This window comes from Malania oleifera, chromosome 12 (genome assembly GCF_029873635.1).
Source record: "Malania oleifera isolate guangnan ecotype guangnan chromosome 12, ASM2987363v1, whole genome shotgun sequence".
In the NCBI taxonomy this organism is placed as follows: domain Eukaryota; kingdom Viridiplantae; phylum Streptophyta; class Magnoliopsida; order Santalales; family Ximeniaceae; genus Malania; species Malania oleifera.
The window spans coordinates 30,510,315-31,663,747 of NC_080428.1; the positions used below are offsets into that span (position 1 = coordinate 30,510,315).

The following is a 1,153,433-nucleotide window of genomic DNA, read 5'->3' on the forward strand; positions in this document are numbered from 1 at the left end:
GGATATTTGGAGAAACCAAAGGAAAGAAGTCTTCTACTTGGGAAGATCCATACTCAAATGATAAGGTAGTAGAAAACTATGGCCTTGTTGCATTAGTTGATGAAGAGGTACACTCTACTCACTTTACTTCTCGTTCAAATTCTCAAGATGTTTCATGCAATGACTGTGATACATCTTGTGATAGTTCTGGCAGTGAATATTATGATAAATCTGATAATAATGACATGCCATCATATGAGGAATTATAAAAGGGATTTGCTAAGGCTCTTAAGATGCTAACAAAGATGTCCAAAAAGAAAATAATGTTGGAAAGTGAAAATAAAGATTTAGCAAAACAGTTAGAAGATTTTCAAGAGTCTCATACTTCTTGGGAAAAAGAAAATACTGAAAAGGATTTAGAAATTAAGAGATTAGTAACCAAGAATGACACAACACTAAAAGATTTAGAATCAAAAATTGGTGTTGAAAAAGACAAGGACATGAAAATCATAACACTAGAAAACAAGAATGATATGATGGCAAAAGAGCTGAAAGAGTAAAGATCCAAGATTTCGAGTGTTAATGCAAAAGATCTTAAAATCTCTGAACTTTAATGCAAAGCAAACAAAGTGACTGATGAATTGGTAAAGTTACAAGTTGTTTGCAAAGGCTTAAAGAATCTAGAATTCCAAGACCTAGAAAGAAAGATAGAGGATCAAGCTAAGATCATCCATACATTTACTAAGGGAAAAGAAAATTTTGACAAGCTCTTAGGTTCTCAAAAGATGACCTTAGACAAAGAATGTTTAGGTTACAATGGAATTGAAAATAGAAGAAGAAAGAACCTATACATGGGGTATTTTGTTAAAGCGTCAAAATTCTATGCTAGTACCTCCACCGGTCTGTATGCTCACATCACCTACGTATTATGTAAAAATAAAAGACACATTAAATTTGATTGTCCATTTAAAAGAAAAGGTGTGAAGCACAAACAGGTTTGGAGAGTCAAAGAAAAATGAGTACCAAACACACCCCAAAAACTCCTTTTTAGATTTTAGGATTGAGAATTTAATGAAATCAGCCACATAAATAAAAAGGGGGTCATGATGACTAATAGGCTTGGGAATAGTATATGCTTAAATTGTAAATCTTAGTATGTGTATCTGCTACACTAGTATTACACTAAGAATCCTACAAGAAAGTTAAGTCAATATGATTCTTTAAGCAAGACATCCAATCTAAGTATCTAATGCCTTTATATAGTAATGATTGGGTAAAATGTTAAAATATTGAATAACATGCAAATCTTGAGGTATTCAAACCAAAGGTTGAAGGCTTAACTAGTTAAAATATCAAGAACCTAATATCTTTGTAATGAGTAACATAAATCATAACATTGAAGAATAAATCCACTTCCAAATGGATAAAAGCATTGTTGTTTAAAAAATAATTCTTATTGCTTAATGCATGCTTAAATATTAAAATCCTAAGTTAAGCAGATCATGTCCATTGCATAAGACTGTGCTTTAAGAATAAATCATATATTAAAAATCATCTAATCCTAAACTCATGCTTGGAGCTTCAAATGATTAAATTAGTCATCATTCTAGCCAGATAAATCATAAACTCTACATCTTTCAAGTGCTTATTAAAAAAATATCCTGTTATAATCAAATCAGGGCATTCTCTAAGGGAATCAAATTGTTACCTAGACATTTTTAATGAATATTCCCGTTGTGCTTAAAACGTAAAAATCCCTAAGTTTGATATGTGATTAAGCAACATCCTCCATAAGAAATCTTTACCATACCCTGATCATATCTGGTAAAGACTCATCCATTACCCTTGCTTAAAATTGAAGACATACTTATAAGGTATCGTCCAATAATCGGATAGTTAGAAACACCTAAAGAGCAGTATTCAAAAATTAATATTCTCCAAATTGCTCTTTGGCCTGTGTAGTTGGATATATTCACTCTCATGAAAATATTTTGAATATTGTCCAGACACAATGAATATTCTTTCGAACTTAATGATAATTAAACTGTTAAGAGTATTTGCAAAATCTCACTTCACAAGCTCTCAAACTTCAAGTAAAATCTATTAGAAGAGTTTGAATGTGTCAAATGGCTAAGCTATATGCTATAGGTTTCAATCTATATGATAATGCAAATGACTAGGAAACCTGTGCATTGAGATCCATAAGAAAAGAAGTAGTATAGGCTTATGACTCTGAAGTAAAATGGTTTATAACTTTTTGGTTTTCTAAGCTAAAGTTGGTAAAGTCAAGTATAAATCATTCAAAATCTGAGAACACACAACTAAACTAGTGAAGAATGATTACATGGAAAAGACATAAAAGTATGATAAGTGCAAAACTGAAGGGGAGCAAATTAATTTGAAAATTCTATGGCTCTAAAACATAAGCATAAGCACATTTAGTATCATAATTTATGTTTACATCTGGTATCAAATCATGAAAGGTATGTGTAAATTCTTATGCGCATATTTGATACAACATGTTAACCAAATGATTTTGTTTTATACTGAACTAAATTGGTTGCATGCTTGAAAATATTTAGGGGAGCTGAGCTCCATTCCTAGAGAAGAGCATAAAAAACACATGTGCATCATAGTATCACTATAGTTGGTCAAAATGTTTTTACAATGACTGCTTATTTGGCTTTGCACTAGTAGTGACATAAATCTTCGATAAGTATAAGCATTTCATTTCATCTACACAAGTATTAAAATTCATAGGGGGAAGCATCTCGAAATGATCTCCTATCTTATTATGCTTACCAATATGTCTTGTGCTTAGATGTGCAGTGAAATTTCTATAGCATGCACTTAATTATGATGATTGTATTGAATATGCAAAATGAAAAATATATTGTTTTGTCGAAAATTGCTTGAGTTAACCTCATAATCTTGTTTTGAAATGCATTGATATAATTAGGATCTGTATGGTTAGTCTTTCTGGTTATAATTCTTTTGGGAATGTACTTAAAGCAAATATCTATAACACAACGTGGTTTGAAGATCCAAAAGGAGAGAGATATATACCATAGTAAATTTCTGATGAGAACTAAAGTGGGAGAGATTTTTTAAAAAACTGCATAATCTATAATGTGTATGAGCTTAAATATGTAAAACAGGGGAGAACTTTTATGAGGTAAGATAAGTGTGGTTGCCTAGAATTATGTTAGATGATATAATTCAAGGGGAGCAACGTCACTTACGATGTAATCACTTGGTATCATAATCAAAATTTCAGTACTGCATTAATCCACAATTGGTATCAATAATTCGTCATAACATTTAATCAACATTTCGTATCCTCATGTAATCTTTGGAATTAATAAGCTAGCAAGGGGGATAGTTGATGTCAAAAAGCATGAGAAAGAATTTTTTTTACCTAATGGTTGAACATTTTAAAACCTTAAGATTTCTAAGGGGAGAAGAAAATAAGGGTACGACAACTCATGTTTTATTATTTTACACCTTTTTGTTGCTTTCAAAAGGGGGAGAAAATTGGGAGAAAAAATAATAGAAATAAGGATAAAAAGCATAAATAAAAGATTTTGAGAAAAAGGAGAAAAAATTAAAACTTTGTGTTGGGGAGAAATATTGGGAGCAAAAACTGTTGGCAAAACTAATTGTGCAAAAGACGGAGAAGTATAATAACAAAAATTATTGAAACACCATTAGCATATTGTCATTCATTGAATATTTGATGCATTAATTGAGGGGGAGCCTTATTTGGTGTAACCCATTATATATATTTTTGCTAGTGCCTTTCTCATCATCAAAATGGGGGAGATTGTTGACTCTATGAGTCCAATCCGGTTTTGATAATGACAAATCATTTGATATTTGATCTGTGTATTGAATTTGTGAACATGACTTATATTAAGAATGCACGAAAGAATAACGAGTCATGGAAGCCTTAAAGTAAAGCACACATATCTTGGCAAGATCCATGGAACTCAAAGAGTACAAGAATCAAGATGCAAGCGGCAAAGTTCAAGCATATATTGGGAATGGGTACTTAGACCTCATGTACTTACATTTTCATATGATTTAATTTGAGGCTCAACGTATACCTTAGAATGAATTTAGGACTCACGCATTTCATGAACATCATTAAAGGACATTCATGGACTTAGAATTAATGTCAAAAACCATGGAAAATGTTTTAATAAAATAGCCAAGAAAGAAAGCAAAACAAATTTTTGAATTGGAAAGTAAATATGCAAAAATTGGGGACTTTGGTTGACTGAACTTTAAGTTCGGTTGATTGAAGAATTTCCTCAGATGTTTGAAGAATAAGTTCAGTCGTCCGAAGATTTTTGGATCAAAAATAGAAACTGGCAGAAGCACCTTAGATGACTGAACCTTGACGTTGGTCGTCTGAACTCGACACTTCGATCGTCTGACCCTTGACCTCGGTCATTTGACCCTGTGTCTAGGCTATTTTTTTGAAGGATAAAAGTGACTTCGGCCGTCGGGGTCCTTGACCTCAGTTATCTGAACTTGCTGGAAAGATTAAAAATTTAATTTTTATTGTGCACACATGCGACATGTCTTTTGATCCAATAGTTGAGATCAATTCTAAGGGTAAGACACTATATATACTGAATATGTAAACCCTAGTACACAAGAAAAACGAAAGAGAAGAGAAGAGAACTTTGATTTGAAAGAGAGTTGAAAAGTTGAGCATATTGATACACGATTGCCTGTACTCTAGCCTACATACATCAAGCTTGGGCAAATCAACTCAGAATATCTAAGGGAACTCATTTACTCATCCTGTTTTCATTCTAATATTGAGGTTTGGTAAATCAATCTTCTCGTTGAGAGTTATTTTCATAGAGTTTCATCATTTAAACTGATTTGCTGGTTAATATTCATTCTTCAAAGAGTTTGGTATTACAGAATCTATTTTTGATTAAGTGTAAAGAGTTTGATCTTGAGAGTGCTTATATTTATATATTAAAATCATTTATAATAAGATTATCACTTGAGAAAAGCTGTTGCCATTGATTAAATCTTTTTGAGTCAAGTGAGTTTATTTTATTCAAAGACTTGATACTTTTCATATTGCAAAACAACTTGTTTGAATATCCATAGTGTTTATACTGATATATTATCAAAGGATATTTTCTGAAACTTTATATTCAGTGTTTGATCTTTGGAATACATATCGTATATATACATATATATATATATATTTGCATATTACAAAGATTGGGTTGTGAGTGACTATTTGAAAGAAAGTTTTATGTTTTTAGATTGATAAAATATTCAAGATAAAGGTTTTGATAAATTCACACTAGATGTTTGTGCATTTTGGAAAAGTGAACTAAGAACCCTAATATTCTCCAAAGCGTTTTAAATATATCATTACATGGAAGTTTTTGTTGAAAAGGGTTTTGTGTGTTGAAGCATATCATACATAAATGATTGTATCATTTCATACTTTTTGAGCTTCAAGTTATATCATATGTTAATGTATTAGGAATTTGAAGTGTACTCACTAGCTTTGTTAGAAGCAACATTTAGTGTTTTGCAGATTAAATTGTATTCAAGGTTCAGTTTGTGAATCAGGGTTGAGGAGGGAGTTGTATCTCTTGTAAGCAGTGGATTAGGAGGGGCTTGTACCTCTTTTAAGCACGCGGATTGTAAGGAAAGCTCCGTCCCAATTTAAGGAGCAGGGATTATAGTGGAATCCTTGAGTGGGTTGCTCAAGGCGAGGATGTAGGCAGGGTTGGCTGAACCTCATAAAATCATGGTTGCATTCTCTCTTCCCTTATCCTTTTTATTTTCCGCATCGCATTTCAATTTCCTACTTGCTTGAGTATGTTGAATAACTTTACACGCATTTAATTGGGTAAAAGGGAATTCATTGATTTAGTAATTCAAATCAACATCAAATTCTAGCCATTAATTAGTTAAACATAGAAGTAGGGATTGATTGGTAAATAAGTTTCAAAGAATTTTTTAAAATACCCAATTCACCCCCCTCTTGGGATTACACCTTAATGAACAGAGTTAAAAAAAAATACCGTGATCATGCAAGTGTGTAGACACCCTATTTTTGCCCTAGCCAAATAGAACACTGGGTCCCCTCTTATTTTATTATTATTATTTTTATTATTATTATTATTATTATTATTTTATTATTATTATTTTCCTATATTATTAGTACTCTACTATTATTTTTCTAGTATTTTTATTATCATTATTATTATTATTATTATTATTACTAGTACTTTTATTATCTTTATTTTATTTTTACTTTACTATAATTATTTTCCATTTATTTTATTGTTATTATTTTTGATATATTATTATTATTATTATTTTATTTTATTTTTCTATATCATTATAAGTAATTTATTATTATCACTACTATTTATTTATTATTATCATTATTATTATTATTATTTTATCTTTATTATTTTTATTTTTACTATAATTATTTATTATTATTTACTATATGGTAGTATTATTATTATTATTACCTTATTGATATTTATATTATTATGATTATTATTATTAATATTATTTCCTTTTTCATTATTACCATAAGAATAAAAGAATAAAAAAAAAGAAAAAAGAAAATCAAAAAAGGGAAGTTTGGTTTTAGGGTTTTTCAATTTTTTTTTTATATAAGGGCAAGAGGGGGCGCTGCACAAGTGGGGGGGGGGGGCGCTGCACAAAAGAAAAATAGCCGGAGAAGCCAAGAGCGGAGACACAGGGCACAGAAGGCCAAAACCAAAAAAAAAAAATCTCTCAATTCTCTCCATCTCCTTCATCTCCCATCACCCTCTCTGCACAACCCCGGCAACCCTCCTGCTCACGCTCACCCAGCTGTCAGCCTCGGCCAACCCCATCTTCTCCATTCACAGCCTACCACCTCACGACCCAGCCCTCTCATCATTATCTCCATCTCCGGCAACCCGGCGGCAGCAGCAGCACAGCAGCCCTGCAACTCTCCCAGCAGCGAATCCCCTGCACCCTCTCAAAGCTCAGCCACACCTAGCAACCCAACCCCGGCACAGCATCTCCACGGCATCCAAGACTCACGGCCAGCCTCCAGGATCTCCAGTGCCAGCCCTCTGCACCCACCGCTGCACCATTCCAGCCAGCACACCAGACTCGAGCTACTGTAGCGGCCAACCACTCCAGACCCTCTACTACACAGCCGAGCCCTTCTCCACCACAACAGCAGCACCATCGTCTGCAACCGGCCACCCTCACCAGTTCCAGCAGTCCCCCGGCGGTAAGCTCTTTCCTGCCAACACACACACATACATACACAGCACACACACGCACGTGTATTTTTATGTTATTTTATTTTCCTTTTATTTATTTATTCAGCTATCTGTTTTCTTATTTATTTTTATGTTTCTTTTCTTATTTTGATCTGTTTTAATATTTAAAGTTTAAGACTCCATAGGTGCTTATATTAATATCCTATTTGCCATAGTATGTAGTTAATATTCACAGCTAGACCTTTTATTGTGTATGTGTTAAAATTTTAAATATTGTGTTTTAGGTTTCATTTTATTGCGGCAATATTTGTTTAAATTTTTTGTAGTAATAATATTAATTGGTTTGCTCTTATTTTTGTAGGTTTCCTTTTTTGGGGTTTGGTTTCAATTTTTAAATTTTGAATTGTGTATACGTTAAATAAGTAGTATTCTGGTTAATTGACTAAGTTTTCCTTTTCTTGTTGTTATATGTTTATTTAGTAAATAATATATTCATATTTAGGGTTTTTCCCTTATTGTTATATTATTTGTTTTATAATTCAAATATAAATTGTGTCTATTATGTATTATCAAAGTAAGGTTTTTATTGTCATCATATCATGTGTAGATATTATTTAGGTTTTTATGCATGTCTAGGTTTCTTTACACTATTTAGGGTTTTGGTTATTCTTGCACTTATTTTATATGTAATATTTGTATATCTAGGGTTGTGTATTAATTTTGGTAACCATATTGAATAGGTGTATATTATTTTTAGAAATAAATCTTCTCCTTAATTTCATTACTTCCTTGGCTTCTCATTGGTTTCCATATTTGATTTGCTTCCTTAGGTAGTGATTTACCTATATGTGTAGTGTGCATATCTTTAATTGCTTGTTAATATTAAGGTAATTATTATGTTATACATCATATCCTTATTATTATTATCACTATTAGAAGTAAATTATAATTACCTTTATTGTACATATGTATTTATATCGTTATATTGTTATGTGATTCATATGAGTATACTGCTATATTAAGTATGTTGTTATATTTAGTATTCTTAGGTTATACGTTTATATTAAGAATATTAGTATATTTCAGTATGATGTTATTTTTAGTATTTTATTCTACATTATACATTATTATTATTATTATTATTTGGTACTATTTGATTTAGTATTTTTAGTATCTTAATATGTATAGCGTATGGTATTTTATTGCTTATTATATGTTAGCTTAATTTGTCAATTTATTATCCTATTGTCATGTATTGAAATCTCCCAGAGAATTTTGGAAAATATTTTAAATTATTTATGAAAAATCTATAAATTTTGAAAATAAATCTGGGAGCTATTTTTGTAAATTATTTTCGATTTTATCCTTATGATTTAATTGCAAGGGGTATTAGCCTTTGGGCATCACGTACCCTAAGCTCTGAGGGAATATATGTATATATTTATTTATTTTCCTATGTATTTATAAATTCATAAAAAGGAGTAATGTAAAGATTTATTAGATTAACTTAGGGATAATTTTAAATTAATTAGGTACCGTTCTTAAGAACGGGCGCGTAGGGGGTGCTCATACCTTCCCCTCGCGTAACCGAACTCCTGACCCCAACTCTTGTATTGTAGACCGATTCTACCCCTAACGGGGTAGTAATCATGTGTTCTAACCGCACTAAAGGTTAGTGGCGACTCCGACATTCCATGTTTTTCCATGAAAATCTGAAGTTGATTTTAATTTCGCCGCCCGGGGCACACGCGCTCCCGGGACCCCGCGACAAAGTGTACGACCATCAGTCTATTTTTCTAAATTAAATACTCGTAACCTTACAAACGTTGCTCATTATGGTGGGCAACTCACCTTGGGTCTGATGCCTAGCTGATGGATCAACCTCAGGTGAGGGTACCGAGGGCTCAGACATTGCTGCAGGACTGACGTCCTCCATCGGTCTCCAGGATTGTTGACCTTATTGGTCACGCCCGGTTTTGATTATGACAAATACTCATTGTATCTAATGAGCATTTGAGGTTTTGTGCAGGAATCAAGAATGATAAGATCAAGATGTGCACAAAGCAAGAGAAGCTTGAAGACCAAATCATATTCATTGTAATATATTTATATTGGTCTATAATAGTAATTAGGGGCATTTGGTTTGTAATAAGCTCACACACATCACATGTATGATTTACTACGTAAGCTCAAACCAAACCATGAATGAGACAGGACCTTAGAAAGACCTTAGGGTGCACCTTCGGTCGATCGAAGGTCGACCGACACCGAACTTTTTCGGTGTCTTCAAATTGGACCCCAAGTGACCTTAGGATACACACATATTCACACATGTTTATTAGGCACTTGAATAAAACTTGTTTGGGTCAATACGGGACCGAAATGCACACTTGGTGCACTTTCGATCGATTGGCCAACTCAGTTCACTTTGGCCTGGTCAACCGAACCGGCCCTGGGTCAACAGTTTGACCAACGCTCGATCGACCGAACTTCACAGTTCATTTCTTGCCGGTCGACCAAACCGCCTCAGAGTCAACATTTTGACCTCCCGATCGACCGACCACTTTTGTACTCCAACTACTTGGTCGACCGAAGGGTCCTTGGGAGAATTCCCAGGGGTCTGGTCGACTGAACCATGCAATTCAAAAAGGCCCGGTCGACCGAACCTCAGAAAATTAAAAAATCGCCTTGGCTTAGTCGACCAACCACTCAGTTCAAAATACCCCTAGTCGACCGAGCCCTTTGAGTCCTGGTCGACCGAACCATTTCTGGTCGATCGGACCTCTCGGATTGCCCTGATTTTTTACCACAGTTAATATTTTTTAAACAGGGTTAAAATGCCTTAAACGTCGTTAAACTTTTCTAATAATACCCAATAGGTCCCCAATGGTCATATTTTCTCCCTTGCCTATATATATGAGTTCATTTGAGAAAATTAGCGGGAGATTAGCCACTTTGATTAGGGAAAATTCTTTGAAAAACCAAAACCCTATAATACTCATTTCCAAGCTCCACACACTCAATCTTACCTTCCCGTATTGCCTACATCATTTGTAAGTTGATTTTTGAGTGTTTATATTGATTGGTTTGCTCTCCTATCTTTAAATTGTTTGACTTATTTTGAGAGCTAAACCTTAAGTATTCTTAGGGGAGTTTGTTAATAAGTCTCTCCTAAGAAGACTTATATAAAACTTTTGAGTATTGCATATTCATTGCAATATCTTAAGTTGGTATTTGTATTTTGGTTGCAAAAACATTTTCAAATATCTACTGTATTTTTATCTTGAAAATAATTGATGAGATATTTGCTTGTGTGATAAAATCTTTGTTGGAATATTTGTTAAGTCATATATCCTTTGCTGAATACAAAGATTGAATATCCTTTTGCAAACCAAACTTATACATTGCTAGAGCTTCATATACATATATATATATATATATATATATTGAGAAAACTTGTTGATTGAAATATATGAAGTTTGGATAATATCTTTGTTTGAGCACTTAGATTGAATATCCTGTGATATAAAGATCATTTAGGTTTGCACTCTTATGCACTAATTACAACGATAGTAAATCTATTTGAGAGTTGACATCTTAGACCACATTAAGCTTACATATTGAATAATACCGTGGTGTTTGTAATTGCACGTATTTGGGTACACATCCGCTTTACTTGAAAGGTTATTCATTGTACCATTTGATTGTATTTCAAATACTGTTGTATTTCCAAGCACGGGCCTGAAGAGGGAGACTAGCCCTGGAATAGTCCCGGATTGGCTTAGACCCGGTTAGGAAAGCTAGGTGCGTTGTCCTGTTAAGGCGTGTAGGTTGAGGTCAGCCCCGCTAATTGACCTGGTTAAGGTTGAGGTCAACCCTGTGTTAATTTGACCTGGATGTAAATGGTGCCGCTCCACCCTTAAGTGAGCTATTAGTGGAATCCTCAAGCTTGCGAGCTTGAGGCGGGGATGTAGGCACAGTTGGCCGAACCTCGATAACATATCGTGTGTTTGCTTATATTTCTGCACTTTATATTTACCGCACGTATATGTTATGGGTGAATGATGCGTATAACTTAATTTTCACAATATATTTATCTACGCGTTTGGAAATTGCATAGACTGATCCTAAGTTGTGTACATACTGTTGTTGCATAGATCAACCTAGGTGAAAAAGTTTTAAAATTCCAATTGACCCCCCTCTTGGAAATACACCAATTTTAACAATTGGTATCAGAGCCTCGTTGCACTTGACTTAAACGTTTTTGTAAAAAGATCGCAATGGCTCACATTGGTGTATCCCCATTCGTTGAGGGACAGTCACTTTCCAGTCCTCCAGTATTTTGTGGTGTCGACTACACCATGTGGAGAGTTAGAATGACCATATTCTTGAAATCTGTAGACTGGAGGGTCTGGCTTGTGACTGCCAAGGGAAGATGTGCACAAATAAATGAAAATGATTTTAATATGATTAGTTCTAATGCCATGAACATGTTACATCTAGCGTTAGATTCTAATATCTTTGTTGAGTTTGTGGCATACCAAACTGCACAGGAAATTTGGGATGGACGGGAAAAGAAATATGGAAAATCCCAGGAATCAGAGATGGTAACTCCTTCAGATGCTCCAAGCTTAAATGATTAAGAGAAGGTAATTCATGAGCTAGACATCAACGATGAGGTATATGATTCTCACTCTAGCCCATTTGATGGTATTTGTGGTGAACGCTGTACTGGGTCATATACTAAGTCATCTGCTAATAATGCTGAAAATGGTTCATGCGATGTTTACTATGAAAAATCTTGTGATGAATCATATGTGTGTTTTTGTGGCATATCAAATGCTGGACCATCTATAGAATATCATAATAGTTTTGATAATGATGTTTGTGATGATTCATATATTGAATGTTGCAGTATATTATGGAAAGAATCATCCCTTGTACTTCATGATAGCCCTACTGAGCATGCATGCAATGATTCGTATGAAAACTGTTGTGATAATTCTCTTGGTGAATCATGTGCTGATTTGAATATTAACAGCATGCTATCATATGAAGAACTAGAAAAGACTTTATTGAAAATGCACAAGTTTCTAGTTAGAATCTCTAAGTATGAAATAAGTCTAAAGAATGAGAACAAAAGAATCGCAAAACAATTAAAGGGGCTGAAAAATTTTCATGCTATTCTGGAAAAGAAAAAGGTTAAGAAGATATTGAATATTGCATGCTTGGATGAAGAAACAGATGATTATTCAAAAATTGCTCTTGAGATTAAAAATGATACGAATAATCATAATAAACCCTTCGGATCTAAAGAGAGAACTCATTTTAAAAGGGGTTCGGGTTGCTTACATAGAACCAATAGTCTAGTCTCACTAAAGAAATAGGGAATGAATAAGCACAATCCTTCACGTGTATTCTATACCTGCTTATTGTGTAAATCTATGTGGCATACGTGGTTTAATTACTTACTAAGAAGTGCTAGAGGACTAGAAAAGGAAATGAAATGGATAATCAGCGAAGCAAACCCTGTAGGACTTGGGAAAAACAAAGTCAAACTAAAAATGCAGTCTTGCTATCCTTTCTTTGTTCCTAGGTTTAGGACTTGTGACGATTGTAGGATCAGGAAGTGATTGTTGATTAAAACGAAACTCTTAGTATGCACACTTACTAAGCTATCCTGTTATACTAAGAACCTTATCCACTTCCAAATGGACATGGCATTTATGCCCAGTATTTAGGTCTAATTGCTTAACCTCTGCCGTCATGAAAACCATAAAGTTAAGCAGCAATTGTCCATTGCACAAAGTTGAATTTTAGGGTTTCGTCTTATATCTCATCCATAGGGAGTTATCACCAAACTACAATCATACTCGGTGATTTTTTTTTCTCATCTTTTGGTTCATATTCTTGCTCCTTTATGCCATCATCTCTATAGGATACTCTCCGATCACCATAGAGCACAAGTTAAGAAAAGCCGCATACTCCGTAGTGCCCGGTACCTAAAATAGGTCGATAAGTCGATTCTCGGTACGCACCTCATTTGAGTGATATCTCTTCACCAAGAATCCCTAAGAATCATGGTTATACTGTTACACATCAAATCTGGACCTTAGGAAGAACTTTGGATTGAAAAAATCAGGAAAAACTAGGAAAATCCACTATGCTTAGTCGACCGAACATTGCAGTTATAAAGTGTCTCAGTCGAACAAGATAGGTTGACTTTGACCCCTTGGTCGACCGAACCCTAGTGAGCACATTCTCCCCGGTCGACCGAATCTATCGATTTCTCGCTGGTCGACCAAAACTTAGAACACTGCACCCTATCGGTCGACCGACCCTCACTGTTCATTTTCGTCTCGGTCGACCGAACTGTGTTGGTACCTAGGGAATTTCAAGCGTCGGTCGACCATATCTACTCTTGGTCAACCAAGCTGCAATATATATGTATGATTTCTTCATTTTCAGCTTATTTGCGCGAAAAATCTTGAGAGAATTCCCTTCCTTCACTGCACTTCCTACTATCCTAGCCTTACATCGTCATTCCCATGGCTCACATTGAAGCCCATGATCTTGCCCACGCAGAGGACGAGTATTTTCTCTCAGATAGGTGCAAGATGCGGTACATACGGGAGTTCCGTCCCAAGGAGGCTATACTTGGTAAGATACTCCACTTAGTATTTATGGGCCAGTATTTTCAGAATATTTTAGACATGTTTGAGTATCAGGGGTGGAGATCCTTTATCTCCTACCAGCCTGGGGCACATTACCCGATGTTCATTAGGATGTTCTATGCCAACCTTGACAATGATGAGAACGGGTATTTCTCTCGTGTTCTGAGGACAGATGTGCGCTTTGACGCACAATATATATCTGACGTCCTAGACATTGGCTGTGGCGATTTTGAGTGCCCCGAGGTGGGTAACTCCTGGATCCTTGATCAGGGATTTATCGTAGCCACATTCGCCAACCTGACCATGTCTGACCCTGGCACTGCAAGCCAGATCCATCCTCCCCAGTACAGACAGTTCAGCTTAGAGGCTAGCGTCGTGCACCATCTAATCACATACAATGTCCTGCCCAAGGCGGGATCTAGAGTGCACGTCTCCTTCTTAGATTGTTTTATTATGTGGTGCCTTTTTGCCTGAAAGAAATTAGACCTGCCGAGTTTGATTATCCGGTGGATGATGACCAAGACGATTGGCCACCAAGTGATCATGCCATATGGAGGAATCCTGAACAAGTTGTTTAGGAGTATTGGAGTCACGAGGACGAATGTGGTTTCACTGAAGAGGAGACGACCGACGGACACCTTCTCTGGAGTGACCCTTAGACTGATGGGGTACGAGCTCGTAGGGAACATTTGGGCACCCTTTAGAGCAGCTGCAGCACATGTTGAGGCCCCATAGGTGCCACCACAGCCTCCACAGCCATCGAATGTGGATCTCATGGCTGCTATCTCCGACTTGTCTGACATGTTCATATAGTTTCGAGGATCAGTCCAGTTAGATTTGCAGGACTTGGCATCGTCATCCGCTACACTTCGACAGGAGTTCCAGTAGCACTCCATCTCCACTGATAGCCGCCTTACAGATTTGGAGCGGACCATGACAGCTGGCTTCAGTGAGCTGAGTGATCACATTCAGGAGATGCAGGATGAGAGAGATCGAATGACGATGGATTTCGATTTTGATGCCGTTAATGGTGGTGATGGAGGAGAGGATGGAAGAGATGATGGAGGGGAGATCTAGACTCTGGAGTTGTCCATAGATCAGATAGCATGGCCTTGATTCTTTTTGTTTTATTTTATATCATCTGATCTGTATTAAATAAAAACAGCTCTTTCACTTTATTTTGTACTCTCATGATGTTATTGACATACTACCCCGGTTATTTATGATATATATATATACATCTGCAGTTTCTTGACTTGCACGTTCTTGTGGTTAATTGTGTATGGTATTAAAATGCATGAGTAGTATAGAATGCCAACTGCATGGTGAATGTAGTTGTTGAGAATTGCCTGCTGGTAGATGATAGGTTCTCGTGTGCCCTACTTCTATAATACTGTCTATTTGAGAACGTTTTTGTGCAGGTAAAATTTGGGAAATGTCCTGTTTACAGCCGGCATGCTGCCGAATTTTCTGTAGGCATTTGCCCAAATAATCAAAACAATTACTTGTGTGTGCCAAATGTATATATTCATGTGAAGTAATTGTTTCATAATTTGCATACATTTAGGGGGAGCATCTAAAAATAAATGTCTATCTTGTCTTGCTCACAAAATATGTTTCGATTGGGTCTACTTTTAATCAAGTGTGGCTTGTGCTTAAATGGAATGCTTTAATCATAAAATTGAAACATGTTCTTGTTGTCATTGTTACTTGATTTGCCATATGATCATGCATGTGAATCTTAAATTTCTGGATCATTATGGTTATGATTTTTCTGATCATGATTTAGCATGTGCATAATTGACAACCCAGAAAAATATTGCTTGATTATCTTAAAATTGAAGTTCTCCTTTTCATCAAGCAACTTCTCAGTACCTTTTGCACATATTAAAGGGAATATATACATCTATTTATGAAAGCAAGAACTGAACTCATATTGGATATGTCGCATGTCTTGCTAATGTGCTTACATGCCTTCATGACTTTGCCTTCCATGTATTAATATTTTATGTCATGAAATCTCTTAAGGGTGTTGCGTTATATAACTGGTTCATTGATAATATGTGAAAGTGCATGTGAACTTGTTGGACTATATTTATGCCCAAACCTTCTTTTTGGTATCGTATGCCATGTGTCTTTAATGCAAATCCTCCACGGGTCTTGTGATATGTTTCAATGTCAAATGGTTTGTGTATATTTCTGGTCTAATCATGTTTGCTATGTCATCTAAATCTCGGAATCACCAGTTATATTGATTGTGTGCACACTTTATACCTTTATTGCACAACTTGTCTAAATTCATGTTCATAATTCATATTTTATTTGCTGTAATTGGATTATACTAAACTTTTTGAGTAGTTGTGGATAAATTGTTAGGGAATTTAAACTCAAACAGGTCCTACTTATATAGGATATCTTTTGGAAAGTCCGAATTACAAACGGCACTCTGCCGAAATTTTTCTAAATCTTTCCAAAAATTTCTCATGTATAACTGTACTAATTACCCATGGAATGACCTTTTTTGTTGTTGCCAAAAGGGGGAGATGGAAAGGCAAAAATAATGGGTTAATGGTTTTATTTAAATACATTAGATGCATATTGTGAGGGGGAGCCTTCTTACGCTTAACCCTATATTTTTGCCTGTCGTATTTGTCATCATAAAAAAGGGAGAGATTGTTGACCTTATTGGTCACGCCCGGTTTTGATTATGACAAATACTCATTGTATCTAATGAGCATTTGAGGTTTTGTGCAGGAATCAAGAATGATAAGATCAAGATGTGCACAAAGCAAGAGAAGCTTGAAGACCAAATCATATTCATTGTAATATATTTATATTGGTCTGTAATAGTAATTAGGGGCATTTGGTTTGTAATAAGCTCACACACATCACATGTATGATTTACTACGTAAGCTCAAACCAAACCATGAATGAGATAGAACCTTAGAAAGACCTTAGGGTGCACCTTCAGTCGATCGAAGGTCGACCGACACCGGACTTTTTCAGTGTCTTCAAATTGGACCCCAGGTGACCTTAGGACACACACATATTCACACATGTTTATTAGGCACTTGAATAAAACTTGTTTGGGTCAATACGGGACCGAAATGCACACTTGGTGCACTTTCGGTCGACCGGCCAACTCAGTTCACTTTGGCCTGGTCAACCGAACCGGTCCTGGGTCAACAGTTTGACCAACGCCCAGTCGACCAAACTTCACAGTTCATTTCTTGCCGGTCGACCAAACTGCCTCAAAGTCAACATTTTGACCTCCCGGTCAACCGACCACTTTTGTACTCCAACTACCTGGTCGACCGAAGGGTCCTCGGGAGAATTCCCAGCGGTCTGGTTAACCGAACCATGCAGTTCAAAAAGGCCCGATCGATCGAACCTTGGAAAATTGAAAAATCGCCTTGCCTCGGTCGACCGACCACTCAGTTCAAAATACCCCTGGTCGACCGAGCCCTTTGAGTCCTAGTCGACCGATCCATTTCTGGTCGACCGGACCTCTCAGGTTGCCCTGATTTTTTACCGCAGTTAATATTTTTTAAACAGGGTTAAAATGCCTTAAACGTCATTAAACTTTTCTAATAATACCCAATAGGTCCCCAACAGTCATATTTTCTCCCTTGCTTATATATATGAGTTCATTTGAGAAAATTAGCGGGAGATTAGCCACTTTGATTAGGGAAAATTCTTTGAGAAACCAAAACCCTATAATACTCATTTCCAAGCTCCACACACTCAATCTTATCTTCCCGTATTGCCTACATCATTTGTAAGTTGATTTTTGAGTGTTTATATTGATTGGTTTGCTCTCCTATCTTTAAATTGTTTGACTTATTTTCAGAGCTAGACCTTAAGTATTCTTAGGGGACTTTGTTAATAAGTCTCTCCTAAGAAGACTTATATAAAACTTTTGAGTATTGCATTTTCATTACAATATCTTAAGAAGTTGGTATTTGTATTTTGGTTGCAAAAACATTTTCAAATATCTACTGTATTTTTATCTTGAAAATAATTGATGAGATATTTTCTTGTGTGATAAAATCTTTGTTGCAATATTCGTTAACTCATATATCCCTTGCTGAATACAAAGATTGAATATCCTTTTGCAAACCAAACTTATACGTTGCTAGAGCTTCATATACATATATATATATATATTGAGAAAACTTGTTGATTGAAATATATGAAGTTTGGATAATGTCTTTGTTTGAGCATTTATATTAAATATCATGTGATACAAAGATCATTTAGGTTTGCTCTCTCACGCACTGATTACAATGATAGTAAATCTATTTGAGAGTTGGCATCTTAGACCACATTGAGCTTACATATTGAATAATACAGTGGTGTTTGTAATTGCGCTTATTTGGGTACACATCCGCTTTACTTGAAAGCTTATTCATTATACCATTTGATTGTATTTCAAATACTGTTGTATTTCTAAGCACGGGCCTGAAGAGGGAGACTAGCCCTGGAATAGTCCCGGATTGGCTTAGACCCGGTTAGGAAAGCTAGGTGTGTTGTCCTGTTAAGGCGTGTAGGTTGAGGTCAGCCCCGCTAATTCACCTGGTTAAGGTTGAGGTCAGCCCTGTGTTAATTTGACCTGGATGTAAACGGTGCCGCTCCACCTTTAAGTGAGCTATTAGTGGAATCCTCAAGCTTGCGAGCTTGAGGCGGGGACGTAGGCACAGTTGGCCGAACCTCGATAACATATCGTGTGTTTGCTTATATTTCTGCACTTTATATTTACCGCACGTATATGTTATGGGTGAATGATGCGTATAACTTAATTTTCACAGTATATTTATCTACGCGTTTGGAAATTGCATAGATTGATCCTAGGTTGTGTACATACCGTTGTTGCATAGATCAACCTAGGTGAAAAAGTTTTAAAATTCCAATTCACCCCCCGTCTTGGGAATACACCAATTTTAACAAGGATGACCCATCATTGTTGTGGTATGATGTTGTGGAGAGCCTAGACTAAACTAAGCAATGACAATCTCCTAGTGCCATGTCTACAAAAAGGTACACAAGTAAATATAAGAAGATTGGATAGTAAAAGGATGCATAGTAAATATTTTTTCTGTTATTTACACATGTCCGATACATGGTGACAACATAACATGCTTACCCCCATTACATCCTCAATATCAGTATCATCCTCACTTTCTAGTATGTCTTCCTCCTCACTAAAGTACTTAACCATAGTTTCATCTTCCCTATCAGTTTCATCATTGTCGATGAAGTCAACGTGTATAGAAGGTTCAATTCTAATGTCAGCAGTACCTATGTGTTCTGCCATGGCACCAACCCTATTAAATGGTATAGGATCAGCTCCTTCCTCAGCAACATTGAAGAAAGATTGCATTGTTGCACTGACAGATGGTTCATCTTCTTGGAAAGCATCCTCGCCGACACTCTTCTCCCCATCCGCGACTTTTGTAATATCATACAAACTTTGGGGAGGAAGTTTTTAGGCCATATGCCATTCACCCTTCAATTTTGAGTCCTTAAGGTAGAACACTTGTTCTGCCTATGTTGCTAGCACAACAGGGTCATTTTGATACCTTGTTTTGCTAAATTGACACTAGTAAAGTAGGCATCCGTGTTTATCCCACTCTTTTTATAGCTAATGTCCCACTAGGCACACTTGAAGATGTGGACGAGTCAGTTGGATCCATATTGAAGATCTATAATGTCATTGAAGACACCAAAGTAGTCATCTTCCTTATCTTCTTTTATGCCTAGCACCGCAACCCCACGATTTTGGGTTCTTCTATGCATTTTGAGGGACTTTATACGGAATCCTAAGTCATTGGCAATGCAACCGTTGTAGCGGTTAACTCGTTGACCTAGGCCACATGCCAACACATACAAATCTTTACTTGCTATTGACAATACATGACTTTCATCTATTAATTAAAAAGGTGCTAGATGAGTAAACCGTTAATATTGAAAATGTACATTGCTTCTAACTCACATAAAATTTGTTATTTACACGGCTCACAAACCAATTGACAAATTTGTTACTATACGCAACAATTGTACATGTTAATGTCAACTAAGTAGATATATATATATATATATATATATATATCTACAATGCAAAGTAAGGAGTTCAGAACCACGTGCTCAATATATGGAATAATTTCATCACGATTATTGAGGACATAAAAACGTATCTTTTGTAGGTCATCCATATCAATGAAATCATAAACTCGTGCACCAAACATCCGATCATTTCCTCGAAATATAGAGCTCCTGGGTTCTTTATCTTTAGTATTAGCATGAACGTCAGTATTTTGCTCCTCACAAGTGATTATGCGTCAAAACAACGTAATTGGGCATCTTAACCCGAGCATTTGGACTTATATTTTTAATTAAATGTCCAATTACGTCCCATATTTTAATAAAGTGTAGTATTTATCATTTTTGAGTTTTATTGCATAATTTATGAACTTTTGGTAATTTTTTATCACAAAAAAAATCCCGGGAACCAAAACCAGCACCTATTTGTAATTTATGCATAACTTCACCATCGAAGCTCTGATCAAGAAGATTAAAATTTATGGAGAAAGAGGAAAGGATTATATACAATTTTCTTTTTTTTAGTTTTGAGGGAAACAGACTCCAATAAGGCCAAACTTGGCTGTGAACGTAGACAACAAAAATGAAGAAAGAAAAAGAGAAAAAAATAATAAAAAATAAATCTTGATGTGACTCGGCCATACATGACCGAGTCGGGTTGTGGATCCAGCATGGGTCATAGGGTTTCATTACCTCCCCCATTATATTTATTTATTTTTCCCTTCTCTTCCCTATTGGGCGCTGTCCCTAGCCAGACTCTCTGCTTTTTTTTCCTTTCCCTTCTTCCCTTGCTCCTTTTCTTTTTCTCCCCTTCTTCTCCTTTCCTTTCTTTTTCTCCTGTTATTTTTTTCTCTTCCCTGAGCCCATCTTTTCTTTCCCATTTTCCTTCTCCCTCTTAACCTATCTCCCTCTACAACTCCCTTCTCGGCCAGCTTCCATTCGAGCAGTAGGCCTCTTGGCTATTCCACTGCAGCAACTCCTCAGCCATCTAAGTAGAATAACAGCTGCTACCACCCACACCAGTAGAGCAACCCGAGCCAACACCAGAGGAGCTCCACCAATAGAAACTCCAGGTTCTCGGCCAGCACTCCAGCAAAACCACCCAAGTAGAGCACAACCGCTGCAACCACCAGGCCATCCATGCCTAGAAGCTCCTCTGCTCTCTCTCTCTCTCTCTCTCTCTCTCTCTCTCTCTCTCTCTCTCTCTCTCTCTCTCTCTCTCTCCTCTCCTCTCTCTCTCTCTCTCTCTCTCTCTCCTTTTCCTTTTCATTGTTGCAATTGAATATGTTCTGTTTTTATATTTATTACAGTTTATTGGAAATTTTAGAATTTGAATAATTGTTTAAGGGATTTTATTTTTGAAGTTTATTTTTTTTTATTTTATCCTTCTCTTAGTTCAAGTTACTATTATATTTAAATTAGTGGCTCTTTATTTATAGTCCTTTTAATTTAAATTGTGTTTTATTTTAAATAAAGAAAAAAAATATAAAAAAAAGGAATAAAGTGTTTTTGTTTTGATGTTTTTCCCAAGATTTATTTTTTATTTTTTGTCAAAGCTCAATTTAATTAGTGTCGGTTTTATTAAGTTTCGTATTTTTCGTGTTTTGTTATTGTTCAAGTATTAGGTTTATGTTTGTGTTTGTGTTCTAATTTAAGGTTGTGATTTGATTAAAAGTTTTTTTTTTTTTTATGCGCTTGAACCCGATTGAGTTTCCTTTGCGTGTTTTATTTCCATGTTTTAATTTACCATCTTTAGTTAACGCGTGTTTCGGTGTTTCCTTGAATAGACTAGGGTTTCCATTTTCGCTCTTTAATTCAAGTGCATGATAGGACTAGGGTTTTAAATTGCGTGTTGTTTAATTTGTCAAAAGAATCTCAACAATCTCGAAACCCTAAATCTGAACTGAGTTCAGTACCTTTTTATTTTCGATTGGAAGAACGTGAAATTTGAAATTAAAAGACATTCCCTAAGGAGACGATCTAGCCCTTGGGCTGAATATTACACGAGATAAGTCCTGTACTTGGGATAACTTCCGAGCTGCTTATTTTTCAAGTGAGTCAAGTTTTTGGCACCGTTGCCGGGGAATGTCAGTCTTAGTCTCAAATTAGCATTTTTTTCCCGTCATTTTTATTACTTTTAAGAAAAAAAAAAAAGCAGAAAAAAAAAACAAACAAAAATTGAGTTTTGAAAAAATGGCTGCACTTGCACCGCGCACGATGATGGACTTTTTGCAGTTTGAATTTGCCACTGCACCCTCTTCCATCGATTTGCCTAATGAAGAGCTTGATTTCATGATGTAGCGTGGGAGGACGTCATTGCTACCTAAGTTCTACGGGACAGAATCTGAGTGCCCCTATCAGCACTTAGTAGAGTTTGAATTTACTAGCAATATGTTTTTCCCTTATGCTAAAACTGATGAATCTATTAGATTGAACTTATTTATTGCTACTTTGCAGGATAGGGCACATATGTGGTTTCAGTCCTTAAGTCCTCACTCGATTACTAATTGGTCTGATATGGAGCGTGAATTTCTATATGCATTTTGTTCCTCACTGAATACTCAATTTTTGCAGGAAAAGATTCTTAATTTTGTGCAACAAGATGACAAGACATTTTGGGCTTACTGGGAGCGATTTAAGGATCTGCTAAGTACTTGTCCACATCACGAGTTTGACTTATGGAGGTTAGCTGATTATTTTTATACTGCTCTTACCCCTGATTGCAAGTATTTTGTCCATACCATGTGCAATGGAGAATTCTTTAGCAAGGATCTAGATCAGGTATTATCGTTCTTCGATTACCTCGTTGATAATGTCCCACAGTGGAACACACGATACACTCAAGCACCCATGACTGCACACCCTATCAGCACAATTAGTGATAGAGAAGCATATGAGCCAACATATTATCCATATTATCCTCCACCTCAATATCAGCCATAATAGATCCCTTAGAGCTGTACGCCGTCAGAACTTTTTGAGGATAGCATGACACAAATGGCGAATATGCTCCAACAACTCATGCAAACTCTGATCAATCAGTACACTCAGTGTACGTAGGACTTAAATGAATAGCGGGATACCATCAATGCGATGAGCATGCAGTTGGACATCTTAGAAGGAGAGGAATTGCCCTCGGAACCTTAGCCTAGTCCTTAAGAGTACCAACATCCACACCAACAAATACATGACGTTTCTTTTGAGATAGCAGAGACCGCCACTACTTCGAGAAGTGAGAAAGAAGTTCCCCAACTTAAAATGCTAATCGCCAGTCAACTAGTACTCCTAGCACTAGAAGTTACGGCTGAAACAGATGAATTCAAAGAAAAATCAGAGGAAATGGGCATAAAAGTGGAGCAGTTAATTAATGAGGAGGCTGATACCAACAAGGAGTACCAACTTGTGGTACCTTATACTCAGAACTTGGAAACCGTGGAATTGTCACTCCTACCTGAATCAGAGGTTAATGAACCTAATGTGGAAACAGACCCGTGCAGTGATAAGATGATATGTACACCCGATAAAAAGGGTGACCAGTCTGGTGAGAATCTAATTTTCAAGGAACTAGGTAAAACCTTTAATGTTAATGCTTCTGAAGAACTATAGGTAATTGCTTCAATAACTTCCCATCACACGTTTGTTCGTAAAGAAGCAAATTTCTTGGACACGATGTTGAATAAAGACCCTTTCTTGTCAACATAAGAGGGTCGATTTGCACACATATTGTTTGGTATTTTAACGAGTATTAATTTATTTGAGGCTGATTTTCATGCAGGTATGAAGGCTAATCCACTGTGGCGGCTCAAATTTGGAAAACCGCTGGTGCAATTTATAGACTTGCGGCCACCAGACGAAATTCCCCCGGAGCCTCTGCCAAACAATTGTGATGTTTTTCTTTCCCTTCTTTTCCTTTTATTTTACTATATTTTATTTTTAGTTAGTTTTTCAGGTCTATTTTCTTGTAGTTTAGTCTTTCTTTTCCATTACCCCGTCACTCAGGTACACTTTACTTTTCCCATGCACAGTCCTTTCTATTTCCCTTATACTTTCACATTGAGGACAATGTTCCACTTTAGTTTTTTTTGGGGGGGGGGGGTGAGCATTCACATGTAACACTATGCACGTACACGTACCGGGTTTTATATTATAAAAAAAATTAAAAAAATTAAAAAAAAAAACAAAAAGAAAGAGAGAAAGAAAGATAGAGAACTAAGGAAATACATTGCATTATACCATGCTTAGCACTGCGTATACATTTCACATACTCGCGTATAACTAAAGAATGACACACTTGAGTCAATCATGCGTAGTTTCTCTTTATATGATCTTATGACTCCATGAAGAATCGATTGGTAGTACATTTGTGTTAATCTGACTATATAATTTCTTGTATTTACACGGCATCTCACGGGACTAAATTGACACATTCACGTGATTCATTGCACTTAGGATTTCCTGTGAGCATTAAGAGAACACCCGTGGCAACTAGACACCTTGTGAGATATCCTTGAGCTATTTATCATCCTTTTGAGCATTATTATCAAATCAGAGTTCACAGAATTCAATTCTCTTTTTTTTGGATGATTCCTTGTACACTAGTCTTTGTTTTTTATTTTCTAGCCTAGAGGTGACACCTAGTGTAGAGATAAAAACCTAGGTCTTGTAGCCTACTTAAGATGTGATATGAACAAGCTTGTGTGAAATTCAGTTATGTTATTGTATGTGAAACGGTATGCTTGTGTAGCATGTGCATTGATTTTATGAGCATTGGAGTTTGTAGTTGTGGGCACTACCCTAAAATTCATTCATTTCATTTGCTAGAGACTAGCAAAATGTTAGTTAGGGGGGTGTGATTACGCGTCAAAACTACATAATTGGGCAACTTAATCCGGGCATTTAGGCTTATATTTTTAACAAAATGTCCAATTACATCCTATATTTTAATAAAGTTCTGTACATATCATTTTTGAGGTTTATTGTTTATGATTTTTTGGTAATTTTTTATCGCATAAAAATTCTTGAGAACCAAAACCAGCACCTATTCGTAATTCATCATAACTTTTCCATCTGAGCTCCGATTGAGACGATTCAAATCTATAGAGAAAGAGGAAAGGATTATCTACAATTTCTGGGTTTTGAGTTTTCGGCAAAACGGGCTTCAAGAAGGTCAAACTTGGCTGTGAACGCAAAGAACAAAAATGAAGAAAAAAAAAAAGAGAAAAAATATTAAAAAGTAAATCTTGATGTGACTCGGCCATGCATGGCTGGGTCAGGTCGTGGATCCAGTGCGGGTCATAGGGTTTCATTACCTCCCCCCCTATATTTATTTATTTTTCCCTTCTCTTCCCTGTTGGGCGCTGCCCCAAGTCAGACTCTGTCCTCTCTTTTCCTTTCCCTTCTTCCCTTGCTCCTTCTCTTCTTCTTCTCCCCTTCTTCTCCTTTCTTTTGTTTTTCTCCTATTATTGTTTTCTCTTCCCTGAGACCATCTTTTCTTTTCCCTTTTCCTTCTCCCTCCCCCCTATCTCCCTCTACAACTCCCTTCTTGGCCAGCTTCCATCCGAGCCCAACAGCAGCAGGCTTCTCGGCCATTCCACTACAGCAACTCATCAGCCATCTGAGCAAAATAGCAGCTGTTACCACCCACACCAGTAGAGCAACCCGAGCCAACACCACAGGAGCTCCACCAGTAGAAACTCTAGGTCCTCGGCTAGCACTCCAGCAGAACCACCTTAGCAGAGCACAACCGCTGCAAACACTAGGCCAGCCATGCCCAGAAGCTCCTCTGCTCTCTCTCTCTCCCTCTCTCCTTTTCCTTTTCATTGTTGCAATTGAATATGTTTTGTTTTTATATTTATTACAGTTTATTGGAAATTTTAGAATTTGAATAATTGTTTAAGGGATTTTATTTTTTTTATTTTATCCTTCTCTTAGTTCAAGTTACTATTAGATTTAAATTAGTAGCTCTTTATTTATAGTCCTTTTAATTTAAATTGTGTTTTATTTCAAATAAATAAAAAATAATAAAATATAAAAAAAAGGAAGAAAGTGTTTTTGTTTCAAAGTTTTTCCCAAGATTTATTTATTTTTTTTTTGTCGAAGCTCAGTTTAATTAGGGTCTGTTTTATCAAGGTTCGTATTTTTCATGTTTCGTTCTTGTTCAAGTATTAGGTTTATGTTTGTGTTTGTGTTCTAACTTAAGGTTGTGATTTGATTAAAAGTTTGTTTGTTTTTTTTTTTTGTGTGTTTGAATCTGATTGAGTTTCCTTTGCGTGTTTTAATTCCATGTTTTAAGTTACCATATTTAGTTAACGCGTGTTTCGATGTTTCATTGAGTAGACTGGGGTTTCCATTTTTGCTCTTTAATTCAAGTGCATGATAGGACTAGGGTTTTAAATTGCGTGTCGTTTAATTTGTCAAAAGAATCTCAACAATCTTGAAACCGTGACTCTGAACTGAGTTCAGTACCTCTTTATTTTCGATTGAAAGAACGTAAAATTTGAAATTAAAACGCATTCCCTGAGGAGACGATCTAGCCCTTGGGCTAAATATTACATGACATAACTCCTATACTTAGGATAGCTTCTGAACTGCTCATTTTTCGAGTGAGTCAACAAGTGAACCTTATGTCAATATCATATAGATACATTGAGCAAAATGCAAGGCATTCACTGTCATTGTATGCCTCAATGATTGAACCTTTCGATCGTGCCTTATTGCGCATATACCCCTTTAAAGTGGACAAGAACTTGTGCATTTTACATAGCATTATACCTAGGAAGAAAGTGAGAAAATCACATGAACATTGTAGAAGGAGTTTATAATTTATCTCTCAATGGGATACATCCAATGATATTGCACCAATCCTCTAATTATGAACTCCCTTGGTAAATGGATGGCTATGAGGACCATCACATCGAAGAATGCTGGTGGAAATATTTTCTCTAGCTTGCATAGTATGATCACGATGTTCTCCTTTAACCGTTCAAGTATGCTTATGTAGTAACACAGAAAATTTTGCTTAAATTTCTATGATACCATCTGTAATAAACTGAATATTTCATATTGTAATAATCACTAATAAAAACAGCAGAAGACCTCAAATGCTATTACTAGAGTACTAAATTATCCCAATATCACATTAAAGATCTAAATTTATCAAATAATGGTTATCGCAATAAAGCTTTGAACTCATCACAACACAAATAAAATATTAACAATTCTAAACAAGACCTTCTATCCCACCCACGCTTCCACTATGCTACTCGGATTACTTGCTCCTCATAACATCTGAAAAGTATTAGATAATGATGGGGCGAGACACTTCTTAATAAGATGAAATAGATTATTATCAGTGTGTGGCAAATGAGGTTTTACATGAGCAAAATATAACCTTTAATTTAACTTTAACTGAAAAGGCATCTGTATATATCATAACTCACACCTCTAACATTTAAAATACACATTATCTACTCAAACACACTTTTAGCTGAATGATTAATTCTACTTTCGTAAATCTACATATATACATAGAAGAATTTCCTTTAATTGGACTATCATATATTATCATGTATAATGCCCCATGATTGGGTTATGCGGCCCGAAGGCTGGAGTTAGCCATAACTAGTCTACCAGGCTATGTCAAAACTGTTATGTCTATAGTACTATTGCCCACCCAACCTAGTCTAAACCCAATAGGTAACCTACTCATGTAATACATCACTTCAAGGGGCAATCGATTGTCATCCGCCTATACTTTCCTATTAGTATTGCTGCACTACATGTAATACTAGCTACGGTACCGTGCTCTGAATCATGACTAGTCTATCAGGGTTTTGATACCATATAATACAATTTATATAATAAAACTATAACATGATCTCATTTTCATAAGTCTGTATAAAACCTGACATGTTCATGATTCTGTATAAAATTTGTCATATCATATATCTGTATAAAACAGTCATTTCATAACTTGGCATAAAGGTGTCAGAACTTGACATAAAGCTGGCTGAACTATCATTTCATACTAAACTCGGCATAACGCTGGCTGAATTTTCATTTCGTACTGACTTCGGCATAAAGCCAGCTGAACTGTCATTTCATAATTATATAAAAACTATCATGTTTAATCATACAATAATAACTGTTCTCATGCCACTCGATTTGACAGATAAATCATACTATAATTAACTACTTGGGGAAAATATATATTTTGCTGAATACTAGGGTAAGATTAATTTCACCTATTTAATTTAATTCCATTTTATTCCAAGAAAACCCGATACACTCAAATCCCTACAGATTAATTTATTTCCAAGATATTCCAAAAATCGAATATAATCAAATCCCTACAGTTTAATTTAATTCCAAAATATTCCCAAAAACCTGATATAATCAAATCCCTGTAGTTTAATTTAGCTCAAGAATATTTTTAAAATAAAATCTGAACATAGATATAATTAATTTCACATACTCAAGTTAAATCGGACATATTTTAATTAACATAAATCTAATTAAGTTCACATACTCAAATTTAATCGGGAATTTTTAAAAGTGAATTGACATAATCGATTCCCCTTACCTTAGCCCTGGAGTGGTGCTTACAACGTCCCAACCACGAATCCACTCCGGTTAAAATGTTCAGGAGTGGAGCTGGGACCAGAAAATGGTGTTCGCTTTTCAATTTGGCGGAGATAGAAAGAGAAATTGAAGAGAGAGAGAGAGAGAGAGAGAGAGAGAGAGAGAGAGAGAGAGAGAGAGAGACGGAGAGTGCAAGGAGAGAGTGGCGAGAGAGTTGGGAGGTTGAAGCTTCAGGATTCCTATACATATATATATATATATATATATATCTTTATTCCAATAAGTTTTTTATTATCATTATAATACTATTCATTTTATTTATTTATTTATTTATTTTAATATAATATTAATTTTTTTAACACTTGCATGCGTATTATTTTTCGAGTCGTTACATTCTTCCCTTCTTATAGAAACTTCGTCCTCAAAATTTGTTGAATATAATCCCAAATAAAATCCATCGTTAACTCAACAAGTTTTGAGTTAATCTTATAAACAACTTTATTAAAAACTAATAACTAAAACAAACCGATGGATTGGACATCCTGGTCTAAAACCCCTTGCTTCAGCACCAACACTCAACAACTTTAATTCTCATTTCTAGTTTCCAAAGATCTAACACCATCATAACCTTTTTCTCTCTCAACAGATAATATATTCTGGATCCTTCTTTAAAAATGGTACCTACAAAATTCAATAACCAAATTACAATACGGTTAGGAACTCTAGTAACCACCCCCTTATCATCCTCTAGCTCCAAAATAAAATTCCTCATGAATAAAGAGGTATTTAAGGCTGTTATCATCTTAATATAGTTCAAATTTGTTTCCATATAAGTATAAACGGTATAATTTTTTAATGCAAACATAATAGTAGCTAATTCCAAGTCATGGGTCAGATAATTGCACTTGTGAGACTTTAAGTGTTATAATACCCAACTCAATACAACATCAACCTTGGAAGAATCAATAGATTACCATTCTTTGATTATGACATGACCCAAAAATTTCGCACTAGTTGTCCAAAACTCACAATTCCTATTTAACATATAATTGATGCTCCCATAATGTTTGTAAAGTTGGTCACCAATGTTGTTCATGCTCGTATTGAGTCTTTAAATATATCAAAAAATCATCCATAAAAACTATAATAAATTGATCCTAGTATGATTGAATAATTTGATTCATCATATCCATAAAAATGAAAGGTGCATTGGTAACCCCAAATGGTAACACAAAAAACTTATGGTGATCATACTGTGTACTAAATTCCGTCTTTGGGATGTTTAATTCCCAAATCTCAATTGGTGGTAATTTGATTGTAAGCCAATCTTCAAAAAATTTGGGATTTTTTCAATTGATCAAATAGTCCAAAAATTATTTGAAGTCGATACCAATTATTAATGTAACCCGATTCAACTTCCAATAATCAATGCATAGCCTCAAGGACCCACTATGTTTCTTAGAAAATAACACAAGTGCAAGACATAGTAATACACTAGATTGAATAAATTCCTTGTCAAGGAGATCTTCTAGTTGCACCCTAGGTTGTCTTAGTTCATCTAATGTCATTCTATATGAAGCAGCTGACATAGGCTCCGTTTGTAACACCAAATCAATATTAAATTCAATCTCATTTTGAAGGCAGCTCTGATAAATCATTTGGAAAAATATCTAGAATTTCATCACGTATGGGTAAAGAATTTTGGGTTTCATTAACTTGTGTATTTTTTTTCATTACTGTTACAAACCCCAGACTTGTGCACAAATTCCATCCTTTCACAAGCACTCAAGATATCAAACATGAGAGCTTGTTAGTTAAAAGGAAACTGTCACTCTATTTGGATATCTGAGTACTACTTTCTTTTGGAAACAATTAACTAAGTATATGATAAATAGATAACCACCCCATTTATAGGATTACATCATAATCCACAATATCCATGTTAGTAAGTCAACTGGGAAGTCATTCCCACCAATATTTAAAATGCATGTTTGCATATTTTTTCCACATCTTTAGTCTTCCCCACAGATGAAGCAAGTCACAAGGCAATACTCTTAATGTTCAAATTATAAACACAACATATTAGCAAAAGATGCAATAATGTAGGAGTCGATAGGATCAAAATCAAATAAAACTCTTGCCCAAGTGTTGTGTAAAAGGATCATACCTTCAATTGCTTAGTGTTGCCTATTTCTTGGCAAAACCATGATAATTCAACAAATTTGCTTTTATATTATTAGCAACCAAACAAATTTCCTTGACTTAACTACATAAATTCCTATAATTTGGCTTCTTGGAGTGCTTTTCGAAATTATTTCCCATTGAAAACTATTTTAAAGTTAGTCCTAACTCATGTTCTCAACCCTTAACATCTCTTACCTGTTGCATAGATTCTCACCAACGGTTAGCCTCACCTTTAAACAGAGAACTTGCAATGATGACTTTATACTCATCAAGCACCATACCTGTTGGGATATCTCAGATTAGGATGTGTAATCATTTTCCTGTTAGAGAAAATGTATAAAAGGCACTTCAAAACTCTCATCATAGCTTTGTAATTTGTTTGAGCAAAAATTACATGGGTTTCTAAGCATTCCTTGGAATTCTAATCACCTAATTCATTTTCAATGCCAATTTAATGCACAAGCTTACACTTTTCAATCAACTTTTTTTTTTTTTTGTTTTTTTATTTTTATTTTTGAAATCCTACAATCATATAAAGGACAAGCATAAACACAAGCATGAACATGTCTAACAGCTTCAAAATACAAAATGGCCTTGTTTTAGATGCCACGTAATGGAACACAATGTCTAAAGAGTTTTGGGAAGCACTGCTTCAACACCGTCCATGGAAGAAGGCTACAACAATACACTAGCTCAAAATTCAAAGACTTGGAAAAAGGTACTCTCCAGACATTTTTACAATGTAACTGATCACACCTACGAACACGTTTCCTAGTTCTTCTTAACCGTTAAACCTTGTCATGTCTGTCCTACTACGCTGACATGCAATCTTCATATACATTCATTGGAGATAAATTTTCAATCATATTTAAACAATTAATTGGAAGAACAATATCCCTTTTAGAATATCCACAAAGGTTTGAATGTAACTTTCAACTTGTTCACTTCTCTCATCATGCCTTGGCTAAAGGGCCAAGTCCATTATCGGATGCTTGTGCTACTAAACATTCCACTAAAAGACACTAGAAATATCAGATATCTTGAACATCCAAACACCATAATGCCTATGTTCGTAGCTATTATGGATATTGATTAGGCTTTTTCAGAATCTATACATCTTAGTGCTACCAAGATGTATTGTATCTAGAACAAAGTGCTTCCAGCAAGACTACCTCTTTCAAATCATGTGGAATACAAAACCTACCCAAATAACAAAGTACCCCATGAAAAGATTTTGTCCACCCTTCAAAGTGTGTACCCACTTCAATACCTCTCAATTATTATTATTATTATTATTATTATTATTATTATTATTATTATTATTATTTAAAAAACTAAGGGTCCTACTCTTGTCCTTTGGTAATTCACATCAATAAAGTTGGTTGTGCCTTTAAGTTATATATACAAACTTTATCTCCTTTTTGGGTCATCTAATGGCTAAAAGAATATATTGTCTCCAACATTTTCCACCTTCAAATTTTTAAATTTTCTATTGTATATTGAGATTTCTTTCTTAAAGCATCTACCACATTATTCACCTTGGATGATAATGGAGTTCAAAATCCTATTCTTCCAAATACTCCACCCACCACCTTTGCCTTAAATTCAATTCCTTCCAAAATTAGGAGTACACTCCAATGTGCAAAGGTGTGCACATTCCAAAGATACCCAAAATTCTATTTCATAATATTCCAGTATTGCAAATGGTAGCTCATTCCTTGTAGTGACTATTTACACAAGACAAGATCATAGTGTAGCATTTCGAAAAAAAAACGTCAATGGTTTGCCGTGACTTTTCTGGAACTACCGGTTGGTTTAGAAAAATTCATAGAAAACCCTCGATGAATTTCTACTTTCGGTTGTGAGTCAAAACTCCATAATTCAAATTTTCTTGTTGTAATTTACTTCACTATGCATCCTATATTTGATCACTCTTACAACACCCAGTCTACCAATTCCTATCCTCACCTTACATCATGCATATTCTCTAGTAATAATCATCCTTAGAGTCTACATAACCTATTCTCTAGGCTCAAATACCAACTGCAGTAACTCGAAAAATTTCGCTTAAATTTCTCTCATACCACCAATAACCTGAATATTTCATATTATAATAATCACTGATAAAGATAGCGGAAGTCCTCAAATTGTAATTACCAGAGTACAAAACTATCCCAACATCACATTAAAGATCTAAACTTATCAAATAATGGATATCACAATAAAGCCCTGAACTCATCACAATACAAATAAAATATTAACAATTCTAAACAAGACCTTCTATCCCACCCATGCTTCCACTACGCTACTCGGATTACTTGCTCCTCATGGCATCTGAAAAATATTAGATAATGATGGGGTGAGACACTTCTTAGTAAGATGGAATAGATTATTATCAATGTATGGTAGATGAGTTTTTACATAAGCAAAACATAGCCTTTAATTTAACTTTAATTGAAAAGGCATCTATATATATTATAACTCACACCTCTAACATTTTAAATACACATTATTTTTTTACTCAAACATACTTTTAGCAAAATAGTTAATTCTGTTTTTGTAAAACTACATATATACATAGAAGAATTTCCCTTGATTGGACTATCATATATTAGTATGTATAATCCCCAATGATTGGGTTGTGCGGCCCGAAGGCTAGACTTAGCCATGGCTGGCCTACTAGGCTAAGTCAAAATTGTTATGTTTGTAGTACGATTGCCAACCCAACCTGGTCTGGACCCAGTGCGTAACCTGCTCTTGCAATACATCACTTCAGGGGCTAATCGACTGCCATTCACCTACACTTTCCTGATAGTGTGGCTGCATTGCATGTAATACTAGTTACGGTACTGTGCTCTGAATCATAAATAGTCCGTCAGGGTTTTGATACCATATAATACAATTTATATAATAAATCTGCATCATAGTCTCATTTTTATAAGCCTACATAAAATCTGACATGTTCATGATTCTGTATAAAATTTGTCATATCCTATCTCTATATAAAACTATCATTTCATAACTTGGCATAAAGTTGTCTGAACTTGGCATAAAACTGGTTGATCTGTCATTTCATACTAACTTTGGTGTAAAGCTAGCTGAACTGTCATTTCAGAATTATATAAAAACCATCATGTTTAATCATACAATAATAATTGTTCCCATGCCACACGATTTGACTGATAAATCATACTATAATAAACTACCCGGGAAAATATATATTTTTCTGAAAACTATGGTAGGATTAATTTCACCTATTTAATTTAATTCCATTATATTCTAAGAAAATCTAACATACTCAAATCCCTGTAGATTAATTTATTTCCAAAATATTCCCAAAATCGAATATAATCAAATTCCTACAGTTTAGTTTAATTCCAAAATATTCCCAAAAATCTGATATAATCAAATCCCTACAGTTTAATTTAACTTAGGCATATTTTTAAAATAAAATCTGAACATAGACATAATTAATTTCAAATACTCAACTTAAATCGGGCTTATTTTAATTAACATAAATCTAATTAAATTCACATACTCAAATTTAATTGGGAATATTTTAAAAGTGAACTGACATAATCTATTCCCCTTACCTTAGCCCTAAAGTGGTACCTACAACGTCCCAACAACGAAATGTTCAGGAGAGCTAGTTAAAATGTTCAGGAGCGGAGCTATGACCCCAAAATGGTGTTTTTTTTATCAATTCAGCGGAGAGACGGAGAGAAATTGAAGAGAAAGAGAGAGATGGAGAGTGTAGGGAGAGAGAGTGGTGAGAGAACAAGGCAGTTGATTCTTAAAATTTCCTGAAGGTTTAGAGTGAAGCTTCAGGAAATTTTTATTCCGATAATTTTTTTTATTATCATTATAATACTATTCATTTTATTTGTTTATTTAATTAATTAATTTAATATAATATTAATTTTTTTAACACTTCCATGCATATTATTTTTAGGGTTGTTACAGTTTATGCTTAATTTCTTGGAGCACAACTGTTTGAAGAAGATCCCTAACTCAATCAGCACTGAGTGAATATCTTCAATCAAGTGTCCACGAAAGAAAATTGGTAGAACCGTCGCAGAAGGACGTGACAGTCATGACTTTTCATTCCTAACATCTTCCCTTCTTTCGTGCTTATGCATCAAGCTATGTTTGATGCATATCCATCAGGGAACTTCACTGATTTTAACAATTCAAAGAAATTATTCTTCTCATCCTTTGAAAATGTGTAACAGGCTGATGGCATGAGAAGTTTGTCCCCATCATGAATCAGATGCAACTTAGGCCGTATTCCCATATGTTCCATATCTTGGCGAGCATTTGCGTTGTCCTTTTTCTTCCTATTTATATCCAGCAATGTACAAATGACGATCTCACAAATGTTCTTCTCAATGTGCATAACATCCAAGTTATGCGTAGTGGAAGGTTTTTCCAATATGGCAACTTGAAGAAGATGCTTCTCTTTGTCCAATTGAACTCCCACTGAGCACGTTTCCTTTTTCTACTGCTCAACGGTTTTCTAAATTTCACTTCTCTTATCAACCTGAGCTAGTTTAATATCTATTCCCTACTTAGTCGGTTTGGTTGCAACCTTCGTTAAGGTTTTCCATTAAAGCTTCTGACACCACAAGTCTTCCAAGGATGTTCAGGTCGTAGAAAACATTGATGACGCATAAAGCATAACTTGCATGCATGCTTCAAGGGTAAGGACCTAAAATTCTTATTACATACTGGGCATACTAAGTAACATTTTGTACTCTTGCCCGATAGGTTGCCATAAGCAGGGAAATCATTAATTGTCCACAACAGTGCAACCTGCATCCAAAATGCTAACCCAATTTTCACAGCGAATGTCTCCAATCCTTTTTCCCATAGTTCTTTCAACTTATCAATTAACGGCCTTAGGTAAACATCAATATCATTGCCAGGTGCACTTGGTTCGGGAATAAGCAGAGACATATAAATGAAGGGTTCTTTCACACATCGCCATGGCAGCATAGTGTATGACATCATCATAGCTAGCCACATGCTATACAGGTTGTTCATGTTACTAAAAGGATTGAACCCATTTGAAGTAAGGCCAAGTCCGATGTTGTGAGGATCACTAGCAAACCACGGATGCATTTTATCAAACTCGGCACAAGCTTCCGAGTCCGTTGGATGGCTAAGGGTGTTTTCCTCTTGAATACGTTTCTATTTATGCCATCTCATATCTGCAGCAGTCTTTCTATACATGTATAATCATTGTAGTCATAGTATTAATGGACAATATTGAAAAACTTTTTGAGGGATCTTTTTACCCTTCTTTTGATTAGTTTTATACCTCCATTCACCACATTTTTGGGCACTTGCTCACATTTTCAAGTTTACCATAAAAGAGTGCACAATCATACCTACACGCATGTATTGAAGTGTAACTGAGACCCAATCATGCATGCAATTATCAATTTCTGCATCAAGCAAGCATATGCTCAGTTGTAAAAGTCTAGTTCACTCTTTTAATATGGATTTGGATTAAATTAAATGACTTAAAAATTGGTTTATTTAAATTATTGCAAATCTAAAATAATTTCAAACTTCCAGAACATGGTAAGAGTGGAAGTTCAATATGGGGGTTCAAGCCTTTGACTTTAGGTATAGAATTGTGCAAGTATGATAAAATTTCGCAAGTCAAAATTTAAGGGTTCAATTACATGTAATTTAGGTATTGAATTAGATGCTTACATTTTCCAATAGAATGTAGCACTTCTAACACTGATGTTCTAATTAAAAATATTAATTGTTGTGAGTTGCAATTGAAAGTCTTAGATTCCAATCTTATGAGTCGTTTTTGGATAAGGGATGGGTTATCAGATGGCTCTTTTAAGAAAAAAATAAATAAATAAATAAATTCTCCTATACATAACCTATTGACTCTGAGTCTTATCCTATTTTGATAATGACAAATCACTTGGTATTTAATTTGTGCATTGAGATTGTTAACAAGAACTATATTAAGCATGCACGAAAGGATAACAAGTCATGGAAGCCATGAAGAGTAAAGCATACACAACTTGGAAAATCCATAGAACTCAAAGAGTTGAAGAATGAAGATGCAAGCAACAAGTTGAAGAGCATCATAGGAATGAGTACTTAGAACCAATGTATTTACATTTTCACATTAGTTAGTTTGAGGCTCAACATATACCCTAGAATGACCTTAGGACTCATGCTTCTCATAAAACATCATTAGGGGACATTCATGGACTTAAAAATATTTTAAAAATCCTAGAAAATATTTTTATAAAAGAGCCAAGAAAGAAAGCAAAGCAGTTTTTCAAAGTATAAAGAAAAAAATTCAGGTTTTGGGAACTTTAGTAGACTGAAGTCAACGGTCAGTTGCCTGAAGTTGCCACTTCAGAAGATCAAAGTTAACCTCAGTCATTTGAAGAATTTCTTTTGAAGACCGAAGATTAAGTTCAGTCACCTGAAGAATTTATGGTAAAACACAGAACCTGGCAGAAGCACCTCAGAAGACTGAACTCAGACTTCAGTTGTCTAAACCCGACACTTTAGTCGATTGAACCCCAAACTTCAGTCGTCTAACCTTGTGTCCAGGTTATTTTTTCGAAGATCTAAGGAACTTGAGTCATCTAAACTTGTAGAAAAGTTTAAAAATTTATTTTTTAATGAAAGAACACACGAGTTATTTCTTTGATCCAACGGTTAGGATTGATTCTAAGTGTAAAACACCTATATATTGAACATCTAAATCCTAGTGCTAAGGCTAAGATCAACAAGAACAAGAACAAGAACAATGATAAGAATCGATGCCACGAAGAAGAAAATCAAAGCTTGGCAATACGATTGAGCATATTAGCACGGCTTGGGAGATCACACTATTGAGGTTGGGATTAGGATTTCAAAGCTAAGGTTACTTTCATCTTAAAAAGGTTTTCTTGTGATTATTGAACAAGCTTTTTGATATTGAGTTTGGGTAAATACACTACTTGTTAAGAGTTAGTCTCATAGAGTTATTCATATATATATATATATATATATATATATATATATATATACTGATCTACTTGTTGATATTCATTTTTCAAAGAGCTTGGCATTACAAAATCCATTTTTGAATATTTGAAAAGAGGTTGATCTTGAGTGTGCATATATATTAAATCATTTTGATAAGGTTGCCACTTGGGAAAAGCTTTTATTATTGATTAGATATTTTTGATTCAAGTGAGTTTTTTCATTCAAAGACTTGATATTTTTAATATTCCAAAATATACTTGATTGAAAAGTCTAAAGGTTAATTATATACACTTGACAAAAATATTGTTGTGACAAAGTGTGTTTCAAATCTTTGCAATCTTCAAAGCTATTTGTGTATTCAAAGATTTATCCTAAGTTCTCCAAAGCGTTGATTTATATAAATATTTTTCGAAGATTTGATTAAAGGGATAGTTAGTGAATCATATTTTTGCATATAACAATTATATCGTTACATTCATTCTGAGCTTCAAGTTTCATCATATGATTATGTATTAGGAATTTCAATTGTACTCACTAGATTTGTTGGAAGCAATTTTGAGTGTTTTACATATTTGATGGTAATCACGATTCGGGCTGTGAACCAGGTTTGAGGAGAGAGTTGTATCTCTTGTAAGCAGCAGATTAGGAGGAAACTGTACCTCTTGTAAGCAGTAGATGTAAGGGAAGCTCCGTCCCAATTTAAGGAGCAAGGATTATAGTGGAATCCTTGAGTGGGTTGCTCAAGGCAAGGATGTAGGCCAGGTTGGCTGAACCTCGTAAAATCGCGATTGTATTCTCTCTTCCCTTATCTCTTTACTTTCCGCACTACATTTCATTACTCATATTGCATGCGTATGTTGAATAACTCTACACACACTTAATTGGGTGAAAAGAACTCACTGATAAAATAATTTTAATTTAGTCTTAAATCCCTGTAATTGATTTTTTAAATATACAAATAGGGATTAAGTGGTAAATAGCTTCAATTAATTTTAAAATACCCAATTCACCCCTCTTGGGATTACACTTAAATCAACATTTGGTATTAGATATGGTTTACATAGACTTAATAGTTCATTTGTAAAAAGATCACATGACACATATCGGTGTAACTCCATTTGGTGAGGGACACTCATCGACTAGACCACTTATTTTCTTTGGTGTAAATTACGCCTATTAGAAATGTAGGATGAGCATATACCTATTAAACGTAGATTGAAAGGTATGGAAAATAGTTACTAAGGGAAACCATGTTCCCATGAAAGTAATTGATAAGGTAAATGTATCTAAAACTGAAGATGAATATACTGAAGAGGACTGGAAATCAGTAAAAATAAATGCTATTGTAATGAACTTACTTTTTTGTGCATTAGATGTAAATGAATTTAATAGGGTAATGACATGTAACTTTGCTAAAGAAATTTGAGAAAAATTAGAAGTTACAAGGAAGTAAAAGATAGTAGGATAGATATGCTCACCAGTGAATATAAAGCATTTAAGATGACAGCTGATGAATCTGTTCAATCCATGTACACTAGATTCACACACATCACTAATTCTTTAAAATGCTCTTGTAAAAACTTACCCTACTTATGAGTTGATCAGGAAAATACTCAGGGGATTACTCCAGTCTGGGAAGCGAAAGCTATGACAATAGCAAAAGGGACAAATCTCAAGGAGATGTCTGTTAACAAACTCATTGGATCACTCATCACCTATGAGCTTGCAATAAATGAGAGGAAGAATGAGGAAAGCAAAGCAAAGAAAGCCACAATGCTTAAGGCATTGGGTAACTATTCTAGTGAAGAATGTGATTCAGAATCAGATGACGACATGGCCTTGCTAACAAAGGTGTTCGGAAAGTTCTTGAAGAAGAATAAGAAGTTCAATAGAAAATTCCAAAACTCAAAATTCGAAAGAGGAGAGTCAAGCATGAAGAAAAAGATGGAAGATCCACTAATATGCTACAACTGCAAAGAGGTTGGACACATCAAGCCTGAGTGTCCCAAACTAGTGAAAGCCTCAAAGAAAAAGAAGAAGGCACTGAAAGTCGGTTGGGATACGCATGGCACAAGTTGTTCAGAATCTGAATCCAGTGATGACGAGATTTCCAATCTGTGTCTAATGGCACATGATGACCTTGAGGTGCAATCATCATTCTCATCATCTTCTTATTATTCTAGTGACTCTGAAAATGAGAATGACATGCTTTCATACGATGAACTAAAACAAGAATACTTGTACTCTATTAAAATGCTTGAGAAGAAAACTAAGAAAATTTATGATTTGAAAAATAAAGTCAAAGAACTTTTAAATTTAGTTGAACGCCAAAATGAATCTCATGCATCTCTCATGAAAGACAAAAATTTGAAAATTGAGGAGTTAGAAAAGGATTTGAAAGATAAATATGAAATTATTTGTAAATTTACTAAAGGACAAAATAATTTTGAAAAAACTCCTAGGAGCTCAAAGAAATTCCCTAGAAAATGAAGGTGTTGGTTTTAATGGAAAGGAAAATCTGAAATAGAGACATCTTTACATGGGATACTTCATAAGAGAGTCAAAATCACATGTTCCAACTAAAGACTATTGTAGAAACATTACATGCTTTAAATGTAAAAGGTTGCATCACATAAAATTTGGTTGTCCTTTCAAAAATAAATATGTCAAAATTAAGAAAGTATGGAAGGTCAAAGGAGAATCTAGTACTAACCCCCATGGACCTAAGAAAATCTAGGTACCAAAGCTAGTTGTCTGATTGTGTCTTGCAGATATGCTTAAGATCATCTTCCTCAAAAGATAGATGGTATATGGATAGCGGATGTTCACGTCCCATGACCGAGGATAAAGCGAAGTTCACATCCATCTCACCCAATGATGAAGGATTTGTCACTTTTAGAGATAATGCTAAGGGAAGGATCACAGGTGTAGGTAAAGTTGGTAATGATTAATCATTAATTATAGATGATGTTTTACTGGTTGATGGTTTAGAGCACAACTTATTGAGTATAAGCCAACTGTGTGATAAAGGTTACAAAGTGTCTTTTGAACATGATAAGTGCATAGTTGAACATAAAACTGATAATAAGATATTGTTCACTACTGAGCATCATGAAAACGTATATACCACAATTTTTGATAGCTTAACCTCACAGAGTGTGACATGCTTCTCTACTATGAATGAAATTTGCTGGATTTGGCATAGGAGACTAGGACACACAAACATGGACTTAATATCTAAACTAGTTAAGGGAGACTTAGTTAAGGGACTGCCTAAGACAAAATTCGTCAAAGATAAAATTTGTGAGGCTTGTCAACTAGGAAAACAAGCAAGAATGAGCTTTAGGAAGATGAAAGAAATCTCCACTACTAGGCCACTTCAAATGCTACACTAAGATTTATTTGGTCCAAACCCAATTCAGAGTTTAGGAGGAAAATCATACGCATTTGTCATAGTTGATGATTTTTCAAGATATACATGGGTACTATTCCTAAGTCACAAAGATGAAGCATGCAAAAAATTCATAAACCTGTGCAAGAAAATCCAAAATGGAAAGGGATATACTATCACTAAAATTCAAAGTGATAGGGGTAGAGAATTTAAAAATCAAGGCATGGAAGACTACTGCAATTCATTAGGAATAGCTCATAACTTTTCAGCCCCTAGAACACCACAACATAATGGTGTAGTTGAAATGAAGAATAGGTCTATACAAGAAATGACCAGAACTATGATTAACGAACATAAATTACCTAAGTATTTCTGGGATGAGGTCGTGAATACCGCCTGCTATGTTCTAAATAGAGTTCTTATTAGACCATCTCTTAATAAGACTTCGTACGAATTATGGAATGACCATAGACCAAATATATCATATTTTCACGTCTTTGGCTGTAAATGTTTTGTGCTTAGAGACAACGAACATTTAGGAAAGTTTGATGTAAAATCAGATGAAGGTATCTTCCTAGGGTATGCCTTAGATAGTAAAGCCTATAGAGTTTATAACAAACGAAGATTAACAGTTATTGAATCTATTCATGTAGTGTTCGATGAGTCAAATCCCTTCTCCAAAAGAACTGATGAAGATGAAGTTGAGATAAACAAGGAATTTGAGAAACTATCCATTGAGAATGATTCTGAAAAGAAAAATGAAATTAAGGAACCATCCATTGAAACTAATCAAATTGAAAATGAGGTTAATGAACCACCTAGAGAATGGAAATACATAAAGAATCATCCCATTAATCAAATAATAGGTGAACCATTTTGTGGAGTAGCCACCCGATCCTCACCTAGGAATATGATGAGTCATTTTGCCTTTCTATCTTAAGAAGAACCTAGAAATGTGAGTGAAGCAATTGAAGATGAATCATGGGTGTTGTCCATGCAAGAAGAGTTAAACTAGTTTGAGAGAAACAAAGTATGGACATTAGTTCCTAGACCTGAGGATAAAACAATCATTGGAACAAAATGGATATAGAAGAACAAGAAAGATGAACATGGGATAGTTGTTAGAAATAGAGCTAGACTAGTAGCTCAGGGATATAACAAAGAAGAAGGTATAGATTTTGAAGAAACCTTTGCACCCATAGCGAGAATGGAAGCCATTCGAATGCTTTTAACCTATGCTGCTTATGAGGATTTCAAGCTATATCAAATGGATGTCAAAAGTGCATTTTTAAATGGGTACATAAGTGAAGAAGTATATGTAGAACAACCCCCAGGTTTTGAAAACCATAAGAATCCATATCACGTGTATAGACTAACAAAAGACCTGTACGGTTTATAGCAAGCTCCTAAAGCTTGGTACGAAAGGCTAAGCAATTTTCTACTAGAAAATGGCTTTATAAGAGGAAATATAGATACAACTCTATTCATAAAGTCTAAGAAAGATGACATGCTCATAGTTCAAGTATATGTAGATGACATCATATTTGGAGCCACAGATAAATACTTGTGCAATGAGTTTGCTAGCACTATGCAAAATGGATTTGAGATGAGCATAATGGGTGAACTAAATTTCTTCCTAGGACTTCAGATCAAACAAGCAAAACATGGAATATTTTTAAATCAATCTTAGTATATTAGAGATCTACTCAAAAAGTTTAATATGGAAGATGGAAAAATACTAGGTACACCTATGAGCGGTTCATTGAAATTAGACAAAGATGAACAAGGTATACTAGTAGATGTCAAGCTTTATTTTGGAATGATTGGTAGCTTACTATATCTGACTGCCAGTAGACCTGATATAATGTTTAGCGTATGTTTGTGCGTAAGATTTCAGGTTGCACCAAAAGAGTCACATTTGCTAGCTGTTAAATGAATACTTAGATACCTGATAGGAACCGTTGAAATTGGGTTATGGCATCCTAAGTATACATCTTTTGAGATTATCAGCTATTCAAATGCTAATTTTATAGGTAGCAAAGTGGATAGGAAGAGCATGAGTGGTACATGTCAATTCTTAGGACATTCATTAGTCTCCTGGTTTTCCAAGAAGCAAAATTTTGTTGCTCTTTCCACAGTTGAGGCTAAATACATAGTGGCAGGTAGTTGTTGTACTCAAACGCTATACATGAAGCAACAACTGACGGATTTTGGATTAAGCTATGATACAATTCCTATAAGATGCGACAATAGAAGTGCAATAAACATCTCAAAGAATCCCATATTACATTCACAAACTAAGCATATAGAAATACGACACCACTTTCTTCGTGATCATGTACAAAAAGGAGATGTGACACTTGAGTTTGTATACACGGATGAACAATGGGCAGACATATTCATGAAACCACTTATAGAGGATAGGTTTATCAAAATTAGGCATGAATTAGGTCTGATGCATAGTCGAGAGGTTTCCTAGAATTACATTAGATAACATAATTAAAGGGGAGCAACGTCACTTAACATTCACAATTTGTTAAAAAAAAATAAAAAATTCTCATTGTCAACTCATTTATTCTCATTCGCTATTGCATTTTTAAGATGTAAACATTTGGTATCACATTAACTAACATTTGGTATCCTCACATTAATCAATTTGAAATTTGACACACTGTGTATGTTCACAATGCAATTTATATTCCACGACATAGATTTGTGCACTAGCAAGGGGGATGGTTGATGTCAAAAGGGAGAGAAGTAATTTTTTTTTTTGGTCAAATCTAATAGTTGAACAAGTTTAAAACTTTAAGAACTCAAATGGGAGAAGAACATAAGGTTATGTCCACTCATGCATTATTATTATACACCTTTTTGTTGTTGTCAAAAGAGGGAGAAAAATCAGGAGTGTAAGCAAAAATTGTTAAAATCAGGAGCAAAAGAAAAAATTGTAGGTAAACCTTATTGTGCAAAGGGGTAGAAGAATGATAGAAAAAATGTTGGAAACACTAGTTGTATAACGAGGGAGAAAAATCAGACTATAGGAGAAGAATCAGGTAAAACAACTTGTGTACTCACATGAGCATATTTCATTTGGAATCAGGCTAAACAACGTATGCATGAACATGAGCATATTTCATTTGGCATGAGCATATTTCATTTACTGAATATTTGATGCATTATTTGAGGGGGAGCCTTGTTAGGCGTAACCCATTATATATTTTTGCTCGTGTATTTGTCATCATCAAAAAGGGGGAGATTGTTGACTCTCTGAGTCCAATCCTATTTTGATAATGACAAATCACTTGGTATTTGATCTGTGCATTGAGATTGTAAACAAGAACTATATTAAGCATGCACAGAAGGATAACAAGTCATGGAAGTCATGAAGAGTAAAGCATACACAACTTGGCAAATCCATGGAACTCAAAGAGTTGAAGAATGAAGATGCAAGCAACAAGTTCAAGAGCGTCATGGGAATGTGTTGACTCTACGAGTCCAATCCGGTTTTGATAATGACAAATCACTTGGTATTTAATCTGTGCATTGAGTTTGTGAACAAGAACCATATTAAGCATGCATGAAAGGATAACGAGTCATGGAAGCCTTAAAGTAAAGCATACATATCTTGGCAAGATCCTTGAAACTCAAAGAGTATGAGAATCAAGATGCAAGTGGTAAAGTTCAAGAAAATCTTGGGAATGGGTACTTAGAACTCATGTATTTACATTTTCGTATGAGTTAATTTGAGGCTCAACTTATACCTTAGAATGACTTTAGGACTCATGCATTTCATGAACATCATTGGGGGACATTCATGGACTTAGAATTAATGTCAAAACCCTGGAAATGTTTTTATAAAAGAGCCAAGAAAAAAAAACACATTTTTGAACTAGAAAGTAAATATGAAAAAATTGGGAACTTTAGATGACTGAACTTTAAGTTCGGTTGACTAAAGAATTTCCTCAGACGTCTAAAGAATAAGCTCAGTCGTCTAAAGATTTTTTGGTGAAAAACAGAAATTAGAAGAAGCACCTTAAATGACTGAACCTTGACCTCGGTCATCTGAACTCGACACTTTGGACGTCTGACCCTTGACCTCAATCATCTGACCCTATGGCCAGACTATTTTTTTTTTTACAGATAAAATGACTTCAGTCGTCTGATCTTGCGGGAAATATTAAAAATGTAATTTTTATTGATCAAAGACGTGAGCTATCTTATGATCCAACAGTTGAGATCAATTCTAAGGGTAAGACACATTTATACTTCATATCTAAACCCTAATACGAGATAAAAACAAAAGAAAATCAACGTAAAGCGTAGAACACATCCTGTTGAAAAGAGAACTGTGAAACTTGAGCTGATTGATATACGATTGCCTGCTCTTCACTCTACATTCATCTACTTTGAGCAAATCTACTCAGAATATCTAAGTGGAACTTAGTTACTCATCTGGTTTTTTCATTCTAGTATTGAGGTTTGATAAATCATATTTTGTGTTAAGAGTTAGTCGGATAGAGTTTTACTTATATAAGTTGATCTACTTGTTGATATCCATTTTTCATAGAGTATATCATTGCAAAATTTACTTTTGAATTCTTGTTAAGAAGTTGATCTTGTGTGTGCATATAGAAAATCATTTATTAAGAATATTACCACTTGAGAAGAGCTTTAGGTATTGATTAAACACTTTTGATTCAAGTGAGTTTTCATTCAAAGAGTTGATATTTTTCAATAAAACAAACCTACTTATTTGAAGATCATTTATGTTTGTAACTATATATATATATATTGAAGGATATTTTCAGAAAATCGTATAGTAAGAGTGTTGATCTTTGGTATTATCATCTTAGAGATACATATACATATACATCAAGTCAAATATTACCTAGATCACATTGAGATTGAATTATTATTGAGATTAAAATATTTCGTGAAATAATTTTTACAAAGTGGGTGTAACATCTTAGAAATCTACAAAGTTATTTTTATATTCAAAGATCTAACCAAAGTTCTCCAAAGCATTGAGTTATACAAATATTTTTGGGAGATTTGATAAAAAGGAATTTGTGTATTGAAGCATATCATACATAAACGATTGTATCGTTTTCCTAGATTTTGAGCTTCAAGTTATATCATATGTTAATGTATTAGGAATTTGAATTGTACCCACAAGCTTTTGTTTGGAAGCATTTTTGAGTGTTTTTACAGATTCTACTACATACACGGTTCGGTGTGTAAACCGGTGTTTGAGGAGAGAGTTGTAGCTCTTGTAAGTAGCGGAGTAGGAGGGAGTTGTACCTCTTGTAAGCAGCGGATTATTCATGAAGCTCCGTCCCAATTCAAGGAGCAAGGATTTTAGTGAAATCCTTGAGTGGTTGCTCAAGGCGAGGATGTAGGCTGAGTTGGTTGAACCTCGTAAAAACTACGTTTGTCTTCTCTCTTCCCTTTACTCTTTACTTTCAGCACTACATTTAAATTATTCATATTGCATGTGTAGGTTAAATAACGTTGCACACAATTAATTGGGTGATAAGAACTCATTGGTAAATTGAATTTGTTTTGTTATAAATCCCCAAGATTGGTTTGCTAAATATACAAGTAGGGATTAAGTGGTAAATAGATTCAAAGAATCTTAAAATACCCAATTCACCCCCCCCTCCTGGGATTACACCTAATTCAAAAATTGGTATCAGAGCGGGTGTACATAGACTTAATAGTTCTTATGTAAAAAGATCACATGGCAGACATCGGAGTAACTCCATTCGGTGAGGGACAGTCATCCACTAGACAACCCATTTTCTGTGGTGTAAATTACACTTATTGGAAATGTAGGATGAGTATATATCTATTAAACATAGATTGGAAGGTATGGAAAATAGTGACTAAGGGTAATCATATTCCCATGAAAGTAATTGATAAGATTAATGTACCTAAAACTGAAGATGAGTATACATAGGAAGACTGGAAATCAGTACAAATCAATGCTACTGCCATGAACTTGTTTTTTTTTTTTTTTTTTGCACTAGACGTAAATTTAATAGGATAATGGCATGTAACTTAGCTAAAGAAATTTGGTAAAAATTAGAAGTTACATATGAAGGCACTAAGTATGTCAAGGATAGTAGGATTGACACGCTCACCAGTGAATATGAAGCATTTAAGATGACTGTAGATGAATCTATTCAATCCATGCACACTAGATTCACAAACATCACTGACTCTTTAAATGCTCTTGGAAAAACTTACCCTAATTATGAGTTGATCAGGAAAATACTCAAAGAATTACCCCCAATGTGGGAAGCGAAAGTTTCGGCAATAGCTGAAGGAAGAAATCTCAAGGAGATGTCAGTGGATGAACTCATTGGATTGCTCATCACCTATGAGCTGACAATAAATGAGAGGAAAAATGAGCAAAGCAAAATAAAGAAGGTCACTGCACCTAAGGCATCATCAAGCTACTCAAGTGAAGGAAGTGATTCCGAAACGGATGATGACATGGTCTTGCTAACAAAGAATACAAGCTAGTCTTTGAAACTAAGTAGTGATAAAATCTTAATCTCAGTTTAGGGTTTCAAAAATTCAAACCAATAGCAATTTAGAATATCTCAAAATAGTTTTCTCAATATCAAAGCATAAAGAAATATTAAAATCAGAGCTTGTAAAAATATTTTTGCACTATAAAAAATACAGGCCTAAGTGAGTCTTGCAATAACAATGCAAAGACTCACTTAGCTATAAGATTTTTCCCAGACAAAGATTTATCAAATAAAATTGGGTGAAAAATCCTTTTCTTAATCCTCAAATAAAGATCACAATCATAATAACAAGAGAGGGTTTCTAGTAATCTAGAATGATAAATAAAATACTCACAATGATGGATTTCTCAAAGGAAGTAGTATAGTATGAGTGTATAAGGTTTGTATAGCAAAATAGGGCTTAGGATTTTTCAAAGAATTTTTGCCTAATATTTTTTCTAATCCTCACTAGTCTAAGCAAATGAGCACCTATATATAGAGAATGGCAAAATTATGACCGTTGGGGACACCAAGGTAATTCCTAAAATTGTTTTAAAAGTGTTTAGAAAAATTAACCCCGTTTAACCTATTTTAACTCGGTAAAAAAGTAAAACAACCTGAGAGTTTTGGATGCTCGATCCAAGGTTCAGGTGCCCGAACAAACACAGTGCAAAAGGTGAGTTCGGTTGCCTGAGCATGGGTTCGGTTTGCTGAACCAAGCCAATTTCCATTGTGTATGAGATTCGGGTGCCCGGTTTGAAGTTCGGTTAACCAAACTCATGTGTTCGGTTTCCCAAGACTATTTTGAACGTATAAGTTTGGGCTACCAAGTTGTTGGGAAAGGTCAGATCAGCGGTTTGGTCACCCTAGGACGCTATGGTCAAAATAGTCCAGTCGCTCAAAATCAAGTCAACCTTTTGATCGGTCAAGGGTTCGGTCGCCCGAATCCTCACAACTTTTGTCTATAAGTCCAATTTTTCTCCAATTAAATCCCCTAATATTATAAGTTATTTTGGGGACATTCTTATCAGTATGTGCAAGAACCTATGGTCTTTTCTAAGGTTTTAGGCATTTTAACTTAGCCTAAAAAACCTGGCGTTGGTCGACCAAAGTCTTATCTAAGGTCATTTGATTTCCAAGGATGTGTAGGGACCTAAGGTCTTTCTAAGGTATTTTAAGCTTATTAGAACTTACATGCATGATATGCATGGATTATTACAGACCTTTTTCCTATGTTACTTTTACAAACCTTAATTAATATAGATTACAATAAAAAAGAATTCTTCTAGGTCTTTAGACTTGGAGTCTTCATATGCCATCAAGTGATATGCCCATATGGACTTCACAAAAAATTGATAGACATTAAATACTTGAATATTTGTCATAATCAAAATAGGGTATGGCTTATAAGGTCAACAATCTCCCCTTTTTTATGATGACACATACTTACCTACTTCTCCCCATTTTTCAACCGCAAAAAGGGTCTAGATAAACACTTAAGTATATATAGGCAAGTAAGAGGAAAATGTCATTCATATACAAGATATGGTTTGGGAAAGTTTTAAGAAAATTCGGCAGCATGCCGTTTGAAACTGGAGCATTTCCCAAAAACATGCTTGTATAGAAATGACCTGAATGAGTTCAAATTTACATTTTATCCACAACTACCAATTCAAACAGTCTAGTATTCTCAAAACATAAGTATGACTATCAACATGCAAAAGATATGATAGCTGTGCATTTCATACCATAGACAAATTCATAACATATAAAGCAATGCCAGGTTTAGCAATTAAGCTCACAAACTATATAACTAGTTATTAAAATGATTTAAATAACATGAAAACAAGGTCACACCAGAATTATCCACAAACCATTTCAGTTTAAATATTTCATAAGACCCATGAAAGATTTTAGTTCAAAGCACACGACATATGACAGAAAATAGAAGGTTTGAGTATGGAAACAGTCCAACAAGTTCACATGCATTTTTATGTGAAGTTGCCGAACCAGTAATGCAATTTAAACATATATATGTATATAAGAATAATAAGGCAAGAGATAAAAATTTAAAGTTTTAAGAATATTTCTTGCCAAAAAGTATATGCAAATAAATATAGATGTACATATAGAAATATATACCCCCCTTATGATGTTTTCAATAAGTGCTGGGGGTGCTTGCTGAAAAGAAAACTTTAAAGATCATGCAATTAATAATTTTCTGGTTTAGCATTTTAAGCATATTCATAATATAACCATAATCATAACCATAATGATCCAAAAGATTTAATAATCACATGCAAGATCATATGGCAAACACTAATAACTTGTGGCAAAGCAATATATATATCAACTTAAGATTTTCACAAAGATCATTTCATTTAAGCACATGCCACAGTGAATTCAAAATGGATATCTAAGAAATTTTGTTTTTTTAGCATAGCAAGATAGAATGTTCATTTTAGATGCTCCCCTATCATTTGGAATCCTAGATTAGACGCAATAAACTGCTTATACTAGATAAAGAATTATTTAATTATGCCTAGTAGAATAAGCCATCAAACCAAATCTTTTAAACCAACCATACTAGAGATTTATCACTAATATTATGATTAGTATGGTCATCCCCATAGGCAATAAATGCATCAAAAATGGATATTAAGGCACGCTATATAGTTCATGACCCAAGAACATTCCATATCAAACAATAAAACTTTAAGCGTAGGATATAATGTTTACGGATTTTAGAAGAGCCTCAATATTCCAGTGGACAAATGTGATGCATATGGGTCATCTATATGCTTTATATAGGGAGGATGGAGATGAGGTCCTCTAAATTTTCGATGATTATGCCAAGATGAAGTTTAATTATTCAATTAGGTTTCACTCATCCTTTCAAAAATATTTTAACATTAATTTTATCATGATCATTTTTAGCACAAGGTTTTATTTTTGAAAGATTCCTATCGAAATTTCGACAGCATGCCATTTGTAAATCAGACATTTTCTCATAAAACCTGTACCTGATAGGTTCAAATAAGTAATTTATACTTCAGTTCAAGGCACACAAGAACCTATATTCACTACCAACATGCAATTCACATCCACTGCATCCGCCATGCAGGAGGCATTCAACACAAGAATGCAATCCAGTATAATCAACTCAATATATTCAATATAGCTCAATATCAATTCGTGCTGGGAAAATACATAAACTATCCATTAAGGAAATTTTAACCATTTATTAAATAATGGATAACACTACAATGCTATACAAATATAGGCATAAATACATAAACGACATAAAAATATGAGAGCATTTTACTTTATATAACCATGAAAGAATATATGCTCCCCTTGAGTTATGCGCTCAACTCATTTTATGCCTTTTCTTTCATCCTCAAGTTCAATAACCATGAGTTGTAATATTTTCAATGATTTCAGTCTAGCTTTGAGTTCTTAGGCTTATCAAACCAAAAAGTCACAATGAATATTTCTTTGAGAGTTCTAAACCTATATTTGCCTCTTTTTTTTTCTTATAATTTACAATACTTGAGAAGCCTTAGTTCAAATGGCTTTTCTTTCTTATCGTTCATGCATTGGTTTCTCAGTTATAGCATTTTCATATACGTTGAAACCTATAGCAATCATATTAGCCATTTAAAATTATTATTGAGTTTAGAAGAGTATTTATTATGAGTTGTTGACCTTATAGGTCACACTCGGTTTTGATAATGACAAATACTTAGGTATCTAATCGTTTTCAAGTGTTTGTGCGGGCTTAGATGAACATCTCAAAGAATAACACTAGAAGCAAGACATGAAGACCTTGGAGATTTTAATTTGTATTGCCAATCCAATTTATGTAATATGGGTCTGTAATAATAACTAGGGAAATGGTCTGTATTAATTACTTGCATATCATGCATATAGGATATATGGTAAGCTCAGTAAGACCATAGTATGACTCTAGGTCCCAACACTCTCACATATATCATACAAAATACATGAGTGTTAAAAATATACTTAGATTGAATATTATTAGGGACATTAAGAGAGCTCGGGTGACCAAACCCCAGAAGTTCAAAACTCCTCGGGCGCCCAAACTGTTGAGAAGTCAACAATTGACTTAGGCTCTCAGGCGACTAACCCAAATTATGCATACTATCCATGGGCCGACCGAACCACCTAAAAGGGACATTCCACCAACCTAGGCTACCGAGCTATTTAGTTCAAACTGAGCCATGGGCAACCAAACAAAAGAGTTTGGGCTACCAAACCTATGACTGGGCACTTGAAGTTACAAAGAAATCTTTTGGATTTTGATTTAGGCCACTGAACTTGAACTCGGGTTGCCGAATGGATTTAAATAGCTTTTATAATTGTGTCTGTTCGGGCAACCGAATCACAGTTCAGCCACCCGAACGACGCTGGGTTAAAATTATTTTAACTGCGGTAAAATTGGGTTCAGTTGGGTTAATTGTGTGTTAACTATTTCAAGCTTTTTTAATAATTACCAATAAGTCTTAACCTTTTCCTATAAATATAGGCTCATTTGCAAAGACTAGCAACAATTAGCAATTTTCATTAGGCAAAATACTCTCTTTTGAAAACACTTTGTTTGTCCAAATACTCTCAAATTTCCACTTCTTTGATACATTCTGAGATTGAGAAAGCATATTTAGAGTGCTTGTGATTGCTAGAGTGTACTACAAACTCCCATTTGTGTTTTGGATTGTGATATTGTTTTTGGGGAGTTTTAGTTTAGGTTTATCCCACAGATTTTCATACTATAAATCTTGTGTTGGGATAAACTAGTAAGCTTAGGATATTTGCATTATTATTGCAAGTGTCCAATAGCTTTGCTTTTTTTGTGCAAAGATATGTTCAATAAACAAAATATTTTCAAACTAGTATTGTGCTTATTTTATTGAAGAAAATCTTCTTAAACTAGTTTAAATATCTTATTGATATCTTTGGAATATTGATTTTCTATTGAACTGTACTTTGCTTAGATTCTAATATACTGCTTGTATTGAACACTCTTGAGCATTTCATTGATTATACCATATTGAGTGTTGATAACACAACTATTTGCATCACTGATCTTACACTATATCCATATCATTGATGTGTATGTGACTATGCTTATTGGGTACATATCTGCTTTATATGAAAGTATAATCACTGTACCAGTTGATTGAGAAATTACTGTTGTATTCTAGGTGCGGCCTGAGGGGGCGGTGATCCAGCACGGTAAGGATTGTGTGTAAAGTTTGAGGTCAGCCCTATGATAATTGACATGGTTATCTAGGTGCCGCTCCACATGTTTAAGTGAGCATTATAGTGGTAATCCTTATGCTTGTTAGCTAAGGCGGGGACATAGGCAATTTTCTGAATATTGATAATACTTCTACGTGTCACTTCTCTTTACTACTTTTTGGTGCATGCTTGATTGATTAAATTACGTTATTTAATTTCTACTACTTATTACAATTGATTTATTTTACTTGCACTAGATTGACTTTAGGGTTGTGAATATACTACTGTTAGGATACTGACCTAGGGCATTAATTTTAAAAATACCAATTCAACCCTCCCTCTTAGGATCATGGTAAAGCTAACAATTAGTATTAGAACTACATAGTATAGACTACTAGTTAATTTGCAAAAGATCTTATATGACTCATTGCTCCGTGACCCCTTTCCTTGAGGGACCGTCTTCCGCATGACCTTCGATTTTCAGTGGTGTTAATTACATCTTCTAGAAGCAAAGAATGTGCATCTACCTTCAAAATACTGATTGGAAGGTGTGGAGGATCGTCTCTAAGGGAAATTATGTTCCCATGAAAACAGAGGGTACAACTAGAGTTCCTAAAACTGCAGAAGAATATAATGATGATGATATGAAAGCTGTTAGTTTGAATGCCACTGCTATGAATATTTTGTATTGTGGTCTTGATGTGAATGAGTTTAATAGAGTAATGGCATGTTCTACTGCAAATGAAATCTATGATAAGTTAGAAGTCCCACATGAGGGTACTAGGGATGTGAAAGATAGTAGGATAGACATGTTGAATGGTGAATATAAGGCCTTTAGGATGAATATAGGTGAGTCCATTCAGAGCATGTACACTAGATTTACACACATCATAAACTCACTGCATGCATTAGGTAAGACCTATCCCATGTATGAGATGATTAAGAAGATCCTTAGAGGCTTGCCTTCTATTTGGGAAGTTAAGGCTACGACCATTGCTGAGGGTAGAGACCTTAAGGACATGACTCTAGATGAATTGATAGGTTCCATGATTAATTATGAATTAGCCATAAATGAGAGACTCAATGAAAATAATAGGGTGAAAAAGGTGATTGCATTGAAAACCTCTACTAATACATCTAGTGAATGCAGCAAACCAGACTTTGAGGATGATATGGCCATGCTACCTAGAAAATTTAGCAGATTCTTCAGGAAGAATAGGCAGCCATAGAAAAGATATAAAGAGTATGCATCTGAGAAGGGAGAGTTTAGAAAAAAAAAAAGGAAAAATCAAATGCTCCCACGTGTTACAATTGCAACAAAGTCGGGAACATCAAGCCGGACTGCTCACTACTGAAAAAGGAGGCTATGTAAAAGAAGAAAGCCATGATGGTAGGCACTTCATGGGATAAATTATGCAGTAGTGACTTAGAATCTGACCGCAGCGACTCAAAGGTTGCTAACCTATGCTTGATGGTACATGGTGATGAGGCATCGTCCTCTTCCGTTTTATCTTCATGTTATTCATATGATGATTGTGATTTTGATTGCATGCCTATGTTTAGAGAATTACAATTTGAATATATTCATGTATCTAAACTGTTGAATAAAATGACCAAATAAAATGATGATTTGAAAAAGAAATGTGAAAATTGGTCAAAATTGTTTGGAATTGCAAAAACCTCTCATGCCTTTATTTTGAAAGAAAAATATGTTACTATTGCTAAACTTGAGAGGAAATTGGACGATAGCTCCAAAGTTATTTTTAAATTCACCAAGGGTAAATGCAATTTTGAAAAACTACTTGGTACCCAAAGAAATTCTCTAAGTCAAGAGGGTTTAGGTTTTAATGGAATTGAAAATGTTAGACGTCCTAATATTTACTTGGGACATTTTACATGTGAATCAAAATATCAAGTCCCTCCTAAAGATCTTAAGTGTAGAATGAAATGTTTTAAATGCAAACAAATTGGGCATATTCAATTTGATTGTCTATTTAGGAATAAGCATGCAAAAATTATAAAAGTATGGGTAGTTAAGGGTGATCCAACTACAAAACCCTTGTGGACCCAAAAAAAATTTGGGGACCAACATCAGTTACTTAGCCTATTTTGCAGGTATGTTTGAGATTGTCCTCCTCCAAGGATAGGTGGTACCTAGATAGCGGGTGCTTACGACACATGACCGGTGACAAGGAAAAATTTGCGTCTATCATTCTTGAAAATGGAGGATATGTGATGTTCGGTGACAACGCAAAGGGATGCATCATTGGCGTAGGTAAGGTTGGTAAGGATCTTTCCATTGTTATTAATAATGTTTTATTAATTGATGGGCTGAAGTATAATTTATTGAGCATAAGTCAATTGTGTGATAAAGGATATAAAGTATAATTTGAAAATGATAAATGCATAGTTGATAGTAAATCAGATCATTAAGTGCTTTGTACTGCAGATCGCAAAGAAATGGTTTATACTACCACTTTTGATAAATTAGTTTCACAACAAGTTACTTGTTTTTCTACAATAAATGAAACTAGTTGGTTATGACATAGGCGCTTAGGACACGCTAGCATGGACTTATTGTCAAAACTAGTAAGAAAAGACTTAGTAAAAAGCTTACCTAAAACATCATTTGTAAAAGATAAAATTTGTGATGCATGTCAAATGGGTAAGCAAACAAAATCGAGTTTTAAGAAAAGGAAATTTATATCTGCCACTAGACCACTTAAAATGCTTCAATTGGATTTGTTTGGTCCTAATTATGTGCAAAGTCTTGGTGGTAAATCATATGCATTTGTAATTGTTGATGACTTTTCTAGGTTCACATGGGTGTTGTTTCTCTCACATAAAAATGAATCATGTGAACAGTTCACCAAACTTTGTATGAGAATTCATAATGAAAAGGGTTGTAAGATAACCCATAAAAGAAGTGATAGAGGCACTGAATTTAAGAATGAAGGCATAGAAAATTATTGTGACCTAGAGGGCATATCACACAACTTTTCTGCACCTATGAACCCTCATCAAAATGGTGTGGTAGAAAGAAAGAATAGGTTATTACAAGAAATGGCTAAAACTATGCTGAATGAACATAATTTACCTAAATATTTTTGGGTCGAGACCATAAATACTGCTTGTTATGTCATGAATAGGGTGTTAATTAGATTGTCACTTAATAAAACCCCTTATGAATTGTGGAACAACCATAAACCTAATATTTCCTATTTTCATGTTTTTGGTTGTAAATACTTTGTGCTTAGGGACAATGAACATCTAAGGAAATTTGACTCTATATCTGATGAAGGCATTTTCCTAGGCTATGCTCTTAATAGTAAAGCATATAGGGTTTTCAATAAAAGAACATTGACTCACATTTAATCTATCCATGTTGTGTTTGATGAATCTAATCCATTTTCTAAAAAAGAGGACGAAGATGATATTGTGTTGGCCTAGTTAGGCTTACAAACTCTTGGTTTTGATGATAACAAAGTAAACTTATTTAATGAATTTTCAAGTGATATGATTTCACGCAAAGATGATTTGCTCAAATTTCACAGGAAATCTTACAAGGATCAAGGAATAAGTAAAGTCACATATGAATACCAGAAATCCATAATGAAAGCTCATAGAAGTCTGAGAGATTGAAGAGCAGCATTGAGAGGACTCAAAGCAAAGATGTGTCAAATGTGTTTATAGAACAAGCGTTGTAAGTACTTCAAAGTTAATTCAAATATGAAATTTTCATTTTGAAGCTCATTATGCAAAGACACACTCAAAAATTTGAAGTCTTAAAATCTTGGAAAATGTTTTTCAAAGTTAAACAAGTTTATACTCCAAGAATAACTAAGAAAAAAATGAGAGAGATAAAAATATCTTTAAAACAAGATAAGTCTACTGATAGATGACTATCTGTTTCATGACAAACGACTGGAATATTTTTGAAAGGGTTTAAACATGTTATAGAAACCTGACAGATGACTATCAAATAGCTGACAGCCGACTGCCAGTGACAAGTGAGTCATCTGTGTGTGTTCTTCCAAACGACTGCCACCCTTCTGAGTTTGTTTTAAAACTAAGTTGTTCTGGTGACAGACGATTGCCAAGCTGAGGACAGGCGACTGCCACCCTACTAAGCTATTTTAAAACCGAATTATTCTAATGAAAGATGACTACCAACATAAGGACAGCCGACTGGCACCTTTTTTTTTGAAAAAATATAAATGATATACATGGACAGACGACTGCCAGTGACTTCACAGTTGTCTAGCTTGCGACAATTTTCAAAATTCTCAACGGGCATATTTTTGAAATTTAAATTATTTAAAGCCCAAATTAATTTACAACTTGGACCCTACTTCAAGTAAACTTGGGGAACAAGCAAGAAGTCTTTCTTCATCTATAAATACCTTCAAGGTTCATAAATTTAGACACCAAGAAATCAATTTAGCCATCATACTCTCTCAAAGCTTACTGAATTTCTAAAAGTTCTCCATTGCTCTCATCACTCACGAAAATCTATGAAGTATTGCTAAGTTTCTCACTGAGTTTGTGCATCGATTGTTGATTCTTTCATTCATTGAAAGATACTTACGGTGATAAATTTCTAGAGCTTCATTTTGAAAATCATATTCTGAATTTACTAAAGTACATAGTTTTTCAATTTGTACTAATAATCTCTTTGAGGAGCAAGTTCTTGTACGCCTTGTTTTATGTCTTTGTAATAGATTGATTGACGGTTCGAGTGCTGAATCGTTGGACCAAACAAGGGGATATTTTTTGGAGAAGGCGGGCTCTAGCCTTACCTAAGAAGTGTTGTAATTTTTACTCTTCCTCCTGGCAAAGGAACGGTGATAGTAAATCCTTTGGTGGTTTCGCCAAGGGCGAGGACATAGGTTGTGTTGAAGTTGAATCTCGTAAAAACCCTGTGTTCTTCTTTCTCTTCCCTACTCTTTATTTTTTAGCAAAAGATATAATCTATGTGGTTGCTTTAAAATTAATTTCTGAATGTTCGGTTGTTAATTTAACCAAAAGGTAATTTGTTTTGGATTAATCAGCATTGATTGCGGAAACCAAAAGGGACTACGTTGGTTGATCATCCTTGACTTATTAATCTAAAAGTTTATTTAAAAGCTGAACATTAGGAAGAAGAATAATTGTGATACAAGGCTTATAACAAGTTCAGCAAATTTTTATATTGATACTGGGCTATTGTTACAAGGATTGAGTGATTGATTATATTGTTTTGATTGTGATAAATATTGTGATTGTGTTTAAGTTTTGGCTGTTGTTATAACTCAAAAGAACTAAGACAAAGGAGAATAAAATTTTTAAATCCCAATTCACCCCCCTCTTGGAAAGCTATTCCAATCTCAATTGGTATTAGAGCCTAGTTATAGTAATTCGTAACAATAAACTATAAAAATATCAAATGGCAAATATAGGAGTAGTACCCTTCGGTGTGGGCCAATCCTCAACCTGTCCACCAATCTTTTGTGGACATAATTATATGTTTTGGAAGAAGAGAATGCAAATTTATCTCCAACACCTGGATTGGAAAGCATGGGAAGTAATTGTGGATGGAGACCTTATTCCTACTAAGATAGTAGATGGAAAATAGATTCTAAAAGAGAAAAGGGATATGACCAATTCAGATTATAAAATGCTTCAAATCAATTCAAGTGCTATAAATTCTCTCTACTGTGCTTTAGATGCTAACAAATTTAATAGGGTCATGGCCTGCAAGACGGCTAAAGAAATATGGGACAAATTAGAAGTGACATATGAAGGAACAATAGATGTTAGGGAGAATAGGATAGATGTGTTAACAAACGAATATGAAGCATTCAAAATGAATTCAGATAAAACAATATCAAGTATGTATACCAGATTTATCCACATAATCAATTCTTTAAGTGCCTTAGGAAAAACTTATACTACCAACGAAATGATTAGAAAAATTCTAAGAGGCCTTCCCTCCATATGGGAACCAAAGGCTACAGCTATCACAGAAGGTAGAAACCTTAAGAACACCTCTCTAGATGAACTCATTGGTTCACTACTTACTTATGAAATGGCTTTAAAGGAAAGGAATCCTAAATCGAAACATAAAAGATCCATTGCATTAAAAGCCTCTAGTAACAGCTCAAGTGAAGAGGAAAGTGAATCAAGCGACTTAGATCGGGATGAATTAGCATTCATCACTAAAAGATTGGGCAAGTTATATAGGAAAAATAAAAGGTTTCCTAGAAAAATTAACAAAAAGAAATCTGAAAAAGGAGAGACAAATAGAAAATAAAATAAAGGTAAGAATGAATCCCCTATATGCTATCATTACAAGAAACCAGGGCATATCAAGCCGAACTATCTGTTGCTCAAGAAAGAAAAGAAGAAAAATAAGGAAGCTATGAAGGCCACGTGGGATGATTCAAGCTCTAGCGAGATGGAAAATGAATCAAGTGGACAAGAGATGACAAACATATGCTTCATGGCGAATAACGAAAAGGTAAATTCCTACTACTCTTCAAAAGAATCTTACAATGAGTCTTGTGAAGAGTCTTGTGATAGTATGCCTTCCTATAAGGAATTGCAAGCTGAGTTGTTCTTCTTACATAAAAGATTCATAAAAATTTCTAAGAGAACTATAACTCTAAAAGATCAAAATAAAGAAGTAATGAAGCAACTTGAATCCTTCAAAACTATTGAAAAAGAAAAGGACTCTTGTATTAAAAAATTAGAAGAGGAAGTAAATGAAATAACTCAAAAGTTAGGCAAAACTCATGTAGATGATTTGAATAAAAAGAATTTAGAGATAAATAAGCATAAGAAATCAGTAGAGGACAAGGAGAAAATTATATAAAACTTCACCAAAGGAAAAGAAAATTTTGAAAAAATGATAGGACAGTAAAGACTACATGGAAATAAAGAAGGAATATGTTATAATAGCAAAACAAATAAAAAGAGTAAAAAATTATACATGGGATAATTAGTCAAAGAAGCCAAGCATTATGCTAGTACTTCTTCAAACAACAAACATGAACACACCACTTGCTACATGTGCAAGACTAAAAGTCATGTAATGTTCAATTGCCCACTAAAAAGAAAGTATGTTAAAGTTCAAGGAGAATGGAAAGTCAATAATGGAACTAAAAACAATACAAAGAAAGTTAAAAGTATTTGGGTTCCAAAGACTAACACAATGAATCCCTCATTGTAGGTATGCTTTAGGACTACACTATTAACGGATAAATGGTACTTGGACAACGGATGTTCAAGGCACATGACTGGTGATAGGACCAAGTTCACAACATTGAAACAAAAGGATGGGGGATACGTCACCTTCGGCGACAATGCCAAAGGTAAAATTATTGGCATTGGAAGAATAGGTAAAGAACCTTCCCTTACTATTGATAATGTGCTGTTAGTAGAAGGATTAAAACACAATATTTTAAGTATTAGCCAATCAAGTGACAAAGGGTTTGAAATAACTTTTAAGAAAGAAAAATGTGCTATCCAAAATCCTAAGAACAATGAAACCTTGTTTATAGCCCATAGGATAAATAATGTTTATTGTATAAACCTTGAGAATTTAGTAAATCAAAACGTAACTTGTTTGGCAGCAATGAATGAAATAAGTTGGCTATGGCATAGGAAATTAGGACATTCTAGCATGGACCTTTTATCCAAATTTTCTAAGAAAAATCTTGTAAAATGATTACCAATTACTAAATTCATAAAAGACAAGATGTGTGATGCATGCCAAAAGGGAAAGTAAGTCAAAACAATCTTGAAAAAGAAAAAATACATATCTACTAAAAGACCCCTAGAACTTCTGCACCTAGACTTATTTGGTCCAACTAGAACCTTAAACCTAGGAGGTAAATAGTATAATTTTGTAATAGCAGATGACTACTCAAGATATACTTGGGTGTTATTTTTAGCAAACAAAGATGAAGCCTATGACATGCTAATCACGTTATGTAAGAAATTACAAAATGAAAAGGGCTATAATGTAACAAATTTTAGAAGCGATCAAGGCAGGGAGTTTAAAAACAAAGATGTTGATAAATTCTGCAATGAACATGTAATAAACCATAATTTTTTAGCACCTAGGACTCCACAAAAAAATGGAGTTGTAGAAAGAAAAAAATAGAACTTTCCAAGAAATGGCAAGAACCATGTCAAACAAAAATAATCTACCTAAATACTTTTGGACAGAAGCTGTGAATGCAACTTCTTACATTATAAATAGAGTATCCATAAGATCAAGTATAGACAAAACACTGTATGAATTATGGAAAGGTAGAAAACTTAATATATCCTACTTTCATATATTTGGGTGTAAATGTTTTATTCTTAATACTAAAGATGATTTAGGAAAGTTTGATGCAAAATCTGATGAGGGTATCTTCTTAGGTTACTCTACAAATAGTATAGCTTATAGGGTTTACAAAAGGACTCTTACTATTAGAACCAATACACATAACGTTTGATAAATCAAATAATTATGACAATAAATTTAAGATTGATGAAAAAGAAGATATCGCACAAAAAGAAGAAGATCTTGAAATAAAAGAAAAAAACAATAAAAATGCTTCAAATGAAAACATCATAGAAAATCTAGAACTACCTAGAGAATGGAGATATGCTAAAATTCACCCAAAAGATCAAATTCTTGGTGAACCATCGAAAGGAATAACCACTAGAACCTCATTAAAAAAATATTTGTAACCATTATGCCTTCTTATCCCAAGATGAACTAAAGAATATAGAAGAAGCCTTAAAAGATGATTCATGGGTCATAGCTATGCAGGAGGAACTAAATCTATTTGAAAGGAGTCAAGTATTGGAACTTATACCTAAACCCAAAGATAAGTCAATCATAGGAACTAAATGGGTGTTTAGAAATAAAAAAGATGAAACTGGGGTAGTTGTAAGAAATAAAGCTAGGCTAGTAGCAGAAGGCTATAATCAAGAAGAAGGTATCAATTACGAAGAGACCTTTTCTCCCATAGCAAGAATGGAAGTTATAAGAATGCTTATTGCATATGCAGCCAATAAAGATTTCGAACTATACCAAATGGATGTAAAAAGTTCATTCCTAGATGGTTATATAAATGAAGAAGTTTACGTTAAACAACCTCTAGGTTTTGAAGACTCTAAAAACGCAAATCATGTATTCAAGCTAACTAAAGCCTTATATGGATTGAAACAAGCTCCTAAAGCTTGGTACGATTAACTAAGCAAATTCTTACTCCAAAATAATTTTTCAATAGGAAAGATAGATAGCACTTTATTTATAAAAACCAAAAATAATGATATGCTTATAGTACAAATTTATGTTGATGATATTATATTTGGAGCAACTCATGAAGACTTGTGTAGTGAATTTGCTACGACTACACAAAGAGAGTAATGAGAATGATGATGAAGACTTTTAGGAAAAATCAGGAGAAGAAGCGACTGAAGAAGAAGAAGAAGGCTCACAACAATCCAAAGGCAAAGGAATTGCTGAAGATAGTGACACAACTTCTGATACATAGACTTTTGATGTTTTTTTTTTCTTTTTTTTTTTTTTTTTTTTGCTATTTTGTATGCTAGACATGCGTAGTTTCTGATTGTATGCCTTTTTGTTGATATCAAAAGGGGGAGTATGTGTGTGAGCAAAGTCTATGAGTTTATGTATTTATTTGTTTATGTTTGAATTTCCAGTTCTGAAATTTGAACCTATGTGTGTATTTGTATTTCCAATTAGATGTACTACGAACTCTATGAAAAGTTTTATGAATATATATGCTATAATGATAAATCTGAAACTTTTAATCCTGGAACTTTTAAACCTTCTGAACTTATGTCTTGATGGGATTATTTTAAATCTATGCTTATTGATAGGGGGAGCATTAATTTTAATTTTATATCTTCGCACATTCTATATCATCATCAAAAAGGGGGAGATTTTTGGCCTACTTAGGCTTACAAACTCTTCGTTTCGATGATAATAAAGTAAAGTTATTTAATGAATTTTCAAGTGATATAATTTCAGGAAAAGATGATTTGCTCAAATTTCACATGAAAGCTTACAAGGATCAAGGAACAAGGAAAGTCACATATGAATACTGAAGATCCATAATGAAAGCTTATAGAAGTTTGAGCAAATTGAAGAGCAACATTGAAAGGACTTAAAGCAAAGATGTGTCAAAGTTAATTCAAATATGAAATTTTCATTTTGAAGCTCATTAGGCAAAGACGCACTCAGAAATCTGAAGTCTTAAAATCTTGGAACATGTTTTTCAAAGTTAAACAAGTTTACACTCCATGAATAACTAAGCAAAAAATGAGACAGATAAAATGTCTTTAAAAGAAGATAATTCTGCTAATAGACGACTGTCTGTTACATGACAGACGACTGGCATATTTTTGAAAGGGTTTAAACATGTTACAGAAGCCTGACAGATGACTGTCAAATAGCTAACAGCCAACTACCAGTGACAAGTGAGTCATCTGTTTGTGTTTTGCTAGACGACTGCCACCCTTTTGAGCTTGTTTTAAAACTAAGTTGTTCTGGTGATAGACGACTGCTAAGTAGAGGACAAGCGACAGCCACCCTACTGAGTTGTTTTAAAACTGAATTATTCTAGTGACAGACGACTGCCAACATAATGAATAGCCGACTGCCACCTTTCTGTTTGAAAAAATATGAACGTTATACATGGAGAAATGACTGCCAGTGACTTCACAGTTGTCTGGCTCGCAACAATTTTCAAAATTCTCAACAGGCATATTTTTGAAATTTAAATTATTTGAAACCCAAATTAATTTACAACTTGAACCCTAGTCCAAGTAAACTTGGGGAACAATTTAGAAGTCTTTCTTCATCTAGAAATACCTTCAAGGTTCATAAATTTAGACACCAAGAAATCAATTCAGCCATCATACTCTCTCAAAGCTTACTTTATTTCTGAATGTTCTCCATTGCTCTCATCACTTACGAAAATCCCTGAAGTATTGCTGAGTTTCTCGCTGAGTTTGTGCATCGATTGTTGATTCTTTCATTCATTGAAAGTTACTTACGGTGATAAATTTCTAGAGCTTCATTCTAAAATTTATATTTTGAATTTACTAAAGTACATAGTTTTTCAATTTGTACTAATAAGCTCTTTGAGTAGCAAGTTCTTGTACGCTTTGTTTTATATTTTTGTAATAAGTTGATTGATGGTTCGAGTGCTGAATCGTTGGACCAAACAAGGGGATATTTTTTGGTGAAGGCGGGCTCTAGCCTTACCCAAGGACTGTTGTAATTAATATTGTTCCACCTGGAAAAGGAACGGTGATAGTGAATCATTTAGTGGTTTTTCAAAGGGCGAGGACGTAGGCTGTGAAGCCGAACCTTGTAAAAACCCTATGTTCTTCTTTCTTTTACCTACTCTTTATTTTTCAAAAAAAGATATAATCTGTGTGGTTGCTTTAAAATTCAATTCTGAATGTTCGGTTGTTAAATAGACTGGAAGGTAATTTGTTTTGGATTGATCAGCATTGATTGCGAAGACCGAAAGAGACTATGTTGGTTGATCATCCTTGACTTATTAATCTAAAAGTTTATTTAAAAGTTCAACATTAGGAAGAAGAATAATTGTGATACAGAACTTATAACATGTTCACAAAATTTTCATATTGATACAGGGCTATTGTTGCAAGGATTGAGTGATTGATTATATTGTTTTGATTGTGATAAATTTTGTGATTATGTTTAAGTTTTGGTTGTTGTTATAACTCAAAAGAACTAAGACAAAGGGGAATAAAATTTTTAAATCCCAATTGACCCCCCTCTTGGGAAGCTATTCCGATCTCATATTGACATTAGAAAATACTTAGACAAGTTATCTATTGAAAACAATGCAAGTGAAAATTCAGAAGTGAATGATAAATCCTCTAAAGATAATGAAAATGAAAATGAAATTCAGGAGTTGCCTAGAGATTGGAAATTCATTAGAAACCATCCTGTAGATCAAATCATAGGTGAACCATTCCGTGGTGTAGCCACAAGATCCTCCTTGAAGAACCTAGTGAGCCATTCTGCTTTCTTGTCCTGAAACGAACCTAAAAATATCAAAGAAACCATAGAGGATGAGTCTTGGATGATGTCCATGCAAGAAGAACTTAACCAATTTGAAAGAAGCAGAGTGTGGACCCTAGTTCCTAGGCCTAATGATCATAAAAGTATTGGAAATAAATGGATATATAGAAATAAGAAAGATAAGAACGAAGTAGTAACTAGGAATAAGGCTAGACTAGTTGCCCAAGGTTATAATCAAGAAGAGGGGATAGACTTTGATGAAACATATGTTCCTATTGCTAGGTTAGAAGCCATTCGAATGCTACTTGCTTATGCCGCTTTTTAAAATTTTAAATTATTTTAAAAGTGCTTTTCTAAATGGCTATATTAATGAAGAAGTATATGTAGAACAACCACTTGGTTTTGAAAATCATAAATATCCAGATCATATTTATTGGTTGTCTAAGGCCTTGTATGGATTGAAACAAGCTCTTAGAGCTTGGTATGAGAGGCTTAGTGGTTTTCTGCTATAAAATGGGTTTACTTGTGACAAGATTGACACTACACTCTTCATTAAATCCAAAAATGATGATTTGCTCCTAGTTCAAATTTATGTTGACGATATCATATTTGGAGTAACCGATGATGAATTGTGTAATGACTTTGCCAAATGCATGCAAAGTGAATTTGAAATGAGCATGATGGGTGAACTTAGTTTCTTTTTAGGGCTACAAATCAAATAAGTTGAAAATGGAACTTTCATATGCCAATCTAAATATGTCAGGGACTTGCAAAAGAAATTTAATATAGAAGATTGTAAAATTCTTGGTACCCCTATGAGTTCTTCCATTAAACTTAACAAAGATGAGCAAGGGATCCCTTTTGACATGAAATTGTATCGTGGCATGATTGGGAGTCTTCTATATCTTACTACTAGTAGGCCAGATATTATGTTTAGTGTGTGCATGTGTGCTAGGTTTCAAGTTGCTCCTAATGAATCTCATCTAATAGCAGTTAAATGAATCCTTAGGTATCTAGGCTATAGAGTTAGGCTTATGGTACCCTAAGCATACTACCTTTGAGATTGTGAGTTATACTGATGATGACTTCGTCGGTAGTAAAATTGATAGAAAGAGTACCAGCGGCACTTGTCACTATTTAGGACAATCTCTCATTTCTTGGTTCTCCAAGAAGCAAAACTCAGTTGCCTTATCCACAGCCGAAGTAGAATATATTGCAGTTAGAAGTTGTTGTGCTTAAACTCTTTATATGAAACAATAACTTATGGATTTTGGATTGCACTATGATACAGTACAGATTAAATGTGATAATACTAGCACAATTAACATCTCTAAAAATCCTATTTCACATTCACGAACTAAACACATTATAATTAGACATCACTTCCTTTGTGATCATGTACAGAAAGGGGATGTGGCTCTTAAGTTTGTATGCACTAATGAGTAGTGGGTGGACATTTTCACTAAACTACTTCCTGAGACATGAATTAGGTCTCATGCATAGTAGAGATGCCTCCTAGATATTTCATAGCTTGCATAAATTCAGGGCGAGCTTTCAAATAATTTTAAAAGTCTAATAACTAATATAACTATTGATATCTTTCATTGGCTTAGACTTTGTGAGATTGCTTATGTTTTTCAATGCTTAATTCTCATATTTACTGTGTGATGATGATTGCACTTATGTTTTATATCTTGATCATACTAGAACTATTTGAGTTGCCTAGTTGTGGATAAAATGTTAGGTCTTAAAAACTCAAAATAGGTCATTTTTATACAGGAATTTTTGGGAAATATCTTATTTTCAAACAACATGTTGCCGATTTTTAAAAAAAATTCCTAAACTTCTTTTGTATACAAATGTTTCTAACCTATTTGCCTATATCTATAAGATTCATGGTCCTTTTTGCTGTTGCCAAAAGGGGGAGACGGATAAGAGAGGGCAAAAAATGAGTTAACTTGAAAATTGGATTGAATTGAACTTACTTGAAAAATTATTTAAATTTTACATGATGCATACAGTTAGGGGGAGCCTTCTAAGGTTATACCCATTTTTTGAATGATCTATTTGTAATCATCAAAAAGTGGGAGAATGTTGACCTTATAGGTCACACTCGATTTTGATAATAACAAATACTTAGGTATTTAATGGTTTTCAAGTGTTTGTGCAGGCTTAGATGAACATCTCAAGGAATAACACTTGAAGCAAGACATGAAGACCTAAAAGATTTTAATTTGTATTGCAAATCATATTTATGTAATATGGGTCTGTAATAGTAACTAGGGAAATGGTTTGTATTAATAACTTGCGTATCATGCATATAGGATATATGGTAATCTCAGTAAGACCATAGTATGACTCTAGGTCCCAACACTCTCACATATATCATACAAAATACAAGGGTGTTAAAAATGTACTTAAATTGAATATTATTAGGGACATTGAGAGAGCTCGGGCGACCGAACCCCAAGAGTTCAAAACTCCTCGGGTGCCTGAACTGTTGAGAAGTCAATAGTTGACTTAGGCTCTCGGGAGACCGACCAAAATTATGCATACTATTATCCATGGGTGACCGAACCACCTAAAAGGGGCATTCCACCAACTCTGGCTACCAAGCTATTTAGTTCAAATGGAGCCTCGGGTGACCGAACACACGAGTTTGGGCTACCAAACCTATGACCGGGCACCCGAAGTTACAAAGCAATCTTTTTGACTTTGATTCGGGCCACCATACTTGAACTCGGGTTGCCGAACAGATTTAAACAGCTTTTATAACTGTGTCTATTTGGGCAACTGAATCACAGTTCAACCACCCGAACTGCGCCGGGTTAAAATTATTTTAATTGCGGTAAAATTGGGTTAATTGTGTTTTAACTATTTGAAACTTTTTTAATAATACCGAACAAGTCCCAAACGGTTATAATTTTACCCTTACCTATAAATATAGGCTCATTTGCAAAGATTAGCAACAATTAGTATTTTTCATTAGCCAAAATTCTCTCTTTTGAAAACACTCACTTTGTCCAAATACTCTCAAATTTCCACTTCTTTGATACATTTAGAGATTAAGAGAGCATAATTAGAGTGCTTGTGATTGCTAGAGTGTGCTACAAACTCCCATTTGTGTGTTTGATCATGATATTGTTTATGGGGAGTTTTAGCTTAGGTTTGTCCCACATATTTTGATATTATAAATCTTGTGTTGGGATAAACTAGCAAGCTTAGGATATTTGCATTGCTATTGCAAGTGTCCAATAGCTTTGATTTTTGTTGTGCAAAGATATTTTCAACAAGAAAAATATTTTAAAACTAGTATTGTGCTTATTTCATTGAAGAAAAGTTTCTTGAACTAGTTTGAATATCTTATTGATATCTTTGGAATATTGATTTGCTACTGAACTGTGCTTTTCTTAGATTCCAAGATACTGCTTGTATTAAACACTCTTGAGCATTTCACTGAATAAACCATATTGAGTGTTGATAGCACAACTATTTGCATCACTGATCTTACACTATATCCATATCATTGATGTTTATGTGATTGTGCTTATTGGGTACATATCTACTTTTCATGAAAGCATAATCACTATACCAGTTGATTGAGAAATCACTGTTGCATTCCAGGCGTGACCTGTGGGGGCGGTAATTTAGCTCAGTATGGATTGTGTGTAAAGGTTGAGGTCAACCCTCTGCTAAATGACCTAGTTGTTTAGGTGTAGCTCCACCTGTTTAAGTAAGCACTATAGTGGTAATCCTTGTACTTGTTGGCCAAGGCGGGGACGTAGGTAATTTGCCGAACCTCGATAACGCTTATGTGTGTCGCTTCTCTCTATTGCTTTCTGATGCATGCTTGATTGATTAAATTTCGTTATTTAATTTCTGCTACATATTACAATTGATTTATTTTACTTGCACTAAATTGACTTTAGGGTTGTGACTATATTGCTGTGAGGGTACTGACGTAGGAAAATACCAATTCATCCCCCTCTTGGGATCATCATAAAGCTAACATAAGTGAATATGATTCAAAATATTTTCATGGAAGTGGATACGTCTAAACAAAATAGTCAAATAGCACTCAATATATAGTAGTCATTTATGATTAATATAGAGTGATGACTAAACTTTGATCCAGTCTTTGACTAAAGAGATTAGGGTTAAAAATATATAAAATATGATGGATCCCTAAGGCTCATTTCTATGCAATGGACAACAGTGCTTGACTTAGTGTTTTATCTTTTAAGCATGAGTTAAGCATTTAGAATTGTTTACTAAACAAGAATGCCTTGTCCATTTGGAGGAGGACTTTTAGTATAACAAAATAGGTGAGTGCATATACTAAGATTTTCATTTTTAGCAACAACCACTTCCTAAACCTACAGTCATCACAACCCCCTAAAGCTAAGCCAAGGATCTAAGGAAACATGAAATATTAAGTAATATTAATTTAAATCTATTTTTCCTTAGGACCTATAGGGTTTGCTTTCATGATCATTTATATCATTTCTTTGTCTATGCCTTGGGCACTTCTAAATAGACAATTAAAACTGACGTGCCCTTTCATTTTACTAAATAAGCAGATTTTGTATATGTGTGTAGGGTTTTTCTTATTTGTTATATTTTTTCAAAAAGAGCTAGATGAATGACTATTGGATTTATGAATCAAGCCTGAATCCTTTTTGAAAAGAATTTTCTTTTTGATTCCAAAGCATATAATTTTCAATATTTTCTCAATTTTTTTCTTTTCAAGAATAGCATAAAAAATGTCTAACCCCTTTAATTGTTTTGCTATTCTTTTGTTCTCATTCTTCAAAAATATTTTATGCTTAGATGCTCTAACTAGAAACTTATGTTTTTTCAATAAAGTCTTTTCTAGTTTTTCATATGACAACATGCTTTTATTATTCAATTCAGCACATGATTCATCATAAGATATATCATATTAATATTTTTCACCAGAATCATTGCATGCATCACTAATAGTATCCTCAAAAAATGATTCAATATAAGACACATTACAACACTCAACACAAGAATCATCAATAGAGGCAGAGATAGAATCATATACCTCTTGTTCTGTTAATGCACTAACCCCATCATTAACCACTTCCTGAGTGGTGGTTTCATTCCCCCGGGATTCTCCATATTTTATTTCAAGTTCATCCCAGATTTCTTGTACACTTCTACATGCCATGATCTCAAGAAAGATGTTAGAATCTAAAGCACAATATAAAAATTCCTTGGCATATGAATTTGCATGCATCAAAGTAATATCATTTTTTTTTACAAGCATACAAATTCCTTTGACAATCACCTATCAAACCCTCCAACTCATAGATTTTATAAATACACTCATTCTAATTTTTTAGGTGGTGTAATCGACACCACAAAACAATGGAGGACTAGTAGGTGACTGTCCCCCTCCGAATGGGAATACACCAATGTGAGTCATCTCGATCTTTTAGCAAAAACATTTAAGTCAATGCCATGAGACTCTGATACCAGTTGTTGGCCTTGGTGTATTCCCAAGAGAGGGATGAATTGGGTATTTAAAAAATTTGTTCCTAGGTTTAGCTAATCCAAGTGAACAGTAGTAATATTCAACCTAGGGTCTGTCTATATACTCAAAAAACCAAATAAGCAGATAAATAAAAAGTACAAAAATTAAGTTATGTGCAACATTCATAAAATAACATACACATGTAGAAAATAAATTACGAAAAAGTAAAGCGCACACATAATATGTTATCGAGGTTCGGCCAACTGTGCCTCCATCCCCACCTCTAGCTCGAAAGCGCAAGGATTCCACTAATGTTCACTTAACGGGTAGAGCGACACCGTTTACAACCAAGTCAATTTGTGGGGCTGACCTCAACCTACACCTTACCAGGATGGTGCACCTAACTTTCCTAACTGGGTCTAAGCCAATCCATGACTATTCCACGGGTCTAGTCTTCTTCTTCAGGCACACACCTAGAATACAACAATAAATATAATTTGGCATGCAAATAAATGCTTCTTAACTAAGCAGACTATGTACTGATTTAGCACAGTATAATCATGTAAAAATTATAAGCTCAATGGTGTTTATGTGCAATCAACACTAAGTATAGTGATTTTCTCAAGTCAAGCACGGGAATGTTTCTACAAGCTAGTCTTTGAAACTAAGTAGTGATAAAATCTCAATCTTAGCTTAGGGTTTCAAAAATTCAAACCAATAGCAATTTAGAATATCTCAAAATAGTTTTCTCAATATTAAAGCATAAAGAAATATTCAAATCAGAGCTTGCAAAAATATTTTTGCACAATCAAAAATTCAAGCCCAATGAGTCTTGCAATAATAATGCAAAGACTCACTTAACTATAAGATTTTTTCCCACATAAAGTGTTAGCTTTGGTGCAACCTTGAGAGGGGGGTGAATTGGGTATTTAAAAAATATCGCCTATGACAATCGATTTAATAACAGTACTACACAACCTAGGGTCAGTCTATGCAATCAATAAATAAGCATACACATATAGTAATAGTAAAGAGCGGAAAGGTAAACAGTACACGCGATATGTTATTGAGGTTTGAAAAAATTGCCTACATCTCTGCCTTGGCTACACCAGCACAAGGATTCCACTATGGCTCACTTAAATGGGTGGAGCAACACCTAATACAACACGCCTTACCAGGGTGGCACACCTAACTTTCCAACCGAGTGTAAGCCAGTCTAGGACTATTCCATGGGGCTAGTCTCCCTCTTTAGGCCCACGCCGGGAATACAACAAATGATATGAAATTTTTGTACATGAAAATACGCTTCTTCAGAAGCAGATATAAACACCAGTATAGCTCAAGCAATAATACAAGCATGTACGATATGTAAATGTGCTTGGTGCTCTAATGTGTGCTAAACACTTAGTCAAGTATAGATAACAAATCAATGATCAAGAGTGTAAACCTAAGCAAGATTTAAAACACAACATTTGAATATCACAATAATAGATTAAGGTTTCAAATATGCTAGCAAGTTGATTCAAACAAACTCAACAAGATGTTCTCAATATACTAAGAACAAGGAGTTTAAATGCAAGCTTTGAAAATGATTTTTGCATACAAAAATATAGGCTTAGGTGTCTTGCAATGACAATGCAAGAACCACAACTTTCTAAGTCTTCCCACACAAGATTTATCAAATAAAATCAATGGAAGAACTTAAAGCTATACTCTCAAATAAAATCAACCAAACAATATAGCAAATGAGAGTACTAGCTAGGAAGATTAAGCACATCACTTTAGAAATACTCACAACACTTGAAAGATCATGGAAAATGGAGTGTATGAGTGTTTGGGAGTAGTATAGGCTAAAAGAGGATTTTTGATTTTGAGAGAATTTTGGCCCTAATAAATTTGCTAATCCTTGCTAATCTAAGCAAATGAACATGTATATATAGGCAAGGGGAAATTTTTGACTGTTGGGGACTTAATGGGGATAACTAGAAATGTTTAAAACAACTTTAGAAAAATTAACCTAGTTTACCCCTTTTAATTTTAGTAAAAATTAATTTAACCTGAGAGATTCGGGTGCTCGGTCTAAAGTTCGGGTGCCCAAATAGACTCAGTCAAAAAATCAAATTTTAATGGTTCGGATGCCCGAAATCAGGGTCGGTTAGCTGAACTAAATTCAAAAACATTCTATCCAAGGTTCGGGTGCCCGAAACTAAGTTCGGTTAACTGAACGGTCCACTTCGGTCACTCAAGGCCTTTTTGAACGCGAATGTTCGGGCGCTCGGGTTAGTGAAAAACACTTTGACATGTGTTCGGGTGACTGAGGAAGATATGTTCAAATTGATTCGGTCTATCGAACAAATAGTAAACAAGTTGACCTGTCCAGGATTTGGTCGCCCGAGCTCTCTTAAGATTTTCAATTAAAGTCCAATTTTGCCTTATTTAATTCCCTAGATATAATAACTGATGTTGGGGACTATGTGTACTAAGTGCAGGACCTAAGGTCCAACTAGGGTCTGTTTGAGCATACCTACCTATCATGCATGATGCAAATTATTACAAGCCATAGGAGTGTACAGTCCATAATAACATTACATCTCAGAATGAAGAAAGTGAAAAAGAATTACAAAAACAACAAAAATTTCTTCATTCATTGGCACGAACACCACACGTCATCATGATATATCTTTCAGTTCGAGTACGTGTGCAAGTTGAACTTGCATGCAAGCGTTAGTATAACCATCAATACCAATAGTATTTTTTTCATGATCAAAACTGGGTATGACCTATCAGGTCAACACAAAGATTTATCAAATAAAATTGGGGGAAAAATCTTTTGCTTAGCCCTCAAATAAAAATCACAATCACAATAACAAGAGAGGGTTCCTAGCAATCTAGAATGATAAATAAAACACTCATAATGATGAATTTGTCAAAGAAAGTAATTTAGTATGAGTGTATGAGGTTTGCATAGCAAAATAGGGCTTAGGTTTTTTTAGATAACTTTTTCCTAATCTTTTTTCTAATCCTCACTAATCTAAGCAAATAAGTCCCTATATATAGAGAATGGCAAAATTATGATCGTTGGGGACACTGGGGTAATTCTTAAAATTGTTTTAAAAGTGTTTAGAAAAATTAACCCTGTTTAACCTATTTTACCTTGGTAAAAAAATAAAACAACCCGAGAGTTTTGGGTGCCTGATCCAAGGTTCGGGTGCCTGAACAGACACGGTACAAAAAGGTGTTTTTGAAGTTCGATAGCCTGAGCATGGGTTTGGTTTGCTAAACCAAGGTGATTTCCATACTGTCCGAGATTCGAGTGCCTGGTCAGAAATTCAGTTAACTGAACTCATGTGTTCAGTCGCCTGAGGCTATTTTGAATGTATAAGTTTGGGCTGACGAGTTATTAGGAAAGGTCAGATCAGCGGTCAAGGGTTTGGTCGCCCGAAGTGTTTTGAACACTAAGGGTTCGGTCACCCGAATCCTCACAACTTTTGCCTATAAGTGTAGTTTTTCTCCAATTAAATCCTCTAATATTATAAGTGATTTTGGGGACATTCTTATGTGTATGTGCAAGAACCTAGGGTCTTTTCTAAGGTTTTAGGCATTTTAACTTAGCCTAAAAAATTCGGTGTCGGTTGACCGAAGTCTTGTCTAAGGTCATTTGATTTCCAAAGGTTGTGTAGGGACCTAAGGTCTTTTGAGCTTATTAGAACCTACATGCATGATACGTAGGGATTATTACAGGCCTTTTTCCTATGTTACTATTACATACTTGAATTAATATAGATTACAATAAAAAAGAATTCTTCTGAGTCTTTAGACTCGGAGTCTTCATATGCCATAAAGTGATATGCTCATATGGACCTGAACACAAACTTGATAGACATTAAATACCTGAGTATTTGTCATAATCAAAACAGGGTATGACCTATAAGGTCAACAAAGATCAAAACTTGATGCAAAGCCTAAATGTTGCATCTTTTTTGGATATAAAAAGGGTGTGAAGGGGTTCATGCTACTAGATCCAATTGAAAACGAGGTGGTGATTAGTATGGATGTAGTTTTCAAGGAGAAAGCTATGGTGAAGCATACTCAAGAATTTGAAGAAGAGAAATAGGAGCCAGAAAACTATAACAAAGATGAATATGTTGTGTAGGTGGAGTTAGAAACTCTAGTCAATGATAATGATCTTGGTCCCTCGGTTGTAAGGGCGTCTAACTCAAGAAACCAGCAAGTCGAAAATATTCCTATATGGAGATCCAGATGCACTATCAGACCACCACCAAGGTATGGGTTTGAAGAGTTAGTATCTTATTCTTTCATTACCAGTTGCAATGATCCAACTACTTTTCCAGCGGCAAAGCATGACTAGGAGAAAACTAGGTGGATAAGTGCTATAATTGAGGAAATGGAATCACCGCATAAGAATCAAACCTGGGAGTTGGTGGAGCTTCCAAATGGGAAGAGGGAAATAGGTTGCAAATGGGTATATAGGAAGAAGGAAGCGATTTCAGAAAAGGAAGGAGAGAAATTCAAGGCACGGTTAGTGGCAAAGGGATACTCACAAAAAAAAAAAAAAAAAAAAGGAATAGATTATAATGAAATATTTTCACCTGTGGTCTGACAAATTTCCATTAGTGTAGTCTTGGGGTTAGTAGCTCATTATGATATGCATTTAGAACAATTGGATGTGAAGACAACATTTCTCTATGGTGACTTGGAGGAACATATTTATATGGTACATCCATAGGGATTCAGTCAACGAGGGCAAGAACACTTAGTTTGCAAGTTGAAGAAGTCTCTTCATGGGCTGAAAATGTCTCTAAGGTAATGGTACAAAAGATTTGATTCCTATATGATTAGTATAGGCTACAGAAGATGTGAGTATGACTGCTACGCGTATGTGAAGAAGCTTGATGATAGCTCTCTTATTTTCTTATTGTTGTATATCGATGACATGTTAATAGCTGCAAAGGATTTAACTGAGGTAAATAAGTTAAAGGTGTTAGATTTAGTAGGTAAGGTTTCTCATTTAGGTAAGTTCTGATGATAACAATCCATTAGTGTGCCTCGGGTTACCTAATTATTGAATTCAAGTTTAGTATAGGTTAAATAGGTTAAAGAAAGCAAAATGAGCAAACAAATCATTGAAGAAGCAATAAGTAAAAGACTTGGCCAAAGCATACTCATTGAACACCCAAAGTGATCAATATTCTACAAAAACTTTAGAGGAATCGTGTACCAGAGTGCGTACTTTTAGTAAGTCGGCATCTACATTGGGAGGGAGACCTTGGAAAGTACAGTTTGAGAGCCTTCCTACTCTATCTAGTGTACCAGCATGCCCTTCTATTAAGGTTCCCTCGGTACTTGAATTAAAGCCTCTGCCATCCTCTTTCAAGTATGTTTTCTTGGGCCCCCAAGAAACCTTGCCTGTAATCAGATCATCCAGATTAGATCACTAAGAGGAGTTAAGGCTTATTCATGTTCTACAAAAACATATGAGAGCAATAGGATGGTCAGTAGCTAACCTTAGGGGAATTGACCCATCCGATTGTATGCACCAGATTCATCTCGAGCCAAATGCTAAACCCATCCAGGAGATGCAATAGAAACTTATTCCCAATAGGAAGGAAGTAGTTTTGAAAGAAATGATTAAGCTCTCAGATACAGTGATCATATTCTATATTTGATAGTGAAATCATGAGCCCCACGCAAGTGGTTCCGAAGAAATCTAGGATCACTATTGTTAAGAATGACCAAGGTGAAGGCATCCCCACTCATGTCACCAACGATTGAAGGGTATGCCTTGACTATAGGAAACTCAATAATCTTACTCGAAAATACCACTCCCCGTTACCATTTATTGATCAAATCCTAGAGAGATTAGCAGGATAGAATTTCTAATGCTTCTTAGATGGGTACTCAGGATACAATCAAGTCGCAGTCCACCCAGATAATCAAGAAAAGACAACATTTACCTGCCCATTCGGGACTTTTACATTCAGGAGGATGCCTTTTGGGCTATGCAATGCCCCAACAACATTTCAAAGGTATATGTTGGCAATATTTTCTAATATGGTGGAAAAATTTCTTGAAGTACTCATGGATGACTTCTTCGTGTTTGGACCATATTTTGATGCATGTCTGGAAAATCTATCAAAGGTCCTCGCGAGATGTGTGGAAGCTAATATGGTGCTAAGCTAGGAAAATAGTCATTTTATGGTCCAAGAGGGCATAGTATTGAGCCATATTATCTGTGCTAGAGGGATTGAAGTATATAGGGAAAAAGTAGAACTGATCTCTAAACTACCACCCCTACTTTTTTTAAACAAGTGAGGTCGTTCTTGGGACATGCTAGTTTTTATCGGCGATTCATCAAGGACTTCAGCAAAATCTCATGTCCATTGACCAATTTGTTGCTAAAGGATGCACCATTCGAATTTGATGAATCCTGTCTTAATGTGTTTGAAACTCTAAGGACACTGCTTTCCTCTACCCCTATAATGCAGCCACATGATTGGGCTTTTCCTTTCAAAATCATGTGTGATGCATCAGATTACGATGTTGGGGTCGTGCTGGGGAAACGGATAAGCAAGCTGCCTCATGTAATTTATTATGCTAGTAAGACTTTGCAAGGAGCACAATTGAATTACACCACTACTGAGAAAAAGCTCCTAGCTGTTGTCTTTTTTTAGACAGCATTTGTTCTTATCTATTGGGATCCAAGGTCATTGTATATTCTGATCACGCTACCATGAGGTACCTCTTCAATAAGAAAGAGACCAGACCCAGGCTGATAAGGTGGATTTTGCTCTTACAATAATTTGATTATGAAAAACGAGATAGGAAGGGCACTGAAAATCATGTCGCAGATCATTTATCCCACATCTTGGCCGAGGGTTCCACTGACTCATCCCCTGTACAAGAATGCTTTCCTGATGAACTACTCTTTGTCATTTCTTCCCAACCCTCATGGTTCGCTACCATTGCCAATTCTTGCTTACGAATGCATAGTTCTTTGAGGAATGTTTTGTAATTAGGTATTCTTCTAATAACATCTAAGAGGAAAAGGTCATTTTTTGCTTTTCTAAAGGTGTGCATCATGGGATCTTCAGTTTCTTCTTTCATAGATTTCGAGCTAGTCCTCAAGGCAAAGCCTGACAATATTCCTTTATTGGAGGTTGTGGAAGCTTCAAAATAAGACTTTAACCTTACCTTCATTTTTACTTCTATTATCTTCTCATCATTGCCTATGCCTGAATTTTCCTTTACCGCTCCTTTATGTTGCAAGGTAACTACCACCTATGCCTACTCATGACATGGTGATAGTTTGGTGTCTAATTTTCTAAGATGCGCTAGAGGTTGGTTAGACTTCTTATTATCATTTCGAAGGTTCACAGAAAGAACTAGTTGGCCTAAAGAGGCTTCTAGCTTCGCACTAGATTTGGAGTGAGAATCGAATAATTGTTGGTCCTCCTAGTTGTCAATTTCAATGCCCTTAAGTGCTCTTACTACCATTTCTTGAAAAGTTTGGTTATATCTTGGTGGAGGCAAGGATGGTTATTGCACGATTGGAGAGTTGGGAGCTAAATTAGAATGACTTAGGAAGTTTTGGTATGCTTATGGAGGCCAGATACTAAGGGCTTATGGAAGTCTTTGGGATTGAAAACCCAAAGCCTGTGGCCTCCACGAGAAGTTAGAATTTTATTTCCACACAAGATTGTATGTTTTTTAATACGGGTCATTAGAGGGCTTATCATACCATTTGTGGGTGGCCTTTTCTTCCTCTTGCCCAAACTTAGGTAGGGAATGCACGTGTGGGCAATTATAACATGTATGGGACGGGTCGGAGCATATTGCACTTATCTTTGCACATGACGTTGTTTATGGTCCTAGGGACAAGCATTGATCTAGCTTTTTGGATATGGTATGCAAAGTAGGAGTTAAGTCCTGACTTGTGGCTAACTCATAAACTCCCTTAGGTTTAGAAGTTGATGGATTAGGTAGTCTACAAATGGCAGCTAAGGGTTGCTTAGAGTTTTAGCCAGATTTTCAAAAAGAATCCAGGCCTCGTTCTTGTGCTTAGTGAGGAAAGTACCTCCGCACGACGCATCAACCATGGACCTATCTCTCTAAGCCAACCCTTTATAGAAAGTTTGCAGTAATTTCCACTTGGGGTCCTAATGATGTGGGCATTTACGGAGCAGGTCCCTAAAGTGCTCCCAAGTCTCGGAAAAGGGTTCCCCATCCATCTGTGAGAAACTTGTGATGGCTCTCTGAAGCTGGTTAGTCTTCCCAATTGGAAAGTACTTTTTAAGAAATTCATGTTTCATGGTGGCTCAGTTGGTCACCGAATTTTAGTTCTAAGAACGTCAGCCAATATCTGGCTTTATCCTTAAGAGAGAATGTAAAAAGCCTTAGACTGAGAGCATCATCATCAAAATTAGGGATGCAGATGGTGAAACAAATTTCCAAGAACTCGTCTAGATGCTAATAAGGATTTTTCATCAAGTTCCCATTAAAGTTGGGTAGCTTCACGATGATTGAAGCATTTATCTTAAATTGTGCCACTTGAACATCTAGGAATTGGATGCAAGACGACAATGTGTATGCATTAGGTACAAAGTAGTTCCTAATAGGTTGAAGGTGTTGTTCTCCCACCATAGGTAGGTTTGGAGCATGGGGTTCTGGGATTTGTTCAGCGGGAACCAAGGGGTTATCTTCAGCCATTGCTTTTAGTTCAGACATCTCAGCCTTTTCGGATTAGAGATAGGTTTCCTAAAGGACCTACAGGGATTCTCAATCTCGAGATATATGAAAATTATCTCGGGTTCCAAAAAATGCAGACCAAATATACACACGTGTAAGCACACAGATTGAGACTTCAAAAATAGAAAACAAAATAAAGAAAATAGAAATTAACAAAGAAATTGAAAACAAAAGGAGAGCAAATCAAAAGAAGAAGGCAATAATACTCTAAAGAGGAAGTAGGCTTATAATCGTAGGCAAGTCCCCAGCAACGGTGCCAATATTTGGTAGGCTCACCAAGGCTTGGGTCCTTAACTACCAAAAATATTGTTTATAAAACCTAACTATCTCAAGTTCAATAGAAAGTGGGTAAGCCGGGTATTGATCCGTGGTGACTTAAAGCGTAGTTATCAAACCACTTCCAGATTAGTTTTTAGTAGCCTTGTTATGAAAAAGAAGTAAAAGGTGGTATTTTTCAATGGGTGAAATCCAACCAACTACAAAACAACAATTAAATGAAATCAAGTAAATCTATATTAACTCTACTCATACAAAGTAGTGTCTTGACATGAGTATAGTTTAGGATGTTGTTTTGCTTACTCCAAGTTCAATGAGTTTACGATACTAAACTAACCGGAACCTAGCTAAACAATCCAAGGAGTTGCTCGAAGGTATAGAGTAGCAAGGGTGCACCAGCCATCCGAAGCATGGTCAGGAATCGGAGTATACTCTAGCACAACGATCACGAGAACCTTTGTGGGAGACTATAGCCTAATACGTGTACCTGACTAAAGCAATAGATGTGCTAATCTTGTCACTAAGCATTATCACAATCTAAACCATAAATGAAAGCAGTAAAGGAAAGCTGTAAATGAAAGCATGTAAAAAGATCATCCCACATATTTCACTAACGCTTGGAAGTACAAAAGAAGATCCTAATGTACACAGCTGTTGTATTAATGCAGAAGGTTGTCATAGGCTGTCGGACACTCCGTACATGAACTGAAACTACTCTACTCCTATTCTAACTTGTCTCTCAATGACTTCCTAGGTATGTTACTAACGTAAGAGAGGCCAAAGAGGAACCCAGTGCTTGTCTTCCTAGCGAATACTTATAGGCTCTAGGGTTTATAAGGGTTGTTTTACAAGTTAGGAAAGTTTGTAGCAAATGTTATGCAGTAGATCGATCGTCGTTGTCGACTAAGTCGCTCCTCTTGCATTCTTTTGTGCGCCCTAGTCGCATCTTGCAGGAAATCAAGGATTCGAATCTTCAATGTCTTCGACTTCGTCACACCTCAGGGTCTTGATGGTCGAGACTTGCAGTATCTCAATCCTCAAGAAATCTCAGTATCTCGACATAGTTGCCCCAGAAGGTCTTTTGGTCAAACACTTTGTTGAGACTCTCGGTATTTTTGAATTTCAGTTCTATCTCAGTATCTCGACGTGGTCGCTCCAAGGTGCTATTGATTGCGCACTTGGTCAAATCTTGTAGCATTCTGATCTCAGTATGAACCTTAGAGTTTTTAGTGGAAGACTAAGTTGTCCCTGTGGTTTGCTGGTCGTGCAACATGGTTGAGCGTCATGTTCTTGTTTATTTATGATCTGAAGCTTCTGGAGCTCAACTGAATATCTAAATTTGAGCTTTGAATCCTCCAAGTCCTCCTTGGCTTCTTGTAATGCCTAACTCCATGGTTTTAACCTATTTTTCCTAAAAAGACAAAAAAATCTTGCATAACTCTGACCAATGATAACTCTGGGTAAATACATAACAAAATGAGGATAAACAAAGGTAAATGAGGGTCTAAAATCATGTATTTTAGGGGCTCATCATTTTTTACTACTAGTGATGCATGATGTATGCTTTGGGTTATCACTGATGCATGCTTGATTGTTTGATGCATGCTTAGTTGTATTGGATGGATAATTTGAATTTTAATATTGCTGGTTGAGTACTACCATAGATACTATAAAGCAATATTGTTATATCATACAAGTCATGATTAAGTACCACTAATTAATATCACTGGTCATGACTTTTGAGTAATTCCACTACCATATCATTTTTATAAGTCACATATGATTTTTGTGTAATACTTCTTATTTGGACTCACTGTTCATTTTTTGAACACTATGCTTGTGTTGGATATAGTGATTGTTATTTGGAAATACTACCTAAACCATGGAAACTTTGTTAAATTGAACTTTTTGAAATTATGCATGTTTATAAATCTCAAGGCTAAATATCTTTTAACCATGCATAAATTTCATATAGTAAAAGGGAGGAATGTTTTCAAAAAATTTCAAAACAAGTATGCATATTTTGAGGGGGAGCATTTTTAAGAAAAATCTTACGAAAGAATACCAATGGTTTACCAGCATCAAAAGGGGGAGAATGTTAGCTTTATTAGCTAAGGTTTCCCATTTTAGTAAGTTTTGATGATAACAATGCACTAGTGTTCCTTAATTTAGCTAATTTATGAATTCAAGTTCAATACAGGTTAAACAAGTCAAAGAAAGCAAAATGAGCCAATAAATCATTGAATAAGTAATAAGTATAAGACTTGGCCAAAGTATACTCATTGAACATGTTTGCCTAATAAGGCTTAATCTCATTTTGATGATAACAAATCAAGGTTACTTAACATGTCTATGCAAGTTTGAGTTTCAAGACTTAAGTGATCTTATGATTTCAAGTGGACATTCGTGAAGAATCTGAATGGAAAATTACACTTAAAGCAATGAGACATGATAAACATGAAGGTTCAAGTCATGTGAGACATGAAACTCTTTGAAGAAGTACATAAAGCTCATAAGACATATTGGAAGTTTCACAACATGAAAACTTAGGCACTAAGATAGGAAAATCATTGAATGTAGATACTTGATTTTATTCACGGAAAATATTTTTTCAAAGTCCAAAATGAGTTTTCTAATATATGAATTAAGTTTGGAACCAAAAATCATTGAAAAATAAGTTTGCTGAAAGGACAACTGACTGATGATAAATCATTAGGTGACTGTGGTGCTTCTATGTTTGAAAATATTCAAACAAAATAGGCACAAGCGACTAACCTATTAGGCACAGTCGACTGACATCATTCTGACTTTCACAATACACTAACTTTAAAGAAGCACAAGCAACTGACCCTTCTAGGACAGGCGACTGATGCGAGTGTTTAAATGTTAAACAACACCGATCTTATTTCCAAATCTTTTGTGAATGGTTTCCAACTTAAGAGAAAATTCAAGGGAATGTTTTTGAAACCCTAGTGCTCTATCTAAACATATTACTGTCGCACATTAGGGAATGAACACGAATTGAAAGTAACGACACGCACAATCCTCTTATATTCTATTTGCTGAAAGGTTACTATTGTGTTCTTGATTCTTTCACTTGCAAAAAGACTAATTTAATCTTCAAAACTCACATCTTTCAATCAGTTCTGGTGATATACTTTGAGCTTCAAATTTCATATTGTTTTTTAAGTATTATCTTTTAATCTAACGTGTACTAATTGCTCGTTTAAGGAGCTTTTTCTTGTACAAGCAAGTATTTGTTGTTTCTTGTATTTTTGACGATTCAGGGGATTGAACTGTTGCCTAGTGGGAGGGGATTCTTGTTAGAGAGGCAAACTCCACCTTTGAGGGAGAGAGGGTGTAGCTTCACCTGGTAACGAAGTTAGTAAAAGAAAACCTTGCAATTTGTTGCTAGAGCCAAGGACGTAGGCTACGGCCAAACCTTGTAAAAACAAAGGTGTTTAACTTTCTTTTCCCTACTCTTTTTATTTCATGCAAGTTATAAACTGCGTGCATTATTTTATTTTTATAAGAACTTGCTGAATATTATCTCGTGCTCAATATTAAATCTTTCTAAATTTTTTAGGTTGAGCTAAATATTTGAAAATCTGTTGAAAAGAGGAATCTTGTTAAACATAGTGAACTTGCCAAACATATGTTGTTTGAGATCAAATATATATCAGTTGTATGGGTGAAGCATTGATTTGACCATTTAGAAAAGTTTGCAACTTTGAGTTTGAAAATATATAGTCTAAGGATTAACTTGTTTATGAACGTATTTTTTGAATAAAGTATATGTAGCTAAACAAGCATTTTACAAAATCTATTTTGAAATAAAATACATGTGTTGAAAGTTAGATCTTAATATTGATTTTTATTAAGGCATAAATCAATCACTGAATTTATTATTGAGTACATTATTGTGATTTTTCTTGAATTAGGCTGAAAGTTATAATACGAACAAGTGCTTTCTGAATTTTTAAATAACCCAATTCACCCCCTCTTAGGAATACAACCTAATTTCAATTAGTATATGAGCATAAGTTGTAGTATATCCTAACAAATAGCTATATAAAGATCCCTATGTCAAAGTTAAGAGTATCCCCATTTGGCGAAGGCCAATCTTCATCTAGACCTCCCATCTTCTGCGGTGAAAACTACCCCTTCTGGAAGCAAAGAATGAGAATACTTTTTCTAACCATGGATTACAAAGTATGGAAAGTAGTCAAACATGGTGACTTGATTCCCATAAAATCTTTAGACAACAAAGAAGTCCCTAAAGAAGAGAAAGAATGGAATGATATATACATGAAACAAATTCAAATTAGCTATAGAGCAATGAATGCATTATATTGTGCCCTAGATGCAAATGAATTCAATAGAGTTATGAGTTGTAAATTAGCTTAAAAAATTTGGGACAAGTTAGAGGTTACCTATGTAGGAACCGTAGATGTTAGGGAAAGTAGGATTGACATGCTCACCAGCGAATATGAGCCTTTAAGATGAACCTAGAAGAATCCATCACCGACATGTACACTAGGTTCACCTATATAACTAATTCCCTTAATGCACTAGGAAAGAGCTATTCTACCTATGAGATGATTAGGAAAGTTCTTAGAAGAATTCCTCCTATTTAGGAACCTAAGGCCACTGCCATACCTAAAGGCAGAAATCTGAAAACCACTTCCTTAGATGAATTAGTAGGTTCGCTTCTCACGTATGAGATGGCGATGAATGGAAGAGCTGCTGAGGGTAATAAACAAAAGAAAATAATAGCCCTAAAAGCTCAAAGGAAAATTCCAGTGAGGAAGATGATGATGAGGGAGACGACGATGATCTAGACTTGTTCACTAGATGCTTAGGCAAATTCTTTGATAAGAACAAAAGATTCACTAGAAAATTCAGAGGATCAAAAATAGATAAGGGTGAGACTCATAAGAAAGAAACACAAAATGAACTCCTTATCTGTTATAATTGTAAGAAATTAGTACATATAAACATGATTGTCCATAGCTCAAGAGAGATGCAAAGAAGAAGAAAAAGAGAGCAATGAAGGCAACTTGGGATGACTCAATTTGAAGTTACTCGGAGAGTGAATTAAGTGATCATGAGAGGGCTAACCTATGATTCACTGCAAAATAAATTGAGGTAAATTCAAATTCAACCTCATCTTACGAAACTAGTGATGAATCTTGTAATGAATCATCTAAAAGTTTATCTTTTTGTAGAGAAATCCAATCTGAATTGTTTTCATTACATAATAGATTCATAAAAGTGTCCAAGAGGAATTTAGCTCTAAGACAAAAAAATGAAACACTTGTGAATCTACTAGAATCCTCTAGATTAATTGAAAAAGAAAAGGACTCAACTATTAATGAACTCATGGATAAAATAAATAAGATGTCCCAAGAACAAGTTAAGGTACAAGTAAATGGTAAAAGTGCAAAAGACATAGAAATTTGTAGTCTTAAAAGTAAAGTCGAAGATCAAGATAAAATCATATATAACTTTACTAGAGGAAAAGAGAACTTTGAAAAACTTGTTGGAGTTCAATGAATGTCATTGGACAATGAAGGAATAGGCTTTAATGGAATTAAGAACACTAAGAGAAGAAACCTCTACATGGGGTACTTTGTAAAAGCCTCCAAAAGTTATGCTAATACATCTTCAACTAATACATATGAACACACTATGTGTTTCCTATGTAAAGAGAAAGGGCACATAAAATTTGAATGTCCATATAAAAGAAAGAGTGTCAAAATTAAGAAAGCATGGAGAGCAAAAATTGAAAATAAATTAAAATCAAAAAGACCTAAGAAGATATGGATACCAAAAGTAACACATTGAATCCCTTCTTGTAGGTATGCTTTAGGTCCACACCAACAAAAGATAAATGGTACTTGGATAGTGGGTGCTCAAGGCATATGATCGGAGATAAGTTGAAGTTCATCTTATTAACATTAAATGATGGTGGTGGATATGTAACCTTTGGAGACAATGCTAAAGGCAAAATTATCGGCATCGGTAAAGTCGGTAAGAAACCTTCCTTGGAGATTGATGATGTGTTGTTAGTTGAAGGGTTAAAATATAATTTGCTTAGCATTAGTCAACTAAGTGACAAAGGCTTTCAAGTAACCTTTAAATAAGACAAATGCATAGTTGAAAATAGTAAAAAACATAAAATCTTATTTATTTCAAATCAAGTTGATAATGTTTGTTTCATAAATTTTAGGAACCTGATATATCAAGAAGTTCAATGATTCACAGCTGCAAATGAGAATAGTTGGCTGTGGCATGGGAGATTAGGACATGCAACTATGGATTTGTTGTAAAAATTGGCAATGAAAAACTTAGTAAGAGGCTTGCCTAGTACTAAGTTTGTTAAGGACAAAGTGTGTGATGCATGTGTAACTTGGGAAGCAAACCAAGATAAGCTTTAAGAAGAAAAAGCATATCTCTACCTGTAGACCACTAGAGCTTATTCATCTAGATCTTTTTGGTCCCACCAGAACTCAAGGCCTAGGAGGAAAGCAGTATGCATTCATCATAGTTAATGACCACTCTTAGTTTACCTGGGTGCTTTTCTTATCCTCCAAAGATGAAGCTTATGAGATGTTGATCAATATATGCAAGAAGCTTCGAAATGAAAAGGGATATGGTATTCAAAATATTAGGAGTGATCGAGGGATAGAATTTAAAAATTGAGATGTTGAGGATTATTGTACTGAACATGGAACATCACACAACTTCTTAGCTCCCCGTACACCATAACAAAATGGAGTTGTTGAGAAGAAAAATAGGTCACTTCAGGAGATGGCCAAGATCACGCTAAACAAACTTAACTTGCCTAAATATTTTTGGGTTGAAGTGGTGAACACCAGAAGTTATGTAATGAATAGAGTCTCACTTAGAACCAACTTAGAAAAGACTCCATATGAACTCTAGAAAGGAAGAAAACCAAATATATCTTACTTCCATTTGTTTGGATGCAAGTGCTTTATTTTGAATGACAAAGATGACCTAGGAAAGTTTGATGCTAAATTAGATGAAGGTATCTTCCTAGGATATGTTGAAAATAGCAAAGCCTTTAGAGTCTACAATAAAAGATCTATTTCCATTGTAGAATCCATTCATGTTACAGTCGATGAGGTTAATCCATTTTCTTCTAAACCCACTGAAGTTGATGAAGTTGATGAAGTTGAATTTAGAAAGAGTTTAGAAGATCTAGCAATTCAAGAAGTAAATTATGAGAGTTATGAAATAAGTACGCTTTTAAATTACAGCTCTCAAAGTCAAGATGAATTGCCTAAGGAGTAGAAGTTTGTAAGGAATTACCACAAATATCAAATTATTGGTGAACCTTCATGAGGAGTATCCACCAAATCATCATTAAAGAACCTTTGAAATCATTGTACATTTCTATCTCAAGAGGAACCAAAGAACATAAGTGAGGCAATTAATGATGAATCATGGATAGCTTCCATGTAGGAAGAGTTGAATCAATTTGAAAAGAATAAGGTTTGAGGAGCTAGTCCGTAGTGAGAGTTATGGTGTATTCCCAAGAGGGTGGGGGGGGGGGGGTTTGAAGCTTGGTAGAGTAAGTATATTCCTCTCAAAAATATCTTTCAAGTAAAAATGAGAGAGTGGAATGATCTGCTCAAAGCTACCTTGTAAAACTCAAAATATTTTCTCCAAAGGATTTTTCAAAATGAAGAGTAGGAGAAGAAAATTTCTTCAAGATTGACCTTTAAAAACAAATAGCAAGAAGGTTCTCAAGAAAAAATATATGAAAGAGAATGCATGCTCAAGCCTTGCTTGTATAACCCAAAAGAATTTCCCCAAAAATATTTTCAAAAAGAAAGAGTAGGAGAAATTAGATTTTGATCTTCAAAGAGAGTATAAAGATGAATAAGAATGAAAGAATTTTCAACAAGGCTTTCCAAGTGTCTCTCTTGTCTTCTCCAACGGTATAGACTTGGTATTTATAGGTAAACTAGAGATATAGCTGTTTTATGGTCGTTGGGGTATTAAAATATGAATAAATTTGAAAACTAGCCGTTTTTCGACCGTTGGGGCGCTTTCTACGCGGACACCCTTCAGTTTTGTAGGCATAACTTTTTATATACAACTCCAAATTTGACTTTCTTGATACCAATAGAAATCTAAGAGAACACCCAAAAACTTTCATATTGAACACATTTTAATATAAGGAGTTTTGAATTGATAACATCGCTTATCAACGAGACAGAAGAAACATGAAAGGAATTTTTCTACCGCAAACATCCTTTAGTATTTTGCACATAACCTTTACTATATAACTCGAAATTGAATGTACTTGATATCAACAGAAATCCAAGGAAAAATCCCACATCTTTTATGTTGGACACATTTTAATATAAGGAGTTATTGATAGAGAAATGAGCTCATCAATGCGACAGAAGAAAAATGAAGGGGTTTTTTGGGGAAAAAAAAAAAAAAACTTGTTTTGGAAAAAAATGTTTTCATGAAAAGTTTATGCCCCTAAAGTCAATCTAAGGTCTTGGTCATTTTTTGAGAGCTTCAATTCAAATCATATGATTATGCATGCACAAATTGAAACCTAATTACTATTACAACTTAAAGAATAAATAAAATTTTCATACTTCTACTCCTTAATACTCCATGGAATATGCCATAATTTGTGCTCGATTATGTACTCCTTGGCTTCCATTTTGCATCCCTCATTTGCATTTTATGCATCATAAATCTATTGAAAGACTAAACATATAAATGGGATGTTGTGATTTGTCATAATCAAAATAGGGATCAGACTCAAAAAGTAAACACATAGACTTGAAAATCAATTTATAATTGGCACTAAATGGGTATTCAAGAATAAAAACGATGAGAAAGAAATTGTAGTCTGTAACAAAGCTAGACTGGTAGCTCAAGGTTACAATCAGGAAGAAGGAATACATCATGATGAGATTTTTGCTCCAGTAGCTAGAATGGAAGCAATAAGAATGTTGCTAGCCTATGCATGCCACAAAAAGTTCAAACTTTATAAAATAGATGTAAAGAGTGCATTTCTAAATGGATTCATAAATGAAGAAGTTTATGTTGCACAACCCCAGGGTTTGAAGACTTTCATTTCCCAGATCATGTATTTAAACTAACCAAAGCCTTACATGGATTGAAATAAGCTCCTAGAGCTTAGTACGAATGACTAAGTGGCTTCCTATTAGAAAATGGTTTTTCTAGAGGGAAAATGGAGAGTATCTTATTCATTGAGTCTGAAGATAATGATATGATTATCATAAAAATTTATGTATATGACATTACCTTTGGTGCTACGAATAAGGATTTATGCAAAGAATTCGCCAAATGCATGCAAGAGAAGTTTGAGATGAGTACGATGGGTGAGTTAACATACTTCCTTGGCCTTCAGATCAAGCAAGCTAAGAATGACATGTTCATAAACCAATCCAAATATATTAGAGACCTGCGTAAGAAATTTGACATAGAAGGTGGAAAGACATTAGGAACCCCAATGGGCAATTCTATGAGTCTTGATAGAGATGAGAAAGGAAAGTCGATAGATGTGAAATACTACCGAGGCATGATAGGAAGTATGCTCTATTTGATGGCTAGTAGAGCTTACATTATATTCAGTGTCTGCATGTGTGCTCGCTTTTAGGCAGATCCTAAAGAATCTCACCAAATAGCCATAAAGAGGATATTGAGATATTGTGTATGTACTATTGACTTAGGTCTTTGGTATTTTAAAGACATGGCATTTGAAATGATCAGCTATTCGAATGCAGATATATCGGGCCTAAAATAGACAGAAAAAAGTACAAGTGGTACTTGTCACCTTTTAGGACATTCTCTAGTGTCTTGGTTCTCCAAGAAATAGATTTATGTGGCATTATCTACTGGTGAGGCTGAATACGTTGCAACAGGTAGTTGTTGTGCACAAAATCTATACATGAAACAACAACTTCAAGATTTCAATTTGGAATATTTGATGGCACCAATTAAATATGATAACACGAGTGCCATAAATATCTCAAAGAACCCAATCTCTTACTCCAGGACTAAGCATACTGATATTTGTCATCATTTCCTTAGAGAACATGTGTAAAAAGGAGACATAATTGTTGATTTCATAAATACAGATGAACAATGGGCTGACATTCTCACAAAACTTCTTTCAGAGGATAGATTTGTCTCAATACGATGAGAATTAGGTCTATTACATTGTAGAGAAGTGAATTAAGAAGGAGACACTAAAGTGGATAAGTGGGTGAGCTAAAAGAATATATATATATATATATATATATATATGTGTCACTTACTTGAAGGGTAGGCGACTGACTTAGTGAAGTGTAGTCGAATGACTCGTTACTAACTTGTGAAATTCAAAGGAACACACATGTCAGGTGACTGACTCATGGCGGTATATATACTTATTGTGCGTAAAAACCCTAACTTTTCACATTCCATTCAACTAACCACATACCTCCACTCTCCCAAACTCTTTGTTGTTAGTGTTGAAGTAAGACTTCACAAAGATTAAACCCATTTAACTTCAAGATTTCCTTAAATCTTTCATTTCCACCTCATTCTCAAGGATTTCTCCAGTTAGTTCTTCATAAAAATGCCAAGAACCAAGCATGTGGCTTACAAAGGTTCTTCTTTTGGAAAAGAGGACGCAAATGACATCAAAAAATGGTTGGTGGCTCCTCAAGTAAAGCAAATCTATTTGAAACATCTTCGATCCATCGAACCCATTTTAGGTAAGGTTCTAGATCTCGAGTTCTTTTGAGATGAATTTCCTGATATTTTACCAATGTTTAATGATTTAGGATGGAAGGATTCATAACCTATCAAGTTAGAGGCATGTATAGGTCTTTTATGCAAATCTGGTGAAAGGAGAAAATGTAATTTCTACTCAAGTCATGGGTATTGTTATAGCTTTAACTCCACAGATTTTAACTACTATATTTGGAATTCAAAATGGGGAATTTGAATGTCATCTAATTGGTACATCTTGGATAATGGAGCAAGGTTTTAGAGCTAAGGAATTTATGCCATTGAAAATGAAAGAAGCTCCTATTTATTTTGGTAATCCTCCATTGTATCATCAGCTAAATCTTCTAGCACGAATCCTACATAAACTCATGACATACAATATTTTGCCTAGAGTAGGATCACATGATCACATTTCCTACCTCGACTGTTTTGTGATGTGGTGTCTGCTCAAGGAGAAGAAACTTGATCTTTCTATTCATTTTTTAAAATGGATGATCGTGAGAGAAGAGGCTAGATGAGTTTTTCTTCCATATAATAGAGCATTGATTAAAATCTTTGATAATTTAGGTGTTACCACTTCATCTACCCTATTCATAGCTCGTTCTTGCTATGATATGTTTTCATCTACTATGATTAAGAAAATGAGGTATGAAAATCATGATCAAGGGTGGTTTGTAAAAGGTATACGTACACGTAGACAAGTTTTGAAACCTCAAAAGGCTCCTGAATAGCAGAACGATGCACCACCAGTTGAGGATGCTCCATCCTGGTTTATAGCTTATCAACAACAATAAAATGCTATCTATGGTGAAGTGCGAGTGAATTTTAGTTCACTCCAGTCATGTTATAATTCCCTAGATTAGTGTATTGGATGCATTGAACTGTATATGGGAAGTTCTTATTCATCACATGGCAAAGCTCCAGTAGAAACAAATTCTAGAGATGAAGATGAAGATGTTGAAGAAGGCACCAACTCTGATGGAGGAAATGAAGATTAGTTTATTTCTCTTATGAATAAACAACTTGGGTTGTAATATTTGAGTTGTTCTCAGCTTTTTTAAACATTATTTTGTTTGGACATGAAATATTTTGGTGCTTGTTTGTGTTTAGCTTGAATTTTTTTTGCACAATGCATAAGTATCTTTTTGGTTATTGCACATTGGATTTCATTTACCCTTTTTGTTGATGTCAAAAGGGGGAGAAATATGTGCAAAATGAGATTAAATGAGAAATATCTTGACATGTTTGAGAAATATGTGCAAAATGAGATATATTAATATGATTTTTTGAGAAATACTAAAATGTTTATGAATATATGATTAATATGTATCATTGGAACATATATTTAGGGGGAGTTACTATATATGAGTAATTGAAAAGCATGATATATATTGAAAATTTTAAATACATGATTGACATGAGTTATTGAAAAGCATGATATACATTAAAAAGTCTAAATGCTTGAAGTTACTCTGATGTAAATGTTGAAAGTATGATATTCTGAACATGTGATATATTATGATATGTATGAATGACTTGTTAAGAGTATGCTTATTGTGAGGGAGAGCCTTTTAAGACTTTCTCATTTTTGCACCTTATTTGTCATCATAAAAAATGGGGACATTTTTGGCCTAACAAGCCTTAATCTCGTTTTGATGATAACAAATCAAGGTTACTTAACATGTCAATGCAAGTTTGAGTTTCAGGACTTAAGCACTCTTATGATTTCAAGTAGACACACTTGAAGAATCTGAATGAAAAATTAAACTTAAGGCAATGAGACATGATAAACATGAACGTTCAAGTCATGTGAGACATAAAGCTCATTAAAGTAGTGCATAAAGCTCATAAGATATATTGGAAGCTTCACAACATGAAGACTTAGACACTAAGATTGGAAAATCATACGAAAGTCTCATGTAAGTACTTCAAAACTCAATATTGATTGATTGAAGCTCCTAAGAAATGTCATTGGACTTAGATACCTAATTTTATTCATAGAAAATAATTTCTCAAACTCCAAAATGAGTTTTCAAATATATGAATTAAATTTGGAACCAAAAATCATTGAAAAAAAAGTTTGCAGAAAGAACAGGCGATTGACGATAAATCATTAGGCGATTGTGATGCTTCTTTGTTTGAAAATATTCAAACTGAATAGGCATAGCCAACTGACCTATCAAGCACAATCAACTGACCTCCTTTTGACTTTTAGAATATGCTGACTTTAAAGAAGCACAGGCGACTGATCCTTCGGGGACAGATGACTGATGCGAGCGTTTAAATGTTAAACAACACTGATCTTATTTCCAAATCGTGTGTGAATGGTTTCCAAATTAAGAGAAACTTCAAGGGAAAGTTTTTGAAACTCTAGTGCTCCATTTAAACATATTATTCTTACACATTAGAGTATGAAGATGAATTAAAAAGCAACGACATGAACAACTCTCTTGTAGTCTCTTTGCTAAAAGGCTACTACTATGTTCTTGATTCATTCACTTGGAAAAGACTAATTTTCTCTTCAAAACTCACATCCTTCAATCAATTCTAATGATATACTTTGAGCTTCAAATTTTATATTGTTTTTGAAGTATTATTTTTAAATCTAACATGTACTAATCTGCTCGTTTAAGGAGCTTTTTCTTGTACAAGCAAGTATTTGTTGTTTCTTGTATTTTTGACAGTTCAGGGGATTGAATCGTTGCCTAGTAGGAGGGGATTCTCGTTAAATAGGCAAACTCCACCTTTGAGAGAGAGAGGGTGTAACTTTACCGAGTAACAAAATTGGTAAAGGAAATCCTCGTAGCGTGCTACTGGAGGCATGGGCGTAGGCTGCGACCGAACCTTGTAAAAACAATGGTGTTCAACTTTCTCTTCCTTACTCTTTTTGTTTTCTGCAAGTTATAAATTATGTGCATGATTTTAGTTTTATAAGAAGTTTCTGAATGTTGTCTCATGCTCAATATTAAATTTTGTTGAATATTTGAGGTTGAGTTAAATATTTGAAAATCAGTTGAAAAGAGGAATCTTGTTAAACATAATGAACTTGCTAAACATATTTTGTTTGAAATCAAATATATATCAGTTGTATGAGCAAAGCATTGATTTGACCATTCATAAAAGTTTACAACATTGAGTTTGAAAATTTATAGTCTACGGATTAACTTGTTTGTGAACATATTTTTTGAATAAAGTATATGTGCTGAAGCTAAACAAACATTTTACAAAATCTGTTTTGAAAGAAAATACATGTGCTGAAAGTTAGATCTTAATATTGATTTTTATTAAGGCATAAATCAATCAACTAATTTATTCTTGAGTACATTATTGTGAATCTTCTTGAATTAAGTTGAAAGTTATAATACGAACAAGTGCTCAATGAATGTGTTATCTCTTATTGTAAATTGAAATTGTATATCCATATTCATATCTAAAGGCTTGTAATTAACATAGTTATGATTGTTGTATATCTACATATATATTGGAAGGTTGAATAGTTAAGGGTTAAAGTAATTAAAATTCCACGAATAATTTTTAAATAACCCAATTCACTCACTTCTTGGGAATACATCCTAATTTCATGAGGCGTGATTTTGGGATTTATATGATGAATATGAATCCTTTTTGAAAGAATTTTTCTTTTTAATTCATAAGGATTTATCATCTCTCATTTCTCCCTTATGGTAGATTATTTTCAAAAAAAATTTTCATCTTTTTCCTTTTTAGAATGGCATAATAATCTTTTAGTTCCTCTAATTGTTTAGCCATCCTTTTGTTTCGATTTTTCAAAAAGATTTTCTGCTTAGACGTTTTAACTAGAAGCTTATGCATTTTAAATAAAGTATATTATAATTCTTTGTTAGAGGGTATGATTTATCATTAAACTCATTGCATGATTCAATAGAGGATTTATCATGAAAATTATTACATTAATCGATGCATGAATTATTAGCATATGTTGGAATTGGTGTATTCCCAAAAGGGGGGGTAAATTGGGTATTTTAAAATTTCTCTCCTACATTCAATTTAACCAGTAGTAGTAATACACAACCTAGGGTCTCTCTAAGTATTTCCCAATCATTCACAATAGTAAAATAGATAAGCCATTGAGGGGATATGTAAGCAATTAAAGCAATCTCAGTATATCAAACATTCAAAGCAATAAATGTTAACATACAGGTGTAGAAAGTAAATTGCAGAAAATAAAACTGACACTAGATATGTTATCAGGGTTCAACCAATATTGCCTATGTCCCCGGCTCAAGCTAACAAGTAAGAGGATTCTACTATGGCTCGCTTGACAGGTGGAGCGGCACCTAGTACAACATCTTAAAAGGATGGTGCACCTAGTTCTCCAAACTGGGTCTGAACTAGTCCAGGACTATTCATAAGGCTAGTCTCCCTCTTCTGATCATACATTGGGAATACAACCAATATTGAAATTAAATATTTTGTACAACTAGATTGCTTCTAATACAAACAGATATGTACCACTACGCACAATCATCTAATGCATTCACATATAATGTGAAGTAAGCTCGAGTGAGATTTTCACAAAAAAATTATTTTCTCAATGTTTAAGTCAGATGTTATGATAAATACCTCAAATATTTAAACTTTAAATAGCTATTTCTCCAAAAATATTTTTTCAAATAAAATACAGGAGAACTTAGGGTTTATGCTTTTCAAATGATCTTGCATAAACAAAAATATGAGAGTTTGAAATCTATGTGCAAAAAGGTTTCCAAATCATAAAGTGTTTCTCCAAAGATTATTTACCAAGGAAATAAGTGGAGAAACTTATAAGCCCACTTTCAAAAAGGTTTTCAACAAATAAACACAAGTGAGAGTATAATGCTTTACAAAACTGAATGCCCAAAAATAAATGTTCCTATTCAACAACCTTCAAATGCAGAGAACTTGCAAGTGAAAGAAGTAAAGGAATTAATCAAACTCTCTCTTCAAAACGATTTTCAAATAAAAGAGTGTAAGAGAGGATGTACAATAAAGCTTTTGAAGACAACAAGTTTTGGGAGAATTTTCCTCACTAATCTAGTTGTTAAAAATGAATAATGGAGGGGGTATATATAGACTCCTTAGAAAATCTGACTATTAGGGACATATTAGGGATTTTTAGAATTCATAACCTCTTTTAATTCTTTCAATGATTTCTTGACTTCTTGTTAATAAAATTTAATGTTCTTTTATTCAATCCACAACCACACAGTACAAATAATCAAAACAAAGTTCAATCAAACAACCAATTGATTTTCCAAGTACAAGTTAACTACAACACTATTAAGATTGTTGAATGCTTGCAATATTCAGCACTTCTAAGCAAATATTTAGAATGTAAGCTTAACCACGGCTTTGGAATATAAACACACTCCAATCAATATCAAACTTTAAACCATTCAACCACAATATATTTAATCAATATATTAGATACAACTTTCAACTTTTGTTGTCCCTGTGGATATGAATTTGATTCAAGCCCTGTGGTTAATACAATCTCTTTGATAATGAATTAGATTTCTTGAAAATTATTTTCAACAAAAACATTCACACTCTTCCCAAAATTCAGAATTTAAATAAACTCTTAGTTAATTTATCTTTGGATGTTAACCAATTAACGTACTCCCTTATGGTTTCTACAAAGTATGGATCAACCAACATACTCCCTTTCAGTTTTGGCAACCCAAATAAAAATTATACTTTAATTTTACTTAATTTAGAAATTTTCATAGTATATATAATTAAGAAATTAAATCATCCATGCAGTTTATAAGTGCTGAAAATAAAGAGCAAAGGAAAGAGAGAGTGAGACCACGACTTTTACGAGGTTCAGCTTATACCCAACCTATGTCCTCTCCTTTGGAAAACCACCAAAGGATTCACTTAAACCAATTCCTTTATCGAGCGGAACAACACCGTTTACACACTCCTTTAGTAGGCTAGAGCCCACCTCTCCAAGTGATATCCCCTCACTTGGTCACTTCTTCACTAGACTAGAGTCCACCTCTTTAAGCGAATCTCCTCATTTAGCCAATGATCCAAACACCTTGGAATGTCAAAGAAACACAAGATACAATTTGCTTGCAAGTATACTCTCACAAAGAGCACGTTAGTACAATTTCAGCCCTATGTACATCAAGAAATTAAATACCAATATGAAATAGAATTGAAGCTCAAGTGTAGAATTCGCCAAGGGTTCTTTAGTGATTGAGAGAACTCACTATGAGAATCGTAGGTTGATGTTTCAAAAATAATTCAGATGGTTTCCCTCAGCAAGAGTATGAGGAATAGAGAACTTTGAGAGATATTGAGAGATTTAATGCAGGTATGTTGTTGATTACGCGCTTCAATTGCATAATTAGGTGCTTCAATTCATTTATTACGAATTATATTTTTTATTTAAATGCGTAATTACTCCCAATATTCTAACATTGTGTTATATTTATAAAATTTGGATTTTATTAAGTAATTTATGAAATTTTGGTATTTTTTATTGCAGGGCAACTATTGGAAGCTAAAAACCGATGGTACTTTGTAATCTATATGTAACTCTCTCATATGACCTCTGATTCAAGTGATTCAGGATGCCATAGAAAGATAGGTAACTCTCTACAATTTTCATGTTTGCATTTTGTGAAATACTGGCTGCATCAAGGTCGAAATCAGATGTGAAGTTACCATATGCTGTTTTATGGACTATTTCGACAATTCTTATGTAATATGGGTGTAACTTTCTCATCCAAGCCCTGATTGTGATGATTCAAAATTGTAGGGAAAGATGAGAAATATTTATACAACTTTCATGTTTTGAGCCTTGAGAGTTACGGGTTGTAGGAGGGTCGAAATTGGGCTTGAAGGTGGACGACAAACAGTGCGCCTTTGAAAAAAGAAAAGAATAGAAAAAAATTAAAAAAATTAAAAAAAGTGTGATGTGACTCGACCATGCAACCGGGACATCTTAGAGCAGCATGCTGGGTGAGGAACAAAAGAAAGGAAAGAAAGAAAATAAAGGAAAGAAAAGGAAAGAAAGGAAAGAAGTGGGTTTTAAAAGAAGTAAGGAGATATTTTTTTAGGTTTTCTTATTAGGGAGCAGAGCAGAAGGTTGGAAGAGGGGGGGCAAAAGGTGGTGCACTAGGAATATATTTTTTGAAGGAACAGAGTGGTTTATGGAGGAGGCTGCAAGAGGTTAAAAAAAAAAAAAGGGATTGGAAATTCTAATAAAAGGTTGCACGCAGAGGAGGCTGGGGAGGAGATTTCTCATTGGAGGGATTTCTTTAGAGGAGCTTCTCATGTGAGATTAAAGGAGAAATTTTTTTTTGAGGTTTTCTTCTAACAACTGCGCGATTGACATTCAACAACATAGCAGCAAGGAAGGTGGCTGGTGGCGTATAGAAAATTAATATCTTTTCGGAATCGGAAGGTGGCGAACAATGGCGGTGTTCAAGGTGTTCACGATGCGCGATGGCGGTACTATGTGTGTTGATTTTCCCGTACTCTCCAAATAGATGAAAATATGGTGAAATCTGTTATATTGAATTTAATTTTCAGAATGAACTAAATTTTTGTATTCTAGGAAAACAATGTAGCTAGTTTCGAACTATGTTTGTTCTTTGATGCTAATTTGTAGTAGTTTTCATTAATGTTTGTTTGAGTTATTCTGCGCTTAATGCTTTTTAATTAATTGACCATTAATTAAATGATATTAGTCTTGTGATTTGCTACCGAAAGGGGGGGATTATAGGATAGATCTTGGATAATTCAGCGTAGGTCAATATAGAGATCAAGAGACTTGTATGAACCTATGTAACATTAAAAATCAAGGGTCTTATTGCGTTATTGCGTTATTAATTTGCATAATTGTATGTTAAATAATAAACAAGAATACGTTCTAATTGACTATCGAAAGAGGCTCTTAGAAAAATTGGAGATGTGCTAACAAACAGAGAATATGAATTTGAATTGGTTAGATGAGTAAAGTATAGTGAGAAACTAGGTGAAATCAGTTTCCTAGAAGTTTTCACTATCAGTAATTTGATATGCGGCATCAAATTTTAAATTCTCTTGAATAGTTTATTTAAAGTAGCTTTGTTTAAATTTCATAGTCTAAAATTATTAATTTTTCTAAATAAAATCTAGGTTGTTATAAATTCGGTACTTGGTAAAATTAAGACATCAATCCTTGAGGATGATACTCTACACATCATTATATTATAAAATTACAATACTATGCACTTGCAGTTTGCACCGATATTTAAAACTAAGATACAATATTATTATTTAATATTCATGGTAAGTTTTTTTTATTGTATTTGTTATATAGGTTAATTGTTTTATTATCATTGTTGTGAAATTTTTATAGTTGGAGTTTGTTTTGATATTTATAGTTTAACCTTTTGTATTCATTGAATTATTAATATATTATTGTAGGATCCTTAATGTTATAACATGCAATTTTATGTCTAGTATTCATGTTGCGGGTTTTATTATTGTTACAACTATTTTGATGTTCAATTGTCATATTTAGGATCGTTTTTTTTATTATTGCATGTTTAATATTTATGTATTTGTAATGGTTGTTATTATAGTACTTATTTACTTAAGGGCGTTATTGTTTGATATTTATATGTTTAGGGATGTTACATGTAATGTTCACATTAGGGTTGTATCCAATATTAGAGTTTAGGGTTCTTGTCATAGTTAATGTTCACATGTAGGGCCATTATAATTCATATTTAGTGTCTATATTAAGAATATGAATATATTTTAATATTATGTCATTTTGTATTTCTTTCTATGTTACATATTATCATTACGATTATATTTATTATTTAGCGTATATTTGTTAGTATTCTAATATTTATGGTATTACTTCTTTTTTTATAGTATCTTTAGTATCTTAATATATATGGTATATGGTATTTTCTTACTTATTTTGGTATTTGTAATATTGTAATAGATATGCATTCTTATAATTATTGTGTGTATTATGGTAGTTTAATATCTTAGTTTATTATCCTACTATCACGTATTGAAACCTCCCATACTAATATTTTCCTACTAAAAATTTTATACAAGTTCCAAAATTTGGGAGTGTATTTTATTAAATATTTTCAATTTTTATCCCTATGATTTAAAAAGGGGGTATGAGCTTTCAAGTTTCACGTACCTTTTGTTTTGAGGGAATATATATTATGTATATTTTTGCGATTAATTTCTTTGCTCATATATTTTGTAAAATCATAAAAGGAGTGACTTTAAAGACTTTTTAAATTACCTTGGGATAATTTCATAATTAATTAGGTACCGTTCGTAAGAACGGGCACGTAGGGAGTGCTTGTACCTTCCCCTCGCGTAACCGAACTCCCGATCCCGGCTTTGGTAACGTAGACCGAATCTACCCTTAAATGGGTAGTAGTTAAGTGTTTTAACCACACTAAAAGGTTAGTGGCGATTCCGATATTCCTGTTTTTTCATATAAAATAATTTTTTTTTATTTCGCCACCCTGGGGCACCCGCGCTCCGGGACGTCGCGACAGCTTGGCGACTCTACTGAGGACGTTGGAGAGTCAATCCAGTAATTAATTAGAAATTATCTCGAGTTCAAATTTAATAAATCTTTTTGTTGCTCCTCATTTTGTGAATATTAATTGTAAATATTTTCTTTCCAATTTTTTAGAGATAAGATTATCAATTGTAAATATTTTCTTTCCAAATTTTTTTAGATAAGCATATTGACTGCAAATATTTTATTTCCAAATTTTTTTATTGCAAATATTTTCTTTCCAAAATTTAAGATAAGAATATTAATTGTAAATATTTTCTTTCCAAATTTTTAATATTAATTGTAAATATTTTCTTTCCAAATTTTTAACATTAATTGTAAATATTTTAATTCCAAATTTATTAGATAAGAATATTAATTGTAAATATTTTCTTTCCAAATTTTTTAAGATAAGAATACTAATTGTAGTTATTTTATTTCCAACTTTTTAGATTAAGTGTGTTAATTGTAAATATTTGGTTTCCATATTTTGAATAAGCATATGATTGATTGTAAACACTTTATTTCCTTTATTGTTTGAATAAACATGTGATTAATTGTGAATACGTATGTAATAAAGGTGGGGGTAGTGGGATTAGGCTAAACTAGGATTCATACACTCCCACGTGCTCAGTACCCGAGCTTTACCTATTAGGGTTAGATAGGGGTGTAATAGTGTTTGTCCTTTTGTAGCTTAAGCATGATAGGACCCGTGAACCACCCCGCTCAGTGTGAGTTTTGTTCGGACCCCTATGGGGGAGGATGGAATTTCAAACTGGAACCTGTATTTATAAGGGTTAGAGCCTACCCACACATACTTGTCTATAATTTCTCCTAACTAGGATAAAGCCATGAAGAACCCCGTATATACAAACCTACCCTGGGTCGGAGTATGAGCCACCTCCTTCTCCACGTATAGTCTTTTGTATATATGTTTTTAGATACTTTATAATATGTCTTGCATTTTGCATCCATTTGAGACATGGATACTACTTAACCATTATTCTGGAAAGGCCCAATAATGAGACTATGGTCCATTCTTCCAAAAAAATAAAGCACTTGGTCCAAGCATTTTAAAATATGGGTCGGCCCAACCCTTTTCAAATAACTCAGGCCCAATTTTTTTTAAAAAAACAAACCTAGGCACGACTTTTTTCTAAGCTAAAACTCGGCCCAGCCTGATTTTCAAAAAAGGGCCAAAAGCAGGTTTTAAAAGTGGGCCTCAACCCTATTACCTAAAAATCCAAGCCAACATTTTTTAAGCAATCCAAGCCCAACTCCTTTTAAACTAGGGTCTGATCCCATCATAAAATAGTTTGAAGTCTATATTTAAAATACTCGAGGTCCAAGTGCACATTAAAGTCCAAAACCTGCATTGAATAAATCCAATGGACCCAAACTCAGATCATAATCTGACCCTTCATAGAATCTAAGGCACATGGACCATCATCAAGGAAAGCAATGGTTGAAGGAAGAATTGAATTGAAATTGTGGTCCATCAATGGTCGTCTTAATATTGAAATATTTCATTGGTGGATTTTTTTAAGAATTCTGGAAAAGTGGTTATCTAGGTAGCATTGCATTCATGTATTCATGCATAATTTCACGCATAGTCATGTACAATAGGATGCATGCATGTTCATATCCTTATTTGCATGTATTTTTGCACTAGTTACACCCATACATAAACATCTATTGCTTCCCATGGTCATGCATTAAATACTCACGCATTCATGCATTACATAATCATGCATCCCATACTCAATTCCATAACCATGCATGCGTAGTCATCTCCAATGGGTCAATAATCACATTCTAATTATCTGAAAAATCATGGTCCAAGGTGGTAGAATTAAGATCCAGGATTCTAGTATTGAGCAGCGTAAGACGATCTCTCTACAAAGAAAGATTAGGACCATGGGGACCCGTTGTGTGATCACAGTAGGAATGTAATAAATGCCATCAGATTGGAAGATTGATTGATATTCAACTTCAGAAGTGAGCTCATATGATACATAAATGATGTGCTTGATCACCTAAGGGTGATAAAAAGAGGAATTCATCCATGCTTTTCATTTAAATCATTTTGAAATTGAATGAAATAAGAATGTCTTTTAGTCTCATCTCATCCTATCCTCCTTAGATCATCACCTTGTACCAAAATTTGCCTATTTTTGCTTGCATTTTGTGTAAGTGACATAAGAAATAATATTATCAGTACAAAGGACTTGGAGCTATTAGTTGGTGTTGACCTTATAGGTCACACCTGGTTTTGATTATGACAAATACTCATTGTATCTAATGGCTGTTTGAAGTTATGTGCTTGAACTTAAATTGGCAAATCATAATGCACAAAGAGAAAGTGAAGCTGAAGACCTAATTTCTATATGTATTGTATTTCATATTTATTCAAAGGTCTGTAATAGTAATTAGGGTCTCTGGCTTGTAATAATCACACACCCCACATGCATGTTTTAATACGTAAGCTCATAATGCTCATAATACAAATTGACCTTAGAAAGACCTTGGTCGACCAACACTGGACTTTTTCAGAGTCTTTTAATTGGACGTAAATAACCCTAGGGCACACATATTGCACCTATGAATGTTAGGCACCTCAATAGGGTTTGTGTGATTTAAAAAAGGACCGAAATGCACACACTTGGTGCACTTTCGATCGACCGACCTTGACAGTTCATTTTGCCCTGGTCAATCGAAACAGGCTTGAGTCAACAGTTGACCAAGGTCGTGGTCTACTGAACCAGTGTAGTTCAAATCTCCCGATTGACTGAAACCCCCTGAGGTCAAAAAATTGACCATCTGGTCGACTGAGCCAAATTTGTATTGCAACTACCTGGTCGACCAAGGGTCCTCGGGAAAAATCCCAATTGTCTAGTCGACCGAACCATTCAAATCAAAATGGTATGCTCGACCGAATCTCGGAGGAATGAAAAATCGCCCTTTGGACAGACACTTTTGGTCGACTGAGTCTTCAGTTCAAAAGTGTCTTGGTCGACCGAAGCATATGAACTTTGGTCGACTGAAATGGTTCTGGTCAACCGGACCTCTCGGGTTGCCCTGATTTTTACTGCGGTTAAACATTTTTTAAACATGGTTAAAATATTTGAAATGTCATTAAACTTTCCTAATAATTCCTAATAGGTCCCCAATAGTCATAATTCATGGGGTGTCTATATATACCCCATCATTTGGGAAAATTAGTAACTTGATTAGCATACAAAATCCAAATATTTTCTCTCAAGCAAAATATATCCTACTGCTCATACTCTCTCTAAAACCACTCAAACTTAACTTCTTTCCTTTTCTATATCATCTGTAAGTGTATTGAGTGTTGGTATTTATAGGTTTGCTCTCTCATTTGTTGAGTGTTTGAATCGATTTTTTACGAGAGCATAACCTAAGTATTCTTTGGAGGCTTTGCTAATAAGCCTACCCTAAGAAGACTTTTGTTGAACTTCTGAATGTTGCATTCTCATTGCAATAACTTAAGAAGTTTGTATTTGTTTTTGGCTTGCAAAAATATTTTCAAACTTGCTCAAATATCTTGTGCAATCTGTATTAATATATTTGTGAAAAGATATTTGTGTTTGTTACATTAATCTTTGTGGAAATATTTATTTAAGTATATATCATTTGCTGAATACAAAGATTGCATAACTTTTGCAAACCAAGCATATACACTATATTTGTGATTGAGACATCTCATTGATTGACATACTTGAAACTCGCTTGATATTTTGTGTGAACACGTTTGATTGAATATTTTGAGGTACACAGATTGTTATTGACACTCTCACGTACTCACTACACTGATAGAAAATATATTTGAGAGTTGAACTATTTAGACCACACTGAGCTTACATATTAAATCATTTGTGGTGTATGTGATTTAACGCATTTGGGTACATATCTGCTTTACGTGAAAGCACTTTTATATTGTACCATTTGATTATAAATATGAGTGACTCTAGGCATGGCCTGAGGGGTCTATAATCCAGCCCGATAAGGATTGGTGTAAAGGTTGAGGTCAACCCTGTGTTAACTGACTTGGTTTGTATAGGTGCCGCTCCACCCGTTTAAGTGAGCAAGTTATAGTGGTAATCCTTATGCTTGTTAGCGAAGGCGCGGACATAGGCAATTGCCCGAACCTCGATAACATATCTGTGTGTCACCCTCTCTTTACTTCTTTTTGGTGCTTGTGCGATTGATTAAATTGCTTTTTTTAATTTCTGGTATACATTTACTTTACTTGCACTAGATTGACCATGGGGTTGTGAAGATACTGGTGTTAGGAGATTGACCTAGGGATTAAATTTTAAAAATACCAATTCACCCCCCTTTTGGGTTCATGGTAAAGCTAATAATTGGTATCAGAGCCATGTAGCATAGACTAGTTGTTATTTTTCAAAAAGATCACTTATGGCTCATAGCTCCGTGACCCCTTTCCCTGAGGGACCATCTTCCACACGACCTCCTATTTTCAGTGGTGTTAATTACACCTTCTTGAAACAGAGGATGCACATCTACCTTCAGAATACTGATTGGATGGTGTAGAGGGTTGTCTCTAAGGGAAACTATGTCGCTATGAAAACTGAGGGTACAACTAGGGTTCCTAAGAATGAGGATGAATATGATGATGATGATATGAAAGCTATTAGTCTTAATGCCACTACCATGAATATTTTATACTGTATTCTTGACATAAATGAATTTAATAGGATTATGGCATGCTCTATTGCAAAATAAATATGGGATAATTTAGAGGTCACATATAAGGGTACTAGAGATGTGAAAGACAGCAGGATAGATATGTTGACCAGTGAGTATGAGGCCTTTAGGATGAATGTAGGTGAGTCCATTTAGAGCATGTACACTAGATTCACACACATCATAAACTCACTACATGCATTAGGAAAGACCTATCCCACATATGAGATGATCAGGAAGATCCTTAGAGGCTTACCTCTTGTTTGGGAAGCCAAGGCTATGACCTTTGCTAAGGGTAGAGACCTTAAGGCCATGAGCTTAGATGAATTGATAGGTTCCTTGATTACTTTTGAATTGTCCATAAATGAAAGACTTAATGAGCATAATAGGGCTAAGAACGTGACTGCACTAAAAGCATCTAATAACACATCTAGTGAGTGCAGTGAGTCTGACACTGATGATTAAATGGTCATGCTAACCAGAAAGTTTAGCAGATTTTTCAGGAAGAACAGGAAGCCATTTAAAAAATATAGAGACTTTACTAATGAAAAGGGAAAGTCCAATAAAATAAAAGAAAAATCAAATGCTCCTACGTGCTATAACTGCAACAAGGTGGGGCACATCAAACCTGACTGCCCACTACTGAAGAATGAGGCTAAGAAAAAGAACAAAGCCATGAAGGCTAGGACTTCATAGGACCAATTCAGCAACGGTGACTTGGATTCAGATCATAGTGACATGGAGGTTGCTAATCTTGTGCTTGGTGGCACACGAGGATGAGGTATTGTCTTCTAGTTCATCAACTTCTTATTATTCATCTGATGATTGTGATTCTGACAGTATGCCTACATTTAGAGAATTACAGTTTGAATATATTCCTGTTTCAAAATAGTTAGGCAAAATGACTAAAGAGAATAATAATTTGAAAAAGAAATGTGAAAATTGGTCAAAATTATTTAATATACCAAAAACCTCTCATGCCTCTATTTTAAAAGACAAGGATGCCGCTATTGTTGAGCTTGAGAGGAAATTGGAAGATAGCTCCAAAATCATTTTTAAATTCACTAAGGACAAAGAAAATTTTGAAAAATTACTTGGTGCCCAAAGAAACTCCTTAAGTAAAGAGTGTCTTGGTTTTAATGGTATCGAAAATGTTAGATGACCTAATCTTTACTTAGGACACTTTACACGTGAATCAAAATCTTATATTCCTCCTAAAGAACCAAAGTGTGGATTAAGATGTTTTAAATGTAAACAAATTAGTCACATTCAATTTGATTGTCCACTTAAGAATAAGCATGCTAGAATTAGGAAGGTATGGGTAGTTAAGGGAGATCCTGCATAACCCCCATGGACCCAAAAAAATTTGAGGACCAGCATTAGTCACTTAGCTTATTTTTCAGGTATGCCTAAGATCATCCTCCTCCAAGGATAGGTGGTACTTGGATAGTGGGTGCTCATGACACATGATCGGAGACAAAGGCAAATTCACATCAATTGTTCCCAAGGATGAAGGCTATGCAACATTTGGGGACAATGCCAAAGGATATATCATCGGGGTAGGTAAGGTTGGTAAGGATTCCTCTTTTATCATTGATAATGTTTTTCTAGTTGATGGACTGAAACATAATCTACTTAGCATAAGTCAGTTGTGTGACATAGGATATAAAGTGTCTTTTGAAAATGACAAATGCATAGCAGAAAATAAAATAGATGACAAAGTGCTTTTTACTACTGATAGACATGAAAATGTTTATACTGCCTCTCTTGATAATCTAGCTTCACAACAAGTAACATGTTTTTCTGCTATAAATGAAGCTAACTGGTTATGGCATAGGTATCTAGGGCATGCTAGCATGGATTTACTGTCTAAACTTGTTAGAAAAGAATTAGTTAAAGGCTTGCCTAAGATGTCTTTTGTAAAGGGTAAAATATGTGATGTATGTCAAATGGGTAAGGAAACAAAATCTAGTTTTAAGAAAAAAAAATTTATATCTACTAGTAGACCTTTGGAGATGCTTCACCTTGATCTATTTGGACCTAATTCTGTGCAAAGTCTTGATAGTAAATCTTATGCTTTTGTAATTTTAGATGACTTTTCTAGATTCACATGGGTGTTGTTTCTTGCACATAAAAATGAATCATATGAACATTCACCAAACTTTGTAGGAGAATTCAGAATGAAAAATGATATAAAATCACTCACATTAGAAGTGATAGAGGCACGAAATTTAAAAACAAAAGCATAGAAAAATATTGTGACTTAGAGGGCATATCACATAACTTCTCTGCACCTAGGACACCTCAAAAAAATGGTGTAGTAGAAAAAAAGAATAGGTCACTACAAGAAATGGGTAGAACTATGTTGAATGAGCATAACTTACCTAAATATTTTTGGGTCGAGTCCATTAATACTGCATGATATGTTATGAATAGGGTGTTGATTAGACCATCAATTAATAAAACCCTTATGAATTATGGAACAACCGTAAGCCTAATATTTCCTATTTTCATGTGTTTGGTTGTAAATGCTTTGTACTTAGAGATAATGAACATCTAGGAAAGTTTGACTCCAAATCTGATGAAGGTATTTTTCTAGGATATGCATTAAATAGCAAAGCATATAGGGTTTTCAATAAAAGAACTTTAAGTGTCATTGAATCTATTCATGTTGTGTTTGATGAGTCTAACCCATTTTCTAATAAAGATGATGAAGATGATATTGATATTAGAAAATGCTTAGAGAAAATGTCTATTGAAAAAAATGAAAGTGAAAATCAAGAAGCAAATGAAAAATCACTTGAAGATAATGAAAATGAAAATCAGGAGTTGCCTAGAGACTGGAAATTCATTAGAAGTCATCCTATAGAACAAATCATAGGCAAACCATCCCGTGGAGTAGCCACAAGATCCTCCTTGAGAAATATAGTGAATCATTCTACTTTCTTATTGCAAGAAGAACCTAAAAATATTAAAGAAGCCATAGAAGATGAGTCTTGGGTGATGTTTATGCAAGAAGAGCTTAATCAATTTGAAAGAAGCAAAGTGTGGACCTTAGTTCGTAGGCTTGATGAGCACACCATCATTGCTAGATTAGAAGCCATTCGAATGTTACTTGCCTTTGCCGCTTTTAAAAATTTTAAATTGTTTCAAATGGATGTTAAAAGCGCTTTTCTAAATGGCTACATTAATGAAGAGGTATACGTAGAATAACCACCCGGTTTTGAAAATGATAAATATCCCGATCATGTTTACCGGTTCTCTAAAGCCTTGTATGGATTGAAACAAGCTCCTAGAGTTTGGTATAAGAGGTTTAGTGGTTTTCTACTAGAAAATTGGTTTACCCGTGGTAAAATTAACACTACACATTTCATCAAGTCCAAAAATGATGATATACTCCTTGTTCAAATCTATGTGGACGATATCATTTTTGTGCATGCAAAGTGAATTTGAAATGAGCATGATGGGTGAACTTAGTTTCTTCTTAGGACTACAAATTAAGAAAACTAATCATGGAACTTTCATATGCCAATCTAAATATATTAGGGACTTTCTAAAGAAATTCAATATGAAAGATTGCAAAATTCTTGGTACACCTATGAACCCTTCCATCAAATTTGATAAAGATGAGCAAGGAATCCCTGTTGACGTAAAATTGTATCGTGGCATGATTAGGAGTGTCACGACCTGCTCATTTTCCACATATATATATTTTTTTAATAAAATCATTACCACACACATCTCATTTCCAAATACTGTAGGTCACAATCCACCTGGACCCGTGGGTACCAAGGATACATCAGAATATACAGCAAAAGCCTACGCAGCAGAAAGTGTAAAATCATATACATCTCATCATAATGTGCAATACAATATACCAGAGTACTATAAACACTAACTCTCAATATATTTACATCCCAAAAATGGAAACTAGGGACAATTCCCACAAAACCCTAACTGTCCCCCCCAAAACTTACCCTTCGCAGAGGGCAGATAAACAATACTAATTCTGTGGGGCTTTTCTCGCTCTCCTATCCGGGGCTCCTGAAAAGTTAATGAAATTTAGGGGTGAGACACCTCTCAGTAATGGAAATAAACTAATACTAGCGTGTGGCAACATGAGTAATTCGTGTTCAACATATATTATATATAACACCATTAGTACTGTTTCATCAAATCTGAGAAAACATATATATATATATATATATATAAATCAACATGCCAGAACATACTACATTTTCATAACATATCTCATCTCATATCATAATAATAATATCATAAAACAATCCCTGGTACGTTAGCTGGCTTGTCATGTATTACCCTCACATGACTGGGTTGTGTGGCCTGAAGGCAGGACCTGACAATGGTTGGCCGACCACTGCCAAGTCGATAGTCTAGTCTGTAGGTCCGATGGATCTACCCAGACTGGTCCGTACACCAGGGGCAATAACAGCACACTCCTCAAACATAACCCATCGACCATCCAATCTCACACCACTCCGTACAGCGGCGTTAACACATATATCATGATCACGAGGACCATGGACACATAGCAACGGTACCGTGCAAGTGCTAGCCTAAACCAAGCCAACCAGTTCTGATAACATATACTTATACTGAAATTGTGTTACAGAGATATATCATATATTTCATTTTCACATTAATCATATCATTTTACATATATAAGTGTATCATGAAAATCATCGGCCCGTATGTCGATATTACACATTATATCGTAACTCGGCCCGTACACCAGCTACACATAGCACAGCCCGTACGCTGGCAAATCACATCACATAGCTCAACCCGTATGCCGGCAAATCACATCACATAGCACGGCCCATACGCCGGCAAATCACATCACATAGCACGGCCCGTACGCCGACAACTCACATCACATGGCACGGCCCGTACGTCGGCAAATCACACAAAATATCATCATAAAAATCTCGGCCCATAAGTCGGTTTTCCATCATAAAAACCATATCACCACATTCCGAGAACAACAGTATGTCACAATCATTACTACTCATGCCACACTAAACCAGTTTTCCACGTATACAACATATCATTATTTTCAACAGGGTTTTCTCAAGTATAAAACATACACATAAACATTGTATTTTCCTGAAAACGAGTGTCATAAATATATACATATATATTACAAAAAAAACTAGTTTAGTTTATCCCCTTACCTGATTCCTGGGAAGCCCCCCCTAATAAAACTGCCTCGCACCCGCAGGGTTCCTAACTCAACACCTTGAAAATGAAAAATCCCAGAATTAAAGTTCAGTATTTCGAAGCATACAATATTTTCCTCAACAGCCAAAAAACCAAATATTGGGTAGAAAGCTGTCACCCAAAAGCATTCAAGTTTAACACCTGAGGGGTTCCCTGACCAATACTCCGAAGCTGAAAACCCCCAGTATTAAATTTAAATATTTTCATGCGCACAACATTTCTTATAACTAGCACAAGACCAAATATGGCTTGAAAAGCCTTACCTCAACTCTGGGATGATTTCAAATTTTGTTTCCCTGACAATCTGCCCTGGTAGACTTGTAGAGAACTCTACCAGGATCGTCGTGGTAACTTCTAATCATCGATCTGACGACTAGTGGGGTCGAAAACGTAGAGAGAAGGGAGAAAGAAACGTAGAGAGAGAGAGAGAGACAGTGAGAGAGAGAGGAGAGAGAGAGAGACTTCATAAAAAAATGATATTTCTCCCGAATTTTTCATTCTTATAAAACAGGATTTCATTGATGAGCCCGACCTTCGTCGATGAATCCTTCACAAATTTCGTTGACAAGGCCCTGAATTCGTCGACGAAATTCAGGCTGCCTCAGAACCTCTCTCGGTATTTTCTTGTCAACGAAGCCCTGTGTTCGTCGATGAATTCTCTTAAGCCTTCGTCGACGAACACAAGGGATTTGTCAACGAAGTCTACGACCTCCTTCTATTTTTCGGTTTTCATTTCCCCTTCCTTATTATTTAAATTATCATTTTATTCGAGTCATTACAGGGAGTCTCCTATATCTCACTGCTAGTAGGCCTGATATTATGTTTAGTGTATGTATGTGTGCTAGATTTTAGGCTACTCCTGAGGAATCTCATCTAAAAGTTGTCAAACGAATCCTTGGGTATCTAGTTGGGACTATTGAATTAGGATTGTGGTACCCTAAGCATACCACCTTTGAGACTTTTAGTTACACTGATGCTGACTTTACCGGTAGTAAGGTTGATAGAAAAAGCACAAGCGGCACTTGTCATTACTCAGGACAAAACTTAGTTGCCTTATCCACAGCCAAAGCTGAATACATTGCACCTGGAAGTTGTTGTGCCCAAACTCTTTATATGAAACAACAACTTGTGGATTTTGGATTGCACTATGAAACAATACCGATTAAATGTGATAATACTAGTGCAATCAACATCTCTAAAAATCCTATCGCACATTCACGAACTAAACACAGTGAGATTAGACTCCATTTTCTTCGTGATCATGTACAAAAAGTAGATGTTACACTTGAGTTTGTATGCACCAATGAACAATGGGCTAACATATTCACTAGACCACTACCCGAGGATAGGTTCATACAAATTAGACGTGAGTTAGGCTTAATGCATAGTAGAGAAGCTTCCTAAAACTTAAATGTTTCATAACTTGCATAAATTTAGGGGGAGCTCTCTCATGGGAACTTTTTAAGTCTTAGCAACTGATACTAATGATTAAGTTATCGTCTTGCTTTAGACTTTGTGCACAGTTCATATTTTTATCGTATGATTATATTGATTATCATTTATGATGCACAACTTGTCCACTTCATGATCGTATTAAAATTTTAATTGTTTGATTGGACCATACTGAACTGTTTGAGTAGTTGTGGATAAACTGTTAGGACATATTTAAACTTAAATAGGTTACACTTATACAAGTTTTATTTTGGAATGTCCAATTTACAAAGGGTACTCTGCTGAAATTTTTAAAAATTCTTTCAAAAATTCTTTTTTGTATAATTATAATACTTACCCATTGCCTAGGTTATTAACTCATAATGGCCCTTTTTACTATTGCCAAAAGGGGGAGATGGAAAGGGGCAAAAATATTCAGTAAATTAAATGTGTAAAAATAAGTTGGATGTATATTGAGAGGGGGAACCTTCTTAGGCTTAACCCTATTTTTTGTTAATCGTATTTGTCATCATCAAAAAGCGGGAGAATGTTAACCTTATAGGTCATGCTCAGTTTTGATTATGACAAATACTCATTGTATCTAATGGGTGTTTGAAGTTATGTGCACGAACTTAAATTGGAAAATCATAATGCACAAAGAGAAAGTGAAGTTGAAGACCTAATTTCTATTTGTATTGTATTTCATATTTATTCAAAGGTTTGTAATAGTAATTAGGGTCCCTGGCTTGTAATAATCACACACCCCACATGCATGTTTTAATACGTAAGCTCATAATGCTCATAATACAAATTGACCTTAGAAAGAACTTGGTCGACCGACATTGGACTTTTTCTGTGTCTTTTAATTGGACATAAATGACCATAGGGCACACATATTGCACCTATGAATGTTAGGCACCTGAATAGGGATTGTGTGATTTAAAACAGGACCGAAATGCACACTTGGTGCACTTTCGATCGACCGACCTTGGCAGTTCATTCTGCCCTAGTCGAACGAAATAGGCCTGGGTCAACAGTTGACCAAGGTCTTGGTCGACCGAACCAGTGTAGTTCAAATCTCCCGGTTGACCGAAACACCCTGAGCTCAATAAATTGACCATCTGGTCGACTAAGCCAAATTTGTATTGCAACTACTTGGTCGACCAAGGGTCCTCAGGAAAAATCCCAACTGTTTGGTCGACCGAACCATTCAAATCAAAATGGCCTGCTCGATCGAACCTCGGAGGAATGAAAAATCACCCTTTGGACAGACACTTTCGGTCAACCGAGTCTTCAGTTCAAAAGTTTCTTGGTCAACCGAACCATATGAACTTTGGTCGACCGAAATGGTTCTGGTCGACCGGACCTCTTGGGTTGCCCTGATTTTTACTACGGTTAAACATTTTTTAAACATGGTTAAAATATTTGAAATGTCATTAAACTTTCCTAATAATTCCTCATAGGTCCCCAGCAGTTATAATTCATGGGGTGTCTATATATACCCCATCATTTGGGAAAATTAGTAACTTGATTAGCATACAAAATCCAAATATTTTCTCTCAAGAAAAATACATCCTACTGCTCATACTCTCTCTAAAACAACTCAAACTTACCTTCTTTACTTCTCTATATCATTTGTAAGTGTATTGAGTGTTGGTATTTAGAGGTTTGCTCTCTCATTTGTTGAGTGTTTGAATCGATTTTTTACGAGAGCATAACGTAAGTATTCTTAGGAGGCTTTGCTAATAAGCCTACCCTAAGAAGACTTGTATTGAACTTCTGAGTGTTGCATTCTCGTTGCAATAACTTATGAAATTTGTATTTGTTTTTGGTTTGCAAAAATATTTTCAAACTTACTCAAATATCTTGTGGAATCTGTATTGATATATTTGTGAAAAGATATTTGTATTCGTTACATTTATCTTTGTGACAATATTTATTCAAGTATATATCATTTGCTTAATACAAAGATTGCATAGCTTTTGCAAACCAAGCATATACACTATATTTGTGATTAAGACATCTCATTGATTGACATACTTGAAACTCGCTTGATATTTTGTGTGAACACGTTTGATTAAATATTTTCAGATACACAGATTGTTATTGACACTCTCACGTACTCCCTACACTGATAGAAAATATATTTGAGAGTTGAACTATTTAGACCACACTGAGCTTACATATTAAATCATTTGTGGTGTATGTGATTTAACGCATTTGGGTACAAATCTTCTTTATGTGAAAGCACTTTTATATTGTACCATTTGATTATAAATATGAGTGACTCAAGGCATGGCCTGAGGGGTCTATAATCCAGCCCGATAAGGATTGGTGTAAAGGTTGAAGTCAACCCTGTGCTAATTGACCTGGTTTGTATAGGTGCCGCTCCACCCGTTTAAGTGAGCAAGTTATAGCGGTAATCTTTGTGCTTGTTAGCCAAGGTGGGGACGTAGGCAATTGGCCGAACCTCGATAACATATCTGCATGTCACCCTCTTTTTATTGCTTTTTGGTGCTTGTGTGATTGATTAAATTGTTTTATTTAATTTCTGGTATACATTTACTTTACATGCACTAGATTGACCATAGGGTTGTCAATATACTGGTGTTAGGAGATTGACCTAGCGATTAAATTTTAAAAATACCAATTCCCCCCCCCCCCCCTCTTGGGATCAGGGTAAAGCAAACAATTGGTTTCAAGGGTCTATTCAATGGGGCAAAAAAAAAAAAAAAATGGATGAAGGAAAAGCCTCCAAGATGAAGTTTAGTAAAGAACGCCACTTCAAGATGTTGTCAAGGAGCTTTGTGGGATGTGGATTTCAAAATGAAGAAGAGTCATAGGGGAAATATACAAAAATGACTTATCAAGCTTTGTCCTACATTTGTTTGATGAAATCGATGAAAAGGTCTCTTGTCTTTGTTATCTACGTTATGATTGGCGTCTTAAAGGTGTGATGATTATATTCTGATCAAATGAGGGGTGACCATCTTTGGTCGACCAGTTTCCTTAAAAAGAACCAAATATTGATTTACCATTTGCTAACCCCTTTTGAGCCTAAATGTCAAACCATCCTTTTCTTATAAGTCAGTATACCATAAATTTAACCTGGGTTTGGGTCTCCTAGTGTTTGACAAGTCATTTGAGGCAATGGTCACTACCAAAATGATGTCAGGTCATTTTTATGCTACCCAAAAGAAGGTTAAAGAAGAAATCCCTTGCAAGCCCTTTTGAGCCTAAAAAATTCAATTCTTGATTAACCCGTCAAAAGACCACACCCCACACCAGGGGAGTTTTAAAAAGATCAGTCCCAAATGAAGCTCAAATGAAAATGAAATTAAGATTCCTTCATAAAGGGAAAAGCAAAAGTTGTGGTAAAAGAAGAAGAAGATGATGAAAAACTGAAAGGAAAAAAAAAAAAAAAAAGGAAAGAGAAAGAAGAAGAAAAGGAAGAAGAAAGAAAAATAAGAGACATACTACATATGTGATCTTTTACCAAATTACCCTTGATGAAATCGATGATTTTGAGCCTTATTTAACTCTTTTCTTCTTTAACCCATGCCCCTAGCCTACTTTATGGTCCAAATGAAAGTCCTGACCAGATTGGTATATGTTGTTGTCTCAAATGATTTGTCAGACTCAATGTTGAGTCTAAACTACGTAATGACTTGATCCTAAAAAGGTACGTAGGCAGCTTGTTCAAATGAAAAGTTCGGTCAATATCTTGCAAAGTGTCTTAACTCAAACTGGGCAGAAAATGTTACTATGGGAGGGGAGTTTTTAGCCTTAGTTTCCTTATTCTTGTTGAAACCTGAATCCTTAGCCTACATTTCGTCCCACGTCTTAAAGTCCACCCTGAGATTGAAATATTGATCAGACTACTTAATGAGACACTAGTTATAATTCAAGATAGGGAGTTTGAAATAAGCTTGAAATAAGTAAGAAAGAATCTCTAAGTGGTGATACAGTGGGCGCGTTATGGTTATGAGGCTTAAAAAAAAAAAAGGTTTGCCCATTGATATGATTCTCTAAGCCAGCAAAGTTACATTAGTGTCAAAGTATTGGTAAAATTTGTCTCCTATTTTACAAGCACAAAAAATCAAGAAAAGACAAGCAAGTTTGTGCATTCCATCCATATTCCTATTGAAATTGAGTTATCTGATTGCATGTTAATTTATTTAAATTTCAAAAAGATTTTAAAACATTAAGGATGCAATTTAAAGAACATTCTTGTGGAGCAAATGTAAAAACATCCTTAAGGATGTATCTACTCGGGTTGGTGTCATGCCGAGTTTCAGAGGAACACATTCAGGGACATCTATGTCAGATGGGAATTCAAAAATATGGTCAAGATCAGAATTGGGTTTGTTACAGGCTCATTGTAAAATTGGCATGTCATTATGTATTATATAAAAAAAAAAAAAAAAACACAAAAAAAAAAATCTCCTTGCCCTTCAAAGCTCTAAAGGAAAATGGATAGTCAAAGGGTTTCAGAATCACCAGTAGTTTCTATAAAGTAGATCCATGTGGAGAAAGAGCAGTCTAACTAGGGCAAATGTCATGTCATGTTTCAGAGATCTATTTATTCAAGAAGAATTGAGTTTCAGTGGGACCTATTCAAGCGTTTTCTTATAAGATTGAAATATGAAAATACTGTCAAGATCAACGGTAGATAAATTCAACTAGGGCAGGTTTCGAGTTGATTTTCAGGGGAACTAATTCAAAAGACAACATAGCCAAGATCAGAGATTGAGTTGTTGATTATAAATGCATTGGAAAAACGAAGTTCATGCATCATCATACATTTCATGCATTGCACAAAAAAATAAAAATAAAGAATAAAAAAATAAAAAATGCATACATGTCATATCATGCAACATGCATACATATAGCACACATCCCTGCATTCTAGCATCATAATTTAGCAACATGCATACAAATAGCAACATATCACTGCATTCTAGCATCACAAGTTAGCAACATGCATACAAATAGCAGCATACCACTGCATTCTAGCATCAAAAGTTAGCAATATGCATACAAATAGCAGCATATCACTGCATTCTAGCATCACAAGTTAGCGACATGCATACATGTAGTAGCATATCACTGCATTCTAGCATCACAAGTAAGCAACATGCATACAAATAACAGTATATCACTTCATTCTGGCATCATGAGCTAGCAACATGCATACATATAGCAATAGAGCAACCTTCACACTTGTCTTGTTGAATAAACTTTTGCATTATCATTTGACATCCTTGACTGAGCAATTCTTGTTGTGCTAATATTTGAAAATAGGGTAGCTGACCCCAGACACACATTGATTTACTTGAAAACTAGGGCAGCTGACCCCATAAACACGTTGATTTATTTTGAAACTAGGGCAGCAGACCCCAGGGATAAGTGGAGCCATTCATCAAAATTCAGAACCTTACACCCAAGTGGGTTTCCCCAACTAAACAACAATTTTCCAAACTTTGGCTTCACACCTTGTTACTACTTGAAGTGGCTCAGATCATTGTATCTGCTATGACTCGAATTCTTACATTTACAGCAAGCCATCATTGTGTCATGTGGCTCGGATCATCGTATCTTCTACGACTTGGATTCTTACATTTGCAGCAAGTCATTGTGTCCTATGGATCGGATCATCGTATTTGCTATGAATAAGATTCTTACATTCGAAGCAAGCCATCATTATGTTTTGTGGCTCGGATCATCGTATCCGCTATGGCTCGGATTCTTACATTCATAGCAAACCATCATTGTGTCGTGTGGCTAGGATCATCATATTCGCTACGACTCAGATTATTACATTCAAAGCAAGTCATCACTATGTCTTATGGCTCGGATCATCATATCCACTAAGACTCAGATTCTTACATTCGAAGCAAGTCATCCTTTTTTCCCATGGCTCGGATCATCGTGTCCGCTATGGTTTGGATTCATACATTCGCAGCAAGCCATCATTTTGTCATGTGGCTCGGACCATTGTGTCCGCCATAGCTTGGATTCTTACATTTGCAACAAGCTATCATTGTGTCCTATGGCTCAAATCATCGTATCCGCTACGACTCAGATTCTTACATTCGAAGCAAGCCATCATTGTGTCTTGTGGCTCGGATCATCATATCCGCTATGGCTCAAATTCTTACATTCACAGCAAGCCATCATTGTGTCGTGTGGCTTGGATCATCGTATCCGCTACGGCTCAAATTCTTATATTTGAAGCAAGCCATCATTTTGTTTTATGACTCATATCATAATATCCGCTATGGCTCGGATTCTTACATTCGAAGCAAGCCATCATTGTCTCCTATGACTCGGATCATCGTATCCGCTACGGCTCAGATCCTTACATTTGAAGCAAGCCATCATTGTGTCTTATGGCTCGGATCATCGTATCGACTACGAGTCGGATTCTTACATTCGAAGAAAGCCATCATTGTGTTCCATGGCTCGGATCATCATATCCGCTACGGCTCCGATTCTTACATTCGAAGCAAGCCATCATTGTGTCTTATAGCTCGGATCATCGTATCCGCTATAACTTGGATTCTTACATTTGAAGAAAGCCATCATTGTGTTTATGGCTCGGATCATCGTATCTGCTACAACTCAGATTCTTACATTCGAAGCAAGCCATCATTGTATCTTATGGCTCGGATCATCGTATCTTCTACGACTCAGATTCTTACATTCGAAGCAAGACATCATTGCGTCCTATGGCTTGGATCATTGTATCAGTTACGGCTCGGATTCTTACATTCGAAGCAAGTCATTATTGTGTCTTATGGCTCGGATCATCGTATCCGCTATGACTTGGATTCTTACATTCGAAACAAGTTATCCCCGTGTACCTCGACCTAGATTCTTACATCCAGTGCAAGTCATCCTTGTGTACCTCATCCTGGATTCTTACATTTAGTGCCACTCAAGCCTACATACTACCGTCTGGATTCTTACATCCAGTGTAAGTCATCTTTGTGCACCTCGGCCTAGATTCTTACATTCAGTGCTAGTCAAGCCTACATACTACCACCTACATTCTTACATCCAGTGCATGTCATCCCTGCGTACCTCGACCTGGATTCTTACATTTAGTGCAAGTCAACCCTGCGTACTTCTGCCTAGATTCTTACATTCAGTGCAAGTCATCCTTGTGTACCTTGGTCTGGATTCTTGCATTTACTGCAAATCAAGCCTACATACTACCATCTGGATTCTTACATCCAGTGCAAGTCATCCCTATGTACCTCAACTTGGATTCTTATACTCAGTGCAATATCTCACTATGTACTTCTGTCTGGATTCTTACATTCAGTGCAAATCATTCCTAATTGGTAGAAACGAACAACACTTGATTAACCTAAAAGCCATAAGAAGTTGTATAGCCTCACTAAAATAGGTGTCTTTTATCTTTGCAAGTTTGTTGTTATAAAAAACGTAGGAGAGTTCCTACCGTTACATTAAAGCAACAAAGCATACAAAGAGGGGCAGCTGTAGACATCCTATTTTTTCCCGAGCCAAATATAACCAAGGGGTTACTATATAATATTAATATTAATATTATTATTATTATTATTATTATTATTATTTTATTATTATTATTGTTATTAGTATTTTTAGTATCATTATTATTATTATTTTTAGTATTTTTATTATCATTATTATCATTACATTAGTATTATTTTATTATTATTATTATTATTATGGGGAAAAGGCATTAGGGCTAGGGAAAAGCCTTTAGAAAGGCATAACAGGGCGCACAAAAGAGGGAACCGGGGGCAAGAAAAAAGAAAAAATCCTACCTTTCTCTATCTCTCTGGCTCTCCCTTTCTCCCTCAGCGGCCTTCAGGCCTCTCGGTTCTCTTCCACTTTCTTCCCCTATCTCTCTGCTCTTCCCATTCTCTCTGTTTCCCCCTCAGTTTCTCTCTCAACTCTCTCCTGCACTCCCTCTGCTCCAGGCACCTTTTAGAAGCCCAGCAGACCCGAGGCCACTCACCAGTCCAGCCCCCATCCTCGACCAGTCCTCTGTAACATCCTCTGCTCTAGTTGGAGTCCACAGCCAGAAATCGTCCGATTATCTCTGCCGCTGCAACATCGGCCAGTCACAACCATCGCTCAGCAGCAAAAGCCACAGCCACCGCAACCCCATGGCCAGACCACTGCAGACAAGCTCCTCTGCTGCCAGCGATAGTGATCCCTGCTCCTCCACGCACAGGCAGCAGCAGCAGCAGTCCAAGCAGCAACCACCACTGCTAGCCTTCTCCTAGCCTCCATCCGTCACGCCCACCCACGGTGAGTCTTCTGGTGAACTCCTGCATGCGAACACGCGCACGTAAAGTTTTTTTTTTTTTTTTTTTTTTTATTCCTTTCTTTCTGTTTTATATTTTGATTATTTTCTTGTTTTGATCTAATGTTGGGTCTTCATTGTATATGCAAGTAAGATATTTAGGTTGTATTTATTATATATATATATATATGTGTGTGTGTGTGTGTGTGTGTGTTTGTGTGTATAAATTAAATGATTACTATTCATCTTGCAGGTTTTTTCTTTATATTTATATTAGTATTCATCTTGCAGGTTTTTTCTTTATATTAAATGATTACTATTCATCTTGCAGGTTTTTTCTTTATATTTATATTAATATTTTATATTCATGGTAAGTTTTTTTATTGTATTTGTTATATAGGTTAATTGTTTTATTATCATTGTTGTGAATTTTTTATAGTTGGAGTTTGTTTTGTTATTTATATTTTAACCTTTTGTATTTGTTTAATTATTAATATTATTATTGTAGGATCCTTAATGTTATAACATGCAGTTATGTCTATTATTCATGTTGCTGGATTGTTACAGTTATTTTGATGTTCAATTGTCATATTTAGGGTCGTTTTTGTTATTATTGTATGTTTAATATTTATGTATTTAGAATGGTTGTTATTATAGTACTTATTTACTTAAGGGCATTATTGCTTGATATTTATATGTTTAGGTATGTTATACGTAATGTTCACATTAGGGTTATATCTAATATTAGAGTTTAGGGTTCTTGTCATAGTTAATGTTCACATGTAGGGTCATTATTATTCATATTTAGTGTCTATATTAAGAATATGGTTATATTTTAATATTATGTCATTTTTTATTTCATTCTATGTTACATATTATTATTATGATTATATATATTATTTAGTGTATATTTGTTAGTATTCTAATATTTATGGTATTACTTTTTTTTATAGTGTCTTATTATATATGTAATATGGTATTTTATTACTTATTTTTGTATTTGTAATATTGTAGTTGATATGTATTCTTATAATTATTGTGTGTATTATGGTAGCTTAATATCTTATTTTTTATCCTATTATCACGTGTTGAAACCTCTCATACTAGTATTTATTTTCCTACTAAAAATTCTATACGAGTTCCAAAATTTGGGAGTGTATTTTATTTAATATTTTCAATTTTTATCCCTATGATTTAAAAAGGGGGTACAAGCTTTCGAACTTCATGTACCTTTTGTTCTGAGAGAATATATATTATGTATATTTTTGTGATTAATTTCTTTACTCGTATATTTTGTAAAATCATAAAAGGAGTGACTTTAAAGACTTTTTAAATTACCTTGGGATAATTTCATAATTAATTAGGTACCATTCATAAGAACGGGTGCATAGGGGGTGCTTGCATCTTCCCCTCGCGTAACCAAACTCCTGATTCCGGCTTTGGTAACATAGACCGAATCTACCCTAAACAGGGTAGTTGTTCAGTGTTCGAACCACACTAAAAGGCTAGTGGCGATTCCGATATTCCTATTTTTTCATGAAAATATAAAATAATTTTTTTTATTTCGCCACCCCAGGGCACCCGCGTTCCGGGACGTCGTGACATTAGTGATGGTTTTAAATTTGTCACTAATAATATATTATTAGTGACAGTTTTGAAACCTTCAGTAATACTTTACTATTAGTGACGGTTTTGAAACCTTCATTAATACTTTATTATTAGTGATGGTTTTGAAATTTGTTACTAATACTCTACTATTAGTGACGATTTAGAATTTATAGTGATGGTTTTAGGATTTTAGTGATGGTTATAATTCGTTACTAATACTCTATTATTAATGATGTTTTTAGGATTCGTCACTAATAAGTAGTAGTAACTGTAGTTATAGCGACTAATTCAAAGCCATCACTACTAATCACAAAATCGTCACTAATACTATTAGTGACGGTTTTGATCCTTCACTAATAACCTTATTTTTTGTAGTGAGGGGGAGCTCTTGAAATTAAATCTTGTTATGCTCACCCATCTTGCAACTTAGGTTCTTGTTTTAACAAGCTTACTGTGGCATGTGTATTTAAATATAATTATTATCTTTGCTCACGGTAAATCTTAAGTAAAAATATATGGCTTAACCATATGATCTTGGATTAAATTTTCAGATATTTAGGATCTATATGGTTGCTTTTTTGGGTTAAAACATGAAATGTTCTTAAATGTTTACCAAAAAAATCTTAGTTTGCTTGACTTTTATGTTTAACTTATTGTATATAGCAAGCATTGATCCCTAGTACTTATTAATGATATTAAAAAAGGAAACTTTCTTTTGAAAACAACTTAAAGTACAACTAAATTTTATTTCATTTTCTCTTGTTGAAAGTTGTAAAATTAAAAGAATTCATGACCTGTGCTCTTATAATTTTCTAAAAATCCATGTTTTTCATGAAGTGCAAATATTTAAGGGCTCTATTATTTTAAATGATCCTCTTGAAAAAGGGGAGATGTTTTAGCTCTTTTGCTGATGACAAAAGGGGGAGAAGGTTTTAAAGCAAAATCATTCTTGTACAATTGGTATTCTCCTTCTTTTGCTATTCATAATTTGAAAAATGATAAACATGATACTTATTATACAAATGTGATCTATTTTGTGTATTAAGTGAATTTGATTGTGTTTTAACTGAATATTTTTTTAAGTCAGCTTCAATATAATTGCACATCGAACCAAACTAAACTTAAATTCTCAACTTGAAAATTTCGATAGTCTTCATTTCAAACAAGCTAATCTTATTGACTATTATTTTGAAGTTATGCATATTGTAAGGGGAAGCCTTGTCAGGTTGACCTTGTTTTGCTCACGTATTTGTCATTATCAAAAAAGGGGAGATTGCTGACTTTTTGAGTCCTATCCCATTTTGATAATGATAAATCACAACATCTCATTTGTGTGCTTAGTGTATGAACAACTTTATTTTTCAGAGCACGGATGATTGATGCAAAATGGAAGCCTTGAATCTACCTAAACGAACACAACATGTGGCGTATTCCATGGATTTCAGAAGAGCAAAACTTGAAAACTTGTAATTTTTGAGTTGTAATATTTATAAGTTTAATTTGTGCGTGCATATCTTTTTATTTGCATTGATGCTCTCTCAACCATGACCTTAGACTGACCTTAAGCACTCTATATTTCATGGAAAATCAATTTACAAATGTGCAAAAAAAATTTTAAGTGAAAAACTCTAAAACAAGTTTTTCAAAATCCCTTTTATGTTCCGTTGCATTGATGAGTAATGTTCTCAATGAAAAAGTTCTCATCTTAAAATATGTTCAACATGAAAATTGGTGTATTTGCTCTTGCCATTCCTTTGATACCAAGAACGTTCCATTTGGAATTTTCAAAAAAAAAGGAATGTCCAAAATATTGAAAGATATCCGCGCTAGAAAAATTCCCTTCATGTCACTTTTGTCTCACTGACGAGCCATTTTCTCAATCAATCACTTCTTATCTTAAAAAGTTTTCAACATGAAAGTTGTGAAATTTTCTCTTAGCTTCTTGTTTGCATCAAGAACATCAAATTTGGAGTTGTATAGAAAACGTTATATCCAAAAAACTTGAAGGGTGTCTGCACAAAAAACCCGAATCCGATTGATCGGATCATTGGTCAATTGACCAAATCTCGCAGATTTGAAGCCCTAGTTGACTAGATCTTAGCCCCAGTCGATGGGACCTATTGGAAAGGCGCCCTAACAGCTGAAAAACAACTAGTTTTCAAAATAAAAACATATTTTAAGGTCTCAGTGGCTATATAATGGTCACAAGGGGTTTTTGGCGTATAAATACAAGCTAAAACACTTGAAAAATGTTAAAGAAATGTATTGAAATCTTATTTACATATTCTTTGATCCTAGGTCATTTTTGAAACCCATTTTGAACATCAAATTCTTATTTTCTACCACTCTTTCTTTTTGAAAACTCTATTGGGGGAAAATCTGGTGGATTATTCAAGGAAGCTTGGAGCATATATCCACTTATATATTTTTGCTTCAAAGGCTTCTTATTCTTGAGATAATCTTGAAGGTTTCAGCACATATTTTCTTTCATATATATTGCTTGAAAGCCTTCTTGCTATTTGATTTTTCAAAGGTCAATCTTAAGAAAATATTTCTCCCACTTTTCATTTTGAAAATCCTTTTGAAAATCAATCTAATCTATTGATTTTGAAAAATTAGCATCTCAAGATGTAAAATGAATTTTGGCCCTAAATGAAACTAGTTGGTTGTGACATAGGAGGCTAGGTGATGCTAGCATGGATCTCTTATCCAAATTAGTGAAGGAGGATTTAGCTAAAGGATTACCAAAAACTATATTCTTTAAAAACAAAGTTTGTGATGCTTTTCAACTTGGTAAGCCAGCCAAGACAAGTTTTAAAAGGAAGCAATTTATCTCTACTAGTAGGCCATTGCAATTACTTCATCTAGATTTGTTTGGTCCAACAAAAACTCAAATTCTAGGAGGAAAATTATGTCTTTGTCATTGTTGGTGGTTACACTAGATTTACTTGCGTTTTGTTTTTAGCCTCTGTGGATGAAGTATGTGAAATGTTTTCCAAATTATGTAGAAAGATACCAAACAAAAAAAGGCTCTACTATTTTACACATCTGGAGTGATAGGTGTGGAGAGTTTAAAAATAAGGATGTTGAAAACTTTTGTTATAAAAATGGTATTTCACATAACTTTTCGGCACCTCGAACACCTAAAAAAAATGGGGTTGTTGAGACGAAGAGCCAATATTTACAAGAAATGGCTAGGACTATGCTTAATGAGCATAATCTACCTAAATATTTTTGGGTCGAAGCAGTAAATACCGCATGTTGTGTTATGAATAGAGTTTTTCTTAGGCCCAACTTAGATAAAACCCCATATGAGCTTTGGAAAGGAAAGAAACCTAACATTTCATATTTCCATGTTTTTGGATGCAAGTGTTTTGTTTTGAATGATAAAGGTGATTTAGGAAAATTTGATGTTAAATCAGATGAGGGTATTTTTCTTGGCTATGCTATAAATAGTAAAGCTTTTATAGTATATAATAAAAGAACTATGTCTGTTGTTGAATCAATGCATGTAGTTTTTGATAAAGTTAACCCATTTTCTTCCAAGAATATTGTTGATGATGATTTAGATATAAGAAAGGGCTTGGAAGACTTATCAATCCATGATCAAGAGGAGAACAGTGAGATAAAAAAAAACCTCAATGATGATGCTAAAGATAAAGATGAAGTCCACAAGTTACCAAAGGAATGGAAGTTTGTGAAGGACCACCCTAAGGATTTGATCCTTGGTGAACCTTCACATGGGGTAACAACTTGCACTTCTTTTAAAAACATGTGTAATCATTTTGCATTTTTATCACAAAAGGAACCTAATAATGTTTTTGATGCAATGAAAGATAAATCATGGGTTTTAGAAATGCAAGAAGAGTTAAACCAATTTTAAAGAAATAGAGTTTGGACCTTAGTTCCTATGCCTAATGATCACACTATTATAGGAGCTAAATGGGTTTATAGGAACAAGAAAGATGAGAATGGTATTGTTATCCACAACAAAGCTAGATTGGTTGCACAAGATTTCAATTGAGAAGAGGGTATCGATTTTGATGAAGCCTATGCATTGGTAGTTGGGATGGAATCATTTCGCATGTGGCTTGTTTATGCATCCCATAAGGATTTCAAACTTCATCAAATGGATGTTAAAAGTGCATTTCTAAAAGGCTTCATAAGTTAGGAATTTTAGGTAGAACAACCTCCCAGATTTGAAATTTATCATTTTCCCAATCATGTCTTTAAACAATCAAAGACTTTATATGGATTAAAGCAAGCTCCTAGAGCATGGTATGAAAAACTAAGTAGTTTTCTATTAAATAATGGATTTTGAAGAGGCAAAATTGACACTACACTTTTTATTAAAACCAAGTGTGATGATATGCTTATTGTTCAAATTTACATTGATGATATTATATTCGGTGGTACTAACGATAATTTGTGCAAGGACTTTGCCAAATGCATGCAAGAATAATTCAAAATGTGTATAATGGGCGAGCTCACTTTCTTTCTTGGACTTCAAATCAAGCAAGAAAAGAATGGGACGTTTGTGAACCAATTAAAGTACGTGAAAGACTTGCTCAAGAGATTAAACAAGGAAGATGGCAAGGCATTTGGGACACCGATGAGCCCTTCTATGAAGCTTGACAAGGATGAGTAAGGGAAACCGATAAACAATAAGCTCTACCGAGGTATGATTGGTTGTCTACTTTATTTAACCACAAGTAGGCCTAATAAAATGTTTAGTATTTGTGTGTGTGTGTGTTAGATTTCAAGTATCACCTAAAACGTTACATCTTATTGTCATTAAGATAATTCTAAGATATCTAATTGGCACTATAGACAGGATTATGGTATCCAAAATATGCATCCTTTGAAATAATTAGTTACTATGATGCGGATTTTTTCAGGTGCAAAATAGATCGCAAGAGTACGAGTGGACCTTGTCATTTCTTAGGACGATCTCTTGTCTCTTGGTTCTCCATGAAAAAAAATTTCGTAGCCCTTTCTACTACTGAGGGTAAATACGTTGCCACCGATAGTGTTGTGCCCAAGTATTTTATATGAAACAACAATTTGAAGATTTTAAATTAACTTATGATAGTGTGCCAATTAAATGTGATAACACTAATGCAGTTAATATCTCTAAGAATCCCATATCATATTCACAAACAAAACATATAGAAATAAGGCACCATTTTATTCGTGATCATGTGCAAACGGGTGATATCATTCTTGAATTTGTCTGCACTAATGAACAATGGGCCAATATATTCACTAAACCACTTCATGAAGATCAATTTATTTTAATAAGGCATTAATCAGTCTTATGACATGTTAGGGAAGTTGTTTGAAGCTAATTTGTTCATTAAAACGAGTGTTCAAGAGTAAATTTAAGATATAGGAAAATTCAACAACTTGAGCGACTGAAATTACTAGCCCAGTTAACCAAACCAACACTGAATTTGTTACCTACGCACTTCAAACAACTTGGGCGACCGAAATGCCTAGCTCGGTTGACCGAATCAATATTGACTTTGTTAAATGCGAGTTTCAGGCAACTCGGGCAACAAAACCACATTTATGTCAACCAATCGCGGGGCTTTAAAATCCTGACCCCTATGCTGAAACATAATATTTTGGTTTTCTTCTCACCCGAAGCCTCTCCTCACCTCCACCATACCACCAAAATCCTTCTCCTTCATCTTTAACTCCCCTTCCTCATCCACTCCACTCATTCCCTTGATCTCCATCTCTCTCAATCATACCCAGGACCAATAATGCTAGGGGAAATCCGTGAGTCGAGATGCCTCGGAAGGAATCGACCACTGGCTTACCACTTCTCGGGCTAAGAAGCTTTATAATAAATGTCTTAGTACCCTAGACCTAGTTATTGGTAAGGTTCTTAACCTACCTTTCATGGATCAATACTTTCCCAATAGTTGTTGTATCTTTTCACTTATTTGATGGGGTAGATTTCTTTATTATCAACCCCAAGGTGTTTTTCCCCATCTTGTGCATCTCTTTTATGCTAATCTTGTTCAAGATGGTGATCACTACACCACTAAAGTTCTTGAAAAAAAACTTTTAGTTTCACCGACCACACTATAGCTGAAAAATTTGATACTGAACGTGGTGACTTTGAATGTCCTAGAGTAGGAAGCACATGGATTATGGCCTAAGATTTCACTCCTTAATATTTTCAACCACTTGTATTGGAAGAGGCTGGTGGTTATTTTGGTCATCCTCCACTTTATAAGCAACTCACCTTTGAGGCCAAAATTATCCATTTCCTCCTCACCTTTAATGTTCTCCCTCGTGGTGGGCCTAAAGATCACTTGTCGTACCATGATTGTTTTGTCACGTGGTGTCTTTATACCGATAAGTGTCTTAACCTTCCCTTGCTTATCATTAAGTGGATGCTTGCAAAAGAAGGTACTAAGCGGGTTATTCTTCTTAATGGTGGGGCTCTAAATCTCATTTTTTATTCTCTTGGTTTTACTTTCCCCTCTTTCCTTTTTGTTCCACATAAATCTATTGACGTATTTACCTCCACCACCTTGAAACAAATGGGTTATCGCTTAAATGGCCCTACTGGTTGGGTTCCTAAGCTTCACCCACCTTAGCGTATAAATGTTGGTGAATGTGAGGAGGAATAACAAGCATATGCTCATGTGGATGATCCCCACCATGTGGAGCCTAATGTTCAATAGGGTACCACAAATGTTCCTCCCGAGCTCATTGCCTACATGACGAAGCTTATCAAAGGGACTTTCAAAGAGCTTTGCCAGGAAATGCGCTCCAACTTCAAGACTCTTAACAGGAAGGTTAACAAGCTTCAATCTCAGTTGGATGCTACTTCTTCTTCTAAAGGGAAAGTTCCTTTGAAAGTAAGCCTAGGAGAAGAGGAGAATGACAATAATGTGGTTGAGGATAGCTCATTTGATGAGGATGACAATGCATCCAATGCCGATAATGATTTAGACTCCTTTTGATGATGCCAAAAGGGGGAGGACTTGTAGCAAAAGGGGGACTCCTACTCAAAGAAGTAGCTAGTTGCCCCATGGTGGCTTCTAGCTTGGGAATTGACTGGAAGTGAAAGTGAAGTAACTGCCGATTGACTTGGCGATGAATTTTAATTCCCTTGAGGGCTTTCAACACTATCTCCTGAAAAGAATCATATTTCGGTTGAGGAGGAGATGGTTGCTGAAAAGATGAAGATCTACAGGTAGAGCTGGGAGGATTTTGGGAATTTTGGTATGGGTGAAGAGGTGGAGCAAGGGGTGATATCTGAGGTTTTTTAGATTGGAAATCTGAAACTTGTAGCCTCCAAAGGAAGTTAGGACGTTGTTTCCACCCAAAATTGTACGTATTCAAATATGGGTCATTAAGTGGCCTATCGTACCAGTTGTGGGTATCCTTAACTTCCTCCTACACAAGATGATGCTGGGGAGGCGCATGAGGGCAATTGTAGCATGTGTGTGAAAGATTAAAACAAATGGAACAAACATCTACACATGCCATAGGGTGTGGTTGCTGTCCTAAGGATGGGAACTTGTCTAACTTTTTCACGATAGTGTGCAATGTAGGCGCTAGGTCAAAGCCCAAAGGTAACCTATAGATTACCTTAGGTTTGGAAGAGGATGGTTTGAATGGTTTATGAGTAGCAACAACATGCTGCTAAGAATTATTAGCTAGGTTCTCAAAAGAGCCCAAGACTCATTCTCGTGCTTCGTGAGGAAAGTCCCCGCACAAGATGCATCTACCATGGACCAGTCTCACTCAACTAATCCTTCGTAGAAGGTCCAAACCAATTGCCACCTAAGGACTTGGTGATGTGGGCATTTGCGCAATTAGTCCCTAAAATGCTCCCATGTCTCAAAAAATAGTTCCTCATCCAATTGTGAGAAACTATTGATTCCTCTCCTAGGCTAGTTTGTTTTCCCAATTGGGAAGTATCTTTTCAAGAATACATGTTGCATGGTGGCCCAAAAGGTCATCGAGTTCGGCTCTAAGTACGTCAATCAATATTTGGGCTTATCCTTCAGAGAGAACGGAAAAAGCCTTAAGTGGAGGGCATCATCACAAAATATATGGATGCAGATGGTGGAACAAATTTCGAGGAATTCATCTAGATGCTTATACGGATTTTCATTAAAATTCCCATAGAAATTTGGAAGCATCGAGATGATGAAAGTCTTGATCACAAATTGAGCCACCTCAACATCCAAAAATTTGACACAAGATGTTGAGGTGTACGTGTTGGGCATGAAGTAGTCTCTAAGGGACCGAAGTGGTTGCTTTGCCCCCACAGGTAGGTGGGTAGCTTATGGTTTTGGGATTTGAAGAATTGGAACCAGATTACGTTCAACCATAACTTTGGGTTTAGATGACTCAACAAACTAGGGATTAGAGGTGGATTTCCTAGTGGACCTAAGGGATCTCTCAATCTCAGGGTCTATAGGCACTAACTCGGGATCCAAAGAATGCAAACCCGGCATACACACTTATAGCATACAATGGAGACTTTAGTGTGGCTAAAAATAAAAATAAAAATAAAAGAAAAACAAAGCTATAATACTCTAAACTGGAAATTAGCTTTTAACCATGACCTAGTCCCCAATAACGGCACTAAAATTTGGTAGGCTCGTCAAGGCTTGGGTCCTCAACTACCAAAAATAAAATTTATAAACCTAACTACTCCCAAGTATAGTAAGACAATGAGTAAGTCAGGTATCGAACCACAGGGACTCATGTGTAGTTATCAACCACTTCCAATCTAGTTTACTACAAATTTTTGTAAAAAGGAAAAAAGATGAGATTTTGGGTGGTTTTTATAACAACCTACGGAAAGCATGAAAATTCTAAATTATCACTACTCCTACATAGTAGATCTAAGATCATGAATCATGCCTAGACTATCGTTTGGAGAAAGTTATGTTCGCTCAACTATCGGTCTTAGGCTAATAGTTAAGTGAACCATTCAAGGGCATAAAGTAGTGAGGGTGCACCAATCGTCTGGAGCACGACCAGGAACTAGGGTATACTCTATCTCAAAGATCATGAATTCACCCCATACATGAACCGTAGCCTAATCCGTATAGATGACTAAATCCCTAACTAGGCTTTCCTATCCTTTAGGGCATCATCACTTTCAAAGATGTAAACTTGCATGGTATTTAAATGAAATCATGCGAAGGAAAGTATATAAATGAAAGCAGTAAAGAAGAGCATGTAAATATGGCTTCAATTGCAAACTCCAAAGTTTGTCAGTAACAACCAAGATTACAATAGAAAACCCTAATATACTTGGTAAGACAAGGAATGAGAAGGTTGTCATAGGCCTTCATAACCAAGCATGAACCATAACAATAATTTAAATTTTAAAGCAACAAATCTACTCTACTTGGTTCTCAATGCTTTCTAAGTCTATCACTAACCCAAAAAAGGTAAAAGAGAAACCCTAAGCACATAGACGAAACATAGTTTTATACCTAATAGGGTTTACAAGGTTTGAATTTCAAAATAGGAAAGTTCTATATAAAATCTGGTGCAGAAGATCATCGTTGTCGACCAGCTCACACCTTGTCTTCCCCTAGCTACACCCTAGTTGAGGCTTGCGGGAAAACAAGGATTTTCATCTTCATCTTCTTCGACTTGGTCATGCTAATGGGCCTTATTGGTCAGGCTGCTGATTGAGACTTGAAGGATCTCAACTTCATATCAGCTTCAAGAACTTGACTTGGTCACCCTTCAAGGTCTTCCTAATCGATCACTTGGTCGATACTCTCAGTATCTCTGGCTCAGTTAGCCTCAATATCTCGAACTAATTGCCCCTAAGGTTCACTTGGTCAATCACTAGTCGCCCTTGTGTGTTGCTGGCCACACCATATAGTCGAGCAAAGTCTTTTCTCATTTGATGTGTTGAGGCTCCATGGGTTTGGTTGAGCATTTGATTTGAGCTTTAAGTATCCCAAATACTCCCCTGGCTTCTCGTTTTACTTAACTCCTCGATTTTAACTTATTTTTCCTGAAACATGAACAATCTTGCATAACTCGGGACTATGATAACAAAAGGCATTTACAATATAAATAAATACAAAAAAAAAAAGATAAATGGGGGCCTAAAATAGTCCATTTTAGGGACTCATCACCTTCCTACCACTCCTAGTAATGATCACAGCCTAGGCTTGCTCATGATATGTCAAATGAGTAGTAGTCGGCTCACATTCTACAGCATATTGGCTTTTAGGGTTCACTAGAGGCTGACTCGACAACTTACCCTCATCTTTCCTACTCAGTGGTGCAACTAGTTGGACCATGGTTGCTTCTAGCTTGGCAATAGACTAGGAGTGGGAGTGGAGTAATTGCCGATCAACTTGGCGATCATTCTCAATGCCATTAAGGGCTTTCAACATCGTCTCATGAAAAGATCTATCATATTGGAGCTGAGAAGAAGATGATGGTTGAAACGCTGATTGTCAAGGGGCTGATATTAATAATTAGTTATAATACTATCCTTCTATAGCTTGATGCCACTCTGATTGATATGCCTTATCTAACACTTTGACCATTTCAACTAACATATTGTATACCCATGCAATCAAAATATGAAAACTGTATGAATAAATGCTCACGATGAAGGGCTAGCATGATCGTATAAATGATGTCCAAATCTCTATGTGTCTGAGTATGTTTGTTTTTCTTTGTACACTAGGTAAAAAGCTCTAATCCTTATAGTAATATGTGATGTATGTGTGTGAAAATTTATGAAATTGAGTAAAATATGCCTAATTTGATCTTAATTGTTTATTTTGTGATGATTTTGGTTTCAATTTTGTACATGAGGTTTGAATTTGTATTTGGTTTTGAACTTATAGTTCAATTGAGTCCAAATAGTGGCAATTAGGCTTTATAGGTCTCAATTTTTAGGGTTAAGGTCTAATTGAGTTCAACTTAAGAAATTGAGGTTCAATTAAGCCTAAATTTGGAGATTTTGAGGTTTTTATTTGAAGATTGTGTGAATCAATTGTGTTTTTTGTACTTTATGTGAGTTTTCATGGTTGAATTTTGATGAATTTGTATGCCTTTTGTAAGTGAAAGTGCCATAAAGATGGGAGATGAAGATGAAGTTTGAAGGTTATATTTTAGTTGATTGGATTGGTTATTGTTTATGTTTTGTGACGTGTTGTGCAAATCAATGCACATTGGAAACAAACAATCTCACAATGTAGCACTTAAAAGTGCAATATACAAAAAACACAATCATGCAGATTGTAATGAAAGCAACAAAACAATGACATGAAGAATTACGTGGTTGGGCAATGCCTACATCAATGGGAGTAAATGACAGTGAATTTTTACTATCTTGTGTCCAAAGATACTAAGTTACATCATACAACATGTAACCCTCTTGAAGGTTTTCCCTCAAAACCCAACCTATCCAAGTTCCCAATTCAAAATTTGAAAAATAAGGCTAAGTAATTGAGTTTGGATATATCATCGACTGTTTGAAGCTGAGACAAAATAGTTGATGTAACAGCACAAAAAATAGTCGACTATTTCTTTGCACCTGGCAAAACAATTGGCGATTTTAGGGAAACCATCGACGGTTTCCTCTTGCATCTTAGCTTCAATTTTTTCTACCATGTTTTGTCTTTGTACATGTATTCCACTCAAAATAGGAGCCACATATTACAACAATCTTTACCTTGGTGAATATATGCCCCTTAGTAGTAAACTGAAAACATAAACCCACTATTCCACCTATGAAAATATGTTGAGACCGCCTCCCATCTAGCAACTAGAGGCATTAAGTAAGTCCAAGCAATGCTTGAACTTATCTATGGTAACTGACTTTGTTAATATATATGTTGCATTCTCAAAAGTGTGAACTTTCTCAAGCACAAGTTCACCTGAAACCAATTCTCAAATCCTGTGGAACCTTATATCTATACGTTTGGTTCTTGCATGATACACTTGGTGTAACAACACAATTCAAATCCACCTTGTTGTATACCTAGCTCCTTGACTAAACCTATAAGTCATAATGCTTCCTTGGCAGCTTCAACAACGACCATATACTCTAAACCAGTTGTTGATAATGCAACCAGAGATTGTACCATGGACCTCCAACAAATAAGCCCTCCCACAAGGGTGAACATACACCTTGTTGTAGACGTTATCTCATCCAAATCCCTTACATAATCTGCATCAACATATCCTACAACTGACAAATCACTCTGTTACCTGCCGAACATGATGCCATAGTGATAAGTAACCTATAAGTATTTGAATATCCACTTGACAGCATCCTAATGTTGTCTAGCTAGATTTGAAAGAAACTTACTTACCACACTGACATCTTGTGCTGAGTCCAGTCTTGTACATACCATAGCATCCATTAAATACCCCACTGCACTAGCATATATAGGAGGCCTTTCACATGTCACCGATGTCATCATCTCTCCTTGGGCATAATGCGGTAAACAATTTAAAATGATTTGCTAACAGTGTACTTACTAGTTTTGTATTAGTTGTTGGCTTTTTGAGTTTGATCCCTAGTTTAGATAATCACAAACTGCAAGCTATTTATGTGTGTATTTAGTGATTGAACTGGTTATGATTCAACACACATAAGGGGACTAAGAATGGAAGCCAGTAGGAACTTAAAGCTTACATCAACTGGCACATTCCGTGGAGAAGGGAAGAGCAAAATAAGAAGAAGATGTTTATCTTTATTATAAATGCATTTAGTATTTAATTTTTGGTATGTAATAATGCATGGCATGCATGATATGGATGATAAGCTCATACATCCATAGATTGACCGTAGGGATCCGATCAATGGCCATAGACAAACCCTAAGGACCAAAACTACTCTTTTATTAAATAACTAATTGGATAGAGTTAAAGATTAGGGCTAATACGAAGTTTACAAAAACTTCGATTGACCTTCGGTCGATCGACGTCGAATTTTTGGGCTTAATTAAAAGTCTCAGTCAACCAAACCCTTAAACTAAAATGTCATAAGCTTGGTTTAAAAAACATAAGGGCTAAACAACACATAAATTCTCATTTTTAAGTGGCCCCGATTGACCAAACCATTCTAGTAATAACTAGCTTGGTCGACCGAACACCTTGATGGTTGAAAAATCAAAAGTTGACTAATCCTTGGTCAACCAAATCCCTGGCAGTGTATAAGCCTTCGTCGACAGAATCGATTAGAAGTCAACAAGTTGGCTTCTCACAGTCAACCGTTCTAAAATGAACGTATCATCCTTGGTCGATCGAACCAAAACGTGTCTAACCCCCCAACTATTCGGCCGACCATTTGTGTAGTTCAAATTGGCCACGGTCGACCGAACCATATGAGCAGTTAGCTATGGTCGACCGAACCTACGAAGTGTTCAAAATCGCCTTGAGACGGTTAACCATATCTTCAATTCAAAATTGCCACAGTTGACCAAACTTATTAAAGTTTTCAACCGAGCCTTGAATATGATCTGCCGAACCTCTCGGCTTGGCGAAATTTTTACCGTGGTTAAACAGGGTTATTTTTCATTAAACATAATTAAACATTTTCAAAAATACCTCTTGTATCCCCAATGGTCATATTTTCACCCAAGTCAATATATACCCCCTCATAACTCAAAATTAGCAAGATGATTAGTTAGAAAATCCTCTAAAATTTTTATATCATATTTTCATCTTCCTAAGTTAATTTTTCATCCTCTATTTACTATTACTTTGAAAAATCTTTCAAGAGAACTTTGTTTTAAATTTGCCTTGGAAATTTGTTTTACAAATAAAAATCCTTTTTATTCTCATAACTTGTTCAAGTTTCATATCTCATTTTTGGGAGTATCAAAGTTTTCTTCACACACACACACACACTCATATATATATATATATATATATATATATATATATTCATTGATATATATCTTTGGAGAAAACTTGTTTATTGCTTGTGAATCTTGAACACATATTGCAAGACTTCAAAGGCTCATATATTCTTGATTGCAAAATTATTTTTGAGCAAGAATCCTAGTTCCCCTCAGCTTTATTTGAAAAAAACTAGTTTTGAGAAAATTGTTGGCATATTGAAAAAAGTACCGTGAGCATATTTTTATTTTAATATCTTTGCTTGGAAGGTCTCTTACTCTTATTTAGTAAGAAATTTTTTTTTTCAAACTTGTTTTTTATTAAGAAATATTTTTGAGTAAAAAATACGCATTCTCACATTGAGCTTTAATTCATATCCTACATGAGTGTACTCAACATATTGTTGTACATGATCTGCTTGTATTAGAAGCATTACAACTATACAAAAATTATTTGATTATTTGTTGTATTCCCGACTGGTGGTCCAGAGAGGGAGAGTAACCCTGTGAATAGTCCTAAATTGCTCAGGTATGAGAGCACCGTACTGGTTTAGACCCGGTTAAGAGAACTAGGTGCACCATCCTAGTAAGGTGATGTAAAGGTTGGGGTCAGCACTGTTAATCTGACCTGGGGTATTCCCTTGCCTAGTAAGGAGAGGGAGTTAGTAAATGGTGTCGCTCCACCCGCAAGCGAGCAAACTTAGTGGAATCCTCTTGCTTGTGAGCTTGAGCCAGGGACGTAGGCAGTATTGGCCGAACCCCGATAACATATCTGGTGCAGCTTTTATTTTTTTGCAATTTATTTTTCGCACCTGCATATTATTATTTATTGCTCTGATCGTTTTACATATATTCACTGAATGTTTTATAATACAAAGATTGGTTTATTAGGTTAAACATTTTCTCAGTAGTTTATCTGTGTTATTGGGAATGCTTAGACAACCCTAGTTTGAGTTATACTGTTGCCGATTAGTTGACCTATAGGAAGAAAATTTTAAAATACCCAATGCCCCTACTCTTTCTTGGGAATACACCATTTCCAATAATTGGTATCGGAGCCTCATTGCATAAACTTAAACATTTTTGTGAAAGATCGCAATGGCTCATATTGGTGCATCCCCATTCAACGAGGGACAGTCACCTACTCTCCATTGTTTTGTGGTGTCAATTACACCCACTAGAAAATTATAATTAGCATATTTATAAAATCAGTAGATTGGCGGGTGATTGTAAATTGAATTTGTATGCCCTTAGATGAAAAAGATATTAAGTTAGTGCATTCTAATTCATATGCCATGGAATTATTATATTGTGCTTTAGATTCTCATATTTTTAATGAAATTATGGCATGTAAAAACGCAAGGGATATCTGGGAGAAGCTTGAAAAGAAATATGGAGAGTCCTAAGAGAAGGAGACCACCACTTCGATAGTGTCAAGGTCAAATGATCTGGAAGTGGTAAATCATGGGGTTAGTGCATTAACATAACAGGAGGTATATGATTCTCACTCTAGCTCAATTGATGATTCATGTGTTGAATGTTGTGTTGCTGCATGTGCTAAATCGTCTATTGAATATTGTGATAATTTTGTCATTGATCCACTTGATGATTCTCATGCAGAATACGAGATTATATTATGCGTTGAATCATCTGTTAAAAATTATGAATATACTGTTGATGCTGCATGCAATGATTCAATTAATACTGATTATAACAATTCTAGTGATGAATCATGTCCTGAATTGAATAATGAAAGTAGGCCTTTGTATGAAAAGCTAGAAAATAATTTATTGAAAATGAATAAGCTTCTAGCTAGGGTGTCTAAGCAGAAAAAAAGATCTTGAGGAAGGAAAATAAAAGGATAACAAAACAATTAGATGAATTAAAAGATTATCATGCTATTCTTGAAAAGAAAAAGATTAAGAAAATATTCAAATTTATCTGTCTAGAAGAAGAAATAGATGATGATAAATCCTTAGTATTTAAAAAGAAATTCTTTTTTAAAAAAATTCAGGTTGTTCGCATAAAACCCATTTTCTGGCCTCAAGCAAAAATAGAACAAATAAGCATTGCCCTTCATGAAAATCCAAAATTTGCTTATGTAAAAAAATGAAATGGTACATTTAGTTTACTTGTCCATCTAGAAGTGCTAGAGGAATAAAGGGATGGGTGTGGGTAATCATGAAGGCAAACTTCTCAGGACCTAAGGAAAAATGGATTCCACTATAAATTACATAAGTATTTTAAATCCTTTCTTAGTTCCTAGGTTGAAGGGTTGTGATGAGTATAGGATTGGGAAGTGGTGTGTGCCTAAAATTTCAAAATCTTAGCATATGTATTCACTATACACTATTGCCTTACTACATCATAAGATTAGCAAACCAATACAAAAATTGAATAAACTCCACTTTGAAATGGACATGGCATTCTTGCTTGGAAAATAATTCTAAATGCTTAACTCATGCTTAATGATAAACATCTTAAGTTGAGCATACTGTTGTCCATTGCACAGAGATGAGCTTTAGGGATCCATCCTATTCTATATATCTTTAATCCTAATATCATTAATCAAAATCCAGTCATCACTCTAGGTATAAGCACCAATGATAATAAATTCCATATCTACTAGTGCTAATTAACAAGACATTCCTCATAATCAAAATTAGAAGCAACCACTAAGGGATTCTGGTTTCATAGATTAATCAAAATGTTCCTTTTGAACTTAAAATATAAAAATTCTCTAATTTTTGTTCGCCATCTCCTCCATAGGAACTCCTTGCCAAACCACAATAACATCCGATAAAGTTTCATCCATCCATCGGCTTGTATCCTGACATAAATTATGATCATTGCACTAAACTCAAATCATCCATTTTTGCCTAATGATCATATTTTTTAATAGATGGATTATATTTTGGCATGATCAGCTATTTGAACTATTAAATTGCATGCTTATATTGAATGCCTCCTACATGGTGAAGGCACTGATGTGTATTGCATGCTAGTAGTGGATATAGGTTCTTGAATGCTTTAACTGGTATCTAAGTTAGGATTCCAATCGAAAGGGGGAGCATCTAAAAAGAAATTTCTATCTCATTATGCTCACCAACATGTTAGGATTAGATTTGTTTTTAAATTTCATGTGCCTTGTGCTTAAATGTGATAATTTTCATTAAAAATTTGTATTGAAAATTTTTTTTCTTAACCACAGTTCCTTGGTTTGCCATATGATCCCTGTTTTGAAATTTTCTAATATCTTCGGATCTATATGGTTGGAATTTTTTTGGTTATATTATGAATATGCTTAAAATGCTAAACCAGAAAAATATTGCTTGCATGATCTTAAAATTTATTTTTCAGCAAGCACCCCCAATATTTCTTGACAATATCATAAGGGAGATATATATACACCATTTACATATATATATATATATATATATATATATATGTGTATATATATATATATTATTATTTGGAAACAAATAATTTTGCATGTGACATATTTTATTTTCTTGCTTACGTGCCTATATGCTATGTTGGAATTGGTGTATTCCCAAGAGGGGGGGAGGGTGAATTGGGTATTTAAAAAATTTATCCCTAGGTTTATCCAAATCAACAGTATTACGCAACCTAAGGCCTTTTTATGTAATCCCAAATGCACGGATAAATATAAAGTGCGAAAATTAAGTCATGCATAGCATTCACAGACTATTGAAAGTAACATACGTGTGTAGTAAATAAATTGCAGAAATCTAAATTGCACACACGATATGTTATCGGGGTTCGGCTAATACTGCATACGTCCCCACCTTGGCTCACAAACACAAGGATTCCACTAAGGCTCACTTAAAGGGTGAAGCAACACCGTTTACAATACCTTACCAGGATGGTGCACCTAACTTTCCTAACCAGATCAAAGCCAATCCGGTACTATTTATATGGCTAGTCTTCCTCTTTCGATCATACGTTAGGAAATACAACAAATATTCAAATGAAATATTTTGTACAACCAGATTGCTTCTAATATAAGCATATATGTACCACTATGCACAATCAATCAATGCACTCAAATATGAAATGAATATAAGCCCAAGTGAGTGTGTGTGATTTTCTCTCAAAGACATTTTTATGTAAAAATGTTAGAGAAAATAACAATGATGATCTTTGACCTAAATACAAGATATTCAATAGATGTTTTTCAAAGATCTAAAACCCTCAAATGATATCTCCAAAATATATATATATATATATATATATATATAAGAAATAAAATGCAAGAGATCTAGCGTTCAAGCCCAAAAATGATTTTGTAATAAAGCCTAAATGAGCTTATGAATTCTTGCAATAAATGTGCAAGAATCACAAGTAAGAATGTTTTACTCCCAAAAATGTTTATCAGCTAAGAAATGTGGGAGAGACAATAAAACCACTCTCAAAAATATTTTTCTAAATTAAAATCAAAGAGAGAGTGAATGGCTTGAAAGATAAATGCCCAAAATATGAATACGCTCTTTTAATAAATAATTTTTCAAAAGAATAGTAAAAAGAGAGTAAAAATTGAATGAAGATCAAAAATAATTTTGGGATAATTTTCTCTCTAATCTTATGTTTCGAAACGAGTAATGGAGGGGGTATATATAGAATTTGGACGATTTTTTACCGTTAGGGACATATTATAAAATTTTGTGAAAGTTAAAAAAGGTTAATAAGAAATTGGCAAAAAACTTTTCTCTAGCTTGCATAGTATGATCACGATGTCATCCTTTAATCGTTCAAGTATGTTTTCGCTCAATGTTTTGGAGCACAACTGCCGAAAAAAGATTCCTAGCTCAATTAGCACCGAGCGAACATCTTCAGTCAAGTGTCCACGAAGGAAAATGGGTAGAACTTGTTGCAGAAGGACGTGATAGTCATGACTTTTTCCTAGCATCTTCCCTTCCTTCATATTTATGCATCGAGTTATGTTCGATGCATATCCATTGGGGAACTTCATTGATTTCAACCATTCGAAGAATTTATTCTTCTCATCCTTCGAAAATGTGTAACAAGCTGATGGCATAAGAATTTTGTCCCCATCACGAAACAGGTGCAGTTCAGCCCGTATTCCCATATATTCCATATCTCAACGAGCATTTGTGGTGTCTTTTGTCTTCCCATTTATATCAAGCAATGTACCAATGACATTCTCACAAATGTTCTATTCAATGTGCATGACATCCAAGTTGTGGTGTAGTCGAAGATTTTTCCAGTATGGCAACTCGAAGAAGATGCTTCTCTTTGTCCAATTCAACTCCCACTCAGCACGTTTTCTTTTTCTACTAGTCTGTGGTTTCCAAAATTTCACATCTCTGATCAACCTTAGCTGGTTTAATATCTTTTCCCCACTTAGTCGCTTTTGTGGTGACCTTCGTTCAGGTTTTCCATTGAAGCTTTTGACTCCATGAGTCCTCCAAGGATGTCCAGTTCATAGAAAACGGTGATGACACATAAATCATAACTTGCGGCCATGCTTCAAGGATAAGGACCTAGCATCCTTATTACATACTGGGCATGCTAAGTAACCTTTTGTGCTCCAACCTGATAGGTTGTTGTATGCGGGGAAATAATTAATTGTCTACAAGACTGCAGCATGCATCCGAAATGTTGTCTCGGTTTCCACATCGAATGTCCACTCTTTTTTCCCATAATTCTTTTAACTCATCAATTAACAGACTCGGATAAACATCAATATCATTACCAGGTGCTCTCGGTTTGGGAATGAACAGATACATATAAATGAAAGGTTCTTTCATACATCACCATGGCGGCATATTGTATGGCATCATCATAACTGGCCACATGATATATAGGTTGTTCATGTTACAGAAAGGATTGAACCCATCTGAAGCAAGGCCAAGTCAGATGTTGCGAGGATCACTAGCAAACCACGGATGCATTTTATCAAACTTGGCCCAAGCTTCGGGGTCCGCTGGATGGCTAAGGGTGTTTCCATCTTGAAGACGTTTCTCTTGATGCTATCTCATATCTGTAGCAATCTTTTTGCACGTATACAGTCATTGTAGTCGCGGGATTAATGGACAATATTGCAAAAGTTTTTTAGGGATCTTTTTCCTTTCTTCTGATTAGTTATATACCTCGGTTCACCACATTTTGGGCACTCGTTCGCATTTTCATGTTCACCATAAAAGAGTGCACAATCATACCTGCACGCATGCATTAGAGTGTAACCAAGACCCAATTCACGCATGTATGTATTCGCTTCATAAAAATACTTGGGAAGTGTTTCACCATCAGGCAATGCTGCCTTAATAAGGCTTAAATGCATGTTGAATGCGCTCTTAGATAACCTATGGATTGTATTTGCATGAAGCAACTTTATCAGAAACTCTAATTTTGAGAACTTTTTACAGTTTGCATATAGGGGCACCCATGCATCCCTCATAAGATTAGCAAATGATTTACTAAGTCGATTCAACGTACTAGCATCGCAAGGTATGATACCTGCTAAAGTAGGTTCATCACCAGTACGCGACACAGGTTTGCAAGTCACCTAACATTTCAATTACCCCTTCCGAACAGGTATCACCACCTACTATATTTGCCCCCTCATCTTCATCGTTATCATCATCACTCTAAACTACGTAATCTTCACAGTGGAACACCCATGTTGTGTACCTTTTCTCCATTCCAAAGTCTAATAAATGTGAATGGACCAAATCAATGTGTTTGAATGTTACATTCTAGCATTTCTTGCAAGGACGCCTTATTCTATTGGTTTTTTCTGCACGAGGATGCGCAAACTCTATGAAATCATGTACCGCTTTCATGTATTCTGGCAACAACCTACCCCAAGCGTTCATCCAACTCTTATCCATGTTCATTAATTACCCTATAACATGTTCAAGTAAATGGTGTTCATTACATTCTCATAATGTTTATCATGTATGCATTGTGAATCCTATAATCAACCATCATACTCTAAAGGGTACGGATCCTATCCCATTCAGTAATGTTGCATTTACATTGTGATCAATCACTCAAATTCCTTCGTCGTAGTCATTATAAATTTTGGCAGCATCTCCCCTGGCTCTCCAAGTACACGAGATGGGGGAAGTGAAAATTTTGCTAGTTTTCCATCACAACAAATTGTCATGACACCCCACTATGCACCCAGAGAACTCAAGTAAAGACGCGCTCAAAGTATATAATGACAATTGACAAAGCGTGAATGATGACAACAATGTAAATACAACTTCTTGAACTGTCCACATTGGACAATCCAAAAATGGTTGAAAGAGAAACATTACGAATCGTAAGTGAAACAAATAATTAACATTTTCAAATGATTATCAATCAACATAGTATGACTAATAATCAATTGAAATATAACAATTGATTTGTCTCACATGTACGATTAGGTATGAATGTATAGTAACCTTTCTTGAACGGGTCTAAGCTTCAATGAATACATGAAATGGCAGTAATTAATTTAGCATTTTACTTTCATATGACATTTACTTCTTGACCTTTCATTGTACACTTAAGATTGTTGTTTTTACCTCAATGTCTGTGCATTTATGAAATTGAAAAAAAGATAAATCAAGTCCTAACAGTAGAAGCAATACAGTTCCAGTATCTCCCAAAATATAGGTAGCAATCAGTACTTTTAGAGGCAATACAATGCAGATAGACACATCGAAGCATGGGTACAACCATTCAAAAGCATGGTATAACAGAATGCAATAAAAAAGAAATTACAGAAAAAGAAATAAAATAACAGCACAAGGGTACATGAGCACAGTACGTAAGAAAAAGAGAAAGCACATGAAAATATCCCAATCATCTAGTCTATCCTAATCATAGAGTGAATGAGAATAGGAACTACACGAGCAACAAGATGAGGCTACTGCTCTAGCAGCATCTCGTTCCTATGCCATTTCCTCAAGAAGACGACACATTTTAGGGGTAAAAGGGGAGGGTGGTGGTTCCCTGTATAGGCGTGGCCCGAGGGCCTCTGGCAGCAAGTGGCCAGCAATGTCGTCCATAGGTTGATAATCGTAATCATACGACATGTCCAGCCTAATCGTACGAAACAGCACCGGATGAGTGGGCATATCCTCTGTAAGCCTTGGGGTAACAATTGAGGACTGCTCTCTAATGGGTGGTGCAGCAGAATGTGCCGGGGGCAACTGTACATCCTCAAGAGTCACCTTTGGTGCTCTCATCTCATCAGAAATCCTTTCGTGCTCACTCAGTATAGCCGACCCTTGGAAGAAGACTCTCTCCTTTACGAGTCCTGAACCCTTTGTCGCTTTGAGGCTGCCCGAGGTTCCCTTCGCGAACGCATTAGCCATAAAAGAGGAAATCCTATGATTTAAGTTCAAAACCAAACATTTTTCAAAGGGGCATACTTAACAAAAAAATTACAAGAAAATATTCACATAACATTCTAGACAGGTGGAGTGGAGCTAGCAAATCTCTGCCTTCAAAACTTATGGATGGTTCATTGTTCTTTTGGCTAGGACTGACTTTTACGGTTATTTTTGGGTTTGCAAACTAGTTAATTCTTAGAAATAAGACGGAATACAGTGAAAAATTTAGAAATAAAGTTAATAGTTACTTGTTAATTCTTTATCATTCCAACTAGATGAGGTATTCCCGTGGTAAAATTTGGAAATAATTAAACAATTTTTGTCCTTTTTTTTTCTTGAATTTATAGGTTAGATTGACATTTGTTTCATTGTAAGAACATATTTTTCTAATATGAACTATTTAATCTTTTAATTATAACCGTCTATTCAATCATAGAATATTGTCTCTATTCAAAGAGACAACCGAAAGAGCAAGAAATCACAAGTCCCATCACCCCCACACCCTCTAATTTATCATCATCCACTTTACCTACAATCTTTATTCTTTTTTCTTTCTTTGTTGTCCCTTTTGCTCACAACCCATAATACCACCAAATACACCACTCCAAAACAAAAGACTGAAGGAAAGTTCCAAATACCTTAGGATATACATACCCTTACCAACACCCCACATTACTAAACCACCCTCCACATTTCCCATTATCCCAAAATCAGCCATCACTAAAAAATGCCATGGTATAGCCTTAGCAATGAACATGTTTCTCCCAAAAGTTCAAAGGAAATTTAAGGCAAGAAAAAGGGGCCAAAATTCCCATATAACAATTAATTAAAACTCATCAAGTTGACCAACAACCCTGCCAGGGAGCCTTATTAACATAAAGCCATGTTTTCTAGTTGCATTTATTTAATGCATCTCCCTCCTATTTTAGTTTTTTAGACTTTATAATATTTTTTTCAATAATAATTCTCAAACGGGTGCAATTTTTTTGAAGAATCCAAGAAGTGAAAAATGCAAATTCTTACCTAAATCTAAGTAAGATCCCTGCCAGAGAGTTTAAGCAATGACAAATTGAATATATTCTCTTTTTTCCGTCTTTTTATTCTCCAGGGCATGAATAATAGAATAGAATAGAATGCAAATCGCCTGAGATGAGATGATGATCTGGTGGTGGTGGTGGTGATGAAGGCGAAGATGGTAGTCAACAGGGTAAAAGTAAAAATCAAGAAAAATGGGCAGATCATAATTGGAGGAAAGAACATAAAATAATTTTAACCCAAAAAAATGAAACAAACCAAATAACAAAATTGAACTGAAATTGGAGTAAGCATTTTTTGGATTTGTTTCAATTCGTAGTTTTCAACTTTTCCAATTAATGGTTCGATTTTAGTTTAGCTCATTCAATAATCACGATTAACTGAAACAAATTGATATATTCTAAATGTATAAAACTAAATATATATATATATATATATATATATATATTATATAATATGTTAATATTTTAAATAAAATAAATTATTTATCAATAACAATTTTGAACTTGGCTTGGTTATTGTTAGTGTTTAAAAAATTAAAACTTGAATTATGGATTTTTTCTTATTTCATGTGTCGACATTTTTAACCTTATATAAGATGTTAATTTGAAGTTTATAAATCTATGAATTCATGCTTGAGTTTTAAAGTTTGAATTTAAAATTTATATAACTTATAGTGCTTTAAAATTTTAATGGGATCCAAAGATTCAGTCTAGCAGCAGCAAAATAAATCAACTAAACAATGGCAAATATCCTTTCAACTACAAATATACATCAAATTAAAATGAAAAAATAAAATAAAAAACCATATTCTTCAAATTCGAGTTTAAAGAAACATATATACTTGCTTGAGGGCTAGAAGGCTTCTAGTGGTTGATCTCTGCGGCGAAGGACCTGGCTCAGCAGTGGTGACGAAGAGAGGGCGAGACTAAGAGAGAAAGACCAGAGAGATTTAGAGATATATGTCTATTAAAATGAGAGAGAGAGAGAGAGAGAGACCGGAGAATACCAGCTTGAAGGGAGCAGCGGTGGCGGTTGAGAGAGAGACTCGATGGCAATGGAGGGTAGCGGCGGCGGCGGCGGTAGCGGCTGTGAGGGCAGCTGGAGGAGGAAGGAAAGGAGGCAAAAGAAAGGAGGAGGGAAAGGAGGGGGCAGCTGCAAGGGCAGCTTTGAGGGTCGCCCGGAGGAGGAAGGAAAGGAGGGGAAAGAAGGGAGGAGGGAAAAGAGGGGAAAGAAAGAAGAGGGAAAGGAGGGGGATCGAAAGAGCGCAAAGAGGCAGAGCATGAAACGAAAGAAAAAGGAGGGAAGAGAATGAAGATTAAGGTGAAATTTACTAAAAGACTAGTAGTGATGAATCCATAACCGTCACTACTAGTAGGGCAATAGTGAAGAATTTATTAATTCGTCACTAATGCTCTGCCTTTGTTTTTTAAATACGCGAAGTATTAGTGACGGTCCTCAAATTCGTCACTAATACAAGGGAAATAGTGACGAATTTCGAAATTCGTTACTAATACTCTGAAATAAAAAAATTAAAATTATTTTAGAATACGGGAAGTATTAGTGATCGGCTTAAAATCCGTCACTAATACCAGGGCAATAGTGATGAATATATTAATTCGTGACTAATGCTCTAAAACAAAAATATTGAGATCATTTTCAAAATATGGGAAGTATTAGTGATAGTTACCAAATCCGTCACTAATACTGGTGCAATAGTAATGAAACAAAAAATTCGTCACTAATACTCTAAAACAAAAAAATATTCTTTATTTTTCAATACGTGAAGTATTAGTTACAGTTCTCAGTTCCGTCACTAATAATAGGCAAATAGTGACAAATAAACAAATTCGTCACTAATACTCTGAAACAAAAAAATATTATTTATTTTTCAATACGTGAAGTATTAGTGACGGGCCCTAGATCCGTGACTAATAATAGGCAAATAGTGACGTATAAAAAAATTTGTCACTAATACTCTAAAAAAGGAATTCTAATTTATTTTTTAATATGACAATTATTAGTGATGGTCTCAAATGCGTAACTAATATTGGGACAATAGTGACGAATATACAAATTCATCACTAATACTAAAAAAAAAAAAAATTTATTTATTTTTAAATTAATAGTAGTGACGATTATTTATTCGTCACTAATAAGAATCATTTAGTAACAGATATTAGTTGTCACTAATACTATACAAATCGTCGCAAATATTTTTTCGGGGTAATTTATGCGCAAAAAATTATTTCCCGCGATTTTTTTCTATTTTTATTGACGAACTTATTAGTGACAGATTAATGTTTGTCCCTAAAAGTCCGTATTAGTGACGATTCTCAAATTCATCACTAATACCCCCCCTTTAGTGATGAAATTGAATCCATCACTAACAAGTTCGTCACTAAAAGTCAGTTTTTTTGTAGTGCTAATTATCCCAAATGAAGGGGTATTTATATACTTCCTCTGAATTTTAATCATTAGGGACATGATTGGAATAATTATAAAATATTTAATAATTTTTAATTATTTTAACCCTGTTTAACTGAGTTAACCACGGTAAAAAAATAAGTCCAGCCTGAGAGCACCGGTCGACCAAGACTAGTTCCGTCGACCCAAGTTCTAGGGGTTCAGTCGACCGGGCTAAAAATGAACTAGGGTATTAGTCAACCGAACTCATATGTCCAAGGGTGATTTTCCAATTTTTGCAAGGTTCAATTGACCAGGCTGATTTGAACTAAGCCTGTCGGTCAACTAGACCGTTGAGTTCCCATACGTGGGAATTTGGTCGACCAGGTTGGTGGTATAAAAAAATTTCTCGGTCGACCAAGAAGTCAATTAAGTTGACTTTAGGGAGGTTCGGTTGACCGGGGTCAAATGAATTGACATAGTTCAATCGATCAGGCCGTGGTCGACTAGTTGACCCGAACTAGGTTCGGTTGACCGAGGGAAAAATGAACGTGAGGTGCCGGTCAACTGAAAGTGCACATTTTGTACATTTCGGTCCTATTTCATCCAACAATCACCTTATTCAAAAGTTTAACACATGCAAGTGAGTGAGCGAGTGTCCTAGGGTCTTATCTAAGTCTTGTTTTAGTTATGTTTCAGTTTAAGCTTACGTATTAGATCATGCACATAATGTGTGTGTGATTATTACGCACCAAAGACCCTAATTACTATTACAGACCCTTTATATAAATACGATACATTACAATACATAAAAATTGGGTCTTCAATAGAAATTTGGTCTTTAATCTTCGGTCCTCTCTACATGCATTATGATCTGTCAATTTTAAGTTCCTGCACATAACCTCAAACACCCAGTAGATATAATAAGTATTTTTCATTATCAAAACCGGGCGTGACCTATAAGGTCAACACAATAAAACATCATTAATTACCAATGAGGGTTCCTTACCGACTTTCTCGATGCCGATAATTCTACCTTTAGTATTTTCTCCAAAGGTGAGATGTCCACCATCCTTTAGTGTCAATGAGGTGAAATTAGACTTGTCTCCAGTCATATGCCTTGATCATCCACTATCCAAGTACTATTTGTCTTTTGATAGGGTGGACCTAAAACATACCTGCAAATGGGAATCAAGATGTTACTTTTGATATCCAAACTTTCTTAGGTCTTTTTGAGTTTTTTTTATTTTCATTTTTACCTCTCTATACCTTGTTGCTTTTAACATTCTTTCTCTTGAATAGACATTCGAACTTTATTTATCCCTTCTCCTTACATAAGAAACACGTAGTGTGTTCATATGCATTGGTTGAAGATGTGCTGCATAATTTTTAAAGCTTTTACAAAGTACCCTATGTAGAGGTTCTTTTTCTTCTTGTTTTCAACTCCATCGAATCCTATGCCTTCCTTATCCAAAGACATTCTTTGTGATCCAACTAGTTTATAAAAATTCTCATTTCCTATAGAAAAATTGTAAATGATCTTAGTTTGATCCTCAATTTCACTTTCAAGACAAAGTATTTCAGAATCTTTTATTCTATTACATTTTGCTTGCAACTTTACAAGTTCTTTAGCCATCTAGTTTATTTTACTCTCAAGTTCATCAATAGCTAGGTGTTTTTCTTTTACAGCTGAATTTGATGACTCTAATTGGTTCATTAACATTTCATTTTGTTCTTTTAGTGTGATGTTTCTCTTGGACACTTTTTTAAGCCTCTTATGCAATAAGAATAATTTAGCTTGAATTTCACTATACGAAGGCATGCTCTCATATGAGTCATTACAAGATTCATCACTAGATTCTACAGGTGATTTTGAGTAAGAATTTACCTCATCGTCTCTCGCCATAAAGCACAAGTTAACTATTTCTTGATCACTTGATTCACTCTCTGAGCTACTTGAGCTGGAGTCATCCCAAGTCGTTGCTTTCATTGCTTTCTTTTTCTTCTTCTTGACATCTTTCTTGAGTTGTGGACAATCAGGCTTTATATGTCTTACCTTATTACAGTTATAGCAAGTCGGGGGTTCATCTTTTGTTTCTTTCTTACTTTTGATGACTCTAAGGATTTTCCTAAACATCTCATATGTAGCGTAGTTCTTACTTAATGCATTAAGAGAATTAATTATGTGGGTGAACCTAGCATTCATACTAGTGATGGACTCCTCAGGGTTCATCCTAAAAGCCTTATACTCGCTGATAAGTATGTCAATCCTACTATCCCTAACATCTATGATTCCTTCATAGGTTACTTCAAGCTGATCCCAAATTTCTTTAGCAGATTTACATCTCATGATTCTATTGAATTCTTTGGCATCTAATGCACAATACATTGCATTCATTGCACTGGAGTTAATTTGTAGCAGCTTCATGTTAGCTTTGGTGTATTCCCAAGATGGGGGGTGAATTGGGTATTTAAAACTTTTTCCTAGGTTTGACCTAAATAGCAGCAGTACATTCAACCTAGGGTCTGTTTATGCGATTATAAACCCAATCATTCACAATAGTAAAATACAAACATTCATGTGCTGGAATTTAAAATGCTAAAATTAAAAGCATGTGCAAGAAATGTTGTCGGGGTTCGGCCAACTGTGCCTATGTCCCCGCCTCTAGCTCCCAAGCCCGGGGATTCCACTAAGGGCTCACTTCATGGGTGGAGTGGAACCAATTACAACCAAGTCAATTCAAGGGGTTGACCTCAACCAACACGCCTTACCAAGATGGCGCACCTAGCTTTCCTAACTGGGTCTAAGCGAGTCTAGGACTATTTACCAGGGCTAGTTTCCCTCTTCAGGCCCTTGCCTAGAATATAACAAATGTGTATAAAATTTTGTGTACATGGAAATGCTTCTTACACTAAGCTGATATGTACCAATAAGCTCAATTTAATCAATGCACCTCAATGATGTATGAACTATAAGCTCGGTGCTCTACGTGTGCAATCAACACTTAGAATATGACTTTATCTAATCAAGTACATGAGTGTATTTTAGAACAATTTTTGAAACTATGTATCACTATGTCTCAATCACAATATTAGGGCTTCAAAGATTACTACCAAGGTTATTCTAAATATCTCTAAACAATACTTTCTCAATATTCATGCACGAGGTGATATTTAAAAAATAATCCAGTAAAAAGATTTTTGCACAAACAAAATATAAGCCCAAATGAGTCTTGCAATAACAATGCAAAGACCAACTTAGCTATAGGATTTTTCCCACTTAAATCGATGGAAAAAATCCTTGCTTAACGTTCAATGAGAAAATCAAATATCTCAAACAAGATTTTCAAAAGCTAAAGCATAAGAGATATTTTTGAAAAACGAGCGTTGTCAAAAATATTTTTCTTCACAACACAAGACAAGCTTTTACGTCTTGCAATGAGAATGTAAAGACTCACAAGCTTAAGAAGGTTTGCCGCAAATGAATTTATGAACTAAATCACTAGGAATACCTCTAGGCTTACTCTCACTAAAATAAAAAATCAATGCACATATGTGAGAGTATAAGCACGTAGGAACTATATGGAACAATTCAAAATACTCTTTCTCAAAAGGGTTTTGCAATAGAATGATTCATGAAAGAGTATATGCCTTTGAGTATGAAGAATATGGAAGTAGGGAAGATTTTGGGGCAATAAAATTTTCAGAGAATTTGTTGCTAATCTAAAACCCTAATCACCCCTTAATTTTGCAAATGAAAGGCTATATATAGTAATGGGAAGAATTTTAGCTGTTGGGGACATATAGGGTATTATTATTATTATTATTTTAAAAATTTCTAACACAATTAACCCTATTTAAAAAATTTAACCGTGGTAAAAATAATATTGCAACCCAAGAGCACCGATCGACCGAACGTGAGGTTCGGTTGACCCAGTAAGGAAGTTCCATTCATCGGGTAAAATTTTAACTGGAAGTTTGGTCGACCAGACTAGGGTTCCCAACTTCAAATACTGAATTGTTGCTAATTCAAACTCCGAAGTAAAGCTTTCAAAGTCTGAATCTTTCATTACTTGGAAGATATTTGGTGATTTAAATTCAGTAATTGAGCTTCAATCTTTTTATATTTGATTTACTTTGAAGTATACTTGCACTGAATGTTGTACTAACCTACTCTTCTGTGAGAGTATTTTCTTGTATACAAACTCTTCTCTATCTTGGTTCTTGTTTATAGACGATTCAAGATTGTAGAATCGTTGGACCAAATGAGCGAATATCATTTGGAGAGGCAGGCTCTAGCCTAACGGAAGGAGTGATTGTAATCGGTATTGTTCCACCCGTCAATGGAACTGAACTAGTGAATCCTTTTGTGGTTTGCCAAAGGCGAGGACGTAGGCTGGGTATAAGCCGGACCTTATAAAACCTTGTGTCTCTCTTTTCTTCCTTACTCTTTTTTTTTTAGCAATACTTACAACCTGCATGTATGCTTTAAATTGTTAATTCTGACTGTTTGGTTGTTAAATAGACCAGAGGATAATTTGTTTTGGCTTGATCAGCATTGATTGCCGAAACCGAAAGGGACTATGTTGGTTGATCATCCTAAACTTATTAATCTGAAAGTTTGTTTAAAAACTAAACACTAAGAAGAATTGTGAGATTGGAATAAACATAGGGCTTACATAAATTCAGCGTGCTTTACAATTTATTACAAGGCTTTTGATACAAAGATCAAGATTTTGATTATCTTGTTGATTGGTTGTGGTTGAATTCATTTTGTATTTACTTGTTGTGATTGTTGAAAAACAATGTATTAAAATTGAATTATTTTTAAAAAACCAATTCACCCCCCCTCTTGAGAAGCTATCCTAATTTCAATTAACCAAATTCATATAATAATTAATATTTAAGACTATAAGGCATATTTTTATTAATTATAGGAAGGCCTACAGTCAGTCAAGGTCTTCTTTAAGACACGGAAAAAATTCAGCGTCGCTCGACTGAAAGTTGATCCCTAAGGTTTTTCTATAGTCTTGAGCTTATAGTCCCTACCATGCATGCCATGCATTCATTATTACAAACCTTTGAATTATATAAGACCCAACATGAATAAAAGAAAATATAATAATACAACTGAAAATAAAGATCAGTCTTCATGCGCTGCTCGTTTGCAATTCCATGGAAAACGCAGTGGTATGCTTGCTTAAGTGCTTCTCAGCTTCCATTTCTCATATGTCATCCATGCTTAGGAAAATAAACCTATTCAAATACTCAAAACACACGGATAAGATACTATGGTTTGTCATAATCAAAATAGGAGACAGACCCAAAAAGTCAACAATTTCTCCCTTTTTGATGATGACAAACACATGAGCAAAATGTGGGTTCGCCTGACAAGGCTCCCCTTAACAATATGAACAAATAATGATATTCAATACAGTTCACATACAAGCATGAAGACTTTAGAATATTTTCAAGTTGTGCAATTAAATGCAACAATTATTTTCTATTCTTGAGTAACAAAAGTGTAGGGAGAAGGACTAATTTTGCTCGTGTAAAACATCTCCCCATTTTGTCATCAGCAAAAGGGCATATAAAAAAAATAAGCGTTCTTGAAAAATATGGCGACTAAGCTCACAAATGGACTAACTGGCCATTAAAAAATTTAAATGACATGAAAACCATAGCCAAACCAGAATTACTCCCAAACCACTTCAGTTCAAATATTCCATAAGACCCATGAAAGATTTTAGTTCAAAGCGGCATATAAAAGCAAATAGATGGTTTGAACATAAAAGCAGTCTAACTAGTTTGCATGCATTATGTGACATTACCCAACTAGTTATGCAATTTTAAAAAATATATACATGACTAATAATAAGGCAAGACATAAAGGATTTTTCATTCCAAAGATTTTCTTGCCAAATAATACAAATATGTAAATATATATATATATATATATATATATATATAACTATATATCCCCCTTTTGATGTTTGCTTAAAGTACTGGGGGTGCTTGCTGAAAAAAAGAAAACTTTAATTTTGAAACAAGCAAACAACAATCTTCTAGTTTGTTAATTAAGCACACAAACTAAAATATAACCAGAAAACTACAACCATGATAATCCTAAAGATTTAACAATCACATGCAAGATCATATGGCAAATCAATTGACTGTGATTACAACAACATATTTCAAGTTTATGATTTTCTATAAGAATAACACATTTAAGCACATGCCACACTATATTTAAAACATATCTAAGCTAAAAAGTGGTGAGCATAACAGGGTAGATATTTAAATTTAGATGCTCCCCCTATCAATTTGAACCATAACTTAGATGAAATAAATTACTTATACTTTGCAAGGGATTGATTTCATTGAATATGCTAAAGTACAAATGAGAACACAAGCCATTCTTCAATGACTCTACTGGATATTTATTAACAATATTTATCTCTAATCATTATAGTCATCCCCATAGACAACAAGTGCATCGGAAATAGATATTAAGGCATTCTATGCAATTCATGACCCAAGAAAATTTCATATCAAATCATAGAACCTTAAGTGCAGGATACAGTGTTCAAGGATATTAGAAGAGCCTCAATATTAAAAAAAAAAAAAAAACCAAGTGATGCATTTGAGCATTTTATGTTCTTTTTATAGGGATAGAGCTGAGCTCCCTTCATCATTGGATGATTATGTGAGGATGAAGTTTAATATTCAATTAGTTTTCACTCATCATTTCAAATCATATTTTAACATTAATTTATCATAATCATTTTTAACATAAGGTTTTGGTTTGGGAAAAATCCTGTCGATATTTCAACAGTATGCCATTTATAAATCAAACATTTCCCAAATTTTCATGCACCAAAACCTGATAGATTCAAACAATCAATTCAAAATAATACCATTTGAGCATGCGAGAACCTACATCTACTACCAGCATGCAATACATATCAACTGCATCCGCCATGCAGGAGGCTTTCTAAACTATGCATGCAATCAAGTAGCACAATTTACAATTCACATAACATATAAATCAACCATAAAAGAGATTCAATCATTTAATGTATTATGGATATCAATTTGCAATGCTGTTCAAAAAGTTATATGAACACAAAAAGATACGATATCAAATGAGCATTTCAATTTATAACCATGAAAGATAAATGCTCCCCCTGAGTTATGCACTCAACTTATTTTATGCCTTTCTTTCATCTTCAAGTTCAATAACCAAGAGTTATAATATTTTTAATGATTTTAGCTTGGCATTGAATTCTTAGGCTTATCTAACCAAAAAGTCACAATGAGTATTCTTTCAATATACAAAGCCTATATTTGCCTCTTTTCCTATGATTTATAATACATGAGAGGCATGAGTTAGAATGACTTTTAAAATTAACTGATCATGCATTGGTTTCTTTCAAATTTCATTTCTAGATTAGAAACCTAGTGCAAATAATTTTAGTCATTCAACTCATCTCTAAGTACATGAAGCTCTAATGGGTTTGATTTTAACTTGAGAGCTTATGGAGCTAAAATGAGTAAACACTCTTAACAATTAAATTATCATTTAGTTCAAAATAGTATTTAGAATTAGTTGACATTTTCTAAAAATATTTTCGTGCTTAGTAATGATGTCCAGGTATGTGCAAAGAGCGTCTAGGAGAGTATGAATTTTTGAATACATCTCTTTGGACAGTGGTATGTATCCGTTAGATATGATCACAATTTAAAGCAAGGATACGAACCAAGGAATGGAAAAAATCACTACTTGATATGATCGTGGTATCGTAAAGATTTCCCATGGATGCGATAAATCAAAATTAGAGGATTTTTATATTTTAAGTTCAAAGGGAATATTTTGATTTAAGCAAAAAAAATTAGAATCCTTTAGTGGTGTCTCTAATCTTGATCATAGCAAGATGTCTTATGAAAAGCACACTTAATATATATTAATCATTTATGATCAATAGTGCTTTAAGCCTAGAGTGATGATTGCTTTTGATTGAGGCCTTTATGTTCATGGAATGTCATTGGGGAAGGATGATATGATGAATTCCCTAAGACCAAACTTGTGCAATGGACAAAAATATGCTTAAATTAGGATATCTATATTTAGGCATGGATTAAGAATTAAGAATTTTATACCAAGCAAGGATGCTTTAGTCCATTTGGAAGTGGATTTTGTTAATTTTTTTTTTTTTTAAATGGCTTGCTAATCTTATGATTCTTAGTATGGCAAAAGTCTATAGTGAATACATATACTAAGAATTTTCATTTTAAGCACCAACTACTTCCTAAACCTATAGTCATCACTACCCCCTAAACCTAAACCTAGAATCTAAGGACGCATTAAATAATTAAGTAGTATTAATTTAAATTTTTCCTTAGGTCCTACGGGGTTTGTTTTCATGATCACCCATATCGTCTCTTTACTTAAGCCTCTAGCACTTCTAGATGGATAAGTGTATATGATGTGCCCTTTTCTTTCACTGTATACGCATACCTTACGTGCATATGAAAAATTTTGCTTATTTACACTAGATGAGGCATGCTAACGAATATGAGTTTTAAAAGATGAACCATTTTTGAAAGAAATAATTCTTTTTACTCCAAAAGGTTTTACATGATTATTCTTTTCATGTTTAACTTTGGATTTAAGATTATAATAATTATCTATGTCTTCTTCTAAGCAGATAATTTTCAATACTTACTTAATCTTTCTCTTTGCTAATGTGGCATGATAGTCTTTTAGATTTTCTAATAGCATTGCCAACTTTTAACTTTTGTTTTTCAGAAATATTTTCTACATAAACATCCAAACTGTAATCTTATGAGCATTAAGGATTTTCCTTTTCGGTTTCTTATAAGATGTCATGCTTCCAAAATTGGATGCACATGATTGAACATAAGATTTAATACAATCATTTTCACATAAATCATTGCATGCATCATCAACATATTTATCACAAAATACACTAGATGATTCATTCCATAATATATTGCAACATTAAATATAAAAACCATCACATGCATCATTAACATAATTATCATGATATTCAACAGATGATTCAGAAATTGACATATCACAGGATTTGGCGTAAGAATCATCAATTAAGTTTGAGTTAGAATCGTATACCTTTTCTTCTGTTAATGTCATTTCCTTATCACTTACCACCCCCTGATTGTTGACCTTATAGGTCATATCCCTGTTTTGATTATGATTAATACTCAGGTATTTAATGTCTGTCGAGTTGATGTGCAGGTTTATCTTGGCAGTATCATATGACGACATGAAGAGAAAGTGAAGTTCAAGACCAAATCTCCTTTTGTAATGCATTTCATATCTATTTGGTCTGTAATAGTAATTAGGACATTTGGTTTGTAATAAGCTCACACACATCACATGTATGATCTATTTTGTAAGCTCAAACTAGATGTGAACTAAAAGTGACCTTAGAAAGACTTTAGGGTATTCCCTTCGGTCAACCGACACCGTACTTTTTCGGTGTCTTGAAATTGAACCCCAAGTGACCCTAGGACACACATTTACATATATATTTGTTAGGCACTTGAATAGGGTATGTATGCTTCAAAACGGGACCGAAATGCACACTTGGTGCACTTTCGGTCGACCAGCCAAGTCAGTTCATTTTGACCAGATCGACCGAAACCTCCCTAGGTCAACTAATTGACCAAGGTTCTAGTCGATCGAACCAGAATAGTTCAAAAAGCCCCAATCGATCGAAACCCTCTCTGGTCAACATTTGGACCACCTGGTTGACCAAACCAAGTAGTTCCAAAAGCCCTGGTCGACCAAAACCCCATCGGGTCAAAAGTTTAACCATCTGGTCGACTGAGACAGAAATGAACTCCAACTACATGGTCAATCGAGGGTCCTCAGGAGAAATCCCAACGATCTGGTCGACTGAACTAGCCAGTTCAAAATGGCTTGATCGACTGAACCTCAGAAAATTGAGAAATGGCCCTCTCATAGTCGACCGAGCCCTTAGTTCAAAAATCCCCTGGTCGACCGAACCATATGAGAGTTGGTCAACCGAACTTGTTCTGGTCGACCAGACCTCTCAGGTTGCTCTGATTTTTACCGCAGTTAAATATTTTTTAAACAGGGTTAAAATGCTTTAAACATCATTAAACTTCCCTAATAATACCCAATAGGTCCCCAATGGTCATATTTTCTCCCATGCCTATATATATATGACATCATTTGTTAAAAAGAAGCATGATTAACTACTTTGATTAGGGGAGAGTCATCTGAAAATCTAAAATCCTATACTACTCATTTTTTAGCCTCATTCACTCAAGCTTACCCTCTATTAGTGTCTAAATCATTTGTAAGTGGATTGAGTGTCTGTTTGCAAAGGTTTGCTCTCCTTATTCTATTTGATAGATACGATTTTATTTGAGAGAAAAACCTAAGGATTCTTAGGGGACTTTATTGATAAGTCTATCCTAAGAAGACTTTGATAGATCTTCTAATCTTGCACCTTCATTGCAAGATCTTGAGAAGATTGTATTTGTTTTTGGTTGAAAAATATTTTCAAAATACCTTCAAATATCTAGTCTGCTTTATCTTGATAAATATTTTAAAGAGATATTTGATTGTGTGAGAAAAATCTTTGTTGCAATATTCATTGATTCATATCTCTAGTTGAATACAAAGATTACACATCTTTTGCAAACTAAGCATATACTTCATTTGATACTTGTATGCTTGAAACATCCTGCTGATTGAAATACTTGAGACTTGACATCTTTATGTGAACTTATAGGCTGAATATCTTGTGATACAAATATTACTTTTTGACACTCTCACGTATGTATTACACTGATAGAAAATACTTTTGAGAGTTAAACCATCTAGACCACTTTGAGCTTACATATTGAATCATATTGTGGTATATGTTATTGTGCATATTTGGGTACACATCTTCTTTACACGAAAGCACAATCACTGTACCATTTGATTATATACACATTTGTTGTATTTCCAAGCACGGGCTTGAAGAGCAAGACTAGCCCTGGAATAGTCCCGGATTGGCTTAGACCCGGTTAGGAAAGCTAGGTGCGTCATCTTGTTAAGGCGTGTAGGTTAAGGTCAGCCCTGTGTTAATTTGACCTGGTTGTAATCGGTGTTGCTCCACCCTTAAGTGAGATATTAGTGGAATCCTCAGGCTTGCGAGCTAGAGGCGGGGACACAGGCACAGTTGGCCGAAACCTGATAACATATTGTGTGTTGTGTATATTGTCGCACTTTATATTTATCGCACATGTATGTTATTATGTAAATGATGCGTTTGATTTAAATTTTTGCATATTATATTCATCGGCGTATTTGGAACTAAATAGAAAGACCCTAGGTTGTTATATTCAGCTGACATCTAGTTTAACCTAGGAAAGAAATTTAAATTTCCATTTCACCCCCCCCCTCTTGGGAATACACTAATTCTAACATTGATCATTTGAACTTGACACCACTGGAGTGATGGTCTCCTTTTCCTGGGATTCTCCATATTTCTTTTCGAGTTCATCCGAGATTTCCTTTGCACTATGACATGCCACAAACTCAACAAAAATATTAGAATCTAATGCAAGATATAACACGTCCATTGCATATGAATTCGCAAGCATTAACCTAATACCATTTTCATCCAAGGGAATACGAATTCCATTCACAATCACCCACCAAGCCATCCAATCCATTGATTTTATAAATACACTCATTTTAACTTTCTAGGTGGTGTAATCGACACCACAAAATACAGGAGGCCTAGAAGGTGTCTGCCCCTCTCCGAATGGGGATACACCAAATTGAGCCATTGCGATCTTTTTGCAAAAACGTTTAAGTCTAGTGCAATGAGGCTCTGATACCAATCGTTAGCTTTGGTGTATTCCCAACAGGAGGGGTGAATTGGGTATTTAAAACGTTTTCCTAGGTTTGACCTAAATAGTAACAGTACATTCAACCTAGGGTCTGTCTATGCAATTATAAACCCAATCATTCACAATAGTAAAATATAAACATTCATGTGTTGGAATTTAAACTGCAAAAATTAAAAGCACGCACAAGAAATGTTATCGGGTTTCGGCCAACTGTGCCTATGTCCCCACCTCTAACTCGCAATCCCGAGGATTCCACTAATGGCTTACTTCATGGGTGGAGCGGCACCAATTACAACCAGGCCAATTCAAGGGGCTGACCTCAACCAACACACTTTACTAGGATGGCGCACCTAGCTTTCCTAATCGGGTCTAAGCCAGTTCGGGACTATTTATCCGGGCTAGTCTCCCTCTTCAGGCCCGTGCCTGGAATACAACAAATGTGTATAAAATTTTGCGTACAAGGAAATGCTTCTTACACTAAGCTAATGTATACCAATAAGCTCAATTTAATTAATGCACCTCAATGATGTATGAACTATAAGCTCGGTGCTCTACATGTGCAATCACACTCAAAATAATGACTTTATCTAATCAAGCACAAGAGTGTATTATAGAACAATCTTCGAAACTATGTATCACTTTATCTCAATCACAAGCTTAGGGTTTCAAAGAATACTACCAAGGTTATTCTAAATATCTCTAAACAATACTTTCTCAATATTCAAGCACAAGGAGATATTTTAGAAACAATCTAGTAAAAAGATTTTTGCACACACAAAATACAAGCCCAAATGAGTCTCGCAATAACAATGCAAAGACATACTTAGCTATAGGATTTTTCCTACACAAGATTTATCAAATTAAATCATTGGAAAAAAATCCTTACTTAACCTTCAGTATGAAAACCAAATATCCCAAACAAGATTTTCAGAAGCTCAAGCAAAAGAGATATTTTTGAAAAATGAGCTTTCTCAAAAATATTTTTCTTCGCAACACAAGACAAGCTTTTGAGTCTTGCAATGAGAATGCAAAGACTCATAAGCTTAAGAAAGTTTCCCATAAATGAATTTATGAATTAAATCACTAGAATACGTCTAGGCTTACTCTCACTAAAGTCAAAAATCAATGCACTTATATAAGAGTATAAGCATGTACGAACTATATGGAACAACTCAAAATACTCTTTTTCAAAAGGGTTTTGCAATAGAATGATCAATGGAATAGTATATGGCTTTGAGTATGAAGAATATAGAAATACGAGGAATTTGGGCAATAAAATTTTAAGAGAATTTTTTGCTAATCTAAAACCCTAATCATTGCTTAATTTTGCAAATGAAAGGCTATATATAAAAATGAGAAGACTTATAGCCGTTAGGGATATATAGGGTATTATTATTATTGTTTAAAACATTTTAACACAATTAACCCTATTTAAAAAATTTAACCATGGTAAAAATAATATGGCAACCTGAGACCACCGGTCGACCAGAGGTGAGGTTCGGTTAACCCAGTGAGGAAGTTCGGTCGACTGGGTAAAATTTGAACTAAAAGTTCGGTCAACCAGACTAGGGTTCCCTAAGGTGATTTTCATTTCTGCACAGTTTGGTCGACTGGAACACTTTGAACTAAGAAGTTTGGTTGACCAGACAATTGTGGCATCTCCCAAGGACCTTCAGTCATCCAAGTCGTTGAAGTACTTTCTTGGTCAGTCAACCGAAAGGTCAAAGTGTTGACCCTAGGGAGGTTCGGCCGACCAGTAATTTTGAACTAGTTTGGCTCGGTCAATCAAGCCATGGTCAAACTGTTGACCGAGGCCGGTTCGGTCGGTGGTGAGAAATTTTGCTTTCATGTTTGGTGGATCGAAGATGTATTTTTCATACATTTCGGTTCTAAGTCCCTTAATATATTAATGTTAGCCTAACAAGGCTTACAATTCTTATTTTGATGAAAACAAATCATGATGTGTTTAACATGATTTAAGTGAAAGTTTTTCAGGAAAAAAACAAAGCTTAAAGGTAGTGACAAAGCTCAAAATGATGATAAAGTTTATGGATCAAAAAAGATCTTGAAGAGCATGAGGATTAAAGATCAAAAACTCAAAGATGATAGAAGAACAAGGACTTACTTGAAGATCAAAGGAATAAAGTTTTAAGGATGTTTGTATGTAAGTACTTCAAGTTAATTTCAAGTATAAACTAAATTGAAGCCCTTATAAAATCAAAAGAAACTTAGAAATATATTTTTAGGAAAACCCAAAGTATGTTTTTCAAACCAAAGAAAAGAAGGGTTTTAAAAAGAATTTTTTTTTTTTAAAACAGAAGGACCAGGCGACAGCCTTTATGTGGCAGGCAACTACCCAAATTAAATGAAGATTTTCTAAAGAGGCAGTCGGGTGCTAGGTGAGTGCCTGGGTTCTGGTAGGCGACTGCTACTATTCTGTGTTGTAAGTTTCTTTTATGACAAGCGACTGCCAGGTCGTGGCAAACGACTGCCACTTGAACATTGGCTTAAAAACTTCAAATGGGAAGATTTTTTAAATGGATATTTTGGACACTACTATTTTGAAAAACTTGGGGATTACTTCAAGGAAAGTTTAGGGGTAAGGAATTTCTTTTAAAACATCTATAAATAGCCCCAAACTTCAAAGATTTTATACACCAAGAAATTTCCAGCAATCAAAGTTCTCTAAAAGGCTCTCAAACTCTCTTGTGTTCATCCAACTTCAAACACTGAATTGCTACTGATTCAAACTCCGAAGTAAAGATTTCAAAATCTGAATCTTTCAATACTTGGAAGATATTTGGTGATTTAAATTCAGTAATTGAGCTTCTATCTTTTTATATTTGATTTACTTTGAAGTATACTTGTGCTGAATGTTGTACTAACCTACTCTGCTGTGAGAGTATTTTCTTGTACACAAACTCTTCTATATCTTGGTTCTTGTTTGTAGACGATTCAAGATTGCAAAATCATTCGACCAAATATGGGAATATTGTTTGGAGAGGCAGGCTCTAGCCTAATGGAAGGAGTGATTGTAATCAATATTGTTCCACCCATCAACGGAACTGAACTAGTGAATCCTTTGGTGGTTTGCCAAAGGTGAGGACGTAGGCTGGGTATAAGCCGAACCTCGTAAAACCTTGTGTCTCTTTTTTCTTCCTTACTCTTTATTTTTCAAAAATACTTACAACCTACGTGTATGCTTTAATTTGTTAATTTTGAGTGTATGGTTGTTAAATAGACCAGAGGATAATTTATTTTGGCTTGATCAGCATTGATTGCAGAAATCGAAAGGGACTATATTGGTTGATCATCCTAAACTTATTAATCTGAAAGATTGTTTAAAAACTAAACACTAAGAAGAATTGTGAGATTGGAATAAACACAGGGCTTACATAAATTTAGTGTGCTTTACAATTTATTACAAGGCTTTTGATACAAAGATAAAGATTTTGATTATCTTGTTGATTGGTTGTGGTTGAATTCATTTTGTATTTACTTGTTGTGATTGTTGACAAATAAAGTATTAAAATTGAATTATTTTTAGAAATCCAATTCACCCCGCCCCTCTTGAGAAGCTATCCTAATTTCAATTGGTATCAGAGCCTAGTTATAGCGAATTCCTAACGAGAAACTATAAAAAGATCTAAATGGCTAACATAGGAGTAGCTCCTTTTAGAGAGGGTCAATCCTCAACTCATCCACCAATCTTTTGTGGACACAACTACACCTTTTGGAAAAAGAGAATGCAAATCTACCTCCAACACATGGATTGGAAAGCATGGGAAGTAGTTATGGATAGAGACCTTATTCCCACCAAGATAGTAGATGGAAAACATATTCCAAAGAGAAAAAGGATATGATCGATTCTGATTATAAAATTCTTCAAATAAACTCAAGTTCTATAAATGCTTTGTATTGTGCTTTAGACACTAATGAATTTATTAGGGTCATGGCTTGTAAAATGGCTAAAGAAATATGGGACAAATTAGAAGTTACATATGAAGGAACTATTCATGTTAGGGACAATAGGATAGACATGTTAACAGGCGAATATGAAGCATTTAAGATGAATTCAGATGAATCCATATCAAGTATGTACACAAGATTCACCCACATAATTAATTCCTTAAGTGCCTTAGGAAAAATTAATACCACCTATGAAATGATTAGGAAAATTTTGGGAGGCCTTCCCTCCATATGGGTACCTAAGGCTACAGCAATTACCAAAGGAAGAAACCTTAAGACCACCTCCTTAGATGAACTCATAGGTTCATTCCTTACCTATGAAATGGCTCTAAAAGAAAGAAATCCTGAACCAAAGCATAAGAAATCTATTGCACTAAAAGCATCAAGCCACAGCTCAAGTGAAGAAGAAAGTGAAACAAGTGATTTAGATCAAGATGAATTAGCATTCATCACTAAAAGACTAGGAAAGTTTTATAGAAGGAATAAAAGATTTCCTAAGAAGTTCAACAAAAGGAAAACTGAAAAAGGAGAATCAAGTAGAAAAGAAAATAAAAGTAAAAGTGAACCTCCTATATGCTATCATTGTAAGAAACTGGGACATATCAAAATGGGCTGCCCATTGCTCAAGAAAGACAAGAAGGAAAGGAAGGAAGCTATGAAGGCTACTAGGATGACTCAAGCTCCAGCGAAATGGAAAACGAATCAAGTGGACAATGATGAAGAGGTAAATTCCTACTACTCTTCAACAGAATCTTGCAATGAATCTTGTGACGAATCATGTGATAGTATGCCCTCATACAAAGAATTACAAGCTGAATTATTTTCCTTACATAAAATATTCATTAAAATTTCCAAAATATATATAACCTTGAAGGATCAAAATAAAGAACTATTGAAGCAACTTGAATTATTCAAGACCATTGAAAAAGAAAAAGATTCTTGTATTAAGAAGTTAGAGGAGGAAGTAAGTAAAGTAACTCAAGAGTTAGGCAAAACTCATAAAGAAAACTTGAATAGAAAGGATCTAGAAATAAATGAACTAAAGAAATTAGTAGAAGATATAGAAAAAATTATATATAATTTTACAAAAGGTAAAGATAATTTTGAAAAAATGATTGGACAGCAAAGGTTACATGGGAATAAAGAAGGAATAGGTTACAATGGTAAAACAAACAAAAATAATAAGAAATTGTACATGGGATACTTCGTCAAGGAAGCCAAGCACTATGCTAGAACTTCCTCAAACCCCAAACATGAACACACTACTTGCTATATGTGCAAGACTAAAGGTCACGTAATGTTTGATTGCCTATTAAAAGGGAAGTATGTTAAAGTACAAGGAGAATGGAAAGTTAATAATGGAACTAACAATAAAACAAAGAAAGTTAAAAGGATTTGGGTTCTAAAGACTAACACAATGAATCCTCCATTGTAGGTATGTTTTAGGACAACATCATCAACGGACAAGTGGTACTTGGATAGTGGGTGTTCAAGACACATGACTGGCGATAAGACCAAGTTTTCCTCTCTAAAACAAAAAGATGGAGGATATGTCACCTTTGGTGATAATGCCAAAGGTAAGATCATTGGCATCGGAAGAATAGGTAAAGAACCTTCTATTACTATTCATAATGTATTATTAGTAGAAGGTTTAAAACACAATCTTTTAAGCATTAGCCAATTAAGTGACAAAGAATTTGAAATAACCTTTAAGAAAGAAAAATGTGTTATCCAGAATCCCAAAGAAAATAAAGTCTTGTTTATAGCTTTTAAGATAAATAATGTTTATTGTATAAATCTTGAGAATCTAATGAATCAAAACGTAACTTGTTTGACAGCCATGAATGAAATAAGTTGGCTATGGCATAGGAAGTTAGGACATGTTAGCATGGACTTATTATCCAAATTATCAAAGAAAAATCTTGTAAAAGGATTGCCAAATACCAAATTCATAAAAGACAAGATGTGTGACACATGCCAAAAGGAAAAGCAAGTTAAAACAAGCTTTAAAAAGAAAAAGTATATATCTACTAAAAGACCCCTAGAACTATTACACCTAGACTTATTCGGTACAACTAGAACCTTAAGCTTAGAAGGAAAACAATATGCTTTTGTAATAGTGGATGATTATTCAAGATTCACTTGGGTATTATTCCTAAAAAATAAAGATAAAGCTTGTGACATGCTAATCACCTTATGTAAGAAATTACAAAATGAAAAGGGCTATAATGTAACAAGTTTTAGAAGTGATCAAGGTAGGGAGTTTAGAAAGAAAGAGGTTGATAAGTTCTGTAATGACTATGGAATAAACCATAATTTCTTAGCACCTAGAACTCCACAACAAAATGGAGTTGTAGAAAGAAAAAATAGAACCCTACAAGAAATGACAAGAACAATGATAAACGAAAATAACCTACCTAAATACTTTTGGGCTGAAGCTGTAAATACAGCATGTTATATTATAAATAGGGTATCTATAAGATCAAGTATAGACAAAACACCGTACGAACTATGGAAAGGAAGAAAACCTAATATCTCTTACTTTCATGTATTTGGATGCAAATATTTTATCCTTAACACTAAAGATGATTTAGGCAAGTTTGATGCAAAATCTGATGAAGGTATCTTTTTAGGCTACTCTACAAATAGCAAAGCCTATAGGGTTTATAATAGAAGAACTCTTACTATCATTGAATCAACACACATAACATTTGATGAATCAAACAATTATGAAAATAAAATTAAGAGTGATGAAAAAGAAGATAGTCCACAAAAAGAAGAAGATCTTGAAATAAAAGAAGAAAAAAATAATGAGACTTCAAATGAAAACATTATAGAAAATCTAGAACTACCTAAAGAATGGAGATATACTAAATGTCATCCAAAAGAACAAATACTTGGAGAAACTTCAAAAGGAATACCACTTGAGCCTTATTGAAAAATATTTGCAACCATTATGCCTTTTTATCTCAAGATGAACCCAATAATATTGAAGAAGCCTTAAAAGATGATTCTTGGATTATAGCTATGCAAGAGGAACTAAATCAATTTTAAAGAAGCCAAGTGTGGGAACTTATACCTAAACCTAAAGAAAAATCAATCATAGGAACAAAATGGGTGTTTAGAAATAAAAAGGATGAACATGGGATAGTTATATGAAATAAAGCTAGGCTAGTAGCACAAGGTTATAATCAAGAAGAAGCTATCGATTACGATGAAACCTTTGCCCCGTAGCAAGAATAGAAGCAATTAGGATGCTCTTAGCTTATGCAGCCTATAAGGACTTCAAATTATACCAAATGGATGTAAAAAGTGCTTTCTTAAATGGATATATAAATGAAGAAGTATATGTAAAACAACCTCCAGGTTTTGAAATTTCAAAAAATCCAGATCATGTATTTAAGTTAACTAAAGCTTTATATGGGTTGAAACAAGCACCTAGATCTTGGTATGAAAGGCTAAGCAAGCTCCTAATTCAAAATAATTTTTCAAGAGGAAAGATAGATAGTACTTTATTTATAAAAACCAAAAACAAAGACATGCTTATAGTACAAATTTATGTTGATGATATTATTTCTGGAGCAACTCATGAGGATTTGTGTAATGAATTTGCTAAGTCTATGCAAAAAGAGTTTAAGATGAGCACGATGGGAGAGTTAAATTACTTTCTAGGGTTACAAATCAAACAAGAAAAAAATGGAACTTTCATAAATCAAACTAAATATATTAAAGACATGTTAAAGAAGTTTGATGTGGAAGAATGTAAACCTATAGGAACTCCCATGAGCACTTCAACTAGTCTAGACAAGGATGAAAAAGGGAAACAAGTAGATACTAAGCATTACCTAGGTATGATAGGAAGCTTACTTTACTTAACAGCAAGTAGACCGGATATTATGCCTAGTTTATGTATGTGTGCTAGGTTTCAATCGGCTCCTAAGGAATCACACAAATCAGTGGTTAAAAGAATCTTTAGATATCTACTAGGCACACTTGAACTAGGTTTATGGTATCCAAAGGGAACTGAATTTGAAATGATAAGCTATTCCGATGCAGACTTTGCTAGATGCAAGATAGATAGAAAAAGCACAAGTCGAACCTGTCATTTTCTAGGACACTCTTTAGTCTCCTGCTCTTCAAAGAAATAAAACTCTGTAGCATTATCCACAGTAGAAAAAGAATACATAGCAACAGGGAGTTGTTGTGCCCAAACATTGTATATGAAACAACAACTAAAAGATTTCAAAATTCAATATCAAACTATTCCAATAAAATGGGACAACACAAGTGCCATAAATATTTTAAAAAATCCAGTATCTCACTCAAGAACAAAACATTTTAACATAAGACATTACTTCTTGAGAAATAATGTGCAAGAAGACATAATGCTAGAATTTTTAAATACAAATGACCAATTAGCAGATATATTCACAAAACCACTCTCCAAATAGCGATTCATATTCATTAGAAGAGATTTGGGGATGATGCATATTCAAGAAGCAAACTAAAAATTTTTATGCTTGGCAGGCGACTACCAGGCTACTGATTTTCAAGTTTCTTTATTGACAAGTGCCTGCCTTATCCTATCGGTGACTGCCCCGTGGCGGGTAGGGTTTGAAACCCTGTTTTTTGTCTTTTTAACTTCCTTCAGGCGCCTGCTCCTTATTCTTCTCACTCCAAAAATCTTCTTTCCTACTCTTTTCCACATAGACTCCTCCTCCAATACAACCTAAAACCAAGCATCAAACCTGCCCCCCACATCAAATCGTGAATATAACCTAGGGTTTATCAGTTTTCCTCTTCAATACAACCATGCCACTAATAAAATCGACTGGTAACAATGGTTCTTCCACTTCGACAAGGATCAACAATGATTAAGTAGAGAAATGGTTAGTAACTCCACATGCTAAGCAACTTTATAGGAATCAAATCGCTTCAGCCGAACCCATTCTAGGTAAAGTTCTTGATGTTACATTCTTCAATTTAGATTTTCCTGAAATCATGGAACTTTTTAAGGAAATTGGGTTGGATCGGTTTATTACATATCAAGCAAAAGGATACTATCCAAACGTGGTTCGGATTTTCTATGCAAATGTGGAGCAATTTGAAAATGGGATCAAAACAAATCTTATAGGGAAAAATATTCATTATACTCCCATATCTTTGGGAAAATTTTTTTGAGTCAAGCCAGGAGATTTTGAGGTCCACATTGTTGACAAACAATGGACAATGTCCCAAGGATTTACTCTAGAGGAATTTTTACCCCTAGTCATATCTGATACACCTATCTTCTTTGGGTATCCACCTCTTTACAAACAGCTCAATCTACAAGTTGTAATCCTGCACAAACTTATTACATATAATATCCTACCACGTTCCGGTTCTCATGATCATATTTCATTCTTAGATTGTTTTGTTATGTGGTGTATTCTTAAAGAAAAAAAGTTGGATCTTCCAAGTTTACTTATCAAATGGATTATTATGAAAGTTGATGCCCCTCATGTCATTCTACCATATGTTGGGATGTTAAATATGGTATTTGCTCATTTCAATGTTTTTACACCATCATTTAACTTCACTAGAAAAACCCATTACGATATCTTTTCTAATAATATTCTTAAGCGTATGGGATATAGAAACTCTCCTCAAGGGTGGTTTCACAAGGGACATCATCACATCTCATCTGCACCACCTCCTCAGCCTTCCATGCCAGCCCCTTCAGTACAGCTTGACCCAGAAACTCCTTCTTTGTTTGTTCCATTTTTTAATCACTATATGACCTTCAGTGATGGAATGCAATCTGGACTTGGTACACTTAGGGAGAAGATTTCTACTGTGGAAACTCATTGTTCCAACCTTGGTCAGCGTGTTGACAAGATTAAGAAACATCTGGCTAGCTCTCTTCTAAAGGCAAATCTCAGATGGATATCAGCTCTGCTCCATCAAGTGATGATGAATCTGCTAAAAAATCTGGTGAACAAGAAGAAGAAGAAGATGAAAGTGGGTATATGGAAGCCTCCGATTGATGTGTTTCATCTATGCGCTATTTACCATTTTTATGTATTAGTGCTTCACCGGATAGCATGTTCTTTATGTTTGTAAGATCTACAAGGTATTGCAACACTTCACCATTTTGTTTTCTGTTTTTTTTTTTGAATTACTCTCTTCTCCTTTTTGATTGATGTCCAAAGGGGGAGATGTTTGAGAGAAGGAAGTGCAAAAATGAAAAATGCTAATATGCTATGGTTTGTAAAACTATGAATATGCACGGATTATCTTGTATGGATGGATATATATATATGGGTATGATTATTGTAACATGAATTGATATATATGGGTATGATCATTTTGCAAGTAACATGAATTCATTACTTATATGACTATGAATATATCAGGCTTGCTAAAAAGGGGAACCATGAGTGTTATCTCTAATTATTTTTGCTCTCCATTTGTCATCATCAAAAAGAGGGAGATTGTTGGCCTAATAAGGCTTACAATTCTTATTTTAATGATAACAAATCATGATGTGTTTAATATGGTTTAAGTGAAAGTTTTTCAGGAAAAAGGCAAAGCTTAAAGGTAGTGATAAAGCTCAAAATGATGATAAAGTTTATGGATCAAAAAAGATCTTGAAGAGCATGAGGATTAAAGATAACTTGATGAAAGCTCAAAGAAAAGATCAGAAACTCAAAGATGATAGAAGAACAAGGACTTACTTGAAGATCAAAGGAATAAAGTTTTAAGGAAGTTTGTACGTAAGTACTTTAAGTTAATTTCAAGTACAAAATGAATTGAAGCTCTCATAAAATAAAAAGAAACTTAGAAATATATTTTTAGAAAAACCCTAAAGTATGTTTTATAAACCAAAGAAAAGAAGGGTTTTAAAAAGAAAAGTTTTTTTAAAACAGAAGGACCAGGTGGCTGCCTTCATGTGGCAGGCGACTGCCCAAATTAAATAAAGATTTTTTAAAGAGGCAGTAGGGTACCACACGACTGCCTAAACATAACCATACGCCTGGGTGGTCATGCTAGGCGACTGCCTGGGTTCTGGCAAGCAACTGCAGGTGTTCAGTGTTGTAAGTTTTTTCTATGACAGGCGACTTCCACTCGAATGTTGTCTTAAAAACTTCCAACAGAAAGATTTTTTAAATGGATTTTTTGAAAACACTTCTATTTTGAAAAACTTGGGGATTACTTCAAGGAAACTTTTGGGGTAAGGAATTACTTTTAAAACATCTATAAATAGCCTCAAACTTCAAAGATTTTATACACCAAGAAATTTCCAGCAATCAAAGTTCTCTAAAAAGCTCTCAAACTCTTTTGTGTTCATCCAACTTCAAATACTAAATTGCTGCTAATTCAAACTCCGAAGTAAGGCTTTCAAAGTCTGAATCTTTCATTACTTGGAAGATATTTGGTGATTTAAATTCAATAATTGAGCTTCAATCTTTTCATATTTGATTTACTTTGAAGTATACTTGTGCTGAATGTTGTACTAACCAACTCTGCTGTGAGAGTATTTTCTTGCACACAAAATCTTCTCTATTTTGGTTCTTGTTTATAAAGGATTCAAGATTGCAGAATCGTTGGACCAAATGATGGAATATCATTTGGAGAGGCAGGCTCTAGCTTAACGGAAGGAGTGATTGTAATCAGTATTGTTCCACCCGTCAACGGAACTGAACTAGTGAATCCTTTGGTGGTTTGCCAAAAGTGAGGACGTAGGCTGGGTATACGCCGAACTTTGTAAAACCTTGTGTCTCTCTTTTCTTCATTACTCTTTATTTTTCAGCAATAGTTAGAACCTGCATGTATGCTTTAAATTGTTAATTTTGAGTGTATGATTGTTAAATAGACCGAAGGATAATTTGTTTTGGCTTGATCAGCATTGATTGCGGAAACTGAAAGGGACTATGTTGGTTGATCATCCTAAACTTATTAATCTGAAAGTTTGTTTAAAAACTAAACACTAAGAAGAATTGTAAGATTGAAATAAACACAGGGCTTACATAAATTCAACGTGCTTTACAATTTATTACAGGGCTTTTGATACAAAAATCAAGATTTTGATTATCGTGTTGATTGATTGTGGTTGAATTCATTTTGTATTTACTTGTTGTGATTGTTGAAAAACAATGTATTAAAATTGAATTATTTTTAAAAATCCAATTCACCCCCAGTCTTGAGAAGCTATCCTAATTTCAATTAACCCTGTTCATATAATAATTAATGTTTAAGACTATAGGGCATATTTTTATTAATTATACGAAGGCCTAAGATCTGTCTAGGTCTTCTTTAGGACACGGAAAAAATTTAGCATCGATCGATTGAAAGGTGATCCCTAAGGTCTTTCTATAGTCTTGAGCTTATAGTCCCTACCATGCATGTCATGCATTCATTATTACAGACCTTTGAATTATTACAGATCCAACATAAATAAAATAAAATATAATAATACAACTGAAAATAAAGATCGGTCTTCATGCGTTACTCCTTTGCAATTCCATGGAAAACGTTGAGGTATGCTTGTTTAAGTGCTTCTCGGCTTCCATTTCTCATTTGTCATTTGTGCTTAGAAAAATAAACCTATTCAAATACTCAAAGCAAGTAGATGAGATATTGTGGTTTGTCATAAACAAAACAGGAGACGGACCCAAAAGTCAACACTTCATATCAGTGTCATTCAAGTAAATTTCTTCTTTAGAGATTTCTTTATTATCTACATTCTTGGTGGGAATAAAGTCAGCATGTGTAACTACTTTCCAGACCTTCGAATCCATAGTTTGCAAGAATATCCTCATTCGTTGTTTCCAAAAGGTGTAGTTTACACTACAAGAAAATAGGAGGTCTAGATGAAGATTGGCCTTCACCAAAAGGGGATACACCTATCTATGCCATAAAGATCTTTGTGTAGCTACTTCTTAAGATTTACTACAACCTACACTCTGATACCAATTCAAATTAAAGTCGTATTCCCAAGAGGGGGGTGAATTGGGTAATTAAAAATTTCTTTAATTTACTTTAACCCTTTTTAATTTAAATCACCACAACCACACAATAACAAATCAGCAACCGTACTTTACCAATCAACAATCCTAGTTATATATATATATATATATATATATCAAAGATGAAATTACCAATCAAACTTATCCTTCAATTAATTCAGTTAATCAAATATTAGAATTTGATTTTTAGCAATAGTCAATGATATTCTCAAGACACAATTTCAGTAATCCAACTTGAATTTTCATACCACTTATTCTTCAATGGAATGATCGATCATAAACACTTTACCTCACCTATATCACTCTAGAATTCAGATATTAGATATTAATAGATTTTTTAATCAAACAGCATAAACCAACATTCAAGATAATAACTTGATTCAATCACAATCAATTCCCAATATTTAGAAAGTTCCCAATGGATATAAAATAATATGCACAGGTTATAACTTGAAATTTTTAAAAGAGATAGGGAAGACGAAGTTTGAACATAAGATTTTTAACAAGGTTCATCTAGTAGCCTACGTCCTTGCCTCAAGGAACTCGCTATGAGGATTTTCCTTTCCCGCTTCATTAACCAAGTGAAGCACCCTCTTTGTGTTCAAGGTGGAGATCCCTTTCCAATGAGAACAACCCTCTCGCTAGGCAACAATTCAATAACCTGAACCGTCAATAACAAAAATAGCAAAACAAGATTGTTTGCATAATAAAAAAACTCTTCAGAAGAGCATAATTTGTACACATTAGAGATGAAGCTCAAGAAGATATAACCAATATTCTGATTGTAGAGTGTGGATTTAAAAAATCAAATCAAAATTTCGCAAGGTTTCAGCAAGAATTCACAGTAGCCTTTTTAGAAAGAATTTCAGTAGTATAACACAAATTTTGAATTGTATGTGAGTATTGGGTTAACCTAATTTTCAAAAAGGTTACCTTTATATACAGTAGAAAGGTTTTTTACTGTTCTCTCCAAGTTTTCTCTGAGTTTGGAAACCTAATCATTCAAATTTAGAAACAAAATCTTCGGTGTTAAAAGTTTAAAACATCGATCAGTCGACTAAGCCATAGGGTCTGTCTCCTGAGCTCTCTTAAAATAGTCCATAAGAACAGTTAGTAGTAGGTTACCCACCTGACCCCGATGGTTTAATCACCAGATCTTATTCTATCCTTTCATTAACAAAGTCAGTCGCATATCAGTCACCTGATGCAATATCATTAGTCGCCTGACCACTTAGCCAGTTATTGCTTTTCATAGTTTAGTTCCAAAACTTAAATTTATAACTTGGAAAACTTATTTTAGACCTTACAAAAATATTTTACACATTTTAAAGCAAGTCTCTAAGTCTAGAATGAATCCTAAGAGCTTCAATCTTCAATATTGCGTATATAAGTACTTGTTGGCCTAACAAGGCTTAAATCTTATTTTGGGATAACAAATCAAGGATACTACATGTTTGTTTAAGTATAATTTAGGGTTCAAATGCTCTCATGTGATCAAGATCGAGTATAGGAGGAACTTGAATAAAGCTTGAGCTAAAAGCCACAAGGAATGATGAAGTTGAAACATAATGAAGACATTTCAAGGCAGATATAAAGAGCAAGACAAATCATGAAGACTTCATTCTTAAGATAGAGTTGTCGTATATAAGTCTTATGTAAGTACTTCACAAATTCAACATTTGAAAGTTGAGGTGTAGTCCCCAAGAGGGGGGGGGGGTGAATTGGTTTATTAATATTTCTTTTAATAACTTTTTATGAATTCTTAACCTCTTGTTAATTTTAACAATCACACAGCAACGTCTTACTTATTTAATCAATCCAAAAACTAAAACACAAGACAAGTAATGAAAAACTTAATTCACCAAACAACCAATCAAGAACTTAAAATGAATAATCAAAGATACCAAACCAATATAAGGTATGCAGTTCTTTAGCACTTTTAGCTTTTAATTGTAACCCTCTATGGAATGAAATTGTTTACACTCCCTTAACAAAGATTTCTGCAAATGATTAAACAATGTACCCCCTTTCTAGGTTTCCTCAAATGTTTAATCAAAACGTACTTTCTTTTATTAAGAGTCTTCTTGTTAATCACTTTTTAACTTCAACTACCTTTCCATTCACACACAACACAGTATAGAGATACCGAAAATAAAGAGTAAGGAAAGAAAAGACACCAGGATTTTTATGAGGTTCGGTTTATCCTAGCCTATGTCCTCGCCTTTGGCCAATACAACCAAAGGATTCCACTATTACACTCCTTTTCGGGCAGAGCAAATCATTACAAGTGATTCCCAACACTTAGCCACTCCTTCACTAGGCTAGAGCAACGCCTCTCCAAGTGATACCCCACACTAAGTCAACGATCCAACAACCTAGAATCGTCAAAGAACTACAAGAAACAATAAATAATTTCTGCGTACAAGAATACTCTCACAAAGAGCAGATTAGTACAATTTCAAACACTAGATACTTCAATATTCAAATATCAAATTGAAATACAATTGAAACTCAAGTAAGAATTTCACCAAGTTCCTTCTCCGGATGAGAAATTAGCAATGAGAACTTAGAGAACGGTGATTAGAAATATAGAGATTCAATGATTAAGTTGATCAAGGATTTGAGCAAGAGAAAGCTTTGATTGCAAGATGGCTTTTAGCAGATCTTTCAATTCTTGGTAAGTTTTGATTTGCAAAACCATGTATTTATAGGCTTCTAAAAGTGATTTCTTGTTGCTCAAGATTACGTTGAGTGTCTTCCAAGTTTTTAGAAAAATTGGGGCACAAGAAACCAATATTTGAATTTAAAAACATTTCAAAAATTTAGTCATTAATAGTGTTCAAATGACTAAACTATCGGATTCAGTCTTCTGATATTCCCTAATACACTGAAAAACTTGAACTAGACAAAAGGTCAGACGGCTGAATTGTAGGTTTAGACATCTGAAGTTCCAGATCAGACGACTGAACTAAGGGTTCAGTATTTTGAGGGTGTATTGCCTCTTTAGGATTTCTCCAGAAAACTCTTCTATAGACTGAACTTATTCTTCAGTCTTCTAAAGTATTTCTTTAGTCTTCTGAGGGTGCTCCTCAGTCATTTGGGTAGTCACTTTTCAAATTTTTCATTTTATTTTCAAAAAAACATTTTTGCTCTCTTGCTTTGTTAACTTATAAAACATTTTTGGAGGTTTTAAATAAGGTCTCTAAGTCAATCAATTACCCCTAAAGAGCTTCAAAAATATTTCATAAGATATTTAAATAAGAAGTACTTACAACAATGTCTGTAAAGCCAAATACTCTACTCTTCAAGCCTTTCATTGTATTTTGCTTTAAGTTCCTTTTTACTTGAGCTTTGAGTCAACTTTAAGTGTCCACATATTTTTCTTAAGTTGGTGTTGCTTTGATCTTTCTTTTGGATCACTCTACATATACATGTGGCTTTATGAATCCTTGAGCGTTCCATTGCTTTTTCTTTTAAACTCTGTCTTTGATGAAACATCATCATTCTAAAAAACATATATTAAATCATCTTTTGTTTGATATCATCGAACCAAGATTGAAAACCCATGTTAGGCCAACAATCTTCACTTTTTTATGATGACAAACAAGGAGCAAAAATGAGGGTTATTTAGAAAAGACTCCCCTTTACTATAAGAATTTTCCTTTAAAACGTTTTGAGAAATAATGATATCAAGTATAAATAGTTCAAAATAGATCATAATTAACAAATAAACAAGTATATCAAATGAGTACGCACTTTCCAATTTAATATCTGCTTTTACAATTACGTGCATCAAACAAGTATATCAAATGAGTACACACTTTCCAAATTTATATGTGCTTTTACAATAACGTGCTTTTACACTCCATCTTAGTCTTTGCTTACATTTGCTTACAATTCATTTACAATTCATCTTTGTTCATTACTTCATCCATGATAACAATTTCTCTCTCCCTTTGTCATTATTCAAAAAGAAACAAAGGGTAATCTCAAAAAGTCATCATTGCAGCAAAGAGTCATTACATAAATAAATAATAGTCAAGCAACGCATAACCTAAGTATTTGAATACATCCAAGGATTTCTAAAATTAAGTTTCTTAATACATCAAAAATACGAAATACAATATCACAAATCTAACTATCAGCTCCATCATCTTCTTCTTCATCTTCTTCGTCTTTCTCTTTTTCCTCAGAACCTTCATCTTCTTCATTTCTTTCCTCTTCTTCATCATCATCTTCACTTCCCTCCTCAGAATTGTCATTATCACTGTGAGGGGCTGAACTCGTATCCATGGGATCCCCACCTCAAAAGGAACTAGCTTGATCCTCCTCAATACGAATGAGGCACTAATCCAGTGAGGACACCTTCTCTTGAATGCTCTGGAGTCCAACCTCACTTTGAAGCAAAAGGAAGAGAAGTCATTTTGAAAAGCCATAAACTAGGAAGGGGTGTCTATAGGAAGACCCTGGTCATGTGCTGGAGGAGGAGGAGGAGTTTCCACTAGTGTGCGTTGTGGTCTTCCTCCTTTGAGGTACCAACCTTGATCTCCTTTATCATATCCCATTTGCTTCAAGGTGGTGGTACTGAAAAGATCATAACAAGTACATTTGATGAATAGTTCGGAAGGAGTAGAAAGAATTAGTTGAGCAAAAATTAAGTTTAAGGCACCACCAGAGGGAAGAGAGACATAGACAATTCTGGTTTGGCCCACATCCATTTCATGATTAGACTAGCAAAATCTAGTTTCTTGCTTTTGAGAAGACACCAAAGGACAAAACACTCAATGTAGGATAAATGATCAAAAGAACAAGTTTTTGGTATGATGTTGTAGGAAATGATTTTATGGAGGATTTGGGCTTTGAAATTAAGTTGCTTATACAGTGGAGGATGCCCAAAATATACCGGTTCATTTTCTATAACTAAGGGTAAAAAGGCTTTGGGGGTGAAGTCTTGTTCTAAAATCCCTGACTAGGAGAAAGTAGGACATTTAAATTCTCTGGGTGTTATTTTTAAAATAGGACCCAAAATTTGAGGGTTTAAAAAATTTTTCTTTCCTTGAACCTTGGTAGATAAAACCCCATCACTATAAACCATGTTTGCGTAAAAACTTTTGATCAGGTTTAGAAACATTCCTTTGGCTTGATGGATTATGAAATCGAACCAACCGATTTCCCTAAATAATGGAAGGATTTCAGAAAATTCTTCATCAAAGAAGGAAGTGTCTAAGATTTTACCGAGAATGGGATTAGTGGAATGAAGAGATGCATGGTAGCATAACTTTAGCTTGAGGTGCAATGAGCCACCTCTCTATATTTTTCTCATCTCTCCCTGAAGAAGTTCCACAGTTCACAGTCATTTTGGTGCCTGGCATGTTTGGAGATCAAGAATGATTCAAAATGTAGTTCCTCAAAACCCTAGAATTCGTAAGGATGATTTAAACTTGAGTTAGGAGCCTTGGATTCGAGAGTTTTTGGTGGAGAATGGAAGGAGACGGAGAGAGAAGGCTTCGAAGGAGTGATGGAATAGAGATCAAAAGGCTGAAGTTAGGGTTTTAAAGTTTTTAAATATATATACCTCGCGACTACATAATGTTGAATTCCAACTTCAATCATCTGAAAATTTTTAAAATAAAAAACTGAACAGCCAGTAGCACCTCAGAAGACAGAAGTCCAGGTTCATTCTTCTGAACCTTCAGTGCTACAGTGTTCGGTTGTCTAAGCTTTCAGGCTCAATCATCTGGGGTCTGAACATTTTTCATAATTCCTTCTTTTCTTATTTAGATTTCTTCTTAAACCACTTACCTACTATGTAATAGTCTGAGTTCTAATCTAATAGTTATAAACCTTTCTTCATTAAGAGGTTTTGTAAAGATGTCCACCCATTGATCATTTGTGTTAATGAATTCAAGTGATATGTATTCTTTTTTAACATGATTTATTAAAAAGTGATGTCTTATATCAATATGTTTTGTTCTTGAATGTGATATTGGATTTTTAGATATATTTATCGCACTTGTATTATCACATTTGATTGGAATAGTTGAATATTCTAAACTGTAGTCTTTTAGTTGTTGCTTCATGTATAGAGTTTGTGCACAACAACTCCTAGCTGCTACATATTCAGCTTCAGTTATCAATAAAGTTACGGAGTTTTTCTTCCTAGAAAACCAAGAGACTAGGGATTGTCTTAGAAAGTGACAAGTGTCACTAGTACTTTTTTTATCTATCTTACACCCTACATAGTCGGCATCCGAATAGCTAATCATTTCGAATTTGGTGTCCATAGGATACCAAAGACCTAAGTCCATGGTGCCTATCAAGCATGTTAAAATTCTTTTATCAACTATTTGGTGTGATTCTTTGGTTTCTAATTGTAAACGTGCACACTTACACATACTAAACATTATGTCGGGTCTACTAGCAGTTAGATATAAAAAACTTCCAATCATTCCTCTATAATACTTCATATCTACCAGTTTTCCTTTCTCATTTTTGTCAAGGCTAATGGAAGTGCTCATTAGGGTTCCTATGGGTTTACTACTTTCCATATCAAATTTTATAATCATGTCTTTTATGCATTTTGATTGACTTATTAAAGCCCTATTCTTTGCTTGTTTAATTTGTAGTCCAAGGAAATAGTTTAATTCCCTCATCATGCACATTTCAAGTTCTTCTTACAAACATTTTGCAAATTCTTTACATAGATTTTCATTAGTAGCACCAAATATTATATTATCTACATAGATTTGAATTAAAAGCATAGCATCTTTCTTAGTTTTGATGAACTAGGTACTATCAACTTTTCCTCTTGAAAATCCCTTCTCTATTAAAAATCCACTAAGTCTTTCATACCAAGCCCTAGGTGCTTGTTTTAATCTATAAAAAGCCTTAGTCTAAATACATAATCAAATTTTTTTTATGTCTTCGAATTTGAGGGGTTGTTCTACATATACTTCTTCATTAATATAACCATTTAAGAAGGTACTTTTTACATCCATTTGGTATAATTTAAAACTGTTATGGGATGCATAAGCTAAAAGCATTCTTATAACTTCCATTCTAGCTACGGGGACAAACATCTCATCACAATATATCCCTTCTTCTTAGTTATATCTTTTAGCTACAAGTCTAACTTTATTTCAAACTACTATACCATTTTCATCCATTTTGTTTCTAAATACCCATTTAGTTTCGATGATTGAATGATTCTCTAGTTTGGGGACTAATTGCCATAATTTACTTCTTTCAAATTGATTTAACTCCTCTTGCATAGGAATTATCCAAGAGTCATCATTTAGAGCTTCTTCAACATTTTTAGGTTCATCTTGAGATAAGAAGGCATAGTGATTACATAGATTCTTTAATGATGATATAGTGGTTACTACTCTAGAAGGTTCTCCTATAATTTGATTTCGATGGTGATTTCTTACATACTTTCATTCTCTTGGTAATTCAAGAATTTCTATAAGGTTATCTTTTGAAGCTTCTTCATTGTTTTTTTCTTTTTCTTCTTTCATTTCTAGATCATCCTCTTTTTGTGAAATATCATTCTTTTCTTCATTCTTGATTTATTTTGTGAAAGGATTTTATTCATCAAAGTTTACAAGAATTGATTCAATGATGGTTAGTGTTCTTTAGTTATAGATCCTATAAGCCTTACTATTTGTAGCATATCCTAGGAAAATTTCTTCATCCGACTTAACATGAAATTTCCCTAAGTCATATTTGTTATTAAGAACAAAACACTTACATCCAAAAACATGAAAGTAAGCTATGTTAGGACTTCTTCCTTTCCATAATTCATAAGGTGTTTTTTGTGGGTTTGATCTAATGGAAACCCGATTTATTACATAACAAGCTGTATTTACAGCTTCAACCCAAAAGTATTTAGGTAGATTATTTTCATTTAGCATAGTTCTAGCAATTTCTTGAAGGGTTCTATTTTTCCTTTCAACAACTCCATTTTGTTGTGAAGTTTTGCGTGCTGATAAATTATGGTTTATTCCATGATCATTACAAAATTTTTCAACATCTTTATTTTTAAACTCTCTTCCTTGATCACTTCTTATGTTTGAGACAATGTATCCTCTCTCATTTTGGAGTTTATTGCATAGATTTATTAACACATCACAAGCTTCATTTTGTTTGCTAAAAATAATTCCCATGTGTGTCGAGATTAGTCATCAACTATCACGAAGGCATATTATTTTCCTCCTAAGCTTTGAGTTCTAGTAGGACCAAATAAATCTAAATGTATGAGTTTTAGGGGTCTAATAGTTGATATGTGTTTCTTCTTTTTAAAGCTTGTCTTGATTTGTTTTCCAAGTTGGCAAGCATCACAAATTTAATCTTTAATAAACATTGTATTAGGTAAACCTTTTACTAAATTCTTCTTAGATAGTTTAGATAGAAGGTTCATGCTTGCATGTCCTAATCGTCTATGCCAAAGCCAACTATTTTCACTTATGGCAACCAAGCAAGTTTCATCTTGAGAAATTAGACAATTCTTTACCTATCTTATTAATTCCGACAATTTTGCCTTTTTTGTTGTCACCGAAGGTTACATATCCTCCATCTATTTTAGTGAGGGTGATGAACTTTGATCTATCACCAGTCATATGTTTTGAACATCCGCTGTCCAAGTACCATCTTTCTTTTGATGAAGTAGACCTAAAGCAAACTTACAAGAAAGGATTTATGGTGTTACTTTTGGAATCCAAACTTTCTTAATTCTTTTTAAATCTTGTCTAGTTTTAGTGTTTATATTCCCTTCATTCTTTACTTTGACATATTTCTTTTTTAGTGGACTGTTAAACATTATATGTCCCTTATTTTTACGCAAGTAGCAAGTAGTATTTTCATGTATGTTTGTGGAGGATGTACTTGCATAGTGTTTAGCTTGTTTTACAAAGTATCCCATGAATAAATTTTTCTTTCTTTTATTTGTAATTCCACTTTAACCTATTCTCTCTTTATTGTTAGACATTCAATGATGTTCTACCGTGTTCTCAAAGTTTTCTTTACCTCTAGTAAAGCTATAAATAATATGTTCTTTATCTTCAATTTGACTTTTAAGGTCATTTATTTCTAGCTCTTTCTTGCTTTGATTATTTTCTTGTACTTTATTCAATTCTTGAGATATAGTGTTTATTTTCTCCATTAGTTTGTCAATATAAGATTCTTTTTCTTTTTCAGCAGATTTTGAGGATTCTAACTAATTTTTAAGATTATCATTTTGTTCTTTTAAAACTATGTTCCTCTTTGACACTTTAATAAATTTATTATGAAGAGTAAATAATTCAGCCTGGAGTTCTTTGTAGTATGGCATACTCTCACATGAATCATTAGACGATTCATCACTAGACTCTCCTGAGGATGAGTAGTAAAAGTTTACCTCTTCATTGTGTGTCATGAAGCACATGTTTGTCATCTCTTGTCCGCTAGATTCGTTCTCCGATTCATTTTAGCTAGTGTCATCCCATGTTGCTTTCATTGCTGGCTTCTTCTTCTTCTTCTTTTCTTTCTAAAGCTGAGGGCAGTTCGGCTTGATATGTCTGACCTTTTTAATATGGTAACAAGTAGATGACTCATTCTTATTTTTGTTGTCCCTTTTACTAGTTTCACCTTTTTCAGTTTTTGAACCTCTGAATTATCTTGTGAATTTCTTATTCCTTTTGAAGAATTTTCCAAGTCTTTTAGTTATCAATGCTAATTCTTCATCATCTAATTCACTGATTTCATTCTCTTCCTCATTTGAACTTTCTTTAGAAGCTTTAAGAGCTATGGATTTTTTATTTTTGTTTTCAGTGTTCCTTTCTTTCATAGCCATTTCATAGGTGAGAAATGATCCTATGAATTCATCTTGTGATGTATTTTTGAGATTTCTTCATTCCATAATTGTTGTAGCTCTAGGTTCCCATATTAGAGGAAGTCCTCTAAGGATTTTTTAGATCATTTCATAATTTGAATAATTTTTCCCTAAGCCATTGAGGGATTTTATTATATGTGTAAATCTTGTGTACATATTTGTTATGGTTTCGTCTGGTTTCATCTTGAAAGCCTTATACTCGCTTGTGAGCATGTTTATTCTATTATCTTTAATATCAATGGTACCTTCATAAGTTACTTCTAGTTTGTCCATATTTCTTTTGTCGGTTTACATGCCATGACCCTATTAAACTTATTAACATCTAAAACACAATATAGTGCATTCATGGAACTAGAGTTTACTTGCATCATCTTGTAATCAATGGTTTAGTAATCTTGTAATCTTGTCCTTTTCTTCTTCAACAACTTCTTTGCCATCAACGGTTTAGTAGGAATGTAGTCACCATGTGTGACAACCTTCCATGCTTTCCAATCCATGGTTTGGATATAAATTTTCATACGTTGTTTTCAAAAAAGTATAGTTGAGTCCACAAAAGATTGACAGTCTAGTAAATGATTGACCCTATCTAAAGGGAGCTACTCCTAGGTGTTCCATATAGATCTTTATGTAGCATCTAGTTAGGATTTGCAACAACCTTGCTCTGATACCAATTGAAAGTTCAGGTGTAGTCCCAAGAGGGGGAGGGGGGGGGTGCGAATTGGGTTATTAAAATTTCTCTTAGTACTTTTTATGAATTCTTAATCTCTTGTTGATTTTAACAATCACACAACAAAGTCATACTTATTTAATCAATCCACAAACCAAAACACAAGACAAGTAATGAAAAACTTAATTCACCAAACAACCAATCAACCACTTAAAATGAACAATCAAAGATACCAAACCAATATAAGGTATGTAGCTCTTTAGCACTTTCAACTTTTAATTGTAGCCCTATATTGAATGAAATTGTTTGCACTCTCTTAAAAGATATTTCAACAAACAATTAAACAATGTACTCCCTTTTTAGGTTTCCGAAAACATTTCATCAAAACGTACTTTCTTTTGTTAAGAGTTTTCATGTTAATCTCAATTCTTAACTTCAACTACCTACACTTTGCATTCACACACAACAAAGTATAGAGATACTAAAAATAAAGAGTAGGAAAAGAAAGACACCAAGATTTTTATGATGCTTGGCTTATCCCTAGCCTACGTCCTCACCATTGGCCAACCACCAAAGGATTCCACTATTACACTCCTTTACTGGCAGAGCAAACCATTACAAGTGATTCCTCACACTTAGCCACTCCTTCAATAGGTTAGAGCAATGCCTCTCCAAGTGATACCCCACACTCAATCAACAATCCAATAACTTGGAATCGTACAAGAACTACAAGAAACAAGAAATAATTTCTGCGTACAAGAATACTCTCACAAAGAGCAGATTAGTACAATTCCAAACACTAGATACTTCAATATTCAAATATCAAATTGAAATACAATTGAAGCTCAAGTAAGAAATTCACCATGTTCCTTCTCCAGATGAGAAATCGGAAATGGGAACTCAAAGAATGGTGATAAGAAATAAAGAGATTTAGCAATTCAGTTAAGGAAGGATTTGAGCAAGAGAGAGCTTTTATTGCAAGATGGCTTTTAGTAGACTTTTCAATTCTTAGCAAGTTTTGATTTGCATAACCATGTATTTATAGGCTTCTAAAAGTGATTTCGTGTTTCCCAAGATTACTTGGAGTGTCTTCTAAGTTTTTAGAAAATATGGGGCACAAGAAACCAATATTTGAATTTAAAAATATTCAAAAAATTTAGTCGTTAACAGTGTTTAGATGACTAAACTATCGGGTTCAGTCTTCGGATGTTTCTTAATACCTTGAAAAATTTGAACTGGATAGAGGGTCAGATAACTGAACTGTAGGTTCAGACTTTTGAAGTCCCAGCTCAGACGACTGAACTAAGGGTTCAATCTTCTGAGGGTGTACTACCACTTCAAAATTTCTCCAGAAAATTCTTTAGTAGACTGAACTTATTCTTCAGTCTTCTGAGGGTGCTCCTCAGTCGTCTGGGTAGTCACTTTTCAAATTTTTCATTTTATTTTCAAAGAACATTTTTGCTCTCTTGCTTTGTTAACTTATAAAACATTTTTTGAGGTTTTAGAAAAGGTCTCTAAGTCAATGAATAACCCCTAAAGAGCTTCAAAAATATTTCATAATATATTTAGACAAGAAGTACTTACAAAAATGTCCTTAAAGCCTAATACTCTACTTTGCAAGCCTTTCATTGTATTTTGTTTTAAGTTCCTTTTGACTTGAGCTTTGAGTCAGCTTTAAGTGTCCACATATTTTGCTCAAGTTAATGTTGCTTTGAGCTTTCTTTTGGATCACTCTACATATACATGTGGATTTATGAATCCTTAAGCTTTCCATTGCTTTTTCTTTTAAACTTTGTTTTTCATGAAACATCATCATTCTAACAAACACATATTAAATCATCTTTTGTTTGTTATCATCAAAACAAGATTGAGAAGTTATCTTGCCAATTATATAAAATATAAACACATATACAAATCAAAATTTCAAAGTTATCTTACCAAAATACTTTCTGAAATACTACTTTGATATTGCTGGTACAATCCTTGAATTTTTGATCTATTTTGCCGAGTTTTTCAAATCTAAATTAGAATCCTAGTGATATTCTTCTGAGCTTCATTTTCTATATTATTTATTGATTGAAGTATACTGGATTTTAATTGTACAAATATGTTCTAACTGAGAGTACTTTTTGTACGAACAAAGTTGTTTCTTGGTTTTTATTTTGTTTGATGATTTAGGATTGTTGGATCATGACCTAGTGAGAGGGGATTCTTGTTAGAGAGGCGAACTCCACCTTTGAGGGAGAGAGGTTGTAACTTCACCTAGTAACGAAGTTAGGAAAAGGAAAATTCTTACAGCATGTTTCTTGAGGCAAGGACATAGGCCACTGGCCGAACCTTTTAAAAAAATCTGGTCTTCAACTCTTCTTCCCTTAATCTCTTTACTTTGTTGCAAAAATATAATCTGCGTGTATGATTATTTGGTTGTTAAGAATTTGCTGCATATTGGAAGTTTTGCTAAAATACTATTTTTTTTTTCATATTTGAAATCAAGAATCTATATTGGATGTTTAGTTGGATAAATTCTGAATATTGAAATTTGAGAACACAGCTAAGATAAACATTGTATATTTAATTATCTCACTCAAGTTAAAATACAGAGTATCTAAGATCAAACTTCTGAAAGTCTATCTAGATATTTTTCATTAAAATATACAGCTGATCTTATAAATTGTTTATCTATTGAAGAGTTGATATTAGAAGTTGGGTTGTGATATTTTTGGTATTGTGATTGTAATCAAGTTAAATTGAAAGGGATTGTGTGATTGTATTCATACTAAATTGAAATGGGTTATACTTAACTAAATCGTTTGTCAACAAATTTTTGAAAACCCAATTTACCCCCTACCCACCTTGGGAAGTACACCTTTAATCTTAATTGGTATCAGAGCCAAGTTGTAGTAAATCTTAAACTAGAAGCTGCACAAAGATCCCTATGGCACACGTAGGTGTATCCCTTTTTTGGCGAAGGCCAATCTTCATCTAGACCACCCATCTTCTGTGGTGTTAACTACACCTTCTGGAAACTACAAAGAATATTTTTGCAAACCATGGACTGGAAAGTCTGAAAATTAGTGACACATGGTGACCTCATCCCCACTAAAAATGTAGAGAACAAAGAAATACATAAGGAAGAAAAGAGATGACTGACAATGATTTGAAGACGATGCAAATAAACTCTAGTGCAATTAATGCACTATATTGTGCCTTAGATGTCAATGAATTCAATAGGATCATGGGATGTAAATTAGCTAAAGACATTTGGGATAAAATTGAAGTTACTTATGAAGGAACGATTGACGTAAGATATAGTAGAATTGACATGCTCACTAGCGAGTATAAGGCGTTTAGGATGAACCCTCAAGAGACCATTACTAGCATGTATACTAGGTTCCCTCACATAATAAATTCCCTTAGTGCATAAGGGAAAAACTACTCTACTTATGAGATGATTCAAAACATTCTTAAAGGACTTCCACCAATTTGGGAACCTAAGGCCACTGCCATAATGAAAGGAAGAAATTTGAAAAATACCTCCTTAAATGAATTTATATGATTGCTCATTACATATGAGATGGCGATAAATGAAAGAAATACTGAAGGTATCAAAGAAAAGATGTCAATAGCTCTAAAAGTTGCAAATAAAAGCTCTAGTGAATATGAAGACAATGAATTAAATGATGATGATAATCTTATTCACTAGAAGACTTGGAAAATTATTCAAAAAGAACTAGAAATTTACTCAAAAATTCAGAGGCTCAAAATATGATAAAGGAGAAACTAGCAAGAAAGAAACAAAGAATGAACCTCTTACATGCTATAATTACAAGAAAGTTGGACATGTAAAACCTAATTGTCCAAGACTAAAGAAAGATGCCAAGAATAAGAAAAAGAGGGTGATGAAAGCAACTACGTGGGATGACTCAAGCTTGAGTGAATCATAAAAGGAATCAAGTGATCAAGACGGGGCAAACCTATGCTTCATGCCAAAAGATGACAAGGTAAATTCCTACTCTAGCTCATCTAAAGATTCTAGTAATGAATCGTGTAGTGACTTATATGAAAGCATGCCTTCAAATAGGGAAATTCAGGTTGAACTATTTTCCTGCATAATGGGTTCATAAAAGTAACCAAAAGAAACATAGCATTGAAAGAACAAAATGAAAAACTAATGAACCAACTAGAGACATCAACATCAGCTGAAAAAGAAAAGGACTCAGATGAACTCATGAGTAAAATCAACATGATATCTCAAGAACTAGTAAAGTTTCAAGTAAATGGAAAAAATATAAAAGACTCAGAAATACGTGATCTTAAGAGTAAAGGTGAGCATCAAGCCAAAATTATGTACAATTTCACTAGAGGAAAGGAAAATTTTTATAAACTGGTTGAATCGCAAAGAATGCCCTTGGATAAAAAAGGAATTAGTTTCAATGGAGTTGAAAACAAATAGAAAAAGAACGTCAAGATGGGGTACTTCGTAAAAGCCTCAAAACACTTTGCAAGCACATCTTCCACAAATGCATATCAACACACTATGTGTTTCTTGTGCCAAAAAAAAAGGGGCACATAAAGTTTGAATGTCCTTACAAGAGGAAAAATGTTAAAGTCAAGAAAGAGTGGAGATTCAAAATTGAAACTAAAACTGAATCAAAAAGACCTAAGAATGTTTGGGTACCAAAAGTAACACCACAAAACCCTCTTGCAGGTATGTTTTAGGTCTAGTCCTTCAAAAGAAAGATGGTACTTGGATAGTGGATGTTCAAGACATATGACTAGAGACAAATCATAGTTTATCTCATTGAAACTAAAAGATGGTGGACATGGCACATTCGGAAACAATGCTAAAGACAAAATAATTGGCATCAGAAAAGTCAGTAAACAACAATAATTGATGATGTTTTATTGGTAGATGGGTTGAAACATAATATGCTCAGCATTAGTTAATTTAGTGGGAAAGGTTTTGATGTAACCTTCAAACAAGATAAATGCATAGTTGAACATAAAGAAAAGCATGACACTTGGTTCATCACAAATAGGGTTGACAACGTATATTGCGTTAATTTTGAAAACCAGATATCTCAGGAAATCACATGCTTCACAGCTGTGTATGAAGCCAGCTAGCTATGGTATAGGAGATTAGGACACACTAGTATGGATCTATTGTCCAATTAGCTAAAAGGAATTTAGTCAAAAGACTACCCAGCACTAAGTTTGAAAAAGACAAAGTATGTGATGCTTTCCAACTTAGGAAGCAAATTAACACAAGGTTTAAAAAGAAGAAACACATCTCCACTTGTAAGCCTTTAGAACTTATCCACTTAGACTTATTTGGTCCCACCTGAACACAGAGTCTTGGAGGAAAGCAATACGCATTCGTCATTGTTGATGACTACTCTAGGTTTACTTGGGTACTTTTCTTATCCTCCAGAGATGAGGTGTGTAAGATTTTAGTCAACTTATGTAAGAAGCTTCAAACTGAAAAAGGATACGGAATTCTAAATATCAGAAGTTATCGAGGAAAAGAATTCAAAAATAAAGACATTGACAAATTTTGTGATGAATATGGAATAACTCACAAATTTCTGCCACCTCACACTCCTTAACAAAATGGAGTTTTTGAAAGAAAAAATAGATCACTTTAGGAGATGGCTAGAACCATGTCAAATGAGCATTGCTTACCTAAGTATTTTTGGGCTAAAGCTGTAAATACCACATGTTATGTGATGAATAAAGTCTCCATTAGAACTAGCCTAAAGAAAACCCCCTATGAACTTTGGAAAGGAAGAAGATCGAACATATCTTACTTCACGTATTTGGGTGTAAATGCTTCGTATTGAATGATAAAGAGGACTTAGCAAAATTTGACACAAAATCAGACGAAGGAATTTTCTTAGGATATGTATTGAATAGTAAAGCCTTTAAAGTGTAAAACAAAAGGACCCTTTCTATCATAGAATCAGTTCATGTAGCTTTTGATGATGCAAATCCATTCTCTAAACCATCTGATATTGAAGAAGCATAAATTAAACAAGTACTAGAAGAATTAAAACTTCAAGAAGTAAAAGATGAAAGTAACGAATCAAGCTCCTCTTTAGATGATTTCCCACTAGATCAATCTGAATTACCTAATGAATGGTAATTCATAAGGAATCACCTAAAGGATCAAATCATTGTGGGGCCTTCATGAGGAGTATCCATTTGGTCTTCATTGAAGAATGTATGCAATCATTGTGCATTCCTATCTTAGGAGGAACCTAAGAATATAACTGAAGCAATAAATGATGACTCATAGATAGTAGTCATCCAAGAAGAGTTAAATCAATTTGAAAGAAATAGAGTTTGGAAGCTAGTTCCTAAACCCACTGATCACTCAGTAATCGGTACCAGATGGGTGATTAGGAATAAGAAGGATGAGAATGGCATAGTAGTGTGCAAAAAAGCTAGACTGGTAGCCTAAGGTTATAATCAAGAAGAAGGAATAGATTACAATGAGACCTTTGTTCCTGTAGTAAGAATGGAAGCAATTAGAATGCTACTAGCCTGTGCATCTTACAAAGACTTTAAACTTTATCAAATGGATGTGAAAAGTGCATTCATAAATGGATTTATAAAGGAAGAGGTATATGTAGCACAACCTCCAGAATTTGAGGATTTTCATTGCCCTAATCATGTGTTCAGACTAACAAAAGTCTTATACAGACTAAAACAAGTTCCTAGAGCTTTATATGAACTAAACACTATTTATTTAGTCCAAAGACAAAGATATGCTCATCATCCAGATATATGTGAATGATATCATCTTCAGTTCTACAAATGAAGATTTATGCAAATATTTTGCAAAATGCATGCAAGATGAGTATGATGGGCGAGCTGACATACTTCCTTGGTTTTCAGATCAAGCAAGTCAAAACTAGGACTTTAATAAATCAATCAAAATATATAAGAGACTTGCTTAAGAAGTTTAATATAGAATGTGGAAAACCATTTGGGAATCCAATGAGCATTTCTATAAGCCTTGACAAAGATAAGCAAGGAAAATAAGTAGATATGAAATACTATGGAGGCATGATAGGTAGTCTGCTTTATTTGACAGCTAATAGACCAGACATTATGTTCAATGTCTGTATGTGCGCCTATTTTCAAGTAGCCCCTAAAGAATCTCACCAAATAGCCGTTAAGAGAATATGAAGATATTTGATAGGTACTATTGACTTAGGTCTATGGTGTTCTAAAGATACAAGCTTCGAGATGGTCAACTATTCAAATGTTGAATATGCAGGATGTAAAATTGATCGAATAAGTACTAATGGTACTTGACACTTTCTAGGAAGATCTTTTGTGTATTGGTTCTCCAAGAAACAATTTTTTGTCGCACTTTTTACTGCAAAAGCATAGTACGTGGTAGCAGGTAGCTGTTGTGCACAAACTCCTTACATGAAACAACAATTAAAGGATTTGAATTTGGAATATTCTACAGTACCCATACAATGTGATAATACCAACGCCATAAATATTTCCAAAAATACTATCTCTCACTCTAGAACCAAGCATATTGATATTAGACATCACTTTTTGAGAGATCAAGTGCAAAAAGAGGATATCTTACTCGAGTTTGTGAATATAGATGATCAATGGGCTAACATATTTACAAAACCTCTTTCAAATGATAGATTTATCTCTATAAGATGTGAAGTAGGTTTATTGCATAGTAGAGAAGTAGTTTGAAAAGGAAAATTGGATGAGTGTTTAAGTTAGTATGTAAGTCCATAGTACTGAAGGTCAGGCGACTAACTCTCTGAGGCACACTCGAGTGACTTGCAACTATTTAGATAAATTTTGAAGAAATGCACTCTTCAGGCAACTGACTAATCGAGCACAGTCGACAAACTGATGAAGGTTTAAATAAGAACAGTGCATAAAAACCCTATCTTTCTCACTCTCAATCTATTGATTTTGTTCCTCTACTCTCCAAAACTCTCTCTTCTTCATCTACCACTGCTACCACACAAAAGTTCTTCTGATTAAACTTTGAAATATTCCCTCCTATTTCATTCCTAACTAATTTTCAATGTTTTCACCGTTCATTTTATTTTTATCGAAATCAACATGCCAAGAATGAAAAAAAGATATGGTGAATCGTGATTCTTCTTCTGGGAAAGATGACAAAAATTACATAGAGCAATGGCTTATGACTCCCCACACCAAGCAACTATATCGAGAGCATCTTTGATCTACTAAACTTATTTTCGGTAAGGTCTTAGATACTACATTCTTTTAAGATGATTTTTATGCCATTTTACCTATGTTCAAAGCTTTAGGATGGTAAAGGTTTTTCACTTATCAGGAAAAAGGAGTGTATCCAAATTTTGTTAAGCTTATTTATGCCAATATAATCAAAGGGAACATTGTGACCTCTACCCAAGTTATGGACAAACTATTTTCCATTACTCTACAATCCTTAGCAACCATTCTAAATATCAAACAAGGAGAGTTTGAGTGCCCACCTCTTGGTCAATCATGGATTATGGCTGAAGATTTCTCCCCTAAGGAGTTTCTCCCTTTGGTTATGACTGAGCCACCTATTTTGTTTAGTCATCCTCCTTTCCTCAATCAACTAAACTTGCAGGCTCAAATCCTACAAAAGCTTATCACTTAAAATATCTTACCTAAATATGATCACATGACAACGTTTCCTATATGGATAGCTTTGTAATGTGGTGCTTGCCTAAAGAAAAAAAATTCTTGACTTGCCAAGCTTAATTATGAAATGGATGATTTCTATAGAAGAAGCTCGTAAAGTATTTCTTCCATATGGTGGAGTTCTGAACCTTGTCGTTGCACATCTCAACATAGCCACTTCATCCACATTGTTCATTAAGTGAACCCATTATGACATTTTTTTCTTTTACCACACTTAAACAAATGGGATATGAATGGCACGATCAAGGTTGGTTTCCCAAATATGGTTTGCAATAATGACAGGCTCCCAAACCACAACAACCTGTTTAGCAACAAGCTCTGTAACCTGCACCTTTGGAAGATGACACACCTTCCTTATTCATTGCTTATCAACAGCAAATCATTGCTCTTCATGATGACGTTGGTACAAGTTTATGCTTACTTCAAGCACATTACTCTTTTTTTTTATCAAAGGCTTGGATAGATTAAACAATATATACCTAGTTCATCTTCTTCAAGCGTTAAGGCTCCCATGGAGACTAGCTCTGGTCATACTGAAGGTGAAAATGAAGATGAAGATGAAGATGATACTAATAGTGCAGATGATATTTAGTTATTTTCTTAGCTTAAACAAACTTTGGTTGTAATATTTGAATCTGACACTATTTTTTTTGCTTTTATGATTTTTCACATGCTATTTTGGGATTTATCATTTAACTTCTTATGCATGATGAATGCTAACTATCAATTTTGTGCTTATGATGGCTCACTACATTACACTTTGTATGCTTTTCTTGATATACTTCACTTTTTGATTGATGTCAAAAGGGGGAGAAATTTGGGCAACAAAAATGAGTTTAAGTAAACTGAGTTTAAGTTTGTTCCGCACTGAGCATGAAAACTGAACATGAAGGTTATGCAAATGAAAAATGAATCTGATAATGATATAATGATATTAGCTTTATTCTATACATGGCTTAAACTTTACTTTATGAATGAAATTCAAAATTTTATTGCACATGACATATGTTCCATTTAGAGGAAGTTAGAGTTACATTTATGAAGATGTCATGATAAATGAGAATGAATTATAATTTACTTTACAAATCTTGTACAGATTATGCTTATTGTAAGGGTAAACCTTATTAAGGCTTACTCATTTTTGCTCCTTTTTTGTCATCATCAAAGAGGAGGAGATTGTTCGCCTAACAAGGCTTAATTCTTATTTTGATGATAACAAATCAAGGATACTTAACATGTTTGTTTAAGTATAATTCAGGGCTCAAATGCTTTCAGGTGATCAAGATCGAGTATTGGAATAACTTGAATAAAGCTTGACCTAAAAGCCACAAGGAATGATGAAGTTGAAACATATTGAAGATGACATTTCAAGCTTGACATAAAGAGCAAGCCAAAGCATGAAGGCATAGTTCTTAAGATAGAGTTATCGTATATAAGTCTCGTGTAAGTGCTTCACAAATTCAATATTGATGCATGAAGCTCTTAGGACATATTATTGACTTAGAGACATGCCTTTTAAATCATGGATTTTTTTTTTATAAAGTATCACTTACCTTTTCCAAGATCAAAGTTAAAGTTTTGAAATCAATTTTTGAAAAACATATGAGTTGCAATCGGAACGGGTGATTGATGAATTATCAATAGGTGATAGACATATTGTTTTGATTAATTATGAGCAAACAGAGCCGAGATGAATGACTGACCTGCAAAGCCTAAGCGATTGAATCTTCATTGTGTTTTCAAAATATGTATAACTTAGAAAGCATGGGCGACTGACCTCGGGGCATACTCAACTTTGGTACATGTTTTAACTTTTAAACAGTGTTCGGAAAGTTTCCAAAATTGATTTATTCGACTCCAAACTTAGAGCAAACTTGGGGAAAACGGTAAGATACTTTATTACACTATAAATTCTCGATATTTTTGCAAATTATATACAATATCAACACACATACAAATCTAAATTTTAGAGTTATCTGGTTGAAATACTTTTTGAAATACTACTATGATATTGTTGATACAATCCATGAATTTCTTATATATTTTGCCGAGATTTTCAAATCTAAATCAAAACCCTGGCAATATTCTTCTGAGCTTCATCTTTTATATTGTTCTTTGATTGAAGTATACTGAATTTCAATTGTACATATCTGCTCTAACTGAGAGTACTTGTACGAACAGAGTTGTTTCTTAGTTCTATTTTGTTTGATAATTCATGATCATGGGATCGTTGCTTAGCGAGAGGGGGTTCTTGTTAGGGAGGCAAACTCCACCTTTGATTGAGAGAGGTTGTAACTTCTCCTGGTAACAACGTTGGGAAAAGGAAAATCCTCACAACGTGTTACTTGGGGCAAGGACATAGACCGCTAGCCGAACCTTGTAAAAAAATGGTCCTTAGCTCTTCTTCCCTTAATCTCTTTACTTAATTGCGAACATATAATTTGCGCGTGTAATTATTTTTTGGCTGAGAATTTGCTACCTATTGAATGTTTTGCTAAAATATTGATTTTGTTTATATTTGAAGTCAAGAAACTATATTGGATGTTCTGCTGGATAAATTCAGAATATTGAAATTTGAGAACATACCTGGGATAAACATTGTGTATTTAATTATCTCATTGAAGATAAAATATAGAGTATTTAAGATCAGACTTCTAAAAGTGTATCTAGATATTTTTCACTGAAATATACAACTAATCTTACATGTTGTTTATCTATAGAAGAATTGATATTAGAAGTTTGGTTCTGATATTATTGGTATTGTGATTCTAATCAAGTTAAATTGAAAAGGGATTGTGTAATTGTAGTCATACTTAATTGAAAAGGCTTATACTTAACTAGAGTGTTTGTAAAGAAATTTTTGAAAACTCAATTCACCACCCTCTTGTGAAGTACACCTTTAATCTTAGTACTTACATGAGACTTGATAAGATAAAATTATCTAAGTTTTTAAGTATCCTTATGAGCTTTGATCAATTCTTCAATGTTCTTCATGTTCCTTATGACTTGTAACTTTAAGTCTAAGCTTCGACATGTCTCTTCAAGTAAAATCACTTGATTTTATAAAACACTTGATTCCTGAAACTTAACTCAAGAGACATTAAGTAACCTTGATTTATTATCATCAAAATGAGATTAAGCCTTGTTAGGCCAACATCTGCAATCTTAATCCAATACAACTTATACTTAAGATACAATTTGTTCATTATAGACTTAGGCATATACAGGCTTTCAAGTTTTTTTCTAAATAGATGCAGGAGATCCCTCATCCATGACGCGATATAGCACGTTATATGGCAGACAAAGTCCGATAGTCGTTGCACCCTTCACTTCCAATTCCTTCTAACGTATTTCATCCATGCCTTCCGATTGACCTCCGTAGCCTTCACTATACCTTGCTACACTAGTAGATCCTTAACCCTTCTTTGCCATAGTCCAAAGTTTCTCATTCCATCGAACTTAACAACATCAAACTTTGTAGAAGAAATTCTAGAAGCCATTACAACAATGCTCTGATACCAATTTGTTGTGGAAATTAATGCGCATCGGAAACAAACAATCTCACAATGCAACACTTAATAGTGAAATATACAAAAAACACAATCACGCATATTATAATGAAACCAATAAAACAATGACACAAAGAATTACATGGTTTGGCAATGCCTACATCCACGGGAGCAAACGATAGTGACTTTTTACAATCTTGTGTCCAAAGACACTAAGTTACATCATACAACATGTATATATAACCCTCCTAGAGGTTTTCCCCCCTAAAACCAAACTATCATGTGTCCAAAGACCTATCGACGGTTAGAAACCAAAACCAAAGAGTCGATGTAACAACACCAAAAAGAGTCAGTTGTTTCTCTACATCTGGAAAAATCGTCAATGGTTTTTGACGATTTTAGGGAAACTGTCGATGGTTTCCTCCATCATGTCAGCTTCAGTGTTTTCTACCATGTTTTCTTTTTGTACATGCATTCCACTCAAAATATGAACCGCATATTACATCATGATGCATATTGGTGAGTGAATGTGAAGCTTGTATATAGGAAGGTGGAGGTGTAGTACATGCACAATGTGGTGACTGGTAGGTTGTTATCTAGCCAAGGCTTGGTTCCTTAACTACCAAAAATAATATTTATAAACCTAACTATTCCCAGGTTAAGTAGAACTGTGAATAAGTCGGGTATCAATCCACATGGACTAAATTGTAGTTATTCACCACTTCTAATCGAGTATACTATAGCTTTGTGCAAAAGAAGGTAAAAAAGAAAATTTTTTTCACAGGTTTTTCTAACAATCTACTGAATGCATGTAAATTCTATATTAGCACTACTCCTACAAAGAGAATCTAAGATCATGAGTTACACCAAGACTGTCGTTTGGCGCAAATCATTTGTTTGATCAACTATCCATCTTAGGCTAATGACTACGTGGACCATTCAAGGGCATAGAGTAGCAAAGGTGCACCAACCAGCCAGAGTACGGTTGGGAACTAGGGTACACTCTATCTCAACAATCATAAATCCACCCCGAATATGAACCGTAGCCTAATTCATATAGATGGCTAAATCCCTAACTAGGCTATCCTATCCCTTAGGGTATCATCATTCATAAAGATATAAACTTTCAAGGAAATTAAATGAAAGCATGTAAAGAAAGTAGTAAATGAAATCATTAAATAAAGGCATGTAAACAAAAGCAGTAAATATGGTTTCAATTGCAAATTCAAAATTCTATCACTACCAATCAAAAGTAAAATCGAGAACTAGAACAGGAATTTAAATTAATAGTTGTAAATATAATCTACTTTGGTTTTTAATGATGTTTTATGTCTATCACAAACCCAAAAAAGGCCAAAGCAGAACCCTAAGAACATATTCGAAGCTACTATCTATACCCAAAAGAGTTTGCAAGGTTTGAATTTCAAAATAAGAAAGTTTCGAAGCTACTATCTATACCCAAAAGGGTTTGCAAGGTTTGAATTTCAAAATAAGAAAGTTTGTAGGAAATCTCGCATAGAAGATCATCGCTGTCGACCAAGTCACACCCATTCTTTCCCTTGGTCAAGGCTTGTGGGAAATCAGGAATTTGAACTTCAGCATCTTCGACTTAGTCACGCCAATGGGTCTTGCTAGTCGAGTTACTAGTCGAGACTTGTAGTATCTCAATCCTCAATTCAGTTCAGGAACTCGACTTCGTCGCCCATCAAGGTCTCTTAGTCAAACACTTGGTTGAGACTCTCAATATCTCTAGTTCAATAATCTTTAGTATCTCGACTTTTTTGCCTTTGAGGGTCACTTGGTCGAACACTTAGTCGAACCTTGCAGCAATTTTTTTTTTTCAGTTTGAACCTTGAAGTCTGCAGCTTGAGACCTGGTCGCCCCTATGTGTTGCTAGTTGCACCACATGGTCAAATAGATTCTTCTTTAATTTTGGTACATTGAGGCTCCAAGCACTTGGTTGAGCTACTGATTTAAGATTTTTGTACACCAATTACTCCCTTGGCTTCTCGTAATGCTTCACTCCTCGGTTTTAACCTATTTTTCAGAAAATATGAACAAACCTTGCATAACTCCAATATTCATCCTTAAGTTGAAAATGCATGCTTGAAAAGATTTAGTGGAGGTGAGTTGCATCCCTAGGTAAAAGCATAAGGTAAATAGTTTAAGGACTCATTTGCACCATACTTATTTAGCTTTTTGAATATTAAGGCTCTTCTAAAAAACTTGAAGATCATATCCAGCTTTTAAATCTTTATGAATAGATATGGAGCGTTCTAAGGTTCATAAGCTTTATAGAATGCCTTAATATATATTTTTAGATGCATGTGTGTACTATAGGGAAGACTATACTGGTCAAATGATAAAATGTCTGGATAGATATCCAGTATAGTTGGTTTACGAAATTTAAAACGATTGCTTATACTGCTTGGCATATGTAAAGAAATTAATCCTTGATTAAGTATAAGTAGCTCATTGCATCTAAGTTAGGATTAAGATCAAAAGGGGGAGCATCTAAAAATAAATTTTTATCTTATTATGCTCACCAACATTTGTAGCTTAGATCTGTTTTGAATTCACTATGGCTTGTGTACTTAATTATGATGATTTCATTGAATATTTTAAATGAAAATGTATTTCTTAGTGAGATATTCTATGGATTAGCCATATGATCCTTGGTTTAAATTCTGTAATATTCTCTTTGGATCCATATGGTTGCTAATTCTGGTAATATTTTATTTCCGTGCATAAATGCTTAATCAGAAAAATGTTTGTTTGCTTGAGTGTTTTATTAAAGTTTCTTTTTTAGCAAACATCGTCCCCAGTACTTTTTTTTAAAACATGAAAGGGGGAAATATTTTCAAAGAAATGTTTTATAGCAAGAAGTGTTCTTAAACTAGGATATGTCTTATCTCTTGCATGTATGATAAAATGCCTTCATGACTTGTGCTATGTTCTACAAATTCACACTTTGAGTCATGAACTTTAAAAATATTGCAGATTTTATTATTTATATAATTTTCCTTAAGAGGGCATTACATGACTGGTTGATTTATCATATATGAAAAGACATGCTAACTAGTTAGACTGAATTTACGCTCAAACCTATATTTGCTTATGTCGTTTGTTTTAAACTCAAATCTTTTACAAGTCTTATGTGGTGTTTGAACTACTATGGTTTGTGGATATTTCTGGTCTAAGCATGTTTAACATGTCATTTTAATATTTTAATCACTAGTTATACTGTTTTGTGTGCAAAATGCCAAATGTTTTAATCAGTTATAAGACTATTTGTTATGGCCAGTATTTAAAAAAAAATAAAAATAAAAAAAGGGGAGCTCTTTGTTTAGCTAATTTTTTTTTAATTTTAATTTTACTTTTAACTTAGATTAACCCTTTTGCTGATGCCAAAGGGGGGAGAGGTTTGTTGAGTAAAATGTTCAAAATACTTTTACTCCTTGATTTTTTAATAAGCATCTGAGCTTTAACGACAAATCTAAATGCATGACATTTTTAAATGTCTTCTTTCTTTGGATATGCTTAAGCTACACTGCTTATCTTTGAAGTTATGCATATAGTAAGGGAGAGCCTTTTTAGGTTGCACCTATTTGCTTTGTCATCACAAAAAAGGGGGAGATTGTTGACTTTTTGAGTCTGATCCCTATTTTGATGCTGATAAAGCACAAGTATCTTATGTGTGTATTTAAGAATGTGAACAATTTTATAATTCAGCACACACATAAGGGAACAAAAAATGACAGCACGAAGGACTTAATGCTTATACAGTATGGCATATTCCATGAAGAATCTGAAGAGCAAAATAAAAAGAAGACAAATGTCTTTACTTGTAATGCATTTTGTTTATAATTTTATATAATAATGCATATCTTGCATGATGTTGATGAAGGCTTAAACATAGACTATAGACTAACCATACAGAATCTCAATTTTTCATGGAAAAGCCTCTACTCATAATTCCAATCTCATACACATAGGGTTGAAAGGTTTTCAAGTAAAAAACATAGCTAAACTTAAACTTTTATTAATCTCGGTCGACGGACCCTTTTCCATTTTAAACACCCCAACCACCAAACCATGTTTTGGTATGTTTTATAAAGCCTTGGTCAACCAGCCATATTTAAAGCTTCAAAGCCCTAGCCGCCCAACCTTTATATTCAATCTGTTCCTAAAGTCCCAGTCGACTAACCCTAATAGAACTAGGGAAGCCTAGTCATCTGGCCTTCGTATTTGGCCCAATTTATGAAGGCCAGCCGACTAGCCATCTTAGAACGAAATAGCCCCAGCCGATTAGCCACTTGGATCGGCAAATCTGCTTGTAAGCCTGACCGACTGAACTATCGAAGGGTTGAAGAATCACCTAAGGTTAGCCGACCAGGACCTTCCCCAATCGACCGAACCTCTCGGGCTGCTTTATTTTTTCAGCACTTAAACGTGTTTAATTTTTTAATTAAATAATTTTAAAATACCCTTCGTGTCCCTAATGATCATTTTTCATGAGATGTCTATAAATAGCCTCTCATAACTCATTTTTTTAAGTAATGATTATCTTGCAAATCCTCTCAAATTTTTAGGGCTTTATTTCTCTAATTCTTTCATTATTTTACAAAATTATTTTTGAAAGAGAGCATTTAATTTGGGGCATTTATTTTTTATCAGCAATAGCATTTACTCTTTTTCAATCTTACATTTTTGAATATCATTTTTTGAGAGTAAATCAAGGGTTTCTCCCATATATTTCTCTTAATAATATTTTTAGGGAAACTCTCTTCTAGCTTGTGAATCTTTCTACACATTCATTGCAAGATTTAAAAGCTCACTTGTGCTTATTTGAAAAAATATTTTTGAGCTATAGACCCTAGCTTCCCTTGAAGTATATTTTTTTTAATATCTTTATTTGGGAAAATCTCGTGAGGGTTTAAGATCTTTGATAACACCGATTGCATATTTCATTTTTGAAATCAATGACCATACACATCTCTTTGGGAAAAAATTATTTGAAAGCAAAACCTCAAGTTCTCCTACATCTTTATTGAAAAATATTTTTGGAGAAATATTTATTTGGGTTAAATCTTTGAAGTACTCATCATATACATTTTATTCAAAGATTGCAAAAAAATTATTTTGAGAAAAAAACCCTTACTCTCTTGAGGATATTTCATATCATATAAGAGTGCATATCTAAGCTTCATTGTGTACATCCATACTTTCTGAGAAGCATATTATTGTACAAAAATTCTTATTGAATTTGTAACGGTTCGGATCAGCTCAGTGATTAAGCTGGGGAGACTCCACCCCGTAAGGAGAACTAGTTCAACTCAGCCCCATAATTGAGCTGGGAAGATTCCACCCTATAATGAGAAACCATTTGGGCTAAGTATGGTGAATTGAGTTGGAGAGACTCTGCCCCATAAGGAGAATAGGTTGGGCTTAGCCCTATAATTGAGCTGGGGAGACTTCGCTCCATAAGGAGATTTGTACACACATTGCTCTGCCTTGTTAAGTGAGCAAAAAGTGGAATCCTTGGTGACCCAAGGTGGGACATAGGCTGGTTTAGCCAAACCTTGACAAAAATACTCTATCTTTCTCTTCCCTTATCTCTTTAAATCTTTGGGCTTGAATTCTACATTTGATTTATTGTGCATGATTTAAATATTTGCATAACCTTTATATCCGTGGAATTGGTATTTACTTAGAAAGACCCTAGGTTGTGCTATACTAATTGTGGTTTTTAAAATTGAACACACATAACCTAGATTATTTTTTTTTAAATACCCAATTCACTCCACCTCTTGGGAATACACCAAAAACAACATAGTAGGAAATCTCTATGCACTGCAGGGTAACACAGTTGTAGGTGGAATTATAGCTGATAGTTCTGAGTTAGGAAAATTATTTTGTGAAATGTAACCACGTAAAAACTAGTGGGAATTCTTAACTACATTGGTGTGGATGTTTGGGGACTGATGAGGGCAGCATCACTGGTTGTACATAGGTATTTTATGAGGTTATCACAAAAGGTCAGTGGGTATCTCATGCAGCACAAGTTGGACCTATTTGCAAGGTATAACTTGTGGCTAATATGGAGTACCAGACTGCGAGAAAGTTCCTTAGGTCAAATATTATTATTGAGCACGTTGGTGTTCAAGGAGTTTTGTGAGTAAGGAATGGTGTATGCAGGGCTTGCAAAGGACTTCTTGGTGAAGTCAGCGAGTATGGCCTGTTTCTCAGTTAATCGGTCGCCAAAGGAATCACTAGATGGGAGAGTTGTAAGGGAGGCTTGGACTAGTTATGTAATAGACTTTGGAGGTCCATCCATGCACATTGATGGTGAGGTGGGATATAGGCTTGGTATGATGTATAGATGGTGCATCTTTCTAGTATATAAGATAGATGGGTTCAAGCTGAGTGATCCAATGACAAATAGGGTGGCAATTGGTGGTGGCATGGTTTTAGGTGTTAAAGCCATAGGGTAGCATACTCGGGTATATGAAGAAAAACGGGTGCCATAAAGTTGCAATAATAGCAATAAGCATGTTGTGCAGGTGGAATTAGAGACTCGAGGCATGAGTGCAGGGAATTCTAACTCAGGAAACTTGTGGTATCACAAGATAAAGTGGAGCAGAATAGAGATTGTGATGCAGATGGAGATTAAGGCTTAGGGCAGAGATGACGTTGGTCATGATGCAGGGAGTTCAAGCTCGGGAGACTAACGGGATCACAATGGGCTCAAAGGCACTATCAGGCCACCACCCAGGTGTGAAATGATGTCTTATGCAACCATTACTACTATTGAGGATTCTACTACCTTTCATGAGGCAGTGCATGGCCAAGAGAATGGTAGGTGGAAAAGTGCCATGGTGGAGGAAATTGAGGTATTGTGTAAGAATCAGGCAAGGGGGTTGGTGGTGCTCGCAGAGGGGGAGAAGGAGATAGGTTGCAAGTGTGCATGTATTCTATTGTTTTATGTGAATGACATGCCGATTGCTAGAAAGGTTCTGACTGCGAATGATAGGAATCAACATGCCTTATCCATGTCCTTTGCAGATATGCTGGCATGTGGATGACTTCTCGATGTATACTCCATTGCCAATATAGTGACACGTGGATGACCTCCCGATGTCCACTACTGTTCATAACTCTTTTGTAGGTACACATGGAATTTCTTGAAGACCATCCACTTTTAATGAAAGACTTTTGTTGAAGAATTTATTATTTTGGATTTTTATTTTCTTGGATATTTTATTTCAAGATTATTATGTGCTTAAATATCAAGTGAAGTATTGAAGCAAGATCAACTTCAAGACCCATGTAGGCCCTATGTGGCTTGTTGGCCCCACATGGCTCCATGGGTCCCACACGGATTTGGCCTTCCTTTAGCACATGTCTCATTTTTAATTTATAATAATGCAAGACAACTAAGCTTTCATATGAGTTTAGTAAGTTTAGAGCATATTTAATATGTTAGTTAGAGTTAGTATTTATTATGTTTGTCTCCCATTCTTATGTGGGAAGTGTGAGCTAGTTAATGACTTGTCCCCCTATGCTAGCTATATATCTTTCATTGTAAGAACTCTTATGAAGCCATGTTTAAATATTGAATGAATTTCCATTGTTGAAGCTTGTTTAACTTTGTCCAATCTATTGATTATTTAGAGTGAGGCTACGACGTTCTCTCCGGAGATCAAGTGGTAATAGACCACTCTATCCGGTGACACCATCACCATCTCTTCCTACTCACCCACATGGCCACCCCCATCTAAACACCCACATAGCCACCACCATTATAAACCCATGCAGCCATTTTCCCTACACTCCATTTTTGTGTTCATCTTGTCGATTCAAAGCTTGTTCGAAGGATTTACGACACGGTCTAACTCACATTGAACAACATCAAGTCAACCAACAAATCTTATGGTAAACTCGGTACTTGTTTGAACCCTTACTTAATATTGTGTAAGCCTTTGCTTGAAGCTTGAAATTCCATATTTGAATAGCACATTTGAACCCTTATATTTCAATATTGATACTTGGTAACTAAAATCAATTGTGAGAATATTAGTTTGTTAAATTAGAACTTGCAATCTTGGCTTTAAAATTAACATCTTTACACATAAAGCTTGATTCCTTGATTAGTAACTCTTGGGACTTATTTTCTGGACAAACACATACACCTTCACAAAAATCCGACAACATGCACAATTTATGGTGTTTATGTTAATTAGTTGAATTCTTAATCCAATGTGTTTTGAGTGTATGTGTTTGTGTGAGGGTTGAACCATTGGACTAGGCCAACCATAGCCATCCTACATCATCTTGGTGTCAAAGCCTAGGCCGAATTACGCAAACCCTCAAAGTCCCAATTTCCATTAGACCTTGTAGGAATTTAGTTTCTATTTGAAACCATCAACGGTTTCAAACAAACAGTCGACGGTTTGGCCAAGACAACTTGTGTAGATTTTAAGTTTTGGATATTTGGAACTTAGTTTGGCTAGGATTACGGGAAAGACCTCCAAGGAGGAGAATTGTGTTTGATGGCGACTCGAACTAGGAATCGTTGTCGTGGTTGTAGGAAAGATATGGACTATGACATGCTCTTAGATGACTTATAAGATCAAGTCCGTGTCTTGATCCAGGACTTGAACAATGCGTTTGCAAGAATTAAGAGGCTTGAAGCTAGTTTAGATCCTAACCTAAAACCAAAAAATCTGGGATAGCCCCTTAAGGTTGACAATGAGCTTGCTTCCCATCACTCTAAGGAGCAAAACCACCCTCCAAGAGAAAGAACACCACCTCAAGAATGACCTCTCATTCCTCCCCCACAAAGACCAAAAGCTCCTAGAAGGTTCCAACGTCATGACCCTTACGTTCCAAACTGGAATGATGAGGACTATGATGAAGAAGATTTTCAACCAAGGAGATCATATTGTAGGGAAAATCATGATCCACAAATGGATGTGATGAAAAGAGTTAAAATTGAAGCCCCTATATATGATGGTCAAATGGATCCAAATTTTTTTCAGGATTCGTTGGTTGAAATGGATTCATATTTTAACATGTATAGTATGAATGATCCACATCGAGTGAGATTTGCAAAGATAAGGTTGAACGGGCAAGCAAAGCTTCATTGGGTGAATGTCGAAAGACAAAAAGCTCACCTTGGTCATAGACCTATAGAGCATTGGGATTTGATGAAAGAAAGGTTGAAAGAAAAGTATATCCCAATCTCTTGTAGGGAATGTCTCATTGATCAACTCCATAACCTTAAGCAAGGAAGTTTGAGTGTGACCAAATACATGAGCAAATTTGATGAACTTTCCATTAGGTGTGGTGTGGAAGAAAGTAATAGCCAACAAATTGCCTGTTTTAGAATTTGGCTTGAAACCCAAACTGAGAAAAGATTTGTTTCCCCATCATATTGATTCACTTGAGCATGCATTTAATTTGGCACATGACTATGAGCAAATGAGTAAAGGACAAATGGGAAGAAAATTTAGGAACACTTCCAATGATAATTACCCAAGAAAGGCCACATCATTTGAGAAGATTAGACCCACCAGCATGGGTTAAGTGACTTCTAGAGGTAGCAATCCCATCATCCAACAACCATTGGACAAAAGAAACACACCCATGAATGGCCCTCAAAACAAAATTCTGGGAGTGATGTGTGTTATAAATATCACAAAAGAGGCAACTTTGCTAAGCAATGCCCAACTAGAAAATTGGCAATTGAGAGAGATGGTGAAGAGGAAGATTCAAGAGAAGAACATTCCTATATCCCCAAGGAAGCAGCCAGTGAGGATTAATTGTCAATGGAGGAAAATGAAGATGCTTATCTTAATATTATGAGATGCATAATGGTGACTCCTTGAGAACAAGAGGATTGGCGTCGCACTTCTATTATCCATACTTACATTAAGTGTGGGAATAAAAGTTGCAAAATGATCATTGATGGAGGAAGTTGCATGAATGTAATTTCAAAATCAGCTTCAGAAAAATTGAATTTGAAAGTTGAACCTCATCCTCATCCCTACGAAGTTCTTTGGGTAAATGTAGTAACAATGCCCATAAGCCATAGATGTTTAGGTTCCTTCAAAATTACGGACTATGAAGATGAAATTTTGTGTGATGGTCTTCCTATGGATGTTGCCCATATTCTTTTTGGGATACCTTCGCTTTATAACCTTGATGTTTCACACAACGGTCGTGCCAACACCTATACATTTTGGTGTACTGGGAAAAAGATTGTCTTAAGTCCTATTGAGCCTAAGAAAAATAAATAAACATGATCAAGAGAATAAAAAGAAGGACTTGAAAGGAAAAGAAAAGGTATGAAATTCATTGCACATTTTAAATAAAAAGTAATTTGAACAAGAAAGCAAAGAAACATAAGTTGTCTATGTTGTTGTGACCAAAGAAAATGACTCCTTTACTCCTAAACATGAGACACCACTTGAGGTGTCACCCATACTTTCTAAGTTTAAAGATGTTATTTCTGAGCCTCCAAATGAATTGCCTCCCATAAGATACATTCAACATGCCATGAACCTTGTTCTAGGATCCTGTTTACCCAATTTGCCTCATTATAGGATGAACCCCAAAGAACATGATGAATTAAAAAGGTAAGTTGATGAGCTGAGAAGAAAGGGTTTTATTCAAAAGGGCAAGAGCCCATGTGCATGTATTTCCCTTCTTACTCCTAAGAAAGATGGAACATAGAGAATGTGTATTGATAGTAGAGTTATTAATACGATCACAGTCAAGTATAGGTTTCTCATACCCAGGCTTGATGGCATGCTAGATCAAATGGTTGGTTCTAAGATATTTTTAAAGATTGATAATGAGAGTGGATACCACCAAATAAGAAAAAGGCCTGGATATGAATGGAAAACTGCTATCAAAACCAAAGGTGGTTTGTATAAGTGGTTGGGGATGCCATTTGACCTTACTAACGCACCTAGCACACTCATGAGTGTTATGACTCAAATATTGAGACCTTTCATTGGGTATTTCCTTGTTGTCTGTTTTGATGATATCCTTATTTATAGCCAAACAAGGAAGGAGCATCTAGTTCACTTGAGAAGAGTGTTTGAAGTGCTAAAAGAGTAGAAACTGTATGCAAGCCTGAAAAAGTGTACTTTCATGACCTCTCAGGTAATCTTTTTAGGATTTGTTGTAACTGAAAGTGAAGTTTCTGTTGACCTTAAAAAGTTCAAAGCCATTAAAAATTGGCCTACTCCTAGGAACATTCATGAAGCCAGAACCTTCCATAGGTTAGCCACATTTTACTAAAAGTTCCTTGAGAACTTTAGTACCATCACGGCACCCAGTGCAAATTGTCTTAAGAAATGAGAATTCATATGGCGTAAAGCTACAACCAAAGCTTTCTTAAACATAAAAGACATTATGACAAAAGCACCTATGCTACACCTTCCTGACTTTTAGAAATTGTTTTGAAGTAGCTTGTGATGCTTTTGGTGTAGGCAAAGGAGGAGTGCTTAGTCAAGAGGGCCATCATGTTGCCTTCTTTAGTGAAAATTTGGATGATGGAAAACAACATTATTCCACCTATGACACATAATTCTATGATGTGGTTTAATCTTTAAGGCGCTGGAGACATTTCTTGCTCCCACAAGAGTTTGTACTCTTTTCTGACGACCAGGCCCTTCGATACTTGAGCACCCAAAAGAAATTGAATCATAGGCATGTAAAGTGGGTTGAATATATTCAAAAATAAACTTTTGAGCTCAAAGACCGAGCTGGTGTGGAAAACAAAGTTGTTGATGCCTAGAGCCGAGTTATGGCAACCTTATAGACCATAGAGGTGAGAGTCAAAGGCTTTGAGAGTATTAAGAAAGAATATTCTCGATGTCCTAATTTCTATGACATCTTTTCTAACCTATTGGAGGGACTTCCTAGAATGCATCCTGATTTTGTGATACATGGTGGATTCCTATTTAAAGAGACTAGGTTGTGCATACCCTCTACATCTCTACGTGACCAGTTCATATGGGAATTGCATGTAGGTGGTGCTTCTGGTCACTTTGGTAGAGATAATGTAGAGACCCAAAGAAACTATAATAATTAAATAATAAGGGAAATGAGAGAGAAAGGTAAATTGTAATTTGGAATTAAAAATAGGGTCTCATCAACAAACACAACACGTTCGTCGACCAACACGCTCGATGGGATCGTCGACGGGGACACGTGTCTCATCGATGAGAAGTTACAGAGAGGCTATTTTCAGTTCTGAATTTTTTCGATGAGGAATAAGCACTCTGTGACGAACTCTCTTCGTGGCCTCATCGACGAAGTGACGTAACTCATCGGCGAGTGTAGGTGTATAGCTAGCCCTAAACTCGGATTTAGCATAGATTTCAGCTAAAATAGGTTTTCTCTCTCTCCTGTTTGTCCCCTCTCCCTTCTCTTTAAGATTTTGGACCAGTCTCTTGCCGGTTCAACAACACTCCTGGGAAGTTTCTCTTCAAGTCTGCTGGATTGGATCATTGGTGGGGCTAACTTGGAATCCATCTCAAATTCAGGATAAGGCTTTTTATTTAGTACTTGGCTTTCCTATAGTTGAAGAAAATGTAGTACTCCAAAAAATACTAAAGTTTTGTTCGAGGCAATGTTGTTTTCAGGGTGTTGAACGGGGAACCCTACGAGTGTAGAACTACTCATTTTAAGGGCTTCCCATAAGTCAGGTAAAGGGATAAGCTAAGTCAGGACTTCATGAAAATGTATTTATTATTTTACAATATTTAATTTCAAAAAAATACGTATATTGTAGAATTTTGTTGGAAATAATGTTGTTGATTAGAAATATGGATTTCATGTATAGTATCAGAAATAAAATTATCATCTCTTTTTTGTGGCATGAGTAATATTTATCATAGAAATTATGATGATGAAATATTACGTTTACAAAATAAGTACGTTATTACTACTTTCAGGAAAATGTTAAAATGATACAGGAATTTTTCAAACTAAGGAATTTATATGATATGTCGGTGTAAGGGCCGAGGATTTTATACGATATGGCGGTGTAAGGGCTGAAGTTTCATATGAAATACCAGCGTAAGGGCCAAAGGTTTTTATGATATGCAATAGTAGCGTAAGGGCTGTGATTTAAAAAATACAAAATGTCGGTGTCAGGGCCATAAGTTTTATATGATATGTTATGCAAAGTTTTATGAAGATATTAACATGACAGATATTATTATGAAATAGTCATGTATCATTATTTGGAAATATACTATATGTTTTCAGAACCTGGTTGGCTTGGTTTAGGTTTTCACGAAACAAGGTACTATAACTATATGATCACAATCATGTTTTTGTTAGTGCTACCACTTACTGTAAGGGGCAGTGGGAGATCAGCAGTGAATGTGGTTTATCGTAGCACAAGCGTCCCTCTGGTGTCCGGACCAGGAGGGTTAGAACCATCATACTTACAAACTTATGTTGATTTAGCGTGGTAAGCCAACCATTGCTAGGTCCTGCCTTTGGACCTCACAACCCAATCATATAGGGGTAAGACGTGACACCAACCAGCTATCCATCTAGAGAGTGTTCCATGTACAGTTATATGAGATGATTTATATGCATAGAAATTTAGTATGTTATACCATGTTAAGATAAAATATGTTTTTCCATATATGATACAGATAGTTTTATCAACTATGATTTTTATATTGTTATATGTATAACACGAAAATACTCATGTTGCCACACACTGGTATTAGTTTATTTCCCTAATTGAGAGGTGTTGCACCCTAGGTATATAAACATTTTAGGAGCCCAAGATAGAAGGGCGGATAGAGCTTCATAGTGTCAGCATTCAGCTATTCTACCCTATTTGAAGGGTAAGTTTTTTTTTCTTGGGTTAGACGGATTTTTGGGTGGCGACCCTAGGTGTCTTTTTTGATATTTTAGGTTGTTTGTATTCATATGATGGTTGTAGTAAACTCTGGTATTGTGTTGACTGGTAATTTGATATGTATATGATTTTACGTTTCCCGCTGCTTATGTATCCGTGTTGTGTTTTCGGTATATCCCTGATATCCATGGGTCCAAGTTGATTATTATTTTTTAGGATTATTATATTGGATATTATTACGAAAAAAAAAATTCGTAAAATAAGTAGGTCGTTATAGTTTTGGTATTAGAGCATAGGTGGCTAGATTCTGTAGACTTTAGAGTGCAGCGAAAATGATACCAGAGTATAGGAAAAGGATTTAAGGTTTCGTTCTACAGTATAGAGGCAAGACATCCGTGGTGGTTTCTCTGATTTTCTTGGGGTGATAATTTCAAGAAAACCATAGTAAACTATTGCTGGGTTGTGTTCCTAGATTATAGGACTGGATTTATAAATAAGATGAGGATGTCAAGAAAGGGGACTATGTTAGGCGTGTAAATTATAAGGATAGGGTCTTTAAATCATATTTATTGTTTTTTAGGATGGACCTAGGAGGACATAGTGCCCATGCGAGTGGTAGTGATGGAGCAGGGCCCTCGAGTGGCAGCGAGGCTGATTCTAATGCGGTATTACGCAGTGTGGAAAGCAGGTTATGGCTGAGTTTGCTCGGAGCTCCATAAAGCAGAGACACTCTTCTGCAGGCCATGGGTGCAAAATAGAGAAATTTACCAAGATGAATCCTCTAGCATTTTTAGGAGGAGTTGATCCTACAGCCACCGAGAATTGGATGTAGGAGTGAAAAACAAGGTGCAGTCCCAAGAGCAGGGTGAATTGGGTTTTAAAAATTTTATTTTAAATCTATTTAGAAATTCTTAACTTGTTGTTGATTCTTTAAAATTTCAACAAAAACTTATTTCTTTATTTAATCCATTCTTTATTTAATCCACATAAACATTCAATCATTCAAGTAATAAATCAACCAAACAATTTGAAAGCAAACAACCAAACCAAGATTAAAGTATACAACACTTTAGTAATGTAAGAACTTAAGATGGTTGTTCGTTTACATAAGCCTTATGGATAAGAATTCGATTCAAGCCTTGTGGTTAATGCAATTCCTTTGATAATGAATAAGCTTTCTCAAAATGATTTTCAACAAAACATTCACACTCTTCCCAAAATTCAAATTCAAATAAACTCTTAGTTAATTTATCTTTGGGTGTTAACCAATTAACGTACTCCTTTATGGTTTCCATAACATATGGTTTAACCAACGTACTCCCTTTCGGTTTTCGCAACCCAAATAAAAATTAGACTTTAGGTTTACTTAATTTCCATATTTACGTAGTATATATAATTAATAAATTAAATCATCCACACAATTTATGTGTGTTGAAAATAAAGAGCAAGGGAAAAAGAGAGTGAGACCATGACTTTTACGAGGTTTGGCTTATACCCAGCCTACGTCCTTGCCTTTGGCAAACTACCAAAGGATTCACTAAAACTAGTTCCTTTATCGGGCAGAACAACGCCATTTACACAACACTCCTTCAATTAGACTAGAGCCCGTCTCTCCAAACGATATACCCTCATTCGGCCACTCCTTCAATTAGGTTAGAGCCTACCTTTCTAAGCGATATCCCCATGGTTAGACAACGATCCAAACAATCCTTGAATCTTCAAATCCACATGAACACTGCAAGAATACAAAAGAGTAGCTGCGTACAAGAACACTCTCTAAACATAGTAGATTAATACAAATTCCGCACTAGGTATTTCAAAAATTTAAATACCAATAAGAAATATAATTGAAGCTCAAGTGTAGAATTCACCAAGGGTTCTTTAGTGAATGAGAAAACTCAGTATGAGAACCGTAGGTTCGTGTTTTAGCTGCAATTCAGATGATTTCCCCCTAGCAAGAGTATAAGCAATAAAGAACTATGAGAGAGATTGAAAGATTTAATGCAAGTATGATGTGTAGTTTCTTGTGTGTTAATTTATTGGAATTAAGATAGTATTTATTAGCTTTTTAGGATTAGTTTCCTTGTTCCCCAAGTGACTTGGAGTGTCCTCCAAGTTTTTATAACGTTCATATTTTAAAAACTAAGTTTTAGAAATTTAAGTTAAGTTCAAAAAATTGAAATTTCGTGGAGTCAGTCGGCTGGACAGGCAACTGAGTAGTATATTTCCACAGGGTCACTCGGCTGGATAGGCAGTTGATACCCTTCTGTCTGCCAGAAATTAATCCCGAATAATTGTCAGTTAGCTAGCTCGACACAGTTCAAAATGGGTCAGTCTTCTGGGCAGTGTCAGTCGGCTGAGTGATTTCAGTTCATTGTGTTAGTTGGCTAGGCAGTTATCCTAGCTGTTGATTTTCTTTCAATCGGCTAAATAAAACCAATGTTTTTTTGGTGAGTCGGCTGACTAGTCCTCTTTTCAATTTTTCATTTTTAGCTTTCAATTTTAATTTTGCTCTCTTTCTTTGGTCTTTCATAAAATATTTTTCGGGGTTTTAAAATAGGTCTCTAAGTCCATGTATTTCCCCTAAAAAGCTTCAACAATATTTCAAAAAGATATTTAAAATTTGAAGTACGTACATAAAGACTTTAGGTTGAAAGACCTATAGTCTTTCTTTGGTCTTTCATAAAATTTAAAGATGATATGTTAAAGCTTGAAGTCAAGATGGAACCAAATAGCAACGCAAAAGAGCCAAAGAAAAGCAAAGTGCTCAAAGCAAAACGAACATGAAGACTTGAGTGGTTCAAAATGTCAAATGTCCACTTATTTATTAGCATCAAAACAAGACTTTAAGCCTTGTAAAGCTAGCAATCTCCCCCTTTTTTATGATAACAAACACGGAGCATAAATATGAGTAAGCCTTTAAAAAAAAAACTCCCCCTCTCAATAAGCATCATCTCAACATATTTAACAATATTTGTAACTGCAAGATCAATATCAATACCAATTTCAATATCATACAATATCATGCTCATTACATCATTTAAGTTTAAGATTTTTCAATGTCAAATACTTCTCCCTCTTTTGAAATATAAGTCATGTTTCAAAATTTCAAAATATTTCAATACTAAACTCAATTTTCAATTTTTGCTCAAAACTTCTCCCCCTTGTGACATCAATAAAAAATAGTAGGATATAAACAAAATAAATCATATTTTTAAGCATATGAATATCAATCATGCATATCAAGTATATGATACCAATTTAGACTTTCATTAATTCTAATTCCAATTGAACTTTTGAATTTTTAATACCAAACTCAAATTGAAAATATATGATACGAATAAAAAAAATAATTCATGATACCAAAAAAGATTAGGGAGAAACAAAATATAAGTTATGAGTCATAATACTCCCTCTGAATTTAATATATTCATATTTGATACCAATTATACTTTCTAAATTTATTGTTCATGTTTCAAACATTTGATGTATATGCTCATGGATATCAAATACCAATATCATATCAATTTCATAACTTACTCATGGATATAATTATACTTGTCATGCTCAAATACAAATTTATATACTCATGGATACTAATACACTTTATAGATACCAATGTTAATGTCACATTATGCATAGCTCATGAATACTCTATTATTTAGATTCAAATTTATCCATTTTATCCATGTGATCCATCATAAGTATACGTGGCCAAGAATTTATCACTTCATATCAAAATTCATGTTTCTAAATCATGCTTCATAACTTTATGCTCAAATTTTCAAAATATAGTGAGCCATAAATTATCAACATTTTCATTGTCTTTAAAAATTTCAAGATACAAAATTTAAAATGTACACATGTATCATATTGCATTCATATAAGCATAAAGTAAATCATATCATGTGCTTTGTAGTATATTTTGCTCGGAATTTTCTTATGTTGCTCAAGTATTTTATTTCAAACTTGTTTAACAATTTTTCCTTCAGTCAGTTGGCTAAGCTTCAGTTTAGTCGACTAACCTAAGTTCTTTTTAAAGGTTTTGTTTAGTCAGTCGGCTAATCGTATTGTCGGTCAGCTAACAATTCTTCTGCCAAACTTTCTTCTTTATCAATAAGCTCTATTTTCTTCAGATTTTCTTTTCTTTTGATTTCATTTAAACATCCAAATTGCATGTATCTCAATACTTTCTATTTTATGCCTTGTATGATTCATTCATTGATTTGAGGCCAACAATTTTCAAGAGTTTCTATAAATAAGCTTGAATAATTTTATCCTTATTCTCTATTTCAATTTATTCAATATATTTGTATGATGTTCCATTAATTTAATATCAATTGAAGTTGAAGAGTTTAGTATTTCATTTTTGGTGCCCATATTTTCTTGGTTTCAAATGGTTTAACAAGAGATGTTTCTTTAATTCTCCAAACTTGTTTTGTTTTCACACCTTTCTTCATTAATGGACATTCAAACTTTATATGTCCTTTTTTTCTTACATTGATAGAATATGGTGTTAGTGTAGGCATTAGAAGATGTGCTAGCATAATCTTTGGATGCTTTTGAAAAATAACCCATGTAAAGATTATTTTTCATTTTATTTTCAACCCCATTAAATCTAATGCCTTCTTTGTTTAAGGTCATCCTTTGTGAGCCTTTTATTTTGTCAAAATTTTCCTTTCCTTTGTGAAGTTGTAAATGATCTTTTCTTTATCTTCAATTTGATTTTGGAGATCATTTATCTCAATATCTTTCTTATCATCAACCTTCTTTTGTGATTTCTCTAGCTCTTGAGATAATTTTCTGATTTTATTCAGAAATATATACGTCTTTCTCATATTCCATGGAGGATAGGGATCAAAGATCTTCTATCATCTTTTCATTCTTGCTTTTAAATTTCTTGATTTTCAAGTCTTTTTCTTTTTCAGCAAGATTTTTAGGTTCTAATTCTTTTATTGTAGCTTCATACTTATTTTCTATTTTCTTGAGTTTTGAATATTATCATTTTCAGCAATCTTAATTGATTCTAGCTCTTTCATCATTCCATCATTCTTGTTCTTTAATGAAGTATATCGTTTAGTTACATTAATTAAAATCTTATGCACCTTGAATAAGTCATTTTGAAGTTTTTCATAAGATGGCATGCACTCATTCATTAGATGAATCACTATCATATTCATTATCCGATTTGGATGAGGAAAATTGTTCTTTATCATCATCCCATGCCATGAAGCAAGTATAAGCAACCTCTTGGTCACTTGATTAACATTCCGAACTACTTGTACTCATATTGTCCCAAGTAGTGGCTTTCATGGCCTTTTTCTTTTTCTTTTTAGAATCTTTCTTAAGTAATGGACATTCTGGTTTTATATGTCCAACTTTGTTGCAATTATAACATGTGAGAATTTTATTCTTTGATTTCTTTATACTGGTTTCTTCTTTATCTGATTCAGAGTTTTGATTTCTTTTTTTGATTTTGTTTTTCCTTCTAAGGATTTTTGCAAGTTTCTTAAAGATATAGGCTAATTCATCTTCATCCATTTCATCTTTATCCTCATCACTACTAAAGCTTTCTTTTGAGGTTTTGAAGGCTATTGATTCTTGGGCTCTGGATTTTCCACTCCTTTCATTCATTGTTATTTCGTACATGAGGAGAGAACCTATAAGTTCATCTTAATAAGTATTTTTCAAATTTCTTCCTTCCGTTATGGCAGTGGCTTTTGGTTCCCATATAGGGGCAGCCCTCTAAGAATTTTTCCTATCATCTTATAGGTAGTGTAGGTTTTTCCTAAGGCATTTAGAGAATTTATTATGCAAGTAAACCTAGTATACATGCTAGTTATGGATTCATCTAGGTTCATCTTAAAAGCTTCATATTCTCTTGTAAGCATATCAATCCTATTATCCCTTAAATCAATAGTGCCTTTGTAGGTTACCTCAAGTTTGTCCCATATTTCCTTGGCTGATTTGCAAGCCATTACTTTATTAATTCATTCATATCAAGGGCACAATACAATGCATTCATAGCACTAGAGTTTATTTGTAACATTTTATGATCTTTTTTAGTCATGTCCTTCTTTTCCTTAGGGATTTTTTTTTTCAATCTACTAATTTGGTAGGAATTAGATCACCATTTGTGACAACCTCCCAAGTTTTCTAATTCATGGTTTGAAGGTAAATTCTCATACACTATTTCCAAAATGTGTAGTTCAAACCACAAAAAATGGGTGGTCGGGTTGAGGATTGACCCTCTCCGAAGGGAGCTACTCCTATGTGTGTCATATAGATATTTATACAACTACTTGTTAGGTTTGTTATAACCTCACTTTGATACCAATTGAAAATAAGGTGTAGTCCCAAGAGGGGGGTTGAATTGGATTTTAAAAATTTTCTTTTAAATCTTTTTAGAAATTCTTAACTTGTTGTTGATTCTTCAAACTTTCAACAAAAACTTATTTCCTTGTTTAATCAATAACCACATAAACATTTAATCATTCAAGTAATCAATCAACCAAACAATTTGAAACCAAATAACCAAATCAAGATTCAAGTATACAACACTTTAGTAATGTAAGAACTTAAGATGGTTGTTCGTTTATATAAACCCTATGGATATGAATTCGATTCAAGCCCTATAATTAATGCAATCCCTTTGATAATGAATTAGCTTTCTCAAAATGATTTTCAACAAAACATTAACACTCTTCCCAAAATTCAGAATTCAAATAAACTCTTAGTTAATTTATCTTTGAGTGTTAACTAATTAATATACTCCCTTATGGTTTCCACAAAGTATGGTTTAACCAACTTACTCCCATTCGGTTTCCACAACCCAAATCAAAGTTAGACTTTAAGTTTACTTAATTTCCAAATTTACGTGGTATATATTATTAAGAAATTAAATCATCCACGTAATTTATATGTGCTGAAAATAAAGAGCAAAGGAAAAAGAGAGTAAGACCACAACTTTTACGACGTTTGGTTAGCCAACAATCCAAACAATCCTTGAATCCTCAAATCGACAAGAACACTACAAGAATACAAAAGAGTAACTGCATAAAAGAACACTCTCTAAACAGAGTAGAATAGTACAAATTCAGCACTAGGTATTTCAACAATTTAAATACCAATAAGAAATAGAATTGAAGCTCAAGTGTAGAATTCACCAAGGGTTCTTTAGTGATTGAGAAAACTCAGTATGAGAACCATAGGTTGGTGCTTCAGCAGCAATTTAGACGATTTCCCCCAACAAGAAAATTTGAATTTTGGCTTAAGAAGGTTGTGTTTTAGGGACTTTTCATCTTAAGGGATGAAATTTCTGTGGTTCCTAGTAAAATTGATGTGGTAGTGAATTGGGCTAGACCGAGGAACGTCCAGGAGATCAGAAGTTTCTTGGGGTTCACTGGGTATTACTGTCATTTTGTTGAGGGATTCCTAGTGTTATCAGGGCCTCTTACGTGACTGACAAGGAAGAATGTTAGGTTTGAATGGGACGACAGCTGTGAGCAGAGCTTCCACGAGTTGAAGCAAAGGCTTGTCACGGCACCAATGTTGATCATACCATCAGGGGGTGAGGGTTATGTTATCTACAGTGATGCATCTAAGAAGGGCCTTGGTTGTGCATTGATGCAGCATGGTAGGGTGGTAGCGTATGCTTCCAGGCAGTTGAAAGAGTTTAAAAAGAACTACCCTACCCATGATCTTATTTGGCTGCAGTAGTACATGCATTGAAGATTTGGAGGCATTACCTGTATGGCGAACGATGTGAAATCTTCTTCGACCATAAGAGTTTAAAGTACATTTTCACTCAAGATGAACTGAACATAAGGCTGAGAAAGTGGTTGGAGCTTATTAAAGATTTTGATTGTACTATTTGTTACCACCCAAGAAAAGCAAAGGTGGTAGCTGATGTGCTAACTAGGAAGTCTCTAGGACTAGCATTGGAAACTATGGAGATTCCGCATCCGATCATGATAGATCTTGGGAGACTCAACATAGAGTTGGTTAGAAGTGATCCTCTGGCATGTATTGCTAGGTTAGTGGTGTAGCCTACTATACAGGGAATAATTAAAGCTTCTTAGAAGGAGGATCCATAATTTACAGAGGTAATGGTCAGAGTATAGAGTGGTGAGGGAGAGGAATTTTGTATTACATATGACATAGCTTTACGGTTTCATTCTAGATTATATGTTCCTGTTGATGCTCACAGAAGAGGCTCACAAATCTTTATGCACAGTTTATCACGGCAACACAAAAATGAATAGGGATCTACGAGGGTCTTATTAGTGGAATGGTATGAAGAAGGAGATTTTCAATTACATAGCATAGTGTTTGACGTTCCAGCCTGTAAAAGCTGAGCACTAGAGGTCGACAGGCCAGTTGCAGCCACTTTTTCTCCTAGAGTGGAAATGGGATCACATATCTATGGATTTTGTTCTAGAGCTACCGTCGTCATTACATGGCCATAATGCAATCTTTGTGATTGTAGATCGTTTGACTAAAAGCACCAATTTCCTTCCCATCAAGATCGACTACTCCATTAACAGACTGGCAGAGATTTATATTCAGCATATAGTCCATTCTCACATTGTGCCTTTGTCTATAGTGTTAGATCGGGACCGGTATTTCAGGTCTCAATTTTGGAGGAGCTTGTAGGAAGCTCTAGGGTCTCAGTTATATTTTAGCACGACATTCCATCCTCACTTAGACGGGCAAACTGAGAGGATGATTTAGATATTAGAAGATATGTTTCGAGCATGCGCGCTGAACTTTGGGGGTACTTAGACCCAGTTTATGCCGCTGGTGGAGTTTGTGTACAATGACAGTTATCAGGCCAGCATTGGCATGGCACCGTTTGAGGCGCTCTATGGTAGAAGATGTCGTTCTCCTTTATATTGGGACAAGATGGGAGAGCAGGGAGCTGTGGGCCTAGAGCTAGTGCAGTAGACATATGATAAAGTCTGGTTTATCAGAGACAAAATCAATGCAACTCAAAGCCAACATAAGAGTTATGCCGATACCCATCGTAGGAAATTGGAGTTTGATATCGGCGCTCATGTGTTTTTTTAAAATAGTTCCGTTAAAAGAGATTATGAGATTTGGGAAGAAAGGTAAACTTAGCCCTAGGTTCATTGGCCCATTTGAGATTTTTGAGAAAGTGGGGCTAGTTGCCTACAGGTTAGCTTTACCACCTATGTTATCTAGGATACATGATGTACTCCATGTCTCCATGTTGAGGAAATACGTCCCAGACCCTTATCACGTAATCAGCTATGGTGAATTAGAGCTCAGTGATTCACTAGTTTATGAGGAGGTACCAATACAGATTCTGGACAGGAAAGAACAAGAATTACGTAATAAGAAAATTCCTCTAGTGAAAGTCTTGTAGAGAAATCAAGCAATAGAAGAAGCTTCTTAGGAGCTCAAGGAACAGATAAGGTAGAAATATCCACATTTATTCAGTGGGGTTCAGTTATAATCAGGAAAGTGTAAGTGGTGATGAGATATTTCTTTTGCAAGTTAGTTAGTATATGTAATAGTTTAGTTAGTAAGTAGTATTTTAGTTTTGGGAGAATTTTATTTTATATTTATGTAATCTCCCAAAACTATAAATGTAACCATGGTATTCGACCGCTATAAGTGAGAGTAAGTAATAAAATAAGTAGACTGTCTATCTTTAAGGTATGGTGAATCATATGATAGAAAATTTCGAGGACGAAATTTTACAAGGGGGGAAGAATGTAGAGACCCGAAGAAATTATGATAATTAAATAATAAGGGAAAGGAGAGAGAAAGATAAATTGTAATTTGGAATTCAAAACAAGGTCTCGTCAACGAACACAACATGTTCGTCGACGAACACGCTTGATGGGATCGTCAATGGGGACACATATCTCATTGATGAGAAGTTGCCGAGAGGCTATTTTCACTTCTGAATTTCTTCGACAAGGAATAAGCACTTGGTGACAAATTCTCTTCGTGGCCTCGTCGACGAAGTGACATGACTCGTTGACGAGTGCAGGTGTATAACTGGCCCTAAACTTGGATTCAGCATAGATATTTCAGCCAAAACAAGTTTTCTCTCTCCTGTTCGTCCCCTCTCCCTTATCTCTAAGATTTTGGGCCAGTCCTTTGCCAGTTCGACGATCCGAGGCCGCCACGATACTCTTGGGAAGTTTCTCTTCAAGTCTTATAGAGTGGATCTTTGGTGGGGCTAACTTGGACTCCATCCCAAATTGAGGGTAAGGCTTTTTACTCCGTATTTGGTTTCCTACAGTTGTAGAAAATGTAGTACTCCAAGAAATACTAAAGTTTTTTTCAGGGCAATGTTGTTTTCAGGGTGTTGAACGGGGAACCCTGCTGGTGTAGGACTAGTCATTTTAGGGGCTTTCTAGAAGTCAGGTAAGGGGATAAACTAGGTCAAGATTTCATGAAAATGTATTTATTATTTTATAGCATTTAATTTTAGACAAATATGTATATTGTAGAATTATGTTGGAAATAATGTTGTTGATCAAAAATATGGATTTCATTTATAATATCATAATAAGATTATTATCTCTTTTGTGTGACATGATTAATATTTATCATAGAAATTATGATGATGAAATATTATGTTTACAAATTAAGTATGTTATTACTGCTTTCAGGAAAATGTTAAAATAATACAGGGATTTTTCAAACTAAGGAATTTATATGATATGTTGGCGTAAAGGCCGAGAATTTTATACGATATGCCGGCGTAAGGGCCAAAGTTTTATATCAAATACCAGCATAAGGGCCGAAGGTTTTTATGATATGCAATACCAGCGTAAGGGCCATGATTTACAAAATAAAAAATGTCGGCGTAAGGGCCGTAAATTTTATATGATATGTTATGCAAAGTTTTATAAAGATATTAACATGATAGATATTATTATGAAATAGTCCTGTATCATTATTTGGAAATATACTATATGTTATCATAACCTAGTTGGCTTGGTTTAGGTTTTCACGAAGTACGATACCGTACCTAAATGAGCACGATCATGTTTATATTAGTGCTACCACTTACCGTAAAAGGCAATGGGAGATTCGTAGTTGATGTGGTTTATTGTAGCATAGGTGTTCCTCTAGTGTCCAGACCAAGAGGGGCAGACCCATCATACTTACAGACTTATATTAATCTAGCGTGGTCGGCCAGCCATTGCTAGGTCCTGCCTTTAGGCCGCACAACCCAGTCATGTGGGTGTAAGACATGACACCAGCCAGCTATCCATCTAGGGAGTTTTCCATGTACAGTTATATGAGATGATTTATATGTATAGAAATTTAGTATGTTATACCATTTTATGATAAAATATGTTTTTCCAGATATGATATAGATAGTTTTATCAAGTATGATTTTTGTACAGTTATATGTATAACACGAAAATACTCATGTTGCCACACACTGGTATTAGTTTATTTTCCTTACTGAGAGGTGTCTCACCCCAACTATATATAAACATTTAAGGAGCCCTAGACAGAAGAGTGGATAGAGCTCAGCTGTGTTAGGATTCAACTGTTCTACCCTGTTTGAAGGGTAAGTCTTTTTGCAAGGGTCAGACAAAATTTTGGGTGGTGACCCTCAGTCTCTTTTTAGATATTTTGGGTTGTATGTATTTATGTGATGGTTTTAGTAAACTCTGGTATTATGTTGACTGGTAATTTGATATGTGCATGATTTTACATTTCCCGCTGCTTAGGTATCCGTGTTGTATTTCAGGTATATCCCTGATACCCATGGGTCTAGATTGATTATGATTTACCAGAATTATTATATTGGATATTATTATGGAAAAAAATTGATAAAATATGTAGGTCATTATAGATAAGACCATTGCCTTGGTAAAGGATAGATTCTTTTGGCCTAGGTTGAAAAGGGGTATTACTAGAAATGTGTTTCATTATGGTACACGTCAAATTACAAAGGGTAGGAAGCAAAACACTGGATTGTATACTCCTTTACCTATGCCTCATACCCTTTGGCATGACATTAGTATAGACTTTGTTTTAGGGCTCCCTAGGACTTTTAAAAGGAATGATTTTGTGTTTGTTGTGGATAGATTCTTTAAAATTTCACACTTCAATTTTATGCAACAAAACACATGATGCCTATAATATAGCCACTGTCTTTTTCAGACAAGTTATAAGTCTACATGGTCTTCCAAAAACCCTTGTCTCTGATATGGATGTGAAATTTGTAAGTTATTTTTGGGCAAACTCGTGGGCCATGTTAGGCACCAAACTCCAGTTTTCTAGTGCTTACCACCCCTAAACTAATGGCCAAATTGAGGTAGTTAATAGGAACTTAGGTAACCTATTGAGATGTCTAGTGGGTGAAAACATAGGTTCGTGGGATTTTTGTCTTCCGATGGCTGAATCTGCATTCAATAGTTCAGTGAATACAACCACACAATTGAGTCCTCCTCAGGTTGTCACTGGTAACCAACCTAGGAAGCTTATAGATCTCATCCTATTACCCCCACAAACTAGAGTGAGTGAGTAAGCTGATGCATTTGTAAAACACACACATGATCTACACTCTGAATTAAGAATGAAAATTAACTTGAACGATGAGCATTATAGATCTAGTGCTGATATACATCGCAGGTTGCAAGAATTTTCAGAGGGTGATATAGTTATGGTTCATATTCATCCCGAGTGGATTCCTATAGGAAAGGTAAGAAAGTTGCATGCTAAAATGATGACACCTTTCAAAGTTTTAAATAAAATCAGTTTTAATGCTTACATGCTTGATATTCCCATTGATTTTGGTATAGGCAATGTGTTTAATATTGAAGATCTAACCCTCTTTCTTGAAGCATCATCTTTTATGGAGCCTTCAAATTCTAGCCATACAGGTGATCCTACTCCGTTTCCCACTTCTCTTGAACATGAAACCCCAAAGTTACCTTTGCCTCCACCTTAACGTATACCAAAGAAACTTGATGAGATTGAAGAGATCTTGGATGACAAGAGAACATTCACATAAGCAGGATCATACCATAAGTTCTTGGTCAGGTGGAGAGGCAAGCCGTTTTCTAAAAGGATTTGGATACTTACAGAGGACCTCCTTCATCTAAACCCAGAATTGTATTCAAAACACATAGCTTCTCATTCTTTGGAGAAGAATTCTTTTGGGCTCGGGAGAGATGATGGGGATCAACATGCCTCACCTATTTCCTTTCCATATATGGTGACACATGGACGATGTCGCGATGTCAACTCCTTTGTTGATATGGTGACACGTAGACTACCTCCTAATGTCCACTACTGTTCATAACTCTTTTGTAGGTACACGTGGGACTTCTTAAAGACCCATCTACTTTTGATGGAAGACTTTTGTTGAAGACTTTATTATTTTAGATTTGTATTTTCTTGGATATTTTATTTCAAGGCTTTTAGGTATTTGAAGACCAAGTCAAGTATTGAAGCAATATCCACTTCAAGACCCATGTGGGCCCCACATGACTTATGAGCCCCACACAGCTCTATGGACCCCACATAGTTTTGGCCTTCCTTTGGCACATCTCTCATATTTAATTTGTAATAATACAAGACAACTAAGCTTGCATGTGAGTTTAGTAAGTTGTAAGAGCATTTAACATGTTAGTAGTTCTATAAATATTTATTATGTTTGTCTCCTATGTTTGCGTGGGAGATGTAAGCAAGCTAATGACTTATCCCCCTTATTATAGCTATATATCTTTCATTGTAAGAACTCTCATGAAGCCATGTTTAAATATTGAATGAATTTCCATTTTTGAAGCTTGTTTAACTTTGTCCAATCTATCAATTATGTAGTGTAAGGGTATGTTGTTCTCTCCGAAAATCAAGTGGTGAGGGACCACTCTATCCAGTGACACCATCACCTCCCTCTCACCCACACCGCTACCCCAATCCAAACACCCACACGACCATTGAAAGTATCATGTAATCCCAAAAGGGGGGCAAATTGGGTATTTAAAAATTTATTACGCAGAAGCTTGACTTATGTTAAACCTTGATAACAACTTCAATCACAATCTCAATCCCCACACAGTCAACTATTCAGTGACATACTATACGAATAAGCAATCCTAGACATATATGGAATTTAGAAACACAATCTGAATTTTACCTTCAGCAAGTTTAACAATCAACCTTAAATTCCAACAATGAACAAGTATATTCTTAAAACAAGATTTAATAATTTTAATCGAGTATCCTTCTTATACCTGAACAATCAAACAACTAAAGTAATTTTACCTTTGCCAACCAAACCAAATTTAGTGTTTTAGCAATTAACTGATTTCTAATCAAAAACTTAAACAATACAAATCATTCACATTCCGATTTAATTAGTCAAAGTGATCCAAATCCAAACTTAACAGCCAATAGATTTCCCTGCAAATTTAAAACATACACAGTAGTTAATAAGTGTAGAAATTAAAGAGAGTTAGGGAAAGAAGATTGAACACTGATTTTTTGGAAGGTTTGGCTTCCCGCCTGCATCCTTGCCCCAAGCAACTTGTTGTAAGAATTTTCCTTACCCACTTTGTTCAATGGGTGGGGCAGCCTCTCTCCATTGGAAGGTGGAGACCCATTTCTAACAAGAACACCATCTCGCTAGGCAACAACTCTATCCCTGAGTTGTCTGATTACAAAATAGCAAATCAATAATTCATACAAGTTGATTACTCTCACAGAAAAGCAAATTTTGTATAAAGACACATTATGCACTCTTAATAACAATTCGCAATGAAGTTCAATAAGAAACCAAGGGTTTTCTGATTTATAGTAATGAGAACTCTAGAAAAACAAATCAGAAAAACATATTATTCTAAATAATTTTGCAATGCAGCTTTTCAAGAAGAATTCAAAGTATAATCAATGAGTACACGTCTATATTAGTTTTTATTTTTGCCTAAATGCGAATATAATAACTCTTATATAATTTTAGAAGAAATCTTACCATTTTACCCAAGTTTGGAAACCATGTCTTGTAATTTAGGAAAGAAATCAGCGCAGTTTATAAGTTTAAAACACATACTTTAGTCGTCTGAACCATACGTTCAGTCGCTTGAACTATTTAAAATAAGCACTTTAGAACTGGCAGTAGCAGCTCAGTCACCTGAACTCATGAGTTCAGTCACTATGTTAATGTTAATTATCATCAATTAATGCTTTCTGAATATGTTTGATTTTAACTTTACTTTCTTTATTATTGGCTAACCATTTTGAACCAACAAATCCAAATTTATCCCCTGGGAATGCCTTCCTTGTCACAATTTGAGGAGGATGGTATCATTAGCAAATCTAAATTTATGTTTTAAAATGCGTTGGGGAGTGGGAGGGCAAGTCAAGAAAATAGGCTGGCAATTAAAGATGGGGTTTAAATTTGCATTATCTTTTTTATTTTTTGGGGTCAATATTTCTTTATCATTTTCTAAAGATCCAATTAGATGCAAGATTTGGAGTTAATGAAAAGTACAATAAATTCATGGAGTCATTCATTCACACCACGGTTTCATTTTTCCAATCCATGACCACCTATGCTCTCTCAAATCTAAATTGTTTTTACACTTCTAGTAGCACTTCAATAGGCTGAGATGATTTTCTTAAGCACTTGAACACTATGTAACTCAGTGTTTTTCCATATTATGATTCCAAAACTGGTTTGTTTTACTTTGAAAAGAATTTTGGACTTGTAAAAATATTTTTCAAAATTTTAAATAGATCTCTTAGTCCAATGTTTATTCCTAAAAGCTTCAATCACAAATTTGAAATTTAAAAGTACTTACATGGGACTCTAAGAATATTTAAAAACAAGTAAAATCTAAGTCTTCATGTAGTATCGCTTTAACTCTATCCAATCTTGATCAATACTTCAATAAGCTTGTATTCTTCATGACTTGTGAACTTGAGTTGAGCTTTAGTCAATATTTTCCAAGTTTAATCATTGTGCTTGTGAGAAATATAATACCTGAAATTTAACCTAAAAGCACAATTAGCATCCTTAGTTTGTTATCATCAAAATGAGATTGAGCCTTGTTAGGCCAACAATCTCCTCCTTTTTGATGATGACAAATAAGAAGCAAAATGAGGTAGCTCGTATAAGACTCCTCCTCACAATAAACATGAAACACAAAAGATAATCAATAGACAATTACTTTTTCAAGCTTAAATAACCAACTCAACTTGTCAGTATTACATCATATTCCAAAATTTAAACTTAGCTTTATTTCAGAATTTCAATAAAGCTTAGCTTAGCTTATGCATGTATTTTTAACTCTCTACGTATGTCTATGTATTCAACATAAGCAATATCCAGCATTTAAGAGATATCATATTTCCTTGAGCAACATTCAGCATAAGCAACATTTATAACTTCAACAAATTGAAATTAGGAATAGCTTCCTAAGAGGGGGGGGGGGGGTGAATTGGCCTTTAAAAATTTCTTTTAATTCCTTTTTAGAATTCTTAAACTTATTTTATTTCTTTTAACCAATTCGTGACTTATTTTTTTAATTTGTTAAGCATTTAAGAACTTAGTTTCTTTATTTAATCCTTAACCATACAAATATCCAATCATTCAACCAAACCAATCAACTATAATTAGAAAGCAAACAAACAAGCCAATACACTGCACTTATGTAATATAAAACTCAAAATGGTTGTTTGTTGATATTAGCCAAATTTGAACCAAGTCCTTTAGTGAATGAGATTTTATGCTTGTTGATGTAAAGCCCTGTATTGATGAATCCAATCACTCTTTCCAAATATTTAGAATTCAAATTAACTCTAGGTAAATTAATATTTGGGATGTTAACCAAGTAACGTACTCCCGTATGGTTTTCGCAAGATATGGTGTAACCAACATACTCCCTTTCGGTTTCCGCAACCCAAATCAAAATTAAACCTTAAGTTTGTTTTATTTCCAAATATACGTAGTTTATATGATTTTAAAATTTAACCCATCCACGCAATTTAAATATGCACTAAAAATAAAGAATAGGGAAAGAGAGAGTGAGACGGGGATTTTTACGAGGTTTGGCTTATACCCAGCCTACGTCCTCACCTTTGGAAAACCACCAAAGGATTCACTAAACATGTTCCATTGATGGGTGGAACAAAACCTTTACAAGCAATACCCCATGCTCAAACACTCCTTCACTTAGGCTAGAGCCTGCCTCTCCAAACGACGTCCCCTTGTTCGGTCACTCATTTAGGCTAGAGCCTGCCTCTCTAAGCAATATCCCCTTGCTTAGCAAATGATACAAACAATCCTTGGAATGTCAAAGAACTACAAGAAACACAAGATAAGATCTGCGTACAAGTATCTCTCAAAGAGCAAGTTAGTACAATTTCAGTACTATATGCTTGAATGTAAAATATCAATATGAAATACAATGAAGCTTAAGTGCAGAATTTACCAATATCCTTATTAGATGAGGATTAGCAGTAGGAATTCAGAGGAGGAAGGATTAGCACTTTAGAATATCTCAGCAAAAGAGATTTGCAATGAGTGAGCAAGAGAACTTTGGAAGAACAAAAGTGCTTTCAGCTTCTCAAAACAGATTTTTCAATTCTTGGATGTATTTTGATTTGAAAAACCATGTATTTATAGGCTTTCAAACCTGTTTCCATGTTGCTAAAGTTTCCTTAGAGAGTTTCCCAAGTTGTTAGAAAATTTGGAGCTCAAAACGGCTATATTTTAAAATATTATAATTTAAAAATTTTCCTCTTGAACAGTGTTCAGATGTCTGAAGAGAGGGTTCAGACATCTGAAGTTTTATAAGTCTGTAATTTTCAAAGTCAGTATAGGCTCAGGAACTTAAACTCATAGGGTCAGTCGCCTAAGGTTGTTTAGTCTGCTGTTTAGGCGCCTGAAGTTCTACCGTGAACAGTGTTCAGTTGCATGACAGCTTTGACCCCATTTCAGTGTTTTGGCCATAATGTTTTATATATAACTCCCAATTAGGTTTTCTTGGTGTCAAAAGAAATGTAAGAGAATATAAGAAAACTTTCATGTTGAACAGATTTTAAAATAAGGAGTTTTTAATAGAGAAAAATTCACCTCAATGCGGATGTATAAAAACTGACAGCATTTGGAAAAACTCTCTTTGGTGCATGCTTTTTATTCCAAAAATGATTCTAACCCTCTTAAAATAATTTTTGACCTTATAAAAATATTTTTCAAGTATTTTAAAAGGTATCTAGGTCCAAGAAGTTAACCTAAGAGCTTCAAAACATTTCAAACGATATTTTAAACATTAAAGCACTTACATGAGACTTCTAAGACATTAACATTCTAGGTTCTTGAGTCTTCATGCTTTGTCCTTGGATTGAGTCCATCTTTTCTTCAAGCTTCCATATTCTTTGAGCTTTCTTTATTTGGCTCTTTTGATTTTAATATTCCTTGGCTTTCAACAACTCATTCATGTCCTCATAATCTTCAAGATTTAATATATCATCTTTAAATCCATGTTTTGACTCATTTAAGCTTCATTTGATCCTTGTGAGTACTTTGACCTTACTTTATCATATATGAGCCCTGAAATATCATTACACACACAAATACATTAAATTTCACTTGTTTGTTAGCATCAAAATAAGATAACAAGATTTTAAGCCTTGTAAGGGCAACAAATCACATGTATCTCTCCCCTTGAATATCATATTTCCATAAGCAATATTTTGCTTAATCTTATCACCCTTTTGACATAAAAAAAAAAGAATGTGTTGACCTTATAGGTTATACCCTGTTTTGATTATGACAAATACTCAGGTATTTAATGTCTTCTGAGTTGTTGTGTAGGTTTTCATCGACAATATCATATGATGGCACTCAGAGAGTTGAAGAAATATTAAGATCCTTTTTGCTTTCATGTTGTATTTTTTCATTCAGTTGGGTCTATAATAGTAATTAGGATATCGGTCTGTTATAATCTCGGCATGTCATGCATGTAGGTTTTGTAAGCTCAAAATGACCGTAGAATGACCATAGGGGCTGAATGACTTTAAGGCGTCAACCAACACCAGATTTTTGGGACTATCTCAAAACAGCCTTAGTAAGACCCTAGTATGACTTTAGGTCCTAATACTCACGCACATATATCATACTAGTTTAAGGAGTGTTAAAAATGCGCTTAATTGAATACTTCTAAGCATTTTGAGAGAGCTCGGGCGACCGAACCCCTAGAGTTCCAAACTCCTCGGGTGCCTAAACTATTGAGAAGTCAACAGTTGACTTGGGCCATCGGGCGACCAAACTATTTTGTGCGTACCTGCCACGTGCACTCGAACACTTTGAAAGGGACATTCCACCAACTTGGGCGACAGAACTATTTAGTTCAAATTGAGCCTTGGCCTACCAAACACATGAGTTCAAGCAATCGAACCTATAACCAGGCACCCAAAATTTACGAAGCAATGTTTTTTACTATAATTTGGGCCACCAAACTCTAACTTCAGCCACCAAACCTGTTTAAAACACTTTTATGAATGTGTCTGTTCGAGCGAACGAACCAAGGTTCAGCCACTCACACCTCGCCGGGTTAAAATTAATTTAACTGAGGTAAAATTGAGTTAATGAGAGTTAAATGTGCTTAAGCATTTTTGAAATTTTCTAATAATACCCAACAAGTCCTAAATGGTAATGTTTTTGCCTTGGTCTATAAATATGGATTCATTTGTGAGGATTAGTTAAGGATTAGATAAAATCATTATCCAAAAATCCTCTTTATTTCTAAATCCCACTTTGCTCAAATACCTTCAAATACTCATTCCTTTAATAAATCTTGGTATTGTAAGAGCTTAGTAAGTGTGCTTGTAATTGCTAGATAGTGCTAAATACTCCCACTTGCACGTGTGATTGAGATATTGTTTTTGAGGAGTTTAGCTTAGGTTTATCCCATAGATTTTCATATTATAAATCTTGTGTTGGGATAACCTAGTAAGCTTAGGATATTTGCATCTTTGTTGCAAGTGTCCAGTAGCTTGGTTTTTGTTGGGCAAATATTTTTCAAACAAGCAAAATATTTTCAAACTAGTAATGTGCCTATTTCATTGAAAAAAATCTTCTTGAACTAGTTTGATTATATGATTGATATCTTTCGAATATGCTATGGGTTTGTGGTTTGCTTAAATTCCAAGGTATTGCTTGTTTAGAACACTCTTAAAAATTACCGTGATCATATCTTCTTGAGTGTTATTTGCACATATATGCACATCACTGAGCTTACATTTACCTACATTGTTGATGTGTATGTGATTGCGCGTATTGGTTCCATATCTACTTTACATGAAAGCATAATCACTGTACCATTTGAGTAAAAATACCGTTGTATTTTCAGGCGTAGCCTGAGGGGGTTTGATCTAGCCCGGAAGGATTAGGTTGGGGTCAGCCCTATGAATTTGACTTAGGGCCTACTCCACCCTGCAATGAGAGTTTGTAAAATTTGAGGTCAGTCCTGTGCTAATTGAGCTAGTTGTATTAGGTGTCGCTCCACCCGTTAAGTGAGCCATTAGTGGAATCCTTGGGCTTGCAAGCTAGAGGTGGGGACGTAGGCATAGTTGGCCAAACCTCGATAACATTTCTTGTGCGTGCTTTTAATTTCTGCATTTTATATTCCAGCAAATGAATGTTTATATTTTACTATTGTGAATGATTGGGTTTATAATTGCATAGGTAGACCCTAGGTAGTGGAATACTACTATTGGTTTAGCTAAACCCAGGGGATTAATTTTTAAATACCTTATTCACCCCCCCCCCCTCTTGGGAATGCACCAAAGCTAACAATTGGTATCAGAGCCTTATTGCACTAGACTTAAACGTTTTTTCAAAAAGATCGCAATGGATCAATTTGGTGTATCCCCATTCAGTGAGGGATAGTCACCCACCAGTACTCCATTGTTTTGTGGTGTTAACTACACCCACTGAAAAATTCGAATGAGCATGTTTATAAAATCTACGAACTAGAGGGCCTGGCAAGTGATTGTGAATGGATTTTATATGCGAGGTAAAGAAAATGATATTAATTTTATGCATGAAAATTCAAATGCCATGGATCTACTGTACTGTGCTTGAGATACTAATATTCTTCATGAGATTATGGCTTGTGGTAGTGCACAGGAAATTTGGGATGAACTGGGAAAGAGATATGGTGAGAGCTATGTAAAAAAAAAATGTCAAACGATGATCTAGTAGTGGCTGATCATGAGCAGGTTGCATTAGTAGATGATGAGCTATATGAATCATCTATTGAATATCATAATAATTCCGTTAATGATGCATGTGATGATTCATATATTGAATGATGCAATATTTTATGGAATGAATCATCTGTTGCATTTTGTGATAAATTTGTTGATGATGCATACAATAATATATGTGAAAATGATTGTACTAAATCTTTTGTTGAATCACGTGCATCAAATTTTGGAAACATGGCATCTTATGAGAAACCGAAAAGGAAAATCCTTAATGCTCATAAGATTACATTTAGGATGTCTAAGCACAAAATCTTTCTGAAAAAAAAAAGTAAAAAGTTGGTAGCACAAGTAGAAAATCTAAAAGACTATCACGCCATCTTAGAAAAGAAAAAGATTAAGAAGATCTTAAAAATTATCTGCTTAGAAGAAGAAATGGATGATTATTCAAGAGCTACACTCAAAGTTATAAATGAGAAGAATAATCATAATAAATCCTTAGAGATTAAAAAGAAAAATCTTTTCAAAAAGGATTTAGGACTATCACATAATTTCCACTATAATGCCTCAACAAGAAACCATAAGAATTGTAAGCGTATCCTTTCACGCATTTACAAAATCTACTCACTTATACCAGAAAAGGGCACAAACGAGTTACTTTCTCGTCCATAAGTGCTAGAGGGTTAGAAAAGGAAATTATGCGGGTAATCATGAAAGCAAACCTCGTAGGCCCTAAAGAAAATAGATTTAAATTAATATTACTTAATTATTATATGTTTCCTTAGATCCTAGGCTTAGGTTTAGGGAGTTGTGATGATGATAGGCTTGGGAAGTGGTGCGTACTTAAAATTCTTTGAAAATTCAGCCAATACGAAAAATCATGAAAAAAAAAATTCCAATCTAATCACTTAATGAAGAAATATCATGATGATTGGATAAAATATAGAAACATTGGTTGTAGCATAATTTAACCAAATCTACTTCCAAATGGACAAAGCATTATTTTCCTTGTAAATAATTCAAATTGCTTGACTCATGCTTAAATATGAATATCTAAAGTTAAGCATACTTTGTCCATTGCACAAGTTTGAGTTTTAGGAAATAAATTAAACATCTTGTCCAAAACTCATCTTAAAAGCCTAAAATGCCTAATAAAATAGTCAGTCATCATTGTAGGCTTAAATCACTATTGATCATAAATGACTAATATATATTGAGTGCTTCTCACAGCTATAACCAAATTTAGAGGTATCCACTAGTGGATTGGTCCCTTTGAGCTCAAATTGTAAATCCTTTAATTTTGGTTTCATCCCTCCATAGGAAATCTTTTCCAAACCGCGATCATATCAGGTATAGATTCACCAATTCCTTGGTTCGTATCCTTGCTCCTCCATGTGACCATATCTGAAAGATACTTTCCAACCACCAAAGAGCAATGTTCAAAAATTCATATACTTCTAGTTGCTCTTTGTTTAAGCGGTTGGACATTTCCACTTCCATGAAAATATCTTAAATCATGTCCATTTATATTGAATACTCTTCGAACTTAATAGAAATTATAATCTTTAAGAGTATTTAATCTACTTCACACGCATAGGTCTCAAAACGTTAAGTCATATCCTTTAGATCTTCATATCCTTTGAAATGAGTTGAATGAGTAAGTTGATTGCAGAAGGTCATAATTTAGATGAATGCATAAACTTCAAGGAGACCTATGCACATGCATTTGAAATTCATAGCCATTCGAACTCGTGCCTCTCACACGTATTGAAATTCAATAAAGGCAATATTGGCTTAGCTCACTTAATATATAGATCTATTGTGACTTTTTGGTCCCCTAAGCCTATTCATTCAATGTCAAGCACATTTCATAAAAAATCTTAAAACAATTGGCTAAAGAAATACAAAATGAAAAAGACATAAAATGAGTTAAGTGCATAATTCAGGGGGAGCTTTTATTCTTCATATACATAAATTAACATGCTCTCTTGATATCATACCTTTTGTATTCATATACCTTTATGAAATCAACATTGTAGTCTACTATCCCTTACTTAATGAATTGTTAAAATTTTTTTGATGGATAGTTTATGTATTTTTCTAGCACGAACTTCTACTAAGCTATATTGAATATCTTGAGTTGATCATACTACCTGATTGATGCTTGTTATTAAAAGCCTCCTGCATGGCGGATGCAGTTGATGAGAATTGCATGCTGGTAGTAGATTATAGATTCTCACATGCTCAAATTGAATTATTTTGAATTGACTACTTGAATCTATCAGGTTTTGGTACGTGAAAATTTTGGAAATGTTCGATTTACAGACGACATGCTGTTGAAATTTCAATAGAATTTTTCCCAAACCAAAACCTTGTGTTAAATATGATTATAATAAAATTAACGTTAAAATATTTTTGAAATGATGAGTGAAAACTACATGAATATTAAACTTCATCCTAGCATAATCATCACATACTTAAAGGACCTCAGCTCCATTCCTATAGAAAGCGCATAAATGACTTGTATGCATCACTTCACCTTTTGAAATATTGAGGCTCTTCTAAAAATCCCTGAACATTATATCTTGCACTTGAAGTGCTATGATTTGATATGAAATGTTCTTAGGTCATGAACTACATAGCATGCCTTAATATATATTCTTTGATGCATCTATGATCTATAAGGACAACTATACTGATAAGGATAAATATAGTTGATTAATAAACAGTATGGTTAGTATAAGAGATATAAAATGAATGGCTTATACTACTGAACAAAATGAAATTAATATTTGGTTAGTATAAGAAGTTAAAGTATCTAAGCAATAATTCAAATTGATAGGGGGGACATCTAAAATTAAAATGGCTATCATATTATGCTCACAAACCTTTTAGCTTAGACATGTTGTTGAATCAAATGTGACATATGATTGAATGAAATGATTATATTGAAAATCTTAAGTTGAAGTATGTAGTTTTGCCACAGTCATTCGTCTTTGCCATATGATCTTGCTTTTATCTTTGAATATATCTTTAAGTTTCATATGGTTGTATTTTTCTGATCATGAGATGTTCTATGCTTAAATATTCACCAGAAACATTCTGCTTGCATGTGTTTTTAAATTAAAGTTTCTTTTTCAGCAAGCAACCGCAAGTACCTTTTTGTAAACATCATAAGGGGGATATATATTATATACATATATACATATATAGTTTTAGAGTCTTATAATTCGTTCACTAAACTACACATAAAAATGCATGCGAACTAGTTAGACTATTTTTATGCTCAAACCTTCTATTTGGTATCATATGTCGTGTGCTTTTAATTCAAATCTTTCACGGGTCTTATGATATGTTTCAATTGCCATGGCTTGTGCATATTTATGGTTTAATTTAGTTGTCATGTCATTTAAATCTTTAAATAACTAGTTATATTGTTTGGGTGCGTAATTGCTATATCTCATACTTTATCATTCATTGTGAATTGCATGGTTATATTATTATCTCTTTGGATGTTGAAAGTAATATATTTTAGTCATATTGGAACTGTTTGAGTAGTTATGGATAAACTGTTAGGATTTAAAAACTCAAATAGGTCATTGCTTATATATGATCTGTGTTGGAAAGTCCCATTTTCAAATGGCACTCTACCGAAATTTTTCCAAAACTTTCCAAACTTATTGTGTATAACAATGCTTATTACCCATTGTTGTTGCCTTGAACTGTCATTCTTATGAACCTTTTTGTTATTGCCAAAAGGGGGAGGTGTAGGGGCAAAAATTGGGTTAACCTATTGAATTGGGCCGAATTGAACTTAAATGAAAAATTATTTGCATTGATGTACATTATGCATATTGTTAGGGGGAGCCTTCTAAGGCTATACCCATTTTTTGCACGATGCATTTGCCATCATCAAAAAGGGGGAGAATGTTGACCTTATAGGTCATACCTTGTTTTGATTATGACAAATACTCAGGTATTTAATGTCTTCCAACTTGTTGTGCAGGTTTTCATTAACAATATCATATGATGGCACTTGGAGAGTCGAAGAAATATGAAGATCCTTTTTGCTTTCATGTTGTATTTTTTTCATTCCGTTAGGTCTGTAATAGTAATTAGGATATTAGTCCATAATAATCTCAGCATGTCATGCATGTAGGTTTTGTAAGCTTAAAATGAATGTAGAATGACCATAGGGGCTGAATGACTTTAGGGCGTCGACCGACACTGGATTTTTGGGACTATCTCAAAACAGCCTCAGTAAAACCCTAGTATGACTTTAAGTCCCAACACTCATGCACATATATCATACTAATTTTAGGAGTGTTAAAAATGCGCTTAGTTGAATATTTCTTAGAATTTTAAGAGAGCTCCGACGAACGCACCCCTAAAGTTCAAAATTCCTCGGGTGCTCGAATTGTTGAGAAGTCAAAAGTTAACTTGGGCCATCGGATGACCGAACTATTTTGTGCGTACCTGCCATGGGTGCCCGAATCCTTTCAAAGGGATAGTCCACCAACTTGGGTGACTGAACTGTTTACTTCAAATTGAGCCTCGGGTGACTGAACTTATAACCGGGCACCCGAGTTTACGAAGAAATGTTTCTGACTTTAATTCAGGTCACCGAACTCTAACTCGGGCGAGCAAACCTATTTAAAACACTTTTTTGAATGTGTCTGTTTGAGCGAACGAACCAAGGTTTAGCCACCCGAACCTCACAGGTTTAAAATTAATTTAACTAAGGTAAAATTGAGTTAATAAGAGTTAAATGTGCTTAAGCATTTTTGAACTTTTCTAATAATACCCAATAGGTCCTAAACAGTTATATTTTTGCCTTGATCTATAAATATGGGTTCATTTGTGAGGATTAGTTATGGATTAGCAAAAATCATTATCCAAAAATCCTCTCTATTTCAAAATCCCACTTTACTCAAATACCTTAAAATACTTATTCCTTTGATAAATCTTGGTATAGTAAGAGCTTAGTAAGTGTGCTTGTAATTGATAGATAGTGGTAAATACTCCCACTTGCTTGTGTGATTGAGATATTGTTTTTGGGAATTTTAGCTTAGGTTTATCCCACAGATTTTCATATAACAAATCTTGTATTGGGATAACCTAGTAAGCTTAGGATATTTGCATCTTTGTTGCAAGTGTCCAATAGCTTGGTTTTTATTGTGCAAATATTTTTCAAACAAGCAAAATATTTTCATACTAGTAGTGTGCCTATTTCATTGAAGAAAATCTTCTTTAACAAGTTTGAATATCTGATTGATATCATTGGAATGTTGATTTGCCATTGATTTGTGCTTTACTTAAATTCCAAGGTATTGTTTATTTCGAACACTCTTCAACATTATTGTGATCATATCTTGTTGAGTATTATTTGCACACATATACACATCACTGAGCTTACATTTACCTACATTGTTGATGTGTATGTGATTGGGCGTATTGGGTACATATCTACTTTGCATGAAAGCATAATAACTGTATTATTTGAGTGAAAATACTATTGTATTTCCAGGCGTGGCCTGAGGGGGTTTGATCTAACCCGGAAGGATCAGGTTGGGGTCAGCCCTGTGAATTTGACCTAGAGCCTTCTCCACCCTGCAAGGAGAGTTTGTAAAAGTTGAGGTTAGCCCTATGCTAATTGAGCTGGTTGTATTAGGTGCCGCTCCACTTGTTAAGTGAGCCATTAGTGGAATCCTTGGGCTTGCGAGCTAGAGGCGGGGACATAGGAACAGTTGGCCGAACCCCGATAATATTTCTTGTGCGTGCTTTTAATTTTCGCATTTTAAATTCTAGCACATGAATGTTTATATTTTACTATTGTGAATGATTGGGTTTATAATTGCATAGGTAGACCCTAGGTAGTGGAATACTACTATTGGTTTTGCTAAACCTAAGGGATTAATTTTTAAATACCCAATTCAACCCCCCTCTTGGGAATACACCAAAGCTAACAATTGGTATCAGAGCCTCGTTACACTAGACTTAAATGTTTTTGTAAAAAGATTACAATGGCTCAATTTGGTGTATCCCCATTCCGTGAGGGATAGTCACCCACAAGTCCTCCATTGTTTTGTGGTGTTAACTACACCCACTGAAAAATTCGAATGATCATGTTTATAAAATCTATGAACTGGAGGGTCTGGCAGGTGATTGTGAATGGATTTTATATGCGAGGTAAAGAAAATGATATTAATTTTATGCATGAAAATTCATATGCCATGAATCTACTATACTGTACCTTAGATACTAATATTCTTCATGAGATTATAGCTTGTGGTAGTGCACAGGAAATCTGGGATGAACTGGAAAAGAGATATGGAGAGAGCCAGGTAAATGAAATTGCCACTCCAAATGATGATCGGATAGTGGCTGATCATGAGTAGGTTGCATTAGTAGATGATGAGGTATATGAATCATTTGTTGAATATCATAATAATTCCATTAATGATGCATGTGATGATTCATATATTGAATGTTGCAATATTTTTTGGAATGAATCATCTGTTGCATTTTGTGATAAATTTGTTGATGATGCATGCAATAATATATGTGAAATGATTGTATTAAATCTTTTGTTGAATCATGTGCATCAAATTTTGGAAACATGACAACTTATGAGAAACTAAAAAGGAAAATCCTTAATGCTCATAAGATTACAGTTAGGATGTCTAAGCAGAAAATCTATCTGAAAAACAAAAGTAAAACGTTGGCAGCACATGTAGAAAATCTAAAAGACTATCACGCCATCTTAGAAAAGAGAAAGATTAAGAAGATCTTAAAAATTATCTGCTTGGAAAAAAAAATGGATGATTATTCTAGAGTTACAATCAAAGTTATAAATGAGAACGATAATCATAATAAATCCTTAGAGATTAAAAATAAAATAAATTCAAAAAGGATTTAGGACTATCACATAATTCCCACTATCATGCCTCAACAAGAAATCATAAGAATCGTAAGCATATCCTTTCATGCATTTACAAAACCTGCTTACATTATAAAAGAAAAGGGCACAACCAATTTATTTTCTCGTCCAAAAGTGCTAGAGGGTTAGAAAAGGAAATGATGTGGGTAATCATGAAAGCAAACCCCGTAGGCCCTAAGGAAAATGGATTCAAATTAATATTACTTAATTAATAAATGTTTCCTTAGATCCTAGGCTTAAGTTTATGGGGTTATGATGATGATAGGCTCAGGAAGTGGTGCCTACTTAAAATTCATTGAAAATCCAGCCAATAGGAAGAATCATGAAAAAAAAATCCAATCTAATCACTTAATGAAGAAATAACATGATGATTGGATAAAATATAAAAACATTGGTTGTAGCATAATTGAACGAAATCTATATACAAATGGACAAAGCATTATTTGCCTGGTAAATAATTCAAATTGCTTGACTCATGGTTAAATATGAATATCTAAAGTTAAGCATACTCTGTCCATTGCACAAGTTTGAGTTTTAGGAAATAAATTAAACATCTTGTCCTAAACTTATCTTAAAAGCCTAAAATGCCTAATAAAATAATCAATCATCACTCTGGGCTTAAAGCACTATTGATCATAACTGACTAATATATATTGAGTGCTTCTCATAGCTATAACCAAATTAGAGGTATCCACTAGGGGATTGGTCCCTTTAAGGTCAAATTGTAAATCCTTTAATTTTGGTTTAATCCTTCTATAGGAAGTCTTTGCCAAACCACGATCATATCAGGCATAGATTCACCCATTCCTTGGTTTGTATCCTTGCCCCTCTATGTGGTCATATCTGAAGGATACTTTCCAATCACCACAGACCAGTGTTCAAAAAATCATATACTTCTCGTTTCTCTTTGCCTAAGCGGTTGGACATATCCACTTCCATGAAAATATCTTAAATCATGTCCACTTATATTGAATACTCTTCGAACTTAACATAAATTATAATCTTTAAAAGTATTTAATCTTCTTCACACGCATAGCTCTCAAAACGTTAAGTCAAATCCTTTAGAGCTTCATATTCTTTGAAATGAGTTGAATGGGTAAGTTGATTGCAAAAGGTCTTAATTTAGATGAATGCATAAACTTCAAGGAGACCTATGCACATGCATTTGAAATTCATAGCCATTCGAACTCATGCCTCTCACACGTATTGAAATTCAAATCAATAGAGGAAATATTGGCTTAACTCACTTAAAATATATATATATATATATATATATATTATGACTTTTGGGTCCCCTAAGCCTATTCATTCAAAGCGAAACACATATCATCAAAAATCTTAAAACACTTGGCTAAAGAACTACAAAATGAAAAAGACATAAAATGAGTTAAGTGCATAATTCAGGGGGAGATTTTATTCTTCATATATATATAAATTAACATGCTCTCTTGATATCATACCTTTTATGTTCACATGCCTTTATGAAATTAGCATTATAGTCTATTATCCTTGACTTAATGAATTGTTAAAACTTCTTTGATAGATAGTTTATGTATTTTTCTAGCACAAACTTCTATTGAGCTATGTTGAATATATTGAGTTGATTATACTAACTGATTGCATGCTTATTATTAAAAGCCTCCTGCATGGCAGATGCAGTTGATGAGAATTGCATGCTGGTAGTGGATTATAGGTTCTCGCATGCTCAAATTGGATTATTTTGAATTGAGTGCTTGAATCTATTAGGTTTTGGTACATGAAAATTTTGGAAATGTTCGATTTACAGACGGCATGCTGCCGAAATTTCAACAGAATTTTTCCCAAATCAAAACCTTGTGTTAAATATAATTATTACAAAATTAACGTTAAAATATTTTTGAAAGGATGAGTGAAAACTAAATGAATATTAAACTTCATCCTAGCATAATCATTACATACTTAAAGGAGCTTAACTCCATTCCTATAGAAAGCGCATAAATGACTTATATGCATCAGTTCACTTTTTGAAATATTGAGGCTCTTCTAAAAATCCCTGAACATTATATCCTGCCCTTGAAGTTCTATGATTTGATATGGAATGTTCTTGGGTAATGAACTACATAGCATGCCTTAATATATATTCTTTGATGCATCTATGATCTATAAGGACAACTATACTGATTGAATGAAACGGTTACATTGAAAATCTTAAGTTGAAGTATGTAGTTCTACCACAGTCATTCGTCTTTGCCATATGATCCTGCTTTTATCTTTGAATATATCTTTAAGTTTCATATGGTTTTATTTTTCTGGTCATGAGATGTTCTATGCTTAAATATTCACCAGAAAAATTCTGCTTGCATGTATTTTTAAATTAAAGTTTCTTTTCAGCAAGTGACCCCAAGTACCTTTTTGCAAACATCATAAGGTGGATATACATTTTAAATATATATATATATATATATACACATAGATAGTTTTCAAGTCGCATAACTGGTCTAGTAAACGACACATAAAAATGCATGCGAACTAGTTGGACCGTTTTTATGCTTAAACCTTCTATTTGGTAACATCTGCCGTGTGCTTTTAATTTAAATCTTTCACGGATCCTATGATATGTTTCAATTGCCATGGCTTGTGCATATTTATGGTTTAATTTAGTTGTCATGTCATTTAAATATTTAAATAACTAGTTATACTGTTTGGGTGCGTAATTGTTATATCTCATACTTTATCATTCATTGTGCATTGTATGGTTATATTATTATCTCTTTGGATGTTTAAAGTAATATATTTTGATCATACTGGAACTGTTTGAGTACTTGTGGATAAACAGCTAGAATTTAAAAGCTGAAACAGGTCATTGTTTATACAGGATCTGTGTTAGAAAGTCTCATTTTCAAACGGTACTCTGCCGAAAGTTTTCTAAAACTTTCCAAACTTATTGTGTGTAACAATGCTTACTACCCATTTTTGTTACCTTGAACTGTAATTCTGATGAACCTTTTTGTTGTTGCCAAAAGGGGGAGATGTAGGGGCATCGGGTTAACCTATTGAATTGGGCTGAATTGAACTTTAATGAAAATTTATTTGCATTGATATACATTATGCATGCTGTTAGGGAGAGCCTTCTAAGGCTATACCCTTTTTTTGCACGATGTATTTGTCATCATCAAAAGGGGGGAGAATGTTGACCTTATAGGTCATACCCTGTTTTGATTATGACAAATACTTAGGTATTTAATGTCTTCCGAGTTGTTGTGCAGGTTTTCATTGACAATATCATATGATGGCACTCGAAGAGTTGAAGAAATATGAAGATCCTTTTTGCTTTCATGTTGTATTTTTTTTTATCCTGTTGGGTCTATAATAGTAATTAGGACATCGGTCTGTAATAATCTCAGCATGTCATGCATGTAGGTTTTGTTAGCCCAAAATGAACGTAAAATGACCATAGGGACTGAATGACTTTAGGGCGTCAACCGACACTAGATTTTTTTTTGGGACTATCTCAAAACGGCCTCAGTAAGACATAGTATGACTTTAGGTCCCAACACTCATGCACATATGTCATAATAATTTAAGGAGTGTTAAAAATGCACTTAATTGAATATTTCTAAGCATTTTGAGAGAGCTCAGGCGACCGAACCCTTGGAGTTCAAAACTCCTTGGGTGCTCGAATTGTTGTTAAGTCAACAGTTGACTTAGGTCGTCGGGCGATCGAACTATTTTGTGCGTACTTGCCACAGGCACCCGAACCCTTTGAGAGGGAGATTCCAGCAACTCGGGTGACTTAACTATTTAGTTCAAATTGAGCCCCGGGCGACCGAACCTATAACTGGGCACACGAATTTACGAAGAAATGTTTCCGACTTTAATTCAGGATATCGAACTCTAACTCGGGCGGCCAAACCTATTTAAAAAGCATTTTTGAATGTGTTTGTTCGAGCGACCAAACCAAGGTTTGGCCACCCGAACCTCGCGGGGTTAAAATTAGTTTAACTGAGGAAAAATTGAGTTAATGAGGGTTAATTGTGCTTAAGCATTTTTGAAGTTTTCTAATAATACCCAATAGGTCCTAAACAATTATAGTTTTGCCTTGGTCTATAAATATGGGTTCATTTGTGAGGATTAGTTAAGGATTAGCAAAAATCATTATCCAAAAATCCTCTTTATTTCAAAATCCCACTTTGCTCAAATACCTTCAAATACTCATTCCTTTGATAAATCTTGGTATTGTAAGAGCTTAGTAAGTGTGTCTGTAATTGCTACATAGTGCTAAATACTCCCACTTGCGTGTGTGATTGATGTATTGTTTTTTAGGAGTTTAGCTTAGGTTTATCCCACATATTTTCATATTATAAATCTTGTGTTGGGATAATCTAGTAAGGTTAGGATATTTGCAGCTTTACTGCAAGTGTCCAATAACTTGGTTTTTGTTGTGCAAACATTTTTCAATCAAGCAAAATATTTTCAAACTAGTAGTGTGCCTATTTCATTAAATAAAATCCTCTTGAACTAGTTTGAATATTTGATTGATATCTTTGGAATATTGATTTGCTATTGATTTGTGGTTTGCTTAAATTCCAAGGTATTACTTGTTTAGAACACTCTTGAATATTATTGTGATCGTATCTTGTTGAGTGTTCTTTTCACATATATACACATCACTGAGCTTACATTTACCTACATTGTTGATGTGTATGTGATTGGGCGTATTAGGTACATAACTGCTTTACATGAAAGCATAATCACTATACCGTTTGAGTGAAAATACTATTCTTTTTCCAGGTATGGGCTGAGGGGGTTTGATTTAGCCAAGAAGGATCAGGTTGGGGTCAGCCCTCTGAATTTAACCTAGGGTCATCTCTGTCCCGCAAGGAGAGTTTGTAAAAGTTGAGGTTTGCCCTGTGCTAACTGACCTGGTTGTATTAGGTGTTGCTCCACCCGTTAAGTGAGCCATTGGTTGAATCCTCGAGCTTGTGAGCTTGAGGTGGGGATGTAGGCATAGTAAGCCAAACCCCGTTAACATTTCTTGTGCGCGCTTTTAATTTTCGCATTTTAAATTCTAGCACATGAATTTTTATATGTTACTATTGTGAATGATTGGGTTTATAATTGCATAGGTAGACCCTAGGTAATGGAATACTACTATTGGTTTAGTTAAACCAAGGGGATTAATTTTTAAATACCCAATTCACCCCCCCCCCTCTTGGGAATATAGCAAAGCTAATAGAATGAAATAGAAATTAGAGGATGCAATTCTCCATAGGACCGTTAAACAACATTAAGTTAACAAACATTAGGTCCAATAGCCACCATGCAATTCTCAAACAATATATCCTGCAGTATGTCCATCAACTAGCATGCAAACTATAATTCATAAGATCCTTTTTCAGTTTGCATTTCACAATGTTCAGAATATGTTAATCAGAAGAAAATATCATTAGTATCTAGCATTCATGTCAAGAAAATAACTTATATTTTAAGGAGCAAATAAAAGATAAGTGTCACAATATAACAACCATATTCATCACAAATTATTTTCATCAAGAAAATTCAAACAAACATCTCATCTACATCAACATCATCACCACAAGAAGAAGTCTCCTCCTCATCATCATCATCATCACTGTCCTCATTGCCCGAACTCATCTCCGTGGCAGCTTTTCCTTTCGAAAAAAAGCATTGCTCATATGACTCTCAATGTGTCAAGTCTCCGATCAAATAGGATAAAAATGGATTGGAGTGCATTATATTTAGTATACACATCACCACAAAAGGAGCTTAACTAGAAGTCCATAGGTCGATGATAATCCATGAACCATTAAAAAGCATTAGTGTCTGAACTAGCTGGAGCACGTGGTGCATCCTAATGTGGATCTTAACCACGAGGCTGATCTTCCTATAATCTTACATTGTCTTGCTAAGCTTTATTTGGCATAGGTACCTAGTCATGTCCTCAGTACAACTCATATCCCATGAGTTTCATAGTAGTGGATTAAAAGTGATTATAGGATGTGAATTTTATGAATAAGGTGGATGAGTTTACAACACCAAGATGATAAAAAATAAGGTTAAAGATTCCTCCATATGGAAGAATAACTTGCCTCGTTTCCTCTCTTGAAATCATCCATCTTAGTATCAAGGAGGGAAGATCAAGGCATTTGCCACCACATTACAAAACAATCTAAGTATGACAGATGGTCACGAGACCCAACCCTAAGTAGAATATTGTAAGTGATAAGAAAATGAATTATTTTTGCCTCAAGGGTCAATCGCCTATATAAAAGTAGGTGGAAAAAATATATAGGTTGCTTAGTCATGATAAGAGGTAAGAACTCTTGTCGGGTAAAGTCATGATCCATTATCCATGATTGTCTCAAATTAGGACAATCAAGATCACTAGCCTAAATTATAAGTCTAGTTGCAATGGTTTATGGGGTGAGTGCAAATGCTTGGTCCATGACTGTGATGGTATATATGTTTTCAGCCCTTTCCAAGTCTGCATAAAATAATCAAACCAAGTTTGGGTAAATGCCTCTTGGTTGAAAAGAAATAAATCTATTCCATCCTAAGACAGTGAACATGCGAAGAATATTTTCTACTACCTCATAGAAAAGGAATATCCACAATTCGACCAAAAATTGGTTTGGTAGATCTAATATGCTTGTTGTACATTCTCTTGGCCATAGGAGAGACAAGCCACCATTGAATAGATTTGGAATCATCCTTTCCTAAGGGTTGGCTTTGATTTGCCCTAACTTTTGTCCTAAGGATGATTTGGAAGAAATGGTTCCGATAAATCTGCAAAACTGAGAGAATAAAGCAAGATTTGAAGCTTGGATGGAGGTTTAGGAGCTAAAACTGAGTGGGAGAGCTCCAAAGAGTGAAAGATGAAGCCACAGAGGAGAAAAGAACAAGGTTCAGATGCCTAAGGGTGCGAAAAATCTAGGGTTTTCGCGAATAATCAGTATATATATCTGTGCAGTTCAGGCGCTTGACCTGAACATTCAATTGCCTAAACTGCCTTGGTTTTTAAAAAAACATGAGTTAGTAGTTGTTCAGTCAACCAAGGACGATGGTTCAGCGACCTGAAGTATCTGATCTTTTAAAGCACGCAATGCAGTAGTTGTTTAGTCGACTGAGAGTGATAGGTTAGTCATTTGATGTTTTGAAGGTTTTAACTAACTTGAAAGTTTGACACAAACACTTAACTCAATGAATTACTTCCTCTCAAATCACTTCCCTAGTATGCAATAATCCTAATTCTCCCCGTATTGAGATGAAACGGTCCTTTTGAAGGGGATTTGTGAAAATATCTGCCCATTGTTCATCGGTGCTAACAAATTCGAGAGTGATATCCTCCTTTTGTATGTGATCTCTAAGTAAATGATATCTTGTGTCAATATGCATAGTCCTTGAAATAGAAATTGGATTTTTGGATATGTTTATGGCGCTGGTATTATGACACTTAATGGGCACAGTCGCATATTCAAAATTAAAATCTTTGAGTTGTTATTTCATGTACAATTCTTTTGCACAACAATTACCTGGTGCTACATACTTAGCCTCCGCAGTAGATAATGTCATGAAATTCTATTTCTTGGAAAGCCAAAATACCAGAGATTGTCCTAAGAAGTAGCAAGTACCACTTGTACTCTTACAGTTTATTTTGCACCCAGCATAATCCTCATCCGAGTACCTGATCATTTCAAATGATGTATCTTTAGGATACCATAAGCCTACATCTATAGTACCTATGAAATACCTTAAAATTCTTTTTTATAGCTATTTGATGTGATTTTTTAGGTGCTACTTGAAATATAGCACACATGTAGACGCTGAACATAATGTTAGATCTACAAGGTGTCAAGTAGAGCAAACTACGAATAATACCTTGGTAGTACTAAATATCTACCGGTTTTCTTTGCTCATCGTTATCTAAACTAATAGAAGTGCTAATTTGGGTTCCCAATGGCTTGCCAACTTCAATATAAATATTTTTGAGCAAGTCCTTTATGTATTTAGACTGATTAATGAATGCTCCATTTCTAGTTTGTTTAATCTGAAAACCAAGAAAATATGTCAATTCACTCATCATGCTCATTTCAAACTCATCCTACATGCATGTGGAAAATTATTTGTTGATTTAGGTGTAATCCCAAGAGGGGGGTGAACTGGTTATTTTAAAAAACATTTGAAACTTATTCACCACTTAGTCCCTATGTATAAATTTAACCAATTACTTATCAAGTTCGTGTGAGATTATTCAACAAATATACATGCAAGCTGGATATTGAAATGCAATACGGAAAATTAAGAGATAGGGGAAGAGAGAATGCAAATGTAGTTTTTACAAGACTCATCCAACCCGACCTACGTCCTTGCCTTGAGCAACCCACTCAAGGACTCCACTATAATCACTGCTCCTTAAATTGGGACGGAGCTTCCCTTGTAATCCGCTGCTTACAAGAGGTACAACTTCCTCCAAATCCGTTGCTTACAAGAGATACAACTCTCTCCTCAAACCCAATTCACAACCCGAACCGTGAACACAATGAAATTTGTAAGACACTCAAATTTGATTCCAACAAATGCTAGTGAGTACAATTCAAATTCCTAATGCATATTCATATGATGAAACTTGAAGCTCAGAATGTATGAAACGATACAATTGTTTATGAAAGAATATGTTTCAATACACAAATCCATTTTTATTAAATCTCCCAAAAATATTTATATGAATCAATGCTTTGAAGAACATAGATTAAATCTTTGAATACAAAAACAACTTTGAAGATTGCAAAGATTTCAAACTCACCTTATCACAACAATATTTCTCTCAAATTTCCAACCACTATATGATCTTTGTAATATGCAACTTAGTATAAATACAATATGTATACCAAAGATCAAACTCCTAATGTAATATATTTCAAAAAATATCCCTCAATAATATATCGTTATGAACACTAAGGATATTCAAATAAATAGATTTGTTATATTAAATATATTACACAAATCCATTTTTATTAAATCTCCCAAAAATATTTATATGAATCAATGCTTTGAAGAACATAGATTAAATCTTTGAATACAAAAACAACTTTGAAGATTGCAAAGATTTCAAACTCACCTTATCACAACAATATTTCTCTCAAATTTCCAACCACTATATGATCTTTGTAATATGCAACTTAGTATAAATACAATATGTATACCAAAGATCAAACTCCTAATGTAATATATTTCAAAAAATATCCCTCAATAATATATCGTTATGAACACTAAGGATATTCAAATAAATAGATTTGTTATATTAAATATATTAAGTCTTTGAATGAAAACTCACTTGAACCTAAAGTATTTAATCAATAACTACAGCTCTTCTCAAGTGGTAATCTTCTCAAAAATGATTTACTATATGCACACACAAGATCAACCGCTTATCAAATTTCAAAAATAAATTTTGCAAAGACTCGTTCTTTCAAAAAATGAATTTCAACAAGTAGAACAATTTATATATGAAGAACTCTATGCAATTAACTATCAACAATAAGTATGATTTACCAAACCTCAATATTAAATAAGCTTGAATAACAATCACAAAAAAAAAAAAAAACCTTTTTAGGAACAAGGTAGGTTTAGCTCAGATGTGTAGCGTAAGATTTAATATCCCAATCACAACCTCAGTAGTGTGATCTCCCAAGCTATGCTAGTATGCTCAATCGTAATGCCAAGCTTTGATTTTCTTCTTTTTGTGGTTGAGTTTTATCATTGTTCTTGTTCTTGTTGATCTTAGCTTTGGCACTAGGGTTTAGATGATGTATAAATGGGTGTCTTACCCTTAGAATCAATCTTGACCGTTGGATTAAAAAATATCTCGCGAGTTTTTTCACTTAAAAATAAATTTTTAAGCTTTCCTGCAAGTTCAGATGACTGAGGATAAACACCCAGACAACTGAAGTTCCTTAAAGCTTCAAAAAATCAACCTAGACACAGGGTCAAACGACTGAGGTTAAAGGCCCAGAGGATTAAAGTGTCGAGTTCAAACGACTGAAGTCTGATTTCGGTCTTCTGAGGTGCTTCTGCCAAGTTATGTGTTTCACCACAAGTTCTTCAGATGACTGAACTTAATCTTTGGTCTTCTGAAGTGCACTCCTCAAACAACTGAATGCTGAGTTCAGTCTTCTGGAGTGCAATTTTCAGACGAGTGAACGTGGAGTTCGGTCTTCTAAACTTACAAATTCCTGGATTTTTTCTTCTTAATTTTAAAACCTGCTTTGCTCCCTTTCTTGACTCTTTTATAAAATATTTTCCAAGATTTTGAAAATATATATAATTCCATGAATTTCCCCAATTGATGTTCATGAAATGAAGGAGTCCTAAAGTCATTCTAGGTTATATGTTGAGCCTCAAATTAAATCATATGAATATGTAAGTATAGTAGTTCTAAGTACTCATTCCTATGACACTTTTGAACTTGATGCTTGCATCTTCATCCTTGTACTCTTTGAGTTCCATGGATCTTGCCAAGATATGTATGCTTTACTCTTCATGGCTTCCATGACTTGTTATCCTTCCGTGCATACTATATATAGTTCCCGTTCACAATCTCAATGCACATATCAAATACCAAGTGATTTGTCATTGTCAAAACTGGATTTGACTCATAGAGTCAACAGTCTCCCCCTTTTTGATGATGACAAATACACGAGCAAAAATATAAAATAAAATGGGTTATGCCCAATAAGGCTCCCTCTCAATTAATGCATCAAATATTTAGTGTGAAATATGCTCATGCCAAATACAATATGCTCATGTTCATACACATGTTGTTTAGCTTGATTCCAAATAAAATATGCTCATGTTCATACACACGTTGTTTAGCCTGATTATTCCCTTATAGTTTGATTTTTCTCCCCTTTACACAAATAGATTTGCCAACAAATTTTACTCCTAATTTTTCAAACAATTTGTGCTATTATCCTTCTCCCCCTTTTGCACAACTAGTTTTACCAACAATTTTTGCTCCTAATATTTCTCCCCCTTTTGACATCAACAAAAAGGTAGTTAGCAATCATACATGAGTGGACATAACCTTATGTTCTTTACCTATTTGAAATCTTAAAGTTTTAAACTTGTTCAACCATCAAATTTGACCAAAAAAAATGTGCTTCTCCCTTTTTTGACATCAACCATCCCCTTGATAATGTATAAATATGTGTTGTGGAATGTAAATTGCATTCTTAACACGCACAGTGTGCCAAATTTCAAAGTCTTTGTGAAGATACCAATGTTGATTAATGTGATACCAAAATGTTTACATCTTAAAAATGTGATACCGAATGAGACAAAATGAGTGAAATATGAAACTTTTGAACAATTTGTGAGTATTAAGCGACGTTGCTCCCTTTGAATTATGTCATTTACTATAATTCTAGGCAACCTCTCGACTATGCATGAAGCCTAATTCTCTCCTAATTTGGATAAACCTATCCTCCGCAAGTGGTTTCATAAATATATCTGCCCATTATTCATCCGTGTATACAAACTCAAGTGTCACATCTCTTTTTTGTACATGATCACGTAGAAAGTGATGTCTTATCTTTATATGTTTAGTTCGTGAGTGTAATATAGGATTCTTTGAGATGTTTATTGCACTTGTATTATCACATCTCATAGGGGTTGTTTCATAACTTTATCCAAAGTCATGTATAGCTTTTGAGTACAACAACTACCTGCCACTATGTATTCAACCTCAGCTATGGAAAGAGCTACTTAATTTTGCTTCCTAGAAAACCAAGAGACTAAAGAATGTCCTAAGAAATGACATGTACCACTCGTGCTCTTCCTATCCACTTTGCTACCCATAAAATTAGCATCTGAATAGCTGATAATCTCAAAAGATATATACTTAGGATACCATAATCCAATTTCCACGATTCCTATTAGGTATCTAAGTATTCGCTTAACAGCTAGCAAGTGTGACTCTTTTGGTGCAGACTGAAATCTTGCGCACAAGCATACGCTAAATATTATGTCAGGTATGCTTGCAGTCAGATAAAGTAGGCTACCTATCATTCCATGATAAAGCTTGACATTTATCGATATACCTTGGTCACCTTTATCTAATTTCAATGAAGCGCTCATAGGTATACCTAGTACCTTTCCATCTTCCATATTAAACTTTTTGAGTAGATCTCTAATATGCTTCAATTGATTTATAATAATCCATGCTTTTCTTATTTGATCTTAAGTCCTAGGAAGAAGTTTAGTTCATCCATCATGCTCATCTCAAATTCATTTTGCATAGTATTAGCAAATTCATTACACAATTCTTTATTCGTAGCTCCAAATATGATATCATCTACATAAAATTGGACTAGGAGAATGTCATCTTTCTTAGTCTTTATGAACAAAGTTGTTTCTATCTTTCCTCTGAGAAATCCATTTTCTAATAGAAAATCGTTTAGCCTTTCATACCAAGCTCTAGGAGTTTGCTTTAAACCATACAGGACTTTTGTCAATCTATAGACGTGATCTGAATTCTTATGGTTTTCAAAGCCTGGGGGTCATTCCACATACACTTATTCACTTATGTAGCCATTTAGAAATGCACTCTTGACATTCATTTAATATAATTTGAAATCCTTAAAAATTGCTTATGCTAATAGCATTTGAATGGCTTCCATTCTGGCTATAGATGCAAAGGTTTCTTCAAAATCTATTCCTTCTTCCTGGTTATATCCCTGAGCTACTAGTCTAACCTTATTTCTAACAACTATCCCATGTTCGTCCTTTTTATTCTTATATATCCATTTTGTTCCAATGATAAACTTGTCCTCAGGTCTAGGAACTAATGTCCATACTTTGTTTCTCTCAAACTGGTTTAGCTTTTCTTGCAGGGAAAACGCCCATGATTCTCTGTAGCTTCACTCACATTCTTAGGTTCTTCTTAAGATAGAAATGCAAAATGACTAATCATATTTCTAAGAGAGGATCGAGTAGCTACTCCATATAATGGTTCACCTATTATTTGATCAATGAGATGATTCTTAATGTACTTCCATTCTCCAAGTGGTTCATTAACCTCATTTTCAATTTGATTAGTTTCAGTGGATGGTTCCTTAATTTCTTTATTCTTTTCTGAATCATTCTCAATAGATAGTTGCTCAAGTTTCTTGTTTATTACAATTTCATCTTCATCAGTTCTTTTGGAGAAGGGATTCGACTCATCAAACACAATATGAATACATTTTATAACCGTCAATGTTCATTTGTTATATACTCTATAGGCTTTACTATCTAAGTTATATCCTAGGAGGATACATTCATCAAATTTCACATCAAACTTTCCTAGATACTCATTGTCTATAAGCATAAAACATTTACAGCTTAAGACATGAAAATATGATATGTTTGGTCTATGGCCATTCCATAACTCGTAAGGGGTCTTATTAAGAGATGGTTTAATCAATACTCTGTTTAGAACGTAGCAGGTGGTATTCACTATCTCGGCCCAGAAATACTTAGGTAATTTATGTTTGTAAAGCATAGTTTTGGTCATTTCTTGTATAGACCTATTCTACCTCTCAACTACACTATTCTATTGTGGTTTTCTAGGGGCCGAAAAATTATGGGTAATTCCTAATGAATTACAGTAGTCTTCCATGCCTTGAATTTTAAATTCTCTAACCCTATCACTTCGAATTTTTGTGATAGTATATCCCTTTTCATTTTGGATTTTCTTGCACAATTTTATAAATTGTTCACATGCTTCGTCTTTGTGACTTAAGAATAATACCCATATATATCTTGAAAAATCATCAACTATGACAAGTGCATATGATTTTCCTCCTAACTCTGAATTGGGTTTAGTCCAAATAAGTATAAGTGTAGCATTTGGAGTGGCCTAGTAGTGGAGATTTCTTTCTTCTTCTTAAAGCTTGATATTGTTTGTTTTCCTAATTGGCATGCATCACAAATTTTATCTTTCACGAATTTAGTCTTAGGCCGTCCCTTAAGTAATCATTTCCTAACAAGTTTTGAGATTAAATCCATGTTTACATGTCCTAGTATCCTATGCCAAATCAAACTAATTTCATTGATAGTAGAGAAGCATGTCACACTCTGTGAGGTTAAGTTATCAAAGCTTGTGGTATATACGTTTTTATAACGTTCAGTAGTGAACAATATCTTATTATCACTTTTGTGTTCAACGATGCACTTGTCATATTCAAAAGACACTTTGTAACCTTTACTACACAGTTGGCTTATACTCAATAAGTTCTGCTCTAAACCATCTACTAGTAAAACAACATCAATAATAAGTGACGAATCATTACCAACTTTACTTACACCTGTGATCCTTCCCTTAGCATTATCTCCAAAGGTGACAAATCCTTCATCCTTGGGTGTGATAGATGTGAATTTTGCTTTATCCTCAGTCATGTGGCATGAGCATCCGCTATCCATATACCATCTATCTTTTGAGGATGCTGATCTTAAGTATATCTGAAAGACACAATCAAATAACCAGCTTTGGTACCCAGATTTTCTTGGGTCCAGGAGGGTTAGTGCTAGATTTTCTTTTTGCCTTCCATACTTTCTTAATTTTAATATCTTTATTTTTGAAAGGATAGTCAAATTTTATGTGACCTCACCTTTTACATTTAAAACATGTAATATGTCTATGATAATCCTTAGTTGGAACATATGATTTCATATGAAAATGATGATTGTACCTCAAGGTCATCATGTGCCATTAGACAAAGATTGGAAATCTCACCATCGCTGGATTCAGTTTCTAGACAACAAGTGTTGTGTGTATCCCAACCGACTTTCAGCACCTTCTTCTTTTTCTTTAAGGTTTTCACTAGTTTGGGACACTTAGGCTTGATGTGTCCAATCTCTCTACAGTTGTAGCACGTTGGAGCATCTTCCTTCTTTTTCTTCATGCTTGGCTCTCCTCCTTTTGATTTTGAGTTTTGGAATTTTCTGTTGAACTTCTTATTCTTTTTCAAGAACATCCCAAGCTTTTTTGTTAGTAAGGCCATGTTGTCATCTGATTTTGAATCACTTTCCTCACTGGAGTTGGTTGACGATGCCTTGAGTTTTGTGGCTTTCTTTGCTTTGATTTTCTCATTCTTTCTCTCATTTATTGGCAGCTCATAGGTGATGAGCGATCCAATGAGTTCGTCCACCGACATCTCCTTGAGATTTCTCCCTTCTGCTATTATCGTAGCTTTCGCTTCCCATACTGAAGGTAATCCCCTGAGTATTTTCCTGGTCAACTCATAAGTAGGATAAGTTTTTCCAAGTGCATTTAAAGAATTTATGATGTGTGTGAATCTAGTGTACATAGATTGTATAGATTCATTAGCTGTCATTTTAAATGCTTCACATTCACTAGTGAGCATGTCTATCCTACTATCCTTGACTTCCTTAGTGCCTTCATATGTAACCTCTATTTTTTCCCAAATTTCTTTAGCTGAGTTACATGTCATTACCCTATTAAATTCATTTACATCTAATGCACAGGAAAGCAAGTTCATGGCAGTAGCATTGATTTGCACTGATTTCCAATCTTCCTTTGTACACTCATCTTCAATTTTAGGTACATTAATCTTATCAATTAATTTCATGGGAATATGATTTCCCTTAGTGACAATATTTTATACCTTCAAATCTACGCTTAATAGGTATATGCTCATCCTATATTTTCAATAGGGGTAATTACACCACAGAAAATTGGCGGTCTAGTGGATGAGTGTCCCTCACCGAATGGAATTACACCAATATGTGCCATGTGATCTTTTTACAAATAAACTATTAAGTCTATGTAAACTCCCTCAGATACCAAATGTTGATTTAGGTATAATCCCAAGAGGGGGGGTGAATTAGGTATTTTAAAAATTCTTCAAAACTTATTTACCACTTAGTCCCTATGTCTAAATTTAACCAATTACTTATCAAGTTCGTGTGAGATTATTCAACAAATATACATGCAAGTTGGATATTGAAAGGTAATGTGGAAAATAAAGAGATAAGGGAAGAGAGAATGCAAACACAATTTTTACGAGGTTCAGCCAACCCGGCCTACGTCCTCACCTTGAGCAACCCACTCAAGGATTCCACTATAATCCCTGCTCCTTAAATTGGGATATAGCTTCCTTTACAATCCGCTACTTATAAGAGGTACAACTTCCTCCAAATCCACTACTTACAAGAGATACAGCTCTCTCCTTAAACTCGGTTCACAACCCAAACTGTGAATACAATGAAATTTGTAAAACACTCAAATTGGCTTCCAACAAAAGCTAGTGAGTACAATTCAAATTACTAATACATAATCATATGATGAAACTTGAAGTTCGGAATTTATGAAATGATACAATCAATTGTGAATGAATATGCTTCAACACAAAAATCCCTTTTTATCAAATCTCCCAAAAATATTTATATGAATCAATGTTTTGAAGAACTTAGGTTAAATCTTTGAATACAAAAACAACTTTGAAGATTGCAAAGATTTCATACTTTCTTTATCTCAACAATATTTCTCTCAAATTTCCAACCACAATATGATCTTTGTAATATGCAACTTAGTTTAAATACAATATGTATGCCAAAGATCAAACACCAAATGTAATATATTTTAGAAAATATCCCTCAATAATATATCGTTATGAACACTAAGGATATTCAAATAAGTAGATTTGTTATATTAAAAATATCAAGTCTTTGAATGAAAACTAAAGTATTTAATCAATAACTAAAGCTCTTCTCAAGTGGTAATCCTCTCAAAAGTGATTTACTATATACTCACACAAGATTAACCTCTTATCAAATATTAAAAAATAGATTTTGCAATGACTAGCTCTTTAAAAAAATGAATACCAGCAAGTAGGTAAGTTTATATATGAAGAACTCTGTGCAACTAACTCTTAACAAGAAGTATGATTTACCAAAGCTCAATATCAAATAAGCTTGTATAACAATCACAAAAAAAAAAAAAAAAAAAAAAAAACCTTTTTACGATCAAAGTAGGTTTAACTCAGATGTGTAGCGTAAGATTTAATATCCCAATCACAACCTCAGTAGTGTGATCTCCAAAGCTATGCTAGTATGCTCAATCGTATTTCCAAGCTTTGATTTTCTTCTTCTTGTGGTTGACTTTTATCGTTGTTCTTGTTCTTGTCGATCTTATCTTTAGCACTAGGGTTTATATGATGTATAAATAGGTGTCTTATCCTTAGAATCAATCTTAACCATTGGATTAAAAAATATCTCGCGAGTTCTTTCATTAAAAAATAAGTTTTTAAGTTTTCCCGCAAGTTTACACGACTGAGGATGAACACCCAGATGACTGAAGTTTCTTAAAGCTTCAAAAAATCAACTTGGACACAGGGTCAGATGATTGAGGTTAAAGGCCCATACGACTGAAGTGTTGGGTTCAGACGACTGAAGTTTGGGTTCATTCTTCTGAGGTGCTTCTACTAGGTTCTATGTTTCACCATAATTTCTTTAGACGAATGAACTTAATCTTCAGTCTTTTGAAGAAATTCTTTAGACGACTAAGGTTAACTTTGGTATTCTAAAGTGCACTCCACAGACAACTGAACGCTTAGTTTGGTCTTCTAAAGTGCAATCTTCAGACGACTGAACGTGGAATTCAGTCTTCTGAACTTACAAATTCCTGGATATTTTCTTCTTAATTTGAAAATTTGCTTTACTCCCTTTCTTGGCTCTTTTATAAAACATTTTTTGGGATTTTAAAAATATATCTAATTCCATGAATGTCCCCAATTGATGTTCATGAAATGCATAAGTCCTAGAATCATTCTAGGGTATATGTTGAGCCTCAAATTAAATAATATGAAAATGTAAGTACATGAGTTCTAAGTACCCATTCCCATGATGCTCTTGAACTTATTGCTTGCATCTTCATCCTTTTACTCTTTAAGTTCCATGGATCTTGCCAAGATATGTATGTTTTACTTTTCATGGCTTCCACGACTTGTTATCCTTCCGTGCATACTATATATAGTTCATGTTTACAATCTCAATGCACAGATTAAATACCAAGTGATTTTTCATTATCAAAACCAAATTGGACTCACAGAGTCAACATTGTTTACATAAATCCTCATTTGTAGCATCGAATATGATACAATCAACATAGATTTGGATGAGAAGCATATCATTGGTCTTAGTTTTGATAAATAAGGTACTATCCTTTTTACCTCTGATAATGTTGCTTTCTAATAGAAAGCTACTTAACCTTTCATACCAAGCTCTAGGAGCTTGTTTAAATCCGTATTGGGCTTTTGTTAGTCTAAAGACGTAGTTTATAAAATGTAAGTCTTCAAAACTAGGGGGTTCTGCTACATACACTTGTTCATTTATATACCCATTCAGGAATGCATTTTTCACATCCATTTGATAGAGTTTGAAGTTTTTTTGAGATGGGTAGGCCAGTAGCATATGGACTGCTTCCATCCTAGCCACGGAAGCAAAGGTTTCATCATAGTCAATACCTTCTTTGTGCTACTAATATAGCCTTGTTACAAACTACAATGTCGTTTTTATCCTTTCTATTCTTATAGACCCACTTAGTGCCAATTACTGAATGATCAATGGTTTAGGAGCTGACTTCCAAACTTTATTTCTCTCAAACTAATTTAGTTCGTCTTGCATGGCTACCACCCATGAATCATCATTGATTGCTTCATCTGTATTCTTAGCTTCTTCTTGAGATAGGAACGCACAATGATTACACAAGTTCTTTAGTAAGGATCTAGCGGACACCCCTCATGATGGTTCACCTATTATTTGGTCCTTAGGGTGGTTATTCTTTATGAATTTCCATTCCTTAGGCAATTCAAATTATTCTAGAGAGTCATCATTAGATGGTGCTTTAGTTTCATTGCTCTCATCTCTTGATTTCATGAATCACTAGATCTTCTAAGCTTTTTCTTATGTCTAGATCATCAGCATTAGTAGAATAGAAGATATAGGATTAGCTTCATCAAATGGTACGTATATGGATTCTACAACAAATAGTGTTCTTTTATTTTAGATTCTAAAATCTTACTTTTTATAACATATCCTAGGAAGCCTTCATCTGATTTAGCATCAAATTTTACTAGGTCCTCTTTATCATTTAGGACAAAACACCTACATCCAAATACATGGAAGTATGAATTTTTTTGTATTTTCCCTTTCCAAAGTTCATAGGGGGGTTTATCTATACTAGCCCTAATTGACACTATATTCATCACGTAATTGGCGGTGTTCACCGCTTCAGCCAAAAAGTATTTAGGCAGGTTATGCTCATTTAGCATAGGCCTAGAGATTTCCTATAGTGATCCATTCTTCCTTTCAACAACTTCATTTTGTTGAGGTGTTCGTGGTGCTTAAAAATTGTGAGAAAATCCATTTGCATCATAGAAGTTTTCAACATCTTTATTCTTGAACTCTCCAACTATATCACTTTTTATGTGTAAAACACCATACCCTTTTTCATTTTGAAGTTTCTTACACTAGTTGGTTAGAATCTTACAGACTTCATCCTTGGACGATAGAAATAACACCCAGGTAAACCTAGACTAGTCATCAACTATGATGAAGGCGTAATGCTTTCCTCCTAGGCTTTGTGTTTTAGTTGGGCCAAACAAGTCTAGGTGAATTAGTTCCAATGGCCTTCCTGTGGAGATTTGTTGCTTCTTCTTAAAGCTTGTCTTGGTTTGCTTCCTAAGTTGGCAAGTGTCATCGACTCTGTCTTTTGTGAACTTTGTGTTGGGTAAACCCTTAACTAAGTTCTTTATAGGTAACTTGGACATCAGGTCCATGCTAGTGTGTCCTAGTCTCCTATGCCATTGCCAACTTGCTTCATTTAATGCTATGAAGCATTTGATATCTTGAGATACTAGGTTTTCAAGGTTTATGTAGTATACATTCTTAGCCCGATTTGCAATAAACAATATTTCATGTTTTTTGGTATTCTCAACTATGCATTTGTCCTTTCTAAATGTTATATCAAAACCTTTATCACTTAGTTGACTAATACTTAGTAGATTATGCTTTAACCCTTCAACCAACAATACATTTTCAATTATCAAAGAGGGTTCCTTACCGACTTTGCCGATGCCAATAATTCTACCTTGAGCATTGCCTCCAAACATGACATGTCTACCTTGCTTTAATTTCAATGATGTGAACTTGGACTTATCTCTCGTCATATGCCTTAAGCAGCCACTATCCAAGTACGACTTGTCTTTTGATGGGGTGGACCTAAAACATATCTACAAAAAGGATTTAAGATATTACTTTTGGTAACCAAACCTTCTTAGGCCCTTTAGGTTTGTTTTAGAGGTATTTTTAACTCTCCACACCTTTTTAATTTTAACATGTTTCCTTTTAAATGGGCATTCAAATTTTATGTGTCCCTTCGTTTTATATAGGAAACATGTGGTATGTGCATATGCATTAGTTAAGGAAGTGCTAGCATAGTTTTTAGAAGCTTTTACAAAATAACCCATGTAGAGGTTATTTTGTTTTTCTTATTTTCAATTCCATTAAATCATATGTCTTCCTTGTCTAATGACATTCTTTGATATCCAACCAGCTTATCAAAGTTTTATTTTCCTCTTGTAAAATTGTAAATGATTTTAGATTAATCTTCTATTTTTCTTTCTAGACTGGTTATTTATGAATCTTACGCATCTTTACAATTTGCTTCTAGCCTTACTAGTTCTTTGGCCATCTTGTTAATTTTATTTTCTAGTTTGACAATATACAAATCCTTCTCTTTTTTAGCTGATTGAGTTAAATCTAGTTTGTTCATTAGTATTTAATTTTCACATTTTAATGTGGTATTTCTTTTGGACACCTTAGTGAACCTTTTACGCAGTGAAAACAACTCTGTTTGTATTTCAGTATAAGATGGCATTGCTTTCACACGAATCATTACAAAATTCATCATTAGATTCTATAAGTGAGTTTGAATAAGAATTTACCTCATCATTTATTGTAATGAAGCAGAGATATGTAACTTCTTGATCACTCAAGTCACTATTCGAGCTACTTTAGCTAGAGTTGTCCCAAGTAGTGGCTTTCATTGCTTTCTTCTTTTTCTTCTTAGCTTCTTTCTTGAGCTATGGAAAATCAGGTTTTATGTGGCCTACCTTTTTATAGTTATAACATGTGGTGGTTCAGCCTTTGTTTCTTTCTTACTAGATTTTCCTTTGTCCATTTTTGAACCTCTAAATTTTCTAGCAAATCTCTTATTATTTTTAATGAATTTACCTACTCATCTAGTGAATAGTGCTAGGTCATCATCATCCATCTCCTCATCTTCTTCATCGTTCGTACTTTCTTTGGAAGCTTTGAGTGCTATGGATTTCTTATGTTTGCCAACTTCAGTTGATCTTTCATTTATAACCATCTCGTATGTGAGAAGTGACCCAATGAGTTCATCAAGGGTAATGTTCTTTAAGTTCCTGCCTCTAGTTATAGCAGCGACCTTAGGTTCCTAAACATATGGAAGTCCTCTAAGGATTTTCCTAATCATTTCATAAGTCGAATAATTTTTCCCAAATGCATTCAAGGAGTTAACTACGTGGGTGAACCTAGTATATATACTAGATATAGACTCCTCTGGGTTCATCCTAAAGGCCTTATACTCACTGGTGAGCATGTCAATTCTACTATCCCTAAAATCTACTGTTCCCTCTTAGCTTACTTCTCGTTTGTCCCAAATTTCCTTTGTAATATTACATCCCATTATTCTATTAAACTCATTTGAGTCTAATGCAAAGTATAAGGCATTCATAACACTAGAGTTTATTTGTAATTATTTCATATCAGTCTGACTCATTTTGTTTTCTTCTTTAGGAACTTCTTTGTTCTCTACAGTCTTAGAAGGAACATAGTCTCCTTAGGTTATTACTCTCCAGACTCTCCAATACATGGTTTGCAAAACGATTCTTGGTATGCTCACAAAGGCTTAGGTCCTTAACTACCAAAGATAAAATTATAACTTAACTAACCCCAAGTTCAGAATAATGAGTAAGTCGGGTTTCGATCCTTAGGGACTCTAGTGCAGCAGTTAAGCAATTTAATCTAGTTTACTACGCTTGAACAATATGAAAAGAGTGAATTTTGGTTTTTCTATTAAACTACAAAAGCAATTAAATTGAATTAAAGTAATTATGTAAAAGCAATTCCCTGGTTATGAATCCACCCTAGGTCTTTAATGAGCAATGACTAGGTTTGATCAACTATCCATAATAGGGTTTTAAAGATAAGTAATTCACTCCAGTAGCATAGGGGAGCGAGGCTCGCACCAATCTTCTGGAGCAGGAGGAGGAGAATGTGGTATACCCTATCTAGCGAGCATGGATTCCTTTTCAACAAAATCCGCTCGAGTGGCATAGAGTAGTCGGGTTTGCACCAATCGTCTGGAGTACAATCAGGAGAATGGAGTATACCCTATCTAGCGAACATGGATTCCTTTTTAACAACCATACCCTATTATGCACTACTGACTAAATCCTAGCTATGTTGTTCTAGCCTAGGGTTTCATCACAACCAGAGAATAAAACTAATTAGTTACTTATGGTGCATGAAATTAAAGACAAGGTATTGAAACAAAAAACCGAAAGCATGACTTTTATTGAAATTTTGAATTGAAATACAAAGCAAGAACGAAATTGAAATAAACTTGCAACTTGAAATTAAAACAAAGCAATGTAAGTGATGATTGAATTGAAATCTAAACTAAATGGCACCCAACGACACTCAAGGTTTGTCATAGGACCAAAGAGGAACCAAGGGGGAACCCTTATCATCTATTTGAAGTTTTATTTTATATAAATTAGGTATTAAAAACATAGAAATCAAAGTCAAGAAACTTTATCCAAAAATCTCGCACAGCAGATTTCTGAACATGACAACAGTCGATTTGGTCGCACCTCAAGTTCTCTTGGTCGCGCCCTGGTTGAGACATTCTCTAAAGTCTTCAATTCGTTCTTTGTTCAGTTGATGGCATCATCGCCCAAGTTGCACTTCCAAGGTCTTCTGGTTGCACCATGGTCGAAACATTTAGGAAAGTCTTCAGCTAATCAGCATCTTAAAGTCTTCTAGCTAGACCTGGTTGCCCCTTGTGGCTGCATGGTCTCACCACATGGTTGAACACAGTCATGCTACTTTAGCTGAATCAAGGCCTTAGAGACCTGGTCGAACATTTGATTGAGCCTTGTGCTTCCACCTTATTGCATTGACTCCTTGCACTGCCTAACTCTTCAGTTTAAGCTCCAATTTCATGAAACATGAAACATACCACATGTAACTTCGAACAATGATAAGAATGGATATTTACAACATAAATAAGAACATAACATAGGTAAATGGGGACCTAAAATAGCATATATTAGGAACGCATCACAGCCCCCAACTTACACTTTGCTAGTTATTGAGCAAAGAAAAACTATGAAAAACCTACAAAAGAAAAATTAATTCCTAACTACATCCTCTTTCGTAGGAAAAACGATTACATTTACTTTATGCAACAAGACTTTGAACCCCTAGGAGACCCTAGTGGATGAGTTATAGTCTCGTGTGGGTTTCCTAGGCGATACCCACAAACATGTATGTTGATTAAGGTGTAATCCCAAGAGGGGGGGGGGGTGAATTGGATATTAAAAAATGAATTACTTCATTTTCTTTTACACACTTCTTATAAGTTTAGCAAGTACTTCTAGTTGCTCAAGTATGTGTGACTATGGCAATCCTATTTATGCATACAACATACTCAATTTAAATATGTTAGCTTTACCGTGATCCCAAGAGCGGGGGAGGGGTGAATTGGTATTTTTAAAATTTATCTCCTAGGTATTCCTCCTAACAGCAGTATGTTCACAAGGCTATGGTCAATTTAGTGCAAATAATGTAACTATACTAGAAATTAAATAAAGCAGTTTAAACAATCACACAAGCACCAGAAAGCAATAAAGAAAGGATGACACGCAGATATGTTATCGAGGTTCGGCCAACTGCCTACGTCCCCGCCTTGGTTAACCAGCACAATGATTATCACAATAACTTGCTCACTTAAATGGGTGGAGCGGCACCTATACAAACCAGGTCAAATTACCACAGGGCTGACCTCAACCTTCACACCAATCCTTACCGGGCTGGATTACCACCCCCTCAGGCCACGCTTGGAATCTCTCAGATATACAATCAAACGGTACAATATATGGGTGCTTTCACGTAAATTAGATTTGTACCATAAATGCACACAAACACAAACACCACAGATGATTTAAAATGTAAGCTCTGTGTGGTCTAAATATTTCAACTCTCAACTATGTTTTCTATCAGTGTAGTAAGTACGTGAGAGTGTCTAACAAGCAATCTGTGTATCTCAAGGTATTTCAATCAAAAGTGTTCACACAGAGTATCAGATAATCCTCAAGAATATCAATCAATAGAATATCTCAATCATGGAAGTATGTATATGCTTGGATTGCAAAATATACAGGATCTTTGTTTTCAGCAAGAATATTTGAGTGAATAAATATTGCAACAAAGATGTTTCACCTCAAACACAAATATCTCCTCAAATGGTTTTCAAAATAAAGAGCAATAGATATTTGAAAATGATTTTGAAAATATTTCGCAACCAAAAGCAAAAATGGGCTTCTTAAGATATTGCAACAAATATGCAATCTCAGAAGACCTAGTAAAGTTTTCTTAGGATGAACTTATTGGCTAATTACCCTAAGAATCCTTTTGGTTCAGCTCTCAATAAAATTATATCAATCTCACAACCAAGAGAGAGTGAACCTTCCTATCTAAGCACTCAAGAATACATACAAATGATTTTACGAGTATTGAATGTAAGCTAGAGTGCATTTGGAAGAGTGTAAGCAAATGAGAATCAAAAAGAAAGTATTTTTTCTTGAGAGAGATTTTCTTAATCTTTTTGCTAATCGATGCTTAATCCACCAAATGAAAGAGTATATATAGACATGCTAAAAATTTGACCGTTGGGGACCTATTAGGGATTATTGGAAATGTTTAATGACATTTAAATCAATTTAACCCTGTTTAAAATTATTAACTGCGGCAAAAAAATAGGAGCAACCCGAGAGGTCCGGTCGACTAGAAATGGTTCGGTCGACTAAGACTCAAATGGCTCGATCGACCAGGGGACTTTTGAACTGAAAGGCTCGATCGACCGGAGAGCAAGATTTCCCAAACTTCCGAGGTTCGGTCGACCGGGCCTTTTTGAACTGCATGGTTCGGTCAACCAGACCACTGAGAATTCTCTCGAGACCCTCCGGTCGACCAGGTAGTTGGAGTACAAAAGTGGTCGGTCGACCAGGAGGTCAAAAGGTTGACTCCTAGGTGGTTCGATCAACCGGGGCCTTTTGAACTACCTAGTTCGGTCGACCGGGAGGTCAAAGTGTTGACTCCCAGGTGGTTCGGTCGACCTGGGTGAAATGAACTATAAGTCTCGGACGACCGGGACCTTGGTCAACGGTTGACCCAGGTATGGTTCAGTCGACTAGGCTAAAAATGAACTGATTTGGCCAGTCGACCGAAAGTGCACCAAGTGTGCATTTTGGTCCCGTCTTGACACAATCAACCCATATTTAAGTGCCTACCAATCATATGTGTATATGTGTGTGTCCTAGGGTCACTTGGGTAAAAAAAATAGACACCAAAAAAGTTCGGTGTCGGTCGACCAAGTGAATACCCTAAGGTCTTTCTAAGGTCAGTTTTGGTTTGTATCTAGTTTGAGCTTACAAATTAAACCATGCATGTGTTGTGTGTGCTTATTACAAACCAAATAACCTAATTTACTATTACAGACAAATTCCACTAAAAGTTATTACAATTAAAAGCATGATTTTATCTTCAATCTTTGAGCTTTCACGTGCCATTGATGATATGCTAATATAAACCTGCACATGAACTAGATATTTATTAAATACAAGAGTATTTGTCATTATCAAAACCAGGGCGTGACCTATAAGGTCAACAAAATATAACGTGAAAAATAAAGAGTAAAAGGAAGAGAGAAGACAAACGCAATTTTACGAGGTTCAGCTGACTTGGCCTACGTCCTCGTCTTGAGCAACCACTCCAGGATTCACTAAAAACCCTGCTCCTTAAAGTGGGACGGAGCTTCCCTTACAAACTGCTGCTTACAAGAGGTACAGCTCCCTCCTTATCCGTTGCTCACAAGAGGTACAACTTCCTTCTCACACCCGGTTCACAACCCGAACCGTGTTTACAATGAAATCTGAAAATAACACTCAAAACAATGCTTCTAACAAAAGCTTATGAGTACAATTCAATTTCCTAGTACATTAACATATGATATAACTTGAAGCTCAAGAATGTATGAAAAACGATACAATCGTTTGATGTATGATATGTGTCAACACACAAATTTGTATTTAATCAAAACTCCCAAGTGAAAATATATTTGGAATGCTTTGGAGTCCACTAGGGTTTTTGATTCACTTTGTAAAGATGCTCAAGTATATTTGAAGTGAGCTATTTAACAAAAATTTGACTTGAATACAACTCAATCAAAAATCACAAAGTTTTCCCTCAAGTTCCAATATTTTAATCAAGGTAGGTTTTTCAATAAGAAACCCAATGAACAATATATATGAATATGTGTTTATATACTTCTTGAATTTCAAATCAATCAACCAAGCTAATAAGTTTTTCTCAAAACATGATCTTCCCGAAAATCAGTTTTTATATGTGAATACACACTCAAGAACAAAACTTCTTTCTAATGATTAACACATAAAGAGATGAGAGCTTCTTGAAAATTAATAACTTGACAGATTAAACCTTAATACTGGATCAAAGTTTAGTTGGATGAATGAATGCCCTTTTGATTTCAGTAGAGATTTTCCCAAACAAAGATGGAAGAAGATTGAAGTGCAGAAAATCAGCTCTAGGGTTCAAGTCTTGCAATGAGATGTATATCTTTCTTGTTGTATCTCTTAGCTTGTGCTGTAGGGTTTAGATATTCATAATATATATATTATATTACCCTTAGAATTAATCTCAACTGTTGGATTAATAAGATACTTCGCATGTCTTTTTAATAAAGAGCTGATTTTTAGGCTTTCCCGCGAGTTCAGACAACCGAACTCGACTTCAGGCTCTTGAAGTATCAACTTCAGGCGCTTGAGGTTCCAAGGTCAGGCGATTGAAGAGCCTCGGCTAGGTTATGTCTTCTCCATTTAATTCTTCAGGCGACTGAACTTAATCTTCAGGCAACCGAAGAAATTCTTCAGGCTACTGAGGTTTGAGTTCAGGCGACCGAACTCCCCATTCTCTCAAATTTTCATTTCTAACTACAAAATCTGTTTTGCTTCTTTTCTTGGGTCTTTCATAAAATATATTTTTCATGATTTTGAAAACATTTCAATGTCCATGAGAGTTTCCTAATGATGTACATGAAATGCATGAATCCTAAAACCATTCTAAGTTATAATGAGCCTCAAATTAAATCATATGAAAATGTTAATACATGAGTTCTAAATATCCTTTCCCAAGATATTCTTGAACTTTGTGCTTGCATCTTGATTCTCGTACTCTTTGAGTTCCATGGATCTTTGTGAAGATTTGTTAACTTTCTGTGCATGCTTAGTGTAAGTACTGGTCACAAACTCAATGCACAGATCAAATATCAAGTGATTTGTCATTATCAAAATAAGATTGGACTCGTAAAGTCAACAACATATCCTGGTGAATGACAATAAAACTCAAACAAGTAACACAACAATACCATTTCACATACAGATGTATGTCATTATTACAAAGATGCTCCTTCTACCTATAATTCTATTATAAATTCAACTCTGAAGCAAATCACTCATATATGCCTCGACGAGGTATAGTCATTCAAATATCATAACCTTCAAAGAATCAATTAGCAATTCATATTCAAAGTTAATATCATCGTATAATATATTAGTATAAACAAGCATCATCACAAGGCATGTGTAAAGTGAGTTACACATTTCACTCGGATAATTCTAGTACACTTGCAGAACGGTTGTCTTGACTCGGCCTCATCGGTATACTCTCAAAAACACTCATGAAAATGAGTACTAGAGGGAAAACATGCATGATCAAACATCTCACATACAATGAAGAACCGATAGAGCAAATGGAGTGACCTAGTCTCGGGAGAATGGGATCCACCTTAATATCAAGGTGTCAGGTCCTTCACCCTAGTACCTTCTCACCTACTCACCATATCCTACCAAGACCACTCTAGATCAACAATTCACAAACTATGCGTGAATCCATCCATATGCATCGGAGCACCTGAAGAAGCTTGATACTTATAGGAATGTGGTGTGTTGTGTCCCTATCTTTTCTATTCTCTTTCTATTTTTTATTTTGTATTTGGAGTAGGTATCTATGTTTTTCATCATTTTCTTATTTTTCTTTCTTTTCTTCTAATTGTGTTCTTTGTTTTTCTCTTTCATGGCTAGCAAGGACAATCAATACAACTTATATTGTCTTCGTGCTACCGATAGAGAAGTAAGCTTAGAAAGAAAGTTCATGAATTATGCTCATCTCTAGGGGTGGCTTAATATTCACGTCTTGAGTAGGCTACAAGATCTAGGTTTATATCTCCCCACTAGACATCACCTCTAGGCTAGCAAATGCAAATATTGAAACCAGCATAAAAAGAATATCTTGAGAAGAATGCTTAAGTTTTGTGAACTTAGAGTTCATGTAAATAACTCTCACAAAAAATGAAAGACTCAACAAAATCCTCACAAGGTGTCATAGTTGCCACAGTTATTCTTTTAGTGCTCACATAGAAGCCTAAGTGAAACAAATCATGTCTAAGTGTTGACTAAGCCTTGTAATATACTATGTAAATACCAAAAGTTATATAACAACATAACAAATGAACTCCACATTAACTCTCATCAAGTTTCCAAAAGGAAAAACTGACTACACCTCATGCAACTATGCATAAACAACTCATTTCATCATTAGTGATCATAATAAAGCCATTCAATAGATACAACATGAACTTGTAACAAAAATGATATATAAAACTATGTAAAAGGCATCGATTGTGTTAACATGGATTACTGCATATAGTGTTCACTGAAATTTTTGAAAGATGTCATATTTATGCCCTAAATGCAATGTGTAGTGCCTTCCTAACCCTACAACCCCTAACTTAAGACTTCATTGTCCCCACTAAAGTAAAGAAATAAAACACTTGGAAGGCAAGATAGGGAAGCACTTCACGGTAAAAAGAGGAAAACCAAGTGTACCAGGCACAAATGACAAGAAGCAAGTCACCATTAAATCTATTAACCGTCAGGCAGTATATACATATACAAAACACAATGAAAAGCAATAATATAGCCAAAATGATATGATAGGTTACTAAAAACAAACAGGAGATACAAATCACATCTTAAAGAAAAAAAAAAACATAAATACAATGAAAGATAAAATAGGGAAGTTGTGCTACAATCAAAGGTCATCATCACTAGAAAAGCAAGACCACAATCAGAGTCTCCAATCCCCAAATCCCTAGAATCATCAAAAGGCATGTGAGTGTTGGCAATGTCATCCTCATACCCATTATTGACATCAGAAAGCATGCTAGTAGTGGCCACATCGTCCTTATACTCACTAGCACCGAAAACACTCGATGATTCACTAGCGGTAGAAGCAAGTGGTGGTAGGGTGAGTATGCAGTACGGACTAGGCATGGAGATAGACGCTGACCCCATGTCGCACACCAACTACTCAACCATACGTTGAAGCGAAGGGGCAAGAGGATTTATCGATGGTTATATAGCTAAAGGGACAACAAAATGCTTGGTGACATCGATAGGTAGAATGAGCGTGGTTGTCAGAGGTACGGTCGAAGGAAGGTCTAGAATGATGCTCTCCACCACTAGACGCACTGTGGCTACAATCGAGGATGATAAAATAGAAATTGGCTTAATGGGTGGTTCAATATTGTGCATCGGAGGACTCATTGGGGACTCTACCTCTCCCGCAGAAGTGGCGACTAGTGTGGTAGCATCCTTAGTTGGAATTGCCCTCTCACTTGTGCTAGATGTCTCTATATCTATCATAATCACCAAGATCACTGATGGGGTATCCCAAGGAACAAGGGATGGAGAGGAAGGTTTTGGAACTAGCGACGGATGGGCTGGAGAGAGTAAAGTCCCATGGATAGTTGCACCTATAGATGAAGGGGCTGAAGATGCTGAAGGCTCGAGGGTAAGAGCTACTAGGGCCTAAGTTGGCACAGAGGGAGACGGTGGGCTTGCAAATCTAAGAAGAACAACTGAATCTAATGTTTATGAGAATCATATTAGAAGGATGTCAAATAAAACTCTGAACCCCTACCTTAGATTAGCCCGTGTCTCAAAAAGCTCATGCTACACTGCCATCGTGAAGCTCTGGAAATCCTAGCATAGGCGGCCCAAGTTGTCCTCTACTTAACGCATAGTAGTGGGGGAAGCTGGAGTAGGAAGTGCCATCTCTGGTAAGGCATTAGCTGAGGTGGAGGGCACATTGGCTGCCCTCTTCTTATTCTTCAGAGCCATGTTTACTTGGGGAACTAGAGAATGGAGTCACTCCTCGGGCCTGGCTTAGAACTGGAGTACCATAAACTTTATCCTTGGCTCACCCTCGAACAGTTCCCACCTACCTTCAAGCGCGTTGTGGCCACCATACTCAGACTTAGACTCCAATCCTTCTCATTGGTGACATGACCAATCGGAATACCTGCATCAAGGTCACCCAAATTGATCTTCTTCCTTATAAGGGATGGACATAATTAATTGGGCGTATAGAATGAAGGGCCTCTTGGGCTCCCTAGCTGGCTGGCCTCTCGTAGGCTTTGGAGGGGACTTCTTCAATCTGAGGTGTCATACGTTATTCATGTAGAATGTGATTAGATCCTCCAATATTAGTTGTGGTATCTCAATATCCATATCTCGATGGACGCCATAAAGCACCTACATGTGGATGCCTTATCACTCTGAATGGTTCCCAAATGCGCAGATGTTGCACTACAAATTCAAATCGAGGAATAACAGGTAATCTTGCAGGTGATTTCAAGTTGTGCACGTCCCCTTTTGATAATCCCCACCATTATAATACGATCCATGGAACATAGGGCGGATAATGTGATGGACGTCAGTGAAATTGATAGTTGGCTATGGTATATCGTCTATCTCTTTATCTGAACTAACCCTATTGATCAAGTCAACTATCATCTCAAATGCGATCCCCTAAACCACAGTGCTCCCGATGCTGGTGGAAGGATCATGCTGCATGTTGGCGTAGAACTCCCGCACCAACTGTGGATGATATGAAGTTGTCGATGTGGTCATATAATGATCAAAGTTCCTTTTTTCTAGGACCTCAATGTAGAACTTCTTCCTCTGATGGACTCAGGTCTCATCAAGCTAGAATATATACATCAACTTGAAATCATAATCATCTAGGATCATTCGCTGGACTCTCTCCCCTTTTCCCATCTACACATGCTCTCTCTGCACCACCCGACACCTTTTCTTGGGTTGAACTAAAGGATGCCGATCATAATCGAAACTAGATTCATCCCTGGGCTTATCCTCAACTTGCTCCCTCTAGGAAATGGCACGAGAAGACTGGGGCCACTTAGAAGTAGCCTAGGGATTAGTGCAGCAACTCATGGTTGCCAAGCCCCGAAAGATGATGAGATAGGGACGATGAGGGAAGAAAATGAAGGAACAAGAGCCCTAGGTGCGCAAGTGGGGCAATATATAGCCAGTAATGGGAAGGTAAAAGGCCGGAGAAGGTGAAAAGACAAGAACGTGAAGTGGGGAGAAGACGAAGAGACGAAGCCTCACTAGAATGGCACTTGATGCGCATGTAAAAACTCACATCCAAAGAAGGAGGAAACAAGATGAGGCTTATCCTCGGAGGTGTGGGACACACCGAAAAGGATCGCCTAAGGTGGGGAAGGCTTGGGTGACTAGGTATGGAAGTAGGTGCGACGTGGGGGTGCAAAGAGAAGAAAAAAGGAAATGTCAGGGCTTTGTAGGGAGAAGGGAATTTTAAATGACTTTTACAGACTCAACTAGGTCGAACGATCTTAAAGTTTGTCATGCCCTTCATCGACTCCAAACTTAAGATGAAAATGAGCTATCAACCAGGTCGCACCAAAGTGGAGTGCTGGTCGCACCTTGGTTAAACCCTTCTGGAATTTTAATGGTCACAGGTACACACAGACTCGAACAGATCGCACCTAAAGGAGGTGATGGTCAAACCCATCTAGAAATTTTTTGGAAGTTTTGAAGTTTCAAGGGCCAAAATGGAGACCTAGTCACACCTGGTGGGTTCACTGGTCAAGCCATGGTCGACCCATTCTATAAATAAGAGGCTGTATTGATAGTGTAATTGTTATTTACACATGAGATAGTGGCAGCACCGAGGTCCTTAAGTTTTGGGGGAATGTGACCTAAAAGAATGGAGCTTACATGCTCGGTTAGCCTAACTCTTTTGTTCATGTGCACACATTTAGACACATTTAGGTGTGTCAACTCACCTAAAACCTAGGGAGTTCAGGTTTTTATTGACCCAACTGAGTCAAGTTGTTGGGGCCTATTTACTAAATGGGTTTTGTTTAGGGGAATGGGCCTACCCTAGATTTAAAACGTGGCCACGGGCTTGGTTTTAAAAGGTGTTAAGGTCCAAGGTTTCAAAAATGAATTGGACTTGGTTTAGTTTAAAAATATCTTGGGCCTGGGGGTTTTAAAAATGAGTTAGGCTAGGTTTTAAAAATTTCTTGGGCCAGAGGGTTCTAAAAATGAGTTGGGCTTTGGTTGCTTAAAAGTACCTTGGGCATGGGGTTTTAAAAATAAGTTCAGAGCTAAGTCCTTTATAAAGGAAGGTTGGGCCTAGTTTTTTGAAACGAGCTCAGGCCCCAAGATTTTGAAAAGAAAGGTTGGGCCTAGGTTTTGAAATGGGTTCGGGGTTGACCTCAACCTACACCTTACCAGAATGGTGCACCTAACTTTCCTAACCTAGTCTAAGCCAATCTAGGACTATTTATCAGGACTAGTCTCCTTCTTCAGGCCTGTGCCTGGAATACAAAAAATTTAATATAAATTGCGTACAAGTGCTTCTTACTCTAAGAAAATTTGCACCAATATGTTTAACCAAATAATACACTCGCTTATGATATGAATTAAAGCTTAATGTGAGAATGTATATTTTTCACTAAAAAATTATTTCTCAATAAAGATCGAGTGTGAAAAATGATTTTCTTACTGACAAGAGTAAGAGACCTTCCAAGCAAAGATACTAAAATAAAAATATGCTCAAGGTACTCTTTTCAATATGTTAGGAGTTTTCCCAAAAACTAGTTTTTCAAATAAAGCTTAGGGGAACTAGGATTCTTGCTCAAAAATAATTTTGTAATGAAGAATATATGAGCCATTGAAGTCTAGCAATATGTGTACGAGATTCACAAGCAATAAATAAGTTTTTCTCCAAAGATATTTATCAATGAAAATACATGGGGAAAACTTAGGATTTACTCTCGAGATAATGATTTTGAAAATAATGGAATATGAGAGTATAAGTAATATGATTTGTAAAAATAAAATGCCCATGATAAAGAATACTCTCTTAAAAATGATTTTTTTGAATATATAACAAATAGAGGATGAAAAGCAAGCTTAGGAAGATAAAAAAAATGATACAAAAATTTGAGAGGATTTTCTAATTAACCATCTTACTAATTTTGAGTTATGGGGGGTTATATATAGACTTCTTAGAAAATTTGACCATTAGGGACTTATTAGGGATTTTTAGAAAAGTTTAAATGAGGCTAGTAAAAATAAAAACGTTTTTAACCTCAGTAAAATTCGCCAACCCAAGAGCATCGGTTGACTATACTCAAGGTTCGGTTGACCAAGTGACATAGTTCAGTCGACCTCTAAAAAATTGAACTGAGAGTTAGGACGACCATACTGAAGGTTTCAAAGGTGATTTTCCAATTCCGCATGGTTCGGTCGACCGGGTCAATTTGAACTACAATGATCAGTCAACTAGGCAGTTGGAATCTCCCATGTGGGGGTTCGGTCGACAAGGGCGTTGCCCACATAAACTTGGTTGGTCGACCGAGTAGTCAATATGTTGACCCTGGGAGGTTCGGTCGACCAGGGCTTGCCTATATACTCCTGGTCGGACGACCAAGAGGTCAACTTGTTGGCCCAGTTGGAGTTTGATCGATTGAAGATCTCAGTGAAACTAAGTTCGGTCGACCGAATGTGCCAATTTCGGCATTTTTGGTCCTTTTCTTTTTAATATGTTTTACCTATTCATATGATGATCAACTTAATTTTAATAGGGCATTCTTTTATGCATTTCCTGGGGACTAAAGGTCAGTATAGGTCTTTCTGAGGACATCAAAAAAGTCCATCGTCAGTTGTTGATTCCTAAGGTCATGTGGCTCCCTATGGTTAATCTATAGTCATGTTGAGCTTTATTCATATCATGCATGCAAATGCAAATATTACAAACCAAATAGTAAAATAAAATGCAATACAAGTGAAATTTAAATGTCTTCTGTTGATTAAGGTTTAATCCCAAAAGGAGGGGTGAATTGGATATTAAAAAAAATAAGCTACTTAATTTTCTTTCACACACTTCTTATAAGTTTACCAACTACTTCTAGTTGCTCAATTACGTGTGAGTGTGGCAATCCTATCTATGCATGCAATATACTTGATTTTAAATATAATGCAGAAAATAAAGAGTGAAAGGAAGAGAGAAGACAAACGCGATTTTACAAGGTTCAGCCAACCCGGCCTACGTCCTCGCCTTGAGCAACCACTCAAGGATTCACTAAAAACTCTGCTCCTTAAAGTGGGACGGAGCTTCCCGTACAATCCGCTGCTTACAAGAGATACAACTTCCTCCTACTTCGCTGCTTACAAGAGATATAACTCTCTCCTTACACACCGGTTCACACACCGAACCGTGTATATAATAGAATCTGTAAAATAACACTCAAAACAATGCTTCTAACAAATTGTGAGTACAATTCAAATTCCTAACACATTAACATATGATATAACTTGAAGCTCATGAATGTATGAAAACGATACAATCGTTTTATGAATGATTATGCATCAACACACGAATCCCGATTTATTCAAAAATCCCAAGTTAAAATATATTTGAAATGCCTTGGAGTTAACTAGGGTTCTTGGTTCACTTTTGTAAAGATGCAAAAGTATTTTTGAAGTGAACTCGTTAACAAAATCTTTGTCTTGAAAACCAACGATATTTAATCAAGCTATAATATATCAAAATATAAATCCTTTGAAGAACACCCACTTGAATCAAAAATCAATCAACCAAGTTAAATAAGTTTTCTCAAGTAATGATCTTCTCAAAAATATATTTAATATGAATTGATACACTCAAGATCAGAACTTTTCAATACTTAGTCAAGAACAAGCAATGAGATGAGAATTTCTTAAGAATATAAACTTGAAAGATCAAACCTCAATACTAGATTGAAGTACAGTAGAATAAACAAGTTCCCTTTGAGAGTCTGAATTGATTTGCTCAAGCTTGAAGATTAGAGATTGAGAAGTAAGCAATCGTATAGCACTAAGAGTAAATTTTCAACGTTCTTGCAACAAGGTGTGTTCTTTTCTTTCTTTGTGTCTCAACGTCTTTTCTAGGGTTTAGACATTTAATTGATATAGTGTATGACCCTTAGGATTGATCTCAGTCATTGGATCAATCAGATAGCTCACGTGTTTTTAATAAAAATATAATTTTTTTAGGCTTTCCCGCAAGTTCAGGCAACCAAACTGGGGTTCAGGCTCCTGAAGTGACAACTTCAGGGACCTGAGGTTCTAAGGTCAGGCGACCGAAGTACCTCTGCTAGGTTCTGTCTTTCCCATTTAATTCTTCAAGCGATTGCACTTAATCTTCAAGCTACCGAACTTATTCTTCAGGCTACTGAAGTAAAGTTCAAGCAACCGAACTCCCTTTTTTCTCAAATTTTCTTTTCTAAGTTAAAAATCTGCTTTGATTCTCTTCTTGGCTCTTTTATAAAACATATTTTTCAATGATTTGAAAACATTTCTAAGTTCATACAGTTTCCCTAATGATATACATGAAATGCATGAAACCTAAAATCACTCTAAGTTATATTTGAGCTTCAAAATAAATCATATGATAATGTAAATACATAAACTCTAAATACCCATTCCCAAGAGATTCTTGAACTTTGCCGCTTGTATCTAGATTCTTGTACTCTTTGAGTTCCATGGTACTTGCCAAGACGTGTAAGCTTTACTTGAAGGCTTCCATGACTCATTATCTTTCCATGCATGCTTAATATAGTTCTTGTTCACAAACTCGATGCACATATCAAATCAAAACAGGATTGGACTCGTAGAGTCAACAACTTCAATCTTCTTTACTCTTGTGACTTCCTTAGAATAGGCTAGCTAATGTACATGTCCTTCGAGTTTCTTTTGGCTTCCATTTTCAGTCTCCTTATGTGTGCGCTAACATATCAAGCCTACTCGAACACTGGATACACACATAAGAAACTTGCGGTTTGTCATTATCAAAACCAGGGATCAGACTTAAAAATTCAACAGTTAATTTTTTTTTTTCATACTTAGGATTCAAATGAATGCTCTAGATGGGTGCCTCAAAATTTCATTGACCTTATGCACCTCACCAACTAGGGCAGCCCGATAAAAATTAGGGTCGCTACAGCTGCCCATCTTTATAGGCATTTTTGCTTTAAAATAGCAGTGAAATTCTTTCCTCTTTTATTTTTAGCAACATAACTATAAAGATAAAAGTCACATATTTTTACCAGGTTGGAGTGATGCCTCGAACTTTTTAGGTGTGGATAGCCTCCTTTTTCCTTGATATAAGTGAATTTTCTATGCTATTAGTAGTTCATGAATTTTTAGGGGCTGTTAGAAGTGGACCTCTGAATGGTTGATTTAACAGGAACCTCGGAGGGTTGATTTTATAGAAAACCTCGAAGGGTTGATTTTCATAGGAAACCCCAAAAGGGTTGATTTAACAGGAAACCCCGAAGGGTTGATTTGGCAGGAAACCCCAAAGGGTTGATTTAGCATGAAACCCCAAATGGTTGATTTCGTAGGAAACCCCAAAGGTTAATTTTTTAGGAAACCCAAAAGGATTGATTTCACAGGAAACCCTGAAGGATTGATTTTATAGGAAACCCCGAAGGGTTGATTTCATAGGAAGCCCCAAAGGGTTGATTTTGTATGAAACCCCGAAGGGATGATTTCTCAGGAAACCCCGAAGGGTTGATTTCATAGGAAACCCCAAAGGATTGATTTCGCAGGAAAGCCCAACGGGTTGATTTCACAAGAAACCACAAAGGGTTGATTTTCCAGGAAACCCCAAAGAGTTGATTTCATAGGAAACCTCAAATGGTTGCTTTTATAGGAAACCTCAAAGGGTTGATTTTGCAAGAAACTCCGAAAGGTGATTTTGTAAGAAACCTCAAAGGTTTGATTTCACTAGAAACCCTGAAGGGTTGATTTCACATGAAACCACAAAAGGTTGATTTTATCAAAGTTGCTTGTATGACTAGATTAATTAAGGACAAGGGGAAAAGATCTAATACCCTAGTTTCAAAGTAGGTAACATGGTGTTTGGAATCTTAAGGCTAGTGCCCTAGTTTCAAAGTTGACCACACAATTTGGGAACTGAAGGCAAGAGCCCCAGTTTCAAGGTAGGCAATCTAAACTTTTGGAACTGAAGTTCGGTGCCCGAATACAAAGGCTTGACTAGAAAAGGATGTGCAAAGACTATGCAATAAGATTGGTATAAATGAATGATGTGATGTTATGTATGCATGTTGTTGCTTAGGATGCTAACATATGTATGCATGTTGTTTGATGTGTATGCATGCTGCTCTTCTTGACATATCCATGCTCCATTCTCTTTTCATCTTCCAAATACTCAATTGAAGGAACCTTTATGGAAAACTAACTTGGTACCATGGGCCAGAATGCTTTGCAGCTTGTCCTTGCATGATGTCTCTTCGGCTAACGATTTTCCATTTTGATTTCTCTTGATGCTTCTGACAAGTGAGAGAGATATATATATATATTTTTTTTTTGAATGACCATGCATTTATGACACAAACTTGCTAAATCATGGGACCATATGAAAAAAATTGATGTTTGACTAGGTTCATATACTGTCTCAAAGAAAAAGATTATACCAGTATTCTAAGGTCGTATGATTTAGATGTTAGCTTGACAAACTAAACCTTTAAATAAAGAATCCTAACTCTTCTAATAGCAGCCCAAGTTTTCACAAAAGAACATCTTGTTTTCAATATGATACTATTGTAAATCTGGTGTTGTTCTCCTTAAACCAAATGTTATCCTCCTTTTACTCCTCAGAGTTTAGTAAAGGTTTTGCCCATGTTCTAATCTCAAGATGGTCTTTGAGACTCAAGATGAAATGTAGGCCAGGGATAAGGTTCTTGGAAGAAAAGGAAACTTTGGCTAAAAAATAATGCTTTTCTGCCCTAGTTTTGCCATTTACAACAATCTATTGATCGAACTTGTTTATCAAACAAATTGCCTATGTACCTTTTCAGGATCAGGTCATAACGTAATTCAAACTCACTATTGAGTTTGACATTTCATTTAAGACAATAATATGTACCAATCTAGTCAAAACTTTTATTTGGACTGTAATGTAAGTTGGGGGTATAAGTTAAAGAAGAAAATTGTTCAATAAGGCTCAAAATTGTTAACTTCACCAAGTTCGATATTGGTCAAAGATCACAGAAGAGTTATGCTCATTACTTTTCATCATACTTTTATTTTCTTCTTTTTATTTTTACTAATGAATCTCCTTTTTTATGAAGGAATCTTAACTCTTTTTCATTTGGGCCCTATTTTTTGAAACTTCCCCAGTGTGGGGTGTGATCTTTTGACAGGGCTTTCTCAAAATTTTGATTTTTTCAGGCTCAAAATGGCTTAGCAAGGGATTTTATTTTTTGACTTTCTTTTGGGTAGTATAAAGATTGTCTGCCATCCTTTTGGAAAATAATTTTTGTATCATATGAATGGTCAAACATTTAAAATCCTGAACCCTGATTAAAATTTTGGACAGTGACTTTGGGAAAAAGTTATTTTAAAATTCAAGCTCGAAGGGGTTAACGAATGGTAAGTCAACGTTTGGTTCTTTTGGGAATACTAGTTGACCAAAGATGGTCATCTATTATTTGATCAGAGCATGAGTACAAAGACAAACACAACTTAGGGGAGTAAACACAATCATTTTATTGATTTTCTTTAATAAGTACATCATTTCTATGCAAAGTATTTCTTTACATCATCTAAATTTGTAGGGTGTAGAATCAGTGTCTACTAAAATCAAAACTCCTCTTGAAAATGCTTTCTTCACCACATAATGTCCTTCATAGTTTGGGGTCTATTTACCATGAGGGTCCTTATGAATTGGTAGTATCTTTTTCAAGACCAAATCACCCTCTTGTAGCTGTTGAGGATGCACCTTCTTACTGAAAGATTCATCAATCTCATCTGATACAACTTTCTATGATCTATGGTTAACATCTTTTTCCCTTCAATAAGATTCAGCTGGTCATACCTAGATTTTATCCATTCTTCATCTATCAATTTTACTTCTTTTAAAACTCGTAACAAGGGGACTTTGACCTCTACCAGGATTACAGCCTCCATTCCGTATACCAAAGAGTAAAGTGCAGCCCCCATGGAGGTACGGATAGTGGTCTTGTAGGCTAACAAAGCGAAGGGCAACTTGTCGTGCCAATCCATATAGGTTTCTATTATCTTTTCAAAAATGATTTTGATGTTCTTACTAGCTACTTCCACAGCTCCATTTGTCACGACCCGCTCATTTTTCCACATTTTTTTATATATTACAACCAATACCACACATCTCATATCCCAATTCAGCAGGTCACAATCCACCTAGACCCATGGGTACTAGGGATACATCAGAACATACAACAGAAGCCTAAGCCATAGAAAACATACAATCATGTGCATTTAAATATCATATATCACAATATACCAGAGTTACTGTACCCACTGTATTTCCATATATACATCTCAAAAATAAAATCTAGGGACATACCCCACCAAATCTAACTGTCCCTACCAAAAACTTACCCTTCGAAAATGGTAGATAATCAGCACTAGGTCAGCAGGGCTTTTCTCGCTCTCCTATTAAGGGCTCCTCAAAAGTTTATGAAATTTAGGGGTGAGACACCTCTCAGTAAAGGAAAAAAACTAATACCAGTGTGTGACAACATGAGTATTATGTGTTCTACATATACCATACATAACTTAATCAGTACTGTTTTATCAAATCTGGCAAAACAAAAATATATCAACACATGGCAGAACATACTGCATTTCATAAATATATCTCATCTCATAATATAATAATAACATAAAACAATCCTGGTATGTTAGCTAGTTGCTGTCATGTATTACCCCCACATGACTGGGTTGTGTGGCCCAAAGGAGGGACCTGACAATTGTTGGCCGACCACTGCCAAGTCAATCATATAGTTTCTAAGTCTAATGGGTCAGCCAGACCTGGTCCGTACACCAGGGGCGATCAGCACACTTCTTATAAACCATATCGACCATCCAATCTCACACCACTCCATACAGCGGCGTTAACACAAATATCATGAGCACGAAGACCATGGACAAATAGCAACGATACCGTGCAAGTGCTAGCCTAGACCAAGCCAACCAGGTTCTGATATCATATAACATATACTAAAACTATGATACCTAGATATCTCATATCATTTATTTTAACATCAATCATATCATTTTGCATATATACGTGTATAAAAAAAAAATCATCGCCCCGTACGCCGGTATTACACATTTTATCATAGCTCGATCGATACACCGGAAAATCACATAGCACAACCCGTACGCTGGCAAATCACAAAGCTCTGCCCGTACGCCCGAAAATCACATAGCTTGGTCCAAATGCCGAAAAATCACATAGCTCGGCCCGTGCACCGAAAAATCACATAGCTCGGCCCGTGTGTCGGCAAATCACATAGCACAGCCTGTACACTAGTAAATCTCATCCCCAAAGCACAACCCATATGCCGACAAATCATATATATATATATATATATAAATATCTCAGCCCATACACCGGTTTTCCATCATAAAACCCATATCATAATCACATTCCTAGAAAACAGTATCTCATACATTTTATACTCATGCCACACTAATGGATTTTCACATATACATCATACGATCATTTTCACAGTATTTTCCAATTATAAATCATATAAATACATATAATTATTTTTCTTGAAACTAGATGTTATATATATATATATATATACACATGCATTTTCTCGAAAACAAAACTAGCTTAGTTTATCCCCTTACCTATTTCTTGAAAAGCCCCTATGAAAATCTTCCTCGCACCCGTAGGGTTCTCAACTTAACACCCTGGAAATGAAAACTCCCAGAATTAAAGTTCATTATTTTTAAGTGTATAACACTTTCTACAATTGTTACAACTGCAAATTTGGCTTAAAAAGCCTTACCTCAACTTAGGGATGATACCCAACTTGATTTCACCAACGATCCGCTCTAGAAGATTTAAAGAGAGCTTCCCCAGGAGTGTCGTGGTGACTTTGGATTGTCGATCCGGCGAAGATCTGGCCCGAAATCGATAAAAGAGAGAGGGAGAACCGAAGAGGAGAGAGGGAGAGAGAGAGTTAACTTCTTAAAGAAGCTTAAAATTCGGATTTTCATATTTATAGAATCGGGGATTTTGTCGATGAGCCCGTCCTTCGTCGACAAACTCTTTATTAATTTCGTTGACAAAATTCAGTCCTTTTTCAACGAAATTCAGTTGGCTCAAACCTCCCTCTCGGTATCTCTTCATCGACGAGTCCCCTGAATTTGTCGATGAATCCCCTGTATTCGTCAACGAAGCCCTGCTGATGCCCTTTCCGTTAGTCCTTCCAAAGTTCAATGTCATCGATGAAGTCAACTGCTTCCTTCTGTTTTTGGCTTCCATTTCCCCTTTCTTTTATTATTTAAATACCATTTTTATTCGGATCGTTACATCGTCCCCTTATAAAAATTTCTTCCTCGAAATTTACTGTTCCCGTAACTCGTTATCCCTTAACAGGAAAAGTGGTCTATTCATTTTATTACCTACCCTCACTTATGGTGGAGGAATACCGTGGTTACATTCCAAGTCTTGGGAGATTACATATAAAAAAAAAAAAATTCTCCCAAAAACTATAATACTATGCTAATTAAACCATTATATGTACCTATAAAAGAAATACAACCTATCTACTTACATTTTACCCACTCAGACCTCTTGAAATAAATGCAGATACCTCTGCCTCATCTGCTCCTCGGATTCCCAAGAAGCCTCTTCTACCGCATGATTCCTCCACAAAACTTTTACCTGAGAAATCTTCTTGTTACGTAACTCCTGTACTTTCCTATCCAGAATTTGTACTGGTACTTCCTCATACACCAATGAATCACTAAGCTCTAACTCGTCGTATCTGATGATATGGGAAGGATTTGAGACGTATTTCCTCAACATAGCAATATGGAATACGTCGTGGATCCTGGATAACACAGGTGGCAAATCTAGCCTGTAGGCTACCGGTCCCACTTTATCTAGAATCTCAAATGGACCGATAAACCTAGGACTAAGTTTACCTTTCTTCCCAAATCGCATAACCCCTTTCATCGGAGCTATCTTCAAAAATACGTGATCACCCACGTCAAACTCTAAATTCATGCGGCGATGGTCGATATAACTCTTCTGTCGGCTCTGAGCTGCACTGATCCTGTCTCTAATAAGCTGAACCTTATCACGTGCTTTCTATACCAATTCTGGCCCCATAACTCACTGCTCACCCACTTCATCCCAAAACAAAGGAGATCAACATATCCTACCGTATAGAGCTTCAAATGGTGCCATGCCAATACTGGACTGGTAACTATTATTATATGCAAATTCTACCAATGGTATGAACTGAGTCCAACTACCCCCAAAATCTAATATGCACGCACGGAGCATGTCTTATAATATATATATCATCCTCTCAGTCTGCCCATCTGACTGCAGATGGAATGTCGTGCTAAACGATAACTGAGACCCCATAGCCTCCTGTAAACTTCTCCAAAATCGTGATGTGAATCGTGGGTCTCGATCTGACACAATAGATACAGGCACCCCATGAGAACGAACTATCTCCTAGACATAAATCTCTGCTTAACGGCTAAGGGAGTAGCTAATCTTGATAGGAATAAAGTGGATGGTCTTCGTCAACCAGTCAACGATCACCCAGATGGCATTCTGGCCATGTAATGCCATCGACAATCCTGACACGAAGTCCATAGATATATGATCCCACTTCCACTCTGGGACAAATAACATCTGTAACTGCCTTGTCAGCCTCTGGTGGTCAGCCTTTACCTGCTGGCACGTCAAACACTAGGCTACATACTCGGTGATCTCTCTCTTCATGTCACTCCACCAAAATGACTATCGCAGATCCCGGTACATCTTCATACTATCGGGATGAACTGTATAAAAAGATCTGTGAGCCTCCTCTAGAATGGTCTTTCTGATCTCAGTATCAGTAGAAACACATAATCTGGAACGGAACCACAAAGCTCCATCATCTACAATACTGAATTCCTCCCCTCGACCACTCTGTACCCTGTCTATCACCTCTTCCAATTCCGGATCTTCCTTTTGAGCGGCTTTAATTCTTTCTTGCAGAATAGGCTGTACTACTAGGTTAGCAATACACACTGGAAGATCACTCTCTACCAACTCTATGTCGAGTCTCTCCAAATCCATCATAATCGGATGTTGGATCTCCAAAGCTTCCAACACTAGTTCCTTGGATTTCTTGCTCAACGATCGGCTACCATGTTTGCTTTCCCTAGGTGATAACTGATGGTATAATCAAAATCCTTAATCAGCTCCAACCACCTTCTCTGCCTTATATTCAGTTCCTTCTGCGTGAAGAAATACTTTAAACTCTTGTGGTTAGAGAAAATCTCACACTGCTCGCCATATAGGTAGTGCCTCTAAATTTTTAATGCGTGTACCACTGTAACTAATTCAAGATCGTGGGTAGGGTAGTTCTTTTCATATTCTTTCAACTTCTTGGATGCATATGCCACTACCCTGCCATGCTGCATCATTACACAGCAAAGTCCCTTCAAGGACGCATCACTGTAAATAGTATACCCCTCACCTCCAGATGGGATAATCAACACTAGCGCTGTGATTAACCTCTACTCCAGCTCTTGAAAACTCCCCTCACAACTGTCGTCCCACTCAAACCTGACATTCTTCCTCATCAGTCATGTCAAAGGTCCAGACAAAGTTGAGAATCCCTCAACGAAACGACGATAATAGCCAGCTAGCCCCAAGAAACTCCTGATCTCCTAGACATTTCTCGGTCTAGCCCAATTCACTACCTCCTCAATCTTGCTAGGATCCACAAAAACACCATCTCCAGATATAACATGCCCCAAGAACACGACCTTCTCCAGCCAAAATTCACATTTACTAAACTTGGCGTACAACTTATTTTCCCGAAGTGTCTGCAAAACCTGCCTTAGGTGCGTCTCATGCTCCTCATACCTCCTCGAATAGATCAGTACATCATCAATAAAAACAACAACAAACTGGTCTAGGGATTGGTGAAAGACTCTGTTCATCAAGTCCATAAACACCACAGGAGCATTCGTCAAACCAAACGGCATAACAAGAAACTCATAATACACGTACCTAGTCCTGAAGGCCGTCTTTGAGACATCTTCTGCTTTCACCTTTACCTAATGGTAGCTGGATCTAAGGTCAATCTTTGAATACACCCGTGTAACCTGGAGCTAGTCAAACAAATCATCAATACGGGGTAGTGGATATTTGGTCTTGATTGTCACTTTATTGATCTCCCTATAGTCTATACACATCCACATAGTCTCATCCTTATTTTTCACAAATAGAATGGAGCTCCCCACAGAGATACACTAGGTCGTATGAAGCCCTTATCAAGCAAATCTTGCAACTGATTCTTCAATTCTGCCAATTCTACTGGCACCATCCGATAAGGTACTTTAGAAATTGGCGACATACTAGAAGTAGATCAATAGGGAAATCTACCTCACGATCGGGTGGCAAGCCTGGTAACACGTCTGGGAAAACATCTGTAAACTCCTTTACTACAGGTGTGCTAGCAAGTTTCGATTCATTTTCTAACATCTCTTTCACAACAGCCACAAACCCCTCACACCCACTCAGCAATAGTCTCCTGGCCTGAATAGCTGAAACTAGCTGAGGCGGGGATTGCACTCGTGACCCTATGAACTTGAATTATGTTTTCCCCGAAGGTCTGAATATCACTTCTCGTGCTCAGAAATCTATGCTATAAAAATTGGCTTCTAGCCAATCCATGCCAAATATAATATCAAACTAATGCATGTCTAGCACTATTAGATCAGTAGATAAAGTCTTTCTTTGAATATCAACTGGGCAACCTCGAAGTAGTCTACTACACCTCACTGCTGACCCAGTTGGTGTAGATACCAACAATTCAACATCTAATGACTGTGTTTCAGCCCTACATAATTTAACACACCCAAAAGACACGAACGAGTGCGTAGCTCCTGAATTGAACAATGCAATAACTTTAAAAGAAAGCATAATGACCATACCTGTCACCACGTCACATGACATCTCAGCCTCACTCGGCGTCAAAGTAAACACCTTGGCTGGAGCCGTATTCCTTTGCTGGCCCCCACGTGGCGCCTGATAACCTCCCCGATATGGTCTACGAGCTGGAACTGCATCCGGTGGGGTAAGGCAATCTCGCATCATATGCCCCGATCTACCACAGCGATAGCACACCGGGACTGCATCTAGTGGGGTAGGACAGTCTCGCACCACATGCCTCGATCTACCACAGCGATAGCACACTACACCACCAGCTCGACACTCTCCCCAGTGCCTCCTAAGTCTGGCAGACTGGAGGACCCTACCCTGTCTGCATCTCACGTCCTCCTGTCTCCTGTCTCCGCCCTCTGCCATGATTACCTCTCCTCCACTGGCCTGGTCTATGATCCTATTGGTAGCCAATAGATGTAGATCTCTTCCTCTATCCCTGCTCCTCTACATCAAGGCACTCACCAATCTCTGTCAAAGCTGCTTTGTCAACCAACTCAACAAAGTCCTGGATCCGCAGCACCACTACCTACTTAAATATACTCCGCCTCAAGCCTCTCTCAAACTGTATCACCTTCTTCACGTCATCAGGAAAAATATACGGGGCAAAATGAGAGAGCTCGATGAATCGTGCTGCATTCTATTGGACGGACAATTTTCCCTGCTTCAGACTCAGGAACTCTTCTACCTTAGTCTCCCTAACAGTAGTTGGAAAATATCTGTCGAAGAACAGCTCTAACCACTGTATTTCTGTATATATATCTCAAAAATAAAATCTAGGGACATACCCCACCAAATCTAATTGTCCCAACCAAAAACTTACCCTTCGAAAAGGGGAGATAATCAGCACTAGGTCAGCGGGGCTTTTCCCGCTCTCCTATCAGGGGCTCTAGAAAATTTTATAAAATTTAGGGGTGAGACACCTCTCACTAAGGGAAATAAAATAATACTAGTTTGTGGCAACATGTATGTGTTCTACATATACCATACATAACATAATCAGTACTGTTTCATCAAATCTGGAAAAACATAAATATATCAGCACATGGTAGAGCATACTGCATTTTATAAATATATCTCATCTCATAATATAATAATAACATAAAACAATCCTGGTAGGTTAGCTGGCTGTTATCATGTATTACCCCCACATGACTGGGTTGTGTGGCCCGAAGGCGGGACCTGACAATGGTTCGCTGACCACTGCCAAGTCAATCATATAGTCTGTAAGTCCGATGGGTCTGCCAGACCTGGTCCGTACACCAAGGGCGATCAGCACACTTCTTATAAACCACACCGACCATCCAATCTCACACCACTTCGTACAGCAGCATTAACACAAATATCATGATTACGAAGACCATGGACACATAGCAATGGTACTGTGCAAGTGTAAGGCTAGACCAAGCAAACCAGGTTTTGATATCATATAACATATACTAAAACTATGATACATAGATATCTCATATCATTTATTTTAACATCAATCATATCATTTTGCATATATACGTGTATCATAAAAAAATCATCAGCCCGTATGCCGATATTACGTATTTTATCATAGCTCACCCCGTATGCCGACAAATCACATAACACAGCCCGTACGCTAGAAAATCACATAGCTCGGCCCATATGCTGGAAAATCACACAGCTCAGCCCGTGCGCAGGCAAATCACATAGCTCTGCCCGTGTGCCGACAAATCACATAGCACAACCCGTATGTTGGCAAATCTCATCCACATAGCATGGCTCATACACCAACAAATCATATATATATATATATATATATATATATATATCTCGGCCCGTACGCCAGTTTTCCATCATAAAACCCATATCATAATCACATTCCCAGAAAATAGTATCTCATACATTTTATACTCATGCAACACTAACGGATTTTCACATATTCATCATACGATCATTTTCACAGTATTTTCCAAATATAAATCAGATAAATACATATAATTATTTTTCCTAAAACCAGATGTTATATATATATATATATATATATATATATATACTCATGCATTTTCTCAAAACAAAACTTGCTTAGTTTATCTCCTTACCCGTTTCTTGAAAAGCCCCTAAGAAAATCTTCCCTGCACCCGCACGGTTCTCAACTTAACACCCTGGAAATGAAAACTCCCAGAATTGAAGTTTAGTATTTCTAAGCGTATAACACTTTCTACAATTGTCACAACTGCAAATTTGGCTTAAAAAGCCTTACCTCAACTTAGGGATGATTCCCAACTTGATTTCACCAATGATCCGCTCTAGAAGATTTGGAGAGAACTTCCCCAAGAGCGTCGTGGTGACTTCGGATTGTTGATCCGACGAAGATATGGCCTAAAATCAACAAAAGAGAGAGGGAGAACCAAAGAGGAGAGAGGGAGAGAGAGAGTTAGCTTCTTAGAGAAGCTTAAAATTTGGATTTTCATATTTATAGAACAGGGGATTTCGTCGACGAGCCTGCCCTTTGTCGACGAACTCTTTATTAATTTCATCGATGAAATTCAGTCGGCTCAAACCTCCCTCTCGGTATCTCTTCGTTGACGAGTCCCCTGAATTCGTCGATGAATTCTCTTAAGCCTTTGTCGACGAATCCCATGTATTCGTCGATGAAGCCCTGCTGATCCCCTTTCCGTTAGTCCTTCCAAAGTTCAATGTCGTTGACGAAGTCGACTGCTTCCTTCTGATTCTGGCTTCCATTTCCCCTTTCTTTTATTATTTAAATACCGTTTTTATTTGGGTCATTACACCATTCATCTGACGTCTCTAAGGGGTCAAGTTGTGATGTCTAATATTGAACTAAGTGTAGAGTTTTGTCATTACCTCATTGTTCAGGTTTCTGGCATTATTGGAGATTATTTTTTCTATAACCTCATACCCATAGATTATATCTTTTCGTATGGAACGACATATCACATTCTGGGTAACACTTGAATAAGATGTTGCTTCCACCCTCCTAATGAAGTAATCAATAGCCAAAAAAATGAAGTCCTGCCCATTACTGGCCTTTCGAATTATTAGTCTAATCACATCCATGCCCCAAGTTGAGAAAGGCCAAGGCATGAATAGAACTTGGAGTTGGGCAGGCACGACCTACATGCAATCTCCGTAAATCTGACACTTACGACATTTCCTAACTACTCTATGCAATCTTTTTCCATGGTTATCTAATAGTAGCCACTCTTTAGGATTTTTCAAGCTAACAAATGACCACCAGTGTGAGTACCACAAACCCCTTCATGAACTTCTTACATGATCTATCATGCCTGTTGTGACTTTACACATCGTGGGAGTGTTATGTCATGGTTCCTCTTTATTGACTTTTTGAGTCTGGTCCCTGTTTTGACTGTGACAGACCACAACATCTCATTGTGTGCTTACTGTTTGCACAGGTTCATCCTTTTAATAACACAAATGATAATGCAATATGGAAGCCTTGAAAAATAACTAAAAGAACATATTCCATGGCGTATTCCAGGGGAGCAGAGCTTAAAGACTTTTGATTTTTAAGTTGTAATAGTATATAGGGATTATTTGTGCATGCATGCTCACATGGTTTTAATTCAAGCTCTATCAAGACCATAGATTGGTCATAGGAACCCAAAGTTCATAAAAACCTTTTATACTCAAAGTTAGACATCTGAAAAAGGTTTAAAGTTATTTTGAAAACAAGACTAGGACCAAAAACTCAATTTTATTAAGGCCCGGTTGACCGACCTTCCATAGTAAACTTGGCCCATTCAACCGATGTGTGTAAAATGGCCAAATTTATAAAATCCTTGCAAAGTAGCCTTCACACGAAAGATTTACCTAGAAAACTGGAGAGCACAAATGTAAATTGAATAGGTCCAGTAGATCGGCTTCTTTATAACGAATGAAGCCTAGTCAATCGTCCTTTAAGCCTGGCAGATCGGATCATCTTGGCTGGCTATTTTGGAAAATCGCCTAAGGGCCAGTCAATTGGAAGTCTCATGTATTTTAAATTTTGGGCATAAAATGGTAAGAAAAATTTAAATTAAAATATTATTTTAATGCCCAATAGTCATATAACGGCCATATTTCCAAAATGCCTATAAATACTTGGCCAAACACCTTTGACATGGTTAAGGAATTATATTGAAAGTGCGAGTCATGGTACGATCCCAATAAGGGGGTGATTTTGATATTTTAAAATTTCTTCCTAGTTTAAATCAGATAACAACAATATTACTCAACCTAGGGTCAATCTATGCAAGTATGAATTCAGTAGAGATATGGATAGATGAATTATTTGCACAAGTATAGAACTTCCAATATTCCCAACTAATCACAATTTAATATTCAAACTTACATGCAATAAAATCAGTAGGTAATCTAAGCAAGAAAGAACTATAAAGTAAAAAGTGTTATCGAGGTTCAACTGAACAATGCCTACATCCCCACCTCAAGCTCACAAGTAAGAGGATTCCACTAATGCTCACTTGACATGTGGAGCGACACCGATTGCACGCTATCCTTACGGGGCAAGGAATACCCCAATCACGTTCGTAGCGTTAAGCCCAACCTTTAAATACACCTTAGAGGACGATGCTCCTAGTTCTCCTAACTGGGTCTGAACCAATCTGGTGCTCTCCCAATAGGGTCTGAGCCAATCCGGTGCACATTATAGGCTAGTGCAATCCTCTTCCGACCACATGTCGGGAATACAAAAATAATAAAAATTTTGCATACAAAGAGAGTGCTTCTATAACAAGCTAATGATGTATACTAATAAGTACAAATACACTCACAAATGATAGGAATTTAAGCTCAATGAGATTTTGGTAAACTATATGACAACTCTCAAAAATGTGTATATATTTATGTATGTGTGTGAGAGCTCATCCACTAGACCACCAATTTTCTGTGGTGTAAATTACACTTACTGGAAATGTAGGATGAGTATATACATATTAAATATTGATTGTAAAGTATGAAAAATAGTTTTTAAGGGAAACCATGTTCCCATTAAAGTAGTTAATAAGGTAAATGTTCCTAATCATGAAGATGTATATACAGAGGAAGACTGGAAATCTGTGCAAATAAATGCTGCTGCAATGAACTTGCTATTCTGTGCACTAGATGTAAATGAGTTTAATAGGGTAATGGCATGTAACAGTACTTAAGAGATTTGGGAAAAATTAGAAGTTACATATGAAGATACTAAGGAAGTAAAAGATAGTGATAGACATGCTCACTAGTAAGTATAAAGCATTTAAAATGACTGCTGATGAATCTATTCAATCCATGTACACTAGATTCACACACATCACAAATTCTTTAAATTCTCTTGGTAAATCTTACCCTACTTATGAGTTGATCAGGAAAATACTTAGGGGACTACCACTAGTTTGTGAAGCTAAAGCTACTGCAATAGCAGAAGGGAGAAATCTCAAGGAGATGTCTGTTGATGAACTAATTAGATCACTCATCACCTATGAGCTTGCAACAAATGAGAGGAAGAATGAGCAAATAAAAGCGAAGGAAGCTAAAACACTTAAGGCATCATCTCACTGCTCTAGTGAGGGAAGTGATTCAGGATCGGATGAAAACATGGCACTCATCACTAAGAAATTTGGAGAGTTCATGAGAAAGAACAAGAAATACACCAGAAAATTCAAGGGCTCAAAAGCAGAGAAAGGAGAGTCAAACAGAAGGAAGCAAAAAGATTATCCCCCCATGTGTTATAACTATAGAGAATTTGGACACATCAAGCCAGATTTTCCCTAGCTAAAGAAAGTGTCTAAGAAAAAGAAGAAGAAGGCACTAAAAGTGGGCTAGGACACACACAGTACCAGTAGTTCAGAATCTGAATCCAGTAATGACGAGATTGCAAATCTATGTCTGATGGCTCACGATGACCACAAGGTGCAATTCTTTTGTTCTGCTTCATCTTACTATTCAATTGATTCAAAAAATGAAAATAACATGCTTTTCTATGATGAATTGCATCAAGAATATTTGTACACCCTTAAAATGCTAGAGAAAATGAATAAGAAAAATTCTGGTTTGAAATTTAAATTGAAAGAATTTTCAAAGTTAGTTGAACGTAAAAATGAATCTCATGCATCTCTCATGAAAGACAGGGATTTGAAAATTGAAGAATTAGAAAAGATTTTAAAAGATAAAACTAAGATTATTTGTAAATTTACTGAAGGTCAAAATAATTTTGAAAAGCTCCTAGGAGCTCAAAGAATTTCCCTAGAGAAGGAAGGTCTTGGTTTTAATGGAAAGGAGAATATAAAACAAAAACATCTCTACATAGGATATTTTGTAAGAGAGTCAAAATCATATGTTCCAACTAAAGACTATCATAGAAATTTTGCATGTTTTAAATGTAAGAGGTTGGGTCACATAAAATTTGATTGTCCTTTCAAAAATAAAGATGTCAAATTTAAGAAACTCTCGAAAGTCAAAGGAGAATCTAGTACTAACCCCCATGGACCCAAGAAAATCTAGGTACCAAATGTAGTTATCTGATTATGTCCTGCACATGTGCTTGAGATCGTCCTCATCGAACGACAAGTGGTATATGGACAGTAGATACTCTCGACACATGACAGGAAATAAAGCTAAATTCGCATCTATCATATCAAAAGATGAAGGATTCGTTACATTTGGGGATAACTCTAAAGGTAAAATAACTGGAGTTGCTAAAGTTGGTAAGGAACCTTCACTTGTCATTGATAATGTGTTGTTAGTTGATGGATTAAAACATAACTTATTGAGTATAAGTCAACTGTGTGATAAAGGTTATAAAGTCTCATTTGAACATGAAAAATGCACTGTAGAGAACAAATCTAAAAACAAAATATTGTTTACTACTGATTGTCATGAAAATGTATACACCACTAGCCTTGATAACCTTGCTTCTTAACATGTTACTTGTTTTTCTACTATAAATAAGATTAGTTGGATTTGGCATAGGAGACTAGGACACACAAACATGGACTTAATATCTAAACTTGTTAAGGAAGAATTAGTTAAGGGATTACCTAAGACTAAATTCGTGAAAGATAAAATCAGTGATGCATGCAAACTAGGAAAACAAACAAGAAAGAGCTTTAAGAAGAAGAAAGTAATCTATACTACTAGGCCACTTCAAATGCTACACTTAGATTTATTTGGCCCAAACCCAACTTAGAGTTTAAGAGGAAAATTATACGCATTCGTCATAGTTGATGATTATTCACGATACACATGGGTACTATTTTTAGGTCACAAAGATGAAGCGTGTGAACAATTCATAATTCTGTGTAAGAAAATTCAAAATGAAAAGGGTTATACTATCACTAAAATCCAAAGTGATAGCGGTAAAGAATTTAAAAATCAAAGCATGGAAGATTACTACAATTCATTAGGAATGACTCATAATTTTTAGACTCCTATAATCCCACAATAGAATGGTGTAGTTGAAAGGAAGAATAGGTCTATACATGAAATGGCCAGAACTATGCTTAATGAACATAAATTACCTAAGTACTTCTGGGCTGAGGCAGTAAATACTGCCTGCTATGTTCAAAATAGAGTTATGATTAGACCTTCTCTTAATAAGACTCCGTACAAATTATGGAATGGCCATGGACCAAACATATCATATTTTCATGTCTTTGGCCATAAATGTTTTGTGCTTAGAGACAATGAACATTTAGGAAAGTTTGATATCAGATGAAGGTATCTTCCTAGGGTATGCCTTAGATAGTAAAGCATACAGAGTATACAATAAACGAACATTAACCGTTATAGAATCCATTCATGTAGTGTTCAATGAGTCAAATCTCTTCTCTAAGAGACTAGTGAATATGAAATTGAGATAAATAAGGAATTTGAAAAACTATCCATTAAAGATGTTTCAGGAAAGATAAATGAAATTAAGGAAGCATCCGTTGAAACTAATCAAATTGAAAATGAGGTTAATGAACTACCTAGAGAATGGAAGTAAATAAAGAATCATCCCATTAATCAAATAATAGGTGAACCATTACGTGGAGTAGCCACTCGATCCTCACTTAGGAATATGATTAGTCATTTTGTCTTTCTATCTCAAGAAGAACCTAAGAATGTAAGTGAAGCAATTGAGGATGAATCATGGGTGATGTCCATGCATGAAGAGTTAAACCAGTTTGGGAGAAACAAAGTATGGACATTAGTTCCTAGACCTGAGGATAAGACAATTATTGGAACAAAATGGATATATATAAGAACAAGAAAGATGAACATGGGATAGTTGTCATAAATAAGGTAAGACTAGTAGCTTAGGGATATAACCAGGAATAACGAATAGATTTTGAAGAAACCTTTGCACCTGTAGCTAGAATGGAAGCCATTCAAATGCTTTTAGCCTATGCTACTTTTAAGGATTTCAAACTATATCAAATGGATGTCAAAAGCGCATTTTTAAATGGCTACATAAGTGAAGAGGTATATATAGAACAACCCCCAGGATTTGAAAACCATAAGAATCCAAATCACGTTTATAGACTAACAAAAGCCTTGTACGACTTAAAGCAAGCTCCTAGAGCTTGGTATTAGAGACTCAACATCTTTCTATTGGACAATGGATTTATTAGAGGGAGGATAGACACAACACTTTTCATAAAGTCTAAGAAAGATGACTTGCTCCTAGTTCAAGTATATGTAGATGATATCATATTTGGAGCTACAAATAAATACATGTGTAGTGAGTTTGCTAGTACTATGCAAAATGAATTTGAGATGAGTATGATGGGTGAACTAAATTTCTTCCTAGAACTTCAGATCAAACAAGCGAAACATGGAATCTTTATAAATCAATCAAAGTACATTATAGATCTACTAGAAAAGTTTAATATGGAAGATGGAAAAATACTAGGAATACTATGAGCTATTCTTTTAAATTAGACAAAGATAAACAAGGTATACCAATAGATGTCAAGCTTTATCGTGGAATGATCGGTAGCTTACTTTATTTGACTTCCAGTAGACCTGACATAATGTTTAGCGTATGTTTGGGCGCAAGATTTCAGGCTACACCAAAAGAGTCACATTTGTTAGCTGTCAAACGAATACTTAGATGCCTGATAGGAACCATGGAACTTGGGTTATGGTATCCTAAGTATACATCTTTTGAGATTATCAACTATTTAGATACTGATTTTGCTGGTAGCAAAGTGGATAGGAAGAGCACGAGTGGTACATGTCATTTCTTAGGACATTCGTTAGTCTTTTGGTTTTCCAAGAAGCATAATTCAACAGCTCTTTCCACAGTTGAGGTAGAATACGTAGCGGCGAAGCTGTTGTGCTCAAATACTATACATAAAGCAACAATTGATAGATTTTGGATTAAGCTATGGCACAATTCCTATAATATGGACAATACGAGTGCAATAAACATCTCAAAGAATCCCATATTACATTCATGAACTAAACATATAGAAATAAGACATCACTTTCTTCGTGATCATGTGCAAAAAGGAGATTTGACACTTAAGTTTGTATGCACGGATGAACAATGGGCAGATATATTCATGAAACCACTTGTGGAGGATAGGTTTATCCAAATTAGGGGAGAATTAGGTATGATGCATAGTCGAGAGGTTGCCTAGAATTATATTACACACCACAATTGGTTAAAAATTTCATATTTGGCTTATTTGTTCCCATTTGGTATCACATTTGTTCCCATTTGGTATCACATGTTAATCCTCACATAATCATTGAACTTTAGTAACTGTGTTTTCTTACTCATGTTTATGAAATTTGACACAAATGTGTATGTTCACATTGCAATTTACATTCAACAACACAGATTTCTGCATTAGCAAGGGGGAGGAGTAAATTGAATTAACACAGAGAGACACATTTCCATTTTTTTTTTAAAATCTAATGGTTGAATGAGTTTAACACTTTAAGATATAAAAAGGGAGAAGAATATAAGGTTATGTCCACTTTTGTAGTATTATCACCTTTTTGTTGATATCAAAAGGGGAAGAAGAATCAGGTTATAGAAAAAATGGGCAAAAATGGTTGGCAAAACGAATTGTGTATGAGCATGAGCATGAGCATATTTGACGTGCTGAATATTTGACACATTATTTGAGCCTTGTTAGGCATAACTCATTTTATATTTTTGCTCGTGTATCTGTCATCATCAAAAAGGGGGAGATTGTTGACTCTATGAGTCCAATCTGGTTTTGATAATGACAAATCACTTAGTATTTAATCTGTGCATTGAGATTGTGAACAGGAACAATATTGAGCATGCACAGAAGGCTAGCAAGTTATGGAAGCCATGAAGATTAAAGAATATACATCTTGATAAAATCCATGGAACTAAAAGAGTTGAAGGATGAAGATGCAAGCGATTCAAGATCATCATGGGAATGGGTATTTAGAAAAGAATGTATTCACATATTTCATATGATTTAATTTGAGGCTCAAAATATACCCTAGACTGACCTTAGGACTTATTCATTTCATGAACATCTTTAGAGGATATTTATGGACTTATATATTGTTTTTGAAACCCTAGAAAATATTTTATAAAAGAGCAAAGAAAGAGAGAAAAACAGATTTTTGAAACTAAAAAGAAAAATCCAGAAAATGCATTGTTAAGAAGACCGAACTCCCTCTTCAGTAGTCTGAAGTGTCAACTTCAAAAGACCAAAGTTAAGCTCAATCATCTGAAGAATTTTTTTAGATGACCAAAGATTAAGTTCAGTCGCTTGAAAAATTATTAGAGAAACACTGAAACAGGAAAAAGCACACCAGAAGACTGAACCCTGACTTCAGTCGTCTGAACCCACAACTTCAGAAGACTAAACCCCAACTTCGGTTGTCTGACCTTGTGTCCAAGTTCTATTTTTTCGAAGCTCCAAGGAACTTCATTCGTCTGAACTCTAACTCTCAATTGTCTGAACTTATGGGAAGATTAAAATTTTGATTTTTAATGTGAGAACACGCGAGTTATTTCCACAATCAAGTTGATCCAACGGTTAGAAATCATCCTAAGGGCAAGGGGACCTTTATAATCAATACCTAAACCCTAGTGCCCCTAAGAGAAACAACCTTTGCCATACGATTGATCATATTGTAAGATTAGCACAACTTTGGGAAACACACTACTAAAACTTTTTATTGTGATTTCAAAGTTTATACATCAAATCTGAGCTAAGGCTATCTTGATCTTCAAATGTCATTCTAGCGATTGTTGTGCATTCAACTTGGTATTGAGGTTTGGTAAATTAGTTTTTTTTAATACTTATTCTCAAGGAGTTTTTCATCTCTACATCTAATATTGAATATTATTAGAGAGAATGATGTTGAGTGTTCATATACATATATAGATTGTTTTTGACAAGATCACTACTTGAGAAAAGTTTTGTCATTGGTTCAATATTTTTTGATTCAAGTGTGTATTCATTTAAAGATTTGATATTTACAATAGTATAAAACCACTTGATTAAATATCCATAGAGTTCATAACTATATATATTATCGTGGAAACTTTTTTGAAAAATATTATATTATGTTTTTGATCTTTGGAACTCATATCATATATATGTATATATATATATTTGCATAATACAAAGATCATATTGTGATTGGATACTTGGAAGAAAACTTATTGATTTAGATCTTCATAATATTTAAGACAATTTTTTTGTATGATCACATTTGCTATTCGTGTATCTAGTAAGTTCAACTAGAAACCTAATTTCTCCAAAGCTTTTACTTATATCATTACTTGGGAGATTTGATAAAAGGGATATTGTGTGAAGCATATCATTCATATAACAATTATATCGTTACATACATACTGAGCTTCAAGTTTCATCATATGGATATGTGTTAGGAATTCAATTGTATTAACTAGCTTTGTTAGAAGCAAATATTGAGTTGTTTTGTAGATTTGAAATTCTATATTTTCATCACGGTTCGGGTTGTGAACCGGGTGAGGAGGAAGTTGTGCCTTTTGTAAGTAGTGGATGTAAAGGAAGCTCTATCTTGGTTAAAGGATCAGGGATTTAGTGGAATCCTTGAGTGGGTTGCTTAAGGCGAGCACGTAGGCTGTTGGTTGAACCTTGTAAAAATTGTGTTTGTCTTCTCTCTTCTTTTACTCCTTTATCTTTCGTAACACATTTCATTATCTATCTTGCATGTGTGCATATTGAATAACCCCACACGCACTTGTTAGTTAATTGGGTAAAATAGAATTCATTGAGATAATCATTCGAATCAGTTTCAAACCCCTGCAATTAATTTGTTAAATATAGAAATAAGGACTAGGTGGTAATTAATAGTAAATATTTTTGAAAATACCCAACTCAACCCCCCCCCCCGGCGCTTGGGATTACACCTAAACTAACAAAGTCTGATTTTTTTTACCGTGTTTAGTTATTGTTTATTTGTTAATGTTCTAATTTTGGTTTGAGTTCTTAAATGCGTTAGAAATTTGGTTGTTGTTGAATTTCTGTTTGAATGAGTTTATTTTTAATTTTGTGCTTAAATTAAATAGAAAAATTGTCGTCTTTAGTTTTTTATTCTGAAGTTTAAATGCATGTTTCAATTCTTACCTGGTTATTAACTTAGGATCTTCGTTTCTCATTATAATTTAATTTAGTGCGTTTTAGGATTTAGAATTTAAATTGCATTCTCTTTTAATTCGTTAAAAAGAATCTCAAACCACCAGAAAACATGAATCTAAATTGTGTTAAGTGACTTTTGTTTCTTATTTTCGATTCGAACTACGTAAAATTTGGAATTAAACTGCATTCCCTGAGGAGACGATATGACCTTTGGGCTAAGTATTACACGACTGGACTTCTATACTTGGGATAGCTTTTGAGCTACTCATTTTTAGAGTGAGTCATGTTTTTTGGCACCATTGTCGGGGAGTGCCAACTTTAATTTCAAAATTTGTGTTTTTCTAATTATTTTTTTTAATTAAAAGAAAAACTAAAAAAAATCAAAATTTTAAAAAAATTTTATCATTCTTGTTTGCTTCTATGCTGGCAAATTTCTGCTATTTGAATTAATGTTTGATGCCTTAGGTCCGAGATATTTTGAATAGACTGTCCAAAAATTCACTTAGCACTAGTAGTGATACTTAGGGCACAGAATCTAATTATTCTCCTATTACTTTTACGAGTGATTCTGAAATTGATTTGAGCAATTTGTTTGAACAATTATTTGAGGAAGTCATGGTTGCACCTACACCACATAAACTTCAGAATTTTCTACAGCCCACATGCATATCTACACCTTCATGCATTGTGTTACCACACGACGCACCAAACTTCACAATTAAGCATGGTATGTTATTTGTGATACCCCAGTTTCACGGGATGGATTTTGAAAGTCTATACGAGCATTTGACAGATTTTGAGTTGGTCTCCACCACTTTCATTAATAAGGCTAGAACTGATGAGTATATCAAACTTCGCTTGTTTCATTTTTCTTTGAAAGATAAGGCAAAAATCTAGTTTAATTCTCTAAGACCTAACTCTATTACTAGCTGGGCTAAAATGTAGCGTGAGTTCTTACATAAGTCTTTCCTTTTCAGAGAACTCAGTACCTACAGGAGCAAATATGTCATTTCATACAGAAAGGTGACGAGACGTTCCAAGCCTGCTGGTAGAGATTCAAGGACCTGATGAATATATGTCCACATCATGAATTTGAATCATGGAGGTTAGTGAATTATTTTTATGCTACTCTAACCCCTGAATGTAAACAATTTTTCCAGACAATGTGCAACGGGAAGTTCTTCAACAAGGAACTGGATGAGGCTCTATCAGTCTTTGATTATTTAGTTGTGAGTGCCTAACAATGGAACACACGACATGAATGGGCACCAATGGTAGCACAACCTCTCAGAGCGATCAGTGGTGGCGGTAGATAGGAGGTCAAAGAGGAAACTAGTCTACAGGCTCTTGTTACTACGTTGTCTAAGAAACTAGAGGTTATGGAATCAGAAAAAGTGAAAGCTGTGAAATTAGTGGAGGAATGCTCTATCTTTGAGACCTCAAACCATAGAATTCAGGATTGTCCATTGCTACCAATATAATAGGAGAGTAGACTTGATCGGGTGCAATCAATGAATTGGGTCAACAAATCTCAAAATCAGCCATTCTCGAACACTTATAATCCTAAATGGAGAAATCACCCGAACCTCTCATGGAGGAATGATTAGTCTGGTCCATCTTCCTTATGGTATTAGCAAGTTCCTTAATCTTACGCACCACCTCCGCAACCGCTATATCATCTAGCTGCAGACCCTCCATAGAAGTTGTAGTATCAGCCGCAAAAGATCTTTCAGAGCTACGCACCTTCGGGATTTCAACCAAATTTAGCTTCTATTCCATCAAATAAATCTTTTGAGGATAGCATGAAACATATGGCGAATATGGTTCAACAATTCATGAAGTTTCATGTCACGACCAATAGTCAGAATACTCGAGCCATTAGTGAACTTCGAGACACCATGAATAACATAAGTACACACTTGAATACCTTAGAAAAAGGGAAATTTTTTGCACAGTTTCAACCTAATCCCTAGGTATATTGATAGCAATAGCAACCGGTGCACAATGCTTCATGGGATGCATTTGAGTCAGCTAAGGTCGTCATTACTTTGAGGAGTGGAAAAGAAGTTTCTCGTCCCAAAACATGTGTTGATCAACAAATAGTTGCTCCAACACCTGAAGTGGCAACTGAGATAGATAAGGGAAAATAAAAATCAAATGAAATGAGCTCAAATTCAAAAAGTCAGATAATAAGAAGGATAAGACTGCTAAGGACTATCGACCTGTGGTACCCTACCCTCAGAGATTGACATCTAGTCAGAAAAATAAGTATCACACTAAGATTCAAGAAATATTCAAACAGGTAAAGATCAGCATTCCACTTCTAAACACCATACAGCAAGTCCTTGTATATGCAAAATTCCTGAAAGATCTATGCACGGTAAAAAAGAAACTGGATGTGAAGAAGAAGGCTTTCTTGACTGAGCAAGTTAGTGTGTTGATATTGAGTCAGACTCCTCAGAAACTTAGAGACACTGGTTCTCATACTTTTTCTATCATGATTAGTGAATCTCGTATCGATAGAGCTTTACTTGATTTGGGGAGTAGTGTGAACTTGCTCCCATATTTGATATATGAGCAACTAGGTTTAGGTGAGCTGAAGAAAACTACTATGATGTTACAGTTAGCAGACAAATCCGTAAAAGCTCCACGAGGCGTTATTGAGGATGTATTCGTTCAAGTTGATAAACTTTACTGCCCAGTGGGCTTCGTTGTTTTAGACATGCAACAACCTGTCTCCACCATATATCAGGCCCCTGTTATTCTTGGGTGACCATTCCTTGCTACTTCTAATGCCTTGATTAATTGTAAAAGCGGAGTACTTAAGCTCACATTCAGAAATATAACATTGGGGATGAACGTATTCAATGCTCACAAGATGTCAAGTGGGTACGATGATGAAGAAACACATGCAATTGATGTAATAGATGATTTGGATATTTTAGAACTATTATCAGTACTTGATGTTGATAACGTGGTTGAAAATAACTCATCTAAACAACTTGAGGTATTTGATGAAAAGTTGCCAAAATTAGAGGGGCAGATCCCAGAGATGGATGGTTCCCCTTACTTGTTGGATGCGAGTTTCACGACTAGTTGGCGCAAGCCAACGTTTGAGGTTGACCTGCCTGAAATTATAAAGTCATCAGAAGAAGAAATCCCAACACTTAAGCTAAAACCATTGCTTGAAGAGCTGAAATATGTTTTCCTGGATCCAGCAGAAGGCACATTTCCTGTGGTAATTTCTTCTCACCTTACTCTTAAACAAGAAACTGAGTTATTGCAGGTATTAAGGAAGCGTCGAGGAGTGATAGGATGGATCATTGCATACATCAAGGATATCGACCTTTTGATTTGTACTCACAACATCTTCTTGGAAGGAGACACTAAACCATTCCATGATGTGCAATGGAGATCAAACCCAACCATGACGGAGGTGATAAAGAAAGAAGTGCTGAAGATGTTAGACATCTTCTATCCTACTACCGACATGTCATGCGGCCCTTGGTTTGATGACGTTATGAACTACCTTGCCACCGATCAAATTCCAGAACATGGGGTGATGTGGGATAAGCATCAGTTCTTTAAAGAGATCCAGATCACACCTAAGAAGATAAGTTGTCCTAATCGAAATGCCTAGTTTGAGAAACTCGTTGATGCACTCTGGGTCTACCAAACTGCATTCAAGAAGAATTTGGGGATGTCGCCCTACAGGTTGATTTACAGTAAGACATATTGTGCACCTGTTAAAATTCAGCATTATGCATTATGAGTTATAAAACAGATTAACTTTTCACTTGATAATGTCACAGGTTTGATAAAGTTTCCTGTGTGTGAATTTCAAGAATCCAAGAAGAAAGTTTATGACAAGGATCGCTTAGCGAAGAAGTGTATGATGCTGCTTCATAACATCAAGGATAAGCAATTTTTTCCCAATCAGCAAGATCTTCTCTACAACGCTAAATACCATCCTTTTCCCAGGAAACTGAGGTCCCGATTGGGTGGCTCATACATCATTAAACACACTCATTCCCATGGCACGATAGAACTTGTGGATCCAACGAATGATAACAGCCTCATGGTTAATGAACAGCAACTCAGGCCTCTTTTGACTTCCTTCAATCCAAATAAAGAGGTCTTGATTCTGTAAGACCCTAGGAGAATTTTCTGACGTCTCTCTCATTACTTTTCTTTTTATTTTATTTTTAATTTGTTTTCTTTATTTGCATGTCTATCATTTTTTTCTATTACATTAGTTGGTAGTGATTTTCTGTATTTTTTTTTAGTTTGTTCATCTGTGCACGGTTTTTCTATTTCCCCTATGCTTTCATATTGAGGACAATGTTCCACATTAGTCGGGGGGGGGGGGGGGGGAGGGAGAATTTGCATGTGACACTGTGCATGTCCACTTGCTGAGTTTTCTTCTTAATAAAAAAATAAAAAAAAAATAAAGAAAGAAAGAAAAAGTATTGAGGATAGATGATTATGTCATGATTAACACTGACTTATACCCTTCACATATTTGCATATAACCTAAGAATTACACACTCAAGTAATTTATGGATAGTTTCTCTTTATATATGACTTTGTAACTCCATGAAGGTTGATTGGTAGTTAATTCGTGTTAATTTGGTTATATAAACTCTTTTATTAACATGATATCGCATGAAACTAAATAGACACATTCAAGTGATTTATTGCACTTACGGTTCGTTGTGAGCAGTGAGAGAACATCTGTGGCAACTATGACACCTTGTGAGGTATCCTTGAGCTAATTATAATCTTTTTTAGGGTTAGCATCAAATCAGAGTTCATGAAACTCAGTTCTCTTTTCTTCTAGATGATTCACTGTACACTATTCTATGGTTTTTGTCTTGCTAGCCTAGAGGTGGCATCTAGTAGGGAGATGGAAACCTAGGTCTTGTAGCCTACTCAAAATGTGAAGGTTGAGTCACCCCTAGAGATAGACTTAGTTCATGGACTACTTTTCGAGCTTAATTCCCATTGGTGGTATGAAGACAATAAAAGAAGTGTAATGATTGTCCTAATTGACAATGAAAAGACAAAAATTGAATAATGAGAAAAAGAAAGAATAAGAAAAATAGAAATGCACGTGAAATGAAAGGTTAATACCTACTCTACATAAATATCACACAAGTCAAGGACACGACACATTTTCTCCACATATGAAGACTCTTCAACCGCTTAATGCCTCAGATATATTCACACCTAGTTTGTGAATAAGTTAATCTAGGGTGGCCTTGATTGGATATGGCGAGTAGGTGAGAAGATGCAAGGGTGATGGACCTGACACCTCACAAATTGGTTTGATACTTCTCACACTAGTCCACTCCATACATTTAGCATTTGTTCCTTGCAATATATGGGATGTTTGATCGTGACACTCCTCCTCACATATGAAGAGTGAACCCATTATTTTTTAGTGTTTTTGAGGGTATACCAGTTAGGCTGAGTCAAAACGACTATTCTGTAAGTGTCCACTAGTATCCTAGATATAACGAGTCATACACATTACACATACCTCAAGATTTTGCTTGTTATACTCAAATTTATATGGCTGCATTAACTATGAATTGTACTGCTGGTTAACTTCATGTGAGTATACTATTCTTAACAGCTATATAACGATGAAAAATGCATGAATGACTAACTTTGGAGTTGCGTGTATTGTATATGATAAGCTTGTGTGAAATTTGGTTATATTCCTGTATGTGAAATGGTATGGTTGTGTCGCATATGCATTTATTTCATGTTCGTTAGAATTAGTATTTATGGGTACAATTCATTCACTTAATTTGCTAGAGACTACCACAATGTTAGTTTGGGGTATGATTGCGCGCTTAAATTGCGTAGTTAGGTGTTTTAATTCATGCATTGAGGTGTATATTTTTAATTAAATACCTAATTACTCTCAATAATTTAACATTGTGTCCTATTTATAATATTTGAGTTTTATTGAGTAATTTATGAACTTTTGGTATTTTTTTTATTGCAGGCAATTATATGAAGCTAAAATCGGCACCACTTTATAATATATGAGTAACATTCACGTTCGAGCTCTGATTGAGACGATTCAAAATGTTACAAAAAGCTGAGGAAATTATCTATAACTTTTGTGTTTCATGTTTTGAGGGATACAGACTCCAAAAGGGTCAAAACTGGGCTTGCTCTTTGGGAAACATAAAAAGAAGAGAAGAAGAAACCAGAAAAGAAGAAAAAAGAAGGAATATATATATATATATATATATATATATATATATTGGTTTGATTTGACCCGACCATGTAGCCAGGTCCTTCTCTGTGCGCTAGGTAGGGCTGGAGTCCCACTCTCCCTCCTTATATTTCTTTTTTTTTTCTTCTTCTCTTGAGCCAACTCACCCCCTCTTCCTTCTCCCAACCTCTCTCCATAGCCCCCTCTCTTATAGTCTCAACTCTACACTTTCCCTCTTCTCTTCTCCTTACTCTCTCGATCTCTTTTCTCTCATATCTTCTCTCTCTTTATCCTCTTCTCCTCTCTTTCTCTTCTTTCCTCTTGTTTCCCTGCTCCCCCGCTGCAAACTCCCTCTACCCGTGAACCCTCTGCTGTTGCCCTACATGAACACCCTCAAACTCAAAGCCCTTGTTCCTTGCTGCTCTATTGCTGCATTGCTATTGCTGGAGGTGACAACTGGAGACACCCATTGCTGATGCCTTCAAGTTGTTGCTGTCCTACTGCTATTCCTCTTCTCAACTCCCCTATGGCCAGCTCCATCTCTCTCTCTCTCTCTCTCTCTCTCTCTCTTTTTCTTTATTTTTTCTTTCTTCTAGTTCTTTTTTGTTCTTACCTTTAAACAATTGAATACTTGTTATATTTTTTTTCTAGAAGAATTTTAATTAAAGTTTCAACATTTTAATCTTGTTTGGGTCTTTTTAATAAACTCAATTTCTTTTCCTTTTCTTCATATTTAGTTAGTGTTTGGTTGAGTATTATTTTTAAGTTCAATTTAATCTCCTAAATACAAAAAGAAAAAAAAAATATCATTGTTAGGATTTAGATTAGTTGTCTTCTTAAAAATATAAATTTTCTTGAGTTCGATTTAGCTTAAGTTCAGTTTTATTAAAGTCCGATTTTTTTACCATGTTTAGTTATTGTTTATTTGTTAAAGTTCTAATTTTGGTTTGAGTTCTAAAATGCGTTAGAAATTTGGTTATTTCTGAATTTGTATTTGAATGAATTTCTTTTTTTTTTAATTGTGTGCTTAAATTAAATAGGAAAGTTATCATCTTTAGTTTTTTATTTCAAAGTTTAAATGCATGTTTCAATTCTTGCCTGGTTATTAACATAGGATCTTCGTTTCTCGTTATAATTTAATTTAGTGCGTGCTAGGATTTAGAATTTAAATTGCATGCTCTTTTAATTCATTAAAAAGAATCTCAAACCACCAGAAAACCTGAATCTAAACTGTGTTCAGTGACTTTTGTTCCTTATTTTCGATTGGAAGTACGTAACATTTGGAATTAAACCGCATTCCATGAGGAAAAGATCTGGCCCTTGGGCTAAGTATTAGACAACTGAACTCCTATACTTGGGATAGCTTCGGAGTTGCTCATTTTTTAGAGTAAGTCATTCACATTTCTGAACTAGAGGATAAAGAAAAGTTTCAAGTTGTTTGCAAGGGGCTAAAAGACTTGAAAATTCTAGGCTTAGAATGAAAGATAGAGGACCAAGCTAAAATCATCCATAAATTCACAAGGGGCCAAAAATTTTTTGTAAAACTATTAGACTCACAGAATATGACCTCAGATGAGAAAGGTATAGGATATAATGGAATTAAGAACAAGAAAAGAAAGAACCTCTATATGGGGTATTTTGTAAAAGAATCAAATTTCTATGCTAGTTCATCCTCCGGTCCATATACTCACACCATATGCTTTTTTTGTAAAAAAGAGGGTCATATCAAGTTTGATTGCCCTTTCAAGAGAAAAGGTGTGAAACCAAAATAGGTGAGGAGAGTCAAAGAAATGCCAAGTTTCGACCCACCAAGACTCAAAGAAAAATGGATACCAATGCAAGTCCCATTGTTCCCACCTTAGAGCATAGGTTTATGAACCCTAATGAACCCTTCACATACTTCAAAATAAATGAATTTATTGAAGGGATTTTTATTTAAATTTTCTTTGTTAATCTGGTGAATAGTGCCCAAAGATTAAAAGCCAGTTGTTCGTTATTGAAAACTTAAAATACCTTGGCTAAATATGTTAAATAAGAAAATGTTGAAAATAGGCAAAATATCAAAATTGGCAGTCCCCAGTCGACTGGTCCATATAGGCTAGTCAATCACCCTTATCTTTTGGGCCAGAATTCAAACGCCAAGCCGACTAGCCCAAAATACACTTTGACTTGCCAACCAATTAGACCCCTCCAGTTTACCACCAGTAGACCAGCCCTTAGAATTTAAAAATTTAGTAAATGCCAGTCGACCGGTCCCCTTCCATAGTCCACCAACTAGAGAGAAAACGGCCTTGTTTTAATGCTCATCAGTCAACCAAGACATGCCCCAGTCGATCGAACCCTTTTCCTGTAAATATATATTCCACACGGCCGAGCCTCATTTTTCCACTTCCTCTAAAAGAAAAAAAAATTTCTTTTCATATTTCGTGCTTCCCAGCTTAAATCCTCCATCTGAAACCCATACTTCACAATGCCGAGGACCAATAAATGCATAGATGCTTAAGAAGCCGGTGCAACTCCTAGAAATTGGTTTGTTTCCCCAAACGAGAAGGCTAAATGCAAGAGGGATTTCCAACCAAAAGAGGCAATCTTAGGTAAGGTTTTGGACATTACATTTATAAAGTTAAATTTAGGAATGTCTTAGATATGTTCAGGTACCAAGGGTGGTACCCTTTCATTGCCTTCCAGCTGAGAGGTATCTACCCTACCCTTATTATATTATTTTACTCCAATCTAGGATGTGATGACTAGGGGTATTACTCTATGGTCCTAGATACGCCCATTAGGTTCAATGTTGACTACCTAGTCGAGACCTTTGAGATTCATAGGGGTGAGTTCGAATGTCCTGACCTTGGGATCACTTGGATTAACGAACAGAACTTCACTATTGAGACCTTAGTCAACTTGGTCATGGTTCACCTTGTAGTCAACCATAATCGTACTCCTGACTATAGGGCCTTCACCTTACAAGACAAAATTGTGCACCACTTAATATCTTATAATATTTTTACCAAAAAGTGGGTCCAGGGTGTAAGAGTCCTTCCTAGACTATTTTTTTTATATGGTGTCTCTCCATTATGAAGAAGCTAGACTAATGTACTTTGATCATAAAGTGGATGTTTATGAAAACCACAGGGAATAGGATAATCATTGCTTATGGGGGCATACTTGGGGGTCACAAGGTCAAATTACTCACTGTTTAAGAAAGGAATGAACACGACTCACTCGAAAAATGAGTAGCTCAGAAGCTATCCCAAGTATAAGAGTACTGTCGTGTAATATTTAACCTAAGGGTCAGATCGTCTCCTTAGTTAATGTAGTTTAATCTCAAATTTTGTGTAGTTCCAATCGAAAATAAAAAGTCACTGAACACAATTCAGATTCGGGTTTTTAGGATGCTTGAGATTTCTTTTGATAAATTAAACGAACATGCAATTTAATTCTAAATCCTAACACGCACTGAATTTAAGAGTGAGAAATGGAAATCCTACGTTAACAACCAAACAAGAATTGAAACACGCATTGAATTTTGGAAAGAGATTAAAAACGATAACTTTAACACGTAATTAAAACATGCAACTCTAACAACCCCAATCGAACACAAAAACAACTAAATTTTAACGCAACCAAGAACGGAAATTTATCTTTTAAGCAATTAAAGATAATGTGAAACATGATAAAAGTTTGAACTTTAATTAAACTACACTTAATTTTAAGAGAACCCAACAAAAATTAAATTTCTCAAAGAAGATAACTAAATTAAATAGTAAAGAAGATAATTTTTTTTATTTTTGGTATTTTTCTGTTTCTTTTCTACTTTCAAGAAACCAAACTCAACTTTAATTAATAATAAAAAAAAATAGCTCAAGCAAAAATTAAATCTAAGGTTAATATTAATTAAGAGAGAAAGAAAGTAATAAACTCTAATAATATTACCCAAACAGAAATTCAAAAGTGTAAAACTTTAACTGTAACTCAATTGGAAAATAATAATATTCATTCAAATATTTAAAAGCAAGTGTTATATTTGGTGCAACCCCAAGAGCGCCGGGGGGGGGGGTGAATTAGCTATTTAAAATTTATTGCCTATGTTAACAGGTTTTATCAGTAGTGCAATACAACCTAGGGTGAGTCTACACAATCCACAAATAACATACACGTGTAGTAAAGGTCAAGAGCATAAATGTAAAGAACAAGCACGATATGTTATCGAGGTTCGGCCAACTGTGCCTACATCCCCACCTTGGCCACACCAGCATAAGGATTACCACTATAATGCTCACTTAAATGGGTGGAGTGGCACCTAATACAACCAAGTCAATTCAAGGGTTGACCTCAACTAACACGCCTTAACAGAATGATGCACCTAGCTTTCCTAACCGAGTCTAAGCCAATCCGGGACTATTCCACAGGGCTAGTCTCCCTCTTCAGGCCTGTGCATGGAATACAACCAATGTGTATAAAATGTTTGTACACGAAAATTCACTTATAGATAAGCAGATGTGTGCACCAATATAGCTCAATCAAGAATGCAAGCACGAATGATATGTAAATATGCTCAGTGCTCTAATGTGTGCTTAAACACTCAATCATATATAAGATTTCTGTTCAGATTAGATTGTATACCCAAGCAAAATTTGAAACACACTGTGTGAATAATACAATATCAAGTTAGGGTTTCAAAATATGCTAAGCAAGTTCAAACAAACAAACTCAATAATATATTCTAATATTCAAAGCACATAGGAGTTGTTTAAGGCACTAGCTTTTGAGAAATATTTTTCCACACAAAATCTAGGTTTAGGTATCTTACAACAACAATGCAAGAACCATAACCCTCAAAGTCCTTCCACTCTAGGTTTATCAAACGAAATCGGTGGAAGAACTTTAATGCTAAACTTTCTCAAAAAATCGATCAAGCAACAATGTAAATGAGAGTTCTAGAAAATATGATTAAGCACACTAGCCTTACAAGATACTTACAATGCTTTTGAAAAATCAAGATTGAAGAGTTTTATGAGTGTTTGGAAATAGTATTTGGCTAATATAGGGTTTTGAAAGTTGAGAGAATTTTTCCCTAATCAAGTTTGCTAATCCTTGCTAATTATGACAAGTAAATGAGTATATATAGGCAAGGAGGAATTTTTGATCGTTGGGAGCATAATGGGAATAATTAAATTTTTTTAAAAGACCATTAAGAATATTAACCCTTTTTACCCTGTTTTAAAATTTGGTAAAAATTATTTTAATCCGTAAGGTTCGGGTGCCTGACCAAAGGTTCGAGTTCTTGAACAGACACAGTCAAAAATTCATCTTTAGAGGTTTTGGGTGCCCGAAGGGTGAGTCGGTCAACTAAAACAAAGTCAGTAGCAAATGTTCAAAATTTCGGGTGCCCGACTCATAGTTTGGTTAACTTAACTAGGCAGTTCGGTCGTCTGAGCCAATTATTGAACATAAACTATCGGTCGCCTGAGTAGTTGAAAAGTACCCTGACAGGCTTTTGGGTGCCCGAGGAAGGTACGTTCAAAGTTGGTTTTGGTGCCCGAAGACCAGGTCAACATGTTGACTGGTTCAATCGCCCGAACTCTCTCACCTTTTTCCATTAAGTTCATTTAAGCCTTATTTTGATTCCCTCGATTATGATAAGCGATGTAAGGGACTTTGTGTCCTTATTGTAGGTACCTAGGGTCCAACTATGGTCGTTTTGAGCATACCTACCTACCATGCATGATGCAAATTATTACAAGTCATACACAAGCACAATTTATAGTAAATTACATCACAGAATGAAGAAATAAACACATGAATACAAATTACAACACATAGATCTTCATTTTTTGGTACAAACACCGCACGCCATCATGATATGTCTTTTAGTCCTTAAGCGCGCACAAGGTAACCTGCATGCAATTCTCAGTACAACCATTAGTACCAAGAGTATTTGTTATAATCAAAACTAGGTGTGACCTATAAGGTCAAAAACAAGAATAAAAAAACCTAAAGGAAAGGAAAGGAAAGAAAAAAAGAAAGAAGGGGAAAGAGAGAGAGAGAGAGCATCTAGTTGTTGGATGAGTTTGGGCAGTAGCAGGGATGGCCGGTGGAGCAGCAGCAGTAGCTGTAGGCTTGGGTAGAGAGCAGAGTAGCAAGGGCTTCCTCAAGTTGCTTCAGCAGCAGGCCCACGCAATGGTACACGAATGGAACAGCAGGGGAGCAGCTTCAGGTTGCCCTCTCTAGCACAGCAGTGGCAGCGGCTAGGAGCAACAACACGGGGGAGCGGGCAGAGCAGAGGGGAATGCTCAGGTTGGTGAGGTTGGCAGCAGAATGAGCAGTAGCTGGAGAGAAAGAGAAAAGGTGAATAAAGGGGGAAAAGAAGAGACTAGAAGGAGAAGAGAAAGGGAGAATGGTAGCAAGTTGAAGGAAGCTTGAGTCTTCGACTGGAATAGCAACAGAATGAGGAGAGCAGGCTGATCTGGTAGTGCACGGCAGCAGCAAAGGAAGGGAAGAAGGAGAGGGAGAGAAGAGAGGGAAAGAAAGGAGAAGAAAGGAAGAGAAAGGAGAGGATAGGAGAGAGTTAAAGAGCTTAAGAAAAAGGAATGGAGCAAGGGCCGAGAGAGGAGATAGGGAAAGAGAATGAGAAAGAGGGAAGGGAAAGGAGGAGAAGTTGGGCCAACCTGTCGGGAAGAGAGGAAAAGAAATTATAAAAGGGGAAGGGGAAGGCTGCCCTACGCCCAGCGCCAACAAAGACGAACTCGGCCGCATAGCCGAGTCAAATCAAGTAAGTGATTAAATTTTTATTCTTTTTCTTTTTTTTTTCTTCTTTTCCTCTTTTTTGTTTCCCGGCGATCAAGCCCACTTTTGATCATCTTAGAGCCCGTATCACTCAAAACATAAAACATGAAATTTGTAGATAATCTTCTCATCTTTCTCCAGAGTTTCAAATCGTCTCAATCGGAGCTCGGACCAAAAAAATTATTCGCGAATTACAAAGCAGTGCCGGTTTTAGCTCCGGATAATTACTCTGCGATAAAAAAATACCAAAAATTCATAAATTACTCAATAAAATAAAAATAATATAAATAAGACATTGCACTACAATATTGAGAGTAATTAGGTATTTAATTAAAAATATAAGCTTCAATGCATGAATTAAACCACCTAATTATGCAGTTTAAGCGTGTAATCATAACAAATACCTATTCTCCTCAACCACCATAAAACTGATGGGGTACTGGCTTGCTGGGAATATGTAGTTGCCTCTGGTCCCTAGGAAAGCAGGATACTTGCTAAGAGCTCCACAGGATTAGCCTTCACAGTCGATGAATGCTAAGATCATGGCAGTGATTACGAGTCTTATGGCATCCTTTAGTGAATTCATGGAGTCCACAACTAAATTTATATAGATCATAGATGCATGCCTCAGATCCATGCAAAGAGAATTAAGGGAACTGGTAGCTTCTTTTGATGCTTAGTACAAGGTGCTTCAAAATGAATTCAGAGAGTACACAGTCTCTGCAGAGAACAAGTTCACTGATGTTGAGAATAAATACATAGAGTTGGAAAGTGTTATGCTTGCAAAATTCAACGAGCTCAATGACCACATCAATGAACTAAATAAAAGTGATGATGATAAGGACAAATATGATCATATGGACATCAATGGCAGTGAAGTAGGATCACTTCGTGGAGCGCATGATGGAGAAGCCTAGGTTACATGTCTTAAGACAAGCAGCATTAGAGGGCGAGCAGGACTTTGAAAATTTTCAGCCGATATATTTTTTTTTGTTTTTGTTTGTAATAATATACATCATACACATTATTTTATTTTGACTGCACTGCACTACACTACACTGCACACACACCTACTATCCATTTCTACTTATTGCTCATATCTAATGGATGGCTTAATTTCTGGAATACATGCCTGGATTGATATAGTTTTGTAAACTGCATGCTGGTAGTGGACATAAGGATTGCATACTTGATTAGAACCTGTTAAACTGATAGTTCACACCCAATTTTGATCATGACAAATACTTTTGGTACTAATGGTTGTGCTAAGGCTTGTATGCTGGTTCACCTTGCGCGTACTCGAACTAAAAGACATATCATGATGGCGTGTGGTGTTCGTGCTGATGAATGAAGAAGCTTTGTGTTGTATTTATAATTCTTTTTCACATTCTTCATTTTGGGATGTAATATTATTATGGGTTGTACACTCCTATGGCTCGTAATAATTTGCTTCATGCATGATAGGTAGGTATGCTCAAACAGACCCTAGTTGGACCTTACGTACCTACACTTAGTGCATATAGTCCCCAATATCACTTAATATATCTAGGGAATTAAATAAGGCAAAATTGGACCTTAAATTGAAAAACCTAAGAGAGCTCGGGTGACCGAACCTGTGGCGTTTAATATGCCTAGGGCGACTGAACCTAAGATAAAGTCAAATTGTTGACTTCTTGTTCGGCATACCGAACCAATTTGAACGTATCCTCCTTGGTCACCCGAACCCATGTTAGAACACTTTTCACCAACCCGGGCGCCCTAACCTTCGCGTTCAAAAAGGCCTCGGGCGACCAAACTTGTTAGTTTGGTTAACTGAACTTAGTTTCAGGCACCCAAACCACGGATAGAAAGTCTCTGTCTTTTCCTCAGCCAACCGACCCTGACTTCGGGCACTCAAACCTTTAAAATTTGATTTTTTGGGTTATTTTTTCTAAACTTGTTTTAAACTTTCCTAATTATCCACATTGAGTCCCCAACAGTCAAAAATTACCCCTTGCCTATATATATATATATGTTCATTTTCAATAACTAGCAAGGATTAGCAAAAATAATTAAGGAAAAATTCTTTAAAATTCAAAAATCCCTTTTTAGCCTATACTACTTCCAAACACTTAATTCTTCTTGATCCTTTAAGTGTTGTGAGTATTTCTAAAGTGCTTATGCTTAATCTCACTAGCTAGTACTCTCATTTGGTATATTATTTGATTTTTTTTTATTTGAAAGTATATGTAATGGCTTGCTTATCTTATCATCTAATAAACGTACTAAATAAAATAGTCAACCTGAGACCTGTGGGTAGCGAGGACACCTGTCATACACAACGGAACCTAGGCAGTAGTAAATGTAAATCATCATTCTAATAACCACAAAATATAAAGTACTATAGCTAACTACAATACACAGTGATATTGTATTCATATAAAATCTCAAAATATCAAAAATACATCTAGGATCCCAGAACAAAAATCTCCTGATCCTAGTATAAGACTTACCCTCCTAACGAGGTAGCACAACAGACTCAGCGGCCACAACCCTCCAGTTCTTCTGGGGTTTCCTGAAAATCATTTAATGTTTAGGGGTGACACACTTATCAGTAAGGGAAAATAAACTAAAATCATTTGTGTGGCAATATGAATATTTAATGATAATATAGATATACAGTACATTCTTCATACCAGAAAACATTAATCATTTAATGACTACATAAATGTATACCTTCATATTTTTAATAAATCATACTAATCATAACTGTCTAGTATAGCTAATAATACTGAAAACATACCCAACATGAATAGTTAGCTAATGTCATGTATTACCCCCCATGACGGGTTGTGTAGCCTGAAGGCAGAACCCGACAATGGCTGGCCGACCACTGCCGAGACAAAAATGTCTGTAAGTACGATGGACCCGCCACACCCATGTCTGGACTGCCAGGTGGACGTCTACAACTCTACACTGAAAGCCACATCAACTATCCATCTCCCACCCCCTCATAGGGTGGTTAGCACCAATCTGAACATAGATATCTGATCTATATATAGCTACGATACCGTGCTCCTAAAACTGAACTAAACTAACATTCGGGTTCTGATAACATATAATACATGATAATATAGCGTTTAACATAAATGGATTGATTTCATATATAAAGTCTTGTGAACATTTCATAAATATGGCCTTGCGTCGAAATCATATGTAAAACACGGCCTTGTGCCGAATATCTCATACATATCATTCTAAATAAATAAATCAATTATCATGTATTTTCAAAATCATAATGCACTGTATTATTTCATAATTCATGAAAACATGCTTTACTCATAAAATTTGTCATAACATAATACTTATCATGTAAAATAATATTCATGTCACACATTGCTGAGTAAAATCATACATTTCATTCTAAAATCATATCTCCTATATAACAACAGTATTTTCCTAAATGTGCATTTTCTCAATAATATTCAAATATAATACATGCTTCCCTGAAAATTAATTTGTTGATATATAATAATAATTCGCATGGAAAATAACTGATTTAGTTTATTCCCTTACCTAACAGTGGAAAGATATCGCCCAAAAATTCCACTCGTCTCGCACCCGCAGGGTTCCCTGCTCAACACCCTGAATTCAACAACTCCTAAAACTAAACTTTAGTATTTTCACGTGAATATCATTTCCTATAACCATGAAAATACCAAATTCTAAATAAAATGCCTTACCTTAAACCAGGTATGAGCTTCAATTCAAACCCACCAATGATCCGCTCCGGAAGATATGTAGAGAACTTCTCCATGAGCGTCGTGGTGGCTTCAGATCGTCCAACCAGCATAAAGCTGGCCTGAGATCGTAGAGAGAAGGTGGGAGAAACATTAAGGAGAGAGAGAGAGAATTCTGCACGTTAAATTTCAGTCTGAAAATGAAGTTTGAGCAATTTATACAATGGGTTTCGTCGACGAGGTCATGAAGAAATTCGTTGACGAACTCCCCCTTCGTCGACGAAATTCAGAGTTGCCCAAAAACATCTTTTTGGTATTTTCTCGTTGACTAAACACCCCTTCGTCGACGGGCTTATAACGCGACGTTGTCGATGAACGCTTCCCCTTCTCTTATTATTTAAATGCCATTGTTTTTCGGGTCATTACAGTATAGCCTTAAGTTCTTCCACCAATTTTATTTGATAAATCTTGTGTGGGAAGACTTAGAAGGTTGTGGTTCTTGCATTGTCATTGCAAGACACCTAAGCCTATATTTTTTTATGCAAAAATAATTTTCAAAGCTTGCATTCAAACACTCCTTGTGCTTAGTATATTAAGAACATCTTGCTAAGTTTGTTTGAATCAACTTGCTAGCATTTTTAAAACCTTGATCTGATATTGAGATGTTCAAATATTGTGTTTCAAATTTTGCTTAGGTTTACACTTTTGATCAATTATTGATTATCTATACTTGATTGAGTGTTTAGCACACATTAGAGCACTGAGCATATTTACATATCATACGTGCTTATATTATTGCTTGAGCTATACTGGTGTACATATCTGTCTGTAAAGAAACATCCATGTACAAAAATTTCATATCATTTGTTGTATTCCAGGTGTGAGCCTGAAGAGGAAGACTAGCCCTGTGGAATAGTCCTGGATTGGCTTAGACTCGATTAGGAAAGCTAGGTGCGCCACCTTGGTAAGGCATGTTGTGTTAGGTTCCGCTCCACTCGTTTAAGTGAGTCGTAATGGAATCCTTATGCTAGTGTAGCCAAGTTGGACACATAGGCAATTTGGCCGAACCTCGATAACATATTGCATGTATTGTTTACTTTTCCGCACTTTACTTTTACTGCACGCGTATGTTTATTTATTGATCGCATAGACTGACCCTTGGTTGTGTAATACTGCTGTTAAACCGATTGACATAGGTGATAATTTTTAAATACCCAATTCACCCCCACCCCTCTCGAGGTTGCACTAAAGCTAACAAAATCCCACCTGCATTGCTGATGCAGTGACTTGTGAATTGGATGTTGTAGAATGAACTAGGCTATCTAGTGCATGTGTTTTTATGATTTGCAGGTTTGAGAAATGTTATATTTACAAACAGTATGCTGCGAAATTTTTGTTAGAAATCTCATACATGATTACAGTAGATAATCTGTATGCTAAAATGATTATGGCATGCTACATATTTTTTAAAGGATGAGTGAATAAATGAATAGTTGAATTTCATCCTTAAGCTCTGTATAAATTTCCTACATGACCATAAACAAGGGAGTTAAGCTCCATTTAATTTTTCTTGTGGACTAATATGGATCATATATTTACTGATTTTATTTTTTTTAGTCCTAAGGTTACTTTGAGCACCCTAAGCATCATATCCTATTTTTATTGAATATTATTGATATGGATTGTTCTTAGAGCATGTGAGCACCTTGCAAGACTTAACTACAAAATTCTCTAGTGAATGAAAATATTTAAATGGTTGAACACAAATGATTTAACATATAGCCAACAAAAATTAGGTCAAGAATTCAAAACCGATGATTCATATTGGTTGACACATTTCACCACTTAAAAGCATCTAAGCACGCATTCAAATCGAAAGGGGGAGCTTTCAAAATTAAAGTTATATTTCCTGTGCTCACCCGCACGTTTGGCTTAGATTTCTAATTAGAAATTTCATGTGGCTTGTGTGATTTAAACATGTTGATTTTATTGTAAATCTTAAGTGAAAATATATTGCTTAGCCATCCTCAATTTAGATTAGTCATATGATATAGGATTAAATTATCTGAATTGTTTTAAGATATATATGGTTGGCTTGTTTTTTTGGATAAAGTACAAATTGGAATTTCCTTAAATGTATACCAGGAAAACATAGCTTGCCTAAACTTTTATGTTAAATCTTTTTTCCTTTTTTTTTTTTTTCAGCAAGCTTTGGGGTCAACACCTTGCACTTAATCATAATATTGAAAGGGGAGAAATTTTTTTTTTTTCATGACATATGCTACTTGTAACTTTCAAAAAATCAATTTTTGTCATGAAATTCAAACTTAAGGGCTCTGATTATTTAAAAATTAACTTCTTATCGAAAGAATAAAAAAAATTTAGCCCTTTTGCTCATGGCAAAAGGGGGAGAAGACGTTTGAAAAAAATTATAACTGCATTCTCATTCTTCTGTCTGTGTTTTAAAACTAGAAAGTGATTAACATGATACCGTGTGCAAAATTACAATCATTTTTGTATCATGTAATTTGGTGCTTTATTGAATATTTTTTTGTGCTTCAATACATACTGCACATATGAACCCAACTAAACTTAAATGCTAAACTTAAATCTTTCTGAAGTATTCATATTTGCATATGCTTGAACTTTATTGAATAAATTTTGTAAATTATGTATATTATTAGGGGGAAGCCTTTTCAGGCTGAACCAAATTTTGCACCAGTGTTTGTCATCATAAAAAATGGGGAGATTGTTGACTTTTTGAGTCTAATCCCTATTTTGATTATGACAAACCACAACATCTCATTATGTACTTAGTGTTTGCACAAATTCATCCTTTTAATAGCACAAATGATGATGCAATATGGAAGCCTTGAAAAGCAACTAAAAGATCATGTTCCATGGCATATTCTAGGGGAGTAGAGCTTGAAGACTTTTGATTTTTAAGTTGTAATAGTAATTAGGGATTATTGGATTATTTGTGCATGCATGCTCATATGGTTTTAATTGAAGCTCTATCAGAACCATAGGTTGACCATAGGAACCCAAAGTTCATAAAAACCTTTTATACTCAATGTTAAACATCTACAAAAGGTTTAAAGTAATGTTGAAAACAAGACTAGGGCCCAAAGTCAATTTTATTAAGACCCGGTCGACCGAACTTCCATAGTATACTTCGACTAGTCCACCGGCGTGTGTAAATTGGCCGAATTTATAAAGGTCTAGTAGACAAGCCTTCACATAAAGAATTTAGCTCGACAGATTGAAGGGCACAAATGTAAATTGAATAGGTCCAGTAGATCGGCCTCTTAAGAAAAAATGAAGCCCAGTCGACCGGCGTTCAAGCCTGGCCAATCGGATCATCTTGGCTAGCATGCCGAATAGTGGTATTTTAATGCCCAATGGTCACCTAACATTCATATTTCCAAAGTGCCTATAAATACTTGGCTAAACACCTTCGAAATGGTCAGAGAATTATATTGAAAGAATATGTGATTATTCTTTAATTCTTTCTCATTCTTTTTACACCATTTCAAAGATCAAATTCTTTTTCTCCTACTTTTTCATTTGAAAAATATTTTTTAATAAAATCTTAAGGGCTATACAAGTAAGCTTTGAGCATTTGTTTAAGATATACATCTTGCTTGGGAAGCTTCTTGTTCTTGAGATTTCAAAGTTCAAATTTCTCCCATTTGCTTTCTTTTGAAAAAAATTTTGGATAAATTTGTAAAGGTGTTCCTGAAAAAGGCTTGGGCTTGTATTAAATTTCATATATCTAGCTTGAGAGCCTTTCATTCTATTTGGTGTTAATATCAAAGATTAAACTCTCCTTTACGCTTCATCATTGAAAATTATTTGTGGAGAAAATCTTTGAGTAAATCAAGAGTTCTTTGAGCAATATATTCATTTATATATTTTTTCTTGAAAAGCCTCTTGTATTTTGATTTTAATAAAGGTCAATCTTGAAGGAAAAATATTTTTCAAACTCTCATTCATTACTTCAAAAATATTTTGAGAAGAAAATTAAATACTCTATCGAGCTTCAATTTAGATATCATTTGAGAGTACATATAGAGCTTTAAATTGTACATATTTGCTTCGTTTGAGAAGCATCTTGTTGTACACAAAATTTGTTTTCATATGTTTGTATCCCTACGGTTCAGGTAGTGAACCATGTTCCAGGTGTGGGGTATCAACTGTAATGGATGGCACCATCCTATAAGGTGTGTGATGGTTATGCTCCGCCTGGTTAAGGGAGCTAGGATGGAACCATCTTGTAAGGTGTGTAATAGTTTGGCTTTGCCCGGTTAAGGGAGCTAGGGGGACTCCGCTCTGTAAGGAGTTGTAAATGGCTTTTGCTCCACCCGATTAAGTGAGCAATGTACTGGAATCCTCAAGTAGGTTGGCTTGAGGCGAGGACGTAGGCAAGGTTTGCCGAACCTTGTAAAAATATTGTGTCTGTGCTTTCTCTTCCCTACTTAATTTAATTTCTGCACATATATGTTTGATTATTTATTGTCTTGATTGTATTACATACATGCTTTAAATATTTGTGGCATTATTGATTGCTTAGAAAGACTCTAGATTGTGTAATACTAGTTATGCTTAAATTTAGGAATTAAGAGACCTAGATTTTTAAATACCCAATTCACTCTCCCCCCTCTTTGGAAGAAACCATAACTATCACTCTTATATAGTATTTCTCCGTCCAAGAAGAATCTCATAGATAGTCTCCTAATTGTCTTTCGATCATTATTAGAGACTCCTACAGGATACTCCTTCCATTGAATATAATTCTTGATGTCATAGAACCATGGTTTTTCGTCGGCTTCTTCTTTTAGTGTGCAATATGCTAGCTCTTCTTGTGTCCTTATCTGAATAGGTTCGATCTCCACTCTTGGTTCTACCTTGAATAGAGCTTCCAATGTAGCCACTACATCAGGGCTTGAATTATTTTCCTACAACCAATGTAGAAACTTGATACGGACGAAATCCTTTATCATTCTTGAATGTACTGCTGGTACGATATTAGCTTAACATCTTGGCATTCCCACTCCCCTATTAACTAACAAATTACCAAAGTTGAATCCCATTTTATGGTTAATTCTTTAATACCTCGGTCTAAGGTGGCTTGCAAACCCAGCACATAAGATTTGTATTCTGCCACATTATTGGTACATGGGAATGTGAGTTTGGCCGTAATTAGGTAATATTTATCTTCTGGGGATATCAGAACAGTCCCTATTCCATGTCCCCATATATTAGAACCCCCCCCCCAATTAAAGAGCATTACCCATCCTATCTGATCTTCTTTTTCTTGATTTATCGAATCATTATCTTCTAGAAATTCAAACTCCATGGGTTGGTAATCCTCCATGGCTCTGTCCGCCAGGTATTCTACTATGGCACTTCCTTTAATGAATTTCCTAGTCACATACATAATTTTTCATTTCATTAGAAACATTTTCCAACAAGCATCCTAACCGGTTACAACTGGTTTTTTGAAGACATATTTGATTAGGTCCATTTTTGGAAATTAACCAATTGTTGTAATAAAACATGTATTGTCTTAACCCGATAACCACTCACACCAAAGCACAACAAGTTTTCTCAAAGTCTGAGTACTTAGCCTCATACTCGGGGAATTTCTTACTTCAGTAATAGATGGCATGTTCTCTCCTTCTAAACTCGTTGTGTTGCCCCAATACACATCCCATAGAATTTTCTAACACCGCCAAGTATAGAAGGAGTGGTCTTCCAGGTACTAGGGGAACCAATACTAGGGGATTTAAAAGGTATTATTTTATTCTTTCAAAGGAAATCTAACACTCCTCATTCCATTTCTTGAGATGATTTTTCCGCAGCAGCTTGAATATAGGTTCGCATGTAGCGGTTAATTGAGAGATGAATCAAGCAATGTAGTTTAACTTACCTAACAAACTCTGAATTTCCTTTTCGGTCTTAGCACTGTGAATTTATCTTACGGCCTTTATTTTATTTGGGTCGACCTTAATCCCCTTTTTACTCACCACAAATCCTAACAGCTTTCCTAAGGTGGCACTAAAGGTGCATTTCTCTGGATTCAACTTTAATTGACATTTTTGTAGCCTTTTGAACAGTTTTCCTAGATTTGTCATATGGTAACCTCCATCTCAAGATTTTATAATCATGTCATCTACATACACCTCTATTTCCTTTGCATTAGATCATGTAATAAAGTTACCATAGCTCTTTGATAAGTGGCCCCTGCATTCTTCAGACCGAATGGCATAACCTTTTAGCATAAGGTTCCCTATAAGGTGGTGAATATGGTTTCTTCTTTATCTTCCCGGGCCATCTTGATTTAGTTATATTCTGAAAATCCATCAATGAAAGAAAATGGAGCATGAGCAGCATGTGGAAGTGAAAAATTTTCTTTAGGCCTGGCTTTTTTTAAATCCCTGTAGTCGATGCATACTTGGACTTTTCCATTCTTTTTTTACGATAGGAACCATATTTGCCATCCATTCGAGATATTTAGCCACTTCTAAAAATTTTGCCTCAAATTTTTTTTGAACTTCTTATTTTATTTTTATCAACATATTCAGCCGCATTCTTCTCAATTTCTATTTTATGGGTTTACTTTTGGGATAAGTGGGTATTTTGTGTGTTGCCAAGTCAGTGTCCAAAACCAGCATATCCTGGTATGACCATGCAAAAACATTTCGGTATTCCTTTAAAAGATCAATCATTTTGTTTTTTTCCTCCCCCTTTAACAATTCCCCAATTTTCAACTGTTTCAGCTCTTCTTCTGTGAAAATGTGACATTCATTCATTTTATTTAGGTGAAAAGAAACTTCCTAGAAAAAAATGCCCATGGATTACAAAAAGAAAAACAAGAAAGCAAAAGCAAAAGAGAAAATTTGTAAAGCAATACATGAAATTTATTGTTTTCAAATAATCGAACTCTTGCCAATTCTGAATTTCTGCTCTTGCAACTAATGGATAGACCCAGTCATTGAAACTGCTCAACAAGTCTTCTAGGTCTAAAATCGATATGCAGATCTTTCTCATCCTCTAATTGGCTTCTCTCTTAGCCTCAAGATCCGCTAGTCTACCCTTCCAAAAAGTATTGTTTATCGGTGGAATCTCTATTTCCTTCTTACTGCCCATTCTCCTAGTGAACCTTTCGACCCTCCACACCCTTTTCTTGGCCTTCTTCTTTTGATCGGCAAAGGAGGGCATATAGCCTAGACTGTAGTGGTCTTTTTTCCCCCCAATAGTAACGATGTTCAGATTCCTTAAAGATGCTTCCCTAATCCTTTCCTGGGACAATACCCCGACCTAATCATTTTTTAAGCAACCATCCGTGCGGTAGAAGAGATCCAAGGTCGGGGAATTGGCGAATATTCAATCATAGATGTTGCGTTTATTATTTTAAATGCCCTGAAATAATCATCTAGAATCTCCTCTACATCCTCTACATATGGCATCGATGACGGCTAGGTAACGATCAGGTTGGTCTCTCCACACACACAGATCATTTTTTCCTTGGCTACAAATTTCACCCCCCTCTGATGCAATAAAGATGGAACTACTTCTATATTGTGGATCTAGGGCCTCCCTAGGAGGTAGCTATATGATGGAGTTATGGCCATGACTTGGAAGGTAATATCAAAAATCACAAGGCCAATCTGCATAGGGATTTTGATCGAACCCACTGACTCTATGTGCCTTCCATCAAAGGTTTTTATAATTAGGTTATTCTACTGCATGTATGAAATGTCGATGGATAATTTTTGGAGTGTGATCATAGGAATTACGTTAAGTTACGACCTACTGTCGATTAATACTCGAGCTATCATGTCATCCTCACACTTAGTGGAGATATGGAGCACCTTATTATGGCTCCGATCCTCCGATGGGATTTCTTCATTAGTGAAGATGATGTAATTGGTCATCGTAAGGCTCCCAATTATGTGATTAAAATTATCTATATTGATGTCCTATGGGATATACGCTTGATTGAGGACTTTTAGAAGGGCCTCCCGATGGGTTTCTGAGCTCAAAAGTAGAAATAACATTGATATGTGAGCTAGCAGCTTACTAAGATGATCCACGATAATGTACTCTCTATGTTTGATCAACTTCAAGAATTCTTCTGCTTCTTTATACGGAATCAGCTTTTTGATTATTTTATTGGGTCCCCTGATTTTTTTCAATTGGCCTTCTTGTGTTGGGGATGAATGACCGATTTGTATATTGTTGGTGTTTCGGTCTATTCTCCTCGATAGCGTGGATCTCATCAACTCTTCTGAAAGTGCCCACTTCTATTCATCTGAAGTCTATTAATCCTTGTACAAACTGCTGGAATTTCTTACACTTTTGTATGGACCACCCTTCTTTATTTTGACATTCGCAAATTGTGCCCCTTGGGCAAGTAGCACTTTCCATCCTAAGGTGTGGAGCTCTTCATACACCCAGTCTAATGAGAATTGTTCTAGCTTCTGACTTTGGACTATCCTTGATTCTTCTTCTAAAACATTGACGACACCTCCCCCATGATAAGGCAAGGGATTGCCCTTCATGCCAGGTTGCTTGTCATCAAATGCCAATCATCATGCCCCCCTAAGTGCTTGCACTTTGTGTTTAAAAGACCAACAGTGGTCAATGGTGTGAGTGGGGGAGTTGGCATGATAAGTGCATCACATATCAGGATCACGCCATTTTGGAAAGGGGGTATTGATAAGAACCCTCGAGATGGTCAAGATCTGCCTCTAAATTAGCCGAGGGAACAATTATGAGTACAACATCGAAATGGGATCAATCTTCTTGAAGTTTCTCTAGAATCCTTTATGTGGCTTCTGAGTATTTGGTTGTCTAGGTATGGGCATAGGCTCAATCGAAATAATTTGGGGCCTTGCGCTTGAATGTTCTGCTTGGCTAGCTGCTGATTCATATTCAAAATTCCTTTTAGGCCACTGATTTCAACCTCCTTGGTAAGAACTTCCTTGGATCATAAGGGCTTCATTATCTTCCTTTTTATTGGCCCATTTCTTGTTAGGCCAGAGTCTGAACTTGTGATTTTTGTCTTGCTGAACTTGATGGTGGTCTCTATCCTCTCTCCTATGGACACTACATCCATGAAGCTTTCAGGGGTGCTCCCGAGGAGATGCCAAAAGCAAGGGTATGAGTGTATACAAACAAAAAGATCGCTTCTCTATCATCCACCGGCGGACGCACCTGAATCGTAGCCTCCCTCCATATGTAGACATACTCTTTGAATGTCTCAAAGGCCTTCTTGATGCCATCTCCATAACATGATAGTACTGTGCCATGAATGCATGGGCCAAGTCTTTCCAGGTACGTATTCAGGCCTTGTCTAACTGGATGTACCATCTTACTTCCGCACTAGTAAAGTTGTCATAGAAACAGTGTACCAAGAGTTCGTCGTCATTAGACTAGGCTACCATTTTCTGGCTGTATAAGTGGAGATGGGCCAATGGGCATCTGGTTCCATCAAATTTCTTGAAGTCGGGAACTTTCAAATTAGAGGGTAGTGTCACCTGTGGGACTAAGCAAAGATCAACGGCATCCATGCATCCGAATTCACCAACTCCCTCCATTGCCCGAAGGTGTTCTTCTATCACATCACATCGTATGTAACGACCTGCTTATTTTACCAATTTTTTTTCCATAATAATATCCAATATAATAATTCTAACAAATCATGATCAACCTGATAAAACATAACCCACCTGAACTAATGGGTACCAAGGGTATACCTGAAATATAATATTGATACCTAAGCAACAGGAAATATAAAATCATATACATATCAAACTATCCATCCATCACAATACTAGAGTTTACTACAATCGTCATATGAATACACACATCCCAAAAGTCCGTCTGACCCTAGCAAAATGACTTACCCTTCAAATAGGGTAGAACAATCGAACTCTAGTGCTGCAGAGCTTTATCCGATCTCCTATTTGGGGTTCCTAAAATGTTTATATAACTGGGGTGAGACATCTCTCAGTGAGGGAAATAAACTAATACCAGTGTGTGGCAACATGATTATTTTCGTGTTATACATATATTAGTACAAAAATCATACTTGACAGAACTATCTGTATCATATCCGGAAAAACAATTTCTATACATGTAAATCATCTCATATAACTATACATGGAAAACGCCCTAGATGGATAGCTGGCTAATGTCACGTCTTACCTCCACATGACTGGGTTGTGCGACCCGAAGGTAGGACCTAGCAATGGTCGGCCAACCACGCTAGATCAACATAAGTGTATAAGTATGATGGGTTTGCCCCTCCTGGTCCAAATACCAAAGGGATGCCTGCGCTACAATAAACCAAATCAACTGTCGATCTCCCACTGCCCTTTACGGCAAGCAGTGGCGCTAACAAAAGCATGATCGTGATCATATAGTTACGGTACCGTGCTTCGTGAAAGCCTAAACCAAGCCAACTAGGTTCTAATAACATATAATATATTTCCAAATAGTGATACATGGCTATTTCATAATAATATCTATCATGTTAATATCTTTGTAAAATTTTGTATAACATATCATATAAAATTTCACGGCCCTTATGCTGGCATCTTGTAAATCATGGCCCTTACACCGATATAGCATATCAAAAAACCTCCAGCCCTTATGCCTATATTTCATATAAAATCTCAGGCCTTACGCCGGCATATCATATAAAATCCCCAGCCCTTACGCCAACATATCATATAAATTCCTTAGTTTGAAAAATCCTTGTATCATTTTAATATTTCCCTAAAAACAATAATAGCATACTTATTTTGTAAACATAATATTTCATCATCACAATTTCCATGGTAAATAATACTCATGCCACACAAAAGGGGTAATACTCAAATCATAAAACTTGTTCTAAAATCATATTTCTGATATTATACGTGAAAACCACATTTCTGATCAACAACATAATTTCAAACATAATTCTACAATGTATATATATATATTTAACTAAAATTAAATGCTATAAAATAGTAAATACATTTTCATAAGAAACCTGAATTAATTTATCCCCTTACCTAACTTCTGGAATGCCTCTAAAATGACTAGTCCTACAGTTGCAGGGTTCCCCGTTCAACACCCTGAAAACAACATTACCCCGAATAAAACTTTAGTATTTCTTCGAGTACTACATTTTCTAAAATTGTAGGAAGGCCAAATATTAAATAAAAAACCTTGCCCTAAATTTGGGACAGAGTCCAAGTTAGCCCCACCTACAATCCACTCCAACAGACTTGAAGAGAAACTTCCCAGGAGTGTTCGTGGCGGCCTCAGATCGTCAAATCAGAAAAAGACCAGCCCAAAATCTTAGAAAGAAGGGAGAGAGGATGAACAATAGAGAGAGAAAACCTGTGTTGGTTGAAAAATCTACGCTGAATTCGAGTTTAGAGCTAGTTACACACCTGCACTCGTCGACGAGCCACGTCACTTCATCGATCAGGCCATGAAGGGAGTTCGTCGATGAATACTTATTCCTCTTTGAAAAAACTCAGAACTAAAAATAGCTTCTCGGTAACTTCTTGTCGATGAGAAACGTGTTCCCTTCGATGATCCCATCAAGCATGTTTGTCGATGAAAGTGCTATGTTCGTCAATGAGACCTTGTTTGAATTCTAAATTAAAATTTACCTTTCTCTTTCATTTCCCTTATTATTTAATTATTATAATTTCTTTAGGTACCTATATTCTCCCCTCCTTATAAAAATTTTGTCCTCGAATTTACTATCCATATGATTCACCATCCCTTGAAAACAAACAGTCTACTTATTTTATAACTTACCCTCACTTATGGCGGAGGAATACCATGGTTACATTCAGAGGGAGATTTTATGTATATAAAATAAAATTCTCCCAAAACTAAAATACTACTTACTAACTAAACTATTATATATACTGACTAACCTACAAAAGAAATATCTCATAACCACTTACACCTTACTGATTATAACTGAACCACACTGAATAAATATGGGTATTTCTACCTTATTTGTTCCTCAAGTTCCCAAGAAGTTTCTTCTATTGCGTGATTCCTCCAGAGGACTTTCACTATAGGAATCTTCTTATTGCATAATTCTTATTCTTTCCTGTCCAGAATTTGTACTAGTACCTCTAGTACATCCTTGTAAACTAGTGAATCATTAAGCTTTAATTCACCATAACTAATTATGTGAGAAGGGTCTAGGATGTGTTTCCTCAACATGGAGATATGGAATACGTCGTGTATCCCGGACAACACCGGTGGTAAAGCTAACCTTTAGGCTACTGACCCCACTTTCTCTAGAATCTCGAATCGGCCAATGAACCTAGGGCTAAGTTTACCTTTCTTCCCACATAACATAACCTTTTTTAATGGAGCTATTTTCAGAAAAACATGAGCACCGATATCAAACTCCAATTTCCTGTGGTGGGCATTGGCGTAACTCTTCTGTCAGTTTTGAGCTGCACTGATTCTGTCTCTAATGAGTCGAACTTTATCACATGCCTGCTGCACTAGCTCTGGCCCTACAACTCACTGCTCACCCATCTCATCCTAATATAAAAGAGAATGACATTTTCTACCATAGAGCGCCTCAAACGGTGTCATGCCAATGCTAGCCTGATAATTGTTATTGTACACAAACTCCACCAGCGGTATAAATTGGGTCCAACTACCCCAAAAGTCTAGCACGCATGCTCGAAGCATATCTTCTAATATCTGAATCATCCTCTCAGCCTGCCCATTTGAATGAGGATGGAATGTCGTGCTAAATGATAACTGAGGCCATAGAGCTTCCTGCATGCTCCTCCAAAATCGTGATATGAAATGCAAGGTCCCGATTTGACACTATAGACATAGGAACACTATGAGAATGGACTATATCCTAAATATAAATCTCTACCAGTCTATTAATGCAGTAGTTGATCTTGATGGGAAGGAAATGAACGGTCTAAGTCAAACGATCTACAATCACCCAGATTGCATTCTTATCATGTAATGTTGACAGAAGTCCTGAAACAAAATCCATAGATATGTGATCCTATTTCCACTCTAGAATAAAAAGTGGCTGCAACTGGCCTACTGGCCTTTGGTGCTCAGCTTTTACCTGCTGGCATGTCAAACACTATGCTACATTCTCGGCAATCTCCTTCTTCATACCACTCCACCAGTAAGACTCTCACAAATCCCTATACATTTTCGTGCTGCCGGGATGAACTGTGTATAAGGATCTGTGAGCCTACTCTAAGATGGTCTTTTTGATATTAGCATCAGTAGGAACACATAATCTAGAACAAAACCGTAAAGCTCCATCATCTATAATACAAAAATCCTCTCCCTGACCACTTTATACTTTGACCATGACCTTTGCTAATTCTGGATCCTCATTCTGAGCAGCTTTAATCCTTTCCTGCAGAGTAGGTTGTACCACTAAACTGGAAATACATGCCTGAGGATCACTCTTAAGCAACTCTATGTCGAGTCTCTCTAGATCCATCATGATCGAATACTGAATCTCCATAGCTGCCAATGCTGGTCCAACAGACTTCCTGCTCAGCACATCAGTTACCACATTTTCTTTTCCTGAGTGGTAACTAATAGTATAATCAAAATCTTTAATAAGCTCCAACCACCTTTTCTGTCTTATGTATAGTTCCTTCCTAGTGAAAAAGTACTTTAAACTCTTATGGTCGGGGAAGATTTCGCATCGTTCTCCATAGAGGTAATGCCACCAAATCTTCAATGCATGTACTACTGCAGCCAATTTAAAATCATGGGTAGGGTAGTTATTTTCATACTCTTTCAACTACATGGAAGCATACGCTACCACCCTACCATGCTACATCATTACACAGCCAAGTCCCTTCAAGGACGCATCACTGTAAATAACATAACCCTCACCCCCTAATGGGATGATCAACACTGGTGTCATGACAAGCCTTTGCTTCAATTCCTAGAAGCTCTACTCACAGCTATCATCCCATTCAAACCTGATGTTCTTCCTAGTTAGTCGCATCAAAGGCCTTAATAATGATGGGAATCCCTTAACAAAATGACAGTAATACCCAACCAGCCCCAAGATACTCCTGATCTCCTGGACGTTCCTTGGTCTAGCCTAATTCACTATCGCATCAATTTTACTAGGATCCACAAAAATTCCATCCCGCAAGATGACATGCCCCAAAAACACAACCTTCTCGAGCTAGAATTCACATTTGTTGAACTTGGCAAACAACTTCTTTTCTCTGAGCATTTGTAAAACCTACCTCAAATGCATCTCATGCTCCTTATAGCTCCTTGAATAGACCAGTACATTATTAATAAAAACAACAACAAAATGGTCTAAATATTGGTGGAAAATTCTTTTCATTAAATCCATGAATATTATAGGAGCATTCGTCAAACCAAACGGCATAACAAGAAATTCATAATGCCCATATCTGGTCCTAAAGGTTGTCTTCGAGACATCTTTTGCTTTTCCTTTCACCTGATGGTAGCCTGATCTGAGGTCAATCTTGGAATACACCTGTGTACCCAGGAACTGGTCAAATAAATCATCTATACGTGGTAGAGGATACTTGTTATTGGTTGTCACCCTATTAATTTCCCTATAATCTATACACATCCTCATGGACCCTTCTTTCTTCTTCACAAATAACACTGGAGCTCCCTACGAAGATACATTGGGCCGTATAAACCCTTATCAAGCAAATCTTGCAACTAATTCTTTAATTCTGCCAACACTGCTAGCGCCATTCGATAAGGTGCTCTAGAGATCGATGTTGTACCTGGAAGCAGATCAATAGGAAAATCATCCTCACGATTAGGTGGCAAGCCTGGTAACTCATCTAGAAACACATCTGTAAACACTTTTACTACTAGCGTACTAGTGAGCTTCAATTCTTTCCTTAGCATTTCCTTCACAAAGGCCACGAATCCCCTATAACCACTCAGGAGCAGTCTCCTCGCTTGAACAGCTGAAACTAAATGAGGTGGGATTGCACTCGGGACCCTATAAAATTAAATTCTGATCTTCCCGAAGGTCTAAATATTTCTTCTTTCAAACGATAGTCTATACTAGTGTAATTGGTTGCCAACCAGTCCATACCAAAAATTACATTGAACTCGTGTATATCCAGTACTATCAAATCAGCTGATAAGACTTTCCCCCAAATATCAACTGGACAGCCTCAGAGCACTCTGCTACACCTTACTACAAACCCTGTCGGTGTAGTGACTAACAATTCGGTGTCTAACAACTGTGTTTTTGGCCCACATAATCTAATACACTCTATAGACATGAACAAATGTGTGGCTCCTGAATCAAACAATACAATAACTTTAAATGAAAACATGTTAATAATACTTATCACCACATCACCGGCTATCTCAGCATCCCCAAGCGTCAAAGCATAGAACCTCGTTCGAGCTACATTCCTCTGCTGACCTCCACGGGGTGCCTGATAGCCTCGGCGGTACAGTATGGGAGTAGGAGCGGTATCTGGTGGTGTAGGGCAATCTTGTACTAGATGTCCCCATCTACCATAGCGATAGTAGACAGCTCTCCCCACTCAACACTCTCCCAAGTATCTCTTCCCATGAGTCTAACAAACAGGGAAATTTCGCACCGCCTGAACCCCATGACCTTTAATCTCCTTCGTTTGTCCTCTTCCATAGTTTCCTTTCCTCCACTAACCCTTCCTAAATCCCTAATGGAAGCCTAAAGGCACAAATCTCTTCTTCCATCCTTACTCTTCTACATCCATGCGCTCACTAGCCTTGGCTAAGGCTGCTCTATCAACTAACTCAGTAAAGTTCTGTATCTTCAAAACTACCACATGCTTGTATATGCCTCGCCTCAAACCTCTTTCAAACTGTCTTGCCTTATTTACTTCATCATGAATAATATATGAAGCAAAGTGGGAAAGCTCGATAAATCGCGTTGTATACTGCTGGACCGACTGCTATCCCTACTTCAGATTCAGGAACTTTTCCACTTTTACTTCCCTGATAGTGGCTGGGAAATATCTGTCAAATAATAATTCTTTAAATCAGTCTCATGTCATAACTATGTGCATTGTCCTCTACTGCTCCAAAAGTTTCACCACAATCCACCACCCCTTAGCCTCCCCTGTCAGTTTATAGGTGGCAAAGAGAACCTTTGCTCTTTCGTACATTGTAATACCACCAAAACTTTCTTGATCTCCTACATCCAATTCTCGATGGCTGCAGGATCAACTCCTCCTGAAAATACTGGAGGATTCATCTTGGTAAATTTCTCTATCGTGCACCTATGGCCTGCAGACGGGCCTTCCTGCTCTCTGGAGCTCCTAGCAATCTTAGCCATAACCTGTTGACCCACACTACGTAATATCGCATCAAAATCAACCCCGCCTACACTCGAGGGCCCTGCTCCATCACTACCACTCACATGGGCACTACCGGCTCCAGGGTCCATCCTAAAAAATAATAAACGTGATTTAGAGACCCTATCCTTATAATTTACGTGCCTAACATAGTCCCTTATCTTGACATCCTCATTTTATTTCTAGATCTAGTCCTACATTCTAGGAACACAACCTGGCAATAGTTTACTATGGATTTCTTGAAATCGTCACCCGGGGAAAAACACAGAAACCACCACGGATGTCCTACCTCTAGACTGTAGAACAAAACCTTAAATCCTTTCCCTTTACTCTGGTATCATTTCCGCTACACTCTAAAGTCTACAGAACCTAGCAACCTAGGCTCTGATACCAAACTATAATGACCTGCTTATTTTACCAATTTTTTTTCATAATAATATCCAATATAATAATTCTAACAAATCATGATAAACCTGATAAAACATAACCCAATTGGACCCATGGGTACTAGGGGTATACCTGAAATATAATACTAATACTTAAGCAATGGGAAACATAAAATCATATATATATATATATATATATATATATATATCAAATTATCCATCCAACACAATAGTAGAGTTTACTGCAACAGTCATATGAATACGCACATCCAAAAAGTTTGTCTGACCCTAGAAAAATGAGTGACCCTTCAGATATAGCAAAATGAGGGACCCTTCAGATAGGGTAGAACAATCGAACTCTAGTGCTGTCGAGCTTTATCCGCTCTTCTATATGCGGCTCTTGAAATGTTTATATAACTGGGGTGAGACAGTTCTCAGTAAGGGAAATAAACAAATACCAGTGTGTGGCAACATGAGTATTTTCGTGTTATACATATAATAGTACAAAAATCATACTCGACAAAACTATCTGTATCATATCTGGAAAAACATATTTTACCATTACATGGTATAACATACTGAATTCTATACATGTAAATCATCTCATATAACTATATATGGAAAACACCTTGGATGGATAGTAGGTTGGTGTCATATCTTAACCCCATATGACTGGGTTGTGCGGCCCAAAGGCGGGACCTAGCAATGGCTGGCCAACCACGCTAGATTAACATAAGTCTGTAAGTATGATGGGTCTGCCCCTCCTGATCCGGACACCATAGGGATGCCTACGCTACAATAAACCACAACGACTGCCGATCTCCCACTGCCCCTTATGACAAGCGGTAGTACTAACATAAACATGATCGTGATCATATAGCTACGGTACTGTGCTTCGTGAAAGCCTAAACCAAGCCAACAAGGTTTTGATAATATATCATATTTTTACAAATAGTGATACATGACTATTTCATAATAATATCTGTCATGTTAATATCTTCATAAAACTTTGCATAACATATCATATAAAATTTCTTAGTCTATACACTAGCATTTTGTATCTTGTAAATCACGGGCCTTATGCCGGTATAACATATCAAAAAAATTTTGGCCCTTGTTCCAGTATTTCATATAAAACCTCAGCCCCTACGCCGGCATATCATATGAAATCCTCAGCCCTTACGCCGACATATCATATAAATTCCTTACTTTGAAAAATCCCTATATCATTTTAATATTTCCCTGAAAACAGTAATAACATACTTAATTTATAAACATAATATTTCATCATCATAATTTTCATGCTAAATAATACTCATGCCATACAAAAGGGGTAATACTCAGATCATAAAACTTGTTCTAAAATCATATTTCTAATATTATACGTGAAAACCACATTTCTGATCAACAACATAATTTCCAATATAATTCTACAATATACATATTTAACTGAAATTAAATGCTGTAAAATGGTAAATACATTTTCATAAGAAACCTAACTTAGTTTATCCCCTTACCTGACTTATGGAAAACCCCTAAAATGACTAGTCCTACACCTGCAGGGTTCCCCGTTCAACACCCTGAAAACAACATTACCCCAAATAAAACTTCAATATTTCTTCGAGTACTACATTTTCTACGACTATAGGGAAGCCAAATACTAAATAGAAAGCCTTAGCCTGAATTTGGGATAGAGTCCAAGTTAGCCCACCTACGATCCACTCCAACAAACTTAAAGAGAAACTTCCCAAGAGTGTCGTGGCAACCTCGGATCGTCGAACAGGCAAAAGACTGGCCCAAAATCTTAGAGAGAAGGGAGAGGGGATGAACAGGAAAGAGAGAAAACCTATTTTGGTTGAAAAATCTGTGCTGACTCTGAGTTTAGGGCTAGTTATACACCTGCACTCATTGAGGAGCCACATCACTTCGTCAACGAGGCCATGAAGGGAGTTCGTCGATGAATGCTTATTCCTCATCAAAGAAATTCATAACTAAAAATAGTTTCTCGGTAACTTCTCATCGAGGAGACATGTGTCCTCGTTGATGATCCCATCAAGCATGTTCGTCGACGAACATGCTATGTTTGTCGATGAGACCCTGTTTGAATTCCAAATTACAATTTACCTTTCTCTCTCCATTCCCTTATTATTTAATTATAATAATTTCTTCGGGTCCCTACATCATCATTCTATTTTTGACTTGCTTATCCCTAAATCTGAAAATTACACCAAAAGTGTCCCTATAGCGGGGAAGCCCTGAGCTGGCATTGTTGGGATAAACAAGGCCATGCTTGGCCCTAATCTGTCTACTACGGAAGGAGGCGGGACCGAAGTCTACCCATAGACCAAAGTGAATCCTAGGGCATGGATAGGGTTGGAATCCGTTTCTAAGTGTGGTACTTGTGCAACTTTTCCTTTATTCATTAGTAGATCTATCACTTTGCCTATCTGAGCCTACATGTCCTTAACATTGTTGTTGATTTCTTGTTGGTCTTGTTCTCGGCCCATGACACGATTCTCCAACTGCTCACTCATTGCTTTGGCCTTTCGTTTGGTATTGTACAGATGGGTGGAGGTCTCAATGTTGATTTCTTGTCGCCTAAGCTTCTTCTTCACTACTCCAAAGAAAATTCTTCTTTTTGGAACACAAATGCATGATTATGTAATGTATGAGTGTTTTATGCATGAATGTAGTATGCTAATGCAGAAATACATAAAAAGGTATAAACATGTATCTAACCTAAGTTACTTCTGCCAAGATTCATAAATTAGATCATCATCATTTTATCGGAAATAATATTGCTCTTATTAAATAACACTCTTTATACAATATCTTAATGAAAAATGCCTGATCAATCTAATCCTTGAAGTACATTGTGAATAATACGAGTCGCCTTTGGATCAAGATGCCTCGTGTATGCTCTTGGTCCCACATGCTATGCGTCTTTTACCATTGTTAACTCGGATGGGGGCTCTTTGCATTTGACTCACTATTTTGGATGTCTGAGATTCGAATGCTCGAAACTTGCATTCTCAATATTGGGTCTTCTATATATGTGGTACAATCTTCTAATATTTGTCTTGTAATTGTTTGCATTCATCCCTCCACTCCCGCCATTGCTTCTCTAATTCCTCTATGCATTGTGTTTTTCTTTTATTTTCAATTTCTGCATCTTTTAGTAATTCAAATTTCAACTTGAGCTCGATTTGAAGTGCTCACCTTTTCCTTCTAAGAGCTATTATTTCATCCACCACTTGTAAGCACTTATCCTTCTTCTATTTGACCATCCTATGGCATGCGATAATTAACCCTTGTTCCCTCTACCTTAGTTGTCGAATGTTCATTTCAAACTTCATGGCTCTTTCTTCCGTGGAACGTAATTCATCTCGTAGGTTCATTTTTTCCTGTGCCCATTTAAACTATGTTGATGATTCTGCCCAACATGTGGAAACTTTTGGAATTCCTCTAACTTGAGGACTAATCCTGGTGGCCGCCCACTTGTCATAGCTTTCCTTAGTCCCCATGATCTGACTGCCTGAGTATGGCAGATATACGTGTCTCCGTGATATTGTAAATTTGCTGACCTACTTTTGAGTCCCATAAGTGAACTCAGAATCCACCAAACCATGAGTCATGGGTATAAAATGGGATGCTCCTATTTGCCTTTTGAACATAAGGGGTGCATAAGCTATTCCTCCCCATGGGCTTAATAACGGGTCCAATGGAAATTCTCCAAATCTGTATATCATACTAGAGTAGCTCATCCATGGTGTTTGCCATATGACTCCCCTATTGGCCAAGTTACGTAGTCTCCCACTGGATTGCTTCAAATTCGACTAAGGGGATTCAAAGTGCTGAGAAGATAGGACAAAAGGCCCCTTGGTCACTTGGAAAATTACTTACAGTCCAAACATAAAGCAATGGTACCGAACATCTTAATCTTTCTCGCCTCTTGGTCCTACAAACATTAAGAAATCGAAAGGTTTTTTCCAGAATATCGGGTACTGGGTTAACTCCGGTTTGCACCTGGGCCACAAAAGAGACTATGGCTTGGTCAATCACCCCAATTCCTCAGGGAAAATAACTAGGCCATAGATAGCAAGGGCCAATACATGCAAGTGAGCCTCTTCCCTTTCCTCCCTATCCATTAACATCTTCAAGCGTTCCTATGTGATTTTTTTGTTATTTTCCTCATCTTCTAAAGTTGTTTTATGCACTTTGACCCCTCGTATAATTTATTCACAAAGGATACACTAGGATCATGAACGTATACCTTGTAGTGTGTTTGCATTTTTACCAAATGTAGTAGCGAGGTATATTCCTCAATGGTTGGAGCCATGTCTACCCCCTCCATGGTGAAGCAACAGTATAGGGGGTTCTGTAATTCCACCACTACTTCAATTATGCAAAGCGTCACTGATATATGCAGCATGAAACTGATATGCTTATATAACTGGGAGAACTTTAAACTGCGCTCGGGCGACCATCCCTTCCAAATGACTTTTAGCTTATCTAAGGAATTTGATCTAGTGTCCATACTAACTCGGGCTTGTAGTACAACCATAGATTCCTTATTTAGACTATTTCCCTAATGACTTTGTTGGCTTTCAAAGTATGACTATACCGCAGGTTCCCTTTCCTAGTGGACTACGGTATCCTCCATAAATGAATCAGGTCTTTTCCAAAATCTTGGTAAAGTAATGTGTATGCCTATGTGAATGCAAAATGTTAGGCACAATATCACACATACTAGAGAAGCACATACAATGATTAAATCATATAGAGAATGATGAGGCTCCTCTTTCGACCCAAGGTGGATTTATATTTACAGGGTTATTTTGAGGCTCTATCCTAGGGAAGGAAATACTTATAAACAAGTATGTGTGGTTAAGCTCTAATCCCTATTGACAACAGGTTCCTAGCATGTCCCCTTTCCTCACCCAAAGGGTTTGGATAATGTTCAAACAGAGTGAAGTGGTTCGTGGGTCCCCACAGACCCTACCTCATGGGGACAATGGGTATTGCACTCCTATCTAGTCCTAAAGGGTGAAGCTCGGGTGGAAGGCTCGTGTAAGTGTGTGCAAGCTCATATATTTAGCCTATTCCCACATATCAGGCAATATTCAAAAATTAATCCTATTGACTCTATGAGTCCAATCCTATTTTGATAATGACAAATCACTTGATATTTGATCTGTGCATTGAGATTGTGAATAGGGACAATATTTAGCATGCACAAAAAGTTAGAAAGTCATGGAAGCCATGAGGATTAAAGGATATACAACTTGGCACAATCCATGGAAATGAAAGAGTAAAAGAATGAAGATGCAAATGGCAAGTTCTAGATCGTCATGGGAATGGGTATTTAGAACTGAATGTATTTACATATTTCATATGATTTAATTCGAAGCTAAAAATATACCCTAGACTGACCTTAGGACTCATGCATCTCATGAAAATCTTTTAGGGGTTATTCATTGACTTAGAGACTCTATTTAAAACACCAAAAAAAATGGTTTATGAAGAAGCAAAGCAAGAAAGGAAATTTTTTTTTTTAAATAAAATAAAAAAATTGAAGTTGAACTACCCAAACGACTGAGGATTACCCTCAGACGTCTGAAGAATTTCCTCAGAAGACTGAAGAATTAGTTCAATCATTTGAATAATTAATTGCTGAAACTCAGAACAGGAAAAACATCTTCAGACGCCTGAACCTTCTGTTCAGTCATTTGAAGTAGGGACTTCAGAAGTCTGAACCTTAAGTTTAGTCATCTGACCCTGTGTCCAGTATAATTTTTCAAAACTTTAAGGAACATCAGACGTTTGAACCCTAATCTTCAGTCGTCTGAACCTGCGGGAAGTTTAAAAATTGGATCTTTAGCGAGAGAACACGCGGGTTATACACTTGATCAAGTTGATACAATGGTCAGGACTTATCCTAAGACCAAGATTACTTATATAATCAACCTTTAAACCCTAGTGCCCCAACCTTTTGGATAATATTAAGAAACTTGAACATATTGCAATATGTTTGCCTGCACTTCAACTATATTCATCAAGTTTAGGCAAATCATCTCAGCTTTTCGAAGGGATTTCATTTACACATCTTGAAAGCAAGCTTTTGTGATTGAGGTTTGGTAAACAAGGGATTGGTTTGTGATCTCAAAATATAGATATCTTGAAGATTTTTCATATCTCATATTTATACATCTATTACTCTTATTGAAAAAGGAAAAATCTTGTGTTGTCACATAAAAATTTATTTGTGAAAGGACATTCTAAACATTGAATATTTGAAGATCTTCAAGTTCTTATTTTGATTCAAATACTCAATATTTTGTTATTGCGAAATCTACATGATTGAAAAGTCTAAAGGTTCTCAATATATATTTGTAAGAAATTTTGTTGTGACAAGTAGTGTTTAAATCTTTGCAATATTCAAAGTCTTTTATTTATTCAAACATTCAACTTCACAAATTATTTGATAGCAAGAACTAAGATCTTCATAATATTTAAGACCAATTTTATAATAAGATCACATTCGGTATTCTTGAATCTATTAAGTTGAATAAAAACCTTAAGTTCTCCAAAGCATTTACTTATATAATTATTTTTGGAGATTCGATCAAAGGGAAATTCTATAAAGCATATCATTCATATAATGCTTACATCGTTATATACATACTGAGCTTCAAGTTTTATCATATGGATATGTGTTAGGTTTTCCCTTGTACTCACTAACTTTGTTAGAAGCAATATTGAGTTGTTTTGCAGATTTGAAATTCTATATTGTAATCACGATTCGGGTTGTGAACCGAGTGAGGAGGAAGTTGTGCCTCTTGTAAGTAGTGGATGTAAGGGAAGCTCCGTCCTGGCTAAGGAAGCAAGGATTTAGTGGAATCCTTGAGTGAGTTGCTCAAGGCGAGGACGTAGGCCAAGTTAGCTGAACCTCATAAAAATTGTGTTTGCCTTCTCTCTTCCTTTACTCCTTTTAATTTCCGCAACGCATTTCACCTATCTTGCATGTGTGTATGTTGAATAACCTCACATGCACTTAATAATTAATTGGGTAAAATAGAATTTATTGAGATAATAATTTGAATTAATTTCAAACCCCTGTAATTAATTTGTTAAATATAGAAATAAGGATTAAGTGGTAAAATAATCTTAAATATTTTTAAAATACCCAATTCATCCCCCCCCCCCCCCTCTTGGGATTACACCTGAATTAACAAATCACATGCTCACAATCATTTATCAAACTTATATATATAATCAAATATTTACCATCATTCACAAAATTGACATACAAGCAACCATATATACTATCATATATTCACGTCATATAAAGAGATATGTTATTCATAATTAATCCCTTATTCTCATGCTTGCTCAAACAAATACTTAATCAAATATATTTGAGCCTATATGTAACTATTCACCATAGAATATATGTACAAGTAAAATATCCAAAACATATACAATTAAACATTCACAATTCTATAAACCCTATATACAACCAGGTTTTCATAAGATTACATAAAATATTCACAAAATAAACAAGAGTAATTAAAGGACTTATTAAATTTGAATTTGGGATAATTCCTAATTATTTACTAGCTCGACTCTCTAATATCCCCAGCAAAGTCACCAAGCTGTAGCGACATCCCGGGAGCGAGGGTTCCTAGGGGAGGTGGATAAAAATAATGAGTTGATTTTTGGGAAAAGTTGGAAGTTTGGAATCGCTACTAACCTATTTTTATTTGATGCAGTAAGAACACCTGATTAGTACTCAATTAAGAATAGTATTGGTCTTCATATACCAAGATCAGGATCGGGAGTTTGGTTATGTAATGAAAATGTACTAGCAACCCCTACACACCCATTCTACAAATGGTACCTAATTAATTAAAAATTATCCCAAATTGAATTTTTATAGCCTTTATGTTACTCCTTTTTAAATAAATAAACTAACAAATACATAAATATAAATAAATAAATATATATATATATATATATATATATATGCAACTAAGTAAGCAAACATATATGTACACTTTTATAGAGTATATTTAAAACGAGGTGTGAGTTAGGGATTGCCTAATAAGACCCCAGAAATAGGGATCTTGTTAGAACCCCCCCCCCCCTTTCTCGTTAATAGGTGAGACTTGAAAAATCCATTGCCATTTTTAAATCATAAGGACACACTCCCTTTAAAAATTGAGAAAATAATTTAAGAAAATAGCTCCAAGATTTATTTTAAAATTTTGTAGGAATTTATATAAGTATTTCTAATATTTTTGCAAAATTTTTGAGATATTTTTAGAGTTTCTCTAAGTCAAAATAAATCAAAATATTTTTCCTAATTTAAAAAATATTTTTCCAAAATTTGTCTAATTTTTTATAATTTATTTTGTGATTTTTCTACAATTTTTACCCATTTTTGAAATTAAGTAAATGAAATAATAACAAAATAATTACAAAAATAGAGGAACCAATTTAAACTAGTTTGAACTGGGTCAACCAGTTCGGGGAAAATGGGCTTGGTCAACGTACCGGGCCACATGTCAATCCCAAGCAAAGACACATAGCCTAGCATATATATATATATATATATATATATATATATATATATATATATCAACATTGAATGTGGCAGGGGGGGTGACATCACTTGGCCACGTGTTGACAACCAGAAGGATGGGGGTCAATGGACACGAATCAGTGATGTGGCACAATCCGGACCATCCTGAGAAAGTATAGATCAAACGACCAGGGATTGACCAGATCTAGTCAAAAGGCATGACTGAGGTTTTGCCAAGTGTCACCCATCGATGGTGACACGTGGCTTTAAGGAGAAAACATATAAAAGTGATTTTTCCATTTTTCACACATTTTCCCATTCTCTCTTCTCTCTCCCCTCTCTATTCTCTCATCATCTTTCTCTCTTTATGCTTGCGAATGCCCTCTATAAACCCTAGCCATTCTTTTATCTCATTCCATAGATCCCTCTGTAAACCCTAAACTTTATGTTCTCTTATTCCCTCTTTTAAACCTACGAGCACCCAAGCCTCTCTTCTCTTTCCTTCTATTTCTCTCTCCTTCCCCATATCCCCCTATAAACCCTAACCTCTTTGTTCTCTCATTCTCTCTCTAAACGTACGAGCATCCTAGCCTCTCTCCTCTTTCACTCACTTTCTCTCTATAAACCTACAAACATCCTAAAAAACCCTAACTCTCCTCACTCTCTTTCACTTACTGCAAGCACCCTAGTCCCTTTTCTCTGTCTCTTCATGAAGGTCCTTGAGGCTTTCTGATTTCTATATTTGTGGCTTGATTTAAGATTCAGGAGGGACTCGATCATAAGACCAGTGATGGTGATTGCCTCGCCTTGGGGTTTGAGTATGAAACTCACCGAAGATAAGTACCCCCCCCCCACTTTTCTTTTCTCTTTTTCTTTGGGTATTTATGATTGTGTGTGTGCTTTGAGTGTTGTGGTGTTTGTGTTTCAAGTGTTGGATTTATGGTTTAAGTGTGTGTGTGTGTGTGTGTGTGTGCGTGCGCGCGCATGACTTTGGTTTGAAAATGAAGATTTGTGTTGGCTTGTGTTTTGAGTGCTGGATTGTGTGTTCAGATCTCTATGTGTGTGCGACGGGGTTTGAGGCAAGTCAACTCGCCTAAAACCCGGTGAGTTTAGTTTTGGGTTAACCTAGCCAAGTTAAACCATTGGGGTCTATTTACTAAATAGGCTTTGGATAGGGGAATGGGCCTACCCTAGTTTTAAAACATGGTCGCGAGCCTAGTTTGAAAAGGTGTTTGTGCCCAAGGTTTTAAAAATGAGTTGGGCTTGGTTTGTTTTAAAAATTTCTTGGGCCTAGGGGATTTAAAAATGAGTTGGGCTTGGTTTTAAAAATGTCTTAGGCCAAGGGATTTTGAAAATGAGTTGGGTTGTTGTTTAAAAATGTCTTCAGCCTGGGGGTTTTAGTAATGATTTGGGGCCCATGACTTTGAAAAGGAAGGTTGGGCTTAGTTTTTTGAAATGGGTTCAAGCTGGGGATTTTGAAAAGGAAGGTTGGGTCTGGGTTATGAAATGGGTTCAAGCTTGGGGTTTTGAAAAGGAAGGTTGGGTATGGGTTTTGAAATGGGTTCAGGCCTAGGGTTTTGAAAAGGAAGGTTGGGCTTGGGTTTTGAAATGGGTTCAGGCCCGAGTCTAAGGGTGTTCTCAGCATGGGCTTGTGGGATTTTGAGGGCTTGTTGGATTATGTGGTTTAGGTTCAGGGCCAAGTCCAGGTATCGATTTGGGTTCGGGGGTGCTAGTCCAAGTTCAGGGGCAGGTTCATTTCTTAGGGTATGAGTTTCTATTCAAGGGTACGAGTTTCTATTCAGGGGGGGAGTCCAGGTTTGGGTTCAAGTTATTAGGTCTACGATAACCCATAGCTCAGGTCTAGGTTTAGGTTCAGGTTCAATGTTGACCTTATAGGTCACGCCCGATTTTGATAATAATAAATACTCTTGTATTTGATGAATATCTAGTTCTTGTGCAGGTCTACATTAGTAGATACATTAACGGCATGAAGAGAAAGTGAAGTTGAAGACGAAATCTTTTTTTGTAATGCATTTCATATCTATTTGGTGTGTAATAGTAATTAGGATATTTAGTTTGCAATAAGCACACACAACACATGCATGGTTTATTTTGTAAGCTCAAACCAAAAAGTGACCATAGAATGACCTTAGGGCTTTCCCGTCGGTTGACCTTTGGTCAACCGACATCGGACTTTTTTGGTATCTTGAAATTAGACCCCAAGTGACCCTAGGATACACACATTTTCACATATACTTGTTAGGCACTTGAATAGGGCTTGTATGCCTCAAGACGGGACCGAAATGCACACTTGGTGTACTTTCAGTCGACCGGCTAACACAGTTCATTTTTGCCTGGTTGACCAAATTGGACTTGAGTCAACAGTTGACCAAGGTCCTGGTCGACCGAACCATTGCAGTTCAAAAAGCCCTGGTCGACCGAAACCCCCTGGGGTCAAAAGTTTAACCATCTGGTCGACCGAGACAGAAATGAACTCCAACTATTTGGTTGACCGAGGGTCCTCAAGAAAATTCCCAACTGTCTGGTCGAACGAACCAACCAGTTCAAAATGGCCTCGTCGACCGAACCTCAAAAAATTGAGAAATCACCCTCTCCTAGTCGACCGAGCCCTCAGTTCAAAGTCCCTTGGTCGACCGAATCATATGAGACTTGGTTGACCGAACCTATTTTGGTCGACCGGACCTCTCGGGTTGCCCTGATTTTTACCGCAATTAAATATCTTTTAAATAGGGTTAAAATGGTTTAAGTGTCATTAAACTTTTCCAATAATTCCTAATAGGTCCCCAACGATAAAAAACTTTGGTATGTTTATATATACCGTTTCATTTGGGAGAATTAAGTATCGATTAGCAAATATATTCAAAAATATTCTCTCAAGCTAAATGCATCCTACTTCTCATACTCTTGCAAAATCCACTCATACTTACTCTCTTCCATTGCCAAAAGCCTTTGTAAGTTGATTGAGTGACTGTATTGATAAGTTTGCTCTCATTCTTTGATTGTTTGAATCGATTTTCTCAAAAGCATTACTTAAGTATTCTTCGGGGGCTTTTCTCATAAGCCTATCCTAAGAAGACTTTGCCAAGCTTCTGAGTATTGCATTTTAAGTTGCAATATTTTAGGAAGCTTTGTATTTTTTTTTGGTTTACAAAAACATTTTCAAACTCACTCAAATATCTTGCGAAATCTTTATTGAACTATTTGTGAAAAGATATTTGTGTTTGATACATTAGTCTTTTTGGCAATATTTATTCAAGTATATATCATTTACTGAATACAAAGATTATCTATTTTGCAATCCAAGCATATATATATATTCATGTGATAGAGATATTCTACTAAGTGATATTCTTGAGGCTTGGTTGGTATTCTATGTTAACACATTTGATTGAAACATTTTGAAATACACAGACTATTATTGATACTCTCACGTACTCACTACACTGATAGAAAATATTGTTGAGAGTTGAACTAGTTAGACCATACTGAGCTTACATTTTAAATCATCTGTGGTGTTTGTGATTGTGCGCATTTGTGGTACAAATTTGCTTTATGTGAAAGCACCCTTATACTATACCTTTTGATTGTATATCTGAGAGATTCCAAGCGTGGCCTGAGGGGGCGGTAATCTAGCCCGGTAAGGATTGGTGTAAACGTTGAGGTCAGCCCTGTGTTAATTTGACCTGGTTTGTATAGGTGCCGCTCCACCTGTTTAAGTGAGCAAGTTATTGTGATAATCGTTGTGCTGGTTAGCCAAGGCGGGGGCATAGGTTGTTGGCCGAACCTCGATAACATATCCGTGTGTCACCCTTCTCTTTATTGCTTTCTAGAGCTTGTGAAATTGATTAAACTGCTTTATTTAATTTCTGATATTACTTGCACTAGATTGACCTTAGGATTGTGAACACTGCTGTTAGGAGGAATACCTAGGGGATAGATTTTAAAAATACCAATTCACCCCCCCCCCTCTTGGGATCACGGTAAAGCTAACCTTCAAGTTCCTGCTTTCAAAATATGCACCTACAGTTCATTAAGTAGATTAGAATAAGGAAGGGTAGCCAACCTTACCTACAATCTTCAACTCCTCCAGTCTTCTTTTCCTCCTTTTTGATTCTGTTCTGGGATATCCTTTAGGTCAATCTATAGTAGTCTTCTAGGCAGGGAGTTCTACTTCTGAGTGTTGGACGGATGCACTGATGTGTGTGTTCTTCTGAGTGTTGGTAGTTAGGCACCGGTGGGTGTGCCTTCTGAAGATAGGACTCCAACCTTCTAAAGTCTATAAGATGCTGCTACTTTGAAATTTCTTCAAAATCTCCTCGTACCGCTTCTCTAAATTCTCACTCTGAACTCTTTGGGTATTTCTCTCTTCTTCAGTGCATTCAACTTTATGCGAGACTCCTCTATTTATTGGGTTAGCTCTAAATCAATTTAGGCAAGGTCTAATCTTCCCTTTGTTCCTTATTTCTTTCTAAGCACTAATCCTATCACTAGCTTTCCTTGCTACAGCAATGTAACCCCACCTTCTTGTGATATGGTCGATTCTTCATTTAATGGAGAGTCTGGCCGAGAATTTGAGGGGATACAATCCAATTTTTGATTGATTTGTGCAATATTTTTCAAGGGTTGTTTCCAAATTGATTCAAAGTCTAGGTATCTCTGTGCATGCCTTTTGATTTTTTATTTCCTTATTTAACAACATTGATTCATTCATATTTGTTTCTGAATTGGTGAACAAGTATCTTGGAGATGCATTGGAATATTCCCCAACACATGGCGGCTTGGTCCCTCTACAGATTTCTTTTTGTATAATTTTTTGTATTCTTCCCTATATTTCTCTTTGTGTTTCGCAATGTATTTTCCATGTATCTCTCAGCCCTGTGTCGCATTTTATTAGGCACATGCCCTTGTAAAAAAAATGTTGACTCACTTTTGACAGCCAAATGGATTTTTTATGTTCAAGACTTTAACGCTGGACTTAACATAAAATGAGAATCAATGGTAATCAAAATAAATAAATAAAAAAACACAAGGATTGATTTTAAAACAAAAGAGTTCACATAAGACATTTTTTAATTAACTAGGGTATAATTGAAAAGACTCCACATGAACCCCTTAACACCAACTAAATTCCAACAATGTGGTATGGACTACTTAGTTAAGGAATTAATAACAAGGACTCCACTATATGGACTCATCTCCAAAAATGAAAAGAAAATTAAGTACTCACATATAACAATAGGACCTATGGATTTAATCTGAAAACAATAAGACGCTTTAAAGAATCTATAGACCTAATAAGATGATTGTTGACTCAAACTATGGTATGGAAATATGGACTTAATCCAGACAAGACACCTACTCACTTGGACCATGGATTGAACTCAAATGACAGGGGTTCCCACCATAGGTTTATTAGGGGTCCATATTGTTTTCAGACTTAGGATTCGAATGAATACTCCAAATGGGTGCCTTAAAATTTCATTGACCTTATGCACCTCACCAACTGAGGCAACTTGGTAAAAATTAGGGTGTCTACACATATCTTCCCCACCCTCACCTCACCCTCATGGCCTACCATCTAGCACCTATATGGCCACCACCAAAATACGTCCATACGGCCATTCCTCCCTCATTCCCTTTTTTGCATTCATCCCAATATTTCAGCACTTGTTCAAAGGCCCTACAGTGTGATCTAACTACGTGTGGAACAACGTCAAAGTCATCCACAAAAATCTATTGGTAATCTATGTACTTGTGTTTGAATCTTCGCTATATTTTGTAAACCCTTGCTAGTAGATTAAAATCACAGCTTCGAATAACACTTTTGAATCCATAGATTGTAACATTGGGACTTGCTAGCTTAAATCTACGGCATGAATATTAGTTTTCTAACATAAAACTTATATTCTTGAATCTTTGAAATAGCATTTTTTCCACACTTAACTTGATTCCTTTGTGAAAAAACCAACTGGGACCTATTTTTGGACAGCATCATACACCTTTTCAAAAATTCAACATGTGAAATGAAGCATAATTTATGGTGTTTATGTTCCTTAATTGAATTCTTAATTCAAAGTGTTTTGAGTGTATGTGCTTGTTTGAGGGTTGAACCATATGACATAGGTCGATTAATCCCGTCCTACATCAAGATGTAGTTTAGTTTTACTATAACTCTTATATAGGCATTAGATTGTTATATAAACAATATTGTAACCCAAAAGTGTGAGCTTTGACATTGATCATAGTAAAAATCTAAGTGTTGCTCCCGTGGATGTAGGCTATTGCCGAATCACGTAAATCTTGTGTGTTCTAGTTGTGTTTTTGCTTCTTCTTATCATTGTTTGCTTGCTTCTTTAGTATATTTAATCATCAAGTGATTGCACTAGTGGTTGTTGATTGTTTCGTGATTGGTTTGTGTGCTTCCACTACACATGTTCAAGTTGAGGGAACATCAACAAAAAGCATAAGAGAAAGGAGGATGGACCTACAAAGGTCTCATACCATAAGACATGGAAGGTCCTAGATGGCAAAAGGGTTTTAATTTACACTAAGAAAAACATTGTTTTTAATTAGTCCCTCCTAAAAGAATCCACTTTTAAATTTGGCTTAAAAGATGCCCTTTTGATTTAGACTTGTGATTTTTGGAGATTTGAAAACAAAGACAAGAAATACAAACCTTGATTTTGCTACATGATTACTCTAAAAAATAGGGTGTCTATATTCTCAATTATCAAATCCATATATAATGACCACCTATTTTAAAGAATAGATGCTGATGCAAAAATTGGTCTGATCGGATTCCAATCATTTTACTAATGGTCATTCAGCATTCCAAACACTACACCTACAACCATGGAAAAGAATAGAAGAGGACAACAAAAGCTTGAGAGTTTCTGGTCACCTCCGAAATCCTTGTTCAAATACCTAAGTTAGTATTGAAAAATATCACATTCGGTATTCTTGCATCTAGTAAGTTGAATAAAAACCCTAAGTTCTCCAAAGCATTTACTCATATAATTATTTTGCGAGATTTGATCAAAGGGAAATTCTTTGAAGCATATCATTCATATAATGCTTACATCGTTATATACATACTGAGCTTCAAGTTTTATCTTATGGATATGTGTTAGGTTTTCCATTGTACTCACTAACTTTGTTAGAAGCAATATTGAGTTGTTTTGTCGATTTGAAATTCTATATGGTAATCATGATTCGGGTTGTAAACCGGGTGAGGAGGAAGTTGTGCCTCTTGTAAGTAGTGGATGTAAGAGAAGCTTCATCCCGACTAAAGGAGCAGGGATTTAGTGGAATCCTTGAGTGGGTTGCTCAAGGCGAGGACGTAGGCCGAGTTGATTGAACCTCGTAAAAATTGTGTTTGACTTCTCTATTCCTTTACTCCTTTTAATTTTCGTAACTCATTTCATTACCTATCTTGCATGTGTGTATGTTGAATAACCTCACACGCACTTAATGATTAATTGGGTAAAATATAATTTATTAAGATAATAATTTGAATTAATTTCAAACCCCTGTAATTAATTTGTTAAATATAGAAATAAGGATTAAGTGGTAAAATAATCTTAAATATTTTTAAAATACCCAATTCATCCCCCCCCCCCTCTTGGGATTACACCTGAATTAACAAATCACATGCTCACAATCATTTATCAAACATATATATATATATATATATATATATATATAATCAAATATTTACCATCATTCACAAAATTGACATACAAGCAACCATATGTTATTCAAGTCATATAAAGAGAGATATGTTATTCATAATTAATCCCTTATTCTCATGCTTGCTCAAACAAATACTTAATCAAATATATTTGAGCCTATATGTAACTATTCACCATAGAATATATGTACAAGTAAAATATCCAAAACATATACAATTAAACATTCACAATTCTATAAACCCTATATGTAACCAGGTATTCACAAGCTTACATAAAATACTCACAAAACAAACAAGAGTAATTAAAGGACTTATTAAATTTGAATTTGGGATAATTCCTAATTATTTATTAGCTCAACTCTCTAATATCCCCAACAAAGTCGCCAAGTTTTCGTGACGTCTCAGGAGCGAGGGTGCCTTGGGGAGGCGGATAAAAATAATGAGTTTATTTTTGGGAAAAGTTGGAAGTTTGGAATCACCACTAACCTATTTTTACTTGATGTGGTTAGAGCACCTTATTACTACTCAATTAAGAATAGTATTGGTCTTCGTATACCAAGATCAGGATCAGGAGTTCAGTTATGCGATGAAAATGTACTAGCAACTCCTACACACCCATTATACGAATGGTACCTAATTAATTAAAAATTATCCCAAATTGAATTTTAATAGCGTTTATGTTACTCCTTTTTAAATAAATAAATTAACAAATATATATAAGCAAACATATATATACACTTTTATAAAGTATATTTAAAACGAGGTGTGAGTTAGGGATTGCCTAATAAGACCCCCAGAAATAGGGATCTTGTTAGAAACCCCCTCCCCCCCGAGCTAATAGGTGAGACTTGAAATGTCCATTGCCCTTTTTAAAATCATAGGGATGCACTCCCTTTAAAAATTGAGAAAATATTTTAAGAAAATAGCTCCTAGATTTATTTTATAATTTTATATGAATTTTTCTAAGTATTTCTAATATTTTTCCAAAATTTTCAAGAGGTATTTGGAGTTTCACTAAGTCAAAATATTTTTCCTAATTTAAAAAATATTTTTCCAAAATTTGTCTGATTTTTTATGATTTATTTTGTGATTTTTCTACAATTTTTACCCATTTTTGAAATTAAGTAAGTGAAATAATAAAAAAATAATTACAAAAATAAAGGAACCGATTTAAACTAGTTTGAACTGGGTCAGCCAATTCGAGGGAAATGGGCTTGGTCAACGTACCGAGCCACGTGTCAATCCCAAGCAAAGACACGTAGCCTGGCATAAATATATATATATATATATCAACATTGAATATGGCAGGGGTGGTGACATCACTTGGCAACCAGAAGGATGGGAGTCGATGGACACGAATCAATGATGTGGCACAATCCGAACCATCCTGAGAAAACACAAATCAAATGACCAGGGATTGACCACATGTAGCTAAAAGGCGCGACTGAGCTTTTGCCAAGTGTCACCCATCGATGGTGACACATGGCCTTTGGGGAAAAACGTATAAGAGATTATTTTTCCATTTTTCACACATTTTCCCATTCTCTCTTCTCTCTCCCCCCTTTATTCTCTCATCATCTTTCTCTCTTTATGCTTGCGAATACCCTCTATAAACCCTAGCCATTATTTTATCTCATTCCCTAGATCCCTCTATAAACCCTAACCTTTATGTTTTCTCATTCCCTCTCCTAAACCTACGAGCACCCAAGCCTCTCTTCTTTTTCCCTCTATTTTTTTCTCCTTCCCCATATCCCCCTATAAACCCTAACCTCTTTGTTCTCTAATTCTCTCTCTAAACCTACGAGTATCCTAGCCTCTCTTCTCTTTCACTCACTTTCTCTCTGTAAACCTACAAACATCTTAAAAAACCCTAACTCTCCTCACTCTCTTTCACTTACTGCGAGCACCCTAGCACCTTTTCTCTGTCTCTTCGCGAAGGTCCTTGAAGCTTTCTGATTTCTATGTTTGTGGCTTGATTTAAGATTCAGGAGGGATCCGATCGTAAGACTAGTGATGGTGATTGCCTCGCCTTGGGGTTTGAGTATGAAAATCATTAAAGATAAGTCCCCCCCCCCCCACTTTTCTTTTCTCTTTTTATTTGGGTATTTGTGATTGTGTGTGTGCTTTGAGTGTTGTGGTGTTTGTGTTTCAAGTGTTGGATTTATGGTTTAATTGTGTGTGTGTGTGTGTGTGTGATTTTGGTTTGAAAAATGAATATTTGTGTTGGCTTGTGTTTTGAGTGCTAGATTGTGTGTTCAAATATCTATGTGTGTGTGAAGGGGTTTGAGGCAAGTCAACTAACCTGAAACCCGGTGAGTTCAGTTTTGGGTTAACCTAGCCGAGTCAAACCATTGGGGTCTATTTACTAAATGGGCTTTGGATAGGGGAATGGGCCTACCCTAGTTTTAAAGTCGCGAGCCTAGTTTGAAAAGGTGTTTGGTCCCAAGGTTTTAAAAATGAATTGGGCTTGGTTTGTTTTAAAAATGTCTTAGGCCTAGGGGATTTAAAAATGAGTTGGGCTTGGTTTTAAAAATGTCTTAGGCCAAGGGGTTTTGAAAATGAGTTAGGTTGTTGTTTAAAAATGTCTTTGGCCTGGGGGTTTTAATAATAATTTGGGGCCTAGGACTTTGAAAAGGAAGGTTGGGCTTAGTTTTTTGAAATGGGTTCAAGCTGGGGATCTGCAAAGGAAGGTTGGGTCTGGGTTATGAAATGGGTTCAGGCTTGGGGTTTTGAAAAGGAAGGTTGGGTATGGGTTTTGAAATGGGTTCAAGCCCAGGATTTTGAAAAGGAAGGTTGGGCTTGGGTTTTGGATTGGGTTCAGGCCCAAGTCTAAAGGTGTTCTCAACATGGGCTTGTTGGATTCGGTGGTTTAGGTTCAGGGCCAAGTCTAGGTTTTGATTTGGGTTTGGGGGTGCTAGTCCAAGTTCAGAGGCAGGTTCATGTTAAGGGGTATGAGTTTCTATTCAAGGGTACAAGTTTCTATTTAGGGGGGAGTTCAAGTTCGAGTTCAAGTTATTAGGTCTATAATGACCCATAGCTTAGGTCTAGGTTTAGGTTCAGGTTCAGGTTCAAGTTCCTACTTTCAAAATATGCACCCACAGTTCATTATAGCATATTAGAATAAGGAAGGGAAGCCAACCTTACCTATAATCTTCAACTCTTGTGGTCTTCTTTTCCCCCTTTTTGAGTCTGTTCTGGGATATCCTTTAGGTCAATCTAGAGTAGCCTTCTAGGCAGGGAGTTCTACTTCTAAGTATTGGGCAGATGCACTGATGTGTGTGTTCTTCTGAGTGTTGGTAGTTAGGCACTAGTGGGCGTGCCTTCTGAGGAAAGGACTTCAACCTTCTAGGGTCCATAGGATGTTGCTACTTTGAATTTTCTTCAAAATCTCCTTGTAGCACTTCTTTAAATTCTCACTCTGAACTCTTTGGGTATTTCTCTCTTCTTCAGTGTGTTCAACTCTGTGCAAGACTCCTCTATTTATTAGGTTAGCCCTAGGTTAATTTAGGCAAGGTCTGATCTTCCCTTTCTTCCTTCTTTCCTTCTAAGCACTAATCCTATCACTGGCTTTCCTTGCTACAGCAATGTAATCCCCCCTTTTTGTGATATGGTCGATTCTTCATTTAATGGAGAGTCTGGCCAAGACTTTGAGGGGATACAATCCAATTTTTGATTGATTTGTGCAATATTTTTCAAGGGTTGTCTCCAAATTGATCCAAAGTCAAGGTATCTCTATGCATGCCTTTTGATTTTTTATTTCCTCATTTAACTACTTTGATTCATTCAAATTTGTTTATGAATTGGTGAATAGGTATCCTAGAGATGCATTGGAATATTCACTAGCACATGGCGGCTTGGTCCCTCTACAGATTTCTTTTTGTATATTTTTTTGTATTTTTCCCTATATTTCTCTTTGTATTTCACAATGTAATTTCCCTGTATCTCTCAGCCTTGTGTCGTATCCGATTGGGCACATGCCCTTGTAAAAAAAATGTTGACTCCCTTTTGACAGCCACATGGATTTTTTAAGTTCATGACTTTAACACTAGACTTAACATAAAATGAGAATCAATGGTAATCAAAATAAATAAATAAATAAACAAGGATTCATTTTTAAACAAAAGAGTTCACAGAAAACATTTTTTAATTAACTAGGATTTAATTAAAAGAACTCCACATGAACCTTTAACACCAACTAAATTCAAACAATGTGGTATGGACTACTTAGTTAAGGAATTAATAACAAGGACTCCACTATATGGACTTGTCTCCAAAATTGAAAAGAAAATTAAGTACTCACCTATAACAATAGGAGCTAGGATTTAATCTGAAAACCATAAGACATTTTAAAGAATCTATAGAGATGATTATTGACTCAAACTATGGTATGGAAATATGGACTTAATCCAAACAAGACACTTGCCCACTTGGACCATGGATTTAACTCAAATGACAGGGATTCTCACCATAGGTTTATTAGGGGTCCATATTGTTTTTCAGACTTAGGATTTGAATGAATGCTCCAAATGGGTGCCTTAAAATTTCATTAACCTTATGCACCTCACCAACTAGGGAAACCTAGTAAAAATTAGGGTGTCTACATATATCTTCCCCACCCTCACCCTCATGGCCTTCCATCTAGCACCCATACGGCCACCACCAAAATACATCCATACGACCATTCTTCCCTCATTCCATTGCTGTGTTCATCCTGATATTTCAACGCTTGTTCAAAGGACCTACGATGTGATCTAACTACGTGTGGAACAACATCAAAGTCATCCACACAAATCTATTGGTAATCTATGTACTTGTGTTTGAATCTTCACTATATTTTGTAAACCTTTGCTAGTAGATTAAAATCACAGCTTCGAATAACACTTTTGAATCCATATATTACAACATCGGTACTTGCTAGCTTAAATATACTGCATGAATATTAGTTTGCTAACATAGAACTTATATTATTGAATCTTTGAAATAGCATTTTTTCCGCACTTAACTTGATCCCTCTGTGAAAAAACCAACTGGGACCTATTTTTGGACAGCATCATACACCTTTTCAAAAATTCAACATGTGAAATGAAACATGATTTATGGTGTTTATGTTCCTTAATTGAATTCTTAATTCAAAGTGTTTTGAGTATATGTGCTTGTGTGAGGGTTGAACCGTATGACATATGTCGATTAATCCCGTCCTACATCAAGATGTAGTTTAGTTTTACTATAACTCTTCTATAGGCGTTAGATTGTTATATAAACAATATTGTAACCCAAAAGTGTGAGCTTTGACATTGATCATGGTAAAAATCTAAGTGCTGCTCCCGTGGACATAGGCTATTGTCGAACCACGTAAATCTTGTGTGTTCTAGTTGTGTTTTTTGCTTCTTCTTATCATTGTTTGTTTGCTTCTTCAGTATATTTCATCATCGAGTGATTGCACTAGTGGGTGTTGATTGTTTCGTGATTGATTGTGTGCTTCCGCTACACGTGTTCAAGTTGAGTGAGCATCAACAAAAAGCATAAGAGAAAGGAGGATGGACCTACAAAGGTCTCATACCATAAGACATGGAAGGTCCTAAATGGCAAAAGGGTTTTAATTTACACTAAGAAAAACATTGTTTTTAATTAGTCCCCCCTAAAAGAATCCATTTTTAAATTTGGCTTAAAAGCTGCCCTTTTGATTTAGACTTGTGATTTTTAGAGATTTGAAAACTAAAACAGGAAACACAAACCTTGATTTTGCTACATGATTACTCGAAAAAAATAGGGTGTCTATATTCTCAATTATCAAATTCATATATAATGACCACTTATTTTAAAGAATAGATGCTGATGCAAAAATTGGCCTGATCGGATTCCAATCATTTTACTAGTGGTCATTCAGCATTCCAAACACTACACCTACAACGATGGAAGAGAAGAGAAGAGAAGAAGAGCTTGAGCGTTTATAGTTGCTTCGCTTCCGAAATCTTTTTTCAATACATAAGTTAGTGCCTCAAATATTATATAATTGATGTCACGTATATAAATGAAAGAATATTCTCTTCCTTTTTATAGTAAAACTCATATTTTTACAATTATAAAACAAAAAGTTACACACTCACACACGTATATGTATGATTTTTTTTTTTGTAAAAACATTATCTTTTAAATATATACACACATTAATTGTATGCCATATAATCCAAGCTTGAAACCCTTTTATTTTTTTGGCAAAAAGACTTGAGTTAAAGGATGTGTCTGGTTGGTGACAATGACTAGGCAGACCAAATATTGTTATAATAATAATTATTGGGACACACAGACTATGTGCAAGTATGCTGTACACGGATCCTTGTGGTCCGTGGACCTTGCACCATCGGGGCGTATGCGTATAATGGGGGATTCCCTCTCACTCGGCATCAAGTGCTTTGTGTGGAAAATATGAACTGAATGTCTGAAACTATACATCATTAACGACACTTGGCACCCACCCCTCCCACCTCTCTACGTTCCCCCCCTCGCTCTTCTCAATAAAGAAGACCGGTTTTTCTGTTGGACAATGACACTTGAGACTCACGTGTAGTGAAGCAATTATATAATTTTTTTTTTTTTTTTCTGAAAATAGATACTTTAAAACGAAAATTAAAATTAATTTGTGAACTAAATCGTACCTTAGAATCACTTGATAACATAATTATTTATTATTATTATTTTTTATATAACAGTGCCTCAGATATTCCAAACACTCGATTAAAATCATCAGAGTAGCAAATTCATTATCTATTATTTTAACTTAAATACGGATTTCTAACTTTTGTAAGGAAATAAAATATAAAAAAGTCCTAATTGCAATTATTAACATTCTTAAAATATTAATCTATTATAAACATGCCCCATCCACTTAAGTAGGTCATCTCAAGAACGTTTTAAATATTTATTATTATAAAAATGTTAAAAACGAGTATTCCCTAATTTTCAAAAATTTCATTTTCAACACCACATTCATTCATACACTTATTGGCGAAAACCATCACTAGCTCTTGAAAATAACGCTCCTCGTGCTAGATTTCATTACACGATTGAAATGTCCTTGCGTTGATGAATTGGGTTTGAAAATAACGCTCCTCGTGCTAGATTTCATTGCACGATTGAAATGTCCTTGCGTTGATGAATTGGATTTATGAGACGGTAAATATCTTTTTGTAATTTTTTAATACCCAAGTTGAGAAACACAAATCAATCTAACCTATAATGAATCAAACTCGTAGTTGAGCATGAGCATCTGCCCAAGCAAATTTTCAAAAATGAATTTTAATGTGAGGTTGGTGTTGGAGTGTCAAGCTTCATCGAAGGAAATCCAGGTTGTCTGTTTAGTTGGAGAGATCCAATGGCTGTTGTTTCTCCCATTGTTAGCTGGGGGCATGGATGTAATTTCATGTGTAATGAATTGTAAATGAAATGAAAACAGCAGGGGCGGGGGGATTTGGGATTGCACTTTAGTTTTTTTATAGGAGAGCATAAGGTGGTCTTCCTTTTTTTTTTTTTCTCTAGCCGCGAGAGACATTGGCAGAACCGAGAGAGGGTCTTCTTCTTCACCTGAGCTTAGGAATCTTCCCAGCCAAGTGAGCACCTGCAGAACCGAGAGCCTTCACAGCCGTGCGAGAGAGTGAAGGGCGCACGGGAGAATGAGTCGGCAGGAGGAGGTGCGGCGTTGGGTATCTCTAACCTCCAGCGGAGGTTCACGCACTAGTAAGGGAAGGCAAAAACACAGATCTAGTTTCTTGGGAGGGTTTTCTTTTAGGGGAATCAGGGAGGAATATAGGGAGAAACCTAGGGTTCTTTGCAGGTGTGAAGGGGGGGTTTCTTGGATTATTCTTGGGCTCATTTCCAGATGAGATCAATAAGATAAGAAAGGGTAAATCTGTGTGTACTTGTATTTATTTCCACCGATTTAATATAGTGTCTTTGGAGGTGAGTTTCTGCCGTGGATGTAGGCCAATTTTTGGGTCGAACCACGTAAATGTGTTCTTATGATTGTGTGATTGACATGTTTATATTTTGCTGGATTTATTGAGGCTTTGTTGAATATTGGATTGGTGAACATATATTTTTCTTTATCAGGCTTAGCACACACACACGCGTCAAAATAAACAAGTTTAAGTTTAGGTGTGTTTGTGGTTGATGCTTGGACAAAAATCAGATTGTTATTGTGGCTTGTTTGGAATTAATTAAAATCTGAAAATAGAATTAGCAATCAGCTAAATTACACACAACAATTGGGAAACACAATTTTGAGTTATGAATTTGGTTAAATTCTAATATATAATTGTCTAACATAGTATTTAAATTCACATGAATTCAAATTATATTCTTTACCTAACATTGTTAATAAGATGTTTATCAATGAAAACTGATTTTCTTTAACAAAGATCATGAAATATCAATAATAATCCTTCTTGATGAAAAATAGATCTTCATGAGTCACTATACCTAATCGTTGATTGTAACATTTGGACGATATTGATGTATTTATAAAAGAAAACGAGTATTTAAGAGAGTTTTTTTTTTTAATGAGTGTATAATGTATTTATCTCTTTTAACACACACTATTCATTGGACATGTGTCATGCGTCTTCATTTAGTTTCTTTATAAAATTAATTAAAATTTTATTTTATTTTTAATAATCAAATTGAATTTTTCTTCTATATTCCTACTATGTACACCCTTTATTCCATTTTAAGTTAGTATAAGCTATAGACAAAATAATTTTTTTTATATCAATCAAAAACTCACTCAGGGCTATCTAGGTGAGTCGTAATTTAATTAATTATAAATACTTGCATTAGTATTGATTAGTTGTGTATAAATTGCAAACTAGGCACAATGTATTTTATATTAAATAATTTTATTATTAATCGATAATTGTGGTATAATTTAATACTTTTAAGTTGGAGGTTTTGGATTTCAATCTTAAGAATGGTAGATACATGTGTTGGTATATATGTGTGCAATGCCCACCTCTCACGAATTGATTGACACACTTACCTAACGTATGGCTTAGATGAGGTTGAAGTGGTAGATCGCAATGGTACTATGAAGACAGAATACGTTCCACTCCGAGACATGGGGGTCCGAGGGCAGCACCACCGGTGGGGCTATAGGGGGTGAGAAGTAAGGTGTACTCCCAAGAGGGGGGTGAATTGGGTTTTTTTTAATTTCTTCATAAATCATTTTATTAAGTCTTTCTCAACTCTTTTATATTCTGCAATCACATAAGTATTGTTGACCTTATAGGTCACGCTCGATTTTGATAATGACAAATACCTGTTGTTTTTTGTGGGTGCTTGAGGTTATGTGGAGGAATTCTAATTGGCAGGTCATAATGATAGCACAAAGAAGAACTGAAACTGAAGACCCTACATATGTTGTATTTCATTTTATTATTATCTAAAGGGTCTGTAATAGTAAATAGGGCTTGGCTTGTAATAAGCCCATCACCTGCATGATTTAATAGGTAACCTTAAAACTAAAAAATGAACTAGAAATGTCCCTAGGACACTCACTCATGCATATATATGTTTGTTCATTTGACTAGGGTGTTTGCACAAGTTAAAAAGAATTGAAATGTATGAAAATTACATGTTCGGTTGACCGTACCCCCATGTACAAAATGCCCCCAATCGATCGAACTAGGACCGGGTCAACAGATTGACCACAACTCGGTCGACCGAACTCACCTAGTTCATTTAAATCTGATCGACCGAACTCCCTTTGAGTCAACATAATTGACCATCTAGTCAACCGAGCATGAAATGCATATCAATGCCCTAGCCGACCGAGTTCCCACGTGTGGGAACTCAATGATCAGGTCGACCGAACGAGATAGTTCAAAATGTCCTCGATCGACTGAACTGTGCAAAAAGGGAAAAGTTTCCCTGAACCTCCATGTCCAGTCGACCGAACTTGTAGTTCATTTAATGCCTGAACTTCAAGTAACTCGGTCAACCGAACTTGGCTTGGTCAACCGGTGCTCTCGGGTTGCCCCATATTTTTTACCGCAGTCAATATTTTTAAACGGGGTTAATTTAATTAAATAATATTAAAAAATTATAATAATTTCATTTTTTTCCTTAACGATTATAATCAAGGGGAAGTATATATGTACCCCTTCAATTGGAATGATTAGTAATAAGATTAGCAAACCAGATTGGTGAATTCTCTCTTAATTCCAAAATTCATATTGCTCACTTCTAAGCTCCTTACACTCATTCTTACCTTGCCTTATTACCAAAAATCCTTTGTAAGTTTGATTTGAGTGTTGATTGTCCCATAAGGGTTGCTCTCTCAAGATTTTTTTTGTTTGAAATTATTTTATTTGAGAGCTAATCCTCAAGTGTTCTTAGGGGACTTTACTAATAAGTCTTTTCTAAGAAGATTTTTTTTTTTAACTTCTGAGTATTGCACAATCATTGCAATATCTTAAGAATTTTTGTATTTGATTTTGGTTGCAAAAATCTTTTCAAATCATTTTCAAATATCTAGAGCATTTCATCGTGAGAAATCTTTGAAAAAATATTTGTTTATGTGGTGAAAATCTTTGTGATTGCACGTATTGGTACACATCTATTTTACATGAAAGCATAATCACTGTACCAATTTCATCATTGTGAAATTACTGAGTGTTTCTAGGCGTGGTCTGAGGGGGCAGTAATCTAGACCGATAAGGATTGGTTGTAAAGGTTGAGGTCAGCCTTATGCTAATTAACCTAGTTTGTTTAAGTGTCACTCCACCCGTTTAAAGCGAGCAAGTATAGTGGTAATCTTTGTGCTTGTTAGCCGAGGCAAGGACGTAGGCATTTTGTCGAACCTCGATAACATTTCTGTGTGTCACTTTCCTTTTCAGCTTTCTGGTGCATGCATAGTTAATCAAATTGCATTATTTAAATTCTGGTACATATTCTAATTGATTTACTTTACTTGCACTACATTGACCATAGGGTTGTGAATATACTGCTGTTAGGATACTCTCCTAGGACATAAATTTTAGAAGTACCAATTCACCCCCCTCTTGGGATTACGGTAAAGCTAACAAGTATAATTTATTTGCAATGACCAACATTCAATCCAAGATTTAGTATTTATTGTTGTATGATGATAAAAGTTAGAACTTCAATATTTAGAATTCAGTTTTTCAATATATCAATCTAATCAATAAGGTAAGCTTGATTTTACAATATGAAGCAAAATAAAAATTTTGAGAAGCTTCGAAAAGCTCAAATCTTGATATCAAACAAATTACTTGAATTTAAGTATGTTAATGAACTTTTGATATTTATCAACGCACTTCATTTAATCAAGATTTCCACAATCAACATGCTTTATTTAATCAAGGTTTTCGCAATTTCCAATGATTTTTTATTTTCCTGCAATGAAGTAAACATCCACGCAATTTATATATGCAAAAAATTAAAGATATTTAGGGATGAGGAAGACACCAAGATTTTACATGGTTCAACTATACCCACCTACGTCCTCGCCTTAGGCAAACCACTTAAGGATTTCACTATACCACTCCCTTAACCAGGCAAAGCAAACCATTTACACACTCCTTCAAGTAGGATGGAACCCTCCTCTCCAAGTGATACCCCATGCTTGGTAGTCCAACAATTCAAAAATCCTGAACTGTCAAGTACAACAAAAGAAACAAGAACAATTCTTGTGCATAAAAAGACTCTCTGCAAGAGTAGATTAGTACAAGTGAATTTGTAAGAACCCGAACCGTGATATATGGGTTTAAATAAATAAGAGAGGAGCATATTGGAAATTAGCAGATTTCATCGACGAAGACAGGATTCGTCGACGAAGCCCATGTGAGTCCCGTCGACGAAGTTTAGAAGCTCATTGAAGAGGAGAAGCTGAGAGATTTTGGGAAATCAGTGATATCAGGATTTGTCGACGAATCCATCGTCTCATCGACGAGTACACCATCTCGTCGATGAAGACGCCCAAGTCAAAGGGCTATAAATATCAATTCTCTTTACTTCTCAGCTAAGAAAACTCAATTCTCTCTCTCTCTCTCTATCTCTCTAGAACTCTCCCTACACATCCTCTCTCTAGATTTCTTCATTGTTAACTGTGAGAATCATTAATCTGAAGTTACCACGAGGATCGTGGAAGGATTCTTTACAAAACCTACAGATCGAAATCTCATTTTGGAGATTTTCGGGTTTCAACTTAAAATCAAGGTAAGGCTCGATTTTCTTTTCTGATCTGGTAGTTTGGTAGAGGATGGAGTTGTGAGTATCTTCTCTACTGTGATTTGAAGGTTTTGGAACTCGGTTCACTGTTTAGGAGCCTTAGAGTTTGGGAATTTCTATTTGGGGAAAAGGTAAGGGGAATTGTGTTTAGATCGGTTATTTGTGAAATTGAACTAGGTAGAACTATGGTTCATGGTCTTGCGTGTGTTTTGACTACTCATTTGGAGGGATCTAAAAGGGAAAACTATGAGTTTTTCATGATTACAGTTTTGGGAAAAAGGGGGCGACGAGCTGCATCCCTAGTTTTGTTAAAAACCAAATGTATATGTTGATTTATACTGTGTTATAGTGATGGTCATGCCTTGACTTGTTTAAACTATATGTGTTTGGAAACCATGATTTTAGATTACCAAATGGGTGTGGTTTGTTTGGTTATATGACCATGCATGTGTGAGTGATTAGTTGAAATGCTAGTAGGAACGTAGTTCTGAATTGTTCTAGGTACTGAGAGTGTCCGGCTCTATATCCGAGGGTGTATGAAATCGCTAGCCATAGATTGGCAGAGTTTCTGGATCTATATTCGAGGGTGTGAGCCGATTCCGGCAAATTAGGCCAAAGGGTGTGGATCCATTAGTTTAGCGTCGGTACGATGCCATAGGAGTTGGGGACTAGCCATGTGCCAGTGGCGCCATGTTTCGTGGGTTGGCTACGAGCCAACACCGTATGTCACAGGCCAGCTTCGAGCCGATGTGTGTGACAACACCGGGATTTTTGATCATGTGTGTGTGCGCGTGCATGCACTCTTGTGAAATTAATACTGGAACTGCATTTAACTACGTGTATGTTGCATCATGATAACACTCAAAAGCCACACACCGATATAACATATATTCTTCCTTACTGAGAGGTGTCTCACCCTTACTGTACGTACATATTTTTACAAGTCCTTCGAGTAACCGGAACTAGCGTCCATGGGTTGGGAGCGTAGTGGTCGGTGTACTGCAGGTAGCACTTAGGTAATTGCTAGGACTTGTATTTTGTGGGTTGCCGTTTTGAGATATGTTGGGCACCTGCTTCTACGTTATTTGATGGAACCTTGATTCTATCCTTGTATAGACTCTAGTATGGTACTGTATATATATAGTGTGACCTTTTTCTGCTGCATATATTCTGTTATGTTTGGATGTGTATAGGGTGTCTAGGAACCCCACAGGGTCGGACCCTCATCTATTGTCCTATATTTTTGGATGTTTTGTATGATATAGGGACTGGTTGGTTAACATTTTCACCCCTGGGTACCATTTTCGGGTTCGGGGCGTGACAACTTGGTATCAAAGCTAACCAAGTTGTTAGGTATTGTAGACTTGGTTAGGTTTAGCTATGAGTACATACCAGAGTATAGGATATTGGGTGTGGGTAAAGTTGGTCGAATGTTGTTCAGTTGCTAGACTGGGATTTATCGATGGTATTTCGTGTTTTTCCTAGAGTGATGATTTCAATAAAAGAAGGGCAGACCATTGATAACTTTCGTGTTGGTATGATAGGACAGACTTGGACCTAGCAGGGAATAGTTAACACGATTATTTATAGATCACAGTGTTAACTATACGTGTAGTAGGGATACTGATAGAATTCTATTGTGCTGCATAATGGAGCCCAAGGATAATGACCTGGGAAGTGGCTCCGAGGATACTGCGAGTGATGAGTCTCCTTCTATGCCTCGAGGTTTGACGAGGCAGGTGTTACGGGAGATCGAGCAGAGTGTAAGGAGACACGATCACTCTCTTACCGCTGCAGGGTGCACCATTGAGAGATTCAATTGCATGCATCCTCCGACATTCTCTGGAGGACTTGACCCAATGACAGCAGAGGGCTGGGTAGAGAAGATCGAGAGGAACTTGGAGTCCTGCACTGCACGGATAGGCAGTGAGTCCTTTATGCTACCTTCCATCTATCTGGTGATGTGAGTCGATGGTGGACTGCAGTTAGTCTACTAGAGAAGCAGAGGGGCAGTCCTGAGGAGATGTCATGGGGCCGTTTTAAGGAGGTATTCTTCAACAGATACTTCCCGGCTTCTAAATGTGATGCAAAGGCGGATGATTTTTCTGCTTTGACTCATGGGAGTATGACGGTATAGGAGTATGGGGCTCGGTACATAGAGTTGTGTTTGATCTCAAGTGAGTATGAGAAGACTCGGTGGTTTAAGAAGGGTTTGAGGAAGGATATCCGTAGACTAGTGGGTATGCTTCAGATCTACGAGTTCTTGGTGTTGGTGGATAAAGCCACGGTGATTGAGACCGGTATCCGAGAGGATGAAGTGGATTAGGAATCGAGGAATAGGATAGTACCTTCTAGTTCTCAATCAAGATCTCATTAGGGATTGTGGAAGAAGAGGAACAAGGGCTTGGGTTACCGCCGAAATACCAAGTGCCAAGGTTCTCAGATAAGCCAGACTAGTGGTCATTGTACTAGATGCCATAGATGGCACGAGGGTGAGTGCTTATCATTTGAGGGTAACTACTACAATTGTGGCAAGTCAGGCCACATGTTTCATGATTGTCATGCACCGAAGCGAGATGTGTCTACATCTAGTATGAACCGAAGGAGCAATCAGATCCTCGGGGAACCGTTCAGACGAATACAACTTCGACCAGAGTATACTTTCATACTCTAGCGGATGTTGAGTATGCAAGGAATGTGGTGACAGGTACCTTATTATTACTTTCAAATAAGGTTTTTGTTTTGTTCGATTTGGGTGCAACCTATTCTTTTATATCTGTGAATTTTGTTGGACGGTGTGGGGTTGAGGCCCAAGACATGAATGAGTTTTTATTTGTTACTATGCCAACGGGGGAGTGTATTTTTCTATAGGAAGATGTTGGTATACTGCCCAGTGGTAATTTAAGGGAAGCTGCTACCAGTGAATCTTGTGGTATGCGACATGTTGGGGTTTGATGTTATACTGTGAATGCATTGGTTATTCTCTAGTTATGTTGTGATTGATTGTCGTAGGAAGGTTGTAGTTTTCAGACCTCTTGGGGCACCGAAGTACGAATTCATAGGATCATGTGTGCGTCCAGCACCGCAGATTCTATCAGCATTGCAAGCGTGGAGGCTACTCTTGGACGGATGTCAGGGGTACCTAATTTATGTGGATGAACCAGCGTGGTATGAGTTGATACTCGAGGATATTCGGGTAGTTAGCAAGTTCCCAGATGTGTTCCTAGATGATTTACTTGGTTTACCTCCGGATCGCAAGGTGGAGTTTGCGATAGAGTTGCTGCTTGGCAAGGCACCGATCTCTAAAACTCCATACTAGATGGTTTCAGTAGAACTTCAAGAGTTGAAGGAGCAGTTGCAGTAATTACTGGATAAGGGATTTGTTCAACCCAATGTTTCGCTCTAGGGAGCTCTAGTACTATTTGTGAAGAAGAAGGACGGATCGATGCGGATGTGCATTAATACTGTTTGTGAAGAAGAAGGACGGATTGATGCAGATGTCATTGATTACCATGGGATTAACAAGGTGACTGTGATTAACAAGGTGACTGTGAAGAATCACTATCCTTTACCTTGTATAGATGATCTCTTTGATCAGTTGCAGGGGATGTGGGTCTTTTCAAAGATCGACTTGCGGTTTGGATATCATCAGGTGAGGGTTAGAGCTTAGGATGTGGCGAAGATTGCTTTTCGAACTAGATACGGCCAATACAAGTTCTTGGTCATGCCATTTGGGTTGACGAATGCTCCGGTGGTGTTCATAAATTTGATGAATAGGGTTTTCCATGAGTACCTAGATCAATTCATGGTGGTATTTATTGACGATATCCTAGTATACTCCAGGAGTTTGAAAGAGCATGAGGACCATCTGAGGTTAGTATTACAGATTCTGCGGTAGAAAAAGTTGTATGCTAAACTAAAAAAATGTGAATTTTGGTTAAGTCATATTGCATTCTTAGGCCATGTTGTTACTGGTGATGGTATATCAGTTGATCCTAGTAAGATCGAAGAATGTGTAGGAGGTTCGAAGTTTTCTAAGACTGGCGGGTTACTATCGTCGGTTCATGGAAGGGTTCTCTAAACTGTCTGGACCTCTGACTCGATTGACCAGGAAAGGGGTGTAGTTTGAGTGGACCAATGATTGGGAGTAGTGCTTTCAGGAGTTGAAGCACAGGCCGGTTACTACTCCAGTTTTGACCATTCCTTCGGGGGATGGTGGATTTGTGATTTATAGCGACGCGTCTCTGGAGGGTTTGGGATGTGTGCTTATGCAGCAGGATAAGGTGGTAGTGTATGCTTCTCGGCAATTGAAAGAGTATGAGAAGAATTACCCTACACATGATTTAGAATTGGCTGCGGTTGTATATGCACTAAAGATCTAGAGACACTACTTATATGGTGTGCAATGTAAGATCTTCACTGGCCATAAGAGCCTTGGATACTTTTTCATGCAGAAGGAGTTGAATATGAGGCAGAGACGGTGGCTAGAATTGATTAAAGACTACGATTGCACCATTAGTTATCACCCAGGAAAAGCTAATGTGGTGGCTGATGCGTTGAGTCGGAAGTCAGGACTTGCAGCTATATCTGTGGTTGTAACTCAGTGTCATATCAGACGGGATTTGGAGAGCTTGAGTATAAAGATGGTATTTTGAGATCATTAGGCTTTCTTTACTAGTTTGGTGGTCCATCCGACTTTGTTTGAGAGTATAAAGGCCGCGTAGGCTAGTGATGCAAAGTTGGCAAAAGTTATGGAAAAGGTACAACAGCGATTGGCTACAGAGTTTAACATCACTAAGGGAGGTGTGTTGAGGTTTGGGACCAGGTTATGTGTTCTGAACAACGATGAGATCGGAAAGACAATTTTGGAGGAAGCCATCATTCTTTGTATACGATACATCCTGGTAGTACAAAGATGTATAGTGACTTGCACGAGACCTTCTGGTGGTCTAGTATGAAGAGGCAGATTGCTCAGTTCGTGGAACAGTGTCTGACGTGTCAGCAGGTGAAAGCTGAACATTAGAGGCCGGAAGGGTCATTGCAGCCTTTGCCTATTCCGGTATGGAAGTGGGAGCACATTTCTATGGACTTTGTTACTCGATTTCCGCCAGCACTTCATGGGCAGAATGCTATTTGGGTAATCATGGACAGATTGACGAAATCTACTCATTTCATACCAAGAAGGTTGGCTATCCTTTGAGTAATCTAGATGATATGTACGTGCATGAGGTTGTGAGAATGCATGGAGTACCGGTGTCCATTGTATCAGATCGAGACCCGAGGTTTACTTCTCGATTCTAGATGAGCTTATAGGAGGCATTGGGGATGAAGCTTACTTTCAGTACAGTGTTCCACCCCTAGACTGATGGACAGTCGGAGAGGACAATACAAATCTTGGAAGATATGTCGCAAGCTTGTGTGTTAGATTTCAGGGGTAGCTGGATATAGTTTATGCCACTAGTAGAGTTCACTTATAATAATAGCTTCTAGACTAGTATCGGGATGGCACCGTTCGAGGCTTTGTATGGTCGGAGGTGTAGATCTCTTTTGTGTTGGGATCAGGTTAGTGAACGTCAGGTGTTAGGACTTGAACTTGTGCAACAGGCATCTGAGAAGGTGGGTTGGATCTGGAAGAGGATTAGATCGACTCAAAGTCGGCAAAAGAGTTATGTAGATATTCACTGCCATGAGTTAGAGTTCGAGGTGGGCGTTAAGGTATTTCTGCGTATCGCTCTGATGAAAGAGATGATGAGATTTGGGAGAAAAGGCAAGCTAAGCCCAAGGTATATCGGACCATTCAAGGCTCTTGAGCGAGTGGGTCCGGTAGCCTACAGGATTGCACTACCCCCGGCACTCTTGAGGGTCCACGATGTGTTTTATGTATCCATGTTGAGAAGGTACGTGTTGGATCCTTCATATGTTATCAGTTATGATGAGTTGGAAATTAGGGATACTTTAGCGTATAAGGAGATACCTATTCAGGTTCTGGACCATAAAGTTCAAAAGCTTCGTACCTAAGAAATACTGTTAGTGAAGGTATTATGGTGAAACCACGAGGTTGAGGAAGCTTCTTGGGAACTAGAAACGGAAATACGCCAGAAGTATCCATAGTTGTTTTGATTACACGTACGTCATCCTACTTTGGGTTAGGATGGGTGGTTAGTTATTAGGAGTGCGTATATTATGAACTCCTAAGACGGTTGTATATATAACCACGGTATTCCTCTGCCATAAGTGAGGGTGTGTATGTATGTGTATGAAGGGGCAATGCTGTAGTAGTCGCCAATTTTCTCTAGAGTTGCATGTATGTGTTCAGTTGTATATATGAGTTTGTGAATGAGAGATGGCAAATTTCAAGGGAGAAATTTTTGTAAGGAGGGGAGATTGTAAGAACCCAAATCGTGATATATGGATTTAAATAAATAAAAGAGGAGCAAATTGGGAATTTAGCAAATTTCATCAACGAAGCCAGGATTCGTTGTTGAAGCCCATGTAAGTCTCGTCGACGAAGTTTAGAAGCTCATCGACGAGGAGAAGCTGAGAGATTTCGGGAAATCGGTGATATCAAGATTCGTTAACGAATCCATCGTCTCATTGACGAGCTGTCAATATGACCTTGTCGACGAGTACACCATCTCGTCAACGAAGACGCCCGAGTCAAAGGGCTATAAATATCAATTCTCTTTACTTCTCAGCTAAGAAAACTCAATTCTCTCTCTATATCTCTCTAGAAATCTCCCTACACTTCCTCTCTCTAGATTTCTTCATCATTCGTTGCAAGAATCGTTAATCTGAAGTTATCATGAGGATTGTGGAAGGATTCTCTACAAAACCTACGGATCGGAATCTCATTTTGGAGATTTTTGGGTTTTTGCTTAAAATTGAGGTAAGGCTCGGTTTACTTTTCTAATCCTGTAGTTTGGTAGAGTGTGGAGTTGTGAGTATCTTCTGTACTGTGATTTGTAGGTTTTGGAACATGATTCATTGTTTAGGAGCAATAGAGTTTGGGAATTTGTATTCGGGGAAAAGGTAAGGGGAATTGTATTTATATCGGTTATTGTGAAATCGGACTTGGTAGAACTGTAATTCATGGTCCTGTGTGTGTTTTGACTACTCATTTAGGGGGATCTAATAGGAAAAACTATGGGTTTTTCATGATTACAGTTTTGGGAAAAAGGGGATGACGAGTTGCATCCCTGGTTTTGTTAAAAACCAAATGTATATGTTCATTTATGCTGTGTTATAGGGATGGTCGTGCCTTGACTTGTTTAAACTGTATGTGTTTGGAAAACCAAGATTTTAGATTACCAAATGGGTGTTGTTTTTTTGGTTATATGAGCATGCATGTGTGAGTGATTGGTTGAAATGCTAGTAGGAACACTGTTCCAAATTGTTCCAAGTACTGAGAGTGTTTGGCTCTATATCCGAGGGCGTATGAAATCGCTGGCCATAGATTGGTAGAGTTTCTGGCTTTATATTCGAGGGCATGAGCCTATTCCGGCATATCAGGCCAAAGGGTGTGGATCCACCAGTTTAGTGTCAGTACGATGCCATAGGAGTCGAAAACTAGCCATGTGTCAGTGGCGCCGTGTTTTGCAGGTTGGCTACAGGCCAACATCATATGTCGCAAGCCAGCTTCGGGCCTATGGGTGTGAGACACTGGGATTGTTGATCATGTGTGTGTGTTCGTGTATGCACTATTGTGAAATTAGTACGGGAACTACATTTAACTGCGTGTATGTTGCATCATGATAACACTCAAATGCCACACACCGATATAACTTGTATTCTTCTTTACTAAGAGGTGTCTCACCCCTACTGTACGTACATATTTTTACAGGTCCTTCGAGTAACCCAAACTAGCTTCCTTGGGTTGGGAGCGTAGTGGTTGGTGTACTGCGGGTAGCGCTTGGGTAAGTACTAGGACTTTTATTTTTTCGGTTGCCGTTTTGAGATATGTTGGGCACCCGTTTGTACGTTATTTGATGGAACCTTGATTCTGTCCTTGTATAGACTCTGGTATGGTACTGTATATATATAGTGTGACCTTTTTTCCCTGCGTATATTCGGTTATGTTTGGATGTGTATAGAGTGCCTGGGAACCCCACAGGGTCTGACCCTCATCTATTGTCCTGTATCTTTGGATGTTTTGTATGATACAGGGACTGATTGGTTTACATTTTCACCCCTGGATCCCATTTCTAGGTTCAAGGTGTGACAGAATTTTACAATATACTTCAATCAAAATCAATATAGAAAGAATTGAAGCTAAAAAATTTATCACTTGAGTTCTTTCTTAGATTGACAAACTCCGTAGAAACGCAAAGAACCGTAGGCTTTGATCAGCAAAATTTCAGTAGAAAACTTCAACAAAAGTGTTTTAGCAAGATGGCCTTTGAAGAGTAGAAAGTATTATGCATGAATGTTGATTGTATGTATTGATGTCTTTAATCCTTTGATATAGCATGTATTTATAGATGGAGAAAGTTTAATTTTCGTATTCCCCAAGTTACTTGGAGTATTTCCCAAGTTTACATAAAGTTTGGGATTCAAGAAATCTATTTTGGAAACTTTTATTCGCTATTTAAATTTAAATTTTACGAAAGTCATTTGACTAGACTATCGAGCTCAGTCACCTAATCTTTTAAAAACCAGTGAAATTTCAAAGTTAGAATGGGGTGAGTCGCCTGAACTGATAAGGTCAGTCGACTAGGCCTATTCTCTTTCCCAATTTATTTCAGCACAAAAAGGTCAGATGCCTAACCAGAACAAGTCAATCGCCTGATCGTGCAACATTTCACAATTTTTTAATTTTCAAGACTTTGATTCTTCAATTTTTGAAAAACTTCAATGTAACTTAATTAAAGAACATTTTACAGGGTTTTCAAAAATTGGACTCTAAGTCAATAAAAGATTCCTAAGAGGTTCATTCATTCATATTGAAATGTTTGACGTACTTATATGAGACTTCTTAAATACTATGACTCTTCTAATCACTAAGTCTTCATGTATAGTTTCCATTCTTTATACTGAGCTTGACTTTTAGCTTTGTCTTTAGCTTCATGAAATCTTGTCACATTAAGTTAGAGCTTTTCATAGACTTTGTCAAGAACTTTGATGTTGGTCGCTTGAGTCACTTGATTTTGATTCTTGAGTTACCTAAAACATCATCACTTAACCAAACATGTTAAGTTTCCGTCATTTGTGATCATAAAAATAAGATTCATAAGCCTTGTTAGTCCAAATATCTCCCCCTTTTTTATGATGACAAATAAGGAGTAAAAGTGAGTGAACCTTAATAAGACTCCCCCTTACAATAAGCATACTCTTAATAATATTTGAAAAAATGAAATATCAAATGTTATCAAAATTAATTTAAGTTCATATTTCAAGATCAATATATCAACCATGTATAAGTGTTCATGAATGTCAGCAATGTACATATCTCAGTTTGAATCTCAATTGAATTTGAAAACATTCAATATCATTATTATGTAGTCATATCTCAGTTTTTGCTTTTCATTTTTTATATCAATTTTTCTCTCAAAGCTTTCTCCCCATTTTGACATCAATCAAAAAGAGAAGAGGATCAAAGAAAAGTAAAATGAAGATAAAAATAGAGAATTATATTCATACACAATACAAAAACATCGGAAGATACAAAAGCATATAACTGAGTTACAAAGCACAAAGAGCAACAAAAAAATATCAATAATCTGCAGAGTCATCATCATTAGCTGCAACACCTTCATCTTCTCCAATACTTTCATCATCACCTTCTTTCTCATCAGTTGCTTCTTCTTCTTCTTCTTCTTCTTCTTCTTCTTCATCAGAACCATCATCACTAGCATTGGCAGAACTAATGTCCATAGGATCTATGTCACTTGAAGAACTAGCTAGATGCTTTTCAATACGACCAACCCTCTGATCAAGTGAGGAATAGTTGGTCTAAAGAGATGCAAAATTCTCTTAAAGAGATTGAAGTCGGGATCTCATGTCACTACTGAAGTTAGTAAATTGGTGATGAAAGGGAAGGAACCAGGAAGAAGTAGCATCATCTTGAGGAGCAGGGTGTTGAACTGGTGGTTGCGGGTCAAGAGTGTGTCTTTGCCTTCTACCTCCTTTGGGAAACCAACATTGCTCGTGTTTTTCATACCCTATTTGCTTGAGTGCAGTAGAAGAGAAAAGATCATAATGGGTACGTTTAACAAACAAGTCATTTGGAGATGAAACATGAAGATGAGTGACTCACTCTAAAAGTGAGCAGCTTGGAAGCTATCCTAAGTATAGGAGTTATGTCGTTTAATATTTAGCCCAAGGGCCAAATTGTCTTCTCGGGGAATGCAGTTTAACTCCAAATTTTACGCAAGTCCAATCAGAAAATAAGAAACAAAAGGGCACTGAACATAGTTCAGATTCAGGTTTTCTGGGGATAATTGAGATTTCTTTTGATAAATTAAACGAACATGCAATTTAAATTTTAATTCCTAACACACATTGAATTTAACAACGAGAAATGGAAATCCTACGTTAACAACCGAAGAAGAATTGAAACACGCATTGAACTTCGAAATAAAAACTAAAGATGATAACTTTCCTATGTAATTAAAACACGCAATTCTAAAAACTCAACCAATCACAATTTTAAATAAAAACTGATTTTAATGTGATCAAGGAACTTAAACAAAAATTCAAAACTTTAAGAACTAAACAGTAAATGGAAACACAGTAAAAATTTGGACTTTAATTAAATGAACTTAATTTTAATAGAACCCAGCAAAATTTAATTTTTAAAGAAAGACAACAAATTTAAATCATAAAAAAAAAAAATTTCTTTTTGTATTTTATTCTTTTTTTTTTTAAGAAACCAAATCAAACTTTAATCAATCAAAGAGAAAAGAAAAAAATAACTCAAGCAAAAATTAACTTTTAACAATAATATTAAATAAGAAGAGAAAACAACTAAGTTATATTTAATAAAATAACCCAAAAAAATTCAAAGGTTAAACTTTAATTGAAATTCTATGAAAAAAAAAATAACAATACTCAATCAAGTGTTTAAAAGAAAGAATAAAAGGAAGGAGAGAGAGAGAGAGAGAGAGAGAGCAAAGCTGGTTGGCCGTATGGAATTGAAACAGCAGCAACAAAGGGAGCTTCGGCTTTGGTTTGAAGCAAGAATAGAGCAACACCAAAGGAGAGGTCTTCAGGTTGCTGGTTGCAGCAGCCTCACGTAGCAGAGTATGGCTTGGATAGCAGCTGCAATAGAGAGCTCGGCTAGGAGGCTTCACGGTAGCACAACAAAAGGAGGGCAAGGCTGGCAGCAGGGGTCTTCTTGGGTGAGGGAATGACTTGCTACGGTGCTACAATAGGGCTTCGGAAGCAGCAGAGGCGACACGCAGCAGTGGGGAGCCGGGAAGAAGATGGAGCACAACAGCAATTGGGAGCTAGAGCTTGAGTATTCGGCTGGAATAGCAGGCATAGGAAAGGAGAAGGAAGAGAATTAGAGAGATAAAGGAGAGAAAGGAGAGTTGAGAGCGAGAGAGGGAGAGTTTAGATAGGGCCGAGAATGCGAGATAAGAGAAAAGGAGTGAAGTAAGGGAGAGAGAGGAAGGGAAATGGAGAGGAAGAGGAAGAAGAGCAGAAAGGGGGTCGCACTGGAGCTGAAAGGAGCAAAAATAAATATAAAGGGAGAGGGGGAAGCCAACCCTAGTGCACGGCCTAAAGGACTCCAGACTCAGCTGCATGGCCCAGTCAAATCAAGGTTTGTTATGTTTTTTCTTTTTTCTTTTTCTTGTTTTTTTTTTTTGTTTCCCAGCGAACAAGGGCGATTTTGACCATCTTAGAGCCTGTATCTCTTGAAATTAGAAGCATGAAAGTCATATATACTTTTCTTGGCTTTCGACATAATTTTCAATTGTCTAGATCGGAGCTCAAACGAGAAAGTTATGTACATATTAAGACGCAGTGTCGATTTTAGCTTCCAATAATTGCCCTACGATAAAAAATACAATAAATTCATAAATTGCTCAATAAAACCCAAATATTATAAATATGACACAGTGTTAAAATATTGAGAGTAATTAGGTATTTAATTAAAAATATAAGCCTCAATGGATGAATTAAAACACTTAATTACGCAGTTTAAACTCATAATCACACCCCCCCCAACTAATGTTTTGCTAGACTCTAGCAAATAACGTGAATAAATTCCAGGGCGGTGGTACCTACAAATACTAACTCCAACAAACATGAAACGAATGCATATGTGACACAACAATACCGTTTCACATACAAGAATATAATTGAATTTGACACAAGCTCATCATATACAATGCACACAACTCCAAAGTAAGTCATTCATGCAAGTTTCATTGCTATATAGCAATTAAGAATAGTATACTCATATGAAGCTAACCAGTAGTACAATTCAGAGTTAATGTGGTTATATAAATTCAAGTATAAACAAGGCGAAGTCTTGAGGCATGTGTAATGTATATGACTCGTTACACCCAAGATACCAATGGACACCTACAGAATGGTCGTTTTGACTCAAACTAACTAGTATACCCTCAAAACACTAAAAAAAAAAAAAGAAGGTTCACTCATCATATGTGAGGAGGAGTGTTGCGATCAAACATCCCATATATTACGAGGAACAAACGCTAAATGTATGGAGTGGACTAGTCCGAAAAGGATCAAGCCTATTTGTGAGGTGTCGAGTCCTTCACCCTAACATCGTCTCACTTACTCGCCATATCCAGCCAAGGCCACCCTAGATCATCTTATATTCACAAGTTAGGCGTGAATACATCTAAGGCATTAAGCAGTTGAAAAGTCTTCATATGTGGAAAACATGTGTCGTGTCCATGACTTTTTATGCATTTTTATGGAGCAAGTATTAATCTTTTATGTCATGTGCATTTCTAATTTTCTTATTCTTTCTTCTGCTCATTCTTCAATTTCTGTATTTTCATTGTTAATTAGGACAATCATTACATTTCTTTTGTTGTCTTCATACAACCAATGGGAATTAAGCTTGAAAAATAGTCCATGAAATAAGTCTATCTCTAGGGGTGGCTCAGCCTTCACATCTTGAGTAGGCTACAAGATCTAACTTTCTATCTCTCCACTGGATGTCACCTATAGGCTAGCAAGTCAAAAACATAGACTAGTATACAAAGAATATCCAAAAAAAAAAAAAAAAAAGTTTAGTTTTATAAGCACTAAGCTGATGTCAAAAACTCAAAAGAACGATAAATGACTCAACAATACCTCACAAGGTGTCATAGTCATCATGGATGCTTTCTCAGTGCTCATAAGGAACTCTAAGTGCTACAAGTCACGTGAATGTGTATTTTCAGCCTCATGAGATACCATGTAAATATAAGAGTTTATATAATTAAATTAGCACGAGTGTACTACCAATCAATTCTTCATGGAGTTACAAAATCATATGAAGAGAAACTACACATAAATTACTCAAGTGTGTAATTCTTAGGTTATATGCAAGTATATGAAGGGTATAAGTCAGTGTAATTCCTCAATACTCTTTCTTTCTTTCTTTCTTTTAATTAATTAATTAATATAATTTTTTTATTTTTATATTAATTATTACAAAACCTAGCAAGTAGACGTGTATAGTGTCACATGCAAATTCTCAACACCCCCCCCCCCCCAAAAATAAAGTGGAACATTGTCCTCAATATGAAAGCATAGGGGAAATAGAAAAAACTATGCACGGGTGAACAAACTAATAGAATAAAAAAGATAGAAAATCACCACCAACTAATGCAACAGAAAAAGAAAAGAAATATTTAAATAAGAACAAATAAAATAAAAAGAAAAAATGAAAAATAAAAATAGTAAAATAGAAAGGTCAGAGGACTCCCTTAGGGTCTTGCAGAAGCAATATCTTTTTATGTGGATTGAATGGAGTCATGAAGGGCTTTAGACACTATCCATTGACTGTGAAGCTGCTGCCACTCTTTGGATCTACAATCTCTACCATGCCATGAGAATGAATTTTTTCAATGACGTACGGGCCACCCCATCATAACTTCAGTTTCCTAGGAAACACATGCACTCTAGAGTTATAGAGAAGCACTTGCTGAAAAGGGAAAACTTTTTTGTCTTTGATTTTCTTGTCATGCAGCAACTTCATCTGCTCCTTGGCTAAGAGAGCATTGTTTAAAGCTTCCCTCCTAGACTCTTCAAGCTCACATACCTACAATTTCCTTAAACCTTTGACATCATCAAGTCAAAAGATAATCTATTTTATAGCCCATAAAACACAATGCTGAATTTCAATAGGTAAATGACATGTCTTACCATAAACTAACCTATAGGGAGACATCTCTAAGTTTGTCTTGAAAGTAGTTCGGTAGGCCCAGAGTGCATCAACAAGTTTTTTTGACCAATCTTTTTGATTAGGACACACAGTTTTCTCAAGTATGATTTTAATCTCTCTATTGGCCAACTCAGCTTGACCATTAGTCTGAGGGTGGTATGCAGTAGAGATCCTATGGGTCACTCCATACTTTTTCATGAGTTTTTCAAAAGGTTTGTTACAAAAATGCAACCCTCCGTCACTAATGATCACCTTGGGCATGCTAAAATGTGCAAATAACTCCTAAAGAAAACGGATGACAACCTTGTTGTAATTTGTTCTACAAGGTACAGCTTCCACCCATTTTGAAACATTGTCCACAACAACTAAAATGTAAGAATGCCCAAAAGAGTTCGGGAATGGTCCTATAAAGTTAATTCCCCAATAGTAAAAAATTTCAAGGGTCAAAATGGGAGACATAGGCATTACATTCTTTGCGGTGATTTTTCCTAATTTCTGACAAGTTTCACATATTTTACAAAAATTCTCAACATCTTTGAACATAGTGGACCAGTAGAGTCCACTTTGAAAAAAATTTTAAACGGTTTTCTTTGCAGAGAAGTGGCCTCCACATGCTCCAATATGACAAAAATGCATCACAAAAGTGAATTCATCGTCAGAAACACATCTACAAACAAACTGATCATAGCAGTATTTAAACATATATGGATTGTCAAAATAATAGTCATACTTCCGCAAGGAACTTACGCTTATCCTGAGTTAACCAATGTTCTGGCATTTGGTCGGTGACAAGGTAGTTCACAATATCGGCAAACCACAGAGCTTGTGACACTACAAAAAGAAGATCATCAGGAAAATCATCATATAAGGGAAAGGGAGACAGACACATCAGGTAGCTGCAAACGAGAGAGATGGTTAGCTACAACATTTTCCATGCCCTTTTTATCTCAAATAGTGATATCAAATTCCTGAAGAAGTAGAATCCATCTGATCAACCAGAGTTAAGCATCTTTCTTAGCTAAGAAATATTTCAAAACAGAGTGATCAGTAAAAATAATGACAGACGATCCAATGACATAAAAATGAAATTTTCCCAAGGCAAATAAAACAACAAACAATTCCTTCTCAGTGGTGGTATAATTTTTCTGAGCATCATTCAATATTCGACTTGCATAATAAATGATAGACGACTTGTTATCAATTCTTTAACCTAGAACGGCACTAAGGGCATAGTCACTAGCATCAATCATGATTTCAAATGGCAATGTTGACCTAACTGGGCTTTTCAATCCTATTTTGATGATAACAAAATGAAGGATGCTTTAACATATGATGTTAAGTGATGTGTTTTAGGCAAAAGAACTCTCAAGGTTGATAGGTTGAAGCTCAAAGTTAATCTAGTGAAAGCTCCTCAGAATATTGAAGACAATGAACCACAATGAAGAAGTTTAAGGGCGAGCAAACCCAAAGTCAAAAGTGAACCTCAAAAGGCTGAAGGAGGCTAAAGGATTTAAGAAGACCATAATTAGAAGAACTGTTGTAAGTACTTGAAAACCAAATGTCATTTAGATATGTGAAGCTCTTATAAAAATAAAAGAAACTAAGGAACACTTTGTTTTAAAGAGCTTAAAACATGTTTTTGAAATCAAAGTAACAAAGGTCAAAGGAAGGAAAGTTTTCAAAATAAAAAGAGAGTTTCTAATAAGTCATGCACCTGACAGATGACTTTCTATCTACGGACAGACGATTGGCAAGTTAAAGGGTTTAATTAAAGTGTTCTGAGTTTAAAATTTGAACTATGAAAGATGACCACCCATGTTCTAGCAGACGACTGCCAGTATTCTGGGTTTAAATTTTAACTATGACAGACGATTGCCATGTCATGGTAGACAACTGCCACACGGAGCAGATTTCATATCTCAACAGGAACCTTCTTTTAAAATTTTGAATTTCAAAATTTAGTCAACAATTTTAATGTTTTTTCAAAGTTTACCTAATTTGATGTGGATGTTGATCTTTCAAAATTTTGAAATTAAAATTTTAATCAACAATTTAATGTTTTTTCAAAGTTTACCTAATTTGATGTGGATGTTGATTTTTAAAATTTTGAATTTCAAAATTTAGTCAACAATTTAATGTTTTTTCAAAGTTTACGGATGTGGATGTTGATCTTTCAAAATTTAGTCAACAATTTAATGTTTTTTCAAAGTTTACTTAATTTGATGTGGATGTTAATCTTTTAAAATTTTAAATTCCAAAATTTAATCAACAATTTAATATTTTTTCGAAGTTTACCTAATTTGATGTGGATGTTGATCTTTTAAATTGCCTATAAATATCTCTTTGGGTAATGAAAAAACATGATAGAGAAAACACAAGAAAAGAGAGAAATCTGTCAAAATTTGAAATTCATCTTATGCTGAAATTCTCCTAAAGTTCTTCTTTGCTCACATCTTTTGCTGGAGAGGAATTCTACAATTTTGGTAGATTGAAAATATCAAAGTTTGGTTTCGGGTTGCAATTCCATTTCTCTTTGAAACGAATCATTGGTGACTACAAAGAACTTTAGAGATTCATATATTCTATTTTTCTTTGATTTTGTGAAGTACAATTTACATCTCAATTTGTACAACCTGCTTTAAATTTTGAGAGTATTTTTTGTACGCAGAATTTATATTATATTCTTGTAGATTGTGACGATTCCAGGTTTGCTGGATCATTGGCTAGGCAAGGGATTATGGCTTAGAAAGGTGCTGCTCTAACCTTCTGAAGGAGTGTGTAAAGGTATTGTTCCGCCCGGTAAAGGAACAGGTTTAGTGAATCCTTTGGTGCTTTTTCCAAAAGGCTGTGTTGAAGCCGAACCTCGTAAAATCCTGTGTCTTACTCTCTCTTTCCCTTACTCTTTATTTTCAGCATATTTATATTGTGTGGATGGTTTAAATTTGAAAACATATACACTACGTATATTTGGAAATCAAAAAAACTTAAAGTTTAATTTTGATTTGGGTTGCGGAAACCGAAAGGGAGTACGTTGGTTAAACCATACTTCGCGGAAACCATATGGGAGTACATTATTTGGTTAAAACACCCAAAGAAAATTAACTAACTTGAATTCTGAATTTTGGGAAGAGTGTGGATGTGAGATTGTAAATCATATAAAAGAAGCAAATTTATTTTAACAAACATATCATTCAACTACAGGGCTTGATTCTTATTTATAAGGCATACATAAACAAACAACCATCCTAATTTCTTACTTCTGTATATCTTAATTTTGGTTTGGTTGTTTACTTTCAAATTGAGTTTGATTAGTTTGGGTAGTGTCGTTGATTGAAAGGTTGATTGGCGATTTAGTTGTTTAAGTGCTTGTGTTATTGATTGTATAAAAGAAAACAAGTTATTGTGTGTTTGAAAAATTAAAAAATAAAGTAAAATAATTGGTTAAACAATAAAAGAAGTTAAGTATTCTTAAAATGAATTAAAAAAAAGTTTTTAAATTCCCAATTCACCCCCCCCCCTTAGGAAGCTATCCTAATTTCAATTGGTATCAGAGCCCAGTTATAGAAAAACCTAACAAGTAGCTATATAAAGATCTAAATGGCACAAATAGGAGTGGCTCCCTTTGGTGAGGGTCAATCCTCAACTAGGCCACCTATTTTTTGTGAAATAAATTACACCTTCTAGAAGCAACGAATGAGAGTCTATCTTCAAAAAATGGACTGGAAGGCATGGAACGTTGTAACAAATGGAAATCTAATCCCCACTAAACTAGTTGATGGAAAAGAAGTACCTAAAGAAGATAAAGGACTGAACGAGTCAGATTATAAAATGTTGCAAATTAACTCAAGTGCAATAAACGCATTAAATTGTGCACTTGATGCAAATGAGTTCAACAGAGTAATGGCATGTAAAACAGCCAAAGAGATTTGGGATAAATTGGAAGTAACTTATGAAGGCACGGTGGATGTTAGGGAAAGTAGAATCGATACGTTAACTAGTGAATATGAAACTTTTAGGATGAACTCCGATGAAAGTATAACAAGCATGTACACTAGGTTCACCCATATCATAAACTCATTAAGTGCCTTAGGAAAAACTTATTCCACCCATGAGATGATCTGTAAAATTCTAAGAGCACTTCCACCTATTTGGGAACCAAAAGCCATAGCCATTACGGAAGGAAGAAATCTTAAAACAACTTCCTTAAATGAACTCATAGGATCTCTTCTAACCTATGAAATGATGTTGAAAGAAAGAAGCACTGAAAACAAAAAATAAGAAGTCTATAGCCCTAAAAGCTTTCAAAGAATATTCAAGTGAAGAAGATAATGAATCTAGTGAATTAGAAGATGAGGACTTAGCACTCATAACTAAAAGACTTGGAAAATTCTTAAGGAGAAACAAAAAAATTCACTAGATAATTTATTGGATCAAAAGCTGAAAAAGGAGAAAGTAATAAAAAAGAATACAAAAACAAAAATGATCCTCCCACTTGCTATCATTGTAAAAAGGTCGGGAATATCAAACCGGAATGCCCACAACTCAAGAAGGACAAGAAGAAAAAGAAGCCTGCAATGAAGGCAACTTGGGATGACACTAGTTCGAGTGAATCTGAAAGTGAACCAAGTGATTGAGAAATAGCAAACATGTACTTCATGGAGCATAACGAAGAGGTAAACTCTTATTGTTCCCTCTCTTGAAGATTCGTGTAATGAACCTTGTAGTAATTTGTGTGAAATATGTCCTCTTACAAAGAACTTCAAAATGAATTACTCTTTCTACATAACAAGTTTATTAAAGTCTCAGACAGGAACATTAGCTTGAAACAACAAAACAAGGCACTTAAAAATCAATTTGAATCTGCAAAACTTGTTGAAAAAGAAAAGGACTTAAAAATTGAAGAACTTGAGAAGAGAATAGATAATTTATCTCAAAAACTAGCTAAGTCTCAAGAGAATGAAGATAGCAAGAAAATGCGAGAAATGAATGATCTCAAAAACCAAATTCTAGAGAAAGAAAAGGTCATCTACAACTTTACCAAAGGTAAGGATAAATTTTAAAAGATGGTAGGGCAACAAAGAAGGAATTGGATATAATGGAGCCTCATGCAAAAGAAAGAAAAACTTGTATATGGGATATTTTGTAAATCAATCTAAATATTATGCAAGTACTTCATCAACGAATTTTCATAAGCACACCACTTGCCACATGTGCAAAAAGAAAGGACACATAATGTTTAATTGTCCACTTAATAAAAAGTATACTAAAGTAAAAGATGAGTGGAAGATAACTGCTAAAAATAGACAAAATTTAAAGAAAATTAAGAAGGTTTGGGTTCCAAAAGTAACAACTTGAATCCTTTCTTGTAGGTTTGCTTTAGGACAACTCCGTCTAAGGATAAATAGTACTTGGACAGTGGATGTTCGAGGCATATGACGGGAGATAAATCTAAATTCACCTCTCTCACTCCAAAGGATGGAGGATTTGTAACCTTTGGTGACAATGCAAAAGGCAAGATCATCGATAGGTAAAATAGGTAAAGACTCTTCATTTTCTATAGATGATATCTTGTTAGTAGATGGTCTAAAGCATAATTTACTAAGTATTAGTCAACTTAGCGACAAAGGATGTGAAATAATGTTTAAGAGAGACAAATGCATAATACGAGATTTTAAGAATCAAAAAACATTATTCAGTGCACTTAGAATGAACAATGTTTATTGCATAAATTTTGATAGTTTAATCTCTCAAGACGTAACTTTCCTAGCAGCCATGAGTGAAAATAGTTGGCTTTGGCATATGAGGTTAGGACATGCTAGCATGGATCTTATATCCAAGCTCTCTAAAAGGAATTTAGTTAAAGGCTTGCCTAAAACAAAATTTGTCAAAGATAAAGTGTGTGATGCTTGTCAATTAGGAAAACAAACCAAGAAAATTTTCAAAAAGAATAAACAAATATCAACTAGTAGACCCCTAGAACTCATACACTTAGACTTGTTTGGTCCTACTAGAACCCAAAGTTTAGGAGGAAAACAATACGCATTTGTAATTGTTGATGATTACTCAAGATACACATTGGTGTTATTCCTAGCTAATAAAGAAGAAGTTTGCAACTCATTAATCACTTTATGTAAGAAGCTTCAAAATGAGAAAGGGTATTATGTCTCAAATATTAGAAGTGACCAAGGAAGAGAATTTAAGAATCAAAATGTTGAAATTTTTTGTAATGAATATGGCATAAATCACAACTTTTCGGCACCTAGAACCCCACAACAAAATGGAGTTGTGGAAAGGGAAAATAGAACCCTCTAAGAAATGGCAAGGACCATGCTTAATGAAAATGACCTACCCAAATATTTTAGGGCCGAAGCTGTAAATACAGCTAGCTATATAATTAATAGGGTCTCCATTAGATCAAACCTAAAAAAAACACCCTATGAATTGTGGAAAGGAAGAAGACCTAACATAAAGTACTTTCATGCTTGAAGATGTAAGTGTTTCGTTCTAAATAACAAAGACAATTTAGGAAAATTTGATGCTAAATCGGGTGAAGGTATTTTCCTAGGATACTCCACAAATAGTAAAGCCTATAGAGTCTACACCCAAAGAATTCTAACCATAGTTGAATCAATTCACGTAGAGTTTGATGAATCTAGCCCTCTTTAAAGAGAGGTTAAAAATGAAGAAAAAGATGATGTATTCAAAAAGGAGGATAAGATAGAAATCAAGGAGGAAAATGAAATAACCGAAGAAAAGTCAAAAGATGAACTCATAGAAAATATGAAATTTCCAAAAGAATGGAAATATAAGAAAGATCACTCTTAAGAACAAATTATAGGTGAACCATCTAGAGGTGTGACTAATAGATCTTCACTAAAGAACCTTTGCAATCATTATGCATTCCTATCCCAAAATGAACCTAAAGATATTGAAGAAGCCCTTAAGGATGAATCTTGGATAGTTGCAATGCAAGAAGAATTAAACCAATTTGAAAGAAGTCAAGTATGGAATTAGTACCCAAACCGAAAAATCATTCGATCATAGGAACTAAATGGGCATTTAGAAATAAAAAGGATGAAAATGGTATAATCACTAGAAACAAAGCTAGACTTACAGCAAAGGGGTACAATCAAGAAGAAGGAATAGATTATGATGTAACTTTGCCCTCGTAGCTAGAATGGAAGCTATTAGAATGTTGTTAGCTTATGCTTCCTACAAAGAATTTAAGTTATATCAAATGGATGTCAAAAGTGCATTCTTAAATGGGTACATTAATGAAGAGGTATATGTTGAACAACCCCATGGTTTTGAGGATATTGAAATTCATAACCATGTATTTAGACTAACTAAGGCTTTGTATGGACTAAAATAGGACCCTAGGGCTTGGTATGAAAGACTTAGTGGATTTCTAGTCAAGAAAGGATTTTTAATAGGAAAAATTGATAGCAACTTGTTCATTAAAAATAAGAAAAATAATTTACTTTTAGTTCAAATCTACGTAGATGATATAATATTTGATGCTACAAATGAACATTTATGTAAAGAATTTGCAAAATGCATGCAAGAAGAATTTGAAATGAGCATGATGGGGGAATTAAACTATTTTCTTGGACAACAAATTAAACAATCAAAAACTGAAACTTTTATAAGTCAAACAAAATACATAAAAGATATGATACAAAAATTTGGTATGGAAAATAGTAAACCCACAGGCACACCTATGAGTACCTCCATCAGCCTTGACAAAGATGAAAAGGGAAAATGCATAGACACAAAGCACTATAGAGGCATGATTAGAAGTCTAATATATCTAACCTCCAGTACACCCGATATAATGTTTAGTGTGTGTATGTGCGCAAGTTTACAATCAATACCTAAGGAATCACACCAAATTGCTGTTAAAAGAATCCTAAGATACTTAATAGGCATAATGGACTTAGGACCATGGTATCCTAAAGACACCAGTTTTGAAATGATCAGTTATTTAGATGCAGACTATGCCGGTTGTAAGATAGATAGAAAAAGCACAAGTGGCACATGCCACTTTTTAGGAAGATCTTTAGTTTCTTAGTCTTCTAAGAAACAAAATTTTGTGGCTTTGTCAACTGCTGAGGCCGAATATGTAGTAGCTGGTAGTTGTTGTGCACAAACTCTTTACATAAAACAACAATTAAGAGATTTCAATTTAAACTACACAACTGTACCAATTAAGTGTGATAACACAAGTGCGATTAACATATCTAAAAATCCTATTTCACACTCAAGAACAAAGCATATTGACATATGACACCACTTCCTAAGAGATTATGTTAAAAAAGAAGACATAAATTTGGAATTCATCAATACAAATGACCAATGGGCTGATATCTTTACTAAACCAGTCTTAGAAGATAGATTTATAACCATAAGAAGAGAACTTCGTCTGCTACATAGAAGAGAATTAAACTAAAAGGAACTAGACTTAAAGGAATATCTACAATCTCTAGGGTCACCTAGGGTTTGTCTCTTTTAAGTGATCAAAATTTGTTTTGGCATGTACTTTGATGTGTTGTATAATTCAACACTGAGTTTGAATTGCTTTCCTTGTCTCCTAGGCTCATGATATGTGATATGCAGCATTTGTGGATGTTTGAAAAAATTAGTATCTTTAAATTGGTATTTTTGAAAATCTAAGCATCAAAATTACTAAGTTGAGCACCATATGCGTGATTGAAAAATCAAAAATGTCACAACACATATGAAATAAGAATGCCCAATTTGAAATATGATGTTGAATCTTGGCATGATTGAGGAGTGTGTGGTCATATGTACATTTTAATGTTTACCCTTTTTTATTTATGTCAAAAGGGGGAGTAGTATTTGAGCAAAATCATGGCATGATTGTGAGCTTGATGGGCATGATAAAGATTAAACTGATTGAAAGCATGATATTGATAGCATGATATTGAAACTTGAACATATTGAGTATGATTAGAATGAAAAATTTAAGCAATGAGAAAATTGAGTGGACTTGAATCTACAAATCGTTAAAGAAATGCTTATCATAAGGGGAAGTAGAATAAAGCAAGTTGTAAGGGGGAGATTTTTTACTTTTATTCATATTTTTTGCTCCTCATTTGTCATCATCAAAAAGAGGAAGATTGTTGACCTAATTGGGCTTTTCAATCCTGTTTTGATGATAACAAAATGAAGGATGCTTTAACATATGATGTAGTGATGTGTTTTAGGTAAAATAACTCTCAAGGTTGATAGGCTAAAGCTCAAAGTTAATCTAGTGAAAGCTCCTCAAAATATTGAAGGCAATGAACAACAAATGAAGAAGTTTAAGGGCAAGCAAACCCAAAGTCAAAAGTGAATCTCAAAAGGCTAAAGGAGGCTGAAGGATTTAAGAAGACCATAATTAGAAGAACTGTTGTAAGTACGTGAAAACCAAATGTCATTTAGATATGTGAAGCTCTTATTAAAATAAAAGAAACTAAGAAACACTTTGTTTTAAAGAGCTTAAAACATGTTTTTGAAATCAAAGTAACAAAGGTCTTAAAGGAAGGAAAGTTTTCAAAATAAAAAGAGAGTTTCTAATAAGTCATGCACCTGATAGACGACTGTCTGTCTATGGACAAACAACTGCCAAGTTAAAGGGTTTAATCAAAGTGTTCTGAGTTTAAAATTTTAACTATGACAAACGACTGCTTATGTTCTAGCAGACGACTACCAGTATTCTGGGTTTAAATTTTAACTATGATTGACGACTGCCATGTCGTGACAAACGACTGCCACACGAAGCAGATTTCAGATCTCAAAAGGAAGCTTCTTTTAAAATTTTGAATTTCAAAATTTAGTCAACAATTTTAATGTTTTTTCAAAGTTTACATAATTTGAAGTGAATGTTGATCTTTCAAAATTTTGAATTTCAAAATTTAATCAACAATTTAATGTGTTTTTCAAAGTTTACCTAATTTGATGTGGATGTTGATCTTTTAAAATTTTGAATATCAAAATTTAGTCAACAATTTAATGTTTTTTTTTAAGTTAACCCAATCTGATGTCGATGTTGATCTTTCAAATTTTAGTCAACAATTTAATGTTTTTTCAAAGTTTATCTAATTTGATGTGGATGTTGATCTTTTAAAATTTTGAATTCCAAAATTTAGTCAACAATTTAATGTTTTTTCAAAGTTTACCTAATTTGATGTGGACGTTGATCTTTTAAATTTCCTATAAATATCTCTTTGGGTAATGAAAAAACATGATAGAGAAAACACAAGAAAAGAGAGAAATTAGACAAAATTTGAAATTCATCTTGTGCTGAAATTCTCCTGAAGTTCTTCTTTGCTCACATCTTTTGTTGGAGAGGAATTCTACAATTTTGGTAGATTGAAAATATCAAAGCTTGGTTCCGGGTTGCAATTCCATTTCTCTTTTAAACGAACCATTAGTGACTTTAAAACACTTTAGAGCTTCATATATTCTATTTTGCTTTGATTTTTTGAAGTACAATTTACATCTCAATTTGTACAACCTGCTCTAAATTTTGAGAGTATTTTTTGTACGTAGAATTTATATTATATTCTTGTAGATTGTGACGATTCCAGGTTTGCTGGATCGTTGGCTAGGCGAGGGATTATCGCTTAGAGAGGTGCTGCTCTAGCCTTCTAAAGGAGTGTGTAAAGGTATTGTTTCACCTGGTAAAGGAACAGGTTTAGTGAATCCTTTGGTGGTTTTGCCAAAGGCCAGGACGTAGGCTATGTTGAAGCCGAACCTTGTAAAATCTCGTGTCTCACTCTCTCTTTCCCTTACTCTTTATTTTCAGCATATTTATATTGCGTGGATGGGTTAAATTTGAAATCATATACACTACATATATTTGGAAATCAAGCAAACTTAAAATCTAATTTTGATTTGGGTTGCAGAAATCAAAAGGGAGTACGTTTGTTGAACCATACTTTACGGAAACCATACGGGAGTACATTACTTAGTTAAAACACTCAAAGAAAATTAACTAAGAGTTTACTTGAATTCTAAATTTTGGGAAGAGTATGGATGTGTGGTTGTAAATCATATAAAGGAAGCAAATTTATTTTAACAAGCATATCATTCAACTGCAGGGCTTGATTCATACTTATAAGGCATACATAAACAAACAACCATCCTAATTTCTTACTACTGTATATCTTAATTTTGGTTTGGTTGTCTGCTTTCAAATTGTGTTTGATTAGTTTCGATAGTGTGGTTGATTGGGGATTTAGTTGTTTAAATGTTTGTGTTGTTGATTGAATAAAAGAAACCAGGTTTGTGTGTTTGGCAAATTGAACAAACAAGTAAAATAATTGGTTAAACAATAAAAGAAGTTAAGTATTCTTAAAAGGAATTAAAAAGAAAATTTTTAAATTCCCAATTCACCCCCCCTCTTAGGAAGCTATCCTAATTTCAGGCAAGTCCCACCGAGGAAGTTGCATGATACGCGCAATAGTCAAATGTTTCTTTAGCATTTCAAAAGTCTGTTGACATTCATCAGTTCACAAGAATTCAGTCTCATTCTGCAATAAAGTACATAATGGTTTAGCAATAGTACTGAAGCCCTGAATGAAATGCCTATAGAAGCTGACATGACCAAGGAAAGAACGGATATCCCTAACTATGTTAGGGACAGGTAACTGGGAAATCAGCTCTACCTTGGCCCTGTTAACCTCTATACCACGCTCAGAAACCAAATGACCAAGTACTAAACCACTACTTACCATAAATTGACATTTTTCCCATTTCAAAAGCAAATTCTTTTCCTCACATTTTTCAAAATAGAAGTCAAATTTTTCAAAAAAAATATCAAAGGACCCAAACACAGAAAAGTCATCCAAAAAATTTCACACATATTATCTAACATATCAGAGAAAATACTCATCATGCAATGATGGAATGTAATAGGAGCATTGTATAGACCGAATGGCATTCTACGAAAGGGGAAAGTATTAAAGGGACAAGTGAAGGTAGTCTTCTCTTGATCTTCAAGTGCTACAACAATTTGATAATAACCAGAAAATTCATCCAAGAAATAGTAAAAAGAATTACCAACTACTTTTTCAAGTATCTGATCTAAGAAAGGTAATAGGAAATGATCTTTTCAGCTAATTGAATTCAATTTACGATAATCAATGCACATTCTCCAACCCATTACTTTCCTAGATGGGATCAACTCTCCATTAGCATTTTCAATGACAGTCAAACTAGATTTTTTTGGAACTACTTGTGTAGAGCTTACCCATTTGCTGTCAGAGATCGGATAGATGATATCAGCAACTAATAATTTCAGCACTTTATTCTTTACCACCTCCTTCACGGTTGGACTCAGCCTTCGTTGTGCACCATGAGCTGGTTTAGCATCTCCTTCCAGGTTGATGTTGTGAGTACAAATTGAAGGGTCGATACCCTTGATGTTTGCAATGGTCCATCCTATTGCTCCTCGATGTTTCCTTAGTACCCGCATTAACTCAGTTTCTTGTTTAAGAGTAAGGTGAGAAGAAATTACCACGGGGAATGTGTCTTCTTCTAGACCCAAGAAAACATATTTCAGCTCTTCAGGCAATGGTTTTAGCTCAAGTGTTGGAATTTCTTCTTTTGATGACTTCATGATTTCAATCAGGTCAATAGCCTCAAACGTTGTCTTACGCCAACTACTCGTGTAACTTGCATCCAACAAGTGAGGGGAACCATCTATCTCTGGTAACTGTCTCTCTGATCTTGGTAATTTTTCATCAAATACCTTAAGTTGTTTAGAAGAGTCATTTTCAAACGTGCCATCAACATCAAGTACTGACAGTAGCTCTAAAATATCCAAATCACCTATTACATCAACTGCATGTGTTTCTACATCATCGCACTCACTCGACATTTTGTGAGCATTGAACACGTTCATTTCCAATGTCATGTTTCCAAACATGAGCTTAAGTACTCCACTTCGACAATTAATCAAAGCATTAGAAGTAGCAAAGAATGGTCGACCAAGAATAACAGGGACTTGATATATGGTGGAGACAGGCTTCTGCATGTCCAAAACAACGAAATCCACGGGGTAGTAAAATTTGTCAACTTGAACCAATATGTTGACCTTATTCATCATATCCTATTTTGATTATGACAAATACTTTGGAGTTTAATGGTTGATGAGTTTGTGTGCAGAACCAATCAGAAGTATCATATGGTGCACACACATAGGCTTAAAGAAGACGGAGAGACTCAAAATGTTTATTCATTGTAATTTATATTTATCATTTTGGGTCTGTACTAGTAACATAGGAACATGGTATGTAATAATTAATGCCTTACCGGCATGGTAGGATGGATAACCCAAAATTTTGGGGTTAATTCTCAAATGCCTTAGACTGACCTTCGGTCGATCAAACTTTCATAGTGTAAATCTGTCGATCGACCGAACCGGTCAAGCGGTCAACATTTTGACCATACCTCGGTCGACCGTATTGTACCAAGTTCATATGACTTGGTCGACCGAACTCCCACCGAGTCAACGTTTGACTCCTCGGTCGACCGACCAAATTTAAATGGGCAACGCCCTGGTCTATCAAACCCACACGTAGGAGAATCTAATGCCCTGGTTGACCGAACTTCATAATTCAAAATCACCTGGTCGACCGAACCACGTGGAAATGGAAAATTGCACTTGGGACGCTAAGTTCGGTTGACCGAACTTCTAGTTCAAATTTTACTTGGTCGACCGAATCGCGCAGAAATGGAAAATTGCCCTTGGGACACTAAGTCTAGATGATCGAACTTCCAGTTCAAATTTTACCCAGTCGACTGAACTCAGTCACTTGGTCAACCAAACCTTAAGTCCGGTTGACCGGTGCTCTCGAGTTAGAAAATTTAACCGCAGTTAAATTTTTTAAAGTGGGTTAATTGTGCTAAAATGTTTTTAAACTTTCCTAATAATATCCTATGTGTCCTGAATGGTTATATTTTTGGGGAACTCTATATATACCCCTTCATTTGCAAAAATTTGTATGAGATTAACAATAATAATTAGAAAATATCCTCTAATTTTCAAAAAGCCAAAAATCTCATATTCAAGTCGTATACTACTCTTACTCTTTCATATTGCAAATACTTCTTTGTAAGAGTATTCTTGTGTTTTATCTCATCAAGCTTAAACTCTCTCTTGCTTGTTCTGATTAAGATTTATTTTTCATAGAGAGTAAGCTTCTAGTTTTTCTAAGGGGCTTCCTAAATAAGTCTTCCATTGAAAAACTTCTTAGAGCTTCTGAGTTTTGCATTTTCATTGCAACACTAAATAGTTCATATTGTATTTTGGTTGTGAAATAATATTTTACAAATCGATTTTAAATATCTTTTGTGGTTTATTTTGAGAAAAATATTTGTTGAAGGTATTTAAAGTGTGCTTGAAGATAAATACTATTTTACAAATCGATTTTAAATATCTCTTGTGATTTATCTTGAAAAAAATATTTTTAGATATTTGTTAGCGTGCTGAAAATCTTTGTTGCACCTTTTGATTGAGATTATCATTTTATTACAAAGATCAAATAAATATTTTACAAACTATATTTTAATATCTCTTGTGGTTTATATTGAGAAAAATTATTTGTTGAGATATTTGAAGTGTGCTTGTGATCTTTGTTTGTGCATTGTGATTGAAATCATTATTTGACACAAAGATCATATCATTTACACTCTCACGCACTGATTGCAATATTTGCATAAATATTTGAGAGTAGACACTTATACTACACTGAGCTTATCAAATCCTATCTTTTGGTAGTGCATTGAGTATACTGTGTGTATTGTAGTACATATTCGCTTAATTGGGAAGCATATTTTTTGTACACAAATTTTATTGAGAAATCTGTTATATTCCAGGCATGGCCTGAGGGGGCGGTAATCTAGCCCAGAAGGATTGTGTGGGTTGAGGTCAGCCCTGTGTTAATTGACCTAGTTATAAAGGTTGAGGTCAGCCCTGTGCTAATGAACCTGGTTGTTTAGGTGTCACTCCACCCGTTAAGTGAGCCTATAGTGGTAATCCTTGTGCTTGTTAGCCAAAGTGGGGACGTAGGCAATTTGTCGAACCTCGATAACATTTATGGGTGTCATCTCCTTTACTGCTTTGTTGTGCATGCTTGGTTAAACTTTTATTGCAATTTAAATTACGTTGTATATTTACATTGATTTGTTTTACATATACTAGATTGACCTTAGGCGTGTTTAATATTGTTGTTATTGGATTGACCTAGGGGATAAAATTTTTAAATACCAATTCACCCCCCCCCTTGGGATTGCACAAAAGTTAACACAATACATCCTCCACAACGCCTAGTGGAGCTTTTACGGATCTGTTTGCCAACTATAGCATCATAGTAGTTTTCTTCAGCTCACCTAAACCTAGCTGCTCATATATCGAATATGGGTTCAAGTTCACACTGCTCCCCAAATCAAGTAAAGCTCTCCCGATACGAGATTCGCCAACCATGAAAGAAATAGTAGGAGAACCAAGGTCTCTGAGTTTCTAAGGAGTCCGACTCAATATCAATGCACTAACTTGCTCAGCTAAGAAAGCCTTTTTCTTCACGTTCAGTTTCCTTTTTTACTGTGAGCAGATCTTTCAGGAATTTTGCATATGCAGGGACTTGCTGTATGGCATCCAAAAGTAGAATGTTGATCTTTACCTATTTGAAGATTTCTTAGATCTCAGCATGATACTTATTCTTCTAACCAGATGTCAATCTCTGAGGGTAAGGTACCACAGGTTGATACTCCTTAACAGTCTCATCCTCCTTATTATCTGACTTCTTTGAACTTGAGCTTGCTTTATCTGATTTTTATTTTCCCTTATCTATCTTAGCTATCACTTCAGGTGTTGGAGTAATGGTTTGTCGATCAGTAGGCATTTTAGGACGGGAAACTTCCTTTCCACTTCTCAAGGTAATGACTGCCTTAGCTAACCCAAAAGCATACCTTGAAACATTGTGCACCGGTTGCTGTTGCTATTGATATACCTGGGGATTAGGATGAGGTTGTGCAGGAAATTTTCTTTTTTCTAAGGCATTCAACTGTGTTCTTATCTTATTCATGGTATCTCTCAATTCACTAAAGGCTTGATTATTCTGATTGTTGGTTGTGACATAAATCTACATGAATTGTTGAAACATGTTCGCTATCTGTGTCATGCTATTATTAAAAGATTTATTTGAGATTGGAATAGCTTCCCAAGAGGGGGGTGAATTGGGATTTAAAAATTTTATTCCCCTTTGGCTTAGTTCTTTTGATTTATAACAATAACCAAAACTTAAACACAATCACAAATTTTATCACAATCAAAACAATATAATCAATCACTTAATCCTTGTAATAATATGTAAATTTGCTGAACTTGTTATAAGCCCTGTATTACAATGATTCTTCTTCCTAATGTTCAGCTTTTAAATAAACTTTCAGATTAATAAGTCAAGGATGATCAACCAACGTAGTCCCTTGTGATTTCCGCAATCAATGCTAATCAATCCAAAACAAATTACCTTCTGGTCTATTTAAGAACCAAACATTCAGAATTGAATTTTAAAGCAATCACACAGATTATAACCTTTGTTGAAAAATAAAGAGTAGGGAAAATAAAGACAAAACATAGGGTTTTTAAGAGGTTCAGCTTCAACACAGCCTACGTCCTCTCCCTTGGAAAAACCACCAAGGGATTCACTATCACTGCTCCTTTTCCAAGCAAAACAATACCAATTACAACACTCCTTGGGTAAGGCTAGAGCCCACCTTCTCAAAACAATATCCTCTTGTTTGGTCCAAAGATTCAGCACTCGAACTGTCAATCAACCTGTTACAAAGATATAAAACAAGGCGTACAAGAACTTGCTCCTCAAAGAGATGATTAGTACAAATTGAAACACTATGTACTTTAGTAAATTCAAAATATGAATTTTAGAATGAAGCTTTAGAAATTTATCACCGTGAGTATCTTTCAATGAATGAAAGAATCAACAATCAATGCTCAAACTCAGTATGAAACTCAGCAAAACTTTAGAGATTTTCGTGAGTGATGAGAGCAATAGAGAGCTTTTAGAATTTCAGCAAGCTTTGAGAGAATATGAGAGCTGAATTGATTTCTTCATATGTAAAACAATGATCCTTGAGGGCATATATAGAGGTAGAAAAACTTCTTGCTTGTTCCTCAAGTTTACTTGGAGTACAGTCCAAGATTTAAAATTCTTTAAGCTTCAAATAATTTAAAATTCAAAAATATGCCCATTGAGAAATTTGAAAATTGTCACGAGCCAGACAACTGTGAAGTCCTAGCAGTCGTTTGTCCATGTATAATGTTCATATTTTTCTAGACAGAAAAGTGGCAGTCGACTGTCTTTATGTTGGTAGTCATCTGTCACTAAAATAATTCAGTTTTAAAAAAAACTCAAAAGGGTGGCAGTCATCTGTCCTCAGCTTGGCAGTCGTTTGTCACCAGAATAACTTAGCTTTAAAAACAAACTCAGAAGGGTGGCAGTCCTCTAGCAGAACACACACAGATGACTCAACTATTACTGGCAATCATCTGTCAATTGCTTGACATTCGCATGTTAGCCTTCTAACTTGTGTTTAAAATGCTTTGAAAACATGCCAGTCGTCTGTCTATTTATAGACAGTCGTCTGTCAGCTAGCTGTAAGTTATTTTTTGGTTTCTCTCTCTTTTATTTAATTAACCTTGGAATTTTAATTTGATTTAACTTTTGAAAAACATGTTCTAAGACTTAAACTAAAGTCTCTAAGTCTATCTTTGCTTAATGAGCTTCAATATGAAAATTCATGTTTGAACACTTAGAAGTACTTACAAAGCTTGTTCTATAAACACATTTGACACATATTTGCCTTGAATCCTCTCGATACTACTCTTTAATCTTTCAAAATTCTATGAGCTTTCATTATGGATCTTTGGTATTCATATGTAACTTTCCTTGATCCTTGATCCTCGTAAGCTTTCATGTCAGGATATGTGAAATTTGAGCAAATTCATATTTGCCTGAAATAATATCACTTTAAAATTCATTAAATAACTTTACTTTGTTATCATCAAAACCAGAGAGTTTGTAAACCTAACTAGGCTAACATTATTTGATAGGATAGGAGCTAAACTTGGTTGAAATCCCGAAGGTAGGTAGCTCTGAGAAATCTGTTGCGGCTGATACTACTGTTGAGGAGCTGCAACTGGATGATATAGTGGTTGCGGAGGTGGTGCATGAGATTGAGAAACTTGTTGATACTGTGAGGAAGATGGACCAGCCTAATCATTCCTCCATGAAAGGTTCGGGTGATTCCTTCATCCAGGATTATAAGTGTTCGAGAATGGCTGATTTTGGGATTTGTTAACCCAATTTTCTAATTGTACCCAATTAGTTCTACTCTCCTGCCAAACTAGTAGTAAATGACAATCCTAAATTCTGTGGTCTGAGGTCTCACAGATAGAGCAATCCTTAACTTTCACTTTTTCTGATTACATAACCTCTAGTTTCTTAGACAACACAGCAACAAGAGCCTGTAGATTACTTTCCTCTTTGACCTTGTATCTGCCTCCACCACTGATGGCTTTGAGAGGTTGTGCTGCCATTGGTGCCCGTTCATGATGCGTGTTCCATTGTTGGGCACACTCAACTACATAATCAAAGAATGATAGAGTCTCATCCAATTCCTTAATGAAGAACTCCCCGTTGCATATAGTCTAAACAAACTGTTTGCATACCCAAAGTAGTATAAAAATAATTCACTAACCTTCAAGAATCAAATCCGTGGTGTGGACATATATTCATTAGGTCCTTGAATCTCTCCCAGCAATTTTGGAACGTCTCGTCACTTCTCTACATGAACTGACTGATCTGCTCCTGCAGGTATTGAGTTCTCTAAAAAGGAAAGAACTTATGTAAGAACTCACGCTACATTTCAGCCTAACTAGTAATAGAGTTAGGTCGTAAAGAATTAAACCATATTTTTGTGTTATCTTTCAAAGAAAATGGAAAAAAATGAAGCTTGATGTACTCATCAGTTCCAACCCTATTAATCAAAGTGGTGTAGACCATCTCAAAATTTGTCAAATGCTAGTATGAACTCTTAGAATCCATCACGTGAAATTGAGATATCCCAAATAACATGCCATGCTTAATTGTGAAGTTTAGTGCATCTTGTGGTAACACAATGCTAGAAGGTGTATATGTGCATGTAGGCTGTAGAAAATTTTGAAATGTACATGGTGCAGGTGCAACCATAACTTCCTCAAAGAATTGTTCAAACATATTGCTCAATCTAATTCCGAATCACTCGTAAAAGTAACAGGAGAACAATAAGATTTTGTGCTCTGTGTATCACTACTGGTGCTAAGTGAAATTTTCGACAGTATATTTGAATAATCTCAAACCAAGGGCATCAAACATCATTGCGAACAACAAAAATTCACCAACACAATAGAAAACAAGCATGATCAATTTTATTTTCAAAATTTTCAATTTTTTTATTTTTTTTATCTTTTATTTAATAAAAAATAAAAAATAATTGGAAAAACACAAAAATTAAAATTAAAACTTGCATTCCCCAGCAACGAAGCCAAAAACTTGACTCACTCTAAAAATGAGCAGTTCAGAAGCTATCCCAAGTATAGGAGTTCTGTCGTGTAATATTTTGCCCAAGGGTCAGATCGTCTCCTTAGGGAATGTAGTTTAACTCCAAATTTTACGTAAGTTCAATGAGAAAATAAGAAACAAAAGGATACTGAACACAATTCAGATTCGGATTTTTCAGGATGTTTGAGATTTCTTTTGATAAATTAAACGAACATGCAATTTAAATTCTAATTCCTAACACACTAAATTTAACAACGAGAAACGAAAATCCTACTTTAAAACCAAACAAGAATTGAAACACGCGTTGAATTTTGAAATAAAAACTAAAGACGACAACTTTCCAACGTAATTAAAGCACGCAATTCTAAAAACTCAACCAATCACAAATTTAAATAAAAATTGATTTTAATGCGATCAAGAACTTAAATAAAAATTCAAAAATTTAAGAACTAAACTGTAAACGGGAACACGCTAAAAATTCAGACTTTAATTAAACGAACTTAATTTAAATAGAACCTAGCAAAATATAATTTCTAAAGAAAGACAACAAATTTAAATACTCAAAAAAATATTTTTTTTTTTGTATTTTATTCTTTTTTTTTTTTTAAGAAACCAAATCAAACTTTAATCAATCAAGGAGAAAAGAAAAAAAATAACTCAAGCAAAAATTAACTTTTAACAATAATATTAAATAAGAAGAGAAAATAACTAAGTTATCTTTAATATAAAAAACCCAACAAAAATCAAAGGTTAAAATTTAATTGAAATTCTATAAAATAAAATAAAAAACAATACTCAATCAAATGTTTAAAAGAAAGAATAAAAGGAAGGAGAGAGAGAGAGAGAGAGTAAAGCGTGCAAGCCGTATGGAATTAAAACAATAGCAGTAAAGGGAGCTTCAGCTTCGATATGGAGCAGGAACAGAGCAGTAGCATAGGAGAGGTCTTCGGGTTGCTAGTTGCAGCAGCCTCATGTAGCAGAGGATGGCTTGGATGACAGCTGCAACAGAGAGCTCGGCTGGGAGGCTTCAAGGCAACACAATAGAAGGAGGGCAAGGCTGGCAATAGGGGTCTCCTCAAGTGAGCGAATGAGTTTCTGTGGTGCTACAATAGGGCTTCAACAGTAGTAGAGGTGGCACGTAGTAGTGGGAAGCCAAGAAGAATATGGAGCGCAGCAGCAACTAGAGCAGGAGCTTGAGTCTTCGGCTGGAATAGCAGGCATAGGAAGGGAGAAAGAAGAGAGTAAGAGAGATAAAGGAGAGAAAGGAGTGTTGAGAGTGAGAGAGGGAGAGTTTAGAAAGGGCCGAGAGTGGGAGACAAGAGAAAAGGAGAGAAGTAAGGGTGAAAGAGGAAGGGAAAGGGAGAGGAAGAAGAGTAGAGAGGGGGCCGCGCTGGAGCTAAAAGGAGAAAAAAGAAATATAAGGGGAGAGGGGGAGGCTAGCCCTAGAGCATGGCCTAAAGGATTCCAGAACTAGCTACATGGCCGAATCAAATCAAGGATTGTTATTTTTTTTTTCTTTTTCTTTTTCTTGTTTTTTTTTTTTTTTTTTCTGTTTCCCATAAAATGAGGGCAATTTTGACCATCTTTGAGCTTGCATCTCTCAAATCTTGAAACATGAAAGTCATAGATAATTTTCTTAGCTTTCTATAGAATTTTGATTCATCTCGATCAGAGCTCAAACGCTAAAATTACGTACATATTACGATGCAGCGTCGGTTTTAGCTTCCAATAATTGTCCTGCGATAAAAAATACCAAAAATTCATAAGTTGCTCAATAAAGCCCAGATATTATAAATAAGACACAGTTTTAAAATATTTAGAGTAATTAGGTATTTAATTAAAAATGTAAGCCTCAATGCATGAATTAAAGCGCGTAATCAATGAACAAAGAGAAGGTTCAGAATTCCTCCATAAGGAAGAGTTACTCGGCGAGCATCAATATGAGAAATCATCCATTTAAGGACTAAGCTCGATAAGTCTAAATTCTTTCCTTTTAGCAAACACCACATAAAAAAATAGTCCAGGTATATTGTATAGTCACAAGAACCAACCTGAGGGAGAATGTTGTAGGTGATCATCTTTTGGAGGATCTGGGCTTTGAGATTCAATTTTTTGTACAATGGAGGATGTCTGAAGTAAATAAGTGCTTCAACTATAATTAGTGGTAAAAATTATTTGGGAGTAAATCCTTGCTCCATGATTCATGTTCGTCCAAAAGGAGGACATTCAAATTCGCCTAGGCGTATATTGAAGATAGTAGCTAGGGCTTGTGGTGTAAGTGCAATGGATTTACCCAAGACTTCGGTAGTGATTACTGACTCCCCTTTAACCAAATTGGCATAGAAAATTTTTACAAGTTTAGGAAAATGGCCTTTGGCTTGGTAGGTAATGAAGTTTTTCCAACCAAGGTTCTTAAACATGGGTAGGATGTCGGGAAAATCTTCTTTGAAAAATGAAGCATCAAGAACTTAACCGAGAATTGGATCCGTCAAATAGAGATGGTCTTTATATAACCGCTTAGCATTTGGAGTGATGAGTCATTGCTCAATTGAAGAATCATCATCAGCTTGCGTTGAAGTCTTACATCCAACCGTCTTTGTTCTGGGCATCGTGAGTTCAAACTAAACGGTAAAACCATAGATTTTTTGTGAGGGAATGATGTAGAATGATGAGTTTTGAAGATTAATCGGCGGTTTTTGAAGTGTAGGTGCACTGAAGATCAAAGGAGAATAAAGAGAAGGGAGGAGCTTGGGTCAGTTGACTGGGGGCATGAAATTTTAGGTTTTGCATACTATTCATATTTAAAATATCATCAGTCAGTTGACTGAACTTTAGGTCAATCATTTGACCTTTGGATGCATTAAAAATTTTTGCAAACAGTAGCATGTTAGTCGACTGAGGATTAAGGTTCAGTCGCCTGACCTCACCTATCTTTCAAAATTTCTCTTAGCACTCATCATGTATCCTTCTAAGCAACTTACCTATTGTGTAATAAGCCAAGTTCTCTTCTTAGAGATATAAATATATCTTCTTGAAGAGGTTTGGTAAAAATATCCGCTCATTGGTCACTTGTATTAAAAATTCAAGTATGATATCTTATTTTTGCACATGATCTATTAAAAAGTGATGTCTTATGTTTATATGCTTAGTTCTTGAGTGTAATATAGGATTTTTAGAGGTGTTTATTGCACTTGTATTGTCACGCTTTATAGGAATTTCTAAATATTCTAAATTAAAATCTTTTAATTGTTGTTTCATATCGAGTGTTTGTGCACAACAACTACATGTTGCCATATACTCAGCTTCAATAGTATACAAGGCTACGTAATTTTGTTTCTTGGAGAACCAAGACACAAGTGACCTTCCTAGAAAGTGACAAGTCCCACTTGTGCTTTTTCTATCAATCTTACATCCAGCATAATCAGCATCCGAATAGCTGATCATCTCAAAGTTGGTGTCCTTAAGATACCATAGACTTAAGTCAATAGTACCTATCAAGTATCTTAAAAACAATTTATGGCTATTTGGTGAGATTCCTTAGGGGCTAACTAAAATCAGGCACACATGCATACATTAAACATTATATCTAGTCTACTAGCTATAAAATATAGTAGACTTCCTATCATGCCATGGTAATACTTCATATCTACTAGTTTTCCCTTTTCATCTTTGTGAAGACTTATGGATGCACTCATTGGAGTTCCAATAGGCTTGCTACTTTCCATGTCAAACTTCTTAAGCATGTCTCTTATACACATAGATTGAGTTATGAAAGTTCTATTCTTGGCTTGCTTAATTTGAAGTCCTAAGAAGTAATTTAATTCTCCCATTATACTCATTTCAAGTTCTTCTTCCATACATTTGGTAAAAGTCTTTACATAGTTCTTCATTTGTAGCACCAAAAATAATATCATCCACATAGATTTGAATGATAAGCATATTGTTGACCCTATGGGTCACACCCTTATTTTGATCATGACAAATACTCTGGTATTTAATGATTGCCAAGTTTGTGTGCAGGTTCTTATTGGCAAGTTAATATGATGGCATGTGGAAAATTGAAGAGAAGTGAAGACCTAGCATATTTATTGTTGTATTTTTTATCATTGGGTCTATAATAATTTTAGTTTAAATGGGTCTGTAATAATCTCTACATGTTATGCATGTAGGAAGTAAGCTCGGCAAATGATCATACGCAGACCATAGAAAGACCTTAGTGATCACCCTTCGATCGACCGATGCTAGATTTTTGGACCTTGTTTAAAAGCTAAAAAATGACCTTACAAAGACCCTATGTCCCAGCACTTGAACTAAGGAAAGTCCCCATTATCACATATATTATTTAGGGAATTTTATGTTTTGAAATTATACTTTAAATGCAAAATCATATGACTTCGGGCAACAAAACTTGGCAGTGTATTTTGCCTCGTTCGACTTAATGTTGGATTAGTCAAAAAGTTAACCTGAGTTTGGCAAACCAAAAAAAATGAGCGTATCTTCCTCGGTCAACCGTGCGTCCATTCTGACTTTTCCTAACAACTCGGCCGCCCGAACACTTACGTTCAAAATATCCTTGGGCAATCGAATTGACAAGTTCGGGCTACCAAACTTAGGGATAGGTGACCAAATTGTAGACCTTTTGGAAATCACCTTGTTTAGCCTCCCAAACATTCATTCAGGCTACTAAATAATGAAAACGTGTGTTTTTTGTTGTCTCTATTCGGGCGATCGAACCACAAGTTCAGTCGACTGAAACTCTCGGATTGGTGAAGTTTTACTTGAGAAAATTAAGGGAAATTGTGGGATTAATTTTCTAAGCCTGATTAAAACAATTTTAAAAAGAAAAGCATGTCCCCTAACGTTTATTTTTTCCCTTCTTCTATATATATCCATTCATTTGGGAAAATTAAGCATGGATTAGCAATTAGGACTAAGCTAAAATTCTCTTTATTTTTCAAAACCCTATTTTGTTCATACTACTCCCATACACTCTCCCAATCCAATTTTCTTAATTAAACCAAGCTTACTGAGAGTGCCTTGAGTGCTAGGGATCCATGCTATATTTCTTAATACTTTTATTGTTGTTTGTTGATTTTTGAGAGTTAAGCAAAAAATTGTCCCACAGATTTCATTTGATAAATCTAGTGTTAGGAAAAACTCATTAGCTTAAGGATCTTTGCATTGCCATCGCAAGATTCCTTTCGCTATACTTTTGGTGTGCAAATATTTTACAAGCTATATTATTTTTCAAACAACTCTTGAGCTTATTTCATTAAAGAAAATATTTTTTGAGTTGATTTGAATATTGTTGAACCATCTTTGAAACCCTGATTTATTGTTGAGATTTGAATATATGTTTTAGAGAAATAGCTTGTTTATACACTCTTGAGAAAACTTGTGATTATATCTTGTTGAGTGTTGCTTGCACAAAAATCACATCACAAAGCTTATTGTTCCTATATCATTGATGTGCGTTGATTGATTGTTAGTGGTACATGTCTGCTTAGTAAGAAGCATTTATTTGTACACAAAAATTGTATAGTTTGTTGTATTCCAAGCGTGGACCTGAAGAGGGAGACTACCCCTATTGAATAGTCCCGGATTGGCTTAGACCTGATTAGCAAAGTTAGGTGCACCATCCTGGTAAGGTGTAGGTTGAGGTCAACCCCATGAATTGACCTAGTTATAACCGGCGCTGCTCCACCCATTAAGTGAGCATTAGTGGAATCCTCGGGCTTGCGAGCTAGAAGCGGGAACGCAGGCAGTATTTTCCGAACCATGATAGCATATTGTGTGTGCATTGTTTACATTTTCGTAATTTACATTCCTGCACATGTATGTTATTCTGTCAATGTTGCGCATGATTTAATTTCCACACATTTTATTTATCTGCGCATTTGGAATTGCGTAGAAAGACCCTAGGTTGTGAAATACTGCTAACATCTGGTTTAAACCTAGGACAAAATTTTAAATACCCAATTGACTCCCTCTTGGGAATACACCAAGGCTAACACTTGGTATCAGAGGCTCGTGGCATTTACTTAAACGTTTTTGCTAAAAGATCGAGATAGCTCTCATTGGTGTGTTCCTATTCGAAAAGGGACAGTCACCTTTCAGTCCTCCTTTGTTTTGTGGTGTAAATTACACCCATTGGAAAATTCGAATGAGCATATTTGTAAAATCTATGGATTATAGGGCCTGACAGATGATTGATAAGGGAATTTGTATACCCGTTAATGAAAATGATACTAATATGCATGCAAATTCATATGGCATGGATTTACTGTATTGTGCTTTAGATACTAATATTCTTCATGAGATTATGGAATGTAGTAGTGCACAGGAGATCTGGGTTGAGATGGATAAAAGATATGGAGAGACCTAGGAAAATGAGGTAATTCATAAGCTAGTAATCAGCGATGAGGTATATAATTCTCACGCTAGCTCAATTGATGATTCTTATACTGAATGTTGTGTTGTGTCTCATGTTAAATCATATGTTGATAATATTGTTAATGATGTAAGCGATCATTCTTGTGAAAAATATTACAGCATATTGTATGATGACTTATCTGATAATCTTTGTGATAGTTGTGTTGAACAAGCATGCAATGATTCATATAATTACTATGATATATCTTATGAAGAATCATGTGATGAACTAAATGTTAAAAGCATGCCCTCATATGGAGAACTAGAAAATACTTCATTTCAATTTCATAACTTTCTAGTTAGACTATCTAAGTAGGAAATTGTAGTGAAAAATGAAAATAAAAGATTGGCAAAACAATTAAAAGATTTGAAAAATTATCATGCCATCTTAGAAAAGAAAAAAGAATGTGAAGGTATTGAAAATCATCTATTTAGAAAGAAAGACTGAAGAAAATTCTGAAATGATTTTCAAATCCAAAGATGAGAAGTATAGTTCAAACAAACCCTTTGGAGTTAAAAAGAAAAACATTTTCAAAAAGGATTCATCCTTCAAATCCCATAAGCATCCTTATGCCTCATCAAGCAAAAAGAGTTTAAATAAGCATAATTCTTCATGTACATACAAAATATGCTTACTTCATGAAAGAAAAGGGCTCGTGTGGTTTAAATGTCTACTTAGAAGTGTCAAAGGCTTAGAAAAAGAAATGAAATGGATAATCAACAAGGCAAACCTCGTAGGATCTAAGAAAAAATGGATTTAAATTATAATTATCAAATTAGTTATTTTTCTCTTTAGACCCTAGGATTAGATTTAGGGGTTAATAATGACAATAGGCTTGGGAGGTGGTTTAGGTTTAAAATGTAGAAGCTTGGTATACACATCCTCTTCCAAATGGACAAGGCATTCTTTATAGGTAAATAATTCTGAATGCTTAACTCACGCCTAAATATGATCATCTAAAGTTAAGCATACTCTGTCCATTGCACAAGTTTGAGTTTTAGGAAATGAATCCTTCTAGTTAAACATCTGGTCCTAAACTCATCTTGAAAGCCTAAAATGCCTAATAAAATGTTTAGCCATCACTCTAGGCTTGAAGCACTATTGATCATAAATGACTAATATATATTGAGTGTGCATCATAAGACATCCCTCCTACTCACCAGTTGTATCCTTGCTTTATAATTATAATTATATCTAAAGGATACATACCACTACCCAAAGAGCTGTATTGAAAAATTCATACTCTCCTAGACGCTCTTTGCTCATACTTAGACATGATTACTAAGCATGAAATTATTTTTGGAAAATGTCCACTCATAATGAATACTCTTCGAACTTAATAGAAATTTTAATCCTTAAGAGTATTTAATCTTGTACCTCTTACGCATATTGAGATTCATAAGAAAAGAGGATTTTTGGTCTGATAAGCCTTAAGCAATCATAGCCAAGCTCGAATCATTAAAAATATTAAAAGTCTTGTCTAATACATTTTGAGATGAAAAATGCATAAAATGAATAAGTGCATAACTCATGGGGAGCATTTCTTTTCAAAATTTCACGAATCTTTTGAATGCTCTCATTATTATATTTCCATATGCCTTTATGAAAAATAACACAGCACTAAACTCATAACTATCAACTGTTGTTTATTGTTCATATTATATCTTGATGGATAGTGATTTGTGATTATTTAGTATTGTGAACTATTATTGAATATACTATTTGATAATACTAGATTGCAAGGAATGCCATTTGTAAGGCTATTGCAGAAACTTATTTACTTGCATGCTTGTATGGAACGCCAATTGCATGGCTGATGCAGTATGTTGTGTGTTGCATGCTAGTAGTAGAAATATGTTCTCGCATGCTCAAACTGAATTATTTTGAATTTATTGCTTGAATCTATTAGGTCTTGGTGCATAAAAATTTAGGAAATGTTCAATTTACAGTCGACATGTTGCCAAAATTTTGGTGGAATTTTCCTAAACCAAATCCATGTACAAAAATGATTATGATGATAAAAATGTTAAAATGTTTTTAAAAGGATGAGTGAAAACTTAAATAGAATTATCAAAATTTCATCCTAGCATGATCATCGAATAGTTAAAGGACTTCAGCTCCATCCCTAAAAAAGACCATAAACTCTATTGCATGCCTTAATATAAGAAACTTATATGCATATTGAGGCTCTTCTGAAATCCCTGAACATTATATCCTGTGCTTGAAGCTTTATGATTTGATATGGAATGTTCTTAGGTCATGAACTCTATTGCATGCCTTAATGTATATTTTCTAATGCATCTATGGTCTATAGGGATAAATATACTAATAAGGATAAATGTAGTTGATTAATAATTAGTACGGTTGGTTTAAAGGATTCAAAATCACAGCTTATACTACTAGGCATAATGAAATAATTCTCTATCTAGTTTAGGCAGCTTTTTGCATCTAAGCTAGAATTCAAATTGATAGGAGGAGCATATTAAATTAAAATGTCTATTATGTTATGCTCACCAACAACTTTTAGCTTAGATCTGTTTTGAATCGAGTGTGGCATGTGCTTAACTAAAATGATATTATTGAAAATCTTTGTTTCTATTGCAACAATTGTTTGTACTTGCCATATGATCTTGCATGTGAATGTTAAATTTTTAGGATCATTATGGTTGTGGTTTTCTGGTTAGTATGTGCTTAATTGACAAACCAGAAAATTTGTACTTGCTTGTTTTAAATTAAAGCTTCTTTTTCAGCAAGCAACCCTCAGCACCACTTTGCAAACATTATAAAAGGGATATATTATTATTATTATTATTATTATTATTATTATTATTATTATTATTATTATTATTATTACATACACATATATTTATTTACATTTACTTTTGGCAAAATCAAATTTCAAGACTAAACTATTTATCACTTGCCTTATTATTATTATATACTATATGTTTTTAAATTGCATAACTGGTTCGGTAACTTCACATGAAAATACATGCGAACTAGTTAGACTGCTTTTATGCTCAAACCTTCTATTTGGTATCATATGTCATGTGCTTTTAATTCAAATCTTTCACAGGCCTTATGATATATTTCAATTGCAATGGTTTGAATATATTTATGGTCTAATCATGTTTGTTATGTCATTTGAACCTTTTAATGACCAGTTATACAGTTTGTGTGCTTCATTGCTATATTTCATGATTTGTGAATTTTTTTGTAGTTTGCAATGCATGACTATAATATCTTTTGCATGTTGATAGTTATACTCCTGTTTATTTTATTTTTTTATCATACTGGACTATTTGAGTTGATTGTTGTGGATAATTGAAAATTTGAACTCAATCAGTTCATTTCTATATAGATATTTTTGGGAAATGCCCTATTTTCAAACGGCATGCTGCCAAATTTTCTTAAAATTTTCCCAAACCATATCTTGTATATAAATGATATTTTCCTTTTATTTGCCTACATATACTTAAATCTTTATCTAGGCCCCTTTTGTTGTTGCCAACAGAGAAGAAGTAGGCAAGTATTTGTCATCATCAAAATAGGGGAGATTGTTGACCCTATGGGTCACACCTTTGTTTTGATCGTGACAAATACCCTGGTATTTAATGATTGCCAAGTTTGTGTGCAGGTTCTTATTAGAAAGTTCATATGATGGCATGTGGCAACCTGAAGAGAAGCAAAGACCCAGCATACTTATTGTTGTATTTTTTATTATTGGGTCTATAATAATTTCAGTTTAAATGGGTTTGTAATAATCTCTCCATGTCATGCATGTAGGAAGTAAGCTCAGGAAATGATCATACAGAGACTCTAGAAAGACCTTAGGGATCACCCTTCGGTCGACCGACATTGGATTTTTAGGCTTGCTTTAAAAGCTCAAAAACCTTAGAAAGACCCTAAGTCCCAACACTCACACTAAGGAAAGTCCCCATTATCACATATATTATCTAGGGAATTTTATGTTTTGAAATTGGACTTTAAATGCAAAATCATATGACTTTGGGTGACCAAACTTGGCAGTGTATTTTGCCTCCGTCAATCGAATGTTGGATTAGTAGAAAAGTTGACCTGAGTTCGGCAAACCAAACAAAAAATGAATGTATCTTATTCAATCAACTGAGCGTCCATTCTGACTTTTCCTAACAACTCGAGCGCTTGAACACTTACGTTCAAAATATCTTTGGGCAATTGAATTGACAAGTTTGGGCTACCAAACTTAAAGATAGGTGACCGAATTGTGGACCTTTTGGAAATCACCTTGTTTAGCCACCCAAACATTCATTCGGGCTACTAAATAATGAAAATGTGTGTTTTTTGTTGTCTCTATTCGGGCAACCAAACCATAAGTTCGGTTGACCGAAACTCTCGAGTTGGTGAATGTTTACCTGAGAAAATTAAGGGAAATTGTGGGATTGATTTTCTAAGCCTGATTAGAACAATTTCAAAAAGACAAGCGCATCCCCAACGTTTATTTTTTCCCTTCCTCTATGTATATCAATTTATTTGGGAAAATTAAGCATGGATTAGCAATTAGGATTAAGCTAAAATTCTCTCTATTTTTCAAAACCCTATTTTGCTCGTACTACTCCCATATACTCTCCCAATCCAATTTTCTTGATTAAACCAAGCTTAGTGAGAGTGCCTTGAGTGCTAGAGATCCATGCTATATTGCTTAATACTCTCATTGTTGTTTGTTGATTTTTCAAAGTTAAGCAAAGAGTTATCCCACAGATTTCATTTGATAAATCTAGTGTTGGGAAAAACTCAATAGCTTAAGGATCTTTGCATTGCCATTGCAAGATTCCTTTGGCTATACTTTTGGTGTGCATATATTTTACAAGTTATATTATTTTTGAAACAACTCTTGAGCTTATTTCATTGAAGAAAATATTTTTTGAGTTGATTTGAATATTGTTGCACCATCTTTGAAACCCTGATTTATTGTTGAGATTTGAGTATCTTGTTTCAAAGAAATAGTTTGTTTATACACTCTCGAGCATACTTGTGATTATATCTTGTTGAGTGTTGCTTGCACAAAAATCACATCACAGAGCCTATTGTTCCTATATCATTGATGTGCATTGATTGATTATTAGTGGTACATGTCTGCTTAGTTAAGAAGCATTTATTTGTATGCAAAAATTATATTGTTTGTTGTATTCCATGCATGGGCCTAAAGAGGGAGACTAGCCCTTTTGAATAGTCCTAGATTGGCTTCGACCCGGTTAGGAAAGCTAGGTGCACCGTCCTGGTAAGGTGTAGGTTGAGGTCAGCCCCGTGAATCGACCTAGTTGTAACCGGTGCTGCTCCACCCGTTAAGTGAGCATTAGTGAAATCCTCAATATTTATTGTTTCAGTAAATGGATTTTCCTCATCAAAAATTACATGTATTGATTCTATAATTGTGAGAGTTCTTTTATTGTAGATTCTAAATGCTTTGCTTTTTAATGCATATCCTAAGAATATTCCTTCATATGATTTTGCATTGAATTTTCGAGAGTCAACTTTATCATTTAAATCAAAAAACTTGCACCCAATTACATGAAAATAAGATATGTTAGGCCTTCTTCCTTTCCATAGTTCATAAGGGATTTTATTTAAACTTGATCTTATAGAAACTCTATTCATTACATAGCATGCGATATTTACCGCTTCAGCCCAAAAATATTTAGGTAGCGTATGTTCATTAAACATGGTCCTAGCCATTTCTTGAAGAAATCTATTCTTTCTTTCAATAACTCCATTTTGTTGAGGAGTTCGAGGTGCTGAAAATTGTGATTTATTCCATATTCATTACTAAAATTTTCAATTTCTTTATTGTTAAATTCTCTTCCTTGATCACTCCTTATATTTAAAACACCATATCCTTTTTCATTTTGAAGTCTTTGCACATGCTAATTAGCATCTTGCAAGCTTCATCTTTGGAGGCTAAGAAGAGTACCTAGGTAAACCTGGAGTAGTCATCAACTATGACAAAAGCATACTACTTTCCTCCTAGACTCTAAGCTCTAGTTGGGCCAATTAAAATCTAGGTGAATAAGCTCTAAGAGCCTACTAGTGGAAATATATTTCTTTCTTTTAAAACTAGTCTTAGTTTGCTTTCTAAGTTGGCATGCATCATAGATTTTGTCTTTTACAAACTTAGTACTAGGTAGACCTTTGACAAAGTTTTTCTTAGCTAGTTTAGAAAATAAATCCATGCTTGCATGTCCAAGTCTCCAATGTCATAGCCAACTTGCTTCATTCATAACTATCAAGCAAGTGACTTCATGAGAGATCAAGTTTTCAAAGTTTATGCAGTACACATTATCAACTCTTTTTTGCAATGAACAAGATTTCATTCTTAATTTTGTTTTCAACTATGCATTTGTCTTGTTTAAAGATTATTTCAAATCCTTTATCACTTAGTTGACTAATGCTGAGTAGATTATGTTTTAATCCATCTACTAGTAATACTTCATCAATAGTCAAGTATGTATCTTTACCTACTTTTTCGATTCTGATTATCTTACCTTTGGCATTGTCTTCGAAGGTGATATATCCACCATCCTTAAGCATTAATGTGGTGAACTTGGACTTGTCTCTAATCATGTGTCTTGAACACCCACTATCCAAGTACCATTTGTCTTTTGATGGAGTGGTCCTAAAGCATACCTACAAGAGGGTTTCAAGGTGTTACTCTTTGGTATCCAAACCTTCTTAGACTTTTTAATTTCAGGTTTTGTTTTAGCTTTTACTCTCCATATTTTATTGACTTTATTTTTTCTTTTAAATGCACATTCAAACTTTATATCTCCCTTTTTCTTCCACAAAAGCAAGTAGTGCGTTCATAAGCATTAGTGGAGGATGTGCTTGCATAGTATTTTACTTTATTTACAAAGTACCCCATGTAAGGATTCTTTTTCCTTTTTGTTTTCAACTCCATTGAATCCAATTCCTTCTTTGTACAGTGACATTCTTTGAGTACCTATCAGCTTTTCAAAGTTCTCCTTTCCTTTTGTAAAATTGTACATAATTTTGTCTTTATCCTCAATTTTACTTTTAAGGTCGCTTATTTCTAAATCCTTCTTGCTCTTACCATCTACTTGTAACTTTCCTAGGTCTTGACACATTTCATTTATTTTATTCATGAGATCATTAATGTGAGAGTCCTATTGACCTTATAGGTCACGCTTGGTTTTGATTATTACAAATACTCATTATATCTAATGGGTGTTTGAGATTGTGTGCAGAAACTTACATTGTCAGATCAAGATGCACATACAAATAGTAAAGAGTCAAGACCCCATTCATTCTATGTTGTAATATATAGTTCATTTGTGTAATTGGAGGGTTTTACTTGTAATAATCATCACACATATCACACGCATGGTCTAAGAGCAAACTAAAATTAAAAAATAACTAAAACTGGACCAAGAAAAGACCTTAGGACACTCACCATTGCACTTGTATGTGTTAGGCACTTGAATAGGGTGAATGTGAAGTGAATCAGGACCGAAATGCACATTTTGAACACCTTCAGTCGACCAACATAGGGAGTTCATTTTGGCCCCGGTTGACCGAACCGGTCTAGGTCAACAAGTTGACCACAGTCCAATTGACTGAACTCGCAAAGCTTATTTGACCTTGGTTGACTAAACCACCCTGGAGTCAATAGTTTGACTTCCTAGTTGACCGAGACTTTTTTGTACTCCACCAACCTGGTCGACTGAGTTCCCATGTGTGGGAATCTAAGGCTCTGGTAGTTCATTCTAGCCCTGATCGATTGAACCTCGCTAATTTGGAAAAATCTCCTCGGACATACTTGTACGGTCGATCGACCTTGAAGTTCATTTTTTGCCCGATCGGTCGAGACATAAGAACTTCAATCGACTGAACCCATCCTGGTTGACTAGTGCTCTTGGGTTGGACCTATTTTTTTACCGCGGTTAACTCAGTGAAACAGACTTAAATTAATTAAGTAATGATTAAATCTTTTCTAATAATCCCGGCTATGTCCTTAACGATTATAATTCTAGGGGTGTCTATATATACCCCTTCATTTGGGAAAATTAGCAAGAAGATCAACCAACTTCATTAAGAAATTCTCTCTTAAGAAAAAATTTCTACTAATCTTTAGACTCCTCTCACTCATACTTACCTTCTCATATTGCTTAAACTCTCTTTAAGTTGATTGAGTGATTATTCTTAAAGGTTTGCTCTCCTTGTTTGATTGATTGAAACGATATTCTTGAGAGTCAAACCTAAGTGTTCTTAGGGGGGCTTGCTAATAAGCCTATCCTAAGAAGACTTGCTTTAAGATTCTAAGTATTACATTTGTGTTGCAATATCTTAGGAAACTTGTATTTGTTTTTGGGTTGCAAAAACATTTTCAAAAAATTCTCAAATATCTTGGGTGACTATTTCAACATATTTTTGAAAGGATATTTTTTTATGTGATACTAACCTTTGTTGCAATATTTATTTACATATCATTTGCTGCATATAAAGATTATACGTATTTTGCAAACCAAGCATATACATTATCTAATATTCACGTGACTTGGATATCCTACTGATTGATATTCTTGAGGCTTGCTTGACATCTTTGTGTGAACACGATTAATTGAATATCTTGAGATACAAAGATTGTTTGTTGACACTTTCATGCACTCATTACACTTATAGCAAATATTTTTGAGAGTTGAAATATTAGACCACATTGAGCTTGCATATTAAATCATTTGTGGTGTTTGTGACTGAGCGCATTTGGGTACATATCTGCTTTACATGAAAGAAAAATAATTGTACCAATATTCTTTGATTGTAAAATCTAAGTGTTTCCAGGCATGGCCTGAGGGGGCAGTAATCTAGCCCGGTAAGGATTGGTTGTAAAGGTTGAGGTCAGCCCTATGCTAATTGACCTGGTTTGTTTAGGTACCGCTCCACCCATTTAAGTGAGCAAGTATAGTGGTAATCCTTGTGCTTTTTAGCCAAGGCGGCAACGTAGGTAATTGACCGAACCTCGATAACATTTATGTGTGTCACCTTTACTTTACTGCTTTCTAGTGTATGAGTGTTTGATTAAACTGCTTCATTTACTTTCTGGTATACATTTATATTACCTACACTAGATTGATCATAGGGTTGTGAATACTAGTCTTAGAATATTTACCTAGGGATTAAATTTTAAAAATACCAATTCACTCCCCTCTTGGGATCACAGTAAAGCTAACAATTGGTATCAGAGCCAGGTAGCATAGACTAGCTGTTATTTTGCAAAAAGATCACTTATGGTTCATAGCTCCGTAACCCCTTTCCCTGAGGGACCATCTTCCACACGACCTCCTGTCTTTAGTGGTGTTAATTACACCTTTTGGAAATAGAGGATGTGCATCTACCTTCAGAATACTAATTGGAAGGTGTGGAGGATTGTCTCTAAGGGAAACTATGTCCCTATGAAAACTAAGGGTGCAGCTAGGGTTCCTAAGACTGAGGATGAGTATGATGATGATGATGATATGAAAGTTGTTAGCCTAAATGCCACTTCTATGAATATTTTGTACTATAGTCTTGATGTAAATGAATTTAATAGAATTATGGCATGTTCTACTACAAAATAAATATGGGATAAGTTAGAGGTCACATATGAAGGTACTAAAGATGTGAAGGACAGTAGGATAGATATGTTGGCAAGTGAGTATGAGACATTTAGGATGACTGTAGGGGAGTCCATTCAGAGCATGTACACTAGATTCACACACATCATAAACTCACTTCATACATTAGGAAAGACCTATCCCACATATGAGATGATTAGGAAGATCCTTAAAGGCTTACCTCCTATTTGGGAAGTCAAGGCTATGGCCATTACTGAGGGTAGAGATCTTAAGGCCATGACCCTAAATGAATTGATAGGTTCTCTGATTACTTATGAATTAGCCGTAAATGAGAGACTTAATGAGAGTAATAGGGCTAAGAAAGTGACTGCATTGAAAGCTTCCCCTAACACATCTAGTGAGTGCAGTGAATCTGACACTGATGACGAAATAGCCATGCTAACCAGAAAATTTAGCAGATTCTTCATAAAGAACAGGAAACCATATAAAAAATATAAAGAGTCTACTATTGAGAAGGGAGAGTCCAGCAAAAGAAAAGAAAAATCAAATGCAACAAGGTCAGGCACATAAAACCAGATTGCCCACTACTAAAAAAGGAGGCTAAGAAAAAGAAGAAAACCATGAAGGCCGAGACATCATGGGACAAACTTAGCAGTAGCGACTCAAAATCAGACCACAGCGACTCAGAGGTCACTAATTTGTGCTTGATGGCACACGAGAATGAGGTATCTTCTTCTTCTAACTCATTGTCTTCATATTGTTCATTTGATGATTGTGATTCTGATGGCATGCCTACATTTAGAGAGTTGCAATTTGAATATATTCATGTATCTAAACTATTAGGCAAAATGACCAAAGAAAATAATGATTTGAAAAATAAATGTGATAATTGGTCAAAATTGTTTAATATTGTAAAAATCTCTCATGCTTCCATTTTAAAAGAAAAGGATGCTACTATTGTTGAGCTTGAGAGGAAATTGGATGATAGCTCCAAAATCATTTTTAAATTCACCGAGGGCAAAAGCAATTTTGAAAAACTACTTGGTGCCCAAAGAAACTCCTTATGTAAAGAGGGTTTTGATTTTAATGGTATTGAAAATACTAGACGGCCTGATCTTTACATAGGACATTTTACACGTGAGTCAAAGTCTCATGTCCCTCCTAAAGATCCTAAGTGTAGATTAAGGTATTTTAAATGTAAACAAATTGGTCATATTCAATTTGATTGTCCACTTAGGAATAAGCATGCTAGAATTAGGAAAGTATGCATAGTTAAGGGAGATCCATTTACTAACCCCCATGGACCCAATAAAATTTGGGGACCAATATTAGTTACTTAGTTTATTTGGCAGGTTTGCCTAAGATCATCCTCCTCCAAGAACCGGTGGTACCTAGACAACGGGTGCTCACGGCACATGACCAGAGATAAGGGAAAATTCACTTCAATTGTTCCCATGGATGGAGGCTATGTGGCATTTGGCGACAATGCAAAAGGACACATCATCGGGGTAGGTAAGGTTGGTAAGGATTCCTCTCTTACTATTGATAATGTTTTATTGGTTGATGGGTTGAAACATAGTGTACTTAGCATAAGTCAATTATGTGACATAGGATATAAAGTATCTTTTGAAAATGACAAATGCACAGTAGAAAACAAATCAGATCACAAAGTGCTTTTTACTGCCGATCGTCATAAAAATGTTTATACTACTTCTCTTGATATCTTGGCTTCACAACAAGTGACATGTTTTTCTGCTGTAAATGAAACTAGTTGGTTATGGCATAGGTGCTTAGGACATGCTAGCATGGATTTATTATCTAAACTTGTTAGAAAAGAATTAGTTAAAGGCTTGCCTAAGATGTCTTTTGTAAAGGATAAAATTTGTGTTGCATGTCAAGTGAGTAAGCAAACAAAGTCTAGTTTTAAGAAAAAAGAAATTCATATCTACTACTAGGCCACTTGAGATGCTTCACTTAGATTTGTTTAGACCTAATTCTGTGCAAAGTCTTGGTTGTAAATTATATGTAATTGTGGATGGCTTTTCTAGATTCACATGAGAGTTTTTTCTTGCACATAAAATTGAATCATGTGAACAATTCACCAAACTTTGTAGGAGAATTCAGAATGAAAAAGGATATAAGATAATTCATATAAGAAGTGATAGAGGCACGGAATTCAAAAATGAGAGCATAGAAAAATTTTGTGACTTAGATGGCATATCACATAACTTTTCTACACCTAGGACATCTCAACAAAACGGTGTGGTAGAAAGAAAGAATAGGTCACTGCAAGAAATGGGTAGAACTATGCTAAACGAACATAACTTACCTAAGTAATTTTGGGTCGAGGCCATTAATACTGCATGTTATGTTATGAATAGGATGTTGATTAGACAGTCAATAAATAAAACCCCTTATGAATTGTGGAACAACCATAAACCTAATATATCCTATTTTCATGTGTTTGGTTGTAAATGTTTTGTGCTTAGGGATAATGAACACTTAAGAAAATTTGACTCTAAATCTGATGAAGGTATTTTCCTAGGTTATGCACTTAATAGTACAGCACATAGGGTTTTTAATAAAGAACACTAACTATCATTGAATCTATTCATATTGTGTTTGATGAATCTGATTCATTTTCTAATAAAGATGATAAAGATGATATTGACATTAGAAAATGCTTAGAAAAACTATTTATTGAGAACAATGCAAGTGAAAACCAAGAAGCAAATGAAAAATCACCTGAAGATAATGAAAATGAAAATCAAGGGTTTCCTAGAGATTGGAAGTTCATTAGAAATCATCCTATAGATCAAATCATAGGTGAACCATCCCGTGGTGTAGCCAACTGATCCTCCTTAAGAAATCTAGTGAATCATTCTGCTTTCTTAACCCAAAAAGAACCTAAAAATATTAAAGAAGCAATAGAGGACGAAACTTGGGTAATGTCCATGCAAGAAGAACTTAATCAATTTGAAAGAAGCAAGGTGTGGACTCTAGTTCTTAGGCCTAATGATCAAACAACTATTGGAACTAAATGGCTGTATAGAAATAAGAAATATGAGAATAGGGTAGTAAGTAGGAATAAGGTTAAACCAGTTGCCCAAGGGTATAACCAGCAGGAAGGGATTGACTTTGATGAAACATATGCTCCTATTGCTCGGTTAGAAGCCATTTGTATGCTACTTGTCTTTGCCACTTTTAAAAATTTTAAATTGTTTCAAATTGATGTTAAAAGTGCTTTTCTAAATGGCTATATTAATGAAAAAATACATGTAGAGCAACCACCCGATTTTGAAAATCATAAATATCCAGATCATGTTTACCGGTTGTCTAAGGCTTTGTATGGATTGAAACAAGTTCCTAGAGTTTGCTATGAGAGGCTTAGTGGTTTTTTACTAGAACATGAGTTTACCCATGGCAAAATTGACACTACACTTAACATCAAATCCAAAAATGATGATATGCTCCTTGTTCAAATTTATGTGGACGATATCATTTTTGGAGCAACTAATGATGAGTTGTGTAATGAGTTTGCCAAGTGCGTACAAAGTGAATTTGAAATAAGCATGATGGGTGAACTTAGTTTCTTCTTAGGGCAACAAACTAAGCAAACTAATCATGGAACTTTCATATGCCAATCTAAATATATTAGGGACTTGCTAAAGAATTTTAATATGGAAGATTGTAAAATTCTTGGCACACTTATGAACTCTTCCATTAAGCTTGATAAAGATGAGCAAGGAATCCCTGCTGACGTAAAATTATATCGTAGCATGATTAGGAGTCTCCTATATCTCACTGCTGGTAGGCTTGATATTATGTTTAGTGTGTGTATGTGTGCTAGATTTCAGGCTGCCCCTAAGGAATCTCATCTAAAAGCAGTTAAACGAATCCTTAGGTATCAAGTTGGGACTATAAAGTTAGGCTTGTGGTAGCCCAAGCATACTACTTTTGAGATTGTTAGTTATAGTGATGCTGACTTTGCCGATAGTAAGATTAATAGAAAAAGTACTAGTGGTACTTGTCATTATTTAGGACAATCTCTTGTTTCCTGGCTCTCCAAAAAACAAAACTCGGTTGCCTTATCAACAACAGAAGCTGAATATATTGCGGCTGGAAGTTGTTGTGCACAAACTCTTTATATGAAACGACAACTTGTGGATTTTGGATTGCACTATGATACAATACCGATTAAATGTGATAATACTAGTGCAATTAACATCTCTAAAAATCCTATCTCAAATTCAAGAACTAAACACATTGAGATTAGACATCACTTCCTTCGTGATCATGTGCAAAAAGGAGATGTGGCCCTTGAGTTTGTATGCACTAATGAACAGTGGGCAGATATGTTCACTAAACCACTTCCCGAGGATAGGTTCATACAAATTAGACGTGAATTAGGCTTAATGCATAGTAGAGAAGCTTCTTAGATGTTTCATAATTTGCGTAAATTTAGGGTGCGCTCTTAAGTGAAATTTAACAAGTCTTAGTAACCAATATCATTGTTGATTTGTCTTCTTGCCTTAGACTTTGTGAATGTTGATTATTGCTTATGTGCACATGTCTTATATCTATGGCATGATCATATTGGATGTAATGAATATTGCTTATTATGTGTGATGTACAACTACTTTTTCCACTTCATGATGATATTGAAATTTATATTGAATTGTTGGACCATATTGGACTGTTTGAGTAGTTGTGGATAAACTGCTAGACTATATAAACTCAAACAGGTTATAATTTATACAGGATTTATTTTGGAAAGTCTGACTTACAAACGACACTCTACCGAAATTTTTTAAAATCTTTCCAAAATTTCAAATGTATAAATGTAACACTTACCCATTGCCTAGAGTTTTAACTCTTATAGCCCTTTTTTCTATTGCCAAAAGGGGGAGATGGAGAGGCAAAAATAATTGGGTAAAGTAATTTGGTTAAAATAAATTGGATGCATATTGATAGGAGGAGCCTTCTTAGGCTAAAACCCATATTTTTGCTGGTTGTATTTGTCATCATCAAAAAGGGGAAGAATGTTGACCATATAGGTCATGCCCGGTTTTGATTATGATATATACTCATTATATCTAATGAGTGTGTGAGATTGTGTGTAGGAACTTACATTGTCTTATCAAGATGCACATAGAAAAAGTGAAGAGTCAAGACCTAATTTATTCTATGTTGTAATATACAGTTCATTTGTGTAATTGGTCCGTAATAGTAATTAGGGTTTCACTTGTAATAATCATCACACACATCACATGCATGATCTAATAGGTAAGCTCAGACTAAAATCAAAAAATAACTAAAACTGGACCTAGAAAAGGCCTTAGGACAGTCACCATTGCACTTGTATGTGTTAGGCACTTGAATAGGGTGAATGTGAAGTGAATCAGCATTGAAATGCACATTTTGTGCACCTTCGGTCGACTAACATAGGTAGTTCATTCTAGCCCTGGTCAACCGAACCGGTCTGGGTCAACAAGTTGAACACAATCCGGTCGACTGAGCTCCTAAAGCTTATTTGACCCTGGGCGACCGAACCACCTTGGAGTCAACAGTTTGACTTCTTGGTCGATCGAGACATTTTTGTACTCCACCAACTTGGTCGACTGAGTTCCCACGTATGGGAATCCAACGCTCTAGTCGACTGACCAACTTAGTTCATTTTAGCCCTGGTCGATCGAACCTTGCTAATTTGGAAAAATTGCCTCGAACATACTTGTCCGGTCAACTGACCCTGAAGTTCATTTTTGGCCTGGTCGACCAAGCCATAAGAACTTCAGTCGACCGAATCCATCCTGGTCGGCCAGTGCTCTTGGGTTGGACCTATTTTTTTACCGCGGTTAACTCAATAAAACAAGCTTAAATTAGTTAAATAATGATTAAATATTTTCTAATAATCCCGGCTATGTCCCTGACGGTTATAATTCTAGGGGTGTCTATATAGACCCCTTCATTTGGGAAAATTAGCAAGAAGATTAGCCAACTTCATTAAGAAATTCTCTCTTAAGCAAAAATTTCTAATCCTCATTTTTACACTCCTCTCACTTATACTTACCTTCTCATATTGCTTAAACTCTATGTAAGTTGATTGAGTGATTGTTCTTAAAGGTTTACTCTCTTTGTTTGATTGATCGGAACAATTTTCTTGAGAGTCAAATCTAAGTGTTCTTAGGGGACTTTGCTAATAAGTCTATCCTAAGAAGACTTGCTTTAAGCTTCTGAGTATTGCATCTGTGTTGCAAAATCTTAGGAAGCTTGTATTTGTTTTTGGGTTGCAAAAATATTTTCAAAAACATTCTCAAATTTCTTGGGTGACTTATTTCAACATATTTTTGAAAGGATATTTGTTTATGTGATACTAATCTTTGTTGCAATATTTATTTACATATCATTTGCTGAATACAAAGATTATACATCTTTTGCAAACCAAGCATATACATTATCTAATATTCACGTGACTGAGATATCCTACTAATTGATATTCTTGAGGCTTGCTTGACCTCTTTGAAATTAGAATAGCTTCCCAAGAAGGGGGAGAAATGGGTTTTAAAAAAAAAAATTTATTTCCTTTTTAATGTTTTTGTGTTATGACAACAAGCACACCTCCAACACAATCATAAAATTAAATCAAGTCAACCACAACCAAAAACAAAGTAATCAATATCTTAATTTTTGTATCAATAGCCCTATAACAAAGTGTAAAACACGTTGAATTTATATAAGCCCTGTGCTATTTCACAATCACACTTCTTCCTAGTGTTTAGTTTTTAAATAAGCTTCCAGTTTAATAAGTTTAGGATGATCAACCAACGTAGTCCATTTCGATTTCCGTAATCAATGCTGATAAAGCCAAAACGAGTTATCTTCTGGTCTATTTAACAACCATACACTCATAATTTATCAATTTTAAAGCATCCACACAGGTTGTAAATTTTTCTGAAAAACAAAGAGTAAGAAAGAAGAGAAAGACACAAGGTTTTACGAGGTTCAGCTTATACCTAGCCTACGTCCTCGCCTTTGGCAAACCACCAGAGGACTCACTAGTTCAATCCCGTTAACGGGTAGAACAATACCGATTACAACCACTCCTTCCTTTAGGATAGAGCCCGCCTCTCCAAATGATATTCCCTCGTTTGGTCCAACGATACTAAAGCCTTGAATCATCTATAAACAAGAAACAAGATACAGAAAGATTTGTGAACAAGAGACACTCTCATAGCAGAGTTGATTAGTATAAGATTCAGCACAAATATACTTCAAAGTAAATTTATAAAAAAATTGAAGCTCAAATTGAATTTAGATCACCAAATATATCTTCCAAGTATTGAAAGATTCATACTTTGAAGGCTCTACTTTTGAATTTGTATCAGCAGAAATTGAGTAGTTGAAGTAGGATGAACATGAGAGAGTTTGAGAGCTTTTAGAGAACTTTTGATTCTGGAAAATTTCTTGGTGCAAAAATCTTTGAAGTTTGGGGGTATTTATAGATGTTTAAAAGTAATTCCTTGCCCCCCAAGTTTACTTGGAGAAATTCTCAAGTTTTTCAAAAGAGTAGTGCCCAAGAAATCCATTTAAAAAATCTTCCCATTGAGAATTTTAAAAAATCTATTCGAGTGGTAGTCGCCTGTCATAGAAGAAACTGAATGATCTAGAATACTGGCAGTCGCCTGCCAGAACCCAGGTAGTCACCTGGCTTGACCACCCAGGCGACTTCCTTGCTTTTCTATGATCACATATCATTAAAACTCTATTCTTTTAACCTTCAAGTAAGTCCTTGTTCTTCAATGATCATATGTCATCTTTGAACTTTTGATCTTATTTCTTTCTTGAACCTTTTGTATATGACATTGATCATGAGCTTTATCATCCATTTGAGCTTGGAGTTTCTTTAAGCTCTGCCTTCTTCCTGAAATAGTTTCATTTGAAACAAACCATAACAAACTTATCATGATTTGTTATCATCAAAATAAGAATTGTAAGCCTTGTTAGGCCAACAATCTTTGTGTGAACACGATTAATTGAATATCTTGAGATACAAAGATTGTTTGTTGACACTCTCATGCACTCATTACACTGATAGCAAATATTTTTTAGAGTTGAAATATTAGACCACACTGAGCTTACACATTAAATCATTTATCGTGTTTGTGACTGAGCGCATTTGGGTACATATTTGCTTTACACGAAAGCACAATCAATGTACCCATATTCTTTGATTATAAAATCTGAGTGTTTCCAGCTGTGACCTGAGGGGGCGATAATCCAGTCTGGTAAGGATTGGTTGTAAAGGTTGAGGTCAACCCTGTGCTAATTGACCTGGTTTGTTTAGGTACCGCTCCACGCGTTTAAATGAGCAAGTATAGTAGTAATCCTTGTACTTGTTAGCCAAGGTGGGGACGTAGGCAATTGGCCAAACTTCGATAACATTTCTTTGTGTCACCTCTACTTTACTACTTTCTAGTGCATGTATGTTTGATTAAACTGCTTCATTTACTTTCTGATATACATTTACATTACCTGCACTAGATTGATCATAGGGTTTTGAATATACTGGTCTTAGAATATTTACCTAGGGATTAAATTTTGAAAATACCAATTCACCCCCCCTCTTGGGATCACAGTAAAGCTAACAAGTCCTTTTCTTTTTCAGCTGATTTCGAAGTTTCTAGTTGATTTTTAAGTATTTTATTTTGTTCTCTTCAAGCTATATTTCTTTTAGATACTCGTATGAACCTATTATGAAAATAAAATAACTCAGCATACATTTCTCTATATGAGGGCATACTATCACACGAATCAATACATGACTCATCACTAGTTTCTTTAGATGAGCTAGTATATGAGTTTACCTCATCGTCTTTTGTCATGAAGTAGATGTTTGCTACTTCTTGATCACTTGATTCATCCTCTGATTCACTTGAGCTTGAGTTATCCCATGTAGCTTTCATAGCCTTCTTCTTCTTCTTAGTGTCATTATTAAGTTGTGGACAATCAGGTTCAATATGTGTCAACCTTCTTACAATTATAACAAGTAGAGGGTTCATTCCTTGCTTCCCTTTTACTTGTCTACCCTTTGTCATATTTTGAACCTTTAAACTTTCGAGAAACTTCTTTTTTTTTTTTTTTGAAAAACTTTTCGAGTCTTCTAGTGATGAAGGCTATATCATCATCGTTTCTTCTTCTTCACTAGAGCTATTCTCAGAATTTCTCTCATTTATCACCATCTCATAAGTGAGGAGTGATCCTATCAATTCATCTAGAGAAGTATTTTTCAAGTTTCTTCCTTATGTTATTGCTATTGCCTTAGGTTCCCAAACTTATGGAAGTCCTCTAAGGATTTTTTGGATCATTTCATAAGTTGTGTAATTCTTTCCTAAGGTATTGAGAGAGTTTATTATATGGGTGAACCTAGTGTACATACTAGTAATGATCTCATCATGATTCATCCTAAAAGTTTCATACTCGCAAGTGAGCATATCAATTCTATTATCTCTTACATCAATAGTACCTTCATAGGTTACTTCAAGTTTCTCCCAAATTTATTTAGCTTATTTAGATGTCATTATCGTATTGAATTCATTTACATCAAGAGCATAATATAATGCATTCATAGGACTTGAATTTACTTGTAATATCTTATGGTCATTGTCGGTCACCTCTCTTTCTTCTTTAGGTATTTTTTTAGCATCCACGATTTTAGTGAGGATAAGGTCACCATGTATGACAACTTTCCATGCTTTCCAATCCATAGTTTGTAAATAAATTCTCATTCTTCGTTTCCAAAAAGTGTAGTTTACACCGCAGAAAATAGGTGGTCTAGATGAAGATTGACCCTCAGTAAAAAGAGATACTCCTAGGTGTGTCATAGGGATCTTTATGTAGCTTCTAGTTTAAAATTTACTACAACCTAATGCTCTGATACCAATTGAGAAGTAAGGTGTACTCCCAAGAGGAGGGGGGTGAATTGGGTTTTTAAAAATTTCTTTAAAAATCCTTTTATTAAGTCTGTCCCAACTCTTTTATATTCAGTAATCATACAAGTATAATTGATTTTCGATGACCAACACTCAATCCAAGATTTAGTATTTATTATTGAAAGATGATAAAGGTTCGAACTTCAATATTTAGAATTCAACTTTTCAATATATCAATCCAATCAATAAGGTAATTTTGATTTCACCATATAAAACAAAATAAAAATTTCAGCAAGCATAAAAAAACTAAGATTTTGATATCAAACAAATTACTTTAATTTAAGTTTGTTAATGAACTTTTGATATTTATCAACATACTTCCTTTAATCAAGATTTCCGCAATCAACATACTTCTTTAATCAAGGTTTCTGCAATTTCCATTAATTATTTAATTTATAGCAATTAAGTAAACATCTATGCAATTTGTATATGTAGAAAATTAAAGAGATTTAGGGATGAGGAAGACACCAAGATTTTACGAGGTTCGGTTATACTTGCCTACATCCTTGCCTTAGGAAAACCACCTAAGGATTTTACTATACCACTCCCTTAACCGGGCAAAGCAAACTGTTTACACACTTCTTCAAGTTGGATGGAGCCCTCCTCTCCAAGTGATACCCCACGCTTGGTAGTTCAATGATTCAACAATCCTGAATCATAAAAAACAAGAGAAATAAGAACAATTCTTGTGTACAAAGAGACTCTCTGCAATAGTAGATTAGTACAAGTGAATTTCACAATATACATCAATCAAAATCAATATAAAAAGAATTGAAGCTCAGAAATTTATCACCAGGGTTCTTTCTTAGATTGATAAACTCAGTAGAAATGCAAAGAATAGTAGGCTTTGTTCAGCAGAATTGCAATAGAAAACTTCAACAAAAGTGTTTTAGCAAGATGGCCTTTGAAGAGTAGAAACTATTATGCTTGAATTTTAATTGTATGTATTGGTGTCTTTAATCCTTTGATATAACGTGTATTTATAGATGGAAAAAATTTAATTTTTCGTATTCCCCAAGTTACTTAGAGTGTTTCCCAAGGTTACATAATGTTTGGGGTTCAAGCAATCTATTTTGGAAACTTTAATTCGCTATTTAAATTTGAATTTTACGAAGGTTAGTCGACTGGACTATCAAGGTCAGTTGCCTGATCTTTTAAAAATAAGTGAAATTTCAAAGTTAGAATGGGGTGAGTCACCTGGACTCCTAGGGTCAGTTTACTGGTCCTATTCTCTTTTCTAATTTATTTCAGCACAAAAAGGTTAGTCGCCTGATCGTGCAACATTTCACAAATTTTTGATTTTCAAGACTTCTTCAATTTTTGAAAAACTTCAATGTAACTTAATTAAAGAACATTTTTCGGGGTTTTCAAAAGTTAGTCTCTAAGTCAATAAGATTCTTAAGAGCTTCATTTATTCATACTGAAATGTTGAAGTACTTATATGAGACTTCTTAAATATTGTGACTCTTCTAATCACTAAGTCTTTGTGTATAGCTTCCATTCTTCATATTGAGCTTGACTTTTAGCTTTGTTTTTAGCTTCATGAAATGTTGTCACATCGGACTAACGGATGGGATTCTCTGACTTAGCCTAGTGGTATGAGTGCCATGACTAAGTCCAGTACTCAGACCGCACAACCCGATCATGAGGGTTTATACATGATGATGTTGTTTGTCCCAAAAATGGGTTTCTTCTACACATATATGTGAATTTATGTTAATGATATTATTCACTAAGCTGATTATATTGTGAAGAAAATGTATATTTCCAACTGTATAGGTGTGTGTCATATTATACAAATGTTATATTTGTCAGCTAAAGTAAATTAAAGAATGTGTCTGATTTCACTGAAACTCATGTTAGCCACCCATTGATAATAATTTATTCCACCTTACTGAGAAACATCTCACCCTAGTAAGTATATCAACTTTTTAGGGCCTACAAGAAACCGAGTTTAGGAGCTCTAGGGTGGGACCTAGACGAGCTAGTTGAGAGTGAGTGTTGGTAGGACCCTATTTTATTATATTTTGTTGCTTTTGGTAATTATGGGTTATAATATATTTTGGAAGATATTGATACAAAGATTGAGGGCTAGTAATTTGGTGTGTATGATATTAGAAGAGCATTTTGCTTCTATTGTTCCTTTGTTTAATAAAATTATAGGATGATATTATCCTAGACCTCACTGGGTCTGTGGATGTTGCATTATAGTATCAGAGGTATTATATGATGATATTATTTTATATTTATTATGGAATATTTTTTGGGTCATTACATAAAATGACAACTTTTGCACTTAGAGGATCTTTCTACTATATGTTGTTAGTCAACGATTATAGTAGAAAGATGTGGATGTACTTTCTTCATGATAAGGCTGAGGCTCTTGTAAAATTAAATGTGTGGCATAAACTTGTTGAAAATAAGATAGGTTTGCAGTTAAATAAAATTCGAACAGATTGAGGAGGCGAGTTCACCTCAGGGTGAGTTCAACAGTTATTGTAGTGCATTTGGCATTAGGTGCCAATTGACGGGATCAAAAACTCCACAATAGAATGGCGTTGTCGAGCAAAGAAATCGCACTATGATGGAGATGGCAAGAGCAATGACAAAGGCACAAGATCTTCCAAAATTGTTTTGGGCAGAAGTTGTTAATCTAGTTGTGTATATCCTCAACTGATGGTTCACTAAAGCTTTAGAGAACAGAACACCTCACGAGGCTTACTCTAGTAAAAAACCCTCATTTTCTCATCTTAGAACATTTGGTTGCAAAACATTTTATTGCAGATGTTTTGTGCATCTTCTTGCGATATAGTATAGAGTTAAAGGCATATCGCCTGTCTGATGTAGAGGCAAAGAAGATCGTCACAAGCCGAGATATGGTATTTGATGAAGGACCACACTCAGTAGGAGACAGAGATCGGCCCACTTTATCATCAACTGATAAAGTAACCCACCAAGTGCCTTACTCAGAGTATAAAATTGAGGTGAATGATGAAGAAATTCAAAACCAGCCTATTATACTAGTAGCACCTGTTCAGAAGCCACGCCCCAGGTTGGTACAATAGCTCTTTGACGAAGGCAATTTAGAACACTTGGTAAATATGGCCTTGATGGCTGATATAATCAGTACAGTTAAGTAACCAAGTAGCCTAAATGAAGCTCTGGATGATCCAAAGTGGAGAATGGCTATGGAGGTTGAATACTCATAGGAAGGTAATCGACATGAAGTGGATATGGAAGGTAAAATAGAAAGTTGATGGTACTTTAGAGAAGTACAAAGCTAGCCTTGTTGGACATGGATTTTCTCAGGTGGAAGGTTTTGATGCTGCTAAAACCTTTGCACCAACAATCCACATGGAAACAATTTGTCAAGTTTTGGCTACTACCGCACACAAAAGTTGGGTGTTATTTCAAATGGACGTGAAATCCGCATTCCTCAATGGTCATCTTAAAGAAGAAGTTTATGCATCACAACCACCTGGATTTGAAATGACAAATTTAGACAACAAAGTGTGTAGGTTGAAGAAAGCCTTGTATTCGCTAAAACAAGCCCCTAGAGCTTGGTACCATAGGATTGATTCATTCTTCACCAATTATGGATTTTGTAGAAGTACCTCTTATGCAAATTTATATGTGCTGAAGGAGAATGGGATGTATGTAATAACTTTACTATATGTAGATGATCTTGTGCTTGTAGGTGACCACGAGGAGAAGATCAACAACATCCGAGAAGGTCTATGCTCAGAATTTGAGATGACAGACTTGGGGCTACTCCACTTCTTTTTAGGCATTGAAGTGTGGCAACAACCAAGTGAAATCTTTATTTCTCAGCAACGATATGCTCAAGAGTTATTGAAGACATTTGGGATGGCAAAATGAACTCCAGTGGTTACTCTAATGGAAGTAAACATTAAGTTCTCAATTGAAAATCCCTCTCCACGAGTTGATACAAATAGGTATAGAAGCCTAATTAGGAGTTTTGTGTATTTGTGCAACACAAGGCCCAATATTAGTTTTGTAGTTGGTATTCTGAGTAGATTTGCAAATAAGCTACAAGAAATTCACTGGAAGGCTGGAATGATGCTCCTCAAGTATATAAAAGGGACTCTTCATTTTGGCATCTCTTATACATTAGGGAACTCGCTAATTGGATATTGTGACTCCAATTGGGCAAGAGATATTGATTCCAAAAAATCAGTTTCTGGATATTGTTTTCCTTTGGGAATGGAATTATCTCGTGAACAAGCAAAAAGCAGCCAATAGTATCACTATTATCCATAGAAGCTAAGTATAAGTCAGCTTGTCTTACCTCATGTGAAACTGTCTAGATAAGAAGACTTCTTACTAATACTGGGATAATGATAAATGCCGCAACTCTGATTCACTTTGAGAATCAAAGTAACATAGCCATGAGTAAGAACCCGATGTTCCATGCAAGAAAAAAGCACATTGGGATTCAGTATCACTACATATAAGAACTCATTGAGGATAAGGTTGTTGAGATAAAGTATTATCCAACAGAAGATAATCATGCAGATATCTTCACAAAAATATTGGGTAGTTTTGACTTCCAGAAGCATCAGGATGCTCCTGGTATTGGTCCAAGAGCATAGGTAGACATTAAGGGGGTGTTGGTATATATTTGTGCCATGCCCACCTCCTATGAATTGATTGGCACACTTATCTGACGTATGGCTCAGATGAGGTCAAAGTGGTAGACTAGAATGGTACTATAAAGATAGAAGACGTTCCCCTACGAGACACAGGGGTCCATGGGCAACGCCTCCTAGTGAGACGGTATGGCCTATATAGTACGAATGGTGGGCATGGTAGCTGAGTGACGGCTACCAGTGTGAACAGCAATCGTAGTTGGTGAATGACAGCCACCAATGTCAATGACAACTATGGTAGGTGAGCCACCACCATCAACTATGGTAGGGGAGCCGCCCATATGTTTCTTCCACGGACCAGAGACTATAAATAAGACCCCCCCCCTCCACCGGAGCAAAACACATATCTCGATTGCAAGTTGTGTCCTCTTCTATTTTTCTATTTTTTGTCCTTTCGCCATTAAAGCTCATCTAGTGAGTGCGTGGTTGAACAGATTGTTGTAATCTAATTGCTATAATAAAACTTTGTGTCATCTCTTTAATCATTTCTTTAAAGCAGATATTGGTGTTGTTATTTTACAATATGATCATATATAACAAATTCTAACTTGCTGGTAAAATATAAAAAAAAAATATTATTCAAAATTCTGAGTTGGTTGAAAGATAATTTGTTTTATAAAAAATTGATTTATAATTTTGCAATTAAAAATTTAATTATGTGATTGTAAAATAAATGCAATATTTTTTTATTTAATTATGCAATTTATTTGTAAAGTTGTTATAACATTAATTATATATTTTTTATTATTTTAAATTATTTATTAATTATAATTACTTTTAAATACAAGAATAACAATTACTCTTACAACACTATTATAAATGAGTTGTTAATTATGAAAAAATAAAGAAACATCAATTAAACATTATAAAGAGTAATAATTGTTCTTACATAATTTCCTTATTTTATATAAGATTGAGTTTAGTTTATAGGCACTTGGTCTACTATATAGCTTACCAAATAATATAAATTGTTGAATCTTGAAATTCAAACATTGAGAGCTAATTGTGTTGTAGTGACAACAAGTTTAGTTTTCAGACAACATATCACCATACTTAACAGCTTATAAATTCATAACAACAACAAACAATAACAAAATCAAGCCTTAAGTCCCATTAGGTAGGGTTGGTTATGTAAATCATCTTTCACTAATTTATGCGATCATGGACCATTTCTTTCGACAAATTTAAGACTATTGGATCCTTACTCACTATTTTATTCCAAATTATTTTAGCTCTAACTCTACACCTTCTAGTGCTCCCCTTAATAACTAACTCACTCTTCCTCATTGGCGCACTATATGGCCTACGTTGCAAGTGTTCAAACCATCTAAGTCGTCCCTTCCTTATCTTAACTTTTATAGAAGTTACGCCTAACTTACCACGAATATGTTTATTCCTTAATTTATCTTTCAATGTCATACCAGTCATCTATCTAAGCATTCTCATCTTGGAAACTTTTACTTTTTAGATATTATGTTTCTTCTTCGCCCGATATTCTAATCTATATAATATAGCTAGCCTTTAGCCATCCTATAAAACTTTCCTTTTAAGTTTAAGGGTATTCTATGATCACAAAACATACTTGAAGTACTTCTCCATTTTACCCAAACTGCTTTAACTCTATGCATTACATTATCTTTAATTTCTCCCTCAACTTGCATATAGATCTAAGGTATTAAAATCTACAAGTATTATTTATTTCTTCATCATTTAAGTTTAACTTTGTCTCCAATATTCCTCCTACCATTACTAAAATTGCATTGCATATATTTTTTCTTATTTCTGTAAGAATTCATACGTCCATGCAAGGTTCAACGAGAGAGAGAGAGAGAGAGAGAGAGAGAGAGAGAGAGAGAGAGAGAGAGAGAGAGAGAGTAATAACCCAAAAAAAATATTAAAAAATTAATTAATTAAAAAAATTAAAATTAAGAGTAATTATTGACTAGTTAATTAATTAAACATTATTAAATCAATTAATTAAATAAACAAATAAAAAGAATAAAAAAATTAAATTAAATTAAAATTATTTATCATAAATCAATTAATTGATTAAGTATTGTTAAATTTGATTAATTGAATAAATAATATGATATATATATATATATATATTATATTTATCATATGATAAGTAAGTAAGTAAAAAAAAAAAGAAAAAGAAAGAAGAAACTTAAGAAAGCTGAGAAGCTTTCTTCCTGCGCTAGCTCTCTCAGATTCTCTCTTAGTCTCCTTCTCTTTCCCCATCACTCCTCTATCCTCCTCCTCTCTTTCCTCAATTTCGTCAGTCTAACGAGCGCCGATTAGAAAATGGAAGGCACCATTGGATTCCTAACTCCGTCACTGACATTTCTACTAAAGCGGATTTGTCGTGGGAGTGGCATAGGCATAATTCCTGGGGTAAGGCAACTTTTTCCTAATTTCTCAATTTTTTGTTAAATCTACTGTTAAATCGACGATTAGGCACCACCACGTGGTCCTAGATGTGATCGTTATCATTTTGACATGAGTAAATTTTCAATTTGGGTTTTTTAGGCCCATTCCAAAGTGAGAGTGAGATTTGAGAAATTTGGCAAATTGGTTATATTTGAGGGTATAACTGTTTATTTGGTATTTAAGGGCTTAGGAAATATTAATATAGCATTTTATTTAGGATTAATTTAATGAAATTAGCATTTTTGATTTAGGGCTCGGGTGAGCGCCGAAGGTATTTTTCGAGGTCCCTGTTGGCGTAGTTCAAGAAACCAGGTAAGGGAAAAAATATATATTAAACCAAAATTTTTATGAATTTAATGGAAAATAAATTGTGTTATATATATGTGTATATGTTTCGGTATGGGTTTAAAATGTCAACCATTTATATTATGTTTTTCTGAGTTTAGGGTTGTTTATTAGATATGTATATGCCAAACTGAACTAATGAAAGTGGAAAATATTTTCAGGATAATTATGTAAGAAATGAAAGGTATTTTCAGTATATAAACATTAAATGTTGGTTGGCTTATTTTACAGGCAGTGTATGAATTATATATATATATATATATATATATAATATTATATTTGTCATATGATAAGTAAGTAAGTAAGAAAAAAAAGAAGAAACTTAAAAAAGCTGAGAAGCTATCTTCCTGCGCCAGCACTCTCAGATTCTCTCTCTGTCTCCTTCTCTCTCCTTGTCACTCCTCCGTCCTCCTCCTCTCTTTCCTCGATTTCTTTAGTCTAACGAGCGCCGATTAGAAAACGGAAGGCATCTTGGGATTCCTAACTCCGTCACCGATATTTCTACTAAAGCATATTTGTCGTGGGAGTGGCATAGGCACCATTCCTGGAGTAAGACAACTTTTTCCTAATTTCTCAATTCTTCATTAAATCTACTGTTAAATCGACGATCAGGAACCACCACGGGGTTCTAGTCGTGATCGTTGTCATTTTGACATGAGTAAATTTCCAATTGGGGTTTTCTAGGCCTCACTCCAAAGCGAGAGTGGGATTTGAGAAATTTGGAAAATTTGTTATATTTGAGGGTATAACTATTTATTTGGTATTTAAGGGCCTAGGAAATATTAAAATAGTATTTTATTTAGGATTAATTTAATGAAATTAGGATTTTTGATTCAGAGCTCGGGTGAGCACCGCAAGTATTTTTTGGGGTCCCTATTGGCGTAGTTCAAGAAATCAGGTAAAGGGAAAAATATATATTAAACCATAATTTTTATGAATTTAATGGAAAATGAATTGTGTTATATGTGTGTGTGTGTGTGTGTGTGTATGTTTTGGTATGGGTTTAAAATGTCAACCATTTAAATCATGTTTCTCCGAGTTTAGGGCTGTTTATTATATGTGTATATGCCAAAATGAACTGATGAAAGTAGAAAATATTTTCAGGATAATTATGTAAGAAATGAAAGGTATTTTCAATATATAAACATTAAATGTTGATTGGCTTATTTTACAGGTAGTGTATGAATTTTATTGTTAAATTGTATGGCATGAGTAAATGTAAGTTATGTACAAATATATATTAAATGTATGAGATACAGGTTAAGTAAGTAATACATTGAGAATGAATATGATATGAACTATGTTGTTTGTGTGTGTTAATGCAACCATGTAAACAGCTAAAATATGTTGGGTAAAACAACTAAAAGATGTTGGGTAAATGTATGACAGCTGAAAGATGTTGGGTAAAACAGCTGAAAGATGTTGGGTAAATGTATGACAACTGAAAAATGCTGGGTAAAATAGCTGAAAGATGCTGGGTATGAAATGAAATGAAATGAAAATGGAAATGAATGAAATGGAAATGAAATGTGAAATGTGAACAATCTAAAATGGGAAAGAGTTATGTAAAGTGAAATGAAATGAAAAGTAAAAGATGAAAACAGGAACAATTGAAAGATACAGAATAATGGCAAACAAAATAATGTATTATGGTATTAGTAGCATTTATGCTAGTAGAATATGTTACGTTTGGGCGAAGCAAACTCTTCGCCTGAGGGCTTGTTGAGAAAGGCAAGTGCCTTGGTTGTATCAGGTGTAGCAGTAGGCTACATAACGTGCTAGGGCAAAGGGAAACTATTTGTATGGGTAGGTAGATTTCCCTATTCTTGAGAGCCTTCGCCAGTAAACTTTTGTATGAACTATGTGAGTACGAGATTAATTTCTTACTTAAGGTCTTACTAAGTAAGGTGAGCGCGCTGGTATGCTTCAATTGTGACCTTCGGGTTGCTACTTGTATGGGCGGGTAATCACCCCTATCCTCGGGTAATCTCGTGGGTTAAATCTTTTGCATGTGTTTGGTTAGGATCAGAGAATGATTTCAGAAATTGTGTTAATGATTTTCAAATATTAAATATTATGTTGTTATATAAACTAATGTTAGCCACACACTATTTTAATATATTGTTTCTTCCCTTGCTGAGATGTGTATCACTCGAATATGAATTCATCTTTTTCAAGACCTCTTCGAAATTGAGCTTAGAGAGCTCGAGGTTTTGTAGAATTTTTGGGAAATAGAAAAAGAAAATGGTATATTTTTATATTAATTTTTAGATGTATAAATTTATGTTTTTGTTTTATGTTTTAAGTTTTCTGAGATAGGAATGGTTGTGAATACTGGATGTTTTTTGGGGATATTTATATATGTTGAATACAAGTGGATGATTAATTTATTATGGTTGGTAGATAGGGATAGTAAATTCTGGTATTATATTTGTGGAGATTATATTTATGTTTTCCGCTACGTGCATGATATTAGTATGTGGATTATCAAGTAAATGAATGGATTAGTAGCACTCCGGACCCACGTAGAGGGTCGAGGCGTTACAGATGGTATCAGAGCAGTGTCCAGCCAAAAGTGTGATTAATTTCACATCGCCTAGATATGGAAATATTAGAATATTAGGTTATTGATGATTTATACCAAAGTATAGGATTGAGTTGCGATAAGGATAGGGATGGATAGATTAAGGTACCGTTAGGAATTCTGAGTTGTGTTTCGTAAGCTTGGGGGCAGAAATCCTTTGATGTTCTTCTGTGTTTTTTTGAAGAAGTAGTTAACTTCAGAAAATCATGGTAAATCCATTGATGGTGATGTTTCTGAGCAGAGAAGTTAGAATTTGGAATTTGAACTCAATGGTTAAGTTGGTTGATTTAGGGAGAAAAATCTTTGAAGGAGAATAATTTAGGTGATTTGATTAAATGATTTGTGGTCAAGTTGGGTGTCTGATATTTAAATTGGAATACATGGAAATGTGTGGTATGAGGTTGACTAGTTGATTTCAGAGGTTATGGTATCGGAGGAAACTAGCAAGTACCTTTAGGTAAAAGTGGATCAGGACGAGTGTACTTGTTGATCCCGACTGAGGAAGATATTACCAAGGGGGCAAGTATGAGTTTATAAGTAAGGTAATAATGATTTAATTTGGCTATGGATGATTGATTAATAAAAAATATTCGAGAATGAAATTTTTTAAATGAAGGAAAAATATAATAACCCGAAAATAAATTATTAAAAAAATTTAGTTAATTTAAAAAATTAAAATTAAGAATAATTATTGATTAGTTAATTAATTAAACATTATTAAATCAATTAATTAAATAAACAAATAAAAGGAATAAAAAATTAAATTAAATTAAAATTATTTATCATAAATCAATTAATTAATTCAGTATTGTTAGATTTGATTAATTGAATAAATAATATGATATATATATATATATATATATATTATATTTATCATATGATTAGTAAGCAAGCAAAAAAAAAAAAAAAAAGGAAACTTAAGAAAGCCGAGAAGCTTTCTTCCTGCACCAGCTCTCTCAGATTCTCTCTTAGTCTCCTTCTCTCTCTCCGTCACTCCTTCGTCCTCCTCCACTCTTTCCTCGATTTCGTTGGTCTAACAAGGCCGATTGGAAAATGGAAGGTACCGTTGGATTCCTAACTTCGTCACCGACTTTTCTACTGGAGCGTATTTTTCATTGGAGTGGCATAGGCACCATTCCTGGGGTAAGGTAACTTTTCCTAATTTCTCAATTTTTCGTTAAATCTAGTGTTAAATCAATGATCAAGCACCACCATGGGGTTCTAGTCATGATCATCGTCATTTTGACATGAGTAAATTTTCAATTGGGGTTTTTTAGGCCCCACTCCAAAGCGAGAGTGGGATTTAAGAAATTTGGCAAATTGGTTATATTTGAGGGTATAACTGTTTATTTGGTATTTAAGGGCTTAGGAAATATCAAAATAGCATTTTGTTTAGGATTAATTTAATGGAATTAGAATTTTTTATTCAGGGCTCAGATGAGCGCCGTAGGTATTTTTCGGAGTCCCTGTTGGCGTAGTTCAAGAAACCAAGTAAGGGAAAAAATATATATTAAACCAGAATTTTTATAAATTTAATGGAAAATGAATTTTGTTATATATGTGTGTGTGTATGTTTCCCTATGGGTTTAAAATGCCAACCATTTAAATTATGTTTTTCCGAGTTTAGGGTTGCTTATTAGATATGTATATGCCAAAATGAACTGATGAAAGTGGAAAAATATTTTCAAGATAATTATGTAAGAAATGAAAGGTATTTTTAGTATATAAACATTAAATATTGGTTGGCTTATTTTACAGGTAGTGTATGAATTTTATTATTAAATTGTGGGGCATGAGTAAATGTAAATTTTGTGCAAATATATGTTAAATGTATGAGATATAGGTTAAGTAATACATTGATAATGAAATATGATATGAACTATGTTGTTTGTGTGTGTTAATGCAACTATGTAAACAGTTGGAATATGATGGCTAAAATAGCTGAAAGATGCTGGATAAATGTATGACAACTGAAAAATGTTAGCTAAAACAGCTAAAAGATGTTAAGTAAAATAGCTGAAAGATGCTGAGTAAATATATGACAGCTGAAAAATACTGGGTAAAATAGCTGAAAGATGCTGGGTGAAACAGCTGAAAGATAATGGGTATAAAATGAAACGAAATGAAAATGGAAATGAATGAAATGGAAATGAAATGTGAAATGTGAACAATGTAAAATGGGAAAGAGCCACGTAAAGTGAAATGAAACGAAAAGTAAAAAATGAAAACAGGAATAGTTGAGAGATGCAGAATAATGGCAAACAAAATAATGTATTATGGTATTAGCAGTATTTATGCTGGTAGAACATGTTACGTTTGGGCGAGGCAAACTCTTCGCCCGAGGGCTTGCTAAGAAAGGCAAGTGCCATGGTTGTATTACAGTAGGCTGCATAATGTGTAGGGCAAAGGGAAACTATTTGTATGGGCAGGTAGATTTTCCTATTTTTAGGAGCCATCACCAGTAAAATATTGTATGAACTGTGTGAGTACAAGATTAATTTCTTACTTGAGGGCTTATTAGGTAAGGTGAGTGCCCTGGTATGCTTCAATTGTGACCTCCGGGTTGCCTAAGTACTATAGCAGAGGGGTGCTACTTGTATGGGCAGGTAATCACCCCTATCCTCAGGTAATCTTGTGGGTTAAATCTTTTGCATGTGTTTTGTTAGGATCAAAGAATGATTTCAGAGATTGTGTTAATGATTTTCAAATGTTAAATATTATGTTATTATATAAGCTCATGTTAGTCACACACTATTTTAATATATTTTTTCTTCCCTTACTGAGATGTGTCTCACCCAAATATGAATTCATCTTTTTTAGGACCTCTTTGAAATCGAGCTTAGAGAGCTTGAGGTTTTGTAGCATTTTTGAAAAATAGAAAGAGAAAATGCTATATTTTTATGTTAATTTTTAGATGCATAAATTTATGTTTTTGTTTTATGTTTTAAGTTTTCTAAGATAGGAATGGTTGTGAATACTAGATTTTTTTGGGGATATTTATATATGTTGAATACAAGTGGATGATTAATTTATTATGGTTGGTAGATAGGGATAGTAAACTCTGGTATTATATTTGTGGAGATTATATTTATGTTTTCCGCTGCGTACATGATATTAGTATGTAGATTATTAGGTAAATGAATGGATTAGTAGCACTCCAACCCCACGTAGAGGGTCAGGGCATTATAGAGAGAGAGAGAGAGAGAGAGAGTAAGCGGTTGTGTAGGTCAGCCGTCTTCAATACACAAGAACCTAATAGAAAGAGATTTAATACAAAAATAAACCTAAACCTAAATATGTGCATAGACTAAATTGCCCTTATTCAAATATACATATGATCTCACATCCCCCCTCAAAATCATGATGGCGCACCAAGAAGCATCGAGAGTTTGCTGAGTAGGAATTGGAAATCACCAATAGTGTGGGACTTTATGAAGAATTCAGTCAGCTGCATAGTATAGGAAATGAATGGGAGATAGATGATACCAAGGCGAAGATGATGATGTGTAAGATGACAATCAATTTCAATATGCTTAGTGTGTTCATGAAAGACAAAGTTATGAGCAATCAAAACAGAACTAGTGTTATCACAATACATAGGAGTGGGTTCAGCAAGTGAGACACCCATGTCAGCAAGTAACCAACGCAACCAAACTATTTCAGTAGTAGTTGAAGCCATGGCATGATACTCTGCCTCAGTAGAAGAATAAGAAACTACATATTGCTTCTTGCTTTTCAGGGAAATGAGAGAGTCACCAAGAAAAATACAAAAACCAGTTATGGACTTGTGGTCTATAGGATCTTCAGCCCAATCAACATCAAAATAAGCATGAAGTTTCAAAGTAGATTTAGAAGGAAGTAATATACTCTGATACAATGTCCCTCTGATATAGCACAAGATATGGAGAACGATAGCCCAAAGAATCATAGTGGGAGAGGAGATAAACTAACTCACAATATGAACTGCATATGTAATATTAGGTCGAGTGATGGAGTGATAAACCAAACTGTCAACAATAGTACGGTATAAAGTTGGATCCGCCAATTGAACCCCATCAGAAGAGGTATAATGAACATTGACTTAAAGAGAAGTTGCCACTGTTCGAATATCAGTAAGACGAGTTTTTTGAATGACATCAGCTGCATATTTAGACTAAGAAAGGAGATAACCTTTAGGAGAACAAGCTACCTCAATGCCAAGGAAGTATCTCAGGTGTCCCAAATCTTTCATTTCAAAGTGGTGGTGTAGTTCTTATTTCAAATTTGCAACCCATCTGTATCATCTCTAGTTAAAATCATATCATCTACATAAAGAAGGAGAATAATACACCCAGCAAATGTATAACGAGTAAACAAGGCAGAATCATGATCACTTGAGCGGAAGCCAAATGAAAAAATTACTTCAGAGAACTTCTCAAACCAAGCCCCGAGAGCTTGTTTAAGATCATATAAAGCTTTTCTCAGACGACAGACCTCCCCTGGGCGATAAGAAACACCAAGGGGTGGAGACATATAAACTTCCTCTGTAAGATCCCCATGTAAGAAGGCATTCTTCTCATCTAATTATGAGAGGTTCCACTAGTTAATAGAAGCTACCGCAGTCAAAGTACGTACAGATGTCATCTTAGCAACTGGTGCAAATGTCTCTTTATAATCAAAACCAACTTGTTGAGTAAACCCTTTTGCAACCAAACGAGCCTTATATCTTTCAACAGAACCATTAGACTTAGTTTTGATCTTGTAGACCCAGCGACATCCCACGACCATTTTACTAGGAGGAAGAGGTACCAACTCCCACGTGTTGGTCTTATACATAGCAGCAAGTTCTTCATTCATAGCATGTTACCAAAGAGGGTCAAAAGTTGCCTCCTTATTGGAAGTAGGCTTACAATGGGAATGAAAAGAAACTAAAAAGGTAGCAAAATTAGAAGAATAACAAGAATTAGATGCAAGAACATATGAATCAAGATGAGAAGGGGGCTTATGCAATCGCGTTGCATAACGAGAAGGTGCAGGGTCCATAGGATCAGAAGGTGAAAAGGAGTATGCCAAGGAGGATGAGGGATTTGTACCTGCAAAGGAAAGTGAATGTTAGAATTGGTGTATTCCCAAGAGGGAGGGTGAATTGGAATTTTAAACTTTTCTCCTAGGTTGAACTAGAAGTTAGCAGAATATTAAAACCTAGGGTCTTTCTATGCAGTTCCAAATACGCCGATAAATATAATATACGAAAATTTAAATCAAGCGCATCATTCACATAATAACATACACGTACGGTAAATATAAAGTGCAAAAATATAAACAGACACACGATATGTTATCAGGGGTTCGGCCAACTGTGCCTATGTCCTTGCCTCTAACTCGCAAGCCCAAGGATTCCACTAATAGCTCACTTAAGGGTGGAGCAGCACCGATTACAACCAGGTCAATTACCACAGGGCCGACCTCAACCTTAACCAGGTCAATTAGCGGGTATGACCTCAACCTACCTGCCTTACCAAGATGGCGCACCTAACTTTCCTAATCGGGTCTAAGCTAGTTCGGGACTATTTCAAAGGGCTACTCTTCCTCTTCAGGCCCGTGCCTGGAAATACAATAGTATTTGTTATTAAATAATATCGGTACAATGATTGTGCTTTCGTGTAAATCAGATATGTACCCGGATGCACTTAGTCACATACACCACAAGATGATTTAATATGTAAGCTTAGTGTGGTCCAATATTTCAACTCTCAAAATATTTGCTATCAGTGTAACGAGTGCGTTAGAGTATAAATGAAGCAATCTTTGTGTCACAAGATATTCAACCAAGGTGTTCACACAAAGATATCAAGCAAGTCTCAAGTATATTAATCAGTATGATATCTCAGTCACGTAGATCAGATAATGTATATGCTTGGTTTGCAAAAGATGTGAAATCTTTGTATTCAGCAAATAATATGTGAGTGAATAACCTTTGCACAAAGATTAATATGACAAACACAAATATCTTCTCACAAGTATATCAAATATGAAGCACACAAGATATTTAAGTAAGTTTTGATAACGTTTTGCAATCCAAAAACAAAGACAAACTTTCTAAGAAATTGCAATACAAATGCAATACTCAGAAGCTTAAGCAAGTCTTCTTAGGATAGCCTTTATGAACAAAGCCCCCTAAGAACACTTAGGTTTAGTTCTGAAGAAAATCATTTCAATCAAATAAACAAGGAGGGCAAACCTTTGAGAATAATCACTCAATCAACTTACAAAAGCCTTTTGGTAATAAAAGAGGGTAAGTATGAGTGGTTTTACTATGAAAATGAGTATTATAGGTTTTTGAATTTTCAAAAAATGTTTCCTAATCAAATCTAGTAATCTTCTACTAATAATCCCAAATGAGGGGGTATTTATAGATACCCCATGAAATATAACCGTTGGGGACATAGCTAGGATTATTAGAAAAGATTAATGGCATTTTAATTAATTTAACCCTATTTTAAAATTATTAACCATGGTAAAAAATCATGGCAACCCGCGAGGCCCGGTTGACTAGAACACTTTTGGTCGATCGAAGTTCATATGGCTCGGTCGATCGGGACATTTTTGAACTTGGGACTCGGTCTACTATACGTACATGTCCAAGGCGATTTTTCCATTTTACCGAGGTTCAGTCGACCAGAACATTTTGAACTGGGCGATTCGGTCGACCAGATTGTTGGGATTTCTCCCGAGGACCCTCGGTCGACTAGACAGTTGCAAAGCATTTTGGGCTTGGTCGACCAGGTGGTCAAATTGTTGACCTCGGGAGGTTTCGGTCGATCGGGGAATTTGAACTACAATGGTTCGGTCGACCAGGACATGGTCAACCATTGACCTAGACCTGGGTTTGGTTGACCGGGGTACAAATGAACTATATGGTTCGGTCAACCGGGCTGGGGTCAAATTGTTGACCCAAGCCGATTTTGATCGATCGGGGTAGAATGAACTGCCAAAGTTGGTCGATCGAAAGTGCATAAAGTGTGCATTTCGGTCCTATTTTGATTCGCAAACACCCTATTCAATGTGCCTAACATATATGAGCATGAGTGAGTGTCATAGGGTCATTTTTGGGTCCTTTTGAAGACATAAAAAAAATCCGGTGTCGGTCGACCAAAGGGTAAACCCTAAGGTCTTTCTAAGGTCATTTGCATTATGAGCTTACGTATTTAACCATGCATGTGGGGTGTGTGATTATTACATACAAGAGCCCTAATTACTATTACAGACCAATTTTACAAATGAAATATATTACAATGTAGAGTAATTAGGTCTTCAATCTCCACTTGCTCTTTGTGCATTAAGATTCGATAGCTTAAGTTCCTGCACAAAACCTCAAACAACCATTAGATATATAATGAGTATTTGTCATAATCAAAACCGGGCGTGACCTATAAGGTCAACAGTGAAGAACAAAGAGAAGAAATAGGAGCAACTAGGGAAGACTCTAAATCAATATCACAAGCAAACAGATCAATATTAACAAGTTTAGACTCATTTAAGATGCTAGAGCTAGTTGGAATGGAGAATAAAGGAATGTGTTCAAGAAGGGTAACATAACAAAAAACATAAATTTTTTGTGTTAATGAATCATAACAATGATATCCTTTTTGTCCATCACCATAACCAAGAAACACACACATAAAGGATCGTGCGGACAACTTAGAGCACCCAGTATGAGGACGAAGGACAAAGCATGTGCAACCAAATACTCTTAAATGAAAATACTCTGAGACCTTGCCATACAATTTCTCATAAGGAGAGACTCCCAAATTAAGAGAAGTATGAATTCTATTGATCAAATATGTGGTATTAAGAACTGTTTCTCCCTAGAAAACTTTGGGAACATCACCAGAAAGAAGAAGGGAGTGAGCTGTCTCAATGATGTGTCGATGTTTTCTTTCAGCAACATCATTTTGCTCAGGAGTGTCTGTGCATGATGATTGATGTATGGTGCCATCAAAGGTAAGCAGGGTAGAAAACTCAATAGGAGTAAATTCCCCTCCCAAATTGCACCTAAAACACTTAATGATAGTTGAATTTTGTGTTTGAACTAAAGCACCAAAAAATTTATAGATGCTAATGAAATCAGAACATTTCTTCATAAGATATATCCACGTAAAATGAGTATAATCATCAATGAAAGAAACATAATATCGGTACCCTCCCTTTGAGGCAATAGGAGCTGGTCCCCAAGCATCAGAATGGATTAGATCAAATTATGAAAGAGACACTAATGTACTTTTATTAAATGGAAAAGTAGAGAATTTGGCAAGCTTACAACCACTATAATTAGAAATATCATGAGAAGATAAATTGCTTAAGACACCTATGGAAGCCAAAAATATCAGTTGATAACTAGAAACATGTCTAAGGTGTGAATGTCATAAATAAAAGTTAGAAGAATTGGAACTCTAAAGAAACGAGGACAAGTCAACACTAGAACAAGCAAATTCCTTGAGCCGAAGCTCTTCTAACACATACAATCCCCCCTTCCTATGGCCTGTCCCAATCAACCTATTGGAATGTGGATCCTGCACAAAACATGAGGTTGGAGTAAAAGAAACACCGTATGTAGAATCAGAAAGTTGGATAATAGAAATCAAATTCAATGAAAGTTGAGGAATACAATAACCATCATAAAGACATAAATAGGATGAAATGATAGAACCAGTACCGACCAATGGCATTGGTGTACCATTGGCAGCGAAAATAGATGAAGGTGTCAAGGTAGAAGATATTGATTTAAATAGAGATATGTTATTTGACATATAATTAGTAGCATCCGAATCAAATACCCAAGCAGACAGAGATATACCTAAAGTGGATGACAAACCTATGGAGGAAGAAATAGATAATGTTGACTCTACGAGTCCAATCCTGTTTTGATAATGACAAATCACTTGGTATTTGATCTGTGCATTGATTTTGTGGACAGGAACCATATTAAGCATGCACGGAAAGATAACGAGTCATGGAAGCCATAAAGTAAAGTTGACACATCTTGGCAAGATCCATGGAACTCAAAGAGTATGAGAATCAAGATGCAAACGGCAAAGTTCAAGAACATCTTGGGAATGAGTATTTAGAACTCATGTACTTACATTTTCATATGATTTAATTTGAGACTCAACATAACTTAGAATGATTTTAGGATTCATGCATTTCATGTATATCATTAGGGGACTTTCATGGACTTAGAAATATTCTTAAAACCTTGGAAAGTACCTTTATAAAAGAGCCAAGAAAGAAAGTAAAATAGATTTTTAAATTAGAAAAGGAAAATTAAGAAAAATGGGACTTTAGTAACCTAAAGAATTTCTTCAGGAGCCTGAAGATTAAGTTCGGTAGCCTAAAGAATTAATGGGAAAACACAACAAGTTGGTCGAGGCACCTCGGTTGCCTGACCCTGGAACCTCAGGCGCTTGAACCACTTCAGGAGCTTGATCCTATATTTAGACGCCTGACCTTGCATCCCAAGTTAAATTTCCAAAGGGTTAAGGAACTTCGGTCACCTGGGCTTTCACCCTCAGGCGCCCAAACCTGTGGGAAACTTAAAATTGTGATTTTTATTAATCAAACTTGCGAGCTATTTCTTTGATCCAACGGTTGAGATTAATCCTCAGGGTAAGACAATATATATACTGAATATCTAAACCCTAGAACAAAGCTAAGATACTCAAGAAAGAGAATAGCACATCTTGTTGAAAGAACATTGAAAACTTGCTCCTATTGCTATACGATTGCCTACACTTCAATCTCTAACCACCAAACTTGGGCAAATCAACTCAGAATCTCAAAAGGAACTTGTTTACTCATCTAAATTCTCATTCTAGTATTGAGGTTTGATCATTCAAGTTATTATCCTCAAGAACTTCTCATTTCATTACTTGTTCTTGATTATCTTTAGAAAAGTTTGTTCTTGTGTGTGTTCATACATATAAAAAAATTGTTTTTTGAAAAGATCATTACTTGAGAAAGTTGTTTAGCTATTAATTGATTGTTTTTTATTCAAGAGTATATATATAGTCTTCATAGAGCATATTATTGAAAAATCTATTTTTGATTAGGTATTAAAAGGTTGATCTTGAAATTGCTTATACATATACATATTTATTTTAAACAAGATCGTTACTTGATTAAGGTTGTGTTATTGATTTAATGGTTTGATTCAAGTGTGGATTCAGTTATAGGATTCATATTTTATATATGTTAAAACACTTGAGAATATATCCTTGGTATTCAAAATATCTATTTTATTAAGGGATATCTTGTTTGGAAAATCTTATACTCAGGATTTTGTTCTTTTAATTACATATCATATACATTTACATATTACAAAGATCAAGTTATGATTAAATATTTGATAGAAAACTTTTTGATATAGATTGATAAAATATTCAAGATAAGGCTTTTATCAAGTTTACATTAGATATATGTGTGCATCTTTACAAAGTGAACTAGAACCCTAATATACTCCAAAGCATTTTAAATATATTATTACATGGGAGTTTTGATTAAAGAGGGTTTGTGTGTTGAAGCATATCATACATAAAACGATTATATCGTTTTCATACATTCATGAGCTTCAAGTTTAATCATATGTTAACGTGTTAGGAATTTGATTTGTACTTACACGCTTTTATTAGAAGCATTTTTTAGTGTTATTTTTCAGATTCTATTGTATACACGGTTCAGTGTGTGAACCGGTGTGTGAGGAGAGAGTTGTATCTCTTGTAAGCAGCGGAGTAGGAGGGAGTTATGCCTCTTGTAAGCAGTGGATTGTAAGGGAAGCTCCATCCCAATTTAATGAGTAGGGATTTAGTGAAATCCTTGAGTGGTTGCTCAAGGCGAGGACGTAGGCCAAATCGATTGAACCTCGTAAAAACCGTGTTTGTCTTTTCCCTTTCCTTTACTCTTTATTTTCAGCACTGCATTTAAATTATGTATATTGCATGTATAGGTTGGATAGCCTTACACTTAAGTAATTGAGTAACAAGAATTCATTGGTAAATATATAAAAAGGGTTTAAGCAGTAAATAAGTGTCAAAGAATTTTTTAAATACCCAATTCACCCCCCCCCCTCTTAGAATTACACCTAATTCAACAGACAAGACATCAGGCTCTGAAGTAGAAAGAAGCTTATGTAACTATTTTGCAATAAGAGATAGTGTGGGCACGGTGGGAGATGACTCTTCTGATGACGTAGTGACTAACAATGTGAGAATGTCTAGTCTTCCAAGTCTTTTGTTGTCCCTTAATAATAATGGGCATTGAGCTTTCCAATGACCCTTTTTCTTGCAATAACTACACTCATCAATGGCAATAACCATCTTTAAATGAAAAATAGCACTACATTTATTTATTTCAAACTACAATTAATTTCAAGCAAATAGAACCCAAATCCTCTATGCAGCAAGTCTTAGTTGCTGCAAATTCAAATTCGGATACGGCAAGTCTTAGTTGTTTTAAATTCAATAAATCTTCATTCCACATTTAACACCCACTCCAAATCAGAGCTTCGTTCGTACAATAGGGTTCCAAAGTAGCCTTGGGTGGCCCCAAAACACGGCTTTGCAAGCTACAAAGAAAGAGAGCTTCATGATCTCTCAGGCCATCCAGGTTCAATGAACAAAGATTGAGACACCAGAGATGAGACGAGAGGAGACTAGATGAGATGAGAGGGAGAAGAATTGCAGAGAAGCAGTATTCGGAGAAGCACAATTATGACGTCAATGTGGGAGGAAATACCATGATTACGGCTTTAGTGCAGGGAGTATGAGTTTCGACCGAACAACAACGATGAGGTTCGAATGCCGAACGATGTTTGCAGGGAACGATGACATCTGTAGAGGAGGAAGAACATTGAACGAAGACTGAACGCTAAGCTAAGAAGAGATCACTGGAGTAGACAATTGGAATTGAGAACTGATGAGAGGGAGATGCCCGAAAAAAAAAATAGAGAGTTGCGAGATGAATTGAGAGATCTACGAGGGACTTGAGACAAGCCAGAGAAGACTGCTGCCAAAAAATAGAGAAAGACAAGAGATTCGCAGCGCCAAAAATTGCAAGACTGCTGTAGGAGAACACGGAAGAACTGAGAGAGAGAGATGACGAGGACGAGCACAGACGATGAATGTCGGCACTAAAAGACGAATGAACTAGCAGCGAATAGCCACAACGAAGATCGGCGGGTCTAATACCATGTAAGAATTCATACATCCATGCAAGGTTCAACGAGAGAGAGAGAGAGAGAGAGAGAGAGAGAGAGAGAGAGAGAGAGAGAGAGAGAGACAGTGTGCAAGCGACTGCATAGGCCAGCCGTCTTCAATACATAGGAACCTAATGCAAAGAGATTAAATACAAAAATAAACCTAAACCTAAATATGTGCGTAGACTAAATTGTTCCTAGTCAAATATACATATTATCTAACAATTTCTACTTATCCTAAAGTTTCTAGATTCCAAAGCTTCTATCCATAATTTTAACTTAGCCCTACTCTACCCCTAGTTTCATCAATCAATACAATATCATCTGTAAACAACATATACTATGGAACTTCATTTTGAATTCTCTTAGTCAGTTGATCCATCAGTACTAAAGCAAAAAGAGATGAACTCAAAGCAAATCCTTGATGTATAGTATTTATGGTGATTAGAAATTCTCTAGTTTCTCCATTTATAGTTCCTACATTAGTCATTACTCTATCATACATATCGTTAATAACATCAGTATACCTACTACATACACTTTATTAATTTTTTTTTCTAAAACCCACCCTAGAACTTCCATCGGTACCCTATCATATGCTTTCTCTAAGTCGATAAATACCATACGCAAGTCTCTCTTCTTTTTCCTAAATTTTTCCATTAATCTCCTTAAAAGATTCTACCTTCTATGGTAGATGTTCTAGGCATAAAACCAAATTGATTTTTTAAGACCTTCATTTCTAGCCTTAATTTTTGTTTAACTACTTTTTCCAACAGTTTCATCGTATGACTCATAAGTTTAATTACATGATGGTTATTACAATTTTGAATATCTCCTTAGTTTTTGTATATAGATATTAAAGTGTTTTTCCTCCATTCGTCTGATATTTTTTTTTTGTTTTTATAATTTTGTATCAAATGAATTAGTTAACCATATAATTCCGTAATCATCTAAGTAATTTCAAACATCGGTTAGGATGTTATTCAATCCTATAGCTTTTCCATTTTTCATCTTTGTTTTGTGCAAACATTACTTCGTTAACTCTAATTTTGTGAATAAATCTCATATTTTTATTATTTTCCTCATTTGTTAATTCTAAATTTAAGCATTCTATTTGGTTTTCATTAAATAACTCACTAATTAAAATAACTTTGTCATCTATCTTTTACATGTTCTTCCTTAATCAAGACAATATCATCCTCACTTTTTATACATTTTATATTTCTTAAGTTCAGGTAGATAATTTCTTGTCAAGATTATTATTCCATGATCCAATATCATAGCTCTTTGATCTATTTGATTGGTATTACTTATAAGTAATACTAAATCTATAATCCATCCATGAGCGGATCCCATTTGTTTCTTTTTGTGATGATAAATGACCTACTTAACTCAGCGGCTAGAGTATTGCTTTCATACGGCAGAAGTCATCAGTTCAAATCCAATAGTAGGTAGAACTTATTAGATACCAGTGACTCTGGTATCTAATAAATTTTTCTACTCATCCTCTTTGATTTTGTCTCCTTTCTATTTCATTACTCTTCCTTTCTCCAGTGTTAACAAGTTAATTTAAATATATCTCTTTTCCCTTCTTTTGTATCTAATCTACCATACAAACTATTAAATGATCTGTCCACGTACTACAATTACAATTTTTATTTGTAATTTTTTTTTTTATAATTACACTTTGTACTCATTATGCTCCATATAGACAATTTTCCTTACATATCTTGTTGTATGATTCAAATATAGTGCAAAAATATAATAAATAAAAATGCATTCTCGAAAAAAAAAATTTAAAACAAGGACAATCCTATAATAGGGATAGGTGTATAGATGACAACTATATTATTATACATGTCAATTTATGATGCCATCAAAAGTGCCATACATAGGCCTAATTTAATTCACACTGAACCAATCAGACCTGTCTTTCCCCACTGGCATGTGTGTTTTGCACCAACCTTGCAGGGTAGATATAGCACGGTCGTGGAATTAGATTTGACAATCAAGAAGGGAAAGCGATGTCAGCTGATACTTACTTAATTTGACTTTGCGGGTTGTGTTCCTCGTTTTTTTTTTTTTCTTTTCAAAGCAAAAATGATGGTGCAAGAGGGGGTCACGAATCCTAGGTTCAATGACTGTACATTGACTGACTATTAGAACTATCACATCACAAGCATTCAAAATAGAGTGTACTGTGTGGGAATGAGAGTGTTGGGTGGAATTAGGTCCAACATACCTTAACCATCAGCGTCACATGTTATTTTCTCCTGTTTCTAAAATCGAAAGGTTCATAGAATGGAATCAAAACATGTTATAAAAAGGTGGGAGTGTATCTTTGAGGGATCACTGTAAATGATTTATTTTATTTTTTAAAAACAACTTGGGTCTTCCTTGTAATATTAAAATGTGTATTTTATTTGACCCTTGTAGTAAAAAAATGTATTTATATTTTATATTTAGTGTTGAAGTTTCTGTGAATGGTCCGAAGGCTTCATCATTTTGGAACTCTACGGGAATCCTCCTTGTACCTTTGGAAGGAATCCCTTTTTTTTTTTTTTTTTTTTTACGGTGGAAATTTATAAAATTAATTATTTTTAATCAAAAAATTATTGTTAGAAAAATGCTGAATGTGAAACATGAAAGACACGAGGAAAAAAAGATAAAAAAAAAAAAAAATGTAAAATTCATACCTTTCCTTGGATATTTTAATTAATATACGTAGTTTTAGAAAAAAAGAGTGTGCTTGTCCCACACTATAGTTTTTGCAAGGGAGTCTGAGTGAATATTTTAATTTCTTATCTTTGAAATTTTGAGCAGATTGAGAAAGCATACCTGCACGTGAACAAGAGGGATGAGAAAGAAGGGAGGAGGTGATTTTTCTTTTAAGAATTTATTATTCTGATTTGACATTCTTTATTATGGGTTCTCATTTTATTTAGACACATCTTTATGTTCAATTTATATTTTGTTGCACTGATTAAAAATTTTAACTCTTTAAAATTTTCTCCTATCTTTGGAATGAACATGGTAAAATATAATATATAAGTGTATTGAAATTTGTTCAACTCCAATCAAAACCAAATTCAAGATTTGAAATTCATACTCTCAATCATAACATTAACATATTTATTAGTTATTAGTTTATTTTGTATGCTCACAGGTAGTCTATGAATAAAGGTTCCTAACTCAAAATATTCGGTGGTAGTTTAACTCTATGCTTCTCCAATTTTTTTTCCTTAAATTTATTGCCTATTTCTATTATTCCCTTTCTTCTAAGCAAAGATAAAGAGTATGAGTGCCAACTAATTCTATGTTTGGGAGGAACAATGAATTAAAATTTGCGTGAACTTGGACCCGAATATAATGCAAAAATATATTGAATTTTGTCTTAATCCATCTAAATCTAAATTCAAGACTCAAAATCTATACTTCCAAACGTAATTTTAACGTAAACTTCTCCAAATTAAGTAAGTTGTTGAGAAAGATAATTAAAGTGGACATCGTATCCTAGCGGCAAGCCATTATTAACATGTTGCAATGATTTTAATATGAGAGGCACAAATCTCCTTAAAGAAAACATGATCGGGGCCTCCATTCTTACACTTCACGGGATTAAACCTTCTATACAAGGCTCTACTGAACAACTCAAGAAAGGATAATATGATCATATGATACTGGCTTAGTCTAGTAGGTACGTAATATACAACAATATAATGAGATGATTGTAGATACTTTATTTTGTCGGGGCATCAGATAGTAAGGTTGGCCCTTTTTAAAATTTATTTGTGTCCCAATGTCTCAAAAGGGGTCTTCCATGGCGAGTGGAGAGAAATAGTATTGATGGTTTGACGGCGTTGCCATTAACCTGTTATTTAACTAAGTATGGTTAGTTCACCTAATTACTACTTCTTGATTAGTCTTTAGACTAACCATAAGACCAAGGAACAAGTAGTCTCAATTTGCTTTTACCATAACTAGGTTTGGGAGATGACGAGAAGGTATTAGCACCCCCTCTGCATTCCTTTTACGAATGGTACCCAATTAAATATGGATTATCTTAAATTGACTCAAATGATCCTTAATTAACTCCTAAACAATCAAATCAACATTGAAATTTTAAAAGAAAATGCAATACTAAATGCGATTTTGGAATGACTAATAAAACCTCTAAATAAGGGGGTCTTACTAGATGAACCTCCCTTAGAACTAATATAGGTGAGGTCTGAAACACCTCTTTACCATTTATTTTATCATTAGGTCACATATATGCACATGCACACAAAACATGATACATACAAATATTAAACATGTAAAATGACCATGCAAAAACATCAAATTTAAGCAAAAATGATCTCAAAAACAACCCCAAATTAAAAAAAAAAAAAAAAATTTCTAGAATTTTATGGAAATTTTCAAGACTTTTCCACAAATTTATGGGATTTCTAGGAAAATTTTTTCAAAATATATTTATTTTTGGTATTTTTTTTCTCATTTTTTGGTCCTTTAGGTCAAAAAAATACTCAAGCAATTTTTTCCTATTTTTCCTACTTTTTTTCTTATTTTCCTGGATTTTTCTCAATTTTTTGGATTTTTAATGATTTAAAAATGAATTTAAACTTATTTTTAACTTAAAAGAAAAAGGGAGCAGTTTTGGCAGAACTAAACTGGGTGAAACCGATTTAACCGATTTGACTAGGTCAAATTGAGCTAACTTAGTTCAAAAGAGAGGAGTGTGTGAAACATCAAGGACCTACCACCAGTCACCCAATTAGGGGTGGCATGTGGCAGCCAAGGGGTGGCTTGATAAATTTTATTTAATTATTTATGTATTTTTTAAGTTGGCACGTGGCAGGGTGACGTCATCCTACCATGTGGCACCACGTCTCTAGAAAAATGAAAAAGTATGGATCGCGTCTGTAGAAAACACAGTGCTAATGGCTAGGATTAGGCCACATGGTTGGATGATGTCACCTAGTAGACGAGCTCTAGATTGTGCCACATGTCACCCGTCAGTGTACTATGACCATTTCTTTCAAATGTAAAGATATTTTCTTTTTTTCTTTTCTCTTGGTTTCTTGATCCTTTCTTTTTTTCTCTCACTCTACTCTCTCTCTCTCTCTCTCTCTCTCTCTCTCTCTCTCCTCGGCTCTCTCTCATCTCCCTTATCCCAGTTCTCTAACCCTCTCAAACTCTCTCACTCGTATCCTTGTGATGTGTTCTTAAAATGCACTATTTTTGGCCCCCATTTACCTTTGTTTTGTCTTCATTTATCATGTAATTAACCGTTTTTATCATAGATCAGAGTTACATAGGGTTTTGTTCATGTTTCAAGAAAAAAAAAGTTAAAACCAAGGAGTTAAAGAATACGAGAAGCCAATGAGTAATTGACTCACTCTAAAATGAACACCACAAAGGTTATCCCAAGTATAGGAGTTCTGTCCTGTAATAATTAGCCCAAAATGCCATATGGTCTCCTCGGGGAAAGTAGATTCATTTCAAACTTGTGTTAAGAAATGAACTTCGAAATAAAGAAACAAAGGGAAGAGAAGAGAGGAAGATAGATAGATAGATAGATAGATAGATAGAGAGAGAGAGAGAGAGAGAGAGAGAGAGAGAGAAAGAGAGTCTAATGAGAATCCTTCAACATTAAAATAACTTAACACACTAATAACTTAAACAAAAATTAATTCCAACAATAGCTTAAACAAAATAAACTAAACTCAACAATGGCTTAAATGAAAATAACTCAATCCAATAATAAACTCAAACAAAATATTGAAAATAACAATAAAGGACTGTGTGCTGTGAATATCACTACTAGTACTAGCTGAAATTTTGTATAATTTATTTGAAATGTCTTTGACCCACGACATCAAACATCAATCCAAATAGCAAACACTCACCAATACCATAGAAAAAAAACAAAAATGCAACAGAGATAAAACAACTTAAATGAGCATGATAAATTTTTTTTTTTTGGTTATGAGAAAAATCAAAACAAAGGGAAACCACTAGTTTGAAACTAAATCTGACAATTGCCCAACGACGGTGCGAAAAACTTGAGTCAATCTAAAATGAGCAGCGCAAAGGTTATCCTAAGTATAGGAATTCTGTCGTGTAATAATTAGCCTAAAAGACCATATTGTCTCCTTAGAGAAAATAGATTCATTTAAAACTGGCATTAGAAAAAAAGGAGAAAGTAAAAAGCATTTACTGAACATAGTTCAGATTCATATTATTGGGTTGGATTCTAAAATTAAGGGAACAAAGTTAACTACCAACAAACTATTGCAACAATAAAATACAAGACGAAAAATTAAAAAAACAAATTTAACTAACAATTACTCATTCAAGACACTAAAATAATTGAACAATTAACAATAAAGAAGCAAACTAATCTAATGATAAGACAATAATGTTAGCTTTATTGTGATCCCAAGAGGGGGGGTGAATTGGCATTTTTAAATTTCTATGCCCTAGGTGTTTCTCCTAACAACAGTATGTTCACAACCCTATAGTCAATCTAGTGCAAGTAATATAAGAAGTTAATTAAAGCAGTTTAATCAATTTCACATGCACCGGAAAGCAGTAATGAATAGGGTAACACACAGATATGTTATCGAGGTTCAGCCAACTGCCTATGTCCCCACCTTGGCTAACCAGCATAAGGATTATCACAATAACTTGCTCACTTAAATGGGTGGAGCGGCACCTATACAACCAGGTCAAATTAACACAGGGCTGACCTCAACCTTTACACCAATCCTTATAGGGCTGGATTACCGCTCCCTCAGGCCACGCTTGGAATCTCTCAAATATACAATCAAAAGGTACAATATTGGGGTGCTTTCACGTAAAGCAAATTTGTACCAAAAATGCACACAATCACAAACACCACAGATGATCTAAAATGTAAGCTCAGTGTGGTCTAGATAGTTCAACTCTCAAATATATTTTCTATCGGTGTAGTACGCATGTGAGAGTGTCAATAATAATCTGTGTATTTCAAAATATTCAATCAAACGTGTTTACACAGAATATCATACAAGCCTCAAGAATGTCAATCAGTAGAATATCTCAATCACATAAATATGTATATGCTTGAACTTGCAAAATATATATGATCTTTGTTTTCATAAAAAAATATATGAGTGAATAAATATTGCAACAAAGATGTTTCACCTCAAAAACAAATATCTCCTCAAATGGTTTTCAAAATAAAGAGCAATAGATATTTGAAAATGATTTTGAAAATATTTCGCAACCAAAAGCAAATGCGAGCTTCTCAAGTTATTGCAACAAATATGCAATCTTAGAAGATCTAGTAAAGTCTTCTTAGGATGAACTTATCAGCAAAGTCCCCTAAGAATCCTTTTAGGTTTGGCTCTCAACAAAATGAAACAATCTCACAACAAAGAGAGAGCAAACCTTTCAATCTAAATACTCAAGAACACTTACATATGATTTAACAACTTTTGAAGGTAAGCTAGAGTGTATTTGGAAGAGTATGAGCAATGAGAAATATTTTTCTTGAGAGAGGATTTGATTTTCTATTTTTGCTAATCAATGCTTAATTCTCCCAAATGAAAGAGTATATATAGACACACCAAAATATTTGACCGTTGGGGACCTATTAGGGATTGTTAGAAAAGTTTAATGATGTTTAAAGTATTTTAACCTTGTTTAAATAATGTTTAACTGCGGTAAAAATCAGGGCAACCCGAGAGGTCCGGTCGACAAGAAATGTTTCGATCGACCAGGACTCAAATGGTTTGGTCGACCAAGAGGTTTTTGAACTGAGGGCTCGGTCGACCGGGAGAGGGCGATTTCTCAATTTTCCGAGGTTCGGTCGATCAGGCCACTTTGAACTGGCTGGTTCGGTCGACCAAACCGTTGGGATTTATCCCGAGGACCCTCGGTCGACTAGGTACTTGTAGTACAAAAAGGGTCGGTCGACCAGATGGTCAAACTTTTGACTCAAGGAGGTTTCGGTCGACTAGGGCTTTTTGAACTACCTAGTTCGGTCGACCAGATGGTCAAACTTTTGACCCAGGGAGGTTTCAGTCGACCAGGCCAAAATGAACTGACTGTGCTGGTTGACCGAAAGTGTACCATGTGTGCATTTCGGTCCAATCTTGAAGCATACAAACCCTAATGAAGTGTCTAACAAACATATGTGCAAATTTGTGTGTCCTAGGGTCACTTGAGGTCCAATTTGAAGACACCGAAAAAGTTCGGTATCGGTCGACCGAAGGGAAAACCCTAAGGTCACTTTAAGGTCATTTTGCATTATGATTGGTTTGAGCTCACAAAATAAACCATACATGTGATGTGTGTGCTTATTACAAACCGAATATCCTAATTACTATTACAGACAAATTTCACTACAAAAATATTACAATCAAAAGTATGAATTTGTCTTCAAGCTTTGAGCTTTCACGTGCCATTTATGATCTGCTAATATGGACCTGCACATGAACTAGATATTCATTAAATACAGGAGTATTTGTCATTATCAAAACCAGACGCGACCTATAAGGTCAACAAATAAAATAAAAGACAATGACACTAATTAATTCCATAATAAACTATCAAAACAATGACTAAATGTATGCTAAAACTAAAAGAACTAATTAGCCCAACCTTGAATCATTCAAAACATTAAACAACAAGACAAGAAATAATTAAGCTAAACTATTCAACCAATAAAGTAAAATACAACTTAATCCAACAATAAAATATTCAAAACATTGTATTAAAATGAACTTTGAAATAAAGAAAGGAAAGAGGAGAGAGGAGAGAGGAAAAGAGAGAGTGTTAGTTTTGGTACAATCCCAAGAGGGGGGGGTGAATTGGTATTTAAAAAATTTATCCCCTAGGTCAATCTACTACTATAGGCTCACTTAACGGGTGGAGCGGCACCTAAACAACCAGGTCAATTAGCACAGGGCTGACCTCAACCTTTACAACCAAGTCAATTAACACAGGGCTAACCTCAACCTACACAATCCTTACCGAACTAGATTACCGCCCCCTCAGGCCACGCCTGGAAATACAACAGATTTCTCAATAAAGAAACTGGTACAATGATTGTGCTTTCATGTAAAGCAGATATATACCCAATACACACAATATAATCAATACACTACCAAAGGATAGGATTTGATAAGCTCAGTGTAGTTTAAGTGTCTACTCTCAAATAATTATGCAAATATTGCAATCATTGCATGAGAGTGTAAATGATATGATCTTTGTGTCAAAATAATGTTTTAATCACAATGCACAAACAAAGATCACAAGCACCCTTCAAATACTCAGCAAATAATATTTCTCAATATAAACCACAAGAGATATTCAAAAATGGTTTCTAAAATATTTATTTGATCTTTGTAATTAAATGATAATCTCAATCAATAGGTATAACAACAAAGATCTTTAAGCACTCAAGCAAATATCTCAAAATATATATTTGTCAAATATAAGCGCAAGAGATATTTTAAAGATGATTTGTAAAATATTTTTCACAACCAAAACCCAATATGAACTATTGAGTGTTGCAATGAAAAATGCAGAACTTAGAAGCTCTAAGAAGTTTTCCTACAAAAGGCTTATTTACGAAGCCCCCGAGGAGAACTTGAAGCTTACACTTTATTAAAAATAAATCTTAATCAGAACAACCAAGAGTGAGTTTAAGCTTGGTGAGAAGCATAAGAATACTTTTACAAACAAGTATTTTCAATATGAACGAGTAAGAGGAGTAGTATATGACTTGAATATGCAAAAAATGGGCTTTTTGAGATTTAGAGGATATTTTCTAATTATTTTGTTAATCTCTTCCTAATTTTTGCAAATGAAGGCCTATATATAGAGATAGGAAAAATTATAACCATTAGGACATGTAGGGTATTATTAATATTGTTTTAAACCAATTTACTCCTAATTAACCTCATTTAAAAAAGTTAACTGCGGTAAAAAATATAGGGCAACCCGAGAGCACCTATCGACCAGGACAAGTTTGGTCGGCCAAAGTTCATGAGGTTCGGTCGACCGGGCAAGAAATGAACTGCTCGTTCAGTCGACTGGACATGTATGTATGAAGGTGATTTTTTAGTTTTGCAAGGTTCGGTCAATCAGGAAGATTTGAACTGGATAGTTCAGTCAACCATGGCGTTGGGACATCGCCCGAGGACCCTCGGTCAACCAGGTGGTCAAAAAGTTAACTCCCTAGGGGGTTCGGTCAACCGGGTATAAATGAACTATATAAGTTTGGTCGACTGGTCTATAGCTAATATGTTGACCCAATCAGGGTTTGGTTGACCGACAGGTAATGAACTGAGAAGTTCAGTTGGCCAGGCCATGGTCAAACTATTAACCTGACACCGATTCGGTTAACCGAAGAATATTGTACTTGAGCAATACGGTCGATCGAACATGCAACTTAAGTGCATTTCGGTTCTTTTTAAGCATGCAAACACTCTATTCAAATGACCATTCATATATATGTATGTGTGAGTGTCCTAGGGTCATTTCTAGGTCTTTTTGAAGACATCGAAAAATTTGGTGTCGGTCGACCGAAGGGTGTTCCCTAATGTCCATCTGTGGTCTTGAGCTAATCCATCCTACCATGCAAGTAAGGCATTCATTATCATTACTGACCATTTTCCCTAATTACTATTACAGACCCAAATTGAATAATAATAAATTACAATACAAAATGATCTTTAGGATCTTTGTCTTCTTTAGGCCAATGTGCATGCACTATATGATGCTTCCGATTGGTCCTGCATACAAACTCATTAACTATTAAATATCAGAGTATTTGTCATAATCAAAACGGGATATGACCAATAAGGTCAACAAAGAGAGAGAGAGAGAGAGAGAGAGAGAGAGAGAGAGAGAGAGAGTCTAATAAGAATCCTTCAACATTAAAATAAAATCAACACCCTAATAACTTAAACAAAAATTAATTCCAACAATAGCTTAAACAAAATAAACTAAACTCAACAAGAGCTTAAATAAAAATAACTCAATCCAATAATAAACTCAAACAAAATATTGAAAATAAAAATAAAGTAAAGCAAAAAATTGAACAAAGGAAAGGGGAGGAGAGAGATGACAAGAATTGTGTATTCCCAAGAGGGGGGTGAATTGGGTATTTAAAACTTCCTAGGTCAATTTACCTTTATTTTAAGATCTACAAGCAGTAAAACACAACCTGAGGTCTCTCTAAGCAATTATTAATTCAAACTATACTATATGGAAATATTTAAATCATGCACATCATTCACAATTAGTCAAATATAAACATACATGTGCAGGAAAGATAAATAGTCAAGAGAAAGAGAGAGACACAGTATTTTCATTGAGGTTCAGCCAATCCTGCCTACATCCCCACCTAAAGCAAACCTGCTTGAGGATTCCACTACTTTGCTCACTTAACCGAGCAGAACGACACCATTTACAATATCTCCTTACAGGGTGGAGTCCCCTTAGCTCACTTACCCCGTCTGTTCCTTCTCTTCCACAGCTATAGCTCCCCCTTTTACCTTCTTGTAGCTCAGCCTTCTCTTCATTTTTATAACCCTATTCTCTTTTTTTAGAACGTTACGACATAGGTTTCTTTCTTTATTGCTACACACACTGCTCTCCTTTTCCAAACCTTACAACCAACCCTTTCTTTCTAATGCATGGGCTATTAATTTCCAGGCCAACACTTGAATGCATGGTCCATGCAACTCACGTGCATGGTCCCTCTTGGTTCTCTCTCCTGCACCTCAGTGCCCACTCAAAATCCAACCTGTATGTCTCTTTATCGTGCTTTAATTTTGCATGGCCTATGGAATTAGGGCCTTCATGCACACACTCACGACTTCTTGCATGTGTTGTTTAATTTGGCCCAACCCACTTTAATTCCTCCTTCTTTAAAAGCTAATTCACGGTTGTCCCTGGCATACATGTTGCTTCATTTTTTTAATTGTGCACCCTGCCCAAAAATACTTAATTAGTTTATTGCATCATATGACAAAATTAAATCCATAAAATAATTACAATGCCAAAAATTATAGTGCAAAGGATAAAAGTAATGATTTTAGAATGTATCTAGTGTTGACCTTATAGGTCACGCCCTGGTTTTGGTAATGACAAATACTCTTGTATTTAATAAATATCTAGTTCATGTGCAGGTTCATATTAGCATATCATCAATGGCATGTGAAAGCTCAAAACTTGAAGACAAACTCAAGCTCTTAATTGTAATATTTTTGTAGTGAGTTTTGTCTGTAATAGTAATTAGGGTATTTGGTTTGTAATAAGCAGACACATCACATGCATGATTTATTTTGTAAGCTCAAACCAGATATAAATAAAAAATGACCTTAGAAAGACCTTAGGGTATTCCCTTCGGTCGACTGACACCGGACTTTTTTGGTGTCTTCAAATTAGACCCTAAGTGCCCCTAGGACACTCACACTTTCACATATATTTGTTAGGCACTTAAATAGGGCTTGATTGTGTCAAGACGAGACTGAAATGCACACTTGGTACACTTTCGGTCGACCAGCCAAATTAGTTCATTTTTGGCCTGGTCGACCGAGCCATACCTGGGTCAAGCGTTGACCAAGGTCCCGGTCGACCGAGAGCCTGTAGTTCATTTGACCCCGATCGACCGAACCATCTGGGAGTCAACATTTTGACCTCCCGGTCGACCGACCACTTTTGTACTCCAACTACCCGGTCGACCGGAGGGTTCTCGGGAGAATTTCCAGTGGTTTGGTCGATCGAACCATACAGTTCAAAAAGGCTTGGTCGACCGAACCTTGGAAGTCTGGGAAATCTCCCTCTCTGATCGACCGAGAGTTTCAGTTCAAAAGTCCCCTGGTCGACCGAACCATTTGAGTCCTGGTCGACCGAAACACTTTTGGTCGACCAGACCTCTCAGGTTGCTCCTATTTTTTTTACAGTGGTTAAATGTTTTAAACAGGGTTAAATTGATTTAAATGTCATTAATCTTTTCTAACAATCCCTAATAGGTCTCTAACGGTCAAAATTTTTAGTATGTCTATATATACTCTTTCATTTGGTGGATTAAGCACCGATTAGCAAAAAGATTAAGAAAATCTCTCTCAAGAAAAAATACTTTATTTTTACTTCTCACTGCTCATACTCTTTTGAAATCTACTCAAGCTTACCTTCAATACTTTATTTTTGCTTCTCACTGCTCATACTCTTTTGAAATCTACTCAAGCTTACCTTCTTCATCTATCTATGTCATTTGTAAGTGTATTGAGTATTACTGCTTAAAGGTTTGCTCTCTCATTTGTTGCATATTTGAATTGATTTTTCTTCGAGAGCATAACCTAAGTTTTCTTAGGAGGCTTTGCCAATAAGCCTACCTTAAGAAGACTTGTGGTGAACTCCCGAGTATTGCATTCTCATTGCAATAACTTAGGAAGTTCGTATTTGTTTGGGGCTTGCAAAAATACTTTCAGACATACTCAAATATCTTGTAGTATTCATATTAATATATTTATGAAAAGGTATTTGTGTGTGTGTGTTATATTAATCTTTGTAGCAATATCCATACAAGTCTATATCATTTGCTGAAATACAAAGATTTCATATATCTTGCAAACCAAACATATACATTGCTAGAGCTTCATATACATATATGTATTGAGAAAACTTGTTGATTGAAATATATGAAGTTTGGATAATATCTTTGTTTGAGCACTTAGATTGAATATCCTGTGATACAAAGATCATCTAGGTTTGTTTTCTCACGCACTCATTACAACGATAGCAAATTTATTTGAGAGTTGAAACTATTTAGAGCTTACATTTTAAATCATCTGTGGTGTTTGTGTCTATACGTATTTGTGGTACAAATCTGCTTTACGTGAAAGCACCCATATATTATACCGTTTGATTGTATACCTGAGAGATTCCAAGCGTGGCCTGAGGGGGGGGTAATCCAGCCTGGTAAGGATTGGTGTAAAGGTTAAAGTCAGCCCTGTGGTAATTTGACCTGGTTTGTCTAGGTGCCGCTCCACCCGTTTAAGTGAGCAAGTTATTGTGATAATCCTTGTGCTAGTTAGCCAAGGCGGGGACGTAGGCAGTTGGCCAAACCTCGATAACATATCTGCGTGTCATCCTTTCTTTATTGCTTTCTAGTGCTTATCTGATTGTTTAAACTGCTTTATTTAATTTCTGGTGTGTTTACATTATTTGCACTAGATTGACCATAGGCTTGTGAACATACTGCTGTTAGGAGGAATACCTAGGAGATAAATTTTAAAAATACTAATTCACCCCCCCCCCCCTCTTGTGATCACGGTAAAGCTAACATCTAGAAACAATATGACTTAAGTACATGCAAGCTAAAGATGGAGAAAATTACATGTGCAATCGATTAAATCTAAAGTTATATAAATTCAAAAATTAAATGCACAACTTAGATTAATGTCTCTTAACCATTTGTCCATCTAAAACCAATATTTATAAGATTAAAGAATTAATAAAATATTAGTTTTAGATGTACTAAACATGCAATATTCTAGCTCAATCAGTAATTGGAGTGAGAAGTTAGGTGTACTTCAAGAGGGGGGGGGGGGGTGAATTGGGTTTTAAAATATTCTTTGTAAACTCTTTAGGTAAGTATAACCCTTTTTAGTTTTGATTTTAGTTACACAATCCCTTTTCAATTTACCAGCCAACAATCCAATGTAAATATTATATTATGAATTCAACTTACTTTAACAAATAATAATTCAAATAAGATTTTCTTTTTAGATAATATCAAAGATAAAATTTCATAAAATTGATCTCGGCTGTCTGTTCAAAAAATCATTATTCAGGATTTTTTAAATCCCACAATCAATTAGTTTCTTGACTTTTATATTAATCAAAATTAGTATTTTTAGAGAGCTGCAATATTCAATAGTTCAATATTCAAGTGTGATATGATCAACCAATCAATACAGTTCCTTTTATCAAAGTTTCAGCAATTCCCAATAGCCAATCAGTTCTCAGCAATTAATTTAAACATACACTAAATTTATATACTTGTTGTAAATCAAAGAGATAAAGAGGGAAGAACTGTAGACTAGATTTTTTTCAAGGTTCACCCAGCAGCCTACGTCCTTACCCCAAGCAACACGTTGTGAGGATTTTGCTTTCCAACTTTCTTTCAGGCAAAGTTACAACCTTTCTCCATATCAGGTGGAGACCCCTCTCTAACATGAATACCCCTTCTTACTAGGCAACAATCCAATCAAACCCCGAATCATCAAGAAAACAAGAAACAAGAACACTTTGGTTTGTACAAAAGAAACTTTCAGTTAGAGCAAATTTGTACAAGTGAAAATCAATATACTTCATCAGTTAATCAATAAATAAGTGAAGCTTAAGTAAATATCACCAAGGTTTTGATCTGATTTGAAAATTTCAGTAGAAATGATAAGAAATTGTAAGTTATATCAGCACAAACATAGCAAGAACTTCAGAAAATATTTTCAGCAATAGAGCTTTTAATTTGCAAGATGTGTATGCTTGATTGTTGTGATTATTGTTATTGATTTGTGAAAATAACATGTACTTATAGAGTCATAAAACATGTATACGTGTTCCCTAAGTTTCTTGCAGTGTTTCCCAAGTTTTCTCTTAGTCTGGAGTCCAAGAAATCAATTTTGGAAACTTTCCCTCATTTTTTAAAAATTTAAAATACGAAGGTTAGTCGACTGTGACCTGAGGGTTAGTCGCCTAAGCCTTTACAGCTCAGCGAAATTTTGAAACATAGTGCTAAGTCAGTCACCTGAGCCAAAGTGGCCAATCACCTATCTTAGTTTTGTTTGCTTAACTTTGTCAGTATAGAAAGGTCAGTTGCCTGATTAAACAACATTAGTCGCCTGAGCTTACAAATTTTATGAATTTTCAAAAACTTTGATTTCAACACTTAAGCCTTTAATATCGGAAACCTTAAACGATACTTTAAAAAAATATTTGCCAAGGTTTTCAAAAACAGGTCTCTAAGTCAAATATAGATCCTCAGAGCTTCAAACAATTATATTGAAATCGTGAAGTACTTACACGATACTTTCTCAACTTCTCCTCATTGACGAATCTCTAAATTTCGTCAAAGAGAAGAACACGACTTCGTCAACGAAATTTGACTTCGTCGATGAATCTGCTCTTTTACCAAAATATCCCTCTCTTTATATATATATAAGCTCATTATCATGGTTCGAGTTCTTACAATCTCCCCTCCTTACAAAAATTTCGTCCTCGAAATTTGCCATCTCTCATCCTTTATTCATACATACAATCAAATACATAGACACAACTCAAGAGCGAACTGGCCATCACCACAGTGCAGTCCCATCATACACATACACATACATACCCTCACTTATGGCAGAGGAATACCGTGGTTACATATACAACTTCTTATAAACTATAGCTTTCTAAGCACTAAGTCTTCATGCATTTTGCTTCCATTCTTTGTGTCTATCTTGACTTCTTTATTCAATAGACTTTAGCTTCAACAGATCTTCTATCTTTAAGTCCAAGCTTTTAATGAATTCATCAATCACTTGAAATCTTGATCCTTTATCAAAACATTTGAGCCCTAAAACTTCACTTAACCAAATATGTTAAGTACCTTTGATTTGTTATCATAATAACAAGATTGTAAGCCTGGTTAGGTCAACATGGAGTGCACAAAACTCAAATCAGAAGCTCAACCAAACCCCTAGAGCCTCAATTCATCAAAGGAAAGAAGACCCTATTCAACCATGTGGGAAACTAGCTAACATAGGGGCAACCAGGTTGCAATCTAAAGACTCTAGGGTTCAAATTGAGAAAGAAATGTCTGCAAGGTTTGACCAAGTGCTCGATCAAGTGATCCTAAGGGGTGACAAGGTCAAGATACTGAAGCTGACTGAGCTAGATATAGTGATAGTCTCGACCAACAGCTTGACCAGAGAGACCAACAACGGTGACCAAGTCGAGATCCTGAACTTTCCTGAAGGCTGAGATCCTGCAAGTCTTGACCATCATCTCAACCAGCAAGACTCAAGAGAGTAACTAGGTCATGTAGACCTAAATTTGAATTCCTGATTTCCCATGAGCCTTGACCAAGCACAACTAGGGAAGAACAGAGGTGCGACTTGGGTTACAGACGTGAACTGCTTCGCGAGATTTTTGTAGAACTTTCCTATTTTTGAATTTTAAACCTTGTAAACCCTATTAGGCATAAAATATAGCTTCGTATATCTTCTTGAGGGTCTTCTTTGGCCACTCTTAGGTTAGAGACAGGCCTAGGAAACCACTGAGATCCATATAGATTAGGATTTACTGCCTTTGATTTCAATTCTTGTAATGGTTTGTGCATAGATTCGCTGAAGGCCTTTGACAACCTTCGTGTTCTTTGTGTTGTTGCTTAGAATATATGGTTATTGATTGTATTCTTGTTCATTAGTGATAAACCATTGAGTTGAAATTGAAGCCAATTTTACATGCTTTCTTTACTGCTTTCATTTAAATACATGTAATTTCAATAGTTGCACTTTACTTTCCATGTAAATTTACATCTTTGATTGTAATGAAACCCTAGGGTAAAGGATAACCTTCCTAGGGATTCATTCACTTATATAAACTAGGCTACAGTTCATGTATAGGGTGATCTCGTGATCGTTGTGATAGAGTATACACCCTGGTTCTCGATAGTGCTCCAAACGATTGGTGCACCTTTGCTACTCTATGCCATTAAATGGTTCACTTAGCCGTTATCCTAGGACGAATAGCTGATTAGACATAGTTAGCATGCACGGTAGTCTAGGCTTGATTTCATGACCCAAGATCTACTTTATAGGAGTGGTGTTAAAGTAAAATTTACATGCTTTCAGTATTTGTTTGAAAAACATTTGAAAAATCTCACCTTTTTCCTTTTTGCACAAAGTGTAGTAAATTAGGCTAGAAGTGGTTAGCTACACACCAATCCCTGAGAATCAACACCCGACTTACTCACTTTCTATTGAACTTGGGTTAGTTAGGTTTATAAATTTTATCTTTGGTAGTTAGGACACAAGCCTTAGCAAGTCTACTAAATTTTGGCGTTGTTACTAAGGATTGTGTTATGGTTGTAATCCAATTTCTAGTTTAGAGTACTATAATTTGTTTTTATTTTGTTTTAATTTTTGTTTGATACTTTGAAGTCAGGATTGTGTGCTGCATGTGTATATGATGGGGTTGCGCTCTTTGGATCCTGAGTTAGTGCCTATAGACCTTGAGATTGAGAGATCTTGTAGGTCCATTAGGAAATCTACCTCAAGTCTCGAGTTAGCTGAGTGATCCGAACATAAAGTCATGGCTGAACATAATCCGGTTCCCGTCTTTCAAAATTTAGAACCCCAAGCTCCTCGCCAACTTGTGGTGGAGGAGCAACCTTTTTGGCCCCTTAGAGACTACTTTACACCCAACACATACACTTCATCGTCTTGTATCTGATTTTCGGATGTCGAGGCGGTGCAATTTGAGATTAAGACTTTCATCATTTCGATGCTTCCCAATTTTTATGAGAATTTGAATGAAAATCCTTACAAGCATCTAGATGAATTCCTTGAAATTTGTTCCACCATCTGCATACCTTATTTTTGTGATGATGCCCTCTAATTGAGGCTTTTCTCATTCTCTTTGAAGGACAAGGCCAAATATTGGTTGAGTTCCTTAGAGCCAAACTCGATAACCGATTGGGCCACCATGTAGCATAAGTATTTAAAAAATTACTTCCAAATTGGGAAGACTAACGAGCTGAGGAAGGCCATCACTAGTTTTTCACAATTGGATGAGAAACTATTTTCTGAAACATGGGAGCGCTTTAAGTACCTCTTGCGCAAATGCCCACATCACCAAGTCCCTAAGTGGCAGTTGGTTCAGACCTTATATGAAGGATAAGCTGAGCAAAACTAGTCCATGGTAGATGCATCATATGGAGGTACTTTCTTCAAGAAACACAAGAATGAGGCCTGGGATCTCTTCAAGAACCTCGCTGAAAATTCTCAATTGCATGCTGTTGCTACTCGTACACCATCCTAACCTTCCTCTTCCAATCCTAAGTGAAAGTCAAGGTGTTCTTCCAATTCTTATAAGTGTTTTTCTGAGTTTTCAACCTTTTCAAAACTTAAGCAAATACATAAGAATGACTTAATGTTAAATCAATCACAATCCAAACACAAACCAAATGCTAATCACAAACCAAACAATAAACAATTACCTAATCACACAATACTTAACCAAATTGTGAAAGCATGCAACAGTTTCTTATTTCAGTGTTTGTTAATTCTCAGTTTGTAGCCCTGTATGAATGATTTTTAAGTGCCTCTTTTAATTAAGATTTCCACAAGAGGTTAATCAATCTACTCCATTTAAGGTTTCTGTAATATATTAACCAACTTACTTTCTTAGATTAAAAGGTATTCTTAATCTCATATATTCAACAAACATGCACTTTGAACCATAATTTGTATATGCTGAAATTCAAATAAAAAAGGGCAAAGAGTGAAACCGAGATTTTTTACAAGGTTCGGCTTATCCCCAGTCTATGTCCTCACCTTAGGAAAGACGACCTAAGGATTCCACTAACTCATTCCTTTCCGGGAGGAACAAACTGATTACAACCCTCCTTTAGGGTGGAGCCCCCTCTACAAGTGATACCCCACGCTCAGTTGCAATGATCCAATCACCTGAACCATCAAAGAAACACGAAGCAAGAAATGATTTCTTTTGTACAAAGGATTCTCTTAGACAGAGATGGTTAGTACAATTAAAATCACCATATACTTCAACAAAAAATGTCAAAAGAAATATAGTTGAAGCTCAAGAACAATTTCACTAGAATACTTCTCTAGATGGAAATCAGTAATTTAGATTGTAGTGCTCAGAGAAGAATAATCAGCACTTCAAATTATCTTAGCAATTCAGATTGAAAGAGTGAGCAAGAGAGAGCTTTGAGAAAATGAGATAGATTTAAGCTTAAGAGCAGTTTTTCAATTGCTTGATATGTGTTTGATTCATAAAAATGCATATTTATAGGCTCAAAAAGGTTAATTTGTGTTTTCCAAGTTTACTTGGAGTATTCCCCAAATTTTTACAAAATTTGGGGCACAAGAAACTTAATTTTGAATTTTAAAACTTTTAAAAAATATAGCCGTTAACAATGTTCAGGCGCCTGAAGTCTCGGGCTTAGTCACCTGAAGTTCTTTGAAACTGAAACTTTTAAATTGAAAGTAGGGTCAAGTGCCTAAGATGACAAGGGTCAGACGTCCGAGGGTATACTGCCTCTTTAGAAATTCATCAGGAAATTCTTCAGTCACCTAAACTTATTCTTCAGTCAACTAAGGAAAATCTTCTTGCACCCAAGCTTACACTTCAGTCGCCTGAACAGATAAATTTTCTATTTTTCAAGTTATTTTTCAAGAACACTTAGCTCTCTTGCTTTGTTACTTTATAAAAACATTTTCTAGGGTTTTAAAACAAGGTCACTAAGTCCAAGACAAACCCTAATGAGCTTCAAAATATTTATACATGATATTCACTATGAAGTACTTACATAGATTCATCTTAAAGCCTTAAACACTCTAAGCTTTGAAGTCTTCATAGTAGTTTTTGCTTTGAGTCCTTTGGGACTTTGAGCTTGAGTCAACTTTAGGTTTCCAAATCATTTTGGTCTACTTGAGCTTCCTTGGGATCACTTTGAAGATAAGTGTGGGTTTATGGTCCTTGGTGATATTGAACTTGCATTTCCTTTGGTATTTTGAACTTTTCCGTTTAAGCATTCCTAAAACATCATCACTTAATAACACATGCTAAATCAACCTTCATTTGTTATCATAAAAACAAGATTCAAAAGCCATGTTAGGCCAATAATCTCTTTCATTTTGATGATGACAAATAAGGTGCAAAGATGAGAGAACCTTTGAAAAGGCTCCCCATTACAATAAGTATGCTTTTAAAACAAATATGAAAAATGATGATTTCAAGTATGAGTACGTTCAAAAATAAGGCACAATTGAGTATATTTCATTATAGCTCATATCATTTACATATTTGCATTATAGTCGTGTTCTTCTTATGTTCCTATTTGTATTTGTGCTTTTGCTCCCCCTTGCTATATGCCAAGATTTATATATTTTACATATTTGTTGTATGCTCATTTTTCATAATTGCATTGTATTCACATATTTGCTCAAAAATTTTCCCTCTTTTGCATCATTCAAAAAGAATTGAGGGGTAAAGACAAAAAAAGTTGTAGCACATTAAGAGCATAGTCATTTTACACAAAAACATAAGGAGTGTAATTACAAGAAAAATTTCAAACAAAAACAAATAAGGCAATATAAAACATAGCTAATGCAAAGAGAATGCTTAATACATCACAAAATGACAAACTATATCAATTTTCAGCATCATTATCTTCCTTTTCAACTTCTTCTTCATCTCCTTCCTCTTCTCCACCTTCCTCTTCATAACCTTCTTCACTATTTTCCTGTTAGCTTTACCGTGATCCCAAGAGGGGGGTGAATTGGTATTTTTAAAATTTAAGCCCTAGGTTAATCTCCTAACACCAGTATATTCACAACCCTATGGACAATCTAGTGCAAGCAATGTAAACGTATACCAGAAAGTAAATAAATCAATTTAATCAATCACACATGCACTAGAAAGTAGTAAAGTAAGAGTGACACGCAAGAATTTTATCGAGGTTCGGCCAATTGCCTACGTCCCCGCCTTGGCCAACAAGCACAAGGATTACCACTATAACTTGCTCACTTAAACGGGTGGAGCGACACCTATACAAACCAGGTCAATTAAAGGGGCTAACCTCAATCGTTACATACAATCCTTACCGAGCTGAATTACCACCCCCTTAGGCCACGCCTGGAAACACTCAGATTTTACAATCAGATGGTACAGAAGTTGTGCTTTCACATAAAGCAGATTTATACCCAAATATGCACAATCACATACGCATCAATAGCATGGATATCATGTAAGCTCAGTGATGCAAGATTTGTTCTATCAATACTCAACACAGTATAGTCAATATGAAGCTCATGAGTATTCAACACAATGTGATCAGTATGATGCTCAAGAATAATCAATACAAGCAATGACTTGGAATCTAAATAAGATATTTTAATAGCACATCAATATTCCAAGTATATTAAGCAGATAATCAAACTAGTTTCAGAATGGTTTTCTTCAATGAAATAAGCACAATGCTAGTTTGAAAAGATTACTTGCTTGTTTGAAAAATTTTTGCACACCAAAAGCAAAGCTCTTGGACACTTGCAATGGAATGCAAATATCTTAAGCTTTCTTGGTTTAATCCCACATGAGATTTATGAAGGAGAAATCTGTGGGATAAACCTAAGCTAAGCTCTCAAAAAAATTAATCTCAAACACACACACAAGTAGGAGTATTAGCATAGAACAATAATCACATAAGCACAGGAGTAACTCTCACACTCAGATTTTATCAAATGGATGCAAGATATAAGAGTATTTGGACAAAGAGTAATTTTTTAGTAAAGAGGATTTTTGCTTAATCACTTTTTGCAAATCTGCCTCTAATCATGCAAATGAAGGCATATTTATAGCCAGGTGAAAAATTATAACCGTTTAGGACAAAATGGGTATTATTAAAAAAGTCCAAAATAATTAAAATCTAATTAGCCTCATTTAACCCAGTTTTATCGCGGTTAATTTAATTTTAACTGGCTAGGGTTTAGGCAGCTGAACCTAGGTTCGATCGCCCGACAAGACACATACGAAAAAGTTTTCAAATAAGTTCAGTCGCCCAGATAGAGGTTCGACAGCCTGAATCAAAGTTAGTAGCATAGCTACGTAACTTGGGGTGCCCGATTGAATTCTCGGTGACTCGAACACAGGTGTTCGATCACCCGGGGGTCTTTTTGAACTAAAATCATTGGTCGCCTGAGTTGGTGAACAGTCCCTTTCAGGGGGTTGGGTGCCTGGGGAAGATGTGTACATTTATAGTTCGGTCACTCGAGAGCTGGTCAACATTTTGACTTTCAAAGTTCGGGCGCCCGAGGATTTTTGTATTCCAAAGGTTTGGTCGCCCGAGCCCTCTTAACTTGCTTAGTTTTGTTCAATTTTTGAGCACAATTGTAACACACTCATATATTTTATGCTGTGTGTGTGAGTGTTGGAGCCTAGGGTATTGCTATGGTCTAGTTGAGCTTACGCTATATCCTGTATGTATGATGTGCTGGTGATAAGCATACAACCACAACCTAAGTTACTATTACAGACCCATATAAATTTTTACAGACCGATTATGAATTGCAATTTCAAATTACAGATCTTCGCGGTCTTCTTGTTTCCTCAAGGGTCCTTCCTTAGGATATTTATTTAAGCCTGCACAAGCACTTGAAAATCATCAAATATCAGTATTTGTCATTATCAAAATCGGGTACGACCTATAAGGTCAACACTTCCTCTGATTCTTCATCATCAGTCCAAGGAGCAGAACTAGTGTCCATAGGATCAACCCCGCGAGATGAGCTAGCCTGATACTTCTCAATACGAGTGAGGTGCTAATCAAGTGAGGAACAGGTAATGTGAAGTTAAGATACATCCTCACGAAGGGATTGAAGTCCTGATCTCATGTCTCTGCTGAAGGTGGAGAATTCATGGTGAAAGGTAATGAACCAAGAAGGCGTATCAGTAGGAGGACCTTGGTTTTGAGTTGGAGGAGGAGGAAGAGGTACAGCTGCCGGTGCTTTTTGAGGTCTCCCTCCTTTCAAGAACCGATCCTGATTGTGCTTTGCATAGCCCATTTTTTTTAGGGTTGTGGACATGAAGAGGTCATAGTGGGTACGTTTTATGAACAACTCAGAAGGTGTGGTAATGTCAAGCTAAGAAAAAATAAGGTTCAATACACCTGCATAAGGAAGAGTGACACGAGTGGATTCCAACTTGGCCCACATCCATTTTAAAATGAGGCTAGAGAGATCAAGCTTCTTTCCTTTTAGTAAACACCATAAAATGAAGTAGTCGACGTAGGAAAGATGATCATAACCAGCATTAGGTAGGATGTTTTTGGAGATGATTTTATGAAGTACTTGGGATACATGCCTTTGGCTTGATAAATAACAAAATTTTTCCATCCTATATTCCTAAACATAGGCAATATTTTAGGAAATTTGGAATTAAAGAAGGTGGTGTCAATCACCTTACCAAAGATTGGGTCCATAAAATGGAGAGTTGAATGATATTGGAGCTTAAATTGGGGATTGACTAACCATTGCTCGATGTTGTTATCATCCTTTCCAGAATAAGATCTCGGTTTGCTATGGTCTTAGTGTGAGACATAGTTGTGTTTTTGGAGAATGGAACCCTAGAATTCAAGGGATAAAGTGTAGTGGAAGGAGTTTGGGGCTGTGATTCAATGGATTTTGAGTGAGGGAGCAAGGAAGACCCAAGGTTGGAGCTTTGGGTGAGTGATGGAGCAGGAGTCAGTAGCCCGAAGTTAGGGTTTTCATGTGTTAAATATATAGATCCCGCAACTTCAAGCACCTGAAGATTTAGTTTTGTCACCTCAAGATTTACAGAATTGGAATCTCAATAGGCAGTAGCACCTCAATCGCTTGAGGTCTGCTGGCTCAAGCGTCTGAGCCTTTAATATACAGTGCTCAGTCGTTTGAACTTCCAAGATCAGTCACCTAAAGTCCCTAATTTCTTAATTTTCTCATTTTGCTCAATATGAAACCTACCTAAATCACTTCCCTGCTATATAACAACCCAAGTTCTCTTTTAATGGATATAAATCTTTCTTTGGGAATAGGTTTTGTGAAGATATCCGCCCATTGATCATTACTATTTATAAATTCAAGTATGATGTCTTCTTTTTGAACATTATCTCTTAGAAAGTCGTGTCTTATATCAATATGTTTAGTTCTTGAGTGTGATATAGGATTTTTAGAGATGTTTATTGCACTTGTGTTATCACACTTAATTGGTATGATGGAATATTCTAAATTGTAGTCATTTAATTGTTGTTTCACATACAAGGTTTGTGCACAACAACTCCCAATTGCTACATACTCAGCTTCAGCTGTGGATAAGGCTATTGAGTTTTGTTTCTTAGAAAACCAAGACACTAGAGATCGTCCTAGAAAATGATAAGTCCCACTTGTACCTTTTCTATCTATCTTACACCCTGCATAATCAGCATCTGAATAGCTAATCATTTCGAATTTGGTGTCCTTAGGATACCAAAGTCCTAAATCGATTGTGCCTATCAAACACCTTACGATTCTTTTTACATAAATTTGATGTGATTCTTTAGGTGCTAATTGAAACTGTGCACACATGCATACACTAAACATTATATCATGCCTACTAGCTGTTAAGTATAGAAAACTTCCTATCATACCTCTATAATATTTCATATCTATCGATTTCACTTTTTCATCTTTATCGAGGCTTATGGAAGTGCTCATGGGGGTACCTATGGGTTTACTACTTTCCATATCGAATTTCTTAAGCATATCTTTTATGTATTTGGATTGACTTATAAAAGTTCCATTCTTTTCTTGTTTGATTTGTAATCCTAGGAAGTAGTACAACTCTCCCATCATGCTTATTTCAAATTCTTCTTGCATACATTTAGCAAATTCTTTACATAGATTATCATTAGTTGCACCAAAAACAATATCATCTACATAAATTTGGATTAAGAGCATGTCATATTCCTTAGATTTGATAAATAATGTACTATCAACCTTACCTCTAGAAAATCCTTTATCTAGAAGGAATTCACTAAGTCTTTCATACCAAGCCTTAGGAGCTTGTTTCAAACCATATAAGGCCTTAGTTAGCTTGTAAACATATTCAGGTTTTTGTATATCTTCAAAGCCCAGTGGTTATTCTACATATACTTATTTATTAATATAAAGATTTAAAATGCACTCTTTATATCCATTTGATACAATTTAAATTCCTTATGAGATGCATAAGCTAAGGGCATCCTAATTGATTCCATTCTAGCTACGAGAGCAAAGGTTTCATAATAATCTATTCCTTCTTCTTGCTTATATCCTTTAGCTAGAAGTCTAGCTTTATTTCTTACCACTATTCCATTTTCATCCTTTTTTATCTACAAATACCCATTTAGTTCCTATGATTGAATGGTTTTCTGGTTTGTGAACTAATTTTCATACTTTGCTTCTTTCAAATTGATTTAATTCTTCTTGCATGACAATTATCCGTGAGTCATCACTTAGAACTTCTTCTACATTCTTGGGTTCATCTTGAGATAAGAAAGCATAGTGATTGCATAGATTTTTCAAAGAGGATCTTGTAGTTATACCTCTTGATGGTTCTCTAATTATTTGATCTTTTGGATGATTTCTTATATATTTCCATTCTTTTGATGGTTCAGTATTTTCTACAGCATCATTATTTGATTTATGTTCATTTTCTTCTTCTTTTACTTCTACTATGTCTAAGTCTTCTTGTTTTTGAGTGGTTTGTACTTCTTCAATTTTCATTGATTTATTGAATGGGCTTTCTTCATCAAAGGTTACATGAATTGATTCTAAGATTGTAAGAGTTCTTTTATTGTATATTCTATAGGCTTTGCTTCTTAATGTATATCCTAGGAATATCACTTTATCAACTTTTACATCAAATTTGCCTAAATGATCTTTATCATTTAATACATAGCATTTACAACCAAAAACATGGAAGTAAGAGATGTTAGGCCTTCTACCTTTCCAAAGTTCATAGGGAGTTTTATTCAAATTTGTTCTTATAGAAACTCTATTTATTGCATAGCATGTAGTGTTTACTGCTTCAACCCAAAAGTATTTTGGTAGATTATGTTCATTTAACATTGTTCTTTCCATTTCTTGAAGTTTTCTATTCTTTCTTTCAACAACTCCATTTTGTTGCGGAGTTCTAGGTGTTGAAAGGTTATGATTAATTCCATGTTCATTGCAAAATTTATCAGCATCTTTGTTATTGAATTCTCTTCCTTGATCACTTCTTATGTTTGAAACATTATATCCTTTTTCATTTTGAAGTTTCTTGCATATATTTATCAGCATATTACAACTTCATCCTTGGAGGCTAAAAACAATACCCAAGTAAACCTAGAATAGTCATAAACTACTACAAAGTCATATTGCTTACCTCCTATGATTTGGGTTCTAGTAGGACCAAACAAATCTAAATGGATAAGTTCTAAGGGTCTACTATTAAATATATGTTTCTTCTTTTTAAAACTTGTTTTGATTTGCTTTCCAAGTTGGCAAGCATCACAAATTTTATCTTTCATGAATTTTGTATTTGGTAAACCTTTAACTAAGTATCTTTCTAGATAGGTTTGATAATAGCTTCATGCTTGCATGTCCTAGTCTTCTATGCCAAAGCCAACTAGCTTCATTCATGGTAGCTAAGCATGTTACTTCTTGAGAGATAAGGTTTTCAAGGTTTATACAATATACATGATTTATTCTATAGGCTGTGAATAGAATGTCATGATTTCATGGATTTTGATCTATACACTTATCTTGTTTAAAAATTATGTCAAGACCTTTGTCACTAAGTTAACTAATGTTTAAAAGGTTATGTTTTAATTCATCAACTAACAAAACATCATCAATAATAAGTGAGGGTTCTTTACCAATTTTACCTATTCCGACGATTTTACCTTTGGCATTGTCACCGAAGGTCACATGGCCTTCATCTTTTTGAACTAGGGACGTGAACTTTGTTCTATCTCCCGTCATATGTCTTGAACACCTGCTCTCCAAGTACCATTTTTCCTTTGATGGAGTAGTCCTAAAGCATACCTACAAGGAAGGATTCATGGTGTTACTTTTGGAACCAAAACCTTCTTAATTCTTTTTAAGTCAACCTAGTTTTAGTGTTTACTTTCCATTCATTCTAGATTTTGACATTTTTTTTTTTTAAGTGGACAATTGAACTTTATGTTTCCCTTATTTCTACACAAGCAGCAAGTACTGTTTTCATGTATATTTGTAGAAGATGTGCTTGCATAGTATTTAGCTTCTTTTACAAAATATCCCATAAATATTTTTTTCTTCTTTTTGTTTTCTATTCCATTGTAGCATATTCCTTCTTTATTACTTATCATCCTTTGTTGACCAACCATCTTTTCAAAATTTTCTTTTCCATTAGTAAAATTGTAAATGATTTATCTTTATCTTCAAATTTTCTTCTAATATCACTTATTTCTAGATCTTTCTTGCTTTCATCATTTACTTGTAGTTTTACTAATTCTTGAGACATATTGTTAATTTTCTTCATTTGATCATCAATATGAGAATCTTTTTATTTTTCAGCTGATTTAGAACTTTCTAGTTGATTCTTAAGATTTTCATTTTGTTCTTTTAAGGCTATGTTTCTTTTAGACACTTTGATGAACCTGTTGTGTAAGTTGAATAATTTAGCTTGTATTTCCTTATATGAAGGCATACTATCACATGAATTATTACTAGACACTCCCCTAGATTCTTCCGATGAATTATAATAAGAGTTTACCTTAGCATTGTGTGCCATAAAGCACATGTGGGCAACTTCTTGTTCACTTGAGTCATCCCCCGATTCGTTTGAGCATGTGTCATCCCACGTAGCTTTCATAGTCTTCTTTTCTTCTTCTTGTTCTTCTTTAGCTGTGGACATTCGAGTTTAATGTGTCCAACCTTCTTACAATTATAACATGTTGGTGGATCGATCTTAGTTTGCTTTGTGTTTGTTTCTTCTTTGTTTGTTTTTGATTTTTTAAACTTTCGAGGAATTTTTCTATTCTTCCTGAAAAATTTTCCATGTCTTTTAGTGATAAAGGCTAATTTTTCATCATCTAATTCATTGTCTTCATCCTCATCACTAGAACTTTCTTTACTAGCCTTAAGGGCTATTAATTTCTAGTTTTTGTTATTGTTCTTTGAATTTCTTTCATTTATTGTCATCTCATATATGAGAAGAGAACCTATTAATTCATTTAGGGAGGTGTTTTTCAAGTTTCTTCCTTCCGTAATGGCAGTGGCCTTAGGTTCCCAAATTGGTGGTAATCCTCTAAGGATTTTTGGATCATTTCATAAGTTGAGTAATTTTTCCTTAAGGCATTGAGGGAGTTTATTATGTGAGTGAACTGGTGTACATACTAGTGATGGTTTCATCCAGGTTCATCTTAAAAGCCCCATACTCGCTTGTGAGCATGTCAATTCTACTATCTCTAACATCAATAGTTCCTTCATAGGTTGCTTTCAACTTGTCTCAAATTTCTTTGGCTGAATTACATGCCATGACCCTATTAAACTCATTAACGTCTAAATCACAATATAGTGCATTCATGGCACTAGATTTAACTTGGATCATTTTATAATCATTGTTGGTTAAGTATTTTTCTTCTTTAGGGACTTCTTTTACCATCTACGAGTTTAGTGGAAATGTAGTCACCATGTGTGACAACCTTCCTTGCTTTCCAATTCATGGTTTGAACACATATCCTCATTCTTTGTTTCCAAAATGTATAATTTAGACCACAAAAGATAGGCAGCCTAGTAGATAATTGGCCTTCAGAAAAAGGGGAAACATCTAGGTGTGCCATTTAGATCTTTATATAGCTTATAATTAGGATTTTCTATAACTAGGCTCTAATGAAAGTCAAGGTGTTCTCCCAAGAAGGGGGGGGGGGGAGGGGGAGGTGAATTAGGTTTATAAAATTATTTTAAATGTTTTTATGAATTTTCAACCTTTTGAAAACTTATGCAAACACACAAGAATGACTTAATGTTAAATCAATCACAATCCAAACACAAACCAAATACTAATCACAAACCAAACAATAAACAATTACCTAATCACACAATACTGAACCAAATTGTGAAAGTTTATAGCACTTTCTTATTTCAGTGTTTGTCAATTTTTAGTTTGTAGCCCTATATGAATGTATGAATGATTTTTAAGCACCCTTTTTAATTAAGATTTCCACAAGTGGTTAATTAGCGTACTCCCTTTAAGGTTCCTGCAAAATATTAACCAAACTTGCACTTTGAACCACAATTTGTATATGCTGAAATTTAAATAGAAAAGGGTAGAGAGTGAGACCAAGGTTTTTTATGAGGTTTGACTTATCCCCTTCTACATCCTCGCCCTAGGCAAGATCACCTAAGGATTCCACTAACTTGTTCTTTTCTGTACGAAACAAATTGATTACAACCCTCCTTTAGGTGGAGCCCCCTCTCCAACCAATACCCCATGCTCGGTTGCAGAGATCTAATCACCTGAACCATCAAAGAAACACAAAACAAGAAAAGATTTCCTTTGTACAAAGAATGCTCTCAAATAGAGTTGGCTAGTACAATTAAATCACTATATACTTCAACAACAAATATCGAAAGAAATAGAGTTGAAGCTCAAGAATAATTTCACTAGAATACTTCTCTAGATGGAAATTAGTAATTCATATTGTAGTGCTCAGAGAAAAATTATCAGTACTTCAGAATATCTCAGGAATTCAGATTGAAAAAGTGAGCAAGACAGAGATTTGAGAAAATAAGATAGCTTTCAGCTTGAAAGAAGTTTTTCAATTGCTTGGTATGTGCTTGATTTATGAAAACATGTATTTATAGGCTTAAAAAGTCTAATTCATGTTGCGCAAGTTTAATTGGAGTATTTCCCATGTTTTTAAAAAATTTGGGACACAAGAAACTTAATTTTAAATTTTAAAACTTTTAAAAAATATAGTCGTTAACAGTGTTCAGGCATCTGAAGTCTTGGGGTAAGTCGCCTGAAGTTCTTTAAAATTGAAATTTTTAAATTGAAAACTAGGTCAAGCACTTGAGATGACAAGGGTCATTCGCGTGAGGGTACACTGCCTCTTTAGAAATTAATCAGGAAATTTTTCAATCACCTAAGGAAAATCTTCAGGCGCCTGAGCTTACACTTCAGTTGCCTAAACAATCAAATTTCCTATTTTTCAGGTTATTTTTCAAGAACACTTGGCTCTCTTTATTTTGTTACTTTATAAAAACATTTTCTAGGGGTTTAAAACAAGGTCTCTAAGTCCAAGACAAACCCTAATGAGCTTCAAAACATTTCCACATGATATTCACTGTGAAGTACTTACGTAGATTCATCCTAAAGCCTTAAACACTCTAAGCTTTGAAGTCTTCATAAGAGTTGTTTCTTTGAGTCCTCTGAAACTTTGAGATTGATTCAACTTTAGGTTTCCAAATCATTTTGGTCCATTTGAGCTTCCTTTGGATCACTTTGAAGATAAGTGTGGCTTTATGGTCCTTGGTGATCTTGAATTTACATTTCCTTTGGTATTTTGAACTTTGCCATTTAAGCATTCTTGAAACATCATTACTTAACAACACATGTTAAATAAACCTTAATTTTTAATCATTAAAAAGAGATTCAAAAGGCATGTTTGGCCAACACTAAGGGAGTCTATGAGTTAGCCGCAGGTCATGAACTTGCGCCCATATAACACACCATAGTTACAAAGTTAGATCAGTTCTTGTCCTTAGGACTGTATCCTCAGCCTGTGATGTGTGTAGAAGTGTGTGCCATTTGTTTTGATCCTTCAAACACATGTTATAATTTCCCTTATGTGCCTCCCCGTCTAAGTTTGTGTAAAAGGAGGTTAAGGCCACCCATAATTGGTCACTAATAGTAGGGTATTAGTGACGAATTATAAATTCGTCATTAATAGTACAGTATTAGTGAATGATTTAAATTCATCACTAATAGTAGGATATTAGTGACGAATTTGAGTTAAGCCGATGTAGAATTTATAGTGACAGTATTAGTGTTTTAGTGACGGTTATAATCCGTCACTAATACTCTATTATTAGTGACAAATTTAAAATTTGTCACTAATGGTTAGTAGTAATGGTAGATATAGCAACTAATTTAAAACCGTCACTAATGCTTACAAATTCATCACTAATACTATTAGTGACGAATTTTTATGTATTAGTGAAGGATTTGATCCTTCACTAATTCACTAATTTTTTGTAGTGAGAGTCTTGACCAACAGCTTGACCAGGGAGACCATGAAGGGTGACCAAGTCGAGCTTCTAAACTTTCTTGAAGATCAAGATCTTGCAAGTCTCGACCATCATCTTGACCAGCAAGAGTCAAAAGTGTGACTAAGTTGACAAGACCTGAATTTGAATTCTTTATTTCCAGCGAGCCACGACCAGGGTGCGACCAGGGGAGAATAGGGGTGCGACTTGGTCAATAGACACGAACTTGTTGGCCTAACAAGGCTTATGAATCTTATCTGATGATGACAAATAAAGGAAACTTAAGATGTTTTGGTTAAGTGATGATGTTTCAGGAAATCAAACATATGAGTTCAAGATCAAAGTGCTTAGAAGCCTTATTGAAAGAAAATCCTTATACTTAGGGAAAATCAAATGAAAACTTAAAGAATATTGAAGCTTGGATTCAAAGATAGATAAATTTGATGAAGCTCAAAGTATATTGAAATTTGAAGTCAAAATGGACTCAAGGAAAAACAAGCATTAAGACTTAGAATATGTTAGCTTTGGTTTATTCCTAGGAGGGGGCTTGAATTGGGTATTTAAAATTTCTCTCCTAGCTTCAACTAATCTAGCAATAGTATTACTCAACATAGGGTCTGTCTAAGCACATACCAATACCCCAACAGAATGATACTGAGCAGATATATAAAATAGATGTAGTAGACTCAGTATTTTCAAATCATTCACAGTATTTCAAGCATGCACAACATTCATATAACTATTCAAATATAAACATACATGTGTATAAATTAAATTGCAGAAATATAAAGTATAGGGAAAGAAAGAGCTTATGCAGGATATGTTATTGGGGTTCAGCCAACTGTGCCTATGTCCTCACCTCTAGCTCGCAAGCCCGAGGATTCAACTAATGCTCACTTAATAGGTGGAGCAGCACCAGTTACAACTACGTTAATTAGCGGAGCTAACCTCAACCTACACCTTACCAAAATGGTGCACCTAACTTTCCTAACCGGGTCTAAGCCAATCCGGGACTATTTACCAGGGCTAGTCTCCTTGTTCAAGCCCATGCCTGGAATACAACAAATTTAATATAAATTGCGTACAAGTAAAGTGCTTCTTACTCTAAGCAATTTTGCACCAATATGCTCAACCAAATAATGCACTGACATATAATATGAATTAAAGCTCAATGTGAGTATGGTGATTTTCTCAAACTAATCTTTGAATAAAGATATTTATGATAAGGGCACTTCAAAGATTAACCCTAATAATTTTTTTCTCCAAAAACTATATTTCAATAAAAAGGTGTAGGAGAACTTAGGGCTTTTCCCTTCAAATGATCTTTGCCAAAAACAATGACATATGATCTCTGATCTAAAATAAAGTATGCAATAAATATGTTCAAAATCTTGAACCATTAAAAATCTTCCCAACAATGATATTCAAATATTCTAACTTAAGGAGAGGTAGGGTTATAGCTAAAAATAATTTTTGCAATGAAGCATAGTGAGCTTTTGGAAATTTTTGCAATATATGCGCAGAGATCCCAAGCTCATTATGCGTTTTCTCCAAAGATATTTATCAATGAAATATATGGAGAGAAGCTTTGAATTTACTCTCAAGATAATGATTTTAAAAGAATGAGATATGAGAGTATAAGCAATATGATTTGTAAAAGATAAAATGCCCAAGATAAAGAATACTGTCTTGAAAAATATTTTTTGAATAAATAACAAAGAGAGGATGAAAAATAAGTGTAGGAAGATGAAAAATAAAATAAAAATTTGAGAGGATTTTCGAACTAATCATCTTGCTAACTTTGAGTTATGAGGGGGTATATATAGACTTCTTAGGAAATTTGACTACTAGGGACATCTTAGGGATTTTTGGAAAAGTTTAAATGAGGTTAATAAAATTTTAACCGTATTTTAACCTCAGTAATTCTCGCTAACCCAAGAGCACTGGTCGACCGAACTTAAGGTTCAGTTGATCAAGTGACAGAGTTTGATCGACCGTGCAAAAAACGAACTGGGAGTTCGGTCGACCGGACAAAGGGTCTCAAGGGTGATTTTTCCAATTCCACGCGTTTTGGTCGACCAAGTGATTTTGAGCTAAGTAGTTTGGTCGACTGGATGGTTGGATTTTCCTATGTGGGGGTTTGGTCGACTAGGGCGTTGCCCATATTTCTAGTTCGTCGACCGAGGGGTCAAACCGTTGATCCGTTGGGAGTTTGGTCGACCAAGCTAAATATACTTGGATAGGTTCGGTCGACTATACTGTGGTCAAATAGTTGACCACTGGCCAGTTCGGTTGACCAAGCTGAATAGGCTTGGTTGGGTTGGTCGACCAAACTTGCTTATTTTGTCCAATATATTTCAAGGATTGTGCAAGTGATAATGGGGACATGTAATGTGTATGGGCATGGACCTAAAGGCCTTCTAAGGTCTTTGAGGACACTGAAAAAATCTGGCGTTTGTCTAACAAAGGTCGACCGATGGGTGCCTTAATGAAATTCAGTTCCCTATGGTCAGTCTACGGTCATTTTGAGCTTTATTCATATCATGCATGCAGATGCAAATATTATAGACCAAATAGAAAATCTAAATGCAATACAAGTGAAATTTAAATGTCTTCAATCTTCTTTGCTCTCGTGACTTCCTTGGAATACGCCAGCTGATGTACATGTCCTTCGAGTTTCTTCTGGCTTCCATTTTCAGTCTCCTTATATGTGCGCTAACATATCAAGCCTACTAAAACACTGGATACACATAAGAAACTTGCGGTTTGTTATTATCAAAACCAGGGATCGAACTCAAAAAGTCAACAAAATATTTTAAGTTTAAGAAAGTCTGATGTAAGTACTTCAAAATGAAATTTCAATATGGATGCATTGAAGCTCTTAGGATTAAATCATTGACTTAGAAACCAAAATTTGAAAACCCAGGAAATTATTTTTCAAAGTCTCAAAGTAATATGGAATGAATAAAAGTTAACAAAAGTTTTTGGAAACAAAAGTAAACAAGCATATGAGTTTTGATTGTTCAGGCGACTGACCTTTTTATGTTGAATAAATTTACGAAACAGAATAGGTTTAGTTCAGGCGACTAACCCCATTCTAACTTTTGAAATTGTGCTGAATTTTAAAAGTTCAGGCGACTGACCCTAAAGTTTAGTCGACTGACCCTTTGGGAAATTCAAATTTAAAAAGTAATGGGAAGTTTCCAAAATTAAGTTTTTCAAATCTAAATGTTATGTAAACTTGGGAGACACTCCAAGTCACTTGGGGAACAAAAAAATAACTTTTTAAACTCTCTCTCTATATATATATCCCCTAAACCTAATGATTTTTACAGCACCAAGACATAAAATCAACATTCAAGCTTATTCTTGCCTACTCTTCAAAAGCTCTACTGCTCAATCTCTTACTAAAGATTTCTACTGAGAAATTGCTGATTAAAACCGAAGGTTCTCTGAGTTTTATTGACTTTCTTGAATCAAAGAAAGAATCTGCTGTTGACCTTATAGGTCACGCCCTGTTTTGATAATGACAAATACTTATGTATTTAATGAATACCTAGTTCATGTGCAGGTCTGTATTAGTAAATTCATTGATGGCGCATAAAAGCTGAAAGTGGAAGATCCAATACATATTGTATTTCATATTTTAATTTATATACAAGGGGTTTGTAATAGTAATTAGGATATTTGGTTTGTAATAAGCACACACAACACATGCATGGTTTATTATGTAAGCTCAAACCAAAAAGTGACCGTAGAATAACCTTAGGGCTTTCCCTTTGGTCGACTAACACCGGATTCTTTTGGTGTCTCTATTTTGAATATAGATGGCCTTAGGACACTCACCCTTGCACTTGCATGTATTAGGAACTTGAATAGGGTGAATGGTTGTTGAAACAGGACCGAAATGCACACATTGTGCACTTTTGGTTGACCGGCTAACTCAGTTCATTTTTGCCTGGTCAACCGAGCCAGACCTGGGTCAATTGCTGACCAAGGTCTTAGTTGACCGAACCTATGCAGTTCAAAACCTCCCGGCCGACCGAAACCCTCTCTGGTCAACAATTTGATCATCTGGTCGACCGAGCAAAAATTGTACACCAACTACTTGGTCAATTGAGGGTCCTTAGGAAAAATCCCAGTGGTTTGGTTGACCGAACTAGCCAGTTCAAATTGGTCTGGTCGATCCAACCTCGGTAAAATAGGAAAATCGGCTTTGGAAAGGCACTTTCGGTCGACTAACCATTTAGTTCAAAATCCTCCTAGTCAACCGAACCATATGAGTTTCGGTTGACCGAACTTGTTATGGTCGATCGGACCTCTTGGGTTGCTCCTCATTTTTTACCGCAGTTAATATTTTAAATAGGGTTAAAATGTTTAAAATGTCATTAAACTTTTCTAACAATTCCTAATAGGTCCCCAATGGTCATAATTCAAGGGGTGTCTATATATACCCCTTCATTTGGGAAAATTAGAGAGTTGATTAGCAAATATATTCAAAAATTCTCTCTCAAGCAAAAATACTCTTCCTTATTCCTACTGCTCATATTCTCTCTACAAACACTCTAACTTACCTTCTTAAGTTCAAAATCCTTTGTAAGTGCTTTGAGTGTATGTACAAAAAGGTTTGCTCTCATTGTTTGAAGTGATTGAATCGATTTTTCTTATGAGAGCATAACCTAAGTATTCTTAGGAGGCTTTTCTAATAAGCCTATCCTAAGAAGACTTTGTTGAACTTTCGAGTGTTGCATTTTCATTGTAATATCTTAGGAAGTAAGTATTTGTTTTCGGCTTGCAAAAACATTTTTCAAACTTACTCAAATATCTTGTGATATTCGTATTGACATATTTGTGAAAAGATATTTGTGTGTGTTATATTAATCTTTGTGGCAATATCTAATCCAGTACATATCATTTGCTGAATACAAAGATTATCTATTTTGCAATCCAAGCATATACATATTAGCGTGATTGAGATATTCTGCTGATTGATATTCTTGAGACTTGCTTAATATTCTGTGTGAACACGCTTAATTGAATATTTTGAAATACACAGATCGTTGTTGACACTCTCACGTATGCATTACACTAATAGAAAATATCTTTGAGAGTTGAACTATTTAGACCACACTGAGTTTACATTTTAAATCATCTGTGGTGTTTATGATTGTGTGTATTTGGGGTACAAATCTGCTTTACGTGAAAGCACCCTTATATTGTACCTTTTGATTGTATATCTGAGAGATTCCAAATGTGGCCTGAGGGGGCGGTAATTTAGCTCGGTAAGGATTAGTGTAAAGGTTGAGGTCAGCCTTATGCTAATTGACCTAGTTTGTATAGGTGCCACTCCACCCGTTTAAGTGAGCAAGTTATTGTGATAATCCTTGTGCTGGTTTGCCAAGGCAGGGACGTAGGCAGTTGGCTGAACCTCGATAACATATCTACGTGTCACACTCTCTTTATTGCTTTCAAGTGCTTGTGTGAGTAATTAAACTGCTTCATTTAATTCCTAATATATTTATATTACTTGCACTAGATTGACCATAGGCTTGTGAACATACTGCTGTTAGGAGGAATACCTAGGAGATAAATTTTAAAATACCAATTCAGCCCCCTTCTTGAGATCATGGTAAAGCTAACATCTGCTGTGATACAATTCTTGAGGTTCAATTCTATCTTTATTGATATTTAATTGAAGTATATTAGTTGTGCCTTATCTTGTACCAATCAACTCTTTTGAGAGTGTTTTTGTACACCAAATTTTTTTCTTGCTTTCTTGACGGTTCAGGGTTGTCGAATCATTGGTTTACCAAGTGCGGGGTATTGCTTGGAGAGGAGGGCTCTATCCTACTTGAAGGAGTGTGTAAACGGTATGCTCCGCCCTTACAAGAGTGGTATAGCAAAATCCTTGGGTGTATTGCCTAAGGCGAGGACATAGGCGGGTATACCCAAATCTTGTAAAAATCTCAGTCTCACTTTCTTCCCTATTCCTTTTAAATTTCAGCACATATATACTGTGTGGAAGTTTATTTAAATTATTGGAAACAATTTTGTGATTGGGAATTGTGGAAACCTTAAAAGGGGAGTACGTTGATTGAATCTTGTGGAAACCTTCTAAGGGAGTACGTTCATTAAACAGGTCACTCATTAGCTACAACTTAACATCAAAATACCGAATCGTGGAAACGTGTTGGAGTTGTTAAAGCAATTCACACTTGTGAAGCATTATCTTAATTTATTTAATTATCCTATTGAGTTTTGGTTTAAATTGTGTCTTTGCTGAATTTGTGATTGAAAATCAAACTATACATGTGTGTTTGCTGAATTCAAATATTAGTTGAGAAAGAATTTATAAAAAGTGTTTAAAATAAATTTTGAACTCCCAATTCACCCCCCCCCCACTTTTTGGAGTACACCTTACTTTTCAATTGGTATCAGAGCGGGATTATAAAAAATCTTAAATTAAAAGCTATATAAAGATATCTATGGCACATCTAGGCATGTCTCCTTTTGACGAGGGTCAATCCTCAACTAGACCTTCTATCTTTTATCTTGTTAACATACTATACCTTTCAGAAACAAAGAATGAAAATCTATTTACAAACTATGAATTGGAAAGCATAGAAAGTTGTCACACATGGTGACCTTATCCCAACTAAAATCATGGATGGTAAGGAAATACCTAAAGAAGAAAAGGCGATGACCAATAATGATCATAAAGTGTTGCAAGTAAATTCAAGTGCTATAAATGCATTGTATTGTGCCCTAGATATAAACGAATTCAATAAGGTCATGGCATGCAAATCAGTCAAGAAAATATTGGATAAATTAGAAGTAACCTATGAAGGAACGATTGATGTGAGAGATAATATAATTGATATGCTCACTAGCAAATATAATGCTTTTAGGATGAACCCTGATGAAACTATCATAAATATGTACACTAGGTTAACCCATATAATAACTCCCTCAATGCCTTAGGGAAAAACTACACTATATATGAGATGATATGAAAAATTCTTAGAAGACTTCCACAAATTTGGGAAACTAAAGCCACAATAATTATGGAAGGAAGAAATCTCAAAAATACCTCCTGAGACGAATTAATTGGATTGCTTCTCACCTATGAGATGACTATGAATGAAAGGAACTCTGAAAATAACAAAAAAAAAAAAGAAAAGAAATCAATAGCCCTTAAAGGTGCAAAAGAAAGTTCTAGTGAAGAAGAAGATAGTAATGAATTAGATGATGATGAATTAGTATTGCTCACTAGGAGACTCGGAAAATTTTTCAAGAAAAATAAGAAATTTGCTAGAAAGTTTAGAGGTTCAAAATCTAAAAAAGGAGAAACAAGTAAAAAGGAAACTAAGAATGAACCTCCAACATATTACAATTGTAAAATGGCTGGACATATTAAACCTTGTCCACAGCTCAAGAAAGACAAAAAGAAGAAGAAGAAGACCATGAAAGCTACTACATGGGATGACACAAGCTTTAATGAATCGGAGAACGAACCAAGTGAACAGGAAGTAGCGAACATTTGCTTCATGGCAAAAAATGCTGAGGTAAATTACTATTCTAGATCATTTGAAGAAATGAGTGATGAATCATGTAGTGACTCATGTGAAAGTATGCCACCATATAAAGAAATCTAGGCTGAAATGTTGGCATTGCATAATAGGTTTATAAAAGTAACAAAAAGAAACATAGCAATAAAAGAACAAAATGAAGCACTCAAAAATCAATTAGAAACTTCAAAATCAGTTGAAAAAGAAAATGAATCACTTATTGATGAACTCATGAAGAAAATAAGCAAGATGTCTCAAGATTTGGTAAAACTTCAAGTAAATGGTGAAAGTAAGAAAGAGTTAGAAATAAAAGACCTTAAAAGTAAAATTAAGTATAAGGATAAAATCATCTACAATTTTACAAAAGGAAAAGAGAAATTTGAAAAGTTTATTGGAACCCAATGAATGTCATTAGAAAAAGAAGGAATTGGATATAATGAAATTGAAAACAAAAATAAAAAGAATCTATATATGAGATACTTTGTAAAGGAATCAAAGTATTATGCAAGTCAAAGAACATATTGAGCCCTTATTGTTGGTTTGCTTTAGGACAATTCCATAAAAAGACAAATGGTACTTGGACAGTGAGTGTTCAAGGCACATGGGTGGGGATGAATCCAAATTCACCACACTAATACAAAAAGATGGTGGATACGTCACGTTCAACGATAATGCTAAAGGTAAAATCACTGGAATTGGAAAATTTGGTAAAAAAACCTTCTTTGACCATTGATGATGTTTTGTTAGTAGATGGATTGAAACATAATCTCTTAAGTATAAACCAATTAAGTGATAAAAGATTTGACATAATTTTCAAACAAGACAAATGCATTTTTGAAAATAGAGAAAAATGTAATGTTCTATTCACTGTTAAAAGAATTGATAACGTGTATTTAATAAATTTTGAAGATCTAAAATCTCAAGATACCACATGCTTAGTAGCCATGAATGAAGCAAGTTGACTGTGTCATAGAAGACTAGGACACGCTACTATTGACTTACTATCAAAATTAGTTAAAAAGAACTTAGTTAGAGGACTATCAAGATAAAATATGTGATGCGTGTCAACTAGCAAAGCAAACTAAGTCAAGCTTTAAAAAGAAGAAACATATTTCCACTAGTAGGCCCTTAGAGATTATCCACTTAGATTTATTTGGCCCTACTAGAACACAAAGTCTAGGAGGAAAGGAATATTCTTTTATCATTGTTGATGACTACTTTAGGTTTACTTGGGTACTAGATGAAGCTAGCAATATGTTGATAAACTTGTGTAAAACACTTCAAAATGAAAAAGGATATGTTGTTTTAAATATTAAGAGTTATCAAGGAAGAGAATTCAATAATAAAGATGTTGATAAATTTTGCAATGAACATGGAATAAAACACAATTTTTTAGCTCCTAGAACTCCACAACAAAATTGAGTTGTTGAAAGAAAGAATAGATCCTTTCAAGAAATGGCTAGGACCATGTTAAATGAACACAAATTACCTAAGTACTTTTGGGCTGAAGCGGTTAATACCGCATGTTATGTAATGAATAGAGTTTCCATAAGATCAACCTTAAATAAAACCCCTTATGAACTATGGAAAGGAAGAAGACCTAACATAGCTTACTTTCATGTATTTGGATGTAAGTGCTTTGTACTAAATGATAAAGATAACTTATGTAAATTTGATGCAAAATTAGATGAAGCAATCTTTTTAGGGTATGTGTTGAATAGCAAAGCATTTAGAATCAATAATAAAAAAACACTCACAATTATAGAGTCAATAAATCCATTTACACAAGCAATTGATATTGAAGAAGATAAAACTGATGCTGCACAAAAACTAGAAGACTTAGAAATCATAGAAGTGAAAGAAGAGAAAAATGAAGTAACTCCAAATAATTAGAAATCATAGAAGTGAAAGAAGAGAAAAATGAAGTAACTCCAAATAATGATTCTACTGAAAATTCTAAGTTACCTAAAGAATAGAAATTTGTAAGAAATCATTCAAAAGATCAAATCATTGGAGAACCATCACAAGGAGTATCAACTAGATCCTCATTTAAAAACCTATGTAATCATAAAACATTTCTATCCCAAGAAGAACCTAAGAACATTGAAGAAGCATTAAGTGATAATTCATGGATAATAGCAATGCAAGAAGAATTAAATTAGTTTGAAAGAAATAGAGTAAAGAGATTAGTTCCTAGACCCGATGATCATTCAATTTTGGAGCTAGATGTGTATTTAGAAATAAAAAGGATGAAAATGGTATTGTAATAAGAAATAAGGCAAGACTCGTAGCTCAAGGATATAATTAAGAAGAAGGAATAGACTACGATGAGACTTTTGCTCTCGTAGCAAGAATGGAAGCCATAAGAATGTTATTAGCCTGTGCATCTCACAAAGAATTTAAACTTTATCAAATGGATGTGAAGAGTGCATTTTTAAATGGTTTTACAAATGAAGAAACCTATGTGGCTCAACCTCCAGTTTTTGAGGATTTAAATAACCCTAATTATGTATTTAGATTGACAAAAGCATTATATGGGTTAAAACAATCTCCTAGAGCTTGGTATGAGAGGTTAAGTGGATTCCTACTAGAAAATGGTTTTTTCAAGAGGAAAGGCGGACAACACCTTATTTATAAAATCTAAGAATAAAGATATGCTTCTTATACAAATTTTTGTTGATGATATCATATTTGGTGCTATAAACGATGATTTAGGTAAATAGTTTGCAAAATGTATGCAAAACGAATTTGAAATGAGTATGATGGGAGAGTTAAATTACTTTTTAGGATTACAAATCAAGCAAGCTAAAAATGGTACATTTATAAATCAATCAAAATATATAAGGGACATGCTTATGAAATTTGACATGGAAGGTAGCAAGCCCATAGGAACACCGGTGAGTACTTCCATAAGTCTTGATAAGGATGAAGAAAAAAAACCAGTTGATATGAAATACTACCAAGGTATGATAGGTAGTTTGCTATACTTGATAGCTAGTAAGCCAGATATAATGTTTAGTGTATGCATGTGCGCCCGGTTTCAATAAGCTCCTAAGGAATCTCATCAGACTGCGGTGAAACGAATCTTAAGATATTTGATAGGCACTATTGACTTAGTATTATGGTGTCCTAAGGACACTAGATTTGAGATGATTAGTTATTCAGATACAGATTATACGGGACGTAAAATTGATAGAAAAAGCACAAGTGGAACTTGTCATTTTCTAGGACGAACTCTTGTGTCTTGGTTCTCCAAGAAACAAAATTTTTGTTGACTTTTTGAGTCCTATCCCTACTTTGATTATGAAAAACAACATCGCACTTGTGTATTTAGTGAATATACAAGTTTATAATTCTTGAAGCACAAGCAAAGGATGCAAAATGGAAGTTGTAAATCCACTTCAAGCTCGCACCAATCGGTGCATTCCATGGGAATCATAAGAGCAAGCTTGAAGACTTTATTTATTTTTGGGTTGTAATAATTAATTAGGTTTAATTGTATATGCATCTCATGATTTAATTTTAAGCTTATACTTGATCTTAGGCACTCTATATTTCATGGAAAATCATTTTACAAATGTGCAAAAATTATTTCAAGTGTAAAAATATTTTTTTTCGAAATGAAAAACTCCAAAGCAAGGTTTTCAAAGACCTTTTCTATTTCTTTCGGCTCATTGATGAGTGATTTGCTTGATCAATCCATTCTTATCTTAAAACATGTTCAACATGAATGTTGTGGGATTTTCTCTTATCTTTCTGTTGCCACCAAGAATATTCAATTTGAATTCGTATAGAAAACGTTATGGCCAAAACATTGAAAGGTGTTGGTAGTAGAAAATTTCCCTTCATGTTTCTTCCGTCTCATTAATGGACATTTTTCTCAATCCATAACTGTTGACTTTTTAAGTCCAATCCCTGTTTTGATGCTGACAAAGCACAAGTATCTCATGTGTGCATTTAGTGCTTTTGAATAGGTTCATGATTCAGCACACATATGAGGAAAAAGACATGGAAGCGTGGAGGAACATAAAGATCATATTATCTGGCGTATTACATGAAGACTGTAGAGCAAAAGATGAAGACGTTCATTTTAATTTGTATATGCATTTAATTTTTATATCTTGGTTTGTAATAATGCATGCATATGCATGATATGTCTTGTATGCTTATAAATGCGGTAGATTGACCATAGGGTCCGAATGACCTTAGGGCACCCTTTAGTCGACTTCGGTCAACCAACGCCAGGTTTTTGGGTGTACTAGAAAAAAAAACTTAGGTTCCTCCACATTGTGCATAAACTCCCCAATATCACTTAAAATATCAGGGGAATTAATTGAAGTAGAAATGAACTTAATAGGAAAATTTACAAGAGGTCGGGCAACTGAACCTGTGGTGTTGAAAGCACCTTGGGCGCCCGAACAGCTGGAATGTTAGCAGGATGACCTGGTTTTGGGTGACTGAACTAGAAATGATCCTATCGCCTTCGGGAGACCGGACCCTTAAAAGGACACTTTTCACCAACTCGAGCTGCCGAACACTTTAGTTCAAAATAGGCTCTGGGTGACCAGACACTTGTGTTCGATTAACTGAACGTAGCTTTGGGCACTAGCACCGCGGATAGAAAGTTTATGACTTTTGTTTAGCCAACCGAGCTTGAACTCGGGCACCCAAACCATTAAAAATGGCTTTTTGAGCTGAGTCTATTCGAGCGATCGAACTAAAGTTCAGCCACCCAAAACTTCTCGGGTTGGAAATTTTTTAAGGGCTAAAACGTCATTAATTTTTAATTAATCTTTTCCAAAATGCCAAGCGTGTCTCCAATGGTCATAATTTTAAAAAAATCTATAAATACCCCCTTATTACTTCAGATTAGTAACTTTTATTAACTTTAAAAACCTCTTAAATTTTTTTTAAGTCGAAGTTCCCCCAAACTGATTTCATTGCAAAAAATCTTTTCCTTGGGGTAAATTTTTACACTCTCCAACTCTCTTTATTATTTTTTGAAAATCATTTTGAAGAGAATATTTTACTTTAGGCATTTATTTCACACTCATTCACATTTACTCTCATTTTCAACCTTATTTATTAAAATCATTTTTGAGAGCAACTTTAATATTTCTTCCTGTTAATTTTTCTTGATTAACATTTTTTTTTGGAAAAAATATTTTATTGCACAAATATCTTCTTGAACTTGAACTCCAATTTCTCCAAACATTTTTATTAGCAAAAATCTTTGTTGGAGAACATAATAATCATTTTAATATTTTCATTTGTGCATTAATTATTTAAACACCCTTACTCTACTAAGCACATCTTTCATATCATATTAAAGTGCATGTATTTTGAGTTAAAATGTGTTTATTTCTGCTTGTATGTTTTAGAATCATTTTCATGTACAAAAAGGATTTTATTGTAATGGTTGGGTTCATCCTGTAAATTGAACTGGGGAGTCTCAGCCCCATAAGTGAGACCGGTGGGTTTAGCCCTGAATTGAATTGGGGAGTCTCAGCCCTATAAGTGAGACTAGTTTAGCGCAACCTAGTAATTGATCCGGGATCTTCCTTGCGCTATAGGGAGAGAATGTAAATGGTTTCTGCTCCACCCGTAAGTGAGTAGGTTTAGTGGGATCCCTGGGGGGTTTGCCCAAGGCGGGGATGTAGGCTGATTTGGCCAAACCTCGATAACAAATCTTGTGTCTCTCTCTCTTCCTATCTTATTTAAAAATAACACTTTAAATTCAGTATGTGTATGCCTATTTATTTACTGTTATATTTAGTTGCATGCACATATTTACTTTGAATGAGATATGCATATATGCATGAAACGATTAGCTTGACCCTTTTTCATACATGCGTTTAATATTAAATGGGATATGATACATGGTGACACGGCGAAACGGTTAAATTTGCCAAATGGTTTTTAAAACTTCACCCCCTCATGGGATCACACCAAAGTCAACAATTATTTCTTATCCTAAAAGGTGTTCAACATAAAAGTTGTGGGTTTCTCTTTTAGCTTTCTGTTGATGCTAAGAACATTCAATTTTGAGTCGTACAGAAAAAGTTATAGGTAAAACACGGAAGGGTGTCAGCATAGAAAGCTTCCGAACGGTTGAAAAACAGTTAGTTTTTAAATTAAATAACATTTTAATACCCCAACGGTCATAAAACCGCTAGTTTTGGTTTTTGCCTATAAATACAAGCCAAAGACACTTGAAAAATTGAGTAGAAACATCTTGAGAGCATAGCTACACATTCTTTGTTTCTCCCTCATTTTTCATATCCGCTTTGTGCATTAAATTTCATATTTCTCCTACTCTTTCACTTTGAAAATTATTTTTAGGAGAAACTATTGTGGGTTATTGAAGGAAGCTTGGAGCACATGTCCACTCGTATATACTTCAAAGGCTTCTTTTTCTTGAGGTCATTTTGAAAAGGTTTGAGCATATATTCAAGTTTATATATATTGCTTGAAGGCTTCTACTTTTTATTCTTGTTATTTTTCAAAGATCAAATTTCTCCTACTTTTCTTGAAAATCTTTTTGGAGAAAAATATTTTGAAGGTTTTATTTAGAAAGGCTTGAGATTATATTCAAGTTTATATATATAGCTTGATGGCCTTTTTATTATCATGTTCTTCAAAGATCAAATTTCTCCTATACCTTTTATTTGATAATATTTTGGAGAAATTTATTTTGAAATTGTCTTGAAGGCTTAAGCATATATTTAAGCTTATACATATATTGCTAGAAAACCTTATTGAATTTGCTTTTATAAAGGTTAATCATTTTAAATGAAAACCCTAACTTTTTCTATTCGTTTATTTGGAAATGTTTTTATTGGAGAAAATATATGGGTTAGTTTAAGAATGCTTTGAACATATATGTTCATTGATATAAATATATTGTGCTTGAGAAGCTTCTTGACAATGACTTAAGCTAATATTCACTTTCATATATTTTGCTCAGAAGCCTTATTTAAATTAAATTTAAAAAGGTCATTTTCATAAAGAAAATCATTTTCCATACTCTCGTTGGTTTACTTGAAAAATATTTTGAGAGGAATACCATACGCTATTAAGATTCATTTTTAAATCATTTAAAAGTGCATATTAGAGCTTTCATTGTGTACATCTCTGCTTATCTGAGAAGCATTCTCTTTTTATGCAAATTTTTATTATTTTTGTATTCCCGGCGTGTGCTTGGAAGAGGATTGCACTGTCTTGTAGCGTGCACCTTGTCGCGACATCCCGGAGCGCATGTGCCCCGGGCGGTGAAATTAAAAATGTATTTTAATATTTTCGAGGAAAATAAGGAATATTGGAGTCACCACTAACCTTTGGCGTGATTAGAACACATGATTACTACCCCATTAGGGGTAGAATGGGCCTACGTTACCAGAGCTGGGGTCGGGAGTTCGGTTACGTGAGGGGAAGGTACGAGCACCCCCTACGCGCCCGTTCTTATGAACGGTACCTAATTAATTCGAAATTATCCCTAAGTTAATCTAATAAGTCTTTCAAATTACCCCTCTATTAGTGGATTTACAAATATACATGTAGTATAAATAAATAAATAAATAAATAATACTATATATTCCCTCAAAACTAAAGATACGTGAAGCCCGAAGGCTAATACCCTAGCATTAAAATCATAGAGATAAAAAAATCAAGAAAATATTTAAGAAAATACACTCCCAAATTTTGAAATTGTATAAAAAAATTTATAGGAAAATACTAGTATGGGAGGTTTTAATATATAGTAATAAAATAATAAGTGAAGATATTACACTATCCCTAATGCATATAATATTAATAATAATGCATATCTACTAAAATATTATGAATACTAAGATAAGTAATAAAATACCACATACCATATACATTAAGATCATAAATACATATTATTACTTAAAATGTTATATTACTAAATATGTATAGTGTTACTCAAAATACTTAAATTACTAAATATGTAATTACCTAAAGTCCTAAGTTACTAAATATATATCATTACTTAAAATATTTCATTATTACTAAATATGAAATTACCTAAAACCCTAAGTTACTAAATATGTATCATTACTGAAAATATTACATTCCTACTATATATATATTTACCTAAAACCCTAAATTACTAAATATGTATCATTACTTAAAATATTGCATTACTACTAAATATATGTTTACCTAAAACCCTAAGTTACTAAATATGTATCATTACTTAAAATATTGCATTACTACTAAATATATGTTTACCTAAAACCCTAAGTTACTAAATATGTATTATTACTTAAAATATTGCATTACTACTAAATATAGGTTTACCTAAAACCCTAAATTACTAAATATGTATCATTACTTAAAATATTAAACTACCATTTTCGATAAATATAGGTATCAATTAAAAATCCTACACTAATAACATATGAACATTCACAATAAAAAGATATACACCTAGATATAAATTATGTGACAATAATAATCCCATTAATATTTTACAGGTGAAAATGAAGGTGACAACTCCTAATCCATGCAAAAGATGTTAACCAAAAAAACACTAACTTGAGTCATGAATAATCGAACCAATAATGAGAATAATCATAAACCAATCACATACTGAATTAAATATAACCACCCTATAAACATTAAATATGACTACTATATACATAACAATAATTAAAATTTTACATAAGGAGGATTCTATAAATATATATAACAATATCAGACATTAATACATACTAAAAATAAAAAGAGAACTCTCATAATATACTCTAATATGATAACCACAAAATATTCCTCATCATAAAACCCTATGTAAAAATATGAACGTAAATACTAATAAAAATACCCCAAACAGTATTACATGTCTAAAAACAAAAGAACAATTTAAACTTCAAGTATTGAGACAGATTTATACAATAAAATCCCTGCAATAAGAACAAAACAAAGTACTCACATTAGCATGAACATTAACTGTATTACCAAAAGAAAATAAAAAAGTAAAAAAATCAATAATAAGAATTACCTATTTGATATATACACAGTGAGCTGGAGAAAAAAAAAAAAAAAAACTCAAACTTTACATGTTAGAACAGAGCATGGAAAATACAACTGATAAATGCATGTGTGCAAGTGTGTGTTCACGTGTGGATTGTTCTTACGGAGGGACTTACAGAGAGGGGGGGGGGGGGGGGGGTAACGCCGGAGTTGGGTGCCAGTGTAGCAGCGGTGGAGCCAGGGATAGTTTCGGCTAGGAGAAACAGGGGATAGAGGCCGCCGCTGTGTCTGGGTCGGAGCAGAGAGGGGTTCTGCAGCAGGTGGCTGCCGGTGGTAGTTGTGGAACCGTGATGGCCTAGGTTGCTGGACTGCCGTGGAGTAGTGGGTATGGCTGCAAGGGCTGGAGGCTGCTGTTGGCGGTGGCCTGCTGGTGTGGGAGCTTCTCGGCTAGCTGTTGGTCGTTGGGTTGCTGCAGAGGGTGACTTAGGAGTAGCCGCAGCAGCAGCAAGGTGGTCGGGGCTGAGGGTGGTTGCAGAGATGTGTGGAAGATTATGGGAGATATGGTGGTGCATGGAGAAGCTGTGAGGAGCAGCCGGGGAGCCGAAAGACAGAGGGAGAGAATGAAAGTAGGGGGGCTGAGCAGTAGCAAAATTGGTTTTTTATTTTTCTGTGCGCCCTGGCTGTGTGTTTGTGTGCGTGAGTTTCCTGTGTTTATATAGGCAAAAATAAGGGATGGAAGGGCTAGGGTTTCCGCCCCGATCCTCTCATCCTTTTCTTTTTATGTATTCTTTTTTTTTTTAGTTATTATACTAAATAATAATAGTAATAACAATAAGGGTAATAATAATAATAATAATAGTAAAATAATAATATTAAAAATAATAATAGTGATATTAAAAATAACAATAGTAATAATGGTAATAATAAAATAATAACAATAATATTTAGAAATAATAATAATAATAATAATAATAATAATAATAATAATAATAATAATAAGGGTGGTAATAATAATGGTAATAAGAATAATAATGAAAATAATAATAGCAAAATAGTAATAATAATAAGTATATTTAAAAATAAATAACAATAAAAATAAATAATAATAACAACAACAACAACAACAACAACAATAATAATAATAATAATAATAAAGTAAGAAAATAAAAATAATTATAATAATAGTAAAAATAATAATAAAGATAATAGAAATAATAATAATAATAACAACTTTTGTTATATTGGGCCTGGGAAAAAATGGGGTGTTTACACACCTGATTGGTTCAAAACCGGTTAGGAGAAATTGGAGCACCGTCTTGTAAGGTGTAGTTGTAGGTTGTGACTCAGCTTGGAAATTTGAGCTAGGGTTAACCTTGCCCCGTAAGGAGAGGTTGTAACGATGTTGCTCCACCCGATGAGTGAACAAAAGTAGTGGAATCCTCTAAGCTAGTTTGGCTTAAGGCAGAGCGTAGGCAGGATTGACCGAACTTCGATAACAAATCTTCTCTCTCTCTCTTTCTCTGTCTCTGTCTCTGTCTCTGTCTCTCTCTCTCTCTCTCTCTCTCTCTCACACACACACACACACACTTAAATTCCGCACTTTAATTTCTGCATGTGTATGAATGTTTATTTATTGTCATTATTATTTTTCATGCATCCTTTAATTTTTAAATGAAATTTAATGTGATGAATTGATGAAGTTTAAATTAGTCAAATATTTTTAAATCCCAATTTGCCCCCTCCTGGGATCACACCATAACTCTCAATTGGTATCAGAGTCCGATTGCAGTAAAAATAACCGTTTTTGCATAAAGATTGTAAGGGCTCATATTTGGTGTATCCCTGTTTTGGGGTCAAAACTTTGCAAGTCCTCCACTACTTTTATTGTATAGATTTTATCATTTGAATATTGAAAATGATTTTTGTAAAATCAAATGATTGAAGGTTTTGGAAAGAGTTTGTCAAAGAATTTTTATCTCAATATAAATGAGTTTAAAAATCCATAGTTTCCCAAGATTGAATGTGAAATGAATGAGCATGACATTGGTTTTAACGCATATCATTTGAGTGTCATGCAATATTTATTGTGCCTTATGCTACTAATGTTTTTAAAGAGGTTTACATCTTGTACTAGTAGTGCTAAGTTATTTTGGGAGCATTAAGAAGCATGGAAAAACCGAGAGAGAGGAGAACATCACTTCAAGGATTCCGGACTTAAACGACTAAGAAGGAGTTAAATCAAAATAGGTACATCTTCCTCCTTCAACTTTATTAAATATTCTATGTCATGATTCATGTGAAATTTTTGCATTAAATTTTTTATGAATCATGTGATATTAGTATACCATCTTATGAGATGCTACATAAGAATATTTTACATACTCATAAGATTTTAGGAAATAATATAAAAGGGGTTATAATACTTTAAATGCTTAAGTAGTGTTTTATGCTTAAAATTTTAAATTTTAATATACACTATTGTTTTATTAAGAACCATAGAAGAACATGCCAATATAAGAATGTTAGTGAAATATCCAATCTAATAACTTAATATATATATATATATATATATATATATATATCATGATGATTGATTAGTATTTGATTATATTGGCCATATGCTTAAATAAATTATCATTTCTTGAATTGAATCTTAGAAGCATGCTTAAGTGAAACTCTCCTTAGAGGACATATGTGTTCTTATTTCTTAAAGATATATATATATATGCTTAAAGTCTTAATTGTTATCCACCACATTGAATTGAGTTTAGGGAATCAATCAATGCTATGTATCATATATCCTTACACTCTTCATTGAGCTTAAATGATCAATCATATTCAAATGCATTTAAAACTCATCCCCTAGTAGAAAATACTAGTTATGCCAAATATTGCAAATTGAACACATAATTCTTTGGCTAATGAGTTGAATGAAAAAAGGGAGCAGCATGATTAAAAAATTTATCCAATAAATACTGTATTATATTGTGCCTACTTTCGATATATCTTATTGCCCTACTTAATTATATTGGATGAATTGCGTGAGCTGAATGCTACTATCCATTTTTTACTTAATGATTATATTATCTAATCGATGGATAATTTATAACAAAAATTGTTATTTAAGCCATATTGGTATGCATGCTTGTTATGAATGCCAACTGCATGGCTGATGCAGTATTGTGAATTACATGCTAGTAGTTAACTAGGATCTTGCATGTTGAATTGAATGATCATATAATCACATGCCATCTAGTTAACTAAAATCATGACTTCATAAGACTTATTTTTGAATTCTAAATAGTCTCACAAGTCTTATGCAATTTCAAATTTGTGACCATGTTGAACATAATATTTTATCTTAAGTGGTCATGTACAATGTTATATGTATTTTTCCATTACTGAATGTTCACTGTTGATGCATGCTTAATGATCATGGCTTGAAATCCTACTGGTTGGAAAAAATGAATATATTTAATGCATGCAAATTAATTGAATTGATTAGTACATGTTAAATCCAAAATGCTATATAAATAGAAAACATGCACACATGTTATAATCTTAGGTAGGAAATTCTAGTTCATGGACACCATTTGATCCAAATCTTTGGGTTATATGCTTTCACTCAAAACCTAAATGGTAAAACATCATCCTTGTATTTAAAAGACACATATTTTGATGATGGTTCATAAACTAGATCAAATGCATGACATAGGGGGAGTTTTCATTTGTAACACACTCATTGTGTATTTTGAGTCTTGTCATCTTTATATTGAACTTCTATTGCATAATTTTTGAGTGTGGCCTTGACTGGATATCAAGCACTAATTGAAATGCAAAATGTCATGCCTATATGCTAAAAGTTTAATATTTGTTGCTTGCTGAAAACCTTTGAAAGGATGAATATATGATGAGTGCGTGTAAATGAACATCATCCTTGAACTAATTGCATTCATGTATGCATGCAAATATACATGGGAGCTTAAGCCCCATCCTTATGAAAAAGGATTTAAAATCACCTGGCCTATGGATTCATATACACTGTTCTTCCATTGTTTTTATCTTTGAGTCCTGATGGTATTCTGGAATGACTTGTGTGCTAAATGCCTATAATCTCTCACATGCTAAGTTTTATTATAAAGTATGAAAATATGATCAATGTTTTTAAATGAAATTCATCCTTAACTATAAATGCGCTTATGTATGCTTAAAAGTATATAGGGGAGCTGTGCCCAATCATTAGAAATTAAAATAGAGCTTTATTATAGCATATGTATCATTGTTTTTGTTTTTGAGTCCTAATATTTTATGGTTTCATGAACATCATTCTATGATATGGATCGTTCTTGAATATATGAACATCATTGTAGGACTAAATTTCAATTTTCTGATGCATGTAAATTCTATAGAATAACTTTACTGGTTGGATGAAATGTCAAATCTTTATCTAGTAATTTTTTTAAAAAAATTGTTGCTTATACTGTCATAATGAATTTATCATCGTTGGTATCAGTATAAGTAGATAAAAGCATCTAAGCAAGGATTCAAATCGAAAAGGGGGAGCATGTCAAAATAACTTTCTATCTTGCTATGCTCACCAACATTTTTGACTTAGATCCATTTTGAAATTCTTTATGGCCTGTGTACTTAGAGCATGATGATTTATTGAAAAACATAAGTGACAACTTTGTTGCTTGCAACAATCCTTTAAAATTTGCCATATGATCTTATTCTAAAATTTCAAAAAAAAAAAATTTAGATCTATATGGTTAGGTTTTTTGGTTATATTATGGATTGTTTGACTTTTTGGTCAGCTGCCTATTTTGATTATGAGAAATCACAATATCTCATCTGTGTGCTTTGAGTGTATGAACAGGTTTACTTGTCTAAGCACAGATGATAGTTGAGAGATGGAAGCTGAGACACACTTAAACGCACACATTTTTTGGCGTATTCCATGGATTTGCAAAGGAGTAGCGCATGAAGACTGATGTCTATTTCTAGTTGTATCTTTATATATTATTTTATATTAGGGTCTGTAATAAGTTATATCGGTCTGTAATAATCTCTGCATGTCATGCATGTAGGTTTTGTAAGCTTAACATGGCCATAGTTTGACCATAGGGACCAAATGACCTTAGGGCACCCTTTGGTCTACCAAAGCTCGACTGGCGCCAAATTTTTGGGACTATCTCAAAACGGCCTTAGAAAAGACCCTAGTATGACTCTAGGTCTTAACACTCATGCACATATATCATACAAAATTGAGGAGTGTTAAAAATGAATAAAATTGAATAATATAGGGAAATTTGAGAGAGCTCGGGCAACCAAACCCTAGGAGTTCAAAACTCCTTGGGCGCCCAAACTATTGAAAAGTCAACAATTGACTTAGCTCTCAGGCGACTGAACCATTTTTGTGCATATCTTCCACGGGCGCCCAAACCCTCTGAAAGGGACCCCTCACCAACTTGGTCTACTGAGTAATTTAGTTCAAAATAGGCCCCGGGCGACCGAACATGTGAGTTCAAGCTACCAAACCTAGGACCGGGGCACTTGAACCTACAAACAAATGTTTCTGACTTTTGTTGAGGCTACCAAACCTACACTCAGTCCGTCGAACTGTTTTAAAGACTTTTTAAAAATGTGTCTATTTGGGCGACTGAACCTTTGTTCAGTTACCCGAACCTTGTCGGATTAAAATTATTTTAACCAAGGTAAAATTGAGTTAATGTGGGTTAATTGTGCTTAAGCATTTTTGAACTTTTCTAATAATACCCTGAAGGTCCCAAATGGTTATATTTTTTACCTTGCCTATAAATATAGGCTCAGTTGTGAGGATTAGAAATTTAATTAGCAAAAAATCATTAGCCAAGAATCCTCTCTACTCCAAAATCCTACTTTGTTCAAATACCCTCAAATACTCATTCTTTTGATAAATCATGGTATTGTAAGAGCTTAGTGAGTGTGATTGTAATTGCTAGATAGTACTAAAACTCCCATTTTCTTAATTGATTATTAGTATTATTTTTGGGGAGTTTGGCTAAGGTTTATCCCACTCATTTCATATTATAAATCTTTTTTGGGATAGACTAGTAAGCTTAGGGGTCTTTGCATATTTGTTGCAAGACTCACAGAGCTTTGATTTTTGTTGTGCAAAAATATTTTCAACAAGTCAAAATTTTTTTCAAACTAGTAGTGCGCTTATCTCATTGAAGAAAATTTCTTGAGCTAGTTTGAATGTTTGATTGATATCTTTAGAATCTTGATTAGCTATTAAAATTTGCTTTACCTAGTTTTGAGGATATTGCTTGTATTGAAAACTCTTGAACATTCTTGCAATCATATCTTTTTGAGTGTGGCTTGCACAAAAATACACATCACTGAGCTTACATTTACCTATACTATTGTTGTGCATGTGATTGACCTGTATTGGTACATATCTGTTTATCGAAAAAACATTATATTGTACACAATTTATATTCTAGGCGTGGCTTAAGGTGGTGATAATCTAGCCTTAAGGATTGTTAGGGCCTTCTCCGTCCGGCAAGGAGAATTTGTAAATGTTGAGGTCAGCCTTGTGCTAATTGACCTAGTTGTAATCGGTGCCACTCCACCCGTTAAGTGAGCTTTAGTGGTATTCTCAGGCTTGCGAGCTAGAGGCGGGGACGTAGGCATAGTTGGTCGAACCCTAATAACATATCATGTGTGCTCTAGTTATATTTCTGCACGTGTATGTTATATTATGAATGCTTCCCATGATTTAATTTACGCACGTTATATTTATCTGCACATATTGGAACTGCATAGACAGACCCTGGGTTTGTGTAATACTAGTTGTCTAATTAGTTGAACCGAGGAAGAAATTTTAAAATTCCAATTCACCCCCTCTTGGGAATACACCAAAGCTAACACTATTCTTAAACGTATTCTAGAAAAATCTTTGCTTGCTTGAGTCCTTATATTAAAGTTTCTTTTTCAGCAAGCATTGTCCCCATAACTTATTAGTAATATCTAAGGGGGAATTTGTTTTTAAATTTTTATGGATTGAATGATCTTATAATTTCTAAATTTTATGTCTTACTTGTGAGCTTAAATGCATTCATGACATGTTTTACTAAAATTTGTTTGTGTCATGAAATTTTACATTTTAAGGGCTTTACTGTTTTAAATGGTCTTCTTTTCAAAGGAGATATTTTTTTTTTTGGCCCTTTTTTTGATTTGTGAGCAAAATGAAAATTCATTTATTCTCCTCTTTTGTTTTACAAAAATGCAAATTGATAAATGTGCTTAATTGAATATTTTTTTTTTTATGTAAGCTTCAAACATATATTGCACATTGAACCATTGAGCTTAAATGTATAACTTGGAAATTTCTAAAGTCTTCATATGTGAAAGTGAACTTTATTGAATATCTTTTAAATTATGCACAGTGTCAAGGGGAGCCTTGTCAGGCAAACCTAATTTTGCTCTTGTGTTTGTCATCATAAAAAATGGGGAGATTGTTGACTTTTTGAGTCCAAACCCTATTTTGATTATGACAAACAAAAGTATCTCACTTGTGTACTTAGTGAATATACAGGTTTATAATTCTAGAAGTACAAGTGAAGGACGCAAAATAGAAGCCGTAAATGCACTTCAAGCTCCCACCAATCGGTGTATTCCATGGGAATCATGAGAGCAAGCTTGAAGATTTATTTAATTTTGGGTTGTAATAATTAATTAGGTTTAATTGTACATGCATCTCATGATTTATCTTGAAGCTCATACTTGAGTTTCGATTGACTTTAGGCACTCTATATTTCATGGAAAATCATTTTACAAATGTGCAAAAATTATTTCAAGTGCAAAATTTTTTTTTTTTGAAATGAAAAACTCCAAACCAAGCTTTTCAATGACCCCTTCATGTTTCTTCCGGCTTATTAATGAGCGATTTTCTCCATCAATCCGTTCTCATCTTAAAACATGTCAAACATGAAAGTTGTGGGTTTTTATCGTAGCTTTATGTTGCCACCAAGAATGTTAAATTTGATGCTGTATAGAAAATGTTATGGTCAAAACCATAAAAAGTGTCCATAGCATAAAAATTCCCTTCATGCTTCTTTTGTCTCATTAAGAGGCATTTTTCTTAATCCATAACTTCTTATCATAAAATGTGTTCAGCATAATAGTTGTGGTTTCTTCTCTTAGCTTTATGTTGATACTAAGATTGTTCAATATGGAGTTATATAGAAAAAGTTATGGGCAAAAAATGGAAGGGTGTTTGTGCAGAAAGCTCCCCAATGACCGAAAATTGCTAGTTTTAAAATTAAATCATATTTTAATACCCCAACGGCCATAAAACAACTAGTTTTTGTTTTTTCGTATAAATACAAGCCAAAGACACTTGAAAATTGACAAGAAATATCTTGAGAGCATATCTATGCATTCTTTATTTCTTCCTCATTTTTCATATCTCCTTTGTGCATTAAGTTTCATATTTCTCCTACTCTTTCACTTTGAAAATTATTTTTATGAGAAACTATTGCGGGTTATTGAAGGAAGCTTGGAGCATATATCCACTCCTATATTTCTACTTCAAAGGCTTCTTTTTCTTGAGGTAATTTTGAAAACGTTTGAGCATATATTCAAGTTTATATATATTGCTTGAAGGCCTTTACTTTTTATTCTTATTGTTTTTCAAAGATCAAATTTCTCCTACTCTTCTTGAAAATCTTTTTGGAGAAAAATATTTTGGAGGTTTTATTTAGAAAGGCTTGAGCTTATATTCAAGTTTATATATATAGCTTGATAGCTTTTTTATTATCATGTTCTTCAAAGATCAAATTCCTCCCATGCCTTTTATTTGATAATATTTTGGAGAAATTTATTTTGAAATTGTCTTGAAGGCTTAATCATATATTTAAGCTTATACATTGCTAGAAAACCTTACTGAATTTGTTTTTATAAAAGTCAATCATTTTAAATGAAAACACTAACTTCTCCTATTCATTTTACTGGAAATGTTTTTATTGGAGAAAATCTATAGTTTAGTTCGAGAATGCTTTAAGCACATATATTCATTGATATATATATTGTGCTTGGGAAGCTTCTTAACAATGATTTGAGCTAATATTCACTTTCATATATTTTGTTTGGAGGCCTTATTTAAATTAAATTTTACAAGGTCATTTTCATAAAGAAAATCATTTTACATACTCTTATTGGTTTACTTGAAAAATATTTTGAGAGGAATACCACTCTACTGAGCTTCATTTTTAAATCATTTGAGAGTGCATATTACAGCTTTCATTGTGCACATATCTACTTATCTGAGAAGCATTCTATTTGAACGCAAATTTTTATTATTGTTGTATTCCCGGTGTGTGGTTGCAAGAGGATTGCATTAGCCTGTAACGTGCATCGGATTGGTTCAAACCTGGTTAGGAGAACTAGTGGCACTGTCCTGAAATGTGTAGTTGTAGGTTGTGACTCAGCCCCAAAATTTGAGCTGGGGTTTACCTTACCCCCTAAAGGTTAGGCCTTTCAATAGAGACAAAGATGGCCAAGGAATCACTTCACTGTGCCATACAAACATGCCAGCCCCATTTGTACTTCTAGGTCACCTAAGTGGCCAAGATGCATGCACAGGAAAACCAATGCTACCCAAAATCATGTACATTTTGAATGAGCAATTTGAGGGATAGACTATACATGATTTGAACCAGGATTTACGTAGGTATCAAAACAGATTCCAAAATTTGGGTGTCATCCCCCAAAATCATTTTACTTTTGCAAAGCACGACCAGAGACCAAAGGTGCTGACTAGTGGGGCACGCAAATACACACTCGGTCAAGGCTAGGGTAGGTAAAGCTCTGACATCTTGCAATATTTAATTTAAACCAAATTAAACAACTGGAAATGATGTTGGATCAAGCTCCCATAAGCCTCTCAAGTTGCCACCTTTCTCTTTAATTGGTCAGTTGAAATGCATGCATGAATTTGATGTGAAAATCTAAGTAGCTCAACCTCGAGGATCTCCATTACCACTAGTGATTCATCTCTTATTTGAGCCTTGAAAATTGAGTTAAAACCAGAGACATGCTCTACTACAGGGACTTTCCTCCAAAGATCTTTTTCTTCAACGACTTCATAGATATTCACCATTCTTATTAGTGGATTGCACTCTGACTTCATAGGAGAAGTGGATAGATAAAAACAGTTGCTGATATTGTATAGTAAGCAACTTGACATGACAAATGAGAATCCAGGTGAGTTGAAGATAAAATACAACAAGAAGAGCTTATCGATCCTAGGTTTAATGGAACAAGAGCCCTTAGACATCATAATATATTATATAGCTTTTACCCAAATGAAGTCCCACTTTCATCATCTACGAAAGATTTTTCTAGTTTCTTTGAGATAGATTTTTTAGTATTGCGCAAAGGCTTCACGGAAGCATTACTCATTTTTAGCTTCTTGAATGAATCAAGTTCTGAAGATATTTTCTCACTTTTTCTAATAGAAGCAACCTCTTTTAAATCTCAAGGAAATATCTCTATGTCTGGAAATGGACTGGGATTGTTCTTAACATATATAGTGGATGAAAAAAATTGAAGAACTATCATTGATAGTGAGTACTGGTAGAAAAGATTCTCTAAATTCCTTTTCAAGTTCATACCTCTTGGAATGATCATGTATAGACTAGGGTAGGTATGGTGAAGTTCTGCAATGATTGGACTGATTTTTTAAATGCAATGGAGTTTGAGAGATCTTTTGAAGCTATCTGTCACATACAGTAAAGAGGAATGGGAATGCTAATATTGTTCAGTACGCAAAACTTGACACCACGCATGAGAATCTAGATGAGTTGAAGATAAAATACAACAAGAAGAGTATGTCCTAGGTTTAATGGGACCAGAGCCCTTACACTTCATATTATATAACTTTTCCCCCAAGGAAGTCCCACTTTCATTATCTATGGAAGACTTTTCTAGTTTCTTTGAGACAGACTTTGTAGTATTAATGTGCAAAGGTTTCATGAAAGCATTACTCAGTTTAAGCTTCTTGAATGAATTAGGTCTTGAAGATCTTTTCTCACTTTTCCTATTAGAAGCAACCTCTTTTAAATATGAAGGAAAGATCTATATGTCTAGCTATGGACTGGGATTGTTCTTAACATAGTAGACGAAGAAAATGGAAGAGCTGTCATTGATAGTGAACCGGGCATATATATGAGGTACGAAAAGCCGTCTAAGTAAAGGAGTTTGAGGTCGGTATTGGCCGCAACTAAGTCAGAATGATATTCTGCAGTAGCTATGTTGGTGCATGGGTGGGTTGCTCGTGAAGATGATCACAATTTAGATGGACCAGTATGAGACTATCTTCGTAGCAATGGATAGATAGGAACTGTTGCTGATATTGTCCAGGAAGAAAGACCATCACTAATCCTGCAACTTAATTAAGTAGCTTATCTATTAATTTTGTTAATAAAATTAGTAAAATAGAAATTAGTGACTAAATGGTTCATTTCCATGCTATGTTTTTTGGGATGACATAAGTTCTATGATTTAAAATAGGATCTCGATGCTGTTTGGATTTGTCAATCAAAAGGGTATTTTCCTTTGTCCTTGGTCCTTCCTAAATCGCTGCTGTTTTTTGTATGATATTTGTCGCCAAAGAACAGCAAGCAGCCAGAGAATGAATTTTTTGAGCTTGAAGATGTCAGCAAGCCATTAATGGCAACATTATGTGGAGAAAGCATAGAAGATTATTGTGAGTTTTGTTCTTTTGTTATTAATTAGCAACTGTAGTTCTTGAATTCGCAGTCGATCTCAAAACACTCTAGAGTAGCTTTAATTTATATTTAAGTTTTTATTTAATTATTAATTCGGTTAATCGAATTAAAATTTATATTAACCGAATCGATAATGAATGAACCCAAAATTGGTAAAATCATAACCGAATTGAACGAACCTATTTCTTGACCAAACCGAATTTACCAAAATTGGTTGCTTAATTCGATGAATTCGGGTTTTCCCGAATTATGCTCAACCCTAATTGGTACAACATTTTTTTAAGTTCAATTTAAAATTGAAGACTATTAGTGACGATTTTTAAATCGTCACTAATAGTCTAGTTAATATCCCAATTTTCCCCAATTCCTTGCTTTCTCTATCCAAGCCTCCCTCAATCCTTTCCCTCCTTTCTTTCCATCGCTCCTTTCCCTACCTTCGTTGCTCGCCGAAGCTCCTCCCACCACCATTGCCCCTACTGCCGCTTGGGAGAGCTGCTCCTTATCCCGCTGCAGCCGCTCTCCAAATCTGCTCCTCGTTCTGCTAGCTCTGAACCTTAGTTCTTTTCATTTTTCTTCTTCTTCGTCTCCTTCTCCTTCTACAAACCTTCGGTTGTCCATGTGTGCACGTGTGCATACGTGACGGTGCGTGGGTCTGAGTGTGTGTGTGTCCATGTTTAACATGCTTTTCCTGATTTAATTCTACTGCCCACTACATTAATCTAATTCCCAATCCCCCCTAAATTTTTACATATAATTTGTATGTTGTTTGAATGTGTTGATAATTTTGTTAGAAATTCAAGATTGAAGGATATAATTAAATTAGTTATTTTGATAATGCATGTAATGTATTTGATAAAATGTTCATGAGAATTTGATATGAACTTTCTTCATGCACACATATGCAACATACATTTTTTTTTAATTAAAAAATTAGCTTTTGCCAAAGGAAAGCAACAAGCTTTGTTTTTTTGACTCAAATAAAAAAAAAGTGAACTTTTGAACATCAAGGTTTCCACTTCCTCTTTTCGGTATTACCATTGATTGAATTTTTATTTGTAGTCAATAACATTTTTTTTTATTTAATTTGGGATTTTTAATTAATTTATATGATTGGCTTGGAAGATTTTAAATAATTATCATATTTTAGTCACTTTGCATCTTTTCTCTATCTTTTGAATTTCAAGATTAGTCATATAATTTTGGTTTACACATTCTTTCTTCCTCATTTTTACCTACTTTTCTTTTTTCATAATGATGGTTGATTGAATTAATTCCATGTTTCATTTTTAAATTATTGCATTAATTTATTAGTTAAACTTGACATTCTAGTAACGTGCAAAATCTTTGGGCATTACATGACTTGATCATATTTCATCAACTCATACAACATGATGAAGAACATTGCAAAATATTACACGATATGAAAAATATAAATGAATTCACAAAAAAATAAAAATCTTATAAAACAATGAAATCCTAAAGAAGATTTAAACCACAAAGTTCACCAATAACTAGTTAAATATAAACTAATAATAAGAAATTTCATCAATGTCTAGAAGCTTTTAGTGAATAGTACATGAACCAATTAAATAACAGGAAAGGTAAAACTTCAAGGTATAAACTTTTTGTGCCTTGAAAATCAATAAATATTTAGTAATTTTTTTTGTTATCTAGGAGAAAAATTGTTCGTAATGATATTAAAGTGAAATACTTCCCTTTTTTTTTAGTAATGTTAATTAAATTTCACAAGGTTACTGAATATATATATATATATATATATATATATATATGTAAAAGTTAAAACCCATACTATTAAGAAAAAAAAAATTCAAGTTTAGCTATTTAATTATATTTTAAAATATGAATAACTTGAGCAACTTACGAAGGATTCAAGTTAGTTAACTTACTTGGGTATATGGCCATGAACCTATCCTTATCAGGCCTTATACAGGACAATTTAATTATTTTAAATAAAAACCAGCCATCTGATAGCCCATCCCTTACCCAAAAATGACTCATAAGATTAGAATCTAAGACTTTCAATTACAACTCACAACAGTTAAGATTTTTAATTAGAACTTCGGTGTTAGAAGTGATGGATTCCATTGGAAAATGCAAGCATCTAATTCTATACCTAAATTATATATAATTGAACCCTCAAATTTTGACTTGCGAAATTTTATCTTACGTTCACAATTCTACACCTAAAATCCAAGGCTTGAACCACCATATTGAACATCCACTCTTACCATAGAAGTTTGAATTTTTTTTTTTAGATTTGCAAGAATTTAAATAAATAAATTTTTAAATCATTTAATTTAATCAAAATCCATATTAAAAGAGTGAACAAGACTTCTACAATTGATTATTTGCATGCTTGATGTAGAAATTGGGAAATGCATGTTGGATAGATGACTAGGATATTGCTTGCTGGTTAAGTTGAAAGCATCTGCATACTTGATGCAAAAGTTGTGAAATGCATGCTAGATAGATGACTACGATATTGCTTGCTAGTTGAGTTGAAAGCGTCTGCATGCTTCATGCAGAAATTATGAAATGCATGTTGCTTAGTTGACTAGGATGTTGCATGCTAGTTATTTGAACAAATTGAGAACTGCATTTCATGTGTTCATTTGAAACTTAGACCCATTTAAAAATGGTTACTATACATTCATGCATCATCGTACATGTGAGACAAATCAATTATTGAAATTCAGTTTATTATTTGTCATACTATGTAGACTAATAATCAATTAACCATGTTAATTATTTGTTTCATTTACGATTAGTGATGTTTGTATTTTCACTATTCTTGAATTGTCTAATGTGGACATTTTAGGAAGTTGTATTCACATAGTTGTCATTGTTCACGCTTTGTTCATTGTCATTATATATTTCGAGTGGATCTCTACTTGTGTTCTCTGGGTGCATAATGGGGTGTCGTGACAATTTTTTAGTGATGGAATACTAGTAACATGTTCACTGACCCCATCTCGTGTACATGGAGAACCATAGGGAGATGCTGCTGAAACATAGAATGACTATGATGAAGGAATTTGAGCGATTGACTGCAATGTAAATGCAACATTCCTGAATGGGATAGGATCCGTACCCTTTAGACGTAAGGTGGTTGATTTTAAGATTCATGATGCATAAGTTATAAACATTTTTCATAGTCATTCTAAAATAGTTAGAAATGGGATTCAAGGTGCCCAAAACATGAAATATGAATGTTTTTTGTAATAATATGACTACTGCAAAAATACTCGTAAGTAAAATGACTTGTGAGATGTAAATCTGCATGGAATGAGCCAATGGTTCTCATGTTTGTACCATTTAACCTACAAAACAAGTCAAAATTGGGGTTCATGGTGCCCAAAACATGGAATACACATGTTACACATGTTTTCATCACAAACCAACCATCATTACCATGCTTGTAAGTAAAATGACCCGTCGGAACTAGTCCTGCATCAAACAAGCCAACGGTTCCCAATTTTGAACCACATAACCTGCAAAACAAGTAAAAAAATAGGGTTTTAAGGTGCCCAAAACATGGAATATGCTTGTTCTTCTCGAAAACAACCTACCGCCACCATACTCATGAGTAAAATAAGCAATAGGAACTAGTCATGCATCAAACAAGCCATTGGTTCCCATGTTTGAACCATAAGACCTAAAAACAAGTAAAAAATGGTGTTCTAGGTGCCCAATACATGAAGTCTGCATATTTTTGTCACAAACTAGGTACTGCAACCATGCTCGTAAGTAAAATAACTTGTGGGAACTAACTTGCATCAAATGAGCCAATAGTCCCCAAGTTTGAACCATATTACTGAAAAGAATAAGTTAAAAATGGGGTTCAAGGTGCCCAATACGTGCAATATTCATGTTTTTGTCACAAACCAACTACCACTACCATGCTCGTATGTAAAATGACTTTTGGGAACTAGTCCTTCATTAAATGAGCCAACGATTCCCAAGTTTGAAGCATATAACCTTCAAAACAAGTAAAAATGGAGTTCAAGGTGCCAAAAATGTGGAATGTGCTTGTTCCTATCACAAACCAACTACCGCTACCATGCCTATATATAAAATGACCCATGGAAAATACTCTTGCATCAAACAAGTCAACGGTTCTCAATTTTGAACCATAGGACCTTCAAAACAAGTCAAAAATGGGGTTTCAGATGCCTAAAATGTGAAATATGCATGTTTTGTTTTTCACAAACAACCTAGCGCCACCATACTCTTAAGTAAAATAACCAATGGGAAATAGCCTGTGTCAAATGAACTAACAGTACCCATGTTTGAACCATATGACCTATAAAAAACAACTCAAAAATGGGGTTCAAGGTGCCCGAAAAATGGACTACGCATGTTTTTGTTCCAAATCAACTACCGCCATTGTGCTCATAAGTAAAATGACTCGTGTGAATTAAATTTGCATCAATTTGCCAACGATTCCCAAGTTTGTATCGTATGACCTAAAAAACAAGTCAAAATGAGGTTTAAGGTGCCCAAAATGTGGAATATACATGTTTTTGTCATAAGCCAATTATCACCACCTTTCTCATAAGTAAAATGATCCATGGGAACTAGTCTTACGTCAAACAAGCCAACGGTTCCAAAGTTTGAACCATATTGATCGTTATGGTACAATCCCAAGAGGGGGGGAGGGGGGTGGTGAATTGGAAGTTTAAAAAATTCTAGGTCGCTTTTCCTTTAATTTTAAAAACAGCCAGTAGTACTTCGCAAGCTTATGGAATTTATGAAAAAACTCAAATCCCACAAATATTCGATTACGCAAACATTTAACGCACATACAATAATGATAACTTATTAAATAAAAACATGCATGTGCTAAAATTAAAGAGATAAGGGAGAGAGTGACATGGATTTTTAATGAGGTTTGGCAAATCCCACCTACGTCCTCGCCTTGGGCAAACCCCTCAAGGATGCAAAGGTACACAAGCTAAGAAGAGTCTTCCAAAAAAGTATTTATGAATCAAATAATAAGGGAAGAACTCAAGCTTACTTTCAAAAAATTAATTTCTAATATGAATGAACAATAAGTGTGTAAGCTTAAAACAGTTGTATAATTCTCTTATGAATGAGGATCACAACCTCTCTTCAAGTTGCAATTACAATGCAAATGAAGGAGAAGTGTTTAAATGCTCTCTTAAAAAAAATATGGATTTGTAAACACAAGTATGAGAAAGAGAGTCAAAATATATGCTTGTACATGAGAGTAGCAGTAAAATAGCTTAAGAAATTTTTGATAAAGCTTTTGGCTAATCAAGATGCTAATTATGCTTACAAATGGAGTATATATAGACTTTCCCAATAAAATAGCCATTAGGGACACGTTGGGAATTAATTAGTTTGTTTAATTAAAAATAACCGCGTTTTTATGCTGGTATATTAACATTCCTGAGAGGTTTGGTTGACCTAGTAAAATTTTTATTTTTCTCATAGGCTTCAGTCTGCCAAGCAAGATGAAGGTCAGCCCCCCAGAGGCGATTTTTTAACCTTCGTAGGTTCATTCAACTGTGCTTATGGCCAGTCGGCTATTCTTGGTGGCCGGTTGGCTGAGGGGAATTTGTTCTGAAAAGTTGGTCAGCTATCCTTTGGAACTAGGCCAAAAAGCAAAGACCAGTCGGCTGGGGCATGTTACATGCTCAGTGGCTGGTCAGCTGAGGTCCATTGACCAAGGCATTTTGACCTTTCAATGGTCGCTCGACTCGGCCAGGATAAACTTTAAAATTCAGCCCTGTTTTGACTCTGGATTTTATCTACCCTAAGTGTATGATTTTGAATTTATGTTTAGAGGGTTATGCAAGTTTAGGTACCCTAAGGTCAATCTATGCTCCTGATATTATTCATCCCATCATGCATGCAATGCATTATTACAGACCATATTATTACCGACCAAAAGCTCAAATGCAAATATATATATAAACAAAAAAAAAATTGTCTTCAATCTTCGCTCTTCATAATGCCATCAAAAGGTAGGACTTTGAGATCCCCATGGCTTCTAGCATATCCCAACATTTCATGCCTTCTAATAATATATCTATACAAGCACTAAATGCACAAGTGAGATGCATTGGATTTATCATAATCAAACTGGGATAGGACTCATATAATCAACATACATGAATTTTAGATTGTAATTCTTTCATAGATGTCTTATTCTTGTTTTCTAATTCCTTTATTTCTACTTCCTTTCCGATCTTTTCCTTCTCTAGGGTAGTATAAGATTTTTTTAAATCAACTATTTGTTTTGCTAAAATTTTATTTTCATTTTTCGAAAGTGTTTTCTTTTAAGACAACTTTATTACAATCTTATGAGCCTTAAAAAAACCCTTTTGTAATTCCTCATAAGCTTGCAGACTATCACTATCAGATTCATCATATGATTCATTACTAGAATTATGACAATATATCACAAGATTTATCACAATCATCACGTGAATCATTATGAGAATCATTATGAGAAGTAGAAGGAGAGGAGTGTACCTCTTCGTCGATTAATGCAATGAGACACTTATCTCCTTTGTGAAGATTTGAGCTCGATTTATTAGTAGCGGTGGCCTTTTCTTCCTTGGTCTCTCCATATCTCTTTTTAAGTGTTTCCCAGATTTTCTTAGCATTTTGACATGCCATGATTTCACTAGAAATGTTAGCATCTAAAGCACAATAAAATACATTCATGGCACCAGAATTGATTTGCAATTAATTTAAATCATGCTCATTCAACTCATTTTCTAATTTGGGAATTTCTATATTATCAACAAATTTCATTGGCGAAAAATTCCCTTTAGCAATTACTTTCCAAATCCTCCAATCAATTGATTTTACAAAAACATTCATTTTCAATTTCCAAATGGGAAAATTTTCACCATAAAAAATTGGAGTCTTTGTAAAGCATTGACCCTCACAAAACGGGGATACACCAAAATGTACCATTGCCATCTTTAAGAAAAATGGTTAAATCTTTTGCAGCAAGGCACTAATACCAATTGATAGTATTGGTGCAATCCCAAGAAGGGGGGGGGGGTGTGAATTGGAAGTTTAAAACATTCTAGGTATCTTTTCCTTTAATTTCAAAACAACTAGCATTATTTTGCAAGCCTAGGGTGTTTCTAAACAAACTCAAATCCCACAAATATTAAATTACGCAAATATTTAAAGCACATACAATAATCACAACATATTAAATAAAAACATACATGTGCTAGAATTAAAGAGATAAAGGAGAGAGACACACGAGATTTTTAATGAAGTTTGACAAATTTCGTCTACATCCTCGCCTTGGGCAAACCCCACAAGGAATCAACTAAACCACTCCTTCAAATAGGATGGAGCCCTCCTTTACACACTCCTTCAAATAGGGTGGAGCCCCCATCTCTAAGCGATACCCCACGCTTAGTCCACTACACCTAAGCACAGTTGCTTCTCCAGGCGATACCCTATGCCTGGCATGGTTCACTACCCGAACGGCAGGGATACAAAGATTTGAAAATAAATTTTTGTAAAATAACGTGCTTCTTTAATAAGAAAATATGTACAAATGAAATCTATATGCACTCTCACAATATTTAAAATCCGAAGCTCGGTGGTGTAGAGACCTAGAAAATATAATAATAAGAATAAATAAGAAAAGGATCGAAAATGGGTTGGTGAGGAGAAAACCGGCGATGGATTTTCGGGGTATTAATAAAACCATCGACGGTCATATAATTTTACTGCGGCAAAGTTAAAGGGTAAATGGTGAAAACTGGACTGGTTAAAAAGAAAATTGGCCACGTTTTTCTGGGAGTCTAAGAAAATCGCTGACGGTTTTTGCTGGAGATAGAATAGTTTATATGGGTTGCATGTCATTTTCTTGTTACAAAATTTAAAACTCTCCTTTCTCTCTCTTGCAGCTGCGAACCTCCTTCCCTCTCTCTCTCTCTCTCTCTCTCTCTCTCTCTCTCTCTCACACACACACACACACACACACATAGTCTCTCTCTCTCTCACACACACACACAGTCTCTCTATCTCTCTCTCTCTCTCTCTTTATTTTCTCACTCTAGATTTGCCCAATCGACAATCAGACTCTGTATCTAAAGCCTAGCGGCGATTCTCTTCAGTTTGATCGAAGCAAAACTGTGTTCTGAGGATTCCAAGCACCTTCCCAAATTGAGGTGAGGAAGTTGTTTTTTATGTTGATTGGTATTTTAATTAGTTTAATGGGTCTATAGGTCTAGGAATGTGAATATGAGCATAATTCTGGGGTGATTTGATAAATTGGGATTTGTGGAATAAAAGGTTTTGGTGTGAACGCCGTAGGCGCGGGTTTAGGGTTTTTGAGGGCGTTTTCTTAGGAAATGAGGTAAGAGTAATAAATAATTAAAATACTTGATGCTTCCTTGGTTTAATGGAGTTTGTGGGTATGAGGAAAATGTGATTGTCATATTATTCTGGGATTACATGATTTCATGGTTTTGAGTTCTTAATGTCACGGGCGTGAATATAGTATTTTTAGTAGGCTTCTTAATAATTAGGTAAAGGGAATAAATTATGCCATTTAATTTTTGGAAATTTTATTATTTAAAATATAACATGTGTTTATGGGTTTGAATTTTATAGTTGTGGTATATTTGTGAAAATTCAAATATTTGGGTTACAGGATAGTTTTACAAATGATATGTATTGTGTTCATATAGCAGGAAAATATAGTTTTACCTATACAAATTATAGTATAATAGTTTCATTAAAATTATGTGGCATGGGAAATATCAAATATAGTACAGAGATTTAATGTAGAATTTTTTTATAGCCCTTATAGTACCATGATTATATACAACTTTTACAGAACCATGATTATACATAACTTTTACAGAATCATGATATCCAATTATTATAGAGTAATGATTTACAGTTATTACAGAATCATGGTATTACAGTTTATTATAGAATCATGGTAAAATAGTAATATGCAGAAATAGTATTATATTATATTAGATCTCTGATGGACCAGTACAGATTATAGAGCATGGTATCGTTGCTAACACGGTATAGAGTGCAACCACACATCTCAGATAGAGTGTTGAATGGAACAGTCTATTTTGCCTAGAGGAGAGACGCAGGCTCCCTGGTAGGTCCAGGATGAGGATGTCAATTGTACTATAGAGGTTTATAGTTTGACTTAGCCTGGTAGGCCATCTAGAGTTAAGTCCCACCCACGAGCCGCACAACCCGAGCATGCGGGGTTAATTCATGCATATAGTTATGCGTCCAGGAAGCTTTCACAATTATATAAATATATGTATATAGTTTCTATAGAGAACATGATCTATCTATTACAGTTAAAAGTGTGTTCAACAAAAAACTTATTTTAAAAGGCATAGGTGTGAGTTATGATATGTTTTACACATAAATGTTTTCATAGTTGCAGTTGAATTAATAACTATGTTATTTAAGTAAAATTCATTTGTCACACACTGGATGTAATTTATTTTGTCCTACTAAGACGTGTCTCACCCTAGAATTCCAAACATTTCAAGTGATCCAGATAGGCGTGCAAAGCGTGCTTAGAGGTAGAGGGGACTTTTGTATTGCCCTAGTTGCAGGGTAAGTTTTTAGGAGTTGTATTTTTGGGTATGGCCCTAGGGCATTGTGTTTCTTTTTGGGAGATGTTTATGTATATTTTGGGAAATACTGAAACTCTGGTATTGTAAATAAGGTTGAAGTGTTCTTATGTTTTTCCACTATATAGGTGATTTGTTTTGCAAATAGGTATCCTCGATACCACTTGAAGTCCGAGACGTGATAGGGTAAAGGTTTTGAGGTTAAAGTGTTCTTATTACATGATATATAGATATATAAATATATATAAAAAAATGCTTGTAAATTTTGAGGTTGTTACAGTGTTGACCCTATGGGTCATACTCGGTTTTGATAATGACAAATACTCTTAGTATTTGATTACTTTCAAGTTTGTGTGCATGATCACACTAAACTGGATCATATTGATAACATGCAGTAACTTGAAGAAATACGAAGACTTGGCATATTCATTAGTTGTCTTAATATATTTTTGGTATGTAATAATTTCATTTCAAAGGTCTGTAATAATCTGCATATCAAGCATGTAGGATCTATAAGCTCAAGACCTTAGAAAGACCTTAGGGATCAGTCGACCGACGCCAGGTTTTTTGGCGTACTTAAAAAGGCCTTAGAAAAGACCCTAAGTCCCAGCACTTGCATGTAAGAAAGTCCCCAATATCACTTATAATATCTAGGGAATTAATTGAAATGAGAATGAACTAAATTTGCATAAAATGAGAGAGGTCGGGCGACCGAACCCCAAGAGTTCAAACTCCTCGGGCGCCCAAACTAGTAGAAAGTCAGGAGTTTGACCAGGCTTCAGGCGACCGAACTTAAAATGACCCCATCACCCTTGAGCAATTGAACCCTTTGAAAGGGACTTCTCAACTACTCGGGCTGCCGAACATTCACGTTCATTATGGCCTCGGGCGACCAAACTTACCAATTCAGGCTAGCAACCCTTGAATTGGGCACCTGAATCATGCACCATATGGTACTGACTTTAGTTCAGCCACCTGGTCCCAAACTCGAGCACTCCAACCATTTTTTATAAATTTCTCTGATGAGTCTATTCGGGCGATCGAACTAAAGTTTAGCCACTCGAGTCCTCTCGAGTTGATTAATATAGTTACCGAGGTTAAAGGGTTAAATAGAGTTAATTTTTCTAAACTTGTTTTACACTTTTCTATTTATCCCCATTGAGTCCCCAACGGTAAAAAATTTCACTTTGCCTATATATACATGTTCATTTGCTTAGATTAGCAAGGAATAGAAAAAATAATTAAAGTCAAATTCTCTTAAAATAAAAAATCCTATTTTAGCCTATACTACTCCCAAACACTCCAGAACTTCATTTTCCTTGATCTTTCAAGTGTTGTGAGTACATTTATAGTGCTTTTTCTTAATCCTCATTAGCTCATTCTCTCATTTGTAGTGCTTATTATTTTTATTATTGATAGTAAAGCTTAAAGTTCTTCCACCAATTTTATTTGATAAATCTTGTGTGGGAAGACTTTGAAGGTTGTGGTTCTTGCATTATCATTGCAAGACACCAAAGCCTTTATTTTGTGTGCAAAATCATTTTCAAAGCTTGCATTCAAATACTCATTGTTCTTAGTATATTGAGAACATCTTATTGAGTTTGTTTGAATCATCTTGCTAAGCATATTTGAAACCTTGATCTGATTTTGTGATATTCATATATTATTTTTCAAATCTTGCTTTGATAGACACTCTTGATCTAGATTGATTATCTCTACTCATTTGAGTGTTTAGCACACATTAGAGCACCGAACTTATAGTTCATACATCATTGAGGTGCATTGATTATATTGTGCATAGTGGTACATATCAGCTTGCATAAGAAGCATTTCCCTGTACGAAAATTTCATATTAATTGTATTTTAGGCGAGGGCCTGAAGAGGGAGACTAGCCCTGTGAAATAGTCCTGGATTGGCTTAAACCCAGTTAGGAAAGGTAGGTGCACCATTCTGGTAAGGTGTAGGTTGAGGTAAGCCCTACTAATTGACCTGGTAGTAACCGTTGCTGCTCCACCCGTTAAGTGAGTAATAGTGGAATCCTCGAGCTTGTGAGCTAGAGGTGGGGACGTAGGCACAATTGGCCGAACCCCGATAACATATTGTGTGTGTTCTCTATATTTCTGAAAATTTATTTTTTGCACTTTTACTTTTAGCACATGTATGTTGTATGCTTCATTAATTATATGTAGTACATGTGTTGATTAGGTTTATAATTGCATAGACAAACCCTAGGTTACGTAATACTGTTGATTTGGATAAACCTAGGTGGGACAAAATTTTAAATATCCAATTCACCCCCCCCCTCTTGGGAATACATCAAAGCTAACATACAGGTAGAGTAAAGGATTTCTCTCAAAAATATTTTTCAAGTAAGCAATAAGAGATTGGAAAACGATTTTTTCTCAAATATGACCTTTTGTAAAATCGAAGGGCCTTTTAAGAAAATATATATGATTGGATATATGCTCAAGGCTTTTCTCAAAGAGCTATTCAAGCAAGAATATGTATCAATGCATGTACGCTCAAAGCTCTTGAACAACCCAAATATATTTTCTCCAGAAAATGTTTTCAATTAAAAAGAGTGGGAGAAACTAGGGTTTTCTTTCAAATATGATTGGCCTTAAAAATAAATTGCAAGAATACTTCCGAGCAATATATATGTAGTGAATATAAGCTCAAGCCTTACTTGATAAACTCACAAAGTTTTCTTCAAAAAATATTTTTAAAATGAAGGAGTAAGACAAATAGAGATTTGATCTTTAAAAACAAGAAAGCTTTCAAGCAAAATATATAAATGTGAATATGTGCTCAAGCTTTCAAAATTACCTCAATATATAAAAGACTTAGGAGCAAAAATATATAAGTGGATATATACTCCAAGCTTCCTTGAATAAACCTAAAGATTTTCTCCCACAAGAGTTTTCAAAATGAAGGAGAAGGAGATAAAGAGAATTTGATCTTCAAAAATGGATTTCAAAAATTCTTGGGAATGAACACGAATCAAAGATATTTAAGTGTGTTGCCAATATGATCTCTATTGACCTTAGAAGGCTTAAAATCTTGTTTTGATGATAACAAATAAGATGAACTTAACATATTTGTTAAAGTGATGATGTTTCAAAATTGCTTATAGCGCAATGTTCAAAAGCTTCAATAGTTATAAAGGATCAAGATCATTAAAGCCATATTCATACTTAAAGAGATCCAAAGGAAGCTCAAAGCAACACAAACATAATCAAAGGACGAGGAATCTAAAGCTGACTCAAGCTAAAGTCCAAGGAAACTAAAAGTGACCATATCATGGAAGACTTCAAGCTTAGATTGTAGGGCTTTAGGATATGCAATGTAAGTACTTCATATTAAAATACCATGAGAAAATATTTTGAAGCTCATTAAGGGTATTATGGACTTAGAGACCTTATTTTTAAAACTCCAAAAAATATTTTATAAAGTAATTAAAGTTAGAGAGCAAGTTGTGTTTGAAAACAACTTTGAAAATCATATTTTTGTCCGTCAAGACGATTGAAGGTTCACTTAAGACACCTGAAGAATTTCCTCGGACGGCTGAAGATTTTATTCAGATGGCTAAAGAATTTCCTAAACAGATTCTGAAGAGGTAGAATACCCTCAGACGTCTGAACTAGATCCTTAGACGACTTAAATGTCACCTTAGATGTCTGAACAGGATCTTTAGATGACTGACCCTGTATCAGTTCAAATTCTTTAGAGTTTTTGAACTATTTAGACGATTGAACCAAAAGGCCCAAATGACTAAACATGATTAATGGCTAGAAATTTTAAAATTTTTAAAATTCTAATTTAATTTCTTGCATCCCAAATTTTATGAAAACTTGGGAAATACTCAAAGTAATCTTGGGAAATTATCCTATAAATACATATATTTAGAAGATCAAACTAACCAAGAAATTGAAAACTCTCACAAAAGTTGAAAGCTCTCAAAATTCTATCATGCTTTCACTTTTGCTGATCTGATTTGCTGAGAATCCCTAAAGTACTGACCATCCTTCTCTTGTGTTCTGATTTCTTAATTCTCATCTTGAGGAGATATTGTTGAAATCATTGTTGAGCTTCAATCTAAATTCTTTTGATATTTTACATTGAAGTATATAGTGCTGAAATTGTACTAACTTGCTCTTTTTGAAAGTGTTTCTTATACACAGAAATCTTTATTGATTCTCTTATAGATTGATGATTCCAAGGTTTGTTTGGATCATTGTACCGAGCGTGGGGTATCGCTTGGAGAGGTGTAGCTCTAACCTATTGAAAGAGTGACCGAGTGTGGGGTATCACTTGAAGAGGCGGTGCTCTAGCCTATTGAAGGAGTGTGAAATAATTTTGTTCCGCCCGAAAAGGAACTGGTTTAGTGAATCCTTTGGTAGTTTTCCAAAAGGTGAGGACGTAGGCTAGGGATAAGCCGAACCTTATAAAAAACGTTGTTTCACTCTCTTTCCTTACTCTTTTTAATTTTTAGCAAACATATAAACTATATGGATGTTTTAATTTTCATGATCATATAAACTACGAAGTTCAGAAATTAAATAAACTAAAATTTAGTTTGTTTTTGGGCTTGCGGAAACCAAGAGGGAGTACGTTGGTTGATCAATAAATTTTCAAAAACCATAAGGGAGTACATTGATTGGTCAACACCCGAAAACCTATTAACTAAAGATTTATTTGAAATCTGAATTTTGGAAAGAGTGTGAATGTTATATTGATTATAATATTGAGAAAGCTAATACATTCACTACAAGGCTTAAATCAAAATTCTTATATACACAATGCTGCATACAACCAAGCTGAGAATTGCCAAAAGAATTGCATAGCATATCTTGTTTTAATATTGAGTGGTTGTTTGATTGGTTACTTATTTTTGGTTGATTTGATTGGTTGATTAAGTTTTGTGGCTGTGGATTGAATAATAGTTAAGTATTTTTTGTGCGATTGCTAAATCAACAAGAAGTTAATGAATTCATAAAAAGAATTTAAAAGAAATTTTAATAACTCAATTCACCCCCGCTCTTGGGACTACACCTTTGTTTTCAATTGGTATCAAAGCGAGGTTATAGAAAATCTTAATTACTAGCTATACAAAGATCTAGATGGCACACTTAGGCGTTGCTTCCTTTGGAGAGGGTCAATCCTCAATTAGGCTCCTATCTTTCGTGGTTTAAACTACACATTTTGGAAAGAACGCATGAGGATCTACGTTCAAACCATGAATTGGAAAGCATGGAGGGTTGTCACACATGGTTACCTTATCCCTGCTAAACTTGTAGATGGTAAATAAGTACCCAAAGAAGAAAAAGAATGGACTGGCCAAGACCATAAAGTGTTACAAATAAATTCTAGTGCTGTGAATGCTTTATAATGTGCTCTAGACATAAATGAATTTAATAGGGTCATCACTTGCAAATCAGCCAAAGAAATATGGGATAAATTAGAAGTAACCTATGAAGGTACTATTGATGTCAAGGACTATCGAATCGATATGCTCACTAGCGAGTATGAAGCTTTTAGGATGAACTTGGATGAAACCATCACTAGTATGTACACTAGGTTCACCCACATAATAAACTTCCTCAATGCATTAGGAAAAACTTACACCACTTATGAAATGATTAGAAAAATTCTTAGAGGGCTACAACCTATATGGAAACCAAAAGCCACAGCCATAACCAAAGGACGAAATTTGAAAAACGCCTCCTTACATGAATTTATAGGTTATCTTCTCAAATATGAAATGACAATGAATGAAAGGAGTGGAAAATCAAAAGCCCAAGAATATGTTACTTTTAAAACATAAAAAGAAAACTCTAGTCATAGTGAAGAAGAGATGGATGAAAATAAATTAGCCTATATATCCAAGAAGCTAGCAAAAATTCTTAGAAGGAAGAATGAATTTACAAGAAAAATTAGGAACTCAAAATCCAAATCAGATGAAGAAGAATCCAATACAAAGAATCAAGAAATAAAATCCATACATGTTATAATTGCAAGAAAGATGGACATATAAAATCGGAATGTCCACTACTTAAGAAGGATTCCAAAAGGAAAAAGAAAAAGGAAATGAAAGCCACTACTTGGGACAATCTAAGTACAAGTAGTTCTGATAATGAATCAAGTGACCAAGAGGTTGCTTGCTATATGGCTTCGGACGATGAGGAAAGCTCGTCATCCAAATCCTTAAATAGTTCTTGTGATGATTCAGTAGAAGAATCCAATGATGAGTGCATACCATCTTATGAAGAACTTCAAAATGATTTATTCAATGTGCATATGATGTTAGTTAATGTGACCAAACGATACACATCATTGAAAAATAACAATTAAGGAGTTATGAAAGAGTTAGAATCCCTTAAACTTGCTACAAGTGAAAAAGATTCAAAAATCAAGAAAATGGAAAATAAGTATAAAGTTGTGATAAAAGAGTTAGAAGCTAAAAATCTTGTTGAAAAGGAAAAGGATTTGAAAATCAAGAAATTAGAAAGCATTAATGAAAAATTGATGAAAGAATTAGAAGATCCCAATACTCTATGGAAAATGAGAAAGACTTATATTTTTTTGAATTAGAATATAAAATTACTAAGATATCTCAAAACCAAGAAAAGAGTAAAAATGTAGAAAATTTTGAAATAAATGATCTTAAAAAGAAAAATAAGGATCAATCTAAAATCATTTACAATTTTACTAGAGGAAAAGAAAATTTTTACAAAATGATTGGCTCACAAAGAATGTCTTCAAACAAAAAAGGCATAGGATTCAATGGAATTGAGAATACAAAGAAAAAGAATCTCTACATGGGATACTTCACAAAAGCCTCCAAAGACTATGCTAGCACCTCCACTAATGCCTATACTCACACCACATGCTACCTATGTAAAAATAAGGGACATATAAAGTTTGAATGTCCATTAAAAAGAAAGAGCGTAAAAACTAAACAAGTTTTGAAAAGAAAAGAAACTTCCCTTGTTAAACCATCTGGACTCAAGAAAGTATGGGTACCAAGATGAAAGACTAGTTCAATAAACCAATAACACCAAAGATATTTGGATTAGTTAATTATGAAAACTACTTAATCCAAATCAAAGATATTAAGCTAGTTGAAATGGAAAATCTCAAAGAAGAGTTTAAGAGCTAATTGAATTAAAAAAAATCAAAATGACTTTGTTGGCCAAAATCATAGGATGATTTGTACAAGGCTTAACTTAAGAAAATATTAAGATTTGGTAATTCATGTGAAATCAAAAGGAAATCGGAAGCAAAATTAAGCTGAATAAGAAAATACTTACGAAACATGAGAAACAATTTGAACATAATTTGTAGCACAATAATATGCTCCATGCTTATATATGCTAATATGCTACATGCTAAATGCTGGTATTATGATATGTGATATGCATATGTAGTGAGATACTAATGACATGATAATATGAACTAAATGTTGAGTTAAGTTATACTGACATATATGATATCATTGATGATTTATGGCTCACTATACATTGAAAATTTGAGCATAAAATTATTAAGCATGAAGCATGAATCTTGGCATGATATGATATTAGTATCTGTGAAATGCATTGGTATCCATGAACATGAATATGATACTTGAGCATAATAGTATATTTGTACCCATGGGCATATGATGACATTGAGATGATATATGAGTATGAGATTGATATATTAGTTTACATGCTGGTGATGGATCACATTATACATCTCTTGCATAATTGACTAATGTTTAAACTTAAGCATGTTATGACATAGATAATGTAACGAACTGAAGAATAATAGTATTTTAATAATAAGGAGGGAGAGAAATGGAAACAGAAACAAAAGGAGGCAGTAGATTTCGTCGATGAATGCTTCGATGACATCACACTTTGGAGATAATAATAATTTCAAGAAATTGCCAAGCTTCGTCGACGAATACAAGGATTTGTTGACGAAGGTCTTCATGATCTCATCGACGAGGTCCCGTTTCGTCGATGAGAAAATACCAAGCGAAGGATTGAGCTACTCTGAATTTCATCGACGAAGGGTAAGTTTCTTCGACGAATTTACTGAAGGACTCGTCGACAAATATGGCCCTATAAGTAGTGAAAAATCAGATTTTTATCACATTTTCAGTGCTCTCTCTCTCTCTCTCTCTATCTCTCTCTCTCTCTCTCTCTCCTTTCTCTCTCCTATGGTCCCTCTCCCTTCCCTCTTAGATTTTCGCCCCCGCCATTCGCCGGATCGACGATCTAAAGCCACCATGACCCTCTTGGCAAAGTTATCTGCAAGTCTGCTGGAGCGGATCGTTGGTGAAACGAAGTTGGATTTCATCCCAAATTCAGGGTAAGGCCTTTTAGTCCATTTTTGGTCTTATGACAGTTATAGGAAATGATATAGGAGAAGAAATACTGATATTTTGTTCTGGAAAATGTTGTTTTCAGGGTGTTGTGTAGGAGGCTCTGCGGGTGTTAGGCCAGTATACTATAGGGGCTTTCTAGTAGTCAGATAAGGGAAATATGATATGCTAGGAAATTTTAAAATATTATACAGTTCATTAAATTATGAATATTATGTATTAAAGTATGGTGTGGGTTGAGAATATGAATATAGTACAAAGATATGTTTTACGAATTTTAGTACCATGATTTTACAAATTTCAGTACCATGATTATACAAATTCTAGTACCATGATTATACGAATCTTAGTACCATGATTATACGAATTTTAGTACTATGATTATGCAGTTTTCAATGTTATGATTATACAGTTCTCAGTATCATGATGTATGGATTACAGTTACAGTTTATGTAGTATCATGGTTATTATATGGTTATTTCAGAATCATGGTGAATCAAATAGTTGTATATCGAAATATATTATATAGTATTAGACCCTATTGGACCATACAGCAGAGCACGGTACCATTGCTATAGATATTTATGTTATGAGTGCAACAACCTAGTTAGATAATACGTGGTAGTAGGTCGATCACCTAGGCCCTTGATGTGGACAGGCTCCCTATCAGATATGGGTTGAGGTGGGCAGATCAGACCGATGGAGTATAGTGATTTATCCTAATCAGCCAGCCAATGTAGATCCTGCCTACGGGCTGCACAACCCTGTAATGAGGGGTTAAATCATGACACACAGTTATCCACAGGGAACTGGTAACATCCCACCATCTCTTGGAACCTACACTAACTTGAAGTGGTTATTGTAGTAACTGAAAAAATAATTAATTATTAATTAATTAATTAATTAGACATTATTAAATTAAAGTAATATGATAGTTATATAAATATATGTAAGGATAAATGATATATATATATATATAAGTATATAATATAATAGTATTTTAATGGTTAAAGTATACATAATAATATAATATAAAGCTTCCTGAAGAAGCTTTCTGCAATCCAAATTGAATTGGATTTCAGACTCTCCACTACTCTCTCTCCGTATCTCTCTCCAACTCTCTTTCGTCTCCTCCACTCTCTCTCTCTCATTTTCTCGATTAATGAATTCCGTTGATTGGGAAACATAAAATACCACTAGATTTGACATTTTAACTGAAATAGATTTTTCATAGGAGCGTTTTAGGCACCACTCCTTGGGTAAGGTAAACCCACACTCTCTCTTTAATTTTACCTCAATCTTCAGCTAAATCGACGATTAGGCAAGACCACGGAGTCCTAATCTCGATTGTCATCATTTATAGATTTTTAATTTGGGTTTCCTAGGCACCACTCCAAAGTTAGGGTAAGGTTATAGAAATTAAGTAAATTTGTAATTTTTTGGAATTTATATTTTGAATAGTAACCTACAATACTGTTATGTTAAGAAACATGGAAAGGGTGGTGTATTTTATTACTTGTATTGTACTTACGTATCCAGTTATACATGATAATATAGAAACAGATTTTCATAATATTGTAGCTCATTTGCCACACACTAGCAATAGGATATTTCGTCTTATTGAGCGTTGGCTCATCCCAGTGTTGAATCATTTTTTAGGTGATCCAGATAGGCGAGCAGACTAGGCTCGCAGATAGAGAGGCTCCAATACTGCCCTGTTAGCAGATAGTGAGTATGTTTGTGGAGGATTTTTGTATATCCCAACAAAGTTAGGGATATTTTGGGAATAGTGATATGTGTATATTTTGGAAAACATGTTAGCACTATGGTATTGTGTTGTATATAATTATATATGGATATGTTTAATTGATTTTCTACTTCTCGCTTCTTAGGCTAATGATTGGGTTTACCCCTAGTATGGTATCAGAGCATGTTGAATATTGTAGTATATATAAAAAAAAAAATAATACGCAGTTGAATAGCAGGTTGTTACAGATAATATTGATATGATTATTCTTAATATTGGTATCCATGAGCACTTGCATGAAATAAATTAATATTTGAAGAATGGAATGATAATTTTTAAAAATCCAATTGGCATCTTAAAAAATACATAGTTTTCAATTGGTAATCTTGACATACAATTCACAATTGGTATATGAATTTATTGAAGATAAGATACATTTAATTCAAGGGGAGTTAGATTTGATAAATAATCATGATCTATGTTTATTAGAAATCATTGGAAATTATAATCCTTTGTATCTTCTCATCCTACTTTGGAACTTGTTGTCCATCATTTCATGCATAAAGAATGCAAATTTTTTATTATGATTGCTCTTTACCTTCGTAGTTATACACTTTTGTAAATATCTTATTCGTTTTGATTGATGTTAGAAGGGGGAGAAATTTTGGGCAAAAATTGAGCATGATTTACCTAAGCATGATATCTTCAATGATTTATATGAGCATGATATTGAAATTGAAATTAATATTGATCTTGTTATTACCAATATTGTTAAGATGATACTTATTGTAAAGGGGAGTATTTTTAAGGCTTACTCAATTTTTTTCTCCTTATTTGTCATCATAAAAAATGGGGATATTGTTGGCCTTACAAGGCTTAAAATCTTGTTTTGATGATAACAAATAAGATGAATTTAACATATTTGTTAAAGTGATGATCTTTCAGAATTGCTTACAGCGTAAAGTTTAAAAGCTAGTTATAAAGGATCAAGACCATTAAAGCTACATTTGTACTTAAAAAGATCGAAAGAAAGCTCAAAGCAACACCAAAATGATCAAAGGATGAGGAATCTAAAGTTGACTCAAGCTAAAGTCCAAGGAAACTAAAAGTTACCATATCATGGAAGACTTCAAGCTTATAGTGTGGGGCTTTGGGATATGCAATATAAGTACTTCATATTAAAATACCATGAGAAAATATTTTGAAGCTCATTAGGGGTATTATGGATTTAGAGACCATAATTTTAAAAGCCCGGAAAATGTTTTATAAAGTAATTAAAGTAAGAGAGCAAGTTGTGTTTGAAAACAAATATAAAAATCATATTTTTTTTTTGTCAAGACATCGGAATGTTCACTTCAGACATCTGAAGAATTTCCTTAGACGGCTGAAGATTTTATTTAGATGGATGAAGAATTTCCTGAATATATTCTGAAGAGGTAGTATACCCTCAGACTTCTGAACTAGATCCTCAGATGACTGAAGTGTCACCTCAGACGTCTAAACAGGATCTTCAGACGGCTGACCCTATATCAGTACAAATTCTTCAGAGTTTTTGAACTGTTCAGATGACTGAACTTGAAGGCCCAAATGACAGAACACTGTTAACGACATGAAATTTTAAAAGTTTTGAAATTCTAATTTAATTTCTTGCATCCCAAATTTTATGAAAACTTGGGAAATACTCCAAGTAATCTTGGGAAACACGAAAATACCTTTATTAGCCTATAAATACATGTTTTTAGAAGATCAAACTAACCAAGAAATTGAAAACTCTCACAAAAGCTGAAAGCCCTCTAAATTCTCTTTTGCTCTCACTCTTCTTGATCTGATTTGCTGAGAATCCCTGAAGTACTGATCATCCTTCTCTAGTGTTCTGAGTTCTTAATTCTCATCTTGAGGAGATATTGGTGAAATCACTCTTGAGCTTTAATCTAAATTCTTTTGATATTTTACATTGAAGTATACTGCTGAAATTGTACTAACTTGCTCTTTTTGAGAGTGTTTCTTGTACACAAAAATCTTTATTGATTTGTCTTGTAGATTTACAATTTCAAGGTTTGTTTGGATCATTGTATGGACTTTGGGGTATCGCTTGGAGAGGTGTAGCTCTAGCTTATTGAATGAGTGACCGAGTGTGGGGTATCACTTGGAGAGGCGGTGCTCTAGCCTATTGAAGGAGTGTGTAACGATTTTGTTCCTCTTAGAAAGGAACTAGTTTAGTAAATCCTTTGGTGGTTTGCCAAAAGCTGAGGATGTAGGCTAGGGGTATAAGCCAAACCTCGTAAAAAGTGTGGTCTCACTCTCTTTCCTTACTTTCTTAAATTTTTAGCAAACAAATAAACTACGTGGATGTTTTAATTTTCATGACCATATAAACTATGAAGTTTGGAAATTAAATAAACTGAAGTTTAATTTGTTATTAGCCTTGTGGAAACTGAAAGGGAGTACACTGGTTGATCAATAAATTTGCGGAAACCATAAGGGAATACGTTGATTGGTCAACACCCGAACTTATTAGCTGAAGGTTTATTTAAAATCTGAATTTTGGAAAGAGTGTAAATGTTATATTGATTATTATATTGAGAAAGCTAATACAGTCATTATAGGGCTTGAATCACATTTCATATATACACAAGGCTGCATACAACCAGGCTGAGAATTGCCAAAAGAATTGCATAGCATATCTTGAATGAATATTGAGTGGTTGTTTGATTGGTTACTTATTTGTGGTTGATTGATTTGATTGGTTCATTAAGTTTTGTGGTTATGGATTGAATAAGAATTAAGCATTCATTGTGTGATTGCTAAATCAACAAGAAGTTAAAGAATTCATAAAAGGAATTTAAAAGAAATTTTAATAGACTAGTTCACCCCCCTCTTGGGACTACACCTTTGTTTTCAATCTTTATAACATTTTTCAAGTATTTTGGCATGTATATATAGGCCAAAAACCTTTGTGACCGTAATATAGCCATTGGGGGAAGAAAATTTATATTTTATTTAAAAACTAGCCATTTTATGATCGTTCGCATTCAGTTCTCGATACGACTAGTCGACTAGTGCATTCAGTTCTCGATATGACTAGTCGACTAGTTGCCTCCACTGGTCGACTGGTCACCTGGGCAGAAAAAAAAATATTTGGCTAATGGATTGTCTAGTCGACGAGTGCCCTACACTAGTTGACGAGTGTTTTATTTTTGCATGCCAATGAGTTTTAAAAGAGCTAACCCCCATGCTAGGACAAGTGTTTATGATTTATATAAAGTCTAATGAAGATTAAAACATGTCCTAATGACTTTTGGCTAGAGTTTTGATTTTAAAACCATTTCAAAACCTTTTGTGTTATTTTAGAAATTTTGAGTAAAAAGGTCTTTCATTTAAATTTGGTCCTAAAGTCAATCTAAGGTCAGGTGTTGAGTTTCGATTTAAATCATGAGATATGCATGCAAAATTGAAACCTAATTACTATTACAACTCAAAAATAGCAAAGTCTTCACACTTTGCTCGTCTGAATTCCCATGGAATATGCCGAGGTGTGTGCATTTAAGTGCTTCTCTGCTTTAATTTCTCATATGTTATTTGTGCTTAGAAAAATGGACTTGTTCATGCACTTAGCACACAGATGAGATGCTATGGTTTGTCATTATCAAAACAGGAATCGAACATAAAAAGTCAAAAATCTTCCCTTTTTTGATGATGACAAACATAGGAGAAAAATTGAGGTTTGCCAGACAAGGCTACCCCTAACAATACGCATAATTTAAAAATATTCAATATAGTTCACATTCAAACATGAAGACTTCATAATTTTCAAGTTGAGCAATTAAGTACAGTTTGGTTTAAATGTGCAGTTTATGTTTGAAGCTTACTTTGAAAAAATATTCAATTAAAAGCAATGTCTCATGATACAAATAGATAATTCCAGTTTTTCAAACAATATCATGTCTAATCATTTTTGGATTTTGAGACACAAAAGCAGGAGAATGCAGTTATGAATGAATTTTAATTTTGCTCATCAACCTTCTCCCTTATTTTTCATCAGCAAAAGGGCAAAAAATATCTCCTTAAATAAGAAGATCATTTAAAAAATGGGCCTTTGTTGGCCTAACATGGCTTTCAAATCTTGTTTTGGTGATAACAAATGAAGGATGATTTAACATGTGTTGTTAAAGTGATGATGTTTCAGGAATACTTAAAGACAAAGTTCAAAAGAAAGAATAGCAAAGAAAGTTCAAGATCACTACGGACTCAAAAGCCACATTCATATTTAAAGTGATCCAACGGAAGTTCAAGTGACACCAAAATGAGTAAAGTATGTGGAAATCTAAAGCTGACTCAAAGCTCAAGTCAAAGGGGATTCAAAGAAAAAATACCATGGAAAACTTCAAGCTTAGAGTGTTTTAAGGCTTTAAGACAAATGGTGTAAGTACTTCATATTGAAATATCACATGGAAATATGTTGAAGCTCTTTAGGGGTCAATGTGGACTTAGAGACTTTATTTTACAAAACCCCGTATAAAGTTTTATAAATCAAAGCAAGAGAGCAAAGAATTTTTGAAAACTAAAACTGAAAAACCATAATTTTAACTGCCTAAGTGACTGAAGTTTAAAGACTGAAGAATTTCCTCAGAATATTGAAGATTACGTTCAATCTACTGAAGAATTTCCTGAAGAAATCCTGAAGACGTAGTATAGCCTCAAAAGATTGAACCATGATTGCCCAGTCGACTGACCCTGTTTCCAGTTAGTTTTTCAAAGTTTTAAAGAACTTCAAAAGACTGAACCTGATACTTTAGTCTACTGAACACTGTTAGTGGCTAAAATTTTTAAATGTTTTTAAATTCAAACTTATGTTTCTTTTGTCCCAAATTTCATAAAAAACTTGGGAAATACTCCAAGTAATCTTGGGCAACACTAAAATACCTTTATAAGCCTATAAATACATGTTTTAGCAAATAAAACTATACTAAGAAATTGAAAATCTGTTCAAAAGCTTAAAGCTCTCTTACTCTCTCAAAGATCTCTCTTGCCCTCTCTTGCAACTCTGAATTGCTGAAGAATTCTGAAGTGCTGAAACATTATTCTCTGAGTTCTAAACTATTGAATTGTTGATTCTCATCTAGACAAGGAATTTGGTGAAATCACTATTGAGCTTCAATATATTTCTTTTGATATTTGATATTGAAGTATATGGTGCTTTCAATTGTACTAATCTACTCTTTTGAGAGTGTCATTGTACATAGGAATTGCTTCTTGTCTCTTATAGTTGTTCACTATTCAAGGATTGTTTGGATCGTTGGACCAAGCGGTATCGCTTGGAGAGGGGGCTCTACCCTTAAGGAGGAATTTGTAAAGGTTTGCTCCGCCCAGAAAGGAGTGCTATAGTGGAACCCTTAGGCTGTATTGGCCTAAGGCGAGGACATAGGCTGGGGATAAGCCGAACCTCGTAAAAATCTTGATCTCACTCCTACCCTTCTCTTAACTATCATCATATATATATACATTGTGTTGTGTGTATGCAAAGTGCAAGTTGCTGAAAATTAAAACCCGAGATTAAGAAAACTCTTATCTTAAGAAAGTACGTTTAATTAAACTTTTTCGGAAACCCAAAGGGGAGTATGTTGTTTAATTATTTTTGGAAATCTTAGTTGAGAGAGTGCAAACAATTTCATTCACTACAGGGTTTGAAACAAACATATATTCACAGGGCTTCAAACAAACTCTATCTTGAGTTCTTGCAAAAGCTAAAAATTTCCAAAGAGCTACATATCATATCTTGACTTGGCATTTTGTGGTTGATTGATTGATTATTGATTTGTGGATTGATTAAATAACTTAGTTTTTGCTGTGTACTTGATAAATTAACAAGAGGTGAAATTCTTGAAAATAATTAAAAGAAAATTTTAATAACCCAATTCACCCCCCTCTTGGGGCTACAACTTGATTTTCACCCTTAAAATTTTTTTTAAATGTTCATGACAGATATTAAATTTCATATACTAAGTAGTGCATGTCATGAAAGCTTTAAGCACACAAGCAAGAGAAAAGATATAACTTATATAAGTTTAGTTCTTGCCAAAAATGTTTATTTTGAAAAAAAAATTCCCCCTTGATATTATCACTATGTACCGAGGATCATGCTTCATGAAAAATAAACTTTAACATAATGGTTAAAGCAAGCTTTATGTTTCTAGTAGGCATTTAAGAACATTCGGAAGTATAACCAAAAAAATCAACCATATAAATCTAAAGATATCAACAAATTTTAAACAGAGATCATATGGGAAAGCAAAAGACATTCTGGCTAAGCAATATGTTTTCACTCAAATTTTTTAATAAAATCATCATACTTAAACACACAAGCCACGAAATGCTCAATATAGATCTAAACCAAAAATGTGGGTGAGTATTAAAAAAAAAGTAATTTTAAGTTCAAAAGCTCCCCCTTTCGTTTTAAATATGTGCTTAGATGCAATAAACTACTTATACTGATACTGATTGTGAAAAATTCATTACAACAATACAAGCAGCAGTTTAGGTCTTTTAAAATATTTACTGGATATTAATTAAGGCTATTTTTATCCAGCCTATAAAATCATTCTTCTAGAACACCCACGCATGAGAAATCAACATTTTAAGTCATGCATGATCTTCATATATCCAAGAACAATCCATATTATAGCATAATTCCATAACCAATAGGATATGATGTTCATGGTTCTCAGAAAACCATCAGGACTTAAAAACAAAAATAGTAAAAAAAATAGTGCATATGAGTCCATAGGGTAGGATTTTAATCCTTTTTCCATAAGGATGGTGATTATGCTCCCTTCTGCATTTGCATGCAGACATAAAAGCATTTACAGACAATGATGAAATTCATTTTTTAACCAATGCATTCAACATACATTCATCCTTCAAATATGTTTCAGCATGCATCAAATCTAAAACATTCAGCACATAGTAATTGCATATTGCATTTAAACTAGCATACGATAGTCAATCAAGGCTATTCTCAATTATCATGCAACAACTATGCTGTAGGGGTTCAAATGAAGATAACACAACTCAAATGAGTGTGTGTGAAATGAAGCTTCCCTTAAGTCATGCATTTTCCTTAGTATATGGATCATCATCAATGCATGTGATTTTGAATTTTAAAAACAAGATGGTTAACCATTTAGGTCTAGATTGAAATTCAAAATCAGAAGATTAGACCAAATGGTGTCCATGAACTAGATTTTTCCTAAAATAAAAAAAAATGTACATATGATGTAGAGCATTCTAGGAAAATTCAAAGAATTTTAAATGATTGTACATAATATTTCTAAAGAGATTCGTTTATGTTTTGGAAAGCTGATTTAGTGCTGTTTGTTTTCAAGCTTTTATCGTTTAGGATTCAACATGCAGTAACCTATTCCACTATTTAGCATGTAGTTTCCAACACAACGATATTCATTTTACCAGTGTCCAACCAGCATGCAATAGTTTTATAATAATCATTTAAAATAGAATGCAAAACACAATAGGCAATGTTCGTTAGTAGCGATAATAAACTTAAGCACAAGCATACATGAATTTGAGCATAATGCCTATTCTGATTGTGCATAAGGCCTATTAATATATTTAGATTCCAAATGAGGCTCATGTATAGTTCAGTTAAGATTTTTCAGTTTACACATAGGATGAAAATCATTTGTGCCTTCAGTGTTCAAAATTTAGCATAATAGCATAGTAGCACATGAATTTATCAAGCATCATCCTATTGTCAGCTAAGTAGCATGCAATTCATAGTGGTCTGTATCAGCCATACAGATGGCGTTCAATATAATCTACATGCAACAATCCTAAATCAACTATCAGCATGTAGTTCACAAGGATCTGTATCAGCTAGGCATATGGCGTTCCATACAAGCATGTAGTCTAGTATAGCTCAAGAAATTTATACGATAAATTATCCATCCATTAAGTGATATAGACATCAACCAATTTATGGATCGTACGATGCAGTACTCACAAAGGCATATAAGCATAAAGATATACCTAATATAAGCACAATGTCTTATAGTGATTATCAAATGAATTTCAAAATTGCTGCTCCTCCCCCTCAATAATGCAGCCTATTCATTATCATCATATATCAATTTTCAATAATTTTATTTATCTTTGAATGTATAGGCTTAAGGGACCAAAAAATGACATTAAATATTCATTTAGTGAATTAAGCCTTTTTTTTTTTGGCAGCATGTGAGGGGTACTAGTTCGAATGTTTTTCCATTTTGACTACTTGGGCATAGGTTTCTTTGACATTTGAACCTTATTTTAGATTGAAGCCTAGTGCAACTACTTTAGTGTTTCAACACGATCAAAATCTCTAATTGATTTAATTTAAGGTTGAGAGCTTATGAGGGAAGTATGCATAAATACTCTTTTAAATAACGATTCATTAATGGATTCATAAGAGTATTCAGACTAAAATTTTCTTTCTGTTTGACTCAACTGTGTGTTATGAATATTCAAACCACATTACATGGTACCAAAACTTTGAAGTTCACGGTTGAGTGAGGGTTCTGGGATTTGCATAAGAATTTATTTTAGAGAACCCATTGTTTGATCAAAGCTTTCCGGTAAAGATGTTAAAAAAAAAAAAGTTGAATTCTAGCAATTCAAGAATGAATTTTTCTTTGAATAACCACTTTGGACATGATTAGGCATTAAGCTCTAAGATGATTTTTAGGGTTACATGATATAAAGTATATGATTAGTTCCCTAAACCTCAATTCTATGAGATGGACAAAACTATGCTATATTTAAGATATTCATATTGAGGCATACATATAGCATTAAGAATTATTTAACGAATAAGGAAGGCTTTGTCCATTTGGAAGTGGATTTGATTGAGCATACTAAAGCCAATATATTCATATTTTAATCAATCATAATGATATATATATATATATATATATATATATATATTAAGTGAATGGATGTGATATTATCACTTGAATTCTCATACTGGCTTGCTTTTCTATAGGTTCTTAGTATAGTGAGAGCTTGTACTAAGATAACCACTTCCCAAGCATTTTTCATCACACCCCCCCATTTTTTTTCATTCTTGATACTAAGATCTAAGGTGGAGTCAATGGGGTTTGTTTCGGTACCCATTTCTCTTAGAGTCTTGGCGGGTTGGAGCCTGGCATTTCTTTGACTCTCCACACTTGTTTAGGTTTCACACCATTCCTTTTGAATGGGCAATCAAATTTGATGTGCCCCTTCTTCTTACACAAAAAGCATGTGGTGTGAGTATATAGAGCGGAGGAGGTACTAGCATAGAAATTTAAGGCTTTTACAAAGTACCCCGCGTATAGGTTATTTCTCTTCTTATTTTCAATTCCATTATAACTTATACTTTCCTTATCTAAGGTCATCTTCTGTGAGCTTTTACAAAGTACCCCGCGTATAGGTTATTTCTCTTCTTATTTTCAATTCCATTATAACTTATACTTTCCTTATCTAAGGTCATCTTCTGTGAGCCTAAAAGCTTATAAAAATTTTCTGTACCCCTAATAAATGTGTAGATGATTTTAGCTTCGTCCGCAACTTTATTTTTTAGGCTTAGAATTTTTTAATATTTTAGGCTTTTGCAAACAACTTGTTCTTTTACAAACTCTTTGGTCATCCTATTCGCTTTACAATCAAGTTCAGAAATAAGAATATCCTTTTCATTTTCATTAGATATTTGGGATCTTAAGACTTCTATCTCTTTTTCTAGCTTTTCATTCTTGCTTTCTAAATTTTTTATTTTTAAATCTTTTTCCTTATTAACAATGATATAATTGGTGTAATCCCAAGAGGGAGGGGGTGAATTGGAAAATTTAAAATTTTTGATCAATATCCACTGTCAGTATAACTCAATCTAGCGTCTTTTCCAAACAGTTCCAATTCAATTGATACAAGAATGTTTCGATAAGCTAAGTAGATAAAATAGTTCCAGTAATACTCAAGAAATCAAAAATCAGTATCTAATCATTAGTTCAATGATTCAAGCAAGTAAGTAAGGGAGGGTAAAGAGAGCAAGGTAAGAGGGACACAAAATATTTTATCGAGGTTCAGCAACAGTGCCTATGTCCCCGCCTCTCGCTAACCAGCTAGAGGATTCCACTAATGCTCATGTAAAGGGTGGAGTGACACTGATTAAAAAACCCTCTCCTTACAGGGTGAGAGAAACCCTAACTCACATTCACAGGGCTAAGCCCAACCTTAATAACTGATTCTTACATACTAGATCAACACCTCCTCAGACCACGCCTGGAATACAACAAGAAGTATAATTTTTTGTACAATAGAAGTGCTTCAATACTAAGCAGATATGCACCACAACACAATCAATGCACTTCAGTATGATGGGAGTTTAATCTCAATGAAGTTTATATGACAACTCTCAAAAGTATATAACATAACAATTTATATATGAGAGTGTTGTGAAAATGATATTTGAATCAAGATATAGAATATTTACTAAGTGTACTTTCAAAGATCTTAAGAACCCAAATAATATCTCAAAAGTATTTTCAAATAATAAGTATAAGAAATATTTCAGATTTAGCTTGCCAAAAGTATTTTTGCAATAACACAATATAAGCTTTTGACCCTTGCAATGAGGATGCAAAGGTACACAAGCTAAGAACAGTCTTCCAAAGAGGTATTTATGAATCAAATAATAAGGGAAGAACTCAAGCTTACTTTATAAACATTAATTTCTAATATGAATGGATAATAAGAGTGTAAGCTTAAAACTGTTGTATAATGCTCTCAAGAATGAGGAACACAACCTCTCTTCAAGTTACAATTACAATGCAAATGATGGAGAAGTGTTTGAATGTTCTCTTAAAAAAAATATGGATTTGTAAACACGAGTCTGAAAAAAAGAGTCAAAATATATGCTTGTATATCAGAGTAGGAGTAAAATAGTTTTAGAAATTTTTAGAGAGTTTTTGGCTAATCAAGATGCTAATTATGCTTAGAAATGGAGTATACATAGACTTTCCCAAGAAAATAGCCGTTAGGGACACATTGAAAATTATTTAGTTTGTTTAACTAAAAAATTACCACATTTTTATGCTGGCAAATTAATATTCCTGAGAGGTTCAGTCGACCGTCTTGTGTAAAATTTTGATTTTTCTTGTGGGCTTCGATCTGCCAAGCAAGATGAAGGTCGACCTCCAAAAGGTGATTTTTGAACCTTCATAGGTTCGGTCAACTGGGCTCATGGCCAGTAGGTTATTCTTGGTGGTCGGTTGGCCGAGGGGAATTTGTTCTAAAATCCAGTTAGTTATCCTTTGGAACTAGGCCAAAAGGTAAAGGCTAGTCGGTTGGGGCATGTTACGTGTTTAGTGGCCAGTTGACCGAGGTCGGTTGACCAAGGCATTTTGACCTTTCAATGGTCAGTCGACCAGGGCAAGATAAACTTTAAAATTGAGCCCTGTTTGACTCTGGATTTTATCAACCCTAAGTGTATACCCTAAGCTCAGTCTTTGGTCCTGAGCTTATTCATCCCACCATGCATGCAATGCATTATTACAAGTCATATTATTATAGACTAAAAGCTCAACCGCAAATATATAAAAAAAAATGTCTTCAATCTTTGCTCTTCGTAACACCATCAAAAGGTATGACTTTGAGATGCTCATGGCTTCGAGAGTAACCCAACTTTTCATGCCTTCTAATAATATATCTGTTCAAGAACTAAATGCACAAATGAGATACATTGGATTTGTAATAAGCAAAACGGGATAAGACTCATAGAGTCAATATTCTCCCCCTTTTGATGATGACAATTACAATAAGAAAAAATGGGTCAAGCCACAAAGGCTCCCCTTGAGAATATGCATAAATTTAAAACTTCTAGAATTGTTTATACATATTCATAATAGACGACATCTTAGACAATATTGCATTCAAGTTTGACATTGAAGCTTAGACACCAAGCATGTACATGGGAGAATAAAAATCATGCAAGTTAAATTACTTCAAAAAAAAAAATGTACCAAGTTTTGCATACTTCTCCCCCTTTTGGCATCAACAAAAGGACTAAGGTAAGAAGATATAAGCATAAAATTAACCTTAGTCAGAGAATAAAAAAAAAATCATATGGTAAGTCATAGTTATTTTTAGTATGTGATTTTATTTTAGGAAAAATTTAACAAAATTTTGACAGCATGCCATTTGTAAATAGAGCATTTCCCAAAAACAATGTTGAGTAAGAACCTTATTGTTTGCAGTAAGCAATTTACAATATTGCGCATTATTCAAATCAAGCATGTAGTTCATATCACTGCACCAGCCATGCATGAGCCATTACATAGAAGCATGCAAAGAATTCAAATCATTATAGTCCAAGGCAGTTCATGCTATTACTGATATACCTCCAATATCCATAAAATAGTCTGAACATGCATTTCTGTATTGATAGCAATTGCATTCCTTCAAACCGCAAAATAGTATATAAGTGCACGACAATATTGTGAGAGTGCTTGTTTTTCAGTGTAGTAGTATGTGAAGTTGCTCGCCCTCGGTTTATGCACTTCATCATGTCTCTAGGTAATTTCTCTATTGTGCATTAGGTCTAATTCATGCCTAATTTGTATAAATTTGTCCTCGTGAAGAGGTTTGGTGAAAATGTCAACCCATTGTTTATTAGTGCACACAAATTCCAATGCCACATCCCCTTTTTGCACATGGTCATGAATAAAGTGATATCTAATCTCAATGTGCTTAGTTCGTGAATGAGAGATGGGGTTCTTTGAGATATGAATTGCACTAGTAATATCGCATTTTATGGGTATTGTGTTATAGTGCAATCCATTGTGCATAAGTTGTTGCTTCACGTATAGCGTTTGAGCATAGCAACTCCTAGCCGCTATGTATTTTGCCTCAACTGTGGATAGTGCAACTGAGTTCTGTTTCTTGGAAAATCAAGAAAATAGAGACTTTCCTAAATAATGAAAAGTGTTGCTAGTGCTCTTTCTGTCTACTTTACTACCAGCAAAGTTAGCATCTAAATAACTGACAATCTTAAAAGAGATGTACTTAGGATACCACAATCCAAGCTTAATAGTTCCAATAAAATATCTAAGCATTTTTTCGACTGCTAATAAATGTGATTCTTTAGGTGCTGCCTGAAACCTCGCACACATGCATACACTAAACATAATATCTGCCTTGCTATCAGTTAGGTACAATAGGCTACCAATCATGCCACGATAGAGCTTAACTTCCACCGGTATACCTTGCTTATCTTTCTCTAGTTTTGTAGAAGAGCTCATAGGTGTTCCTAAAATTTAACCATCTTCCATGTTAAATTTCTTAAGCAAGTCTCTAATATATTTTGATTGGCATATGAATGTTCCATGTTTGACCTATTTTATTTGAAGACCTAGGAAGAAATTAAGTTCACCCATCATGCTCATTTCAAATTCATTTTGCATACATTTTGTAAACTCATTACACAATTCATTATTTGTACCTCTAAAAATGATGTCATCTACATAAATCCGTACTAGGAGCATGTTATCATTTTTAGCCTTTATAAAAAGTGTTGTGTCTATCTTTCCTCTAGCAAATTCATTTTCTAATAGAAAACGACTAAGCCTCTCATACCAAGCTCTAGGAGCTTGCTTCAATCCATATAGGGCTTTGGTAAAATGACAGACATGATTGGGAGACTTATGGTTTTTGAATCCTAAAGGTTGCTTCACATACACCTCCTCATTGATGTAACCATTTAAAAATGCGCTTTTGACATCCATTTGATATAATTTGAAGTTCTTAAAAGTACCATATGCTAATAACATACGAATGGCTTCCATCCTAGCCATAGGAGCATATGTTTTCTCAAAGTCTATACCTTCCTCCTAGTTATATCCTTGGGCTACTAGTCTAACCATGTTTCTAATTACTATTCCATTTTCATCCCTTTTGTTCCTGTAGACCCATTTGGTTCCAATAACAGTGTGATCATTGGGTCTAGGAACCAAGGTCCAAACTTTGTTCCTCTCAAATTGATTAAGCTCTTCCTACATGGACAATACCCATGATTCATCCTTTATGGCTTCATTTATATGTTTAGGTTCCTCCTGAGATAAGAATGCAAAATGGCTAACGATATTTCTTAGGGATGAATGGGTGGCAACACCTCGTGAGGGTTCATCTAAGATTTGATCTATGGGATGATTTCTTTCAAATTTCCACTCTCTAGGTAGCTCATGTACCTCATTCTCTTCTATATTATCTTGAGTAGTTGTTTTGTTAATTTCTATACTCTTTTCAGTGTTATTTTCAGTGGATATTTTCTGTAATCCCTTAGTTATTTCAATATCATCGTCGTTGGTCTTCCTAGAAAAGGGATCGGAGTCATCAAACACTACATGAATGGACTTTATCACAGTCAATGTTCTCTTATTATATACCGTGTAGGCTTTACTATCTAATGCATAACCTATAAATATACCCTCATCAGATTTCGAATCAAATTTTCCTAGGTTCTCATTATCCCTTAGAACAAAACATTTATAGCCAAAAACATGAAAGTAGGAAATATTAGGTCTATGACCATTCCACAATTCGTAGGGTGTTTTGTTAAAAGAAGGTCTAATTAAAACTCTATTCATAACATAGCATGCAGTTCTAACAGCTTCAACCCATAAGTGTTTTGGTATTTTATGTTGATTAAGCATTGTTCTACCCATTTCTTGTAGAGACTTGTTCTTTTTTTTCAACTACACCGTTCTATTGTGGAGTCCTAGGTGCAAAGAAATTATCAGATATACCATGAAGATCACAAAATTCCTCCATATCTTTATTCTTAAATTGTCTTCCTTTGTCACTTCTGATATGTGAGATTTTATATCCTTTATCATTCTATTTTTCTCTACAAAATCTAGCAAGATTTTCACATGCTTCATCTTTATGTGCTAGGAATAATACCCATGTGAATCTAGAATAGTCATCAACAATTACAAAAGCATATGATTTTCCTCCTAGACTCTAAATTTGATTAGGACCAAATAAATCTAGATGTAGCATTTGAAGAGGCCTAGTAGTGGAGATGACTTTCTTTTTCTGAAAGCTAGATTTAGTTTGCTTACCTAATTGACATGCATCACAAAGTTTATCTTTCACAAACTGTGTCTTTGGTAAGCCTCTAACTAATTCCTTTTTGAATAGATTTGAAAGTAAATCCATACTAACATGCCCTAGTCTTCTATGCCAAAGCCAACTAGCCTCATTCATAGCAGAAAAACATGTCACATGTTGGGAGGCTAAATTATCAAAACTAGTTGTATACACATTTTCAAATCATTCAGCAGTAAAGATCACTTTATTTTCATATGTGTTTTCAAGAATGCATTTATCATGCTCAAAAGATACCCTATATCGCCTATAAAATAATTTACTTATGCTCAGCAGATTGTTTTTCAAACCATCAACAAGCAACACATTATCTATCACAAGGGAAGGTTCCTTACCTATCTTACCTACGTCGTTGATTTTGCCATCCGTGTTGTCCTTAAAGGTTACGAATCCTCCATCTTTGGGTGTAATGGAAGTGAACTTGGCCTTATTGCCCATCATGTGTTGTGAGCAATAGCTATCCATGTACCATTTTTCTTTGGAGGAGGACAACCTCAAGCACACCTGTAATAAAATATCAAGTAGCTGATTTTGGTACCCAAATTTTCTTTAGTCCATAGGCGTTAGTGTCTGAACTGTCTTTAATTCTCCAAACCATTTTAATTTTAACATTCCTGCTCTTAAAGGGGCAATCAAATTTTATATGACCTCTTCTTTTACATTTGAAGCAAGTGATATGCCTATAGGAGTCTTTAGATGGGATAAATGATTTTGATTCTTTTACAAAGTATACCATGTACAGATTTTTTTGCCTTCTATTTTCTATCCCATTAAATCCAAGGCCTTCTTTGTTGATAGAGTTTCTTTTGGCCCCAAGGAGTTTTTCAAAATTATTTTAGCCCTCCATGAATTTATAAAGGATTTTGGAGCAATCTTCCAATTTTCTTTCAAGACAATCAATTTTCAAATCCTTTTCTTTTTGTGAAGCAGAGTGAGAATGTTTTCCTATTTCAAAAAGTTTTGACAAATTTTTGAATTTATTTTCCAAATCATTATTTTTATTAGTAATTTTTTCAAGTGATTTACAAACATGAATATACTCAAGTTGCAGTTCTCTAAATGAAGGCATTCTTTCATCATTAGAATCATCACTAGAATAATAAGATGATAAAGGGTAAGATGATGATATCTCATGGTCACTGTGTGCCATTAAACACAAGTTTGCAACCTCAGTGTCGCTGGATTCAGTTTCTAAGCTGCTAGTAAACTATTTATCCCAAGATGCGTCAGCTTTCATTGCCCTTTTCTTCTTTATGAAATCCATTTTTAGCAGTGTGCATTTGGGTCTGATATGACTGAATTTGTTACAGCTATAGAAAATAAGAGGATCTACTTTTTACTTTTTCTTGCTCAACTCTCCCTTCTCATATTTTGAGCTCCAAAATTTTCTGGACGTTCTCCCGTTCTTTCTAAAGAATCTACTGAACTTCTTGGTCAGTAGTGCCATGTCCTCATATAGTTTCTCATCTTTATCCTCTTTAGAGCAGCTAGTAGAAGCTTTAAGAGCTATCACTTTCTTTTCTTTATTGTGCTCATTTATCCTCTCATTTATTGCCATTTCATACGTGATGAGTGACCCTATAAGTTCATCCAGTGACATAGCTTACAAATTTCTTCTTTCGACTATTGCAGTAGTGTTGGCTTCCCAGATTGGTGGAAGACCCCTAAGTATTTTCCTAATCATTTCATAAGTAGGGTAAGTCTTGCCAAGTGCATGTAATGAATTAGTGATGTGTGTGAAACAAGTGTACATGCTTTGTTTGGATTCACTAGAGTTCATCCTAAATGCCTCATATTCACTAGTTAACATGTCTATTCTACTATCCTTTACATCTCTAGTGCCCTCATATGTAACTTCTAATTTATCCCATATTTATTTAACTAAGGTGCATGCCATGACCCTGCTAAATTCATTAACATCAAAAGCATAGTATAAAAGAATCATGGTAGTAGCATTTACTTGAGTTGCTTTCATGTCATCATTTGTATTTTTGTCTTCAGTCTTAGGTACATTTACTCTTTCTACAGTTTTCATAGGGACATAATCTCCTTTGAAGACAACCCTTTACACCCTCAAACATTCATTTTGAATAAAAATACACATTCATTGTTTCCAGTAGGTGTAATTAACACCACAAAAAAAGGAGGTCATGTGGAAGAGTGTCCCTCTGCAAATGGGGTTACCCCAACATGAGCCATTGCGATCTTTTGCAAAAATGTTTTAGTCTAGTGAACCGAGGGATGTTCCGTTAAGCTAAGTAAATAAAATAGTTCCAATAACACTCAAGCAATCACAAATCAGTATCTAATTATTAGTGCAATAATTAAAGCAGGTAAGATAAGCAAGTAAGGGAAGGTCAAGAGAACAAGTTAAGAGTGACACGAGATACGTTATCGAGGTTTGGCAATAGTGCCTATGTCCCCGCCTCTAGTTAACTAGCCTGAGGATTCCACTAATGCTCACTGAATGGGTGGAGCAACATCGGTTACAACACCCTCTCCTTACTGGTCGAGGGAAACCCCAGCTCACATTCACAGGGTTGAGCACTACCTTTACAACTAATCCTTACAGGTTAGATCAACACCTTCTTAGGTCATGGCTAGAATACAACAACAAGTATAATTTTTTGTACAATAGAAATGCTTCAATACTAAGTAGATATGTACCATAATACAATCAATGCACTTCAGTATAATAAGAGTTTAAGCTCAATGAAGTTTATATGACAATTCTCAAAAGTGTATAAATATATCAATTTATATGTGAGAGTGTTGTGAAAATGATATTTGAATCAAGATATAGAATATTTACTAAGTGTACTTTCAAAGATCTTAAGAACCCAAATAATATCTCAAAATTATTTTCAAATATTATGTATAAGAAATATTTGGGATTTAGCTTGCCAAAAGTATTTTTACAATAACTCAATATAAGCTCTTGACCTTTGCAATGAGGATGCAAAGGTACACAAGCTAAGAAGAGTCTTCCAAAAAGGTATTTATGAATCAAATAATAAGGGAAGAACTCAAGCTTACTTTCTAAAAATTAATTTCTAATATGAATGAACAATAAGAGTGTAAGCTTAAAACAGTTGTATAATGCTCTCAAAAATGAGGAACACAACCTCTCTTCAAGTTACAATTACAATGCAAATGAAGGAGAAGTGTTTGAATGCTCTCTTAAAAAAATACGGATTTGTAAACACAAGTATGAAAAAGAGAGTCAAAATATATGCTTGTATATGATAGTAGGAGTAAAATAGCTTAAGAAATTTTTAGAGAGTTTTTGGATAATCAAGAAGCTAATTATGCTTAGAAATGGAGTATATATAGACTATCCCAAGAAAATAGCCATTAGGGACACAACAGGAATTAATTAGTTTGTTTAATTTAAAAATAACCGCATTTTTACGTTGGTACATTAACATTCTTGAGAGCTTTGGTCGACCTAGGACTTTGTTGGTTGGCTGTCCTGTGTAAAATTCTAATTTTCTCTCATGGGCTTCATTTATCCAAGGAAGACGAAGGTCGGCCGCTCAGAGGCGGTTTTGAACCTTTGTAGGTTCATGGCCGGTCGGCCGAGGGGAATTTGTTTTTAAAAGCTGGTTGACTATGCTTTTGAATGGGGCCAAAAAGCAAAGACTGGTTGGCTGGGGCTTGTTACATATTAAGTGGCCAGTTGGCTGAGGTTCGTCGGCCAAGGCATTTTGACCTTTCAATGGTTGGTCAACCAAGGCAGGATAAACTTGAAAATTCAACCCTATTTTGACTCTGGATTTTATCAACCCTAAGTGTATGATTTTGAATTTATGTCTAGAGGGTTATGCAAGTATAAGTACCCTACGGTTAGTCTATGGTTCTGAGCTTATTCATCCCATCAAGCATGCAAAGCATTATTATAAACCATATTATTACAGACCAAAAGATTAAATGCAAATATATATAAAAAAAATTATGTCTTCAATCTTCGCTCTTCGTAATGCCATCAAAAGGTATGACTTTGAGATCATCATGGCTTCTAGTGTATCCAAGCATTTCGTGCCTTCTAATAATATATATGTACAAGAACTAAATGCACAAGTGAGATACATTGGATTTGTCATAATCAAAATGGGATAGGACTCATAGAGTCACTAAACAAAAATTCTACATTGTAATTCTTTCAAAGATGTCTTATTCTTGTTTTCTAACTCCATAATTTCTACTTCCTTTCCATTCTTTTCTTTCTCTAGGGTAGTATAAGATTTTCTTAAATCAACTATTCGTTTTGCTAAAATTTTATTTTCATTTTTCAAAAATGTTTTCTTTTTAGACAACTTTATTATAATCTTATAAGCCTTAAAAAAACCCTTTTTGTAATTCCTCATAATATGGCATGCTATCACTATCAGATTCATGATAAGATTCATTACTATAATTATCACAATATATATCACAAGATTTATCACATAATCATCGCGTGAATCATTATGAGAAGTAGAAGGAGAGGAGTGTACCTCTTCGCCAATTAATGCAATGAAACACTGATCTCCTTTGTGAACATTTAAGCTCGATTCATTAGTAGTGGTGGGCCTTTCTTCCTTGGTGTCTCCGTATCCCTTTTCAAGTGTTTCCTAGATTTTCTTATCATTTTGACATGCCATGATTTCACTAGAAATGTTAACATCTAAAGCACAATAAAATACATTCATCGCACTATAATTGATTTGCAATTAATTTAAATCATGCTCATTCAACTCATTTTCTAATTTGGGAATTTCTATATTATCAACCATTTTTGTTTGCAAAAATTTCCCTTCAGCAATTACTTTCCAAATCCTCCAATCAATTGATTTTATAAAAACACTCATTTTCAATTTCCAAATGGGAAAATTTTCACCCTAAAAAATTGGAGGCTTTGTAAAGCATTGACCCTCACAAAACACGGACACACCAAAATGAGCCATTGCCATCTTTAAGAAAAACGGTTAAGTCTTTTTCAACGAGGCACTAATACCAATTGATAGTAATGGTGCAATCCCAAGAGGGAAGGGGGTGAATTAGAAGTTAAAAAGATTCTAGGTCACTTTTCCTTTAATTTGAACACAACTAGCAGTATTTTGCAAGCCTATGGTATTTCTAAACAAACTCAAATCCCACAAATATTAAATTACACAAATATTTAAAGCACATACAATAACCACAAGATATTAAATAAAAGCATACATATGCTTGAATTAAAGAGATAAAGGAGAGAGCGACATGAGATTTTTAACGAGGTTTGGAAAATCCCACCTACGTACTCGCCTTAGGCAAACCCCACAAGGATTCCATTAAACCACTCCTTCAAATAGGATGGAGCCCTCCTTTACACGCTCCTTCAAATAGGGTGGAGCCCCCTCTCTAAGTGATAACCCACGCTTGGTCCGCTACTTCTAGGTGCAGCTGCCTCTCCAGGAAATACCCCACACCTAGCACGATTCACTACTAGAACTATAGAGATACAAATATTTGAAAAAAAATTTTCATACAATAACGTGTGTTGACTTTTTGAGTATGATCCCCAGTTTTGATTATGACAAACTGCATATTACTAATGTGTGTGCCTATTACTTGAACAGGTCATTAATTCAGTACACACACATGAGAAAGGATTGTTAGAAGCCTGAAAGACTTAAAGATCATACTACTGGGATACTCCATGGAGAATCCGAAGAGCAGAAGAAAGAAGAAGAAGATTCTTATTGTAAATTCATTTATGTTTTAATTTGGTTTGTAATAATCTATATTGGTTTGTAATAATCTCTGCATGTTTGCATAGAGGTAAACAAGACCATAGTTTGACCATAAGAGGCTAAAGGACCTTAAGGCACCCTTCGGTCGATCGAAGGTCAACCGATGCTGGATTTTTTGGACTATCTCAAAACGGCCTCAGAAAAAACCTTAGGTCCCTACACATATGCACTAATAAGTCCCCATAATATCTTGCCATTCAGGGGATAAAATTGAAATGGATTGAACATAATAGGCCTTAAATAAGAGAGGTCGGGTGATCGAACCCCAAGAGTTCAAAACACCTCGGCACCCGAACTGTTGGAAAGTCAGCAATTTGACCAGACTTTGGTGACGGAACCTAAAATGACCCTATCGCCTTCAGGCGACCAAACCCTTAGAAAGTTACTTTTTACCAACTCAGGCTGCCAAACATTTTAGTTCAAAACAGGCCCCAGGCGACCGAATTCCTCCGTTCCGTTAACCAAACGTATTTTCGAGCACCCAAACAGCGCACATAATGTTCCTGACTTTTGTTCCACCGATCAATTTTATTCTTGGGCACCCAAACCTTTTCAATGGTTTTTCGGGGTTGTGTCTATTCGGGCAATCGAACTAAAGTTTAGCCACCCGAATCCTCTCGGGTTACTTAATTATTTACCGAGGTTAAAAAGGTTAAACTAGGTTAAAACCTCTAATGTGTTTTAAAAATTTCCTAATAATACCCTACATGTCCTAACGGTCATGATTAGGCCTTGGTCTATATATATGGGTTCATTTGTGATAATTAGTATCAAATTAGCAAAAATCATTACCAAAAATCCTCTCTACTTTCAAAATCCTATTTTGGCCAAATACTCTCATTTCTTCATTCCCTTGATACATTTTAGTATTGTGAGACTCTATTAATTGTGCTATTGATTGTTAAATATTACTAATACTCCCATTGCCTTGATTGTTTATTGATATTGATTTTGGGGGAGTTTAGTTAAGTTTATCCCACAAATTTGAAAATTATAAATCTTCTATTAGGATAAACTAACAAGCTTAAGGATCTTTGCATTGTCATTGCAAGATTCCTATAGCTTTGATTTTGTTGTGCAAATATTTTTCCAAGCTATAGTATTTTCAAACTACTGTTGTGCTTATTTCATTGAAGGAAAATATATTGAGTTAGTTTGAATATTTGATTAGCATCTTTGAAACTCTGATTTGTTATTGAGATTTGATATAACTTGTTTCAAAGATATAGCTTCATTAGAACACTCTTTAGCATACTTGGTATCACATCTTGTTGAGTGTCCCTTGCACAAAGATACATCACTGAGCTTACAATTTCCTATATTGTTGGTGTGTGGTTGATTGAGTATACTGTGCGTATTGTTGTCACACATTCTTAGTTGAGAAGCACATTTCCGTGTATGTAAATTTCATATTTGTTGTATTCCAGGAGTGGGCCTAAAGAGGGACATTAGCCTTGTTGAATAGCTCTGGATTGGCTTAAACCCGATTAGGAAAGTTGGGTGCACCATCCTGGTAAGGTGTGTATTGGTTGAGGTTAGCCCCGTTAATTGACTTGATTGTAACCAGTGCCACTCCACTCGTTAAGTGAGCATTAGTGGAATCCTCGGGCTTGTGAGCTAGAGGCGGGGATGTAGGCAATATTGGTCAAACCTCAATAACATATCGTGTGTGTACTTTTTATTTTCGCAATTTATATTCAACACTTTCATTTAAAGCATATGTATGTATTTTGTTTAATTCATTATATGTTGTACATGTGTTAATTGGGTTTATGATTAAATAGAAAGACCCTAGGTTTGTGTAATACTGCTACTGGATTGGTTGACCTAGTGATAAATTTTTTAAATACCCAATTCACCCACCTCTTGGGAATACACCAAAGCTAACAATGTGCTTCTTCAATAAGCAAAGATGTACAAATGAAATCTATACGCACTCTCACAAGATTTAAAACTTGAAGCATGGTGGAGTAAAGGTTTTCTCTCAAAAATATTTTTCAAGTAAGCATTGAGAGATTGGAAAACGATTTTTCGCAAATATAACCTTTGTAAAATCAATAGGCCTTTTAAGCAAATCTATATGATTGGATATATGCTTAAGGCTTTTCTCATGGAGCTATTCAAGCAAGAATATATATCAAGGCATATATGCTCAAAGCTTTTGAATAACAAAAATAGATTTTCTCTGGAAAATGTTTTCAATTAAAAAGAGTGGGAGAAGCTAGGGTTTTCTTTTAAATATGATTGACCTTAAAAATAAAATGCAAGAAGACTTCTGAGCAATATATATGTAGTGAATATAAGCTCAAACCTTACTTGCTAAACTCACAAAATTTTCTCCAAAAAATATTTTCAAAAAGAAAGAGTACGAGAAATAAAGATTTGATCTTCAAAAGCTAGAAAGCTTTCAAGCAAAATATATAAATATGAATATGTGCTCAAGCTTTCAAAATTACCTAAAGAATAAAAAGACTTTGGAGCAAAAATATATAAGTGGATATATACTCCAAGCTTCTTTGAAAAAACCTAAAGATTTTCTCACGCAAGACTTTTCAAAATGAAAGGGAAGGAGAAAAATTGAATTTTATCTTCAAAAATGGATTTGAAAAATGCTTGGGAATGAACAAGAATCAAAGATATTTAAGTGTGCTTCCAATATGATCTCTCTAACATTTTTCAAGTGTTTTAGCATGTATAAATAGGCCAAAAATGTTTGTGACGGTTATATAGCCATTAGAGGAAGCAAAATGATATTTTATTTAAAAACTAGCCGTCTTATGACCGTTTGTGTTAGTTCCTGATATGACTAGTCGACTAGTGACCTAAACTAGTCAACTAGTCACCAGGGCAAAAAAATATATTTGGCTATTGGATTGCCTAGTTGACGAGTGCTCTACACTAGTCGACGAGTGCTCTATTTTTCCATGCCAATAAGCCTTAAAAGAGCTAATCTCCATGCTAGGACAAGTGTTTATGATTTATATAAAGTCTAATGAAGATTAAAGCATGTCCTAATGACTTTTGGCCAATTTTTTGATTTTAAAACAATTTCAAACCCTTTTTTGTAATTTTAGACATTTTAAGTAAAAAGGTTTTTTATGTAAATTTTGTCTTGAGGACAATCTAAGGTCAGGTGTTGAGCTTCAATTTAAATCATAAGACATGCATGCTCGCGTTTAAGTGTTTCTAGGCTTCCATTTCTCATCTATTGTTTGTGCTTCGAAAAATGGATCGGTTCATACAATTAGCACACAACTGAGATGTTGTGGATTGTCATTATCAAAACAGGGATTAGGCTCAAAAATTGAACACATGTGACCTACAAAACAAGTCAAAAATGGGGTTCCATGCGTAAAACGTTAAATATGCATGTTTTTGTCAAAAACCAACTTCCGCCACTATATTCATAAGTAAATTGACCTGTGAGAACTAAACTTGCATCAAACGAGCTAAAGGTTTCCAAGATTGAGTCATATGAGTTACAAAGGAAGTAAAAATTGGGATTCAAGGTGCCTAAAACATGAGATGTACTTAACTTGTCACAAACCAACTACCGCCACTGCAATTGTAGGTAAAATGACCCATGAGAACTAAACCTATGTTGAGTGAGCTGACGGTTCCAAAGTTTGAACTGTATGACCTACAAAACAAGTAAAAAAATAGGGTTCAAGGAGACTAAAATGTGGAATACGCTTGTTCTTGTCACAAACAACCTATGGCCACCATGCTCATAAGTATATTCACCCGTATGAACTAGTCCTCCATCAAATGAGCCAATGGTTCTCATGTTTGAACTAGATGACCTACAAAACAAGTCAAAATTAGGGTTCCAACTGCCCAAAACATGAAATATGCATGTGTTTGTTACAAACCAACTACCACCACTATACTTATAAGTAAAATGACCTGCGCACGCTGAACCTGCTTCAAACAAGCTAATGGTTCTCAAGTTTGAACCATATGGCCTACAAACCAAGTAAAACATGGGGTTTAAGTCGCCCAAAATATGTACTAAGATTATTCTTGTCATAAACCAATTAGCGCCACTGTATTCGTAAGTAAAATGACAAGTGGGAACTAAACCTACACCAAACGGTTTGAATATTCCCATGTTTGAACCATATAACCTGCAAAACAAGTCAAAATCGGGGTTCAAGGTGCCTAAAACATGGAATATAAATGTTTTTGTCGCAACCCAGCTACCACCACCATGATTGTAAGTAAAATGACCTGTGGGAACTAGTCCTGCATCAAATCAGCCAACGATTCCCAAGTTTAAATTGTTGGACCTAAAAACAAGTCAAAAAAGGGTTTCGAGGTGCCCAAAACATGAAACATGCATATTTTTCACACAAAATGACTGCCGCCACCATACTCATAAGAAAAAAAAAAAAAAAAAAACCCATGGGAACTAAACCTACCTCAAATGATGCAACGATTCCCAAATTTGAACCATATGACCTACAAAACAAATCAAAAATGGGGTTCAAGGTGCCCAAAACGTAAAATACACTTGTTTTTTGCAAAAAATCAACTATTGCCACCATAATTTTAACTAAAATTACCTGCAGGAACTAAACCCACATCAAATGAGCAGTCAGTTCCCAAGTTTGAACTGTATAACCTATAAAACAAGTCCAAAATGGGCATACGAGGTCCAAACTGAGTTTGGTCAGGCCCGACATGTCCGTCACATTGAACTCGATGTACCAGATCAGATAGTGCCCAAAATATCCTCCCTGAGATCTTTTTCCCCACTTAGAAGCAAAGTTAGAATATAAACAAACTTAGTAAACTTAGTTCATTTTAAGCACTCAGGTGTCCAATTTGGGCATACGAGATCCAAACTGAGTGTGGTTAGTTCTGACACGTGCGTGATATCGAGGTCAATGTGCCAGATCTGGCAGTTCCAAAAAATTCCATGCGAATTGAAATTTATGCTCTTAGAGAAGATCTTAGTATGCTTAGTTGAATTTAACTATCCATTCTGGCATACGAAGTCCAAACTGAGTTTGGTCAGTCTTGACACGCTCGTTGATTATGCACTTAAATTGTGTAATTGGGTGGTTTAATTGATACATTGAGGCTTACATTTTTAAATAAATACTTAATTACTCTAAATATTTTAACATAATGTCCTATTTATAATATTTGGGTTTTATTGAGTAATATATGAATTTTTGGTATTTTTTTATTGCAAGGAAATTGTTGGAAGCTAAAATCAGAACCGCTTCGTAATTTATGCATAACTTTCTCATCCGAGTTCCATTCGAGACGATTCAAAATGCTATGAAAAGATGATAAAATTCTAAGATGGTCAAAAGTAGCTTCGTTCAAAGGGAAACAGAAAAAGCAGAAAAGGAGAAACAAGAAAAAGAAAAAATAAATAAAAATACCAAACCTTGATTTGACCCGACTGCATGTCCTTCCTCCATGTGCATGCGTAGGGTTAGCCCTCCCTCTCCCTTTGTATATTTTATTTTCTCCTTACCTGAACTCGAGCGCCCCACCCTCTTCCTTCCTTCTATCCTCTCTTCTCCTTTCCCCTTCCTCTTGACTCTCTCCTCCTTCTTCTTTTCATCTCCTTTTCCCTTACTCCCAACCCTTTCCTCCTAGCCCCTGAACTCTACTCTGTTCACTCTTCCTCTTGGTCTCCCTCTTCTCCCTGCTGCTATCCTACCATACCCAAAGCTGCCCTGTGGTTCCACGACTGCTACTGCTGCCACAACGACCTTGTTGTGTTTCTGCTGCTACTGGCTGACACCTGAAGCCCTTGCTTCTTCTCCTCCAACCTAAGGAGCTCACGGTTGTGCTGCTGCTATCATAACCAAGAGCCACCCACGGCCTGCTGCTGCAACACAGGAACTCCTCCACTACTGCTGCTGCGTGCTACAGCTGCTCCTACAACTTCCTCACAACTACAACTCATTAGCCCAAAGACAGCTGTTCCTACTGCTCTCTTGCTACCAGCTGAAAGCTTCCCTAGCGACCCAAGATCCCCACAGCCAGCTTACTCTTCTTCTTCCTCAATCTTTCTCTCTTTCTTTCTTCTTGTTTCATTTAGTTTTGTTTTAGCTTTTAATTAATTGAATAATTGTTATTTTTCTTTTGAAAAATTTTAATTGAAGTTTTAATTTTAAAATTTTATTTGGGTGTTATCATTAACAAATATTTCTTTCCTTCATATCCTAATTATCATTCGCATTAGATTTAATTTTTTGCTTGAGTTAATTTTTACTTGATGAAAGTTCGGTTTGGTTCTTAAAAAAATAAAATAAAATATAAAAAGAAAAAAAATATTTTTAGGATTTAAATTTGTCATTTTTGTTTTAGACTTAAATTGTGTTGGGTTCTCTTTAGTTTAAGTTTAGTCTAATTAAAGTCTGAATTTTGTTATCGGGTTTAGTTTATTGTTTATTTGATAAATTCTAAATTTTGATTCAAGTTCTTAATTGCAAAAAATTGTTTTTTTTTTTCTTGATTGAGTTTGTGTTCATTTAGTTTTTAATTGCGTGTTTAAGTTTGTGCTTAAAGTTATCATTTTTTATCTCTTTACGAAGTTCAATGCGTGTTTCAATTCCTGCTTAGCTATTAAACGTAGGAGTTTTGTTTCCCATGGTTAAATTAGTTTGTGTTAGGTTTTAGACTTTAAATTGAACGTTACTTTAATTTATCAAAAGAAATCTCAAACATCCTGAAAAACCCGAATTTGAACTGTGTTCAGTGCCCTTTTGTTTTTCTTATTTTTTGATTGGAATTACGTGAAATTTAAGATTAAACTACATTCCCTGAGGAGATGATATGGCTATTGGGCTAAATATTACACGACAAAACTCTCATACTTGCGATAGCTTCCGAGTTGCTCATTTTTTGAGTGAGTCAAGTTTTTGGCATCGTTGCTAGGGAGTGCCAGTTTTAATTTCAAATTTTGTGTATTTTTGATTATTTTTTATTTTCTTTAAATAAAAAAATTGAAAATTTTGAGAAAAAAATTGATTATGCTTGTTTGCTACTGTGTTGGTGAGCTGACTACTCTAGCCTATTGAAGTAGTGTTAAGCGTGGGGTATTGCTTGTAATAGTGTTGTTCCGCCCGAAAAGGAACTGATTTGGTGGAATCCTTTGGTGGTTTTCCAAAGGCGAGGACGTAGGCTGGGGATAAGCCGACTTCGTAAAAAACTCGGTGTCACTCTCTTTCCCTTACTCTCTTTATTTTCAGTAATCATATAAACTATGTGAGTGTTTTTAACTTCGTAATCATAAAAACTACGTGGCATGGAAATTAAATAAACCAAAGTTTAATTTTGATTTGGGATTGCAGAAATCGAAAGAGAGTACATTGATTGGTTAACACCCAAAGACAAATTAACTAAGAGTTTATTTAAATTCTGAGTTGTTGGGAATTTGAGTTGTGGTTACATTGAAGAAACAAGTTTCATTGCTATAGGGCTTAAATCAAATTTATATACATAGGGCTATTAAAAAAGGTTAGAATTGTTCTAAAGCTTTCTTGATTGAATGGTTGATTGATTGAATGTTTGATTGATTGGTTACTTTGTTGGTGTATGGTTGTGGATTAGAATTGTATAAAGACTTAAGTATTTGTTGTGTATTGGATAAAACAAGAAGTTAAGAATTCATTAAAATAAGTAGAAGAGGTTAAGGATTCTTAAAAAGAATTAAAAGAAAATTTTAAATCCAATTCACCCCCCTTATTGGGACTACACCTTAGTTTTCAATCCATGATTCCAGTCATACACTGAATGCATGCATTAGCCATAGCTAAGAATGGTCATCCTAAGAGAACAGGGACCAGGTCTTTGGTTGGGTCAAGAGGTTCCATATCCAAGACAACAAAGTCAATAGGGTAATAAAACTCTTCCACCTTCACTAAGACATCCTTGACAACACCTTGAGGCCTTTTTACATATCTATCAGCGAAGCTCAATGTTACCATGGTGGGCTTAAGCTCTCCTAAACCGAATTGCTTATAGACCAAGTATGTAAGTAAGTTCATACTCACTCCCAAATCTAAAAGAACCCTATCAATAGTGTAATCACTAATTACACATGGGATTGTGGCAGCACTGGGATCTTTAATTTTTGGAGGAATGTGAGTCAAAAGAATTGAGCTCTCATGCTCAACCAGCTGAACTTGTTAGTTCATGTGCACCCTAGAATTGTGCTTTTGTGTGAATAAGTCCTTGCAAAACTTGGCATATGTAGGCACTTTCTTGATAGCATCTAAGAGAGGAATATTGACCTTTAATTGCCTAAATGTGTCCATGATGAACTCAGTACTGGTTTCCTTATTAGACTTTGAGAGTGCATGAAAGGCTGCAGGGTATGATGCTGTAGGAACATAATGGGGAAGTGCTCCATTAGTGGAGGGGGTAGGTGTCTCGATATCAGTTATCGGATTAGAGGAGGGAGGAGTACATGGTTCAGTATCGAGCTCTTCCCTCATCTTCTCCCTACCCTTTTCTTGGCCTTACTTCTCCCCAACCCTATTATTTACCTCCCTACTGCTCCTAAGAATGGTCACAACCTAGGCTTGCTCATGATACTTCGAAGGACTAGTAGTCGGCTCACATTCTACCCCATACTCGCCCTTAGGGTCCATTAGAGGATGACTTGGTAACTTACCCTCATATTTCCTATTCAAAGATGTAGCTAGATGGCCCATGTGGCTTCCATCTTGGCAATAAATTGGAAGTGGGAGTGAAGTAGTTGCCAATTAATTTTACAATCAGCCTTAATGCCCTTAAGGGCTTTTAGCACCATATCCTAAAAAGATATATCATATTGAGGCAAAGGAGGAGATTGTTGCTAGTAAGTCGAAGATCGAGGGGCAGACACGAGAGGATTTTGAGGATTTGGAAATGGGCAAGGAGGTGGAGTAGTGAGTGATTGTTCAGGTCTTTGGGATGAAAAGCTTGAAGCTTGTGGCCTCCAAAAGAAGTTATGATGTTTAGCCCACTCATGATTGTATTAATTAGAGAATAGGTCATTGTACGGCATTTCGCACTAATTGTGGGGGGCTTTAACTTCTTCCTACACAAACTCAGGTGTGGGAGATGCAAGGGGGGCAATTATGGAAAGTGTGAGAGGGGTCAAGACACATGGCACACACCTTGGCACACATCACCGATGGAGTTGATTGTCCTAAGGATAAGATCAGATCTAGTTTCTTCACAATGGTGTGTAGGGTAGGTGCCAGGTCATTGTTAATGGCTAATTCGTAGACTCCCTTAAGATGGGAAAATGAAGGTTGGGGTGGTCTACGAGCAACAACAGTATCCTGCTGAGAATTTTTGGCAAAGGTCTTAAAGAGAGTCCAAGCCTCATTCTTGTGTTTCATGAGGAAAGTACCTCCACAAGATGCATCAACCATGGACCTATCTCACTCAACTAACCCTTCATAAAAGGTTTGGACTAACTGCCACTTAGGAACATGATGGTGACGACATTTACGCAAAAAGGTCCCTAAAATGTTCCCATGTCTCAAAAAATTGTTCCTCATCTATCTATGAGAAACTGGTGATTACCATTATTAGCTGGTTAGTCTTCCCAATAGGAAAATACGTTTTCATGAACTCGTGTTGCATAGTGGCCTAGTTAGTCATCAAGTTTAGTTCTAAGAAAGTAAGCCAATATTTGGCTTTGTCCTTCAAAGAGAATAGAAATAACCTTAAATGGAGGGCATCATCACCAAAGTGAGGTATATGGATGGTGGAACAAATTTCAAGAAAGTCATCTACATGCTTATATGGATTTTTAGTTAAATTCCCAAAAAAGTTGGGAAGCATTGAGATGGTAGATGCCTTGATTTGGAATTATGCCGCCTTGACTTCCATAAATCGGATACAAGACGGCCATGTGTATGCAATGGGTGTAAAGTAGTCTCTATATGGCAAAAGAGGTTGCTCTTCCGCCGTAGTTCGGCGGGGAGTTTGGGGTTCTGGGTCATGAAAGGTGGGAATAGATTGACGTTTAGCCATGACTTTGGATTCAGAAGACTCAGCTAACTCTGAGCTAGAGGTAGATTTCCTAATTGACCTACGATATCTCTCAATATGAGGGTCTATAGGCACTAGCTTAAGATTCAAAGAGCGTGAACTTAGCATATACACATTCAGCACACAATCAAGACTTTAAATATCAAACAAAAATTAAAACCAAAAGAAAATAATGAAAAAAAAAACACGTAGTACTCTTAACTAGAATTTGGCTTACTACCGTAACTGAGTCCCCGACAACGACACCAAGATTGGGTAGGCTTGACAAGGTTTGGGTCCTTAACTACAAAAAGTTATAACCAAACTAAGCCCAAGTTTAGTAAAATAGGGAATGAGCCGAATGTCAAACTTTAGGGACTTAGTGCTGTTGTTTACCAAATTTAAGCCTAGTCTACTATGCTTTGCATAAAAGGGAAAAAAGGAGATTTTTGGGTTGTTTTCTAAACTACTCCTAGAAAGCAAGTTTCAAATCATGAATCCAGCTTTAGATGTCATTTGCCTTAACTATGTCCGATCAACTATCCGTATTAGGATAGAAAGTTAAGTGAGCCATTTGAGTGGTATAGGGTAGCGAAGGTACACCAATCATCAAGAGCACGATCGGGAACCAGGGGATACCCTATCCAGTGAGCACAAGAACACTCTATAGGAACCGTAACCTATTACATATAAGTGATTGAATCCCTAGCTATGCTATCCTATCCCTTAGGATTTCATCACAATAAAATAATTAAATGTGCATGTAAATTAAAGACATGACATTTAAATTGTAGAATTGAAATAAAATAAGATTAAATAGACAAGTATTGAATACGACATTAGTTGAAGCTCAAAGGCATGTATTTAGCAATCGGGTTACAATCAAAAACCAACTAATCTATGCGGTAGCACTTAGAACTCGAAGGTTGTCACAGGCCTTCGATGAATCCGAATACAGACCAGACATGGAATTGAAAAGAAAGCTATAAATCCTAATCTAAATGGCACCCAAATAAACTCTAGGTCAGTCACTAACCAAAAAAGGGCCAAAGGGGAACCCTAATCACATATTTGAAGTTTAGCTTTATACCCAAAAGGGTTTACAAGCGTTTGAATTCAAATCAGGAAAGTTTTGGAAGATATCTCGCGAAACATGATGTAAAGACTTGGAAAATTTAAAATTTAAATTATTTAAGGAAATGAGTAAAAGGAAGAAAAGAAAGGAGAAAAGAAGGAAAGAGGAATTTTAAAGGGGGGGGAACCTATAGGGCTTCATCGACGAGTGCCCTGACCTCGTCGACGAACTACCTTCTTGGACCCATCGATAAGGACTCGTGTCTCGTCGACGAAAAGATACAGAGAGCAGGAAATTCAGACCATTAGAGGTTCATTGATGAATTCATTATCTTCATCGATGAACACCCTCCTACAGTTCATCGACGAGTATACATGTCTCGTTAACGAAGCCACATGGACATCTGCCTATATATAGCCAAAAATCACATTTTCAGCGAGAAAATCAATTCCACTTTCACTTTCTCTCTTTACTTTCGGTGTTCCTCCCTTCTCTCTTCAGATTTGGCTCTGTTATACCCCGTTTCAATGATTGAAAGTTGCCACGATGATCCTGGGGAAATTCTTAACAACTTAGCTTAAGCGGATTGTTGGTTTAAAGTTCTTGGGAACCATTCCAAAATCAGGGTAAGTGGGTTATTTTAAGGTTTTCATGATTATTTGGTATTTTTGGACCCAGGGAATGTATTAGATGTTAATATACTAAAGTTTGAGTTGATTGAACTGAGGTTGATGTGATTTCAGTGTTTGGAGTTCTGAACACTGCAGACATGGGTTGAGGATCCCTACGGGTGTTTCCTCAAGAACTTAGGTAAAGTTGATAAATAGTTAATGGTTTAGAATTTCATGGATAAAATAAGATATGTGATCTTAGGGAAAATGTGAGTATAGTTATTATTTTGAGTTCAGGTTGATTGAACTAGGAAATATACGTCATTCTAGGATTATGAGTTTGATATGCTATGGGCATGAGGATAGAGTTTGAGTCAGGCCTCTCAGTTAGTTAGGTAAGGAAAATATATTATACCAGTTAAATTAGAAATTTTTACCAATAAAATATAGTATATGATTATGGGTTTCCAAACTAAGATTTTGAATAATTCAGAGTAAGAAATTATACAGTTTAACAAATTATATTTAATGAGTTTTAATTATTGCGTGGCATGAGAATATTGACATAGTACAAAATTCTACACAAATTTTACAAAACCATGATTATATAGTTTTTACAAAATCATGAAATGCAGATTATACAGTTTTATTGACTGAGTTATGGCTATATAGTGTTTTAAAAAATTAAAGTTTACACGGTTATTCAGAACTATGATATACAGTTTTCACAGTACCATGATATTCAGATTATAGAACCATGATATTCAAATTTCAGAACCTTAACATATAGATATTATAGTTTATACAGATTAGTTTATTACAACGTTATAGTTAACACAGTTTATTTCAAAATCATGGTAAAATAGTAATATATATATATATATATATATATATATATCAGCATTATATATTATCAAACCCTGATGGACCAGATCAGATTATAGAGCACTGTACCGTATCTATTACATTTCAAAGTGCACTCACACATCTCAGATAGAGTGTGGAAGTGATTTTGGGAGATGTATTTTTTAGTAGTTCCTAGGGGATCTGGTCGGTGATTTTGGAGATATGTGTATGTATGTTTTGGAATTACTGAAACTTTGACATTGAAATTATGGTGATGCAATTTATGTTTTCTACTAAGTAGGTGTTTTGTTTCCATGAACAGTAATTCTCCGTGTCCACTTTGGGACCGAGACATTATAGTAGATTTTATAAGGGGTACTAGAGTAATATAATTTTACAGTCTATATGTATATATAAAATGGTATGAATTTTTGGGTCGTTACAATTTTGGTATTAGAGTTTAGATTGCCAGGTTCTGTAGACTATAGTGTACAACAGAGAACAATACCAGAGTATAGGAATAGATCTAGGAGAAATATATATATATATATATGGTATGAATTTTTTGGTCATTACAATTTTGGTATCAGAGCCTAGGTTGCTAGGTTTAGTAGACTATAGTGTACAACGGAGAACAATACCAGAGTATAGGTATAGATCTGGGAGAGCATGGAAATTGGGATAAATTATGTTGAATCAGGTGTAATCCCAAGAGGGGAGGGGGGGTGAATTGGGTATTTAAAAATTCTTTGGCACTTATTTATCTCTTAAACCCTTCTTATATATTTACCAATCAATTCTTGTTACTCAATTATGTAGGTGCAAGGCTATCCAACCTAAACATGCAATATACACAATTTAAATGCAGTGCTGAAAAATAAAGAGTAAAGGAAAGAGAGAGGATAAACACGGTTTTACGAGGTTCAGCCAACTTGGCCTACGTCCTCGCCTTGAGCAACCACTCAAGGATTCACTAAATCCCTGCTCCTTAAAGTGGGACGGAGCTTCCCTTACAATCCGCTGCTTACAAAAGGTACAGCTTCCTCCTACTCCGCTGCTTACAAGAGATACAACTCTCTCCTCACACACCGGCTCACACATCGAACCGTGTATACAATAGAATATGAAAAATAACACTCAAAACAATGCTTCTAGCAAAATCTTGTGAGTACAATTCAATTTCCTAATACATCAACATATGATATAACTTGAAGCTCATGAATGTATGAAAACGATACAATCGTTTTATGTATGATATGGTTCAATACACGAATCCCTAATTGACCAAAACTCCCAAGTAAAGATATATTCAAAATGTTTTGGAGTAAACTAGGGTTCTTGATTCACTTTGCAAAAATGTACAAGTATGTTTGATATGAACTTGTTCACAAAAACTTTGTCTTGAATATTAACTCAATCAAAGGCACAAAGTTTTATTTCAAGTATTCAATCACAAACTGAGTATATTGTTTTTCAATAATAAGCTCAATGAATGATATATATGTATATTTATAAACTCTTGAATCAAAAATCAATCAACCAAGTTAAATAAGCTTTCTCAAGTAATGATCTTTTCAAAAATCAATTTTTATACGAATATGCACACTCAAGATCAAAACTTTTCTAATGATGTTCAAGAATACGTAATGAGATGAGAAGTTCTAGAAAACAATAACTTGAATGATCAAACCTCAATACTAGATTGAAGTACAGCTGAATGAATGAATGCCCTTTGATTTTCGGAATAGCTTTGCCCAAAGACAACGAAAGTAGAATGAACTGCAGACAATCAGCTCAAGTTTCTCTACAATCTTGCAATACGATGTGTTCTTCTCTTGTTGTGTGTCTTAGACATGTTCTAGGGTTTAGATAATCAGTATATATAGTGTCTAACCCTTAGGATTGATCTCAGCCATTGGATCAAAGAAATAACTCGCGAGTTTATTTAATAAAAATCACAATTTTAATTTTCCCACAAGTTCAAGTGCCTAAGGTCGAAAGCCCAGGCGACCGAAGTCCCTTAAACCTTTGAAAAATCAAGTTGAAATACAGGGTCAGGAGCCTAAAGAGGGAAGTTCAAGCTCCTGAAGCGGGTTTAGGCAACCGAGGTGCCTCGGCCACTTTTTGTGTTTTCCCATTAATTCTTCAAGCTACCGAACTTAATCTTCAAGCTCCTGAAGAAATTCTTCAGGCTACTAAGGTGGAGTTTAGGCTACCAAAGTCCCTTTGTTTTATTTCCTTTTTCTAATTTAAAAAAAAAATGCTTTGCTCTTTTTCTTGGGCCTTTTATAAAACATATATTCCATGATTTCAAAAACATTTCTAAGTCCATGAAGGTTCCCTGATGATGTACATGAAATGCATGAATCCTAAAATCATTCTAAGTTACAATGAGCCTCAAATTAAATCATACGAAAATGTAAGTAAATGAGTTCTAAATACCCATTCCCAAGATGATCTTGAACTTTTCTGCTTGCATCTTGATTCTCATACTCTTTGAGTTCCATGGATCTTGCCAAGATTTGTAAGCTTTACTTGAAGGCTTCATGACTCGTTATCCTTTCGTGCATGCTTAATGTAAGTCCTATTCACAAACTCAATGCACAGATCAAATACCAAATGATTTGTCATTATCAAAACCGGATTGGACTCATAGAGTCAATAGATTAGAATTATAATGAGTTAATGTTGTGAAGTTAAGGTGAGAATTTAGGGTTTTCTCTCACGGTTTGGAGACAAGAACTTTGGGGTGGTTTCTATCATTTTCATGGGGTGACGATTCCCAGAAAACCATAGTAAACTATCGTCGATTTCTATTTCCGGATGGTAGCATTGAACCTTAAATTAGAAATAAGTGGTATGAGGCTATCTTAGTTAGACTAATGTAAAAAGAGTGTTTTGAGGTATAAATTCTCATATTATTTTGGTATTATTGCATGATGGATCCAGGAAATAACAGTGCTCATGCTAGCGGTGACGATGGTGCTGAGCCTTCTAGTATAGGCAGAGGGGATTTTGATGCCATTTTATGCAGCGTAGCTCAGCAGATGATGGCTGAGATTACACAGTGCTCCAAGGAGTGGAGAGGCCCATCTGCAAATCAGGGCTGTATGATAGAGAAGTTCACTAAAATGAATCCTTCGGCATTCTCAGGGGGAGCCAACCCTGCAGTTGCTGAAAATTGGGTGCAAAAGATGGAGAAAATACAGACAGTGCTGCATTGTATGAATGATCATAAGGTCCTGTATGCCACCTATAAATTGACTGGTGAGGCTGAGAAATGGTGGAAAACCATGAAATTACTAGAGAAATAGAGACCCCTAGCAACAATCATAACTTGGAGACGATTTAAAGAAATTTTCTTTGATCGTTATTTTCCTGCCACCATCAGAGAGGCTCAGCAGTATGCAACAAAGTTCATCAAGCTGCCATGTTTTGCTTTTTACATTGTACCAGATGAGGCTAAGAAGGTAAGAATATTTGAGAGGGGCTTGAAGTAGGAAATCTTTAAATAGGCGGCAATTCTAAAAGTGCAAGACTTCTCTGAACTAGTAGAGAGGGCCACAATAGCGGACGAAAGCAATCAAAGGGATGTGGAAACATCATGCTAGAGAAAAGAAAAGGCCCACGCCTCCAGGATTTCAGGAAGGTTCCAACCGGGGTCCATTGAGGCGAGATCAATATAGCAGAGGCCAGAGGTAGATGACGGGACACCATGGTTTTCATGATGTGCAAACTTATCCCATCTACCCTAGGTGTGGCCGGAGACATATGGGTGAATTCCGGATGGGAGATAATGTTTGCTACCATAATGGGAAACCTGGTCATATGGCACAAGCATGTCAAGTATTTGTTGACTTATGCACCAGCTCCTAGACCATTTCGGGGACATAACTAGGTCCCCATAGGTGGCGATCAGGAGAGAAACACAACTCCAGCAAGGGTTTATACATTGACGCCAGGAGACATCGAGGCTGCAAGTAATGTTGTGACATGTTTTTTTATTGTTTTATCATATAAAGTTGTTGTTCTATTTAAGTCATGTGCCACCTATTCTTTCGTATCACTAGGGTATGTCAAATTATCTGGGGTTGAGACGCAGTTGTTAGATGTTGAGTTTTCAGTAGCCATGCTAACTGGATTAGTAGTGAGGTGTAAAAGGGTGCTTAAAAACTATCTAGTGAGCATTCAAGAGAAAATATTACCAGCCGATCTCGTGATATTAGATATGTAGGGCTTTGATATAATATTGGGTATGGACTGGCTAGCAGGTAACTACGGTAGCATTGATTGCCATAAAAAAGAGGTGATCTTCATACCACCAGGAGAACAGGAATTCAAATTTGTGGGATCACGTGTACGCGCCTTGCCACAGTTAGTGTTAGCTATTCAGGCAAAAAGACAGCTTCAGGACGGTTGCTAGGGGTATGTAGCTTATGTAAAGCAGATGGTAGAGGGAGAATTAAAGCTTGCTAATATTCTAGTAGTCAGAGAATTTCTAAATATATTTCCAGAAGAGTTACCTAGTTTACCACCAGATCAGGAGATTGAGTTTACTGTGGATATACTTCCAGGGTTGGCACCAAAATCTAAGGCACCCTACAGGATGGCTCCAGCCGAACTAAAAGAATTGAAAGATTAGTTGCAGGAATTGTTGAATAAAGGGTTTATCAAGCCTATCTTGTTGCCTTGGGGAGCGCCAGTTCTATTTGTGAAGAAGAAAAACGGGACTATAAGCATGTGCATCGATTATAAGGAGATAAAAAAAGTGATGATCAAGAATAAGTACCCTTTTCCTAGAATCAAAGACTTATTTGATCAGCTCTAGGGGACCCTGGTCTACTCCAAGATTTATCTTTGGTCAGGATACCATCAGGTGAAAATTAAAGTTGAGCATGTTCCAAAGGCAGCATTTAGAACTAGATATAGTCACTACAAGTTTTTAGTTATGCCATTTGGTCTGACAAATGCACACATAGCGTTTATGGATTTGATGAATAGGGTATTCCATTAGTTCTTGGACCAATTTGTTGTGGTCTTTATAGATGATATATTGGTTTATTCAAAAAGTTTTGAGGAGCATGAGGATCATCTAAGGTTGCTATTGCAGGTGTTGAGAGAAAAGAAGATGTTCGCCAAGTTCAAAAAATGTGAATTCTGGCTGAGACAGGTTCCTATTGGCCTAATAAGGCTTACAATTCTTATTTTGATGATAACAAATCAATGATGTGTTTAATATGGTTCAAGTAAAAGTTTTTTAGGAAAAAGGCAAAAAGGAAGTGATAAAGCTCAAGAGCATAAGGAAGCCTATGGATTAAAAAGAAAATTTGAAGAATCTTATAGATTACAAAGAGATCTTAAAGAGCATGAGGATTAAAGATATATTGGTGAAAGAACAAAGGATCATTTTTTGTAGATGTTCTAAATGTAAGTACTTCAAGTTAATTTCAAATATAAAAATTGGATTGAAGCTCTCAAGATATTCAAAAATACATTTTCATACTCAAAAGAATATTTTAAGAAAAAGAAAAACTTTTTAAAGAAGGGCTAGGCGACTACCTTGATATGGTAGGCAACTGCCAAATTAAGAAAGGGGTTTTTCAAAAAGTCAGTAGCGAGACAGGTGACTGTCTAAACATGTCAGGCGTCTGCGTGAACAAGCCAGGTGACTACCTTGGTTCTAGCAGGCGACTGCAAGTATTCTGAATTGAGAGTTTGTTCTATGACAGACGACTGCCACTCAAATATAGCTTAAAAATTCTTAACGGGAAGATTTTTTAAACAAAGTTTTTGAACATAATTATTTTAAAAAGCTTGGAAACTGTTGGCCTTACAAGGCTTAAAATCTTCTTATCTTGTTTTGATGCTAACAAACAAGTGGAATTTAACATATTTATGTGAGTAATGTTGTTTCAGGGCTCATATATGAGAAAGCAAGGTTAAAGTGCCCACAAGGATCAAATATGATGAAAGTAAGGTCAAAGTGCTCAAAAGGATCAAATGAAGCTTAGAAGAGTCCAAGCATGGATTTGAAGATGATATATTAAAACTTGAAGAATATGAAGACATGAATGAGTTGTTGAAAGCCAAGGTTTAATATTAAAGTTCAAAGAGCCAAAGAAAAAGCAAAGTGAGAAAGCTCAAAGAATATGAAAGCTTGAAGCTTGAAGAAACAAAACATGAAGACTCAAGAACCTAGAATGAGAAGAGTTTTAGAATTTTTCATGTAAGTATTTTAAATGTTTAAAATATCGTTTGCAATGTTTTGAAGCTCTTAGGTTAACTTCTTGGACCTAAATACCTTTTAAAATATCTTTAAAATAATTTTATAAATTCAAAAATTATTTTAAAAGGGTTAGAATCATTTTTGGAATAAAAAGCACCAAAAAGGGTTTCTCTGTTTGCTGCCGATTTTGATACAGCCATATTCAGGTGTATTTTTCACTATCAAAACTTCATTATTTTAAAAAGTGATGAACATGAAAGTTTTAGGATTTTCTCTTAGATTTCTTTTCACACTAAGGAAACCTAATTTGGAGTTATACATAAAAAGCTATGGCTAAAACACTGAAATGGGGTCACTACTGTCAGTCAGCTGAACACTGTTCACGGAGGGACTTCAGATAACTGAACAGATGACTGAAGATTAAGTTCATTCGATTGAAGATTTTTTGGAAAGAATATACAGCAGGCAGTAGCAGTTCAGATGACTGAACTTGTAACTTCAGTCAACTGAACACTGTTCAACGGGCAAAAATTTTTTTTTCATGTTTTAAAATATAGCCGTTTGAGCTCTAAACTTTCTAAAATTTTGGGAAACTCTCTAAGAAAACTTTTGCAACATGGAAACAAGTTTGAAAGCCTATAAACACATGGTTTTACAAATCAAAACTCATCCAAGAATTGAAAAATCTGCTTGTAAAGCTGAAAGCACTCTTGTTCTTCCAAAAACTCTCTTGCTCACTCGTTGCAAATCTATTTTCATGAGAAATTCTGAAGTGCTAATTATTCCTCCTTTGAATTCCTACTTCTAATCCTCTTTTAACAAGGATATTCGTGAATTCTACACTTGAGCTTCATTGTATTTCATATTGGTATTTTACATTCAAAGTATATAGTGCTGAAATTGTACTAACTTGCTCTTTGAGAGAGTATAATTGTATGCAAATCTTATCTTGTGTTTCTTATAGTTCTTTGACATTCCAAGGGTCATTTGGATCATTGGCTAAGCAAGGGGACATTGCTTAGAGAGGCGGACTCTATCCTATGTAAAGAGTGACCGAACGGGGGAATATCGTTTGGAGAAGGCGGGCTTTAGCCTTAACCAAGGAGTGTTGTAATCGGCATTGTTTCACCTGTCAATGAAATTGAACTAGTGAATCCTTTGGTGGTTTGCCAAAGGCGAGGACGTAGGTTGGGTATAAGCTGAACCTCGTAAAAATCTCCCTCTCATTCTCTCTTTCCCTTACTCTTTATTTTCAGTATATTTAAATTGCGTGGATGGTTTAAATTTGAAAATCATATAAACTACATACATTTGGAAATCAAACAAACTTAAGGTTTAATTTTGATTTGGGTTGCGGAAACCGAAAGAGAGTACGTTAGTTACACCATATCTTTCGGAAACCTTAGGGGAGTACGATACTTGGTTAACATCCCAAAGATAAATTTACCAAGAGTTTATTTGAGTTCTAAATATTTGGAAAGAGTGATTTGATTCATCTATACAGGGCTTTACATCAGCAAACATAAATTTTCATTCATTACAGGGCTTGGTTCAAATTTGGCAAATATAAACAAACAACCATCTTGAGTTGTTATATTACCAAAGTGCTAAATACTTTATATCTTGGTTTGGTTGTTTGTTGTTTGACTTGTACTTGGAAAGTAAATTGATTGTTTGGTTTGAAGATTGTGTTTAATTGATTGGTTGTTTAATTAAGTTGTTGTGTGATTGGTGAAATTAAACAAACAACTTAAAGAATTGGTTAAGTGTTTAAAGAAGTTAAGGATTCATAAAAGAAGTTAAAAGAAAGTTTTTAAAGCCAATTCACCCCCCACCCCTCTTGGGAAGCTATTCCTAATTTCAATTGGTATTAGAGTGGGGTTATAGCAAATCTTAAATAGTAGCTATAATAAAATCTGGCTAACTTAGGCATAGCTCCATTTGGAGAGGGACAATCTTCAATTAGGCCACCTATCTTTTGTGGTTTGAATTATACCTTCTGGAAAAAGGGAATGCAAATATATCTTCAAACTATGAATTGGAAAGCATGGGAAGTTGTCATGGAAGGTGACCAAATTCCCACTAAGATGGTTGATGAAAAACAAGTTCCCAAAGAGAAAAATGATATGACCGACCTAGACTATAAGATACTACAAGTTAATGCTAGTGCTATGAATGCTTTATATTATGCCTTGGATGCTAATGAATTTAATCGAGTAATGGCTTGCAAATCAGCTAAGGAAATATGGGATAAGCTAGAAGTTACTTATGAAGGAACAACGGATGTTAGGGATAATAGGGTTGATATGCTTACAAGCGAGTATGAAACCTTTAAGATGAACCCGGATGAATCAATTACAAATATGTTTACTAGGTTCACTCACATAATCAATTCCCTAAATGCATTAGGAAAAACCTACACTACTTATGAAATGATAAGGAAAATTCTAAGAGGGCTACCAATCATATGGGAATCAAAAGGCACTGCCATAACCGAAGGAAGAAATTTGAAAACAACTTCCTTAGATGAGCTTATAGGTTATGTCCTTACATATGAAATGGCAATAAATGAAAAGAGTGGAAAAACTAAAGCCCAAGAAAAAATAGCCTTTAAAACCTCACAAGAAAACTCTAGTAGTGAAGAGATGGATGAAGATAAAGCAGCCTTTATATCTAAAAAGCTAGCAAGGATACTAAGAAGGAGAAACAAATTCAAGAGAAGAATTCAAAAATCTGAATCGGATGATGAAGAAGAAGAAGTTAGTAAGAAATCAAAGAATAAAACTCCTACGTGTTACAATTGCAACAAAGCTGGACATATCAAACCGGAATGTCCACTACTAAAGAAAGAATCTAAGAAGAAAAAGAAGAAAGCCATGAAAGCCACTACTTGGGATAGTACAAGTAGTTCGAAGAATGAAATAAGTGACCAAGAGGTTTCTTACACATGCTTTATGGCATGGGATAACGAAGAAAGCTCCCTAACTAAATCTTCAAATAATTCTTGTAATGATGAATCAAGTGATGAGGGTATGTCATCTTATGATGAACTTCAAAATGATTTATTCAAAGTACATAAGATGCTTATCAAAGCAAATAATCAAAATAATTTATTGAAGAATAAGAATGAAAGTTTAATGAAAGAGTTAGAATTTTTAAAGAATGCAGAAAGAGAAAAAGAGTCTAGAATCAAGAAAATGGAAAGTAAGAATGAAACTTTGACAAAGGAGTTAGAAGCTAAAAATCTTGCTGAAAAGGAGAAAGACTTGAAAATCAAAGAATTAGAAACCAAGAATGAAAAGATGATAGAAGACCTTCGATCCTTATCCTCTACCGTATATGAGAAAGATATGTATATTTCTGGATTAGAGGATAGAATAAGAAAATTATCTCTAGAGTTAGAAAAATTACAAAAGAAGGTTGATAACAAGAAAGAGATAGAAAATCTTAAGAGTCAAATTGAAGATAAGGATAAAATTATTTACAGCTTCACAAAAGGAAAGGAAAACCTTGATAAGATGATTGGCTTACAAAGAATGTCTCTAAATAAAGAAGGCATTGGTTTCAATGGAATTGAAAATAAAAAAAAAAAAGATTTCTTACATGTGATATTTCTTGAAAGAATCCAACAACTATACTTACACATCTTCTAATGCCTACATAAACACCATGTGCAATCAATGCAAGAAAAAGGGGCATATAAAGTTTGAATGTCAATTTAAGAGGAAAGGTGTTAAAACAAAACAAGTATGGAAGATAAAAGAAACCTTCATTCAAAAATCCTCCGGACCCAAGAAAATATGGGTACCAAAAATGAAATAATGGCTTCACACATATATAAAATAGAAAATGGCATTGTTGACCAAAATCATAGGATGATTTTTTTACAAGGCTTAACTTAAGAAGATATAAAGAAAATATCAAATCTGAGCTTATTATATAAGCGCCTTGATGCTATATGTTACATGCTTACTTGCTTATGTGATGTATTGATATGTTATATGCTACATGAGTATGACTTGACTTGACTTGACTTATATTGATCATTTATGGCTCATTATATTGCAAACTTGAGCATGATCATGAAGTTAAATCTTGATATAAGAATAATAGAGTTTGAGCATGAGATTATTGAGCATGAGCATGAATCTTGATATAAGATTAATTTTTGACTATGCATGCTAACAATGAATCAAGTGGATAAATTTGATTTATATTGATTTCTATGTTGGTATCCATGAGCTATGAATGATATTTTTTATATCCATGAACTATGCATGATATGATATTAAGCTTTGGTATCTATAAAGTATTTTTGGTATCATATGTTAAAATTTTCAATAGATATCAAATCTTAAAGCTCACTTGGTATCACAAAGTCAAATAATTTATGAGCATGATTATGTCTATAAGCATGATGTGACATTGATGATCTTAGCATGATATTGATATTTGATGAGTATATTCATGAGAACATACAGGATATAAATCAATATATGAAGCATGAATAATAAACTTAAAAGCATAATTGGTATCAAATCTGAATGTATTGAGTTCAGGGGGAGTGTCATAAATCGATTAACATCATGAATTAAATTTTAAATTTTAAATTGATATCATAAAAATCATCAAATTATTATCAGCTGGTATCTTGAATAAATGCTGTGAGTTACACACTATCCATGCAATATTGAAAAACAATAACTTGAGTGTGTACATATGTTTGGAATACATGGTCATTGATATGCTCAAAAATGATTTGTATTTGAATTTAAATCTTTTCTTTTCTTTTTGATTGATGTCAAGAGGGGGAGAAGTTGTGAAGCAAAAATTGAGCATAATTGAGCATGAGCATAATATTGATTGAAAAAGCTTGTAAAACCAAAAGAAACTGATGAACATAATTGATGAAATTAATATTGATCTTTCTAAGTATTTTTAAGATGAAGCTTATTGAAAGGGGGACCCTTTTTAAGGCTTACTCACATTTTTGCACCTTGTTTATCATCATCAAAAAGGGGGAGATTGTTGGCCTTACAAGGCTTAAAATCTTCTTATCTTGTTTTGATGCTAACAAACAAGTGGAATTTAACATATTTGTGTGAGTAATGTTGTTTCAGGGCTCATATATGAGAAAGCAAGGTTAAAGTGCCCACAATGATCAAATATGATGAAAGCAAGGTCAAAGTGCTCAAGAGGATCAAATGAAGCTTAAAAGAGTCCAAGCATGGATTTGAAGATGATATATTAAACCTTGAAGAATATGAAGACATGAATGAGTTGTTGAAAGCCAAGGTTTAATATTAAAGTTCAAAGAGCCAAAGAAAAAGCAAAGTGAGAAAGTTCAAAGAATATGAAAGCTTGAAGTTTGAAGAAACAAAACATGAAGCCTCAAGAACCTAGAATGAGAAGAGTTTTAGAATTTTTCATGTAAGTACTTTAAATGTTTAAAATATTGTTTGCAATATTTTGAAGCTCTTAGGTTAACTTCTTGGGCCTAAATACCTTTTAAAATATCTGTAAAATAATTTTATAAAGTCAAAAATTATTTTAAAAGGGTTAGAATCATTTTTGGAATAAAAAGCACCGAAAAGGTTTCTCTGTTTGCTGCCGATTTTGATACAGCCATATTCAGGTGTATTTTTCACTATCAAAACTTCATTATTTTAAAAAGTGATGAACATGAAAGTTTTAGGATTTTCTCTTATATTTCTTTTCACACTAAGGAAACCTAATTTGGAGTTATACATAAAAAGTTATGGCTAAAACACTGAAATGGGGTCACTACTGTCAGTCAGCTGAACACTGTTCACGGAGGGACTTCAGATGACTGAACAGATGACTTCAGATGACTGAAGATTAAGATCAGTCGATTGAATATTTTTTGGAAAGAATATACAGCAGGCAGTAGCAGTTCAGATGACTGAACTTGTAACTTCAGTCAACTGAACACTGTTCAACGGGCAAAAATTTTTTTTTCATGTTTTAAAATATAGCCGTTTGAGCTCTAAACTTTCTAAAATTTTGGGAAACTCTCTAAGAAAACTTTTGCAACATGGAAACAAGTTTGAAAGCCTATAAATACATGGTTTTTCAAATCAAAACTCATCCAAGAATTGAAAAATCTGCTTGTAAAGCTGAAAGCATTCTTGTTCTTCTAAAAGCTCTCTTGCTCACTCGTTGCAAATCTATTTTGATGAGAAATTCTGAAGTGCTAATTATTCCTCCTTTGAATTCCTACTTCTAATCCTCTTTTAACAAGGATATTGGTGAATTCTATACTTGAGCTTCATTGTATTTCATATTGGTATTTTACATTCAAAGTATATAGTGCTGAAATTGTACTAACTTGCTCTTTGAGAGAGTATACTTGTATGCAAATCTTATCTTGTGTTTCTTATAGTTCTTTGACATTCCAAGGGTCGTTTGGATCATTGGCTAAGCAAGGGGACATTGTTTAGAGAGGCGGACTCTATCCTATGTAAGGAGTGACCAAACGAGTGAATATCGTTTGGAGAAGGCGGGCTCTAGCCTTAACCAAGGAGTGTTGTAATCGGCGTTGTTTCACCTGTCAATGAAACTGTACTAGTGAATCCTTTGGTGGTTTGCCAAAGGCGAGGACGTAGGCTGGGTATAAGCCGAACCTCGCAAAAATCTCCATCCCATTCTCTCTTTCCCTTACTCTTTATTTTCAGTATATTTAAATTGTGTGGATGGTTTAAATTTGAAAATCATATAAACTACATGTATTTGGAAATCAAACAAACTTAAGGTTTAATTTTGATTTGGGTTGCGGAAACCAAAAGGGAGTACATTGGTTAAACCATATCTTGCGGAAACCTTACGGGAGTACGTTACTTGGTTAACATCCCAAAGATAAATTTACCAAGAGTTTATTTGAGTTCTAAATATTTGAAAAGAGTGATTTGATTCATCTATACAGGGCTTTACATCAACAAACATAAATTTTCATTCATTACAGGGCTTGGTTCAAATTTGGAAAATATAAACAAACAACCATCTTGAGTTGTTATATTACCAAAGTGTTGAATACTTTATATCTTGGTTTGGTTGTTTGTTGTTTGACTTGTACTTGGAAAGTAAATTGATTGTTTGGTTTGAAGATTGTGTTTAATTGATTGGTTGTTTAACTAAGTTGTTGTGTGATTGGTGAAATTAAACAAATAACTTAAAGAATTGGTTAAGTGTTTAAAGAAGTTAAGGATTCTTAAAAGAAGTTAAAAGAAAGTTTTAAAAGCCAATTCACACCCCCCCCCCTCTTGGGAAGCTATTCCTAATTTCAGAAACTATTTTAAGGAAATTTTGGGGGTATGGAATTGCTTCAAAACATCTATAAATAGCCCAAATCCTCAAAGGTTTGATACACCAAGAAATTTTCAAGCAATCAAAAGTTCTCAAAGGCTCTCAAACTCTCTTGTGTTCAACTACAGAGTTGCTACTAATTCAAACTTCGAAGCAAAGCTTTCAAAGTCAGAATCTTTCATATTTTGAAAGATATTTGGTGATTCATACTAAGTATTGAGCTTCAAATTCTTTTATATTTGAATTGTTTTAAAGTATTATTGTGCTAATTGTTGTACTAACCTACTCTGCTGTGAGAGTGTTTTCTTGTACACAAAATCTCTTCATCTTGATTCTTATTCATAGATGATTCAGGGCTGTAGAATCGTTGGACCAAACGAGGGAATATCGTTTGGAGAGGTAGGCTCTAGCCTAAAGGAAGGAGTGTTTTGTAATCGATATTGTTCCAACCATTAACGAAACTAAACTAGTGAATCCTTTAGTGGCTTGCCAAAGGCGAGGACGTAGGCTGGGTATAAGCCGAACCTCGTAAAATCTTGTGTTTCTTGTCTTCCTTACTCTTTACTTTTTCAGCAAAGACTTATAATTTGTGTGTATGCTTTTAATTGATTAATTCTAAGTGTTTAGTTGTTAAATAGACCGGAGGATAATTTGTTTTTGGTTTGATCAACATTGATTGCGGAAACTGAAAGGGACTACGTTGGTTGATCAACCTAAACTTATTAATCTAAAAGTTTGTTTAAAAACTAAACATAAGGAAAACTTGTGAGTTTGGAATAAACATAGGGCTTATACAAATTCAGCAATTCATTACAAGGCTATTGAGATAAAGATTGAGTTTTTGATTATCTTAATTGGTTGTGGTTGAATTTTTTTTATATTTAATTGTTGTGATTGATTGATAATTAAGAATTAAAATTAAAATAATTTAAAAAAAAAACAATTCACCCCCCCCCCTCTTGGGAAGCTATTCTAATTTCAGTCCCTTTCCTCGAGCATGTGATCCTAGGGGATGGCATATCAATAGATCCAAGTAAGATAGAAGCGGTGGTGAATTCAGTGGGACTGGGGAACATTCAGGAGATCAGAAGCTTCCTAGGTTTGGCAAGGTACTACCAGTGTTTTGTGGATGGGTTTTCTAGATTATCGGGTCCACTATGAGGAAAAATATAAAGTTTGAATGGACCGACGGGTGTGAGAAGAGCTTCCAAGAGTTGAAGTAGTGGCTTGTCATTACCTACGTGTTATTAATTATATCAGGAGAGGATGGATTTGTTATATACAATGACGCGTCTTAGAAGGGACTCAGGTGTATGTTAACGCAACACGGGAAGGTTATTGCATACACTTCTTGGGAACTTAAGGAATATAAAAAGAACTACCCGGTACATGATTTTTAGTTAGTTGTAGTGGTGTATGCCCTAAAGATCTGGAGGCATTATCTATATGGTTGGAAGTGTGAGATCTTCACTAACCATAAAAGTTTGAAGTATTTCTTCACTTAGAAAGACCTGAATATGAGGCAAAGGAGATGGCTAGAGCTTATTAAAGACTATGATTGCACTATCAACTACCACCCAGGGAAAGCAAACGTCATGGCTGAGGCTCTCAACTGAAAATCAGTTGAGCAAAATTGTCAGCGGTGATGATCCAGCATTCGAACTAGATGGATTTGAAGAGACTCAGTGTGGAGCTGGTAGAGGGTGATCACCAGACATTCATTGCCAACTTAATACTACAGTCTACGCTGCAAGAAAATATTAAAGCTTCTAAAAGGAATGATGCAGAATTAGTAAAGATGATGGATAAAGTGCAAAAAGGAGATTTGACACTTGAGTTTGTATGCACGAATGAATAATGGGCAGACATATTCACGAAACCACTTGTTGAGGATAGGTTTATCCAAATTAGACGTGAATTAGGCTTGATGCATAGTCGACAGGTTGCTTAGAATTTTATTAGATAACATAATTCAGGGGGAGCAACGTCACTTAATATTCACAATTTGTCAATAGTTTCATATTTAGCTTATTTGTTCCCATTCGATATCACATTAATTAACATTTGGTATCCTTACATAATCTTTGAAATTTAGCACACTGTGTATGTTCACAATGCAATTTACATTCCACGACATAGATTTATGCATTAGCAAGGGGGTGAAGGAATTTTTTTTGGTCTAATTTCATGGATGAACAAGTTTAAAACTTTAAGAGTTAAAAGGGAGAAAAAAATATAAGATTATGTCCACTCATGTATTATTATACACCTTTTTTGTTGATGTCAAAAGGGGAGAAATATCAGGAGCAAAAATTATTGGCCAAACTAATTGTGCAAAAGGGGGAGAAGAATAATAGCAAACAATGTTTGAAAATCAGGAGCAAAATTTGTTGGCAAATCTACTTGTGTAAAGGCGAGAAAAATCAGGCTATAGGGGAAGAATCAAACTAAACAACTTGTGTATGAACATGAGGATATTTCATTTGCAATAAGGTAAATGTATGTGTATGAACATGAGCATATTTCATTTAGCATGAGCATAATTTCATTTATCGAATATTTGATGCATTATTTGAGTGGGAGCCCTGTTAGGCATAGCCCATTATATATTTTGCTCATATATTTGTCATCATCAAGAAGGGAGAGATTGTTGACTCAACGAGTGTGATCCTGTTTTGATAATGACAAATCACGTGGTATTTGATCTGTGCATATTATGAACAGGAACAATATATAGCATGCAAGGAAGGATGACAAGTCATGGAAGCCATGAAAATTAAAGCATACACATCTTGGAAAAATCCATGGAACTCAAAGAGTACAATAATGAAGATGCAAGCAACAAGTTTAAGAGCGTCATGGGAATGGGTACTTAGAACTCATGTATTTACATTTTCATATGATTTAATTTGAGGCTCAAATCATAAACTAGAATTACCTTAGGACTCATGCATTTCGTGAACCTCATTAGGGGACATTCATGAACATAGAAATATTTTTAAAACCCTAGAAAATATTTTTATAAAAAATCCAAGAAAGAGAGTAAAGCAATTTTTCAAACTACAAAGAAAAAAATTCAGGAAATAGGAACTTCAGTAGATGGAATCCTTGAGTGGGTTGCTCAAGGTGAGGACATAGGCCGAGTTGGCTGAACCTTGTAAAATTGTATTTGCATTCTCTGTTCCGTTATCTTTTTACTTTCTGCATCGCATTTCAATATCTAGCTTGTATGTGTATGTTGAATAATTCCACACACTCTTAGTTGGGTAAAAAGGATTCATTGATTAAATAAATCTAAATCAGCCTCAAACTCTTACGTCTAATTATTTAAATATAAAAATAGGGATTAATTGGTAAATAAGTTTGAAAGAGTTTAAAATACCCAATTCACCCCCCCTTTTGGGATTATACCTAAATTAATAGTAGCATGAAGGGCTTCGATTCTGTGGGGCTGGCAGCAAGGTAGCAATGAAGGAGAGCACTCGAGTCTTTTGCTGAGAAGAACAGAGGGAAGAAGCAGCAACTATGGCACAGTATAAAGGGGGGTCTTCTTCACTTCACAGTAGCAGCATAGGAGTGGCCGGAGAAGTGAGGAAGCAGTAGTATAGGGAGGAGAATACGATCGAGAGGAGAGGGAGAAGAAGAAGAAGAAGAAGATGGAAGAGAAGAAGAGAAGAAAAGGGAGAATAGGCTCAGGTTCGCTAGAAGTAGCCAAGAGAGAGAGATGAAAAGAGGAGTGGAAGGAAAAGAAAGGAAGGAAAGGAGAAGGGAGGGAAGGAGGAAGAAGCGAAGAGAATGGCCTGGGGGCGCAGCCAATGAAGGGAAAAGAGAAGATTAAATAGAAAGGGGGAGTGGGGAGAGAACCCTATGCCCAGCCAAGGTGGATCCAGACCTGGCTGCTTGGCCGAGTCACATAAATAAATATATATATATATATTATTTTCTTCTTTTTGTTTTTGCTTCTTGTTTCCTTCGTTTTACTTTCCCGCGAATATATATATATATATATATATATATATATTCTTTTCTTCTTTTTGTTTTTGCTTCTTGTTTCCTTCGTTTTACTTTCGTACGAACAAAGCCAAAATCGACCATCCTAGAGGCTGTATCTCTTGAAACTTGAAACATCAAAGTCATAGATAATCTTCACATCTTTCTTTGGAGTTTCAAATCATTTCGATCAGAGATCGGATGGAAAAGTTATGCATGAATTACAAACTGATGCCGGTTTTAGCTCCCATTAATTTTTCTGCGATAAAAAAATGCCAAAAATTCATAAATTGCTCAATAAAACCTAGAGATTATAAATAAGACATAACGTTAAAATATTGAGAGTAATTAGATATTTAATTAAAAATATAAGTCCCAATGCATGAACTAAAACACCTAATTACGCAATTTAAGCTCGTAATCACTCGATCGACCATTCTTCTTTGAATGTATCTTCCTCGGTCGACCAAACCAACACGTATCTAAACCCCAATTACTTGGTTGACCGAACTCACTGTTCATTTTGGCCATGGTCGACCAAACCTAGAGGTGCGGTCAACTGACCTTGTCTTGGTCGACCAAACCCACGAAGGGGTTCAAAATCGCCCTGATAAGGTCGACCAAACTTGCAGTTCAAATTATCCACAGTCGACCAAACTCAATGATATGGTCAACCGAACCTTTAATATGGTCAACCAAAGCTCCTGGGTTGGAAATTTTTTTAGGGCTAAAACGTCATTAATTTTTTAATTAAATTTTTCCAAAATACCGAGCGTGTTCCCAACGGTCATAATTTTCGAAAAATCTATAAATACACCCTCATAAGTCCAGATTAGTAACTTTGATTAACACCCAAATCATCTCAAATTATTTTGTTAATCAAAGTTCCCCCAAACCATTTTTAATGCAAAAATCTTTTCTTTGGGGTGAAATGTTTTAATCTCTCAAACTCTCTTCCATTCTTTCTTTGAAAATCATTTTAAGAGAGTATTTCATTTGGACATTTATTTTTGCATCTATGCTTTCATAGAAAAATTTTTATATTGCAAAAGTCATTTGAAAAACCAAAACGCTAGGTTCTCCTACTTCTCATTGAAAATATTTTTTTTGAGAAATATTTTATTAGGATACAAATCTTTGAAACACTTTATCATATATATCTTTCTTCAAAGATTAGAATATTTATTTTTAAAAACACCTTTACTCTACTGAGCATATATTTCATATTATATTAGAGTGTATGTATTTGAGCTTAATGTGTATATCTCTACTTATATTTTCAAAAACATGTTATATGTACAAAAATGATTTTTATTGTACTGGTTGGGTTCAGCCCGTAAATTGAACTGGGGAGTCTCAGCCCCACAAGTGAGACAAGTTGGGCTCAACCTTATAATTGAGCTAAAGTTTTCCTTACCCTTTAAGGAGAAGATGTAAATGGCTTCTGCTTTGCCCATTTAAGTGAGCAAGGATAGTGTAATCCTTAGGAGGCATGCCCAAGGTGGGGGCGTAGCTTGGTTTGGCCAAACCTCGATAACAAATATCATGTGTGTGTGTGTGTGTGTGTGTGTGTGTGTGTGTCTATCTCTCTCTCTCTCTCTATCTATTTATCTCATTTAATTATTGCACTTTAATTTTCATATTTGTATGTTTGCTTGTTCACTGCTAAAATTATTTGCATGTACACATTTAATTTAAAGGAGATATGCTACACATGTGTATGTTTGCACTAATAGCTTAATCATTTTACATACACATTTTTAATATTGAATGAGATATGAATGGTGGTGAATCAAAATGTTTTAATTAGTCAAAAAAGTTTGAAATATCCAATTCACCCCCCTCTTGAGATCACACCAATTCCAACAATTGGTATTAGAGCCTCGTTGTAAAAAGCTTAACCGCTTATGTTAAAGATCGCAACAGCTAATTTTTCGGTGTATCCCTATTTTTAGGGTCAACCCTTTGCAAATCCTCCACTATTTTCATTGCATGTTATTAACTCTATTCGTTGTGAATAAGATATCATGATTTTCTCTATTTTTATCTATGCATTCATCTTGTTTAAAGATTACATCAAAGCCTTTATTACTTAATTGACTAGTGCTAAGTAAATTGTGCTTTAATCCATCTACTAGTAAAGCATCATCAAATGTTAAGTATTGTTCTTTACCTACTTTACCGATACTGATTATTTTTCCTTTGGCATTGTCTCCAAATGTGACATATCCACCATCCTTAAGTATTACATTGGTGAACTTGGACTTGTCTCTAGTCACGTGTCTTGAACACCCACTATCCAAGTGTCATTTGTCTTTTGATGGAGTGGTTCTAAAGCATACCAGCAAGAAGATTTCAAGATGTTATTTTTTGGTATCCAAACCTTCTTAGGAATTTTTGTTTCAGTTTTTATTCTCAATACTTCCTTAAATTTAACATTTCTTTTCTTTTAAATAGATAATCAAGCTTTATGTGTCCCTTTTTCTTGCACAAGAAGCAAGTAGTGTGTTCATAAGCATTAGTGGAGGATGTGCTAGCATAGTATTTTGATTCCTTTGCAAAGTACGCCATGTAAATATTCTTTTACCTTTTGTTTTCAACTCCATTGTATCCAATTCCTTCTTTATCTAGTGACATTCTTTGAGTACCAATCAGTTTTTCAAAGTTTTCCTTTCCTTTTCGTAAAATTGTAGATGATTTTGTCTTTATCCTCAATTTTACTTTTAAGGTTGCTTATTTTTAAATCCTTCCTGCTTTCACCATTTACTTGCAACTTTACTAGATCTTGAGACATCTCATTTATTTTATTTATAAGATCATTATTGTGAGAGTCCTATTCTTTTTCAACTGATTTCGAAGTCTCTAGTTGATTTTTAAGTTTTTCATTTTATTGTTTTAAGGCTAGATTTATTTTAGATACTATTACGAACCTTTTATGTAGAGAAAATAATTCAGCTTGCATTTCTCTATACGAAGGAATACTATTACACGAATCACTGCATGACTAATCACTATATTTTTTAGATGAGCTAGTATAGAAGTTTACGTCATCATCTTTATCCATGAAACATATGTTCGCCATGTCTTGATCACTTGATTCCTCCTCTGATTCACTTGAACTTGAGTCATCCCATGTATCTTTCATAGCCTTCTTTTTCTTCTTCTTAACGTCCTTTTTAAGCTGTGGGCAATCAGGTTTAATTTTTCCAACCTTCTTACAATTATAACAAGTAAGGGGTTCATTCTTTGTTTCCTTTTCTTTTTCTTGTCTCCCTTTTGTCAAATTTTGAACCTTTAAACTTTCGAGTGAACTTCTTATTCTTTTTGAAAAACTTTCCAAGTCTTCTAGTGATGAAGGCTACATTATCATCATCTAATTCATTTTCTTCTTCTTCACTAGAGCTATCTTTAGTAGCCTTGAGAGCTATTGATTTTTTGTTTTTATTATTCTCATATTTTTTTTTTCATTTATCGCCAAGGCTAGTCTCCCTCTTCAAGCTCGTGCCTAGAATACAACAAATGTATAGAAATTTATGTACACGAAAATGCTACTTATATAAGCAGATATGTACCACTACACACAATATCACAAATCAATGCACACTACCAAACGATAAGATATGATAAGGTCAATGTAGTCTTAGTATCTACTCTAAAAAATTAATGCTAATAATCCAATCAGTATGTAAGAGTGTAAGTGATATGATCTTTATGTCAAAATAATATTCTTAATCACAATACACTAGCAAAGATCACAAGTATATTTCAAATATCCCAACAAAAGGTTTTCTCAATATAAACCACAAGAGATATTTAAACAATGGTTTGTAAAATATTTATTTGACCTTTGTAATAAAATGATAATCTCAATCAAAAGGTATAGCAACAAAGATCTTTTAGCACTCAAACAAATATTTCAAAATAAATTTTTCAACAAAAAGCACAAGAGATATTATTGAAAATGATGTATAAAATATTTTTAGCAATCAAAATCCAATATGAACTCCTTAAGAATTGCAGTGACAATGCAAAAATCAAAGACTCAATGAAGTATTCCTAAGGAAGACTTATTAACAAAGTCTCCTAAAGAAACTTGAAGCTTTGCTCTCTAATAAAGTAACCTCAATCAATCAATAACAAGAAAGAGCTTAGGCCTTTGAGATGAACACTCAAGCACACTTACAATGAGATTTAAGCAATAAAATCGAGTAGGAAAGAGTCTATGCGGCTTAAAAATGGAATAAGCTTCAATACACAACTCATCATTAGTTGCTCAAAAAATGATATCGTCCACATAAACTTGAACAAGAAGCATATCATCATTTTTGGATTTGATGAAGAGTGCAGTGTCAATCTTGCCACGGATAAACCCATTTTTTAATCGAAACCATTAAGCCTCTCATACCAAGCTCTAGGAGCTTGTTTCAATCCATACAAGGCCTTAGACAACCGGTAAACATGATTTGATATTTATGATTTTCAAAATCGGGTGGTTGTTCTACATATACTTCTTCATTAAAATAACCATTTAGAAAAGCACTTTTAACATCCATTTGAAACAATTTAAAATTTTTAAAGGCGACATAAGCAAGAAGCATACAAATGGCTTCTAACCTAGCAATAGGAGCATATGTTTCATCAAAGTCAATCCCCTCCTCCTGATTATAACCTTGGACAACTAGTCTAGCCTTATTCCTAGTTACTACCTCATTCTTATCTTTCTTATTTCTATATACCCATTTAGTTCCAATAATGATATGATCACTAGGCCTAGGAACTAGGGTCCATACTCTGCTTCTTTCAAGTTGATTAAGTTCTTCTTGTATGGACATCACCCACGACTCATCCTCTATGGCTTCTTTAATATTTTTAGGTTCTTCTTGGGGCAAGAAAGCAGAATGACTCACTAGGTTTTTCAAGGAGGATCTTGTGGCTACACCACGGGATGGTTCACCTATGATTTGATCTATAGGATGGTTTCTAATAAATTTCTAATCTCTAGGCAACTTCTGAATTTCATTTTCATTATCTTCAGATGATTTATCATTTACTTCTTGAATTTTTAGTTGCATTGTTTTTAATAGATAATTTATCTAAGCATTTTCGAATATCAATATCATCTTCATCATCTTTCATAGAAAATAGATTAGATTCATCAAACACAACATGAATCAATGACAGTCAATGTTCTTTTATTAAAAACCCTATATGTTTTACTATTAAGTGCATAACCTAGGAAAATACCTTCATTAGATTTAGAGTCAAATTTCCCTATGTGTTCATTATCCCTAAGCACAAAGCATTTACAACCAAACACATGAAAATAGGAAATATTAGGTTTATAGTTGTTCCACAATTCATAAAGAGTTTTATTAATTGACGGTCTAATCAACACCCTATTCATGACATAACAAGCAATATTTATAACCTCGGCTCATAAATATTTAGGTAAGTTATTTTCATTCAGCATAGTTCTACCCATTTCTTATAGTGACCTATTCTTTCTTTCTACCACACAGTTTTGTTGAGGTGTCCTAGATGTAGAGAAGTTATGTGATATGCCCTCTAAGTCACAATAATTTTCTATGCCCTCATTTTTAAATTTCGTGTCTCTATGACTTCTTATATGAGTTATCTTATATCCCTTTTCATTTTGAATTCTCCTACCAAGCTTGGTAAACTACTCACATGATTTATTTTTATATGCAAGAAATAACACCCATGTGAACCTAGAAAAGTCATCTACAATTACAAATGCATATGATTTACCACCAAGACTTTGCTCAGAATTAGGACCAAAAAAATCTAAATGAAGCATTTCAAGTGGTCTAGTGATAGATATGAATTTCTTTTTCTTAAAACTAGATTTTGTTTGCTTACCCATTTGACATGCATCACAGATTTTATCTTTTATAAAAGACATTTTAAGCAAGTTTTTTACTAATTCTTTTCTAACAATTTTAGACAACAAGTCCATGCTAGCGTGTCCTAAGCGCCTATGCCACAACCAACTAACTTCATTTACAGCAAAAAAACAAGTTACTTTTTGTGACACTAAAATATCAAGAGAAGTAGTATAAACATTTTCATGGCCATTGGCAGTAAAAAGCACTTTGTTGTATGATTTATTTTCTACTATGCATTTATCATTTTCAAAAGACACCTTATATCCTTTATCACACAATTAACTTATGCTTAGTAAATTATATTTCAATCCATCAACTAATAAAACACTATCAATAGTAAGAGAAGAATCCTTACCAACCTTACCTACCTCGATGATGCGTCCTTTTTTATTGTCGCCGAATGTCACATATCCTCCATCCTTGGGGATGATTGATGCGAATTTACCCTTGTCACCAGTCATGTGTCACGAGCACCCACTATCCAGGTACTACCAGTCCTTAGGGGTAGACGATCTTAGGCATACTTGCAAGATAAACTAAGTAACTGATGTTGTTCCCTAAATTTTGTTGGGTCCACTGGGGTTAGTAGCGGAATTGCCTTTAACTACCCATACTTTCCTAATTCTCGCAGGCTTACTCCTAGGTGGACAATCAAATTGAATATGACCGATTTGTTTACATTTAAAATATTTTATTCTACACTTAGGATCTTTAGGGAGGACATGAGATTTTGATTAACGTGTGAAATGTCCTAAGTAAAGATTAGGTTGTCTAATATTTTCAACACCATTAAAACCAAGACCCTCTTTACTTAACAAATTCCTTTGGGCACCAAGTAGTTTTTCAAAATTGCGTTTGGCCCTTGATGAATTTAAAAATAATTTTGGAGTTATCCTCCAATTTCCTCTCAAATTCAGCAATAGTCACATCTTTTTCTTTTAAAATAGAAGCATGAGAGGTTTTTGCAAATACTAAACAATTTTGACCAATTTTCACATTTCTTTTTCAAATCATCATTTTCTTTGGTTATTTTACTCAACAATTTAGATACATGAATATATTCAAATTGTAATTTTCTAAATGTAGACATGCAATCAGAATCACAATCATCAGATATTGAACTAGAAGACGATACCTCATCATCGTGTGCTATCAAGCATGGATTAGTGACCTCTGAGTCGTTGTGGTCTAATTCTGAGTCACTGCTGCTTAATTTATGCCATGATGTCCCAGCCTTCATGGTTTTCTTCTTTTTCTTAACCTCCTTTTTTAGTAGTGGGCAGTCCGACTTGATGTGCCCAACTTTGTTGCAATTATAACACATGAGAGCATTTGATTTTTCTTTTCTTTTGCTAGAAACTTCCTTCTCTGATGTAGACTCCCTATATTTTTTGTATGACTTTCTATTCTTCTAGAAGAATTTGCTTCCCATTTATATCCAGCAATGTACAAATGACATTCTCAAAAACGTTTTATTCAATGTGCATAACATCCAAGTTGTGGCGTAGTGGAAGTTCTTTCTAGTATGGCAACTCAAAGAAGATGCTTCTCTTTGTCTAATTCAACTCCCACTGAGCATGTTTTCTTTTTCTACTAGTTGGCAGTTTCCCAACTTTCACATCTCCGATCAACTTGAGTTGGTTTAATATTTTTTCCCCACTTAGTCGCTTTGGCTGCAACTTTCATTCAGATTTTCCATCAAAGCTTTTGACGCCACAAGTTCTCCAAGGATGTCCAGGTCATAGAAAATGATGTTGACACATAAAACATAACTTGCGTCCATGCTTCAAGGATAAGGACCTAGCATCCTTATTACAGACTGGGCATGCTAAGTAACCTTTTGTGCTCCAACCGGATAGGTTGTCGTAAGAGGGGAAATCATTAATTGTTCACAATACTACAACATGCACCCCCTTTCAATTTGAATCCTATCTTGGATGATGTTAATTACTTATACTGATACTAATTGTGAAAATTCATTGAGAGTTTAAATAGTATAAGCAACAAATTTAAAAAATTTTACTGGATAAATATTAAGCCATTTTATCAACTAGTAAAATCCCTATAGAATAAACATACATTAAAAAAATTGAAATTAAGTCCTATGACGACGTTCATACATCCCAAGAAGAATCCATATCAAATTATAGATCCATAAAAGTGGGATATGATGTTCATGGTTTTTGTAAAAGCTTAGGACTCAAAAACAAAAGCAATGATGCATATGAATCCACAAGAATGCTAAAATAAAACTCTTTTTTATTTTCTAATGATGGGACTCAGGTCTCCTGTATATTTGCATGCACACATGAATGTGTTTTCAGACAAGGATGATGTTAAATTTTTATGCATTCATCATATATTCATCATTCGAATAGGTTCCAACATGCATCAAATATAAATCATTCAGCACAAATACACAGCATAATGCATTTCAATTCAGCATACGATAGCCATTTAAGGCTTTACTTCAAATAATTATGCAATAGTTGTGTAGTTGGGGTTTATTATGAAGATGACACAACTCAAAAAAGAGTGTGAAATGAAAAACTACCCCAATTGTTATGCATATTCCCTAGTTTATGAACTTTAATCATGACATGTGATATTGAATTTAAAATAATATAATTAACCATTTGGGTCCTACAAGAAGTTCATAACCCAAGGACTTGGACTAAATGGTGTCCATGAACTACAATTTCCTAGGATTAAAAACATGTATATGATTCAGTGCATTCTAGGAAAACTCAAAGAAATACCAGGATTGTACATGTTTTCAATTATCCATCATTTAAAAGTCAACATGCAACAACCTAAATCCACTACCAGAATGCAATTCTCAAGTCCATATCAGCCATGCGGATGACATTCAGATCAAGCATGCAATCCAATAGCTCAATAACAATTTACGCTATAAACAAAATGATAAACTACCCATCAAATAATATAAACATGAAGCAAGAATGGATAGTAGGAAATTAATCATTGATAAGTATAACATTTCATTCCATCTACGCAAGTATTCAAATTCATAGGGGGAGCGTCTGGAAATTATTTCTTATCCTATTATGCTCACCAATATTTTTTTCTTAGATGTGCATTGAACTTTCTATGGCATGTACTTAATTATGATGATCTTGTTGAATATTCTAAATGAAAAATATATATTGCTTTGCCACAAGTTCCTTGATTTAACCATATGATCCTATTTTAAAATGCATTGATATAATTAGGATCTGTATGGTTAGTCTTTGTGGTTATATTTCTTTTCAAAATGTACTAGAGAAATTTTTTTTGAGATCAAAAGGGAGAAATATTTTTTTAAAAAAATTTGCATAGTCCATCATGTGTATGAGCTTAAATGAAAAAAAAAAAAAAAAAAAGGAAAGTTCTTTTTTTTTTTTTTTTTTGAGCTAATATAAAAATTGTTTCCAAAAGGAGGAGTCATCTTTTTTAATGCTAAGAATTTTTGTTCTTACACTTAACTTAAACTTAACCCTTTTGCTGATGCCAAAAGGGGGAGAGGATTAATGAGCAAAATGACATAATCCTTGTGTTTAGGGAGAAAGGATTATTAAGGGGAGAGGATTAATGTGCATATGCTTTATTGCTAAATCTAGATGTATATTTAGCTCGACTTTATTGCTATATCTAGATACATATTAAGCTGAACTTAAAATTTTCAACTTGAAATATCTCATTGTCTTCTCTTTGGATATATTTGAATTGCAATATCTATTTTGAAATTTATGCATTTTGCTCTTGTGTTTGTCATCATCAAAAAAGGGGAGATTGTTGACTTTTTTAGTCCGATCTCGTTTTGATAATGATAAAACACAATTATCTCATATGTGCATTGAACCTTTTAACAGGAACATTATTTATCACACATGGATTATACGAATGCTATGGAAGCTATGAGGAATTTGAAGCGCATATGACCTTGCACATTCCATGAAATTAAAAGGACAAAAGGATGAAGACACCTCAAATTTTTAGTTGTAATGTGTTTTTAGTCTCACTTGTATTTACATATTTTATAAGATATAGTTGGAAGCTCAAATATACCCTAGACTGACCTTAGGACCCATGCATTTTAGGGAAAATATATTTACATTAGTTCTAGGTTGGATGGACTTTTTAGAGCAAAATAATACTGGCAAATAGAGGCCTCATTGATGAACCCCATGGCCTCGTCGACGAATGCATTAAGGCCACTTGACCCAGTCTCGATCTTTTGGAAATCACCCAAGGCTAGTCGATTGACCATTTCCCCAATCGACCGATGGCTTCATTGTTGACTTTTAAGACTAATCTTTGGTTTTGATGCTGAAAAAATACAAGGATCTTATGTGTCTATCTAGTTTGTGAGTAGGTTTACAATACAACACACATATGAGAGTGGATTTATAGAAGCCTAACGAACTTAAAGATCATACTCCTATCGTATTCAATGGGAAAATAAAGAGCAAAAGAAGAAGACTTGTTTGTGCTTCATTGGTAAATGCATTTATTATATTTGGGTATGTAATAATTTATGTCGGTCTGTAATAATTAATGCATGGCATGCATGGTAGAAATATAAGCTCAACATGACCGTAGATTGACCATAGGGAAACAAATTACCATAGACAGACTTCGGTTGACCGAAGGTCGAAAAAACACCATGTTTTTAGGCTTAATTAAAAATCTTAGACTGTAGACTGACCCTAGGTCCTTGCACAAGCACTTAAAAAAGTTCCACTGTCAACTATGAAATCAATGGTAACTCATGATTTAAAATAGGACTTAGAACATGAAATGAAAGGACTTCGGGCGACCAAATGTATGCATTGAAATTGCCTCGGTCAACCAAATGTTTGATAAGTCAAAATGTTGACCTAACTTCGGGTGATCTTGGTCGGATGAACTTATAATGAGGACCTTTCCAATTGTCCGGGCACCCGAAGTTCACATTGATTTTGACCTCGGGCGACCGAAAGTTGAAGTTCAGCAAACCAAACTTAGAATTAGGCAACCGAAACTCGAAAAGGTTGGAAAATCGCCTAGACCAACCAATCGAAATTGTCACTAGGCACCTGAACATCAAAAATCCACTTTTTCTCATGTGTCTATTTAGACGACCGAACCCAAGGTTCAGTCGATTGAAACTCTCGAGTTGAAATAATTTTAACTACGGTAACACAGGGTTATTTGTGTTAAACTGGTTTGAAACTTTTTTAATTATTCCCACCATATCCCAAAGGTAAAATATTTGTGTGAGGCTATGTATATGAGCTTATTTGCAAAAATTAAGAAAGGATTATAGATTTTGATGCCGAACCCCGATAACATATTGTGCATGTACTTTATATTTTCGTAATTTATTATCTACACTTTTATTTTCAGCACATGTATGTTGTATGCTTGATTCATTATATGTTGTACATGTGTTGATTGGGTTTATAATTGCATAGACAGACCCTAGGTTGCGTAAAACTATTGGATTAGCTAAACCTAGGACAAAATTTTAAATACCCAATTTAGCTCCCCCTCTTGGGAATACACAAAACCTAATAAATGGTATCAGAGCCTTGTTGCACTAGGCTTAACAGCTTTTGTAAAAGATTGCAATGGCTCTCATTGGTGTATCCCCATTTGGAAAGGGACGATCACCTTCCAGTCCTCCATTTTTTTGTGGTGTAAATTACACCCACTGGAAAATTAGAATAAGCATAATTATAAAATCAATGGACTGGAGGGTTTGGCAAGTGATTGTTAGAAGAACTTGTATGCAAACGAATGAAAATGATACTACTTTTGTGCATGCAAATTCAATTGCCATGGACATGTTATATTGCGCTTCAGATTCTAACATCTTTATTGAGATTATGTCATGTACAAGTGCCAAAGAAATGGAAAGAAAATATGGAGAGACCAAGGAGAAAGAGATCACTCCTCCAGATGCTCCAAGTTCAAATGATCAAGAGGAGGTAAATCATGAGCATGTAGCATTTGCAGTTAGTGAGGTATATGATTCTCACTATCTCTTTTGATGACTCCTATTGCAAATGCTTCTATATAACATGTACTAAATCTAATGATAAATCTATAGATGATGCGTGCGATGATTCTTGTAACAAATATTGTGACATATCTAATGATGAATTATCTGATAAGTCATGTGATGTTTTGGTTGACAATTCATGCAGTGATTCATATGATAATTATAGTTGACTTTATAAGTCCAATCCTATTTTGATAATGAAAAATCACTTCGTATTTGATCTGTGCATTGAAAGTATGAACAACAACATTATTTAGCATGCATGGAAGTTAAGGATGTCATGGAAGCCATGAGGATTAAAAATTATACAACTAGACACAATCCATAGAACTAAAAGAGTAAAAGAATGGAGATGCAAGCGTCAAGTTCAAGATAGTCATGAGAATGGGTATTTAGATTTCATTGTATTTGCATATTTTATATGATATAGCTCGAAGCTCAAAATCATACCTTAGACTAACCTTAGGACACATGCATATCATGAATAATTTATTTAAAAGAGTCTAAGTTAAACTAAATTTAGGAGGCCTCATCGACGAACCCAATGGCCTCGTCGACGAATGCATGAAGGCCACTCAGCGATGAACAACTTGTTCTCATCGACAAGAAAATACTAAGAGCACAAAAATTTCAGACATGTCTCTCGTCAATGAACTCATGATCACGTTGAAAAATGAGTGTTGAACACTTGTTGACGAAGGTGTCCTCTCATCGAAAATGTTGGGTGTAGAACTACGTTCAACGGGGATATGCATGAAATTTCATCCATTTAAATTGATCCAATGGCTGAGATTAAACCTAGGGTTGAGAACTCTTATAAAATTAACCTAAAAACCCTAGTGCCTCACTTTTGAACATATCTGGGGAGCCATGAACATTTTTTATTGATCTTGAGAGCATTAAACAAAAATACACCTCTTGCCTGCACTCCAAAGCATTCAAATCTAGTCTAGGCATTCGTTACGTTGATCTTAAAGGCATTCACACACATGTTTAGCCATTAACGTTGGTATTGAGGTTTGAGAATCTTTGAATATACAAATCTAATTTTTGTTTTCCTTCATTCATTATTTCAATATATTTATTGGGAGAATAAATCAATATTTCGATATTGTATATTAATTGATCGAATAAATATTTGAGAAACTTATTTTTGAAATAACTAAACCTTTGAGATATTTTAGAGCTATTTTTTTATTCAAAGATTTTTTAATTGGGTATTTGATTGGAAATTCTCAGAGCTTCTTGAAACAAATTTTTAAGGAATATTTTTAAAGTATTGTTTAAATCTTTGCAAAATATTCAAAGTCATGTTTATTCAAAGAAATGCACCACTTCCCGAGCCTATAGTCATCACAACCCTTAAACCTAGGAACTAAGGAAGAATTAAGTAATTATGCTATTTCTATTGAAACGATCCTTCCTCATCTTCTATTGGGTTTGCTACCATGACTACCCATATCATCTCTTTACTTAAGCCTCTGGTACTTCTAAATAGACAGTTAAACCACATGTGCCCTTTTCTTTCATGAAATAAGCATATTTTGTATATTCGTGAAGAATTATGCTTATTTAAATTCTTTTTTCCTGATCAGGCAAGACTATAGGATTTATGAATTAAGCCTGAACCCTTACTGAATAGAATTTTCCTTTTAATTCCTAAGGGTTTATCAAAGTAGTCTTTTGCATTTGTGGATTCGAAAATCATTCCAAAACAATTTTAAGTTATTCTTTGTAGATAGATGATTTTCAAAACCTTCACGACCTTTTTATTTTCAATGATAGAATGATAATCTTTTAGTTCTTCTAATTGTATTCCTACCTTTTTGTTTTGATTTTTCAGAAAAGTTTTATGATAGGACATTCTAACTAGAGACTTATGAATTTTAAATGAATCATTTTCTAGTTGTCTATTCAATGACATGCTTTCATCATAAAACTTATTGCATGATTCAATACAAGATTTATCTCTATAACTATTATAGGAATCAATGCATACAATATCATCATTAGAAACAATCAATCACTCATCATAAGATATATCACATAACTTTTCATAAGAATCATCGCATGCATTATTAATAGAACTATCATTATTTTCAATAGATGATTCAGCATGTGATATATTACAAAATTCAGCATAAGAATCACCACATGCACGAATCAGTAAATGGGGTAGGGTAAGATTCATTTACCTCATAATCTACTAATGCAACTGGCTCAAGATTAGCCACTACCTGATCATTTAGTCTTGGAGCGTTTGGAGTGGCAATCTCCTTTTCCTAGGTCTCTCCATGCTTCTTTTCAAGCTCAACCCAGATCTCCTGTGCACTACTACATGCCATAATATCATGAAGAATATCAGTATCTAAAGCACAGTACAATAAATCTATGGCATGTGAATTTGTATGCATTAAATTTATATCATTTTCTACTAGCATACAAATTCCCTTATCAATCACTTGGTAGGCCCTCCAATTCAAAGATTTTACAAATATGCTCATTTGAATTTTCCAACGGGTGTAATTTACACCACAAAATAATGGAGGACTGGAAGGTGAACCTATTTACTTTGGGCATCCTCATATGTACAAACAACTAATTTGAAAGCTTAGATACTTCATAAGATCATCACCAATAACATCCTACCACACACTGGTTCGTATGATCATATTTAATACATCGATTGTTTTGTATTATGGTGCTTGCTGAAAGGGAAGAAGGTTGATTTAGCAAGCCTAATTCTGAAATGGATGTGGGCTAAGTTGGAAGCAAATCGAGTCACCCTTCCATATGGTGGTGCTCTCAATATTATCTTGGCCAATCTTAGCATTACCACTCCTTCAGAACTATTCATCAAAAGAACTTGGTACGACCTTTTTACTTCTACAACTCTCAAACAAATGGGCTATGAAAAACATAATGAGGGTTGGTTCTTGAAAGGAGGGAGACCATGAAGGCCAGAAGTTGTACCTCCTCATCCTCTTCCTCCTCGGGATCAGCACCAAGGTCCTGCAGCTGAAACCTTTGCATGGTTTGTACCTTTTTACACTGAGTTCACATCATTCAGTCGTAATATGCGTGCAGGTCTTCAGTCCCTGTAGGATAATTGCTCTTCACTAGACCAGCGTCTTACGCATATTTAGCAGGCTAGGGCTAGTTCATCTCATGGTTATCTTATGGACACTAGCTCTATTCCTCGTAGTGACAATTCCTCAGATGCAGCATTTGAAGAAGGTAGTGGGGAAGGAGATGAAGAAGAAGAAGAAGAGGCTGATGATGCTAATGATGCAACATCTTTATAGCTCTGCATAATCTGAATTTTTGACTGAATAATTGAATAAATTGAATAACTGAGTGTTATGGGTCTGAAGTCATGGCATTCTGAATATTACTTTAAATCATATTTTCTGAAAACTGATATCAATATTTTCTTGCTAATAAGCTATTTGCAAAAATGCATAAATACTATACTAAACTGTAATAAACTCATGCCACACAATAGAGTAATTAAATCCCATGCTTGAAAATTTACATCTCCTGATATAATAATAATAAAATTATGGAAAATTGAATAATAATACTGATACATATAAAATGCTCTAATAATTTTTTCTAAAATTCCTAGCATAGCATATTTCCCTTACTTGACTATTGAAAAGCTCCTACAGTGTCTAGTCCTACACCCGCAAAGTTCCCCGTTCAACACCCTGAAAACAATATCTCCCTAAACAAAATTTTTGTATTTCTTCAAGTACTACATTTCCTACAACTACAAAAAAGCTAAATACTAAATAAAAAACTTTACCTTGAATTTGGGATGGAGTTCAAGTCAAACCCACCAACAATCCACTCCAGCAGACTTGAAGAAAACTTTCCCATGAGTGTCGTGGTGGCTTCAGATCATCAAACCAGCAAGAATCTGGCCTGAAATCTTAAAGAGAAAGGGGAGGGGATGAACAAAAGAGAGAGAGAGAGAGAGAGAGAGAGAGAGAGAGAGAGAGGGTTTTCTACACGTAACTTTGTAGAAAATTCGAGTTTAGGCTATTTATACACTGGCCTTCATTGATGAGATACGTCACTTTGTCGACGAGGCCATGAAGGAAGTTCATCAACAAATGCTTATTCCTAGTCGAAAAAATTAAGAGCTGAAAATAGTCTCTCGGTATCTCCTCGTCGACAAGACACGTGTCCGCATCGATGATCCCAATAAGCCACTTCGTGTTTGTCAATGAGGACCTGCTGTGACCCCCCATTACAATTTCCTTTTTTTCCCTCCTTTTATTATTTAATTAATATAGTTCCTTCGGGTCTCTACATTCTCTCCTCCTTATAAAAATTTTGTCCTCGAAATTTACTATCCGTACCATACATCACTCTTTGAAGAAAATTTCTCTACTTATTTTGTTACTTACTCTCACTTATGGCGAAGGAATACCGTGGTTACATTCAAGGTCTTGGGAGATTACAAATATACTTAAAAAGAAAATTCTCCCAAAACCAAAACATTACCTATCCTATAATCTAAAATACAACATATAAATATCACTCTACACTAAACAAACTTTATCTTTATCTAACCATACTGACTAATACTTTAATTAATTAAATAAGTGTGGGTATTTTTGTTTAATTTCTTCTTTAAGTTCCCATGAAGCTTCTTCTATTGCATGGTTTCTCCACAAAACTTTCACCAGCTGAATTTCTTTGGTGCGCAATTCCTGTGTCTTATGATCTAAGATCTGTACTGGTGTTTCCTCATAGGCTAATGAATCTTTAAGCTCTATTTCTGTGTAATTGATTATGTGGGATGGGTTTGGGACATTTCTTTAGCATGGCTACATGGAACACGTCATGTATTCTAGACAAAGTTGATAGTAAAGCTAGCCTGTAGGCAACTTACCCCACTTTCTCTTGTATCTCAAAAGGGCCAATATACCTAGGCTCAGCTTGCCCTTCTTCCCAAACCTCATAACCTCTCTTATAGAAGCTATATTCAAGAATACATGATCTCCAACATCAAATTCTAACTCCCAGTGGCAAGTGTCTGCATAGCTTTTCTGCCGACTCTAAGCGGTACTCATTCTTTCTTTAATTAGTCGAACTTTATCATATGCCTGTTGTACTATTTCTAGACCCAAAACTCGCATCTTACCTACTTCATCCCAAAAAAAAGGACAATGACACCTCCTACCATATAGTGACTCGTAAGGTGCCATGCCGACGCTAGCCATTTAGCTGTTATTGTAAGCAAACTCTACCAACAACATAAACTAGGTCCAGCTACCCCCAAAATCTAGCACGGATGCCCAAAGCATATCTTCTAATGTTTGAATTGTCCTTTCAGTTTGACCATTCATCTGAGGGTGAAAATTAGTGCTTAATGCTAATTGTGTGCCCATAGCCTCCTGAATGCTTTTCCAAAATCGTGAAGTAAACCGCGGATCTCGGTCTAAGACTATAGATACTGGTACACCATGGACGCGAACTATTTCCTAAACGTATATTTCTGCCAATCTGTCCATGGAATAGCCAACTTTAATAGGGATGAAATGAGCTGTTTTCGTTAGACGATCAATGATCACCCAAATAGCCTTCAACCCCTGTCGCACTAGTGGTAACCCAGTAAAAAAATCCATAGAGACGTGATCCCATTTCCACTCTGGAATAAAGAGTGGCTGCAACTGTCCTGTGGGTCTCTAGTGCTCAGCCTTAATTTGCTGGCATGTCAAACAATGCTTTACAAATTCAGCAATATCCCTCTTCATTCCGCTCCACCAAAAGGATTCCCATTGATCCTGATACATTTTAGTACCACCTGGATGTACGATGTATAGGGATCTATGAGCCTTCTCCAATATAGTTCTCCTGATTTCAACATCTGCAGGAACACGTAGTCTAGTACAGAACCATAGGGCTCCGTTATCTGATAAGTTGAAATCCTTCTCCTACTGTCCGTCTTACACTTTCTTTATCAACTCTACTGGATTGTTCTCTGGTTATGAACACAAAAATCATGCTATGTACATATATGTTCAAACATTGTATACTAGCGAGCTAATTTCTTACGAAATTATTATTTTGTATAGTTTGCAGCTCTCAGAACACTACCACGATGCCAGACACTTCAGTCGGGACGAATGCGCACAACTTTTTAATTTTCTTGTATTTCTTGTTAACTGAATAGAATTAATTTGTATATTTTAATTTGAATTTGTGCTTGTATGTATTTTAATTTTGAACAATTTGTATTTAAAAATTTAATAATTTATGAATGTTTTAGTAATTCTTGTTCAATTTTATGTATTTTAAAATGAAATTAAAAGTTTTTACCTGAAATTTTTTTCAAAAAAATTGTTTTTCAATGCATTAGTGACAATTTGCAAAACCATTACTAATAATGGGAAGATGAAGTATTAGTGACGGTTTAGAAATCATCACTAAATGACCAAAACCGTCACTATATAATTAACTTTATGGGGGGCAAATATTAGTGATGGTTTTATAATCGTTACTAATAGTCAAAAAACTTAGTTCTTTGTTCAATCCATAACCATGCAATTAGACAAAACTTAATCAACCAATCAATTTTCCAAGCACGTATGAACTGTAGTTGTTAGCCTTCATGCAATCCCAAGAGGGGTGGGTGAATTGGTATTTAAAAAATAATTGCCGAAGTTAAACCAGATTAACAATATTACGTAACCTAGGGTCTGTCTATGCAAATGTAAACCCAATCATTCACCATTCACAATATAACATACACATGCAGTAAATAAATTGCATAAATGTAAAGAACATGCAGGATATGTTATCGGGGTTCGGCCAACTGTGCCTACGTCCCTGCCTTGGCCACACCAGCACAAGGATTACCATTATAATGCTTACTTAAACGGGTGGAGCGGAACCTATGCAACCAGGTCAATTCAAGGGGCTGACCTCAACTGACACGCCTCAACAGGATGGCGCACCTAGCTTTCCTAACCAGGTCTATGCCAATCTGGGACTATTCCAAGGCTAGTCTCCCTCTTCAGGCCCATGCCTAGAAATACAACAGATGTGTATAAAATTTGTACATAGAAATATGCTTTTAGAGAAGCAGATGTGTGCACCAATACAACTTAATCCATAATGCAAGCACGAATGATATATAGATATGCTCAGTGCTCTAATGTGTGCTAAACACTCAGTCACGTATAAGCTTTCAGTTCAAATCTAGAGTGTATACCCAAGCAATATTTGAAGTACTAGCTCTTGAAAAAGATTTTTGCACACAAAATCTAGGTTTAGGTATCTTGCAACAACAATGCAAGAACCACAACCCTCAGATTTTTTCCACACTAAATTTATCAAATGAAATTGGTGGAAAAACCTTTATGCTGAACTCTCATAGAAAATCAATCAAACAATAATGTAACTGAGAGTTTTAGCTACAAAGATCAAGTACAATAGCCTTAGAAAATGCTCACAATGCTTGTAGAAATCAAGAATGAAGAGTATGTGAGTGTTTGGAAGTATTATTTGGCTAATAAAGGATTTTGGGTGTTGAGAGAATTTGTGTCTAATCGAGTTTGCTAATCCCTTGCTAATAATGATAAATGAATGGGTATATATACGCAAGGAGGTATTTTTGACCGTTAGGGACCTATTACGAATTATTAGGAAAGGTTAATGACCTTTTAATTAGTTTAACCCTATTTTAAAAAATTAACCACGGTAAAAAAATCAAGGCAACTCGAGAGGTCCGGCCGACTAGAACAATTTCGGTCGACCAGAGTTCATATGATTCGGTCGACCAGGACAGAAAAGAACTGAATGGTCGGTCGACCGAAAGTGGGCAATTTTTCATTTTGTCGAGGCTTGATCGACCAGGACATTTTGAACTAAATGGTTCGGTTGACTAGACCATTGGGATTTTTCTCGAGGACCCTCGGTCGACCAGGTAGTTGGAGTTCAAAATATGCTCAGTCGACCAGATGGTCAAATTGTTGACCTAGGTGGTTTTGTTTGACCGAGGCTTTTTGAACTACTCTGGTTTGGTCGACCAGGGCCTTGCTCAACTGTTGACCCAGGCCTGTTTCGGTCGACCCAGGCAGAATGAACTGCCTTGCTGGTTGACCGAAAGTGCACAATGTGTGTATTTCGGTCCTATTTCATGCAACACACACCCTATTCAAAATTCTAACACATGCATGTTTAATAGTGAGTGTCCTAAGGTCATTTCTGGGTCCTTTTGAAGACACCAAAAAAATTCAGTGTCGGTCGACCGAAGGGTGTTCCCTAAGATCTTTCTGTGGTCTGTGTAGGTACCTAAAGTCCAACTAAGGTCGATTTAAGCATACCTACCTATCATGCATAATGCAAATTATTACAAGCCATATGGGTGTACAGTCCACAGTAAAATTGCATCCCAAAATGAAGAAATTGAATAATAAATACAGATGCAGCATAAGATTCTTCATTCATTTGCACGAACACCGCACGCCATCATGATAAGTCTTTTAGTCCTAAAGTGCACACAAGGTGAACCTGCATACAGTTCTCAGTACAACCATTAGTACCAAGAGTATTTGTCATAATCAAAACTGGGCTTAATACCCTATTTTGATGCTAACAAACAAGTAGCACTTAACATGCTTTGGTAGAGTGCTGTATTTCTCAGGAATCAATGTTGAAAGTACTCATGTAGCATGGATCAAAGTCTAATAGTATGGATCAAAGTCTGAACACCATAAGAGCATGATGATTAAAGAAGATCAACATGAGAGCTTAAAGTCTAAGTCAATGACAAAATATCAAAAGGATTTAAAGAGATGAAAGCTCAGAGAATTCTAAAAGATCAGAGACTAGCAACAACAAAAGTTCAGAGCAAAAAGGAATTTTTAAGTATTTCGGACAAATCTTTGTAAGTACTTTAAGTTTATTCAAGTATGAAGTTTTCATTTTGAAGCTCATTAGGCAAAGAGACTTAGAGACCTTAAGATAAAAACTTGGAAATGAAGTTTTCATTTTGAAGCTCATTAGGCAAAGAGACTTAGAGACCTTAAGATAAAAACTTGGAACAAGTTTTTAAAGTTAAAACAAATCTATATTCCAACCAACAATGAGAGAGAAATCAAAAATTGACTAGAAAAGAAAAATAGTAAGTGGACATACGACTGTCTGTAAATCGACAGACGACTGGCCAAATTAACAAGGCTTAAAACTCAAACACAAAATCCTGACAGACAACTATCAAGGCTCTGATAGACGACTGTCGGTGAAAAGTGAGAAGACTATGAAGGTTTCACCAGATGACTGTCCACCTTCTATGTTATTGAAAGGCTTAAATTTACACATGGACAGACGATTGTCACCTCATATTCTAATGACAGACAACTGCCACTCAAGGGACAGACAACTGCCACCTTTTTGCCTATGTTTTTATAGTTATATTAAATGGACAGACGACTACCAGGACTTCACAGTCGTCTGCCTTGCGGCATTTTTCTATTTTCCAACAGAGATAATTTTTGAAATTCAAATATTTGGAAACTTAAATAAGTTTAATATAAGGAAACAAGTCTGAGTATTCTTAGGGAATAAGAAAGAAGGTTTTCTATATCTATAAATACCCCTAAGACACATTGATTTCAACACCAATATCATTAAGAAATCATATTCTACTATTATACTCTCTCTCTCTCATTCTGAATTTCTAAAAGTGCTTCAAATTGTTCTCATCCTTGCTCGAAATTAAGAGAAGTTTTTGTTGAATCTCTCACTGTGTTTGATCATTGAATTGCTGATTCTTTCATTAAAAGATACCTATGTACGGTGATAAGTTTCTAAGAGCTTTATTCTGAATTTACTGAAGTGCATGAGTGTTTCAAATTTGTACTAATCAGCTCTTTGAGGATCAAGTTCTTATATGTCTTGTTTTCTATCTTTGTAACAGGATTTGTTGACAGTTTGAGTATTTGAATTGTTGGACCAAACAAGGGGAGATTTTTTGGAGAAGGCGGGCTCTAGCCTTACCCAAGGAGTGCTTATAACTTGTTTTGTTTCAGCTAATAAAGGAACAATAATAGTGAATCCTTTGGAGATTTTGCCAAGGGTGAGGATGTAGGCTGTGTTTAAGCTTAACCTCGTAAAAATCTCTGTGTTTTTCTTTCTCTACTCTACTCTTTATTTTTTTAAGGATATAATTTGCATGGTTGCTTTAAATTTCAATTATGAATGTTTGGTTGTTAAATAGACCGGAAGGTAATTCGTTTTGGATAAATCAGCATTGATTGCAGAAACTGAAAGGGACTACGTTGGTTGATTATAATTGACCTATTAATCTAAAAGTTTATTTAAAAACTGAACATTGGGAAGAAGAATAATTGTGATACAGGGCTTATACTGAGTGCAACAAATTTTCACATACATTGTTACATAAATTGAGTGTTTGATCTTGTTGTGTTGATTGTGATTATTTCTAAGATTTACAACTTAAAAGAACTAATTCTCAAGGGACTATTTTTAAAAAAAAAATCCAATTCACCCCACTCTTGGGAAGCTATTCCTAATTTCATGCAGCACTATAAAGATTGATTCAATGGTAGATTTTGAATATGAATGCTTTGCAAGATTCAACACTCAAGGTAAAGATTGAGAATGTATGCTTGTTGATAAAAGGCCTTGTATTAATGAATTTGATTCAAGCAATGTAGATAATGAAATTTCTTTTTCACTATGATGCACAATTTAAAATCCAACACTCTTTCCAAAAGTTTAGACTTTACATAAACCTTCAGTTAATAAGTCTTTGGTGTTGAATCAATCAACGTACTACCTTACGGTTTCTGCAATTTGTATTGATCAACTAACGTACTTCCTTTCGGTTTTCTCAATTTCCCAAAACAAATTAAGCTTTAGTTTATTTTATATCTAATCCACATAGTATATATGATTAGAAATTAAAACACAACCACACACTTAATATACATAGGAAAAGTAAAGAGAATAGGGAATGAGAGTGACACCACATTTTTTACAAGGTTCAGCTTATCCCCATCCTACGTCTTCGGCTTTGGCCAATACCACCAAAGGATTCCACTACGCCACTCCTTTACCGGTGGGGTAAAGCTTACACATGAAAACAAAGGTGTAGTCCCAAGAAGGGGGGCGAATTAGGTTTTAAAATTTTCCTTTTACTTCCTTAAATGAATTTTTAACCTCTTTTAATTTTTTAAAGACTTCAATCCACAACCACACAATTCAAGTAAACAATCAAACAAATTGTATTTAATCAATCAAGATGCAGCACTTTTGATAGATTCAGCTTTGTATGTAGCCCTGAGTATATGATTTATATTCAAGCCCTGTAGTGAATGTGAATTTGAACTAAGCCTTGTATATATGAAATCGTTCTTTCAATGCAAACCACAACTCAATTCCCAGACCACTCAGAATTTAAATAAACTCTTTAGTTAATTTGTCTTTGGGTGTTAACCAACAAACATACTTCCTTTTAAGGTTTCCACAAAGTTTTGATCAACCAACGTACTCCCTTTCAGTTTCCACAATCCCAAATCAAAATTAAACTTTTAGTTTATTTAACTTCCAAATTACGTAGTTTATATAATTAAGAAAATAAATCATCCACAGTTTATATGTGATGAATGTAAAGAGAGTAAGGGAAAGAGAGAGTGAGACCGAGTTTTTAAGAGGTTCGGCTTATCCCTAGCCTATGTCCTCGCCTTTGGCAAACCACCAAAGGATTCACTAAACCAGTTCCTTTGCCAAGCAGAACAACACCGTTACACACTCCTTTAGTAGGCGAGAGCCCGTCTCTCCAAGTGATATTCCCTCACTCGGTCACTCCTTCAATAGGCTAGAGCTACTCCTCTATAAGTGATACCCCATGCTTAGCCAACGATCCAAACAATCCTTGGAGTCATCAATTTACAAGAAAATCAAAAAGAATTTTTGTGTACAAGAAACACTCTCTGAAAAGAGCGGGTTAGTACAAGTTCAACATTATATACTTCAATATAAAAATATCAATATGAAATAGAATGAAGCTCAAGTCTAGAATTCACCAAATTTTTTCTTAGATGAAGATTGGCAGTAGAAACTCAGAGTAGTAAGGATCAACACTTTAGAATATCTTAGAAAAAATGTTTTACAATGAGTGAACAAGAGAACTTTGTAAGAACAAGATTGCTTTCAGCTTCTTAATCAAAATTTTCAATTCTTGGTATGTTTTGATTTGCAAAACCATGTATTTATAGGCTTTCAAAAATGTTTTCATGTTGTCCAAGATTACTTGGAGTATTTCCCAAGTTTTTAGAAATTTTGGGGCACAAGCAACTAAAATTTAAACTTTAAAACATTTAAAATTTTTGACCATTAACAGTGTTTAGTCTTCTGAAGTATCAGGTTCAGACGACTGAAGTTCCTTAATGCTTTGAAAATATTTAACTGGACATAGGGTCAGACGTCTGATCTTGGGGTTCAGACTTTTGAAGTCCTGGGTTCAAACGACTGAAGTTAGGATTCAATCTTCTGATATGCTTCTACCTGTTTCTAAGTTTTACAAATAAATCTTTAGACGAATGAACTTAATCTTGGGTCTTCTGAAGTAATTCTTCAGACGAATGAGCTTAAACTTCAGTCTTCTAAACAGTTCCTTTCCTGGTATTTTTACTTTTAGTTTCCAAAATCTTTTTTGCTCTCTTTATTTGCTTTTTTATAAAAAAATTTATAGAGTTTTAAAATAGGTATCTAAGTCCATGTAGTACCCTTAAAATAGATTCAAAATATTTCAAAAGATATTTAAATATTAAAGTACTTACATAAAGACTTCTAAGACTTTTCACATTCTAGGTACTTGAGTCTTTATGCTTTGTCCTTATTTGAGCTCTCTTGCTTTGCTTTTCTTTGGCTCTTTTGCTTTGCTTTTCTTTGGCTCTCTTTTGCTTTGCTTTTCTTTGTCTCCCAACAAATCATCCATGCTCTCATTTTCTTTAAACTTTAATATATCATCTTTAAAACCATGCTTTTGATTCTTTAAGCTTCATTTGATCCTTGTGAGCACTTTTACCTTACTTTCACATATGTGAGCCTTGAAAAAACATCACTTAACTAGATATGTTAAATTCCCACTTGTTTGTTAGCATCAAAACAGGATTTTAAGCCTTGTAAGAACAACAATCTCCCCCTTTTTGATGATCACAAACAAGAAGGAAAAATTTGAGTAAACCTTAAAAAGGCTCCCCCTTTCAATAAGCATCATCATATTTTCACAAATCATGCTTATATATCAAATCACATTATTCAATATCAATCAATATCAAGTACTTCTCTTCCTTTTGATATATCATTTCAATAAGCTTTCAATTTTTAATATCATGCTTAATTTTTGCACAAAACTTCTCCCCCTTTTTACATCAATCAAAAAGAGTAAGATATCAAGTAAAACATTAAATACAAAGGCTATGAGCAACCATAAAAAGTATAGAACTTTAAAATTCATCATGCATATGAATTCATGATACCAATTGTTTATTCCATGACACCAATTAATCTTTTAAAATGTGATACCAATTAATAATTAAAAAAATCATAGTATAGACAATAAGTCATAATACTCCCACTAAATTTAATACATTCAAATTTGATACCAATTAATCTTTTAAGTTTATTATCCATGCTTCAAATATTGATTCGTATCCTGTATGTTTTCATGGATACTATTATCAAATACCAATATCATGTTAATCATCATTAGTGTCATACCATGTTTATGTATATAATTATGCTTGCCAATTGAGGTTTTTAATTGTTGATATCGATTACAATATTCGTGGATACCAAAATTTGTTTATAGATACCAAAGCTAATATCGCATCATGCATAGCTCATGGATTCTAAGAATACTAATATTATATCTTTCATAGCTCATGGATACCAGCATAAAAAGCAGCACAAAACAAACAAATTTATCCATTTGATTCATCATTAGCATACATGGTTTAACTTCATATCAAAATTCATGCTTATGTACTCATGCTCAAAATTCATACTTCTTATGATTTAGCTTCAAAATCATGCTCAAATTTACAATATAGTGAGCCATACATTATCAATAGGAGTCAAGTCATGATTATACACGTGGAGTATATAGCGAATTAGCACAACATGTATTTCATTTTCATTTGCTTTATAATATTGCTCAAGTTGTCTTCAAGTATCTCTAATTCTTAAATGTTTCTTATTTTGTTCAAAAAATTTTCCTTAATCAAAATATTCATGTAATAAGCTTTGATTTTTGCTTTCTTTTGATTCCTTATGAATTTCAAAACTTTTTATTTTTATTTATTTTAAGCTTGTATGAATCATCCTACAATTTTGGCCAACAATGTTATTTGTGTTTTTATTTGTTCCAATAAATTCTTTGAGATTTTTAAGGCCATTTATCCAGTTATCCATACCTTTTTAGGTCGAGTAGGTTTCATAAGTGATGTTTCTTTTATTCTCCAAATTTGTTTAATTCTTACATCCTTTCTTTTTAATGGACATTCAAACTTTATATGAACCTTTTTCATGCATAGGTAGCATATGGTGTTAGTATAGGCATTAAAAGATGTGCTAGCATAATCTTTGGATGCTTTTGAAAAGTAACCCATGTAAAGATTCTTTTTCTTTTTATTTTTAACTCCATTAAATCCAATACCTTCTTTGTTTAAGGTCATCCTTTGTGCACCTATCATTTTGTCAAAGTTTTCCTTTCCTTTTGTGAAGTTGTAAATGATATTTTATTTATCTTCAATTTGATTTTTGAGATCATTTATCCCAATATCTTTCTTGTCATCAACCTTCTTTTGTGATTTTTCTAATTTTAAAGATAATTTTCTGATTTTATCCTCTAATTCAGAAATATATATATCTTTCTTATATTCCATGGAGGATAGGGATCAAAGATCTTCTATCAACTTTTCATTCTTGTTTTCTAATTTCTTGATTTTCAAGTATTTTTCTTTTTCAGCAGGATTTTTAGCTTCTAATTCTTTTATTGCAGCTTCATACTTATTTTATATTTTCTTGAGCTTTGAATCTTTATCATTTTCAGCATTCTTAATTGATTCTTGCTCTTTCATCATTCCATCATTCTTGTTTTTCAATGATGTGTTTTATTTAGTTACTTTGATTAGCATCTTAAGTACTTTGAATAATTTTTTTGTAATCCATCATAAGATGGCATACATTCGTCATTGGATTCATTTGATGAAACACTACAAGAATTATTTAAGGATTTAGATGAGGAGCTTTCCTCTTCGTCCCAAGCCATAAAGCAAGTATAAGAAACCTCTTGATCACTTGATTCACATTTTGAACTACTTGTAGTATCCCAAGTAGTGGCTTTCATGGCCTTTTTCTTTTTCTTTTTAGAATCTTTCTTAAGTAGTGGACATTCTAGTTTTATATGTCCAACTTTGTTGCAATTATAACATGTGGGTATTTTATTCTTTGATTTCTTTGTATTAGTTTCTTCTTCTTCTAATTTGGAGTTTTGATTTCTTCTTTTGAGTTTGTTTCTCTTTCTTAGTATCCTTCCTAGCTTTTTAAATATGAAGGCTACTTCATCTTAATCCATCTCTTCTTCACTACTAGAGTTCTTTTTTGAGGCTTTGAAGACTATAGATTCTTGGGCTTTGATTTTTCCACTCCTTTCATTTATTGACATTTCATATGTGAGTAGAGAACCTATCTAACGAGGTGTTTTTCAAATTTCTTCCTTCCATTATGGCAGTGGCTTTTGGTTCCCATATAGGTGGCAGCCCTCTAAGAATTTTCCTTATCATCTCATAAGTAGTGTAGGTTTTTCCTAAGGCATTTAGGGAATTTATTATGTGAGTGAACCTAGTGAACATATTAGTTATGGATTCATCCGGGTTCATCCTAAAAGCTTCATATTCACTTGTAAGCATATCAATCCTATTATCCCTAACATCTATAGTGCCTTCGTAAGTTACTTCTAGCTTGTCCCATATTTCCTTGGCCGATTTGCAAGCCATGACTCTATTGAATTCATTAGCATCTAGAGCACAATATAAAGCATTCATAGCACTAGAATTAACTTGCAGCATCTTATGATCTAAGTATGTCATATCATTTTTCTCCTTAGGAACTTGTTTTCCATCTACTAGTTTAGTAGGAATTAAATCACCATCCATGACAACCTCCCAAGCTTTCCAATTCATAGTTTGAAGATATATTCTCATCATTTGTTTCCAAAATGTACAATTTAAATCACAAAATATAGGTGGCCTAGTTGAGGATTGACCCTCTCCAAAGGGAGCTACTCCAATGTGTGCCATTAGATCTTTCTATAACTACTTGTTAGGATTTTTTATAATGCCGCTCTGATACCAATTGAAAACTAAGGTGTAGTCCCAAGAGGGGGGATGAATTGGGTTTTAAACTTTCTTTTAAAACTTTTTATGAATTCTTTAACTTAATTAAATTCTTTCAATAAATTCTTGATTTCTTTTTGATTTAGCAATCACACAATAAAAGCTTAATTCTCTTTATCTAATCCACAACCACAAAACAAATAAACATTCAATCAACCACTTAAACTAATTAACCACAATGCAAGTAACCAATCAATTAGCTACACAATATTCAATCAATATGTTTAGTTTGTTTGCAGCCCTATGGTGAATGAAATTGTAAACCCTATAGAGAATGTAATTTGTTTCTCTATTTGATATTTAACACAACATCCACACTCATCCCAAAATTTAGTATTTAAACAAACTCTTAGTTAATTTATCTTTGGGTGTTAACCAATCAACGTACTCCTTTTGAGATTTCCGTAAAGTATTAATCAACTAATGTACTCTCTTTCGGTTTCCGCAATCCAAAATAAAAATTAAACTTTATATTTACTTAATTTCCAAATTTACGTAGTATATATGATTTAGGGATTTAAAACATCCATGTAGTTAATATATGTGCTGAAAATAAAGATCAAGGGAAAGAGAGAGTGAGACCGTGGCTTTTATGAGGTTTGGCTTATCCCCAGCCTACGTCCTCACCTTTGGCAGACCACCAAAGGATTAACTAAAACTAGTTCCTTTGTCAGGCAGAACAAAACCGTTTACACACTCCTTCAATAGGCTAGAGCCCACCTCTCCAAGTGATATCCACTCACTCGGTCACTCCTTTAATTAGGATAAAGCCCACCTCTCTAGACGATATCCCCTCACTTAGCCAACGATCTAAATACCTTGAACTCATCACAATCTACAAGAGATACAAAAAATAGATGTGTACCAAGAGTGCTCTCACAAAGAGTTGATTAGTACAAGTTAAATCGATATACTTCAATCAAATTCACAATATGGAAATATGAAGCTCAAGAAGATATCACTATAAGCCTTCTTTCTAGGTTGAAACAATTAATAGGAGGCTTGGAATTTTCTTGATAAATTCATAGAAAATCTCAGTAGTGAAATTGGGAAATTGATTGCACGAGAGAGATTTGAGAAAATTGCGAGATTTGAGAACAAGAAAGTTTGTTTGCTGTATTTTTTTGGTGTATTAAATCCTTAACCTTGGAGGGTTATTTATAGATAAGTCATCAAGTCTATTTCGTGTTCCCCAAGTGTCTTGAAGTGTCCCTCAAGTTTTCTTAAAGTTTAGAGCCCATGAAATATGAATTTGAATTTCAAAACATTTAAAAAAAATGATCATTAACAGTGTTTAGACGTCTGACTAAAGTGGTTTTGCCGCTTTAGAAAACTTTCAGCAAAATCTTAAGAAGTCTAAACTTAATCTTCAGTCTTTTCAAGAAATGCTTCAGACGTCTGAAGTTAAACTTCAATCGTCTGAAGTGGTTCTATTTGCTGTTCAGTCTTCTAAAGTTCTACCGTGAATAGTGTTCAGTTTGTCGACAACTTTGACCCCGCTTTTGTATTTTGGTCATAAACTGTTCTATACAACTCAAAATTAGGTTTTAGTGGTGTCAAAAGAAAGGTAAGATAAAATCGTACAACTTTTATGTTAAACACTTTTTAAAATAAGAAGTTTGGGATAAAGAAAAATGCACCTCAATGCAGATGTAGAAAAAATAACAGCATTTGCAAAAGTTTCTTTTTGGTGTTTTTCATTCAAAAATAATTTTAACCTTTTTGAAATATCTTTTCACTTTATAAAAATATTTTTCAAGTATTTTAAAAGGTATCTAGGTTCAAGAAATTAACCTAAGAGCTTCTTGTATTCATATTGAAATTAAAGACTTCTTAGATTTTTGACATTCTTAAACACTTAAGTCTTCATGCTTTGTCTTGGTTCTTTCTTCAAAATTTAATATCAAGTTCATCCTCTCATAGTCATCAAGCTTTAATATATCATCCATGCGTTTAAGTATTTTTTAAGCTTCATATGATCATGTTCCTTTGCAATATAAGCTTCGATTGATCCTAGTGAGTACTTGACCTTGCTTTCATATATGTGAGATCTGAAATATCATCATTCAACCAAATATGTTAAGTTCCACTTGTTTGTTATCATCAAAACAAGATTTTAAGTCTTTTAAGGCCAACAAAATGATTTATCAAGACCCTTTTTTCTGTTGCCAAAACTAGGAGAAGTAGGCAAGTATTTGTCATCATAAAAAAGGGGGAGATTGTTGAGCTTATAGGTCATTCCTGGTATTGATAATGACAAATAATCTTTGTATTTGATGACTTTCAAGTTTGTGTGAAGGATCAAACTAACCAGATCACATTGATAGCGTGCAACAACTTGAAGAATTATGAAGACTCGATCGACCGGACCAAAACATACAGAACACCTTTGGTCGATCGAACCTCAACAAGGTTGATTGTTGATCACTTGGTCGACCAAACCTAACCAAGCTTACTCAGCTGGGTCAACCGAACTAGTCAATGGTCAACGATTTGACCACAATACAGTTGACTGAACCTAACCAAGTCTATATAGCTTGGTCAACCGAATCTCCCTAGGTCAACAAGTTGACTACTCAGTCAACCGACCAACATTATATGGGCAATGCCCTGGTTGACCGAACCCCCACGTGGAAAATGCCAGTCGCCCAGTCAACCAAACCTCCTAGTTCAAAATGAAATGGTTGACCAAACCGTATGGATTTGGAAAATTGCTTCTGAAACCCTCAAGATGGCCGACCATACTTTCAGTTGAATTTTTCCCTAGTCGACTAAACTTGACACTACGGTCAACTGAACCTCAAGTTTGGTCGACCAAGCCTCTTAGGTTGTTGAATTTTTACCGAGAGTTAAATTGGGTTAACTTTAAGTAAACTTACTTAATCTTTTTCAAAAATACCCAACGTGTCCCCAACGGCTATATTTTTTCCAAATTCTATATATATCCCTTCATTTGCAAAAATTAAGCATGTATTAGGATTTAAGATTAAGAAAAATTATCTAAAAATATTTTTGTCCAAAATCCTTATACTTTCATATCTCTTCAATACTATTTCCAAAAACCTACCTCTGGTACTCCTATAGCCTCTTACTTTGAAAGAAGGTAGTGTTTTCATATCATTCGTATAAGCTAAACTCTCCCTTGTTCATATTTGATTATGTGTTGATTTTTTTGAGAGTTAGCTAAGGTTTATCCCATAATATTACATTCATAAATATTTGATTGGGAAAAACCCTTGTTTGGCTTTTGATCTTGCACCTTCATTGCAAGTTTTCATAAGCTTGATTTGTGCTTTGATGAAAATATTTTTAGTAAGCTTAAAACCCTATTATCTACTATGTCTTGCATTTGATAAATATTTTTGTGATATTTATTTAGGGTTATCGAGACTGTTTGATTGTGCACACTAGAAGCATATTAGTTCGATATCAGAAGTCTCACTCTTACATACTCACTTGATTAACAAAATCTCACTTGAACTTAATATCCTATCATATGGGAGTGCATTATTTTGTTGAGCATATTGGTACAAATTTGCTTAGTGTAAGAAGCACTGTACTTATACACAATATTATTGAATATTTATTATATTCCAGATGTGGGCCTGAAGAAGGAGACTAGCCCTATTGAATAGTCTTAGATTGGCTTAGACCCGGTTAGGAAAGCTAGGTGCACCATCCTAGTAAGGTGCGGCTGTAGGTTGAGGTTAGCCCCGTTAATTGACCTGGTTGTAATCGATGCTGCTCCACCCATTAAGTGAGTATTAGTGAAATCCTCAAGCTTGTGAGCTAGAGGCAGGGACGTAGGCACAATTGGCTAAACCCCAATAACATATCGTGTGTGCACTTTACTTTTCCATAATTTATTTTCTACACGTGTATGTTATTTTATGAATGTTGCACATAATTTAATTTCTGCATATTATCTGTGCATTTGGGTTTATGTGTATATAGAAAGACCCTAGGTTGTGAAATACTGTTGTTGGATTAGCTAAACCAAGGACAAAATTTTAAATACCCAATTCACCCCCCTCTTGGAAATACACCAATTCCAACATCTATACTTTTGGAAAACATAATCCTATGGACTTTCATACATATCATCATCTTTATTTTTGATTCCTAAGGTTGTCTTGAGCACGTTGAGCATTTGTATGATGCAAAAATCTTGTGAATTGCATGCTTTTGTGACTTGCGGATTTGAAAAATGTTCTATTTATAGACGGCATGCTGTCGAAAATTTGTTAAATTTCTCCCAAAATAATCAAAGTCATATACCATATTTGTGAGAATGATTATAGTGTGTTGAATGTTAAAACATTTTTGAAAGGATGAGTGAAGTTCAAATGAATTTTAAACTTCATCTCTAAATTTACTTTTACATATGCTAAGCGAAAATTCTATAAATAATGGACTCATTTGCATTATTTGATTATTATAATTGTTTTTGAGTCCTAAAGAAGTCATGTAAACCATTATCAACATCACATTTTATTTTTTTATAGAACTATAGTTTGATATAGATTGTTTATGGGATGCATAAACACATTACATTATTTAATGCTAATTATATGAAGATCTTGTGCACTCATAAAATTCATTAATTACGGGTTGGATTATTGTGAACTGTTTAGTGAAAAAACCCAGGTTTCAAACATATCTCTATGTAAAACATCCGATTTACAGGGGAAATGCTGCCAAAATTTCTCAAAACTAATTAAACTTAGCTATTTTAAATAGTATCATTTTTGTTTTAACTTTGTCCGAATGTCCGATTATTTTTCTATCAAATCATTGATACTTATACTACATATATGGTCAAAAATCGTATACTAATTTTATTTTTTTTATAATTCTTAATTTTTAGGGTTTGCGGTTATCACACCATCAATACGATGCCTTGCACTACAAAAAGATGGAACTCTTTATTTTTTTTGTATGTTTTTTTTTTTTTTTTTTGTTATCCGAACATATGGGATTCACGTATAAAACATTCAAAATTTGTATAATGTATTTGTAGTTGATTTTGAATTAAAATTTTAAATAATTTATAAATCTTTTTAATAATTATGGTTTAATGTTATCTATGCGAAAATGTAATTACAGATTTTCACAAGAATTAATGATTTAAAAAAATATTAATTTTAAATTATTAGTGACAGTTTCTATAGATATTAGTGAGGGATCAAAACCGTCAGTAATAAAAAAAAAAATCATGCCTATAGATTGTTTAATTTCATAATGAAAAATAAATGGGTGGTTTGCAAGCACGATCAAATCCATATGATCTAGCTCGAGAGTTTGTGTTATTGGTGCATTTCATTAGTTTCGACTCATTTGTTGAGTTGTGCTTTTGAGTATATTGTGAATACCTTAATTTGTTTGCAACCCTAGTAAACAAGCATAATTTCATTAGTAATAAACTACTTTCATAAACCCATTTCAACACACGATCACATTATAGAACCCAAACAAAAGTTCTAATATTATATAGTTTAATTCTTTTCAAACAGTCTAAAATTATTTACATGAATGACTCGTTAGTCACTAGTTTGTGTACTTTTTATCTATGTTTACATATTATCTCAATTCTTTTTCTATGTCTTCTTTCTAGTCCATACACCATCGATTATTACAAAGTGTCAAGAAATATAGTGAAAGTTTCAATATGTAAATAATTTAGATGAGATCTCGAAATAGGAACTTCAACTTAAACTGATCTAGGTAAAAAAATACCCTCCCAAAACCGAGTGGGGTCAGTTCTGACATGTCCATGACATTGAGCTAGATGTGGCAAAGCTAATGGTACCCAAAAACTCCTCCTTGGTTGAAAATTATGTCCTTAAAAGCAAACTTAGTTGATTTAAGCACTCATGTGTCCAAGTCAGGCATACATGGTCTAAACCTAGTGGGGTTAGTTCCAACACATCTATGATATTGATCTGGATGTGCCAAAGCTAATGGTGCAAAGTTTGGCACTGGAGGGACTTAAAAGGGTAGTGCTCTTTCAGCAAAGGGAGTAGACATATTGGGATTGCTCACTGAATTAGAGGAGGAGGGAATGCAAGATTCAACATTAGGCTCTACCCCCATCTTCTCCTTACCCTTACCCTTGTTCAACTTCTCCTGAACCCTATTGTTTATCAGCTTACCACTTCGAAGGGTTGTCACCGTCTGGGCTTGCTCATGATACGATGAAGGACTACTAGTGGGGGGGCTCACATTCTACCCCGTAATAACCCTTAGGGTTCACTGGAGGCTACTTTGGAAGCTTACCCTTATTTCTATGACTCAAATAAGGCTTCCAGCTTAGTAATATACTGGGAGTGGGAGTGGAGTAATTGTCGGTCCACTTGGTTATCAGCCTCAATGTCCTTAAGGGCTTTCAGCACCATCTCCTCATAAGATTTATCGTATTAGGGCTGAGGAGGCAATGGTTGCTGATAAGTTGAAGATCTAGGGGCACAAACAGGAGGATTTTGAGATTTTTGGAATGGGCGAGGAGGTGGAGCAGTGGGTAATTAGTGAGGTCGTTGGGCTTGAAAACCTGGAGCTAGTGGCCTCCAGGAGAAGTTAGGATGCTTACTCCATCTAGGATTGTACTTATTAAAATGGGGATGATTGGACAACAAGTCGTACCAATTGTGGGTGGCCTTAACTTCCTCCTATATCAACTCAGGCAAGGAGGCATAGGGTCAATTATAACATATGTGAGAAGGATCACAAAAAATGGCACACACCTCTACACATGCCATAAGCTAAGGTTGCTATCCTAAGGATGATAAATGGTCTAACGTTTTCATAATGGCCTGTAGTCTGGGTGCAAGGTCATGGCCAGTGGCTAACTCATACACTCCCTTAGGATAGGAAGAAGATGGTTGGGACAGTCTATGAGCAGCTAAAGAATCCCGCTAAGAAATCTTGGTAAGGTTCTCAAAGAGAGCCCATGCCTCATTCTCGTGTTTCATGAGGAAAGTACGTCCGCAAGATGCATCTACCATGGATCTATCATGCTCATCTAATCCTTCATAAAAGGTTTGAACTAATTGCCATCTAGGGACTTGGTGATGTGGGCATTTGCGCAAGAGGTTCCTAAAGCGCTCCCATGTCTCGAAAAATTATTCCTTATCCAATTATAGAAAACTAGTGATTGCCTTCCTCGGCTAGTTAGTCTTCCTAATGGGAAAGTACTTTTTCAAGAACTCATGCTGCGTGGTAGCCCATTTGGTCATCAAGTTTGGCTTTAAGGAATTCAACTAATATTTAGCATTGTCCTTCAAAAAGAATGGGAAAAACCTCAAACGGAGGGCATCACCACCAAAATGAGGTATACATATGGTGGAACAAATTTCAAGAAATTCATCTAGATGCTTGTATGGAATTTCAGTCGAATTCCCAAAGAAATTGGGAAGCATCGAGATGATGGAAGTCTTAATTTCAAATTGTGCCGCCTCGACCTTCGAGAACCTAATGCAAGATGGCGAGGTGTATGCATTGGGTGCGAAGTAGTCTCTAAGAGGCTGAAAAGGTTCCTCTTCCACCACAGGTTGGCAGGGAGCTTGGGGTTTCGAGTATTGAAAGGCAGGAACCAGATTACATTCAGTCGTGACTTTAGGTTCAGATGACTCAGCTAACTTGGGACTAGAGGTGGATTTCCTAATTGACCTACAGGATCTCTTAATCTCATGGTTTACAGGCACTAACTCAGAATCCAAAGAGCACAAAACTAGCATATACATATGTAGCACATAATCAAGGCTTCAGAGTATCAAAAACAAATCAAGACAAAAGAAAACAAAGCAAAACAAAGCAATAGTACTCTAAACTAAAAATTGGCTTACAACCATAAATGAGTTCCCAGCAACGGCGCCAAAATTTAGTAGGCTTTCCAAGGCTCGGGTACTTAACTACCAAAGATAATATTTATAAACCTAACTATCCCAAGTTCCCACTCCTGCTCCTAGACCATACTGGGGAGGCTGTCACGTGCCCTATGGAGGCCAGCAGAGGAATGTAGGTCTAACGAGGGTCTATGCTTTGACGCTTGGAGATGCTGAGATAGTCGGCGATGTGGTGACAGGTATGATTAACATGCTTTCATTTAATGTTATTCTATTGTTTGATTCAAGAGTCACACACTCGTTCGTATCTATGGGGTGTATTAGATTATGTGGGACAAAAACACAGTTGTTAGACACTGAACTGTTAGTAACTACATCGATAGGGTCAGTAGTGAGGTGTAGTAGAGTGTTCCAAAGATGTCCAGTTGATATTCAAGGAAAAGTCTTGCCAGCTGATTTGATAGTATTTGACATGCATGGGTTCGATGTAATTTTGGGTATGGACTAGTTGGTAGCTAATTACGCAAGTATAGACTGCCATTTGAAAGAAGTAATATTCAGACCTCTAGGAAGACCAGAATTTAGGTTCATAGGGTCGCGTGTCTGATCCCTGCCTTAGTTACTATCAGCCATACAGGCGAGAAGATTACTCCTGGATAGTTATTAGGGGTTTATGGCCTTTGTAAAGGAGGTTTCAGAGATGAATTGAAGTTGGGCGATACACTAGTGGTTAAGGAGTTTCCAAAAAAATTTCTAGAAGATCTACCTGGGTTACCTTCTGATCGTGAGGTAGATTTCGCTATTGACCTACTTCCCGGGACGGCACCAATCTCTAAAGCTCCTTACAGAATGGCTCCAGTAGAGTTGGGAGATATAAAGGATCAGTTGCAAGACTTGCTAGATAAGGGTTTTGTTCAGCCTAGTGTATCATCGTGGGGAGCTCCAGTGTTATTTGTAAAGAAAAATGATAGGTCTATGAGGATATGTATAGATTACAGCGAAATTAATAAGGTGACAATCAAGACAAGTATCCTTTACCCTTTATAGATGATTTATTTGATCAGCTTCAAGGTACACGGGTCTATTCCAAGATTGACCTTAGATCACGCTACCACTAGGTGAAAGTAAAAGTAGTAGATGTTTCGAAGACAGCCTTCAGGACCAGATATAGGCATTATGAATTCATCGTTATGCCTTTTGGTCTAACAAATGCTCCTATTGTATTCATGGACTTGATGAACAGAGTCTTTCACCACTATTCAGACCAGTTCATTGTAGTTTTCATTAATGATATACTAGTCTACTCAAGGATTTTTTAGGAGCATGAGGCGCATTTACGGTTAGTACTTCAGATGCTCAGGGAAAAGAGATTGTATGCCAAGTTCAGTAAATGTGATTTTTGGTTGGAGAAAGTGGCATTCCTAGGGCATGTTATTTCATAGGATGGTATTTTAGTGGATACCAGCAAGATTGAGATAGTGTTGAATTGGGAAAGGCCGAAGAATGTTTAGGAAATTAGGAGTTTCTTGGGACTAGTGGGTTATTACCGTCGATTTGTAAAGGGGTTTTCAACTTTATCAGGACTTCTCACGTGGCTGACCAGAAAGAATGCTAGATTTGAATGGGATGAAGAATACGAGCAAAGTTTTCAGGAACTGAAACAGAGGCTTTTCACTGGACCAGTTCTAATCATTCCATCACAGGTTTATGGTTATGTCATTTACAATGACACATCTTTGAAAGGGCTTGGCTGTGTATTGATGCAACATGGTAGGGTTGTAGCTTATGCATCCTGACAATTGAAAGAGTATGAAAAGAACTACCCTACCCACGATTTGGAATTGGCTACAGTGGTACATGCGTTAAAGATTGGGAGGCACTACTTATACGATGAGAGATGCGAGATATTCTCCGATCTCAAAAGTTTGAAGTACTTTTTCACTCAAAAGGAGCTGAACATGAGACAGAGAAGGTGGTTGGAACTTATTAAATATTTTGACTGCACTATCAGTTACCACCTAGGAAAGGTAAATGTGGTAGCTGATGCTCTGAGCAGGAAATCAGTAGGACCAGCACTAGCAACTATGAAGGTTCAGCATCCGATTCAAATGGATCTGGAGAAACTCGGTGCAGAGTTGGTAGAGAGTGGTCCTCAGGCATTTATTGCCAGCCTAGTAGTGTAGCCTACTCTACAAGAAATGATTAAGACAGCTCAGAGAGATGATGCAAAATTAGCAGAGCTGATAGCTAAGGTACAGAACGGACAAAGAGATGAATTCAGTATTTCTAATGACGAGGCCTTGAGGTTCCATTCTAGGTTGTGCGTACCTGCAGATATGGACATCAGGATGACGATCTTAGAGGAGGCTCACAGGTTCTTATACACGATTCATCCAGGTAGTACTAAAATATATAAGAATCTACGAGAATCTTACTAGTGGAGTGGCATGAAGAGGGAAGTTGCTGACTTCGTACAATAGTGTCTGACGTGTCAGCAGTTAAAGGTAGAGCACCAGAGGTCAGCAGGCCAGTTGCAACCGCTTTACATCCTAGAGTGGAAGTGGGATCATGTATCTATGGACTTTGTGTCGAGTTTTCCATCGGCACCGCATGGTCAGAATGCTATTTGGGTGGTCATTGATAGATTGACGAAGACCGCTCACTTCATTCCTATTAAAGTCAACTACTCCATGGACAAAGTGACGAAATTATATATTTATGAAATAGTATGATCACATGGTGTGCAAGTGTCTATAGTATAAGACCGAGACCCATATTTCACATCACGATTTTAGAAGAGCTTTCAGGAGGCTTTGGGGTCTCAATTATCTTTCAACATGACGTTTCATCCTCAAACGGACGGCCTGACTGAGAGGGTGATTCAGATATTAGAAGATATTCTGCGAGCTTGTGTGCTAGATTTTGGGGGTAGTTGGACCCAGTATATGCCATTGGTAGAGTTTACATACAATAACAACCATCATACCAGCATCGGCATGGCACCTTATGAAGCGCTCTATGGTAGAGGTGTCATTCTCCTCTATACTGGGATGAGTTAGGTGAGCAGTGAATTGTGGGGCCAGAGCTAGTGTAGGCATATGATAAAGTTTGACTCATCAGAGACAGAATCAGTGCAGCTCAAGGCCAGCAGAAGAGTTACACTGATACTCACTGTAGGAAACTAGAATTTGATATGGGAGATCACATATTTCTGAAGGTAGCACCATTAAAGGGAGTTATGAGATTTGGAAGGAAGGGTAAGCTTAGCCCTAAGTTCATTAGCCCTTTTGAGATACTAGAAAGAAGGGGGTCAGTTTCCTACCAACTAGCCTTACCGCCCATTTTTTTCAGAGTACACGACGTATTCCATGTTTCCATATTAAGGAAATATATCCCAGATCCCACCCATGTCATCAGTTATGCCGAGTTAGAACTCAGTGATACTTTAGCGTATGAGGAGGTACCAGTGCAGATTCTAGACAGGAAAGAACAAGAATTGCATAATAAGAAGATTCCTTTGGTAAAAGTCCTATGGAGAAATCATGCAATAGAGGAGGCTTCATGGGAACTCAAGGAGTAGATATGACAGAAGTACCCGTACCTCTTCACCGAAGATCAGTAGTAATCAAGAACTTGATGCTTTTAGCTTTTGGTAGCAACCCTGTGTTTATATGCAAGCCCTGTTTTGATTTTGATTTGTAATGCATTTTCTTAACCAAGATTTTCGCAAATTAACCAACGTATTCCCTTATGGGTTTCCGCAAAAGGTTAATTAAAAATGTACTTTCTAAAAATAAAAGTCTTCTCTGAAGTTTTACTTAAGCCTTGCAATCAGCAATATGCATTTAACAAATAAAAATATCATACAAAAAGTAAAGGGTAAAGTAGAGAGAAGAACACCAAGTTTTATGAGGTTCGGTTTATCCCTAGCCTACGTCCTCGCCTTTGGCAAACTACCAAAGGATTCCACTATATTAGTTCCTTTGCTAGGCGGAACAACACCGTTACAACCACTCCTTAATTAGGCTAGAGCCCGCCTCTCCAAATGATATTCCCTTGTTCGGCCTAATGATCCAAACACTTGAATCGTCAATGAATCTAAAAAAAAAAGATTTGAAGCAAGGTGTACAAAAGATGCTCTCAAAAGAGCTGATTAGTACAAATTCAGAGCTATATACTTCAAAGAAAATCAAATAAAATATTCAGATTGAAGCTCCAAGAGTATATCACCGTATGATATTTTCAACGGATGAAAGAATTTAGAATTGTAGCATAATACTAGAGATTGAGATTTAGCAAAGCCTCAGTAGTTTTCGTGGAACTATAAAGCTCAAGGCCTTAGAGACTTTATGGATCATCCTTCGATCGACCGATGCTAGAGTTTTTTGGTAAGAAAAATGGCCTTAGAAATGACCCTAGGTCCTTACACAACACTTGGGATTGTCCCCATAATCACATATATTATCTAGGGAATTAATTGAAGCGAAATTGGGCTAAACTGCAAAAATTGAGAGTGGTCGAGCGACCGAATCCCAGGTGAACAAATCACCTTAGGCGCTCGAACTGTTGGGAAGTCAACAATTTGACTTGGGTTTGGGTTGCCGAACCAAGAAAGACCCTATCACCCTTGGGCAACCAAACCCCTAGATGTGACCTTTTCTCCAACTCAGGTTGCCGAGTAGTTCAGCTCAAAATAGGCCCCAGATGACCGAACCTCTGTGTTCGGGCTACCGACCCACTGACCGGGCACCTGAATCTATGAGCGTATGCTACTAACTTTTGTTCGGGCTACCGAACCTACACACATGCGACTGAACTATTTAAAATGAGTTTTTCAAGATGAGTCTATTCAGGTGACCGAACCTCGGTTCAGCCACCCGAATCTCTCGGGTAAAATTAATTTTTACTAAAAATTAAATGGGGTAAACTGGGTTATTTTTCTTAATGGCTCTTAAAATAAATTTAATTATCCCCATTGAGTCCCCAACGGTCATAATTTACCCTTTCTCTATATATAGGGGTTCATTTTTCAAGATTAAGTGTGAATTAGCAAATAGGATTAAGCCAAAAACTCTCAAATTTTCCAAACCCTTTTTGCTCATACTACCTCCATACACTCTACAACTTTGATTTTATTGATTAACCAAGTGTAGTGAGAGTGCTTAGAGTGTTTATACATCATTCCATATTGCTTATAACTCTCATTTGTATTGTTTATTGATTGATTTTGATATTGAAAGTTAAGCATAAGTTTTTCCACATATTTTATTTGATAAATCTAGTGTTGGGAAAAACTTATTAGCTTAAGGATCTTTGTATTGTCATTGCAAGATTCCTATAGCTATATTTTTATGTGCAAAGGATTTTACAAGTTAAAATTTTTCAAACAACTCTTGAGCCTATTTTATTAAGGAAAATATTTTTGAGTTGGTTTGATTATTGTTTGCAGCATCTTTGAAACCCTAATCTAGTATTGAGATTTGATATATCTAGATTCAAAGAAATAGCTTGTTAGAACACTCTTAAGCATACTTATAATTGTACCTTGCTGAGTGTTGATTACACACGTAGAGCACCAAGTTTATAGTTCATACATGCTGATGTGCATTGATTATTACATGTGATGAATTGGTACATAATCTGCTTGTTTAGAAATGTTGTTATTGTACGTAAAAATTTTATATCATTTGTATTCTAGGCATGGGCCTGAAGAGGGAGACTAGTCTTGTTGAATAGTCCCATACTGGCTTATACCCGGTTAGGAAAGCTAGGTGCGCGATACTGGTATGGTGTGTTGGTTGAGGTCAGTGCCATAAATTGACCTGGTTGTAATTGGTGCCGCTCCACCCATTATGTGAGCTTTAGTAAAACCCTCGAGCTTGCGAGTTAGAGGCGGGGACGTAGGCACAGTTGTCGAACCCCGATAACATTTCTTGTGCGAACTTTTAATTTCCGCATTTTGAATTCCAGCACATGAATGTTTGTATTTTACTATTGTCAATTATTAGGTTTATAATTGCATAGACAGACCCTAGGTTGAGTAATTCTATTACTAGATTAGTTGAACCTAGGAGGAAATTTTTAAATACCCAATTGACCCCCCTCTTGGGAATACAACAAAGTTAAAAGGGATAAATATAGTTGATTAATAATTAGTTTGGTAGGTTTAGAAGTTTCCAAATGATACCTTATACTGCTAGGCATAATAAAATAATTCTCCATCTAGTATAAGCAGCATATTGTATCTAAGCATGAATTCAAATCGATAGGGGCAGCATCCAAAGTTAAATCTCATTCTGCTATGTTCTCAAATATGTTTTTCTTAGATTTTTTTTTTTTAAAAAAAAAATCATGTGTGCTATATGATTGAATGAAATTTTTTATTGAAAATCATAATCTAAAACATGTTGATTTGCCACATTCATTTGATTTGTCATATGATCTTGCATGTGATTGTTAAATTTTTTAGGATCATTATGGTTGTGGTTTTCCGGTTATATTGTAGTATGTGCTTCATTGACAAACCAGAAAATTTATGCTTGCATGTTTTGAATTAAAGTTTCTTTTTCAGCAAGCATATGGCCCCAGTATTTATTGAAAATTTTAAGGGGATATATTTTTATACATACATACATATATACATACATATACATATATATATATATTTATATATATACATTTATGAAAGCAAAAGTTGAACTTATGTGGAATATATTTTATATCTTGCTTGTGTGCTTAAATGCCTTCATGATTTGTGCTTTCTTTGTGTTAAAATTTTAAGTCAAGAAGTTATATTTTTTTTGTTTGTTTAAAAAATGTACTAAGGGTGTTGCATTGCATAACTGGTTCATTGATAATATATGAAATGCATGTATACTAGTTAGATCGTTTTTATGCCTTCTATTTGGTATCATATGTCGTGTGCTTTCAACTCAAATATTTCACGAGTCTTATGATATGATTTAAATTGTCATGATTTGAAGATAATTTTGGTCTAATTATGTTTGTTATGTCTTTTGAACTTTTTAAATGACCAGTTATACAATTTGTGTGCTTAATTGCTATATTTCATACTTTATGAGGTTATCTTTGTCATTCATTTCGTATTGTATGACTATTAATATCTCTTAGATGATTGAGTGTTATAGCTCTGCTTATTATATTGACCATACTAGTCTGCTTGAGTTGAGTCAATTATTATAAATCATTTCTATACAAACATGTTTTTTGGAAATGTTCTATTTTCAAACGGCGTGCTGCTGAATTTTTTAAAAACTTTCCCAAATCATATCTTGTATATGAATGATAATTATCTTTTATTCACCTATATACTTAAATGTTTATCTAGGCCCTTTTTCCTGTTGCCAAAAGGGAGAGAAGTAGGCAAGTATTTGTTATCATCAAAATAGGGGAGATTGTTGACCCTATTGGTCATACTCGGTTTTGATAATGACAAATACTCTTTTTATTTGATGCCTTTCAAGTTTGTGTGCAGGATCATACCAACTAGATCATATTGATGGTATGCAACACACAGTGGTTTGAAGCAAAAGAAGACCCAGCATGCATGTAGGATGTACAAGATTAGCGAGACCGAATGACCTTTGGGATTCGATCGACTGAAGTTGAATTTTTTCAGTAGGGTAAAAAGACCGTAGAAAAGACCCTAGGTCCCAACACTTAGTGCACATAGTCCCTAACATCACTTATCATATCAGGTGAATTAACTAAGGCAAAGTTAGACTTAAAATAAAAAGCACTGTGAGAGGTCGGGTGACCAAACCCTTGGTGTTCAAAACACCTCGGGCACCTAAATCGCTGAGAAGTATGTGGTTTGATCTAGCTTCGGGTGATCGAACTAAAAGTGAACCTACCGTCCATGGGTGATTGAACCCTTTAAAGAGAACTTTTCACCAGCTTGGGCCACTGAATATTTGAGATCAAAATAGGCCCCGGGCTACCGAACTTGTCAGTTCAGTTAACCGAACTTAACTTCGAGCACCCGAACCGCGGACAAAATGTTTCTGACTTTTGCTCAACCAACCAAACCTAGACTCGGGTGACCAAACTATTTAAAATTCCTTTCTAAGCTAAGTCTATTCGGGTGATCGAACCATTGTTCAGGCACCCGAATTTCTCAGGTTAAAATTAAATTTTATTGAAATTAAAATGGGTAAACTAGGTTTATTTTTCTAAACCAGTTTTAAACTTTTCTAATTGTCCCCATTGAGTCTCCAACAGTCAAAAGCATATAGATTGAAGCAAGCATTTTAAAATAATATGTACCATGCAGATACAATTTAGATTGAGCATGCAAGAACTTATAATATCTACTAGCATGCAATTCACATCATTGCATCAGTCATGTAGGAGACATTCAATACAAACATGCATATTAGTAGAGGAGGCAAAAATATTTGTCCATTAAATGAAATTATCATTTAAACGAAGAATGGACACTAAACATTCAGCTCGAATAACCAAATGTGCAAACATAAATTATCCATCAAATATAATTAATTTTTGAGCGAATGATGGATTGTGAGCATTTAGAGCAATGATTATGATTAATTATCCATCAAGAAAATTTAAACATTCCACAATTTACGGATAGTGATTAGCAATTGGTGTTCCAGTTCAAAATATCATACAATTCATTTTAATTCAATTAATAAACTATCCACCAAACAATTCAGCATTTATCAATCAATGGATAATAGCATTCAGCACAACTACAGATTATTTCAAAAATATAATCCATCCATTTAATATATTTCAAACTTTAAACAAAGAATGGATGGTAGCATTGAGTGCAGATATCTCAAAGGCATAAAATAGAACCATAATGAAATGGTGTTTTGAAAATTAGCACATTGCCATGAAATATTTATTAAAACAATTTTCTGCTCCCTCTCATTTATGCAGTCAAAGCATCATTATATTTTCAAATTTCACCTATAATGCTTTTAAATCTAAGCCAAGACAATTTTCAATAATCAATATTTGTTATTTCAATCTTAGACTTATTTAACAATATGTCTTAAGAATTAGTAAAACTACAAGTGAATGATGAAAGCAAGAAAGATCTAGAGATAAGTGATCTCAAAAGCAAAATTGAAGATAAAGATAAAATCATCTATAATTTTACTAGAGGAAAATAAAATTTTGAAAAGATGGTTGGTTAACAAAGGATGATAAGTAATAAAGAAGGAATAGGCTACAATGGAATACAAAACAAAAAGAAGAGAAATTTATTTATGAGATATTTTGTAAAAGATGCTAAATACTATGCAAGCACATCTTCTATAAACATACATGAAAATACCACTTGGTACTTGTATGGAAATAAGGGACACATAGAGTACAATTGTCCACTTAAAAAGAAATATGTTGAAAGCAAGAATGAATGGAAAGTAAACACAAAAATGAGGCATGACTTAAAATGATTTAAGAAGGTTTGGTTCGAAAAGTAACACCATGAATCCTTCCTTGTAGGTATGCATTAGGACTACTCCATCAAAAGAAAAATAGTACTTGTGACCTTTGGTGACAATGCCAAAGGTAAAATCGTCGGTATAGGTAAAGTTGGTAAAAAACTCTCACCTACTATTGATGATGTTTTGTTAGTTGATGGACTAAAGCATAATCTTCTAAGTATAAGTCAACTAAGTGACAAAGGTCATGACATAATCTTTAAGAAACCTAAGTGTATAGTTCAAGATCCTAGAAATCATGAAATTCTATTCTTAGCCTATAGAGTAAACAATGTATATTATATAAACCTTGAAAACGTAGTCTCTCAAGATGTAGCATGTTTGGCTGCCATAAATGAAGTTAGTTGGTTTTGGCATAGAAGGCTAGGACATGCAAGCATGGACTTATTATCAGACCTATCTAAAAAGAACTTAGTTAAAGGATTACCAAACACAAAGTTAATTAAAGATAAAATTTGTGATGAACGACACCTAAACAACCAGGTCAAATAGCACAAGACTGACCTCAACCTTTACAACCAGGTCAAATTAATATAGGGTTGATCTCAACCTACAACAACCAATCCTTACCAAGCTGAATACAATAGATTTCTCAATAAAATTTTTGTACAACAAATATGCTTCTCAACTAAGCAGATTATGTACCAATGTAATCAATACACTACCGAATAATATGATAAGATAAGCTTAGTGTAGTCTTAGTATCTACTCTCAAAGTTTTATGCAAATAATGCAATCAGTATGTGAGAGTGTAAGTGATAGGATCTTTGTGTCAAAATAATATTCTCAATCACAGTGCAGCAACAAAGATCACAAGTATGCTTCAAATATCTCAACAAATATTTTTCTTAAAATAAACCACAAGAGATATTCAAAAATGGTTTGTAAAAAATTATTTGATCTTTGTGTCAAGATGATAATATCAATCAAAAGATATAACAACAAAGATCTTCAGCACGCTAACAAATATCTCAAAATATTTTTCTCAAGATAAATCACAAAAGACATTTGAAACCAGTTTTAAAAATAGTATTTATCTTCAAGCACACTTCAAATACCTTCAACAAATATTTTTCTCAAAATAAACCACAAAAGATATTTGAAATCGATTTTTAAAATATTATTTCACAACCAAAATGCAATACGAACTCTTGAGTGTTGCAATGAATATGCAAAACTCAAAAGCTCAAGGAAGTTTTCCTACAGAAGACTTATTTACGAAGCCCTCTAGGAGAAGTTGAAGCTTACTCTCTATGAAAAAAAAAATCTCAATCAGAACAAGTAAGAGAGAGTTTAATCTTGGTGAGATAAACATAAGAAAACTCTTACAAAGAAATATTTGCAATATGAATGAGTCAGAAGAGTAGTATATAACTTGAATATGAGATTTTGTCTTTTTGAAAATTTGAGGATATTTTCTAATTATTATTTCTAATCTCATGCTAATTTTTGCAAATGAAGGGGTATATACAGAATTCCCAAAAATTATAACCGTTCAGGACACATAGGGTATTATTAGGATTGTTTTATATAAGCATATATGTTTATGCATGCATGTGGGTCCTAAGGTCATTCTAGGTCTCTTTGAACTTACCTATCATATCATGTATGTAATGCATTAATTATTACAGACCATTGAGCTTTAATTATTATAGATCCAAATAACAACTTAATTAAATTACAATGAATAAACATTCTCGGTCTTTGTCTTCTTTAAGCCCATGTGCATGTACCATATGATACTTCTGATTGGTTCTGCACACAAACTCATCAATCATTAAATCAGAGTATTTGTCATAATCAAAACGGGATATGACCTATAAGGTCAACAATCTCCCCCTTTTTTATGATAACAAATACTTGCCTACTTCTCCTCCTTTTGGCAACAGTAAAAAGGGCCTAAATATGCATTTAAGTATATAGGCAAATAATCATCTGAATACAGGAAATGTTTGGGAAAAGGTTTTTAGAAAATTTGGCAACATGCCGTTTGAAAAATAGAATATTTCCTAAAAATCTTTGTGAACAAGTGAACTGATTGAGTAATATATTTTCAAGATATCCACAACTACTTACTCAAATAGTTCAATATTCTCAAAACATAAATATAACTATCAATCATGCAAGAGATATGATAGTTATGCATTTTACAGCACAAAAAAATTTATAAAGTGTAAAGCCATGACAGGTTTAGAAATTAAGCATACAAACTATATAAATGGCTATTAAAATATTTAAATGACATGAAAAACGTAGTTAAACTAGAAATATTCTCAAAGCATTGCTATTTAAGCATTTAATGAGACCCGCAGAAAATTTGAATTTAAAAACATGTGGTATATAAAGAATAGGTTTGAGCATAAACACAGTCTAACTAGTTCGCATGCAATTTTATGTGTAGTTACTGAACTGGTTATGCAACTTTAAAATCATATATGTATATAATAATAATAATAATAAGGTAAGAGAGAAAAAATTTAGTTTTGAAATTAGTTCTTGCCATAAAGTATTACGATAAATATATAAATATATACCCCCTTTATGATGTTTGCTTAAAGTACTAGAGGTTGCTTGCCAAAAAAATTTTAAAGATCATGCAAGCAAGCAACATTTTTCTAGTTTGTTAATTAAGCACACAAACTGAAATATAACTAGAAAACTATGATCATGATGATCCTAAAGATTTAACAATCACATGCAAGATCATATGAAAAATACAAACAACTTTTGGCAAAGCAATATATATATCAAATTAAGATTTTCACAAAGATCATTTCATTTAAGCACATGCCACATTAAATTACAACAAAGATCTAAGCCTCAAAAGTTTGTGAGCATAATATGATAGGCATTTTAATTTTAGATGCTTCTCCTATCAATTTGAATTCTAGCTTAGATGCAATAAGCTGCTTATTCTATCCAAAGATTAATTTCATTTTTCTCAGTAGTACGAGTCATTCATTTGAAATCCTTTAAACCAACCATACTAATGATTTATTAACAATATTCTGATTAGTACGGTTATCCCTATAGGCAAAAAATGCATTAGAAATGGATATTAAGGCATGCATTGTAATTCATGAACCAAGAACATTTCATATCATATCATAAAGCATTAAGCATAGAATATAATGTTCAGGGATTTCATAAGAGCCTCGATATTCAATAAATGAAAGTGATACATATTGGTTCTCTAAGATTTCTCTATAGGGATGGAACTGAGCTCCCCTAATCATTTTATGATTATGTGAGGATGAAATTTGATTTTAATTTAATTTTCACTCATCCTTTCAAAAAGATTTTAATGCTTATTTTATTATAATCATCTTTGTACAAAGTTTTAAATTAGGAAAATTCATGTCGAAATTTCGACAACATACCGTTTGTAAATCAAACATTTTTTCATAAAACTTGTACCTAATAGTGTGTTGTTTTCAACAGATAAATCATATAAAGCAAACCACAACCTAATATCCACAACTAGCATGCAAAATATATCACTGCATCTGCCATGTCGGAGCCTTTCAACACAAGCATGCATGCTTTCCAATAGTTCAATCAACAATTCATAAAAGAAATGAACTATCCAACATATGACATGACCAGTAACAAACAATGGATAGTTATGAGATTAGTGCATAGCTGTTCTCACAAGAGCATACAAACATATAAACATAAATAAAAATTGAGAGCATTTTAATGTATATAATCATGAAAGAATATATGCTCCCCCTAAGTTATGCGCTCAACTCATTTTATGCCTTTTCTTTCATCTTCAAGTTCAATAACCAAGAGTTATTATATTTTCAATGATTCTAGTTTGGCTTTGAGTTCTTAGGCTTAACGGACCAAAATGTCACAATGAATATTTCTTTGAGAGTTCTAAGCCTATATTTTCCTATTTTCTTATGATTTACAATATGTGAGAGGCCTAAGTTCAAATGACTTGTCTTTCTTATCATTCATGCATAGGTTTCTCAGTTATTGCATTTTCATATATGTTGAAACCAATAGCAATCATATTAGCCATTTAACTTAATTCCCTAAGCTGAAGCTCTAATGGATTTGATTTAATGTTTGAGAGCTTATAAAAGGAATTTTGAAATAATACTCTTGAAAGATTAAAATTTATGTTATGTTCGAAGAGTATTCATTATGAGTGGACATGATATGCTTAACTTAAGATTTGTATATTCAAGTATGAATTAAGCATTGAAAATAATATGCCAGGCACAATTGCCTTGTCCATTTGGAAGTGGATTCTCATTCAAGTATGCTATAGCCAATGATTTCATATTTTATCCAATTATTATGATATATATATATATATATATATGTGTGTGTGTGTGTGTGTGTGTGTGTGTGTGTGTGTGTGTTAAGTTTAAATTGGATATTTTATCTGAGATTGCATAATGGCTAGATTTTCTAATGTTCTTAGCATATAGTGAAAGTGTATAATGAATGCATATACTAAGATTTAACATTTTAAGCATAGACCACTAAGTAGGCCAATAGACATCACTCACCCAAAATGTAGAACCTAAGGAAAGCATTCATGTAATTCCAATTTGAATCTGTTCATCGTTAAGTGGTGAGGAGTTTCCCTTTCTGACAACTCATACCATTTTTCTACCTTTGATTCTTGATGGATTAGGATAATATGGTTCTTTGACACTCCAGAACCGTTTGGGTTTCACACCTTTTCTTTTAAACATGCAATCAAATTTTATGTGCCCCTTCTTTTTACACAAGACACATGTGGTGTGAGTGTATGGACTGGAGGAGGTACTAGCATAATGTTTCGATTCTTTTACAAAGTACCCCGTGTATAGGTTCTTCCTTTTCCTATTTTCAATTCCATTAAAACCTATACTTTATCTAAGGTCATCTTTTGTGAACTTAAGAGTTTGTCAAATTTCTATTTACCTCTAGTGAATGTATGGATGATCTTAGACTAGTCTTCTATTTTCTTTTCTAGATCTTGAATTTTTGAGTTTTTCAAGTCTTTACAAACACTTCGTAATTTTATGAATTCATTGGACATTGTGTTTGCTTTACACTCAAGTCCTAAAATGAGAAGATCCTTTTTATTATCACTTGAAATTTGAGACCTTGCAACATTCAAATCCTTTTCTAATTTTTCATTCTTGTTTACTAATTGTTTGATTTTTAAATCATTTTCCCTTTCAACAAGAACTTTTGATTCAAATTCTTTCAAAGATGCCTCATACTTATTTTTCGAAGCAGTACATATTTTGTTAGCTTTAACAAGTGACTTATGAATTCTAATATATTCAATTTGCAATTCTTCATAAGTAGGCATGCTCTCACTATCAGAACTATCACATAATAGAGTATCAGATGCATTATTCAAATCATCACATGAATCATTGCCAGGATTATCTAATAACATAGAAGGAGATGGGTTTACCTCATCGTCGATTAGAGTTATGAAGCACGGTTTACCTCCCTCAAGATCCGTAGAGCTTGAATCACAAGGAGTGATCTCCTTTTCCTACATAGTTGTTCCATATCTCCTTTCAAGTTCCTCCCATATCTCCTCAGCATTGTTACATGTCGTAACCTCACAAAGAATATTAGAATCTAAAGCATGCAGCAAGGTGTTCAAGGCATCAAAATTTATTTGCACTAAGTTGCTATCATTATCATTCAGCTCAAATTTAGATTTAGGAACATCAACACCATCTATGATTTTTACTGGAACACTATCTCCTTGTGTAATAACCTCCCAGAACCTCCAATTTAAAGCTTTAACAAATTAATACAGTCATCCTAAATTTCCATACAGTGAAATTTCACTGCTAAATACTAAAGGGTTCGTGACTAACCTTCCCTCACATGAAGGGGATGCACCAACACGAGCCATCATGATCTTTTTACTAATTAATTATTAATTCTAAGTAACGAGGCTCTGATACCAATTGTTAGTTTTAGTGCAATCCCAAAAAGAGGGTGAATTGGTATTTAAAAAGTTTTATCCCATAGGTCAATCCACTAACAACAGTATTACACAAGCCTAAGGTCAATATAGTGCATATAAAATAAATCAATGTAAATATACAGTGAAATTTAAACCACAATAGAAATTTAACCAAGCATGCACAATAGAGCAGTAAAAGAGACGACACCTGAAATGTTATCGAGGATTGGCAAACTGCCTACGTCCCCGCCTTGGCTAACAAGCACAAGGATTACCACTATAAGCTCACTTAACGAGTGGAGCGGCACCTAAACAACCAGGTCAATTAGCACAAGGGTGACCTTAACCTTTACAACCAGATCAAATTAACACAGGACTGACCTCAACCTACAACAACCAATCCTTATCGGGCTGCATTTCCGCCCCCTCAGGCCACCCCTAGAATACAATAGATTTCTCATTAAAATTATTGTACAATAAATATGCTTCCCAACTAAGCAGATTATGTACCAATGTAATCAATACACTGCAGAATGATATGTTAAGATAAGCTCAGTATAGTCTTAGTATCTACTCTCAAAGTTTTATACAAATAATGCAATTGGTATGTGAGAGTGTAAGTGATAGGATCTTTGTGTCAAAATAATATCCTCAATCATAGTGCAGCAACAAAGATCACAAGTATGCTTCAAATATCTCAAAAAATGTTTTTCTCAAAATAAACCACAAGAGATATTAAAAAATGGTTTGTAAAAAATTATTCGATCTTTGTGTCAAGATGATAATATGAACCAAAAGATATAGCAACAAAGATCTTTAGCACGCTAACAAATATCTCAAAATAATTTTTCTCAAGATAAATCACAAAAGATATTTGAAATCAGTTTGTGTTGACCTTATTGGTCACGCCCGGTTTTGATTATGACAAATACTCATTGTATCTAATGAGTTGTTGAGTTTTGTGCAGGAATCAAGAATGATAAGATCAAGATGTGCACAAAGCAAGAAAGGCTTGAAGACAATTTCATAACTCTTAATTGTAATAATTTTTAGTAAAATTGTCTGTAATAGTAATTATGGTTCTTCGGTTTGTAATAAGCACACACATCACAAACATGATTTAATTTGCAAGCTCAAACCAAACCGTAGAAAGACCTTAGGGTGAACCTTCGGTCGACCGAAACCGACACCGGACTTTTTCGGTGATCTTAAATTGGACCCCAAAGTGACCTTAGGACACACACATATTCACATATATTTGTTAGGCACTTGAGTAGGAATTGTTTGGGTAGATACGGGACCGAAATGCACACTTGGTGCACTTTCGGTCGACCGGCCAATTCAGTTCAAATTGGCCCGGTCGACCGAAACCGGTCCGGGTCAACTATTTGACCCAGACCCGGTCGACCAAGCCCTTATAGGTCATTTGACCTCGATCGACCGAACCACCTGGGAGTCAACAGTTTGACCTCCCGGTCGACCGACCAGATTTGTACTCAAACTACCTGGTCGACCGAGGGGTCTTGGGAGGATTCCCAACGGTCTGGTCGACCGAGCCCTGTAGTTCAAAAAGGCCCCGGTCGACCGAACCTCGGAGGTTTTGAAAATCGCCCTTGCCCGGTCGACCGACCACTCAGTTCAAAATCCCCCTGGTCGACCGAGCCACTTGAGTCCTGGTCGACCGAACCACTTTTGGTCTACCGGACCTCTCGGGTTGTTCCCATTTTTACCGCGGTTAATATTTTTCTAAACAGCGTTAAAATGCCTTAAACATCATTAAACTTTTCTAAAAATACCCTATAGGTCCCCAACGGTCATATTTTCTCCCTTGCCTATATATACAAGTTCATTTGAGAAAATTAGTGTGAGATTAGCCACCTTGATTAGGGAAGAATTCTCTGAAAAATAAAAACCCTATACTACTCATTTTATTACTCAAACCACTCATACTTGCCTTCTAGCATTGCCTACATATTTTGTAAGTTGATTGAGTGTTTTGTTTAATAGGTTTGTTCTCCTTATGCTATTTGTTTGATGTGACTTTCTTGAGAGCCAAACCTTAGGATTCTTAGGAGGCTTTTGCTAATAAGCATTTCCTAAGAAAACCTTGTTAGATCTTCTAAGCTTGCATCTTCATTGCAAGATCTTAAGAAGAGGGTATTTTCATTTTGGTTGCAAAAACATTTTCAAATATCTACTGTGTTTTTATCTTGAAAATATTTGATGAGATATTTGTTAGTGTGATAAAATCTTTGTTGCAATATTCTTTCACTCATATATTATTTGCTGAATACAAAGATTACACGTCTTTTGCAAACCAAGCATATACATCGTTTAATACATACATGCTTGAGATATCTTAATGATTGAAATACATAAGACTTGACATCTTTGTGTGAAACTATTTGTTGAATATCTTGTGATACAAAGATTGTTTGTTTGACACTCTCACGTACGCTTTACACCGATAGAAAATACCTTTGAGAGTTGAATCATCTAGACCACATGGAGCTTACATATTATTTCATATTTGTAGTGTATATTATTGCGCGAATTTGGATACATATCTGCTTTACTTGAAAGCACAATCACTGTACCATTTCAGTATAATACACATTGGTTGTATTTCCAGGCACGGGCCTGAAGAGGGAGACTAGCCCTGGAATAGTCTCGGATTGGCTTAGACCCGGTTAGGAAAGCTAGGTGCGTCGTCCTGTTAAGGCGTGTAGGTTGAGATCAGCCCCGCTAATTGACCTGGTTAAGGTTGAGGTCAGTCCTGTGTTAATTTGACCTGGTTGTAAACGGTGTCGCTCCACCCTTAAGTGAGCTATTAGTGGAATCCTCTAGCTTGCGAGCTTGATGCGGGGACGTAGGCACTGTTGGCCGAACCTCGATAACATATCGTGTGTTTATTTACATTTATGCACTTTACATTTATCACACGCGTATGTTATTATGTGAATGATGCGCTTAACTTAAATTTCCACATATCTTTTATATCTGTGCATTTGGAATTATATAGACCAACCTTCGGTTGTTTTATACAAGCATTTTATTTAACCTAGGTGTTAAAATTGAAAATTCCAATTCACCCCCCCTCTTGGGAATACACCAATTCTAACAGTTTGTAAAATAGTATTTATCTTTAAGCACACTTCAAATACCTTTAAAAATATTTTTCTCCAAATAAACCACAAAATATATTTGAAGTCGATTTGTAAAATATTATTTCACAACCAAAACGCAATACAAACTCTAGAGTCTTGCAATGAATATTCAAAACTCAAAATCTCAAGGAAGTTTTCCTACGGAAGTCTTATTTACGAAATCCCCTAGGAGAAGTTGAAGCTTACTCTCAATGAAAAATAAATCTCAATTAGAACAAGCAAGAGAGAGTTTAAGCTTGGTGAGATAAACACAAGAAAACTCTTACAAAAAAGTATTTGCAATATGAATGAGTAGGAAGAGTAGTATATGACTTGAATATGAGATTTTGGCTTTTTGAAAATCAGAGAATATTTTCTAATTATTATTGCTAATCTCATGCTGATTTTTGCAAATGAAGGGGTATATATAGAATTCTCCAAAATTATAACCGTTCAGGACACATAGGGTATTATTATGATTATTTTAAAACATTTTAGCATAATTAACCCTATTTAAAAATTTAACCATGATAAAAATAATTGTCCAACCTGAGAGCACCGATCGACCAGACTTAAGGTTCGGTTGATCGAGTGACAAAGTTCGATTGACCGGACTAAGGGTCTCAAGGGCGATTTTTCCAATTCCATGTGGGTTGCTCAACGAGGTGATTTTGAACTAGGTACTTCGATTGATCAGGCAATTGGATTCTCCCATGTGGGGGTTCGGTTGACTAGGGAGTTGCCCGTATAAATCTGGTCTGTTGACCAAGGAGTCAAATGTCGACCTGATGGGAGTTCGGTTGACCAAGTGTTGTGAACTTGGCAAGGTATGGTCAACTGAGTTATGGTCAAACTGTTGACCTCTAACTGGTTCAGTCGACCGAGTGCTTTATACATTCCAGTTCGGTTGACCGAACATGCATTTTTAATGCATTTCGGTTCCAATTTCCTTATACATTCACCCTATCCATATAAGCATATATGTTTATGAATGCATGTGGGTCTTAAGGTCATTCTAGGTCTCTTTGAGCTTACTTATCATATCATGCATGTAATGCATTAATTATAACAGGCCATTAAGCTTGAATTATTACAGACTCGAATAACAACTTAATTCAATTACAATGAATAAACATTCTGAGTTTTCGTCTTCTTTAAGTCCATTGGTCTTGCACACAAACTTATCAACCATTAAATACCAGAGTATTTATCATAATTAAAATGGGATATGACATATAAGGTCAACAGTCCCCTTTTACACAGTTGCCCGAGACACCTCTTCACCCAATGCACGACCCTTTTCTTCAGTTCCAATACAAGACCTTCAACTCACGGGTCTGTCTCATTAACATGGCCTAGCGCCTAGCCCCTTTGCCTTCGCATGGTCTTGTCACCAAGGCCCATGCACACGACTCCCTTAGAGAAAGGCTCACATGAATTTCCCAGGGCTAGCTTCTCAATTTATTCTAGCCGCCTCCAAGTGCATAGCCTTTCCATTTCATGAAAGGCTTGATTTCTCTCACGCACAACCCACGTACATTTTAATTTCGACTTCAATTTCCAAAAATTATCCTACAATAATAAAACATGAATATCTGTAAATTTACGACAAAATAGGATAATTATCTTAAAATTATTAGATGAGTTCAATGATTAAAATATTGGACATAATTAAGTATTTAATTAAAATGGTAACACTTAATTAATGCATTTAAATACTTAATTACGAAACTTTGACGTGTAATCAACTACTAGTTCCTTGGTATACGTTTAGTCGAGTGACCAATCAAATGAGTAGTAATTAGGTGTTCTAACTGCACCCAGGTAAATAATAGGTTTGTGGTGATGCCATCAAATTTTCAATATTATTATTCCCTCGCCGTTTCGAGACCCTTCTCTAGGACGTTACGACAAAAGTAAAAAAATACCCCATGTAATTAATCAACATAAGGAATAGATGAGAGCAGTAGAGATCTTCCTCACATGGGTGGAGGGGTAAAGGCAAATCTATGGACCAAAGGTGCTATCTACCCTCCCTAACCTCTAATTTTTATTAATATTCTTACATTTTCATTAATTTTTATTAGTATTATAATATTATTCTTTTATTGCTTGTTGGTTTATTAGATAATTATTAAGATTAGATACTAAAATAAATATCTCAAATTCTTATTTCAATTTAATATCTTATGTACCCAGTGATGCTATATAGCATTTTCATTGGCATTGAGGAAAATACCTTAACTTTATTTTATACTAATGAGGGCTATATTAAACGCTTTGATTATTATTTGGAGAAATAAAGGAAATTATAATCATTTTAGGACATTTTTATTCATTAAAAAAGTATTTTGATCTAATATATTGATTTTCATCAAGAAAACTAATAGAATTACATCATTTCATAGTTTTGAAAACTACATGAGAGTTTAGTGCTTACAACAAAATCACAAGATGACTTAATAATTTTTTATCAAATTATAGGGGTATTTATGTAATTTTTGTACATGCAGGTGTATGATAATTAACTATAGGAGAATCATTTAGCTGTCATTCTATCCAACATGTAATGGAATAAGAATAAACATCCCAACCTATAGTGAAATCCATGAACAAAAATTTAATTAGAAAACAATCATTTAGTAGTCTTTCCCTTCAACATGGAATAGGATAGAAATAACTCAGGGTTTCTCCTCTATTACATGTTAACCAATGACAATAAAAGGATAAGGAATAATGTTATGTCCAAATAAATTTGGTTCATAAAATATGTATTCTCTTAAAGAAAATGTTGATAATATAAAGATTTGAACACTTACAAAAGAGAAGGTGTTGTTGTAAAACAAATGACAATACAATCTCTATCTCTCTCTTTGTATCCATTTTTTTTTTTTTTTTGCTATTAATTTGTGACGTAGATTGGACAATAAATTATTATTTTTTGAATTTTACTATGAAAATATTTATTCTTATTCTATTTCATGCCATGGATTAATAATTTTTTTATTGTCTTAATTTTCACTTTATGATGATAATAATGCTTTGTTTTTCTTTTGGAAAGATATTGAATTCCTACATTCTAATTTTATTTTAAGAATAGACATTTTCTTAATTAATAAACAAATTAAAACATGCCTTTTGAAACATGAAAATAATTAAAAAGGTAAAGAAAAATTTAAAAATCACTTTTTCTTGTTTGGTTATCAAGGAGAGTGCAAAAGAAAGTAAAACATAAACGTAATCTTTCATGTACAAAAATGAATTTTAAATATCATCAAAATATAATCGTCTTGACTTTAAAAATTAGTTTTTACAGCAAATAATTGCTTTCAATAGTATTTGACGTAAAAGAAACATGGATCAAAAAATGAATATTTTTTTTCTTTTTTTCTTCCCAAATTAAATTCTTGATCTAAATGCAATAATATATTTTGTTCTTATTTCCTTTCCTTTTGCTTTCTCGAAGTAAAAACTTTTATCCTAATATTTTAATGGTGGAAATAGGATATGTTGGTGAGATAGTTTTGAGAATACAATAGTTTTTTTTTTTTTTTTATTACATAGGAACTCCAGCCACTAACAAGCCCTTCGGACCCCCTGGTGCGGCACCAAACCTACCGATCAGCGTCCTCCCTCTAGGTCTCGCTGATCAGGTAAAGTCCGGAATGCGGACACGGCTTCCGTGAATCAATAGTTTTTTACTGTACCCTTATCCGATGCACTTCCAAAATTAGCCATTCAATCCGCTCCAACATGACAAATGTCTTCATTTCAAAATAAAAAATTTTCCATATTAAAGTGACGTGTTTATGCCCGAAATTTGCATCCGGACAGAGAAGAAGTGGAGGAAAATTTTGATTTTGCAAATGCCATTTCTAATGACATGCCAATTTTGTCTGATAAAAACACAATCAATCTCTTTAATTATAATTCAAAAGGTGATACAAATATTAAAAGTAAAATGGAACTAATCAATGGCATGCACCGACAAGCCAATGGGTTTGTTTTTCCACGGGAGCAAGTAGTGACCAAATTGGCACCCAAAGATTATAGCGTGAAGGATTACCATTTGGATTGGCTCTTAAAAATATTACAAGCACTTATCCAAGTCCTTTTCATTAGTCATGTGAGTACAATAAGAAAGGGACCTAAATCTAAGATGTTCGTTTAATGTTTCCCCGAGTCAATGACGACTGATGTTGGCACTGCCAGAATACCATTTGTTGAGTGAAGAATTTTATGTTCTAACATCCGTGACTTGCACGGAAGGCACGTGATTTTAAATGTAGAACTGGCTTCGAAAGGTTAAAGTGTCGTTGGAAACATGTACACGTGTTGTGAATGAATCACGGATGAATAGAGAATACTTATCTTATGGTTGGAGAGATCTTAAATTTATATTTAAATAAAATATAATATAAAATTATATTAAAATTTGTCTAAATTCACTCAAATCCAAATTCGAACTCCAAAATCCATGCTCCCAAGTACGCCCTTACCCTATCTTCGGGAGAGACTTTACATTTGAATTTGTATGGATTTGAAAAAATGTAATGTAAAATTGTACTGGATTTAGTTCGAATCCACCCAAATCTAAATTTAAAATTCGAAATTCATACTCTCATAAGATGTTAGGATTGAGTTTAATAGGGGATCTTAGTACCTTAAAAGCTTGAATAGTGTTTTGTGCTTGAATTCTTAAATTTTAGTATACACTATTATTATTCTAATATTATTAGTGAATCAAGCCAATATGAGAATCGAAGTTGATTATATCCAATCTATTTGCTTAGTATATACATATAATTATGATTGGTTAATATATAAGAATATTGGCCAGTGCATGCTTATATCTAATTATCAACTCTTAAATTAAATCTCATGAGCATGTTTAAAATAGAATCCCCTTCAAATGGACGAAGAAGCTTTATCTGTGGAAAATAACTCTTGATGCTATAGTTGCTTTAATATAAAAATCTTAAATATAGCATAATTTGACCATCACATAGTAATGAGTTTTAGGGAATCTATCTTATGGTATGCAATGTAAAATCCTAAACTCATCATTGAGTTTAAATGATAGATCCTTTTAAAATGATAAATTTAATCTAAGAAACTCTAAGCTCATCCCCATATAAGAAAATATTGGTTATGCCAAATACTATTGATTGAATATAAAATTCTTTGGCTACATAACTGAGGGGGAGCAGAAGTTTTAAAATCTCATCCAATAAGCTCTTTATTGCAATATGCTTAATTTTGGAAATGTTTTATTGTGATATTTTCATTGGATGACTTGTTGGTACTAAACGCAAATATCCATTTGTGCTAAATAATTATATTCTCCAATGAATGGATAATTTTCTTTGAATTGAATGCCACTTTCCATTGCTTGTAAAAGTGAATTTATTATTTAAAAGATAGTTTATTTTTATGATCTGTTGTTTGAACTACTGAATGCATGCCGATATTGAAAGCCTCCTGCATGGCAGATGCAGTGATGTGAATTGCATGCTGGTAGTGGATATAGGTTCTCACATGCTCAAACTGAATGATTTCTGCATGATACAGATTATTTTCGAATTGTTTATATGAATCTATTGGGTTTCAAGTACATGTAAAAATGAGAAAATATTCAATTTACAGAGGCATGTTGCCGAAATTTTGATAGAACTTTTCCCAAAAATGAAGCCATGTACTAGAATGAATGATGATAAAATGCATGCTAGGTGAACTTAATGATTATTTTTTAATGCATGCAAAATAATTAGATAGTTAACTAGTACATGTTGAATCTTAAATAGTATGTGCTGAACTGAATAACATGCATAGTCTTCATGTTTATTTCCTAGGTTGCTAGATCATTAAATAGATTAGTATATGTTAAGTCCTATTGGTTTGCGCCGAACTGAAAACGTGTACACATTTTATGGACCTAGGAGGAACTAGGTCATGGACACCATTTGGTCAAATTCTTTTGGGTTATGTACTTTCACTCAGGACCTAAATGGTAAAACACCATCCCTTTAATTAAACGTCCTATATCTTGATGATGGTCCATGTAACTAGGAAATTGCATGACTTAGGGGGAGTTTTCATATCGCACACACTCATTGTAGATTTTGAGTTGTGCCATTCTAGCTTTCAGCCCCTATTGCGTTATCCTAAGTATAGCCTTGATGGGCTATCGTATTTCAAATTGAAAGGCGCAATACGTTATGCTATGTGCTAAATGTCTAGTATCTGTTGCATGTTGAATTCATTTGATAAGATGAATATACAAAGAATGTTTTTAAATCACCATCATCCTTGAGCTTAATTTAACTATGTGTGCACACAAATATACCGGGGGAGCTTAAGCCCCACTCATAATAAAAATAAATAAGTACTTAATGTCACCTAAGTTTGTTTTTAAATGATCAAATTGTTTTCTACTTAACTTGGCCCTTTTAAGTGATGCCAAAAGGGGGAGAATTTTTATGAGCAAAATGTTTATGACCGAAAGGGGGAAATTTATTGAGGGTAACATAGGGGCAAATTTCCGAGCCCACGCTTGAATGCTAAAATTAAATGCATGATCATTTGCAATGTTTTCATCCATGAATATGCTTGAGCTGTAATTTTTTATTTGTTTAGTATGCATATTGTTAGGGTGAACCTTTTCCAACTTAACACATTTTACTCTTATGTGTTTGTCATCATAAAAAATGGGGAGATTGTTGGCTTTTTGAGTTCGATCTCTGTTTTGATATTGCAAACACAAGTGTCTCATGTGTGTGCCTAATGTTTTGAACATGTTTATAATTCAAAATGCACACACAGAAGAGGAAGATAGATGCTAGAAAGGACACATCATACTGACGTATTCCATGATGAGAAGAGCAAAAAGAAGAATACACGTTTTTAATTGTATATGCATTTATTTTTTATTATTTGGTTGTAATAATGCATACATCTGCATGATATGACTTGAATGCTCAAATGATCGTAGACTGACCTTAGGGCACCTAGAGTTTAACCAAAAACCCTTTTCATAAAAACTAAAATCAATCAAAGCTTTTGAAACAACTTTAGGTAACCTCGGTTGGCCAACGTCGAGTTTTTAGGCTTAATTCAAAAGCCTTCGTTGACTGAACCCTTTAGTACAAATCAACTTGGTCGATCAAACCAGCCTCGAGTCAAAGGTTTATTATCTCAGTTTACCAAACCCTTGGTAGTGTAAATGCCACGGTCGACCAAACCGTTTGGAAGTCAACATTTTGACTTCGCTCAGTCGACCGTTCTATTTTGAACGTATCTTCCTCAGTCGACCGAACCAACACGTGTCTGACACGCCTCTACCGAACTCACAGTTCATTTTGCCCACGGTCGAACGAACCTAGAAGTACGGCCAACTGACCTTGTCTTGTTCGACCGAACCCACGAAGGGGTTCAGAATCGCCCTGATATGGTCGACCAAACTTGCAATTCAAATTATCCACGATTGACTGTTGATTTTTTGAGTTTGATCTCTATTTTGCATTTGGTCGACTGAACTCTAAGTTCAATCTCCTTAACCCATTCGATCAACTAAACCTAAAGTTCGGTTGTGCAAACCATCACTATCTAGAACTTTAACAATGGTAGTAGCCATTCGGTTAACTAAACCTATGATTTGGTCGCCCAAACTCTCTGATGCGGAGCAGTTTGTTCAAACTCCTGCATTCGGTCGATTGAGCATTAGCCTCATGCGCCCGAACATCGTGATATTCAATATTCTTTATATTTTATATTGCAAAACTAATGTTTATCCTTTTGAAATATCATTTGGATTTTGTAAAAATATTTTCCAAAAATTGAAAATGTATCTAAGTCCAAGTAATAATTCTAAGAGCTTCATAACAAACATCAATTGAAAAGTACTTACATGAGACCTATTTTACAATACACATGAGAAGCTAACTAGGCCTTCATATACTTAAACTTGATCTTCATCCAAGATTTTCTTCAATAGCCATCTTTGATTTAGTTGTGTTCTTCATGGCTTTACATTATTCATCTTTCATTGTGCTTTTCTATTGAAACACATGTAAACAACTTGATAGCACAATTAGATGCCTTAGTTTGTCATTATCAAAAAAAGAATAAGCCTTGTTAGGCCAACAATCTCCCCCATTTTGATGATATGACAAATAATGAGCAAAATGAGGTAGCCTTGATACAACTCCTCCTCACAATAATCATAAACATAAAAATAAGCAATATAAAAACATTTGTTTAAGCTCAAATGTGATTAAATTCTCATTTTTTTCTAAAAAATAAATTCTACCCCTTTTTGCTTCGAATTAAAAAGGTATAATAATATTTGCACTTAGCTAAAAAAATTTCTCCCTTTTTACATTGAAATCAAATTTATTATTTCGAAATTGCATTTTTCTTAGTATTCTCCCCTTTTCGACATCAGTAAAAAGATCTCAACAAAAATTCAGCATTATAGTACAACCATGCAAATGGACAGTAAGAGCAAACATATGTTTACCAACAACTAGCAATAATATTTGCACTTAGCTAAAAAAATTTCTCCCTTTTTACATTGAAATCAAATTTATTATTTCGAAATTGCATTTTTCTTAGTATTCTCCCCTTTTCGACATCAGTAAAAAGATCGCAACAAAAATTCAGCATTATAGTACAACCATGCAAATGGACAGTAAGAGCAAACATATGTTTGCCAACAACTAGCATGAAGTTCACAAAGATATAAACACCAACAATATGTGATAATCATACATTAATCAGCCAAAATATGTCAACATTTAACATTACATCACAACCAACATTCAGCAGCCAACATGCATACACAGTCAGTATTTCAACATAGAGCTCATAATGGTTGCAAATAAAGAATATATATACACAAAATAATAGCAACAACCGTACATAATAAATCTGTTTTTAACTGCACAAGAAACAAAAAAAGTATAATCAAATTACAATTAGGTATAAGAAGTTTCAAAAATCTCTCTCTCTCGAATAACTAGCAAATCTCTCATCTAGTCCTCGTTGATAGGATCTCCAACAGATGAACTCTCATCCTCATCATCATCATCATCATCGTCGTCATCGTCCTCTACTTCACTTCAGCTTGTTTCCATGGGTGCTTTCCCTTTAGAAGAGGAAGCACTACTCTGTTGGTTTTCAATCCTTTTGAGTCTCTGGTGGAAGGTCTCGAAGTTAGTGTGGAAGTCCTTTTGAATTACCTTGAATCGAAAGCCCATATGCTGACGAAGATCATGGAGAGTTCCTAGAATGGAGGCATTATCAGAAGGAGCAATGGATGTACCAGCTTGAGTAGATGGCTCGTCATGGTGTGGATTATCCTTATAGACATATTTATGTTCCTCCTCCATGCGCACGTTCACATTATCACGTGAAAGATGGTGGCTTTTAAGGATCCAACCAAGTACACCAGCCAACTTATAGCCCATTTGTTTGACCATGGTATATGAGAATATATCAGATTTTTTTCTTTTAACCAATAAACTGGAAAGATAAGCAAGGCCAAGATGTTTAAAAATGAGGTTTAGAGCTCCTCCATAAGGAAGAATGACTCTACGGGTTTCCTCTTTGGCAATTATCCACTTGATGATGAGAGAGGGAAGATCCAAATGTCTTCCAGTATATAAGCACCACATCACAAAGCAATCCAGGTAAGACACATGATCCCTAGATCCAGTTATAGGAAGGATGTAATATGTGATAAGTAGGTGGACTATTTTGGCATCAAGAGTCAAATTTTTATTCGAAGGATAATGACAAAATTGTTTGTTGGCTCAGTTTAAACAAGGGGCAAAAATGCTTTGGGGGGGGGGGGGAAGTCATGTTCCATTATCCAACTGGGTCATACTTTAGGACACTCAAAGTCACCACAGCGAAGGTGGAACCTTACAGCAATGTTGCTGGGCATACTAAGTTTGGATATACCCCTTGGGGTTGATAATTTACAAACCTATCCCAACCTAAATCAGCTAATCTGCGAAGAATATTTGGGAAGTGTTCTTGCATAAAGGGAATGTCAATAATTTTACATAGAATGGGTTCCAAAGATCAAAGATCCTCACTGTATATTTTCTTAGCTCCTTTAGTCAAAAGCTATCTATGAATGAACTCCATTTCATCTTGACCTAAGAAGGGAATCTTTCTTGCAACATTCTTGTTTCTAGGCATGATTTTCAAGTTGGAAAGCTAAGAAATTGTGAATTTTAGAGGTAAATATGAGATTTTGAAGCGAAATCAAATCATAGAGAGGTAGAATAGGATGAGACACACCTTCGGGTAAGGTAGGAATAGGGTTCGGGGAACTGAAGAGGCTAAAGTTAGGGTTTTTATGCAAGATTAATTTTTATTTATGTGTAGTTTGGTTGATTGAACAGGTAATTCGGTTGCCCGAACATCGTGGATTTTAAAAACACCTAACATAGTAGGCATTCAGTCGATTAGATGAGTTGTGCGATCGACTGAAGCATTTAGTTGACTGTCTTTAGTACATTCACTTCCTTGAACCACCTAATACTCTCAGTGACCCAGTTTAATATGGGTTCAGTAGACTGACCTTCACCCTTCGATTGCCTAAACTATCTGAATAACTTCAAACACTCAAGATATGAGTATTCGGTCGATTGGATACTTCGTTCGGTCGCCCGAATGTCCTGAGATTTTCCAAATTACTAAAAATTATCATGAAATACCTAAGTTAATAAACTAATTCTATTTAAACTATTTCCCTACCATGCAATAAGCCTAATTCAAGTCTTATTAAGATGAAACAATCTTCTTGAAGGGGTTTCATGAATATATCGGCCCATTGTTCATTCGTGTTCACAAATTCAAGATTGATATCCCCCTTTTGCACATTATCTTGAAGAAAGTGATGACTTATATGTATGAGCTTTGTTCTTGACTGTGATATTCGATTTTTAGAGATGTTTATGGTTCTAGTATTATCACACTTGATTGACACAGAATCCCAATATAACCAAAGAGTGCCCTAGGGTCACAACCCAAAAATCCATCAGACCCTAGCAAAATGGCTTACTTTTCTGACAGGGTAGAATAGTCGACCTCTAATGTTGCAAAACTCTATTTGCTCTTCTATCTGGGGCTCCTAAAATTTTTATATAGTTGGGGTGAGACACTTCTTAGTAAGGGAAATAAATTAATATTAGTGTGTGGAAATATGAGTGTTTTCGTGTTATACATATAACAATACAGTAAACATGTTTGACAAAACCATCAGTATCATATCTAGATAAAACATAATTTATAATAACATGGAATAACATACTGAATTTCTATACATGAAATCATCATATATAATTGTACATGAAATAACATCCTGGATGGATAGTTGGCTGGTGTCATGTCTTACCCCCACATGACTAGGTTGTGCGGCCCGAAGGCAGGACCTAGCAATGACTGGTCGTCCATACTAAATCAACATAATTCTGTAAGTACAATGGGTCTTCCCCTCTTAGTTTGAATACCAGAGGAATGCCTACACTACCATAAAACCACATCGACTGCCGATTTCACTTAGTCCCTTACGACATGTGGTAGCACTAACATGTACATGATCGTGATCATATAGCTACGGTACCGTGCTTCCTGAAAGCCTAAACCAAATCATCCGAGTTTTGATAACATATAGTAAATCTTGAATAACGATACATAGCCGTTTCACAATAACATTTGTCAAAATCATATTTTCACGTATTTTTGCATATTATAATGCATAAACATCGATCCTTATGCTTGCATTGTATTTTGTGAAACAGGGCCCTTACGCCGACATAATAAAACATGAAAACCATGGCCCTTATGCCGGTATAGCATATCATATTAAACCCTGGCCTTTATGTCGCCATATCATATAAAACCACGACACTCTGTACTGTTTGAATACCATACTTTAAACATAGTTATTTTCTTGAAAAACCGTAACAACATGCTGATTCTGAAAAACATTGTATTCTAATATTACATAAAATCATATAATCTCATACTCATGCCACACACAAAATAATATTATTCTATTCATAAAATCTGCACAAAATCATATTCCCTACTAAACTGTATCAAAATCATTTTCCTGTTAATAACTATATTTCCAAACTTAGTTCTATAACATACATAATTTCCTTTAAAATAAAAGTTGAATATTACTAAATAATTTCATGGAAATACTGACTTAGTTTATCCCCTTACCTGACTTATGGAAAAGCCCAAAAATTACTCCAAAATTACACCCGCATGATCCCTAGCTCAACACCCTGAGATTGCATTTCCCCAAACAAAACTTCAGTATAAACCCATCTAATACTTTTCCTCAACCCAAAAATACCAAATACCTTATTAAAATATCAACTTACCCAAATTTTGGGATGGTGCCTAAGTTAACCTAACCAACGAATCACTCCAGCAGATTTGTAAAGAATCTTCCCAAGAGTAATGTGGCAGCTTTGGATCGTTGATCCGGTGAAATACGGAGCCAAAATCAAAGGGAGAAGGAGAGGGAGTCGTAGGAGAGAGAGAGAGAGAGAGAGGGTTTCTATAATTTTTTTCCCGCAGAAAATGGGTTCTTAAGCTTATATAGAAATCTTGTCCACGTGGCCTCATCGATGAGTTACATTTCCTCGTCGACGAGTCAATGTAGGGAGCTCATCGACAAACACCTTATCCTTGTTGACAAGTTTCAGAGTCTTAAATAGTCCTCTCGGTAACTTCTCATCAAGGAGATGCATGTCACCATCAATGAGCCCAAAAATGCTACTCGTCGACGAGCACTACTTCACTCGTCGACGAGACCCTGCTGAAATCCTTTAAGAAAATTCCCTTTTCTCTCCTTTTTTTATTGTCTAATTACTATAATTCTTCTGGCCTCTACATTCTCTTTTTCTTTTGCACCTCCTTTGTTGCACTCTTCTCTGGCCTAACCGCCAAAGCCTCCTCCACTTCTCCAGAGCCTTTGGCGACTGACCTAGCTCCAGTGCTTCCATCCTTGCACGAAGTTCCATACCAGTGCACCTAGGGTTTCGCCTTTCCTCAACGATGCCTCCCCATCCTTATTCTTGGCCTACCTTACGGCAAGCCCAATCGCTGCAATATTCACAATAAGAATCATCTTAACAAACTTAACAATATCAAGATCAATTTCAAAAACTCTTTTACAATCATGCTCATCACTTCATTCAAGCACAACGTTACATCATTCAATATCACTCATCACATCATTCAAGATCAAGTTTATTATTCAATATCAAATACTTCTCCCCCTTTATATATATATATATATATATATATATATATATATATATATTATTCAGGCTCAAATTGTTTTTGCAATACCATGCTCAATTTTAGCTCAAAACTTCTCCCCCTTTTGACATCAATCAAAAAGAGTAAAAAAAATGATTAACATATTGACTTCTCGATCGACTGTTCTGAAATGAATGAACATCACACGGTCAACCAAACTGATACGTGCCTGACACCCAACAACTTGGTCAATCGAACCACTAGTTCAAAACTGACTTGGTCCACCGAACCTTAGAAAATGGTCAACCGAACTTGCCTTAGTCAATCAAACGTCGAAGGGTTCGAAATTTCCATGATATGGTCGACCAAATCTCCAGTTGAAAATGGCCACGGTCGACCGAACTCAATAATATGGTTGACCGAACCTCAAATATGGTTGACCAAAACCTCTCGGGATGGTAAAATTTTTACTGCAATAAATCAGGGTTAATTTTCATTAAACTCAATTAAAAAATTTTCAAAATACCCTTGATGTCCCCAATGGTTATACTTTTGCCCAACTCTATATATACCTCCTCATTTGTCATAATTGGGAGAGGATTAGGGTTTTAGATTAGCCAATTTTCAATGAAAAATTTATTAGGCTAAATCCTTTATACTCCCATATTTTTCTACCTTATTGCAAAAATCTCTCTATCATACTCATTCAACTACTTATTCTTGAGAGAGTTCATTTCATCTCATTCATCTAACAAGCTTAATCTCCCTTACATTTGCATTTTTCTATGTATTGATTTTTGAGAGTAAGCTTATGGTTTTTCCCGTGGTATTTTACATATAGATATTGTATTGAGAAAAACACTTCATTGGCTTAAGAACTTGCATTCTCATTGCAAGTTTCATAAACTTGCTTTGGGCTTTGACAAAAATATTTTTAGCAAGATTAAACTCTAATATTCATAGTGTTTGATATTTGAAAATTACTGCTATGATAATTGCTTAAGGTTATAGAGATTCTTTGAATACTTATATTGAAAACATATTATTTTGAAATCAAAGATCTCACTATCACATACACATATTAATATATATATATTGTTGAGAGTTAACACATTGGTTAAAAAAATCTCACTTGAGCTTAATATCTTATCATTTGTGAGTGCATTAATTTCATTATGCATACTGTACATATAAGCTTGTATTAGAAGGATTTATTTGTACGTAAAATTTTCATATCTATTGTATTCCCGCCGTATGATCGAAAGAGGGAGACTAGCTCTATGAATAGTCCTGAACTAGTTCAGACCCGGTTAGGAGAACTAGGTGCACCATTTTATAAGTTGTTGTATTAGGTGCCCTCCACCCATTAAGCGAGCCATAGTGGTATCCTCTTGCTTCTGAGCTTGAGGCGGGGATGTAGGCAGTATTGGCCGAACCTCGATAACATTTCTTGTGTCTGCTTTTAATTTCCACAATTTATATTTCAGCACTTGGATGTTTGTGTTTCACTATTGTGAATGATTGGGTATATGATTATATTAAAAGACCCTAGGTTGTGCAATACTGTTTGTGGAATCTTGATTGATGTAGGCATAAAATTTTAAATACCCAATTCACCCCCTCTTAGGAATACACCAATTCCAACAATTGGTATCAGAGCCTCGTTACACTAGACTTGAACATTTTTACAAATGATCGCAATAGCTCACATTGGTATATCCCCATTCGATGAGGGACAGTTACCTTATAAGCCTCCTTTATTTTGTGGTGTAAATTACACCCATTAAAAACTTAGAATGAGCATTTTAATACAATCAATGGATTGGATAGCCTGGCGGGTGATTGCTAATGGAATTTGTATGCCTGAAAAATGAAAATGATATTAACTTAATGCATGCAAATTCACATGCCATGAACTTACTATATTGCGCCTTCGATTCTAACATTTTTCTTGAGGTTGTGGCATGTACAAATGCGAGAAAAATCTAGGATGACTTTGAAAGGGAATATAGAGAGCTCAAAGAGAAGAAGATCACTCATCCAAATGCTCCAAGTTCAAATGATCAGGAGGAGGTAAATCATGAGCTAGTAATATCAATAGATACTGAGGTATATGATAATATCAATAGATACTGAGGTATACGATTCTTACTCTACCTCATTTAGTGATTCGTGCAATAATCCATGTTATACATGTTGTAAAGGTTCTTCTGCCAAATCCTGTGATATATTGTATGGTGAATCATCTATTGTTAGTGATGATAGCAATGTATGCTTTGATTCATATGAGTGTTATTGTGATAAATCTTATGATGAATCATGCATTGAATTTAATGACAACAGCCCATCCCTTTGTGAGAAACTAGAAAGAACTCTATTGAAAACACATAAGCTTCTAGTTAGGATGAATAAAATGGAAGCAGTCTTGACGAATGAGAATAAGAAAGCAACAAATCAATTAAATAAATTAAAAGAATATCATGTCACTCTACAGAAAGGAAGATTAAGAAAATATTAAATATCATTTGCTTAGAAGAACAAATGGAAAATGATAAACCCTTAGGAGTCAAAAGGAATATATTTTACAAGAGGAGTCTATCTCTAAAGTCCCACAGTCATAAAAACTATAATACCTCATCTGAAGAAAATAGAACAAATAAGCAAACACCTTCGTATGCATGTAAAGCCTGCTTATTTAGTGAAATGAAAAGATACATATGTTTTCCAGTCTCCTCATAAACCCTCCTTCCTACTTACTAAAAGGCTCTCAATATTGCACTATGGCTAGGGCAAATGCTCAAGTTGATGTTCAGGAAGTTGGGGTCACGCAAGACAACTAGTTCATTTCAGAGCGAGCAAGGACAATATACGTAAGGGAGTTCTGACCCAAATAAGTTATCTTAGGTAAAGTGCTTGATCTCACTTTCATGGAAAATCATTTTAGAAATGTACTGGACATGTTTAGACATCAGGGCTAGGACACGTTCTTGTCTTACTAGCCTAGAGAGCGCTATCCTACTTTTGTTAGACTATTTTATGCCAATTTGGGCAATGATTAGAATGGGTGCTACTTTAGGGTCTTAGATACTGATGTCAGATTTGATGATGAGTACCTGTCTGATACCCTTAATATTGGGTGAGGGGATTTCGAATGTCCAGATGTAGTATCCTCCTGGATAAATGAACATGAGTTTTCTATTGAAAAGATTGCAAACCTTGTCATGACTGTCCTTGATGTAAATCCCAATCACCCTCTAGACTATAGGTCCTTCAGTTTAGAGGCCCAAGTACTTCATCATTTGATAACGTATAATATTCTTCCTAAGGCTGGATCCAGGGTACATGTTTCCTATTTAGATTGCTTTGTCATGTGGTGTCTCTTCACTAGAAGGAAACTAGACCTGCCAAGCTTTATTATGAAATGGATGCTTGCTAAGACTACTAGGCGTAGGATTATCATGCTATATGGGGGAATACTGAACTTTTTGTTTAAGAGGATTGAAGTTACCCGATCAAACTATGCTCTGCTTAAAAGAAGGAAGAATGCAAATATGTTCTCCTCGATCACCTTGAGACTCATAGGATATGAGCTGGTTAGTAATATGTGGATGCCTATAGATCGTAGGAGACAGGCAATTCAGCAGGAGAATGATGATTGTACCTCAAGGTCATCATGTGCCATTAGACGCAAATTGACAATCTCGTCATCACTGGATTCAGATTCAGAACAACTTGTGTTGTGTGTATCCCAACTGACTTTTTGCGCCTTCTTCTTTTTCTTGGAGGCTTTCACCAATTTGAGACACTCAAGCTTGATGTGTCCAACCTCTCTACATTTGTAGCATGTTGGTAGATCTTCCTTCTTTTTCTTCATCCTTGACTCTCCTCTTTCTGATTTTGAGTTTTAGAATTTTCTATTGAACTTCTTATTCTTCTTCAAGAACTTTTCGATTTTCTTAGTTAGCAAGGCCATGTCGTCATCTAATTCTAAATCACTTCCCTTAATGGAGTAGTGAGATGATGCCTTAAGCACTGTGGCTTTCTTTGCTTTGCTTTGCTCATTCTTCCTCTCATTTATTGCAAGCTCATAGGTGATGAGCGATCCAACGAGTTCGTCAATAGACATCTTCTTGAGATTTCTCCCTTTAGCTATTGCCATAGCTTTTGCTTCCCACACTAGAGGTAGTCCCCTGAGTATTTTCCTGATAAACTGGTAAGAGTTTCCAAGTGCATTTAAAGAATTTGTGATGTGTGTGAATCTAGTGTACATGGATTGAATAGATTCATCAGCAGTCATTCAAAATGCTTCATATTCACTGGTGAGCAAGTCTATCCTTCTGTCTTTTACTTCCTTAGTGCTTTCATATGTAACTTCTAATTTTTCCCAAATTTCATTAACAGAGTTACATACCATTACCCTATTAAATTCATTTACATCTAATGCACAAAAAAGCAAGTTCATCACAGTAGCATTTGTTTGCACTGATTTCCAATCCTCTTTATTATATTCATCTTCAATTTTCGGTACATTTACCTTATCAATTATTTTCATGGGGACATGATTTCTATTAGTAACTATTTTCCATACCTTCCAATCTACATTCAACAGGTATATGCTCATCCTACGTTTCTAATAGGTGTAATTTACACCATAGAAAATTGGAGGTCTAGTGGATGAGTGTCCCTCACCAAATGGAGTTACACCGATGTGTGCCATGTGATCTTTTTACAAATGAACTATTAAGTCTATGTAAACTCGCTCTGATACCAAATGTTGATTTAGGTGTAATCCCAATAGGGGGTGAATTGGGTATTTTAAAACTCTTTCAAACTTATTTACCAATTAATCCCTATTTTTATATTTAACTAATTAGATGCAAGAGTTTGAGGCTGATTTAGATTTATTTAATCAATGAATCTTTTTTACCCAATTAAGAATGTGTGGAGTTATTCAACATACACATGCAAGCTAGATATTGAAATGCGATGCAAAAAATAAAAAGATAAGGGAACAGAGAATGCAAACGTAATTTTACAAGGTTCAGCCAACTTGGCCTACGTCCTCGCCTTGAATAACCCACTCAAGGATTCCACTATAATCTTTGCTCCTTAAACTAGGACAGAGCTTCCCTTACATCCACCGCTTGCAAGAAGTACAACTTCCTCCTAATTTACTGCTTATAAGAGGTACAACTTCCTCTTAATCTACTGCTTACAAGAGATACAACTCTCTCCTCAAACTCGGTTCACAACCCGAGTCATGATTATAATATAATCAAACCTCAATACCAAGTTGAAGTCAAGATGTGTAAATGAATTCCCTTTGATTTTCTGAGTTGATTTGCCCAAGCATAATGAGTATGAGCTAGAGTGTAGGCAATCGTATAGCTATATGTTTAAGTTTCTCAATTCTCTTTCAAAAAGATGTTCTCTTCTCTTCTCCTTTCAAAAGTCTCTTAAAAACATATGGTGCTAGGGTTTAGAAGTTGAATATATAGGTGTACCCTTAGAATCAATCTTAGCCATTGGATCAAAAAATATCTTACGAGTTCTCTTATTAAAAATTAGATTTTAAAGTTTTCCCACAAGTTCAGATGAATGAGGTTAAAGGCCTAGACGACTAAAGTTCCTTAGAGCTTCAAAAAATTAACTTGGACACAGGGTTAGATGACTGAAGTTTGGGATTCATACAAATGAAGTGTCGGGTTCAAACGATTGAAGTCTGAGTTCAATCTTTTGAGGTGCTTCTGCCAAGTTCTATGTTTCACCATAAATTCTTCAGGTGACTGAATTTAATATTCAGTATTCTGAAGAAATTCTTCAGACGACTAAGGTTAACTTCGGTCTTATAAATTTGCAACTTCAGGCGACTGACCGTTGACTTCCATCTACTGAAGTTCCTATTTCCTAAATTTTTTTCTTTATAGTTTGAAAAACTGCTTTGTTCTATTTCCTGAGACTTTTATAAAAATATTTTTTGGGGTTTTAAAAATATTTTTAAGTCCATGAATGTCCCCTAATGATGTTCATGAAATGCATGAGTCCTGAGGTCATTCTAGTTTGTGATTTGAGCCTCAAATTAAATCATATGAAAATGTAAATACATGAGTTCTAAGTACACATTCCCATGACACTCTTAAACTTGTTGCTTGCATCGTCATTCTTGTACTCTTTGAGTTCCATGGATTTTTCCAAGATGTGTATGCTTTAATCTTCATCGCTTGCATGACTTGTCATCCTTCCGTGCATGCTATATATTGTTCCTGTTCACAATCTCAATGCACAGATCAAATACCAAGTGATTTGTCATTATCAAAATAGGATCGGACTCATAGAGTCGACACTGCAACTACTGTCCCAGCGTCCTACTCTGCCATGCTCTTCATGCTCCAAAGAACCAGCCACCCGAGAAGCTTCCTCTAGCTTAGCCAGCCACCAGTCACCTCGAGAAGCCCACTGCACCACTGCTGCCTTTCCTCTACTCTGCTGGCTTGCATCTCTCAACTCTTTCTCCCATATTTTTCCTTTTCTTTTCATTATTATCTTCTTCTTTAGTCTTTTGTATTATTATTGCTTTTAAGAATTGAATAAATGTTATTGTTTTTCTTTTTTTGGTAGGATTTTAATTAAAGTCTTAATTTTTGGAATATTGTTTGGGTGTTATTATTATTAAAGTTTATTTATTTTTATTTCTTTTTCTTAATTAATAATTAACATTAGATTTAACTCTTACTTAAGTTAGTTTTAATTAATTAAGTTTGGTTTAATCTTCAAAAATAGAAAAAGAAAAAAAAATATTTTTGTTTTTAGAAATTAAATTAGTTGTTTTCTTTAAAATTTAAATTTTGTTGAAGTTCGATTTAGTTTAGGGTTGGTCTTATTAGAGTTCTTATTTTTATCGTGTTTAGTTATTGTTTAAGTCATTAAAACTTTAATTTTTGTTTGAGTTCTTGTTTTCCTTTAAATTTTGATTTTGATTCAAGTTCTTAATTTTGTTAAAAGTTCGATTTTTATCGTTCATATTTGAGTTTTCATTATTGCGTGTTTTAATTACGTGTTAAAGTTATCATATTTAGTTTTTATTCTGGAGTTTAAATGCATGTTTCAATTCCTATCTGGTAAGACGTAGGATTTCCGTTTCTCGTTATTAAATTCAATGCATGTTAGGATTATGATTTAATTTGCATGTTCATTTAATTTGTTAGAAGAAATCTCAAACAATCCTAAAAATTCCGAATTTGAACTAAGTTCAGTAACTTTTCATTTTTTATTGGAAATACGTAAAATTTGAGATTAAACCACATTCTCTGAGGAGACGATCTGGGCTTTGGGCTGAATATTACACGACAGAACTTCTATACTTGGGATAGCTTCCGAACTGCTTATTTTTTGAGTGAGTCACTGAGCGAAGCAAAAATGTTGACTTCTAAACGGTTTGGTCAACCGTGGCATTAACTTTGCCAAGGGTTCAGTCGACCGAGACAATCAAACTTTGACTCAGGGCTCGTTCAGTCGACCAAGCTTATTTGCACTAAAGGGTTCGATCAAACGTAGGCTTTTGAATTAAGCCTAGAACCTCGATGTTAGTCGACCAAAGGTCAACCAAAGTTACCTAAAGTTGTTCCAAAACCTTTGTTTGATTTTAGTTTTTCTGAAAAGGATTTTTGGTTAAACTCTAAGTGCCCTAAGGTCAGTTTACGGTCATCTGAGCATTCAAGTCATATCATGCAGATGCATGCATTATTATAGACCAAATAATAAAAAAATAAATGCATGTACAATTAAAATCATGTTTTCTTTTTTTTTTTGCTCTTCTCTTCATGGAATAAGTGTGACGTGTATTTTCTGGCTTCCATCTTCGTCTTCTGTGTGTGCATTTTGAATTGTAAACTTATTCAAAACACTAGGCACACACATGAGAACTTGTATTTTTTAACATCAAAATAGAGATCAGACTAAAAAAGACAACATCTTTGCTGAATCGACTGATCTGCTCATACACAAATTGAGTTCTCTAGAAAGAAAAAAAATTATCTGAGAATTTACATTCCATAGCAGTCCAACTAGAGACGGAATTAGGCCTCAAAGAATTAAACCACATCTTAAATTTATCCTTTAAAGAGAAAGGAAATAAATGATGTTTAGTAAACTCATCAGTGCCAGATTTAGTAATGAGAGTAGTGCAAGCCAACTCAAAGTCCATTAGGTGTTGGTAAAGATTCTCAGAATCCTTCCTAGGAACTGAGGTATCACTGACATCATCTCATGTTTAATCCTGAAATTAGGTTGTTAGCTTTACTGTAATCCCAAGAGGGGGGGGGGGTGAATTGGTATTTTAAAAATTAATCCCCTAGGTCAATCAACTAGCAGCAGTATTACACAAACCTAAGGTCAATCTAGTGCAGATAAAATAAATCAATGTATATTCAGCGGAAATTGAACTGCACAAGTAATCTAATTAAGCATGCACAATAAAGTAGTAAGGAGAGATGACACCAAATATGTTATCGAGGTTCGGCGAACTGCCTACGTCCCCGCCTTGGCTCACAAGCACAAGGATTACACTAAGGCTCACTTAACGAGTGGAGCAGCACCTAAATACAACCAAGTCAATTAGCACATGGCTGACCTCAACCTTTACAATCAATCCTTTCAGGCTAGATTGCTGCCTCCTCAGGCCACGCCTCGAATACAACAGAATCATAATACAATTTTCGTACAAATATACTTCTCAATCAAGCATATTTGTACCAGTAATAATCAAAGCACACCAGTAATGTAAGAACAATAAGTTCAATGGTGTATATGTGCAATCAGCACTCAAGGTAATAACTATCTCAATTTAAGCACAAGAGTGTATCTACAAACTAATCTTTGAAACTATGTAAATATAAAAATCTTAATCACAACTTAGGGTTTCAAAAGATTTGTACCAAGAATAATAAGAATATCTCCAAAATATTTTCTTAATATCAAAGCACAAAGAGATATCCAAAAATAGGCTTGTAAAAATATTTTTGCACACATTAAAATACAAGCTCAATGAGTCTTGCAATAATAATGCAAAGACTCACTTAGTTATAAGGTTTTCCCACACATAGATTTATTAAATAAAATCGGTGGAAAAAACTAGCTAAACCCTCAATCCGATAATCAAATATGCAATAAACTAATGAGGGGTTTTAGCAAACTAAAACAGTTAATAAACACTCACAAGGTTTGATTTTTCAAAAGAATGGTAGTATATGAGTGTATAGGGTTTGTATGAAGGGATAAGGCATAGGAAATTTTAAAGGATTTTTTGCTTAATCAATGAACTAATTAAGTGCTAATCCAAGCAAATGAACCCCTATATATAGAGAATGTTAAAATTATAACCGTTGGGGATACACATGAAATTATTAAATTTGTTTTAAGAACGTTTAATAAAATTAACCTTGTTTAACATAAAATAACCACGGTAAAAATTAGGACAACTCGAGAGTTTTGGGCTCCAGACCCTTGGTTCGGTCACCCAAACAGACACAACAGGAAAAGGAACTTTCAAAGTTTGGGTGCTTGAACAAGGATTCAGTTTGCTGAATCGAGGTGATTTTTCAAAAGTTTGTGATTCAGTCACTCGGTATCAAGTTCGGTTTACCAAACTTGCACTTTCGGTAGCACGAGGCAGTTTTGAATGTGATCGTTTGGGCTGCCGATTTGGTTGTAAAGGTAAGGGTATACGTTCAATTGACCGAGGACAGTGAAGTCCTTTTTGGTTTGGTCGCCTGAAGTCAAGTCAACTATTTGACCATTCAACGGTTTGGTCGACTGAGGTGTTTCAAACAACAAGGTTCAGTCGCCCGAAACCCTATTCTTTTAGCCCTTTAAGCTTTATTTTAATTCAATTGATTCCCCTGATAATATATGTGATTTTGGGGACTATCTTACGTGTAAGTGTAAGGACCTAGGATCATTCTAAGGTCTTTGAGCTTATTAGATCCTACATGCATGATATGTATTTAATTATTACTGACCTTTCCCATATTACTATTACAGACCCGAATTGAACATTAAATAAATTACAATGAATGAAACTTTTGGGTCTTTGTTCTTTAAGTCTTCATATGCCATCAAATGATCTTGCTAATATGAATTTGCACACAAACTTGATGGACATTAAATACCTGAGTATTTGTCATAATCAAAATCAGGTATGACCTATTTGGTCAACATAGGTGCACCATTAGGTAAGCATGGTGGTGTAGTGGTTCGTGTGGGCTGCAAAAATTCCATAAGAGTTCATGGTGCAGGTGCAGTCATATTTTCTTCAAAACTCTTTTTTTTTTTTTTTTATTTCACAAGAAAAATTAGAATAATGGGAAAGATATATACTAGTTTGACATTCCCAAACAATGACGCCAAAAAATTTACTCACTCTAAAAATGAGCAACGTAAAGGCTATTCCAAGTATATGAGTTCTGTCGTATAATAGTTAGCCCCAAAAGGCTAGATTGTCTCCTCAGAGAATGCAAATTAATTCCAAACTTGTTTAAAATAAATAAATAAATAAATAAATAAGAAAACATAGTTTACTGAACACAGTTCATATTCGATTTTTCGGGTTTTTGAGAATTTGTGGCAAATTTAAAACAAATTGAAACCTAAAACAAGAACATGACATGCATATACAAGAAAATAACCACCATGCAACTAAACAAATAAACCAACTAAGCCAACCCAATATAATTAATTCAACCATCCAAATAAACAATAGTGAAATCAAACAAGCAAATTAACCAACTCTTTAAACATTTAAATAACAAACTAAGACAAAAGACTTCATTAATCTCTTTAAGGCACTCAACAACTAAACGAACATAAACATGGGTCTAAACAAAAATAGACTACACCTAAACAAAGTCTTTAAACAAAAATAAACTCAACATAAATAAAGTCTTAAGTAAAAATAAACTAATTTAAACAAATTTGTGTCCTAAGGTTAGTCTAGGGTATATTTTGAGCTTCTAGCTATATCATATAAAATATGCAAATACAATCAATTCTAAATACATATTCCCATGACGATATTTAACTTGACGCTTGCATTTTCATTCTTCTACTCTTTTAGTACTATGGATTGTGCCAGGTAGTATATGCTTTAACCCTTGTGATTCCATGACTTCCTCACCTTCCATGCATGCTAAATAATGTTGTTGCTAAAAAGATCAATGCACAGATCAAATACCAAGTGATTTGTCATTATCAAAACAGGATTGGACTCATAGAGTCAACAATTCAGCTTTTGTGTATGTAGCTAAAAAAAGCTCTATTATTAATACACAAGATACACTTGATTTTTCAATATGAAACACAATAGAAATTTCCAACCACTCTTCCATAAATCAAATCTCAAACCAATCACTTTCAAGATTAAGATCGTTGCTGACTTTTCTTTTAATGAATTTTGAGTCTTGGGTGTTAATCAATCAACATACTCTTTTATGATTTCCGCAATAAGATTTGATCAACCAACATACTCCTTTTCAGTTTCCGCAATCCCAATATCAAGTTAATTTTCAACTTTGTTTATTTCCAAACCACATAGTGTATATGAGCTGAAAAATAAACAATCAACCACGTTAATATGAACAAAAAATTAAAATTCAACCACGTAGTTAATATAAACTGAAAATTAAAGAGCATAGGGAAGAGAGAGTGACGCCAATATTTTACAAGGTTTGGCTATCCCCGCCTACTTCGTCGCCTTAAGCAACATACTTAAGGATTCCACTATACTACTTGTTTACGGGCGGAGCAAACGTTTTACAACACTCCTTCAATAGGATGGAGCCCTCCTCTCTAAGTGATACCCCACGCTCAGTTATACAAGAATTCTTCTTCTTGCAAATCCAATGATCCAACAATCTTAAATCATCACAAAAACAAAAAACGAATGTTTATTTAGGACCCTTTTGCTGTTGCCAAAAGGGGGAGAAGTAGACAAGTATTTGTCATCATCAAAAAAAGGGAGATTGTTGACCCAATGGGTCATACCCCGTTTTGATAATGACAAATATTATTTATATTTGATGGCTTTCAAGTTTGCGTGCAGGATTATACTAATCGACCATATTATATTGATAGCATGCGACAACTTGAAGAAAATTGAAGACCCCAGCATATTTGTTTATTGTAATTTATATTTATCATTTTGGGTCTGTAATAGTAACATAGGAAAATGGTCTGTAACAATTAATGCCTTACCTACATGGTAGGATAGATACGCTCAAAACCATAGATGAACCTTAGGGATCACCCTTCAGTCGACCTTTGGTCAACTGACGCCAGATTTTTTTGGTAGACCTCAAAAAAGTTTAAACTGACCTTAGGTCTCCCATGCATGCATAAATGAGTGCCCTATCAAATTTAAGTTAAGTATCATACGAATACGGAAAACATTTTAAAAATAAAAGGATCAAAAATGCCCAATTTGGCATGTTCGATGAACCGAACCTTAATGCACAGGGTAGTTTGGTCGACCGAACTCCCACTAGGTCAACAAATTGGTCTCTTGGTCAACCAACCAGAAGTATATAGGCAAGACCTAGTCGACCGAACCTTCCTAGGTCAATAAGTTGACCACTCGGTTGACTTACCAAAAATATATGGGCAACGCCCTGGTCGACCGAACCCCTACGTTGGAAATGCCAACCATCGTCGACGGAACCTCATAATTTAAATTGACCTGGTCAACCATATTACTAACTTTGGTCAACCGTGATATATTTGAAATGAGTTTTCGGTTGACCGTAGTAAGCCGATTTTGAAACCTCCAAGGTTCAGTGGACGAAAGCAAGTTCGGTTGACCAAATTATGAGATTTGATCAACTAGGTCAGATTTTAACTAGAGGTTCGGTCGACTAGGTTGTTGGGAATCACCCACGTGCCAATTCGGTCAACTGTACAAATTAAGTTCATTTTAAAATGGTCGACTGAATAGTCAATAAGTTGACTCTGGGAGGTTCGGTTGACCGAAGCTTCTATGCAAGTTCTGGTTTGGTCGACCGACCACGCTTAGGTTGTGCACTTAAGTCCTGATTTTAAATATTAAATTCCCTTAATAGCATATATGAAAATGGGGACTTACTCTAAGTGTTTGTGCAGGGTCCTAGGGTCTTTCTAAGGTCTTTACCTTAACCCACAAATCTGGTGTAGGGTGATCTTTAAGATCATTCAACGGTCTTGAGCTTATAGGTTCCTACATGCATGATATGCATCAATTATTACAGATCATTTGAATTTAAATAATATCATAGACCCAAATTTAAAATACAAAGAAATTAAATACTTTGGGTCTTCTTTTTCTTCAAGTCAATATGTGCCGCCATATGATTTCGCCAATTTGATCCTGCACATAAACTCGGAAAACATTAAATACCTTGTATTTTTCATTATCAAAAATGAGATAGGACTCAAAAAGTAACAATCTCACCCTTTTTGATGATGACAAATACAAATGCAAAAATGGGTAAAGCCAAATAAAGCTCCCCCTAAGAATATATGCATACCAATTTTTTCTAGTGTATTTCTCCCACTTTTGGCATCAACAAAAAGGGTATGTAAAAAAAATATAATTGTTTTTGAAGAATATGGAAACTAAGCACACAAACAGTATAACTGGTCATTTAAAGATTTAAATGACATGAAAACATAGTCAAACCAGAAATACCATCAAATCATTGCAATTTAAGCATTTCATAAGACCCGCAAAAAATTGGAATTTGATGACATGCAGTATATATAAAAAAATAAGTTTGAGCATAAACATGATCTAACTAATTCGCATGCATTTTCATGTGAAGTTATCGAACTAGGTATGCAATTTAAAAATATATATGCATATAATAATAAATATATATCCCCCTCTAATGTTTGCAAAAAGGCACTGAGGGTTGCTTGCTGAAGAAGAAACTTTAAAGATCAAGCAAGTACAAATTTTTTGGTTTCTTAATTAAGCACATACTAAAATATAACCAGAAAACCACAACCATAATGATCCTAAAGATTTAACAATCACATGTAAGATCATATGGCAAACGCAAATAATATGTGGCCAAACAATATATATCAACTTAAGATTTTCACAAAGATCATTTTATTTAAGCACATGCTACATTGAATTCAAAATAGACCTGAGCTAAAAATATTTGTGAGCAAAACAAATTAGGAATTCATGTTTAGATGCTCCCCCTTTCATTTTGAGTGATAGCTTAGATGCTTCTAAGTGCTTATACATATCAAAAGTTACTTTCATTTAACAGGCCAATAGCTATAAGCATTCATTTTCAAGTATTTTAAAATAAGTATACTGGATTAAGATTTATTCATTTTATCATGCTACTAGTATAATCATCCTTATAGGTCATAGATGCATCAGATAATATATATTAAGGCATCGCAATAACACTCATAACCCAGAGAACAAACCATATCTGTAACGCCCCAACCTGGGTTTGCTAAGGAGCACTGCATCTCTCCTCCTCCACCTGGACTAGACAACAGAGGGGCCTTATCGGACTAATGACTGGCCCCACAAACCAACACGTGTCCTTTTCAATGTGTTTTTGTCCTTACTCACACACTTCTTGAGAAAACTTCACAGGTAGTCACCCATCCCAAGATTGCTCCAAGTCAAGCACGCTTAACTATGGAGTTCTTATGAGAAAGCTCCAGAAAAGAAAAGTGCATCTTGTTGATATGGATAGTAACATCTAATCCATTAAGTCTTTCATCCATGGGGTATCACATTCTCCCCCACTTATAGAATGTAATGTCCTCGTTGCAAACCCACATTTCCAAACCCAGGCGATGTAAATCTCATCACACTTCCGGCTGGGTGATGGCTCTGATACCATTTGTAACGCCCCAACCTGGGTCTGCCAGGGAGCATTGCGTCTCTCCTCTTCCACTTGGACCAGAAAAAAGGGGGGCAGGCCTTATCAAGCTAATGAATGGCCCCATAAACCAACACGTGTCCTTTTCAGTATGTTTTGTCCTCACTCACACACTTCCTGAGAAAACTTCCCAGGTGGTCACCCATCCCAAGATTGCTTCAAGCCAAGCAAGGTGCACCTTGTTGATATGGGTAGTAACATCTAATCTTTTAAGTCTTTCATCCACGGGGTATCACAATATCAAATCATAAACCTTTAAGCGTAGGATATAATGTTCAAGGATTTCTAAAGAGCCTCAATATTCAATAAGCATAGTGATGCATGTGAGACTTTTATGCCATTTCTATAGGGATGGAGCTGAGCTCCCCTAAATGTTCTCGATGATTATGCATGGATGAAATTTAATATTTTTAGTTTGCACTCATCATTTCAAAAATATTTTATCATTTATTTTATCGTAATCATCCATGCACAAGGTTTTACTTTTGGAAAAGTCTATCAAAATTCTGGCAGCATGCCATCTGTAAATTGAACATTTTCCCATAAAATCTGTACTTGATAATTAGTTGTTTTCATCAAAATAGATCATACAAAGCACACAACAACCTAAATTCTACTACTAGCATGCAGTTCACATCCACTACATTCGCTATGTTGGAGGCTTTCAATACAAACATGCAATCCAATAGTAATCAATGGTTCATATAAAAATAAGCTATCTATAAAATATATTTAACTAATCAGTATATCATGGACAACAATTTTTAGCGCTATTCATAAAGGCATACAAACATGTAGTATGATTATGAGAGCATTTTAGTCAGTATAACAATCAAAGAAAGATTCTCCCCTTGAGTTATGCACTTAATCATTTTATGCCTTTTCTTATTATGAAATTTCTTTAGCCAAGTGTTTTAAGTTGTCAATGATTATAGCTTGGCTTTAAATGCTTCCAGCTTAAAGGACCAAAGAGTTACAATAGATATTTCTTTAAGTGAACTAAGCCTACATTACCTCTTTTCATTATGAATCCTAACAAGTGAGAGGCACAAGTTCAAATGGCTTTGAATTTTAAGGTTCATGCATAGGTTTCTATGAATTTTGTTCTGTTATCTAGATTGAAACCTATATCAATCATTTTAGCCATTTAACTTAATTCAAAAGGATGAAGCTCTAAATGATTTTATATAAAGTTTGAGAGCAAGTAAAGGAAATTTTGAATAATACTCTTAAATAATAACATTTTCATTGAGTTTAGAAGGGTATTTAGGAGATTTCAAACATTTTTTCAAAATATTTTCATGCTAGTTAATATATCCACACCTTTTTGGCAAAGAGCATCTACGAGCATATGATTATATTTGACTATAGCTCTTTGGAGAATGGCAAGTACCCTTTGGGCATGATCATGATTTATGTTAGGATACGAGCCGATGGATGGATGGAACTTTACCAGATGTGATTGTGGTTTGGCAAGGAGTTCCTATGGAGGATATGGTAAACCAAGATTAGAGGACTTTTATATTTAGGATCAAAGGGAACATTTTGATTAATCTGTGAAACTAATATCCCTTTAGTGGTTGCCTCTAATTTTGATTATGAGGAATGTCTTGTTAATTAGCACTAGTAGACATGAAATTTATTATCATTGGTGCTTATACCTAGAGTGATAACCGGATTTTGATTAATGAAATTAGGGTTAAAGATATATAGAGTAAGATGGATCCCTAAAGCTCATCTTTGTACAATGGACAATAGTTGCTTAACTTAACATGTTTAGTCTTTAAGCATGAGTTAAGTATTCAACAAAACATGCATTGTCCTTTTGGAAGTGGATTTTACTTTGACATACTTTGACCAATATTTTCATATTTTACCAAACCATTATGATGTATATGCATTAGGTTCAAACTGGATAAATTTCTTGAATATTCATATTGGTATGATTTCTCTAAAATTCTTAGTATGCAAATAGTGTATAGTGAAGGCATATACAAGTTTTGATATTTTAAGCACATACCACTCCCTAGGCCATTAGTCATCACATTCCATACACCTAGGAACTGAGGAAGGATCTAAATTAATTACATAATTCCTATTGGAGTTAATTTTTCCTTAGGTCTTGAGAGATTCACCTTCAGAATTACCCACATCATTTTCTAATCTAAACTACTGACACTTCTAGATGGACAAATGAACTGAATGTGCCACATCATTTTACAAGATAGACAAGTTTTGTGTATGCATGAAAGATTATGCTTACAAATCTTATTTTTGCTCGATAAGGTGTAAAAAAGGCTAATGGATTTATAAGATGCCCCCTTTTTGAGAGTATTATTTCTTGAAAGTTAAGAAGTTGTCCCAAGAGAGAGGAAGGGGTTGAATTGGATTATTAAAAATTCTTTTAACTCCTTTCATGAATTCTTTGACCTTTTACTAATTCAGCTAATACCCAGCAAGACTTAGTTAATTATTCAAACCACAAACCAATCAACCAAAATACATTCAATCAATATGTACTATGCAACTCTATGGCAATTCTCAGCTTTTACAAGAATTCAAAGTATTTGTTTGTTTGCAGCCCTGTGTATATGAAATTGATTCAATCCTTGTATTAATGAATTTTCTTTCTTAATATGATGCTCAATATGTAATCCAACACTCTTTCCAAGAATTTATACCTTAAATAAACTTTCAATTAATAAGTCTTGGGTGTTGGACCAATCAACATACTCCCTTATGGTTTCTGCAATTTATTGACCAACCAGCGTACTCCCTTTTGGTTTCCGCAATCCCAAAAACAAATTCAACTTCAGTTTATTTAATTTCCAAACTACGTAGTATTTATGATCATGAAATTTAAAACATCCATGCAGCTTATAAGTATGCTAGATTTAAAGAGTAAGGGAAAGAGAGAGAGATAAGAGTTTTTACGAGGTTCGGCTTATCTCCAGCCTACGTCCTCACCTTTGGTAAATACCACCAAAGGATTCCACTATGTCGTTCCTTTCTGGGCAAAACAAACCTTTTACAAGTGATATCCCACGCTTAAACACTCCTTAAGTAGGCCAGAGCAAGACCTCTCCAAGTGATACCCCACGCTCGGTCACTCCTTCAATAGGCTAAAGCAGTGCCTCTCCTAGCGATACCCCACACTTGGTCAGCAATCCAACAATTTGGAATTGTCAAGAAATAAGAAACAAAAGCTACGTACAAGAACACTATCACATAGAGCATATTAGTACAAATTTAATCACTATGTACTTCAATATTAAATATCAATATAAAATACACTGAAGCTCAAGAAAATTTACCACGAAGTTCCTTCTAAATAAGAATTAGCAATTCAAAACTTAGAAGTAGGATGGGTCAGTAACTCATAAATTCAGCACTTTGGTTGAGCAAAGATTTGAGCAAGAGAGAGCAGGAAGAGCTTTCAGCTAACAACCAGATTTTTCAATTTTTTGTTCTTGGTGTATATTTGATTTGCAAAATCATGTATTTATAGGCTTAGAAAAGTAGTTTCGTGATGCCCAAGTTTAGTTGGAGTATCTTCCAAGTGTTTATAAAATTTGGGGCACAAGCAACCTTTATTTGAAAATTAAAACATATAAATTTTCTAGTCATTAACAGTGTTAAAATGACTGAACTATCAGGTTCAATCTTCTGATGCTCCTTAAAGCACTGAAAAATATAGTGTAGGCACAGGGTTAGATGAGTGAACTTCACGTTCAATCTTTTGAAGTCCCAACTCAAATGACTGAATTGAAGGTTCAGTCTTGTGAGGGTGCTTTGCTTGTTTAGTATTTCAACAAACAAATCTTTAGTTGACTCAACTAATTCTTCAGTCTTCTTTACAAATTCTTCAGACGTTTGAAGTAAAACTTTAGTCATCTGAGGTTGCATCTTCAGACTTCTGAGGGTACACCTTAGTCATCTAGGAAGTCTAACTTCAAAATTTTCATTCTTGTTCTCTTGCTTTGATTTCTTATAAAATAGTTTTTAGGTTTGTAAATAAGGTCTCTAAGTCCATAATTAACCTTAAAAGAGCTTAAAAAATATTTCAATAGATATTTAAATACGAAGTACTTACATAAAGACTTTTTAGGACGTTTTGACATTCTAATCACTTAAGCCTTCATGCTTGTCTTTCTTTGAGCTCTCTTGTCTTCAAGCTTTAATATACATTAAGCTTTTTATCAAGTCCTCTTTAATATTCATTCTCTTATGATCTTCAAGCTTTGAATCATCTTTGAATCCATGCTTTGACTCTTTAAGTTTCATTTGATCATCTTTCTTTGAAACATAAGCTTTGAATGATCCTTATGGGCATATGGACTTGTGTTCACATACTTGAATCCTGAAATATCATCACTTAACCAAATATATTAAGTTCATCTTATTTTTTATCATTAAAACAATATTTTAAGCCTCGTAAGGCCAATAATGTCCCCCTTTTTTATGAAGAAAAATAAGGGGCAAAAAATTGAGTAAAGAGTAAGATATCAAGAAAAAATATAAATATTAAGGCATTAAGCAATCATAAGCAAAAAATTTGCTTTCATCATACATAAAAGGATAGATAACAAGATCCAAATTAGTGTGAGAAAATACAACAGAATTTACATAATAATTTAAACGATTTCCATTAAGATAACATTATTTAATAAGTTCAACTCCCTTTAATGAAATGTATCTCATATTCAATAAATTCATATTTTCATTTGTAATACCAATTGAAAACTATGTATTCATAAAGATACCAATTGTGTTTTTAAATTTATCAAGCCATACTCCAAAAAAAAAAAAAAAATTATTTTCACGTTAAGTGCTCATGATACCAATATCAAGAATAGTACCAATATTATTTCAATATAATCTATGTCATAACATGCTTATGGAAACAAATATGCTTTCATGCTCAAGTTTCAACTAGCATACTCATAGATTCCAATGTACTTCATAGATACCAATACTAATATTTTGTTATGCCAAAATTCATGCTTTATAACCATGCTCAATAATTTCATGCTCAAATTTGCAATGTATAGTGAGCTTTGAGATCATTCATATGCATCAAGTCAATATCATGTCTTTAGCAATATAAAAATCAAACATGTTAGCATTATAGCATAGCATATCAGCATATAGTTCATATTAGTATCTCATCACATATGCATATTAGAATATCAACATTTAGCATGTATCATATCAGCATATCTAAGCATGGAGCATATTATTGCATTGTGCATTGTGCATTGTGCTACAATTGTTCATATTTTTCATTCAGCTTAACAACCTCTCATTTTAATCAAATATCGCTTCTTAATCAAAGTTCTCATGCAATAAGCTCAACTTTGCTTCATATTTTTTTTTTTTCATTTCATAAGAATATTGCTTTCCAAACTGTAGAAAGTTAAGCCACGTACAAATCATCCTTTGATTTTGGCCAACAATGCCATTTTTGTATTTATCGTTACCAATAAGCTCTTAAACTCATTTTAAGATTTCCCACTTCTTTCGTCTATTGCCATCTCATATGTGAGGAGAGAACCTATGAGTTCCAACAAGGAGGTGTTTTTAAAATTTCTTCCTTCAGTTATTGCAATGGCCTTAGGTTCCCAGATCGGTGGAAGTCCTCTAAGGGTTTTTTGAATCATTTCAAAGTGGTGTAGGTTTTTCCTAATGCGTTGAGGGAGTTTATTATGTGGGTGAACCTAGTGTATATACTTGTTATTGTTTCATCATGGTTCATCCTAAAGGCTTCATATTCACTAGTGAGCATATCGATCCTATTATCTCTTACATCAATAGTGCCTTCATAACTTACTTCTAATTTATCCCATATTTCTTTGGTTGATTTACATGCCATGACCCTTTTGAATTCATTTATATAACAGACACAATATAATGCATTCATAGCACTTGAATTTACTTGTAACATCTTATGGTCATTGCCGGTCCATTCTTTTTCTTCTTTAGGTACTTATTTACCATCTACAAGTTTGGTAGGGGTAAGATCACCATGTGTGACAACCCTCCATGCTTTCCAATCCATGGTGTGAAAGTAGATCCTCATTCTTTGTTTCCAAAATGTATAGTTTATACCATAAAAGATGGGAGGCCTAGATGAGGATTGACCCTCTCCAAAGGGAGCTACTTCTATGTGTGCCATCTAGATCTTTATATAACTACTTGTTAGGATTTGTTATGACCCCGCTTTGATACCAATTGAAAGTTAAGGAGCCGTCCCAAGAGGGGGGCTAAATTGGATTATTAAATTTTTTTTTTAATTCCTTTCATAAATTTTTTAACCTCTTATTAATTTGGCTAATACCAGCAAGACTTAGTTAATTATTCAAACCACAAACCAATCAACCAAAATACATTCAATTAAGATATACTATGCCACTCTATGACAATTCTCAGCTTTTATAAGAATTAAACGTGATTGTTTGTTTGCAGCCCTGTGTATATCAATTTGATTCAATCCTTGTATTAATGAATTTGCTTTCTCAATATGATGCTCAATATGTAATCCAACACTCTTTCCAAGAATTTAGACCTTAAATAAACTTTCAATTAATAAGTCTTGGGTGTTAAATAAATCAACGTGCTCCCTTATGGTTTCCGCAAATTATTGATCAACCAACGTACTCCCTTTCAATTTTCCTTATCCTAAAAACAAAGTAAACTTCTGTTTATTTAATTTCCAAACTACGTAGTATTTATGATCTTGAAATTTAAAACATCCACATAGTTTATAAGTATGTTGGAATATAAAGAGTAAGGGAAAGAGAGGGAGTGACAAGAGTTTTTATGAGGTTCGACTTATCCCCAGCCTACATCCTCGCTTTTGGAAAATATCACCAAAGGATTCCACTACGCCGTTCCTTTCTTAGTGGAACAAACCTTTTACAAGCGATACCCCTTGTTCAAACACTCCTTAAGTAGGTTAGAGCAAGACCTCTCCAAGTGATACCCCCACGCTCAGTCACTCCTTCAATAGGTTAGAGCAGTGCCTCTCCAAGTGATACCCCACACTTGGTCAATGATCCAACAACATGGAATCGTCAATAAACAAGAAACAAAATCTATGTATAAGAACACTCTCACATAGAGGAAATTAGTACAAATTTAATCACTATGTACTTCAATATTAAATATCAATATGAAATACAATGAAGCTCAAGAGAATTTATCACCGAGTTTCTTCTAGATAAGAAATTGCAAATCAGGACTCAGAAGTAGAATGGATCAGCAACTTAGAAATTCAACACTTTAATTGAGCAAAGATTTGAGCAAGAGAGAACAGCAAGAGCTTTTAGCTAACAAACATATTTTTCAATTCTTTTGTTCTTGGTGTATATTTTATTTGTAAAACCATGTATTTATAGGCTTAGAAAAGTAGTTTCATGATGCCCAAGTTTACTTGGAGTATCTTCCAAGATTTTAGGAAATTTGGGGCACAAGCAACCTTTATTTGAAAATTAAAACATTTAAATTTTCTAGTCATTAACAGTGTTCAGATGAATGAACTATCAGGTTCAGTCTTTTGATATCCCTTAAACCATTGAAAAAGATAGTCTGGACATAGGGTCAGAAGACTGAACTTCAGGTTTAGTCTTCTGAAGTCCCAGCTCAAACGACTGAACTAAAGGTTTAGTCTTCTAAGGGTGCTCTGCTTGTTTTGTGTTTCAACAAATAAATCTTCAGTTGATTGAACTAATTCTTCAATATTCTGATGAAATTATTCAGGCATCTGAAGTAAAACTTCTATCATCTGAGGTTGCGTCTTCAGAATTCTGAGAGTACACCTCAGTCGTCTGGGCAGACCAACTTCAGAATTTTCATTTTAGGTTTTCAAAATCATTTTTGCTCTCTTGCTTTGATTTCTTATAAAACATTTTTCAGGTTTTGAGAAAAGGTCTCTAAGTCCATAATTAACTCTAGAAGAGCTTCAAATATATTTCAAGAGATACTTAAATATGAAGTACTTGCATAAAGATTTCTTAAGACATTTTGACATTCTAATCACTTAAGTCTTCATGCTTGTCTTTCTTTGATCTCTCTTGTCTTCAAGCTTTAATATACTTTATGCTTTTTATCAAGTCCTCTTTCATATCCATTCTCTCATGATCTTCAAGCTTTGAATCATCTTTCAATCCATACTTTGACTCTTTAAGCTTCATTTGATCATCTTTCTTTAAAACATAAGATTTGAATGATCCTTGTGGGCATTCAAGCTTGTGTTCACATACTTGAATCCCAAAATATCATCACTTAACCAAGTATGTTAAGTTCATCTTATTTGTTATTAGAAAAACAAGATCTTAAGCCTTGTAAGGCCAACAATCTCCCTCTTTTTGATGATGAAAAATAAGGAGCAAAAAATTGAGTAAGCCTTAAAAATGCTCCCCCTTACAAGAAGCATCATCTTAACAATATTTGTAATATTAAGATCATCTTCAATAATAATTTTATAATCATGCTAATATATCAATAATTATATCATTCAAGATCAAGATACCAATATATCGTCTTCAATATGCAATATCATGCTCAATTTTTGCCCAAAATTTCTCCCCCTTTTGACATCAATCAAAAAGAGTAAGATATCAAGAAACATATAAATATTAACGCATTGAGCAACAGTGAATAAAAAATTTCCTTTCATCATGCATAAAAATATAGATAACAAGACTTAAAGTAGCATTAGAAAATACAACAGAATTTACATAATAATTTTCAATGATTTCCATTATGATAACATTATTTAATAAGCTTAACTCCCTTTGAATGAAATGTATCTCATATTCAATGAATTCATATTTTCATTTGTAATACCAATTGAAAACTATGTATTGATAAAGATACCAATTGTGTTTTAAAGTTTATCAAGCAATACTCGAAAAAAAAATTTATTTTCATGTTAAGTGCCCATGGAAACCAATATCGAGAATAGTACCAATATTATTTCAATATAATCTATGTCATAACATGCTTGTGGAAACAAATATGCTCTCATGCTCAAGTATCAACTATTATACTCAAAGATACCAATATATTTCATAGATACTAATACTAATATCTTATCATGCCAAGATTCATGCTTTATAACCATGCTCAATTATTTCATGCTCAAATTTGCAATGTATAGTGGGCATTAAGATCATTCATATACGTCAAGTCAATATCATGTCTTTAGCAATATAACAATCATACATGTTAGCATTATAGCATAGCATATAAGCATATAGTTCATATTAGTATCTCATCACATATGTCTGTAGAGACCTAAAGAATTATAGTAATTAAATAATAAAAGAAATGAGAGAAAAATTAATTTTTATAAGAAGATGTAGTAGGGCCTCGTTGACGAGTGTAGAAGTGCTCGTTGACGAGCAAACTCTTAGGCTCGTCGATGGGGACATGCATCTCGTCGATGAGAACTTACCCATAGGCCTATTCTAGAGCCTGAAACTTGTCGATGAGGAGAAGATGCTTTTCGATGAGATCCCTTCATCGAGTCTTCAACGAGGAGACGTGTCTTGTCGACAAGTCCACATGGACTAGCTTTCTATATAAGCTTAAAATCTCTTTTTTTTTGTTTCTGTGAAAAATTGATAGAAACTCTCTCTCTCTCTCTCTCTCTCTCTCTCTCTCTCTCTCTCTCTCTCTCTCTCTCTCTCTCTCTCTCACCTATCTCTCTCTCTTCCTTCTCTCTTCAATTCTAGCTCCATTCTTCGCCAGTTCGATGATCGAAGCAGCCATGTCACTCCTAGGAAGATTTTTGCACATCTGCTGGAGTGATTTGTTGGTTAGGATAAATTGGGAACCATCCGAAAATTTGGGTAAGTTAATTTCATTTTTATTAGGTTCTTGGTGTTTCTGGACTGAGGATAATATGTTAGGGATATTTATACTTGAGTTTTGTGAAATAAATTATGGTAATCTATTTTCAGGACTAGGGTGTTTTTAGGACCCTGCAGACATAAAGTGGGGACCCCAGTGAAAATTTCTAGGAGCCCAAGTAAATTATAGTTCAAAATATTACAAGTATGTATGTTCATAGAAATATAGTTGATTTATTGGAAATATGTATATATGTATTATTTCAGGATTTTAGAAATAGTACGCCATGAGCATGAGGTTAAGTTGGAGGTGAGCCTCCTAGCCAGTAGGTAAGGAAAATTTGTTATGCTAGATAAATTAGAATTTTATCGGTAAATATAGTATAAGTTTATAGTGTGTTTTTTAGAGAAAATATTATATAGTTTTACAAATTATATCTGATGAATTATCAACTATTGTGTGGCATAAGTAATATGAGTACAATACTGAACTTATACAACTTTTATAGAATTATGATATACAGTCATTTAAAGAGCATATTATACAGTATTTATTTCAGAGTTAGAGTTGTCCAATATTTTTTAGAATTTTGTATTTACATAGTTTAGCACGGTTTAATAGGTAGCATAACATACAGTTTTATAGTGAGCATGTTATATACAGATCTCATGCCCATAACAATCAGTTGTACAGTTTTACAAATCAGTTATTACAGTTTATACGGAATAATTATTACAGTGTTATGGCTATTACAGTAGAAATAAAATCATAGTAAATAGTAAAATACATATATATATATACCAGGGTATTATATATATATAGTATCAAATCCTGATGGACCATTACAGATCAGATAGTAGTAGCGCACGGTACCGTAGCTATACAGTGGAGAGAGTGCAACCTCACATCTCAGTTAGAGTGTGGCATTTTATGGTCGATTATGCCATTGGAGAGATTGCAAACTCCTTGGTAATCTGATCCAGATGGAGGGAAGTGATTGCGGTGCTCCCTAGACAGACCCAAGTTGAGGGGGCAATTGTACCATAGTGGAGCTATGGTTGACTAATCCTAGAGGGCTGACTAGGATTAAGTCCAGCCTTTGGGCCGCACAACCCTATAATAAGGGGATTTTAATCATAATATCCAGTTATCCATCTAGGGAAATTTTCACAACTATTATATAAATACAGGAAACAATAGAATTACTTATAGTTATTAAAAGTATATTCAAATAGAAAGTTCAGAAATAGATACATGTTAAGAAACATAGGTGTGAGTTACATGGTATATTACTATTACATGTTAATTTAGATTCAATTAATTATAGTATATGTATATAGCTTAAATAAACTGATATGCCACACATTGGTAATAGCATATTTTGTCTTATTAAGCGTTGTCTCATCCCAGTAATTTAATATTTTTCAGGTGATCCAGCTAGACGGGCAAACCAAGCTCGTATATAGAGGAGATATCAGTTATGCCCTATTTATAGGGTAAGTAGTTTTTGGGTGAGATGTATTTTTGTATAGATCCTAGGGGATCTGGACTTTTAAACTAGAGTGATGTACATAAGTGGTGAAAATTCTGGTATTGTATTTATGGTTGCACACTTTATGTTTTCTGATGCCTAGGTATTATGTTTTCTGGTATCAGAGAATAGGATATATGTACCAGTCTGTATTATGTTTATTATTACTATTATTATTTAAAAAATGGCATGAAAAATCAAGTCGTTACATTTTGGTATTAGAGCCTAGGTTGCTAGGTTCTGTAGACTCTAGAGTACAGCGGAAAATAATACTAGAATTTAGGAATGAAAATTTCAGAATAATAGAATAGACCAGTGAGTTAATGTTGAGGAATTAGGATGAAATTTAGGGTTATGTTTTGTAGTCTAGAAGCAAGAACTTCAAGGTGCTTTCTATGTTTTTCCTGGGGTGACGATTCCAGGAAAATCATAGTAAACTATCATTGGTTTCTATTTCTATACAGTAGAACTAGACCTTAAATTAGAAATAAGAGGTATAGAGATATTTATTTAGAGTAGCATTATGTGGTTTGAATTCTCAGGATAATCTGGTGTTATTTCAAGATGGATCCACGAGGCACTAGCGCCCACGCTAGTGGAGATGATAGAATAGGACCTTCTGGTGCGAGAGGCGAAGATTCAGATGCAGTATTGCATAGTATGGCTCAACAGTTCATGGCTAAGATAGCACGGAGCTCCAGGGAGCAAGTAGGTCCATCTGCAGCACAGGGCCGCACGATAGAGAAGTTTGCATAGATGAGCCCTCCAGCATTTTCAGAAGAAGCTGATCCTATAGTTGCTAAGAACTAGAAGCAGTAGATAGAGAAGATACTGACAGTGCTTCACTGCATCGATAAGCAAAGAGTCCTCTATGCCATGTATAAGTTGGCAGGAGAGGCCAATAAATGGTGGATGACCACGAAGTTACTAGAGGAGCAGAGATCCATTCCAATGCCAATGACTTGGGCTCGATTCAGGGACATATTCTTTGGCAGATACTATCTTGCCTCAGTTAGAGAGGTTAGAGTACAAGAGTTTCTAAACTTGTCCTAGGGATTGATGACAGTCCAGCAATACGCGGTGAAATTCATTGAGTTGTCGCGTTTCTATTCTTATATTGTCCCAAATGAAGCTAAGAAGGCTAGGATGTTCGAGAGGAATTTGAAGCGGGACATTTATAGACAGGTGGCAGTACTGAAGATATAGGATTTTTTAGAGTTGGCTAACAGGGCCATAATAGCAGAGGAGGGTTTGCTGAGGGAGATTGAGACATAGAGCCAAAAGAAGAGGCCCGTTCCTTTGAGTTTTTCGGTGGGTTCCAGCCAAGGCCCATGGAGAAGAGGTAGATCTAGTGGGGGTCAAAGGCAAACGATGGAGCACAATGGATTTCAGCAGTTTTATCCCACTGCCTTAGATGTCGATGGAGACATCTAGGTGAGTTCCGGCTAGTGGAGAATGTCTAATGCTGTTGTGGGAGATCCGGCCATACGACTTGATCATTTTAGGGACAACCGATTTATGCACCAGCTTCCAGACCGAATCGGGGTGGTCATCAGGCACCTCGTGGAGGCTAGGAAAGGAATACGGCGCCAGCGAGGGTCTATGCATTGACACCGAGAGATGCCACAACTGCTAGAGACGTTGTCATAGGTACACTTACTATATTATCATATAAAGTTATTATTTTGTTTGACACAGGTGCCACCCATTCCTTTATATCGTCGGGGTATGTTAAAGTGGCTGGGGTAGAGGCATAGTTATAAGATGTTGAGTTGTTTGTTGCCACACCGACTTGATCTACTATGAGGTGTAGGAAAATACTTAGAAACTTTCCAGTGTGCATTCAGGGGAAAGTACTACCATCTGATCTTGTGATATTAGATATACAGGGATTTGATGTAATATTGGCTATGGATTGGCTAGCAGCTAATCACCCCAGCATAGACTGTCATCAAAAAGAAGTAATTTTTACACCCCCAGGTGAGCAAGAATATAGATTTGTGGGTAAACATGTGTGAACCTCGCCTCAGCTAGTGTTAGCTATTCAGGCGAAGAGATTTCTTCTGGGTGGTTGCCAGGGATACGTTGCCTACATAAAGGAGCTACCAAAGGAAGAACTGAAACAAACTAACATTCTAGTGGTTAGAGAATTCCCAAATGTTTTTATAGAGGAGTTACCTGGCTTACCACCAAATCAGGAGATAGAATTCGCAATTGATTTGCTTCCAGGGACAGCACCTATATCTAAAGCGCCTTACTGAATGGCTTTAGAAAAATTAAAAGAGTTAAACGATCTGTTGTAGGAGCTATTAGATAGAGGTTTTATTAGACTCATTGGGTCGCCTTAGGGAGCACCTATTTTATTTATGAAGAAGAAAGATGGGACCATGAGGATGCGTATTGACTACCGAGAAATAAATAAAGTCACGATAAAGAATAAGTATCCTCTTCCCATAATCGATGATCTGTTTGATCAACTCCAGGGGACTCAGGTCTATTTGAAGATTGATCTCTATCCCGTTATCACCAGATGAAATTTTAAGTAGAGGAAGTTTCGAAGACGGCTTTCAGGACCAAGTATAGGCATTACAAGTTTCTCGTCATGTCGTTTGGTATGATGAATACACCGGCAGCATTTATGAACCTGATGAATCGGGTGCTTCATTAGTATCTAGACTAGTTTTTTGTGGTTTTTATAGATGATATACTAGTCTATCTGAAGAGCTTTGAGGAGCATGAGCATCATCTGAGACTGGTATTACAGATATTAAGGGAAAGAGAATTGTACGCAAAATTTAAGAAATGTGAATTATGGCTGAAGCAAGTCACATTTCTAGGGCATATGATCTCTAGGGATGGTATATCAGTTGACCCATGAAAAATAGAAGCAGTAGTTGATTAGCCGTGGCCAGGGAATGTTCAGGAGATCAGGAGTTTTTTAGGTTTGGCAAGGTATTGCTGGCGTTTTGTGGATGGTTTTTCCAGACTATCAGGTCCCTTGACATGGCTCACAAGAAAGAATGTAAGGTTTGAATGGTTTGATGAATGTGAGCATAGCTTCTAGGAGTTGAAGCAACACTTGGTTACTACCCTAGTATTAGCTATTCCATTGGGAGAGGATGGATTCATTATATACAGTGATGCATCCTAGAAGGGACTTGGGTGCGTGTTGATGCAGCACGGTAGAGTCATCTCCTATGCCTCTAGACATTTTAAAAATATGAGAACAACTATCCTGTGCATGATTTAGAATTAGCTGTAGTGGTTTATGCTTTAAAAATCTGGAGGCATTATCTATATGGTGGTAAATGCGAAATCTTCACGAACCACAAATGTTTGAAGTATTTATTTACCTAAAAAGAGCTTATGAGGCAAAGAAGGTTGTTGGAACTCATTAAAGATTATGATTGCACTATTAGTTACAACCTAGGGAAAGTGAATGTGGTAGCTAATGCTCTGAGCAGGAACTAAGTGGGACCAGTACTGGAAGCTATAGAGGTTCAGCATCTGATCCTGATGGATCTGGAGAGACTTGGTGTGGAGTTGGTAGAGAGTAATCCTCTAGCATTTATCACCAACCTCGTTTTGTAGCCTACACTATATGAAATGATTAAAGCCGCTCAAAGGGATGGCGCAAAAGTAGCAGAGGTAATAGCCATAGTATAGGATGGTCAGAGAGAGGAGTTCAATATTTCTGATGATGGAGCTCTGAGGTTTCGTACCATATTGTGTGTGCCTACAGATGATGATATTAGGAGAACGATTCTAGAGGAGGCTCACAGATCTCTATACACAGTTCATCCTGGTTGTACAAAAATGTATAGGGATCTGCGAGAGTATTTCTAGTGGAATGGCATAAAGAGGGAGATTCCTGATTTTGTGCAGCAGTGCTCAACGTGCCAGTAGGTTAAGGCTAAGCACCAGAGATCAGCAGGGCAGTTAAAGCCACTTTTCATACTTGAGTGGAACTGGGATCACATATCGATGGACTTAGTCACTGGGCTTTTGTTGGCACTGCATGGTTAGAATGCCATTTGGGTCGTTATTGATCGGCTGACAAAGACAGCTCACTTTCTACCTATTAAAGTTAGTTACCCTATGAACATATTGGTAGAGATCTACATTCAAGAGATTGTTCAACCCTATGGAGTGCCAGTATCTATAGTCTCGGACCGCGATCCATGCTATACATCATAGTTTTGGAAGAGCTTACAAGAGGCTTTGGGGTCTCGATTAGCATTCAGCACCGCTTTTCATCCTTAGAAAGATGGAAAAACAGAAAGAATGATTTAGGTACTTGAGAATATGCTGTGAGCATGCGTACTGGATTTTAGGGGTAGTTGAACTCAGGTTTTGTCGCTGGTAGAGTTTGCATACAATAACAATTATCAGACCAGCATCAGCATGGCACCTTATGAGGAGCTTTATGGAAGGAGGTGTTGTTCTCCACTATACTGGGATAAGTTGGGTTAGAGTGAGTTGTAAGGCCAGAAATAGTACAACAAGCTTACGATAAAGTCCAACTTATTAGAGAAAGAATTAGTGCAGCTCAGAGTCGGCAGAAAAGCTACGTAGATAATCATCGTCGAGTATTGGAATTGATGTAGGTGATCACGTATTTTTGAAAATAACACCACTGAAGGGAGTCATGAGATTTGGGAGGAAAGGTAAGTTGAGCCCTAAGTTTATTGGCCCATTTGAGATACTTGAAAAGGTTGGGTCAGTTGCCTATCGGCTAGCTTTACCACCAATTCTTTTAGAATACATGATGTATTTCATGTTTCTATGTTAAGGAAATATGTCTCAGATCCTTCCTATGTTATCAATTATATAGAATTAGAATTCAGTGATGCTCTAGCTTGTGAGGAAACTTTAGTACAGATCATAGACAGGAAGGAACAAGAATTGTGCAGTAAAAAAATTCAGTTAGTAAAAGTTCTGCGGAGAAATCATGCCATGGAAGAAGCTTCATGGGAACTTGAGGAAGAAATTAGAGGGAAATACCCACACCTATTTAGTGGGGTACAGTAGTGACTTGTATAGTTCAAATAATGACAGTTTTACTTTGTTTAGTACAGAGTGACGAATATGTAATTGTAATTTAGAATATAGGATAGGTAGAGTTTTGGTTTTGAGAGAATTTTCTTTTATGAGTATATTTGTAATCTCCTAGAGCTGCTTATGTAACCACGGTATTCCTTCGCCATAAGTGAGGGTTAGTAATAAAATAAGTAGTTATTTTTCTTTTAGGATGGTGTACAATATAGATAGTAAATTTCGAGGACGAAATTTTTATGAGGGGATAATTTAAGGACCCGAAGAATTATAGTAATTAAATAATAAAAGAAATGAGAGAAAAAAGAATTTTTATAATAAGGTGCAGCAGGACCTCGTCAATAAGTGTAGAAGTGCTCGTCGACGGGGACATGCGTCTCGTCGACGAAAACTTACCGAGAGGCCTATTCTAGGGTCTGAAACTCATTAATGAGGAGACAGTGTTCATCGATGAGATCCCTTCATTGACTCATAGACAAGGCGACATGTCTCGTCAACAAGTCCACATGGACCAACTTTCTATATAATCTTAAAACCTCTTTTTTTTTTTTTTTTTTTTGCAAAAAATTGACAAAAACTCTCTCTCTCTCTCTCACCTACGACTCTATCCTTTTTCTCTCTTCGATTTCGTCCCTCTTCTTTGCCAGTTCGATGATCGGAAGCCGCCACATCACTTTTAGGAAGATTCTCTACACATCTGTTAGAGTGATTTGTTGGTTAGGCTAACTTAGAAACCATCCCAAAATTTGGGTAAGTTAGTTAATTTTTGTTTTATTAGGTTTTTGGTGTTTTTGGACTGAGGAGAATATGTTAGGGAAGATAATACTAGAGTTTTGTGAATTAAATTAGGGTATAATATTTTCAAGACTAGGGTGTTTTGGGGACACTGCAGACATGAGTTGGGGACCCCAGTGAAAATTTTTAGGAGCCCGGGTAAATTATAATTCAGAAAATTATGAGTATGTATGTTTAGAGAAATCTAGTTGATTTATTGGACATATGTATATATGTATTATTTTAGGATTTTGGAAATTGTACGCTGTAAGCGTGAGGTTAAGTTGGAGGCGAGCCTCCCAACCAGTAGGTAAGGGAAATATGCTATGCTAAATAAATTAGATTTTTATCAGTAAATAAAGTATAAGTTTATGGGTGTTTTTCAGAGCAAATATTATATAGTTTTACAAATTATTTCTGATGAGTTATCAACTATTGTGTGGCATAAGTAATATGAGTACAATACTGAATTTATACAACTTTTATAGAATTATGATATACAGTCATTTACAGAGCAAATTATACAATATTTATTTCAGAGTTACGATTATCTAATATTTTTCATAATTATGTATTTACACAGTTTAACATGGTTTAATAGGAAGCATAATATACAATTTTACAGTGAGCATGTTATATATAGATCTCAGGGCCTTAATAGTCAATTATACAGTTTTATAGATCAGTTATTACAGTTTATGTTCAAAACGGACAGTATAGTTTGTACAGAATAATTATTACAGTGTTATGGCTATTACAGCAGAAACTGAATCATAGTAAATAGTAAAATACATGTATATACCAGAGTATTATATGTATATATAGTATCAGACCCTAATGGACCATTAAAAATCAGATAGCAGTGCATGGTACCATAGCTATACAGTGGAGAGAGTGCAACCAAACATCTCAGTTAGAGTGTGGCTTTTTATGGTCGATTGTGTCGTTGGAGAGATTATAGAATCCTTGTTAATGTAATCTTGGTGGAGGGGAGTGATTGCATTGCTCCCTGGACAAACCCAGGTTAAGGGGCCAATCATACCTTAGTGTAGCTATAATTGACTAATCATGGAGGGCCGACCAGGATTAAGTCCCGCCTTCAAGCCGCATAACCCTATCATGAGGGGATTTGAATCATGACATCTAGTTATCCATCCAGGTAAGTTTTCACAGCTATTATATATATACAGGAAACAACAAAATACTTATAGCTATTAAAAGTATATTCAATGGAAAGTTCACTAACAGATATATTTTAAGAAACACATGTGTGAGTTATATGGTATATTACTATTACATGTTAATTTAGATTCAGTTAATTACAGTATATGTACATAGCTTAAATAAACTCATATGCCACACACTAGTAATAGCATATTTCGTATTATTGAGCATTGTCTCATCCCAGTAATTTAATATTTTTTTCAGGTGATCCAGCTAGACGGGCAAACCAGGCTCGTAGATAGAGGAGATATCAGTTATGCCCTATTTATAGGGTAAGTAGTTTTTGGGTGAGATGTATTTTTGAATAGATCCTAGGGGATCTGGATTTTTAAACTAAAGTGATGTGCATAAGTGGTGAAAATTCTGGTATTGTATTTCTGGTTGCACACTTTATGTTTTCTGTTGCCTAGGTATTATGTTTTTGGGTATCAGAGAACAGGATGTATTTACCAGTCTGAATTATGTTTATAATTATTATGATTAAAAAAAAATGGGATGAAAAATCGGGTTGTTACATGCATATTAGAATATCCGCATTTAACATGTAGCATATCAGCGTATCTAAGCATGGAAAATATTATTGCATTGTGCATTGTGCTACAATTGTTCATATTTTTCAATCAGCTTAGCTACCTCTCATTTTGTTCAAATATCTTTTGTTAATCAAAGTTCTCATACAATAAGCTCAACTTTGCTTTAGATTTTCTTTCTTTTGATTTCACAAGAATATTGCTTTCCAAACCTTAGAAAGTTAAGCCTTGTACAAATCATCCTACTATTTTGGCCAACAATTATGTTGACTTTATGAGTCCAATCCAGTTTTGATAATGACAAATCACTTGGTATTTGATCTGTGCATTGAGATTATGAATAGGAACAATATTTAGCATGCACAGAAGGATAACAAGTCATGGAAGCCATGAAGAGTAAAGCATACACAACTTGGCACAATCATGGAACTAAAAGAGTTGAAGAATGAAGATGCAAGTAACAAGTTCAAGATCTTCATGGGAATGGGTATTTAGAATTTAATGTATTTACATTTCATATGATTTAATTTGAGGCTCAACATATATCCTAGACTGACCTTAGGACTCATGCATCTCATGAACATCATTAGGGGATATTTATGGACTTAAAGATATTTTTAAAACATTGGAAAATGTTTTCTAAAAGAGCCAAGAAAGAAAGCAAAACAAATTTTTGAAATTAAAAAGAAAAATTCAGGAAATGGTGACTTTAGAAGACTGAACTCAGCGTTCAGTCGTCTGAAATTGCAACTTCAGAAGACCGAAGTTAAGCTCAGTCATCTGAAAAATTTTTTCAGAAGAATGAAGATTAAGTTCAGTCGTCTGAAGAATTAATGATGAAACACAAAACTTGGCAGAAGCACTCCAGAAGACTGAACTCAGACTTTAATTGTCTAAACTCGACACTTCAGAAGACTGAACCCCAACCTCAATCATCTGACCCAGTGTCTAGGTTAACTTTTCGAAGCTTTAAAGAACTTCAGTCGTCTGAGCCTTTAACCTCAGTCGTTTGAACTTGCGGGAAAGTTTAAAAATCTAATTTTTAATGAGAGAACACGCGAGATATTTTTTGATCGAAAGGTTGAGATTTATTCTAAGCGCAAGATACCTATATATTGAACATCTAAACCCTAGTGCGTGAGCTAAGATCAACGAGAAGAGAAGAGAACATCTTTCTGACATGGAATTAAGAGACTTGAACATATTGTTATACGATTGCCTGCACTCTAACTTATACTCATCAAGCTTGGGCAAATCAACTAAGAAAAACAAAGGGAATTCATTTACACATCTTGATTTCATTTTGGTATTGAGGTTTAGTAAATCTATATGCTCATTAATAGTTATTCTCATAGAGTTTTTTCATTTAAATTATTTTGCTAATTGATATCTATTTTTTCAAAGAGCTTGCTATTGCGAAATCCATTTTTGAATATTTGTTAAGAGGTTGATCTTGAGTGTGCATATATTAAATCATTTTGACAAGATTACCACTTGAGAAAAGCTTTTGTCATTGATTAGATATTTTTGAGTCAAGTGAGTTTTCATTCAAAGACTTGATATTTTTAATATTACAAACTACTTGTTTGAATATCCTTAGTGTTCATAACGATATATTATTGAGGGATATTTTCTGAAAAGGATTACATTAGGTTTTTTATCTTTGGAATACATATCGTATATATATTTGCACATTACAAATATTGCATTGTGGTTGAATATTTGAAAGTAATCTTCTTCATCTTGATCGTTATAATAGTCAAGATAAATCTTTTGATAAGATCACGGTTGATATTTGTGCATTAAAGAAGTTGAAATCGAATAATAATTTCTCCAAAGTTTTTACTTATATCATCATTTTGGGAGATTTGATAAAAAGGAAAATTGTGTGTTAAAGCATTTCATTTATAAAACGATTGTACCGTTTCATACATACTAAGCTTCAAGTTTGATCAAATGATTATGTGTTAGTAATTTCAATTGTACTCACTAGATTTGTTAGAAGCAATGTTGAGTGTTTTGCAGATTTGATATTGTATTGTAATCATGGTTCGGGTTGTGAACCGGGTTTGAAGAGAGAGTTGTATCTCCTGTTAGCAGCAGATTAGGAGAAGTTGTACCTCTTGTAAACAACGCATGTAAGGGAAGTTTCATCCCAATTTAAGAAGCAGGTATTATAGTGGAATCCTTCAGTGGGTTGCTCAAGGCGAGGACGTAGGGTAGGTTGGCTAAACCTCATAAAATCGTGTTTGCCTTTTTTCTTCCCTTATCATTTTATTTTTCGAACTGCATTTCATTACTTATATTGCACGTGTATGTTGAATAACTCCACAAGCACTTAATTGGGTAAAAAGAATTCATTGATAAAATAAATTTAAATTAGCCTCAAACTCTTGCATCTAATTTGTTAAACATAGAGATTAGGTTTAAGTGGTAATTAATCTAAAAGATTTTAAAAATACTCAATTCACCCCCCCTCCTCTTGGGATTACACCTAAATCAACAAATGTTGTTGGCCTTACAAGGCTTAATATCCTACTTTGATGCTAACAAACAAGTGGATCTTAACATGCTATGTTAAGTGATGTATTTTCGGGATTAAATGAAGAATGTAAGGTTAAAGAGTACATGAGAGCTTGTACCTCAGATAAGGATGATTATATCAAGCTTGAAGCATGAATTTAAAGATTAAATCTTGAAGATCATGAGAGCATTGATATTGAAGAAAAAGCTTCAAGAATGAAAGCCAAAGTGATCAACATGGAAAGCTCAAAAAAAGATGAAACAAGTATAAAGGTCTCAAGGAATTCAAGAATTGAAAAAGTCTAAGAAATTTCATGTAAGTACTTCAAAGAATTTCAATAGGGATGTATGAAACTCTTAGATAAATTTATTGGACCTAGATACCTTTGAAGATACTTGGAAAATATTTTTATAAGGTCAAAAATTGTTTCAAAAAGGATAGAATCAGTTTTGGAATGAAAAGCACCAAAAAGAGGATTTCTCAAATGCTGTCAATTTGTATACATTTGCATTGATGCACATGTTTCTCCATCAAGAAGCTTTATTTTAAAATTTCTTCAACATGAAAGTTGTATTATTTTATCTTAGCTTTCATTTGACACCAATATCATCAAATTTTGAGTTATATAGAAAAAGTTATGACCAAAAAACTAAAGGGTATTCCAAGTTGACAGCATGACAGACGGCTGTCAAGAACTTGATAGATGACTATGAGACGTCTATTTGTGTTTGGACAGATGACTGACACCCTACTGCCCCTTTGTTTTAACTGGACAGATGACTGCCCAAAATGGACAGTCTACTGCCACGTGGCTGTTTTGAATTTTCTCATAATAGTCAAATTTTTAAATGGGGTTGTTTAGGGCTCAAACATTATGAAAACTTGGGGAATATTTCAAGCCACTTGAGGATCAAGTTATACAATTTTTAAAGTCTATAAATAAGCCTCAAAAATCATTAAATTAACACAACCAAGAATTCAAATTCTGAAAAAATTCAAAGTCTCTCTCAAATTGCTCTCAAATTCTCAAGGCTCTCTCTTGCTCTTAAGCTCACATATTGTGCACGAATTCAACTGAGTTGTTGCTAATCTTCTTCCACTAGAATTGTGCTACAAATTCTAAATCTTTCAATCATTGAAAGAATTAATCGATGATATACTTCATTGAGCTTCAAGCTATATTCCATATTGTGATTTACTTTGAAGTATATTAGTCGTGCTGTAATTGTTGTACTAACCAGCTTTTTGAGGAGCAAGTTCTTTTTACACATCTATTTGATTTGTATTTTGTAAATTGATGATTCCAAGAGTTTTTTGGATCATTGTCTAAGCAAGGGGATATTGCTTAGAGAAGCAGGCTCTAGCCTAGTTAAGGAGTGATCGGACGAGGAGATATCGTTTGGAGAAGGCGGGCTCTAGCCTTAACCAAGGAGTGTTGTAAAGGTTTGTTCCGCCCATTAAAAGAACATGTTTAGTAACCCTTTGGTGGTTTGCCAAAGGCGAGGATGTAGGGCAGGTATAAACCGAACCTCGTAAAAATCCCCGTCTCACTCTCTCTTTCCCTTACTCTTTATTTTTAGTACATATTTAAATTGCATGGATAGTTTAAATTGAAAATTATATATACTACGTATATTTGAGAGTCAAGTAAACTTAAATTTTAATTTTGATTTGGGTTGCAGAATCCAAAAGGGAGTACGTTGGTTAAACCATATTTTACGGAAACCATACGGGATTACTTTACTTGGTTGAACATCCCAAAGAGAAATTAACTAAGAGTTTATCTAAATTCTAAATATTTGGAAAGAGTGATTGGATTTTATATTGCACATCATATTGAAGAAGCAAATTCATTTATACAAGGCTTGGTTCAAATTTGGCTAATATAAACAAACAACCATCTTGAGTTTTTATATTACATAAGTGTTGTGTATTGGCTTGGTCGTTTTCTTTCTAATTAAAGTTGATTGGTTTGGTTGAATGATTGAATGTTTGTATGGTTAAGGATTCAATAAAGAAACTAAGTTCTTGAGTACTTAACAAATTAAACAAACAAGTCACGAATTGGTTAAGAGAAATAAAATAGTTTAAGAATTCTAAAAAGGAATTAAAATAAATTTTTTAAAAGCCAATTCACCCCCCCCCTTCTTGGGAAGCTATTCCTAATTTCAAATGCAATTTTTATATTTATAGCTATCAATAAGCTCTTAAACTCATGTTTAATATTTTCCACTTCTTTTTTCTATTGCCGTCTCATATATATATGAGGAGAGAACCTATGAGTTCATCTAAGGAGGTGTTTTTCAAATTTCTTCCTTCAGTTGTTGTAGTGGCCTTAGATTCCCAAATCGGTGGAAGTCCTCTAAGAATTTTTTGATTCATTTTATAAGTGGTGTAGGTTTTTCCTAATGCGTTGAGGATGTTTATTATATGGGTGAACCTAGTGTACATACTAGTTATTGTTTCATCCTCGTTCATCCTAAAGGCTTCATATTCACTAGTGAGCATATCGATCCTATTATCTCTTATATCAATAGTGCCTTCATAAGTTACTTCTAATTTATCCCATATTTCTTTGGCTGATTTACATGCCATGATCCTATTGAATTCATTTATATCAAGGGTACAATATAATGTATTCATAACACTTGAATTTACTTGTAACATCTTATGGTCATTGTCGGTCCATTCTTTTTATTCTTTAGGTACTTCTTTACCATCTACAAGTTTGGTAGGAGTAATATCACCATCTGTGACAAACCTTCATACTTTCCAATCCATGGTTTGAAGGTAGATCCTCATTCTTTGTTTCCAAAATGTATAGTTTATACCACAAAAGATGGGAGGCATAGTTGAGGTTTGACCCTCTCCAAAGGGAGAATCTCCTATGTTTGCCATCTATATCATTATATAACTACTTGCTAGGATTTGTTATAACCCCGTTCTGATACCAGTTGAAAGTTAAGGAGCTGTCCCAAGAGGAGGGGTAAATTGGATTATTAAAATTTCTTTTAATTCCTTTCGTGAATTCTTTGACCTCTTATTAATTCGGCTAATACCCAACAAGATTTAGTTAGTTATTCAAACCACAAACCAATCGACCAAAATACATTCAATCAAGATATACTATGCAACTCTATGGCAATTCTCAGCTTTTACAAGAATTCAAAGTATTTGTTTGTTTACAGCCTTGTGTATATGAATTTGATTCAATCCTTGTATTGATGAATTTGCTTTCTCAATATGATGCTCAATATGTAATCCAACACTCATTCCAAGAATTTAGACCTTAAATAAACTTTCAGTTAATAAGTCTTGGGTGTTGAACCAATCAACGTACTCTCTTATAGTTTCTACAAATTATTGATCAACCAACGTACTCCCTTCCGGGATCTACAATCCCAAAAACAAATTAAACGTCATTTTATTTAATTTCCAAACTACGTAGTATTTATGATCATGAAATTTAAAACATCCACGCAGTTTATAAGTATGTTGGAATTTAAAGAGTAAGGGAAAGAGAAAGAGACAAGAGTTTTTACAACGTTTAGCTTATCCTCAGCCTACATCCTCATCTTTGACCAATACCACCAAAGGATTCCACTATGTCATTCCTTCCGGGTGGAACAAATCTTTTATAAGCGATACCCCATGTCTAAACACTCCTTAAGTAGGCTAGAGCAAGACCTCTCCAAGCGATACCCCACGCTCGATCACTCCTTCAATAGGCTAGTGCAGTGCCTCTCCAAGTGATACCCCACACTTGGTCAACGATCCAATAACCTGGAATCATCAAGAAATAAGAAACAAAACTACGTATAAGAACACTCTTACATATAGCAGATTAGTACAAATTTAATCACTATGTACTACAATATTAAATATCAATATGAAGCACAATTAAGCTCAAAAGAATTTATCACTGAGTTCCTTCTAGAAGAGAATTAGCTACTTAGAACTCGTAAGTAGGATGGTTTAGCAACTCAGAAATTCAGCACTTTAGTTAGGGAAAGATTTGAGAAAGAGAGAGCAGTAGAAGCTTTCCGCTAACAAACAAAATTTTCAATTCTTTTGTTCTTAGTGTATATTTGATTTGCAAAATCATGTATTTATAGGCTTAGAAAAGTAGTATCGTGATGCCCAAGTTTACTTGGAGTACCTTTCAAGTTTTCAGAAATTTTGGGGCACAAGCAACCTTTATTTGAAAATTAAAACATTTAAATTTTCTAACCATTAACAGTGTTCAGACGACTGAACTATCGGGTTCCGCCTTCTAATGTTCCTTAAAGTACTAAAAAATATAGTCTACACACAGGGTCTGACGATTGAACTATCAGGTTTTGTCTTCTAATGTTCCTTAAAGTACTAAAAAATATAGTCTAGACACAGGGTCTGACGACTGAACTTCAAGTTCAATCTTATGAAGTCCTAGCTTAGACGACTGAGCTGAAGGTTCAGTCTTCTAAGGGTGCTCTGCCTATTTTGTGTTTCAACATATAAATCTTCAGTTTACTGAACTAATTCTTTAGACATCGGAAGTAATACTTCAGTCGTCTTATGTTGCATCTTCAGACTTCTGAGGGTACACCTTAGTCGTTTGGGTAGACCAACTTCAGAATTTTCATTTTAGGTTTTCAAAATCATTTTTACTCTCTTGCTTTGATTTCTTATAAAACATTTTCCGGGTTTTGAAAAAAGGTCTCTAAGTCCATAATTAACCCTAGAAGAGCTTCAAAAATATTTTAAGAGATATTTAAATACGAAGTACTTACATAAAGACTTCTTAGGACATTTTGACATTCTAATCACTTAAGTATTCATGCTTGTCTGTCTTTGAGCTCTCTTTCCTTTGAGCATTAACGTACTATAAGATTTTTATCAAGTCCTCTTTAATATTCATTCTCTTATGATCTTCAAGCTTTGAATCATCTTTGAATCCATGCATTGACTCCTTAAGTTTCTGATTACGCACCGAAACTGCGTAATTGGACGTTTAACCCGAGCTTTACGGTTTATATTTTTAATTAAATGTCCAAAATTGTCCAATATTTTAATAAAGTGCCAAAATTATCATTCCTGAACTTGATTGTACTATTTATGAAGTTTTGGTAATTTTTTGTCGCAGGAAAATTCCCGGGAACCAAAACCAATACCTATTTGTATTTCATGCATAACTTTTCCGTCTGAGCTCTGATCGACACAATTCAAATTTCTAAAGAAAGAGGAAAGGATCATCTACAATGTTCATGTTTTGAGTTTTGTGAGATATGGGCTCCAGATGAGTCAGATTTTCGATGAACAGATAATGAAAAAAAATGAAAAAAAATACAATAATTCGGGTCCTCTAAATGGGTCAAATCTCCTATCCGGGTCTTGGGTCCTAGGGCACCGCCCCCCTACCCTTTAAATTCTATTTTTCTCTTGCGCATAGACTCTCTTCTCTTCCATATACTCTTCTTCCTCTTATTCTTCTTCTTCTTCTTCTTCTCTTCTCCTATTCCTTTTTTCCTTAGCCATTCTATTCCCTTTCTCTTGCTCATTCTTCCGTCCTCTTCCTCTGTTTTTATTTTTCTTTTCTCTTCCTGTTATTCCTCTCAACTCTCTATTTTTATCCCTGTCCTCTTCTTCTCTCTTCTCTCTCAATCAACTATCTCGCTGTTCTCTCCCAAACTCAGCAATCTCCTCGGGCATTGGCAACTCTGCAATTCTACAACAGTAGCCACCCTTCAAGCACCCAAGGCCCTCCTCTGCTTCTCAGCAACAGCTCCAATTGAGCGCCACTTTTCTATAGGCCAACACCAGCTGGAACTCCTCTGCTCCACAGCCAACTCCAGCTTGCAGCAGAATCTGCAGCAGAACTTCTCGGCGAGTCTCCAGTCCGGCCAGCCACCACAGCAGGCCTCTCGGCCAGTCTCCAGCACAGCCAGCCCCGACCTCCAGCCTCTCCAGCTTCTGCAACTCAGCCCTCCTCTTCTCTTCCAGCAGATGAGTACCCAAGCCTTCCAGCAGCTTCTCGGCCGGCCAGTGTAGCAGCTACACCACAACACAGCAGCCGAAAGTAGCTCCATCACAACCAGTAGCAGCAGCAACCTGAGAACCAGCTGCTATGGCTTTTTCTCTTTCTCCTTTTATTACAATTGAATGTGTTTTGTTTTTAAATTATTTAGTTAGTTAAATAGAGTTTTTGAAAATTTGTTTGAGTGATTATTAAGTACTTTTACTTTATTTTGTTTTATTGATGTTTAGTTCTTGTTTATTTGAGATTTCTCAATTAATATTGTCATTAGATTGGTAGAGTTTAGTTTAGCTTCTTTCAATTATTTATTTATCATTCTTTTAAATTAAATTCTGTTTTACTTCTAGCCAAATAATAATTAAAAAAAAAAAAAGAGTTTTTGTTTGAAGTTGTTTTTCCAAAATTTAGTCTTTTTATTGAATCTTGGGTTAGTTAGGGTCGGGTTGATTAAAGTTTGAGTTTTTATTGTGTTTCGTTGTCATTTAAGCGTCGAACTTTTGTTTATGTCTGTGTTTAGATTGCAACTCTTGATTCAATATCTTAAATTTGTTGAAGGTTCAATTTTAGTGTGTGCGTTTGAATCTGATTGAGTTTCCTTGCCTGTGTGTTTTTAATTCTGAGTTCCAATTTTCCATCTTTAATCAACGCATGTTCTGATGTTTCCTTGAGTAGATTAGCATTAGTGTTCTTCAATTCACTGCATTTTAGTTTAGGACTTTAAATTACATGTCATTTAATTCAAAGTGGAACTCAACAATCTTGAAAACCCGAATCTGAACTGAGTTCAGTACCTTTTTAATTTTGATTGGAATAACGTAAAATCTGAGATTAAAACGCATTCCCTGAGGAGACGATCTAGCTCTTGGGCTTAATATTACACGACAGAACTCCTATACTTGGGATAGCTTCCTAGCTGCTCATTTTTCGAGTGAGTCAGTTTCATTTGATCATCTTTCTTTGAAACATAAGTTTTGAATGATCCTTGTGAGCATTTGACCTTGTGTTCACATATACTTGAATCCTAAAATATCATCACTTAAGAAAATATGCTATGTTCATCTTATTTGTTATCATCAAAACAAGATTTTAAACCTTATAAGGCCAACATTTCTTTTGACTCTTAAGGGTTTATCAGAGTAATCCTTTTCACTTTTGGATTTGAGAATCATTCCAAAATATTTTTTAGTTTTTCTTTGTAAGCAAATGATTTTCAAAACCTTCATTGTCGTTTTCTTTTCTAAGGTGGCATGATATTGTCTAAAATTTTCTAATTGTGTTGCCCACCTTTTATTTTCATTTTTCAAGATTGCTTTCATTTTAGACATTCTAAATAGAAGCTTATGTGTTTTCAATAAAACATTTTCTAGGTTCTTATTAAAGGAGGTGCTATAGTCATTAAATTCAATGCATGATTCATCATAATATTTATCACTACAACATTCATATGAATCAATGTATACAGTATTATCATCAGAAACAATAGATGATTCATCATACAATATATCACAATATTTTTCATAAGAATCATTGCATACATCATTAACAATATTATCAATCGATGATTCAGCATATGACACAACACATCATTCAGCATAAAGAATCATCAATAGAGCTAGAGTGAGAATCATATACCTCATTGTCAATTAGCATTACTAGTCCATGATTTACCTCCTCCTAATTAATTGAGCTTGGATTATTCGGAGGAGTGATCTCTTTCTTCTGGGTGTCTCCATATTTTCCTTCAAGCTCATCCCAAATTTCTTTTGCACTCTTACATGCCATAATCTCAATAAAGATGTTAGAATCTAAAATGCAATATAGCATATCTATGGCAATTGAATTTGCATGCACAAAAGTAGTATCATTTTCATTCGTTTGCATACAAGTTCCTCTAACAATCACCTGCCAAGCCTTCCAATCCATATATTTTATAAATATGCTCATTCTAATTTTCTAGTGGGTATAATTTACACAACAAAACATTGGAGGACTGGAAGGTGATCATCCCTCGCCAAATGGGGATACACCAATGAGAGTCATTGCAATCTTTTGAAAAAACATTTAAGTCTAGTGCAATGAGGCTGTGATACCAATTATTGGAATTAGTGTATTTCCAAGAGGGGGTTAATTGGAATTTTAAAAACTTCTTCCTAGATTTAACCAGATACCAGTAATACACATGCTAAGGTCTTTCCAATCATATACCATTTGCGCAGATAATGATATGAAGAAATTAAATCATGCACATCATTCACAATATATTAATTATAACATGCACGTGCAAGAATATAAAGTGCTGGAAATTAAAGTAGACACACAATATGTTATCGGGGTTTGGCCAATACTATCAACGTCTCCGCCTCAGCTCGCAAACCGAAGGATTCCACTAATGCTCACTTAATAGGTGGAGCGACACTGATTACAACACCAAGTCAAATTACCAAGGCTGACCTCAACCTTTACAACCTGATCCTTATGAGCTAGATCAACACCTCCTCAGGCCACACCTAGAATGTGACATATCAATATAAATTTTTGTGTACAAATAAAGATGCTTCTAACACAAGCAGATTTGTACCGATACACACAAGCAATGACCAATGCACTTCAATATGATAAGATTTATAAGCGCAGTGAAGACAATATTGCAACTCTCAGGAAAATGTTAGTGTGGCAATCAAAGTGTGAGAGTGTTCTATGATAATATTTTTGAAACAATATGTATAAGTATATCAATCACAAATAGGGCTTCAAATATTTCAACAGAATAATAAGTTATCTTAAAAAAAATCAAGCATAAGAGATATTTAGAACATAAGCTTGTCCAAAAATATTTCCTTCAAAGAAAACACAAGACAAGCTCAAGAGTCTTGCAAGAAAAAAATGCAAAGACTCACAAGCTAATAAAAGTATCCCCACGAAATGGTTTTATAAATTAAATCTATGGGGAAAAACTTTTGGGCTTAAATCTCCTTAAAAAAATCAACAAACAACTATACACAAGAGAGTATAAGCATGTAATGGAAATGTAGGTAATCTCAAGATACTCTCACTTAATATGATTTTGCATGGGAATGAGTAAAAGGTGAGGTATATGGGCTTGTATAGGAATGTGTAGCTTAAAAATATTTTAGAGAATATTTTCTTAATCAAAGTGCTAATTCATCCCTAATCTTTGCAAATAAAGGTATATATATATATAGACTATATAAAAAAAAAAAAATGACCGTTGGGACATAGAGGGAATTATTAAATTTATTTAATAAGCTTTTAATTCAATTTACCCTTAATTAACCTCAATTACCGCAGTTAAAATTTATGGCAACCTGAGAGTTTCGGTCGGCTTGATTTGAGGTTTGGTCAACCGTATTGCTAAGTTCGGTCGATAGTGGCATTTTTGAACTAAGATTTCAATTGACCATAATAAGGCAATTTTGAACCCTCTGAGGTTCGATTGACCATCGCAAGTTTGGTTGACCAAATTATGAGGTTCGGTCGACTAGGTCAAATTTTAACTAGAGGTTCGGTAGACCAGGTTGTTAGGAATCACCCACGTGCCAATTCGGTCGACCATACAGTTTAAGTTCATTTAAAATGGTTAACCGAATAGTCAACAAGTTGAATCTAGGAGGTTCGATCGACCAAAGCTTCTATGCAAGTTCTAGTTCAGTCGACCAAGCACACTTAGGTTGTACATTTAAGTCCTGTTTTTTAATATTAATTTCCCTTGATAGCATATATGAAAATGGGGACTTACTCTAAGTGTCTGCACAAGGTCCTAGGGTCTTTCTAATGTATTTTTTACCTAGACCGAAAAATCTGATGTAGGGTGATCCCTAAGGTCATCTAACGGTCTTGAGCTTATAGGTTCTAACATGCATGATATGCATCAATTATTATAGACCGTTGGAATTTAAATATTATTAGATCCGAATTAAAAATACAAAGAAATTAAACACTTTGGGTTTTCATTTTCTTCAAGTCAATACGTTCCACCATATGATTTCGTCAATTTGATCCTGCACACAAACTCGACAAACATTAAATACCTTGTATTTGTCATTATCAAAAAACAAGACAGGACTCAAAAAGTCAACAAAGCTAACTTACATAATTCATATATTTTGAAATTTCTTGTTTGTTTCTTGATTGTTTGATGAAATTAGTAAAATAGAGCTAGATGATTGCAACAATGGAAGGAGTTTTGGAAGAATCTTATCAGTTGAAGCAATTTACTGATATTGATATTAAGGATTTTATGGCAAAATGAAGGAGGATATTCATCTAGTAAAGAGTCAAAGATGAAGCAATCTTTTCACTTCATTCAAGATTCATAAATTAAAGCTTTAGTATTTCAAACCATCTAATCTAAATGGAAATATTGTGGCCATCCTCATAAGGAAATATTAGGTTGGAGAAGGGATAAATGTGGAGATGCTCTAATGGGACGGGTTCTTGGTAAAACATCATCGTTCACTAGTTTAAAGAATATTCTTGATAAAATTTAGAATAAATTTGGTGAGATGGAAATCTTTTATATTGCTTCAAGTGGATACATTTTCAAATTTGCATAGAATAAAGGAAAGGCTTAGGTTTGCTGAACGGCTCATGGTTTGTTGGCAACACACCACTTTTTCTCACTCAAATGAACTTCAAATGGAAGGATTAAAGATCAACTTTGATAAAATCCCTATCTTGGTAAAATTTCACAATATTCCATCAATTTACAAGAACTCTAAGTGTTTAAGCTTTATAGCAAGTGCATTAGGTAAGCCATTATTTATTGAATCTTTCAGAAAACAAATGAGCTGACTTTAGAAATAAGTTACCAACCCATGTGGATTTGAAAGCCTGAAAGGTGTCTTAATTGTTCTTATTTTGGACATTTGACAAAAATTTGCAAGGCTAATTCAGAACTAATCAAGAAGAATGCTAATAAATTGGGTAAAGTTGATGAGGAAGAGAATGTTTTCTGTCACTAAGATTGTGTAAGAACACAATTGAATTGAGTAGGAGAAGAATGCTTATAAGCTAATACAAGAAAAGAATAAGCAGAATGTTCGAAAATCAAAAAGTGCAACTCATATCAATAAACTAAATGAAAAATGTGAGATAAAGGAACACTCTAAATGAATCAAGGTTGGTAGCATGTTGTAAACTAATCAACTAATAGTGGTTGAAAATAATAAAGAGAAGGGATCTTTTGAAGTAGGGGAAGTTCTCAGTCAATTCCAAAATTAACTCTTGATAATCCTACACTAAATAATAAGAAATATTCTTTGTTGAATCTATGAGTCTGATCCCATTTTGATTATGAAAAAACCAATGTTTCTCACTTGTGCACTGAGCTTCTTGAATAGGTCTATCCTTAGCATGCATTGTTGGTAGGAACTCAAGCAAACTATACGAACTATGAAGATCAAGCTTCATTTATGGTGTCTATAGAATCAAAAGGATGAAGACCTATTCTCTATTGTATTTGCATTCCTTTTTAATTGGTCAGTAATAATTTATGTGGTTTGTAATAATGCATCTGCATGCATGATAGGATTTAATGCTCAACAAGATCATAGGGTCCGAATGACCTTAGGGCACCCTTTGGTTGACCAACGCCAGGTTTGTAAGCATACTTGAAAAGACCTTAGGTCCCAACACATATGCACTAATAAGTCCCCAACATCACTCTTCATATCAGGGGAATTAAATTTGGCAAAAATGGACTTAAACTAAAAATGTTGAGAGGGTTCGGGTGACTTAACCAAAGTCGTGTAAAATGGCTCAGGTGACCGAACAAGTCAATATGTTGACTTTGTGTTCGGGCACCAAAACCTATGTCAGGTTCCTTTTCAACTACCCGGGCGCCTGCATGATCACTTTCAAAATGGGCTCAGGCAACCAAATTGGTTGGTTTGATTAACAGAAGTTAGCTTCGGGCACCCGAACCTCGGACAGACTGCTACTGACTTTGGTTCAGCCAATCGACTCTGATTTTAGACACCCTAACCTTTAAAAAGTGAATTTTTGAGTGTCTATTTGGGCACCCGAACCTTAGACTGAGCACTCGAATCTTACGAGGTAAATTAATTTTTACTAAAAATTAAAAGGGGTAAAGTGGGTTAATTTTTTTAAGCCCGTTTTAAACTTTTCTAATAATGCCCATTGAGTCCCCAATGGTCATAATTTTTCCATTGCCTATATATATCTTCTTATTTGCAAAATTAAGGATTGATTAGCAAGATTATTAAGAAAAAACTCTCTCGAATTTTTAAATCTCATTTAGCCCATACTACTTCCATACACTCTCTATTTTACTATTCCCTTGAAAGATCAAGTTCCCAAGAGTGTTATTAAGTGTTTTACATTGCTAAAACTCTCTTTGCTTGTTGATTGATTATTTTCATTGAGAGTTCTTAGTTAGGGTTTTTCCACCAATTTAAACAATAAATCTTTGAGCAGGAATACCTTTATAGCTAGTGAGTCTTTGCATCTTGATTGCAAGACTCATCAAGCTTGTGGATTTTGATTTACAAAAATATTATTTTACACAAGCTTGCATATTATCTTTGATATTGTTTTTGCCAACTTTAATCCAAAATATCTATTGTGCTATACATTTAGAATATCCTTGAGATATTTGATATGGATTGTGTTAAACTTCCTTTGATTATTTGGGTGTTGAATATCTTATCTTGAATCAAAGGTTGAACTCTCACATATACATACACTCACACATCTTAGAGAGTTTACATATTGGATCTCACCTAAGCATTAAATCTATATCATCTGTGAGTGCATATTTGTTTGCGATGTATATTAGGTACATATCTGCTCTACATGAAAGTATAATCATTGTACCAGTCTTATTGAGAAAAATACTGTTGCATTCTAGGCGTGACCTGAAGGGCGGTAATCCAACTCGGTAAGGATTGTTTGTAAAGGTTGAGGTCAACCTTATGCTAATTGACCTGGTTGTTTAGGTGCTGCTCCACCTGTTAAGTGAGCTTTATAGTGTAATTCTTGTGTGGGTGTGACAAGGCGGGGACGTAGGCAGTTTGCCGAATCTCGATAACATTTTTGGGTGTCATCTCTATTTGTTGCTTTGTTGTGCATGCTTAGCTAAATTATTTGTGCAGTTTAATTTACGCTGTATGTTTATATTCATTTACTTATCTGCACTAGATTGACCCTAGGCTTGTGTAATACTACTGTTAGTGTATTGACCTAGGGGATAAAATTTTTAAATACCAATTCACCCCTCCCCTCCTAGGAGTGCCCAAAAACTAACATTCTTTCTCTATTCGTAAAGATATTGTAGAGGAGCTTGATCTTGCTTTAAAGACTTGTAGAAGTAACATTAAAGTTACACTAAAAGGGAAGTGGAAAATCTAAAAGTAAAATGGAAAGATAGGCATTCAAAAGTCCAGATGAAAAATAATTTGCTAGACTTAATCTAGAGAGCTAATGCTTGGAATATCAGAGGCCTAAGTCTCATAAATTAGAATAAATTAATATATATCGTAATAAATTGTGTTCATGGTATTGACCTTCTTGAAAATAAGGTTAAACATCATTATTTGGAATATCTATAGAATGCACCAATCACATCAAATGTATGCATAAATATTAAAAATTACTTTTAAAAATTAAGAAAAATAAAAGCATGCAAGACAAGAAAATATTATATTGATTTTATAATAATTTTTTAATTATTCATACTAATATCATCATCATTACTTATTGCATTATTATGTTTTATTATTATATTTTAGTTTCTTTTTTCAAATTGACGTTGCTATTTTTATCTTGTGAATGTTCCATTTTTAATAATAATAATAATAATAATAATAATAATAATAATAATAATAATAATAATATCATCAAAAATAAAAATTGAGACTAAAATAGTAAAATTAAAAACTTTTAATGAGAAATCTTGTTCCTCTCTTCACGACAGTTAGCAAATGTAAGGAGTGTTAGCCTTAGTAACTATACAATCATAGTTAATGTGTTTTGATGATATTAATCTATTTGTTGTTCCTAGTGTATTCTTATCTTTGCAGATCATGTTAAGTACAGGTACAAGTAACAAATACATGATGGTACTAGATCAAAGGCAAAGATCGAACCGAGTAGATATTCGAGTAGGAAAGATAAAGATGGGCACTTACTCGGAAGAACTCAAGCACATCCAACGAAACTAATGTAGAATCGTATGTAATGGGAGTGTTTGAGGTAGTGTTTATTATAACTCTTGTAGTTATGTTTCACGCATGGTTACTAAGCAAGAGTTGAGCAAAATGCATATGCATATTAGTACATACGAGTATATAAGATATCACTTAAATGAAAAATAAGTTTTCATAGTTTGAAAATTAAGAGTTTCAAAAACAAAACAATGAGTTTTATGGAAAATGCCCTATACTTAACTTTGATTAAAATAGGACATATGAGTATATAGGATATCACCAAATCATAAGTTCAGTACTAATGAGTTTTCAAAATAAAAACAAGAGTTTTATAAAAATATCCTTTACTCAAATATATTTTTATGTGGGACAAATTTTAAATCATATTAGTGTTACAATCTTTTAAAAACTTAGTCCTCGTTGGGTTTAAAACCTCAGTTATGCACCTATCAAATTTCTTGAACATTCTCAAGGTTTGGAGCATAAATTTTGCTAGAAAAGTCCAAAAAGGGGCGATCTTGGTATCTTTTGAAAGTTAAGGAAAAACCCCACAACTTTCATTTTAAGACTTTTAGGAAAAAATAGTCGAAGGTTTCAAAAAATTGTTGACGGTTTGAAACAGAAATAGAACACCAATGGGCAAAAAACGGCTAGTTTTCAAAATAGTTTTTTATATTAAACCCCCAATAGCTATAAAACGGCTAGTTTGCCCCTTTGCCTATATATACAAGCCAAAGACTTGTCTAATTAACATAGTTATATATCATTTTGCAAGCACATTTTGAGAATCTAGGTATACTCCCAAGAGGGGGGTGAATTGGGATTTAAAAATTTTTATTGGAATTGGTGTGATCCCAAGAGGGGGGTGAATTGGGTTTTAAAAACTTTTCAACTAAATTAAACGTTTATGCCGATTCACCATAGTTCATATCCCATTTAATATTAAAAACGTGTATGTACAACGATTAAGTTATCAGTGTGTGCATACATACACGTGTGCTGCATATCTCATTTAAATTAGTTCTGTGTACATTCAAGATGGTTATAACAAAAGATGAACAAGCATACACATACTGAAATTTAAGTATAGAAATTTAAAAAAGATAGATAGAGAATGACACATAGATTTGTTAATGAGATTCGGCAAATATTGCCTACATCCCCACCTTGGGCATACCCCTCAAAGATTCCATTAACCCTGCTCACTTAAACTGGCGGAGCAGAAGCCTTTTACATCTTCTCCTTATGGGGTGAGGAAAACCTCAGCTCAATTACTAGGCTGAGTCGAACTAGTCTCACTTAGGGGTTAAGACTTCCCAGTTCAATTTCCAGGTTGAACCAAACCAGTCTCGCTTGTGGGGCTGAGACTCCCCAGTTCAATTTCAGGCTGAACCCAACTGTTTTAATAAAAAAAGTTTTGTATATATAATAATGCTTATAAAATACAAGAAAAAATGTACACAATAAAGCTCAAAATACATACACTTTAATATGATATGATTTATGCTCAGAAGAGCAAGGTGTTTAAATATATTTAAACCCTAATAAAAATTTTTCTCAAAAAAAAAAAAAATTCAATAATAATTTAGGAGAACCTAGGGTTTTGCTCTTTCAATATTTTTTGCACAAATAATATATATGAATATATATATAAATGAGAAATATATTATCCAACAAAGATTTTTGCAAATAAAAGTGTTTGGGGAATCTAGAATTTTAAGTCCAAGAAAATGTTTGGGCAATAAATAATTTCTCCTGAAAAATATTTATCATGAAAATAATAAGGAGAAATCCAAGCTATATTCTCAAAAATGATTTTCAAAAATAACTAGTATGTGAGAGTATAGCATGTGAATACAATAAATAATTGCCCAAAATAAATACTCTCCTACATAATGATTTTGAAATGAATGGATGGAAAGAGAGTTTGAGAGTTTAAAACAAGATAAGTGCTCCCTTTCAAAAATTATTTTTCAAACATAGAGAGTGAAAGAAAGTGTGAGAGATTAAAAACATTTTACCCCAAAGAAATATTTTTGCAATGACAAATTAGTTTGGGGGAACTTTGATAAAAATTAGCCCAAAAACTAAAGAAAAAAATTTGGCTAATCAAAGTTACTAATATAAGTTGAGGAGGGGTTATTTATAGAATTTTTAGAAAATTTGACCGTTAGGGACATATTAGTCATTTTTAAAAAAGTTTAACTGAGGTTAATAAATTTTAACTGCGCTTTAACCTCGGTAATTCTCGCCAACCCGAGAGTACAGGTTGACTGAACTTAAGGTTCGGTTGACCAAGTGTCTAGGTTCGGTTGACCGGGAGAAATTTGAACTGAAAGGATGGTCGACCAGACTTGTATGATCCAAGGGCGCTTTTCCAAAACCGTGCAGTTCAGTTATCCAGGTCAATTTGAACTACGAGGTTTGGTCGACCAGGTGGTTAGCATTTCCCATGTGGGGGTTCAGTCGACTAAGGCGTTGCCCATATAATTTAGTCGGTCTACCAGGAGGTCCACTTGTTGACCTGACGAGGTTCGGTCGACCAGGTCTACCTATATATATCTGGTCAGTCGATCGAGCGGTCAACATGTTGACCCGGTGGGGGTTCGGTCGATCGAACATGCTAATTTCGATATTTTCTCTTTAAAGTGTTGCCCCTAATTATATGATGTTTAATTTCGAAACTATGGGGGACATTTTTATGCAATATTTAGGGTCCTAAGGTCAGTCCAAGACCTTTGAGAAATAACCCTAAAAATTCGGTGTCGGTCGATTGAATGGTGCCCTATGGTCATTTGGTCCCTATGGTCATTCTACGGTCATCTGAACATTTAAAACATATCATGTAAGATGTATGCATTATTATAGATTAGATATAAAAATAAATGCGTATACAAGTAAAAACAAATGTCTTCTTTATCTTCTTTATTGTTAAATCTTCATAGAAAATGCTAGGAGAGTGTGAGCTTTATGTTCTTGCTGACATCCATTTTTCGATATCTTATGTTTGTGCTAAAATGAAAATCTGTTCAAACACTAAAAGCTCACATAAGATATTGGTGTTTTGTCAACATCAAAATAGGGATCAGACTAAGAAAGTCAACAATTTATTTGCTTGCTTTGTATTAAAAGTTCCTTAGTTGAGTTTTAACTTCAGCAAAATTCACTTTAAGTAATTAATCAACCTTCAACCATCACTTAAATAATGTAATATTGATTAATTAACCAAGTTTAGTCAATATTCAATCTAAATTCAATTCGTTGATGTTAAAGCCTAGCTAATAAATTCTGAGTATCAATTTAGAATTACTAGAAACAAATCTCAAAATCTTTTGAATTAAAACTCAGATTTAATGAAATATAGCTTCAGAGATTTGATTTTGTAAAGCTTGCAACTTAAAATATCTTTCAACTGTTGACATTCAAAGTCAAAATTTTAATTGAATATGTCAAATCTACCAACAACCAATATTATAGTATGTGTTGACACCCCAATTTTAATCATGTCATTTTATGACAAGATTCGGCGAAATAAGAAATCAACTTTATATTCGGGAAATGGGAGAACCCTTTTTGAAAAATCTGATTGAGTCTCGAGTTTTCAAAATTCAATCTTTTTATTTTAAAATTGGGTCATGTTATTTTCAAAAATTGATTCTCATTTTATTTTAAATTTGAGTGTCAGTTATTTTTAATTGAGTCATTTTCAAAATTAATTTTTTAAATTGAATCCCAGATATTTATAAACTGAGTTCCAGTTATTTTTAAATTAGAATCTCATTTTATTTATTTTTATTGAGTTTATTTTTATTTTGAATCCGGATCCTTTTGATTATTGGAATTAAGTCATTTTTTTGGGTTTTTCTTTGGGCATTTAAATGGTTTACATGGGGCATGCAAAATTGTTCCATGGAACATAAGCTGCCGCACACACCCACATTTAAATAGGTTTAGGGTTTAGGAGATTGGGTGGCTTATAAAAAGCCACACTCAGTTCGTGAAAAAGGGGAGTCTTCACGGCGGCTGGGAGCACAGAGGGCGCATACATTCTTGTCTCTGTCCATCTCTCTAAACCTGCATTCCCCCCCTCTCTCTCTCCCTCTCTCTCTCTCTCGTTTCTTTTCTCTTCAACCCACGCAGCTGCTCCCCCTCGATTCCTTCGACCTCTCCGTCTCCTTTTTCGCACCATCACAGTTCCCACATCACCGCCAAACCAGTGCCTTCACGACCTGCACACACTCACCATTAACTTCGGAGACCACCATCCTTGCTCCGGCAAGCCTCCCCGCTGCACCATATGCCTGACAATAGCCGAACCTCACTCCCTGAGGCACACAGCAGCAGACCCAAGCAGCTTCCTATACTACCGCGCGAATCACACCAAAACGGTGCAACCCAGCACCGACCACCACGACCTCACTCGCGGTCACCCATAGCCGTGAGCCAGCCATATCCACATCCCAGGCGGCCCAGCAAACCACCAGACGAGCCGCCGTCTCACTCCATCTCTGGCGCCACCGCGGCATCACAGCAAACGCTGGCAACGAACCAGACAGCCACTGCCATACCAGTCTCTACACACGGCAATCACCGAGGAGACGTCAGCCACCATTTCCGGCCATTTTCATCCTTACCCAGCTCGCGGTAATCCCGGCCAACTAACCGCAATTGAGCTCTCCTCTGGCCTGCACGACGCCTGCACGTCACACGACTGACAGCCCAACTTGGCATCGCCGTCGCCGTTGCCCTGCGGCCACGCACAGCACTACGGTCATCTGCTCCTCACAGCTCCGACCATTCCCATCGTAGCAATCCACATCCAGCGATCCAGCTCCGGCAGCACCCACAGTAAGCTTGCATGCAAAGAGAACACACACACACCACACACACACATAGAACACACACACGCAGGAAACGCACACACATAGAAAACGCACACACCGTGCACACACACCAGCCCTTTCCAATTCCTTTTCTAAAGGTGAAATTTTTTTGTAACATTTGTTTTTTTTGGGGTCATTATCATGGTGTTTATGTGTTCTTATTACTATTATTACATATATTTGGATAATATTATTGCTTATTGTTATCTTTATCATGTATATATTTAGGTAATATTGTGATATATTATTTCATATTGTTGTTACGGTTTATTATGTTATAAAGTTGTTATGCATATGTGTATTTAGATGTATTATGGTTTATTATATTGTTTCTATTATCATGTATATATTTTATTATTGATCATTTTTTATGTATATATTTTAATCATCACTATGTTATATCATTATATTGAGTATATTGTTATATTGTTATATTGAGTATATTTGTTACATTGAATGTTCTTAAATTGTATATTGTCATATTGTTATATTGTTATATTGAGTATATTGTTATATTGTTATATTGAATATTCTTAAATTGTATATTGTTATATTGTTACATTGTTACGTTAAGTGTATTGTTATATTATTATATTGAGTATATTGTTATATTGAGTGTTTTCAGATAATACGTTTATATTGAGTATCCTTAGTATTTCATTCTTATTTTTAGTACTTTGTGTTATTTTTAGTATTTCGATATTCTTAGTAATTTAGTTTAGATTATATGTTTATAGTGAGTATATGGTGTCATTTTTAGTATTTTATGCTGTGTTATATATTTATTATTATTATTATTATGATATTATAATATTTTTAGTATCTTAATATATTTACCATTACTTGTTATTTTAGTATTTATGGTGTTACTATCATGATTATATTTAATTGAAATTAGGATAGCTTCCAAAGAGGGGGGGGTGAATTGGATTTTTTAAAATTATATTCTTTTTAATACTTTGTTTTATATCAACAATCACAACAAATAAACACAAAATCAATTCAATCACAACCAATCAACAAGATAATTAAAATCTTGATCTTTGTATCAGTAACCCTATAATAAATTGTAAAGCATGCCGAATTTATGTAAGCCCTGTGTTATTCCAAACTCACACTTCTTATTTGTGTTTAACTTTTAAACAAACTTTCAGATTAATAAGTTTAGGATGATCAACCAACATAATCCCTTTCGGTTTCCGTAATCAATGCTGATCAAGCCAAAACGAATTATCCTCTGGTCTATTTAACAACCATACACTCAGAATTTAATAATTTAAAGCATACATGTAGGTTGTAAATATTGCTGAAAAATAAAGAGTAAGGAAGAAGAGAGAGACACAAGGTTTTACGAGGTTCAGCTTATATCGAGCCTACGTCCTCGCCTTTGCCAAACCACCAAAGGATTCACTAGTTCAGTCATGTTGACGGGTGGAACAATACCGATTACAACCACTCATTCCTTTAGGCTAGTGCTTGCCTCTCCAAACGATATTCCCTCGTTCGGTCCAACGATTCTACAACCTTGAATCGTCTATAACCAAGAACCAAGATAGAGAAAAGTTTGTGTACAAGATACACTCTCACAGCAGAGTAAGTTAGTACAACATTCAGCACAAGAATATTTCAAAGTAAATCAAATATAAAAGGATTGAAGCTCAATACTGAATTTAGACTACCAAATATCTTCCAAGAATTTAAAGATTCAGACTTTGAAAGCTTTACTTCGGAGTTTGTATCAGCAGTAACTCAGTAGTTGAAGTTAGATGAACACAAGAGAGTTTGAAAGCTTTTTAAAGAACTTTGATTGCTAGAAATTTCTTGGTGTAAAATTCTTTGAAGTTTTAGGCTATCTATAGATGTTTAAAAATAATTCCTTGCCCCCAAACTTTCCTTAAAGTAATCCCCAAGTTTGTCAAAATAGTAGTGCCCAAAAAATCCATTTAAAAAACCTTATGGTTGGAAGTTTTTAAACAAACGTTCGAGTGGTAGTTGCCTACCATAGTGGAATTTTAAAACACAGAACACTGGCAGTCGCTTGACATGACCACCCAGGCGCCTAGCTATGCTCAAGCAGTTGCCTGGCACCCTACTGCCTCTTTGAAAATTATTCATTTAATTTGGGCAATCGCCTGTCATGTGGAGGCAGTCGCCTAACCCTTCTATTTTTAAAAAAAAAAAACTTTTATTCTTTAAACCCTTCTTTTCTTTGATTTGAAAAACATACTTTAGGGTTTTACTAAAACTTTATTTTTAAGTTTCTTTTAAATTTTATGAGAGCTTCAATTCAATTTATATTTCAAGTTCACTTGAAGTACTTACATACAAAACATCCTTAAAAACATATTCTTTTGATCTTCAAGTAAGTCTTTGTTCTTCTATCATCTTTGAGCTTCTAATCATCCTTCTTTCTTGATCTTTTTTAATAGTATTTTCTCCATAAACTTTATCATCCTTTTGAGCTTTGAACTCTCTCTAAGCTTTGTCACTATCTTTAAGCTTTGCCTTCTTCCTGATAAACTTTCACTTGAAATAAACCATATTAAATATATCATGATTTGTTATCATCAAAATAAGAACTGTAAGTTTTGTTAGGCAAAAAATCTCTCCCTTTTTGATGATGACAAATCAAGAGCAACAAAAATAGGAAATAATGCTCATGGCTCCCCCTTTCAACAAGCATGATATAGTAAAAATATTTATACAAACCATGTCACTTGCAAAATGAATTCATACCCATATATATTCATATTTTTACAAGCAATGAATTCATACAAGGTATTTCATACATATTCATATTCTTACAAGCCCATAACATATTTCATTTTTGCACTTCCTTCTCTCAAACACTCTCCCCCTTTGGACATCAATCAAAAAGGAAAAGAGAACGATCCAAAAACAACATAATGAAGTGTTGTAGAACATAGTACTTGTAGATCTTACAAACACAAAAGAAATACTATCCGGTGAAGTACTCAGAAATACTAATACATAGACAAAAGTGTTAAATAGAACATAGATGAAATACATCAATCAGAAGCTTCCATCAACCCAATTTCATCTTCTTCTTCTTCTTCTTGTTCACCAAATTGCTCAGCAGATTCATCATCACTAGATGGAGCAGAGCTGATATCCATCCGAGATTTGCCTTTGGAAGAGCTAGCCAGATGTTTCTTAATCAGGTCAACATGCTAAACAATGCTTGAACAATGAGTTTCCATAGTAGAAACCTTCTCCCTAAGTGTACCAAGTCCAGATTGCATTCCATCACTGAAGGTCATATAATGATTATAAAATGGAACGAACCAAGAAGGAGTTTTTGGGTCAAGCTATATTGAAGGGGCTAGCATGGAAGGTTGAGGAGTTGGTGCAGATAAGATGTGACGATGTCCCTTGTGAAACCACCCTTGAGGAGAGTGCTTATATCCAATATGCTTAAGAATAGTATCAAAAATGATATCGTAATGGGTTTTGCTAGTGAATTTAAATGATGATGTGAGAACATTGAAATGAGCAAATACCATATTTAACAACCCAGTATATGGTAAAATGACACGAGTGGCATCAACTTTCATAATGATCCATTTGAGAAGTAAACTTGGAACATCCAGCTTTTTTTCCTTTAAGAATACACTATATAACAAAACAATCTAAAAAGAAAATATGATCATGAGAACCGGAACGTGGCAGGATATTATATGTAATCAGTTTGTGCAGGGTTAGAGCTTGGAGATTGAGCTGTTTATAAAGCGGTGAATGCCCAAAGGAGATAGGTGTATTAGTTATGACTAGGGGTAAAAATTCCTCTAGAGTAAATCCTTGGGACATTATCCATTGTTTCTTAACAATGTGAACCTCAAAATCTCCTGGCTTCACTCAAAGAATTTTTTCCAAAGATATGGGAGTAAGACGAATATTTTGTCCTAGAAGATTTGTTTTGATCCCATTTTCAAACCTTTCCATGTTAGCATAGAATTCCGAACCACATTTGGATAGTATCCTTTTGCTTTATATGTAATAAACCGTTCCCACCCAATTTCCTTAAAAAGGTCCATGATTTCAGGAAAATCAAAATTGAAGAATGTAACATCAAGTATTTTACCTAGAATGGGTTCGGCTAAAGTGATTTGATTCCTATATAGTTGCTTAGCATAAGGAGTTACTAACCACTTCTCTACTTCATCATTGTTGATCCTTGTGGAGGAGGAGGAACCCTTGTTATCAATCAACTTGATCCGTGGCATGTTTGTTTTGAAGAGGAAGGCTCATAAACCCTAGGTTTTATTCGCGATTTGATGTGGAGGGTAGGTTTGATTCACGGTTTCAGGCTGATTTGGAAAAGGAATTTGTGTGGAAAAGAGTAGGAATGAGGATTTTTGGAGAGAGAGGAGAAGCGGTAGGCGCCTGATGGAATTTAAAAAGACATAAAACAAGGTTTAAACCCTACCCGCCATGAGGCAGTCACCTGCTAGGATAAGGCAAGCGCTTGTCAAACAAAAAAAAATTGAAAGTCAGTAGCTTGGCAGTCGCCTGACACCTAGGTGGCAGTTGCCTAACAAGCAGAGAAATTGTTTAGTTTGCTTCTCGTATATGCATCATTCTTAATTCTCTTCTAATGAATATGAATCACTCTTAAGAGAGTGGTTTTATAAATATATCTGCTAATTGGTCATTTGTATTTACAAATTCTAGCATTATGTCTTCGTTTTGCACATGATCTCTCAAGAAGTGATGTCTTATGTCAATATGTTTTGTTCTTGAGTGAGATTACGGATTTTTTGAAATATTTATGACACTTGTATTGTCATATTTTATTGGAATAGTTTGATATTGAATTTTGAACTCTTTTAGTTGTTGTTTCATATACAATATTTGGGCACAACAACTCCCCGCTGCTATGTATTCTACTTCTATCGTGGATAATGCCATAGAGGTTTTTTTCTTTGAAGACCAAGAGACTAAAGAGTGTCATAGAAAATGACAAGTTCCACTAGTACCTTTTCTATCTATCTTGCATCCAGCAAAGACTGCATCGGAACAGCTTACCATTTCAAATTCAGTTCCCTTTGGATACCATAAGCCTAGTTCAAGTGTGCCTAGTAGATATCTAAGTATTCTTTTTAACTGCTATTTGGTGTGATTCCTTAGGAGCCGATTAGAACCTAGCACACATACATATGCTAAACATAATATCTGGTCTACTTCTTGTTAAGTAAAGTAAGCTTCCTATCTTGCCTCGATAATGCTTGGTATCTACTTGTTTCCCTTTTCCGTCCTTGTCAAGACTAGTGGCAGTGCTTATGGGAGTTCCTATAGGTTTACTTTCTTCCATAACAAACTTCTTTAACATGTTTTTAATATATTTAGTTTGATTTATAAAAGTTCCATTTTTTTTCTTATTTGATTTGTAACCCTAGGAAGTAGTTTAACTCTCCCATCATGCTCATCTCAAACTCTTTTTGCATAGACTTAGAAAATTCATTACACAAATCCTTATGAGTTGCTCCAAAAATAATATTATTAACATAAATTTGTACTATAAGCATGTCTTTGTTTTTGGTTTTTATAAATAAAGTGCTATCTATCTTTCCTCTTGAAAATTTGTTTTGAATTAGGAACTTGCTTAGCCTAGCATACCAAGCTCTAGGAGCTTGTTTTAATCCATATAAAGATTTTGTTAACTTAAATACATGATCTGGATTTTTTGAATTTTCAAAACCTAGAGGTTGTTTTACATATACTTCTTCATTTATATATCCATTTAAGAAAGCACTTTTTACATCCATTTGGTATAATTTGAAGTCCTTATAGGCAACATAAGCTAAGAGCATCTTAATTGCTTCCATTCTAGCTACGAGAGCAAAGGTTTCATCGTAATCAATACATTCTTCTTGATTATAACCTTGTGCTACTAGCCTAACTTTATTTCTTATAACTATCCCATTTTCATCCTTTTTATTTCTAAACACCCATTTAGTTCCTATAATTGATTTGTCTTTGGGTTTAGGTATAAGTTCCCACACTTGACTTCTTTCAAATTGATTTAGTTCCTCTTGCATAGCCATAATCCAAGAATCATCTTTTAAGACTTCTTCAATATTCTTGGGTTCATCTTGAGATAAAAAGGCATAATGGTTGCAAATATTTTTCAATGAGGCTCGAGTGGTTATTCCTTTTGAGGTTTCTCCAAGAATTTGTTCTTTTGGATGACTTTTAGCATATCTCCATTCTTTAGGTAGTTCTAGATTTTTCACAATGTTTTCATTTGAAGTTTCATTATTATTTTCTTCTTTTATTTCAAAATATTCTTCTTTTTGTGGAACATCTTCTTTTTCATTAATCTTAATTTTATTTTCATAATTGTTTGATTCATCAAATGTTATGTGTATTGATTCAATGATAGTAAGAGTTCTCCTATTATAATCCCTATAGGCTTCGCTATTTGTAGAGTAACCTAAAAAGATACCTTCATCAGATTTTGCATCAAACTTTCCTAAATCATCTTTAGTGTTAAGGATAAAACATCTGTATCCAAATACATAAAAGTAGGAGATATTAGGTTTTCTATCTTTCCATAGTTCATACGGTGTTTTGTCTAAACTTGATCTTATAGACACCTTATTTACAATATAACATGCTGTATTTACAGCTTTAGCCCAAAGTATTTAGGTAGGTTATTTTTGTCTATCATTGTTCTTGCCATTTCTTGTAGGGTTCTATTTTTTCTTTCTACAACTCCATTTTGTTGTGGAGTTCTAGGTGCTGAGAAATTATGATTTATTCCATATTCATTACAAACTTTATCAACCTCTTTGTTTCTAAACTCCCTACCTTGATCACTCCTAAAACTTGTTACATTATAGCCCTTTTAATTTTGTAATTTCTTACATAAGTTGATTAGCATGTCACAAGCTTCATCTTTATTTTCTAGGAATAATACCCAAGTGAATCTTGAATAATCATCCACTATTACAAAAGCATATTGTTTTCCTCCCAGACTTAAGGTTCTAGTTGGACCGAATAAGTCTAGCTGTAATAGTTCTAGGGGTCTTTTAGTAGATATATACTTTTTCTTTTTAAATCTTGTTTTAACTTGCTTTCCCTTTTGGCATGCATCACCCATCTTGTCTTTTATGAATTTGGTATTTGGTAATCCTTTTACAAGATTTTTCTTTGATAATTTGGATAATAGGTCCATGCTAGCATGTCCTAATTTCCTATGTCATAACCAACTTATTTCGATATGATGTTGAGGGTTCTTAGAAGAGCCTCAATAGTCAAAAATCAAAGCATGATGCATATGAGTTCTTTATGCTCTTTCTATAGGGATGGAGTTGGGCTCCTCTCGTTATTCAATGATTATGCTAGGATAAAATTTAATATTCAATTATTTTCACTCCTCCTTTCAAAAATATTTTAACATTAATTTTGTCATCTCTGTACAAGGTTTTACTTTTGGAAAAATTCCTGTCGAAATTTTGGCAGCATGTCGTCTGTAAATTGGATGTTTTCCCATAAAACATGTACCTAATAGATTTAAGAAAACAATATATAGTTCAATTTAAGAATGTAAGAACCTATAATCCACTACCAGCATGCAATTCACATCAACTACATCTGCCATACAGGAGGCATTCTAGACTAAGCATGCATTCTAGTAGTATAATCAACAATTCATAAAATATAATGTATCCATTAAGATAACATTAGTGGATAGTTTGCTGCAGTTATGACCTCATTAGGCATATAGACACAAAATATAATTATGAGAGCATTTAATTTATATTGTCGCTAAAGTGAAATGCCCCCCCTGAGTTATGCACTTATTCATTTTATGCCATTTTTCAATTTGTTTAACTCTTTAACCAAGTGCCCTAAGTTTTCAATGTTTTATGTTTGGCTTAGAGGACCAAAAAGTCACAATGAATATTGAATAAGGTGATAAGCCTATGTCTGCGTCTTTTCCTATGAATTTAATACATGTGGGAGGCACAAGTTTGAATGGTTTCCAATTTAAAAATACACATGTTGTTAGCTTCACCGTGTTCCCAAGAGGGGGGGGGGTGAATTGGTATTTTTAAATTTTAAACTATAGGTCAATCACCTAATACCAGTATATTCACAATCCTATGGTCAATCTAGTGCAAGTAATGTAAATATATACTAGAAAGTAGATAAAGCAATTTAATCAAACATACATGCACCAAAAAGTAGTAAAGTAAGGGTAACACACAGAAATGTTATCGAGGTTCAGCCAATTGCCTATGTCCCCCGCCTTGGCTAACAAGCACAAGGATTACCACTATAACTTGCTCACTTAAACGGGTGGAGCGGCACCTATACAAACCAGGTCAAATTAGCACAGGGCTGACCTCAACCTTTACAACAAGGTCAATTATCACAGGGCCGACCTCAACTTACACAATCTTTATCGAGCTGGATTACCGCCCCCTCAAGCCATGCCTGGAACGCTCAAAATTACAATCAAATGGTTTAATTAGAATGCTTTCATGTAAAGTGGATATGTACCCAAATAAGCTCAATCAAATACACCACAATATGATTTAATATGTAAGCTCAATGTGATCTTATGTTTTTATCTCTCAAATATGTTTACTATCTATGTAATGTGTACGTGAGAGTGTCAATCAAGCAATCTTTGTATCTCAGGATGTTCTTAATCAAGAAGCTTAAACAAAGATATCAGTGAAGCAATATATATTTCAAGCAATACGTATCTTCAATATGTATATGTATATGAAGCTCTAGTAATATAAAGATTTGATTTTCAAAAATGTTTTTAGTCTTTGTAACAAGAAAAAATATAACTCGAAGAATGTTGCCAACAAAGATTTTTATCACCCAAACAAATACCTCTTTAAAGATTTATCAAGATAATAGCACACTAGATATTTGAAGGTATTTTGAAAATATTTTGCAATCAAAAACAACTACATGCTTCTCAAGATGTTGCAACAAATATGCAATCTCAGAAGATCAAATAAGTCTTCTTAGGATGAACTTATTAACAAAGTTCCCTAAGAATCCTTAGGTTTGGCCCTCAACAAAATCGTGTCAAACAATCAAAGCTAGGAGAGCAAACCTTCTTCAAGCAACACACTCAATCCACTTACAGAGAATTCATGAAATTGTTGTAGGTAAGTATGAGTGGAAGAATATTCAAGGTTGCAAGATAGAGAGCTTAGGAGAAATTCAGATTTTTTTTTTTTTTCAAATTCATGTGTTAATTTCTTTAAAAATAGGTATTTATAGAGATACCATAAATGGTACTCATTGGGGACACGATCGAAATTCTAAGAAAATTTTAAGACCGTTTTTAGTAATTAATACAGTTAATTATGGAAACTTTTCAAAATAGCTCGAGAGCACTGGTCGACCAATTACATTTACGGTCGACCCAAGTTCATGTGGTTCGGTCGACCAGGAAAAAATTTAACTTCAGAGTCAGTCGACCAGAGGAGCGTCCGACGCGATTTTCCCAAAATACTAAGATTCGGTCTACTAAGGTAAAAATGAACTAAGGTCTTAGTCAACCGGAGAAAGGCAATTTTTCAATTCTCCGAGGTTGAGTCGACCAGGACTAGAATGAACTAGATTGGTTGGTTGACTAGACCGTTGGATTCCACACGTGGAAATTTGGTCGACCAAGTTGGTGTAGTATAAAAATCTCTCGGTCGACCAAGAGGTCAAAATGTTGACTCCTTGGTGGTTCGGTCGATCAGGGTCAAATGAGCTGCAGTGGCTCGGTCGACTGGATAGTGGTCAACTTGTTGATTCGGACTGGTTTTGGTAGACCAGGAGAAAATGACCTATGTAGGTCGGTCGACCGAAAGTACAAAACTTGTACATTTCTGTCATTTTTCAAGCATGGAATCACCCAAATCAAATGATCAATCATATGTTTGCATGAGTGAGTGTCCTAGGGTCATTTCAAACCTTTTTGAAGACATCGAAAAAATATGGTCTTTCTATGGTCATTACGATTTTTAGGAGAATTCAGTTTGAGCTTACAAATCATATCATACATGTGATGTGTGTGATTGTAACAAGTAAAAATCCTAATTACTATTACAAATCAATTACATGACTGAATTATATATAATACAACACAAAGTAATTTGGTCTTCAATAGACATTTGATCTTCAAGCTTCACTCTCTCCATGTGCATTATGATATACCAATTTAAGTTCTTGCACAAGGTCTCAAACACTCATTAGTCGCAATGAGTATTTGTCACAATCAAAACCGAGCGTGACCTATAAGGTCAACATTCTCCCCCTTTTTGATGATGATAGATACGATCAACAAAAATATGGGTTTATGCCTAAAAAGGCTCCCCCTATCAATGCGCATCCACTTTATTTTTAACCAAGTTATTTTACCCATTATTTTTGCCCCTTTTTCATCTTCCCCTTTTGTCAACAGCAAAAAGGGTCATATGAGTTAACTCTAGGCAAAGGGTAAGTGTTACATTTATACATGAACAATTTTGGAAAGATTTTAAAAGAATTCGACAGAGTGCCGTCTATAAATTGGACTTTCCAAAATAAATCCTATATAAGTGTAACCTGTTTGAGTTTAAATATGTCCTAGCAGTTTATCCACAATTACTCAAACAATTCAGTATGGTCCAACAACCAAACATAAACTTCAGTATCATCATATCGTGAACAAAGGAATTGACCATCACAAGGCATACGCAGTATCCATCATATCCAATATTGTCATACTGTAGATAGAAGACATGTGCACTCAAGAAAAAATCATTATGCATAAAGTCTCAAGCAAGAAGACAAATCAACAATAATATTAGTTGCTAGGACTTGTAAATTTCATGTGAGAGCTCCCCCTAAGTATATGTAGGTTATGAGATATCTAAAAGGCTTCTCTACTATGCATCAAACCTAATTCACGTCTAATTTGTATGAACCTATCCTCGAGTAGTGGTTTAGTAAATATATCTGCCCATTGTTCATTAGTGCATACAAATTCAAGAGCCACATATTCTTTTTGCACATGATCACGAAGAAAATGGTGCCTAATCTCAATGTGTTTAGTTCGTGAATGTGAAATGGGATTCTTTGAAATGTTGATTGCACTAGTATTATCACATTTTATCGGTATTGTATCATAATGCAATCCAAAGTCCACAAGCTGTTGTTTCATATGAAGAGTTTGAGCACAACAACTTCCAGCCGCAATGTATTATCCTTCGGCTGTGGATAAGGCAACTAAGTTCTGTTTCTTTGAGAACCAAGAAACAAGAGATTGACCTAAATAGTGACAAGTGCTGCTGGTGCTTTTTCTATCAATCTTACTACCAGCAAAGTCAGCATCAGAATAACTAACAATCTCAAAAGTAGTATGCTTAGGATACCACAAGCCAAACTCTATAGTCCCAACAAGATACCTAGGATTCGTTTAACAACTTTTAGATGAGATTCCTTAGGTGCAGCCTAAAACCTAGCACACAAACACACACTAAACATAATATCAGGCCTACTAGCAGTAAGATACAGGAGACTCCAATCATGGCACGATACAATTTTTCGTCAATAAGAATTCCTTGCTCATCTTTATCAAGCTTATTGGAAGAATTCATCGGTGTACCAAGGGTTTTACCACCTTCCATATTAAATTTCTTTAGCAAGTCCCTAATATATTTAGATTGGCTTATGAAAGTTCCACATTTAGCTTGCTTAATTTGTAACCCTAAAAAGAAACTAAGTTCCCCATCATGCTCATTTCAAATTCATTTTGCATGCATTTGGCAAACTTATTACACAACTCATCATTAGTGGCTCCAAAAATGATATCATCCACATAAACTTGAACAAGAAGCATATCATCATTTTTGGATTTGATGAAGAGTGTAGTGTCAATCTTACCATGTGTAAACCCATTTTCTAATAGAAAACCACTAAGTCTCTCATACCAAGCTCTATGAGCTTGTTTTAATCCATACAAGGCTTTAGACAACCGGTAAACATGATTTGGATATTTATGATTTTCAAAACTGGGTGGTTGTTCTACGTACACCTCTTCATTAATATAGCCATTTAGAAAAGCTCTTTTAACATCCATTTGAAATAATTTAAAATTTTTAAAAGCAGCAAAAGCAAGTAGCGTACGAATAGCTTCTAACCTAGCAACAGGAGCATATGTTTCATCAAAATCAATTCCTTCCTGCTGGTTATACCCTTGGGAAACTATTCTAGCCTTATTTCTAGTTACTATCCCATTCTCATCTTTCTTATTTATATATACCCATTTGGTTGCAATGATGGTATGATCACTAGGCCTTGGAACAAGAGTCCACATTTTGCTTCTTTCAAATTGATTTAGTTCTTCTTGCATGGACATTACCTAAGACTCATCTTCTATGGCTTCTTCAATGTTTTTAGGTTCATCCTGGGATAAGAAAGTAGAATGACTCACTAGATTTTTCAAGGAGGATCTTGTGGCTACACCACAGGATGGTTCACCTATGATTTGATCTAAAGGATGGATTCTCATATATTTCCAATCTCTAGGAAGCACCTGTTTTTCACTTTCTTCAGATGATTTTTCATTTTCTTTAGGGTTTTCACTTGCATTGTTTTCAATAGAAAATTTATCTAAGCATATTCTAATATCAATATCATCTTCATCATCTTTATTATAAAATGGAATAGATTCATCAAATACGACATGAATGGATTCAATGACAGTTAATGTTCTTTTATTGAAAACTCTATATGCTTTACTGTTTAGTGCATAACCTAGGAAAATACCTTCACCAAATTTAGAGTCAAATTTTCCTAAGTGTTCATTATCTCTAAGCACGAAACATTTACACCCAAACACATGAAAATATGAAATATTATGTCTATGGTTGTTCCATAGTTCATAGGGAGTTTTATTGATAGATGGTCTAATTAGCACCCTATTTATAACATAACATGCAGTATTTATGGCTCCAGCTCAAAAATATTTAGGTAAGTTATGTTCATTTAGCATTGTTCTACCCATTTTTTGTAGTGACATATTCTTTATTTCTACCACACCGTTTTATTGAGGTGTCCTAGGTGCGGAAAAGTTATGTGAAATGCCTTCTAAGTCATAATATTTTTCTATACTCTCATTTTTGAACTCTGTGCCTCTATCACATCTAATATGAGTTATCTTATATGCTTTTTCATTCTGAATTCTTCTACAAAGTTTGGTGAACTGTTCATAAAATTCATTTTTATGTGTGAGGAACAGTACCCATGTAAATCTAGAAAAGTCATCCACAATCACAAAGGCGTATGATTTACCACCAAGGCTCTGTACAAGATTAGGACCAAACAAATCTAAATGAAGCATTTCAAGTGATCTACTAGAAGATATGAGTTTCTTTTTCTTGAAGCTAGACTTTGTTTGCTGACCCATTTGACATGCATCACAAATTTTATCTTTTACAAAAGACATTTTAGGCAAGCCTGTAACCAGTTCTTTTCTATCAAGTTTAGATAGAAAATCCATGCTAGCATGTCCTAAGCATCTATGCCATAACCAACTGGCTTCATTCGCAGCTGAGAAGCAAGTGACTTGTTGTGATGCTATATTATCAAGAGAAGTAGTATAAACATTTTCATGGCGATTTGCAATAAAAAGGACTTTGTGATCTGATTTGTTTTCCACTATGCATTTATCATTTTCAAAATATACTTTATATCCTATGTCACACAACTGACTTATGCTAAGTAGATTATGTTTCAGCCCATCAACCAATAAGACATTATCAATAGTAAGAGAGGAATCCTTACCAACCTTACCTACACTGATGATGCGTCCTTTTGCATTGTCCCCAAATGTCACATAGCCTCCATCCTTGGGAATGATTGAAGTAAATTTTCCTTTGTCACCAGTTATGTGTCGTGAGCACCTGCTATCCAAGTACCGCTGGTCCTTGGAGGAGGACGATCTTAGGCACATCTGCAAGATTACCTAAATAACTGATGTTGGTCCCCATATTTTGTTGGATCCATAGGGGTTAGTGGCCGGATCTCCCTTAACTATCCATAATTTCATAATCTTAGTGTGCTTATTCCTAAGTGGACAATCAAATTGAATGTGACAATTTGTTTTCATTTAAAACATTTTATTCTACACTTAGGATCTTTAGAAGGAACATAATACTTTGACTCACGTGCAAAATGTCCTAGGTAAAGATCAGATCGTCTCACATTTTCAACACCATTAAAACCAAGACCTTCTTTACTTAAGGAGTTTCTTTGGGCACCAAGTAGTGTTTCAAAATTGTGTTTTCCCTCTGTGAATTTGAAAATGATTTTGGAGTTATCCTATAGTTTTCTCTCAAGTTCAATAATAGTAGCATCTTTTTCTTTTAAAATAACCGCATGAGAGGTTTTTTCAATGTTAAGCATTTTTGACAAGTTTTCGCATTTCTTTTTTAAACCATCATTCTCTTTGGACATTTTACTCAATAGTTTATATATGCGAATATAATCGAATTGTAATTCTCTAAATGTAAGCATGCAATCGGAATCACAATCATCAGATGAATAATATGCAGATGATAAACTAGAAGACGATGCCTCATTATCGTGTGCCATCAAGCACAGATTGGCAACCTCTGAGTCACTATTGTCTGATTCTGATTCGCTGCTGCTAAGTTCATCCCATAATGTACCAGCCTTCATGGCTTTCTTCCTTTTCTTAGCTTCCTTTTTCAGTAGTGGGCATTCTGGTTTGATGTGCCCAACCTTATTGCAGCTATAACATAGGAGCATTTGATTTTTCTTTTCTTTTGCTAGACTCTCCCTTCTCAGTCGCAAACTCTCTGTACTTTTTGTAGGGCTTTCTATTTTTCATGAAAAATCTACTAAACTTTCAAGCTAGCATTGCCATGTCATCATCAGAGTCAGGTTCGCTGCAATCACTAGATGAGTTAGTGGAGATTTTCAATGTAGTCACTTTCTTAGCCTTATTATGCTCATTAAGTCTCTCATTGATGGCCAATTCATATGTGATAAGAGAACCTATCAATTCATCTAAAGACATAGCTTTAAGGTCTCTACCCTTAGCAATGGCCGTAGCATTGGCTTCCCAAACAGGAGGCAAGCTTCTAAGGATCTTCCTAACCATTTCATATGTGGGATAGGTCTTACCTAATGCATGCAGTGAGTTAATGATGTGTGTGAATCTGATGTACATGCTCTGAATGGATTCACCTACATTCATCCTAAAAACCTCATACTCACTGGTCAACATATCTATTCTGCTGTCTTTCACATCTCTAGTACCCTCATATGTGACCTTTAACTTATCCCATATTTCTTTTATAGTAGAGCATGCCATAATTATGTTAAATTCATTAACATCAAGGCTACAGTACAAAATATTCATGGTAGTGGCATTTAAACTGACAGCTTTCATGTCGTCATCATTGTATTCTTCCTCAATCTTAGGAACCCTATTTGTAACCTCATTTTTCATAGGAACATAATTCCCCATAGAAACAATCCTCCACACCTTCCAATCAGAATTCTGAATGTAGATGCGCATCCACTATTTCTCGAAAGTGTAATTGACACCACTGAAAATGGGAGGTCGTGTGGAAGATGGTCCCTCAGGGAAAGGGCTCACGGTGCTATAAGCCATATGTGATCTTTTTCAAATTAACAGCTAGTTTATGCTAGGTGGCTCGAATACCAATTGTTAACTTTACCGTGACCCCAAGAGGGGGGGTGAAATGGTATTTTTAAATTTTAAGCTATAGGTCAATCACCTAATACCAGTGTATTCACAACCCTATGGTCAATCTAGTGTAAGTAATGTAAACATATACTAAAAAGTACATAAAGTAATTTAATCAAACATACATGCACCAAAAAGTAGTAAAGTAAGGGTGACACACAAAAATGTTATCGAGGTTCGGCCAACTGCCTACGTCCCTGCCTTGGCTAAGAAGCACAAGGGTTACCACTATAACTTACTCACTTAAACGGGTGGAGCGACACCTATACAAATCAGGTCAAATTAGCACAGGGCGAACCTCAACCTTTACAACTAGGTCAATTATCATAACGTTGACCTCAACTTACACAATCCTTACCGGGCTGGATTATCGCCCCCTCAGGCCACGCCTCGAACACTCAAAATTTCAATCAAATGGTTCAGTCAGAATACTTTCATGTAAAGCGGATATGTACCCAAATAAGCTCAATCAAATACACCACAATATGATTTAATATCTAAGCTCAATGTGATCTTATGTTTTTATCTCTCAAATATGTTTACTGTCTATGTAATGTGTACGTGAGAGTGTCAATCAAGCAATCTTTGTATCTCAGGATGTTCTTAATCAAGAAGCTCAAACAAAGATATCAGTGAAGCAATATATATTTCAAGCAATACGTATCTTCAATATGTATATGTATATGAAGCTCTTGTAATATAAAGATTTGATTTTCAAAATGTTTTTAATCTTTGTAACAAGCAAAAATATAACTGAAAGAATGTTGCCAACAAAGATTTTTATCACCCAAACAAATACCTCTTTAAAGATTTATCAAGATAATAGCACACTAGATATTTGAAGGTATTTTGAAAATATTTTGCAATCAAAAACAACTACACGCTTCTCAAGATGTTGCAACAAATATGCAATCTCAAAAGATCAAATAAGTCTTCTTAGGATGAACTTATTAACAAAGTTCCTTAATAATCCTTAGGTTTGGCTCTCAACAAAATCGTGTCAAACAATCAAAGAAAGGAGAGCAAACCTTCTTCAAGCAACACACTCAATCCACTTACAGAGAATTCATGAAATTGTTGTAGGTAAGTATGAGTGGAAGAATATTCAAGGTTGCAAGATAGAGATCTTTGGAGAAATTCAGATTTTTTTTTTTTTTTTCAAATTCATGTGTTAATTTCTCTAAAAATAGGTATTTATAGAGATGCCATAAATGGTACTTGTTGGGGACATGATCGAAATCCTTAGAAAAGTTTAAGACCATTTTTAGTAATTAATACAGTTAATTATGGAAAATTTTCAAAATAGCCTGAGAGCACCGGTCAACTAGGAACATTTAGGGTCGACCCAAGTTTATGTGGTTCGGTCGATCAGGCAAAAATTTAACTTCAAAGTCAGTCGACCAGAAGAGCGTTTCCAAGGCGATTTTTCCAAAATATCGAGATTTGGTCGACTAGGGTAAAAATGAACTAAGGTCTTGGTCAACCGGAGAGAGGCGTTTTTTCAATTCTCCAAGTTTCGGTCGACCAGGACTAGAATGAACTAGACTGGTTGGTCGACCAGACCATTGGATTCCATATATGGGGATTTGGTCGACCACGTTGGTGTAGTATAAAAATCTCTCGATCAACCAAGAGGTCAAAATGTTGACTCTTAGGTGGTTCGGTTGACCGGGGTCACATAAGCTGCAATGGCTCAGTTGACTGGATAGTGGTCGACTTGTTGACTCAGACCGGTTTCGGTCGACCAGGGAAAAATGACATGTGTAGGTCGGTCGACCAAAAGTACAAAACTTGTACATTTCTGTCATTTTTCAAGCATGCAATCACCCAAATCAAATGATCAATCATATGTATGCATGAGTGAGTGTCCTAGGGTCATTTCAAACCTTTTTGAAGACACCAAAAAAATTCGGTGTCGGTCGACCAAGGGTGTTTCCTAAGGTCTTTCTATGGTCAGGAGAGTTCGGTTTGAACTTACAAATCAAATCATGTATGTGATGTGTGTGATTGTTACAAGTAAAAATCCTAATTACTATTACAAATCGATTACATGACTGAATTATATATATTACAACACAAAGTATTTGGTCTTCAATAGACATTTGATCTTCAAGCTTCACTCTCTCCATGTGCATTATGATCTGTCAATTTAAGTTCTTGCACAAGGTCTCAAACACTCATTAGTCACAATGAGTATTTGTCACAATCAAAACCGGGTGTGACCTATAAGGTCAACACATGCATAGCTTTACTTGAATTTTATACATTCATCTAGATTGAGACCTAGTGCAATCAACTTAGCCATTTAACTCATCTCTCAGGATATGAAGCACTAAAGGATATGACTTGATTTTGATTTAGTATTTTCATATTCAAAACAAAAATGAGTTTAGGATATAGTGATATATGATATAAGATGGATCCCTAACACTTAGTCTTACGCAATGGACAATGTATGCCTAACTTGAGATGATTATATTGAAGCATGAGTTAAGCAGATATGTATACTAAGCTTCTATATTTTGAATCAAAGCCACCTCCCGAGCCTAATGTCCTTACTAACCCCTAAACCTAGGAACTAAGGATGGATTAAATGACTATATAATATTAATTTAGATCCATTTTTTAAAGATCCTATGGGGTTTGCTTTCATGAGTATCCATTTCATTTCTGTTTCTAAGCCTCCGACACTTGTGGATGAGCAAGTAGATAGAATGTGCCATTTCATTTTATAATGCAAGCGAGTTTTGAATAACCTAGAAAGATTGTGCTTGCATACTCTATTCTTACTAGATGAGGCATGAAAAAATTTATGATGATTGGATTTACAAATTGAACCCTTTTTAAAAACATTTCTCTTCTTGACTTTGAAGGGTTTGTTATGACTATTCTTTTCATTTTTAGCTTTGATTATAACTCTGAACTAATCATATATATTTTTCTCCAAGTAGAAAATTCTCAATATCTTTTCAATCTTTTTCTTTTCAAGTATGGCATGATACTCTCTTAGATCTTTTAATTGTTTTGCCAACCTTCTACTTTCATTTTTGAAGACATTTTTCTGCTTAATTAGATATTCTAACTAGAAGTTTAAGTATTTTAAATAAAGTACATTCTAGTTCTTTGCTCAAGTGCATGCTTTCATCATAAGTTTCAACATATGATTTATCACAAGACTTATCTCTATAACTACCTGATTAATTCATGCATGCTTTGTCAATAGATTTATCACAAGGAATACCAGATGATTCATCATACAATATACTGCAGTATTTTTCACCAGAATCATTGCATACATCATTAACAGTATTATCAATAGATGATTCAGCATATTATACATCACAAAATTCAATACAAAAATCATCAACAGAGGTAGAGATAGAATCATATACCTCAACGTCTGATAAAGCAATTTCCCTATCATTTACTACTCCCTGATCATTTGAACATGACACCTCTAGAGTGGTGGTCTCCTTTTCCTAGGTCTCTCCATATCTCTTTTCCAGCTCAACCCAGATCTCCCTCGCATTTGTACATGCCATAATCTCAAACAAAACATTAGAGTCTAAAGCACAATATAGCATGTGCATGGCATGTGAATTTGTATACATTAAATTAACATCATTTTCTTCTAGCATACAAATTCCTTTATCAATTACCTGTCAGGCCCTCCAATTCCTAGATTTTATAAGAACGGTCATTCTAAATTTCCAAACCATAAAATCTACACCATAAAACCATGGATGATCTGAAAGGGCTTGTCCCACACTGAATGGTGATACACCAACGTGAGCCATCTCGATCTTTAGCAAAAACATTTAAGTCCATGCCACGAGGCTCTTATACCAATTGTTGGCTCCAGTGTATTCCCAAGAGAGGGGGTGAATTGGGTATTTAAAATTTCTTCCTAGGTATGATAGCAGCAGTAATACTCAACCTAGGGTCTGTCTATATACTCATAAACCCAAATGCGTAGATAAATAAAATGTATGGAAAAAAATCATGCGTAGCATTCAAAAAATAACATCCATGTGCAGGAATGTAAGTTGCGGAAATATAACAGTGCACACCCGATATGTTATCGGGGTTCGGCCAATATTACCTTCGTCACCGCCTTGGCTCACCAGTATAAGGATTCCACTAATGCTCACTTAACGGGTGGAGCGGCATCATTTATAACCAGGTCAATTAACGGGGTTGACCTCAACCTACAACATACCTTACCAGGATGGTGCACCTACCTTTCCTAACTGGGCCTAAGCCAATTCGTTACTATTCAACAGGGCTAGTCTCCCTCTTACAAATAAATGCTTCTTAACTAAGCAAACTATGTACTGATTCAGCGCAAGCACTAATCAATGCACAATAATCTTGTAAGAACTATAAGCTCAATGGCGTGCAAACAACACTCAGTATAATGTCACTACAAAAAATTAGGGTATTAGTGAAGGATCAAATCCGTCACTAATACTAATATATTCGTCACTAATACTAATAGTGACGAATTTATAAGTATTAGTGATGGTTTTAAATTAGTTTCTATATCTACCATTAATACTAACTATTAATGAATAATTTAAAATTCGTCACTAATAATGGAGTATTAGTGACGAATTATAACTGTCACTAAAACTCTAATATGGTCACTATAAATTCTGCATCAGCTCACCTCAAATTCGTCACTAATAGTAGGGTATTAGTGACGAATTATAAATTCGTCACTAACAGTACAATATTAGTGATGAATTACAAATTCGTCACTAATATTACAATATTAGTGAAGGATTCAAATTTGTCACTAATATCCTACTATTAGTGATGAATTTGAATCCTTCAGTAATACTACATTAGTGACGAATTTGTAATCCGTCACTAATACCCTACTATTAGTGACGAATTTATAATTCGTCATTAATACCCTACTATTAGTGACAAATTTGAATACTTCACGAATAATTAAGAAATTAAAATTATTTTTAATACTAATTTTTTTGAATCATCAATTCTGGTAAAAGTTTGTAATTACATTTTTGTGTACATAACCTGAAACCATGATTACTATAAAATTCATAAATTATTCAAAATTTCAAATTCAAATAAAAATTCAATTAAAAAAAAGATAACATCCGTTCAGATAAGAAAAAAATTTCAAAATATTCAAAATTCAAATACAAATAGATTATACAAATTCAAATTAAAATATAGAAATTCCATTTGTTCAAATAACAATAAAAATTACAAATAAATGTTTTTATTTGTTTTAAATAATAGAGGTATTAGTGACGGTTCCTAAATCCGTTACTAATAAGGGGCTAATAGTGACGAATTTTCAAATTCGTCACTAATACTCTGAAATAAAATTTTTTATTTTTTTTAAAATAAAGGAGGTATTAGTGACGGTTCACATATCCGTTACTAGTAAGGGTCTAATAGTGATAGATCCTAAAAATCGTCACTAATACTTTCACATAAATTTTTTTTATTTTTTATTTCTAAATAAGCGAGGTATTAGTGACGGTTCCCAAATCCGTCACTAATAAGGGTCTAATAGTGACAAATCTTCAAATTTGTCACTAAAACTCTAAAATAGATTTTTTTTTTATTTTTTTAAATAATAATAGTGATGGTTATTTAATCGTCACTAATAAGTGTCTTTTAGTGACGGATTTAATTTGTCACTAATACCGTAGAAGTCGTCGTTAATATTTTCCCGGATAATTTTTCTGCGAATATGTTTTCTCGTGATTTTGTCCTAATTTTAGTGATGAAAATATTAGTGATGGTTTCAAATCCATCCCTAATAGTGTCGTATTAGTGACGGTTGATAAAATTGTCACTAATATCCACTTTTAGTGACGGAATTGAATCCATCACTAATAGTTTCGTCACTAAAAACTAATTTTTTTTGTAGTGTGTATAATGTAGAGACTCGAAGAATTTTAACAATTAAATAATAAAAAAGGATGATAAAAACGAATTTTCTTAAGGGATTTTAGCAAGGTCTCATCAATGAGTGAAGAAGTGCACTTCGATGAGCAAGATTCTTGTTCTCGTCCAAGAGGACATGCGTCCCGTCGATGAGGAGTTACCGAGAGAACTGTTTCCAAATTCTGAAACTCGTCGGAAAGGAGAAGGTGTTTGTCAATGAGCTCCCTTCATTGACTCGTCGATGAGGAGTCATGACTCATCAATGAGGAGTTGTGGCTCGTCGACGAGGCCACGTGGACAGCAATTCTACAAAAGGCCAAGACTTCACTTTTCCTATGAGAAATTTCAAAAACCCTTTCTCTCTCTCTCTCCCCCCCCCCCCGAATCTCTCTCATTCTCTCTTCATTTTCGGCTCTTTCCTTCGCCAGTTCGATGATTCGAAGCCGCCATGTTAGTCTTGGGAAGATTCTCTACAAATCTGCTGGAGTGATTTGTTAGTTAGTTCAACTTGGGCACCATCCCAAAATTTGGGTAAGTTAGTTTAATATTTATTAGGGCATTTGCTTTTTTTTTTGGGGGGGGGGGGGCGCTGAGGAAAGGTATTAGATGTGTTTATATTGAAGTTTTGTTGGGGGAAATGTACATTTTAGGGTGTTGAGGAGGGAACACCATGGGTGTAATTTTGGAGTAATGTGTGGGTTTTTCAATAAGCCAGGTAAGGGATAAACTAAGTCAGTATTTTACATGAATTTAATTATCATATTACAACATTTATTTTCAAAAATTATGTATGTATTAGCATAATGTTTGGGAATATTGCAATTGAACAGGAAAATGGATTTCATGTTATTTATCAAGAAATATGATTACAGATCAAGTTTTAAGTTTAAAAGTATTATTCATATTTGTGTGGCATGAGTATAATTTCCATGAAATTATGTTATATTAGAATATTGTGATTTTCTTAGAATAAGTATGTTTTCTCAGTTTTTTAGGAAAACAATGAAAACAGTACATGAACTATGATTTATGATTATTATGTTAAACAGTACAAGAATTTCATGTTCAGTATGTTATAATACGCCGGCGTAGATGCCGTGATTTTCATGTTATGATATGTTGGCGCAGATGTCGTGATTCATGTTAGCTCAAATGTCATTATTATATATGATATGCAAGAATTTATAAAATATTAACATGCTAGATATTTTGATGATTATGAAATAGTTATGCACAAGTTTATGAATGTACTATATGTTATTAGAACCCGGATGGTTTAGTTTAGTTTCACGAGCATGGTACCGTAGCTATAAGTTCAAATTCAAGTTCAAGTACAAGTACAACTTCATGATAGTGCTACCACAGATCTAATGTAGAGTGTGGGAGATGGAAGTCGATGTGGCTTCATGGTAGAGCAGGCGCTCCCCTGGCAGTTTGGACCAAGTGGAGTAGGCTCATCATACTTATAGACTTATGTTCGACTTAAGGTGATCGGCCAGCCATTGCTAGGTCCCACCTTTGAACCTCATAACTCAGTCATGTGGGGGTAATACATGATATCAGCTAGCTATCCGTACTGGTATTATTCACGTATTGTACAGTTATATAAGATGATTTTCGTGTATAGTAATTTAGTACGTTATATCATGTTATGAGGTATCATGTTTTATTGAGATACGATATGAACAATTTTTACCAGATATGATTATGTACTGATATTATGTATAAACACAAAAGTATTCATGTTTCCACACACTGGTGTTAGCTTATTTATCGTACTGAGAGGTGTCTTACCTTAGCTTACAAAAAATTTTAGGGAATCGAGCTAGGCAAGCAGACCGAGCTCCGCGTCAATAGAGGCAGTTTATACTACCCCAGTGGGAGGGTGAGTTACTGAGCTAGGGTCAGATGATTTTTGGATTATGATCCTAGATTTATCCTTTTGGTCTTTTGGGATGTATATATATATTTGACAAATTGGTAGTACTCTGGTATTATAACTATTGTATGGTATGTATGTAATTTATGTTCCTATTGCTTAGGTATCAGGGATGTATGACAGATATATCCCTGGTACCCACGGGTCCAGGTTGATTATGTTTAATGCTTAGCAGGATATCAGAATTATTATGTTAAGAATGATATTTAAGTATGTGGGAAAAAAAAAATATTATGGTAAAATAGGCTGGTTGTCACAATTTGGTATCAGAGTCTAGGTTGTTAGGTTCCATAAACTTTAAAATGCAGCGGAAACAATTCTAGAGTATAGGAAAAAGGAATTTGAGGTTTTGTATTGTAGTTTAGATACAAGACTTCTATGATGGTTCATGTGTCTTTCCTGCGGTGACGATTTCAGGATATGATGTAATATACTAGTTAGATGAAATGTGTTGGATATGTTATGGTTATAGGATTATAAAGTTTAGTTAATTGTTTTACCAAGATGGACCCTGGAGGTGGTAGCGTGCATGTAAGTGATAATGACGGTGCTGGACCCTTGAGTGCAACTCTTGGGGACTTAAATGCATTATTACGCTATGTGGCTCATCAGATCATGGCTAAGATCGAATGAAGCTCTAGAGAGCAGGGAGGCCCGTTTGTAGGCCATGAGTGCATGATAGAGAAATTTACCAAGATAAATCCTCTAACTTTCTCAAGAGGAACTGATCCTACAGTCGATGAGAACTAGATGCAGGAGATTTAAAAGGTGTTGGTAGTGTTATAGTGTACAAAGGAGCAAAGGGTTCTATTTGCCACATAAAAGCTGACTAAAGAGGCTGAGAGATGGTGGACGACAGTGAAACTCCTAGAGCAGCAGGGGTCAGTGCCTATAGAGATGACATAAGATCGATTTAAAGAAATATTCCTCAACAGATTTTTTCCCGCCACTATCAGAGATGCTAAAGTTGATGAGTTTTTGAATTTGAAGCAGGGACAATAGATAGTTTCGTAGTACGTGGCAAGGTTCATAGAGTCGATTCGCTTCGCTCCTTATATTAATCTTGATGAAGTAAAGAAAGCAAGACAATTTGAGAGAGGTATGAGGCGAGAAGTCCTTAAGCTGGTAGCAGTTTTGAAAGTGCAGGATTTAGTTGAATTGGTAGACAAAGCAGCTATGGCTGAGGCTAGTGAGTGGATGGACGTAGAGGAGCAGGGACAGAAGAAGAGATCCATGCCTTCAGGCTTCTAGTAGGGATCTAGGCAGGTTCAATGGAGGAGAAGAAACTATGGTAGAGGATAGAGGTAGGAAGTTGTGGGTCGTGAGGTCCAGGTAGTGCAAACCTACCTTGTCTATCAGACATATGGCAAGAGTCACTAGGAGAGTGTCGAGTGGGAAGGGGCATTTGTTATTGATGCGGTCAACCAGGACATTTAAGACGAGATTGTCCTACACCATCTGGTATTGCTCTTGCTCCCAGGCCTTACAGGGGCAGTTACCAGGCGCCCCGTAGAGGCTCGCAGAGGTATTTAGCCCCAGCGAGGGTTTATGCTCTGACACCAGGAGATGCTGAGGCTATCGCAGATATAGTAATAGGTACCTTTACTATTTTACCATATAAAGTTATTGTTTTATTTTATTCAGGTTCTACTCATTCCTTTGCGACTGCGGTGTAACGACCTCAAAATTCTCACCATTTTTTTTTTATATAACCATATCTACGCAGCAAATATACAAGTCATACAGTCATATATACTAAACAATATCAGACTTCAGTACATTCAGACCATAGTCATATACAATAACTCCCTTCAGTATCATCTACCCCAAAAATACAAAAAACCCCATCACAAACTTACCCTACAACCAGGGTAACCAAGTTAACTCTCTATCCACGAGCCTGATATGCTCACCTAGCTAGCTCACCTAAAAAGTGGTAAAGTAATGGGGTGAGACAATGCTCAGTAAGTGGAAATATGCTATTACTAGTGTGTGGCAACCGAGTCATAAAACTATAATAATTGTATGTAAAGATGCATGATTTGGAAAATTTGTAAAACACATGTATAGTAGTTTAAAATATTTGTATCATTTGAACTTTCTATCATTCATACTGCTATATCATACTACACATGAAAAAAGCTGTAAAATTGTATACATATACACATACATAACTATGCTCTTTCCCTGGAATTCTGTATGTCATAATTTGACCCCTCGTGACAGGGTTGTGTAGCCCATAGGCGGGACTTAACTCTAGTCGGCCCTCCAAGTAAGTTATCATACTCTATACTACCTCAGCTTGACGAAACTGCATCCACTCCTAAGCTGGGGACTAGTTGCTACCTCATTAAACTTGTCCCCTCAACCCAATGAACTGGGGAGCTGTATCCTCTCTGAGTATAGTTTGACGGTACCCACATACTATCTGAGATATGTAGTTGCACTCTATTCTATATATAGCAATGGTACCGTGCTCCATAACTATATACATATATACTATACTCTTTTTATTGTTTTCATTATGTTTCTAAAATAACCTTGACACAATTAATCTGAACTGCAAATACTGTAATATCCGCAACATTTTGATGCTATAATTATATAATCTGTATGTACTTTATATCTGTGTAATCCGTCTGTATTTACGAAAACATAACATTCTATAAATACTTTGTATACTGATGTGAATAAACATCTGTGTACACACACACACACACACACACACACACATATATATATATATATATATATATCTGCGAAGCTATAAGAATAAAAACTGTATATATGTACTTATATCTGTCTATACAATATCGGTGAATATCCGTCTATATCTGTATATTCTATATAACATCATATATTACTATATAAACTTCTACATTAAATAATATCTACTCAGGCCACACATACTTTAGAATCTCATATTCTGTAAAAGCTACATAATAACTGGTATACATGCATATATGTAAAATTCTTGTTAATACAATCAAATCTTCTAGCATAGCATATTTCCCTTACCTAGTTTTTGAAAAGCCCCAACAACACTCTTGCCCTACACCCACAGGGTTCTCCACTCAACATCATGAAAACGACATCCCCCAAAACAAAACATTAGTATTTTCTTGCATACAACATTTCCTATAACTGTCGGGAAAGCATATTCTAAATAAAATACCTTACCTTGAATTTGGGACGAATTTCAAACCACCTCCACCAACGATTTGCTCTAGCAGACTTGCAGAGAACTTCTCTAGGAGCATCGTTGTGGCTTCAGATCATCGATCCGGTGAAAGATGGGGTCGGGATCGAAGAGAGAAGGGGAGAAGGACATAAAGAGAGAAATAGAGGGTTTCTTATGCAAAGTTCACGTGAAAAATCCATGTTTTCACTATTTTATAGGCCCGGATTCGTCAATGAGACACGTCATCTCATCGACGAGTTCTTAAATGAATTCGTCAACGAACCTTACTTCCTCGTCAATGAATTTCATACTGCCTAAAACCCCTCTTAGTATTTTCTTGTCGACGAGACATTGTTTCGTCGATGAGGTCTCCTTATGCCCTCGTTGACAAACTCCTTATGTTCATTGACGAGGCCCAGTGTAAATCTTCTAGGTTATTACATCCAAAGTGCAACATCGATGAGGAAGCCTACTACCTCCTTCCATTTAGTTCGTCGATGAGGAAGCCTGCTGCCTCCTTCTATTTAGTTCGTCGATAAGGAAGCCTACTGCCTCCTTCTTTTTCTGTTCCCATTTCCCTCCCTCTTTATTATTCAAATACCATTATTCTTTGGGTCATTACATTCTCCCCTCCTTACAAAATTTCGTCCTCAGAATTTACTATTCATATAACTCATCATTCTTTAAAGGAAAAATGGTCTACTTATTTTATTACTTGCCCTCACTTATGGCGGAGGAATACTATGGTTACATGGGTAGTTCTGGGAGATTACAACTATAAAATAAAATTTCCCCCAAAACTAAAATACTACCTATCCTATATATTACATTACAATTCCACTGTGCTAAACAAAATAAAATTACTATTACCTATCTACTCATACTTTACCTGTTTACCACTAAACCTCTTGAAATAATCATGGATATTTCCACTTGATTTCATCCTCTAGTTCCCGTGAAGCTTCTTCTACAACATGGTTCCTCCACAAAACTTTCACTCGCTGGATCTCTTTCGTGCGCATTTCCTGTGTCTTTCTGTCTAAAATTTGTACTAGCGTTCCTTCATAAGCTAGTGAATATTTAAGCTCTATCTCTGCATAACTAATTATGTAGGATGGGTCAGGAACGTATTTCCTTAACATAACAACATGAAAATACGTCATGTATTATAGACAGAGCTGGCGGCAAAGCTAGCCTATAGGCAACTGGTCCTACTTTCTTTAGTATCTCAAAAGGTCTAATATACCTAGGGTTTAACTTGCTCTTCTTTCCAAATCTCATGATTCCTTTCAAGGGAGCTATCCTCAAGAATACCCGATTCCCCACATCAAATTCTAGTTTTCGGCGGCGAGTATCTGCGTAACTTTTCTACCAACTCTGCGCTGTACTAATTCTTTCTTTAATTAGTTGAACCTTTTCGAACACCTGCTATATTATTTCTGGACCTAAAACTTGCCTTTCGCCTACTTCATTCCAAAAAAGAGAAGATTAACACCTCCTACCATACAATACTTTGTAAGGTGCCATGCCGATACTAGCCTGATAGCTATTATTATAAGCAAATTCAACTAACGACATAAATTGAATCCAACTACCTCCAAAATCAAGCACACAAGGACGAAACAAGGACGAAGCATATCCTTTAGTGTCTGAATTGTCCTTTCAGTTTGTTCATCTATTTGGGGATTGGAAAGTAGTGTTGAATTCTAATTATGTACCTTTAGCCTCCTGAAAACTTGTCCGAAATCGTGAAGTAAACCAAGGATCTTGATTGCAGACTATGGATATCGGCACACCATGGACGCGAACTATCTCTTGAATATATATTTCTGCCAATTTGTCCATGGAATAATCAAATTTAATTGAAATAAAATGAGCGATTTTCGTCCAACGATCAACAACCACCCAAATTGCATTCAACCCTTGTCACGCTGGCGGTAATCTCGTAACGAAATTCATCGAAATGTGATCCTATTTCCACTATGGAATAAACAATGGCTGCAACTGCCCTACTGATCTCTTGTGCTCAGCTTTAACCTGTTGGCATGTCAAGCATTGCTGTACAAATTTAGCTATCTCTCTCTTCATTCCAGAAATATTCCTACAGATCCCGATACATTTTAGTGCTACCTGGATGTATAGTGTATAGGGATCTGTGAGCCTCCTCTAATATAGTTCTCCTGATCTCTGTATCTGCAAGAACACGAAGCCTAGTATGGAATCATAGGGCTCCGTCATCTGATATGCTGAATTCCTCACCCTGACCATCTCACACCCTAGCCATTACCTCTGCCAACTTTTCATCATCACCTTCATCTACTTTAATCCTCTTGTATAATGTAGGCTGAAACACTGAACTGGCAATGATTGCCCAAGGGCTCTTCTTTATCAAATCTATGCTGAGCCTCTCCAAATCCATTAAGATTGAGTGTTGAATCTCCATAGCTGCCAATACGGGTCCTCCTGATTTTCTGCTCAAAGCATCTGCCACTACATTTGCCTTCCCTAGATGGTAACTAATCGTGCAATCATAGTCTTTAATAAGCTCTAACCACCTTCTTTGCCTCATATTCAGCTCTTTCTAGGTGAAGAAATATTTAAAGCTCTTGTGATCCATAAAAATCTCGCACTTTGCACCATATAGGTAATGCCTCCAAATCTTGAGAGCGTACACCAGTGTAGCTAGTTCTAAATCATGGATAGGACAATTTTTCTCACACTCTTGAAGCTGCCTAGATGCATATGCAATAACCCTGTCATGCTACATCGGTACACACCTCAGACCTTTTAATGACGCATCACTATATATTACAAATTCGTCCTCCCCTGATGGAATAGATAATATCGGAGCTAAAACTAACCGTGGCTTTAATTCTTGAAAACTCTGCTCGCAATCATTGGTCCGATCAAACTTTACATTTTTCCTCATAAGTCGTGTTAATGGACTTGATAGCAACCATCTACAAAGCGCTGATAATAGCCTACTAATCCCAGAAAACTCCTGACTTCCTGAACATTTCTTAGCCTTTCTCAATTCAGTATTGCTTCTATTTTACTTGGATCGATTGATATACCCGTCTCAGAGATCACATGGCCAAGAAAAGTAATCTGCCTTAACTAGAACTCACATTTCTTGAATTTTGCATATAATTTTCTCTCTCTCAATGTCTGCAACACCAGCCTCAAATGATGTTCATGTTCCTCAAAATTCTCGAGTAGACTAGTATATCATCAATGAAGACAACCACAAACTAGTCCAAATAATGATGGAACACCTGATTCATCAAATCCATTAATACTGCTGGTACATTAGTAAACCCAAATGGCATCACCAAGAACTTGTAATGCCCATATCTGGCTCGAAATGCGGTCATTGAAATATCTTCTACTCTAACTTTCACTTGATGGTAACCCAACCACAAGTCAATTTTAGAGTAAACATGGGTCCCTTGAAGTTGATCAAATAAATCATCAATCCTAGGGAGAGGATATTTATTCTTAATTGTTAGTTTGTTTATCTCCCTATAATCAATGCACAATTTCATTGTTCCATCTTTCTTTTTCACGAACAAAACTAGCGCTCCCCAGTGCGACATGGGCCTGATAAACCCTTTCGTCTAGCAATTCCTGTAACTGATCCTTAAATTATTTCAACTCGACTGGAGCCATACGGTACGGTGCTTTAGATATCAGTGTAGATCCTGGTAACAGATCGATAGTAAACTCAATTTCACAGTCAGGCAACAAACCAAGCAATTCTTTAAGAAAGACATATGGGAATTCCCTCACTACTAGTATGTCAGCTTGTCTCAATTTTTCTTTTGGCAATTCTTTTATGTATGCGACATAATCCTGGGAGCCGTCCTGTAGCAATCTCCTCACCTGAATAGCCGACACCAGCTGTGGTGTGGCACGTACACGTGAACCCATGAATCTATATTCTTGCTTGTTCGGGGGTTTGAAAATTACTTCTTTCTGGTGACAATCTATGCTAGCGTAATGAGTACCTAGCCAGTCCATGCCCAGTATCACATCAGACCCTTGCATATCTAGGAACACAAGATTGGCTAGTAGCACTCTCTCCTGAATGCTTACTGGAAAATTCCGAAGCACTTTACTGCATTTTACCATAGATCCCATTGACGTACCTACAGATAATTCTACATCTAATAATTGTGTTTCTACCCAAGTTATTTTGACATACTCTGCTGATATAAAAGAGTGGGTGACACCTGTATCAAATAAAACAATATTTTTATATGGTAAAGAAGTAAGGGTTCCCGTGACCACATCTCCGACCATCTCGACGTCTCTCGGCATCGACGCATAAACCCTCACCGATGCAATATTTCTTTGTTTACCTCTGCGGGGTGCTTGGTATCCTCCCCAAAATGGCCTGGGAACCGGTACATAATCTGGTTGCATCTAATAGGATCGAGCCATATGACCGTGCCTAGCACAGTGATAACAGACATTCTCCCCCAACCGGTACTCACCAGGGTGTCTTCGTCCACATCTAGGACATTGGAAAATGTCCACTTTGAAATCCCCCCTACTCTACCATCTTTCTCTGACCTCCGCCAAATCTACCTCCTCTCCAAAGGCCTCGACTAGAACCCGCCTGAAAACTCGAGGGCGCATTCCTCTTCTTCTGACTTTGTGTCTCAATCTCCCTGGGTAGACTCTCCTCTGTTATAATAGCCCTGTTAACCAACTCTATAAAATCCTGGATCCTCAATACCACCACCTGCCTATAAATATCTGGCCTCAAGTTTCTCTTGAACATTATGTCCTTCACTTCACCGGGGATAATATATGGGTAGAAACGCAAGAGCTCGATAAATCTCCGCGTATTGCTGAACTATCATCAACCCTTGGGATAGACTCAAAAATTCCTATACCCGAGCCTCTCTAACTGAGGTAGGATAGTACCTATCAAAGAACATCTCCCTGAATCGAGCCCAGCTCATCGGTACTGGTATAGCCCTCTGCTCCTCCAATAGCCTGGAAGTTGTCCACCATCTCTTGGCTTCCCCCGCCAGCCTATATGTAGTATGAAAGACCTTATGCTCATCAGTGCAGTGAAATATTGTCAAGATCTTCTCTACCTTATACACCCAGTTCTCAGCAACTGTAGGGTCAGCCACTCTAGAAAAGGCTGACGGACTCATATTCATAAATTTATATATGGTATATCCCTGAACTGGAGATGGACCTCCTTGCTCTCTAGAGCTCCATGCTATCTCAGCCATAACTTGTTGAGCCACACTGCATAGCACAACATCCGAATCTCCACCTCCCATGCTAGAAGGACCCGCTCCATCATTCCCACTAGCATGAGCGCTACAACCTCCTATATCCATCCTGCAAATATGTAGAACATCGTTTCAAAATCCTATTCCCCATACATGCCTAACTTATTCAACTAAAACTTAAAATCTTTTATTAACCATCCCTTTTGATCCTAATCCCAAAATCCAATCATGCAACACAAACACACGACTCGCTGATAGTTTACTATGGCTTTCCTAAAATCTTCACCCCAGGAAAAGCACAGAAACCATCACAAAATCTTGTATCCAGATCATAGAACAAAACCTCAAATTCTTTTTCCTATATTCTGATATTGTTTCATGCTGCACTCTAGAGTCTACAAAACCTAGCAACCTAAGCTCTGATACCAAAATGTAATGACCTTAAAATTCTCATGATTTTTTTTATATAACCATATCTACGCAGTGGATATACAAGTCATACAACCATATATACTATACAATATTAGAATTCAATACATTTAGACCATAGCCATATACAATAACTCCCTCTAGTATCATCTACCCCAAAAATACAAAAAAACCCTGTCACAAACTTACCCTACAACCAGGGTAACCAAGTCAACTCTCTATCCACGAGCCTGATCTGCTCGCCTAACTGGCTCACCTAAAAAGTGGTAAAGTAACAAGGTGAGACAATGCTCAGTAAGTGAAAATATGCTATTACTAGTGTGTGGTGACCGAGTAGTAAAACTATAATAATTGTATTTAAAACTGCATGATCTAGAAAATCTATAAAACATATGTATAGTAGCTTTAAATATTTGTATCATTTGAACTTTCTATCATTCAAAATGATATATCATACTACATACAACAAAAGTTGTAAAACTATATACATATACACATACATAACTGTGCTTTTGCCCTGGTATTCTATATTGCATGATTTGACCCCTCATGACAGGTTTGTGTGGCCCGTGGGCGGGACTTAACTCTGGTCGGCCCTCTAGGTATGTCATCATACTCTATTCCACCTAAGCCCGACCAAACTACATCCACTCCTAAGCTCGAGGCAGGCTACTACCTCGTCAAACTGGCCCCCTAAACCCAATGAATCGAGGAGCTGCATCCTCTCCGAGCACAGTTTGACGGTACCCACACACTATCTAAGATATGTGGTTGCACTCTATTCTATATATAGCAACAGTACCATGCTCTGTAACTGTATCTGTCTATAATATTTCCATATGGATATGATATTATATACATATATACTATACTCTTTTTACTGTTTTCATTATGTTTCCAAAATAACCTTAACATAATTAATCTGAACTATAAATACTGTAATATCCATAGCATCTTGATGCTATAACTATATAATCCGTCTGTACTTTCTATCTGTGTAATTTGTCTGTATACTTTGAGTGTTATGGCATTTAGGAAAACGTAACGTTCTGTAAATGCTATGTATACTGATCTGAATAAACATCTCTGTGTATATATATATATACATATATATATATATATATATATTTGTGAAGCTATCTGAATAAAAAATGTATATGTACTTATATCTATCTGTATAATATCGGTGAATATCCGGCTATATCTGCATATTTTGTATAACATCATATACTAGAAGAACTGTATAAACTTTTACATTAAATAATATCTACTCAGGCCACACATACTTTAGAATCTTACATTTTGTAAAAGCTACATAATAACTAGTATACATGCATATATGTAAAATTCCTATCAATACAATCAAATCTTCTAGCATAACATATTTCCCTTACCTAGTTTCTAAAAAGCCCCAATAATACTCTAGCCCTACACCTACAGGGTTCTCCACTCAACATCTTCAAAACGACATCCTCTAGAACAAAACATCAGTATTTTCCTGCATACAACATTTCCTATAACTTCCAGGAAAGCATATTCTAAATAAAACACCTTACCCTGAATTTGGAACAAATTTCAAACCACCTCCACCAACGATCTGTGCTAGCAGACTTGTAGAGAACTTCCTTAAGAGCATCGTGGTGGCTTCAGATCGTCAATTCAGAGAGGAACGAGGCCGAGATCGAAGAAAGAAGGGGAGAGGGGCGTAGAGAGAGAAATAAAGGGTTTCCTATGCAAATTTTGCATGAAGACTCTTGATTTTCACTATTTTATAGGCCAGGATTCATCGACAAGACATGTCATCTCGTCGACGAGTTCTTAAGTGAATTCGTCGACGAACCTTACTTCCTCATCGATGAATTTTGGACTGCCCAAAACCCCTCTCGGTATCTTGTTGTAGACGAGACATGGTTTTGTTGACGAGGTCTCCTTATGCGCTCGATGATAAACTCCCTATGTTCGTCGACAAGGCCCTATGTAAATCTTTTGGGTTGTTACATCCAAAGTGCAACATTGATGAGGGTCAGTGATGTAGAATTGTTAGTAGCTACACTGTCAAAGTCAATGATGAAGTGTCGTAGAGTGCTCAGGGGTTTTCAAGTAAAAATTCAAGGGAGGGGGTTACCGGCTGATTTGATTGTGCTAGATATGTATAGATTTGATATAATACTAGGTATGGGCTGGTTGGCAACTAATTATGCTAATATTGACTGCCATATGAAATAGGTGATATTTAGACTACCAGGAAAGCAAGAATTAAAATTTTTGGGATCCCAGGTGAGTTCCCTACCTCAGTTAGTGTCAACCATGCAAGTGAGAAGACTGCTCCTAGACATATGTCAGGGATTTATGGCCTTTGTAAATGAAATGTCAGAAAATTAATTAACGCTTGCTAATTCACCAGTGGTGAAGGAGTTTTCAGATGTTTTACCAAATGAGCTACCTGGTTTTCCTTCTGATCGCGAGCTAGATTTCTTTAGTAATCTACTTCCAAGGACGACACCGATTTCTAAAGCTCCTTACAGAATGACTCCAGTCGAGTTTGGAGAGCTAAAGAATCAACTGCAAGACTTACTGAATAAGGGTTTTCTTTGGCCTGGTATAACACTGTGGGGAGCTATAGTGTTATTTTTTTTTAAAAAGCTTGGGTCTGTGAGGATGTGTATACATTACAGGGAAATTAATAAGGTGAAAATCAAGAACAGGTATCCTCTACCATGTATAAACAATTTATTTGATCAGCTTCAAGGCACACACAGGTGTATTCAAAGATTAATCTACGCTCTGGGTACCATTAAGTGAATGTAAAAGCATAAGATGTCTCAAAAACAGCCTTCAGGACCTAGTATGGGCATTGTGAATTTCTAGTTATGCCATTTTGTCTGATGAATGCTCATGCTGTGTTCATAGACTTAATGAATAAAGTTTTTTACCAGTATTTAGATCAATTCATTTTAGTTTTCATTAATGACATACTGGTTAACTCAAAGAGCTTTAAGGAGCATGAGACACACCTATGGCTGGTACTTCAGATCCACAGGGAAAAGAAGTTGTATGTCAAGTTTAGTAAATGTGAATTTTGGCTAAAAAAAGTGTCATTTTTGGGGCATGTTATTTTAGGGGATGGTATTTCAGTGGATCCCAACAACATTGAGGTAGTTGTAAATTGGGAAAGGTCGAGGAATGTTCAGGAGTTTAGGAGTTTTATAGGACTGGCGAGACATTACCGTCGGTTTGTAGAGGGATTCTCAGGACTATCAGTGCCTTTGGCGTGAGTGAGCAAGAAGAACCCTAGATTTGTATAGGATAATGAATACAAGCAGAACTTCCAGGAATTAAAGTAGCGGCTTGTCATTGCGGCAGTATTGACGATTCCATTAGGGAATGATGGCTATGTAATTTACAGTGACGCGTCTTTGAAAGGGTTCAGCTATGTATTGATGTAACATGGTAGGGTTGTAGCTTATGCCTCCCAACAGTTGAAAGAGTATGAAAATAACTACCTTACCCACAATTTGGAATTGGCTGCAGTGGTACATGCGTTAAAAATTTAAAGGCATTACTTGTATGGTGAGGATGCGAGATATTCTCCGATCACAAAAGTTTGAAGTACATTTTCACTCAAAAGGAGCTAAACATGAGATGGAGAAAGTGGTTGGAACTTATTAAATATTATGACTACACTATCAGTTACCACCCAAGGCAAGCAAATGTGGTAGTTGATGCTCTGAGCAGGAAATCAGTGGGACCGGCACAAGCAGCTACAAAGGTTCAACATCTGATTTAGATGGATCTCGAGGGCTCGATGTAGATTTTGTAGAGAGTGATCCTCAGGAATTTATTATCAGCCTGGTTGTGCAACCTACTCTACAAGAAAGGATTAAGAAAGCTCAAAGAGATGACGTAGAATTGGCAGAGTTGATAGCTAAGGTGCAGGGCAGACAGGGGGAGGAATTCAATATTTCTGATGATGGGGCCCTGAGGTTCCATTACAGGTTGTGTGTGCCTATAGATATTGACATAAAGAAGATGATCTCAAAGGAGGCTCAGAGGTCATTGTACACGGTTCATCCAGGTTGTACTAAAATGTATAGGGATCTGTGAGAGTCTTACTGGTGGAGCGGCATGAAGAGGGAAATTACTGAGTTTGTGCAACAATGTCTGATGTGCTAGTAGGTAAAGGCTGAGCACCGGAGGTCGGTGGTCCAGTTGAAACCGCTTTACATTCTAGAGTGGAAATGGGATCATGTATCTATGGACTTCGTGACAAGTTTACCACCAGCACCTCATGGTCAGAATGCTATTTGGGTATTCGTTGATAGATTGACGAAGACCACTCACTTCATTCCTATTAAAGTCCACTACTCCATGGAAAGACTGGAGAAATTATATATTCAGGAGATAGTACGATCACATGGTGTGCCAGTGTCTATAGTATCATACTAAGACCCACATTTCACGTCACGATTTTGGAAGAGCTTTCAGGAGGCTCTGGGGTCTCAGTTATCTTTCAGCACAACCTTTCATCCTCAGATAGATGGGCAGACTGAGAGGATGATCCAGATTCTTGAAGATATGCTATCGGCTGGTGTGCTGGAGTTTGGGGGTAGTTGGACCCAGCATATGCCATTGGTAGAGTTTGCGTACAATAATAGTTATCAGACCAGCATCAGCATGGCACCTTATGAGGCACTCTATGGTAGGAGGTATCGTTCTCCATTATACTGGGATGAGGTGGGTGAGCAGCGAGTTGTGAGAATAGAGCTAGTGCAGCAGGCATATGATAAAGTTTGACTCATCAGAGATAGGATCAATGCAGCTCAGAGCCGGCAGAAGAGTTATGCTGACACTTGCCACAAGAAACTGGAACTTGATATGTTAGGTCACGTGTTTTTCAAAATAGCACCATTAAAGAGAATTATGAGATTTGGGAGGAAGGGTAAATTGAACCCTATGTTCATTGGCCCTTTTGAGATACTTGAAAGAGTGGGGTCAGTTGCCTACTGACTAGCTTTACCACTAACTTTGTTTAGAATGCATGACGTATTTTATGTTTCCATGTTGAGTAAATACGTCCCAGATTCCCCTGCCCCCACCTAGTCAGTTACGCAAAGTTAAAGCTCAGAGATTCACTGTCTTATGAGGAGATACCAGTGCAGGTTTTTGACATAAAAGAATAAGAATTGTGCAATAAGAAGATTCCTCTAGTAAAAGTCTTCTAGAGAAATCATGCGGTAGAGAAAGTGTCATGGGAGCTCGAGGAGTAGATATGACAAAAATACCCACACTTATTCAGTAGAGATCAGCACTGGGTATATAAGTAAAGTAAATGTAGTATGGTTTAAGGTTATAAAAGCAAGATGATATATGCATGAGTAGTATTGTAGGTTATAGAATAGGTAGTATTTTGGTTCTAGGAGAATTTTAGTTTATATATTTGTAATCTCCCAAAACCTTGATTGTAATCACGGTATTCCTCTGCCACAAGTGAGAGTAAGTAATAAAATAAGTAGCCCAATTTCTTTAAAGGATGGTGTCAATATAGATGGTAAATTTCGAGGGTGAAATTTTTATAAGGAGGGGAGAATGTAGAGACCTGAAGATCTTTAACAATTAAATAATAAAAAGAAGGAGATAAAAACGAATTTTATTAAGGGATTTCAATAGGGTCTCGTCAACGAGTGAAGAAGTGCTCGTCAATGAGCAGGATTCTTAGGCTTGTCGACGAGGACATGCGTATCATCGATGAGAAGTTACCGAGAGGATTGTTTCTAGACTCTGAAACTTGTCGGCAAGGAGAAGGTGTTTGTTGATGATCTCCCTTCATTGACTCGTCGATGAGGAGTCGTGGCTTGTCGATGAGGAGTCGTGGCTTGTCGACGAGGCCACGTGGGACAACAATTATATAAAAGGCCAAGACTTCACTTTTCCTGCGAGAAATTTTCGAAAACCCTCTCTCTCTCTCTCTCTCTCTCCTACGACTCTCTTTCCTTATTTTTTCATTTTCACCTCCGTCCTTTGCTGGTTCGACGATCTGAAGCCACCATGTTACTCATGGGAAGATTCTCTACAAATTTGCTGGAGTGATTTGTCGGTTAGGTCAACTTGGGCACCATCCCAAAATTTGGGTAAGTTAGTTATTTTAATATTTATTAGGGTATTTTTTTTTTTTTTTGGGATGAGGGAATAAACTAAGTCAGTATTTTACATGAAATTATTTACCATATTACAGCATTTATTTGAAAAAATTATGTATGTATTAGCATAGTGTTTGGGAATATTGCAATTGAATAGGAAAATGGTTTCCATGTTATTTATCAAGAAATATGATTACGGGTTAAGTTTTATATTTAAAAGTATTATTTATATTTATGTGGCATGAGTATAATTTCCATGAAATTATGTTATATCAGAATATTATGATTTTTCTAGAGTAAGCATGTTTTCTTAGTTTTTTTCAGGAAAACCATGAAAACAGTACAGGAACTATAATTTATAAATATTATGTTAAATAGTAGAATAATTTCATGTTTAGTATGTTATGATATGCCGGCACAGATGTCGGGATTCATGTTGGCTCAGATGCTTTATTATGTATGATATGCAAGAATTTATGAAATATTAATATGTTAGATATTTTTATAATTATAAAATAGACATGTACAAGTTTATGAATGTACTATATGTTATTAGAACCCAGATGGTTTAGTTTAGATTTCATGAGCACGATACCGTAGCTACAAGTTCAAGTTCAAGTACAAGTGCAAGTTCATGATAGTGCTACCACACATCTTATATAGAGTGTGGGAGATGGCAGTCGATGTGGCTTCATGGTAGACCAGGTGCTCCCCTGGTAGTCCGAACCAGGTGGAGCAGGCCCATCATACTTACAGACTCATGTTTGATTTAGCGTGATCGGCCAGCCATTGTTAGGTCCCGCCTCTGGACTGCACAACCCAGTCATGCGGGGGTAATACATGACATCACCTAACTATCCATCTTGGGTATTATTCACATATTGTATAGTTATATAAGATGATTTTCATGTACAGTAATTTAGTGTGTTATATAATGTTATGAGGTATCATGTTTTATTGAGATACGATATCAATAGTCTTTACCAGATATGATTTACGTACCGATATTATGTATAAACACAAAAATGCTCATGTTACCACACACTAGTGTTAGTTTATTTCCCTTACTAAGAGCTGTCTCACCCCAACTTACAAAACATTTTAGGGAATCCAGCTAGACAAGCGGACTGAGCTCTGCATTAGTAGAGGTAGTTTATACTACCCTAGTGGGAGGGTGAGTTACTCAGCTAGGGTCAGATGGTTTTTGGATTATGAACCTAGATTTATCCTTTTGGTCTTTTGGGATGTATATATATGTATTCGATAGATTGGTAGTACTCTGGTATTTTAACTATTGGATGGTATGTACATAATTTATGTTCATGCTTCTTAGGTATCAGAGATGTATGACAGATATATCCCTGGTACCCATGGGTCCATGTTGATCATGCTTAATCAGCTTAGTAGGATATCAGGATTGTTATGTTAAGAATGATATTTATGTATGTGAGGAAAAAAATTATTATGGTAAAATAGGCAGGTTGTCACATATAATCTCAAATATGCACAAGAGTGTTCAAACAAGTTATTCTTTGAAACAAGATATACTAAATCAATGTAGCAAGCATAAGAGTTGTTTGAAATCAAGCTTGTAAAAATATTTCGCACACAAAAATATTGCTTAAGGAATATTGCAATATTAATGCAAAGACTCTAGAGCTAATGAGTTTTCCCACACAAGATTTATTTATTCAAATCAGTGGGAAAAACTGTAGCCTAACTCTCAAGATAAAAATCAATCAACACGAATTTCAAATAAGAGTTAAGGGCTATTTAAAATGGACCATAAATAATTTAAACACTCTCTCTAGGCTTGAATAATCAAGGAATATGAAGTAGGGGAGTATTTGGGAATAGTATGAGCCAAAAAGGATTAGAAAAATTGAGAGAGTTTTTGCTTGAATCACAATGCTAATCCCCCCTTAATTAGGACAAATGAATATGTATACATAGACAAGGGGGGAAAATTAGTCGTTGGGGACATGCTGGTAATTTTCAAAAATATTTTAATTATGCTTAAGAAAATTAACCACGTTTAACCGCTATTGACCGTCGTAAAAAAATAAAACAACCCGAGAGTTTTGGGTGCCTGATCCACGGTTTGGTCGCTCGAACAAACTCAGAGAAAAAGGTTTATTTTGAAGTTTGGGTGCCCGAATATGGGCTCGATTTGCTGATCCGAAGGCGATTTCAAAAGATTGTGGTTTGGGTGCCCAGTTCTAAGTTTGGTCTGCCGAATGCATGTTTTCGGTAGCACAGGACAAATTTGAACGTGATGTTTGGAAGCCCAGGGAGGGTGAAAAGTGACCGCTCAATGGTTTGGTCGCCAGGGGACACTCAGTTCAATTTGGTTCGGTCACCTGAATCAAGTCAAACTTGTTGACTAGTCAAACATTCGGTCGACCGAGGCATTTTCAAAGCACACAATTTAGTCGCTCAAAGCCCTTTCACACTTAGGAATTTGTCATAATTTTTAGCAAAATTATGTGCAGGGACCTAGGGTCAATCTATGGTCTAAGAGTTTTAATTTACCCTAAGGTTTTGATCTTATAGTGTTACATACATGCCACGCACTAATTATTACAGACCTTTGAATAAATAATTATTACAGAGCCAAGTGAATAAGAATTACAACAATAAAGATCAACTCAGGTCGCCATTTTCCTTCGGGTCTCCGAATGCCATCATATGATATGGTCACTGCAAACCTGCACTGCAACTTGGCAGACCTTAAATACCGAAGTATTTGTCATAATCAAAAAAGGGAACGACGCATAAGGTCAACATCATCTTAAAAAGTGTTCAACATGAAAATTGTGGGATATTCTCTTAGCTTTAGTTGACACTAAGCTAGTTCAATTTGGAGTTGTATAGACAAAGTTATGACCAGAATACTAAAGGGTGGTCAAAGTTGACAGGCGCCTCATAGATCCATCTCAGTCAGGCATCTGACAGAACATAGTTAGGCTACTGACACAACATTGACCTTGAAATACACTGATTTTTAACATAACAAGCGACTGACACTCTTTGTCAGGCGACTGACCTTCGTAAAATTGAAATTTTAACAATTAGGAAACTTTCCAAAAGTGATTTCTTGGCCACCAAACTTTGTGAAAACTTGGGGAGTACTCCATGCAACTTGGGCAACATGAAAAATACTTTTTAAACTCTAAAAATACATGCTAAACCCAATGATTTTACACACCAACAATTAAGCAAAACATTTAATGTTCAAATTCTTCCATATTCAAAGAGTCCTTGCTGAGCATTCTTTGTTAAAATCTAGCTACAAATTTGCTGAATTAAAGCTTGAGATTCTTGTGCTCTAACCAAGATTTCTTCAAATCTAAAGAACCCTGATGATATATACTTGAGCTTCATTTTTCTATATTGTTATTTGATTGAATGGTAATGAATTGTACCAATCATCTCTTTTGAGAGTGTCTTTGTACACTGAATTTGTTTCTTGTTTTCTTGACGGTTCAGGTTTGTTGAATTTTTCTACCGAGCATGGGGTATTACTTGGAGATGAGGGCTCTATCCTATTGAAGGAGTGTTGTGAAGGTTTTCTTTGCTCGTAAAGGAGTGGTATAGTGGAATCCTTAGGTGTGTTGCCTAAGGCGAGGACGTAGGTGGGTATAGCCAAACCTCGTAAAAACTCGAGGTCACTATCTTCCCTACTCTCTTTAAATTTTAGCACGTATATATTGTGTGGATGTTTATTTAAATTGCTAGAAACAATTTTGTTATTGGGAATTGAGGAAACTTTGATTTAAGGGAGTACATTGATTGATCTTTCGAGGAAATCATGATTAAAGAAAGTGTGTTGATTGGTAGGTATTAAAGATTGAATTTTAAAAGGCTGCTAAATTTCTAAGCTTAATTCTTTATTAGCATACTATATTGTTTGTTCGATTGACATATTGAAAATCAAAACTAAAATCTAATATTTGTTTCTAAACCATCTTAATTTGATTCCTAAATTTGATCAAGTTGTGTGTTCACATAAAAGTTTTGAACTTGAAATTGGAATATCATTGGATACTAAGTTGATTGGATTAAGTTTTATTTTAAAAGCTGAGATCATTGAAATACACAACAGATATAAAGATTGTGTAATTATCTTATCAATTCAAATTGATCAATTGGGATTAATCAGGATTATCATTGTTCAATTGATTTTGAAGGTAAAGTAAATTACTCTATTAAAGCAAGTTTTTTGAGATCTTGAGTGACTTTCAAATATATTGACTTGATAACATCATATTAATTGTCGGGTAATATAAATAAGGTAATTGTGAGATTAACTTAAAATTCAAAAAGGGTTATACTTAACCAAAAGTTTACAAAGAAATTTTTTAAATCCCAATTTCCCCCCCCCCCCTTTTGGGAATACACCAAAACTTTTCACCATCATTGTGTTGTTTGGCTCGGATCCTCGCATCTGCTACTGTTCGGATTCTTACATTCGCAACAAGCAATCATTATATTGTTTGGCTTGGATCCTTGTATCCACTATGGCTCAGATTCTTACATTTGAAGCAAGCCATCCTTGTGTTGTTTTGGCTCGGATCCTCGTATCCTCTATGGCTCCGTTATTACTTTTGAAGCAAGCCATCCTTGTGTTGTTTTGGCTCGGATCTTCCTATCTGCTACAGCTCGGATTCTTACATTCACAACAAGCCATCCTTTTGTTGTTTGGCTTGGATCCTCGTATCAGCTATAGCTCAAATTCTTACATTTGTAGCAAGTCATCCTTGTGTTATTTTAGCTTGGATCCTTATATCCACTACGACTCGGATTCTTACATTCAAAGCAAGTCATCCTTGTGTTATTTTGGCTCAGATCTTTGTATCCACTACGACTCAGATTCTTACATATGTAGCAAGTCATCCTTGTGTTATTTTGGCTCGGATCATTGTATCTGCTATGGCTTGGATTCTTACATTGGATGAAAGCTATCCATGCGTTGTTTTGGCTTGGATCCCCATATCTGCTATGGCTTAGATTCTTACATTTGAAGCAAGCCATCCTTGTGTTGTGTTGGCTTGGATCATCGTATCCGCCTTGGCTTAGATTCTTACATTCAATGCAAGTCAACCCTGCGTACTTCCGTCTGGACTTACATTCAATGCAAGTCCTCCCTGTGTACTTCAGCCTAGATTCTAACATTCAGTGCAAATCATCCCTGGTTGGTAGTGGCAAACAATACTTGATTAACATAAAGGCCTTAGGTAATTATGTGGCCTTGTTAAAATAGGTGTCTTTTGTCTTTATGGGCTTATTGTTACATATAACGTAGGAGAGTTCTTATTGTTACCTTGAAGCAACAAGACCTATAAAGAGGGGCAGTTGTAGGCACCCCAATTTTAATCCAACCATTTTATAAGAATACCCTGCATAATAAGAAGTCAACTTTATATCCCGAAAATGGGAGGACCCTTTTTGAAAAATTTGATTGAGTCTAGAGTTTTCAAAATTGAGTCTTTTTATTTTAAAGTTAAGTCATGTTATTTTCAAAATTTGAGTCTCATTTTATTTCAAATTTGAGTCCCAGTTATTTTTAACAAGAGTCTTTTTCGAAATTGATTTTCTAAATTAAGTCCTACATTTTTAAATTGAGTCGCAGATATTTAAAAATTGAGTTCAAGTTATTTTAAAATTAGAGACCCATTTTATATATTTTTTTTTGAGTTTATTTTTATTTTGAGTATGGGTCCTTTCTATTTCTAGGAATTAAGTCATCTTTGTGGGTCTTTCTTTGGGCATTTAAATGGTTTACATGGGCCATGCAAAATTGGCCTATGGAACACAAGCTATCGCACACACCCACATTTAAATAGGTTTAAGGTTTTAGGAGTTTGGTTGGCTTATAAAAAGCCATGCTCAGTTCGTGAAAAAAGGGGGAGTCTTCGCAGCCGCTGGGAGCGCAAAGGGCGCATACATTCTTTCCTCTCTCCATCTCTCTAAACCTGCATTCCCTCTCTCTCCCTCTCTCTCTCTCTCTCTCTTGTTTCTTTTCTCTCTAACTCATGCAGCTGCTCTCCCACAATTCCTTTGACCTCTCCATCTCCTTTCTCACACCATCACGGTTCCCACATCACCACCAAACTACAGCCTTCATGACTTGCACACACTCACCGTTAACTCCGGCAACCACAATCCTTGCTCTGGCAAGCCTCCCCGCTGGACCATCTGCCTGATAACAGCTGAACCTCATCCCTGGAGCACACAACAGTAGACCCAAACAGCCTCCTATACTACTGCACGAATCACACCAAAATGGTGCAACGCAGCACCGACCACCACGACCTCACTCACGATCACCACAGCCGTGAGCCAGCCATATCCACATCCCAAGCGGCCCAGCAAACCCCCAGACAAGCCGCCATCTCACTCTATCTCTGGCACCACCGCAGCATCACAACAAATGCCCACAACGAACTAGAAAGTCGCCGCCATACCAGTCTCCACACATAGCAACCACAAAGGAGACGTCAGCCTCCATCTATGGCCATTTTCATCCTTACCCAGCTAGCGGTCATCCCAGCCAACAAAGCAACTGCAATACAGCTCTCCTATGGCCTGCACGACATCTGCATATCACATGACTGACAGCCCAACTTGGCGTCATTGTCGCCATCGCCCTCGGGCCATGCACAACACCACGGTTGAAAAGTAAGGTGTACTCTTAAGAGGGGGGTGAATTAGAATTTTGAAATTTTTTTGAAACTTTAATCTAGTATAACCCTTTTAAGTTAATTACAATCACAACTCAATTTAACTCGATATTGATATAATTATTATCAACCACCTTGTTTATATTACCCAATAATTAATATGATGTTATCAAGTCAATATATTTGAAAGTCACTCAAGATCTAACCAAAATACCTTTAATAGAGTAATTTACTTTACAAGATTAAACTTAGCAACTCAACAAGTACAAACAACTATGATTTGTATGATTCAATACCGTCTCAATCAAATTTAATCTTTTATGGATGAACAATATTAGTTTGTCAAAATTCCTTTCAGTTGTGATATTCAAAATCAGAGAATTACTTATTGAATATATCAATCCAATCAGCAGGATAAGCTTGATTTTACAGTATAAAACAAATTAAAAAATTTAGCAAGCTTTTCAATCGGGTTTCCGCAAAGATCAATCAATGTACTCCCTTTTTGGTTTCTGCAAAGATTAATCAACATACTGATGTTACAATTCCCAATCAAAAAGTTAATTTTCTCAAATTAAACACTCATCCACACAATTTATATATGCGCAGGAAATTAAAGAGATTTAGGGAAGGAGAGAGACACCACGATTTTTGCGAGGTTGTGCTATACTCGCCTATGTCCTCGCCTTAGGCAACACACCTAAGTATTCCACTGTACCACTCCATTATGGACTGAGTAAACCTTTACAATACTCCTTCAATAGGATAGAGCACTCATTTCCAAATGATACCACATAATCAGTACACTCATTCAACTAGGATGGAACCCCCTCTCCAAGTGATACCCCACACTCGGTACAACAATTCAACAATCCTGAACTGTCAAGAAAATCAAGAAACAAATTTGTGTACAAAGACACTCTCAACAAGAGCAAATTAATACTATTGAAAACAATATACTTCAATCAAATAACAATAATAGAAAGGTGAAACTATAGTGTATATCACTGGGTTCTTTCTTAGATTGAAAGATTCAGAATTTGTGAGCAAATATCGGTGAGAAAATATCAGCAAGACTCAGTACAAAACTTCAACAAGTATGTCAGCGAGAGAGCTTTTGAAGATTGTAAGCAATAAGGCTTGATTGCTGATTTTAATTCTTGGTGTCTTGAATCCTTTGTCTTGGGGAGGGTATTTATAGAGTTTATAAGGTGTATTTCATGCTCCCCAGGTGACTTGGAGTGTTTCCCAAGTTTTTATAACGTTTAGAATTCAAAAACTCAATTTTGGAAACTTCCCATTATTTTTAAAAATCAGAATTTCAAAGGGTCAAGCGCTTGTACTCAAGGTGTCAGTCGCTTGAACTTTAAGTTTCTGCATATTTTCGAAGTTAGTACACGGAAAGCGCCTAGACTCACAAGGGTCAGTCACCTAGGCAGGTTCTGTCTGCTATTTAGTCGCCTAAATGGATATGGTCAGTCGGTTGACAGCTTTGACCACCCCTCAGTATTTTTCTTATAACTTTTTCTATACAACTTGAAATTATAAGTTCTTAGTATCAACATAAAGCTAACAAAAAATATCAAAATTTTATGTTAATCATTTGTGAAGATAAAAATTTGTTGATAGGGAAAATTGCACATCAATGAGGATATAGAAAAAAGAACAGAATTTGGAAAATCCTATTTTGGTGTTTTTCATTCCAGAAATAATTTTAATCTTTTTGAAATAACTTTTGACCTTATAAAATTATTTTTCAAGTATTTTAAAAGGTATCTAGGTACAATAAATTAATCTAAGAGCTTCATGTATCCGTATTGACATTGTTTGAAGTACTTACATAAAGACTTTTTAAGACTTTGACATTCTAAGTACTTAAGTCTTCATGCTTGTCTTTCTTTGACTCCATCTTGTTTTCAAGCTTCAATATACTTTAAGCTTCGTAAGATTTTTCTATCTTTGAATCCAAGCTTTTCTTTCTTCAATTTTCTTTTGTTTCATCATGGACCAAGCATAATCTTCATGTGAGCTTCTTTACAAACACTTAATCTCGATCCTTTAGAGACTCAATCTGTTACAAAAGCTTTTGAGCTTGATCTATTTTTATGAATGCTTTTGAGCCCTAAAACGTATCTTAGCAAAACATGTTAAGTTCCTTTAGTGTGTTATCATCAAAATAAGATTCTAAACTTTATGAGGCCAACAATTTTCCCCTCTTTGATGATGACAAACAAAAGCAAAATATTGAATAAGCCTTAAAAAGGCTCCCTCTTTCAATAAGCATCATCTTAACACCATTTGCAATAGTAAGATCAATTTTAATATAAATTTCAATAACATACTCATATACGTCATGCCAATATACATGCTTAGGTATGTATTGTCATGCTAGTGTCATGCTTAATTTTTGCCCAAAAATTCTCCCCTTCTTGACATCAATAAAAAAGAGTAAGATATTAGGAAAATATATAAATGCTAAGGAAAAGAGAAACCATAAGTAAAAATTTGCATTCATCATGCATAAAAAGATAGACAATAAGTTCCAAAGTAGCATGAGAAAATACAAAGGATTGTATATCATAATTTTTAATCATAAGTCTAACTACCCCTTAATGATATGTATTTCATATTCAATAGATTTAGAATTTCATTCACGAAGTAAACTACGTATCCATGAAGTTTGAGTGTAAATATCTTGTGAAACTATTTTAAAAATTTTATCATGTCATGCTCATACTCAGTTTGCAAATATTCAAATTTGCTAAATTTTCTCACCTTTTAATATCAACAAAAATTAAACTGAAAGAAATAATATGCAAAAAAAAAATCCACATTTAGATTGTAATAACAAAGTCCATAATCCAGCATATATTTCAATCAAAATATGGTCATCCATCATTCAACATGCAAAAGAAATATAACATAATCCAAAATAAGTATGTGAACTAAGATGGTTTAGGAGAAAACAAATAAAAGAGCTAAGAAAAAAAAAAGTAGTAGCGTTAAACATTTCAACTCAGCTTAGTGTTTGGTTTCACAAAATATATATATGCATCTTGTATTTCCATTAGATTTGTATGCCCATGCTCATGCATTCTTCAAACACTTATCTATATTCCTTATTTGAAATTCTTATGCAATAAGCTCAATTTGCTTCAAATTTTCTTTCTATTGATTTTAGAAAATTCTTTTGCATATGACTACCAAAATTCATATGACTTTTCAAATCTCAATACTTTCTAAGTTAAGCCTTGTACAATCCAAGCTTTCATGATTTGTGGCCAACAATGTCATTCTTGTATTCGTTTGTTTCAAATTTATTGTCATCAATAAGCTCAAAAACACTTCTTTAAGATTTTCCATTTCAACTAGTTCAGTATCCTTGTATTAAAATGAATTAAGTAGCTTTTCCATATATTGAACAAGGAGAAATTTTCTTCTTGTATTTGAATTGACTATCTTAAATCTTGTAGGCTAAGGAGGCATCCCTTTTCATTTTATTATAGATTTAGATTTCTTAATTTCTAAAAAGGGAATGACTAATCCTAATATCTTTGGAGTCCTTAGTTTGTGAACTAGACTTTTTATCTAGATGCCCACACTTTCTTGGGTCCAGATGGTTTAGCAAGAGTTGATTCTTTTATTCTCCAAACTTGTCCGACTTTATTTTTAATGGATAGTGAAATTAATGTGTCCTTTCTCCTTACATAGAAAACATGTGGTATGTATGTAAGCATTTGAGGAGGTACTAGCATAGTCTTTGGTGGCTTTTGCAAAGTACCCCATGTAGAGGTTTTTTTTCTTTGTATTCTCAACTCCATTGAATCATATGCCTTCTTTATACAAGGACATTGTTAATTTAGGTGTAATCCCAAGAGGGGCAGTGTTTTGGGTATTTTAAAATCTTTCAAACTTATTTACCACTTAATCCCGATTTCTAAGTTTAACAAATTAAATGCATAAATTTTAGGTTGATTTAAATTTACTTTATCAATGAATTCTTTTTACCCAATTAATTGCGTGTGAGGTTATTTAAACATGCACACATAAAATATGAGTAGTGAAATGCAGTGCGGAAAATAAAGAGATAAGGGAAGAGAGAAGGCAAACGCAATTTTATGAGGTTCATCCAACCCGACCTATGTCCTCGCCTTTAGAAACCTACTTAAGGATTCCATTATAATCCCTACTCCTTAAATTGGGATGGAGATTCCCTTACATCCACTGCTTACAAGAGGTACAACTTTCTCCTAATCCGCTGTTTACAAGAGATACAACTCTCTCTTCAAACTCGGTTCACAACCCGAATCGTGATTACAATACAATATCAAATCTGCAAAACACTCAATGTTGCTTCTAACAAAACTAGTGAGTACAATTGAAATTCCTAACACATAATCATATGATGAAACTTGAAACTCAATATGTATGTAACGATACAATCATTAATGAATGAATATGCTTCAACACACAAATTCCCTTTTTATCAAAACTTCCAAAATATTTGTATGAGTAATAGCATTGAAGACAAGATGCACAAATATCACATATGATCTTGTTAAAAAAAAATTATCTTGAATATTGTAAAGATCAAAATAAAGAAGTTTTCTTCCAAATATTCAACCGCAATGCGATTTTGTAATATGCAAATATATATACGATATGTATTCCAAAGATTAAAAACCTAATGTAATATTTTTCAAAAAATATCCCTAAATAATATATATAGTTATGAGCACTATGGATATTCAAACAAGTAGTTTTGTAATATTAAGAATATCAAGTCTTTGAATGAAAACTCGCTTGACTCAAAAATATCTAATCGATGACAAAAGCTTTTCTCAAGTGGTAATCTAGTCAAAATAATTTAATATATGCACACTCAAGATCAACCTCTTAATATTCAAAAATGGATTTCGCAACGACATGCTCTTTGAAAAAATAGATATCAATTGGCAAATTAGTTTAGATGAAGAAACTCTATGAGAATAACTATTAATGAGCAGATCGATTTACCAAACCTAAATACCAAAATGAAATCAAGATGTGTGAATGAATTCCCTTTCTTTTTCTGAGTTGATTTGCCCAAGTTTGATGAGCATAAGTTGGAGCGTAGGCAATCATATAGCAATATGTTCAAGCCTCTCAATTCAATGTCACAAAGATGTTCTCTTCTCTTCTCATTGATCTTCGTTCACACACTAGGGTTTAGATCTTCAATATACAGGTATGTTGCCCTTAGAATAAATCTTAACTGTTGGATAAAAAAAATAGCTCATGTGTTCTCTTATTAAAAGTTAGATTTTTAAACTTTCCCGCAGGTTCAGATGACTGAGGTTAAAGGCTCAGATAACTGAAGTTCCTTGCAGCTTCAAAAAATTAACCTGGATACAGGGCCAGATGACTGAAGTTGGGGTTCAGCCTTTTGAAGTGTCCGGTTCAGACGACTGAAGTCTGAGTTCTATCTTTCAAGGTGCTTCTGCCAGGTTCTGTGTTTCACCATAAATTCTTCAGACAATTGAACTTAATCTTCGGTCTTCTGAAAAAATTCTTCATACGACTGAACTTATCTTCGGTCTCCTGAAGTGCAATCTTCAGACGACTGAACGCTGAGTTCGATCTTGTGAAGTGACCATTTCCTAAATTTTTCTTTTTAATTTTGAAAATCTGTTTTTCTTTCCTTCTTGGCTCTTTTATAAGAATATTTTTCAGGGTTTTAAAAATATTTCTAAGTCTATGAATGTCCCCTAGTGATGTTGATCAGATGCATAAGTCCTAAGGTCATTCTAGGGTATATGTTGAGCCTCAAATTAAATCATACAAAACATGTAAATACATTAGTTCTAAGTACCCATTCCCATGATGATCTTGAACATGCCGCTTGTTTCTTCATTTTTACACTCTTTTAGTTCCATGGATTGTGCCAAGATATGTATGCATTACTCTTTACGGCTTCCATGACTTGTTATCCTTCCGTGCATGCTATATATTGTTCTTGTTCACAATCTCAATGTACAGATCAAATACCAAGTGATTTATCATTATCAAAACTAGATTAGACTCGTAGAGTTAATAATCTTCCCCTTTTTTATGATAACAAACACACGAGAAAAAATATATAATGGGTTACGCCTAACAAGGCTCCCCCTCAAATAATGCATCAAATATTTAGAAAATATATGCTCATGTCAAATAAGATATGCTCCTGCTCAGACACAATTTATTTTTTCCAAACCATTTTTGCATTCTTCTTCGATAGCCTGACTCTTCTCCCCCGTTACACAACTAGTGGTGCCAACAATTTTTGCTATTCTTCTCACCTTTTACACAATTATTTGTGCCAACAAATTTGGCCCTGATTCTTCTCCCCCTTTTGACATAAACAAAAAGGTGTTTAGTAAAAATATATGAGTGGACATAACCTTATGGTTTTCTCCCCTTTGAAATATTAAAGTTTTAAACTTGTTCAACCTTCAAATTTAAAAAAAAAATTTAATTTTCCCCCTTGCTAATGCATAAAGCAGTGTTGTTTAATGTACATTCTAGTGTGAACATACACAATGTGGCCAAGTTCAGAGGTTTTTTGAGGATACCAAATGTTAATTAATGTGATACGAAATATTTACATCTCAAAAATGGGATACTGAATGAAAATAAATGAGCTGACTATGAGATTTTTTTTAACGAATTATGAATGTTAAGTGACATTGCTCCCTCTAAATTATGTCATCTAATATAATTCTAGGTAACCTCTCGACTATGCATCTGACCTAATTCACGCCTAATTTGGATAAACCTATCCTCCGTAAGTGGTTTCATGAATATGTCAACCCATTATTCATTCGTGCATACAAACTCAAGTGTCACATCCCCTTTTTGTACATGATCACAAAGAAAGTGATGTCATATTTCTATATGCTTAGTTAGTGAATGTAATATGAGATTCTTTGAGATGTTTATTGTACTAGTACTATTGTATCTTATAGGGATTGTTTCATAGCTTAATCCAAAATATGTTACTAGAATTGGTGTATTCCCGAGGGAGGGGGGGGGTGAATTGGAATTTTAAACTTTTCTCCTAGGTTAAATCGAAATCAATTTGATTTAGCTACCAAAGGTTTTTGTCACTCCCTGAACGCGCATATGGGTCCCAAGTGTAAATATAGTAACCTAACTTGTCTCTGTATCAATTAAAACATAGATGATACAATACAATAAGAGGGTCTGGCCCTGTGGGGGTACACGGTTGCCCTATACACATACACAAATACATCCATACTCATCGAATTATGCAGCGAAAAATGTTTCATCTTTATAACATACCATACCAGAGTCTATACAAAGCTAGGATACATGAACCCATACAATACTAAACTATACGATCCCATAAATACCGTACATACTCTAGGTGTCAACAAAACCCATCACGACAACCTAGTTATAAAACTCGTACCTAAGCAGGCACTAATGGCAGCTAACAACACTCCCACTTCCGATCGCTAGGATGCTAAATACAACTACCTGATGGACCTGAAAATATTGTACGTACATTCAGGTGAGACACCTCTCAGTGAGGAAGAAAGTAGGTTATATTAGTCTGTGGCATACCAGTGTTATTTTACGTAAAACATAATACTATACAATACAATACAGTTCGTAAACATTTCCATACAATTCCATATAGTTCCAGTATTTTCAAAAATGCATTCCAGTATTACTACACATATTTTGAATCAGAAACGAAAATTGAGCCTTACCTCGATTTTTGCCTGAAACCCAAAAATGCTCAAAACGAGATTATGATCTGCTAGAAACGTAGTGAATCCTTCCCTGATCCTTGCAGTCACGTCCGATTTACGAATCAGGCGACGAACGGCGAAGAACGAGAGAGAGAGAGAGAGAGAGAAAGAGAGAGAGAGAGCTTCGAGTTCTAAAGAGAGGGAGAGGATATATAAGATTACTTAGCTTTGAAGCAATGGAACTAATATTTATAGCCCTTGACTCGGCTACCCTTGTTGATGAATTGGCATCCTCGTCAACGAGTCTGCCACTGCTTTCATCAACGAAGCGGTGACCTTGTCGATGAGCCTAAGATCCCCAGTTTCCCAAAATCTCTCAGCTTCTCCTCATCGATGAGCCTCTGAATTTCGTCGATGAGAACAAATGGGACTTCGTTGAAGAACTCTGACCTCGTCGACAAATCTTGTTCAATTTACCAATTTACCCTTCTTTTACATAATTGATCCATATATCATGGTTCGAGTTCTTACAACCTCCCCTCCTTACAAAAATTTTGTCCTTGAAATTTGCAATCTCTCATTACGAACATAGTCATACTACTACATACATACACACTTTGAGGTGAAACGGCGGTCATTTATACGCAGCCCCTGTACATACATACATACTTTACAGAAAACAGTGGCCATCTATACGCAGCCTCGTTGCGATATATACATACATACTCTAGAAAATACAGCGGCCATTTATAAGCAGCCCCGATATGATACATACATACATACACTAGAGAAAACAGTGGCCATTTATACGTAGCCCCAATACGATACATACATACATACACTAGAGAAAAAAATGACTGTTTATACACAGCCCCATCAGAATGCCTACATACATACATTCCCTCACTTATGGCGGAGGAATACCGTTGTTGCATATATACCTGGCCTCGAGAGCTTTCAATATAACATGACTCTCCCTGAGACTAACCACCCAATACTATTATGATAACAGAGTATTACATACATACATACATACTCATACCACCCTTCTATCCAACTACTACTCAGAACAATTGTGGATACTTCCAGCGTATTTCTGTTTCCAGTTCCCAAGAAGCCTCCTAGACCTCGTGGTTTCGCCACAATACCTTCACTAACGGTATATCTTTGGTATGAAACTTCTGAACTTTACAGTCTAGAACCTAAACAGGTATTTCCTAATATGCTAAAGTATCCTCAATTTCCAATTCATCATAACTGATAACATGTGATGGATCCCACACGTACCTTCTCAACATGGATACGTGAAACACATCATGGACCCTTGAGATTGCTGGGGGCAGTGCAACTCTATAAGCTACTAGACCCACTCACTTAATAACCTCGAATGGTCCAATCTACCTCGGGCTCAACTTGCCCTTCCTTCCGAATCTTATCACTCCCTTCATCGGAGCAATTCTAAGGAATACCTTACCCCCTACCTCGAACTCCAACTCATAGCGGCAAACATTTGCGTAACTCTTCTGCCGACTCTGAGCCGATCTAATCCTTTCCCAGATCAAACCTACCTTCATAGATGCCTTCTGCATGAGTTTAGGTCCTAAAACCTTATGTTCACCAACCTCATCTTAATACAAAGGAAATTGACACCTCCGACCATACAAAGCCTCAAACGGTGCCATCCCTATGCTAGCCTAACTATTGTTATAGGCAAACTCCACTAGTGGCAGAAACTTAATCCAACTACCACCGAAGTCTAATACACAAGCCCATAACGTATTCTCCAAGATCTGTATCGTCCTCTCCAACTATCCATCAGTCTTGGGGTGGAACGCTATACTGAAAGTAAGCTTCGTCCCCAGTGCTTCTTGCAAGCTCTTCCAGAATCGAGAAGTAAACCTTGGATCTCAATCTGAAACAATAGATAATGGTACTCTGAGCATTCTCACTATCTCATGCACATACAAGTCTGCTAGCCTACTAAAAGGGTAGCCAACCTTCGTCGGTAGAAAGTGAGTAGATTTCGTCAACATGTCCATGATTACCCAAATAGCATTCTGCCCGTGTAGTGCTGGCGGCAATTCGATAACAAAGTCTATGGAAATGTGCTCCCATTTCCACACCAAAATAGGCAAAGGTTCTAACGGCCCTGCCGGCCTCTAATGTTCAGCTTTCACCTGATGACACGTCAGACACTGCTCCACAAATAGGGCCATATCCCTCTTTATACCACTCCACCAGAAGGACTTGCTCAAATCTCGATACATCTTCGTACTACTTGGATGTACCGTATACAAAGAACAATGCGCTTCTTCCAAAATTGTCCTTCTGATCTCATCATCATTTGGAACACACAGCCTGGTCCCAAATCTCAACACACCTCCATCACAGATGTTAAAATCCATAGCCAAACCCTGCTGCACTTTCTCCACAATCCTAGCTAACTCCACATCACTAGCCTACGTAGCTTTAATATGCTCAAACAAGGTCGGTTGGATCACCAAGTTAGTAACAAAAGCCTAATGATCACCAGACACCAACACCACACCAAGGCTTTCCAAATCCCTTCTGACATGATGCTGAGCTACAACTACAGATACTGTTGCATGTTTTGACTTCCGACACAACACATCTGCTACCACATTAGCCTTCCCCGGGTGATAACTAATAATGCAATCGTAGTCCTTAATCAACCCTAGCCACCGCCTCTACCTCATATTCAGCTCCTTTTGCGTGAAAACGTACTTGAGGCTTTTGTGGTCAGTGAAAATTTCACATTGAACACCGTACATGTAGCGTGGCTAGATCTTTAAGGCATAAACTATAGCAGCCAATTCCAGATCATGCGTAGGGTCATTCCTCTCATACTCCTTAAGTTGTCGAGAAGTATAAGCTACTACCTTACCCTATTGCTTAAGCACACATCCCAAACCCTTCAGGGATGCATTGCTATAGATCACAAAACCCCCATTCCCTGAAAGAATGGTCAATACCGGAGTAGTAACCAACCAATGCTTCAACTCGAGAAAGCACTGCTCGCAATCACTAGTCTAGTCAAACTTCACCCCCTTCTTATTCAATCGTGTGAGAGGTCCAGACAACTTAGAGAAACCCTTTACGAACCGACGATAGTAACCCGCCAGTCCCAGAAAACTTTGAACCTCCTTACACTCTTCGGTCTCGCCCAGAGGACTACAACTTCAACCTTGCTAGGATCAACTAAGATACTGCCCTTAGACACACATAGCCTAAGAACGCAATCTGATTCAACCAGAACTCACACTTTTTCAACTTAGCATACAGCTTCCTCTCTCGAAAAATTTGTAATACCAACCTCAAATGGTTCTCATGCTCTTCTGGACTCCTCAAGTATACCAGAATTTCATCGATGAACATAACTATGAATTGATCCAGGTACTCATGAAACACCTTGTTCATTAGATCCATGAACACTACCAGTGAATTAGTCAACCCAAATGGCACAACCAAGAACTCATAGTCGTAGTATCTGGTTTGAAAAGTAGTCTTCACTACATCCTCTGATCTAACTCTCACCTGATGATACCTCATCGTAGGTCCATCTTCGAAAAGACCTGCGTTCCCTATAACTAGTCAAAGAGATCATCTATATGAGGCAACGGATAATGGTTCTTTATCGTCACCTTGTTAATCTCACGGTAATCAATGCACATACGCATTGACCTGTCCTTCTTCTTCACAAACAAAACTGGAGCTTCCCGGGGTGAAACACTTGGTCGAATAAAACCCTGGTCCAGTAGCCTTCTTTCCTGTAATGCAGATAGAACCTGTGGCGTCGAATGCACACACGATCCTACAAACTCATACTCTTGCTTTACAAGAGGTCTGAACACTACTACTTTCCTACGACAATCAATCACTGCAAAACCAGAGAATAGCCAATCCATCCCCAGTATGGCATCAAAACCATACATGTCGTATACCACAAGGTTCGCTGGTAGTAGTCTCCCCTGGATTTCCACTAGATAGTTTCCTAACATCTTACGACATATAGTTACACTCCCAATAGGCGTAGCCACAGACAATCTCTTATCCATAGCTTGGGTTTCAACCCCATATAACTTCATAAAATTAGTAGATATAAATGAATAGGTTGCTCCCGAATCAAATAAAACAATAGCTCTATTCGAAAGCAATAACATTGTACCTGTCACCACTTTCCCAGCCTGTTCCGCATCTGCTGGAGTTAGTGAATATACCCTCACCGAAGCCATGGTTGCCTGATAGTTTTTCCCAAGGCATGTGATTACTCCCACAGTTCTAGCTCTATGCAGGCGTATCTCTCCTCGGTGCCTAATAGCTTTGTGACATATGGCCCAGCCTGCCACGATTGTAGCAGTTTCTCCAGAATGGCTGACATTCGCCATCATGCTTTTACAGCACTTGGCGCATGGTGCGAGAGATGGATTCCCCTGATAACTTTGTCGCTTGGTGTTTTGCCAATAACTGGAACTGTAGTTCTTCTTCTTCTTCCACTGTCCCTACCAAGGACCAACCTGAGGACTAGAAGATACTGGCCTTTTCCCTAGATCCTGCACTACCACATCTCCCCGAAGGTCGGTCTTAACTATGGTGGCTTTATCCACTAGGATAAAGAACTCACGGATCCGCAGCATCCCCGCAAGATGGAAAATATCTTTCCTTAGACCTCTCTCAAACCTCTGAGCCTTCTCGTGCTCATTCGGAACCAAGTATGGTGCAAATCGAGATAACTCGATAAATCTAGCTACATACCTCTGCATCGTCAAAGTTCCATGTGTCAGGCCTGAAAACTCATCACCCTTCACATCCCGAGTGGAGATCGGGAAGTATCTCTCAAAAAATACCTCTTTAAAATGGCCGCACATCATACCAGATGGACCAGCTCTCTACCTCTCAAGCAGACTCACTGCTATCAACCATCGCCCTGCCTCTCCAGTCCGCTGGAAGGTGGCGTACAAGACCTTCTGCTTCTCAGTGTAGTGGAGGACTTCCAAAATCCTCTTATTCTTCTCGACCCAGTCCTCTGCCACTATCGGATTAGGTCCTCCCGTAAATGTTAGAGGGTGCATGCGTGTGAACCTCTCGATGGTACAACCTGCATCAGTAGGAAAGCTATCACGTCTCCTAACACTCTGCCCAATCTCTCGGATCACCTATCTCGCCGAGCGATGAGACATAGAAGGAGACTCATCGCTTGCCATATCCTTTGAGCCACTTTCCAAGTTATTATCCTTGGGCTCCATTTTGAAAACAGAATAGGAATCAGTTAGAATTCCTATATCGTACATAGTTAACACAATCATAGACCTAATCATGTCAACTATTACTCTCACGGGTCTAATCCTGCCTAGTCACACCGACACGATTCCATTAATGGTTTCCCTTGCCTTTACTAGAATCGTCATCCCAGGAAAAACATGGAATACTGCCAAAAAATCCCGGTCTAGCAACAGAACAACCCTTGACCAACACTACCCCTTTCCTACATCCTATACTTTGGTATGTACACATCAATACTCCTAACCAAGTCTACAAGACCTAGTAACCTGGTTAGCTCTAATACTAAGCTATCATGCCCCAAACCCACAGATGGGTCCCAGGTGTGAATATAGTAACCTAAACTGTCTCTGTATCAATAAAAACATAAATGATACAATACAATAAGAGGGTCTGGCCCCGTGGGGTACACGGTTGTCCCATACACATACACAAATACATCTATACTCATCGGATTACGCAGCGGAAAATGTTTCATCTATGTTTATAACATACCATACCAATCTATACAATGCTAGGATACATGAACCCATACAATACTAAGGCATACGATCCCATAAATCCCGTATATACTCCAGGTGTCAACAAAACCCATCACGACAACCTAGTTACAAAACTCGTACCTAAGCAGACACTAATGGCAGCTAATGACACCCCTGCTTCCAATCACTAGGATGCTAAATACTGCTACATAACACTATACAATACAATACAGTTCAAAAACATTTCCATACAGTTCCACACAGTTTTAGTATTTTCACAAATGCATTCGAGTACATACGATACCCAAAATATAGAGTTAGTGTCTTCACACTAATACGCAACTATGCTATGAAACCCAAAGCCTCAAGCGATTACATTGCCAATACGATGTAGCTCACAACAGTACGCAACTACTCCATGAATCCAAAGTCCCACAGCGATTACATTACCAACACGCAACTACTCCATGAAACCCGAACTTCACAGTGATTACATTGCCACATAGTGTAGTTCACACCCCTTGGTGACCATTCGGGATGCATAGTGATATTTAACACCCTCGGATATAGAGCCAGACACTCTCACCCATGGTTTTCACACCGGTACATGGTGCAGCGTACGGTAATTAGCTGCCACATAGCTATTTTGGCGTATAGTAATTAGCCGCCACTAGCTAATTTCACAAAACCTGGAATCATTTTGGAGTTCAGACTCCTATACATATCAGTGTATGGTAGTTAGCCGCCACTAGCAGTTTTACAAATACTTGGAACAAATACATACAACCATACATTCCACACTTATTTGGTTTACAGTAAAATCATATCGTTTCCCAATTCAAGTATATAGTTTATGCAAATATGGATAACAGTCATCTCAATAATATAGTTTAAACAACACAAACAATTTTCCAAAGAAAGTAGAGATGATACCCGAAATCCCCAATTTTTCCTAAAACTGTAACCTGAAAATCTCGTATTTTTACCCGATAAACTACCCCAAATAAGTTACCAAAACATACAAACGATCGTAGCCTACAAGCTTATCGATCCCGATTTCGAAAATAAACTGATATAGACTGAATCCCCTTACCTTAATCCAAATTCCAACTACAAACTCTATGGTCCCCAAAACTACGAACTGAGACTCCAAAACCTACAAACCACTGTACAATACATGCTTACAATTCGTACTACTACACATATTCTAAATCAAAACCAAAAACCGAGCCTTACCTAGATTTTTGCTCGAAACCCAAAAATGCTCAAAACGAGATTCCGATCCATTAGAAACATAGAGAATCCTTCCATGATCCTTGCATTAACGTCAGATTTATGAATTAGGCGACGAACGACGAAGAAATCGAGAGAGAGAGAGAGAGAGAGAGAGAGAGAGAGAGAGAGCTTCGAGTTCTAGAGAGAGAGGGAGAGGATATTTAAGATTGATTAGCTTAGAAGCAATGGAACTGATATTTATAGCCCTTGACTTGGCCTCCCTCGTCGACGAATTGGAGTCCTCATCGATGAGTTTGCCACTACCTTCGTCGACGAAGCGATGACCTCATTGACGAGTATGAGATCCCCAGTTTCTCGAAATCTCTCGGCTTCTCCCTGTCGATGAGCCTCTGAAGTTCGTCGACGAGAACAGAAGGGACTTCATCGATGAACTTTGACCTCATTGAAGAATTTACCAATTTACCCTTCTTTTACATAATTGGTAAATTTACCAATTTACCCTTCTTTTACATAATTGATCCATATGTCATGGTTCGGGTTCTTACAGTCTTTTTATACAATCCCAAATGCGCAAGTAGATACAATGTATGGAAACTTAAATCATGTGCATCATTCAAACCATAACATACACTTGTGGTAAATATAGAGTGCGGAAATAAAAACAAACAGACGATATGTTATCGGGGTTCAGCCAACTGTGCCTACGTCCTCGCTTCTAGCTTGTAAGCCCGAGGATTCCACTAAAGACTCATTTAAGGGTGGAGCGGCACCGATTACAACCAGGTCAATTGCCATAGAGTTGACCTCAACCTTAACCAAGTCAATTAAGGGGTTGACCTCAACCAACACGCCTTAATAGGATGACGCACCTAGCTTTCCTAATCGGGTCTAAGCCAATCCGGGACTATTTCAAAGGGCTAGTCTCCCTTTTCAGGCCCGTGCCTGGAAATACAATAGCATTGAAATACAATCGAATGGTACAGTGATTATGCTTTCGTGTAAAGCATATATGTACCCAATTACGTGCAATCACATACACCACAAATGATATAATAAGTAAGCTTAGTGTGGTCTAATATTTAAACTCTTAAATATATTTTCTATCAGCGTAATGAGTGCGTGAGAGTATCAACAAGCAATCTTTGTATCTCAAGATATTCAATCAACAGATTCACACAAAGATGTCAAGCAAGTTTCAAATGTATCAGTTTGAAGGATATATCAATCACATAAATAGTAGATGACGTATATTCTCGGTTTGCAAAAGATATATAGTCTTTGTATTCAGCAAATGATATGCAAATAAATATTGCAACAAAGATCTATAATACAAACACACATATCTTCTCAAAGATATATCAATATAAATCACACAAGATGTTTGAATATGTTTTGAAAATGTTTTTGCAACATAAAGAAAAATACAAGCGTCCTAAGATATTGCAACACAAATGCAATACTCAGAAGCTTAGGCAAGTATTCTTAGGATAGGCTTTTGAACAAAGCCTCCTAAGAATACTCCGGTTAAGCTCTCGTTAAAATCGAATCAATTAAATACAAATGGAGAGCAAACCTATAATGATAAACACTCAATCAACTTAGAAAGAGTATGAGCAATAGGAGAAGGTAGGTATGAGTGGTTTTAGTATGAAAATGAGTATTATAGGTTTTTGGATTTTCAAAAAATTTTCCCTAATCAAATATGCTAATCTTCTTCTAATAATCCTAAATGAGGGGGTATTTATAGGCACCCCATGAAATATAACCGTTGGGGACATAGCCTGGATTATTAGAAAGGATTAATGATGTTTTAAGTACTTTAATCCTGATAAAAATAAGTTAACCATGGTAAAAATGCAGGGCAACCCAAGAGACCTGGTTGACCAGAACCATTTCGGTCGGCTGAAGTTCATATGGGTCGGTCAACCAGGCTGATTTTGAACTGAGTAACTCGGTTTACCAGACCGTTGGGATTTCTCCCAAGGACCCTCGGTCGACCAGAGCATTGGAGTTCATTTTGTGCTTGGTTAACCAGGTAGTCAAACTGTTGACTCCTGGGAGTTTAGGTCAACCAGGGTCAAATGACCTGTCATGGCTCTGTTGACAAAACTGTGGTCAACTGATTGACCAATACCTGTTTCAGTCGATCGAGGTAGAATGAACTGCCAAGGTCAGTCCACCAAAAGTGGACAAAGTGTGCATTTCAGTCCTGATTCAATACACTTTCACCCTTTTCAAGTGCCTAACATTTACGAGTGCAAAGGTGAATGTCATAGGGTCATTTCTAGGTCCTTTTGAAGACACTGAAAAAATCTGGTGTCGGTTGACCGAAGGGTAACCCCTAAAGTCTTTCTAAGGTCATTTTTAGTTATCCTTAATTTGATTTTACATAATAGATTATGCATGTGATGTGTGTGTGCTTATTACAAACCAAAGACCCTAATTTACTATTATAGACCCTTTACATGAATAAAGTATACTACAACATAAGAAATTGGGTCTTCAAGGTTCACTTTCTCCATGTGCATTATGATTTGTCAATTTAAGTTCCTATACAAAGCCTCAAACACCCATTAGATATAATGAGTATTTGTCATGATCAAAATCGGGCGTGACCTATAAGGTCAACATCTGTTAGTTGTTGCTTCATGTATAGAGTTTGAGCACAACAACTTCCTGCTGCTATATATTCATCCTCAATTGCGGAAAGAGCTACTGAATTCTGCTTCTTGGAAAACCAAGAGACTAATGAATGTCCTGAGAGATGACATGTACCACTCGTGCTCTTCCAATCCACTTTGCCACCCACAAATCAGTATCTGAATAGCTGATAATCTTAAAAAATGTATACTTGGAATATCATAATCTTATTTCCACGGTTCCTATTAGGCATCTAAGTATTCATTTAACAGCTAGCAAATGTGACTCTTTTGGTGCAGCCTGAAATCTTGCGCACAAACATACGCTGAACATTATGTCAGGTCTGCTGGCAATCAGATATAGTAAGCTACCTATCATTCCATAATATAGCTTGACATCCACTGGTATACCTTGTTCATCTTTGTCTAATTTCAAAGAAGTGGCTCATAGGTGTTCCTAGCATTTTTCCATCTTCCATATTGAACTTTTTTAGCAGATCTCTAATGTACGTCAATTGATTTATAAAGATTCCATGTTTTTCTTGTTTAATCTGAAGTCCTAGGAAGAAATTTAGTTTGCCCATGATGCTTATCTCAAATTCATTTTTCATAGTATTAGCAAATTCATTACACAATTCTTTATTTATAGCTCCAAATATGATATCGTCTGCATATACTTGAACTAGAAGGATGTCATCTTTCTTAGACATTATGAATAGACTTTATGTATTTATCCTTCCTCTGATAAATCCCTTTTCTAGTAGAAAACTGCTTAGCCTTTCATACCAAGCTTTAGGAGCTTGCTTTAAACCGTACAAGGCTTTTGTCAGTCTATAAACGTGATCTAGATTTTTATGGTTTTTAATGCCTGGGGGTTGTTCTACATATACCTCTTCACTTATGTAACCATTTAAAAATGCGCTTTTCACATCCATTTGATATAGCTTGAAATCCTTAAAAGCAACATAGGCTAAAAGCATTCGACTGGCTTCCATTCTAGCTACAGGTGCAAAGGTTTCTTCAAAATCTATTCCTTCTTCCTGGTTATATCCCTGAGCTACCTGTCTAGCCTTATGTCAAACAACTATCCGATGTTGATCTTTCTTGTTCTTATATATCCATTTTGTTCCAATGATCAGCTTACCCTCGGGTCTAGGAACTAATGTTCATACTTTGTTTCTCTTAAACTAATTTAACTCTTCTTGTTATGCCCCGAACCCTAAAATGGGACCTAGGGGTGAAAATGTAACCTAACCTACCCCTATATCATACAAATCATCCATAAATACAAGACAATGGATAAGGGTCCGACCCCGTGAGGTTCCCAGACACCCTAAACACATCCAAACACAATCATATATACGCAGGGGAAACAAGGTCTTTCTATTAACATACAGTACCATACCAGAGTCTATACAAGAGCAAAAACAGGATCTATCATACAACATACAACTAGGTGCCCAACACAACCCAAAATGGCAACCCACCAAAATACAATCCTAGCACTTACCCAAGCTCTAAATGTAGTACACCGGCCACTACACTCCTTACACTAGGACGCTAGTTCCGATTACTCGAAGGACCTATAAAAATGCACGTACAATAGGGGTGAGACACATCTCAGTAATGAAGAACACATGTTATATCGGTGTGTGGCATTTGAGTGTTATTATGATGCAACATACACGCGGTTAAATGCAATTCCAATACTAATTCTACACAATGCATACACGCACACACACACATATGATCAGCAATCTCGGTGTCGTCACACCCATCGGCCCAAAGTCGACCTGGAACATACAGCGTTGGCGCATAGCCAACCCACGAGCACGGCACCACCGACACATGGCTAGTCCTCGACTCCCATGGCATCGTACCGATGCTGAACTGGTGGATCCACACCCTTCGGTTGGATTTGCAAGAATAAGCTTACACCCTCGAATATAAAGCCAGACACTCTGCTAATCTATGGCAAGCAATTTCATACGCCCTCGGATATAGAGCCGAAAACTCTGAGTACCTGGAACAATTTCAGAACCGCTTTCCTACTAGCATTTCAACCAGTCACACAAACATGCATGTTCATATAACCAAACAAACCACACCCAATTTGTAATCTAAAATCATGGTTTTTCAAACACATACAGCTTAAAACAAGTCAAGGCATGACCATCCCTATTACACAATATAAATCAACATATACGTTCGGTTTTCAACAAATCCAGGGATGCAGCCTTTTGCCCCCTTTTTACCAAAACTATAATCATGAAAAACTCATAGTTTTCCCTATTAGATCCCCCTAAATGAGTAGCCAAAAGACACACAGGACCATGAATCACAATTCTACCGAGTCTAATTTCAAAAATAACTGATACAAACACAATTCCCCTTACCTTTTCCCCAAATAGCAAATTCCGAACTCTAAGGTCTCCAAACTGTGAATCGAGTTCTAAAACCTACAATCAATAGTATAGAAGATATTCACAACACTGTTCTCTACTAAATGACCGAATCAGAATTGAAAACCGAGCCTTACCTCAATTTTTTGCCAAAACTCGAAAATCTCCAAAATGGGATTCTGATCCGTAGAACTTGTAAAGAATCCTTGAACGATCCTCGTGGTAACTTCCGATTCACGATTCTAATGATGAACGATGAAGAATTATAGAGAGATTGAGAGTAAGGAGAGTTCTAGAGAGAGAGAGAGATATTTGAGTTTTCTTAGCTTGAAAGTAATGAAATTTCTATTTATAGCCCTTTGACCTAGCGACCTCTCATCGACGAGGACTGATGAATTGGTGTCCTCATCGACAAGTCTGCCATTGCCTTCATCGACAATGAGGTGGCCTCGTTGATAAGTCTGAGATCCCTAGTTTCCCGAGTCTCCTCAACTTCTCATTGTCAAAGAGCCTCTGAACTTCATGGACTAGAAATGTGAGGCCTTCGTCGACGAACTCTAACTTCATCGACGAAGCCTTTCCAAATTCCCATTTTATCCCTCTTTTATTTATTCAAACACATTTATCACAGTTCGGGTTTTTAAAATGTCCCTCCTTACAAAAATTTCGCCCTCAAAATTTGCCATCTCTCATTCACAAACTCATACATACACAATTCTAGGGAAATTGGCGACTACAACAGCGTAGCCCCATCATACATATACATATACATATCCTTACTTGTGGCGAAGGAATACTGTGGTTACATATACAACCATCTCCAAAGTTCACAATACACAACTCCTGATGACTAACCACCTATCCCAACCCAAAGTAGGATAAAATACAAGTGTTCAAAACAACTGTGGATACTTCTAGCGTATTTCTATTTCCAGTTCCCAAGAAGCTTCCTCAACTTCGTGGTTTCACCACAATACCTTCACCAAAGGTATCTCTTTAGTACGAAGCTTCTAAACTTTATGGTCCAGAACCTGAACAGGTATCTCCTCATACGCTAAAGTATCCCCAATTTCCAACTCATCACAACTAATAACATGTGATGGGTCCAACACGTACCTTCTCAACATGGATACGTGAAACACATCATGGACCCTTGAGAGTGCTGAGGGTAGTGCAATCCTATAGGCTACCAGACTCACTCTCTCAAGTACCTTGAATGGTCCAATATACCTCGGGCTCAACTTGCCCTTCATCCCAAATCTCATCATCCATTTCATCGGAGCAAAACGCAGAAATACCTTACCCCCCACCTCGAACTCTAAATCATGGCGGCGAACATCTGTGTAACTCTTTTTCCGACTCTGAGCTAATTTAATCCTCTCCTAGATCAAACCTACCTTCTTAAACGCCTGCTGCACAAGTTTAGGTCTTAAAAGCTGACATTCACCAACCTCATCCCCACACAAAATTCGACTATACAAAGCCTCGAACGGTGCCATCCCTATACTACTCTGGAAGCTGTTATTATAAGCCAACTCTACTAGTGGCATAAACTATATCTAGCTACCACTGAAGTCTAACACACAAGCTCGCAACATATCTTCCAAGATCTGTATCGTTCTCTCCGACTGTCCATCAGTCTGAGGGTAGAATACTGTACTGAAAGTAAGCTTCATCCCCAATGCTCCCTGCAAACTCGTCTAGAATCGAGAATTAAACATCTGGTCTCAATCTGACACAATGGATATCGGTACTCCGTGCATTCACACAACCTCATGCACGTACATATCTGCTAGCCTACTCAAAGAACAACCAACCTTCATCGGTACAAAATGAGGAGATTTCATCAATCTATCCATGATTACCCAAATAGCATTCTGCTCGTGAAGCGTTGGTGGCAATCCAGTCACAAAATCCATGGAAATATGCTCCCATTTCCACACCGGAATAGGCAAAGGCTACAACGGCCTTGCCTACTTCTAATGTTCAGCTTTCACCTGCTAACATGTCAAACACTGTGCCATAAACTGAGCAATTTGCCTCTTCATACCAGACCACCAAGAGGTCTAGTGCAAGCCACGATACATCTTCGTGCTACCAGGATGTACTGTATACAAAGAACAATGTGCTTCCTCCAGAATCGTCCTTCTGATCTTATCATCGTTTGGAACACATAACCTGGTCACAAACGTCAGCACACCTCCCTCAGAGATGTTAAACTCTGTAGCCAATCCCCGCTGTACCTTTTCCATAACATCAGCTAACTTAGCATCACTAGCTTACGCGACTTTAATATGCTCAAACATAGTCAGCTGGAGGACCAAGCTAGCAATGAAAGCCTGATGATCGCAAGACACCAACTCCACACTAAGGATTTCCAGATCCCATCTGATGTGACATTGAGTTACAACCGCACATATAGTCACAGGTCTCGACTTCTGACTCAATGCATCAGCCACAACATTAGCTTTCCCTGGGTGATAACTGATCGTACAATCATAGTCCTTAATCAACTCAAGCCACCATATCTGCCTCATATTCAACTCCTTCTGCATAAAGAAATACTTGAGGCTCTTATGGTCAATAAAAATCTCACACTGCACACCATACAAATAGTGTCGCCTGATCTTCAGTGCATATATAATAGTAGGCAACTCTAGATCATGCGTAGGATAATTCTTCTTGTACTCTTTCGGTTGCTGAGAAGCATACGCTACTACCTTACCCTACTACATAAGCACACATCCTAGACTTTTTAGAGATGCGTTGCTATAAATCACAAACACACCATCCCCCAAAGGAATGCTCAAAATTGAAGAAGTAACCAGTTGGTGCTTCAAATCCTGAAAGCACTGCTCGCAATCACTGGTCCACTCAAACTACACTCCCTTCCTAGTCAAACGTGTTAGAGGCCCATATAGTTTAGAAAACCCCTCCATGAACCAACGATAGTAACCCACCAATCCTAGCAAACTCCGAACCTCCTACACATTCTTTAGTCTCACCCAGTCGACCACAGTTTCAATCTTGCTAGGATCAATTGAGATACCATCACCAGTCACCACATGACCTAAGAATGCAATATGAATCAACCATAATTCACACTTCTTTAGTTTAGCATACAACTTCTTCTCCCGCAGAATCTGTAATACTAACCTCAATGGTCCTCATGCTCTTTCAAACTCCTTGAGTATACCAGAATATCATCAATGAAAACCACCACAAATCATTCCACGTACTTATGGAAAATCCTATTCATTAGATCCACAAACATTATCGGGGCATTCGTCAACCCAAATGACATAACCAAGAACTCGTAGTAGCCATATCTGGTTCAGAAAGCAGTCTTCGCTACATCCTCAGATTTGACCCTCACCTGATGATACCCTGACCGCAAATCGATCTTGAAATTAGGATAGCTTCCCAAGAGGGGGGTGAATTGGGAATTTAAAAAATTTCTTTTTAATCCCTTTTAAAAATACTTAACTTCTTTTATTATTTATCTAATTCTTTTACTTGTTTGTTTAATCTGTCAAACACACAATAACTTGGTTTCTTTTATACATTCAACAACACAAGCACTTAAACAACTAAATCACCAATCAACCTTTCAATTAATCACACTATCCAAACTAACCAAACACAATTTGAAGGCAAACAACCAAACCAAAATTAAGATATACAGTAGTAAGAAATTAGGATGGTTGTTTGTTTATGTATGCCTTATAAATATAAATCAAGCCTTGTAGTTGAATGATATGCTTGTTAAAATAAATTTGCTTCTTTCATATGATTTACAACCACACATTCAAACTCTTCCCAAAATTCAGAATTCAAATAAACTCTTAGTTAATTTTCTTTAGGTGTTTTAACCAAGTAACGTACTCCCGTATGGTTTCCGCAAAGTATGGTTTAACCAACATACTCCCTTTCGGTTTCCGCAACCCAAATCAAAATTAAACTTTAAGTTTGTTTGATTTCCAAATAAACGTAGTGTATATGATTTCAAATTTAAACCATCCACGCAATATAAATATGCTGAAAATAAAGAGTAAGGGAGAGAGAGAGTGAGACACAGGATTTTACGAGGTTCGGCTTCAACACAGCCTACGTCCTCACCTTTGGCAAAACCACCAAAGGATTCACTAAACCTGTTCCTTTACCGGGTGGAACAATACCTTTATACACTCCTTCAGAAGGCTAGAGCAGCACCTCTCTAAGCGATAATCCCTCGCCTAGCCAACGATCCAGCAAACCTGGAATCGTCACAATCTACAAGAATATAATATAAATTCTGCGTACAAAAAATACTCCCAAAATTTAGAGCAGGTTGTACAAATTGAAATGTAAATTGTACTTCAAAAAATCAAAGCAAAATAGAATATATGAAGCTCTAAAGTTTTTAGAAGTCACCAATGGTTCGTTTAAAAGAGAAATGGAATTGCAACCCGGAACTGAACTTTGATATTTTCAATCTACCAGAAATGTAGAATTCCTCTCCAGCAAAAGATGTGAGCAAAGAAGAACTTCAGAAGAATTTCAGCACAAGATGAATTTCAAATTTTGTCTGATTTCTCTCTTTTCTTGTGTTTTCAAGTATTGTGTTTTTTCATTACCCAAAGAGGTATTTATAGGCAACTTAAAAGATCAACTTCCACATCAAATTAGGTAAACTTTGAAAAAACATTTAATTTGTTGACTAAATTTTGAATTTCAAAATTTTGAAAGATCAACATTCACATCAAATTAGGTAAACTTTGAAAAAACATTAAAATTGTTGACTAAATTTTGAAATTCAAAATTTTGAAAGATGATGTCCATATCAAATTAGGTAAACTTTGAAAAAACATTAAATTGTTGATTAAATTTTGAAATTCAAAATTTTGAAAGATGTTGTCCATATCAAATTAGGTAAACTTTGAAAAAAAACATTAAATTGTTGATTAAATTTTGAAATTCAAAATTTTGAAAGATGTTGTCTATATCAAATTAGGTAAAATTTGAAAAAACATTAAATTGTTGATTAAATTTTGAAATTCAAAATTTTAAAAGAAGCTTCCCTTTGAGATTTAAAATTTGCTCCACGTGGCAGTCATCTGCCATGACATGGCAGTCATCTGTCATATTTAAAAATTTAAACTCAAAATACTTTTATTGACATGGCAGTCATCTATCATAGTTAAAATTTAAACCCAAAATACTTTTATTAAACCCTTTAACTTGCCAATCGTCTGTCCATAGACAGACAGTCATCTGTCAGGTGCACTGCTTATCAAAAATTCAATTTTTATTTTGAACACTTTCCTTCCTTTAAGACCTTTGTTACTTCAATTTCAAAAACATGTTTTAAGCTCTTTAAAATAAAGTGTTTCTTAGTTTCTTTTGTTTTTATAAGAGCTTCACATATCTAAATGACATTTGGTTTTGAAGTACTTACAACAGTTCTTCTAATTATGGTCTTCTTAAATCCTTCAGCCTCCTTCAGCCTTTTGAGGTTCACTTTTTACTTTGAGTTTGCTTGCCCTTAAGCTTCTTCATTTTTTATTCATTGCCTTCAATATTCTGATGCGCTTTCACTAGATTAACATTGAGCTTCAATTTATCAACCTTGAGAGTTCTTTTACCTAAAACGCATCACTTAACATTATATGTTAAAGTGCTCTTCATTTTGTTATCATCAAAACAGGATTGAAAAGTCAAGTTAAGTCAACAGATCTTCAAAAAGAATCGTGTCCCTTGCAACTGGTCAAAGAGATCATTTATATGAGGTAAAGGATAGTGATTCTTCACAGTTACCTTGTTTATCTCACGGTAATCAATGCACATCCGCATCGATCCGTCCTTCTTCTTCACAAATAATACTGGGGCTCCTCAGGGCAAAACACTAGATTGAATGAAACCCCTGTCCAGTAATTCCTACAACTGCTCCTTCAACTCTCAAAGTTCTATTGGAGCCATTCAGTAAGGAGCCTTAGAGATCGGCGCCTTACCAGGCAACAACTCTATCACAAACTCTACCTCTCGATCCGGAGGTAAACCGGATAAATCATCTAGAAATACATCTAGGAACTCACTGCCACCAGAATATCCTTGAGTCTCAACTCACCCTGCGATGGTTCCTTCACACCAGCTAGGTACCCTTGACATCCGTCCAAGAGTAGCCTCATTGCCTACAATAATGATAGTATCTGTGGCGCTTGACGCACACATGATCCCACAAATTCGTACTCCTGCTCCCTAGAAGGTCTAAACACCACTACCTTTCTATGACAGTCAATCACAGCATAACTAGAAAACAACGAATCCATCCCCAGAATGACATCAAACCCCAACATGTCGTAAACCACCAGATTCGCCGGCAGCAACTTCCCTTGAATTACCATTGGGCAGTCTACCAACATCTTCCCACAGAAAGGTACATTCCCAGATGGCGTAGTAATAGATAATACCTCATTCATGTCTTGGGTCTCAACCCCACACCGTCCAACAAAATTCACAGATACAAAAGAATGGGTTACACCCGAATCAAACAAAATAGAAGCCTTATTCGAAAACAATAATAAGGTACTTGTCACCACGTTCCCTGAATGCTCAGCATCCGCTAGAGTAAGAGAGTATACTCTGGCCGGAGCTTTATTTGTTAGAATGGTTCCCCGAGGCATCTGGTTGCTCCCTTGGTCACACTAGATGCAGGCACATCTTGCTTCGATGCCCGGCAATCACGAAACATGTGACCTGGGTGGCCACAGTTGTTGAAGTTACCCCCAAATGACTGGCATGCACCCTCGTGTCATCTATGGCATCTGATACAACAATCCCTAGTATGGCTCATCTGAGAATCCTGGCGCTTAGTATTCTAGTGGTAACCTGAGTCTTTGTTCCTCTTCTTCCACGATCCCTGACGAGATCCTATCTGAAAACCAGATGGTACTGTCCTCTTCCTCAATTCCTAATCCACTTTGTCCTCTCGGATACTGGCCTCAATCACTGTGGCTTTATCTACCAACACCGAGAACTCACGGATCTGAAGCATACCCACCAATTTGTGGATATCCTTCCTCAAGCCCTTCTCAAACCTCTGAGTATTCTCATACTCACTCGAGATTAGACACGATGCAAATTGGGATAGCTCTATGTACTGAGTTGCATACCCCTCCACCATCATACTCCCTTGAGTTAAAGTAGAAAACTCATCCGCCTTCGCATCACGTACAGAAGCCAGGAAGTATTTGTCGAAGAACACCTCCTTAAAACGACTCCATGTCATCTCCTCTAGACTGGTTCTCTGCTTCTTTAGCAGACTCACTACCATCCACCATCGACTTGCCTCCCTAGATAGCTGGAAGGTGACATAGAGGACTCACTGCCTATCTGCGCAGTTTAGGACCTCCAAAATCCTCTCAATCTTCTCCGCCCAATCCTCTGCTATCGTTGAGTCAGGTCTTCTAGAGAATTTCAGAGGATGCGTGTGTGTGAACCTCTCAATGGTGCACCCTACAGTAATAGGAGAGTGCTCGTTTCTTCTCACACTTCGCCCGATCTCTCGAAACACCTGCCTCGTCAAACCTCGAGGCACAGAAGGAGACTCATCACTCACAATCTCCTCGGAGCCACTTTCTAGGTCATTATCCTTGGGCTCCATTCTGAAACATAGTAGGAATCTATCAATATCCATATAACACATATAGCTAACACACTGACCTACACTAAGCGTGTGTTAACTACTCCGTACCAGGTCTAGGTCTGTCCTATCGCACAAACATGAAAGTCATCAATGATTTGCCCAATTTTTAATGGAATTGTTATTCCAGGAAAAACATGGAATACCATCAACAAATCCTAGTCTAGCAATTGAACAACCCTGAACCAGCTCTACCCATATCCAACATCCTATACTCTGGTATGTACTCACAGCTAAGCCTAACCAAGTCTACTAGACCTAGCAACCTGGTTAGCTCTGATACCAAGCTGTCATGCCTCGAACCCTGAAATGGGACCCAGGGGTGTAAATGTAACCTAACCTGTCCCTGTATTATACAAATCATCCGTAGATACAAGACAATGGACGAGGTTCCGACCCCGTGGGGTTCGCAGGCACCATAAACACATCCAAACACAATCATATATACGTAGCAAAAATAAAGTCTTTCTATTAATATACAGTACCATATTAGAGTCTATACAAGAGCAGAAACAGGTTCTATCATAAAACGTACAACTAGCTGCCCAACACAACCGAAAATGACAACCCACCAAAATACAATCCTAGCACTTACCCAGAAGCTAAACGTAGTACACCGGCCACTACGCTCCTTACACCAGGACGCTAGTTCCGATTACTTGAAGGACCTATAAAAATGTACATATAGTAGGGGTAAGAAACCTCTTAGTAAGGAAGAATACATGTTATGTCTGTGTGTGATATTTGAGTGTTATCATGACGTAATATACATGTAAATAAATGCAATTCCAGTACTATTTCTACACAGTGCATACATGCACACACACATATGATCAGAAATCTTGGTGTCGTCACACCCATCGGCCCGAAGCTTTCCTGTGACATATGACGTTTGCCTGTAGCCAACCCTCGAACATGACGGCACTGGCACATGGCTAGTCCTTGACTCCCATGGTATCGTACCAGCACTAAACTGGTGGATCCACACCCTTTGGCCTGATCTGCTAGAATAGGCTCACGCCCTCGAATATAGAGCTGGACACTCTACCAATCTATGGCCAGTGATTTTACACGCCCTCAAATATAGAGCCCAACACTCTCAGTACCAGGAACAATTTCAAAACCGCGTTCTTACTAGCATTTCAACCAATGACATACATATACATGCTCATATAACCAAACAAACCACACCTATTTGGTAATCTAAAATCATGGTTTTTCAAACACATACAGTTTAAAACAAGTCAAGACATGACCATCCCGATAACATAATATAAATCAACTTATATGTTTGGTTTTTAACAAAACCAGGGATGCAGCTCGTCGCCCCTTTTTTCCAAAAACTGTAATCATGCAAAATCCATAGTTTTCCCCATTTAATCCCCCCAAATGAGTAGCCATAAAACACACAGGATCGTGAACCACAGTTCTACCGAGTCCTATTTTAAAAATAATCAATATAAACACAATTCCCCTTACCACTTCCTCGAATAGCAAATCCTGAACTCTAAGGTCCCTAAATAGTGACTCGAGTTCCAAAACCTACAATCAACAGTACAGAAGATACTCACAACACTGTTCTCTACTAAATTACCAGATCATAATTGAAAATCGAGCCTTACCTCAATTTTTCACCGAAACCCAAAAATCTCCAAAACGGGATTTCGATCCATAGAACTTGTAGAGAATCCTTCCACAATCCTCATGGTAACTTTTGATTCACCATTCTAACAACGTACGATGAAGAAATCTAGAGAGATAGAGAGTAGGGAGAGTTAGAGAGAGAGAGAGAGAGAGAGAGAGAGAGAGAGAGAGAGAGAGAGATTTGAGTTGTCTTAGCTTGGAAGTAATGAAATTTCTATTTATAGCCCCTTGACCTGGCCATATCTCGCCGGCGAATTGGCATCCTTGTCGATGAGTTTTCCATTACCTTCATCGACAAAGAGGTGTCCTTGTCGACGAGTCTGAGATCCCCGGTTTCATGAGTGCTGATTAAGGTGTAATCCCAAGAGGGTGGTGAATTGGATATAAAAAAAAATTACGCCACTTAGTTTCCTTTTACACACTTCTTATCAATTTACCAACTACTTATTCTTGCTCAATTATGTATGAGTGTGGAAATCCTATCTACGCATGCAATATACTCAATTTGAATATAACGCAGAAAATAAAGAGTAAAAGGAAGAGAGAAGACAAACGTGATTTTATGAGATTCAGCTGACTTAGCCTACGTACTCGCCTTGAGCAACCACTCAAGGATTTACTAAAAACCCTGCTCCTTAAAGTGGGATGGAGCTTCCCTTACAAACCACTGCTTACAAGAGGTACAGCTCCCTTCTTATCCGCTGCTCACAAGAGGTACAGCTTTCTCCTCACACTCGGTTCACAACCCGAACCGTGTTTACAATGAGATCTGAAAATAACACTCAAAACAATGTTTCTAACAAACGCTTGTGAGTACAATTCAATTTCCTAGAACATTATCATATGATATAACTTGAAGCTCAAGAATATATGAAAAACGATACAATCGCTTGATGTATGATATGCATCAACACACAAATTCATATTAAATCAAAACTCCCAAGTAAAAATATATTTGAAATGCCTTGGAGTTAACTAGGGTTCTTAGTTTACTTTGTAAAAATGCACAAGTATATTTGAAGTGAACTAGTTAACAAAATCTTTGTCTTGAATACAAACTCAATCAAAATCACAAAGCTTCTTTCAAAGTTCAATCTTTCTACCAAACTAGGTTTTTCAATCAAAAAAGGCCCTATGAACAAAATATATATACATATATATGTTTATATACTCTTGAATCCAATAATCAATGAACCAAGCTAATAAGACTTTCTCACAAAATGATTTATACAAAAATCAAATTTTATATACGTATTCACACTCGAGATCTAAAACTCTTTCTAAAGATACTCAAGAAAACACAAGATGTGATGAGACCTTGTTGAGAAATAAAAACTTGAAAGATCAAACCTCACTAGATGATTGAGGTACTGTTGAAAGAGGTAATGAAGGCCCTTTGATTTTCCGAAGAGATTTGCCCAACGAAGATGGAAGGAGTGCAGAAAATCAGCTCTAGGGTTCAAGTCTTGCAATGAGATGTATATTTTTCTTGTTGTGTGTCTTAGCTTCTGTTCTAGGGTTTAGATATTCATAATATATAGTATATTACCTTTAGAATTAATCTTAGCCATTGGATCAAAAAGTTACTTCGCGTGTCATTTTAATAAAGAACTGATTTTTAGGCTTTCTCGCGAGTTTAGGCAACCGAACTCGACTTCAGGCTCCTGAAGTGTCAACTTCAGGCGCCTGAGGTTCCAAGGTTAGGTGACCTAGGTACCTCTACCAAGTTCTGTCTTTCCCGTTTAATTCTTCAGGCAACTGAACTTTATCTTTAGGCAATCGAAGAAATTCTTCAGGCTACTGAGGTTTGAGTTCAGGCGACCGAAATCCCCATTTTCTCTAATTTTCATTTCTAATTAAAAATATGCTTGGCTCCTTTTCTTAGGTCTTTCATAAAACATATTTTTCATGATTTTGAAAACATTTCAAGGTCCATGAGAGTTTCCTACTGATGTACATGAAATGCATGAATCCTAAAACCATTCTAAGTTATAATGAGTCTCAAATTAAATTATACGAAAATGTAAGTACATGAGTTCTAAATACCCTTTCCCAAGATATTCTTGAACTTTGCCGCTTGTATCTTGATTCTCGTACTCTTTGAGTTCCATGGATCTGGCCAAGATTTGTTCACTTTCCGTGCATGCTTAGTGTAAGTCCTATTCACAAACTCAATGCACAGATCAAATATCATGTGATTTGTCATTATCAAAACAAGATTGAACTCGTAGAGTCAACAATCTCCCCTTTTTTGATGATGACAAATGCACGAGCAAATATAAATATATAATGGGTTACGCCTATCAAGGGTACCCCTCAATTAATGCAACAAATGAAAATATGCTCAGATTCATGTATACAATAATTAGCTCGAATCCAAATGTGATATGAAATATGCTCAGGATAAATGTGATATTATTATTTTATTTTTTGCTTCCAAATTCTCTCCCTCTTTTGACATCAACAAAAAGGTGTATAATAACTAAATCAAGAGTAAATGTACCCTTATGTTCTTCTCCCCTTAGAAATTTTACAATTTTGAAATGTGTCCAATTGTTGATACCAAATATTGAATAATGCAGATACCAAGTGATGATTATTAAGTGATGTTGCTCCCCCTTATTTATATCATCTAAAAAGATTCTAAGCAACCTCTCGACTATGCATGAGACCTAATTCACATCTAATTTGTATAAATCTATCCTCCGCAAGTGGTTTTGTGAATATATCGGCCCATTGTTTATCCGTGCATACAAACTCAAGTCTTAAGTCCCCTTTTTATACATGGTCATGAAGAAAGTGATGTCGTATTTCTATGTGCTTAGTTCGTGAATGTAATATGGGATTCTTTGAGATATTTATTACACTCGTATTATCGCATCTTATGGGAATTGTTTCATATCTTAATGCAAAATCTTTTAGTTGTTGCTTTATGTAAAGTGTTTGAGCACAACAACTACCTACCGCTATGTATTCAGCTTCAGCAGTGGGAAGAGCAACTGAATTTTGTTTCTTGGAAAACCAAGAGACCAAGGAGTGTCCTAAGAAGTGACAAGTACCACTAGGGCTCTTCCTATCCACTTTACTAGCCACATAATCAGCATCTTAATAACTAAGAATCTTAAATGATGTGTGCTTAGGATACCATAACCCAATGTCCACAGTTCCTATCAAATATCTAAGTATACGTTTAATAGCTAGCAAGTGAGACTCTTTTGGAGCAGATTGAAATCTTGCGCACAAACATACGCTAATCATTATATCTGGTCTATGGACAATCAGGTATAACAAGCTACCTATCATTCCACAATATAGTTTGACATCTACTGGTATACCTTGTTCATCTTTATCTAATTTCAATGAAGTGCTCATAGGTGCACCTAGTATTTTTCCGTCTTCCATGTTAAATTTTTTGAGTAGGTATCTAATATACTTTGATTGATTTATGAATATTCCATGATTTGCTTGTTTAATCTGAAGTCCTAGGAAGAAATTTAGTTCACCCATCATGCTCATCTCAAATTCATTTTGCATTGTATTGGCAAATTCATTACACAATTCTTTATCGATAGCGCCAAAGATGATGTCATCTACATATACTTGCACTAGGAGAATATCATCTTTCTTAGCCTTAATGAACAGGGTTGTATCTATCTTTCCTCTTATAAATCCATTTTCTAATAGAAATCCGCTTAGCCTTTCATACCAAGCTCTAGGAGCTTGCTTTAAACCGTACAAGGCCTTTGTTAGTTTATAAACATGATCTGAATTCTTATGGTTTTCAAACCTTGGGGGTTGTTCTATATACACTTCCTCATTTATGTAGCCATTTAAAAATGCGCTTTTCACGTCCATTTGATATAGCTTGAAATCCTTAAATGCTGCGTATGCTAATAACATTCGTATGGCTTCCATCCTAGCTACTGGGGCAAATGTTTCTTCAAAAACTATACCTTCTTCTTGGTTATATCCCTAAGCTACTAATCTAGCCTTATTGCTCAAACTATTCCATTTTCATCTTTCTTATTCTTATATATCCATTTGGTCCCTATGATTGATTTATCCTCTGGTCTGGGAACTAAAGTCCACACTCTGTTTCTTTCAAATTGATTTAATTCCTCTTGCATGGATAGCACCTGAGATTCATCCTCTATAGCTTCACTCACATTCCTAGGTTCATCTTGTGATAAAAATGCAAAATGACTAACCATGTTCCTTAGAAAGGAGCGAGTGGCTACTCCACGTAATGGTTCTCCTATTATTTGATCTATGGGATGATTCTTTATGCATTTCCATTCTCTAGGTGGTGCATTTACCTCAGTTGTAGTTTCTTCAATTTCAATGGATGGTTCTCTAAGTTTATTTTTATTTTCTGAATCATTCTCAATTGGTAGTTCTTTTAGTTCCTTGTTTAATTCAGGTTCATCTTCATCAATTCTTTTGAGGAAGGGATTTGTCTCATCAAACACTACATGAATAGATTCTATGATCGTCAATGTTTGTTTATTATATACTCTATAGGCTTTACTATCTAAGGCATACCCTAGGAAGATACCTTAATCAGATTTTACATCGAATTTTCCTAAATGCTCATTGTCTCTAAGCACAAAACACTTACAACCAAAAATATGAAAATATGATATGTTTGGTCTATGGCCATTCCATAACTCGTAAGGAGTCTTATTAAGTAATGGTCTAATTAGAACTCTATTTAGTACATAGCAGGCAGTATTCACTGCCTCGGCCAAGAATTATTTGGGTAATCTATGTTCTTTAAGCATAGTTCTGGCCATTTCTTGTATAGATATATTCTTTCTTTCAACTACGCCATTTTGTTGTGGTGTTCTAGGAACTGAAAAATTATGGGCAATTCCTAATGAGTTACAATAGTCTTCCATGCCTTGATTTTTAAACTCTCTACCCCTATCACTTCGAATTTTGGTAATTGTGTATCCCTTTTCATTTTGTACTCTCTTGCATAGATTTATAAAATTTTCACATGCTTCATCTTTATAACCTAAGAATAGTACCCATGTGTATCTTGAGAAGTTATCAACTATGACAAAAACGTATGATTTTCCTCCTAAACTCTGAATTTGGTTTGGTCCAAATAAGTCTAAGTGCAGCATTTGAAGTGGCCTAGTAGTGGAGATCTCTTTCTTCTTCTTAAAGCTTGTTCTTGCTTGTTTTCCTAGTTGGCATGCATCACAGATTTTATCTTTCACAAATTTTGTCTTAGGCAGTCCCTTAACTAATTTTGAAATTAAGTCTATGTTTGCGTGTCCTAGTCTCCTATGCCAAATCCAACTTATATCATTTATAGCAGATAAGCATGTTACACTTTGTGAAGTTAGGTTATCAAAACTTATGGTGTATACATTTTCATGTCACTTAGCAATGAATGGTATCTTATTATCAATTTTTTGTTTAACTATGCACTTGTCATGTTCAAATGATATTTTGTAGCCTTTATCACATAGTTGACTTATGCTCAATAAATTGTGCTTTAGACCTTCAACTAATAAAACATCATCAATAATAAGTGAGGAATCATTACCGACTTTATGGACACCTGTATCCCTCCCTTAGCATTATCTCCAAAAGTAACAAACCCTTCATCCTTGAGTGTGAAGGATGTGAATTTTGATTTGTCTCCGGTCATGTGGAGTGAGCATCATACCATCTATCTTTTGAAGATGTGGATCTTAAGCAAATCTAAAAGACACAATTAAACAACTAGTTTGGTACCCAGATTGTCTTGGGTCCAGGAGGGTTAGTGCTAGTTTGACCTTTCACCTTCCATACTCTCTTAATTTTTACATCTTTATTTTTTAAAGGACAATCAAATTGTATGTGACCCAACCTTCTACATCTAAAGCATGTAGTATATCTATAATGATTCTTAGTTGGAACAAATGACTTTGATTCTTTTGTGAAATACCCCATGTAAAGTTGTCTTTTCCTTATATTTTCTTTACCATTAAAACCGAGCCCTTCTTTATCTAGAGAATTTCTTTGAGATCCTAAGAGCTTTTCAAAATTGTTTTGTCCTTCAGTAAATTTATAGATAATTTCAACTTTGTCTTTCAAGTCCTTTTCTAACTCCTTAATTTTCAACTCTTTATCCTTTATGAAAGATGCATGGGATTCATTTTGGTGTTCAACAAGATTTGAAAGTTCTTTGACTTTGCTTCTTAACTCAGAAATTTTCTTTGTTTTCTTCTCAAGCATTTTAATAGTGTATAGGTATTCTTGTTTAAGTTCATCATATGACATCATATCGTTTTCATTTTAGATTCACTAGAGTAGTATGAAGATGATGATCGAGATGATTGTACCTCAAAGTCATCATGTGCCATTAGACACAGATTGGCAACCTCATCGTCGCTGGATTCATATTCTGAACTACTAGTGTTGTGTGTATCCCAGCCAACTTTCAGCGCCTTCTTCTTTTTCTTTGAATCTTTTATGAGTTTGGAACATTTGCGCTTCAAGTGTCCAACTTCTCGGAAATTGTAGCATGTTGGTGGATCCTCCTTCTTTTTCTTCATGCTTTGCTCTCCTCTTTCTGATTTAGAGTTCCGAAATTTTTTGTTAAACTTTTTGTTCTTCTTTAAGAACTTTCCAAACTTCTTTGTTAGCAAGGCCATGTCATCATCCGTTTCGGATTCATTTCCTTCACTTGAGTAGCTTGATGATGCCTTAAGTGCAGTGACCTTCTTAGCTTTGCTTTGTTCATTTTTCCTCTCCTTTATTCCAGCTCATAGGTGATAAGTGATCCAATGAGTTGGTCCACCGACATCTCCTTGAGATTTCTTCCTTCTGCTATTGCAATAGCTTTAGCTTCCCACACTGGAGGTAATCCCCTGAGTATTTTCCTGATCACCTCATAAGAAGGGTAAGTTTTCCAATAGCATTTAAAGAGTTAATTATGTGTGTGAATCTAGTGTACATGGATTGTATGGATTCATCAACCGTCATTTTAAATGCTTCATATTCACTAGTGAGCATGTCTATCATGCTATCCTTTACTTCCTTAGTGCCTTCATATGTAACTTCTAATTTTTCCCAATTTTCTTTAGCTGAGTTACATGCCATTACCCTATTAAATTCATTGACGTCTAGTGCATAGAAGAGTATATTCATGGTAGTGGCATTACTTCGAACTGACTTCCAATCCTCTTCAGTATATTCATCTTCAGTTTTAGGTACATTAATCTTATCAATTACTTTCATAGGAATGTGATTTCCCTTAGTCAAAATTTATCAAACCTTCCAATCTACGTTCAGTAGATATATGCTCATCCTACGTTTCCAATAGGTGTAATTTACACCACAGAAAATGGGTGGTCTAGTGGATGAGTGTCCCTCACCAAATGGAGTTACACCAATGTGTGCCATGTGATCGTTTTACAAATCAACTATCAAGTCTAAGTAAACCTGGCTCTGATACAATGCTGATTAAGGTGTAATCCCAATAGGGGGGTGAATTGGATATAAAACAAAAATTAAGCCACTTAGTCTCCTTTTACACACTTATTATCAAATTACCAACTACTTATTGTTGCTCAATTATGTATAAGTGTGGCAATCCTATCTATGCATGCAATATACTCAATTTAAATGTAACGTGGAATATAAAGAGTAAAAGGAAGAGAGAAGACAAATGCGATTTTACGAGGTTCAGTCGACTTGGCCTACGTCCTCCCCTTAAGCAACCACTCAAGGATTCACTAAAAACCCTGCTCCTTAAAGTGGGATGGAGCTTCCTTTACAAACTGTTGCTTACAAGAGGTACAGCTCCCTCCTTATCCAATGCTCACAAGAGGTACAGCTTCCTCCTCACACCCGGTTCACAACCCGAACCGTGTTTACAATGAGATCTAAAAATAACACTCAAAACAATGCTTCTAACAAAAGCTTGTGAGCGCAATTCAATTTCATAACACATTAACATATGATATAACTTAAAGCTCAAGAATGTATGAAAAACGATACAATCGTTTGATGTATGATGTGTCAACACATAAATTCATATTTAATCAAAACACCCAAGTAAAAATATATTTGAAATGCCTTGGAGTTAACTAGGGTTCTTGGTTTACTTTGTAAAAATGCACAAGTATATTTGAAGTGAACTAGTTAACAAAATCTTTGTCTCGAATACAAACTCAATCAAAATCACAAAGCTTCTTTCAAAGTTCAATCTTTCCACAAAACTAGGTTTTTCAATAAAAAAAGGCGCTATGAACAAAAAATATATATATGTTTATATAATCTTGAATCCAATAATCAATGAACCAAGCTAGTAAGACTTTCTCACAAAATGATTTATACAAAAATCAACTTTTATATATGTATTCACACTCAAGATCTAAAACTCTTTCTAAAGATACTCAAGAAAACACAAGATGTGATAAGAGGCTCTTGAGAAATAAAAACTTGAAAGATCAAACCTCAGTAGACGATTGAGGTACAGTTGAAAGAGATAATGAAAGCCCTTTGATTTTTTGAAGAGATTTGCCCAACGAAGATGGAAGGAGTGCAGAAAATCAGCTCTAGGGTTCAAGTCTTGCAATGAGATGTATATTTTTCTTGTTGTGTGTCTTAGCTTCTGTTCTAGGGTTTAGATATTCATGATATATAGTATATTAACCTTAGAATTAATCTCAGCCGTTGGATCAAAAAGTTACTTTGTGTGTCTTTTTAAAAAAAAAACTGATTTTTAGGCTTTCTCGCGAGTTCAGGCTCCTGAAGTGTCAACTTCAGGCGCCTGAGGTTCCAAGGTCAGGTGACCGAGGTACCTCTGCCAGGTTCTGTCTTTCCCATTTATTCTTCGGGTGACTGAACTTAATCTTCGAGCAACCAAAGAAATTCTTCAGGCTACTAAGGTTTGAGTTCAGGCGACCAAAGTCCCCATTTTCTCAAATTTTCATTTCTAATTAAAAATCTACTTGGCTCCTTTTCTTAGGTCTTTTATAAAACATATTTTTCATGATTTTGAAAACATTTCAAGGTTCATGAGAGTTTCCTAGTGATGTACATGAAATACATGAATCGTACATCCATTCTAAGTTATAATGAGCCTCAAATTAAATCATACGAAAATGTAAGTACATGAGTTCTAAATACCCTTTCCCAAGATATTCTTGAACTTTGCCGCTTGCATCTTAATTCTCGTACTCTTTGAGTTCCATGGATCTTGCCAGGATTTGTTGACTTTCCGTGCATGCTTAGTGTAAGTCATGTTCACAAACTCAATGCACAGATCAAATATCAAGTGATTTTTCATAATCAAAACAAGATTGGACTCATAGAGTCAACACTGAGACTCCTCAGCTTCTCCTCGTCAACGAGTCTCTGAACATCGTTGGCGAGAAATGTGAGGCCTTCGTCAATGAACTCTGGCTTCATCGATGAAGTCTGTAAAAATTCCCATTTTATCCCTCTCTTATTTATTCAAACCCATTTATCACGGTTCCGATTCTTACACTTCTTGCATGGGCATCACCCATGATTCATTCTCAATTGCTTCACTCACATTCCTCGATTCTTTTTAAGATAGAAAGGCAAAGTGACTAATCATATTCCTAAGTGAGGATCGAGTGGCTACTCCACATAATGGTTCACCTATTATTTGATCCATGGGATGATTCTTTATGTACTTCCAATCTCTAGGTGGTTCATTAACCTCATTTTCAATTTGACTAGTTTCAGTGAATGGTTCTTTACTTTCACTTTTCTTTCCTAAATCGTCTTTAATGGATAGTTCATTAAATTCCTTATTTATCTGAATTTCATCTTCATCAGTTCATTTTGAGAAGGGATTTGACTCATTGAACACTACATGAATGGATTCTATAATGGTTTATGTTTGTTTGTTATATACTCTATAGGTTTTACTATCTAAGGCATACCCTAGGAAGATACCTTCATCTGATTTCACATCAAACTTTTCTAGATGCTCACTGTCTCTAAGCACAAAACATTTACAGCCAAAGACATAGAAATATAATATGTTTGGTCTATGGCCATTTCATAATTCGTATGGAGTCTTATTAAGTGATGGTCTAATAAGAACTCTATTTTAAAATATAGCAGGCAGTATTTACTGTCTCTGCCTAGAAGTACTTAGGTAATTTATGTTCGTTAAGCATAAATCTGGCAAGTTCTTGTATAGAACTATTTTTCCTTTCAATTACACCATTTTGTTGTGGTGTTCTAGGAGCCAAAAAATTATGAGCTATTCCTAGTGATTGCAGTAGTATTCAATGCCTTGATTTTTAAATTCGATACCCTTATCACTTCAAATTTTAGTGATAGTATATTTCTTTTCATTTTGGATTTTCTTGCATAGGTTTATGAATTGTTCACATGCTTCATCTTTGTGACCTAAGAATAGTACCTATGTTTATCTTAAATAATCATCAACTATGACGAATGCGTATGATTATCCTCCTAAACTCTGAATTGGATTTGGACCAAATAAATCTAAGTGTAGGATTTACGGTGGCCTAGTAGTAGAGATTTATTTCTTCTTCTTAAAGCTCATTCTTGTTTGTTTTCCTAGTTGACAAGCCTCATAAATTTTATCTTGATGAATTTTCTCTTAGACTATCCCTTAACTAAGTTTCCTTTAACTAGTTTAGATATTAAGTCCATGTTTGGATGTCCTAGTCTCCAATAACAAATCTAACTAATTTTGTTCATAGCAGAGAAGCATGTCACACTTTGTGAGGTTAAGTTATCAAAACTGGTGGTACATAAGTTTTCATGATGCTCAGTAGCGAACAATATCTTATTATCAGTTTTGTGTTCAACATTGCACTGGTCATGTTCAAACGACATTTTGTAACCTTTATCACACAGTTGGCTTATACTCAATAAGTTATGCTTTAAACCATCAACCGATAAAACATCATCTATAATTAGTGATGAATCATTACCAACTTTACCTACACCTATGATCATTCCCTTAGCATGATCTCCAAAAGTGACACATCTTTCATCCTTGGGTTTGATGGATGTGAACTTTGCTTTATCCCTAGTCATGTGACATAAACATCTGCTATCTATCTACCATCTGTCTTTTGAGGAGGATGATCTTAAGCATATTTGCAAGACATATCAGATAACTACTTTTGGTACCCAAATTTTCTTGGGTCTATGGGGGTTAGTACTAGATTCTCCCTTGACTTTCTAGACTTCCTTAATTTTGACATCTTTATTTTTGAAAGGACAATCAAATTTTATGTGACCCAACCTCTTACATTTAAAACATGTAATATTTCTATGATAGTCCTTAGTTGGAACATATAATTTTGGCTCTCTTACAAAATATCTCATGTAAAGATGTCTCTGTTTTAGATTTTCCTTCCCATTAAAACCAAGACCTTCATTTTCTAGGGAATTTCTTTGAGCTCCTAGGATTTTTTCAAAATTATTTTGTCCTTTAGTAAACTTACAAATAATCTCAGATTTATCTTTCAAATTCTTTTCTACCTCCTCAATTTTCAAATCCTTGTCTTCCATGAGAGATGCATAAGATTAATTTTGGCATTCAACTAAACTTAAAAGTTCTTTGACTTTATTTTTCAAATCATAAATTTTCTTACTTTTCTTCTCCAACATTTTAGTAGTGTACAAACATTCTTGTTTCAGTTCATCATATGAAAGCATGTCATTCTCATTTTTAGAATCACTAGAATAATAAGAAGATGATGAGAATGATGATTGTACCTCAAGGTCATCATGTGCCATTAGACACAAATTGGCAATCTCATTATCATTAGATTCAGACTCTGAACAACTTGTGTTATACGTATCCCAACTGACTTTTAGCGCCTTCTTCTTTTTCTTGGAGGCTTACATTAGTTTGGGACACTCATACTTGATGTGTCCAACCTCTCTGCAATCATAGCATGTTGGTGGATCTTCCTTTTTTATCTTCATGCTTAACTCTCCTTTTTCTGATTTTGGGCTCTGGAATTTTCTGTTGAACTTCAAATTCTTCCTCAAGAACTTTCGAAAATTCTTTGTTAGCATGGCCATGTCATCATTTGATTCGGAATCACTTCCCTCATTGGAGTAGTGAGATGATGCCTTAAGCACTGTGGCTTTCTTTACTTTGCTTTGCTCATTCTTCCTCTCATTCATTGCAAGCTCATAGGTGATAAGCGATCCAATGAGTTCATCAACAAACATCTTCTTGAGATTTCTCCCTTCTGTTATTGCCATAGATTTTGCTTCCCACACTGGAGGTAGTCCCTTGAGTATTTTCCTGATCAACTCATAGGTAGGGTAATATTTTCTAAGTGTATTTAAAGAATTTGTGATGTGTGTGAATCTAGTGTACATGGATTGAATATATTCATCAGTAGTCATTCTCAATGCTTCATATTCACCGGTGAGCATGTATATCCTACTGTCTTTTACTTCCTTAGTGCCTTCATATGTAACTTCTAATTTTTCTGAAATTTCTTTAGCAGAGTTACATACCATTACCCCATTAAATTCATTTACATCTAATGCATAGAAAAGCAAGTTTATCGCAATAGCATTTATTTGCATTGATTTCTAGTCCTCTTTAGTATATTCATCTTCAGTTTTAGGTACATTTACCTTATCAAATACTTTCATGGGAACATGATTTCCTTTAGTAACTGTTGGCCTTACAAGGCTTAAAATCTTGTTATCTTGTCTTGATACTAACAAACAAGTGTAATTTAATGTATTTGTGTGAGTAATGAAAGCAAGGTCAAAGTGCTCACAAGGATTAAATGTAGCTTAAAAGAGTCAAAATATGGATTTAAAGATGATATGTGAAACCTTGAAGAATATGAGGACATGAATAAGTTGTTGAAAGCCAAGGGATATTAAAGTCAAAAGAGCCAAAGAAAGGCAAAGTGAGAAAGCTCAAAGAATATGGAAGCTTGAAGAAAATATGGACTCAATCCAAGGAAAAAACATGAAGACTCAAGAACCTAGAATGAGAAAAGTTTTAAAAGTTTTCATGTAAGTACTTTAATGTTTAAAATATCGGTTGAAATATTTTGAAACTCTTAGGTTAACTTCTTAGACCTAAATACCTTTTAAAATATCTGCAAAATTTTTGTATAAAGTCAAAAATTATTTTAAAAAGGTTAGAATCATTTTTGAAATGAAAAGCATCAGAAAGAGTTTTTCCAATTACTGTCAGTTTTTATATAGCCGCATTAAGGTGAATTTTTCTCTATAAAAAACTCATTATTTTAAAACGTGCCAACATAAAAGTTGTAGGATTTTCTCTTAGCTTTCTTTTTACACCAAGAACACCTAATTTTAGTTATATAGAAAAAGTTATGACCAAACCATTGAAGTGGGGTCACTGCTGTCAGACATTTGAACACTGTTCAGCGGGCAAATTTTTAAATTCTAATATTTTAAAATATAGCCATTTTGAGCTCCAAACTTTCTAAAATTTGGGAAACTCTAAAAGGAATCTTTTGTAACATGGAAACAAGTTTGAAAGCCTATAAATACATGGTTTTGAAAATCAAAATACATCCAAGAATTGAAAAATCTGCTTGTAAAGCTGAACGCACTCTTGTTCTTCCAAAGCTCTCTTATTCACTCATTGCAAAACTCTTTTGCTGAGATATTTTGAAGTGCTAATCCTTCCTCTTTTGAGTTCCTATTGATAATCCTTATCTAAGAAGGATATTGGTAAATTTTACATTTGAGCTTCATTCTATTTCATATTGATATTTTACATTCAAGTATATAGTGCTAAAATTGTACTAACATGCTCTTTAAGAGAGTAAATTTGTACACAAATCTTATATTGTATTTCTTGTAGTTCTTTGAAGTTCCAAATATTATTTGGATCATTGGCTAAGCAAGGGGACATTGCTTAGAGAGGCGGGCTCTAGCCTAAAAGAGTGACCAAACGAGGGGGCATCGTTTGGAGAGGCGGGCTCTAATCTAGTGAAAGAGTGTTTGAGCATGGGGTATCGCTTGTAATCAGGTTTTGTTCCACCCTTCAATGGAACAGGTTTAGTGAATCCTTTGGTGGTTTACCAAAGACGATAACGTAGGCTAGGTATAAGCCGAACCTCGTAAAAATCCCCATCTCACTCTCTCTTTCTCTACTCTTTAGTTTCAGTTCATATACAACCACGGGATGGTTTAAATTTGAAAATCATATAAATTACATATATTTGGAAACCAAACAAACTTAAGGTTTAATTTTGATTTGGGTTGCGGAAACCGAAAGGGAATATGTTGATTACACTATATATTGCGGAAACCATACGGGAGTACGTTACTTGGTTAACATCCCAACGATAAATTTACCAAAAGTTTATTTGAGTTCTAAATATTTGGAAAGAGTGATTTGATTCATCTATACAGGGCTTTATATCAGCAAACATAAATTCTCATTCACTACAGGGCTTGGTTCAAATTTGAAAAATATAAACAAACAACCATCTTGAGTTGTTATATTACCAAAGTGCTGAATACTTTATATCTTGGTTTTGTTGTTTGTTTTTTAACTTGTACTTGACAAATAAATTGATTGTTTGGTTTGAAGATTGTGTTTAATTGATTGGTTGCTTAATTGTGTTATTGATTGGATAAAAGAACTAAGTTCTTCATTGATTAAAGAATTAAAAAAGAAAAACAAGTCAAGAATTGGTTAAAAGAAATAAAAAAAGTTTAAGGTATTTTAAAAGGAATCAAAAGAAATTTTTTAGAATCCAATTCACCCCCCCCCCCTTTTCTTGGGAAGCTATTCCTAATTTCAATTAGTATCAGAGCGGGGTTATAGAAACTCTTAACTAGAAGCTATAAAAAATCGTAATGGCTCACATAGGCGTAGCTCCCTTGGGAGAAGGACAATATTCAATTAGGCCACCTATCTTTTGTGATTTGAACTATACCTTCTGGAAAAAGAGAATGCAAATATATCTTCAAACTATGAATTGGAAAGCATGTGAAGTTGTCATGGAAGGTAATCAAATTCCCACTAAGATAGTTGATGGAAAACAAGTTCCCAAAAAGAGAAATGATATGATTGACCTAGGCTATAAGATGCTACAAGTTAATGCTAGTGCTATGAATGCTTTATATTGTGCATTGGATGCTAATAAATTTAATAGAGTAATGACTTGCAAATCAGCTAAGGAGATATGAGATAATCTAGAAGTAACATATGAAGGAACAACGGATGTTAAGGATAATAGGGTTGATATGCTCACAAGTGAGTATGAAGCCTTTAAGATGAACCCAGATGAATCAATTACAAATATGTTTACTAGGTTCACTCACATAATCAATTCCCTAAATGCACTAGGAAAAAGCTACACTACTTATGAAATGATAAAGAAAAGTCTTAAAGGGCTACCAACCGTATGGGAACCAAAAGCCACTACTATAACCGAAGGTAGAAATTTGAAAAACACATCTTTAGATGAGCTTATAGGTTCTCTTCTCACATATGAAACGACAATGAATGAAAAGAGTGGGAAAACCAAAGTCCAAGAAAAAATTAGCCTTTAAAGCCTTAGAGGAAAACTCAAGTAGTGAAATGGATGAAGATGAAGAAACTTTCATATCTAAAAAGCTAACAAGGATACTAAGAAGGAGAAATAAATTTAAAAGAAGAAATCAAGACTCCGAATCAGAAGAAAAAGATTTCAGCAAAAAGAAATCAAAGAATAAAGCTCCTAAATGCTAGAATTGCAATAAAGATGGATATATAAAACCTAAATGTTCACTATTAAAGAAAGAGTCTAAAAAGAAAAACAAGAAGGCCATGAAAGCCACTACTTGGGATAGTAAAAGTAGTTCAGCGAATGAAATAAGTGACCAAGAGGTTGCTTTCACGTGCTTTATGGCATGGGATAACGAAGAAAGCTCCTCAACTAAATCTTCAAATAAATCTTGTAGTGATGAATCAAGTGATGAGGGCATGCCATCTTATGATGAACTTCAAAATGATCTATTCAAAGTACATAAGATGCTGATAAAAGCAAATAAACCAAACATCTCATTGAAGAATAAGAAGGAAAGTTTAATGAAAGAGTTATAATTCTTAAAGAATGCTGAAAGAGATAAAGTCTCAAAACTCAAGCAATTAGAACATAAGTATGAATCAGCAATGAAAGAAATAGAATCTAAAAATCTTGCTGAAAAAGAAAACAACTTGAAAATTGAGAAACTAGAAAGCAAGAATGACCAAATGATAGAAGACTTTCGATCCTTATCCTCTACCATATATGAGAAAGATATGTATATTTTTGAATTAGAGGATAGAATCATAAAATTATCTCTAGAATTAGAAAAATCATTAAAGAAGGTTGATAACAAGAAAGGCATAGAGTTAAATGATCTCAAGAATCAAATCAAAGATAAGGATAAAATTATTTACAACTTCACAAAAGGAAAGGAAAACCTTGATAAGATGATTGGCTTACAAAGAATGTCTCTAAATAAAGAAGGCATTGGTTTTAATGGAATTGAAAATAAAAAGAAGGAATTCTTACATAGGATATTTCTCGAATGAATCCAAAGACTATACTTACACATCTTCTAATGCCTACACAAACACCATATGCTATCAATGCAATAAAAAGGGGCATATAAAGTTTGAATGTCCATTTAATAGGAAAGGTGTTAAAACCAAACAAGTATGGAAAATAAGAGAAACCTCCCTTGAAAAATCCTCAAGACCTAAGAAATATGGGTACCAAAAATGAAATAATGACTTCACACATACATAAAATAGAAAATGACATTGTTAGCCAAAATCATAGGATGACCTTTTACAAGGCTTAACTTAAGAAAATATGAGGAAAATATCAAATCTGAGCTTATTATATAAGCGCCTTGATGTTACATGCTACAAGCTTACTTGCCTACATGTGATGTATTGATATGCTATATGCTACATGTGTATTAATTAACTTGACTTGATTTATATTGAAAAGTATGGCTCACTATGTTCAAACTTGAGAATGAGATTATTGAGCTTAAGCATAAATTTTTTATATAAGGATAATTCTTGAACATGCATGATTTTAAATGAATTACATGGAAAAATATACTGCTCTTTATCTATGAGCTATGAAAGATATAGTAGTTATATTGGTATCCATGAACTATACATTTTGTGTTAAGCTTTGGTATCTATAAAGTATTTTTAGTTTCACATGTTAAAAATTTCTATGGATATCAAATCTAAAAGCTCAATTAGTATCACAAAGTCAAATTATTTATGAGCATGATTATGTCTATGAGCATGATGTTGATGATCTTAACATGATATTGATATTTGATACATGATATGATTCAATATTTTACATGGGATGATAAAATCAAAATTAATAACAAAACTGAATGTATTGTATTCAGGGGGAGTGTCATGAATTATAAATCAATTGATATCATGAATTAAATTTTAAATTTTAAATTGGTATCATAAAAACCATCAAATTAATATCAGCTGGTAACTTGAATAAATACAGTGAGTTACACACTACCCATACTATATTGAAAAACAATAACTTGAGTGTGTACATATGTTTGGAATACATGGTTATTGATATGCTCAAAATGATTTGTATTTAAATTTAAATCTTTTCTTTTCTTTTTGATTGATGTCAAAAGGGGGAGAAGTTGTGAATCAAAAATTGAGCATGAGCATAATATTGATTGAAAAAGCTTGTAAAACCAAAAGAAAGTGATGAGCATGATAGATGAAATTAAATTGATCTTATTAAGATGAAACTTATGGAAAGGGGGAGCTTTTTTAAGGCTTACCCATATTTTTGCTCCTTATTTGTCATCATAAAAAATGGGGAGATTGTTAGCCTTACAAGGCTTAAAATCTTGTTATCTTGTTTTGATGCTAACAAATAAGTGTAATTTAATGTATTTGTGTGAGTAATGATATTTCAGGGTTCATATATAAGAAAGCAAGGTCAAAGTGCTCACAAGGATCAAATGAAGCTTAAACGAGTCAAAGCATGGATTTAAAGACGATATGTGAAACCTTGAAGAATATGAGGACATGAATGAGTTGTTGAAAGTCAAGGCATATTAAAGTCAAAAGATTCAAAGAAAGGCAAAGTGAGAAAGCTCAAAGAATATGGAAGCTTGAAGAAAATATGGACTCAATCAAAGGACAAAATATGAAGACTCAAGAACCTAGAATGAGAAAAGTTTTAAAAGTTTTCATGTAAGTACTTTAATGTTTAAAATATCGGTTGAAATATTTTGAAACTCTTAGGTTAACTTCTTAGACCTAAATACCTTTTAAAATATCTGAAAAATATTTTTATAAAGTCAAACATTATTTTAAAAAGGATAGAATCATTTTGGAATGAAAAGCACCAAAAAAAGTTTTCCCAAATGCTGTCACTTTTTATACAGCCGTATTGAGATGAATTTTTCTCTATCAAAAACTCATTATTTTAAATATTTGTCAACATAAATGTTGTATGATTTTCTCTTAACTTTCCTTTTACACCAAGAAAACCTAATTTGTAGTTATACAGAAAAAGTTATGGCTAAAACACTGAAGCGAGGTCACTGCTATCAGACATCTGAACATTGTTCCATGGGCAAATTTTTAAATTCTAATATTTTAAAATATAGCCGTTTTAAGCTCCAAACTTTCTAAAAATTTGGGAAACTCTCAAAGGAAACTTTTGCAACATGAAAACAAGTTTTAAAGCCTATAAATACATGGTTTTGCAAATCAAAATACATCCAAGAATTGAAAAATCTGCTTGTAAAGCTGGAAGCACTCTTGTTCTTCTAAAGCTCTATTGTTCACTCATTGCAAAACTATTTTGCTGAGATATTCTGAAGTGCTAATCCTTCCTCCTCTGAATTCCTGCTGCTAATCCTCATCTAAGAAGGATATTGGTAAATTTTACACTTGAACTTCATTGTATTTCATATTGATATTTTACATTCAAGTATATAGTGCTGAAATTGTACTAACTTGCTCTTTGAGAGAGTATACTTGTACACAGATCTTATCTTGTATTTCTTGAAGGTCTTTGATATTCCAAGGATTGTTTGAATCGTTGGCTAAGCAAGGGGGACATTGCTTAGAGAGGCGGGCTCTAGCCTAAAAGAGTGACCGAACAAGGGGACATCATTTGGAGAGGGGTATCACCCTTAATCAGGTTTTGTTCCACCCTTCAATGGAACAGGTTTAGTGAATCCTTTGGTGGTTTGCCAAAGGCGATGACGTAGGCCGGATATAAGATGAACCTCGTAAAAATCCCCGTCTCACTCTCTTTTTCTCTACTCTTTAGTTTCAGTTCATATACAACTGCGTGGATGGTTTAAATTTGAAAATCATATAAACTACATATATTTGGAAATCAAACAAACTTAAGGTTTAATTTTGATTTGGGTTACGGAAACCGAAAGGGAGTACATTGGTTACACCATATATTGTAGAAACCATACGGGAGTACGTTACTTGGTTAACATCCCAACGATAAATTTACCAAGAGTTTATTTGAGTTCTAAATATTTGGAAAGAGTGATTTGATTCATCTATACAGGGCTTTACATCAGCAAGCATAAATTCTCATTCACTACAGGGCTTGGTTCAAATTTGACAAATATAAACAAACAACCATCTTGAGTTGTTATATTATCAAAGTGCTGAATACTTTATATCTTGGTTTGGTTGTTTGTTGTTTAACTTGTACTTGGCAAATAAATTGATTGTTTGGTTTGAAGATTGTGTTTAATTGATTGGTTGTTTAATTGTGTTATTGATTGGACAAAAGAACTAAGTTCTTGATTGATTAAAGAATTAAAAAAAAAAAAAACAAGTCAAGAATTGGTTAAAAGAAATAAAAGAAGTTTAAGGTATTTTAAAAGGAATCAAAAGAAATTTTTTAGAATCCAATTCACCGCCCCTCTTGGGAAGCTATTCCTAATTTCAGTAACTATTTTCCATACCCTCCAATCTACATTTAATAGGTATATGCTCATCCTACATTTCCAATAGGTGCAATTTACACCACAAAAAAATTGGTGGTCTAGTGGATAAATGTCCCTCACCAAATGGAGTTACACCGATGTGTGTCATGTGATCTTTTTACAAATGAACTATTAAGTCTATGTAAACCTACTCTGATACCAAATGTTGATTTAGGTGTAACCCCAAGAGGGTGGGTGAATTGGGTATTTTAAAATCTTTCAAACTTATTTATCACTTAATCCCAATTTCTAAGTTTAACAAATTAAATGCAAAAATTTTAGACTAATTTAAATTTATTTTATCAATGAATTCTCTTTACCCAATTAATTGTGTGTGAGATTTTTCAAACATACACATATAAAATATGAGTAATGAAATGCAGTGCGGAAAATAAAGAGATATGGGAAGAGAGAAGGCGAACACGATTTTGCGAGGTTCAGCCAACCCAACATATATCCTCGCCTTGAGCAACCCACCCAAGGATTCCACTATAATCCTTGCTCCTTAAATTGGGACAGAGCTTCCCATACATCCATTGCTTACAAGTGGTACAACTTCCTCTTAATCCACTTCTTACAAGAGATATAGCTCTCTTCTCAAACTCGGTTCATAACCTAAACTGTGATTACAATACAATATCAATTCTGCAAAACACTTAATGTTGCTTCTAACAAAGCTGGTGAGTGCAATTGAAATTCCTAACACAAAATCATATGATGAAACTTGAAGCTCAATATGTACGTAACGATAATATCATTAATGAATGAATATGCTTCAAATAACAAATTCCCTTTTTATCAAAACTTCCAAAATATTTGTATGAGTAATAGCTTTAAGGACAAGATGCAAAAATATCAAATATGATCTTGTTAAAAAACATTTATCTTGAATATTATAAAGATCAAAATAAAGAAGTTTACTTCCAAATATTCAACCACAATGCGATCTTTGTAATATGCAAATATATATACGATATGTATTCCAAAGATCAAAAACCTAATGTAATATTTTTCAAAAAATATCCCTCAATAATATATATAGTTATGAGCATTATGGATATTCAAAGAAGTAGTTTTGTAATATTAAGAATATCAAGTCTTTGAATGAAAACTCACTTGACTCAAAAAATATCTAATCTATGACAAAAGCTTTTCTCAAGCGGTAATCTAGTCAAAATGATTTAATATATGCACACTCAAGATCAACCTCTCAACAAATATTCAAAAATGGATTTCGCAATGAAAAGCTCTTTGAAAAAAATAAATATCAATAAGAAAATCAGTTTAGATGAAGAAACTCTATAAGAATAACTATTAACGAGCAGATCGATTTACCAAACCTCAATACCAAAATGAAATCAAGATGGGTGAATGAATTCCCTTTGTTTTTCTAAGTTGATTTGCCCAAGCTTAATGAGTATAAGTTGGAGTGCAAGCGATCATGTAGCAATATGTTCAAGTCTATCAATTCTATGTCACAAAGATGTTCTATTCTCTTCTCATCGATCTTCGCTCACGCACTAGGGTTGAGATGTTCAATATATAGGTATCTTGCCTTTAGAATAAATCTCAATCGTTGTATTAAAAAAAATAGCTCTTGTGTTCTCTTATTAAAAATCAAAATTTTAAACTTTTCTGCAGGTTCGGACAACTGAGGTTAAAGGCCTAGACGACTGAAGTTCCTTAGAGCTTCAAAAAATTAAGTTGGATACAGGGTCAGATGACTGAAGTTGGGGTTTAGTCTCTTGAAGCATCGGATTTAGACGACTGAAGTCTGAGTTTAGTCTTCTGAGGTGCTTCTGCCAAGTTCTATATTTAATCATAAATTCTTCAAACCACTAAACTTAATCTTCGGTCTTCTAAAGAAATTCTTTAGACGACTGAACTTTTCTTTGGTCTTTTGAACAGCAATCTTCAAACGACTGAACGCTAAGTTCGGTCTTATGAAGTGACCATTTCCTAAATTTTTTTTTTATTTTTAAAAATATATTTTGCTTTCTTTCTTGTCTCTTTTATAAAAATATTTTTCGGGGTTTTAAAAATATTTCTAAGTTCATGAATGTCCCCGAATGATGTTCATGAGATACATGAGTAGTAAGCTCATTTTAGGGTATATGTTGAGCCTCAAATTAAATCATATGAGACATGTGAATACATTAGTTCTAAGTATCAATTCCCATGATGATCTTGAACATGCCGCTTGCATCTTCATTCTTATACTCTTTTAGTTCCATGGATTGTGCCAAGATAAGTATGCATTAATCTTCATGGCATCCATGACTTGTTATCCTTCCATGCATCCTATATATTGTTCCTATTCACAATTTCAATGCACATATCAAATACCAAGTGATTTGTCATTAACAAAATAGGATTGCACTCGTAGAGTCAACAAACATTCTTTGTACGCCAATCATTTTATCAAGATTTTATTTTCCTCTAGCGAAGTTGTAAATTATTTTATTTTGATCCTCAATTTTCTTTTCAAGATCACAGATTTTTGGGTCTTGTGTATTTTTAAACTTTTCTTGATTTAGAGAAATTTTGCTCATTTTGTTTTCTAGTTTAGAAATACATAAATCTTTCTCATTATCAATGGAAGTTTGGAATCTTATATCTTCCAATTCTTTCATCACCTTTTCATTTTTTCTTTCTGATCTCTTGATCTTTAAATCCTTTTCTCTTTCAACAAGATTTTTAGATTCTAGTTCTTTCATAAAAGCTTCATTCTTATTTTTCAATGAAGTGTATCTATTAGTTACTTTAAGAAGAATTTTATGAACCTTGAATAGTTCACTTTGTAATTCTTCATAAGATGACATACTCTCATCATTGGATTCATTGTATGAGTTATTTAATGATTTGGATGTGGAACTTTGTTCTTCATCATCAATCCATGCCATAAAGCAAGTATAAGCAACTTCTTGGTCACTTGATTCGCTTTCTAAACTACTTGAACTTATATTGTCCCATGTAGTTGCCTTCATTGCCCTTTTCATTTTCTTCTTAGAATCCTTCTTAAGTTGTGGACAATCCGGTTTAATATGCCCAACTTTCTTGCAATTATAACAAGTAGGGGGTTCATTTTTAGTTTCCTTTTTACTTGTTTCCTCTTCATCTGATTTGGAGTCCCTTAATTTTCTTGTAAATTTATTCTTCTTTCTAACGATTTTTGCAAGTTTCTTGGTTATAAAGGCTATATTATTTACATTCATCACTTATTCATCTTCATCACTAGGGATTTCACTTGAGGCTTTAAATGCAATGGATTCCTTGGTTTTAGATTTTCAACTTCTTTCTTTTATTATCATCTCATAAGTGAGTAGAGAACCTATTAATTCATATAGGGAAATCTTTTTTTTTTTTTTTCAAATTTCTTCCTTCAATTATTGCAGTGGCAATAGGTTCCCAAATCGGTGGAAGTTCTCTAAGAATTTTTCATATCATTTCATAAGTTGAGTAATTCTTTCCTAAGGCATTGAAAGAGTTTATTATATTGGTGAACCTAGTGTACATACTAGTGATGGTTTCATCTGGGTTCATTCTAAAGGCCTCATACTCACCTGTGAGCAAGTCGATTCTATTATCTCTAACATCAACCATTCCTTCATAGGTTACCTCTAGTTTATCCCATATTTATTTAGCTAATTTACATGCCATGACCCTATTGAATTCATTTATATCAAGAGCACAATATAGGGCATTCATAGCACTTGAATTTACTTGGAACATCTTATAGTCATTGTCGGTCATCTCTTCTTCCTTTTCAGGTATTTCTTTGTTATCTACATTTTTGGTAGGGACAAAGTCACCATTTGTGAAAACATTCCAAGCTTTCCAATCCATAGTTTGTAAATAGATTCTCATTTTTTGTTTCCAAAAGGTGTAATTTACACCAGAAAAAAGAGGAGGTCTATAGGAGGATTGACCTTTGGCAAGAAAAGATACACCTAAGTGTGCCATAGAGATCTTTATATAGCTTCTAATTAATATTTTCAATAACCCCGCCTTGATACCAATTGAAAAGTAACGTGTACTCCCAAGAGGGGGGTGAATTGGGATTTTGAAATTTCTTTGGAAACATTAATATTACCCAACAAATAATATGATGTAATCAAGTCAATATATTTGAAAGTCACTCAAGATTTCAACAAACTAGCTTTAATAGAGTAATTTACTTTACAAGATTAAACTCAGCAACTCCATAAGTACAACCAACTATCCTTTGTATGATTAGATAATGTTTCAATCAAATTTAATCTTGTATGGATGAACAATATCAGTTTGTCAAAATTCCTTTCAGCTGTGATATTCAAAATAAGAGAATTACTTCTGGAATATGTCAATCTAATCAACAAGATAAGCTTGATTTTATAATATGAAACAAATAATAAAGTTCGACAAGCTTTTAAATCCGATTTCCACAAAGATCAATCAATGTTATCCCCTTTTGGTTTCTGCAAAGATTAATCAACGTACTCCCGTTACAATTCCTAATCACAAGTTATTTTTCTGAAATTAAACATTCATCCATGCAATTTATATATGTGCAGGAAATTAAAGAGATATAGGGAAAAAAGGGAGACGCCACAATTTTTATGACGTTCGGCTATACCCGCCTACGTCCTCACCTTAGGCAACACACATAAGGATTCCACTATGCCACTTCCTTATGAGCGGAGCAAACCTTTACAACACTCCTTCAATAAGATAGAGCACTCCTCTCCAAGCGATACCCCACACTCGGTACACTCCTTCAACTAGGGTGGAGCCTCCTTTCCAAGCGATACCCCACACTCAGTACAATGATTCAACTATCCTAAACCATCAATAAAATCAAGAAACAAATTGATGTACAAATATACTCTCAAAAAGAGAAAATTAGTACAATTGAAAATAATATAATTTATTTAAATAACAATATAGATAGATGAAGCTTTAGTGTATATCACCGAGTTCTTTCTTAGATTGAAAGATTCAGAATTTGTGCACAAAGATTGACGAGAAAATATTAGCAAGACTTAGTAGAAACTTCAACAAGTATGTGAGTAAGAAAGCTTTTGAAGATTGTAAGCAATAAGGCTTGATTGTTGATTTTAATTCTTGGTGTCTTGAAACATTTTTCTTGGGGGGAGTGGGGGGGTTATTTATAGAGTTTATAAGGTATATTTCGTGTTCCCTAAGTGACTTGATCTATTTCCCAAGTTAGCATAATGTTGAGAATTAAAAAACTCAATTTTAGAAACTTCCCATTACTTTTTAAAATTATGAATTTTGAAGGGTCAGGTGTCTAGACTCAAGGGGTCAGTCGCCTAGCCTTTAGATTTTAGCGTAATTTTGAAGTTAGTACAGGGTTAGGTGCCTGGACTCATAGGGGTCCGTTGCCTGGGTAGGCTCTGTCTGCTGTTCAGTCACTTGAACAAATATGGTTAGTCGAGGGATAACTTTGACCACCCTTCAGTATTTTGATCATAACATTTTCTGTAAAACTCCAAATTAGACTTTCTTAGTATAAGAAAAAAAAAAAAAAGCTAAGAAAAAAATCAACAACTTTCATGTTCATCATTTTTTAAGATAAAAATTCCATCAATTCCCAAAATTCATTAAGTTTTAAAGATCATACACGCAGAGTATATTCTTGCAAAAAACTAAAGAGAGTAGGGAGAAGAGCTGAGAATTGGATTTTTTACAAGGTTGCCCCAAGAAACCATTATGAGGATTTTTCTTTCCAAGTTTCTTTAATTGGCAAAGTTACAACCTTTCTCCTTCTCAAGTGGAGACCCCTCTTGAATGAGAATTCCCTTTCTTGCTAGGCAACGATCCAATACCCCTAAATCATCAAAAAATAATAACAATGAAACAAACTTTGTGTCATACAAGAAAACTCTCTATTATAGTAGATTTGAAAATTTTAAAGAACAATATACTTCAGCAATATAATAATATAAAGATTGAAGCTTATATTAATATCACCGTGGTTCTATCTTAGATTGAAAATCTCAGTGAAAATCAAAGAAAAGTGAGCTTTTATTAGTAAGAATACAGCAAGTACTTCAGAAAAAGAATTAGCAAGGTAGCTTTGAAGAGTAGAGAAATTTTTCTTGAATTCTGATTGTCGTTGTGTTTAATTCTTGGGATTAACATGTATTTATAGATATAAAAAGTATATTTTTGTATTCCTAAAGTTACTTGCAGTGTTTCCCAAGTTTTCTCAAAGTTTGGGGTCCAAGAAATCAATTTTGGAAACTTTCTCTCACTGTTTAAAAATTTAAAATACGAAGGTGAGTCGACTGTGACCTAAGGCCAGTCGCTTGTGCCTGTTAAGTTCAGCATTTTTTTCAAACATAGAATGGGTTTGCTTGATGATGTTTATTCAATTTTTAACAACACGAAATTGTCAGTTGCTTGATGATGTTTCATCAGTCGCCAGTCTAGGTTCTGTTTGCTCAATTTTATCAACATAATTATGTCAGTCACCTGAAGAGGCATTAGTCACCTATCCATGCAACTTGTATGCTTTCAAGAAATTTGTCTCCAAAACTCTGTAGCTTTTAAACTTGGAATATTGAAATGAGACTTAAAAAAAATATTTTTCATGGTTTTCAAAATAAAAATAAAAATGGGTCTTTAAGTCAATAATAATACCTTAGAGTTTCAAACATTTATATTGAAATTTGTGAAGCACTTACATGAGACTTCTTAAAGACTATGGCTTTCCAATCACTAAGTCTTCATGCATTGCTTCCATTCTTTATATTTGTCTTGTCTTTTTGCTTCAATAGTCTTTAGCTTCATAAGATATTTTAGCTTCAAGTTCAAGCTTTCAAAGACTTTTTAATCACTTGATCTTGATCTTTTATCAACACACTTGAATCCTAAAACTTCACTTAACCAAATATGTTATGTTCCTTTGATTTGTTATCATCTAAATAAAATTCTAAGCCTTGTTAGGCCAATAATACCCCTTTTTTTGATGATGACAAACAAGGAGCAAAAATGAGTAAGACTTAAAATGCTCCCACCTTACAATAAGCCTAAACTTAACAATATTTGAAATGCTATTTCAATATTCATATAATTATATATCATGAATGCATACTAACTTAGTGTACATTTCAAAGATTAAATTCAATATCTTTCTCATATATGAAGATTATTATCAATATCATGCTTAATATTGCACATATTAGAATTCAGGATCATGCTCAAATTTTTAATTCATAGTGAGCCAATATTCAGCAATTCATATCAATTCATAGTTCATCAATTTTAGATTTGTTAAGCTTAGTCTCATCAATATTAGTAAAGTCAATTATCATGCCCATGCTTAGTCTCGGTTTTGCCAAAAACATCTCCCCCTTTTGACATCAATAAAAAAAAAATTATCAATTTAAACACATACAAAGGCAAATGTATGGGGCTAGTATAAGCATAAAACATATAATCAATATTAGTCATGTATAAGAAGATAAGCAATAAATCCTAAAATAGTGTGAGAATAAATCAAAAAGAGTAAAACTAAAAAAAATCTGGTGCACATAGTACAACCCAAAGATTGTTCAAACTAAGTAAAGCATTTAAGCATCGGCTGCATTATCATCTTCATCATTATCATCTTCTTCTTCTTCTTCTTCTTCACCATCTTCATCTTCTTCACTAGCATCACCACAACTTATCTCTATTGGAGCCTTACCGTGTGAAGAACCAACCATATGCAATTCAATGCGACCAATTCTTTGATCCAAAGAGGAGTAATTAGCTTGAAGAGAAGCATAATTGTCCTAAAGTGAGCTTAATCCATATCTCATTTAGGAAACCAACCTTGATCATGTTTCTCATAACCCATTTGTTTAAGTATAGTAGATAAAAAGAGATCATAATGGGTTCACTTAATGAATAATTCAGACAGAGAGACAACGCTTAGATAAGCAAATATGAGATTCAGAATGCCACCATATGGAAGAATAACTCTGCGAACTTCTTCTCTATAGACCATCCATTTGAGAATTAGGCTCGGTAAATCAAGCTTTTTCCCTTTAAGTAGACACCACATAACGAAGAAGAAAAAAAGAAACATAGTCATGTGAACCTGCTATTGGCAAGACATTATACGTGAAAAGCTTTTGGAGAACTTGTGCTTGCAAATTTAGCTAGTTATAGAGTGGAGGATGACCAAAGTTTACAGGGGCTTAAGTCATAGCTAGAGGTAGGAATTCCTCATATGAGAAATCCTGTGCCATAATCCAAGATTGTCCAAAATATGGATACTCAAACTCACATTGTCTGATATTTAAAATAGTTGCTAAGGTCTACAGAAAGAAAGCAATTGATTTCCCCATAACTTTAGTAGATGTTGCTATGTCTCATTTAACCATATTTGCATAACAAAATTTAACCAAATTTGGATACATGCCTTTTGCCTAAAATGTAACAAACTTTTCCCAACCTAATGTTCTAAACATGGGTGAAATGGTAGGAAAGTCTTCTTCAAAGAAAGTCGTATCTAAGACCTTACTGAAAATCAGTTATATAGATCAAAGATGATCTCGGTGTAGTTTCTTTGTGTGAGAAGTTGCAAGCCATTTCTCTATGTCATTTCTACCATCATTCCTAGAAGAAGATCCTTTGATTCTAGCAGTTTTTGTTCATGTCATGATGTATTCGAAGAAAATGAACAATGAAATCCTTTAAAATTTGGTAGGAAAGAAGTAAGAGGTTGTATTTTAGAGATTAATCAGAGGATTTTAAGTGAAGAAAGGTTGGCAGATGAAGGAGGAAAGAGTTTAGTGGAGATGAGAAACAGGTCAGTAGTCCAAATTTTGGAAAAATTAGGGTTTCGCACAAATAGGTATATAAACTGTCGTCAGTCAGTAGACCGAGGTTTGGAAAAATTAGGGTTTCTCACAGATAGGTATATAAATTGCTGTCAGTATCGAGGGTTCAATCACCTAGAATTTTGTTTACTTTAATTTTTACCAAATAGTAGCAAGTTAGTCGACTAAAAGTAAAAAGTCAGTCGCTTGACATTTCTAATCCCGAGAATTTCAGCATGTCAGAGAGTGCTCAGTTGACTATGGAATCATGTGCAGTCGCTTGACCTCACTTGCTATCTTGATACACATTCAAATTTTCTTCTCTAGACTACTTCTATACTATGCAATAAGCCTAATTCATGTCTTATAGAAATAAATCTATCCTCGGTTAGTGGTTTTGTAAATATATCAGCCCATTGATCACTTGTATTCACTCTAGTGTAATGTCTTCTTTCTGCACTTGATCTCTCAAGAAATGACGCTTTATGTCTATATGTTTGGTTCTTGAATGAGATATGGGATTTTTGGAGATATTAATGGCATTGGTATTATCACACTTTATAGGTATAGCCGAATATTCCAAATTAAAATCCTTTAATTGTTGCTTCATATAAAGCGTTTGGGCACAACAGCTACTTGTTGCCACATACTTAGCTTCCATTGTAGATAGAGCTATTGAATTTTGTTTCTTGGAGATCCAAGACATAAAGGATCTATCTAGAAAGTGGCAAGTACGACTTGTGCTTTTTCAGTCAATTTTACATCTAGCAGAGTCCACATCAAAATAGCTGATCATCTCAAAGCTTGTGTCTTTAGGATACCATAGACATAGGTTAATAGTACCTATCGAATATCTTGAAATTTTTTTTGTGGCTATTTGATGAGATTCCTTAGGAGGGGCTTGAAACCAGGAGCACATACGTACCCTGAACATAAGGTTCGGTCTATTGGCTATTAGGTAAAGCAAACTTCTTGTCATACCCCAATAGTATTTCATATCTATCAATTTTCCTTTTCATCTTTATCCAGATTTGTAGACATACTCATTGGAGTCCCTAAAGGTTTTACACCTTCCATATCAAATTTCTTAATCATGTCTTTTATGTATTTTGACTAATTTATAAAAGTTCCATTTTTGACTTGCTTAATTTGAAGTTCTAGGAAGTAAGTCAACTCTCCCATCATACTCATCTCAAATTCATCTCGCATACACTTTGCAAAGTCTTTGCAAAGTTCTTCATTTGTAGCACCAAAAATGATATCATCCACATATATTTGAATAATAAGCTTATCTCCAATAGAAATCCACTTAAACACTCATACCATGCTCTAGAAGCTACCTTTATTCCATATAATGCTTTTGTTAATGTAAACACATAATTAGGGTTATGAATATCCTTAAAACTTGGAGGTTGTGCTACTTAAACTTCTTCATTTATAAATCAATTTAGGAATACACTTTTCATTCTAGCTATGAGAGCAAAGGTCTCATTGTAGTCTATTCCTTCTTCTTCATTATATCTCCGAGCTACGAGTCTAGTTTTGTTACACGCTACATTGTCGTTTTCATTTTTTTTTTTATTCCAAAATACTCATTTGGTTCCAATTTCTATATGATCAGTGGATCTAGGAACTAATTTCTAAACTTTATTTCTTTCAAACTGATTTAGTTCTTCTTGCCTAGCTATTATCCAAGAGTCATATTTCAATGCTTCATCTATGTTCTTGGGTTCTTTGTGAGATGCATAAGCAAATAACAATCTTATAGCTTCCATTCTAGCTACGAGAGTAAAGGTCTCATCGTAGTCTATACCTTCTTCTTCATTATATCCTTGAGCTACAAGTCTAGCCTTGTTACGCACTACAATGTTGTTTTCATTTTTTTTTTTTACTAAATACCCATTTGGTTCCAATTTCTGTTAGTGGATCTAGGAACTAATTTCCAAACTTTATTTCTTTCAAACTGATTTAGTTCTTCTTGCATGGCTATTATCCAAGAGTCATATTTCAATGCTTCATCTTTCTTCTTGGGTTCCTCATAAGATAGGAACACATAATGATTGCATAGATTCTTCAATGAAGATCTAGTAGATACTCCTCCTGAAGGTTCACATATGATTTGATCCTTTGGGTGATCTTTTTACAAACTTCCATTCTTTAGGTAGTTCATATTGATCTACAGGTCTATCATTTGAAGTTGAGCCCGATTCCTTATTCTCATCTTTCACTTCTTGAATTTTTAAGTCTTCTAGGCTTTGCTTTATTTCAATTTTCCGCAATTTCAGATGGTTTAGAAAATGGATTTGTTTCATCAAAAGTTACATTTATTGATTCTCTTATTGTGAGTGTCCTTTTGCTATAGATTCTAAAAGCTTTACTATTTAATGCATATCCTAAGAATATTCCTTTGTCTGATTTCATATCAAATTTTCCTAAGTCCTCTTTTTCATTTAATACAAAACACTTCCATCCAAATATGTGGAAATAAGATACATCTAGCCCTATTCCTTTCCAAAGTTCATAGGGGGACTTCTATAGGCTTGATCTAAGAGATACTTTATTCATCACATAACAAGCAGTATTCACCACTTCAGCCCAAAAGTACTTAGGTAAATTATGTTTGTTTAACATAGTCATAGTCATTTCTTAAAGTGACCTATTTTTCATTTCAACAACTCCCTTTTGTTGAGGAGTTCGAGGAGCCAAAAAATAGTGGGCTATTCCATATTTATCACAAATTTTTTATTTTACAAACTTTGTGCTAGGTAGAGCTTTGACTAAGTTCTTTTTAGCTAATTCAGATACTAAATCCATACTTGTGTGTCCTAGTCTTCTAAGCCACAGCCAGATAGCTTCATTCATGGCTGTTAGACATGTGACTTCTTGAGATATCAGATTTTGAAAATTTATGCAATGCACATTGTCAACTCTATTAGCAATGAACAAGATAACATGTCTTTCTCAATTTTCAACTACATATTTGTCTTGTTTAAAGATTACATCAAATCCTTTATCACTTAATTGACTGCTGCTAAGTAGGTTATGTTTTAATCCATCTACTAATAAGACATCATCAATAGTTAAAAGGGGTTTTTTAACTACTCTTCTAATACCGATAATTCTACCTTTAGCATCATCTCTGAAGGTGACATGTTCACCATATTTTTGCATTAATGTGGCAAATTTTGATTTGTCTCTGGTCATATGTCTTGAACATCCACTATCCAAGTACCATTTGTCTTTTGATGGAGTGGTCCTAAAACACATCTGCAATAAGGGTTCAACGTGTTACTTTTGGTATCGAAGCCTTCTTAGGTCTTTTAGATTCAATTTTAACTTCAATTTTGACTCTCCATACTTTTTTGATTTTAACATTTTTTCTTTTAAATGGACAATCAAACTTTATAAGTCCCTTTTTCTTACACAAGAAGCAAGAAGCAAGTAGTAGTTCATATACATTTGTGGAAGATGTACTAGCAAAGTATTTTGATTCCTTTACAAAGTACCACATGTAGAGATTATTTTTATTTTTGTTTTCAACTCCCTTGAATCCTATTCCTTCTTTATCCAAGGACATTCTTTGTGATCCAATCAGTTTGTCAAAGTTCTCTTTTCCATTAGTGAAATTATATATGATTTTTTCTTTATTCTCAATTTGTCTTTCGAGATCACATATTTCTGAGTCCTTAATGCTTTCACCATTTACTGGCAGCTTTACTAATTCTTGAGATATCTTATTGATTTTGCTCATAAGATCATCATTGTGTGAGTCCTTTTCTTTTTCAGTTAATTTTGAAGTCTCTAGTTGATTCTTGATCATTTCATTTTGTTATTTCAAAGCTAAGTTTCTTTTAGTTACGTTTAATAACCTATTATGCAAAGCAAATAATTCAGCCTAAATTTCTCTATATAAAGGCATGCTTTCTCACAAGTCACTATATAATTCATCACTAGAATCTTTAGATGAGCTAGTGTAGAAATTTACCTCGTCATCTCTTGCCATAAAGCAGAGATTTGCCATATCTTGATTTCTTGATTCATTCTTTGATTCACTTGAGCTTAAGTCATCCCAAGTAGCTGTCTTCACCTTCTTGTTCTTCTTCTTAGCATCTTTCTTAAGCAATGGAAAATCAGGTTTAATAGGTCAAACTTTCTCGCAGTTATAACATGTAGAGGGTTCATTCTTTGTTTCCTTTTTTGCTTGTTTCCACTTTATTAGATTTTGACCTCCAAATTTTTGAGTGAATTTCTTGTTCTTTTTGAATAATAATCCAAGTCTTATAGTAATGAAGGCTATATCACCATCGTCTAATTTGTTATCTTCTTCTTCACTAGAACTTTCTTTTGCCGCCTTGAGGGCTATTGATTTCTTGTGTTTTTTATTTTTAGAATTTCTTTCATTTATCACCATCTTATGTGTGAGGAGCGTTCCTATCAATTCATAAAGGGAGGTGTTTTTCCAGTTTCTTCCTTTTGTAATTGTAGTGGCCTTAGGTTCCCAAATTGGTGGAAGTCCTCTATGTATTTTCTAGATCATCACATATGTAGAGAAGTTTTTCCCTATGGTATTGAGGGAGTTTATTATGTGAGTGAACCTAGTGTACATACTAGTGATGGTTTCATTCCTAGTGAGCATGTCAATTCTACTATCTCTTACATCAACCGTTCCTTTATAGGTTACTTCAAGTTTATCCTATATTTCTTTAGCTATTTGCATCCCATAATCCTATTGAACTCATTCACATCTATAGCACAATATAGTGCATTCATAGCATTAGAATTTATTTGCAGCATCTTTAGATTGTTATTAGTGATCTCTTTTTCTTCCATAGGTATTTCTTTTATTATCCACGATTTTGGTGGGGATAAGGTCACCATGTGTGACTACTTTCCAAGATTTCCAATCCATAGTTTGCAAGTATATTCTCATTTTTTGTTTCCAAAAGGTGTAGTTAACACCGCAGAATATAGGTGGTCTAGAAGAGGACTGTCCTTCAACAAAGGGAGATACGCCTAGGTGTGCCATGGGGATCTTTATGTAGCTTCTAGTTTAAGATTTACTACAATCTAGGACTCTAATACCAATTAAGAATCTAGGTATACTCCCAAGAGGGGGGGTGACTTGGGATTTAAAAATTTATTTGCTTACTTTGTACTACAAGTTCCTTTGTTGAGTTTTAACTTCAGCAAAATTTACTTTAAGTAATTAATCAACCTTCAATAATCACTTAAATAATGTAATATTGATTAATCAACCAAGTTTACTCAATAGTCAATCTAAATTCAATTCCTTGATGTTAAATCCCAGCTGATAAATTCTGAGTATCAATTAAGAATGACTAGAAACAAATCTCATAATCTTTTGAATTAAAACTCAGATTTAATGAAATATAGTTTCAAAGATTTGATTTTGTTACCTTTCAGTTTTTGATATTCAAAATCAAAATTTTAATTGAATATATCAAATCAACCAAAAACCAATATTAGTATGTTGATTTCAAATGTGGATTAACATAAAAAAGTCCAACTATTCCCAAAATTCATCAATATTTAAAGATCACACATGTAGAGTATATTCTTGCAGAAAATTAAAGAAAGTAGGGAGAAGGGCCGAGAGCAAGATTTTTTACAAGGTTTGGCCAGCAGCCTACATCCTTGCCCCAAGCAACAGCTGTGATGATTTTTCTTTCCAAAATTCTTTAATAGGCAAAGTTACAACATCTCTCCTTCTCAGGTGGAGACCCCACCCTAATAAGAATACCCCTTCTTGCTAGGCAACGATCCAATACCCCTGAATCGTCCAAAAATAATAACAAAGAAACAAACATTGTGTCATACAAGAAAACTCTATGTTAGAGTATATTTGTACAATTTAAAGAACAATATACTTCAACAATATAACAATATAAAATTTGAAGCTCAAATAAATATCACTGTGGTTCTATCTTAGATTGAAAATCTTAGTGAAAAATCAAAGAACCGCGAGCTTTTATTAGCAAGAATACAACAAGTGCTTCAGCAAAAGTATTAACAAGATAGCTTTGAAGAGTAGAGAGAACTTGCTTGAATGCTGATTGTTGTTGTGTTTAATTATTGCGATTAACATGTATTTATAAATATAAAACGTAAATTTTTGTATTCCCCAAGTTACTTGTAGTGTTTCCCAAGTTTCTTAAAGTTTGGAGTTTAAGAAATCAATTTTGGAAACTTTCCCTCGTTGTTTAAAAATTTAAAATACGAAGGTCAGTCGACTGTTACCTGAGGTCATTCACCTGTGCCTCTTAAGTTCAGCATATTTTTCAAACACTGAATGGGGTCAGCTGCCTATGCCCGATGGGTCAGTCGCCTATCTCGATTCTGTTTGCTCATTTTTTAACAACACAAAATTGTCAGTCGTCTGGTGATGTTTCATCAGTCACCTGTTTTGCTTCTGTTTGCTCAATTTTATCAGCATAATTATGTCAGGCACCTAATGAAAATGCATTAGTCGCCTATCCTTGCAACTTGTATGCTTTCAAGAAATTTGTTTCCAAAACTCTTTAGCTTTTAAACATGGAATATTGAAATGAGACTTCAAAAAAATATTTTTTGTGGTTTTTAAAAAAAAGAAAAGAAAAATGGGTCTCTAAGTCAATAATAGTTCCTAAGAGCTTCAAACATTTATATTGAAATTTGTGAAATACTTACGTGAGACTTTTTAAAGACTATGACTTTCTAATCACTAAGTCTTCATGCACAACTTCCATTCTTTATATTAGTCTTGTCTTTTTTGCTTCAATAGTCTTTAGCTTTGTAAGATCTTCTAGCTTTAAGTTCAAGCTTTCAAAAGACTTTTCAATCATTTGATCTTGATCTTTTATCAACACACTTATATCCTAAAACTTCACTTAACCAAATATGTTAAGCTCCTTTGATTTATTATCATCAAAATAAAATTCTATGCCTTGTTAAGCCAACACATTTCAACTTTTTCATCATATTTGTGCTTATCTCCTCTCTCGCTCTCTAAGGAGCATTATCTTTGTAATTCATCTTCTTGTTGTGAAGGGTTCTTGGTGAACCGAGTTGTGAAGGGTTCTTGGTGAACCATGGTTGAAGGTTCTTGGTGAAACGAAATGCAAGGATTCTTGGTAAACCTTGTGGCTTTTGATGAGTGAAAGGAATTTGTTCCTAGTTGTAGAGGCTTCTCCGCTGGTGAAGGAGTTTCATAGTGGATTGTGGAATCCTTGGGTTGGTCTCAAGGCATAGACTTAGGCTTAGTGCTGAACCACGTTAAAACATCAATGTTAAACTTCTTTACCATATACTATTTAATTTGTGTCTTGCGCATGATTTATAATTTATATATTATGATATAATTTCTTATATCTTGCCAAGAGTTTTATTTTGTAGAGAAAGACTCTACTCCCAGTCCGACAAGTGGTATCAGAGCGAGGTGCTCAATTTTTTGGAGTAAATTCCAGAGCGGAAAGATCAATGGCATATTTGGTGGACACTTCTTCCCTAGGATGATCTATATATCTACCACCAAAGTTTGAAGGTACCAACTACCTCTCATGAATAGATCAAATGGTCATCTTCATTCAAGCATACAACTTGGATTTGTGGGAGATAATCTCAAATGGAGACTTCTTATTCACAAATGAAAATTAACAATAATGAGGATATTCCAAAGGCTATAATGGAGCTATCAAAAGGCGAAAAGAGGTTAGTTGAACAGAATTTTAAAGCAAAATATTTTATTCTTTGTGCTTTAAATGATGTTGAATATAGTCATATTTGCGGATGTGAAACTACAAAAGAAATGTGGGATTTGCTTCAAAACACCTATGAAGAGCCTAAGAAAGAAATAGGTGCTACCTTTGATTCATCTAGTGCTACTCACCAAGGCACATTAGGAGAAGCACATTCATGATTCATAGCTAATGAAACAAGAGGAGATGAATTCGAATGATGATGATGATTACACTCCTTATGATATAGTAGTGGATAGGTGTGCTAAGTTGTTTAATAAATTTGTTTTAGTAAAAAGGAGGAACAAAAATTTCGAGAAAGAGCTTGTTATGTTTAAACAAAGGGAATCCTCATTGAAAGAAGAAAATTATTCTTTTAAAAAGAAGAATGAGGAGCTTATTTTAAATTCTCAAAAAGGGCAAGTAAAAATAGAAAATTTAAAAAATAAATTATCAAAATGTGAAGGAAAGGAACCTTGTCTTTGTTTCACCTTAAAAGAGGATAATATTTCCTTTAAAAAGGAAAACGAAAAGTTTATTGAAAAAGCTCAAAATGACCATGAAAATTTTCAAGTAGGAAATTTGAAAAATAAAATTGCAAATGATTTAAAAGAGAATACTCTCTTGAAAAAGAAAATTGAAGGTCATGGAAAAACAAGAGGAAAAGAAAATACAAATAAAGTTTTGGGAGTTAAGAGAAATAATCTTTCCAAAAAGAATTTGAAATCCTCTTTTAAATCACATGGTTATGCCTCATCAAGCAAAAATAGTGCTAATAAGTCAAAACCCTTACACACGAACAAAAATTGTTTATATTATGAAAGAAAGGGTCACATACGATATTTAGGGTCACATACGATATTTTTGCCTCTGTAGACAAGTTAGAGGCAAAGAAAAGAAGCTTGAATAGGTAGTGAAGAAGATAAATCCCTTGGCACCAAAGGAAGAATGGGTACCAAAAAGAAACACATGATTTTTGAACTATTTCTTCGTTAGTACCTAGGATTAGGAAACATGATTTAGGTAGGTTTAACAATACCTAGGTAAAAAGGGTTAGTGATAACTAAGATTGTGCTCAAAATATTAAAATCTCATATTATGCATTTTAATTTGTTTGATTACTATACTAGGAACTTTAGAGATTCATGCCAATATTGATGAGTTCAAATTATAAAACCAATATGATGCTTTAATTGTATATATCCGTATTGATTGGTTTATCTCTTATTTAAAGTATTGGCTATTGTTTATGGGATGAAATAGCATGCAAAACATGTTCATTAGGAATAAATTTTTTGAGTGACAAATGGAAAAACCTTGTAATTCTGATTTGAATATCTTTAGTGTAGAATAAAGACTCAAAAGAATGTTATGATATATAAGTCCATCTCTTACAAAAAAGAGATATATTCATAAGTCACATAATCTATTTTGATGATATATGCTTAAATTTGAATACATAGTAAGAATATCTAATCATAGCATAACCTATCTATTGACCTTATAGGTCATACCCAGTTTCGATAATGACAAATAATCAAGTATTTGATGGCTATATAATTTGTGTGCTATATTAGTAGATAAATCGATGGCACATGAAATAAAGCCTAAAGACGGTGAAGATTATTTTATGTTGTAATTTATATCATCATTCAATTCGGGTTTATAATAGTAAATATAGGAAAAATGTTTGTAATAATCTTTACATATCATGCATATAGGTTTGTTGTAAGCTTATAAACCTTAGAAAAGACCTTAGGTCCCTACACAAATGCACAATATAGTCCCCTCAATCGCTTATAATATCAAAGAAATAAATTGAAGTGTAAATGGACCTAATAAGAAAAAATGTAAGAGGTTGGGCAAACGAACCCTTAGTGTTCAAAAACACCTTTGGAGCCCAAGCTGTGGACCGGTCAACTTGTTGACCTGAGTTCAACAAATCGAACCAAAATTTACACACCGTCCACGATTGATCGAACCGCTAAGGTGACCATTTTCACAAACTCAACTAATCGAACTTTACGTTCAAAATGGCCCCGGGTGACCGAACACTTGAGTTCGGTTAACCGAATGATTGACCAAGCAACTGAAATGCAGACATAATGAAATCACCTTAGTTCAGCATACCGAGCCTTGATTTTGACACCCAAAAGATCAAAAATACCTTTTTTAACTGAGTCTGTTCGGGCAACCGAACCGTGGTTCAACCACCCGAAAACTCTCGAGTTGTTTATTTTTACCGAGATTAAAATTAGTTAAACAGGGATACTTTTTTTAAATGGCTTTTAAACAATTCAAATAATGCCCTATGAGTCCTTAACGGTTATAATTTGGGCAACTTCTATATATAGGGCCTGATTATGCGTCAAAACTACGTAATTGGGCATCTTAACCCAGGCTTTACGGTTTATATTTTTAATTAAATGTCCAAAATTATCCAATATTTTAATAAATTGCCAAAATCATCATTCCTGAACTTTATTGCACTATTTATGAAGTTTTGGTAATTTTTTGTTCCAGGAAAAATCTCGGAAACCAAAACCGACATTTGTTTGTATTTCATGCATAACTTTCCGTTCGAGCTCTGATCGAGACGATTCAAATTTCTAGAGAAAGAGAAAAGGATTATCTACAACTTTTATGTTTTGAGTTTTACGAGAAACGAGTTTCATAAGAGTCAGATTTATGATGAACAGAGAATGAAAAAAATGAAAAAAAATATAACAATCCGGGTCGGGTCTCCATCCGGGTCAATCCTCTTCATCCGAGTCCAGGGCAGCCCCCCTATTTAAGCTTCCCTTTTCTCCTATGTAGGGTGTGCCTCCGGCACCCTTCTCTCTCCCTCAAACTCTCCCTCTTCCCTTCTCTTTCTCTATTACTTTGTTTTTCTTCCTTGCTCTCTCTCTTGTTTTCTTTCATCCTCTTCCCTATCTTCCTTTCTCAATTCTCTTTTCTCTCTTCCTTTGTTTCTCTGCCAGTCACTGCAACTCCAGCCACAGCAACCTCCAGCTTTCCCCTCAACAACAGCCTCTGCACAGCTCCACCCGAGGAGAACTCCCAGAACAGAGCAACATCAGCTTCTCCACAGCAGCCGTCTGCTGCACAGCACAGCAGCCACGGCCGAGCACGTACTAGCCTTTGTACCAGCTTCTCCATAGCAAGTTGACTTCCTCTGCTCTACTCCACTCCAGACTCCCTCCAGCCTCTGCAACTTCTCCAGCCAGCCATGCCAGTAGCCGCCAATGAGCTCAGCAGCACAGCAGCACAGCCCACCAGTCGAGCCACATGCTGCCAGCACCCTGCTGCCACGGCCTAAAGCTTTCATGGCTTTTCTCTCTCTCTCTCTCTCTCTCTCTCATATTTTCTTTCTTTTTACATAATTTTTGGTTAGCTGAATAAGTGTTAAATGTTATCTTTTGAAGATTATTTAAAGTTTTGAATTTGAATGCTGTGTTAGTCGGATAACTATTAAGTATTAATTTTTTTGGGTTATTTGAAATTTTGAATTGTGAATGTTATTTAAAGTTCTTTTATTATGGTAGTATTCATTTATTTTATTAGATAAAAATTAGTGGTATATTTAGCTAGCAGTAGTTAATTTTTGGTTCTTTTTGAAGCTCAGCTTAATTAGGGTCAGATTTATCAAAGTTTGCATTTTTATTGTGTTTCGATAGCATTTAAATTTAGGTTTTTGTTTGTGTTCTTTCTTTTATTTTGGTTCGATTTCTTGATTTTTGTTCAAGTTTCGATTTTTAATGTGTGTGTGTTTGATTGAGTTTCCATTGCATGTTTTAATTCCTTATCCGTAGTTGCCATCTTTAATAATGCGTGTTTAGGTATTTCCTTAAGTAGACTAGGATTTCCATACTTGTTTTTTTTTTTATTGCAAGCATAAGTGGCTAAGTTCGGTAACTCGAGTTGCGGTTCGATGTCATTTGCGTTCCATGGTTTATTAGTTATCCTATGATATCATTGTTAAACTTTTATTTGGTTAAAACTGAAAATTGGAGGAATCGTTGATAAATCGCTAGCTCTTGCTTCTTGTTTTTTTGTTGACATTAGGCACATCAAAACCTTGAGTTAATCTAGGATTTTAATCAACTTATTTTTACATAAAATTCGATTGATGCGTAATAAGAGTTTTTATTTTCTTCCGTTTGGATGTGGCTAATTTACTTGATCGTTAGTAATAAAATTTCATCTTATTAATGCCTTGATTGGATTAACAAGAAAAGGAGTAAGGCCTAGGAAATTAGTAAACGGTGGAAGCAAACAGACGTTGAACCCGTAACCTGCGTGTTTGGTAAAATTGTTTCAGTTAATCTGTTTAGTTTTGGTTGCGTTATTAGATTTACATTTTTGGAAAATTGATAAAATTTCAGTTTCATTTTGATAGTTTACTCAAGCTTCTCTCACTTTGTTTACTGTTTTCAAAATCGAAAAAGACCAAAAATATTTTCAACCTACATTTGGCAGCAACAAGATTTCACTAAACTTGCATAAATACTTTGATACTCAATGGTCCCTGTGGAATACGATCCTGGACTCATCCTTGATACAACTTGACACTTCTGCACTTGGAAGCACAACTCAGAACGAGTCAGGGCCTCATTTGTGCAGATTAGCAAAAGATTAAAGAAATAATTAGCAAAAAATCCTCTCAAACTCAAACAGTTTATCTTGCTTATTTTTACTCAAATCCTCTCATACACCCATTCCTTTTATCAATCCTAGCATTGTAAGGGTTTTTATTGTGCTATTTATTTGTTATAGTTTGCTTAATACTCTCAATACTTTGATAATTGATTGTTATTGTTTTTGGAAAGTTAAGCAAAGAGTTATACCATAGATATAAATTTGATAAATCTTGTATTGGTAAAACTCAGTAGCTTGAGGATCTTTGCATTGTTATTGCAAGATTCTTATAGCTATAGTTTTTTGCATGCAAAATATTTTACAAGCTAAATTTTTCAAACAACTCTTGTGCTCATTTTATTAAGGAAAATATTTTTGAGTTGGTTTGAATATTGTTGCTAGCATCTTTGAAACCCTAATCTATTATTGAGATTTGTTATATCTTGCTTCAAAGATTAGCTGTTAGAATACTCTTGAGCATATTTGTGATTATATTTTGCTGAGTGTTTGCTTGCACAAAATCACATCATAGAGCTTACAATTTCCTATACTGTTGATGTGTGGTTGATTGATTACATTTGGTACATATCTACTTGATTGAGAAGCATAATCATTGTACCTTGTTTATTCTTGAGAAATACTGTTGTATTCAAGGCGTGGCCTGAGGGGGCGGTAATCTAGCCTGGTAAGGATTGTATGTAAAGGTTGAGGTCATCCCTGTGCTAATTGACCTAGTTGTTTTAGGTGCCGCTCCTCCCGCTATATGAGCTTATAGTGTAATCCTTGTACTTGTTAGCCAAGGTGGGGACGTAGGGAGTTTGCCAAACCTCGATAACATTTTTGGTGTTGTGCACTTTACTGTTTTATTGTACATGTTTGGTTAAATTTCTAATGTAGTTTAATTTCCACAAAATATATACTGATATATTTTGTACGCATTAGATTGGCCTTTGGCTTGTGTAATACTGCTGTTAGTGGATTGACATAGGGGATAAATTTTAAAATACCAATTCACCCCCCTTTTGGGATTACAGTAAAGCTAACAACACTATCCTATACATGAAGTTGAGTTTTAATGGAGATAATACCAACATGTGGTATCATTGTGAGAATATATTTAGTACTTTCCCATTAATGGCTTTTTGGGAGAATTTATCTCCTATCTCTTGGAGCATTGCAAAATAAAGTCTAGTATAGTTCTAAATGCTCATTGCCAAGTAGTAAGGACACATTTACCATGCTTAAATCACAAGCATGAAATCTTTATGAAAAATGTCCATTTATGATTACTTTATAATAGTATATAAAATTGGAAAAATAGCTCTCGAGCTATACTCAAATCTAGAATGAAATACTGAAGTAATTCAAGAAGAGGTTATCTTTACTAGGAACTAACGACGTAAATTTAACATGGAATTCTTAATCCATAAACAAGTTGTATCTATCCTTGCTCCTTTCATAAGCTTTCATCATTAGAAAAATAAAATAGAGCTTTGCATTATTAGAATCATCATTCATGAAAAAAGTAAAGAAGCCAATCTAGGCATTTCAGACGTTATGGTTTAGCAGTAACAATTGGTATATGAGTTTAGCACATCCATCAACAACATGGTAACTAGTCTTAAAAACTCTTAAGTCATTTTAAGCTAAATGTTTAGTACCTCTATTTTTGATGATGATCAAAGGGGGAGAAGTTATGTGGTGTTATTTATGTGGGGGAGAAATGTATGTGGGGAAGATATGCATGTGGGGTTACGAACTTTCTTTTTTATGAATCGCATGTTAAAGCTCCAATAGATATGAAATATTGAGGTTATTGTTTTTATACCTTATATGCATGTAGTAAGGGGGAGTAAATGTTAGTCTTTTGAATTATACCATATAAAGAACACCAATGGTTTGCCATCATAAAAAAAGGAGTGATTGTTAGCCTTGGTGGCTACATGTTCTTTATTGTCCTGTCTTGATGATAACAATCCATTAGTGATTCTAGGTGAACTTATCTTTGCATATCAAGTCATGATAAGTACAATCTCAAATGCAAAGATTAAGTAAAATCCTAATAGGTTAGACATCATCAAAAATGGGAAGATTGTTAGCCTTGGTGGCTACATAATCATATTTAATATGTTTTGATGATATTAACCTATTTGTTGTTCCTAGTGTATTCATAACTTTACAAGTCATGTGAAGTATGGGTACAAGTAACAAATACATAAAGGTACTAGATCAAAAGCAAAGATTAGATCGAGTAGACGTTCGAGTAGCAAAGATCAAGATGGACACTCACTCAGAAGAACTCAAGCACATCCGAGGAAGTTAATGTAGAATCAAATGTAATGAGGAGTGTTTGAGGTAGTGTTTATTGTAATTCTTACAGTTCTATTTCACACATGATTACTGAGCAAGAGTTGAGCAAAATGCATGCGCATATTAGTACATACGAGTATATAGGATATCACTTAAATGAAAAATAAGTTTTTCATAGTTCGAAAATGAGAATTTAGGTATACTCCCAATAAGGGGTGAATTGGGTTTTTATTTTTATTTTTAGTTTTTTATAACTTTTTTTTTACAAATTTCTTTGTTAAGTATTAACCCAGCAAATTGATATTTAGCTATCACACAAACAAAATAGTTTTGATCAACAATCCTTTGAAGTTTAGTCAACAATCAATCCAAATTCGATCTTTTATGATGTTAAAGACCAACTTGATTAAAATCTAAGAGTTTCAATTATTCAAAATCAAATTTTTCTTAAACAATGGATTGCTACAATTGAAAGATTTGATTTTGCAAAGCCTTAAAATTTCCTTTAATTAGTTTAACAAAAATCAACTTCAGCTTGTTTTATTCAAAATTAGTTTTCAATATTACTTCTTAAGTTAAAGCAACCAACAATCAATAAGATAATGTGTTGATTTCAAATATGAACCACACTTAGTATTTCAGTAGCTTCCAATATGCAACAAGTAATTAACAATCATACACGAAGGTTACATACTTGCAGTAAATTAAAAAGAGTAACGAAGAAAAGTGATAGATCATATTTTCTACATGGTTCGACTAGCAGTTTACGTCGTTGCCCCAAGCAATTGTTGCGAGGATTTTCCTTTCCAAATTTTTTTCTAGGTAAAGTTACAACCTCTCTCCTTATGAGGTGGAGATCCCCCTCTAAAAAGAATAACCCTTCTTGATAAAGAACAATCCAACAACCCTTAATCGTCAAGAAAACAATAAACAAGCACAACTTTGGTTCATACAAAAGAAACTGTTAGTTAGAGCAAATTTGTACAATTGAAATACATATTGCTTCAAAAATAAACAATATAAATGAATGAAGCTCGGATAAATATCACCATGGTTCTGATTTGATTTGAAAATCTTAGTAGAAACGACTAGAAACTGTGAGTTGAATCAGCATAAGCACAACAAGAACTAAAGAAAATGTTTCAGTAAGTAATTTTGAATACTCGAGATGTGTATGCTTGATAGTTGTGATTGTTGTATTTGATTTGTTAAAATAACATGTATTTATAGAGCAATAAAGCATTCATTTGTATTCCCTAAGTTGCTTGTAGTGTTTCCCAAGTTTTTTTTCCATGTTTGGCGTCCAAAAAATCAATTTTTGAAACTTTCCCTCGTTATTTAAATTTTAAAATACAAAGGTTAGTCGGTTGTGACCTCAGGGTTGGTCGCCTAAGCCTTTATAGTTTAGCTAATTTTTGAAACATAATGTTGAGTCAGTTGCCTAAGCCTAAGTGATCAGTCTCCTGTCTCAGTTCTATTTGCTTAACTTTGTTAGCATAAAAGGTCAGTCGCCTAATCAAACTACATCAGTCACCGGAGTTTACAACTTTTGGGAATTTTAAAAAACTTTGATTTTAAAATTTTAACCTTTGATCTTGGAAAAATTAAATGAGACTTTTTTGAAAAAAAAAATAAAAGAATTTTCCATGGTTTTCAAAAATATGTCTCTAAGTCAAAATATAGGTCCTAAGAGCTTCAAACATTTGTATTGAAATCATGAAATACTTACAGAAGACTTTTTATAAGCTAACACTTTCAAAGCACTAAGTCTTCATGCATGTTGCTTCCATTATTTGTGTCTTTCTTGACTTCTTTCTTCAATATGCTTTAGCTTCATCAAATCTTCTATCTTTAAGTCCAAGCTTTTAATAAACTCTTCAAACACTTGAGATTGTGATCTTTTAACAACATTTTAGCCCTAAAACTTCACTTAACCAAATATGTTAAGTATCCTTGATTTGTTATCATCAAAATAAAATTCTAAGCCTTGTTAGGCCAACAATCTCCTTTTTTTTTATGATTACAAATATGGAACAAAAATGAGTAAGCCTTAATAAGGCTCCCCCTTACAATAAGCATAGGCTTAACAAAATTTGTAAAGTAGAACATTATTTATATCATATCATGCTTGCATATTAACTATCATCAGATTTCATCAAACTCAGTTTCATTTCATCAAATTCAATTCAGGTTCATATTTCCAGATCATCAATGTCATGCTAGTTTTTCAATTCACATATTATCAATTTGAATTTTCATGCTCATCAATATAATATCAACAATGTCAATTTATCATAATCATGCTCAGTCTTGCCGAAAATATCTCCCCCTTTTGACGTCAATTAAAAAGAGAAGTTTATCAATAAACACATATAAAGTCGAATTTATAGGGCCGGTATGAGCACAAAACATATAAATACTATTCACTATACAAAATAAAATAAGCAAGAAGTCCAAAAAAAAATTAAAAGAGTAAAAAAATTGTATCTCATGCACATATTACAACCCAAAGCTAAGTAAATCATCTAAGCAACAGATCCATTATTATCTTCATCTTAGTCTTCTTATTCTTCTTATCCTTCAGCCTCTTCTTCTTCTTCTGCATCTACTTCTTCTTTGTCAGCATCACAAGAACTTATCTCCATTGGAGCCTTATCGCCTGAAGAACCAACGATATGCTGTTCAATGCAACCATTCTTTTTATCAAGAGAAAAGTAATTAACCTGAAGAGATGCATAATTTTCATAAAGTGAGTTGAAACCAGATCTAATTTCACCACGAAAATCTATGAATTGCTGATGGTAGGCAAGAAACCATGAAGGTGCATCACCTGCCTGAGGAGCAGGTTGCTGAACAAGAGGTTGGTGTTCCTATGCTTGTTGTCGTCTCCAATTAAATTTTGGAAACCATCCTTGATTGAGACACTTATAACCCATTTTCTTAAGTGTTGTAGCGGAGAAAAGGTTATAATGAGTTCTTTTATAAACATGGCGGAAGGAGCAGCTATGTAAAGATGAGCAAAAACAACATTCAGAATGCCATCATATGGAAGAATTACACTGTGAGCTTCTTCTCTAGAGATCATCCATTTGAGAATCAAGCTTAGTAAGTCAAGATTTTTCCCTTTGAGTAAACACCACATTAAAAAACAATCTAAATAAGAAACATAGTCGTGTAATCCTACTCAAGGCAAAATGTTGTACGTAATGAGCTTATGTAGGATTTGTGCCTAAAGGTTAAGTTGATTGTATAGTGGAGGATGACCAAAATAGACAGGTTCTTTAGACATGATAAATGGTAGAAATTCTTCAAGGGAGAAATCTTGTACAATAATCCAAGACTGTCCAAAAGATGGACGCTAAAACTCAGCTTATCTGATATTTAAGATGGTTGCCAAGGTTTGAGGAGTAAGAGCAATTGATTTCCCCATAACTTCGGTGGAGGTTACAGTGTTTCTTTTTACCATATTGGCATAAAAGAGTTTCCCCAAGTTCGAATATAGTCTTTTCGATTGATATGTGATGAACTTTTTCCATCCTAATGTTCTAAATAGGGGTGAAATGGCGGGAGAGTCATTTTTGAAGAATGAATTGTCTACGAACTTAACAAATATTGGCTCAGTTACTCGAAGATGATCCCGGTATAGCTTATTGGCATAAGGAGTTACAAGCCATTTCTCTATGTCATTGCTATCATCGTTCCCCGAAGAAGATCCTTTGTTTCCAGTGGTTTTTTTTATGGCATGATTTATTTTTAGAAAAACGAACGGAGAAATCCTTGAAAATCTTGTGGGAATGAAATAGGAGGTTGTATTTTAGAGATTGATCAGAGGATTTTGAGTAAGGGAAGGCTGATAAATGATGAACGAAAGAGTTTAAAGGAGAGGTGAAACAGTGTCAGTGGACTGAGGTTTTGAAAAATCAGGGTTTTGCATAGTTATGTATATAAGCAGCCTTCAGTCATTCAACTAAAATCGAGGAGTCAGTTGCCTGACAATTTTGATTATTTGAATTTTTACCAAAAAGTAGCAAGTTAGTCGATTATGCCACAGAGTGTCAGTTGCCTGGCCTTACTAATCATGAAATTTTAGCAAGTTAGAGAGTGAAAAGTCGACTGTGAATTGATTGTCGCTTGACCTCACTTGCTAACTTCACACTCATTCAATTTTTTTTTTTCTTTAGACAACTTCTATACTATGTAATAATCGTAGTTCATGTATTATAGAAATAAATCTATCCTCGGGAAGAGGTTTTTGTAAATATATCAGCCCATTGATCACTTGTATTCACAAATTTAAGTGAGATGTCTTCTTTTTTCACATGATCTCTCAAAAAATGATGCCTTATATCTAAATGCTTGGTTTTTAAATGAGATATGGGATTTTTGAGATGTTAATGGCACTTGTATTATCACATTTTATAGGTATAGCCGAATACTCCAAATTAAAATCATTTAATTGTTGCTTCATATAGAGAGTTTGTGCATAATAGCTACCTGCTGCCACGTACTAGAGCTACTGGTTTTTGTTTCTTTGAGACCAAGATACAAGAGATCTACCTAGGAAGTGGCAACTACCACTTGTGCTTTTTCGATCAATTTTACATCCACCATAGTCCGTTTCTGAACAGATGATCATCTCAAAACTTGTGTCTTTAAAAGACCATAGACCTAAGTCAATAGTACCAATCATATATCTTAAGATTCTTTTCACAGCTATATGATGAGATTCCTTAGGGGCTGCTTGAAACTTTGTGCACATACATACACTGAACAGAGTGTCCAGGCTACTGGCTATCCAGTAAAGCAAACTTCCTATCATACCTCGATAGTATTTCATATCTACGAATTTTCCTTTTTCATCTTTTTCAATATTTATAGACGTACTTATAGGATTTTATAAAGGTTTTCCACCTTCCATATCGAATTTCTTAAGCAAATTTCTTATGTATTTTGACTGATTTATGAAAGTTCCATTTTTAGCTTACATAATTAGAAGTCCAAGAAAATAAGTCAACTCACCCATCATACTCATCTCAAAATCATCCTGCATACCTTTTGCAAATTCTTTGCATAGCTTTTCATTTGTAGCACCAAATATGATATCATCCACATATATTTGAATAATAATCATATCTTCATTTTTAAATTGAGTAAACAAAGTGTTGTCCACTTTTCCTCTAAAAAAGCCACTTTTTAATAGAATTCCACTCAAATGCCCATACCAAGCTCTACGAGCTTGTTTGTCCGTATAATGCTTTTGTTAATCTAAATACATAATTCGGGTAATGGACATCCTCAAATCATGGAGGTTGTGCTATATAGACTTATTCATTTATAAATCCATTTAAGAATGCACTTTTCCCATCCATTTGATAATGATTAAATTCTTTGTGAGATGCATAAGCTAATAACATTATGGCTTCCATTCTAGCTATGGGAGCAAATGTCTCATCGTATTCTATTCCTTCTTTTTGATCATATCCTTGAGCTACTAGTCTAGTCTTGTCACGCACTACAATTCCATTTTTATCCTTTTTATTCCTAAATACCTATTTTTTTCCAATTACTTAATGATTAGTCGTCTTTGAACTAGTTTCCAAACTTTATTTCTTTCAAACTGTTTTAGTTCTTCTTGCGTAGCTACTATCCAAGAGTGACCACTTAATGCTTCATCTATGTTTTTGGGTTCCTCCAAAGAAAAGAATGCAAAATAACTACACATATTCTTTAGAGAGGATCTAGTAGATCATCCTCATGAAGGTTCGCCTATGATTTGGTCCTTTGGGTGATTTCTTACATACTTCCATTCTTTAGGTAGTTCAGATTGATCTGTAGGTCTATCATCTAAAGTTAAGCTTGATTCCTTATTCTCTTCTTTTACTTCTTGAATTTTTAAGTCTTCTAAACATTGTTTTATTTCAGCTTCTTCAATATAAGATGGTTTAGGGAATGGATTTACTTCATCAAAAGTTACATGAATTAATTCTATGATTGTGAGGGTTCTTTTGTTGTAGACTCTAAAGGCTTTACTATTCAAGGCATAACCTAAAAAATTCCTTCGTCTGATTTTGCATCAATTTTTCCTAAGTCTTCTTTATCATTTAATACAAAAATCTTACATCCAAATACATGGAAATAAGATATGTTGGCCTTCTTCTTTTCCAAAGTTCATAAGGGGTCATCTCTAGGCTTGATCTAAGAAAGACTCTATTCATCACATAACATGTGATATTTACCACTTCAGCCCAAAAGTACTTAGGTAAATTATGTTCGTTTAACATAGTCCTAGCCATTTCTTGAAGCAGCCTATTCTTCCTTTCAACAACTCCATTTTGTTGAGGAGTACGAGGTGTTGAAAAATTGTGAGATATTCTAAATTCATCACAAAACTTTTTATTATCTTTATTTTTGAATTCTCTTCTAGATCACTTCCAATAGTTAGAACTCCGTATCCTTTTTCATTTTGAAGTTTCTCGCGTAGATTGATTAAGATCTTGCATACTTCATCTTTAGAAACTAAGAAGAGTACCCCAAGTAAACCTAGAGTAGTTGTCAACAATGACGAAAGCATATGGCTTTCCTCCTAGACTTTGTGTTCTAGTAGAGACAAATAAATCTAAGTGAATAAGTTCCAAGGGTCTACTAGTGGAAATGAGTTTCTTCTCTTTAAAACTTGTTTTAGTTTGCTTTCCAAGTTGGCAAGCATCACAAATTTTGTCCTTTATAAACTTAGAGCTACGTAGACTTTTAAGTAAGTTCTTTTTAGCTAATTTAGATAATAAATCCATACTAGCGTGTCCTAGTCTTCTATGCCACAACCAACTAGCTTCATTCATGGTTGTTAACCATACGATTTCCTGAGAGATCAAATTTTCAAAATTTATGCAATACACATTATCAACCCTATTCGCAATGAATAAGATATCATGTTTTTCTTGGTTTTCAACTACATACTTGTCTTGTTTAAAGATTTCATCAAATCCTTTATCACTTAATTGACTAATGTTAAGCAGATTATATTTCAACCCATCTACCAATAGAATATCATCAATAGTTGAGGAGGGTTCTTTAGTGACTTTTCCAATGCCGATTATTTTTCCTTTAGCATTATCTCCAAAGGTAACATATCCACTATCCTTTTGCATTAATGTGATAAATTTGGATTTGTCTCTGGTCATATGTCTTGAAGACCCGCTGTCCAAGTACCAATTGTTTTTTTATGGAGTGGTCCTAAAACAAACCTACAAGAAGGGTTCATTGTGTTACTTTTGGTACCCAAGCCTTCTTAGGTCCTTCTAATTCAGTTTTAGCTTTAGTTTTGATTATCCATGATTTCTTGATTTTAACATTTTTTCTTTCAAATGGACATTCAAATTTTATATGTCCCCTTTTCTTATACAAGAAACAAGTAGTATGTTCATATGCATTTGAGGAAGATGTGCTTGCGAAGTGTTTTGATGCCTTTACAAAATACCCCATGTGGAGGTTCTTTTTCTTTTTATTTTCAACTCCATTAAATCTGATTCCTTCTTTACCTAAGGACATTATTTGTGATTAAACCCAGTTTATCAAAGTTTTCTTTTCCTCTAGTAAAGTTGTATATGATTTTGTCTTTATCTTCAATTTTAATTTTAGGATCACATATTTCTGAGTTCTTTTCATTATTTACTTGAAGCTTTACTAAGTATTGAGAAATCTTATTTATTTTACTCATAAGTTCATCAAAGAGAAAGTCTTTTTCTTTTTCAGCTGATATTAAAGTCTCTAGTTGATTCTTTAGCTTTTCATTTTGTTTCAAAGCTATGTTTCTTTTGGTTACTCTTATAAACCTATTATGCAAAGAAAATAATTCAGCTTGCATTTATTTATATGAGGGTATGTTGCCATATGTGTCACTACATTATTTATCACTAGATTCTTCTTCGTGTGAGCTAGAGTTGGAATTTACCTCATCATCTTTCGCCATCAAGCAGAGGTTTGCCACATCTTGATCGCTTGATTCATTTTCTAGTTCACTTGAGTTTGAGTTATCCCACGAGGTAGCTTTTGTTGACTCTATGATTTTGATCCCGTTTTGATTATGACAAAACCAATATTTCTCACTTGTGCACTGAGCTTTTTGAACAGGTTTATGCTTAGCATGCACTATTGATAGGAACTCAAGCAAGTCATACGGACTAAGATCAAGCTTCATTTATGGCGTTGTTCGAAGAATCAAAAGAATGAAGACCTATTTTCTATTGTATTTGCATTGGTTTTTATATTGGTCTGTAATAATTTATATCGGTCTGTAATAATCTCTGCATGTCATGCATGTAGGTAATTGTAAGCTCAACATGACTGTAGATTGACCATAGGGACCGAATGACCTTAGGGCAAGGATTTTTTTGGTGTCCTCAAATGGCCTTAGAAAAGACCATCGGTCCCTACACATATGCATTAATAAGTCCTATAATAATTTGCTCAATTAGGGGATCAAATTGAAAATGAATTGGACCATATAGGTATAAAATGAGAGAGGTCAGGCAACCGAACCCCAAGAGTTCAAAACATCTCGGGTGCCTGAACTACTGGTAAGTCAGCAGTTTGACCAGGCTTCGGGCGACCGAATCTAAAATGACCCTATCTTCCCCTAGAGACCGAACCCTTAGAATGTGACTTTTCACCAACTTGAGCTGCCAAACTTCTTAATTCAAAACTAGCCTCGAGCAACTGAATCCCTTAGTTTGGTTAACCAAATGTATTTTTGGGCACTCGAACCACGCACCAAAACTTTTTGACTTTTGTTCAGCCAACCAAATTTGAATTTAGGCACCCCCAACCATTTAAAAAGCCTTTTTGTGCTGGGTCTATTTAGGCGACTGAACTAAAGTTTAGCCACCTGAATCTTCTTGGGTTACTTAATTATTTACCGAGGTTAAACAGGTTAAACCGGGTTAAAAGTCCTAATGTGTTTTGAAACTTTCCTAATAATACCCTACATGTCCTATACGATCATAATTTGACCTTGGTCTATATATATGGGTTCATTTGTGTGGATTAGCAATTAATTAATAAAATCATTAACTAAAAATTCCCTCTATTTTTGAAATCCTACTTTGCTTAAATACTCTCATATTCTTATTCCATTGATACATTTTAGTAGTGTGATAGCTTATTGATTGTGTCTATGATTACTAGATATTGCTAATACTCCCAAAGTATTGATTGATTATTTGATATTGATTTTGGGGAGTTTGGCGAAGGTTTATCTCACAGATTTGAATTTTATAAATCTTGTGTTGGGATAAACTAGCAAGCTTAAGGATCTTTACATTGTCATTGCAAGATTCCTATAGCTTTGTTTTTGTTGTGCAAATATATTCCCTGCAAGCTACAATATTTTTCAAACTATTCTTGTGCTCATCTCATTGAAGGAAATCTTTTCAAGATAGATTGATTATCTAATTAGCATCTTTGAAACCCTGATTTGTTATTTAGATTTGATATAACTTGTTTCAAAGATATAGCTTGTTTTAGAACACTCTTGAACATTATAGTGATTACATCTTGTTTAGTGTTCATTACACAATTATTCACATCACTGAGCTTACATTTACCTATACTATTGATGTGCATGTGATTGATTACATTTGGTACACATCTACTTTACTGAGAAGCATAATCACTATACCGGCTATATTGTGAAAAAATATTGTTATATTCCATGTGTGGCCTCAGGGGTCAGTAATCCAGCCCGAAAGGATTGTTTTGGTTAATGTCAGGCCCGCTAATTGATATGCTATATTTAGTGTCCCTCCACCCATTTAAGTGAGCCTTATAGTGGTAATCCCTATGCTAGTGAGCCAAGGCGAGGACGTAGGCAGTATTGGCCAAACTGCGATAACATATCCGGTGTCAGTTTAATTTCTGCAATTTACTTTTCGCACTCGTATGTTTATATTTATTGTTTAAGTACTTGATTGGGTTTGTGATTACATAGAACGACCCTAGGTTTGTGTAATAGTGATTGTTGGATTACGTTAAACCTAAGAAGAATTTTTAAATACCCGATTCACCCCCCTCTTGGGATTACACCAAAGCCAACAGCTTTCATTGCCTTCCTTTTTTTCTTCTTGGATTCTTTCTTAAGTTGTGGACAATTAGGTTTAATGTGTCTAACTTTCATGCAATTATAGTATGTAGGAGGTTCATTCTTAGTTTCCTTTTTGCTAGTTTCACCTTTATCAAATTTTGAGCCTCTGAATTTTCTAGTGAATTTCTTGTTCTTCTTAGAGAACTTTCCAAGTTTTCTAGTGATTAAGGCTACATCATCATCATCTAGTTCATTGTCTTCTTCTTCACTCGAACCTCTTTTGCAACCTTAAGGGCTATTGATTTCTTGTGTTTGTTACCTTCATAATTTCTCTCATTTATAGCCATCTCGTATGTGAGGAGCAATCCTATTAATTTATCTAGGGAGGTATTTTTCAAATTTCTTCCTTCCATTATTGTAGTGGCTTTAGGTTCCTAAATTAGTGGAAGTCCTCCGAGGATTTTTCTAATCATCTCATAGGTAGTATAATTTTTTTCCCTAATGCATTTAGAGAGTTTATAATATGTGTGAACTTAGTGTACATACTAGTGATGGTTTTAGCAGGGTTCATTCTAAATTCCTCATATTCACTAGTGAGCATGTCAATTCTAATATCTCTTACATCAGTCATTCCTTCATAGGTTACTTCAATCTTATCCCATATTTCTTTAGTGAATTTACATCTTATAATCCTAATGAACTCATTTACATCTAAAGCATAATATAGTGCATTCATTGCACTAGAATTTATTTGCAGCATCTTTAGATCATTGTCAGTCATCTCTTTTTCTTCTTTAGGTATTTCTTTGTTGTGTATTTCTTTAGATGTCAACATGTGTGACTACTTTCTAAGTTTTCTAATCCATGGTTTGCAAATAGATTCTCATTCGCTATTTTTAGAAGGTGTAAATAACACTGGAGAAGATAGGTGGTCTAGAAGAGGATTGGCCCTCAGAAAATGAAGATATAGCTAGGTGTGTGAATCTTTATGTAGCTTCTAGATTAAGATTTAATACAACCTAGCACTCTGATAGAAATTGAGAATTTAGGTGTACTCTCAAGAGATGGGTAAATTGGGGTTTTAATTTTTTTTTTTTAATTTGTTTTACAAATTTCTTTTTTTAGTATTAACCCAGCAAAATGATATTTAGCTATCACACAAAAAAAATAATATTAATCAACAATCCTTTGAAGTTTAGTCAGCAATCGATCCATATTCGACCTTTTATGATGTTAAAGACCAACTTGATTTAAATCTCAGAGTTTCAATTATTCAAAATCAGATTTTTCTTAAACAATTGATAGTTACAACTCAAAGATTTGATTTAGTAAAGCCATAAACTTTCCTTTAATTAATTTAACAAAAATCAACTTCAGCTTTTGATATTCAAAATTAGTATCAATATTACTTCTTAATTTAAACCAACCAACAATCAATAAGATAATGTGCTGATTTCAAAAATGAAACATACTTAATATTTTAGCAACTTCCACTATGGAACAAGTATTTAATAATCATACACGCAAGTTATATACTTGCACTAAATTAAAGAGAGTAAGGAGGAAGAGTTGTAGATAGATATTTTACAAGGCTTGGCCAGCAACCTATGTCCTTGCCCCAAGCAACTGCTGTGAGGATTTTCCTTTCCAACTTTTTTACTAGGCTAAGTTACAACCTCTCTCCTTATGAGGTGGAGATCCCTTTCTAACAAGAATACCCCTTCTTTCTAGGCAACGATCCAACAACCCTGAATCGTCAAGAAAACAATGAACAAGAACAACTTTGGTTCGTACGAGAGAATCTCTTAGTTAGAGCAGATTTGTATAATTTAAATACAAGATACTTCAACAATAAACAATATAAATGAATGAAACTATGATAAATATCACCATGGTTCTGATTTGATTTGAAAATCTTAGTAGAAACAATTAGAAACTGTGAGTTGAATCAGCACAAGCACGACAAGAGCTTTAGAAAATATTTTAGCAGGGAATTTTGATTACTTAAGATATGTATGCTTTTATGTATGAATCGATATTATTACACCAAGTTTTGAGTCCAAGAAATTAATTTTGTAAACTTTGCCTCACTGTTTAAATTTTAAAATACGAAGGTCAGTCGACTATGACCTGAGGGTTAGTCATGTGAGCCTTTATAGTTCAATAAATTTTTGAAACACAGTGATAAGTTAGTCGCCTCAGCCTAAGTGATCACTCACCAATCTTGGTTCTATTTTCTTAACTTTCTCAGCATAAAAAGGTTAGTTGCCTGATCAAACTATATCAGTCGCCTGAGCTTACAACTTTTATGAATTTTCAAAAATTTTGATTTCAACACTTTTACCTTTAATCTTGGAAAACATAAATGAGACTTTTTAAACTTAAAGAGGTAAGATTAGAGAGGATCCCCTTGTCACAATCCCCTCCTTGGTTTAAAATTACCTTTGAAGGTGCCATTAAGCATATACTAGGCTATTTTAACATCTATTAGGTATAGTCTTTGTAATGTGTAGAAACTTAATACTAAGTTAATTTAAAACAGATGGGGTTTAAAATAGCCTAGTATATAAGGAAAAACTAATAGGGTTATGATGTAATTGGAGTAATCCCAAGAGAGGGGGTAAATTGGATATTTACAAAATTTTAGGTCAAGTCTATTCAATTTCTATCCATAACCAGTATAACTCAACCTAGGGTCTTTTCTAAATAATTCCAATTCAACAAATACAAAGATGTTCATATAAGCTAGGCAGATAAAGCAGTTCTAGTATTTCTCAAGCAATCACAAATATGTATCTAAATACCAGTGTTATGCATCCAAAAAAAAAGAGCAAGCAATCACAAGAATGTAAAGAAAATAAAGGAATAGTGACACAGAATGTGTTATCAAGGTTTGACAATTGTGCCTACGTCCCCGCCATTAGCTAACCAGCCTGAGGATTCCACTAATGATCACTTAATGGGTGGAGCGACAACATTTACACCCACTCTTTATAGGGCAAGGAATACCCTAGCTCAAATTACAAGGCTGAGCCCAACCAATACAACTGATCCTTATAGGCTATATCAACACCTCCTTAGGCCACACCTGGAAGACAACAACAAGAAAAAATTTGTGTAAAATAAGCGTCCTTCTGTACTAAGCAGATATGTACAACAATACAACCAATGCACTCTAGTATGATAGGAGTTTAAGCTTCAATAGAGATTGTGTGATATCTCTCAAATATGTAAATGTGTATATGAAATATTGTGACAGATGCTAGTGAAGATGATATTTGAATCTAATGTGTAATGCTCATTGTATATATCCAAAGATCTTTAATACCAAAAAGATATTTTTCAAATGTGAAGTGGAAAAGATATTAGGGTTTAGCTTGCCAAAAGTATTTTTCAAACCAAAGCACAATGCAAGCCTTTGAATCTTGCAATGACTATGCAAAGATTCACAAGCAAAAGAAAGTCTTTCCAAGAAATATTTATAAGTCAAATAATAAGGGACGAACTCAAGCTTACTCTCTTGAAAATTAATTTTTCAAATATGAAAAGGCAAATAAGAGTGTATGCTTCTAAATGAAGTATATAGAAACCTAAAAAATAAAAGTTCAATCAATCTACAATTTGCAATGTCTTTGCAAATCATAAAGATGATCTTTTTGCACTTTTTCTAAATTGAATTTGCAAAGAGAATGTAAGAAAGAGTATAAATGTAAGCTTGTATGTATAGGGGTATGAAAAATAGCTTAAATAATTTCAGAGGATTTATTGGCTAATAAAAAAGTGCTGAGAATTTAGGTATACTCCCAAGAGGGGGAGGGGGTGAATTAGGTTTTTAAAATTTCTTTATAATTTTATTTCTTAAATTCTTTAGTTTAAGTATTTGCCCAACAAATTTATTTTTAGCAATCACACAAACACAACGATATTGATCAACAATCCTTACAATTTCAGCCAACAATCCTCTGAACAATCCAAACCCAACCTTTTATGAATGAATAATGTTAAAGACCAGCTTGATTAAAATCTCAGAATGTCAATATTCAAAATCTGAATTTTCTTCAACAAAAAATAATTTCAGAAGATTAATTTTATAAAGCCTTAAATTTTTCTTTTATTAATTAAGCAAGATTAACTTCAATTGTGATATAAAAATTAGTATTTAACTTTGAACTTGTTAAACCAATCAATTATAACTAATATATTCCTTGATTTCAAGTATGAAACAAAATCAGTAATTCAACAACTTCTAATATGTAGCAAGTTCTCAATAAACATACACGCAGATTATAAACTTGCAATAAAGTAAAGAGATTAGGGAAGAAGAGCTGAAGATGAGATTTTTTACAAGGTTCGGCCAGAAGCCTATGTCCTTGTCCCAAGCAACATGCTGTGAGGATTTTCCTTTCCAACTTCATTATGAGGTGAAGTTACATCCTCTCTCTCTTAAAGGTGGAGTTCAACTCTTTAACGAGAATCTCCTCTCATTAGACAAAGATCCAACAATCCTGAATCGTCATGAAAACAAGAAACAAGAACAATCTTGGTTTGTACAAGTAGAACTCTCAGTTAGAGCAGATCTATACAATTCAAAAACAATATACTTCAACAATAATCAATATAGAATAGTGAAGCTCAATAGAATATCACCAGGGTTCTGATTTGAATTGAAATTCTCTGTAGAAAATATAAAAAAAAAACCATGGGTTGTTTTAGCAAAAACGAAGCAATACTTCATAAAATATTTCAGCAAAAGAACTTTGAATTTGTAATTTGTATAAGCTTGATTGCTTGTATATAATTTGTAATAATAACAAGTATTTCTAGAGTAGTAAAGTAATTTTATGTTTTCCCCAAGTTACTTGTAGTATTTCCCAAGTAATCTCTAAGTTTGAAGCACAAGAAATCAAATTTAGAAACTTTTCAAACGTTGTTTAAAAGTTAAAACACGAACTTCAGTTGACTATGCTCGAGATCAGTTGCGTGAGCCTTTTAATTTCAACATATTTTGAAAACACAGTGTTGGATCAGTCGACTGAGCTTTAAGGGTTAGTTGCATGTCTCAGTTCTACTTGCTTTCTTAAAAACACATAAAAATATCAGTCCTTTGATGATGATTCATCAGTTGCCTTTCCTGCTTTCAGCTTAAGTGATTTTTGAAATTTTAAGTTTAAAACATTACTTGGATCTTGGAAAAACATAAGTAAGACTTTAAAACATTTTCCATGATTTTGAAATAAGGTTTGTAAGTCACTTAAACTTTCCTAAGAGCTTCATGCATCAATATTGAATTTGTATGAAGTACTTACATGAGACTTCTTATAAACTATAACTTTCTAAGCACGAAGTCTTCATGCATTTGCTTCCATTCTTTGTCTATCTTGAGCTTCTTTCTTCAATAATCTCTAGCTTCATCAGATCTTCTAGCTAGCTTTAATTACAAGCTTTTAATAAGGCTATTCTAGCATTTGTTCTTGATCTTTATCAAAGCACTTGAGCCCTAAAACTTTACTTAACTAAACATGTTAAGTACACCCTTGATTTTTTATCATCAAAACAAGATTCTATGCCTTGTTAGGCCAACAATGTCCCCCTTTTTGATTATGAAAAAAATAGAGCAAAAGTGAGTAAGCCTTACCAAGGTGCCCCCTTATAATAAACATAATCTCAACAAGATTTGTAAACTAAAATAGAGTTAATATAAACATATATCATGATATTATCAATTGTTAACTATAACTCAGTGCTCATATCAATAAAATTTCATATGCTCAGTGCTTATATAAAAAAAATTTAATATGCTCATTGTCTCATTTTGCTTAACCTTTCCTCCCCTTTTTGACATCAATCAAAAATAGAAAGCTACCGAGAAAAGCATAATCAATCAAAGTGTAATGCATTGAGCTGTCATAATCACAAAAATGATAATAAACATTCATCATGCATAAGAAAATAGTAAACAAGTTCCAAAAGAGCATGAGAAAAATCAAAAGTGCATAAGAAAAAAATTGTATCAGGTGCACATATTACAATCAATGTAGGTTCAAGTAAAATCAACATCTAAGCATCAACTGCATTTTCATCATCCTCTTCATCTTCATCATCATCATCTTCTTCTTCTTCTTCTTCTTCTTCTTCTTCTTCTTCTTATTCTTCTTCTTCTTCTTCTTCTCCTTCTTCTTTAGCATCTCCAGAACTAATCTCCATTAGAGCCTTTCAGTGTGAAGAAGATGATCTGGCCATGTGTTGTTCAATCTGGCCAAACCTTTGATCGAGAGAAGTATAATTTTTCTAAAGTAATGCATAATTTTTTTGAAGCGAGCCGAAACTAGAACAAATTTCACCATGAAAATCAGTGTGCTGCTACTGATAAGCAATGAACCAGGAAAGAGTATCATCTTTTTAAGGAGCAAGTTGCTAAGCTAGTTGCTAAATAGGTGGTTGTTTTTCATAAGCTTGTTATCGTCTCTTACCATATTTAGGAAACCATCCTTGATCAAGTTTCTCATATCCTTTTGCTTAAGTGTGGTAGAAGAGAAAAGATCATATTGGGTTGTCTTCATGAACAAGGAGGACAAAGTGGCAACACTAAAATGTGCAAAAAAAAAGTTCAAAACCCTATCGTACGGAAGAATAAATCTGTGAGCTTCTTCTCTAGAAATCATCCATTTTAGAATTAAACTTGGCAAGTCAACCTTTTTACCTTTAAGCAAGCACCACATAACGAAACAATCAAGATAAAAAATGTGGTCATGTGATCCAACCCTAGGTAAGATATTATAAGTAATGAGCTTTTGGAGGATTTGAGCTTGCAAGTTCTATTGTTTATAGAGAGGAGGATGACTAAACAAAACAGGTGGTTCAGTCATAACCTGTTAGCTTTACCGTGATCCCAAGAGGGGGGTTGAATTAGTATTTTTAAAATTTAATCCTTAGGTCAATCTCCTAACACCAATATATTCACAACCCTATGGTCAATCTAGTGCATGTAAAGTAAATGTATACCAGAAAGTAAATAAAGTAGTTTAATCAATCACACAAACACCAGAACGTAGTAAAGAAAGGGTGACACGTAGATATGTTATTGAGGTTCGGCCGACTACCTACGTCCCCACCTTGGCTAACAAGCACAAGGCCATTATAACTTGCTCACTTAAACGAGTGGAGTGGCACCTATACAAACCAGGTCAATTAGCACAGGGCTAACCTCAACCTTTACACCAATCATTACCAGGTTGGATTACCACCCCCTTAAGCCATGCCTATAATCACTCAAATTTACAATCAAATGGTACAATATAAAAGTGCTTTCACGTAAAGCAGATTTGTACCCAAATGCGTTCAATCACATACACCACAAATGATTTAATATGTAAGCTCACTGTGGTCTAAATAGTTCAACTCTCAAATGTATTTTCTATTAGTGTAATCCGTACGTGAGAGTGTCAGCAGCAATCTTTGTATTTCAATATGTTTTCAATCAAGGTGCTCAAACAAAGATATCACTCAAGTTTCAAATATTCCAAAGTGCAGAATATATCAATCAGGTGACTAGTGTATATGCTTGGTTTGCAAGATATATGTAATCTTTGTATTCAGCAAAATGATATGTATTTGAATAAATATTGCAACAAAGACCAATATCACAAACACAAATATCACTTTACAAATATATGAATGTAAATCCCACAAGATATTTGAGTAAGTTTAGAAAATGTTTTGCAAGCCAAAACAAATCTAAAACTTCCTAAGTTATTGCAATGAAAATGCAATACTTAAAAGTTCAGCAAAGTCTTCTTAGGATAGGCTTAAGAGAAAAGGCCCCTAAGAACACTTAGATAATGCTCTCGAAAAAATCGGTTCAAACAATCAAACAATGAGAGCAAACCTTTTTGTATAAACACTCAAAACACTTACAAAGGATTTTGGAAATTGAGAAGGTAAGATGGAGTGCTTTTAAAGAAAATATGAGCAATAGGATACTTTTGGCTTGAGAGAAAATTTTTACTTTGATTTGCTAATCCTATTCCTAATTTTCCCAAATGAAGGGGTCTATATAGACACCCCAAGAATTATAACCGTTTGGGACATGGCCGAGATTATTAGAAAAGTTTAATGGTGTATTAGCCATTTTAACCCTATTTTAAAAATATTAACCACGGTAAAAATTCACAGCAAACCGAGAGGTCCAATCGACCAGAACCTTTTCGGTCGACTGAAGTTCATATGGTTCGGTCGACCAGGACACCTTTAAACTGGAGACTCGTTCGACCAAAAGTTCCTGTCTAAAGGGTGATTTTCCATTTCTTTGAGGTTCGGTCGACCAGGCCATTTTGAACTAAATGGTTCGGTTGACTAGACAATTGGGACTTCTCTCGTGGACCCTTGGTCGACCAGGTATTTGGTGTACAAATTTGGCTCGGTCGACCAAATGGTCAATTTGTTGACCTCAGGAAATTTCAGTCAGCCAAGGGATTTGAACTCAACTAGTTTAGTCGACTTGGGCCTTGGTCAACCATTGATCTGGACCTAGGTTCGGTCGACTGGGGCAGAAGGAACTGCCAAGGTCGGTTGACCGAAAGTGCACAAAGTGTGCATTTCGGTCCTATTTTGAATCACACAAGCCCTATTCAAGTGCCTAACATTTATAGTTGGAATGGTGTGTGTCCTAGGGTCATTTATGTCCAATTAAAGATACCAAAAAAGTTTGGTGTCGGTCGACCGAAGGGTAAACCCTAAGGTCTTTCTAAGGTCACTTTTTAGTTTACGGTTTGTTTAAGCTTATGTAATAAATCATGCATGTGATGTGTGTGAGCTTATTACAAACCAATTCCTAATTTACTATTACAAACCAATTACACAACTGAATATATATTACAATTAAAAACAAGGATGGGTCTTCAACTTTTATTGCTTTATGTGCATCTTAATCTCAAATACCCATTAGATATTATGAGTATTTGTCATAATCAAAACTGGGTGTGACCTATAAGGTCAACATTCTCCCCCTTTTTGATGACGACAAATACGACAAGAAAAAATATAGGGTAAAGCCCAAGAAGGCTCCCTCTCTCAATATGCATCCAATTTATTTTTAAACAGATTCATTTTACCTATTATTTTTGGCCCCCTTTCCATCTCCCCCTTTTGGCAACAGCAAAAAAGGGTCATATGAGTTAATACCCCAGGCAAGGGGTAAGTATTACATTTATACATGGTGAATTTTGGAAAGATTTTAAAAATTTTGGCATAGTGTTGTTTGTAAATTGGACTTTCCAAGAAAAATCTTGTATAAGTGTAACCTATTTGAGTTGAAATATGTCCTAATAGTTTATCTACAACTACTCAAACAGTTCAGTATGGTCAAATAATTAAATAAAGTTTCAATATGATCATAAAGTGGACAAGTTGTGCATCACAAAGGATAACCAATATTCATTTCATTCAATATGATCATGCAATAGATAAATATCTGACATGTGCACACAATCAATAATCAACTTTCACAAAATCTAAAGCAAGAAGATAAGTTAACAATAGAATTAGTTGTTAAGACTTGGAAAGTTCCCATGAGGGAGCTCCCCCTAAATTTATGCAAGATATGAAACATTAAAGTTTAGGAAGCTTCTCTACTCTGCATTAAGCCTAACTCATGTCTAATTTGTATAAACCTATCATCGGGTAGTGGTTTAGTGAATATGTCAGCCTATTGTTCATTGGTGCATACAAACTTAAGAGCCACATCTCCTTTTTGCACATGATCACGAAGACAATGATGTCTAATCTCAATGTGTTTAGTTCGTGAATGTGAGATAAGATTTTTAGAGATGTTGATTGCACTAGTATTATCACATTTAATAGGTATTGTTTCATAGTGCAATCCAAAATCCACAAGTTGTTGTTTCATATAAAGAGTTTGGGCACAACAACTTCCAGCGCAATGTATTCAGCTTCGGCTGTAGATGAGGCAACTGAGTTTTGTTTCTTAGAGAACCAAAAGACAAGAGATTGTCCTAAGTAATTACAAATGTCGCTAGTGCTTTTTCTATCAACCTTACTACCGAAAAAGTCAGCATCAGTGTAATTAACAATCTCAAAAGTAGTATACTTAGGGTACCGCAATCCTAATTCAATACTCCCAGCTAGATGCCTAGGAATTCGTTTAACAGTTTTTAGATGAGACTCCTTAGGGGCAGCCTGAAATCTAGAACACATATACACACTAAACATAATATCAGGCCTACTAGTAGTGAGATATAGGAGACTCCCAATCATGCCATGATACAATTTTATGTCAACAGGGATTCCTTGCTCATCTTTATCTAGCTTAATGGAAGAGTTCATAGGTGTACCAAGAATTTTGCAATCTTCCATATTAAATTTATTCAACAAATTCCTGATATATTTGGATTGGCATATGAAGGTTCCATGATTTGCTTGCTTAATTTGTAGCCCTAAGAAGAAACTAAGTTCACCCATCATGCTCATTTCAAAGTCATTTTGCATGCATTTTGCAAACTCATTACACAACTTATCATTTGTTGCTCCAAAAATGATATCATCCACATAGATTTGAACAAGGAGCATATCATCATTTTTGGACTTGATGAAGAGTGTAGTGTCAATCTTGCCACGAGTAAATCCATTTTCTAGTAGAAAACCACTAAGCCTCTCATACCAAGCTCTAGGAGCTTGTTTCCATCCATACAAGGCTTTAGATAACCGATAAACATGATCAGGATATTTATGATTTTCAAAACCGGGTGGTTGTTCTACGTATACCTCTTCATTAATGTTGCCATTTAGAAAAATGTTTTTAACATCCATTTGAAAAAATTTAAAACTTTTAAAAGCGACGAAGGCTAGTAGCATACGAATGACTTCTAATCTTGCAACAGGAGCATATGTTTCATCAAAGTCAATCCCTTCCTATTGGTTATACCATTGGGCAACTAGTCTAGCTTTATTCCTAGTTACTACCCCATTCTCATCTTTCTTATTTATGTATACCCATTTAGTTTCAATGATGGTGTGCTCATTAGGCCTAGGAACTAAGGTCCATACTTTGCTTCTTTCAAATTAATTAAGCTCTTCTTGCATGGACATCACCCGAGACTCATCTTTTATGGTTTCTTTAATATTTTTGGGTTCTTCTTGGGATAAGAAAGTAGAATGATTCACTATATTTCTCGAGGAGGATCTTGTGGATACACCACGGGATGGTTCACCTATGATTTGATCTATAGGGTGATTTATAATGAATTTCCAGTCTCTAGGCAACTCCTGATTTCCATTTTCATTATCTTCAAGTGATTTTTCATTTGCTTCTTGATTTTCACTTACATTGTCTTTAATAGATATTTTCTCTAAGCATTTTCTAATATCAATATCATCTTCATCGTCTTTATTAGAAAATGGATTAGACTCATCAAACACAACATGAATAGATTCAATGATAGTTAAAGTTCTTTTTTTGAAAACCCTATATGCTTTGCTATTTAATGCATATCCTAGGAAAATACCTTCATTGGATTTTGAGTCAAACTTTCCTAGATGTTCGTTATCTCTAAGCACAAACCAATTACAACCAAACACATGAAAATAGGAGATATTAGGCTTATGGTTGTTCCATAATTCATAAGGGGTTTTATTAATTGATGGTCTAATTAACACCCTATTCATAACATAACATGCAGTATTAATGGCCTTGACCCAAAAATATTTAGGCAAGTTATGCTTATTCAACATAGTTCTACCCATTTCTTGCAGTGACCTATTCTTTCTTTCTACTACACCATTTTGTTGAGGTGTCCTAGGTGCAAAGAAGTTATGTGATATGCCCTCTAAGTCAAAATATTTTTCTATGCTTTCATTTTTGAATGTTGTGCCTCTATCACTTCTTATGTGAGTGATTTTATATCATTTTTCATTCTGAATTCTCCTACAAAGTTTGGTGAATTGTTCACATGATTCATTTTTATGTGCAAGAAACAATACCCATATGAATCTAGAAAAGTCATCCACAATTACAAAAGCATAAGATTTACCACTAAGACTTTGCATAGAATTAGGTCCAAATAGATCTAGGTGAAGCATCTCCAAAGGTCTAGTAGTAGATATGAATTTCTTTTTCTTAAAACTAGATTTTATTTGCTTACCCATTTGACATGCATCACAGATTTTATCCTTTACAAAAGACATCTTAGGAAAGCCTTTAACTAATTCTTTTCTAACAAGTTTAGACAGTAAATCCATGCTAGCATGTCCTAAACGCCTATGTCATAACCAACTAGCTTCATTTATAGTAGAGAAACATGTTACTTGTTGTGAAGCTAGATTATCAAGAGAGGTATTATAAACATTTTCATGTCTATCAGCAGTAAAAAATACTTTGTGATCTGTTTTATTTCTACTACGCATTTTTCATTTTCAAAAGATACTTTATATCCTATGTCACACAACTGACTTATTCTAAGGAGATTATGTTTCAATCCATCAACTAGCAAAACGTTATCAATGGTAAAAGAGGAATCCTTACCAACCTTACCTACCCCGATGATACGTCATTAGACATTGTCCCCAAATGTTACATAGCCTCCATCCTTAGGAACAATTGATCTGAATTTGCCCTTATCGCCGGTCATGTTCCATGAGCACCCACTATCCAAGTACCATCTATCATTGGAGGAGGACGATCTCAGGTATACCTGCAAAATAAGCTAAGTGACTGATGTTGGTCCCTAAATTTTGTTGGGTCCACGGGGGTTAGTAGCAGGATCTCCCTTAACTACCCATACCTTCCTAATTCTAACTTGCTTATTTCTAAGTGGACAATCAAATTGAATGTGACCAATCTATTTACATTTAAAACATCTCAATCTACACTTAAGTTTTTTAGGAGGAATATAAGATTTTGACTCACGTGTAAAGTGTCCTAAGTAAAGATTAGGTCGTCTAACATTTTCGATACCATTAAAACCAAGACCCTCTTTACTTAAGGAGTTTCTTTGTGCACCAACTAATTTTTCAAAATTTTCTTTGCCTTTAGTGAATTTAAAAATGATTTTGGAGCTATCCTCCAATTTCCTCTCAAACTCAACAATAGTAGCATCATTTTCTTTTAAAATAGAGGCATGAGAGGTTTTTTCCATATTAAATAATTTTGACCAATTTTCATATTTCTTTTTCAAATCATTATTCTCTTTGGTCATTTTGCCTAACAATTTTGAAACACGAATATATTCAAATTATAATTCTTTAAATGTAGGCATGCTGTCAAAATCACAATCATCAGATGAATAATAGGACGATGATGAATGAGAAGACAATACGTCATCCTCATGTGCCATCAAGCACAGATTAGTGACCTCTATGTCACTATGATCCGAATTCGAGTTGCTAATGCTGAATTGGTCTCATGAAGTCCCAGCCTTCATGGCTTTTTTTTTTTTTTTCTAAGCCTCCTTTTTCAGCAGTGGGCAGTCAGGTTTGATGTGCCCCACCTTGTTGTAGTTATAGCACATAGGAGCATTTGATTTTTATTTTCTTTTTCTGGACTCTCCCTTTTCATTAGTAGAGTGTCTATATTTTTTAAATGGCTTCCCATTCTTCCAGAAAAATCTGCTAAACTTTCTGCTTAGCATGGCCATTTCATCATCAATGTCAGACTCACTACACTTACTAGATGTGTTATTAGATGCTTTTAGTGCAGTCACTTTCTTAGCCTTATTATACTCATTAAGTCTCTCATAAGTAATCAAGGAACCTATCAATTCATCTAAGGTCATGGCCTTAAGATATCTTCCCTCAGCAATGGTCGTAGCCTTGGTTTCCCAAATAGGAGTTAAGCCTCTAAGGATCTTCCTAATCATCTCATATGTGGGATAGGTCTTTCCTAATGCATGCAGTGAGTTTATGATGTGTGTGAATCTAGTGTGCATGCTCTGAATGAACTCACCTACATTCATCCTAAAGGCCTCATACTCACTGGTCAACATATTTATCCTACTTTCTTTCACATCTCTAATACCCTTATATGTGACTTCTAACTTATCCCATATTTATTTTGCAATAGAACATGCCATAATCCTGTTAAATTCATTTACGTCAAGACTACAGTATAAAATATTCATGGTAGTGGCATTAAGACTAACAACTTTCATATCATCATCATCATATTCATCCTCAGTCTTAGGAACCCTAGCTGCACCCTCAGTTTTCATAGGGACATAGTTTCCCTTAGAGACAGTCCTCCACACCTTCCAATCAGTATTCTGAAGGTAGATACACATCCTCTATTTCCAGAAGGTGTAATTAATGCCACTTAAAACAAAAGGTCGTGTGGAAGATGGTCCCTCTAGGAAAGGGGTCACGGAGCTATGAGTCATATGTGATCTTTTTGAAAAATAACAACTAGTCTATGCTACGTGGCTCTGATACCAATTGTTAGATTTACCATGATCCCAAGAGTGGGGGTGAATTGGTATTTTTAAAATTTAATCCCTAGGTCAATCTCCAAACACCAGTATATTCACAACCTTATGGTCAATCTAGTGCATGTAAAGTAAATGTATACCAGAAAGTAAATAAAGCAGTTTAATCAATCACACAAGCACCCGAACATGGTAAAGAAAGGGTGACACGTAGATATGTTATTGAGGTTTAGCCGATTGCCTACGTCCCCACCTTGGCTAACAAGCACAAGGATTACCACTATAACATGCTCACTTAAACGGGTGAAGTGGCACCTATACAAACTAGGTCAATTAGCACAGGGCTGACCTCAACCTTTACACCAATCCTTACCGGGATGGATTACTGCCCCTCAGGCCACGCCTAGAATCACTCAGATTTACAATCAAATGGTACAATATAAAAGTACTTTCACATAAAGCAGATTTGTACCCAAATGCATTCAATCACATACACCACAAATGATTTAATATGTAAGCTCAGTGTGGTCTAAATAGTTCAACTCTCAAATGTATTTTCTATTAGTGTAATTCGTACGTGAGAGTGTCAACAAGCAATCTTTGTATTCCAAGATGTTTTCAATCAAGGTGCTCAAACAAAGATATCACTCAAGTTTCAAATATTCCAAAGTGCAGAATATATCAATCAGGTGACTAGTGTATATGCTTGGTTTGCAAGATATATGTGATCTTTGTATTTAGCAAAATGATATGTATTTGAATAAATATTGCAACAAAGACCAATATCACGAACGCAAATATCTTTTCACAAATATATCAATGTAAATCCCACAAGATATTTGAGTAAGTTTAGAAAACGTTTTACAAGACAAAACAAATCTAAAACTTCCTAAGTTATTGCAACGAAAATGCAATACTCAGAAGTTCAGCAAAGTCTTCTTAGGATAGGCTTATGAGAAAAGCCCCCTAAGAACACTTAGGTAATGCTCTCGAAAAAATCGGTCCAAACAATCAAACAATGAGAGCAAACCTTTTTGTATAAACACTCAAAACACTTACAAAGGATTTTGGAACTTGAGAAGGTAAGCTAGAGTGCTTTTGGAGAAAATATAAGCAATAGGATACTTTTGGCTTGAGAGAAAATTTTTACTTTGATTTGCTGATCCTGTTCCTAATTTTCCAAAATGAAGGGGTACATATAGACACCCCAAGAATTATAACCGTTTGAGACATGGCTGGGATTATTTAAAAAGTTTAATGCTGTATTAGCCATTTTAACCCTGTTTTAAAAATATTAACCACGGTAAAAATTCACAGCAACCCGAGCGGTCTAGTCGACCAAAACCTTTTCGGTCAACCGAAGTTCATATGGTTCGGTCTACCATTACACTTTTGAACTAGATACTCGGTCAACCGAAAGTGCCTATCCAAAGGGCAATTTTCCATTTCTTCGAGGTTCGGTCGACCAGGCCATTTTGAACTGAATGGTTCAGTTGACCAGACAGTTGGGACTTCTCTCGAGGAACGTTGGTCAACCAGGTAGTTGGTGTACAAATTTGGCTCGGTCGACCAAATGGTCAATTTGTTGACCTCGGGAGGTTTCGATCGACCAAGGGATTTGAACTACACTGGTACGGTCGATTGAAGCCTTGGTCAACCGTTGACCTAGACCTGGGTTCGGTCGACTGGGGAAGAATGAATTGCCAAGGTTGGTCGACTGAAAGTGCACAAAGTGTGCATTTTGGTCTTATTTTGAATCACATAAACCCTATTCAAGTGCCTAACATTAATAGGTGCAATGGTGTGTGTCCTAGGGCCATTTATGTTCAATTAAAAACACTAAAAAAGTTCGGTGTCGGTCAACCAAAGGGTAAACCCTAAGGTATTTCTAAGGTCACTTTTTAGTTTATGGTTTGTTTAAGCTTAAACATATTGTCCTTGGTTGACCGAACCAAAACATTTTTGACACCCCAGCCACTCGGTTAACCAAATGCCTAGTTCATTTTGGCCACTGTTGACTGAACCTAGTTGAGTAGTCGACTGTTCTTTTTTGGGTCAATCGAACCCATGAAGGGGTTCAAAATTGTCTTGAGATGGACGACCATATCCTTTGTTCAAAAGTGCTATGGTCGACCGAACATAGCAATACGATTAACTGAAACCTGAATATGACCAAACCTCTCGGGTTGGCGAGATTTTTACCTCAAGTAACAGAGGTTATTTTTAACTAAACATGTTTAATTTTTTTCCAAAATACCATGCGTATCCCCAATGGTCATATTTTTCTCCAAGTCTATATATATCCCATCATTACTCAAATTTTAGCATGAGATTAGATTGCAAATCCTCTGAAAATATTTTTGATTTTTATCATGCTCTCCCATACTTATTACATTGAAAATACTTTCAAGCATAAATTTATTCGGGCATTTGTTTTTCACAACAAATTTCATTTACTCTCACTTTCTTATATTGTTTAAAATCATTCCTTGAGAGTATAAGTTGTGTTTCTCCACATATTTCTTTGATAAATATCTTGGGAGAAATATTTTTCTAGCTTGTGAACCTTTAGCATTTCTATTGCAAGATTCATAAAGCTTATCTTACCTTTGTTACAAGAACTCGTTTTTGGGCATAACTCTAAAATCTCCTATACTTCATTTTGAAAAATATTTCTGGAGATTGCTTTTGAGAATTTCAAGATCTTTGAAGTATACTTTGCATTTTTTTTTTCAAATGTCATTTATTATTATTTGGGCATAAATCAATTTCAGTGCCAAATTATGGGTTCTCCTACACTTCATTTGAGAAATATATTTGGGAGAAAATTTTTATTACAGTTTGCATCTTTGAAGTGCTTTATCTTATACATCTAACTCATATTGCATTAGTCATTTTTGACAAAATCACATTCTCACATTGAGCTTGATTTCATATCATACATTAGTGTATGTGTGCATATTGGTGTACACATCAGCTTTTGTTAGAAGAAATTTATTTGTACACAAATATTTTATTGGTTGTATTATCGACGTGTGGTCAATAGAGGGAGGCTAACCCTATGAATTGTCCCAAACTTACTTAGACCCGGTTCGGAGAGCACCAGATTGGTTCAAACTCGGTTAAGAGGACTAGGTGCACTAGTATGTAAGGAGTTGTAATCGGTGTCGCTCCACCCCAAGTGAGCAATTAGTGGAATCCTCTTGCCTGTGAGCTTGAGGAGGGACATAGGCAGTTTTGGCCGAACCTCAATATCATATTTGGTGTCAGTTTTATTTATTTGCAATTTATTTTTCGCACATGTATGATATTTTTCATTACTCTGATTATACAATTTACATATTGAATTGGTATATGTTCTAGACGGACCCTATGTTGTCGTATACTGTTGATGGATTAGTTATACCTAAGAAGAAATTTTTTAATTCACCCCCGCCCTCTTGAGAATTCACCAATTCAAACAAAGAATGCACTCTTCACATCTATTTGATAAAGTTTAAAATCTTTGTGAAAAACATAGTCTAATAACATTCTAATGGCTTCCATTCTAGCCACGGGAGCAAAGGTTTCATCGTAGTCTAATCCTTCTTCTTGATTATATAATTGAGCTACGAGTCTAGCCTTGTTCGCATTACAACGTCATTTTCGTCCTTCTTATTCCTAAACACCCATTTGGTTCCACTTACTAAATGATCAGGGGGTCTAGGAAATAATTTGCAAACTTTATTTCTATCAAACTAATTTAATTCTTCTTGCATGACTACAATCCAACAGTCATCACTTAATGTTTCATCTATGTTCTAGAGTTCCTCCTGAGATAGGACCACGTAATAACTACACAAATTTTTCAAAAAGGATCTAGTAGATACTCCTCGTGAAGGTTCATGAATAATTTGATCTTTTGGGTGATTTCTTACAAACTTCCATTGTTTAAGTAGTTCAGATTGATCTGGAGGTCCATCATTTGAACTTGATTCCTTATTCTCATAATTTACTTCTTGAATTTTTAATTCTTCTAGATTTTGTTTTATTTCAGCTTCCTCAACATAAGATGGTTTAGACAACGAATTTGCCTTATCAAAAGAAACATGAATTGATTATATGATTGTGAGGGTCCTTTTGTTATAGATTCTAAAAGCTTTACTATCTAATGCGTATTCTAAGAAAATTCCTTCATCTAATTTTGCATCAAATTTTCCTAAGTCCTCTTTATCATTTAATACGAAACACTCATATCCAAATACATAGAAATAAGATACTTTTGACCTTCTTCCTTTCCAAAGTTCATAGGAGGTCTTCTCTAGGCTTGATCTAAGGGAGACTATATTCACCACATAACATGCGGTATTTACCACTTTAGCCCAAAAATAGTTAGGTAAATTATGTTCATTTAACATAGTCCTAGCCATTTCTTGAAGCGACCTATTCTTCCTTTGAACAACACCGTTTTGTTGAGTAGTATGAGGTGCTGAAAAGTTATGATTTATTCCATATTCATCACTGAATTTTTCAATTTCTATATTTTTGAGTTTTCTTCCACGATCACTTCTGATATTTAGAACTCTATATCCTTTTTCATTTTGAAGCTTCTTGCACAAATTGATTAGAATCTTACGTACTTCGTCTTTGGAGGTGAAGAACGGTACCCAGGTAAACTTTGAGCAGTCATCAACAATGAAAAAAAGCTTGTTGCTTTCCTCCTAGACTTTGTGTTCTAGTAGGGGCAAATAAGTCTAAGTGAATAAGTTCCAAGGGTTTACTAGTGGAAATGAGCCCTTTCTTTTTAAAACTTTTTTTTGTTTTCTTCCCAAGTTGGCAAGCATCACAAAATTTATCCTTTACAAACTTATTGCTAGGTAGTCCTTTAACTAAGTTCTTTTTAGCTAATTTAGATAATAGATCCATATTAGCGTGTCCTAGTCTTCTATGCCACAACCAGTGGCTTCATTCATGGTAGCATGTGAATACCCGAGATACTAAGTTTTCAAAATTTAAGCAATTCGCATTATTAACCCTTTTTGCTATGAATAAGATATCATGCTTTTCTCCATTTTCTACTATGCACTTGACTTGTTTAAAAATTACATCAAAACCTTTATCACTTAATTGACTAATATTAAGCAGATTATGTTTTAACCCATCTACTAATAAAACATCATCAATAGTTAAGAAGGGTTTTTTACCTACTTTTCTGATACTGATTATTTTACCTACCATCCTTTTGCATTAAGGTGGTAAATTTGGACTTGTCTCTAGTCATATGTCTTGAACATCTACTATCCAAGTACCTTTTGTCTTTTGATGCAGTGGTCCTAAAACACACCTAGAAGAAGGGTTTCAAGGTGTTACTTTTGTTACCCAAACCTTCTTAGGTCTTTTTGATTCAATTTTTGCTTCAACTTTGACTCTTTATACTTTATTGATTTTAACATTTTTTTTTTCTTTTAAATGGACATTCAAACTTTATGTGTTCATTTTTCTTACACAAGAAGGAAGTGGTATGTTCGTAGCTATTTGCGGAAGATGTGCTAGCAAAGTGTTTTGATGCCTGTATGAAATACCGATGTAGAGGTTGTTTGTCTTTTTGTTTTCAACTCCATTGAATCCAATTACTTCTTTATCCAAGGACATTCTTTGTGATCCTACTAGTTTATCAAACTTTTATTTTCCTTTAGTAAAATTGTAGATGAAATGTGTGAGATAAGGGACCATTTTAAATTGAATCAAAGTTGGTAGCATATTGCAAACTAATCAACTAATAGTGGTTGAAATGAATAAGAAGAAGGGATCTTTTGAAGTAGGGGAAGTTCTCATTCAATTCCAAAATTAACTCTTGATCATCCTCAATAAATAATAAGAAGTATTCTTTCTCTATTCCTAAAGCTATTGCAGAGGAGTCTAATCTTGATTTAGAGACTTGTAGTAGTAACATTAAAGTTACAGGTAAAGGGAAGTGGAAAATCTAAAAGTAAAAAAGCAAAGATAGGCCCTCAAAAGTGTATATGAAAAATAATTTGCTAAAGACATAATCTTGAGAGGTAGTGTTTGGAATATCAGAGATCTAAATCCCATAAAGTAAAATGATGTAAAAAATATATATCATAATAAATTGTGTCCATAGCATTGACTTTCTTGAAAATAAGGCTAAAGTAAACATCATTATATGGAATATCTGTAGAATGCATCAAGTACATCTAATGTATGCATAAATATTAAAAATTACTTTAAAAATTAAGAAAAATAGAAGCGCTCAAGAAAGAAGAACATATTAAATTGATCATATAATAAATTTTTATTTATTAATGCCACTATCATCATCATTACTTATTGCTTTATTAATTTTTATTATTATATTTTAATTCCTTTCTTCAATTTGATGTTGTTGTTTTCATCTTGTGAATGTTACATTTTTTTATATAATAATAATAATAATAATAATAATAATAATAATAATAATAACAATAACAATAATAATTTATCACTAAAAATAAAAATTTAGACTAAAAGAGCAAAATTAAAAACTTTTAACCAGAAATCTTGTTTCTCTCATAGTGGAAGTTAGCATGCATAAGCTAACTTGCATAATTCATAGATTTTGCAATTTCTTGTTTGTTTCTTTCCTGTTTGATGAAATTAGTAAAATAGAGATAGATGATTATACCAATGGAAGGAGTTCTGGTAGAGTCGTATTAGTTGAAATAGTTTACTGATGTTGATATTAAGGATTTGATGACAAATTGAAAAAGAATATTCATCTAGTGGATGGTAAAAAAATGAAGCAATCTTTTCACTTCATTCAAGATTTGTAAACGAGAGCTTCATTATTTCAAACCATCTAATCTAAATGGAAATATTGTGGTCATCCTCTTAAGGAACTTTTTAGCTAAAGAATGCATAAATGTGGAGATGCTCTAATGGAAAGGTCTCTAGCGTAAAGACTATTTTGGATAAAAATTGGTGAGATGGAGATATTTTCTATAGCTTCCAGTGGATACATTTTCAAATTTGCATAAAGGAAAGACATGGGTTCTTGAGAATGGCTCATGGTTTGTTGGAAACATACCTCTTTTTCTCACTCAATGGAACTCCCAAATTGAAGGATTAAAGATCAACTTGGAAAAAATCTCTATCTTTGTAAAATTTCACAATACTCCATTAATTTACTAGACCTCTAAGTGTTTAAACTTTATTGCAAGTGCATTAGGCAAGCCATTATTTAGTGAATCTTTCAAAAAAAAAAAAGTGAGCTCACTTTAGAAATGATTTACCAACCCATGTGGATCTAAAATTTACTTTTCCTAAACATACAATAGTGAAACTTGAGTATACTTAGAAACCTGAAAGGTGTCTTAATTGTTCTTCTTTTGGACATTTGACAAAAACTTGCAAAGCGAAATCAAAACTAATCAGAAAGAATGCCAATGAATTAGGTAATGTTGATCAAGAAGAGAATGTTTTCTATCACTAAGATTGTTTAAGAGTGAAACTGAATTGTGTAGGAGATGAATGCGTATAAGCTGGTACAAGAAAATAATGAGCACAATGTGCAAAAATTAAACAATGCAACACATATTAGTAAATTGAATGAAATGCGTGAGATAAGGGAACACTCTAAATGAATCAAAGTTCATAGCATGTTGCAAACTAATCAACTAACAGTGGTTGAAAAGAATAAGGAAAAGGGATCTCTTGAAGCAGGCAAAGTTCTCATTCATCTCCAAAATCAACTCCTCATCATCCTACACTAATTAATAAGAAATATTCTTTCTCTATTCCAAACAATATTGTACAGGAGTCTGATCTTGGTTTAGAGACTTGTAGTAGTAACATTAAAGTTACAGGTAAAGGGAAGTGGAAAATCTAAAGGTTAAAAGGAAAGATAGGCCTTCAAAAGTCTAGATGAAAAATAATTTGTTAAAGACAATCTAAAGCTAGTGCCCTAAATATCAGAGGTCTAAATCTTATAAAGTAAAATATTGTAAAAATATATATATCATAATAAATTGTGTTCATAGTATTGACCTTCTTGAAAATAAGGTTAACGTAAACACCATTATTTGGAATATCTATAGAATGCATCAAGTACATCAAATTATGCGTAGATATTAAAAATTACATTAAAAATTAAGAGAAATAGAAGCACTCAAGAAAGAAGAACATAATATATGGATTTTATAATAATTTTTTTTCAATTTGATGTTGTTCTTTTTATCTTGTGAGTGTGACCTTTCTTATATAATAATAATAATAATAATAATAATAATAATAATAATAATAATAATAATACATCACCAAAAATAAAAATTGAAACTAAAACAGTAAAATTAAAAACTTTTAGCGAGAAATCTTGTTACTCTATTGGCGACAATTAGCGTGCATAAGATAACTTGCATAATTCATGGATTTTGAAATTTCTTTTTTTTTTTTTTTGTTGATTGTTTGATGAAATTGGTAAAATAGAGCTAAGATGATTACAACAATGGACGAATTTTTGAGAGAAGCTAATCAGTTAAAACAGTACTAATGTTGATATTAAGGATTTGACGCAAATTGAAGGAGGATATTCATCTAGTGAAGAGTAAAAGATGAAGCAATCTTTTCACTTCATTCAAGATTCGTAAATCAGAGCTCAGTATTTCAAACCATCAAATCTAAATGGAAATATTGTGGTAATCCTCTTAAGGAACTTTTTAGCTGAAGAATGGATAAATGTAGAGATGCTCTAATGGAGAAGGTTTATTGTTAAAACTTTATCGTTCACTAGTGTAAAGACTGTTCTAGATAAAATTTGGAAAAAAATTTGGTGAGATGGAAATCTTTTCTATAGCTAGCTTCTATTGCATACATTTTCAAATTTGGATATAATAAAGGAAAGACGTGGGTTCTTAAGAATAGCTCGTAGTTTGTTGGAAACACACCAGTTTTTCTCACTCAGTCGAATTTCCAAATGCAAGGATTAAAGACCAACTTTGAAAAAATCCCTATCTTGGTAAAATTTAACAATATTCCATCAATTTAATAGAACTCTAAGTGTTTAAGCTTTATTGCAAAGGCATTAGGTAAGCCATTATATATTGAATCTTTTATAAAAAAAATGAGCTGACTTTAGAAATGAGTTACCAACCCATGTGGATTCGAAAATTCATTTTGTTAAATTTACAACAGTGGAAATTGACTATACTTGGAAGCCTGAAAGGTGTCTTAATTTTTCTTGTTTTGGCCATTTCACAAAAAAATTGAAAGGCTAAATGGAAACAGATAAGAGAGCATGCTAATAATTTGGGAAAGTTGATGAGGAAGAAAATGTTTTCTCTCACTAATATTGTGGAAGAGCATAACTAAAATGAGTAGGAGAAGAGTGCTTATAATCTAATAAAATTAAAGAATATTCACAATGTGCAAAAATCAAAGAGTGCAACACATATTAGTAAAATGAATGAAAAGTGTGAGATAAGGGAACACTATAAATTAATCAAGGATGGTAGCATGTTGAAAACCAATCAACTAACGGTGGTTGAAAAGAATAGGGAGAAGGGATCTTTTGAAATAGGGGAAGTTCTTATTCAATTCCAAAGTTAACTCTTGATCATCCTACATTAAATAATAAGATGTATTCTTTCTCTATTCCTAAACATATTGTAGAGGACTCCAATCTTGCTTTAGAGACTTGTAGTAGTAACATTAAAGTTATAGGTAAAGGGAAGTGGGAAATCTGAATGTAAAAAGGAAAGATAGGCCTTCAAAAGTCTAGATGAAAAATAATTTGCTAAAGACATAATCTTGAGAGCTAGTGTTTGGAATATCAGAGGTCTAAATCTCTAAAGTAAAATAATGTAAAAAATATATATCATAATAAATTGTGTCTATGGTATTGACTTTCTTGAAAATAAGGCTAAAGTAAACATTGTTATTTGGAATATCTATAGATTGCATCAAGTACATCTAATATATGCATAAATATTAAAAATTACATTAAAAAATTATGAAAAAAAAGAAGAATTCAAGAAAGAAGAACATATTAAATCGATCATATAATAATTTTTTAATTATTAATACTACTATCCTCATCACTACTTATTGCTTTATTAGGTTTTATTATTATATTTTAATTCCTTTCTTCAATTTGATGTTGTTGTTTTCATCTTGTGAATGTTACATTTTTTTTATAATAATAATAATAATAAAAGCAATAGCAATAATAATTTATCACTAAAAATAAAAATTTTAACCAATAGAGAAAAATTAAAAACTTTTAACGAGAAATATTGTTTCTCTCTTGGTGGAAGTTAGCATGCCTAAGCTAACTTTCATAATTCATAGATTTTGCAATTTTTTGTTTGTTTCTTTATTGTTTCATGAAATTAGTAAAATAAAGCTAGATGATTACACCAATGGAAGGAGTTTTGGTAGAATCGTATCAGTTGAAGCAGTTTATTGATGTTGATATTAAGGATTTGATGACAAGTTGAAGGAGGATATTCATCTAGTGAAGAGTAAAAGATGAAGCAATCTTTTTGCTTCATTCAAGATTCCTAAATAAGAGCTTCATTATTTGAAACCCTCTAATATAAATGGAAATATTGTGGTCATCCTCTTAAGGAATGTTTTAGCTAAAGAATGCATAAATGTGGAGATGCTCTAATGGAAAGGTTTCATGGTAAAACTTCTTCGTTCACGAGCATAGAGACTATTTTGGATAAAAAATTGGTGAGATGTTAATCTTTTCTATAGCTTCTAGTGGATACCTTTTCAAATTTGCATAAAATAAAGGAAATGCATGGGTTCTTGCGAATGGCTCGTGGTTTGTTGGAAACACATCTCTTTCTCTCACTCAATGAAACTCTCAAATGGAAGGATTAAAGATCAACTTGGAAAAAATCTCTCTCTTCATAAAATTTCACAATATTCCATTAATTTACTAGACCTCGAAGTGTTTAAACTTTATTGTAGGTGCATTAGGCAAGCCATTATTTAGTGAATCTTTGAGAAGAAAAAAAAAAAAAAAATTGGCTCACTTTAGAAATGATTTATAAACCTATGTATCTAAAATTTACTTTTGCTAAGCTAACAACGGTGAAACTTGAGTATACTTAGAAGCCTGAAAGGTGTCTTAATTGTTCTTCTTTTAGACATTTGACAAAAAATTGCAAAGCTAAATCAAAACTAATCAGGTTGAATGCTAATGAATTGGGTAATGTTGATCATGAAGAGAATGTTTTCTATCACTAAGATCTTTTAAGAGCATAGATGAATTGTGTAGGAGATGAATGCATATAAGCTGTTAGAATTAGTGTATTCCCAAGAGGGGGGTTGTGAATTGGGTTTTCAAAAATTCTCCCTAGGTTTGACTAGACATTTGCAGTATTACACAACTTAGATTCTATCTATGTAATCACAAATGTGCAGATAAGTATAATAAGAGGAAATTTAAATCATGTGCATCATTCACACAATAACATACACGTGTAGGAATATAAATTGTAAAAATATAAACAGACACAAGATATGTCATTGGGGTTCGGTCAACTGTGTAATGACCTGAAGAATAATGGTATTTAAATAATAAAGCTTTCATCAACGACATTGCACTTTGGGAGTAATAACTGAGGAATTTAATCAAGGACTCATCGATGAATATAGGGGATTCATCGACGAGGATAACATAGGGTCTCGTTGATGAGGGTATGTTTTATCGACGAGAAGATACGAAGAGGATATTTTGGGTGACTTTGAATTTCGTCGATGAAGGAGTGAGTTCATCGACGAATTTCCTATTGACCTCATCGATGAGGTGACATGGCTCATCGATGAATCTACTAGTATAAATTGTGTGAAATTTGGGTTTAAAAGCTGAAAATTGGGAAAAATCACACACTCTCTCTCTCCTCTATGGTTTCTCTCTCTTCTCTCTTCGATTTTGGCTTCGTCATTCACTGGATCGATGATCTGAGGCCACCACGACACTTCTGGGAAAGTTCTCTCCAAATCTGCCGAAGCAGATCATTGGTGGAAGCGAGTTGAAATTCATCCCTGAGTTGAGGTAAGGCTTTTTATGCCAAATTTGGTCTTTCCACAGTCGAAGGAAATGATGTACTTGAATAAATACTGACATTTAGTTTTGGGAGTTATCATTTTCAAGGTGCTGCTCAGGGTTTTCTACGGGTGTAAGACTAGTATTATAAAGGGGTTTTTCAGTTGCCAGGTAAGGGGATAAATTAAAGAAATTATTTTTCATTGAAATTACTATTATTTACTAGTAGAATAATTTTCAGGTTAGCATGTGATTATATATGAGTATAATTGAGAAAATGTAAGTTTGGGAAAATATTGCAATTGTACAAGAAATGAGATTTCAGAACGAAATATATGGTTTCATTCAATTCGTGTGGTGTGAATATTATTTTATATATATATTATACCATGTTAAGTATGATTTACAAAATAAAACATGTTTACAAATATTTTCTGGAATAACATGATAAACACAGTAAATTATGATTTCAGAATATATGATAGGGTCGGCACAAGGCCGCAATTACTTATGTTATTCTGCGCAAGGCCACATTTATTCATGTTTTTGGCACAAGGTCGTAATTATTATGTTAATGTAGGATTCAGAAAATGCTATTATTTGATTTACGATAAACAGTATATGTTTATGTACTATATGTTATCAGAACCCGGATGTTAGTTTAGTTTAATTTCAAGAGCACGGTACCGTAGCTTATAAATCAGATATCTATGTTCAAATTGGTGCTAACCACCCCATGAGGGGGTGGGAGATGGATGGTCGATGTGACTTTTAGTGTAGAATTGTAGATGTCTAACTGGCAGTACGGACTAGGGTGTGGCGGCCCCATCGTACTTATAGACATTTTTGACTTGGTAGTGGTCGGCCAGCCATTGTCAAGTCCCATCTTCGGGCTGCACAACCTATCATGGGGGGTAATACATGACATCAGCTAACTATACATCCTGGATAGTTTTCAGTATTATAGATTATATCAGATTATACATGATTAGTATGATTACTTGGAAGTATGAAATTATATGATTATCTAACCATATTACGATCTATGTTTTGTAGTATGTGAAATGTAAGGTATATGTATTATAACATTAAATATTCATGTTGCCACACAGTTGATTTTAATTTATCTACCCATACTGAGAGGTGTCTCACCCTAAGTTTAAATTATTTCAGGAAACCCAGAGAGACCGACGGGTCAGGGCCGCCGCTGAGTGAGTTGAGTTTCCCTGCTAGAATGGTATGTTTTGATCTAGGATCAGGAGATTTTTGTTGTAATATCCTAGGTTTATTTTGATGTTTTGGAGATTATATATAAATACAGTATCTTTGGGAATATAGTAGACTCTGGTATTGTGTAATTTATGGTGGATGAATGTGATTTACATTTACTGCTGCCTAGGTTCTACTGTGTTTGACAAGTGTCCCCACTTCCCACGGGTTCTTGTTGACTATTTTATTTATTATGTTCTATTATATGATTAGTTAAGCACGTCATTACAAATTGTGCCTACATCCTTGCCTTTAGCTCGCAAGCTTGAGGATTCCACTAATGCTCACTTAACGAGTGGAGTGACACCGATTACAACTAGGTCAATTAACAGGGCTGACCCCAACCTACACCTTACCAGGATGGTGCACCTAACTTTTCTAACCGGGTCTAAGCCAATCCGGGACTATTCAAGAGGGCTAGTCTCCTTCTTTAGACCCACGCCTGGAATACGACGAATATGCAATACAATTTTTGCATACACGGAAATATGCTTCTTACACTAAGTAGAATATGTACCACTAAGCACAGTATAATCAATCAATCAATGCACATCAATAGTATAGGTAAATGTAAGCTCAATGATGTGTAATTTTGTCCAAGCAACACTCAACAAGATATGATAACAAGTATGCTCAAGATTGTTCTAATCAAGATACATCTTTGAAACAAGTTATATCAAATTTCAACAACAAATGAGAGTTTCAAAGATGCTAATCAAACAATCCAACTACCTTGAAATATTTCCTTAAATGAAATGACCACAAGAGTAGTTTGAAAAATATTATAGCTTGTAGGAAATATTTTTGCACAACAAAAACAAAGCTATAGGAATCTTGCAATGATAATGCAAAGATCCTTAGGCTGGCTAGTTTATCTCAACACAAGATTTATAACGTTCAAATCTGTGAGATAAAACTTAGCCGAAATCCCCAAAATCAATTTCAAATAATCAATCAAAACTATGGGAGTATTAGCAATATCTGGTAATCACAAGCACAATTAATAAGCTCTCACACTACTAGGATGTATTAAGGGAATGAATATTTGAGAGTATTTTAGAAAAATAGGATTTTGAAATAGAGAGGATTTTGGCTAATGATTTTTGCTAATCTCTCCTTAATCCTTACAAATGAACTCATATTTATAGACAAATGAAAAATTTTAACCATTTAGGATATGTAGGGTATTATTAGGATTGTTTAAAAATGTTTTAGCAAAGTTAACCCCATTTAAAAAATTTAACTGCGGTAAAAAAATTGTCTAATCCGAGAGCACCAATCGACCACACTTAAGGTTCTATTGACTAAGTGACAGAGTTCGGTTGACAATGCAAAAAATGAACTGAGAGTTCGGTCGACTGGACTAAGGGTCTAAGGGTAATTTTTCCCATTCCAACATTAAAATAGTCTTTAGGGTCTTTATTTTCTTTAAGTCCATGTGCATCATATAGAAACCTTCAATTGATCCTGCACCCAAACTCATCAAACATTAGGTACCAAGGTATTTGTCATAATCAAAACGAGATCTTATTTATAAGGTCAACATAAGCTAATACAAGAAAAGAATGAACAAAATGTGCAAAAATCAAAGAATGCAGCACATATCAGTTGTGCCATTAGACACAGATTGGCAATCTCGTTGTCACTGGATTCAGATTCTGAAAAGCTAGTGTTGTGTGTATCCCAACCGAATTTTAGCACCTTCTTCTTTTTCTTTGAGGCTTTCACTAGTTTGGGACAGTCAAGCTATTCTTGTTTTAGTTCAGCATATGAAATCATGTCATTTTCATTTTCAGAATCACTAGAATAATACAAAGATGATGAAAATGATGATTGTACCTCAAGGTCATCATGTGCCATTAGATACAGATTGGCAATCTCGTCGTCATTGGATTCAGATTCTGAACAGCTAGTGTTGTGTGTATCCCAACCAAATTTTAGCGCCTTCTTCTTTTTCTTTGAGGTTTTCACTAGTTTTGGACAGTCAGGCTTGATGTGCCCAACCTCTCGGCAGCTTTAGCATGTTAGAGGATCCTCCTTCTATTTCTTCGTACTTGACTCTCCTCTTTTTGATTTTGAGTTTTGGAATTTTCTATTGAGTTTCTTGTTCTTCTTCAAGAACTTCCTGAACTTCTTTGTTAGCAAGGTCATGTCATCATCTGTGAGTAGCTTGATGATGCCTTAAGTGCTGTGACTTTCTTAGCTTTTCTTTACTCATTCTTCCTCTCATTTATTGCCATCTTATAGGTGATGAGCGATCCAATGAGTTCGTCCACTGACATCTCCTTCAGATTTCTCCCTTCTCCTATTTATGTAGCTTTTGCTTCCCACACTGGAGGTAATCCCCTGAGTATTTTCCTAATCAACTCATAAGTAGGATAAGTTTTTCCAGGTGCATTTAAAGAATTAATGATGTGTGTGAATCTAGTGTACATGGATTGTATACATTCATTAGTAGTCATTTTAAATGCTTCATATTCACTAGTGAGCATGTCTATCCTACTGTCTTTTACTTCCTTAGTGCCTTTATATATAACTTCTAATTTTTCCAAAATTTTTTTAGCCAAGTTACGTGCCATTACCCTATTAAATTAAATTACATCTAATGCACAGAAAAGCAAGTTCATGGTAGTAGCATTGATTTGTACTGATTTCTAGTCTTCCTCTGTATCTTTAGTTTTAGGTACATTAATCTTACGATTACTTTCATGGGAATATGATTTCCCTTAGTCACAATTTTCCATACCTTCCAATCTACGTTCAATAGATATATGCTCATCCTACATTTCTAATAGGGCTAATTTACACCACAGAAAGTTGGTGGTCTTGTGGATGAGTGTCCCTCACCAAATGGAGTTACACCGATGTGTACCAGGCGATCCTTTTATAAAAGAACTATTAAGTCTATGTAAACCCGCTCTGATACCAAATGTTGATTAAGGTGCAATCCCAAAAGGGGGGTGAATTGAGTATTTAAAAAAATTCTTTGACCCTATTTACCACTTAATCCCTATCTGTATATTTAACAAATCAATTGTTGATTTATGAGTGAATTAAATATATTTTATCAATGAGTTACTTTTACCCAATTAAGTGTGTGTAGAGTTATTTAACATACACATGCAATACGAATAATAAAATGTAGTGTGGAAAGTAAAGAGTTCAGGGAAGAGAGAAGACAAACGCAATTTTATGAGGTTCAGCCAACTCGACCTACGTCCTCGCCTTGAGCAACCAACTTAAGGATTTCACTATAATCCATGCTCCTTAAATTAGGACAGAGCTTCCCTTACAATCCGCTACTTACAAGAGGTACAACTTCCTCCTACTCCGTTGCTTACGAAAGATACAACTCTCTCCTCAAACCTTGTTCACAAAAGACAACTCTCTCCTCAAACCTTGTTCAATAGCTTTGTTTGGAAACAAATTCGAGTATTTTATAGATTTAACTCAATGCTTTGGAGAACTTAGGTTAAATCTTCGAATAAAAAAACAACTTTGAAGATTGCAAAGATTTGAAACACACTTTGTCGAAAACAATATTTCTCTCAATATTTCAATCTCAATGTGATCTTGGTAATATTTGACTTAATGTATATATATGTATCTATATGATGAGAATACCAAAGATCACCAAACTCAATATATGATTTTCTAAAAATATCCTTCCATATATAGGTATATAGTTATGCACTTCTAAGGATATCTAATCAAATAGTTTAAAAGTATTCAAAATATCAAGTCTTTAACTAATACCACACTTGAATGTTACTCTTTGATCAATGGCCAAATAAAAACTTTCTCAAGTATTGAACTTGTCAAAAAAATATCTTTATATGAATGTGAAAACTCAATATCATACTTCTCTAAATATATTCAAAAACTGATGTTGACATGAGAATCCCTTGATAAAACTAAATGGATTGACCAAACCTCAATACCAAGTTGAAATCAAGACGTACGAATGAGATCCCTTTTGGTTTTTCTGAGTAGATTTTCCCAAGGAAGATGAATACAGAATGGAGTGCAGGCAATCGTGTAGTAATCAGCTCAAGTTTCTCACTTTTCTTTCAATAAGATGTTTTCTTCTCTTCTTGTTTGTCTTAGCTTGTACACTATAGTTTAGATATTCAATATATATAGTTATCTTGCCCTTAGAATAGATCTTGAAAGTTGGATCAAAAGATAGCTTGCGTGTTCGCACATTAAAAAATTAGACTTTAAAGTTTTCCCGCAGGTTCAGGCGATTGAAGTGGAATTCAGGTTGCTGAAGTGGCGAGTTCAAGCGCCTAAAGTGCCAAGTTCAGGTGACCGAAGTGCATTGGCCAGATTATGTGTTTCACCTTAATTCTTTAGGTGACTGAGCTTAATGTTCAGGCTCCTAACGAAATTCTTCAGGCGACTAAGGTTGAGTTTAGGTTACCGAAGTTCCCATTTTTGAAATTTTCCTTTCTAATTTGAAAATACGCTTTGCTCTCTTTCTAGGCTATTTTATAAAAACATTTTCTAGTATTTTAAAAATGTTTCTAAGTCCATGAATGTCCCCTAATGATGTTCATGAAATTCATGAGTCCTAAATTCATTATAGGGTATGTTGAGTCTCAAATTAAATCATATGAAAATGTAAATACATGAGTGCTAAGTACCCATTCCCATGACGTTCTTGAACTTTGCTACTTGCATCTTGATTATCGTACTCTTTGAGTTCCATGGATCTTGCCAAGATATGTATGCTTTACTTTATGGCTTTCATGACTCATTATCCTTCTGTGTATACTTAATATAGTTCATGTTTCACAAACTCAATGCATAAATCAAATACCAAGTGATTCGTCATTATCAAAATAGGATTGGACTTATAGAGTGAACATAAGTTCTAGTGGGACCAAACTAGTCAAAGTGTATGAGTTCTAGGGGACTACTAGTTGATATATATTTCTTCCTTTTGAAGCTTGTCTTGATTTGTTTTCCTAGTTGATAGACATCAAAAATTTTATCTTTGATAAACTTGGTATTAGGCGATCCTTTAACTAAATTCTTTCTTGAGAGTTTAGATATGAGATCCATGCCGGCATGTCCTAATCTTCTATGTCAAAGCAAACTATTTTAACTCATGGGAGCTAAGCAAGTTATATCGTAAGAGATCAAGCTATCAAGGTTTACACAATACACATTATTCATTCTATGTGCAGTGAATTGTGTCTTATGATCCTTAGAATTATGTATTATGCATTTGTATTTATTAAACATTATTTCAAATCCTTTGTCGCTAAGTTGACTAATGCTTAATACATTATGCTTTAGACCGCCCACTAGCAAAACTTTATCAATAGTGAGTGAGGAATCTTTACCTATTTTAACAATTCTGATAATTTTGCTTTTTGCGTTGTCATTGAAGGTTACGTATCCTCCATCCTTTTGAGTGAGAGAAGTTAACTTTGATTTATCCCCCGTCATATGTCTTGAAGAACCGTTGTCCAAGTACAATTTTTCTCTAGATAGAGTGGACCTAAAGCAAACCTACGAGAAAGGATTTATGTTATTACTTTTAGAACCCAAACTTTCTTAACTTTCTTTAAGTCTTGTCTAGTTTTAGTGTTTATCTTCCATACATTTTTTTCTTTGATGTATTTTTTTCTTAAGTGGACAATTAAACATTATATGTCTTTTATTTTTACACATGTAGCAAGTAGTATGCTCATAAATGTTTGTCGATGAAGTACTTGCATAGTGTTTCGATTGATTTACAAAATATCCCATAAACAAGTTTTTCTTTCTTTTGTTCAGTGTTCCATTGTAACTAATTCCTTCTTTATTGTTATCCATCCTTTGTTGTCTTAGCATTTTTTCAAATTTTTCTTTAGCTTTGGTATAGTTGTAGATAATTTTCTCCTTATCTTGAACTAAGCTTTTAAGATCAATTATTTCTAGCTCTCTCTTGCAATCTTCATCCACTTGAAACTTAGCTAATTTCTAAGACATGTTATCTAATTTCTTCTCAAGCTCATCAATCTTTACATCTTTTTCTTTTTCAACAATTTTTGAAGATTCAAGATGATTTCTAAGTGTCTCATTTTGTTGCTTCAAGCTTATGTTCTTTTTTGAGACCTTGATGAACTTATTATGAAAAGAGAATAATTCAGCTTGAAGTTCTCTATAAGAAGGCATGCTTTCATATGAATTATTACACGATTCATCACATGAATCTTCTAAGTAAGAGTTTACCTCTTCGTTGTGTGCCATGAAGCACAGCTACTTCTTGTTCACTGGTTCGCTCTCCGATTCATTTGAACTTGTGTCATCCCAAGTTGCTTTCATTGCAGGCTTCTTTTTTCTCTTTTCCTTCTTAAGTTGTGGGCAGTCCAACTTGATGTGTCCGGTCTTTTTTCAGTGATAATAGGTGGGTGGTTCATTTTTGCTATTATATTCATTTTTTCTATTTTTTACCTTTTCTCAATTTTTGATCCTCTGAATTTTCCAGTAAATTTCTTGCTTCTTTTGAAGAAGTTTCCAAGTCTTTTAGCTATAAAAGCTAATTCTTCATCTTTTAATTCACTGGATTCATTATATTCTTCCCTCGAATGTTCTTTCGAGGATTTTAGAGCTATAGACTTCTTATTTTTATTTTCAGTGCTTATTTCTTTCAAAGCCATTTCATAGGTTAGAAGTGATCCTATGAGTTCATCTAATGAAGTTGTTTTGAGGTTTCTACCTTCTGCTATGGCTGTGGCTCTTGGTTCTCAAATAGGTGGAAGTGCTCTTAGAATTTTGCAAATCATCTCATGGGTGGAATATGTTTTTCCTAAGGCACTTAGTGAGTTTATGATATGCGTGAACCTGGTGTACATGCTTGTGATGGTTTCATCAGTATTCATCTTAAAAGCTTCGTACTCACTAGTCAACATATCAATTCTACTGTCTCTAACATCTACTATGCTTTCGTAAGTTCCTTCTATTTTTTCCCAAATTTCCTTTTCTATTTTACATGCCATTACTCGATTGAATTCATTTGCATCAAGTGCACAATATAGGGCGTTTATTGCACTTCAGTTAATTTGCAGTATTTTTTAATTTGATTGAATTAGTTCTTTTTCCTCTTTAGGTACTTTTTTTCCATCCACTAGTTTAGTAGGGACTAGATTACCATTTGTGATAACATTCCATGCCTTCCAATCCATTGTTTGAAGGTAGATTCTCATTCCTTATTTCCAAAAGGTGTAACTGAGTCCACAAAAAATGGGTGGTCTAGTTGAGGATTGACCCTCACCAAAGGGAGCTACTCCTATTTGTGCCGTCTAGATATTTTTATAGCTACTTGTTAGGATTTTCTATAACCGGTCTCTAATACCAATTGAAACCTAAGGTGTAGTCCCAAAAGGGGGGTGAATTGGGTTATTTAAAAATCCTTAGAGTCTTTTCAAAAGTCCTTGACTTTTTACAATTCTTTTAAAGACTTATTATCTTCTTGTTGATTAGGCAATCCACACAAACATTTACTTCTTTTACTCAATCCACAACCACAACATACACAACCAATTGATTAATTGTTCAAACCAAACAAAAAAAATACAAGTAATCAATATATGCTTCGCAATATTTAGCCCCATATATAAATATGCAAGTTCTCTAGTTGGCCTTTGGAAATTAAAATAACATTCAATCACTCTTTTCAATAACTCAGATTTTAAATAAACCCTTAGTTAAAAGATTTTAGGTGTTGATCAACCAATGTATTCCTTGATCGATTTCTGCAATTTAATGTTGATCAACCCAATCAATTTTATTCTTAGGTTTATTTAATATGCAATATTATTTGTAAGATTAAACCAACTCACCCACAAAGTTTATATTGTTGCTAGAATTTAAAAGAAAAGGGAAAAAGAGTGACACTGTTAGCTTTATCGTAATCCCAAGAGTGGTGGTGAATTAGTATTTTTAAAATTTAATCCCTAGGTCAATCTCCTAACACCAGTATATTCACAACCCTATGGTTAATCTAGTGCAAGTTAAGTAAATGTCTACTAGAAAGTAAATAAAGCAATTTAATCAATCACAAAAGCACCAGAAAGTAGTAAAGAAAGATTGACACACAAAAATGTTATCGAGGTTCGTCCAATTGCCTACATCCCCACATTGGCTAACAAGCAAGATAACCTTATAGGTCAAGCCCAGTTTTGATTATGACAAATACTCATTGTATCTAATGGGGGTTTGAGGTTTTGTGCAAGAACTAAAATTGTCAAGATCAAGATGGGCACAAAGCAAGTAAAGATTGAAGACCATTGCATTGTAATATATATAATTCGTTCATGTAAAGGGTTTGTAATAGTAATTAGGATTTTTTTTTTGTAATAAACTCACACACATCACATGCATGATATAATTCATAAGCTCAAACCAAATACAACCTAAAGTGACCTTAGGGTTTACCTTTCGATCGACCTTCAGTCGACCAACACCAGATTTTTTCAGTATCTTTAATTAGACATAAATGACCCTAGGACACACACCATTACACCTATGAATGTTAGGCACTTGAATAGGATTTTTGTGATTCATAACAGGACCGAAATGCACACATTGTGTAGTTTTGGTCAACCGGCCAAGGCAGTTCATTCTGCCCTAGTCGACCGAAACCGGCTTGGGTCAATAGTTTACCAAGGTCCCAGTCGACCAAACCAATGTAGTTCAAATTCCCTGGTCGACCGAAACCTCTTGAGGTCAACAAATTGACCATCTGGTCGACCGAGACAAAAATGAATACGAAGTACCTGGTCGACCAAGGGTCCTCGGGAAGTCCCAACTATCTGGTCAGCGGAACCATTCAATTCAAAATGGCCTGGTCAACCGAACCTCAAAGAAATGGAAAATCGTCTTTCGGACGGGCACTTTCGGTCGACCAACCATACAGTTCATTTCTCGCCCGGTTGACAGAACGTTAAGAACTTTGGTCGACCGAAATGGTTTTGGTTTACTGAACCTCTTGGGTTGCCTTGACTTTTACCATGGTTAAACATTTTTAAAGAGGGTTAATTAGGGTTAAAATGATCTTAAACAATATTAATAGTACCCTACATGTCCTAACGGCTATAATTCTTCCAATATCTATGTATAGCCCATCATTTGCTATGATTAGAGGGTGATTAGCATATTTGATTAAGGAGAATTCTTCAAAAATCCCAAAATCCATAATACTCATCTTTGAGCCTCCAACACTTATTCTTAAGAAATCTTACTTCTCAAATACTTGTGTAAGTGTGATTTAAGTGTTGTTGTTCCTTAAGGATTGCTCTCTCAAGATTGTGCTTGTGTGAAATTATTCTATTTGAGAGCACATCCTCAAGTGTTCTTAGGGGACTTTATCAATAAGTCTTTCCTAAGAAGACTTCGTTGGATCTTCTGAGTATTGCATCATCATTGAAATATCTTGAGAAGTTTATATTTGATTTTGGTTGCAAAAATTCTTTTCAAATCACTTTCAAATATCCAGTGTGTTTCATCTTGATAAATCTTTGAAGAGATATTTGTTTGTGTGACAAAAATCTTTATTGCAATATTCACTGATTTATATCATTCGTTGAATACAAAGATTAAACTCTTTTTGCAAAAAAAACATATATATTACTTGAGCATCATATAACTCAGAAAATCTATTGATTGAAATATACATATAAATTGTCTGGCTAGTATCATTGTGTGAGCTGTTAGATTGAGCACATATTGTGATACAAAGATGATACTGGTTGATACTCTCATGCACTCATTACACTAATAGTAAATATATATATATATATATGAGAGTTGAAATACTAGACCACACTGAGCTTACATATTAAATCATATTGTGGTGTATGTAATTGCGCATATTTGGGTACATATCTGCTTTACACGAAAGCACAATCACTGTACTGATATCATTTGATTGCAAAATCTGTTGTATTTTCAGGTACGGGCCTGAAGAGGGATACTAGCCCTGGAATAGTTTCAGATTAATTTAGACCCGGTTAGGAAAGCTAGGTGCGCCATCCTGTTAAGGCGTGTAGGTTGAGGTCAACCCCGCTAATTAACCTGGTTAAGATTAAGGTCAGCCCTGTGCTAATTGACCTGATTGTAATTGGTGTCACTCCACCCTTAAGTGAGCTATTAGTGGAATCCTTGGGCTTGCGAGCTAGAGGCGGGGACGTAGGCACAATTGGTCGAACCCCGATAACATATCGTATGTTTGTTACTGAACGTTGTCTCATCCCAATGATATAACATTTTTTAGGTGATCCAGCTAGACGGGAATATAAGGCTCGCAGATAGAAGGGACTGCAATATTGCCCTGTCTGTAGGGTGAGTATTTTGGAAAGTTATTTTTGAATAGTCCCTAGGTCCAAATGAGGGTATTTTGGGAGTGGTTGTGTATGTATATTTTGGGAAATATTTTGACACTCTGGTACTGTATATATATATATATTTGGTTATGGTTGTATGTATTTTGCTTCTCGCTACATAGGTAGTTTATTGTGTCTCAGATTCCATGAGTCCTAACTAGACCATGATGTTGGGTTGATTTGAAATTAAAAGGTATCAGAGCAAGGAAGTTTCATAGTATATATTTATAAGGAAAAAAAATGGCATGTAAAATCAGGTTGTTATTGTTTGCTATCAGAGCCTAGGTTGCTAGGTTCTATAGACTTTAGAGTGCAGCGGAAGCAATACTAAAGTATAGGGAAAGATTTGAGGTTTTGTTCTGTAGTCTGGGTACAAGATTTTTGTGGTGGTTTCCATGTTTTTTCAAGGGATGATGATTTCAGGAAAGCCATAGTAAACTATCGTCGGGTCATGTGTCTAGGTTATAGGATTTGATTTTGAATTAAGATTGGGGAGGATAGTTAGTAGTGAATATGAGATTTTAGCTAAATGAAATAAATTAGATTTTCTTGAGAGATAGGGTCCTTAAAATGTGTTCTTTGTCTTTTTAGGATGGACCTAGGGAGCAATGGTATGAATGCTTAGGATGATAGGGCGATACCCTCTAGTATAGGAGGTGGAGATACTAAGGTGGTATTGCATAGTGTCACCTAGTAGGTGAGGGCTAAGATGGCTAGGAGCTCAAGGGAGTGTAGCTACACGATCGAGCAGTTTATGCGGATGAAGCCCCCATCGTTTGTTTGAGGAGCTGACTCAATTGTGGCTAAATTAGGTCCAAGACATTGAGGAGATGTTCGCAGTGCTTGCATGTACATACGAACAGAAAGTTGTATTTGCGATGTTCAAATTGACATGAGAGGCAAAACGTTGGTGAAGATCGGCACGATTGATTGAGTAGCGGAGGCCGAATCCAGTGTCAGTGACGTGGAGTCGATTCAAGGAGCTGTTCTTTGAGTGATATTTCCTTACTATAGTTTGGAGTGCAAAGGTAATAGAGTTTATGTACTTAGCTCAGTGGCAGATGACAGTATTACAGTACACAGCTCGATTTATTGAGTTGCCTCGGTTTGCCCTGCATTTGGCACAGGATGAGGAGAAGAAGGCGAGAAAGTTTACAGAAGGCCTGAGGCAGAACTTGTTTAAGCAGGTTATCAGTTTTCCGGCTCAAACATTTTTGGAGGTCGGGATAGGGCTACGGTTATTGAGAATGGCATTTAGAAAGCCATTGCAGCTCAGAGTCAGAGAAAGAGTCCTACGCCTCAAGGTTTTTACGTAGGTTCTAGTCGGGGCCCATTAAGAGGAAACCATTATAGGGGAGGTTAGAGGCAGATAATGGGACCTCGTGAGAATCAGGGTGTGCAGATCTACCCTGTATGTTAGACGTGTGAAAGGTGACATCTGGGAGAATGCCGGGCTGGGAGAGATGTCTATTATCAGTGTGGGAGATCCGACCATAGGGCACGAGCATGCCCAGGACTGTCGATCTAGGTCCCACCTCCCAAACCCTACCGAGGAGGTTAACAGGCGCCTCGGGGAGGTCAGCAACTGAGGCAGCTAGAGACATCATTATAGATATCTTTACTGCATTTCCATATCAAGCTGTTATTTTATTGGATACCGGTGCCACCCATTCTTTTGTCTCATTAGCGTATGCTAAGTTAGTTGGGATCAAAGCACAATTGTTAAATGTTGAGTTGGGTGTAGCCATGTCGACTGGAGTTACTATGAGATGTAGGAAGGTACTTAGGAGTTTTCCAATGAGCATTAAAGGGAAAGTATTACTAGGTGATCTTGTGAGATTAGACATGTAGGGGTTTGATGTAATATTGGGTATGGATTGGCTGGCAGCTAATCATGCCAGTATTGATTGCCATCAAAAAGAAGTAATTTTTAGACCCCCTGGTGAGCAAGAATACAGATTCTTTGGTTCACGTGTGCATTCCATGCAACAGTTTGCATCAATCATGCAAGTAAGCAGACTGCTCCAAGATGGAAGTCAAGGGTTTATGGATTTTGTAAAGGAAGTGCCTAAAAATGAATTGAGGCTTGATAGTACACCAATGGAAAGGGATTTTCCAGATGTTTTTCCAAAAGAGCTACCTGGGTTGCCTCTCGATCGCGAGGCAGATTTTGCTATAGATTTACCTCTATGGAGAGCACCAATCTCTAAGGCTCCTTACCATATGGCTCCAGCTGAACTGGGGGAATTAAAGGACCAGTTCCAGGATCTATTGAATAAAGGGTTTATCAGACCTAGCATATCGCTCTGTGGAGCACCAGTGCTATTTGTAAAGAAGAAAGACGAGTCTATGAGAATGTGCATAGATTACAGAGAAATAAACAAGGTAACCATTAAGAACATATATCCTTTACCCCATATAGATTATTTATTTGATCAACTTCAGGGTACATAGGTCTATTCTAAGATCGATCTTAGATCAAGCTATCATCGGGTGAAGGTTAAAGTGGAATACATATCTAAGACAGCTTTCCGAACTAGATACGAACACTATGAGTTTTTTGCAATGCCGTTGGGGTTGACTAATGCACCAATAGTATTTATAGATTTAATGAATTAGGTGTTTCATCAATATCTTGACCAGTACATTGTGGTTATCATTGATGATATACTAGTCTACTCGAAGAGTTCTGAGGAGCATGAGGCACATTTACGGCTGGTACTTCAGACGCTCAGGGAAAAGAAATTGTATGCCAAGTTTAGTAAATATGAATTATGGTTAGAGAAAGTTGCATTTTTTAGGCATATAATATCAGGGGATGGAATTTCAATGGATCCCAGTACGATAGAGACAGTGGTAAAATGAGAAAAGCCAAGGAATGTTTAGGAGATTAGGAGTTTCTTAGGACTAGCGGAATATTACCGTCGATATGTAGAGGGATTCTCAAGATTATCAGGGCCTTTGACATGACTAAACAGGAAGAATGCTAGATTTGCACGGGATGATGAATGCAAGTAGACCTTCTAGGAATTAAAACAGCGCCTCGTCACTACACCAGTATTAACGATTCCATCTGGAGGTGATGGCTATGTAATTTACAGTAACATTTCTTTGATAATACTTGGTTGTGTGTTGATGCTGCATGGTAGGGTTGTAGCTTATGCCTCCCGATAGTTGAAAGAATATGAAAAAAACTACCCTACCCACTATCTAGAATTGGCTACAACGGTGCATGCACTAAAGATTTGGAGACATTACTTGTATGGTGAGAGATGGGAGATATTCTCTTATCATAAAAGTTTAAAGTACTTCGTCACGCAAAAAAAGAGTTGAATATGTGGCAAAGGAGATGGTCAGAGCTCATCAAAGATTATGATTGTACCATCAGCTACCACCCAGGTAAAGATAATGTGGTGGCTGATGCACTAAGCTGTAAATCAGAAGGTACAACGCATTTAGCAACAGTAATTCAGCACCCAATTCAGATGGACTTGGAAAGGCTCGCCATGGAGTTAATGGAGGATGATCCTTAGGCATTTATTGCCAGCTTAATTGTGCAGCCTATGCTATATGAAAATATTAAAGCCACACAGGGAAATGACCCAGAATTAGCAGAGGTAATAGCCAAAGTACTAGATGGTCAAGGACAGGAGCTCAGCATTTCTGATGACGGTGCTTCAAAGTTCCATTCTAGGTTGTGTGTGCCTGCAGATGATAGTATTAAGAGAATGATTTTAGAGGAGGCCCAAAGATCTTTATACATGGTTCATCCTGATAGTACAAAAATATATAGGGATTTGTGAAAGTGTTTCTAGTGGAGTGGCATGAAGAGGGGGATCGCCGAATTTATGCAGTAGTGCTTGACGTGCCGGTAGGTTAAGGCTAAACAGCAGAGGCCAGTAGGGCAATTGCAGCCACTTTACATCCCTCAATGGAAGTAGGACCACATATCCATGGATTTCGTTACTAGGCTACTGCTGGCACCACATGGTCAGAATGCCATATGAGTAATTATTGATTAGCTGATGAAAATGGCTCATTTTCTACCTATTAAAGTTAGCTGCCCTATGAACCAATTGGTAGATATCTATATTTGGGAGATTGTTTGACCCCATGGAGTGCCAGTATTTATAGTCTCAAACCGTGACCCACACTTTACATCACGATTTTGGAAGAGCTTGCAGGAGGTTCTGGGGTCTCAGTTAGCATTCAGCACCGCCTTCCATCCTCAAACAGATGGTTAGACAGAGAGAACAATCCAGGTACTTAAGAACATGCTGCGAGCATGTGTATAGGATTTTGGGGGTAGTTGGACCCAGTATTTGCCATTGGTTGAATTTTCCTACAATAATAGCTATCAGACTAGCATCGGCATAGCATCTTACTACACGCTTTATGGTAGGAGGTGTCGTTCACCTTTATACTGAGATGAGCTAGGTGAGAGGCTAGTTTTGGGACTAGAAATAGTGCTATAAGCATATGATAAAATCTGACTTATTCGAGATAGAATTAGTACAACACATAGTTGACATAAAAGCTACATATATATTCGCCACCAGGAATTGGAATTTAAAGTTGGTGACCACGTGTTTTTTAAAATAGCACCACTAAAGGGAGTCATGAGGTTTTGGAAGAAGGGTAAGTTAAGCCCTAGGTTTATTGGTCTTTTTGAGATACTTGAGAAGATTGGGACAATTGCCTATCGGCTAGCTTTACTACCAACTCTGATCAAAATACATGACGTATTTCATGTTTCTATATTAAGAAAATACGTCCCAAATCCTTCCTATGTCATTAGTTGTGCAGAATTAGAAGTTAGTGATGCTCTAGCATATGAGGAAACTCCAGTACAGATCTTAGATAGGATAGAACAGGAATTGCGTAGTAAGAAAATACAACTAGTAAAAGTCCTATGGAGGAATCATGCAGTGAAGGAAGCTTCTTGGGAGCTTGAAGAGGAAATCAAAAAAAATTACCCACACCTGTTTAGTGGGGTACAATAGTGATCTGTAAAGTTCAAATAATAATGGTTTTATTTTGTTTAGTATAGAGTAATGAATGTGTAATTGTAATTTAGAATATAGGATAGGTAGTGTTTTCGTTTTGAGAGAATTTTCTTTTATGAGTATATTTGCAATCTCCCAGGACCCTGAATGTAACCACGGTATTCCTCTGTCATAAGTGAGGGTTAGTAATAAAATAAGTAGTCCATTTCATTCTAAGAATGGTGTTCAGTACAAATAGTAAATTTTGAGGACGAAATTTTATAAGGATGGGAGAATGTAAAGACCTGAATAATTATAGTAATTAAAAAATAAAATAAAAGTGAGAAACAGGAAAGTTTTAAAAGAGAACTTACAGAATCTTGTCGATGAAGGCAGGGTGCTCATCGATGAGCATCCTTCTTGGGTTCGTCGAAGGGGACATTCGTCTTGTCAATGAGAAATTACCGAGAGGGTTGTTTTCAGGGTCTAAATCTCGTCGATGAGGAGTAGGCTCTCATCAATGAGACTACCTCTTAGACTTGTCGATGAGGTTACATGACTTGTCGACGAGGTTACGTGGTTCATTGACAAGGCCACATGGACAACATTTTATATATAGCTCGAAAACGGATTTTAAGGAAAGAAATTCATTTTTATAGTTTTTCTCTCTCTCTCTCAACATGGTTCCTCTCACTTCTCTTTAGAAATTTGGCTCTGTCTCTCCCCGGTTCAACGATCAAAAGCTACCACAATGATATTGGGGAGATTTTCTACAACACAGCTAGAACAAAATGTTGATTTGAGAAGTTTGGGAGCCATCCCAAAACCAAGTTGAGTGGATTATTTGAATATTTTTAGTTTTACCCAGTTCATTTGAGGTCAAATTCTATATTATATGCGAATATACTGGAGTTTTGTGAAGTAAAATTTGGGTATTATATTTTCAAGAATATGGTGTTTTGGGACCCTGTAGGCAAGAGTTGAGGACCCCAGAGGGTGGTATTTTAGAAACCCAGGTAAAATGATATATGGATTATAGTTTAGGAATTGTGCATATATGGATTTGGGGAAATATGTATGCAATAATTTTTAGATGAATTCAATTGTTTGATTGAGAAATTGTACGTGTATATCTTAGGATGTTGAAATTATAAATGTCGCACGTGTGAGACTGTAAATAGCAACTAGTGTTCAGATAGTCAGGTAAGGGAAATATTCTGTGCTAGGAATTTTAGTATGATTATCAGCAAAAATTACATGTTTTAACTGAATATTATTAGTCAGATTATAGAATATTTGTATAGCAGAAAATTCAGATTTTAGAGAATGTGAATTTTATTTAAGCCAGGATAGGTTCTGCCTTTGGGCCGCACAACCCTATCATAAGGGGTTAAATCATGACGTTCAGTTATCCATCTAGGGAAATTTTCTAAGTTATTATACATATATATATATATATATATATATATTGATTTACAGAAACCGTAGACATACTCATAATTACTAGAAGTACTATAAATAAAATATTCAGAAAATCAGTTTATGTTAAGCAACTTAAGTGTGAGCTATATTGTAATATTTTTACGTGTTTTCTCAGACTCAATTATTTGTGGTATTTTTACATCAGTTTTTACAAATATGCAAACTCACCTTCCACACACTAATAATAGCATATTTCATCTTACTAAGCGTTGTCTCATCCCTGTGATATAACATTTTTCAGGTGAACCAGCTACGCAGGCAGATTAGGCTCGCAGATACAAGGGACTACAGTATTGCCCTGTCTATAAGGTGAGTATTTTGGGAAGTTAGGTTGTGTATGTTTATTTTTGGAAATGTTCTAACACTCTAGTATTGTATATATATGATTATGGTTGTTTGTATTCTGCTTCTCGCTGCTTAGGTAGTTTATTGTGTCTCAAATTCCACAAGTCCTAACTAGACCATGATGCTAGGTTAATTTTAAATTTAAAGATATCATAACAGTGAAATTTCATAGTATATATTTATAAGGAAAAAAAATGGCATGTAAAATCATGTCGTTACACATATCACATATTTTGAGTAACACTTTCATAAGATGCTGCTTCTACCTATTTGGTGAAGTAATCAGTGGGCACAAAAATAAACAAGGGTTTGTTGCTTGCTTTCGAGGGTTATTTGTCTAATCATGTCCACACCTCGAGCTAAAAAGGGCCACCATGGGGATAATACACAAAGTTGGAACAGTGGAACTTATATATGGTCTTCGTAAACTTGGTATTTATGGCATTTCCTTGCGTAAGTTATGCAATCTCTTTTCATGGTCATCTAGTAATATCCGCATCTGATAATTTTCTGAGCCAATGAATGTCCACAAGTGTCGGTACCGCAAACCCCTTCATAGACCTCTTGCATTATTCGTTGCGCTTCCTGTGACTACACACACCGTATAAGTTTCATGTCATGGTTCACTTTATAAAGTACTTTCCTATTTAGAAAAAAAAATCCCATAGCTAACCTCCTAATATTTTTTTCAGTCATCATAGGAGGCTCCTACAGGATATTCCTCACTTTGAATATATGTCTTTATGTCTAAGAACCACCATTTTTCGTAAACTTCTTCAGTCACTCCACAATATGCTGGCTCTTTTTCTATCCTTCTAAATGGGTTGAATTTCTGCTCTTGGGTTTACCTTGAATGATACTATTAGTGTTGCCAAAGTATTAGGGATCAAATTATTTTCCCGAGGCTAATGGAGAAACTTGATACTGACAAACTCTTCTATCATTTCTTGAATAAATTGTTGGTACAAGATAAATTTGGCATCTCGAGTTTCCCATTTCCCTATTAATTGATGTATTAGCAAAGTTGAATCTCCTTTAATGGTTAGCTCCTTAATCCCTCAGTCAAGAGTGACTTGCAGACCTAACACAAAGGCCTTGTACTCGGCCATATTATTGCTACAAGGAAATGTGAGTTTGGTTGTAAAAGGAAAATATTTGTCATCTTACGATATTAACACTGCCCTTATTTCATGCCTCCATACATTGGACGCTCCATCAAATAGAATTACACATCCAACCTAGCCTTCTTCCACTTGGCTTTGTGAATCAATGTCCTGGTTAGGAAATTTTCCTATCTATCTACCAAGTATTCGACTATTGTACATCCTTTAATGGCCTTTTTGGTTACATAGGTGATGTTGTATTTGGTTAACAAAATTTGGCATCGAGTGACTCGGCCAATCACAGCTGGTTTCTCAAAAGCATACTTGATTGGGTCCATTTTGGAAATTAGCTAGGTAGTATAATACAGGGTGTATTGCCTTAGTCTAGTAACCACCCAGACCAATGCACAATAGTTTTTTTCCAAGTCAGAGTATTTAGCTTTGTATTTCATAAATTTCTTACTTAGATAGTAGATGGCTTGTTCTTTTATTCCTGTCTCATCATGTTGCCCCAACACACATCCCATTGAAATTTATAACACCGCCAAGTATAGGAGGAGTGGCCTTTCGGGTACGGGTGGAACCAGCATTGTGGGATTTAGAAGGAACTCTTTTATTTTTTCAAAGACATTTTGACACTCATTCAATTTCTCAAGATTGTTTTTTTTGCAAAAATTTGAATATGGGTTCACATGTAACAGTCAACTAAGAAATGAAACGAGCAATGTAGTTTAATTTGCCTAGGAAAATGTAGACTTCCCTTTTAGTTTTAGGAATGGGCATTTCTTGGATGACTTTTATTTTATCTTGGTCTACTTCAATTCCCTTCTTACTTACCACAAACTGCAGCAATTTTCCTAAAGTAACGCCGAAAGTGCGTTTTTTCGAGTTTAATTTGAGTTGCCATTTTCTTGACCTTTCAAACAACTTCTCCAAATTTTCCGCGTGGTCTCCCCCGTTTCAAGACTTGACAATCATAAATTCTACATATACCTCTATCTCCTTATGCATCATGTCATGGAACATAGTCACCATGGCTCGTTGATAGGTGGCCCTTGCGTTCTTCAAACCCAATGGCATAACCTTATAGCAGAAGTTTCCCCATAAGGTAATGAACTTAGTTTTCTATTTATCTTCTTGTGCCATTTTGATTTGATTATACCCTAAGAATCCATCCATGAAGGAAAAAGACAGTGTGCCTAGCAGTGTTCTCCACTAAAACATCTATGTGGGGAAGTGGAAAGTTATCTTTAGGACTAGCTTTATTTAGATTCCTATAATCAACACATACTCTGACTTTTCCATTTTTCTTTATTATAGGAACTACATTGGCCATCCATTCGAGATACTTATCTACTTCTAGAAACCCTGCCTCAAACCACTATTGGACCTTCTCTTTTATTTTTAGCAATATGTATGGCTTCATTCTCCTTAATTTTTGTTTTATGAGCCTACTATCGAGATATGTAGGTATCTTATGGGTTATCGAGTTTATGTCCAACCCCGGCATATCCTGGCATGACCATGCAAAGACATCCATGTATTCCCATAGGAGGTTAATTATCTTATCACTTTTCCCATATTTCAATAGTGCCCCAATTTTTACTTGTTCTGGTTCTTTTTCAGTTCCCAAGTTTATTGTGACACTGGGGGTTCATTGGATACGACATATTGTTCATCTAAATTCATCATTCTTTGTATTTTATGTGATATGTATACTTCCTCTTCTTCTCCTTATGCCCTATGAATCAAGTTCTTAAAGCTAATATTTGCTTCCAACTCATGGATACTGGCAAAGTTTGAAAACTAAAGTGTAGTCCCAAAAGGGGGGAGGGGTGAATTGGGTTTATAAACATTTCTTTGAACTCTTTTTATGAATTCCCAACTTATTGTAAGTTTAGTAATCACACAAGGATGATTTTAAAATTCAGTTACAATATCTGATGAAAACAAAATTTACTTTTAAATCTTAATTATAAAATATAACAACTTGATCTTGCAACAATTTAAATCAACACCCAATCCATCAATCGATAAGTCAACACAATTCACAAGTTACTTATATGAATTTCATCTATACTTTCAAGATTCAAACTTTGCTGTAAATTAGGTTCCTTGATCAATGCACTTCTTTTAATCAAGGTTTCCACAAATGATTAATCAACGTACTCCCTTTAAGGTTTCCGCAAAATATCAATCAAAGTACTCCCTTTAATTAAAGTTTCCTAAATCTCAATATCAACTTAGTTTCCTGCACTTGGATAAACACCCACACAATTTATATATGCAAAAAAATTAAAGAGTAAGGGAAGAGAGTGAGACCAAGGTTTTACGAGGTTCAGTTAAACCTGCCTACGTCGTCGCCTTAGGCACACCACCTAAGAATTCAACTATAACACTCCTTTACTAGCGGAGCAAACCATTACAATACTCCTTCAATAAGTTGGAGCCCTCCTCTCCAAACGATACCTCATGCCTAGTACAACGATTCAACAACCCTGAACTTTCAAGAAAACTAGAAAGCAAGAACAATTTCTTGCGTACAAGAATTACTCTCAAACAGAGCAGATTAGTACAAGATGTAGCACAACTAATCAATATTTCAATGTAAATATCAATGAAGAATTGATTTGAAGCTCAAGGAGTATGTCATTAGGATCTTTCTTGGATTTATTCAAAACTTAGAAGTTTTGCTCAAAGATCAGTGAACAATAACTTATTAATTCTCAGAAAATCTCGGCAAGTAGATGTGTGCAGGAAGGCTTTGAAAGAGTATGAGCAATATAAACTTGAAATCAGATTTTCAATTCTTGGTATTAATTTGATTTGGGAAATCATGTATTTATAGAGCTTAAAAAGTCATAAATTTGTGTCACCCAAGTTACTTGCAGTATTTCCCAAGTTTTTACAAAGTTTGGGGCACAAGCAACTCATTTTGGAAACATATAAATGTTGTTTTAAAGTTAGTCGTTATGAAGGTCAGTCGCCTGAACCCATCGGGGTTAGTCACCTAACCTTTAATAATTAGTGTATTTTCAAGGTCAAAACAAGGTTAGTAGCCAGAACTCATAGGGGTCAGTCGCTTGATCCAATACTATCTTCCAATTTTAATTCAGCAAAATTTTCAATCGCCTAACCAGACAAGGGTCAGTTGCCTGAACAATTAAAAAAATGTTTTAAAAGTTTGTTTCCAAAAACTCTTGCCAACTTGTTTTGAGACTTTTTAAAGACATTTTCCAAGGTTTTCAAAATAAAGTCTTTGAGTCCATAATTAACCCTAATGAGCTTCAAAGCATTCATTTCAATATTTAAATGAAGTACTTATACAATACTTCCTTAAGATTTTAAAAATTTCTAAACTTGAAGTCTTCATGTATATCTTTGCTTTGAGTCCATTTTGTGTTGAGCTTCAATATACATTAAACTTTCATAAGTTTTTTCAATCTTTGATCCTTTAAGCTTCCTTTTGATCACTTGTTGTTGAAGTATGAGCTTTTAACAATCACTTGTAATCTTGGACTTTCAATACTTGAATTTTGAACTTTGTATACTTGGTTTCCTGAAACATCATCACTTAAACCACAACATGTTAAATTGACCTTGATTTGTTATCATCAAAATATGATTTGAAAGCCATGTTAGGCTAACAATCTCCCCCTTTTTTATGATGACAAATAATGAGCAAAGATGAGAGAACCTTGAAAAAGCTCCCATTTACAATAAGCAAACTTTTAACAATGTTTGGAAAAACCATTCATATGTATCAAAATCAGGATTTCAGATGTAAGTTCAAAGAGTTAAATGTCATAATCAAGTATTAGTGCATCGTAGTTCATTTCAGTATATTAGCATTAGTAACATGTCTCAAGTCATCACATCATATCATCATTATAACATTATCCCATATATTTTTGCATTATGGCTCAAATTTCTCAATCGGCAAATATTTCCTCATTTTTAAATTTTTGCATTTTGGCTTTCTCCCCATTGCTAATTATTAGTTTCAAAATTTTCAGATATTCAAATATTCCTGCTCTCATTTTTGCTCTAAAATTTCCCTCCCCTTTTGACATCAATCAAAAAGAGACAAAAAGCATAGTCACAAAGATACTTAGAACAATACACAACAATAGGCATATTTAGTGCAACATAGTGTATTAAATGTCACAACGAAGCCAAAAATAAACAAAAACGGCAAAGATACAAAGCTAATACATAGATATAACTGAAATATAACCCAAACAACAACAAATATATCAATCATCATCAGAGGCATCACATCATCAGTTGCATCAGCAGTTTCTTTAGTATCCTTATCACTTCCTTCGTTAGACTCCTCATTAGATGCATAATCACTGCGAGGTGCAGAGCTGGTATTTGTAGGAACAACACTCCAAGAAGAACTGGCCCTATACTGCTCTATATGAGTAAGGCACTGGTCAAGTGAGGAGCAAGTAGTCTGGAGTGAGGTCACGTTCTCGTGGAGTGACTGTAGCCCTAAATGCAAGTCACTACTAAATGTAGTGAACTAATGATGGAAGGGTACAAACCAAGATGGAGTATCAAATGCAGGTCCTTGTTGCTGATCTTGAGGTTGAGGGACCGTTGCTAGCCTTGGTGGTCGTCCTCTTTTTAAAAATCAACTATGCTCATGTTTTTCATATCTCACTTGTCTCAGGGTCGTAGAATTGAAAAGATCATACTGAGTTCGCTTTATGAATGGTTCGGTAGGAGTGGTGACACTAAGGTGTGCAAATAGGAGATTCAAGACACCACCATATGGAAGAGTTACTCGACTGACTTCCAATTTAGACCACATCCATGTCCAAATTATGTTTGACAAATCAAGTTTCTTCCCTTTTAACAAACACCATAACACAATGCAATCAACATAGGATATGTGATCATATGAGCTAGCTTGTGGTAGGTGTTGGAATTTGTGTATTCCCAATAAGGGGGGTGAATTGGGTATTTAAAAATTTCTACGTAGGTTAGATCCTCAACCAGTATTTAGCAACCCAGGGTCTTTCTAAGAAAATGCCAATTACCGAATAATATAAAACTAAGCAAATAATCAAGAAAAAATATAGCAAGCTCAGTATTCTCGAAATAAGTATGTATACAAATATTTAAAACAATTAAAACATTCATAGCAGTTCAAGTACTAGCATACATGTGCGGAATTGAAAGTGCGGAGATGAAATAGAGAGCTGACATAAAATATGTTATTGGGGGTTTGGTCAATACTGCTTATGTCCCCACCTTAAGCTGCAGCTTAAGGATTCTACTAGTTGCTCACTTCATGGGTGGAGCAACACTGTTTACAACACCTTATACTACAAAAAACTAGTTTTTAGTGATGAATTTATTAGTAACGGATTCAATTTCATCACTAAAAGTGGTATTAGTGACGATTTTAGTAACCATTACTAATATGACACTATTAGTGGTGAAATGAATCCTTCACTAATAAATTTGTCACTAAAAATCGAAAAAAAAAAATCAAGGGAAAACATTTTTCGCGCAAAAAATATCGCGGGAAAATATTGGCGATGATTCCTGTGATATTAGTGACGAATTAAATCCATCACTAAAAGATATTCATTAGTGACGATTAAATAACCGCCACTACTATCATTTAAAAAAAAAAAAAATTTTGTTATAGAATAGTAGTGACGAATTTGTATATTCGTCACTATTGGTCCATTATTAGTGACAAATTTAGCAACCGTCACTAATACTTCCCTTATTTTTAAAAAAAAATTAAAATTTTTTTTAAAGTATTAGTCACGAATATACAAATTTGTCACTATTGGTCCCTTATTAGTGATGAATTTGAGAACCTTCACTAATACTTCCCTTATTTAAATAAAAAGTTAAAAAAAATTTGTTTCAAACTATTAGTGATGAAGTTGTATATTCATCACTATTGGCCCCTTATTAGTGATGCATTGGAGAACCGTCAGTAATACTTCCCATATTTAAAAAGAATAAAAATTTTTGTTATGAAGTAGTAGTGACGAATATACAAATTCGTCACTATTGCCCGATTATTAGTGACGGATTTAGAAACCGTCACTAATACTTCCCTTATTTTAAAAATAAAAATAAAAATTTTGTTTTTGGGTATTTATGACGAATATACAAATTCGTTACTATTGGCCCCTTATTTGTGATGGATTTAAGAATCGTCACTAATACTTCCCTTATTAAAAAAAAAAAAAAAAAAAAATTTGTTTCAGACTATTAGTGGTGAATTTGTATATTCGTCACTATTGGCCACTTATTAGTGACGGATTTGAGAACCATCACTAATACTTCCCTTATTTTTTAAAAAAATAATTTTGTTATAGAGTATTAGTGATGAATATAGAAATTCATCAATATTGGCCCCTTTTTAGTGATAGATTTGAGAACCGTCACTAATATTTCCCTTATTTTTAAAAAATAAAAATTTATTCAACAATATTAGTGATGAATTTAAGATTCGTCACTAATAGTATGACACTGAAAAATCGCACATGGATTCCCCAATTTGCAGACTGCTTTCTCTCTAACTTTTTATTCCCCTCCATCTTTCAATCTCCCCCTCTCTCGATTTTCGTGTCTCATGTCTCTCTCTATCTCTATCTCTTCATCTCTCAATCTCTCCCTCTTTCGATCTTCCTCCCCAAAGTTTGTATGCTATTATAGAAGTTGTAGATGGGGAGAATAATGCCAATGAGGCTACATTCCAAGAAAATGAGTCATCTGTCAGTGCAGTAGCGCAATCTGCTTTCAATGTTGTCGAAGAAGGATCCAATCCTATACCATTGAATAGGGATGGTGCCACGGCAGAACATGTAGGGACTTATGACATTACAATTAAACCTTCTATAGACGTTCACTTCATCGACGATGAGGAAACTGATGGGGAAGATGAAATAGGGGTCGAGTACTACAGTAAAGAGGAAGACACTTTAGAAAGTGAGGATGATACCGATATTGAGGACGTATAGGGGGGTAAGCATGCTATGTTTGTCATTATGTATCTGACGTATGTAAATAACTAAAAATATATGTATTATGCATCCATCTAATATTCATACTTCTTATATTTACTTGTCTAATATTTTGCAGACATGGAACTAGGAGGTCGACATGGTCGAATTCCTTCCAAGCACTCGACTACATCGCATGAGGATGATCTGACAACCTTGAGACTGGCAGAGCCCATCAGGCTTGATGCGGCAACACTATGGTCTGAGCCAACGGCACCTCGGTCAGATGTGGATACCTCAGCTTGAGATGACATGCAAGGTGAGTTGCCCACCCTGATTGGCAGCATTGGTAAGGTTTTCTTTTATTTATTTCAATGTAAACTATTGATTTTTATTCATGTGTATGATTAAAATATTTTTTTTTAATTTAACTCTTCTTTTAGCATTGACATCCATGGCCAGGACAGGTCGTGGTGTTGTGAAGAACACGGTGCTGAAGAAGCACCTAAAGAGGATGGAGCAGCGCATTAGGATTAACATTCTTCCAGGCTTCACCGCCCTGCGTGACGATTGATATCCAACGTGGACGCGAAAGCTCAGCATTATATGTCAATAGTATGCTCCAGCCACTGCATTTAGTTTGCCATAGGTGACTGAGGCACAACACATGGTTCTTTACATGCGCATCTTGGTAAGTAATCCCAAACCTTTTTTTTTTATTTTATAACTTTTAATATAGTAGCCATACAATTGTCTAACATTCTAAATGTATTACCTATGCAGAAGGAGTTTGATATCGACATTCTCTACGCAGACCATGTGAAGAGGGCGGTGGACATCCAACTTTGCAATAAATTTAAGTCCTATTGTACGAAATGCGCGAACATTTTTGTGCGATGGGAGATGAAGCAGAAACCCATCCATACGATAAGATATCCCAAGAGGATTGGGAGGTGGTGTGTTGCCATTTCCATGACCCACACTATTGGATGATGTGTTTGTATTATAATATCTACTTTAATCTTTTCTGTATCGAATAAGAAGTCATGACATCTTTTTTGTAGGCTGTATGTGTAAAAAATGCTGCAAATCGCAGCAAACCCTTACGACGCATTGTAGTGGTATGAGGTTATTCTTAAATCATCGATGGGTAATTGCTATGTATAACACTATCTAATGATTACCTAAATTAATATTAATGATGTTTTATATGATAATGTAGCATGATCCCGCGACTGGTGCCGAAGAGCTGCTGCTAGATCTTTATCAGAGAACGCACCAAAGGCTATTAGGGGAGTGGTGCGACGATGTGCAAAGCAAACATGTAAGTCAAATTAAAATATGTAGTTTATAATTCGATTCAAAACATCAAAGTTGTATTCTCATTTCTTCTTTTTTATCATTTTCATGACTGAAAATAGGCACGGATAGTCAAGCTTAGAGACACACCTGTTGGAGAGGGGAGCCACAAATTACAGATAACCAGATAACCGCACAGGTGCTTGGAGAATGAGCGGGGGGCTGGGTGAAAGGGCTTGGAAGTGGATACATTGCCCCCACAACATCATCTTCGATGGGTGCGGTGGCTCGTGCTAAGGTAGAACGAGCATGTCGAGAGGCCGATGCTCGGGCAGACGAGATGGATCAGCGCATGCAAATGGTGGAGTTGGAGAACCAGGAGTTCAGAAACATGGTGTCCAACGTCACATTGGAGAACCAGAGTCTGAAAGAAAAGGTGTCCACCGTTGAAGCCACGCTCATAGCTATGATGGATAGGCAAATGCAATTCAAAGAAATGATGCGCCAATCTCGATCAGATGATGCAAGTGGCTCCTCTCATTAGAAGGTAAGTCAATTGTTCTATTCTTGTGCATTGAAAATTGAGCATTTATACCTCATAGAGTAGGAATTTTTAGATAATTATAGAAAATATGGATGTTTCAATTGATAGGTAAATCCCGCCAGAAGCATGTTTGAACTGATAGGTAAAAAAAGTTTATTTGATGATATATAACATATTCTTGCTGCATATTAATTTCAAAGATTAAATAATTTTGTATGCATGTTGCTACATATTCTCCTACACATTAATTAGGCATCTCACTATACATAAATATATTCATCATCACATAAAGATTTGGAACCACACTACACATAATTTATTTGTATAGTGTATGTGTGCATATATATATTTGTAGAAGTGGCCTTCAACTTTTAACTATTTTACAACAAAGAGCTTCAAACTTATACATGAAATACATGGGTATGCTAGTATGCATGTCCTTGCAAATTAATATTAGAAAATTAAAAAAAAAAACAAAAAACTCGATTTCAAATATGTTGTGTATGCTTAAAAAAAATGAATAAATTTTGTTGGTTTTCAAAACAAAGATGAAAATTATTTTGTGTTTTTTGAATAAATAAGGAAATGAATAATACTGCATTATGTTATATCCTTTGTTAGATGGTATTATTTATATCTTTTGTCAGATTCTTAGTACTCCATCAGATGTAATAAATGAGTCCATTGTAAACTCACTATTAGACACGTCATTAGTTACATTTTCTCACTTAATGTGCAAGTCTTATGAGCAATAATAAATTGCATTTTAATATTTTCTTGTTAATATTTTCTTGATGGATGGCATTATGTTATTGAATTGTATCTTGTGCATTGGAATACATGCTTGTGTTGAACGCCAACTGCATGGTTGATGCAGTACATTGTGAATTGCATGCTGGTAGTGGATTTAGGTTATCGCATGCTCAAACTCACTGGTATTTGCATACTTCATATTATTGTGATATGTTTGTTTGAATCTATAAAGTTTTAGCTGTAAAATGTCAAATTTACAGACGGCATGCTGCCAAAATTTTATTAAAGTTTTTCCAGAATAAAACATGTACAAAGAAACATATGCATGATCAGTTAAAAATTAAAGTCATTCTAACTCGCACCTCTCACGTCTTGATATTCATAACAAAAGAGGCGATCTTAGGCTTATCATTGAAAATGTCCAATACCATTAGCTAAGAATAACAATGTATACAATGCAGTGAAATGTCAAAAATTAAATGTCATATAAGGGAAAGCCATTTATGAACATTAAAATCCATTAAAAAATTACAACTCAAAACCTCCTATATATTGAAAACTTTTATAGTCAAACTCAATTTAGCAAATTAAATTCTAAGGACCAAATACAAGCACAAAAATCTCCAACAAAGCAAAGATAATCTTAAAACCTTCTAAAAATCATCAGCAAAGTGTACATAAGAAATAGACTTCATTCTTGCCAAGAAATAAACCTTCCACAAGACCACAAGTCTCACACCTAATTAGCACTCTAATTAAGGCATTCACACGAGATTGAAAAAAAAAATGAAATAATAGACTGCCATGAAGAAAATGGAATATGTAAACCAGGCTTCCACCACTATCATTGAATAGAAGAAAAAAAAAAACCATAAACCATTTCCTCAATCTATAACCAAAGCTTTTTATTTCCATAACTGAATCTAAGAAACCCCAACTCAATCTATCACAAGCCTTCTCATAATCTAAGTAACAACTTTATGCACAACCCATGCTGCACTAAAAATGCTTGAGAAGCAACCTTTTGGACAAAACTAGAAAACCCTACTTCAATTGTGTTTTAACGTTTTCCTCATAGTATTTTCTTGATGGATGGTATTATGTTATATAAATTGTATCTTGTTTATTGAAATACATGCTTGTGTTGAATGCCAACTGCATGGCTAATGCAGTACATTGTGAATTGCATGCTGGTAGTGGATTTAGGTTCTCGCATGCTCAAACTCACTGCTATCTGCATAATGCGTATTATCGTGATTTGTTTGCTTGAATATATTAAGTTTTAGTGCAAGAATTTTTTGGAAAATGTCCAATTCACGAACAACATACTACAAAAATTTCATTAACGTTCTTCTAGAATAAAACAGTGTACAAAGAAACATATGCATCATCAGTTAAAACTTAAAATCATTCTAACTCGTGCCTCTCATGTCATGATATTCATAAGAAAAGAGGCGATCTTAGGCTTATCTTTGAAAATGTCCAATATCGTTAGCTAAAATCAATAATGTATACAATATAGTGAAGGGTCAAGAACTAAATGTCATATAAGTGAAAGCCACTTATGAACATTAAAACCCATTAAAGAATCACAACTCGAAACCTCCTATATATTAAAACTTCAGTTTGCAAATTAAATCTTAAGGACCAAAGACAAGCTCAAAAATCTCCAACGAAGCAAAGACAATCTTAAAATATTCTAAAAATCATTAGCAAAGTGTACATGAGAAATAGACTTCATTATTGCCATGCAACAAACCTTCCACAAGACCACAAGCCTCACACTGAATAAGCACTCTAATTAAGTCATTTACCACCAAAATGAACAAAAAATGAAATAACAGACTACCATGAAGAAAATTGAATATGTAAACAAGGATTCCACCACAATCATTGAATAGAAGAAAAAAAAAAAACCATAATCCATTTCCTTAATCTATAACCAATGTTTTTTATGTCCATAACTGAATCCAAGAAACCCTAACTCAATCTATCACAAGCCTTCTCATAATTTAAGTAACAACTTCATGCACAACCCAAGTTGCGTCTAGAATGCTTAAGAAGCAACCTTCTAGACAAAACTAGAAAACCTTAGTTGAATTGTTTTTTAACGTTTTCCTCGTAATATTTTCTTGATGGATGGTATTATGTTATATGAATTGTATCTTGCTTATTCGAATATATTTTTGTGTTGAACGCCAACTGCATGGTTGATGCAGTACATTGTGAATTGCATCCTGGCAGTGGATTTTGGTTCTTGAATGCTCAAACTCACTGGAATCTGCATGATGTGTATTATTGTGATTTATTTTTTTGAATCTATCAAGTTTTAGTACAGTAAGGTTTTAGGAAATGTCCAATTTATAGATAGCATGCTGCCAAAATTTTGTTCGTGTTTTCCAAAAATATAACCATGTACAAAGAAACATAAGCATGATTAGTTAAAACTTAAATACATTCTAACTCGCGTCTCTCACGTGTTGATATTCGTAAGAAAAGAGGCGCTCTTAGGCTTATCAATGAAAATGTCGAATATCGTTGGCTAAGAACAACAATGTATAGAATACAATGAAAGGTTAGAACTAAATGCCATATAAATGAAAGCCACTTATAAACATTAAAACCCATTAAAGAATCACAACTCGAAACCTCCTATATATTGAAAACTTTTATAGTTAGACTTAAGTTAGAAAATTAAATCCTTAGGACATAAGACAAGCTCAAAAATATCCAACAAAGTAAAGGCAATATTAAAACCTTCTAAAAATCATCAGCAAAGTGTACATGAGAAACAGACTTCATTCCTGTCAAGCAACAAACTTTCCACAAGACAACAAGCCTTGCACCTAATTAGCACTCTAATTAAGACATTTACAACCAAAATAAACAAAAAATGAAATAACAGACTGCCATTAAGAAAACGAAATATGTAAACTAGGATTCCACCACTATCATTGAATAGAAAAATAAATAAAAAAAACCATAATCCATTTCCTCAATCTATAACCAAAGATTTTTATGTCCATGACTGAATCCAAGAAACCCCAACTCAATATATCACAAGCCTTCTCACAATCTAAGTAACAACTTCAAGCAGAACCTAACCTGTATCAAGAATGCTTGAGAAGCAAGCTTTTGGACAAAACTAGAAAAACTTAGTTGAATTGTGTTTTAATTTTTTCCTCGTAATATTTTCTTAATGGATGGTATTATGTTATATGAATTGTATCTTGTGCATTGGAATACATGCTTGTGTTGAACGCCAACTACATAGCTGATGAGTATATTGTGAATTGCTTGCTGGTAGTGGATTTAGGTTCTCGCATGTTCAAACTCACTAGTATCTGCATGATGCGTATTATTGGGTTTTTTATTTGCTTGAATCTATCAAGTTTTACTGCAAGAATTTTTTGAGAAATGTCAAATTTACAGACAGCATGCTGCCGAAATTTCATTAATGTTTTTCCAAAATAAAACCATGTATAAAGAAATTTATGCATGATCAGTTAAAACTTAAATTCATTCTAACTTGCACCTCTCACGTGTTGATATTCGTAAGAAAATAGGCAATCTTAGGCTTATCATTGAAAATGTCCAATATTGTTGGCTAGGAACAGCAATGTAAAGAACGCAGTGAAAGGTCAAAAACTAAATAACATATAAGTGAAAGCCACTTATGAACATTAAAACCCATTAAAGAATCACAACTCGAAACCTCCTATATATTGAAAACTTTTATAGTCAATTTCAAGTTAGGAAATTAAATCCTAAGGACCAAAGACAAGCTCAAAAATCTCCAACAAAGCCAAGGCAATATTAAAACCTTCTAAAAATCATAAGCAAAGTGTACATAAGAAAAATACTTCATTCTTGCCAAGCAACAAAGATTAAACAAGACCACAAGACTCACACCTAATTATCACTCTAATTAAGACATTTACCACCAAAATGAACAAAAAATGAAATAATAGACTGCCATGAAAAAAATGGAATATGTAAACCAGGATTCCACCACTATAATTAAATAGAAGAAAAACAAACCATAATCCATTTCCTTAATCTATAACCAAAGCTTTTTATATCCATAACTGAATCCAAGAAGCACAAACTCAATCTATCACAAGCATTCTCACAATCTAAGTAACAACTTCATGCACAACCCAAGCTGCATCAAGAATACTTAAGAAGCAACCTTCTGGAGAAAACTAGAAAACCTTAGTTGAATTCTGTTTTAATGTTTCCCTCATAATATTTTCTTAATGGACGGTATTATGTTATATGAATTGTATATTGTGCATTGGAATACATGCTTATGTTGAATGCCGACTGCATGGCTGATGTAGTACATTGGGAACTGGATGCTGGACGTGGATTTAGGTTCTTGCTTGCTCTAACTCACTAGTATCTACATGATGTGTATTATTTTGATTTGTTCACTTGAATCTATCAATTTTTAGTGCAAGAATTTTTTAGGAAATGTCCAATTTACAGACGGCATGCTGCCAAAATTTCGTTAAAGTTTTTCTAAAATAAAACCATGTACAAAGAAGTGTATGCATGATCAGTTAAAACTTAAAGTCATCCTAACTCACGTCTCTCATGTGTTGATATTTGCAAGAAAAGAGGCGCTCATCAGCTTATCATTGAAAATGTCTAATATCCTTGGCCAAGAACAACAATGTATAGAATACAGTGAAAGGTCAAGAACTAAATGCCATATAAATGAAAGCCACTTATAAACATTAAAACCCATTAAAGAATCACAATTTGAAACCTCCTATACATTGAAAACTTTTATAGTCAAACTCAAGTTAGCAAATTAAATCCTAGGACATAAGACAAGCTAAAAAATATCCAACAAAGCAAAGGCAATCTTAAAACCTTCTAAAAATCATCAGTAAAGTGTACATGAGAAATAGAATTCATTCCTCCCAAGCAACAAACCTTCCATAAGACCACAAGCCTCAAACCTAATGAGCACTCTAATTAATACATTTACCACCAAATAGAACAAAAAATGAAATAACAGACTGCCATGAAAAAAATGGAATATGTAAACCAGGATTCTAGAACTATCATTGAATAGAATAAAAGCAAACCATAATAGATTTCCTCAATTTAAAACCAAAGCTTTTTTTGTCCACAATTAAATGAAAGAAAGGCCAACTCAATCTATCACAAGCCTTCTCACAATCTAAGTAACAACTTTATGCACAATCCAAGCTGCATCAAGAATGCTTGAGAAGCAATCTTCTGGAGAAAACTAAAAAACCTTAGTTGAATTGTGTTTTAACGTTTTCCTTAAAATATTGTTTTGCTGGATGGTATTATTTTCTATGAATTGTATCTTATGCATTGGAATACATGTTTGTGTTAAATGCCAACTGTATGGCTGATGTAGTACATTATGAAATGCATGCTAGTAGTGGATTTAGGTTCTCGCATACTCAAACTCATTGGTATCTATATGATGTGTATTATTGTGATTTTTTTGCTTAAATCTATCAAGTTTTGGTGTAGGAATGTTTTGGGAAATGTCCAATTTACAAATGGCACCTGCCGAAATTTCATTAAAGTTTTTCCAGAATAAAACCACGTACAAAGAAACGTATGCATGATTAGTTAAAACCTAAAGTCATTCTAAGTCGTGCCTCTTATGTGTTGATATTCGTAAGAAAAGAGGCCATCTTAGGCTTATCATTGAAAATGTCCAATATCGTTGGCTAAGAACAACAATGTATAGAATATAGTGAAAGGTCAAGAACTATATGTCATATAAGTGAAAGCCACTTATAAACATTAAAAACCATTAAAGAATCACAACTCGGAAGTTGGCAAATTAAGTCCTAAGGACAAAGCACAAGCTCAAAAATTTCCAACAAAGCAAAGGCATTCTTAAAACCTTTTAAAAATCATCAACAAAATGTACATAAGAAACATACTTCATTCCTGCTAAGTAACAAACCTTCCATAAGACCACAAGTCGCACACCTAATTAGCACTCTAGTTAAGACATTTACCACCAAATTGAACAAAAAATGAAATAACAAACTACCATGATGAAAAAGGAATATGTAATCTAGGATTCCACCACTATCATTGAATAGAAGAAAAACAAACCATAATCCATTTCCTCAATATATAACCAAAGCATTTTATGTCCATAACTGAATCCAAGAGACCCCAACTCAATCTATCACAAGCCTTCTCACAATCTAAGTAACAACTTCATGCACAACCCAAGCTGTATCAAGAATGCTTGAGAAGCAACCTTCTTGAATACATGCTTGTGTTGAACGCCAACTGCATGGCTAATGCAGTACATTGTCAATTGCATACTGGTATTGGATTTAGGTTGTTTCAAGCTTGAAATGTTTTATTTTGTGAAAACAACCATATTTCAAGTATAGGTTTTATAGGAAAATGTCTAATTTACAGATGGCGTGTTGCCGAAATTCCATTAAAATTTTTCAACAAAAAAAACCACGTACAAGGATAATTATGATAAAATGAATGTTAAAATATTTTTGAAAGGATGAGTGAAAGTTAAACGAAAAGTCATTTCATTAAGCCCTGAATTTGAATCAATTAACATACATGGCATATCATTTGCTTTTAACTATGGATAAGCATTGTCATTTGCCCACCACCAAGGATACTTTGTTTTGAGAGCGAGTTAAAGTGTTTACGTGCGTGGTTTTAATGCATGCAACTGTATAGATTCATATGTACGTCATTCACAATCATTTCAGTTATTTATTTAGGGTTGAAAATTATTGTACAACACACTCTCTATAATTTTCTTCTTGATAATACTGAGCGCCAGCTCTCCATTCTGTTCTCCATTTGTATACTAATTTTTTTTTTTTTTTTGATTTTTAATTTGTAGGGTTCGCGGGTGTCATAAAATCAACAAGATGCATGCATGAACTATAGTCATCAGATGCAACTTTTTATTATTTATTTTTAATTTTTATTGTTATTTGAACAAATGTAATTTCTGTATTTTAATTTGAATTTGTATAACATATTTGTATTTGAATTTTGAATTTTTAGAACTTTTTTTTCTTATCTGAAACAATGTTATTTTTTATTTTAATTGAATTTGTATTTGAATTCAAAATTTTGAATAATTTATGAATTTTGTAGTAGTTATGGTTTCAAGTTATATATGTGAAAACGTAATTACAAATTTTTACAAGAATTAATGATTCAAAAAAATTAGTATTAAAATATTTTTTAATTTCTTAATTATTAATGAAGGATTCAACTTTGTCACTAATAGTAGGGTATTAGTGACGAATTATAAATTCGTCACTAATAGTACAGTATTAGTTTATGATTCAAATTCGTTACTAATAGTAGGATATTAGTGATGAATTTGAATCCTTCACTAATACTGCACTATTAGTGATGAATTTGAATCCTTCACTAATACTATACTATTAGTGACAAATTTAAACTGGTCGATGTAAAATTTATAATAACGGTATTGGGGTTTTAGTGATGGTTATAATCCGTCACTAATACTCCATTATTAGTGACGAATTTAAAATTCGTCACTAATAGTTAGTAGTAACGGTAGATATAACAACTAATTTAAAACTGTCACTAATACTTATAAATTCATCACTAATATTATCACTAATATTAGTGACAAATTTATAAGTATTAGTGGCAGATTTGATCCTTCACTAATACCTTGATTTTTTGTAGTATTAAAAGGATGGTGCACCTAATTCTCTTAACCGGGTCTGGACTAGTCCGGTGCTCTCCTAATCGAGTTAGAGCAATTCAGGACTATACACAAGGCTAGTCTCCCTCTTCTAACAACCCACCGAAAATACAACAGATAATCAAATATTTTTGTGTGCAGACAAATGAGCTTCTAAACTAAGTAGATGTTTACAATAATATAGCTCAATGCACTCATAGATGATATGAATTAAAGCTCAATGTGAGTATGGTGATTTTTTTTCGAAACAACTTTCAGAATCTTTGACTAAAATGTACATAATGAATATTTCAAAGATTCAACCCCAAAAGATCTCTTCCTAAAAGATTTCAAAAAACTAGTTCAAAAGAAGCTAGGGTTTTTGTTTTCTAATGATATTACAAAATAACGTACATCGATATGAGCACAAATGCAAGATGACTTTCCAAGCACAAAATATATGTGCTCAAGCCTTTCATAGTAACCAATAAAATTTTCTCCCAATAATATTTATCAATAAAATATATGGGAGATTCAAGAAGCTTACTCTAAAAAGGAATGATATTCAAAGTAGAGGCTCCATTATTGCTCGAATGGTAGCAACTAAAATGATCAGGTCAGGGTATTGCCCGGGAAATGGTCTAGGTAAGGATCTACCAGGAATTCGAACCCCAATACTGCCATGAGGAATAAAGGATCGTTTCAAGCTTGGATACGTGCCCACCCTTGTTGATCAAAAGAAGAAATATGAGGAAAAGAAAGTATAAAGAATGGCAAAATTTTTTGAACTAGCTGGTAACAAATAGAAAGTGGAGGTTCATTTGAGCGAGGTATTCCAAAGTGGGGGGACAATTGGTCCTACAATTGAAGAACATACTAGTCTAAAAATGGAACAAATGAGCATATCAATGTTAGATCCAATAAATACTAATAATAGCCTGATGACTGGGTCTACCCTATGGCCACAGATGCTGAACTTCGGAAGTGGCACAAACTTGAATATCCAAAAATAGCTGATTCCATGTAATGTGATGACCCTTATGAGTTTTCCCTTTGTTTGGATTTTACCTTTTATTTATGTAATAAACTAGCAATCATGTCTAGAATTGTTTCTCATATAAATAAATGAAATAAACTTTGCATTTCCACATCTCATTTGCATTCTTTGGGGACATTTTCTAAAACTTGCTTGCTTGTGTTTCATGCAGGAATACGAGAAATAATGTTGTTAGCCTAACATGGCTTTCAAATCTTATTTTGATGATAAAAAATCAAGGTTAATTTAACATGTTGTGGTTTAAGTGATGATGTTTCAGGAAATCAAGTCTATGAAGTTCAAAATTAAAGTATTAAGAGTCCAAGATCACAAGTGATTATTTAAAGCCGGTACTCCAACAACAAGTGATCAAAAGAAAGCTTAAAGGATCAAAGACAGACAAAACTTATGAAAGCTTAAAGGATATTGAAGCTCAAGACAAAATGGACTCAAAGCAAAGATATACATGAAGACTTCAAGTTTAGAAAGCTTTAAAGTCTTAAGGAAGTCTTGTGTAAGTACTTCATTTAAATATCAAAATGAATGTTGTGAAGCTCATTAGGGTTAATTATGGACTTTGAAGCCTTATGTTTGAAAACACTAGAAAATGTCTTTGAAAAGTCTCAAAACAAGTTGGCAAGAGATTTTGGAAACAAACTTTAAAAACAGTGTTTTTAACTATTCAGGCGACTGACCCTTGTCTGGTTAGGTGACTGACAATTTTTCTGAATTAAAATTGGAAGATAGTATAAGATCAAGCAACTGACCTCTTTGAGTTCTGGCGAATGACCCCAATGGGTTCAGGCAACTGACCTTTGTAACGGCTCATTTTAAAACAGCGTTTAAATGTTTCCAAAATGAGTTGCTTGTGCCTAAAATATTGTAAAAACTTGGAAAACACTCCAAGTAACTTCGACAACACAAATTAATGACTTTTTAAGCTCTATAAATACATGATTTCCCAAATCAAATTAATACCAAAAATTGAAAATCTGATTTAAAACTTATATTGCTCATACTCTTTCAAAGCCTTATTGCACACATCTACTTGCTAAAATTTTCTAAGAATTACTGAGCTATTGTTTACCAATCTTTGAGCACAACTCATGAGTTTTAAATAAATCCAAGAAATATCTCGGTGATATACTCTTTGAGCATCAAAGCTTTTCTTCATTGATACTTACATTAAAGTATTGATTAGTTGTGCTACATCTTATAATAATCTGCTCTGTTTGAGAGTAATTCTTGTATGTAAGAAATTGTTCTTATTTTCTTATTTTCCTGATAGTTCAGGGAGGTTGAATCGTTGTACTGAGCATGGGGTATTGCTTGGAGAGGAGGGCTCCAACCTATTGAATGAGTGTTTTAACAGATTGCTCCGCAAGTAATGGAGTGTTATAGTGAAATCCTTACGTGGTGTGCCTAAGACGACGACATAGGTGAGTATAGCTGAACCTTATAAAACCTTGGTCTCACTCTTTTCCCTTACTCTTTAATTTTTTTGCATATATAAATTGCATGGTTGTTTACCCAAGTGCACAAAACTAAATTGATATTGAGATTGAGGAAATTTTAATTAAAAGGAGTACATTGATTGATATTTTGCAGAACCTTAATAGGAAAACGTTGATTAATCGTTTGCGGAAACCTTGATTAAATGTAGTGCATTGGTCAAGGAACCTAATTGACAACAAAGTTTGAATCTTGGAAGTACTGATGAAATTCATATAAGTTACTTGTGGATTGTGTTGACTTATCAATTGATTGATTGGGTGTTGATTTAAATTGCTGCAAGATCAAGCTGTTATATTCTCTAGTTTAGATTTAAAAGTAAATTTGGTTTTCAGTTGATATTGTAATTGAATTTCAAAATCGTCCTTGTGTGACTGCTAAACTTAAAATAAGTTGGGAATTCATAAAAAAAGTTCAAAAATTTTGGGACTACACCTTAGTTTTCAATTGGTATGAGAGCAAGGTTGTAGCAAATCTTAACCTAGAAGCTACACAAAGATCTAAATGGCACACCTAAGCGTAGCTTCCTTTGCCGAGGGTCAATCCTCAACTAGGCCTCCTATCTTTTGTGGTATTAACTATACTTTTTGGAAACAAAAAAATGAGAATCTACCTTCGAACTATGGATTTGAAATCATGGAGGATTGTCACACATGGTGATCTTATCCCTACCAACTTGTAGATGGAAAAGAAGTACCCAAAGAAGAAAAATATATGACTGAAAATGATCATAAGATGTTACAAGTTAACTCAAGTGCTATAAATGCATTATATTGTTCTTTGACATAAATGAATTCAATAGGGCCATGGCATGTAAATCGGCCAAAGAGATATTGGACTAACTAGAGCTAACCTATGAAGGTACTGTTGACGCAAGAGATAATATAATTGACATACTTACTAGCAAATATGAAGCCTTTAGGATGAACCCGGATGAATCTATTACAAGTATGTACACTAGCTTCACACACATAATAAACTCCCTAAATGCCTTAGGGAAAAACTACTCTACATAAGAGATGATCCGAAAAATCCTTTGAGGTCTTCCACCCATTTGGGAACCTAGAGCTACAACAATTACGAAAGGAAAAAATCTCAAAAATACCTCCCTAGTTGAATTAATTGGATCACTTCTCACCTATGAGATGGTAATGAATGAAAGGAATGCTAAAAATAAAAAAATAAAAAGAAAGAAATATATAGCCTTTAAGGTTGCCAAAGAAAGCTCTAGTGATGAAGACAAAGAAAATGAATTAGATGATGAAGAACTAGCCTTCATTAGTAAGAGACTTGGACAGTTCTTTAAAAGAAACAAAAGAAATTTGCTAGAAAGTTTAGAGGTTCAAAATCTAAAAAAGGAGAAACTAGAAGAAAGGAAAATAAGAATGAACCCCCTACTTGTTACAATTGTAAAAAAGGTTGGACATATTAAACCTAATTGTCTATAACTCAAGAAAGACAAAAAGAAGAAGAAGAAAGCAATGAAAGCTACATGGAATGACACAAGCTCAAGAGAATCGAAAAGTGAGTCAAGTGAACAAAAAGTGGTGAACATATGCTTCATGGCAAGAAACAATGAGGTAAATTCCTATTCTAGCTTATTTGAGGAATCCAGAGATGAATCATATAGTGACTCATGTGAGAGTATGTCATCATATAAAGAAATCAAAACAAACTTGTTTGCATTACATATTAGGTTCATAAAAAGTAACTAAAAGAAACATTGCCTTGAAAGAAAAAAATAGAAAATCCAAAGAATCAACTAGAAACCTCTTAATCGGTTGAAGAAGAAAAGGAGTCACATATTGATGATCTTATGAAGAAAATAAATGAGATGTCACAAGATTTAGTTAAATTACAAGTAAATGGTGAAAGCAAGAAGGACATAGAAATGAAAGACCTTAAAAGCAAAATTGAGGGTAAGGATAAAATCATTTACAATTTCACTAAAGGAAAGAAGAACTTTGAAAAGTTTCTTGGAAAACAAAAAATGTCATTAGATAAAGAAGGAATTGGATTTAATGGAATTGAGAACAAAAAGAAGAAAAATCTTTATACAGGATACTTCGTTAAGGAATCAAAGTATTATGCAAGCACATCCTCAACTAATATATATCAACACACTATGCGCTATGTACCAATTACAATCAATCAATGCACATCAATAATATAGGATTTATAAGCTCAATGATGTGTATGTGTGCTGTCAACACTCAGTAATGTATAATCTCAAATTTGCATAAGAGTGTTCAAACAAGCTACTCTTTGAAACAAGATATAACAAATCTCAATGTTAGATTGGGGTTTCAAAGATGCCGATAAGAATATTCAACCAAACTCAAAATATTTTCCTCAATGTAATAAGCACAAGAGTTGTTTGAAATAAATCTTGTGATATACTTTGCACACAAAAATTATTGCTTAGAGAATCTTGCAATAACAATGCAAAGATCCTCAAGCTAATGAGTTTTCCCAACACTAGATTTATTAAGTTAAATCCGTGGGAAAAATCATGCTGAACTCTCAAAAATCAAACAATCAACAACCAATACGAATGAGAGTATTAAGCAATTTGAATTGGAGTAATAGCATAATATGAACTCTCAATACTTTGCATGATCAAAGAAAAGAGTGTATGGGAGTATTTGAAGTAGTATTGGCAAAATAGGCTTTCTAAATTTGAGAGGATTTTCGCTAATGATCTTGCTAATCTCTTACTAATTTTCACAAATGAGCCCCTATATATAGAAGTGGGTCAAATTATGATTGTTGGGGACACCAAGGTATTTCTTAATATTGTTTTAAAACTATTTATAAATATCAACCTTGTTTAACTGTGCTTAACCATGGTAAAAATTGAAACAACCCAAGAGTTTCGTGTGGATGATCCATAGTTCGGTTGCCCAAATAGTCTCAGTAAAAAAAGTTATTTTTGAATGTTCGGGTGCCTAAGTCAAGGTTTAGTTGGCTAAACAGAGGCGATTTCAAAAAGGTCCGCAATTTGGTCGCCTAATCCATAGTTTGGTTTACCGAACTCATGTGTTTGGTTGCCCGAGGCTATTTTGAACATATAAGTTCGGGCTGCTGAGTTGGTGGGAAAAAAGAAAGTTAAGGTTCAGTTACCCGTGGACGATGTGTTCAAAATGGTTCGGTTGCCTAATACCAAAGTCAACATTTTGACTTGTCAAGTGTTCAGTCACCCAAGGTGTTTTGAGCATCCGGGGTTTGGTCGCTCGAAACCTCACAGTTTTGCCTTTTATGTTCATTTTCACTTCAATTAATTCTCCTGATATTTTAATTGATTTTGGGGACATCTTATGTGCTTGTGCATGGACTTAAGGTCTTTCTAAGGTCTTTTGAAGGTATTTAACTTAGCCTAAAAAACCTGGCGTCAGTCGAGAGTGATCCCTAAGGTCAATCTGGTCTTAAGCTTATAAGTTCCTACTTTCATGATGCACATCAATTATTACAGACCATTCCTACTTTACTATTACAGACCCAAATTAAACATGATATGAATTATAACACAAAATAAATCTTCTAGGTCTTTAGTATTCAAGTCTTCACGTGCCATCAAATGATTTTGCTAATATGAGTCTGCACACAAACTTGACAGACATTAAATACCTTGTATTTGTCATTATCAAAAATGAGATAGGACTCAAAAAGTCAACAAATCCAACGATTGGAGAGCATCCATATGCCAAGAATGCCTATATATTTCAACCCTAAAACCTATTTTATAACCTTTTTCCAATATTCTCTATTACTAAAACTCTCTTGGGCATTCTCTAGTCTCTCGTTCAAAGGGCTTTCACTCATATCTTCCAAGCATCATTGGTTTTGAGGTTTGGTAAACAAGTTCTTACTTTTAAGCATTCAATCTTCTCGTTAAAGTCTATCTACTTTCCTACCCATTTTATTTAAAACATTTATTGAGAGGAAGAACTCTAGTTTTTCATCTATTCATTGTTTGAAAAATCGTTTTGGGAAAAAGTTTTTACTAAAGATTAAATCTTTGAAAGCATTCACTTTTATATTTAATTCAAAGATTTAATCTTATTTTATCATTGCAAAAATTATTTGAAAGAAAACCCTAAAATATCCAAAACACATATTTTTGGGAAATCTTTTCTGGAGAAATATTGAATAGGGTTTAAATCTTTGGAACAAAGTTAAAATATATTTTTACAAAGATCATACATTTGTTATTTCAAAAATTTTATTAAAAACATCGCATATTCACTCTTGAGCTTCAAGTTATATCCTGTGAATGTGTTTAACATTTCACTGTACTCATTAGCTTGTTGAGAAGCATTTGAGTGCATTCAAAAATTTTATTCATCTATTGTATTGACGGTTTGGGTTGTGAACCGGGAAGGAGGAAGCTACGTCTCTTGCAAGCAATAAGTTGTAAGGATGAAGTTGTGCCTCTTGTAAGCAATGGTTTGTAATGGGAAGCTCCGCCTGGGTTTAAGGAGCATATTAGTGAAATCCTTGGTTATTCTGCCCAAGGTGAGGACGTAGGCTGGGTTTCACTGAACCTCATAAAAATCTTTTGTTTGCTTCTCTTTTACCTTATCTCTTTTTATTTCTGCTTGTGTTTGGTTATTTATTTAATTTTTTTCTATTGTGCATATCTTAAATATTTCTTAGACTTGAGATTAATTAGGTAATACTGAATTGTTTGAGATATCAAAAGCTTGAATTTATTAGGTTGTGTAATACTGTAATATGTGTATCTTCAAACTTGTGCTTGTATAGTTGATTTTCAAATTAGGAATTAAGAGACTGAAAAAATTTTTAAAAACCCAATTCACCCCCCTCTTGGGATTACACCTAAAATCACATTTGGTATCAGAGCCTCGTTACATAAACTTAACTGCTTTTTGTAAAAATATCACAATGGCTCATATTGGTGTAACCCCTTTTGGTGAGGGACACTCTTCCGCACAACCACCTATTTTTTGTGGTGTTAATTATGCCTACTGGAAACAAATTATTCAAAATGCTAATTGGATAGTGTGGAGAGTTATCTCCAAAGGAGATTATGTCCTTATGAAAATTGTAGAGAAAGAAAATGTACCTAAAACTGAAGATGAATATACAGATGGTGATATGAAAGTAGTTCAAGTAATGCCACCATTGCCATGAACCTTTTATATTGCACATTAGACATAAATGAATTTAATAGAGTCATGGCTTGCAAGACTGCTAAGGAAATATGGGAAAAATTAGAAGTCATATATGGAGGCACTAAGGATGTAAAAGACAATAGAATAGACATGCTCACCAGTGAATATGAAGCATTCAAAATGACTTATAAGGAATCAATTCAATCTATGTACACCAGGTTCACCCACATCATAAATTCTTTGCATGCTCTTAGTAAGACTTACCTTACTTATGAAATGATCAGGAAAATTCTTAGGGGTCTACCACAAGTTTTGGAGGCAAAAGCCATTGCAATAACAGAAGGAAGGAACTTAAAAGTAATGGTGGTGGATGAGCTTATCGAATCACTCCTTACATATGAATTAGCGATAAACAAAAGGATGAGTGAGCAAAACAAAGCTAAAAAAGTAGTAGCTCTCAAAGTATCTTCCAACAGCTCCAGTGAAGAGAGTGATTCAGAGTCGGATGAGGATTTGATTCGTCTAACTAAAAGTTTGAGAAGTTCTTGAAAAAGAACAAGAAATTTGGCAAAAAATTTTGGGACTTGAAAACAAAAAAAGGAGAGTCAAGCAAGAGGAAACAAAAGGATGATCCTCCTATATGCTATAATTGCAGAGAAGTTGAGCACATCAAACCGAACTGTTAGCTTTGGGTCAATCCCGAGAAGGGGGGGGGGTGAATTGGGTGTTTAAAAATTATCGCCTATGTTAATCGGTTTAACAATAATATTACACAACCTAGGGTCAGTCTATGCAATCAATAAATAAACATACACGTGTAGTAAAGTTAAGTGCGGAAAAAGTAAATGATACATGCGATATGTTATCGAGGTTCGGCCAAAGTGCCTACGTCCCAACCTTGGCTTCACTAGCACAAGGATTCCACTATGGCTAAATTAAACGGGTGGAGTGGCACCTAATATAACACGCCTTACCAGGGTGGCGCATTTAGCTTCCCTAATCGGGTCTAAACCAGTCTGAGACTATTCCACAGGGCTAGTCTCCCCCTTCAGGCCCACACCTGGAATACAACAAGTTATATGAATTTTTTGTACATGGAAATACACTTCTTCACAAGCAGATATGTACACCAGTATAGCTCAAGCAATAATGCAAGCACGTATGATGAGTAAATATGCTTAGTGCTCCAATGTGTGCTAAACACTCAGTCAAGTATAGATAATCAGTCAATGATCAAGAGTGTAAACCTAAGAAAAATTTGAAACACACTATTTGAATATCACAATATCAAATAAAGGTTTCAAATATGCTAGCAAGTTGATTCAAACAAACTCAACAAGATGTTCTAAATATACTAAGCACAAGGAATTTGAATGCAAGCTTTGAAAATGATTTTTGCACACAAAAATATAGGCTTCGGTGTCTTGCAATGACAATGCAAGAACCACAACCTTCTAAGTCTTCCCACACAAGATTAATCAAATGAAATCTATGGAAGAACTTAATGCTTTAATCTAAAATAAAATCAACCAAACAATATAACAAATGAGAGCACTAGCTAGGAAGATTAAGCACAATCACTATAAAAATACTCACAACACTTAAAGATCAAGGAAAATGGAGTGCATGAGTGTTTGGGAGTAGTATAGGCTAAAAAAGGATTTTTGATTTTGAGAGAATTTTGGCTCTAATCAATTTGCTAATCCCTTTCTAATTATTGCAAATGAACATTGGGGAAATTTTTGATCATTGGGGACTCAATAGGGATAATTAGAAAATTTTAAAACAAGTTTAGAAACATTAACCTAGTTTACCACTTTTAATTTCAGTAAAAACTAATTTAACCCAAGAGATTCAGGTGCCCAGTATGAGGTTCTGGTGCTCGAATAAACTCAGTAAAAAAAAATAATTTTTAAAGGTTTGGGTGCCCGAACTCAGGGTCGGTTGGCTAAATAAAAGTTAGAAGCATTTTTCCCAAGGTTCGAGTGCCCGAAGCTAAGTTCGATTAACCGAACTAACACGTTTGGTGGCACGAGACCTTTTTGAACACAAAAGTTTGGGCACTCGGGTTGGTGAAAAGCACTCTGACATGGATTTGAGTGATTGAGGAAGATACATTCAAATTGGTTTGGTTTGCCAAACAAGAAGTCAACAAATTGACCTGTTCGGAGTTCGGTCGCTCGATGCGTTTTAAACACCACAGGTTCGGTCACTCAAACTCTCAAAATTTTCAGTTAAACTCAAATTTTGCTTTATTTAATTCCCCAAATATAATAAGTGATGTTGGGGACTATATGCACTATGTGTAGGTACCTAAGGTCCAACTAGGGTCTATTTGAGCATACCTACCTATCATGCATGATGCAGATTATTACAAGCCATAGGAATGTACAATCCATAATAATATTACATCCCAGAATGAAGAAAGTGAAAATGAATTACAAATACAACACAAACTTCTTCATTTATCAGCACGAACACCGCACGCCATCATGATATGTCTTTTAGTTCGAGTAAGCACGCAAGGTGAACCTGCATGCAAGCCTTAGTACAACCATCAGTACAGAGAGTATTTGGCATGATCAAAACTGGGTGTGACCTATCAAGTCAACAATCTCTCCCTTTTTACGATGACAAATACTTTATGAAAATGTGGGTACAACTAAGAAAGGCTCCCTTTGACTTTATGCATCAAGACAATTAAAAAGGTAATTAAATTTGAATTTAGCAATGTACTCAGTTTTGCCAATATACTCAGTTTTGTCAATGTACCCAGTTTTGCCTCTTCTCCCCCTTTTGGCAACATCCAAAAAGGCTAAGTAATGTAGCATGAAGGCAAAGGACGTCATTTAGATACAAAAAGTATATTGAGAGGATTTTAAAAATTTTGGTAGTATGTCGTTTGAAAATAGTCCATTCCCAAAATAACTTTGTACCTAAGCGACCTCTTTTAAGTTTCAACCAACAACATATAGCACATTTCAACCAATCAACTCAAACAGTACATAAGTCAAAGTCTAATATTATCATGCTCCACAAAGGACTTAGCAGTTTAAATTTCCTATTTTCGCTCAGTTGATGATTATGTAAGAATGAAAATTAATTTTTCATTTGGCTTTCACTCATCCTTTAATAAAGACTATAAAATTTAATCTATCATGATCATTTTTTTATTTTTTCTTGCTTGCAAAACTATGCATTCCCACAAGTTATGAAACAAGAGAATATATGTGGGATTGATACCAATTGTTGTAACTACATGGTAGAAAAATATGACACCAATTGTTGGAAACCATTAGTTATAAGAAAAATGATACCACTTGTTATCCTGTTATGATAACAATTAAAATTTTACAAACATGCACATTTATACCAGTTCTTAATGTATTTCCACAAGACATAGAATTTGAGTACAAAATAGATTTCATTTTCTTAAAGCTGTATGATTTTAAAATGAAGTGGCTCCCCCTAAGAATATGCATTTTCTTTAAATTATCTTGAGCACAATGCAAGTATTATTTTAGAAGCACAACTCAAGTTTTAAGATATTCAACACTTAGAAAAGATATAGAATATGTGCAATGATTTTGAAAAATTTCGGTAGCATTTTGTTTGAAAATATGACTTATCTCATGAAAACCTGCCAATTTCAAAGCATTCAAATATATATCCATAAGTAGCTCTAGAAGATTTAAGTTTTAAAATGAGTTAAGTGCAGATATTTTAAAATCCAAAACCAAATTTTCATGCACATATATATTCAATTTCGAAAAATGTTTCAACATTTTTGGGAAATTGTCTATAAAAGATTCGGCAGCATGCCATTTGTAAACAAGACTATTGGCCTTACAAGGCTTAAAATCTTGTTATCTTGTTTTGATGCTAACAAACAAGTGAAAATTAATGTATTTATATGAGTAATGATATTTCAGGGCTCATATATGAGAAAGTAAGGTCAAAGTGCTCACAAGGATCAAATGAAGCTTAAATGAGTCAAAGCATGGATTTAAAGATGATATATTAAACCTTGAAGAATATGAGGTCATGCATGATTTGTTGAAAGCCAATGAATGTTTAAAGTCAAAAGAGCCAAAGAAAGGCAAAGTGAGAAAGCTCAAAGAATATGGAAGCTTGAAGAAAAGATGGACTCACGTCAAGGACAAAGCATAAAGACTCAAGAACCTAGAATGTTAATGTCTTAGAAGTCTCATGTAAGTGCTTTAATGTTTAAAATATCGTTTAAAATATATTGAAGCTCTCAAGAAATTCAGAAATATATTTTTTGAAAACTCTAAAAGAATACTTTTATAATTAATGAAAAGTAAGGGTTTTGAAAAAGAAATTTTTTTTTTTTTTTTTAAATAGAAGGGTCAGACGACTGTCATATTGTGGTAGGCGACTGCCAAATTAAGTAAAGGATTTTTCAAAGAGACAGTAGCAAGACAGACGACTGCCTGAACATGCCAGGCGCCTGAGTGGACATGTCAGGCGACTGCCAGTATTTTGTGTTGTGAGTTTGTTCTATGACAGGCGACTGCCACTCGAACATTGACTTAAAAACTCTCAACGGGAAGATTTTTTAAATGAAGTTTTTGGACACTATTATTTTGAAAAAATTTGAAAGTACTTCAAGAAAATTTTAGGAGTAAGGAATTACTTTTAAACATTTATAAATAACCCCAAACTTCAAAGATTTATACACCAAGAATTGAAAAATCTATTTTGAGAAGTTGAAAGCACTCTTGCTCTTACAAGTTCTCTAGCCCACTCATTGCAAATTTCTTTTGCTGAAATATTCTGAAGTGCTAATCCTTCCTCCTCGGAATTCCTACTACTAATCCTCATCCAAGAAGGATATTGGTGAATTATACACTTGAGCTTCATCCTATTTCATATTGATATTTTACATTGAAGTATATAGTACTGAAATTGTACTAACTTGCTCTTTGAAGAGAGTATACTTGTACACAGATTTTATCTTGTGCTTCTTGTAGTTCTTTGACGTTCCAAGGATTGTTTGGATCGTTGGCTAAGCAAGGGGATATTGCTTAGAAAGGCTGGCTCTAGCCTAGTGAAGGAGTGTTTGAGCGAGGGTATTGCTTGTAAAGGTTTTGTTCCACCCATCAATGGAACAGGTATAGTGAATCCTTTGATGGTTTGCCAAAGGCAAGAACGTAAGCTGGGTATATGCCGAACCTCATAAAAATCCCCGTCTCACTCTCTCTTTCCTTTTCTTTTTATTTTCAAGCATATTTAAATTGCATGGATGGTTTAATTGATAATCATATATACTACATAATATACAAATCAAGTAAACTTGAAGTCTAATTTTGATTTGGGTTGTAGAAACCAAAAGGGAGTACGTTGGTTATACCATATCTTGCGGAAACCATACGGGAGTACTTTACTTGGTTAACAGCCCAAGGATAAATTAACTGAGAGTTTAGTTGAGTTCTGAATATTGAAAAGAGTGTAGATATTGTGTTGATTGGATGTTATATTGCACATCATATCGAAGAAGCAAGTACAAATTTCATCTATACAAGGCTTTGCATCAGCAAGCATAAAATTCTCATTCACTACAGGGCTTGATTCATATTTGGCAAATATAAACAAACAGCCATCTTGAGTTTTTATTTTATATAAGTGTTATATTGGCTTGTTTGTTTACTTTCTAATTATAGTTGATTGGTTTGGTTGAATGATTGGATGTTTTTATGGTTAAAGATTAAATAAAGAAACTAAGTTCTTGAGTGCTTAACAAATTAAACAAATAAGTCATGAATTAGTTAAAAGAAATATAATAAGTTTAAGAATTCTAAAAGGAACTAAAAAGTTTTAAAAGCCAATTCACCCCCACCCCCCTCTTGGGAAGCTATTCCTAATTTCAAAGACATTTCCCAAATTAACCTACACAAAAGGATTCTCAAACAAGCAGTTTATCAAGAGTTTTGAGAATGCGAGAACCTAATTCTACCAACAAACAATTCTCAATCACTGCATCCGCCATGCAGGAGGCTTTCATCACAAGCATGCATTTCAGTAGAATAATCAAGTAAATATACAAAGCATGCAAGCCAATCATCATCATATGTATATATATAAGCATGATCAAAATGACAATCACCACAACAGAGTATCAGTATCAATCTGTGTATGTGTGTGGTGAATGTGTACAACAGAACGAGTAAAAATAAAAATTTGTTTAAAGTTATTACAACCCCACATATATATAAATGTATGTGTATATAGATAACTCATAAAATAGATAAAGTATAGATAGAGTATAGAGTAGCTGATCGTCATGACGCATCTCTAAGTCTCCCTATCATCGTGATCATTGTCCTCATCACCACTCATCTCCATCTGATCCTCCCCAACATCCTCTTTATCATTCATCTCCCTCAAGCGCTCACCAAGGATATGAAAGTTTTCCTGCACATCGGACTGGAACTCGGAGAACTCGCCATAGAGAGTGTCAAGTCTAGCCTAGGAGGAGGATACCTGCTCTATAATGGAAGTCCTAGAATCCTAAAATGATGCTGTGAGATTGATGATGGCCACCATGATCTCGGCGTTAGATGGCACATGGGGCAAGTCATATGGGAACTCTTGAGTGCCTAAACCTTTCTCAGGAACAGTGGGCAACCACATGTTGCCAATGAACTCGTACCCCATTAACTTTAGGGTAGTAAAGGTGAAGATGTCGGAGGGCTTAACCTTCTTAATTATAGCATATGTAGTCCTGATGACCCTCTCCCTAATAAACAGCCTAGACAGAATAAAATTGTAGGGCAATATGATCCTCTTTCCCATAGTCTTAACGAACATCCATCAGAGGATCAATCTAGGGAGATCTAACTTCTTCCTCGTGAATAGACACTACATCATGAAGCAATCCAAATAAGACACGTGATCCCTAGATTATGACATTGGCAGTATATTGTGCAAAATTAGGTGGTGTCTCACCTTTGCCTCCAAAGTCAAAGATTTGTAGCTAGGTGTGTGTGCAAGGTCAGCTATAGGATGCGACATAACAAGGTTCACAAAAGTGCTCACCGTAAAGTCCTGCTTATTAATCTAGGTGGAGGACAAATCAAGGCAAACAAAGTCGCCACGCTGGATTTCAAACGCCTCCGCCAGGTATGCATCGTCAAAGCAGATATCAGTCTCGAGTACTCAAGAATAATAGCCCTGGCCTTCCTACCCAAGGTTGGCATAGAATAGCTGAATGAGTAGAGGATACATGCCCCAGGGCTTGAAAGTGACAAACTCTTACCAACCCTGGTACCTGAACATGTCCAACACATTGTTGAAGTGAGTTTGCATAAATTCGATGTGCAAGATCTTACCAAGGATGGGATCCTTGAGGCAGAAAACTTTATCATACTTGATCCGTCTCTCGAGTGTACGGAACCATTGATCAAGCGGAATGTCTGCCGCAGTGCGTCTATGGTCTCTAGACATGGTAAGAAGAAGTTTTCCTAAAAGGCACTAGGTTGGAAATGAAAAATGGAGTGGTTGGAAGTGAGGAAATGCAAGAGAGCTCTCAAGAGTGGATGGAAAAATGAACTATTCACAACTATTTTTCTTATGTAGCAGTGCAGTTCAAGCACCGGAGCATGGGTTCTGATGTGGAACCCCAAGAATGAACGTTCGGAGACCCCAAATCATATTTATCAAAACCCCAAACCCAAAATAAGATTCGACATGGTAGTGGATCCTTGACCTATTGCTTAACGTGAAGCACAAACCAAGAATATCAAATTAATGGATGAACGCCACAAAGGTAGCACCTTTGATAAGTTTGGTGAAAGTTCAATGAAGAACTTGAAGAGAAATAAATCTCACTTGAAATTGTATTCAATCAAAAAATATATATCTTTCTAATACAACAGTGAGTTGGCTACTTATAGAAAATAAAACAAACCCATGACATGAGTTCGGCCAATAAAAATAGGCTATGACATCAATCTGGCCAATAAAATAGCCCCACATAACCTTAAGCATTTCGTGTCATTTAATGAAACATGTGCATGTCACATGCCATGTGTCATTTAATGAAACCTGTGCAAGTCACATACCATGTGTCATGTCATTTAATGAAACATGTGCAAGTCACATGATCATGTCATTTAATGAAACATGCGCAAGGCACATGTCATACTTAATCAACACAATTGGCCGACTATTTAGTCCATAAAATTCCTGAAACAACCTTTATTGGCTTAAGGTTCCAGCTTGACAAGTTTGTAGACAATTTACTATCTTAGGCTCTTCATGAAAGTCCTTTTCTTTAGTGTCCATGGCCCTCATTGAATCTTGCTCAAGCAACTTCTCGATTAGTCCTTGCATAGCCTCCTTAACCTTCTTGGCTCCAGCTTTTGTGATGGGTCCACTTGGCATGTGCGGATCATCTTGTGCAATTGGAGCTTGTGGGTTCATATCATTCCCCCTCTCCTAAAAAAGATTCATCCTTGAATCATCACCTACATCAAAAAAGGATCAATCAGAAAGGTTGAAAGTTGCATTGATGTTATACTCACCTGGTAGATCCAACTTGTATGCATTAGCATTGATCTTTTCTACCACTTGAAAAGGTCCATCACCCCTCTGGTGTAGCTTTGTTTTCCTTCTAGTAGGAAACCTCTCTTTTCTCGTATGCACCCATACCCAATCTCCCGGTTCAAATGTAATGAACTTGGGGCCCTTACTAGCATGAGATGAATATTGTCGGTTCTTCTTTTCGATGTGCTGCCATGCTTGTTCATGGATCCTCTTCACCAAGTCAGCCTTGTGTCATCCGTCTAAGCTAGCTATCTCACTCACAAGTAATGGCATCAAATTCAATGGAGTCAAAGGATTAAAACCATAAACAATTTCAAATGAAGAAAAATTAGTAGAAGTATGCACAGTTCTATTATAAGCAAACTAACCACGTGGTATGCATTCTACCCATGATTTTAAATTCCCTTTAATGACCGCACGCAATAAGGTAGCTAAAGTCTGATTAACTACTTTGGTTTGACCATTAGTTTGAGGATGACAAGTAGTAGAAAAGAATAGCTTAGTTCCTAACTTTCCCCAAAAAACCTTCCAAAAGTAGCTAAGGAATTTAACATCCCTATCACTCACAATTGTCCTAGGAATGCCATGCAATCACACAATGTCCCTAAAAAATAAATTGGCTATATTTGTGGCATCATCATTTTTATGGCAAGGAATAAAATATGCCATTTTAGAAAATCTATCAACCACCACAAATATAGAGTCCCTACTCCCTTTGGACATAGGCAAACCTAATATATAATCCATTGAAATGTCTACCCAAGGTTCACTAGGTACGGGCAAAGGAGTATAAAGGTCATGAGGTAAGACCTTAGACTTAGCTTGTTTACATGAAATGCATCAAGAACACTCTCTCTCTACATCTCTACAAATGTGTAGCCAAAAGAAGTGTTCATGCAAAATATCTAAAGTCTTTTGTACCCCAAAATGTCCCATCAAACCCCCACTATGTGACTCTCGCACAAGCAATTCTCTTAAGGAGCAGTTAGGCGCACAAAGTCTATTCTACCTAAAAACCATCATTCCTATAGAATTTATGAAAGGCAACTTTATCACATGCCTCATACACATTAGCAAAATCAGAATCTTTAGCATATAAATCCTTTATGTACTCAATACCCAATAGCTTAGTGCTAAGTGTAGTAATTAAGGCATACCTGCGAGAAAACGCATTAGCCACGACATTCTCTTTCCCCTACTTGTACTGAATGACAAATGGGAAGGTTTCAATGAACTCTACCCATTTGGCATGGCAATGAGTTAGCTGACCTTCAAATGTTTTAATGAATCATGATCAAAGTGGATCACGAACTCTTTAGGCCACAAGTAGTGTTGCCTCGTCTCCAATGCCCCCACCAAGGCATACAGCTCTTTATCATACGTGGAGTAGTTCAATGCTGCCCCATTGATCTTTTCACTAAAATATGCAATAGGATGCTTATCCTGCATCAAAACAGCTCCAATACCAATCCTGGAGGTATCACATTCAATCTCAAAAGTTTTAGTAAATCCGGTAAAAGCAATAATGGAGCAGAACATAACCTATCTTTAAGCATTTTAAAGGAATGTTCTTGTGCATTACCCCATTTAAACCCAACGTTCTTTTTTATCACTTTAGTTAAAGGTGCAGCAATGGTGCTAAAATCTCTCACAAACCGCCTATAAAAACTAGCCAACCCATGAAAACTACGTACATCAGTCATAGATTTAGGTGTTGGGCAATCTTTTATTGCTTTCACCTTTTCCTCGTCCACTTCTACACCTTTAGCACTCACCATATAACCCAAGAAAATAACCTTTTCCATACAAAAGTTACATTTCTTTAGGTTAGCAAATAATTTTTCTTTTTTAAGAACATCCAGTACACCTTTCAAATTATCCAAAAGATCATCAAGATTCTTGTTATATACTAGGATGTCGTCAAACTAGACAACAACAAATCTGCCTATAAATGCATGCAACACATGATTCATCAAGCACATGAAAGTACTAGGTGCATTGATGAGACCAAATGGCATAACCATCCATTCATACAAACTGTGCTTTGTCTTAAATGCGGTTTTCCATTCATCACTTGGTTTCATTCTTATTTGATGGTAGCCACTTTTAAATCAATTTTAGAAAAGATGCAAGAGCCATATAGTTCATCTAACATGTCATCTAGTCTAGGGATAGGATGGCGATACTTTACAGTGATTTTATTGATGGCTCTACAGTCCACGCACATCCTCCATGATCCATCTTTCTTTGGTGCCAATAGCATGGGTACCGCACATGGACTCGTGCTCTCCCTCACATGCCCCTTGGCTAGCAGCTCCTCAACTTGTCTTTGAAGTTCCTTAGTCTCCTCAGGGCTGCTCCTATAGGCTGGATGGTTGGGAATCGTAGCCCTGGGAATGAAGTCAATCTGATGCTCAATTCCTCTAATTGGTGGCAAACCATTGGGCACTTCCACAGGAAAGACATCCTTGCATTCCTGCAACAAAGAAACAACAACACTAGGCAAGGAAGAGGCGAGTTCGTTAGTTAAATATACCTCCTTACATGAGTACAACAAGAGGTCTTTGTGCATAAAAAACTTTCTTAGACTCTTTTTCTTTTGCATAGAAACTCACTTTTTCCTCTCTTGTTGTTTTTCCCTCATTTTTACCACTCTTTTTTTTTTTTTTTTCTAATTTCAGCTCCTCTTTTGCCCTCATTTTCTCTCCTTTTTTTTTTTTTTCAATGCTCTCTGCCTCTCCTTTTGTTTCATTCTCAGCCTCCTTTTTGTTTTTCTCATCATTTGCTCTTTTCACTCTCATTTGATCTTCATACACTTACTTAGGAGTCAATGGTACAAGGATCACACTCCTCCCATCTTTTATAAAGGAATACCTATTGTTGAATGAACCCATTATAAGTGACACGTCGATAATATTGCCATGGCTTGCCCAATAAGATGTGACTAGCATGCATAGGGACCACATCACATAAAATCTCATCAGAAAATTTTCCAATTGAAAATACAATCAGCACTTGCTTATTCACCCTAACCTCCCCACACTCATTCAACCATTGAAGTTTGTAAGGCCTAGGATGTTTTATGCATTGCAACCCCAACTTCTTTACTAATGTGGTACTAGCTACGTTAGTGCAAATCCCTCCATCGATGATCATACTACTCACCTTATCATGGATGTAACATTGAGTATGAAATATATTCTCACACTGCTCCTCATTTTTATCTTTCACCACATGCATGTTTAAAGCTCTCCTAGTTACTAATGCCTCACCATGGACAGCATACTCAACATCACTAGAATCTTCTAGTGAAGGCATGGACTCATGATCACTCTCTTCATCATCGGTCTCTATAGTACCATCATCTCTCATAATCATTGCTCTTTTATTTGGGCATTGTGATGCAAAATGGTCAATCCCAAAAAACCCTAAAACACTTGGTATTTCTGTACCTACTAGGTTGAGAAGAAGTTATACCTTTTTCATGGCTGCCCATTTTGTCTTTGCCTTTCTCCTTCTCTTCTTTGGATTTGGAAACAACCCTTTCTTCTTTTGATTCCCCCAATTCGGTTTCCATGTGGAATGGGAATCCGAAGTTGTTGTAGCATGCTTGTTTCCACCCTTGTGTTTGAGTTGCCTCTCTACTTTCATTGCCATATGCACCATGTCCTTTAATTCCACATAGTGCTGCAGCTCCACTATATTAGCAATTTCTCGGTTCAACCCACATAAGAATCGTACCATTGTATCTTCTCTATCTTCCTCAATATTTTCCTGAATCATAGCTATCTCCATCTCCTTGTGGTCGTCCTCCACATTTTTGGTACCTTGGGTAAGGCTCTGAAGACGTTGGTGCAAGTCTCGGTAGTAATGGTTTGGTGCAAATCGCACCGCTTCATTTTAGCCCACGTCTCAATAAGTATTTCCATGGTTCTATGCCTACTTAGAAGAATTTGATCCGACCATACCAGTGCATAGTCACTGAACTCCACAACTGCCAATTTCACCTTCTTTTCTTCGGAGTAGTTATGACACTCAAAAATAAACTCAACCTTCCTCTCCCATTCAAGGTATACATCCAGGTTATTTTTCCCTTGAAAAGGAGGGATCTAAATTTTGATGCTTCCGATGTTTCTATTGATGTTATCTCGACCCCTTGGCTCCCATCGAGGTTGTTGCTTTTGCCTAGCACCTCAATAAGAAAATCTGCCCATACCGTCGTGTTTGTCATCACTTGCTTCATTGTTACCTATATCATGTTCAAATTCAATAATCGGAGGAGTATGTAGCCTTCGCCGCCTTTCATTGGATTGCCCTCTTCTTAGTCCATCAATTGCAGTGTCTTTTCTATCCAATCTGTCTCTGAACTCCCCAAAAACTGTATTGAGTCTTTTAAACTACTGTTGAATGGCTTGCAAGGTGAAGAATGAGTCTTGTGGAGCGTTCTCATTCTCGCTACCTTTGCTGAAAGTTTCAGTTCCAACCACCTTTCTACTCATGATTTCAAACCTGCAAAAAAGATATTAGAGAGAAAAAAATTCCTCACTCACTCCCTTAAGTGTTTACCCTCCAAACAATGACACTCAACGCTTGTGTTTTAACACAATTTTTCTTTTTCTGGCTTTTTCCCTTTGATACGCTCACACACTCGTGCCTCTTACCATTCAGGATTTCTCTTTTAGTTCTTTAATGAACTAATCCCAAAAAAACCACTAGTTCAACCAAATTCAAAAATTGAATCAATGAATTAGAAACAAAATATCAATGAAAATAATAATAGAACAACTAAATCAGGACACAAAAGAACGAAGGAAAGGCAAAAAGAAGTCAAAAAAACAATAATGGTGCAAACAAAATAAGAAGAAATTCAATGGAACAAAATAACCAACTCGACCAAGGATATATTCAAAGACAAATCAAAATAATAAGTTGCTGCCTCCTCCTTTTTTCTTTGTTCTTTTTTTTTTTTTTTTTTGAATGCACAAAATGGCTTTTTTTTTAATGTGCTCTAATCGGCCTTATGGTGTTTTTTGCAATTTCCAGCCACAAAAGATTCAATCTTGATGATGGACGATATTAAAGAAGAGATGGAAAATTTCGAAAACAAGAAAACAAGATAGGTATATCAGATGATAGAAGAATATGAAATAAGGATAAATGATTATAAGATGAAAGAATTTTCAAAAGCAAATAGGAAAAATAAGATAGATAGAACCTGATTTGAACCAAAGCTTTGATACAAAATGATGCAGAACCCCAAGAATGAACGTTCGGAGACCCCAAATCAGATTTATCAAAACCCCAAACCCAAAATAAGATTCGACATGGTAGTGGATCCTTGACCTATTGCTTGACGTGAAGCACAAACCAAGAATGTCAAATTAATGGATGAACGCCACAAAGGTAGCACCTTTGATAAGTTTGATGAAAGTTCAATAAAGAACTTGAAGAGAAATAAACCTCACTTGAAATTGTATTCAATCAAAAAATATATATCTTTCTAATACAATAGTGAGTTGGCTACTTATAGAAAATAAAAGAAACCCATGACATCAGTTCGGCTAGTAAAAATAGGCTATGACATCAATCTGGCCAATAAAATAGCCCCACATAACCTTAAGCATGCCATGTCATTTAATGAAACATGTGCAAGTTACATGCCAAGTGTCATTTAATGAAACATATGCAAGTCACTTGCCATGTGTCATGTCATTTAATGAAACATGTGCAAGTCGCATGTCATGCTTAATCAACACAATTGGTCCACTATTTAGTCCATAAAATTCCCGAAACAGCCCTTATATGCTTAAGGTTCCAGCTTCACAAGTCTTAAGACAATTTACCATCTTAGGCTCCTCAAGAAAGTCCTTTTCTTTAGTGTCCATGACCCTCATTGACTCTTGCTCAAGAAACTTCTCGATTAGTCCTTGCATAGCCTCCTTGACCTTCTGGGCTCCAGCTTTTGTGATGGGTCCGCTTGGCATGTGTAGATCATCCTATACAATCGGAGCTTGTGGGTTCATATCAGGCTCGGTCGCCCGAACTGCAATAATTGCATAACCCATTGATTTTACTAAATTGAACGAACAATGGTTCAGTTTGCTAAAGTTTAAGTGACTTTTTACAAAACCGAGGCTTGGCAGCCCGAACTCAAAATGAACAGCAGAGTTCAGTCACTCAAAATGCACATTTGGTTACCTGAAAATAAATTTGGTTATTTGAAACTGGTTCGACAACTTGAATGGATTTGAACTATATAGTTTCAACCACCTGAGGTATGGTCAACGCAATGGTCGGACATCCAAGTTTTGTTGCCCGAAGTGCCAAAGCACTGATGGGTTCGATAGCCGGAACTTGATCAACTTTTTACCTTTGACCAATCTTCACATACAAAGACTCCTATGATTTAAATATGATATTTAGGGCTTTAAGGAATCATTCCATCCTACCTAATGGACACAATGGAACACCTACGAGTTAAGAAGAGATGGGATCGGATTTCACTCTCCAAACTTGTTTCATTTTAACTCCCTTTATTTTAAATTCATAATCAAATTTTGTATGACCCTTCTTTTTACTTAGTGCATAATAGATGTGGGTGTGTGGACCAGAAGAGGTACTAGAATAATCTTTGGACTCCCTAACAAAGTACCCCATGTATAGGTTTTTCTTCTTTCTATTTCCAATTCTATTGTAACCTATACCTTCCCTATCTAAGGTCATTTTCTGTGATCCTAAAAACTTATCAAAGTTGTCCTTACCTCTAGTGAATGTGTGATTGATCTTAGACAGGTCCTCTATTTTCTTTTCTAACTCTTTTGTTTTCAAATTTTTAAGACCCTTACAAACATCTTGAAGCTTAATGAATTCCTTAGTCATATTGTTTGCCTTTTGTTCAAGTTCTGCAATCAAATGGTCTTTATTTTTATTATTAGAAATTTTAGATTTCAAGACAATCAATTCCTTTTCTAATGATTCATTCTTACTTACCAGTTTTTAAAATTTCAAGTTATTTTCTCTTTCAGAAAGAATTTTAGATTCACATTCTTTCATGCATGCTTCATACTTGTTTTCCAAAATAGAATATTTCTTATTACATTTAACAAGGAACTTATGAGTCCTAACATATTCAATCTGCAATTCTTCATAAGTTGGCATACTTTCATCATCAGTACTATCATATGATTCACAATCAGACGTATCATTCAAATCAGCAAATGAATCATTTTCAGATTTATCTTCTAAAATAGAAGGAATAGAGATAACCTCACTACCAGTTAAAGCAACAAAGCACTGGTCACCTCCTTCAAGATCAGTAGAGCCTAGGTCACATGGAGAGATCACCTTGTTTTGCATGGGTGCTCCATATCTCCTCTCAAGTTCATCCCAGATCTCCTTAGTGTTGCTACACGCCATAACCTAACATAAAATATTAGAATCTAAAGCAGGTAGTAAGGTGTTCATGACATCAAAATTTACCTGCACTAAGTTCCTATCATGATCACTCAATTCATACTCAGATTTAGGTACACAAGTACAATCAATGGATTTAATAGGCACACTATCACCATGATAAATGACATTCCAAAATTTCCAATTTAAAGCTTTCGCATACACAATCATTCTGAATTTCCGTACAGCATAGTTATCACCACAGAATACTAGTGGGTGTGTGACCAATCTTCCCTCACATGAAGGGGATGCACTAACATGAGCCATTATGATCTTTTACTAAATGACATTTAAGTATAAGTTACAAGGCGTTGATACCAATTGTTAGCATTAGTAGAATCCTCGGGCTTGCAAGCTAGAGGCGGGGACGTAGGCAATATTGGCCGAACCCAGATAACATATTGTGTGTGCACTATTTATATTTCCGCAATTTATATTCCTGCACGTGTATGTTATGGTGTGAATGTCATGCATGATTTAATTTCCGCATGTTGTATTTATCTGTGCATTTGGAACAACATTGACTCACCCTAGGTTGTGGATATACTATTGTTAAACCAGTTGACCTAGGCGATAACGTTTTAAAATTCCAATTCACCCCCCCCCCTCTTGGGAATACACCAAAGCTAACATGAACTATCCTCAACTAAAGAAAGTATCCAAAAAGAAGAAGAAAGCACTAAAATTTGGTTGGGACACACATAGTACTAGTAGCTCAAACTCTGAATCCAGTGATGATTAGGTTGTTAATCTGTGCCCAATGGCACACAATGATCATGAGGTAGAATCATCTTTCTCTGACTTATCATATTATTCTAGTAATTCTGTTAATGATAATAGCATGCTTTCATATGATGAATTACAACAAGAATATTTGTATACTCTTAAAATGCGTGAGAGAATGTCTAAGCAAAATTTTGACTTGAAAACTAAATTAAAGGAATTTTCAAAGCTTTTGGAAAAACAAAATGAGTCTCATGCTTCTCTAATAAAAGAAAAGGAATTGAAAATTGTGGAGCTAGAAAGAAAAATGGAAGAAAAATCTAAATTATTTTAAGCATGGCCAAAATAATTTTGAAAAACTCCTTAGGGCTTGAAGAAATTCTCTAGACAATGAAGGTTGTTGTCTCTACTAGTCCAATCCATTTTTTATAATGACAAATCACTTGGTATTTGATCTATGCATGAAGTTTGTGAACAGGAACTACAGGAACTATATTAAGCATGCATGGAAAGATAACGAGTCATGGAAGCCTTCAGGTAAAGCTAACAAATCTTGGCAAGATCCATGGAACTCAAAGAGTAGAAGAATCAAGATGCAAGCGGCAAAGTTCAAGAACATCTTGGGAATGGGTATTTAGAACTCATGTACCTACATTGTCATATGATTTAATTTGAGGCTCAACATAACTTAGAATGATTTTAGGATTTATGCATTTCATGTTCATCAATAGTGAATTTTCATGGACTTATAAATGTTTTTAAATCTTGGAAAAAGTTTTTATAAAAGAGCCAAGAAAGAAAGCAAAGCATATTTTTAAGTTAGAAAGGAAAAATTGAGAAAAAGGGCACTTCGGTAGCATGAACTCAACTTCAGTCGCCTGAAGAATTTCTTCGGTTTCTTCGGTTGCCTGAAGATTAAGTTCAATAGCCTGAAGAATTAATGGGAAACATAGAACCTGGCCGAGGCACTTCAGTCGCCTGAACTGAGAACCTCAGGCGCCTGAACTTGCCACTTAAGGAGCCTGAACCCCACTTCAGTTGCCTGAAGTCGCAGGAAAGTTTAAATATCAAATTTTTATTAAAAGGACTCGCAAGCTATTTCATTGATCCAATGGCTGAGATCAATTCTAAGGGTAAGACACTATATATTTTGAATATCTACACCCTAGAACGAAGTGAAGACACACAATAAGAGAAGAACACATCCTATTGCAAGATTGTAGAAAAACTTGAGTTGATTGTCTGCACGTCATTCTACTTTCATTGTCTTTGGGAAAATCTATTCTGAATATCAAAAGGCATTCATTCATTCAACTATACTTCAATCTAGTATTGAGTTTTGATCTTTCAAGTTATTATTATTAAGAACTTCTCATCTCATCTCATCTCATTATGTGCTCTTGATTATCATTATAAAAGTTTTGATCTTGAGTGTGCATATTTGTATAAAAATTGATTTTTGAAAAGATCATTACTTGAGAAAGCTTATTTAACTTGGTTGGTTGATTTTTGATTCAAGAGTATATAAATATACATATATATCATTCATTGAGCTTATTATAGAAAAACCTATTTTGATTAAAAGGTTGATCTTGAAAGTACCTATACATATACATAGTTATTCTAAACAAGATCATTACTTGATTTAAGTTGTGTGGTTGATTGAAAGGCTTGAGTCAAGTGTGTGTTTTCTAAAGGAACCATATTTTAGTTATATTAACGTTTGATTAAATATCCTTGGTACTTCTAACTATATATTCTATTGAGGGATAATTTCTGAAAAACAATATACTCAGTTTGTGATTGAATACTTGAAAGAAAAACTTTGTGATTTTGATTGATTTAATATTCAAGACAAAGTTTTTATTAACGAGTTCACTTCAAATATATTTGTGCCTTTTTGCAAAGTGAACCAAGAACCCTAGTATACTCCAAAACATTTTAAATATATATTTACTTGGGAGTTTTGGTTAAATAAGGGTTTGTGTGTTGAAGCATATCATACATTAAAACGATTGCAACGTTTTTCATACATTCATAAGCTTCAAGTTATATCATATGTTAATGTATTAGGAAATTGAATTGTACTCACAAGATTTTGTTCGAAGCATTGTTTAGTATGTTATTTTTCAGATTCTATTGTATACACGGTTCGGTGTGTGAACCGGTGTGTGAGGAGAGAGTTATATCTTTTGTAAGCAGCGGAGTAGGAGGGAGTTGTGCCTCTTATAAGCAGTGGATTGTAAGGGAAGCTCCGTCCCAATTTATGGAGTAGGGATTTAGTGATTCCTTGAGTGGTTGCTCAAGGTGAGGACGTAGGCCAAGTCGGCTGATCCTCATAAAACTGTATTTGTGTTCTCTCTTCCCTTTACTTTTTATTTTTAGCACTGCATTTAAATTGTGTATATTGCATGCATAGGTTGGATAGTCTTACACATAAGTAATTGAGTTACAAGAATTCATTGGTAAATATATAAGAAGGGTTTAAGCAGTAAATAAGTGTCAAAGAATTTTTAAATAGCCAATTCACCCCCCCCCCCCTCTTGGGATTACACCTAATTCAACAAAGGCCTTGGTTTTAATGAGAAGGAAACCCTAAAATAGAAACATCTTTTCATGGGATACTTTGTAAGGGAGTCAAAATCTTATGTCCCATCTAAAGACTCCTATAGATATACTATATGTTTTAAATGTAAAAAGATAGGTCACATTAAATTTGACTGTACTTTCAGAAACAAAGATGTAAAAATTAAGAAGATTTGGAAAGTCAAGAGAGATTCAAGAACTAACCCCTATGGACCTAAGAAAATATGGGTAACAAAATTAGTTACTTAAATGCATATTGTAGGTGTGCTTGAGATTGTCCTCTTCAAAAGACAAATGGTACATGCATAGTGGCTGTCACGGCACATGACAGGAGATAAAGCAAAGTTCGAGTCCATCACACCAAGAGATAGAGGATTCGTCACTTTTGGTGACAACGCAAAAGGCAAGATCGTTGGTGTAGGTAAAGTTGGTAAGGATCCTTCACTTGTTATAGATAATGTCTTACTTGTTAATGGATTGAATCATAATCTATTGAGTATAAGCTAGCTATGTGATAAAGGATACAGGGTATCATTTGAACATGATAAATGTTTAGTAGAAAGCTAAACGAAATGAAAACGTTTATACTAGAAGATTAGGTCATGTCAACATGGATTTATTGTCTAAAATAGTTAGAGGAGAATTAGTTAAGGGTTTAACTAAGACACAATTCTAGAAAGATAAAATATGTGATGCATGCCAACTAGGAAAACCAAAAAAAAAATCTATTTTTAAGAAGAAGAAAGTTATCTCCACCACCAAGCCACTACAAATGCTACACTTAGATCTATTTGGTCCAAACCAAGTTCAAAATTTGGGAGAAAAATCATATGCCTTTGTCATTGCTAATTATTATTCTAGATTCACATGGGTATTATTTCTAGCACACAAAGATGAAGCATGTGAAAAATTTGTTAAACTTTGTAAAAAAATTCAAAATGAAAAGGGTTATACAATCAAAAATATCAGAAGTGATAGAAACTCATGGTATATCCCATAATTTTTTGGCACCTAGGACACCACAACAAAATGGGGTAGTTGAGAGAAAGAATAGGTATTTATGAGAAATGGCTAGAACTATGCTTAACGAACATAAATTACCCAAATATTTATGGGCTGAGGCAGTGAACACTACTTGCTATGTGTTGAACAGAGTTTTGATTAGGCCCACTCTTAATAAAACTCCTTATGAACTGTGGAATGGGCATAGACCTAATATTTCCCATTTCCATGTCATTGGGTGTAAATGTTTTGTCCTTGGAGATAATGAATACCTAAAAAAATTTAATGCCAAATCTGATGAGGAAATCTTTTTAGGTTATGCATTGGACAGTAAAGCCTACAAGGTGTATAACAAAAAAATGTTGACCGTAATTGAATCCATCCATGTAGTGTTTGATGAGTCCAATCCTTTCTCTAAAAGGATTGATGAGGATGATTTTTAAATTACAAAGGGATTAGAAAATCTGTCTATTGAGAATAATGCTAAGAAAAGTACTAAAATAAAAGAAACACCTACTGAGGATAATTAAGTAGATAGTGAGGCATATGAATTACTTAGGGAATGGAAATTTGTAAAGAATCACCCCATAGATCAAATCATAGGTGAACCATCACGTGGTGTAGCCACCTGATCATCCCTTAGAAATATGATTAGCAACTTTGCATTCTTATCATAGAAGGAGCCTAAGAATGTGAATGAGGCAATTAAGGATGAGTCATGGGTGATGTCCATGTAGGAAGAATTAAACCAATTTGAGAGGAACAAAGTCTGTACCTTGGTTCCTAGACCTAATTATTACACTATTATTGGAACAAAATGGGTCTATAGGAACAAGAAAGATGAAAATGGAATAGTCATTCAAAACAAGGCCAGACTAGTTGCCCAAGGATATAACCAAGCGGAAGGTATAGATTTTGAGGAAACCTACGCACCTGTAGCTAGGATGGAAGCCATTCGAATGTTACTTGCATATGTTGCTTTTAAGAATTTCAAATTATATTAAATTGATGTTAAAAGCGCATTTATAAATGGCTATATAAATGAGGAAGTATACGTTGAACAACCTCCGGGATTCAAAATCCACAAATTCCCAAATCATGTCAATAGATTGAGTAAAGCCTTGTATGGATTGAAGCAAGCTCCTAGAGTTTGGTATGAAAGGCTTAGTGGTTTTCTACTAGATAATGGATTTATTGGAGGGAAGATAGACACAACACTCCTCATAAAAGACTAAAAATGATAACATGCTCCTAGTACAAATTTATTTTGATGACATCATTTTTGGGGCAACAAATGAATAGTTGTGTAATGAGTTTGCCATATGCATGCAAAATGAATTTGAAATGAGCATGGTGGGTGAACTTAACTTCTTCCTAAGACTTCAAATAAAACAATCCAAACATGGAATTTTTATAAACCAATCTAAATACATAAGATACTTGCTCAAGAAATTTAATATGGAAGATGGTAAAATTTTAGGAACACCCATGATCAACTCCACAAAACTAGATAAGGATAAGCAAGGCATTCTAGTAGATGTTAAGCTCTACCGCGACATGATTTGTAGCTTGTAGTATTTGACTACTAGCAGACCTGATATTATGTTTAGTGTTTGTATGAGTGCAAGATTTCAGGCTACACCTAAAGAGTCACATTTACTAGCTATCAAAAGTAGACTTAGATACCTAAATGGAACTATTGAACTAGGCTTGTGGTATCCTAGGTACACTACTTTTGAAATAGTTAGTTAACCGGATTCTAACTTTGCCAGTAGTAAAGTGGATAGAAAAAGCACAAGTGGTACATGTCACTTTCTAGGACAATCTCTGGTTTCTTGGTTCTCCAAGAAACAGAACTCAATTGCATTGTCCACAGCCAAGGCTGAATACATAGCGGCTAGAAGTTGCTATGCTCCAACACTTTATATGAAGCAACAAGTCATGGAATGTGGATTGTACTATGACACTATTCCCACAAAATTTTATAATACTAGAGCAATAAACATCTCAAAGAACCCCATATCACACCCACGAACCAAACACATAGAAATTAGACATCACTTTATTCATGACCATGTGCAAAAGGGGGATGTGGTACTTGAGTTTGTGTGCACAAATGAGCAATGAGCCGATATATTCACAAAACCACTTCAGGATGATAGGTGTATCCAAATTAGATGTGAATTAGTCTTGATGCATAGCCAAGAATTTGCCTAGAGATGCAATGGAGTGCATAATTGAGGGGGAGAAACTTAACTTGAAAATTATTTGGCTTTGAAAAAGAATCATGTTCACGAATCTCTCTTATACTCTTATACTTATACCGTGATGAGAAATACCATTGCAATGATCCATAATGAAAGACATGTTTACACTTTTTTTATGGATACTTGATACATTTTGATACATGAATGAAATACTTTGGACTATACTAAACCTAACTGTTTGCATAGATGTTGATTGAAATTTTGTGTTGTGCTCAACATGAGATTTTTTTTTCAAAATAGTTATGTTTTCATCAGAAATGAAATTTCTCTAAGCTAAGGATTCAGTTAAATACTTATATCTTATTGCCTATGCCCTTTTTGTTGATGTTAAAAGGGGGAGAAATATTTCCTAGCAAAATTGGGTATATCTTGAGTAAGCATACTTGGAGGAGACTTATTTGTGTAAACTGTTTCAAATTTCATTTTGAAAATTTTTATTGTCTTCATTCTACAATATGTTTGGATTACATTGCAATATTTTTTAATCATGCATATTCTTTGAGGGAGCCTTTTTAGGCTAAACCCAAACTTTTTCTTGTGTATTTGTCATCATCAAAAAGGGGGAGAATATTGGCTCTATGAGTTCAATCCCGTTTTGATAATGAAAAGTCACTTAGTATCTTACCCATGCGTTGATATTTTGAACAAGATCATTACTTAGCACACATGGATGGTAAGGTTGTATGGAAGCCATGAAGAACTCAAAGTGCATATGGCTTGGCTCAATCCATGGAAGTAGAAAAGCAAAAGGATGAAGATAATTCAACATTTTCAATTGTAATTTGTATTTAGTTTTATTTGTTTTTATATATCTCACATGATATAGTTGGAAGCTCAAAAGACCATTAAACTGACCCTAGGACTCATGCATTTCATGAATAATTTACATAAACTCATCTTCGATTGGTTTAGCAATTTAGAAGGCTAATAGGGCTGAATTTCAGGGGACTCGTCAACAAATCCCCTGACCTGGTTGATGAGTAAATACTAAGGCTTAACATTTCTCAGACTTGGCCACTTGTTGATGAATGACCTAGTCTCGTTGATGACCACATAAAGGCCACTCGTCGACTAGTATATTTTCTCGTCGACTAGCAAATCCTGAGACCTCAATATTCTCAGACTATAACTCATCGACTAATCCCCTAGTCTCATTGACGAGCGAGTGAAGGACACTTGTCGATGAATGTATCCACTCATCGACGAGTCTGGAAGGGTAGGCTAACGCTCTAGCGCTTAACGGACATATTTTTATTAATAACTTACCTTTTTAATGATCCAATGGTTGGAGAGCTTCCATATGCCGATAATGCCTATATATTTCAACCCTAAAACCTATTTTATAAACTTTTTCCAATATTCTCTCATACTAAAACTTTCTTAGGCATTCTCTACTCTCACGTTCGAAGGGCTTTCACCCATATCTTGCAGGCATCATTAGTTTTGAGGTTTGGTAAACAAGTTCTTATTTTTAAGCATTCAATCTTCTCGTTAAAGTCTATCTACTCTCCTACTCATTTTATTTAAAACTTTTATTAAGAGGAAGAACCCTAGTATCTCATCTATTCATTGTTTGAAAGATCGTTTTGGGAAAATTTTTTTACTAAAGCTTAAATCTTTGAAAGCATTCACTTTTATATTTTATTCAAACATTTCATCTTATTTTATCTTTTCAAAAACTATTTGAGAGCAAACCCTAAAATCTACAAAATACATATTTTTGGGAAATCTTTTTTGGAGAAATTTTGAATAGGGCTTAGATCTTTGGAGAAAACTTAACATAAATTTTTACAAAGATCATACATTTGTTATTGAAAAACTTTTATTGAAAACATCACATATTCACTCTTGAGCTTCAAGTTATATCCTATGAGTGTATTTAATATTTCACTATACTCATTAGCTTGTTGAGAAGCATTTGAGTGTATTCAGAACCTTTATTCATCTATTATATTTGTTAGAATTGGTGTATTCCCAAGAGGGGGGGGGGGTGAATTGGAAATTTAAACTTTTCTCCTAGCTTAAACTAGATGTCAGCTGAATATTACAACCTAGGGTCTTTCTATCCTGTTCCAAATATGCTGATGAATATAATATGTGGAAATTTAAATCAAGTGCACCATTCACATAATAACATACATGTGTGGTAAATATAAAGTACGACAATATACACAAACACACAATATGTTATCGGGGTTCGGCCAACTTTGCCTACGTCCCCGCCTCTAGCTTGCAAGCCCGAGGATTCCACTAATAGCTCACTTAAGGGTGGAGCAACACCGATTACAACTAGGTCAATTAGCATAGGGCTGACCTCAACCTACACACCTTAATAGGATGGCGCACCTAGCTTTCCTAACTGGGTCTAAGCCAATCCGGGACTATTCTAGGGCTAGTCTCCCTCTACAGGCCTGTGCCTGGGAATACAACAAATGTGTATATAATCAAATGGTATAGTGATTGTGCTTTCATGTAAATCAGATATGTACCCAAATATGTGCAATAACATAAACCACAATATGATTCAATATGTAAGCCTAGTGTGGTCTAGATAGTTCAACTCTCAAAGGTATTTTTAATTAGTGTAATGCGTACGTGAGAGTGTCAAACAAGCAATCTTTGTTTCACAATATATTCAGCCAATAAGTTTACACAAAGATGTCAAGTCTCAAGTATTTCAATCAGCAGGATGTTTCAAGCATGGAAGTATCAAATGAAGTATATGCTTGGTTTGCAAAAGATGTGTAATCTTTGTATTCAACTAGAGATATGAATCAATGAATATTACAATAAAGATTTTTCTCACGCAATTAAATATCTCTTTAAAATATTTATCAAGATAAAGCAGACTAGATATTTGAAGGTATTTTGAAAATATTTTGCAACAAAAAAAAATACAATCTTCTCGAGATCTTGCAATGAAGGTGCAAGCTTAGAAGATCTATCAAAGTCTTCTTAGGATAGACTTATCAATAAACTCCCTAAGAATCCTTAGGTTTTGCTCTCAAATAAAATTGTATCTATCAAATAGAATAAAGAGAGCAAACCTTTGCAAACAGACACTTAATCCACTTACAAATGATTTAGACACTAATAGAGGGTAAGCTTGAGTGAATGAGACTAAAAAATGAGTAGTATAGGATTTTAGGTTTTCAGAGGATTCTCCCCTAAGCAAAGTAGTTAATCATACTTCTTTTTTAACAAATGATCACATATATATAGGCATGGGAGAAAATATGACCGTTGGGGACCTATTGGGTATTATTAGGGAAGTTTAATGATGTTTAATGCATTTTAACCCTGTCTAAAAAATATTTAACTGTGGTAAAAATCAAGGCAACCCGAGAGGTCCAGTCGACCAAAATAGGTTCGGTCGACCAAGTCCCATATGATTCAGTCGACCAGGGGACTTTTGAACTAAGGGCTCGGTCGACCAGGAGAGGGAGATTTCTCATTTTTTTGTTGTTTGGTCAACCAGGCTATTTTGAACTGGCTGGTTCAGTCGACCAAACCACTGGGATTTCTTCTAAGGACCCTTGGTCGACCAGGTAGTTGGAGTTCATTTTTGTCTCGGTCGACTTGATGGTCAAACTTTTGACCCCAGGTGGTTTCGGTCGACCAGGGCTTTTTGAACTACCTGGTTCGGTCGACCAGGTGGTCAAAATGTTGATCAGAGAGGGTTTCGATCGATTGAGGCTTTTTGAACTATTCTGGTTCGATCCACCAGAACCTTGGTCAATTAGTTGACCTGGGGAGGTTTTGGTTGACCGAAAGTGCACCAAGTGTGCATTTCAGGCTTGTTTTGAAGCATACAAACCCTATTTAGGTGCCTAACAAATAGATGTTTAATGTGTGTGTCCTAGGGTTACTTGGGGTCCAATTTCAAGAAACCGAAAAAGTTCGGTGTCGGTCGACCTTCGATCGACCAAAGGGAAAACCCTAAGGTCTTTCTAAAGTCACTTTTAGTTCGCATCTGGTTTGAGCTTACAAAATAGATCATACATGTGATGTGTGTGAGCTTCTTACAAACCAAATGTCCTAATTACTATTACAGACCAAATAGATATGAAATGCATTACAAAAGGAGATTTAGTCTTCAACTTCACTTTCTCTTCGTGTTGTCAATGTATCTGCTAATGTAGGTTTGCACAAGAACTAGATATTCATCAAATACAAGAGTATTTGTCATTATCAAAACCGGGCGTGACCTATAAGGTCAACAATATTGACGGTTCAGGTTGTGAATTGGGAAGGAGAAAGTTATGCCTCTTGTAAGCAGCAAGTTGTAAGGAGGAAGGTGTGCCTCTTGTAAGCAGCCCGATTTCTCTTAAAATGTCACATTATGAAATCTCATAGGGTTTTCTTCAATGTTTTTGTAGGTTGGCCACCACATAGCCACGTCACTTACTAGACGAAATATGTCAAGTTGTTGAAACTTGATATGTCTTTATGTCGCAAATTTGTCGAATGAGGCCCTGGGTTGATTGTGCACAGCTGCATATCACTAAAGGTGCTTAAGTTGTTTGGGTGCACTCAGTTATGTTTCTTGTCACACCCATCTCCTATTTTGTAGGAGGCTAGAATGTCTCTAGGAGGTTGGAACGTTTATAGAATGGGAGCTAGCTTTAATGCAAGAAATTTTCACCTGCTTATTTGTGTGGCCGTCCAAGAACACGTTTCTAAAATTGGGCTTGAAATTATTTTCACAAAAACATTTGGTATGAAGGAAACATGGTGTTTCTTATTATGGTCTTTGACTCAACTGCCTGCGAGAGGAAGCACCCATCGTTTGATCATCATCATTTGAAATTAGAAGAAGATGATCAAAGCCAAGAGAAGGATCAAAATTTCAAACCAAGTCCTGTAAAGGATTTTAGAGGTAAGTAATATTTTGTACTATGGTTTCTTCCTTTTGCGGATAGTGCATCCCGGTGTTGCTGTTTCTCAAGACAAGTTGTCATTACACCATGGTGACAGTCTTAGATTACTCCATGCGATTAGGTTATGACAATTGTTTTCACCCTTTTTCAAGTGGAACCGTTGGTGCCACTTTTGAATTCACATTTCTTTTACTTGCATCACTAGGTTGAACCCCTGTATCCAGAGGGAAATCTTCCTACTTGTTGCTCCATTCATTTACTGTCTCTACCTTCATCTTGGAAGGTCCTTCACTATGCTTGTTAGGATTCCTCGATGTAGAGGAATTGCAACCTTCCCTATGCATTCTTGCTTGATCAAATAATTTGCTACATACATCGAGATTCCAGTTAGCTCACAAGCACCCAAAAAACTAACAAAAGACCGCATCTTATTGTCTAAACTCAACCAATCAAAATAAATTTTTTTTTCGTTAACGTGCATTATTAGGGACGGTTTTAAAAAATTGTCACTAATAATCCACTATATTTAGTGATAGTTTGTAAAATCATCACTAATAATCAACCCTTTTCTAGGATCTTGAGTCGACTTATAAAGGTGAAGCTAGCAGATAATTTTAGACTGCTAGTGATGGTCTTTCTCTTCAAGCATTCTACTTAAAACGACATGGGTTGCTCGTTCTATATTATCGCCAACTCCTCCAGATTCTAATCTATGGTGTCAACCACACTGGCGAGGTTTGCCAATATATCACCTAATATATATCCAGTTTCACTTCCTAGATAATGTTAGTAATTGTTTTCATCTGCCCACTACTACAAAGATAGTCTCCTAATGACCCTGCTAAAATGTATTCATCTTCATGAGGAACACACACATGCGTGCAAGCCAAGAAATGAGGGAGGAGAATTGCAGGAATAAGGGAAAGAAGGGGGGAGGCCAGAGATTTCAGAAATCCCCCCCCCCCCCTCAGCGCAGATTCTATGATTTTACAAAGTGAGAGTATTACTAACTGTTTAACGATTAAAGGGTAGAAGTAGACCTAAAAAAAAATTGAAATGAGGTTTTACAAACCCTTACTGATAGTTCGTGAGCTAAATGAGGAAAATGTAAATGATCGTCAGACTTGGTAGAAAATGATTCATATAACTAACTCCACTAGTAGTTGTACGTCTTAATTACCTTTCCTAGTAATAACTTATGGCCCTGTTCTTGAGTTGCTTTTATTAATCTTTTTCACATTCACATATTCTTAATTTGATGTTTTGTGTAATTAGGTGTTCTAAAAGACCCCTCATTTATTTGGAACTCAAATTATCCTTATACAGCCAAGATGTCTGTATTGCACACCTGATGTGGGATCCTTAAACAAAGGCTTTATATGTAAAAAAGCTCTTATAGGTTCATATAATAAATTTATGATGCTAAATTGTTAAATGGACTCTATAAAAAATATCCACATTAGATAATCTAGGACCTGATTGAAATACAAACATCACTTTCAAGAATATTTTAGCATGTAGTATAGCATACTCATTTTAGCACATGGTTTATGGACTTTTGATTATTTTGGAAAAATTGTAAAGAAAATTTGGCAGCATGTCATCTGTAAATTCATTTCCTATAAAGACATGCTCCAAAAACCTAGTTGTTTATAGCAAGTAATTCAGATTAAGCATGCAATAACCTAAAAATATAAACCGGCATGCAATACACAAGTGTTGGCCTTACAAGGTTTATTACTCCATTTTGATGCTAACAAACAAGTAGGATTTAACATGCTTCAATTGAGTGTGTGTTTTCTCAGGAATCCATATTGAAGGTACTCGTATAGCATGAATCAAAGTCTGATAGTATGGATCAAAGTCGGAAGAACATAAGAGCATGATAATTAAAGAAGATCAACATGAGAGCTCAAAGTTAGATTATTATGAGAGATCAAAGATTAGCAACAAAGAAAGATCAGAGCAAAGAAGAATTTTTGAGAACTTAGGACAAATCTTTGTAAGTACTTTAAGTTTATTCAAGTATGAAGTTTTCATTTTGAAGCTTATTAGGCAAAAAGACTTAGAGACCTTAAGATAATACCTTGGAACATGTTTTCAAAGTTAAAACAAATTTATATTCCAAGTAACAATGAGAGAGAAATCAAAAAGTGACTAGAAAAGAAAATCATTCAGTTGACAGACGACTATGTGTTAATAGACAGACGACTGACTAAATTAGTAAGGCTTAAAATTGAAACATAGAAGCCTGACAGATGTCAAGGCTCCCACAGATGACTATCAGTGAAAAGTGAGAAGACTGTGAAAGTTTCACCAGACGACATTCCACTCTCTATATTATTAATATGCTTAAACTTACACATGGACAGACGACTGTCACCTTATGGACAGACTATTGTCATCTCATATTCTAGTGATAGACAACTACCACTCAAGGGACAGACGATTACCACCTTTTTTCCTACGATTCTTACCGTTATATTAAATGAACAAACGACTGTCAAGACTTCACAGTCGTCTTCCTTGCGGCAATTTTATGTTTTCCAATGGATATAATTTTTGAAATTCAAATATTTGGCAACTCAAATAAGTTTAATATATGGAAACAAGTCTAAGTATCCTTTGGGGAACAAGCAAAGAGGTTTTATACATCTATAAATACCCCTAAAGACACATTGATTTAATCACCAAGATCATTAAAAACTCACAATCTGCTATCATACTCTCTCTCACTCTGAAATTCTGAAAGTCCTTCATATTGCTCTTATCCTTACTCGAAATTAAAAGAATTTCTTGTTGAATTTCACTGTGTTTGATCATTGAGTTTCTGATTCTTTCACGGTGATAAATTTCTAAGAGCTTCATTTTGAAATTCATATTCTAAATTTACTGAAGTGCATTAGTGTTTTAAACTTGTACTATTCATCTCTTTGAGGAGCAAGTTCTTATATGTATTGTTTTTCTATCATTGTAACAGGGCTTGTTGACGATTTAAGTATTGAATCGTTGGACCAAACAAGGAGAGATTATTTGGAGAAAGCAGGCTCTAGCCTTACCCAAGGAGTGCTTGTAATTGTTTTTGTTCCGGTTGATAAAGGAACGATAATAGTGAATCCTTTGGCGATTTGGCCAAAGGCGAGGACGTAGGTTGTGTTGAAGCCGAACCTCATAAAAATCCTTGTGTTCTTCTTTCTCCACTCTACTCTTTATTTTTCAAGGATATAATCTGTGTGGTTGCTTTAAATTTAAATCCTGAATGTTTGGTTGTTAAATAGACTGAAAGGTAATTTGTTTTGGATAAATTAGCATTGATTGCGGTAACCGAAGGGACCACATTGGTTGATTATCCTTGACCTATTAATCTAAAAGTTTATTTAAAAAATGAACATTGGGAAGAAAAATAATTGATACAAGGCTTAAACTGAGTGCAGCAAATTTTCACATATATTGTTACTTAAATTGAGAGTTTGATCTTGTTGTGATTGATTGTGATTGTTTCTAATATTTTCAATTTAAAAGAACTAATTCTAAAGTAAAATTTTTAAAAACTAATTCGCCCCCCCCCCCCTCTCTTGGGAAGCTATTCCTAATATCAATTGGTATTAGAGCCTAGTTATAGTAATTCCTAACAAGAAACTGATTGAATGGCAAATATAGGAGTAGCACCCTTCAATGAAGGCCAATCCTCGACTCGTCCACCAATTTTTTGTGGACATAATTATATGTTTTGGAAACTTATACCTAAACCCAAAGACAAGTCAATCATAGGAACTAAATGGGTGTTTAGAAATAAAAAAGATGAAACTGGAGTAGTTGCAAGAAATAAAGCTATGCTTGTAGCACAAGATTACAGTCAAGAAGAAGGCATTGATTATGAAGAAACCTTTGCCCCTGTAGCAAGAATGGAAGCAATAAGTATGCTTCTTGCTTATGCAGCCTATAAAGACTTCAAATTATACCAAATGGATGTAAAAAGTGCATTTCTAAATGGCTATATTAATGAAGAAGTTTATGTTAAACAACCTCTAGGTTTTGAAGACTCTAAAAATCCAAATCATGTATTTAAGCTAACTAAGGCCCTATATGGATTGAAACAAGCTCCTAGAGCTTGGTATGATAGGCTAAGCAGATTTCTACTCCAAAATAATTTTTCAAGAGGAAAGATAGACAACACTTTATTTATAAAAACTAAAGATAATAATATGCTTATAGTGCAAATTTATGTTGATGATATTATATTTGGAGCTACTTATGAAGATTTTTGTAATAAATTTGCTAAAACTATGCATAGAGAGTTTGAAATGAGTATGATGGGAGAATTAAATTACTTTCTAGGTTTGCAAATTAAACAAGCTAAAAATGGAACTTTCATGAATTAAACTAAATATATTAAAGACATGTTAAAGAAGTTTGATATGGAAGAAAGTAAATCTATAGGAACTCCCATGAGCACTTCAACTTGTCTAGATAAGGATGAAAAAGGGAAACAAGTTGATACCAAACATTATCAAGGTATGATATGAAGTTTACTTTACTTAACAACAAGTAGACCAGATATAATGTTTAGTGTGTGTATATGTGCTAGGTTCCAATCAGCTCCTAAGGCACACTTGATTTAGGGTTATGGTATCCAAAAGGAACATATTTCAAAATGATGAGTTATTCATATGCAGATTATGCAGGATGCAAAATAGATAGAAAAAGCACTAGTGAGACTAGCCACTTTTTGGGACACTCATTAGTTTCATGGTTTTCAAAGAAACAAAATTCCATAGCATTATTCACAGTTGAAGTAAAATACATAGCAGCTGGGAGCTGTTGTGCTCAAATTTTATACATGAAACAACAATTAAAGGACTTCAAAATTCAATACCAAACAATGCCCATAAAATGCGATAATATAAGCGCGATAAATATTTCAAAGAATCTAGTATCACATTCAAGAACTAAACATATTGATATACGTCATCACTTTTTAAGAAATAATGTAGACAAGAAAGAAATAGTTCTTGAATTTGTCAATACTCTTGCTCAATTAGCTAATATATTTACCAAACCATTAGCTAAGGATCAATTTATATTTATTCGACAAGAATTAGGCATGTTATATATAAGAGAAGTTAATTGAAAAAGGGAAGAAGCTGAGTTTGGTCAGGACAAACTGTCAGGGAGTTGACCGAAGACTTGTAGGCTACTGTCTGTGTAAAAGACAGTACACAAACGACTGCCAATGAGCTCACAGTCAACTAGCATGCTACTGTCTATTGACAGATGACTATCTTGCGGCAAGTTATGTATTTTTCACTTAAAAACATGATTTTTAAACCCTACAGACGACTGACCATTCGTCTTCCTTCCTCTAAAACATTTTCTATTCTCTTTCCTTTCAGTTCTTTCTCTCCCAAACTTCACAAAACAATTATCCATCATACCCTACTTCATACAAATCTAGGGTTTCTACTTATCAAAATGGTTCGTATCAAAACTATGGGAAAGAAGGGCAAATCTTCTTCATCTTCTTCAAAGCCTACAAGCAACAATGACATAGAAAAATGGATGGTCTCTTTACACGCGAAATCGTTGTATCAAAATCATCTATCTGCCATTGAACCTATGTTCTCTAAGATTTTAGATGTTACTTTCTTTGAAGAAAATTTTCCTGAAATTTTAGAAATGTTCAAAGCTATAGGATAGGACAAGTTTATCCTTCATCAAGTAAAAGGGTATTATCCATATCAGATTAAGATTTTTTACTCTAACTTCGTTAAGAAGGAAGATGGAATTACTTCTAAAATTTATGGTCAAAGGATTACACTTACCCCACACTCATTACGAAAATTCTTCATACCAAGCATGGGAATTTTGAGTGTACACCAGTTGAGAAGCATTGGACCATGGAACAAGGATTAAGACCATAAGAATTTCTGCCTCTTGTGATGAATGATGCACCTGTGTATTTTGGACATCCTCCACCATACAAGAAGCTTAATCTTCAGGCACAAATTCTACATAAGATCATTGCATACAACATAATTTTGAGGTCTGGATCTTTTGATCACGTGTCTTATTTTGATTGTTTTGTTATGTGGTGCTTACTAAAAGGGAAGAAACTAGACTTATCCAGTATCATACTGAAGTGGATGGTGATGAAGCTTGAATCTCCTAGAATTGGGCTTCCATACGGTGGTATTCTTTCCTTAATTTTTGCCCATTTTCAAGTCCTCTTTCTAGCTTAAAAAATAGTAAAAAGAACCCATTATCATGTTTTGTCATCTACTATATTGAAACGAATGGGTTACAAAAAGTATACTGAGGGTTGGATGTTCCGGGGCAAAGACCAGCAAGACCTGCACCTAAGGCAAGGAGTCCAGCTCCTGAAGAAGCTAATATGCCACCTTGGTTTGTTACATTTTATTAGAATTATACTAGCTTTAGTTTCGAAATGAGAGAAAATTTTTCTTCTCTTCAAGATAAAATCTCCACCATTGATGACAAGTATACCTCATTAGACACTCGTATTGCTAAGATAGAACATCATGTCACTAAACATGACACTGATTCAGATAATGAGGATAGTAAAAATGCTGATGAGGAAGAAGCTGAATCTGAAGAAGGTGAAGGAGAAGAAGAAGAAAAAGAAGCAGAAGAAGATGCAGGAGATGATGAAGCAACAACTAAAGAAGAAGCAGAAGAAGACGAAGAAGAAGAAGAAGAAGACAGTCACACTAACTCTGACATATAGACTTTTGTTGGTGTTTTTTTGCTATTTTGTATGCTTAAATTCTAGATGTATTTTGTTTTTACAAAAGGGGAGACTGTGTAAGCTAAATACTATAAGTCTTTATATATATTCTATTTTTGAAACTCTGAACTTTTGCAATGTTTTGTTATCAGTATGATATATTATAAGTTCTAATATTAATGATAATTCTGAAAACTTTGCAAGTTCTAATTTGAGTATGCTGATTGGCAAGGGGAGTATGATGCGTTATCACTTGAGTATAATTCTTAATCAGTTGATGTTAATACATTAATACTAATATCACACATACTCAAATTTATATTTGCCCTTTATCATTATATACTCAAATTATATTTTTTGATTGATGTCAAAGGGGGAGAAGTGTTTAGTAAAAATTTTGCTTGAACTTGAAGTGAGCATGAATGATATTGATGAAATTATTATTGATTCTAATGAAACTTTTTTTAAGATGAAACTTATTGAAAGGGGGAGTCTTCTTAAGGCTCACTCAAAATTTTTTGCTTCTTGTTTGTCATCATCAAAAAGGGGGAGATTGTTTGTTTTACAAGGTTTAATACTCCATTTTGATGCTAACAAAGAAGTAGGATTTAACATGCTTCAGTTGAGTGTGTGTTTTCTTAGGAATCCATATTGAAGGTACCCATATAGCATGAATCAAAGTCTGAAGAACATAAGAGCATGATGATTAAAGAAGATCAATATGAGAGCTCAAAGTTCAGATTATTCTAAGAGATCAGAGATTAGCAACAAAGAAATATCAGAGCAAAGAAGAATTTTTGAGAACTTAGGACAAATCTTTGTAAGTACTTTAAGTTTATTCAAGTATGAAGTTTTCATTTTGAAGCTTATTAGGCAAAAAGACTTAGAGACCTTGATAATACCTTGGAACATGTTTTCAAAGTTAAAACAAATTTATATTCCAAGTAACAATGAGAGAGAAATCAAAAAGTGACTAGAAAAGAAAATCATTCAGTTGACAGACGACTATATGTTAATAGACAGACGACTGACTAAATTAATAAGGCTTAAAATTGAAACACAGAAGCCTGACAGACGACTGTCAAGGCTCCCATAGACGACTGTCAGTGAAAAGTGAGAAGACTGTGAAAGTTTCACCAGACGACTGTCCATTCTCTATATTATTAATATGCTCAAATTTACACATGGACAAACGACTATCACCTTATGGACAGATGACTGTCATCTCATATTCTAGTAACAGATGACTGCCACTTAAGGGACACACGACTGCCACCTTTCTGCCTATGATTCTTGCCATTACATTTAATGGACAGACAACTGGCAGGACTTCATAGTGGTCTGCCTCAAGACAACTTTCTGTTTCCCAACGGATATAATTTTTGAAATTCAAATATTTGGAAACTTATATAAGTTTAATATATGGAAACAAGTTTGAGTATCCTTTGGGGAACAAGCAAAGAGGTTTTATACATCTATAAATACCCCTAAAGATACATTGATTTAATCACCAAGAACATTAAGAACTCACAATCTGCTATCATACTCTCTCTCACTCTAAAATTCTAAAAGTGCTTCATACTGCTCTTATTCCTTGCTCAAAATTAAGAGAAGTTCTTTCTGAATTTCACTGTGTTTGATCATTGAGTTGCTAATTCTTTCATTGAAAGATGCCCACGGTGATAAATTTCCAAGAGCTTCATTCTGAAATTCATATTCTGAATTTACTGAAGTGCATTAGTGTTTTAAACTTGTACTTATCAGCTCTTTGAGGAGTAAGTTCTTGTACGTATTGTTTTTCTATCATTTTAACAGGGCTTGTTGACGATTTGAGTATTGAATCGTTGGACCAAACAAGGGGAGATTGTTTGGAGAAGGCGAGTTCTAGCCTTACCCAAGGAGTGCTTGTAATTGTTTTTTTTCTAGCTAATAAAGGAACGGTAACAGTGAATCCTTTGGCGGTTTGGCCAAGGGCGAGGATGTAGGTTGTGTTGAAGCCGAACCTTGTAAAAATCCTTGTGTTCTTCTTTCTCCACTCTACTCTTTATTTTTCAAGGATATAATCTGCGTGGTTGCTTTAAATTTAAATCCTAAATGTTTTGTTGTTAAATAGACCGGAAGGTAATTCATTTTGGATAAATCAGCATTAATTGCTGAAACTGAAAGGGACTACGTTGGTTGATTATCCTTGACCTATTAATCTGAAAGTTTATTTAAAAACTGAACATTAGGAAGAAAAATAATTGATACAGGGGTTAAACTGAGTGCAGCAAATTTTCACATATATTATTACTTAAATTGAGAGTTTGATCTTGTTGTGATTGATTGCGATTGTTTCTAAGATTTTCAATTTAAAAGAACTAATTCTAAAGGAAAATTTTTAAAAACGAATTCACCACCCCTCTTAGGAAGCTATTCCTAATTTCAACAAGTCACTTCATCAGCTATGTAGGTGGCATTCAGTTCAATTAGCATACACTCCTTTTACCTTAACTATCAGCATGCAATACTCAAGTCATTGCATCAGCCATGTAGTTGGCGTTCCAGATAAATATGCAATCAAGGATATTTATGTAATTCAATATAGTCCAATATAGTTCATGTCAAAATATAGACTATCCATCCAAGATATATAACTATTTAATACAATATGGATAATAGGTTGTCGTGTTGATCTCATAAGGCATACAGGAAAAGATGGAATAGGGATGCCTTTGGTGATGTGTACATTTGAAAGTCTAATACTCTGGAGACTTGAGGATATTGATCATGCAAAAGACTTGGGTAAATATCTCAAAGGATTTAGTTAGTAGGGGAGTTTTTTTTTAGAATGATTTTGAGACTTTGCTAGTGAAGGAGGAAATAAGTTGGAAATAAATAGTTACGGTTTAAATTGGTCAAATTCAATATATGCAATATTCGATTAGGGAACCAATGGGAATAGAGCAATATAGAGAAACTCTAAAAATATATTACCAGGATAAAAGTTAAAACACAATTCAACTAACCTTGAACCTTTGCGTACATACGTGGGCCCCTATTTTGTACTTCATTTCCCCATCTCATCAACAAATTTGTGTCCTCTTCTAGGCACAAAACCCTAACCTCTAATTCCATAAAACACTTCTTCCAGGACTCCACCTCAACCTCAGTTCTCGCCTTCGCGCACTCCAAATCCTTCATCTTATTCTCCAGATAAGTAATTGCCTCCTTCTCACCTTCACGAGAACTCCTTGAAGGCCCTAATAACCACTCGCCTTCCTCCTTCCTCCTCTTTTCCCTATTGCTTGTTACTCTGTTATCCTCTCATGAACTAATGATCATCTCTTTAGCATCTTTGTACTTTTTCTTCAAGTCTTCCAATTGATCTTCAAGCAAGCATTTACTGAGCGCCTGTGCTTTATCAATGCTCCTATATAAGTGCGATCTTCATCATAAGATAACTCACGAATGGAGAGTAGAATGGAGAGCTGGCACTCTGTAAATGCTTACTTGAAGATCAATTGTAAGACTTGAATAAAAAGTACAAAGATGCTAAAGAGATGATTATTCTTTTGTGAGAGGATAACAGAGTAATGGGCAATAGGGAAAAGAGGAGGAAGGAGGGATACGAGAGGTTATTGAGGCCTTTGATGAGTTCTTGTGAATATGAGAAGAAGGTTGTTGCTTATTTAAAGAATAAGATGAAAGATTTGGAGTGTGCAAAGGCGAGAGCTGAGGCTGAGGTCGAGGCTTGGAAGAAGCGGTTTGTGGAATTAGAGGCTAGGGTTTTGTGCCGGGAAGAGGATACATCTTTGTTGATGAGGTGAGGAAATGAAGTACAAAACAAGAGCCCATGTATGTGCGCAAAGGTTTAATGTTAGTTGAATTGTGTTTTGAATTTTCCACCTGTATATGTTTGCATTTATTGGTATGATTGCTTTGCATACACTTCTTTAATTTTAATTGGGATATGGTTTGGTGAATTGGCACACCCGATGTAGGATCCTTAAACAAAGGCCCTATATGTAAAACAACTCTTATAGGTCCATATAATAAGTTTCTGATGCTAAATTGTTATATGAACTCCATGAAAACACCAGCATGGTTTATGGACTTTTATTTATTTTGGAAAAATTCTAATGAAATTTCGGCAGCATTCCGTCTGTAAATAGAACATTTCCCCATAAAGACATGCTCCAAAAACCTGGTTGTTTATAGCAAGTAATTCATATTAAACATATGAGAACCTAAAAATATCTACTACACAAATCACTGCATCAGTCATGGAGTCGACGTTCTAAACAAATATGCAATCCAGGATATTTAAGTGATTTATTATAGTCCAATATAGTTCATGTCAAAAAACTATCCATCAAAGAGATATAATTATTTAACACAACATGGATAGTAGGTTGTAGTGCTAATCTCATAAGGCATATAGGACCAGAAAGTCACAATGAATATCTCTTTAGGTTTACTTCGAACCATTTAGAGGAATGATATGAAACATGTAGAGACTAATGTCTCATTCTTAATTAGTATGCCAAAGGTTTATAGTGAATGCATATACCAAGATTTGTCAATTTAGGCACAAACCACTTCCTAAACCTTTTAGTCATCACTACCCCTAATCCTAAGAACTAAGGAAGGATTAAGCAATTATGTAATTCCAATTGCAATCCATTCCTCTTTAAGTCTTAAAGGGTTTGCTTTCATGATTACCTATATCAATTTCTTATTCTTGCCATTGGCACCTCTAAATGAACAAATGAATTTGATGTGCTCTTACTTTAAGGTCTTTCCGTATTCAAATGAGTGAACATTATGAATTCTAATATCTCGTTTGTATTGGTGGGTTAACGATATCCACAAGAATGTCGGCTCTGATACAAAATTATAAGACCCTAGGGTTTCATCATGGATAAATTAGTGAAATATAAATAATGGAAAATATTAAGAGAAATTAGGTTTTATCACTTCAAGGGGATCTGCCTCCAAATTTGCCAAAGGCTATGAATTATGTTAATGCTTCATTGCTTGCTTTAATGGCAACACCCCATAGGGTCACATATATATAAGGTAAATAAACTGGCTTCTATTAGGGCTATAAAATTTCCCCTCGAATCCTAACTAATTTGGGAATCCTAACAAACACTAAATAATCGTAACATTAAATAGAATCCTAATTGATTTATGACTTATATTAATTATAAATTCCAATTGATTTGGGAATCCAAACTAACGAACATTAAAAAATCCTAACATTAAATTGAATGGCCATGTACAATAGTAATATCAAAAACCCTAATGAACAATATATATATATATATATATATATATACCATAACTATTTAAAAAACAAAAAACAAAAAAAAAAACATTAGAAAGATTTATACAGCTTGAGTAAACAAATTAATATAATTACAAGTTAACATCAGTTGTAGATTCAAAACCCACTAAAAGTGAAAAGCCATACAACCCCTAAAACTCAGATACCAAAACATCTCCACAGATTAACACCAGAACATGAAACTTTAGAACAATAAAATATTCAGAGGAGCAAAACATACAAATGACGCCCAACTAAATGGAAAAAAAGAAAAAAAAAGTTCATAATATTATCAAAAGCCTCCATTTTTAGTTTTGTAGATCATAGACCCATTTAGAAAACTAATAAAAAATCTCACAAAACTCCACACACACACACACACACACACACACATAGTCACACATCCACGCAGACACACACTCTTACACACACATTTAGACACACATGCACACATACAGGCACACACACACGCAGATACGCACTCACACACGCTAAACCCTCACGATTTGCACACACACATGCACATGTTGAACCCTCACGATTTGCAGAAGACCAAGATGAAGAAGAAGAAGAAGAACTTGAGGAGCTTCGGCTGGACGGCCCATCTAGGTTAAGCGAGCGGCGGCAGTAATGGCGGTGGGACGACCTCAAGTGAGCAGTGGCAGCAGTGGAGGTGGCAATGGTGGCAGGATGTGCAGGGAAAGTAATTTGGGAGAAGGGAAAAGGAGGGAGTAAGGGGAAAAGGGGGTAGGGAGGGAAATTAGGGGTCATCAGTGCAGGTATAGGGTTATTATAGGGTTAGAGTATTAGTGATGATTTTAGGTCATCAGTGTAGGTATAGGGTTATTACAGGGTTAGAGTATTAGTGACGGTTTTAAAACCGTCACTAATACCTTAAATCTGTCACTAATATGTAAGTAGTGACAGTTTTTCTAAATCGTCACTAAAAACATACTATTAGTGATGGTTTTTCTAAACCGTCACAAATAACAGACTATTACAATTACTAAAATTCTATGCATAATATATATAATATAATATAAAATAATTTTTAAGGGGATGCTTAAAAGTTATAATTTAACACATTTATTTAGCATTAATTAATTTAAATTGATTTTTTTTTTTGGAAAAACAAAAAAAAAAAAAAACACGAAAATTAATGCTAGGTACGTGTATATATATGTTGGCCAAACTAGGCTTTTCAATGAGTTTTGGTGATAACAAACAAAGGACATTTGAACTTGGAATGTTTGAGTTTTGGTGTTTCAAGAAAACAAGGTTCATTATGGACCATCCAGTTCGATAAACTAACAAGTGATCCAAAAAGAAGCTTAAAATGGCACAAGACTAATCAAACCATGGGAAGCTAAAACTTGCCCAAGCAAACATCGAACGGATTTCAAAGTAAAAAGAAAGTGGATGATCTTAACCTTAGCATATAAGGTTTTAGGAAAACCAATGTAGGTACTTCAAAGTCTAAATATCTATTGAAATAACTTTCGAAGCTTCTTCAGGGGGGGTTATCTAGACTTAGAGACCTATTTTTAAAATAAAAAAATTCCCTATAAAAAGTTTTATAAAAGGATAAAGAAAGAAAGCAAATCATATTTTGCATAGAGATTAAAAAATTCAGAAAATCGGAAAATCAAAAGACTGAAATTTCTCTTTGAAGTCTAAAGTGGCAACTTCAGACGACTGAACTCCACATTCAGTTGACTGAAGAATTACTTCAGACGTCTGAAGAATAAGCTCAGGCGTCTGAAGAATTGTTTGAGAAAAATTGTAACTGGCAGAAGATTTTCAGTCATTTGAGCTTAACTCTCCGGTCGTCTGACATTGACTTCAATAATCGGACCCTATATCCAGTTCATTTTGTTTAAAGGATTAGGAACTTCAGATGACTAAACTCGATTGTTCAGTTGTCTGAACACTGTTAATGGGCAAGAATTTTCAAAATGTTATTTTTTAAATATTAGATGTTTGGGCTCCAATATTTCTAAAAACTTGGTAAATACTCTAAGGAAACTTAAGCAACAAGGAAACTTGTTTGAATGCCTATAAATACATGGTTTTCCAAATCAAAATATAACCAAGTATTCAAACATCTTCCATAAGCTCTCTTGCTCTCAAAGTCTCTACTTACTCATCTTTTTCAAATTGAAAGTGCTGGTGTTCTGAGATCACTGATCATCAATCCCTAAGTTATACTTGCTGATTTCTCATCTGGAGAAAAGGAGTTTGGTGAAATCTACTCTTAAGCTTCGAAAGTGTATTTCATTCTTGATATTTACTTTTTGAAGGTGGGCTCTAGCCTTAACAAAGGAGTGTTGTTATCGGTGTTGTTCCTTTCGATAAATGAATTGTGATAGTGGAACCCTTCGGTAATTTGCCAAGGGCAAGAATGTAGGCTGTGTTGAAGCCGAACCTTGTAAAATATTTGTGTCTCTTTCTCTCTCTTCCTGATTCATTGTTTTTCTTCACAATATATCTTTGTGTATACTAAAGTGCAAGTTGCAGGGCTTAAAACTAAAATCAAAGGAAGACTCTTGTTATTTAGAAAGTATGTTTTGATTAACCGTTTTGCAGAAACCCAAAAGGGAGTATGTTGGTTAATTTGCGGAAATCTTAATCAAGAGAAGAACAAACAAAGATTTCATCCAAAGTAGGTTGCAAACATCTACACGGCAGCTTATAAAAGGCTTAACAAACTTGCATGATTGTTTGAATACTTTAGATAATTGGTTTGTGCATCTTGTGGTGTGGTTTTTTGGTTTTGGTTATTAGTTGATTTTTTTCGTTGTGGTATTAAAACAAAGTAAGTTCTCTGAAAATGTCAAAATATTAAAATAAACCAATTCACCCCCCCTCTTGGCATAGCTATCCTAATTTCAATTCGTATCAAAGCCAGGTTATAGTAATTCCTAAAAAGAAACTATAAAAAGATAAAATGGAAAATATAGGAGTAGCACCCTTTGGTGAAGGCCAATTCTTAACCCGTCCACCAATCTTTTGTGGACACAAGTATACCTTTTGGAAAAAAAGAATGCAAATATATCTCCAATACATGGATTGGAAAGCATGGGAAATAGTTATAGATGGAAACCTCATACCCACTAAGATAGTTGATGGAAAATAGATTCCAAAAAAGAAAAAGGATATGACCGATTTCGATTATAAAATGCTTCAAATTAATTCAAATGCGATAATTGATTTATACTGTGCTTTAGATGCTAACGAATTTAATAGGATCATGGCCTGCAAAACGGCTAAGGAGATTTGGGACAAACTAGAGTAACATATGAAGGAATAGTTGATGTTAGAGACAATAGGATAGACATGTTAACAAGTGAATATGAAGCATTTAAGATGAATTCAGATGAAACAATATCAAGTATGTACACCAAAATTACCCACATAATAAATTCCTTAAGTGCCTTAGGAAAAACTTATACTACCTAAGAAATGATTAGAAAAATTCTAAGAGGCCTTCATGGGAACCAAAGACTACAGCTATCACAAAAGGTACAAACCTTAAAACCACCTCTTTAGATGAACTCACAGGTTCACTTCTTACCTATGAAATGGCTTTAAAGGAAAGTAATCCTGAACCAAAGCATAAAAGATCCATTGCACTAAAAGCATCTAGCTACAACTCAAGTGAAGAGGAAAGTGAAACAAGTGACTTAGATCAAGATGAATTAGCATTCATCACTAAGAGACTAGGTAAGTTCTATAGAAGGAATAAAATATTTCCTAGAAAGTTCAATAAAAAGAAACCTGAAATAGGAGAGACAAGTAGAAAAGAAAATAAAAGTAAGAATGAACCTCCAATATGCTATCACTGCAAGAAGCCATGGCATATCAAACCAGACTGCCCGTTGCTCAAGAAAGACAAGAAGAAAAAGAAGGAAGCTATGAAGGCCACTTGGGATGACTCAAGCTCCAGCGAGACGGAAAATGAATCAAGTGGACAAAAGATGGAAAATATATGCTTCATGGAGAATGACAAAGAGGCAAATTCCTACTACTCTTCAACAGAATCATACAATGAGTCTTGTGATAAGTCATGTGACAGTATGCCTTCGTACAAGGAATTACAAGTTGAGTTGTTTTCTCTACATAAAAGATTCATAAAAATTTCCAAAAGAAATATAACTTTGAAAGATCAAAATAAAGAACTATTGAAGCAACTTGAATTATTCAAAATCATTGAAAAAGAAAAAAGACTCTTATATTAAGATGTTAGAAGAGGAAGTAAATAAAGTAACTCAAGAGTTAGGCAAAACTCATGAAGATGATTTAAATAAAAAGGATTTAGAAGTAAATGAACTTAATGTTAGCTTTACCGTGATCCCAAGAGGGGGGTGAATTGATATTTTTAAAATTTATCTCCTAAGTATTTCTCCTAACAGCAGTATGTTCACAAGCCTATGGTCAATCTAGTGCAAGTAATATAAATATATTAGAAATTAAGTAAAGTAGTTTAATTACTCACACAAGCACCAGAAAGCAATAAATAGAGTGTGACACATAGATATGTTATCGAGGTTCGGCCAATTGCCTACGTCCCTATCTTGGCTAACCAGCACAAGGATTATCACAATAACTTGCTCACTTAAACAGGTGGAGCGGCACCTATACAAACCAGGTCAATTAGCACAGAGCTGACCTCAGCCTTTACACCAATCCTTACTGGACTTGATTACCACCCCCTCAAGCCATGCCTGGAATCACTCAGATATACAATCAAATGGTACAATATGAAAGTGCTTTCACGTAAAGCAGATTTGTACCCAAATGCGCTCAATCACATATACCACAGATGATTTAAAATGTAAGCTCAGTGTGGTCTAGATAGTTCAACTCTCAAAGGTATTTTGTAACAATGTAATGTGTACGTGAGAGTGTAACCAAGCAATCTTTGTATTTTAGTATGCTCTCAATCAAGATGCTCAAACAAAGATATCATGCAAGTTTCAAATGTTCCAAATAGCAGAATGTGTCAATCACTTCAACTAGTGTACATGCTTGGTTTGCAAAAAGCTAAGCAATCTTTGTATTCAGAAAATGATATAAACTTGAATAAATATTGCCACAAATATTAGTATAACAAACACAAATATCTTTCCACAAAAATGTCAATATAAATACCACAAGATATTTGAGTAAGTTTGAAAATATTTTTGTAAGCCAAAAACAAATACAAACTTCCAAAGTTATTGCAACAAGAATGCAACACTAGGAAGTTTAACACAAGTCTTCTTAGGGTAGGCTTATTAGAAAAGCCTCCTAAGAATACTTAGCTTATGCTCTCAAAGAAAAATTGATTCAAGCACTCAACAAACGAGAGAGCAAACCTTTAAGCAATAACACTCAATACACTTACAAATGATATAGAGAGATGAGAAAGGTACATTTGAGTGGATTTAGAAAGAGTAGGAGCAATGGGAAATATTATGCTTGAGAGAGAAATTTGGACTTTTTGTTTTTGCTAATCAATCACTTATTCTCCCAAATGAAAGAGTATATATAGACATACCAGAATTTTTGACCGTTGGGGATCTTTTAGGGATTGTTAGAAAAGTTTAATGACGTTTAAAACATTTTAACCCTATTTAAAAATATTAACTGTGGTAAAAAATTCAGGGCAACCCAAGAGGTCTAGTCGACCAGGACACATATGACTTGGTCGACCAGGGGAATTTTGAACTAAGTGGTCGGTCGACCAAAAGCCCCTTTTCCAAAGGCGATTTTTCATTTCTCCGAGGTTCAGTCGACCAGGTCAATTTGAACTGGCTAGTTTAGTTGACCAGACCGCTAGGATTTCTCCAAAGGACCCTCGGTCGACCAGTTAGTGGGTGTACAATTTTTGCTCGGTCAACCAATGGTCAAACATTTGACCTAGGGAGGTTTCGGTCGATCGGGGCTTTTTGAACTACCTGGTTCGGTCGACCAGGCCTTAGTCAACTGTTGACCTAGGCCTAGCTCGGTCGACCAGTGCAAAATAAACTGTCTGGTTTGGTCGACCGAAAGTGCACAAAGTGTGCATTTCAATCCCGTTTTAAAACACACAAATCCTAATGAAGTGCCTAACAAACATAGGTGCAAATGTGTGTGTCCTAGGGTCATTTATGATTATGAATACAACGAAAAGTCCAGTGTCAGTCGACCGAAAGGAAAGCCCTAAGGTCATTCTACGATCACTTTTTGGTTTAAACTTACAAAATAAACCATGGGTGTATTGTGTGTGCTTATTACAAACCAAATATCCTAATTACTATTACAGACCAATTTGACCACTAAATATATATTACAACTGAAAAACACGAAGTGATCTTCAAGCTTTAAGCTTTCACATGCCATCAATGTGTCTGCTAATATAGACCTGTACATGAACTAGATACTCATTAAATACAGAAGTATTTGTTATTACCAAAACCGGGCATGACCTATAAGATCAACACTTAAGAAATCAGTAGAGGATAAGGAGAAAATTATATATAACTTTACCAAAGGTAAAGAAAATTTTGAAAATATGATTGGACAGCAAAAACTACATGGAAATAAAGAATGGATAAGTTATAATGGTAAAAAAAAATAAAAAGAATAAAAAATTATACATGGGATATTTCGTCAAGGAAGCCAAGCACTATGCTTGCACCTTCTCAAACAACAAACATGAACACACCACTTGCTATATGTGCAAGACTAAAGATCATGTAATGTTCAACTGGCCATTAAAAAGAAAATATGTTAAAATTCAAGGAGAATGGAATAATGGAACTAAAAACAATTCAAAGAAAATTAAGAGAATTTGAGTTCCAAAGACTAACACAATGAATTCTTCATTGTAGGTATGTTTTAGGACAACGCTGTCAACAGATAAGTGGTACTTGGACAACGGGTGTTCAAGGCACATGACCAGTGATAAGACCAAGTTTACCACACTAAAACAAAAAGATGGGGGATATGTCACCTTCGGCGACAATGCCAAAGGTAAAATTATTGGCATTGGAAAAATAAGTAAAGAACCTTCTCTCACTATTGATAATGTGCTATTAGTAGAAGGATTAAAACACAACCTTTTAAGCATTAGCCAATTAAGTGACAAATGATTTGAAATAACCTTTAAGAAAGAAAAATGTGTTATCCAAAATCCTAAGAACAATGAAACCTTGTTTATAGCTCATAGGATAAATAATGTTTACTGTATAAATCTTGAAAACCTAGTAAATCAGAACGTAACTTGTTTGGTAGCAATGAATGAAATAAGTTGGCCATGACATAGGAAACTAGGACATGCTAGCATGGATCTATTGTCCAAATTATCAAAGAAAAATCTTGTAAAAGGATTACCAAATACCAAATTCATAAAAGACAAAATGTGTGATGCATACCAAAAAGGAAAGCAAGTCAAAACAAGCTTCAAAAATAAAAAATATATATCTACTAAAATACCCCTAGAACTATTACACCTAGACTTATTTGGTCCAACTAGAACCTTAAGCCTAGGAGGTAAACAGTATGCTTTTGTAATAGTAGATGACTATTCAAGATTTACTTGGGTATTATTCTTAGAAAATAAAGATAAAGCATGTGACATGCTAATCACCTTATGCAAGAAATTACAAAATGAAAAGGGCTATAATGTAACAAACTTTAGAAGTGATCAAGGTAGGGAGTTTAAAAACAAAGAGGTTGATAAATTCTGTAATGAACATGGAATAAATCATAATTTTTCAGCACCTAGGACTCCACAACAAAATAAAGTTGTAGAAAGAAAAAATAGAACCTTACAAGAAATGGCAAGAACAATGATAAATTAAAATAAGCTACCTAAATACTTTTGGGCAGAAGCTGTGAATATAGCTTGTTATATCGTGAATAAAGTATCTATAAGATCAAGTATGTCTACAAAACAATGTATAAACTATGGAAAGATAGAAAACCTAATATCTCCTACTTTCATATATTCGGATGCAAATGTTTTATCCTTAACACTAAAGATGATTTAGGAAAGTTTGATGCAAAATCTGATGAAGGTATCTTCTTAGGCTACTCTACAAATAGCAAAGCCTATAGGGTTTGTAATAGAAGAACTCTTACTATTATTGAATCAATACTTATAACATTTGATGAATCAAATAACTATGACAATAAAGTTAAGATTGATGAAAAAGAAGATATTCCACAAAAGGAAGAAGATCTTGAAATAAAAGAAGAAAACAATAATGAAACTTCAAATGAAAACATCATAGAAAATCTAAAACTACCTAAAGAATGGAGATATGCTAAGAGTCACCCAAAAGAACAAATTCTTGGTGAAACATCAAAAGGAATAACCACTAGATCCTTATTGAAAAATATTTGCAACCATTATGCTTTTTTTGTCTCAAGATGAACCCAAGAACATTGAAGAAGTCTTAAAAGATGATTCTTAGATTATAGCTATGCAGGAGGAACTAAATCAATTTGAAACGAGTCAAGTGTGGGAACTTATACCTAAACCCAAAGATAAATCAATCATAGGAACTAAATGGGTGCTTAGAAATAAAAAGGATGAAAATGGGGTAGTTATAAGAAATAAAGGTGGGCTAGTAGCACAATGTTATAATCAAGAAGAAGGTATTGATTACGATGAAACCTTTGCTCCCGTTGCTAGAATGGAAGCAATTAGGATGCTCCTAACTTATGCAGCCCATAAGGATTTTAAATTATACCAAATGGATGTAAAGAGTACTCTCTTAAATAGATATATAAATGAAGAATGAAATTAGGATAGCTTCCCAAGAAGGGGGGTGAATTGGAATTTTAAAATTATTTTAGGTTTAATTCTTTGTTTTATATCAACAATCACAACAAGTAAATACAAAAGCAATTCAACCACAACCAATCAATAAGATAATCAAAAACTTGATCTTTGTATCAATAGCCCTGTAATAAATTGTAAAGCACGCTGATTTTATGTAAGCCCTGTGTTTATTCCAAACTCACAATTCTTCTTTGTGTTTAGCTTTTAAACAAACTTTTAGATTAATAAGTTTAGGATGATCAACCAACGTAGTCCCTTTCGGTTTCCGCAATCAATGTTGATCAAGCCAAAAACAAATTATCCTCCAGTCTATTTAACAACTATACACTCATAATTAACAATTTAAAGCATACACACAGGTTGTAAGTATTGCTAAAAAATAAAGAGTAAGGAAGAAGAGAGACACAAGATTTTACGAGGTTCAGCTTATACCTAGCCTATGTCCTCTCCTTTGGCAAACCACGAAAGGATTCACTAATTTAGTTCCATTGATGAATGGAACAATACCGATTACAATCACTCCTTCCATTAGGCTAAAGCCTTCCTCTCCAAATGATATTCCCTCATTTGGTCCAAAAATTCTACAACCCTGAATCGTTTATAGACAAGAACCAAGATAGAAAAGAGTATGTGTACAAGAAAATACTCTCACAGCTAATCGTACAACATTCAGCACAATAATACTTCAAAGTAATTCAAATATAAAAGATTTTGAAGCTCAATACTCAATTTAGATCACCAAGTATCTTCCAAAATTTGAAAGATTCACACTTTGAAGGCTTTATTTCGGAGTTTGAATTAGTAGCAATTCAGTAGTTGAAGATGAATGAACACAAGAGAGTTTTAGAGCTTTTTAGAGAACTTTGATTGCTAGAAATTTCTTGGTGTATAAAATATTTGAAGTTTGGCGCTATTTATAGAAGTTTAAAAGTAATTCCTTACCGCCCAAGTTTCCTTGAAGTAGTTTCCAAGTTTCTCAAAATAATAGTGTCCAAAAAATCCATTTAAAAAGTCTTCCCGTTGAGAGTTTTTAAGCCAACATTCGAGTGGCAGTCGCCTGTCATAGAAGAAACTCATAACATAGAATACTGGTAGTCGCCTGCCAGAACCAAGGCAGTCGCCTGGCATGACCACCTAGGTGCCTGGCTATGTTCAGGTAGTCGCTTGGAACCCTACTACATCTTTGAATTTTATTCAATTAATTTGGACAGTCGCTTGGCCTCTCTATTTTTCAAAAAAAAAAAAAACTTTATATTTAAACCCTTCTTTTCTTTGAATTAAAAAACATACTTTAGGGTTTTTCTAAAACTATATTTCTAAGTTTCTTTTTGATTTTATGAGAGCTTCAATTCGGTTTATACTTAAAATTAACTTGAAGTACTCACATTCAAACATCCTTAAAACTTAATCCTTTGATCTTCAAGTAAGTCCTTGTTCTTCCATCATCTTTGAGTTTTTGATCTTTTCTTTGAGCTTTCATCAAGTTACCTTTAATCCTCATGCTATTCAAGATGTCTTTTAATCCATAAGCTTTATCATCCTTTTGAGCTTTGTCACTACTTTTAAGCTTTTTCTTTTTCCTGAAAAACTTTCATTTGAACCACATTAAACACATCATGATTTGTTATCATCAAAATAAGAATTGTAAGCCTTGTTAGGCCAACAATTTCCCCTTTTTCGATGATAACAAATCGAGGGCAAAAATAATAAGAAATAATACTCATGGCTCCCCCTTTCAACAAGTATGATATATTCATAGTTAAAGTCACAGAAGTAATGAATTCAAGTTACTTGCAAAATAATCCATATAAGATCCATACAAGATAATCCATTTCCATACAAGATAATCCATAAAAAGTCATAGTTTTACAAACCATAGCATATTAGCATTGCACATTTTTGCACTCCCTTCTCTCGAACATCTCCCCCTTTGGACATCAGTCAAAAAGGAGAAAAGGGTAATAAAAAAAATAGAAAAGTGCTACAATACATAGTACTTCTAAACATAATGAACATACTATCTGGTAAAGCATTATTAATACATAAAAGTGATAAATGACTTATAGATGAAACACATCAATCGGAGGCTTCCATAGATCCACTTTCTTCTTCTTCTTCTTCTTCTTCTTGTTCATCATATTTTTCAACAGATTCATCATCACTTGATGGAGTAGAGCTAATATCCATCTGATATTTCCATTTAGAAGAGCTAGCCAAATGTTGCTCAATCATGTCAACACACTGAACAAGACTTGAACAATGAGTTTCCATAGTAGAAACCTTCTCCCTTAGTGTTCCAAGTCTAGATTGCATTCCATCACTGAAGGTCATATAGTGATTAAAAAATAGAACGAACCAAGAAGGAGTTTCTGGGTCAAGTTGAACTGAAGAGGCTGGTATGGAAGACTGAGGTGGTGGTGCAGATGATACGTGACGATGTCCCTTATGAAACCACCCTTGAGGAGAGTTCTTATATCCCATACGCTTAAGAATAGTATCAGAAAAGATATTGTAATGGGTTTTTCTAGTGAAGTTAAATGATGGTGTAAGAACATTGAAATGAGCAAATACCATATTTAACATCCCAGTATATGGTGGAATGACACGAGGGGCATCAACTTTCATAATAATCCATTTGATAAGTAAACTTGGAAGATCCAGCTTTTTTCCTTTAAGAATACACCACATAATAAAACAATCTAAGAATGAAATATCATCATGAGAACTAGAACGAGGTAGGATTTTATAAGTAATAAGTTTGTGTAGGATTAAAGCTTGTAGATTGAGCTATTTGTAAAGAGGTGGATGCCCAAAGTTGACAGGTGTATCAGTTATGACTAGAGGTAAAAATTCCACTGGAGTGAATCCTTGGGACATAATCCATTGTTTCTCAACAATGTGGACCTCAAAATCTCCTGGTTTGACTTGAAGAATTTTTCCCAAAGATATGGGAGTAAGATGAATATTTTGCTCTAGAAGATTTGTTTTGATCCCATTTTCATCCCTTTCCATATTTGCATAGAAAATCTGAACCACGTTTGGATAGTATCCTTTCGCTTGATATGTAATAAACTGATCCCACCCAATTTCCTTGAAAAGTTCCACAATTTCAGGAAAATCTGTATTGAAGAATGTAACATCAAGAACTTTACCTAAAATGGGTTTGGCTTAAGCGATTTGATTCCTATAGAGTTGCTTAGCATGTGGAGTTACTAACCATTTCTCTAGTTCATCATTGTTGATCCTTGTCGAAGAGGAAGAACCCTTGTTACCAGTCAATTATCTGTGGCATGTTTGTATGGAAGAGAAAAGCTGATAAACCGTAGGTTATATTCACGATTTGGTGTGGAGGGTAGGTTTGATGCTCAGTTTTAGGCTGATTTGGATGAGGAGTTTGTGTGGAGAAGAGTAGGAAATAAGAATTTCAAAGAGAAAAAGGAACGAGCAGGTGCCTGAAGGAAGTTAAAATGACATAAAATAGGGTTTTAAACCCTACCCACCGCGAGGCAGTCGCTTGCTAGGATAAGGCAGGCACCTGTCAATGAAGAATTTGAAAAGTCAGTAGCCTGGCAGTCGCCTGCCAAGTACAAAAAAATTTAGTTTACTTCTTGATTATGCATTATACCCAATTCTCTTCTAATGAAGATGAATCGCTCTTCAGATAGAGGTTTTGTGAATATATTTGCTAATTGGTCATTTGTATTTACAAATTCTAGCATTATATCTTCGTTTTGCACATGATCTCTTAAGAAATGATGTCTTATGTCAATATGTTTTGTTCTTGAGTGAGATACCAGATTTTTTGAAATATTTATGGCACTTGTGTTGTCACATTTTATTGGAATAGTTTGATATTGAATTTTGAAATCTTTTAGTTGCTGTTTCATATACAATGTTTGGGCACAGTAACTCCCTGCTACTATGTATTTTGCTTTTGCTGTGGATAATGCTACAGAGTTTAGTTTCTTTGAAGACCATGAGACTAAAGAGTGTCCTAGAAAATGACATGTTCCACTTGTGCTTTTTCTATCTATCTTGCATCTAGCAAAGTCTGCATCGGAATAGCTTATCATTTCAAATTCAATTTCCTTTGGATACCATAAACCTAGTTCAAGTGTGCCTAATAGATATCTAAGGATTCTTTTAACCGATGTTTGGTGTGATTTATTAGGAGCCGATTGGATCCTTGCACACATACATACGCTAAACATAATATCCGATCTACTTGCTGTTAAATAAAGTAAGCTTCCTATCATACCTCGGTAATGCTTAGTATCTACTTGATTCCCTTTTTCATCCTTGTCAAGATTAGTTGAAGTGCTCATGGAAGTTCCTATAGGTTTACTTTCTTCCATATCAAACTTCTTTAACATGTCTTTAATATATATATTTTTTTATTTATGAAAGTTCCATTTTTTGTTTGTTTGATTTGTAATCCTGGAAAGTAATTTAACTCTCCCATCATGCTTATCTCAGACTCTTTTTGCATAGACTTAGCAAATTCATTACCCAAATCATCATAAGTTGCTCCAGAAATAATATTTGAAATTAGGAATAGCTTCCCAAGAGGGGGGGTGAATTGGCTTTTAAAACTTTCTTTTAACTTCTTTTAAGAATCCTTAACTTCTTTATTTCTTTTAACCAATTCTTTAACTTGTTTGTTTAATTTCACCAATCACACAACAACTTAAAATATTCAAAAAATTAATCACAATCTACACCAACACAACCACACTTTATTTATCAAATATAAGTTCACTGCAGCATTATTAAATTGATGAAATCATTCAAGATTTAGCACTCTTGGAATACAAACATTATCCAATCAATCTCAAGCTTTTATACCATTCAATCACAATATACCTTTTGTTGTCAGCCCTGGATATGAAATTGTAAGCCCTGTATATATGGTTTTACTTCTTCAATATGATGTGCAATATAACATTCAATTAACACAATATCAACACTCTTATCAATATTTAGAACTCAACTAAACTCTTGGTAAATTTATCTTTGGCATGTTAACCAAGTAACGTACTTCCGTATGGTTTCCGCAAGATATGGTGTAACCAACGTACTCCCTTTCGGTTTCCGCAACCCAAATTAAAATTAAACCTTAAGTTTGTTTGATTTCCAAATATATGTAGTTTATATGATTTTCAAATTTAAACCATCCACACAATTTTAAATATGTTAAATTCCACTTATTTGTTAGCATCAAAACAAGATAAGAAGATTTTGAGTCTTGTAAGGCCAACAATCTCCCCCTTTTTGATGATGACAAACAAGGAGCAAAAATGTAAGTAAGCCTTAAAAAAACTCCCCTTTCAATAAGCTTCATCTTAATAAAATCAATATTAATTTCATCAATCATGCTCATCACTTTCTTTTAGTTTTACAAGCTTTTTCCATCAATATTAAATACTTAAATACTTCCTTTTAATAGATATAATGTTCATGCTCAATTTTTGCTTCACAACTTCTCCCCCTTTTGACATCAATCAAAAAGAAAAGAAATGATTTAAATTCAAATACAAATCATTTTAAGCATATCAATAACCATGAATTCCAAACATATGTACACACTCAAGTTATTGTTTGTCAATAGCATGTGTAGTGTGTAGCTCACAACATTTATTCAAGATACCAATTGATATTAATTTGATGGTTTTTATGATACCAATTTAAAATTTAAAATTTGATTCATGGTATCAATTGATTAATGATTCATGACACTTTCCTGAATTCAATACATTCAGTTTTGTTATTAATTTTACTTTTATCATACCATGTAAGATATTAAATCATATCATGTATCAAATATCAATATCATGCTAAGATCATCAATGTCACAACATGCTCATAGATATAATCATGCTCATAAATAATTTGACTTTGTGATGCCAAGTGAGCTTTTAGATTTGATATCTATTGAAATTTTTAACATGTAAAACCAAAAATACTTTATAGATACCAAAGTTTAATATCACATAATGTATAGTTCATGGATACCAATATAACTACTACATCTTTCATAGCTCATAGATAAAAAAAAAATAGTATGTTTATCCATGTGATTCATTTAAAATCATGCATGTTCAAGAATTATCCTTATATCAAAAAATTATGCTTAAGCTCAATAATCTCATTCTCAATTTTCAACATAGTGAGCCATACTTTTCAATATAAGTCAAGTCAAGCCAAGTCATACTCATGTAGCATATAGCATATCAGCACATTTCATAAGTAGGGAGCTTATCATATAGGCATGTAAGCATGTAACATATAGGCTTTCATTCTCAAATATCTTTTTCTTAATCAAGGTACTTAAGTAATAAGCTCAATTTGATTATTTCTTAATATTTTCTTAATTTAAGCCTTGTAAAGAGGCATCCTATGATTTTGGCCAACAATGTCATTTTCTATTTTATATATGTGTGAAGTCATTATTTCATTTTTGGTACCTATATTTTCTTGGGTCCGGAGGATTTTTCAAGGGAGGTTTCTATTAATTTTCATACTTTTTTTATTTTAACATCTTTCCTCTTAAATGGACATTCAAATTTTATATGCCCCTTTTTCTTGCATTGATAGCATATGGTGTTTGTGTATGCATTAGAAAATGTGCAAGTATAGTCTTTGGATTCTATCGAGAAATATCCCATGTAAGAATTCTTTTTATTTTTATTTTCAATTCCATTGAAAGCAATGTCTTCTTTATTCAAAGACATTCTTTGTAAGCCAATCATCTTATCAATGTTTTCATTTCCTTTTGTGAAGTTGTAAATAATTTTATCCTTATCTTTGATTTGATTCTTGAGATCATTTAACTCTATGTCTTTCTTGTTATCAACCTTCTTTAATGATTTCTCTAATTCTAGAGATAATTTTCTAATTCTATCCTCTAATTCAGAAATATATATATCTTTCTCATATACGGTAGAAGATAAGGATCGAAGGTCTTCTATCATTTGGTCATTCTTGCTTTCTAGTTTCTCAATTTTCAAGTTGTTTTCTTTTTCAACAAGATTTTTAGATTCTATTTCTTTCATTGTTGATTCATACTTATGTTCTAATTGCTTGAGTTTTGAGTCTTTATCTCTTTCAGCATTCTTTAGGAATTCTAACTCTTTCATTAAACTTTCATTCTTATTCTTCAATTAGGTGTTTTGTTTATTTGCTTTCATGAGCATCTTATATACTTTGAATATATCATTTTGAAGTTCATCATAAGATGGCATACCCTCATCACTTGATTCATCACTACAAGAATTATTTGAAGATTTAGTTGAGGAGCTTTCTTCGTTATCCCATGCCATAAAGCACGTGTAAGCAACCTCTTGGTCACTTATTTCATTCGCCGAACTACTTGTACTATCCCAAGTAGTGGCTTTCATAACCTTCTTGTTTTTCTTTTTAGACTCTTTCTTTAATAGTGGTCATTCCGATTTTAAATGTCCAGCTTTATTGCAATTATAGCATTTAGATGTTTTATTCCTTGATTTCTTTTTCCTAACTTCTTCTTATTTTGATTCGGAGTCTTGATTTCTTCTTTTAAATTTGTTTCTCCTTCTTTGTATCCTTGCTAACTTTTTAGACATGAAGACTTCTTCATCTTCATCCATTTCACTACTTGAGTTTTCTTCTAAGGCTTTAAAGGCTATTTTTTCTTGGGCTTTGGTTTTCCCACTCTTTTCATTCATTGCCATTTCATATGTGAGAAGAGAACCTATAAGTTCATCTAAAGATGTGTTTTTCAGATTTCTACCTTTCGTGATAGCAGTAGCCTTTGGTTCCCACATGGAGGGAAGACCTCTTAGAATTTTTCTTATCATCTCATAAGTAGTGTAATTTTTTCCTAAGGTATTTAGGGAATTGATTATGTGAGTGAACCTAGTAAACATATGTGTAATTGATTCATCTGAGTTCATCTTAAAGGCTTCATACTCGTTTGTGAGCATATCAACCCTATTATCCCTAACATCCGTTGTTCCTTCATAAGTAACTTCTAGCTTATCCCATATTTCCTTAGTTGATTTACAAGCCATTAATCGATTAAATTCATTAGCATCCAAGGCACAATATAGAGCATTCATGGCACTAGAGTTTATTTGCAACATTTTATAATCTCTTTTGGTCATGTCTTTCTTTTCCTTTGGTATTTGTTTTCCATCTACTAATGTGGTAGGAATTAGATTACCTTCCGTGACAACCTCCCAAGATTTCCAATCCATGGTTTGAATGTATATTTGCATTCTCTTTTTCTAAAATGTATAGTTTTGTCTACAAAAGATTGGTGGCCTCATTGAAGATTGTCCCTCTCCAAAGGGAGCTACGCCTGAGTTAGCCATTATGATCTTTTTATAGCTTCTAGTTACGAGTTGCTATAACCCCGCTCTGATACCAATTGAAATTAGGAATAGCTTCCGAAGAGGGGGGGTGAATTGGCTTTTAAAACTTTCTTTTAACTTTTATAAGAATCCTTACCTTCTTTATTTCTTTTAACCAATTCTTTAACTTGTTTACTTAATTTCACCAATCACACAACAACTTAATCTCTTTAATCAACCACACAGCTAATAAAACATTCAAACAATTAATCACAATCTCCACACCAACACAACCACAACCACACTTTATTTATCAAATATAAGTTCACTGCAGCATTATTAAATTGATGAAATCATTCAAGATTTAGCACTCTTGGGATACAAACACTATCCAATCAATCTCAAGCTTTTATACCATTCAATCACAATATACCTTTTGTTGTCAGCCCTCAATATGAAATTGTAAGCCCTGTATATATGGTTTTACTTCTTCAATATGATGTGCAATATAACATTCAATCAACACTCTTCTCAATTTTTAGAACTCAACTAAACTCTTGGTAAATTTTTCTTTGGGATGTTAACCAAGTAACGTACTCCCGTATGGTTTCTGCAAGACATGGAGTAACCAACGTACTCCCTTTCGGTTTCCGCAACCCTAATCAAATTAAACCTTAAGTTTGTTTGATTTCCAAATATATGTAGTTTATATGATTTTCAAATTTAAACCATCCACACAATTTTAAATATGTTAAATTCCACTTGTTTGTTAGCATCAAAACAAGATAACAAGATTTTAAGTCTTGTAAGGCTAACAATATCATCAACATAAATTTGTACTATAAGCATGTCTTTGTTTTTGGTTTTTATAAATGAAGTACTATCTATCTTTCCTCTTGAAAAATTGTTATGAATTAGAAACTTGCTTAGCCTTTTATACCAAACTATTAGAGCTTGTTTCAATCCATATAAAACTTTAGTTAACTTAAATACATGATCTGGATTTTTTGAATTTTCAAAACCTGGAGGTTGTTTTACATATACTTTTTCATTTATATATACATTTAAGAAAACACTTTTTACATCCATTTGGTATTATTTGAAGTCCTTATAGGCTGCATAGGCTAAGAGCATCCTAATATCTTCCGTTCTTGCTATGGGGGCAAAGGTTTCATTGTAATCGATACCTTCTTCTTGATTATAACCTTGCGCTACTAGCTTAACTTTATTTCTTACAACAACTCCATTTTCATCCTTTTTATTTCTAAACACCCATTTAGTTCCCATGATTGATTTGTCTTTGGGTTTAGGTATGAGTTCCCATACTTGGCTTCTTTCAAATTGATTTAGTTCATCTTACATAGCTATAATCCAAAAGTCATCTTTTAAGGTCTCTTCAATATTTTTGGGTTCATCTTGAGACAAAAAGGCATAATGATTGCAAATATTTTTAAATTAGGCTCGAGTAGTTATTCCTTTTGAAGTTTCTCCAAGTATTTGTTCTTTTGGATGACTTTTAGCATATTTCCATTCTTTAGGTAGTTCTAGATTTTCTATAATGCTTTCATTTGAAGTCTCATTATTATTTTCTTCTTTTATTTCAAGATCTTCTTCTTTTTGTGAAATATCTTCTTTTTCATCATTCTTAATTTTATTTTCATAATTGTTTGATTCATCAAATGTTATGTGTATTGATTCAATGATAGCAAAAGTTATTCTATTATAAACACTATAGGCTTTGCTATTTGTAGAGTAGCCTAAAAAGATACCTTCATCCAATTTCAAACTTTCCTAAATCATCTTTAGTGTTAAGGATAAAACATTTGCATCCAAATGCATGAAAGTAAGATATGTTAGGTTTTCTTCCTTTCCATAGTTCATACGGTGTTTTGTCTATACTTGATCTTATAGATACCCTATTTACAATATAACATGTTGTATTTATAGCTTCATCCCAAAAGTATTAAGGTAGATCATTTTCATTTATCATTGTTCTTGCCATTTCTTGTAGGGTTCTATTTTTTCTTTCTACAACTCAATTTTGTTGTGTTCTCGGTGCTGAGAAATTATGGTTTATTCCATATTCATTACATAATTTATCAACCTCTTAGTTTCTAAACTCCCTACCTTGATCACTTCTAAAACTTGTTACATTATAGCCCTTTTCACTTTGTAATTTCTTACATAAGGTGATTAGCATGTCACAAGTTTCATCTTTATTTGTTAGGAATAATACCCAAGTGAATCTTGAATAATCATCCACTATTACAAAACCATATTGTTTTCCTCTTAGACTTAACGTTCTAGTTGGGCCAAATAAGTCTAGGTGTAATAGTTTTAGGGTTCTTTTAGTAGATATATATTTTTTCTTTTTAAAGCTTGTTTTAACTTGCTTTCCCTTTAGGCATGCATCACACATCTTGTCTTTTATGAATTTGGTATTTGGTAGTCCTTTTACAAGATTTTTCTTTGATAATTTGGATAATAAGTCCATGCTAGCATGTCCTAACTTCCTATGCCATAGCCAACTTATTTCATTCATGGCTTCCAAACAAGTTTTGTTTTGATTCATTAGATTCTCAAGATTTATACAATAAACATTATTTATTCTAAACGCTATAGACAAGATTTTATTTTCTTTGGGATTTCTAATAACACATTTTTCTTTTTTAAAGGTTATTTCAAACCCTTTGTCACTCAATGGGCTAATGCTTAAAAGATTGTGTTTTAAACCTTCTACTAATAATACATTATCAATAGTGATAGAAGGTTCTTTACCTATTCTCCCGATGCCAATGATCTTACCTTTGGCATTATCGCCGAAGGTGACATATCCTCCAACCTTTTGTTTTAGAGAAGAAAACTTGGTCTTATTGCCGGTCATGTGTCTTGAACACCCACTGCCCAAGTACCACTTGTCCGTTAATGATGTTGTCCTAAAACATACCTACAATGGAGGATTCATTATGTTAGTCTTTGGAACCCAATCCTTTTAACTTTCTTTGTTTTGTTGTTAGTTCCATTATTAACTTTTCATTCTCCTTGTACTTTAACATACTTCCTTTTTAGTGGGCAATCAAACATTACGTGACCTTTAGTCTTGCACATATGGCAACTAGTGTGTTCATGTTTGTTGTTTGAGGAAGTGCTAGCATATTGCTTCGCTTCCTTGACGAAGTATCCCATGTATAATTTCTTATTCTTTTTGTTTGTTTTACCATTGTAACCTATTCCTTCTTTATTCCTAGCATTTGTTGTCCAATCATTTTTTCAAAATTATCTTTACCTTTTGTAAAATTATATATAATTTTTTCTTTATCTTCTTCTAATTTCTTTAGTTCATTTATTTCTAGATCCTTTCTATTCAAGTTTTCTTTATGAGTTTTGCCTAATTCTTGAGTTACTTTACTTACTTCCTCCTCTAACTTCTCAATACAAGAATCTTTTTCTTTTTCAATGGTTTTGAATGATTCAAGTTGCTTCAATAGTTCTTTATTTTGATCTTTCAAGGTTATATTTCTTTTGGAAATTTTTATAAATCTTTTATATAAGGAAAACAATTCAGCTTGTAATTCTTTGTATGAGGGCATACTATTACATGACTCGTCACAAGATTCATTGCAAGATTCTTTTAAAGAGTAGTAGGAATTTACCTCTTCATCATTCGCCATGAAGCATACGTTTGCCATCTCTTGTCCACTTGACTCATTTTCCGTTTCACTAGAGCTTGAGTCATCCCAAGTAGCCTTCATAGCTTCCTTCTTTTTCTTCTTGTCTTTCTTGAGCAATGAGCAATCCGGTTTGATATGTCTTGGTTTCTTACAATGATAGTATATAGGAGGTTCACTTTTACTTTTATTTTCTTTTCTACTTGATTCTCCTTTTTCAGTTTTTCTTTTGTTGAACTTCTTAGAAAATATTTTATTCCTTCTATAAAACTTTCCTAGTCTCTTAGTGATGAATGCTAATTCATCTTGATCTAAGTCACTTGTTTCACTTTCTTCTTCACTTGAGCTATGACTTGATGCTTTTAGTGCAATAGATTTCTTATGCTTTGGTCAGGATTTCTTTCTTTTAGAGCCATTTCATAGGTAAGGAGTGAACCTATGAGTTCATCTAAGGAGGTGGTCTTAACGTTTCTTCCTTCGGTCATTGTTGTAGCCTTAGGTTCTCATATGGAGGGAAGGCCTCTCAAAATTTTCCTAATCATTTCGTAGGTGGTATAAGTTTTTCCTAAGGCACTTAAGGAATTAATTATGTGGGTGAATCTTGTGTACATACTTGATATGGATTCATCTGAATTCATCTTGAAAGCTTCATATTCACTTGTTAACATGTCTATCCTATTGTACCTAACATCAATAGTTCCTTCATATGTAACTTCTAATTTTTCCCATATTTCTTTAACTGTTTTACAAGCCATGACCCTATTAAATTCATTAGCATCTAAAGCATAATACAAAGCATTTATAGCACTTGAATTTATTTGAAGCATCTTATAATCTGAATCAATCATATCCTTTTTCTCTTTTGGAATATTTTTTCCATCTATTGTCTTGGTGGGAATAAGGTCTCCATCCATAACTACTTCCCATGCTTTCCAATCCATGTGTTAGAGGTAGATTTGCATTCTCTTTTTCCGAAAGGTGTAGTTGTGCCCACAAAAGATTGGTGGACGAGTTGAAGATTGCCCCTCTCCAAAAGGAGCTATTCCTATGTTAGCCATTCAGATCTTTTTATAGCTTCTTGTTAGGAATTTGCTATAACTAGGCTTTGATACCAATTGAAATTAGGAAAGCTTCCTAAAAGGGGGGGGCGTGAATTGGAATTTTAAAATTATTTCAAGTTTAATTCTTTGTTTTATATCAACAATCACAACAAGTAAATACAAAAAAAATTCAACCACAACCAACAATAAGATAATCAAAAACTTGATCTTTGTATAATAACCCTGTAATAAATTGTAAAGCATGCTAATTTTATGTAAGCACTGTGTTTAAACAAACTTTTATATTAATAAGTTTAGGATGATCAACCAACGTAGTCCCTTTCAATTTCTGCAATCAATGTTGATCAAGCCAAAAACAAATTATCCTCCTGTCTATTTAACAACCATACACTCAGAATTAACAATTTAAAGCATACACACAGGTTGTAAGTATTACTAAAAAATAAAGAGTAAGGAAGAAGAGAAACACAAGATTTTACGAGGTTCGGGTTATACCCAGCCTATGTCCTCGCCTTTGGCAAACCACCAAAGGATTTACTAATTCAGTTTTGCTGACGGATGGAGCAATACCAATTACAATCACTCCTTCCATTAGGTTAGAGCTTGTCTCTCCAAACAATATTCCCTCATTTTGTCCAACGATTCTACAACCCTGAATCGTTTATAAACAAGAACCAAGATAGAGAAGAGTTTGTGTACAAGAAAACACTCTCACAGTAGAGTAGGTTAGTACAACATTTAGCACAATAATATTTCAAAGTAATTCAAATATAAAAGAATTTGAAGCTTAATACTCAATTTAGATCACCAAGTATCTTCCAAAATTTGAAAGATTTAGACTTTGAAGGCTTTACTTCAAAGTTTGAATTAGAAGCAATTTAGTAGTTGAAGATGAATGAACGCAAGAGAGTTTGAGAGCTTTTTAGAGAACTTTGATTGCTAGAAATTTCTTGGTGTATTAAATCTTTGAAGTTTGGGGCTATTTATAGAAGTTAAAAAGTAATTCCTTACCCCCAAAGTTTCCTTGAAGTTGTTTCCAGGTTTCTCAAAATAATAGTGTCCAAAAAATCCATTTAAAAAATCTTCCCGTTGAGAGTTTTTAAGCCAACGTTCGAGTGGCAATTGCCTACCACGACTTGGCAATCGCCTGTCATAGAAGAAACTCGTAACACAGAACACTAGCAGTTGCCTGCCAAAACCAAGGCAATCGCCTGGCATGACCACCCAAGTGCCTCGCTATGTTTAGGCAATTGCTTGGAACCCCACTGCCTCTTTGAATTTTATTCAATTAATTTGGGCCGTTGCCTGGCAAGTTGAGATAGTCGCCTAGCCTCTCTATTTTTTTTAAAAAAACTTTATATTTAAACCCTTCTTTTCTTTGAATTAAAAAACATACTTTAGGGTTTTTCTAAAACTATATTTCTAAGTTTCTTTTTGATTTTATGAGAGCTTCAATTCAGTTTATACTTGAAATTAACTTGAAGTACTCACATTCAAACATCCTTAAAACTTAATCCTTTGATCTTCAAGTAAGTCCTTGTTCTTCCATCATCTTTGAGTTTTTGATCTTTTCTTTGAGCTTTCATCAAGTTATCTTTAATCCTCATGCTCTTCAAGATGTCTTTTAATCCATAAGCTTTATCATCCTTTTGAGCTTTGTCACTACTTTTAAGCTTTTTCTTTTTCCTGAAAAACTTTCATTTGAACCACATTAAACACATCATGATTTGTTATCATCAAAATAAGAATTGTAAGCCTTGTTAGGCCAACAAAGAAGTGTATGTTAAACAACCTCCTGGTTTTGAAAATTCAAAAAATCCAAATCATGTTATTAAGTTAAGAAAAGCTTTATATGGTTTGAAACAAGCTCCTAGAGCTTGGTATGAGAGGCTAAGTAAATTCTTGCCCAAAAATGAATTTTCAAGAGGAATGGTAGATAGCACTTTATTTATCAAAACCATAAAACAAAGAAATGCTAATTTTTCAAATATATGTGGATGATATTATATTCGGAGCTACAAATGAAGAACTATGTAAAAACTTTGCCACATATATGCAAAAAGAATTTGAAATGAGTATGATGGGGGAGTTAAATATTTTCTAGGATTACAAATTAAACAAGCTAAAAATGGGAGATTTATAAATCAAACTAAATACATTAAAGATACGCTTAAAAATTTTGATATGGAACAAAGTAAACCCATAAGAACCCTTATGAGTACATCAACAAGCCTTGATAGAGATAAAAAAGGAAAACAAGTAGACATAAAACACTATAGAGGAATAATTGGTAGTTTACTATGTCTAACTGCTAGTAGACCTGATATTATGTTTAGTGTGTGTATGTGTGCTAGGTTTCAATCAGCACCTAAGGAATCACATCTAACAGCCGTTAAGAGGATACTTAGGTACTTGCTAGAAACACTTGATCTAGGTCTATGGTATCCAAAGGATACTGATTTTGATATGATAAGCTATTCCAATACTGATTATGTCGTATGTAAGATTGATAGAAAGAGTACTAGTGGCACATGTCACTTCCTAATACAATCCTTAGTATCTTGGGTTTTAAAGAAACAAAACTCCATAGCCTTATCAACCGCTAAAGCTGAGTACGTAGTAGCTGAAAGTTGTTGCGCACAAATTCTATACAGGAAACAACAATTAAAAGACTTCAATCTAGATTATAAAACAATTCCAATAAAGTGTGATAACACAAGTGCTATAAATATATCCAAAAATCCAATTTCGCACTCAAGAACTAAACATATAGATATAAGGCATCATTTTTTGAGAGATCGTGTCCAAAAAGAGAATATAATTCTTGAGTTCATTAATACAAATGACCAATGGGCAAATATATTTAGGAAACCCTTAAGTGAAGAAAAATTTATAATAATTAGGAGAGAACTTGGGTTAATTCATAACAAAGAAGTGAGTTAAAAATGAAATTATAATTTCTCTATGATTTTCGGTTGTCTGAACTAAAAACTTCAGATGACTCAACACTATAGTAGATAGATCAAATGACTGAACCTGGAACTTTAGACAACTGAGAAGCTACTGACTCTTCACATTCCAGATCTAAAAATATTTAGACGACTAAAGAAAATCTTCAGTCATCTAAAGTCACGGGATTTAAATATAACAACCATCCTTAAAACCCTAATTTCAGCCTTCTAAAGTTCGTTGTTCTACTCGTCCGAACCTATCTCTCTATTCCTCTTCATCCTCACCCTAAAATCTCTTAATCCGAAGCTTGATTCTCTCTTCTAAGGTTCATTCCATGAAACCTAGGGTTTCTGCAATCAGGCTTCTTCATCGAATATGCCTCGTATTAAGAAAATAGCCAATCGTGGCTCTTCGTCTAGTAGGGATGAGCAAAATCTTGATAAATGGCTAGTTGCACCTTGAGCCAAGCTTCGTTACCGTACTTCCATCTACACCACAGATCCTATTCTTGGAAAGGTATTGGATATCTCATTCCTAAACACTGAATTTCCAAAAATCCTTCCTTTATTCAGAAATATAGGATGGTTTGATTTTATTACCCAACAACCAAAAGGAATTTACCCTCATCTTATTAAAATATTTTATGCCAATATGACTTATGAAAATTGGATTTTCTCTTCTGAAGTAAAAAGGAAGAAAATCTTGCTAAATTCTAAAATTTTATCTCCCATTATCAAAATTACTCTAGGCGAATTTGATTGTCCTATGTTTGCTTAATCCTGGATTTTAGAATAATGATTTACATCCGAAACTTTCCTCCCATTAATCATGGAAAGCAAACCTATTTATTTTGGGCATCCTCCTTTGTACAAGCAACTTAGTTTGAAAGCTCAAATCTTACATAAAATTGTTGCCAATAACATCCTACCCAAACAAGGTTCATTTAATCACCTTTCATATATTGAGTGCTTCATTCTTTGGTATCTGCTCAAAGGTAAGAAACTAGATTTGGCCAGTTTAATTATCAAATGGATGTGGGCCAAACTAGAGTCCTCCCGAGTTGTTCTTCCATATGGAGGTATCCTCACTCTTCTTTTCTCCCACCTTCATGTCTCCACTAGCTCTGAATTCTTCATAAAGAGAACCCGTTATGATTTTTTTAACATGACCACTCTAAATAAAATGGGTTATGACAAAGGAAGTTCAGGTTGGTACTTGAAATCAAGCAGAACTTCGCGTGCCTCAGCAACTGCCACTTCAGCCTCAGCAGCAACACCTTCTTCTCCCACCCAGGATTTGAGCTCCCCTCACAATGCACCTTCATGGTTCTTATCATTTCGAAAGGACTTCTCTAGTTTCTTATCTGAAGTGTGCACTAGGTTTAGAAGCATCAACAAAAAAGTCACATCCCTTGATCAGTGCGTCACTCGAATTAAGAAGTATCAGGCTAGCTCTTCACGAGGAGTTGATCCCATGGATATCAGCTTAGCCCCTCAAAGTGAAGATGATAGTTCTGATAATGAAGTAGGTTCTAAAGAAGAAGAAGAGGGAGAACAGGAAGAAGAAGAAGGAACTAACGAAGAAGGTGAAGGCCAAGAAGAAGAAGAAGCAGGAGGTACTGAGGAAGAAGATGAAGATCATTAGGCAGCATCTAGTGTCAAAAAATTGTTAAACTTGATTTTTGAATGTATTCCAATATCTAATTAGCATCTAGGTCAAAAGTTGAACTGAGTTGGTACTTTGAATCTTTTTGTTGAAACATCTCTTAATGAAAATTTGGTTGTCACACCTCGTTATGTAAATACTTCCTTGATGGTTATAAAATTAACTTTCCTATTACATATTACTTGTTCTTTTTGAATATGACAAAGGGGGAGAAGAGTTATTAGCAAAGATAAAATACAAAGAATATACATTGACATATGAACTTGCAATGACTTATATTGACATGCTTGGATAATATGCCATGTTTCCTTATTTATTTATTTTTTATCGGATGCTTATAGTAAGGGGGAGTATTTTTTAAAGAAACCCTTATCTTCGCTCCTTCTTTGTCATCATCAAAAAAGGGGAGATTGTTGGCATACCTAGGCTTTTAAATCAGTTTTGGTGATAATAAACAAAAGACATTTGAACTTGAAATGTTTGAGTTTTGGTGTTTCGGGAAAACAAGGATCATTATGGACCATCAAGTTCGATAAACTAACAAGTGATCCAAAAAGAAGCTTAAAACAGCACAAGACTGATCAAAGCATGGGAAGCTACAACAAGCTCAAGCAAACATCCAAGGGATTTCAAAGGAAAAAGAAAGTGGATGATCCTAAGCTTAACATATAAAGTTTTAGGAAAACCAATGTATGTACTTCAAAGTCTAAATATCTATTGAAATATCTTTCGAAGCTTGTTCAGGGGGTTATCTGGACTTAGAGACCTATTTTTTTTAAAAAATCCCCAGAAAAAGTTTTATAAAAGGATAAAGAAAGAAAGCAAATCATATTTTGAATAGGGATTAAAACATTCAGAAAACCAGAACATCAAAAGACTAAAATTTCTCTTAGAAGTCTGAAGTAGCAACTTTAGATGACTGAATTGCACATTCAATTGACTGAAGAATTACTTCAGATGTTTGAAGAATAAACTCAGGCATCTGAAGAATTTTTTGAGAAAAATTGTAACTAGCAGAAGCACTTTGATCATCTGAACTTAACTCTTTGGTCATCTGAACACGACACTTCGGTCGTCTGACCTTGACATCAGTCATATAACCCTATATCCAGTTTATTTTTTTTAAAGGATCAGGAACCTCAGATGACTGAACTCAAGTGTTCAGTTGTCTGAACACTGTTAACGAGAAAAAATTTTCAAAATGTTATTTTCTAAATATTAGATGCTTGGGCTCCAATATTTCTAAAAACTTGGGAAATACTCTAAGGAAACTTAAGAAACAAGGAAACTTGTTTGAATGCCTATAAATTCATGGTTTTCCAAATCAAAATATAACCAAGTATTGAAAAATCTGCAATAAGCTCTCTTGCTCTCAAAGTCTCTACTTGCTTATCTTTTGCAAACTGAAAGTGCTGGTGTTCTGAGATCATTGATCATCAATCCCTGAGTTATAATTGCTGATTTCTCATCTAGAGAAAAGGGAGTTTGGTGAAATCTACTCTTAAGCTTCGAAAGTGTATTTCATTCTTGATATTTACCTTTTGAAGTACATAGATTTGAATTGTACTAACTTGCTCTTTGTGTGAGCATTCTTTGTACACAATCTTCTTATTGTTTCTCTTGTAGATTTTGGATGATTCCAAGTTGTTGGATCATTGACCAAGCGAGAGTACATTGTTTGGAGAAGGTGGGCTCTAGCCTTAACAAAGGAGTGTTGTAATCGGTGTTGTTCCGCCCGGTAAAGGAACTGCAATAGTGGAACCCTTCGGTAATTTGCCAAGGGCGAGGACGTAGGCTGTGTTGAAGTTGAACCTCGTAAAATCTTTGTGTGTCTCTCTCTCTCTCTCTCTTCCTGATTCATTGTTCTTCTGCACAATATATCTTTGTGTATACTAAAGTACAGGTTGCAGGGCTTAAAATTAAAATCAAAGGAAGACTCTTGATATTTAGAAGGTACGTTTTGATTAACTGTTTGTGGAAACCCAAAAGGGAGTGGGTTGGTTAATTTGTGATAATATTAATCAAGAGAAGTACAAACAAATATTTCATCCAAAGTAGGTTGCAAACATCTACACGACAGCTAATAAAAGGCTTAGAAAACTTGCATGATTGTTTGAATACTTTGGTTAATTGGTTTGTGTATCTTGTGGTGTGGTTTTTTGGTTATGGTTATTAGTTGATTGATTTATTTTTCTCATTGTGGTATTAAAACAAAGTAAGTTCTCAGAAAAGGTCAAAATATTAAAATAAACCAATTCACCCCCCCCCCTATTGGGACAGCTATCCTAATTTCAATATATATAGGTGCTGTGCAGCACGGCAGACTGACATGTATGGATCATTGTACGTATTTTCTTCTATATATCCCCACATGTGCATGAGAGCAATACTTGCTCGATCTTATATAAATATATATCCCCTTGAAAAGGTTTAAATTATATTATAATATTATATACTCATAATATAATATATATATACATGTACAATATATATAGACCACACCTTCCCTGATCTGTGCACAGTCATTCCAAAAGTTATGGACTTGAAAAGATTGAAATTTATAGAGAATCTTATCAACCAATATTCACTATTAATGATAGCTCTTCCATTTTTTTTCGTCTGCTATATGTTAAAAACAATCTCAGTCCATGGCTAAACATATAGTTCTTTCCTTGAGATTTGAAAGATCGAGGTTGCTTCTATTAGGAAAAGTGATAAAAGATCTTTAGGACCTGATTCATCGAAGAAGCTAAAAATGAGTAATGCTTATGTGAAGCCTTTGCACAATAGTACAAAGTCTATCTCTAAGAAATTAGAAAAATCTATTATCCGCAGATCATGACGCATGAAAGTGGGACTTCCTTGGGGGAAAAGCTCTATAATATGATGTGTAACACCTCTAGTCCCATTAACCCTATAATCGACATGCTCTTCTAGCTCATTGTCTCATATGCTTCTACTCATCTAGATTTTTATATGGTTTAAATTGATAATTACAGGATGTCAGAGCTTTACCACTCCTACTACTGACCGAGTGTGTATTTGCTGGCCTCGCTTGCCAACATCTTTGGTCTTAGGGCGTTGCTTTGGAGAGTAGAATGATTTTAGGGGATGACACCCGGCTAGATAAATTTTTGAATTTTCTTGGATACCTGACCACATTCTAGTTTGAATCACGTAGCGCTTGTCTTTTAAATTACTCATTCAAAATTTACATGATTTTAAGTAGTAGTGGTTTTGCTTTTGTTTTTTTTTTTTTTCTTTTTTTTTCATCTTGGTTACTGCTGAGGTGACCTAGAACAATACCAATGGGGCTGGCATGTTAGTCTGGCATGGGGAGCTGAGGTAATTCCTTGGCCATCTCTGTCTCTATGGGAAGGCCTTACCTTTAGGTTTTAATGATCTGTAAGCTAAGCTATTTGTTTTAATTATTAGTGATGGTTCCAAAAAATTATACTAATATGATCTGTCACTGTTCATTTGTTTTTATTTTTTTTCATCTAGTTATATATATGTTAAGAACAATCTCAGTCCATAAATGGCCAGACATATAGATTGATCTTTCCCTTCAGATAGATTTGAAAGAGCTAGCTAGGATGCTTCAATTAGGAAAAGTGAGAAAAGATCAACCTTCAGGACCTAATTCATTGAAGAAGCTAAAAATGAGTAATGCTTCCATGAAGCCTTTACACAATACTACAAAGTCTACCTAAAAAAAGTTGAAAAAAATATTCCGTAGATGATGAAAGTGGAACTTCCCAAGGGGAAAAGCTATATAATATGATGTATAACAGCTATGGTCCCATCAAACAGGGAAGACTATTAGTGATTATTTAAAAAATTCGTCACTAATAATAGACTATTATAAACCGTCATTAATACAAGACTACTAGTGATGGTTTCAATAAACCGTCACTAATAATGCTTAATAGTGACGGTTATCTAACCATCACTAATAAGTGCCTTTTAGTGACACTTTAATCTTGAGACTAATAATCCAAAAAACATCACAAATATTTTTCCAAGTTAGTTTTCGTGCGAAAAATGGTTTCCCGCGATGCATCGCAGGAAAATTTGGGTTTTAATGACAAACGTATTAGTGACTACTAGCCTAAAGAGGCTTCCGATTCTTTTTTTTTTTTTTATGATAACAAATCAAGATAAGTTTGATATGGTTTTCAAGTTGAACTATTTTAGGAAGTAGGTAAAGCTCAAGTATTTCAAAGCCAAACTCAAGGGTTATTAAAGCTCATGATGGACATATTGAAGGATGAAAGTTGATTGAAAGCTCAAAGATGATATATGTGATCAAGGAAAGATTTCAAGCAAGGATTTACATGAAGATAAAAATTTAAGAGTTTTAAGGATGTCTCTATATAAGTACTTCATGTAAACCTTAAATATAAATTGAATTGAAGCTCTTACAAATGGAAAGAAACTAAGAAAAAAAATTTGAAAGACCTTAAAATATGTTTCAAATCCAAATGATAAAGGTCTCAAGTAAGGAAGGAAATTTTTCAAAATTAAAAAGTGACTTTCTGAGAGCCCGACGACTACCAAAAAATGAAATAAAATCCAGGAGGCAGTAGGGTCCTAGGCGACTGCCTGAGACCTGTCAAGCGCCTGGGTGGTCATGCTAGGCCCTTGGCTATGTCTTGGTAGGCGATTGTTAGTCTTTTGGTTGTTTAGTTTTCACTATGGCAGGTGACTGCTAGATCGTGGCAAGTGACTGCCACTCAAACAGAATTTTAAAAACTCAACAGGAAAATTTTTTAAATGGATTTCTTGGGCTTCACTCTTTTTGGAAACTTGATGTTTACTCCAAGAAAACTTAAGGGGCAAGGAATTGTCTTTTAAACATCTATAAATAGCCCCAACTATAATGATTTTAAACACTGAAAAATTTTCTAGAAATCAACAACTCTCAAAGCTCTAAATCTCTCTTGTGCTCATCTTGCTTTCACTATTGAATTGCTGCTGATCCTAACTCCAAATTTGAGTCTTCAAAGTCTAAATCTTTCAATACACAGAAGATAAATTCGGTGATCTAAATTCAATTGAGCTTCAATATCTTTATATTGAATTACATTGAAGTATATTTGTGCTGAATATTGTACTAACCAGCTCTGTTGTGAGAGTGTCTCTTGTACACAAATTTTTCTCTACTTGTTTCTTGTTCTAGATGATTCAAGGTAGTTGGATTGTTGTGCCAAGTGAGGGGGTATTGTTTGGGGAGGCGGGCTCTAGCCTAATCAAAGCAGTATTGTAAACTGTGTTGTTTCGCCCGGCAAAGGAACTGACTTAGTGAATCCTTTGGTGGTTTGCCAAAGGCGAGGACATAGAGTGGGTATAAGCTGAACCTCATAAAACTCTGTGTTCCTCTCTCTCTTCCCTACGCTTTATTTTTCAGCTTACTTTACAAATTGCGTGGATGCTTTAAAATTTCTGAATTCTAAGTTGAAATTAGGAATAGCTTCAAGAGAGGGGGGGGGGTAAATTGGACTTTAAAATTTTCTTTTAATTCCTTTTTTAGAATTCTTAAACTTCTTTTAATATTTAACCAATTCTTTTACTTGTTTATCTATTTTTTCAATCAAACAAGAACTAAGTAAACATTCATTCTTAAACCACAACACTTATTGCTTAACCAAACAAGTAATCAACTTTTCAACCAAACCAAACAATTTACTATGATGATCAAATCAAACAATCATAAGAATTCTCAGCTTGTGTGTAGCCCTATTGTTAATTTGAATTTGAACCAAGCCCTGAATATATGAATTTATTCCTTCAATATAATATTCAATGCATCATCCAATCACTATTTCCAAATATTCAGAATCCAAATAAACTCTCAATTAATTTATCTTTGGTTGTTTAACCAAGTAACGTACTTCCGTATGGTTTCCGCAAAATATGGTTTAACCAATGTACTCCCTTTTGGTTTTCACAACCCAAATCAAAATTAAACCTTAAGTTTGTTTGATTTCAAAATATACGTAGTTTATATGATCTTCAAATTTAAACCATCCACACAATTTAAATATGCACTGAAAATAAAGAATAGGGAAAGAGAGAGTGAGACGAAGATTTTTACGAGGTTCAACTTATACCTAGCCTACGTCCTCGCCTTTGGCAAACCACCAAAGGATTACTAAACTTGTTCCATTGATGGGTGGAACAAACCTTTATAACACTCCTTGGTTAAGGCTAGAGCCCACCTTCTCCAAACGATATCCCCTCGTCCGGTCACTCCTTATATAGGCTAGAGCCCGCCTCTCTAAGCAATATCCCCTTACTTAGCCAACGATCCAAACAACCCTTGGAATCATCAATCTACAAGATACAAATCAAATATTTGTGTACAAAGAATTTGCTTCTAAAAGAGCTGATTAGTACAACAATTCAGAACTATATACTTTAAAGTAAATAACAATATGAATATTCAAATTGAAGCTCAAGGAAGTATATCACTAATTTAATTCTTTCAATGAATGAAAGATTGAGAATTTGTAGCACAAGATTGGTGAGTAAAATCAACAAGAACTCAGTAAGCTTCGGTCAAGTTGAGAGCAAGAGAGAGATTTGAGAATTTGAGAGCAATTTGAGAGAGTTGCTGAATTTTAATTCTTGGTTTATTCATTCAATAATATTTAAGGCTTATTTATAGACTTTAAAAGGTGAGTAACTTGGTCCCCAAGTGTGTTGAAATATCCCCCAAGTTTCCATAAATTTCGAGCCACAAACAACCCTATTTAAAAATTTGACCGTTTTGAGAAAAATCAAAACAGCCGCGTGGCAGTCGCCTGCCCATTCCGCTAGTCACCTACCATGAAATTATTTAAAGGAATAGCAAGGGCAGTAGCTTGGTAGTCGCCTACCAAAACTAAGGTAGTCGCCTGTCATGTTCACGCAAGCGCCTGTCCTGTTTAGGCAGTCGCCTAGCATGCACACATGCTGCTGTTAGTTTCGAGTACCCTTCTATTTTTCAGTCATAACTTTTTGTGTATAACTCCAAATTTGATGATATTGGTTTCAAATGAAATCTTAGAGAAAATCCTACAACTTTAATGTTGAATACATTTTAAAATAAATATTTTTTGATAGATAAAAATACACCTCAATGTAGATGAAGAAAAATTATCAGCATTTTGAAAATCCTCTTTTTGATGCTTTTCATTCCAAAAATGATTCTAATCTTTTTGAAATAATTTTTGACCTTATAAAAATATTTTCCAAGTATGTTTAAAGGTATCAAGGTCCAAGACATTAACCTAAGAGCTTCATGTATCCATATTGAAATTATTTGAAGTACTTACATGAAATTTCCTAAACTCTTTCAAATTTTCAATCCTTGAATTCCTTGAGGTCTTTATGCTTGCTTCATCTTTCTTTGAGCTTTTCTCAAGTTCTTTTTAATCCTCATACTCTCATGATCTTCAATATTTATCTTTAAATCCATTTTTGAATCCATGCTTCAAGCTTCATATTGAATTCATTCTTTGAAGTACAAGCTTTCATCAATTCTTTAACACTCTATCCTTGAGTCCTGAAAATATTTCACTTAAATAAAATATGTTAAGTTCTACTTGTTTGTTAGCATCAAAATAGGATATTAACCCTTGTAAGGCCAACATAAGTGTTTGGTTATTAAATAGACTAGAAGATATTTTTTTTTGGTTTGATCAGCATTGATTGCGGAAACCGAAAGGAACTACGTTGGTTGATCATCCTAAACTTATTAAACTGAATGTTTATTTAAAATATGAACATTGGAAAGAACTATGATTTTGAATTTTTAACACAGAGCTTATACAAATCCAACAGGCATTGCATATTACTATAGGGCTATTGTCACAAGAATCTAGTGCTTGGTTATTTTGTATTGATTTGGATTGATTATTTTATAAGTACTTCGTGATTGTGTTTGGGTTGGGTTTATTGTTGTAATATAAAAACTTTAAAAGGGAACATAAATCTTTTAAAACCCAATTCACCCCCCCCCCCCCTCTCTTGGGAACTATATCCTATTTTCAATTGGTATCAGAGCCTAGTTATAGTAAATCTTAATAAGAAGCTATAAAATGATCAAATGGAGCACACAGGAGTAGCTCCTTTCGGAGAGGGCCAATCTTGAACCCAACCACCAATCTTTTGTGGACATAACTAATACTTTTTTTTGGAAAAAAACGAATGCAAATCTATCTTCAACATATGGATTGGAAAGCTTGGGAAGTTGTCATGGATGGAGATCTAATTCCTATCAAAATAGTGGATGAAAAACAATTTCCTAAAGAGAAAAGGACATGACCGATATAGAATACAAAATGTTACAAATAAACTCAAGTGCCATAAATTCCTTGTATTGCGCTCTAGACGCTAATAAATTCAATAGAGTCATGGCTTGCAAAATGGCCAAAGAAATTTGAGATAAGTTAGAAGTAACATATGAAGGAACAATAGATGTTAGAGACAATAGGATTGACATGCTAACCAGTGAGTACGAAGCTTTCAAAATGAGTCCAGATGAAACAATCACTAGTATGTATACTAGATTTACTCACATAATATAGTCTCTAAGTGTGTTAGGAAAGACTTACACCACCTACGAAATGTTCAAAAAATACTAAGAGGCCTTCCCTCCATATGGGAACCAAAGGCCACTGCAACAAAAGGTAGGAACCTTAACACTACCTCACTAGATGAACTTATAGGTTCACTACTCACTTATGAAATAGCATTAAATAAAAGAAACCCTGAACTTGAGCATAAGAAGTCCATTGCCTTAAAAGCAGCTAGTGAAAGCTCAAGTGAAGATGAAAGTGAATCAAGTTATCTAGACCAAGATGAATTAGCATTCATCACTAAAAGACTTGGCAAGTTCTATAGGAGAAATAAAAAGTTCATTAGAAAGTATAGTCAAAAGAAATCTGAAAAAAAGGGAAACAAGTAGGAAAGAAAACAAAAGTAAAAATGACCCTCCTACATGTTATCATTGGAAGAAACCAGGACACATCAGACCAGACTGCCCTTTACTCAAGAAGGATAAAAAGAAGAAGAAGGAAGTAATGAAACCTACATGGGATGATTCAAGCTCAAGCGAAACGAAGAACAAGTCAAGCGACAAGAGATAGTTAATATGTGCTTCATGGCAAATGATGAAGAGGTAAATTCTTAATACTCCTCATCAACATAATTTAGTAATGAATCTTGTGATGAATATTGCGATAGCATGCCTTCCTATAAAGAACTACAAGCTGAGTTATTTGCCTTATATAAAAGGTTTATCAAAGTCTCCAAAAGAAACATAACCTTGAAAGAACAAAATGAAAAACTAAGAAACAACTTGAATTCTCTAAATCCATTAAAAAAGAGAGAGAATCTCATATTGAAAAGTTAGAGAGAAAATTAAAGATATGACTCAATAAATAGAAAAAATACAAGTAGATGATCAAAATAAGAAGGATTTAGAAATAATTGAACTTAAGAAGTCAATAGAGGATAAAGAGAAAATCATTTACAACTTTATCAAAGGTAAAGAAAATTTTGAAAAGATGATTGACCAACAAAGATTGCATGGAAATAAAGAAGGAATCGGATATAATGGAAAAAAAAATAAAAGAAGTAAGAAGTTATTCACGGGATATTTTGTTAAGGAAGCAAAGTACTATGCTAGTACTTCCTCAACCAATATACATGAACCTACTACTTGCTACATGTGCCAGAATAAAGGACATGTGATGTTTAACTACCCACTCAAAAAGAAATATGTTAAAGTTCAAAATGAATGGAAAGTAAACAATGGAACTAGAAATAATTCGAATAAAGTAAATAAAATTTAGGTTCCAAAAACTAACACCATGAATCCTTCATTGTAGGTGTGCTTGAGGACAACATCATCAAGGGAAAAGTGGTACTTGGATAGCGGGTGTTCAAGACACATGAACGGAAGTTCACCACACTAAAACAAAAATATGGGATACGTGACCTTCAGTGACAATGCCAAAGGTAAAATTGTTGGCATTGGTAAAAAAGGTAAAGAACCCTCTCTTATAATTGATTATGTGTTTTTAGTGGAAGGTTTAAAACATAATCTTTTGAGTATTAGTAAATTAAGTGACAAAGGTTTCGAAATAATTTTTACAAAATACATTCAAAATCCTAAGAATGATGAAACCTTATTCATAGTTCATAGGGTAAATAATGTATATTGCATAAATCTTGATAACCTAGTTAATCAAAATATGACATGTTTGGCTACCATGAATGAAACTAGTTGGTTTTGGCATAGGAAACTAGGACTTGAAAGCATGCACCTATTATCTAAACTATCCAAGAAAAATTTAGTAAAAATATTACCAAATACAAAATTTATAGAAGATAAGATTTGTGATGCATGCCAAAAAGGAAAACAAGTCAAGACAAGTTTCAAAAAGAAGAAGTACATATCAACTAGTAGACCCTTAGAACTCTTGCACCTAGACTTATTTGGTCCTACTAGAACACAAAGCTTACGAGGCAAACAATATGCCTTCGTGATTGTAGATGATTATTTAAGATATACTTGTGTATTGTTCTTAGAAAATAAAGATGAAGCTTGTAACATGTTAATAACTCTATGCAAGAAACTACAAAATGAAAAATGCTATAATGTAACTAACTTTAGGAGTGATCAAGGCAGAGAGTTCAAAAACAAAGATGTTGACAAATTTTGTGATAGTCATGGTATAAACCATAACTTCTCAGCACCTAAGACTCCACAACAAAATGAAGTTGTTGAGAGAAAAAATAGAACTCTTCAAGAAATGGCAAGAACCATGTTAAACGAAAATAATTTACCTAAGTACTTTTGGGCTCAAGTTGTAAATACAACTTGTTATGTTATAAATAAGGTGTCTATAAGATCAAGTCTAGATAAAACACCTTATGAACTATGGAAAGGTAAAAGACCCAACATAGCTTACTACCAAGTATTTGGATGTAAATGCTTTGTTCTCAATAAATAAAGATGATTTAGGTAAATTTGATGCAAAATCAGATGAATGCATTCTCTTAGGATATTCTACAAATAGTAAAGCCTATAGGGTTTATAATAAAGAACACTTACTATCGTTGAATTGATGCATATAAATTTTGATGAATCAAATCACTCTGCATATGAAAGTAAGAAAGATGAAAGAGAAGATATCTTACAAAAAGAAGAAAATCTTGAAATGAAAGAAGAAAACAATGATGAAACTTCAAATGAAAACCCCACAAAAAACCAAAAACTACCAAAAGAGTGTAAATATGTTAAAAGTCATCCAAAAGATCAAATTCTTGGAGAACCATCAAAAGGAGTAACCACTATGCATTTTTATCTCAAGATGAACCCAAAAACATTGAAGAAACCTTAAATGATGAATCTTGGATTATGCCTATGCAAGAAGAACTAAATTAGTTTGAAAGAAGTTAAGTATGGCAACTAGTACCTAAACCCAAAGAACATTCAATCATAGGAACTAAATGTGTCTTTAGAAATAAGAAGGATGAAAATGGGGTAGTTGTAGAAAGTAAGCTAGGTTAGTATGTTGACCTTATAGGTCACACTCGGTTTTGATAATGACAAATACTTGTTGTATTTGATGACTTTCAAGTATATGTGCATGTTCATTTTAGCAGATTAAGTAATGGCACATGAAAGCAAAGCATAAAGACCCCGAAGATTAGATTCATGTTGTAATTCATTTTATGTAATGTGGATCTATAATGGTAATTAGGATATAAGGTTTGTAATAATTATCTGCATATTATGCATATAGGATCTGTAAGCTCATAAATGCCATAAACTGACCAAAGGGACTGAATGACCTTAGGTCAACCGACGCCAAATTTTTAGGCGTACTTGAAAGAACCCTAGGTCCCTACACAAATGCACAAAATAGTCCCCATATCACATATATTCTCAGGGGAAATAATTGAATTAAAAATTTGACTTAATAGGCATAATTGTGAGAGGTCGGGCGATTGAACCCCAAGAGTTCAAAACTCCTCGGGCGCCTGAAATGTTAAGAAGTCAACAATTTGACCAAACTTCGGCAACTGAACCTATTTTGACCCTATCTCCCTTGAGCGCCTAAAGCCTTTGAAAAATACATTTCACCAACTTGGGCTGCCAAGCATTTCAGTTCAAACCATGCCTCAGGTGACCGAACTCCTGTTTTTGAGCTACCGACCCCAAACCCAAGCACCCAAACCTATGAACAAAATGCTACTGACTTTTGTTCGGGCTACCGCACCAAAACTCGGGCTGCCGAACCAATTTCAAGGGTTTTTAAAAATGTGTCTATTCGGGCGACCAAACCTAGATTCATCCACCCAAACCTTGTCGGGTTAAAATTAATTTACCTGAGGTAAACATGGGTTAATTTGGGATTAATATTTCCTAAGCATTTTATACTTTTCTAGGAATATCCAATAGGTCCCAAACGGTTATATTTTTTACCTTGTCTATAAATATGGGTTCATTTGTGAAGATTAGTATGAGATTAGCCAAAAATCATTAGTAAAAATCCTCTCTATCTTTCTCTATCTTAAAATCTCATTTTGCCCAAAATACTCTTGAATATTCATTTCCTTGATACATCTTGATATTGTGAGAGTTTATTGATTGTCCTTGTGTTTATTAGATAGTGCTAATAGTCCCATTTATTTAGTTGATTGTTTGATATTATTTTTTGGGAGTCAAGCAAGATTTTTTCCACAGATTTTTATTTGATAAATCTAGTGTTGGGAAAAAATCATTAGCTTAAGGATTTTTGCATTGTTATTGCAAAGATTCCTATAGCTTGATTTTGTTGAGCAAAATATTTTAAACAAGTTATATTATTCTTTCAAACAACTCTTGAGCATATTACATTGAAGAAAATATTTTTGAGTTGATTTAAAGATTGTTGCAGCATCTTTGAAACTGTGATTCATTATTGAGATTTGATATGACTTGTTTCAAAGAAATAGCTTTGTAGACACCCTAATTTTTACCGACCCGAGGAGACCCGATGCAATAAAAGTTGACTTCGAATCCCGAAAATTGGAGGACCCTTTTTGAAAACTTCTAAAATTGAGTCCCGATATTTTAAATTGAGTCTCGGTGTTTTTAACCAAGTTCGAGTATTTTTATTTGAGTCCTAGTATTCAAATCAAGTCCCATTTTATTTTAAATTGGGGTCCTATTGTAGGATCGAGTCCCGGTATTTTCAAAAATAAGTCCCTTTTGGTTTTAAAGTTGAATCTTTCAATGTGAGCATTTTCAATTTTTTAAATTGAGTTTTTCCAAATTTTTCGGAGTCGAGTTGTTTAATTTTTAAAATTTTTTATGAACATTTTTATCAAGTCGTCTTTCTGAGTCCGGGTCCTTCCAAATTCCGGGAATCAAGTATTATTAAAACTGAGTTTTTCACTTGTGGAAAATAAAATGGGACAAAATAATAATAATAATAATAATAATAATAATAATAATTCAAAAAAAAGGGGAAAGCATGACACGTTGGAGAAATAGTTCTAACAAGCCACATGCTGCGCATGGGTGAGGAGGTTAGAAAATATTCCCTGCCAGGGAATTCTGTTAGGGTCATGCACACGGGGAAAGATGCTTTGCACACCAATATGGCATCACTCAGACCCCTATAAATAGGGGTCTTCTCTTTTACTTGCGGAGGAGGCAAAAAGGGATCGGGGGCGATCCACTGTTCACTCGTCACCTTCAGAGGGCGAGTCTTCAGTTTTCCAGGCACAAGGGGAGGGGTCTCCATCTTTTCTGCACAGAGCACAACCTTCCAGATCTCACCATCTCTCTCGCTGCCTTTCTCCCATCACCATTTCCAGTAATCACCTCCACAACCACCATTTTCACCATCATCCCCGACCAAACCAGCAAGCAGTCATCTCTACTCGCACCACAGTCCCCCCGCACTCTCCGTCCTCAAACACCCGCCGCCTCAATTGCAGCCACCAACCTCACGCCGAAACCTCCACCATCTTTGATGTCTCTATCCACTCTGCCACGAGTCACCCTCAACCTCACTTCACAGCTACAAGCTCCTCATCCATCTCCCTGCTGCGCCTTCTCCGATGGTCCCAACTGCCACTCGGCCAATCTACTTCATTGTCGCAGGTAGACCAGCAGTAGAACTCTGGCACCTTTTGGGTTCTAGGATAGCTAACAGGAGCTGCATGAACACCCATGACGAGCCACCAATACCGGCGGGCCTCCAACTCCAATCATCAACTTCGGCTATGATCCAGTTCCAGCCATCGACTTCCTCCACGACCACAGTTGTCTGGCGCAAGACCATCGGGTTGAGTTCTCCTTCATGTTCTTGATCTTCCATAGGTAGAATGGATTATGAGGTCAGATCTCTTGCTTGGAATTTAATCCCATTTAGTTGATCTATATGAACGGTTTGAATTCCTTGCTATAGGACTCAACATACCCTGTCGCCTTTTGATGTGCTATTGCTCCAGCTTAGATCTGCAGCGGTCGAGGGCATTGATTGGCTTTCTCAATGGGTCTGGATCTTAAACAGTGAGACAAACTCTCATAATGGCAACGGGATTGGTTTTGGTCTCACTGCCTCTTCATTATACTCTGCGGTTGCTCGAGTGAGTTTCTTTCTGGACCTGTCTTGACTATTTGGTGTTTTAGGTTGACGTGCTTGAGTTTGTTCTATTAGGCATCATGCAGATCCATTTTTGATTTTGTTCGATCGAGTTGTTCGTGGTTTGTCTTCTCTCTATTTTAATAGTCATGGTCATGGGATTGTGGTTGTTTCTACGATCTGCTTTTTGATTTTGTTTGGGATCTGAAACTATTTCGTCCTCTGCTCGGGTGTCTCTTGCTTCTCCGGTGATTGATTAGCCGGCCATTTTGTCTATGAATGTTCCGGTTATTGTTCATGCTCACTAGAGCTCGCAGATTGTTCAGCGTATGCTGTCTATTATTATTTTCGTTCGTGTGCTCTTCATTGTCACCAGATTAGTTCTTTGGGTGGTTGTTCGCGGTTCAGTCTGTGCTTCGATTCCGGTTCATGGTTTTTGTCATTGGGGATTTGTTTGCTCGTTTGATTTGTTGTTTGAGGCACTATTCGGTGTGTTGTTGTTTGTGTGCACATAATTTTTAGTTCAAAAGCAGGTTTTGGGTTTGTCAGTATCACGTGCCTGCATTTATGGCGTCGGCCATTATGCTGATCCTATGCTCCTCGCAATAGCCGCTTCTCGATCCCCATTCATGCATGTTGACATGCATGATTTGAAAAGTCACTTTTTACCTACTTTTCCAGAACCCACCCACACACACTCACTACACAATTGCACACACCATTTCATGCACCTCTATTTTACACACAGTCACTACATAGCATGCATACACAGTAGCACACACACTCCCTGCATGCACGTCACACACATGCAATATGATTTATTTTATCTCATTTCATCTTATTATCATAATTTTTTTGTCTATGTATGTATATATATATATATATATATATATATATATATATGACTATTTTACATTTACAAAAATTTTAAAAAAATCATTAAAAGGGGGGAAAATTAGGAGAAAATCAAATATATATATATATATATATTAAAACTATCTTGACTTTCCTATTTTCTTAAATTGTCTTTTCATTACTTCAAATTAAGGAGATATAGAAAACTATAAAAAAAAAATTAGAAAATATGAAAAAATAAAAAATAATAATAAAAAAAATGTTTTGGAACATGAATACTATTTTTTGGTACCTTTCATCCCATGCACACGCTAACTCGTGTGCCCCGTGGGCACTGTGTGTTGACTTGGCCTTGACCGGGCTTCAAAATGGGCCAACCCTTCATGGACCAATTCTTTGCCGAACCAGTTGGGTTTTTTGAACCGGTATGAAATCGATTTAGCCTTCCATTTTATTTCCCATCTTCTTTTCAATTTTTTTGGATTTCGCCTTAGTTTCCTTTTTGTTATTTAAATATTTTAGGAAAAACATTAAAAAATCACAAAAATAAAAAATTTCCAAAAATGCCCTTGCCTCTTGAAAAAACCACAAAAATTTAGAAAAGTCTTAAAAACCCACAAAAAAGAAAAAAATTTGTGAGGTCTGTGTCATCCCGAAGGAGTCCGAAAACCTCATAGAACATTACTTTTCACTTAAAAAATTCTATTGATTTCAATACTCCGGAGTGTATTTTAGTAAACTATTTTCTCGATTTTTCATCTCGATGATTGCAACAAAGGGCATGGACTATTTCAAGTATTGGATTGCCCCGGTTCTGAGGGAATACCGATATAGTATTTTCATTCTTTCGATTTTTGAAAGTGAGTAATTTTGAAAAGGTGAAATTAGGAATAACTTTCCAAGAGGGGGATGAATTGGATTCATTTTTATTTTAATGATTTTTTTAAAACTTTTTCTTATGATACTAAGAAAAACACAATCACACTTAAAATACTGAAATTTAAATTAACAAACCAATCAATGAGATAAAAGTAATTCAACCACTCAACCAAGAATATTAGTGCTTTTGGTAATTTCCCTGTAAATGTTTACCACCTTCTTTGAGTAAGCTCTTAGTGTGCACTTCTCTTGATTAAGATTTCTGTAAATTAACTAATGTACTCCCTTTAGGGTTTTTGCAAACGGTTAATCAAAATGTACTTTCTAAATATCAAGAGTCTTTGTTTCTTTCTCACTTTAAAACCTGCAACCTGTACTTTTAAATCATACAACAATAGCAAGTACAAAATATAAAGTAAATAAGAGAGAAAGACACAAGATTTTTTACGAGGTTCGGCTTCAACACAGCCTACATCCTCGCCCTTGGCAAAACACCGAAGGGTTCCACTATAGCAGTTCCGTTACCGGGTGGAACAACGCCTGTTTACAACCACTCCTTGACCAAAGCTAGAGCCCGCCTTCTCTAAACAATATGTCCTTGTTTGGTCAACGATCCAATAGCCTAGAATCGTCCAAAATCTACAAGAGAGATATCAAAAATCTGGTGTACAAAAGAGGCTCACACAAAGAGCAGATTAGTACAAGTTGAAACTATGTACTTCAAAAGATAAATATCAAGAAAGAAATAAACTTTTGAAGCTTTAAGAGAGATTTCACCAAATTCCATTTCTCCAGATGAGAAATCAATAATCTTTCTTTAGGAATTTATGAGTAAGAAAATCAAAACAACAATACTTTCAGCTTGCAAGAGAGTAATCAAGGAGAGATTTTGAGAGCAAGAGAGCTTGAGAGATTTTCAATGCTTGGTATATTTTTGATTTACAAGAACCATGTATTTATAGGCTTCAAAGCAAGTTTCCTTGTTGCAATAGTTTCCTTAAAGAGTTTCCCAAGTTGTTAGAAAATTTGGGGTTCAAACGGCTATAATTTAAAAAATAAGATTTTTAAAATTTTTGCCCGTTGAACAGTGTTTAAATATCTAAGGATTCGAGGTCAGAAGTCTAAAGTTCCTGAAACCCTTTAAAATAGAACTAGATACAGGGTTAGACATCTGAAGATAAGGTTCAGACGTCTGAGGTGCCAAGTTCAGATGTCTGAAGTTGCGAGTTTAGATGTTTGAACTGCTACTGCCTCTTTCTGTTTTGCTCCATAAAATCTTCAGACGTCTGCACTTAATCTTCAAACGTCTGAAGTTGTCACTTCAGTCATTTAAACTGAAAAGTTTAGTCATCTGATCTTCCAAGAACCTGTTTTAAAAAATATTTTTCTTTAAAAACTGATTTGCTCTCTTATGATTTATACAAGACTTATTTCAGAATTCTCAAATATATCTTTAAGTCCCCATAATCTCTTTGGAAAGCTTCAAAACATATTTCAAATGATATTTTAGCTTTTGAAATACTTACAAATATGTCTCCTAAGCCTTCATAAGACATGCTTGAGTTCTTTCTCATTCTTTGCTCTTGAGGTTCTTTGAAAAATTTGCTTGAGCTTCAAATATTTGAGTTTCTCTTTGGATTATTGAATAGTTGTCCCATACTTGATTCATACTTTCACTTGAACCATACTTGATCTTTTCTTGAACCATACTTGAACTTTACTTGAACCATACTAGAACTTCACTTGAACCATACTTGATCCATATTTCCTGAAACACAAAAACTCAACCTTTCCAAGTTAAATAGTCCTTTGTTTGTTATCACCAAAACCAATTGAAAGACCTTGTTAGGCCAACAATCTCCCCCTTTTTGATGATGACAAACAAGGAGTAAAGATAAAGGTTTTATGAAAAATGAAATACTCTCCCTTACTATGAACATTAATAAGTAAGCATATAAAGATGAAGTACTGCCCCTTGCTATAAGCCATATAAAATTTATCATGTGTTCCATATATGTTGCAAACCATAGAAATAGAAAGTTCATCATATATGCATGTCAATTTAAGTTCACATGGGTTATATATCTATCCATTGTTCACATAAAGTTCTTTCATTTGTTCATATGTGGTTCATCAAGTTCATTTGTTCATATGTGGTTCATCAAGTTCTTACATGTAGTTAATTCTTACTTCTTTATTTATTTTATCTTTACCAAGCACTCTCTCCCCCTTTGTCATTAGTCAAAAAGAGTACCAAAAGTTATAAAGAACCATCAAAAAGTCATTCTTATAAAAAAAGGTAATCAGTACAAAGAAGCAATACAGAGAATTTCATATGTTCCCATACAAAAACAGAAATACAAAAAAAAAAGATGTAGGTAGCTTATCTTAATCTTCTTCTTCAGAACCATCTCCTTGCTCTTCTTCTTCTCCTTCTTCTTCTTGAGTTCCTTCTTCTTCAGTATTTCCTTCATCACCTTCTTCTTCAGAATTTCCATCTTTTTTCGGTAGAGTCATCATCATCATCATCATTTCCACTTAGAGGAGCAGAACTAATGTCCATAGGATCACTTCCCTTAGAGGATTTTGCATGATATTGTTCTATACGAGTGACCCGTTTGTCAAGTGATGTGACTTTTTCTTTAATATTCTGAAGTCCAGTGCGTACTTCAGAGGAAAATTTGGACAAATCCTTTTGAAAGGATAAGAACCATGAAGGTGTGTCTGAAGAAGAGCCAAGGTCCTCTGTAGAAGAGGAGTGTGCTGCTGTTGATACTGGTGCAGAGGCTGAGGCTGGGGCTGATGCTGAAGCCCAGGCTGCTGCAGAGGCAGGTGGTGCATGTGTAGTCCTTTTTGTTTTCAAATACCATCCTGATCTTCCTTTGTCATGCCCCATTTGCTTGAGGGAAGTTTCACTAAAAAGATCATATATGTTGGCCTAATAAGGCTTACAATTCTTATTTTGATGATAACAAATCAATCATATGTTTAATACATTTCAAGTAAAATTTTTTCAGGAAAGTGACAAAGCCCAGGTGCATAAAGAAGCGTATGGATTACAAAGAATTCTTGAAGAACACAAGTATAGTTTATGGATTACAAAGAATCCTTGAAGAACACAAAGAAAAGCTTATGGATTACAAAGAGCATGAGGAATAAAATTATACTGGTGAAAAGCTCAAATAAAAGATTGAAACAACAAAGACGATGGAATAACAAGATTGAAGATTAAAGAATTATATTTTAGGATGTTCTTAATGTAAGTACTTCAAAGGTTAAACTCAAATATAAAGTGGTTTGAAGCTCATAAAAAATCAAAAATATATTTTTAAACATATATACTCTAAAAAGTATTTTTTTTTTAATAAATAAAAAGGACTTAAGAAGGGAAGATTTTTTAAACATATATGCTCTAAAAAGTTTTTTTTAATAAATAAAATGGGCTTAAGAAGGGAAGATTTTTTAAACCATATTTTTAAACATATTTATTTCAAAATATTTGGAAATGAATTCTAGGAATCTTTGGGAGTAATGGATGACTTCTAAAAACATCTATAAATAGTCAAAAGCTTCAAAGGTTTAAAATAATGATCATAGAGGCAATATTGAAAGGCTTTTGAAATTAAGCAATTCTCAAAAGTTTCAGATCCAAATCTTCAAAAGTTTCAGATCCAGAAATCTTCAAAAGTTTCAAATCCAGCATTCTTCAAAGTTTAAGATCAAGCAACCTTCAAGGTTTTTAGATCAACCTACTTTTCAAAGGTTTTTAGATCAAGTGATTTTCAAATATTCAAATTTCTCAAAGGATCTAAAAATTTCTTGTGCTTAAACTTTTTGATCTGATATTGATTTATATTTTTGAAGCAAAGCTTTAAAAAAAATCAAAATCTTTCATTTTCTTTGAAAAATCATTTGGTAATTCATACTAAGCGTTGAGCTTCAAATTTCTTATATTTGAATTACTTTGGAGTATAAGTGAGCTGATCATTGTACTAATCTACTCTATTGTGAGAGTTCTCTTTTATACAGAAATTTCTTTATCATCATTCTTAAACGATTTAAAGTTGTTGAATCGTTGGACCAAACAAGGGGTTATTGTTTGGAGAGGGGGGCTCTAGCTTGACAGAATGAGTGGTTGTAAATTGGTATTGTTCCACCAGGTAACGGAACTGATATAGTGGAATCCTTTGGTGTTTTTCCAAAGGCGAGGACGTAGGCTGTGTTGAAGCGAACCTCGTAAAAATCTTGTGTCTTTCTCTCTACTTTACTTTATATTATTTACTTGCTATTGTGGTATGATTTAAATATGCAAGTTGCAGATTCTTGAGTGAGAAAGAAAAAAGGTACTTGATATTTAGAAAGTACGTTTTGATTAATCATTTGCGGAAACCCAAAAAGGGAGTACGTTGGTTAATTTGCGGAAATCTTGATCAAGTAAAGTGCATAGTAAGAGTTTACAAAAAAATCAACTAAAGCTATAATATTTGGTTGAGTGATTGAATTACGTTGATTTCATTAATTGACTTGTGAATTTAAATTTCAGTATTTTTAAGTGCAGTTATCGTTTATATATCTTGTTTTCTGGGTAATTAAAATCAATAGCTTAAAAATCATTAAAATTTAAAAAGAATCCAATTCACCCCCCCTCTTGGGAAGCTATTCCTCATTTCAATTGATATCAGAGCCTAGTTATAGAAATTCCTAACAAGAAACTATAAAAAGATCTAATGGCAAACATTGGAGTTGCACCTTTTGGTGAAGGACAATCCTCAACCCGTCCACCAATCTTTTGTGGACACAATTACACTTTTTGGAAAACGAGAATGTTAATATATCTCCAACACATGGATTGGAAAGCTTGGGAAGTTGTTATGGATGGAAATCTTATTCCCACTAAGTTAGTTGATGGAAAACACATTCCAAAAGAAAAGAAAGACATGATAGACTTAGACTATAAAATGCTTCAGATAAATGCAAGTGCTATAAATGCGTTATATTGTGCATTAGATGCTAATGAGTTTAATCGAGTCATGGCTTGCAAAACAGTTAAGGAAATTTGGGATAAGTTAGAAGTAACTTATGAAGGAACCGTCGATGTTAGAGACAATAGGATAGATATGCTAACAAGTGAATACGAAGCCTTCAAAATGAATTCTGAAGAAACAATATCAAGCATGTACACCAGATTTACCCACATAATAAACTCTTTAAGTGCCTTAGGAAAAACCTATACTACATATGAAATGATTAGGAAAATTCTAAGAGGTCTACCCTCTATTTGGGAACCAAAGGCCACAACTATCATAGAAGGTAGAAACCTTAAGACTACGTCTTTGGATGAACTTATAGGTTCACTTCTTACATATGAAATGACACTAAAAGAAAGAAACCCTGAACCAAAGCATAAAAAATTCATAGCTCTAAAGGCATCTAGCCATAGCTCTAGTGAAGAAGAAAGCGAAACAAGTGACCTAGATCAAGATGAATTGGCATTCATTACTAAGAGACTAGGAAAATTCTATAGAAGAAATAAAAGGTTTCCTAGAAAATTCTACAAAAAGAAAACTGAAAAAGGAGATACAAATAGGAAAGAAAATAAAGGTAAGAATGAATTACCAATTTGTTATCACTGCAAAAAGCCAGGACATATTAAACCGGAGTGTCCATTGTTCAAGAAAAACAAGAAGAAAAAGAAGGAAGCAATGAAAGCTACCTGGGACGATTCAAGCTCCAGCGAAACTGAAACTGAATCAAGTGAACAAGAGATGGAAAATATATGCTTCATGGCAAATGATGAAGAGGTAAATTCTTATTACTTTTCAACAAAATCTCAAAATGTGTCTTGTGATGAGTCATGTGACAGTTTGCCTTCTTACAACGAATTACAAACTGAATTATTTTCACTACATAAAAGATTTATAAAAGTGTCTAAAAGAAATATAACTTTGAAATATCAGAATCAAGAACTAGTAAAGCAACTAGAATCATTCAAAGTTATTGAAGAAGAAAGAAATACTTATATTAAGAAGCTAGAAGAAGAAATAAAACAAGAATTAGATAAAACTCATATAGATAGTTTGAATAAGAAAGATTTAGAAATAAATGAACTCAAAAAGATAGTTAAGGATAAGGAAAAGATTATCTAGAACTTAAAAAAAGGTAAAGACAACTTTGAAAAGATGATTGGACAGCAAAGGCTTCATGGAAACAAAGAAGGAATAGGCTACAATGGTAAAAAAAATAAAAAGAATAAAAAGCTATACATGGGATACTTTAATAAGGAAGCTAGGTTTTATGCTAGCACTTCATCAAATAACAAACATGAACACACTACTTGCTATATGTGCAAGACTAAAGGTCATATAATGTTTAATCGTCCATTAAAGAAAAAATATGTTAAAGTCCAAGGAGAATGGAAAACAAATAGTGGAACTAACAGTAAAACAATGAAAGTCAAAAGAATTTGGTTCCAAAAACTAACACATAGTGTCCCTCATTATAGGTTTGCCTTAAGACAACAACAACAACAGACAAATGGTACTTGGATAGCGGATGCTCAATACATATGACTGGTGACAAGAACAAGTTCACTACCTTAAAACAAAAGAATGGGGGATACGTCACCTTCGGCGATAATGCCAAAGGTAAAATTGTCGGTATAGGTAAAATTGGTAAAGAACCTTTACTCACTATAGATAATGTGCTATTAGTAGAAGGACTAAAACATAATCTTTTAAGTATCAGTCAATTAAGTAATAAAGGGTTCGAAGTAATGTTCATGAAAGAAAAATGTATCATCCAGAATCCCAAAAATAAAGAAACCTTGTTTATGGCTCATAGAATAAATAATGTTTACTGTATAAATCTTGAGAAAATAACAAATCAAAACATAACTTGTTTAATAGCCATGAATGAACCAAGTTGGTTATGACATAGGAAATTAGGACATGCAAGTATGGACCTACTATCTAAATTATCTAAGAAAAATCTTGTAAAAGGATTACCAAATATTAAGTATGTAAAAGACAAGATATGTGATGCTTGTCAAAAGGGAAAACAAGTAAAAACAAGTTTTAAAAAGAAAAAATTCATATCCACCGAAAGAACCCTAGAACTCCTACACTTAGACTTATTTAGTCCAACTAGAACCTTAAACTTAGGTGGAAAACAATATGCTTTTATAATAGTAGATGATTTTTCAAGATTTACTTGGGTAATATTTTTAGCAAACAAAGATGAAGCTTGCAATCAATTAATAACCTTATGTAAGAAACTACAAAATGAGAAAGGTTATAATGTAACAAGCTTTAGAAGTGACCAAGGAAGAGAGTTTAAAAATAAGGAAATTGATAAATTTTGTAATGAACATGGAATAACTCATAATTTTTCAGTACCTAGAACTCCACAACAAAATGGAGTTGTTGAAATGAAAAATAGAACTTTGCAAGAAATGGCAAGAACAATGCTAAATGAAAATAGTTTACCTTAATATTTTTTGACAGAAGCTGTAAATACAGCATGTTATATTGTAAATAGGGTATCAATAAGATCAAAAATAGATAAAACACCATATGAACTTTGGAAAGATAGAAAACCAAATATATCCTACTTTCATGTATTCGGTTGCAAATGTTTTATATTAAATACTAAAGATGACCTAGGAAAATTTGATGCAAAGGTGGATGAAGGTATTTTCTTAGGTTATTCTGCAAATAGTAAAGCTTATAGGATTTATAATAAAAGAACTTCTACAATTATGGTCAATTCATATAACTTTTGATGAATCAAATCATTATAACATTAAAGATATGAATGATGAAAAAGAAGTCACTTCACAAAAGGAAGATGTTCTTGAAATAAAAGAAGAAAAGAACAATGATGCATTAAATGAAAACCTTTCAGAGAAACTGAAACTTCCTAAAGAGTGGAAAGATGACAAAAATCACCCAAAAGAACAAATTCTTGGTGAAACATCAAAAGGAATAACTACTAAAGTCTCACTAAAAAATATTTGCAATCATTATGCTTTCTTATCCCAACATGAACGAAAAAATATTGAAGATGCCTTAAATGATGACTCCTCGATTATAGCTATGCAAGAGGAATTAAATCAATTCAAAAGAAGCCAAGTATGGGAACTAATACCAAAACCCAAAGATAAATCAATTATAGGAACTAAATGGGTGTTTAGAAATAAGAATGATGAAAATGGAGTTGTTGTGAGAAATAAAGCTAGGTTAGTGGCACAAGGATATAATCAAGAAGAAGGAATTGATTATGATGAAACTTTTGCACCTATGGCGAGGATGGAAGCCATTAGGATGCTTTTAGCCTATGCAGCCCATAAGGATTTTAAGCTATATCAAATGGATGTGAAGAGTACATTTTTGAATGGATATATAAATGAAGAAGTATATGTCAAACAACCTCCAGGGTTTGAAAATTCTAAAAATCCAAACCATGTATTCAAATTGACAAAAGTTCTTTATGGTTTGAAACAAGCTCCAAGAGCTTGGCATGAGAGACTAAGTAAATTATTACTTAAAAATGAATTTACAAGAGGAAAAGTTGATAGTACCTTATTCATTAAAACTAAAAACAAAGATTTGTTATTAGTTCAAATATATGTGGATGATATTATATTTGGAGCTACAAATAAAGATCTATCTAAAGAATTTGCCACTTGTATACAAAAAGAGTTTGAGATGAGTATGATGGGAGAATTAAATTACTTTCTTGGATTACAAATCAAACAAGCAAAAAATGGAATCTTTATAAATCAAACTAAATACATTAAAGACATGTTAAAAAAGTTTGATATGGAAGAAAGTAAACCCATAGGAACTCCTATAAGTACTTCAACTAGTCTTGACAAAGATGAAAAAGGGAAATAAGTTGATACTAAGCATTATCAAGGAATGATAGGAAGCCTACTCTATTTAACAGCAAGTAGACCAGATATTATGTTTAGTGTATGTATGTGTGCAAGATTTCAGTCAGCCCCAAAGGAATCACATCAAACAGCAGTCAAAAGAATTCTTTGGTATCTCCTAGGTACACTTGAACTAGGTTTATGGTATCCAAAGGAATCTAGATTTGAAATGATTAGTTATTCAGATGCAAACTTTGCTGGATGTAAAATAGATAGAAAAAGCACAAGTGGAACGTGTCATTTTCTAGGACATTCTCTAGTTTCATGGTCTTCAAAGAAACAAAATTCTGTAACATTATCCATAGCAGAAGCAGAATACATTGCTGTAGGAAGTTGTTGCGCTCAAACATTATATATGAAACAATAGTTAAAAGATTTTCAAATACAATATCAAACTATCCCTATCAAATGTGATAACACAAGTGTTATTAATATTTCAAAAAATCCATTGAAGAATAAGTGGTACGAAAATTCAAGTTGGATTACTGAATTTGTGTCTTGAGAATATCATTGACTATTGCTAAAAATCAAAATCTGATATTTGATTAACTGAATTAATTGAAGGATAAGTTTGATTGGTAATTTCAGCTTTCATATTCATATATAACTAGGATTGTTGATTGGTAAAGTACGGTTGTTGATTTGTTATTGTGATTGTGTGGTTGTGGTGATTTAAATTAAAAAGGGTTAAAGTAAATTAAAGAAATTTTTAATTACCCAATTCAACCCCCTCTTGGGAATACGTCTTTAATTTCAATTGGTATCGTAGTGCAGGTTGTAGTAAATCTTAAGAAGTAGCTACACAAAGATCCTTATGGCATAGATAGGTGTATCCGCTTTTGGTGAACCCCAATCTTCATCTAGACCTCCTATTTTCTTGTAGTGTAAACTACACCTTTTGGAAACAACAAATGAGGATATTCTTGCAAAATATGGATTGGAAGGTCTGGAAAGTAGTTACACATGCTGACTTTATTCCCACCAAGAATGTAGATAATAAAGAAATCTCTAAAGAAGAAATTTACTTGAATGACACTGATATGAAGTGTTGAATTTTTGGGTCCGTTTCCTGTTTTGTTTATGACAAACCACAGTATCTCATCTATGTGCTTTGAGTATTTGAACAATTTATTTTTCTAAGCACGAATGACAAATGAGAAATGGAAGCCGAGAAGCACTTAAACAAGCATACCTCAGCGTTTTCCATGGAATTGCAAAGGAGCAGCGCATTAAGATCGATCTTTATTTTCAGTTGTATTATTATATTTTATTTTATTCATGTTGGGTCTGTAATAATTCAAAGGTCTGTAATAATGAATGCATGGTATGCATGGTAGGGACTATAGGCTCAAGACTATAGAAAGACCTTAGGGATCACCTTTCAGTTGACCGATACTAAATTTTTTCCATGTCCTAAAGAAGACCTAGACTAACCTTAGTTCTTCCTATAATTAATAAAAATATGCCCTATAGTCTTAAACATTAATTATTATATGAATAGGGTTAATTGAAATTAGGATAGCTTCTCAAGACTGGGGGTGAATTGGATTTTTAAAAATAATTCAATTTTAATACATTGTGTTTCAACAATCACGACAAGTAAATACAAAATGAATTCAACCACAACCAATCAACAAGATAATCAAAATCTTGATCTTTGTATCAAAAGCCCTGTAATAAATTGTAAAGCACGCTGAATTTATGTAAGCCTTGTGTTTATTTCAATCTCACAATTCTTCTTAGTGTTTAGTTTTTAAACAAACTTTCAGATTAATAAGTTTAGGATGATCAACCAACATAGTCCCTTTCAGTTTCCGCAATCAATGCTGATCAAACCTAAACAAATTATCCTTTGATCTATTTAACAACCATACAGTCAGAATTAACATTTTAAAGCATACATGCAGGTTGTAAGTATTGCTGAAAAATAAAGAGTAAGGAAGAAAAGAGAGACACAAGGTTTTACGAGGTTCAGCATATACCCAACCTACGTCCTTGCCTTTGGCAAACCACCAAAGGATTCACTAGTTCAGTTCCGTTGACGGGTGGAGCAATACCGATTACAATCACTCCTTCCGTTAGGCTAGAGCCTACCTCTCTAAACGATATTCCCTCATTTGGTCCAACGATTCTACAATCTTGAATCGTCTATAAACAAGAACCAAGATAGAGAAGAGTTTGTTACAAGAAAATACTCTCACAGCAGAGTAGGTTAGTACAACATTCAGCACAAGTATACTTCAAAGTAAATCAAATATAAAAAGATTGAAGCTCAATTACTGAATTTAAATCACCAAATATCTTCCAAGTAATGGAAGATTTAGACTTTGAAAGCTTTACTTCAGAGTTTGAATCAACAGAATTTTAGTATTTGAAGTTGGATGAACACAAGAGAGTTTGAGAGCTTTTTAAAGAACTTTGATTGCTGGAAATTTCTTGGTGTATAAATTCTTTGAAGTTTGAGGCTATTTATAGATGTTTTAAAAGTAATTCCTTACCCCCAAAGTTTCCTTGAAATAATCCCCAAGTTTTTCAAAATAGTAGTGTCCAAAAAATCCATTTAAAAAATCTTCCTATTAGAAGTTTTTAAGCCAACGTTCAAGTGGCAGTTGCCTGTCATAGAAAAAACTTACAACACTGAACACCGGCAGTTGTCTGCCAGAACCCAGGTAGTCGCCTAGCATGACTACCCAGGCATCTAGCTATGTTCAGGCAGTCGCGTGGCACCCTACTGCCTCTTTAAAAATCTTCATTTAATTTGGGCAGTTGATTGCCACATTAAGGCAGTCGCCTGGTTTAATCCTTCTATTTAAAAAAAAAAATTTCTTTTTAAAACCCATTTTTTCTTTGGTTTGAAAAACATACTTTGGGGTTTTTCTAAAAATATATTTCTAAGTTTCTTTTGATTTTATGAGAGCTTCAATTCAATTTATACTTGAAATTAACTTGAAGTACTTACATACAAACATCCTTAAAACTTTATTCCTTTGATCTTCAAGTAAGTCCTTTTTCTTCTATCATCTTTGATTTTCTGATCTTTTCTTTGAGCTTTCATCAATTTATCTTTAATCCTCATGCTCTTCAAGATCTTTTTTGATCCATAAACTTTATCATCCTTTTGAGCTTTATCACTACCTTTAAGCTTTGCCTTTTTGCCTAGAAAACTTTCACTTAAACCATATTAAAGACATCATGATTTGTTATCATTAAAATAAGAATTGTAATTTTGTTAGGCCAACAATCTCCCCCTTTTTGATAATGACAAATCGAGAGCAAAAATAATTAGAGATAACACTCATGACCCCCCCTTTCAACAAGCATGATATATTCATAGTCATATAAGTAATGAATTCATGTTACTTGCAAAATGATCATACCCATATATATGAATTCATGTTATAATGATCATACCCATATATATCCATCTATACAAGATAATCCATACATATTCATAGTTTTACAAACCATAGCATATTAGCATTTTTCATTTTTGCACTTCCTTCTCTCAAACATCTCCCCCTTTGGACATCAATCAAAAAGGAGAAGAGAGTAATACAAAAAAAAAAAAAAAATAGTGAAGTGTTGCAATACATAGTACTTGTAGATCTTACAAACATAAAGAACATGCTATCCGGTGAAGCACTAATACATAAAAATGGTAAATAGCACATAGATGAAACACATCAATCGGAGGCTTCCATATACCCACTTTAATCTTCTTCTTCTTCTTGTTCACCGGATTTTTCAGCAGATTCATCATCACTTGATGGAGCAGAGTTGATATCCATCTGAGATTTGCCTTTAGAAGAGCTAGCCAGATGTTTCTTAATCTTGTCAACACGTTGAACAAGGCTGGAACAATGAGTTTCCATAGTAGAAACCTTCTCCCTAAGTGTACCAAGTCCAGATTGCATTCCATCACTGAAGGTCATATAGTGATTAAAAAATGGAAAGAACCAATAAGGAGTTTCTGGGTCAAGTTGTACTGAAGGGGTTGGCATGGAAGGCTGAGGAGGTGGTGCAGATGAGATGTGACGATGTCCCTTGTGAAACCACCCTTAAGGAGAGTTCTTATATCCCATACGCTTAAGAATAGTATCAAAAAAGATATCGTAATGGGTTTTGCTAGTGAAGTTAAATGATGGTGTAGAAACATTGAAATGAGCAAATACCATATTTAACATCCCAGCATATGGTAGAATGACATGAGGGGCATCAACTTTCATAATAATCCATTTGATAAGTAAACTTGGAAGATCCAACTTTTTTCCTTTAAGAATACACCACATAACAAAACAATCTAAGAATGAAATATGATCATGAGAACCGGAACGTGGTAGGATATTATATATAATAAGTTTGTGAAGGATTAGAGCTTGTAGATTGAGCTGTTTGTAAAGAGGTGGATGCCCAAAGGAGATAGGTGTATCAGATATGACTAGGGGTAAGAATTCCTTTGGAGTAAATCCTTGGGTCATTATCCATTGTTTCTCAACAATGTGGACCTCAAAATCTCCTAGCTTGACTCGAAAAATTTTTCCCAAAGATATGGGAGTATGATGAATATTTTGCCCTATAAGATTTGTTTTGATCCCATTTTCAAACCGCTCCATATTTGCATAGAAAATCCGAACCACGTTTGGATAGTATCCTTTTGCTTGATATGTAATAAACCGATCCAACCCAATTTCCTTAAAAAGTTCAATAATTTCAAGAAAATCTGAATTGAAGAATGTAACATCAAGAACTTTACCTAGAATGGGTTCGGCTGAAGCGATTTTATTCCTATAAAGTTGCTTAGCATGTGGAGTTACTAACCATTTCTCAACTTCATCATTGTTGATCCTTGTTGAAGAGGAAGAACCCTTGTTACCAGTCAATTTTATTAGTGGCAGGTTTGATGCTCGGTTTTAGGCTGTATTGGAGGAGGAGTCTGTGTGGAAAAGAGTAGGAAAGAAGATTTTTGGAGAGAGAAGAAGAAGGAGCAGGCACCTAAAGGAAGTTAAAAAGACATCTCTTAAGAAGTGATGTCTTATGTCAATATGTTTTGTTCTTGAGTGAGATACTGGATTTTTTGAAATATTTATGGCACTTGTGGGTATCACATTTTATTGGAATAGTTAGATATTGAATTTTGAAATATTTTAGTTGTTGTTTCATATACAATGTTTGGGCACAACAACTCCCTGCTGCTATGTATTCTGCTTCTGCTGTGGATAATGCTACAGAGTTTTATTTCTTTGAAGACCAGGAGACTAAAGAGTGTCTTAGAAAATGAGAGGTTCCACTTGTGCTTTTTCTATCTATCTTGTATCCAGCAAAGTCTGCATCGAAATAGCTTATCATTTCAAATTCAGTTCCCTTTGGATACCATAAACCTAGTTCAAGTGTGCCTAGTAGATAACTAAAGATTCTTTTAACCGCTGATTGGTGTGATTCCTTAGGAGCCGATTGAAACGTAGCACACATACATACGCTAAACATAATATCCAATTTACTTGCTGTTAAGTAAAGTAAGCTTCCTATCATACCTAAGTAATGCTTAGTATCTTTTTGTTTCCCTTTTTCATCCTTGTCAAGACTAGTTGAAGTGCTCATGGGAGTTCCTATAGGTTTACATTCTTCCATATCAAACTTCTTTAACATGTCTTTAATATATTTAGTTTGATTTATGAAAGTTCCATTTTTTTTCTTGTTTGATTTGTAACCCTAGAAAGTAATTTAACTCTCCCATCGTGCTCATCTTAAACTCTTTTTGCATAGACTTAGAGAATTCATTACACAAATCCTCATGAGTTGCTCCAAAAATAATATCATTAACATAAATTTGTACTACAAGCATGTCTTTGTTTTTGGTTTTTATAAATAAAGCACTATCTATCTTTCCTCTTGAAAAGTTATTTTGAATTAGGAACTTGCTTAGCCTTTCATACCAAGATATAGGTGTTTGTTTCAAGATCTTCTTCTTTTTGTGGAATATCTTCTTTTTCATCACTCTTAATTTTATTTTCATAATTGTTTGATTCATCAAATGTTATGTGTATTGATTCAATGATAGTAAGAGTTCTTCTATTATAAACCCTATAGGCTTTGCTATTTGTAGAGTAGCCTAAAAAGATACCTTCATCAGATTTTGCATCAAACTTTCCTAAATCATCTTTAGTGTTAAGGATAAAACATTTGCATCCAAATACATGAAAGTAAAAGATATTAGTTTTTCTTCCTTTCCATAGTTCATACGGTGTTTTGTCTATACTTGATCTTATAGATACCCTATTTATAATATAACATGTTGTATTTACAGCTTCAACCCAAAAGTATTTAGGTAGGTTATTTTCGTTTATCATTGTTCTTGTCATTTCTTGTAGGGTTCTATTTTTTCTTTCTACAACTCCATTTTGTTGTGAAGTTCTAGGTGCTGAGAAATTATGGTTTATTCCATGTTCATTACAGAACTTATCAACCTCTTTGTTTCTAAACTCCCTACCTTGATCACTTCTAAAACTTGTTACATTATAGCCCTTTTCATTTTGTAATTTCTTACATAAGGTGATTAGCATGTCACAAGCTTCATAATTATTTGTTAGGAATAATACCCAAGTGAATCTTGAATAATCATCCACTATTACAAAAGCATATTGTTTTCCTTCTAGAATTAAGGTTCTAGTTGGACTAAATCAGTCTAGGTGTAATAGTTCTAGAGGTCTTTTAGTAGATATATACTTTTTCTTTTTAAAGCTTGTTTTAACTTGCTTTCCCTTTTGGCATGCGTCACACATCTTGTCTTTTATGAATTTGGTATTTGGCAATCCTTTTACAAGATTTTTCTTTGATAATTTGGATAATAAGTCCATGCTAGCATGGTCTAACTTCCTATGCCATAGCTAACTCATTTCATTCATGGTTGTCAAACAAGTTACGTTTTGATTCATTAGATTCTCAAGATTTATACAATAAACATTATTTATCCTAAAAGCTATAAACAAGACTTTATTTTCTTTGGGATTCTGGAAAACACATTTTTCTTTCTTAAAGGTTATTTCAAACCCTTTGTCACTCAATTGGCTAATGCTTAAAAGATTGTGTTTTAAACCTTCTACTAATAATACATTATCAATAGTAATAGAAGGTTTTTTACCTATTCTTCCGATACCAATGATCTTATCTTTGACATTATCGCCGAAGGTGACATATCCTCTATCTTTTTGTTTTAGAGAGGAAATCTTGGTCTTATCGTCAGTCATGTGTCTTGAACACTCGTTGTCCAAGTACCACTTGTTCGTTGATGATGTTGTCCTAAAACATACCTACAATGGAGGATTCATTGTGTTAGTCTTTGGAACCCAAATCCTTTTAACTTTCTTTGTTTTGTTGTTAGTTCCATTATTAACTTTCCATTCTCCTTGTACTTTAACATACTTCCCTTTTAGTGGCCAATCAAACATTACATGACCTTTAGTCTTGCACATATAGCAAGTAGTGTGTTCATGTTTGTGGTTTTAGGAAGTTCTAGCATAGTGCTTGGCTTCCTTGACGAAGTATCCCATGTATAATTTCTTATTATTTTTGTTTGTTTTACCATTGTAACCTATTCCTTCTTTATTCCCATGTAGCCTTTGCTGTCCAATCATTTTTTCAAAATTATCTTTACCTTTTGTAAAATTATATATAATTTTTTCTGTATCTTCTACTAATTTCTTTAGTTCATTTATTTCTAGATCCTTTCTATTCAACTTTTATTTATGAGTTTTGCTTAATTCTTGAGTTACTTTACTTACTTCCTCCTCTAACTTCTCAATACAAGAATCTTTTTCTTTTTCAATGGTCTTGAATAATTCAAGCTTCTTCAATAGTTCTTTATTTTGATCCTTCAAGGTTGTATTTATTTTGGAAATTTTTATGAATCTTTTATGTAAGGAAAATAATTCAGCTTGTAATTCTTTGTATGAGGGCATACTATCACATGACTTGTCACAAGATTCATTACAAGATTCTGTTGAAGAGTAGTAGGAATTTACCTCTTCATCATTCGCCATGAAGCATACGTTTGCCATCTCTTGTCCACTTGATTCGTTTTCCGTTTCGCTGGAGCTTGAGTCATCCCAAGTAGCCTTCATAGCTTCCTTCTTTTTCTTCTTGTCTTTCTTGAGCAATGGGCAACCCAGTTTGATATGTCCTAGTTTCTTAAAATGATAGCATATAGGAGGTTCACTTTTACTTTTATTTTATTTTCTACTTGATGCTCCTTTTTCAGTTTTCCTTTTTTTGAACTTCTTAGGAAATCTTTTATTCCTTCTATAAAATTTTCCTAGTCTCTTAGTGATGAATGCTAATTCATCTTGATCTAAATCACTTGTTTCACTTTCTTCTTCACTTGAGCTGTGGCTTGATACTTTTCGTGCAATAGATTTCTTATGCTTTGGTTCAGGATTTCTTACTTTTAGAGCCAATTCATAGGTAATTAGTGAACCTATGAGTTCATCTAAGGAGGTGGTCTTAAGGTTTCTTCCTTCGGTAGTTGTTGCGGCCTTAGGTTCCCATATGGAGGGAAGGCCTCTCAAAATTTTCCTAATCATTTCGTAGGTGGTATGAGATTTTCCTAAGGCACTTAAGGAATTAATTATGTGGGTGAATCTTGTGTACATACTTGATATGGATTCATCTGAATTCATTTTGAATGCTTTATATTCGCTTGTTAACATGTCTATCCTATTGTCCCTAACATGAATAGTTCCTTTATATGTAACTTCTAATTTGTCCCATATTTCTTTAGCCGTTTTACAAGCCATGACCCTATTAAATTCATTAGTGTCTAAAGCACAATACAAAGCATTTATACAACTTGAGTTTATTTGAAGCATTTTATAATCTGAATCGATCATATTTCTCTTTTGGAATATGTTTTCCATCTACTATCTTGGTGGGAATAAGGTCTCCATCCATAACTACTTCCCATGGTTTCCAATCCATGTGTTGGAGGTAGATTTGCATTCTTTTTTCCAAAAGGTGTAGTTGTGTCTAAAAAAGATTGGTGGACAAGTTGAGGATTGGCCCTCTCTAAATGGAGCTACTCCTATGTTAGCCATTTAGATCTTTTTATAGCTTCTTGTTAGGAATTCGCTATAACTAGGCTCTGATACTAATTGAAATTAGGATAGCTTCTCAAGAGGGGGGGGGGTGAATTGGATTTTTAAAAAGAATTCAATTTTAATACTTTGTTTTTCAACAATCACAACAAGTAAATACAAAATGAATTCAACCACAATCAATCAACAAGATAATCAAAATCTTTATCTTTGTATCAAAAGCCCTATAATAAATTGTAAAGCACACCAAATTGATGTAAGCCCTGTGTTTATTCCAATCTCACAAATCTTCTCAGTGTTTACTTTTTAAAAAAACTTTTAGATTAATAAGTTTAGGATGATCAACTAACGTAGTCCCTTTCGGTTTCCGCAATCAATGCTGAACAAGCCGAAACAAATTATCCTCCGGTCTATTTAACAACCATACACTCAGAATTAACAATTTAAAGCATACACGCAGGTTGTAAGTATTGCTAAAAAATAAAGAGTAAGGAAGAAAAGTGAGACACAAGGTTTTACGAGATTCGGCTTATACCCAGCCTACGTCCTCACCTTTGGCAAACCAACAAAGGATTCACTAGTTCAATTCCGTTGACGGGTGGAACAATACTGATAACAATCACTCCTTACGTTAGGCTAGAGCCTACCTCTCCAAACAATATTCTCCCATTTGGTCCAACGATTCTACAATCTTGAATCGTCTATAAACAAGAACCAAGATATAGAAGATTTTGTGTACAAGAAAATACTTTCACAGAAGAGTAGGTTAGTACAACATTCAGCACAAGTATACTTCAAAGTAAATCAAATATAAAAATATTAAAGCTCAAATACTGAATTTAAATCACCAAATATCTTCCAAGTATTGAAAGATTCAGACTTTGAAATCTGTACTTCGGAGTTTGAATCAGCAACAATTCAGTATTTGAAGTTGGATGAATACAAGAGAGTTTGAGAGCCTTTTAGAGAACTTTGATTGCTGGAAATTTCTTGGTGTATAAAATCTTTGAAGTTTGGGGCTATTTATAGATGTTTTAAAAGTAATTCCTTACCCCCAAAGTTTCCTTGAAGTAATCCCCAAGTTTTTCAAAATAGTAGTGTCCAAAATATCCATTTAAAAAATCTTCCCATTGGAAGTTTTTAAACCAACGTTCGAGTGGCAGTCGTTTACCACAACCTAGCAGTCGCCTATCATAGAAGACACTTACAACACAGAACAGTGGCAGTCGCCTGCCAGAACCCAGGCAGTCACCTGGCACCCTACTACCTCTTTAAAAAATCTTCATTTAATTTGGGCAGTCGCCTGCCACATGAAGGCAATTGCCTAGTTCTTCTGTTTTAAAAAAAAACTTTTCTTTTTAAAACCCTTATTTTCTTTGGTTTGAAATACATACTTTAGGGTTTTTCTAAAATTATATTTCTAAGTTTCTTTTGATTTTATGAGAGCTTCAATTCAGTTTATACTTGAAATTAACTTGAAGTACTTACATACAAACATCCTTAAAACTTTATTCCTTTGATCTTCAAGTAAGTCCTTGTTCTTCTATCCTCTTTGAGTTTCTAATCTTTTCTTTGAGCTTTCATCAAGTTATCTTTAATCCTCATGCTCTTCAAGATCTTTTTTGATCCATAAACTTTATCATCCTTTTGAGCTTTATCACTACCTTTTAAGCTTTGCCTTTTCCTGAAAAACTTTCACTTAAACCATATTAAACACATCATGATTTGTTATCATAATAAGAATTGTAAGCCTTGTTAGGCCAACATTAATATAGTAATGGACTTCGAACCGAAATGTATGAGAAATACATGTTCGATCCACCAAACATAAAAGCAAAATTTCTCACGGCCGACTGAACCGGCTCCTCAGTCAATAGTTTGACCATGGCTTGATCGACCAAATCAAACTAGTTCAAAATTATTGGTCGGTCGAACCTCCCTAGGGTCAACACTTTGACCTTTCGGTCAACCGACCAAGAAAGTACTTCAATGACCTAAACAACCGAAGGTCCTCGGGAGATGCCACAATTGTCTGGTCAACCAAACTTCTTAGTTCAAAGTGTTACAGTAGACCAAACTGCGCAGAAATGAAAATCTCCTTCGGGAACCCTAGTCTGGTCGACCGAACTTCCAGTTCAAATTTTACCCAGTCAACCGAACTTCCTGACTGGGTTAATCGAACCTCACCTCTGGTCGACCGGTGCTCTCAGGTTGCCATATTACTTTTACCATGGCTAAATTTTTTAAACAAGGTTAATTGTGTTAAAATGTTTTAAACAATAATAATAATACCCTATATGTTCCTAACGCCTATAATTCTTCTCATTTCTATATATAGCCTTTCATTTGAAAAATTAAGCAGTGATTAGGGTTTTAGATTAGCAAAAAGTTCTCTTAAAATTTTACTGCCCAATTTCCTCGTACTTCCATATTCTTCATACTCAAAGCCATATACTCTTCCATTGATCATTCTATTGCAAAACCCTTTTAAGAAAGAGTATTTTGAGTTATTCCATATAGTTTGTACGTGCTTATACTCTTATATAAGTGCATTGATTTTTGACTTTAGTGAGAGTAAGCCTAGAGGTATTCTAGTGATTTAATTCATAAATTCATTTGTGGGAAACTTTCTTAAGCTTGCGAGTCTTTGCATTCTCATTACAAGACTCAAAAGCTTGTCTTGTGTTGTGAAGAAAATATTTTTGATAAAGCTCATTTTTCAAAAATATCTCTTTTGCTTGAGCTTTTGAAAATCATGTTTGGGATATTTGATTTTCATATTGAAGGTTAAGTAAGGATTTTTTCCAATGATTTAATTTGATAAATCTTGTGTAGGAAAAATCCTACAGCTAAGTGGGTCTTTGCATTGTTATTGCAAGACTCATTGGGGCTTGTATTTTGTGTGTGCAAAAATCCTTTTATTAGATTGTTTTTAAAATATCTCCTTGTGCTTGAATATTGAGAAAGTATTGTTTAGAGATATTTAGAATAACCTTGGTAGTATTCTTTGAAACCCTAAGCTTGTGATTGAGATATAGTGATACATAGTTTCAAAGATTGTTCTATAATACACTCTTGTGCTTGATTAGATAAAGTCATTATTCTGAGTGTGATTGCACATGTAGAGCATCGAGCTTATAGTTCATACATCATTGAGGTGCATTAATTAAATTGAGCTTATTGATACACATTAGCTTAGTGTAAGAAGCATTTCCTTTTACGCAAAATTTTATACACATTTGTTGTATTCTAAGCACAGGCCTAAAGAGGGAGACTAGCCCTGGTAAATAGTCCCGAACTGCTTAGACCCAGTTAAGAAAGCTAGGTGCGCCATCCTGGTAAAGCGTTTTGGTTGAGATCAGCCCCTTGAATTGGCCTGGTTGTAATTGTTGCCGCTCCACCTGTGAAGTGAGCCATTAGTGGAATCATCGGGATTACGAGCTAGAGGAGGGGACGTAGGCATAGTTGGTCGAAACCCGATAACATTTCTTGTGCGTGCTTTTAATTTTTGCATTTTAAATTCCAGCACATGAAGGTTTATATTTTACTATTGTGAATGATTGGGTTTATAATTGCATAGACAGATCCTAGGTTGAATGTACTGTTACTATTTAGATCAAACCTAGGAAAACATTTTAAATACCCAATTCACCCCCCTCCCTGTTGGGAATACACCAAAGCTAATGATTGGTATTAGAGCCTCATTGCACTAGACTTAAACATTTTTGCAAAAAGATCGCAATGGCTCAATTTGGTGTATCCCCATTCGGAGAGGGGCAGACACCTTCAAGGCCTCCTGTATTTTGTGGTGTCGATTACACCACCTAGAGAATTAAAATGAGTGTATTTATAAAATCAATGGATTGGATGGCTTGGTGGGTGATTGTGAATGGAATTCGTATGCCCTTGGATGAAAATGGTATTAGGTTAATGCTTGCGAATTCATATGCCATGGACGTGTTATATCTTGCATTAGATTCTAATATTTTTGTTGAGTTTGTGGCATGTCATAGTGCAAAGGAAATCTCGGATGAACTTGAAAAGAAATATGCAGAATCCCAGGAAAAGGAGACCATCACTCCAATGGTGTCAGGTTCAAATGATCACGGAGTGGTAAGTGATAGGGAAATGACATTAATAGAAGAATAGGTATATGATTCTAACTCAAACTCAATTGATGATTCTTGCACCAAATCCTGTGATATGTCAATTGCTGAATCATCTGTTGAATATCATGATAATTATGTTAATGATGCATGTGATGATTTTTATATTTAATGTTGCAATATATTATGGAATGAATCATCTAGTGTATTTTGTGATAAATATGTTGATGATGCATGCAATGATTTATTTGAAAATGACTGTATTAAATTTTATGTTGAATCATGTGCATCCAATTTTTGAAGCATGACATCTTATAAGAAACCGAAAAGGAAAATCTTTAATGCTCATAAGATTACAGTAAGGATGTCTATGTAGAAAATCTTTCTGAAAAACAAAAGTTAAAAGTTGGCAATACTATTAGAAAATCTAAAAGACTATCATGCCACGTTAGCAAAGCGAAAGATTAAGTAAGTATTGAAAATTATCTCCTTGGAAGAAAACATAGATAATTATTCTAATCTTAAACCCAAAGTTAAAAATGAAAAGAATAATCATGTAAAACCTTTTGGAGTAAAAAGAAATATTTCTTTCAAAAATGGTTCATCTTTTAAAACTCATATTTGTCAGCATGCCTCATCTAGTGTAAATAAGCAAAATTTTTCATATGCACATAAGGTATGCATATACGGTGAAAGAAAAAGGCACATCATATACACTTATCCATCTAGAAGTGCCAGAGGCTTAAGCAAAGAGACGATATGGGTGATCATGAAAGCAAACCCCGTAGGACCTAAGGAAAAATTTAAATTAATACTACTTAATTATTTAATGCGTCCTTAGATTCTAGGTTTAAGTTTAGGGGGTTGTAATGACTGTAGGTTTAGGAAGTGGTTGGTGCTTAAAATGAAAATTCTTAGTATATGTATTCACTATACACTTTTTCCATACTAAGAATCATAAGATTAGCAAGCCATTTTAAAAAAAAAAAAAAAATTAACAAAATCCACTTCCAAATGGACTAAAGCATCCTTGCTTGGTATAAAATTCTTAATTCTTAATCCATGCCTAAATATAGATATCCTAAGTTAAGGGTATTTTTGTCCATTGCACAAGTTTGGTCTTAGAGAATTCATCATATCATCCTTCCCCAATGACATTCCATGAACATAAAGGCCTCAATCAGAAACCAATCATCACTCTAAGCTTAAAGCACTATTGATCATAAATGATTAATATATATTAAGTGTGCTTTTCATAAGACATCTTGCTATGATCAAGATAAGAGACAACCACTAAGGGATTCAAATTTTGTTGATTAAATCAAAATATTCCCTTTGAACTTAAAATATAAAAATCCTCTAATTTTGATTTATCGCATCCACATGAAATCTTTACGATACCACAATCATATCAAGTAGTGATTTTGTCCATTCCTTGGTTCGTATCCTTGCTCTAAATTGTGATCATATCTAAAGGATACATACCACTGCCCAAAGGGATGTATTCAAAAATTCATACTCTCCTAGACGCTCTTTTCACATACTTGAACATCATTACTAAGCATGAAAATATTTTTAGAAAATGTCAACTAATTCTAAATACTATTCTGAACTAAATGATAATTTAATTGTTAAGAGTGTTTACTCATTTTAGCTCCATAAGCTCTCAAGTTAAAATCAAACCCATTAAAGCTTCATGTACTTAGAGATGAGTTGAATGACTAAAATTATTTGCACTAGGTATCAAATCTAGAAATGAAATTTGAAAGAAACCAATGCACGATCAGTTAATTTTAAAAGTCATTCTAACTCATGCCTCTCATGTATTGTAAATCATAGGAAAAGAGGCAAATATAGGCTTTGTATATTGAAAGAATACTCATTATGACTTTTGGTTCGTTAAGCCTAAGAATTCAATGCCAAGCTAAAATCATTAAAAATATTATAACTCTTGGTTATTGAACTTGAAGATGAAAGAAAGGCATAAAATGAGTCGAGTGCATAACTCAGGGGGAGCATTTATCTTTCATGGTTATAAATTGAAATGCTCTTTTGATATCATATATTTTTTGTGTTCATATATCTTTTCGAACAGCATTGCAAATTGATATCCATAATACATTAAATGATTGAATCTCTTTTATGGTTGATTTATATGTTATGTGAATTGTAAATTGTGCTACTTGATTGCATGCATAGTTTAGAAAGCCTCTTGTATGGCAGATGCAGATGATATGTATCACATGCTGGTAGTGGATATAGGTTCTCGCATGCTCAAATAGTATTATTTTGAATTGATTGCTTGAATCTATCAGGTTTTGGTGCATGAAAATTTGAGAAATGTTCGATTTATAGACGGCATACTGCCGAAATTTCGATAGGATTTTTCCCAAACCAAAACCTTATGTTAAAAATGATTATGATAAAATTAATGTTAAAATATGTTTTGAAATGATGAGTGAAAACTAATTGAATATTAAACTTCATCCTCACATAATCATCCAATGATTAATGGAGCTCAGCTCCATCCCTATAAAAAGAACATAAAATGCTCAAATGCATCACTTCATTTTTTTATTTTTTATTTTAAATAGTGAGGCTCTTCTAATATCCTTGAACATTGTATTCTACACTTAAGGTTCTATGATTTGATATGAAATTTTCTTGGGTCATGAATTGCATAGAATGCCTTAATATCTATTTCCGATGCACTTATTGTCCATAGGGATGACTATACTGATTAGAGATAAATATTGTTAATAAATATCCAGTATAGTCATTGAAGAATGACTTGTGTTCTCATTTATACTTTGGCATATTCAATGAAATCAATCCCTTACAAAGTATAAGTAATTTATCTCATCTAAGTTATGGTTCAAATTGATAGGGGGAGCATCTAAATTTAAATATCTACCCTGTTATGCTCACCACTTTTTAGCTTAGATATGTTTTAAATATAGTGTGGCATGTGCTTAAATGTGTTATTCTTAGATAAAATCATAAATTTGAAATATGTTGTTGTAACCACAGTCAATTGGTTCGCCATATGATCTTGCATGTGATTGTTAAATCTTTAGGATTATCATGGTTGTAGTTTTCTAGTTATATTTTAGTTTGTGTGCTTAATTAACAAACCAGAAGATTGTTGTTTTCTTGTTTCAAAATTAAAGTTTTCTTTTTTTCAGCAGGCACCCCCAGTACTTTAAGCAAACATCAAAAGGGGGATATATAGTTATATATATATATATATATATATATATATTTACATATTTGTATTATTTGGCAAGAAAATCTTTGGAATGAAAAATCCTTTATGTCTTGCCTTATTATTAGTCATGTATATATTTTTTAAAATTGCATAACTAGTTTGGTAATGTCACATAATGCATGCAAACTAGTTAGACTGCTTTTATGTTCAAACCGTCTATTTGCTTTTATATGCCGTGCGCTTTGAACTAAAATCTTTCATGGGTCTTATGAAATATTTGAACTGAAGTGGTTTGTGAATAATTTTGGCCTGGCTATGTTTTTCATGTCATTTAAATTTTTTAATGGCCAGTTACTCCATTTGTGAGCTTAGTCGCCATATTTTTCAAGAATGCTTATATTTTTTATATGCCTTTTTGCTGATGACAAAAGGGGGAGATGTTTTACACGAACAAAATTAGTCCTTCGCCCTGCACTTTTATTACTCAAGAATAGAAAATAATTGTTGCATTTAATTGCGCAACTTGAAAATATTCTGAAGTCTTCATGCTTGTATGTGAACTGTATTGAGTATCATTATTTGTTCATATTGTTAAGGGGAGCCTTGTCAGGTGAACCCACATTTTGCTCATGTGTTTGTCATCATCAAAAAGGGAGAAATTGTTGACTTTTTGGGTCCGTCTCCTATTTTGATTATGACAAACCATAGTATCTCATCTATGTGCTTTGAGTATTTAAACAGGTTTATTTTTCTAAGCACGAATGACAAATGAGAAATGGAAGCCGAGAAGCACTTAAACAAGCATACCTCGGTGTTTTCCATGGAATTGCAAAGGAGCAGCGCATGAAGACCGATCTTTCTTTTCAGTTGTATTATTATATTTTCTTTTATTCATGTTGGGTCTTTAATAATTCAAAGGTCTATAATAACGAATGCATGTCATGCATGGTAGGGACTATAAGCTCAAGACTATAGAAAGACCCTAGGGATCACCTTTCAGTCGACCGACGCTGAATTTTTTCCATGTCCTAAAGAAGACCTAGATTGACCTTAGGCCTTCCTATAATTAATAAAAATATGCCCTATAGTCTTAAACATTAATTATTATATGAATAGGGTTAATTGAAATTAGGATAGCTTCTCAAGAGTGGGGGTGAATTGGATTTTTAAAAATAATTCAATTTTAATACATTGTTTTTCCACAATCACAACAAGTAAATACAAAATGAATTCAACCACAACCAATCAACAAGATAATCAAAATCTTGATCTTTGTATCAAAAGCCCTATAATAAATTGTAAAGCACGCTGAATTTATGTAAGCCTTGTGTTTATTTCAATCTCACAATTCTTCTTAGTGTTTAGTTTTTAAACAAACTTTCAGATTAATAAGTTTAGGATGATCAACCAACATAGTCCCTTTCAGTTTCCGCAATCAATGCTGATCAAACCTAAACAAATTATCCTTTGATCTATTTAACAACCATACAGTCAGAATTAACATTTTAAAGCATACATGCAGGTTGTAAGTATTGCTGAAAAATAAAGAGTAAGGAAGAAAAGAGAGACACAAGGTTTTACGAGGTTCAGCATATACCCAACCTACGTCCTCGCCTTTGGCAAACCACCAAAGGATTCACTAGTTCAGTTCCGTTGACGGGTGGAGCAATACCGATTACAATCACTCCTTCCGTTAGGCTAGAGCCTGCCTCTCTAAACGATATTCCCTCATTTGGTCCAACGATTCTACAATCTTGAATCGTCTATAAACAAGAACCAAGATAGAGAAGAGTTTGTGTACAAGAAAATACTCTCACAGCAAAGTAGGTTAGTACAACATTCAGCACAAGTATACTTCAAAGTAAATCAAATATAAAAAGATTGAAGCTCAATTACTGAATTTAAATCACCAAATATATTCCAAGTAATGAAAGATTCAGACTTTGAAAGCTTTACTTCGGAGTTTGAATCAGCAGCAATTCAGTATTTGAAGTTAGGAACCCTAGTCTAGTCGACCAAACTTCCAACTCAAATTTTACCCGGTCGACGGGACTTCATTATTGGGTCAACTGAACCTCACATTCGGTCGACTGGTGCTCTTGGGTTGCCATATTATTTTTACCACAGTTACATTTTTTAAATAGGGTTAATTGTGTTAGAATTTTTTAAAATAATAATAATAATACCCTATATGTCACCAATGGCTATAATTCTTCCCATTTCTATATATAGCCTTTCATTTGCAAAATTAAGGGGTGATTAGGGTTTTAGATTAGCAACAAATTCTCTGAAAATTTTACTGCCCAAAATCTTCCCTACTTCCATATTCTTCATACTCAAAGCCATATACTCTTTCATTAATTATTCTATTGCAAAGCCCTTTTGAGAAAGAGTATTTTAAATTGTTCCATATAGTTCCTACGTGCTTATACTCTCACATAAGTGCATTGATTTTTTATTTTAGTGAGAGTAAGCCTAGAGGTATTCCTAGTGATTTAATTCATAAATTCATTTGCGGGAAACCTTCTTAAGCTTGTGAGTCTTTGCATTCTCAGTGCAAGACTTAAAAGCTTGTCTTGTGTTGTGAAGAAAAATATTTTTGACAACACTCGTTTTTCAAAAATATCTCATGTTTGAGCTTTTAAAAATCTTGTTTGAGATATTTGATTTTCTCATTGAACATTAAGCAAGGATTTGTTCCATCGATTTAATTTGATAAATCTTGGGTGGGAAAAATCCTATAGCTAAGTGGGTCTTTGCATTGTTATTGCAAAACTCATTTGGGCTTGCATTTTGTGTGTGCAAAAATATTTTTAATGGATTATTTTGTAAATATCACCTTGTGCTTGAATATTGATAAAGTATTGTTTAGAGATATTTAGAATAACCTTGGTAGTAATCTTTGAAGCCCTAATCTTGTGATTGAGATATAGTGATACATAGTTTCAAAGATTGTTCTAAAATACACTCATGTGCTTGATTAGATAAAGTCATTATTCTGAGTGTTGATTGCACACATAGAGCACTGAGCTTATGGTTCATACATCATTGAGGTGCATTGATTAAATTGAGCTTATTGGTACATATCAGTTTAGTGTAAGAAGCATTTCCATGTACACAAAATTTTATACACATTTTTTGTATTCTAGGCACGAGCCTGAAGAGGGAGACTAGCCCTGGTAAATAGTCTCGAACTGGCTTAGACCCATTTAGGAAAGCTAGGTATACCATCTTGGTAAGGTGTATTGGTTGAGGTCAACCCCTTGAATTGACCTGGTTGTAATCGGTGCCACTCCACCCATGAAGTGAGCCCTTAGTGGAATCCCCGGGCTTGGGAGCTAGAGGCGGGGACGTAGGCACAGTTAGTTGAACCCCGATAACATTTCTTGCACATGCTTTTAATTTTCGCATTTTAAATTCCAGCACATGAATGTTTATATTTTACTATTGTGAATGATTGGGTTAATAATTGCATAAATAGACCCTAGGTTGAATGTACTGCTGCTATTTAGGTCAAACCTAGGAAAAAGTTTTAAACCCAATTCACCCCCTATCTTGGGAATACACCAAAGCTAACATGAAGCTGCTGCAAATTAACTCCAGTGCAATGAATGCAATGTATTGTGCATTAGATGCCAAAGAATTCAATAGAATCATGAGATGTAAATCAACTAAAGAAATTTATGATAAGCTTGAAGTAACCTATGAAGGAATCGTAGATGTTAGGGATAGTAGGATTGACATACTTATCAGCGAGTATGAGGCTTTTAGGATGAACCCTGAGGAGTCCATCACTAGTATGAATGCTAGGTTCACCCACATAATTAATTCTATTAATGCATTAAGTAAGAACTATGTTACATACGAGATGTTTAGGAAAATCCTTAGAGTTATCAAAAGTAAGAAAGAAACAAAAGATGAACCCCCGACTTGCTATAACTGTAATAAGGTAAGACATATAAAGCCTGATCGTCCACAACTCAAGAAAGATGTCAAGAAGAAGAAAAAGAAAGCAATGAAAGCAACGACTTGGGATGACTCCAACTCAAGTAGCTCATAGAGTGAACCAAGTGATCAAGAAATAGTTAACTTGTGCTTCTTGGCAAGAGACAATGAGGTAAATTCTTATTCAAAATCACTTGTAGAATCTAGTGATGAATCTTGTAATGACTCATGTGAGAGCATGCCTTCGTATAGTGAAATTTAAGCTAAATTATTCTTATTGCATAAAAGGTTTATAAAAGTGTCCAAGACAAGCATCACACTAAAAGAACAAAATGAAATGTTAATGAACCAATTAGAGTCATCAAATTTAGTTGTAAAAGAAAAACACTCAGTTATTGATGAACTTGAGAGTAAAATAAACTAGATCGCTAAAGAACTTGTACAGCTGTAATAAAATTGTAATAGAATAAAAGATTCAGAAATACTTTGTCTTGAAAGTGAAATTGAGGACCAAACTAAAATCATTTACAATTTTTCTAGAGGAAATGAGAATTTTTATAAACTAGTTGGATCACAAAGAATGTCTTTGGATAAGGAAGGCATAGGATTCAATGGAGTTGAAAACAAGAAGAAAAAGAACCTCTACATAGGGTACTTTGTAAAAGCTTTAAAAAATTATGCAAGCACATCTTCAACCAATGCATATGAACACACTACGTGTTTCTTATGTAAGGAGAAGGGATAAATAAAGTTCGAATGTCTATTCAAGAGAAAGAATATTAAAAGCAACAAGGTATAGAGAGGTAAAAATGAAAATAAAACAAACTCAAAAAGACCTAAGAAAGTTTGGGTACCAAAAGTAACATCTTGATTCCCATTTGCAGGTATGTTTTAGGTCCACCCTATCAAAAGACAGATAGTACTTGGATAATGGATGATCAAGGCATATGACTGGAGACAAGTCTAATTTCACCTCATTGACACTAAAGGATGGTGGACATCTCACCTTTGGAGAAAATACTAAAGGTAGAATTATCGGCATCGAGAAAGTCGGTAAGGAACCCTCATTGGTAATTAATGATGTTTTATTGTGTTGACTTTATAGGTCAAGCCCGGTATTGATAATGACAAATACTCATTATATCTACTGGGTGTTTGAGGTTATGTGCAGGAACTTAAAATTGGCAGATCATAATGCACGTAGAGAGGACCGAAGATTAAAGACCAAATTTCTATTGAAGACCTAATTTTTATGTATTGTAATGTATCGTATATATGTAAAGGGTCTATAATAGTAATTAGGGTCTTTGGTTCATAATAATCACACACACATCATGTGCATGATCTAATACGTAAGTTTAAACCGAAACATAACTAAAACAAGACTTAGATAAAACCCTAGGACACTCGCTCACTCACTTATGTGTGTTAAACTTTTGAATAAGGTGACTGTTGGATGAAATAGGACCGAAATGTACAAAATGTGCACCTTCGGTCGACCGGCACCTCACGTTTATTTTGCCCCTGGTCAACGAAACCTAGTTCGGGTCAACTGGTTGACCACAGCCTAGTCGACTGAACTATGTCAATTCATTTGACCCTAGTTGACCGAACCTCCCTGAAGTCAACTGAATTGACTTCTTGGTCGACTGAGAAATTTTTGTATACCACCAACCTGGTCGACCGAATTCCTGCGTGTGGGAACTCAACGGCCTGGTCGACCGACAGGTTTAGTTCAAATCATTCTGGTTGATTGAACCTTGCAAAAATTGGAAAATCACCTTTGGACATATGAGTCCGGTCGAATGAGACCCTAGTTCATTTTTAGCCCGGTCGACTAAACCCTTAGAACTTGGGTCGACCGAACTAGTCCTGGTCGACCGGTGCTCTTAGGCTGGACTTATTTTTTTACCGTGGTTAACTCAGTTAAATAGGGTTAAAATAATTAAAAATTATTAAATATTTTCTACTTATTCCAACCATGTCCCTAACGATTAAAATTTAGAGGAAGTATATATAAATATCCCCTCATTTGGGATAATTAGCACTACAAAAATACTGACTTTTAGTGACGAACTTATTAGTGATGGATTCAATTTCGTCAGTAAAGGGTGGGGGTATTAGTGACGAATTTGAGAATCGTCACTAATACGGACTTTTAGTGACGAACATTAATCCGTCACTAATAAGTTCGTCACTAAAAACAGAAAAAAATCACGAGAAATAATTTTTCGAGCATAAATTACCCCGGGAAAATATTTGCGACAATTTGTACAGTATTAGTGACGACTAATATCCGTTACTAAAAGATTCTTATTAGTGACGAATAAATAATCGTCACTACTATTAATTTAAAAATAAATAAAAATTTTTATTTTAAGTATTAGTTGACTCACTCGAAAAATGAGCAGCTCGAAAGCTATCCCAAGTATAGGAGTTACATCGTGTAATATTAAGCCCAAGGGTTAGATCGTCTCCTCAGGGAATGCGTTTTAATCTTAGATTTTACGTTCTTCCAATCGAAATTAAAAAGGTACTGAACTTGGTTCAGATTCAGGGTTTTTCAAAATCGTTCATTTCACTTTTTATGAATTAAATGACATGTAAATTAAATTCCTAAAACTAACATTCACTAAATTAAAAAGCAAGAATGGAAACCCTATCCTACTTAAGGAAATATTGGGACACGCACTAATTAAAAATGGAAACTACAAATAAGGAATTAAAACACGCTAGAATAGAAACTCTAATCTACCTAAGGAAACATCGACACACGCACTAATTAAAAATGGAAACTACAAATAAGGAATTACATACGCAATAGAGATGTAATCAAAATAAAACACACTCACAAACAGTAAAAATCAAACCTTTAACAAAATTAAGAAATTGAATCAAAACCAAACTTCAAGGGGAACCAAGAACTCAGACAGAAATTATCCATATCAACCTAAACTAGACTGAACACAATAAAATGGAAGCTTTAATATGACTTGAGCCTAAACTAAAACAAGTTTCGACAAAAAAATATATCTGAATTTAATTAAGAATGCTAAATTAAAATAACTATCAATTAGATAAACAAAGAGATTAATTTAACAATAATGAAATACTCAACATTACTCAACTTAATTTAAGTTGCTGCTGCGCTTTGGTGGTCCTGCTATGGAGTCGGCTAGTGTTCTGCTGTGCTTGGGGACTGCTGAAGATGGTGGAGGAGGCTGGCCGTACTGCAAGAGGGCAGAGGAGGCCAAGAGAAACAGAGGAAAGGGGGAGAGTGAGGGAGGAAAGATAAAGGGAAGGAAGAGAGACAAGGGGAGAGAAGCAGAATTGAAAAGAACAAAAAAAACAAACTAAAGAAGAAGAAGAAGAAGAAGAAGAAGGAGAAGAGGAGAATGGGGAGCCATGGGGGCTGCCTATACAGGAAGAGAAAGAGAAGGGTTAAATAGGATAGGGGGGAAAGCCCTAGACCCGAATAGGAAACTCGAATTGCTATATTTTTTTCATTTTTTTCATTCTCTGTTCATTGCAAATTATGCTCTTATGGAGCCTGTATCTCACAAAACTAAAAACACAAAAGTTGTAGATAATCCTTTCCTCTTTCTCCATAAATTTGAATCGTCTCAATCGGAGCTCGGATGAAAAAGTTATGTATAAAATACGAACAGGTGTTGATTTTGATTCCCGGGAATTTTCCTGCGACAAAAAATTACCAAATTCTCATAAATAGTGCAATAAAATTCAAGAATGATGATTTTGACACTTTATTAAAATATTGAATAAATTTGGACATTTAATTAAAAATATAAATAGTAAAGCCCGGGTTAAGCATCCAATTACGCAGTTTCGGCGCGTAATCATTAGTGACGAATTTGTATATTCGTCACTATTACCCCAATATTAGTTACGCATTTGAGACCGTCACTAATAATTGTCATATTAAAAAATAAATTAGAATTCTTTTTTCAGAGTATTAGTGAGAAATTTTTTATTCGTCACTATTTGCCTATTATTAGTGACGAATTTAGGGTCCGTCACTAATACTTCACGTATTGAAAAATAAATAATATTTTTTTGTTTCAGAGTATTGGTGACGAATTTGTTTATTCGTCACTATTTGCCTATTATTAGTGACGTAACGGGGAACTGTCACTAATACTTCACGTATTGAAAAATAAATAAGATTTTTTTTTTTCAAAGTATTAGTGACGCATTTGTTGTTTCGTCACTATTGTACCAGTATTAGTGACGGATTTGGTAATTGTCACTAATACTTCCCATATTTAAAAATGATCTTAATATTTTTGTTTTAGAGTATTAGTCACGAATTAATATATTCGTCTCTACTGCCCTAGTATTAGTGACGGATTTTAAACCGGTCACTAATACTTCTCGTATTCTAAAATAATTTTAATTTTTTTATTTTAGAGTATTAGTAACGAATTTCAAAATTCGTCACTATTTCCCTTGTATTAGTGATGGATTTGAAGACAGTCACTAATACTTCGCGTATTTAAAAAACAGAGGCAGAGCATTAGTGACGAATTAATAAATTCGTCACTATTGCCCTACTAGTAGTGACGGTTATCGATTCATCACTACTAGTCCTTTAGTAAACTTCACCTTAATCTTCCTTCTCTTCCCTCCTTTTCCTTTCCTTTCCCACTCTGCCTCTCTGCGCTCTCCCGATCCCCCTCCTTTCCCTCTTCCTTCTTTCCCCTCATTTCCCTCCTCCCTTCTTTCCCCTCCTTTCCTTCCTCCTCCAGCGACCCTCGCAGCCGCCCTCGTAGCCGCCCCCTCTTTTCCCTCCTCCCTTCTTTCCCCTCCTTTCCTTCCTCCTCTAGCTGCCCTCATAGCTGCAGCCGCCACCGCCGCCACTACCCACCACTCGTCATCGAGTCTCTCTCTCAACCGCCACCGCCGCTCCCTTCAAGCTGGTATTCTCCGGTTTCTCTCTCTCTCTCTCTCTCTCTCTCTCTCTCTCTCTCTCTCTCTTTTTAATAGACATATATCTCTCAATCTCTCTGGTCTCTCTCTCTCAGTCTTGCCCTCTCTTCGTCACCACTACTAAGCCGGGTCTGTCCCCGTCGCCTTCAACGCGGAGATCAACCACTGGAAGCCTTCCAGCCTTCAAGCAAGTATATATGTTTCTTTGAACTCGGATTTGAAGAATTTGGTTTTTTTTTTTTCATTTTAATTTGATGTATATTTGTAGTTGAAAGGATATTTGCCATTTTTTAGTTGATTTATTTTGCTGCTGCTAGACTGAATCTTTGGATCCCATTAAAATTTTAAAGCACTATAAGTTATATAAATTTTGAATTCAAACTTTAAAACTCAAGCATAAATTCATAGATTTATAAACCTCAAATTAACATCTTATATAAGGTTAAAAATGTCGACACATGAAATAAGAAAAAATCCATAATCCAAGTTTTAATTTTTTAAACATTAACGGTAACCAAGCCAAGTTCAAAATTGTTATTGATAAATAATTTATTTTATTTAAAATATTAACATATTATATAATATATATTTTTAGTTTTATACATTTATAATATATCAATTTGTTAGTTACTTGTGATTATTGAATAAGCTAAACTAAAATCGAACCATTAATTGGAAAAGTTGAAAACTACGAATTGAAACAAATCCAAAAAATGCTTACTCCAATTTCAGTTCAATTTTTTTATTTGGTTTGTTTCATTTTTTTGGGTTTAAATTATTTTATGTCCTTTCCTCTAATTATGATCTACCTATTTTTCTTGATTTTTACTTTTACCCTATTGACTACCATCTTCACCTTCATCACCACCACCACCACCGGATCATCATCTCATCTCAGGCGATTTGTATTCCATTCTATTCTATTATTCGTGCCCTAGAGAATAAAAAGAAGGAAAAAAGAGAATATATTCAATTTGTCATTGCTCAAACTCTCTGGCAGGGATCTTACTTAGATTTAGGTTAGAATTTGCATTTTTCACTTCTTGGATTCTTCAAAAAAATTGCACCCGTTTGAGAATTATTATCGAAAACAATATTATGAAGTCTAAAAAACTAAAATAGGAGGGAGAGGCATTAAATAAACACAATTGGAAAACATGGCTTTATGTTAATAAGGCTCCCTAGCAGGGCTGTTGGTCAACTTGATGAGTTTTAATTAATTGTTATATGGGAATTTTGGCCCTTTTTGCTTACCTTAAATGTCCTTTGAACTTTTGGGAGAAACATGTTCATTGCTAAGGTTGTACCATGGCCTTTTTCAGTGATGGCTGATTTTGGGATAATGGGAAATGTGGAGGGTATTTTAGTAATGTGGGGTGTTGGTAAGGGTATGTATGTCCTAAGGTATCTGGAACTTTCCCTCAGTCTTTTGTTTTGGAGTGGTGTATTTGGTGGTATTATGGGTTGTGAGCAAAAGGGACAACAAAGAAAGAAAAAAGAATAAAGATTGTAGGTAAAGCAGATGATGATAAATTAGAGGGTGTGGGGGTGATGGGGCTCGTGATTTCTTGCTCTTTCGGTTGTCTCTTTGAATAGAGACAATATTCTATGATTGAATAGACGGTTACAATAAAAAGATTAAATAGTTCATATTAGAAAAATATGTTCTTACAATGAATCAAATGTCAATCTAACCTATAAATTCAAGAAAAAAAAGGACAAAAATTGTTTAATTATTTCCAAATTTTACCACGGGAATACCTCATCTAGTTGTAATGATAAAGAATTAACAAGTAACTATTAACTTTATTTCTAAATTTTTCACTGTATTCCATCTCATTTCTAAGAATTGCAAACCCAAAAATAACCTTGAAAGTCAGTCCAGCCAAAAGACCAATGAGCCATCCATAAGGTTTGAAGGCAGAGATTTTGCTAGCTCCACTCCACCTATTTAGAATGTCATGTGAATATTTTCTTGTAATTTTTTTGTTAAGTATGCCCCTCTAAAAAATGTTTGGTTTTGAACTTAAATCATATGATTTCATCTTTTCTGGCTAATTCGTTCGCAAAGGGAGCCTCAGGCAGCCTCTAAGCGACAAAGGGTTCAGGACCCATCAAGGGGAGAGTCTTCTTCCAAGTGTCGAGCTGTACTGAGTGAGCATGAAAGGATTTCGGATGAGACGAGAGCATCAAGGGTGACTCTTGAGGATGTGCAGTTGCCCCCGGCACATTCTGCTGTGCCACCCATTAGAGAGCAGTCCTCGATTGTTACTTCATGGCTTACAGAGGATATGCCCACTTATCCAATGCTGTTTCGTACTATTAGGCTTATCATGTCATATGATTATGATTATCCACCTTCGGAGGACATTGCTGGCCACTTGTTGCCTCAGGCCCTCAAGCCACGCCCATACAGGGAACCACCACCCTCCCCTTTTACCCCTAAAATGTATCGTCTTCTTAACGAAATGGCATGGGACCGAGATGCCACTAGAGCAGTAGCCTCATCTTGTTGCTCGTGTAGTTCCTATTCTGATTCACTCTATGATTAGGATAGACAAGATGATTGGGATATTTTCATGCGCTTTCTCTTTTTCTTATGTACTGTGCTCATGCACCCTTGTGCTGTTATTTTATTTCTTTTTCTGTTATTTGTTTTTTATTGCATTCTGTTATACCATGCTTTTGAATGGCTGTACCTATGCTTCGATGTGTCTATCTACATTGTATTGCCTCTAAAAGTAATGATTTCTACATATATTTTGGGAGATACTGGAACTGTATTGCTTCCGCTGTTAGGACTTGATTTATTTTTTTTGCAATTTCATAAATGCATAGACATTGAGGTAAAAACAATAATCTTAAGTGTACAATGAAAGGTCAAGAAGTAAATGTCATATGAAAGTAAAATGCCAAATTAATTACTGCCATTTCATGTATTCATTGAAGCTTAAACCCGTCCAAGAACGGTTACTATACATTCATACCTAATCGTACTTGTGAGACAAATCAATTGTTATATTTCAATTGATTATTAGTCATACTATGTTGATTGATAATCACTTGAACATGTTAATTATTAGTTTCACTTACGATTAGTAATGTTTGTATTTCAACCATTTTTGGATTGTCTAATGTGGATAGTTCAAGAAGTTGTATTTACATTGTTGTCATCATTCACGCTTTGTCAATTGTCATTATATATTTCGAGCGCGTCTCTACTTGAGTTCTCTCGGAGCATAGTGGGGTGTCATGACAATTTGTTGTGATGGAAAACTAGCAAAATTTTCACTTCCCCCATCTCATGTACTTGGAAAGCCATGGGGAGATGCTGTCAAAATTTATAATGACTATGACAAAGGAATTTGAGTGATTGATGGCAATGTAAATGCAACATTTCTGAATGGGATAGTATCCGTACCCTTTGGAGTATGATGGTTGATTGTAGGATTCATGATGCATGCATGATAAACATTATGAGAATGTAATGAACACCATTTACTTGAACATGTTATAGGGTAATTAATGAACATGGATAAGAGTTGGATGAACGCTCGGGGTAGGTTTTTTCCAGAATACATGAAAGCGGTACATGATTTCGTAGAGTTCGCGTGTCCTCGTGCAGAAAAAACCAGTAGAATAAGGTGTCCTTGCAAGAAATGCCAGAACATAACATTTAAACACATTGATTTGGTCCATTCACATTTATTAGACTTTGGAATGGAGAAAAGGTACACAATGGGTGTTCCACGGTGAAGATTACATAGTTTAGAGCGAGGATGATAATGATGAAGATGAGGGGGCAAATATAGTAGGTGGTGATACCTGTTCGGAAGGGGTAGTTGAAATGTTACGTGACTTGCAAAGGGGGGTTGCAATGGACACGAGCGATGTGCCTATGTCGCATACAAGTGATGAACATACTTCAGCAGGTATCGTACCTTGCGATGCTAGTACGTTGAATCGACTCAGTAAATCATTTTCTAATCTCATGAGGGATGCACGGGTGCCCCTATATCCAAATTGTAAAAAGTTCTCAAAATTAGAGTTTCTGATAAAGTTGCTTCATGCAAGGACAATGCATAGGTTATCTAAGAGCGCATTCAACATGGATTTAAGCCTTATTAAGGCAGCATTGCCTGATGGTGAAACACTTCCCAAGTCTTTTTATGAGGTGAAGACATACATGCGTGAATTGGGTCTCGGTTACACTATAATACATGCGTGTAGGTATGATTGTGCACTCTTTTATGGTGAACATGAAAATGCGAACGAGCGCCCAGAATGTGGTGAACTGAGGTATACAACTAATCAGAGGAAGGGTAAAAAGATCCCCAAAACACTTTTGCAATATTTTCCATTAATCTCGCGGCTGTAATGATTGTATATGTGCAAAAAGATTGCTACAGATATGAGATGGCATCAAGAGAAACGTCGTCAAGATGGAAACATCCTTAGCCATCTAGTGGACTCTGAAGCTTGGGATGAGTTTGATAAAATGCATTCGTGGTTTTCTAGTGATCCTCGCAACATCAGACTTGGCCTTGCTTCAGATGGGTTCATCCCTTTCGGTAATATGAACAACCCGTATAGCATGTGGCCAGTTATGATGATGGCATACAATATGCCGCCATGGCGATGTATAAAAGAACCTTTCATTTATATATATCTGCTCATTCCTGAACCGAGAGCACCTGGTAATGATATTGATGTTTATCTGTGTCCGTTAATTGATGAGTTGAAAGAATCATGGGAAAAAAGAGTGGACATTCGATGTGGAAACCGAGACAACATTTCGGATGCATGCTGCAATCTTGTGGACAATTAATTATTTCTCCACATACAGTAACCTGTCAGGTTGGAGTACAAAAGGTTACTTAGGATACCCAGTATGTAATAAGGATGCTGGGTCCTTATCCTTGAAGCATGGCCGCAAGTTATGCTTTATGTGTCATCACCGTTTTCTATGAACTGGACATCCTTGGAGGACTCGTGGCGTCAGAAGCTTCAATGGAAAACCTAAACGAAGGTCGCCGCAAAAGCAACTAAGTGGGGAAGAGATATTAAACCAGCTAAGGTTGATCAGAGATGTGAAATTTGGGAAACCACCAACCAGTAGAAAAAGAAAATGCGTTGAGTGGGAGTTGAATTGGACAAAGAGAAGCATCTTCTTCAAGTTGCCATACTGGAATGATCTTTGACTACACCACAACTTGGATGTCATGCACATCGAATAGAAAATTTGTGAGAATGTCATTGGTACATTGCTTGATATAAATGGGAAGACAAAGGACACCACAAATGCCTGTCGAGATATGGAAGATATGGGAATACGGCCTGAGCTGCACCTGTTTCGTGATTGGGACAAAATTCTTATGCCATCATCTTGTTACACATTTTCGAAGGATGAGAAGAGTAAATTCTTCGAATGGTTGAAATTAGTGAAGTTCCCCAATGGATATGCATCGAACATAACTCGATGCATAAATACAAAGGAAGGGAAGATGTTAGGAATGAAAAGTCATGACTATAACGTCCTTCTGCAACAAGTTCTACCCATTTTCCTTCATGGACACTTGACTGAAGATGTTCGCTCGGTGCTGATTGAGCTAGGAATCTTTTTTCGGCAGTTGTGCTCCAAAAAATTGAGCATAAACATACTTGAACGGTTAAAGGATGCCATCGTGATCATATTATGCAAGCTGGAGAAAAGTTTTCCGCCAGTTTTTTATTAACCTTTCTTAAACTTTCACAAAAATTTATAATATGTCCCTAATGGTAAAAAATTGTCCAAATTCTATATATACCCCCTCCATTACTCATTTTGAAACATAAGATTAGAGAGAAAATTCTCCCAAAATTATTTTTGATCTTCATTCAATTTTTACTCTCTTTTTACTATTCTTTTAAAAAATTATTTATTAAAAGAGCGTATTCATATTTTGGGCATTTATCTTTCAAGACATTCACTCTCTCTTTGATTTTAATTTAGAAAAATATTTTTGAGAGTGGTTTTATTGTCTCTCCCACATATCTTAACTGATAAACATTTTTGGGAATAAAACATTCTTACTTGTGTTTCTTGCACATTTATTGCAAGAATTCATAAGCTCATTTAGGCTTTATTACAAAATCATTTTTGGGCTTGAACCCTATATTTCTTGCACTTTATTTCTTATATATATATTGGAGATATCATTTAAGGTTTTAGATCTTTGAAAAACATCTATTGAATATCTTGTATTTAGATCAAAGATCATCATTATTATTTTATCTAACATTTTTACATAAAAATGTCTTTGAGAGAAAATCACACACACTCACTTAGGCTTATATTCATTTCATATTTGAGTGCATTGATTGATTGTGCATAGTGGTACATATATGCTTATATTAGAAGCAATCTGGTTGTACAAAATATTTCATTTGAATATTTTTTTTTTATTTCCTGACATATGATCGAAAGAGGAAGACTAGCCATGTAAATAGTACCGGATTGGCTTTGATCCGGTTAGGAAAGTTAGGTGCACCATCTTGGTAAGGTATTGTAAACGATGTTGCTTCACCCTTTAAGTGAGCCTTAGTGGAATCCTTATGTTTGTGAGTCAAGGTGGGGACGTATGCAGTATTAGTCTAACCCCGATAACATATCGTGTGTGAAATTTAGATTTCTGCAATTTATTTACTGCACGCGTATGTTACTTTCAATAGTCTGTGAATGCTATGCATGACTTAATGTCCGCACTTTATATTTATCTGTGCATTCGGGATTACATAGAATGGCCTTAGGTTGCGTAATACTGTTGATTTGGATAAACCTAGGGATAAATTTTTTAAATACCCAATTCACCCCCTCCCCCTCTTGGGAATACACCAATTCCAACATAGCATATAGGCACGTAAGCAAGAAAATAAAATATATCACATGTAAAATTATTTCTTTCCAAATAATAAATATATATATATATATATATGTAAATAAATATATATGGTGTATATATATCCCCCTTATGATATTGTCAAGAAATATTGGGAGTGCTTGCTGAAAAATTAATTTTAAAGATCATGCAAGCAATATTTATCTGGTTTAGCATTTTAAGCATATTCATAATATAACCAAAAAAATCCAACCATATAGATCCGAAGATATTAGAAAATTTCAAAATAGGGATCATATGGCAAACCAAGGAACTGTGGCTAAGAAAAAAATTTTCAATATAAATTTTTAATGAAAATTATCACATTTAAGCACAAGCCACATGAAATTTAAAAACAAATCTAAGCCTAACATGTTGGTGAGCATAACGAGATAGAAATTTGTTTTTAGACGCTTTCCCTTTCGATTGGAATCCTAACTTAGATGTAATAAACTGCTTATACTAGTTAAAGACTAATTTCATTATGCTTAGTAGTATAAGCCATCATTTTGAATCTTTTAAACCAACCATACTGATTATTAATCAACTACATTCTGATCAGTACAGTCGTACCTATAGGTTGCAAATGCATAATAAAGTATATATTAAGGCATACAATAATGTTCAAAACCAAGAACAATCCATATCAAGTTATAAAGCTTTAAGAGCTAGATATGATATTCGTGATTCTCTGAAGAGCATCAATATTTCAATAAACGAAAGTGATGCATATGGGTCCTTTTTGTTTTTTCTACAGGGACGGTGCTTGGCTTCTGTAAAATATCTGATGATTATGCCAGGATAAAGTTTAATTTTCATTTAGTTTTCACTTATCCTTTCGAAAAGACTTTAACATTTATTCTATCATAATCATCTTTGTACAAGGTTTTACTTGGGAAAATTTTAATGAAATTTCGGTAGCATGTCGTGTGTAAATCAGATATTTTCCCATAAAACTTGTACCTAATAGATTCAAGCAAGCAATATATAATTCAGTTTAAGCATTCAAGAACCTATATTCACTACTAGCATGCAATACACATCACTGCCTTCGCCATGTAGGAGGCATTCAATATAAACATGCAATTCAATAGTTCAAATAGCTAATCATGCCAAAATATAATCCATCTATTAAAAAATATGAACATTAGGCAAAAATGGATGATTTGAGTTCAGTGCAATGATCATAATTTATGTCAAGATACGAGCCGATGAATGAATGGAACTTTACTGGATGTTATTGTTGTTTGGCAAGGAGTTCCTATGGAGGAGATGGTGAACCAAAATTAGAGAATTTTTATATTTTAAGTTCAAAGGGAACATTTTGATTATTCTGTGAAACTAGAATCCCTTAGTGGTTGCTTCTAATTTTGATTATGAGGAATGTCTTGTTAATTACCACTTCTCTTTTCACTCAAAATCCTTTCATTCCTACTCTTAGTCAAGCTTATTTCTTCTCCAAATCCATCTAAAATCAGAATCCAAACTCAAAACCTACATCATCCTCACCAATTTCTAGGGTTTCTCAGATTCAAATCTCAAGAAAACATGCCACGAACAAAGACAGTCACACACAAAAGTGCTTCCTCCTCCTCATGCATCAACAATGATGAAGTTGAGAAATGGTTAGTTACTCCTCAAGCCAAACTTCTTTATCGACATCAAATCACTTCATCGGAACCAATTCTAGGCAAAGTGATTGATGTTGTATTTTTCAATTCTAAATTTCCTAAAATGTTAGAGCTTTTCAAAGAAATTGGATGGGAAAGATTTATCACCTATTAAGCCAAAGGGTATTATCCAAACTTGGTAAGGATTTTTTATGCAAACATGGAGAAACAAGACAATGGGATAAAAACTAACCTCTTAGGGCAGAGTATTCACCTCACTCGCTTATCTTTAGGAAAAATCCTTTGTGTTAAACCGGGAGATTTTGAAGTTCAAATTGTTGAAAAATAATGGATAATGGCACAAGGATTTACCCCAGAGGCATTCTTACCTCTTGTGATGAATGATGCACCTAGTTATTTTGGAAATCCACCTATCTATAAACAGTTGAACCTTAAAGCCATTATTTTGCATAAACTCATTACTTATAATATCCTACCTCGATCCGATTCACATGATCATGTTTCTTTTCTGGATTGTTTCATCATGTGGTGTATTTTGAAAGGGAAAAAGTTGGATCTTCCTAGTCTTATTATCAAATAGATCAATATGAAAGTTGACGTTTCTCTCATTATTATACCATATGTTAGGATATTGAATATGGTGTTTGCAAATCATAACATCCTCACACCATCTTTCAACTTCATTCGAAAAACCTATTATGACATCTTTTCAGACACAATTCTTAAGCAAATAGGTTATAAGAAAACCACTCAGGGCTGGTTTCACAAAGGACGTCGACACCTCACATCCGAGCCTCCTTCACCTTCTATGCTTGCCACTTCAGTTTAGCCAGACTCAGATACTCCTTCATGGTTTATGCCATTTTATACTCACTATCTAAACTTTAGCGATAAGATGCAATCTGGTCTTGGTGCAGTTCAGGAGAAGGTTACCACTGTGGAAACTCACTGCTCCACCCTTGCTCAACGTGTTAATAAAATTGAGAAGCATTTGGTCAGCTCTTCTAAAGGTACCACACTGATGGATATCCGCTTAGTTCCATCTAGTGACGATGAATCTGTTGAAAATTCTAAGGAACAAGAAGATGAAGATGATGGGAGTGCATCCAAGGATGATTTTGAATGACATGTTTTGATACTTCATCTTATGTATTAGTACTTAATATTTCTATGTATTTCACCAGCCAGCATTTTTTTTTTCTTGTATCATATTCTGGATGGCCTTAAGTACTACTTTGTAGTTCAAACTTAAATATGCTTTATGATTGATTAACCTTTTTTCCTTTTCTGATTGATGTCCAAAGGGAGAGAGTGTTTGAGAGAGAGTAAAAAGAAACATATGATTGACTACTTGATGCTTGATACCTTATGCATATGTTTGACTACCTAATGATGCTTGAGTACTTTATGCTTAAGAATGATTGAGAAATTTACTTTATACTTGAAAACTCTATGCTTATTAAAAGGGGGAGCTATGACTATTGTAAAAAGGAGTATTTTCTCATTTTTGCTCTAGATTTGTCATCATCAAAAAGGGGTAAATTGTTGGCCTAACAAAGCTTACAATTCTTGTTTTGATGATAACAAATCAAGATAAGTTTGGTATGGTTTTTAAGTTGAACTGTTTTAGGAAGCAGGTAAAGCTTAAGTATTTCAAAGCCAAACTCAAGAGTTATTAAAGCTCATGATGGACATATTAAAGAATGAAAGTTGATTGAAAGCTCAAAGATGATATATGATCAAGGATACATTTCGAAGCAAGGATTTACATGAAGATCAAAATTTTATAATTTTAAGGATGTCTCTATGTACGTACTTCATGTAAAACTCAAATATAAATTGAATTGAAACTCTTACAAATAAAAAGAAACTAAGAAACAAATTTTTGAGAAAGACCATAAAATATGTTTTAAATCAAAATGATAAAGGTCTCAAGTAAGGAAGGAAATTTTCAAAATGAAAAATTCACTTTTTGATAGCCAGGCGACTGCCAAAATAAATGAAATAAAATCTAGGAGGCAGTAGTGTCCCAAGCAACTGCCTGAGATCTGTCAAGTGCCTGGGTGGTCAAGCCAGGCTCCTGCCTATGTCTTGGCAGGTGACTGCCAGTTTTCTAGTTGTTTAGTTTTCACTATGGCACACGACTGCCACTAGAACAGAATTTTAAAAACTTAACGGGAAAATTTTTTAAATGATTTTCTTGGGCTCTACTCTTTTTGGAAAATTGATGTTTACTCCAAGCCAACTTGGGGGGCAAAGAATTATCTTTTAAACATCTATAAATAGCCCCAACTATAATGATTTTAAACACCAAGAAATTTTCTAGCAATCAAGAACTCTCAAAGCTCTAAATCTCTCTTGTGCTCATCTTGCTTTTACTACTGAATTGCTGCTGATCTTAACTCCAAATTTGAGTCTTCAAAGTCTGAATCTTTCAATACACAGAAGATAAATTTGTTGATCTAAATTCAATTGAGCGCTTCAATCTCTTTATATTGAATTACATTGAAGTATATTTGTGCTGAATATTGTACTAACCAGCTCTATTGTGAGAGTGCCTCTTGTACACAAATTTTCCTCTACTTGTTTCTTATTCTAGACGATTCAAGGTTGTTGGATTGTTGTGCCAAGTGAGGGGGTATCATTTGGTGAGGAGGGCTCTAGCCTAATCGAAGGAGTGTTGTAAATGGTGTTGTTCTCACCGGCAAAGGAACTGACTTAGTGAATCCTTTGGTGGTTTGCCAAAGGCAAGGATGTAGGCTGGGTATAAACCGAACCTCATAAAACTCTGTGTTTCTATCTCTCTTTCCTACTCTTTATGTTTCAACATACTTTACAAATTACGTGGATGCTTTAAAATTTTTGAATTCTAAGTGTTTGGTTATTAAATAGACTGGAAGATAATTTGTTTTGGTTTGATCTGCATTGATTGCGGAAACTGAAAGGGATTACGTTGGTTGATCATCCTAAACTTATTAAACTGAAGATTTATTTAAAATCTTAACTTTGGAAAGAAGTGTGATTGTCAATTTTTAACACAAGGCTTATACAAATCCAACAAGCATTGCATATTTCTACAGGGCTATTGTCACAAGAATCTAGTGCTTGGTTATTTTGTATTGATTTGGATTGATTATTTTACAAGTACTTTGTGATTATGTTTATTGTTGTAATATAAAAACTTTTAAAAAGAACATAAATCTTTTAAAACCCAATTCACTCCCCTCTTGGGAACTATATCCTGTTTTCAGTGACGGTTACTATTTCGTCACTAATACTTCCACTAGTAGTGACGATTTTTAAAAACCGTCACTAAAAAACCACTTTTAGTGATGAATTGAAACCGTCACTAATAATTTCATCACTAAAAATTAGTTTTTTTTTTTTAGTGAATGGATAGGTTTTCTTGCTAAATTTGACATAGTTTTTTTTTTTTTACGTTAGACAATGTGCAAATTACCTTTTAAGATGATGTTGCGAGTTTGCGATTGATTATGAATGTGTGAGGGGATGTGGATGTGGATGTAATGAGATTATTATGTTAGCCCTCTTATAAAAGGTTTGAGAATAGTATCCTATTACACAAGGTATCCTACGAAATAGGAATGAAATGATAAGAAACATATAATTATTATAAAATCATAGAAAGATGAGAGAAAGAAGGGAGGAAATCACACACATATTATGAAAGGGGATAAAGAGATAAATTAAAGAGAGTTGAGCAAAGATGGAAGAAATAATAAAAAGGGGTTGAGAGGGATAAAATGGTACTAGACTATTTAGCGTTAGGTTATTGTATTGATTATTTGACTTGGTTGAAAGATCTTTTATAACACAGATTACACACAATGGCAAATTTAAGAACAGTAATTTGTGGGTAGAATATATGAATATGAATATTATTGAAAATGTTTTACATCCCATTTGAAATTTGAAAAATATTAATAAATTTTTTTTTGTAGGAATCCATATTTTCATGTTTCATTATCAAGGAAAGTAAAAAAGAAAATAAAAATAATAAAAAATTAAACAAAATTTTAATTCCATATATCATTAATATTTAATTTTTTACTAATATTGATAATTTAAAAAATTATATTTTAAATATTATTTAATATAAAGAGAAAATATAATGAAAAACAAGTTTCTCTCTTATTTTTCTTTCTTTTTCTTTCTCAAAATAAAATATTTGAGACAAACGAAACCTTAGTATGTTTATAGTGTTATAATTTTCATTGAGTATTTTATTCTCCAAATAAAATATTCATTTTGCAAATTCCCATAATTGGGTACTAAGAACTTGATTCCAAATATGAATCCCAAATACAATTTGGCAACATATCATGCACGTTTTTACCATTCCATGATTCATTTGCAGAATCAAAAGATATTTACATGAAAAAAGCATTCCTAAGAATTTCATAAACGTGAAATATCAATTTGATAAGAATAATTTTGTTTGATTTGCATTATAAGATCTTTATAGATGTGTATAGTACTTAACATCAAATTATAATAGATATTTAAAACAATCAATCATATACGATTAACATGTATACGTAGAATACATGATGAAAAACTACATTTATTGTACAAAATTCAATTAAGAAAATGTGTCATTTAAAATTCATATCCTAATTTCAACATCGTAAATATAGAATTTTAACTCTCCAAAAATTCGATTGGAAAGATTATAGAACGAAATATAATTTCAAAATTTTAATAATCTTGTTATATTATTATAAAATAATGATAAAACTGTTTCTAGTTTTCTTAATTTAATAATAATAATGATACTAATAATAATAGTAATGCTATATCATGAGCACATTAAATTTTAGTGCTTAAAATAGTGGAAACAACTTAACCAAAAAATAAAAGTTTTACGAGAGCCCCCACGGGCATGGAGTGGTGGAAAAGCATCAGCACGTAAGAAGGAGTATCGGGGGTTTAATTGCAGGTAAATACACTCAAGGAGCCAGCGGTACCTGTGGATGGTCAAAATTTACTCTGTGAGCCAGTAGGGACCATGGATGGTGAGAGTTTGTTCTATGAGCCAGCAGGGACCGTGGATGGTGAGAGTTCTTTGTGAGCCAGAGGGGATCGTGGATGGTAATGGAGATGTGTCCCGGGGGTCGGGTTAGCCGAATGTCCAACTGAAGTACGGAAGTTGTGTCCGCATTCCGGACTTTACCTGATTAGCGAGATATAAAGGGAGGACGTTGATCTGTAAGTTTGGTGTCGCACCAGGGGGTTCAAATAGCTTGTTGGTGGCTGAAATTTCTATGTAATTAAAAAAAAAAAAAAAGATTTTACGAGAATAAAATTTATGTGAAACTTAACGGGAAAAAGTGTTTTTCAACACGTCAAAGTTGAACTCATAACACACTTGAAAAGAGAATGTCATAATGACTTGAAAAGGATGCCTTTCCCAACAGAAGAGATAAAGGTCGGTAAGATATCACCTTTGGCTGTCACCGTCGATGCACTTCCCATTTTAGGCTTCTGGCATGGACCAGTTAGAACACGTTCTGTAATACAACGGGCGCATCTCGTCCGTTGTCAGCTGCCGACGCGTGGAATGCCGGGGGTGTATCCGTTGATCATGTGTCGGCCACCATGCTTCTTGCGCCCCAGAGTCATTGTATCTACGCCGAAGTTTCATCGCACGGAGGCTAGAGCTAATATGAACGGCTGCAAAAGTAGTCGCCACTGAAGCCAGCGGGCCCTGAGTAGTGGTGCGCATTCCATGACGCTGATGTATCGCGAATCCGAGCGTTGAAATCATCGACCCCCAAACCCAATATGTCGTGTCCATGCTTTGACAATTTTGCATGCGCTTGATGGATTCTGTGTGCTTCGCAACCCGACTTTTTGAGTAATGATTTCTAGTCTTTTAAGCGTCGTCGAGTGGATCACATGTGCACATGCCAATTCTTCATTTATTCTCAATCAAAATCTCTTTTCATATCTTAATCTGCTTAGCAATTAATAATTAAATTATTTATTTCCCGTTATTGGAGTTATTACGCTGTGTGCGCTTAAATATCTTAATTATCGTATCAAATACAAGCTTTATGCTTAATAACAAAAATAGTAATAATATCAGATTCTTTTTTTCTTTTCTTTTTTTTTTTATTTTACTGTAATTTTTTTTATATAAAATTAAACAAAATTAATGTTTTCACTTAAATTTCTTTTCCTTTTGTTCTTTGTCCAGTGGGATTCAAAAAATTACTTATAAGAATGTGTACTTTTTTATTAGAACAATTAGGAGCAATTCCTTCCCTCACGCAAAGAATAATCATAAATATAAGCACATACATAAAACTCCGTCAATACTTATGACTTGTTTCCTAAATAGCCTCCCTTAGACCAAATTCTTGCCCACATGGATTTGATCAAGTGATAAGGGCGAAGTTGAGTTTTGATAAGTTCAAGTTCTCAAATTTGATTCCCCACTGGTGATTTGTATAGTAAATTACTGAGGATATTCGACTGGGCCGACGACAATGTTTTTTGCTTGGTTTGACGTCACCTAAGTGGGTCTGAAGGGCTCACTCATGTTGGAGTTCTGGGTAAAAATAAATAAAAAAAAGAAATTATGGTTTCCAACACTATAGAATAAATATGTGATCCATTTAACACTGGGGTAAAAAAAAACTCTAGGGCTTCCTACAGACAAGACTAAATTCGGAAATCTATACATATAATAAATGTAAAGACCCGGAAAATAGAAATGATAAGAAAAATAGAAGAAAAGAGGAAAATGGTTTGGTGAAGGCCAAACTGTCAACGGCTTTGGGAGAGCCCAAGAAAACCGTCGACGGTTATATTTTTATTGCGTCCAGGTTAAGGGTAAATAATGAAAATTGGTTTGGTTAAAGACTAAACTGTCGATAGTTTTCTGTAAACCTAAGAAAATCGTCGACGGTTTTCTGTAAACCTAAGAAAACCGTCGACGGTTTTTCTCTAGGACTGAACAATATATAAGTTATGCATGTAAATTTTCTTTGTAAATTTCTAAAGGCTCTCTCTCTCTCCTCTTTCATTTGCGAATTCTCTCTCTCTCTCTCTCTCTTCGCATTTTCTCACTCCAAACACCCCATATCGACGATCAAATTTTGTATCTAAGGCCTAGAGGCGATCCTTGTCATTTTAACCGGGGCAAAATTGTGTTTGGAGGATCCCAGGAACCACTCCAAAACTGAGGTAAGAGAGTTATTTTTAAGTTTAAATAGTTATTGGGATTATGTGAACCTAGGAATATTAGAGTGGTATGCATTTTGGGATTAAGCCGATAAATTGGGGTTTGTAGATTACAAGGTTTTGGTGTGAACGTCACAGACACGAGTTTAGGGCTCCTACGAGTGTTTCCTCAGGGAATGAGGTAAGGGTGATTATTATTTAATTACTTGGAGTTTCATTAATAAAAAGGAGTATGTGGGTCCCGGGAAAATGTGAATGTGATATTATTTTGGGGTTACATAATTTCAAGATTTTTGAGTTTCAAACACCACGAGCGTAGGTATAGAGTTTTTTTAACAGAACTCTCAATAATTAGGTATGGGGAATAAGTTAAGCCAGTTAATTTCGGGAATTTTATCAATTAAAGTATAACATGTGTTTATGGGATTTTAGCATATGATTTACTGGATATTATGAATACAAAATCTAAAGTATGGGATTTGAATTTTACATCTGTTATATGTTTGTGAAAATTCAAAAATTTTGTGATACAGGAAAGTTTTACAAATGATATATATTATTTTTGTATAACATGAAAATACTGTTTTTCCCGTACAGATTATAGTATAAGAGTTTTATTTAAATTGTGTGGCATGAGAAATAGCAGATATAGTACAGAGATTTAATACAAAATTTTTTACAGCTTTTACAGAACCATGATATTATAGTTTGTATAGAACCATGATTTACAATATTATAAAACCATAATATATAGTTGTTACAGAGCTATGATTTACAATTATTACGAAATCATGGTATTACAGTTTATAAAGAATCATGGTAAAACAGTAATATACAAAAATAGTATTATATAGTATCGGAACCTTGATGGACCTAAGCAGATCACAAAGTATGGTACGGTAGCTAACACAGTATAGATAGTGCAACCACACATTTCAAATAGAGTGTGGTGTTGACAGTCGATTGTGACTCAGTGAAGAGCATAGTAGCTCCCTAGCAATCCGGACCAGGTTAAGTTAACCAATCGTACTACAGACATATTATAGTTTGACTTAACTTGGTAGGCCAGCCATTGATGCAAATCTTCCAAAATAAATAGATCCGACAATGAAAAGGAACCCAAGATCGTTCTACGTTTAGAATTGAATGATAGACCTCAACCCGTTGTTTACAACAAAAAAAAACCTTGGTATATATGACCTCAACCCGTTGTTTATTACGAAACAAGAACCTCGGTATAAGGAAGACGCCACAAACAGTGGTGGAAAAATCGTTTGATAAGTCGTTGGTGAACGCCACGGGAAATCCTGATAAATTTGAATAGTTCTTCGAAGAACCGTAGAGAAAATACTCTCACAATTTATTGAATAATGATCTACTTCTTTTCATTGCTTAGATGCCTATTTAAAAGAATGGCCATCACAAGGAAAATTCCTAAAATAGTTAACCTAATTAGGGCTAAAATCTAGTAAAGAAATAACTCTTACTTGCCTAAAAGAAAAAAGACAATCAGCCCTTTAATTGGCTGATCACATGCCTAAAATAGAAAAGGAAAGTGGGGAGCTTTAAATGGTTGTGTTATTAGCCATACGCACCTATAAAAGTCAAAACAAATAAAAGGAAAATAAATGGCATGCAAGCCTTACAATCAAACCCAAAAAGGAGTATTCTTAAACATGCCAATTTAAGCTTAGCCTTAGCCAGATTCTTCTAGAACTTGAATCATGTTGATGAATTTTTGTTGCTTACGTGGGTCATGCTCAATGGGCCTCAACCTGTGGTAAACATTCTTCCCATGTTTTGATGTTCTTTTTAATGATTTGCCTCAATAAAGTAGACAAGGTCCTATTTACTACTTCAGTGTGACCATCAGTTTATGGATGACAAGTAGTAGAAAACGATAGCTTAGTACCTAACTTACACCACAAAGTATTCCAAAAATAGCTCAATAACTTAGCATCTCTATCCGAAACAATTGTTCTAGGCATGCCATGTAATCTTACAATATCTCTAAAGAACAAATCAGCAACATGCGAGGCATTATCCGTTTTGTGACATGGAATAAAGTGTGCCATCTTAGAAAATCTATCCATAACCACAAAAATCGAATTTATCCCATGTTTAGTCCTAGGAAATCATAACACAAAGTCCATTAAGATGTCAATCCAAGGCTTACTAGGAATTGGTAAAGGAGTATACAAATCGTTGGACCTCACTCTGGAATTAGTTTGCATACATGTGATACATCTGCCACAAATTATCTCAACATCTCTTTCCATGTGAGGCCAATAGAAGTGTTCCTGCAAAACAACTAAAGTATTTGCAACTCCAAAATGTCTTAATCCCCTACCATGAGATTCCTGCACTAACAACTCCCTCAAGGAACAATTAGGTACGCATAACTTATTCTCTCGAAATAGGAATCCATCAAGCCTAAAGAACTTATTACAAGTGGTTTTCTCACAAGTCCTGTATTCCTCACAAAATTCGTGGTCATCAGCGTATAAATTTTTAATGTGCTCAAGACCAAGCAATTTTGCATCAAGTGTGGAAAGTAATGCAAACCTGCAAGAAAGTGCATCGGCGACCACATTCTGCTTACCTTGCTTATACCAAATGACATATGGGGACGTCTCAATGAACTCCACCCAACGTGCATGCCTTTTGTTTAGCTTGTGTTGGACCTTCAAGTGTTTCAAGGAATCATGATCGGTGTAAATCATGAATTCCTTAGGCCATAGGTAGTGTTGCACATCTCTAAAGCTCGAACCAATGCATACAACTCCTTATAATAAGTTGGATAGCTTAAGGCTGCCCCTCTTAGTTTCTCACTGAAGTAAGCAATTGGTCATCCTTCCTACATAAGAACTGTGCCTATGCCAATACCTAAAGCGTCACATTCAATCTCCAACGTTTTCGAAAAGTTAGGTAAAGACAATAAAGGGGGGTTGGTTAGTTTATCTTTGATTAATTGGAATGCCTTCTCTTGTTCTTCTCCTCATCAAAATCCAACGTTCTTCTTGATCACTTTGGTAAGTGGTGCGCTATGCTACTAAATTCCTTCACGAATCGCCTGTAAAAACTAGCAAGTCTGTGAAAACTATGAACATTACCTACACTTGTGGGACTCGGACACTCTTGGATTGCACGTACCTTCTCTTCATCAACCTGTATACCTTGTGCACTAACAACAAATCCCAAAAATACAAGCTTAATAGTGTAAAAAGTACACTTCTTCAGATTAGCAAACAACTTTTCTTTCCTAAGCACATCTAAAACAGATTTCAAATATACTACATGATCGTCCACGTTTTTGCTATAAATGAGTATATCATCAAAGTAGACAACAACAAATCTACCTATGAATGCATGCAAAACATGATTCATAAGTCTCATAAAGGTGCTCGGAGCATTAGTCAATCCAAAAGGCATGACTAACCATTCATACAAACCATACTTTGTTTTAAAGGCAGTTTTCCATTCATCCAATATGATGATAATCACTCTTTAAATCAATCTCAGAAAATACACAAGAACCATGCAACTCGTCTAACATATCATCTAAGCGAGGAATAGGATGGCGATACTTTACCGTTATGTTTTTGATGTCCCGACAATCAACGCACATTCTCCACGTCCCATCCTTCTTAGGTAAAGGTAAAACCAAAACAACATACGGACTCATGCTCTCCCTCACGTGCCCTTTCTCCAACAACTCACTTACATGCCGTTGAAGCTCCTTTGTCTCCTCGTGATTGCTCCTATAGGATGGTCGGTTTGGAATTGTCGCACCGGGCACAAAATCAATTTGATGTTCAATCCCTCATATTGGAGGTAACCCATGTGGTGTTTCCTCGGGAAAGACATCTTCATACTCCTAAAAAAGAGAAACAACATAACTAGGCAAAGCTAGGTCAAGTTCGTTAGTGTATAGACATGCCTCTTTGTACAAAAGAATAATCATCAGCTGATTTGAAAACATTGCTCTCTTGATTTCACTCATTTTTGCATAGAAATTATGTTGTTTTGTCTCTGATTTTCTCTCAATGGCCAAATTTTGATTTTCTTTTTCTCTTTCATTTTTCTCGGCCTCTCTTTGATTTTCACTCTTTTTCTTTTGTTCACTCTCTTTCTTTTGGTCACTCTCTTTTTGCAATCTCACTTGATCCTCATATATACTTTCTATGGTGTCAATGGTACAAGAGTGCTTGATCGTTGATTAAGTACAAAGGAGTATTTGTTTGTAAAACCATCATGCTTCACATGCCTATCAAACTACTATGGATGCCCTAGCAATAAGTGTCCCACTTGCATCGGTACTACATCACACAACACTTCATCTTCATGTTTACTTATTTGAAATGCAACTAACACCTGCTTGTTCACCCTTATCTCACCACTATCATTTAACCATTGCAACTTGTACGGTCTAGGTTGATTCATCATGGGTAGTCCTAATTTTTCCACCATAATTGTACTTGCAACATTAGTACAACTACCACCATCAATAATCACATAGCATACCTTGTCTTTGATGTAGCACTTAGTGTGAAAGATGTTCTCCCACTACACTTCATCAACTCCCTTTGCTTGCAAGCTCAATGCTCTCCTCGCCACCAATGTCAATGCATCAGGGGCTAAATATTCCTCCTTGGAAACGTCCTCCAATGGTGGCATGTCGTCAGTGTCGGAATCTTCATTGTCAGTCATAATTTCACCATTGTCTTGCAACACCATGACCTGCTTGTTTGGAAATTGACTTGCTATGTTTCCCCTGAGTTGACATTTAAAACATTTAATGTCATGGTTCCTAAAGATGGAAGTGTCAATTTTACCTTGAGGAACGTGGTGGGTGTTCGCAGACATGGGCTCGGATTTAAACATTTGTGACTTGTCCATCTGCTTGGTATAACTCGGTTTCCAAGAGTTAGAACTGGAGTTATGGGCTGCACGTGACGCACCCCCCTTTTTGAGTTGTTACTCCACTTTGAAGGCCATGTGCACCATATCTTCCAACTCCACATAATGCTGCATCTCTACCTTATCTTGGATTTCTTGGTTTAATCCAAATAAAAACCTACCCATTATAGCATCTCGATCATCCTCTACATTTGCCCAGATCATAGCAATCTCTATCTCATTGTAGTAATCCTCTATGCTCTAACTTCCTTGTTTAAGGCCTTGTAGCTTTTTGTACAACTCTTGGAAGTAGTAACTTGGAACGAACCGCTTTCTCATCACTGTTTTCATCTCCTCCCATGTCTCTATTGGTCGTTCTCTATTCTGCCTCCAATTTATAACAAGTTGATCCCACCAAGTAATAGCATAGACAAAAAATTCAATCACATATAATTTTACCTTCTTTGTTTCAAAATAGTTGTGGCAGTCAAATACAAAATCCATCTTCTTCTCCCACTCAAGGTATGCTTCAGGGTCAGATCTACCTTGAAATGACGAAATCTTCATCTTAATACTACCCAAGTTGTTATCTTCTCGGTTCCTAGCTTCTATAAACCACCCTCCATGTCTCTTATTACTAACAGTAGAATCCAGATCATCTTCTTCATCAAAACCAGCCCCGTAAGGATCTTCATCTTCAACCCTCATTTCCCTTAATTGAACTCTTTCCCTTCTATGCACATCAGGGCCATTTTGTGGCTGCTTCTCACATGTATTCTCCATGTAATCTATCCGTTCGTGAACCTGATCTAGTTCTAATTTCATCACAGGCCTCATCTCACTCATCATGGCCTCCATAAACACTTTCAGACTAGCCAGTTCTATAGCATCTTTGGCAACGCTCTTAGCACTATTGTGAGACATGATTCCTGCAGTGCAAAGTTAGAAAGAAAAAAAAGACCTCACAATTCTCTCCTTTACGTGTTTACACACAAGAATGTGAATCAATCTACACTCGTGTTTCATTAAAAAAAAAATACGTGACTTTTAACCCTCTAATGTTCTCACCACTCTTGCCTTTTTCCACTCGATAATTCTCTTCAAGTTCTTTTGAAACTAAACAATACTTCAAAATTTCCAGCAATAGTTCACCAAGAACTCATCAAGGAATTTTAGATTTTAAAAGTAGGAATACAAGGAACACGGCTGATTAGATTTTCGAAAGCACAAAATAGCAAAACTTCCACGAAAAAAAAAAAAATTTGATTTTGGGGTGAGGTGATTTTCGGGCTTATTGGAACCCAAAATGAATGAAAACAAATAAATTTTTTTTCCTTTTTTTTGTTTTTTTATGATCAGCGACTGGATTTTGATAATAACATAATAAGATTTCAAAATAAACTAGAACAAACAAAATACGAGCGGAATGGGGTAAAGGAAATTCGACGAAACTAGGGTATGTGAACTGAATTTGGAATCTATAAGAGCACAGAATAAAGAAACAAAAGAAAGGTTTCTAAGAGATAGGCACACCTGAACTAGAGCTTGGCTCTGATACCAAATGATTTGAATCTGCCCAAAAAACGAGATCTAACAAAGAAAAGGAACCCAAGATCATTCTACATTCAGAATTGAATGATAAACCTTGACCCATTGTTTATGACAAACAAGAACGTTGGTATATATGACCTCAACCCTTTGTTATTTTGAAATAAGAACCTAGGTATAAGGAAGACGCTACAAACGGTGGTGAAAAAACCATTTGATAAGTCATTGGTGAACGCCACGGGAAATCCCAATAAGTCTGTATAGTTCTTCAAAGAACCATAGAGAAAATATTGTCATAATTTATTGAATAATGATCTGCCTCTTTTCATTGCTTAGATACCTATTTAAAAGGCTAGCCATTAAAAGGAAAATTCCTGAAAAAGTTAACCTAATTAGGGCTAAAATCTGGTAAAGAAATAACTCTTACTTGTTTAAAAGGAAAAAGACAATCAGCCTTTTAATTGGCTGATCACATGCCTAAAATAGAAAAGGAAAGTGGGGAGCTTTAAATGGTTTTGTTTTCAGCCATACACACCCACAACAGTCAACAAAAATTAAAGGAAAATAAATGACATGCAAGCCTTACAATTAGAACCAAAAAGGAGTATTCTTAAACATGTCAATTTAAGCTTAGCCTTGGCCAAATTCTTCTAGAACTTGAATAATGTTGATGAATCTTTGTTACTCATATGGGTCATGCTCAATGGGCCTCCACGAATTTTCTTGAGTCCATGCTTATTGAATTAGTCCATTGAGTACAACTTTAAACTTCCTTGCTCGTGCTCTCGTAACCAGCCCAATTAGGACTTGAACTAGTTCCTTTCAAGTTGGGCTATGATTTGCATCAGCCATGGTTTAAGTCCAGCCCACGGGCCACACAATCCAATCATGCTTCATTAATTCATGATTATAGTTATCCATCTTGGGAAGATTTCACAGTTATATAAATAAATGTATATAGTTTTACAAAGAATAGGAACTATCTATTACAGTTAAAAGTATGTTCAATAGAAAACTTATTTTAAAAGGCATTGGTGTGAGTTATGATATGTTTTACATTGAAATGTTATCATAGTTATAGTTAGATTAATAATTAAGTTATTAAAGTAAAACTCATTTGCCACACATTGGTTGTAACTTATTCCGTCTTACTGAGAGGTGTCTCACCCCATAATTCCAAACATTTCAAGTGATCTAGATAGGCGTGCAGAGCGAGCTCCGAGATGGAGGGGACTTTAGTACTGCCCTCACTGAAGGGTAAGTGTTGTATTAGGAGATGTATTTTGAGTAGTCCCTATGAGTTTTGTGGATTTTTTGGGAGATGTATATGTATATTTTGGGAAATACTAAAACTCTGGTATTGTAAATAAGGTTAATGTACTTTTATGTTTTCCACTGCATAGGTGGTATGTTTTGTGAACAAGTATCCTCAGTACCACTTGAGGTCTAAGACATTATAGTGGATATTATTATAGGTATCAAAGTAATATTATATTGTTATAGGATATATATACATACATATATATTGGTAATAATTTTGGGGTCGTTACAAGTTTGGTATCAAAGCCTAGGTTGCTACGTTCTGTAGACTTTAATGCACATCGGAAAACAATACTAGAGTGTAGGAATTGATTTTGATGAGGATAGGAAGAGAATGGAATAGGATTTTGGTAAAGTCAATGTGAGGATTAATATGAGAATTTAGGGTTTTGTCTCGCAATTTGGAGATAGAAAATTTGGGGTGGTTTCTATGATTTTCTTGGGGTGACTATTTCAGGAAAGCCATCATAAACTATCATCAGTTTTGTTTCCGAATGGTAAGATTGAGCCTTAAATTAGAAGATGGATGGTATGAGGATATGTTATGATTCTTAGTTAGATTAATGTGAGAATTGTGTTATGAAGTTAGGATTCTCAAATTATTCTTGTGGTATTGCAAGATGGACCCTGAAAATAGCAATGCACACGTCGGTGGTGGTAGTGATGCAGGGCCTTCCAGTATGGGTAGCAGTAACTCTGACCAGGTGCTACGGAGTGTAGCACAACAAGTTATAGCGGAAATTGCTCGAAACAGCAAAGAACAGGGCTTCCCACTAGCTAATTAGGGCTACACGATCCAACAGTTCACTGACATGAATCCTCAAGTGTTTTCAAGGGGACCCGACCCTGCGGTTACTGAAAACTATATGTAGGAAATAGAGAAAATATCGATGGTGTTACACTGTAATGATGATCAGAGGCTCCTTTATGCCATGTACAGGTTGACGGGTGAGGTTGAGAGGTGGTAGACAACTATGAGACTATTGGAGGAACATAGACCTGTTCCAGTAGCCATGACCTAGAACCGTCTCAATGAGGTGTTCTTCGACTGATATTTCCTTGCCACTATTAGAGAAGTTAAGGAAGAGGACTTCTTGAATTTGACACAAGGGCATCTGAAGGTCCAGTAATGCGTGGCGAAGTTTATTGAGCTGTTGCGCTTTGCCTCATACATTGTCCCATATGAGGCTAAGAAGACAAGAAAATTTGAGGAAAGGTTGAGGCAAGAAATCTATGAATAGGTGGCAGTTCTGAAGGAGAAAGACTTCTCAAAATTGGTCGACAGAGCCGCTATAGCAAAGGCAAGCAGGCAGAGGGGTATTAGGATACAAAGCTAAAGAAAGAGGCCCACGCGTCATGGGTTTTAGGAAGGTACTAGCCGGGGCCTATGGAGGGGAGATTGGTATGGTAGAGGTTAGAGGCAGCTGATGGAAAATCGTGGATATTAGAGTAAGCAGACTTGTCTTATCTGCCCTAGATGTGGCAGCAGACATATAAGAGAATGTCGTGTGGGAGAGAATGTTTGCTATCGATGTGGATAGCCTGGATATATTGAAAGAAATTTCTGAGCAAAAATAGTGAATTTACTAGTTCCTAGACCATTCCAGGGAAATAATCAGGCACCCTGGGGAAGCTAGCAGAGGAACGCTGCCTCGGTGAGGGTCTATGCATTGACGCTGGGAGACGCTGAGGCTGCAGGTGATGTTGTGACAAGTACTATTACTATTTTATCATATAAAACTATTGTTTTATTTCACTCATGGGCCACACACTTTTTTGTATCATTGGGGTATACGAAGTTATGTGGGGTAGAAGTACAATTGCTAGATACTGAACTATCAGTAGCCACATCGATGGGATCAATAGTAAGGTGTAGAAGGGTGCTTAAAGGTTATCCAGTGGGCATTTAGGGAAGAGTATTACCAGTTGATATTGTGGTATTAGATATGTAGGGGTTTCATATGATTTTGGGTATGGATTGGCTAGCAACTAACTATGCTAATATTGATTGTCATAAAAAAGAGGTGATATTTTGGCCTTCAGGAGAGCAGGAATTCAGATTCATGGGGTCTTGTGTGAACACCTCACCACAGTTGGTGTCAGCTATTCAAGCGATAAGACTACTCTACAACGGTTTCCAGGGGTACATAGTTTGTATAAAGGAAATTCCAGAGGGTGAATTGAAACTTGCTGATATTCTAGTAGTCAGAGAATTTTTAGATATTTTTCTAGAGGAGTTATCTAGTTTATCACCTGATCGCAAAATAGAGTTTGTGGTTGATTTACTTCCAGGGAAAACATTGATTTCTAAAGCTCCTTATAGAATGGTCCCATTAGAGTTGAGAGAGTTAAAAGACTAGTTGAAAGAATTATTAAACAAAGGGTTTATCAAGCCTAGTGTGTCGCCCTAGGGAGTGCTAGTTTTATTTGTAAAGAAGAAAGACGAAACGATGAGGATGTGTATCAACTATAGAGAAATAAATAAAGTGACAATTAAGAATAAGTATCCTCTACCCCGTATAGATGATCTGTTCGATCAGCTCCAGGGAACCCAGGTCCACTCTAAGATTGATCTTCGGTCAGAATATCATCAGGAAAAAATTCAAGTAGAGGATGTTTCAAAGACAAATTTTTGAACTAGGTATGACCACTATGAGTTTTTGGTTATGCCCTTTGGATTGACTAATGCACCAGCAGTTTTTATGGATCTAATGAACAGTGTTGGAATTGGTGTATTCCTAAGAGGGGGTGAATTGGGTATTTAAAACTTCCTCCTAGGTTTAGTCCAAAGTTCAAAAAAAGTATTACACAAACCTAGGGTCTTTCTATAAATTCATAAACTCAATCAATCTCAATAGTAAGACATAAACATTTAAGTGCTGACATTTAAATTATAGAAATTAAAAGCACGCACAAGAAATGTTATTAGGGTTTGACCAAAACTGCCTATGTCCTCGCCTCAAGCTCACAAGCAAGAGGATTCCATTAAGGGCTCACTTCAAGGGTGGAGCAGCACTGTATACAACCAGGTCAATTAATGGGGCTGACCTCAACCTACAACTACACCTTGTCAAGATGGTGGACCCAGCTTGCCTAACCAAGTTTAAGCCAATCCGGGACTATTCGACAGGGCTAGTCTCCCTCTTTAGGCCCACGCCTGGAATACAACAAATAATAAACTTTGTGTACAAACAAATATACTTCTTACACTAAACAGATATGTACCAATATGCTCAACCAAATAATGCACTCACATATGATAGTATATTAAGTTCAAGTGAGATTTTGTTAACCAATGTGTTAACTCTTAACAGAATGTATATCAATGTGTGTATATGAGAGTGTGGCTTTTGATGTCAATGCAATATGCTTGTAATGTGATTAAGCACAAGCTCTCGATCACCCTAACAAAATATCACAATAATGTTTTTCAAATGTAAAGCACAAAAGATAATAGGGTTTAAGCTTACTAAAGATATTAATGTGAAAGCACAAAGCAAGCTTATGAATCTTGCAATGAGGATGCAAGATCTTAAGCCAAGTAATAGGTTTTCCCAATCAAATATTTATGAATGAAATATTATGGGAAAAACCTTAAGTAACTCTCCAAAAATCAATGCACAATCAAATATGAATAAGGGTGAGTGCGATCTTGTATAATGAGTATGTAAAAACAATCTCAGTCAAAATAAATGACTAATGAATATAAGGAGTGGATTTTGGAAATGGATTTGGAGAGATATGGGAGTATAATTATTTTTGGCCAAAAATATTTTCAGAGAAATTTGGCTAATCTTGAAACCCTAAGTCACCTCTTAATTTTGCAAATGAAGCCCTATATAAAGAGTTGGGAAAAATTATAACCGTTGGGGATACGCTAGGTATTTTGAAAAAATATTAAGTGAGTTTATTTAAAAATAACCCATTTTAAACTCAGTAAAATTTTGACAACTCGAGAAGATCGGTTGACCATTTTTAAGGTTCGGTCGACCATCTCACTAAGTTCGGTCAAGTAAGGGATTTTTGAACTACAGGTTTGGTCGATTGTCAAAAGGCAATTCTAAACCCTCCAAGGTTTGGTTGACCAGGCTCAGTTTGGTTGACCGAACTTCATATACTTCGGTCGACTATGTCCTTTTGAACCTAGAGGTTCGATCGACCAAACTTCATATACTTCCCATGTGTCTGTTCGGTCAATGAGGGGGGCATTGGTATACATTTTATGGTTGGTTGACCAATAGGTCGATGAATGTTTGGGTTGTCAACCGAGCAAAGTCAACAATTGACTTCAACCCGGTTCGGTCGACCAAGGCATTTACACTGCCAAGGTTCAGTCGACCGAAACTATTCAAAAATCTTTTTTGGCCCCAAAAAAAAATTCAAGTTAAATCCCTATTAATGTAAAATATTAACCTTATTGCTTGGGGGGGGGGATTCCTATTGTCATTCTATGGTCTTTGAGCTTTTTAATTTGTCCCAAAAATCGTGCGTCGGTCGACCGAAGGGTGATCCCTAAGGTCCATCTATGGTCTTGAGCTTATAGTCCCTACTATGTATGACATGCATTAATTATTACAGATAGATAGATTATTATTATAGACCCGAATGATAAATATAAAAATACAACTTAAAATAAACGAAAACTTCATGCTTTGCTCCTCTGCAATTTCATGGAATGCGTCAAAATATGTGCTCCTTTAATTGCTTCTCGACTTCCATTTCTCATCTATCATCTGTGCTTTAGAAAGTAGACTTGTTCATACACTAAGCACACAGATGAGATACTGTGGTTTGTCATAATCAAAATAGGAGACAGACTCAAAAAGTCAACAAACAGGGTATTTTATCAATAGTTGGACCAATTTGTTGTGGTTTCATTGATGATATTCTGGCCTATTCGAAAAGTTTTAAAGAGCATAAAATTCATCTGAGGATGGTGCTACAGGTATTGAGAGAAAAGAAGTTGTATGCTAAGTTTAAGAAATGTGAATTCTAGCTTAGGGAAGTTACATTCCTTGGACATGTGGTCTCCGAGGATGGTATTTCGGTAGATTCGAGTATGATAGAATCGGTGGTGAATTGGATGAGATCGAGGAATGTTCAAGAGATCCAAAGTTTCTTGGGTCTGGCAGGATACTACCGGCATATCGATTGGGGGCCTCTCCAGTCTTATTCTTCCGATTAACTTTTATTAATTTTTTTATGATAATCGTCGTCTCTTTGAAATAAAAAACAAAAACTGTAATATTGAAGATTATAAATACAATTAAAACCACTAGATAAAACTTTTATATTTTCAGACTTCATCTTTTTGTAAAGGGTTTTTTCCAAATTATCAGGTCCTCTAACATAACTCATGAGGAAAAGTGTGAAGTTCGAGTGGACCGAAAAATGTGAGCGGAGCTTTTAGGAGGTGAAGCAATGACTCGACACCGCACCAATTTTGACCATCCCATTACGGGATGGAGATTTTGTGATCTTCAGTGATACATCTCTAAGAGAACTTGGGTGTGTATTGATGTAGCAAGGAAAAGTTGTGGCATACACTTCTCGGCAACTCAAGGAATATGAAAAGAATTATCCAACACATGATTTAGAGTTGGCTATAGTGGTATACGCCTTAAAGATCTGGAGGCATTATCTGTATGGTGGCAAGTGTGAGATCTTTACAAATCACAAAAGCTTGAAATATTTCTTCTCACAGAAAGAGTTGAATATGAGGCATAGGATATGGTTGGAGTTAATTAAATATTAGGACTGTACCATTAGCCACCACCTAGGGAAAGCAAATGTGATAGTTAATGCCTTGAGTTGAAAATCAAGGAAAGCCTCTATATCAACAGGGGTGATGCAACATTAGATTAGAATGGATTTGGAAAGGCTTGGGGTAGAGCTGGTAAAGGGAGATCACCATGAAATTATTGCTAGTCTGGTACTTCAGCCGACTTTGTTGAAGAAAATTAAAACTGCTCAGATGCAAGACGCAGAATTAGTAAAGATCATATATAGAGTATAGAGTGGATAGGGGGTTGATTTTAATATTTTTGATGACAATGCTCTGAGGTTTTGTATGAGACTGTGCGTACCTACATATGCTGATATTAAAAGAACCATCTTAGAGGAGGCACATCGATCCTTGTATACAGTGCACCAAGGAAGCACTAAAATGTACAGGGATCTTTAGGATTCCTTTTGGTGGAGCAATATGAAGAAAGAGATAGTTGAGTACATATAACAGTGTTTGACGTGCTATCAGGTTGAAGCTGAATACTAAAGATCGATAAGACAATTGTAGCCACTCCCATTCCTGAGTGGAAGTGGGGATATATTTCTATGGATTTTGTTACAGGGTTACCGCCTGTATTGCATGGATAAGACGCCATCTGGGTGGTCATGGAATGATTAACGAAGACTGCCCACTTCCTTCCCATCAGAGTTAGCTACTCCTTAAGTAGATTGGTAGAGTTGTACATATAGGAGATAATTAGACTACATGGTGTGTCAGTGTCCATTGTATCGAATAGAGACCCACGATTCACATCGTAGTTTTGGAGGAGTTTGCAAGGGGCCATGGGTTCCTAGTTGACGTTCAACACAACATTTTATCCTCAGACAGATGGTCAGATAAAGAGGATGATACAGACACTGGAGGATATGTTGCAAGTCTGTGTATTAGATTTTGGTGGTAGGTGGATCCAGTACATGCCACTAGTCAAATTTGCTTATAATAATAGCTACCAGGCCAGCATTGGGATGGTACATATGAGGCATTATATGGTAGGAGGTGCCGATCCATGTTATATTGGGATGAAACTAGTGAGAGACCGGTTTTGGGGCCAGATATGGTTTAGCAAACTTCAGAGAAAATCAAATTCATCAGAGATAGAATCTAAACAGCTCAAAGTCGGCAAAAAAGTTATGTAGATACTCTCTGCCGAGAGTTGGAATTTGGGGCAGGAGATCATGTATTTTTGAAAGTTGTACCAACGAAAAGGATGATGAGGTTTAGAAGGAAGGGTAAGTTAACAGAAAGCTTATTTTAAAAGGCATTGGTGTGAGTTATGATATGTTTTACATTAAACTGTTATTATAGTTACAGTTAAATTAATAATTACGTTATTCAAGTAGAACTCATTTGCCACACACTGGTTGTAACTTATTCCGTCTTACTGAGAGGTGTTTCACCCCAGAATTCCAAACATTTCAGGTGATCTAGATAGGCGTGCAGAGCGAGCTCCGAGATAGAGGGGACTTTAGCACTGCCCTCGCTGAAGGGTTAGTATTGTATTAGGAGATATATTTTGAGTAATCCCTAAGAGTTTTTGTGTATTTTTTGGGAGATGTATATGTATGTTTTGGGAAATACTAAAACTTTGGTATTGTAAATAAGGTTAATGTATTTTTATGTTTTTCGCTGCATAAGTGGTATGTTTTGTGAACAAGTATCCTCGGTACAACTTGAGGTCTGAGACGTTATAGTGGATATTATTATAGGTATCAAAATAATATTATATTGTTACATGATATATATATATATATATGTATATATATGTATATAAAATGGTAATAATTTTGGGGTCGTTACAATAAATAATAAGAAATTTGGTTTATTTCCTAAATTGTTTCCATTAGACCAACTTCTTCAAAACTAATCATGCACGTCAACATTTTGAGTTATAGAAAATTATTCACTTTGAGTGATTTTGAAAAAATATTTTTACAACTTAATGTTTGGACAAACAAAATTTAATATAGTTTCTTTACTATGTACCTAGTCCTAGATATAGTGATACTTGATGTTGATATGCTTGGTTTTACCATGAAAAACTAGATTCCTAGTAGTAAATATATTATCACAAAAAATATCTATAGGTCTATCTTGATGATGATGTACTATATCAAGTATCCCCGCAACCAAAGTGATTAAGTAGCACTACTAGTAGCTACAATACACTTAGCCTTAGCTATAGAAAAACAAACTACATGTTGTTTTTAAGAGAAAATTATGAAACAAAGACGAAAAGCATAACTCAAAGTATTCGTTTAGGTTTCAGTGTTTGTAGCCCAATCACTATTTGCATGACCAACAAGCTCACTTTGTTAACACATGAATAAAAATATTCCAAAAGATTGTGTACCTTTATCATAACTTGAATACGGTTAGTCATCTTTATATATGACTTATATGAAAATGGAAACTTCATGTATATGCTAATAAAACCAACTGCATAAATGATATTCGGTCTATTAAAAGTTTAAGTATTGAAAACTACCCACTAATATTTTGAAATCGGTAGCATAAACTAAGTTACTAGGACCGTCTTTCATAAGCTTTAATCTATCTTGAATTGGAATCGATTTTTTCCTTGGGAAATAAATTTGTTGTCATCGGTCTTAACAACTTCAATACTAAGAAGATCATCAAACCTATATCTATCATCTCAAAATGATGAATCATGACCTCCTTAAAATATTCAATTTGTATTATCACTAGTAAAAATTAATCATCAACATATAAGCAAACAATAAGAATACCACTCTGCAAATTAAATTTAATATATAAAGTATGATCATGGAGGTATTTTTGAGATCCATGATCTAAGAAATAGTAGTCAATTTGTGTATACCATGTGTCAAGAGCTTCTTCAATCTGTACAAAACCCTAATAAGCTTGCAAGCTTTATCCACATAACCTTTTTTCATATAACCTACAGGTTGCTTAAAGTATACTTTCTCTTCAAGAATACCATTCAAAAATGCAGATTTTTCCTTCTTGTAATTCAACTTTCATCATTAATAAAAGTTATTTTCTTGCATCATTCATGTAACTTTACTTTTTTGTACAACTATTGCTTTTGTACCTTTTATGGTTAAATAACTTCTATGTTCAACTGATTTTGGGTTCGCATCTTCTTATAGGTGTCTAACCCTTTAACTCCTTTTATCAGGTTGATGTCTTATGGGCATTTTTTTAATAATCTAACTCTTGATACCAAGCTTATGAGATTTTTTCAGATTTTTACTCCTAATACCAGGCTTATAGCCTTTAGGTTGTTGATACCAAGCTCATAAAATATCATGTGTTTGACCCTTGAGGATTCTTGAAAAATTTGTCTTGAACTTTAACTGCCATGTTCATGCCTTTGCAATGCTTGATTCTGATGGAAATTCATGTCTTTGCACAATTGATGATCTTTTGAAGAGAGTCTATTAGAATCTTATTTTCTTATCTTGCACTACTACCTTGATTTGCTTTCGAAACTACTTGATTCAATCATTATCCTCAACTCCTTTGTCTAGGCCCTTAAATTTGCAACCTAGTTTATTTCATTATATATTTTATAAGAATTTTTATTTTATTTTATTAGAAATGAATGAGTATAGAGATGACAAGGCAATTCAATGAGATGTAACTAAAGAGATTATGCATAAATAATAAGCTCATATTATTAAATAAGAAAATATGTATACATGCATCATCACTTTCATTGCCACAAGCAAAACTCTCAAGAGGTGTGCTACTAACTAATGCTAATATCAAAGGAGAATATTGTAAATCAAAAACAAAGAACTATAACTTGATTCCCTGCTCCCCTCTCAACATCTTGATTTTCCAATGTGGAAAAAGAAAGAGATTGATTGGTCCAATTATGTGCCTAGCTTCTTAGGCTTGAGGAGGTCCACACAAGTGCTTCATCCCATGGGGTTGCTCGACTTTGAAAATAAGGAGACTATTGTCAAACAACTCCTGAATCCTATACTTTAGAAGGATACTGTTGGCCCAAAAGTTGAGTCTAGAGGGAGGGTGAATGGATTTTTTTGTGTGCATATTTTAACTTTTTGCTACAAACTAAGAAACTTGGAAAGATACAAATGATTATATCACAATATAAAGAATACAATTCATGAAAAAAACATAAATTAAAGGGTAGGCAAGAGTGCCTCGAGACACACTTAAGGATTCTCAATCCACTATCAACCTTATATCACCGGCGGAGAAGCCTTTACACAGGGGAACAAATCCCTTTCACTCACCCAAAGCCTTTCAACAAGACTCACCAAGAACCCTTGCCATTCTATTCACCAAAAACCTTCTCATAGGAACCAATCCCTATTGCTCACAAAGAGCCCAAACAAAGGAACCAATCCCTTTAACACTTGGTTCACAAAGAACCCTTACAAGATGAAAATGAATTACAAACAAATCTCCTTGAATGAACATATATTTGATACAATACAAATTCCTAATCTCTCAAGTAATGAATCACAGCAAGATTACAGAGCAATATAGAGATAAAGCACAAGAATGAAGAACTAAGATGTGGTGTGCTTGGAAATGATAATCACTAAATGTTAATCACTAAGATCAATCTTTAAACAAGTCTTTGGACTTGTATTTATAGGCAAATAAGGTTACTAGTCATTTCATGGTTGTTGGCTTAGTAAAATGATTCAATATTTTGAATACTAATAATTTATAGTCGTTGGGCGTAGGATCCTGACGCAAACCATCGATAGATTCCCCTAAACTATTGATGGTTTGCTCAAATCGTGGATGATTTCCTCTAGGCCAAAATTTAATTAACTCTCTGCTTGAAACCGTTGATGTACCTGGGTCAAATCGTCAACGGTTTACCCTGTTCCTTCATAAACTTGTTTTTAAGGTGCATGAATGAGGTTTAAACCCAATCAAGACCAAGTCTTTAAAAGATTATAATACTAAGATGATTTAAAACTTGTCCTATATTAAATACATTGGAGTATAGGATATTTTTTTCAAACTCTTTGTTTTATTTTTGAAACCATGAGTATTAAACTTTTGGCTTAGTTAAATCCTATATACTCTTATGAACTAGTAAGCACATGCAATTTTCTTAACTCTTGTATAATGAACATGTGTAAAATAGAACTACAAGAGTTACAACAAATACTACCTTAAACACTCCCTATTACATATGATTCTACATTAGCTTCCATTGGTATGTTATTGAGATCTCTCGAGTTAGTGTCCTATTGATCTTTTCCTATTTGAGTGTCCACTCGATCTTTACCTATGAAAATGTTCTCTTGATCTTTGCACAAAATGCCGTATTTGTGTAATTTCGTCGTTTATACCTGCCACAACTTAGTATGCAAAGATTATTTTAACTTAGAACTACTAATGGGTTATTATCATCAAAATACGACAATTAGGATCATGTAACAACTCAGGAAAAAAATCTCCCCCTTTTTTATGATGACAAACCATTGGTGTTCTAATAGGATATAATTGTAAGCTCTCCCTTAATTTATGCATATTTTTGAGTAAGATTAAAATTTTCTCCCCCCCCCTACTATATGCTTATAATGCATAATTAAAATATTGTACTAGATATTTTATATTTATTGGAGCTATATCATACAATTATACAAACTAGAAAGTTCATCTTATATTAAGACAAATTAACAAATAAACTAAACTTTCACTAATATAGATTAAATAACAAATCTGAACTTTCATTTATAATCATTTTAAGCAACACTACAAATTTGTAGTTAATACACCCACCTATAGCACCCAACCTACAACACCAACTTATTTCTCCCCCTTTGATCATCATCAAAAGGAAATGAACTATTCTTTTGGCTTAAAATGTTTCAAAATGAGTTAGGGGTTGGATGGTACATAGTACTAATGTTGTTATGATTAATTTCCCTAAGACTCAATATTTATGCAAGAAATATGTTGACTATGCATATTCATAACTTTTAACATAATATGTTCTTATGACTAGGGAGGACATCTCTTTTCTATAAAAGGGGGGTTACTTGGGCATGATTTTGAGAATTTAATCAAAAGGAGATGACCTAGGTTGTTCATCTAAGAAATACAAGGTTTTTCAATTGTCACCCATAAATTTATTCCTAGAGAACAAGCTTGAATAAAGAGTTTGTGAGGGTGTGCATGCTACTTTATCCCATAAACTATAACCAATACTTTTAAAATAAACCAATCAACAAGAATATATATAGTTAAAAGATCATATTGGTTTTAACATTTGAACTTATCAATATTGGCTTGATTCTCTAAAGTCCCTAGCACAGTAGTCAAACATTTATTACATGTAGACTGGGATTTTACACTTTGAGTGCTATCCACAAAAATTATGACAAGTGTCTCTAATTAGTACTATATATGTGCACTTAGTCATTACTATCTCTTTTTACCTAGGTATGGTTTATCTAACATCTATTAGACAACTAATCCTAGGTTATAAGGAGCCAATAGTCTAAAATTTAGGTAATTTGTTTTGGTACCCATTCTTTTTTGGGTCCCAAAGGGTTGGTCTTCTTAACTACCCATTCTAGCTTTCTTTTTTTGCCTCTAGCACCTCTAAATGGGCAAGTGAAATGGATGTGATCTTTCATTTCACAATGCAGACAAGTCATGTTTGTAAGTGAAGGATTTGATTTATTTGCCCTATTTAATGAGACACTAAAATGAACATGGGAATTATAAGAGGAATTATGACCCAAACCTTTTTTGCAAAGAATATTTCTTTGGGTTCCTAAGAGTTTATTGAAGTTTTCTTTTCCTCTTGTGAGTTTATAAATGATTTTCCCCTAATCTTTATTTTTCTTTTTTAACAGGATATTTTCTTTTAAGGTATTTTCAATTTGATTTTTTAAATCTTCAGCATATGTAATAAGCTCCTCATTTTTCTTCTTAAAGCAACTATTTTCTTCTTTTAAGATGGAATAGAGACAAGGTTTCTTTTGTTTCCATTATGACAAATTTTCTTCCAAATTTTTTTTCCTTCTTTTGATTACAACTAATTCTTCAAATAATTTAGTACACGTGATCTCTAATTCATCACACGCAAGTTTATCATCATCAAAACTTACTTTCTCCTGTTAGTTAGCCATAAAGCAAAAAAGTTACTTCTTCCTCTACTTCATCATTAGTGGAAAGTCCATCGATTTCATCCTAAGTAGTGGCGTTCATGGCATTATAATCTTCTTGTCAAAATTTCCCTTTATTTTAGTTCAAGGGACAATTCGTTATTATATGCCCAACCTTCTTGCAGTTGTAGCACCAAATGCTATCATTTTTGCTTGTTTCCTCTCTTCCATTTTGCTTACTAAACTATCATCTTTTTACTAGAATTTTTCTAAATTTTCTTATGAGTGATTTTATATCATCCTTAATATCCTCATCTTCTTCTAGCATTTCTTTGTATTTTGAACTACTTGATTTTAATGCAATACCTATATCCTTCCTAGGCTTCTTAGGATCCAAAGTCATGTTTTTCTTAATTTCATAGGTCATAAGTGACCCAATTAACTCATCAAGTAAGACTCTAGTTAGATCCTTTGCTTCTTCAATGGTGGTTGATTTAGCATGCCATGACTTGGGTAAAGATCAGAGAACTTTTTGTACATTAATTTATCCTCCAGATAATAAGTTCTACCAAGTGCTTTTAATCCATTTGTGATGTGTGTGAACTGAGTGAACATGGATGTGATTGATTCTCCTTCATCCATTCTAAACATTTCATATTCTTTAACTAACATGTGAACTTTTTACTTCTTAACTTGAGGCGTACCTTCATAACCTTGAGCTTCTCCCATATTTCTTTTGTGGTTATTGTACTCTTCATCACTTAGTGCATGATGTGTTCCTAAAATATTCTTATTTAGGCCCCCATTTACCTATGTGATGTCTTTGTTTTACTCCTTAATTATCACATCTTATCATTATTTGGAGTTCCACGTGGTATGTTTCATGTTTCAAGAAATCAGAGCTTAAATCAATGAGTTAAGTAGTGCAAGAAGTCAATGTAACAATGTGGAAGCACAAGGCTCAACCAAGTGCTCGACTAGGTCTCGAAGGCCTAGATTTAACTGCAGCAAAATGACCTCGATCGACCATGTGGTGTGATGAAGCAATCACAAGGGGCGACCAGGTCTAGCCAGAAGACTCCAGAGTACTAATTAAATAAAGACTTTACAGAATGCTTCGACCAGGGCGCAACTAGAAGACTTTGGACATGCGACTTGGTTGACGATGCCATCAACTGAACAAAGAAGTAATTGAAGATCTTCTAGAATATGTCGACTAGGGCACGACGAGGAGAACTAGGAGTGTGACCAAGTCGACTTCTATCGAGTTTAGAAATATGTTGTATGAGATTTTTGGCGAATGTTTCTTGATTTGAATTTCTGTGTGTGTAAACCCTAAGGGGTATAAAATCAAACTTCGAAGAGATGATTAGGGGTAATTGATAGGCCGATTAGCTTAGTTCTTTTATGTTAGATAGTTTTAATCGTCAATTTTCGTTGCCTTGTTTATTTTCGAATTGAAAGTTCAATTGTATTTCATTCTTGCTTTGTTTCAATTTTGAATATCAATAAAAGTTATGCTTTCAATTGCATTTTTTATTACTTTGTCTTCATGGTTGATTTCATGCACGATGAGTAGCTAATCCATTCGATTCTATGGTTGTGATAAAACCCTAGGATAGAATAGCATAGCTAGGACTTAGTCAATTGTGCATAATGGGGTACGATTTTTAGAGAGGAATCCGTGTTCGCTAGATATGGTATACCCCATTCTCCCGATTGTGCTTTGGACGATTGGTGTGAATCTAGCTATGCTATGCTACTCAAGCGAGTTACTTGACCATTGAAACCCTAGTATGGACAATTGACCAAACCTAGTTATTGTGTGTTAAAAGCTTAGGGTGAATTTGTAACCGGGGAACTGCTTTTCCATAAGTGCTTTAATTCAACTTTCATTGCTTTCTTAGTTTAAATTGAAAACCAAAATTCAATCTTTTATTTTTGTTCTAGCTTAGTAATTTAGATTAATTTGGTGATTTGCTGCATTGTAGTCCTTGAGGATCGACACCCAACTTACTCACTGTTCTACTGAACTTGGGACTAGTTAAGTTTATAAATTTTATCTTTGGTAGTTATAGACCCAAGCCTTGGCGAACCTACCAAATTTTTTGTGCCATTACCGGGGACTCAAATACGGTAGTGAACCGAAATTAGTGTAATTTACTTCATGATTTTTATTTTCTTTATATTTTCTTTGTTTTTTATTTTTGTATGTTATTTGAAGTCGTAATATTCTGAGCTAAATTATTGAATTTAGAGCTTGAGATCTCTAGAGAATTAGTGCCTATAGACCCTAAGATTGAAAGGTACTATAGGTCAGTTAGGAAATCCACTTCTAGTCTTGCATTAGTTGAGTGCTCTGATTATAAAGCCATGGCTGAAAGCCAACCAGTTCCAACTTTCATAATCAAAACCAAAACATGTAACCTCTCGCTCCCTATCAACTTGCGGTGGAGGAGCAACCTCTTCGGCTTTTGAGAGACTATTTCACTCCCAATGCATACACTTTGCCGTCTTGCATTTGATTCCTGGATGTTAAGGCAGCACAATTTGAAATCAAGACATCAACCATCTCGATGCTTTCCAACCTCTATGAGAATTCAACTAAAAATCCCTGTAGGCATCTTGATGAGTTTCTTGAAATTTGCTCCACCATCCATATATCCAATTTTGGTGATGATGCCATCTGTTTTAGGCTATTCATGTTCTCTCTTAAGGACAAGGCCAAGTATTGGTTGAATTCTTTAGAGCTGAACTCGGTGACCACTTGAGCCACCATGCAACACAAATTTCTCTTAAAGTACTTCCCTATTGGGAAGACTAATCAATTTAGAAAGGCCGTCACTAGTTTCTCACAAATAGACAGTGAGTAATTTTTTGAGTCTTAGGAGCATTTTAGGGACCTACTGTGTAAATTCCCACATCATCAAGTCCCTAGGAGGCAATTAGTTCAAACATTCTGTAAGGGGTTAGCTGAGCGAGATAGATCCATGTTCGATGCATCATATGGAGGTACTTTCCTTATAAGGCATACGAATGAGGCTTAGACTCTCTTTGAGAACCTCACCAAGAATTCTCAGCAACATATTGTTGTTGCTCGTAGACCTTCCTAACCTTCTTCTTCTTATTCTAAGGGAGTTTATGAGTTAGCAACCGACTATGACCTCTCACCCACTCTGCACACCATTGTTAAGAAACTTGATCAAGTCTTGTCCTTAGGACAACCACCTCAGCTGGTAGCATGTGCAGAGTTGTACACCATCTGCTTTGATCCATCTCATACCTGTTACACTTGCCCCCATAGGCCTCCCACACCTAAGTTTGTGTAGGAGGAACTTAAGGCCACCCATATTTGGTACGATATGCTGACTAATGACCCATACTCCAATAAGTACAATCCTAGGTGGAGTCAACATCCCAACTTCTCTTAGAGGCCACAAGCTCCAGGCTTTTTAGCTCCAAGACCTCACCAATCACTAAATGCTCCACCTCCTCGACCATTTCAAAATTTAAATTAGCAAAATCCTCTCATGCTTGCACCCCGTCAACCAACTTATCAACCACCGCCTCCTCAGCAACCTCAATATGATCACTCTTTTCGAGAGACAGTGATGAAAGCCCTTAAGGGTATTGAGGCTGAGCATCATGTTGATCGGCAATTACTCCATTTCCACTCTCAGTCCATAGTGAAGCTAGAGACCACCATAGGGTAACTAGCTACATTTTGAGTAGGCGGGATAAGGCTAAGTTGTCAAGTTAGCCCCTCATTAACCCAAAAGGCCAATACGAGGTAGAGAGTGAGCCAGTTGCTAGTCATTCGACATATTAAGAGCAAGCGCAATTCGTGACCACCCTTAGGAGTGGTAAGGAGGTAGATAACAAGGTCAGAGAGAAGTTGGACCAAGCTAAGGGTGTTGACTTTTTGAGTCCGATCCATATTTTGATCCTGACGAAACACTTATATCTTATGTGTGTATTTAGCAAGAGAACAAGTTTATAATTCAAATCACACATAAGGGAAACAAAAAATGGAAGCCCTAGGGACTTAAAAAACATATCGTCCGGTGTATTTCGTGGGAAAATGAAAAGCAGAAGAAGAAAAATAAATTTATTTAATTTGTAATGCATTTAGCTATCTATCTGTAATAATGCAGGTCTTGTATGATATAAATCCTAAATCTCAAACATGACTATAAACAGACCTTAGGGCACCTAACCTTTCATGAAAACCATTTCCTAAAATGATAAAATCTTACAAATGTTTTTAAAATAATTTAAGGTGAAAAAGTGGGCCAAAAATTAATTTTATATAAGTCTGGCTGATCGGTCATCCTTTATACTTGAGAGCCCCAGCTGGCCAGCCTTTATATTTGGCCTATTTCTAAAGCCCCATACGACCAGCCCTAATAGAACTAAGGAAGCCCAGCCAATCGACCCATTGTATTTGGCCTAGTTTCATAGCTCGACTGATCGGTCAGTTAGCACACTAAAGCCTCAGTCGACTGGCCTCCGAGCTCAGCTGATCGACTCTTTTGGCCCGACAGGCTATTTGTCACGGATTGGAACATCTCTCAATGTTAGCCGACTGGTGCTCTCCATAGTCGATTGATCCACTCAGAAAATTTGAAATTTTTACAAAGGCCAGCCGATTAGTGCATTTTCCAGCCGACCGAACCTCTCGAGTTGGTCAAATTTTTAGTGCAAAAATGGTCATTAATTTGTAATTAACCAAATTAAAAATGCCCTCCGTGTCCCTAATGGTCATATTTTTTAAAGAAACTATAAATACCTCCCTCATAACTCATTTCTTAAGCATTGATTACATTGAAAGTCATCTAAATTATTTTGTGCATTAAATTATTCTCTCTTTATCATTCCTTTGAAAAATCATTTCTTAAAGAAAGCATTGATTTCTTTTTACTCCCTTCACTTGCAAATTTATTACATTTAAGTGTTGTTTTAGAATCATTCTTGTGGACTTTTATTTCATCATTTTAACGCACTTACTCTCTCTCAAGCTTTTATTTTTTAAAATTATATTTGAGAATAAGCTTAAGTTTCTCCCATATATTTTCTTGATAAATATTTTTTTAGCTTGTGAATCTTTTTGTACATTCATTGCAAGATTCAAAAACTCACTTGTGCTTATTTGCAAAAATATTTTTGAGCTAAAAACCCTAGCTTCCCTTGAACTATATATTTTAAATATCATTAGTTGGGAAAATCTCTTGAGGGTTTAAGATCTTTGAAGTATTTATTGCATACTCCATTTTATCAAAGATCATATATATTCATTTGTGCAAAAATCTCTTTGAGAGCAAACGCCCTAGGTTCTCCTGCATCTTTTTTTGAAAACAATTGAGAAATATTTTTGGGGTTTAATCTTTGAAATATTCATCATATATATTTCATTCAAAGATTGGAAAAGTTTTATTGAGAAAAATGCCTTTATTCTACTGAGCTTACTTTGTATCATTTGAGAGTACATTGAGCTTCATATTGTATATCTTTACTTAGTTTGAGAAACACATATTTGTATAAAAGATTCTTATTGAATTTGTAATCAGTTTGGCTCAGTCCAGTGATTGAGCTGGGGAGACTCCACCCAGTAAGGAGAAATGGTTTGGTTCCACCTAATAAGTGAACTAGAGAGACTCCGCCCTATAAAGAGAAATAGTTTGGTTCCGCCTGATAAGTGAACTAGGGAGACTCCACCCTGTAAGGAGAAACGATTTGGTTCCACCCGGCAAGTGAACCGGGGAAACTCCACCCCATAAGGAGAACCATTTTGGCTCATCTCGGTGATTGAGTTAGGGAGAATCTGCCCTGTAAGGAGATTTGTAAATGGTGTCACTCCCCCTGGTTAAGTGAGCATATAGTGGAATCCTTGGGTGGTTGGCCCAAGGCAGGGACGTAGGCTAGATTGGCTGAACCTCGATAAAAATACTGTGTCATTCTCTTTCCCTATACTCTTTACTCTCCACACTTATATGCTTATGCTTAAATTGGAGTAAATGTTTTATTTGTTTTAAAAATCTGCATACATTTATAATTGTGGGAATTGAGATTGTATAGTAAGATCCTAGGTTGTGAAATACTGATTGTGGATCTTAAAATAAAGATAAATTGACCTAGGAAGTTTTAAATATCCAATTCAGCCCCCCCCCCTTTTGGGAATACACCATTATTTTCAAAGGGTAAGAAGAAGATGAGGGTAAAGCCTAGTGTTGAACCGAGCATCCCCTCCTCCTCCAATTTAGTAAGTAATCCCATGATGCCCACCTTCTCTGATTGAGGAGCATTGGCCCATTATGTCCCCGCAGTGTCGACGTGTTCATAAAATGCACAACTTTATGCCCCTATTTACCTTTGTTTTGCTCTTATTTGTCTTGTAATTACATTTTCTTATTATAGTTGAGAGTTATGCAAGGTTTGTTCATGTTTCAATAAAATTAGGTAAAACCGAGGATTTAAGTAATACAAGAAGTTAAGGGAGTAATTGGGAAGCACAAAGCTTAAATCTAATACTCAACCAAGCCCCTAAAGCTTCAGTTCATTAACACAAACAATACTTGGTTCAACCATGTGGTGCAACCAGCTAACATAGTGGGCGACCAGGTCACAAAAGAAAGACTCCAAGGTTCAGACTGAAAGTGAGATGTTGCAAGGTTCAATCAATAGCTCGACCAAGTGATGCTGAGGGACGACCGGGTCAAGAACATGAGATTGACTGAGCAGGATATCTTGAGAGTCTCGGCCAAAGCTCAACCAAAAGACCTTGAGTGGTGACCAGGTCGAGAACCTGATATTTAATGAATATGAGATCCTGTAAGTCTTGACCATAGATGTGACCAAGAGATCCAAGAGGCGGCTGCTGGTCCTTCAACGTATCATAAGCAAGCATAGGTTGTAACCATTCGTTGGAGTGGTAGGGAGGTAAACAATAGGGTTGGGGAGAAGTTAGACCAAGAAAAAGGTAGGGAGAAGATGAAGGAAGAGACCGATGATGAACCATATAATCCTCCTTCTTCTAATCTAGTAGTTGATATAGAGATACCTACCCTCTCCAATGATGGAGCACTTCCCCATTATGTCCCTACAGCTCTTCATGCACCCTCTAAATCTAAAAAGGAAACTAATACTGTTGGAATTGGTGTATTCCCAAAAGGGGGGGGGTGAATTGGGTATTTAAAAATTTCTACCTAGGTTAGATCCACAACCAGTATTTAGCAACCTAGGGTCTTTCTAAGCAAATGTCAATTACCCAACACAATTCAACTAAGCAGATATTTAAAACGGATATAGCAGTCTTAGTATTTATCATTCATTCAAATCATGTCTGTAAAACAGTTAAGATGATAAATTATAACATACATGTGTAGAACTAAAAGTGCAGAAAATAAAGTGGAGACACACAATATGTTATTAGGGTTCGACCAATACTGCCTATGTCCCCGCCTTAAGCCGCAACTCAAGGATTCCACTAATTGCTTGCTTAATGGGTGGAGTGACATCGATTACAACACCTTACAGGATGGTGCACCTAGTTCTCCTAACCAGGTTTGAACCAGTCTAGGACTTTCTTAATTGGTTCAAAGTCTATTCGGTGCTCTCTTAACCGAGTCTGAGCAATTCAGGACTCTTCACAGGGCGAGTCTCTCTCTTCTGACCACATGTTGAGAATACAACAATAATAAATATTTTGTGTACAAATAACAAGCTTCTAAAATAAGCAAATGATGTAAAACTTTAAGCACAAAATGCACTGACGTATGATATGAAATAAAGCTCAACATGAGTATGTATAATTTTCTCAAGAATAGAATGTAAATGATCTTTGATAAATAAAATATGCAATGAATATTTTCAAAGATCTTTAAACCCTTGATAATATTTTCCCAACAATAATAAACAAGATGGTTCAAGGGAAATAAGGATTTTTTTCTTAAAAAATATTTTCGCAATAAAACACAATGAGCTTTGGAAATCTTTGCAATATGTGTGCAAAGATCCAAAAGCTAGAAACAAGTTTTCTCTGAAGATATTTATCAACGAAAATATAAGGAGAAACTTTGGATTTACTCTCAAAATATGATTTGAAAAATGAATAAGATATGAGAGTAAAAGATGTATGATTTGTAATGTAATGACCTAGAGAAGTTATAAAATTTAAATTATAAAAGGAAGGGAGGAAAAGAAATTAAAAAAGGCGCACAAAAGGTCTTCATCGATGAACGCGATAGTATATTTGACTCGTCGAGGAGGGTGTAATGCGTCGACGAGAAGATACAGAGAGAGAATTTTTGGAAGTTTGAAATTCGTCGACGAGGGTTCAAGTTCATCGATGAACTTTCTATAGGACTTGTCGATGAGGTGACGTGGTTCGTCGACGAATCCCCTAGTATAAATAGCCTAAAACTTCGTCTAAACGCACAAAACTCAGAAATTCTCACACTTTCTCTCTCCTCTACGCCCCTCCTACCTTCTCTCTATGATCTCGGGCCAGATTTCCACCGGTTCCACGATCTAAAAACACCACGACGCTCCTGTGAAAGTTCTCTGCAAATCTGTTGGAGTGGATCGTCGGTGGGGCTGAGGTGGAAACCATCCCAAATCCAGGGTAAGACTTTCTACTCAGTGTTTAGTTTCTTGAAAGTTGTAGGAAGTGTAGTGTAGAAATATTGAACTTTAACTTTGGGAGATGTGATTTTTAGGGTGTTGAGTAGGGAACCCTGCAAGTGCAGAACACATTTTCTTAGGGGCTTTTCAAGAATCAGGTAAGGGGATAAACTAAGCAAATATTTTATGAAAATATGTATATTGTTACAGCATTTGATTTTAGGAAGATAAATATATTTATATATACATGATTTATATTTAGGAAACACTGCTGAAAAATGATGGTATGTAAGATATATGAAAAACCTATTTCGTGTGGCATGAGTAGAAATTATAAAGGAAATCTATTTTTTGGGAATGTGTTAATGATACGAATTTTTATAATGGAAAACCAGCGTACGCGCCGAGATTTTGATATATTTGCCGGCTTACCGGCCGAGATATGTGTATGATTTGCCAGTATACGGGCCGAGTTATGTGTACGATTTTTTGATGTATGGGCCGAGCTATGTGTATGATTTTCCATCGTATGGGTTGAGCTATGGATGTGATTTGCCACCGTACGAGCTGAGCTATGGATATGATTTGCCGACATATGGGCCGAGTTATGGTAAAATGTGAAATATCAGCGTACGGGCCAATGGTTTTCATAATATACGTATATATGCAAAACGGTATGATTGATTTGATAATTAATGATATGAAATATTCATGTATCATAGTTTCAGTATATGCTATATGTTATCAGAACCTGGTTGGCTTACACGGTACCGTTGCTATGTGTCCATGGTCATCATAATCATGATATCTGTGTTAATGCCGCTGTACGGAGTGGTGTGAGATTGGATAGTCGATGTGGTTTTTAAGAGGTGTGTAAGCACCCCTAGTGTACAGACCAGGTCTGGCAGACCTATCTGACTTATAGACTGTACTTTTGACTTGGCAATGGTCGGCCAACCATTGTCAGGTCTCGCCTTCGGATCACATAACCCCGTCATGTCGGGGTAATACATGACATTAGCCAACTAACCTACTAGGAATGTTTTTGTATTATTATTATTATACGAGATGATATATGTTTATGAAATTGAAATATGCTCTGCCATGCTATGATGATATTTATGCTTCCCAGATATGACATAATAGTTTGCTAAATTTGTTCTATATGGTATATGTATAACATGGAATACTCATGTTACCACACACTAGTATTAGTTTATTTCCCTTACTAAGAGGTGTCTCACCCCAAATTTCATAAACATTTCAAGAGCCCCTGATAGGAGAGTGGGAAAAGTCCCGCTAATCTAGTACGGTTGATCTGCCCTTTCAGAAGGGTAAGTGTTTTGATAGGGTTGGACGTATTTTATGGGATGGCCCTAAGATATCTTTTGGGTTGTGTACTCTGTGTATATAAATACAGTGGTTATAGTAACTCTGGTATTGTGATGTATGGTATAATGAGATGTATATAATTGTATGTTTCCTACTGCTTAGGCTTTCGTTATGTGTTCTGATATATCCCTAGTACCCACGGGTTTAGGTGGATTATGATCTGCTGAGTTTTGTGATATTGTATTATATTTTTAAAAAAATGTTAAAATTAAGTAGGTCATCATAGTTTGGTATCAGAGCCTAGGTTGCTAGGTTCTGTAGACTTTAGAATGCAACGAAAATGATACTAGAGTATCGGAATGATTTAAGGTTGTTCCACAATCTAGAGACAAGACTTCAGTGGTAGTTTTTGTGTTTTTCCTAGGGTGATGATTTCAGGAAAACCATAGTAAGTTATTGTCTGGTTGTGTTCCTAGAATGTAGGACTAGGGATTAGAAATAAGTTGAGAGTGTTGAGATAAAAGGCTAGGTTAAGAGGGTAAATTATAAGGATAAGATTTCTAAGTTGTGTTTGTTGTTTTCAGGATGGATCTAGGAGGAAGTAGTGCCCATACGAGTGACAGTGATGAAGCAGGGCCATCAGGTGCAGCTGGGACTGACTCTGACGTGGTATTACATTGCGTGGCTCAGCAGGTTATGGTTAAGATCGCTAGGAGCTCTAGAGAGCACGGTGGTATGCCGACAGGCCTTAGGTGCACTATAGAAAAACATACAAAGATGAATCCTCCGGCATTCTCAGGTGGAGTTGATCCTCTAGCCACTGAGAACTAGATGCAGGAGACCGAGAAGGTCTTGATCATATTGCAGTGTACTAAAGAACAGAGGGTCCTCTTTGCCACCTACAGACTGACGGAAGAGGCCGAGAGGTGGTGGATTGCGGTGAAACTGCTGGAGCAGTAGAGGATGACTCTGATAGCCATCACATGGGACCGGTTGAAGGAGTTGTTCTCTGATAAATATTTTCCAGCTACTATCAAGGAGGCTAAGGTGGAAGAGTTCTTAAGTCTGAAGCGGGGACAGCTATCCATCTAGCAGTATGCGGCACGTTTCATCGAGCTCTTTTGTTTCACCCCGTACATTGTCCCTGATGAAGTGAAGGAAGCGAGGAAGTTTGAGAGAGGCTTGAGGCGGAGTATATTCAAGCAGGTGGTGGTGCTACAGATCCAAAACTTTGCTAAGTTAGTCGAAAGGGCAGTCTTGGCAGAGATTGGTGAGTGTCTCGATGTAGAGGAGCAGGGATAGAGGAAGAGATCTGCATCTACATGTTATCAGCAGGGTCATAGACCGAGTTAGTGGAGGAGAGGAAACCATGGCAGAGGGCAGAGACAGGAGACTGGAGGGTGCAAGGTTCAGGTAGTGCAGGGTCCTCCAGTCTTTCAGACTTATGGTAGGAGACACTGGGAGAGTGCTAAGCAGGTGGATTTTTCTGCTACCGCTGCGGTAGACCGGGGCACATGGTGTGAGACTGCCTTACTCCACTAGATGCAGTTTCAGCTCCTAGACCATATTGGGGAGGTTATCAGGTACCATGTGGGGTTAGTAGAAGAATATGGCTCCAGCCAGGGTGTTTACTCTAACATCGGGTGAGGCTGAGACGGTAGGTGACTTGGTGACAGGTATGGTTATTATGCTTTCTTTTAAAGTTATTATATTATTTGATTTAGGTGTTACACACTTGTTTGTGTCATCGGAGTGCACTAGATCATGTGTCATCAGACATTTAAACACTGTTCAACGGGCAAATTTTTAAAATTCTAATGTTTTAAATTATAGCCATTTGAACCTTAAATATTCTAATAAATAAGGAAACTCTTTAAGGAAACTTTTGCAAGTTTGAAAGCCTATAAATACATGGTTTTGTAAAAAAAAATAAAATATTTAAGAATTGAAAAAACTATTTTAAGAAGCTAAAAGTACTCTTGTTCTTCCTAAGTTCTCTTGCTCACTCATTGAAAAATTCTTTTGCTGAGAACTCTGAAGTGCTGATCCTTCTTCCTTTGAATTCCTATTACTAATCCTCTTCTAAGAAGGATATTGGTGAATTCTACACTTGAGTTTCATTCTATTTCCTATTGATATTTTACATTGAAGTATATAGTGCTGAAATTGTACTAACTTGCTCTTTGAGAGAGTATACGTGTACGCAGATTTTATCTTATGTTTCTTGTAATTCATTGACATTCCAAGGTGTTTGGATTGGTAGCTAAGCAAGGGGATATTGCTTAGAGAGGCGGACTCTAGCCTATGTAAGGAGTGACCGAACGAGGGAATATCGTTTGGAGAAGGCAAGCTCTAGCCTTAACCAAGGAATGTTGTAATCGGTTTTGTTCCACCCATCAACATAATAGGTTTAGTGAATCCTTTGGTGGTTTGCCAAAGGCGAGGACATAGGCTGGGTATAAGTCGAACCTCGTAAAATTCTCCGTCTCACTATCTCTCTCTATTCTTTATTTTTAGTTCATATACAACTGCGTGGATGATTTAAATATCTAAATTATACATACTATGCATATTTGGAAATCAAGTAAACTTAAAATCCAATTTTGATTTGGGTTGTGGAAACCGAAAGGGAGTACGTTGGTGACACCATATCTTGCGGAAACCATACGGGAGTACGTTACTTGGTTAACACCCCAAAGAAAAATTTGCCAAGAGTTTATTTGAATTCTAAATATTTGGAAAGAGTGATTGGATTTATTTATACAGGGCTTTACTTCAGTAAGCATAAATTATAATTCATAATCACGGGGCTTATATAAACAAACAAACTATCTCAAGATCTTATATTACCAAAGTGCTGAATACTTTATATCTTGGTTTGGTTGTTTGTTGTTTAACTTGTACTTAGCAAATAAATTGATTGTTTGGTTTGAAGATTGTGTTTAATTGATTGGATAAAAGAACTAAGTTCTTGATTGATTAAGGAATTAGAAAAACAAGTCAAGAATTGGTTAAAAGAAATAAAAGAAGTTTAAGGTATTTTAAAAGGAATCAAAAGAAATTTTTAGAATCCAATTCACCCCCCCTCTTAGGAAGCTATTCCTAATTTCAATTGGTATCAGAGCGGGGTTATAGAAAATCTTAAATAGTAGCTATAAAAAGATCTAAATGGCTAACTTAGGCGTAGCTCCCTTTGGAGAGGGACAATTTTCACTTAGGCCACCAATCTTTTGTGGTTTGAACTACACTTTTTGGAAAAAGAGAATGACTATATATCTTCAAACTATGAATTGGAAAGAATGGGAAGTTGCCATGGAAGGTGACCAAATACCCACTAAGATAGTTGATGGAAAACAAGTTCCCAAAGAGAAAAATGATATGACTGACCTAGACTATAACATACTACAAGTTAATGCTAGTGCTATGAATGCGTTATATTGTGCTTTAGATGCTAATGAATTTAATCGAGTAATGGCTTGTAAATCAGCTAAGGAAATATGGGATAAGCTAGAAGTTACTTATGAAGGAACAACGGGTGTTAGGGATAATAGGGTTGATATGCTCACAAGTGAGTATGAAGCCTTTAAGATGAACCCGAATGAATCAATTACAAATATGTTTACTAGGTTCACTCATATAATAAGTTCCCTAAATGCCTTAGGAAAAACTTACACTACTTATGAGATGATAAGAAAAATTCTACGAGGCCTTCCCTCCATGTAGGAACCAAAAGCTACTGCTATCACGGAAGGTAGAAATCTGAAAATTACATCCTTAGATGAGCTTATTGGTTCTCTCCTCACATACGAAATGATAATGAATGAAAAGAGTGGGAATACCAAAGCCCAAGAAAAAATAGCCTTTAAAACTTCATAATAAAACTCTAGTAGTGAAGAGATGGATGAAGATGAAGCAGCCCTTATATCGAAAAAGCTAACAAGGATACTAAGAAGGAAAAACAAATTCAAGAGACGAATTCAAAAATCTGAATCAGATGAAGAAGAAGAAGAAGAAGAAGTTAGTAAGAAATGAAAGACTAAAACTCCTACGTGTTACAATTGCAACAAAGCTGGACATATCAAACCGGAATGTCCACTACTAAAGAAAGAATCTAAGAAGAAAAAGAAGAAGGCCATGAAAGCCACTACTTGGGATAGTACAAGTAGTTCGGAGAATGAAATAAGTGACCAAGAGGTTGCTTACACATGCTTTGTGGCATGGGATAACAAAGAAAGCTCCTTAACTAAATCTTCAAATAATTCTTGTAGTGATGAATCAAGTGATGAGGGTATGCCATCTTATGATGAACTTCAAAATGATCTATTCAAAGTACATAAGATGCTGATGAAAGCAAATAAACAAAACACCTCATTGAAGAATAAGAATGAAAGTTTAATGAAAGAGTTAGAATTCTTGAAGAATGTTGAAAGAGATAAAGACTCAAAACTCAAGCAATTAGAACATAAGTATGAATCAGCAAAGAAAGAAATAGAATCCAAAAATCTTACTGAAAAAGAAAACAACTTGAAAATTGAGAAACTAGAAATCAAGAATGAACAAATGACAGAAGACCTTCGATCTCTATCCTCTACCGTATATGAGAAAGATATGTATATTTCTAAATTAAAGGATAGAATAAGAAAATTATCTCTAGAGTTAGAGAAATCACAAAAGAAAGTTGATAACAAGAAAGAGATAGAAAATCTAAAGAGTCAGATTGAAGATAAAGATAAGATCATTCATAACTTCACCAAAGGAAAAGAAAATCTTGATAAAATGATTGGCTTACAAAGAATGTCTTTAAATAAAGAAGGTATTGGTTTCAATGGAATTGAAAATAAAAAGAAAAAGAATTCTTACATGGGATATTTCTTGAAAGAATCCAAAGACTATACTTGCACATTTTCTAATGCTTACACAAACATTATATGCTATCAATGCAAGAAAAAGGGGCATATAAAGTTTGAATGTCCGTTTAAGAGGAAAAGTGTTAAAACCAAACAAGTATGGAAAATAAAAGAAACCTCCCTTGAAAAATCCTCCGGACCCAAGAAAATATGGGTGCCAAAAATGAAATAATAACTTCACACATATATAAAATAGAAAATGGCATTGTTGGCCAAAATCATAGGATGACTTTTTACAAGGCTTAACTTAAGAAAATATAAAGAAAATATCAAATTTAAGCTTATTATATAAGCACCTTGATGTTACATGCTACATGCTTACTTGCCAACAAGTGATGTATTAATATGCTACATGTGTATTAATTAACTTGACTTGATTTATATTGAAAAGTATGGCTCATTATGTTGAAAATTGAGAATGAGATTATTGAGCTTAAGTATAAATTTTTGATATAAGGATAATTCTTGAACATGCATGATTTTAAATGAATCACATGGATAAACATACTGCTCTTTATCTATGAGCTATGAAAGATAATAGTAGTTATATTGGTATCCATGAACTATACATTATGTGATATTAAGCTTTGGTATCTATAAAGTATTTTTGGTTTCACATGTTAAAAATTTCAATAGATATCAAATCTAAAAGCTTACTTGGTATCACAAAGTCAAATTATTCATGAGCATGATTATGTCTATGAGCATGATGTGACATTGATGATCTTAACATGATATTGATATTTGATATGTGATATGATTCAATATTTTACACGAGATGATAAAAGCAAAATTAATAACAAAACTGAATGTATTGAATTCAGGGGTAGTGTCATGAATCATTAATCAATTGATATCATGAATTATTATTTTTTCAAAATTTTAAATTGGTATCATAAAAACCATCAAATTAATATTAGTTGGTATCTTGAATAAATGCGGTGAGCTACACACTACACATGCTATATTGAAAAACAATAACTTGAGTGTGTACATATGTTTGGAATACATGGTTATTGATATGCTCAAAATGATTTGTATTTGAATTTAAATAATTTCTTTTCTTTTTGATTGATGTCAAAAGGAAGAGAAGTTGTGAAGCAAAATTTGGGCATAATTGAGCATGGACATTATATCTATTCAAAAGAAGTATTTAAGTATTTAATATTGATTAAAAAAAGCTTGTAAAACCAAAAGAAAGTGATAAGCATGATCGATGAAATTAATATTGATTTTATTAAGATGAAGCTTATTGAAAGGGGGAGCCTTTTTTTTAAGGCTTACTCAAATTTTTGCTCCTTGTTTGTCATCATCAAAAAGGGGGAGATTGTTGGCCTTACAAGGCTTAAAATCTTGTTATCTTGTTTTGATGCTAACAAACAAGTGAAATTTAATGTATTTGTGTGAGTAATAATATTTTAGGATTCATATATGTGAAAGTAAGGTCAAAGTGCCCACAAGGATCAAATATGATGGAAGTAAGGTCAAAGTGCTCACAAGGATCAAATGAAGCTTAAATGAGCCAAGACATAAATTACTTGTTGAAGAACATGAGGACATGAATAAGTTGTTGAAAGCCTAGGCATATTAAAGTCAAAAGATCCAAAGAAAGGCAAAGTAAGAAAGCTTAAAGAATATGGAAGCTTGAAGAAAAGATGGATTCAATCCAAGGACAAAGCATGAAGACTCAAGAACTTAGAATGTTAATATTTTAGAAGTCTTATGTAAGTGCTTTAATGTTTAAAATATCGTTTGAAATATTTTGAAGCTCTTAGGTTAACTTCTTAGACCTAGATACTTTTTAAAATACCTGAATAATATTTTTATAAGGTCAAAAATTATTTTAAAAAGGTTAGAATCATTTTTGGAATAAAGAGCACCAAAAAGAGTTTTTCCCAAATGCTGTTAGTTTTTATACAACCGCATTGAGTTGAATTTTTCTCTATCAAACACTCATTATTGGGGCTAGCTGGGTATTACTGTCGTTTTGTAGAGGGATTCTCAGCATTATTGGGGCCTTTAACATGACTGACTAAGAAGAATGTTAGATTTGAGTGGGATGACAGCTGTGAGTAGAGTTTCCAGGAATTGTAGTAAAGATTAGTCACAACACCAGTATTGGTCATCCCGTCAGGGGGGAGGGGTGTGTCATTTACAGTGATGCGTCCTTGAAGGGACTTGGCTGTGTATTGATGCAGCATGGCAGAGTGGTGGCATATGCTTCCAGGCAGTTGAAAGAATATGAAAAGAACTACCCTACGCATGATCTTGAATTGGCTGCATTAGTACACGCCTTGAGGATTTGGAGACATTACCTGTGTGTTGAGCGGTGTGAGATCTTCTCTGACCATAAAAGTTTGAAGTACTTTTTCACTCAAAAGGAACTGAATATGAGGTGGAGAAGGTGGTTGGAGCTAATTAAGGATTTTGATTGTACCATCAGTTATCATCTAGGGAAAGAAAATGTGGTAGCTGATGCATTGAGCAGGAAGTCCAGGGAATCAATATTGGCGACTATGGAGATCCAGTATCTGATTATGATGGATTTGGAGAAACTCGACATCAAATTAGTTGAGAGTGGTTCTCAGGCTCACATTTCCAGTTTAATGGTGCAGCCTAATTTGTAGAAAAGAATTAAAGCTGTTCAGAAGGAAGATCCAGAATTAACAAAGGTGATGGACAGAGTGTAGAGTGGTCAGGGGTAGGAATTCAGTGTTGCAGATGATGGAGCTTTGCGGTTCCATTCCAGATTATGTGTTCTTGCCAATATGGATATTAGGAGGACCATTCTAAAGGAGGCTCACAGATCTTTGCATACAGTTCATCCTGGCAGTACGAAGATGTACAGGGATTTGTGAGAGTCGTACTGGTGGAGTGGTATGAAGAGAGAGATTGTCGAGTATGTAGCGCAGTGTTTGACGTGCTAGTAGGTAAAAGCTAAGCACCAAAGGCCAACAGGTCAGCTGCAGCCGTTATTTATCCAAGAATGGAAGTGGGATCATATATCCATGGACTTCCTGTCGGGTCTCCCGATGGCGTTACACGACCTAAATGCAATTTGAGTGATAGTTGACCACTTGACTAAGACCGCCCACTTTTTACCTATTAAGATCAACTACTCCTTTAATCGTTTGGCAGATATTTACATTCAGGAGATAGTTCATTCTCATGGGGTGCCAGTATCGATTGTGTCAGATCGAGACCCGCATTTCACGTCATGTTTTTGGAAGAGTCTGCAGGAAAAACTAGGGTCTCAGTTGTCTTTTAGCACAACATTCCATCCTCAGTCAGATGGGCAGATTAAGAGGATGATACCGATATTATAGGATATTCTTTGAGCATGTATATTAGATTTTAGGGGTAGTTGGACTCAATTCATACCGTTGGTAGAATTTGCATATAATAATAGTTATCAGACTAGTATTGGCATGACACCTTTTGAGGCTCTTTATGGTAGGAGATGTCATTCTCCTTTGTTTTGGGATGAAGTGGGTGAGCAGCAAGTAGTGGGATCAGAGTTTGTAAGCAAGCATATAATAGGTTCGGCTTATCAGAGATAAAATCAGTGCAGCTCAGAGCCGACAGAAAAGTTATGCTGATAATCGCTGCAGGAATCTGGAATTTGATGTAGGTAATCATGTGTTTTTGAAGTTAGCTTCGCTGAAAGGCCTTATGATATTCGGCAAGAAGGGTAAACTTAGTCTTAGGTTTATCAATCCATTTGAGATTCTAGATAAAGTGGGGCCGATTGCCTACAGGCTAGCTTTGCCACCTATGTTGTCCAGGATCCATGACGTATTCCATATGTCTATGTTGAGAAAATACGTCCTAGATCCTTCTCGTATCATCAGTTGTGGTGAATTAGAGTTCAGTATTCACTGGTGTATGCGGAGGTACCAGTACATATTATGGATAGGAAAGTAGAGAAGTTACATAACAAGGAGATTCCTCAGGTAAAAGTTTTGTCTAGAAATCATACAGTTGAAGAGGCTTCTTGGGAATCCGAGGAGCAGATGAAGTAGAAGTATCCACACCTATTCCAAGAAGTCTAAACAGGCAAAATATAAGTAGTTAGATAGTATTTCTTTTGCAGGTACATGTCAAAAGTTTAGTAAGTAAGTGACATTTTAGTTTTGGGAAAATTTTATTTTGTTTATGTAATTTCCTAGGACTCAAAATGTAACCATGGTATTCCTCCGCCATAAGTGAGGGTAAGTAATAAAATAAGTAGACCATTTTGTTTTAAGGAATAATGAGTTGCGTGAACTCTAAATTTCGAGGAAGAAATTTTATAAGGAGGGGAGAATGTAATGACCCAGAGAATTTATAAAATGTAAATGATAAAAGGAAGAGAGGAAAAGAAATTAAAAGGGGCGCATAGAGAGAGGATTTTTGGAAGTCTAAAATTCATCGACGAGGGTTCAGATTCATCGACTAACTTTCTACAGGACTCGTCGACTAGGTGACGTGTCTTGTTGATGAATCACATAGTATAAATAGCCTAAAACTTCGTCTAAACGCACAAAACTCTGAAATTCTCACACTTTCTCTCTCCTATATGCCCCTTCTACCTTCTTTCTATGTGCCGGATTTCCGCCGGTTGCACGATCTAAAGCCACCACGACGCTCTTGGGAAAGTTCTATGCAAATTTGCTGGCGCGGATCGCCGGTGGGGCTGAGGTGGAAACCATCCCCAATCCACTGTAAGGCTTTCTACTCAGTATCTGGTTTCTTGACAGTTGTAGGAAGCATAGTACGCGTGGAAATATTGAACTTTAATTCTAGGAGATGTGATTTTTAGGATGTTGAGTAGGGAGCCCTACGAGTGCAGAACACATTTTCTTATGGGCTTTTCAAGAATCAAGTAAGGGGATAAACTAAGCTAGTATTTTATGATTTATATTTGGGAAACACTATTGAAAGATGATGGTATGTTAGATATATGAAAAACCTATTTCGTGTGGCATGAATAGAAATTATAAAGGAAAATTGTTTTCTGGGAATGTATTAATGATACGGATTTTTATAATGAAAAATCGGCGTACGCGCCAAGATTTTGATATATTTACCGACGTACGGGCCGAGCCATGTGTATGATTTCCCGACGTACGGGCTGAGCTATGTGTATGACTGGCTGGAGTATGGGCCGAGCTATGGATATGATTTGCTAGCGTACGGGCTGAGTTATGGATATGATTTACCGGCGTACGGGCCGAACTATGGTAAAATGTGAAATACCGGCGTACAAGCCGATGATTTTCATGATATACGTATATATGCAAAATGATATGATTGATTTGATAATTAATCCATGTATCACAGTTTCAGTATATGCTATATGTTATCAGAACCTGGTTGGCTTGGTCTAGGCTAACACTTGCACGGTACCGTTGCTATGTGCCTATGGTCATCATGATCATGATATCTGTGTTAATGTCGTTGTACGGAGTGATGTGAGATTGGATGGTCGATGTGATTTTTAAGAAGTGTGTTAGCACCCTTGGTGTACAGACCAGGTATGGCAGACCCATCTGACTTACAGACTGTACTTTTAACATGACAGTAGTCAGCCAAGCATTGTCAGGTCCCGCCTTCGGGCCACACAACCCAGTCATGTGGGGGTAATACATGACATTAGTCAGCTAACCTACCAAGAATGTTTTTGTATTATTATTATATGAGATGATATATGTTTATGAAAATGCAGTATGTTCTGCCATGCTATGATGATATATATGTTTTCCCATATATGACATAACAGTTTACTAAATATATTCTATATGGTATATGTATAACACGGAATACTCATGTTGTCACACACTAGTATTAGTTTATTTCCCTTACTGAGAGGTGTCTCACCCCGAATTTTATAAACATTTCAGGAGTCTTTGATAGGAGTGCGGGAAAAGCCCCGCTGATCTAGTACGGTTGATCTGCCCTTCCAGAAGGGTAAATGTTCTGATAGAGTTGGATGTATTTAATGGGATGACCCTAAGATATCTTTTGGGTTATGTACTGTGTGTATATAAATACAGTGGTTGTAGTAACTCTGGTATTGTGATGTATGGTATAATGAGATGTATATGATTGTATGTTTCTTGCTGCTTAGGTTTTCGTTATGTGTTTTGATATATCCCTGGTACCCACGGGTCCAGGTGAATTATGATCAGTTAAGCTTTGTGATATTGTATTATATTATAAAAAAATGTGAAAATTAAGTAGGTCGTCACATGTAAAGAATAAATGCCCAAATGAATGCTAAAAAACAATGCCCTCTTGTCAGATTTATCAAAAGAATATTAAAAGAGAGTAAAAATTAAGTATAAAATTTAAGAGAATTTTTGGGCTAGTCCAGTTGCTAATCAGGAGTTATGAGGGGGTATATACAGACTGGTAAAAAAATGATTGTTGTGGGCGCGCTAGGTATTTTTAAAATTGTTTAATGAAAAAGTAAGGCCTAATTAATGTTAAAAATTAGATGAACCCAAGAGGTTCAGTCGACCATCTTAAAGGGTTGGTCGAGTGAACAAACTTAGTGAATTTGAAAATTTTTGTGGGTTCGGTCGCCCGAGGAAGGTGGAAAAGTTAAATTCGTAGTTTGGTCTACCATGGAAGGTGAGTTCAAATTGGGTCGATCGATCAAGGTTTTGACTTTTTCAACTTCTTGTGTCAGTCGACTGAAATTATTTAAACTGGAATAGTTCAGTCGACCTCTTTGTAAACTTCATTTTAGCCATACTTTTTGACCGTAACCAATTAGTTATCAAGAAAAGGTTTTTCTATGAAAAGTGATGGTCCCTAGGGTCTATCTACGGTCATCCTAAGCTTTGAAATTCACATCATACATGTTATGCATTATTAGAGACCAGAATATAAAACTAAATACAATTACAATTAAATCAAATGTATTTTTGTCTTTTTCTCTTCCGTCTTCCACAGAATGCACTAGATTGTATAGACTTCAAGTTCCTCCTGGCTTCCATAACCTTCTTCTATGTGTGTGTACTTAATTATTAACCTATTCAAGTACTAGACACACACATTAGATACTGGTGCTTTGTCAGCATCAAAGCAGAGTTCGAACTCAAAAAGTCAACAAATACTGAGTCCATCATGGACACATTCAAGCAAGTCAAGGTCAATATTCATATCTTAAATTCTATCAAGCAAGTTTCTGCATATGCCAAGTTTCTCAAAGACTTGTGTACACAAAAGTGCAAGTCAATGGTGCACATAAACAAGCAAGTTAGGCAGGTCGAGCATGTGAGCTCAATTCTTTTAGGTCACATTCCTCTAAAACTTAAAGACCTCGACACTCCCACCATCTCATGTGTAATCAGAGATTACACCATCGATAGGGCTCTTTTATATTTGGGAACGAGTGTAACTTACTTCCTTACTTGGTCTACAAGAAATTTAATTTAGGAGAGCTAAAGTCCACCCTAGTCACCTTGAGTTTCATTGACCAATTAGTGAAAAGGCCCCGAGGTGTGATAGAGAATTTTTTAGTCAAAGTTGAAGAGTTCTATTATCCTATTGACTTTGTTGTATTGGATATGGAACCTTCCAACCCAACCAAGGATCTAATATATTTCCTATTAGGACGACCATTCTTAGTTATGACTAATGCCCGTATTCAATGTAGAACTGAGATCACATATGTGTCCTTTGGCAACATCCAGCTCTGATTGAATGTATTTCACGCTTCCCAACATCCACCTAATGACGTTCAAGTTGTGGATGTTGACATAATTGATGAATGTGTTAAGGAAGTGGCTCCCTCCATTCTGTGGAGGGATCCCGCCCTTTAAGGATATACTTTAGCCTGATAGCCCCTCCATATCTGGACCAGAGGACCGGTATAAGCAAATATTTGCCATTTATGACTCGGTCTCCATCTTAGAGGGATGACTATACATAAGTGAGAAGTGGTTTAATGAGGAAATAGTGGAAGAAACTCCTTTTTTGAACTTGGGTGAGTTCGACAGGAGCATTCATTGTGTCTGGCTGAAGATGGTAAACTTAGCACTTTTGGGAGGTAACCCAAGTGTATTTCTTATTTTTCTTTCTTCTTTGAGTCCATAGGTTGTATATAGTATAGTAGGTATGATTTAGGGTCCTTAGAATAGGTTTTAGGTTAGTTGAGGTGAGACTAGGGTGTGACCAGCACTCACAGGTGTGACCTAGTTGAAACCCTGAAAGTCAAATAGGCTTCTGCACTCTTGAGAAGTTCATCCAGGGCACAACCAACTCTATTTGGGTGCAACCTTGTCAAGTCTCTGAGTCTTTTGAACTTCCAAAGTAGGAAAGCTTAACCAGGGGTGTGACCAGCAACCTCTCTAGCGCAACCTGGTCACGAGCCAGTTTCCTGATTCAGTTAGGGGTGCGACCAAGGCGCGACCTAGTTAAGACAATTAAAAAACCATTTTGACTTCTTCTCCCATGAAGCTTGAACTCCACTTTCTCCTTGTCCCTTGATCTCTCCTTGTTGCACCCACACCCGACCTAGTCACTTGAGCCTCTTCCACCTTCCCTGAGCTCTGGCAACCCTCCAACTACCTGCCCTTGCTCTGATGACCTTTCCTTTATGCGAAACTTCACCCCTTACACCTAGAAATTTTGACATTCACATCCCTTGTAGTTGTACCTCTTCATTTCACTCAGGATTTTCTGCGTCTCCTCCTCTTCCCCACGTTACACCTTCCACTCTATCTATATATCTTGCCACCTTCCCGACCACCTCCATCCATCATCTATTTGAAGATGCTTTGCCATTCAGAGTCTAGGGCTGCTTCCAAGCAACCCTAATCTTCACGATCCACTGCCAAGAAAAAAAGGATCCAGGGTCAATTGTGGGACAAGTCGTCATCCGGATATAAGCATACTCCACTTGCACCAGATGGCATCGAGGAGTTGAGTGGCCCAGCGAGTGCCGACACAGTCTTCAGTGGGGTCGAGTGCACCGAGGACGACCTTTGAGGACTACAAGTTCCTGCCCATGTACAAGTTTCAATTGGATAAGGCTAGCGCTCACACTTGGAGGAAATGTTACATATTTTTGTGGAGTGGAGAAAGATGGACCATTACATGAACTCGCCCACCACTACTTATCATTCGGCCCTAGTTCGGGAGTTCTATGAGAACCTGCAGTATGATCCTCAAAAGGGCATCTAGTCCACCATAGTTCAGGGCATTAATTTTGAGCTTACCCTTGCCTTGATCGATAGGGCATAGTCTCACGAGAAGGCCAACGATACACTGTGGCAGGCCCTCAATTCTTCAGATGTCCACCATATCATCAACCGAATATTTCACAACCTCTACTACAATGGTGGAAACATGCAGCAAGGCACATGCATGACACGGAGTAGGGTACCTGATTACCTGCTCCTTTTGGACCTTATCCTTTAGCACAACATCTACACGTCTAGCCATCACTCAAAGAGGCACGACATTCTTCTTAGTTCCTTTATGTCGTGTATCAGATCATGAAGGTGGATATCCCTCAGCTCATTGTGGATGAGATGATCACATTCTGCAAGGGGAACGCGAGGCCCTCGAGGTTGAGGAAGCCCTTGCCAAGGCCAATGTGCGGTCAGGCCATTAGGGAGCTGAAGAGGCCTCCCATTCCCTATGCCCACCTCATTATGTTGATTATGATGAGCAAGAAGATCAACCTAGGTGACTTAGATGTGCACATCCCAATTGGGGAGGTCACCACTGAGCAGACATGGGGCAGAGCCTTAATTTGGTGGCCACGGCCTGATTAAAGGTTCACCGGTGGGCACCCATTGAGGGTGAATAGAATTCAGAGTTTCTAGTTCCTATATTCTACCACAACCCCGATGAGGAGCCTGCACGCCCACTAATGCCACTTCCTCGTAGAGCATCGACGAAGAAGAGGAGGACGACTACTGACCCCTCCTGTAGTGACCCAGAAAATTATGGTATTTAAATAAAGGAACAATGAGGAAAAAGGAATTAAAAAAGGTAATTAAGCAGGGTCTCGTCGACCAAGATAGGGGATTCATCGATGAGAGCACATGGGGGGCTCATCGACGTGGATGTGTCTTGTTGACGAAAAGATACCGAGAGGAAGTTTTTGGAAATTCTTAATTTCACCAACAAGGGGAGAGATCATTGACAAATTGCCTTATTGACCTCATCGACGAAGTGACGTGGCTCGTCGACGAAGGGCAGTGTATAAATAGGCCTAACCCTTATTGTTTGGCTAGAAATTGTGCGAAAATTCTTCTCTCTCTCCTCCATTCATCCCTCCTTCCTTCACTCTAAGAATTCAGGCTGGATTCTCACCAGTTCGACAATCTGAAGCCACCACAACACTCCTAAGGAAGTTCTCTACAAATCTGCTATAGTGGATCATCAGTGGGGCTACTTTGAAATTCCTCCCAAATTCAAGGTAAGGCTTTTTATTTGGAATTTGGTCTTTCCATAGTTATAGGAAATGTTATTCACGTAGAAATACAAAAGTTTTGACTGGGAGATGTTGTTTTCAGGGTATTGAATGGGGAACGTTGCGGGTGCATAACCGGTATATTTTAGGGGGTTTCATTTCAGAAATCAGGTAAGAGAATAAACTAAAGCAGTACCTTTTCCATGAAAATTATTATGAAATTATTAGTATATTTATGTTTAGAAAGCATGTATTATATGTGAATATCACTGAGAAAATGTATATTTAGGAAAATACTGCTATTACACTAGAATGTATGTTTTTAGTATAAAATGTTAGAAAATATGATTTCAGTATAGAATGTATGATTTTATTTAGCATTGTGTGACATGAATATTATTTTTACGCAAATTATATGATGTCAATATAATTTTGTAAGTATATTTCAGTGATTTTCAAAGTTTATAACATAATGCAGTATATTATGATTTTAAAATACATGATAAACGAATTATTTATTCAGATCAATGTGTATGAAATGTTTGACACAAGATGCAAGGCCGCAGATATGAAAGTAAACGGCACAAGGCCGTATGTATTTATGATATTATAGAAAATGCTATCAATCCATTTATGTTAAACACTATATTATCATGTATTATATGTTATCAGAACCCGGATGAAGAGCATGGTGTCGTAACTATGCAGATCAGATTAATACAGCTCAGACTTGTGCTAACCGTCCCTACTAGTAGAGGGGGTGGGAAATGCATAGTCGATATGGCTTTTAGTGTAGAGTTGTAGATGTACGCCTAGAAGCTCGGACCAGGGTGTGGCAGGCCCATTATACTTACAAATATTTTTTACTCGATAATGGTCGGCCAGCCATTGTCGGGTCCCACCTTCAGGCTGCACAACCCGTCATGGGGGTAATACATGACATCAACTAGCTATACATCTTAGGTAGACAATTCATGAACAGTATAATTTATGAGAATTATGAAATTATATGTTTATTCAGTTATGTTATGATCAATGTTTTTGAGTGTAGGAAATGTACTGTATATTTATTATGGTATTAAATATTCATTTTACCACACAGCTGTATTTATTTTATTTTCCCTTACTGAGAGGTGTCTCACCCCTAGCTTAAATAAACTTTCAGGAAACCTAGAAAGATTGGTAGTTCGAGGCGGCCGTTGAGTTTGTTTGGTGCTACCCCGTTAGGAGGGTACGTTTTGTACTAGGATCTAGAGATTTGTGTTGTGGGTTCCTAGATATATTTTTGGATGTTTTGGAGATTGTATATAACACATTACAATAATGGATTGTAGTTTACTCTGGTATTATATACCTTTTGGTTTGGAGAATGTAATTTATATTTACTGTTGCTTAGGTTTCAGCTGTGTATGCTAGGTTTGTCCCCGTTACTCACGGGTTTGGGTTGACTATATATTATATGTGATTAATTATACGGAAATTTAAGAAGGTTGTTACAACTTGGTATCAGAGCCTAGGATGCTAGGTTCTATAGACTCTAGAATGCAGCAGTAATAATACTAGCGTATAGGATGAAGGAATTTGAGGTCTGGTTTTGTAGACTAGATGCTGGACTTCCATGATGGTTTGTGTTATTTTCCTGGGGTGACGATTTCAGGAAAGCCATGTTAAACTATCCTCGGGTTAGGTATCTGGGTTGCAAGAATAAACCTTGAATTAAGATTAGGAGTGAAGAATTAGTTAAAGCTATATTATACTAGTTGGATGATGTGTTATGATGATAAGGTTCTAAGTTAAATTTTTTGTTTTTTAGGATGGACCCTAGTGGCAGTAGTGCCCATGCCAGTGGGAATGAGGGTGCTGGGCGATCAGGTGCTATAGGTGGTGATTCAGATGCCGTACTGCGCAGTGTGGCACAAAAAGTCTTGGCTAAAATAGCCAAGAATTCCAGGAGCTAGGTGGTTCGTTTGTAGGCCAAGGCAGCTCGATTAAAAATTTATTAAGATGAATCCACCGGCTTTCTTAGGAGGAACTGATCCTACTGTCGCTGAAAACTAGGTGTAGGAGATCAAAAAAGTATTTGCAGTGTTGCAGTGTACAGAGGAGCAAAGGGTGCTGTTCACTACATATAGACTGACTAGAGAGGCCGAGAGATGGTGGATGGTAGTGAAACTCCTAGAGCAGCAGTGGACAGTGCCTATGGAGATGACATGGGATCGATTCAAGGAGATATACTTATATAGGTATTTTTTGGCCTTATCCAGGGAAGCTAAGATAGAGGAGTTCTTGAATCTGAAGCAGGGACAGCAGACGGTGCAGTAGTACGTGTCGAGGTTCATTGAACTGTCTCGATTCACCTTGTACATTATTCCATATGAGATGAAGAAGGTACAATAGTTTGAAAGAGGTCTAAGAAGAGAAATATATAAGCAGGTGTCAATATTGAAGTTGCAGGATTTTACTGAGTTGGTAGATAGGGCCACTATAGCAGAAATTGGAGAGCGATTGGAGGCTGAGGAGCAGAGATAGAGGAAGAGGACTACTCCGTCTGGTTCCCAGCAGGGTTCTAGTTGGGGTTTAGGGAAGTGAGGTGGCTACTACAGAGATCGGAGGTAGGAGACTAGGAATCGTGGTTTCCAGGGTGCGCAGCCTTTTTTAGCTTGCCCGACTTGTGAAAGAGACACCTGGGGGAGTGTCGTGCTGGGCGAGGTATTTGCTACCGGTGTGGAGAGCCAAGGCATGTCATGAGAGATTTTAAATCTCAAATTGGTGTTGTTTCTACTCCTAGACCTGCTTGAGGAGGCTATGAGGTGCCACATGGAGGCCGGCAGAGGAATATGGCTCTAGCCAGGGTTTTTGCTTTGACGCCGGGTGATGCTGAGGCAGCTGACGATGTGGTGACAGGTATGGTTAGTATGTTTTCATTTAAAGTCATTACATTATTTGATTCAGGTATCACACACTCGTTTGTGTACTTGGGGTGTATTAAACTATGTAGGGCAGACGCACAATTATTGGATATTGAACTATTAGTGACTACACTGACCGGGTCAGCAGTGAGGTGTAGTAGGGTGCTTTGTGGTTGTCCAGTTGATATCCAAGGGAGAATTTTATTTGTTAATTTGATAGTGTTGGACATGCATGGGTTTGATGTCATATTCGACATGGATTGGCTAGCAGCTAACTTTGCTAGTATAGTTTGCCATTCGAGAGAAGTGATATTCATACCTCCAAGAAGACCAGAATTCAGATTTATAGGGTCACGAGTGCAATCTTTATTTCAGATAGTTTCAGCTATTCAGGCAAGGAGACTGATCCTGGGTGGTTGTCAGGGATTCGTGACCTTTGTGAAGGAAATAATAGGGAATGAAGTGAAGCTCACCAGCACGCCAGTAGTGAATGATTTTATAAATGTATTTCTAGAAGAATTACCGGGTTTTCCACTTGATTGTGAGGTAGATTTTCCCATTGATATGCTTCCAAGTACAGCGCCGATTTCTAAAGCACCTTACTGAATGGCACCATCAGAGTTGGCAGAGTTAAAAAATCAGTTGCAATATTGTCTTAATAAAGGCTTTATACGACCTAGTGTATCTCTGTGGGGAGCTTCAATATTATTTATGAAGAAGAAAGACGAGTCTATGAGGATGTGTATAGATTATAGGAAGATTAATAAAGTGACAATCAAGAAAAAGTATCCTCTACCCCGTATAGATGATCTATTTGACCAGCTCCTGGGTACACAAGTGTATTCTAAGATTGATCTTAGATCGGGTTATCATCAAGTGAAAGTAAGGGCAGAAGATGTATCGAAGATGGCCTTCAGGACAAGGTATAAGCATTATGAGTTTCTGGTTATGCCATTTGGTCTGATGAATGCTCCTACAATATTTATGGATTTAATGAATAGGATCTTCCACCCATTTTTAGACATGTTTTTTGTTGCTTTTATTGATGATGTACTGGTTTATTTGAGGAGCATGAGATGCATTTGAGGCAAGTTTTGCAGATATTGAGGGAAAAGAAGTTGTACGCTAAATTTAGTAAATGCGAATTCTGGATCGAGAAGGCTGTGTTTTTGGGGCATGTTACATAGGGGTCAAAATTTCTATGGATCCTAGTAAGATTGATGCAGTAGTGAATTGGGCTAGACCAAGGAACGTCCAGGAGATTAGGAGTTTCTTGAGGTTAGCTGGTTAAAACCGTCGTTTTGTGGAGGGATTCGCAGCGTTATCAGGGCCTCTAACATGACTGACTAGGAAAAACGTCAGGTTTGAATAGGTCTAATGGGACAACAACTATGAGCAGAGTTTTTAGGAATTGAAGCCAAGGCTAGTCATAGCACCAATACTGATCATCCCATTAGGGGGTGAGGGTTATGTTATCTATAGTAATGCATACTTGAAGGGACTTGGTTGTGTATTGATGCAGCATGGTAGAGGGGTAGCATATGCTTCCAGGTAGTTAAAAGAATATGAAAAGAACTATCGTACCCATGATCTTGAATTAGCTGCAGTGGTACATGGATTGAAGATTTGGAGGCATTATTTGTACGGCGAGCGGTGTGAAATTTTCTTCGATCGTAAGAGTTTAAAGTACTTTTTCACTCAAAATGAATTGAATATGAGGCGGAGAAGGTGGTTGGAGCTTATTAAAGATTTGATTATAACATCAATTATCACCCAGGAAAAGCAAATGTGGTAGCTGATGTGTTGAGCAGAAAGTTTGAGAGACCAATATTGGAAACTACGGAGATTCAGTATCCGATCATGATGGATCTAGAGAGACTCGATATAGAGTTGGTGGAGAGTGATCCTTCAGTATGTATTTCTAGTTTAGTGGTACAACCTACTCTACAGGAAAAGATTAAAGCTGCTCAGAAGGAAGACCCATAATTAGCAGGGGTGATGGTTAGGGTACAGATTGGTCAGGGAAAGGAATTCTGCATGATGATGGAGCCCTACTATTCTGTTCCAGATTATGTGTTCCTGTTGATCCTAACATCAAGAAGACCATTTTAGAGGAGGCTCACAGATCTTTCTACACAGTTCATCTAGGTAGTACGAAAATGTATAGGGATCTACAAGAGTTTTACTAGTGGAGTGGTATAAAGAAGGAAATTACCGAGTCTGTAGCATAGTGTCTGATGTGCCAACAGGTAAAATCTGAGCACTAGAGGTCAGTAGGTCAGTCGTAGCCGCTATTTATCCTAGAATAGAAATGGGATCACATATCCATCAATTTCGTTTCAGGTCTACCGTCGGCATTACATGGTCAAAATACGATTTGGGTGATTATAGATTGGTTGACTAAGACCGCCCATTTCCTTCCTATCAAGATCAGCTACTCCCTTAATCATTTGGCAGAGATTTACATTCAAGAGATAGTTCATTCACGTCATGTTTTTGGAGGAGCTTGCAGGAAGCTCTAGGATCTCAGTTATCTTTTAGCACAAAATTCCATCCTTAGTCATACGGGCAGACTAAAAGGACAATACAGATATTAGAAGATATGCTTCGAGTATGCATGCTAGATTTTGGGGGTAGTTGGACTCAGTTTATTCCGCTGGTAGAATTTGCGTATAATAACAGTTATCAAGCCAACATTGGTATGACACTATTTGAGGCTTTGTATAATAGGAGATGCCATTCTCCTTTATATTGGGACGAGATTGGTGAGTGGCGAGTTGTGGGACTAGAGCTAGTGCAGCAAGTGTACAATTAGGTTCGACTCATCAGAGATAGAATTAGTGTAGCTTAGAGTCGACAGAAGGGTTATGCCGATAATCGCCACAGGAAATTGGAATTTGATATTAGTGATCATGTATTTTTTAAGATAGCTCCATTAAAAGGGACTATGAGGTTTGGAAGGAAGGGTAAACTTAGCTCTAGGTTTATCAGTCCGTTTGAAATTCTAGAGAAAGTGGGACCGGTTGCCTACAAGTTAGCTTTACCACTTATGTTATCCAGGATGCACAATGTATTCCATGTTTTTATGCCGAGGAAATACATCCCAAGCCCTTCTCATATAATCAGTTATGGAGAATGAGAGCTCAATGATTCACTAGTTTATGATGAGGTACCAATACAAATTCTGGATAGAAGAGAACAGGAGATACGTAATAAAAAGATTCCTTTAGTAAAGATTCCATGGAGGAATCATGCAATAGAAGAGGTTTCGTAGGAACTCTAGGAACATTTTAGATAGAAATACCAACAATTTTTCCAAGAAGTTAAGATACAACCAAGAAAATGTAAGTAATTATAAAGTATTTCTTTTGCAAGTACATATAATATTTAAGTTAGTGAGTAGTCTTTTAGTTTTGAGAAAATTTTATTTTATATATGTAATCTCCCAGAACTTGAAATGTAACCACAATATTCCTTCGCCATAAGTGAGGGTAAGTAATAAAATAAGTGGACTGTTTTGCCTTTAAGGGATGATAAGTTATATGGATAATAAATTTTGAGGACGAAATTTTATAAGGAGGGGAGAATGTAGTGACCCAAAGAATAGATGTGTCCTTTGGAAACATCCAACTTCAGTTGAATGTATTTCACGCTTCCCAACATCCACCTGATGACGTTCAAGTTGTGGATGTTGACATGATTGATGAATGTGTTGAGGAAGTGGCTCCCTCTATTTTGTTGAGGGATCCTTTTAGGATATACTTTAGCCTAAATGTCCCTCCATATATGGACTAGAGGACCAGTATAAGCAAATATTTGCCATTTATAACTCAGTCTCCAACTTGGAGGGATGACTATATATAAGTGAGAAGTGGTTTAATGAGGAAATAGTGGAAGAAACTCCTATTTTTGAACTTGGGTGAGTTCGACAGGAGCATTCATTGTGTCTGGCTTAAGATGATAAACTTAGAACTTCTGGGAGGCAACCCAAGTTTATTTCTTATTTGTCTTTTTTCTTTGAGTCCATAGGTTGTATATGGTAGAGTATGTATGATTTAGGGTCCTTAGAATAGGTTTTAGGTTAGTTGAGGTGCGAAAAGGGTGTGACCAACACTCATAGGTGTGACTTGGTTAAAACCCTGAAAGTCAAATAGGCTTCTACATTCTTGAGAAGTTCGTCCAGGGCACGACTAACTCTGCTTGGGTGCAACCTTGCCAAGTCTCTGAATCTTTTGAACTTCCAAAGTTGGAATGCTCAACTAGGGCCACGACCAGCAACCTCTCTAGCGCAACCTAGTCAAGAGTTAGTTTCCCATTAAGCTTGAACTCCACTTTCTCCTTGTCCTATGATCTCTCCTTGTCGCACGCACACCCGACCTAGTCACTCGAGCCTCTTCCACCTTCCCTGAGCTCCGAAAACCCTCTGGCTACCTGCCTTAGCTCTGATGACCTTTCCCTTATATGACACTTCACCCCTCACACCTAGAATTTTAGACATTCACATCCACTGCAGTTGTACCTCTTCCCCACATTTCACCTTCCATTCCAGGGAAGGTGGGAAAGGAGAAGAAGAAAAAGGAAAAAGAAGAAGAGAAATAATGTAAGATAGAAAGGCCAAAAGAAATACCAAAAGAGAAGACAGGAACAGCAAAGAAAAGTAAGGAGAAGAGAAGAAGAAGAAGAAGAAGGAGAAGAAGAAGAAGAAGAACAGAGGCAGCATGAAGAGCCCCCACGGGCTGCCTTCCCAAAAGAAGAAGGAGGAAGAGAAGATTTAAAGGGGATGGGGAAAAGCCCTATAACCCGAATTACCCAACCCGACCCGTTTGGAACGGGTTGACCCGGCAACTTGATTTTTTTCATTTTTTTAATTCTCTGTTCGTTGCAAATTCTGCTCTTCTGGAACCCGTATCTCACAAAACTCAAAACACAAAAGTTGTAGATGATCCTTTCATCTTTCTCCAAAAATTTGAATTGTCTCGATCGGAGTTTGGACGGAAAAGTTATGCATAAAATAAGAACAGGTGTCGGTTTTGATTCCCGGGAATTTTCCTGCGACAAAAAATTACCAAATTCTCATAAATAGTGCAATAAAGTTCAAGAATGATGATTTTGGAATTTTATTAAAATATTAGACAATTTTGGACATTTAATTAAAAATATAAACCGTAAAGCCTGGGTTAAGATGCCCAATTACTCAGTTTCGGTGCGTAATCACACCCCCCAACTAACGTTTTGCTAGTCTCTAGCAAATGACGTGAATGAATCTCAGGGTGGTATCTACAACTACATACTCCAGTAATCATGAAATCAATGCACATGCAGCAATAGTATACCATTTCACATACAAGAACATAACTGAATTTCACACAAGCTCGTTTATATTCAATGCACACGACTCCAAAGCACGTCACTCGTGCAAGTTTCATCGTTTATATGTGATTTGAGAGTAGTGTACTCACATGAAGTTAATCAGTGGCACATTCAGAGTTAATGCAATCATATAAGTTTGAGTATAAACAGGTAAACTTTCAAGGTGTGTGTGATGTGTGTGACTCAGTACACCTAGGACGCCAGTGGACACCTACAGAACGGTCGCTTTGACTCGGCCTAATTGGTATACCCTCAAGAACACTCAAAGAAAATGGGTTCACTCATCATATGTGAGGAGGAGTGTCGCGATCAAACATCCCACATATTAAAAGGAACAACGCTAAGTATATGGAGTGGACTAGTCTGGAAAGGATCTAGCCTATCTATGAGGTGTCGGGTCCTTCACCCTAGCATCTTCTCACCTACTCGCCATATCCAACCAAGACCACCCTAGATCAACTTACTTACAAACTTGTCGTGAATACATCTGAGGCATTAACGAGTTGAAGCATCTTCATACGTGGAAAATATGTGACGTCCTTGACTTTTTGTGATATGTATTTGGGCCGGCATTGACATTTCATTTCATGCGCATGTGTATTGCTTATTCTTTTTTTTTTTTTTCTGCTCATTCTTCATTTTCTGTCTTTTCTTGATTAATAAGGACAATATAACACTTCTTTTGTAATCTTCATACCATCAATGGGAATGGAGCTCTAATAGGAGTTCATGAATTAAGTCTATCTCTAGGGGTGGCTCAGCCTTCACATTTTGAGTAGGCTACAAGACCTAGATTTCTATCTCCCCACTAGGTGTCACCTCTAGACTAGCAAATCAAAAACAAAGACTAGTGTACAAGAAATCATCCAAAAAAAATAGAATTGAGTTCTGTGAACTTTGATTTCATATTAACGCTCAAAAGGACGATAAATAGCTCAAGGATATCTCACAAGGTGTCATAGTCGCCACGGGTGTTCTCTCAATGCTCACAGAAACCCTAAGTGCAATGAATCACATGAATGTGTTTATTCGGCCTCGTGAGATGCCATGTAAATACAGGAAATTATATAGCCAAATTAACACGAATGTACTACCAATCGATTCTTCATGGAGTCATAAGATCATATAAAGAGAAAACTACGCATGATTGACTCAAGTGTGTCATTCTTAAGTTATACGCAAGTATGTGAAATGTATGAATCAGTGTTAAGCATGGCATAATGCAATGTAATTCCTTCAGTGCTCCTCCTTTCTTTCTCTCTCTTCTTGATTTTTTTTTATTATTTTTTTAAAAACCCAATACGTGTACGTGCACAGATGCGAATGCTCATCCCCCCCCAACTAAAGTGGAACATTGTCCTCAATGTGAAAGCATAGGGGAAATAGAAAATACTGTGCACGAGAAAAGTAAGGCGTACCTGAGTGGCGAAATAATGGAAAACAAAGATCGAACTACGAGAAAATAAACCTGAAAACTAACTAAAAATAAAATAAGATAAAATAAAAGGACAAGAATGAAAAGAAAAACATCACAATTGTCTTGGCGGAGGCTCTGGAGGAATTTCGTCTGGTGGCCGCAGGTCTATAAATTGTATCGGCGGTTCTCCAAATTTGAGCCGCCACAATCGATCAGTCGTCATACCTGCATGAAAATCAGCCTCAAATGAATAAATGTGTGTCAAAATACCAAACAATATGTGTGCAGGTTGACCCTCGTGTGTGGATAAGAAAGGGTCTTTATTCAACATTGTTTCCAGGAAATTTGCTTCTTTATGAACTAACGGTTGAGAGAAAGTGATCGAAATAATTACCTGCAGTTCTTCAAGAGCATTAACATTAAAGGTTTTACCTGGTTCTTTGAAAATTATATGCTCACCAGACTGGTCACCCTCTTTATCGGGTGTACATATCATCATACCACTACAAGAGTCTGCCTCCACATTAGGCTCCTTAACATCTGATTTAGACGGGGGTGACGGTTTCATGATTTCTGAGCTTGGAGTATTAGGTACCACAGGTTGGTACTCCGTATGAGTATCAGTCTCCTCATCAACTAACTGCTCCACTTCTAGCCCCGTTTCCTTTGATTTTTCTTTGACCTCTTCTGGTTCAGCCGTGACTTCTAGTCCTGGGACAACTGGTTGTCTGACGATGAGCATCTCAGGTTAGGGAAATTCTTTCTCACTTCTCGAAGTAGTGGTGGCCTCTGCTGTCTCAAGAGAAACATCGTGTATTTTTTGGTGTGGCTGCTGGTACTCTTGAGGACTAGGCTGAGGTTCTGCGAGCAATTCTTCGTTTTCTAAGATGTCCAACTGCATGCTTATCGCATTAATGGTATCCCGCAATTCATTATTATGATCGACTTGAGTTTGCATGAATTGTTGGAGCATATTCGCCATCTGTGTTATGCTATCCTCGAAAAGGTCTGATGACGTACAGCTCGGAGAGATCTGTTGTGGCTGATATTGAGGCGAAGGGTTGCTTGGGCAGTTAGGTGGCTCGTATACATCTCCACCACCGATTGTGCAGATAGGGTGTGCAGTTATGGGTTCCTGAGTGCATCGTGTGTTCCACTGTGGGACATTGTCAGCTAAGTAATCAAAGAAAGATAATACCTGATCTGGATCCTCGCTGACGTGCTCTCCATTAGACATAGTCTGGACAAAACACTTGCAATCAGGGGTAAGAGCAGTATAAAAATAATCAGCTAACCTCCATGAGTCGAACCCGTGATGTGGACAAGTGCTTAGTAGATCCTTGAATCGCTCCCAGCAAGCCCGAAATGTCTCGTTATCCTGCTGCACAAAATTAAGAATCTGTTCTTGCAAAAATTGAGTTCTCTGTGAGGGACAAAATGCATGCAGGAATTCACGCTCCATATCAACCCAATTAATGATAGAGTGCAGTCTCAAGGAATGAAACCAAATCAGTGCCCTATCCTGCAAAGTAGTAAGAAATAAATTCAGTCTAGTAGATTCGTCAGCTCTAGCATGAGCGAAAAACATATTGCAGGTTAACTCAAACTCTGCTAGATGCTGATAAGGGCACTCAAATTCCGTCCCGTAAAACTCGGGTAACAATGACGTCCTCCCGCGCTGCATCAAGAAATTAAGCTCGTCATAAGGCAAAACAGTGGAAGAGGATGCAGTGGCATATTCAAGCTGCAAAAAATCCATAATCGTGCACGGTGCAGGTGCAGCCATTTTTTAAAACTCAAAATTTTTTCTATTTTTTTTTTCTTTTTCATAAAACTAACAAAAATGACGGGAAAAACGCAAATTTGAGATTAAGACTGACATTCCCCGGCAACGGCGCCAAAAACTTGACTCACTCGAAAAATGAGCAGCTCGAAAGCTATCCCAAGTATAGGAGTTACGTCGTGTAATATTAAGCCCAAGGGTTAGATCGTCTCCTCAGGGAATGCGTTTCAATCTTAGATTTTACGTTCTTCCAATCAAAATTAAGAAGGTACTGAACTTGGTTCAGATTCGGAGTTTTTCAAGATTGTTCAATTTCGCTTTTGATGAATTAAATGACACGTAATTTAAAATTCTAAACTAACATGCACTAAATAAAAGAAAACAAGAATAGAAACCCTACGTCTACTTAAAGACACATTGGGACACGCATTAATAAAAACTGGAAACCTAAAACATGGAACTAAAACATGCAAGAATGGAAACTCTAATCTACCTAAGGAAACATCGAGACACGCACTAATTAAAAATGGCAACTTTGGACACGGAATTAAGAGCACACTATGGAAACTCAAACAGACACAAACATGCACTAAAAATTGAAACTTTAACAAAAATCGAGAATTCAAACCAAAATTTAGTATTTTGAAAACTTAAGAAATACCCAGACAATATATAAAAACACGAACTTTAACAAGAAGAAACCTAAACTAAATCAAACTTCAATTAAAAATTAAATTTTTTTTTAAGAGAAGAGAACAACTAAATTAATCTACTACTAATTTATGGGAAGACAAAACAAAACAAAACACAAGAAAAAAACACAATTAAATAACCATTACAAAATAAAACATTAAAACTCAAACTTGCAAATAACATAGATAAATAATAATAAACACAATAGTATCCATCAAAAGAAACAAATAAAGAAAGAAAGGAAAAAGAAGAAGAGAGAGAGAGAAATCCTTGAAGATGTGGATGTTGCTGTATGCTGTGGCAGAGGAGGATTGATGGTGTGTCACGGTTCTGCTGTTCCTACTCGGTTGCTGCTGTCTTCGGCTGTGTTACTGCTGGCCTCTGCTGTGTTCGTATGAGCTGTGTGCTCTGGCAGTAACAGAGGAGCTGCTGTGTGAAGCCGCGGCTGCTGCTGCTGTGCGTGGTGTGTGGCAACAAGGGTTGCAGCAGCTGGTGTGCTCGGGTGGACTAGCAGGGGACAGCAGGGAGGGCTCTCGGGTTTGGCTAGAGCAGAGGGAGTTTTAGGAGGAAAACAGAGGAGGAAGAAGATGGGAAAGGAGAAGAAGAAAAAGGAAAAAGAAGAAGAGAAATAATGGAAGATAGAAAGGCCAAAAGAAATACCAAAAGAGAAGACAGGAACAGCAAAGAAAAGTAAGGAGAAGAGAAGAAGAAGAAGAAGAAGAAAAAGAAGAAGAACAGAGGCAGCGTGAAGAGCCCCCACGGGCTGCCTTCCCAAAAGAAGAAGGAGGAAGAGAAGATTTAAAGGGGATAGGGAAAAGCCCTATGACCCGAATTACCCAACCCGCCCCGTTCGCAACGGGTTGACCCGGCAACTTGATTTTTTTCATTTTTTCAATTCTTTGTTCGTTGCAAATTATGCTCTTTTGGAGCCTGTATCTCATAAAACTCAAAACATAAAGGTTGTAGATGATCCTTTCCTATTTCTCTAGAAATTTGAATCGTCTCGATCGGAGCTCGGACGGAAAAGCTATGCACAAACTACGAACAGGTGTCGGTTTTGATTCCCGGGAATTTTCCTGTGACAAAAAATTACCAAATTCTCATAAATAGTGCAATAAGTTCAAGAATGATGATTTTGGCATTTTATTAAAATATTGGACAATTTTGGACATTTAAATAAAAATATAAACCGTAAAACCCGAGTTAAGATGCCCAATTACGCAGTTTCGGTGCGTAATCAGACCTCGCGCACCACCACTTATCATCCGACCCTGGTTGGGGAGTTCTATGAGAACCTGCAGCATGATCCTCAAATGGGCATCTGGTCCACCGCAGTTCAAGGCATTGGGTTCAAGCTCTCCCTAGCCTTGATCGATAGGGCATAGTCTCATGAGAAGGCCAACGATACACTATGGTAAGCCCTCAATTATTTAGATGTCCACCATATCATCAACCGGATATTTCACAGCCTTTACTACAATGGTGGAAACATGCAACAAGGCACGTGCATGACACGTAGTAGGGTACCTGATTAACTACTCCTTTTGGACCTTATCCTTTAGCGTAACATCTGCATGTATAGCCATCACTCAAAGAGGCACGACATTCTTCTCAGGTCCTTTATGTTGTGCATCATAACATGAAGGTGGATATCCCTTAGCTCATTATGGATGAGATGATCACGTTCTATAAGAGGAACACAAGGCCGTCGAGGTTGAGGAAGCCCATGCCAAAGCTAATGCACGGACAGGGCACTAGGGTGCTGAAAAAGGCCCTTATTCCCTATACCCAGCTCATTATGTTGATTCTGATGAGCAAGAAGATTAACCTAGGTGACCCAAACATGCACGTCCCAATTAGGGAGGTCACCACTGAGCGGACATGGTGGCATAGCCTTAATTTGGTGGCCATGGCACGATTGAAGGTTCACCGGTGGGCACCCTTTGAGGGTGAATAGAGGTCAGCGTTTCTAGTTCCTATATTCTACCACGACCTTGATGAGGAGCCTGCATGCCCACCAATGCCACACCTCATCGAGCACCGAAGAAGAAGAGGAGAACGACTACTGACCCCTCCTGTAGTGACCTAGAGAATTATGGTATTTAAATAATGGAAGAAGGAGGAAAAAATAATTAAAGAAGGTAATTAGGCAGGGCCTCGTCAACGAAGACAAGGGATTTGTCGATGAAAGCACATGACGGGCTCGTCGATGTGGACGTGTCTCGTCGACAAAAACTTACCAAGAGGATGTTTTTGGTAATTCTAAATTTTATCGATGAGGGGAGAGTTCGTCGACGAATTGCCTTATTGACCTCGTCGACGAAGGCCAGTGTATAAATAGGCCTAACCCTTATTTTTTGGCTGAAAATTGTGCAAAAATTCTTCTCTCTCTCCTCCCTTCGTCCCTCCTTCCTTCTTTCTAAGATTTCGGGCTGAATTCTCATCGGTTCGACGATCTGAAACCACCATGACACTCCTGGGAAGTTCTCTACAAATTTGCTGGAGTAGATCATTGGTGAGGCTACTTTGAAGTTCATCCCAAATTCAAGGTAAGACTTTTTCTTCAGAATTTAGTATTTCCATAGTTGTAGGAAATGTTATTCACGGAGAAATACTGAAGTTTGGTTATAGGAGATGTCATTTTTGAGGTATTGAACGGGGAACCCTACGCGTGCAGGACCAGTATATTTTAGGGGGTTTCATTTCAGAAACCTGGTAAGGGAATAAACTAAAGCAGTACTTTTTCCATGAAAATTATTAGTAGATTTATGTTCCGAAAGCATGTATTATACATGAGTATCACTGAGAAAATGTATATTTAGGAAAATACTGCTATTACACTAGAATGTATGTTTTTAGTATAAAATGTCAGAAAATATGATTTCAGTATAGAATGTATGATTTTATTCAACATTGTGTGGCATGAATATTATTTTTACATGAATTATATGATGTCAAGGTAATTTTGTAAGTAAAGTATATTTCAGTAATTTTCAAAGATTATGAAATAATGCAGTATATTATGATTTTAAAATACATGATAAACGAATTATTTATTTAGATCAATGTGTATGAAATGTTCGGCGTAAGGTCGTGATTGATAGTCGGCACAAGGGCATGTATGATGTATGATTTCTGCGCAAGGTCATAGATATGAAAGTAAACGACGAAAGTCATATGTATTTATGATATTACAAAAAAAGCTATCAATCCATTTATGTTAAACACTATATTATCATGTATTATATCTTATCAGAACTCGAATGATAGTTCAGTTCAGTTTCAGGAGCACAGTACCGTAGCTACACAGTTCATATTATTACAATTAAGACTTATGCTAACCGCCCCTGCTAGTAGAGGGGGTGGGAGATAGATAGTCATTGTGGCTTTTAGTGTAGAGTTGTAGATGTCCACTTGGCAGTTTGGACCAGAGTGTAGCAGGCCCATCGTACTTACAAAAATTTTTGACTCGGCAGTGGTCGGCCAGCCATTGTCGGGTCCCACCTTCGGCTTGCACAAACCATCATGGGGGGTAATACATCAGGTCAGTTAGCTATACATCCTAGGTAGATTTCAGTATTATTAGTTATATGAGACAATTCATGAACAGTATAATTTATGAGAATTATGAAATTATATGTTTATTCAGTTATGTTATGATCAATGTTTTTGAGTGTGTTAAATGTACTGTATATCTATTATGGTATTAAATATTCAAGTTGCCACATAGCTGTATTTAGTTTATTTTCCCTTACTAAGAGGTGTCTTACCCCCAACTTAAATAAACTTTCAGGAAACCCAGAAAGAACGGCGGTTCGAGGCCCCCATTGAGTTTGTTTGGTGCTACCCCATTAGGAGGGTAAGTTTTATACTAGGATCAGGATATTTATGTTGTGGGTTCCTAGATATATTTTTGGATGTTTTGGGGATTGTATATAACACATTACTATGATGGATTGTAGTTTACTCTGGTATTATGTACCTTTTGGTTTGGAGAATGTAATTTATATTTACTGCTGTTTAGGTTTCCTCTGTATGTGATAGGTGTGTCCCTATTACCCACGAGTTCGAGTTGACTATATATTCTATGTGATTAATTATATGGGAATTTAGGTAGGTCGTTACACCTCCACCTTTACTATGGCACCTTCAGAGGCTGCACCTCCAGCAGTGGCACCTTAGCCACCGACATCCCTCACTGTGCCTTAGGCAGGGGATGACTTGAGTCGCCTGTGTCATGATATTGAGAATTTTAGATCCGAGGTGTGCCATGAGTTGGCTGAAACCAGGACATTGATTAGCTAGATTTTTGAAGTGATTATAGAGGCACTCAGAGTTTTCTTCCTGAGTTATTTAGAGATGTTCCTATTTCTGAGATTTACAGCTCCAGCCATGCCCCCTAGTGCCTTAATTCCTCCTATTCCTTCAGCACACGTAGCTACACAAGAGGCTTCTTCCTCATCTGCCAAGTCATCGACGACTCTGCCTCCTTCACCAGCCAGGCGGCCTCCTACTCCATCTTGTTAGGCTCACCAAGGCTTGGGTCCTTAACTATCAAAGATAAAATTTATAAACGTATCTAACCCAAGTTCAGTAGAAGAGTGAGTAAGTCGGATGTCGATCCACATGGACTGGTGTGCAGTTTTTTTTCCACTTATAGCCTAATTTACTACACTTTGTGTAAAAGGGAAAAAGGAGATATTTTTCAAATGTTTTTCGAACAACTACTTAAAACATGTAAATCTATGTTAACACTACTCCTATAGAAAATATATTAGATTATGAATCAAGCCTAGAATTTCGTGCATGCTAACTATATCCAATCAGCTATCTATCCTAGGGTAACAGTTAAGTGAACCATTCGTTGGCATAGAGTAGTGAAGGTGCACCAATCATCTGGAGCATGATTGGGAACCAAGGTATGCTCTATCACAATGATCACAAGATCACCCCGTACATGAACTGTAACCTAGTCCATATAAGTGAATGAATCCCTAGTTAGGCTATCCTTTACCCTAGGGTTTTAACACAATCATAGATGAAAACTTGCATGGAAATTAAAGTCAAGTATTAAAAGTGTGTGTATTTAAATGAAAGTAGTAAAGAAAGCATGTAAAAATCGACTTCAATTGCAACTCGAATGTCTATCACTAACGATCGGGAATACAACCAAGAACCATTTACTTTAAGCAGTAGCACAACGAACATAAAGGTTGTCACAAGCCTTCACCAATTCTATGCACGAACTAGTATAGGAATTGAAATCAAAAGTAGTAAATCCTACTCTAAGTGGCTCTTAATAGCTCACTAGGTCTATCACTAACCTAAGTAGCCAAATCGGAACCCTAGGCACATAGACGAAGCTATATTTTACTCCCAAAAGGGTTTACAAGGTTTTAAATTCAAAATAGGAAAGTTATATAGAAAATCTCGTAGAGCAGTTCGCTGGTGCTTGTGTCAATCGACCAGGTCGTACCTATGTTTCCCCTAGTCGTGCCCTGGTCAAGCCTTGTGAGAATCCAAAAATTCAAACTTTAGACATTCTCGACCTGGTCGTGCCCCTAGGTCTTCCTGTTGAGCTACTAGTTAAGACTTTTGGGTTCTCAACTTTAGAAAATATTTAGGTTCTCGACCTAGTCGCCCCTCAAGGTCTCCTGGTCGAGCTGCTGGTCGAGACTCTCAAGATCTCTAGCTTAGTCAATCTTCAGATTCTTAACCTAGTCGCCTCTTAGGGTCACTTGGTCGAGCACTTGGTTGAACCTTGTAGCATTTCTCTCTCAGTCTGAACCTTGGAGTCATCTTTTTTATGACCTCGTCACCCCTATTGTTGACTTTTTGGGTCCGATCTCAAGTTTTGATAATAATAAACCAAAAATTTCTTATGTGTGTATCGAGTGTTTAAGCAGGCTTGATATGTTAGCGCACACATAAGGGAAAGGATAGTGGAAGCTATAAGACCTTAAAGCTCACATCAACTGGTGTTTTTCACGGAAGATAGAAGAGCAAAAGAAGAAGATATTTTGTTTTAATTGTATATGTATTTTTTGTTTCATTATTTAGTCTGTAATAATTTTTGGTCTGTAATATTTGCATCTCATGCAGAATAGGTATTTATGCTCAATGTGACCATAAATTGACCACACAGAATCAAATGACCTTAGGGCATCCTTCGGTTAGCCGAAGGTCAACAGATGCCGGATTTTTAAGACTATAAGCTCAAAGGCCTTAGTTTGACCATAGGACCCACAAAATTGAATGAAAAGGTTTCCATAATCTTAGTGTTGATTATCATGTCAATAGGGGTAGCTTTATAAGAAGAAAAAGATCGAAATACACAAGGGTGGCATGTTCGGTCAATCGAACTAAAATACACAGAGATCTTCGGTCGACGGAACCTCCCCAGGGTTAGCGGTTTGACCCTTCGGTCGATCGACCACAGAATATACAACAACGCCTTGGTCGATCGAACTGGCACGTGCAGTGATCCAAACACCTTTGTCGATTGAACTTATAGAAGAAAAATGGGTTGGTCGACCGAACCTCATAGGTTCTGAAATCGCCTTAAGATTGGTTGACCATCTTCTCAGTTCAAATATGCCTTGGTTGACCGAATTGAGCACCCGAGTCGACCGAACCTCAAAAGTGGTCTACCGAACCTCTCAGGTTGCTCGAATTTTACTGAGGGTAAAACGTGGTTAAATTTTATTAACCCTATTGAAATTAGGAATAGCTTCCCAAGAGGGGGGGGGGGGAATTGGATTTTTTTTAAAAATTGTTCCTTTAGGATTAGTTCTTTTAAGTTGTAAATCTTAGAAACAATCACAATCAACACAACAAGATCAAACACTCAATTTATGTAACAATATATGTGAAAATTTGCTACACTCAGTATAAGCCCTGTATCACAATTATTCTTTTTCCCAATGTTCAGTTTTTAAATAAACTTTTAGATTAATAGGTATAGGATAATCAACCAACGTAGTCCCTTTCGGTTTCCGCAATCAATGCTGATTTATCCAAAACGAATTACCTTCCGGTCTATTTAACAACCAAACATTCAAAATTGAAATTTAAAACAACCACGTAGATTATATCTTTAAAAAATTAAAGAGTAGAGTAGAGAAAGAAGAAAACAGGGATTTTTACGAGGTTTGACTTCAACACAGCCTACGTCCTCACCCTTGGCAAAACTGCCAAAGGATTTCTTTTATCAGCAGAAACAAAACCAGTTACAAGCACTCCTTGGGTAAGGCTAGAGCCCACTTTCTCCAAACAATCTCCTTTTGTTTGGTCCAATGATTCAATACACAAATTGTCAACAAATCCTGTTACAAAGATAGAAAACAAAACGTACAAGAACTTGCTCCTCAAATAGCTGATTAGTACAAATTTGAAACACTTATGCACTTCAGTAAATTCAGAATATGAATTTCAGAATGAAACTCTTAGAAACTTATCACCGTAGGTATCTTTCTATGAAAGAATCAACAACTCAATGATCAAACATAGTGACAGATTTAGCAAAACTTCTCTTAATTTCAAGTAAGGATGAGAGCAATTTGAAGCACTTTCATAAATTTAGAATGAGAGAGTATGACATCAGAATATGATTTCTTAATGATCTTGATGTTTGAAATCAATGTGTCTTAGGGGTATTTATAGATGTAAAAAACCTTCTTGCTTATTCCCGAGGAATACTCAGAGTTGTTTCCTTATATTAAACTTATTTGAGTTTCCAAATATTTGAATTTCAAAAATTACATTTGTTGGAAAACAAAAGAATGCTGCGAGGCAGACAACTGTGAAGTCCTGGCAGTCGTCTGTCCATTTAATATACCTAAAAAAACATAGGCAAAAAGGTGGCAGTCGTCTGTCACTAGAATATGAGGTGACAGTTTTCTGTCCATATGGTGACAATCATCTATTCATGTGTAATTTTAAGCCTTTCAATAACATAGAAGGTGGACAGTCGTTTGGTGAAACCTTCACAGTCTTCTCACTTTTCACTGGTAGTCGTCTGTCAAAGCCTTGACAATTGTCTGACAGGCTTCTGTGTTTGAGTTTTAAGCTTTGTTAATTTAGCTAGTCGTCTGCCGATTTACAGACAGTTGTCTGTCAGCAAGATTTTTCCTTATCTCAACATGTTTTTGAGTTCTTTCTTCTTTGCTCAAATAATCTTGGAATATGAACTTGTTTAACTTTAAAAAACTTGTTCCAAGTTTTATACTAAGGTCTCTAAGACTCTTTGCCTAGTGAGCTTCAAAATGAAAACTTTTGTTGACCTTATAGGTCACACCTGATTTTGATAATGACAAATACTCTAGTATTTAACGTTTGCCAAGTTTGTGTGCAGGGTTATATTAGCAGATCAATTGACCGCACATGAAGTAAAGCCTAAAGACCCAGAAGATTTGTCTTGTATTGTAATTCATATTATGTTTATCATTGGGTCTATAATAGTAATTACGATATCGGTCTGTAATAATCTCTACATGTCATGCATGTAGGTTTGTAAGCTCATAAATGCCATTGGCTAACCATAGAGACCGAATGACCTTAGGGCACGGCCGACCAACACCGGATTTTCAGACTATCTCAAAACGGCCCTTGAAAAGACCCTAGTGAGACTCTAGGTCCCAACACTCACACACATAGCATATAAAATATAGGAGTGTTAAAAATATGCTTAAATTGAATATTTATAAGGAATATTATAAGTGTTCAGGAGACCGAATCTTTGACAAGTCAACTTATTGACTTTTGTTCGGGCACCCGAACCATTTTGAGCGTATCTTCCTCGGGCACCTGAACCCTTTAAAGGGAACTTTTCACCAACTCGTGCAACCGAACCTTTTAGTTCAAATTAGATCCCGAGCGACCGAACACAAGAGTTCAGGCAACCGAACGCAGAACCGGGCACCTGAAGTCACGAACAAATGTTTCTGACTTTGATTCGGGCTGCCGAAACACAACACGGGCGACCGAACTCAGTTGAATATCTTTTAAAGTTGTGTCTGTTCAGGCGATCGAACCTAGATTCTGCCACCCGAACCTCACCGAGTTAAAATTAAATTAACCACGGTAAAATTGGGTTAAGTTGGGTTAATAAGCTTTTAACATTTTGAATCTTTTCTAATCATTCCCAACAAGTCTCCAACGGTTATAATTTTACCCCTACCTATAAATATGGGTTCATTTGTGAGGATTAGTGAGAGATTAGCGAAAATCATTAGTATAAATCCTCTCTATCTCAAAATCATATTTTTGCCCAAATATTGTCATATCCTTATTCCCTTGATACATTTTGGTATTGTGAGAGCATATTGGTTGTGTTAGTGCATATTAGGTTTTTCTTATACTCCCATTATTCTTGTTTGATTGATTGAGTTATTTTTGGGGAGTTAGCAAAGTTTATCCCACATATTTAAATATAATAAATCTTGTGCTGGGATAAACTAGCAAGCTTAGGGTATTTGCACTGTTATTGCAAGTGTCCCATAGCTTGGATTTTGTTGTGCAAAAATATTTTCTATAAGCTATAATATTCTTCAAACTACTCTTGTGCTCATTACATTGAAGGAAAATATTTTGAGTTAGTTTGATTGTTTGATTAGCATCTTTGAAACCCTGATTAGCTATTGAGATTTGATATAAATTGTTTCAAAGATTTAGCTTGTCTTAGAATACTCTTGAACATTATTGTGATCATATCTTGTTGAGTGTTATTTGCACAATATATACACATCACCGAGCTTACATTTCCTACATTTTTGATATCTAGTTGATTAATTGTACTATGCGTAATTGGGTACACATCTGCTTTACATGAAAACATAATCACTGTACCATTTTTTTGTATATCAAATACTGTTGTACTTCTAGGCACGGGCCTGAAGAGGGAGACTAGCCCTGGAATAGTCTCAGATTGGCTTAGACCCGGTTAGGAAAGCTAGGTGCGCCATCCTGTTAAGGCGTGTAGGTTGAGGTCAGCCCCACTAATTGACCTAGTAAAGGTTGAGGTCAGCCCTGTGGTAATTGACCTGGTTGTAATCGGTGTCACTCCACCCGTTAAGTAAGCCATTAGTGGAATCCTCGGCCTTGCGAGCTAGATGCGGGATGTAGGCATAGTTGGTCGAACCCCGATAACATATCATGTGCCTTGTTTATATTTCTGCTCTTTATATTTACCACACATGTATGTTATGATCGGTGAATGTTGCGCATGATTTTAATTTCTGCACGTTGTATCTATCTGTGCATTTGGAACTGCATAGCCAGACCCTAGGTTGCGAATATACTGCTGTTAAACTAGCTAAACCTAGGGGAAAAATTTTTAAATTCCAATTCACCCCCCCCTCTTGCGAATACACAAAAGCTAAAAACTTCATATTTGAATAAACTTAAAGTACTTACAAAAACTTTTCCTAAGTACTTAAAAATTCTTCTTTACTTTGAACATTCTCTGTTACTAGTCACTGATCTCTCAGAATTATCGGATCTTTCATCTCTTTAAAACCTCTTGATATTTCTTCATTGATTTAGACTTTGAGCTTGCATGTTAATCTTCTTTAATCATCATGCTCACATGGTCTTCAAACTTTGATCCATGCTCTTAGACTTTGATTCATGCTACATAAGTACTTTTTACATTGATTCCTGAGAAAACACAACACTCAACTAAAGCATTAAGTCCTACTTGTTTGTTAGCATCAAAATAGATTATTAAACCTTGTAAGGCCAACAATCTCCCCCTTTTTGATAATGACAAACAAGAAGCAAAAATTTGAATGAGCCTTAAAAAAACTCTCCCTTTCTATAAGCTTCATTTTAATAGAATCAAAAGTAATTTCATTAGAATCAATAGTAATTTCATCAATCATTTCTTTATTTTAAAATCATTCATCATTCAAGTTCAAGTATATCAATTAATAACAAATAAACCTTGTAAATATATCTTATGTTCAAGCTCAATCTTTGTTCAACTCATTTTTTGCAAAACACTTCTCCCCCTTTGACATCGATCAAAAAAATAAGATGATCAAGTGCAAATTTCATTTTGAGTATGTGTGATACCAGTGTTAAAATATAAGGTAGTAACATCAGTTGATTAATGATTATGCACAAGTGATAAATCATAATACTCCCACTGTCAATCAACATACTCAATAATTTCTTTTAAGTTATAAGGTCAGAAGTTCAAAGTTTTCAAAGTTACCATTAACATTAGAACTTATAATACATCAAACTGAAAAACAAAGCATTTCAAAGGTTCAGGATTTCAGAGCTAGAAACATATACATATAAAAACTCATAGTCTTTGCTTACACATACTCCCTATTTTTACAAAAAAAAAATTCAGAATTTGAGCATGTGTAGCATGCAGCATAGCAAAAACACTATCAAAAGTCTATGTTTCAGAGTTAAGTGTCACTATCTACAGCAATTCTCTTTCCTTTGGATTGCCGTGAGCCTTCTTCTTCTTCTTCTTCTTCTTCTTCAGTTGCTTCTTCATCATCTTCTGCATCTTCTTTTTCTCCCTCTTCTCCTTCGCCTTCTTCATTTTCAGCTTCTTCCTCATCAGTATTTTCATTGCCCTCATTATCTGAATCAATGTCATGTGTAATGACATGATGCTTTATCTTAGAAATACGATTGTCCAAAGAAGTATACTTGTCATCAATGGTTGAGAAATTATCTTGAAGAGAAGCAAAGTTTTCTCGCATTTCAGAGTCAAAGCTAGTATAATTCTGATAAAATGGAACAAACCAAGGTGGCATGTCAGCTTCATCAGAAGCTGGACTCCTTTCTTTATGTGCAGGTCTTGCCGGTCTATTGCCCTGGAACATCCAACCCTTGGTATACTTTTTGTAACCCATTCGTTTCAATGTAGTAGATGAGAAAGCATGGCAATGAGTTCTTTTTACTATTTTTGAAGCTGGAGAGAGGACTTGAAAATGGGCAAAGATTAAGGAAAGAATACTGTCGTATGGAAGCCCAATTCTAGGAGACTCAAGCTACATCACCATCCACTTCAGTATAATGTTGAATAAGTCTAATTTCTTCCCTTTTAGTAAGCACCACATAATAAAACAATCAAAAAATGATACATGATCAAAGGATCCAGACCTTAGAATTATATTGTATGCAATGATCTTATGCAAGATTTGTGCCCGAATATTAAGCTGCTTATATGGTGGAGGATTTCCAAAATACAATGGTGCATCATTCATCATAAGAGGCAGAAATTCTTGTGGTGAAAATCCTTCTTCCATGGTCCATTGCTTCTGAACTAGAGTACACTCAAAATTTCCATGCTTAATATGAAGAATTTTCTGTAATGAGTGTGGGGTAAGTGTAATCTTTTGACCATAAATCTCAGTAGTAATTCCATCTTCCTTCTTCCCCAAGTTAGAATAAAAAATCTTAATGTGATCTAGGTAATTCCCTTTCACTTGATGAAGAATGAACTTGTCCCATCCTTTAGCTTTGAACATTTCAATAATTTCAGGAAAATTATCTTCAAAGAAAGTGACGTCTAAAATCTTATTGAACATTGGTTCAATTGCAGATATGTGATTCTGATACAATGATTTCACATGTGAAGAGACCATCCATTTTTCTATGTCATCGTTTGTAGGTTTTGAAGAAGATGAGGAGGCTTTGTCCTTCTTTCCCATAGTTTTGGTACAAACCATCTTGATGATACCAATTGAAATGCAAAAACCCTAGATATGTATGGAGGAGATGTGTGATGGATGATCGTTGTGTATAGCTTGGGAGTGAAAGAACTATGAATAAAGAAAAGAGAAGATGTTTTAGAGAAAGGAAGACGAATGGACAGACGTTTGTAGGGTTTAAAAATCAGGTTTTTAAGTGAAAGATATACCACCCTCCGCAAGATAGTCATCTTTCACTAATTGGACAATTGTCTGTCCACAAACAGTAGCCTGCCAGTCGTCTACTAGCTTACTGGCAGTCATCTGCACTGACCAACTGAACTTCTTCCTTTTTAGTTAACTTCTCTTATATGTAACATGCCTAATTCTTGTTGCATAAATACAAATTGATCCTCAACTAATGGTTTGGTAAATATATCAGCTAATTGAGGATGAGTATTGAAAAATTCAAGAACTATTTCTTTCTTGTCTACATTATCTCTTAAAAAGTGATGACGTATATCAATATGTTTAGTTCTTGAATGTGACACCGGATTCTTTGAAATATTTATCATGCTTGTATTATCACATTTTATGGGGGTTGTTTGGTATTGAATTTTTAAGTCCCTTAATTGTTGTTTCATGTATAAAATTTCAGCACAGCAGCTCCTAGCTGCTATGTATTCTGCTTCAACTGTAGATAATGCTACGAAATTTTGTTTATTTGAAAACCATGAAACTAATGAGTGTCCTAAAAAGCAGCAAGTCCCACTAGTTCTTTTTCTATCTATTTTGCATCCTACATAATGTGCATCTGAATAACTCATCATTTCAAAATCAGTTCCTTTTGGATACCATAACCCTAAATCTAGTGTGCCTAGCAAGTATCTAAGGATCCGTTTTACTACTATTTGACGTGATTCCTTAGGAGTTGATTGAAACCTAGAACACATACACACACTAAACATTATATCTGGTCTACTTCTTGTTAAGTAAAGTAAGCTTCCTATCATACCTCTATAATGCTTGGTATCAACTTGTTTCCCTTTTTCATCCTTCTCTAGACTAGTTGAAGTGCTTATGGGAGTTCCTATAGGTTTACTTTCTTCCATATCAAACTTCTTTAACATGTCTTTAATATACTTAGTTTGATTTATGAAAGTTCCTTTTTTAGCTTGTTTGATTTGCAAACCTAGAAAGTAATTTAATTCTCTTATCATGCTCATTTCAAACTCTCTCTACATAGTTATAGCAAATTCATTACACAAGTCATCCTGAGTAGCTCCAAATATAATATCATCAACATAAATTTGTACTATAAGCATATTATTATCTTTGGTTTTTACAAATAAAGTGTTGTCTATCTTTCCTCTTGAGAAATTATTTTGGAGTAGAAATTTGCTTAGCCTATCATACCAAGCTCTAGGAGCTTGTTTCAATCCATATAGGGCCTTAGTTAGCTTAAATACTTGATTTGGATTTTTAGAGTCTTCATAACCTGGAGGTTGTTTAACATAAACTTCTTCATTAATATAACCATTTAGAATTGCACTTTTTACATCCATTTGGTATAATTTGAAGTCTTTATAGGCTGCATAGGCAAGAAGCTTCCTTATTGCTTCCATTCTTGCTACAGGAGCAAAGGTCTCTTCATAATCAATGCCTTCTTCTTGATTTTAACCTTGTGCTACAAGCCTAACTTTATTTCTTACAACTACCCTAGTTTCATCCTTTTTATTTCTAAACACCCATTTAGTTCCTATGATTGAATTATCTTTGGGTTTAGGTATAAGTTTCCATACTTGACTTCTTTCAAATTGATTTAGTTCCTCTTGCATAGCTATGATCCAAGAGTCATCTTTTAAGGCCTCTTCTATATTCTTGCCTTCATCTTGAGAGAAGAATGCATAATGATTACAAAAGTTTTTTAATGACGCTTTAGTGGTTATTCCTTTTAACGGTTCTCCAAGAATTTGGTCTTTTAGGTGACTTTTAGCATATCTCCATTTTTTAGGTAGTTCTAGATTTTCAATTGTATTTTCTTTTAATATTTCATTATTATTTTCCTCTTTCATTTCAATATCTTCTTCTTCATGTGAAATATTTTCTCTTTCATCAATTTTAATTTTGTTAACATGATCATTTGATTCATCAAATGTTATGTGTATTGATTCAATAACTGTAAGTGTTCTTTTATTGTAAACCCTATAAGCTTTACTATTTGATAAGTAACCTAAGAAAGTTCCTTCATCAGATTTTGCATCAAATTTTCCTAAATCATCTTTAGTATTAAGGATAAAGCATTTGCAACTGAATACATGAAAGTAAGAGATATTGGGTTTTCTTCCTTTCCATAATTCATATGGTGTTTTGTTTACACTAGATCATATGGATACTCTATTTATTATGTAATAGGCTGTATTTACAGCTTCTGCCCAAAAATACTTAGGTAAATCATTTTCATTTAGCATGGTTCTTGCCATTTCTTGTAGGGTTCTATTTTTTCTTTCAATAACTCCATTTTGTTGTGGAGTCCTAGGTGTGGAAAAATTATGGTTTATTCCATATTCATTACAGAATTTTTCAACATTTTTGTTTTTAAATTCTCTACCTTGATCACTCCTAAAGTTTGTTATATTATAGCCCTTTTCATTTTGTACTTTCTTACATAATGTAATAAGCATGTCACATGCTTCATCTTTGTTTGCTAGGAATAATACCCAAGTGAATCTTGAATAATTATCCACTATTACAAAAGCATATTGTTTACCTCCTAGGCTTAAAGTTCTAGTTGGACCAAATAAGTCTAGGTGGAGCAATTCTAGGGGTCTTTTTGTAGATATGTATTTTTTCTTTTTGAAACTTGTTTTAACTTGCTTTCCCTTTTGGCATGCATCACATATCTTGTCTTTTATGAATTTTTTATTAGGTAGTCATTTGACAAGATTTTTCTTTGATAATTTGGATAATAGGTCCATGCTAGCATGTCCTAGTTTCCTATGCCATAGCCAACTTATTTCATTCATTGCTGCCAAACAAGTTACATTCTGATTTACTAAGTTCTCAAAATTTATACAATAGACATTGTTTATCCTATGAGTTATAAACAAGGTTTCACTATTCTTAGGATTTTGAATAACATATTTTTCTTTCTTAAAGGTTATTTCAAACCCTTTTTCACTTAATTGGCTAATGCTTAAAAGGTTGTGTTTCAATCCTTCTACTAAGAGCACATTGTTAATAGTGAAAGAAGGTTCTTCACCTATATTTTCAATGCCAATAATTTTGCCCTTGGCATTGTCACCGAAACTAACATATCCTCTATCCTTTTGTCTTAGAGAGGTAAACTTGGTCTTATCGCCGGTCATGTGCCTTGAACATCCACTGTCCAAGTACCACTTATCTGTTGATGGTGTTGTCCTAAAGCATACCTACAATGGATGATTTTTTGTGTTAGTCTTTGGAACCCAAATTCTTTTAATTTTATTTATTTTGTTGTTAGTTCCATTATTGACTTTTCATTCCCCTTGCACTTTAACATACTTTCTCTTTAGTGGGTAGTCAAACATTACGTAACCTTTAGTCTAGCACATATAACAAGTGGTGTGTTCATGTTTGTTGTTTGAGGAAGTGCTAGCATAGTGCTTGGCCTCCTTGACAAAATATCCCATGTATAATTTCTTATTCTTTTTATTTGTCTCACCATTATAACCTATCCCTTCTTTATTTCCATGTAGCCTTTGTTGTCCAATCATCTTTTCAAAATTATCTTTACCTTTGGTAAAGTTATATATAATTTTCTCTTTATCCTCTACTAATATCTTAAGTTCATTTACTTCTAAATCTTTTTTATTCAAACTATCTTTATGAGTTTTGCTTAATTCTTGAGTTACTTTATTTACTTCCTCTTCTAACTTCTCAATACAACTGTCTTTTTATTTTTCAATGATTTTGAATGATTCAAGTTGCTTTAATAGTTCTTTATTTTGATCTTTCAAAGTTATATTTCTCTTAGAAATTTTTATGAATCTCTTATGCAAAGAAAACAACTCAGCTTGCAATTCCTTATAGGAAGGCATGCTGTCACATGACTCATCACACGACTCAGTGTAAGATTCTGTAGAGGAATAGTAGGAGTTTACCTCTTCTTCATTTGCCATGAAACATTTGTTTGCCATCTCTTGTCCGCTTGATTCATTTTCCATCTTGCTGGAGCTTGAATCATCCCACGTAGCTTTCATAGCTTCCTTCTTTTTCTTCTTGTCTTTCTTGAGCAATGGACAGTCTGGTTTGATATGCCCTAGTTTCTTGTAGTGATAACATATTGGAGATTCATTCTTACTTTTATTTTCCATCTTACTTGTCACTCCTTTTTTAGGTTTCTTTTTATTGAACTTCCTAGGAAATCTCTTATTTCTTCTATAGAACTTACCTAGTCTCTTAGTGATGAATGCTAATTCATCTTGATCTAAGTCACTTGTCTCACTTTCTTCTTCACTAGAGCTCTGGCTAGACGCTTTTAGTGCAATGGATCTTTTATGCTTTGGTTCAGGATTTTTTTCTTTTATTTCATAGGTAAGAAGTGAACCTATGAGTTCATCTAAAGAGGTAGGCTTAACTTTTAGGATTTTTCTGATCATTTCGTAGGTAGTATAAGTTTTCCCTAAGGCACTTAAGGAATTATATTATGTGGGTAAATCTAGTGTACATACTTGATATTGTTTCATCAGAATTCATCTTGAATGCTTCATATTCGCTTGTTAACATGTCTATCCTATTGTCTCTAACATCAATAGTTCCTTCATATGTCACTTCTAATTTTTTCTATATTTTTTTAGCCTCCTTGCATGCCATGACCCTATTAAATTCGTTAGTATCTAAGGCACAGTATAAAGCATTTATAACGCTTGAATTGATTTGAAGCATTTTATAGTCTGAATCGATCGTATCCCTTTTTTCTTTCGGAATTTGTTTTCCATCAACTATTTTAGTGGGAATAAAGTCTCCATCCATAACTACTTCCCATGCTTTCCAATCCATGTGTTGGAGATAGATACGCATTCTCTTTTTCCAAAACGTATAATTATGTCCACAAAAAATTGGTGGACGGGTTGAGGATTTGCCTTCACCAAAGGGTGCTACTCCTATATTTGCCATTGGATCTTTTTATAGTTTCTTGTTAGGAATTACTATAATTAGGCTCTGATACCAATTAAAATTAGGAATAGCTTCCCAAGAGGGGGGGGGAATTGGATTTTTTTTAAAAAAATTGTTCCATTAGTATTAGTTCTTTTAAGTTGTAAATCTTAGAAACAATCACAATCAACACAGCATGATCAAACACTCAATTTATGTAACAATATATGTGAAAATTTGCTGCACTCAGTATAAGCCCTGTATCACAATTATTCTTCTTCCCAATATTCAGTTTTTAAATAAACTTTCGGATTAATAGGTCAAGGATAATCAACCAACGTAGTCCCTTTTGGTTTCTGCAATCAATGCAGATTAATCCAAAACGAATTACCTCCCGGTCTATTTAACAACCAAACATTCAGAATTGAAATTTAAAACAAACACACAGATTATATCTTTAAAAAATTAAAGAGAAGAGTAGAGAAAGAAGAACACAGAGATTTTTATGAGATTCAGTTTCAACACAGCCTACGTCCTCACCCTTGGGAAATCTGCCAAAGGATTCACCATTACTGTTCCTTTATAAGCCGGAACAAAACCAGTTACAAGCACTCCTTGGGTAAGGCTAGAGCCCGCCTTCTCCAAACAATCTCCCCTTGTTTGGTCCAACGATTCAATACTCAAATCATCAACAAATTATGTTACAAAGATAGAAAACAAGATGTACAAGAACTTGCTCCTCAAAGAGCAGATTAGTACAAATTTTAAACACTTATGCACTTCAGTAAATTCAGAATAAGAATTTCAGAATGAAGCTCTTAGAAACTTATCACCGTAGGTATCTTTCAATAAAAGAATCAACAACTCAATGATCAAACACATTGAGAGATTCAGCAAAACTTTTCTTAATTTTGAGCAAGGATGAGAGCAATTTCTGAAATTCAAAATGAGAGAGTATGACAGTAGAATATGATTTCTTAATGATCTTGATGTTTGAAATCAATGTGTCTTAGGGGTATTTATAGATGTAAAAAACCTTCTTGCTTATTCCCCAGGAATACTCAGAGTTGTTTCCTTATATTAAACTTATTTAAGTTTTCAAATATTTGAATTTCAAAAATTATATCCGTTGGAAAATAAAAAATTGCCGCGAGGTAGACGACTCTGAAGTCCTGGCAGTTGTCTGTCCATTTAATATAACTAAAAAACCATAGGCAGAAAGGTGGCAGTCATTTGTCACTAGAATATGAGGTGACAGTTGTCTGTCCATATGGTGACAGTCGTCTGTTCATGTGTAATTTTAAACCTTTTAATAACATAGAAGGTGAACATTCGTCTGGTGAAACTGTCACAGTCTTCTCACTTTTCACTGGCAGTCGTTTGTCAGAGCCTTGACAGTTGTCTGTCAAGCTTCTATGTTTGAGTTTTAAGCCTTATTAATTTGGCCAGTCGTCTATCGATTTACAGACAGTCATCTATCAGCAAGATTTTCCACATTTCAACATGTTTTTGAGCTCTCTCTTCTTTGCTCAAATAATCTTGGAATATAAACTTGCTTAACTTTGAAAAACTTGTTCTAAGTTTTATACCAAGGTCTCTAAGTCTCTATGCCTAGTGAGCTTCAAAATGAAAACTTCATATTTGAATAAACTTAAAGTACTTACAAAAATTTTTCCTAAGTACTTAAAAATTCTTCTTTGCTTTAAACATTCTTTGTTGCTAGTCTCTAATCTCTCAGAATTATCTGATCTTTCATCTTTTTAAACCCTCTTGATATTTCTTCATTGATTCAGACTTTGAACTCTCATGTTAATCTTCTTTAATCATCATGCTCTTATGGTCTGCAGACTTTGATACATGCTATCAGACTTTGATTCATGCTACATAAGTGCTTTCAACATTGATTCCTGAGAAAACACAACACTCAACCGAAGCATGTTAAGTCCTACTTGTTTGTTAGCATCAAAACAGAGTATTAAACCTTGTAAGGTCAACAATCTCCCCCTTTTTGATAATGACAAATAAGAAGCAAAAATTTGAGTGAGCTTTAAAAAGACTCCCAATTTCTATAAGTTTCATTTTAATAGAATCAAAAGTAATTTCATTAGAATCAATAATAATTTCATCAATCATTTCTTTATTTTAAAGTCATTCATCATTCAAGTTCAAGTATATCAATAAATAACAAATAAACCTTGTAAATATATCTTATGTTCAAGCACAATTTTTGTTCAACTCAATTTTTGTAAAACACTTCTCCCCCTTTGACATCGATCAAAAAAATAAGATGATCAAGTGCAAATTTCATTTTGAGTACATGTGATACCAGTGTTAAAGTATAAGGTAGTAACATCAGTTAATTAATGATTATGCACAAGTGATAAATCATAATACTCCCCCTGTCAATTAGCATACTCAATAATTTCTTTTAAGTCATAAGGTCAGAAGTTTCAAAGTTTTTAGAGTTATCATTAACATGAGAACTTATAATACATCGAACTGAAAAACAAAGCATTTCAAAGGTTCAGGATTTCAGAGCTAGAAACAAATACATATAAAAACTCAGTCTTTGCTTACACATACTCCCCCTTTTTACAAAAAATATTCAGAATTTGGGCATGTGTAGCATACAACATAGCAAAAACACTATCAAAAGTCTATGTTTCAGAGTTAGTTAAATCCCAATTCACCCCTCTCTTGGGAAAGCTATTCCAAATTTCAATTGGTATCATAGCCTAGTTATAGTAATTCCTAACAAGAAACAGTAAAAAGATCAAATGGCAAATATAGGAGTAGCGCCCTTCGATGAGGGCCAATTCTCAACTCAACCACCAATCTTTTGTGGACATAATTATAACTTTTGGAAAAAGAGAATGCAAATATATCTCAAACACATGGATTGGAAAGCTTGGGAAGTAGTTATGGATGGAGACCTAATTCCCACTAAGATAGTAGATGGAAAACAAATTCCTAAAGAGAAAAAGGATATGACCAATATAGACTATAAGATGCTCCAAATAAATTCAAGTGCTATAAATGTCTTATATTGTGCTTTAGATGCCAATGAATTCAATAGGGTCATGGCCTGCAAAACGGCTAAAGAGATATGGGACAAATTAGAAGTAACATATGAAGGAACAATAGATGTTAGAGACAATAAGATAGACATGTTAACAAGCGAGTATGAAGCATTCAAAATGAATTCAAATGAAACAATCTCGAGTATATATACCAGATTTACTCACATAATCAATTCCTTAAGTGCCTTAGGAAAGACTTACACTACCTATGAAATGATTAGAAAAATTCTTAAGAGGCCTTCCATCCATATGGGAACCAAAGGCTATTGCTATCATGGAAGGTAGAAACCTTAAAACCACCTCTCTAGATAAACTCATAGGTTCATTACTTACCTATGAAATGACTTTAAAGGAAAGAAATCCTGAACCCAAGCATAAAAAGTCCATCGCAATAAAAGCTTCTAGTAGCAGCTCAAGTGAAGAGGAAAGTAAATCAAGCGACTTAGATCAAGATGAATTAGAATTCATCACTAAAATACTAGGAAAGTTCTATAGGACAAATAAAAGGTTTCCTAGAAAGTTTAATAAAAAAAAAACTAAAAAAGGAGAGACAAGTAGAAAATAAAATAAAAGTAAAAATGAACCTCCTATATGTTATCATTGCAAGAAACCAAGGCACATCAAGTTGGACTGCTTGTTACTCAAGAAATACAAGAAGAAAAAGAAGGAAGCTATGAAGGCCACTTGGGATGATTTAAGCTCCAACGAGACGGAAAACAAGTCAAGTGGACAAGAGATGGCGACTATATGCTTCATGGCGAATGACGAAGAGGTAAATTCCTACTACTCCTCAATAGAATCTTACAATGAGTCTTGTGATGAGTCTTGCGATAGCTTGCCCTCCTATAAGGAATTACAAGCTGAGTTATTTTCTTTATACAAAAGATTCATAAAAGTCTCCAAGAGAAACATAGCTTTGAAAGATCAAAATAAAGAATTAATGAAGCAACTTGAAACATCTAAATCCAGTGAAAAGGAGAAAGATTCTTGTATTGAAAAATTAGAAGATGAAATAAAAGAAATTACTCAAGAGATAGGAAAAACTAAAGAAGATGACTTAAATAAAAAGGAGTTAGAGATAATCGAACTTAAAAAATCAGTAGAGGATAAAGAGAAAATTATATATAACTTTACCAAAGGAAAAGAAAATTTTATAAAAATGATTGGACGACAAAGACTACATGGAAATAAAGAGGGATAGGTTATAATGGAAAAAACAAATAAAAGGAGTAAAAAATTATACATGGGATATTTTGTCAAAGAAGCCAAGCACTATGCTAGTACTTCTTCAAACAACAAACATGAACACACCACTTGCTACATGTGCAAGACTAAAGGTTACATAATGTTCAATTGCCCACTAAAAAGAAAATATGTTAAAGTTCAAAGAGAATGGAAAGTAAATAATGGAACTAAAAACAATTCAAAGAAAGTTAAGAGCATTTGGGTTCCAAAGACTAACACTATGAATCCCTTATTGTAGGTGTGCTTTAGGACAACACCATCAACGAATAAATGGTACTTGGATAGCGGGTGTTCAAGGCACATGTCCGGTGATAGGACCAAGTTCACCACATTAAAACAAAAGGATGGGGGATACATCACCTTCAGTGACAATTCCAAAGGTAAAATTGCTGGCGTTGGAAAAAATAGGTAAAGAACCTTCTCTTACTATTGATAATGTGCTATTGGTTGAAGGATTAAAACACAATATTTTAAGCATTAGCCAATTAAGTGACAAAGGGTTCGAAATAACTTTTAAGAAAGAAAATTGTGTTATTCAAAACCCTAAGAATAATAAACCTTGTTTATAGATCATAGGACAAATAATGTATATTGTATAAACCTTGAGAACTTAGTAAATCAAAATGTTGTTTAGCTGCAATGAATGAAATGAGCATGATGGGAGAGTTAAATTACTTCCTAGGGTTACAAATTAAACAAGCTAAAAATGGAACATTCATAAATCAAACAAAATATATTAAAGACATGCTAAAAAGGTTTGATATGGAAGAAAGCAAACCCATAGGAACTCCCATGAGCACCTCAACGAGTCTTGACAAAGATGAAAAAGGAAAACAAGTAGATACCAAACATTACTGAGGAACGATTGGAAGCTTACTATATCTAACAGCAAGTAGACCAAATATCATGTTTAGTGTATGTATATATGCTAGGTTTCAATCGGCTCCTAAGGAATCACATCAAATCACAGTTAAACAAATACTTAGATATTTGCTAGGCACACTTGATTTAGGTTTATGGTATCCAAAGGGAACTGATTTCGAAATGATAAGTTATTCAGATGCGTATTATGCAGGATGCAAAAAAGATAGAAAGAGCACTAGTGGGACTTGTCACTTTCTAGGACACTCACTAGTTTCTTGGTTTTCAAAGAAACAAAATTCTATAGCATTATCTACAGCTGAAGCAGAATGCATAGCAGCTGGAAGCTGTTGTGCTCAAACGTTATATATGAAACAACAACTAAGGGACTTCAAAATTCAATATCAAACAATTCCTATAAAGTGTGACAATACAAGTGCTATAAATATTTCAAAAAATCCAGTATCACACTCAAGAACCAAACATATTGATATACATCATCACTTCTTAAGAGATAATGTTAGATAAGAAAGAAATAGTTCTTGAATTTTGTTAACACACACTATCAATTAGCTGATATATTTACAAAACCACTAGCAGAAGATTAATTAGTATTTATCCGACGGGAATTGGGAATGTTACATATACGAGAAGTAAACTATGAGAGAAAAGAACTTTCCTACAGGGTAGACAACTTCCAAATATCAGGAAGGTGCCTGACAGGCTACTGTCTATTTGAAAATACAGTTGACAGCCAACTGTCACCTCGATGATAGACGACTTTCTCGCGACGGTTTATGCTTACTTAACAAAGAAAAACATTCTTTTGAAAGCCCCAGACGCCTGTCCACTCATCTACCCTTCACTAAACCAGCCTCTCTTCATCTCTCCTCTGAAAATTCACTTCTCCAAACCTCTTCCCAACTTCACTTCATCAAACCCTAAATCCTTCACACCTAGGGTTCCTTGAATTTTTGCTACATCAATATGCCAAGAACCAAAACAGTCGGGAAAAAGGACAAAGCATCTTCTTCTTCAAGGCCTGTTAGCAACAACAAAATTGAAAAATGGTTGGTCTCATCTCACGCAAAAACCTTGTACCAAAATCACATCTCCACTATCGATCCAATATTTGGTAAGGTACTCGATGTTTCTTTCTTTGAAGAAAATTTTCTCGAGATTCTTAAGTTATTCAAAAATATAGGATGGGACAAGTTTATTCTTCACCAAGATAAAGGATATTACCCTAATCAAATCAAACTTTTTTACTCAAACTTGGTAAAGAAAGATGTTGGTTTTGCCACCAAAGTATTTGGCCAAAAGATTACACTTACTTCACAGTCACTAAGGAAAATATTTCATATAAAGCATGGTGATTTTGAGTGCAATCCTATAGAGAAACAATGGACAATGGAGCAGGGTTTTTCCCCACAAGAATTTCTGCCTCTGGTGATGAACGATCAACCCATCTATTTTGGAAATCCTCCACAATACAAGCAGCTCAATTTGCAAGCTCAAATTCTTCACAAAATCGTTGCTTATAATATAATTCCTAGAGCAGGATCCTTTGATCATATTTCCTTCTTTTATTGCTTCGTCATGTGGTGCATACTAAAAGGAAAGAAATTGCATTTAGCTAGCCTCATACTCAAATGGATGGTCATGAAGCTAGAATCTCCTAGAATTGGACTTCCATATGGTGGTATTCTTTCCTTCATTTTTGCTCTCTTCCAAGTCCTCACTCCATCTTCCAAAATAGTGAAGCGAATCCATTATAACATATTCTCCTCCACTACTCTAAAAAGGATAGGTTACAAGAAATATACTGAGGGATGGATGTTTAGGGGAAATAGACCTATAAGACCAGAGCCAGAAGAACTTAATCCAGCTCCTAAAGAAGTTGATATGCCTACATGGTTTCTTCCTTTTTATCCGCATTTTTCTAGTTTCGGTTCTGATATGAGGGACGGTTTTGCTTCTCTTCAAGACAAGATCTCAAATATTGATGATAAATACTCGTTACTGGATAAACATCTTGACAACATAAAGCAACGTGTCACTAGGTCAAAACTAAATGACACTAATTCAAGTGAAAAGAGTGATGAAAATGATGATGGCTCACAAAAATCATCAGATGAAGATTCTCAAGCCAAATCATCTAAAGGGAAAGCAATTGTTGCAGAGAGTGATATAGCTTCGGATGCTTGACTAAAGACTTTTTATGATGCTTGAACTTTTTAATGTTTTGTATGCTACACATGCTCAGTTTATGGATGTCTTATGCCTTTTTGTTGATGTCAAAAGGGGGAGTATGTGTGTGCGCAAGGTCTATGAGTCTATGTTTCTAGTCTGATGAACTATGAGTTCTATGTATTTGTTTCTATGTTCAATTATGTATATGCGTCTATGTTAAATCTGAAAAATGAACCTTCTGAAATTATGTCTTAAGGTCTATGCTTATTAACAGGGGGAGTATTATTTGTGCATCTTTGCTTCTTCTTTGTCATCGTCAAAAAGAGGGAGATTGTTTGCCTAGCTAGGCTTACGACTCTTGATTTTGATGATAACAAAGTAAGGTTATCTAATTTGTTTCCAAGTGATACTATTTTAGACAAAGATGATTTCAGTAATAAAAAGGAAAATTCCAAAAGCTCAAACTTCAAATGCGATATCTTGAAAGCTCACAAGGATCAAGGAACATGGAAGGCCTTACATAAATGCAAGTGATCCATAATGAAAGCTCAAGATGTTTGAAAGATCAAAGATCAGCGACAAAAAGAACTCAAAGCAAAGAAGTATCAAATTTGTTTTTACAACAAGCTTTGTAAGTACTTCAAGTTGATTCAAGTATGAATTTTCATTTTGAAGCTCATTAAGCAAAGGCAAACTTAGAGACCTTAAGTTTTAAAGTCTTGGAACATATTTTTCAAAGAAAAACGAATTGAGATTCTAAGTCTAAATTAACAAAGAAGAGAGAAATCAAAAATATCTTGAAATGAGGAACAATTGGTTGACAGACGACTGCCTCTCTATGGACATCCGACTAACATATTAAAAGATCTTAATCAAGTAGACAGAAGCATGACAGACGACTGTCAAGTACTTGACAGATGACTAGCAGCGCAAAATGAGATGACTGCGTAGGTTTTGTCAAATAACTGCCACCCTTCCGGTTATTTTTAAAAACTTGGTTGTTCATTGACAAACGACTGCCACCCTAATGACAGGTGACTGCCACCTTACTTTTTGTGAAATATATACTTGAAATGCATGGACAGATGACTGCTAGAGACCACACAGTCATTTGGCTCACTTCAGATTTTAAAATACTCAACGGATATATTTTTGAAATTTCAATTACTTGAGGCCCAAATTAATATAAAACTTGGACCCTACTCCAAGTAAACTTGGGGAACAAGCTAGATATCTTTCTACATCTATAAATACCCTCAAGTTATATTGAATTACATATCAAGAATTGAATTCAGCAATCAAATTCTCTCTCAAGCATTATGAATTTCTAAAATCTCTTTGTTGCTCACAACGTCCACGAAGTTACTAAAGTCTTGCTGATTTTCTCACTGATATTGTGCTACAAATACTAAAATCTTTCATCTATTGAAAGAATCCTACGGCGAAAAATTTTTAGAGCTTCAATCTGAATTTCGTATTGTGAATTTTATTGAAGTACATAGTTTTTGATCTATACTAATCAGCTTTTTGAGGAGCAAATTCTTGTACGCCTTGTTTTAAATCTTTGTAGCAGATTGATAAACGGTTCGAGTGTTGAATTGTTGGACCAAAAATGGGAACATTGTTTGGAGAAGGCGGGCTCTAACCTTAACCAAGGAGTGTTGTAATTGGTATTGTTCCGCCTAGTAAAAGAACGGTGATAGTGAATCCTTTGGTGGTTTTGCCAAGGGTGAGGACATAGGTTGTGTTGAAGCCGAACCTCGTAAAACCTTGTGTTCTTCTCTCTCTTCCCTACTCTTTACTTTTTAGCCAAGTTTCTAATTGCGTGGATAATTTGCAAAACTCTAAATTCTAAGTGTTTGGTTGTTAAATGGACCGAAAGGTAGTTAATTTTGGTTTGATCAGCATTGATTACGAAAACCGAAAAGGGACTATGTTGGTTGATCATCATCCTTAACTTATTAAACTGAAAGTTTATTTAAAAGCTGAACATTTGGAAGAAGTGTGTTTGTGAATATGGACATAGGGCTTATACACAATTAGCAAGTTTTACATATTGATACAGGGCTATTGTTACAAGAATTAAGTGGTTGATTATTTTGTTTTGGTTGTGATTACTCTGAATCAATTTTGTGATTATGTTTGAGCATTAACTAGTGTTATAACACAAAAGTATTAAAAAAGGGAAATAAAAATTTTAAATCCCAATGCACCCCCCTCTTGGGAAAGCTATTCCAAATTTCACTATCCTCTAAAAGAGGTTTTGTGAAAATGTCAGCCTATTGTTCATCTATATTTACGAATTCAAGAATGATATCATCCTTTTGCACATGATCCCTAAGGAAATGATGTCGAATGTTAATGTTCTTAGTCCTAGAGTAAGAGATTGGATTTTTGGAAATATTTATGGCATTTGTGTTATCGCATTTGATTGGTACAGCAGAATATTCAAAATTAAAATCCTTAAGTTGTTGCTTCATGTGTAGAGTTTGTGCACAACAACTACCTACTGCTACATGTTCAGCCTCAATAGTAAACAATGTCATAAAGTTCTATTTCTTGGAAAACCAAGATACCAGAGATCATCCTAAGAAGTGGCAAGTACCACTCATACTCTTCTGATCTATCTTACATCCGGCATAATTCGCATCCGAATGGCTAATCATTTCAAAGGTTGTATCTTTAGGATACCAAAGACCTAAGTCAGTAGTATCTATCAAATACCTCATTATCCTTCTGACTGCTATTTGGTGAGACTCTTTAGGAGCCAATTGAAAGCGAGCGCACATGCAAACATTGAATATAATGTTAGGCCTACTAGCAATCAAATAGAGCACGCTACCTATCATGCCTTAGTAATATTTCACATCTACCAACTTTCCTGGCTCATCTCTATCAAGACTAATAGAAGTGTTCATTTGAGTCCCCAATGGCTTTCCACCTTTTATATCAAATTTCTTAAGCAAGTCTCTTATATACTTCGATTGATTTATGAAAGTTTCATTCTTAACTTGCTTGATCTGAAGACTAAGGAAATATGTTAACTCGCCCATCATGCTCATTTCAAACTCATCTTGCATGCACTTGGCGAAGTCTTTGCATAAATCCTTATTAGTAGCACCAAAGATAATGTCATCAATATATATTTGTATGATAAGCATATCATTATCTTTAGACTTTATAAATAGGGTGTTGTCCATTTTCCCTATAGAAAAACCCCTTTCTAACAAGAAGCCACTTAATGTTCGTACTAAGCTCTAGGAGCTTGTTTTAATCCATATAAGGCTTTTGTTAGTTTAAACACATGATTAGGGAAATGAAAGTACTAAAATCTCTGGGGTTGTGCAATATACACTTCTTCATTTATAAATCCATTCAAAAATGCACTCTTTACATCCATTTGATAAAGTTTGAAGTTTTTATGAGATGCGTAGGCTAGTTGCATTCTAATTGCTTCCATTCTAGTTATGGGAGCAAAGGTCTCATCTTAATCAATTCCTTCTTCTTGATTATAACCTTGAGCTACCAATCTGGCCTTGTTACGGACCACAATTCCATTCTCATCCTTTTTGTTCCTAAACACCCATTTAGTGCCAATTACTGAGTGATCAGCGGGTCTAGGAACTAACTTCCAGACCTTATTCCTTTCAAATTGATTAATCTCTTCTTGCATAGCTACTATCCATGATTCATCATTAATTGCCTCATTTATGTTCTTGGGTTCCTCTTGAGATAGGAATACAATGATTGCACAAATTCTTTAATGATGATCTAGTGGACACTCCTCATGAAGGTTCACCTATAATTTGATCTTTAAGGTGATTCCTTACGAACTTCCACTCCTTAAGCAATTTAAACTTACCTTAAGAGTTATCATTTAAAGGTGTGCTGATTCCATTACTCTTATCTTTTATTTCCTGAATTGCTAGGTCTTCTAAACTTTTTCTTCCTTCTACTTCATCAACATCAATGGGTTTCAAAGAGAATGGATTAGCCTCATCAAACGCTACATGAATAGATTCTACAATTGAAAGAGTTCTTTTGTTGTAGACTCTAAAGGCTTTTGATGTTCACAGCATATCCTAGGAAGATTCCTTCATTTGATCCAAATACATGGAATTAAGATATATTTGGTCTTCTCCCTCTCCAGAGTTCATATGGAGTCTTTTCTAGGCTGGTCCTAATGTGAGACTATGTTCGTTACATAACACGCGGTGTTCAGCACTTCAGCCTAAAAATATTGAGGCAGGTTAAGTTCATTCAACATGGTCCTAGCCATCTCCTAAAGTGAGTTATTCTTCTTTTCAACAACTCCATTTTGTTGAGGTGTACGAGGTGCTGAAAAGTTGTGAGATATTCCATATTCTGTAAAATATTATCAACATCTTTATTTTTGAATTCTCGACCTCGGTCACTCCTAATGTTCATAATGCCATACCCTTGTTCATTTTGAAGCTTCTTGCATAAGTTTATCAACATCTTACAAGCTTCATCATTAGAGGATAAGAAAAGTACCCCAAGTAAAACAGGAGTAGTCATCAACTATAACGAATGTTTATTGGTTTCCTCCTAGGCTTTGAGTTCTAGTGGGGCCAAATAAATCTAGATGGATAAATTCTATTGGCCTACTAGTGGAGATATGCTTCTTCTTCTTGAAAATTGTCTTGGTTTGCTTCCCAAGTTGACAAGCATCACATACCTTATCCTTTACAAACTTAGTGCTAGGTAAACCCTTAACTAAGTTCCTTTTTGCTAATTTGGACAACAGCTCCATACTAGCATGTCCTAATCTCCTATGCCATAGCCAACTGGCTTCATTCACAGTTATGAAGCATTGAACTTCTTGAGATATCAGGTTTTCAAAGTTAATGCAATATACGTTATCAACCCAATTAGCAATAAACAAGGTTTTATGTTTTTCACTATGTTTGACTATGCATTTGTCTTGTTTGAATGTTACTTCAAAACCTTTGTCACTTAGTTGACTAATGCTTAGCAGATTGTGTTTTAGCCCTTCTACTAATAAAATGTCATCAATCTCCAAATAGGGTTCCTTACCGACTTTACCGATGCTGATAAACTTGCCTTTAGCATTGTCTCCAAATGTGACATATCCACCACCACTCTTTAATGTCAACGAGGTGAACTTAGACTTGTCACCGGTCATATGCCTCGAGCACCCACTGTCCAAGTACCATTTGTCTTTTGTTGTTGTGGACCTAATGTATACCTACAAGAAGGGATTCAAGGTTTTATTTTTGGTACCCAAACCTTCTTAGGTCTTTTTGAATTTATTTGATTTTCAGTTTTTACTCTCCATACTTTCTTGATTTTAACATTCTTTCTTTTTTTTTGGACAATCAAACTTTATGTGCCCCTTCTCCTTACATAAGAAACACGTACTGTGTTCATATGTATTAGTGAAAGATGTACTAACATAATTTTTTGAGGCTTTTAAATAGTACCCCATGTAGAGGTTCTTTTTCCTTGTTTTCTCAATTCCATTGAAGCATATTCCTTCTTTATCCAAGGACATTCTTTGAGCTCCAACAAGTTTATCAAAGTTCTCTTTTCCTCTAGTGAAGTTGTAGATGATTTTAGTTTGATCCTCAACTTTACTTTTAAGACTACAAATTTATGAGTCTTTTGCACTTTTACCATTCACTTGTAACTTAACTAGCTTTTGAGACATTTGGTTTATTTTACTCATGAGTTCATTAACAATTGAGTCTTTTTATTTTTCATCTGATTTTGATGACTTTAGTTGATTCACTAGTGTTTCATTTTGTTCTCTTAGTGCTATGTTTCTCTTGGACACCTTTATGAATCTATTATGTAATGAAAATAATTCAACTTAGATTTCCCTAGATTCATCACTAGTTTCATAAGAGGAGGTTGAATAATAATTTACCTCGTTTTCTCTTGCTATGAAGCACAGGTTAGCAATATCGTGATCACTTGATTCACTTTTGGAGTCACTTGAACCTGAGTCATCCCAAGTTGATTTCATCACTTTCTTTTTCTTCTTCTTGGTGTATTTCTTAATCTATGGACAATCAGGTTTTCTATGTCAGTTGACCTTATAGGTCACACCCAGTTTTGATTATGACAAATACTCTTAGTACTAATGGTTGTACTGAGAATTGCATGCAGGATCACCTTGTGCCCGCTTCAGGAGTAAAAGACGTATCAGGATGGCGTGCGGTGTTTGTGCCAAAGAATGAAGATCTATGTGTTGTAATTTATATTCATTTTTTAGTTCTTCATTCTGGATTGTAATTTATTATCAATTGTGCGCATGTATGGTTTGTAATAATTTGCATCATGCATGGTAGGTAGGTATGCTCAAAACGACCATAGCTTGACCTTAGGTACCTACACTAAGGACACAAAATCCCCTACATCACTTATCATAATCAAGGGAATCAAAATCAGGATAAAATGCTCTTAATGGGAAAAGTTGAGAGGGTTCGGGCGACCAACCTTTGTCATGTAAAGCGGCCCGGGTGACCGAACTAGCCAACATGTTGACTTGGCCTTCGGGCACCCGAACCTTTTTGAATGTACCTTCCTCAAGCACCCGAAAGCCTATCAGGGCACTTTTCAACTACTTGGGCGACCGAAGGTTTACATTCAAATGGAGGCTCGGGTGACCGAACTACCTAGTTCGGTTAACCAAAATATGAGTCGATCACCCGAATTGTCGAACATTTGCTACTGACTTTGTTTCAGCCGACCGACTCATCATTCAGGCACCCGAACTGCTAAGAGTTGTATTTTTGACTGAGTCTGTTTGGGCACCCGAACCTCGTGGGTTAAAATAATTTTTACTAAAATTTTAAATGGGATAAAAAGGGTTAATATTCTTAATGGTCTTTTAAACAAATCTAATTATACCCATTATATCCCCAACAGTCAAAACTTCCTCCTTACCTATATATACTCATTCATTTGCCTCAATTAGTAAGGATTAGCAAACTTGATTAGGGAAAAAATTCTCTCATTTTCAAAACCCTTTATTAGCCAAATAATACTTCAAAACACTCACATACTCCTCACTCTTGATTTCTCCAAGCATTGTGAGTATTTTCCAAGGCTATTGTGTTTAATATCCATAGCTAAAACTCTCGCTTGTATTATTGTTTGAACAATTTTCTGAGAGAGTTTAGCATTAAGGTTCTTCCACCAATTTCATTTGATAAATTTGGTGTGGAACAACCTTAAGGGTTGTGGTTCTTGCGTTGTTGTTGCAAGGTACCTAAACCTAGATTTTGTGTGCAAAAATCCTTCTCAAAATCTAGTGCTTCAAACAACTCTAATGTGCTTTGAATATTGAAATTTATTATTGAGTTTGTTTGCTTGAACTTGCTTAGCATATTCTGAAACCCTGATCTGATATTGTATTATTCATATAGTGTGTTTCAAATATTGCTTGGGTTTACACTCTAGATCTGAACTGAAACCTTATACGTGATGTAGTGTTTAAGCACACATTAGAGCACTGAGCGTATTTACATATCATTTGTGCTTGCATTATTGATTGAACTATACTGGTGCATACATCTGCTTATCTAGTAGCGAATTCCCATATACAAACATTTTATACACATTGGTTGTATTCCAGGCACGGGCCTGAAAAGGGAGACTAGCCCTGTGAAATAGTTCCGGATTGGCTTAGACCTGGTTAGGAAAGCTAGGTACGCCATCCTATTAAGGTGTGTCAGTTGAGGTCAGCCCCTTAAATTGAGCTGGTTGTATTAGGTGTCGCTCCACCCGTTTAAGTGAGCATTATAGTGGTAATCCTTGTGCTTGTTAGCCAAGGTGGGGACGTAGGCAAATTGGCCGAACCTCGATAACATATCATGCGTGTTCTTTACATTTCTGTACTTTCTTTACTGCACGTGTATGTTTATTTGTTAATCGCATAGATTGACCCTAGGCTATATTGCACTATTGTTAAAACCAGTACACCTAGTCAATAAACTTTAAATACCCAATTCACCCCCCCTCTTGGGGTTGCACCAAAGCTAACAATTGGTATTAGAGCCTCATAACTTAGACTTAGACGTCACGTAGTAAAAGATCATGATGGCTCGTGTTAATGCATCCCCTTCATATGAGGGAAGACTGGTCACACACCCACCTGTATTCTGTGGTAATGATTATGCTATATGGAAATTTAGAATGACTATGCATGTGAAAGTCTAAATTGGAAATTTTGGAAATTCATTGATCAGGGTGATTGTGTGCCTATGAAATCTATTGGGTGTACTGATATTCCTAAATCTGAGTGTGAACTAAATGATCATAATAGGGACTTAGTACAGGTAAATTTTGATGCCATGAATACCTTACTACATGCTTTAGACTCTAATATTTTATTTGAGGTTATGGCGTGTAGTAGTGCTACGCAGATTTGGGATAACTTGAGTGGAGATACAGTGCATCCATGCAAAAGGAAGACATCTCTCCATGCGACTCGGGCTCCATTGATCTCAAGGAAGGTAACCAGTGTTTTTTGGCTTTGACTAATGATGAGGTTATCTCAGTTCCTGTTGTCTTAGTAGATAAATATTAACATGATTCATGTGGTGGTTTGAATGTTGTATCTGATTATGAATCATATGATAGTAGTGATAGTGAAAGCATGCCATCTTATGAGGAACAGAAAATTGAATACATGAGGACTCATAAATTACTTGTAAAATCAAATAAGAAATACTCTGTGCTGAAAAACAAGTATGATGCATGCATTAAGGAATGTGACTCAAAAATTCTTGCTGAAAGAGAAAATAATTTGAAAATTAAAAGACTAGAGAGCAAGAATGAATCATTAGAAAAGGAATTGGCTGGCTTGAAATCTAAAGCTTCTAATGATGATGAAAAGAACCACTTGATTGTAGATCTTGAAAGTAAATCAAACCACTTGCCTAAAGAAATTTTGAAACTTCAGAATGCCAGAAAAGATTTGGAAAACTCAAAAACTCAAGATCTAGAGAAGAAAATAGAAGAACAATCTAAGATCATCTACACGTTCACCAGAGGTTAGGAAAACTTTGAAAAATTACTAGGTGCACAAAAGATGACCTTAGATAAGGAAGGTATAGGTTATAATGGAATTGAGAATAGGAAAATAAAAAACCTATACATGGGGTACTTTGTAAAAGAATCAAAATACTATTCTAGTACCTCGTCTGGACCATACATTCACACCACAAGCATTTTATGTAAGAAGAAGGGGCACACAAAATTTGATTGCCCGTTTAAAAGAAAAGGTGTGAAGGCCAAACAAGTATGGAAAATTAAGGAATCTCAAACACCTAACCCATCGAAAATAAAAGGAATGAAAATGGTATGGGTTGTTAAGAAAGAAAACCCCTTGAAAGTTAAGGAGGAACTTGCTCACACAGGAATTACATGTCACATAGCTCTTCCTTAGTAAGTTAGGATTAACTGTAGGGGGTAGCATTCTCTTAGGGGTTAGGAAGTGGCTTGGGGTTGTTAAATGTAAGATCTTTATATACCCACCATTCAAAATACTGCAGACTAAGTATGTTGAAGAATCAAGACAATCTGTGAGTTCAATTACAAAACCAATCTGGACTAAATGAATATACTTGTTGGTTAGAATATAAATCATTTGCTATTTGAATAGAAAACCACTTTCAAATGGACATGGCGTGATTTCCTTGTTTTAAATTTCAAAATTCTTAACTCTCGCTTAAATATGATCATCTAACGTTAAGCATACTTTGTCCATCGTACAAATTTGAGCTTTCAGAAATTAAAGTCAAAAATCTTGTCCTAAGCTCATCTTGAAGCCTTATCAATGCCCTAAATGTCATAGATAACCCATAGGGTCTTTGGCTTTGAAAATCCAGCCAAATAAAAACAAGTGGACCAAGCTCGGGTGACCAAACAAAACAGTGCATTTGCACTTCGTCCGACCGAACTTGAAGTTTGACCAAGCCATTGACCACACTTTGAGCAGCTAAACTTTCAAGTTCAAATAATCTCAGGTTGCCAAAATTATTCGATTCCTCGAACTTATGATTGGGTAACCAAAAAGAGAACTTCGGAACCGGTTCACATAGTGCAAAATTAATTCAGGCGGCCAACCCTCAAAAACACAAAATGGCGCCTGAAATTCAACCGACCGAACCTGTCTTTGGGCTGCAAAAAAGACTCAGTGGGCTCTCGTAATTAAAGCTTTTCAGGCGATCGAACTCATGCTTAAGCGCCCGAATCTCACTGATATATATGGTTCTCCATGAAAATTGGTTCATTTCTTCCACAAATTTGAGAGCCTTCTTAGCTTTCCTTTCACATTCTAGCCCAGTCTTCCGGAAATTTGCTTCCATGGCCAGAGATCAGAGACATGTTGCCACGTGTGTTCCATTGGAATAGTGGTTTCCCACACCCGATCAACAAATAAAATATGAGAGAGTCTTTCGTCTCAAAGATTCCATTCTAGGAAAAATCCTCGATATCGAATTCATGCAAACTCACTTCAACAACGTTCTTGACATAATTCGATATCAAGGATGGCATAAGTTTATAGCCTTTCATCCCAGAGGGATGTACCTACTGCTCATCTAACTCTTTTATGAAAATCTTGCTCAAGATGAGCAGAGCTACTACTCTAGAGTGCTCGAGACGGATCTCCATTTTGACGATGCCAACTTGGCAAAGACCTTTGAGATCCAGCGTGGCGACTTCATCTGCCCCGATTCTTCCTCCACCTGGATAGCCAAGCAAGACTTCACTATGAGTACGTTTTTTAATTTACTCATGACAAATCCAATGGCTAATCTAACCCACACTCCTAACTACAGATCCTTGACCTTAGAGGCAAAGGTGGTACACCACCTAATTTCCTACAATATATTGCCTAAGTCAGGATCGAGGAACCACGTATCCTATTTGGATTGCTTCGTGATGTGGTGCCTCTTCACCAGAAAGAAGCTAAACCTTCCTAGATTGATCCTACGGTGGATGTTCGTAAAAACCGTTGTAAAGAGGATCATTCTGCCCTACGGTGGGATTCTATCTAGGATATTTGTTAAGGAAAGGCTAAATAGGTCACCACTAGCCACCATCACTAACGTCTTCAACTCCACCACTTTGAAGTTGATGAGTTATGACCTTACCGGCAACATGTGCTTACCCACTGCACACGAGAGAGACCCAGGAGTTTAGGAGGCCCCACTTTTTACTGCCTCACGTACCATCTAGCGCCAAGATCATGGCCACTATCACCGATTTCTCTACCTCATTTCAGGAGTTCCGATTCTCCATGACTAAGCAAGCTTCTTCTTCACAGGTTAGTCTTGACTCCCTTTAGAGCAAGTTCACTGAGTTCCAGTCCGTGGTAGAGGCTAACTTCCATATCCTCGGTGAGCGGCTGCAAGAGATGAATGACAAGGACATTAGGGAGGACGACCAGATGGAGGTGAGTGGTGAGGAGGAGGATGATGATCATGATGATGGGGAGACCTAGGAGTGCTTCATGAGGATCCATTTCATCATGCTTCAGTTCCTTATTTGATCATCTATTGTGTTTTATTCAGATACACTTTTATTTGGTCTGTATGTATTTTAAAACAGCTTCCATATTTGTTTCTTTTAACAATCACATTCACCACACGCAAGTAGATACTATGATACGGTGATTGTGCTTTTGATCATGATATATGTATCTACAGTATTTTGTTTTGCATGTATTTGTGCTCAAATGTTTATTCTATTGAAATGCATGCTTAGCATAGAAAGCCTCCTACATGGCGGATGCAGTTGATGAGAATTGTCTGCCGGTAGATTATAGGTTCTCACATGCATTACTCTTGAAATACTGCTTGTTTGAGAATTGTTTTTATGCACGTAAAATTTTGTGAAATGTCCTGTTTACAGTCGGCATGCTGCCGAATTTTCTGTAGACATTTGTCCAAATGGTTGAAACGGTCCTTGAATACCTTGTGTGCAAATATAATTTGATCTTAGACTTTAAGTATTTACCCTTAGCTCATTTGTGTTGAAATTCTAAATTCCTTTGAGCTGGTTATGCGTACATATTTGAAGTACTTAGATATTGGCAGGTTATTATGGATTGATCATATTTTCACATAAATTGCTGCCGAATTTCTTTTAATTATTGCACACAACCATATATCATTTTATAAATGCTAAACTTCTTAAAACTTGAGTTTGTTTCTAAAATAACATTTGAATTTTACTCAAGTGGATTTATTAGGAAAATGCATATTCTTAGGGGGAGTCACTCAAAATTAAAATCATTAGGCCCTAAGAAATAGAAATGTATTGTTCTTTCATTCTATACATCATTTGGAAAATACATTAACTAGGTAATATCAATGTGCATGTCTTGACAACATCTATATTAGATATCATACTCACTTCAAAATATCATGCTTTTGCAAATATTAGTATTTTTTTTAGTTAGCATGATTATAGTTGGTAGGCTCACTATCACAAAAATATAACACTTGGTATCTTGCCGACACGTTTTCACTTACTATACAGTGTGGAAATTTGAGCTTGTTTTTGGCAAACAAAAGATGATTTTGATAAAATTTACATAAAAATATTTTTGAAAGGATAAGTGAAAACCAAATGCAAATTTAATCTTCATCCTTGCATAATCATCTGATGAGAGAGTATAGAACATCAATACTAACAATGGTATCATATGCTAAATATTTCTCCTACTTCCTTGATGAACATTATGTTTGGATTACTTAATTAAAATTTTCTATATAATGTGTATGGGAACTCCAAACAAGTCACTTAGGTATAGGATTATGTTTGGGAAGGCTCCTTTTCAAATGGCATGCTGCCAAATTTTTTTAAATTCCTCCCAACATACCTTCTGTCTGTATCTAAATGACATTCCTTGCCTTCGCACTTTATTGCTTAACCGTTTTTGCTGTTGCCAAAAGGGGGAGAAGAGGAAAAAGTGGGGTAAAACTGTGCTTAATTATGCTTAATCTGTCATTCCCCATTACTATAATTATCTTTATGCATAAATTCAGGGGGAGCCTTTCTTGGCTAAACCCACTTTTGCATAAAGTATTTGTCATCATCAAAAAAGGGGAAATTGTTGACCTTATAGGTCACACCCAGTTTTGATTATGACAAATACTCTTGGTACTAATGGCTATACTGAGAATTGCATGCAGAATCACCTTGTGCCCGCTTCAGGACTAAAAGACGTATCATGATGGTGTGCGGTGTTCGTGCCAAAGAATGAAGATCTATATGTTGTAATTTATATTCATTTGTTTAGTTCTTCATTCTGGGTTGTAATTTATTATGAACTATGCACGTGTATGGCTTGTAATAATTTGCATCATGCATGGTAGGTAGGTATGCTCAAAACGACCATAGCTTGACCTTAGGTACCTACACTAAGGACACAAAGTCCCCTACATCACTTATCTTAATCAGGGGAATCAAAATCATGATAAAATGCACTTAATGGGAAAAGCTGAGAGGGCTCGGGCGACCGAACCAATCAACATGTTGACTTGGTCTTTGGGCACCCGAACCTTTTTGAACGTACCTTCCTCGGGCACCCGAAAGCCTGTCAGAGCACTTTTCAACTACTCGGGCGACCGAAGGTTTACGTTCAAATGGAGGCTCAGGCGACCGAACTGCCTGGTTCAGTTAACGGAACTATGAGTCAGGCACCCGAATTGTCGAACATTTTCTACTGACTTGGTTTCATCTAACCGACTCATCATTCAGGCACCCGAACTGCTAAAAGTTGTATTTTTGACTAAGTCTGTTCGGGCACCCGAACCTCGCGGGTTAAAATAATTTTTACTAAATTTTTAAATGGGGTAAAAAGGGTTAATATTCTTAATGGTCTTTTAAACATTCATCCTTGCCTATATATACTCATTCATTTGTCTCAATTAGTAAGGATTAGCAAACTTGATTAGGGAAAAAAATTCTCTCATCTTTAAAAACCCTTTATTAGCCAAATAATACTTCAAAACACTCACATACTCCTCACTCTTGATTTCTCCAAGCATTGTGAATATTTTCCAAGGCTATTGTGTTTAATATCCGTAGCTAAAACTCGCGCTTGTATTATTGTTTGATCGATTTTCTAAGAGAGTTTAGCATTAAGGTTCTTCCTCCAATTTCATTTGATAAATTTGGTGTGGAACAACCTTAAGGGTTGTGGTTCTTGCATTGTTGTTGCAAGGTACCTAAACCTAGATTTCGTGTGCGAAAATCCTTCTCAAAAGTAGTGCTTCAAACAACTCTAATGTGCTTTGAATATTGAAATTTATTATTGAGTTTGTTTGCTTGAACTTGCTTAGCATATTCTGAAACCCTGATCTGATGTTGTATTATTCATATAGTGTGTTTCAAATATTTCTTGGGTTTACACTCTAGATCTGAATTGAAATCTTATACGTGATTGAGTGTTTAAGCACACATTAAAGTACTGAGCATATTTACATATCATTTGTGCTTGCATTATTGATTGAGCTATACTGGTGCACACATTTGTTTATCTAGAAGCGAATTTTCATGTACAAACATTTTATACACATTGGTTGTATTCCAGGAACGGGCCTAAAGAGGGAGACTAGCCCTGTGGAATAGTCCCAGATTGGTTTAAACCCGGTTAGGAAAGCTAGGTGCGCCATCCTGTTAAGACATGTCGATTGAGGTCAGCCCCTTGAATTGACCTGGTTGTATTAGGTGTCGTTCCACCCATTTAAGTGAGCATTATAGTGGTAATCATTGTGCTTGTTAGCCAAGGAGGGGACGTAGGAAATTTGGCTGAACCTCAATAACATATCGTGTGTGTTCTTTATATTTTTGGCCTTTCTTTACTGCACGTGTATGTTTATTTGTTAATCGCATAGAATGACTCTAAGTTGTATTACACTATTGTTAAAACCAGTACACTTAGGTGATAAACTTTAAATACCCAATTCACCCCCCCTCTTGGGGTTGCACCAAAACTAACAATGTCTTACTTTCTTACAGTTATAATAGGTAGGGGGTTCATTTTTTGTTTCTCTCTTATTTATTTCACCCTTATCTATTTTTGACCCTCTAAATTTTCTAGAAAATATTTTATTCTTATTAAAGAATTTACCTAACCGTCTAGTGAATAAGGCTAGATCATTGTTGTCTGCCTCATTGTCCTCTTCCTCACTCACTATAAAAAATAAGGTTATCAGTGACGGTTTTCAATTTGTCGCTATACCTACCGTTACTAATACTTATTTGTGACGAATATCGAAAACCGTCACTAATAATAGAGTATTAGTGATGGTTTAAATCCGTCACTACTAATATCGTATTAGTGACAGTTCCAATCCATCACTAAAGACCGAAACCCGTCACTATATATTCTATACAAGATCGATCAAAAACCGTCACTAATGCTCCATTATTAGTGACAGTTTTAAATTCGTCACTAATTCTTTACCATTAGTGACGGTTTATATGCATTGCTATTGCTACATTATTAGTGACAATTTTATGTTCGTCACTATTACTGCATTAGTAGTGACGGGTCCTGAACCGTCACTATTTGTTTAGTAATAGTGACGGTTTCCAAACCATCACTATTGCTACATTATTAGTGGCAGTTTTATGATCGTCACTATTACTGCATTAGTAGTGACGGGTTCTAAACCGTCACTATTTGTCTAGTAATAGTGACAGTTTCCAAACCGTCACTATTGCTCTTCAGTACCGTTACTTATGACTTTAGTGACGGTTTTAAATCGTCACTAAAGACATAGTATTAGTGACAATTTTAAAACCGTCACTAATACTTAAATTGCACAATTAATACTAATGTGTATTTTTTTCCAATTATTAATTCCTGTAAAAATCTAATTCAAATTAATTCCTGTAAAAACCATAATTGCAATTCAAATTTAAGTACAAATATATTATACAAATTCAAATTCAAATTCAAATTCAAATATATTATACAAATTCAAATTTAAATACACAACATTATAAAAATTCAAATTTAAATACATTTCATTTGTTCAGATAAAAAAAATGGAAAGCTGCATCCAAACTGCATGACATCGTCCTGACGTTGTCACAATTACAAACCCTACAAATTAAGAAAGTTAAAAAAATTAGTGTACGATTTTTGAAAATAAATCACTACATAGCACATATACAGGCATGAAAAATAAATCATATCAACATCAGATTGTAGAGGAGGAAATAATCCACCCCTCAATCAGTACACACCAATACAAAGAATGAAAAATATAGCAACAATGCAAATTAGGCAGCGCACACTTACACAAAGCAACACTATAGAACTTCAAAGGTTAAGTTCAAAAAGCAGTCACGACTACAGAATTCAATATTCTAGGAGAAATCACAGATATACATATCCTCGAATAACTGCAGGCACTTAAGCAGTCGTGCTGACACTCAATAAACAATCTAGTAGCAGGTCGAAGCATTTGCAAGCAGGGCTAGGTGATCACGTACACACACACAACATCATTACAGTATCTTCACTTGACAACCAATTAGAAGAAGAATCAGAAACATTTGTAAGTTGTCTTATGCTGAGATAATGCATTGAAGATGTATTTTGGACTCCCACAACAACCTTGAGGCTTTGAAGGACATAATGTGAAATTTAGCGTCACTCCTAAAAATCTTTTTCCAAACAAAACTAGAGAGGAGTTTCTCAAAATGTATGCTGATATTCTAGAAAGTATATTTTTCTTTTCATTGTTCTCATTAGTTAATTACATTGATTCTAGGGCCCATATCTAAACAAACAAAGGACTCACCTGCAAAGAGTTTTAGGGGATGACAATGTATTGATTGTCAAATTTGCTAATAGAGAGATAGACCTCAGCACTTCGGCGACCTATTCTGGTAATCATTACACTGCCTACAGAAGTATTACAAAGGAAGGAATTCTTGTAGGTTTACGTCGTTATTGATTTTTTGGTGAGTTTTTCTTCTCCCATTCATTCATGCTTTTGGTTTGGTTTATTTTGAAAATTTATGTTGATGAAGTCTTTTAAAAAAGAATGATTGATAATATGGGTTTTGAATTTTAAGCTTAATCTCGACTCGGTGGCAAGCTCCCTTAAAGTTTTGAACTAATCAATATAAAATATGGAATGAACCCCTTGGCTTTTCTATTATGTTGTTTGAAATGAGGATTCTTCTGTTTACTGAATTCTAAATTTTGGTTAGGAAAAGAAATAAACACAGTTACTTTCCTTTTTAATATATTTTATCCTTGCCGAGATGGGGATTCTTATTTTCCCCATCAACCCATTTGTCACTTTAAACTCAAGCTTGTCTCAATTAAGCTCGAGTTGATAATAAAGTAGTATTCAACACTTTACACTTTTATACGATATATATTTATATATATATATATATCACTTAAATAATATTAAAATAGTAAAAATATGAATGCTTAATTAGGCTCGCATATGCCATTACAAATCTTAAATCCAACTTGTCAAACTACTCAAATAGAATCAAGATGAGTTGAGTTCTAGCACAAATTGAGTATGGTTACACCCCTAGTTGCAGGTTAACAATGTAATCAAACCTTTAAAAAATATAGGCATGGTATTTTTTTGCATTGCAACTGATGGGCTAGTTTTTTACTAGGGTTCTCACGTTTGGTTGTAATGAATTTGAAGCACTTCAAGCGCTTTAGAATTAATTTACAAGAATTATGTAGATGCCACAGGAAATGAAAAACCTTGCTTTAAAAAATATAGTGCATCTTGTTTAATATAGAAGCTGCCAATGGACTCCCCATATATCTAAATGGGAATCCCCCATCCTGAAAGTCTGTGAGCCTTTTCATTTGTTCCAGTTCTACTGGTTTAATGCCAACATGCAATATATTAGATTTCAAATTATTTACAGACAATCTTGAGCACTTTGAGAATTTTCCAAGATAGTTTATGAGCAATTCAACAAACCACCCCTTGAAAACAAGATCAGATAATCAGCAAATGCAAAATGAGTGATCTTTAACTGTTCACATTTTGGATGGAATCAGAATTTTTCATTGTTGTCTAATCCCATAAGAAGTCTAGAAAGATACTCCATTCCAATCACAAACAAGAGCGGGGAAAGAGGCTCCCCTTGTCTAAGACCTTTCCTTCCTCCAAAATAGCCATGATATCCCCCATCAATGGATAAGGAGTAGCTGGTAGTAGATATGCATTGTGTAATCCAATTAACCATGACCCCTAGAAAATTCAGCTTTTCCAACATTTCTTTTATAAATTTTCAAGACATCATATTGTATGCTTTTCTTAGGTCCACCTTTAACATACATATGGGTGAAACCTTTTTTCTGGAGTACTTTCTTACAATCTCTTGAGCAAGGTAAATGTTTTCCACCATACTTCTCTGTTTGACAAATGTAGATTGTGCCAGATTCACAATATCCTCAAGAACTGGTTTGATTCTGCTTGCAATAACTTTGGCAATTTCCTTGTATATTATGTTGCAGTAAGAAATGGGTCTATAATCTTGAACAATGTCAGCATGCTTAGACTTTGGAATTAGAGCAATCACTGTATGATTTATCTGGCTTCAATAATTTCCCCATTTCAAAAAACTCTTTGATAGCTAATGTAAATTCTTTCCCAATTATATTCTAGGACTTCTTGAAGAAACAAGTACTGTATCCGTTAGAGCCAAGTGACTTCATATCCCCTATACTAAATACAACATTCTTTATCTCTTCATCTACAATAGGGGCAATCATTTGTGCAGCCTGATTATCATTGATTATCTTCCCTCTCTCAACAATTAGTGAGTTGATAGCCTCAGTTACCTCCTCTTTACCTAGGAGTTTTTTATAGAATTCTAGAAACTCCTCCACCACTTACTTCTAGGAAGTAGTTCTACCCCCATTTTCTTTCTTAACTGTAACAATATGGTTCCTACTTACTTTCCTCCTTATTAGAGCATGAAAGAAAGAAGTGCTCTTATCACAGTCTCTTAAATATTTAGCTTTTACCAGTTGAGCCAAGAAAATATTGTTTGCCTCTGTAAGTCTATTAGCTTCCCTTTTCTTCAATACCAATCTACTTTGAAGTTCTTCATCTGTAGGATTATCATGCAACATTTGTTGCATCTCTAAGATTTCATTTAAAACATTTTATGTTCTTATTGTGATATGGGAAAAATGTTGAGCATTCAGACTCCTTAAAGGTTGCTTTAGAGCCTGCAGTTTCTTTATAAATTTGAAATGAAGATGGCCCTGAACTCTCATCTCACAGCCCTTCCTGATTACTTCTTGATAACCACTATGATTTACCCACATATTAAAAAATTTAAATTGCCTTCTCCCAAATTCCAGTTCCTTAAATACAGAAACATTACACGGTGAGTGGTCTGAGTATAGTCCTGGAAATTGAAACTCAATGTGTGTTACAAAACCAAATAAAATTCAGTTAGTATTTACCATAGCTCTGTCTAGTTTACACCAAACATTACCATTCGTCCAAGTGAGGAAGCTACCAGAGGAGTCAAGGTCAGTAAGCCCAGCCTCCATTATACACGCATTAATGTCCTTCACTTCGTAATATGTTAAAGGCACCAGTCTATTTTTCCTCATTTGAAATCACATTGTTAAAGTCTCCCATAACCAACCATGGTTCAGATGTCATATGGATGAACTGAATAAACTCCTGCCACAATGGTCTTCTTGCAACTATTGTGTTAAAACCATAGACAAAACTCACTGCAAAATTGTTAGTTGGAATAGAACAATTAATGAAAGTGCAGTACATGATCACTCATTCCCAGCATCTGGAGTTGTACTGTGTGAGGATTAACGAAAGTGCAATACATGATCACTCAATTTAGGCCTCAAATGTGTGATTTGGACACTTGAACTATGAAATGAATAAAATATGTAAATTATGGAATTTATTTTAATTTTAAGTATCTAACTTTCAAACCTAAAAGTGTTTTGAGGTATTGTCAGCTCCAACAAATCCATTTTGGTCTCACAGATGTGTAGGAATATACTCCATTCAAAAAGAGTGCACACACACACACACACACACACACAAATTCTCAAGCTAATTGATTATGATCCTAATATTTTATAGATTTATAGATGGGGATTCTTATTTTCCCCATCAACCCATTTGTCACTCTAACCTCAAGCTTGTCTCAACTAAGCTCAAGTTGATAATAAAGTAGTATTCAACACTTTACACTTTTATACGATATATATATATATATATATATATATATCACTTAAATAATATTAAAATAGTACAAATATGAATGCTTAATTAGGCTCGCATATGCCATTACAAATCTTAAATTCAACTTGTCAAACTACTCAAGTAGAATCAAGATGAGTTGAGTTCTAGCACAAATTGACCATGGCAATGTAATCAAACCTTTAAAAAAAATAGGCATGGTATTTTTTTACATTGCAACTGATGGGCTGGTTTTTTACTAGGGTTCTCACATTTGGTTGTAATGAATTTGAAGCACTTCAAGTGCTTTAGAATTAATTTACAAGAATTATGTAGATGCCACAGCTTCTAGATTAAACAAGATGCACTACTTAATTATGTAAACAAAAGCGCTGTTTTGCTGAGTTTAGTGATATTTAATATCACTAAAATATGATTGATATTTTTGTCAATCATATTGAGTTTAGTGTTTGGGATGGGGTATGTGGTTAAAGGCATCTCCCTCATTCTCTTCTTCTGTTCATCAGTACCCAAATTATGGATCGCTTACCCTTCTACTTCTCCAAAACCTTGGACCTCTCTCCCACATCTTTAGTTTGCGCTTCTGTTTACATAATTAAGTAGATTGAGATTATAATTAATTAATGGCAAGTCGGTGTGAAATCTTCTTTGAAATCCTAATTGCCATATTGCTTCCGCCTCTAGGAGTCTTCTTCAGACATGGTTGCTCAGAAATTAAACACTTATACAGAATATAATGTGGGGAAAATACTCTGCTTATAAAATCATGGCACCATAACAACACTTAACCTATGAGCCCTCAAGTCATCAGGTTTCATGCATGAAGACTTCAACATAGAGCCTCTAAGTCATGAAGACTTCATTTCTTAACTAGAAAAAGATGAATTACATAAGCTTAAAAGTGAGAAGAAGTGCTAATCTCACCTAAGCTAAGCCCAATAAGGTAGTAAGGAAATGACCAAAACCCATCATATCAATGGCCAAAAAGCCCAATTAGTAATGGCATGGAAAATTTTAATGACAACAAGGTTGGCAAGGATGAAAAGCATTGAACCTGATTAAGCCTTAAGATCTAGCAAAGTTCTACGCTCACCTAACCCTAGTAGGGTATTAAAGAAATACATAAAAATCAACTTAATGCCCAATGCCTAATTGAATGTAAAGATATGAAAATTCATAGTGGAAATTAGCTTATGGAGGATGAAATGCACCAAGCTCGAGATTTGGGTAGTTTTCAAATTTTCCAAACATTCCTCATAGCAAAAAACTACCCACTACATGATTTAAGATGATCTCTTTGTAGTGAAAGGACTCTTTGGTGATAAGGTAAGGAACTCATATTTAAAATTTTCTAGAACTCTTTATATTTCATGTAAATTAGATATCACCTCGATATTAGTGTCATCTTTTTGCACCTATCCTAAGAAGTCACATTAGGGTGGTCACCATAGGGCGTGGAGGTGAGGAAAAATAAATAAGATCAGAGAACTGATTTCGCCCATCAAATTGAAGGAGGCTCTACAAAAGAGGAAGTGGCTAGGCATGCATTTTTATAAATTTGGTAAAATTCAACACAATTATGCAACTGATTTTATTCTAATCAATAAAAATCTGATTGGAGATCCAAATTGCAAATCCCCAATACGAGTAGGAATTGCCCGAACCCCAAAGGGATGGAGCTAGGAGATCCGAGATGGAAGGGAGCATAAGCATATGCAGGTATGCATGAAGGGTGACAAAATGACCTTGATAGAAGAGCAACGGAGAGAATGAATAATATGCATAGGGACTTGCAGTAGTGTGACTACTTTTACGTAATTTGCTTTTATTTTTTTAAAGTGGGAGCTTTGGAGGAGGACAAGAGCAAGAAGCCAACTCATTCTTTCTTTTCTTTATGTGGTTGTTATATGCATTGACAAGAATAGATATGGTAATACTGGAAAAATGTTCAGACCCAGGTCTCCACATTCCATTGAACCTACCTAAGATTGTGGAAAGAACCCATAAAAAAAAAAAGTTCAGCAAAATGCTTGTAATCTCATGGGAAACGGTGTTGTTATGTTGGGTTATGTATTTTTATTATTATTCCTACTACTGCTATTATTATTATTATTATTATTATTATTATTATTAGTATTATTATTATTATTATTATTATTATGATTATTTATTATTATTATTATTATTAGTATTATTTGTTATTTTTATTATTATTATTAATTATTATTAATTTTTATTATAATTTTTTTTTATTATTATTTTTATTTTTATTATTATTATTATTTTTATTTTTATTATTATTATTTTTATTTTTATTTTTATTATTATTTTTATTATTATTATTATTATTTTTATTTTTATTTTTATTTTTATTTTTAACACTATACAGAGATATTTTGAGCTGCAGGTTGATATTTTGATTACGGACAAATTTTATATTGTAAACAAGCATGATAATGTGGCACAAAACCCTAGAAATTGTCATTGCCAGCATCAAAAATCAAATTCTATTGCTACAATTTGAGAGTTTTGTAAGTGAATTTGTTTCATTTCAGCAAGACGCTCTGGATTAAGGTGAATTGAAGATATTTCTTAAAAATTGGGAGTCAAGTCTATTGTTTTTGAAGGATTGGTTTGAGAAATTGTGGGCAAGTTTGTGAAGAACTTTTGGTGATATATGGTTGCAATGTATACAAGTATAAATCCAGCAAACATGGGGATAAATAATTGGACAAAGAAATGATAAATCATTTATCATACCTTGGGCACAATTTCAAGCTTTTCCACATCTTTATCAAGCTTGGAGGAATTGTTTGCAAAATCATCATTGATGGACAATGCCCTATGAATATGGTTTCTCTAAATGGAGTCGTTCGTATGCAACTTCATCCATAACCTCATCCAGAGCCTTATGAGATGTCTTGGATTGATGACACAACCTTAAATATTTATGAAAGATGTTTAGTTCCTATTCAAATGGGTGCCTACTTTGATAATGGTTGGTGTGATATCATACCTATAAAGATAGACCATGTACTCCTTGGTTCTCCTTGGTTGGATGATTTGGGTGTGATTCAAGGACATGAGAACACATGTCTTCTGCTATAAAGAAGATCACCTTAAAGCCTGCACTACCAACTAAACATGACAGAATCCTCGTAGAGATACTCAACTTGAAGACACTACAAGCAAGGAATGAATGTGTTTGAAAACATCCACGGTTTCAAACATTCCTATTGTAGAGTTGTCATCCCCAATGAGTTCATTGTTTCCAACTCTCAATTTAAGTCTATGATGCTGCCAAAGGATCGTGATTTCCTGTATCATTCAACTGCTGGCTTTTGAAGAATTCAAGTGTGCTTCTTAAGTCTGATCCTCCAACACTTAAAAATTCAAGGCCACATTTTTTCTAACTAAAGGAGAGTTGATGTAGGACAAGAAGCCAAACCTGGGAAATAAAGTGCAATTATATAATGGCACTTTTCTTATCCAAACTCCATAATCGACAAAACACACTTAGGCTATTCAAAAATAAAGAGCATATTAGTTCAAGCACTAATAAAGAATTTGGAATAGCCATAACATTATACCAATAATTATTAAATATCTATTGATGTATTTTGCAAGTAAAAAAAAAAGGATAAAGTATTTATTCTAATTGAAATCCTCATGCATTTTCTATTTCAATTAATTGTCACTAGCTTTTACATACCTTCTAATGAGAGGAGTCACCTGCATCATCTGGATGGAATTGGCGCATCATTTGTTCCATCTGCACTTTCCAATCCTTCATGGCTTGCATCTCCGCTTCCCGGTTCAATTTCTTTTCTTTCAATTGCTGGTTCTCCATTTCCACCATTTGCACCCGGATAACCATCGCCTCCTCTCGAGCCTCGGCGGCTCGACGCTATCGGTTAATATCAGCACGAGACGCCGCACTCAAAGAAGATGATGATGTTGGGGCGACGTATCCACTCCCAAGACCGTTCAACCAGCCACCTGATTGTTGCCCAAGCACTTGAGTGCAGATCTCGTCATCCGTCATCGGCTAACTGCCCTCTGCAATGGGTGCTTCCTGCAGCTCAAGCATCCTTGCCTATTTTCAATCATTAAAATGATGAAAATGAAGAAATAAGAATACAACTAATGTTTTGAATAACATAATAAACTAAATAATTTTCTTGACTTACATGTTTCATCTGTGCACCCTAGCACCACTCCCCCGATGTCCTTTGATGTGTTCTCCGATACAGATCCGGCCTCGACTCCAAGTCTCCAGTGACAAGATCATGCTACATTATCATATAAAAATTCATTAATATGAATTCAGCGGTGTCAATATAAATAACACTTGTCAAGTGATGGTCAGATAGTTTCGTAACAATTACCTTTCGATGATTGACGAACAATTTTGAGCCACCACAATGCGTCGTATCTAGTTTGCTGCGATTCGCAGCATTTTTCTCACAGATAGCCTACAAAATAGATGTAATCACTTCTTATTATTCACATAAATCTGAAAAAACAGTTAGTGTAAATAATAGAAACACATCACCTGATAGTTAGGGTCGCGAAAATGGTAACACACCACCCGCCAATCCTTTAGGGAGATCTTATCGTATGGGTGCGCTTCTGCCTGATCTCCCATCTCCCTGAAATGATTGCGTATTTTGCTACGATAAGTCTTAAACCGAGAGCACAGCTACATGTTCACCACCTTTTTCACATGGTCTGCGGTGAAAATGTCCATATCAAACTCTTCCTACATATGAAATATATTTTTTAATGTTAGATAATCTTTAGTGTACTATATTAAAAGTGAAAGAAATGTTTTAGGGTTACTTACCAAGATGCACTCATATAGAACCAAGTGCTGTGCCTCCATCACCTTTGGCCAGGTTAAGCAAGTGACTGGAGCATATTGACGACATATAATCCCAAGCTCCCGGGACCAGGCTGTGCACCAATTGTCAAGCGGGGCAGTAAAGCCTAGAGGAATGTCTATACGGATCCACCGCCCAGTCCCCTCCAGGTGCTTCTTTAGCACAACATTCTTCCCTGCATCGTGGCTTGCACTCGTATGCATCATAGAGGTCGATGCTGAAAGAAGAGTTAAAGAACAATAACATAATCATACACGTGAAATGATAGTAAATATATTATTCTAAATCAAATACGCATAACCTTACCAACGCTACTGATTATGGACGGCAACTCACCCTGGGCTTCATCCCCAACTAATGTATCGATGTCGAGCTGGGGTGCCGAGGGCTCAGATGGTGCCGCATCAGCCCCGACGTGCTCAGTTGGTCTCGATGATGATCCATCATCCTCGCGGGATGATGTCGTTGATAGCATAGACTAACGTAAGGGGCAGCGACCTCCTGGGACCATGTCTGCAAAATAGTTCACAAGTAAATATAAGAAGATTGGATATTAGATGGATGCATAGTAAATATATTTTCACTTGTTCTCACATGTCAAATACACGGTGACAACATAAAACGCTTACCCCCTACTCGTCCTCAATATCAGTATCGTCCTCACTTTCTAGAGTGTCTTCCTCTTCACTGCAGTACTCAACCATAGTTTCATCTTCCCCATCAATTTCATCACTGCCAATGAAGTCAACATGTATAGAGGGTTCAATTCTAATGTCAGCACTTCCTACGGGTTCTACCGTGGCACCAACCCTATTTAATGGTATAGGATTGACTCCTTCCTTGACAACATTGATAGCGTATTGCATTGCTACGGGATCAAATGGCTGATCTTCTTGGAAAGCATCATTACTGATACTCTTCTCCCCATGTGTGACTTCTGTAATATCATACAAACTTCAAGGAGGAATTTTTTGGGCCACATGCCATTCACCCTTTAATTTTGTGTCCTTAAGGTATAACACTTGTTCTACCTTCGTCGCAAGCACAAAAGGGTCGTTTTGATACCATGTTTTACTGAAATTGACACTAGTAAAGTAGGCATCCGTATTTATCCCACTCTTTTTATTGCTAATGTCCCACCAGGTACACTTGAAGATGTGGACAAGCCTGTTAACTCCATAGTGAAGCTTTAAAATGTCATCCAACACACCAAAGTAGTCAATTTCCTCATCTCCTTCTGTGCCTAGCACCGCAAAGCCACAATTTTGGGTTCTTCTATGCAATTCGAGGGACTTGGTATGAAATCGTAAGTCGTTGACAATGCAACTGCTATAGCGGTTAACTCGTTGACCGAGGCCACATGCCAACATATACAAATCTTTACTTGCTATTGTTTATTTATTATAATACATGACTTTCATCTATTAATTACAAAGGACTTTAGATGAGTAAACCGTCAATATTGAAAATGTACATTGTAGCAAACTCAGGCAGTAGTTGTTACTTACACGGCACCCAAACCAATTGAAAAATTCCTTCTTATGTCTTTCGTTAGCATTCCTTTCATTTTGAGCGAAAAGCTCAACTTTATGTTCGCTATATGCAACAATAGTACATGTTAATGTCAACTAAGTATATATGCATATGTAAATACAATTCAAAGTCAAGATTTTTGAACCACGTACTCGATATATGGAATAATTTCATCACAATTATTGAGGACATAAAAATGTGCCTTTCGTAGGTCGTCCAAATCAATGAAATCGTAAACCCGTGCACCGAACGGCCAAATATTTCCTTGAAATATAGAGCTCCTCAATTCTTCATCTTTAGCATTAATAGCATGAACGTCTGCATTTCACTCCTCACAAGTGAACCTTGTTTCAATATCATGTAGATACATTGAGCAAAATGCAAGACATTCACTGTCAATGTATGCCTCAATGATTGAACCTTATGGTCGTGCCTTATTGCACACATACCCCTTCAAAGTGGATAGAAACCTGTGCAGTTTACACAGCATTAGTGAGTTGTACACACACACACACAAAAAAAAAAAAAAAACAAGGAAATCATGAGAACATTGTAGGACTTTATAATGTACCTCTCAATAAGATACATCCAACGATATTGGACCGGTCCTCCAATTATGGCCTCCATTGGTAAATGGACGGCTAGGTGGACCTTCACATCGAAGAATGCTGGCAAAAATATTTTCTCCAACTTGCATAGTATGATCACAATGTCCTCCGCTAACCGTTCAAGTACGTTTATGCTCAATTTCTTGGAGCACAACTACCGAAAGAAGATCCCCATTTCAATCAGCACCAAGCGAACATTTTTGGTCAAGTGTCGATGAAGGAAAATGGGCAGAACTCATTGTAAAAGGACGTGACAGTCATGTCTTTTCATTCCTAACATCTTCCCTTCCCTCGTGCTTATGCATCGAGATATGTTCGATGCATATCCATCAGGGAACTTCACTGATTTCAACCATTTGAAGAAATTATTCTTCTCATCTTTCAAAAATATGTAACAGGCAGATGGCATAAGAAGTTTGTCTCCATCACAAATCAGATGCAACTCAGGCCGTATTCCCATATCTTCCATATCCCGACGAGCATTTGCGTTGTCCTTTGTCTTCCTATTTATATCCAACAATGTACAAATGACATTCTCACAAATGTTCTTCTCGATGTGCATGACATCCAGGTTGTGGCGTAGTGGAAGATCTTTCCAGTATGACAACTCGAAGAAGATGCTTCTCTTTGTCCAATTTAACTCCCACTCAGCACGTTTCCTTTTTCTACTACTAGGTGATTTCCCAAATTTCATATCTCCGATTAACCTGAGATGGTTTAATATCTCTTCCCCACTTAGTCGATTTGGTTGCAACCTCTGTTCAGGCTTTCCATTAAAGCTTCTGACACCACGAGTCCTCCAAGGATGTCCAGGCCATAAACAATGACGATGACACATAAAACATAACTTGCGTCCATGCTTTAAGGATAAGGACCCAGCATCCTTATTACACACTAGGCATGCTAAGTAACCTTTTGTGCTCTAGCCCGACAGATTTCCGTAGGCAGGGAAATCATTAATTGTCCACAAAAGTACAGCATGCATCCGAAATGTTGTCCCGATTTACACATCAAATATCTCCACTCCTTTTTCCCATAGTTCTTTCAAGTCATCAATTAATGGCCTCAAGTAAACGTCAATATCATTACCAGGTGCCCTTGGTCCAGGAATAAGCAGAGACATATAAATGAAGGGTTCTTTCATGCATCACCATGGTGGCATATTGTATGGCATCATCATAACTAGCCACATGTTGTACAGGTTGTTCATGTTACCGAAAGGATTGAACCCATCTGAAGCAAGGCCAAATCTGATGTTGCGAGGATCACTAACAAACCATGGATGCATTTTATCAAACTTGTCCCAAGCTTCGAAGTCCGCTGGATGGCTAAGGGTGTTTCCATCTTGAAGACATTTCTCTTTATGCCATCTCATATCTGTAGCAGTCTTTTTGCACATATACAATCGTTGCAGCCGCGGGATTAATGGACAATATCACAAAACGTTTTAGGGGATCTTTTTACCCTTCTTCTGATTAGTTGTATACCTCGGTTCACCACATTCTGGACACTCATTCGCGTTTTCATGTTCACCATAAAAGAGTGCACAATCATACCTACACGCATGTATTGTAGTGTAACCGAGACCCAATTCACGCATGTATGTCTTCGCCTCATAAAAGGACTTTGGAAGTGTTTCACCATTAGGTAGTGCTGCCTTAATGAGGCTTAAATGCATGTTGAATGCGCTCTGAGATAACCCATGCATTGTCTTTGCATGAAGCAACTTTATCAAGAACTCTAATTTTGAGAACTTTCTACAGTTTGGATATAGGGGCACCCGTGCATCCCTCACGAGATTAGCAAATGGTTTACCAAATTGATTTACGTACTATGATTGCAAGGTATGGTACCTACTGAAGTAGATTCATCACCAGTATGCAACACACTGATGTCTTCTATGTCCACTGCAATACCCCTTTGTAAGTCACCTAACATTTCGATTAACCCTTCCGAACGTGCATCACCACCTACTATATTTGCCCCCTCATCTTCATTGTCATCATCATCGCTCTGAACTGCGTAAGCTTCACCGTGGAACACCCATCTTGTGTACCTTTTCTCCATTCCGAAGTCTAATAAATGTGAATGGACCACATCAATGTGTTTGAATGTTATGTTTTGGCATTTCTTGCAAGGACACCTTATTTTACTAGCACCGTCAGCACGAGGACACGCGAACTCTATGAAATCATTTACCCCTTTCACGTATTTTGGCAAAAACCTACCCCAAGCATTCATCCAGCTCTTATCCATGTTCATTAATTCCCTATAACGTGTTCAAGTAAATGGTGTTGATTACATTGTCAGAATGTTTATGATGCATGCATTGTGAATCCTACAATCAACGACCTTCCGTATAAAGGGTACGGATCCTATCCCATTCAGGAATGTTGCAATTACATTGCGATCAATCGCTCAAATTCCTTCGTCGTAGTCATTATAAATTTCAACAGCATCTCCCCATGGCTCTCCAAGTACATGAGATGGGGGAAGTGGACATCATCTGCTAGTTTTCCATCACTAACAAATTGTCACCACACCCCACTATGCACCCAGAGAACACAAGTAGAGATGCGATCGAAATATATAATGACAATGATGAAAGCGTGAACGATGACAAGAATGTCAATACAACTTCCTAAACTGTCCACATTGGATGGTTGAAATACAAACATGACTAATCATAAATGAAACAAATAATCGACATGTTCAATTAATAGTCACCATAATTAACTAATATCATGAATTTAACCAATTGATGGTGCCCAATGTTAAATGAGGCATGAATATATGGTAACCATTATTGAATGGGTCTAGCTTCGTGCACACATGGAAACAACATAATTAATTTGCATAAGAGCCTGTGATAAGTAGGCAAGGCATAAACCTTATGGCATTAAGGTGTAAAGATTGTGAGATATTGAAGACTAAATGCTTCAATAGGTAACATCACTTGATGGGACAATGAGGTGATACTGAAAGAAATTAATCATGCGCTAACAAAGACTACCTCCAACCCATGAATTACTCAGTGTGCATAAAAGGCGTTACACCAAAACAAGATAAAAATATTATCATATTATAATAATCATTACACAAACAGTATTAAAAGCATTAAAAAAAACATAAAAAAAATGGTATTAATTAAATAATTATATTTCATAGAGCATAATTCCCAACCCACCTTCTCTTCCCTCCTCGTTTCCCTCTTTCAGTCCGATTATCCCTCCACTTCTCTCTTCATCTTTCTCATGCCCCTATTTTCCGTCCTGGCGCCCTCTACCTCCATTTTCATACAAGAATACTTTCAATAAAAACTCAATAAATACACAATCTGACATGTTACACCCAAACTTGCATATTCTCTCTCTCTCTCATTCTCTCTCTCTCTCTCTCTCTCTTCTCTCTCTCCAAATAAACAAAGTGGACATAGAAACTTGTACGCACGGCCTTCCTCTCTCCCTTTTCTCTTATATTTTTTCAGCTTTTTTTATAACTAGTTGCAGGAATAAAACCTTTCAAGAACAATGAATAAAACTGGCTCTGATACAGATCGGCCCAGAATCCCCTTTAGAACACGGAAAGATTTTAAAACAATGTCAACTAAAAGGACAGAAGACATATAAATTAGTATAGGCAAATTGAAAGTCTTCTCGATTTAAGGGATGACTAATAGCCAACCAAGGGAGGGACGTGCATTCAGCAGAATAACTGTCGAGCCAACTTGACTGACAACCCTTTAGCAACTGAGAACCACATAATCAATCGAAAAAGCATGCCTATATGAGTTTAAACTTTAAGTGAATTAGTTCTTTAACCGAAGGCAGTGCATTATTTTAAACAAACTTAATTCCCAATTAAGTTCAGTTGTAATTACAAATTATGCGTCATGGTCAGTATTAAGTAATCTCAATACAACTTTCAGAGCAAGAATAAAACTGGCTCTGATACCAGATACGCCTAGAATCCCTCTTAGAACAAGGAAAGATTTTAAAAATTGTAAGTAAAAGGACAAAGCATCAATAAATAGTATAGGCAAATTGAAAGTATTCGTAGATTAAGGAGATTAATTATCGCCTGAGGACGGTTATTACGTCAGAAGAACTGGCCGAGCCAGGCTTGACGACAACCTTTTAGCAAACCGTGAGAACACATAATCATCGAAAAACAGCCTAATGAGTTTAAAATTTTGAGTGAATTAGTTCTTTAACGAAGGCAAGTGCATATATGAACAATTGTAATTCGAAATTTAAGTCATTTGTAATTACAACAATTATGGCCTAATGGTCAGTATCCATTTAATCCAAATACCAACTTTGAAAAGAGCAATGAATAAAAACGGCTCTATACTAGAATAACCACCCAGATCATCTTAGAACAAGGAAGATTTAAAACAGTGTCAACTAAAAGGACAGAAGCATCATACCTAGATAGGCAATTGAAAGTATCTCAGATTTAGGGATGACTAATTAGTCCGCTAGAGGGGACGTGCTATTATGTAGAATAACTGGCCGAGCCAGGCTTGACTGACAACCCTTTAGAACCTTTGAGAAACACATAATCATTCGAAACGTATGCCTAATGAGTTTAAACTTTTTCAGTGAATTAGTTTTTTAAACGGATTTTTTTTTGAGGCAAGTGCAGATTAACAAGCTGTAATTACAAATTAAGTTTATTTGTAACAAAGAAATTATGCCTAATGGTAAATATCATTCAATCTCAAATTACCAACCTTGAAAGAGCAATGAATAAAACTGGCCTCTGATCCCCGATACGCCCCAGATCCACTGTAGCACAAGGAAGCTTTAAAATAATTGTCAAGGACGAAGAATCAAAAAGTATAGGCAAAATTGAAAAGTATTATCAAATTTAAGAGATGACTAATAGTCCGCTGGAGGGACGTTGCCCATTATGTCAGAATAAACTGGCCGAGCCAAGCTTGACTGACAACCCTTTAGCAACCTGAGAACACATATCATCGAATCCATGCCCATGAGTTTAAATTTTAAGTGAATTAGTCTTTAACCGGAAGGCAAGGGCATACTGAACAACTTTAATTCCAAATTAAGTCATTTGTAAACAACAAAATTATGCCTCATGGTCAATCATTTAATCTCAATTACAAACCGTTGAAAGAGCAATGAATAAAACTACTTTGCTACAAGATACGCCCAGATTCACTGTTAGAAAAAGGAAAGATTTAAATAATTGTCAAAGTAGAAGGACAAGAAGCATCATAAAGAGTATAGGCAATTGAAAGTATTCTCAGATTACGGGATACTAAAGTTCCATCGGCCAAATTTCCAGATAGGCAAATTGACAAATCACGCAAAATTCTCCAAAAAAGTGTGCCAAATTTATAAGTTCAGGTGCAAAAATGAAAGGAAAAAAAAAAGCAACATATTTATATATGCTTGTGGCTCTATGTAACCTTCACGTGATCTTCAGTAAGAAAATGGGCTTGGGCTTCACTAGTAAAATACAATTTAGTCAATCCCTAAGTCAAGTATTGTATATGGACATATGTCAAAATATGAGAGCTCCTCGGGTTGGAATAACAATACTCTAGCATGCCTATAAAGCTCTCATTGGATACTAAAGAACATCAACCAAAACGCGGGAACTTTACTTGCCTACAATTTTTGGACACGTCTCCAAATTAAAGCTACCGGTAATCTAAAAAGATTAATAGCTGAAGTAAAAACAAAGTATCTAAGTTCGTTGGAAATCCTTCTGATTGTTCAAACATCTAGCCCTGGTGATAATTAACCACCAATCATTGTGAGAACAAAAACCCTTGAAACATATTCAACCAACAAAAACTTGTTAGGGATTCAAATAGGAGGAATAATCATTTGAGAACCACACTTTTAAGCCCTCAATAAGAAAAAATAATCATTCGTTATTATAAAAATAAATAATAATAGGCGATTGTACATTGTTCTTTCATTTTAATAAAACAAAATTTGAATATGTGTTTAAAGTTTTTCTTAATCTTTAACACACAAACGGAGAAGGTACTTTAGGTTTCTAATGGACATTTGCAAAGGCGGTAAGATATGTAGAAGAAGAAGAGAAGAAGAAGACTACTTACAAATTTGAACTTCCATGCAAAAACCACAACCAAACCAACCTTCCCTGCCTACATAGGGAGGGGGGGGGGGGTGGTGGGGGGGGGGGGGGGGGGGGGGTGGGGGGGGGCTCAAAGATGAGCTCGCGATGAGCTCCTTTTGTTAGATCTCCATAACGAACTCACGAAGCTTCATAACAAAACTCGCGAAGGGCTCCTACTTAGTTCGCAATGGGGAAGACTAACTCACGAAGTCCTGCTGGTTCGAAGGGTTGACGATGAAACTCACGAAGGTTCAGAAGAGGCCAGAGGATTTGAGGGTCGAAGAAGAGGCTAGAACGAAGGGTCTTCAATTCTCCTCTCGTGCTGGACTCCCTGAACAGATAGGGCATTAGCGGATTAGGATTAGGGTTTCCTGGGAGTCGGAGGCAAAGAAGGGGTATGGCCGTGTGCGCACTTGGGCAGTAGGCTCACTGGGCTGACTAGGTCTGAGGGTACTTAGTGACGGTGTTCCCTCGGCAGTATACACTTAACGATTTCTTTTTTAATATTTTTTAAGATAAAAACACTATTAGTGACGGTTCAACAACAGTACACTAATATGACATACTTAGGACGGTGGTTCCAGATGTGGAACTAATCCCCTACGATTTCTTTTTTAACATTTTTAAATAAAAAACTAGTGTGACGGTTATAAAAACAGTCACTATAAGAATATAGTGATAGTATTCCCAAACCATACGAATACCCTAAAAACACATTCATTTTTTAATATTTTTAGTACAAACACTAGTAGTGACGGTTTAAAAAACCGTCACTATACCTATTCTTAGTGACGATAGGAATAATCGTCACTATACTCGAACCTTTCCGTTTTAATATTTTTAAATATAAAAAAGAATAGTGATGAGTTTAAACTCGTCACACTAAATACGATAGGACTGCACGCTAATATTTTCCCGGATAAATTTTCGTGCGGGAAATGGTTACGCGCTCTTTTTAGTGACGAAAGTACTAGTGAATAATTTGGATTCATCACTAATAGTACCACTATTAGTGACGGTTCAGGAACCATCACTAATGCTTATAATTAGTGAGGTTCTTAAAAACCGTCACTCTACCAAATTAGTGACGAATTCAAATTCGTCACTAAAAACCCATTTTTTTTGTAGTGACTAGAACTCTCCTTTAAGGATTTTAGGGCTATTGTCTTCTTTTGTTTACTACCCTCAGTGGTTCTTTCATTTATCATCATCTTGTATGTGTGAAGTGATTCTATAAGTTCATCTAGGGAAGTATTTTTCAGATTTCTGCCTTCAGTTATGGCAGTGGCCTTACGTTCCCAAATAGGAGGAAGTACTCTAAGAAGTTTCCTAATCATCTCATAGGTAGAGTAGTTTTTACCTAGTGCATTAAGGGAATTTATTATGTGGGTGAACCTAGTGTACATACTAGTGATAGATTCTTCTTGGTTCATCTTAAAGGCCTCATACTCGTTGGTGAGCATGTCAATCCTACTGTCCCTAATATTTATGGTTCCCTCATAGGTAACCTCTAACTTGTCCTAAATATCCTTACACGATTTACAACCTATAACTCTATTGAATTCGTTGGCATCTAAGGTACAATATAGTGTAGTCATTACTCTAGAATTAATTTGTTTTTTTTTTTTTGTTTAGGTTGGTTCATGTGCGTTGTCGTTCAATTATTTTTCTCTTTAGGAGATTTTCTTTATATTACATTTTTTGTGGGAATCAAGTCAGGATGGGTGACTTCTTTCCATAACTTATACCCCATAGTTGCAAGAATATCCTCATTCGTTGTTTTCAAAAGGAGTAGTTTACACCGCAGAAAATGGGAGGTCTAGATAAAGATTGGTCTTCACCAAAAGGGGATACTCCTAACTGTGCCATAGGGATCTTTATGTAGCAACTTGTTAGGATTTACTACAACCTACGCTCTGATATCTATTGAAATTAGGATGTATTCCCAAGAGGGGGGTGAATTGGGTTATTTAAAATTTATTTGCAGAATTCCTATTTACTTTAACCCTTGATTATTTTAACCTTTAGCAATTACACAAACAATGTTTTTATATAGCAATCGTACTATACCAATCGACATTTCTAGATATGAAGATCAATATAAAATCTAAATTTACAATACAAAACCAAGCTTTAATGAATTCAATTAATCAATTGTTGACCTTATAGGTCGCACCCGGTTTTGATAATGACAAATACTGACATTTGATGATTGTCAAGTGCTTGTACAGGCTCAAATAAATATCAAAGAAAGACACTTGAAGAAACAAGAAGACCGCGAAGACTTGTTATTTGTAATTGTAATTCATATCGGTCTATAATAATTTATATGGGTCTGTAATAGTAACCTAGGCTATGGTTGTATGCTTATCACCTGCACATCATGCATACTGTATGTTGTGCAAGTTCAATTAGACTATAGCAAGACCCTAGGCATCAACACACACTAAGTATTAAATATATGAGTGTGTTATAATTGTACTTAAAATTGAACAAATCTAAGCAAGTTAAAAGGTCTCGAGCGACCGAACCTTTGGAGTACGAAACTCTTTATATGCTCGAACTTTGAAACTCAAAATGTTGACTAGCCCTCGGATGACCGAACCCTAAATACACACATCTTCCCCGGGTGCCCGAACCCCTCGAAAGGGACTGTTCACCAACTCAAGCGTCCGATGGTTTTAGTTCAAATATACCCCAAGGCGACCAAACACCTCTATTCGGGCCACCGAACAATTTTTCAAGCACCCAAAGTTACATAGCTAAGCTACTGACTTTGATTTGGGCTACTGAACCTATAGTCGGCCGACCAAACTTATTTGAAAAACTTTTTAAGCTACGTCTTATCGGGCGACCGAACTTAGGTTCAGCCACCCGAACCCTAGCAGGTTAAAATTAATTTAACCACAGTAAAACTAGGTTAAATAGGGCTAATTGGATTTTAATCTTTTGAGACTTTTTTAATAATACCCATCTTGTCCCGAACGGTTATATTTTTTCACCTGGCAATAAATATGTTCTCATTTACATGATTCGGGGGTGATTAGAAAAAAGTGATTAACCAAAAACTCTCTCTACTGAAAAATCTTCCTTTAACCAAATACTCTCATATCTTGCATCCATTCGAAAAATCAGAGAGTGTGAGAGTTTCTCTTGTGCTTATGTGATTATTATTCTTTGCTAATACTCCCTCTTGTATATGTACTTGAGATTATTTCTTTGGGAGTTTAGCTTAGGTTTATCCCACATATTTCTCCTTTATAAATCTCGTGTGGGATTAAACCAAGAAAGCTTAGGATATTTGCATTCCATTGCAAGTGTCCAAGAGCTTTGCTTTTGGTGTGCAAATATTTCTCAAACAAGCAAGTAATCTTTTCAAACTAGCATTGTGCTTATATCATTGAAGAAAACCATTTTGAACCTAGTTTGATTATCTACTGCTTAATATACTTGGAATATTGATGTGTTGTTGAAATATCTTGTTTAGATTCCAAGTCATTGCTTGTATTGATTATCCTTGAGCATCATACTGTTCGTATTGTGTTGAATACTCTTGAGCTTCATATTGACTATACTGTGTTGAGTATTGATTGAACATATCTTGCATCACTAACCTTACACTATATTCAGGCTATTTGTTAGCTTTGGTGCAATCCCAAGAGGGGGGGTGAATTGGTATTTAAAATTAATTGCCTTAGGTCAATCCTCTAATAATAGTATTACACATGCCTAAGGTCAATCTAGTGTACGTAAAATAAATCATTGTAAATATACAATGGAATTTGAACTGTCATAAACAATTAACCAAGAATGCACAATAAAGCAGTAAAGGAGATGACATCAAGAAATGTTATCGAGGTTCGGCAAACTACCAACGTCCCCTCCTTGGCTAACAAGCATAATGATTCCACTAATGCTCACTTAAAGTATGGAGTGGCACCAATTACAACCAGGTCAGTTACCACAGGGCTAATCTCAACCTTAACCAGGTTAATTAGCGGGGCTGACCTCAACCTACACGCCTTAACAGGATGGCGCACCTAGCTTTCCTAACTAGGTCTAAGCCAATCCGAGACTATTCCAGGGCTAGTCTCCCTCTTCAGGCCCGTGCTTGGAAATACAACAGATGTGTATATAATTTTGTGTACAAGGAAATGCTTCTTACACTAAACTGATTATGTACCACTAAGCACAATGTAATTAATACACTACCAAGAGATAGGATTTGATAAGTTTAGTGTAGTCTAAGTGTCTACTCTCAAATAATTATGCAAATATTTCAATCAGTGCGTGAGAGTGGAAATAATGCTATCTTTGTTTCACACAATATTTTCAATCACAGTGCTCAAGCAAAGATCATAGCAATACTTTAGATATCTCAAATGATATTTCTTAATATATAAGGCTCAAAAGATATTCAGATTTAATTAATAAAATAATTTGATCTTGTGTTCAAGAAGATAACATCAATTAAAGGATATTTCAACAAAGATCTTTTTGTGTATGCACAAATATCTCAATAAAATGTTTCTCAATGTAAATCACACGAGATATTTGAAATTGATTTGCAAAAATTTATTTCACAAACAAAAAGCAATACGAACTCTTGAGTATTGCAATGATGATGCAAAACTCACAAGCTCTACGAAATTTTCCTATGGAAGACTTATTAATGAAGTCTCCTTGAAAAACTTCAAGCCTACTCTCGGATAAAAATATATATTAATCAACTAGAACAAATGAGAGTGTAAGCTTAACTAGATACTCATAATATCACTCTTACTTAACAAGAATTGCAATGAGGATAAGTAAAAATGAAGAAATATAGCTTGGATGTGAGAAATAGAGCTTTTGAGAATTAGAGATATTTGCTAATTGTTTTGCTAATCTTATACTAATTATTCCAAATTAGAGGCTATATATAGACAACCCCTAAAATATAACTGTTAAGGACACATATGGAATTATTAGGAAAGTTTTAATACATTTTAACCAAGTTAACCCTGTTTAAAAATATTAACTGTGGTAGAAAATAAGGGGCAACCCGAGAGGTCCGGTCGACCAGAAAGGTTTCGGTCGACCGAAGTTCATATGGTTCAGTCGACCGAGCCATTTTTGAACTGTTCGATCGGTCGACCAGGGGAAGGCGAATTTTTCATTTTGCGTGGTTCAGTCAACTAGGGGAAAATGAACTGAGTCTCTCAGTCGACCAGATAGTTGAGATTTCTCCCAATGACCCTCAGTCGACCAGGTTATTGGTATGCAATTTTGGCTTGGTCGACCAGATAATCAAATGTTTGACTCCAAGAGGTTTTGGTCGACCGTGGGTATTTGAACTATAATGGTTCGGTCCATCGGGACATGGTCAACTGTTGACTTGGACCTGGGTTTGATCAACCGAGTTATAAATGAACTATCTGGTTCGATCAACCGAGCTGAAGTCAAATTGTTAAACCAGGCCGGATTCGATCGATCGAGGCAAAATGAACTGCCTTGGCTGGTCGACCGAAAGTGCACAATATGTGCATTTCGGTCCTTTTCAATTGTGCAATCAAAAAAATTCGGTGACGGTCTACCTTTGGTCGACCGAAGGGTGTTACCTAAGGTCCATCTATGGTCTTGAGTTTATCGATCCTACTGTGCAAGTAATGCATTAATTATTACAGACCATATTCTCCTAATTACTATTACATACCCAAATAATGATTAAATTACAATACAACATAAACAGAGTCTTCAAGTCTTCACTTCATGTGTCCTGTGCGTGCACCATATGATACGTTCAATTGGTCCTGCATACAAACTCATCAAACCATTAAATACCGTATTTGTCATAATCAAAACAGGGTATGACCCATAGGGTCAACACTATTGATGCGTATATGATTGAACGCATTTGGGTACACATCTGCTTTACGTGAAAGCACTTTTCTGTTGTAACATTTGATTGTAAAATCTAAGTGTTTCCAGGCGTGGCCTAAGGAGGCGGTAATCCAGCCCAGTAAGGATTGTTGTAACGATTGGGGTCAGCCTCTTGAATTGACTTGGTTTGTATAGGTGTCACTCCTTCCATTTAAGTGAGCAAGTTATAGTTGTAATCCTTGTGCTTGTTAGAAAAGGTAGGGACGTAGGCAATTGGCCGAACCTCGATAACATCTTTATGTGTCACTTTTACTTTACTGCTTTCTGGTATAAGTGGCATTAATTAAATTGCTTTATTTAAATTCTGGTATATTTACTTTACTTGCACTAGATTGTCCTTAAGGTTGTGAACATACTTGTGTTAGAAATACTTGCCTACTTCTCCCCCTTTTGGCAACAGCAGAAAGGTCCTAAATAAACATCGAGGCAAATAGGCAAATAATTATCTAAATATAGGAAATGTTTGGGAAAAGGTTTTTAGAAAAATCGGCAGCATGCTGTTTGAAAACAAAACATTTCCCAAAAATTTCTGTAAACAAGTGACCTGATTGAGTAATATATATTCAAGATATCTACAACTACTTACTCAAACAGTCCAATATTCTCAAAACATTATATGGAAGTATAACTTTCAATTATTCAAGAGATAGAATAGTCATGCATTTCATAGCACAGACAAACTCATAGACTATAAAGTAATGACTGGTTTAGCAGTTATGCACACAAACTATATAACTGGTTATAAAAATCATTTAAATGACATGAAAAACAAAATTAGACCATAAATATGCACAAACCATTTGCAATTTAAACATATCATAAGACACGTGGAAGATTTGAGTTAAAGGCACATGGCACATGATACCAAAGGGAGGTTTGAGCATAAAATTAGTTTAACAAGTTCGCATGCATTTTCATATGAAATTACCGAACCAGTTATCCAATTTTATAACCATATACGTATATAATAATAATTATAATAAGGCAAAAAAAATAGTTTTGAAATTAGTTCTTGCCATAAAGTACTAAAAATAAATACATATGTATATAAATATATACATATATCCCCCTTATAATGTTTGCTTAAAATACCGGGGTGTTGCTTGCCAAAAATAATTTAAATATCATGCAAGCAAGCAAAAAATTTTCTGGTTTGTCAATAAAGCACATACTGAAAAATAACCAGAAAATCCACAACCATGATGATCCTAAATATGTCAAACAATTTAAAGCAAGGATTGCATGGCAAACACAAACAGCATGTGGCAAAGAAACACATTTCAGATTATGATTTTCAATAAGAACAATGCATTCAAGCACATGACGCACATGATTTCAAAACAGATCTAAGCTAAAAAGTTTGTGAGCATAATATGATAGACATTTCAATTTTAGATGCTCCCCCTATCAATTTCAATTATTGCTTAGATACTATAAATTACTTATACTTTGCAAGGGATTGATTTCATTGAATATGCCAAAGTATAAGTGAGCACACAAACCATTCTTCAACAACTATACTGGATGTCTATTAACAACATTTATCTCAAATCAGTTTAGTCATACCTATAGACAACAAGTGCATCAAAAATAGATATTAAGGCATTCAATGCAACTCATGATCTAAAAAAATTTCATATCAAAACATGAGACTTTACATGCAGGATATAATGTTTAGGGATATCAGAAGAGCCTCAATATTTCAATAAACAATAGTGATGCATGTGAGACCTATAAGTTCTTTCTATAGGATAGGTGCTCAGCTCTCTAAGTGCTTGATGATTATGCAAGGATGAAACTTAATTTTCAAATATTTTTCACTCATCCTTTCGAAAATATTTTAAAGTTAATTTTTATCATAATCATCTTTAATACAAGATTTTATATGGGAAAATCCTGGCAAAATTTCGACAACATGCCGTTTGTATATAGGACATTTTCCCATAAAAACCTGTACCTGATAGTAGGTTGCTTTCAACAGATAAATTTCATAAAACAAGCAACAACCTAATATCCACAACTAGCATGCACAATATATCACTACATTCGCCATGCAAGAAGCATTCAATACAAGCATGCTTTGCAGTATTTCAATCAACAACTCATAATAGAGATGAACTATCCAACATATGACATGACCAGCAACTAACAATGGATAGTTATGAGATTAATGCAGAGTTGTTCTCACAAAGGCATACAAACATATAAGCATAAATAAAAATTGAGAGCATTTTAATGAATATAGATATGAAAGATGAATGCTCCCCCTTAATTATGTGCTAATTCATTTTATGCCTTTTCTTATTTTTCAGGTTCTTTAGGCCAAGTGTATTAAGATTTTCAATGTTATATGCTTGGATTTGGATGAATAGGCTTAGAGGACCAAACGGTCACAAGATATATATATCTTTAAATAAGCTAAGCCAATATTTGCTTCTTTTCTTATGATTTACAATACGTGAGAGGCCTAAGTTCAAATGACTTTTCATTTTAAGGTTCATACTTAGGTTTCTTTGAATTTTTGTTCCATCATATAGATTGAAACCTATATCAATTAAATTAGCCATTTTAACTTAATTCATGAGGATGAAGCTCTTAAATGATTTTATATAAAGTTTGAGAGCTTGGAAGAAAATTGAATACTCTTAAAGATTAAACATTTTATTTAAGTTTAATAGAGTATTCAAAAGTAGGAGATTGTACAAGATAAGCATTTTAAAGAATATGTCCTAACTTATTCTGGAAAAGAGCATTGTGGAGGATATGAATAACTAGGAACTAACACTCTTTGGTGATTGGAATGTATCCTTTAGATGTGATCATAATTTTAGAGCAAGGATACGAATCAATGAGAAGGTGGATCTTTACCTAAAGTGATCATGGTTGGTAAAGATTCCCTGTGGAGGATACAGTGAACCAAAATTCGAAGATCTTTATATTTTAAGCACACAAGGGAATATTTTGATTAAGCAGTGAAACTAGAATCCCTTAGTGATTGCCTCTAATTTTAATTATGGAAGGATATCTTTTAATAAGCACCAGAAATATTTGGAGTTGATGATTAAGAGTGCTTCAAGCCTAGACTGATGACTAAACATTTTATTAGGCATTTAAGTTCAATGATGGGTTTAGAATTAAATAATATATAGTGTGAGATGGATTCCCTAAACCACGAGCTAGGCAATGGACAAAATGTATGCTTAACTTTAGATATTCATATTTACGCATGAGTTAAGCAATTTGAAATTTTAATACAAGGCAAAAATGTCATGTCCATTTGGAAGTAGATTTTCATTCAAGCAGCCAATAATTTCATATTTCAACCAAGGAATGTATGCATTAAGTTCAAATTGGTTATATGTTTGGATTTGCAGATTGGCTTGATTTTTCAAAATACTTAGTATGTAAGATTTTAAATAATTGGCATATACTAAGATTTTACATTTTCAGTCCCGAACCACTTCCTAAGCCTTTAGAAGACACTACCCCCTATAGCTAATCCTAACTACTAAGGAAGAATTATGTGATCATGTAATTCTTGTTTAAGCAAATTCTTCCTTGAATTTCAAGGGGTTTTCTTTCTTAACGACCCATATCATTTTTCTACCTTTTATTTTCGATGGGTTCGGAGTTGGGGATTCTTTAATTTTCCATACTTGTTTGGGTTTCACACCTTTTCTTTTAAATAGGTAATCAAATTTTATGTGCCCCTTCTTTTTACATAAGATGCATGTGGTGTGAGTGTAAGGACTAGAGAAGGTACTAGCATAATGTTTCAATTCTTTTACAAAGTTCCCCATGTATATGTTCTTTCTTTTCTTATTTTCAATCCCATTATAACCTATACCTTCCTTATCTAAGGTCATCTTTTGTGCACCTAGCAGTTTATCAAAGTTTTCCTTGCCTCTAGTGAATGTGTAGATGATCTTAGATTGGTCTTCTATTTTCTTCTCTAGATCTTGAATTTTTGAGTTCTCCAAATTTTTGCAAGCATTTTGAAGTTTCAAAAGTTCTTTAGACATATTGCTTGCTTTATTTTCAAGATCTACAATCAAGTGGTCCTTTTTATCATCATTAGAAACTTTAGATTTCAAAATAGTCAATTTCTTTTCTAATGATTCATTCTTGCTTTCTAGTCTTTTAATTTTCAAATTATTTTTTCTTTCAGCAAGAAATTTTGAGTCACATTCTTTAATGCATGCATCATACTTGTTTTTCATTATAAAATATTTCTTATTTGATTTAACAAGTAACTTATGAGTCCTAACATATTCACGTTGCAATTCGTTATAAGTTGGCATGCTTTCACTATCTCTACTATCATATGATTCACAATCAGATGCATCATTCAAATTAGCACATAAATCATATTCACTATTATCTACTGAGGCAGAAGGAACCGAGATAACCTCACCTTCAGTTAAAGCAACAAAACACTGGTTACCCCCCTTGAGATCAATGGAGCTTGAGTCACACGGAGAGATGACTTCCTTTAGTATGGATGCGCCATATCTCCTCTCAAGTTCATCCCAAATCTGCTTAGCACTACTGCAAGCCATAACCTCACATAAAACATTAGAATCTAAAGCATGCAGTAAAATATTCATGGCATCAAAATTTACTTGTACTAAGTCCCTATCATGATCATTCAGTTCATACTCAGATTTAGGAACATTAGTACACCCAATAGATTTCATAGGCACACAATCACCTTCATCAATGACTTTCCAAAATTTCCAATTTAAGGCTTTCATATACACAGTCATTCTGAATTTCCATACAACATAATTATCACCACAGAATAGAGGTGGGTGTGTGACTAATATTCCCTCACATGAAGGGGATGCACTAACACAAGCCATCATGATCTTTCAGCAAAAACGTTTAAGTCAATGCCACGAGACTCTGATACCAATTGTTAGCTTTGGTGCAATGCCAAGAGGGGGGGTGAATTGGTATTTAAAATTTATTGCCTTGGGTCAATCCTCTAACAACAGTATTACACAAGCCTAAGGTAATCTAGTGCATGTAAAATAAATCAATGTAAATATACAATGGAATTTGAACTGTAATAAACGATTAACCAAGCATACACAATAAAGCAGTAAAGGAGACGACATCCAAAAATGTTATCGAGGTTCGACAAACTACCTACGTCCCCGCCTTGGCTAACAAGCACAATGATTCCACTAATGCTCACTTAAAGGATGGAGCGACACCAATTACA

At 34.9% G+C, this 1,153,433-nt stretch overlaps 6 non-coding genes across 6 annotated transcripts; 3 read left to right on the top strand and 3 right to left on the bottom strand.

The window, feature by feature from the left end:
* Window positions 1-78,723: 78,723 nt before the first annotated feature.
* LOC131145244 (small nucleolar RNA R71) lies at window positions 78,724-78,829 on the top strand. Its single transcript, XR_009134032.1, has one exon. It is a non-coding gene; the product is annotated as a small nucleolar RNA R71 (small nucleolar RNA).
* Window positions 78,830-129,065: 50,236 nt separating this feature from the next.
* Window positions 129,066-129,171, top strand: LOC131145334 (small nucleolar RNA R71). The gene has a single exon (XR_009134117.1). It is a non-coding gene; the product is annotated as a small nucleolar RNA R71 (small nucleolar RNA).
* A 166,909-nt stretch (window positions 129,172-296,080) lies between these two features.
* LOC131145284 (small nucleolar RNA R71) lies at window positions 296,081-296,186 on the bottom strand. The gene has a single exon (XR_009134067.1). It is a non-coding gene; the product is annotated as a small nucleolar RNA R71 (small nucleolar RNA).
* Window positions 296,187-458,218: 162,032 nt separating this feature from the next.
* Window positions 458,219-458,325, bottom strand: LOC131145349 (small nucleolar RNA R71). Its single transcript, XR_009134132.1, has one exon. It is a non-coding gene; the product is annotated as a small nucleolar RNA R71 (small nucleolar RNA).
* Window positions 458,326-606,085: 147,760 nt separating this feature from the next.
* LOC131145296 (small nucleolar RNA R71) lies at window positions 606,086-606,191 on the top strand. The gene has a single exon (XR_009134079.1). It is a non-coding gene; the product is annotated as a small nucleolar RNA R71 (small nucleolar RNA).
* Window positions 606,192-1,049,096: 442,905 nt separating this feature from the next.
* Window positions 1,049,097-1,049,202, bottom strand: LOC131145297 (small nucleolar RNA R71). The gene has a single exon (XR_009134080.1). It is a non-coding gene; the product is annotated as a small nucleolar RNA R71 (small nucleolar RNA).
* Window positions 1,049,203-1,153,433: the final 104,231 nt, after the last annotated feature.